At 35.8% G+C, this 1,153,433-nt stretch overlaps 6 protein-coding genes across 10 annotated transcripts; 3 read left to right on the top strand and 3 right to left on the bottom strand.

The window, feature by feature from the left end:
* Nucleotides 1-72,453: 72,453 nt before the first annotated feature.
* Nucleotides 72,454-79,187, bottom strand: LOC150100899 (uncharacterized). The gene is made up of 3 exons (XM_090401285.1): nucleotides 79,062-79,187; nucleotides 74,329-74,463; nucleotides 72,454-72,671 (listed from the first exon to the last, which is right to left on the bottom strand). Exons 1-3 carry the CDS (start codon nucleotides 79,117-79,119, stop codon nucleotides 72,544-72,546), a joined length of 321 nt encoding a protein of 106 aa, XP_090257411.1. The 5' UTR covers nucleotides 79,120-79,187; the 3' UTR covers nucleotides 72,454-72,543.
* Nucleotides 79,188-100,519: 21,332 nt separating this feature from the next.
* LOC150100898 (protein spire homolog 2-like) lies at nucleotides 100,520-301,836 on the top strand. The gene is made up of 15 exons (XM_090401284.1): nucleotides 100,520-100,781; nucleotides 182,943-182,977; nucleotides 188,700-188,972; nucleotides 197,839-197,964; nucleotides 217,622-217,690; nucleotides 232,617-232,778; nucleotides 232,876-232,962; nucleotides 238,812-238,926; nucleotides 257,796-257,899; nucleotides 262,447-262,546; nucleotides 266,502-266,689; nucleotides 273,160-273,306; nucleotides 277,324-277,425; nucleotides 291,791-291,930; nucleotides 299,066-301,836. The coding sequence occupies exons 1-15, from the start codon at nucleotides 100,520-100,522 to the stop codon at nucleotides 299,361-299,363; spliced, it is 2,208 nt and encodes a 735-aa protein (XP_090257410.1). The 3' UTR covers nucleotides 299,364-301,836.
* A 13,430-nt stretch (nucleotides 301,837-315,266) lies between these two features.
* LOC150100897 (putative glutamate receptor) lies at nucleotides 315,267-431,162 on the top strand. Of its 3 annotated transcripts, XM_090401562.1 has the most exons (13): nucleotides 315,267-315,381; nucleotides 327,991-328,082; nucleotides 335,119-335,226; nucleotides 337,232-337,413; nucleotides 364,466-364,591; nucleotides 367,449-367,634; nucleotides 373,084-373,187; nucleotides 375,207-375,291; nucleotides 382,249-382,404; nucleotides 393,984-394,128; nucleotides 405,549-405,775; nucleotides 416,156-416,415; nucleotides 429,429-431,162. In XM_090401562.1, the coding sequence occupies exons 2-13, from the start codon at nucleotides 328,007-328,009 to the stop codon at nucleotides 429,679-429,681; spliced, it is 1,908 nt and encodes a 635-aa protein (XP_090257688.1). In that variant the 5' UTR covers nucleotides 315,267-315,381; nucleotides 327,991-328,006; the 3' UTR covers nucleotides 429,682-431,162. The 3 variants fall into 3 exon arrangements, with proteins under 3 accessions (XP_090257688.1, XP_090257689.1, XP_090257690.1); XM_090401563.1 differs by lacking the exon at nucleotides 335,119-335,226; XM_090401564.1 differs by lacking the exon at nucleotides 416,156-416,415 and having other exon boundaries at nucleotides 429,429-429,595.
* Nucleotides 431,163-455,838: 24,676 nt separating this feature from the next.
* qin (tudor domain-containing protein qin) lies at nucleotides 455,839-1,000,216 on the bottom strand. Of its 2 annotated transcripts, XM_090401282.1 has the most exons (38): nucleotides 999,958-1,000,216; nucleotides 985,913-986,037; nucleotides 964,905-965,011; nucleotides 951,370-951,431; nucleotides 923,837-923,922; nucleotides 912,758-912,816; nucleotides 885,664-885,811; nucleotides 883,773-883,853; nucleotides 881,652-881,752; nucleotides 862,977-863,043; nucleotides 831,963-832,011; nucleotides 827,602-827,740; nucleotides 822,719-822,790; nucleotides 807,966-808,042; nucleotides 781,791-781,904; nucleotides 780,583-780,744; nucleotides 766,279-766,525; nucleotides 736,825-736,909; nucleotides 732,561-732,626; nucleotides 702,943-703,093; nucleotides 679,258-679,370; nucleotides 665,565-665,667; nucleotides 656,548-656,783; nucleotides 635,398-635,455; nucleotides 615,404-615,521; nucleotides 605,046-605,300; nucleotides 589,576-589,726; nucleotides 567,463-567,675; nucleotides 548,506-548,645; nucleotides 537,165-537,397; nucleotides 523,291-523,460; nucleotides 504,279-504,398; nucleotides 490,087-490,173; nucleotides 488,232-488,387; nucleotides 480,779-481,208; nucleotides 467,823-467,952; nucleotides 462,182-462,344; nucleotides 455,839-456,070 (listed from the first exon to the last, which is right to left on the bottom strand). In XM_090401282.1, exons 1-38 carry the CDS (start codon nucleotides 1,000,013-1,000,015, stop codon nucleotides 455,957-455,959), a joined length of 5,046 nt encoding a protein of 1,681 aa, XP_090257408.1. In that variant the 5' UTR covers nucleotides 1,000,016-1,000,216; the 3' UTR covers nucleotides 455,839-455,956. The 2 variants fall into 2 exon arrangements, with proteins under 2 accessions (XP_090257408.1, XP_090257409.1); XM_090401283.1 differs by lacking the exon at nucleotides 985,913-986,037.
* A 14,407-nt stretch (nucleotides 1,000,217-1,014,623) lies between these two features.
* Polr2F (RNA polymerase II subunit RpII18) lies at nucleotides 1,014,624-1,061,092 on the top strand. 2 transcript variants are annotated; one of them, XR_016549142.1, is made up of 6 exons: nucleotides 1,014,624-1,014,760; nucleotides 1,036,232-1,036,301; nucleotides 1,047,037-1,047,161; nucleotides 1,048,679-1,048,750; nucleotides 1,048,866-1,048,997; nucleotides 1,060,735-1,061,092. XR_016549142.1 is itself a non-coding variant. In XM_090401252.1 (5 exons), exons 1-5 carry the CDS (start codon nucleotides 1,014,732-1,014,734, stop codon nucleotides 1,060,823-1,060,825), a joined length of 387 nt encoding a protein of 128 aa, XP_090257378.1. In that variant the 5' UTR covers nucleotides 1,014,624-1,014,731; the 3' UTR covers nucleotides 1,060,826-1,061,092. The 2 variants fall into 2 exon arrangements, 1 of the variants encoding a protein (XP_090257378.1); XM_090401252.1 differs by lacking the exon at nucleotides 1,048,866-1,048,997.
* Nucleotides 1,061,093-1,102,239: 41,147 nt separating this feature from the next.
* LOC150100894 (glutamate receptor ionotropic, kainate 3-like) lies at nucleotides 1,102,240-1,136,947 on the bottom strand. Its single transcript, XM_090401467.1, has 13 exons — nucleotides 1,136,758-1,136,947; nucleotides 1,133,035-1,133,213; nucleotides 1,129,781-1,129,834; nucleotides 1,117,705-1,117,872; nucleotides 1,117,110-1,117,262; nucleotides 1,116,710-1,116,814; nucleotides 1,111,967-1,112,074; nucleotides 1,110,393-1,110,596; nucleotides 1,109,775-1,110,136; nucleotides 1,108,124-1,108,322; nucleotides 1,107,331-1,107,553; nucleotides 1,105,390-1,105,661; nucleotides 1,102,240-1,102,589 (listed from the first exon to the last, which is right to left on the bottom strand). Exons 1-13 carry the CDS (start codon nucleotides 1,136,945-1,136,947, stop codon nucleotides 1,102,443-1,102,445), a joined length of 2,364 nt encoding a protein of 787 aa, XP_090257593.1. The 3' UTR covers nucleotides 1,102,240-1,102,442.
* Between the last annotated feature and the right edge of the window lie 16,486 nt (nucleotides 1,136,948-1,153,433).

The following is a 1,153,433-nucleotide window of genomic DNA, read 5'->3' as shown; positions in this document are numbered from 1 at the left end:
TTCCTTATAACTGTTCCAGAAGTTTACACCCTCTGTCCAAAAAGAAACCGAACTTTTCGAAAATAGAAGAAACTAGTGGCGCCACCTGTTGTATCTTTTTGTTGTCGAAAGCGGCAACCTTCATTAGTGTTGTGTCAACTGTTTATATGACATTTGTTTCATTAGAAGTTATAGTGCCAAGAGTGACAGCGTGTTTTGACGAACGGTCGGAAAATGGGTTTCACACAGAGAGCTGCGATTGACTTTTGTGTTAAACTTGGTAAACGTTTTACCGAAACGCATCAAATGCTTCAAAAAGCATACAGTGATGAATGCGTATCCCGTACTCAAGTTTACAAGTGGTTTAAGCGAGTTCAAAGTGGCCGTGAGACGCTTGAGGACGACGAAAGGCCGGGCCGTCCAATAATTGGACTGAGGTGAGCGAACTTAACATCTAAAAAGTGCGCGATTTCATCAAAGAAAACCCGAAATCGTCCGGGAGATTGATTGAAGATGAATTGGGGATTCCAAAATCAACTGTGCACAACATTTTGCCAGAGAGTTTGGGCTTTCATAAATTGAATTCGCGATTTGTTCCCCACAAGTTGACCGAAGAACAAAAAATGTATCGAATAGAACACTGCAAGGACCTCATTAAAACCGATCCTTGACACGATCGTTACTGGTGACGAAACATGGTGTTTTGAGTATGAGCCCGAAGCAAAGCTCCGTGATGAGTGGAGACCACCAGAAGAGGGGCATCCGAAAAAAAGTCGCTTGGAGAAGTCAAAAGTAACGACAATGCTGATTTGTTTCTACGATTCCAAGGGCATTATCCACAAGGAATTCGTTCCGCCTGGCCAAACTGTCAATGGCGAGTTTTATCTAGAAGTTTTGAAGCGATTGATAACGAGAATTCGTCGTGTACGGCATGAATATCGTGACGACCGTTGGTCAAAACACACTGTCACTCTGGGCACCGTAACTCGGCTTCTAATGAAACAAATGCCATAAACAGTTGACGCAACACTAATGAAGGTTGCCGCTTTCGACAACAAAAAGGTGGCTCCACTAATTTCTTCTATTTTCGAAAAGTTCGGTTTCTTTTTGGACAGAGGGTGTATATTTGGCATTGACTATGCATACGAGTGTTTTTGTATGAACACTCGTAATTCTCGTTATCCGTAGGATTTGTTACATCGAATTTTACAATTTATAACACCTTTTAATATATTGATTTGGTCAGAATAATGAAAGTCCGATATTTTATTACAATTTATTATTGATTAATAAGTATTTAGAAGTTAAAAAAAAAGCACATTTAGCCATCTTAATAAATTGAATGTCTATATTGATTTTTTAATCAGCATGCCTTCAGTCCAATCTAATCACCACATGATCCTCAGAAATTCATTCTGTGCTACACGCATTCAATCAATTTTCCGAATCAACTGATAACCTGTGTAGAATATACAAGATGGCTTTTAAACAATGTTCCAGGCATAATGGTAATTCATACACCGTGATATCAGCAGACTGTAATGACGTTGCAGTTGCCAGTCAAGATAGATTAGCAAATGAACAACGCAGAATAAAAATGAGGTCTGGGAGCGCCATAAAATAGAAATCTATCTCATCATGAATGCATAACTACTCGTGGTTTTGATTGATAGAAATATGTTTTGCTCCCTTCCAGAATAGCGGATATCTCATTTACCTCAAGAAGGGCACTGTATGATAACAGAATTTAATTTTGAATAGAAGTAACGGCCTTCATCATGTTTCGTTTCCGTCCGTTCAGTTGTTTCTGCGAAGTGGATGTTAGATATCTATCGGATACAATCATACGTTGCTCTAGGAAATTGATAAAAACAACAAAATAATAATAAATGGGCAATGAAGAGTCCGCATGGATTGTAATCATATTTATTATAGGATGCCACTAATCAGCCATCTATTTAATTGAATCTCATCGCAGTGGTTTACATAATCGTATTTCATCATAAAGGGATTCCTGCACATCCGTCGGTTTTATTAATCTAAAACTTCAGAATGAAGGCCTTGTAAATAAAGAAATTTCTTTCAAAAATATTACTTTTATTTTGTCTTTTCACTACGGAAATGGGATGAAAGCAAATGAAAAACATATTTTAGCGCAAGGATTGAATTAATGTATTCTAGATTACTTTGCATGACCAGAATATATATTTCATTCCTCTCTCTCTCTCTCTCTCTCTCTGTGGGGGGGGGGGGGAAGAGAGAGACCTTGATCATATAGTTTCTCTTTCATGTTTCTATAGACCGAGAGATAATAATGCAGCGCATCTTCTTAGCAAAAGGATACGTGGTGCGGATATTGCGAATGCAATTCGGGCTGGATTTGTATGTTGAGAAGTTTATATTGTGAAGTTTTCTATCGGCAGAGTGAAGTGTCTCCATAGAGATTTCTCCTTGGTCAGTGGTTCCTCCGTTAATTGAATTTCTTCTCACACATGGACTCGAGAATGCATGATTTATACTATCGATCTCCTATAAAATATCATGTGATTTAAATCCATAAACACCACCCGGAAAAGAATCACACCTAAATAGTCTAATAACACGATTTATTTGAAAATACAAAAGAAAAAAAAATTCACAACAAGGGTTAGTTGACCCATTTATGTATACCAATAGTTAATAATGTAGTGTCAACTAGTCCGTGCTCTATGTGCCAGTCATTCGCGCAATTTTGACTTCAGATTTATGTCGTTTATTTTATAGACCGCGCGGTTAGCGTAGTGGCTTTGCGCTTCGCAACCATATGCCTGGGGAAGGAGTGTCCCAGGTTCGATTCCCGTTGTAGACGTGAGGAATTTGAGGATCTTCCTCAGACATAGCCAAGTTAGCCAGTCTTGGGCGCGGTCAATAGGGTTTTTCCGCCAGTTTATCTGGCGTTTTTCATCCCGCAAACAGGCAAACCGGCCCCTTGAACATACGCCTCTACAGTCAAAAATATATCCCCCCCCCCCAGCGGCAGACCAGGCGACGGGTCGGTTGGGAGTAGTACTAACAAGAAGTCGCATCTAAAAGTAACACCCGGACCCTGCATAGGAAGCGGGAATAACGCGTAGAAGAAGAAGATTTATGTCGTTTATTTTATAATCAAATCTACTTCAATAATGTTTTATGTTTAAAAGCATTGCTTTTAAAAAAAAGCTATGTTATTACATCCTCCTCCTCTTACGTATATTAGGCCTGGTGGCCCCTTACATTCGTATTAGGCATGGCCTATTATGATTTGAAACTGCGACCGCCTTGAGGATAAGGTGGTTAAGGATGCGTGGGCCGGTTTTCCTGTTCTGGGGTATACAAAAATCTCGAGTTTTCGGATGAAAAAACCCCCTACCTCCGTAGAAGAGCAGCAAAGTCATCTTTAATCGAAAGGTGACCAGCTAAAGGTTCCTCACGTCTTGGACGAGAATCGAACCCAAGTCTTTCCGACCAAAGGGGTTTGTCTATACCGACTGAGCTACGGAGGCTCTTAGTTACATAGGCTGATACGAAATCTATACTGCCACACAATAATACAATTAGTGGCATTTTCAGTACCCTCTTAATCGAAAATCTTATTAAAAAAAATCTTGATTAAAAAACCGACCCTGAACATATTATTTAGTAGTAGTGTTATGCATATATTAGAAGTTATGTATAAATTAGAAATTTGAACAATTCGTGTAGTACATGGCTTTACTACAAGAATAATAATTTACTATTTATCCAAGAAAAATTAGAATTACGAAAGCCCCGTATTGTTTTACATTGGTGACAGAAATCGTTTGCTTTGATGTATGATAATTTGATTCATTCGTGGACTTTAATTTTGAACATGACACTGAAACATGCTAAGGACTGATTCATTGTACGAACCAGCACGCACGCACGCAGGCACATGCACATACGAAGCATGTCCTGTATCCGTTCGCATCCATGAAACCTTGATCACGTTAATTAACTGTTTTGTTTAGCTTCCATTAATACATTTACGAAGGAGAGTAGAGGGTGCACGAGACAGAATGCCTTCCTTAACCTGCAGTGTCAATTGGCTTAATACAATGGCAGAGAAACCATGGTTCTGTGCATCATCTCCGACTGGTTCCTCTTGTTATGTACGAATTGATGTCTTAAACGAGCAGCTTCTTAATTACTCCCTCCTTTTCTCCTATTTACAAAGAACTGACTATTTGGACTTTTCGCAAGCTCCCTAGTGCAAATCGCTAACGAATTATTTGCAGATAATCAAACGAACTTCAAATGAATTGCATTCTTGGATGAAATTCTTGGATTCAAATTAATCAACATTTTAATTTTAGCTGAAACATTGCATTTATAGAATTATATGAAACACACAGAATTTTATGAAAATAGTTAATGTTAGTCCTAGCTAAGAACTTGTGTTGTTTTTGTAGACGGAGCAATCGCTTACATCATTTTGTAGTAACACTTCCACTTTTGTACGTTTAACTCATCAAGTTCCATTTAATCATAATTTTGAATTTTAGTCGCTGCAGATTATTAATAGGCTAGTTGTTCCTTTCTGTGTGTGTGTGTGTGTGTGTGTGTGTGTGTGTGTGTGTGTGTGTGTGTGTGTGTGTGTGTGTGTGTGTGTGTGTGTGTGTGAGCGCGCTGTCTGAATTGTCTGTGTAAAGAAAAATGAAATTTTCACAGAGTAACTCACCTCGATGGTCAAGCTAGTAAATGTGACTCTTCTTTCCCCGAAAATAAGTTCTAGATGGGAATCTTGCATAAAGCGCACGTCAGGTTTACCTCCAAACATCCATGATATTACGATTAGAGACTTGCTAATTCCCTTTGGCTTGAAAAACAGCCTGCTAAAATATTAGCAGGCTGTTTCGTAATAATATGTCTGATTTCGTGCATTATGCTATATCAGTATTGACACTATAATCCCTTAATAGTTCAGCTGAACTATTAAGGGATTATACTACTATATCGAAATATACTACTATATCGAAACGACCATTGAATGACATCTTCGGCGTGGGATGAGCAAATTAAAATGGCATTTTTCTTACCGGAAAGGATACATTACATTTTAAAAAAAAATCTTTAATGTTATTTCACTCCTAATAGGGAGTTAGTGAATTCTTTTAACCATTTGGAAATCGTTAGACCTCCACGTTCTGTGTATTGACAATTGACAATTGACATTTATGTCTTTAAGGGTGAAGCAAGATGCTTTTCATATTCCCCGCTATCTGTCGTGGTTACAGTGAGGGTAAAATTTACGAGCAGTTTGCTCGCCCTGAATGGGCATGGAGATTATGCATCGTTATAGGAGGCTAATATAGTTTTTGGTCTTCTATATTTGAATATGTCCGTTGGCTCATATGCTGCAGCTTGTTGAATCAAATCATTGGGGTTCTGTGTATTACCAGTAGTCGAGTTCTTTTCTACCAACGGCAAATTTGTCGACTTCGTGATTGCTGTGCACTCTAATGACTGGTGACGAGAGTACGGCGAACGGCTACTGTTATTCTCTCTCTCGTGTTCCTAATGTTAGATGGCATTAATATTTGAAATGCGGTTGAATTTCCTGAGGGACGAGGTGAAAACTTGCTGTAGGGTTCTTCTCCTATGTGACTACAATTGAACTATAACTTCTAACATTTTTTTTTCCTTAACATTTCTTTTTCTTTTGCGACAAGAAATATTTCCATTTGATTTTGTCGGAATCCTGCTTTAGAGCGAACAGGGACGTTTTTCATACACTTCAGACCCACAATACACAGGACGATAATCTGACAAGTCCGTTGTACTCCAGGTAATACGAGTCATTTCTCTGAGTTCTCAAGATGGTCTGAATTTTCCACTTTCAATTAATAAAAAAAAAAAAAAAAAAAAACTTTTCTTTCTGAGAAATTAAGTTTTTGATTTTTCTGAGAATTTATTTAAGAAATTAAATTCTCAGTGTTAGGTATAAATCGATGATATTAACGACTTGCAAATACACTATACTGTAAGACATGGACAGCAAGAGAATGCTGCTGATGCATGTTTCAGTTAAGTAGTGTTAATCGCATATATATAAAGTTGAAATAGCGTATGATGATGATGTTACAACGGCCTTGATATCCTTACAGGGAAGTACAGCATCATCTCATGAAATCAACACCTACCTGTTGGTTATACTGTATATTTTGTCTGCAGATTGCGTGTGTTCTCCTAGCCGATTTGCCTGTTGTGAGGGACAAAAAAAAACCTAGTTTCCTTTGTATGAGGCTGACCCACTCACCATTCGAACCTAGGTTTTTCCAAACAAAGGGCTCGTCTAAACCAACTGAGTTATGGAGGCTCCATAAAAATAATACGCTAATCCAAGACAAATATACATGCTTTTCGGAGATGTGTCTTCGATTAGTTCTGTATTAGGACTTTACATATTTTTAGGGATGCACATGTTTATAATTGCAACGTGGCAGATTAATAGCTTTTTTTTTTCTTTCGGTCTGTGCGTTTTAAGTAAAATGCCGAATGTTTTTATGGATCTTCAGCTTTCAAATAAAATAGAATAAATCAAGGTTGCGTAAGTGAGTGAGAAAGATAAAGAAACTAAACATGGCAATTTTAAAGGAGCAGCAACCTACAAAGCTTGTTCATCTTTTTTATTAAAGAAATACTCCATCATTTACTCCTTCGCTCATTGGGTCACTGGCATGTATTTTGTAAGTAGATAAGAATTTCGATTATTATTATTAATTTATCTAAAAGAGTCGTTTGCTGGCTAAAAAAATGTAGCTGATCAATTTGGCTGATCTATTAAAAAACAACATAAGACAAGTTCATAAAAACGAACTGGTCTCAAGTAATGAACAATTTAATAGTATGATAGATCTTTTCTGGAATGTTTGAGCAATTAACTGTCGTTGAGCATAATGATGTTTTGGGTGTTATGGGCACTGACGTGTAACTAAAAAAGAATGTAAACAACTGGCTAACGTTTGATTGCTACAGCCCACCCAATTTCCCGGAATAAATGTTACTGACAACTGCCACCCACTCTCGCCTTTTGTACATTCAAAATGCATTTGATCACATGATCAGCAACGTTTCATTGCTTGGAGCATGTTTCTGAGGGCGGCACAGCTATTTAGAGAGACTGACTCTGCGTATCGGCATATATTTCATCCTTCGTGTTTTCGATTGAGGGCATGTCGAGGAGGGGGGGGGGGGGAGAACACTTCGGCTGATGCGAAGATTTATGAGAAGAAGAAAAAGAAAATCAGTTTCATTTTGTCGAGACTGCAATTTGGTGGTGTTCTGGAGGCTGTTCGTCATTTAGTGAGGTGAGAAAATGAGCTGGGTGGAGACATTATGTGCTACATCATTGCAATCATAGCCGTGAAGGGATTCCCATTCATTGTTATCATTGTTATTTTGCACCTGCTTTTTCGTCCATTAGTTGTACGAGGGAGGAGCCAAATTGATGGTATAAAGTCGTGTACTTTACTGCGCGTATGGACAATATTCAAGATGCGGCTACCTGTTTCTATGACACTTGATGATAAGGCTGATTTAGAATGCCACGGAAGACTTCTTGTGGCCTTTCCTAGCAACGCCCTACAATTAGGTATGGCTGGATGCTTAAAGACTGCTTGTCTTATTGGTTAATGGAAGCGAGATTAGATACGATTTTTTTTTTTTTTTTTTGCACACATCAAGATGTCTAGAAAAGAATCAGAAATAAATTCTGCTTTCTTATTTAGTCAACGTACTTAACGTGTTTCCAGGTGCTATCAAGAAAATATTAGCCTCAGTGCCTCTTTCTAGATTCGTCAGCAAGTTAAAGGTCACATAATGGTAACGGTAGTCACAAACAAAGCGCAGAAAACTGCAAGGAGACAATGGGATATTTGCATGATACTGTTTAGTCTCCTTTCAGTTTTCTGCGCTTTGTTTGTGACTACAGTTACAATTCTGAGAGATTGCTTTCAAGTCACTTGACGTACCAAGTACTTTCTTAAAACCTGGCTCATCCATTATTCCTCATATTATCTCCACTTACCGATGTATGTGTGTTTGCATTCTGGAATACAATTTTCTTGAATAAACATGTGCCTAATTGAGACAATAAATTATACATACATAACATATATATTTTACGTTTCTCTTGATTCCGTATCGCGGCTAGCAGGAATTTTTTTGCGAAAGCAGTGCGCTGTTAATTTTCTGTACAATATCTTTCAAGGTTTTTATTCATTAAAGGAAATATCCTAAATATCCTAGTTTTTCAGGATTTTTTATTTTTGCAAATTGTGGAATTTCAGTTCCCTCTGTAAGAACAGCACCTTTCTTACTGGACTCTTGAATAAGTTTGAAAAAAAGTTTCATGTTTGGAACTTTTGATTTCCAAAGCAGGGTTCTCAGATTGTTTGACAGTTAGTTCACCTTCCCTTGGCGATTAAAAAAAGTACAACAGGTTTACAACTTTTCGTATGATTGACATAAAATCATACACTTGTGGCCACGTGAATCCTTATTCTTGATATACAAACCAACACGATCGAAGTGCTGATCCTGTGATTTATTTGTATTAATAATTATTAATTATTTTAATAATTAATAATTATTTTAATAATTAATAATTATTAAAATAATTAATTTTAACTTTAATTACTTTTACAATTAAATTATAATTAAACTTAATTAATTTTAATTTAAAAAATAATTAAAATAATTAAATAATTAATTAAAACAAACCACTCCGGAGATTGGGTACCTTTTAAAATAAACACTGAGAAAGTGTCTTCGGTATTTAACATTTTTCGAGAAATATATACTTCAATATTTGTATTATCACCCATTAAAGTTTGGCAAACTATTAATCTAGCGAAGTTATTCAATACGTTTGTTTGTAAGATATATTTAAACATGGGCTTCCTCTCTTGGCATGGTTTAGTTATGACCAATTAAATAAATGGTAAGTTGTTATGTACCGTCTAATAAATTAGAACGATTCAGTAGTCATACAGTCAATTAAATGAATGGTTGGATACGTGTTGTTTGCGTTAGTTCCAGAATTTTCATGTTAGCCAAATCAAGTTTGTCGAATTCATTAAAGAGGGATGAAGAGATCGAAAGAGCGTTGTGTTTTGAAATATACTGTACCATTTAAGATTACGCCAAGGTAGTGATTATCATGAGATGTTTATTATGTCCTTCAGTTGTGTCAATTCACTGGCCGTTTTTTTTTTTTTTTTTTGCTTGCAGGGGAGATAGAAAACTTCTTACCTTTTTTTTAAGAGGTCAACTGTTTAAAAAAAAAATTTGTGTACCACAAAATAATCTTTATGTGGAATTCTCGCCATATTGATACCTACTGATTAGAATGGGATGGACTCGGATCCATCTCTCTCTCTCTCTCTCTCTCTCTCTCTCTCTCTCTTTGAGTGTGTACATCTATCTTAGTTTGGATAACTATTAATAATTTAATTTGAAAAAAAAATCGAATTTAAAATACCAGCATTCTTTTGTGGAAACCTTTAATATCAATCAAGTGCCACACAAATATTATCTAAGTTTCGCATTTACATAACGTAGAATTGCTCTCCGAGATTCAACATGGAAAACAACATTTTCAAATAATTGTTGAGTTGATAATTCATTTTAGATAGGACCATAAAAATCTCGAACCGGGGTCTGAGATTGCTTTGCAGTATTTGCAATATTCTTTCTCAACATAGAAAGTCGTGTAGTAAGTCATTATTAGGTAAAATGTAAAACGTCATGATGCAATTTGCCCAATACGTGCTGCACTCCTGTCTTACAGCAATGGTCAAAACATATCCAAACCATTTTTGCGTGGGAAGTCTCTTGATATTCCTCTCCTGGCTCTTCTGGATTTGAGAACAAGAAAAAGACCAAATTAGTCTATCTCTAACTGGAACACTTTGATTCATTGCGCCATAAACTGTATTTGTGCTATGTCATTCAAGGCACCAGTGTCTGCTCTCTTCTTTACGTCTGGCGCTATGTTGACAAGGGTTCGTTCATAATTGGAATTTAATGTCCCGACACGCTTTACTAGTGATGACGTCACTCTGGTGTTGTGTGGTGTGTGTATTAGAACATCTTTGAATTTGCTTTCACCCTGTCTTTATTATAATAATATTCTGAGTGTATCTCATTTCAGGATGATTAATAAGACGAAATTATTCTATCAGCAGCTTGCTATATAACTTGCTATTTGTTGATATGATATCAACAAATAGCAACATATAAAGATTTTAAGGCTAGGCTTAACTTGTTTCTTTAGTTGAGTGTATGTTAGCAATATTCTGGTTCATGTGTGTGTGTGTGTGTGTGTGAGAGAGAGAGAGAGAGAGAGAGATGCTAACTTCAAGATAATTGATTTTGGATCTTGCTCTATGACTCACTGGATTTTTCCTTATCTTAGTTAGGTATTAGGAAAGTGAATATCTTTGAATAAAATTAAATTTTGATACTGAAAATGAGGCGAAGTACATAATTTGCAGAACGATGAGTAATTACAAATGAGAACATGTTATTATTATTTTTAAAATGTTAACGTAAAGTCATTTTTACTCAATTCTAAGCGGCCCTTGCTCCAACAGATAAAATCACACCTGGACGCTTTTAACTGAGGATTTTGTCGGATTGGTTACAATTACAGCCGAAGTATGCAAGACCAGTGTACTATATTCGTACTATATCTGTTAATTGTGTCTATTCTCTGCCGGTTTGTCTGTTTTGTGGGAAAGGGATGAAAAATCTGAGTTCGCCTCCATATAAGACCTGTTCACTCTCCTTCAGTCGAAAAGTCTTTAGAAAGGTTCCTCGCATCTTAGACGAAATTCAGACCAGGTCCTTCCAACTGAAGAACAGATTGATACATCCTTGCCAAGTGCTCTTGGATCCTCGGTACTTAACGATGCCCTCTAGTCATAAAGACCTGGATTGGAATTCCTTCTACAATGCAAAGAACTTTTATAAAGGCTTTTCAACTGAAGATGAGCTTACCTGCTTCAGGGTGGTGACAGGCCTTTTTGCTTCTGCCGTAATTCCAAACCACGCAACCCAGCCTCCTGGAAACAAGTTTTCAGGGGTTGGTAGAAAAGTGATGGAGATTGATGGAAAAGAAGCTGTGCTAATCACCGATTTTTGTTGACTATAACTAATATTTTACGTCACCGATATTTTCTAAATAATTCGAACTTATTCAATAAAATTATCACTCAGAAATTTAAAGTTATAAAAATATATGCGATATATTTTCTCGCTTGTGCATTTGATGAGCGCTTTAAGTATAATACAATGATAAAAAATATTCGAACTATATGGAATGTAACCATAAATTGTATTATTTCATGGTTTAGACATCCCCTCCACTTTCCTAATTACAAATTATAACGGCTTACTGTACAACATATAGCTACATCTTTTATTTTGTATTCTGTATTTTGTATATATATATATATATGTTTAACGATAATGGAGAGTACAGTTAATATTTTGATTGTAGTCCACTGATTGAAATTAATAGCAGAATTCTGGGACGAATTCTTAATATGATCAGCTCTCCAGAATTTCGTACGGAATGCATATTCATTTAGTAAATAATTTTATAGACAGAAATAAACAAGAATCATTATGATTCTTAGTAATTGCAGGTCAGTTGATACAGTGTGCTTAACTGGTATCATTCTAAAATTCCTGTCCTACCAGTATCTGATAATTCAGGTCATATAACAACATAATTGGGCTCAGTGAAGATATGTGCATAGAAACCAGTCCGATATTTCCCAAAATATCGAACTGGTTTCTGTGCATATCTACACTTGAACAGTGTTTGATTCTTTTTTATTTTTATATTTCCAATAGACTGATTAGTATTTATTTAAAAAATAAATTCGTTTTCGATTGGAACAAATATTCAACAATAGAAATTTTCCACTTATCAATAAGTTAACTTATTCTTGTTAAATTATTAAAATTACCCAGAGAAAAAAGTTATATGATTTTCGAGTCTAAAACTGGTTATATCGGTCTTAATATATATTTTAAAAAAAAAAAGTCTAAATAAAACATTTTGTTGTCCTTCACAGGATTCGAACTGCCTTTATCGTATATATAATAGAAACATATTTCCTGTGTACCTACCTCCACAGCAGATCGTCGTACAAACGGATTTTAACCCCTCCCTCCACAACTTTTTTTTTTTTTTTTTTTTTTTTTTTTTTTTTTTTTTTTTTTTTTTTTTGTGCTACGCGGATTTAAGCATATTAATTTAGTACTTCCAATTTTACAAGTTATAGCTAGACCTAAAAAAGGGTAACGTTAATATGAGAAATATGATACTAACGATCATATTGAGTCTGTGATGGAAACTTGCGCATAAAATGTTTTTCATGCGCACATGGATCTGCAGAAAAATTAGAGGGAACATCGGTCGTGGTATCCCGATGTGCGAAGATGCACGTATAGGAATGAACTTCTCATACGATAAGTGGAAGGTCAGATCAGAAAGCTTCCTCCACTTAAAACAGTTTGGTGTTAGATTCTTAACATAAAATTTTGTGCAGACAAAGTGTACCATAATTCTAATTGTTTGGCCAAAGTTTATCACTGAAAAATATCAGATTTGAACGGCAATAACAATGGCTTTAGAAATGTTAGTAAACATCCCGGTTACGAAAGATCATTAAAATTTTTCCGTCATCGAAAGGAGGAGGAGGGAAGGAGAATAACACGTGTAAAGACAGACAGATAAACAAATGGAATGGATGCTTACGTATTATGCGAAACTCGTCTAAAAAGAAAGATATTGAGAATGTCTGTCAACAGTTCTCTTGAAAGTCCCAGATCATTCAGACTTTTCAGCCCAGCTCTTCAGACATAAGGGTACTTGTCTCTTTATATTTCCTTTATTGTTTTCTCAGTCGTCTGGCGACATCGGGACTTAGCTAAGAAATAGATTTTCGAATTCTGTTGCAGGGTTTTAGACTTAAATATTGTTACACATTAAACTAAGCAATAAAAAAAATAGATCTTCAATGCAATTGATAAAAATAACTGGTAATTTTACATCCATAAACTTACTTGTATGACTCACACGAGTGCTTCTGACTTGAACTGTCGTTACAATCAGGGTAACAAGAATGCAAAATTTATTGGATTCTTGACATGATTTTAAGCAAGCCCATAAATTAGCAATTTCCCAAATTTGAAATCTAAAATTTGTAGGGTGGGGTTTTCACTTCGAGAAAAAGTGACGTTTCTGTAACAGATAAAGAGGCTTAAAGGCATAACATAATGCACGACTACAATTGTTGAAGCTTCAGTAATCTAGAAGTTCCCAGTCCATATAGATTTTCTTAGTAATATCGAAACTAGCCAGCTTTGATTATGTTGAAAACCAGGGCGCTCTATCCTGCTCGCCAATACACCCGCTAGCATCTATCTGATCATTTGTTTATATGTTTTTTTTTTTTGTTGTTGTTTCCTTTCCTATTTCTCTACCTTTTCAGACGTTGCTCAACATTCATAAGTAATGATATGTTGATGTCGTTTTTTTTTTCTAAAAAGACTTGAGTTTTTGAATTCATATAAGCAGAAATTTGTATTGATATAACGCTTCGTTCTCTGACAATACTTATTGCGTTTTTAAATTATAGAGAAATTTTGTTGTTTGAGTTAGTAGCGTATTTTGATTGGTTGGTAGAGCCGTTGTGCTAGTCCTGAAATAGTCCTCTGGTCATCAACTGAGTTGTCCAGGCATCTTTCCTACCTTATTCTATCTCATGTTCCTATTAACGGTCCGTAATCCAGATTACATTTTTTCTCCTCTCCCTATATCAGGTTTATGAATTTCTATTCCCAGCACTGACTTCCTCTTATCGGCATGCGGTGAAGATTACTCAGCAGATAAGGACATTTATATTAAAGGAAACCAGTTAGATCTATATAAGAACCCGGGGAATGAAAATGAAAGGAAAAGTGACTAGCAACGAAGATTTCGTTAAAGTAAATGACGAAATTGTAGCTTGATTCAAAAACTAGATTTAGATTTCTGAATTTTTTTTTTTTTTCCGGTTTAAATTTTCTGCTTTCATATTGCCAAGATTTTCTTCAGAGATTTCCGTCAGCACATTTGTAACCACGCTTGCAATAATAAAAAAGTGTAAGTCTGCAAAATGAAAAGGAAAATGTGACTTATGATTAAGGGATGCTATCATTAAAAAAGGAACAAAAATATGCTTGTCATAACTCGGAAAGCAAATTATGTTACTGAGTAAGATATGTGGAACTCATTTGGTGTAAACATATGTTGAAACGTAGTTTACCCGAGTTGATATGACCAAAGTAATTGCGATAGAATTTATCCCAAGATACATCTCTACACGGTTCCAAATTTTCCTCTACCAGTTGTAAAATAAGCGAGAAGCCCAAAAATTAACCCTTATCTTCGGCTGATGTGCTCCCCCGTTATTCAATTATCTGTGAGTCAGATGTATAATATTGTGTTAGCATAACCTATCCTTATTTAAGGCTAGCCTGAAAAGTCACGTTAGCCTTTGAAGGTTTCGGGATGAGCCAATTGTACTTATAGAGAACGCATCTACATGTAAGTAGTATACTACAAGTGTGAGATCTTGTCACTGGTATTTGTGACAACAGCAAGTGGTGGCCTAAATTAAGAAATCGAATACATATTTACAATTCGGCAAAATTGGTTTTTAAAGAATGTTTTATGATCCAGACAAATTGACCATGAGTACACACGCAACTTACAGAAATAAAAAATACTAGTGGTGGTAGTAGTGGGCAGTAGATGGCGTTGGTGTAGATCAGTGTTTCTCAAACTTCAGATATCCGCGTACCCGTTCTTAAATTTTCATTATTACCAAGTACCCTCTAATTAATTAATTATAAATAAATAAATTAATTTAAAATAAATAAATAAATCCATTCATTAATTAAAAATAAGTAAATTAATTAATTAAAAAATTAATTAATTAAAAAAATTAATTAATTAACATTACTAAATTAATTTACAATAATAATTAAAATTAAATATCTATTTTATTTGAATTTATATGTTCATGTAAACAAAAAATATGATTTATTTTTAAATTTTGGTTCTCTAGAGATGTCAGACGACACACTCATCAATTTCATTTGATCCAGATGCAATATCAACGTTATTGCTCTCTTTTGGGGTTTTATAAATCCAATCTAACCAATGATCCATACGTAAGAATTTGAAAGCTAAAAAAAATACCGTATTTACTCGAATATAATTCTAACGTTTTTCCCAAAATTAAAGCTAAAAAATCGTGTTGCGAGATACGTGCGGGAATTTTCGGAAACTAAAGTTTTCAGAAAAAAAGTGAAAATGCTGCGACTTACCAAGAAGCTCCTACTCGCTATCACTACTTTTCACATCGAGTAGTTTCTTTGTGTGCATCGTCAAAGTCATCTACCCCAATAGCGTCATTTTCTTTCCCATTATTTCAAGCAAAAATTACCAGTAATTTACAAGACTTGAGATATGTAGAGCAGCGAAGAACTGCATTTGATTGGTGCGGTATTAACAAAAGATCGCGCGCGAACCAAAGATAAATTAGCATTTCAACAGTTGAGTTGAAATGCTAATTCCCTTCAACCGAATTCCATAATATCTGAAACATATGCACTGTATATTTCTTAGTTTTAACACGTTAACGACGCAGTGTCAAGCAAAACCATATGTTCCTCCAGCAACATATGGTTTTGCTTGTCTATACAGCAGTTTCTGTTGGAGAGGGGTGTGTGATTCATTAGTTAGTGTCGTTTTATCCTGGTTGTCTCTAATTACACTGTTTGTTGAAAAATATAATGACTCCTTTAATTATGCATAGCCGAAAATTTCCACGTACCCCCTAACAACCTTTCGTGTACCCCCCCGGGGAGTATGCATACCACACTTTGAGAAACACTGGTGTAGGTGATGATGATACTATTAGCGGTTCTGTGTAGTTGTTAGATTAAATGGTGAGATTTGCCCTCCCTGGATGAATCTTTGGACTCCTTAAAGGTGTCACGTAATAATAATAATAATAAACTGAAATTTATTAATTTATCTCTTAATTATGACTGAGCATTTTTGAATTTGAGCAGTTGATAATTAGCAGGTTCTCAATAGCGAATTAAGAACTTTACAAAAGGGAGAGGTTAATCGCTTAAATAAACGTCCGTCAACTTAATACCGACCAGCAAGCTGTGGATTCGAATCTTATTATAGGCATGGATGTTTGTGAATGTCCCTAGTTGACAGACGATATATTCTCCCAGAGTGAAACCACGGTATTATTTATTGGCAGTCTGAACTGACCTTGAAAGAGTACCGTTTAGTTTCTAGAGTATGAGAAACCAGATTATCTAAGGCACTTAAATGTACAATAGATTAGCATCCTTTCATGACATGGGATTGACAAAAAATGCATTTCCCTGAACTAGGAAGGAGTTATTAGCATCGGTTTATCTCCTATCTGTTCTGTTCCTACGCACATTCTGTGGTAGCATTGGTTTGATAAAATTGGGTATTGGAAATGGTCATTAAACTTTTTCCATAAAGTTGAATTTTGATTTTAATTGAGCCGTTTAATCTAGAATCATGCCGAATACATTCTTTTATATTCCATTATGTTCCTCTCTTTCACAACACGAGCGTTTTTCAAAAGTTCTTACACTGCACAGGATTTTTAACATATTTCTTTTTAACATATTTAGAATATACATAACAACAGGTGACATATGTCACTCTTATTCAACGTTTTGTGCGTCTTATGTTTCTGTCAGCAACTCTTTTTTTTTTTTTTTGTTAAGTCGGATTACTTCAGCAGAAACTTCATTAATGGTAATACGTTTCCCACGGAGTAGTTCTTTCAACTTAGGAAATAGATCGAAATCTGAAGGTCAAGACTGTAAGGGAGGGAGGGATGAGGAAGCGTTTGCAATCCACACTTTTCCATACGAACAGATCCCTCACGTGAAATATGTGATCTTGCATTGTCGCACCCAATAGGCGCGAGATCCGACCTGAGGCAGATTCTTGCTTATTTCGAATTCTTATTTCGATGAAAAAGAACAGCAGGGATAATAAATGGGCACACGACATTTTTATTCAAGAACGTGAAGGTGGTAACTATTTGCATCATCCCACTTCCGTGCATGCCCAGCGTGTAGAAGTTTTGAAAATGATCCTCCTATATTGCTGTGACATGTTAGTTTTATTGTATGTGTGCTAGGTTGCATGCTAATATCTTGTGCCGTTAGAACATGATGACTGTTTACTTTTCGACAGGCGTCGCTTGAGGGCTTGCCGCAACAATATTTACGAAATCCTCTGGAAGTTTTCAATAATAACTTGGACTTTACTTGACTATGCTTATTCATTTATGGTAGACGTTAGGTGCACAATGCTAATGAACAAAAGTACAGAATGCCTTTACTTCGTGAGTAACCTTAACTTCTCGACAGTGACATTTGCGAAATAGAAACGGGTTCATGCTTTGCCAACACAGTAAACAGCTAACTGGAAGATTTAATGAGACTACAAGTACATTGTATAACCTCGTCTTGCCTATTAATATATTATAATAGAGCCGGATGTACATCAGCTTACAAATTGTCTGGTATGTTTTGTAAAGACCATTTTCTAGAAAGAGAGAAAATAACAATATTAAATGCAGACGTAATAGGACACTAAAGACGGAAAGAAACACTACGTAGCAATGCAAGAAAGACAAAAGCAAAGAAGAATATTGATGGCACTCACAGGGAAGTGATAAGGCGTTTGGGGAGTCGTGACCAAAACGGCTCGTGAATTCCCATAGGGGTGGTTTAATGTAATTATAGCTGAAAGACTAATGAATGAGCGAATGAGGAAGTAGTAGGCAAGAAAAGGTTAAGGATTATGTTATTTTTACAAGACATTCATTGCCTGCGGCCGGGAGCTAAAGATACATACGGAAGCAAAGTAGATAGGAATGTCACATCCGTACTATTTGCTGAGAAATAAAACGCATCCAAGTAAAATTTATTGCATGTGTTCTTTCAACTAGTGCACTGCACTGAACAGCAGCATCTTTCGAATGGACTTATAGACGAAGTTCCTAAACCATTTCCGCCCCTTCCCCAAATTTCAAGTTGTTGAAGAAAGTTGTTGATTGGCATATGAAGACAGTCTGTTAATTGTATGTGTTCTCTGGCCGGTTTCTTTGTTTTTTAGGATGAAAAGTCCAGTTTTCATCTAGAAAGCACCCTTCCACCTTCGTATGAGACTGGCCATCTCATCTTCAGTAGAAAACCCATTAAGATTCTTCACGTATTGTGGAGGAGGGGCGAAAGTGAAAATCTTCATTATCTCTGTATTGTAAAATCCCAATGTGTGATGATGATCATTCTTAACACTTGCTAACGAGATGACCTTGAGTGGACATAATGACTTTGAACTAATTAAGCTTGATTACTTTCCGTGGTCGCATAAATTAGGAGCAAGTGACGAAAGAAAAGAGAGAAAAGAAAAAAAAAACACAATTCTAAAGTTAAAAGAAATAATCAAAGGTGAAAAAAGTTTCTTCCTTACCTTTGATTATATACTTGAGTCATCCTCTTTGAATTATTTTAATTTTAATCTTATTATTATTCTACTTTTAAACACGAGCGTTTTTTCTTGAATTTTATCATTATTATAACCATTAGCTAAACAACTTTATGCACTGTATATATTTTTTAACCTCACGATACTAAAAATTCTTTTTTTTCATTATTCATGTCATATCTCCATATATTCATTTGCAGATGGATTAGCTTTTCTATCTTAGAAAAACAATTGTGCCCATCTTTCCAAACGTCATTACACAATTTTTGTACTTTTATATTGCTATTTTTTTCTTTCTGTTTTGCTCCTACTCTTCAATAGTAGCACATGCTTCTTGTCAAGGTTGTCAAGCAACGCATTAACATGGATTTCGGTGAAACTGGTCGGATGATACCAAGCTGCTCTCAGTAGGTCAATTGTTTATCGCATGCATGTGAATACTGTGGGTGCTCTGCCTTTGTCACTTGTACATGACTGAGATGTACATCATTGTAATATGATAAACTACAATTGTTGCCTTTCCAATCTTATCATGACGACCTGAAAAAACTTTTACTCGCACAAGATGAAGAGGACCACGATATTTTTTTATTGAAAATAATATATAAATTATGACATATTTTATTAGAGATTTCCAGGTGAAGTTGGCCGAGTGGTTAGGGTATCCTCTCTCCACCGCAGTGGACATAGATGTTTGTGAGTCTTTAGATAGGAGATGAATTCATCACCGGTGTGAGACTACCGCCTTGCTTATTGGAAGGCCCAAGTGGCTTGAAAGTTTTATGTGGCTCCATCTTTCGTGGATAGAGCCAAATGAAAATGCATTTAGTCACAGCTATCGTGCTATCACACACAAGGTTTATGTGACAAAGTCGTTGGTCAGCATATCCGCTTTCCAGCCTACTGGTTCAAGTCCTGCCGTGGATATGATTTTTTTTTTTTTTTTTGTGGCTCCTACCCAAGAAAAGTTTTTTGTAAACCTAAAGCACATTAGTATCTATCGTTGGTAGTAACATAATGTTACAACAACTAGTGTTGTAAAACTTTGAAATTGATTTTTTTTTCTCAATAACGTATGAAAGAGATGAAAGTTTTCAGTATTGTGTTACAAATATTAAATTTCCAGTTTTGTTACTCTCAAGAAATATAGATAACCACAGAGTACCTAATATGTTGCTCTCATTCCCAATGATTAAACATATTCTTTAGTGTTCTAAACACATAATCTGTGCAGACACAGGAACACTGTTATTTTACCCAAATGGTTAGCATCCTTGTTACGGACAGATAGTTCTGTGGATTTCTTATCTCCAACATTTTTATTTTATGTGAATCCCACCCACGAAATGTTGTAAACTTATCATGCATTGATACCGTGAGCGGGCTAAGGGTTAGTTAATCCGCTAACCCCGCAAATGCTATCGACACAGGCAAACAGGCTAGCAACACTCTAGTGCCTTTTAAGGTAATTACATGCGCAGTCACAGCTTTCAATTAGAAGAATTGCAAGAAAGAGCTTCGACGATAAGACATGTGATATGACACTTGAACTCAGCAGCATAACTTATCTGTTATGCGGGAAAGGCAGATCTTGAGAAAACGTTCGAAATGTTCATTTACGATCGAAGCAACTAAAGATCTCAGATCAGTCTATTAGACTTAATCGATTCTAATTTCGGATAGGTTTGCTTGTTTTGCAGCATGAAAAAAAAAAAAAAAGAGTTTACCAGGAACACTTCCATACGAGACTAGCTCTAAGGGATTTTCTAGGACTTTCCAACATGAAAGAATTGTCGATAGTGATGAGAATGTAAAATGGAGTTCCACATTGAGTTCATTAATGAATTCAATTTTATAGACATTTCCATCTCTTTTGTCACGAACATCTGTCTTGGTAACTCAAATGGTATAAACGATAGCTTGCTTACTGCAAGGGTCGTGAGTTCGCATCCAGTGAATACCCAACGCTTAACAACCCCCCCCCTCATAAATATGTCTGTCTGGTTAGCCGACTGGTTAGCGTATCCGTTCTCCACCCAACAAGCTGCTGGTTCGAAGTCCGCTTTGGGCACCGATGTTTGTGTTTGTCTTTAAGTGGAAAATGAATTTCATTGTCCGTTCTGAGACAGCCTCCCGATTACTGGAGGCCCGAAGTGGCTTGAAAAAGCACTACGTTTATTCTCTAAAGCAGGCTTTCTAAATTATGTAAAAATACAAAAAAAAAAAACTAAAAATTAATTTAGGTATTTTTTGGTATTTTTGCAAAAATATCCTTAGCCCACTCACTATACTAGGTTTACAACCTTTTATAAGTAGGAGTGACACATAAAAAAATCAAATGTTTTATAGAAAAAAAAAGTGAATGAGTGAATAATGTCTTTTTAATATCATGTATTTCTTTTCAAATAAGATTATTATTATTAAATTAATAATATATTACTGTTATTTTAATATCTAGGAACATTTGCGCCTGCGTAATGTCCATAATACTAGATTGTCATAGCAGAGATGGTGCACTTTTTTCTAACTTTTTTTGAAGCCGTTTCCCGAGTCGAAGTTCTTTACAGGCAAGTAGATTTTTTTCTCTTTCATAAAAACTGTGATTTTTTAGCTCTGTTTAGCCTAGAAAAATCCCTCGTAGAACAAACATTACTACATATAAATACTACACTAGTTAAGATTAAGAATATGCATTACAGCAGTTGTCTGCGTAAGCAGGCCATTTTGGTCTATCCAAGCTGACTGACTCCAAGCGACTTCCAAAGAGATAGAACTAAAAGAGTGTCGCTTACTCCCTGTGTGGGATACAATGGCGTTTGAAGATACACTCATATTTTTAAAAATTCTTATTATACCAAAAGTGACCGAGTAGTTTGTCGTATTTCTTTATTTTAATATTTTAATTATTATACTTTATTGATATGTCAATGATCCAGTGAAATCATCCATTTAAGATAGCATCAGATTTTCAAAATAGTAAAGGGGGAAAACGAGTAAATTATGAATCTTAACATCCGGGTTTGATTCTGCCCGTAGTATACCAGAGGAATATCTATAAGGTAATTTTTTAACTAAATATGAGTTGCCTGGTCTTATACAGAGATAGAAGAGTTTCCATCCCTTAAAACACGAAAACCGACCAGAAAACACACAATTTATTTGGAGTGGACACGAGAACTCAGGCAAACTAATAAATGTACTATGGGGACCAACGAAAGTTTCAAAGACCATGAAAGCTTGTTGCTAGAAGGGTAATATCAGCTATATTTATACTACGGCTCCAATTGTAATTTATGTGAGGCATGTATCTATATTACATTGAGTGCCTTTCCTGTCCTTCTTTCCTTTTTTTTTTTTTTTATTCTGTTAGCTTGTACAGAACTGCATGAAATATCCCGAAACATCAAGCAGTACTGAGAAAGAATGGCGAAAACTATTTCATATCAGTTCCAGCCTGTCATTAATTTGTATATACATAGAAGGCTGGAATAGATGATTTCAGTCCACTAGAATACACTAATGGAATAAGCAATCGCTTCGCTATTCTCCAAAATAAAATTCTAGTTCTTAACTGAGTCTATGAGCCCTCCTATGAGAATCTTCAGAACTGTGTGTAACTCGATGTGATCTTCCTTTTAGCAGACGCCTCAAGTCATGTAATGCAAGCATTGGTAATTTGATCTTCATGAACCCTGCGACAATGACATTCTCTCTAAGGCTAGTATTGATTTGTGTCACCTTCCCAGCCATTCGCTCTTCCTTACAGATAGAAAGGGAGAGAGAGAGAGAGAGAATTAAGTGAAAGAGAAAACGAAAGAGGTAAAAAAAAAAAGGAAGAGGGGACAGCAATAAAAAAAAAAAAGAGTTTAAAAAATTAAGGTCCGATGAATCGAAAGAGAAGAAGGAGACAAATTCGAAAAAAACAGTAGTATTTAAAAGAAAGATAGATTAGTATCCACGTTTATTTATACACTATCAGTGAATTGGCTGTTGAAATATTTTCTACCATATTTTCCTAGTGGAATGTAAAGACTATTTGTTTAATATTGGAAATAGTTAACAAGAAAAAAGCACATTTGGTAGACTGGTTATTTTGCAAGGAGATATCGACTTCTTATATGTGACCTTTAGATCGTCCCCATATTTCGGTTCAGTTGCAGGGGCTAATTCTCCATGCTTGCTGCGCAAGCTTTAATGACAAAAGAAGTAATATTTATTTGTTAATAAATGCATGCATTTATAAGCATTCCATTTAGGCTTTTATTTTTATAGACAGAAGACGTCTTAAGCTTGCGCGGCAATAATTGAGCTTTGCGTTGCGTATCGAAGGTCGACGCTTGCTCGTCTAGTCAAAGCTACCTTGGCTTGCTCGGTTGTAGGAGCTTCCAGGTCCTCGCTACAGCACTGGGATTTCATGCGCGTGCATAGCCATTTCACGTCGTCTCACTCTGTTGCTTAAACACAGGCCATACGCAGTCAACGTCGCTCTAGCCAGTGAGCTTCAGCTAGCCTTTACAAGTGCGCGTGTTGCTTGGGAAAATTAAGTTACAACCAACTTTTTTTTGACGATGTTATTGACCAGTTCATAAAGAAGAACCGTAGGGTAGAATTTATATGCAAGTAGCTAAATTGAAAAAGATAGAATATCATTTGTAAAATAAATGTTGTATTTGTATGATTAAATGTACATAAATTTCTAAATATATAGTTTTAAATGGTCAGTAATTCATTATTCCGCTAATCAGACTTCAATCACGCCTTTCACTCCCTGAATGATAACAAGAGCAAGCGTGAATTTCAAGACCAGCTTTCGCTCCTGTTCAGTTGCTGTGGCATATTTTGACGCTAGTTCCTGTTTAATCAGATCCTAGTCATATTTCACCCTTTGTGAATACCGTGCTAGATCTAGAACCCAGCTCCTCAGACTACGTCCTTCTTCCTTGGCATGCAGGCCAGTTCTAAGCGAGATTTTTATACTCTTTGATATCTCATTGTTCTCAGGTAGTCTTTTCCTGAAGTGTCTCACCACGTCATAGATGAAGACAAATTCCGATGTTTTTCAAGAAATCTTGCACTTAGATATATTTGCGAGCTCCGCAACAAAGACACGCAACTTGTTAATCTTCCGACCTATAGTAGTGTTAAGAATACACAGAATTTAAATACAAATTGAATAGTTCAGTGATATGGGCTAAGGATTCATCAGGAAACGTACACTGAATTCTAAACACGGAACTTTTTTTCAAGCTTCAGACCTCCTCTGATAAGCCGAATGGTGGTCTAAAACACGGCGTGTTTGTTTAAGACCACCATCTACCACTTCAACTGTTAGTTGAAGATTAGGATACACTAACCATTCGACCAACCAAGCTAGCGTTTTCTTGATAAGAAAACTAGTTAAAGAAAATACACTGTGAAAAATGAACATTTGTTTCATTTTTTATCTTTTTTAGAACTTCACAATTAACACTACTGGAGTTTTGTGAGCCATAACTTCTGATTATGTAGTGTATCCATTAATTACATACTCTTCGGTTTTTTGCAGTTTTAATTTTATTCTAGTGATGCCCATCAAAGGGTTGTTTTTGCGTATAGTAAACTGCGACGATGCGCAGATGAATGTATTCAGACTGCTGACTACCAGCGCCACTAGCGAACAGTTCTAGTGTCGAAGGATCCCCCCCCCCCCAATGATATTATTTATGGCTCAAATAGCTAAATTGTCTATTAGAATGAACCAGAATTTCGCAGACATGGTTGGACACCATTATCGAAAAGGTGCCGGAGGGCCTATCGTCAACCATGCGCCATATATATATATTATATCTTTTTTTTTTTTTTTTGTCTCTCTCTATCTCTCTTTCTTGGTCTCCAGACGACAGACAAGAGTTTGAAGACTCATGTATGTCAGTGATGTGTTGGTGTGTTCGTTTACTATTCGCAGTGCCGGCCAAATTCCCCGCAGGTGCAACCGCCAATGTTCCGCCGTCTTCATTATTGAAAATATTTAATTGGCTGACCCGAGGGTGGAGCATGGATACCGAATAAAGGCAAGCGGAACACTAGCGCCCCTGGCGGTTGTAGTTACTGCATGAGCAGATCCGCCTCAATTGGAGTCTTCGCTTATGGTTGGACAAGTAGGCCTCGGGCCAAGACGGCAGGCAAAGCTATGTACTATAATCCAGCACATCCAATAATTACTGGCCTTGCAGACATTCTCGTTGCCATGGCGACAGAGCCGAAGCTCGTGCGGCCTCGAAGGGCAAGCAGCTGCCACAGCGCCACACATTCAGCCTGCGGCAATCAAAGCAAACTTCTTGAGGAAAGTGATCATAAAAACGAGGAACATATTAAATGGCCCGAGGTGTGTGCTTTGCCAAGGGAGGGATTTGTTCGCGATCGGGGATGAGAAGGCGCGCGTGCTCCAGTTGGCCGCAGCATCAGTCGGCGCAGGAGGCCACCTCTCTTGTCGTGAACAATACCGCTACACTGCTGGCGGGAAAGATGTAAGGAGGATATATTTTTTTTTTCTTTCCTTCACTCTTTCATTGCTAGTCGTACCGAGCCTTCCGGATTTGTGTGTCCTTAGGTGTGTCTCCACACAAACAAAATAATCATTAGATGCAGCACTTCCCATCATCTTGCTAGGGTCACAACACTCCGAAAAAAGAAAAAAAAAAAAAGTAACGTGATCAGGTTTGCTCTTAATTAATCTTCATATCTGTATAAGACGTTTTTCTTATGTCTCGAAGGTAAGAGAACCGGCAAGAAACACTCAGCAGGGTGTCTGTATTCGGTAGTTTGTTACAGTGAAGAATGGACTGTGTTTGTTTCTGCACAGTACGTCGAACGGAGAACAGCAATGAAAAGGTCACCGAAGAAAGATGATTAGAAGAGACGATGGCAAGAGGAAAGCTTCGTATTTTTCGGATCCAGTATTCGAGTATTTGGGAGTAAAATTTGCAACAGTTCCTTAGATATTTTATTTAAGATGGTGGTAAAAAGAGCTCGTATTCATTGGGACTCTTATTATATTGAAATATGAAGTGTTAGAAGGTTGTACATTGGATCCCTTTCTTCTTCAAAGCTAATGAAACTGCAAATGATGTAGCTTGTTGTGCTTCTTAGTTACTGAAAGGTAACTAAGAAGCACGATTCATTGGCTGGTTGGAATTATAGTCGAAGCCATTAAGGGCCTGTTACTCCATTGTCTTATTCTTACAAATTGTACACATTCTTCTCTGGCGAGTATGCATGTTTCGCGAAATCAAAAACTCGAGTTTCCGGGAAGAAAAGACTGCTACCTTCATGTAAGTTCCGATAACTCACAGTCACTTGAAAATTCTTTATAGAGATTCCCATCTAAACGGGATGGATTGGAATCCACATCTTTGCAGCCGACGGACGAACACCGCGCCCGCGCTGTGAAGATGCCTACGATGCATTGAGTGAACTCTGGGGAAGGAAGAGAATCAAAATGGAACGATCATAAGATTGATACGAACATTCATCTTCAGTTCACTTCGTTCATCCCGCATCAGAGTTATGTTTTAATCCAGTGAAGAAGAAATGCGTGTAGAACGCTGTTACCACCACCACCCTCTAGTGAGCAGTTCTGCTGACCATTTTATTTATGACTTAGCTAGCTAAATTCTCCCTTTAAAAGGATTCCATATGTTCTAAGACTTGCTCAGGCGTCATCACCGAAATGTGTTGCGAATGAAATTTGTTTCGTTTTTACATGTTATAGAAAAATTTACTAGTAGCAGTACAGAAGAGAGCGCTACAAGATAAAAAAGGACGAAGAAATAACTGAAAACTGTAGTTGGATTCCACATACATAGTCTTCGATTTCAAGTTTATTTTATTTTTATCGACTTTCTACTCACGCGAAACTGAAAAATGGTATGAACAGAAGTGATATCGTCAGTCAACTTCTGCTCTCTTTCACTCATAGTTATCTTTATTCTATCTTTTAGTCTGACATCCGTCTGCGCTTCTTTTCGTTGCTTTTTTAACGTGAGTTCTCGGAAACTAAGAGCTTCTTTACCTCAGTCCGTATCAACGATACTTTTTGGTTTTAAAGACTTGAGTTCGAATCCTATCTGGGACGTGAAAAACTTTTTATAAGTTTTTTTTTTTTTTTTCATCTGGTGGTTACTCTGTCTCATTCTGAGGTACAAGGGTCTTACCTCCTGGAAACGCGGGTTTTTCCTCCTTCAAATGCAACTCTCTGTCCAAATTATACTCTCTTACATGAAGAAAAAAATCGCTTCACTTTCCATTACTGGTTACTCATCTATTTTTTTATGATAATCTCACCAACGAAAGGTTGTAAAGCATATTATATATTTACCGTAGGTAGGCTAAGGATTAGATAATCCAGGAATCTTCCTCGTGGGACGGGACTGAAAAGTTCTGATAAACACCTAGAACAAAAATAATATTAAAGCAACGCTTTTATATATCCCAAAAGAAAAAGAACAAATTATTACAATTTAATGGACATGGAGTTAAAGGGTTTTAAGATATGTTCTTTCTTTCTTTCTGGTGATTATATCAGTTGCTTTGATATCATTTTTGGTCCAAGTGTTTATCAGAACTTTTCAGCTCCCTTCGTATTACTGTTTCAAGCCACTTCAGTCCACCAGTAAGGAAGTGGAGGTTCACACTGTGTATCGAAAATCACCTTCATCTGAAAGCGTTAACAGGATTTGAACCTACATCTAGTTGTTTAAATACGCCTATTTAGCCAACCAGGCTAGCATTTGAAGATTGCTATGATTATATAAGTTAGATCCAAAGCATAGCAGGCGGGGCATTCATAAAGAGAAAAACAGGGTGAGCTAAAATAAATGCTGTTTACTACTTATTCCCACACAGCTAACAATGCCTCCATACCACGGTTTGGGAAAATGACGGATGGGAACGTTGCCCCATCCTTGGATTGGGTAAGTCCCAAGTGTGATTCTCATCATGACGAGAGGGAGCTTTATATGGACTTGAAGGTGAGCTAGCCGACCTTATACGGCGGCAGTAGGGTTTTCTTTTCCCGGAAACTTTGGTTCTTCATGTCGCATTCATGCGACATGAAAAAATCCTCTCCTCTACAATCACCGAAATTTCGGAAATTGTAGAGGAGAGGAAATAGCAACTCCCAGAGCAGATGTGAGACAAACCATAGATGGACTCTTCATATACCACACCATCAAGTGTGGTATATGAATCCTATTGAAAATTCTCCACCAGAAATAAATGAATATTCCATCCAGTTGTATTGGTATAATTTCTCGTATGCAAGTATAATTTCTCGTATGCCAAACATATATTACCGCATGGCTGTCTTCAACTCGTTTCAAGTGTCTCTGATGTGATGCCTGAAGCAAGTTTTTTGTTGTTTTGTTTTTAGATTGGATAAAATATAATACTTGACACCAAATTATATTAAGTTTCATCCGCCTGTTTGCTTACACTAGTAACGCGGATAAAAATACGAACAGAAATTCTTGTCGAAACCATGTCTTTTCCAAATAAAGATCACATGTCGCGTCATCCTCTCTGATGCTGTCTAACTTAATTACAAAATTCACAGTAATTCCAGAATGCTTAAGAAATAACGGAGCAAGAGTGGTTTGTTTCACAAAAAAATCTCTTCAATGGAATTTCACCACATTCACAAAACTATATAGTCAAGAAATCTTATGCCTGAGGCAACTGTTACTACCTGTCTGTAAGAATACTGATCTGATTCGGCTTTCAGTGCATACGTAGATTTTTTCTTTTATTGCTTTTTTTTTTTTTTAGCAAGCAGTGCTCACGATTATTAGCTGACAACCTGAACCTGCGACATTATTCTTGAAATTTTGTCGACTGTTGCCGCATGCCACAGTTTGGACCAAGAAAAATTCAATTGAAATGGGAGTCAACGTGTTCGTTCTTCCTTTCTTGGCCAATTGCTGCATTCAGAACTGGCCTTAAGTCAGTTGGACCTATTGGGCTCTATTTCGTGTAATGAAGCAAGAATCATAAAATTTGATAAAATTTTGGAAGAGTTTTCTGAACAAAAAGCAAGAAAAATTTCTGTATAATTTCTTACTTTTTAAAGTATAATCAATAAATAGATTATTTAATTTTTAATATCATTAATAGCATATCTGCTCGATGCGTAATTATCTTAAATTAGAGCTTAGAGCCCCCGGATATCGCAATTGGGCCCGCATTTGCTACGTCCGGGACTAGATATATGTGAAACCAACATGAAAATGAGTAAAATATAATCCAATAAAAACTGATAATGAAACCCAGAAAAAAAAATCCTTTGGTTTGAAATTAGACACACATTCTTGGTTGCATTAATTTATTATTTTCACCTTGATGTTCACCTCCAGTATACGGGCACTTTGTGATTGCCATAATACAATTCTTCCCCCCCCCCCGCTACTTGAGTACTCTTTCTTATTGTTTATCAGATCGTTACCGTAGGAACTAAGACATACAAGTAGTTTGTACATTTTCGCATAGTTCTGTCCTCTTTTACACTGTATTTTCCTCTTTTATTTACTAATTTATCTATTTTGCCGAGCTCTCACCCGGAATTCTTTAAAATCATCGACAGCAATGAATTCAGCTATTGATGAAAATAATGGTGGATTTTTAAAAGTAAGGAGCAAAAGACTCCGTTTGAGGAATAAAAAACATTTTTACTTCATATTATTCTTAGCCAGGTTTCAATCAAGCTGTCCATTGCGAAAAGTGCCATTTCGACCTAATTGTCTCGTGTACTGGGCGTCAAATAATCCCAGGTAATGTGCAATATAACGTGTCTCTGCGTAAGCAACTGTAGACAGTGGTAGAACGCAGGGAGGTGGGGGGAGGGGGGAAGAAGGATTGCCTTAATGTTTCACTGAACTACCAATTATGTGAGCAGTGACCTGTGGTCTTTAACCAGAGCACTTAATATTCAAGGACAGCAATTTTCTCGAATCCGGCATCTCGCGACCTCAGTTCCGGTTGACATGCACGTTGACAGAATGTCTCCACTGGCCTTCAACTGAATGAGCTATTCAACACTGGCACAAAATGTTCCATTGCTGCCATAGATCCGTTTAGAATTGTTCTACTCACTACTGCAAATGTTTTTCTTCTTGTTTATTTTAATTCTCTTCTTTTCATGCTTAGTAACCTCGTGTTCACCTTTCTTATTTATAATTCTGTTTCCTGTGTTGTTTCCCATCCACTTAATGTTTCCCCTTGTTTGTTGCTGATTAAGAAATTGACACTATTATATTCAATGTTTCGAAAAACATGGGAAAATTACTCTAAAGAGAGGGAAAAAAAGCTGGATCCATGATTTTAAAACCGTGAGGTTTTAGGGACAATTCCAAATTGGGATAATTATTCTAGGACACGAGTGGATTTGGGAATTGAAAAGAATAACTTTAATAAGAATTAATAACTAATTAAGAAATAATAACTTTAAGAATAACGAGAAATAATACTTGAAGTATAAACGAATGTAAAAATTTTTGGGCGTCAAACCAGTAAAATCTGCAGATCTGAGTGATATCATAGGAAAGGATAAAAAGAACTAAATCTATGTTGCATTCATCATGAAATCGCTCTTTCGATATCTACACTGTTTGAAACAAACAGAGGTTCGTGGAACTCCCTTTAAAAAGAAGGAAAAACAGTTTCTCTGTTAAAAAGCAGTCTTTCTGCGATTATCAGAACAACTGTTTTTGTGGAAATTAAAATTGAGCTGCAGGCTTAACCAGCAGAAGATTCTTCTTATCAAGCAAGCTATAATATCGAAAAAAAAAAATTTGAATTCCAGTGGTCGATTTGTTTCGCTATATTGGTTATCTTGGAAATAAACCTGAATTCGAACCCATTCATGATGGGGAATTTACGTGCATTTTTTTTTTCTTTTGTCTTTATAGATAAGACTAACTTTAACCGACTGTGGAGAGAGGTGTTAACGTTTTTCCCAGATATCGGGAATTTCACTGACTGGTTGGTGTATGTTCCTCGACCGACTAAACAGTTGCTGAGCACGCGCAGTTGGCAAACCATTAGCCTACTGGATGTTTCTGTAAAGCAACAGACAGTAGAAACTGCGAGGCTAAATCTCTTGTGTAGTCACAGAAGGATACTTTTGAGTCCACTCAGTTAGCACACATCTCATTAAATGGACTCTTACTTGATTTAATTCACTAGCATGAAGCTGTTTAAGCTTTAAACTGTCACTCAGGGAGTCTTCCTACCACTGATAATCTTATTAATTAAGAATGGAATTCGAAGGGAATGCGATATTGGTGAAATATTGTAAAACCTGGGAAATTATAGATGATTCGAAATTTCGAATATGAAAGATATGCTAAAGAATGTGATTATCGCGATAAGGTCTAATTAGCTTTTTTTTTTATGCAACACACTCATGAATGGTCAGTCTATAATAATGCGAGTACATCGGTACCAGTGGTGTTGTTAGGATTAGATAATCGGGAAAATCTTCTATATAAGCCATACATAGAACTTTTTGAAGCCACTTCAGGCCACCAATAAGCTAAGTGGGTACTCTTATACCTTAAAAAGATCACTTAAAGACATCCACAAGCATCCATGCCATGTCACAGTGGGATTTTAACTCAAAACTCGTAGATCGGAAGACGAAGACACTAATCACCTGGCCAATCAGACCGGCGAGAGAATATACAAAAAATATAAAATTCCACAAGGGAAAAATGACTTTTTTTTATATTGATACTATACGCTAGAGGTCGAGAGACCTATAAACACATCCATGCCGTGCGTGAGGCGCAGATGAGGACTGATATAGAAATGTTTTTCTTTTTTTCTTTTGAAGAGCAGCGGGTGTAGTTATTCGAGGAAGGCTGTTCCAAAGAACAGAGGTGGACAGAATAAAAGAGGAAGAGAAGAAGCAGGTGGAGTGTGCTTGCAATTGCACAGAAAGGGATGCTGGACAACTGCTGCTCTTGACAGGTGCAACAGAAAGTGGAAGAATGATGGTTGCCAGTTCGCTGGAGCAGCGACCATGGAAGTACCTGTAGAATGGACACAGTGCTGAAACACTGCGTCTGTGAGATAGTGGTTGAAGTGACTCTGTAAGAGAGGGGTCATCTATGAGGCTGATTGCTCGCCTCCGTAACCCAGTCGGTATAGACGAAGCTCTTTGGTTCAGAAAGATCTGGGTTCGATTCCCGTCTATGATTCCTCATGTGAGGAACCTTTATCTGGTCTCTTTCGACTAAAGGTGAGTTAGCCGGTCTCATACGTAGGTGGGGTTTTTTTTCACCCGAAAACTCGGGTTTTTCGTCCCTCAGCACAGGCAACTAGTCCCGTGAACAAACACGAATTTACAGTCATAAACTCTCATTAAGAGGGCTCAGCTGCCCCCCCCCAAAAAAAAGGGACGGGGAGAAGGGGGGACCCCATAAGAATAAATTAATAAATTGCTCACCTCTGGCGAGCAATTTATTTATTTATTCCCAAACATATGGGATCTGTAAGGATATTTTGGATGGTTGTAAGGATTTATAAGGATATTTGTTAGCATTTTCCAAGGATGTCCTGCACTGATTTAAAAAAAAAATGACAGGATGCAAGCAATGGAAACAACAGTTTTGAGGACAATGTTAGCAAAAATAAGATATATTTAAGAAACATGAATATTATGAGAATTATGTTGGAGAAATGCGTGTGAACATCTGCTTCAGGTTGTTTTGAACATATGCAAAAGAATTTAGAAAGGATGCCAAGCAGAACATACGAAATAAAAATGGAATGAAAACAGACCAAGAGGAAGATAGAGAGACCAGATAAAAGATTTAGAAAAAAAAAAGAAAGAAAGAAACTTGATTTAGAACAGTGTTCATGAAGAAAGATATAGGGGGACAGAAAGAACTGGAGAGCTTTGATTCGATAATTTCATTGTAATATATTCGATAATAATTTCTGTTAAAACAGTTGTGGTGGTAATGATATAGTGTGCTAATTAGAAAGCAATAACAACAAAAAAAGATTGTTGAATAGTGTGGATTTTGATAGGTGAAAGAACATCGGCATTGGACATTATACTGGAGAAATATGAATGGCGACAACAACACGAAACCATGAATCCATCCTGCTTGACAAGATAGCAAGGTGATGGTCTGGGGAGTATATTTTGCTGGACTCCTCGGATCCTTTGATGCCAGAAGAGCAATAGCTGACTTCCTCAACCTATCTGAATATTGTTGCCGAACAAATTAACCTCTTAACCATCCGTAACTGTGCATCGAACGATCCTGATCGTCCAATGCATGGTCAGGGAAGATTATTCCAGGAATGATTATTACAGGAACATGATATTGATATTTATATTAATGTATCCTTCCCACTGGACCTTAATCTCCACGAGGCTCCAGAAACACTCTAGTGGTATTCTACTTTAGGCAGACAAATTCCATCAGATTTGGTGGCGGTGGGTTCCTGTCATGAACAGCTCCTTCCAAATATGTTTGTGCTACAGTCTTATCGATCTTTAAACAATGTATTATTTAAATTCATATTTTATTTGCATTTTTCTCTTTTGAAAGATGTTATATAGTTCTACAAGATATTCATTAAGAAGAAATTTGATTCTAAAAGGCGGGGAGGTGAAGAAAGTTCATTTTATTATTATTATCTTAATAGTCTAATTATAAATAGGTTTTTAATAATTTGTCATTTTATTGTGTTAAGTAGTCGTGAGGAATATAAAGTGCCCATCTGTGGTTCAAAAGATAATGGGAGTACCAATATATCTACTTCAATCAATGAGAAACATGAAAATATTTCAAGATTTCAGCTGTCATTTCAAGAACAGAATTGTAATCTCTATTTGCACAATCGATTTAGTTTCACAGAGTTCCCTATATACACAATATCTCGTTTCCCTCTTCCCCCCCCCCACTCTATCTGAAACTCGCTGTTGTGTGTGTGTGTGTGGGGGGGGGGTTATGGCAAAGTATTTTCAACAAGAAAGCAGTTCGTATTGATTGGTCTAAGACCAGACATTACCTTAAATTCATCATTTTCTGTCTGCCTGAATTTATTCTGCTACAAGACATCGAATTTGTATGATGAGGTGATGAAAACTGTCACGTGCCTGTGACAGTTTTCATCACCAGAAGCAAGTGTTTTCAAATCTTCAGACAACTTTATGCTACACTTACAACATTATTCAAAACTATCAAACACATTAAAAGTCACTAGGTTTTGAGACTTTCTCCATAGACAGTTTTTAATGGACTTGGTATATATTAAAATTTCTTCTCTTATTTTTATTTCTTCCTGTTATTTTCTTATTTCACAGCAGGGTTCATATTTTACGCAGTTTCGAAATTTCAAATCCTATACGTAAAATCTGTTACCGAGTTGAATAGGCACACCTATCTATTTCTTCATACAAGAATTCTTACAGATCCAAATAAAAGGGAAAAAATTCTAGGTAAAATTATACAGCATATTATTAAACCAAAGAACTGAAACGGAAACATAAATTGTTCTTCATAGTGTAATGTCTAGTTCATGACCAAAGAGGAACACTTACCGTCACTGGAATACAATGGTCATTACAAAAATTTTGCATACTTTACTCCTGTTGATTGAGTTTTTCACTTGGTTATATTATACATTAAAGATACCAAGAAATTATCTGCCTGGTTTAATCCATTAATATAATCCAATAATATAACCAAGTGAAAAACTTTCAACAACTATCTATCGCTAATTCAGAGTATTTTAATAATAACGTGTGGCACCTTTTGGCAGCTCATATAGGAAAATATGACTTCTCCATTACTTCCATCTTAGTATCACCACCTCTGGGTCTGGCTGCCACTGATGAGACCTAAATAAAGGTCGAAATGCTCCATCCAGTGGAACAGTTATTCCAAACTGGTAGTGGGCACCATATTTATATGGTGCCCACTACATCATAGCAGTTGAAAACTGGAATTGTATTGAAAACCCCACATTAGACAAAATAGGAGGACACCCCGGGAGTGGAAAAGTGGGATATGCACAGTTAAAAACATGTCTTGACAATGCTCAACTAGTAGACATAGGGAGGATTTGAAATCCTAATCTCCTAGCATACACACACATGAATCAAGGTATTGATACTCGTATTGATCGAATTTATATATCTTTTTTCCTTATAAATAGGATAATTCAGATAAAACATCTTGACATCAACATGTCAGATCATAATCCAGTTATACTTAAGTTCCACTGCATGGAAAAAGTAGAGATCTCTTCTGGACCATGGAGACTTCCACCAAATTTTCCGTTGATCTTTTCAACTAAATTCCAGACCCTTTGTTTGAATTGGAATAATGTTACCTGGAATTGGGATATGTGGTTAAAATTCAAACAAGCAGTAAAACAGAATATGATGGAATGGGGAAAGGAATAGGCTTTCCTCAAAAGGAAAAAAGTAGAAAGATCTGTATAAAGAAAGAGAGAGAGAAAGAAACTGGTTTGTAACAAACCAACGCAATGGTATAGAATGTAGCAACATCATTAGAAACATTAACATAGAGATAGAACTGGAAAGGTAGAAACAAGTAGAAGAAAGGAATTTTAAGATAAGAATACAGTAGCACTTAGCAGATGGCCCTTCAGCTGCATTCTTCAATAGACAATTTACAAAATTTCGCAAACAAAGGATTATCATTCAAATCTGTAGATGGAGAAAACATGTCCACCACTAAAGACATCCTTGACTCCTTTCAAAAACACTACAAAAATCTGTTTGAAGACAATAGTACTGTTGGAAATTATAACTCTTGGAAGATTAATGGCTTTCCTGTTTATATCCAAGATGGACTTCAGACCCATTACAACATCTGAAGTTCCCACAGCCTATAAAGAATGCCAGATACGAAAATCCCCAGGACCTGATGGTCTAGGGATAGAACTTTATCGTGAGGCCTGGGATTTTATTCTTCCCATTCTAGTTACACTGTATAATTCCTTTCTCTCATCAGGACACACCAAGGGAATTTGTAGCAAGCCGTACTATCCTCATTCCTCAACCTAATAGAGATCACACCTTAATCAGCAGCTGGGGACCTATTTCTCTATCTAATACTGACTACAAGATATTTTGTAGTCAGTATTAGATAGAGAAATAGGTCTCCAGCTTGGGAATAAAATATATAATTAAAAGCACACAGGTGTATGGAGTGCCAGGTTGAGCAGTAGAATTTAATCTATTTCTGCTACGTGATCGAATCCGCTTAGTTAACAGGAAAAAGCAGTCGATGGCAGTGCTATCAGTAGACCTTACTCAAGCATTCGATAATGTCCGGCATCAATTTCTATTCTACATCCTCCAGCAAATTGGTGTAGGTAAAAAAAAACTGCTATCTGTTATCAAAGGAGCCTATGCCAATTCAACCACCCGCCTTGACAGGAACCCGTTAATGGGTTCCTGTCAGACCCAGTAAAAATTCAAAAAGGAGTCAGGCAAGGTTGCCCTCTCAGTCCACTGCTCTTTGCATTGGTCCTTGAACCTTTCTTACAACAATTCAACAATACACATGCTGTGCGAGGAATAACAGTTCCTTCAACTAAAAAGGAAAATAAGGTATTAGCATATGCCGGTGAGCATATGCCGTAGTCGGAACTTTGAAGAATAATGATTCCATATATATATATATATATATATATATATATATTTTTTTTTTTTTGGTATTTTGGAAAAATTCAGCAAAAACAGCGGATTAATTATTAATGCAGACAAGACAAAATTAAAAGTTTATGGAAAGTGGGATCTTGGAGGCATTCCTTTTGGACTAACTCCAAAGATAGAGCCCCTCATTATACTTGGAATTCCCTTCTCCATTTACCCAATTTTATCAGTCCGAGAACTTGGAAATGTTAGAAGACTGGAAAATAGGGCCGTCTCCTTTTCTTCTAAAGCCACATCACAGAAGCTGAACAAAAGCAATTATATAGTAAACCACTGCAACTTTTTTGGTCTAGCCGATACCAAGAAGTTAAAAAGAAATTTCTTCAGCTATCAACTATCATCACTAACTTCAGCTATCATGGAGGATTTGGACTTCCAGTCTTAAAAGTCTGTTATTTAAGCAATACAGCTTCAAAAATCCATAAAATATTGCAAACTAATCATACATATGCAGACCTTCTCCGGTACTACTTGTGAGTTTTCATCTTCCCCTGTTTGGAGTTAATGATTATAAAGGTCCAAAAGCTGAGATTATTCCTGAATACTACAACACTCTGTGTTTAACTCTAAGACTGCTTAAACACTCCGGAATTGCTATTCTTTCCATTAAAAAAAGTAAAATTTGTTATAAAAAAATCTTTAATCTCTTTCGCTGCGAAGTTCCACAGTTGGGTACTGACAACAATATTTTGTTTCATAACTTGATGAAGTTCCAAGGGTACCTTAAAAGGAAGGATCTTGCTTGGAGAATTGCATATGGTCGCCTTCCAGTCAATGCCATCAAATGGAGGTACTTTAACACCGGAGATCCAATCTGTGACATCTGTTACCGATTGGAAACAGTAGAACATGCATTCTACAGCTGCCCTCTTGCTCTGCGTATTTGGAACAGATAATGTAATGTGTTGGACATGCCACTATTTACAACAGAACAGGTTATTTTTTTACAATACCCACCACCTGTCAGCAATAGGAAGAGAATTTTGATTTTTATAATTAATGAATTAAAATACCATTTATGGAAGGTTAGAAAGAAACATGGATTTGAAAACCAGCAATATGACATCCAAATGCTTTATAATGTTGTACTGTGGAAATTTTATTGTTCAGTCAGACGATTTTTGTATTTAGAAAGAAGCATTCTAGGAGATATCAAATTTATCACTAGGTGGTGTAGACCACCCACATTATGCACTATTCACCAGAGGGAGATAAAATTCTGTGTATTCTTTCTATGAGAGGTTTTAATAGTTCCATCCTCTTAATTGAATGTAGTCTTATAGTCAATTACAGGGATGACTGGAGAACAATCCCAGCCAGAGAAGGCCATTAATCCAGATGGAGCTAACTACCTGGGTCATCTTTGCGCTTTAGTTTCGATTGATTTTTTGGTTGTTCATCTATATGATGAAAAATCTATTTTGGTGAAAAAGGAAAACTGATAGCCTTTGGCTATATGATGATATAAAAGAGCTGAGGCTTTATCTCTCTCTCTCTCATGCTATCTATCTGTCTTTTTTTCTCCTAATACTATCAGACTCTCTTGCACCCCTATACTAACTACTCTAGGCCTATGATGAGCAACCCTTTACTTTTCACCTCAATAAAGGTCGAAACCGATCTGGGCAGTGATCCTTCCCCTCATGCATAGCATTATACATGTCCGCAAAGAGGTGTGCTTTGCATTATGGGATACTAAGGCAGGTGATGAGAAATTATACCACCTTTGCCACGAGTTGCCCCAGTCCTGAAAGATACTTCAGGTGCAAACTTATTTGCTTACACTTGGATAAAGGATTAAATCAAGTATATAATTTCTTGGTATCTTTAATTTATATTGTACTCCTGTTGTTGAACCAAACATTTATTTAATAAAATATGTTTACAGGACTTCGATATAATCTCCATTCCGCCTTATCACTGCTGTTCAATGTTTGGGTAAGTCTTATACTCCTGTCAGCAAACATTTGTTGTTCTTGACGTGTTTGATAAGTCAAATCTGTCGACTTAGAGCTATTCGAGAGCGATCGAAATCTGGAAGGCTTATGTCAGGACTATACGGAGATGAGGAAGTAATTGCCATAATTTTTGATAATAACAGATTCATCGCGTGAATCGTTGCCTTACATTGTCCCACAAAATGGACACAATATATCCGATCTGAGTCAGTTGAGATTATTCTCTCCACAATATGTTTCCTCCATTTTTAAGTCTTTCGTAGAACAAGAACAGCAGAAATATAAAAATAAATACAGACAAATCGGCCCTTCAGAACACACGCAATTTACAGACCAAAAAATACTAGTTGTGGTGGCGGTGGAGGTGGGCGGTAGATGGCGTTGATGGAGATGATTCGTAGTAGAGGTTCGGTGTAGTGGTTGAAACAATTGTAGAAACAGTTTCATTTATAATAGATTTTCTATTATAAATGAAAAGTAAGTCGTATATGAGGAGAAGGGTTAGATTTCAAAAATGAGGGTCACAACACTGTTACATAAATGAACTTATTCTGACATAAATGCAGGTATGGCACATAAGTCGACTTTGATACTTATTATGTTTCCGCATAATCGTCAAAACTGTTACTCATCTATCCTACTGCGGCACAATGACATCCTCCCACCGTAGAAGAAAGGAACGCCAAGCATCTTGAACTACGAAGCGATAACATACTGCACATCGTAACCACTTACAAATCATTTATAAATCAGGAGATCTTGCAATGATTTTTTTAAAAAAAGAATGAAATCGCTGAATGCAAGATCAGGACTGTGTGTGGTAGAAATTCCACAGTTGTTTTAGCTCTCTGAGTTCGCAGACTTTTTTGTAATCAAGATGGTCATTAACAATTGCTGTGCACACAGGGTCTGCTGAGATCTCTTTCATTATTCAGTTTAATGCATCTGTCTTCTCCGATTAAGTCAGCTGCACGATAAGCATTACCTCCCGTGGGATGTACATGGACATCTGCCCTGCCTTTAGCAAAGACATTACACGTCCAAGCCTGTTTCGTTGACACGACTCTTGCTTCGTACACTTGCTAACTGGCGACAATTTCTATACTATTGCAGTACTCTTAATATACAGAAATCGTATCATTTTGGACATTTCTAGGTATGAGTGTGTTTCCAGCCGTTCTCTAATCGTGTAACTGACATTGTAGTCGCAAACATATTAAACCTTGCCATACACGATATCACAATCCTGTGCTTTTATTGTATTTTTGAAGCCCTTGCATTTGGCTATACTCATGTTCATGGCAACGACAGACTCTTCTGAAAATTCCTGTTCCCAACAATCCACAAGGATAGACAGCAACTCATCCAATCACTCATGCCTTTGCTGTAATGCGCGCAAACGTGCTTACGAGGGTGGTCTGAAAGGTTCTCGACCTAACAATGAAAAAACGAATTTATAATTTCAATTTTTTTTTTCAACATAATCTCCCTTAAGACTAATACATTTATTCCAGCGATGCTCCGGCGTCATTATCCCGTCCCTCCATTGGTTCTCAGTGAGATCTGCAAAATATCCCTCTACAGCTGACCAGCGAGGAAAAGTTATAGTTTTGGGAAGAGATAGAAGTCAGAGGGAGCCAAATCTGGGGAATGGGGGATGGATGTTCCAACAATTCATAGTGCAGATCCCTTAATTTTTCCATTGCCAAAACACCTTTGTGGGCAGGTGCATTGTCCTGATGAAAGATGATTTTTTTTCTTTTGCAAACCGGGTCTTTTCTCACGATTTTTTTCGTGTAGTCTTGTTAAAATATCGGGGCAATATTCGCCGGTTATTGTTTTACCCTTTTCAAGATAATTAATAAACAAAATGCTTTAGCATCCCAAAACACCGATGCCACGACCTTTCTTGCTGATGAAACAGACTTTGGCGCCGAACAACCGGCTTCTGCCCACTGTTTTGACTGCTGTTTGGATTTTGGTGTGTAATGGTGAATCCAAGTCTCATCCACAGTAATAAATCGACGCACAAAATCAGTTTTATTCTTGTTAAAAACGCTCCAAACATTATTCAGAGATTTTCATGCGAGTGCGTTTTTGATCTGCTGTGAGCAAGCGCGGCACCCCTCTTGCGCAAAGCTTTTTCATTTGCAATTCCTCATGCAAAATATACCCTACACGTTCTTTTGAAATGCCTCGGCGACTTTTCCAAAATATTGGATAACTCGCCTGTCATCCAATACCATATTGTGCACTTGATCAATGATTTCTGGTGTTGTTACACTTTTTTGGATGTCCTTCACGTGAATCATCTTCAGGGGTGGTACGGCCCCGTTTAAACTCGGCAGCCCATTTCTTAATTGTCGAAAACGAAGGCGAACAGTGCCCATAAACTTTTATGAACTTCGAATGAATTTCTTTTGGCGTTAAATCTTCTTTTACAAAAGAATTTTATAACTGCATGATACTCAATTGTATCCATTTCTAGGGATACAGACAACAGTTTTGCTTCCGACAGCTGTAAAAAAACAAACTACTTGATAGAATGACTTGCAATTTCATATGGATGCTTATGACAGATGTATCAACTTAGAAAAAAGAATCTTACCGATAGTGTTGCCATCTATGATCGAAGCCGAGAACTTTTCAGACCACCTCGTAAATTATGCATCATCAACGCCTTTTTTGTTTCTTTGTTTGTTTTATTTGGATAAACATTGCAATATAGATGTCGAAAATGGCTTGAGGATTGAAGGCTATTCAATTCCGCCTGATAATCCTCACACCTCACAGAGATTAGAAACCTTTAAAATTCCTATGAAATCTGCTCCCTAAATGGTTTTCAAACCTGAAAGAAGATGACATTAAAGCTTTCCCACTTAATGAATATCATGAAATGGCGTTTTAAAATTCTTGTCCGAGATGGCCTGGTCGAATTGTTAATTTATCCACACTCCAGCCAATAAGCTGTGGGTTCGAATTCCGTCGTAGGCTTGGATGTTTGTAAATCTTTAGGCTTTAGATGGATTTCATCGGTGCGTCCCTGCTAAGGATAACGTCTCTGGGATAAAAAAAAGTTCCATGTTTGGTATGTAAAGTGGATGGAATTCACAATAAAAAAAGTAGCAGATTGATAACGTTCAGTGACTTTCACACTGCTTGGATTAAGAGTCAGCGTCGTGAAGCTTAACAAATTCAGTTGTCATATACTTGAATTTCTCTGCAGCTTGATTTCAATGCTCGAATTGAAAAACAGAGTATAAAACAACGGCTTCTGTTTTAGGGCTAGCTTATGTGTTAGTAATCCACTTGAGTATGTCTAGTCTGTTGGATAAAAAATTCTCATCACTGTCTTTGGAATAACAATTACGTATACATGATCTCCAGGACAAAATTGGACAACTAAATCAACGGACACCTGAATCATTTCGCGTAGTTCTTCAATTGTGGAATGCTGTTTGTTTCCATTAGAAATAAAGGTGTCAGAAACCTCTTCGGTGGTTGTATCAGTGCATGCTTTTATTTCCGTCATTTAAACAGTGGTCAATGAGATGAATATTCTGTGCAGTTTGAAGTTGATGGAGATCATTTATAGTCTTGAAAAGAAATCTAATTATTGTTCATATTACCTCTCAGTAGTCTATTAACACACAAAAGACTAGGACAACCGGCCTGGGTTAGCTGTTAGCATTGACCGAGTGGTTAGTGTATCTGCTCTCTAGCCTAGAGGCTGCGGGTTCGAATCCTACCAAGGTCATGGATGTTTGCGATTGTCCTTCCCTTCCAACTCACTGTGGAAAGGGCATCTGCGACCCTACCACATCCTCTAACAACAGCAGTTGGTCTCCTGCCGAGGGGCAGTAAAACTAGAAAAGAAACAATGGGCAAGTGACACCCACAGCAGTGTACTGGTTAAGGGGGGGGGGGAGACAGCCCCATCCAGGCATCAGCTAAGGGATAAAAAAAAATAGACTAGGACATAAGCGCTTTATCCTCAATAGCAAACTATATGATTTCAATGACTTCCATGTCTTTGACCGTCATCTAATTCACCATCGTAGCTAGCGAGAATGCAACAACATGAATCAGACAGAAAACTATGCTTACAGCTGATAGAAGTTTTATATGAAATTACTTCAAATAAAATCAGTTCAACTTTTTCCTTAATCTCACTGTATCTGAATTTTTTAACTTCTTTTTATTTGCAACTGGAAGAAAACACCTCTTTTCAACTGAATGCGAATTAGCCAGTCGCATAACAGAATTCGCAACGTGTTCCCCCCCCCCCCCAAAGAATCGACAAACCAACCGGAGAATACGCGCTATTATCAGAAGGAATATACTCCTCTCATAACTTTAGTTACTTCTGCGCGAACTTGAATAAAAAAATAACTATCCTCTTATATTTTTTGCTTGAAGCAATACATTGAATGCTTGATTGTGTATAGCTTTTCTTCAGAGTTCCAGAAGTGAATTGGCAAATAGCAAGCCAGTGAATACATTGATAATTCGTTGTGCTGACTGAATAATAACTTAATTCGGGATTCATAAAGGTAGAAAGAAGATTGCTAACGAACAGCGTGCTCTAATGTAGTAAATTTATGGTAAAGACGAGAGTTTATTATTCATCTGTGATTCTGGTACGAGGAGGGGATAGATAGCGCAAATTTTTTTCTCTGATGGCTAAAATGAAGCCTGCGATTATGAACCGTACCTGTAACAATAAGTGACACATCTCCACGAGCCACGCCCAACTAACAGCGCCATAAACTCTGGTCAAACGAGGGTGTTGTTTCGCAGGTGTCTCTAAATAAGTATTTCCATTATCAACTCCACCCAGGGTCTCATTTGCCCTGATGGGATCCCCCGTGTAAAAACAGTTGCCTTTTTTTTTTCTCGCTCTGATGATTTCAATTATCCACAGTTCACGGTATTCATACAGTGACCACCTTGGAGTGAAATAACAGGGTATACTCGACCCCCCCGTCTTTTAGGGTGGTAAAGTTCCTTGTCTTTCTTTCTTTCCCTGGTGTGATCGACTGGCTGCACCTCCACAAGAACGAGCTGCACATGCCCTTAAGTAATATGGTAACAACGCTACCTCCTCCTTTTTTTTTAGCTTTTTTTTAAGCGCATGCAACGCTTTACCTCTCTCTCTCTCTCTCTCTCTCTGTCTCTCTCTCGCTTTGCATACGACAGGATTGAAATCTGCCAGTAATGTGAAGAATTGCGGCTCACAATAGCTATTTGAATAATTCCAATTTCACACACATTCACAAGACCTGTCTATATCCCCTGGCTTTTCGCTGTCTTCTTATGTTGAGGAGTGTGAGGAGGAGAAGGAGGAGGCACGAATAAAATATAAAAATGCGATGCTCTTTGGGTTTCAGCGACGTCACTGAGTTGCATGTGACCACAACAAATCTCTCGCTGCCTGCAGCGGTGAGTCGTAGGGAGAAATGATTAAACCTGCGTCATGTACGAGCAGATGAGGGGGTAGTAAAAGTGGAAACAGACGCGGGCGGTGTCGGAATGTCTCCTTTGATATATTACTGGGATGACAAGGGTGAAATATTGTGGGAGTGTGGACGAAAAGAAGTATAATAAAAGACTAGCACGCGCACGGAGAAACTCCCCTTTAGGTACCAGATTACACGTGGGATAGGATAGAAGAATGCCCAATATTTCTTTGCCCTTTGCAACCGATAATTTTCTTTAAATACACCTTTGTGACGAAATTGTTGAGGTGTTCGGGACCTCACGTCTTCCAGTTCTGAGCCTTTTGTGATGTCTTGAAAGGATGACAAGTTCCTTACGGGAACATGCAACAACCCTCACTTCAGTGTTAGATGAGGGTATTCCTTAGGGAAGATCCCACAGGAAATACCGGTAATTTAGGACATAGATTACTGAAATTAAAGGAGGTTGGGAAACGCAGATGTCATTTTAATTACTAATGCAAGAATGCAGTCCTTTGGAAATTGGTATGCAAATCAAATACTGCCTTTCAAGTGATACCAAATGATCATCCATGTTCTTATGTATGTTTTTCACAGATAATCATATGTAGAAGCTTGTATCCATAAAATGCGATGCAAGTTTAATAAGACTCCTGCTGTTTTGCTATGACTTGTTGTTAGCATACAGAATGCAAAAGAGATTCATTATAGCTACTGCTTAAACATCAGTGATTATGGTTTCCTGGAGACTGCAACAGCACTGTCTAGTATATGACCGAAGAATGAATAATTGAATCAGTCATGTCTGTACTGTTTGCTGGAGAAAAGAAGTTGAGACCGAAGTATAACGTACTTCCCATATTGGCCTCATGCAGGGCTGTAGGCGAACTAAGGCGACGCCCATATATTTCACATCAGAGAATAAAGGTGCACCCTTTATAAATTTTTTTTCAGTATCTTTGTGTATTTAACTAGTATAGCCCTTGCATTTTAATAGGAGTCTAGGTAAGGCCCGTGAATCCTATTAACATTTGATACTGTGATCGGAGTGTGCCTTATCTCCATGAAATTCAAGGCAAGCTGTCTATCACAAAAGACAGCTTTATGAATCCTACTAAAATCTGAGAAATCAAAAGAAATATGCAAACTGATAACTACGCTAAATATTAATCCAGGATTAATTCCGAAAACTGCGATTCTCTCTCTTTCTTCATTTCAAAACAATCAAAGTTTTGAATTATCCTGGACCCTAAATGTACGATTCATGAACGTATTACGAAAGCCCCGATAGCCAGTTCAAATTGGATTCGAGTGTTGTAATTGCTAATACTTCAGGGACGATGCATATGAGGGAATGAAGGTGGATCTACGAAATGGAATTAGCGCCTGTACATCCAAGAAAGAATTTGTATGCAGACAAACAACTTGGAGTAGATAAGTTGTATCCTCCACGAAATTCTAACATATTATACTTCTTATAGTTTTTCTTGTGCATTTATTAAGGTCATCCACCAGTGAGACTGTAATTTCGCTCTAAAAAAACGCACAGTTTTATTTTCCGAAGTGTAATAAAATTCCTCTTATTCACTGCGTGCATTTCCGAATTCGTATTAGGACTCAGTTTAAAAATAGCTACCGCTACGACGTTTTCAATCCACTTTTACTCATGAAGAATTTCGTCGAGTCTTCTCAAACCAGAGCTTTGTTTGTTTAGAAAAATATAAAACGAGCAAATTAATTTTTGTGTTCTGTCCTCTACATACTATGATGGTTTATTTGTTATTTATTTTGCAACAGATTATAAATTATAATATTGGAAATCTCAGCGCGAAATTTTAATATCAGAAACTAAATATGTTTTGGAGTAATTCGTTCATTATTATGAATAATTAGTGATCAGTTTAGCATAAGAAGAAACGACAAAAACACCTTACACATTATTTATAAACTTAAGAGAAAAAGCGAAGATATAAACAAAAGATGGGATACGTTAATATCTGTCAGTCAGTTACTCAACTTCAACGTATTGCAGTTCACTGTGAGAAGTGAAGTATCTTTTCCATATTCATTTAAGTGGTAACTTTAATTGTATAAACTTGAAATCGATTTCAAGAGGAGATAGATAATTTGTGGTATATGCTCGGCATCTGTTATGTTATCAGTTTAAGATGAATGTTAAGTGTATTTGATGTCTTGTCATAAAATACTTTGTGTATTACTTCCAGATTTCTTTTTATAATCTGGAACTTGGTATGATATAAATTCTAATTCAGCCCGACAAATTCACGTGTATAACTAAAATCTTATTAACTGCTGTGAAAGTAAGCATAGTAGAAAAAATCATAATGCATTATTGTTAATAGTAATAATTCCATTGTTAATGGCAGTTGAAAAGCCAATATTTGATAAAGATTTGCAATTTCGTTGTGTAAATGCTCTTGTTTGTACAAAGAAATAACTACTTAATTGCCATTTACAGTAAACATTCGATTCTTTCTGGCATTTATTTATAAATATTTAATTATTGCCAACAATAACAATGAGTCCATTATTGGGATGTGGTGTAGCATTTCGCGTATATATATGTATATTCTTTCATCTCTGTGTTGATAATCAAACATCAGAAGTCGAAGATAGCTAAGTAATAAGAGAGAGAAGAATGAGTTCATCAAGAAAACATTCCTCTGGGCTGAGATTAAGTAAACTTGTTGCCCTGAGATGGAGATACCAAAGTACTTTTCAAAGCCTTTCTTAACTTAAGTATGGGAAACGCTTGTTGCATTTCTTCGGCACTTTCCATTAATTCCTTAATCTCGCGAAACGCCTGCAGCAGTGAACAGCCTTTGCCATCCGCATTAATCACTACAGAGAATTAAAACAAACAAACAAAGAAAAAAAAAACCCTTAGTATGTGCATGTGGGCAGCCTGGATTAGCTTGCTGAACTTTTCCATTTTGTAAATGTATTTGCGAAGAAAATGGCTCGTCACAATGCACTGGCGTGAATGAAAACTGCATGGGGATGTGGAAGGGGGAAGGGGGAAAGGAAGCTGTGTAAGCCCATGGTTGCCATGCCAACATCTGCAAGAAAACAACCATCTTTCTCTGACAAGATGACAGCATTAGATTAATTTTTCTACAAAATAAACACGAACGTTAAAGGTACAAGACGAGTTCTTGTTAACCCTACTTTAGGGGATCCAAAAGAGCTTTCTCTTTCTTTTTACACTGTGTGCGTTTTGAATAATATAACTAGAGTATTGGTTCGAGTCGTTACAAATTATTCAAACAGAGTTGCTAACAACACATCGCAATAGACTCTGATAATGAGTATCATAATATAACAATCATTTCCACTTATTCACAGATGCACCATTCGACGTTCATCTGAAAAGATCACTGTAAATGTCCGAAAGTGGCGTCCTCTATTAATATATTTTATCACGAATGACAGCTTATGCGAAATGTCGTCAATATTTCAAGTTCAAAATTCTAAATAGAAAAGCTCCAAACTTTCTTCCTTCGATTATATTTTTGACAATCAGTCTTTAGTATATATATAAATTCTGTTTGCATTATATACGTATGTGCATCATCCATAAGCTCTATATGCGTAATATGTATAGATAAAATGCTAATATTTCTTATTTGCAAATGCTTACTAAAAATGGTTGGATTGTTTTGAATTTATGGTCGAAGCAACTAAGACTATGAGGCCAGTGTGTTATGCTTGTTAACTACGTGTGTTTGTTCTTCGGGACGATTTGCCTGTTTTGCTGGGTGGAAAAACCCAAGTTTTCAAGAGGGGAAACATTTCCATCGTTTAAGACTAGCTAACTCACTTTCACTCGAAATGCGCTTATAGAATCTTTATAAGGGCTTTGCAGCATCGTGTGGCACGAGATTTGGGGTTGATTTTAGATATAGTGAAGCAGAAATGTGTTCGAGGAAAGATAGCGAGCTTGTTGCCCCGGTATGACAATGCGGAGTGGAAGAGATGAGCAATGATGACGAATGAGATGATAGCGAGAATGTGCAGGAAAAGGGGTCTGGAATATGTGGATGTGTGGAGCACGTTAGGGGCTAGAAGGGAGCTGTATGCAAGAGACGGATTGCATTTGAATGCAGAAGGGTGCGGACATTTGGACGGAACAGTTCCAACAGGGATAGAAATCGAAAGGTATAGCATATTTTGGCAGGATAGGGAAGGTAAACGCGGTGGTGGAATGTTACCTATGATAAGAGATGAATATGCGCTCTCAAGGTGAAGAGTCTTAGTGGAAATAACACTAATGGCTTTGAAAATATATGGTGTGAGATAGATGTTTATAAGACAAGATATTTGGTGGGATGTTGCTAACAGACCAGGGAATATAGATGGTGATGAGTATATTGCTTTGCTCTAATTACTTTGGCAAGCGCAAAGCGAGCGATCATTATGGAGGACTTCAACTACTGTGTTATAAACTGGGCAGAGGAGGCAGCATGCAGTAATAAGGGAACTGGATTTTTGGATTTCCTTGAGGGACAACTGTCTTAGGCGGCATATAGTGGAGGGAACACGAGGATCGAGAGTTCTGGATTTAGTCATAGCATCAGAGGATCTGATTATTACTGAGATGGCATACTGGCCCCTCGTTGGCGAACGTGACCATGTAGTCCTGACTTGGAGGATGAATAGGCCTGGAGAGGTATCAAAACAGAAGGAAGTTATGTGGACTAGTAAGACAGAAAACATCTTACAGCTGTGCAATAGATGAAAGAATTTAAAGGAAGAAGCGTCATTAGTGCATGGGAGATACTTAAGAAAAAATTATTGACAGTAGTGACAGATTGTATACCTCGTGTGAAGAAAATAAAGCAAGTTTGAGTCAAATGGATGATAAAAGGAATAAAAGGAGAATTGCCAAAGAGAAAGATATTATGGAAGGTATAAAGAGAGAGAGAGAGAGAGAGAGAGAGAGAAACAGTTACACGAGGAATATAAGGTTCAGGCTAGGAAAATGACTAGTATTGTAAGGCGACAAAAATTAGAATATGAGTGGAGACTCGCGCTGCAATCCAAGGAATTTTCCCTCCTATTTGCTATGTGGCGAATAGGAGGGAAAATGATAGTGGACATATTATCTTGCAGGATGGGAATTGGGTGACCAAAGCAGATGACATAGTTGAGGTATTTAACGATTACTTTATTAGAGTGTTCCATCCTGGTACCAAAGGCTTTATTCTTAGAAGAATAATGCATGGAGTATTATCAGTGAATGTATTCCAAATACCGAGTACACTAAATGCCAATAAGGTAGGGGGACTGTGCCGTTATCTTGGGCTGTTTAATGAAAGTCTCGCAACAGGGCAGGTTCCTGGAAAGTGGAAGGAGGGTTAGATAGTATCACTGCATAAGGGTGGTGGTAGAATGGAGGTTTTAAACTATAGGCTTGTTTTTGTATTTCTTCTGTAGTTGTTAAGATTTTGGAGAAATCGGTAAGAACTCGTATACAGAATTGTGTAGATGAGAGTAAAATTATTTATGCAGGCCAGCATGAATTGGTTAAAGAGCATTCTTGTTTTACTAATCTGGTAACCTTTTACGATCAAGTAACAAAAGCAATGGATGAGAGTAAGGCATACAATAATTTTTTTTTTATTTTTGACAAGTTGACAAGTTGATTTTTAAGTTTTATCATATGAGTTTGGATATCAGGTTAGTAGATTGGATTGGTGATTGGCTCTCTCTGATAGATATCAGAGTTGTATATGGGGAGGGAGAGGATCCGGGAGTAGGAAGGTTACAAGTGGAGTTCTACTGGATTCAGTCCTGGAACCATTGCTGTTTGGTCTTTGTCAAAGACGTTGTTACAGGACTAGACTACAGGGAGATGTTCACTTGTTTGCAGATTATGGGAAACTTGGGAGGGTTATTAGTAATAGTGATGATGTCTGGCTCTTCAAAGAGGATTTGGGTAAGCTGGGAGGTTGGGCAAAGGCATGGAGATGTCAATTTAATGCAACTAAATGTATGGCTTTAAAATTTAAGATCCACAAATAGGATGTTTCATACTCACTTGGTGGAGTTATACTGGAAGAAGTAGAGAAAGCAGGGAATCTTGGTGATTGTGGAAAGATTTAAAGTTCTGGGACATATTGCAACGGTTGTGAATACATCTCAGAGAATTACGGCAATGTTGAGAAGAACATTGACCACGAGAAACAAAAGTGTGCTCCTATTGTATAAACCTTTGATCAGACCACATCTGGATTTCTGTGCTCAGATCTGGTCACCAGGATTTGAAAGGAATGAAGTAACCTTGGAGAGGGTGCAAAGACGGATAGCAAAAATGATGTTAGGACTGTACAGCGTTGATTATGAGGATAGAGGAATACGATCGAGACATTTAAGCTGTTGAAAGATTATTATCGTATTAACGCTGAGGAGATTTTTCATATGGTAGAACAAGGGAAACGAACGAGTACAAAAGGCCTTCCCTGGAAGTTCCAAAAGGAAGTTATGAGTAGAAGGGTAAGAAGTAAGTTTTTGCATGGAGAGTGGTTGGAGTGGTGGAGAATATGCAGACTGGATGGTTTTAAGGAGTGGTATGATAGACATTGTGTTCAGTAGTGTTGACCTCCCGCACTGATTCCTGTGCCTCCACGGGGGTCAGGAAAATAATAATAATAATTTTACATTTTGGTAAGTTCGTCGATACCGAACTGAACTTACCAAAATGCTGTTTATATGATATGTACTCTACTATATTTATACAAAAAAAATATAATTTTTCCGCTTAAAAAAAATGAGTTTTTATAATACTAGTGTTGGTTCAGGTATATCCTCGAAGCTAGTATACGTTTATCTGAATAATAATAAAGAACTTCTGTATTTCAGGCAGTAGCGACGATTCCCTTATAACTGTTATTTTATTTTATTTTATTTTTCAGCTGCAGAGTTAGCTGAACTCATACTGAGTTAAAAGTTAAAAAAAGTTATGTTTTGTTTTTTAAATCTTAAATACAGAGAAGTTGTACACAATTAATTGTTGAATCAAGTTATATAGATAGGGCCAATCTCCTTATTATAACATTAATTAGGTTGATATGTAGTCAAGTTCATTTACTGTGACAGGCCATGGAGCTTAACATTGTAGAAAGAATGAGATGAATAAGAAGAAATTTGAGGATTTTGTTCTACCAATGATACTGAGTATATGTTCTGAAAGGAGGTAGACATTAGACCCTTGCAGAATTCCTCTCTGCGGTATGAAGTGCGGCTCTAAACTGTGCGTTATAAAAGCTTGTCAGAAAAAAAAAACAAAAAAACTCTGTTCTCTTATGAATTCTCGGCGGACAGGTCTGGACACAGAGCTTCAACTTCATGAATGGCAACCATGGCAAAGACAACATAATATGAAATAGAGAAGATTTCTAAAACAGTTAAAGTACGTAATATCACCTAATATTTAATAGTGATACTAACACTGATGGTATCAGTAAAACTAAAATAAAAATTCAGCCGAACTAGCGAGATATTCTGAATAGAGAAAGAATGAGAAACCAATTAAGAATCACTTTTATCTCCCTTAAATATTATCTCTCTTTTACATCCCCCCTCCCCAGAAAAAAAAAAAGTGATCGCGTGTGCGTGTCAGAACCACAGGACTGACATTCCTTAATCTAATTTTAGTCGCCCAAAAAGAACCACACCCGACTCGTACCGCTCCCTTGCCTATCATTTGTTCCCCTTTTCTTGGCTTTCTTATCTCATTTAATCCGCGCCGTAAATCCCCTACTGCTCGTCTTGATTTCCTGAGCGTTCTCTAGAGGAGATTACGTTGGCCAGCTCCATCGTTTCCTGCTATCTGAATTATTGCCATGGTAACAAAGCAGTTGTTTCAACCGCATGATACGATACTTGAGGCGCCACGGGCGAAGTGGTCACGGATGAACCTTTCTCTGTCTCAGTGGAGTCTGCCTGCTATCATGAGATTGGTTACTGATCGATCAATTGTATCAAAGTGATTTCAGGAGTTTTGGGCAGAGGGTGGGATTTTTCGTAAGGAATATCGCATTACTCAGCACGTTCTCGTTACACAAAGAATGATTATTTTGACATTCATCACATTGCATATACAAGTCTCTCTCTCTCTCTCTCTCTCTCTCTCTCCTAGATGCATGAAATCACGGAATGTAAAAAGTAATGTAACAGCTGCACTAAATTACGTGATTTTCAGCTGGTCCGCATTTTTTGATCTGTCGCATCACGCTTGAGTCTTGAGATAACTCAGATGTAAATTGGTGGTGAACAAATCATCACACGATCATCGGTGTGCGTACGGAGCTCAGAGAAATTGGCATTTACGGATTACCCCTTCGATACTTAATAATATAAATTATTTTTTTAAAAAAGCCGTTTTTTTTTTTTTTTTTTTTTTTTTTTTTTTTGCTATGATTGCAGTTTTGTGAGCGAAGCAGTTTGGCAGTTAACTACACCTTAATCTGGTGTTGACCAACCAATTCGGACTGACAAACTACGAATAGTTTTGCTGGTCATTTCGAAGTACCCTCTTTATATCTGTGAGGTTTTCTAATGTTCTCGGGTTCGTCTTAACCAAGAATGCCTCTCTATCTCATTCATACCAAGATGATCTATTTAGTTGGAAAGAACAGAGTTCAAATCCAGGAAAGAAACATTTAAAATTTTTTCCGACTGAAAATCAATTAGCCTATCTCAGAAGGAGATGAGTTCGAAGAGAATTTTTAATCCTCCAAACAAATAAACCATTGGTAGAACACACGTAGTTGACATACTGCACTAGCCTCAGTTGTCTCTAGTTATACAAAATAGATAAGTATTCCGTGGCGCTATTTTCTTCGCTGAGATCTGTTCTAAAATCTTTACATCCTCGATTCACTAAAGTAACTCAGGAAGTCCAGTTAAATTTAAAGTCCACCACATTTATTCGATACTGTACGTAAGAAGATTTCAACATCCGGCTGCACCTCATCAAGAACAGAAACTTTTTTTTTCTAAAGTTATTCTAAAGATCCTATTCGAAACTTCTGAAAAGTGGAATCTAACTCATAAAGAAGGATTTCAGGAATGTACGATAAGTCTAAATATGTTCTTCTCCTTCTATCATTTCCCCCAGCATTTAATCCTGTCCAAAATTGATGTGTGCATTATTGCACATCCTCGCTAATTCTATACAGTTAGAAGAAACGGTAGGTCTTCCGGGCACGTATTCATTAATTATTTCAGATTACTTAAAAGTATATTCGTTTTCAAAGAACAAGTGCCATTTAATATACTTGGGGCATTCTGAATAATTCAATTACCGTAGGATTAACACAAGTAGCTTACTTGGAAGTTATCTGAAGCATCTCTTTGGCATCTTTGACGAAAATCTCCAAGAAAAGGTTACTGGATCCTCATGGAGAAGAGAAGAGAAGAAAACAGTGCTTAGAAAGAAGGCTGGTTCCTTTGGCTTGAGGGAAGCTGCTGCGTTTGGGATGTCAGACAATGAATAGCTCGTGAACGCAGCGTTTGTACAAAGTAAACAACGCCAGTAACAGATAAATATTTGCTGTCCACTTAAAACTTTTTAACTTCTTTTTCCGGAAGCAGTTAAAGTGAGCAGCAGAAAGCTCCGGGCGTAGAACGAACAGTTTGGTGTACGTTAAACACTTTCTCTTTCCTTCCTTCGCTCATTCATTCTTGTGTTTTTATCTGGGATTTGAGAGATGAGGGAGAAACTAAGCAGACATCATAAACAAGAACGGGAAGAGAGAGAGAGAGAGAGAGAGAGAGAGAGACTAAGCAGACATGAACAAGGAGAGAGAGAGAGAGAGAGAGAGGTCTGCTATTCCCAAGTGATTGATTTACTATTCTAAACGTAATACATACTGACCACGCTAATAATCCTTAAGTAATATATTAGGTTATTAAATGAGCTTCAAAATTGATGGACTGGTTTGTTTCCGGGAGAAAATTGGAACATTCAAAGTAAATCTTTCTTCATTTGAAATCAGTTAATTCTAGGAAGCTTTCTATTTTCTCCAGGCTCATCTACTCTACTGATGCTACTAATGGCTTCCTGGTAATCATTATCATGTGAACTATAAATTTATTTATTGTTCAGCACGCACCAACACAGTTCATTTGAAGATCGAACTAGTAGTAAACTCACGCGAGTTTTGTAATTTCTGATGAATGCCGTGCGTCACCCTTATACATCTCAGAATGCCACGCATCAGTTGGTAATTTACAACGAACAACGTTGTAAATTACCAAATTTTTTTTGTAATACGTGTACTTTACTAGCACTCTCTCTAGGCAAGGAAATAGAAAAAAAAACCATCTCAAATATGCTGTGTAGATTACTGAAAAATAATAATAAAAGTCCAAACTATTTCTTTTCTTTCTTTTTTTTAAAAAAAATAGCTAGTAATAGAAGACGGGCATTCATCTTAATGATGGCATCAAAGGAATTTAATGCAATGAGGTTCTTATCCGTCTTAACCTTGGATCGCCAACTAATTTATATTCACCTAACATCGATAGACGATAACTGAATTCAACAGATTTATCTGATCTCATTTTGTGTACTTCAGTTTTTCTTCTTGCATGAATTGATTGTAATATGATTAACTCAGTGTTTTAGTCTTTGCCTTGCTACGAACAGGTCTGGACTCGTATAGCATTCTGAACATGGGTGTTTGTGAATGTCTTTAGATGGAGATTAATTTCATTGCCTGGTGCGATATACTTTTGTTACTGGAGATCTGAATGAGTTAAGACCGTGTTTTGTCTCTGGAGCAGAATATCACATTTATCTAACCGGACCACTACTCTCTCAGTATACTAATGTGCCAGAGATTTCCAATCTTTCTTGGTTGAAACTCTCATAAAAATCTAGCGGTCTGTTTATTTTACCAACCGCTGGTGAGTTTCCGCTGTCTCTGAATATCTGTCGGATACCAGTATTCACTTACCAGATTGTTTGCTTTGTGAAAGGATGAAAGGAAGAAATGATTGCCGTTTAATACCGACTAACTTTGCTTTATTTAAAAAAAAAATAAATAAAATAAAGTCCAATAAAGTTTTTCGCATGTAATATAGCAGTACATAAAGACAATTCAGAATATTCTGTGATAGAATCACCAAAATGTCCTCATCTTTCTTAATAGATAGCATCTATTGAACAGTTTATGTTAAAACGATTTATATTTCATATTGTCTAATGTTGTCCTTAATAAATATTTTAATAAATAATAAGGCTAAAATACCTTGCTACGTTTATTTCCAGTTTCATTGCTGGATCTCAGAGATCTAAACTGTAATTACGGATGTCTATTTCCCCCTCTCCCTCCCCCCAAAAATCTCTCCCACTCTCTCTGAGATCCAGCAATGAAACTGGAAATAATAAATGAAAAATAACAATTATTTATTGTTATTTTTCATACGCGAAATACATATATATATTATTTCGCGTATGAAAGCCTCGTATATATACGAGGGGGTTTGAAAAGTTCTTGTCCAAACAATGAAAAAAATGAATTTGTAATTTCAAAATTATTTTTATTTTCCAACATAATCTCCATTAAGACTAGTACATTTCTTCCAGCGATGCTTCAGCGCCATTATCCCGTATCTGTAGTGGTTCTCAGTAAGATCTGCAAAATACCCCTCTACAGCTGCAATCACCGCTGACCAGCAAGGAGAGTTTTAGTTTTGGGAAGAGATAGAAGTCAGAGGGAGCCAAATCTGAGGAATAGGGTGGATGATTAAGGGATCTGCACAATTCATAGTGCAGATCCCTTAATTTTTCCATTGCCAAAACACCTTTGTGGGCAGGTGCATTGTCATGATGAAAGATGATTTTTTTTCTTTTGCAAACCGGGTCTTTTCTTACGATTTTTTCGTGTAGTCTTGTTATAAGATCGGAGCAATATTCGCCGGTTATTGTTTTACCCTTTTCAAGATAATTAATAAACAAAATGCCTTTAGCATCCCAAAACACCGATGCCATGACCTTTCCTGCTGATGGAACCGACTTTGTCTTCTTTGGCGCTGAACAACCGGCTTCTGTCCACTGTTTTGACTGCTATTTGGATTCTGGTGTGTAATGGTGAATTTAGGTCTCATCCATAGTAATAAATCGACCCACAAAATCAGTTTATTCCTGTTAAAACGCTCCAAGCATTATTCAGAGATTTTCATGCGAGTGTGGTTTTGATTTGCTGTGAACAAGCGCGGCACCCATCTTGCGCATAGCTTTCTCATTTACAATTCTTCATCCAAAATATATCCTACATGTTCTTTTGAAATGCCTATAGTCTCAGCAGTTTCACGCACTTTGACTCACCGGTCATCCAATATCATATCGTGCACTTGATCAATGATTTCTGGTGTTACACTTTTTACATTTTTTTGAACGTCTTTCGCGTGGATCATCTTCAAAGCTGGTACGGCCACGTTTAAACTCGGCTACTCATTTCTTAATTGTCGAAAACAAAGGAGAAGAGTAAACGTTTATAAACTTTGAATGAATTTCTTTTCTGTTAAACCTTCTTTTACAAAGAATTTTATAACTGCACGATACTTAATTTTATTCATTTCAAGGGATACAAACAACACTTTTGCTTCAGACAGCTGTATAAAACAAACTACTTGATAGAATGACTTGTAATTTCACATAGATGCTTATGACAAATGTATCTACTTAGAAAAAAAATCGTGTCGATAGTGTCGCTATCTATGGTCGAGGCCGAGAACTTTTCAGACCACCCTCGTATGTATACACTGCTGAATCTACCATTAAGATCATCAATGGAGTAAATCTGACATGAGAATAATCTGTTTTATAATTTTCCTAGATAAATAATTCCGGTTATGTCTTGGTATTCTGAAGGAAAGTCAGATGAAATAGTGGTTCAAGTGTACAACATTATAGTCTCATCAGATACGGAATAATTATATGATTACATTGAAATTAACATTAATGCTATGTACGAGGTTAATTATTCAAAACTAGATATCGCGCTTTGGTGGTTTACCATTATCCAGCTTTTCTGGCTCGCATTCATGTCATTAACCTCTCGTAACTACAGAATTGTAATTGAGGTAACATTTCCGTACTTGGCCAAATGAGTCCTTGAAGCTCACGTTTATTCAGATTGTTGAATGTTGTATGTTATATTTAAACTCGATTTATGTCAACCTTATGACGTTTTGCTTGAGAAAAAAAATAAAATACTGAGAACAATCGGTGCATCAAACAAGTAATATCAATGTTGGTTGGGACAAACTTCCGCCATGAAGTTTCTTTTAAAATATATATTATATTTTAGAAATTATATATTTGGTTTCAAAAAAAAGTTTACCGTGCTGTCACCTTAGGATGGAACTGCCGAAAGATGGAGCGTCTGTCACTTGTTTACCTTATCCTTATTTTCTCTTCGAGGTTCGCATAGCTGCAACTTTGCAATTCAGACAATTTTTTTAAACATTGTGAAATATGAATCCAGAACGTATTTCATATAGAGGCCAAGATAATATGCATTACTGTACTTATTGGACTAAATGCTGTACATATTGGTTTGTAGATAACTATGAGACGAGTTGCGAATGGCAAAGGGAATTTTCATTAATATTACCTTTACCTTTTCAATAGATGAACACGGCGGTTTTCAAGGCTTAGTTATTAACCTGCATACTGTGGACACTTACTGACTGAAAAAACTCCTCTCAATGGGAAATTTTTAACTTTTTATATAATGTTGATATTTTTTTCTTGTTCGAGCATAACACACACACACACACACACACACACACACACACACACACACACACACACACACACACACACACACACACACACAGTGCTCTGCTGACATTATAGAAACCTTGCCCTGTTCTCCCCCCCCCCCCAAAATGAATAGTGGGATAGGTGAGGTCGAATTTTTAATATGGTCGCGTAAGAACAGGGAAGTAGCGTTAGATGAATGCGGTCATTTGATCACAGTTATCACTTATATAATATTAGGTGTTGTTATATGACCGATAGTTTCTTCGCATAATTCTTAGAAACATTCCAGTCCAATTGCTTGAATTTATTCTGTCCCTAATCCTCTCATTACTAAAGTATTTTTTGACCCGGTGGCTAATCTTTGAGATTTAACTTTCATCAGCATTACGATGTACTGTAGGACTGTAAAGAACATCGTGAAAATATGGTTTTGTTCGTGAATTAGGAACAAGGAGTTTTTCCAGGAACGATAATGGAGTCTTACTTCAATACCATGATCTTTTTCCAAATGGCAGGATTCGTGGTTTGCAGTTGCGTGCGCTTGTCCTCTGTTAGATTTCATCTTCTTATTAGGAGATGAAATCTAGCACGATTGTTTCGTTGGAATATCACGCAATTTCTGTGATGAAAGATTACGTGGGAGTAAAAGATGAGGAGATTTGAACTAAGAACGTGATATAGGGGAGAAGGGTTTCAGATGGAATCTTTCAAGGGAGGGGAAGAACAATTATTGCCTACACTGATAACGATTCATGTTGCATCAATGAAGGCAAAATGTATCCCTACCTTTCTCCAGCTTCGTTGTCCAATAATAATGTTCAGAAACAAAAGACATTGCTCTTGCTGTACCAGTAAAATCTATACTATACAAAGCTAATCTCTAAAGTGTGTTATGTGTCAGTTTAAAGTATACAGTTATTTCATTATGAATAGTGAGTAAATTTTTAACACGGCGACATCAGTAATATGAAAACTTGCTTATTTTCGTGAATTCTTTTCATCAGTACATTAGATTTGCGTTTGTTAATCACGAAAGGATTGCACTAATTTCTGCATTTAGCAATCATTAATATTCCAGTTACCAACATTGGTACGTAAAAATGAGGAGTTAGCCTTTATGTTTGAAATACATGTCAGATCTTAAATGCTAGCTCCTCATGTTTTTCCGTGTTCAGTTTGCTTCTTGGCCATGACTCTGTTGTTGGCGCACTGTTGTCATTTTTGTATCGAATGTTAAAAGTCATACTTGGTATCTTTTATGTTTAAAGCCTGTTTGTAGATGATCATATGAAACTACATCATGCTGAAATAAATATTGACACAGCACTATATTTTATGAAAATCTAAATCACACACACACACACCTCAATTTCCAGTGGGGGTCATTCGCCATCCTGATTACACTTTCTCTTCCCTCCCCCCCCCCCAGGCATACGTTCCAAGAGTGTATGGTTTCTTACTCTGGTTATGAGGAAGCAAGAATGGTCTTGGATCATTCTTAGTTGAGAATAACCAGTCATTACACCTCCGTCACCAAACTTCACAGTTCGAGTGATGTATTCGGGCTAAGGCGTTCTCCTAAACATCCGCAACACCCATCAAATTAATAAAAGATTGCAGTGATTCGATGCTTCATATCACGAGCATAATTTGCGTGGTTTATTTCCATCATTGGTCTTTGCCTTATGTGCATTTTGTTTTCCCAAGAAACCGAAATTTTGAATTTTATAGCATCTCTGAATTCTTGATCGTTTCCTCATCGAACTACCAAGATTTCCTTACTGTCCCGAAAACAATGAGCCAAAATAATATGACCATCCGTGTCACTGCATATGGATACATCCCACATCACAAAGATATGACTTAACACAACCCAGCTGTCCATATACATACAGACTGCACTGGCTACGTGTATAATTTCTTGGCTATAAAGCCAAAAAAGAGATAAGCTTAGTGAACTTTGAATGGGGAACGGTGATTTGCACTAGGTAGGCAGATGGCAGCATCTCAGCAATCGCCAGTAGTGTTGGCTGTTTGAATGCCATCATGCTGAAGGTGTGGCAAGAATGGTCTGACAGCGGACAGACGTGAACTCCACTCAGCTTGCTGGAAAAGTGAGGTCATCACTGGTTAACAGTCGAGGTCAACGTAGTTTGGCACATGCTGTCCGAGCCGACCAACGGCTGACGAACCTCAATTAACAACAGGCTTTAACATGACAAAAAGAGAAACGTATCCGAACACAGAATAGGACGGATGCTCTTGCGGATTGGTCTCTGAAGTGGAACGCATGTGCCCCACACTGACCAATCGTCGTGGACATCTCCGTCTGCAGTGGGCATGAGAGCAATGACTGGATGCCCGAAGAGTTTCTTGGTTTTGATGAGCCAAGGTTCCTACTCCATCATGCCAACAGACGAGTCCACACTCGCCTCTTCGCTAGTGAACAGCTGAAATCCAAGACCGCACAGTCGTCCAGAAACAAGCCGATGGTGGCAGTACCTTGGTATAGGGATTGTTCTCGTAGACATCTGGGCTTCTCATACCCAACGAATTGGGGATTAAAAAATTTAAAAAAATTAAAAAATATAAACATAAATGGATGGAACACGTTCAAAGAATGAAAACAGAAAGATTACCAAAACAAGCCTTAAAGTACAAGCCATTAGGAAAAAGAAAACCAGGACGTCCTCTTAAACGATTCAACGATGACTTCTAAGGCCGGAACAGGACTCCAGGCCTAAATCCTTGATAGGCATGATGATGATGATGATGATGGATTGTTTCGGACCAGGTATTGCCCTACATGGTGACAATGTGGTCCAGTGGATCCAGAACCTTCCATGTGCTATACTGGTCGCTTAATTCTCTTAATTTTAATTCCAGAGTACAGATTGTACAGATTGGTCCAGAGTACAGATTGTACAGATTTCTCTGTTGCCATGTATGGACTTACCTCATTAGCTCAGTCGTGAAGATGTTACATTTCCCCTTCGATGTGAAAGAGACCTTAGTTTGAGTCTCGTTTATGACGCGAATAACTTTTATAATGGCTTTGCTTCCGCCCGGAAGCTGGTTTTTCAGCCCTCAAACAGGCACACCGGTTGAAGAACACACCCACTAACAAACGTAATATACATGGCCTCAATTGCTTCGGCCGTAATTCCAAAACCACCTAACTCATACTTTGGCTTGAAAGTGACCTAATTTAGTGGTTCCGCTCGAGTAGTTCTTTCCGCGCCAATATGGATTGGCTGTGAGAACGCCAAGCCAATCCATATATTCGTACTTTATGTGTACAGCTGATTCAGAAAGATATTTTGCTATCACATCTGCTACTAAGAAAGAACATATAACTAATTAGATCTTAGCTATCGCACCCTTCTATTACCAACCGTCAGTACGATGAGAAGAAAATTTCAAGTAAAAAAAAAAAAAAAAAAATGGCCGTGCACTTAACTGTAATTATTGGCTTATTTTGACTTCCAGATGCCCATCTACAGAATACAGCTTTTGTGCGCCAGAAGGTAGAAACCTGTTGCAAACAATGCGGTCACAACAGTCACGAAGCAAAGTACCCAACAATGGACAAGAGTTGTCCGTTGTGATTTGAAATACAAATAGGACACTCAGCCTTCAACTGTGTGTCTCTACCTTTTTTTTCCACCGCAGTTATTCCTGATTATGACAACCCGCAATACTAACATGGTTAGTATTGCGGGTTACAAAGGCATCGATTTCTTGATTAACGTAGTGTTTCTAATAATCGAAAATTTACGTGGCGAAGATCACGTGATATAATGACATACGCTGTGTATTGATGTTAAGCTGTATATAGTAACTGGTAAAGTGCTTGCGTCGATAAATCATCCGTATGCATCCTGGTCTCTCTCTCTCTCTCTCTTCCCCATAAATATTAAAGTGTCTTAATAAACAAACATAACTTCCATTTCTTTTTTTTCTTTTTTTTTTTTTTTTAATCTAAATACCCACGAAAGGTTGAAACCTATAGTACATTAGTATTATGTACACACTAAGAATCTGGAACCGAAAGCTGGAGATCACAGTACTCTTAGCTTTGGGTTCATCGCTCGGTGTAAGACCACCTCACACCGAATTAACATCATCTTCCACATCAAGACATTCACAAAGCTATTATGTATACATGGTAAGGCTATTTAGGGAGTTTGTATTGTAGATCTTCAAACAATTGACTTACGTGTATTAAATCTATACTTGAATAATTACACTGTTAGAGAATATTTTTCCAGCACTGTAACCGAGCGATGTTCGAAATAATATTCAACATCTTTTGTTAAGCAGACTGGTTTAAGTAATGCAAGATTACACTATAATAATAATAATAATAATAATAATAATAATAATAATAATAAAAACACGTCAATTATATCGCCAGCCGCATTCTCCTATCTAATAACAGATTTTAGTTAAATTCAGACAATGAGTTTTTCATGCATTATTTTCAGTCAATTTCATATTTGTTTAAACATAAGGAAATCGAATTTACTATTAATTGTAACTTTTATTAAAAATAATCCTTGTTCATTGGGAGGAGAGCCCATAACCGAACCACGATTCGTCCTTTTCACAGAGGTCAGCACGCACCGTAATATTTACGTCACCGTGTTCTTCGCTGCAACTCCGAATAGTGATCTACTGTCAAGAGAAGGTTCAAAGACGTTACGAAGGTCCAATTCCGTGTGTGTCTAATTATCCTTTTATGCTGTCAGATGTGAGTTGGATATTTGAGCCCGAACTTCTTCCGCGTTTGTTCGTCGGCGCCGAAATGCTGACAACTCAATACCGCGTTGGGATCAGATTAAAGACGCGAACGGTGTGGGGTGTTGATCCCTCAGATTACTAGGGTGGGGTTGATTAATGATCGGGCTCATTTCTTCTAATGGCGTCTGCCATTGGTGCAAAGTTTGTCACGAGGGTTGATCGATGGATGAAGTTGGGAATGTCGAGGTGTTGAATGATGACGGCCAACAGGAACTCAGCGGGTGGGGGGGGAGGAATAGAGAGATGACGGAGAAGCATTAAGAGCAGCACGAGATGATCACGTGGTTGAAATTGCGCGAACTGGCTGAGACGAGTGAGCACTCGTATAACCTCGGGGAATTAACAGCATTGGTAACATTTTGTGCGACTTGCAAACCGTCCAGATTTATTTTTCAGGTCATTTGTTATCAAATAAATAATATTAATAAATTAAACGTATTAATTAAACAAATTATTTGAATTAAATACTACAAATAAAATCATTTTCTGGATGACATATTTCTCTGACATCATCCTACAACTTTCCAGCGGTGATTTCCATATAACTCCCCATCCTCCCTCCCCCCACGAAAAGAAACTCTATTTTAATCACAGTATGATTAGTATTGTCCGTTGTCAGCTTACCAAGTACCTCCCTGGCTGGTTTACTAAAAAAATATTCGTCTCATGAGTCATCCAACCAAACCTTTCATCAACATATAAAAAACCCTCACTCTTTACAAAACATATTTCTTGTTCTCACAATCGTTTAAGAAATGACAGGAGGTTACCCCTTTAACTTTTGTTTGCTCTTAGAGTGGGGAATCTTTCCGAAAGGCTGGAACATCCCTCTTTCCTTCCTCCCCTCTCTTATTTTTAGGGTGGTACAGTTAATAATTATAGTGTCCGTCAGTTACAACTGTCAAAACGAATAAGGATCTGTCATCGCATGGCTTGCTTCATAGGTTAGTAATAGCAAAGTGGGCGCCTATTGTTGAAACACGCGATATGTTGTTTTCAATGATGTACCGCGCGCTGCTCACGAAATGTACACACAATATGAAATATGCATGCGCACATAATTTATGATGAAAGCCCTAGGTGCGCATGACAAGCTAGGAAAGGTATGATAAGGGAGGAATAAAAAGTTATTTAGGGGAAAAAAAATAAATGGCAAAATATCTGTTGACAAATGTGCTGGTTTGAGTTACGGACTGTCTTAAAGAGCTCAATGGATAGATTTCTCGTGGGAATGACCCATCGATAACTCGTATGAACTTTTCTTGAACCTGTTGAAAGTATCTATCTTTGATTTCGAGTTAATTAGGGGTTATAAGAGTGTAGCCATTCCGACGTTCGTCATCCGATAGCGAAGCGGTACAAGCGAACATTATCTGTGTGTACTGATTGCCTAGGCGGATCTCTTTTTTCCGAGCGTGGATCATTCCTCGGGTGTATGCAGGAGAATGGGCGAACGCATGTTGTCAATCGACTTACGCCAGCACAGCGGGATCTTCCACGTCCGGATGTCCGACGGGGAGTGTCGACTACACGGTATTTTCATCGGTCATATAGACAGACGTTAAGCAGGATCCGTCAGTGATGACCTCATTCCTCTTAGGGTACAAGCAGATGAAGAACAAAGAGGGTAATTCAATGTTAGGAGTCGACCCCCTCTCTCTCTCTCTCTCTCTCTCTCTCTCTCTGCTCACACACGCTCGACAATACTGATTGCAGCTGTTGTTGCAATAGAAGATTATTGTCATGCGACTTGAGTAGAGGCTCTGTTTTATCCTTCCTATTCTATAGGAGTCATCTATCAGCTGCATTTGTGACAGGAAAAGCCTGTTAGATGTCATCTTGACTATTAGTGGAGAGAGATTACTTCAGAAAGTGACCTAAGTTCTTTCCTTTTTATCGTAGACTTACACAATAAATTGACATGTCACATCAGTTTTATTACGTGATCTAGGATTCGTAGGTTCTTAACATTAACAATAGAAACACTTTTGGAAAAAGATTGACTCTCCTTGGTCACAGATGTTTATTTCTATGCTGTTATTCCTGTGAAGTTCTCCTCCTTCATCTCGATATTACAATCATCATCATCATCTTCCTTTTCGTATCAGGTCCAGTAACCTGTTACAGCTAAGTAACTTGGTGTCTAGAATCTAATTATTAGACATCCAATGATAGGGCGGTTACTCGTATCAGCATTGTCTGCTAATGTCTTTAATTGGATGTGTTCTTCTGGTCGTGTTGTGTGTATTGCGGTGGAAAACTCTTCTACCTTCATATGAGACCGTCTAACTCACCTTCAGTTGAAAAGTCCTTATGAAAAATCGTCGTGTCCAGAACAGGATTCGAACTCGGGTCTTTCCACCCACAGAGCATCCTCTAGATAGGAGTAAAAAGAAAATGTCTTCACTGATAACAAGCGTTTTTTTTTTTTTTTTTCGGAAGTAAAATTTTATTATCGTCGCTTGAAACAAAATAAAGAGATCAAAGTGGAGCTTGATGACGTCATCGTTAGTTAACTTTACTTACTAACCTCTTTACTCAGTTGACGTGCTAATTCTGCTGGTGCGTTGTCTAAAAAGCGATTTGTTCATTTCGTTCGTTTTCCTTGTATGTGTGTCTTATGATCCGAAACCTCCCCCCCCCCACCCACTCAACTCCTCCCCTCGATCAGTAATTGCACCTCTTCCTTTTGTTTGCACGTGGCTTCAGTGTTTACATCTCGTTAAGGAGACACGGTGAAGTGACCGTTTTGGTCTTCCTGATTCCTTTGTTTACTTTTTCCGCTTGGAGGAGTGTCGGGGCTCACGGCAAATAATCACCGTGTCCAGCGTTCGGTAAACAAACATGACTCCATTTAACTTCATGTGCCTCGAAAAGTGTTCAACATTCTCTTCATGAAGGTGACGTTTACTTTTTTTTTTTTTGGGGCACACAAAAAATATAGGAGTCAGCAGTGCAAACAGAATTTTCATCAGAGGGGAGGAAGTCCGAAATGAGAAGAGCAAAAAATATATGCAACTTATGTCATGCTATGAATTTTTATTAGCAAACTTGCGCTGGGTTCTAAGAACAAACACTGTATTATAATAATACAGTAATGGCAATACATTACAATTTTCTCATATTATTCCCCTTAATATATTAAGTTTTCAATGGTCTGTCATTGCTAAACATAACTTGTCTATGTAGCGACCTGGTTTGTTTTACTGATGGAACTGTCGCTGTCATAATACACTGGTTAACGCATCTTCAGTTGGCAAGTTATTATAAAGGTTCCTGCGATGTCAGACAGGATTCCAACCCAGGTTTCTTTTCCCCTAACCAAATGGCATTGCCGATACAAATTGAACTCCATTTTTTTTATATATCTAATTAAAGATGCCCTCATTGACTCGATCCCCACTTCTCTCCACTTCCAGTATGCGTGTGTATGTGTGTGCGTGCGGCCTTGACTGCAAAAGATGAGCTCTCCATGTTGCTTCCTCTGAGAATCTCTTTCTCGTGTTGAATACACAGTGAAATGTTTTCTTTTTTTTTTTAACGAAATGCTCCTACAATGAAGGGAAGGATCTCGTGATTATTATTACTAATTACCGTTCATTTGTTTCTATGTCTTTTTAATAGACAATTCAGTTTATGAAAGAATAAAAAATCGTAGGAACTACAAACGATGCATGTCAGAGGCCTGACTTAGTTAATTCAATCACCGAATTAAAATTGGCGAACGACAAACATGCGTCTGAATATTGCCTTAAGAGAAAAAACGAATGTAATCTACGGATTCCTGCACTCTTCTGTCGTTCTTGGAGCATAGAAAAACAGAAGGCATCTCTAATTTGTTTTATGCTTCATAACATCTTTTTGCTGGCAAATCGTTATTTTAACTTTTTATTGTGATAATTGTAGTCTCAGCCGTGAAAATTAACTTGTTACCTGCTGTTCACCAAAATGATCTCCAATACTTGAATTTGATGGAGTCTTAGAAAGTCATAAAATCGGTGACATGTTCTTGTTCATCCAGTGCGTCTTGTTCGTTAACTGGATCGTCTGTTCGTAAATATTTTGGCATACGAAGAACTGCTAATCATTAGTCTGAATGACCTGTTGATAAAAAAAAAAAAGTAACGTGTCTACCCCAAGTCTGAGAATATTAAAATATCTGAACAACTAAGAGTATAAAACGAGTGTATAATTGCGGTGTGATCTTAGGTTGGTTTGTCTGTTTCATGCTGTAAAAAAAATCTTGTTATTCCCATGTAACCTGCTCACTCATCTTTCATTGAAGGGCTCTTAGAAATAGGGACATACGATAAAATCAGTCCCTAGTTCATTTTAATGAAAGGACGTCGATGCTACCGACTAGACTACGGAGTTGTTTTTACAGCAAATGAAACAGAGATTCACATTTAGAATTGTCTCCAACGATCTAAATTCAATAGTCTGATAGAAAATGACGTTTTTATTTTCTTTATTTTCTTTCTTTTTTTTTTTTTTCCTTGACTGCGCAGCTCTCCCAAAATTTATGGCTCGTGTCATCATCACCTTATTTTCACCTGCCCAGTGATTACAACAGTAAAATATTCACGTGAAACCATCAAAAGAAAACGTTGTAAATAATTGATTCGCCTCCCTTCGTCCACTTCAACTACGCCGATAGCCTGATTGAGAGGAAGGTTTGGAGGTAAGAAGAATGCTATTATTGACTTTAAATTTGAATACTCGCAGCGTGCTTATGTGACATACGTTAAAAAAAAAAAAAAAAAAAAAAAAAGTGCAAGCTGCAAGAATTCAAATGTACGCAGATCGTGCCCGTGAATTGCAATAGCAAGAAATGAACGAAGAAAGAAAAAAAAAATCAAGTTTGATATTAAATGGTGAATGGATGGATGTACGTGTTTTAATAAGGTTACAGGAAAGAGGACGATTTTTTTTTTTTTCCTATCAAAAAAGTCGATTTTTTTTATCCCTCAAACCCCGAAAACCGGTCAGAGGAAACGCACTCAATAAACAGGCACAAAATACACTGGCATCATAGCTTTAATTTCGTCAGCTATAATGCATACAAGAACAACAAAAATAAATAAATGCCGCTGCTATTCTACACGTCTGATAGAATAGCGGCGGCAACATTATTCGCCGACTGATGTGGAAAGTGTCACCGTTGGTTTCTTTGTATGCTGCTTAATTGCCTTTCTGCAGAGAAGTAGTTTTTTTTTTCACCCGAGTTTCCGGGTGAAAAAAAAACATCCCACCTCCGTCTGAGACCGGCTAACTCACCTTTAGTCGAAAGAGACCAGATAAAGGTTCCTCCCGTCATGGAGGGAAATCGAACCCAGGTCTTTCCGACCAAAGGACTTCGTCTATACTCGCTGAGCTACGGATGCTCTAAACATGTTTCCGATCTCTCCCTAAATTATGTAAAACTATTGAAAATAGTGAAAAAAAAAAAAAAATTGTCGGACATATTTTCACTTTACTATTACTAGCTCATGGTCACCTCCACGTTTCTAAACATCCGCCCCTATCGAAGAAAATCTAAATATCTCTCGCTGGCCGAGTGGATGACATTAACAACTAACTAACTCCTCCCTGGGGAATAAAATGATGGCAGAAGATTTGTGCTATATTTTTAGACGTTATATATAACTAATACTTTTACTATTAATGTCTTTAATTTTATAGAACCAAGATATTGAAGTAACCATTCTCTTTCTGCGAAACTTGTTCGTAGATAGTTGACTAATTTTCCATAACCTTTCATGGGGGATTTAGAAATCTGGAAAATACCCAATTTGTTGACGTGCCCCAAAGGAAAGTGATGTGGACAACATGTGTTGATCTTCATCTAAGGTTGTTCACTGTTTGATGCATTTCTACAAGTTGCAGAACACTAGTTTCATCAGCATTTTGTACTTACAAGTGATTAACCCGGTTATTTGTCCATTCGTCAAGGAAAAATAAGATATCCAGTCCATAATAATAATACTATTCAAGAAATGTTTTTAGCATTTCAAAAAAGCTTACATCTGAAATAGGGGTTCTTAGAGGCTCGTATGCTTTCGCACGTGAACTCCGTTTGAATTCTTATATGAAAACATTAGCGAGCGTAGAATGCTATCGGCAGTGCAAGTTGTAATGGGTTCCTTTTCATTTACTGCTAGCATCTTCGTGAAATAAAATAAAAAAAATTCTATCAAGAAGCGTTTTCGTATTCGAGATTTTGCGTGTAGCTCTGAATGGAAACAAATAGTCGTGGGAGGTGAAGTAACTTAACGCTGATTTGACGAATCACAATCGTTGCGAGTAATCACGTGAGCCCTCTCCTCTGAAATGCAGGTGAGTCCTCGACTTACATCTGGATTCCATTGTAACGATTCCATCGTAAGTCGAACAGGTTAAGTCTGAAATCCCTATTTGAACCGGAAGACTATGCTAACAGATACCATGCCTGAATGCTAAAATGTCTGTTTCGTTGTATTTTTAACTGATTTTCCTCTTTGTTTATGGTGAAATAATTGCAAATAATTACTGTTTGCAATGCCGTATTGTAATAAATAGAAAAAAAAAAGCGTAGAGTGCTTGTTTGCGCTTTCCAGTGAAATAATCGACGGATTTGGAAACACATGGAGCAAGAGTGATTCTTCGAAGATGCTGCTTTATTAATTGGACGAATCATCGGAGGAGTAAGGACATCCTAGGTCATTCATCATCATCATACGTATCAAGGATTTAGGCCTAGCATGGCCTGTTCCGACCTTAGAAGTCATCGTTGAATCGTTTAAGAGGACGTCCTGGTTTTCCTTTCCTAATGGCTTGTACTTTAAGGCTTGTTTTGGTAATCTTTCTGTTTTCATTCTTTGAACGTGTATCATCCATTTATGTTTATATTTTTTAATTTTTTCAATTACTGGTTCTTGGTTTAATTCTTTCATAATATCTTCGTTTCTTTTGTGATCAAATAGGGTATACTTTGCAGTTTTTCTCATAAACTTCATTTCTGCTGTTGTTAATCTTTGTTTGTCTTTTTGTTTTATTGTCCAGATTTCGCTTCCATACATTAAGACTGGTAGGGCTAATGTATTGTATACTTTTAGTCTGGTTTGTTTTTGAACTAGGTTTGGTTTAAATATAGAGTTCATTACACCTGTTATTTTTAAATATTTTTCAATTTTTACGTTTATATCTTTTTCATTTTCATATGTGATCGTACATCCTAGATAGTTAAATGAATTCACCTGTTCTAAGACCTTGTTATCTATTACTATTTTAGTTCTTGCTGGATCTTGTCCTTTAAAGGCCATAGTTTTTGATTTTTCCGTTGATATTATCATACCATCCTAGGTCACCAACAACAAACACTTCAAATGCAGAAATTTGCATAACTTGTGGAAAAACATCTTCAGCTAAACGACAGCAGAAGTGGATTTTTGTAAAAAAAAAATAAAAAAAAGTGTGCATTCCATCCAGTTCAGTGTGTAGAGTTTGCCTTTTCTTTCTGCACGACTTTCTCTGAAGTAGGCAGTTGCAGCTTACATCATTCTGTCTACTTCGCTAATCTCTCCATGTTGGGGTCCGTTTCTTCAAACAACCAAATTGCTTTATTAATAAACACTGCCAGCATTTTGAGAGTAAACATTTTTGCGCAACTTCTGCGCTTCTAACTGTCTCAAGTCTTCATTTGGGAGCTGCTCTTCTCCACTAACTGCTCCGCATCTTCATTGTCAACCTTCATCTCTTTAGCTAGCAGTACTTCTAATCACCAATCTCTTATAAGGTTTTGTCTTTGTCAAATGCACGAACATATATCTTGAACAGATTCTTCCAAACACCATTCATACACGCTGTTGTCACCTCACTGCATGCTGCATCTACATGCTGCGTGCGATGCAAGATATTACATCCCTTCCAAAAGTCTCGGAAGTTTTCTCATACTCAGTAGGAGTAGCCATAGCAAAAGTATTTCTTAAATAATGTGCCTTGAAGGCAGCATTAGCTTCCTTAATGGGGTGGCCGTTGTAATAAGCACGAATAGTCGTAAGTCGAACACTGACTTTATATTGAAAATAAGCCAGCCTAGAATACCGATAGGCAAAAAAAGAAAAAAAAGAATGGTAATTTATATTTACGAGATAATTCCATTTTCTTTAAATTCATAATTGAGCCATGTATATGGAGGGTTCCGCTGTACCATGCATTGCCGCTAGGGTAGTGTTATCTCTTTAATAAATAATACAAGAACGCAAAATCTCGTATTTAATTGCATTGCATTCCTTTATTTCGTCTCTTTTTTTTTATTCAAATATTATTTTGCTTGTTTTCAGCTGATAATTTATTTTTCCACCTCGGAAACAAAACAAAAATTCCCCCCCCCCTACTCCCACTTTGGCGATCTATTACGTCAGTGATCTGTCGCTAGTCAAATAACCGAACTTCTATTTTCCTTCAGTAGCAGTGGTCAGTAACCTAGCTGAAAGTGTTTTGTTTGACCTTCTATACGATTCTTTGATCAAATATTGAATTTTGCTCTCCACCTGTAGAATGCGCACATAGGAGAAGGGACGGTTGGTAATAATGAAACCAAAGTTTGCTAAAAGTTCCTCCGAAGTCACATGATAGCTTTAAGACATCAAGGAAATCCTCAAAATGAAGTGGTTCGTGTACAGCAACTAAATTTCCTTCCTTGTTTGTTAAAAAAAAGCCCAAAACTCACCTACTGTGTGTAATTTTTGCATTAGAATGTTTCATTTGCTTTCTATAGTAACAGAAATTATATTATTACGTATTTGGAATCAATAATTAGCTCACGTTAATCTCCTCCCCCTCCAAAAAACAAAACAAAACAATAATATTAGGCGGTGCACGGAGAAGGCATTAGTTTGATCACGTAAGACGTGACAGGAGTAGTAAAAAAGCATAAAAATTAGTAATCGTGAGCTTTCCCAGATGCGTGGCATTGTTGACAGTCTATTAACTCAAATTTAGTGCCAATTAAACAATTGGTGTATGCACAAGAATGTGGTCAGCGATGTCAGTTTCAGGAATTTCCAGACACGTTCTTCAACAATTATAATACTCTTTGGGGTATCACATGACTGTTTACGCGCTCACGTTGAAACAATGAAACTGACATAAAGTGGTTAAACAATTTCGTATCGCATGTGCTACTACAAATACTTTAGTTTTATTGAAAGCTAATGTTACACGTGACGTGTACAGAGTCTTATGCTGATATCACTGGCGTCATTGCAGACTACTGATATATTTCTCTTTTTTTTTTTTTTTTTGGTGTGTGATCACCGTTCTTGGCGCTTTCTCATAAACAAGAGTTACATAAAAGACTCTTTTTTTTTATTCGTTTGTTTTTATTACGCCTTAGAGGCAAACTTTCATAGTGACTGTTAAATATATCAGATGGGTGCTTGGCCTTAAGGTGACGCCTGAGGTAAGGTTAGATAATAAGAGCGTGAAAGGATGGTCTCCTTCCCTTTAGGGAAATAAAAACATCAAGAAATTAACAGCCAAAAAATAAACAAAAATTTTAATAACATAAAAACGAAGCATATTTTTCATTTGCTGATTGCGCCACCTAGTGAAAGAAAGAAGTCCATATATATAACATGGACTTCTACAAATAGACTTCTAAAAATACAGAAATAAAACATAGTCCAGGTTTTATTTCTGTATTTTTATTTCTTCATTTTAATGCTTCGGATTGTTTTCGTTTCAAAAATGTCAACACTTTTTATCATTCCATCATTAGAATGGTGCTGCCATCTAGTTGTCAATAATATAACTCTTTTTTAATTTACGAAATGATCTGTTTTGGCATTACAGTAATTTTCTCATTATTTCATGTATCCCTTTTTGATATGTAAAATTATTTAAAGAACTATAAATAAATAATTATCAATATAGTATAATAATACAATAAATACATTTTATTTATTCATTTATGAATACATTACTGCTGATTAATCACAATTTATTAATTAACAGTGAGTGACATTAAAAGATTTATTAATTCATTGAACTTAATTTTAAATCCGCAAGTAGTTGCTTTGAAACAAAGTCGAAAATGTCCGAAATCCAAGGTACTAGCTGTTGTTGTTCTTCACGACAGTCTTACTTCTTCTTCATCCTTAAAGAAACACGCAACATACTTTTCCTTCCAAACACTTCCCTTTTATCTGTCGTGGGGCTCGACCACACACAGCGGTACTCGTACATTCTCCACCCAGTTCGTTGCAGTCTGTGCTCCTCCCTGGCACTGCATAAAAAGTGAGGGGGAAATGTTAGTCTTTTTTTTTTTTTAAATTTTCTGCTAAGGTTTGATTTTAAAAAAAATCAAAAATAAAAAAAGGTCCGAAAGCAGAGAAAAAAGTATAGACATCTGTACATATAATTAGTTTGTCTACAATTAGCATAATAGAAATTTGAGGGGGTAGGGATAAGTCCAACCCCCCCATCCATAAACTTCTTCACGGGTTAATTTAATTGCCTGCTTAAAATAATAAGACATTGTTTGCGGGAAATTTAATTCCAAGTCGTTGCAATCAATGATATGTTAATTTCTTTAACTCAACCTAAAAAAAAACTGGAGAAATTTACAATGCATGTTTCATGTTTTTTTCAATACACGAGCGAGACCAGCAGTTTCTTTGCTTGGTTTTAGAAAACTGTAGATCGTGTAGTAGTGTGAAATGTGGGGTGATCTCTCGTGATGAGTCCTGGGACTCTATAGAGCTGTCATATAATAATAATAATAATAATAATAATAATAATAATAATAATAATAATAATAATGCAGTCTTATTTTCTTAAAGAAACTGCAATCCTTTAAAGAGTTCTTTTTTCCTACTGTGAGGTCTTACATAACAAGTGCCGCCATCTATTATGCGGTTAGCAACCTAACCGTTTGGGATGTTAGTTCAGTGGACATGTATGTACAGCTTTACGTAGAATTTTCCGAAGGATAATGTGCCCTGTTTTTTTTTTTTTTTTTTTTTTTTTTCTCTATTAACGGGAGATGATTTAGCATTTATTAAATTATTTTTTTTTTTATTTGTCAGTATATTTTTAAACAACTACAAGAATACAGTGACGAAGTTTCCGAAAATGACATCAGAAGTATTCTGAAGATTGCTTATTATTTATTTATTTATTCATTATTTCTGCTTCGGAATACCTGCAAACCTACAGCCGACCCTGATTTCTATTCTATACATAACATCGTATACATATATGATTAGCTAAACAGAGAATTAAAACATTGTATTGTGGAACATATTAGGACCCAATTTTCAGGTCCTATTGTGTTGTCACTCATCTTCCGAATACCGATGCATATTTTCACGTGTTTTCATTTATCATTGCAAACTTGAAGCATCATCAACAAACGTAGTATTACAGTTTTGAATTTGAAAAGTCAATCAAATGTTTCATTTCTGTTTATTGTTGTCTCATGACACACATTAAAAAAATAATATTTCAAACAGAACTTGATGCAGACTTGATTTTAATTCTGCCATTTTTTGATCGAACGGAAAACTCAAAAGAGCGAACGCCCTACTCATATTTTTCAAGGCACTTGCTTCTCAATAACGAAAAATACACTTTTAAATGTAAACTTAGTAGATTTTATCTTACTTATACATACCGGAGGGAACTATATGCAGTAGTGCCACCTATCGGTCAAACATCAGGATTTCATTATTATTATTATTATTATTATTATTATTATACCTCGTACCACACCCACTCTTGTCAGTGCAAATAAAAAAAAAACTGAAATTAATAATAATACAAAGTGCCTTATAAATAATTTTATATTTATAAAAGGGGAAAAAATTCATTTTTGGACTCTGAATATTGATGATGTTTCAAAATATTCATGATGTCCGCGTAATTGGTGTCTTTGTACTTACCGTCATGACAACACACTTCTCCTGCCGGACACAATGTGTAGTTCCTACTGGCCATGGACCACGGACACGAATACTTTGGCAAGCAAGTTCCTCCTATTCTCAAACAGGGGTTGTCTCCAAATACAGAAATCTCACCTGCAAACAGAAATACACTATTAGAAATCGGACCTATTGTTTTCATCTGTATATGTTAGTAAAAAACACAGTAGTTCCCGAGAAGAAAAACTCACTGTGGTGCACTTCTGGGAATAAAAAAATCAACCTCTTTTTCGGCATATCATACAGGCCACGGAGCCTCCGTAGCTCAGTCAGTACAGACGAAGCCCTTTGGTCGGAGAGACCTGGGTTCGATTCTCGTCAGTGACGTGAGGAACCTTTATTTGGTCTCTTTCGACGAAAGGTGAGTTAACTGGTCTCATGCGGAAGGGTTTTTTTATCCCGGTAAGTCGGGTTTTTCATCGCTCAAAACAGGCAGACAATCAAATGACATGCTATGACAGTAGGACAATGCATAAATATTCCGGATTGCTGTGTTTTTAAAAACTTAATTGCAGAAAGCCCCTAGACTTATTCAAGAGCGTACTCCCATTGACTGTCTCTCTTAACCCTTTCAGGACCAGAAAGACTTATGAAGTAATACGAAGATTTTAGGTATTAAAATGACTTTATTAGGTATCTATTTAACATAAAATATCATCATATTATGTAGGGAAAAATCGTAGGTTTTATAGAATTTCACGGGACACATATGTCCCATGGTCCTGAAAGGATTAAGGGTTTCATACGTGGAAGCTCTTGATTCCAACCATTAGAAGCATTTTGTTGCAGTAGAAGGCAAAAAAGTAATTCCACCATTTCCCAGATCCCGATAGTTGAGTTTTATTGTCTGGTGTGGGACAATCATCCTACTTATTGGAGGTCTGAAGAGTGTTGAAGAACTTCCACCTCTAATATGGTTTTCAGATTACCTAACCTTGAGTCCATCCTTTATACGGATACTAATGTACCATAGTTCTAAAAACTTTTCGTGCGTTGGCGCGCACGCACGCACGCACGCACACACACACACACACACACACACACAGAGAGAGAGAGAGAGAGAACATTTCACTGACTGAGAATGATGTGCTTTTTTAATCTCTCCGTCTGTACAAGAACTGGTATGAATTGAAGAAAGACTAAGAATTCAATTATGAAACGATCTTAAAACCAACAAAATAAGATTGGATTTCATTTCTTTCCACTTTGGCTTCTTCCTCTTTTGCATCCAAGTAGCTCAGTGAATACTGAAAAGTCTTGTGATTCTGACAGTCCTTCAGCTTTGCTTATTATCTGTGTTCCAGAACTAACTTCTGCTTGTGTTAGTCTTCTTTTCCGCTGGCGTCTACCGTGCAACTTTGAACTTAATCGTCACTTGCCCTATTTCTAATAAATAAAAGGGAATAAATCACGGTTGAGCTTAGGATCTCCGTTTTTTTCCCGCTTATCACTTCATTGAAGACCGAAATTAATCAAACTATCTCCATAATGAATTTTGCTATTATAGATCCACAAGAATTCTTTTTGAAGTCCCCCACCTCAAAATCCTCCCAAAGAAAGAAAGATAGAAATTTAAACTACGAGGGCTGTTCAGTAAGTAATAAGACTAATTTTACTGTGGCGAAACCACTCATCACAATATTAATTTCTGTGGAATGAAGAAATGTTGCTGTCTGTATTAACAAAAGAGGTTGATAGATGGCGTATACGGGCTGATGTGCCAGAGGGTCACGTGACTAAACGCAAGTGCTCATCGGCGCGCCTAGAGGCGCGACCAGCCTTCGAAATGGAAGCGTCCTTGGAACAGCGTTATGCGATTAAATTTTGCGTGCGTTTGCAAAAATCGGCATCGGACACTTTTAACATGATACGCGAAGCTTTCCACGATGAAGCAGTGTCGAGGGCAAAGTGTTTTTCGCCGGCATAAAACTTTTAAGGAAGGAAGGCAAAATGTGGAAGATCTTGAACGTGAGGGAAGATCTTCAACGTCCATCACAGAGACAATGATCAACACAGCAGCGATTATCATCAAGGAGGATCGCAGAATTACAGTACGCCAGCTGCATATTGTCCTGAATATTTCTGTGGGAAGTGTTCACTCAATCATGGCTGAACATTTGGGACTGAAACGTGTCTGCGCCCGATGGATTCCCAAACTCTTGACACAGGAGCAAATGCAGCATCGAGTGGATGTGTGCACAGAATGGAAAGAAAGACTGGAACAAGAAGGCGACAACTTCTTAAAACGCATCATTACAGCAGATATGTAATGACCCTACAATGAAACAACAAAGCAGTGAAAAGAAGCATCCGTCCTCGCCTACCCCCAAGAAAGCAAAAACTGTAAAATCGGCTGGTAAAGTTATGACCATAATGTTTTTTTGACTACGAAGGCATTGTTTACCAACACGCTGTAGAACCCGGGAATACTGTAAACGGCTCATACTATGCGGATGTTTTACGGACAATGGTACAGCACGTCAAAAGAAAGCGTCCATTGCTGAAGAATGGCTTCTTATTGCACTACGATAATGCAAGGCCACATATTGCTGGTGGTGTAGTGGACGTTTTGCAGAAGAACAACACAGATATCCTACCACACCCTCCATACAGTCCTGATCTCGCACCGTGCGATTTCTGGCTGTTTCCACAGCTCAAGAAACCACTAAGAGGCCGCCATTTCGAAAGCAACAAAGTATTTGTTAAAGGAAGTGTAAAAGGACTTTCACGTGTTTAAGAAGTAGACGCAACGTTGGGACAAATGCATCGCGTCTCACTGTAGTTACTTAGAAAAAGAAAATGTAAATGATGACGATTAAAGGTAATCTGTTTTCTGTATAAATATAGTCTTATAACTTATTGAACAGCCTACGTATTATTTTTAGAACATTCATTGAAAACCTACCATTGTGATCCTCTTAGCATGTTTCTATCGCATGGTCTTTCTTTTGCTTTTTTTTTTTTTTTTTGTGATTGAGCACCTACTGTACTTTTCTGTTCTAAATATTATTACACGTTATGATCGATAGACGGCTTTTAGTTTTACAATATCTGTACTAGCATGAGAGCGTCACGAGGCTCTTATTTCTTCTACTGTACATTCGTGATCCTCTTTCACGGAATACAAATGCCGTCTATCCCATTTACATGATAATCTCAGCGCTGTTTCTAACGACGAAACACAATCTGACTTATTTCTCTAAAAAAAAGATCTCCAGGTTCTCAGAGAAAGATCAGCGCTATCTCTTTTCAAGCTAAAATTTATAATACACGTGTAGGTATAACTAGCAATATTTGAGATTGATCCCAGTGTTCAAATATATTTTTCGTCTTATTCGTGTCAATCTTGTCCCCACCAAAGGCTGTTTGTTATTCTATAGCACACCAATATTCGTACCGAGTCGACCGTCATCCAAAAAAACCGCTTTACAAAGCAAACATGGGTCGTTTTTCAGACCCGATATCTCCAATAAGCAGAGTGATGATCTCGCACCGGGCGATGACATTCATCTATCTTCTAAAGACATTGACCAACATCCATGCCCACGGGGGGGGGGGTTCAAACTCGTTGTTACGCGAGTAACTTGACTGGCATGTTGCTGTTGGTTGATTATATTAGCACCAAGACAGCGTATAACATAAAAGTCTTATTGCGAAATCAGTCAACTCATCACTGTTGGAATAAAAAAAAAAAAAAAAAAACTATAAAATCTTATTAAAAGGATTTATTCCTTAGACCTTTATGCTTGGCAAATCGCTTCGTTTAAGATTTCCATGTTTACATTAATATGAAATCTTTAGCAGTATTTACACCGTCGAGTGCTTTTCCTTTCGCAGCACAACCGACGAAGATTCACCTTAAAATTTAAGGCCCCTTAAACTGTAATCTCGGAACGATAGTCCTTCAGATTTTGTACAAATGAAATTCAGTTTCTTACATTTACAAACAATAACACTGAAAAATAATTTATCCAATTAATGAATTTCTACTTTAATTATAGACGTAGTATGTTTAATTCCATGCTCTTGATAGAAATAGAAAATTTTATTTACTGGTTTTCTTTCCACTTTTTTTTTTAAAAAAAAAATAAATAAAATAAATAAATAAAATAAAGCTACAGCCTGCGTTTTATTCCTCCATTGAATTGAGCTTAAATTTGAGAGATATTTTCAACCAAACACACACTTTGAAAAAGAAATGCAATATAAACTCGCATGGGGAAAAAAAAAAAATCAGAACTTGGATTCCTGTGTAGTTTGTATGTTTTTCTTATACATCATTCTTATGCACTTCACACTAAGAAGTAAGAGTAATATAAATACAACACGATTAATACTGACTTAAACGATTAGATCTGTAGTTTCTTAAGGAAATCGATTATCAACATTTTATTACAATTATTAGTTCATAATCTTACTAAAAATGTTTCGATAAAAGGAATACGTAGTGTCTTGGTCTTGTATTCCCCAAACTTTAAATGAAAGAAACCTTTTATGGTTTTGAATAAGCAGCAGATAATTTCTAGAAATAAAGAGCTTCATTCAGTCTATTACGCCAGCGATATAATCTTTCGCATTGCATTGGAGGGAAGGAGGAACATTACCATTATCTAGTGCTGTTACTAATGCATTCTTCAATACAGAAAAATATCCATTTTTTTTTTTAGATGGAAACAAGAAATATACTTAGCTACCTGTTGCCGTGGTAACCAGCAGAGCGAACAACAACGCAATACTCTTCCAAAGATCCATACTTCTCTGTTGGGTGTGCACTTAGAAACGCTATCAGCCGCACGAGAAACTAAATATCACCTTGCGAGCATCAACAGACCCATTAGATTAGCTTTATCGGTCGGAAAAAAAAAAAAAAATCCCTAAGATTTTCTCGGCAACTCCGTGACGCGCCTTCGCACGTTCGGAACTCCCCAGTGACGTTTGCTGGGAGTCAAAGAACCCAGGTGACTGGTAATGACACCGCTGCTCTCTAGGTGGGGCGAGGTCACAGCCTACTTCGCTCACCTCTTCCGGAATTGCAACCAGCCGAGTCGTGTCACAGATATTGAGATGCTGAGTCACACCCCAGTCGTTAACCGCCACTTCTATAGAAACAAACGCACGAACGTAAGCATTGGTTGAGTACTTCAGTTTTCGCCTGTAAAGATGTCTTTTCCTGCCTTTTTTAATGAAGCGTCTAGAAGACTTAATGAACTGCAGGCAAAATCACATCTTATTCTGTCATTCTATATACGTAGAGGCAATTAAAAGAATCAGCCAATCAAAACGTTCTTCTTTGCAATTTCCCGCACTTTTTTACAGTGGTTAAACACGTGTACTGCACAATGGCGAACCATTTTTCACATGAGAACTTTCCGAGGATGATAATGAACAATATTCACTGTCGGAATTGCTTTTCATTATCACGTGCGATATTGCCTAGGTGAGAACAGAGAATTATTCTGCGAATAAATCCCTTCCTACTTCCGTTTTACAAGAAGGCTTTTCCGTTGTTATTCAAACTACAATAGATCTTTGTGATTATTGTCACTGCACATTACAATTACTCTCGCAGGCTTTTAATTTGAATTCTCGATTTTTCATTTTAAATAATTCTTCCAATATTTCTGTAGATTAGCAAAAGAGTTTTTGTTCCCATTGAACCAAGTAGTGTTATTTAAAAAAATGCTCTAAAAAAATATCCATTCTCTTTTCAACCAAACATTGACACTATAGTTGTGCAAGTGACAGAGAGCTTTCCACAGTTCAACATAGGAGTTACTTAGATATTGCACTACTTCAAACACGACAACTTTGCCCAGCATCTTAAGGTTCCATTTGACCGCTCATTGGTTCTTATAGGCCGTAGACAGAAACCGTATACGTAACTTTCTGACATGGGATTGCTGCAGTATTAGCATGGAGGTTTTTTCCGTGTTAAGGTCTACCTGGCCTCCGAGGAGAACCAGGAAGCAGTCAAGTCATTAAAAGCTTATTGGAATGCACAAATAGAAGACGAATATACGGGTTTCTGGACAAAGCCGATCGTCTTTTAAGTAGTTCAATACCTAGGCATCTCCATTTCCGACGGTTGTATTTCCATACGCTCTCTGTAACTTTTCAAACCCGTACCTATAACTCCCCCTCGTTTCGATAGGTGTTCTATCAATAAATTACACTGATCTCTTTTTACAGATGGGTTGGTAGATTCATGTGATGCTTTGCTCTTCCTCGTCAGCCAGTTTCGTATCACTTAGCAAATCACTTGACTATTCAAGAACGAAATCTATTAGGATGGCTTCCCATCCTAATAACTTATTGAAGTTATGATTGGATGAAGATTACTGATCTATCAGTATTTAGCTCCTGCTTCTGTTTGCTTCTTTTTTGCTGTGCTTTGTATTGTTTATAATGCTTCTGTCTGTTCGTGATTTCCTTCCTACTCATTCAGCTTGAGCCAACTGCAGGTGTTAGTTTCGTATTTCATTCAAAATTTTCTTTCCAGCTGGGTGCTGTTTTCTTCTCTCTATTTTCCAGCGATTCCCTAGCGCGGTGAAACGTTCAAAATATGTCAATTGAAAATATAAAAAAAAAACTGATGAGGAATACTAGAGGGTTTAAGCCTTATTTATCAGGTGTTATTAAAAATTGCATGGGCATTATATTTAGCTCTTGTTCACCTTCCACAGATACTTTTTTCGAAAACATAAGTTTAGGGAGTTAGTGATAATTATTTTTGAATGTTTTCCCCCTCCAAAACTGGGGAACCCCAACTTCGAAAACCTTTAATATCCCGCTGCCAATTACAATACAGCACATATTTTATTTGTATTTTCTTGAATTGTATTGCATGTTCACTATAAAAGCAGATACGTTCAGTAGGATGGCGGGTATGATCTCCTTACTCCTACCATCCATTTCTCACGTTGGGAATCTTTATTTCGGTATTCTCTCTCTCTCTCTCTCTCTCTCTCTCTCTCCAGAAGTAAAAATTTTACCAGTATTTCTTTCCACTCCCAACCGACTTTTCGTTAAGTGTAAGTGCACGCTACATGTTACAAAACTACCTGCAGTTCCTTTACGGAGAACTTGACGGCGGACATGGGAAACATCCTAATAATTCGGCCCCTTTATAATCCGGTAATAAAGTACAATAAATAAAATAGAGAGAGAGATGTACATTATCAGTGCTTTTTTTAAGGTTCAAAAATGTAGTATGTGTGCCGTGACTTACTGTTTCAATGTTGACCGAACGAATTTCTCATCCTCTTCCTTCATTCTATCTATCTTCATCCTTTAGAACAGCGCTTCCCAAACTGTGAGCCGCAGCCCCCTTGGGGGCCGTTAGTTTTGTTGAGGGAGGGCCGTGAAATAATGAAAACAAATTTAAAATATTTTAAGACTAAGTGTGTGCCATTGTCAAATGTGTTATGTAAGATGCTAAAAATGTAATATTGTATTTGATTTTTGCAATAGTATGTTTCGTATTGAATATAAATAAAATAAATATCATAATAATATATGTCTGTATTGCGATTTTTTTTCGATGGGGGCCGTGAAATATTTTAATTTTTCCAAGGGGGTCTTTACATCCATAAGTTCGGGAAGCACTGCTTTAGAACATTCGTCCCCAACGCATACAGCCTCTAAATCTTCAAGAAACGCATTAACAAATTCCTTTCTTGTCTCTAACACTTGCCCACACACGCCACTATTGTGTTATATTTGAGACCTCTCGTATGTGTGTGGGATTCATTTTTTTTTTTTAAATCCAAGTTGTTTTTGTTGTTATGTGTCATCCAGTCGCTTCCGACTCTTGGTGATCCTGTGAACAAAGGCTCTCCATTCCACTGCGCCTCTTTGTCCTTTCCTTCAGTAACTGTTAGTTCAAGTTGGTAAGTTCTTTTATGTTGTCCATCCAACTCTTTTGTGGTCTTTTTCTTCTTATCATTCCCGCAATCTTCCCTAACATAACTACGTTTTCCGATGATTCATCTGCTCGCATAATATATCCAAAACACGTCAACTTCTGTTTAGCGATCCTCGCCTCCAAGAACATTCTGTCTTTATACTCTCTAAAACCTTCTTTTGGTCATGTTTGCAGTCCACGGGATTCTTAATGGTCTCCTCCATGCCCATAATTCAAAGGAATGAATTCACTTTCTTCTGAATGATCCAATTTTCACATCCATGCATCACGACTTGAAATACCATTGCTTTGACAATTCTAACTTTCGTGGCCTTACTCACACCTCTATCTTTCATAATTTTTGTCAGGTTTAACATCGCTTTTTTCCACATGACTATCCTTCTTTTAATTTCATCTTCAAATTTACCATAATTTATATAAGTTGTTGGAATTCGAGTGGACAAAGGGGTGCGACCCTGCCGCACCCCTTTGTCCACTCGAACTGTTTCTCCAAAGACTATTTTTGCTGAAGCTTCTTGGTTCTCATACAACTCTCTTATCTAGAGAATTACACGTTCATATATTCCCATTGATCTCATTTCGATCCACAGTCTGTTGTGTCCAAGCAATCAAAAGCTTTCTTATAATTAAAAAAAAAAATACTTCCTTCTGAAATTATTTTGTTCTTTCCATAATTCATTTTGTGTTTGCTGTCCAAATTTAATTTGTGATAATTTAACTAATTAATTCATAATTAATTTTCGAAAATTAAGGGGTAACAATTAAATGGAGGGTAACAATGTTTATCTCTCTTTATTTCAACATTTTTTCATAACAAGTCTTGAATACTGTATGTTTGCCACTATATTTAATCTGTTGAACATGGTGCTGACATCTAGCGAATGAACATTGAACGAATAGTAAATCAGTAATCTATATTGTGCGAATACCAGTTCTCTCCCCTCGATTAGATACATTCCATACTATACATAATGCTAAAGCGTACATGCGTATAAAGCAAAAATAAAATAAAATAAAATAAAAACAAGAAAAGTTCCAAGCATGAAATTTCTAGTGAAATCCGATGCAAACTTTCGAAGCAGTGTTTCTGAAAAACAGTTATGGCTGTACTGCTTAAAGCATGTGATCCTGTTTGCCTTGGCGATTTTTTTTTTTTTTTTTCAGAGGTTCTTAAACCATTTCATTTATATTATTGGGCACGCTTTCTCCTGCAGAATCTGGCTTAATTTTTATTCCTATTTCCTTCACTTTTTTTTTTTAATTATACTGATTGTTTATATTTAATGACTAAAATTAAATTCATAATCAAAATTAATGTTCCGGTTATATAAAACCAATTTTTCTTAGTTTTATTTTTAAATTTTTAATAAGTTATTTTGTATGATGCTGGAAGAGGGTTGAATAAAATTACGATAGTTTTATTACACAATAAATGTAATTCAGCTAACCAACTAATTAATGTTTTTATTCAAATGATAATGTTGGCCTCTACTGTAGGTGAATACCATGGCCAAATAGTCTTTGCTAGACCAAACATGGTATTTTTTAAAACCATTTCAAGACTCCTAGAAGGATTCTTCAGAGTTCTGCTCTACAGTGTACTACATATTTACAGGGTGTTCGGGATAAATTTGACAGTTTCGTAAGGAAAAAGAAAATCTTCTTTGTATCTATTAAATTTAATGAATTGACAAAAAAACATTACAGGCAGAGTTAATTACAATACTATCAACAAGATTTACTCAAAATAACCACCATTAGCATCGATCACAGCTTCAATTCTGCTTCGGAACCTCGAACAAGCTGATGCTACAGTCTCCCTGGGAAGGGCCGCAAAAACTGTTTTAATTTTATCCATTAACTGGGCTTTTGTATTACTGGAAGTGCGATTGGTGTCTTTTTCAACTGCGCCCCATACAAAATAATCCATGGGGTTAAGGTCTGGGGAGTTTGGAGGCCAAACATTTGGACTGGTGAAGTCGTAGAAATTTTCAGACAACCATTTTTGACTTTTCCCAGAGGTGTGGCAAGGGGCCGAATCCTGCTGCCATACATACGGCCTACCATTGGCTACCCTTGTTACCCAGGGCTTGACTACAGTTAGCAACTCCACGAACAAAGCCCGAATTCCAATGCCAGGGTTCTTCAACACCTGTTCCTGCAGATTTGCGAGGAATTCTGCTGTACGAACGCAATCAGATCGTCTGCTAGGGATCTTTCTTCTTGCTGCATCCTCGTAGTCACCATTGCAAGTCTCTAGTTCATGCCTGATTGTTTTTACTGTATTCAGGGAGCATTGGGCAGCAGTCGTAATATCCTTATTTTGATGGCGGGCACGAATCATCATGATACAAGTTATTCTCTTCCATGATTCAGGTGGGTTCCAGCTATCCATCCTTTCTGACATCTTGTATATGAATGAAGAAGGGTCCAAACTTTTAAATGAAGAGAAGTGTGTGTTAATACATGTAACTTACGGAAAAATATAATTAATTATAAATATGTCAAATTTATCCCGAACACCCTGTATGTAATGAAGAGAAAACTTTATTTTAACAACACTTTTATAATAGGTTTATAACACTTCTTCCGGACATTTTTACATATAAGTTAAATAACAAGAGGTTTTTTTTTTTTTAAGCTGTATCCAAGGTTATGTATCACGAGAAGCCAGACCTATTAGCAAATAAATGCTGTGTGTGAGAATGACCGTAAAGTCATTTTGAAAAGCTCATAGAGGAATACTTTATGGGAAAAGCTGTTCCATAGAACTGAGGTAGATGAAATGAAAGAAGAATGGGAGTAGTAGGTTCAATGAGTCAGCAATTCAACTGTAAAAGGATGTTGGACAGCACTTGCTCGTGTTAATGGATGCCAGTTGTGCTCACTAGGAGCGCCTGTGAAAAGATCTATAGAGCAGACACAATGTGGAGACTAACCGTCTGTGAGACAGTGGCTGAAGGGAGTCTGTAAGAGAGGGGGGGGTCAATCCATTGAACTGCTCTTTTCTGAAACGCACCAAGAATCTTTAGAGAGGTCTCAGGTACATCATCCCAATGGTGAGAGCAGTGTTTCAAGATCGGATGAATTTGAGATTTGTATAGAGTAAGCAACCGGACAGATGATGAGCGAAAAAACAAAGGATGCGAACTTCTTTTTGTAAAAATTAGATGACGATATCGATGTAATTATGGTAGGAGAGGCTAGAAGTAAAAGTCAGTCAGTTCGAGCAGAGATCTGTAGTCTTGACTGATAAGATACTAAGAACTAAGATCGTTTGTGCCTGAAATAGGACAAAAATGTGTTCCTATTGAAAGTAACTAGGGTTGTTATCATCCCAACGGATGGTATGAAGATCAGCGTTTAGGATACTTAATGTAAATGATCTTGAGGCTTGAGACGTTTGAACACAGGAAGGTTAAGTAGGATGAGAGGAGAGCATCGGCAACATTGCGAATAGGGTTTGAGGTCAGTGAGCGAAGTTCATTTATACATATGAGAAAGAGAGTGGCTAAAATAATCCTAAGACCTGAGTAACACATGCATTGGTTGGAAAATTTGAAGAGCAAACGCCCACCACCATTATACGTAGTGAACAACATGAGAGAAAACTGTCAATCCAATTACGAAGGGAGAGAGGCAATCCATAAGATGGCAGTTTTTTTAGAAGCCCTCAAATTTATCAAGTGTTGCACTTGATATTTTCCATACTTGGAAAATATCAAGTGCAACATTACAGGCTTCTCCAAATTTTTCCATCTCACACGTCCAGAGATTGATGATGGCGAGTAGATCTGCTGCGGATCTTCATTGATAAAATTCATATTTCTTATAGTTGGGAACTATCACCAGAGTGGTTGATAATTCTTCAGACTTAGGAGTCCAATATTGACTACAGTCAACCTCAACTTCTTTAGATAATATTGAAGTGAGAACATATACTGCTTGAAAAGAGGTCAACAGACACTATAGTGTGAGGAAGAAACAGCCGTGGCGTCCGCCTTAATAAGATGTAGGATCTCCTTTCGCTGCGATGGCCGCAGCAATCCTACGGGGCATACTTTCCACAAGCGTACGATATCAAATCAATGGGAATTTTGGACCATTCTTCCTGTAGGTATATAATGCCGACACTCCAGTTCATCCCAGAAATATTCAGTAGGGTTGGGATCAGGGTTCTGTGCAGGTCAGTCAAGTGTGGTGACATTCATTTCGAGAAACCACGCAGTTACAGCAGCAGTTTTATGATACTTGCATTGTCTTGCTGAAAGAGATAATGGTTCAGTTCCATTTACCGTCCATAAAGTAGGATGCATTGCATTGTCTCGGAGTCCATGGTACCACAAACAGAGGTCCGAGGCCAAACCAGAATCATACCATCACACCGCCGCCTCCGAATTTCATAGTTGGGGTTACGCATTCTGTTAAGAGACCATTCACCGGGCGTCCACCACATCCACCCTAGTCCAGCTGTTCGGTAGAGGATGTAGCGTGATTCATCGCTCTATAACGCTGCTTTCCAAGCTTCCACGTCCCACTGTGCACGCTCTTTGCACCACTGAAGGCAGCGCATGTTGATTCGGGTAATGTGAGGCTTGCATATTACGGTCCTACCATGCAAACACATGTTTTGAGCTTCGGTTCTGAATGTTTTGGGGTAGTTTCATGTTCCAGTCGATATCCCGATGCCTCCGCATTCAACTTGTCGGTCGAAAAATGCTGATTTTACATATTATTCTTCATAGCACCCTAAGGTCAGGTTCGGTGAGTGTGGTTGGTTATCCTTGGTTATCCACTTGCATTTGACTTCTGCCTTCCAATTTAATATGATATCACTGATTGCTGACCCGGGACGACCCAATTTGCCGAACAGATAGGCCTTTAAGATGGCATCCTATCACAACGCCTCTTTCAAATTCTGTTAGTTCGCTTCTCGCAGCCATTTCCCCGGACACATTGCACGGACTTGGGAGCATATCCATCCAATTTATACCGGCTACAAACACGTGACGTGTTACATGGCATGATGGACCTTGTCCATTGGGACGTCCATTGACTTCTTTCCAAGCAGTATAGGTCGATAGTTTGATGGTAAACACTTAATGTACTTTTTTTTTTCCGACTTGGTTTCATGCTGTAGGACAGAGGATGGTGCCGAGTATAATAAATGCAGGGATGATAAAAGAGCAGGTGTTAGTTCAGGCGCACATCTCTCAAGCATAGTCGGTGGGATACTATTAGGACCAGAAGCTGTGTTGGTATCCAAGTTGTTCAAGATTCTTCTGGTGTCTTTTTCGTGGAAAGCTACAGGAAGCATGTGAAGTAATTTTTGCGGGAGTTGAAGAAGAATGATGGCAGGAAGTCAGCTTTATTTTTAGATGATGTTGCAGTGCATCCATGTGTGTGTGTGTGTGTGTGTGTGTGTGTGTGTGTGTGTGTGTGTGTGTGTGTGTGTGTGTGTGTGTGTGTGTGTGTGTGTGTGTGACTGTTGCCACAGGCTGCAAATTATCTGCCTTTAATCTTTCAAAATCAGACTTAGTCCCGTGTGAATCTGAGCACTGTACGTATCTTCTGAGTAGCATTGGTTGACCTGAGCAACCCTTGGCCTGGGAGGGGGCTGATTATCGAAATAAGTACATAGCATACTTTTCATTTATAGCTCTTAAAATTATAAACAAATGACACGTGACACATTTTTATTTAGCTGAAAATATAATTGTACATAAAATATACGTATACGTATCGTAATCTTAATTTCAACTAATTCATATAGCAACGATAATTTTTTGGGCTTTAAGTTTCTTAAATTTCATCGTGGATCGTCTTGCGCCGATCGTTGTACAATACGCTTTGAGATTTCGACGAGATCAAATTTTAAAACTTAAAAAAATCACTCACTAGCAACCTGCTGCTGCGTTACTGCGATAACAAAACATGCTTTGTTAGTGCATCAGGTGACCTGCCCACATGGAATGCCAGCCTACAGAGAGCATGGTTTTTGTCGTCTTCAGTGTAGACTGTGAATAAACCTGGAGTTTTTGTCTCAAGTCATTTACGATAAGCTGCTTTCTTTTGCTTCTTCTTGGTCCCTCCTGGCGCACTTGTTTGGAAAATCATGGCTTGGATGTAGGGTGGATATTTGAGCAAATTGGAGAATAAAGACTGCCGTTCCAATATGCATAATCAAGATCACGAAGAGTACTTGGATCTGGAGGACGGAAACAGTAGTCTGACCATGGAAAGCGGAAGTAAAAGTCTTGATCTTCCCACTCGACGTTGTAGTGCCAAAGTACACAAGATTTTGAATAGCTGAGGGAAGGAATTCCACTACAGATACAACTTGGATGAGATGGTGATCTGGATTACCAAGAGCAGCAATCACCTCAATAGAGTACGTTGAAGGAGAATTGGTTAGAAAACGATTTCAGAGTGTTGGGTGATTGGAATGGATTATTAGGAATTTTGTATGGACATTAGAGTCAGGCCGATGACTCAATGTTAGGGAAGTTGGAATGTAGCTTCAAGGATAAGTCAAAAGATCAAAATAATTGATAGGAAAAAAAAGGAGATTATAGATTACGCATCCTCTCTTCAAGGAATATCGGTTCGCACAAAAGCACAAGTACCACCATCCTTGTGGTGAAAGGAATCATATAGATTCTTTTCACAGTCCATCTTAACTGTCCAAGTTAAGATGGGCTATGGTTGTTGTCGCAGGGATTTGAGATTTGGCCAAAAACAGGAGATCACGTCTCGATATATGCAAATGATGATGTATATCACTTAGGTTGGTGTTATATTACGAATGTTGATTCATAATCTCGTTACCATCATATTCCATCTCGTAAAATCTAACTGGAGGCAAGCTGCTTTACTGTTGTAAACTCAAAGATGAGAAAATACTGGATCTCCACTTTATGTTTGGTTATGCCCTTCTGGGATATCACTCAAACTAGGTGTTGGAAGATTGAGGAAGGGTAGAACAGAAACCGGAGAACCTACTCCAGATATAAAAAATGACAATAGTCCCTTCGCCCTCAGTAAGCAACTATTGACCAGATAAACGCACTCCCACCTAGTCGTTTAGCTGGCTTTTCCTCCGACTGCTGAGGTATCCTTTTACAACGGGGATGCGTACTCATTTAACTTATATTAAAAAAAAAATTCCCAAAGAAGTTTACAAAGAGGTACACCGGAACTCGAAAATTTCTTAACTACAGAAATATCAGAAGCGCATTACAAGTTCTTAGCAGGATATTACCCTCGCAACAGGCGATAATATTTCTTTCAGTTAATCTCAAGATTCTTTAAAACATCAGTAGACTGTTCGTCAGCGAACAATACGTGGAATAAATGAGAGGGTGATAATTTCTATGAAAAGTGTAATTTTTCAAATATAAAGTTGACCAATAACTTTGAAGCCATGCTATAATTAGGCGCTTGGGCAGAAACAGTAAGCGACTATCATGGAATCTTGTCGCTTAAGACCTTTACAGTGTTACAGGTGTAGTTTTTGCTATTGTTTTAAAGAGCATATAGTTAAACTATTCTAGGAAACATACCGGTATATAGATTCACTTAGCTCTTTTAGTGCACAAAAGAGATTTACTGCGTGTTTCGCTAATACAGATAACAGGTGTTCAGGTGCTGCAATCTATCGGACTAAATTAGAACTATTTGGAAATCGAGCTAAACTTAATCCCGTTTTCACCCTGTGCTTGGGGAACCTGTAAACTCTGCAAGGAAGTCTCGAAAATTCCGTTAATATCAATTTGACGTGTCTATAATGTTACACCCCGCGCAATATTATAACATAAATTAATCGAAAATCGGTATTTTCTTAAAATCGTGTTAAGGTAAACAAAAGTCTGCGCTGCGATAAGAAACCAGAATATGAAAAAAAACTACGAGATATCGGAAAACTTTTAGCCTCCCCTCTCCACTTTCCGTGTCACAGATAAGCCACAAAATATTTGAAGTGTTTCCATATAAAAATTTTTTTTATTTGTAAAGATGAAAAATCTTTTGTAGGACTTATGGCTGCTAAGCACATGCAAATGAACAAACCTTGCTTTCCTATGAAAACTCAGCGAAAGAATTTTTAGCAAAGCTGATGCAAACGTATCGAGCTATGAATCGATGCGCTCTTTGAAGTTCAGAATAAAAATCCATTGCTAGCACATGGGAAAGCATACATCGCTGCCATTTTTCTTGAAATTATTCCATAATTGCTTAAAAGTGCGAAGGAAACGCAACTCGTCATCAACGATCCTTAAGTTTAAGACTGTTGCATTACCCAAGGCTCAAACTTGTGCTCTACAAGCTTATCTTTCTCCCACCCTTCCTTCCCATACAATCACGTATGCACCTTGTTCGAGCAAAGTGCAACCTTTACACAAGCGAATAGAGTATATCCAACGTGTTCTTAGAAACTTAGAAGCGAGAGATAAAATGGACGTGGTTGGCAATCTTGAAGCGGCTGTAGTAGAGTATTTGTTTAAGTCCTATTGCGAGTGTGGCTTTATAAAGATGAATGGATTGAAGTAAGCATGAGTGACAATGAGAGTGAAGATGAATTTGTGGTGGCTTCTCCCCGAAGCCACAGCTGGCAAGAGTTAAACTTTTTTTTCAAATAACAAATAAATGGATTTTTTTTTTTTTATTCAGGTTTATTTCATGATCACTGCTTAAAATGACTGTACGTTAATAGTTTTGTGTTTTTTTATTCTATGATATCCTATTTTAATGACATTTTTAATTAAAATATTTCAGTCGAAACATTTGTTTGATGTAAAAGCACTTTAAAAGTGCGAGCATGTATTTGAAAACTTAGGACACCCTTTTTCAGATGCGCATTGAAATTAAAATTTATCTGAAATGTAACAAGTGTGGATCGTTGTAATTTATTATGACTGTAGCCGTGTGTATTCACGGAATCGGTTTGCCTGTTATGAGGGAAGAAAAATCCAAGTTACCGGGGGGGAGGGGCTCCACCTTCGTATGAGACCGGCTAACTCACCTTTAGTCGAAAGAGACCAGCCTTAGTCAGGTCGAAAGAGTTTTCGGCCTGACTAAGCTACGCAGGGCTCCAAGTATGGATCGTTATAGTGAAATTAGCAAAATAAAAATAACGAAATGATATTATTATGAAAGCACTACAAAAAAGAAGACGAAACCAGCAAAAATGGTGAGTGTGGCATAGAAAAACTGCTTTTCAGTTCGAATTAAAACACTTTCTTTTACTAACAGTAGATGGCAGCACATTTTATCACATGCAACTCCTACCCGAGAACCAAACTTTCTTTCTCGTGCCGTCCGTGTGCTGATATCACACTTGTTGACATTTGCGAGGGTTTCCTGTTATCGAAAGCTAGGCGCAGGATGTGTCACTATTGCAGACTCCCTGCAAGTAAACACCATAATTGATAGAATGCGCTCACCAGATGTTGCCGCTGTGTATCAGCTGGTGTCCTGGTCCAGGTGCCAGAGGTGTAGTTATTTGAACCTATAAGCATGATTGTGTCTGTGTCCTGTCGTGATTTTTAATATAAAACATCTGTCTGTGTTATTTGAGCTATAGATCCTTGTGTATCGTAAAAAGTGGATTTCGCTCTGTCAGTTAGAGGCTTTTAGCGTAATTTTTTCGCAGAATATGCGTACAGCTGGTCTCCCAAAGTACAAAGCGAATAGAGTATAGCACAATACGCGTTGAATACATAGCCATACTACATTTTATTAAGTTCCACCAACTGGAGAGGAAACTGGCTGGTGATTACTAACAAAATTAGTTGCCCAGTGGTTGGTGCTAACCGCTTGTTTGCGATCTACAGGAGAATCTAACTAATGAGTGGAACTCTTCATCTGCATTTTTGATTTCGAAACCTCATTTCCAATGGAAATAGCTTTTCACTCAGCTTTGGTTGTGTTTTGATGAGGCAGTAAAAATTTTTTTAAAAATGCAAGGTATATATCCCCTTCATTGCACATAATATACGAATGTATCCGATATTTTTAGTTATAGTAAAACAGTAAAGAAAAGAGCCAAAAGTCTCCATCTTGGTTTTGAAAGTTATTAAAAGAAACAATAATAAATCTAGCCAGGAAGGCAAACATTGTCTCAGTTATGTTTATTATTATTATTATTACTTTATTCACATAATTGATACACAGTCAAAACAGATATCATTTAAATAACAATTTGACTGGTGATTCAGAACAATTCAGATTCTACCCGAGAATCTAAGAATAGTCCGTCAGGTAGCGTCGTAAAATATGGACTGTTCCAAGTAATGCTGTTTTTTTGTAGGTCATATGGGGTCACTTCGTTGATGTTTAATTCTTGTAAAAGGTTGGATAGCTTTTTAGAAATTTCACCAATGCACTAACTATTGGGGTGACTTTGACGTGTTTAAACCACAGCCGGCCAATTTCGATTGCCAGATCTCGATATTTACTAATTTTTTCCATTTCTTTGTTGTTAATGTTGTTATCACTGGGTACTGCGATATCGATAATCCAAACCTGTCGATGAGTGTGATGTCAGGTCTATTGTGTTCCAAATGCCGATTAGTTTGTATTCTAAAGTCCCAGAGAATTTTTGCTATTTCGTTTCCCAATACTGTCTCTATTTTATGCTGCCACCAGTTATCAGAAGTAGGAAAGCCATATTTTTTGCATACATGCCAATGAATTATCTTGATCATGGCGGTATTTATAATCAGTTTGAGCTATCTTGCTGCAGACATTGATTAGATGTTCCACAATCTCGTCTTTCTGATCGCAGAATCTGCATTTGCTGTTATTATTATTATTATTATTATTATTATTATTATTATTATTATTATTATTTAATGTAGTGATAATATTAGTTCAACTGAATTATTTCTATACCTGAGCTAGGAAACATTTTATGAGAGAAACAAGAAGAAAACTTGGTATGCAGAGACTGTTCTAATACAGATTTTTTTTTTTTTTTTTTTTTTTTTTTTTTTAAATAGCGCACTTGACTTTCAGGTCCTAAAGAGGAAGTATTGAGTCGTGTTCTCTTTTGTTTATTTTTTTATTCTTTGTTTTCAAAACACTTCGTTTGTTATCTTCTTAATTCGAAAGAAAGTTGATGAAGGATAAAAAACAGTTTGTAATAATAAATTTCATCCTGAAAACCCGGGTTTTTAATCCCTCAACTCGAAAAGAAATCGAAGACATTATATATTGTTACGGTTAGGGGCTACGAGATGGTTGTAGTTGTCCGCCATACTCTTGTTTCCCGGATCACAGTTAAAATCATTCATAGTATTAGGCCAGCTATTTGTGATTGGCTAACGGTGGAATTAGCTTCCCCCTCTCCCAAACTTTCCAAAAGCTAGTTAGGGTAAACAGTCTCCTGTACTCCCTTTGAGGAATAAAATACGTTATTGGATTTATTATTTATTTAATTTCATCCTAGACATCATGCTCATTTTGTAGCCTCACTAAATCTGAAAAATGGCCGACATTACTCACATTAATATCACACCGACAACATTTTCATTCACTGCTGTAAGTCTTTTTTTTTTTTTCTGATAAATGATTCTTAGTGTAAAGTTTACTTTTAGTAATTTAATAATTAAATCTAGTAAATTTCACTGAAGAATTTAACAACTATCACAATAAACAGAGCGAGGAGATTAATGATTCAGCTGTGCAACATGTGGGGGAGAATAACGAGAGTCTTTGCAAAGGGAATGCTTAAAAGAACCACGTTATAAAATGCGAACAGTACTTTCAAACGCGCCGTCTTATTTTGATGTTGACTGCCATCTCTATTAATAGAAAATTTTGTGTTGAGTTGGATAATGCATCAAACAAGACTCCATTACGTTATCAATTATTAATGAGTTCTGCGTAAGAAAAAAAAATTTCCTTTTGTGCCTTTGAGATGTTTGAAAAAGCGTTCTGTTTATTCTGGTTTTTCAACTATTTCTTCCACAGCTTTTGACAAAAATGTGAACCCGATTATTCAGGTGTAAAAAGTATTTCGAATACTTCAATTCAGATATTTTTGAAATATTTCGAGGACGTTCTGCTTTCTGACAGTTATTGAAGTTCCCGAGCTGTTTGAACTTGCTGCAACATCTGTTACTGATGTGAAAGGGAATAGAATATGACAAGGAGCCACTCACAGGATCATGTTCTAGTCTGTATTTGCCGTCAAGAAGCCTGTCGATATTTGTCGACCGGAATCTATGTGAACACTTTATAAAAGTTCACAAGTTTCTGTAGCTGTTCTTCTTAGAAAACGCAAAAATCAGATTTTCGCTATTTGTTCATCCAAAGTAAACTATTATGGACGTTGAAATCTTCGCTTTCAGATTGTTTTATGTGAATTCCACTCATAGAAGGTTAGGAACCTCTAGCGCATTTAGTAATTCCTTGTAGATTAATAATTAAATAATCCGAGGAATGTAGTACTATCATATCCTGTACACCTCTTGAGGATACATGGCAGGAATTTGATGATAATCCGAGGAACCTTTGCTGTACAAACCAGACATTTTTAATAGTCACTTCAGGTCTCCAGAAAGCAGGGTGACATTCCGATTCTCGCCGTGGACATGGATGTTTGTGATTGTCTGTGAAAATACTAGTGGTGGTGGGCAGTAGATGGCGTTGATGTAGATCAGCATTTCCCAGATCTTTCCTACTACGGAACACCTCACAAATCTTGAAATTTTCACGGAACACCTTGGTTATTTTGTAATGTATTAATAATTAATTATGGCATAATCATAAAGAGTATTAGTACACTTATGTATACGGCGGTATGACATGTTGACAAATATAAAATTACATTTAAATTAGTTATCAATCACTGGACTAATGAAATCTTGTAGCATATTGTAGTTTCCTCAGGCCAATATCATTAAATTAATTTATGCTGATTTTCATTGACATATCCCATTCTGATCACCAAAAATTTATAATATTAATTATAAGTACTTACGAGTGAATGCAGACTTTTTCTCCTGTGTGCTGGGAGTTTTCCCCTCCTTTTGTACATCCTGGAGATCGCTTTGTAGGCTGGAGGTGGATGAATCACTATCTGTTGCGTCACAAACACCTTCAGTAAGAGATTTCTTAACACCAAAATTAAACAAAGTCCCTTGTCTCTTATTCATATTAACATTTAAAGCTGTAGGCCTATTACTTTTAAAAAATCACGGCACTTTGGTTTCGAAATAAGCACTTTCACCCTACAATACGAACTTGCGAAGAAAGTATTCAGTATTACTGAACTTAGACTTATCCCCTCGATGAGTCTAAGGACTCCTTGGAGTTGCTCGTAATAATAATTACTAGATTTGAGAACCGGATAGAGACTACCTTGATCTTCAATTTCAGGGGAAAATTTTCTTTGTACTTCCTTGGTGATTGGTCACTAGCATTTGCAACACAGATGTTATTTCGTTCAGTTTTGAGAACAGAGGATACGCCGCCCATTGTTGTAATCGGCTTGCAGGCAATTTTTATGATCGGTATAAACAGCAGTATTCTCTTTCTCGGATTACTTCCATGTTTAAAAATACACGGCTTGGTTACTGAGATCACGGAACACTTATTCACTTTCCGCGGAACACATTTGGGAAACCCTGGTGTAGATGATGCGGTTCGCTGTAGTTGGAGTGAGTGGTGGAGACGCAGAGTTGTAGAGGAGGAACCCTCCCTCGATGAGTCTTTGGACTCCCTGGAGGTTTCACATAATAATAATAATAATAATAATAATAATAATAATAATAATAATACATAAAAATAGTTATGTTGGTTAACAGAATCAGTAACTTAAAACTCAATCTACAATTTTTTTTTAAATTTTTTTTAGCATTCTTCGCACATAAAAAGAATAGCGAAAATATGCGTGTTATAAGAGAGGGAGTTTATTAACTGGAAAGATCCGACTTCATATTTCTTAGAAATTGAGGAATATTTATAAGGAATTTCAACTGCAAGTGAGTAGTTAGTTAGTCTCATAAGCATTAATTCTAGTTTTTTTATTTTTTTTTTCCCTCACGAAAAGTCGAGTTATCCCCCCCCCTCCCTCAACAAAACAACGAGAGCTATAACATACTCACTACCATCCTTGGCTTAATCCTAAACAACAACTCGATTTAATCCATCCATTTCTTCTTTGCATTTCTTCCGACTGCGTCAGTAGCGCAGTCGGAAAAAAAAAAAAAAAATTCTGATTCAATCGCATCTAGGACGCAAGGAACCTTTCTAAGGATTTTTCAAGCGAAGGTGAGTCAGCCGGTGTCGCACGACAGAAATTTTCATCAAAGAAACTGAAGTTTTTTTCCCACATTCAACACAAAGCAGTCTTAGAACACACAGCTAATAGATATACTACTTTCATAGGTTACTTGAGCATAATCATAAACAAAGCCTCTCTCATTTACTCATACAGAAAATATAGAGGGAAAAGGAAAAAGGAGATGACATTGTTAAGAGCGCAACTTGATTATTATTTATCATGGAAGATATATCGCACGCATAGTCAAATAAACTGGAAAGATCCAATCAAAATAATTCTAAGTCTACCTATCAAATGGATGATACAAAACACGCAACACATTGGAGAAAATAAATGAGACCAGAAATAAATCGCCACGAATTTGAGAGACAATAGGGGAAGAAAAAAAAAAAAAGTCTTTCTTCGTTGCCTCTTACAGCATCATCAATTCAAATCCCAGAAGACGTCATAAGGCTCATTTTCTAGGCGCAATTCTCGATGCTCATGTTCAGCCAGATAATCGAATCCAAAATAGCCCATTATCTGGTAAGTACGACATATAATGATCGCCGAGTGTTAATATTCGGCTTCGAATGGGAAACATAAATGCTAAAGAAAAAGACATTAAAATTCTTCCAGACCATGAATTATAGCAAAGGAAAACGGGTGACAGGTTAAGTAAAAAAAAATAAAGAATCATTGAATTAAATCTAAAACCAGTGGGTAGTTTGAAAATAAAATTTAAAAATACAAATGAAAAATCATTATTGCCTGTACCAGCATTTATTATTCTGTTTTTTTTTTTTCCTTTTGCATTTTTTCTATGCTGGATTACAATTGAAATCATAGCACGCAAATATTCTCGACCCAGCAATTTTCTTTCATCACTTCCTTCTTTGTAACATTAATTAACAACCAAATGAGGCTGATGATTGTTTCTCGAGCACGCAACAATGTTTCCTTATTTATTGCATCGATAAAGAAAAACTGTAAATCTTTAAAGTGTATAAGAAGCATTTTTTGCAGCCATTCTCTTAATGTTAGTAAACATTGCCACTTTCAAAAAGTGGACTGACTCTTACTGTAACTCTGGGCAACGGAAGTAATTTATAATTGGATAGAACGTGGACTTTTTATACATGTATATATCGTTAGTGTTATGTGTTCTCCAAAGATATTTATTTAAATAGTTCGCACGTAGATCTACTCGGATTAATCTCTAAAAAAAAAGGGCCTTTCTTAACTGACAGGTGATGAGAATACGCGAAGCTCGCGATGACATTAATATATGCTTTTTGTATTTCCATTAGCTAAAAGGGACTTCCTTGTCTGTCTAAAAATCTTTTTAAGATGATAAAAACTTGACGGTGAATTCATCTATCACGAAATTGATTAAAAGCCACTTTAGAAAAGGTTGCATTTATCGCGACATGGGCACAGAGTGAACTTATTTAATAGTTCAAAAGAGACGTTTAAAATTTTTCGACTAAATGTTAAACAAGGATTAGTTGAAAGCTAATAATATTCTTAGAAATTCACAGTTCATTCTAATTTCATGCTCGTTTCCTATAAAAGAAAGCTTAGAATTGAGCAAGTATCATCTTGAGAATCATTCGTAAATTGCATGATACTTTCTGATTTAGTCTTTGTGATTATACACCAGCGGCCCCAAATTCCAGAATTCTGTTACGAAGACATCAAAAAAAGATTCCACTCAACAGATTTAACGTGCCAGATGTGTAAAGCACTCCCTGGACTACATGCAGTTGTAAATCTTCTTTCGCATCCTCCTTGTTACCTTTATAATCTCCAGTGATTGGCTGGAAAGCGTGAAAGTTATACTGTTCTTGAAAATATAATCTTGCTATTGAAATAATAAAGTCAAAGTATAATTTTTCTGTGTTCTAGTTGCATGCTAAAACTAAAGCATGACAGTAAAGGGAATACTTATTTGAAATTATTTAAATTACATTTACACCGTGCAGAAATCAAGGCATGGGAAAAACTCTTTCCCAGAAACCAAACAGAAAATCATTGTGAATTTTCAGTTTTAGTACAGGATATACTAATGAAAGTACTGATTTCGAAACTGCGAAAGAATATTGAAAGTTGTTTGCAGTAAGATATAGGTGAAAAGTTGTAGTATATGACTAGTAAAACACGGACTACTAAAAAACCTTAAAACATCCCTCTTTTTAATACACTTCTTCATAGTACATTTGCGAGAACAACACGATAATTTTCCTTCAGCTGGAAATATCAAAGTTCGAATCCCGTCTGCGATACAAAGTTCTGCTGGAACTTTTATCAGGTTTTTCATATAAAGATGATTTGGTCACATACTTCGATGGAAGAGTTTTTTCCTCCACAAAACAAACAAACTAGCTGCAGGATGCAATTAACAGACATAATCCATTGATCTTATGACCTGAATTGTCTAAATTCTAATTTCAGTCAATCCAAACTCTTCATATACTCAAGTTCGAATTCGTTGCGAATACTATTCGTATCTCTTTTAAATACACGTTTGTTTTAATGAAAAAAATATAATCAAAACAACGTTTCTCTTTTCCCTTTTTTTATTACAGTAAAGCAATCAAGGATTCAGTAATATTCGGGATAGCCTGCAGTGCTGTATATACCAGTAGTAATTTCCCGTAGCTGAATAATAAAAAAAAAAAAAAAAAAAAAAAAAAAATGTTGAACGTGCGGTGTTTTGGTATTCTAAAGGAAAAACCAAATCTTTATCACTTTGATATTCACCCAAATGTTTATCTCATAATATTCTATCTCAGCAGTATTTTTATACTTTTCTTTTTATTTCTATTAGAAAAAAAAAATTGATGTCCAACCGAAACCATGTTTTCAATGTTCAATAATAGTAATAGAATTTTGAGCATTAAGAGATCCTTGATTTCCTCAAGAATCTTGCATTTCTAGAGATTAATAGACAATATGAAATAATTTCAAAAATCTATTATTTGTGGTGATTAAATGGCTGCTAACGAACTTGATGATTAGGCCGTCTCCCAAGGAACTACCCCGAAGAGACAACAACGACCTCGTTTATTACACAAGGAAACCTAAAGACCTTGAAGAGCTGAGTCATAGAAACTATAAACAGAGGAAGGAGCGCATTTCTAAAAATCATTGCAACTTGATGCGACCAAAGGTCGGGTCAATAGTCCAGTTACTTCATTTGGTCGATTTAGCAACTTGTGTTTATTACCTATTTGTGTATCGTAAACAGGTACTGCATACAACCGGTAAGGTACATTGTATTATCAACATTTAGGTTATACAAAATCGGTAGCAATACAATATCATTATTGAGTTTCTTTAAATCACCGAGCTGGTTTTAGCATTTGCCACAGAACGAAGTTTTAGATTTACAGAATTCTTTTTATTAGCTTAAATGATTAGACTGAGTTAATATATTAATAAAAACACTGTTCATATTGATAGTCATTGAGATGAATTACACTCAGCTGATGCATCAATTACAGCCGACTGATCCTTCCAAAAACCAGCACAAATGACTACTTCATTAATATCGTAGGTCAAATTTGGGACACGTTAAGAGCGAGTTGCACACGATAATATCCCACGTGATATTTCTGTATGCGCTGTCTATTTTATCTACTGGAAGCAGCAAGACGTGTTTCATGTGCAGTATCAGCAAATTTGCATACTGTATCCATTAGCCGTCTCTTACACCTTGCTTATCTTTCGTTGACATGTTTTGTCATCTTCCACCAAAACTTATTTCGATAAGAACTAATGAATAACTCTCCCTTGGGGGGGGGGGGGGTTAGGGGATGGCCGTAAAGACAAGCATATGACTAACTCCCTGATAATCCGTCCTATTTCCCAGTCATCCCCACCTGCGTCATGCAGCTGCGCATTACACCGCCGCTTTAGCTGGCGACCGTCATTTACTTTCTAGATCGCAGACGAAAGACATGGCGGACGAGGAGGAGCGGAGTGCTCCGCGTTGTGAGATTGACAGCAACGGATGTGTTCAACTTTTGTCCATCTTACAGTCTTTTAACGCTCCGATCAGCGAGGAACAAGCTTGGGCAGTTTGCTATCAGACCTCGAAATGTCTGATGAAGGAGTGGTACGGCGATAGCTCCTTCTGTTTTACGATCACTGACACTTCTCAGATACGGATCCTCAAGGATGGAACTGTACACACCTCAACAGTTCGAGATGAAGACTCAGGTAGGTCTTTTAATCTTACCAATGCGTATATTGTAACCTACAGTCCACGGTCTGACCAATAACAACCCCCCCCCCCCAAATAATAGTTCGTTTTCTGGTATATTTAGTTTTAAGATATTAGTATGAACTCTATTTACACGTGCTATCTTCAGATCTATTTTAATAGATTGTTATAAGGTGTATTTGTATTTTTTTAAACCTTTTGTTTGCTTTCGTAAACCAAGTGTGATTGGCTAATAATGATGTATAGTAGGGGGGGGGATGTCGGTGTTTATATACAGATCGTTCATGTGTGCGCGCGCGCGCGCTTATGGTCTCATTTACCTAGTATTGATCGAGTTCCCGTTGTTAGTGACAATTCATTACACCACAGAAGTCATGTTCGGCTATCACCATTTAGTTAAGCGATTTTAATACCAACTTACATGATTTTCCTGTAGCCATAGTAACATCTTATTAGACTACGTTGTAAGAATTTTTTAATTATATAATCGGTTATTTTTAACTGTGAAGAAGATACTTGAAAACAAGACAGTCAAGTGTCATTAGAAATTGTTCAGCTTAAAATTTAGAGGTTTTTTTATTATTTATTATTAGTGTAATATCAGCGGATATGTTCTACATCTATACACTTTTTGATGGTGCTGTACTCATATTTACCACCGGCCGCATGTCGGAAGTGTGATTTCGATAAGGATTGCCTTCATAATTACTACATCAAAATATTCCTATTGGCCTTTGGAATTGCAATGTGTGCGTCAGTAAAGTGAAATCATCGTAGATTACAACGTCACTGAGATTAAGCACTGCAAACAATCCCATCCAACGAGTGTATATCCTAATAGTTCTCTTACAAAGCTTCGTACAGATTTTTTTGATTAGTCATTATAGTAATGATTATGGTGTTCCACCCATAATTGATTTGTAATGCCGTGCGAGTACAATAAAATACTTTTGGGATCGCCTTTGGATATGTTCAGCACATTGTTGACTGTTCTAATTTTTAGCTTGCATATCAATAGAAGTATGAAACTAACTACAGTTTTTCATTCATAATATACGAGTATAGTGCTAAGTAGAAGCTGTTTAGTTTTAATGTTTTCACAGATATTTATATCACTGATTGCTTGACATATTATCCCACAAATAAATGACATCACTACTAATCAAACGATAATAATTTGTTTGGATGATGCACTCATTTTTATTTAGGTTTTTTTTTTTTATCAATATGATTATATTAGGGGATAGTTATATTAATCTAACTTGCCACTTGAAAATAAGCAGTTGCTATTCGTTTTCTGTTGTATTTATATTACTTAAAAGAAAAAAAAAACCAGCGAAATGCAGCCATCCATGCTTGACTTAGATTTTATTACCCAAATTCGTCGCCAGCTGTCATGATATGCTCTACAATCAACTATCCATAAAGTTACGTGTGTGAAAGTTGTCTCCTGGTAGCTTGCCAATCTTCGATCGGCTTATCCTTTTACTTTGCCCTGATGGCGAACATTTTAATCAGAATGCTGCACACTACAAAGCAAATAGCGGGTGCTTTAGGCTCAGACGTGATCACATTTCGAATTTATATCACACATATATATGCTTGTGAGTATCTGGATACACCATCTACAATAATAGATCTTCGAAGAGTTGAAGGTCAAGTTCAATAATTCAAGGTGACCTTTTTCAGCAACTCGACTTTTTTTTTGTAATGGACCCCTCTGTTTCTTACTGCCTTTATACCTTATAGGCAGATAGTCAAGATTTGAGTGTTTTTTTTTTTTTTTCTTCTATTTCCCTCCCATTACAGCTGTATGCACACCTCGACGATGCTCTTTCAGTGTGAATGACCTTTTATTACGTTGACCGCCATCTGGCGTAATGCCGTTTGATAAGTTATATAAAAAAAATGCCGCAGATTTCCTTCAGCATTACAAGACTTTTTTAATGTGTGTTAATCCGCTAAATCCTCTGTAATCTGCAAACCCCCCCCCCCCTCTCCACTGCTCCGCAGGTGTAGACACTCGAGGCGCACACACACATCGGGGGGTCGTTTGGTCCTACAGTGGGACCACCGGAAGCAGAATAACAGGAAGTGTTATTGTTTTGTCGGGAGATCTGTTACAACACCGCGCGTGAGATTGGAGGATCCGTCACCTGAAATGTGGAAGTGGCCGTGGCCAGGAATTGTCGTAAAGGAACTGGTTTCCTACGTACGCACGTGCCCGTCGAGGAGAGAAGGAAGCGATGAAACCGGCGGCGGCAGGTGTGGAGGGAAGCGATCGAGGGAGATGTGAACTGGTCTCGACTCATCCTTTCGGTGCCAAACCTGTTACGCCGCAATGGGCCAATCAGCTCCACCGTTACGTGGTCAGAGTCATCCCAGGACACATCACGTCGACTGTTTGCCCGAAACACATGACCTCATGTTAGAATCTCTCATCCCTTTGAATACCCGCAGGGTATTTTAATTTTTCTATAGAGAAAGCAAATAAAGAAACCGCATTACTTATCTTGTAGCTTGCCATTCACCTGAACTCCCCTCTGCTGGTGAACTTCTTTTGAGTGGCATAAGTGGCTGACCCTGGGGGCCTGAGAACCCAAAGCAATCACCTAACGCTGAAGTAATTGGTGAACTTCATCAAAATATCTTGTTTAATAATGCATGGAAGTCCTTTTAGTTTCTAGCGAGTTTTATCTTCTAACTCAACTGGATGCAAATTTCATTGACTTTATTTATTTTTTATTTTTAGCTGTTTTTGATCGCCAGAGAATTGGCAATCATATAAACATAACGCTGTATTTTTTAAAGAGATAAAGGCTAAAAGTAAAATATTGTGATGTTAGGTAAATTGCTTTAAATTTAGGGGACAGAATGGTACTTCTGAGTTCTTTAAACGATAATTTAATAAAAAAAAATATGCATGCATACATTTACAATTTTAAAAATGGTTTTCTACATTATTTTTTCCCAACTCGTCATCAGCCTCAAGAACTAGACTCCAATTTATGCATTCTTTCTCTACAATAATTATTGTACTAATAACACGTTGTATTATGGGAAGTAGTTCGGACTCCCTTGAGAAGGGTTGCCACCCCCCATATCTGACATAAATATATGAAAATGATGCAATAGTTTCAGGCCAGTTTGTAGGCATCTTTCGATATTGTACTCATTTTATTGATAGCATCTTAGCAACATTATCAAAATACTTCTCGATAAATCGTCACGATTTATATTTGTCAATTATTTGGGGCTGATTTAAAATGAGTTTTAGTTGGCATAAGGCAAACAGTGATACGGGATCGAGATTATCATACTCCTTATCAGTTATATTAGTATCATTTAAAATGAAAGTTGAACTAGCTTTCCCATCCTTATAAATTATTTCGCATTTTGGTGAGCTTATGGGTTTTCAGAGTAACACAAGGATGCAATCATTTCGTGACATTTGTACTAAAACCGTTAGAAATAATTCATGTTGTTCTCATTAGCTTAGCTGAAATGCTCCTATGCTTTCCTAGTGCATGGATAAGAACTTTTTAAATCGGGGGTTCATTCCTAATGTTTTTCTGAATCGAAAATTATAAACGTCACAAAAGTTTGACAGTTAAAGTGACCGGGAAAAAATATTCCATAATTTGCTCATAACCCATTCTGAACTTGTATTCTTTCAAATAACATTGGTCCTCTTAAGCTGATTGGACATTTCAAGTCTACGCATGCATTGAAGCTGTTCCCTAAACAGAATGTTAGCCATTTCACGACCAGTAACGATAATACCAACTTGTCATCCACCTGAGCGTTACGTTACTTTCCGGGGGGGGGGGGGAGTGCAATTTTGTATCCGTAGTAGAACGCGATTTCAAAGGCTGTGTGTGTATGGTGCACTTATCTCCATGCTGAAAATCGACTGGCAAGCGAGAGATCAGATTCACGAAGCACTTCCATTATTGGGATGATTTCTCTGTCAGCAGTGTGAAGTATTGCTTCATACCGTTGTCATAGTATATGGCAGAGGATTTCTTTATTATTCATGAAATACGAAAACGTATAAGAAATTATTCTCACTTCTAGATGATCAAATCTTTTTTTTTTTTATTAGATTAAAATTTTTCTCATATAAAGACTATACATACCTAATTACAAAATTTACGTACCCTTTAATTCGTCTATATAGTTATGTACCATTATTGACATTCAGCTGTGACGTCATCATTTGTGAAAGTTGGCAGACCATGCCAGCTTTCAGAAATACGTGAGATGGGCTGATGACAGTACTTATAAGGAAGAAAACAGAACGTATGGAAATCCATCATCTGTAAAGAATGTTATAAATTCTAAAAATTCTTATGCTAGATTCGCATGGAACTATTATGTGTGTAAATGTGCCTAGCAGCTGTTACTGTTTCGGTACACTGGAAATAGATGGAGACTCTTGGCACTCGTGAATTACTGGAGTCTACTTCATATCCGAAGTATTTTGATCGCTCAGTAATCTCTGCCACAGTTCGACTGAGCGTATACTGGTTGAATTTTTTAATTGGTAAAGATCACGAATTCTAATCCTTAAATACCATAAATATCGCATTTTTTTAACTCGTTCGTTATAAAAACGATTGTCTCATCCTGCTCTTCACTTTGCTCGAGAAGTTGCAGATATTAATTGGGTCGCTTTTCACCTCAAGGACAGAAAAACATGCATTGTTCTGTGACGTGGCTGATAAACTCATTGTGGAAGCATAAAACGTTGTCGTTTCGCTATAATCGACTTCGACGTCCAGGGTATTTAACCCTGTTGTTATACAGTTGCAGTCTGAGCAACAGCGCCTTCCCTTGTACATAAGATGTTGACTACTTGTAGAAAGCTGCATCCATGCATTATTTATAATATGTTTCACTTCGTTATCAGTTCATAAGTCTTTTCACGAATACAGCAATCCCTGATATACCCGATGTGTTTGTGAATTCAACTTTTTGAGTCTGTGAGCCCGTTTAAAACTGTCTTATGAAGGTGTTAATAATACGAAACTCACCTTGTTGACTGAAATTCCAATTGTATGATTAACACACACGTTGACAACGGCTTTATTAGCACGATTGTGTACAGTATTTGCATAATTTATATATATGCGCTTTGAATGTGCGATGTATTTGACTATCCAGTTGAGGCAAGACTAAGTGATGAATATATAATTTTGTGCTACTGTTTGCTCATCTGTTGCTTATTAAAGTCAACATACTGTGATGTGAATTCTCTTCCATTTCTATGCTTCAGTAGAATTCCTCTTAACGTGTCTCTGGGAAATAGGATATATATCCCAAAAGTTTGTTTACAAACTATAGTTTGTAAACAAAATCTTCTACAGCTCTTTCCTTGAAATTAGTGAAATATCAGCACTTATTTCGTGATCTTAATTCAATAAAGTTTCCTACATTTATAGCGAATAACTTTTTTTTCTAAGTAACATTCGCATTCTACCAGATGGACACAGATAACTACGCCATTAATCCCAACAGCATCGTCTGTTGAAATAATAATCTAGCGGCTAGATTCTACTCAACAGTTGCCTTAAATCGACACTACTGTTTCCATGAACTTGAAAATGTACAAATCCTGGAGTACATTTTTATATTCAAGAGATGTTTCTTAAATGCGTGAAGAGAAGGTTCATCACAATTACTGTCATGTCGTCCCCGAAATACTTCCTGTTGTCTCTCCATATATTCTTCTTTTACATGAGCTGTGTTTTTAGTTTGGTTGCCATTACTGACGATAAAAAAAAATCCTACTTTTAGTTTCCGGGAGAAAAAACACTCATCTCCATATGAGATCGGTCATGTCACCCTCGGTTAACAAACCTTTATGATTCCTCGAAAAATCCATATGCATCCATGATAGAATCTATTTGGTTAACTGAATGAGAATATGTAGGAGGAAACAACTTTCGTAGCTCATTTGGTATGGACAAGTCCTTTGGTTGGAAATACGCTGCTTCGAATTCCGTCTGTGACCTGAGGAAACTTTATCGAGAATTTTCAATGAAATGGTAAGTTAGCCGGCTTCATGCTAGGGGGTTTTCGTCTCTCAAAGCAGGCCTCTTGAACTCAGTTTTACAAGTAGCCATACTTTCCTGTAGAGGATTCAGCAGAGGAGTGTTATGTCAACTTCATTAATTCGCCTTGACTGGGCTCTACCTGTCCTAAGGAATGGATGGGTTGAAGGATGAGGGAATCTTCCAACACACCAAATTGAATGTCGCCAGCGGGCATATGGTGCATTTATAATTAATTACGACAAACCATTGTTTGTGGTCTTCGTCTGTTTTGCTGGACTAAAAACTGCAATCTTCATTTGAGACGTTTACTCATTTATGTCCTTTTCTAGTTCTTCGTTGGGATAAGAAGTCAGGCCTTTCCGATCCAAGAGTATTGTTTAAGCCTGAATTTGAACCTCTTGCATGTAATTCAACACAAAAATCTTTCTGGGGTAGCTGGTCTCAGTCGAAGCTCATAGTAGACATACTTTCTGCTAAACACAAATCTCCCTTAGAATACTCAATTGAGAAAATGTATAAGAAGCAACATGTTTTAATTGCCTTTGCTAATCTGAAACAAGAAATCAGAAATCCTTCTTGTAAATTCTATTCCTTTTATTACAGTTTTTCTTAATGTAATTCTGGGTTTTTTGCTCCGATGACTTGGCTTCAGTCACTTAGGATTATCTGAGCTGGTGGTAAATGTTCGCTGTACCACCTCTTGCATGTAATTCATTATTTTATTTATTTATTTATTTATTTATTTTGGAATACAAACGATTTTAGTTCGTGAATTTTAAAACATTTTAAAGTAATTTTCAGATCTGAGCGTGACTTCATTTTGAAGTAATCTCATTCAGATTTGAAATAAAGAAAAAAAATTGACCAATTTTTAAAACAATGCCTAAACTCGTACTGAACTGTTTAATTGAGAATATAAAACATCTGTTGAGAATTCCTAAGCTTTAGTGGAATATCAGTATGTTTAAGATAATTGTCAATCGAGTTTTTCTTCCTGCATAACAGACAAACGGACCAGAACACACAATTAACAGAGGAAAATCACCGGCTCCATAGCGATAGTTGCTTCTGCCATAAATTCAAATGTTGTTTTTTGGAATGCATTACTTGTCTTTACATGAGAGGGGAAGTTTATTGCCCGGTGTCCGTGAGACCTCATACTATTGTGCTATAGATTTACAACCTTTTGTGGGTGGGAACAACATAATAAAAATAGCTCAATCTCAATCTTGTGATTTGTAGAATGATATTTAATTAACAGGAAGGAAGTAACTGGGAAGGTATTTTTTTAGCAGATTTCTCCTTAAAATATCTAAATCATATAATCTGGGATCGCTTAAAAAATACAACGACGATCAATATCTTATTTCTTTTGCGTAGAAAATATACACCACTAAATCCCCCCCCCCCCCCTCAAATAGGCGGTTAGTTAACTCACCTTCGCATGACATAATCTCTTACGAAAGTTTTTAGTGTTCTAGACTGAATCCAGAATATTGTAATCTAATAGGCATGTCTTTCATCTGTGTTACGGAAGTCCTAGTGATTTAAGAGTGTTAATAATAACTGATGACGTCATAAGTCATATCCTTTGAATATACTGAGATATTTTCTCGTGTAATGTGGTCTGTAGTTTTCAAAATTAAGCACAGACTTAGAAAGTATGTCATCTTTTCATTGGTGTCGATTAGTTCTATTTCTCTTCACAGAGAATTGAATCTCCTCGAGTTAGTGTTTTTCTTTCTCTCCATTGATTTATTCGGCTCGCGATCTTTGGAAACGAATCCTTTTTTTTTTTTTTTTTTTTAATAATATCAGTGTCTCCTTTTATTGGACAGCTTTGGTGTTAATGTTATTCTTCCATTGCCCATTCTTTTTTTTTTTTTTTTTTTTTTTTTCTCGTGTGCCGACTCTGAATATTCTAATTTCTCGCACGTGCCGCTGTTACATTTCCACGGAATGTTTCGCTGAAGACTTCATCAATATGATTAAACAGGAGTGGCGGGGGAGAAGCGGGGGGGGGGGAGTGGAATGGTGTTGTTCTCGCAGTTTCGTTGAACAGTGATGACTGCGGTTGGCACATTTCGCAAACGGCTTGGAAAAATTTGCGTGCGAAACTAAATTGTTAACGCAAACAAATCTCTGCAGTTTCTGCGCACACAAATTAAGACTTGCGAGAAGTTGGGGGGAAAAAAAAAAAGAAGAAAAACGACGCTTGAGAAAATTGGTTACACAACCTAATTTGGTGGAGTGACGTTGGAATGCATTACTTTCCGAAGGTGTTGCAGAAATTTCATTAACTATTTAATAATAAACCTAATTCGAAGTAACTTTTACTGGCGTCCTCACCAAAGAGATTTCTAACATGGGTCCACTGTACACTGACTTGGAAATGTACATTACGTAATTTTAATTATGTCAGACTTGTAGATTGGAAGCACATCGACACTTGGTGTGAATGTCTTTCTGTTTATTGGAGACCAGAAGTTGCTTGAAAAATATCATATTTGGTCTCTGGATTATCTAATCCTTAGCCCATCCAGTGTACTAATCCTACTACAATTTTATCGCCTTTTCCGAGCATTATTCACATTCTAAATACGTCCATTGGTCACATGCGCAGAAAAACAATTAACGCAAAGTAGAATATAGATTGTACTGTAAAGAAATTGCAAATGAGCTCCCAAAAGTTACCATATAATCTGTCAATTTTCTAGAAAGTAATTCGAAGTAGTTACATTTTTAATACAGTAGTTCCCTTCCCACATTTATTGCATTGTTTGGTCTGAATTTTCACATATACAGATCTGTAGCAGCACCGATTAAAATATGTTGGGATACTACCAATAAAAAAATTATTTTCCCCAAGTATGCAATATTTTGTTTGTGCCATTTTTTTTTTCTCTCCAAAAATGAATCCATGTTTTTCAGTGTGATGATGGACAATGTTTTAGTTCGTGTGGCGGAGAGGACACGGAGACCGAGAGATTGTTAACATTCGTAAAATTTTAATTCAAAAATATTTTCGCTGTGATTTCATGTGGAAGGATAATTGCCCATCCTGTGGAATATGCACGAATTTATCAATCCACTCTCTCTATATATGATATCTTGAAACGGGAATAGGAATCGCATCACAGATGCAATAGTTTACGTAGTCAAACCAATCAGTTTATTTTATTTTTCTCCTTAGGTGCTCTTTAATGGATCGTGCCTGGGGGAAGGGAGTTGTGATGGTTGAAATAATGCTCCACAATCAAAGCTCAAGAGTTACTGAGGAGCACTTTTTTTTTTCCTAAACAGCATTTAGTTTCCTCGATTCTTTTTATTATATTTAACTGAATTTTTTTCCGCATTCTTTAGTAGGTGCGTAAAACGTAACAGGACATTTATCCAACAAACTACTGAGGGGATACTCAAGAACTCATAAAGATGTTTTGCACCGATCTTCATCATCAGTGACATTTATAGTGTGCAGGTCAGAAAAAAGGTCCTTCAAGTGTGATTTATTACGAGAGTCACGGGTCTGAGATATGGGACAGGATACTGGGACAAACGTATTACAGGATTAAGAACACCCCCCCCCCCAACACGCAAAGACATTTCGTAGGTCGGACTGGATGATCGTTTTAAATGGTCGTGTGTGAGATTTGTTATTTCTTCTACCTTCCCCTCTTCTCTATTGGATGTATTGAATCGAGTACTCTTCTCCTTTGTAGAAGTGTCCTCTGACACTTCAGTGTTGTCCCTAGGCGCTATATTTACCGATGGAGTGTGCATGTTGACTCAACGTGTTCCATTATGCAGTGCAATCGAAAGATGCGCCACAAATTTCATTATCGAGGTCCCTCTCCGTAATAAAAGAGTGCAATCACTAAACAAGTAGGGCCCCCCCAGTTGGAAGAAGCATCAATTTTTCATTGTTAGTTGAGCGTGTTCCACCTCTGTGACGCGACTCGCATTTGGCATCATGCCACGTGGGATCAGCCATGTTATTGCATTGTTTCGCTTCTCTCCCCTGTCGACTTTTTGTTATAAATACTTCAAATGAAAGCATATTATTATTGCTCTGTGATGCACCGGTGTTTGCCGAATTTATGCTAGCATTGGGGGTAGGGAGAGTGTTTGTTTACATACGAAAATCCCATACATTTTTAATTTTCAGTGTAATAAAAAAAGGAAATAATGAATAGTATTCTAATTGCTTGTAGATTAAGATAAATGTGTGTGTCGCCAGCATGTATAATATTAATCATTAGCTATACGGCTACACTCCTTTAGGGTATACATCAGGAATTTTATGATGATAATTAAAAATATTCTTAGAATTGTCCGAGACTTTATTCTTGACATTTTTATGTGTATTGACTTTAGTTGGTCTCATTTACAGTATTTTAATGACAAATTTTGACAGAAAGATTCGAAATTTAAAGTAATACTTTGCTCTGACTTGATGAAACCAAATAAAACTATCTACGATCTCTACTAAAATGTATTTAGGCATATCAATTTTGATTTCATTCGGACCTTTTGCTTGCAAAATTTGGTAAAAGGATTCGAAGGATATTGTCATAACTTTTTTTAAAGCACATAAAAAAAAAAGTTATAGGTTCAGTTGCCATGATAATAAATTAGGCCACTATAACGAAACACCTTTTTTATGAATATTTTCAATAATTTTGCTTTGGGTGTGAATCATGCTTTACAGTGTTGAAGTTCAAGAGATCATTACTTTAGCACTGTAATAGTCCGCATAGTTAGCCAGTTAAATACGGTGGTGTGTTTAAATGTTGAAATTTGACCCATATTGATCCATAAAAAAGTGGGTTGTCGAAGATCAAAGAGATTATTGCTGTCTAAAACAATACCCTTGTGTTTTTCTAACATCACAAGGTTGCTTTGAGGCAGTAGAAGATAATCATAGTTTAAATTAAAACCATATTTATTTTCCGCGATTTTAACTCTTGTTTTTACAGTTTTGGGAGCTTTGTTTTAAACCCACTGTTGCAGCAAACAGTTCAGAAGTATCTTCATCTCTTTCCCGGCTTCTTTCAAGACATCAATTGCATTCCAAAACACTGAACAAGCCAGACGTTTATGTAATGCCAATCACGTTTAATGACGTCATTACCTAAATACCTGATGATGACGTGGCCCATTATAGTGAGGGTCAGAGGACAAGTGCAAGCCTTGGCGACAGCACCTGCTAGGCAGACAAGTAACATGATTTAGAGGGCAACGCAGAAAAAGCAGCTGGTTTACAGAACGTCAAAGCTTGGCCTGGAATGGCGTGAAACAAATATATGTTGCGTCTATCATGGCGGCCTCCTTTATCGATACCAGTTAGGCAGGGTGGGAACATGGATCACACTGTGCCGTGTCTGATCGTTTAGTTACCCACTTAAAAATTCTAATTTTTAAAGTCACGAAGAATGCCCAAGATCAAATGAGATATTGTAGGCTTTTGAAAAGGCGAACATTTGTTGGCGAACATTGTTTATCAATCATCTGTTCAAATGCAGATGTTGTTTATTGTGATCAGCATCAGTCATTTTCCTCATCATCCCACGCGTGTTTCAAAGCAGTGTTACCAATCCTTAAGAGGTTGCACTCCATCCTTCTTAGTCATAAAGTTGTCAACTCATTCTTTAGTCTGACTTTTATGCAATATATTAAAATACTACATATATTTAAGTTACATCTAAATCTTTATCAATTATTTTATAGCTACCTGTTAAATTGCAATATTGGAATATTCAAAACAGATTTTGAATCTTTTTTTTTTTTTTTTTTTGAAATCGATATGCAATGACACATTTCTAAATTTTGTTGTATCACTATATAGGGAACAAAATGGAGGTTTGGCTGATTTATGCCTTCTGATTGCGTTATTTTTCCAACCACTTTGCCTGTTTCTGATATCGTAATAGAAGTGGAAGCAAAGTTATCGGTATTATTGAATTAAATTAAAAATATTGATATTGTGTGTGTACACAAAAGTTGGTTTGGGTTTGTTCTTAGTCGCCACATTTCTGTTCTCAATCTACCAAAATTACCATGAAATTGAACCGAATCCGTTCCCCAAATATACATTTGTATATGATATATTCTTCCTTTCTGATTCTGTTTTATTGTAACAGGTTGTCGTTTTGTTTTCATTCTGATACTTTTAAAATAGAAGTATGAACAAGCAAATGCGGAGAAAACAGGTGTTAATCTTTCCAGTATATAAGTAATCCTTTCAAACGCGTTTGTAATTTAATTTTTAATGCTCATGTATGATATCTAAGCGTTTTAAAAGATTTAATAATCTGTTGACCACTATAATTGGTTGTGGCGAGTTACATGACTGCTACTTTTCGTTCGTTTCATGAGTCAAGTCAGGGATTGTGGAGCAGATAATGATCCAGGATGATAAACACTAGATATTTTTATCTAGTGATTTACATATACAGAATGGACATACGATTATAGAAAAACAAAAACAGGTAATTTGACGATTTTTTTTTACTCACGAAAAATGTTTATGTTTGGACAAATCGAAAGCCCCGAACCAAACAATTTGCCAAATAGATATTATTACAGAAATTAGTCGAAAATACATTTGACATTAGCATATTTTATAATGTTCTATTGTTCACATTGTCGAAGTTAGTGGAAGTCTGCCAGTCACATTTCTGAAATCGTGAAATCGAGTCCATAGCTTAGATATGAAAAGAAGTTTTGAATAAATTTTAAATGTTTGTAATCTCAATGAAATAAACCATATTTCTAAATTATTTGTATCGGTGATATGTAAAACACATATGAAGGTAGGCGCGCTGCTAGCTTATTACTGATACGTATGACTAGTTATTAGTAATTTTCATGCAAACCGAAGCCATTCTTCGCATTTGTGTCTTGGGCTTTCGTTGGATTTCCTTTTTTAGCATATACTGCTATGGTTTTCATTCGGCTTATTGATTCCGTAGGGTTCTCCAGTATAGGGTGCTTCGTACTGATTCTTCGATTTGCACGACAGCCAACTTTTCTCTACAAAAGTTCAGATCTTACAAATACAAACTGAAAAAGATTCACTCAAAAAGGTTCTCTTCGTCAACTACAGAAAAATGTCGGCATCTCAGAAAAGGTTATGTATGTAAATAGAGAGATTATCACTTATGCGGTTTTATGTAAAAATCCGAGATTAAGATTGTGAAGAAGTGGGCAGTCACTTGCGTGTGGTCAAGATCCTTCATCTTATCGAATTAAGTATATTTCGAATCCATAGAAAACTTTGTCGAGCCATAACAATTTCTGTTTTTATCCCGTTTATACAAGGGATAAACATGTTAAAATTATATATTTAGAGAACTCCGCTTACTCTACTTGGAAGAGAGTAAAATTCGGAATTTAGAATGTAAATGGAAGTTATCCTTGCGTTTCAATCGGTGCATATTTATTGAACAAACGTAAGCCAAAAATGGATTGAAAGTTTAATAAAAATGCTTCATGACCTAAGACACTCCTCGGATTTTATACAAAAGTATCGCTAGTCACTAGTTCTTTTGAATAATGTAATTTTAGCAGGCGTCATATAGTTCTGGGAAAAAGAACAGAAATATCGGCAATCGAAAATTCAATTCTTCTACACTGAACCGTTTCAATCTATATTGTATGTATTATAGTTATGCGCTAACCCTATTGTTTTAGTTGACGTAATACCCTTTTGAGATTTTCATTGTTAAAGTGGTCCTAAGTTTTTACCAAAGTCGCCTAGTTTATGGACATTGCTCAGTCATAAATAGTGCTGGTTACATATGAAGAATTCATAGGTTGTTGTGCACTTCTGCTTTCCATTGTGAACACTGATAATATGCACAGAACCAGATGGCTCAAGAGTCTTCATAGCTTAGTCGTTATACCATACCCTTCTGTTGGAACTATCTGTTTCAAATGCTGTCCAGGACGCGAAGAGCCTTTATTCAAGACTTTTCAACTGAAGGTTAACCGGTCTCATACGGAGGTGGAGAGTTTTCACTCCTGGAAAGTCTGGTTTTTCATCCCACAAAACAGACAAATTGGCCATAAAAACACACCATTAGCAAACATAATACACTGATATCGTAGCTTGAGATGCTATGGCCGTAAATCCAAAACAACCAAGGACATGGCTCAGCGAATTAACCCAATTTCGCTTTGGCCATACTACTGAATGGATGCACCAAACAACTCTCTGAGATGGTTTCTTGGACAGTGGATAGCCAGCCATATGCGTACTAGACTAATGTTGTCATGAATGTTGATGGTTTCATTATCTTAATCGAATAGTAACTGGAGATGATACTTCACTTGGTATGGTAGCTTGAATTTATATCTGAAATCCCCCCCCCTTTTTTTTTTCGGGGTAAGAGGTAAACATCTAGCCTCTCTCCTTTTTCTGAAATGCAGTTTGAACCACTGTACCTTCAAGTCCTTTACTAAACTAGGTATATCCTGAGATTTGAATTCGGTTGTATGGCGGTGAACTGTGTATTCCGAGGTACATGAACTGCTTGTATAATAACCGTGTGATATTCATCAACCTCCTGGTTGTATCCCTAATGAGCGAACCTCCAAAAATTCCATGTATCTCTAATGTCGAGGTTAATCAGAGAGATATCTTAAGATGTTCCCTGACGTCCGCATCAGACAAGCCGTGAAATGGGAAGCTTTCCCAGAGAATGGGCTACATCGATCGTCGGAAGAGGGTACACGCCAAGAGTCGTCGTTTCTGCCAAGTCGACAGGGTCTCCTAGGAGACGCTATAATTGACAATGTTTCCTTTAATCTAATACTACACACACACTACTCTTGCAATCCAAAGAACCCCTCGTCTTCCCAGCAAGCTTCTCACTCGTGTTCTCGTGCCATAACGTCTTACTCCAGGGTCATTGCCATCGGCAGTATACATTATGTCTTTATTGAGGAAGTTATTTCCCTCAGTTCTCTTCCCCCCCCACACACACACCAGGCCACACCACACTAGTTATTGGATATTCCAACAGCATACGCAACATGCAAAGTGGTAGTGGGTGCTCTTTTATGCACGTGTTTCTGTAGCGTAGCTTGTCGAAACAGGAAGTAGAAACGACATGAAGGAAGTGGTAATAGTTTGTTATTAAGAAAAGGTAAATTGTTCGCTGATATTCAAAACACGTCTCACGGAAATACCACTTGATACATTCTTGTAGGATGCATGAATAATAGGTATAATTTCTCTGGGACGCCACGCTTGTCCTACTGGTTGGTTTATTGAATAAATCCACCATACAAGTTTTCTTCTATGCGTGTAACTAGTTGCCTTGTTAACCGTGTTTTTTATCCTACTTGTTCTTCCTTTTTTTTTTTTTAAATAAAAAAAAACATTGTTGCTTTTTAGGCTAGTTAATATCTTCTGTGATTAAAAAGATTCAATTCACCAACATTGTTTTGTGTACTTTGTAAAAATCAAAGTGGATGTTTATCCTTTCTTCCTTTTAATAGAGTACATTGCCGAGTTGAAGTCGTTAAGGCTCTTTTTCTTTAAAAATTACACGGTCATCACTCGAGAGTTCACAACTTTCAACCAGGAATTATTTCGGTACTCTGGATTTATGATGACACTTCATAGTTCGTGTTTTACGTTTACGCGTAGACTTACATCGTGCATTACAAGAGAAATTTGGTTCGAAACCAGATCCGAAGTAATTGAGTAGTCAGTTATTCTCACGGTGCCCTGTGTCTGTATATTGTATTCTTATGGCCTGTTGGGTGGGATTAAACCCTTTCATCTCTATATGAGACCGGCTAACTCACCTTCAGAGGTGAAGCCCTGATAAGGGCTCCTCGGCATATGTAAGACGAATATGCGACTTTGGAGATCATGTCTTAAGTATTGCAGTTCGAAGGTAACTTATACAGAAGATTTGTAATTTAAACTCTCGAAACCTTTCATTGCGCAACGTTATCTGGTTGGTAAATAAAACAAACAAATGTATAAAATCTTCCATTTTAATAAATATCGTTGTGTGTGTGTTTAACCAACATTTTCATGGTCTCCTATGGATTCTTATTTTTCAGTTCACAAAGGATTGAACTTTCATACCTGGATCAAGTAATAACTCATTACTTTATTTTCCAGTAACGAGAATAACCCAGTTTCGGTCATCAAAGTATAATTGAAATGCATGTCACCTCTGCTATCATTATTTGGCCTGTAAAAAAGTTCTCACCAGTCAGTTGGCTGCTTCCGTTTAATTTTGTTTTTCTACTGCAACGTGGCATCGATTTCTCTGCCGCTCGGTGTTTCCGCTGAGTAGATTATAAGGAAAGATTAACAAGAAAATAACAAAAGGTAAAAAAACTTTAAAAAGGAAAAGAGTGGCCTAAAGGGAATGAAATAACAAGAAAAAAAGAGCAAGACTGCTGAAAATTGATTTTTTTTTTTTTATCAACTTAGTAAAGAAATTCTCAAGGAAACGAGGGCTCCAAGGTATACGACATTGCAAGAATTCGATCCATTTTTTCCCTCCGAAAACGCAAGAAACAACTTTCTTGGAATTCTAGGAACACGTTACTAAACACAAAGCCGATGTTTCTGATCTGTTGGGCTGATATTTCTATCGAGCTGTGTTGCGCTTCAGTTCCTTTTGATCTTAGTGCTGGAAGTAATTTTCCATATGGCGAAGACGTTTTTCATTTGCCATACATCTTATCTTGTAAACCAGTTAACCAATTGCATCGCCAGGCATTCTGTTCGAACAGTTAATTCGGCTTGTTACCCTGTGAGGCCTTCAGTGAAAGTCGCGTTTCTGTGACTGTCTTCATGAGTATGCTTTTCCGTGTTACACTTGTATAAACAAATCCTAGAATGAACTTTAAAATACTGAAGTCATTCTCACTCCATTCTTTTTTTTCTTTCCTTTACAGCTCGGTGTTAATTAATCCAACTAACTGAAAGCATACCTAAGATATTTCATTATGTTAGGAATTTCGTGTAGTCAGTGTTTACTATAATAAATTGTTTTGGGCGAGTCATCCAAACACACTGATTGAATATTTATCCATTTATAAAACATTAGCTATTTTCATTCTAAGGTAAGGAATTTCATATGACTTGAGACGTATTATACTACCCCCTAAATGATACAGCTGCAATGATCTCGAATAATTCAGCCTGCTAGCAAAAATCCATTCAAATTCACGTTTTCTCCTGAATGCCTTACAGGTCTGAGAATGAATTTCACTTTATGCTCATCGATAGATCCTTTTGTAATGATTGCCAATTAATATTTATCAATTGCGTATTTATATGATATTTACGGATAGAGAGAGAAATGAATTACGCTTGTGAAGAGAGAAAAAATGTACTATAAATGATTAGCGATATCTTAAATGAACAGGGAAAATGTTAAACTTTTCTCAAGAAGCAGTTACAGAAACTAAATTCGACTTGATTGTCGGTTGTTTAGAATTCGTACCAATTAAAACCTGATCCAGTGTTCCCTCTAAGATACATTGATGCGCTGCCCGCAGGCCAGCACATACACACAAATAAATATTGAAGTCATCATCATCATCAAATTCCTGCCATGTACCCTCAAGGGGTGTACAGGATATGATAGTACTACATGAAAAAAATTACATCATTATTAATTTCCTATCTACAATTTTCCTCCAAATCAGCCTGTTACTTGTCAACACTCCAACATTATCAGATCTTATATTTCTATCGTCTAAAGCACTTTGTACCGTATCAGGCCACCTATATCTTGGTCTTCCTCTGGGTCGTTTTGCTGCCAGCCTGGCAGAGAACACTTGTTTTGCTAATCTTTCCTCGCCCATTCTGTTTAAGTGACCATACCACCTGAGATTAGCTCTGCTAACGCATTCCTGGATGCTGACAATGCCAAGTTCTTTCCTAATATCCTCGTTTTTAATATGATACTGCCATTGATGCCATCTGTTCACGCCTATAATCTTTCTCAGGACTCTCATATCTGTGGTCTCTAGTCTTTGGTCAAGTGTTTTACTTCTGACCCAGCTCTCAGATCCATAAATTAAAACTGGTTTGAACACTGTCTTGTATACAGCTAATTTAGTGTTCCGACTAATTTCTCTCTTATTCCATATGAATTTATTCATTTGACTTCCCACAATACCAACTTTGCTGATTCTGTTGTCTATTACTATATTTAATTTACCATCTTCACTAAAAATCGTGCCTAAATAGCTGAAATGTTTTACTTGTTCCACAGGTGGTTCTCCATTCACAACACAGTTGACATTTTCAATGATTCTGCCTATTTTCATTGTCTTTGTCTTTTTATTGCTGACCTTCATACCATATCTATTACAACAGCTATTCAATTTAGTCAGAGAATCTTGTAGACTTGTAGCGGATTTATTTAGAAGTATAACATCATCTGCATAAAGCAAAGAGCTGACATTAACATCTCCAATTTTGATATCATGTTTAATACCACTTTCCTTCATAATGTGATCCATATAGATAATGAATAGCAGAGGGGATAATGTACATCCTTGTCTCACACCAGATTTAACATTAAACCATCTTCCTGTACTTCCTTCAATTCTAACTGCTGACTTACAACTCAAATAAAGATTAAGTATTGCTTGATATAATGTCCCATTGACATCATATAACTGCAGCGTATTGAATAGCTTCTCTCTTGGCACCTTGTCATATGCCTTTTCCAGATCGACAAAACTTAAATACAGACCTTTGTTATATTCCCATGCTTTCTCGACTATTTGTCGTAAAGTGAAGATCTGATCCTGACAGCCTCTATTTGGCCTGAATCCAGCTTGTTCTTCACCAAGCTTTTCTTCCGCAATTCTTCTCAACCGTTTCTCAAGTATACTTGCATAGATCTTGCCAGGAACACTCTGTAGGAAAATACCTCTGTAATTCTCACACTCAGTTTTATTTCCCTTTTTATATGTGGGTACTATGAGGGCTCTACTCCAATCATCGGGAATTCGTCCCTCTGTCCAGGCTTTCTGAACTATGCAGTGCAGCCACTGTAAGACTCTTATACCCACCATACTTCAGCATTTCTGGTCGAATATCATCTACTCCTGCTGCCTTTTCACATTTCAAGCCTTTGATGGCTTTTTCTACTTCAAGTATGGATATGTATTCCAGACTGCATGCCTGGTCAGTGTTTTTTACCACTGTGCTGTCATCACTGCTTGTTTCATTTAGCAGTTTTTCAAAGTAATTACTCCATACTTCAAGGATATCTTTTTCTCCCGTTTTCATGTCACCTTTATCATCTCAAATTCCTTTTATAGCACTCTTTCCTCCATTCTTAAGCTTCTTCAACAACCTCCAGAATATTTTGCTACCTTCTTGATATTTATTTTCTATATTCTTGCCAAAGTCCTCCCATGACTTTTCTTTAGCTAGTTTTACACAGTGTTTAGCATTCTTGCATTTGTCTCTATATTCTCTAAGAGCAAAAGCTGACTTATTTGACAGGAACTTTTGGTATGCTTTCTTCTTTTCCTTCACTGCCTCTTTAACTTCCTGTGTCCACCAGGGAATTCTAATTTTTTTATCCTTACAGACAACCTCACCACATGCCTCTCTGGCAGAATCAATCAATGTTTTCTTCAGAGTTTGCCACTGAATCTCCAAGGTTTGATTCCTGTTCTCAAACTCTTTCATTTTTTCTTCAATAATCTTTGTGTATTGAAGTAAATATTATTATTATTATTCGTGACACCTCCAAGGAGTCCGAAGACTCATCGCGGGAGGACACCTACAACTGTCTCAACCACTACACCGAACCTCTACTACGAATCATCTCCATCAACGCCATCTACCGCCCACCTCCACCACTACCACAGCTAGTATTTTTTGTGTGTAAATTGCGTGTGTTCTGAAGGGCCGATTTGTCTGTATTATAGTCAGTGTTAGCTTCATGTTTTTATATATTAACACTTAAGCCATTTTTGTACGATGTATGAACGTCTGCGTAGCAGATGCTCACTGAATTTAAATATGCTATGCGGAGAAACCTAAAGATCGCACCTAAACCGGAAAAGAAAAAAGAGAGACAGAATATATTCTGATGTCAGCGTATTATGCTTGTCGATTTCATGTGTTCTGAGGTTGGTTTGTCTATTTCGCAGGAATAGACAAACTATTGTCACGTAGAGCGAATATTCAAAATCTAATATGTATTTTATTAACTTGAATAAAAAAAATTATTGAACATATTTTGAAATGTCTTTCTAGTAATTATTAACATTCTTAATTGCGGTATTTAGAGGGCTGCTGTATATCTCCCAGTAAAATGTATACGTTGCGTGTTATCCACTAATTATGCAATGATTGGCAAGCCTAGCACATGAGAATTGTTTCCAGACCAAAACTCCCCAGCAGTATTTGCAGACCGCATACCAATGAACCGCTTTTCAGCTGATGATATTGTTCGCATATGCGATGCACATCCTTGGGTTTGTTTAGCTACACAAACGCTGAGTTATAAAAATAGCCTCGGGCAAAAACATTAAGCGATTAGTGATTATGCGCAATGTCAGAACTATAGCAATGTTTATTTTGAATCATCACGGCTCCTCCCATGCTGTTCGTTATCATTTATAGTCTGATTATGGGAAGTACTGCAGAGGAAATGTCGTTAGTCCTCGATGTATAAAGATAGCAGCCACATTCCTGCAGTTGATGATCCTCGCGTTGTACCCTTTGCTGTTTCGTGACGTCACTTCCACCTGTGCGAGTTTGCTGGTCATAGAGTACGACAAAGAATTTCCTCTTTCCGTGACATAATCCTTCCTATTTCTTAACAATAGTTAACGGATGTGTTACAGTAATACTGCGGGCATACCTCTCGATGACACTTACACGTTCAAAATCGGCACACATTCTTCCCTGTTCAGACATAATCAGATTTGTTATACAAACAGCGAATTCTAGGTATCGTTGGTCTTTCATACGGATGTACAAATATGGGGTAACCGAAGCTAGTGACATCACCAACTTCGGTTTTAGGATGCGATTTATCAAATTGCGAGTTCCCCCAATTTAAGAAGCATTTATAAAAATGTGTACAGAGTAATACAACTACTGCTGATTATCTTATTGTAAATCCTTCCTTTATCCGAAAAGATGTTAATCCCACTGTATTAAGAGGTATGAATTCTATTTCGAGGTTAAATATTGTTTTACACAAATCTTCACTATAACTGCCTTTAAAATAAATTATAGAAAATAAAATTACAAGTAAAGATATTCTGCAATCATAACGAAAACATTGAGAGATAATTAAATTAACCGAGATAAACAAAAAAAAAAAACCATGAGACGAGGTCTACTTAGACAATATGGATCATCTTCGTGCACTGGGGATGTCGTTCCAGAACCCTGGATAGAAAAAATCGCGTTTTCTTTACGAACGTTGAATTCAGTCAAATGATTGTGACTGAATTTACCCCCCCCCCCATCGAAATATTTCTTGGCGTTTTCTGTGTTGCCATTGATAGTAAGAGCCTCCTGTATATCCTCATTTAAACACGATCACTTGCTATCAATCCATTTGTTAGTAAGGAAGACAACCTTGAACGAATTAGATTTAGTCTACCTGAAGCAGACCAAAACAAGTCCTAAAGCTAATAGAAATTAAATTAATCTCATCAGATATTTCAATATTTTGCTCTTCCATGGTTAGCCCCGTTTGTTACAAGTTTTGAATTCTTCCACTGAAAATTCTTACTGTATTATTTTTTCCCCTTCATACAAGCACGAAATTATAAACCTAAAGTACATTCGTACCGTGGATGAGCTAATGATTTTTTTCTATTTTTTTTTTTCATTTATTATTTACATATCCCTACTCTAGTGACCAAACATGGAACTCTTTTAAGCCACTTCAATCCTGCAATAAGTGGGGAGATCTCGCACTGGATATTAAAATTCATCTCGCACCTAAAGACAATCTCAAATTCCCATGCCCACAGCTTGTTGGTTGGAGAGCGGATACCTTAACCACTCGGCCAGCCAGGACGACTTGAATCCATCCAGAGATTCTTCGTTTATTTCTGAGCCTCCGTAGCTCAGTCGAGATTGCCAATGCTTTTGCTTGGAATGACCTGGGTTCTAATCCAGAGTGCGAAGAACATTTATAGGAGTTTTTCAACTGAAGGTGAGTTTGCCAGTTGCATATGAAGATGACAGAGATCTCCTTCCTGAAAAAGTGTGGTTCTTCATCCCCCCCCCCAAAAAAAAACAGGCAAACCGGCCAGAAGAATACACGCGATTTACAGACATAATACACGACTCTTACGCATAGTTCCAAGCAACAACTTATTGCTTCTATGAAGCAACTAGTGTTGGTTCCGTAATAATAAAAGATAGATGTGAATGGGTGGCCAAAGGATATGAACACATCCTTTGTGGATTTACTTCTCAACCCTTAGTGATTATGAGAATTTGAGTTGTCCTTACGTGGTCGCTTGTTTCCCCTTTTAAATACGTTTCAGAAAATGTGAACACACCTATTTGATCCAGTTTTCATTCTGTTCGTATGCGAGATGTTCCTAGCCTCTAGTAGCACGGATTTTATTGCAGATCAATTTTTGGAATCCAATGGTATTTATTAAATCATATCGATTTGTTTCAATTGGGCTGTTTTTAGTTGAAGAAAAAATTTAGCAAAACAAAATTACATATCTGTATATGGCCAAAAAGCCGATTAATATTTCATAATTGCGCTCTAACTTTTGATAGACTGTTGGAATTTTTACAGACATTCCACCAATTGATCGTCCTGTTTCATAAATAATAAATCTGTCACACACATCACAATAGTTTCGCAAAAAAAAAACAACGAAAATATTGACAGTCGAAAATTCAACTTCAAACTGAATGCGGTTCGGAGTTGTCCTTACACTATACACACAAACGTATCACATTGAGTAAGTTGTAATAAAATTATTTCCCTGGTTAGGGAATGATTGTTTTTCTCCTATAAGTGGATCGTTTTATTCGCAAAAAAAAAAAAAAAAGATTCGAAATGATCATCCCTTCCTTTCTTGATGAAATTTATTATTTTTAGATCATTAAAATTTGTCGAGTTGTTTCAAACGGACCATGAGTAATTGCCAAAAACTGCTCTGGAGTGCATATGTTGCGATAATGAACTGTGAACCAATGCTATCACTCGGCAGCCATTTTATGATTGTCTGCATTCGTAAGCGCATTTCTTTCTTTTTTTATTTTTGTTTTGTTAACACAGTTTTTGATTTCAATTTATCTCAGTTGTTTAGAAAAATTCCAGAATGTACAAACAATTTTTTTATTGATGCGCTGCCTTACCTTCATAGTTTTTTTCTTGTAGATTTAAAAAAAAAATTCAATTCACATATCTAAAATAATTAGTTTTTTTTTTTACGATTGTTAAAAAAATGTCAATTCCAATTATGTGATTATGCAAAATTGGATGCAAAAGAAGAGCGTAATCAGTGTAATTAAAGCACTTCATAAGCATTACTTTCTCGCGAATGTGTGACCTCATACTGTCCTTTTCATGGACGCCAAATATTGTGGTTAGATGAAAAATACTTCCTTGAGGTGAAAGGTTAACCGTCGGCTTATCTTGAAATATTTTTAGATATTTAGACATTTTAATGACAAACTATTTTTTTTTTCTTTTCGTTAAAAGTTATACATTTAATTGGTTGTTCCGTGTGCTACAGATTTTACATAACTCATTCAAGGTCTCCAGCAGTTGGTATAATAATCCAAAAAATCGGCTGCATGTTTCTCTGTTCCTTTTGGAATTTCAACGTAACTAAGTGGGAGAGAGACTGATAGCTAATAGATATGTTTGTGCTGCATATACTGGCGTTTTATTTTAATTGACATCATAGCGGTTTTTTGGAAATATTTTTCACAAATGAATTCAACAAATATTCATTTGAGATTATGTTGTGTACTCGTACTTCTTAATCATGTACGCTAAGATACTTCCTGGGGAGGGGATGGAAATAATGCTCTTAAAACTATATTAACATTTAATCAAGGGAGAATATGCAACCATATTCTCCCTTCCTTGCTCAGCTTCCATGTTTCTCTTCTACGTAATACTGCAGTGTCAATTACTGTATACACTTTGCATTTGATTCTCACTGGACTTTTTTTTGTCAAATATCATCATTGAGATCCAACTACCTTATAAAATGCAGATGGAACTACTTTTTTTCCTTCCAAAAAAAAAAAAAAATTGCTAGTAAGCATTGACGAATATTGGCTAGTTGTTTACATAATGTTAACTCAGTAGGACTGGAATTGTTATGTTCGTAAATTGCATGGATTATCTGATTGGTTGCATGTTTATCGAAGAAAAACTTGGGATTTCGCGGGGGGGGGAGTACTACTCTCGTGGTCTGATATTTGCTAACTCGCATTTAGTTATAAAAGCTTCGTAGGTTTTCTTTCATACCACGATGAGGATCGAACCTTGGCCTTTCTAAACCGAAATCGTTGGCTAATGGCTGAGCTATGTAAACTGCATATGCTCACTGGCTGGTTTGTCGAGTAAACTCCCTTACACTCCATCTGAAAACAGTTAATTTATCTTTAGTCATAAAGGTTCGGAAAATATTTGTGGTGTCCTTGGTGGGTATCAGTTTGTCCTTAAGTAGAAAAGGGTGTATCTGCGCTAGCTATTTCCTTCATTCTTTCCATGTACCGTGGGTAGTCTTTTTCTAATGATAATTGCATCCTTGATTTCTCCTAATACCACGTTAACAATCATTTTTATGACAACATTCCATTATTGAAAGTTTTCCCAAAATTCTCATGACTTTTCGATAATTTAAACCCACTAATATCGAACAAGTTCAGCATCATAGTAGTTTTCATATTGCAGCAGTAAAATCTGAAATTCATTTCCTTTTTAAAAGACGTCTTGACATCATTAAAATTGCTTCTTCATTTACAAAGAAAATCAATTTGACTAAGCAAAGACCACGTCTTTTGTTAATCATTTATCTAGAGATAGCACATTTGCGATCTCTTTGACGTAGCTGAGAATTATTATTAACAGTTTGAAGAGGCGATTTCAGGTTCTGAATTTTTCAAAAAAAAAAAAAAGTTAAAGTTTTGTTTGCAGATTTTGCATTGAAGTAATATGGCGCTATAGATTCATTTCAGGATTTTCCGTATACTGAATCATATTTGGATTTGGAAAATGTGTAAGTCTTAATTTCCGTATACGATCTATAAATCTTTACTTTACTTAGAAACTCGCCAGATCGCAAATTAACTTGCCCTTTCTCTATAATTTTAGATTAATTTCCTTCATATGTGATGTCATATCGGTGAGTCACATGGCCATTTTTTATCTTTCATCCATCCATAAGTTCATTGGACATCATCACTCCGCGTCACGGTGATGTGCCACCCTATTCCTCACCAGGTGGTTCTGTTGTATGCTTTTCTGAAGGCTTTTGACTCTTTGAAGACCAGTCACTCCAGACGCCATCCATTCGCATCATTGTGAGGGAGGGGGGGTCCTATTCTTCCTCTTGTTAGCAGGGACTTTCCCTTTTATTAATGTTTTGAGAAGTCTTCCTTCCGTTCTTTCAGTGTGTCGAAATTATTTCAGCTTTCTTCTCTCAATATCGTTTTAGGATCTTAAGGTTCAATAGATCCTTTCTAGCACCCATCCATTTGTCCGCCTTTCAGTATATGAGATCCTCAACAGTCTCCTGTAAAACTCATCTCAAAAGCAGCAATCCTTTTCTTATCAGACTCTTTAAGTTCCAAGTTTCACATCCAAGTAAAGTTTTCGTAGTAGGGAAATTTCTGATTGGAGTTAATAAGGCAGAAAAGTTGTCAAGCCTTTCGACGACTCAGATCTGTTCCTTCCCACCATTAAAACACAAATGGCTTTTTATATACTGTCATCCCTCGACTTACGTCCTTTCCAAGATACGTCCGTGATCCTATAAGGGAATAAATAACATTTTCGGTTATACTTCCGAACAAGACCCAAGGTAAAGCATGCACAGGGGCAACAGCGCTTTCGACGGCAACCTCCCTCGGCAGTCGGCACGTGTCTTCAACACTTCCTCTGTTGATTTTGTGTTTGAGAAATGGGTTATTTGTGTATTTATCGATAAATATTTCGCGATGTTTTGTGCAACATGGCCCCCCTACACGCACAATTAAAAAACCTAGTGAAGAAAAAGTGGCGAGCAATTGATCTTGAAACGAAGTTACTATAAAGCAACGTGAAGCTGGTAAGCCCGTCAATGCGATCGCACATGACTTCGTCTCATTCTCATTCTACAGGATGGTCTCATTTTAAAGTGATGACCATTTTGAAAAATAAGGATAAAATCGTAGAGGCTGTGAAAGGATCTGCTTTCAATAAATCGACGATAGTGACGAAGCAACGACAAGGTCCTTGCATCATGGATAGAGGACCTGAACCAAAAGCGCATACTCCTTAGCACTAAGACCATAACCGCTAAGGCACTAAGTCTCTTCAACATGTTGAAGGAGAAAGCAGAACCGGATTATGACTACGAATGCAACGCTTCTTCTGGTTGGTTCGTGAGATTCAAGCAGCGTTTTGCGCTGCATAATGTTTAAATGTATGGGAATCTGCAAGTGTCGATGAGAGGCCGCCGAGGAGTATGTGGAAAAATTGGATAAAATTATTTCAGAGGAAAATTATTTGCCACAGCAAATATTTAATATGGATGAGACGTCCTTGTTTCGGAAAAAAATGCCCCTAGCGGACGTTCATCTACACAAAGGTAAAATCAATACCTAATTTTAAAGCTCTTAATGCCCGTATTACGATTCTATTAGGGGTAATGTGGCTGGATATAAACTGAAACCATTTCTGATATGGCACAGTGAGAATCCACGATTCTTCAAAAACATTAGGAAGCATACTCCCAGTTCATTATCGGAGCAATAAGAAGTGGATGACTCAAAAATTGTTTGAGGATGACTTAATCAACTCTTATATGAGTGAAATAAAAAGCTAATGTGTGAAAGAAAATGTAGAATTTAAAATTTTATTAATTCTAGATAATGCTCCAGGTCATCCGTCTTATAGCGGTGATCTTCACCAAGTTCAAGGTCATGTTTCTCCCTTCAAAGACTACTTCATTGATCCAACTGATGGATCAAGGAATTCTTGCAGTCTTTAAGGCTTGTTATCTATGGAGAACTTTTTTTTTTTCACAAGCCATTTCTGCTACTGAAGGAAATGACCCAGACTTTTATGCAATTCTGGAAAACATTCAATATTTATCATGCTATTAAAAATATTGCTGTGGCTAAGGACAAAGTGACCTCTCAATGTATGATTGGCATATAATGTTTGTACATGATTTTTGTAATAGTGGGCTTAGCAAACAATCTGAACCTCGAAGTGAATGATGACGACATAATTCAACTCATAGAAAGTTCCCCTGAAGAGTTGACGGATGAAGAATTGGTCGAACTTGAGGAACAGCTGCAGAAGGAAGAAGTAGTTAAACAATTCACAGTCAAAGGGTCTTGCAGAAATGTTCTTTGCAGTTAGCAATGTTCTCAAAATGGATGAAGACATGAACCCCAATGTTAAACGCTACTTAATAATAGAAACGAAAGTACATGACGCGTTTTCCTGCTATGAACAAGTCTATGATGAAAAGAAGAAGAGGAATAAGCAAAGCACATTGCACATTTTCCTCAAAAAAACAAAGGTTCCACCAGAAGAGCCACAGCCTGATCGTTCACACAAGGAGGGTAATGAAGATGTGATTGTGGAGGAAGATTTGGTTGATTATTCTCCTGTTTTATAGTGGCAGTAACACACAGTACAGCTTTATAATAAGGTTTAAAAATTAAAATGACAGTTCAGGTAACCCTCGTATAACGCGGATGTTAGGTTCCACAGAAATGCCGCGTTATATAAATCACGTTATGCGAGACTCAGATCACACAGAAAAAGTAGGGTTAGGTTCCGAAATCGTTTTTTTTTTTTTTAAATTATATAAACAACAATGGCATATCCAACAAAAAATATTTTTATTTAATTCAAGTAATTCATGTAAGTTAAGAAAACATATAAACTATGAAACAAATACATAGCATAAACTTAGTTGCGTAGTTAGGGGGGTGATCCGCCCAGGGCGGCACTTTGAACCTTTTTGGACTTTTGCAGTTAATTCTAAAATACAGTCTGGAGAACTCATTTCCAAATATTGTAATACAACTGCAAATTTTCCTCACAATTGCTGTAAGTGTTGCTAGTTGTGAGAGGAGTTTTTCTAAATAAAATTTGATTAAGAATTACCTACATTACAATGAAATAGACTTCGCCAATGTCATCGACGATTTTGCTTACAGAAAAGCAAGAAAAATAACATTTTAGAATGTTGAATTGAAAGTTTTACTTCAAAAATAAACGTAGTGTTTTAATTTATTTCCCTGTACGTCGTTTTAGCTTTTTGTAGTATTTTTGGTGTGTGTTGAGAAAGGCGCAAACTCAGAGACCGCCCCGGACGACAAAAGCTCTAGCTACGCCACTGCATAAACTTATAAAAATTACAAATTGTACGTAAACTTCCTTGAACATAATGCATAAATGTTTTAGGCAAAATAAAATAAAGTGCATATTTTAATCGTCATCACTGCCTTCAAAACTAACATTTCGTGGATGTTCTTTATTTACGAGTGGCCGGACGTCGTCATCACTTGAAATTTCTTGGACATCATTTTGTATAATTCTCATTTCATACTTCGGCTGGTTTAGTTATCAAGAAGTCAGTAATAAGACCTTGCTTACCACTATGCTGCAATTTTTTATTAAGTTCATAATATGGAGCTAAACAAATATTTAATTGTCTTGTGAATTTTCCGGAGCGCTCCATTGAGGGATCATTAACCGTAAAATAACTTCCTAACTTTCTTGCCAACTCCAATCCTTCTGCTGATTTCTTTAAAGTGAATTCTTTAACGGATTCATCACAATCAGAATCTTCGGCAGAACTTTCCCCGCCATTTGGTTCGACGTCATCTATTAATTGTACAAGTTCCTCCTCATTTAAATCTATTTCCCCATCAATTAACTCACTAATTTCGTTTTCAACCACGTCGCAAAAGCCTTCTAAGTGGCCATTACTATAAACAATTTTTTTACATAAAAAAAGAAGCATTACACATTGTATGTAATGCTTTTTTTTTTTTTTTTTTTGAGATTAACATTCTTACGATTTTTAATGCGATTTCTTGGCAGAAAACGAAAAAAATTTTCAACAATAAACATTATATATATATATATATATATATATATATATATATATACTACTTATAACTACATGCGCAATACGGGCAGTTGCAAATTTAACGAAGATAATATTTGATTTTTAAGTCGCGCGGTGAAAAATATATGAAAGGATAAAAGATTACTACAATTTGTAGACCGCGTTGTATAAGTACCGCGTTAAACGAGGGTTACCTGTATACTTATTCCGGTTACGTCCCTAACCCCTATAACTCTGTTTATTTATTGTATCGACTTACGTCCTTCTGGATGGAACGGAACCCGGAGGTAAGTCGAGGGATGACTGTATATATATAATGCATTGAAAGATTAAAATCTCATCTGGTTGATGAGACCATGGAATGCTGAGTGACTGTGAACAGGTGGTTCTGATGGCATATCTAATTCATACTCCGTATCACCATAGAGCCTCCGTAGCTCAGTTGATTTTGAAGATTCCTTTCAATTAGAAAGACCTGGGTTCGAATCCCGTCTAGGGTGCAAAGAACCTTTATCTGGGCTTTTCATCTGAAGATGAGTTAGCCGGTCTCATACGGAGGTGGGAGGTTTTTTCTCCTGTCAAATCGGGTTTTAAAAATCCCTAACAGGAAAACACATGCAATTTGACAAGTAAAAACATTATAACCAGTAGCTAGCTTTTTATTGGTTTCATACGATGCTGTCGAATCTACCCATATGCACCCCACGGCCGCTGCATCATTATACGCTAACTCTGTATCAACATCTTTTGAAAGTATTAAAAATAACGACACAGTGAGTTCGGTCTCTTAGGCTACGAATTGCTAACATTTCTTCATTGATTTGCAAGTGCTTGCTTCGAAACCCAGAACATTAGCTTTGCAGTGTATCGAATGTCACACGATTGGTCCATCTCTAAAGAAAATGATACGCAATTTTTCAGATATTCACAGTTGGCCTTTAATGTTTTGTGTGAAGTCTTGTATTCTAAGAGAAACTGTCTGCTCGGTCAATTTGCAGAGTTTGCACTTTTTTGCATGATGCCATTTTCGAGTAAAATTTCTATTACCGAGCAGATCGTTTCTTTTACTAGTTCTCCTTCTGGAATGAGTTCCTTTCTCCTTTACTAATATTCTTTCAGTTTTATGACTAGCTAAAGTTACAAACTCAGATATTTTTTTTTTTTTAAAAAAAAAGAAACACTGCTGTTGATTAAACTTTTACATTTCCCCAGTTTCTTTCTTTCTTGTTTCTCTCTCTCTTATTTAAAATACTAGCTTCTGCGTTACTAGGCTCGCCAGAGGCAATTTTTATTCCCGTTTCTGAGTTGTAAAATTATCCATGTCTCGAAAATTAATATAAAAACTAATAATGTCATACTGAAAACATACGATATACGAAAAAGGAATATAGACGAACGGGTAGTAGCAAAACTTGATAGAGGCCGTTACTTATCACTGACTATACATGTTTTTACATCGTATTGTCTATTCCCCCCCCCCCCCACACACACACATGATGCCATTATACAGCATTAAGACAGCGGGTGCAAACATTGATATACATATATTTGGTCTTTTTCATTGTATTTAACGCTAGAGAGTTATTTCTCTCTTACAAAGCGCTGCTATCTTTAGATAACTTGCACCTAGATGAGGTTCGAATGATAGGTCATGTACTGTATCTCGTGATTGGAAGAGACCTGGGTTCAGTTCTCTTCATGACGCGGGGAATCTTTATATTGACTTTTTTTCAGTCAAAAGTGGTCGGTCTACTGAGGTAGCAGAGTTTCTTCCTCCCAGATACTAAGGCTTTTTATCCAGCAAAACTAGCAAACCGACCACACGCAATTAACGAATAAGAACTAATATGCAGACGTGACTTTTGAAGTGCAGTGTGCCCTCTGGCGATGTGTGCTAAGACCCCATTTAAGTCATGTAGTCATACTATTTCTAGTATTAATAGCAATACTAATATCTCGAAATATGGTGGCTAATATCATCCTCTGTATTTGTAGGTGTTTATAGAGCCGTTTCCAGTATTGATAACATGAATTTTCGTAAATTGCTTCGAATAATCAATCAGTTGCTCTATTTTACCATTAGCTTAGACGTTTTTCATATTGTATTGATTTATGATCAACTTTTTTTTTTTTTACGTGAACACAAACATAACAGATTGACTATGAAAGCGGCTCCATGGGGTGCATGTAGTTTTCCGGGAATAATGCAATATGAAAAGATGAATTAAGCGTGAGAGAGACTTATTTGGACAATCTCCAATGCCATTCTTCCGAACACATTTTATTGAATTAAACAATAGTTTGATTTTACATTTATTGTAAGTGTTGAATCATCATTAATGTATATTGAAGCATTAAATAAATAATGGATTTCAAATTTATAAAGACATATGTTTTAATTTAATAAAAGTTAGTTTATAACCGTTAACATACTAATAGGAGAGTTCATGAAAATATTAAGGAAGCAAACACATGACAGAATATTGGTTATGTTTAAAGATGAAGATATCACACAATAATTTGATATTATTCAAAAACGGGTGAGCAGAACTAATGTAAGATGACGTGGTCACTTAGGCCACGAAAAATTGGTTTTGCTTATAAAAGGATTGAAGCAAAAAGGAGAAAATGGCCCAGAGGATAGATGTAGTCTAGAAGAAGGAAAAAAAACTTTACGAGCGGGACTATACGAGAGACCAAAATAATACAATAGTTACTGACCATTTCTACCAAACTAATTAGGAAATCACGTGAATAGACTATTATGACTTCCTATATACCCGTTGAGGATTATTACATGTATATAAGGAGTAGGATACAAATACAATTTGGAAGTTGTTTTTTTTTTTTCCTTTTATTTGTAGCCATTACATGACCTTTCTCCGTACAAAAGATTTTTCAATGCAGGTCTTGTTGAGTGAATGTTTTCAAATCCCGGCCTTATAAAAGGATCGACTGGATCGATATGAAAGGATCGATATCATGCAGGTTTTCGAAGCCACATCGATGGAATACGGTGGTTAATCCTTATTGTCTCTTACGACATTATATTGCGTTTTCTTCAAGTTTGTATGCATTTCCAAATGAAAAACCCTAGTTTTCGGGAGCGAAAAACTCCCCCCGTATGAGACTGACTAACTCACCTTCAGCTCCAAAGCCCTGATAAACGTTCTTCGCGTCCTATGAGGCATTCGAATCAAGCCAACCAAAGGGCATCACTGAAACCGACTGAGCTACGAAGGCTCAGAAAAAATAGAAGTAAAACAGTGACTTTGGAAGGAATATCAATCGTCCTCAAAAGAGTGAGCATATCGAATAGAACTAAATCCTGAATATTAAATTTAGAAAATGACGTGTCATGGTCCTCTCCCCATCCTAGACTCGCGATTACCTACCCATGTATTATTGCAATTTCAAGCCATCTAGTTATTGGTTTAATCATGAAAATTATTTCAGTTAAACGAATGAATAATGATTATTACCCATGGTTTGTTTTCCAAGAATTGTTGAATATATAAAATGCTAGCCTGCAGTAACTTATTTTTTATTCGTCTACATATATTTTTCCCTTTGGCAGTCTTTCATTCCTTATAAAATATTTACATGAGCATACAATCAATATAAATTGTTTCCTTCCACATGAGCAGTCGGTGGAAATTGTAGCCACGTGGTTCACCTACACTATGACGTCGTTTGTCATTTAAGGTAATCACTATTCTGCTCCGCATTGCGATTAATTAAATCAAACACCAAATGGGGAGAAAATCACACGTCTTGAATGTTCTCATCTTCACTCCGAAGCAGAAAAGTAGACACCAGTTCCCCCCCCCCCCCCCATAGAACACCCTTTCTCCGTTAGCTAGCGCCAGACTAACACTGCACTTAGCGATAGAGGCACACAGCTCAAAATGCCTCTATCGATCTACACTTGGCCTTGCGTGCCGTTTCGTGGCCATGCGTGTGTAGAACATGTGACCAGAGCATTCTCTCCCCCTCCCCCTTTTCCCTATTTCTCCATTTGCCCTTTATATTCCTCCACTTCCGGCATCGCAGTTCTCCTAGCCGGTTTAGTGAGAAAACTAGGACGCTACCAGCATTTCGGATTGGAATTAGTTTGGGGGAATTTTAGTTGAACGCCGGTTGCTAGGGGCGATAGCTATTGATATAAACACTATTCTGTTTCTCACCCAGGTAGTTGGAGGAAATGACTGAGCGCATGTTTTCACACGAGAAGCCGAAAGGAAAAGGGTACAGGGGCCATACGGATTTATCATAAAAGTGCGGTTTAGTAGAGTACGTTTCTCGTGCACCATCGACTGCACTTAACCTCTTCTTGGAATGTTCTGTAGGACAGACAAACCTTTATTTCGCTGAAGATCTGGATATCCGCATTAGATGTTTCGAGCTATGATTGCAAATAGTATTTTACTGGAGTATATTACTTGGAAAACAGATAATAAAGATGACTTTCGAACCAGGAATGCTTTTGATAGGAATTAATGTTTCAGAGCATCGCTCAGCTATTTAGGATGATGGTCACGGTATATGTGCTTAGATTGTACATACCCCGAGATAAATTTAGCTTCAATTTGTAGGGCTAAGATTGATCGGTATAGCCGTCTCGACGTGGAAGAAAAAAATAAAAGTACATATTAAGTATTTTAAATTAGAAAAAAATTAAAACATTTTAATTTTAGACTGATGTACTAGAATATTATCTTGTCAGTCATTCTAATGCTGACGCAAAAAAAAAAAAAACCGGAAATAAAAAAAAAATCGCACTTTGTCCAATTTTTATATTTTTATTAATACATTTTTTAACTTTATTCAATTTTTTTATTTAAAACATTGAATAAAATTACTACGAATCTCGTCTCCGACGCGAGGAATTTTATAAGGGCTTTGCACATGGAGTTAGTCACTCTCATACGGGAGTTAAAGGTTTTTCCTCCTTCAAACCGGCTGGAGAACACAAAATGCATTGGCTTCATCAGCTTTAGTTGCTTAAGTCCTAATTCTGACCAATCTCCAGTCCTATTTCCTTTATTTTAGGCATGATTGCAAGTGACCAACATCTGTCAGCTTCGTATCTATCTGCTATTTCCATCATGGAACAATTCTAGAGCGGATGAACTGATTTAAATACATAAGACTGGCAAAAAACCGTCTAGCAATTTTTAATTTTTGTTAAAATCGCAAAACACTAACTACCGCTTTACACGAAGTCCAAAAATCTATTTCTTCTATACCAATAGTAAGCACAGTTTACTAGGCGAATGGTGACGCCGATGAGAGTTTATCCTTTTAATTGCTTCCCTCGGGAGATTAATCGCACCCACTGAACGTAATCTCACACTTATCTTCTTTAATTTTATCCATAAGTAACAGTGATTAAGGAAGATATCTTAATTTCGTGTTCTTAATTATGTTGCACTTGCATTTTCTGTTTTATTAATTATTAAGGTGGTTTACTTTGGTGTGCCGTGATGCGATGTGCCATGAGACAGCGAATTCATCATTCGGTGGGTCGCGGTGTGAAATAGGTTGAGAACTTGGGGTGAAGATTAAAACACAAGTTTGAAAGAATTGTTTTGAAAAGTTTGTATTTTGTTTCCATCGACCTTCCCGCCTTTTGAACCGTAGTCTGAATGATATATAACCTTTGGTTGGAAATCTCTTGGGTTCGAATCCGGTTTGAGACGAGAACTTTTCAGGAAAAGAATTATCCGGTCAGTGGCTGAAGGGTTATTCATACAAAAGACAGACACCATCAATAGGCATAATACATCTGTCTTGGTAGCTTCTTGGTATAATTCAGCGAGTTCAGTTTCCATCTTCTGCTCCTTATTATGATTATGAAAGTGACGGATGTCACATTTAATTATATGATTATGATGAATTGTGATGATCAGATCTTCCAGTTGAGGATTGAAACAAAGTTTTGCAAAGATGACAGATAATAAAAGATAATGGATCTTTATTTATCTATTTCTGCAAAGTAATGGTTTATCAATATTTTTTTTAATGTTCATAACTTGCCTTAAGGACAGTTAAGCGATTCGTTTTAATATCTAATAGATATTAAAAAAGGAGCATAATAAAAATGTAACTTAACAGTTATATGCAGTTACTAGCAGGCTGTTGATAACGATAGAATCTCTGATACCAAACGAAAGAAGATATTAAAACCTAAAGATAGTTGATGAATAATTGTCAATGCGCGACAGACTGGTAGACTGACCAATAAAAATCTCCCATCGCAGTTGTCAGTGCTACAGACCTGCATTAAACCTTGGGTGTGGCTGTGCGGCCTTGACGGTATAGACCGATATTTCTGTAGTTTGGCACTCTGCCACCTGAGGAATTGGTGATACAGACAGGTGGTGCAAATGATGTTTTGAACGCATGCTGTCAGTGGATCTTTCCTTCGGCCTTAGTTTGAAATATTATATTATATTCAGAACTCTGTAGGATGCCATTGTTCTTATCTTGTGTGTGAGAGAGAGAGAAGGATTGCTCCGTTTTCCTCCTCTTTACAGGAAAACAGGGTAACAACGTGTTGCAGCCGATTAAATGAAAACTAGAGCGCGAATTACTGCAATGACCGGAAAAGATTTCAGTAAGGTTTTCAAATAGTATTGCATTACTCGGGATAACTCAACGTTAGGATTTTACCTTCTCAAAAACGCACCTTAGTATTTTCGCACAGAAGCCCAACCAGCCTTAGAACGCATATGTCGTTGGTAGGCATCGAACCGTTGATTTTCCATCCGACTTACTACACTTTTTGTGCAGCGCATATAACTCGCTCTTTCTGTCACTTAATAAAGTAGTTGCTTCTCCGTTGGTTATTCCATCCTGCATTTGTGTGTTGTAGTGAACGACATTAAACTCTTGGAAAGGAATTCGACGAACATTTTAAGGACTTTAACCGAGTCTGAAGATTAGCCAGCATCACAACACAGTAGCAGAAACACTTCACAAACGTATGTGTTTTTCTCCAGAAACGTATACAGCCTCATGACCTTTGTCAATTTCAAATAATCAAGATTATTTGGAATTGGAATTGATAGATTACTTGGCATCGATAGCTTACGCAGTTGATGATGATAATAATAATATAAACATAGCAGAATAGCTAAACGTATAAGCCTTAGATGCTTCGTCCATACTTCCAAATTCGAATAATTCCAAAGAAAAATTATTCCATAGATGAACTCCAATCCTTATTTTTATCACTGTGTTTTGATTAAAGATTCAAAATCATGCTTATTATCCTCTTCATACGTTTTAGCGCCGAGTTGCTCTTGTTTAGTTTTTCTTCTCACTTTGTTCATTCCTTATTTGGACCGTATACATAGTTCCTTCCTCGTCTGTATCCACTTTTGTATGTTATAAAAATACGACTGCAGTCGGTTAGTTTGTTAAATGAATCTCAAGTAGTTCACAACATTTTATTACATGTAACTTCTTCTTACATGTAGAATATTCTATCTCAGCCACATAAGGAGAATGGGTACAAAGCTGCTGTTTAAAATATCCTATTTAAAGCAAGTGACATTGAAACTGAATATGATGTGGATCTGTAAACGAAATTGCAGTAATAACGGAGCATAGAAAAATAACATCTTACAACATTATGTATATTTTTAGAGAATATTTCTTGAGGCGCATGAATTAATGATAGAATATGCTTTTATTTTTTCAACGACATTTATCAGAAGTACTATAAATGGGTTCTTGTGCAGTCCCGAACCATCGCTGTTTGACAGTCGTCAGCCGAACTACACGTGAAGGATTGATAGGTTCGATACAATGCATCCATGATATGGAAATGAAGCATAAGCTGCTCGGATGCATTTTGCTTCATCATGCAGCTGCTTTGAGCATTAATAGTGCTTCCGGAGAGATTGCAGTAGAGTTTTGCTTGGACTGAAGTTTCGCGTGCGACAGAATAACCAACGCCAGCAGACAGACGCGTCTCCCTGCTTTCCTGCCAGCTGTTGTTCCGTCCCTCCATCCTCTCCACCTCCAGCTGCATCATGGGAGAGCCAGGATCGATAGAAACTACTGTAAAGGAATGCAGTCTCCTTCCCCCTGCAATCGATTTTTTCCTGAACTTCATGACCCTCGCTTCGAAATGAAGGAGGGGAAAGAAAGGTTTTGATGCGATTGTAAGACAGGGCGCTCAATGATTAGAAGTGCCAATCCCATTGCTTTATTGAATTTAATGACTTTAAATTGTTGACTTATTTAGGATTTCGTTGTGTTTATTGAAGGTGGGATTCTTTGCATGAAAGGATTTTGCGCTCCTAAATGTGCTGGTGATTATGAGATCAACAAGGCGGAGACATTGGCAGTTTTGGCACGATTTGGAATCTCAAATGACCCGAACGTACGATCGTAGTGTTAATGGTACTGTGACCAGATGGAATTGTGATCGCTATCGTTTGGGGGCGACGGGGTGGAATTGGATGACGTAACGGCGCCCATGAAATTTATGGGTATCGAGGCATAATTTCAGTATTGGTATTTATTTGCATGATTCTACCATCTAGAAAAATAACTTTTTGTAGATTTTAAGGATTTAAGTTATTCGAGGAGAGAAAAATACCATGGTCGTACTGTACCTCCCGAATGCGCTATTGTTTCAGCAAATGTCTCATTATGAATTGTTTCCAAATAGCTTATACTGGGATTTAATTTACATTTCTAGCTATTCATGGCAGTAATCTTTTTTGGTATACTTAATTGACCTACCTGTCCACAATTTAAATGCAGTTATTTTTATAACGTCGGGATTCATGGAAGTAATGCTTGTTAAAAGAGTGTAACTTAAACTCAGTGTATTTCTTTTCTTAATAATTTTTATATTTCATGTAAAAATGTTTTTTAGGCCCATTCATAAAACAGCACCATTAAAATCTTCAACTGTGTGTGTGTGTGTGTGTGTGTGTGTGTGTGTGTGTGTGTGTGTGTGTGTGTGTGTGTGTGTGTGCGCGCGCTCTTGAATCGTCCAGTCGATAAGACGATTTTTATGTTTAAAACTTTGAGGGAAAATTGTCCAGTAATTTTAATTTTTGTTCAAGTGGGACAGTAATGATTACTGCTATTACTTGAAGACCAAAATACATTTCTCCGATGACGCACGTATTAGTTTCCTTGGGCTTCGGCGAATAATTGCTCCCTCGGGATATTAATTACATGCCGTGAACATAATCTCACACTAATCTTCATGTCTTTTGTTTAAGTAATAATCGTGAAGTAATATTTGATATCACGAATGCTCCTACATATTTTCAAAGTTATTTATAATAAGATTTTGAAAATGAAAATATTGTGAATCTTAATTTTTTTTTTTTTTTTTTTTTTTTTTTTGTAAAACAAATATTCCCTTTATTATTAAGCGATTCGTTTAAGACAAGACGTAACCTTCAGATGGTTATCTCATTCCTAACACTTCTGTTAATGCATATACGAAGGGAACACATTCATAGTTGGATGCAATACTTGCGGACGTCCTGCTGCTGCTGTTTACCCTTTTCTTTGTATCACTTGTTTACCGTAAGTAACATTTCCTGCTAAATATTTTAATACCATGTCTAGGACGACCAGTTTTTCTTGTCAGTGGAATTTAAAAACAGCAGCTGCGAACAAAGCTGTGAAGTGTTCACTTTTAATTAGCATTGGTAAACTTAGTGCACTAAATATACAAACAGCTTTTCTTTAATTTGAATACCCTGTGTTATCTCATGCAAACAGAGCTCGTGGTGTACTTTTTCATTTGCACTTTCCCGATTCGTTCATAGATTTGAAGTCAGGTTATCTATTAAATGACTAGCGTTAAGGAAATGCTTATCTTAACTGTAGATACTAGGTTGATGACTACTCCCGTATGCCAAATATATCCATTTAATGACTGAATTTATCTATAACAACACCTAAAGAATCTTATGTAAAATTTATAGTGACCTTCAGCCACGCAGTGCTTCGCTCAACTACAACAGAATGAAGTTATCGGGAACTATAAAATCAATCATTTTTTGTATGTTAACTAAAGTGCTCTGGATCAATCAATGTAATTTGAATAAGATGCGGACTATGGGATAGTGTTGCGGTTCTGTTCAATGCGTGCTATCTTTTGCTAGATTTAATGTTTGTAATAGCTTCAATTTGTTAGTCTGTCGTGTGGTGTACGATGAGTCTCTTTTTCTCTTCTTTTTTTTTATCAAGTTTTATAATTAAATTGCTTTTTTCCCCTTCAGCTGAAAGAAAAAAAAATAAAATAGAAATTCTACGAGTTTTTTCTCTTCGTTATTAGTTGCATGTAAATCTGCAACTTCATATGGGAGTTGATACACATTCTAGGAGTTTTATCTGTTTTTATAAAATTAGCTCATTGCAAATCAGTATTTATATTAAAGAATGATCTATTCTCGTAACTCTATTCTGAGAGTTATTTTATGAAAATCTTAAGACTTTTTAATTTTTTCCAACGTTTAATATATAAATTACTTGGAATTATTAGTTATTTCCTGCAACCCTTTTCCCTACCATCTCTGCTTACGCCTGAAACCCATATTTCATAAACTTACAGCCTGCTTAATAAAGAATGAGTCTTTCTTACAAAACGTCTCGTTTTAATTGAACTTTGGATTAAAGATTTTTATCTATTAGAAAATACTTAAATGCTTTAGACCATAGGTTGCCAAACTTTTTCGGGCCACCGCCCACTTTGCAAGACATAAATTTTGTAACGCCCCCCCCCCCCCCCATTATAACATTCACAAAATAAAAGATTTAATTTACACTTTGTATGACTCCACTTATCTATCATCCTTTCGACTGATGATTGTTGGCAAAGCACACAAAAAATAATGAAACTTATTCCTAAACCACTGGTATTTATAGATTTGAAATCTAGCCCGAATCGACTTGCATGCATTGAATTGTTTGCGATACCATCGTACTCGTGTGCTTTGAACAAGTCACTGCAAGCACCCATATTCCTGTCAAAACATGCTGAATTGAGTGAATTACCTACGTAATAGTTGACCGACATACTACTAGTTAAGACTCGTCTGCTGCGTGGATTCATCTATTTCTTTCTGACATGGTAAATTTTCAAATGATTAAATAATTGAAATAGAAAATTGATAAAAAAATTGATCGTGTAAGAAGGGCATAAGATGAATTAAAATGCAAATTTTAAATGATTATCTAATCGCAAAATCACGAAAATAATTAATTTTTAAATATATATTATTAATTTCTTCTATAAAGAGCCACCGACCCTAGACTGCCTGAAACATGCTGAATTGAGTGAATGCCCCCAAATTCTTCTCATCCCACTATAGCCCCCCCCCCCCTCTAGAAGGCTTCACCGCCCACTTTGGGAACCTGTGCTTTAGACCAAGAAAGATTATTCTGATGGAAAAGTCCTGTTCTTTTGATCTATAAAAGCAAATAAATCGCTCTATAGTTTAGTAATGTTGTTTATAATAATAATCAGTGTGTCTGTTCGTCCATTAGTAATGCACTTTCAAATATAAGTTACTGTATTTCACAGTTACTGATAACAAGATAATCTCACTCAACTGTGAATGCAAATTTTGTTATAATTGATCATTGATTAATCGAAGAGCACTGAACGATGCTTAGGAAATCAATATGGCATTTGATGTTCGATCAATTTCGGTGGGCTCTGGTAATGTATATCACAAAGAATGGACAGTTGTTTGTCCAATCCTGTCACGATTCTTAATGGATTTTCTGCTGAAGACATTCATTAATAGTAGTTGAGATAAAAAGGATAGAACTGTTTATGTAACTGGACTGTGTATTCCTTAGAAAAAGATAGATATGATGTGGTATTCTCATAAATGCGAAGAGTGCTTTGAGGAGGCCTTACTTAACTGCATGAAAAGTCGACAGCATTAATATAAGAGTGCAGCACACATTCTTCGACATAAGATAAATATTGGGTGCCCAATCATTTCGTATCCACAGGCATGCAGGTGCTAATGTTTAGCAAAGCACACCAAAGAGAAGTAAGTTTTCATTTCGCATTTAATATTTATAATATATGGGAGAAAGGAAATACTTTATGTATCATTATCGCTGCACTGCAGTGGATAGATCTCAGAAGAATGGCTTTTAAAATTTCTCCGAATTGTTACATTTTGGGTTTTGTTGAAATTACTTGGAATCTGAGAGGAATTCTGCTAATTACTACCAAGGGTTAGTGAAATAATGAAGCGTGATTTACTTTTTTAATTAGGACAGATTATAATTAATTTATAGACATCGAACTATTAGCTGGACGACATCTACACTAACTTGAAATCATTGAAATGTAAAACTTTTTCCTATCGATTCCTCTCTTGTTCCGATAACGTTTACCCTTGACTCACGAAAATGGTAAGATATTTCGACTTTAGTTTTAAAGAGAGCATTTTTTTCTTTATTTGTTAAACTATAAAAAGAACTCCAGAATAAAAAAGAAACTCTAGCTTAATTGCTTAAATGAAGTTTGTATGAAGTACTTTAATGTCTTTTTTTTTTTACATGATTGAATTCGCTAAATTTTTTTTTTTCACTATTCCCACCAATTTCAATGCTTTTTACAATATTTTTTTTTTGGTTCAAGTACAAATAACCACTATCCACTGTTGTAAAAAAAAACCTATTCTCCTGTTATTACTATTTTTTTTTATCTGTAATTCATGAATTTTAACAAATACACGAGCATCATTACATATTTGCAATGCTTGTTATGGGGCGAATTCCATTGATTCCTCCTTCATTAGATTCACCTCATGGTTAACTTCCTCAGGATTTTAACAGAGAAGTAACCTCCAATTTTGCATACCGTGCTAAATACAGCAAGTATTATAAAGAATTACACCTAATCTCATTGTTCGGATGATGCGAGTCATGCATGGAGTCTCTAGTTTAGTCCAGATAGTTGCGGTTACTAATGTTATCTTTTCCAGATCATATGTTGACCATGTTTTGTTCAAAGACATGCAAAATTTGTTATCTGCTGGTTTAGTTGAACGAGTGATTAGCGTATATTCCAAAACGTACTTTGGGATCTAAACACACTAGTTTTAGGAATATCGTTAGGTGATTGGTAATTTTCGTTTGTCCAGTGTGAGAGCACTTTGCTTATTAGGGACCTAAAGCGGCTTAAAAAGTACAACATTTGATCTGTACAGCAGAATTTCTGTATTAAGTTTATTTAACCTTTATCCCCCACAATAGTAATCAACAATAATCATGTTGATTACCGTAACACTTTGTGAAATCGGAAATTAATTCAATCCCCATCCTATAAGAATATTTTTTATAAGGTTACTTGCCATCAAGTAACCTTATAAAAGTATTTTGTATCTAAATAAATTCGCACCTTTAAAAAAAAAAAAAAAAAAAAAAACCTGGCGTACATTATGTTTTTAAGTGTCGCTGTTTTACATATCAAAACTTGTCATGATGATTTTCTGTAGTATCCGTTTGCAGTGATAAAGCCATCGCACTGTAAATGAGTATTAATATTTATCCCGTGTGATGGTGAACGATGAAATTACTATTATTTTTTGAATTGCTATTGAAATCTGGAGTGCATGTCCGCCTTATATTTTTTTAGATTATAATTTATTTTATTCCTTATTTGCTGTAAGATAATAATATTCTTGATTATTTTCAGAGGTTAATTTACACTTCGTTCCATTTCACGCTCTTTGAAGAAGATATTTACTGACTTTTAAAACCCAATGTTCGAGGTCTAAATATATTCAAAACAATTTTTCAAATGGTTATGCACAAATTTCATAATGGGTTGTTTGAGCAAGGAGATATTGCTGGCGAAGAATGTAAATAAATCACTCTAATTAACGGATGCTGTGGCTGCGAAATCACTGCCATCTAATCATTTTTCGCCCCTTCTGGAACTAGTTACTACTATCACTTACATGACACACAGGATGATAAATGGACTCATTGCGACAGTTTTTTAAAACCAGATTTGTTCAACAGTGGTAATTAGTTGAGTTATATTTAAAATTCAATCATTCGCGTGATCTAACATTGCCTGGTTGCTACCATTAGGAAAAGAAAATCAAACTCCCTTCCTCTGAAACATGCCTTTTGGTAAACAGATGAGTTCCTCCAATGATCTTTCCGTTGCTGCGCATGTGTTTTAATGTGTTTACCATTTCTTCTTCGAAAATAACTTGCATCCATCGCATTCCGCCTACACATACAAGCCTAAATACGGAGCTCTACTGCCATCGAATCCATCACCTAAATGGTATTGCTCATCAATTGTGAACGCAGCGCGCTTTTTAGTAACCTTGAGAAAGCCGTCACGAGAGCGAGGCCGGAAACACACCCTGGTTAGCGGGCAAGTCTCCGTAGCACGACAGCAGCGGAAACTCTGTAAAAGATCAGCCACCACTGAAAAAGTCGACTTCAAGGACTCGACACTGATTTCCCATCAGGTGTGGCAGAACGGCACGCGACGTCTGCCTCTTCCACTTCCTCTAAATTGGAACCGTAGTCACTCGCAAGGGGGTGATGAATTTGCACTCCCTGACAACATTGGCGGGCAGAGAGACGTAGTGTGTGTGTGTGTGTGTTATCATGAGGCATTTTGCAACGGCTTTATGTGTATCAGCTATGGTGTGATCATGGAACGGCGTATCAGGCAGTTTTCAGTGCGATGATGTGAATAGGATGGAAAGTTATTTCTGAGATTTGCCTCAGAAATCTTTTTGCATACTATCTACACGAATAAGTCTACAAGTTATACATTGGTTATGTTGTAGTCATAAAGTTGGGTAGAAATATCTCACTATGACTCTTTAACATTAATTTTTAAGCTTGGCCAATGTGCAGCTGCAATGAGAAAACAATCTGTATATGGTAAATGCCTTAGTCATTTTAGGACATCAAGTGAATTGGTGAAAAACCGAATTCTTTCTGAATCAGCTCCCTTAATAGGGATCTGAATACTGTTTCTTTTATGCAAAAAACGGGCCACCCGGTCTTCTTTATTATATTTTGTCTTGCACTAAGATAAACAATAGTTGTCTTATTGTAGAAAATGACTGTTTGCAAAATAATGTCCTCTGGGGAGGCTCTGTCGGAAATTTAACCGGGGGGTCCTTTCCGTTGTCCACTATTTAATTTTTATTTATTTATTTCTTCATTTAATCTTAATTTCCACTGGTGAATGATTTCTGAGCCATCAAACCCCTCAAGAATTTTATTCCGTCAAATTGGTGCAAACCACCATTGGATGGTTTGGATTGGACCGCTCGTAAAAAAAAAAAAAAGAAAAAAAGCAAATTGGACTGTGAAGTATATGTGAACCATTTCCGAAATCTGAATATGAGACTAAACTGAAAATACTTTAGCATCTCTGAAAAGTTTCATAATAGCTTGATTATTTCCCTTTTGAAAATCCCTTCTTTCAGAAAGTGTTTTTTATTTATTTTTTACGGTACTCGGAGCACGCGCTAAGGGACTCGTGTTTGCAAGGGCGCATCGGTTTATCGTTGGTAATAAATGCAGAATAAAAAAAAATATTTGATTTTTTTTTAATAAATTAAAAATTAATTTTGAATAACTTAGAAATTCTTTCTAGTTCTTACATGGTATCTTTTGCTATGACGCTAATTATTATTCATGCCTGTAACTGTGGTGCTACAGCGGTTTCCAAATTAAAATTATCTGATATCGAGTTTATCACACAGGTTAATAGAACTGCCATTGACAACGATTAGAAAGATTGGCAAAACATTAAAACTTTAACTCCGTTTTTCTGTTCTTTGATTAGAAAGATCTGGGAACGCGAAGAACTTTCAATAAGGTTTTCCAAGTGAATATGAATTAGCTGGTTTTATACAGAGGTGGAAAGGTTTTCATCCCACAAAACAGGTAAACTGGCTAGATGAACACAAGCACGTGCAGCCCTATGCAGATATAATTAACCGCTCTATCACAAGCAGCATCAGATTTCTGAAAATCTGCGTAACCTGAACCTGACAGGCCAGTGAGCCTAACACCCTCTGTTTTCTATTCTAACAGCAAAGCTATTTTGAGTTAAGGAATAATTAAGGTTATGAGACTAATGTATTATGTCTGTCATTTGCGTATGCTCTTCTGTTTATCTGTTTTTGTGGGATGGAAAACTCACGTTACTAGAAAGAAAAATCCTTCCACCTCTGTATGAGACTGGATTCGAATTCAGGTCTTTTCATCCAAAGGGCATCGTCGGCATCCGTTTGATGTGAGCCATTGTTTATAAATTTGTTTTCATTGATTAATTTTTATTCAATTTTTTTGATATTGTTGAAGTAATAAATGGTTATTTAAAATAATTATCTTCACTATCAATACTTGCAGTAAGGAGATTTGTCTATCAGACCTTATCATACTGTAAGGAGTGCGTTGTTGATTTTCTTTGTACTAAGAAGTCAGTACCTAGCGCCGACGATAGTGATCTTTTTTTTTTTTTCTTTTTCGCGAAGATTTTAAGAACTTTTAAATAGCAGGAAGCAGATCGAAGGGAAAAAGTTAAGTTTCTAGTTTTTTTACTGCATCGATCTCTGTATTTAAAAAAAAAAAATTGGCACAGCGGTTAGAATAGACTGAAATTGCACCTTATTTTCTACAGTTAATTCCAAGATTGTGGACAGTCTGCCAACAATGACTACAACTCACGTTTCCTGCACTCTATGGGTTTGTACTCCGAATTAGATTAAAAAAAAAAACGAAAGGGAAAAGTGCACTTCTACCACTCAAGATAGACAAACTTAGTTTGACTCGAAGAATTGCCATCAAGTTAACGGAAATCTTTAGCGTCGTCTCCTCCTGACTTTTGTCTTTTATCACTTTTATGGTGGAAAAGAACTGGTCGCAAAGGGATTGAAGACGCTGTTTGTCAAGGGACCGCTGTTTTTGTGTCTTACTAAGAAATGACTGCCCAGAGTCTAACATGTTAGCTGACTTACTAGTGGAAAGCCATCTCGGTTCAAGGCATAAATTACGTGGGTAGCAAAGTTCAAATCGGATCAATAGAGAAGGACACTAAAGTCTCGTAAGCCTGTGTTGTATTCTATCATACAACGTAATAACTAACTAGGGTTCAAATCTGATAAAAGCAAATACTATATATCAGTCAAAAAAAAAATCAAAATATTATCACACTGTAATATAAAATTATGGTTTAGTGGCAATACTAGGCGATATTTCAAATTTTATTAGATATCTTTGAGACAGACCTATGTTAACCTCGAGATGGCTGGCTCTTTCTCTCTCTCTAATTTACATTTTTCTTTCTGCAAAAACAGGCAACCCAACCCTAGATCATAACATATCTATAGACACAGTAAACACGTATACCACCGAGTTAGCCTCCGCCAGCGGGTGACAAAATAAATAGGTCGCTAGATTACAGTTGACCCACGCAAGTGGAATAGGACTTAAGACAGATAAGATATAGCCAGATCGGGGATTCTAGATTTCCGTGCAATCCATACCAATAATTTGGATTTCCACGTACGTTACTTAAAAAACCGGAGCAATGCGGTGCCAGAAGAGTTCTGTTATTATCTGAAAAACTATTTTTAGCCCATCGTTCAATAAAAGACACTGCCAAAAGAACGTACATCTCGTGCATAATTAAAAACAAACTGGAGAGGACCTCAGATAAGCCACGTTGTTGAAACAGAGCCAGTTATTGGTAGTGACAGTCGTCACCAGACTGCCTCCATCCCTGGAGGAATGAACTGCATCAAACAGCTTGTGTTTTTTTTTCTTTTTTTTTTTGTTTTGTTTTTGGCTTATTACCGAAAGCATCTCTAAAGAAGGTAGCATAAGTTTTCATGTGACATTCCAGAAGGCAAATAATTCATATTTATTCATGAGTAATTAAATTTTTTTTCATTCTTAAAGACCTATTTATGAGACAAGTAAACTCTTTATAAATGTATAGAAATGCCCTTCCGCTAGCACGCTAGCATACTTAAATCAATTTACCGAGGACTTCATACATTTAATTAGATTTTCATTTCACTCTACGCGGTCCGAATATTTAACTTTGAACTGTATCGATCGGATTAAACGTAATGTTTAAAATTAACCTGCAGCAAATTAAATTATCAGCCTTTTGAGTACCTTTTTTAATTTAAACTAGTACTCTTCACTTCCTCATCACACATCTATTGTTCGCCTTTCAAAACAAAATAACGTCAGGCACAGAAAAATATAGACTAATATTTATAGGGAAGGAAAGAATCGGGTTCTGGAATATTCGTTTGAATACTGCGGTTATAAATAAGGAAAGGGATGGTAGAGGATACTGAAGTTGCTGTTTACAGGGAACCATCCACCTTCTCCTTCAGCCAGCTTAACTGTAGTTAAGTAATACGTCAGCCGTTGTTTTTGTAATAACACACAATAGCGGAGATGTCTAAAAAAAAAAAAATCTCGACTGTAGAAGAGATGGAAGCAGTCACAAGACAAGAAAAACTTGGCAACTTTTCCTTTTCTAGTCAACGAGCACACAATAACTGCGACACACCCTACGGATGTTGCTATGGTTACTGCATCAAACGATTTATCCACCGAAATTCCATAAATTTCTGGCCGTTTCCTGAGAAGGAAACTGCGCCAGTAGATTTATAAAGAAGTCGTCTTTGCTTCCCGGACAACAAGATTACTTTAGGAAGGAGGCTTTAGTTGGAAGACGTTTCACTTGTCTCCGTTATGAATATTTCACGCCAAGTTTTCTAAGAAAATCTTATAGACAAAAGTCGCTTTCCTTTTCGGAAGAATGCATTCAGACACGCCAACTCAAGAAAGCAGATAACCGATTGCTGGATAGTGTAAAAAAGCATGCGCTTTCAAGTTTAATTGGAGAAAGAAAAAAGAAATGGAAGAAATACTTGGTAATTATTATATCGACAAATTAAACCTTTCTGCATAGTTAACTCAGAAGTGACGGAGAAGTCTGAGAAGGCAGTGTACATGTACGGACAACCATAAAGATTAACTAAAGTTTGTCGTAACTATTACTTCAGATCAGAGTGTTCTTTTCTACTTGATTTCTTTGAACAAGAGATCCTTGCTTTAAAGAAGTGCTCATCTCACAAAATGAACCGTTCTCACCGCACTCCTACCTCGGCACAAGAGGACTGTTTTGTCTACACAAACACCTCGTTGAAATTTATCAGCGCTTTTCCTTGTACCATTTAAAACAGATGTGGGCACTTCACCTTGGGAAGATGAGACCAGAGAGGAGAATTTATGTTGGCGCCTTCACAAGGCTAAATGTGGTTGCAAAAAAATGTGCACTTAGGTGTAACCTTGCTTAAGATTAATTTGGTTGGTCGATTGTTTACACCAGCATGGAATTTAACGCTGATTAAAGTTGTTCTGATGTTTTAATTCTAACACCAACATCAGCAGACATGAGGGAACAGTGCTCACCCAATATTTGACTGTTGAATTGATAAGGTAATTCTGCTAATTCATTTTAAAATTAACACGACCACTCATTAAATGGCTACGCGCATCGAGTTTTCGCGAGTTCAGAATTATGCCTAATTAGATTTACAAGCACCTTATGACCGTTATTAACGCGATATGTGGAAAAGTCTCGTGGCTACTGGCTAGTTGAGTAGTTTCCATCCATTCATTTCTAGATTAAGACATCTGGATAATTTCCCGTAGAATAGATTCCACAAATCTTCATAATTCGCCACTGTTTGTGAGTAGCATTCAACTCGGAGAGGAAATTTCTTATTCCCCAAGATAAAATATCGAGGGAAGCCAAACAACGAAAAGTAATGGTTGATTTGAATGGCCTTCATCATTTCGATTTCTGTCGATACCATAAAGGCATTCAAGGGGGGGGGGGGGCGTGCTTTTTCACAGACGGAAATTGAAAATATTTGTAAGAATACTTCCCGATATTTTAGTTTCAATGAACACTTTTATAATGGTAATGAGAATAAATAAATCGTGATCCATCATTAACAGTTTTCTTCAGTCTCCCCTGCAGTCATTATTACAATATTGCTAAACGCCTGTACCCTTTGCACTACTTATTCTACCAGGCAATGCACCAAGTGAATAACTTATGAGGACAAAATTTCCGTAAACATATTCTAAACCCTCTCCTTAAGCTTGTCCATCCCTTTAACCATTTCGCTTTATTAATGTCGTAAATACGAATTCTCTCGCTTCTGCAACGATCCTGCAAATCCCACCTTCATGCTCATATTAGTTCCAGAGGTTAGTAACCGTGTTAATCGCTGTTCCATAGCACGCCTTCCCGTCTTCGTCTTCCTGTCCAGGTGTCATCGGAAGGTTTATTAAGCCGAATGTCCTTCTTATTCTCGTGCTGGCTTCACGCGCTGTTTTCCCTTCTATCAGGAAAGTCCCCCTTATGACTAATAAACTCCCCAAAGACAATCTGCTAGTTCCGGCAGAAGGGGAAAGTAAGGTAAAAACACACCGCCAACGGATGTAAGAATGTGACGGTAGCTAGCTCATTTACCGTGACCGTGGTAGAGAGTAAGTAACACACGTTTTTTTTTTTTTTTTTGTCTTCAGTTTGAAAAAGAGTCAAATAGAGGTTTCGCTTAGTTGGAATTACAGCCGAAGCAATTAAAGCGATGTGGACAGCAATTTTATTTATTTATTTTTTAATAACTTTACATTATTCGTGAGCCTCCGTAGCTCAGTTGGTTTATACGATCCCTTTGGTTGGACAGACCCAGGTTCGAATTCGTCTATGGCCTAAGAAACCTTTCTAGTGTTTTCAATCAGATGGTGGGTTAGCCATCTCATACGGGAGGGGGGGGGGGTAGAGTTATTTCTTCTGGAAAAGTCGGTTTTTTTGTCTCTTAAGACAGGCAAACCGACTTTTCCAGAAGAAATAACTGTTCGGATGCTCATTTACTTCACTTGAAGGTAACCTGGAGTTTGATTAATTTTTTCCCCCCTGTTAAACAGGATTCAAGTTCATTCTCTCATAATCATCTAAAATTTCATTTTACTAATTTCATCACCGATGAAACTATTCATGCACTTAATCTTGCCTACCTTTAGTCAGGTAGGAGGCATCTGTATTTATTGTATATGCCTAACAAGATAGCCCAGTGTTTTCATTTAATCTACTAGGCAGTACGTATATAGTGACTGTTAGTCTCGGTGCGTGGTATGGATAAGAGCCGAACCGTTTCTGGCAGTTTTTAAGATGGAAAGAATTCGAGGCCGAGATAACATGCTTCTCCGTTTTGCAGTAAAATCTTTGTGTGTGTGTTGATCGGTTTCATTCTGCACGGCATCTTCCATTACTATGTCATCATTTTTGCTGCGTTCAAAGGTAGGCTACCCTTTAGAATTTCTGTGCCGTTGACCTCTCCCAAGCGCGTCTAAAGCTAATCAATCACGCAGTCTCGCTTTCGATCCTTTTCTCCATTTTCCTCATCCCGTTACCATGGCGACAAACGACCGAGATTCTCGACCATTGGAAAAAAGAAATGAGTTGGGAACGCAGTCACTAACGTGTCGACTTGCCGGCAAAGGGAGTTGAAGAGCGTAGACACGACGCCAGTTTGGAAATGGTCCTTAGGATCTCATTGAGTATCTTCTTATCTTCTCGATGTGCCGTATTTCTAGTTAATTTTTCTTTTTTTCTATGTCTAACAGGGATATTTACTTGTTTTTATAATTAATAAAAGAAGCTTGTATCGTTACTTTTTACTAGATTGCGATGTGGATCCTTGCTATCCTTACTTCACTTAGTCATGATTTTATTTAAACACACAAAAATGATATCAAAATAATATTCTAGTGTATTCAAAATAATACCCTCACTAACTAGTGCCCGATTAGAAATGATGTATCTAAGTTTTTATCACCACATTTCTTACAAAAATACGACTGTCGTAAACAAAGGTTTTTAATGTAGGACGAGAATTCGGCCACATCAGTCATCCTAAACGTATTTTATTGAAATATTTCTAAGGCAAGATCACCGTCATTATTCATGTAATTTTTGTCTCTAAAGAAAAAACTGTCCGCGTATTTCGGGTTGTTGGGGTTACCTAATGATCTTGTATTTATGATGAAGCGTCTAAGAAGCACAACACATTGCAAGAGATGGATATGCCTGATTACTTAATTCATGTGTTATTGACTTAATGTATTACGTGATTCTGTATACGTTGATGAAAATCGCAAATTCGCCGATGTCTTGCTGTAAAACGACACTACAGTTTCTGGAAATATTCCATAAATTGGGCACAATCTCGTCAGAAAAAGCCAGGATATAAAGGAACAGTGGCGGCTCGTGGCTTGAAATCGTGAGGGTGCTGCAACTGTCGAAATATACATACACACTGTAAGTGCAGTGTGTACGTGTTTGGATAAAATATCAAAATTATGGTAAAAATTTTTTAAAAAAATAAACATGAAAAAATATTATTTATTATCGATAAAATTATACAGTTTGGTATAATTCAAATTACTTAAAAATAAAATCCATTCTTTTAATTGTAATTAAAGGAATGGATTTACAATTTTTGGACATTACAATTAAATCCTTTAATTGTAATGTCCAAATATTTAAAGAGAAGGAGTAAACACGATAAGCACTACGAACACTACTACTGGCGCAAACTGCATATGAACAACAGTGGAACTGCGCGTCGGACAGTGCCGCATTACGCTAATAGCTCGTATCTGACTATGACGTGCATATGCTTGTGCGCGTAGCAATATGACACTGTGGTAAACACAGTGCTGCTAGCGTCCTTTGCCCTCCTAAGTGCTACAAGATGGATTTTTATGATTTTTTTATACAAAATAAGAGAATTGTATAGGGTTGTTGATGATAAAATTAAATATTACAAGCAAATATAAATAAATATATTTATGTATCGAGAAAAATTGGGGGTGGTGCAATTCCACAGTGCCTATGCACGAGCCATCCCTGTAAAGAAATTCCATTTATTAAACTTTTTCTTTGCTCTTTTTTGTTAAATAAATAAGAATTATTGATCGCATCAAGAATAGCCTCAAAATAATTTCGTGAGGACTATATTTAGTTCTGATTAATGTACACTAATATTTTTTTTTACGGTTGAGTCACTTCATCTTTCTTGTTTTCATTTTTGGATGAAGATAAAAATAAACTTTTTAAATTTCATTTTAGTTATATTTTGTCCGTTTCGTAGATTCTTTAAAAGGAAGTTCTTTCGGCTTTCCCATCCGTTCTTACGGAGAATCAAATGTGCTGCGCAGTTGATATTCAACCGATGTTTAAAAGCGGAATTCGATCCTCTTTCTCCAATATCGTTCAATTACAAAAAGCCATCCTACTAAACGGAGATTCTTTTACTCTCGCGCTACTGAATTATCCTTTTGATGTCCTTCTAACTCTGTGTAAAGGCATAAATCCCCATTTCGCACATTGTTCATGCACGAGAATGACCCTCCATGAGGTATGACAACCCTTAACAGACACCCGTCTCTGTGCACCATCTTCTCGTTGGACTATTTCGAAAACCGGTCACGATCCGGCAAGTACTTCGTGGTCGTAACATTCAGCCAATAAATAGCAGGTCGATAGTGTAGTGCGAAAGTCGTCCAAGCATCGGGAATGGTTTATCGCTCACTTTTACCGTCTCTCCTCCTCTGAGTACACAGTCGATCTTAGTCTTTTTGTTTGCGATGCAATATAAATCCTGTTGATGGGATCCTGCCAAGGATAAAGCTAAGGCCGTGGAATAAAACCTCCAGTAAATATGACACGACCATTAAGCTGATAGCATTTGCTTAATTTGACTCGTCTTTGTCAGATTCTCTTTCTCTCTCTTTTCCCTCTTATTGTACGCATTCTTTGCTTGCACTCTTTCACTTCAGCTGTTTTTTTAATGATCGAGCCGGTTGCATAACTCGAGCTTCCCCACCACTAAGGTGACAAACTGGTAGAAGAACATGTTTTCCGACAGACCCATAGCACAGCTCGACTCCTGTCTACGATGCGAGGAACCTTATAAGGCTTTTCGTTTAGAGGAGAGTTAGCCGAGTTTCTGCCATCATAGACGCGGTTTTTTTCCCGTTACAAGCCTCCGTAGATTAGTCAGTAATGACGATGCTTTTGGAAGGACCTGGATTCCAATCTCGTCTAGGAAGGGAAGAATCTTTTATAACACACGGAGGTGGAAGGGTTTTTACTATCGCCAACTCGATTCACCCCCCCCCCCCGCAAAACAGGCAGACCTGCCAGAATTGGGGTCTTAATATGGACTGAGGTGAGTGCATTCTGTCTCTTAATTATGTGCGTTCTTTTGCCCAATTTGTCTGTTTAACTGGATTAAAAACCGACTTTCCGGGAAGAAAGTCGCCTCTGTGTAAGAGCGGATAACTGACCTTGAACTGGAAAGCCCTTATTGAAGGTTCTTCGCGTTCTTCCTATACGGAATTCGAATGGTCTTTGATTGGAAAAGGCATATGCCTTTACTAGCCAGAAGAATTCACAATTAAAATACCGAAATAAAAGAGCCTATGCTCTTAGTTGCTTTGGGATAATCATAAGTATATTTCTTTTCATATTCTCTGCTGTTTTCTAGCTTCCTTGTTTCTGCTCTCTCTCTCTCACAAACACACAACATTTTCCTTCTCTGTCCTAACTTTCATCACATCCGCCCTCTCATTTTCTCTATTCACGTCACTGCAAGAAAGTTCTTCTTCTCTCTTCCATCATCTATGTGGATGATGATGAGGCCGAATGAACTCTTTCCACTTCTGTTTGTCCCGGGAGAGTCCGAACAATTCTGTCCAGTTTGGTGTTTCTTGTTGTGATTTGGTTTTCTGGTCCTCTTTTATTTTGTCTATCCATCTAATTCTGGGCCGTCCTTTGGATCTTTTACCTTCCATCATTGCATTCAGGGCTTTAGACGGTAGTCTTTCTGTTCCCATTCTGGTCACATGGCCAAACCATCGCAGTCTTCTTTCTTGGATTTTGTCTATTATTGTTATTTCTTGTTTTAGTCGTTTCCTAGGAAGTTCACCATTTTTAAGTGCGCAGTAGCCTGAAATCTACTCTGACCCTGAAGATCTGCTTAAGTCACACTGCAAAAAAAATAAAAATAAAAATAAATAAATAAATAAAATAAGAGAAAAGAAACTGATTGTGGCTACTCTTTGAGTCCATTTAGTTTGCATAAGGATAAGAAATGTTGCGTTTGTGTGTTATGCGATTATTCAAGATCGAACCCATTGATTAAACCATTAGCGAGTCTAATAGGATGCTGACTGGAATTGAAATGCTTTTGTTTACCTCCAAGATTTATACACAACGACCACCCAGTTACTGTACAAAGCAGATCTTGACAGATAAAACTAATTTTTAAGATTGTGGAAATTTTGTGTTGGTTTTAAACAATGAAACGCTTGATGTGAAAAATCCTTTCGTTGTCTGCAGAGTATCCCATTAATTGTGCTTTCATTTCACAGTGAACGAACGCCGTCGAACAGTGCGATCAATAATGCATTAGGGACTATCGAATAAAAGCGGCCTTCGATCTGATTTGAATGATTTACGATGTAACACCCAAAGTGAAATGCATGCGACAGTAGTCACGAAGTAAACCTCTGTCTTTCCGAAATGAACTGTTAAGTCTGTATGGATTAAAAATAAGTCGGTTTCCTTTTAAGAATCGCGTTTATCCCCGCCAGATACGCATGAAACAGAAAAGAAAAAAAAAAGGCAATCTGCTGATTTACGCATGACTAACTTTTAATCCACATGATAGGTTCTCTTTGAATGAATTGGTGTCTTTGCTGATTTCACTCACTCAAGCATCTAACGTATTAATGACTACGACCATGTTTTCTACACTCTTTTAAATTTCTTTTTTTTTTAACACTTAAAAGTTTTTCGGCGGCGCACTCAGTGCATCAAAACATCCTAATCAAATAGGAGTTTACACATATTGCGTACACCGTATTTAGCTTTTAATGCAACACCGAAGTGTGCTTGGCACGTCACTCAGGCCTAATGGAGGCGGTTGTTAGCTAACAATGATCCGTGTGTTCAGTAGTGCGTGGTTGTCACGTGTTTTAGCTGTGTTGAATATATATCCACACGGTATTGTTAATCACAACGAACAGTTCAACGTTCTAGAGAGGAGAAGACAAAGCTTTTCATGGCCTCTGGCTGCTTGCTGTCTTCTGCAGGTTACTGTAAGCTTGTCCAACTGAATACTGGAAGGGGTTATTCACTGGAGAGTAAAGACATCCTCCCTTTCTCATCTTATCGTATCGACTTCCTTGCGGAAGTAGACACGAAAAATATTTTAGGCTTATTTCTAAAGCGTAATATGTGATTTTATAGTTGGTATGATGGATGAGAGATTAGCGGATAATTTTTCTAATTTATCAGCAGAGAAGACGTGGAATTACTGGCCTGAAGCAGATATTTTTTTTTATCCCCGTTTCGGAATGGAAGTTAGCGAGAATAATTGGCATAACTTACCAGGAAAAAGTGAAGAAACTGGACTGCAAAATATATTTTGAGGTGGACCTAAATTGCAGAGATTTTTTTTTTTTTTTCATTTATTTCTTTTCTTTCCAGCAATTGCAGCTTCAAGATATCGGCTAGATATTTCAGTGACAAAATGTTGATAGCCATAACTGTTTTCCTTGGTTAATAGCTTTCTTGGTACCCACTGTAAAGGAGAATGACTTAAGCCTTTTGCGTTTAAATCGTGCGTTTTATGATTTATTGTACTGCAAGAGTATTAACATAGCGATACTGTAATGTTGTGGTAAACAACCTCAATCACTCTCGATTGAGAAAATTAACAGTTTTTCAAAATAAATGAGTGATTCTAATGAATACTCTGCATTAGCATCATTAATCAAAATTATTCTGGGAGGTATTTACGAGCTGTTTCTTAACCCTAAGGAATTATTACCATCAACCAGTTTTAATCCCGCGGCCTTCTCTAGCGGATCGACTCCTATCCCACCATTGTTTTTCTCCTCCTTGGTTTCCTACGCACAAACGCAATGGGACGCCTCTGAGTCTCCGAATATGACAATAATTGTCTGACTTGAATTATGACGGGCAATGATAAAGTGTACTCTATTAATGAACGCTAGACAATTGCCGAGATTTTATTTTTATTATTTTTCTTTTCTGAGGAGTTCAGCTTCAGTATAGCATTTAGAATCATTTTTCAGCGTCCTCTGTAAGAAGGAATAAAAATAAGTGGATTTCCGTATGGTAGAGCATATGCGTAGTTTTTTTTTTTTCCCCACAAAAACTGTAAAAAAAAAAGAAAATAAATCAATTTTGAGAATACCTCATAGAAAAGCCATAACTTCTTTCCGCGTGAATTGTTGTCATGACAACGATAGCTTTGCGAATTTCATTATTCTGCTTAGAGAAAAACGGAATACTTAGTGATTACAACGACTGTTGCGTGGAGAATACCATGACGACAGCTGTTCACAAGTGATGATGTTATCCATGAAGGAGTACACAGATTTGTTCAAAATTCTAGCAAGCAAAATCCATAAATGTAACCATGGCATAATTTCAGTACACCGTCAAGCACATCCACCTATATTTAACTGCAGTCCACCTATATTTAACTAAATGCCATAACGAGATTTTATTCATGTGGTTATAATTTCTTATTCAAAGTAAGCTGATGAAAGACATTTCGCTAAATCATAATAACATGTCAATTGGCGGTCTGGAAATTCAGTTCTCGACGACGGTTTTATTTATTCATGCTTGCTTCTGGTAATTTTCAGGTGGAACTCATAATTAGAACATCCAAGTGAATCAGAAAAACAAAATGATGTCAGAATTGGCAAAGAGTTTTCGGTTCATTCAACAAGCATTGTTGCCATGACAACTGTCTGGCTGATATTCATTGGTAAGAACTTGTGGTGGTTATATTGAACGAATGATTATCCGTCTAAATTTATGTCTTATCCTTATATGAGATGAACTGTGGGATGATTTCACATTTCTTTCGAAGCGTACAGAAATCGTATTGGATTTCCAAGGTCGGTAGATGTGTCGATGGTTTAATTGCACACCACAAGTCACTGGCATTAATCTCAAGAGTTTCTCACTTTTCTCTTACTTTCTCAGACGAAGAAGATTAATCACGTGCGATGTCACCTACAGTGGTCGAGGCCATTCCAACAGCGAGATCAGAAAGGTCAGTAACCTTGGCAACGGTCATTGTAAGGACAAAGACACACTAGGTTGCTCATTAACATCGATATCCAACAGCTGTGTCATGTAAGCGGGAGAGAAACTGAAGGCAAATAATTGTACTTGGAAGAAAGAAAGAAAGAAGAAGAAATCAGCGGGCAGCTGATTAGCGCTAGTTAGATGTTGAAGTACTGTCAGTAGACCGTGTAGGAAAAATTGTTCAGAGCTGCCTCCTCTACCCCTTTTGTACCTCAGCATTGTGGAGGGGAAAAGAAAAGAACCGCAGATAAGTAAATTTAGTTTGTCAGCAGCAGTAATAGCTTCATGAACACTCTGGTTTTCCAAAGATGGAAACAGTACAACTTGTACAGACACAACGTAACGAAAATGATGGAACAGTCCATGTGGTTGAATTCAAATATAAAGGTGTAATAAGACTCGACCTCCGCTGGTTCTATTCAAAGTACAGTGTGTTTGAAATATGCTTTAAACATTTGAAGGAAAAGAGAAATATTGATTTATTGCTTTGAAACATAAAACTTCGATTAAGAATTCTAAGTTTACGATAAAAATCTCCCATTATTGATGATCGTTCACTTCCATATGGCGAAACTGTTCTACCAGAGTAACCTTCTTTCAGGCCTAAAAATCGATGAGCGACATTTTGGACACTTGTATTAGATCGCATACAGGTTTCTGTGTTTATTTTATTTAATATATTATTTGGGTGGCGATTGTTAAATATTTTTTTCCTTTTTCCACCTTCATTTTAATGAATATTAGACGTTTCTACTTCTGACAGTGAAGAGACATAAAAACTTGCAGACACGTTCGGATTGCCACACAGGGAAGGACTGGAGTTGCATAGTCGTAACGTTACTTTGTGTGTGTGTGTGTGTGTGTGTGTGTGTGTGTGTGTGTGTGTGTGTGTGTGTGTGTGTGTGTATTTTCCTAAAGGAGTAGCAAGAATTTCCAATCATTCTTGTCGTTTGCTACAATCAGCTAATTAATTCAATATTTCGTTCATAGGAAAAGGAGGTCAGTAGCTGTCATCTATCTGAACATCACTTCGTGTAACTCTTTTCTGAATCCAACAGCTTCGCGGTAAGTCAGCAATATTAGACTCCTCTGTCAACTGTGTAGGCAGAGAGATGAGTAGGCAGATAAGCTAGTGATTTTATATAGTTTAGAAGCACCTTTTTTGCATGATATGTGACATACTTTAGTATTTAAGGTAACCAATTTGTTTCGGCTTATCATTACGCTGCACCGAGAAACGGTCATAATATGACGCCCATTGAATAATAGCTCATTGACCTTGTGCATCCATCAGCATTTTAGCTGAAGACTGGCAGCAGTGATATGCAGGGATGGGCTTCCCATAATGGATGTTTTGTTTTTTTATTTTCCTCGTTTCACCTTGTGGCATTTTTGTTACACTTCTAAGAACACACGGGCTATTCTATTTTTTTCCTTGTATTCCCCTAGTTTCTTAGTCTTTGATTAGAGTAATGGTTTTTATCGTACATAAAACATCCCCTCTTCCTCCAACGAAACCAGGAAAAAAACATGTATACCCCAACACTAGAGGCTACATGAATCATTTTTTACGTCTTCGTATCAGCTGCTGGGCCACGGAGACGCCAAGGTGTCTGACATACTTTTTAAAATTCTATTTATCGTGAGTAGGGACTGGTAATCTTGGTTCATCTTAACAGAATGCATTCCTACTTAAAGCCTCATTAAAATGAGTAAACCTGAGGTGTCATTATGGTCTGTGCGATTTGTTTTAATTTATACGCATCGGTTATTAGCACTGAGTACTATGCCTGAAATCTCATAAGAAATTAGACTTAATTGAGAAAAAATTTTAGGGTATTATACAACAAAAAGAAACTACTTTTGAGTATCAGATATGAAAGGAATTATAGTGATGTTTAGTCCTAGCATTTTGGCTTACTTCCCAGTCGGCCAATGTTACCTTATGAATAACAGCAATATATTTCATAACATGCCAGATATGCCTTGATCACTATCAATTAGTTAAAAACATTCTAGAAGATATGGAGAACACAGCGGTAAACTCCACTTTCTGGCCAGCACAATCCTCTGAGAAAGAACAATTGTGACAGCAGGAGCAAATTGTCAGCTTCAGCAGTCGGTTGAGACATATCCTTTTGTTCAAAAGTTCTACGTTCTGTTATCATCGAACGAGAGAAACATTTATAAGGTCTTTTTAACTAAAGGTGAGAGGTTCAAGAAGTGGTACGGTGTTTCCATTCCACGTGATATATACAGTGGCCAAAGTACACGATCAATTTCCCGATAATACATTCGTCTCATAGGCTTAGTTATTTTGTTGTAATAAAGACAACCTATCTACCTGAGTCTCTAAGCGAGATGGATTTTGGAGACAGTTAATCTAACAATATATCAGGATCTCCTTCTACATTATTTCCTACGTACTTGGGTATTTTGGTTCTCACTTGGTATTTCGTATATTCAACAGACAATCGTAACAAAATTCATGTTTGTAGTAAGCTAAGACAGCCTACTTTTTTTTTTTTTTAACTTCATAATAATCCAAGTCTTATATTCGATCTTCTGCTATATACGGTTGGCAGTTAGAAAACCTGTCATGACCTCATTTCCCTTTAAGTTGTCTTCTTCTATATAGAACCTCATATACTCCGAAATATATTTTAACACCAGGGTAAGTTTGGTGCTTTTGTTGAACCACAAGCGATGCTAACTTGATATCTCTGTTTTGAGCATGGCGATTTTAATGAATTTATTAGCTGAAAAATATTGATACTTAATATTAATCGACCATCTTTATCATCATCCTATGCAACAGAAGCAGCAACGATAGTTCCATGTATTGAGACTAGGACAGACCCCAGGGACGTAAACTGTATCTTAGTGCTCTCAGATTGCTTGTAAGCGAACAAGATATCATGATACCCAACGCTGAACCTCTCACCTTTGTATATGGGCAGTTGCTAATTTGTAACTGAAGCGATAAAAGTCGGACTAATAAGACACGCTAATACTAATCATCATTGTCACGAATCCGTGTTAAAATCCCAGTTGAAGAGAACTTGTAGCTTGAGAAGTGAATCGAGCGCAGTGAAGAGTTGATACTAGAAGTGCAGATGTTATTGTTGATCGTCATTCTTTGTCTGTATAATGCGTAAGATACTTTTTAAAATGTTTTTTTTTCTCTCTTTACGACTTAATGTAATAATGAAATGCTTATTTTATAAACAGTAACATAACATGTAAGAAATAACCGGAGGTCATCATCAAAAGGTGCTTTTGATAACTATTCTAGTACAGGGACAATATTCATTCATTATCTTAACTGTCTCTTTAAGTTTGGGCGGCTGTAGGCTCTACTTTTCTTGTAACATAATTTTGTATTCGTTTCAAATCATTCTATCAAAACTTTCTGATGAAAATATTATATTTAAACTAAAACTGAAGCAGCAAATTTTCGCAAAGATGCCAAATGTTAGCAAAATATATTCAACGAGATCGGAGTTGTATTTTGTGTAAGGACAAAAGATTCGAAATAGATTCTTGGAAAGTTGGCGTAAAACACCCTAATGCTGAAATACATTCAAAATAGCATTACTTCATCGAAAATAATATAACTGACAAACCAATAAGAGACAAGCATTACTATAACCACTAAAATTTAATGCTGAAAATATTAAAAAAAATTAACTTAAGAAAGTTTTCTTCAAATATTCTGAATATTATGAATTTTTTCATAGTTGATCTAATCGTGCCTTGTGTACTACGTCAACTTTCTCAGACAGCCTGAGAAGTTCGATTATTTTCATAGTAAGAAAATTATAAGATATTGTACGCGGATCTATGCAATTCATCTTCACATTCGGTATTATCAAGACGTAGTTGCCTCTGGAGAGTAGCATCTTTCGCTATGAATTATTACTAAAAGTGTTCTCCATTATGTTAGCTGCCACTGTAATAAAGGGAATTATAGGGGAAATAGATAGAAAAACAAAAACTCTTTCTGCATGGTTAAAATTAGCAGCCCAAGTGTTATTGGGCTGCAAATCATTTGTCAGCTGGAAGATAGATGGAATGTCTGCCGAGGACGTAGTTAGTTGAGGTAAGATCTTCAATGTTAGTCACGTGGGTTAATTGCATAGCTTCAATCCATTTCAGTTTTTATTCTGCTACGGAGAAGTTAAAAGTGACATTGAGCACACTGGAAAATCATTAGAATTTCTGTTAGCAGTTGTTAGGAGTTCATCCAACTTTCTAAAAATCGATAGAAATGCTAAAAATAACTACATTCCAATCTTACATAGGATATTATTTCTTTAACAGAATTCCTATAAGAATTCATCTTTGTATGCTAGGCTAAAGAAGTCGAAAAGATTGCTTAATTAATTTTATTTATTTGAAACAGAAGTTTGAATAGTGTGATAGCTACTTCTGAATTGAGGGATTTGCTTACATTTGGACACCAGTTTCCTCAGTATGTACGGTTCCAATTAGCGTCTGCTTATCTCATTTCGGACAATTTAGATTCTTTCTGATTAGAAATACCGAGGTTCAAATCCCATCTTGGACTCCAATAACAAACAAAAACTCTGAATGTTCCCGGACAAACCAGCTGGAACCCATGCAACTTGAAAAACGTAATATACTCGTCTCATGGCCTTAATTGCTCGTCGAATGTTAAACGGTCGCACTATAATTAAAATATACGATCTTTAAATTAGTATGTATAAAATGTATATTGATGGTAAGCTAATTCTAAGCAATATCCTACTATTGAAACAACAATTTTACTTTTGCTATGTGAAACACATAAGAACTGCTCATGTAAACGTGAATTTGATCAGATACGCACTTCGCACAGTTTTTAATATATTACTATTGCTATCATTATCTTTGTTAAATCTTAACTGATGATTACAAATGCAAGATTGTAATCATCAGTTCAGATTAAGAGTATAGCAGATGTAAACATTTTGATATCTAGTGGTCTTGCTGTTCGTAATTCATTTCAATTAAGTTTAAGCTAGAAAAATTTACATTAGAACAGGTATAGGCGAGATTGTCTACAGGGTGGTTCAAAATTCCACGTACAAACTTTGAGGAGAGGTAGAGAACATCAAAATCAACCATATTCACATAGGAAAGCATGACCGGAAACGCCACCGGAAGGTACTAACAGGGACACAAAGATACAGAAATCACAAGGCAGTAAGTAGTGTAAAAAACTTTATTAGGCGTAACTGAACAGTTCAACAGTAGTTGGATACATAATATGGTAAACGAGGTGCATGTCTGCTATCTCAGCGTTCGTAAAACGACGCATGTTCTTCGTACGACGTCGAAAGCTTGAATGAGGAAGCCCCAATTGCTCACCTGGAGCGCTGGCGAACAGCGCCACCTATTACTTTCGGGTGGCGTTTCCGGTCATGCTTTCCTATGTGAATTTGGTTGATTTTGATGTTCTCTACCTCCCCTCATAGTTTGTACCTGGAATTTTGTACGACGGATGAATCTAACTATTTCTTATTTATAATACTTGTGTTATTGGGGTTATTTAATAGGCAATGTTGCATATTTGCTTTATGTCGAATCATTCAGATAAGCAAGATTCAGACGAAAAAAAAAATAGTCATTAACGCTTGTACCACAAATTTATGAAAATTACGAATATAGGGGATAGTCACAAAATGGAAGAAAGTACTTACGAAAGAGGCAATTCGTACTGAAATACGCAGAGCAGTGACATCCCTCAACTGTTTATCCAATCCTACATGCTAATACTCCTTGATAATTAAATGTAATACGGTGTTTTTAGGAATAAAAAACACTGGAAGATAGGGATGTCACTCGCAACAGTACTGTAATATGTTGTAAAGTGTGCAAGAATAATGTATGAATACTTGAAATAAACACTTGAAAGATGTATGAGTAAGATCACCTAATAAGCATGCCGTACCAGATATGTGCGTGGGTTGGAAAAGGCCTGGGTTCGATTTTCATCTCTAATGGGAGAAGCATTTCTGTGAAATATAAGGACTTTTTTTTTTTTTTAACTAATGGTAAGTTTAGTTAGATGTGGCAAACTTTCCCTTCTCGGATAATTCGAGTTTTTTCTTTCCTCAAACAAACATCCAGCTTCAGAACATCGAAGTCAGCCACGAACATCGGGGTATCCAGTGGATTTGAAACAAGTGGCGTTTGATTTAATGGTCATCTAAGGTATTGGGAACATGAATATAGGACTTAGATTTGAGGAGAAAAAATATCGTTAATGTGATCCAGGTGCTTGAATATCGGAACCTAAATGGGAAGGAAATTAGCCAACAAATCTGAAACGTGATAGTAAGATAGGACGATCGGAAAGTTGTGCATTAACTACGATATCTTTACTTTCATGTCTTGAAAAAGCAGAGAAGCCGTCCGCTCTTAATTAAATAATCACATTCTTTTTTTTTTATTACTCTTTAGTAGGTGCAATGCATTCAGTTTACTAAATGCATTGCACCTACTTAAAAACATAGACGAACACACTTCCTTAATTCCGATGTCCAAATACATGCCACTGACTTGCTTATTGTATTCAGTACAAATCCCAAATGCTTTCTACAACCTTCCAGTGTCACCAAGCGTTAAACAAGCAAGATGCAATTTATATTGGGATTTTCTTTATTTATCTGGAAAGCTTGAACGTTCCATCTGTTTTCTTGTTTCCGATGTATGCATGAGGGAGATGGTTCTGTCTTGTCGCCTAGTCGAAAAATAAAGCTGGGAGGATCGAACCTTGTCGTATAGTTGTGTATTTCGCTGTCATCGATCAATCTTCTCTCTCTCTCTCTCTCTGGCTCGAGGTGTAATCGCAGAGCAAATATTTTACGGTCGCAAAGAAAAATATTGGCGATCGTAGATAAAGTATCTGATACCTTGGAAACCAGTGAAGTCTTTCCAAAGAATTCGTATGAAATGGCATCGCTATAAATGACCTCCCAGAAACAGAAAGTCTGCATGACGTTTTATTCTTTCCTGAAATCATACTCAAAACTGTAAAACTCTTCCTTGAGAGTAACGTTCTCCTCCCGCCTCTCCCCATTCCTAAACAGGCATTTCTTCGATTGCACGCCCTGTTTTGTTTTCCTTTCGCTTCATTTCTTGTCTAGCAATGGAACTCGACTTCGTGATATGGTAAACATGACGTCATAGAGAGAGAGACTCCATTTTTTTTTTTTTTTCTCAGCATAAAAACGGGGAATAGTTCGATGACATAACTAGAATTGTTATGAGAACAAACTCACGATATGGCCATCGGCCAAAAATGCACTACCTACAAAAATAGAATACTTTTTTCTATTTATTATTTTTATATTCGATAGCTCCTTTGCAATTACCGAATTCCAATTTTTCTGTATACATGAGAAATTTTCATACTTCAGTCAGCTCTTGGAATTTATGCGGTTGTCGGAAATTCTCCGAATAAATCAACTATCGCACACGCAACACTGATGTTATGTTAAAACTAACTGAATGGATACTTGACACTGCGAGATATCCTCCCATTCTATCGAAACAAAATAATCTTATTAACATATTAAATCCTAGAAAAGATGGATAAGATAATACAATGTTTATCCTTACACAAGGCTGAAGATTTCGTTTTATATTTGGCCTAAATATAAAACCTATATCCAAAAGTTTGTGTGTAACATGAGAGAGAAATTCTATTTTATATATTTATGTTTATACTGCTTCATTTTAGTCCGCCTTCAGAGGAGGAGGAGGAGAGAGAGAGAGAGCTTCCTACAAATTGCAGTACTTTTTCCATTTACCACAGCTGTTCCGTCATCGAGACAGAGATGAAGGATGAGTATCACAACTTGAATGCAATAATTTATTGGTGTCAGTGTTGGAATTTTACAAAGCCACATTTATGATCGATTCTTGACAATAATGATGTTGTCTAGATTGAAAGATAGATGGCATTAGATATTGCTCTCTCTCCTCCGAAAAGCTTCAATGAGTCAATCTTTCCATTCTGAAAGGCCAAACTTACAACGCTGTAAATATTGAATAAACTTTCAGATCGTCGAGGATTGTAGAAGATTTGGTTTAATTTGTTTTCCAGTAATGCATTGGAAGTTATTAAGAGTTGATTCTATAGCCCACTCCTCGGTATAAACTAATGTAATGTTTCATTACATTTATAATTATGCGTTTTTTTTCTGTTTTCCAGTTTACTGCATAAAGAGAGTCTAAAGTACCCTTTTAATTTGAATAACGGATAGGAATATTTCTTTGGCTTTTAAAAATAAATTTGTGTGTGCACCCTGAGAGTGTTTACACATATACTGTGTGTGCTGTAAGTTTTCCAACCTTTCGTGTGATTTTGACTTATAAAACACGAATCTGACGAGGGAGACATGAATGTAGAATTTATTTCATCTCCCTCATCAGATTGGATACGTTTTGATACGACTCGAGGAAATAGTACAGACATGTCCAAACATGCACAATCCCAAGATTCTGCCTGACTCACCATATGTTCGATAGTACAAGTCCATTTCAGGAATTTAATTATTACACTTCGTATAAAATAACGTGATTTAGAGTAAAGGACTGTTTCTACGAAGGGCATAAATGATATGCTGTGCCTGATAGGGCAAGTTAGGAATGGAAACAGCTGTGTCCTAGATCAGAATGCAATCACTATGAGCTAATTCACTAATAAATGGAGTTGATTTTTTTTATAGGAGTCTCACCCATTTTGAGGTTGCGGAACCTATAAACCACTAGTTTTGTGTGAGACACTATAAAATGTACTTTCTTACAAGTCAAATTAGTTGGAAAAAACTGTGAACGTACGACAATCCAGCTAAAGGGTATTTTGCATTGGAGGCAGTCAATGGTTAGAAACATTCCTGTAGAGTGCCAAATGAAAGAATAGCTCTAAATATATGACTGTGGTCAATGGAATTAAGCATAATAAAGGGCATAGATAATTGTTTTCATTAGCTTACACTTAGCGTTCATAATATTCCATGCTCTGTATCCGACAGGTAGTAGGACTTAAGTCTAATAAGGGGGAATCTGCCCTAGTTCAAGCATCCGTTACCCAAATAAAACTAGTTCCTATAAAAGTGAAAACATCAGCCGATGTCGACCTGTTATTTTTATTTTTCAGAGAGTCGTATTATCCCATCTGTGTGCCATGAACCATCACGTGACGGATATCCATCGGTGCGTCACCCATGAACTTCCACCCAATTTTGTGTCTAGTTACCAAGTGGAACGCGATCCCATCAAGGCCGAACGTTGGAAAAAAAAAGTGGAAAGGTTTCAACTGGTTCCACTTTCGGAGTTTCAGACAGAATCCTGTTTAAGGTGAAAACTTAAAGTGACCAATAGATATCTTGAAGATAAGAATATACAGCTATTATAGGACTTTTCTATTAAAAAAAAAAGTCAGTTGGTTTCATGTAAAACCAGTTGTCATTTTTCTCGCATTTACTGTTGTCAGACAGGTGCGGCTTTTTAATCTAGATCAGGTGACACTAATCCAGTTGTATCATTGTATTTTAGTTTTATTCTTACTCTCCTTTGGCTGTTGAACGTAAGTGATATGGTGCTGATTACAAGATTTTATCCTCTTCTGAAATAATAAAATTGGTGTAGTACGAATTGTAGCAGAGTTATCAAGATAAAATTTTCTTCTACCCCCTAATTAATAGACACACCATCCTTAGAACTTACTAATATGCACCAAAAACGCAAGTAGCGATTGTTCCAAGTAACACTGTCTTATGATAGTTGCTATTTCATAAACTGAATACAGTAATGAGCTGTTTGTTGGATAATCGCATACCTTTGATTAAATTTCTAGAACAAATAGTTGGATTATATCACTTATTAAAGATAATAATGCACTGAACAACGGCTAACAGATAAATAATAAAATGATTCCAGTTGTTATATCAGAGCGAGTTTCAAACAATAGAAATATTGAATGAGTTCTCTCGCATTCACAATGGCAAAATCACGATCCGCTGTTGAATAGATTTATTTGCTTCAAAAAACACGATAAAAAGAAGATAAAGGAAGGAAGGAGAAAGAGATTTGTTGATAGCGTATTATGTGAGATTATCCCATAATATCGTATTTCTTCCAACCTTTTTACAGATATTTTCTCTTCCTCTCGCAAACCGCTAAATTATGGCTGGGATTTTTGAAAGGATCGGCTGCTCATGTTTTATTTTTACACATACTTTAGTGTGCAGAAATTCCATTAATATTAAAAAAATTAAAAAAAAAAGCGTCTGATATATTCAAGGGATTTAGGAGAGAAAGGATGCATGGGTGTGTGTAATAGATAAGAAAACTTCGATAATTTTGGGAATGCATTTTGTTTTTTCTTAAAGGATTTATGCCTGATTGCATTTTAAATTGAAGCGTGCGATTAACTAGGGGGGGGGGGGAGAGAAAATGGAGGGAGTGAACGATGCTCGCAAATTCTTTTAAAAAATAAATTCTACTGGAAGTTTCTCTGAAAAACGGATTAGCGATTATTGCTTCGGATTCACACGCACTATTTTGGACTTCCAACATAGAAACAAAGCCGTAAATCAACTCTGCAGCAGTGGTTCCTTCTACCGAACAAACAGTCCAGACTTTTTTTTTGTGAACGGCACCATTAGCTGAGGCAGCAAATCATGTCACTGCCAACAATGGTCCTTAACTTCAAGAACGTGCTCTGAAGAGGAGGAACTTATCTGCTGACGTTTTCTCGCCTTATTGGGTCAAATTTTTGATGGATTAGTATTTATTTCTTTGCTCCAGAGAATATGGGATGGTGATGTTTAAGAGCACGCTTTATTAGAATGGATGAGGAAGAGGTGATGGAGATGTTTATTATCCGATCTGCTTAAATTTGTCGTCATGTTTAATTTAGAATGATGTGCATAAGTAGCCATTAAACTAATAAATTGGACTATTTTCTCGAGTAACAAATATATTGTCGTAGAAATATATTCCTTTGTTTCTTGTTTGTTTAGATTTCACGCAATTCGAACTGCGCATGTCGGATTGCGTTTGGGTGCATTAGTCTTTCCTAACCTATATTTTCAAGGGTTTCCTCTCTTGATGGATAGATTTCTGGCTGATCCTTCATCCATCATATTCCTAAAATGTTGACTTTTAAGATATAAAATCATTGGATTCTTTATTTTTTTTCTTTGAAGTTTCTGGAGGAAAGAATAAATATAGAATTTAGAATTCCGTCATTATTGTCCAAAATAGTTTGTTCAGGTAATAGCTTGTTATTTCGCGATTCTGTTCTTTTCGTCGGTGTTAGTAAAAGATACAGCTGGCGTGATGTTTTTTCAACATGTTCGAAGAGCTCCGAGCCCAACTATTGCCTAATCCATCATGCGAACCTGTCTTCCTGTCTCGCACTCACTGCTATTTCTAGATCGTTTCATCCGTTGTTGATGGTTGTGCCGATCAAATGCTATAGCTAAGGGCGACCTCTTGTCTATGGTTTCTGGTTAAAGCACTTCGACTTTTCTCTAGAAATATTGACATCACCAGAGCCCAAGCATTTTTTGAAAGAGATCAGAATACCGGTTTTGTATAGTATTCCTTGAAAGTGATGCAGCGATATACCTTATCATGCGTATTTTTTTAAGTAACAGAAACTTAGATATCACATTGCAGTTTCCCAGCGGTAACCTGTCTGATACAGGAGGGTCTTCTGGCGTCACAGCAACTTGAAGGGCCTCCTCAACTGGATTTTCAACAATATCTTCCCCAAACAGATGAACTGACAACTGCGATAGTTAATCATTTCTCATTGTATTGCCAACGGTAGGTCACTAGCTCGACGGCCGCTTTACCCTTGTGCTCTTACAGAGGGGGGGGGGGGGGGAGAAAGGGGTCAGATATCTGGCGTCAGTGATAGACCTCTGGCTATAGTATACTTCGAAGAAAGAGTAAAGTCGAATTAATAGCTGTCTCCCTCCTGGCGATAAAGTTTAAGGTCGCAGTAGGACATTTAATAGTATAATGAAAAAAAAAAAAAAAAACAGGACTAAGGGAGTGAGCAGTTATGTTTTGATTGGGGAATACGTTGAATTGTCACTTGCCACTTCCACACACACACACATATATATATATATATATATATATATATATATATATATATATATATTGGTACAGCGAAAAGTTTACCTACATTTCTTATCTACAAAAAGTATGTTTGTGTGTGCGTGTGTTTCAGAGAGAGAGAGAGATTGCCTTTTTCTTTGATCAGTGGTCTCATGATATAAAGAACTTCAATAGCGGCAGAGATTTCGTTGTATTTTACAATTATCTGGAATCAAAAAATCAAACGAATCCCTTCCTAAAAAAAAAAAATCGCTGTGAATGATTTTTAGGAAGACTCTCCTTTCTGTGATGGCGACAAGCAAGAAGACTGCCTTTGAAGTAATGCGGAAGCAAACTGGACTGAACCCAACCTATGAGACGCGTGTGCAGCTGGTTTTCATGGGCACTTCTCTCTGATACACACACAAAAGCACAGAGGGAGTTAAGGATATGATGAAAGTACTGTATGTTCAAATCTGTGATCGTCAAGTTCAGAATGCTATGAACATATCCTCCACTTATTTCGCAGTGGACTGGATCAGGTGGTAAATAAACATTTTTGGATCTGTCGATAATGAGGCATAGGGCTAACCACCTTATCCTCGAGTTACGACTGCGAAGTCCAAGTATTCCTATTAGGACTACTGATAGGAATAGGATCTGTCGCTAATAAAGCCAGTGGTTTATTTATCTACCTATCTGATGTCAATGTCCAGTCTTTAGCGATTTATGGACACGCATATATATTATAATTAAGATTAAAAAAAAATCTTGGAAAGAGTATGTTCAAGTTGTTTTAGATGTTAAACTCATGAAAATTGCTGTTGTATTTCTAAAATATTCCGAATTTATTCATAACGTATAAATGACATTTATACAGTGGCTGATCCGGACCTCAATTGTAGGTCGCTTAAAAAGCGTATTAGGTATTTTAACATTCCTTATTTCATTAAAATAATTTACTTTATCTCCCCCCCCCCTAATAACATTGTTGTCATGATAGTTTATTTAACGGCCACGCCCTTTGGCCAAAGCATTAGTCGAGATTTTCCTCTTTAGATTTAGAGAGAGAAATGTACAGGTGGACTTCTTTTATTATTATTTTACGAACAACTTACATTTTTACGCGATTTGTCATGAGACCAATGAAACTAATAGGTGTCACATTGGTTTCATGTGTTGACGGTTTGAATCACTACTTAGCTAGTGCTATTTTAAGGAATTCCCAGATATTAGAAATCAAAGCTGCAAGCAGACAAATTTTAATAAAGCAACAGACAAAAATTAAAAAAAAAAAAAAAAACTGTTTAACAACTGCAGAGACTCCAGACTCTTCTTGAGATCTCTAAAAATCCCGAACTCTTTGGTACTGTCATCTTGGGCGTATACAAACGCAAGTTCTTTCGTGAAGCTGCCTGCAAATTTAGAAGCTCTTGTCTTTATTTTCTGAGTATAGAAGCCGTGTCTTCCATACCTCAGAATACTGCGGTATACTATTTTATTATTATAGATTTAAATTAATGGAAACATCTGTATTCATAACGGCCTTGTAACGAAACTCGGTTAATTGTATGTAGATAGTTGATTTTTTGGCTCACTTCTTACAGGCGACAAACAAGGAAATATCGTAGCCATACAAGGATAACTCTGAACCTAAAAGTTAACGAAATGCCTTCTTACTTATCTGCAAGTAGTTTTTCCCCCTTTTGATTCGCGTTGCAGTGAACATTCAGAAGTGATCATCAAGCTGGAGTGATATTCAAGTGTACAGAACTAACGCATAACACAGATGTAAACTGCACCTCATTAGAAATTTTATATCTTTCGACTGCGTGGATTTCGTGAACGCATTTAAAAGGAAAAAAAAATCCACCAAGGTTTTTCACAGAGGCAGAGATTATAATTATCATGATTATCCTAAAGCTATTGCCGTCTTTATTTATTTGAGTTATAGCTAGCATAGAGAGAGACAATTCTCTCTTATTTTATAATTGACTTCAATTTCTTGCGTATACCATTTATTTCAAAGTCCTTGATTTTTATTAATTTACAACACAACATTCATAAGTTTTATTTTTATCTGGATGTTAACTCGAATATCTTTTGCTCCAATTCTTGAAGGGGGGGGGAAGGGCCATCCCTTCATTTTTTACATATGATTCTGCCTTATGCCAACATTGTGGTTATTGTTCAGCCAAAATACTCACCTTATTTATCATCGCAAAGCACTAAAAATTCCTCAGTTGTTGTTATTGGTCAGTGCTTCTCACTCCATTCCAACCGGAAGAAATTTTTTTTTATAGCAATTAATTTTGAGTTTGTTATATTTTGACTTCTAAATTTAATTCTAACCTACTCGTTCATAAATCAGCTTTGTAATCTCATTGAAAATTGACGCTCCTTTTGTGTTCCTTCCTTCATGCAGTTACAAAAGGATCAAAGCCTTAATATTGCGGGGATATGTATTGTATAAGCCAACAGGACAAGTCATTTACTATAGATCCAATATAATCAGCTCTGACTTACTAGTATAAGCCTCAATTAAAAAATGTAGTTCCTGTATGGGGGAGGGAAAGTAGGGTTAATCAACTCCCGCTGATTCATTAGTTTACAAAGTCGAACGCGTGTTCATTTCTGTGTGCGCTTATCACCCAGCAGTGCCATAAACACCAATGAAAAATACCACGGCCCTCGTTTTATCACAGCTATTGATCAACATTCACGATCGCTCTCCAGTTTATATAAACGACATTTTTAATCGCTGCAACATGCTTTCATCGTAATGGACTAGGCTATTACAAGCTCTAACAAGAAATGATCGCTGTAAAAGTCCCGGAGATCTTTCATAGAGATGGCGCTGCTGTGCTTCTTCCTTTTTAGTCCTTCGCTTAGTGATAAACTTATGAAAAATGTTCTGATTTTTTTTTTTTTCCTGATAAAGTGACTTCTCGATTTTTATTTAGGAAATGAATTTAAGTAGAAAATGAAGTGTTTATATGAATAAAACAATACATTTTTTGAGTAAACAGTGCAAAGGTACAGATTTCTTTTTCGTTTCCACCCAACTGAATACAGAAAAAATACGTTTAAAACTTTTAATATGGGAAGAGTAGAAAAAAATGAATTTTTTCCTTTTAATTTTTAAATTACTTTCTATTTGAAATCAGCCTTTTTTTACATGCGCAAGGCAAAATCTCACTTGGCCATCTGTAGGAAGCCCAGGAACTGTCCAAAAGCGGATCGCGTGCCAAAGCATGGTTTCACTGTTAAAATAACTGAAAATTAAAGCCTAATTTAAAATGTTATATTTTAAAGTCACTTCAATATGTCGGGATGTAAAAATTTAACTCCTTAAAATCTATTGTTAAGAGTTGCTGTTTACCATCAAGAACAGTAAAATGTTCTTAAACCACGTTTAATCATCCACTGGCTAGCATAAATCCAAAATCATGAAATATGTTTGAAATATTTGAACTAAAATATTAGTTGAGGCTCGGTCGGTTTCGATGACGCCGTTTAGTTAGAAAGACCTGGGTTCGAATCTATGTAGGTTGCGATGAACTTTATCAGGTATTTTCAGTGGAAGAATTAATCGGTTTCATACGGAGACTTTTCCTCCTGGAAACTCGGATTTTTCATCCGGCAAGGAGAACATACAGTTGATACACAACATTGTGTATTGAAACATAAGATATTATACAATTATAAATGTTTGCATTAACAGTTCAAACTTCTTTTTTGCAAGCTGTTTAACGAGAGGATTCCCTTCTCTGATCTTGGAGAATGAGTCGTCTACTCACTTTTCGTTCACGGTGTTGTTTTTACACACACACACACACACACACACACCAATGGGAATATTAGCCTAAACGCAATCATGGCAGTGGCTACTCCTCCATAAGGACTGCAGAACTCCAGCCCCCTCCAGTATAAAATGAAAGTTCCTGTTTTGTTATCGCCATTCTTAAATTTTTATATATATTTATCTAAAAATGCGTTAAAAGAACGTTATTTTTTTGTTTGTAATACAGTACCGCTCGATAGTATTTTATATAATTAATTTTGTAGCAGTAGTTGTATTTTGCGATAGTCAATGTGCTGTGCGGGCTTGTATCGGTACTGGCTAGCATACTCGACGCTGGAGCTGCATTCAGTGCAGATCGCACCAAACCGCTACCTAGTGGGGTAACTCGTGATTTACGTGCAGTTTGGCTGGTAGCATTGCAGCCCAAGATACGTTTCTACTACACGCACACAAACAACACAAATTAAGGTCGTTATCGTAGGTAGATGTTGTGCATTTACTAGCATTTAATTTATATCTTTGTAGAAATGAACGGAAAGAAGAATTCTGTTAAATATTTGCAAAATATAAAATTTTCACGCCTGGAACTGCAGGAAAAACTTGAAATTAAAGCTTTGGGGCATGACGACATTTCGAAACCGAAGTAGTAGGGTTGTACAGTACCGTCGACACGGTGTAGTATAGAGGCAGCTTGCCTCATGGTGCGGCTTAATAAGGGCGCTCGTTCAGCCATATTGCGGTAGGCGCCGTCGCTACGCTAACAATTCCTGTTGCAAGTGCGGAAAGAATTTTTTTCAAGCTTAAACCGATTAAAAATAATTTGCGAACAGCAATGACTCAGACTTAGCTAGACTAACCAATCAAGAAAGATTGGTTAGTCTAGCAACTATATCGATAGAGGCGGACATAGATTATAATTTAAATCTAGAAGAGCTTATAAACAGTTTTATTGTGCAATATCCCCGTAGAGCAAACATTTAATTAATATTATCATGTAATCGTTTTGCATTAATGTTTCTCTTGTAATAAAGACAAAATAGCAGTTGGAGATTTTCTTATACTGTATTTTTGTCTTATAATCCATCAGGGCGATATTTAGTTGTTTGCCCCAGGGTGCGATCTAATCTGGCGACTGCCCTGGGGCTCTAGCAATACAGCCCCACCACTACAAATTCTTACGAGCCGCCACTGAATCATGGTCTTTTTAGTGCCACTTCAGTCCTCTGATAAACATGGTAATGTCTTCGTACCTGACGATCATAATCATCTTAAAGCATCTCCATGAAATATTAGGAACTAAGCCAAGTCATTTTGCTGTACACAGCTACAGAGAAATACTGTCGGGCGCTGTAATTTTTTGCTGTAGGTTGGAAACTTTAAATTGATAAATATTATTATTATTAAGAGAGACCGCCAGGGAGTCAGAGACTCGTCGAGGGAGGCCACATACTACACACACACACACACCAGCTATCATACTTGTTCTTGAATTCATTCACACTGCTTGCACTCACAACATCCAATGGCAATCCATTCCAATCACGCACCACCCTCTGAGAGAAAAATCTGGCCCTTACACATTTCTTGGCAGCCTTCATTCTCAGCTTACTGTTTGAAAGTGTCTGCAGTCTACAAATTCTCAATCTGTCTTCATAATCAGTATTCCACAATCTTGATATCATTTTTAACACTCTCCTTTGCACTCCTCTCTCTCTCTCCACTGTATCAGAATCGCAACGGAGACCAGACCTGCGCACAATAGTCCAAGTGAGGTCTGCATTGAGACATTTAAGTTTTTAAAGTTTTGCTTTGCTACGTTACCTTCTTAGCAAAATAAAGCCTTAAATTCAAGCAAAATCTTTCAATATACTCTTCTTCTTTTCCCGACTATCTTTCTTGCTGTACTATCGATTATGACTTACAGTATTTGTTGTCTGAGGAATAAGTGAACAGGAGCAGGAAGGCATTCGCGCTTTTGGCCTATATCCCCTCCCCCCCACCACCACGAGCTACACAATGCTTCATTTTTTTCATTTTCTTTTTTTTATTTCCGAGGATTTTATATAAACGTATTTCACAACGACCTTTTTTTGAATTTTTTTTGCGTATTATTTCAGTTTAAATGAATAACAGATCTTATAAGATGAAGTGCAGATATTTATATTTATTTTTTAATTATAAATAGCATTGATGGATAGTATTGCTCCGTTTCACTAGTTCAATGATTTGTGATGGAATATAGTGAATATCACGTCTTACGTAGTGGCGTTATATTGTGGACGAATTGTAATGAACAGGAATCGTGCGCTGATTTCATTCGGCCAAATTTTACCATCATGACGATGTTATACAATTCATGTTGATCGGAAAACATTGGGGAGCGAGAACTCCATTCTCCTGCGAACAATTTATGCCGAATATGCTTTTAGCATTATCAGATCTTCGTATATGCCGAACTTCGCTGTTAATTTGGGATGCGAACTCACACCCCAAATTAGCAGCAAAGTACTCTTACGCGCTACGGCTTTCGCATTACAGAACTACTTCGTAAAGTAATGCGCATTAAACCCTTTATTTTGAAATGCGGGAATTTTGCTTCTAATTCAAAGCGTGAATAATTTCAAATAGTGAATTAACCACTCTCATGCATTAATCATTCCCTCATTCTCGCTTCTGCAATATAGCAGTTTCCTTCGTGGGCATCTATTTCTTAGAATGTATTAGCGCGCTGTTCGCTGATGTGATGAAAATGCCGATTCATCACTAAAAAGAGATGCGTATATATGTTACCGCTAAAGTGCAGAAATCAGTTATTCTGCAGATTATCTAGGTATTGTGCAGATTAACTACGGTGATCCGTTAATGTGCGGAAAATTGTTTCATTTCTCAAATTACCTAGGTAATCTGCAAATTACCTACTAGGCACTCGTTAAAGTGAAAATAAGATCTTTGCTGGAACAACAGCAACGTTTCTGTACGCTTAAATTAACATGTTATTTATTTATTTTTCGATATCTACAGAATCAAGTTAATACAATCAACAAATTAGTTCATAGAATCAATCAATTAATATAATACAAGGAATCAAACGGTTTAAAATATTATTACAATTAAGAAAAAAAACATGATAAAATTATGTTTACTTATTAAAAAACTAAACTAAAAGTGGAGGGAGAGGGGGGAAGGAGTAGGGAAAGGAAATGAGAGAAACAAACTTTTGAACTTTAACGATACGGAAGCCGTTAATGTGCACATTACCTAGGTAAAATGCGGAAAACTCTTGATTCCGCACGTTAACGGAGCAAATCAGTATCAGTTAATCTGCAGATTAGCTAGGTAATATGCACATTAACGGTTTTCGCACTTTAGCGGTAACATATACATTATAAAATTTTGTTTGGCCATGAATTGTCTGTAAATGATTTTCATTATGAAAGTTTCTGTATAATAAGTTTGTTTTCTTCATATAAGGAGATAATATTTTATCTATAATGCACTGCGAGATTTTTAAAAAAATATTTTTGTAGAGTTCTATCTATGGATACATTCATGGATACGGCTTTCCGGAGAGGGATTAATATTTAAGACAACAAATCTGGAGTGGACTGTATTATATACAATCTTATAACTTGACAAAAATGAACAGGTAGATTTATGTTTAAAAACATAAATAAAAACAAAGTTTTTTTTTTTATATATATATAACGTGGCCTTGTTTCCTTTTTTTTAAAAAAAAAATTTGGATCTTACCTGTAAAATACTAAATTGGTTTTATATAGTTGTGCATTTCTCATCATAGGAACATAAACTAATACTGAAGCGAACTGATTCTCTTCTGAAAAATAAAATCAAGTCAAGGTTAATTGAGTATAAAGTCTGTTTTATATCAAGTTGCACTCATGCTTATTTCCTCTAAAAATATTACTTTTTTTTTTTCATTGTGAAGCAAATATCAGGTCGGAGAATATTTCATTACTTGACATTTATTAAATTCTAATTATTTCATATTTTTAAAGCGTTTAGCGAACAACTTTAGTCACAAACAAAAGCGCTCTAGTACAGAAATCGTTTGGTTATCAGGAAACAATGAAAGCGCCCTCTCACACAACTGTGAAAAATGAGAGAGATTTATTAAAATCAGTGACTGGCTGGCTCACTTTATCTTATAACAAATAGGTTTAGGATAAATCTGCGCGGAACTTTAAAAATCTGAAAACCTGTGTTAAGTAATTTATGGACAAACTCCGGCCTTTTTTTTTCCCCTTTTTAAATATTGATAGCATACTCGCCGCAAAGTATATGTTAATCACATTACTGCTTGTGACTCAACTAATGTTAAATTCTGTTTTTTGCTTATTATAATTGCTTGCTTATGTAAAGTAATATTCGTTATAATTATTAAATAAACGCAATCATTTTAGTGAGTATACAGCTTAATTTAAATCTATCATTAAAAGTTTCAAATCTTATTAGCCCAGTTAACGTAATTAAATTTAAAACGTGACGAATAAACAGTTTTAAGCTAATCGGTTTTTGGATAATGAGTTTTCCTTCAATATTTTGTTCTTCAGTCTCCTCCTGACTGACTCCATAAATTTAATGCATGGAAAACATTACACTACTGAGCTATATTTTGTTCGCTTTACCGGTGCAACAACCAGATAGCTTGGAAGCGATTGGGAATTTTATTGGGTTTTTAACACTTGAGGGACACTTCTTTCTCGGGAATTTTTTTTTTTTTACACATGGCGTTGTTTTAAAAAATTAAATAATAAATGATGAATTAGTAAAATTCATCGAGAACCGAAGTTAGGTTGTCTCTGAGCCTTAATAATGCTACTAATAATAGGGTCAGCTATTTTACAGCTTGGTTCAGTTATTGCCCTAATTTATGATATATATATAGAGAGATAATTTCATTTTTTTTTTTTTTTAATTAAGGCGTTGGTGCCCAAATTACACTAAAAGGGAACGCATGATTTAGCGATGAAAAGCAATATTTTTTTCAAATGCTATACGTGACGCCGCCTTCCTCAACTGAACGGACATTGTGTAGCGCAAGATTTTTCAAATGAAAAAGAGAATTGTTCATCGTGTACCTCATGAACAACAATTGTGTATCGGATTCTTCCTTCTATGACAATCAGCCCTTGTATATACTAGCTGAACTCGCTTGTCCATCTCAAGTCCGTCTTTCCAGTTTGTCTCGCAAGTGTTCGACGGGTTAAGATCAGAATGCTTTGCAGGCTAGTCAAGTTTTCCCACATCACTTTCCCCGAACCATGTCGCAATATGGCATAAGGCATTGTAGGATTGAAAGAATATATTGTTGGAGACATGGATCTGTTCTTCAAAATTACCACAATCTAGATCGATAGATAGCGTTGCATTAATCATAAGGATGTCATATTTTACAGAACATTTACACTGGTCTTTACGCTGCTATTGTCTTCTGTGTGTTTGATTGCCATGGCAGATGTTTGTCATATGCTCACCTACCTTTTCACAAACACCGAAGCTTGTGCAACTTTTACCTAGTGCACTTCTAACCTCAGCTTGTGTTAGATATCTTGCATCGAGCGCGTATTTTTCCAGTCTCTACAACCAAAAGTCAGTCGTACCAAGAGAAACAGACCCAGACATGTGACCTCGAACTTCACAGTTGGGGTGAGGTGCTCAGGCTTAGGTATTCCTTGGCGTCTACCAAAGTCACTTGCTAGTTCAGTCAGAAAAGGATGTAATGTGAGTTGTCGTTTCATAGCAAGCATTTCTAATGTCTACAACTTAGTCACTATGTTCTTAACACTGGCATAATTTTCTTTATTGATTACCATAGTGATACTTGACATATATAACTGCTTCCACAGAAATCGAGACTGCGCATCTCTTCATGCAGTCCTACTACTAACAGGAATCTATGTACAGCTTAATTCCTGGTCGATCGTTACCTTTAGCACCTTTCTGGACGCCTTTGATTCCTTGGATGTTTTTTCAGTCGAAGTTGAGTTAGCCAGTCTCATACGATGGTGGTAGGATTTTTTTCCTTTGAAACTTGAGTTTTTCATCCCGCAAAACAGGCAAACTGGCAGAACAACACACGCAATTTACTGATATAATAACTAGCCTTAGCTGCTTAAGCCATCAAACAACAACATTGATTCTGTTGCATTTCTTGACTGAAGTGGCGCCATGATATTTCCATGGACCTATGATGTTGCGTATAGTCGAGGGGGGGGGAAGAGACAGAATTACCAATGTTATAAACGAAGGGTAACGAAGTCCGTAAATTTTCCACCTTCCTCTGATAGCATAAAAATGTAGATTTGATTCCAGGGATATACTGTTCCTCTTTGTGTTACAGGTAAGCCATGCGTGACTAGGTGCATATATTTCATGAATATGTATATTCGAATTACTACAGGATGTCCGAATTACTTCTTTCAAAAATGTGTATTCCTGATATTACCTCTGTTTCAGGATCACTGCGTAAGCTGCTGAAGATCTCGGATGCCATAAGAGTTGTACAAGAATTGTCATGGTTTGTTAACCATGGTCACTATAAGAGTTATGACATTCTCACTTGCAGAACGATTGCCATCTTCATTAAGTGTTTAAATTGTTTGAATCCTGGAACAAACATCCTCGTATTACTGTGTATGTGTTTGTCAAGAAGAGGAATGAAATTTTTTGGCATTTGATATATGAATAGCTGGAGCTGTGTAATTCTCGAGGGAATACTGGAGAGAAGACTGTTCCAAAGAAGAATGATGAAGTAGATATGCAGGTTCGATAAGATTGAAGTTGGACTATATGGATGCCTTCCAGATGATGACGAAATTGGGATTTTAGTTTTAACCAGTTGTGAGGTGTTGCATCTGTGACCTTAAATATTCAGCATTTTCCAACCTTGGAAATCCAAGGTTGGAAAACGAGTGGGAGTTATGATTAGAGTTACTAAGTATTTTTTTGGAATAAGCAGGAATGATGGAACGATCCCCCACCATTTAAAGTTTAGTCTTCGAGAGGAAAATGACAACGGATTTTTTTTTTCTCCCATAGAAAAAGACTAGTGAACAAACTGCTGACGTCATTGTCATTTCCTTGGTGATTAAGGATATCATAGCGACTACTTAAGTGCAATATAAAACGAGTCAACGAAAGTCTCCAGATGGAGGTCTAATCGGGCAAAAATGTCTTTAGAAAACAAACCGAAATAGGAACTCCTCATTTGATTATCGAAGGATAATCACACCCAAATACGGAAAATACGATCTTTAAAACTGATACCAGCGATAGTAAATTTTAGCGTATTCGAGGAAAGGATATATTCAGGTTACACATTCTTTCCTCTGTAAGTGAAATATTGCCTTGGAGTTAATTGTCCTCGAAAGCGTCTCCGTAGTACATTTTGGAAGAACAAGGTGTCCTTTAGTTGGAAAAGACTCACGTTCAGCTCTTGCTGCTGGCATGTGGGACTCCCCCCCCCCTTGGATAAAAAGCTTTTCAATTGAACGTGACTTATTGCTCTCCTCCGCAAAGCTTTTATTCTGATAATATACGAAAAGGACATATGGGAATGCAATGGGGATTTCTATTAAGTGACCTTATTTGCCTTTACTCCCCTATAATTCAGCTGGGATTTAAATGTAGGGAGGTGCTGGAAGTTAGAACCTGGATTTAAGAGATGCCTGAGAAAATGAATGAAAAACTGCTGGAAAGCCCCTTTAAAGCGAAGCTCGAAACCTGGATATCATGTCATAAGATTAACACCGACCAATCCACGTGCCATAGAGAAATGCAGTTATTAGTATACAGCTGGATAATTTCTCGGTCTTCTTCGTTGCCGGAAAGTGAAATGTAGAATGTGAAGGAACTTTTAAAAGTGCATGGAAATATTAGAAGTAAATAGCAAATAATAAAAGAAAAATGGCTCCTGTCAAGGAATCCCATGTAGAGAAGGGGGGGGGGGAGGAAAAGAGACGGGCTACTTTCGTATTTTTCACTATCCCAAATGGCACGTGCTTGCATCGAAGTGTTGCCCTTTCTGTTACTTTGTGGACGTCGTTATGCGTTGATGACTACTTTACAAGTATCCTGATGCGTGTAATTAACAAACGGGGCCTCGTGCATGGAAGCTGCTCGTCTGACTGCACCACTTTCTATGAATTACATTTCTCTTTTTTTTTCATCTACGCTCGTTTTTCATTCCGTGATAGCTTTGTACGAGGTGTAACAACCCTTGCGTTCACGTGGCTTCCTTTTTCGTGATTGCAAAGTGCAGATGGAATTGTTTCGCCAAGTATCCCCCCCCCTCTCTCATCCCCGCTTGTTATGTTCGCTGTAATGTTGTCGTGGGAACTCGCATTTCTCTAGAATCCCCATTCCTTTTATCCAAGGAATGGGATTCTAAAGTGTGGGCCATTCTAAACGGTATTTCGTTTTCTTAATGGTTTTCGATTGTACCAAGACAGGATTTTTATGTTTTCTTGCTTAGTAAATGTAGAGAAGATTCGTCCTATTTCTAATTTTATTTATTTTTATACAGGGCAAAGACGACCATTGGCTAATTCGGAATTCGAGGTAAGTTGCTTAATATCACTTCCTGGTATTTAAATGAAACGTTTATGCATTGTAGATTTGTTGGAAAAAACCTATCCTAGTCTTTAAAATCTCTGTATTTCAATGTTCATCGATTCGTTGCTATAAAGGAAGAATGAAGTCTGACATTCGTTGACTTCATTTACGAAATGTTATCAGTTATTTGAAACGTTCCTTTAATGGAAGGCAATTACTTTACCATCGTGTACTTTGGAATTCCTACAGGAATTCTTTTCTTTAAAAGTGCTACGTCTTGAGAAAGCCAAGTACCAAAGAGCACCTCCCATTAATCATTCTTTGTGATGACCTTTAAGAATTCATTGTGTGTGTTTGATAATGCATTCCTTTAACATGTTGAGGTGCTGAATAACAACCACGTTCTATTGTTGATGCCGTGTCTAGCTCGCAATATCACCATGTAGCAAGACGCAATTCCCAGCATAATAGAGTTCATTGTTGCAAAGCCTCACGTGTTCTTGCCATTGGTTTCCTGCACAGTTAACGCTCGATTGAAAACGACACACACAGCACTTATATCTAATATCGTCGTTGTTGGTAGAGCCATGAAATCACCTCCATAAAGGCCACAAAATCTATTAAATATACAACACTACAAATTTATATTTCCTAGAGCAGAAGCGGACAGGAATAAGATTCAGAGGAGTTTTCTTTTGTAAATTGTATATTAAAAATGACGCGAACAACAACAAAAAAAAAACATCTATATCTCTAGCGATCTCTCAGATGCGGGTCATTAAGATGGCAGGCACGTGTTTCTGACCCTAGTAATAATTGAAGTGCCCTCATTAACACTAATAATAGGTCTTGTCACTCTCCGGATTTATGGCGTACTTGGAACTACCATGGAATGAACGAAAAGGATCGTAGAATCCTTCTCTTCAATAATGTTGAAGGAATCAAGCAATAGTCGTATTTGCGCTCCTAAATTACAACAGCACCACACACGAAACATGACTGTGCGTGCTATATTATACAGTGAACCGGATTTCATTCTTACTAGCAGTTTTTTAATTGCTCCAAATGAAAATACATGAGTTTTGCACCGCTTGGACCCTAAACGCCAAGTTTCATTCAATAGCTAATTACTCGATTTTGTTAGTGTGTGTGTGTGTGCACGTACACTCATTTCAAATGCCCGAAGAAATTCCCTGTGGCCTGGAAAGACATCAGACTTGAAATATCCTCTCCACACCAAAAACTTAACATAAAATAGAATGCCAAGGTAAAAACAGCTAAACGTATAATCATGGATTGAAGCAATACGTGTTGTGTAAGGATTGTGATAAAATTGCTGCCAAGTCGTATTAACTCGCAAATCTAAACTCCGCTGAAAATTTTCGAAGTGTCTTACTTCCGATTTCTAATTTATTGCTGCTAAGTTCATTTCTAGCTTTTCTAAACGGTAGAAAGAATTAGAAAAATTTCAGCTGCTTGCTATTTAAATATTGGAAGCCTTTCAAGGCGCTTGATGTTAAATTCATGTTAATAATTTTTAATCTTCAACTTACCAAGTTGTGTCTTTTATGCAGGTAAAAAATACCTCTAATGGATTCCAACGTTATAATACAAACTAAATAGAAACTTGGACTAAGGTATTGTTATTAAATATTATTAAAGGTTGTCCCTTCCACCGGAAACTCGGGTTTTCCATCCCGCGAAGCAGACAAACCAGCTCTTGAACACACAAACATATCTACAGTCATATTAGGGGATGAAATAGAGAAATGGCAAGCCAGGTGCATTAAAAATGCCTATAAACTCCTCAACGTCTCTCCCCCCCCTCTCTCTCTCTCTCCCCCCCTCCCCAGTTCAAGATGTAGAGAGACAACAGTGTACAAAAGAAACATCTGAAATATGGAAGCAAACGAAAAGATTACTTAAATTTTGTAGCCTACTTCTTTCTAAATATCACTACACATGATTGTATTTCGCTTTCTCTAATAAAAAAAAAATCATTACCAATATTTGAACTAGTGAACTGAGAAACGAGTTTTATTCTAGAACCTACTTTCTCGCTTCTACTATAAAGTAGGCTTTTTAGAGAACATCTGTTACAGATGAGGCATAAATGAAAAGTATAGCACTGCAGTGACAGGATCTGAAACGAGATGTATGTGGGGGAATGTACTTCACATATGATATATGGGAACTGCCTTAAATTTTATGATTTTATTGATCGTTTTTCAATAGGAGAAAACATTCCCCTGTTACTACTGCTCTTCAGCAAAATAATCAGAGAAAATGACCATACAGTTTCGCATTACTTTTACCGGAATTGTTGATTTCACTAACAATCACCAAAGAAATGGTTTTGTTCCCTTTACAGACTTATACCAGTGGGTGTAGCGTGCGGTAACCTGTAATTTCTTTCCCAGTTATCATAGTTGACCATCAAGTGTGGCACAACACAGAATTCGTGTTCGCGCCACTAGGAATGTAAGACAAATTACTATCTCTACAAGTGCACTGGAGACATTAGGGATTGTTATCAGGGTGAAACCACTATCTGATACAGGGCAAATGTTTGAAGAACGCAGCGCTATTGTTGCAGCACAAGTTGTCGTTTGTTGGCCTTGGACATAGTCGCCAACACGTGACATAGCTACCGAAACAATAGGGAGACCGGAAGTGTCTAATTGTGCAAATGTCACGGCCCCCATTCAACCTCACTTCTTTGCTTTAAAGGGAAAGTTAGATTACAAATCCTTTACTAATTCATATACACAGAGCAACAACAAAAAATGCTATTGGAAACCAGGTTAAGGAGAACGCAACTCGCATGTAAATGATACTGATTTGTCAACTGCTATCTCTTAATAGCGTGCGAAGCGACATCTGTATTCAAGTCTAGCAGATGAGATTAAGTGGACAATTCAATGTGTATATCGATCCCCTCTTCTATCCAATACATAATAAAGATTCATTGGTGAGAAGAAAAGAATTTGGGGTGGGGAGTTAAAATTCGCTATGTGAAAAACTTAGAACCCTGTATGAAAACGCATGTTTACATTAGTTACCATGGAAACGCTGAATAGTTAGGTTCAATAACAAGAAAAATACTTCTGAATATTTGCTCAAACAATTAAGGCTTCTCATACTATGTTCCATTCTTGTTGATGAAACAGGACATTAGGATAACCAAGTAATTTTATAAACTTGATTATTTTAACTCCTAATCCCAAGTATGCAAACAATTAAGTTTGCGCCTGAAACAAAATTCAAGTCTAAAGATGGTACAACACCAGGGCAACTCATTGTAAAGGTGGGTAAAGCTCTGATAACTATTCTTAGTATTTTCCCATAATGTAAAGCACATCTCACTAGAAGATGTATACTGTACTGCAATGCATTATGGGTGGGGTCACTACCAAGACCGGTTTCAACCTTTTTTGAGGTCTCCTCAGTGAGTAGCTAGACCCTAAATACCAAGGTTATAGTAATACGGAGCCTTATCAACTTCACCTATAAAAGTTGCAACAAGGTGTTTTTATTTTTAATAAAAATCTCTGGAGGAGATATAGATGTAATAAATTTTTTAACTTGGGGATATTGTATATTAGGACAACCAAGTTATTTTATAAACTTGGTTATTTTAACTCCTAATCCCAAGTATACAAACAATTAAGTTTGCGCTTGAAACAAATTTCAAGTCTAAAGATGGTACATTGTTTCAGGCGCAAACTTAATTGTTTGCATACTTGGGATTAGGAGTTAAAATAACCAAGTTTATAAAATAACTTGGTTATCCTAATATACAATATCCCCAAGGTAAAAAATTTATTATATATATATATATATATATATATATATATATATATATAAACAGTAAATTATTTCTATGTATACCTTCTCCCGCTGATTATGAAACAAAAGGAAGACGAATACTTTATATATCGACAGACATTGTCTGTTGACCTGAAGGAGCAAATATAAAACTCTCTACGAAATTGCAATAATGCTACCCCACCCCCTCCTCTCCAAGTTTGGTTTGTAATAAACAAGGTAGTATTCTATTCCGGTTCTGTTTATTCTACCAAATGAAACTTTGAGAGAGCGAAGAAAGAAATTTTGCTCCTCTCTTTAGTCTATTTTGTTTGCCTGATATATTAAATGCTCGATAGCTGCACTTAGACTCGATTGGAACTGGACTATAATTTTATTAAATCATAACTTACTTTCCCTGCGGCGGTTACGAAAAACAAGCCTTTTCAGTTCTATTTTTGGATTGAAAAAGAAATACTCGCATCCCCTAATGCTGGTAAACAGGAGTGTTTTAGGCAACTGCGAAAACATGACTATTCGGTGAAGTTGCTACCATCTATAATGCCAACAGGTTTGTTGGAACCAGAAGTAGCTTACACAATTTCGTGCTTAAAATTTTTAGTTTTAAAATGAAAACTAATCAAAATATGCAGAAAGTGGAGTAAAATATCGGAAAACGGCGTTGAGCGATATTTTCCTGGTTATAAAAAACCTGGTTTGAATCCTATCAAGGAGGTACATATCATTTTCTATGCCTTGACAACATGAAACCAACTTAGCCAGTCCCAGACTTAGGGATTGAAGGATATCCTGAAGTCTAAATAATCCATCAGCATATTCATGCATTTGTGTCCATAGGAATTTCCTGAAATGTCCGTTTTAAACGCAGTGATGTTAATTTTTTTGAAAAAAAAAAAAAACTGCTCATGGAGATTCGTGAATATTGAACTTTTTTAAAGGATAATTTTCTGAAGACGGTAAAGACAGGAATTAAATTTTTAGAGAATTTATTATGGACAAAGTAGCATTTTTTTACTAAGTGAATATTTTATGAAGTATCATAAATATTTTTTATTTGGATTTTTTATTTTGTATTTGGATTTATTTATTTACACTGATTATTCACCCATCAAAGAGGTCGAATACGAAGATTTGAATATCAAAAATTGAAATATATTTCTACATTAACAACACATTTATTTTGCGTAGTTATTCGTAAAAGTCAGTCTAATTGAAATGACAAAATTGTCACTTCAGTCATAAATAAAGAAAAACTTCATTCTTCTTTCTTTCTTGTTGTGCGGATATCTCGCTCATATATGCAATACAAGACCCTTTCAGGTTATAGTGACTAATTGGCTTTCTGATATTTGTCACTTTGTTCTCATCTTGAGTTAAGAATATTGATGCGTGGGGGGTAACACTATCACCACTTAACTTTAAGCAGAAATGATGTGATAACACAAAGAAAGCCAGCAAAGAATTTCAGCACTTAACACGTTCATTGCCTATCGCGCGATGCGAGTTCTCACCAATCGGCCGATCACGCGTTATCGCGTGGACGTCGCTAACTAAATAAAAAAAATAAAAAAAAAAATTGGCCACCACACGAAATTCCAATTTGCAGCTTGGCAATGAAAGTGTTAATAAACACTCCAACACTTTACCGTAATTTTATTGTTAAAATAAAAAGGCACGCGAATGCATGTCGATTCACAAGGTCTGTGTGTGTGCGCGTATATATATGTGTGTGTGTGTGTGTTACCAAGTAATTTTATAACCTTGGTTTTAATCCTTTTCAGGTTATAAAATTACTTGGTATCTTTAACATATATTATACCCAAGATAAAAAAACTTTTCTCACACACACACGCACACTCTGTAGTTCTATTGTTACTTTTTTCTCCTTTTTTTTTAACAGCTAGTGGAATCGCTTGGGTTGGCTATCTTCCGTGCTCTGGACTATGGCCTGTGCGAGAACGAAGAAAGGACACTCTCGTCCCCACTTGAACTCCTTATTGATCAGATGACCTCCGAAGAGACTGACGATGAAGACAAAGACACAGGCTCGGGAGATGAGGCAGGTTCTCAGACTGCGGACGACGAAGGGATTGTCAGAGACTCGGGCGAGGATGAGATAATAGACACAGTAGAGAAGATCAGGAAAGGGATGACGTTGCAGATGGTGATGGAGGTAAGCAAGCGAGTTCACGCATTCATTTCTAATAAATCTTATCGAAGTGTGTCGGCAACGTTCTTTTTTTTGTTACAAATTTTTTATGCTTTGTGTATAATAATTTTATTATTTTCTATAGCCAATTAAATATGTAAATTTCAAGTTTTCTTGTATTGCAGCGCGTGTACTGAAATGCAAATTATGTGACTAATTTGTTTATTGTAAATAAATTAAAAGAAGGCCAAGTGCTAGCTATATAATGGACTTCTGCATACTCTACGAAGCCAATAATACTATCATGCAATATCTATATAGTGATATTAAATGAGGTTAGCAGTTTAATTTTGATCTCTTTTCAGAAGATTGCTTTCATTTTTCTGTATATTTTTCAACTGTAGATAAAGACCCTTCCCCCTCGTCTTTAACTCTTATTAATGTAGATGCGTTTATTTCACAACGTCTTGATATATTTACGTAAAGAAAAACATAGGATCTTTGTTAGAAAATATTATTTCAACAATTAGAAGGCGATTTCTCTCTTACTTTGCTTTGCAATAACCTACGAGATGAAAACAAAATTGAATGAGTTACGAATGAACAAACATTAATATCCAGGATGTTTCTATATCCTGCTCCTTTTTTTAACACGTTCTGTGTTATCCAGTTTTTTAATTAACAGTTTTTGCATGATTTTTTTGGTTGAATAACCAAGCTGGATCTGTTTGATTGTAGATAATATAATTTTGCACATTCAAAAACTTCGGTTTGTATTTTTCTTGCAAAATATTATCGATATAACTTAATTCATAATATTGTCAAGGTAAGGAGATTTATGATATTACACTGGATATTACACCAGTTTATAATATGCACATTTGATGTTTCAATCAGTCGATTAGGGCTGCTGTTCTAATATTTGAGTAACAAAAATGAAGCGTGTGAGATGCTAAAGCATTGTCAAGTCGGTTTTGTTCTTCATTATCAATCACATTAATTTTAAGTGCTCAGGGATGGTATAAAAATCAACTTTCTTACATGCCAGTTATTCATTTATGATAAGTAACTGCACTAAAATTCGAAGACAGTGAATGTGTGGCAGAACACGAACAGTATGTGACAGTATTCTTATTATATCATTCTTTCTTTCTTCCTCGTCTCAGCTTCGATAAAGAACTAGACTGTCGTATTCCCTGTAGTTTTGACAGGGGACATTGATGGAAAGGGAAATGTTTCTCCAAGGACAGTCCGTGGTTTGCTATTTGAAGTGTGGCTTACGGGAATGAAAGATAAACTGATGCTCCGCGAGAACGTATAGAAGGTACCCACAGTAGATAAATCATTATTTAGTGATGAAGCACTTTTTTGTACTAGTGGAAGCTGTTGCAGTGTTTTGTTACCAAATCCAACTTAAGCATCCAACAAGTCATGAAGATTCATGAGTACCCTCAAGGAGTACAAGCACATGTGTTTGCTAGCACTTGATGCGTTCGATACCGTTGACATTTTGCACAACAAAATGTTCTATTAGCTGATATTTTCCGAGCCAAGATAAATGCTTTGTCACTGTGAAGAAGTCCAATAATGACTGAACAACATTTATGAAATTTCCTGGTCTCGCACAATCCGGTTTAATCATTTTTAAATTTCATAGGGTATCTGCAGTCCAAATAAATTTCAAAAGACATTAAAAAAAAAAGGAAATCATCTCGTTAGCGTGTGCCGTAATGAACGTGTGCTTACTTAAGACTATTAAAAATTGTGACTGCGAAGCGTGCAATCCGTGACTTGACAGTTTTTAATGAGGTTATTTTGGTTTTTATTTGAGTTTATAATTTTTTCCGTGTTAGTATTACTAATTTCGTAAACTTAATTAAATTTCCGATAGTTATAAAAATGGTGTACTGGTGGTATTTTTGTTACCTTTCGACACGTATCCCTTTTTTTTTTTTTTTTTTGTACTGGTTCTTAGTCTAGACTCTAGAGAAATCTTATTGTTATCGTAGAAACGTGTTAACTCAGACATCACATCGCCTTAGTTAACAAACATGTACATGTCATTACTCTATATGCAGGTTATTACAGAGTTAAATAATGAATATTGGATAACATCGTGCGGAAACTATAGTAGAATAATACGCTCGTCTACCATTACAGACAATTGGAATATTAAACATAAATTTTAATGAGTCATGTTGGCGAAACACGCTAATTATCGTGCTTGCCAACAGCTTTTAGCTGTTTACATTTCTTCCGAAAAATATTATGGAAAAAAAAAAAAACCAGACTGTAATATTATACATCTCTGAGTACTATAGCGAATTGGCCATTAAATTTTGCATTTCTCTCTCTCTCTGTTATATTATTATTATTATTATTATTATTATTGTGTGAAGTGATCGCATTCTCATTGTAGTTTCTCATATTTTTCACGAGAGGGCGTTTTCATTGTTTGTCGAAAACCAAACGATTTGTATTTGATTGGTCAGTTGTTTTGTGAATTAACATACGATTAAATATTTTATTAATTTTGTGAATCAATGAGAATTTCTAGTCCATAAAATTTGTGTCATTAAAAAAAAGCATCCTATAAGAAAAGAATGAAGTTTTGAGGTAAGAAAAAGGTAATATGTGATCTTATTTCATTTTGTAATTTTTTCTTCTAAGAAAAGAATCGATTCAGTCGTTTATCCCATTTATACTGAATTATGTTTTCTTACAGTTTTTGGATAGTCGTAGTAAAATGATTTGGCAACTTTTAATTACTGCAAAAATTAATCACGAACATATTGCGCATGAATTTAGAGGCCAGATGACGTTTTCACCTCGCTTATTTATTGAAAAATACTCTGAATAACAAATAATACTCTTTTTTATACATGCAAGATCAAATTTAATTTGCTGCAATAGGTCTCTTACTTGAACATTGGCTAAGAGAGAAAAGCAAGTTTCGAAATAACTAAAATTTTAATATAATTTTTCATAATTCATAAACGAGTTGATTCATAGTAATTTTCTTCACTCACCTAATATGCCGTCTAATTTAAGGATTTTATTTCTTCCGATTACTAGTTTAGAAGTTATTATTCTCATGTGATCTTCCTTTTGGAATATCTTATATATCATTAACAAGCGCAAGGATAATTGCAATAAAAGTAATCGTCGTAATCTTTCCTGGAAATATACCGGAATTGAGTTACATTCATTTATTTATAATTTTGCATTTAGTTATAACACTTTAAATAGATTTAATTCAAATCTATCGTTTTTTTTTTCACGGTTAACATCGGTATATTTCCTTTCAGATTTACATTTTGTTTATAACTTAACTGACGTTTCATTGCTGTAGTTAGCAAGCATGCTGCAATACACTCCTAAGTACACTATTTAGGAATGGATGCTTTTTTGTCTCCCACTATGATACCTCCAGCCTAATTGGAGAAGTAGTTTGAAAATTCCATATTTGTTCTCAGAAAAAGTTGTTAAATGTTAATTAAGATAAATTTTAAGCTTAATGTTATTTAATGAAGGTTATCTAAAGAGGGTATACACAGAGGGTATAACCTCTATATACTCCATGGCATGTTCTTCTGCTTCATTCTCCATGCGATGAGATTTTTATTATTGTTTTTTTTTTTTTTTTATCACCATCCATGGTAATCGCATCCTTACCTTCAAACATATGCCTAATTTTAGCCGGATAAGGTAGGGTGCGCTGCTACTGTCTAGTCTAGTTAAATAGAAATTTTAGGCTCACGTAGCCTTGACTTCGTTATCGAATTGGTCTTGATTTAAAAATGTTTAAATGAGATATTTAAATATGATAGTTATAAAAATTTGATTGTCAGGAAGTTCAAGGAATTAGTACTCTGTAAAATGTTTAAAAAAAAAAAAAAAATTGGGAAATTTTCTTACCGGGCTATAGTCCAATATCTAATTATAATCTTTTTTTTTTTTTTTTTCCCCAATGAAAATATGGTTCAGCAACGCTTATAATTATCTCTAGCACTCTTTCTGGTTATATCGTGGGCTCTTTTATTTGCATAGTGGATAATTTAGTAGGTAGTGATGGGGTTAACGTTCTCCTGCGTGAATGTTTATCTGAGATAACCACTGACATTGGATTGAGTATCTTTTCGCCCACACTGATGACTAATACTGAACTTAACAGGCGGATGCTAAATGATTCTTACTCCCCACTTCTCCGCCTCCTGCTGATCTCCTCTCTCCCCCATGTTGTTCCTGGGTCGTTAGTTTCCCACTTCTACGGAAACCTTTAACCTGTATCTAGAGTTAGCTGGGAAAAGCCTGAATACTTTTTCCCGTCAAACTTTTCGCTCTTACCGATACAGTGAAAGCTCATTTCTATGACAGATGGTGTAGAACTTTCGTCCTACTTCTCTGGCCTCCCTTTCGCACCAACGTAATCATTGGCTTCACACACGGTGACTCCCGACGCCCATAACGGTGAAAGAACGGTCCACCCTAGAGACTGTCTACATTTGTTTGAAAACTATGAAACACACCCACCTGCCGTTCCAGCTCCTTGCTTTTCACTTTCACTTCACATTTAAGCTAACAGCACCTATTTTATCTTCTTTACGAGTTTGTTTTGTTCTAGTCTTCCTGCCTTCATTTTCACACTTGTTCTACCTTCCATTTCATCTTTACGGCTGCCAGGTTTATCGATCCTCCTATAATATTTTCCCCTCCTTCTTTCATCAGCGACTTGTTAAGCGACATTACATTGCCAGTGTGGTTATGGCTTCTGTTATCTTGTGAAAGATGGGAAACTTGTACGCGGTTGCCTCATAACGCCTGGTTGACCAAGCTCACTATGATTCCTGTTTTCAGATTGTCCCAAAAGGATGATATCGTCTCTCACTTGTCATTAAGGGACTCTTCATCCGAGACAGCAGACTCGAAAGTTCTGTTACCTTCCTTCATAAATTAGTTCTGGCACAAAACCTCGTTGTCATAGGAACAGTTAACAAGACTGAAAATAGATCGCTTTCTGTAGGTGTATTTACGTAATAATCAAGGAAAGGATATAAATCTCAGGGAATTAGTCCCTCGATGGCGCTAGTGTAGTCTTCGTTGGCCCCAAGTGAGTTTATTTGACTACTGATTGTTTTAACGAGTTCTCTGGAGTGAGATTCTTGCTTCGTTTACTGCTGGTTTATCTGCTGTTCATTTCGGAAGGATCTTTTGATGAAGACTTGATGTGGTTTTTGCGGTTATTTGTATTCCTCGTGTCTTTGGAACTTTTGGAACTTCAGAAAAATTGATCGTTTGTCCATTTGTTTTTTTTTTTTCATATTTCTTCAGATTTAGGAAACAAGCAGCAACCTTGTACTAAAAGTAATGCGATATAGTCCTTAACCATTAAAAAAAATCAAAAAATGCAAATTCCGTTGTGGGGAATTTGAGTTTTAATCATGTATTTCCTGAAACATCTCTCTCTCTCTCAACTTCGTAAATTTATAACCAGGTCAAAGCAGAATGTACTAGTGATCCCAGGTTGTTGAATTCTTGCGTGTGCATTGGTGTTCTGTTCCGATTGCTTACAACATTAGTCTAAACAGCAATAGGAAATCCACAGTGATCACTTGTATATCCGTACATGCTAATATCGCGATGCCAGGAAAATGACATCACTACGGTTTGCTAAAATGCATCACGCAATGGAGAGAGAGAGAGATAAAAATTGTAATAAACTTTTTATACCCCGAAATGCATAACTGGTAATGGTTTGTTACAATAAATAAACTAAAATTCCTCCTCAGAGGGAATTTTCTCCACTTTTTCAGAAATGACAATTAGTTTTCTGTCCGTTTAATGGTTTAGAAGGTCGGTCTTCATTCAAGTAAAAAGAAATTAAAATACACGTCATTTAGAATGTTTATATAGAATTAATTGCAGTGTTAGTAGGATGGATAGATTCATCTTTGATGGTTTTTTCCTGTCGAATATTCTTTGTTTCATTGTAAATATGCCTTTCAGCGTAATAAATACAAATCATAATACGAAAAAAAAAATTAAATTCACATTTGAATTGTTGAATGCATGTTGAAAAAGTAAATAAATAAATAATTCTTCCTTTGATGTATAATATTTACCGTAGTTGATGCATTTCAGAAAACCCTTTAATGCCATCGTAAGGATCTTACTATAAGAACCCACAAAAACTAACCCAGCAAATTTAGTTTACGCTAGAATTACTGCAAGTCATCTATAATAGAGAGGATTCCTGCGGATGATTTTGAAAATACGTTTCGGTAAGCATCAGGAATTGTAGGAATTTAGTTCTATCTTTCCTTCACTTCCTTTCGTGGGTTGTTTGCTAACCGAGTGTTTTGTTTACATTCCCGTAATGCCTGCAATTTATAATTTTATGTCATTTTTTTCAAAGCGACAGTATATATATATATTTTTTTTTTCTTCTTATCATTCGGTCAATTCATTACCTTACAATTCATTAATTTCACATTACCGAGCTTTTTTTTTTATTAAATAGTAGGAATGGTACGGAACTGCACTTTTAAGTGTTAGTACCATTAATCTTTCTAGTCTTGAAGATAATCAAATCAATGTACTTCTCAGAAAAAAAAAAAGAGGGGAAGACAGATTCCATGATTCAACAGATATTATTGCTGATTTGATTGATTGAAAGAAGCAAAGATATAAAGAGAGCTCAAAATAAATTGCCGCCTGTTTGCTGGTTTTTTGCAATATATTGATGCCCTCGTGAAAAACTTAGATGCTGCTATCCACCGACCTCATTGTGTATGTACCAATTGACAGCTTATACTGGCTTCATAACGGTACCCTTGCAAGGTTTTTAATTATTATGAACGGTTTACTGATAATTAGTCTTTAATTGAAAACAATTCATCTTGTCGACGAGAAAGAACGAGTGAGGCTATATATTAAAAATGACATTTTGGAATCATGGGATTGAGAGAACTACGTGTTAAAATAAAAGTACTACAATACATAAAATCAAAAATTAGATATTTAACTGTCCGTAATTTAATGGTCAGAAAAAATTAGTACAAGGAGAGTCGGTTGCCGGTCTTTGAGCAAAGAATCTATCAGTAACTCCACAATAAAGCTTATTATTCACATTCAAATATTGGTGTAATTTTATTTTTTTATTTTTCCAGAGTATAATGAAGGAATTTCATTGTGCTTCTCACATTCTGATTACTTGCCATAACACAATAAACAACTAGCTTGTTAGGTTCGCTATGGCACACTATAAAAGCTGTATTAATAAAGAAGTGTATTTGCGAAACTGTAGCACTTAGAATTGCGCACAATTACTGATAGAAGCGATTCGAACATATGCTTTGTACGTTCAAAATATGAATATTCTCGTTTAGCAAAATCGACACGCGATTCAGCTGGAGGCTTTGGATAGGCAAGCGTAGCAGGGATTAGATGTGTATATAAACGGAAATGATTTCAACTGGAGTTAAAATCACTCATTAGTCTCCAACATATAAGCATCCAGTAGAATAATATTTTATGCAGTTGAGCAGTAACATAGGAAGAGAAAGCTGTAAGTCTTCCATAAGATCTAGGATAGGTTTCTTTATGTCGTGGTGTTTATTCTCAATTATGCGAATCTTTTTTTTTTTTTTTTAAAAAAACTCTGCTTAACATTTGGCTTATTTGAACCGTATATGCAGTCTGTTCTAATAGAAATAATAAATCTGCACGTGGCGCCATCTATTGAATAGCTTGAAATTTTATCCATTTGCAGAAGTGTATGGGTATAGTTCTGGCCAACGTTTGGTATTTATAACAGAACTTGTGTTTGATTTATTTTGTAATTAATAACACTTTAATGAGTGCGTAAAGCCATGATGTAACATTTCGGCATGTCAAGAATCCCATGGAAAGTAACTGGGACAAAATGATGATTTTGGACTCTTTTTTTTTGTGTTTTTTAGTTTAAAATGCTCTTTACAAATATATATTTGTATCAGATAGATTAATGTTCGAGATTATTATTATTACTTGACGCCTTCAAGGAATCAAAGGACTCATCGCGGAATTTAAGATTCTAGTCTTAAAGAAAAACAACTTAAGAGCCATTTTTTCTGAGGAAAATCCTTCTAACTATCAGTAAGGAGGAGTGAATTTTGAAATGTCATATATTGTTCAGTTAACTGAAATTATCACTAATAAAACATTGGGTTAACTTTTTTTCCTTATTGTATAGCTTGGCCATAAGCGCTTAAAATCGTAATTCAGTAAACTTAGCAACCTAATATTCGCTCTCTAGATTTGAGATCCTCTACATTCTTGATTGAAATGTTGCTAATATCTTATTCGTAATATTTTGCTAATAAGAAATCGCGATAATATAATGTGGTATATGATATAATTTTAAAAAGTTGCATTATTTGCTTTTTTTTAATTCGATGTCTTTTTCATTTGGCGTCCAAGATCGCCTTGTCAACTCCTAGCGGCAATCTCTTAATGAACAATGAATGTTAGCATACTTTCTTCCTCTCCTCCTAGCTCAACTAAATTTATCTTTCGGCTTGCTTTCTTTAGCTTAAAACAAGGAATAAATTTAATCCAGTGGCTTGTAGTTTTTATTAATTTGAGCAACTTATTTTGTGTGTGTGTGTGTGTGTTCATTCATTCGTTCATTCATATATACGTCACATAATAATAATATGTATATCAAAGGATAAAAAGGCACAACATTGTACTTGGATATTAACAGTAAAAAACTAAACTAAATGTGAGTGTAATTTCGTCGAATCACATGTTGGCAACCATGGTCAGATTCTTTCTGCGTTAGTACTTTTTGATTATTTTATATGTAAACGTTTACTTCCCTTTAATTAAGTGAACTTTTTTATTTCAGAGATGTGCAACCCATTTGGCCAGTCCGGGTCAAGCCGATGTGCACTACAAAGCCGTATGCAGGGCACTGGTTGCCGAGGGTTTAGAACTGTCCACTTTCTTAGAGAAAATCGCTAATGGAACCAAGGTATATTTATAATAACACAATTTTTTCAATTTGATTTTATTCAGAAAATATGAGTGACAGAACTGCCCGTTAGGACTGCGGGTTAATTGAGGCGAGCAACAGAGCTTATTTTACTTACAGAACACATCATTCCTTTTATTACATCCACAGCGGTGCACTTTGCTACTTTAAGAAATAAATTTTCGTCTGTATGAAGGCCCTTCCGGATTACATCAGAATTGAAATTTATATGTCCCAATTCACGTCATTAGTACAAAACGAGTTGCTCTTTTCCTCGACTGGCGAACGACAAAAACCGGTAAGGGATGAAAATTAAACCAAGACGTGACCTAACAAGCAGTTAGCTTAACTACATCGTCTTCTTGTATTACTTGCAACAACACACGATGCACTTATCAAAAAAAGGAATCGCAAAACACGCTCCACTAAAGTGCCGTTCATTCTGAGAGGAATTCACTCGTTAAAATTAACCGGAAATTTAAATGCAGATTATTCGCAGCTGTTTTTTCCACTTCATGGGTTTGTAGAACGTACGAAACAAGACTTGGCCAGTGATCAATATGTCTGGCGTTCTCTTGTCGTTAAGTTTTAAATAATTGTAACATAATAACTGTTATTGTGCAGTTTGTTATATGACAAGATGTCATATGATACTGCTCTGTTTCCCAACATGAATCCGAATTAAATACCTCACTGGAATGAGCAAGAAATCAATAACGCAGCTCTCTTACAAAGTCGGCAGAAGTCATTGATGTAATGACAGCAGAAACTACAAAATTTCGCTCTATTATCAGCTCATTAGAATTGATATTTGATGTACTTGTTTTATCATCAATGAATAGAATTTTACAAAATAACCATGTTTTTAAAGAATAAATAAGTGTAAACGCTCGATATGAAAAAGTAACCATCATCATGTTACTTGAGGTACAAGTTCTTTTATTCAATCCAAATCCCCCCCCCCACCACCACCACCACCAAAAAAAAAAAAAAACTATTGGCATTACACGTTACGTTTGCAGTACATGCTAGTGGTGCTCCAGTTGACAAGTATACCCCGAGGGAATACGTCACTTCCGTGCATCAATCAAATACTCGTATGCCTCCCGTAATGTGTTTTTTGATAGCGGACATGTCCTTCATAGTCGCATTTTCTTATAATCTGAAGTATTGTAGAAAAAAAATAATAAAGAAAGTCCGTTATATACACACATCCTTTCCATGCATTGCACTGATTTGCCATGTGTTAGATCTATGTTTAGGATTACGCAGGCTTCAAAATGTTTATAATCCATATTCATCACTGGTGAATATGCAATGTAAACTTTTTGTTTGATTAATCTTGCATAATGATCAGTGATGCCATTATGTAAGATTGATTACAAACGTAATTTTTTCCTTATACTGTGTACTTTATAAAGGAGTAAGGTCAGCATGAAACTGGTTTAAAAAAATGCTTTACGACAATAAAGATTTTTTATATAAGTAGTTGAGTTGATTGTCGTAACACACAAATTAAAATGGGGGGGGGGGTGTAGTTTAATACACGGTAGCTTCGTCACAGTTTGGATAATAAAATTACGAGATTAGGGACGATGAACATCGTGGCAACGTCGCTCCTATCGAAACTGAGACAACATTATTAATTAACTGCTATGTCTCGTCTACAAAGCACGCTATAGAGCAGAATACAGCTACAATGTCACATACAAGAACTTTCTTATTACACTTAAAAAAAATATTTCAGTAATTTACTAACATTAATAGGAAATATGTTTCTGCACAGCATATGGAAGTTGCTTATCAGAACGTGTAATTAGTTAGCTATCTCCCGAAGATAACACGAAAAAAAAAAAAGCTGATGGTAACAAGACTGCGTTTTCCACAGTTAGTGTTAACTGTTTTTATTTTATCATTATACAGCTATTGTCTTTGAACTAGTATTATTAACCCCAACTATTAGATGTTAAAGTAGCGAAACATGTTGGTTATTTTCTAAGTTTGTATTTATTACTACTGCTACAATAAATCCCGTATATATATATATATATATATATACAGTATATAAAGAATTGAATGACTAAAACCGAGATTTAAGTAAAAAGGTTTTAATATAAAAACATGATTAGTTTCGGCTTAACAGCCTTCATCAGGTGAGATTATAAAAGAAAGAAAAAAGAAAAAACACTAAAACACCGAAGCTTAAATAAACTATGAATATCATAGAGAGTCTCTATACATAATTGACACTAAATCGTTGCGGTTGTATTTAAAGCTGTTCTTTCGTATTGTTGGGAAAGTGCGTGCTAGTAGCATCTCGTGAACGCCAGTACATGATTATAGTTGAATGACAGTCTGGGAGGTTGTAGCTGAAGTTATTGTTTAGATGAACAGGACTGAAAATGATTTCCCTAGATTCCACGATTTTTCTCTCTAGTTCATCATTGCAACGGAAGATGTTAGTAGATTTTTCCCAGCAGACTTTGCGACTTTGGTTTTCATCATTAGGATTAGCCGAGAAAAGGATATGACTTGATAATGCACTGGCTCGCTGTCTCTTGTAAGTAATGTCCCTCATATGTTCTTCCATATGCATTTCGACAGATTTGTCTGTCTGTCCAAAATAAGGAATATCACAATCACACAATATTTTATATACACCAGGGTATTTGAGTTGATGATGACAAGGTTTCGTGTGGCTTATTAAAAAAAACGGATCTTTGGAAGTGGAGTGAACAAGGTTCTGATATTGTATTTTCTTAGAACTTTTGCTAATTTATGTGAAACTGTACTTATGTAAGGAATATACAGGGTGTCCCAAAATTCACGCAAGAAGTAATTTTGATAGAAAACACAGGTTTTTAATTAAAAATTGTAATTTCTTATTGATTCATAAAGTATACAGTATAGGGTTATGCATGGAATAGCTTATCGGGTAAATGGCCTCCACGGCTTTGCTGGCACATACACACTCTTTTGTCGAAATTTTCCATGACCGTTTTGCATAAATGTGGCTGAATTTCGTTGATACAGCGTTCAATTTCCTCTTTCAAGGCGTGGGTGGTCGTGGGCTTGTTGGCATAAACCTTAGACATCAAAAAACCCCAAAGAAAAAAGTCCAACGGCGTTAAGTCACATGATCTGAGCGGCCAATTCTGATCACCAAAACGGGAAATTACACGACCAGGAAATGACTCATGCAGTAATTAAATTGTTTCTCGGGCTGTATGGCATGTGGCACCGTCTTGTTGAAACCACATGTCGTCCACATCCATATCTTGCAATTTAGGCACAAAAAACTGGATTATCATGTCGTGATAGCGAGCACCATTAACTGTTATTGCCTTACCAGCCGCATTTTCGAAGAAGAATGGACCGATGATGCCTCCAGCCCAAAATCCGCACCAAACAGTGACACGTTGTGGATGCATTTGTTTCTCAATAATCACTCGTGGATTTTCTGAACCCCAAATGCGACAATTTTGTCGATTAACGAAGCCATCAATATGAAAATGAGCCTCATCGCTGAAGATGATTTTGTTAGAAAAATAAGCATCCACTTGTTGTTGTTCCCTAATCCATTCAACGAATTCTCTTCGCTATGCATGGTCATTTTTAATAACCCTGAACTGTCAGCTGTCACGCTGTCTTTTTTATTTTTTTCTCGTTGGCAACACTTTACCGCACAAACGGCGCTAAATTTAAATATTGCGTGAATTTTGGGACACCCTGTATATATATATATTGCCTTTGAATCTATTTGTTTCTTCTGAGTGATGTCTAGGAAGATTAAGAAGGAATTTTTCAATGATTCTCTTGGAACATCCATTAACTTTGAAAGACGTTTTCAGATGGTTTATTTCTGTAAGAAGTTCATTTGGGTCGTCCAGAAGAGAACGGGCTCTATGTCCCAAGGTGGAAATTATTCCAAGTTTATGAGGAGGGAAGTGATGAGACTGACTATGCAGATATCTGTTGGTATGTGTGGGCTTTCTCTATATCGATATTTTGAGTTTACCAGAAGACCGAGTCTTTTCTCGGCTAATCCTAATGATGAAAACCAAAGTCACAAAGTCTGCTGCGAAAAATCTACTAACATCTTCCGTTGCAATGATGAACTAGAGAGAAAAATCGTGGGATCTAGGGAAATCATCTTTAATCCTGCTCATCTAAATAATAACTTGAGCTACAAACCTTCCAGATTGTCATTCAGCTGTAATCATGTACTGGCGTTCACGAGATGCTACTAGCACGCACTTTCCCAACAATACAACAAACGAAAGAACAGCTTTAAATACAACCGCAACGATTTAGTGTCAATTATGTATTGAGACTCTCTATGATGTTCATAGTTTATTTAAGTTTTAGTGTTTTTTCTTTCTTTTATAATCTCACCTGATAAAGGCTGTTAAGCCGAAACTAGTGATGTTTTTATATTAAAAACCTTTTTACTTAAATCTCGGTTCTAGTCATTCAATTCTTTATAAAAATATGTATGTTAACCGAGTTAATGATCATTCTTTCACACACACACACTCACACACACTCATATATATATATATATATATATATATAAAATTCCTTTTAAACAATATAGATGGATATGGAAATATGAAAACTAAAATATATTTTAAAAAATACCTTATTTAAGATTTTTAATAAATGTAAAATTACTGTAAAATATTTATGGTTCCTTCGATTTTAATTTTTTTTTTATTTGTTAATTACCGTGACAGAATGGTTTTAATTTTCATTGAAGGAATTTTTTTTTATTATTTTTAGCTCATTTATATATATATATATATATATATATATATATATAATTGCCTTCCATACTGATATTTTTACTCACGCAAGACGTAGCGCTACACAATTTAAGTTTGTGTGGATACTTAATGTGGATTACTACAGAGATGGATTTCTTGAACTTGGAATCTGCAATGTTACTGTCGGAGATTCCAATCCTCAAATACGCTCCCAATAGGCATGTTATAATGGTATTTATGTTGATGAAGATTTTCATTTTCTCAAGAAAAATGAAGTCGTTTTTCTCAATAGAAAATTTGTATTCGAGAATTCTTTGTGAAATTGAATGATAACATAGCTTGTGGTATCATCACTTTTTTGTTTTTTTAACTAGACTTATTCTCAGCCAACATCTTGTTGTTGTTACCTGAATTGTATGCAACTGTGTTAAAGTGAAAGAGGCGAACACAAAAGTAAGCACTTTTGTCCAGTTTTATCCTGTTATTTTTTCATGGATTCTTTTTTTTTTTTTAAGTTGGAGAGTGGATACGCTAACCACTTGACCAACCAGAATCAATTCCCATAAAGTAATAATTTTTATTTTACCAAAAAAAATTCACATTTTTAAGCTTAAAAATAAGTTTATGTAATTCCTTCTGCAAGAATTGGAGCGTACCAGAGCATTGTACTTCTCATGTGGATTTATTCAAATACCCGACTGTACTGAGTTTCATCAGTTTGGTTTCCAATCGCATGTGTTGGATTTTTGTGGTAGGTTACCACACTATCAGCGGACTTGTCGGTTGATAACTGCAGTCGAGCGCTCCCGAGGGTAAATCATCTCATCACCACAATCGTTCCAAAAGAGGTTCATGAACATGCGCTTATACTGTGCATTGTTATGTACAGAAGTGATGTATGTAGTGTCAACGGACACTACATACATCACTTTTTTGGGGGGATGAGATGCGACGTCAAATGCCGCCATTCCATGAATGGTCGCTTCAAAAGACGCTCGTATACCTCTGTTCTTTCCACATTCCGGCTTACAATGCCATGTAGGAATGTTCTAGAATCTAGATAGTTGCTTGTGCGTAGAAGCGATTCCATTTCTACATCTTGGCAAGATGGTGGAGAAACCCTACTATGCAGTGATCACGGGGCATTTCCATGATGTGCATTACGTACAACAGTATTAAGTAGGAGAGACCAATCTCTGCTGCTAAGCCCTCTTGCTCCACTCATGGCAGCAAACGGGGGTGTCCTACACTAGATAGAAATCGAAATCCTGAACACGTGTCATGGAGCACATCATTCTAACCTTAGCAAAATACTGGCATACATCCCCACAACTGTTCCTTGATTATTTTGCCGCTGAACATTCTCCCTCTTATTAGAAATTTTATAGCGGCTTTCAACGCTCGTCTGCTTTTTACTACCTTCAGTCTACTTTTTCATTTGAAGGTCAGTTAGCCATAGTTTTTTTTAATCATGGGAAAGTGGCAAACCGGCCCCACGCAATTAACTGACATAAAATACTGTCCTCCGCCTTAGTTGCTTCAGTCGTAATTCTAAGCAACTCAGCTTTCCATCTCTCCATGCACCACATGACCTGCTGTTCTGAATGGATGTTTATTTCCATTCTACATGGATGGATACCTTTATCAGTACAGGCGCACCCTGGTGTGTTTTTTTTTTTCAAACCATAACTTCCAAAATCTTAGTTAATATTTTCTTTCGAATGCTCATAATAATAAGAAAAAAAAATGTAATGGTGTATAGTTTTATAAATCAATTGTCGAATTTAAACATCAACAGCATATAACGTATCGCTGAATTTCGCATTTCGCGAAAACCTGGGAGCTTAAGTAGGCTCAATGAAGGTTATGAAATGCGATTAACATTTGTTGTGCACGAACAAGAACGAAGCGCTGTTATGCCATTGGCAGCTGACTTTCGAATGCGCAACAATTGTGAAATTAAAATGAAGAAGCTCTTCGGGGTCAGCGTTCGACACCTGCTGTCATAACTGCGTTGTTCATAATTAGCAATGCTAAATGCAGAAATAGAAGTTATCGCAAAACAAAGGAAGCTAGTAGCATATTGATTTATGATGGAATTGAGAAAATGGACAACAGCCAGAAGACAGGTTGCCAGTGGTCGAAAAGCGCCTTCAACGCAAAAGGAATTTATGTGAAATTATAAAGCAGGCAACTATCACAGACTTAGAAACCATCTTGGAGCAGTACAACTCCACATAACAATAAGAGATGGGACAAGAAATACTAGAATTAGAGAAATCACTGGAGTAAAATATATTGTGAAGTGTTGTAAAGCATGTAAATGGAGATGGGTGACCACATTAGTAGACTGCCAGATGAAAGGTGGACAAAATTAAGCACTGAGTGGATACCAAGAGAAAGGAAAGATTGTGAATAAACAAGATGGTTGGCATTGGCTCAAGACAAACAGAACTGGAGTGTTTAGGGGGGGCTATATCCAGCAGTGGATGGAAAGAGGCTAAAGAAGAAGAATATGTCCACATATGTTATCAATAAGCTGCACTTTGAGGGAAATGCAAATCCGTTTATATCTGCTTACTTCATCATCCACTTGCAAAACAGTAACGCGATAATTATGAACAATGTATGTATTTTCTTAATGCGATTACTTCAGAGATGGAATACGTCGATCATTACTTTTATAGCATTTTTCGTTGTCAACCCTAAAATAATATGCATTGATAGTTAACCACTACTAAGAAATATTTCTGATGAACATCACTGCAAGCAGTCAAGACAAATTCACAAGTAGCCCATCTCTTTCTGTCACTATTCAGATGAAGGTGAATTAGATGATTCATATAAGAAAATGACAGGGAATAAGATTGTTTCATCAGGCATAATACATGGCTGATGTCCTTGGTTGCCTTTACACAGTATAAAGAGTGAATTTATGGATGTAATGAAAGGTGCATTAAATTTATACCTCAGGGGCAAGGCCCTTCATAACATGTGAACGGCCAGAGGACCCATGCACTTAACAGGCAATGTAGTTTTATTTGCCGTATACCTTCGTTGCTTTGATGTAATCTAAACTACCAGCAAGCCAGGTTTATTATAGTAAATAGATATCCATCTCTGCTCATTATATAAGATCTTTGTTAGTGGTGGCAGTCCCAATAAAAACCAGAGGTACTTGTCTTTAATCGCCATAATCCAAATCACTTCAGACTTATTCTGAAACATGTCTGGTTATATCGTTTTGTGGTTAAAATAAATAAATATAATAAATATATTTTAAACAACATGCTACATTTTTCTGTCACTGGAAATATGCACCAATAGAAAAACAGATGCTGTTTTTTTCGAATGCTGAAGGTCGAATAGCAAGATTGCAGAGTTAAAAAAAAAAAGGAAAAAAACTTCTCTTTTTCATCTTTTAAACTTTGTGATCTAACTTAATCGTTTTTTTTTCTTTCGGTATATTTAGTTCAATCGAGATTCTCATTACATTTCTTAATGCATGGCATGATAATAATTAAAAATTGTAAGCACTATATCTTTACCAGGGGCAGTTCATGAGCAGAACTGCAGTTCTGCAGAACTGCAGCACCCCCAATTTTTCTCGATATATAAATATATTTGTTAATTTATTTATATTTGCTTGTAATATTTAATTTTATCATCAACAATCCTATACAATTCTCATATTTTGTATTAAAAATAATAAAAATCCATCTTGTAGCACTTAGGAGGGATCCCTAGCAGCACTGTGTTTACCACAGTGTTATATTGCTACTTGTGCAAGCATAGCGTCAGCAGGACAGTGCCACAGATGTCAGCAGTTTGGGCATGCCCAAAAGCTATGCCAGGCCAACTTCAGGTGCTTAAATGTGGTGAAGGCCACCAAACCATCATATGCACCAAGCCAAGATCTACGCCAGCTAAGTGCGCAAACTGAAGAGGTTCTCACCCCGCCAACTATAAAGGATGCATAGCACACCCAAAGAACCATGGTCTCCCAAAACCGCTTATCCATCACCCAGCAGTGACACCCTGGGCAACTGTGAAGATCGTCATCAAGTTCAAATAACCTCCACCCTGACAGCTCAGAAAGGAAATCAACCTGAAACCAGGACCAAAACATATGCTGAGGCTGCACGATCCAAGAATACTTCCTCCAACGAATTTACAAGCTCCAACCTTACATCATTTCTAACTGCCTCACTAGCTACCATGCTTCGGGAATTCAGCAAAACAAATCCCACACCATCCTCCACGAAGAAATTCCTTCAAGGTACCATTCCATTTTGACAGCCCTCAATCATGAGCAATAGGAAATATAAGCCTAACTCCCTTACCATAACTGCATGGAATGCAAATGGATTGAACAACAAAATCCTTGAACTACAAGAGTTCACTCATGGATATACTCCTGATATAATTCTACTAAATGAAACACATCTCAGACCAGCTAATAACCCTAAATTACAGAACTACGCAATGTACAAAACAGACAGACTCACTGCCAGTGGAGGAGACACAGCCATATTCATTAAAAACTACATAAGCCACAATGTACTGACCAATTCACAAACCAAGAACCTAGAGATAACAGGTATTGAAGTCCATACAAACAATGCTGGCAGTATCAAAATCTATGCAGTATACAACCCACCCAGCATTCCATTACTGGTATCTGACTTGGACTCCATTCTCAACTCCACAGACTCCATCATCATGGCTGGAAATTTCAATGCCAAGCATACAGCTTGGTATAGCTCCACAATCAATGACAAAGGCCGCACCCTAAACCATTACTCAATGCAAAATTCTATTGTTATAGCCGGACCCACAGAGCCCACTCATCACCGTCCAAATGGAAGCTCAGACGTATTGGACATCGCAGTCCTCAGAAACATCAGATACCAATACCAGCTGGAAACGCTAAACGAATTATCATCTGATCACAACCCCATTCTGCTCAAGCTTGGTACACAAGAACAATTCTCTCCTCCACACTCCTTTATATCATGGGAAAAGCTCTCCAAAACTCTCTCAGACCACACTGACCCAGCACCCATTATCCATAACAAAGAGAAGATAGATTATAGCTATCAACAACCTCACTTACTAAATTAAAAAAGCACTAACTTCGGTAACACAAACCACAGTTTTTCATTCCATTGGTCAGATCCCTGAGGAAATTATGGACCTGATCAGGCTGAAAAACAGAGCCAGAAAGAGGTACCATAACACAAAAGCCCCACAAGATAGAACAACTCTGAATAATTTAAATAGATAAGTCTAGGAAGCTCTACAAAAACATCGAAATCAAGATTGGGAAACCAAACTGAACAATCTGAACCCAGAGGATAACTCCATCTGGAAATTCTTGAGAACCCACCGCACTAAAAGGTAACTTATACCCTCAATTCAGACCAAGAAAGGAGCAGCTCACACTGACCAAGAAAAAGCAGAAGCTTGGGTTGACAATTTGGAAACTCGGTGTAACCTCTCTTATGAGAATTTAAACATCAATCTAATCTACAAGATTCACTGCAGAGTCAGGCAGGTTATAACAGAATGAAAGGAGAAGGCAGAACTCATGACACCCACCTCTCCAGCAGAAGTTATAAATATCATAACCCACTTGAACAACAAGGCTCCAGGTCCAGATGGAATCACAAACAGAACAATCAAATTACTCCCCAGAAAAGCCATTGTGCACCTAGTCAATATTATCAATGCTATCCTCAGATTCAAATATTTTCCCTTAGCATGGAAAATGGCTGACATCACACCAATCAAAAAGATTGGGAAAAACCCTCAACTCCCCGAAAGCTACAGACCTATCAGCCTACTGTCCAGCCTAGGTAAGGTTGCAGAAAAAGTCATACTTAGAAGGCTTCAATCAGCAACAGATAAACTAGCTATTATCCCTAATGAGCAGTTCGGATTCAGAAAAAACCATAGCACCACACATCAGATACACCGACTGGTTTGAATTTATCACCACAGGTTTCAACCGGAACCTCCACACTGCTGCGGTCTTTATAGACGCTGTGAAGGCTTTTGTCAAGGTTTGGCACCAGGGTCTTCTCTACAAACTCATGAAATTTAACATGCCAACTAATCTAATAAAAATCATAGATAGTTACCTTAAAGACAGATTCATGCAAGTAAAAATAAATGAAATCATATCAACTGGATGCAAGATCTAGCAGGTGTGCTGCAGGGTTCTCTTCTGGCTCCCCTGCTGTTTTCTATCTACATAGCTGATATTCCACAAAATCCAAGTTCAACAATAACAGCATTATATGCAGATGATACCGCTTTATTAGCAAGATCTCTCAGTTCCAAACTAGCTATCAAAAGACTCCAAAACAGTATTCACACATTGGAGAAATGGCTGATGGACTGGAGGATCCAAACAAATCCACTGAAGAGTTCAGCCATCCTGTTTACCAAAAAGAAGTTTCAGATCAAGGAAGACATACACCTACTAGATGTCAAGATCCCATGGCATAGTGAAGTCAAATACTTCGGTGTCATGCTTGACAACAACTCCAATTCACCAATCATATAAAACACATAAGCCTGAAGACATCCAAAGCAATCCCCCAGCTCTACTCCATGATCAACAGAAGAAGTAAACTGGTTATCTGGAACAAACTACCCATATACAAGATGGTAATATGCCCAGTCATCACTTACGCATCTCCTGCATGAAGCTACACCTCTAATACAAATATTCAAAAACTGCAGAGGATACCTGAGAATGATTCTGGATGCCCCATGGTTTATCAGAAACTCCCAGATTCACCGAGAAGTCAACACTCCATACATTGCATCCCTCCTCCATGATCTAGCAGCAAATTTCTTCACCAAGACAATCATCCAAACCTGCTGATCAAGCAAACTTCAGACTACAATGAAACAGAATTCTACAAATACAAAAGATCCAAGTCAATTTTATTCTCAGCTGACCACAGCTAATCTCACTGCCCTTCCTGGGCAAGCTTAATGCTCAATAACTCTCCACTCAAAGAACTTCCCCTCAGACAAAGGGGAATATGAAAAGCATTTATGCTTCACCCATCAAGTCAGCAACATTCTGCATATGCACGTCATAGTGAGATGCGAGCTATTAGCATAATGCGGCACTGTCCGTTGTGCAGTTTCACTGTTGTTTACATGCAGTGTGCCAGTAGTAGTGTGTTCGTAGTGCTTATCGTGTTTACTGTCTCTTTAAATATTTGGACATTACTATTAAAAACATAACATTTGTTATAGTTTTTATTTTAGATCATTATGCCTAATGGCCAGCATGGGTTTGTTGAGAGGCATTGTTTTGGTAATCTGTTTATCATTAAAGCCTTTGCTAATCTCTGATTAATGATCATTAAACACTGCAACAAAAATTACATGAGCAGTTACAGAAAGCTCATCAACAATCTCACACAGAGGACATGTGAAGGTTAGCAGCATTAGTTAATTTAAAGCTGGGAGAGGAAAGAATATTTGTACATAGGAAGCAACGTAAAATCATTCGGTGTGTGATACCGGAAGACTTAAATTCCCAGTTGTGGTTTGTTTAATAGTGTTGATTTGATATTGTTTTGAACAGTTTGTTGATTTTCATAATCCTGGTGAAGTTGCAACAGCTAAAAGAAACTTGTGTAAGTCTACAATCTTAAGATTACAGTATTTGCAAATATTGTTATAACCAATCAAAACATATTTACTTTATAATAAGATGAGTAAAGAGAATTCATAGGGCTGTGTTATTTCTAAATTTTGCAAAGGCATGTAACAAACTGACACTTTTTTGTTTTGTTTTTATGTGGCTCCCACCCATGAAAAGCTTTTATAAACCTATAGCACAATTCATACTGTGAACGGACTAAGGATTATTATTTTTCTGTTTTTTGTTAATTTTATGTATTTTGTATTATTTAAATTTATTTTTACATAGTTCAGAAACTCTGCTCTAGAGACCAAACATGAAACTTTTTCAAGCTACTCCAGGCCTCCAATAAGCAGGGTGGTGGTCTCACATCAGGAGATGAAATTCATCTCCCACCTTAAAGATAATTGCAAACAATGGATTCGAACCCATGACCTGTTGATTGGAGAGCAAATGTGCTAACCACTCAGCCAACCTGCAAATGGAAAACAAATGTAATTTTAATCTACAACACATGTCCTTGCATAATTGTTTCTAATACAAAAAATAGACACATTAGGACTTATCCATCCATCAAACTAAATACATAATTTACCTGGAACAGCAGACGGCTGTTGCTCAATCAGAACACATGCTCTTCGGTTTTGATCTCTTCTAGAACGCAGGACTTTTCTAGCCAAAGATGAGTAGCTAATTCACGATGTAGTGGTGAAAGGGTTTCCTTCCAACAGAACTAACAAGCCACTCAGAAAATGCATGCATTTGGTAGGCCTCATGCACTTGGCTTACCATCTTAGCATTGAGTATGCAATTTCATAACATTTGTATTTTTAGTATTTAATAGCATTTTTAATAAAATCAAACTGTTATATTAACTATATTTTTGATCAGTATGCTGATAAAAAATGACTATCTTTAATGATTTTGTGAGCCATTCGAAGGGCCATTTCACAGTGTTGTTTTTTTAAGAAAAAAACTTTATGTAAATGATGTGTAGTTGGGACTTTAAAATATTCAAAGAAAGCTATTTACTTTCTTGTAGTTTTAATAGTTGCTACAATATCCATACTGTCATGTGAAATCTTAACATCCTGTATCCTATTTTTGAAAAAAAAAAAAAAGAAGTTGTCATCCTGCCTTCAACCCATTAACTATACCAGTGTGTACATATTCTTCTTCAAGGCTCCTATCAGATTATGTGTGTAATCTGATAATGAGAGGGACAACTAAATGAAAAAACAGCAAACGTATCCTGAGTGGTCAGCGTATCTGCCCTGCCAGCTTAAGCTATGGATTTGAATCTCACCATAAAGCATGAATATTTTGTAGATGCCTTTATAGGTGGTATATGAATTTCAATGTCCACTGTAAGACCACTACTTTCCTACTTATTGGAAGCCTGAAGAGTATTAAAAAGCTTCATGTTTGATCTATATTGCAAGATTCGTAGCTTTTCTAATTCTTAGCCCAATGGTATTAAGTGTAATGTACTATAGGTTAGCAGCCCTTTTCTAGTAGGATTCACATTGGAAAGGAAAGGGAGGAGCAAATCTGTTGCAATTAATGAAGCTGTTATCAACAGGGTGGAGCTTTAAAATCAAAGTAATCTATGCATTGGCTTTGTTGTCGATGGTTTGGATCTTGTTTGATTTGGTTTGTATGGAACAATTTTTAAAATTTGTCAATGATTTTAGTACTTAATATATGTTAAGATGCTGCCATTTGTTCTGAATGCTGTCGAACAAAATTTTGATATTGAATATATTTCTCCTTTTCTTCACATCAGAAAAGGCAACTTTTGATTGCATGCTCAGAGTGTTACAGGGTGTTTACTAATGTAAACACGATAGTAAAGGGAATAGAGAGAGAGAATCATTGTCCAGATAAGTAAATTTAGATCATTATACTATTTTTCATATTTGAAGATCACGCACATTACAGTTCTCAATTTTCTTTCAGTCTCTGATAGCAATATCTTCGATGAACTACAAAACAGCTCAGTATGTTTTTATATATAGTCATCATCTTGTCTCCTGTACTATTTAATATGAGGTTTGGTCTGTATTTGCATATAATCCCTCTCTGCTTTTATGTATTAGATCCAAATGCCTGATTTTACTAGAAGTATCAGTTATCTCCAGTTTCTGGAAGGGAGATCCCCTCACCTTCATACTTCGATGTATATGTAAAGGTTCTTCGTGTCCAAAATGTTCATTTGAACCCAGATCATTCCTAGGAACCAAGAAACATTTACACTACTGACTGCACTAAGAAGCAGTAGTTGCATATTAAGAAAAATTTTGAGGGGCCCAAACAAAGCAGATTCATGATGCAGAAGAGATGAAGTCATAGTCAGTGCACCACATTTTTGTTTTTTTTTTAAATAAAGAACAAATAAAAGCATAACCTTTTGCTCATATGTAATCAATATTGACAACTGTACTGTCCTCTTCTGAAAACATCAAAGTAGAACGAATGTAAACTGAGATTCATGAATGAATGAAACCATTCACTTGATGCATGGGACTGTATTTATGACATCAGGGACATTTATAGGGAATTTTTCAATTGGAGGAGAGTGTTAGTTGGTTTCACATGGGTTTCTCAGGGTTTTACTTCCCAGAAAATTGTTTTTCGCTGGGTCTGAGAACACATGCATTTAACAAAAAAATGCATTTAATGGGGGAGTCATCTGTGAAGGGTGTCCTGGGATAAGTCATGAGACTCCATGCAGGGACCAAGTAAAAACAATTATAATTTCTATTCTAATTTGACTTTTTATACAAGTACTTTTAAAACCTTGCAAGTGGAATTTAATACAACTTGCAATATTGATGTACAGAAATAGTGCAATTATGGTTTCAATCGGATCATTTTTATCAGCAAAATGATTCAAAATAATCCATCACTAACTTGATGAACTGTTATGGTCTTTTGTTAAAATTTGTCAAAAAACATATTTCAGTTTTCAAATTGAAATTGAAACTGAAATTCATAAGATTGTAATGGCAAAATGTAGTCCATAACTGATAACGGAGGTGATTGCAAATAATTATTAAAAAAAATGTTCATTTTGCAATAGCTGCCTTGTGTCATGATATCATTAATTATGACATCAGCTGAGCAGTTTTAGCATAATGTTCTGACATAATTGTGCATTGAAATAGTTCTTTTATCAGCAATGATTTTGAATACTGTATTTCATTAAATGCCACCAGGAAAGAATTATTATTGATAACTAGAATCGGTTTTGCTAAATATGCAAAAATTATGTCAAATAGCTTTGAAAATTAAAAAAAAAAAAAAAGAATTATACCAAATGTGTGATCAACCAATCTTAGAACTTCTTTGAAAACAAAATTTAATACACAGCAGTAAACTGGTATGGCTACACATGCACTGGATTTAAAATTAAATTAAAGATGCCAAGAAATTATCTTCTTAATTTAATCCTTTATCAAATATCCCATTCAAGTGTAAGCAAAGTTTGTGCGAAGTCTCTTCTTGATTGGGCTACTTATATATAGAGGCTAATGACCTCGCATCAAGTGCCTTAGTATCCCATAATGCAAAGCACACATCCTGTTGGATTTTTATAATGTTAAACATTATGGGAAGGTGTTGGAAGTTTTTGCACTTAGTTATACTATAAATTAAAAATACCAAGAAATTATATACTTGATTTAATCCTTTATTATTATTATTATTATTATTATTTTGACACCTCCAGGGAGTCCAAAGACTCATCGAGGGAGAGTGTGCCGACAGCATCGAACGATTAGTCCCCTTCCAACTACTAACCGCGCTCAAACATACTTAACTGAGCCATTAGTAGCAGAGGCTCTACCAATCGACCAACCTTCGCCGGCTCAAAGTGTAAGCAAACAAAGTTTGTGCCTGAACTATTTTCAGGACTGGGGCAACTCGTATATTGAAGCTAATGGCTTCACATCACTTGCATTAGTATTCCATAATGCTATGCATTATGGGAATGGTCGCTACCCAGACCAGTTTAGACTTTTATTGAAGTCTCATCAAATAAGAGTTCTGCATTACTTCAATTACTTGAACCTTAGTATAACCTCTGGGTCTGGCTCCCACTGATGAGGCCTCAGTAAAGCTCGATTTACTTGCAAAAAATGAATAACTTCATTAGCATCTGTTTTGGACCACACTCGCATGGTAGCTGCCATCTTGCAAGTGAATTAGCTGTGAGGCGACATTAGCATCACACTACAATGGCAGTCTTTTTGAATGTTATCAATGGGTCTATCTATCCATTGTGTTTTATCTCATTCGATTTCACCATTATTAAGAAAAATAATGTGTTGCCTTACTTTTCAGAAACCCCTCATAAAACATTTAATCACTCTGGTATTTGGAGAACACTACATTACAAGTCAGAATAAATCTGTATAGTTCCCTGGATAATCCAAAATACAAGTAGTCTGATCATGAACAGAGCTCCAGAAATTTGCTTGCCTACTCACCACAAATGAGTTATCAGAGATAAGTGGCAATTGAATTTTATCCTTGTTTTAAGTGCATTCAAAATGCATTGCATTATTTTCTTCACATAATTTTTCCCAATTTTTAAACATCATCTCATTCACTATCAAATTATCTGATCACAGGCGGCCCCCAGTGAATCTAATAAAGAAGTTTTATCTTCAACTAGGAGACAGTATCTTATATAATTCATTGAATAAGTTAATTCCTTCGTGGACTGTTTGTCCCTGCCAAAAGTTAGTTTATATGGAGATACTCTCAAAGATACCTTTGCTGCTGTTTCCAAAATGTGAAGTAATTCCTATTTTTGACAACAGTTGGCACTATTGATGTCTCACCCTCTGTTATAAACTAAAACATACCCTGCATCTGCAACATTTTACTTTGCATAACACTTGCAAGTCATCGCCATTCTTATAAAAATCAGAGATGTTATTAAACAAAAGAAAATCAGTTTAGCAAGACCGCTTTTCATGTTTCACTGTGAACTGTAATTCTCCCAATACCCTCTTTAATCCTAGTAAGTATACAGTAGTAACATAGTATTGGTGTAAGCTTATTTGCATGATTCGCAACATCAATTAGCTTAATCTAATTATATACTCAAACACACACAATGAAAATACTTTTTTATAGTGTTATTTAACAAAAACATAATTATTTTGCAAAGAGTTAGACTGGCTCACGTTATTGACATTACTATGCAAAAAGTTAGTTCTGATTCTATTTGAAATGTTCATCATTTTCTGTTGGGTTCATAAAATATGTTTTTTCTATTAAATTATTTTTGTGGATAATTTATATACATTCACCCTTCAGTATTGATAATAAATGAAAGGAAATGCAAAACTAACTTTTTTCATTTTGTGGAGTGAAAAATTGAAGATGAGGATATGGGACCATAAAATATTAAGAATGCTGGAGAAAAGAATTCTGTTGGATCATCAACTAAAAACTGTGAAGTCTATTTCTGAGACAAATGGTTCAAGAAATTCAAGTGGTTGTGCTACAAAGATGAAGTTGCTTTCTGTAATGTGTAAAAAAATATCCTGAGACTGCTGACAGAAACTAGATCTATAAGGTTTTTTGAGGCCTTTTAAAAGTGGTGACATTTAGGCTTCATGAGATATTAGTTTCACAAAATATGCTGTGACATAGACTTGGTCAGAAATTGCCTCAGTAAACATTTCTCTAGCTGTTTTCAAAGAAAAATGGATTCTAGCCTCCATGGAGGCCTGAATAATAATAATAAAATGTTTGAACACCAGAAGTGCCTTTATAATACATCCTGTTTTAAAGCTAAATTCAATTAACCATATGCTGACTTCAAGAACATGTATGCCCAATAGAAGAATAGTATCAAAATGACATGAAGTATAAAGAATTTGTGTCGGTTACTGCTGATGTCATTAAACAAAAATTAGTTAAGGAAATCAAAGGCTCCATTATTGAGTTTTCTTCTAGATGCTTCTTGTTATGGAAGACTAGTAATTGGTTAGCATGCATTGGAACAAAAGTTGCATGTAACATGCTGGGGAAAAACAGTGGACTAGTCACAGCAAAGTTAAAGAAAGACATGCCAGATCTTGCAAATTATTGCACATAATTGAATTTAGTTGTTTTAAATTCAGTTATTAAAGATGTTCTATTTGTTCCTGAAATAGGAATAGTGGTACATACACACAATCAGGTGTATACACATATGTATTATTACTATGGGTGAGTAAAATTTTTTAAGTAGCTTCTGGAGTCCTGGTCATGAAAATACTTCACGTACAAATGTTGTTTGGTTAAGTTTGGATAAATGATTAAAACAAGAATAGAGTTTGATGGAAGTTTTTCCTTAATGCATAGCATTATACATGTCTGCAAGGAGATGTGCTTTGCATTATGGGGGATACTAAGGCTAGTGATCAGAACTTACTCCACCTTTACCACGAGTTGTCCCAGTCCTGAAAATACTTCAGACACAAACTTTGTTCGCTTACACTTGGATAAAGGATTAAACCAAATATATAATTGTAAGAATAGAGTCTGTTGTCAAGTACAATATAATTTGTAGATTTGCAGTGTTATAACCAGAAATCCAAAAAAAAGTTTTTGGGAAAAGAGCCAATGAAAGAAACCCTAGGATTGGTTCTTTTTTATAGAATAGTTTTGGGAATAATTTAAATGGTTATAACACTGTTTAATTTTTTTGGTGTTTCAGTTATTTTCAAAACATTTAATCATATTTTTTCATTTTATACAGTTTTATGTAATGCAGATAGCATTAATTTCCTTGTCATAAGCAGTAATCAAGTTTCATGGCAGACTATTTGAGCCTAACACACACACACACACACACACACACACACACACACACACACACACACACACACACACACACAAAAGGAAGAAGGGGATGAGAAGTATATTTTTATGCAAATCCAACTGTCATTTAGAGAATCAAGTATTCTGGATGCATGAGAAAATTAATGATAGTTAAAGTTGAATGTTTAGAATAAATGATATGACTAGGACCATGATTCTCATTTTACACACACACACACACATATATATATATATATATATATATATATATATATATACACACACACAATGGCATTTTTTCTTAGATCTTTTTTTTTTTTTTTAAGTCTTCTCTCTCTTTTAATAAATAAACTTATAACAGCGATATAAAAGTTGATTACTTTACAACTTTTTGTAGGAATTACGGCAATCAATAGAACCAACTGAAATAGACTCAGGTTTAGATCAGCTTCAGTATCAAGACTGGGTAAGTAGCAAAATGTTAAGGTCTTTCTTTTTATATATACTTTTAAAGTAAGTTAGAAAGTTCATCATATCTGATTGACATTTAGAATCATTCTGTGGAATGTTTGCTGTCTAGTCAAAGTTACTGGAAAATGATCTAGTGAGCAAACAAGTACATTGCTGGATTCATTTCATTATTGACTGCACACACACACACACACACACACACACACACACACACACACACACACACACACACACACACACACATGCATACACATAAGGAACCAATCCCATAAATCTCTCAATATAAATTGCCATCCTGTTTAATGAGAGAGTTACAACAGCACAGGTTCCAAGAGAGTGGAAAGAAGGTAAAATTGTACCACTGTTTGAAGGTGGTGATAATAAGGCTGTGGCTACAAATTATAGGCCAATCTGTGTATCCAGAGTTTTGGTTAAGGTACTGGAGAGATTGGTGTGAACTTCAGTAGGATACAGAAATGGGTTGATAACAGCAATATTCTCTGTGGTTGTCAGCAGGGGTTTATTAAAGGGAGATCATGTTTTACAAACTTACTTATGTATTATATCGAGGTGAAAAATGTCTTGGACAAGGAAGATGCATATACAATAGTATACTTAGATTTTGCAAAAAGCTTTTGATAACTGCCACACAACAAGCTGTTTAATAAACCAAAGCATATGGGATCTGTGACTAGCTATCAGAAAGTTATATATGTGGTGCAGTATCCTGAAAGAGGAAAGTAACTAGTTGTGTGCTGCAGTAGTCTGTATTGGGGCCATTGTTGTTCAATTTGTATGTTAATGATATTTGGATGGGTTTAACTGGTGATATATAACTGTTTATAGAGTATGCATAATTGGAAAGAATAGTGCAGTCATGCAGATGTTGTGGCTTTACTAGAGACAACTTCAATAATTTGTATGAGTGGGCATCAGTATGGAACTGTCAGTTCAATGTTGCAAAGTGTAAGTTTTAAAATTTGTTAAGCAATGATGGGATGCAAAGTTTTCATTTGGTAGGGAAACTTTAAAGTAGGTAGAGGCAGAACCGGCGCTAGGGTCTTTGCCGCCAGCATGCAATTTCTATCTAAGCGCTCCTGTAAAAATCCAGGCGTGTGTGCTTCTTTTACGATAATAAAAATTTAAATTATTTGAAATTTCTTAAATCAATTTTGACAGAACAGCTACACGTTGGTTCACTAAATGTAATGAACTGGGGGTGTTGACTAGGCAGGATAATCTTTAAAAACCTGAATATTCAAAAAATTCTCAAAAGTTAAAGCAAAATTTGATAAAGCCACTTCACTTTAATCGTTGAATATAATGATACAGGGATTATATAGCCTTCTCACCGACCCGATTCGCTAACAAAATTAAAATGAATTTTAATTAAAGTTAAAATATATTTGAACTAAAGTTTAAAAAATTCTTCATTTTACAAGTTACTATAAGTGGAACTATCTTTTAGGAAAATAAAAGAAACTCAAGATAGATGAGAAAATAAGGAAAGAATTCAGAAATAATTAGAACATTTAATATAAGTATTCAAAAAATAACATCTTTACAGAATAACAGAAAAGAAATTAAATTACATAAATATACTTGAAATTTTTTTATTAATATTTTAGGGTTTTTGATTTCATATTCACAAAATTAGAAACCATGGTCTTAACGTCTAATTCCGCACATATATAATTTTCAATAGCTTTTAATGCCAAACTAACAAGCCTTTTTTGTGACATACTTGTTCTTAAGTAGGTCTTAATCAATTTCAACTTGGAAAAAGAAGGTTTACTGCTCGCTACACTAACAGGTAAGGTTAATAGTATTCTTAAAGCAATTGAAAAGTTAGGGAAAGATAAATTATTGGACACAATAAAATTAAGAATATCGAAAGGGTTTTGAATATTTAAATTATCCTTCCAAAAAATATCCCGGAAAGCACATAACTCATCATATAGTTCTATTGCATTTACGTCTTTATTGTCGCCGTCCTTGAAGAGAATCTCTAAATCATCACAATTTTTTCATAAATCTTTGTTATTAATTTGTAGTAATCTATACAAGAAATTGAAATTATCATAATATGTTTTTAGTTGTTCAAAACGTTCTATTAACGAATACATTGCAACGTCTGGAAGTGTATAAAACACATTCACTCTAATCCTTTCTTTTAAGCTTACACGGTGATCCGAATGCATTTTTGAAAATTATGGAGACAACTACCGTGTTTGAATAAAAACTTTAGTTTAATATAACTAAAATCTACATTCGATGTTTCGACCTTTATGTCAAGGTCGTCTTCTGGAGCACACAACTATACACAGAAAACAAATTACACTACAATCAAACTGGTTTGTTAAAGACACTGACCAACCGCTACAACAATTGTTGGCCTGACCTCTGGTGGGGAAAAATAAATAAATTATACATCAACGCTAGAGTCCTATTGTTAGTGTTATCTGTTGGTTGTAGAAATACATTGGGCACAACAACAACAAGTATCTATCTATATACATATATTAACATCATGTACATTCCAGCCAGTTGGTATGGAATGGTTTCTAATACTAGCTGAAGATTGGCTAGAGTCCTAACTTATGCTGGATCTTATATATTAGGTAGGCTGAATGTGTGCCATCCAGATCCTTGTAATTTTCATGCCATCTTTGTTGTTGATATTTGGGTGGTTTATCAGGATTTCGCAGGCTTCCTTAAATTTCCTTTCATACCAGGTTTTTGTGCGGTGTAAAGAGCGGGTGCTTTTCCAGTTGATTTGGTGTAAAGTGTTGAGTGCGTAGTCTTAGAGGCCTGCTTCACCATAATGGTTATATTTAATGTGTCTAATGTGTTCTTGCGTATAGGGATTGTCCTATATGCAAAACTTACCGTACATTGGTGAAACAGGATGGACAATCCCTATATGCAAGAAAGAACACATTAAATATAACCATTATGGTGAAGCAGGCCTCTCAGACAACGCGCTCAACACCTTACACCAAATCAACTGGAAAAGCACCCGCTCTTTACACCGCACAAAAACCTGGTATAAAAGGAAATTTAAGGAAGCCTGCGAAATCCTGATAAACCACCCAAATATCAACAACAAAGATGGCATGAAAATTACAAGGATCTGGTTATTGTCCTATACGCAAAACTTACCGTACATTGGTGAAACAGGACGGACAATCCCTATATGCAAGAAAGAACACATTAAATATAACTATTTAAGTTAGGACTCTAGCCAATCATCAGCTGGTATTAGAAACCATTCCATACCAACTGGCTGGAATATACATGATGTTAACATATGTATATAGATAGATACTCGTTGTGCCCAATGTATTTCTACAACCAACAGATAACACTAACAATAGGACTCTAGCGTTGATGTATAATTTTATTTATTTTTTTTTCCCACCAGAGGTAAAACCAACAATTGTTGTAGCAGTTGGTCAGTGTCTTTAACAAACCAGTTTGATTGTGGTGTAGCTTGTTTTCTGTGTATAGTTGTATGCTCCAGAAGATGACCTTGACATAAAGGTCGAAACGTCGAATGTGGATTTTAGTTATATTAAACTAAAGTTTTTATTCAAACACGGTAGTTGTCTCCATAATTTTCAAAAATACATTCACTCTAAATTTATCTTCTGGCGAGTGTGGCATTTCGTCATGATGCTCATAGTCAATTGACATGCCTTCTTTCATCGTCGAACTTCCGTACCAGTTTTAAATTCTTGTTCTCCATCCACTCAGTTCTTTTGCCGTTTTTAGAACTTCTTTAAAATTTGTATTTGATCGATACTCTTGTAAGAATATTTTTAAGTTTTCAATAGATTCTAAAGCAAGTGTAATGTTCTATTTTTGTAATGTCATATTTTTGTCTTGAAGCATTTTACTTACAGGGTTTATTCTGTTAAGTAAATCATACCAAGTTATAAGAGAGCAAATAAATTTGTAGTCTTTTATTTTAGCACATAATGTTTGTGCTTCATGCTGAGTTTCTTTATTAAAATTTTCATTATTTAAAATTTCAAAAAGTGCATTATAAATTTTTCCTAACTGATATCGCAGAGGGCGGATTGCATTAATTTTACTTTCCCATCGCGTTTCTGATGGCTGTTTCAATGTTAATTTTTTTACAAACTTTAAAAGGATTGCCCAACGTTTGTAAGAATGAAAAGAAATTTTATATTTCTTGAATAATTGCAAAGAAATTAATTGTACCTGCATTCACTTTGGCTGCATCGTTAATGATTAAATTTAGAGTATGAGCAGCACGTGGCACGTAATAAGCTCAAGGATTTTTGTTCAAAAGCAAATTTTGGAGCCCATATTTTTTCCCTTTCATATTTGCCCGATTGTCATACCCTTTACCTCGAATGTCTTCGATGGGAATGTTCCAATTTTCCAGTTGTTCCATTATTGTTGCACGTAAACCATGTAATGTGAAATCTGATATATCTGCAAAACCTAAAACGTTTTCCCTGATCTTGACAATTCCATTGTCACAGGAAACAAAGCGAATAATAATGGTTATTTGTTCTGTTTTACTTGCATCAGGTGTGCAGTCTAAAATTATGGAATAATATTTAGATTTTCAAATTGATAATAAAATTGTATCCCTGATTGCATTACTTAAAGTTTCCAATATTTCTTTACTCAAATAGTGTATCCTATTGTTTCGTTCTAGGGCTCTTTCAACATAATTTTCCATAACAGGATCAAACTTCGCAAACAATTCGACTAATTTTAAAAAATTGCCGTTATTCCTTTCATATAATTTATCAGATGATCTGCAAAAAGCTAAATTTCGGCTGCCAAGGAATTTTATAATTTCAATCAAGCATTCTAAAACACTCGTCCAATGTTTCTTTTCCATTTCATTCATGCTTTGAGTCTGGCAATTTAATAGTAGTTTTGTGTTTTAAATTTTTATCTAGTTCCTTCCATTTTAAGAAATTTTTCATGTGAGTTAAACTAGTCTCATGTCTATGCAAAGTTGTACTTACATTTCTCCAATCGTTATAACCTTCTACAAGACTACTTGATTCAGTAGGTGCGACAAGTTTGCAACAAAAGCAAAAAACAGAATTTAAAGTTTCGAAATGAATGAGTCATGTTCTTGGCACGAGCTCCCATTTTTCTATTATAATACGTGTCGCCAAATTTACGACCATATGTATCTCTGGGATATATTATATTTTTCTTTTGAACAGGCCCCATTTCAATTAAAACAACTCAGAATTTTTCATCAATATTTCTCCATTCACCTGGATCTTCTAAATTTACAGAGACTAACAATGTGTTAGTTTCGTGGTCAACTACAACTAAATCTTGTTGTAGTTGACTAAATCCTAACTATTTTTCACTTAAATCATGTTCAATTATCTTGTTCAATAGTTGCAATAGTACTTTCATGAAAACTGGATGATGTGCACGGTTCTTCAACTCTGATTTCTTATGTATCGAATTGGTTACAATCTGCATCAGAATATTTTAATATTTTAACAAATTTATTAAGATCCCCAGTTTGTTTCTTAATATCTGCTTCTTTCACAGCATGACACTTACGATTTTGTGCACCGGATAACTTTTTTTTTTTAATTTTTGATTCCATTTCTATTTTATTATACCCACAAGAAATTATTACACAACATGACACAGAGACGAAATAATAGTCGGCACTGCGCTACTGTCAGTAGCCTACTGAGATTCATACCATATGACTGGTTAACTAGCAACAAATGTTTTGTACGAAAATTCGTTTCTGCACATAAAAACCATTCACCGTTTCACTTTAGATAGGCTGCAGTGGAGACAACATTCTGCAGGCAAGCATTTAGCCTGCTGTAGCTGCAAAATTGTAAACAGCTGGTTGATCAAAGAGGCGGCAATATGCATTTTTTTTTTGATTTTTAATCGGTGTATCTGGCCTTATTAATTTTAATATTGATCATTCTAAGAATTTTTTGTTTTTATGATAAAAATTTTGTTTCTTAAAAATTAACTTATAAACCATTCCCTGGCAGCGGCGACCCCATCGTAGTGGTGCCCGCATGCTCTGCGTGTCTGCTTCCGCTGGCCTTGATGTCAGTGATGCAGAGGACCTCGATGTGCAGAAATAGAGGTTATGATTCCATTGTATAAGGCCTTAATCAAGCCTCATATGGATTATTGTGCACAGATTTGGTCATTTTGCAAAGCCTCATGAAGAGGAGGGGCTTTAGAACAAGAGGCTATTCCTGAAAACTGTATAAGGGGGTGTGTGAGCAAAGGAGTGAGGAGAAGGTTCTTTGCATGGAGAGTGGTTGGTGAGTGGAATGCATTGCCTGAGTGTGTTATGAATGTAGGCATAGTTGGATGAGCTTTGTGTGTGAGTCTCTCACAATGAATCTCTGACTCCATAGAGATCAAATGTTAATAATAATAATCTCAGAATGCCTCCTCTCAAATCATTTGTTGCACATTACAAGTTGCAGACTATACCTTTTTACCTCCATTGAGTAATTACTAGAGGTTCTCCCTCTCTTTAAATTCATTCACCTCTCTCTCCATCAAAGCATTACTCTCAATGCAAAAAAATTTCCAATAAATACACATCTCACATACACACACAAAAGATAAACTTGCCAACCTGGTTGGCTGAGTGATTAGTGTATCCACTCTCCAACAAACAGGCTATGGGTTTCAGTACCACCATGGACCAAGATCTTTTGTGATTGGTCTGTGGAGCAGGGTTTCTGGATAACTAAAAAATATAAAAATTATAAAAAGTAATAAAAATAGAAAAAAAAATCCTCATTCCATCTACAGTACTAATGTACTTTGGCTTACAACCATGGAGTAATTACTAGCAGCTCTCTCTCTCTCTCTTTCTCATATAGTGCCTGTATCTCCCTTTAAATTTATTCACCTCCCTCCATCATTTTGTACATGAGAGTTATATAAAATAAAATAAAAATAAAAACTCGCTAGTCACTGAAGTATATATATAAGTTTTTTGTAGTATTTTAGCGATGCACTAGACTATAGCAGCATTCTGTTATTGCTGTTTTTCTAGAAACCTATGGAATTACATCAATCTTTCATTTGATTTCTACACTTAGAGAAATACTGAGTGTCCCAAATAAGAGGTATGGCTATGCAACAATGTGTGTACCCTGTTGGCCATGTTTTTCTGAATTGCTGCGTCATTTTCTGTTTTTCTTTAATTTATCTCCTCTCTGGCTTTTGTACAATGCATGATATGCCTTCATTCCAGCCAACAGGTATTATTATACAGGTATCTTCACAGAGTGAGAAGACTCATCATGAGAGACCCACACCAACCGTTATTTATATAATACCTATTGTACCTCTCCTTGAACCTCGTTCACCATCAAAGCACTCACAACTATCTCTGACAATCCATTTTCAGTCATTCACCACTCTCCAAACAAAAACTCAATTAGTCTGCACACCCTTACTTACCGTACTTTAGTGCAACTTCCAGGGTGATCCCTAGTTCTCTCTCTATCTTTACTAATCATCTAATGAAAAATTTATTTATTAATCAATCATATAGAACCCTTTAAGTTTCTAACATGTCCCCTCTTTTCTGCCTTTCAACTAAACATTGCAACCCACTTACCTTCTGTCTGTTCTCATAAGAAGCATTCCAGAAATCTGTCACCAGCTGGGTCACTCATCTCTAAATCCTCTCCACCTTCTCTTTCCTAAGAAATCTAAGTAACCAAATCTATGCACAGTGGTCAAGCTGCAGTCTTATCATATCCTTTAAAGAGGAATAATGCATCCCTATTTCTACTTGTTACTGTGTTCTTCAAAATTCAAATAATCCTTTCCTCTGAACTTCAACTGTCTGTCACTGTCATCCAGGCCCATTCCGTACCGGGGTGCAAAGGGTGCAATGAACCCAGGTGGCACAATTTAGGGGCGGTAACATAATGTGTCATTGTATTTCATCATCATCATCATCAAATTCCTGCCATGTACCCTCAAGGGGTGTACAGGTTCTATATGATTGATTAAAAGAACTTCCTATCTACAATTTTCCTCCAAATCAGTCTGTTACTTGTCAAGACTCCAACATTATCAGATCTTATATTTCTATCGTCTAAGGCACTTTGTACCATATCAATCCACCTATATCTTGGTCTTCCTCTGGGTCGTTTTCCTGCCAACCTGGCAGAGAACACTTGTTTTGCTAATCTTTCCTCTCCCATTCTATTTAAGTGACCATACCATCTGAGATTAGCTCTGCTAACGCATTCATGGATGCTGACAATGTCAAGTTCTTTCCTAATATCCTCATTTTTAATATGATATTGCCATTGATGCCATCTGTTCATGCCTCTAATCTTTCTCAGGACTCTCATATCTGTGGTCTCTAGTCTTTTGTCAAGTGTTTTACTTCTGACCCAGCTCTCAGATCCATAAGTTAAAATTGGTTTGAACACTGTCTTGTATACAGCTAATTTAGTGTTCCGACTAATTTCTTTCTTATTCCATATGAATTTATTCAATTGACTTCCCACGATACCAGCTTTGCTGATTCTGTTGTCTATTTCTATATTTAGTTTACCATCTTCAGTAAAAATTGTGCCTAAGTAGCTGAAATGTTTTACTTGTTCCACAGGTTCTCCATTCACAACACAGTTGACATTTTCAATGATTCTGCCTATTTATTACACATTGTATTTCAGGATCTTTTAATTTTTAAAGGAAGGGGAACACAAAAATTTTGCACCCAGGCAGCGCAAACCAACGAAACGGCTCTGCTGTCACCTCCAAATCACTGGCTTCATCAATATTCAGCAATGCAGCACCACCAGTGTAATATATAATATGTAATCTTTTCATTCCAAAGTGCATATCCTTACATTTTGCAACATTGAAATTGCTCTGTAGGACATCTACATCACCTTTATTAACTACTGCCCTTCTCAGTTTTGCATCATCAAAAAATAACTGAATATATCCACTTAAATCATTCCCTATATTATTAATATACAAATTAAACTGTAAGTTTATTTTTCACTTGGTTAGAGTGTAATAAATTTGGTTTAATCCTTTATCCAAGTGTGAGCAAACAATGTTTGCGCCTGAAAGTATCTTCAGGACTGGGTTAAGGTGGTACAACACCTGGGCGACTCATTGCAAAGGTGGAGCAAGCTACCAACACTCCTATCTCAGTATCTCCTATAATGCAAAACACATCTCCTTTCGGATATGGCTAATATTATGCATTAAGGGAAGGGCCACTACCCAGACTAGTTTCAACCTTTATTGAGGTCTCTTCAGTGGGAGCCAGGCCCAAGTGGAGATATCAGGCAGAAGCATTAGCAGGTCATCTCTACCTATAGGAGTTGCCAATTGGTATGCCACCCTTTTTTAATAAATTACTCTGGATTTAGAGAAAGATGTTGAAAGTTTATTTTTCACTTGGTTAGAGTATAATAAATTTAGTTTAATCCTTTATCCAAGTGTGAGCAAAACACCTTAACCCAGTCCTGAAGATACTTTCAGGCACAAACTTTGTTTGCTCACACTTGGATAAAGGATTAAACTAAATTTATTAAATTAAACTGTAGTGGCTCTGGTACAAAGCATTGAGATGCTCCACTGACTTTATATTACTCATGAGCATGCTAATCACCTTTTTCTTTATATTCCATCCACAATGTTTTCTTTTTTTTTTTTTTTTTTTTTGTTGCTCCTGCTTAATAACAATTAGCATGTGATATAGAAGGATGGATAATGAAAGAAAGAGTGAATGGGAAAAGCATAAAAGTGTGAGAAACTGGGAGAAAATAGATATAGTATTATATGGGGATTTGGTGATTAAGAGGCATACTTAATGAGAAAATAATGAAAGCATGTTTTCCAAGTATGAAGATGAAGGATGTTAATGAAGCTATAAGTCTGCAGAAGAAAGAAGTGAGCGAGTTAATTGTTGATTAACTCGCTGGTTGACTGAAAATGATATAGTTACAGGGATAGAATATAAAGGGTATTGTATTTTCAGGACAAGAGGTGGGGGAACAGGACAAGAGGTGGGGGTGTTGCTGCTGATGGTAGTTGAAGAATTACAACCAACAAAATTGGAAGTTTAATAGGATTTTAGGTCTGAGGGAGATGGCTCATTTGAGGCTGTCTGGTGTGAGATAGAGGCAAATAGGACAAAATACATTGTTGGGTGTTGCTATTGCTATAGATCGTGTGTGTGTGGGGGGGGGGGGGGGGCTCCACAGGAAGATGCCATGTATTGGCAGATGTCACAGACACATATATCAAAATTGAGGTAGATGAAAAGGAGATGTTCAGCATATTAATAAATATGAATGTGAACACAGGCAGTGGGATTAGATGGCATATCAGCCCATGTACTATATGAATGTGCAAAAGAATCGGCATTGCCTATGATGGAGTTGATCAATTTAGGTCTCAGCTCTGGCAGGGTTCCAAGGAAGTGGAAAGAGGGTAAGATAGTACCATTGCATAAAGGTAGCTCCAGGACAGAAGTAGAAAACTTCAGACTATTTAATATATCAGGGATGGTTGTTAAAGTATTGGAAAAGTTGTTGACAGGTAAAATACAATAGTGGGTGGAGAGGGATGCAATACTCTATAGTGGACAGCATGGCTTTGTAAAGAGTAGGCCCTGTCTTAGAACTTATTCACATTTTATAATAAAGTGAATAAGTTACTAAAACAGAATTGAATAAAGGTAATGGCTATACCATGATTCTGCTCAATTTTGCCAAGCAATTTGACAGAATACTGCATGGAAACTATTACAAAAGCTGGAGTAAATGGAAATGGATATGACGCTAGCAGTATGAATAGGGGGATGGCTGACAGACACCAGAGAGTAGTGTATGGTTGAGTGGAATCTAGGAGAATGACAGTGACTAGTGGAATGCCTCAGGGTTTGGTACTAGAGCCACTACCTCATTAATTTGTATATCAGTGACACAGGGAAAGATTTAAGGGGGTGGATATTCAGTGACTGAGTTTGCTGATGATGCAAAACTGCAGAGAACAATAGTTGATTAAGGTGGTGTAGATATTCTGTAGGATAATTTAAATAAATTGGCATTGTAGGAAAAGGATAATATTTGTCAATTTAATGTTGCAAAATGTAAGGTTATACACCTCAGGTTGAAAAGGTTGCATATGGTGTATCATATTGATGGTATTGGATTGCTGGAAATTGATGAGGCTAGGGACTTAGGGATAATCATGGATAAAGAATTGAAATTCAAAGGGCATACTGTAAAAATTTGTAAAATAGCTTAAAGGATTACTTGGATGTTAAAGAGAGGGAAGTTATTATCCCTCTTTATAAGGCTAGACTTTAGTCATATCTTGACTACCGTGTACAGATTTGTTACGTGGGTTTCTTGGGGAAAGGTGGTAAAAGATTCAGAGACAAGTGACAGGTCTGTGGAATACTTCCTACGAGGATAGGATGAAGGTCTGTGGGTTTACAAAGTTTAGTTGATAGGCGGAAAAGAGGGGATATGATAAAAAACTTAAGATATTAAAAGAGTTTTATAAAATAGATGCAAGTGAAATTTTTCAATATATGACAAATAGCCAGAGAACTAGGGGCATCCATAGAAGTTGTGTAAGATTGTGGTTAGTAGGGGTGTGAGGACCAGATTTTTTTGCGTGGTGAGTGAGTGGAATAGATTACCAGAACTGGTTGTGAGTTGCCTGATGGTGAATGGATTCAAGAAGAGGTATGATAGGATTTTTGTGCATGATGGTTAATTTGGGTCTCCCATGATGAGTCTCCAGATTCCATGGAGATTCTGTAAAATAATGATGATAATAATATTGCTGCTTTTTAATTTAATTCCCACTTGGTTTATCCTTCTGACCCTGGGTATGTAACCTGATACTGCTTTTCTCAAATTATCCCTGATCACCTTCCCATGCACTATTTGCATTCTTTCCTTGTAGCTACTTATGCCATGGCACTGTTCTTGGTGCCTCCTAAGTTTGTCCTAATCACTACCTCTGCAGTTCCATATAAATCCTTTCTTGACAGAGAATTCCACATGTTTAGCAACTTCTGAAACAAGACTGCACATGGTCACTTTTCCCAGTGGAAGCAAAGTGGCTACCACAGTGGTGGAGTTAGAGCTTTTGCCGCCCGGGACGGTCCCTGGGTTTGCTGCTCCTCTCAATACACACCAAAAATACTACAAAAAGTCAAAACGATGTATAGGGAAATAAATTAAAACACTATATTTATTTTTGAATAAAACTTTAATTTCAACATTCTAAAATGTTATTTTTCTTGCTTTTTTGTTAACAAAATCGTTGATGACATTGGCAAAGTCTATTTCATAGTAATGTAGGTAATTCTTAATCAATTTTATTTAGAAAAACTCCTCTCACAACTAGCAACACTTAGAGCAATTGTGAGGAAAATTTGCAGTTATATTACAATATTTGGAAATGAGTTCTCGAGACTGTATTTTAGAATTAACTGCAAAAGTTCAAAAAGGTTCAAAGTGCAGACTGCCCCCCCCCCCCCCCCCCAGCTACACCTCTGGGCTACCATGGTTATGGATATATCTTCAGATGCTATCACCAGATCCAGCACTCTCAAACCCCTGGTCCCCCTCCATCTAAGTAATTATCCTGTAATTGTACAAATTCCATTTCCATCTTACTATGTGTCCTTTTCTCCTTCCAATCTATGTCCCATAGTTGTAGTCTAACATAATAATTGCTTGGCCTATACTTGTGTTAATTTCTGACGCATGACATTCACATCTTTCTGTGTCCTTCCCCCAGTCTATTATAGCCATAAGCAGCAATAATTTTGTCCTGTTGTCATCTGTCTTGCACCAGACAGCTTCAAATGAACCATATCCCTTAGACCTAAAATCCTCCTTAACTTCTATTTTTGTTGGTTGAAGTCATTCAGTTGTCATTAGTAATACTCCTCCTTCTGTTTTGCTTCCTTTATCCCCCCTGAAAATACAACACTCATTGCATTCTGTTTGTGTAACTATATCATCTTCTGTCCAACAGGTCTCACTGATGCCCATAATGTTTGGTTAAGTTGAGTTGACCAGTGCCAGAAACTCTTCCCCTTTATTTCTGGCATTCATGTGCATTGAATTTCAACATTTCTTTGGGCCCATAGTTACACTTGTGTAACATCATTATCAACCCATTCAAACTCAAAACTTGGGAAACTATATCCAGCCATTCAATCATTTCAGCACTCACTCATTTGTCCTAATGGTGGCCAGACATACGCTTAACTGCATCACCTCCCCCACAATACCACTAGTCTTACTGATTTTTGCATTTCTCTACACTTTTACTAGCATGCCTTACATCATTAATATTCATTACCTCATTCCTCTGCTTTTGGTGTACCTTGCACTTCTTGAATTTGTTCACGGAACATTTCTGACATGCCCTTTCTGCATTGTCACTTTCATAATATAAGCCATTCACTCTTGGCAGTGAGTACAATGAGTATAGACAGCATCACATGAAATCCCTCATATTAAACTGAGTAAATAAGGAAACCTTGGCTGTAATTTTCTCATACGCAACTGGTACCATGTAAAACACCTTTTAAACAATATCACATAATAAGATTCACAAAACATGCTTAATCAGTCTTAAAGTAAGCAAAATACTACCAATAATGATTAGCAAAGTCAGGAACATTAACTAAAATAAAATGACTTATCTCTGTGACACATACTACACTGCGTTATGGCGCTCTAAAAGAGATATTTGAAAGAGCTGTTGTAACTTTCTTTTCAGTCTATGTTTATAGTTAAATGCCCATTGCCAATTTTTACAAAGAGTAATTATTATTATTATTCCTGACACCTCCAAAGAGTCCGAGGGCTCATCGTGGGAGGACACCTACAACTGTCTCAACTGATACAACTGCCTCAACCACTACACCGAACCTCTACTACAAATCATCTCCATCAACACCATCTACTGCTCACCTCCACCACCACTACAACTAGTATTCTATGTCTGTAAATTGCATGTGTTCTGAAGGGCCGATTTGTCTGTATGCGGGATGAAAACCCCGAGTTTCCGGGAGAAAAAACCCTGCTACCTCTGTATGAGATCAGCTAACTCACCTTCGATTGAAAATCAACCAGATAAAGATTCCTCCCATTGCGACAAGAATCTAACTTAAGCCTATTCCAATCGAAAGGCGCAATGTACCGTCGTTCTTCCAATTGCGTTTTGCTGTCAAAAGCTTGGATACTAGTTTGCCACTTTCATAGGTGAACCAACTTAGATCAACATAACAAGAATTGGGGACTAAAAAATTATGATATGGCAGTAAACTTGTATCATATACATACATTCACGAATGAGTGTGCAATGATCCCCCCCACTTCCACTCACACACATACACACATGTGCAAGTTATTGTTTAGAGAATCCAAAATTTTGTGAAACTTCATAAAACTTTATTTTATTTATTTATTTTTATCATAATAGAAAATATTTCATTACAAAACTGCTGAGTCTTTACAATATTAACTTTCTTAACCATACATCTGTTTTATTTTAATCAGTGTACATAGAATAATGCATAAAATATGAAGAAAATAAATTTCTTAAGATTATATAGTTTATATTAGTGGTTAAATTTTATATTCAAAATGCAAATATATAATCCTTTAGTCTCTAGTTATAAGGATTTCTTTTATTATTAATTGTGTGCAATTTTAGAAATCCACACTGGCCTCATATTGTAGCTTTTCTGTTTTGAAGATTGTTCAGCAGCTATCTCACCTTTCTTTTCTTTAAAAATCTTGCTGTACTCAATTTATTGTAGTAGTAGTAGTAGTGGTGGTTATAGTAGCCAAATCCAACATAATTTTTATGTATATACATACATCTAGGCATATTTATGGATGCAAGTAATCAGAGAATTAAGACTAGGAGTGAAGCTAAAGAAAGTAGATGTAGATCCAAATCCAGCACCAATTGAATATGAGCTTACGCCATATGAAATGCTACTGGATGATATTCGATCTCGACGGTACAAACTTAACAAAGTAATGGTAAGGAAGCAGCTTCCTTTATTTTATAGGATATCTGGGATATGATTATTTCCTATTGAAATATAGAAATACAAAGTAACTTGTTAAATTTTAATAGGTGAATGGGGATCTGCCACCTCGTATAAAAAAAGATGCCCATGCTCTTATTTTAGAGTTTATCCGTTCCAGACCACCTCTTGTTCCTGTAAGTATTTACAGTAGTATTGATTGTTTTCATGTAATTGTTATATAGTTTAGAATTATCACACAAATGCAAAGAAAAGAAGTAAAATTCTGACACAAGTCAACTTCAAAAATAGGCAACACATGATATACTTGTGAAAAGACATGGCTCAAATTAATTACAGCATATAAGGATTTAATTTCTTGATCAGATAAAAAACATATGCTAATTATATTTTCTATGTAAAAATTATATTCATGATGATGATGATGGTATTTAGATTCATGTCTAAAATAATTGTTTGGTTTTTAATAGGGAGTATGTAGAAATCCTCAGCTGTTGTAATTATCAGTGTCACCAGGTCATCTCTTACCATATAGATTTTCTTATCAGTTTAATTTTTAAACTGATAAGAAAACTTGCTGTAAACGCAGTTTGTGTGCTAATTAGCCCCAAAAAAAAAAAAAAAAAAAAGTTAATCATTAATTCTTATGGAATGAAGCATTAAAGCTATATATTGAACAATAAAGAAAATTTAGTGCATTAGAAAAGAGAAAATTGCTGGTAGACATACATTTATTTAATAATTTGAGTGAATGAAAGTCCTTTATTCTAAGCCAAAGTTTGTACCTCTTGTAAATGAATTAAAATTTTCACTCCTTGACTTGCTTGCTATGCTGTGGCTGTTTTATTGATGTTTATCAGCTCTTCAGAGGATAATAGGTGTAAGTTGTCACTGAGTCTCTGAATGAATCAGCAGCAGAAAGTAAATTCCTAGTGAAGTGCAATTTACAACATCTTCTGGGAACCTTGCAGATACCTGAAGGGAATAAAATCCAGGTCATGTTCCATGCCTATGAATGCTATGGCTACATATATTCGCTGGAAATTTTCCTTCTCACTTTACAAAATATGTTTAGAACTTATACTATTTAGCAAATAATGACAATAATGAGTAGCACATGTTAATTTCAGCTTAGATAAATGAAAATCTTTTCTCATATTTACAAACTAATAAAGCAAAGAAATCAATGGCTTAATTGGTGGTAGCAGGTGATGATGATGATAATGATTTATGGTTTTAATGGCACAAGGACAGCAAAGGTCATGCTGTGCCATATCAAATGTTATAGCAGTATACATGAAAAGAAAGTCATGAACATCTATGCTTACAGTGGGATTTGAACCCATGACTTGTTGGTTGGAGAGGGTTCACTAACCACTTAGCCAACCAAGCTGGTGTGGTAGCAGTCAAATGGAGGTTTCAGATAAAATAGATATATGAAAAGACATCATGGAAGAGGCTCTGAAAAAAGAGGAGCTCGAAACACATTAATATATATGGAGTGAGGGAGATAAATGTAGGTTGTGAATGAAATGGATGAATTATAAAAATAAACAGGAATTGTCCCAAAAAAAGTTAAGGAAAAGTATGAAAAGTTAATTGGTGAACAGTTACATGGAGTGTAAAGTACAAATTAAGAAGGTGATAAGCATAAGAGGGAAACATAAATACGAAGAGACTAATGAAGCAGGCCAAAGGAAACTGCAGAGTGGTTTTGTGATGTAGCTATGGAAAGAAGGAATATCTGGAAGAACTTTGTTTGACTGAGATGGTAAAGAACTTAAACAAATATTATTATTATTATTATTATGGGCAACTCCAAGGAGTCCTTAGACTCAATGAGGAAGGCCCTAAACATCATGTCAAGAACTATTCAGCATTTGCACAGTATCTATCATACTTTGCTTTGAACTCATTCACAGTCATGGCACCCACAACAGACTCTGGCAGCTTATTCCACTCATTCACTACTCTCTAAGCAAAAAAGCCTAGTTCTAACACTCTTGCTCAGTATCCATGAATGGCCTAGTTCTCCCATCATCATACATGTTCTGAAAAATCTCCCCTTGTAAAAACCCTCTCAGTAATTTGAATGTCTCAATTATTTATTATGGGAGGGGGTAGTGGTAAAAGACTAAAGGTGTGTTTGAAATTATTATAATTATTATTTCATTAACTATATCTCAATACCTGGAGTCAATAGACTTGACAATAGACATGAGATTGGTTACTGTAATGTATTATTTCAGGCAACTCCAAGGAGTCAACAGACCTCAAGGGAGGCCCTAACATCATGTCAAGAACAGCTATTTGACATTCACACAGTATCTATCATACCTCGCCTTGAACTCATTCACGGTCATAGCACCCACAACAGATTCTGGCAGCTTATTCCACTCATTTACCACTCTCCAAGTAAAAAACCTAGCTCTAACACCCTTGTTGACCACATTCTTGCCCAGCTTCCATGTATGGCCCCTAGTCCTCCCACCACCAGTCAGTGATAAGAATGGATGAGGTTTCACTATCTGTTTTATGGGAATGTATTAGAGATTTCAGAATGCCCTTGACTGCTATTTAATGAGTCAAGGGTTCTTGTAACAACCTGGCATTATTGAAGGTTATGGAAAGAAGGTAAGAAATTATTTCCACGAGGGGCGGCTTGTGCATAGGCACTATGGGACTGAGGCACCCCAATTTTTCTCAATATATAAATATATTTATTAATTTATTTATATTTGCTTATAATATTTAATTTTATCATCAACAATCCTATACAATTCTCTTATTTTGTATAAAAAATAATAAAAATCCATCTTGTAGCACTTGGAGGGTGAAGGACGCTAGCAGCACTGTGTTTTCCACAGTGTCATATTGCTATGCACGTCATAGTGAGATGCGAGCTATTAGCATAATGCAGCACTGTCTGTTGCACAGTTCCACTGTTGTCTATATGCAGTTTGCACCAGTAGTAGAGTGTATTACAGTACTATTACAATTAAAGGATTTAAGTGTAATGTCCAAAAATTGTAAATCCATTCCTTTAATTACAATTAAAGGAATGGATTTTATTTTTAAGCAATTTTGAATTATACTAAACTGTATAATTTTATTGATAATAAACAATATTTTTTCATGTTTAATTTTTAAAAAAATTTTTACCATAATTTTGATATTTTATCCAAATATGTATACACTGTACTTACAGTGTGTATGTATATTTCGAAAGTTGTAGCACCCCTATGATTTCAAGCCATGAGCCCCACTGAGTGCCACTACATAACAGTTGTTAAAATCAAAGATTTAATTCAGAACAATTGCTTTTCTCCAATGTTAATTATGATTTTGGAAAAGTAAAACTAGGATACATACTAGAAATTGTATAATGTTGTGTTAAGCAAGGGTAGTTTTTGCCTAGAGTAATGAGCAAGAGGAATACATTGCAAGATGAGTGCACAGATGGAAAATTAATTAGCATGCCGTTATAAATTTTGTGGCATTATTAGAACTTCTTATAATGAGACTTTTTGATCCCATGGAGATGTTGATGATCAGAAACATAGTCCTTGTATATGTTGTATTCCATTATGATATATTTAATCATCTAATCCCTATTGGGACCAACACCCAGTAATGTATCTAGGCTAATTATTTTTAAATCTAGTATTACTTCTTTTCAGCTGTATTTGAATCTTTATTGAGTCATTCTCACTTAGTGATGTTATTTATGATCACTCATAGGAAGTCATTGTCTTGGTATAAAAGCACTGCATTGGTGTTATTTCATGCACAAATGACCTTTTTTGCCTTTAACTTGTGCATAACATAGATTAAAATAAGAATATGCTTTAATATTTATGCCTCAGTATTTAATATTTATGTACTCCCTTTTCATGTTATTTGGCCTTGTGATGGCCAATTAACTTGGTTTCTTAGAAACCTGATACTGCTTACAATAGGATTATTAAACCTGTCTGTAATTTGCATGTATTTTTCTGGCCAGTTTGCCTGTCGATGAAAAAAAAACAAAAAAAAACTGCTATCTGCATATTATTATTACCTGAGACCTCCAGGGAGTCCAAAGACTCATTGAGTGAGGGCACCTATTCTACAGTTCTCTGTCTCCAACTACAACGAACCACAACTACACCAACAGTGTCTACTACCCACCATCATCACTAGTATTTTCACAGACAATCACAAACATCCATGCTCACGGAGGGATTCAAACCCGCAGCCTTTTGGCTGGAGAGCAGATACGCTAACCACTCAGCCAATGAGGCCAGCGATATGAGACTGGCTAACTCACCTTCAGTTTAAAAGTCCTGATAAAAAGGTTTGTTGCATTCTAGATGGGATTCAAGAACAGGTCTGTCTTTAAATTCCCCACACCATTCTTTGGTAGAGAAAGGATAACTTAATCAATTTCCATGCCCTAAAATCAAATTCTCATTTCTCACAAGAAAGAATTCTTTTTCTATCTAATATTACCTTTGAAAATACCCATAATAATTATTATTATTATTACATAACGCTTCCAGGGAGTCCAAAGACTCATTGCAGGAGGACACCCACTCTGCAACCCTCCACCTCCACCAATGCACCAACCTTCACCTACACCAATGCCAACCACCAGCACTATTATTTTCACAGACAGTAACAAACATTCATGCCCACAGCAGGATTCGAACAGCGTATCTGGCAATAATAAATATGAATAGATTGTTCTCCTTGGAAGAACAATAACCTCAATCATTTCTTAGCCTGAGGTTATTGTTTTTGCTTTGGGCATTGCTCTCTTCTGAATAACTGCTTGCTCAGTCCTGTATTCCCTTTGCTATGGAAGACTGTTCTTTGGATGGGAGGATGTAAAAACCTTTAACTCTATTCAGTATAATTGGAGGAAATAAGAGATCTGGGGTGATAGTTGATAAGGATCTGAAATTTAGGGGACACATAGCCAAAATTGTGAAGACAACACAAAGGCTTCTGGGAATGATGCAGAGGACACTGACTTGTAGAAGTAGGGAGATTCTTGTTCCATTGTATAAGGCTTTGATTAGGCCACACATGGACTATTATGCCCAGATTTGGTCACCTGGTTTTCAGAAGGATGAAGAGATGTTGGAAAGGGTCTCCCCAAAGGCGATTGACTAAGGTAGTTTCTGATCTCTGGAATGTCGAGTATGAGGAAAGATTGAGAAGATGTAATTTGCAGAGTCTGGTGGACAGGAGGAAGAGGGGAGATATGATAGAGACCCACAAGTTAGTAAGGGGTTGTTATAGGATCAATGCTGGAGAAGTTCTACAGAAAATAGTGGGAGATCGGGGGAGAATCAGAGGTCATCTCTGGAAACTGTATAAAGAGGGTATGAGTAGGGAAGTGAGAAGCAGGTTTTCTTCATGTAGAGTTGTAAATGATTGGAATGCCTTGCCTGAGAGTGTGGTGTCTGCAGGGAGTTTGAGTGTGTTTAAGACACGGTATGATGAGCTATGTGTGTGATAAAAGGACCTCCCAGATGAGTCTTTGACTCCATGAGGTCTTGGGGTAGTAATGATAATAATAATAATCACTTTTATCCTATAACAAACTCATAGGGACCACAAGAAGAGTTTGTTATGATGTATAATTTTCTATAATGAGTGAGTTTATGATTGTGTTCTCTGTAATGAGAGATGAGTATAGATACTATTACTGACTGCCTTTAAAGACATCTTTTTTTCTGTTCTGCCACACATTTTCTGTAGGTTTATAAAAAAGTATATTTCTATAGGTTCAACTAAGTTAGCATCTATAATTTTGTCACCAACTTGAAAACCTTCAAACACAAAAAACAGTTAACCATTATCATTGCACTCACTTCTGTTTTGAACTTACAAAATCAATTTGATTCATTATCATCCCAACCACCTCTGTCCTGTGGAACAGGACAGAGGTGGTTGGGATGATAATGACAATCTCATTTTCTCAAATAATGGTGATGTAATGTAATTTTATCCTCTATTTATTTCTCTCTTACTTGAGGTTTCAAATAGAAAACTAAAACCTGCTCCGCCAAGACAACCTACAATTTATGAAACCTTAATGGCATCCATTAAACAAGAGCATAAATTAAAGCCTGTAAGACGTGGAGCTACAGGTGAGTGAATTTGTTTCTTTTTATTTTTGAAATTTGCATTTGCAATACTGATTTATGTTAATAAAACAGAAAATAACTTTATTCAAGATAATTCATATTAATAATCATTTCATAGTATAGACATTACTTTATAATTCACATACATTTATTGAATTAAGCCACTGTAATCATATCGGCTTACTATAGGACTTTTTTTTCCCCCCCACTTATAACTTTGCAAACAGCCTAAAAAATTACTTTTCTCTCCCACCTCAGAGGCATCTCCCCTCCTTCATAAAACAAATTCTACCCACTTCAAAACAAAAACCTGTATCTTTAAAAAATTCAGACTTCATGATTAGATTTGATATTAGATCTCTATTTACTAATGTACCACTGACAGAGAGCCCTTGACCTGATTGTCTCACTTTCTTCCCCAGATGTTTTTGAATTATTCAAATTTATCATGCATACAAGTTATTTTTTATGGAAAGGAAAAACATGGAAGACTAGATTGTACTTCAATGAATGTCCATCTCTCTCTCTCTCTTTTAGCCAGTTTCTGTATAGAACGTGTAGAGAAGCAAGCACTCAAGCTATTAGTCTGATTTTGCTGTGTGTGTGTGTGTGTGTGTGTGTGTGTGTGTGTGTGTGTGTGTGTGTGTGTGTGTATTGGTAAACAGATTGACTCGGTTTCTAGACATGCTAAATATTATTTAATGACTGAATTCCGAGATAATAGAGAAACAAGTAAATTTAATATAACCACACACTAATTTCGTCAGAATGCCAACTTCGTCAGGTATGATAACATACAAAGCAAATAAAAGACCCTAAAAACATTGCACCATTACAACAACAGATCATTAAAAACTGTAATTATGTTTGAATTGGAGTCCGAGCTACAGTTCTATTGTTATATACATGAGAACGTATGATTTCACGAGTTCACCAATACCGAATAGCAGAGCTATGTGAATCTGGTACACTGTAACTGAGATTGCTGTTCATGTGGGAAGAGTCAAGGGTTATTTCTTTTGAATCCAGGATATGACATTCATTATCTCGGAATTCCATCATTAAATAATATTTAACACACACACACACACACACACACACACACACACACACACACACACACACACATACATATATATATATATATATATATATATATATATGTTAAAGATACCAAGTAATTTTAAACCTGGTTTTACTCCATTTCCCAAGTAAGCAAACAGACTAAAAGTCAAGTTTGCGCCTGCAATTGATGCAAGTCTAACTGATCCTACAGGTAGTGCAGGACCAGGGCAACTCGTGGCAAAGGTGGAACAAGCTCCGATCACTAATCTTAATATTTACCCTTAATGCCAAAACACATCTCCAAGAAGGGGATGTATGATGTTTTGTATTAAAGGCAAGGGGCTACTACCCAGACCGGTTTCGACCTTTATTGAGGTCTCGTCAGTGGGAGCTAGGCTAGAATTAGAAATACCAAGATTTAGTAGTACAGAGCTTGTAAGTATTTCGCCAAAACAAGTTCTTTCTACATTTATATCTCCTCCAGAGATTTTTATTTAATAAGGTTAAAACACCTTATGGTAACTTGTTTTGGCGAAATACTTACAAGCTCTGTACTACTAAATCTTGGTATTTCTAATTCTAGCCTAGCTCCCACTGACGAGACCTCAATAAAGGTCGAAACCGGTCTGGGTAGTAGCCCCTTGCCTTTAATACAAAACATCATACATCCCCTTCTTGGAGATGTGTTTTGGCATTAAGGGTAAATATTAAGATTAGTGATCGGAGCTTGTTCCACCTTTGCCACGAGTTGCCCTGGTCCTGCACTACCTGTAGGATCAGTTAGACTTGCATCAATTGCAGGCGCAAACTTGACTTTTAGTCTGTTTGCTTACTTGGGAAATGGAGTAAAACCAGGTTTAAAATTACTTGGTATCTTTAACATATTTATACCCAAGGTAAAAATACTTTCTACATATATATATATATATATATATATATATATATATATATATGTAGAAAGTTTTTTTTTTATCTTGGGTGTAATATACGTTAAAGATACCAAGAGATTTCATACTTGGTTTTAATCCTTATCCCAAGTAAGCAAAATAAAGTTTTGCATGTGAAATATATTCCAATCTGAGCTACTTGTATTTAGAGACTATCCATACTAAGGCAAAGAGTACATACCTCTTGCCTTAGTATGTATCCCATAATGCAAAGCACCCCCCCTTTCAGGCATGTATAATACACTGATAATGGGAAGGACCACTACCTAGACTGGTTTCAACCTTTGTATAGGTGAAGCAGGCTCTAAAAATAAGACGATCCTGAAAGATCACCCAACTCAGCGTTGTTCCACTCAGTGACAGGCTCACCCCGTCACCAGGAAGAACTTCTCAGCATTGGCTCTACCTAGTGGCAAGCTCACCCCACCACCAAGCAGAGTCTCTCGGAGTCATCAGACCCAGACCGGTTTCTGCCTTTGTTGAGGTCTCGTCGGTGGGAGCCAGATCTGGGAGAGATACCAAGGTTGAAGTAATGCAGAAGTCATATATACCTCATATACAAGTAGACAAAAGGTCTTGACCATCTTAATAAAAAATCTCTGAATGAGAGAAATTTTGTACTTGGTTTTAATCCTTATCCCAAGTAAGCATGTTTCTCTGGATGAGAGAAAGATGTAGAAAGTTTTTTACCTTGGGTGTAATATACGTTAAATATACCAAGAAATTTTGTGCTTGGTTTTAATCCTTATCCCAAGTAAGCAAAACAAAAACCAAGTATAAAATTTCTGTTCACGTATAAATATATTATATAAATATGAATAGTATAAAATTTCTTGGTATCTTTAATGTATATTATTATTATTATTATTATTACTACTACTACTACTACGGGCTACTCCAGGGAGTCCTTAGACTCATCGAGGGAGGCCCTAAACATCCTGTTCACACAACTGTTCAACATTCTCACAGTATCTATCATACCTTGCCTTGAACTCGCTCACTGTCATAGCACCCACAACAGACTCTGGCAGCTTATTCCACTCGTTTACCACTCTAAAAGTAAAGAACCCAGCTCTAACACCCCTGCTAACCACGCTCTTGCCCAGCTTCCATGGGTGTCCCCTAGTTCTCCCACCACCAGTCCTGATCTCAAAAATATCCTCTGAATTAATCCTATAGAATCCTTTTAGAATCCTTTTAGCAATTTGAATGTCTCAATCATATCTCCCCTTTTCTGCCTATCAACTAGTTTCTGCAACCCACAAATCTTCAACCTGTTCTCATATGGTTCATTCCATAGACCTGCTATCATCTTAGTCACTCGCCTCTGGACGAGTGACTAAATATCCTTTTTACCTTGGATATTACATCCAAGGTAAAAAAACTTTCTACATCTTTCTCTCATCCAGAGAAACATGCTTACTTGGGATAAGGATTAAAACCAAGTATAAAATTTCTTTTGGTATCTTTAATATATATATATATATATATATATATTTCTAAAAAATAAAAAAAAAATCAGCTAATGCCTTTTTTATTCCCGTATACGGGGAGTAGGTGAGGCCATTTAGCCCTATCTAACTTTTTTGGAGACTGAGTGGGCAGTTCAGTCTCCACTGGTACCAATCAGAGATAGATGGCCCAAGGCTATCACTAATTAAGCGGTACACAGTGAAGAGAGATGGCTCAAATGTGCCACCATCTCGTGGTCCCTACCCCTAACACAATATATTTAATGTCTGAAATAATGTGGGTTCTACGGTCGATTTTCTTGAGTTTACGGGACGAAAAACCCGAGTTTCCGGGAGGAAAAACCTGCTTGCCCATATATATTTCTTAGAATATATATATATATATACACAACCTGGAAAAGGTTGTATACTTGTAGCATTAGTACCATTGATGGGCTAAGAATTTATTCTTCTTCATATTATTTTTTTAATTTTCTTGAGACCAAACACAAAACACTTTAAGCCACTTCAGACCTCCAGGTAGGATAGTGGTCTCACACTGGGTGATGATATTCATCTACCATCCAAAGACAACTACACACATCCATGCCTGCAGCAGGATTCACACCTTCAGCCTTGGTTGGAGAGTGGATATGCTAACACAGCAAACATAGTTAGATGTTTGTGATTGTCACATCCGGGGGCCAGTTTTAGTATGTTTATGCAGTCAACATCCAAAAATACTACTTACTAGACACATTACTTCTGTCTCTTGTAAATACAAGTTCTTGTCACAGAAATTGATTATTTAAACTTTTTTTTTTTTCGCAAATAATTACAACTTTTATGTAGATAAACTTTATATTATTATTATTACATAACACCTCTAGGGAGTCCAAAGACTCGTCGAAGGAGGGCACCGACTCTACAACTCTACGTCTCCAATGCTCCACCAACTGCAACTACCTTCATCATCTACACCAACACTATCTACTGCCGAGCACCACACTAGTATTTTCAAAGACAATTACAAACATCCATGCCCATGGCAGGATTTGAACCCACAGCCTTTTTCCTGGAGAGCAGATACGCTAACCACTCAGCCAACCAGGCCAGCAATATAATAGATGAAATATGTTAAATAAATGATAAAATCCTGTATACACCTTTTTGAAAAGATAGCCAAAACAATTAATAAATAACCTTTTTTTATCCATTCTCCTAAGAATAAATTTTGTTTGCAACCAGAAGTAGTGGTGTATTTGAACGGTGTTGCGAAAAGTGTTTTTTTTTTTCCTTAAATTATATTGTGTGGAATTGTATAATAGTGCTTTTATGTGATAACCAGACTGGATATAATCCTTGTACTGTGGTATTGTGGTTTTAAATGTTCACTTCGGTTGTTATCTTGATTAACGTGGAAGTGCTAGTTGCAAATACAACATTAAAACCACCTTTAAACCCCCAAATAAGTTAAGACACCTACTCAGTTCTTCTAAAGATCCTCTTCCACACCTAGCCCACCCAGGGGTATACAAAATACAGTGCACATGTAACATACCATACATAGGGGAAACAGGGCAAACTATCTCAATCAGACAAGACGAACACAAATGACACATTAAATACCTCCATTTTGGTAAAACTGGCCTTTCTGACCATGCACTCCAAACATACCACAGAATTGATTGGAAAAATACCAAGTCCCTACACCGCACCAAAACCTGGTTTGAGAGAAAATTTAATGAGTCATGTGAACTGCTCAAACACAACCCAAATCTCAACAAAAATGATGGCCTAACCATTTCAAGAATGTGGAGGACCCATCTACAACCTGTATAACAACCTAAACTAGCCATAGAAAAATCCCACTACAAGAAGACAACCTGGTGAAGTGTTTGTAACATTCAACAGCAACTGAAAGAAATCATATTATAACAATCAGAACTATCCAGAAGAATATTAATACATGAGGACTTTAGCAGTTTATTGTAGTTGTATTTATTTATTTTATATATTATTTATTATTTATTTATTTTTAATATTTTTTATTAATTTTTATTTATTTATTTTTTTTTATAATTTTTTTTTATTTTTATCACTAGAGGTCAGGCTAGGGAAAAGGATTAATTAACTACATAGATTTAGTTTACCAGTATACAGGGCATAAGCATGTAGCTTGGTTCCTTATACACTTGTATTCTTCCGATGATGACCTTGATACAGAGGTCGAAATGTCAAGTTTTATTTTCTTATTAATTAATAAAATAATCTGTTCAACACGTGTATTTTTGTGTCCCTAAATTTACAAATATGAGTGCTGATCACTGTGTAACCTTAAAAGAAAGAAATAAAGCAGCATATGATGGAAGCAACATGAGTTTTATCGGTATTAGATTTGGTGATATTCTCACATGATGTGGTTGTGAATGAGGTATCAACACTGCCACCTGTTGGTGAAAGTGATCATAAGGTATTAATTTGGAAGATACTCAAACAGGTAAAAGTTATTAAGAAGGTCTATATGTGGAACTATAAGGTGGGTGATTATCAGAAGCTCTGTAGTCAACTAACACCAATACATTGGGTTGATGAATTGTGTAGAAAAGATGATGAGGGTGCATGGGAAATGATAAGGCAGTATCTAACACAAGCAATGCATAACCGCATACCAAAAGTTAAGTGAATAAATAAAGTAGGAGTCTGATGAATGAACAATGAAATCAAGCAAGGCACTGCTATGGAGTACAAGACATTTTGCAGTGAACTGATGCATGAAGCATACAAATTGCAGGCCAGAAACATGACAATCATGGTAAAGAATGAAAAAGTAGAATATGAGAGGAGATTGGCTGGTCAGGTCAAAGCTAATCCAAGGGAATTTTTCTGGTATGTGGCAAGCAAGAAGAAAAATAATTATGGCAGGTTGATGCTGGTGGATAGTTATAGTAACGAGTAACCATAGCAAATGATATAGTGGAATTATTTAATGAACACTTCATCAGTGTATAACATAATGGTGTGAATGATGTTATGCAACATGTAGAAGGGAGGCAAGCATTAGCAGAATTATAGGTGACAGAATCAGAGGTGTATCAAGTGTTGCTCAAGTTACATGTTAATAAGGCTGTGGGAATGGATGACATATCACCAAGTATTTTTAAAGAATGTGGAAAATAATTAGCCATGCCCTTGTCCTGGTTATTTAATGAAAGTCTTGCAGTGGGGAAGGTTCCTAAGGAGTGGCAAGAAGGTAAAATAATACCTCTCCGCAAGCATGGTTCAAAAACAGAAGTTTCCAATTATAGACCATGTTGGAAAAATTGGTTAGAAATAGAATATAGTATTGGGTTGATGAACAATAAGATTCTCTATGATGGTCAGCATGGATTTGTGAAGGGCTTGTCTTGTTTTAGAAATCTACTTATGTTTTATGATAAGGTGATGGATGTGTTGGATGATGGAGAATCATATACAGTGATATTCTTGGATTTTGCAAAAGCATTTGATAGATTACTACGATATAAGTTGGTGTACAAGCTGCAGAGGATAGGAATAGATAGTATATTGGTTAAATCAATTGGAAATTGGCTCTCTGAATGTTACCAGCAAGTTGTGTATGATGGAGCAGCATCTCAAAAAAGGAAGGTGACTGGTGGTGTGCCTCAAGGTTCTGTTCTTGGGCCCCTACTGTTTAACTTGTTTGTTAATGATATTTCATGTGGATTGACTGGTGATCTTCTAATCTTCAAATTCTACCTAACTTTGCTGATGATGCAAAGTTAGGTATATTTATCAGGAGTAGTGCTGATGTTAATAATTCTTTACAGTAAGATTTGAATAGACTTTATCTTTGACAAATGAATGGGATCTGCAGTTTTAATGTTAATAGATGCAAGGTGTTACACTTTGGGATACAGAGATATAAAGCTATGCCAGTAGCACACTCAGGATTTAATCTTGGAAGGGGCCGAGGACTCAAGATTTAATCGGGGGGGGGGGGGGAGTTGAGTAGACGATTTGAGAATGCACACTACATTGCATACGACCTATAATTGAGCATCTGCAGTTATTGGCAATACATGATACCCGTGATCTCCTCTGGTCCGACGCAGGCAAACGAAGTAGCACTCCATCCACAAGAGCACTACTTCTTTCGCCTTGCGTTCACAGCGGCCGGGATTCCCGTGAGCTATAGGGTATTCCCACTTTATGTGACTGCTAATTCATAAGTAGTATAGAAATATAAGACACAACATAAATAAAAAAAAAAAAAGAATTTTAATTAGGAAAAGATTTTTAGAAAATTTTCTAGTGTTTTTTTCTTTTTTTTTGGGGGGGGGGGCCTTGGCCCCCTCCCTGGGTGCGCTATGTACTATATTAATCTGAGCTATGTACTATATTGGTGTAACTGTACTCCAGGAAGTGGATAAGATTAGAGATCTTGGAGTGATAGTGGACTAAAGTTTCAATGGTACATCACGTGTTGCAAAGACTGCACATCGTATAGCTGCTATGATAAAAAGTACATTTACATGTAGCGATAAGGTGATGCCTCTATATAAGGCATTGGTCAGACTACGATTATTATGCTCATATTTGGTCACCTAGTTTTCATTGTGTTGTGGAAAAACTAGAGAGGGTCCAAAGATGAATAACCAAATTGATATCAGGACTCTGGAGTGTTAGCTATGAAGAGCATTTGAGAGAATGTGGATTACAGAGGTTGGCGGATATGAGGAAAAGAGGAGATATGATAGAGACCTTCAAGTTAGTTAAGAGATTATATCAGATTAATACAGAAGAAATTATAAAAAGAGTCAGTGTTAAGATCGGAAGAACTGGAGGCCATCCTTGTAAGTTGTATAAAAATGTAGTGAAGAAGGTGTGAGGAGTAGATTTTTTATGTGGAGATTTGTTAGTGAGTGGAATGCATTGTGTGCAGGTAGTGTAAATAACTACAAAGCTCATTATAATAGACTTGTTGCTGGTTGAGTGGGCTTCTCATGATGAGTCTGTTGACTCCATGAATGTTTCCAAATAATAATAATGAAAAATAGCCTTGAGAAACTAAAAACTACATTTGCTGTCATCATTATGAAAAATCAGGACTAGCAGACCTTGTTTTGGATATCCCTTCAAAAAGATTAAATGGAAAAGACTACTTCATAAAAGTTGCTGAAAGTCTGAGAAGCTATTTTTAGAGTGAGCATCAGCTATAAAACACTGCCTTAATCTCAATAATGGTAGCTGCATTAATTTACCAAAAATTTGGGAGACATTAATTTCTAAGATCATCTCTAACATAACAGTTGTGAATAAACTACTTCATTATCTAGCATTAGAGGACACATTAATAGGACACAATGATATTCTTATTTTCTGTTACTATTTGAATTATTTCTGTGAGTATGTGATCAAGTGCCTTGTGATCAGTAACAATGTTTGTTACATTTATTATTATTATTATTATTATTGCCCCAAGACCTCATGGAGTCAAAGACTCATCTGGGAGGGCCTTTTATCACACACACACACAGCTCATCATACCGTGCCTTGAACACATTCAAACTCCTTGCAGACACCACGCTTTCAGGCAAGGCATTCCAATCATTTACAACTCTACACGAAAAAAACCTGCCTATCACTCTCCTACTCACACCCTCTTTATACAGTTTCCAGGGATGACCTCTGGTTCTCCCCTGATCTCCCACTATTTTCTGTAGAACTTTAGCATTGATCCTATAACAACCCCTTACCAACTTGTAGGTCTCTATCATATCCCCCCCCCCTTTCTCCTGTCCACCAGACTCTGCAAACTACATCTTCTCAATCTTTCCTCATACTCGACATTCCAGAGGTCAGACACTACCTTAGTCCATCGCCTTTGGGGAGGCCCTTTCCAACATCTCTTCATCCTTCTGAAAACCAGGTGACCAAATCCGGGCATTGTATGGTCTGAAGATACTGGTTTGAAATCAAGTGAAATATTAACAGCATAATAGCTTCTTTTATTTTGTTCTTTGATGTTGTGTTCATACCTGTTAATCATAACATGAACATAAGTAATAAAATGTCTCAAAAAAAAAAAAGCATATCCATTATGTGATTTTAGATTCCGTGATAAAGTATAGACATTTTATACATTCTGGTAATTTGATTCCTTTATCATTTTGGTTTCAGAGGGTCTAATTTAGGTGTCTGATTTATGTACTTGCTATGGAAGTTCATCTGATACCTTCAGGGAGTGAAATCATTTCACTACATCCCCTTGAGCACTATCAGTTTGTGCCCAAGTTTATATTGTCTCTGTGAACATGCCCACTGCTATTTTATATAAAATTGAGTTACAGTCTGATTTTATCATTAAATGAAGCAACCAGTTATTTATTTGGAGTTTGGATTTAAATAATTGCCATTTTCTCTCTCTCTCTTGCAGATGTTAGCAAATTTAATTAGTGTGCACATCTAGCTCGAAATTAAACCAGCATAATGAATAATTTTGGTTTGTGAATAAGGTACTGCTTATATATTGCAAACAGTAGTAATGATGTCTTTGGTTGGAAAGAATTGCATTCATTTCCCATTATGTAAAAGGTACACATATAAGAACTTTTCAACAATTATGGAGGTGGTCACAATTCAATGGCAGGATCTTTTCTACTAGAATCCTAGGTTTTCATTCTGCATAAATAGCAGTTGTTGTTGTTGTTGTTATGGAAGAGAGAGAATCAAAGAAGTTGATAAAACGAGTATTGAAGTGAAAAATAAAGGATGAGAGTGATTATCCCCTGTCAGAGTGAAATATGTCACTGGCATTGGCTAAGAGAGAGAGAAAAGCAGAGAAAAGGTGTTCAGAAGTGGGGGGAGGGACAAGATGCACAGCATAGGTAATGTTTATATACTAATTTAAAGTATCAGAAATAAAGGTGTTGAGTTTGTAGCATTAATTGCATCAGTTACTTAATAATTATTGGTATATACAGCCCACAGTAGAAGTAGAGGATATAGAATATTCTTGAGGGAAAGAATGGATATAAGAAGAGGAAGAAGGAAGAGTAGTATTAATGATAATGGAGAATTATTCCCCTCCAAGAGGAAAGACAGAAAAAATATTGTCTTTGAGTCTATTTAGTTTAAGATTGAGAAATGGACAGGATATCTAAATATGCAGTTACAAGCGAGCTGATGTGGAGGATATTGACTAAAATGTGCAGGCAAACTAGTTGGTAATAAAGAAGGGTGGCCCTCATAGTAGCTTTTAATTATAGGAACATAGACTGAAAAGAAGTGCAGCATATGAATGCAAAAAGCAAATCTCTGAAGTTACTATGTGATAACATAGTAGTAGAAGAGATTACTTCGAGGTTATATTGTGAGTGGTCATGTAATTTAGTGCACATGTAAAATTAATGACTTTTTATCTGTTTTATTATGTTTTTTTCCTTAGAAAATTACTTTATTAGTGTAGATATTTGTGTTTTTAACGTATTTAGTATCTTTATAACATTTTTATTGTGATATTCGCAAAGGCTTTTGATAGAGTACCTCATGATAAGTTGACAGTCAAACTAGAGCAGATGAGGTTGGATATTAGATTAGTGCATTGGATTGGAGACTGGCTATCTGACAGGTATCAACAAGTCGTGTATGGAGGAGCGATATCCAGGAAAAGGAAAGTCACTAGTGGAATGGAGTGCCTCAGGAGTCTGTTTTAGGGCCATTACTGTTTAACTTGTATATTAATGATATTGTTGAAGATTTGGATGGAGATATTCAGTTGATGCAAAGTTGGGACGAACCATGAAGAGTAGTGAAGATGTTATGGCCTTACAAGAAGACTGAATAAATTGAGTGATTGGGCACAGAAATGAGGATGTGAGTTCAATATTGCAAAATGTAAGGTTTTAAAATTTGGAAAACAAAGATGGGATGCAGAATTTATGCTTGGTGAGGATATATTGTTGGAGATGGAGGAAATAAGAGATCTGGAGGTGATAGTGGATAAGGATCTGAAATTTAGGGGACACATAGCCAAAATTATGAAGACAACACAAAGGCTTCTGGGAATGATGCGGAGAACACTGACATGTAGAAGTAGGGAGATTCTTGTTCCATTGTATAAGGCTTTGATTAGGCCACACATGGACTATTGTGCCCAGATTTGGTCACCTGGTTTTCAGAAGGATGAAGAGATGTTGGAAAGGGCCTCCCCAAAGGCGATGGACTAAGGTAGTGTCTGACCTCTGGAATGTCGAGTATGAGGAAAGATTGAGTAATTTGTAATATGTAATTTGCAGTCTGGTGGACAGGAGGAAGAGGAGAGATATGATAGAGACCTACAAGTTGGTAAGGGGTTGTTATAGGATCAATGCTGGAGAAGTTCTACAGAAAATAGTGGGAGATTGGAGGAGAACCAGAGGTCATTCCTGGAAACTGTATAAAGAGGGTGTGAGTAGGAGAGTGATAGGCAGGTTTTTTCGTGTAGAGTTGTAAATGATTGGAATGCCTTGCCTGAGAGTGTGGTGTCTGCAAGGAGTTTGAGTGTGTTTAAGACATGGTATGATGAGCTGTGGGTATGATAAAAGGACCTCCCAGATGAGTCTTTGACTCCATGAGGTCTTGGGGTAGTAATAATAATAATAATAATATTGTTTTCAACACAGCGCGACGAACAATGGCAGCAAAGGCCATGCTGTCTGGCGATTTGAATTTGTGGGATTTTATTCAGTGCAGTATGTATGAAATGTATTCATTAAGAAAATTAAAGAATATGTGGAAGGAAATTGTCACTGGAGAGAGAGAGAGAGAGAGAGAGAGAATGTATTATGGTTTCAAAATTGTCTGTTAGGTGATGAGAACACAACAAATACTGACAGTAAGATGGAAAATGATGTTATTAATGTCAAACATGCAGCTGTGGAAATGAAGAAAAATGAAATGGATATTAATAAAGAAATTGCATGCTTAATTGTTATTCTTTATAGGACAAAGCACGAAATTTAAAAATTGCAAAAGTGGCAAGAGTTAAGCAGGGCTGAAAAAAGAAATAAGCAGGTGATCCAAAAGAATAATAAATACCAACCGAACAAACAAGTAAAGGAGAAAATTATGGAAGGAAACTCAGTGATCAGGGAAGTAACAAAAACGTGACAAAATCATGTTTCCCATGTGCAAAAATTCACGTTATTAGCCATGCCATCCAGATGCAAAAAGGTAAGTCGAAGAAAATGATTGTCTTGTTTGGTACAAATTATTTGAGAGGCAAGAAGTATTCCATGTCAAGAAATGTAAAGTGATGCATTTTGGGGTAAATATATTACAAGCCATGCATCACATAGATGGCACTGTACTCCATGAAATAGATGGAGCAAAGATTTAGGGGTGGTGGTAGACAAAGAATTAAAGTTTAGAGGATATATTGCTAAGGTAGCCCATAAGATTACTTGGGTATTGAAAAACCTGTTAACAAGTAGAGATAAGGAAGTCGTTATTTCTCTTTATAAGGCCTTGATATGCCCACATCTGGATTACTGTGCTCAAGTCTGGTCCCCTGGGTTTCTTGGGGATGAGGAAGCAGTGGCGAGTGGCCAAGACGATGAGTGACCTGTGGAATGTTCCCTATGAGGACAGATTGAGGGTTGTGTGGATTGCAGAAGTTGGTCGACAGGAGAAAAAGAGGGAATATGATAGAAACATTTAAGTTGCTTAAAGGGTTTTATAGGATAGATGCAGTGAAAATGTTTCAGCACTTGGCTACAGGGACCAGAAAAAGAGGTCATCCCTGGAAGTTGAATAAAGGTGTGGTTAGTAGGGGTGTGAGGACTAGAGTTTTTTGCTTGGAGATTGGTGAATGAATGGAATGGGTTTGCCAGAGTCAGTTGTGAGCTTTATCTGTTAATGGGTTCAAGGAGAGGTATGATAGATTGTGTGAATAGATTGAGTCTCCTGTGATGAGTCTTCAGACACCATGGAGGTGCCTGTATAATAATAATAATAATTTTTCAAAGAGAAAGAGAAATATTGACATCCATTATTATTTTGACATTCAGCATTATTTTGATATTCATTATTATTGCATCCTTTGCATAACTTAGTTTCTCTTACACCCACATTCTTACCATCCCTCCAAGATGATCTAGTTTCTCTGACTCTCTACATTGTCTCATTTCAATAATTTCTAATAAATACTTTCTCCAGGCTCTTGATGCCAAATCCATTCAAACAAAGGTCATCTATCTTATACTAGTCTCACTCCAAACATTCTAAAACTCATTTCTTCTAGTCAGTTCACTGTAGTTAAGTGGATTAAGTGGTGGAGACGGAGAGCTGTAGAGTAGATGCCCTCCCTCGATGAGGCTTTGGACATCTTGGAGTTGTCACATAATAATATTTCCATATCATTAGGCATCAGAAGATTTTCATTGCATAGAAGGAAATGTTTGTGAGTAATCGTTAACGAATGGCATGTTGATGTTATGTTACGCTTTTGCGCAGGCCTACACGTTTTACCACGTAAGCTTCCATAACCAATAATCCCGTGGAATAGTTGGTTGCTCCTTATTCCCGGTAGTATCCCATGCCTGTCAAAGCATGTGTTCATGGAGCCAGTTTGCCTGCTTTGCGGGATGAAAAACTCCAGATAAACTGGTGGAAAAAACCCTGCTCTCTATGCCCAAGACCGGCTAACTTGGCTATGGCTGAGGAAGATCCTTAAGCTCCTCACATCGTAGATGGGAATCGAACCTAGGACACTCCTTCCCCAGGCATATGATTGGGAAACACAAAGCCACTAGGTTAACCGCGCAGACAACTAATGGCATTTACATTTCTCGTATCCTTTATGAGGAATTTCTGTGGGAGTATAGTTGGGTTTTTTATGAATGAAAACAACATGGTACAGAGCATCATATTATTTTCTTTCTGCTCTCTTTATCTTGTGTTATAGTATGTCATAACAATTAAGGGCTTTTTAGCATAATTGTAAATATTAGAGACATAGATGTAAAATCTCAGCATATTTAACCACCCTGTATAACTGATTTAACAAACAAGAGAGAAAGAAAGAAAGGTACTGTTTACAATTGAAATCTCGAATTTTTTGGGACTTGTGTGATAACTCCCAAAAAAGGTGGAAACCAGATACATTCCATAATAACTAACGTTGTTTGTCTCAATTGCTTTCTACCATTCAAATTATTTGAATGATTTGAATGAAAATTGTTTAAATCCCAAACTTTTTTTCACTGTTGCGATTATTAAAAACCAAACTGCATTTGGTTTTCAACATACCCTTAGCTGAAATAAGTATGAGAATAACATTATATACCAAAGAAAAAATTGTATATACAGGCTGACCTCTACTAATGAACTTTCAAGATATGAACAACTTGTACTTACGAACAGAGAATCTTGCACTTATGAACATTTTATACATTAACAAACTTAACAAAATAGCTTATGAAAAAAATAAATTCAACTTACTAACATTTAATGAACACGCATATATAAAGGAATGCATTATGTTTGTAAGTTGGAGTTTGCCTGTACCTCAATAGTATATGGATCCTCCTTTTATCCCTGAACACACCTTCACTCCCCTCCTTTCTATGATCTTCGTCAGTTTGTAATAATATGAGTTAGATAGGACTCTTTCAGTATGATCACCAGTCCATATGTCACTGTTAGATGCAATACCCTTGTCTGCACTCAGCATTTCACTCCATCCTAAAGGTGCTCTACTGAATTGAGATTAGGACTCTATGTAGGCCATTCAAGTTTTTCTACATCGTATTCTTCAGATCATATTGCAGTAATACCTTTTATCATACATTGCATTGTTATAGTGAAAGAGTTATGAATCTTCTCTATAAAACTGCTACAATGTAGAATGCTTTGCATTATCTAGTGCTTATCAGTCTGTTAGATATAACATATCTGTTGGTGTTCATATCCTTTCAGGCACTACAACCACAAATGTCTATACCAGTAGAAACAACTCTAGACCATTACCTCACCCATTCAATCAGAAAATGAGTGGGGTAACGGTCTGATGTTCTTTACAGCAGTTGAGTTCACATTTTCTGCCATGATTAATGTTTGGCTTAAGTGTAGCTGTCTTTCCATAGAAACAAGATCTCTACACTCTTTCCATAGTGTCCTTCTACCAACCTAAACCCATGTAGGCTCTTAGAACTCCCAATTAATCATTTCCACAGTGGATTGTCGAGATTTTCATACCAGTCTTTCTGAGTATCCTTTTTCCCTCTGCTTCCTGGGTGTTTCTATGTATTTCTTGGTTGAGATGATTCCCTATTTCCATGGTTAATCATATTGCCAATAGTTATTTGAGGTGATAATCTTTATCATAAAGACTGATCCGATATCCTATGATAACATGTTTTTTTGAGGTACAGTTTTTCATGTGCCACAGGAGCCTCTGTAACTCAATTGGTAAAGACAATGAATGTTCTTTGGTTTGAAAAGATCAGGGTTAGAATCTTGTCAAGATGCAAAGAAAACTCTCACAAAGTCTTTACAACTGACCGAGAATTTGTCAAGCTCATCTGAAGGTATTGCTGGGCCAAAAGAACACAGTTAATTAATATAAAACAAGTTCATACATAGCCTTGGTTACTTCAGCTGTAATTCAGCAACAACAACCTGGCTTGTGCAACATGAGTTGCATGCAGGTTGGGTTCATTTTGCACTTAAAAGTGTATTATTATTATTTCCCAAGACCTCATGGAGTCAAAGACTCATCTGGGAGGTCCTTTTATGACACACAACACATCTAATCATACCGTGTCTTAAACACACTCAAACTCCTTGCAGTCACCACACTCTCAGGCAAGGCATTCCAATCATTCACAACTCTGCATGAAAAAACTTGCCTCTCACTCCTCTACTCACACTCTCTTTATACAGTTTCCAGGGATGACCTCTAGTTCTCCCCTGATCTCCCACTATTCTCTGTAGAACTTCTCCACCATTGAACTTATAGCAACCCCCTTACCAGCTTGTAGGTCTCTATCATATCTCCCCTCTTCCTTCTCTCCACCAGACTCTGCAAATTACATCTTCTCAATCTTTCCTCATACTCAACATTCCAGAGGTCAGAAACTACCTTAGTCAGTCGCCTTTGGACCCTTTCCAACATCTCTTCATCCTTCTGAAAACCCTGTGACCAAATCTGGGCACAATAGTCCATGTGTGGCCTAATCAAAGCCTTATACAATGGAACAAGAATCTCTCTACTTCTACACGTTAGTGTCCTCCGCATCATTTCCAACAGTCTTTGTGTTGTCTTCACAATTTTGGCGATTTATATTTGATGTAATGATGGGATACAGGGTATAAGGCAGATTTAGTATACCAGATGATAAATGAACCATCTAAATAGCACTGAGGCTATATATATATACAGCATATATATATCTAGCCACACTTATTTAATAGTTCTGTACCTAGCTATGGTTTTTATATTACTCCAACATAAGAAAAGTCAGTGGGCCTATAAGACATAAATGCAGTGTGTGGTCAAGTTGTATTAGTAGTGCACTGTGATGGACATTTATTAGTTGCCAATCCTGAATCCTCAACTATCAGCATTGGTGCTGAAATATTTGACATCACTTCATTTTATAATATTTGTTAATTTGATATGTTGTACATGGAAATTAATGTTCTTAATGTTGGAAGTTTTTTTTTTCCCACTTGGTTAGACTATAATAAATTTAGTTTAATCCTTTATCCAAGTGTAAGCAAACAAAGTTTGCGTCTAAAGTATCTCAGAACTGAGGCAACTCATGGTAAAGGTGGACCAAGCTCTCATCACTTGTCTTAGTATCTCCCATAATGCAAAGCACATCTCCTTGGATACATGTATAATGCTATGATTATATAGAGAAACCTGTGGAGAATTCATGACTAAATTTAACACATGTGAACCAAAGTAGTAGGTTTTTTATTACGTAAATATTTCGTCCTAGGTATCTTAGGACATCATCAATACAGTAGAACAATACTAGGAATGACACAAAGGATAGGGCACGTACATACAATGGAATCCAAATTGCGTGCAGTGGCACGTTGCGGCCTGAACTTAAATTAGATTAAATCGAAATAAATAAATTAAATTAAAATTAAATTAAGTTATTTTTACACAATTTTGTATGACAATTTCCCATACTTTAGGGATGGAAAGAACATGTTCTTTCCATCCCTAAAGTATGGGATGGAACATGTTCTTTCCATCCCTAAAGTATGGGAAATTGTCATACAAAATTGTGTAAAAATAACTTAATTTAATTTTAATTTAATTTATTTATTTCGATTTAATCTAATTTAAGTTCAGGCCGCAACGTGCCACTGCACGCAATTTGGATTCCATTGTATGTACGTGCCCTATCCTTTGTGTCATTCCTAGTATTGTTCTACTGTATTGATGATGTCCTAAGATACCTAAGATGAAATATTTATGTAATAAAAAAAACCTACTACTGTGTTTCATGTGTGTTAAATTTAGTGTATAATGCTATGCATTAAGGGAAGGGCCACTACCCAGACCACTTTCGACCTTTATTGAGGTCTCTTCAGTGGGAGCCAGACCCAGAGGTGGTGATACTAAGGTGAAGTAATGGAGAAGTCATATTTACCTATACGAGTTGCCAAAAGGTGTCTCACCTTATTATTAAATTATTCTGGATTTGGAGAAAGATGTTGGAAGTTTTTTTCCCACTTGGTTAGACTATAATAAATTTAGTTTAATCCTTTATCCAAGTGTAAGCAAACAAAGTGTGCACCTGAAGTATCTTCAGGACTGAGGCAACTTGTGGTAAAGGTGGACCAAGCTCTCATCACTTGTCTTAGTATCTCCCATAATGCAAAGCACATCTCCTTGCAGACATGTATAATGCTATGCATTAAGGGAAGGGACACTACCCAGACTGGTTTCGACCTTTATTGAGGTCTCGCCAGCGCATTTATAGTCTAACCAACCAGAAAAAACTTCCAACATCTTTCTCTAAATCCAGAATAATTTAATAATAAGGTGAGACACCTTTTGGCAACTCGTATAGGTAAATATGACTTCTCCGTTACTTCCACCTTAGTATCACCACCTCTGGGTCTGGCTCCCACTGACGAGACCTCAATAAAGGTCGAAACCAGTCTGGGTAGTGGCCCTTCCCTTAATGCATAGCATTATACATGTCTGCAAGGAGATGTGCTTTGCATTATGGGAGATACTAAAACAAGTGATGAGAGCTTGGTCCACCTTTACCACGAGTTGCCTCAGTCCTGAAGATACTTCAGGTGCACACTTTGTTTGCTTACACTTGGATAAAGGATTTAACTAAATTTATTATAATATTCTTAATTGTAATCTTAATTTCAACTATTTTTATAGTTGAAACATCAAGAACAAAATTACAGGATGATGATGACACTCCACAACCTCGCAGGCGGCTGATTAAGCCAAATCTCACTCTGAGGCTCAGTCCTAACTTTGACGTAAGTATAAATATATCCTATCCTTGAAAGTTTCAAAAATTACAGAAAATATTGCATAGTCTTATCAATATAAAACTCTTATCTTGTATATAATAGTCTGTGAATACTGTTTCTGAAAATTCACTAATGATGCTATTCATTGTTGCATACATATTGTTCTTTACTTTAAAGTTAATGATGTGTAGAAATCATTATAAAAAAATTAAACCTTATTACTTGATAATACCAAAATGTGCAAATTTTTTAAAAACTTTGATATATATAGAAAACGTAACTGAAGTAACTAGACAAACTTAAATATTATTATTATCATCATCATCAGACCTACAAGGATCAAAGACTCATTGTGCATCTAACACACAACCATCTCATCATACCATGCCTTGAATGCACTTACATTATTATTATTATTATTATTATTATTATTATTATTCGTGACACCTCCAAGGAGTCTGAAGACTCATCGCGGGAGGACACTTACTATACAACACTCCGTCTCCACTACTACACCGAACCTCTACTTCCAATCACCACATCAACGCCATCTACTGCCCACCACCACAGCTAATATTTTTTGTTTGTAAATTGAAGGTGAGTTAGCCAATCTCAGGCTAACTCACCTTCAATTGAAAAAGTCCATATAAAGATTCCTCCCATCATGATGAGAATCGAACTTAGGCCTTTTCTAATCGAAGGGTGCAATGTACCATTGTTCTTCCAATTGCACTACAGAGGCAATTATCTACCATCACTATACTCTCAGTCAATGCATGATATCATTCACCACTCTCCATACAAAAAAATCTACTTCTCACTCCCTTGCTTACACCCTCCTTATACTGCTTCTCAAAATTCACTAAGAATGCTATTATTATTATTATTAAACAAGACCTCATGGAGTCAAAGACTCATATGGGAGGTCCTTTTATGACACACACATCTCATCATACCGTGTCTTAAATACACTCAAACTCCTTGCAGACACCACACTCTCAGGCAAGGCATTCCAATCATTCACAACTCTGCACGAAAGAAACCTGCCTCTCACTCCCTTACTCACACTCTCTTTATACAGTTTCCAGGGATGACCTCTGGTTCTCCCCTGATCTCCCACTATTCTCTGTAGAACTTCTCCACCATTGATCTTATAACAACCCCTTACCAACTTGTAGGTCTCTATCATATCTCCCCTCTTCCTTCTCTCCACCAGACTCTGCAAATTACGTCTTTTCAATCTTTCCTCATACTCAACATTCCAGAGGTCAGAAACTACCTTAGTCAGTCGCCTTTGGACCCTTTCCAACATCTCTTCATCCTTCTGAAAAAGTGAAAAGTGGGAGATAGCAGGAGAAAATAAGAGGCCAGCTATGATGGCCTCTTATTTTCTCCTGCTATCTCCCACTGTTCTGTGAAAAACCTCTACCACTTTGTGCTTTAATCTGATAAAACCACCTTGCCAACTTATGTTTCTATCATATCAAAATGCATCAAAAGCAATTTGATGTAAGTTGAATACATTTTTACCTTTCTTCAACTTACAAAAAAAAAAAAAAAAAAAAAAACACTTTATTCAATTGCATCTAGGCCTATTCCAGTATCTCTTCATCCTTTTGAAAACCAGGTGTCTAAATCTGTGCACATTAGTCCATATATGGATTAATCAAGGCCTTATATAATGGAACCATAATCTCCTTACTTCTACAAGTCTTTCTCATAATAGTGCTGTCTTCACAATTCTAGCAATGTGTCCTCTAAATTTTTGGGATCCTTATTCACCATTACCCCCAAATCTGTTATTTCCTCCACCTCCAGTATATCCCAACCAGTTGTATCTATTCATAGTTCCTAGTTAGTCATTACTGAAATTTTGAATGACAGGCAACAAAATACTGACCTCCACCATTATTATTATTTTTTTGTTTGTTTTGTTTTATGTATATTGTAGTCATTCTTCTGTGATGTAATTTTTTTGTAATGATGCATTTTGAAATATACCTTTTGAATGAAATATACCCTTTCACAAATGTCACCTATTTTCAGATCTAACTTGGTTTTTATTAAATGCATAATACTATATCATTTAAATATTATTGTTCAAATAATCTTTTCAGAATGAAATTCAGATTATGCAGATCTGGAGCTAAAATTAATGTTAGGTTTATAATTTAAAGAAAATTCTGAACTGTTATCAAATCTAGAAACCATAGCCAACTTACGTTGGCTCATTCACAAACTATATTATGACATCACCATATTTTGCCAACTTATATGTTTTGATCATATCAAAATGCTTCTTCAAATTGTGTCAAATTGCATTTTCTTTCTTGCAATCTTTCTTAATACTCAACGTTTTAGAAACTATTTATTCAATCACCTCTGGACCCATTCCACTATCTCTTCATCCTTTGGAAAACTGCTGATTAGTAATGGCAGCAGAATGATAGTTGCCAAAGATATAGTGGAATTATTGAACAAGCATTTTATCAGTGTATATCATACTGATGTAAATGATGTGGTGCAACATATAGAAGGGAGGCAAGTATCAGGAGAATTGGAAGTTGAAGAATCACAGGTGTATCACATGTTGATTGGGTTAGATGTTAATAAGGCTATGGGAATGGATGACACATCACCATGTATTCTTAAAGAATGTGCACAACAGTTAGCTGTGCCCTTGACCTGTTTTTTTTTAATGAAAGTCTTGCAGTGGGTAGGGTTCCTAAGAAGTGGAAAGAAGGCAAAGTGGTACCACTTCACAAGCATGGTTCTAGGACAGAAGTTTCCAATTATAGACCAGTCTATAATTGCAGTTGTAGTCAAGATGTTGGAAAGACTGGTTAGGGATAGAATACAAGATTGGGTTGATGGACAAAGTATTCTTTATGATGGTCAACATGGATTTGTAAAGTGTAATTTGTAATTTGCTAAAACAGATCTTGTTTTAGCAAATTACTTGCATTTTATGACAAGGTGACAAGCATGTTAGATAAGGGAGAATCATATACAGTAATGTTCTTGGACTTTGCTAAAGTGTATGATAGATTACCATATGATAAGTTGTATACAAGCTGCAGATGATGGGAAAAGATAGTATGTTGGTTAGATGGATAAAAGATTGGCTCTCTAAATGATACCACCAAGTTATGTATGATTGAGCAGTATCTCAAAAAAGTAGGGTAATGAGTTTCATGCCCCAGGGTTCTGTTCTTGTGTCCCTTGCTGTTTAACTTCTTTGTAAATGATATGATATATCATGTGGACTGACTGGGGAATCTTCAGTTGTTTGCTGATGATGCAAAGTTGAGGAGAATTATAAGTAGTACTACTGATATTAATTCCCTTTCAACAAGATTTGAATAGACTTTTGACTTGGACGAAGGAGTAGAGTTATAGTTTTAACATTAATAAGCGCACGGTGTTGCATTTTGGAGCACAGAAATATAAGGCTATGTACTATATTGACAGTACTGTACTGCATGACATGGATGAAATTTGAGATTTGGGAGTGATGGTTGACAGTAGACTGAAGTTTAGAGGGCATATTTCAAATGTTGCAAAGACTGAACATTGTAGTGCTGCTATGATAACAAGTACTCTAACATGGACTATTGTGCTCAGATTTGGTCACTTGATTTTCAGTGTGAAGTGGAAACATTGGAGCGGGTCCAGAGAAGTTGTGGAAATGTCAATTGCAGAGCTTTGTGGATGGGAGGAAAAGAGGTGATGTTATAGAGACATTTAATTTGGTGAAGGGATTCCATCGGATTGATCAGAGTTGATTATAAAAAGGGTAGAAGCCAATGTGGTGAAGAGGGGTGTGAGGAGTAGATTTTTTACATGGAGAATTGTCAGTGAATGGAATGCGTTACCAGAATATGATGTTGTTAATGCGGGGGGGGGGGGGGATTTTCAGATTAAGTTTGATAGATATGTTGTCATTTAAATGAACCTCTCATAATGAGTCTGTCAACTCCATGGGGGCATAATAATAAATATTTTGAAGACAGCACAAATAACAAAAAAAAAAATTACTTACTTTAGCACATGCACACACACAAATTTCAAGAAATCTTTGTACTCTTGCATTATGATCTTATTTAATCTTAATTTAAGTATAGAAATTAAATGGACTTCCTACCATGTACAATTATGGAAAATTAAGTTTATTACCTTAAATCTACAATACAAAAATTTTGATAACATGACTAGTTGCATAAATAGTAGAAATCCACCTTTATGAAAGAATAAGTGTGTAAAGTAATCTGTAATGGGAAAAGTCATCATCAAAGACATTTTCATGATTATAAAAGCTTTGTGTATTTCATATTGTTTATCTAGTTTACTTCATGGGCACTTCAGAAATACTTTGGGACTACTGGTGCCTCAGAGCCACTAGTTGTTCAGTGGTGTATAAAATATGTAGAGATATTTAAAATTTATAATGGATCACTGAAAGCTTGCATCTTTCAGTGATCCATTATATTTTTGATATGCTGTGTATAGTAAATTTTTCATTAATCCTCTTTATATATAATTTTACTTAACAGGATGATGATTTGGATGACTTACCAGTCACTCCTAATGAGCAGCTAACATCACTCCCGCCGATTCCTTCACAGACTTCTTCCAGGTTTTCATGGCAGACAGGTAGGGTTTTTTTTTATGACATTTCTGAGTATAAAAGGTTGTTAAATATATATGTGTACTCTGGTATGTTGGATTGAAAACAATGAAGAAGCTTAAAATCATTGCATTTCAATAGTTGTAGATTGTAATTTTTTTAAAAAAAATTACAGTAAGAAAGATTATTCTAAGAACCAAAATAAAGGATAAATAAAGAGAAAGTGAAGTTTAACTGAGACTAGATAGTGATTAGTTTCTGCATCTATTTAGAAGTTCAGAAGAAGCACACTAGAATGATAGGTATCTGTCCAGAAGTAAAGTGCCTATAGAAATATTTGTAGAAAAGATATGCATCTATTTGATATAGAGCAGATAAGTCATCATGTGATTGTTATTAACATTTCTGTTTTATATTTTCAAGAGTGATGCCAAGACAAAAGTTACATCTTACACCAATCTTTATATCTGTAATTGTTAAGGTGTTGGAGAATTTTAAGATAATAAAGGAATATGTTGATAGACATAATATTTTTTGTGAGCATGGATTTGTAAGGGGAGCATGCTTTATTTTAGCAATTCACTTGCATAATAAGATGATAAATGTGCCGAATAAGGGAGACTCATCTATGGTGATATTTTTGGACTTCTTGCCAGCCTGGTTGGCTGAGTGGTTAGCATATCTGCTCTCCAGCCAAAAGGCTGCGGGTTCGAATCCCGCCGTGGATATGGATGTTTGTGATTGTCTGTGAAAGCCCTAGTGGTGGTAGTCGGCAGTAGATGGCATTGGTGTTTTTTTTTCAAGTTTACGCTAATTGAGGGATGAATTATAATTATTGTTATTGTTTACTATATTTGCTTAATGCAATTTTGCTTAGCATGCATTAATTGATGGATTAATTAATCGAATTTAGCGAGGTTTTCCTGTATTGAAATGGATTATCTGATAAATATTAATAAGTTATGTATGGAGAGGATGTCTAGAAAATGAAGCTAAACAGGGCAGGGATGTACTGTGCCAGAAAGTTCTGTTTTTGGGCCAGTACTCTTCAATGTACTGTATTTGTTAATGGTATTTTCATGTAGTATGATAGGGGTATTCAGCTGTTGACCGGGTATTCAGCCAGGCCTGAAGAAATGGAGTTGCCATTTTAATTATGCTAAGAATATTTTTTATTTATTATTATTATCTGAGACATACAGGGAGTCAAGGACTCGTCAAGGGAGGCTGTAAATTACCCAACTCAGCTATCATACCTTCCCTTAAATTCATTTACACCAGAGATGCACTTGCTACCCCCAAGGGAAAATTATTCCACTCACTCACTGCTCTCTGGGAGAAAAACCTAGCTCTTACCCCTTTCTTTACTGAGAACAACCTTAACTTCCATGGATGCTCCTGTGTTCCCCCCCCCCCCCACCTTCCATATAACAAAAAATTTCATCATTTGAAATGCTATAACACCCATTCAAAAGTTTATAGACCTCTATCATATCACCAACTCTTTCTCCTGTTAACCAGAGTCTGCAATCCACATACTCGCAACCTGTCCTCATAATCTAAATCCCACAATCTGGATATAATCTTTGTAACTCTTCTTTGCACCCTTTCCACAGCTTCTTTATCCCCTTGGAACCCGGGAGACCAAATCTGCGCACAGTAATCCAGGTGTGGTCTTATCAACACCTTATAAAGAGGCAAAATGACTTCCTTATCCTTACATGTCAAGGTTTGCTTGACATGTAAGGATAAGGATGCCCCTTTGAACTTTAAATTCTTATCCACCAATACACCAAGATCCCTTGCTTCTTCATTTTCTTTTAGCATAACCCGCTAATATAATATGCCTCTGGAACTCTAATTGTGCCAAAGTGCATAACTTTACACTTACTAACATTAAACTAACAGCCTTTTTCGTTTGCCCAGATTTCCAGTCTATTCAAATCATTTTGTAATTGCTGAATATCAGTAGCATCCCTGATTGCCCTGCCTATCTTTGCATCATCAGCAAACAATTGCAAATCTGATGATAGACCCTGCTTGATGTCAATGTATAGATTGAACAATAATAGCCCAAGGCTGAACCCTGAGGTACACCACTAGTCTCCTTAAATCTGGCAGATTCACACTCACTATATACCACTTTTTGATATCTGTCTGTCAACCATCCCCTGATCCAAGTCCAGAGTTTATATTCCAATCCGATATTCTCCAGTTTATGCAACAGCCTTTCATGTGTTATCCTATCAAATGCCTTAGAAAAATCCAACATTATGATAATATCCATTCCCTTTATCCAACTCGGCCGTAACATTGTCATAAAATATGAGCAAATTGCTAAAGCATGACCGTCCTTTAGTAAACCCATGCTGTTCCTTGCAGAGTATAGCATGTTTGTCTACCCATTTCTGTATGCAAGTTCTTACCAAATTCTCTAAAATCTCCACTACCAGACCAGAGATACTGATAAGTCAGTAGTTACACACATCAGTTTTTGCACCACCCTTATACAATGGAACTATCATACATTTCTTCCATTCCTGTGGTATCATTCCTGAGCTGAGACTCAAGTGATACAAAATGTGAAGGGCGTAGCCAATTCGGCTGAACATTCCTTTAAAAAATGGGCTGATATTCCATCTGTTCCTATTGACAAATTCTTATCCAGGTTATGCAAGAGCTCTTCAACCTCATTTTCATGAACCTCCAACTCTTCATCCAACGTAGCAGTAGCACTGTGCACCATGCTACATACACCTGGTTGATATATCTTAGCAAAGTGAGCACTCATTAACTGAACAATCTCCTTAGCTTCCGACACTCGTGTACCATCTGCATTCAATAAAGTTATTCTTCCACATTCATTCTATCTTTTGCTTGCGGCATAACGATCAAATTCTTTTGGATTGCCTTTAACTTGCATGGCCAATTTCTTTTCATAATCTGTTTTAGCTTTTCTCACATACTTGTTACTTTTCTGGCCTGAGCTGTATATATTTCATAACTCCTCTCACTCTTATTCTCACGATATTCTTTCCACATCATCTTTTTCTTCTGGATCTCTTGCTTAATAAGGCTGCAGATCCCTTTCATTCCCAACATATTTATTCTTCAAACACTAGGGATACATTGAGATACCACCTCATTTAAGCACTTTTTCAAAGATTCCCATGTATTGCTGACATTTTTCATTCAGTAACTGATACCATGAGATCAAAGATAGTATTCTTCTAAGTCGATCATAATTTCCAGCTTTGTAGTTCAGCATGTAACCTGTTTTAATTGGAGCTTCAATACAAGTAGATACTTCCCAAGAAAGAACAGCATGATCACTGGCACCAATTGGTGGTAAAATAGCCATATTCTTGATAGAGATCCCTTCTGATGCTATGAGTAAATTCAACACTCTTTGACCTCAAGTTCCTTCTTTCACATGCTGCTTGAGAAAGTTGTCTCACAACAATTCAATACATTCCTGTTCTTTCTTATCATGAGATTTCTCTTCTACCCAATCATTGTTTGGAAAATTAAAGTCATTGTAATGTATATTGTAATGGGGGAAACTGTGGCAAAAGTGAGTTGAAGAAATTCATCTCACTTTGATAGGCGACAGAGACATGAAGTTCATAAAGCTGTGCATGGGTGTGGAGACTACTCAGCATATTACTATTATGATAAGAAGTAGTTGTACTACTGTTCAGAGTGGTAACTAAAAGAATGAGTATATATTTATTGTAGAAAGGATACTGATAGATTTTTAACATGGTGTCAAATGCAGTCATAGGCAACATAGTAATGGATAAGATGAATTGATTCAATGAGTCTTTTAACTCCTTGGAAAACTGATGTGATAATAATGTCATTTAATTAAAGTTTCCCAGTGTGATATTTTAAAATTATTTATGTGCATATGAAATATTCATAGCCTACAACTTGAATTACTCAAATTAGAACAGTAAATGTTCCTTTTTTTATATTTAGATTCCAGACATACTAATCTGGAGCGCCGCCATACCATAAGTGTATGTGAATCTCCCACCAGGCCATTTATTCCTCCATTGCATTGTCATTCACATGGAGTCGGCCCACTGATATCTCCATCATCTTTAAAACCTTCTCCAACCATTCAGTTTACCTCTAGTCATGGTGCCTTCAACAGTTGGACACCTGTAAGTTTTTTCATTATTTTTTTCATTATGATATGATATACCAAAAATAGTTCCAAAAATGGAACTATTTTTGGAACTATTGGATAATAATTGGATAATAATACTAAATGGATAATTAATTCCAAAAATTAATAACTAAATGGATTAAATACTAAATGGATAATAATTCCAAAAATGGAATTATTATCCATTTAGTAAAAAAAAAAAAAATGGAACACACACACTGCAGAGAATCTAGTTTATGCATTCAGATCCATTAATAGATGGAATGGATATTTCTTTTTCCGTTCAAGGAGGGAAACAGAATTATTATATTATTATACCTAGTACCCTAGAAGAAGGCCTTATGGACATCCTGGATATTTTCAAGAGAAAGAAGAAATGACTGACCATTTACAATTCTCCGAGAAGAAAAAAATCCCAACCCAGTGAAAACCGGAGCTCAAAACATCAGAAGCCCAGATGGCATCACCAAAAATAAATAATGAAAACATTTCTATAATGGGATTGTTGTGGATTCCATCCAAACATTGATAAAATAAAGGCTTTCTTCTTATTATTATTATTATCATCTGACACCTCGAGGGAGTCCAAGACTCATCAAGGGAGGGCACCTACTCTACAGCTCTTCATCTTCACCACTCGACTTCTTGCAGAAGTATAAACCAATGTGCTTTTATTTTCAGGAAATGTATGTGAAGCCCAGTAAAATCTTACATGACAAAATATAGCTATCATTCATAAGGATACTACAGGGAGATGGACCTGCTCACATACAAGTCACCATCCTTGTGGGCAACCATACCCCTCTTCCTGCCAGCCCCACTTGATACAAACATAGAGGCAGTTGTCATCTGACTCTGTCATATCTCTTATAACACCATGATGATATTATGCAGTTACCTTCCCCTTTACTTTTAACGAGAGATCCAAACAGACATGACACTCTGTGTGGCAGTGCCTCTAACATCAGAGGAAGGGTTGCAGAATCCATGCTCAGCAACAATAATCTCTCTCTCTCTCTCTCTCTCTTGAATTCAGGATGCAACATCTTCCATATGCCTCTTCCACTGTTTAAGAACTTATTTTGGAGGGTTATTTCCCTGTGATGTCCACTTTTTTTGCATGGGCAACCATGTACTACATTAGGATATCATGATGAAAAATCGAGCAAGTTGACTGGCTTACTTTCTCTTCCTTAGCAGAATTTGATTCTGCAACAATCGGTTCATTTCCTCTCAGTTATGTAGTGAATCACATGAGAAAGTGTATTACACAAGCTGCCACAATTCCTAAAACATCTAGTCAGTTTCCACTTTTCCTTAAGCCATGGTGGAACACTGACTACACAGCACTTAAGGAAGCTCAGCGCAAAGCTTGGCATATCTTCCACAGATACTCCACAACAACAAACCTCCTTATTTTCAAACATGTCTGAGTCCAAGCAATATATACTCATTTTCAGAGACAAAAGGAATCCTGGATCCAATATACATCTTTTGTAAAAAGAGTAACCAACAGAAAAGAAGTCTAGGATAAAATACAGAAAATAAAGGGCAGATATACATCTTATGTTTTATACATCACTGTATAAGAGTGATGGATTGCATTTGAATGGTTTTGGTGTGAGTCATTTGTGAGTCTAGAATTGGAGGAAAGACTAAGACAACTCTAATTTGTAAAGAGTACATCAGCTCATTGGTGTCTTGTCCAATGTTTATGGATATGACCTCACTGAAAATGTGCTCTACAATGAGTTATGGATAAAGGATGCAGACTAATGGCCTTCGGGCATATTGGCTTACTTGCAGATGTCTTGCCACAGTTTGCTGAGATACCCACCGTGCTTGTGCTTGAATGCAGCCAACTTGCAGGCGGCTGACCTTTTGAGGTGCAATTACATTTTGCTGCCTATAACCAAAAATCTGTCTTCATGTTCCATGGTACAACAAGGGCGACCTCTCATTCCATTGGTTTAAAGCACTGTCAAGAGCCTGGATACAATGCTATATGAGATTCCAGGCTCTCTAGCAGTATTTCTGCAGCTTTCTTCAAGCTTTCCAATAATTCTTCCCCACATAATATCATCTAGATGATGTCTTTGAGAAGACATCCAAGTTTACAACTCTATTCCTTCATGAAAAGAGCTTCCTTCAAACATAATTTGTTTAGTGCAGCCTTTTGTCTTTTATCCTGTTGAGTGCTACCACGTGATCCCTTTGCATGTGATCTAAAAATTGGAATGTGTACCCGCTTTCTTCTCTAAATCATTAGTTATACAAATTGCCACAGGCTGATTTGTCTGAATTTGCAGTTGTAATCTTCAGAAATAGTGTTTTTTTCTTAGGTTTTTGGACACCAATGTATATATTATTTATACTTATCTATATACAGTAACCATATTCTGTATATAGATAAGTATATAAAAGCCTATACAGTAACCATGCTTGGCTTATCTATTTCTTAGTCTTTTTACACATTTTTTGTACATCTTTTTTTACACTTATTTTTCTATACTTGTTTTTATACCTGTGCTTTTGTTTGTTTATTTATTTATTAAGTAATTAATACCTTGTATATTGCTATGATCTGTATGAGCATAGTATGACCTTAGCTGCCTTGCACCACTAAAATCTTAACCAAACCACACTGAAATGTGGATACCATAGCACACTGTAGAGAAAGGATAGTTTATTATAGCAGGTGTTAATAATATATAAATATCATTAATGATTTGGCCAGATCTTTTTTTTTTTTTTTTGGTAATTTATCGGTGAGTAGCATTAACAGGGATAGAGTGATGTCAGGAAGGCAGGTAAATAGGGGAGCACAGAGAGAAAGTGTTAGAGGAGTGAGGGATGCATGTGAGCAGTCGAGGAACAGAGTGGTAAGAGGTGTAATGTATGGGGGACTCAATGATCCGTGGTGTTCAAGGTGAGGCAAACACTCCTCACACATCCGATCTTGAACAAGAGGTTCAAGATCGGATGTGTGAGGAGTGTTTGCCTGGAGGAACAACAGAAACTGTGGCTATGGCAATTAAGAGGGGTGAAAGGGTGGATGAGATGATTGTGATGGTAGGAACAAATGACTTGAGAGGTAATGTAAATTGGGCAGCGAGAGATATGAGATTCTTGCTTGAGGTTGTACGAAAGAAGACACAGAGAGGAAAGATAGTGTGCGTGTTGCCTAGGTATGATAGTGATGAGCTGAGCAGAAGAGCAGTAATATTGAATAACATAATAGCCAGAATGTGTCAGAAGAGAGGATTGGAATATGTGGATGCTTGGAAGGTGTTTGAGGACAGAGAGGAATTGTATGCGAGAGACCACTTGCATTTGAATGAAGAAGGACGTTGACATCTGGAGTGATTGCTGTTCTGAACAAGTCGGTGTGTTCCAGGGTGGATGGCAACAAAGGTGGCCTCCTGTGGGAATGGGTACTTGGGAGAAGGGGGACGACATCAGGTAATGCTGAGCCCAGTGAAGTCTAGAGGGGGATAATGCTGGGTATAGAAACAATGACATTTTTATGCTTTATACTAATGCCAGGAGTATCCAGAATAAAGGAGAGGAATTGGTGGCACTGATAACATCAGCCTGACCAAAGATTATTGAAATCACTGAGACGTGGTTGACAGAAGAGGATATAATAACAGGAATAAAAGTAGCAGGTACAGCATTTTTCGGCAGGATAGGAAGGGAAAGCATGGTGGTAGAGTACTGCTTATGATAAATGATGACTTATGTCCTCTAAGAGTGGAGGCCTTGGAAGGTGGTGACACTAATGATTTTGAAAGCATATGGTGTGAGGTAGAGGTGGACAAGACAGGGTATTTAGAGGGGTGTTGCTACAGACTAAGGAGCACAGGGGGTGGAGACCAGGAAATGTTTAGACAGTTGAGCTTGGCAAGTGCAAGAAAAATGATTGTTATAGGAGATTTTAACTACAGCAGTATAAATTGGGGAGAGGAAGATGCATGTAGCAATAAGGGAATGGAATTTCTAGAATTCTTGAGGGACAAATGTCTTAGGCAACATGTAATAGAAGGAACAAGAGGTTCAAGAGTTTTGAATTTGGTCATAGCATCAGAAAAGTTGATAATAACTGAGATGACATCTCTCCCACCAGTTGGAGAGAGTGACCATATGGTTTTGACTTAGAAGATGAATAGACATGCAGGAGTATCAAAGAGATGGGAACGTATGTGGAATTATAAGGCAGGTGATTATAATAGTCTTAGACATCAACTTGGGAAGTTTCATGGAAATTGGAAGGACTGGATATCATTAGTGCTTGGGAAATTGTGATGGAATATTTGTTAGCAGCAATAGTAAGCTGTATTCCACAAGTGAAGAAGAGGACACAATTTGGAGTAAAGTGGATGACAAACAATATTAAACAGGAACTGCATGTGAAAAAGAGGCTATGGAAGAGATATAAGGAGACAGGTGAAGAGAATATGCATGAAGAATATAAGACACAGGTCAGGAGAGTGACTAGTATAGTAAGGAAGGCGAAACTGGAATATGAGAAGAGATTGGCCCTAAGAACCCAAGAAAATCCTAGGGAATTTTTTAGCTATGTGGCCAGTAGGAGGAAAAATGACTGTGGAAGAATAACATTGTGGGATAAAAATGGGAATAGAGTGACTGATGTAGAGGACATAGTGGAATTGTTCAATGAACACTTTATTGGAGTATTTCATCCTGCAGGAGTAAATTTTAATACTAGAGGGATAGGGCAGGTTCGAGGTTTAGAAGTGCAGGAGGAGAGTGTGTGTTCCAAATACTAAGTACTCTGGATGTCAGTAAAGCTGTGGGACTGGATGGTATTTCACCACAAATTTTGAGAGAATGTGCTAAAGAACTGACCGCTCCTTTGACCTGGCTTTTCAATGAAAGTCTGGAATTCCCTGGGCACCTTTGTATGGGAAAGGTGCCCAGGGAATGGAAGGAAGATAAGATAGTGCCATTGCTTAAGGACGGTAGCAGACTGGAAGTGTCTGTTTATAGGCCAGTTTGTGTGTCATCAGTAGTTGTTAAGATCTTGGAGAAATTAGTGAGGGACTGTATACAGCATTGGGCAGATGAGAGTAATGTTATCTGTAAGAGTCAACATGGATTTGTGAAGGGGTGCTCTTGTTTTAGTAATATGCTTGCCTTTTATAATAAAGTTACAAGAGCAGTAGATGAGGGAAAGGCATATACTGCCATTTTTTTGGTCTTAGCAAAGGCATTTGACAGGGTGGCACATGATAAGCTGATATTTAAGTTGCCGCAATGGGTCTGGATGCCAGGTTGGTCAATTGGATTTAGGATTGGCTGTCCAATAGGTATCAGAGAGTTGTGTGTGGCAGGCAGTTTCAAGGAGGCAAAGGGTTACAAGTGGGTTCCCACAGGGCTCAGTACTGGGACCTTTATATCAATGACATTGTCAGTGAATTGCAAGGGATATTCAGTTATTTGCGGATGATGTGAAGCTGGGATGGGTTATTAGTAATAGTGCAGATGTGGTAGCCCTGCAAGAGGATTTGAATAAGCTAGACAGATGTCAAATGAATGGGAGTATCGGTTTAATGCAACAAAGCAGCAAAATGTAAGTTCTTGAGGTTTGGGACACATCGATGGGACGCTGCATACTCTATTTGGGGAAGTAGGGGAGACGAGATCTGGGGTTGATGATTGATAGAAACCTGAAATTTAGGGGACATATTGCAAAGGTGGTAAAGGTAACACAGAGGATTGCTGCAATTATGAGAAGGACACTGACCTGCAGAGATAAAAGGGTTATCATTCCATTGTATAAGTCTCTAATCAGACCACACTTAGACTATTGTTCTCAGATTTGGTCCCCAGCATTTGAAGGGGATAAATTAACTGTGGAAAGGGTACAAAGATGGATAACAAAGATGGTTTCAGAACTGTACAATGTTAGTTATGAGGATCGGCTGAGGGAATGTGGACTGCAGAGTTTGGATGGATAAAAAAAAATAGAGGTGATATGATAGAGACTTTTAAACTGTTGAGAGGTGGTTACAGGGTTGACACTGGGGCATTCTTTCGCTTGGTTGAACAGCTTGAAGGGGTGATGACAAGGGGCCATCCCTGGAAGTTATGAAAGGAAACTGTGAGCAAGAGGGTGAGGAGTGGTTTCTTTGCATAGAGGGTTGTTGAACCATGGAATGCACTGCCTGATGGAGTGGTGAGAGCGAGAACGGTCAATGAGTTTAAGGAGTGGTATGATTGACTTTGTGTTTCCTAGGAGGGACCTCCCACGATGAGTCTTGATAGACTTTGTGTTCCTTATAAAGGACCTCCCACGATTAATCTTTTCACTCCATGGAGGCCTGAATAATAATAATAATAATAATAATAATAATAATAACTGATTGTACTTACATTGACTATTTATATTCTTATTATTTGTATATACATAATAATGATGAATATACATTTATTTTGCAATAGCCATCACAGTGGAAAAGGTCACTCCAGTATCTCTCCCTTACTCTAGAAGAGGTAATTCACATCCGAAATGTTCTTACCAAAGCCGAGTTAGATACATATATTTCAACTGCCTCTCATTCACTTTATGAAGATATAAAGAAAGGAAAGGTTGGTCTTCATAGAATGATCTATTTTATTCTTTGCAGCATAGAAATATTCAAAATTGTTGATCAAAATTAAGGACCTCCCAGATGAGTCTTTGACTCCATGAGGTCTTGGAGTGGTGGTAATAATAATAATAATAAAATAATTATTGTTATTTAGTTTTCTTGTTCTTATAAATCAATCATGTGCTTTTTGAATCCATTCTCTCCAACAGAAAGATCCGGGTCCATATTGAAAAAAGAGCAGGCCCAGATTCCTTCACAACGGTCTCCCACAGGGCTCTGTGTTATCCCCTTTGCTTTTTAACATCTACGTGTACGACTTACCAGTTAAAGCAAGTATATGTATGCTGATGACCTAGTGATCCTACATCAATCTACCTCCTTTGCAAACCTGGAATCAACTTGAACACAGACCTGAACATCCTGGAAGAGTACTTCAAGTAGTGGTACTTGAAGCCAAATCCAACAAAAACTGTGTCCACCAGTATTTCACCTGAACAATGCTGAGGCGAATCGACACCTCAACCTTTCTTTCTGTAGAAAAATAGTACAACACGAGCCTCACCCAAAATACCTTGGAGTGAGCCTGGACAGAAGCCTAACCTATAAAAGGCACATCACCAACCTATCCAACAAAATTAAAATGAGAAACAATATCATTTCAAGGCTTGCTGGAATAACCTGATGTTGTAGTGCAGAAGTCCTAAGGTCGTTTGCACTAGCCCCTGCATTCTCTGCAGCAGAATATTGTGCCCCTGTCTGGGAAAGAAGTGCACACACTAACATTATAGGCACCCAGCTAAACTCTACCATGCACACAATTAGTGGGACAGTGAGAAGCACCCATCTCTCTCCTGGCTGCCTGTCCTATCTAACATTGCTCCACCAAACATACGGAGAAGATAAGCCTCGATTAAAGAATTTAATAAAGCAATGAGCAACCCACTCCTGCCCCTGCACCAGACTCTCATAAATCCACCTGGTCTTGCCTAAAATCTAGAAAGCCTTTCTGGTCCATGGACGAACTCTCTTCAGCTGTGGTACTTGAAGCCAAATCCACATGTCAGGTGCCATCAACACCTGACATGTGGAGAGAATACTGGTCCAACAATCTCCCAACAAACGGCTTCCTGGTAGAAGATCCTGTGTTCTACAACCTAGTTTTGCTCTTCTTAGGAAGATTTGGTCATCAATCAACAGAATCAGAACTGACCAGGGCAGATGTGGCTGCCTATTACATAAATGAGGGCTGTTAGACCACCCTTATTGCGATTGTTCTCCCATGGCTCAGACGATTACTCATATTGTGTACGACTACCCAAGGCGCCAATTTCACAGTGGGGCCTACAGGATATTCACAGGGTGATTGATGAGGCCTTGGATTGGCTTTCCAGACTGGACGTTGATCTGTAGTTGTAATTACTTTTGTTTTTTTTTAAATAAAAGGAAGACTTTGAAAGCAGTTTGTGCCTTTTATGTAATGAACTTTTACATGTTAAGATTTTCATCATTTATTTCTAGATATTGTGATTGTACATTTCACTTGCCAGTTTCACAAAGCCATATGCTTAAATCATATGCTAAAGAATAATCATCCAAGTAATATTTTTGGATATTGATTAAAAATTCTGAAAATAATCCCCAGATGTAGATTATTGAATGGTAATTTTTGAGACAATCTTGTGAGTAAAAGATATTTTAGAAGTATGTATTATGTTGTTTCTTGTAATACAAGTTTTATGATCACAGACATAATTTGGAGAACTATATTGTTTTATAAACTTGCTTTTCATCAAAATATTCAGCCTGTTTACGAAGAGATTCTAGCTGATGATTCTAGCTGAGAATAATGATCATTGTGTGATATTTTAACACTTGCTTGGAACCTATTTTAATACCATTCTGGAACTTAAATCTGGACATTTGAACATCAAAAATGAGTCATTAACTAAATACATTAAAGTCACTGGAATTACTGAAAAAGTTATTTGTTACAAAAGGAGTTACACTTGTTGGTAGTCTGTCATTGGCCAGCATTTGATATAATGCATAATAATTTGAACATATGTGTCAGCATAATCATTTGAACAGTGTTGAAAGTTTCTTTTTCACTTAGTTAGACTATAATAAATTTATTCTCTTGTATTACAAGAGGCAACATAATACATATTTCTAAAATATCTTTTACTCACAAGATTGTCTCAAAAATTACCATTCAATAATCTACATCTGGGGATTATTTTCAGAATTTTTAATCAATTTAAAATTAAAATTTTTAACATTTTAAACCTAGATGGCACCATATTAGGACTTTAGTCTTGTGTTGCATGCTGCAATTACTTTTACTAGCCCCACTGTTACACCAGATTGTGGTTATTTTGCATTTGTAACAAACTTTGTGTTGTGTGCTCTGAAGATGCTGGATATAATACCAGCGAAATATTAGCTTTTAAGTTAATAAATAGTTATTTTCTTATCCATCTGTGTTCATATCAAATCGTGAAATCTATTACAAAAATATAATAAATTTAGTTTAATCCTTTATCCAAGTGTGAGCAAACAAACTTTGTGCCTGAAAATATCTTCAGGACTGAGGAAGGTAGTACAACATCAGGCAACTCAGAGCAAAGGTGGACCAAGCTAACATCACTCCTATCTCAGTATCTCCCATAATGCAAAACAAATCTCCTTGCGGCTATATATAATGTTATGCATTAAGGGAAGGGCCACTACCCAGACCAGTTTCGATCTTTATTGATGTCTCGTCAGTGGGAGCCAGGCCCAGAAGTGGAGATACCAAGGCAGAAGCAATGGAGAAGCAAATAAACTTTCAACATCTTTCTCTAAATCCAGAGTAATTTAATAATAAGGTGGCACACCTTTTGGCAATGCCTATAGGTAAAGATGACCTCTCCATTGCTTCTCCCTTTGTATCTCCACTTCTGGGCCTGGCTCCTACTGACGAGACCTCAATAAAGGTCGAAACTGGTCTGGGTAGTGGCCCTTCCCTTAATGCATAACATTATATATAGCCACAAGGAGATGTGTTTTGCATTATGGGAGATACTGAGATAGTAGTGATGTTAGCTTGGTCCACCTTTGCTATGAGTTTTCCAGTGTTGTACTACCTTACCTCAGTCCTGAAGATATTTTCAGGTGCAAACTTTGCTTGCTCACACTTGGATAAAGGATTAAAATAAATTTATTATTATCATTTGAACGGTGTCAGTAAGATGAACTTCTCATCTGTTGCTGACCAAAAGATAAGGATGCATCTGATACTATGTCTAATCTCTTAGTCATATCACACCCTATCCCACTGATGAAATATTGCTCATTTACCCCACTTAGCAGACTTTGCACAGTCTGGTGCTTTTATAATGATAGTAAATTCCTTAGAACCAGTATTGGTTCAAATACCAAAGTAAAGACAGACTTGCTTCTGGAGTATCTGGAAGGTTTGAGATTTCAGAGAAAAGTATATAACTCAAATAAGCGAGTATAGAGAAACGGTAACAATTCTGCCACGTTTTGATTTTTTATGATCATTAGATATAAATAATAAACTGAATTCCAACCATCTGCATGGTCACATTAGGAGAGCATGTATAACTAATTTAAAGATTAAAATACGAATTTCTCCCTTTTTTTTATTTATTTTTTTATTTTTTATGTGCCTCCCACCCATGAAAGGTTTACAACTTTTCATGGATGGCTGTTATAGTTGAATGGCATGAATTAAAGTCATGGAATAATTAGTTGAAGAAGAGTTGTAACTAATTCCACTAAAACTTATTGTAGTTGATTAACAATATTGCATGTAGTCTTTCAGGTTAATTATTCTGGCAAGTGTTTCACAAAATCCATCATTTGATAATTGACTGATTACTGACTTCTTTAAATGTCTAGATAGTTTATTACTATAATATTATTTTTCTATATTTATGACAATTTACAAATATTTATTAAAATAGTTACTAAAAGAGCTTATGCCTAGTGATTTTTTTTTATTATATAGATATGTTTTACTTGTAAGAAAACCAGATTCTGTTTTTTTGGATCTCGTGGTGTCAAATGCCATTTGTGCGCAAGAATGGTCTGTGACAAATGCTCAACTAAAGTGAGTAAATTTAGTACTACTTTCTTAGAGTATATTTTTAAAGTCTGTCAGATGAGTTAGTGTAATATTTTCTATTGTACTCCAGATTTCCATAATTATAATTAACTTACTTTCTGTAGAAAAAGTGAATCTTTGCAGAAAATTAATTTCTTGCACTATATAGACAGTTGTAGGTGTCCTCCCGCGATGAGTCTTCGGACTCCTTGGAGGTGTCAGGAATAATAATAATAATAATATCATATTAAGTGAGAACTGTTCAGGAAGAGTTGACCATGAAAAAGGTTTAAACATAAAAAAGCTACATAAATATGAAGTGCAAGTCAGGAAAGTGGCATTTTAGTATGGAGGGAGAATTACAATATGAGAAGATGCTATTAAAGCAGATAAAAGGAAAATATTATTAACAGATCACCATGAAGTCAATGGACCCTTCATGGAAGATCCCACTTGATAAGCAACATATCTCGCCTATACTGTATCTTAAACTCATTCACGCTTTTTATTCACAACATACTCCAGTGACACTTTACTCACCTATCACTCCCCACATTTACTAAAATTTACTACTCATCCTTTGTTTGTTCAGTGCATTCTTATACAACTTCCAGGAATAGCCTCTTATTCTTTCCATCTCTCCCTCCAGTCAATGTATAATTCTTTACTTTAGTCTGGTAAAATCATCTTGCTAACTTATAAGTCTCAATCATACTGCCACTTCTCTGCTTATTTGATAAACACCTCAGTTTAGAATCCCCTTAACCTTTTTACCAGCATTTCAGAGTCCTGAACTTACTTTCATTACTCAGCTGTGGATTCTCTAGAGTTTTCACATCACAAGAGAAATTATGTGACCAAATTTACACATTACAGTCCAGGTATGGTTTCAGCAAAACCATGTATAGTGATACAACTATATATTTATTTGCCCTCCATATTACAGTGCTAGTTTATAGTCTTCGCAGCTCTTGTAGTATGCTTTTTGAACTTCAGGTTGTTGGGCTGGAGTCATACCAATTGGTAAGGGGTTGTTATAGGATTAACGTTGAAGTTTTTCATAAAATAGTGGGAGAACGGGATCCTGGAAGCTGTATAAGGAGGGTGTGAACAGCAGTTTTTTTTTTTTTTTTTTTTGCATGGAGAGTTGTGAATGATTGGAACGTTGCCTGAGAATGTGGTGTCTGCAGAGAATTTGAATGTGTTTAAGCCACAGAATGATGAGCTGTGTGTGTATAACAAAGGGACCTCCCGAGATATTTTTATTATCCCAAGATTCCTCCTGGGGTCTTGGAATAATAATATATATATATATATGGAGGGGGTGGAAAGTTCTGATAAACACCTGGAACAAAAAATGATATTAAAGCAACTGATATAACCACAAGAAAGAACATAGAAGGATATAAGAACTTAAGTCACCTTCATAACACTGCTACTAGTATGTTCTTTCTTGTGGTTATATCAATTGTTTTAATATCATTTTTGTTCTAGGTGTTTATCAGAACTTTTCAGTCCCCCCCTATATATATATATATATATATATATATATATATATATAGCAAGGGCATATATTCAGGGTGTGCTATGTGTACGGTGCAAACCCACAGAATAGAAATATCCATGATATTATATTTTTGCATTTATTCCTGTTAAGACTCCCATAATTGTTTCCTGACTTTGTGTGATTCCTAAAATTAAACACAATATACTAATGCTTCATGAAGAGGACACTTTTCAACACTTAAACATTGCATCACATTTGCATTAATAGCCCAGGTGCCACAAATACAGATGCCTTTGAGCCCTTTGAACAGGCATGGTGCAACAGGTCAAATTCTTAGCATTCCAGTTGTTTTAAACCACCCAGAAAGGCAAGGCAGGATGTGCATTGAGACAATAGCACCCAGAAATCAGTGGCTGTGATTGGTTATTGTGTCAACCAGTCTAATTGAGCATTGTCATTTGTCATGAGTTGCTGTTTTTGTTTTCTGAGTTTCATCTCTTCTGCATGTGTGACGTGTAAACTGATGTTTTTAGGACACAAATTTAGACAAGTAATTTTTTATAAATAATTTATAACTTTTTTTCCCCATATTTACAATGGGAAACAGTGTTGCCGATCTACTGAATGTCCCATTTTCTGTCAGAGCTTTCATAGATTGTATGATGATAGTCGAAGGAGGTTGGAGCTTTTGTATAAATAAGTAAAATGAGTTATTTCGGGCCTTTCTTTGGTTCAATCTGGAAAAATAATAATTTCCAAAGTGATTTCCTTTTTCCAATTTCTGTGTGTATTATATGACTGTATTTAAAAATTGTATCAAAATTCAAATTATCCTTGTCTCACTCTAGTATTTGCCAGTGATAACACAGTCCAACACAATTTTTGCTGACTTTTATATGAGACTTGTTTTTTACTAATTTGGGTGCGCTGATTTCAAATATCAAACCCATTTTTCTCTGTCACGTCAGGTTTTTCCTCTATGGCATTTTCTTTTTGCTAATTTGTAAGTTTTTGATAGTTTTAAGGAGGCAGTACTATTTAGAGGATCAAAAAAATCGATTTTTTAATATTATTTTCTGAAAGTATGTACTTTTAAAAATCTGTTCCTAACTTTTTATCAAGAAATTCGAAAAATTCCCAAAGATATAGCCATTCAAATGGTGCACAGATCAGAATTGGAGCGCTCACTGCTCTCGCTTGTTAGTAAACGAATAACTGCGTAAGAACCTGCAACGGCACGTACTGGCACTTTGAATGTGAGAGAGGCCGATAATTAGATACATAACTACTTAACAATATTCATTAAAAATTACAAGAATATTTATAAAAAAATAACAATTTTACTTACACATGAGTTTCAGGGAATAAATATTTGTTTGTAGCAATTTCTGCTGTGTGTTCTGTTTTGGCAATCCCTTTGAATACTCCAACAGTAGTCGCCATCATGTGAGAATCCCATCTTCCTTGGTACCGATCTTTATAGTTTTTAAGTCTTGATGAAATCTTTCGCCTTGTTCATTGCTTACAGCACCTAAATTCTCGGAAAATCTATCAAGATGACTGTATAGAAAATGAAGCTTTATGCTCATGTTGCAACCTAGGCACCGGAAATTTTCAAGCATTGTTTCCACTAGATCTTTGTAATTGCACGCTTTTTTGTTTCAAAGAAAATTATTTGCAACCATCATAAATGAATTCCAGGCCTCTTTCTCAATTTGGTTCATAGAGTTGATGAAATTTGGGTCTCTCATTAAAGTTCTAATTTGCAGTCCATCAAATACACCAGCTTTAATTTTTTCATAACCAAGTCGTGAAAATTTTTCACATATGTATTGGAAACAGTCACATTGTAAATCTAAAGCTTTAACATTATTATTATTATTATTATTATTATTATTATTATTATTATTCAGGCCTCCAAGGAGTCAAAAGACTCATCAAGGGAGGTCCTTCCTAAGACATAAAGTCTGTCAAGACTCATCGAGGGGGGGGTCCCCCCCTGAGAAACACAAAGTTTATCATACCACTCTTTAAAGTCACTGACTGTTCTCGCTCCCACCACTCCATCAGGCAATGCATTCCACGGCTCAACCACCCTCCACACAAAGAAACCACTCCTTACCCTCTTACTCACAGTTTCCTTTCGTAACTTCCAGGGATGGCCTCTTGTCATCACTCCTTCCCGCCGATCAACCAAGCAAAAGAACTCCCCAGTGTCAACCCTGTAACCACCTCTCAACAGTTTAAAAGTCTCAATCATATCACCTCTCCTTCTTCTATCCACCAAACTCTGCAGTCCACATTCTCTCAGCCGATCCTCATAACTATCCTTGTACAGTCCTGAAACCATCTTTGTCATCCGTCTTTGTATCCTTTCCACAGTTAATTTATCCCCTTCAAATCCTGGGGACCAAATCTGAGAACAATAGTCCAAGTGTGGTCTGATCAGAGACTTATACAACGGAATGATAACCCTCTTATCTCTGCAGGTCAGCGTCCTTCTCATAATAGCAGCAATCCTCTGTGTTACCTTCACCACCTTTGCAATATGTCCCCTAAACTTCAGGTTTCTATCAATCATCAACCCCAGATCTCTTGTCTCCTCTACTTCCTCCAGTATAACTCCTCCCATAGAGTATGCAGCATCCCATCGATGTTTCCCAAACCTCAAGACCTTACATTTTGCTGCATTAAACTGACACCCCCATTCATTTGCCCATCTATCTAGCTTATTCAAATCCTCTTGCAGGGCTACCACATCTGCACTATTACTAATAATCCTTCTCAGCTTCACATCATCTGCAAACAACTGAATATCCCCTTGGAATCTGCTGGCAATGTCATTGATATAAAGGTTAAACAATATAGGTCCTAGTACTGAGCCCTGTGGGACCCCACTTGTAACCCTCTGCCTCCTGGAAACTGCTCCACCATACACAACTCTCTGATACCTATCAGACAGCCAATCCTGAATCCAGTTGACCAATCTGACATCCAGACCCATGTGCTGCAACTTAAATATCAGCTTATCATGTGGCACCCTGTCAAATGCCTTCGCCAAGTCTAAGAAAATTGCAGTATATTCCTTTCCCTCATCTAATGCTCTTGTAACTTTATTATAAAAGGCTAGCATATTGCTAAAACAAGAGCGTCCTTTCACAAATCCATGTTGATTCTCACAGATAACATTACCCTCATCTGCCCAATGCTGTACACGGTCCCTCACTACTTTCTCCAAGATCTTAACAACTACTGATGACACACAGACTGGCCTATAATTAGACACTTCCAGTCTGTTACCACCCTTATGCAATGGCACTATCTTACCTTCCTTCCATTCCCTGGGCACCTTTGCCAAAGCCAGGCTTTCATTGTAAAGCCACGTTAAAGGTATTGTCAATTCGCTAGCACATTCTCTCAAAACTCGTGGCGAAATACCATCCAGTCCCACAGCTTTACTGACATCCAGAGTACTCAGTATCTGAAACACACTCTCCTCCTGTACCTCCAGACCTCGTACCAGTCCTATCCCTCTAGCATTAAAACTGACTCCTCTAGGATGAAATACTCCAATAAAGTGTTCATTGAACAATTCCACTATGTCCTCCTCTGCATCAGTCACTCTATTCCCATTTTTATCCCACAATATCATTCTTCCACAGTCATTTCTCCTCCTACTGGCCACATAGCTAAAAAATTCCCTAGGATTTTCTTTGGATCTTAGGGCCAATCTCCTCTCATATTCCAGTTTCGCTTTCCTTACCACACGAGTCACTCTTCTGGCCTGTGTCTTATATTCTTCACCCATCCTCTCTTCACCTGTCTCCTTATATCTCTTCCATAGCCTCTTTTTCGCATGCAGTTCCTGTTTAATGTTGTTTGTCATCTACTTTACTCCAAATTGTGCCCTCTTCTTTACTCGTGGTATACAACTTACCATTGCTGATAACAAATATTCTTTCACAATTTCCCATGCACTGGTGATATCCCGGCCGTCCAATTCCTCCCTCCATGAAACTTCCCGAAGTTGACATCTAAGACTATTATAATCACCAGCCTTATAATTCCACATAAGTTCCCGTCTCTTTGATACTCCTGCATGTCTATTCATTTTCCATGTCAACACCATATGGTCACTCTCTCCAACTGGTGGGAGAGACGTCAACTCAGTTATTATCAACTCTTCTGATGCTATAACCAAATCCAAAATTTTTGAACCTCTTGTTCCCTCTGTTACATGTTGCCTAAGACAATTGTCCCTCAAGAATTCTAGAAATTCCATTCCCCTATTGTTACATGCATCTTCCTCTCTCCAATTTATACTACTGAAGTTAAAATCTCCCATAACAATCATTCTTCTTGCACTTGCCAAACTTAGCTGTCTAAACATCTCCTGGTCCCCATCCTCTGTGCTCCTGGGTCTGTAGCAACACCCCACTAAATATCCTGTCTTGCCTACCTCCACCTCACACCATACGCTCTCAAAATCATTTGTCTCACTTCCTTCCAAATTCTCCACTCTTAGAGGACATAGGTCATCACTTATCATAAGCAGCACCCCACCACCATGCTTTCCCCTCCTATCCTGCTTCATAAGACCTAGTTTGATGTGTAGAGGTGGAAAAATGATTTTTTCTCTGTCAATTAAAGGTTGATTTATAACATTCTGTTCTCCAACATTTAAGGATATTCTAAGAGGCCAATGTTTCTGACTCCAGTGTTGGTTTCTAGCTCGACTATCCCAGAAGCACAGAAAACTATGTCCGCTATGATGCATATAGCATTCATTTGTTTTAGGCAGTTGTCATCGCCTACTTTTCATCACCTAAATGTATTAGGTGATGAAAAGTGATGAAAAGAGGTTATCGGCCTCTCTCGCATTCAAAGCGCCAGTACGTGCCGTTGCAGGTTCTTACGCATTTATTCGTTTACTAACAAGCGAGAGTTGTGAGCGCTCCGATTCTGATCTGCGCACCGCTTTGAATAATAGGCTATATCTTTGGAAATGTTTCGAATTTCTTGATAAAAAGTTAGAAACAGATTTTTAAAAGTACATACTTTCAGAAAATAATATTAAAAAATCGATTTTTTTGATCCTCTAAATAGTACTGTCTCCTTAAAACTATCAAAAACTTACAAATTAGCAAAAAGAAAATGCCATAGAGGAAAAACCTGACGTGATAGAGAAAAATGGGTTTGATATTTGAAATCGGCGCACCCAAATTAGTAAAAAACAAGTGTCAGATCATAATCAGCAGAAAAAAATTTTTTTTTTGTTGGCCAGTGTAATCTAATCTCAGCACAAAGCATAAATCCTTTGTGCTTCTCACATAAATAGCGTGCATGAAGCATAGCTATCATTCATTTGACCTTTATGCTTTCCACATTTAAAATTATATTAATTGATAAATTAAAGCATTCAATTTTAATTAATTTTGCAATACAAAATTAATTGTATTGGACCAATTAAGATAAGTGCTAATGCACTCTTACAACTTTCATACATCAATAAAAATGCAATCATATGGCCAAATTAAATTGAATGTGATGGGTACAGTATTTTCAGGGAGGATAGAGAAGATAGAACAGGGGGGGGGGGGATTACTGTTGATGATAGTTGATGTGTTGCAGCCAAAGAAAGTAGTATATCAAGATGATAGACATGTGAATGAGAGTTCATTTGAGGCAGTCTGGTGTGAAATAGTGACCAATGCAACCAAATATACAGTTGGTTGCTGCTATAGGCCAGGGAGTACAAAGGGGGCGGGAGGAGATATTGAATTCATGCATCAGCAAATTAGTGCAATGAGTGCAGGTTTAGTGATTATTATGGGGATTTTAATTATTTTGATATCAATTGGAAGGAGGAAATATCACATGGCAAAAAGGAAATGGAGTTCATACATCTTCTGCAAGATAATTACTTGAAACAGCACATAACTGAAGGGACACGTGGTGTGAAAGTGTTGGACCTGGTCATTGGTTCAGAGGATATATGCATAAGTAAGGTGTCCTCATTACCTTCATTTGGTGAGAGTGATCATGTGGTATTGACTTGGGAGGTTGCAAAATCTGTGGATTTTTTGTTAAGAAGGGGTATATACAGAATTACAGGTTATTCAATTATAACAAGCTTCAGAGTGAGCTTGCAGCCATCCCATGGCAGAACATATTGCAGGAGAAAGATGTTAGCAGTGCATGGGATAAAATCAGCAGGTATCTGAGGAAAGCAATATCAGATTGTGTCCCCATGGTCAGGAAGACAAACAAGGTAGGCGTTAGATGGATGAGCAGTAGTGTCAAGCTTGATCTGCAAAAAAAAGAAAATGTTATGGAGAAAGGTGATCAGTACACCCATGAGCAATACAAGCTCAACCTAGGAAGGTCACCAGCATAGTAAGAAAAGCTAAATCAGATTATGAGAAGACCTTAGCCAAAGAGATCAAGAGTAATCCCAAAGAGTTCTTCTGCTGTGTGGCAAGTAAAAGGAAGAATGACTTCGGAAGGATAACTTTAGTGGGTGCAGATGGTATTGAGGTGACAAATTCAAATGTAAGAGTCGAGTTACTGAGTGATCACTTTTCAAAAGTCTATCACCCAAGTGAGGATATCTCTGTACCTGTAGCAATAACTAATGTGAGAATTGAAGTTAAGAAATCAGAGGTATTTAATATATTTGAAAATTTAAATGCAAACACTATTGTAGGTTTAGATGGAATATCAGCTCAGGTGTTGCGTGAATGTGCAAAGGAATTGTCAACGCCTCTTACTTGGTTATTTAACTTAAGTTTGAACTCTGGTATGGTTCTCTAGGGAATGGAAGGAAGGCAAAGTAGTTCCTTTGCATAAAGGTGGCTCTAAAACTGCAGTAGTTAATTACAGACCAATCGCCATCTCGGGAGTGGTGGTAAAAGTATTGGAAAAGTTGGTTAAAGACAAAATTCAAGAATGGGTGGATCAGGATATGATATTCTATAGGAGTCAACATGGTTTTGTTAAAGGTAGATCCTGCCTTAGCAATCTACTAACTTTTTATAATAGAATGACATCTGAGTTGGACAAAGGAAATGGCTACTCAGTGGTATTACTGAATTTTGCTAAGGCTTTTGACAGGATATCTCCCATGGAACGCTGTTACGCAAATTGGAGCAGATGGTAATGGATACTAAACTGGTGATGTAGATAGGAAAATGGCTCAGGGAGAGATATCAGAAGGTGGTGTATGGAGGAGCAGAGTCCAGGATGAGGCAGGTGACCAGTGGTGTGCCTCAGGGCTGTGGGCCATTGTTGTTTAATTTGCACATAAATGATATAGGAAATGGCTTGAGAGGAGATATTCACTTATTTACTGATGATGCAAAGTTGGGTAGTGCAATAAAAAAATCAAGCTGATGTTGAGAATTTGCAGGATGATTTAAATAAGCTGGCAAAATGGGCAAAGGGTAATGGATGTCAGTTCAACGTGGAAAAGTGTAAGGCTATGCATTTTGGGATTAAAAGATTACCGGCTGTGTACTACATCGATGGAATGGTAATCCAAGAGATTGATGAGGCTAGGGACTTAGGGGTAGTGTTGGTGGATAGGGAGATGAAGTTCAGGGGACACATTGCTAAGGTGTCCAATATTACACATTGGGTTACTTGGTTATTGAGGAACACACTAACATCCAGAGATAAAGAGAATTATTTTTCTCTTTTATAAAGCGTTGATACTTCCACATTTAGATTACTGTTCACCTGGATTCCTTGGAGATGAGGAGGTTGTGGAGAGGATTCAGAGGAGAGCGACTAGGTTGGTGAGTGATGTAAAAAATGCTCCCTACATTGATAGATTAATAGATTGTGGATTGCAGAGGTTATTATTATTATTCAGGCCTCCATGGAGTCAAAAGACTCATCATGGGAGGTCCTTCCTAAGAAACACAAAGTCTATCATACTACTCCTTAAACTCATTGACTGTTCTCGCTCTCACCACTCCATCAGACAATGCATTCCACCTTTCAACCACCCTCCATGCAAAGAAACCACTCCTCACCCTCTTGCTCACAGTTTCCTTTTGTAACTTCCAGGGATGGCCTCTTGTCATCACTCCTTCCCGCTGTTCAACCAAGCGAAAGAAATCCCCAGTGTCAACCCTGTAACCACCTCTCAACAGTTTAAAAGTCTCAATCATATCACCTCTCCTTCTTCTATCGACCAAACTCTGCAGTCTACATTCCCTCAGCCGATCCTCATAACCAAAATTGTGCAGTCCTGAAACCATCTTTGTCATCCGTCTTTGTATCCTTTCCACAGTTAATTTATCCCCCTTCAAATCCTGGGGACCAAATCTGAGAACAATAGTCTAAGTGTGCTCTGATCAGAGACTTATACAATGGAATGATAACCCTTTTATCTCTGCAGGTCAATGTTCTTCTCATAATTGCAGCAATCCTCTGTGTTAACTTCACCACCTTTGCAATATGTTCCCTAAATTTCAGGTTTCTATCAATCATCAACCCCAGATCTCTTGTCTCCTCTACTTCCTCCAGTATAACTCCTCCCATAGAGTATGCAGCATCCCATCGATGTTTCCCAAACCTCAAGACCTTACATTTTGCTGCATTAAACTGACACCCCCATTCATTTGCCCATCTATCTAGCTTATTCAAATCCTCTTGCAGGGCTACCACATCTGCACTATTACTAATAATCCTTCTCAGCTTCACATCATCTGCAAACAACTGAATATCCCCTTGGAATCTGCTGGCAATGTCATTGATATAAAGGTTAAACAATATAGGTCCTAGTACTGAGCCCTGTGGGACCCCACTTGTAACCCTCTGCCTCCTTAAAACTGCTCCACCATACACAACTCTCTGATACGTATCAGCCAGCCAATCCTGAATCCAGTTGACCAATCTGACATCCAGACCCATGTGCTGCAACTTAAATATCAGCTTATCATGTGGCACCCTGTCAAATGCCTTCGCTAAGTCTAAGAAAATTGCAGTATATGCCTTTCCCCTCATCTAATGTTCTTGTAACTTTATTATAAAAGGCTAGCATATTGCTAAGTTTGATTGATAGTTGGAGAAGAGGGGATATGATAGAGACATTTAAATTACTAAAAGGTTTTTATAAGATCGATGCAGGGGAAATGTTTCAGCTGTGTGATAGTGATGGAAGAACAAGAGGTCATCCCTGGAAATTAAAGAAAAGTGTTGTTAACAAGGGTGTGAGAATGAGGTTTTTTGCTTGGAAGGTGGTGAATGAGTAGAATTCATTGCCAAACTCAGTTGTGAGTTTTTCATCTGTAAATGAATTCAAGAAGACATATGATAGATATTGTTTTGCTAGTTTGGGTCTCCTGCGATGAGTCTACTGACTCCATGGAGATACCCATAATAATAATAATTAAATTGACGTGAATTTGTAGTGCAGGTTGCATAAGTCACACGACAGCACATTAATTTTTTTTATGGAAATTTAAATACAAGTTTCCCATGAACTCAATTAACATCTGAGCATTTTCTTTCTTTCCATTATTTTCAAAGTTAAAAATCTTTCTTAATTTTAAGTGACTGTAACAGTAATATGCATTTGTCTGAAATGGTAGTTACCTTAATACTGTACATTAATTTGTGTCCCTAAAAAAACATGTGGTATGGAATATATATGGAATCTCCCTGGAAAACGAACCCAACTTTTACATGGTCACCTGTTACCAGGGATGGGATTTTGCATATTACTGTTACAGTCACTTACAGTTAAGAAATATTTTTAACTTTGGAAATAATGGAAAGGAAGAAAGAAAATGCTCAGATGTTAATCCACTTCATGGGAAACTTGTATTTAAATTTCCATAAAAAAATTAAACTTGTGAGTTTGTGTATCAGTGGTGTCACATGCCCATTTAGGTTGGATGTGCTGTTGTGTGGCTTATGCAACCTGCACTATAAATTCAAGTCAATTAAATTGAAGTGAATCACCACTCTGATTACTGCAGGACTGAAATTCTCTTGCCATGTTTGGTGTCCATAGTAAAGGCTCTGGTTTCTATCCTCCTATTCTTATTATATGCAATGCAAGCAACACCCTTCAAGGAAATACCAAACATACTCTAGGAATAATGGTTCTTCAGGCAAGTGACTTCTGCTGCGACTTACTCTCTCAGATCATGCCTGGAAGAAGTCCATGTAATGTATAAAGGGTGAGGCTGTGTGTAAACAGGAGCTTGGATGCTTTGCCATCTACATTGCACATCCCTAGTCTTTAACTCTTTTCTACCATTAACCAAAATTTGCAGTCATAAATGAATAAAGTAACACTGCTGATTAGAAAAAAAATTTCCACATAAAAGCATAAAGAAACTTGCTATCTTACTATTAATTGCAGTCTGCTAACATAATTTTTCAACATCATTATTGCATGCTTTATCATCAGTCAAATTCTTTTCCTCACTGTCACTTTCACATACTTTCTGAACATTCTCGCAATCTTTCTCAAATACCATTTCAGTTAAGATGCCACGTTCCATACTCATATTTACAGATGCTTCATGATCCATCATAATATCGCATTTCCTATATACCTAAACTCATTCCTTTTCTCTTATTCAGCCTCTCCACATGCCGTGAATGTAGTGTGTATGCATGGGTAAATGTATGTATGTCACAGACATACATACTACATTCATGGCACCTTACCATTTTTGAAAAATCCATGCCATTCACTTTACTTGTCTTTCGCATCGATCTACCTTTCACCCCCATATCAGAGCACTAACAAGAAATAATGAATTTAAAGTAATACCACCTTAGAAATTTAACCAAACACTGTGTTCCATAATCTAATATCTCACTGTAACTCACTCACTCAATCACTATCTCACTCAATCTACAAATTAGACATATCAATATACATTAAATATAAAATTTACTTATCTTTTCGCATCCTGCATGATGACCGATGTAGCACTGCCACCTAGTGGCCAAAAATATATAATTTTTTTTGTGGCTCCTATCTATGAAAGTTAGGAACCTATATATATATATATATATATATATATATATATATATTATATTAATACTGTGAGCAACCTAAGGGTTTTTTCTATTTTTATTAATTTTATATATATATTTTGTTCATTTTTATGGACAAGTTTTCTTCTTCAGCATTATACTTTTGAGCATAAGTCATTGCTGTGAGCCTTGATGACAATATGGTTGGTTATTCAGAATTAATACAGAGATGGTTGAGCCATTGAGATTTGTGTTATGTCTACTTTTTTTGTCCCCCCCCCCTCATCAGGTTGTCTGTTTTGCTGGATCAAAATCATTGCCATCTTTGTGCAACTACATAATTCTATTTCAGTTAAAAGTTCTTCACATCCTTGATGTTGAATCCAATTCAACTAGAAATTGCATTCAAGAAGTTGGGTATATGCCATTCTTCATGACTGCAGGGATATGATTATGATTGACTATGTCTAGCACATACCTTCTGATGCAGAAGCCAGACTTCCTAGTCTTAAGAAATGGAATGCATTCTTTGTATTCTGTCTTGCAGAATTTTTGGATAATTCTTTTTAATAGAAGAATGCCTAAACGTTAAATGGAAGCAAATTTCATTCTAAGAGATTATTTTGAAAACATCCAGGAAAGCTCTTTTAAATAGACTAAAATTCAACAGAAATTACTGCATACTGCTGCTTGGAGATTTTGGAACACTGCATTGGTTAATTATCATCATTTTCCAAAAGTAATTGATAAGTGTTTAAAGTTTTTTCACTTGGTTATACTATAAATTAAAGATGCCATGCTATTCTTGGTTTAATCCTTTATCCGTAAGGAAACAAAGTTTGTGCATGAAGTATCTTCACGACAGGGTTACTGAATTTGCATCAATTGTCTTGGTGTCCCATAATGCAAAGCACTCCCCTCCCCTTGTTTGGATGTGTATATGCATTATGGGAAAGGCCAATACCCAGACTGGTTTTAATCTTTATTAAGGTCTCATCAATGGGAGTCCAACCCAGAAGAGATATCAAGGTTGAAGAATGCAGAAGTAGTGTAAAAGTGTATCACCTTATTGTTAAATTCAATTTTATTATAATTGATAAGTATTTTATAATTATAATTTCTACAAGTTTGTTACTGATGTGCTAAATATAAATACACAGATTATTTGTATTTGACTTGATTTGCTTTGCTTTTGTAATTTTAAATGTAGCATTTGTCTTTATCTCAGTGCTCTGTCTGCTCTGAAGATATTGTCTAATACCACGGTGAAATATAAGGAAAATTGCCAATAAACTGTAGTTTGTATGTTTTTTGTTATATAAATCATATTTCATTATTTAATACTTCATATAATTCTCTTGACAAACAAATGAGTTGGTGAGGGAATGATGTAGATTATATACAGTGGGGAAAGAACAAGTAGTCATCCACGGTAGTTAGGAATGGGGTCAACAAGGAATCAGATTTTTCATAGAAATCAGTGAGTGGGGGAAGTGCATTACCAAAGAGTGATGAGTGAACTTGAGGATAAATGAATTTAAGGAGAGATGTTAGGCATTATACTCACTTACTGTAACTACTGAAAAGTCCTCATAACCTTAACGCTGTATATAATAAATTTTCTATAACAATCTATTCTTTTGGTCACTAAATTCACTATGGCGGGAGAAAATTGACACAGTGTGCCTCACATAATGAATCTTAAGATGCTGTGGGGATCTATAAGTAAGGGTAATAATAATTTGTCTGATTTTCATTATCTTTATGATGAATAACATCACTAGCAATCAGTCATTTTCCTACTGTTTATTATTTTTTATTTTATTTTATTGCTATACTTAATGATTTGGTACGTTTCAGATATATGTCCCTATTGGCCATTTTGCTGCCATCCCAGTCCATATGCTCAGTCCGAGCTCTACAATAAGCCCTCCAGAAGAAGAAGAAAGACCATTCAGCAACTATCTACAAAGATTTACTGACAGATTCTCTTTCTCAAGGTTAGATTTCTAACACTGAAAACAAGTTTGATATATTATAGTCAATTGTTATCTGGCTGCCAGAACATTTCAGAATCTCTGGAATCTGATAGTGTTATCCTCAAATACTATAAATAGTTTATCACAGAAATTACTTTGCGAATAAGAATTAAAATAAATAATTTACCTAGAGAGAGAGAGATAAATGCATTTTATCCTTATGCTATTTCATAATTTCTTTGAGTTCCTTGAACTGATTGTAATGTGTTATTTAGTTGCACTACCTAGTTTTAGATGGAGCTGGGTTAATACACACCTAACCCAGTTCCATCTATTAAATGCATTTTGTGAGTTAATGCCCTTCTAAACCAGTTTGCCTCTACTCCAGGAGGAAAACCTATTTTCTTGAAGAAAAAATCCTTTTATCTCTGTATGATATGAGACTAATTCACCTTCAGTTGGAAAAGACATTATTATTATTACATAACACCTTCTAAAATCCAAAGACTCGTCACAGGAGACTGTTCCACGCTACACAACATGAGCTACTGTTGGCTACATAAATGTTTTTCACATCATCATCACAAGATTTGAACCCAGATCATTTTGTATAAGAAAACATATGTTTGTCCTTTAATTTGTGCTTTTTTTACTTAAAATTAATGACCTAAATAAAGCTTAACAAGAACCTTAAGTTGGTCACTTCCCAGATGAGTCTTTGACTCCATGGGGGTCTTGGGTAATAATAACAATAATAAAAACTGAAAATCATAAAAATGCTGAAGATTGTATAGTTATTCTTATGCTTATTATTCTATTGATACAACAGACTGATATTAATTTATCTGCCTACATGACTAACTTCTAGAATCATGCAGACAATGATAATGGGTAGCAAAGCATTAATGATCAGTAGCTGGATACATTAGACTTTTAAATTTCTATGCTATTATTGCTATATGCAGTTTTAATTAAATTTTTTTTTTTAATTTTTATGTTGAGCCAGTGCTTAATGTATTATTTTCTTAGTTTGTTTAATGTTTAATTAAAGAAATCAAAACTTCTGTTTGATTAGTTTTTGAAGAGCCTCAAATGAATATAAATGTTGCTTTTGAATCAGTAGCAACAAACATTGAGCAATGTGTCTCATATTATTATTATTATTCAGGCCTCCATGGAGTCAAAAGACTCATCGAGGGGAGGTCCCTCTCCTAAGAAACACAAAGTCTATCATACCACTCCTTGAACTCATTGACCTGTCTCGCTCTCACCACTCCATCAGGCAATGCATTCCATGGTTCAAACACTCTCCATGCAAGGAAACTACTCCTCACCCTCTTGCTCACAGTTTCCTTTTGTAACTTCCAGGGATGGCCTCTTGTAATTACTCCTTCCTGCTGTTCAACTAAGCAAAAGAACTACCCAGTGTCAACCCTGTAACCACCTCCCAACAGTTTAAAAATCTCAATCATACACCTCTATTTTTTTTATCCATCCAAATTCCACATTCCCTCAGCCGATCCTCATAATTATCATTGTACAGTCCTGAAACCATCTTTGTTATCCGCCTTTGTACCCTTTCCACGGTTAATTTATCCCCTTCAAATCCTGGGGACTGAAATATCTTGAGATGAAATTATTGGATTCTAAATGGCTTCCTTTGTTTTATATTTATTTAGAAGTTAAGTTAATAATGTACAATGCAGCAGAGCAAAAATACATGAATATTAATTCAATTGAAAGTTTATTTTTCACTTGGTTAGAGTATAATAAATTTAGTTTAATCCTTTATCCAAGTGTGAGCAAACAAAGTTTGCGCCTGAAAGTATCTTCAGGACTGGGGTAAGGTGGTACAACCAGGGCAACTCGTTGCAAAGGTGGAGCAAGCTACCAACACTCCTGTCTCAGTATCTCCTATAATGCAAAACACATCTCCTTTTGGATATGTCTAATGTTATGCATTAAGGGAAGGGCCACTACCCAGACTAGTTTCGACCTTTATTGAGGTCTCTTCAGTGGGAGCCAGGCCCAAGCTGAGATACCAGGCAGAAGCATTCACAGGTCATCCCTACCTATTGGAGTTGCCAAACGGTGTGCCACCCTTTTTTAATAAGTTACTCTGGATTTAGAGAAAGATGTTGAAAGTTTATTTTTCACTTGGTTAGAGTATAATAAATTTAGTTTAATCCTTTATCCAAGTGTGAGCAAACAAAGTTTGTGCCTGAAAGTATCTTCAGGACTGGGGTAAGGTGGTACAACACCAGGCCACTCCTTGCAAAGGTGGAGCAAGCTACCAACACTCCTATCTCAGTATCTCTCATAATGCAAAACACATCTCCTTGCAGATATGTCTAATGTTATGCATTAAGGGAAGGGCCACAACCCAGACTAGTTTCCACCTTTATTGAGGTCTCTTCAGTGGGAGCCAGGCCCAAGTGGAGATACAAGGCAGAAGCATTAGCAAGGTCATCTCTAATGCTTCTGCCTGGTATCTCCACTTGGGCCTGGCTCCCACTGTGAAGAGACCTCAATAAAGGTCGAAACTAGTCTGGGTAGTGGCCCTTCCCTTAATGCATAACATTATACATATCTGCAAGGAGATGTGTTTTGCATTATGGGAGATATTGGGTTTAGTGTTGGTAGTTTGCTCCACCTTTGCAAGAGTTGCCCGGTGTTGTACCACTTTACACCAGTCCTGAAGATACTTTCAGGCGCAAACTTTGTTTGCACACACACTTGAATAAAGGATTAAACTAAATTTATTATATTATGAGGTCAAGGTTGGATTGTTTATTAGTGTTTTTAAGTGTATAGAATTTTTAATATATGAGGGAGAGCTGCTTGTGAGGGGGTGGGGTTGGATAAATGGTGGACCAGTTATTAGGTGGGGCAGTTTGTGCTATCTACTATTGGATTAAGTGGTGGGTATTATTTTAGGGACCCATATACCCGAGATGGTTTAACATGATAAGGTTTAAGTTTTTTGTTAATTTCTTTGGGTCTAGATGTAACTTTAAAATAATTTATACATTTTTTTCTTTTGGGATTTTGTAAGATCCCAATCTGTAATTATTTAGTAGCAGAGTCCTCAAGGAGATGGCCCATTTCACATTTTTCATTTGTAATCTGCTTGATCCATAAAAAAAGTTGTGTTTCCCTTTTCTGCTTTTCTTACAATAATTTGTTTGTTCTTATATAACTTTTAACTGCTAATATATTCTTAGCTAGAATTTTATTCTTGGAAGTGTTTGGACTTCATCAGATTACTAGCTACATCAAAACAAATGTTATTAGCCACTGTGGGTGCAAGACCATAGATATTATCTATTGTTGCAGCCACTCTCAGATGATGCAGTCAATTCACTTAGTTGCGGACATAATTTCACCATTCATGCCTAAAAGATGTACCAATTTTGGAAATAATGATCAGTGTGAAAGGATCTTGCACCCCACAGTGGCTAATCACATTTGTTTGGATGTGGCTAGTATTCTGATGAAATCCAAACCTCTTAAGAATAATATTCCACCTAAGGAAATATCAGTACATAAAAAGTTGTATAAGAACAAATTATTAGAACAAAAACAGACAAAAAAAAATTCAAGGACTCTGCAACTTATCAGATTATAGATCAGGATCCTACAAAATCCCAAAAGGAAAAAGTGTATTAATTATTAAAAGAAAAGTTATATCTAGACCCAAAGAGATTACCAAAAAAGCTTAAACCAAATCATATCAAACCACCTTGGATATATGGGTCTCAAAAAATAAAACCCACCCCTTCATCCAATAGTTACTAATAAATAAAAAAAAAATCTACCCTTGACAAATATCCTGGTCAGTTTTAATATTTCTTTGCCATTCATTAATGTACCTTGTCTTTGACCTCCTTAACCCAAAATATTTCCTTGACATAATTGAACTATTCAGATTATTTCTTATGAAAAGAAAAATATACAAACAGCTGGATGAGTCTGCAATGGATTCTGAACATCCTCACCCTCCAGCTAACTTCTATATGGAACATTTTGAAAACCAAGTACTCAACACAGCTACTCTTAAACCAGTAGTTTGGCTGTGCATTGTTAATGATGTGTTTGTTATTTGGCCTCATGGTCCAGATATGCTGGCTACATTTTTAGTATATCGTAATAGCCAACACCCTAAAATAACTTCACCATAGAAAAAGATAGCAACAATAGTCTCCCCTTTCTAGATTCACTAGTGACATGACTTCCTAATGGCTCATTATCTTTTTCCATTTATCACACCACAACCACCCTCCCCAATAGTATGGCATCCTCAAAACACTTACTCACCTAGCCAGGGGATACTGCTGGGCCCACAGGGTTTAGGAGAAAGTATTTTTGCTATTAACTAATTTTGGGAATACTTGAGCTGAATTCTGTGTGCCTACACATCTATGGTGTACCAGTGAAGTTTACCGAAGAGCAGCAATTTTATTGGAAACCCTTGCAATTTCCCACTGAATTAATCGTAGATTAACGTGCGGTGAAAGATCAATCGACATCACCTAGCCAGGACTATTTATTCAAATGACACAACCCTTGAAACTGAGTTCAGGGGCCTTCATCACACCTTTTTTGCCAATGGCTATAGCCTGTATAAAATAAATAAAATACTGCATACATCCCTCCTGCAACCAATACACGGAATCACAGGAAACCCATTCCCATCCCATATATTAAAGATACATCAGAAAAAAATAGCCAGAGTTCTCTGCAAATATGATCTGTATACCACTTTCATCCATTCTCCTAAAGATTATAACTTCATCCTATTTCACATCCTAGAGTGTATAAAGTTCCTTTTGCCTGCAGTTTAGTCTACTTTACAACAGACTATTAACATCCTTAATGCTTTAGAACAGAATCAGTTAACATCTGCCTTGATGAATACAAAAATTACATTCAAATCATATGTATGGCAAGTCAGGTTTGGTAGACCATGTTCTGGATACTCCATCACATAGGATTCAGGGGCACGCCGGCCATATGTGCAATGTGTGCAACGCACACAGGTGCCAAAGAGGAGGAAATACTTTAAAAAAAATTTTTTTTAAGTGACTTTTTTATTGGATGGGGGGATAGGGGTGCCAACTAAAGTTTTGCACACAGGCGCCAGACACTACTGCCGTGCGACTGGGTATAAGGGTGACAACTAAAGTTCTGCACACAGGCGCCGGACACTACTGGCATGCCCCTGATAGGATTAGAAGGAAGAAAATATCGATACTACATAGAAGCCGTTATAGGTCTGAGAGACTATTTTTAGAATCAGCATCAGCTATGAAGCACTCTCCCAACTACAAGTATGGGTGCATTAATTTGCCAAAGATCTGTGGAACCATCATATATTGAGACCTGATAGTCTAGCTTCTTTAAATTAACTTATGGTTGTCTGGTCCATAAGATAACCATAAGTGAAAGAAGACACGCCTTGGACTATGTTGTATGCAGATGACATCGTGCTGTGTACAGGATCAAGAGAAGAAGTGGCAGCCAAACTGGAAAGTTGGAGGAAAGTACTGGAAGAGAGAGAGGTATGAGACTGAGCAGAAGTAAGACTGAGTATATGTGTTGAAAAGTGGATGGCAGCCAGGAGACAGATCTGGGACTTACAGGAAATGTCATCAGGAAGGTCAGTGACTTTAGATACTTAGGTTCAACAATGAAAGAGGATGGTGAGGCTGAGAAGGAAGTGGGATGCAGGATGGAGGAACTGGAGAGAGAGAGAGAGATGGCTGGAGTGCTATGTGATAAGAGGGTGCCGATCAATCTAAAAGGCAAAATTTACAGGACAGTAGTGAGACCAGCTATGACGTATGCTTCGGAAACTGTGGCCCTGAGGAAAAATAACATCAGCAGGATGGAGGTAGCAGAGATGAGAATGCTTAGGTGGATGTGCGGTGTGACCAGAAAGGATCATCTGAGAAATGATTATGTAAGGGGAACGGTGAAAGTTACGAACTTCGGAGCAAAGATACAGGAGGCAAGGTTGAGATGGTTTGGTCATGTGATGAGGAGGGAGGAAGAGTATGTGGGAAGAAAGGTCATGCAGATGGATGTGCAGGGGAAGAGGAAGCATGGACAGCCAAAGAAGAGATGGAGGGAGATGGTGGAGGAGGACTTGAGGATGAAGAACTTGGATGTGGCTACAGCCCAAGACAGGAAGTTGTGAAGTAGACTCACCACAAATAGCGACCATACTTAAGTGGGAAAAGCTGCAGAAGAAGAAGTTGTCTGGTCCATAGAGGATGCCATGTAGGTACATAAGTTCAGTTTCAGATACAGTTTGAATCGTTTTTCATATTTATTTAGTTGTCCTATGTGTTTGTCACTGTTAGAATTGTGCTCGGAAGATCCTTGATAGAAAACGAACAAAATATAAGAAAGTTTAGTAAATGTATTTTTTCCTCTTTTTGTATAGTTTTATACCATGAAGCTCTATATTAAAAATATACTGCACCTATACCTTTTCATGCATATTCTATGGACACTTAAGTAGAACCAGTATCCATCATGCCCTCATTTCTGCTACAGCAACTGCTAGGCATCGTTTTACAGTTGAACTGCTGACTTACTTAATCTGCAACTTCCATTCATCTTTCATTCCATCTGCCTCAATTCTGTAGAATATCCCTCCCCATGAAGCATTCTTCCAAGACTACAACTTCAAGCTCTTCAAGAAGAATAACAAAGATTATTTTGTTCTTGATCTCAGTCCCCCCCCCCCACAGCTTTTATATGCCTACTATACCTTGCCTGCAGCCTATGTGTGGAAGTGATTCATTTAAAAAAATAAAGCCTTCTTCACTCTTTTTCCCCCCTAACACTTCCCAGAAGCTTATGAATCTCCGAGGAGGATTACTAATTCTGGTTCAACATTTAATCCCTTATATTGTTCCCATTGTTTTCGTCAATAACATCTTTAAATTGAAATTGTGGTGGAGGAGCTGTCTGATGCTAGATTTATTTTATCATTAAATAGGTATTAAATCTCAAAAAAAAAAAAAAAAATGAAGACAAAGCCATGCTAGCATTAGAAGAGTTACTTAGATTAAGTAAAGCTTTGTTTAAATTTAATATTTATTATTAAATCTTTTGTAGAATCAAAATTCGTATTATTTTATTTTAGCTCACTGAATGGAACTAAAATTGCCACACGGAGACCCAAATTGTCACCACCAGATATTGTGCCACCAAAATCCTATAAAACAGGAATCCAACACTCTAAATCCATCCATATTATTTGTAGAGAAGATTCAGGCAAGGTGAGATGGGCACCTTTCCGTAAACCACAGTTAATGAAATGGAAGACAATTAGTGAAGATAGAGAGATGTCACATGATGGCCTGCCAATGAACGTGTGTCGAGAATGCAAGAGGATGGTGCAGCACATCATCTTTGCAAACAAGAGTTTAGAACTCCATTAAATTATTTGTAATATTTGTAAATAGTGTGGTTAACTGAACATTCAAATTCAGTCTTGCACCCATGACTAATGAACTTCCGTTTTCATGCATTTGTTTGGCAGCTGTATATTAAGTGTTATTTTGCTACCAGTTCAGAGTGAATTACTGAGTAAGTATTTGTTCACTGTAAATGGTAAGTTGCCAACTACTATGAATATGAAATATGCAGGTACCATCTACAAGGGACCTATGTAATAATTTTTCATAATTTATATCGTAAGTAATTCATACTATCAAAAATATTTTAATTAAATGTTATACAAATGATTTTTAATCAAGAATTGCCTTGTAATACAAATATTTATTCTCAGTATTTCACTGTATTGAACAACAAACAAGAGCATGTCTTATAATAATCCTTGTATAGAAAACATTATCTGACAAGAAAGAGTAAACAAAAATATAGATTGCTTAAAAAAATGTGTTTTTTGATAATTATAATATAAACATTGAATTTTAATCAAGTTTCCTTCTGCAAAGTTAAATTCAAGTGGATTAAAGTAAAGAATTTTACCTTCTCTGTTGAGTGATATGTCTAATTTTTATCTAAAATGTTAGAGATAATTTGTATATATATTTGTTAGTGGTCTAAGCAAATCTGAAATGGCAGTGAAGCTTTGAAATAGTTTTAAAATAGGTTTTCAAAAATTTTAAACCTCTCAAAATGAATACTTTGGAAATCGGTTGACTACTCCTTATTTTACCAAATATCATAAAGAAAAGCTTTCCACCAACAAAATATTTTTATGAAATTAATTTCTTGCACTTATGTGTAAGGTGAATTATAATAATCAATCAAATCAGCTGACAATCTGCTTAGAGATAAATGTTAATTTATTCATCATTATTTTTCTTGTTTAGTCATTAATACAAAGCATTGCTGCCTGCAATTTTGAAATTTAAAATTCAATACAAAATCAGATTGACTGCTTAGAAATTAACTTGTACATAATGAAACTGAAAATTCATTTGTTATAGCACCATAAAAAAAAAAAAGATTTGCTATTCCACATTTGAATAAAGTAATACAGGTGGACTTGATTTTTTTTGTGTTATTCTAGTTTTCCTTAGATTTTCATATTATCGTTATTTTATTTTATTTTTTTTTGCCATTTGAATTTTTTTTATTGTATTTATATTTATTCCTTGTTGCAGAAGTGATAAGTACTTGATATTCTTATGTATATCTAGTACAATATTCATAAGAATATCATCACTTTTTAAAGTAATTATAAATCATTTCTTATATTTTGAACATGCCAGAGCATTTAAATTATATTAGAACAAAAATATGACATTAACTACAGTGTGCCCCAAAAGATTGTAATGCACTATGGTTTGGATAAACCATCTGTGGTGTAAACTGTCCAGAGTATTTTATAATGGTGGTCTTTCTCTTTGTATGACTAATATTATCCTTACTCCAGTGGATTTTATTTCAGTTTACAGAGATTTCGTCCATGAAAGCAAAAAAAAAAAAAAAAAATTTCAGTCCAGTGTTTCAGTCCATCTATTTCAGAAATTCCATTCAAGAAACTGCCACCACAGTGAAATATATTATCACAGCTTGTATGTCCCAGTTCAAAGTGTATCCATAATTTTGGCACACACTGTACATATATTGTATATTGTATAAATTGTATGATCGTAACTTAAGATTGTGCTGTAAAATTTTACACTAAAAAAAAAATCACTGAAACTTGTAAGTAAATTCTGTAAAGCATTTCTGTATATTTGTATATTACAAAAAGAAAAAAAGAAGTATGCACCAAAAATTGGCACTTTTTCATCATACCATTTTTGCCAAAATTTCTAATCATGCTTTGTAACCTCTGTCAAATAAATCTGTGATATTGTTAATTTTAAATCATGTTAATAAGACATTTGTTAAACAGAATTTATACAAACAACTTAAACAGATGGAAAAGAAATTAAACTTTGATGTTCATAGGTAAGTAACCGTTATACGAGAATGAGCATCAAACCACCTAATTTTTGCAGAACTTCTCAATGTATATAAGAAAAACATTTTGTGTCAAATTTTTTTGCTATAAGCATTTTCACAGTAGGAAAAGTTATAAATGCTTGCATTTACTGAGTTTTCATCTTCAGTTCACAAAAGCTAAATTATTCCTAATGGCAAGTACAAAACTAATTGTGTCATGTTTGTTTGTTGTCCACGCTAATAGTTCTAGCAGCTACTGAAATGACTGTATATTTAGGCATTGCTTAGTGCTGCAGTGTTTGATATGAATCTCTTACAGAATATTGTTCTTTATCCAACTGTTAGTCTTACTCCACTGAATTGTTTGCCCATTTAATATGCACCAGCCTTGAATTTTGTTATTGTAAATATGGTGTTGATGTAAATAGACTGGTAAATCCTTCCTTGTACAAACCAAAACATTTCTCCTGTAAGAATAATGTAATAAAATTTCGCCATATTCATGAATTACCCAGTGTAATTAGTTTGCATCGTACTCCTTTAAAGAAACGGTAACTTCATATTAATGTTAAAACCGAGAATGATTGTATGGCAGAGGAACAAAATGCTAAAAGCATAACTCTTCAAGATGTGTGGTTTCACAAAATATTCCATAGAGGCCACACATGTTAATACAGGGTGGTTCAAAATTTCACGTACAAACTTTGAGGGGAAGGTAGAGAACATCAAAATCAACCATATTCACGTAGGAAAGCATGACCAGAAATGCCACCCAAAAGTGATAGGTGGCGCTGTTCGTGAGCACTCCAGGTGAGCAATTGGGGCTTCCTCATTCAAGCTTTCAATGTCGTATGAAGAACGTGCATCGTTTTACAAACGCTGAGATAGCAGACATGCACCTCATTCACCATATTATGTATCCAACTACTATTGAACTGTTCAGTTACGCCTAATAAAGTTTTTTACACTACTTACTGCTTTGTGTTATTTCTGTATCTTTGTGTCCCTGTTAGTACCTTCAGGTGGCATTTCCAGTCATGCTTTCCTATGTGAATATGGTTGATTTTGATGGTCTGTAACTCCTCTCAAAGTTTGTACGTGGAATTTTGAACCACCCTGTATAAAATTACATTAATTAAATTAAAATTTATTAGCTGTAAAATAGATAATTGCTGCATTGATACATCTGGCACAAAGACATTACACAGACTCCTCAGTCTCAAAAAAAGTTTAGTGTCCTCTTTCATTTGAAATACTGCATCTTACTTGCACAATTCATAAGACTTAATAAATTTGAAATCTACCTGACCCTAGAATGCTGTTCTTACATTTGGAGTAATGCACAAGAAGCTTTCCCAAGAATGCTCAGTTGCTGTATCCAGAAAATGGCAAACCTGGTTAACAGGTGACCCCTTCCTCTCTCTCGACTCCATCCAGTCTTTCTGTTTCCATCATATGTGTTTTTATAAGTATTTTCATTGATGTTGCTCCACTTTCCTCTGACATGTGCAAGTGCTGGTCAACATCCATACATAATTCAGCTCCAAACTTAATGGACCAACTTTTAAACCTTATGTTATTTTATTTTTTCCCCCCATCTACCTTCTGTTCTTTGGATATGTAATGGAATCCAAATGACTATCTGTCATACCTCTCTTTGAATCCATTAACAGAAATACCACTAACAACTCTCTGGCAACCAATTCCATTCATTCACAACTCTCAAAAAGAGTGCAGTCCTGTCAGTGTGGTAGACAGTTTATATCTATTTATCCCAAAATTCATAACTTTACATTTCTCTACATTAAACTGACACTCGTTAACTTTTGTCGATACTGACGGCCTATTTAAATCATCCTGCAAGATCTCCATATCACCTTGATTCACTATTGCTCCAATTTTGCATCATTAGCAAACAACTGAATGTTTCCTTTCAGGTTATTTCCTATATCATTTATGTACAAATTAAACAGCAGTGGTCCTAGCACTGAACTTTGTGGCACACTGCTAGTCACCAATTTTGCCTGGATTCTGTTCTTCCATATACCACATTTTTATATTGTCCAGTAGCCATGCTCTTATCCACTTAACCAGTGTCATATCGATCCCATTTGATCTAATTTGTGTAACAGAATTCCATGTGGTATTTGGTCAGATCCCTTTGCAAAATCCAGCAGAATCATCGTGTAGCCCTTTCCTTTATCCAACTCGGCTGTCACTATTATAAAACATTAGTAAATTACTAAGGCATGACTAACCCTTCACAAAGCCATGTTGCTTCTCATAGAGTATCATATTCTTATCTATCCATTCTTGAATTCTCTTTATGACCAATTTTTCCAGTACTTTTGCCACCACTCCAAAGATACTGATTGGTCTATAATCTGGTACTGCAGTTTGAGAACCTCCCTTATGCAAGTAAATTATTTTGCCTTCTTTCCACTCTCTTGAAACCTACCAGAGCTGAGACTTAAAGAGCCTAGTCAGAGGCACTGCCAGTTTCCTTGCACATTCCTGCAAAATGCAAGCTGATATCTCATCTAATTCCACAACTGTATTGACATTGATATTCTGCAATATCCTAAGAACCTCCAGTTCATCCATCTCTATTCCCACATAAGTCTCCATCACATACTGTATGTCACAGCATTAACCTCACTTGTCTGATATACCTTTGCAAAGTAGTCACTCAATAATTTAACTATCTATCAGCACTCTAAGATTATTCTTCCTCTAACTTGCCACATAGCGAAAGAACTCTTTGTTATTTCCTTTTGCCTGCTTCGCTAGTTTCTTCTTGTAATCTGACTGATTGATATTACTCATTCATCTAACTCCTACCTGATTAACCCTTCTTACAATTTAATACTGCTTCCTCTAGATGTCCCGTAATTACCTTCCATGCAGTGCTAATTTCCTTGCCTTACAGTGTTTTATGCCATGACAGAGCTTTCAGCTTCCTCCTAAGCTTATCATAATCACCTGCCTTGTAGTCCCACATATACCCCTTCTTGACAGAATATTCCTCATTTTATGAGGAATATTTTGTCAAGAATTACCTTGCCTTTGATCATATGAAAGGTAAAGTAATTTCTTATAACGAAAAAAAAAATTATAAACATGAGATGTTTTTATTCTGGGTAAAGTCAAGACTGCATGGCCACTTTCCTCAATTGGAGGCAACGTGGAAATTTGATTAGAGATAGCTCTTATGATCAAGTCCAATATTCATCATCATCAAATTCCTGCCATGTACCCTCAAGGGGTGTACAGGATATGATAGTACTACATGAAAACAAAAATTTACATCATTACTAACTTCTATCTGCAATTTTCCTCCAAATCAGTCTGTTACTTTTCAAGACTCCAACATTATCGGATCTTATATTTCTATCGTCTAAGGCACTTTGTACTGTATCAATCCACCTATATCTTGGCCTTCCTCTAGGTCGTTTTCCTGCCAACCTACCAGAGAACACTTGTTTTGCTAATCTTTCTTCGCCCATTCTGTTTAAGTGACCATACCACCTGAGATTAGCTCTGTTAACGCATTCCTGGATGCTCACAATGTCAAGTTCTTTCCTCATATCCTCGTCTTTAATATGATATTGCCATTGATGCCTTCTGTTCACGCCTATAATCTTTCTCAGGACTCTCATATCTGCAGTCTCTGGTCTTTGGTCAAGTGTTTTACTTCTGACCCCGCTCTCAGATCCATAAGTTAAAACTGGTTTGAACACTGTCTTGTATACAGCTAATTTAGTGTTCCGACTAATTTCTCTATTATTTCCATATGAATTTATTCAATTGGCTTCCCACCATACCAGCTTTGCTGATTCTGTTCTCTGTTTCCATATTTAATTTACCATCTTCACTAAAAATCGTGCCTAAGTAGCTGAAATTTTACTTGTTCCACAGGTTCTCCATTCACAACACAGTTGACATTTTCAATGATTCTGCCTATTTTTATTGCTGACCTTCATACCATATCTATTACAACAGTTATTCAATTTAGTCAGAGAATCCTGCAGACTCGTAGCAGATTCATTTAGAAGTATAACATCATCCGCATAAAGCAAAGAGCTAACATTAACATCTCCAATGTTGATATCACGTTTAATACCACTTTCCTTCATAATGTGATCCATATAGATAATGAATAACAAGGGGGATAATGTACATCCTTGTCTCACACCAGATTCAACATTAAACCATCTTCCTGTACTTCCTTCAATTCTAACTTCTGACTTACAACTCAAATAAAGACTAAGTATTGGTTGATATAATGCCTCATTGACACCATATAACTGTAGCGTATTGAATAGCTTCTCTCTTGGCACCTTGCCATATGCCTTTTCCAAATCGAAACTTAAATACAGATCTGTTATATTCCCATGCTTTCTCGACTATTTGTTGTGAAGTGAAGATCTGATCCTGACAGCTTCTATTTGGCCTGAATCCAGCTTGTTCTTCACCAAGCTTTTCTTCCACAATTCTTCTCAACCGTTTCTCAAGTATACTTACATAGATCTTGCCAGGAACACTCAGTAGGGAAATACCTCTGTAATTCTCACATTGTTTTATTTCCCTTTTTATATATGGGTACTATGAGAGCTCTACTCCAATCATTGGGAATTCATCCCTCTGTCCAGGCTTTCTGAACTATGCAGTGCAGCCACTGTAAGACTTATACCACCGTACTTCAGCATTTCTGGTTGAATATCATCTACTCCTGCTTGCCTTTCCACATTTCAAGCCTTTGATGGCTTTTTCTACTCCAAGTATGGATATGTATTCCTGACTGCATGCCTGGTCAGTGGTTTTTACCACTGTGCTGTCATCACTCCCTGTTTCATTTAGCAGTTTTCAAAGTAATTACTCCATACTTCAAGGATATCTTTTTCTTCCATTTTCATGTCACCTTTATCATCTCTAACTCCTTTTACAGCACTCTTTCCTCCATTCCTAAGCTTCTTCAACAACCTCCAGAATATTTTGCCACCTTCTTGATATTTATTTTCTATATTCCTGCCAAAGTCCTCCCATGACTTTTGCTTAGCTAGTTTTACACAGTGTTTAGCATTCTTGCATTTGTCTCTGTATTCTCTAAGAGCACAAGCTGACTTATTTGCCAGGAACTTTTGATATGCTTTCTTCTTTTCCTTCACTGCCTCTTTAACTTCCTGTGTCCACCATGGAGTTCTAATTTTTCTATCCTTGCAGATAACTTCACCACATGCCTCTCTAGCTGAATCAATCAGGGCTTTTTTCAAGGTTTGCCACTGAATCTCCAGGGTTTGATTCCTGTTCTCAAACTCGTTAATTTTTTCTTCAATAATCTTTGTGTATTTTAGTCTACAGTTCACATCTGAGAGCTGCTCAACTTTTATTCATTTTAAAACTTTCTTACATGTTATTCTTTTCAATATGAAACTCAATTTTATCCTGCTCAAGACTAAATAGTGATCACTTCCAATTTCAAATCCTCTGTACACTCTGGTGTCCTGCAAGAGAGAGAAAACATCACTATCAACAATAACATAGTCAATGAGACTTTTCTTATTCCTTGCCTCTTCTCTCCATGTGAATTTGTGCACATTTTTATGTTGGAACATGGTGTTAGTAATAACTAGTCCATGTCCTGAGCAGAAATCCAACAGATATTTGCCATTATTATTAGCTTTGCTCTTTTCTCCAAATTTTCCCAAAATATTTTTGTATGTGTCACAATCATTTCCTACTCTGCTATTTAGATCCCCAACAAGGACCAACTTTTCCTTCTTCATTGTGTCAGTTGCTTTTTCTAAAGCCTCAAAAAATTCCTCCACTTCTACCTTAGTAGAACCTTCTGTGGGACCATAGGCACAAATAAGTCTCATTGTCCAGGTCCCCATTCTCATATTTGCCCACATTACTCTACTTGAGACTGCCTGCCATTCAAGAAGATTAGCCTCATATTTTGTGTTGAATACTATGGCTACTCCTTCTTTTCCTTGATTGTCATTGCCTGAATATAACATTTTGTATTTATTGCTCAGAAAGCTCTCGCCAGTTTTTATCTTTTTTGTTTCAGTCGCCCTATTATGTCGATCTGGTACTTATCTAATTCCTCAGCTAGCTCCATTTCTTTGCCATTCAGGCTTCTTATGTTGATAGTACCAATCTTTAACTGTGGTGATGTTGAGTTGGGGTGTGTTTTCAGATTTGTTCCAGTAGCTGACTTTTCGCTGTTCGCCTTGGCAAAAACAATGGGGGCATTGTTTAACCAGGCGATGCCCAGCCGGCATGAAATTTTGTCATGTTGTACCATCATTTTTTATTTTGGTTTAACCAATAAGAATACAATTTGGTTGGCTAAATCCCAAATTGCCAGCCCATCCTCGTTCGTTCAGTATCCAAGTAGATACCCAACAGGGTGTACCACGAGAAGGTGAAGATTGGACATTAGGTCAGAAGCCCTGGTCGGTTCTCTGCATTCCTTGAAAGGCTATGTGGAGGTCTCCTCTCCGTTATACAGCTTTGACCCTTAAGCACCCCCAATAGGGGCCAATATTCTTGTACCCTAAGTCCTCCTCCTCCATCACATGCTGCCTCAAGTAATTATCTCTCAGTACGTGTATAAATTCCATTTCGTTCCTGCCATATGATCTCTCTCTTCCTTCCAGTCTATATCTCCATAGTTGAAGTACCTCATAATAATAACTTGACCTGCACTCATTGTACTAATTTGCTAATGCATTCTTTCCAGATCATCCCTGGAAGATTTCATTGAACCAACTTACTATCTCACTGGTGATGCTTTCTGTATGTATGTATGGCTCTCAGGTTATCAAATGTTTGCCTTATTCTCTCCTGATCTTTCTCCATAAGACTACCATCTCTTTTAAAATTGCAGATGATATCTCTAGAGGACTTTTTTTTTTGCATACAAGATGTTTCTTGGTGGTTCCCTGCAGAAGTGCTAGACGAAATCTTGTTTCCAGGAGAGTATTCTGAAATATAACTCAAGAACTTTCGTGCTGTTAAGTATATATATATATGATTAAACATTTTAAATGTTATGCATCAAAATAAAGCGCCGAAGAGATGTAAAGACAAAATACTTAAGTTATACATGAACTGAATTTGACTCAAATTACAGTCTACTATCTCATTGGTCTACAGTAATACTAAGTGAATAATAAATTTTATAGCAATATGACAATTTTAAATTTATTTTTAAAACATTTAAATATAGAAATTCAAATAATATTTTCACAATATATTTTAAAATTTATTTGTTATTGTTAAAGAAAATCCAAATGTTGATTTTAAAAGTACCAGACTTTCAACTCCATCACATCACTGGTTCTGCCCAGTACTATTTTTTCGATATTATTAGTATTATTATTATTTTGTTATTTTAAGCATATAATGTTTAATTTTGGATATGGTGTGATTAGGTACTTCTACATCCAACCCTCCCTTTCCTCTTCCTTCATTGCAGTTTGATAATCATGAAAGTTTCAGAATCACAATATTTCTTATAGCAGCCTGTTTCTCAGGCAACGAGCGTTAGAAACATTGTCTTCCAGTGAGTGATAAATAATATTTGCTTTTGTAATGGAATAGTGAACTAAAAGTGATTGATTTAAGAGAAGCTAGTTTTGTAAGCATGTGCGTTTGCTTTTCTGACAAATATGAATGAGAGACAAATAAGTGTATTTCATTTTTCATAGTGCACAATGTTGCAAAATATACCCTTCTACAAACTTCAATAGGAAATGTTTTTGAACTAAAAACAAACAACGCTCAAAAACAAGCCCGCTTTGAAATTCGAACGATAGCTTTCAAACACTAGCATTAAAGGGTAAATATATTATTATTATTATTATTATTCCTGATACCTCCAAGGAGTCCGAAGACTCATCGCGGGAGGACATCTTCAACTGTCTCTACACCTTACCTCTACTACGAATCAACGCCATCTACCGCCCACCTCCAACACCACCACAACTAGTAATTTTTGTCTGTAAATTGCGTGTGTTCTGAAGGGCCGATTTGTATGTATGCGGGATGAAAAACCCGAGTTTCCGGGAGAAAAAACTCTGCTACCTCCGTATGAGATCGGCTAACTCACCATCGATTGAAATCGACCAGATAAAGATTCATCTCGTCGCGACGAGAATCGAACTTAGGCCTATTCCAATCGAAGGGCGCAATGTACCGTCGTTCTTCCAATTGCGCTACGGAGGCGCTTATATAAGTAGTGAAAATTTTCACTGGAAAAAACTGATTAGAAATCAGAGTAATGGTTATATCCGTTATATCTCCGTATTATACAGGAATAATGTGTTCAAAATAAATTGCCTGTACGTGTGTAAAATGCCAGAGTCATATCTTTTGCAACATAAATTAAAGTATTTTTTTAGTATTCATTTTACTAGGATTTTTGATTTTAATAAAGAATTATAAACAGTGGCGGCTCGTGGCTTGAAATCGTTTGGGCGCTGCAACTTTCGAAATATTATACATACACACTGTAAGTATATATACGTGTTTGGATAAAATATCAAAATTATGGTAAAAATTAAAAAAAAAATTAAACATGAACAACTTATCGATAAAATTATACAGTTTGGTATAATTCAAAATTACTTAAAAATTACTATAACAAATGTTATGTCTTTAATTGTAATGTCCAAATATTTAAAGAGACGGAGTAAACACGATAAGCACTACGAACACTACTACTGGCGCCAACTGCATATAAACAACAGTGAAACTGCGCGACGGACGGTGCCGCATTACGCTAATAGCTCGCATTTCACTATTATTATTATTATATATAAGGTGCCTCCATGGAATCAAAAGACTCATCGCGGGAGACCTAACATTGACATACTAACCGTTATTCATACATACCTATCATACTTCCCCTTAAACTCATTCACAGATGAGGCATTCACAACCATCTCTGGCAACGCATTCCACCCATTTACAACCCTCCAAGCAAAAAATCTAGTCCTAACCACACTTTTACACGATCTCCAGGGATTACCCCCTCGTTCTCTCCCTTCTTGCACTGGTCTTAAAAAGATTATCAGTATCAATCTTATAAAATCCTTTTAATAATTTATATGCCTCTATCATATCTCCTCTCCTACGTCTATCAACTAGTTTTTGAAGCCCACAGACCTTCAATCTATCCTCGTAGGAGACATCCCACAGGCCTGCAACCATTTTCGTAACCCGCCTCTGAATCCTTTCCACCATTCCCAAATCACCAAGAAATCCAGGTGACCAGATCTGTGCACAATAGTCCAAATGAGGTCTTATTAATGCTTTATAAAGTGGGACAATCACTTTCTTACCCCTGCTTGTCAGTGTGTTCCTCAATAACCATGTAATTATGGAGATTCACTATTAAGAGGTGTGATAGTTGAGAGGTTGACGAAATCGTACCAGCCGGGTGCGAACATAAAGGACGTCAGCGAATCTATTCGAGTGTAAAAACAGAGGGTAAAAGAGATGATAATCGTGGCAGGAACAAATGATTTGAAAGAAGACAAAATGGAAATGATAGAGGACGTGAGGGAATTACTTGAGATAGCAAAAGAGAAGAGTGAGAGAGTTAGGATGGTGAGTATTTTCCACGGTATGACAGTGAAGTGTTTAGAAGGAGGGCCATAATTGCCAATGACTTTATGCGTGGGTTATGCATGGAGAGTGGTGTGGAATTTGTGGAGTGAGTTCGATGGGCGAAAGGATTTATATAAGATGGATGGGTTACATTTGAATGGATTTGGTGCACAGAGGCTTGAAAAAGTGTTGATGAATGAAGTGGATGTACAGACTCAGGGAAACTACATTTATTAAAGGGGGGAGAGTAAATATGCAGACTTTGGGGAGGCAGTTGAGTGTATGAATGTGTATAATATGCCAGAGCGAGTACGAAGGACAACAGATCAGAATGGGACAGTTAGTATAAGGCATCAAAGTAGGGATGGGACTAATGGGCTTCTGCAATTCATGTACACTAATGCCAGGAGTATTAGAAACAAGAAGGAAGAGTTTTTGGCCTTGGTTGGCACTTCCAGGCCACAGGTTGTTGGTGAAACATGGCTGACAGAGGATGATATAGCTAGTGGGATTGAATGCGACGGGTATAGCGTGTTCAGGAGTGACAGGGAGAATAAAAAGGGGGGGGGAGGAGTGTTATTGATGATAGCTGATGAGTTGCAGCCAAGGAGTATAGAAATTGAACTGCAGGACAGAGAAAAGAGCACATTTGAGGCTATTTGGCATGAGATAGAGTGTAGCAGAACAAAATATACAATTGGGTGCTGCTGTAGACCAGGTGATGGAATAGATGGTGGAGATAGTATGCATAGGCAAATAGAAGAAATGAGTGGAAGGAGGGTAATTATTATGGGTGATTTCAATTATGGTAACATTGACTGGAAAGAGGAGAGGGCACATGGGAGGAAGGAATTAGATTTTATGCAGTTATTAAGGGACAACTATCTGCGACAGCATGTAGTGGAAAATACTAGGGGGAAGAGAGTGCTTGACCTAGTAATTGCATCTGAGAATGTGGCTGTAACGAACATGACCATGTTGCCACCAATTGGAGAGAGTGATCATAAGGTCACGACTTGGGAGGTGGCTAAAGGTGTGGAATTTACAATTAAGACAGGGTACATGTGGAATTACCGGGCTGGTAAGTATGACAAGCTTAGGAGTTTAATTAGTTCAGTGCCATGGCATGTACAACTGCAAGGGCTGGAAGTTGATAGTGCATGGGAGGTGGTTAAGAAGTGTTCGCAGGAGGCAATGGTTGACTGTATACCAAAAGTCCGAATAATAATTCAAGTAGGGGTTAAATGGATGAATAACACTATTAAGCTTGAGCTGCAAAAAAAGAAGCAATTGTGGAGGGAATTTAAAGAGAAAGGTGACCAGCAGGTGCAGGAAGAGTATAAAGCTCAGGCCAGGATGGTAACAAGGGTGGTAAGAAAAGCAAAAGCGGATTACAAAAGAAAATTGTTTTTTCAATATGTTGCAAGTAAAAGGAAAAATGTTCATGGCAGAATGATTTAAAAAAATTCTGAGGGTAGGGAGGTAACCGAATCAGTCGCTATAGTGGAATTACTGAGCGAGCAGTTTGCAAGAGTATATCATCCAGGTGGTGACATTGCAGAAATGAATAAACCAATAGATTATACGGGAATTGTGGTGAATGAAGTAAATATTAGTAAATATGTTTATATATCGAGAAAAATTGGGGGTTCTGCAGTGCCTATGTACGAGCCGCCCCTGGTCATAATAGTATTATTATTGTTACAATTCATCTGTAGTCTGCTTCTCGAGGAAGAAATTTTTATGCAGTAAAGTATTATAATAGTGATTATTATAATAATCACTTATAATACGGTAATATTCTTCTTTACATAGACCCTTTGATGCATTATTAGGGTGTGAGTCCTAACATGCTCTACAGGTGTTTCTGTCTTGGGATCTCCTTAACAAGGTGATCGACGAATTAGTCCATTTTTTAATATTATCTATCCAGGTGATTCTCGGTCGTCCCCGCTGTTTTTTTTTTACCAGAAGTCCAACTCTCTAGTACTATTTTACGTATATACTATCTGATCCAGCTACATTGTCTAGCCACCGAGCTGTTTCCGACGTATTTTCTTGTGTTCTGGAAATGGAATGGATTTTCCTTCTAACTCCGCCATTTGTTACGTGTGTTATTATTATTATTACTATTATTACGGGCAACTCCAGGGAGTCATTAGACTCATCGAGGGAAGCCCCAAATCATATTCATCGCAACCATTCAACATTCATACAGTATCTATCATACCTCGCCTTAAACTCATTCACTGTCACAGCATCCACCACAGACTCAGGGAGCGCATTCCACTCATTCACTACTCTAAAAGTAAAGAACCCAGCTCTAACACCCTTACTAACCACACTTTTGCCCAGTTTCCATGGATGTCCCCTAGTCCTCCCACAACCAGCCCTGTTCTCAAAAATATCTTCTGAATTAATTTTATAGAAACCCTTCAGTAATTTGAATGTCTCAACCATATCTCCCTCCTCCGCCTATCAACCAATTTTTGCAACCCACAAATCCTCAACCTGTTCTCATACGGTTCATTCCACAGACCTGCTATCATCTTGGTCACTCGCCTCTGAATCTTCTCCACCTCCTCCTCCCCACCAAGAAGAAACCTAGGTGACCAAATCTGGGCACAGTAGTCGAGATGGGGTCTTATCAAGGCTCGATACAGAGGAACAATAACCTGCTTGTATGGACAGTATGGTATCTCCAAACGTTTTTGTAGCACTTCATCTCGAAGGCTAATAGTCTTTTTTCATTTTCTTTTAATAGTAAAAGAAGATATTAAGAAGATATTAGTATTAATTGCTTCCAATTAGCAAATCTGATCACATAATTAATTATGATATAAATTTTCAAAGTCAATGTATCACGTAAACATTATTTGATGGCTGCTAAAAAGTAGATGATGATATGCTATGGGGGGAGTGTTACGCTCACCATTAGCACTCTGCCATGGTTTATAAAACAGAAACGTATAAATCCTGTCAGCAACAGGATGGGATTTGCTTGTAACTAAAATTTTTTGAAAGAAGGGGATTTGCTTGTAACTAGAATTTTTAACACACCGGTTGAATTTTCTCTTATGAGAAAATTAAAATTTTTGACTTTTATAAAGGAGCAAAGATTAGCCTCCTCCCTCAACTGGTTTTTTCCCCGGTCGGTCTTGAATACAAAGTACTTAAGTCATTTTCGTTCTAAATTCTAGTGACTCATGTATGTTTTAAGTAAGCCTAAAAATCTAGACCTGGCTATTTTCTTAGCATTGATATAACTGGTTACAGCCAAGAGATGAGTGGTCTGTAGTCAATAATTTCTACAAGATGAAAAAAAAATAATAATAAAATAAAATAAAATAAAATAAAATAAAAAATAATCTTGTACAATCTTTTTCATAGTATTATCAAAAAAAAAAGCTCCCAGCTATTTCAGAGATGGTAGAGAATTATTTTTGTGTAGTTCCAAGTCAGTATTCAACTCGCTTTCTTTCCTATTCATTTCAGTTTTAGCTTGGACTAATGAACCTTTCTTTTCTAGTTAGCATGTGATTCGTGGCCTGCACAGTAGTCCCTAATTTCCCTCTAATCACAGTATGACCTCTGATTTTCCTAGAAGATTTTTTTTTGCTGTTTAACTGAACCATGATAACAGCAGAAACTGGATTTTAAAATTCTCATTCGTTCGTTAACCTCACCCCCACTTTTGTCATCGTTTGAAAGATTATTATTTTTCCCTTTCTTTCTCTCATTCGTAAAAAAAGAAAGAATAAAACTTCCTCGTGTTATCTGATTATCATATTTATCTTTATTTACTGCAGTATTTGCTTGATTTGCATCAACTCTCTTCCACGATGTGACATCCATTCACTGTATCACAAAAGTACCACAAAGCTTTACAACCCTTTCTCCTCAGGCTGTCACAAATGTTACATCTAAAAAAAAAAAGGTTTTGGGAAAAACAAAGTGAAACACGAAGCCTTTAAAATTTACAACTCAATTCATTTTTCGTTTATTAACATCGATAATTGCATACGATATCCATATTGTCATATTTTGAAATCATGAGATAAATTAATAACTGGATTTTATTCATATTCAGCAAGTTATCCGAAATCTTAAACAATTTTTTAAAATGAGTTCAAGTTGAATTTTCCTAATCAGAAAAATTCTAAATTTTACTATGAAAATGGCTTACCTTCATGATGTTGCATCATTCAAGAGATAGTCTCTTCCCTCCCCCCCCCCCTCCGTCACAAAATGCCACATTTCCCAGACATCCCTCTACAGAATTAGAACGCGTGACATATGCGTGTTACACTTCAAGAATGCCAACTACATTTTTGTGCTCTCCTGAATGTCAAAATGCTAAACAGGACATCCGCATGTTGTAGTAAAAATTCTACCAAGAACCGGGATAGAAAGGTAATTTAATATGATGTTTCTTTGGACTGTTTAAATTAATAATTTAAAACATATTGAATGTTACAGTGAGGTTCAAAGCAAGTAAACATTTTAAAGTATCAGTTAGTTTGGTTATCTAATTCTAATTGATTAGGCCAATTAACAGACATTTCTGTTATCTACATTATCCTCCTCCCCTCTTTAATTGTAAATCTTGGGGAGTATTAAAAATTCATTTTAATTTGTTTTCTAATTTGTTTCTATAAACAAAAAAATCTAAGTTAAATATTACGTATAAAAATACATCAAATAAACATTGAATTATTATTACTACGATGACAAGCCAAAAGGCTATTTTTAACGGCGACATAAGTTTAAGGGAGATGGTAAATCCAGTATTATTATTAAACATTGAATTATTTTTATTTCCGTAAACTCAACTAAATAGATATTCTGTGTAAAATTATATAATTTTTAATATTATTTATTCTGGACGCGGGTAGCCTTTAAGAATGTGATATTAGATTTCATGCCAATGCACAGCTTTGCTCTACTACTTCAACTCCATCTATGAACGAGTGCATAAATAATTTTATTACCAACGTTTTAGTAGTTAATGGCAATAAACAAACAACAAATATATACTTGCATTTCGACGTATGCGTTGAGAAATGCACATCCGCATCAAATGCTAACATAACTAATGAATTCGTATCACTTCGTGTTTGCATCACAAACGTTTTAAGTTGAGGGTGGGATAAATACTCAAATCGGTTCGAGTGAGCCGAACATACTGTGATACGATTTTAATCAGGAACTGCCGATTAAAACGTTTAAAAACTTGAAGTATATTCAACATTTCTTGCAATAAATAAACAACAAAAAAAAAAATTGCCGCAAAGGGCGTCGACGTTAAGGATGGACTGTTTCGGATTTTAGAACCAAAACATCGCGGCTTTTGGCTAATCTGAAAGGATAATAGTAACAGTTTCTGAGCTTGATTTAATTGAGTGCTATAACGTCCTAACACCGATATGCGATTGATCGAACGTATTGTGGAGAAAAATCACACAGAGACAAAACAGCTTTCTGGGATGGAACGAAAATGTAAGGCTTTAATTCATTTTCAGCGAAACATCTTTAAACTATGGAAAATTCGTTTCGCTTCGCCCACCCATCTCCAACTCCTCGCAATTTCAATTCATCGAAAACAAAAGAACAAAACAGGTTTTCAAAGAAAGGCTGAAAGTGTTTGTACTTAATGCATTAAATGAGCAGCACTTACTATTAACCACAACCGGCGACTTAAAAGCTACAGATATTGATCCATTTTTCTTTTACCTTTTCGAATTTGCGATATATCTTTCACGCTAAGCACGCACCAGATCACACAAGAGCAGTGCGAAGAAAGAGACTGACCCGTTTCCACTCCATAACTAAGGTTGGCCGAATAATTAAAGGTATTATGTATATATGATTTTATATTTTTAAATTATTATTTGAATGAAAATTATTATTCTAATATTTACACTTTTTTAAAGAATGATCCTATCAAAAATTACTATTACTAATAGCATACATACAATAAGGATAAATGAAATTTGAGTGTTTTCTACAAACCATTGGACAATTTATGGGAGGTAAGTACCTCGCTTTACTCTGAAGAATACAGTATAAAAGAATATTCACTTCAATTATTAACTGCGAGAACATTTTATTTTTACGAAATTCTCAACATAAGTAAGCAACATAGCGGAAAGCGATATATCAAATTTGTATTCATATTACTGCAAGGTTCGATTGTAGCCAAAGATTACAAGAACTTTGTCTAGGATATTTTGTTTAGTCGATCTTTGGCACGGGAAAATAGGGTTTTTCCTTACTAAAACCTTAAGTTTTTAACTCTGAAAGTCAAGAAAATCTGTCCTAAGACAGCAATGGCGTTAGGTTTACATATGAAAATCCCGATAGCCTTACGCAAGCAGTTGACGGCTAAAGATGGAGATTGACTGTCTATTCGTCTTCAGAAAGTTAGGGCTAAATGAGCTTGTCTGCTCCCATTGGAAAATAAGATATTAGCGGATTCGTTTGCTTATTTTTGTTTCTTCTCTTTTGTTTATCATTGAAAACAATAAAAATTCACATTAAGCATATTTAAAGGTATCTATGAAAGTCTTGAAATATTCGTATCTAATAATTACAAAACGAAGATGAGCAGATTTTTTTAGATGCATTTCTTAGAATGTATAAGCACTCTCACAGTCATTTCTCTATGTCCATGTGCAAATTAGTTAATTAATCTGAAGACAAATTTCAGTTCCAAATCAAGCTCTTTTAATTTTCGTTGCATTCGCACCATTTGTAGGCACATTAAAGGGCAAAGTTATATGTTGCAATATCTTCGCTCTGCATAGATATCTTAACTTCCAATTTTATTTAATTCCATGTAGTTCAACTTTGATTTCAGTCAGATAACATATAGTAAAAAATTAACCAGTCTTGAATCCATGTTCAAGACCAGTTGATGAAATGAATATTCTCGGAGGCGGCTCAAGTCCTACAGGACCCTGGTAATTATAATTTAAAATCAAGCCGATGGTCTGATTTAAGTTTCTGTCTCTGGGTACGTGAGTTTTGCAAGTGTCTATATGATGCTAGCTTGAGCTAGGGAAAAATAAACCTGACCGGTTGTCTGTACACCACTTGAGGGTATATATCAGGAATTTGATGATGATGATATTGTCGGCTTGTTTCTTAATAAACTTCCATTCTTGGACGTCCTTATTAAGAAACAAACTGACATTAGCATCAAGCTGTCGGTATATCGGTATATAGAAAACCTCCTAACACCGGACGCTACCTCCATTTAGACTCATGTCACCACATATTCCAGAAACTCAGCATCCTCCATATGCTCAAAAAAAGAGCTATTCAGTGTACCACAGACCCTGGCGACTTACAAGAAGAATTAATGAAAATATCCAGAGATCTATCCCTAAATGGCTACCCTACAAGAATCATCAACAAGATTCTCTTTAGTGACATACAGCAAAGACAACGAGATGCAACCCAATACATCAGCTCTATAACCATTCCATTTGTTAGCACCATATCCAAAAAATTAGCTCTTCTAAAACCTTATAATATCAGAGTAACCTTCAAACCTATTGAGATCATACAAAAGTTTATATGATCACCGAAAGATAACCATCCTTTCTTCAAATACTCTCGAGTTTATAGCATACCCTGTTCATTGTGGTATCAATTACATCGGACAGACATCAAGAAGTTTTGAAAGAAGGAACACATAGGCTATGTTAAGAATAACAGACATGATATATCAGGCCTTTCTTCCCACTACCAACCATAATATTGAATGGGATATGAGTCATATGCCCTACGTAGAAAAGAACTAACATTCCAGAACTTTCAAAGAAGCTGCTACAGTCGCCCGTTCAACAGGTAACTTAAATCAGAATCAAGGCCTAATCTTACCAGATATATGGAAAACTTTAATCAGATCATTTAACCAAAAAGAAATGAACCTTTCATGAAAATTACATTAAATATCTCAACAAATAAAACGTTGTACTTGTGACACGCGTATAATATCACTGTTTCACGTTCAGTGATAACTTTATATAATTTTTAGAATTGTCGGTTAGTTTCCTAGTTTTTGTTACTTTCTATCGCCTGCCAGTGTATTCCTTTTGAAAATGCTGACAGATATTAGTCAGTGAAACGTTGGATATTAAACTATTATTTACTTGGATAGCTTACAAAATAAGTCTTTAATTATAGAGTTTCACGTGTTTTATTTATAAAGGCATTCCATGAGGAACTGACTTTTGTGAAGAACTCTTGTCTTTCTCCAATGAAGAACTCTATTTCTAGTGAAGATGGCATGTTCTGCAAGTCCAGACTTTTCAGGTTTAAAGTATTCAATATAAGATTGGTGTTCTTCTAGCCGAATAGAGGCAGATCTTCCCGTTTGTCCGAAATAAGATAATCCACAAGAGCATGGAATCTAGTAGACACCTGGATGTTTAAAATGTGGAAGCTTGTCCTTAGGAGAAGTGAGAAAGATGGAGATTTTTCTAAACGGTCGAAAGGCAACAAAAATATTCAGTGGTTTTAAAACTTTTGCTATAAGTTCACTGATGCCTTGTACATAAGGGATAGGAAAATTTTTTGTTGCCTTTCGACCGTTTAGAAAAATCTCCATCTTTCTCACTTCTCCTAAGGACAAGCTTCCACATTTTAAACATCCAGGTGTCTACTAGATTCCATGCTCTTGTGGATTATCTTATTTCGGACAAACGGGAAGATCTGCCTCTATTCGGCTAGAAGAACACCAATCTTATATTGAATACTTTAAACCTGAAAAGTCTGGACTTGCAGAACATGCCATCTTCACTAGACATAGAGTTCGTTGGAGAAAGACAAGAGTTCTTCACAAAAGTCAGTTCCTCATGGAATGCCTTTATAAAGAAACATGTGAAACCCTACTTCATTCTCCTAACTTAAACAGATCCGACGGCTTACGTCAATCCCCTTTATGGGAGATAGTACTTTACAAATCAGCTAATCTTTCCTAACTTTTTATTGTATTGATTTTTTTTTTTTATAGGAAATTTATTGACCTTTTTAGTTATCTTACACCAGCTACTTAGGTGGCGCTTTATGGAATTGTCAGTTATTGTTTAATTTGAGCTTAATATGTACTGAAGATGCCTGTGACAACCAGGCGAATATTATACTATTAAATCATCTTTTATACGTGAGTTTTTTCCGTTATTAATTTTGTATCGAAATGGCAAAATGTAACCAATATACTCTAATAAATGCATCATGGTCCCAAAATGTACATGATGATTCACTATTATTTTGATGAAAACATACAATGAAGTGGTACTCAATTAAAATTCTTCCTTGTTTTCACCATCCACTTATATATATTTAGCTTTTTTTTTTTTTTCTTAATTGTGATTTGGCTTGAGAACAATGTCTTCCGCTAATTATTCTGGGGCCGCTGCTAACAGTGATAATTTGTGTTTGTAGTTATGTGTATAGGTATGTTGGATGTGATTTTCTGTTTCATTAATTATTTTAATATCGCCAACTAAAAATATTTAGCATTTCAGTTATCGAAATCGCGAGTTAGTCTACTACACTTAGGATGTTTTTTTGTTAAATAATAATTGCACATAAATTGTTTTACAGTATTTATGTGGATGTTGCTATCGGCTTACAGTAGACGGAATTATTTTCTATAACCAAAAGAAAGTTGTTGAACGCTCAAATAACAGTAATATTGTGACTAATTGAAAATATTACATTGATTAGCCTTACTTCCAAATCTTCTGGAGTTCCCTAAATATTTTACTTGCACTCCTGTTTATTTCTCTTAAAATATTTTTATTAATTATTTTGTAAAATAATAAGTAACCTAGATAAATAGTTTATCTAAATGTATTTACGTAATGATATAATTTTTTTATGTGATTCCCACTCACGAAAGGTTGTAAGCCTAGTACTGTGGGTGGACTAAGGATTTTGTTGTTGATAATTGATTTTCTGTTTTTTAATAAGATTATATTTTTTGTATGTTTTATATATTTTTACATACGAGGGTGGTCTGAAGAGTTCTCGGCCTAACAATGAAAAAACGAATTTATAATTTCAAAATTATTTTTATTTTTCAACATAATCTCCCTTAAGACTAATACATTTATTCCAGCGATGCTCCAGCGTCATTATCCCGTCTCTGTAGTGGTTCTCAGTGAGATCTGCAAAATACCCTCTACCGCTGCAATCACCTCTTGATTCGAAGGAAAACACTGACCAGCGAAGAAGAGTTTTAGTTTAAGGACGAGATAGAAGTCAGAGGGAACCGAATCTGGGGAATAGGGTGGATGTTCCAACAATTCATAGTGCAGATCCCTTAATTTTCCCATTGTCAAAACATCTTTATGGACAGGTGCATTGTCCTGATGAAAGATGATTTTTTTTTCTACAAACCAGATTTTTCTCATGAATTTTTTCGTCAAGTCTAGTTAAAAGATCGGAATAATATTCCCCGGTTATTGTTTTACCCTTCTCAAGAAAATTAATAAACAAAATGCCTTTAGCATCCAAAAACGCCGATGCCATGACCTTTCCTGCTGATGGAACTAACTTTGTCTTCTTTGGCGGTGAACAACCGGCTTATGTTCACTGTTTTGACTGCTGTTTGGATTCTGGTGTGTAATGGTGAATCCAAGTCTCATCCATAGTAATAAATCGACGCACAAAATCAGTTTTATTCTTGTTAAAACGCTCCAAGCACTGTTTTCATGGAAATGCGTTTTTGATCTGCTGTGAGCAAGTGCGGCACCCATCTTGCTCAAAGATTTTTCATTTGCAATTCTTCATACAAAATATATCCTACACGTTAATTTGAAATGCCTATATTCTCAGCAATTTCACGCACTTGGACTCGCCGGTCATCCAATACCACATCGTGCACTTGATGAATGATTTCTGGTGTTGTTATACTTTTTGGACGTCCTTCACGTGGATCATCTTCAAGGCTGGTACGGCCACGTTTAAACTCTTCCATTTCGTAATTGGTGAAAATGAAGGAGAAGAGTGCCCATAAACATTTGCGAACTTCGAATGAATTTCTTTTGGCATTAAACATTCTTTTACAAAGAATTTTATAGCCGCACGAAAATCAATTTTATCCATTTCAAGGGATACAGACAACACTTTTGCTTACGACAGCTGTAAAAAAATAAACTACTTGATCGAATGACTTACATTTTCACATGGATGCTTATGACAGATGTATCAAGTTTAAAAAATCTTTCCGATAGTGTTGCCATCAATGGTCGAGGCCGAGAATTTTTCAGACCACCCTCGTAGTCCAGGAATTTGTAGTCCCCGATCTGGAGACCAAGCATGGAACATTTTCAAGCCACTACAGGCTACCAATAAGCATGCTGTTTGTCTCATACCGGGCGATGAAATTCATTCCTCACCTAAAGATAATCAAACATCCATAATGGGATTCTAACTCTCGACCCATTCGTTGGAGAGCGGATACACTAACCACCTGTCAACCAGACTTGCAAACAAGAGTAATCCTTAAAAATGAGTGCATGCAGTCGTTAGAATCATGTAATGCTAATTGTAAGACGGACCTAATTTGTAATTAATATACACTGCTCGAAATCAACGGACACTCCATAGACATGGTGCATCGTGCCATGTAACGAGTCACCTGTTTGTTGCCGGTATAAATTGAAGGAATATGATGCTCCAAAGTCAGTGAACTGGTTGCGGGTGAAATGGCTGCGAGAAGGGAACTGGCGGAGTTTGAAAGAGGAGTTGTGATAGGATGTCATGTTTCAGGCCTATCGGTTTCGCAACTAGTTGACAAATTGGGCCATCTCAGGTCAACAGTCAGTGATACCATACTGAGATGGAAGCGCAGGGAGTCAAGTGCAAGCGCTACCAGCAGTGGACGACCCACCACACTCACTGAACGTGATCGTAGGGTGTTAAGAAGAAGAATATGTAAAGACCGCCATTCATCGGCCGATACGTTGATGACGGAGTTTCGGGCATCGACTTGAACAGAAATCTGTACAAAAGCATTCAGAACCGAGGCTCACAACGTTGGTTTCCACATGGTAGGGCCGCATCATGTAAGCCCCACATTACCCTAACCAACATATAGCGTCGTCTTCAGAGGTGCAAAGAGCGTGTACAGTGGATTGAAGCTTGGAAAGCTGTGTTATGGAGCCGCGAATCACGCTCACCCTCTACCGAGTAGATGGACGAGTGTGGGTGTGGCGGATGGCCAAGTGAAACGAACTCTTACAGAGTGCGTAATCCCAATTATGAATCTGTGTTTTGTGCCACGAACACTGAACTCAGTGAGGTATTCGAACATTCTGAACAGTGCAATGCTTCCTACTTTGTGGCGGTTCTACGGAACTGACGATTGTCTCTTTCTGCAAGACAAGGTCATAAGGCTGCTGCTGTAACTGTGTGGTTTATGGACATGAACATCACCACACTTGACTGGCCTCCACAGCCCTGATCTCAACCCAACTGAACATATGTGGGATGAACTGGAGCGTTGGGTGAGGTCAAGGGACGTCAGCCCCATAATAGGCTAGTACCTCATTACAGCCTTCAGAAAGAATGGTCACAAATTCCCATTGATCGCTATCGTAGGCCTATGGAAAGTATGCTCAATAGGAATTGCTGCAGTCATTGTAGTGAAAGGGGATACTATATTTTATCAAGGTGGGTGCCATGGCTGCTTGTTCCTCACACTATGGTGTCCTTTGACTTCTTTCCAACCAGTGTGCTTTAAAAATATATTAAAATTACGTGCAACAGATGAGCTTGTTCTTCCGCCACATTTCGGTTCATAGTTTCTCATTCTTAGCTTGGGCGTTGGCCATTAGTTAATTATAAGATTCGATTGTTACACTCATAACCGCAATAACTGAAGTTAGTTCTTTGAACAAACGCACACTGTTGTTTTGTTTTTTTAGTTCCGAGTGTTTCATGCAACGGTATCTCATACTTAGCTTGTATACATTAGCTGTTAAGATAATAGTACTTCGGTTATTACACCCATAGCTAGGGCAGGATTTATGGTTGTTATGGTCCTAAACTACAGCTGTTTAAGAGACCTCCCCTTTACTGACTAAATGTTATACGTAAAAGTTTTTCGAAGGTACTTGTAATGATGTGAGTCCCTAAACTGCTTTCATAGGTTACGCATAAATTTGGCCATGCCATTATTTGCAATAATGGAAGTTAAAACTTGAATTATAGTTCACGTTTCAAAAGTTGCGCACAGTTTGAGAACTATAAAATTAGCCTCAGTTTTCATGCGCTGCATTAGATGTGTTTGGGAATAGGTACAACCAGAGGATAAGCGGATGAAAAGCATCTAGACTCGGTATCTTTCAGAATCGTAGAAATTTGAGAATGTAATCGTTTTATTGGGTCTTACATAAGCTCTTGATGGAAACCTTGATCAGCGCAGTCATTTCTAAATAGTTCGTGTGTATCGTCATGATAAGTGGTAACTTTGTTTGTCACAAGTAGATAATAACATTTGCCTCCGTAGCTCAGTCGGTTTCAACGAAGCTCTTTGATTGGAAAGAGCTGGGTTGGAATCCCATCCGGTATACGAAGAACCGTTATCAAGCTTTTTCTACTGAAGGCGAGTTAACTGGTTTAAAACAGAGGTGAGGGGTTCTTCATTCCGCATCCTGGCAAATATGGTAACATTGACCGTATTTTTATTTTGGTGTGGCCTGAAACCTTCCGAGTCAAACTCAAACGAATGACTACACAACTTGACATAGTTTTGTGATTGCAATCTTAGAGGTACGAAACTGAAAATAAATATCAGCAGTAAAGAATATTCAGCTTTTTGTTCATAAAATGTTTCTCATTTGATTATTAATATGGTCTTCATAAAAGCTAAAAAGATATTATGAATAAGCTTTATAAATATATGCATTATTTTTTAAAAGTCAGTTGCGCTCATTTTTTATATACTGAAATATCCGTGAAACGGTGTATTGAGCTATATGTGATGTTTATCATATTCTATTCCTATGTCGTGTGTCATTATTTACTTAAACTGGTATATGCTTTATCACACATTAGTAATGCGTTCTAACCACAAATCGATGTCCCCTCCGTCCCCCAGAACATTGCTTCGATCGAAAAATAGAAAGGAATAGCTAAGCATGCGGAGAAAAATCCATTAAGAGATTTTAACTTCTTACTTTAAAAACTATCTTTGCATTTCGAGGATGGTTGGTGAAAAGAGACGTGGTTCAAATGGATCAATAAATATATTTCAAATACTAGTTTCTGTTATTAGAAATTGTACTTTCAACAGTGCAGATAAACAAAATGAATAATATGTTTTCAAGACCGATACGGTATCGTAATTGCTGTGGCTTTCTGTGAATGGAAAATATTAGCAATTCTTGTACCTCCTAGAATTCGTAATATCAAATATTCTTTTAAGCGTAATAAAAGGACTTTTTTTGGTCTGTTACACAAAACAGTGCAATAGACGATTTTGCATAATATCAACAACGGAATTTCCAAAATTTAGAAAAACTTAAAAACACTTTTTACCGTGTAGTCATTCGTCATCGAAATCCTACGGAATAGGTTGGTCACTCCTTATTCCTGGAGGTAGGTACCCTATGACTTTAGAGGCGTGTGTTCACGGGGTGGTTTGCCTGCTTGCGAAATGAACCCCCCCCCCCAGATAAACTGAAAAAAAAAAAAAAAAAAAAAACTTGCTGTCCATGCCCAAGACCAGCTATGGCTAAGGAAGATCCTTGAGCTCCTCACGTCACCGACGGCAATCGAACCTAGGACACTCTTCCCCAGGCAATATGGTTTCGAAGCCCATTGCCACTAGCCTAACCGCGCGGACTTAATGTAAATACATTAATTGTGCTACAAAAGAAATACAGAAAGTAAACTGTTATTCATACTGTTATCAGAAATTTCTTCGACCGGTTCCCGAGTTAGTCGATCTATGGATCGGGCAAGTGTTTTTTCTCACGGAAACCCAAGACAATCTCTTTTTAATAGTACATATTTGTCGGTAAGACTTATTCCCCTTAGACCACATAGTACCCTTTTGACCCTAGAATCACTCTTGAATTTTATGAAATTAATTGAATTTATTTAGCAGTGTTTGCGACGATCTCATGTAACCTCTTCGCGAAGTCCGTGACAAATTCTGAAAAAATTGTATCCATTTGTGGTTTGTTTATCGAAAAGTACAATGGTACCTTGGTTTGCGAGCATAATTCGTTCCGAAAACGTGCTTGTAATCCAAAGCACTCGTATATTAAAGCGAATTTCCCCATTAGACATAATGGAAACTCAGATGATTCGCTCCAAAACTCAAAAATATTCATATAAAAATTATTAATACAAAATACATATACCTTCGTATACCTTTTTTTATATTTTTATTTAAATATAAGAAGTAATATACATAAAGTAATCGAATTTTTTAATTACATTACAATTGCATATTACAGTAATTGTATTGGATAGGACGACTTTCATTGTCACTAACGGAATCACTGCTATCTGTTGACTCTTTTTCTTTTTGTGCGACTTTGACAAGGAACGTATCCAATGACACCTCCTTTTGAGGATTTCACGGAAATATGACATTGCATTATCGTTAAACATATTCATCGCTCGCACTGCCACAGCCTTACTCGGGTGATGCTTTTCTACAAAATTTTGCACTGTTTCCCATATTTTACACACCTCCCTAGACCTTCTTAGAATGTAGACTTATAAAATCTTGCGATGGCGGCCACTCGCATACCTTGTTCGTGCTTTCCCGATGATTTCCTTCTTAACTTCCACCGTAATCATCTTCTTCTTACCGCCTTCCTTTTTAACCCTTTTCTTCATTGGGGCCATTGTCGTAGTTCGTAGTACAGTTAATAAAGAACAGTCACTACATTTGGACACAAAATAAAAAAAAAAAAAATGCTTTACACACCACAGACACGTGGTCACAACGCTAGCACGAATGTTGACTATACGAATGAGGTATGCCGACTGAGACCGAGCATGCGAGACGATTACCCACAATCCCGAGCGGCTTGTGATCACGTGACGCTCGGCAGACAAAGCGTATAGGTAATACTGTACTCGTATTGCAAGACAACGCTCGTTTATCAAGTTAAAATTTATTTAAAAATTTTGCTCGTCTTGCGAAACGCTCGCAATCCAAGGTACCACTGTACTCGGAACAAGAGATGCGCTAATCGTTACGAATTCTGTAAACACTACTTTCGTTACGTATTTAAGACGATATGTATTTAGATTTTTGATAAAATTCTGTCAAATTGTAAGGTGGCTTGCGCTTCCTTACTTCGATAATCAAGAAACAATAAAAATAATTAGACTATGTAGGGTGATACTTATTACCATTAAAATTGAAATTATGCTCTTCGTTGTTAATTTGTAGCTGAGAACTGCATTTACTCACAATGAGTTAACACGGTATTACGTTTTTTACGAATTCATCTTTACGCTTCTTGAATTGTTTTACATTAAAACAAAAGGACGCCGTAATGATGTTTTGTTCTGGGAGTCAAATTAATCTGCCATTTATCTGGTAGAAGGAATCGAGAATTATTTAACTCAGGATTTAAGTGACTATATAAAACACTCGGGAACATCGGATGAAATAATAAAAGATTCTTGAATATAATAGCACACAAAAACTCGTTTCTTAATTTGTCATCATGCGATTTTTTTCTCTCTCTTGTCTTTCAAAAGTGTCATTTTTAAAAAAAAAAAAAAAGTGTTATCCGGCAATCCAATTCCACTGCAAGACTTAAAGAATAACCAAACTTCAAGGCGTGTCCGTTCCTTCCTTGTGGGTTAACCGATATGATGTGGTTGAGTTGAAACTGTTTTTGTTTATACAGAGATACTAAAACGTGAAAAAAAATCTAATTGCCAAATGTTATTACTTTTTAAATTTTCTTTTTTTTTTTTTTGATATTGTCTAAATATACTGTGTTGACATTTTTTTTTTTTTTATGTTAGGAGTTAATGTGGATTTATGATGTCTTCATTCCTGTTTGCATCGACCTCTTGCTTCATGTTGATAACATCAACATTCAGTGATTCAATTCCAGGTAATTTCATATACCTATGCTGTAGATTAATTATTTAGGATTTACATTCTGAGGTGCAAAAACGAAACTGCATAGAATATTTTATATTGCCAGTATCGGTTTACCACATGTAGAGAATAACAAATTTAATTCCTAACATTTCTTCCTTATTACAAGGAGATCATCAGGTAGAGAAGAGAACATTCGACAACGTCGAACACACGAGCCATCACGTATCGTGTGTTCACTTGCTCGTGTCCTCGATGTCAAAGTAGAGTAAGCGGGCGAATACACTATTGCAGTGCAAGGGAAGCAATGGTTAGTTTTTGTAAATTCAAATACAGGATTACATAACTTTTAATTTGCTTACAAAATGTAACTCTGTTTCCTCGTACAGACAGAGCTCGCGGTTCATCTAGCAAACTAAGCAAATCTACCAAAGAACACATCAAGAATATATTTAGGCATTAACTAACCACATTATATTAAAATTATGGTTAAGGAAACCCAGTGGCGCACTCAGGATTTAATCTTGGAGGGGGCCGAGCGCTCAGGATTTAACCTTTTTTTGGGGGGGGGGGGCGAGTTGAGTAGACGTTTTGCGAATACACCCTACACATCGCATACGACCTATAACTGAGCATCTGCAGTGATCGCTAATTCATAAGTAGCACACAACATAAATAAAAAAAAAAGAATTTTAATTAGGAAAAGATTTTTGGAAATTTTTCTAGTGTTTTTTCCTTTTCTTTGGGGAGTGCCCGGGCCCCTTGACCCCCCCTCTGGGTGCGCCACTGAGGAAACCTATTTGGATGGGTCGTCGTCCTGAAGGGCCTATAAGTACCACGGATTATCATTATTATTAGCCGTCTGTTTCAAATAGAAAGCTATTTATGTAACTTTCTCTTCGACTTGCAAAAATGAATCATTGTTTCCCTAGACCTCTAATAGTATATTCACCTGTTTACTTAACTGTAATCGAGACCACCCGAGTAAGTAAATATCTACTTCGTGACTCAAGTAACAATACTAAAAACTGAAGTTTTGAAGATTGTTAACCAATCCTCTCTCCCCGTTGATGTCCTTGCAACAAGGAAGAAGCATATACGAGTTAAAATTTTTCTGTTATTCTCTACGTGTGTTAGTAATTGTATCAATATAATATATCTATTACGCATGTTTCAATAAAACGTCTAGAGATTGCGTGGCATTAGCAATAGTAACGTAATAGCATTTAAGGAGTGTCATGCAATGCATATATAGAGTAGAGCTAGGTGTAGGACAGACAAGAGTAGTTCTGATTAAAAAAAAAAGAAGTTCTGATTAAAAATATATATATAAGGTGCTGAATTGCTTTTTTCTTCAGCTACGAAGTTAGGCTCGGAGAAGCCTAAATATGCCGTTCGTTTCTGGGAGCTCTTTTCTCCCATCCTTTTCAGTAAATATTTCCAACTATCATAAGATTTATTACATTTGAGAACTGTAGTGTTGTCAGGATATTTGAATAATTTACTCTCAACTACATTCTCTGCACTCCTCTTCAGTCATGCGGTTGAATTGCTAGATACTAATGTGATAAATATTCACTCTCATTTCTGGTGAGATGTCCTTCCACGTTAGTAAGGTGAATCAAATACTTTTCTCGAGTACAGTTTCCATTCCGACCGTCTAATGCGCATTAGCGTATTACTTCATTATACTTAATCTGTTGGACATCGCATTATGAGTTGTTGTGCTCACGTAAATACCGTTTCAATGCTCGGTTCTTTTGAAATGAGTCGGATACATTGGCGGCCCTAAGCACTGCAGCACATCCCCAAGGAAAAAAATGAAAAAATAAAATTTGTTTGAGTTTATAAATAATAATGCTTACACCATTATATAAATGCAATATAACATGTTAAAGGTTACAGCTTATGTTTTGACATTGATTGAATAGTTAATAATTGGAATTGTTCGATTAACGCTTTAGATTACGAAACAAATGCACTGCGATCTATATAACGCCGATATTCGTTTGCGCTTGTCAATGAACGTTACGTCATTCCCACACTGCCCAAACGGCAGTGTATCTTAGTATGCTTGCGTGCGTTATTTCTGTGATATGAAACATTTATTATTGGTGCATGGTGAACTTTTTGTAAATTTTATTTTGTTAAAATAACATACAATTATTTATTTATTATAGATACAAGGCTGAATTATGACGAGCGTCACTGTTGAAAATATCAAAAGAATAATATTTTTTCAATTATCGTTACACGAAACAAATGCACTGCGATCTTCGTTTGCTGTCATTGCACGTTACGTCATTAAATACACTGCCGCTTGGGCAGCGTATCTTATGCCTGCACTTGTCATTTCTGTGAGATAATGAAACGTTTATTATTGGCGCGTGTTCGTGGTGAACTATTTTTTTATAAATCTTATTTTATTTTGTTAAAATAACATATAATTATTTATTATAGATACAAGGCTGAATTATGAGGAGTGTCACTGTTGAAAATACGAAAAGAATTATATTTTTTCAATTATCGTTACACGAAACAAATGCACTGCGATCTAATGCCGATATTCGTTTGCACTTGTCATTGCTATTGATGCGAAACTTTTATTATTGGTGTTTTCGTGGTGAGAATGAAATATTTTTAATAAAGCAATTTTTAATATGTAAAATTATTTATTAATAAATTCGTTACTGATTAGGAAAAAAAAAGTTTTTTTTTTTTTTTTGTATATTTTTTGTATATACAGCACCCTCACTTAAAAGTTTCATCGGCCGCCACTGGTCGGATGTGAACGAGTGAAGACGCTTCACGTTTTGGCTTGCAATGTAAATCTTTTGCGGAGACCACTGATATCTTGCAAATAGCCATCATTGAATAAATGCTCACTACATCCAAAGAAAACCAAGGTCCTACGAACATCAAGAGTATAGGGCTTGCTTTTTTTCCCCTCTTAAACATCAGGAATTCGTTAGCTGTCAAGCTGATTTTTATGCTTAACCTCGCGGAGGTCGCGGCTGATCCGAAGACACATGCAAATTGTTTAATATAAATATTCTTACACATATTCAGTGTATAGCTTGGAGGTCATGACTAGCTGCGCATGCGTTTTTACGAGTGATATTCCGCACTGTTTTTTGCTGTCAGTTTGGTTTAACACGTTATGTAAAGGTTTGTGATATTTGACAGTAAATTGTATCTGAAAGATACCGCGAACTCTGATGTCAGTATAGTATTGGGTTATTTATTTTTATTTACCGTTGAAAATGGTTGGAAAAATATATCGATTGGATAATCCATCAGATGTTGAAGAGATTCAGGGGCGCGCCGGCAATGTGTGCGACGCGCACAGGCGCCGGGATAGTAAAGGCGCAAAGATTTCAGGCGAGGAGGAAATACTTTTTAAAAAATATTATTCATTAATTATATCAAAATAAATTACATTTTTTTTAAAATTTTAATTATATTTTATAGATTTGTCTTAAACAAATTATTTATAATCACTTATTTGTTATTATTCCTTAAGATCTTATTTTATTCTGATCCTAGTTCTAACAAGTAGTTTAGCATAAACAAGTAAAAACTTGGAACTTGCGTGAGTTTACTGTTTTCAGGATAACGCGCGTTTGTATTTGTTTAATCTTGTCCAAACTCGCATTTGCCCGAAACATGTATAAGAAAATCTGCTGCAGTTCTTAACTTATAGGCAACATCTTGCAATGTACCTGAATCGTCATGAGAAAAATTAAGTCATTTGAACAATTACAAAAAAATGGACAGAATTAATTACATCCTTTAAAGAGCCAAGAGGCAATTTTTTCCGGCGGCGTAATTTAAATTAATTGTACTATCCATGTGATGATTTACGCTTGGACTCGCCGTTAGTTCTTCGGCATGACACTCTTAGATTTCGATCTCCGAGTTTCATCTCCGGCTGTACAATAATCAGGGATTTATTATCCCCTTAACTTAATTTACGCCGCCGGAAAAATAGCCTCTTGGCTCTTTATCGTAGTAATAATAATATATGGGTACACCAGTCTGGCAATTCGTTAGTAGGGGTATATGTAAGCTCGGTTCACTTAAACCTTGGCATTCCAGGTCTACCTACTCACTGATGAGCCCTCAGTAAAGGTCGAAATCGGTCTGGGTAGTGACCTCTCCTCATAATGCAAAACAGTAATACATCTCCTAGGAGCTGCGTTTTACATTATGAGAAAATATTAAGGATGGTGATGGAGCTTGCGCCACCTTTTGACACGAGTTGCCCCAGTGTTGTATACTACCTAGTGTTGTACTACTTCAAAACGTTGGTATGAAGTTATAAAAATAATAATTTTTGTAGTACAGTTTTTAAGCAAACAAAATCTAGCTCTTCGTGGTAAAAGTAATAAAGTTTACGATCGCAATACTCACTTCATTGGAATCAAATATTAAAAATAACGTTTTTATAAAGTGTTTATTTTATTGGGGGAGGGGTATAAGGGCTCCAACTGAAGTTTTGCACACAGGTGCCGGACACTACTGGCGCGCCCATGAAGTGATTCAGCAAATGTTACTCGTGTCCGATGACGAGAATGATAAGAGTCGAATGCGAAAGAGAAAGTGATCTTTGACAGTCAATTGTATCTGAGAGATACTGCGAACTCCGATGTCAGTATAGTATTGGTTAAGTTGTTTTTTTTTGTTTCTTTGGTCAATAATTTCTAGATTGTAACTGAAAATAAACCATCATGTATTATATTTGCCGTGTTTTTTTATCGCATTTTAGCACCACATACTAGTAATGAATATATCTCTCAGATACACGCGACCTACCTGCAATTTTTTCGACCGCGACCTCCGCAGATTTAAGAGAACTTTTCGTGATTCTAATTATTACTCTGAAAATGTATGAAGTCTGTTCCGTTTTTTAATTAGAATTATATCATCCAAATTGCCACTTTCTACTGTACACTTGTAATTTCTACTGTCATTTAAATGATTGCTGTAATTGCATAATGATTTTAACTTATACTTCCTAAAGTTTTTTGAAGCATTTTATAGCCTTCTTTCATACATTCTTCATTTGTCACATTTAATTTTTTTTTATTTGATTTGCTTTTATTCTTTTGTTTAAAAGAATTTGTTTTTTTATGGAAATGATTTTTTTTAAAAGTTTATTAATTTTTTTTTCCCTTTTTTTGTACCGAATTCTTCTGTGGAAGTTTATTGTAATTTTTTTTTTTTTTATTATTATGCGGCTCCCACTCACGAAAGGTTATATGCAAACCTAAAGTACATTTTGTACCGTAGGTGAACTTAGGATTTTTTTTCTATTTTAATCAGTTATATATTTGATTCTTTAATTTATTTTTGACACAGTCCGGAAACCCTGATCTAGAGACCAAACATGGAACTTTTCCGCCACTTCAGGCCTCCAATTGGGGCAGTGGTCTCATAACGATTACCATTATCTTGACATTAGCCTATAGAGCCATCCATCTTTTCTTCAAGTATAATAAAGGATCTCTCTCCCTCCAAAAAGATAGAGGAATAATCCACCACATGTAATAAGTATGTGATCAAAAGGCACACCGGTTAGCTGGATTCAGCAGTACTAAGTTATTAATTCAGTATAATCAAGTGTCTTGGTACTACTGATTCAGTTTCTAGGATATAATTTTTGTTATATCCCAGAAAAAGACGGGCTTTTCATCAGTGAAACGTTTGGAGTGCGTTGGTTGACCTCCGACGATGAACGCCCGAGACTTTATAGATTTGCCTCATAATAATTTGCTTTAATTACAATAAAACAAGACAGTGGTTTTAACAGCTAATATGGTAGCCAGCAGTGGCTGGTCCCTCGTCTCCGCCAGATCCTATAGTGCACAGATATTATTACTTATTGCGTGAATTCCACATTCAGCAAAATTAAAACCTTTTGTTAAGTGGAAAGGGATATTTAGCTGACATTATTAATCTCCTGTTAACACAATAAACCTTAATTCACTTCACTAAAAAAACAAACTTTGAAGTTGAATTGGAAAGAAGTAAAGGGTCAATTAATACTCTGTGAATATAATACTGTATTTTGTATTTCAAAAAAGAAAAAGAAAGAAATATGTAATCAGTTTTCATTAATTGTTATTCTAGAAAAGCAGTTTCTGAGATATCAGCCAGACGTAGAAACTGCAATGAGCGATGAAGATGAACACAGTGGAATTCGGTCCTAACGGAAATGAGAAGTAACGATTAACTGGCCATGTCTCATCTACAAACCACACCATCTCGTGGAGTAAACCTACAGTGCCATGCCCTGAAGAGAAATCAGGCGTATGGAAATCTTGAAGATGTTTTAATACTTCAGACCTCACTTATGCTATCACCAGTAAGCAATACGAGAAATGGTTGGCAAGTATACATATAAGACAAGACTAAACTCAGAGTTGAACATGCTCATCTAGAGCAGGCTTTTACAAATATCTATGCCCAAGGTATTTGCAACAACTTATGTTTTCCATACTTCATATTGTCAATGGTGTTTTTTATTGTCCAGCTATTTTCTTTCTCTGCATTTTACTAGAGATTAAGGAAACAAAATTTGTTGATTATGACAATAAACCAGCTATTTAGGAAAAATATGTATGTCAATTACTTTTTTTTTTTTTAATCTAGAGAATCCAATAAACCGAATATCCTGAAAGCAGTCAGTTCATCTAAAACTAAAGCATTTGCGTTACAGAATGCGTATCCACTAATAGTTTGAATCACGCTATACTCATGTTTACTTATTCTCTCAGAACATTTTGGTTAATGAGATTGTGCTCTTTATTCAAATAAAGTCCGCGAGACTAGAAATACCAGGAGCCATTCGTTGCTCGTGCAGTCAATCAACATTTAGGAATAGTGAACGCAACATTGATTCTATTGATTGTGTTTCTTGCCTTATCCTTCCCACAAAAAAAGTGACTTTTTTTTTAATTTTATTAAAATAGAAAAATGAATTATTTTACTTCATCAGAAATATTCAAATTTATAATCTCGTATTCTTTTCATACAATGTTTTTCAGCTTGCAGAAGTATTGAGAACATTTCTGATTTCAATGTTTACTATAAGATCCTTTCGCAGTTAATTTCGAAAGTGTTATCAACGTCTGATGTTGTTATTTTTACTTCAGGTGAGTTTTGAGTTTTTGATGTTTAATTTTGAAGAAAATCGAAATTTACTTAAACGACGGTTAATGATATTTGAAAATCATGTACATAGTTGCCTGTATTTTAAATTCAAATATTAATTAAAAAAGGATATTTGTTACTGCAACAGTAACAAATATTGTGAATGGCAGTTTGCAGTATAGTTTTGAGGAGTGCCGCAAACAAGCTGAGTGTGAGATCTACATGTTACTTAACTCTTACCACGCGTGCTCCAACATTTCTGGTGTAATAACTGCAGCTACAGCATCTCTAATTCTGTATTTTGACTTTTGTAGTTGAAAGTGTATACATTCAATGTATATACTTTATCTTTCTCGTAATACTATAAAAAAAAAATCTAATGTCAAGTTGAGACTGCGAGGTGACAACAAGAAGTTAGTCCTTTTCTACCCAATCATTAAAATTGAAAAGAAAAAAACACGGTTATTTGAAACTGAATTTTATGAAAAAATTAAATCATAAAACAGCTGATTACGAAATATCAGCTGTTTTGTAATTTATGCTTTTTTATTTTTTAAATCAGATTAAATATCCAGTAATGGTGCTTTCTTTAACCTTTTTTTTTTTTTTTTACCTCTCCATAATGTTATGGCAACCATAAGTTTTAAATATTCACCTATTTGGGAAGTAATTCAACCTCGTGCTCGAACATCCAGTAGACTTTTCTCAACATTGCCACTTTAAATTGATTACACTACCTCTACATATATTTCTAGTCAGTCTTTCAGATTTATATAATTTTTCTTCTTGCGCTTTTTTATATAATTTTTCCTCTAACATCGCTGACTGAAATTCGTGGCCGATAAAAGGTTTCTGAGCTGTCTCCATCTTAACATTCTGATTAGAATGAGACCTTGCGCATGCGCAGCTGAATTTATTGTTTACTTACTAAAAGGTAAACAAACATCTACTTTGGTAATGATCAACAATTTTTGGTTTCAGCTTTGTTTAAGCTGAATTCTGTGGTACATTATTAAATTACATTTTTTTCATGACTGGACTAGATCTTTAGATATCGAAACAAAAATTCCAGGTAGTTTTAGTTTGATCAGCGGTGGCCAGTGAAAAATTTTAAGTGGGGGTGTTGCATGTACAAAATAAGAAAAATAATTCATTTTTTCTAATCAGTAACCAGTTTATTAATAAGTAAATTTACATATTAAAAATTTGCTTTATTAAAAATCTTTCGCCCTTACCACGAACACACACCAACAATAAAATTTTCGTACACAGAAATAACGCGCGCAAACATACAATTTATCTGTAGCGACACTGATCGACGAGCAATGTCGGTTTCGACGTGCCGACAGTGCGTTAGATCGCAGGGTATTTGCTTCGTGTAACAATAATTTTTTACGTAACGACAATTGAGAAAATATAATTCTTTTCATATTTCCAACAGTGACACTCGTCATAATTCAGCTTTGTATCTATAATAAATAAATAATTATATGTTATTTGAACAGAATAAAATAAGGTTTACCAGTTTCGTATCTCACAGAAATAACGCGCGCAAGCATACAATTTATCCTGTAGTGACACTGTTCGTTGAGCAGTGTCGGATTCATTTGTTACGTGCAGTGACAAGTGCAAACGACTATCGGCGAGTGTAACTGCGCCTGACCGAACGTGATAATTCCGACACTGCGTTAGATCGTAGTGCATTTGTTTCGTAATCTAAAGCGTTAATCGAACAATTCCAATTATTAGCTATTCAATCAATGTCGAAACATAAGCTGTAACCTTTAACATGTTATATTGCATTTATATAATGTTGTAAGCGTCGTTATTATTTATAAACACAATTTTTTTTTCCCTTGGGGGTACTGCAGTGTCGCAGTGCTTATGTACAAGCCGCCACTGAGTTTGAATTTCACACTGCTGCTACTGCACCCACCTGTTAAGATTAATGTTACGGTTTTTAACTAAACTCAAACAACAAATATCTTATTTCTGCTTGATTCTCAGAAACATCCTGTGCCAGTGGAATCACAGAGCAGCTCTATAGGAGAAACCTCAGAACGATCTTGACTTCAAAAGAGGAATTCATTCACACGTATGATTATTTAAGAAATGCGCCAAAGCCACGTCGCTTCAAAGTTTTGTACTTCCCTAACAACATCACGGATCTCATAAAGGAACTGACAATTGTAAGTAAAGAAACTGCAGATCTAATTTTATTAAAATTTGATAAATTTATGGAAAATGTCATTGTCTTTATATTCTTCATCATTCCTTTATAATTACTAAAGAAAGAGCCATACGGCTTCATTTCGGCGATGTAAAATGAGGCCGTATAGCTCTTTCTTTAAGTAATTGCTTTTACGTCTGAGCAAGAGTTCACTTACGAAAAATACATTTATCTGACATTTGATTTCTTTAGCACTGCATGAGAGTTTTTGCTCTCATAAGTTTTCTGCCTGGTCTCTGAAGAGAACCAATTCGAAATAGTTGTCAGGCCAGTGAAACCTTAAAAAAAGAAATGCACTAATAAAAGCAAACATACGGGCACATGGGCTGCGGTCGTGTTCTTTTAAGTCGTGCAAGCTAAGGCAACTCCGATGCTGAGGATTGAATTCTCGTAAGCTCTATGATCAAATTTTACAAACCTTTTCATAATTTTCTACAAACATTCGGCTTTGAAATATTGTTGGCTCTTTAATATCCACTCTTCTTATGAAATCATTTCTATAGCCTTTTATGTCCTTACTGTATTTCGCAGCCATAATAAGGTCACGTAATATAATTGTTTGTAATCTCTCTCTCTCTCACGCAACACACACGAAAAGTTGTAGAATATGTAGTGACAGTAGCGTGTTCGTAGATGTTTAGAATCTATCGACACCTCTCTTGAAAGCGGAAAAATCATTATTACATAAACACCTCCAAAGGGGTTCGAGGACTCCGTTGGAGAGCACACTACCCCAATACTCACAACTCATCTTTTCCCCCACTATGTCCTTCAGGCTTCGCAGCGACACTGCTAGCATCAACATACATCGCCATATACTGCTCACTACTACCACCAATAGTGTTTTTGTCTGTCAATTGCGTTTTCATGGCGGATTTACATGAACGAGGACAGAATTCTGCTACCTTCGTATCAGATCGACTCGCTTACCTTCATATAAAACGTTCACATAAAAATTCCTCTCGTCACGATGAGAATGAAAATCGGTTTTTTTCCAATTTAAGGGCGCGATGTCCCGTACTTATGTACTATGGAGGCGCTATCTATGTACCATCCATGATGGTACACAGGCGATGATCACGGATGTGCCTGCAGAACAAGCAGAAATATAATTCTGTAATAAATAATGAGGTACGTCTACAAGAGAGAAAATTACTCTTCTAGACAGTGGATCAGTGGCGGCCGGTGAAAATTTAAAGTAGGGGTGCTGCATATACAAAATAAGATAAATAATCAATTTTTCCCTAATCAGTAACCAATTTATTAATAAGTAAATTTACACATTAAAAATTGTTTTATTAAAAATATTTCACCCTCACCACGAACACACACCAATGATAAAAGTTTCTTACACAGAAAAAACGCGCTCAAACATACAATTTATCTGTAGCGACAGTGCTCAACGAGCAGTGTCGGTTTCGACATTCAGACACTGCGTTAGATCGCAGTGCATTTGTTTCGTAATCTAAAGCGTTAATCGAACAATTCCAATTATTAACTATTCAATCAATGTCGAAACATAAGCTGTAACCTTTAACATGTTGTATTGCATTTATGTAATGTTGTAAGCATTGTTATTATTTATAAACAGAAACAAAATTTAATTTTTTCGTTTTTTCCTTGGGGGTGTGCTGCAGTGTCGCAGTGCTTATGTACAAGCCGCCACTGCAGTGGATGTAATATTTTGGATGTGTTTTCCTTCCAGATTATTAGTAATTCATGGCACCAATTACACATGATCTTCAGAAAGGGAAAGCTAAGTATGATGATTGGACCAAGGTTTTAGCTGTTGTTATCATAAAGAGTGATCATGGAATGTTTATATTCTGTCAGAAGGAGAAGTTATACCCTCTTCAAGCTCATGACGAGGCGCATATATTATTATTAAGAGAGACCTTCGAGGAGTGAGGAACTCACGCTCTTGAATTTATTCACTCCACTTGCACACACAAAATCCAATGGCAATCCATTTCAATCATGCACCACCCTCTGAGAGAAAAATCTAGCCTCCCCCCCTTCTTGATAGCATTCATTCTCATCTTCCATGGATATCCTGGTGTCCTTTCCCTACTCTCCATAAAATAAAAAATAAAAAAATCCATCTACTGAAATGCTGTATAACTTTCAGTAGTATGCAAGTCTCAATCATATCACTCCTCTTTCACCTGTTTGCTGGTGTATGCTGCCTATAAATTCTCAATCTGTCATCATAATTTGTATTCCATAATCCTGATATCATTTTGACACTCTCCTTTGCTCTCTCTCCCCACTGTCTCAGAATCACCACGGAAACCAGACCTGCCAGCAATAGTCCAAATGAGGTCTTATCAAGGCCTTGTAAAGAGGCAAAATGACTTCCATATCTTTACATGTCGAGGTTTTTCAGCATTGCCGTTATTCTCTTTCTCTCAGTTGTATTTATATTTTTTGCTATATGACCCTTGAACTTCAACTTCCTGTCAGTTTTTTCAAGCATAATCCCACCAGCCACCAGTAGAATACGATATTGTGATATCTAATCACACCAAAGTGCATGACTTTACGTTTATTAACATTGAAATGACAGCCATTTTCCCTTGCCCACAATTCCAGCCTATTCAAATCATTCTGCAAGGACTGCATATCAGCAGCACTCCTAATTACTCTTCCTATCTTTGCATCATCAGAAAATAGCTGTATTTCATATGTCAAATCTTTCCCAATGTCATTAACGTAGAGATTGAATAACTTGAGGCACCACTTGTTACTTTGAATCTTGCAGATTCCCACCCCCATATACCACTTTTTGATATCTGTCAGTCAGCCATCGCATTATCTACGCTAATATTTTACAATCCAATCCCATATTCTCCAATTTACGCAACAGTCTACTATGCTATGTTCTGTCAAAAATATTAGCAAAGTCCAAAATTATCATGGTGTATCCATTTCCCCTTTTCTAACTCAGTGGTGTCATTATTATAGAATGTGAGCAAGTTGTTAAAACATGACCTTTCCTTAGTAAACACACGCTGTTCATTGCAAAATAGAGATCTTTGTCAACCCATTTCGGAATGCGAGCCCAAACCAACTTTTTCAAAATCTTCACCACCACTAATAAGATATTGATTGGGTTAATAATTCGATACACCGGTCTTTGTCCCACACTTGTGCATTGAGATTACCATACATTCTTTCCACACTTGTGGAATCTTCCCTATTCTGAGACCCAAATTATATAGCCTGGTCAAACGAATAGCCAGTTCAGCTGAACACTTTTTAGCATTTCTGCTGATATCCCACCAGTTCCTATTGCAGAATTCTTATTCAGTTTGTGCAACATCTCTAGTACTTCCTTCTCATCCACATGAGTTTCCTCATACGGTGAAGAGGTAGCGGCGAGTTCAGTGGATTCATGGACAGTTCGAGAGGAAAAATCATCGCAAGGAAAATTCATTACAGAGCAATTCATCGCGCGAACTATTGATCGCTGAAAATGTTATTCGCTAGAAAATTGAAATGATATTGCTTTTGATACCAATATTATGAAAAGTAAATGCAGTGCAAGATACATTTCACAAAATATAGTTTTTTTATGTATGTATTATTTATTTAGATTTTAATTAGATTTGCATAAGATTTTTATTCCTATACAGTGAAAGTAATATTTTATTAATCGGTGAGTTTCCTAATTTCTATTTCGTCTTAAAAATTTATAAATATTTTTTCTTAATTAGATAACTACTGGTTCTGCTGATGATCAGAATAATAATATTTATTAAACTGGAATAGGGTGGTTTAGGGAGAAAGGGCACCATATTTAAGAATGTTTATTCTGCGAACCGTTCACTGTTTTTCTGCGCACTCACATACCCATCCTGATGTTGATATATACATATACACACACATTTTATCTGAGCTAATTCAGAAGATGAGGTGTTTCAGTCATTGAATACACGTGTATTTTGAAAATGACTCCACTTTTCCTACATAGGAAAGATATGTTTTACGCTGTTATCATTTACAGAGCTAGTTTAAGATCATAGGTGCACTTTTGAGTAATTATACAGAAAATGATAATAAAATTACGTAAATAAGCATAAGCTAAATTGCCATCTCTGGCTGCAATACGTCTTTATCTTTCCTCCAATTCTAGAATTTTCAGACGAAGAAATTCATCTCTCATCTAATAACAATTACAAATACCTATGCCTATTGCGAGTTTCGAATCCACAGCTCATTGGTAGTAGAGGGTACGTTATCTAGCCGGTTGTTATTCATCATGGTTTATTTGTAAATAGGGGAACGAACTAAATAAATAGGAAAAAGAAAAAGTTAATTATTTTATGTAGCTTTCCAGGCATCTCTGTTTTGAGCCAGTTGAGTTGTTTCTAGTGAAGAGAGAATCTGTGCTAGTAAGGTGGTTAATATACTGCCCGAATTGTTTAGTTTGTCTTCCTCTCCGTCTTTGTCCATTTGAGGGAACGTATAAAACTATGATGGCACATTATGGAGATGGAGGATATAAAGAATTGAATGAGTAGAACCGAGAATTAAGTAAAAAGGTTTTAATATAAAAACACGACTAGTTTCGGCTTGTGACATTATAAAAGAAAGAAAAAACACTGAAACTTAAATAAACTATGAACATCATAGAGAGTCTCTATTCATAATTGACATTAAATCGTTGTGGTTGTATTTAAATCTGTTCTTTCGTTAGTTCTGCTGTTGGGAAAGTGCGTGCTAGTAGCATCTCGTGAACGCCAGTACATGATTACAGCTGTATGACAATCTGGGAGGTTGTAGCTCAAGTTATTATTTAGATGAACAGGATTGAAGATGATTTTTCTAGATTCCACGATTTTTCTCTCTAGTTCATCATTGCAACGGAAGATGTTAGTAGATTTTTCCCAGTAGACTTTGTGACTTTGGTTTTCATCATTAGGATTAGCCGATAAAAGGATATGACTTGATAACGCACTGGCTCGCTGTCTCTTGTGAGTAATGTCCCTCATGTGTTCTTCCATACGCAATTCGACAGATTTGTCTGTCTGTCCAAAATAAGGAATATCACAATCACACAATATTTTATATACACCAGGGTATTTGAGTTGATGATGACAAGGTTTCGTGTGGCTTATTAAGAAACTGATCTTTGGAAATTGAGTGAATAAGGTCCTGATATTGTATTTTCTTAGAACTTTTGCTAATTTATGTGAAACTGTACTTATGTAAGGAATAGATTTATTGCCTTTGAATCTATTTGTTACTTTTGAGTGATGTCTAGGAGGATTAAGAAGGAATCTTTCAACGATTTTCTTGGAATATCTATTAACTTCGAAAGAAGTTTTAAGATGGTTTATTTCTGTAAGAAGTTCATTTGGATCATCCAGAGGAGAACGGGTTCTATGTCCCAAGGTGGAAATTATTCCAAGCTTATGAGGAGGGAAGTGATGGGACTGACTATGCAGATATCTGTTGGTATGTGTGGGCTTTCTATATATCGATATTTTGAGTTTACCAGAAGAGCGAGTCAGTTTGACATCAAGAAAAGGCAAGGAATTATCCTTTTCAAGCTCGGCAGTAAAACTTAATACTTTGATGTCGGCTAATGAGATGTTCGAGGAAAACCATTAGGGAATCATGTCCATGGCTCCAAATAATGAAGACATCATCTGCATAGCGTTTCCAAACTTTAGGTGTTAAAATAAAGGAAGATATAGCCTTGGTTTCAAAACCCTCTAAGTAAATATTTGTGAGTACAGGGGATAAATATATATATAGGGGATACTATATATAAGCAAAATCATGGACTGACTACGGGTAATCCTTTATAAACTTTATAAACACCTGGAAAATGTAGTTGGTTGTGTTTTGGTTTTGGCCGACTCAGAAAAGAACGAAGTTTTGGCAGAGTGGTATAGTCGGTCTTTATGTTGAATTTCTTCATAATCCTAGCTAGTTTGGGGATAAGAGAGCTAATAAATGGTAACTGGATGTGAGTGATAGGGATGGATTCATCTTCCTGTGGAGGTAGTTGACGTGGTCTCAAACGTTTAGTGATGTTACGAGATAAATATCCATTATTTAAGAAGGTGCTTTTCAGGAAGTCGAGTTCTGTTTGAAGGTCTTCTTCTGTGGAAGTAAGACATCTTGCACGATGGGCAAGAGTGGAGATGATGCCAAGTTTTTGAGGAGGGAAGTTTTTTTTCCAAAACTTCGTTCTTTTCTGAGTCGGCCAAAACCAAAACACAACCAACTACATTTTCCAGATGTTTATAAAGTTATGTGCGACTGTGGTCGACCTTATTTTGGTCAGACAGATAAATCTATTTCATTACGTCTTGAGGAACATAGACGTGAACATCTCCTACAGTAGAACACGAGCGAGCTCCCTTTCAAGTCATGTTCTTTTCTCCGTCAACTCTAACCGAGAAGAACGTCAACACCAAATTGATTGGGACCGCACGACCAATTTATATATATACAAGGATGAATTTGAAAGACGAATTGTAGAATCCAAAGAAATAGTTCTGGACCCTTCACACATGAACAACAATCTGAGCTACAGTTTGCCTGATTCCCATAGTGTAGTAATCCAGTACTGGTCTCTAAAATCAGTCACTCACATTCAACTCACGCTAACAATAGTACGAGGTCACCATTTCAAATATGACTGTTGCTATTCTTCTTCTTTTTATTAAGCTGAAAAGTCCATGTTTTTTACCTTGTTAGTTTTATAAGTTTTGTGTTATTTCTTACTTGCCTGAAGAAGTCGGGACACCGATGAAACTAGTCGTGATTCATTAAAGTTTTTTTGTGTTATACTCGGGTTCTAGTCGGTACAAATATTAATTTTCTAAAAATATATATTTTTTTTTTTTTCAGTAAAAAAGACTAAATATAAAATTTAAAATTTCTTAGTGTCATAAAACACTAGTATTGGAGGAAACGGTAACAGATGGCAATTTACTTATGCTGATTTACATCATTATGATAGCATTTACGTAATTTTATTATCATTTTCTTTAATATCATTACTGAAAATTGCACGTATGTTCTTAAACTAGCTCTGCAAACGATAACAGCGTGCAAGATGTCGTTACTATGCAGGAAAAGTGCAGTGATTTAAAAAAAAAAAAAAATACACGTGTATTCAGTAACTGAAACACGTCACCTACTGAATTAGTTCAGATAAAAAATATATCACACCTAAATGGATGTTTAAATGCGCGGAACCGAAAAATAGTGAACAATTAGAAGAATAAATATTCTTAAATATTGTGCCCTTTCTCTCTAACTATTAACAGAATAGTTAATAGGAATGTGTAAATAGTTAACTATAAATATTAGTTGGATATAACTATTATTCTTAAATATGGTTCTCTTTCTCCCTCACCATCCTATCCCAGTTTTGTAACAATTAATATTCCATCTACAGAGCCTGTAGTAAGAAAGAATATGAATAACTTTATACGGAATAAAAAATTTCACAACGCTAAATATAATCGAAATAATAAATAATGCATGAAATTTTTTATTTTTTATTTTATTTATTATTTTTTCTTCCATATATGGGAATACATGAAATAAGATTTCGCATTTTCTTGGGATGAATTGTCCGGACACGGTTCAGTGTTGCATATACCAGGTTGATAGCTTTTAACAAAGTGGCTGCACATTAGCCGAACAATTACTTCGTACTACCTGCATTCAGCAGCGTTATTCTTTCAAATTCATTTTCTTTTTCTTGTAGCATAACGCTAGAATTCTTTTGGGTTGTCTTTAACTTGCAGAGCCAGTTTCTTTTCATACTCGGACTATCTTTCCGCACAACACCTATGACTCTTCTGGCCTGATATCATCTTTAAGTACACGATATTTCTTCCACATCATCTTTTTCTTACGAATCTCTTGCTTAATTAGATTACAAATCGATTTCACTCCTACTCTCTTTATTCTTCAAACTCTATGGACACATTCTAAATATCGCATCATTTAAGAAAATTAAACACTTTCCACGCACTTTCGATATCCATCCCATCAAATAACAGTATATACTATGGCACAGAACCCAGCATACCCCTCAGATGGTCATGATTTCCTGCTTTGTTCAGCAAGTAACCTTTTCTGAATGGAACATTCATAAACTTAGCCACTTCCCAAGTGCGTACCACATAATCAGTGTCATCAACCGGAGGCAGAATAGTTACATCTTTAACTGAAACCCCCTCTAACACTAAAATCAGATTTAACACTCTTTGACCTCGAGTTCCTTCTGTCAGTTAATTAGTGGCATATGCTGCTTGAGGAAGTTGTCTCGCAACAGCTTAATAAATTCAGTTTCATTTTTCTAATGAGATTTCATAGCTACCCAATCAATGTTCGGATAATTAAAGTCCTCCATTATGATTACTCTTTTCTCACTCATTGTATTTATTTGTTGATGCATTTCTTTGTTACTAGCAACCGATCCAGGTCTGTAACAACACCCCACTGTGTATTTAATCTTGTTAGACTCTACCTCACACCAGATGGCTTCAAACTCACCGCCACATGAAATACTGTTAGTAGTAGTACTACAATCATAAATCTCAACTCTAACTGGATTCAAGCTATTTGATATCATTAGCAGCACGTCCCCGCCTCTCTAATCCTCTCTATCCTTCCTAAAAAAATACTCTACTCTTTGCACTCGATGCCAGTTTGTACTTCTGCTTCTGATAGCCGCCAAGTTTCACTAATTATTACCACACGAGATCGCAATGTATTAATCAAGGCAACAAACTCGACTCCTTTGTTTCTGATACTCCTGGCATTCCTGTACAGACAATAAATTACCTGCATGCTCTTTTGCATAAACTTGTCTATGATCTGCATGACCCAGTTCGATAACTTGCAGATCTCTGTTCTTATCTAGTTCCTTACTTATGCAGACATTGTTACACCTGCTTGATAGGGACGAACACAGAATCGTTCTCGCTTCATAATCATTTCCATAATAATACCCATTCCCATCATTAACACAGTTACATAACATTACCGCTCTTACACACAGATTGTCACCATTCCTCCCATCAGAATTCAATTTCCGTGACTTTTTGCGTTAGGTCTCATACCAATTAATAATTTTTCAAAACTCTTGATGCCAAACATATTCAAGTGCAGGCTGTCCATCTTATACAAATCCATTCTCCCCTTCAACTCACTCCACACATCCAAAAACTCGTATCATTCCTTCTACACACCCTAAGCATCGAATCATTTGTCACCATAATCCTACTTCTTAATTAATTTTTATCATATCGAGGTAAAGTACTGACGATTTTCACTTTCTCACTCTTGCCTCTTCCTGTAACCCTTTCATGTTCTCTCTCATACTGAATTTATCGCTAGTTAGTCTTAGTGCTTACTACAATGATGATCTCGTTTACTTTTCTTTTCTACGCAAATGTGAAGAAATAATCTAAGATCGGGTGGATTTGTGCGAAGGTAGCAATTAAATAAAACAGTAACTGGAATTAGATTCAGTAACAGGCCATCGCATAGATGTTTTTGTGAAAACAGCATAAAGCATCGAGAACACTTTATAAACGTAATATGAACGTATAAATTAAATCGCAATTTTGTGCCAATGTCTGGGACTTACCTGAGAGTTTGCTCTCTGTTCATTCGAACATCTAATCATGAGTGAGCTGATTGTTCATCCATTGAAATTATTCTTAATTTACAAAATTCATTTTGCTACTCGTTTCTGAAGTAGAACAAACTATGATAACTTATATGGAGATGTTCCTAGTTATTAACTACAAGTTGTAAAATATAATTAAATTCAAAAAGCGAGTTTAGAGAGGTTGGATTTGGGAGAAGGATGTGTTGACTTTTGTTGGTTCTGCATGGGGGATAAAGAAAGCTATTGGCTAAGGAAGTGACTCGAACGTTATCGACTTGACTGGCATGGTCTAACTACTCTGTTCAAGAATGCTTAAATACCACCATTACATAAAACCACTTGAATCCTGGGAATCTTGGAAGAATTGACAGAAATTATTAAAAAAAATAACATCCAGACATCCGTTAACCTTTATCAAAAATTTGCTGCCATTATCAGCGCATCAAAGAGATCCTTTCCATCACTTAAAGCATCCTCACGTTCACAAGAATCCCCACCTCATCCTTTCTGCAAATTAGCCTCCTTTGGCTAAAGTGGAAGAACTACTAACATTCTTCTGGATGAGCATTAATATAATACTATTACTGCTAATAATAATAATAAATAAGCCCAACACCTTACCACAGGTACTCAGGAGAGGTTCCTGTTATTCGGATCATTGTATTCAGGATAAAAAAAAAAAAAAAAAAAACTTATTATACTCCTTATTATACATATGTAGATTTTCAATCCGAGAGACTGTTGGAATCTGTCACAGGTGTACACTCCCCAGACTAAATAAATATGGTTAGCTCACTACTAAAAATCTGACAGACTAAAAACAAACTAGCGTTATTAGGCTGATTTCGTAGATTAGCCCAATAACAAGATGTTACTGTGTCTGTAGTAGTGGGCACCCATCAGGACAGTATAATTACGACGTTTAGTAGTTGTTCGTATTCTGTGCTCATGCATAATTTATCCTGATGCATATAAAGATACCTGTGATGACCAATGTATTCATACCAGGTTAAACATGTCTCGCACAAAGTTGGTCGATTGTAGAGCCTCTGCTGCTAATGGCTCACGCAAAAAGTTAAGCAAGTTTGAGCGCGGTTAGTAGTTCGAAGGAGTTCAATCGTTCGATGCTGTTGGCACACTCTCCCTTGATGAGTCTTTGGACTCCCTGGAGGCGTCACGTAATAATAATAATTTTATTTCGTTCAGGGAATATTTTATATTTATGTTACTTGGCAAAACTCGTCACATAAATGTAAAACTTCCTTTAATGTTATTAATTTAATGTAACTAATGCTTAATATTTGACTTTATTTCCGCTATTTTATTAAACTACACTACTAAAGCCATGTTTTAGCCTGCAGCTATTTTTTTATATATATAAAGATACAATGCTGCTGAAAGTGTTTACTTTAATTTGACATTCTACTCTCAACATGAGCAAGTACTTCTACAGGTGGGAGTAAGAAAAAAAAAACAACTCTAGGTCAAGGTTAGGAGAGGCACGCTTGTCTGGAACCAATTTAATTCCATTAAGAGTTAAATCAATGTCGGGAATCAGCATTTCGTGCGTGCCAGCTGTACAAGTCGAAAATGATTTTCCAGCATATTCGTGTTTAAAATGCTTCTCTGAAACCACAGTACATAATTAACTATGTGGTTCGTTTTGGAAATGATTCTATTCACAAACAATAAGCTTTATAAAGCCGGATTAGGAAATTTTATGATTAAACTGCATTTAAATGGTTTTGTAGTTAGGTGCTTGGAGAAAGTTTTGTTCAGTGAGAGTTTGGAAGGGCAAAACCAGGCAAACTAGAGAGATTGGGGGAGGGGGAAGCAATCAAGCATGTGTCTAGCCACCCCTGGGTTAGATAAGTATGAGTGCAGGAATGATTGTGAAGAGCTGGGTGCAGTTTCCCAGGTTTCGAATCTGAATGGCCAGGAAATGACATTATGTAAAGGTAACTGTGGACCCAAGAGAATGTTGAAATGCATGTACACGAATCCCCGAATTATCAGGAATAATGAGGCAGTGGTTAGCTAGACTAGGCCAAACACTATTGGCATCAGCGAAACCTAGTCAAAGAATGATGTAATTATAGGGAAGGAATGTAACGGTTATATTGCATTTTCAGAGAAGATGGAGGAAATAGGGCAGGAGGAGTATTATTAATGATAGCCGAACGTCAACAACAAAAAATAATAATAATAAATAAAATAAGAAGTTAAGGAAGATTGCTGATCTGAGGGAAATGGTTCATTTGAGGCTGTCTGATAGGAGTAGACGATTGTTGGTCGCTGCTATAGACCTGGGAGTTCAGAAGATGTGGACGACATGCATGGCAGATTAGCACAATGGGTGTTGGCCGAGCAATTATCACGGGAGACTCCAACTATGGGAATATAGATTGGAATGAGTAAAGGGCATATGGCGAAATGGAACTTACACAGTTACTTAGGGATATTTACCTTAAACAACATGTGAAGGAGGGGACCAGGGATTTCAGAGAATGTTGGATCTGGTAATAGCCTCAGAAGATCTGTCGATAACTATAGTAGACTTTACCGATCGGCTAAAGTGACCATGCAGTCCTGTCCTGGAAAGTTGCTCAACATGTGGAGATTTCAATCAAGAAAGGGTGTATGCAGAAATACAAAGCTGGCGACTATGTCAAACTTAGGAGGCAACTTGAAAAGCATTAATGTGAATACAGCAATTAATACAGGGGGCCTGGACTGTGTTGTTATTAACAACGTATTCTGATAATGCGTTTCATTCACTGACAGTTCTCCATTTAAAAAAATCTACTCTCACTTCCCTCTTCACTACACTCTTACAGTACGTTCAGGGATGGCCCATGGTTCTTCACCATTCGCCTTCTACTTTTGTTTTATAATCTCCTCTGGATTAATCCGATAAAATCCTCTCGCTAACTTACTTCCTACACAGAACTTCCAAGTCGATACATGTTAGAGTACTTTGTATCATAGCGGCACTACGTTTGATAGTCGTTGCAACCTCTAAATTTCAGCCTACTGTCAACCATCACTCCCAAATCTCTAATCTCATCCACTTACTGCAGTACGGCACTTGTTGTTGTCTTGTCCTTTGAAGAATCTCAGATGTTTCCGTGTGCTCCTTGTACTGCTTTGGCTATGTCTGTGATTTTGTTTGTATAGAGCTGTTGTTCAGGATTAGGATCTATTTCTTGCAAGGCTGCTGTAATTGCTGGACAGGTAAAGATGTGAGTGGGTGTCAGTTCAGTATTGGGGCAGTTGTTGCAGTTTTTATGTTCTCGTATCATCTGTATTGATCTTCATTCCTCTATAATGTCCTGTTCGTAGTCTTGCTATCGTGGTGGAGGTCCTTCTGTCAGCACTGATTTCGGGAATTTGATGTTGTATCACTGATTTCAGTGGAATTAGTTTAGCTTTTGCTAGTGCATTGGCATCAGCAAGAGTTATCATATGAGTTTCTTGGTTGAGTTCTCTGGCCGCGTTTGCTAATTTATCAGCTGTTTCGTTGTGATCAATGCCTACATGAGCAGGAATCCATTGTAAAATGCAACTTTTACCTAAACACTTTAGTTGATTTAAGAGTTTATGGATGTCTTGTGTGAGCTTGGTATTGCCATTTTTGATTGCCTCCATAGCTGATCTTGAGTCACTGTAAATTATAATTCCTTCAGATTGTTGAGATGATGATAGATTTAAGTAGGCTTCTAGTGCTTTATTTATTGCGTAGAGTTCGCTGGTAAAATTGGAAGCGATTCTCCCAGATCCAACTTTTATTGGAAGTTTTTCACCTTTCGGGAGTAGAAGGAGAACACCAGCGCCTCCATTAATCATATTGGCGTCTGATGATCCATCGGTATAACAAATAACCTGTTTGGAAGATGAAAGAAGGTTGATAGTATTTAGGCCTTTTTCTTTGAGCATTTCTTTTGGTTCTTTTTTTGTACAGAATTTGGTAAGGTTTGGATTTATGGAGGTATTTGAAGGTAAAGGACTGGAAAATAGAGGTTCTTTGTTTATGTGGGCATTTAGTTGATCAAGACCTATTTCTTTCTTGATAGTGTCATCATATTGTACAGTTGATGATCTGTGAAGTCTGCAATTTTGGTTCCAGTGTTCATAAGTTTTTAGGGAGATATGATCACTTTGGTAGCTTCTGATATTATTTATTAATTTTATGGTGGCAAATTTTCGTCTGTCCTCCAGCAGGTCAAGCCCACATTCCTGTTGGGCTCTGATGTTGTTAGTGGATGAGACTGCACCAATGATAATCTTGGATGCTTTTGCTTGTATTTTGTCTAATTTTTTCTTTACCGATGAGGCCGAAGGTGACCAGATAGGTGCTGCATATTCCATTATTGGCCTTATTAGTGTAGTATAAGTAGTTTTGAGGATTTTTGGCTTTGCGCCCCAATTTGTTCCACAAAGCCTTTTCAGTATATTTAATTTTTTTAGAGCTCTGTTGGAAGTGTTAGAGATGTGTTGTGCAAAACGTAATTCCTGATCAAGCGTAATACCAAGGTATTTTGGATTTGTGACTTTTTCAATTAGCTTGTTGTTAATCTTGACTTTGAGATTGTAGGAATGTCTATTTTTCCTGTCTGTACTAAAGGTACTTAGTTTTGTTTTGTCTGGGTTGATTTTGAGTTTAAGTTCGTCTGACCATTTTTCTAATCCTCTCATGGATTTTTTTAGAATCTCCTCTGATTCTTTGCTTTTAGCACTAGTATGCCAGATGGCTATATCATCTGCATAGCAAGTTCCATTTGTGTCTTCTGTAAGGTGGGGATGAATATTATTGACATATAGAAGGAATAGTAAGGGACTGAGTACTGAGCCCTGGGGAACACCAGCCCAGGTTCTCTGGTCTTTTGATATTGCTGCATTGATTCTGACTTTGATCTTTCTTCCTCTAATGAAATCGGCAATCCAGATTAAAGCGTTTCCTCTAATTCCAATATCATGTACTGTTTGTATTAATTTTTTGATCCAAACACGATCGAAAGCAGCAGTCATATCAAGGAATATGGCAGTTGTCTTTTTTGTTGGTTTTTCCTGAAATGAGTCTATTATTGTTTGGCAGAAGTGGAATAATTGATCTGTTGTCGAATGACGAGTTCTATAGGCAGTTTGGTAGTAGTTGATTTTCTTATTTTTTGTCAGCCAGTGCATAAGCCTGGAGTGTATGATTCTTTCAATAATTTTACAAAGTATGCTAGTTAATGCGATAGGTCTATAACTTTGACATTCTGCAGCATTTCTGTCAGGTTTCAGGATGGGTACAATAACTGATTTTTTCCATTCTTTTGGAAGTTTGCCTGTTTGCCAAGAGGTATTGAGAATGTCCAGAAGTTGTTCTTTGGCATTTTTGCCAAGGTGTTTGACCATATGACCAAAGATAAGATCATTACCAGGAGATTTATTAGGTGCAGTTTTCTCGATTGATGAATTTAGTTCACTTAGTGTAAATTCTTCGGAGAAGATGTCATTAGTTTGGTGTGTTCTTGCTTGTTTTGGCATTTTACTTGTGAGTTTATTGAGGGGCTTGTCCTCTCTGTTATACTGAAGTTTGGAGTTGTTTGAATAGGTTTTTGCCAGTGTGTTTGCAATTTCTTGATCTGTAATAGCTTGTTTCCCAGCATTTGTGATGAAGTTTGTTTTCTGTCGGTTCTCTTTTTTGATATTGTCTAGGATTCTAATAATGTTCCAGTGTTGGCTGTGTTTTCTTGGATCCGGGTTACTGCAAAGTTCCGCCCATTTCTCTTGTTTGCACTTCCAAATTTCCTGCTCTATTTTGTGTGTTATGTCCATTAATTTCTTTCTGTAATCATCAGTTTTATTAATTCTGAATTGTTCATTGATATTGTCTCTTTCTGTAATCATTGAATCAATATTGTGATCTTTCCAGTATGGTATCCAGGTATTTTTCCGCTGGCCTCTTAGTATTGTTGCTTTGGCAGCTCTACTGATGTGTGAAGTAAGGTGTAATTTTCTGTTGAGGTTTCCAGAGACAGGTTCATCTTGACAGAGGCTCTCCAAGGTTTGAGTAAACCTTGTCCAGTCGGCTTTTCTGAAGTTCCATGTCCTTTTGATTTGCTGTTCTTGTTCAATCTTGAAGTTTAGTGTTGTTGTTATGGGTCTGTGGTCACTGATGGCATTTCCCAAAATTTTCCAATGTGCACTTGATGCAATGCTATAATTAATAGCTGTGATGTCAATAGCAGATTCAGTTCCCGTAGTTTTAGAAAGATAGGTGCTCTGTCCATTGTTAATTGTTGTGAGTTCCAAATCTGTAAAGAGGTCTTCCAATTGTTGACCTTTATGGTCTAAATCGGGGGAGCCCCACGTTGGGCTTTTTGCATTTAGGTCACCAAGTACAATGGTTGCATCAGTTAGAGATTCACTTAGCTTTTCAATGATGTCTGTATCAATATTTGTATTATCAGGATGGTAGACGTTTGCGATTGGAATAGAATGGTTTGGTAGATGTATTTCAACAGCTTGAGCTTCCGTCGAACTGTTATTATTTAAATATTGATTTAGGGTGATTTCTTTGAATTTGATTTCTGGGGTCTTCAAAAGGATAGCAAGCCCGCCACCTGTTCTTTCCTCTCTATCCTTCCTAAGAACTGTGTATCCTTTGATGTTGAAGTTCAGATTTTTATTTAGTTTTGTTTCTTGTAGACAAGCTATATGGATATTGTTTTTATAAAGCATGTATTTGAATTCATCCATTTTTCTCTGAGTACCGTTGATATTGAGTTGCAAAATGTTAATATGAGTCCTCGTAGCATATTTATCATCAGGAGCCCGGACTGCAGCCCCAGACGCGTCGGCTTCCCCGGACGCAGTAGCATTGGTTGAAAACTTTTTATGACTCTTCATTAGAAAATGGGTGCCGTTGCCACGTTAGTCACCTTGAAATCGGACCATAAGAAATTTGGTCAAGAGCTTCAAGGGTCCAGGGGGGGGCCGCGAGGAGGTGTGGTCGGACTTTTCCCCCTCTGTGTACTATACGGCACTTGTCAGTATAGTACACAGCAGCATATTTCTGCACTTCCAAATGTAACATCTTGAAATTATTAAAACTACAACCCCACTCCTTTGTGGAAGTGAAAAGTCTATTCAAATTTCGTTGAATGGAATTAATATCAGCAGTGCTACTTATAATTCTCCTCAACTTTGCATCATCAGCAAACGAAGATCGCAGTCAGTCCACACGATATGTCATTTACAAACGAGTTAAACAACAGGGCTCAAGAAAAGAAACCTGAGGAACATCACTAGTTATCCTCCTTTTTTGAAAAACTACTCCCTCATACACTGCTGGTGTCGTTCAGAGCCAATCTCCGATCTAACCAATATATTATATATTTCCATCCTCTGCAGCTTGTACACCGATTTTTGTAGTAATCGTTCAAACGATTTTGCAAAGTCCAAGAATATTACTGTGTATGATTCTCCCTTATCTAACACACACTTGTTACCGTATCATAAAATGCGAGCAAATTGCTAAAAGAAGGCCTATCTTTTAGCCTTCATGCTGCCCCCATCATACAGAATGCACTATTTTGTCTTTTCTCCGCTCCTTAGGAACCTCCCGCAGCGAGACTTTCGTTAAACAACCAGGTCAATGCCGTTGCTAACTGTTGAGTACATTCTTTAAGAATACATGTTGATATGCCATCCAATCCCACAGCTTTGTTAACATTTAACTCAATCAACGCCTGATACACCTCCTGATTCTTTCACTTTGAATTCTCCTAATACTGGCATTCCTTCTATATATTGTATGGTATCATTTGCACTGATAAAATGATCATCCAATAATTCCACCATATCCTATGCAAAGGTGTCACTCTGCTGCCATGACTATTCAACAGTGTTAACCTGCCATAATTATTCGTTCTCTTGCTTGCCATACAGAAGAAAAATTCACTTGAATTAAACTTGACCTGACCAGCCAATCTCCTCTCATACTGCATCTTTTCTTTCTTTACCATGCTCGTCATCTTCCTAGCCTACACTCTATACTCTTAATGGATCCGATTACCACCAACTTTCTTTACCTCCTCCTCCATAGCATTTTCTTTTCCAACAAAGCTTGCTTGATTTTGCTTTTCATCCATTTCACTCTTACTATATTTGCTCACATGATGTGCAGTTATGCATTGCATGTGTCAGATACTGACTTATTAATTTCCATTCACTCCAACATAGAAGTAGCAAATTACAGACCAATTGGTATCTATGGAGTGGTTGTTAAAGCATTGGGAAAAATTGGTTAAAAGTAAATTTCAAGAATGGGTGAATAGCAATATGATACTATATAGGGCATATCATGTCTTTGTAAAAGTTAGGTCCTGGCTCAGTAATTTATTAAATTTTTATAAGGTGACAGTGGAATTGGATAAAGGAAATGGCTATACCATGATACTGGTGGACTATGCAAAAGCATTTGATAGAATACCGCATGGTAACTTACATAAATTGGAGCAAATGGGAATGTATTTGAAGCTGGTGGCATGGATAAGGGAGTGGCTGATAGACATCAGAAGGTGGTGTATGGTGCAGTAAATCAAGGCGAATGAGGATGACTAGTGGAGTGTCCCATGGCTTTGTACCAGGACCACAACTCTTTAATTTGTACATTAATGGTATAGCGATATTTGAGGGGGGAATATTGAGCAGTTCGCTGATGATACAAAACTGGTGAGGACAATAGCTGATAAAGACGTTGTAACTATCGTAAAGGATTATTTAAATAAATTGGGAGTGTGGAAAAAGGTTAGCAATTTAATGTTGTAAAACGTAAGGTAATGCACTTCAGGCTGAAAAGATTACCTTCTTTCCATATTTTAGAACCTTGCCTGCCGCGAGACTTTCAATAAACAACCAGATCAAGGGTCTAGCTAACTGTTGTTCATTCTTTAAGAATACGTGGTGATATGTCATTCATTCCCACAGTGATATTAACATCTAACTCAATCAACACCTGATACACTTCACTTCCAATTCTCCTAATACTTGCGTCCCTTCTATATATTGCACGGCATTATTTACAGCAGTATATCTAACTGTTGTGCATATTTCACAGACCTGTCACCAGCTTGGTCACTCGTCTCTGAATCCTCTCCACCACTACTCGATTCCCAAGAAAGGCAGGTGACCAAATCTGTACCCAGTAGTCGACATGTGGCCGCATCATAACCTTATAAAGAGGGATAAAAACCTCCCTATGGTGGATGTTATCAATAGTAATAACAATTAAAATATATATATATATAAAAAAAAATCAGCTAACGCCTTTTTATTCCCGTATACGGGGAGTAGGCGAGGCCATTTAGCCCTATCTAATTTTTGGAGACTGAGTGGGCAGTTCAATCTCCACTGGTACAAATCAGAGATAGATGGCCCAAGGATATCACTAATTATGCGGTACACAGTGAAGAGAGATGGCTCAAATGTGCCGCCATCTCGTGGTCCCTAACCCTAACACAATATATTTAATGTCTGAAATAATGCGGGTTCTACGGTCGATTTTCTTCAGTTTACGGGAGGAAAAATCCGCTTGCCCGTGCCAGAGATCAACTAACTCGGGAACCGGTCGAAAAAAGTCTTAGAAAAATTTCCTCTAGTCGCCGACTAGACTCGAAACCCAAGTCTTCCTTCGTGCGGCCAAGCGCCGTGGTGTGCAAACGCCACATCCACTGAGCTATTAAAAAATAAATAATAATCCAACAGATTGACGTATACTTCGTATCATAGTGATGGTATTAGTTTACAGGAAATTGATGAGGCTAGGGATCTGGGGGGGGGGAAGAGCCTCCATAGCTCAGTCAGTACAGACGAAGCCCTTTGGTCGGAAAGATCTGGGTTCAATTCCCGTCAGTGACGTGAGGAACCTTTATCTGGTCTCTTTCTACTGAAGTTGAGTGTCATACGGAGGTAGGTTTTTTTTTTCACCCGGAATCTCGGGTTTTTTGTCCCCTAGAACAGGCAAATTGGCCCCGTGAACACACACATGGATTACAGTCATGAATACGTCTACCATATGCCGGTCCTGAGCCCGGATAAAATTGAGGGATTGGGAAAGCAATGGTGAACTATCCTGTAAAAATCTCACCAGAATACTTTGTGGGCAATGCCTACAATGTCACCTGGTCGGAAACGACTGAAAGGGAAAATCAGATCAGATCAAGGATGTGGAAGTGATGGTGAATAGAGATTTGAAATTCCGAATCATAAGGTTATGATTCGGCCACATGGCTACTATGCACAGATTGGGTCACTTGCTTTTCTTAGGAATCGGGTGGAGGAGAGGATTCAGAGACGAGTGACCAAGCTGGTGACTAGTCTGTGGAATGTTCCCTATGAGGATAGGTTGAAGATGTGTGGGTTGCAGAGTTTAGCTGGCATGCGAAGGAGAGGAGATATGATAGAAACTTATAAGTTAATAAAGCGATTATATAAGACTGACATAAAGAATTTTCAACACATGTGGGGAATAGGGGACAAGTTTTGGAAGTTGTCTAAGAGTGTGGTTGGTAAGGGTGTGCAGACTAGGTTCTTTACTTGGAGATTGCTGAATGAGTTGAATGGAATGCTCGAGGTGGTTATGATCACGTTTTACGATCATAACCACCTCGGTTATGATAAGTTTAAGATGTTGTGTTAATGGATACTGTGGGTCTCCAGCGATGAGTGTTTTGACTTCTTGGAGTACCGGAATAAATAATAATAAAACGGAGAATGTCCAGAGATTTGCGACAGATTTCTTAATAAATGAGGCATATTAATATTTTTGATGAAATGCTGCGGAATTCTCTGTATTACACACACGCAAACAAACACATCAATCAGATTCTACGCTGACATAGTTTGATACTATGATAGGGCATCGTGTTTTGCCTCAGAATAGAGTAATTCAGTGTGTTTCCTATAGTAGTAAATGGATTTGTTTTCTTCTTGAACTTGGGCTTTTCATCCCACAAGACCTGCAAACAGGCTACTTAACATATGCAGTTGACAGGCATAATACACTGGTCTCGCCTACTCCCTATAGGGGAATAAAAGGTGGTAGTGGATTTATTTACTGGTAGTAATGCAAAGAGGATTCATACTTTCTAAAAAAAAATCGCCATTATAAATATAGGCAAATAAAATAAAATGGTGATATTACAAATATCGGAACGAAAGTGAATTCGCCATTTCGTGTTTTGAATTTATATGGAAAAGACGCCTCATGATGTGAACCTTTTTATAAAAGCTTTTTCAGTTAGTCTGACATGGCTGTGGAATAGCTTTTTTTTTTCTCCCGAAATTCTGATATTCCTTTCCCAAAGAATGGATGGTTAGACAATCCTGGGCAGTGGCGCACTCATGATTTAATCTTGGGGGTGGGGAGTTGAGTAGACGATTTGAGAATACACACTACACATTGCATATGACCTATGACTGAGCATCTGCAGTGATCGCCAATACATGATACCCGTGATCTCCTCGGGCAGACCGAGCACTTCGTTCGCCTTGCATTCACAGCGGTCGTGATTCCCGAGTGCTATAGGATATTCCCACCTTATGTGGTCGCTAATTCACAAGTAGTATAGAAATAGAACACACGACACAACATAAATTTAAAAAAAAAAAAAAGAATTTTAATTAGGAAAAGATTTTTGGATTTCTAGTGTTTTTCTCCTTTTTCTTTTGGGGGTGCAGGGCACTCCCCCCCCCCCCCCCGAATGCGCCACTGGTCCTGGGACTCTGTGAAAGCGCCATGTAATAGTAATGATATTTGTAGTATGCATTTTATATCTTTTCGTTTAATAAGTATATCTTAGACATACTTATTAAACCAAAATACTTCAAGACAAACATTCGAGATCAATTCAGGCTAACTTTCTGGAGTGCAGTAACATGCTTTGGTCGTGTAAGTAGGAAACATTTTATCCAGATGTTAAATTAGCAGTCGATGAAAGAAAAACAAATCACGTGTGCATGTGAGTCTTATGGAGGGAGGGATCTATATTAGAAATGTGCTAGCTTATGATTACCGAGATATCATAAAAATCTAAGAAGCGCGAAGATTTTGAAATATTATTTTTTTTTTTTTAATTTCCAATGAAATAACTAGTGTTTTAAATTTATACAAAGTAGTTTTTATTTTGAGCTTTATTTGATACTTTTTTCTTTTCACTTCTAGAGAAAGAGAGTTTCTAATGGGGCAACTTTGATTCCTGTCTTCCAAAGGTACAAAAAGAAAAATAAATGTGACACAGGCATCCAGATCTGCTCCCTAAGATTGTAGAGAGAAAAAAAAAAGTTGGTTAAAGTCAAAAAAGGATCAGATTGAATCGGAACCGGTAGATGCAGTTGATCCTAAAAGTTGTACATTTAACTGTTATATAGCAAAAGCTGAAAATACAGAAAATGGTCACAAAGTACCTGGATTTGCAGTATTATTATTTTATGTTTTGCAAAATGCACTAGCACTCGTGATCATCATCTGTTCACTGGACATCCACAGATGCGGTATGGTCACTCCGATGCTCGGAGATGTGCCAATCGGTCCTCGTCATGTAGTCCTGTTGTACGCTTTTCTGGAGGCTTCAACTCTGAATATCAGTCACTCCACATACACACTATCGATCCATTTCATTGACAGTCTACCCCTTCCTCTTTTTCCAGGAACTTTGTTTTATTACTATTCTGAGAAGTTTTCCCTTCCATTCTTTCAATGTGGCCAAAGTATTTTAACTTTCTTCTGTCAATATCTTTAAGGAGCCTTAAAGTTCTACTGATCTTGTTTAACACCCATTCATTTGCACACCTTTCAGTATATGATATCCTCAAAAGCCTTCTGCAACACCAAATCTCAAAAGTATCTATCCTTTTCCTGTCCTACTTCTTTAGGTTCCAAGTTTTGCATCCATAAGTTGCTGTTGAGAAAAAAAAAAAAAAAAAAAAACTGCATCCAAAATTCCAAACTTTGTTAATGTGGAGATAGATTTTAGACCAGTCTATGACTGTTGTTTTAGTCATTCCTAATCTTTGGAACAGCAATTCTTCACATTAATAATGGATACCATTATTAATGTGGACACGTATTTCTCAAGAGCTTCCCTGTCAGTATTTCCTTTGAGAGCCATAATTTTTGTCTTGCTAGAATTGAGCTGAAGTCCTCTGTTATTACTGATCTCGTTAACTTTTTCGAGAATTTGTCCTAGTTTTTCCTTGTCGTTACAAAGGAGTACAGTATCATCAGAATACCTCAGATTACTGATCAATCTACCACCTATCCTAATTCCTATCTTGAGCTTATCCAATGCTTCACACATAATGTCCTCAGCATAAATACCAAACAAGTGGAGAAAAGTAAACATCCTTGCCTAACTCCCTTTCCAACCTGAAGCCAATCAGTTAATCCAGCACCTGTTCTTACTATGGCTTCTTGTTCCCTGTATAAGTTAGCTATGAACCTGATAGTGTGTTGAGGAAAACCCATTCTTTTCATTACTTCCCACAGTTTAACATGCTGAACACAGCGAAAAGCTTTAGAGTAGTCTAAGAAACACATTATCATAAGGAGTCTAAATTCTTTATGCTTTTCTGTGATCTAAAGCAAATGATTTGATCTTTGGCTTTAGATCACAGAAACCTTTCCTAAAACCTGTTTGTTCCTTTGGCACCTCTGCCTCAACTTTGGACTCGATCCTATTTAGAATGATCTTCAATAAAATACTGCGGCCTTCCGTACAAGTTATTTCTGCACTATAGCTGGATGAATTTTACGGAAAGTTATTATTTAGTATCCTTGTTATATTCAGGCAATGCCAATCAAGGAAAAGAAGGAGTAGCCATAGTAATCAACACAAAATACGAGGCTAATTTTCTTGAATGGCAATCATCCTCAAGTAGAGCAATGTGGGCAAATATGAGAATGGGGAACTGGACAATGAGACTTATTTGTCCAGTTCCATTTTAGTCCAGTCCATTTTTATGTTGGAACATGGTGTTAGTAATAACCAGTCCATGTCCTGAGCAGAAATCCAACAGATATTTGCCATTATTATCAGCTTCGCTCTTTTCTCCAAATTTTCTCAAAATATTTTTGTATGTCTGACAATCATTTCCTACTCTGCTATTTAGATCCCCGACAAGGACCAACTTTTCCTTTTATATTGTGTCAGTTGCTTTTTCTAAAGCCTCAAAAATTCCTCCCGTCCCACAGAAGGTTCTACTAAGGTAGAAGTGGAGGAATTTTTTGAGGCTTTAGAAAAAGCAACTGACACAATGAAAAAGGAAAAGTTGGTCCTTGTCGGGGATCTAAATAGCAGAGAAGGAAATGATTGTCAGACATACAAAAATATTTTGAGAAAATTTGGAGAAAAGAGCAAATCTAATAATAATGGCAAATATCTGTTGGATTTCTGCTCAGGACATGGATGGACTAGTTATTACTAACACCATGTTCCAACATAAAAATGTGCACAAATTCACTTGGAGAGAAGAGGTAAGGAATAAGAAAAGTCTCATTGACTATGTAATTGTCGATAGTAATGTTTTCTCCCTGGAGCAGGACACCAGAGTGTACAGAGGATTTGAAATTGGAAGTGATCACTATTTAGTCTTGAGCAGGATAAAATTGAATTTCATATTGAAAAGAATAACATGTAAGAAAGTTTTAAAGCGAATAAAAGTTGAGCAACTCTCAGATGTGAACTGTAGACTAAAATACACAAAGATTATTGAAAAAAATCAAAGAGTTTGAGAACAGGAATCAAACCTTGGAGATTCAGTGGCAAGCCTTGAAGAAAGCTGATTGATTCAGCTAGAGAGGCATGTGGTGAAGTTGTCTGCAAGGATAGAAAAATTAGAACTCCATGGTGGACACAGGAAGTTAAAGAGGCAGTGAAGGAAAAGAAGAAAGCATATCAAAAGTTCCTGGCAAATAAGTCAGTTTGTGCTCTTAGCATTCTTGCATTTGTCTCTGTATTCTCTAAACACTGTGTAAAACTAGCTAAACAAAAGTCATGGGAGGACTTTGGCAAGGATATAGAAAATAAATATCAAGAAGTGGCAAAATATTCTGGAGGTTGTTGAAGATGCTTATGAATGGATGAAAGAGTGCTGTAAAAGGAGTTAAAGATGATAAAGGTGACATGAAAATGGAAGAAAAAGATATCCTTGAAGTATGGAGTCATTACTTTGTAAAACTGCTAAATGAAACAAGCAGTGATGACAGACAGTAGTAAAAAAAAACGCTGACCAGGCATGCAGTTAGGAATACATATCCATACTTGAAGTAGAAAAAGTCATCAAAAGCCTGAAATGTGAAAAGGCAGCAGGAGTAGATGATATTCGACCAGAAATGCTCAAGTATGGAGGTACAAATGTCTTACAATGGCTGCACTGCATAGTTCAGGAAGCCTGGGCAGAGGGACGAATTCCCGATGATTGGAGTAGAGCTCTCATACTACCCATATATAAAAAAGGAAAAAAAAACTGAATGTGAGAATTACAGATTTATTTCCCTACTAAGTGTTCCTCGCAAGATCTATGCAAGTATACATGAGAAAAATTGTGGAAAAAAAGCTGGGTGAAGAACAAGCTGGATTTAGGCCAAATAGAGGCTGTCAGGATCAGATCTTCACTTTACGACAAATAGTCCAGAAAGCACGGGAATATTATCTGTATTTAAGTTTTGTTGATTTGGAAAAGGCATATGACAAAGTGCCAAGAGAGAAGCTATTCAATATGCTACAGTTATATGGTGTCAATGAGGCATTATATCAAGCAATACTTAGTCTTTATTTGAGTTGTAACTCAGCAGTTAGAATTGAAAGAAGTACAGGTAGATGGTTTAATGTTAAATCTGGTGTGAGACAAGGATGTACATTATCCCCTCTGTTATTCATTATCTATATGGATCACATTATGAAGGAAAGTGGTATTAAACATGATATCAGAATTGGAGATGTTAATGTCAGCTCTCTGCTTTATGCGGATGATGTCATACTTCTAAATAAATTCGCTACAAGTCTGCAAGATTCCCTGACTAAATTGAATAACTGTTGTAATAGATATGGTATGAAGATCAGCAATAAAAAGACAATGAAAATAGGCAGAATCATTGAAAATGTCAACTGTGTTGTGAATGGAGAACCTGTGGAACAAGTAAAACATTTCAGCTACTTAGGCACGATTTTTTGTGAAGATGGTAAATTAAATATAGAAATAGACAACAGAATCCACAAAGCTGGTATGGTGGGAAGTCAGTTGAATAAATTCATATGGAATAAGAGAGAAATTAGTCGGAACACTAAATTAGCTGTATACAAGACAGTGTTCAAACCAGTTTTAACTTATGGATCTGAGAGCTGGGTCAGAAGTAAAACACTTGACCAAAGACTAGAGACCACAGATATGAGTGTCCTGAGAAAGATTAGAGGCGTGAACAGATGGCATCAATGGTAATATCATATTAAAAACGAGGATATTAGGAAAGAACTTGACATTGTCAGCATTCAGGAATGCGTTAGCAGAGCTAATCTCAGGTGGTATGGTCACTTAAACAGAATGGGTGAAGAAAGATTAGCAAAACAAGTTTTCTCTGCCAGGTTGGCAGCAAAACGATCCTGAGGAAGACCAAGATATAGGTGGATTGATACGGTACAACGTGCCTTAGGCGATAGAAATATAAGATCTGATAATGTTGGAGTCTTGACAAGTAACAGACTGATTTGGAGGAAAATTGTAGATAGGAAGTTAGTAATGATGTAATTTTTTTTCATGTAGTACTATCATATCCTGTGCACTCCTTGAGGGTACATGGCAGGAATTTGATGATGATAAAATTTATCGATTCCTCCAGTTTTTATTTTAAACCAGATGCTTGTTATGCATAGAAAGGAGTAAAATTTATCAAAATATGTTGCAAATAATTCTCGTCTGGAATTATTTTATTGAGTGATCCTCCAAGGATTCTCATCATGGGAGGACACTATTCATACTACCCACCGTCTACAGTACTTAATCCTCCTTCCTCTATGCACTCCATTTTCGATACTCATAGCATTTTTTTAATCTTTAAATCGTGCATGTTTACTGGCCGATTTCTCTTTATGCGGAAAACCGAATTTCCGGGGATGAGACAGTTTTTTTTTTTTCCCTGGCCTTCTTCTACCTCCCAATGAGATCGGGTAACTCGCCTTCAGCTGAAGAAGTCCATATTTTCCTAATCACGTCAATTATGTCAGTGTATTTTCTTGTGCCCACATGTATTATTATCGTTATTATTGTATTATAATTCGTAAATGGATAACTTATTATTTTTTTTTTCCCGAAGCTACTGAAATATCCAGTGACTGTTTTTTCGAAGTGGGTCGTTTTCTTGGAAGCAACAACATATGAAGATGTTATGATTAATTTGAAGTTACCACCAGTATCGCAGCATATAATCTTTCTTGTACTCGTGAGTATGTATGCAAGTTTGCATCTCCCATTTTATGAAAATTACAGGCGTTAATTAAATGATTAGTTATATTCTTTGTATCTCCACTAGTATCATTATCGTGGATAAGAGGCGCAGTGGCGATATTTAAGACTTTTGGTTCATGAGAAGGAGCGATTGAAAAATACTTATTAGGTTTTTCAAAATTTCTTATTTTATTAATATAAGTTATTTCATTAGTATTAATAATATATTAATGTATATTTTTTTATTTTAATTCAGAATTCACAATGTTAATTCTCTCCCTCAAGAAATGAGAACTTTTCCCCTCCTCGATTCTATTTTTTTTCACAGTGCATACATGATATGGAATTTAAATAAGAAGAATCTGATCCCAATTTGTTGAAGTTCATTTTTATGATAATGAACTTCAAAAAAAAGTTACAATCACTATTAATCCATAGATATCTTCAATTTATTTTTATTTTTTAACGGCGATAAGTACAAATTCATATTCTGGCAAAAATACTAGAAAAGAAGTACCATTTCTCGGTATCAATTAAAGAAAATCTGGCAACACTAAAGTTGTCAGTCGCGTAGTAGATTACTTTCATGATTAGTTCTTTGGCAGTGATTCCTAGTGATAGTATGATATGTGTTTTAAAATATCTTAATTTCTGGTGTAGGGGTGTTTTTCAAATATTTTCTTCTGCAGATAATTTTTTTCACAGTGCATACATGATGTGGAATTTAAATAAGAAGAATCTGATCCCAATTTATGGAAAGTTGGCCCTGCACATAGTTTAATATAAATTAAATAAATCACAGAGTATAGATCCAGCATTAAATATAATTATAATCATAAATCTGGAACATATAAAATTCCTCAGTTTAAAGACCTTTTTTATTATTTATGTTATTGTTTTACTTATTATACAAGATTATTTAATAAGTAAAACAAATTCATTTTGCGCAGTAAATTAATTCGAATTTAGACTATAAACCAAGTTAAAGTTACTTCAGAATGGTTTTGACTTTTATAAAAAGAAACATATAAAACTGGGTTTTAACTAGTCTGAGATTTCTACAGAGATGTATCCTACTAGTTTCGCCGACTTGACTGTTGACGTCGTCTGGGCACGCAAAAAGCAATAAAACAGCTTCAAGTCATAACCATCATAGACAATCTATTTCCTCAAGATATTGTTCAACTTTATAGACATTGCCTCAATTCAAATTACTTCAAATGGAATGGGAAGATCTATAAACAACTATCAGGTCTTGCGATGGGTAGTCCTCTATCTCCATGTGCGGATTTATAGAAAAATTTGAAAACGATATCTTGTCACATGTGGGTCCAAAACCATCAGTATGGTGGAGATACGCCAATGACATTTTCATCATATGGAAACATAGTGAAGCAGAACTATTTGATTTCCTAACTTTAATAAACTCGTTTCATCAAAAAATCAAGTTTACCTTCGAAAGAAAATTACCGTTTCTAGACGCATTAATCACAAAACAAACGGATGGCAATATTGATCTAAATGTTTACCACAAGACGACTCACATTGGCCGTTACCTACATTTTTCTTCATCGCACCATATTTCACAAAAGTTGAGCACTATACACATGCTGAAAAACGGGGCAGTTTGTATCATAAAAGATAAAGTTTTAACAGACGAATTATATCTTCTCTTCAAAACTTTAACAAACAATGGTTATCCGAAAAAATTGATAAAAACTATTCTTTTCTCCAACCCTTCCCAACAGTGAACAAGAAACTCATTACAGGACTTCCATTCCTTTTTCTGGCACAGTTTCACAGAAAATTGTAAACCTGCTAAGACCTCACGAGATCCGAGTGGCCTTTAAACCAATAAAGACAGTTCTCAACTTGTTACGGTCACCAAAATACAAAATTGATTTCTATAAACATCCTGGAGTATACACATTCCTTGCTCTTGCGGTCTAAATTACATAGGACAAACTTCTAGAAGTTTAGAGATGAGACAAAAGTAACACATCGGGATGTTAACAACAACAGAGAAGACAATTCCGGTTTAGCTCACAATTTTTCTAATACCAATCGCAACATTGAATGGGATAAAAGTACTATGCCGCACTTAGAAGACTCGCACCCGCAACATCAAAGAAGCTGCAGTAGTTATCCGTTCAAGAGGCAACCTTAACAGAAACCAAGGAATAATCCTTGGTGACATCTGGAAAACACTCATAAGATCATTCAAGATATTGGAGTTCAACTTTGTAGCCAATTACAGGACGCACCTGTATAACAATGACCTAACATACACGCTCCATGTATTTGGTGTAACGTTTCATTTGAATCTTGATATTTAGCATTCGGTTATGTTTTAAACTGATACTTTGTCAAATCCGCGAAACTAGTATGCTACATCTCTGTAGAAATCTCCAACTAATTAAAACCCAGTTTTATATGTTTCTTTGTATAATATTCAGGGTTAGAAAATAACATTATCAGGTTTTGATTTTTTTAAAACATAAAATGCCTACTTAATTATAAATTCCGTTTACTTATACACTATATGAAATTACAGCACACAGCAGTATTAGCCGGCCGAGTGGATAGCGTATCCGCTCTCCACCCAAAAGGCTGCGGGTTCGAATCCCGCCGTGGGTTCAGAGGTATTTCTTTGCGATTGTTTGTGGAAATACCAGTGGTGGTGGTCGGCGGTATCTGGTGTTGTAGTTGTGGTCATGATTGAATGGTGGAGACGGAGTTGTAGAGCAGGTGCCCTCCGTCGATGAGTCCTTGGACTGGTGGTGTCTAATAATATTATTATTATATATGGTATTAAGACTAAAATTTTCAATAATTCTTATGTGCCTTTTCAGAGCAGAGCTCACAAGGAAGTTGAAGTACTATCGCTTGTTACATTTCTGAACCGCACAACGACTGTTGAGCGGAGACACATCTGGAATCTCGAAAACACTACAAGGAAGAAAATTTTGTCATCTTTCTTCAAGAGGTCATTTGATAAAACATTAAAAGGACAGAATGTCAGCATTGCTGCAAGCCCGGTAAGTGAATAAATGTTTGTCTTGTATTACAAGCATTTACAGGAGAGGAGACTTGGGAATTTCAGAACCAGGCTCTCCCTTCTGTAAATATCTGCATAAAGGTAGATGTAGGGAGCAAATATTTTGTCTTGAATCACATATAAGAATTATAAACACACTGGCTTAGTAAATTGATCACGTTGAATTTAGGGAAAAAAAAAGGTGACTAAATTGTCGTGGTAGTCTTGTTATTTATTTTTTTAAAATCAGCTAACGCCTTTTTATTCCCGTATACGGGAAGTAGGCGAGGCCATTTAGCCCTAACTTTTGGAGACTGAGTGGGCAGTTCAATCTCCACTGGTACCAATCAGAGATAGATAGCCCAAGGCTATCACTAATTAAGCGGTACACAGTGAAGAGAGACGGCTCAAATGTGCCGCCAACTCGTGGTCCCTAACACAATATATTTAATGTCTGAACTAATGTGGGTTCTACGGTCGATTTTCTTGAGTTTTCGGGACGAAAAACCTGCTTGCCCGTGCCAGAGATCGACTAACTCGGGAACCGGTCGAAAAACGGTGTAGAAAAATTTCCTCTAGTCGGCGACTAGACTCGAAACCAAGTCTTCCTTCGTGCGGCGAAGTGCCGCGTTGTGCAAACGCCACATCCATTATATTTTATTTTCTCAAAAGCATCTATGTACAGGGTGTTCGGGATAAATTTGACAGTTTCGTAAGGAAAAAGAAAATCTTCTTTGTATCTATTAAATTTAATGAATTGACAAAAAAACATTACAGGCAGAGTTAATTACAATACTATCAACAAGATTTACTCAAAATAACCACCATTAGCATCGATCACAGCTTCAATTCTGCTTCGGAACCTCAAACAAGCTGATGCTACAGTCTCTCTGGGAAGGGCCGCAAAAACTGTTTTAATTTTATCCATTAACTGGGCTTTTGTATCACTGGAAGTGCGATTGGTGTCTTTTTCAACTGCGCCCCATACAAAATAATCCATGGAGTTAAGGTCTGGGAGTTTGGAGGCCAAACATTTGGACTGGTGAAGTCGTAGAAATTTTCAGACAACCATTTTTGACTTTTCCCAGAGGTGTGGCAAGGGGCCGAATCCTGCTGCCATACATACGGCCTACCATTGGCTACCCTTGTTATCCAGGGCTTGACTACAGTTAGAAACTCCACGAACAAAGCCCGAATTCCAATGCCAGGGTTCTTCAATACCTGTTCCTGCAGATTTGCGAGGAATTCTGCTGTACGAACGCAATCAGATCGTCTGCTAGGGATCATTCTTCTTGCTACATCCTCGTAGTCACCATTGCAAGTCTCTAGTTCATGCCTGATTGTTTTTACTGTATTCAGGGAGCATTGGGCAGCAGTCGTAATATCCTTATTTTGATGGCGGGCACGAATCATCATGATACAAGTTATTCACTTCCATGATTCAGGTGGGTTCCAGCTATCCATCCTTTCTGACATCTTGTATATGAATGAAGAAGGGTCCAAACTTTTAAATGAAGAGAAGTGTGTGTTAATTCATGTAACTTACGGAAAAATATAATTAATTATAAATATGTCAAATTTATCCCGAACACCCTGTACATTCGGACGAACTATTTACATATATACAATAAGTACATAGCATGCTTATTTCAGTTAACAATTTTCATTTACAGCATGATAATGAATACAATAAAATAATACAATATACAATAACATATATGCAATAAGTACATGGCATGCTTATTTCAGTTAACATTTTTGATTTATGTATTTATTTATTATTATTTACATTTTTTTTTTTTTTTTTTTTTACCACATGATAACATGCCCAATGTCCATTTTCACCTAGAGTCCTGTGCAATCTTTTGGGCAGTTATTTTGTCATTTAACATCCATTGAAATATCAACATATTTTTACCAACTGAAAATTATAAGACATATACTTCCTCTTATGCAAATAGATCTGTTCATTACTATACAATATTTCTACACCTATATATACATATTTACATTATGTGTTTAGTTTTTCTATTCCATTATTTTTTTTTTTCAGAGTGAATTGTATTGGCTTGTTTTCATTTTTTCTTTATGGTGGGTCTTTTATTTCTATTATTTGTATGTTTTCTTCATATTCATCAGAGATAAGGTCTGTCTTCTGCCATTGGTGTTTGGTTATCTTTTTTCTGTTTATTGTGTCTGTTATGATTTCATTTAGTTGTTTGTTAAGTTTTTGCATTATATCTGGGCCTGTTCCACTGAGCTACACAGACTCTTGTTATTCATGTGGATAATAAACCACTTTGATTTTGAATGATGCATAAATTACACAAATGTTAGTGCCGATATTCTAAGCCTGACACAAAAACAGCATGAACAGCAGGCATATGGAACTTCATGTAATAAATTATTACTTTCCTCCTTCTCTCTAGAAAGTTTATTCTTTTAATAACACTTTCTCTGTCTCTAATAGATGTCTGGCTTCATCGTGCAAACTTTTGAAATGTTACATGCTGTATTACTTTAGCTTAATAGAAGAAATTACATGCTTAATAGTTCATGTTTTCATGACAGTCCATCCCAGGTACAAGTTGCTATACTAGCACATTTACCACTGTGGGTGGGCTAAGGATTACATAATCTAGAAACCTGAGTTAGAGACCAAACATTGCACATTTTCCAACATCTTCAGGCCTCAAATACATAGGTCGATTACAGTACCGTCGTCAGGGTGTAGCATAGAGGCAGTCTACCTCACGGCGCTGCTTAATAAGGGCGCTCGTTCAGCCATGTTGTGACAGGCACTCGCTACGCTAACAGGAATTGTTAGCCCCGTTAGCGTAGCGGGCTATTGAAAACTTCTTTCTGCACTAGCATAACAAGTGAGGAAAGAAGTTTTTCCAAGCTTAAACTGATTAAAAATAATCTGCAAACAGCAATATCCCAAGAGAGATTGGTTGGTCTTGCAACTATATCGATAGAGGCGGACAAAGCTTATAATTTAAATTTAGAAGAGCTTATAAACAGTTTTATTGTTCAATATCCCCATAGAACAAGCATTTAATTAATATTATTATGTAATCGTTTTGCATTAATGTTTCTCTTGTAATAAAAACAAAATAGCAATTGGAGATGTTCTTATATTTTTGTTTTATAATCCATCAGGGGCGATATTTAATTGTTTGCCTCAGGGCATGATCTAATCTGGCAACGGCCCTGGTCGATTATCTTACATAGGATGATAAACTTAAGTTATTTAGGTGCAGCAATAATGAAGTCCAAATTATATGCTTGCTAGCTTATTTTTGTGTGTGAGAAAGCAACGTGCAATGAAACTTTGATTTTCATTTAAACTGAAAATTGATTGTTGCTATTTTCTATTTTTTTTTGGAAATGCTCTAGAGATATGATATTCCTTGCCAAAGGATGCCTAACCTAGAATCTCTTTTTGACCTCCTCTGACTTAAAATTTCTTTGCTGCATTTTGTTTTATTCATCTGCTACCTCTACCATTCTTCCAACTCTGACTTTTGGTTTCCTATCTTCAAAAGCTCAATTTCATACAGCCAAAATTTCCAAACAGTGAAGTCATCCTTCCTGGTGATTTCAGTGTCCATAATTCTAATCAGCCCCCTTTTTCAAATTTCACTGACCAAGCTGAAAGAGAGGCAGAGATTTTTGCTGTAAGCAATGACTTAAAACAGATCGTCCATCTCCCTGCCAGAATTTTTGACAACCCTCTCCACTCATCCCACACTCTAGATTTTTTTCTTAATTAGTTTTCCTTTCAGGTACTCTGTCCAGATGACTGCTCCTCTTGGCAATCCAGACTACAATCTTATCTAAGTTTCATCTCTAGTAGAATGTCTTTTCTTCAGCCAACCTTGCATGCTCTGGCATTACAACTGTGCCAAGTTGGGAGGACTTATGACTTTTATTCCTTTTTTTTCCATGGTCAGACTACTGTTTTTATTCTTCATATCCAGATACCTGTTGTGATCCTGTTACAGAAATAATCCATATTGGAATGGAAACTTTCAGTTCTCACTCTGTTCAAATTCCCCAACCAATATCTAAACCATGGTTCTCCAAAAAAATGTGTGCAAGAGCTGTCTAAGAAAAACAAACAGCCTTTCACAAGTGGTTTGAAACCACAACACCAGCTTCAATCACAGCCTACAAAGTTGCCTGCAACACTTGTAAACCCACCATTAAAAGGGCAGAGTCTAAATTCAATAAGGATAAATGGTGAAAACTGCTGTTTGGGCCACTGCAGTCATGGCTTCTGGTCCAAAGCCATCAGGCACAACTTTTGTTCAAATGTACTACCTCCTCTTTCTCACTCGAACAGTATTGTAATATTATCCAAATTGGCTTCATTCTTCTCTTCCAGCTCCTACATAGATGACCATGGCAAATTATCCTCTTTCTTGCCTAGAAAATTGCATCTCATCCCCAGGGGCATGCCAGTAGTGTCCGGCACCTGTGTGCAAAACTTTAGTTGGCACCCCTACCCCCCCCCCTCCAATAAAAAAAATCACTTTAAAAAAACGTTTTTTTAAAGTATTTCCTCCTCTTTGGCGCCTGTGTGCATCGCACACATTGAACATATGGCCGGCACACCCCTGCTCATCCCTACTGTGACCTTCTGCTAGAAGGACATCAGAAGAATCTTGAATAACTTGTACACCACAAAGGCAGCCAGTCCTGATGGAAATCTATTCATTGTGCGCTTGAACTAACATCTGTTCTATATCATCTATTCACTCACTTGCACTCAGCTGGTATCTACCTACAGCATGAAGAAAGCTCATATACAACCATTTCTCCTAAAAAAGGAGATAAATGTTTATCATTATGATATTGACCTATTTCTCTCATATCAGTTTTGTCTAAAGTAATGAAAATGGTTATCAACAGTCAGCTTCTCAACATCTAGAGAACTGATATCTAATTAGTGGCCACTAATATCGATTTTGCTATTCTAGATTCACAGGAGATCTCCTGGCTTACATTACTCACATTTACACCAATTCCATGGGATGGGTTTGGAGAAATCCGAGCCATTGCTCTTGATATCTCCAAGGCTTTTCAGGAGACTTTCATTTAGGTTTCCAGAAACAAACATATTATTAGTTTACTGCAATGTGAAAACATATACCCTAATGAGAACATGGAAAACTGTATTCTTATCACTGACTGATCGAGAACTATTTTGCTACGTTTACTCAATGAAATAATACTAACAACCTATCTGAGAAAATTTATGTAAATGCATTGATAAACATTCAGCTGCCTGAAATTTCTTAATTTAAGATCCTTAGGCCAGGCCCATTTAACCCTAGCTAATTTAAGGCATATATAATTAATATCCTATCTTTTTTATGTGTAAAGAGCTAATTATTTTGCAATTTTGTAATACAAGGCTACAAAAATTTTACTTATTGGTGCAGAATCTGAAATTGTTCTATATTAATCGTGCACTGCAGAAGAAAGTGTTTGGGGATAAGATATACCTGAAGCTTCTCCGTGTCATGGCAGATCATTTTGCAATCAAGTAAGTTTATTTCAAGAACCACAAGACAAAAAATTATCATTTATTTTTTAAAAGCATATTACAATCTGTCATATGTATCACTTTATCTCATTATTTAAAATATTAACTTGATCTTAAGATTTGATGAGTCGAGTTCAAACAACTGACTTAGAAGCCAACCATGCCAATTTTAGTACTTCTAGTCTGTTGTCCAAATAAATGTTCATAACTGTCTGTAAAAATTTCCTTTCTGCTTTTTTTTTTTTTATTCCTCCAAGTAGACACAGTATGTAAACATTTTCTAAGAGCCCTGACATTACTAAGATTCAGAGCATGGGTAGGTGCTAGCCATTGAGACTTTTTAAGAATATTTTAGAATATTCTTAAAAAATTTTATAATCCTTTAAGCTATCATGGGATAGCAGTAATAATTAACCACTTCAAATTCAAGTATTACATTACCCTCTATATTCTTACCTTCAGTTTCTTTTTCAGGAAAGAAGATACTACTATTACTGTTCTGTTCTTCATGTTGTATTTTGATGAGACTCTCCTTCAGCTAATTATTAATGAATTGTGGGTTTTCTAAGTATATTTTTGTAATACCTTCTCCATTAATCAAAAGAAAAAAAAATTCAGTCGATCAACTTTTTCATGAATTACATACTTTTTTTTTCAGTCTATTTCTTTGTGATAAATTTACTTTTAACGAACATTTTCAGCGACGTTTGCAAACATCTCAGGCTATGAAAAAACATGGTGTAGTAACTTTGTGAGCTGTATTTATGATCCTAATGTTTGGATTTTCAGTTTGTTGGTTGACTGAATTACACAGTAATCATCACTACTTTTCCTGAAGCACGTGTAGAGATTACACAATTATGAATTGTATAATCGGTTCCTAAAATAAATGTTGTGGAAATTTTAATAAATTGTTTCAGAGAAAAACTAATGTGTGAGGAAGATAGTAAAAAGCAGATCCTTTGCACAGAGAGTGACTGATGAGAAAAATGCATTGCCTGACATTTTGGTGAATGCAGACACATTGAATGAGTTTAAAGCACAGATTGATGAGATTTGTGTGTGACAGTGTGCACCTCCTGTGATGAGTCTTTTGACTCCATGGAGATCTGGTGTTAATAGTAATAACAAAAGCTTTTACATAAAATTGTACAAGATGCTTTTTTCAAAAGAAATATTGGTAGGTAGCTGCCTTCTTGAATTTAAGCAATTTAACACTTGACTACCATGTCAATTACTGGAGAGTGTAATTGACATAATCAAACTAGGTAGCAGTGCAATTGCATGATACAGTGTATTACAGAATAGTTTGTAACTGACTCAGTAATAGTTAAAAATGTGTGTCTATGTCTACCACCATAAACCTTCTTTCAGTCTATTCTGTAGTTATTTTTAGCATTATAGCAGCTAGCATCCTAAGTATTTTAAGATGGGGGGTGGAACCCCCTTAAAGGTGATGTTAGGATGGGAAAGTGATCTGTTGATATGATTTGTAATGCTTTCTTATAACAGTTGATGAATAATAGAACTTCTGCAAACTCCATCACTATTTAGTATTTCATGTGGAAATTTATACGACACATTTATCACCAATTTATTGGTGCCTTTCTTCCCTTGTGACTATTTTATTTATTTTTAAATTAAGTCTCATATCCAGATTCATACCTTACATCTACTCATACTGTATATAAGAATTGTATATGAAATTGCCATATATGAGAATTTGTACTAGCTCAAAGATTCTGGAAATCCTAGGCACAACTAGAAGGTATTAAAATATTCATTATAATAATACACTGTGACTGTTTTCACTTTTTTAGTGGCTAATTTCCACAGCAAGTTTTAAGGGCCCGACTGTGTTTTCAGCTCTATTGCCAAGATGGCAACATTTGAATGTTTGAATTTATGTATTGAAATTAATGTTGGAATTAATGTCAGAAATAGTTTTGACAAAAATTTCCAAAATTGAAATTTATTTTTAGGGATATTTCAAGTATTTATTTATTTTTTTTATTACAGAGTTCACCCAGTCTTTTCAAGAACATCAGGGCAAAAATTGAACAATGGCACTTGGACGGGTATAGTAGGGTTGCTGGTAGAAAAGGTACTTTTACTTAAAATTTTGCAGTATTTCATTTTGCATTTGAAGAAATGTTCAATTCTATAATTATTATTAAACACATTAGCATTAAATTTATTTAGGAATCAATTGAATGCTAAAAATGTGTAAGATATTGATGATCATTGAAAGATTTTCATGTTTATGGAGTGTATATTTGCAATCATATATATGCTGTGGTACTTTTCATTAGTTATATTTACTTATTAACAAATCCTTGTGGAATCTACATCTTGTGAAGCATAATGTACTAAAAAAAATTCCACAGATATGTTGGCTCATATAGACTTAATTGCATTTCACAGTTGTCTCCAGATGGATTGAAGCAGACCTCGATCACAAATAGCTCTTCCATCTAATCTGTACATTTGAACTGGAATCTGGTGATTGAGGCAGGATTGAGGAATCTGGTGAATAATCTGCTTATATCATTTCTTCTCTTTATCAGCTAGTTTCTGAAGCCAGCAGACCATCAACAGACTGGGCTAGAGCAACACTTAACTAAATATCTCAACCAACACCTCACACCCCATACTGCTTCAAAACCACTGTCATTATTTTCTCCTTGTATCACAACTTTGTGTGGACATAATTCTTCCACTATCATCATCACTTTCTCTCTTTTTACTCTTCATGAAAAACATCATATCCTTCCATTTCTATACCTGTCAAGATATAATTCATATTCAACCATGTTTCACTTATTCCATCTATTTTTGGACAAATAAAATTAATCAATACGACAATTTTATCTCACTTATTTCTAATACTCCTGGCATTTGTAAATAAATATAACAATTCCTTTCTTGGTCTATAACCAGTCTGACCAATATCACCCTTCATTGGTGACTTATCCCCACCTGCTCTTTATCCTTTGTGCTATATATTTTCCCAGCCTCAACTATTCCCTATACATCCCAGGCCATTCCATTCGTATGCTGACCATCCTCATTCATGCATTCATTACTGCTTCCAGAATCCACTTTCCTTATGCTGTGTTTCCCTAACCTCCCTATTCCTATCCCTATTTACCTGTCAAAGTTCCATTTCTGTTCTCATATTCTCATCTCCATTCACAATCACTTTGGTCTCACCTAGTCCATGTTCCTACTTATTTACTTCACCTCTGACTTCTGCTGATACCTTCACATCACTCAATTAGGCTTCCTTCTAATGAAAGTCTGTCCAGCTGATTCACACCAATAAATCGAATTAATCTCTTATGTATTCCATACATCAATAAACTGCACTGCTTTTTCCTCATACAGCTCTGCTAGCACTATTCATGACTTTTACTTGACATTTCAACTCATCATTGTCATACCTGGGCAACATACTAGCTACTCTCTTTCACTCTCCTTAATAATCTTCTAATATCCATCCTCACATTCTCCCTATGTCCAACCAAACCATTCTTCTACTACCACCACCACCACCAACAACAACAACTCCTGTTCATCTCTCTCTCTTTCACCGTTACTCTTGAATCATTTGTCACTTATTTTTCTCCACTATTTTTCATTCTTCTGTTCATATCTACCATATGTCTAATTTCATTCTGCATATGCCTGATCTCATTTCTCATCTTAATCATTTCATTTGTAAGTTCTTGCACTTCTGCAATCATGCTCGCTTTTGCTTATTTGGTCATTTCTGTATTCGCAATCACATTCTCTGCACTCATATTCTCTTGCTCATCCTTCTGGATGATGCCATTCTTTTATGTCTAACATTCTTCACTTCTCTTTCTCAGCTTTCATTTAAATCACAGCAGTCCATTAAAACATCACACTTTCTGAAAACTCTCACTTTGTTTGTTTGATCTCATAGTAAACACATCTACCACATTCTCCCACACGTACGTGTTGCACTCCTGACAGTGAACCATTTTAGAAAAATCTACATTGCTCACTCACCACATTCAATTTTATGCTGTGTGTCTGGTCTTATAGTTCTGTTAGACTGGTGCTTCGTGAGCATTGGTTCTTAATTTTGAATATGACTTATGAATTGCTTCCTTGTGGCCAGTGATCCTAAAATTCTCCATGGGTCATGGACTCTAACAAATTTATTTGTTCTGCACCAGTTAGAGTTGTCTATCTTAATAAACTGTGGGCCCTTTTGCTGATCTAGATAACTATCCTGCTTGACTCTAATCGGGCAGGATGGTGTCCAGATTTTTGGGAGATTGCAGTCATGCCCTTTTCTAGCCTTAATATTACTTAATCACTCTTTCCCCTTTTTGTCACGGTCCGTATTTTGGTGAGTGGCAATGTCGTTCTCAAACACAATTTGATGACCAGGATTCAACTATAAACATAAAGTTTTATTTTACACTATCAGTATGCATGAAACATAAATCAATCAATTCGTTAATTCCCTTAAATTAGATTAAACATTTTAAGTAGCATTACATGACAATTTCAGAATATGACATATCTATTATCATCTGAGAGAGGGCATGCACATAGGTATATACTAAGAATTGTCTAGACATGTATCTTTAGGGAAACAGCTAAGGTAACATACACATATAAATTTTTTTTCTGCAAGGATCACATAACATATGTCTTCGGAGACTACCAGTCCAATGTCCCTAAAAGTTCCACTAACTAACAAAATAGTCTCAGTCTTCCTTTCTGCAAATGTGCTTAAACCGAATTTTTCATTTAATGCTCCCTCTTGAACTTTAGATAGGTCAAAATTACCTTACCATTTCTTGCAGCATACAGTCTTACTCAATCACCACGTGCGAGTCACGTGCATATCCTGGTTGGACCTTTGTCCACTCTGCAGATTGCTTTCCCATCTCATGGATTGATGCGCACTGGATTTTTGCCATCGTTGGGAAACATCTGAGGTGCTTGTTTGGAACTTCTGTACCCTACAGGAGGGACATCATTGGTTCGGGTTTCATTTTGGATCCGAGCCTTTTTGTCGGACCTCCTTCTCACGTCATACCTCTTTCACCTTCCTCCCCACTCTCTCGATTTTTTGACAATTGACATTTATGACTTAAGGGGTGAAGCAAAAATCTTTTCATATTCCCCATTGTCTGTTACGGTCACAGTAAGGGGAAAATATCATGAGCAGTTTGCTCGCCCAGAACGGGCATGGAGATTATACATCACTGAAGGAAGTTAAAATGGCTTTTGGTCTTTTGTGTTTGAATGTATCCGTAGGCTCATAGGCTACAGCTTGCTGAACTAGATCATTGGGATGAGTGGACGTCTTTAGGAAGAACTTTGCAGCTAAAGTTTGCAGGAAGAAGATATAAGGAATATTTGTATCTCGGTGAAGTTGATTTCTGATGAACCATGGGGCATTTAGGATCATTCTCAAGCATTTGTTCTGAACCCATTGCAATTTGATAATATTTGTAGTGGAGGTGTGGCTCCAGGCTGGAGAAGCATAAGTAACTATAGGACGAATCGTCAGCTGGTATAAAAGCAGTTTGATTCTTATGTTTAGCTTGTTGCTTCGTCAGCTGGTATAAAAGCAGTTTGATTCTTATGTTTAGCTTGTTGCTTCTGTTTATTAGGGGGTAGATCTGAACGATGGCTTTAGATGCCTTTGTAGATGTAACCTTGATGTGTTGGTTAAAAGTTAATTTTTTGTCAAGGACGACACCTAAGTAATTTGTTTCCGTCTGCCAGGGAATTTTGGTGTTGAATAATAAGATGTCTCCTACAGGAGATATCGACCTTTTTGTGAAGAGAATAGCTGAACTTTTTAGGGGATTTACTTGCAGTCTCCATTTGGAGAACCATCTTTCTAATTTTAGAAGGTTTTTCTTGAAGTTTTCTAGTAATGAAATGTGGTCGGAGAGATCTGACTAATAATGCTGTGTCATCTGCATACAGGGCCATGATGGATGTCATTGGGTTGTGCGGGATATTAGACATGTATACAGAGAACAGCAATGGAGCCAGTAGTGATCCCTGTGGCACTCCGGCCAAGATGGGTCGCTGAGATGAGGTAGTGCTATTATTCTTGACTTGCATGGTCCTGTTTTGCAGATATGAACTAATTAAATGTGTCAATTAAATTGAGATACCAGCTGAGATAAATTTATGTAGCAATCCAAAGTGCCATATTTTCCGACCATCAACTCCTTTTTTCTCCTGCAGCTTACAGTCACGGTTGCATCGAAGACTTTCATCTCGAACCCATGAGAGAGCTCCTCCCAGAGAATTTGCGAAATTTTGCTTGTAAGGTTCAACAATGGGTTTATCAACCTTATGGCTCTTAGTCATCACTGTGGCATGCGCAGTTTCATAGAATCTGTCCTTGGGTTGATTGTAAACATTTCCTTTTTTTTTTTTGTTTGTTGCAACTTGCACATATTATTCTTCTGTTTCTGTTTACACATATTATTTTCCGCTTCCAATTTACACACATATATTTCCCTTTTAATTCACACACATTGTAAAATATTAATGTTTCCTCTCCATTGGGTGAATAGATATACACTTAATAGACAATTATATGATACACTTCACCCCATTTCCTTATCTCTTTCTAGTACAATTTTCACCAGCAGTAGAGGTATTTTCTTTATTTAGGCTCCGTTCTATCCTGAACGAGGGTCTGTCTAGCAGAGGCAGGCCTCATTCATGATCTAACAATTTTGTCTTTTTGTCAAAAAACCATTTTGTGTTTTTTGTCACGGTAACTGAATTACACAACCTACTAATGACCTGATAATTACTATATCAGTCTCAGTATTAAAATAAAATTAATTTTCAGCAAAAAGCATAAAAGTTTAATGACTCAACCTTAATGTGAATAAAATCGACATATTTAGAATATTAAGTACTCTGAATGCAGCAGATCACGTAGTTTAAGGGCATTTGCTAACCATTAGGCTTCCTTCATTTGCAAGACTTTCAACAATGAAGTCACTGCATTTGTCAATTTTACAAAAGGAAGGATCCCTAAAAAAAAGGGTAAGATAATGTCATTGATAAGAGCAGAAGCAGTAAAATGGATTCATCAAACTATAGCCCAGTTGTATTTCTTCTATAGTTAAGATTTTGGAAAAATTAGTAACAACAGGTGTGCAGAGATGGGCAGATAATGGTAATGTTATTTGTCAGAGATTTGTCAAGATATGTAAGAAACTCTTATCTCAGTAATCTGGTCATCTTTTGTAATAAAGCAACATGAGTAGTTGATGAGGAGAATGCATGCAACTGACATGAGACATAATTCGCTTTCACATGAAATGGCCTTTATAAAACTGTCTTAAATGGAATTCAAATCAGTCTTTCCATGCTGTATGTACTAATGAGAATAGTACAGTTTTAACATAGAAATGTCACTGTCGATAGCAATATCTTTATGCTGGTTCAGGATAGTGTACAGAGGATTTGAAATTGGAAGTGACCATCACTTATTGTTCAGTAGGATAAAAATGAATATCACATTGAAAAAAGAAGAGTATGTAAGAAAGTTTTAAAAATAATTAAAGTTGAGCAACTTTTACAGGTAAACTATAGACTCAGCTGTACACACAGATTATTGAATAAAAAAATGAAACAGTTTGAAAACAACAAAACCTTGGAGTCTCATTGGAAGACTGAAGAAAACATTTTATTGATTCACCGTGGGAGGTATGTGGTGAAGTTGTCTGCAAGGATACAAAAATAAGAACACTTGTGTCCACCATTGTGGACACAAGTGTTCACTTGGCTTGACTTTTTAAAGAAGCAGTCCTGGACACAAAAGAAAACATACTGATAGTTCCTAGCAAATAAGTTGGTAGATGCCCTAAAAGAATACAGAGAAAAATGTAAGAGAGCTAAGCTGTGTGTAAAAGTAGCTAAACAAGTCATGGGAAGACATTCAGTGAGAATGTAAAAAATAAATATCAGGAAGGTGGCAAAATGTTCTGGAGGCTATTGAAAAAGCTTAGAAATGGAGGAAGGAGAGCAATGATGATAAAGGAGACATGAAAACTGAAGAGAAGGGTATCCTAGATGTCTGGAGTAATTACTTTTGAAAGACTGTTACATGAAACAAGAAGTGAGAGAACCGTAGTAGAAAATTTTCAAGAGAAATGCAAACAAAAGTACATTTGTATACTTGAGGTAGAAAAAGCTGTTAAAAACTTGAAATTTAGATAGGCAGCTGGAGTTGATGATGTTTGACCAGAAATGACCAAATAAGAAAGTTTTGCAGTGGCTGCAAATAAAAGCTCGCCATTTTATAACATTTTAAGAATTTTATTACATTATTAATGCAATTATCTAAATTAGAATATAAAAATCAATACCTTTTTTATCTATTTTTGAATTAAGTAACCGAAATAAAAGAGATAATATAACCAGAAATAGAACAAAAGGAAAACAATAGTATCAAAATGATTCTCAAGTAGATCAAAGTTAGAAGTAGGTTATGATGCAGCTTAATGGGTGATTTGATAAATGATGTTGGGTTGATAGTCTTGTACACATTGCCTGAGGTAACCTTACTTATATTACATGAACAGCACTCAATTGCAAAAGGATTAAATATTGTTATTATTATTACGTGACATCTCCAGGGAGTACAGAGGCTAGTTGAGGGAGGGCACCTACTCTACAACTCTCTGACAATGAACCACAACTACACCAATGCCATCTACCACCCACCGCCACTAGTATTTTCACAGACGATCACAAACATCCATGCCCACGGCAGGATTCGAACCCCCAGCCTTTTGGCTGGAGAGCAGATATGTTAACCACTCAGCCAACCAGGCTGGCATTATTACTGGAGAAATGTTTATACACAGATTTACTTATCATTTAACTGTCACCTATGGAACTGAACATTATATAAATTCTTATTTTATTATTTTAACAATTACTATGGTATTTACAGGCATAGAAACATTAATAACATCATTACAGTTTTTATGATTTAGTATAAAATATGTAACTTGTATTATTTTCACAGGAAATAGATATGGCCATCTTGTTGTATATGACATCTGGGAGAGCTGAGGTAGTTGATTTCACTGTTCCTTATGCAGTAATGGATACAAAGTTCATTACAAGAACTCCACGACAGTTACCAAATGGCCATTTGCTCTTCAGGCCATTTACTTTAAAGGTGGTAAATTTTTGAAATAGTATTTCTAAAAATTCTGGTAATCTTAACCTACTCAGAAAACTGAATACAATAAGCTACTTAAATTTTTCACATATATACAGTAATAATGACTATTATTACTGTATATATGTAATATGTATTACTGTATATATGTAATTTGTGCTTTTATTATAAAAGCATACCACAAAGTTTGTATATTATTTTAGTCAAAAATTCAAATATTGTTTCACTCTGATTTCTTGATGAAAAAAGGAGTGTCATCCCTGGATTTACCATCAGCCTGAATTTCTTGTGCATTAATCTAAAACTATACAAGTTTCATTTTAAGCAAAAACAATATTTGTGTTAAAACTGGTATACAATTTTCCAGGAAGAAATTTGTGAATTATTTTGATGCCCACTTTAACAGCTTGAACATCAAAGCTTGTTCAGTTTTCAAAATTTTAGTCTTTCAAGCAGTCTTATTCTGTGGCGAGTATCCAGAGCATGGTCTGCCACATGGTTCACCACAGAATAAGGTGGAAGAAAGCCACAGTAATACACCGCAGCAAGTTCAAATATGAAAGACTATTCATGGAATCGGCTTCAGCCCTTAGGAATATGCAAACCTCAACAAATTTGGATGCATGAGACTGCCCCAAATTTGGGAAACATACATCAGAAGAACTTCAGCCCCAAAGGCCAGGAACACCTAATATAGCCCACCAGGGGCACCATCAGGACTTTAAGGAAAACGGTAGCTTCCTTGCTTCATTTCTCATTTGCTGTTATGCAGTACTTGCGTGCTCGTGTCTTTATCTTAAGTTCCCATGAAGATGGCAATGTGACGTTGCTGAAATATTGGAAAGTATATATTAAAGTTGATTTAATTTATATTTCTAGTGTACGCTGTCAATTCCTTAAGTATTAATTATATAAGCCTTTCTACAAGAAGAACATATAACCTGTATTTGATTTACGATGACAAGTAGGAAGGCACTCTCCACTCAGCCAGATGGAACAGAACCTACACCCCAGATCTATGCATAGTCTCTGAAGACTACCCTCTGCCAACAACCAGAACCACCATCAACAGATTCCCTAATAGTCAGCATTGTCCTGCACTAATAGAGACAGGCACATCAATCCCAGTCATCAGTGGAACACCAATCACTAAATATAACCTTCGCAGGTCCAACTGCAATGCATTTCGGAAACAAATTGAGCAAACCATTAAAGCAATTCCACCCACCCCTAATTACTATCCAAGATTTCTTAAACTAATCAAAACTGCAGCCAAAGCCTCTATTCCTTAAGGCCACAGAAAACAATACATCCCATGCTGGAGTAGAGAAACGGAGGATCTTTTAGCCAAATATGAAGAGCCTGAAGACCCAACTGTGTTGCTAAGGTGCTCATAGTAATGCTGGATAAAAACCGAAAGGAAAGATGGATCTCAACCAGCCATGAACTTGATTTCCACATCTAGCCAGAAAAGGTGGTCATTTCTGAGAAAATGTTGTTTGCAGAACCAACAACACACAGAACAACAGAGATAACTCCTAATCAAATGGCTAATAATTTATTGAAACCTCCAAGATACGTCCCAGCTCTATCAGGAAAATCACTGTGCAATCTTCCATCAGACAAATCCTGATGATGAGCCCCAAGCTTCCTGAACTTGTACACTCATTATTTCGGGAAGAGGTACAGGTAGCCTTAAAATTCTCCAAGAATGGCAAGGCTACAGGAGTGGATGGTATCCTCCCCGAGTTTTTAAAACATCTCGGTCAACAAGGCCAAACATGGCTGGCCGCCCTTTTCTCAAAAATTATGACTGGAAAAGTACCAAATCTGTGGAAGGAAGCCAAATAATTGCCTTGCATTTATTTGGATAATTTCCCAAACCAGGAAAATATCCAATTGATGTCAAAAATCTATGACCTATCTCTTTGCTTTGCTCCACCTTTAAGTTCTTTGAAAGAATTCTCCTTAAAAGAATTTCACCACTCATCGAAAGAGCACTCCTAATTGAACGTTTCAGGCTGGGAAGAAGTTGCTGTGACCAGGTCCTGGCCCTGACAACACAGATTGAAGCAGGCTTCCAGAAGAAACTTAAATCTGGAGCCACTTTCATTGACCTAACATCAGCTTATGACACAGTCTGATTCAGGGGCCTCCTCCTAGAGCTAGGAAATATAAGGTGTGAAAAAACTTTCACCTTTTTGAATCCATTCTCTCCAACAGAAAGATCTGGGTCCATATTGGCAGAAAAAAGAGCAGGCCCAGATTCCTTCACAACGGTCTCTGTGTTATCCCCTTTACTCTTTAACATCTATGTGTATGACTTACCACATACCAACTCAAGCCAGCATATGTACACTGATGACCTAGCGATTCTACTTCCTATGCCAACCTGGAATCAACTTTGAACACAGACCTGAACATCCTGGAAAAGTACTTCAAGCAGCGGTACTTGAAGCCAAATCCAACAAAAACTGTGTCCACAGTATTTTACCTGAACAATGCAGAGGCGAATTGACACCTCAACTTTTCTTTCTGCAGAAAAATGGTAGAACACGAGCCTCACCCAAAATACCTTGGAGTGAGCCTGGAGAGAAACCCAACCTATAAAAGGCACATCACCAACCTGTCCAACAAAATTAAAATGAGAAACAATATCATTTCAAGGCTTGCTGGAACAACCTGGGGTTGTGGTGCAGAAGTCCTAAAGTCATCTGCACTAGCCCTCGCATTCTCTGCAGCAGAATATTTTGCCCCTGTCTGGGAAAGAAGTGAGCACACACTAACATTATAGACACACAGCTAAACTCTACCATTTGCACAATTAGTGGGACAGTGAGAAGCACCCCTCTCTCTCCTGCTGCCTGTCCTATCTAACATTGCTCCACCAAACATACGGAGAAGACAAGCCTCGATTAAAAAATTTAATAAAGCAATGAGCAACCCACTCCTGCCCATGCACCAGACTCTCATAAATCCACCTAGTCTTTGCTTAAAATCTAGAAAGCCTTTCTGGTCCATAGATGAACTCTCTTCAGCTGCCCTGACATGTGGAGAGAACACTGGTCGAACAAACGGCTTCCTGGTAGAAGATCCCTGTTCTCTGCAGCCTGATTTTTGCTCTTCCTAGGAAGATTGGTCATCAATCAACAGGATCAGAACTAACCAGGGCAGATGTGGCTACCTACTACATAAATGGAGGCTGTTAGACCACCCTTATTGTGAACGACTGCCCATAGCACCAGTTTCATGGTGGTGGCCTACAGGACATCCACAAGGTGACAGATGAGACCTTGGATTGACTTTCCAGACTGGATATTGACCTGTAGCTGTTCTATATTCCTTTTGCCATGAGAATAAATAAATAAATTCTCTCAATCTGTTTTCATATCCCACATTTCAAACACTAATATATCCTCAACACCATGAAAATCAGAGGACCAAATCTGTGCACAATAATCCATCAAGGCCTTATACAATGGAACTAAAACCTCTTTATTTCTACAAGTTAAGGTCCTCCACATTATTGCCATAATATGATGTTTGACGTCTTCGCAACTTGTGCAACGTGATTTGAACTTCGGATCCTTATCCACCACCAACCCCAAGGTCTTATCTCTTTAATTTTCTCCAAAATTTTCCTGTCAAATGTATACTTTGCATCCTATTGTTGCCTACCAAATTTCAAAACCCTACATTTTTCAACAATGAATTCACAGTTCTATACTGTTGCCCACTCATACAATTCAAGTCTGTTCAAGTCCTCATCTATTCACATCCAGTAAGGCCACAACATCTGCTTGATTCCTTATCACTCTCCCCAGTTTTACATCATCTGCAAACAGTTGTATATCACCAACTAAACCTATCCTGGTATCATTAATATACAAAGTAAATAACAATGGTCCCAAAACTGACCCCTGCAGCATACCACTAGTGACTTTCTTCTTTTGAGATAGTTTGAGAAATACACAATTTGCTGATACCTATCTGATATCTGTTCACTTATCCATCTTACCAGTCTGTCATCCAATCCCATTTGAATCAGTTTAGTGACCAATTTGTGGTATGGTAATCTAGCAAAAGTCTTTGCAAAATCTAAGTATACCATGGTATAATGAATCTCCCTTGTCCAATACATTTGTCACCTTGTTATAGTATATAAGCAAGTTTGTAAAACACAACCTCCCTTTAACAAACTCATGCTTGCAAGCACAAAGAATACCACTGTTATCAACCCAGTTTTGTATCCTATCTCTCACTAACCTCCCCAATACCTGAACTAAAACTCCAGATATACAGATCAGCCTATAACTTGTAGCCTTAGCCTTATCACTGTCTTTGTGAAGTGGGAAATTTTACCTTCCCTTCCACTCCTTTGGGACTTGTGATGTTGCAAGACTTTGGTTAAACAGGTAGGCCAAGGCTGATGCTAATATACCTTGGAATATTCCCTTAAAACACAAGGTGATATGTCATCAAGTTCTGTTGCCTTATTGACATCCAACTTACTTTGCTTACTGACCATTAAGTCTTCTCTTATTTCGTTGTCTACACTTGAGTTCCTGATTTCACACTGAGGATGAAACAACCTGATGAACTGCTCACTGAATACCTTGACTATGTCCTCTGCAACAGTTACCAATCTCCCACTTTCATTCATTAACATCATCTTACCATAATCATTCTTCTTTCTAATTACCACATATCAAAAAAAAAAAAAAAAAAAAAAAAAAACCTCAAGGTTTTTTTTTGGCCTGATTTGCTAATTTCCACTTGTACTGCACTTTGTTGTCTTTATCAACTGAGTCACTTTCCTTGCCTATTCTTTATACAACTGATTATTACCATTATTCATCTTGTGCTGTCTCCAAAATATCTTCTTCCAAATTTCATGCTTAATCTTGCCATTAATCCACTTTACACTACCTTATTCAGCCTTCTGACCTTCAGAATATATTCACACACATTGATGCTTTATGTATTTCTTTGTCATGTCCCAAGCAGTATTTATTTCTTTACTGCTCAACTCCTTATTCCATGCTATAGCTCCAAGCTGTCTCCTAAGCTTGTCATAATCACCATTCTTATAATTCCACATATATATCCTTCCCTCACAAAAATCTTCATATGGTTAGAAACAGTATGTGAAACAACTGCAACAGGCAACACAAAGACTAAAGTCCTAATTAGGCACCATCTGTATGTATATATAAATATAATAAAAAAAAAAAAAAAAAAAAAAAAAAAAAAGGAGAGAGAGAGAGAAAGCAGGTATTAATTAGGTCTCTCAAATTTTTGGTAAATTTATCCACTCATACTTGTTGAGGTTTGGAGTCTCAAGACTTCTGTTGATTCCAAGAACAATCTCTCTGACTACTTCTGTGCAGCACTTTTATTTTTTTCCAATTGATCCTGTGTGCAGGGATATCTAAGGCATGGTCTGCTTGACCTGACAACTTGCCATAATGACAGTGCTGGATGTATTTTTTATATTCACTGAGGCAGATGTTCACAGTTCTTCCTGTCTGTCCATAGTAAGCTCAATCACATGAACAGCGCACTTCATAGACTCCTGGATGTGATGAAGAAATTCTGTCCTTCGGTGAACAGATGAGAGTTGCCAATTTGACATAAGGTTTAAATATGGTGTGTAGCTGATGTTTATTAAGTACTCTAGATGTCTTTTCAGATGTACCTTGAATGTATGGGATGGTGACAGTTTTGCTGTAGTCTTCTGTAGTAGACAGTGGGAGGGAGATTTCTGGGGAGCATTTAGTATTTTTTCTATCGTATGGGAATTATAGCCATTGGCTAAGAAGGTGTAACATAAGTGAGTGAGTTCAGCAGTGAGAGCATTGTCATTGGAACTAATCACTCTAGCTCTGTGGGTTTGTGTTTTTAGGATGCTATACTGTTGAGATGGGTGATGGTGTGACTGTTTGCGCAAATATCTTCCTGTATGTGTGGGTATTCTATAAGTTGAAAAAAGATAAGGAATCATCTGGAAGACGTGATTAATGTATCCAGGAAGGGCAGACAGTCATTAGATTCCAGTTCCATTGTAAAGTGGATTTTTGGGTGTTGGCTATTTAAATGCACTAAGAATGTATCCAATGTGTCTTGGATACAAACTTAAACACCCTTTGCCTCACAAAACTCAGCAATCTTGCCTTTCGTTATCTCTGCTTTCCTCAACTTATTATCATCATATCTGGGCAACACAGCAACCACTTTCTGAACAACACTATTATCCTTACTGCCTACAACAACTTCCTCAAATCCCTACTGCATTCCTTTTTTCACTATCCAAGTCACTTGTGCCTACAACCACCACTAACTCTGATGCTTGTTCCTTCCTTCTATGCAATGCATCAGTTATTTGTTTAAATGTCTGCCTGGAAAACATATCTTATATGTTCTATTATTTACCACACCTCTGATGATTGAATTCTCATATCTAGTGCTATCTGATTATCCTTTGACACTTGGCTTCATACTACTAATTTCTTCTTTCTCATTCACATCAGTCGGTCTCTTTATTCGACTTTTATTCTCTTCTCATCTCCAAAGGAATTTCATAAATTTAAAAAATTCAATGGATGGTTGAATTTTTTAAATTTATGAAATTATGAGAAATAAAATATGAAAAATCCCCCCCATCTCTAAAGATAAATAATCACATGTTTTACCTATCTTTTTCAATCTATCAGGAGTTGACAAATGTGTTGATTTTCAAATATTTTTTGTTCAACCTCCAAGTGGATAGCTATGTATTTCTCAGAAAGCTTAAAGTCTCAAGCAAGTTAATCATTTAATCACCATGTTTATACAGTATTTTATAGTTCATTTTGTATTGTTTTATATTAATGCATATTTTAATGAAATGCACATTTTAATAAGTGATACTGAAATTTTTTGCTGGCACAAGTATTAAAAAAGGTTGAGAACTGCTGCCCTGGTCTGTCATTACACTTGGTCTTCAAGCCAAAGTTTTCAGAACATTGTGTTAACAATATTGGCCTCATTTGGATCCTTTGGAATTATGCAAATTATTGTTAAACCCATATTCTGCAAGACCACAAATCAACAAACTTAAGAAAACAAACACCATTGAAGAATGCTTATATCCAGCCTAAAATGAAGCACTATTATAAGAAAAAAAAATGCAATAACCCCAGGGCCATTGGCAGATTAGATCATGTCCTGAGGCAAACAATTAAATATCACCCCTAGTGATTTATAATACAAAAAATAAGAAAATCTCCAATTGCTATCTTGTTTTTATTACAAGAGAAACATTAATGCAAAACGATTACATAATAATATTGATTAAATGTTTGCTCTACAGGGATATCGCACAATAAAACTGTTTATAAATTCTTCTAAATTTAAATTATATGCTATGTCTGCCTCTATCGATATAGTTGCTAGACCAACCAATCTTTCTCGGTTGGTCTAGCAACAGTAATGGGTCATTGCTGTTCGCAAATAATTTTTAAGCAGTTTAAGCTTGGAAAATTTTTTTTCTGCACTTGCTAAGCTAACAGGAATTGTTAACACTATCCTTAGGGCAGTGGTTACATTGGGATATATATATATCCCAAAGATTTTGGTTATTTATATATATACTGTATATGATAAAATTTGGTGAGGACCAATTTTCTCTTGTATTATTGTTGAGAGAATTTTTAATTCTTCAAATAAATCTATTGCATCTACATCAGATGTAAAATATCTTGTTATAATATAGTACCTACTGCAATATGGCTGAACGAGCACCCTTATTAAGCGGGGCAAAATTTTTTTTTCCATAACTTTTAAGGATACTATTAGTATAATTTATAAACTGGCACCTTTGTGACTGCACATAAATAACCATTGTTTAAGTATGTTGTCTTTGAATTTTTCATTGTTTATTCCACACTAAGGATGGTTTACAATATGTTTGTATATTAATGATTCATTTTTTATTAAAAATAATTTGAATGAGATTATTATTTTTTATATGAATTTTTTTCACCAAAAGATCTTGTATAATAGCTATGTAAGATAAAAAAATTATAGTTACAAAGAGGTATACAAAAATAACTTTTATTATTATCCAGGCCTCCATGGAGTAAAAAGACTCATCATGGAGGTCGTTTTTAGGAAACACAAAGTTTATCATACCACTCCTTGAATCCATTGACCGTTCCTGCTCCAACCACTCTCTCAGGCAATGCATTCCAAGGTTCAACCACCTTCCACACAAAGAAAACACTCCTCACCCTCTTGCGCACAGCCTCCTTTCTTAACTTCCAGAGATGGCCCCTTGTCATCGCTCCTTCCCGCCATTCTTCCACCAAGTGAAAGAACTCTCCAATGCCTACCCTGTAACTGCCTCTCAACAGTTTAAAAGTCTTGATCATATCACCTCTCCTTCTTCTATCCACCAAATTCTGCAGTCCACATTCCCTCAGTCGATCCTCATAACTCATATTGTACAGTCCTGAAACCATCTTTGTTATCTGCCTCTATACCTTTTCCACAGTCAATTTATTCCCTTCAAATCCTGGGGACCAAATCTGAGAACAATAGTCTAAGTGTGGTCTGATCAGGGTCTTATACAACAGAATGATAACTCTTTTATCTCTACAGGTCAGCATCCTTCTCAGTACTGCAGCAATTCTCTGAGTTACCTTTACAATATGCTCCCTGAATTTCAGTTTTCTATCAATCATCACCCCCAGATCTCGTCTCCCCTACCTCATCCAGTACAGCTCCTCCAATTGATGGATCCCAAACCTCACGACTTTACATTTTGCTGCATTAAACTGACACCCCATTCATTTATCCACCTGTCTAGTTTATTCAAATCCTCTTGCAGGGCTGCCACATCTGCACTATTACTGATAACCCTTCCCAGCCTCACACCATCTGCAAACAACTGAATGTTCCCTTGCAATCCATTGACAATATCATTGGTATAAGGGTTGAACAATACAGGTCCCAGTACTGAGCCCTGTGGAACCCCACTTGTAACTTTCTGCTTCCTTGATATTGCCCCACCATACACAATTCTCTGATACCTATCAGTCAGTCAATCCTGAATCCATTTGACTAAACTGACATTTAAACTCATGTGCTGCAACTTAAATATCAGCTTATCATGTGGCACCCTGTCAAATGCCTTTGTGGAAAATCCAAAAAAATGGCAGTATATGCCTTTCTCTCATCAACTACTCTTGTCACTTTATTATAAAAGGCAATCATATTACTAAAGCAAGAGCGCCCCTTAACAAATCCATGTTGATTCTCACAGATAACATCACCCTCATCTGCCCAATGCTGTATATAGTCTCTCACTAATTTCTCCAAGACCTTGTGTCTAAAGAATTAATTTTTGAGGGGGTTTATGAAGGTAGTGAGGAGTATACAGGGTGTTCGGGATAAATTTGACATATTTATAATTAATTATATTTTTCCGTAAGTTACATGTATTAACACACACTTCTCTTCATTTAAAAGTTTGGACCCTTCTTCATTCATATACAAGATGTCAGAAAGGATGGATAGCTGGAACCCATCTGAATCATGGAAGAGAATAACTTGTATCATGATGATTCGTGCCCGCCATCAAAATAAGGATATTACGACTGCTGCCCAATGCTCCCTGAATACAGTAAAAACAATCAGGCATGAACTAGAGACTTGCAATGGTGACTACGAGGATGTAGCAAGAAGAAAGATCCCTAGCAGACGATCTGATTGCGTTCGTACAGCAGAATTCCTCGCAAATCTGCAGGAACAGGTGTTGAAGAACCCTGGCATTGGAATTCGTGGAGTTGCTAACTGTAGTCAAGCCCTGGATAACAAGGGTAGCCAATGGTAGGCCGTATGTATGGCAGCAGGATTCGGCCCCTTGCCACACCTCTGGGAAAAGTCAAAAATGGTTGTCTGAAAATTTCTACGACTTCACCAGTCCAAATGTTTGGCCTCCAAACTCCCCAGACCTTAACCCCATGGATTATTTTGTATGGGGCGCAGTTGAAAAAGACACCAATCGCACTTCCAGTAATACAAAAGCCCAGTTAATGGATAAAATTAAAACAGTTTTTGCGGCCCTTCCCAGGGAGACTGTAGCATCAGCTTGTTCGAGGTTCCAAAGCAGAATTGAAGCTGTGATCGATGCTAATGGTGGTTATTTTGTAAATCTTGTTGATAGTATTGTAATTAACTCTGCCTGTAATGTTTTTTTGTCAATTCATTAAATTTAATAGATACAAAGAAGATTTTCTTTTTCCTTACGAAACTGTCAAATTTATCCCGAACACCCTGTAATTTTCACTGAGAGTGGTAAGTGGATAAACTAATTATTATTACTAGTCAGAACCTCTATGGAGTCACAAGACTCATTGTTGAAGGCCCATCTTAGATAATAGTGTATCATACCATTCCTTAAACTTGCTCACTATCTGCACATTCACCCTATCAAGCAGTGAATTCCATAGTGTAACCACTCCACACAAAACAAGCCACTTCTCACCCTCCTACTCACCATCTTTGACCATTTCCAGGGATGGTCTCTTGTCCATGTTCCTTCCCCTTGTTCTTCTATGCAAAAAATCTAACTGGTGTCAATCCTCTAAATACCTCTCAACAGTTGATGTCTTAGTCACATCACCCCCTTCTACCCACCAAACTATAGTTTACGTGTCTTCAGTCTTTCCTCATAACTAACTTTGTTACAGTCTTGATACCATTTTTGTCATCAGCACCTCTGTACCTTCTCTAAGGTTAATTTATCCTCTTCAAATTCTAGTGACCAGATATGAGCATGATAATCCAGATGTGGTCTGATCAGGGCTTTATACAATGGGATCGCCTCTCTTTTAACTCTACTGGTCAAAAGGTCCTTAGTATTGCAGCAGACCTCTGGGGTATCTTCACCACCTTCACAATGTTCCCTAAACTTTATTGAGTGTAGTTATAACTTTAGTGATACCTTCACAAGTAAAGTACCTCTATATATACCCTATCTCCAATATATATAGGGTATATATAGAGATATATAATCTACTTATTGGAGAGTATGTACCCTCCAATAAGTAGACTGGAGGGTACATACTCTCCAATTTCAACACCTTGCGTTTATTTGCATTAAATTGATATCCCCATTCATTTGCTCATCTGTTTGTTTATTCAACTATTCCTGAAAGGCTACTACATTGGCAATATTACTAATAATCTTTAGCAGCTTCACATCATGACAAATGACCTCCATGCTGTTTACTCCATGGAAGTCCATTGTCATTAACATAGTAACAATAATCACTCTTTGCTTTTAAAAATTAAGCCTTTAATTATGTAAGCTGTTGGCTGCCCACCATAAAGAAAAATGCAGTATGTTGTTCAGGCATCACAACAGAATCAAGCATTCTCTTTCCAGTCTGCTATTTTTCAAATGAAATAAAGGTGAATGATTTTGTATTTTAAAAAGAATGTAAAGTTTTGAAGTCAAATCACATAAACAGTTATGGAGAAGTGATATGAAAGGAAAATTTTCTGAAATCACAAACTTTTTATAATTTCAGGTATGGATTTGCATTGTAGTTACTTTTGTGATGGCAGGAAAAATTATTCATTACGCTACAATTGCTGAGATGAGAACAGAAGCACGTAGACTCCCCACACTGTCTAATATATATTGGTTTCTCATTGGTATTATCTTTTTTGAGGGTAAGTATTGTAAAATTGCATTATATATGATTTAAAAAATTCACAGAGAATTATTCCAGATAGTTCTTATTTTTTGTTAGAATAAAGTATTTATTTATTTGGAGCTGTCGTGTATACTGCTTCTAAGTTTGCTCTTTTGCCTTGGATATGAAGCACATTATGCTTTGAAATGTGGTAATTCCATCTAGTACATATGCCATCATGATTCATTGTTAAAACAGGAATCAATAATGAATCAACAGTTTTCAACTGTTGATTCCATTCCAGCTTTGATACAGACAGAAAAGTTTTCTTGTTGTCTGATATCCAGCAAACTCTCTCAAAGAGCTGTACAATAAAGTATACAAAACAAGAGAGGTGTAAAAGTAATAGTTTTATCTTAGAATTATGTGGTCTTTATGCTGGAATTGACAAGAATATCAACATAACTGAATAAATCTTAAACTTATATACAACATTATATAGGTTTTTGAAACTAATTAATAAAATTTAAACATACAACAGTGTTCCTTCCTGAAACTCAAAGTTCAATATATTAGTAAGACATTCATTTTGAAATAAAGTTGGTTCAGGGTGTGTGTGTGTGTGTGTGTGTGTGTGTGTGTGTGTGTGTGTGTGTGTGTGTGTGTGAGAGTGAGAATTCCACCTTTTGAAATGCTCTAAACTTGTAGTACATTGGTGTTATGTTATTATCACACCCTTCAGAGTCATCATGGGAGGTTCATTCCACTGACAACATATATATCATATTGAAGATACAAATCCTTAACACTCCCTGCAATAACAAAATGCCTCTTAATGTCTTTTTTTTCCATGTCAACCTGATAACAATCCCTGACTAACTTCTATGTCTCAATCATATCCCCTCCCCCTCCTCCTATTCGCAAGGCTTTGCAATCTACAGTCTTTCAACCTGTCTTCAAACTCTACATTCCAAAGACCACTGAACATCTTTGTGAATTTTGTCTGGACCCTTTCTAACATTTTCTTGTCAACATGAAAAAATGAAAACCCAGTGACCAAATCTGTGCACAATAATCCATACAATGGAATCACAACCTCTTTATCTCTGCACATCAAGCAGTGTATTTATCAGCTTATCATGTGGCAGTCTATCAAAAGCTTTGGACAATCTAAATCTACCACTGTATATGCATATCCCTCATCCAAGACATTTGTCACCTTGTTGCAGCACATAAATAATAATTATTATATAGGCCCCTCCATGGAGTCGAAGACATCATGGGAGACTAAATCTATCCACACAATTTATCATACCTCTCCTTGAACCCATTAACAGGCAAAGCACTCACAACTGACTCTGGCAAACCATTCCACTCATTCACAACTCTCCAAGCAAAAAATCTAGTCCTCACACCCCTACTAACCACATCTGGTTCTTCTAGCCAAGTGCTGAAACATTTCTTGTGCGTCTATCCTATAAAACCCTTTAAGCAACTTAAACGTTTCTATCATATTCCCTCTTTTTCTCCTATCAAAATTCTGCAATCCATCCTCATTGGGAACATTCCATAGGTCATTCATCTCTGAAACCTCTCCACCACTCCCTCGTTCCCAAGAAACCCAAGGGACCAGACTTGAGCACAGTAATTCAGATGTGGGTGTATGAAGGCCTTATAAAGAGGAAAAGCAACTTCATCTCTACATTTGCTCTCTTTTCACTCTCTTGGAACTTTACCAGAGCTGAGACTGAAATTAAAGAGCCTATTCAAAGATATTGCCAGTTCCCTTGCATATTCTTCAATCTAATTCCACAGTTGTATTTACATTGAGATTCTGCAATATCCTAAGAGCCTCCAATTCATCCACCTCTGTTCCCACATTAGTGTCTGAATAATATATGCACGTAAACGCAAGAAAGCTATTTAATTAACCAAATATTTCAGTCTGGAAATAGCAGACATCTTCAGTGGCACTACAAGAACAGTTTTAAAAAAATACAAGGTGGAATACTAACAATAGATTTAAAAATAGAACAAGCTGCGTGATGTTATATCACTAAGTATTAAAGGGAATATTTTTAAGCAGAGACATGATTGAAATAAAGATATTAAATAACATAAAATTAATGAATTAATGAGTTATCCTGATTACTTTCCCAGATATTTGATATAGATATACAGTCATTCCGATTCACGTTAGGACAATGAAGTAGTTTGTGAACAAAGGATGTTGTGGTTAGTTTCAATCCCGTGCTGAGCCAATCCAGATTTTTCAGGTTTGTTGTGATGAATGGAGGATTGATGTTCTTGGATTATTTTTTCAAGAGAACGTCCATTTTGCCCAAAATAGGAGAGATCACAGTTGCAGGGAATTTGATAAACTCCAGAAAGAGATATAGTTGAGCGTTTGTCTTTAGGAGAGGGAAAATGAGAAGATAATTTGTTAATAGGTGAATACGTAGCTGTTAACTCATATTTCTTCAGAATTCTTGCAATACGTTCTGAAATCCCGGAGATGTAAGGAATCGGAACTCGACGTATTGAATCTTTGTTGTTTTGTGGTGGATTATAAGAATCGAGATGTTGAGTACTCTTTTCGGGAAAAGCCATTGAGTTTCATGTGTTGTTGGATAGTAGAAAGTTCTTTCTGTAGAAAATTAGAAGTAGAACAATTAGGTTTGGCTTTTATGATTCCTGTTTTTTGACAAGGATGATGGGCTGATTCTTTAAGAATATAACGACTTGTGAACGTTGGTTTCCTGTAAACTGTAGTTGTAAGAGTATTTGAAGGTGACCGGAGGAGAACGTCTAAAAAAAGATAACTGGTTGTTTTCTTCCATTTCCATAGTAAGCTTTATATGATGATGTAAGGAATTGATACTGTTTAAAAAAGAAGTCTTTGTTGTGCGGCCATACAGTAAAGACGTCATCTATATATCTTACCCAAAAGGATGGTTGAGGGAAAATAGATGAGAAGAGGACTTTTTCTAGATGTTCTTAATAAAAGTTGGCTAAAGCAGGAGAGAGAGGACTTCCCATGGCTGTTCCTTCTACTTGGCTGTAAAATTTGTTTTGACATAAGAAATATCCAGAGTGTATTACGAAATCGAATAGTTTTATAATGTCTTCTGGAAAGATGGTAGCAAGTAATTTTAAAGTCTCCTTGAGAGGTACATTTGTATATAAAGATTCTATATCAAAGCTCACCATAAGATCTGTAGGTTGCAATGAGACATTTTTTAATTTTTCTAAGAAATCTGCTATAAACTATGTAACAGACACATTAGTGTCTGTTAAGATGATATACTTTTGCAAAGTGGTCACTTAGTAACTCAACTATTTTATTCACTTCTATCTCCTCGTGACCATCATCACTTATTAAGGTTAATCTTCCATAGTCATTCTTCCTCTTACTCGCCACATGAAAGAATGTGTTTTCTGCTCAGCTAGATTCTTCTCATAATCTGATTTTGTCTTCATTGACATGCTCGTCACCTTTCTTGCTTGAGCCTTGTACTATTCATGAGTTTGCTGATCACCTTTCTCTTTATACCCTCCAAAGCATTTTCTTCTTCTGCAGCTCGTGCTTAATGATATTACTGGCCCATCTAACTGCTACCCGATTAACCCTCCTTACCCTAGGTATATGATTTAATACTGCTTCCTCTAGATGGCTCTAAATGGTACAGATTTAAGCTTCTTCCTAAGCATGTCATAATCACCTGCCTTGTAGTTATATCATCCATTCTTGAGAGAATATTAACGTTTTACAATCTCCAAAGTCAAGACCACATTGTCACTTTCACCAATTGGAGGCAATGTTGTCACCTTGGTTATGGATAGCTCTTCTGATCCTATGACCAGGTCCAGTACTCTCCCACCCCTAGTCCCCTCCATCACATGCTGCCTTAAGTAATTATCTCTTAGCAGGTATAAATTCTATTTCCTCCCTGCCATGTGATCTTTCTTCCTTCCAGTCTGTATCTCCATAGTTGAAGTCCCCCATAATAATAACTTGACCTGTAGCCATTGTACTAATTTGGTATGCACGTCTTCCAGATTGTCTGTGGAACTCCCTGGTGTATAGCAACAACTAACCTTATATTTTGTCTTACTGGCCTTAATTTCACACCAGATTCCTTCAAATGAACAGCCACCCTCACACCTGTCTCCTATTATTTTTGGTTGTGATTCACCTACTATCATCAGCAGTACTCCCCCACCCCCATGCTATATTCTCTATCTTACCTGAAAATACTAAACCATTCACATTAATAATATTGTCATCACAGGACTACAGGGAGATGTTCAGTTGTTTGCAGATGATGTGAAGCTTGGGAGAATTATTAGTAATAGTGCTGATGTGGTTTCAGCTCTTCAAGAGGATTTCAATAAGCTGGAAGGGTGGGCAAAGGCATGGGAATATCAGTTTAATGCAACTACTGTATATTCCGGCATATAAGTCGACTTTTCAGCATCGAAAAAAAGTACTAAATTTTTTAAGTCGACTTATACGCAGGATCAAAAATTGATTGCTTTCCAAGAAAAAACTAGTACGTATCATACTCTGTTACATTTATTAGCAATATACAAAAAGGGTAAATAAGTAAAAATATTTCAACTTATATCAAATTTATTTACAGAAAAAATTATTTACATGTTATATAATTATTTATTTACAAAATTCCTTTCCGTAATGCGCACTTATTTTTTGGCATTTTCATTATTAAAGTTTCATTTTTTCTCCAATCGCGAACTAGTTTTTCGTTTACTCCGAACTGATGTGCAGCAGCACAGTTAGTATTTTCTTTTGCAAATTTAATCACTTTGCACTTAAAACTCGCATCATATTTCATTCTTTTAAAAGGAGCCATTGCACTTCAGTTCACTATTGGTCAACTGGTCAATACGAAAAAGAAATTTTTCGAGTCGACTTATATGATGAGTATACTATAAAAACTCAAATAAATTCAAAAAATTCCAAGGTCGACTTGTACGCCGGAATATAAGGTAAATATAAGGTTTTAAAATTTGGGATCCATAGAAGGGATGCTTTATACTCACTTGGTGGAGTTATACTGGAAGAAGAAGAGAAAGCAAGGGATCTTGGGTGATTGCGGATAGAGATTTAAAGTTCTGAGGACATATTGCAAAGTTTGTGAAGACATTTTAGAGAAATGCAGCAATGTTGAGGAAAACATTAAGCATGCAAGATTAACGTGTGCTGGTCCCATTGTATAAAGCTTCGATCAGATCACATCTGGATTTCTGTGCTCAAATCTGGTAACCGGGATTTGAAGAGGGATGAAGTAACCTTTGAGAGGGTGCAGAGATGGATAACAAAAATTATATCATGACTGTATATATATTATGAGGATAGACTGAGAGCATCGGCCTGCAGAGCTTGGTAAATAGAAGGCATGGGGGATATGATTGAGACATTTTAGCTGTTAATTTCATCCATTTCAATCACACACCACCATCACATGAGAGAAAAATCTAGCCCTCGCCCCTTTCTTAATGGCATTCATTGTCAAGGATGCAATCTTGTCCTTTTCTTACCCTTCATAAATGGAAAAATTTCCTCAACTAAAATTCCATATGACCTTTTCATAAGTTTGTAACAATCATATCACCCCTTTCTCCTGTTTTCTATTGTCTGCAGTCTACATGTTCTCAACCTGTCTTCATAATCAGTATTCTGCAATCCTTTGCTCTCTCTCCACTATATCAGAACCACAACAGAAACCAGACCTGTGCATAATAGTCCAAGTGAGGTTTTATCACTGCCTTGTAAAGAGGCAAAATGACATCCTTATCTTTAGATGTGAACATTTGTTTCAGCATTGCAATTATCTTTTGAGTTGTATTTACAATCTTTGCTACATGGCCCATGAACTTCAACATTTATCTAATAACACTCCAAGATCCCTAGCCTCATCAGTTTCTTCTAGCATGATACCGCCAACATAATACAACATCATCTTCAAATTAATGTCATTAGGGAGGTGTACAGGATATGATAGTACTACATGAAAAATTTACATCAATATTAACTTTCTATCTACAATTTTCCTCCAAATCAGTCTATTACTTGTCAAGACACCAATATTATCAGATCAGAGCCTTGATAAGACCCCATCTTGATTACTGTGCCCAGATCTGGTCACCTAGGTTTCTTCTTGATGGGGAGGAGGTTGAGAGGATCCAGAGGCGAATGACCAAGATGATAGGTCTATGGAATGAACCTTATGAAAACAGGTTGAAGATTTGTGGGTTGCAGAAATTGGTTGATAGGCAGAAAAGGGGATATATGATTGAGACATTCAAATTGCTGAAGGGTTTCTACAGGATTAATTCAGAGGATATTTTTGAGAACAGGACTGGTGGTAGGAGGGCAAGAGTGTGGTTAGTAAGGGTGTTAGAGCTGGATTTTTTACTTTAGAATAAAAAACTTTTACTTTAGAGTGGTGAATGAGTGGAATAAGCTGCCTGAGTCTGTTGTGGATGCTATGACAGTGAATGAGTTAAAGGCAAAGTATGACAGATACTGTGTGAATGTCAAATAGTTGTGATGGACATGATGTTTACGGCCTCCCTCGATGAGTCTAAAAACTCCTTGGAGTTGCCCGTAATAATAATAATATTTCTATTATCTAAGGGACTTTTTACTGTATCAATCCACCTATATCTTGGTCTTCCTCCTGCCAACCTGGAAGAGAACACTTGTTTTGCTAATCTTTCCTCGACCATCTCACGAGTGGTGGTAAGTGTATTGGAAAAGTTGGTTAAAGACAAAATTCAAGAATGGGTGGATCAGGATATGATACTCTATAGGGGTGAACATGGTTTTGTTAAATGTAGATCTTGCCTTAGCAATCTATTAACTTTTTATAATAGAATGACATCTGAGTTGGACAAAGGAAATGGCTACACAGTGGTACTTCTGGATTTTGCTAAGGCTTTTGATAGGATACCCCATGGAACACTGTTACGCAAATTAGAGCAGATGGGAATGGATACTAAACTGGTGATATGGATAGAAGAATGGCTCAGGGAGATACCAGTGGTGTGCCTCATGACTCTGTGCTTGGGCCATTGTTGTTTAATTTGTACATAAATGATATAGGAAATGGCTTGAGTGGAGATATTCAGTTGTTTGCTGATGATGCAAAGTTGGGTAGTGCAATAAAAAATCAACCTGATGTTGAGAGTTTGCAGGAGTACCATTCTTCTCCATATCCACCAACACCCCTAAGTCCCTAGGGACTTAGGGGTGTTGGTGGATATGGAGATGAAGTTCAGGGGACACATTGCTAAGGTGTCCAAGATTACACATTATTGAGGAACACACTAACATCCAGAGATAAAGAGGTTATTATTCCCCTTTATAAAGCGTTGATACTTCCACATTTGGATTACTGTGCTCAAGTCTGGTCACCTGGATTTCTTGGAGATGAGGAGGTTGTGGAGAGGAGAGTGACTAGGTTGGTGAGTGATGTAAAAAATGCTCCCTACATTGATAGATTGCAGAGGTGGATTGATAGGCAAAGAAGAGGGGATATGATCTACGCAGAAAGTGATGCCAGAATGGCTACCTGGAATAGGGTAACCTAATAGATTAGGGAGAGTGTAGGATCACTCAAGTGGCATGAACGATAGGGTTCGTGGGTAAAAAACACATCGAATAGAGCGTGCCCAAAAGGGTGAATAAAAGAGGATGCGCACCATATCACAGGGCGTTTTTCTTCTTCGGTTCCAGGATTCCAGTTTTAGGAGTTTTGTTGGGTAATTCGTGAGAGAGCAGCGGGTTGACTACAGTGATATCGGACGATGAGGATGCTCGAGAATTTCCAAGTGAAGCTGATTGTGTTATGACAGCCTATGCAGAATCGAGCCTTCGAATAAAGTCCCATCGAGGAGAATGGAGAAACTTTCCTGCGGAGCAGTAGATAGCACGCCACAGAGCGGAAATGATTCAAAGAAAAGCGTAGTGCATCGCCAGGCGCAAAGAAGTAGTGTATGGAGAATAAATATACAGTAAGATAATCAAGACCTACATGAGATGGCGGCATGAAATCAGAAAGGATCCGGCAATGTGAAGAATTTCATTACCGGATCCTTTCTAATTTGATGAAAAAGGATCAAATTCTCACTTAACTACTTTTAAGTGAGAATTTGATTGAATTAGTTAATACCCAGTGGAACAAAGAAGAATTGCTGATAGGCAGTATTTTGATTGAGAATGGCTAGGCTTGATTAATGAAATTTAGAATTAAGATAATTATTGATAGAGTATTAATGAAAGTGTCCAATGTGTGTTCTGTGAATAACTTGTGAAAGGAATTATATCCTAATAGTGTTATGCTTACACTTAATCTTATCCTTTCGTAATTGAAGGATTTAGCTTACTCAAATTCATTGTTATGATTTAGTATGAACCTTAACTTAGAGTGAGTTTTGTTCTATTGAGTATTTGAATTTTTCTTAACTGTAAATGTTTTATACCTTATACCTGATTACGAATTCAAACCACCACTTACGAAATAGAACCTTTTGGTGGGAAGGAATTGGATATTATTGCTTAAGTGAGATTTAGGTCACGACTGCTAACTGAATCTGCACAGTGCTAGCATAAGATTAATTATGTGTGTATCCCTTTTGAATTTAGAATTGTTTCCCTGAACAAGAGTCTCTTCTGTTATAGGATATTGGCTGGCACAGCAAAAAAAAATTTTTGCCAATATCCAAAAAGGAAATAGTACTGAATTAATATTTTAAAGGCACAACAGTAGATTAGAAAGCAGGCTATTTAGAGGTAGAACAAGGTATAATATAGAGCAAACAACCACCTAACAATACCATATCTATTACAACAGTTATTCAATTTAGTCAGGGAATCTTGCAGACTTGTGGATTTATTTAGAAGTACAACATAGTCTGCATAAAGCAAAGAGCTAACATTAGCATCTCCAATTTTGATATCAGGTTTAATATCGCTTTCCTTCATAACGTGATCCATATAGATAATGAATAACAGATGGGATGATGAACATCCGTGTCTCACACCAGATTTAACATTAAACCATCTTCCTGTACTTCCTTTAATTCTAACTGCTGACTTACAACTCAAATAAAGACTAAGTATTGCTTTATATAATGCCCCATTAACACCATATAACTGTAACTTATTGAATAGCTTCTCTTTTTGGCACCTTGTCATATGCCTTTTTCAGATCTACAAAACTTAAATACAGATCTTTGTTATATTCTCATTATTTCTCAACTATTTGTCATAAAGTGAAGATCTGATCCTGACAGCCTCTATTTGGCCTGCATCCAGCTTGTTCTTCACCAAGCTTTTCTTCCACAATTTCTTCTCAACCGTTTCTCAAGTATACTTGCATAAATCTTACTAGGAACACTCAGCAGGGAAATACCTGTGTAATTCTCATATTGTTTTATTTCCCTTTTTTATATATGGGTACTATTAGAGCTCTACTCCAATCATTGGGAATTCGTCCCTCTGTCCAGGCCTTCTGAACTATGCAGTGCAGCCACTGTAAGAATTTTATACCTCCATACATCAGCATTTCTGGTTGAATATCATCTACTCCAGAGATGCTGAAACATCATCCAAATCTAAAAAGAATGATGGATTAATAGGTCCTCCAGATTGTTGGAATTATCTTCAATCCATAGAGCATCTAGAAGAACTCCAAACAGAAGAAAACCTTAATGTGAAAGGACTATAGAAATTGTTTAATGTAGGTCTGCTATACCCCCCCCCATTTTTTTAAAAATCATCTCTATATTATTATACCGATACATGTTTATTTAGTAATATTTCTATTTTCTGTTTAAAGCCCCCCCCCCCCATCAGAAGTTGCGCTCAGGTAAATGATTATGAAGAAAGTATTTAAATTTTTCTTACTGTTGTGTGACATCATATAGATTGTGTCCTGTACATAATGCATGTTTTCCTGATGATGACTTCAATACAGAGGTTGAAACATCAAGTATTATTTTCTTAATTACAATTAAAGTAATTACTCCAACACGTCTCCATAAATTCTTCATTATGAATGCTGACCACTGTGTAATCTTAAAAGAAAGAATTGTTCTTTTTGTGTGTTTGCTCTGATGTGCTGATATACTCATCATGAAATATAAGTTTATATTAAATACTTGTTTTTTTTTTTGTAATTTACTCATATTATCAGTTCATTATAGTCTTGAGAAAGTAACCTAATCACCATGTTAAAGTTGCACATAAAGTAATGAGGCAGGAAATTAAAAAAAAAAAATTGTGCCTCTCACTCATGACAGGTTTACAACCTTTCCTTGTATCATAAGCTATCCTACATTTTAGTACCATGGAATAATCTTGTAATCCTGGGAGGAAGCCTCAGTAGGGATAGACGAAACCCTTTAGTTGGAAAGACCTGATTTGATTCCTGTCTATGGCGTGAGGAACCTTTATCAGGTGTTTTCAACTAAGAGTGAGTTAGCCAGTCTCGTGTGGAGGTGTTCCTCCTAGAAACCTGGGTTTTTCATTCCTCAAAAACAGGCAAACTAGTTCTGTGAACATAGATCTACAGACATCATCTCAGAGAATGATAGTAGTTTGCAATTCCCCCAGCTAGGAAGTATTAACTTTTGATCAATCATCTCACATCCAAATATCAGTACTGGTATTCTAGATACTCCCATATGCTAACAACATCATCTGGTAATCCTGCTCTAGAGACTAGACTAAACACAGAACTTTATCAAGTCATTCAGGCCTCCAGTAAGCAGGGTGGTGATCTCACCAGGCAATGAAATCTTCTGCCACTTAGGGACTTACAAATTCTGCTACTGTGGGATCAAAGCCAGTTGGTTGGTGAGTGAGTACATTATCCACTTGGGCAGCCAAAGCAGTTTGGTTGAAGTCTAATGCTGCTTACATATTGTTTATTTTCTTTTATTAAGTTGTAAATATACAAATCACTTATTACATAAAGTGAATTAAATTACCTTCTCACAGTTCAACTAGAACTGTGAGAAGGTAACAAGTTTTTCTTTCTCACTGCATGCATGTGTGTCTCATCCTCTTATTATTAGTTTTTGAATATTTTTTCTGACTTTTGTCTCTGTTTACTCTGGCACCTCAATAACTATTGATACTGTTAGTAAATTTATTTTTTTCCTATGAATCAATCCAGATGAAACTGTTATACTATAGATTGCTGACTTATGATAATAATTTAATGCATTAAAATTGTTTTAAGTCAGAAGTCTACATAGCCTTCATAGTATGTTTTCACTTCACAATGTTACACTAATGAAAAATTTATAGTAGCACGTAACTGAGCATAACTTGTGAAAACACAACTGCTATTTTAGGATTAAATGCATTATGTTCATATATTATTAGCAGTAAATGTTATATTTGATTTTTTTTCCCCCTTGCAGGTGGAAGTCACAGATTATTTCACCACACTTTATCAAGATTATTAGTATCCTTGTGGTTGTTGTGCATGTTAATTCTAGTGTCTGCCTATAGCACATTGCTATCTTCTTCATTGTCTATTCCCCATTATGAATCAGTCATTGATACTATTCCAGCATTATTAAAAGCTTTAAAGAGTGAAGAAATCATCTGTGGAGGGGTGAGAGGAAGTTCTGACACACAAGATCTGGTAATTGTTATTTTATAGATAAAGTTAGAATAATCATTTCGTTCAAAATAATTGCAATGAAGACTTCAACCAACCTGACTTGGCTGCCCATATGCTCCCTCAGAGACAAAATATCAAAGACATATACTGTATCAACAACGAATAAAAGTATTTTCTCCCAACTAAATAACCAAGAAATGATATACTTGGTTTAATCCTTTATCCAAGTGTAAGCAAACAAAGTTTGCACCTGATATCTTTAATTTATGGCATAACCAAGTGGTTATGCCATAAATTAAAGATATTCCAACAACTATCTCTAATCCAGAGTATTTTAATAATAAGGTGTGACACCTTTTGGCAACTCGTATATGAAAATATGACTTCTAAATTACTTCAACCTTAGTATCACCTCTGGGTCTGGCTTCCACTGATGAGACCTCAATAAAGTCAAAACTGGTCTGGATAGTGACCCTTCCCATAATGCATAGCATTATACATACCTGTAAGGATGTGCTTTGCATTATTGGATACTAAGGCAAGTGATGTGAAGTCATTAGCTTTTATATACAAGTTGCCCTGTCCTGATTTCAGGTGCAAACTTTGTTTGCTTACACTTGGATAAAGGATTAAACCAAGTATATAATTTCTTTGTATCTTTAATTTATAGTGATATACTTAGATTTTCCAGTCTTTTGATAGACTGGCACACAATCTGTTAAATACACTGCTTAGAATTTATCTTATCCCATTTGAAAAAACACCCTCAGCTGTTTAAGAAAGATTTCAATTTAGTTTTTGATAACAGAATTCTCATCTGGTATACATTTCTTATACAAACTGTCTTTTTAAGACAGTGTACAATTTATTTCTTTGTCTTTCTTTATTTAGATTATGATGGCATAACACCATTTTAATTAAACTGTTATACTCCTGTTGGTTGTGATTGATTTTGTCTGTAAATAATTTGCATGTATTCTTTGACCAATTTGTCTGTTTTGAGAGATGAAAAAAACCAAGTTTCAAGGAGGGAAACTCTGCAACATCTGTATGAGACTGAATAATTCACCTTTACTTAAAAACCCCTTATAAAGAATGTTTGTATACCAGAACAGATTTGAGTAGGTCTTTCTAACCACAGGACAGCATCATTAATGACTGAGCTCGGCCATTAGGATAAAAGAACATCTTGTTATGAGTTGGAGTGATTTGAGTTCTCTAAGTTGTAATAAACATTCAGGAGTATTCATACATTCAGGAAATATTCTTCATAACACAAGCTTCTACATCCCACTATACATACTCTTTGCACCACTAAAGACAATGCTGTATGCTGGTTTGGGTAATATGGGGCTTGTATATTACAGTCCTATCATGCCATTTATGAGTCACATGTTTGTAGCCAGTATAAATTGGAGGAATATAATGCTCTCAAGTCAGTGCAACTGTGTCTGGGTAAAATGGCTGCAAGAAGGGAACAGACGGAGTTTGAAAGAGGCATTGTGATAGCATGCTGTGTTGCAGGCCTATTGGTTTGGCATATTATTGACAAATTGGGCTATCCCAAGTCAATAATCAGTGATACCATATTGAGATGGAAGTGCAGGGTGTCAACTGCAAGTGCTACCCATAATGGGCAACTCACTATCCTTACCAAATGTGACTATAGTGTGCTACGAAAAATATGTAAAAACTGTCATTCATCAGCCGACACATTAAATGCAGAGTTCCAGGCATCGACTGGAACACGAATCCGCACAAAAACATTCAGAACTGAGACTCCATGATAGGACTGTAATATACAAGCCCCATATTACCCAAACCAGCATACAGCATTGTCTTTAGTGGTGCAAAGAGTATGTATAGTGGGATGTAGAAGCTTGTGTTATGAAGAATCATACTACACCCTCCAAGCAGATGGACAGCGCAGGTCTGTTACCAGAGTGTGTGACCCCCAACTAAGAAATTTGGAGGTGGGGGGTGTGATGGTTTTGGCCTCAAACCTCTGTTTGTGGTGCTACAAATATCGAACTCTGAGAGGTATCTGAATGTTCTGGACAGTGCAATGCTTCCTACTTTGTGGCATTTCTATAGAGCTGACCATTCTCTTTCTGCAAGACAATGCACTGGGTCATAAGGCTGCTACTGTAACTATGTGGTTTGTGGACATTACCACACTTGACTGGCCTCCACAGGGCCCTGATCTCAACCCTACTGAACATTCATAGGATGAACTGGAATGTTGGGTGAGGTCAAGGGATGTCTTCCCCACAACAGTATAGGACCTCATTACATGCCTATAGAAGGAATGGTCCAAAATTTTCACTGATCACTATCATACACCTGGGAGAGGTATGCCTGAATAGGATTGCTGCTGTCATAGCAGTGAAAGGAGGTCCTATATCTTAAGGTGGGTGCTATGTCTGTTTGTTCTTGATACCATAGTGTGAGGAACAAACAGCCATGGCACCATTGACTTCTTTCTAAGCAGTGTATTTAACAGATCGTATGCCAGTCTATCAAAGTATACCACTGTCTATGCATCCCCCCCTTCCTTGCCCGAGATATTTGTCACTTTGTTATAGCACACGTAAGTTAGTAAAACATATTATTCCCTTTAACAAACCCATGTTGACTCCCACAGAGAATACTGCTCTTATCAACTCATTTTTGTATCAGCTTGTTTTCCTGCACAGCAAATTACACAAGTGATCTTGTATACTTCTTTCAGGTGGTGAATGGAGAGGTTTTGGAAGTAAGAGACTTGAGATTGTGTTTAGTGGGGAGAAAATTACTTTTATTTGTTGTTAATACAATATATATATCTTGGATATTTGGTCTCTGAGGGAGCAATACTGTTCCTCTATATTCTTATTTTTGTCCATCTTTTTGTGTAGGGGGGGGGAGGGCTCCTTAAGAATGCTTTCAACCATTATTATTATTTTTTGGAAGGATAAGACTGAATTGTTACTTATTGGCTTTTTTACCCCTCATTATTGATGAAAATGTTTCATAGGATTTTTCTAATACTTTATTTTTGTTTGATGGATGGTAGTTGAATGCATGGAGATAACTTTGTGCATTGTTTTTTTTTTTTTCCCTAGAGTGAATAGGTCTCCAAACAACATGAACTTAGCTACAGAGGAAGCATGTTTAAAAATGGTATGTTTTTTAATTCCCAGTGAACTTTATGTGTGGGATGAATACTATTGAGAAGAAAAAGTCCTTTGTTGTTTTACCAAGCTCTATGATGAATATATATCATCCACATGGTGCAATCAAAGTTTAGATCATGATTCATAATTTTCCAGGTTCTGTTTTTCTAACAATTCCATAAACAGGCTGGGTAAAAGTGGAGAGCATGGTGAGCCCATCTTTTTCCTTTTTGCTAATAGAATTTGACTTGGATTTGGAAGAAGATGGTGTTGATGCAGCATTCAAATAACGTTAGTGTCTTGTATTCCTATAGTTTCTGTTCGATGTAGATTGTGAACAAGTTTATAACGTCTATCAGTTGATTCTATTACAAAATCTTTCATTTTTTGCAATAAAGTGTGCATCTTGCCTGTAAGTGGTATTACTATCTGTGCAAGATATTTACAGAGAACAGGTGTGAGGTGAATATCTGTATCCATAGGCCACAGTAGTATGTCTTGTGTATTTTTGGAACTACGTAATGTCCAAGTTGCAAGACACTTGGTATCTCAGCCAGTTGACAAGGTCTTTAATTAAGTTGTTGGTTACGTTGTAGGTGTGCCAAGTGTTACTACTCAATCCACCAACTACAGCGAACCGCATCATCTACCACCACTTTCACAGACAATCACAAAAACATCCATGCCCACAGTGGGATTCGAACCAGCAGTCTTTTAGCTAGAGAGCGGATACGCTAACCACTCGGCCAGCCTAAGGCCAGTAGGTTGATGGGAATTCAATCTGTTATGCCACTCAGAGTCAAATAGTCACACAGAAATATCTCAGGAACAGAATGGTCGATGTTCCCTTTGTCTTATGTTATGGAGCACTGACCATTTTGCTTCTGAGATATTTCTGTGTGGTATGACAGATTGAATTGGATGCAGATTAAATCTCCTTTGACCCCCAAACCTTCCCTTCACTACTTAGAAAACGAGGAGTATGCAAGTTAATTTGTTCACATGAAATGAACACTGGTCAGGAAAGATACGTCAAGACATATTAACAGAAATCGGGACTTAGCAGCACATACAATAGAGACAAATTGTCACGTACTATGTCAGCATACAAAAATGGTCTACAATTACAGTTTCTTTGTCAGAACATTCAAAGATTCATCAGAAATATTAAAATATCCAGGTCAGTGTAACAATAAACAAGATATGATCCTATATCAGGTTTGGTAGATTTTCATCAAAAATTTGGATCATGAAGATCTTGAACACCACTTATCATGCTATCCATCATGATTTGTGTGAGCAACAGTCTTTTTCAAATATTCTGTGTATTTTTAATTTGCTTATTGCTTAAATCAGCCCTTTTGACTAACCTATTCAACATTTTTGCTTAAGATACTAGATTCTGCACTTGGTCTTTCTCACATTCACTTGCCTCATGTCTGCCTTCACACAAACTCAGTGAACAAAGCTCTCTCTCTAGACATCTAACACCAAAACCATTTAGATGCAGTTCATCAGCATTATACAAATCCTTTCTGTCAAACACAGACCACAGATCCACAAATCTTACATCATTCCTTCTGCACAACCTATGTATTAATTCATTTGCTAACAACACCCGCCTTTATCATAGCATGGCAAGACTTACAATCTTCACCTTCTCGCTCTTCAGTTTTTCCTCTTCTAAAAACTCCTGTACCTCCTCCCTCATAAAATACTTCTCGCCTCTCAAATCATTTGTGCCAGCTAAGACAATTAGTTTCTTCACCTTAACTTTTTACATCCAGATGGCGTGACTGATATCGTGAATTTTTGCGCCAGGGAAACATGATTTTGTCACACTTTCATTAAGTACTCCCTTGATCAGTGAGACTCCATACATAATTTTCTCCTTAATTTGTTTTTCTTGTTTGCTTGTTCGGTCTTATTGTGACTTCGGACTGCCCACTTCTTTCTCTTCTTATTTTGACTGTAAATTACAAACTCTGAAAGCAAAAAAATTTGTGAATGCACTTAGTAGGTGTATGCACCCAACTTAGAGGAAACACTGACTTCAGCACTTATTTTGGATACAATTCCTGACAGTAATAGGTCTTAGGCCACCACTAATACTGATATCATTAATATCTTTAAAACTATTGCATAACATGATTGAAATTTTTCTCCAACCACTTAAAACAGGACTTTGATGTTTCTGAACTATATTAGGAGCTTGATGTATTTTTTTTTCCAGTGGATGTCAGGTTAGTAGGATCAACAGTTGGTGTACTATGTCTAATGTAGCTTTGTACACATGTGTACTCCAGATGCTGACAATATGAGATTGAAAATTTTTTATAGCAGATCTGACACAGTAAGTAGTCATCATGAATACTGATCATATTCTAAGAATGAAGGAAAGGAACTTTATTCCACATTTGATCAAAATAATTTGAACTATTTTGACCTCTAGCTATTTTTTTAAAATATAAATAACAACACTGCAAGATATAAATTTATAGTAGTGTTGACAGGCTAAGGATTAGATAATCCAGAAACCTTATTCTACAGACAAAACATTGAGGTTTTCTAAGCCACTTCAGGCTGTAAGCAGAGCAGACAAAAGTTCCTCTCCTTCAGTGTCAAATCTGCTATAAAAAAAGTTTCAGACATCTCATGCTGGATGGTAAAATTCTTCCATTAATTAGATTTAATGTTTCACATTTGGAAAGCTGGGGCCTGCTGAATGGCTCTGTCCAATAAAAGCAGCAATCAATAATATGTAATTTAAAACTGGAGTTATGACAGCTTGAATTTGTTCTGATGACTCTTGTAATAGTATTGAAGGTAACAATAATAAAGGTAGTTACTGCCATGTAATAACAATAATAAAGTTACTGTCATGGCTCTCGATAAATATAAAACATGTCTTCATTTTCTGATATCAGTAACTAATATAGCAAAGAGTTTACTTTGTATGGAGTAAATTTTAATGCCAAGTTACTTATCAGCAAAAGTACAGCTAATTCTATTTTTACACGATTTTGAAATAACACGGTTCAGATGGTGCTTATTTTTAAATTTTCTGTTTGAATTCAGTTCTGTTAAAAAGGGTATTTCCATTATAATTATCATTTCCTAGAACAGTACATATGTATGTTACGGAAGGCCTGCGTATATAAAGCTGCTTGCTAAACAATCATTTCTTGTTCACAAGTCTTGTGTTTTGCTCATGAAAGTTTTGTTCGCACAATAGAGTTATACAGGTATGTATTAAATTTTGAAGTTTTGTACACGTAATATCAAATTAGTAAAATTAATTATTGATTATATTCAGATATTTTCATAACATTACCCCATTAATTACAATGTCAGATAATTCAGTTAGACAGAAGAAAATAAAAGCTATTTCTTTAGAAACTAAGATCCAAATTTTAGATCGTTTAGTAGCTGGAGATATTTTCCTCAGCATCCTTAGGAAAATATTTTGGATTGAACGAAGCTACCACGAGAACGATTAAGTAAAATGAAGAGACCATTAGAAAATCTGTTCTTTATGCAACAAAATTAGGTGCCAAGTTGTCATTGTATACAAGAGACATTATAAAAGTGAAGACGGAAAAGGCCCTCGTGATGTGGATAGAAGGTTGCTCACAAAATGGAATACCTTTAGATGGAAATGTCATCAATCAGAAAGCATTATGGTTGTACAAACAGATTCAGGAAAGGGAGCCAACTACATCAACAGTTGTGATTTTTCTGCAAGCACAGGTTGGCTTACAAAATTTCTCAAAAGATACGTGCTTCATAATGTAAAAATAAAAGGAAAAGCCACATCTGCAGATGAGCTGGCAGCTAAGGAATTTCTTTCAAAACTGTCCAAAATTATTAAAAAATGATGGCTACACTCCTGATCAAGTTTGGAACACATACGAGACTGCCCTTTTTTGAAAAAAAAAAATGCCAAGTAAAACTTATATAGCAAAAATACAAAAAAACGTTGGTGGCTTTAAAGCAGTTAAGGATCATGTGTCTATTATTTTGCAGCAATGCTTCAGGAGATCTTACATTAAAACCATTACTTGTTAATTGATTCCTAAAACTGCAGGCAATGAATGATGTGGATTTTAACACATTACCAGTGCACTGGAAGGCAAACAAAAAAAGGTTGGGTTACAAAAGAAATTTTTAATGAATGGTTCTATCAATGTTTTGTTCCAGAAGTTAAATGCTATTTGATGGAAAAAAATCTGGACTTTCTAAAGTTTTATTGATTATAGACAATACACCTGGCCATCCAGTTTTAGAGCACTCAAATGTGGAATTTTGTTTTCTGCCACCTAATACACCATCCTTAATACAACCAGTAGACCAGGGGGTGATCGCTACCTTCAAAACTTACTACCTTAGAACATTCCAATACATTTTTGGATAAACCAGATAAGAATAATTTATTGACAGTTATTGATGTGTGGAAGAACTTTTCAATTTTGGATTGCATCAAACTTGCTAAGTTGGCATTTTCAGAATTGAAACCATCAACTTTAAATGCATGCTGGAAAACTACTTGGCCAGAATGTGTGAAAAAGAAAAAACCCTGTACCTTTGCATACAATTGAATATCCCAATATCATCAGATTAGCATGTGCAGTTGGCAGAGAAGGATCTGATGATTTTTTTTGTCTCCAGATATTGAAGAATCGATGGTTTACAAGGCTGCTAGTGATGGCGAAATAATAGAAGTTGTCCTTAAGAATCTCAATGAAAAAGAAAAAAGTGAGGATGATGAAGAGATTCCACTCACTGCAGGATTAATTAAAGAAGATCAAATGGTTAATAAATTGCAAAGTAATTTTCTTACACCAAATAATATCCTAAAAGCTATCACAAGTATATATGAAAATAATTAAATACAAATAAGATTAAATCACAAGCTATCATATACAAGAGAGATAAACAAAGGGATCCGACAGGGATGTCCCCTCTCAGCAACTCCTTTTAATATCTACTTAAATGAAATAAAAATTTACATCAAGGAATTAAACTTTCTCCTACAGTTAACTTAAACACTCTCCTCTTTGCCGACGACCAAATAATAATTACAAATAATTACAGAAAGCTATTTTAAATCTAAATGAGATATCCAAAGATTATGGTATGATTATATCAATGGAAAAATCAAAAACTATGGCCTTTAAAGGACAAGATCCAGCAAGAACTAAAATACTAATAGATAACAAGATCTTAGAACAGGTGAATTCATTTAAGTACCTAGGATGTATGATCACATATGAAAATGAAAAAGATATAAACATAAAAATTGCAAAATATTTAAAAATAACAGGTGTAATTAACTCTATATTTAAACCAAACCTAGTTCAAAAACAAACCAGGCTAAAAGTATACGATACATTAGCCCTACGGTCTTAATGTATGGAAGCGAAATCTGGACAATAAAACAAAAAGACAAACAAAGATTAACAACAGCAGAAATGAAGTTTATGAGAAAAACTGCAAAGTATACCCTATTTGATCACAAAAGAAATGAAGATATTATGAAAGAATTAAACCAAGAACCAGTAATAGAAAAAATTAAAAAATATAAACATAAATGGATGGAACATGTTCAAAGAATGAAAACAGAAAGATTACCAAAACAAGCCTTAAGTACAAGCCATTAGGAAAAAGGAAACCAGGACGCCCTCTTAAACGATTCAACAATGACTTCTAAGGCCAGAACAGGCCATGCTAGGCCTAAATCCTTGATATGCATGATCCAAAGCCACGTATGGTGCGATATGAAGAATTATACAAAGATCTAGTCAATACAAGATCTCAACGATTAATTACAGAGTTCGTGGCAAAAAAGTATTGGAAATTAGTGCTAATTTAGCTCCTTTTACTGAAGAAAACATTTCGGCATTGCAGTATGAACAGGACGGCTAAAGTGATGGAAGTGATTTAATTCCAGTCTCACATAAAAGAATGCAGCTACTGTCAGAAATTGACGGCAAATAAAATTTAACTAATAACTATATGCGTGGGTGTATTTGGGCCTTTTCGAATTTCTGTTTTATTAGTGACACACTATTTTTTTAAGAAAGATACATATGTATATACTTAATTTAATTTTAATGGAATAGTTTTTATTTTAAATACTTATTTAGAGTTTTATTCAACGATTTTCATATGTTTTTTTAAAAATAACTTGTTCATATTGGATTTTCACATCTGGGACCATTCTTCTATTTTTTCATATGCACTATTCCTTTTTACATGTTTTTTTCTGAACCATCCTACCACGTAGATTCTAGGATTTAAAGATGCTAAAATGAGTTGTCAAGTGATCACTTGACAACCCAGCTGATTTTTGTTTTCCTCACTGTGGCTCTCATCTTAGCTTGCTTTTTATACTGCTCTTGAGACTGGTCCTCTCGTATTTGATTAACAGCATTTTATTTTTATTCAGCTCTTGCTTTAAACTTTTATCCATCTCTTTACACCTCTCTTATAAGCAGAGGATTTGGATGTTACAGACAGATCACATGTTTTTAATTTTTTTTTTGAATAAACTCAATTTGAATTTCATTAATAATAAGAGGAACTTCTTTCAGGTGAGGATCAGTTTACTAGCATGAGATTGAAGTTGTAGAGTTTTTCCCCATCTGGGAATCTAGTTTCTCTTCCTGAAACACACGAACTAGGGTAGATTAATAAATGAATTACAGGATTAGCATTAATTCTGAACAACACAATCCAGTTTTGCTACTAATTCAACCAACCATAAATATAGGTAAATGCATTTTGAAGAGACCAGTATCACTAACTAAAATTAAAAGAAACACACGTATAAACCACAGTGAAAATTATTTAATTGTAAATATTTCATCCTAAAGAATATAAATTTCATCCCATTTCTCTTGGCTAAAAGCTCAGCAGTGAATTCATCAGTGATAAAGCAGTAATTTTCATAAAATGCACGATCTAGTCCTCTGTAATTATCTAATATTTAGGATGAAATATTTACAATTAAATAATTTTCACTGTGGTTTATACGTGTTTCTTTTAATTATGAACGCACCACAGGTTTCGTTATTTAAAAAAGTATCACTAACTGTTTCTTCAGTGTCATGTTTCTCTAGAAGAATAGTTTTCTAGAATTACCTTTCTGCATTGCTCTAAAATGTTGCTTATATTCCATAAAATAAACTAAAACCAACATCAGTTCAAAATTAACTGTTTATGAAGAAAAATTGTTTTATTTCAGAATTCTTCATCATTTCCAGAAACAGTTCGTGAAATCGGCACATATGTGAATAATGACAATAATTTGGTGAATAATTACACAGAAGGACTATATCGTGCATTTTATGAAAATTACTGCTTTATCACTGATGAATTCACTGCTGAGCTTTTAGCCAAGAGAAATGGGATGAAATTTATATTCTCACGTGATTCATTTTATGGTGCAAGGGTATCCATTGGCTTGAGGCAAGGAAGTCTTTTGCTGAAACCTTTAAATAATATGTAAGTGAATAAACTAAGTTGGCATATTTCAAACTATGAATTACTGCTTTGGATTTTGCATGATGTTAACTAAATAAGGATTAAATAGTATGCATTCTTTCAATTATAGGTTTTTAAATTGATATCTGTTAGTTTTTCTGACTGTGATTTATCCAGAAATATCAAAAGAATGCTATACTGATGAAATAGATTTTACATCAAAATAAAATCTTCATATTCACAATCTAAATCTTCCAGATTGTGAATTACTTGACAAGAGTAAACCTTGCATCTTTTTAAGCAATTGAAAATGATATGGGCTATGAAAAGTAGTATGTTAACTAAACACAATAGAGTAAACATATGATATTATGGATGGATATGTTGTTTTATAACTACCTATTAATGCTAATTTTGATGCTTTGCTTATTGGTGTAACTTTTTTTCTTTTTTTGTATAAATCCCAAGATAGCTGATCTCAATGAGCAGGAGAAATTTAAATAAACAAATATACTGTGATGAATACCTATTGATATAAATAGGTACCAACAACTTGAAAAAAAAAAAGTATGATATGGTGAGATACAGAAGTAAAAGACAAGAGTGAGTCATTTATACAAATCCCATTCATAGTTTTGCTGATGACACTACAATTCATTCCATTTCATCTGACCAACCATGTAGTGCTTAATTATTAGAGTCCTCAAGAATAGTCCATAACTAATCCCAAAAAACTTGGATTCCTGCTATCCTTCATTGGAGTTAACACTTGTGAACTTTAATGCTACAAAAACACATTCTTTTTGTTTTTGAACTGGAGCATCGAGTGAAGTCAAGGGACATCCACTCCACAACAGTTCAGGACCACATTACATGCCTACAGGATGAATAGTCTAAAATACCCATTCATCGCTACCCATACACTTGTATGTAGGATTGATGCAGTCATCACAGTGAAAGGAAGTCCTACATCATATTAAAATAGGCTTCGTGGCTGTATCCATGAAGTCTATTTTACCATGAAGCCTATTGACCTCTCCTGCATGGAGATACTCACCTCTGGTGTAATAAAACTTCCGTTTGAATTTTAGACACTTAGGAATGATATTGGTATCTTGGCATCTTTTAAGGAAGGCAAGCCGATTTTTTGCATATCCTGGAGTGTGTAAAATTTCTTGTGAGTGACTCAGCCCACTTTGGACAGACTTGGTAGAGCTCTCCAAAGTAGGCTAAGTTACAAGCCTTGAAGAACATAAAAACTACACCTGTGTTCATCTTTACAGCCCTAGCAGACCATGTTTTGGACATTCTTTCACATAGTATTAAATGAAAGACAACAACAATGCTGCATGGAAAGTGCTATAGGTCTGACAGACTGTTTTCAGAATTTTGAATTAGATATAAAAGCACTCTTCCCCTAACACCAAACAAATAGAGCTGCATTCATTTACTAAAGATCTGGAGACTGCCATTCTGAGAACCTGCATTTAGCCTAGCTTTTCTAGATTAACTTTGTTTTTAGCTTGTTTCTTCTAGAGGGTGCCTTATTACGACATTATTTCCTTTTGAGTTATAATGTGAACTGTTTCTACAATTACCTAATTAAGTGCTATGTGTTTACCACATTTGAAATTTGTGTTCTTGTGATGCTGGTTTATAATCTAAGTGAAATATTAATAAGTTCATTAAATTACTTACTTTTTAGTCTGGTGTTCATCCCATGAAACACTGTTATGGGTAATGACCAATACCTGTACCTGTCTTGTCTAATTTTCACAAGGAAGATCTTGCATCACTTCCTATTACTTTTGATATATTTGAGACTGATATCTCTAGTCTTTCCTTCCACAAGCACATCTCAGCCATATCTTTTACAACCTTCAAAAAACTAAGTGTTCTTTTCTACTTAACACACTACTTTTAGAACATTAGTAGAGTGGGTGGGGTAAGGATTTTCCCCCCTTAATTTTGTATTATTTCTTTTTTTTTTTTTTTTACCTAATCTGGAAACTGTGTTCTAGAGACAAAACAGAAATTTTACAAGCTACTTCAAGCCTCAAACAAGTGGGCGGGGCAGTAGTCTCTCACTATATAATGAAATTCAAACCTCCATCCTGTTAATTGGAAGGCAGATATACTAACTACTCAGCCAACCATGCTGGCTATAGGTTTGATGGTTTAGAAAATGGTAACCTGATTGACTGATCTCTTTCTTACAGATATTCAGTTTCTTCTGTTTATTTTCTGTAGGTACTTTCATGGACAATGTTTTGTTGAATTGGTCACATTATTATTCTTTGAGACCTTCAGGGAGTCAAGTACTTAATCAAGGGAAGCTATACATCACCCAAACCAGCTGTCTTACCTTCCCTTAAATTCATTCATAGGGGATGCACTCCCTACTTCAATAGGAAAACCGTTCCAATAACTCGCTGCTCTGTGAGAGAAAAATCTAGGTTCCCTTTCTTCTTATTATTATTAACATCTGACCTCCATGGAGTCAGAGACTCATCATGGGAGGTACACACTATTGCATGCCCATCCAACCACGCCTTGAAGTGATTCGATGTGTCTACATTCAACAACATACTCCACTTACCAACCACTCTCCTCTGCTCACATCCTCTTGTTCTACCCCCCCCTTTCCCAGTCTATGAAAAATCTCTTCCATGTTAACCTGAAAACAACCCCTGACCAGCTGATATGTTTCAATCATACCCCCTCCCATTCACAAGGCTTTGCAACTTACATTCCCTTAATCTGTCCTCGTACTCCACATTCCAAAGACCACTGATCAACTTTGTGAATCTTCTCTGGATCCCTTCCAACATATCCTCACCATGAAAACCTGGCAACCAAATCCATGCACAGTTCTTAATTGCAAAAAAACTTAGCATCCATGATGCCTCCATGTTCTATCCCCACTTTTCAAAAAACTGTTAGAGAATATTCTATAATATCCTTTAGAAGTGTATAGACCTCTGTAATATCACTCCTCTTACTCCTGCTAACCAGACTCTATAGTCCACATACAATCCTCATAATCTAAATTCCATAATCCCGATGCAATCTTTTAAACTATTCTTTGCACCTTTTCCCAGCTTCTTTATCCCTTGCAACCCAGAAGACCAAATCTATGCATAGTAGTCTAGGTGTGGTTTTATCAAGGTCTTGTAAAGAAACAAAATAACTTCCTTATCTTTTACATGTCAAAGTTGGCTTCCACAGTGCAATTATTTTCTGAGTTGTATTCACAATTTTTGCTCTATGTGACCTTTGAGCTTCAAATTCCTATCCACCATTATGCCAAGATCCCTAGCCTCATCAGTTTTTTGTAGACTAACTCTCTGCTAATATAATATGCCATTAGAAATCTCATCATGCTAAAGTGCACTATTATTTGGTAACCTCTATGGAGTCAACAGACTCATAGTGGGAGGCCCACTCAACCAGCAACATCTATTTCATAATGAGCATTGAAGTAATTTATGCTACCTGCACTCAGGCAATGCATTCCACTCATTAACAATTCTCCACATAAAAAATCTATTCCTCCCACCATTCTTCACCACAACTTCCAGGGATGATCTCTTGTTCTTCTCATCTTAACAGCCACTCTTTTTATAATTTCTTCTGTATTAATCTGATAGAATCCCTTAACTTGAAGGTCTCTATCATATCTCCTTTTTTTCCTCCTATCCACCAACCTCTGTAATCGACATTCTTTCAAATGCCCTTCATAACCAACACTCTGGAGTCCTGATATTACTTTGGCTATTTGTCTTTGGACCCTCTGTTGTGTTTCCACATCACACAAGATGATCAAATCTCAGCATAACAGTCCATATGTGGTCTGATCAATGCTTTATATAGAGGCAGCAGCACCACCTCCTTATCCCTACACATCAATGTACTGTTTATCATAGCAGCAATATGATGTACAACCAGAACTTCAGTCCACTATCTACTATCATTCCAAGATCCTGAATCTCATCCACTTCTGAAGTATAGCTCCAGAGGAGGACTAGGACAGTTAGACTGATTAATAATCCATATCTTACCAACTCATTCCACCTGCTTTTGCACAGGGATTCTGCAGTATGTCTATTCCATAAATATTTCCATTGCCAAATGTTCACATGAAATAACATCAATAATTCCCCCACTCAGTACTAAGTCTATTGGAACATGTTCAGCTGCTGCTCAACATCCCTTCATAGTACACCTTGAAACCCATATGTTTTCTTTTCCTCCATGCTACTGCTGCATTGTAGAACAGTCTTTCCCTTTATGTGTTTCCCAAGGAATATAATATACACACTTATAAATGAAATGTAAAGTTTCTCCTTTTCCAACCCACTACCCATACTTGATACTACTATAACATAGGTTAATTAATCAACCTCTTATGCATATGCACAACATAACGTTAAACTGACAACCTCCTCCAGCTTGTTCAAATCATTCCATAAGTGTTGGACATCAGTAGTATCCCTGATTTCTCTGCCTATCTTTGCATCATCAGCAAACAATTGAACATCACCTGTCAGTTCCTTCCTAATGTCATTAATGTATAAATTGAATAACAATAGTCCAAGGACTAACACCTGAGGTACACCACCAGTCACCTTCATTCTGGCAGATTCACACCCACCGTATAACATTTTGATATCTGTCTGTCAACCATCCACTTTCCCAAGTCAAGAGTTTATATTCCAAACCCATATTCTTCAGTTTATGCAACAGCCTTTCATGTGGTATCCTATAAAATGCCTTAGAAAAATCCAACAGCATCATAGTGCATCCATTCCCTTTATCCAACTCGGCCGTAATGTTGTTATAAAATATGAGCAGATTGTTAAAACATGACTTTCCTTTAATGAACCCAAGCTATTCCTTGCAGGTATAGCTTGTCTTCCCACCCATTTCTGTATGAAAGTTCTTACCAACTTTTCTAAAATCTTCACCACTACACCTGAGATACCAATAGGTTAGTAGTTAGACATTAGTTTTTGCACCTCTCTTGTACAATGGAATTATCATACATTCTTTCCATTACTGTGGTATCTTTCGTGAGCTGAGACTCAAGTTATTCAAAGGCCTAGCCAAATCTGCTGAACATGCCTTTATCATATGTGTTGATATTCCATTAGACCCTATTGCTGAATTCTTATCCAGGTTATGCAACAGCTCTTCAGTCTCATTCTCATGTACCTCTAACTCTTCATCCAATATAATAACTGTGTGCCATGTTACATATCGCTGGTTGATATATCTTAGCAAAGTGAGCACTCATTAGCTTCTGACACTAGAAAACCATCTATATTCAATAAAGTTATTCTTCCACATTCATTCTTTCTTTTACTCGCGGTATGATAATAAAATTCTTTTGGATTGCCTTTAGCCTGCATAGCCAATTTCTTTTAATACTCATTACTTTTCTGGCCTGCACTTCATTGTTTTCATAACATTTCACTTTTATTCTCACAATATTCCTTCCACATGATCTTATTCTTATGGATTTCTTGCTTAATAAGATTGCAAATCCGTTTCACTCCCACCTTATTTATTCTTAAAACTCTAGGGATACATTAAAATACTGCCACATTTAAGTACTTTTTCAAAGATTCACAGGCATTGCTGATCTCTTCCCCATTCAGTAATTGATACCATTGGGCTAAAGATAGTATTATTTTAAGTTGGTCATAATTTCTAGCTTTGTACTTCAGCATGTAACTTTTCCTAAATATAATTGCCTACTACCCAGAAAATTACACATAATTACTGTCACCAACTGGTGGTAAAATGGTGACATTTTTAACAGCAACCACTTCTGACACTATAAACAAATCTAGCACTCTTTGGCCTCAAGTTCCTTCTTTCGCATGTTGCCTTGCAAGAACTCAATAAATTCTGCTTCATTCTTACCATGAGATATTTCTTCTACCCAATCAATGTTCTGATAATTAAAGTCATTAATAATCATTTGTTTAGTACCCATCAGGGTAATTTGGCGATGCATTCCATCATCCCCAGTAACTGAACCACCAAGTCTGTAGCAACACCCCCCCATATATTTCATTCTGTCTGCTTCCACTTCATGCCAGATAACCTCAAACTCACTGCTACATGGGATATTATTATCATTATTGCTTTCTCCTTTCTATCTTAACTGGACTCAAGTCTGCTGTCATTAGTAGTAATCCTTCTTCTCTCCTAAAAATACTATATCCTTTACACTTGATCCCAGTTACAACATCTGATTCTGATAGCCAGGTTTCACTAATGCTAATAATTTTAGGCCACAACATATTCAGTAAAGCAACAAACTCAATACCTTTGTTCCTGATGCTCCTGGAATTTGTGTATAGGGGACTAAATACCCTGGCCTTTTCTTATACCTAGATATGCAATCTGCTTGGCCTTGTACAACTTTCTCTTTTCCTTCTACAGACACACTCAAAAGATCCAAACTCAAAATGCATATCCATTCCTTTGCCAGATTCATAACTATGATTGCCATTCATATCTTTATCAACTTTGCATGCTTTTTCTTCCTGCTTATTAAATTACAACGTACAAAGGATATAAATTAAATTAAACTTTAAATCTATAATTCCAATAATTCAGCAACGTCACATTGCCATTTTCACAGGAACTTAAAATTAAGGCACGTGCATGCAGGCACTACATACAGTAAATGAGGATGAAGCAGGAAGCTGTTGTTTCTCCTAAAAGTCCTGATGATGCCCCTAGCAGGCTATGTAGGTATTCTTGGCCGTTGGGCTGAAGGTCTTCTGATATAAGTCCCCCAAATATGGGACAGTCTCATGCAACCAAATTTGTTGAGGTTTGGCATGTTTCTTAGGGCTGAGGCTGATTCCATGAATAGCCTTTCAAATTTGAATTTACTACGGTGTATTACCGTGGCTTTCTTCCACCGTATTCTGTAGCGTGAATCCAGAGCATGGTCTGCAAGACCAGAGTGGCTGTACTGGTGAAAACGGATGGATGTAGTCCTTGTATTCTGAAATTCTGATATTCGCTGTCCTGCCTCTTTGGCCAAAGTAGGACAGTTTACAGCTGCAAGGGATCTGGTATACACCAGGTAGGTCTAAGGGAAGTGGTTGGTCTTTTGTCGAGCGGATAAGGGATGCCAATTTTCTATATGGTCTGTAACAAGAGGTCAAGTCATGTTTTTTTAGGATTTTGGTAATATTTTCCGAGGTGCCTCAGATGTAGGGAATGGCAATGCATTTAGAGTAATCCTTGTTGTGAGGGGGGGGGGGGGTTGTGGTTCACTGGTTTCAATATTTTTTTGTGGGGGGGGGGTAGCCATTGGCTGAGAAAGTGTTGAGGATGTGGTTTAGTTCTGTGGTTAGGGCATTGTCATTTGAACAGTTTAGCCCTGTTGTTTAGTGTCTTAATAACTCCACATTGTTGTGAGGAGGTATCTTGCATGCTATAGTTGAACTTTCATGCACATTCCTCCCACGTTGATCTAGTTTCCATGACTCTGCATTAGGTTTCATCCCGATATGTTATTTTTCCATGCTCCTGATGTAAATTCCATTCAAGTGTAGGCCACTCCTCTTATACAAGTCTCTTCTGCCATCAAACACATTTCACCACACACCTAGAAACTCGCATCCATTTCTTCTACACAGCCTGTGCATTGAATCATTTGCTATCATAACTCTCCTTAACTCAGTACTGTCGATACCTTAGTAACAAGCCTATAATTTTTTTTTCTCTTACTTTCCTTTCTCAGTTCTTTCATATCCTCTCTCATACTATATTTGTCACCACTTAAATCATTAATTCCAACAAGAACTACCATCTCTATTTTCCTTTTCTGTTTTGCTATTACATTTGCTATATCTTGAATTCCCCCACCCCCAAAGCTAGAAGTAGTGACTCCATCGGCAAGCACAAATTTTTGATTGAATCGCCATGCCTTCTTATTATTTTTACCAAGTTCAGTGCTTTCCCACTTCTTTTTGTTCTGATCTTAAGTTTTGTTAAATGTTTTTTCCACTTTTTTCCAATTTCCCTGGTCAATTTTCTAATAATTTCTTTTAATCAGGATATTTCCAGTGTCAGATTATCTGCAGTTATATTATCATCATCACTGCTACAAAGGTTCTTAGCAGTAGTCAATACTTTAACTTGTGCTTTAGCGACTACCCTGTTATGGCAAGTTTTTGGTGCTATTCTTATGATTAAAAAAAAAAAAAACCTTAGTATAATAATAGCACATTTTCACACCTTATTCCTCCTCTTTCTTCCAAGGTAAACATGAGCAGCTACTGGTCATCATCCATTTGCTGCCTAATTCCAATTCCATATATACTGAACTAACTTCTCTTCCCTCTCTTTCATTCTATCATCCTCTGTTTTTTGGAACAGCCTCCCTCACTCTGTCTTCCCCAAAGGTTATATATAACCCTCTTACTACACACGGCACTGAAATGCAATACATTTTGCAACTCTGCCTGATTGTGTCTGGAGGGAAGCCAAGTATAAGGTTAATCAGGGAGAACTATTCTGAGACAGTGTATGGCAAAAGACTTTCCTCTCTGTGGGTTGCATGTTTGCGAGTTTTTCACTCTGCATTGCATTTTTCTACTTTTTTCTTCCTTCCTGCTAACAGTGAATGGCAATGCAATGAAATAAAGTATTATTACAGATCATGAAAAATAACCTCCCTCCTCAAAAACCACCACTAATATTTGCAAAAAAAAAAAGTTTCTATATTTATTTCACCATCTACAGGCAACCAAACCAGACCTATTATTCCCAATAGAACCTCAACTAGTGACCTTAACAACTACTTCCATTTCAGCTGTCCAAACTGCACCCACAGTTCCTTTTATAGTATGTTAAATTTAACAAGAAATTGTATTATTCTTGTTTTAGTGCTTTATTCAAGCATAAGCAAACAAAGTTTGTGTGTGAACTATCTTCACAACTAGTCTATATATAGAGGCTGTTGACTTCACAATAATTGCCTTAGTATCCTGTAATGCAAAGCAGATTTTCTTATGGGATATTAAGGCAGTTGATGTCAATTCAACAGCCTCTGTATACAAGTAGACCAGTCATGAACATACTTTGTTTGCTTATGCTAGCATAAAGGATTAAAACAAGAATATATTTTCTTGTCAAGTTTAATATAATTTGTAACCAAGTGAACAAAAAACATGCACATACAAAAAACTAGACAATTTCTTTCATTATAAGGGTGGCATATGTGCATTCATATTATATGACATACCATATTAAAAAAACATGCAAACATTGAACTTCTCCCCATTCCATCCCATCCCCATTTGATCTACTCTGGTCTAACTTTTCTTGTTGCACTTTACATTCATTTGCTGTTTCTATCACTTTCCAAATTCTGATAACCACTCTAACCTATTACATTTCTCTCAGGATTGATAATGTGTAGTCCAAATACTTAGTGTGGTCATCATCTCAAGTCAAGCTAGCTTCCCTTTCCCAATTCCTCTGATTAATCTTGGGCATGCTGTTGACAATGTCCTAACACAAACAGTCCATCTACTCACCAGTATACAAGATAATCCTCACTCTCCTGCCAATACCTTTGACCTTTTCTTAATGCTTTCTTTCCAAATACACAATGTAGATTTCATTTCTCAAAAGCTGCCATAGCTTAGTTAATATTAAAAGTGATCTAGGATGTGAAGAACCTATAGGAAAAATTTCAACAGAAGACGAGTTAGATTCATACTGAGGTGAGAAGAGTTTTTCTGCTTATAATAACACAAACTGGCCAGAGAATACGTGCTAACAGACCCAGCAAATTATACAGATAGGATTAACTATGACCTGTCATAGCATTAATTAGATTTCTGCAACCAGGTCATTTGACTGTGAGACAGTTGAGTCTAATATGCAAGAAGAGAAATGTCATTTCTCCTCTTGGTAACTTAGACCATAACCTTGTCCAAGTTTTCTTTACTATTCATCCAACTATTCTCAGTTTAGTGTCCTTTGAAATTATATTAGTGCCAATATAAAGACCGATGCAACTTCTGTTCCTTTCCATATCTGATAACTGTTTCTGTTCTCTTGATGTAAACCTTGCCTGACTTAAATGAAAACCTTAATCCCCCTCCCCCCCATTACTATGAACATTAGTTCACCAACAAGTGTGTTGAGGTAGTACAGGAAAAAATTTCATCATATCTCAAGTGGCCTGAGACCAAAATTCCAGCTTTGCATGCAGCCTGCATGGGAATTCCTAATTTCCAAAAAAAATCAATTCATTTTTGGCAGCAAAGAAATTTGATATTCAAGGGCCATTGGGTGCCACTGCACTCCTGTAATCCTGATGGTACAATCACACTCTCACTCAAGATAGGGCACACCTCCTGGTATCATTCTTTTCAAACTCCTGCATCAATGTTTACTGCCAATTGATGCACGTTACCAGGAACAGCTTACTGTATGTCCATTCCAGTCTTCTATGAGAATGAAATCAGAAGATTTCTGAATAGCTTGGACACCAACAAGTCATCTGGTCCTGATGGTATCCTATTATGCTAATGAGTTGTGTTCTAAAATTAACATCTCTCCAACATCATCTTTTCAGTCTTTCTTGCTTGACTGACATTTATCCTACAGCATGGAACAAACCTGTACATAATAGACCATTCTGGAAAAAAAAAAAAAAAAAAAGTGATAAATATCAGCCAACCAACTATCATTCAATTGCTCTTAATTTCTCTTCAAAACAATGAAGAATGTCATCAGCAGCCAACTTTTTTCACTATCTGGAAGCCAACTTGCTAATTTAGGCATCAGCAATATAGATTCTCCACAAATTATTTCCTAGCTATCACTAGCCTTTGGAGAAACTCACATAGCGACTCATAATATTTCTATCATTTGATTTGGTCTTGTAATGGGGATCTCCGTAAGATGCCATCATGTGGCATCTTACGGAGATCCCCACAGACATCTACCATGGCATGTGAATGATCAGGGGAAGCTGATCATTCACATGCCATGGCAGATGTCTTCCTCTCCTAAATGACATTTTCTCTCTCTCTCTCTCTTTTTGACAAATCCTATAGTGCACAATCATCTGGAGCTTTAAGATCTTCTATAACAGTGTTAGTGCCATAATTTCTGATAACCTTGGTATTCTTCCCTGAAGCGAGGTAAAAATAATGTTGTGAATTTCATTCCTACCAAAATAGTGTTCTGTCTTATTTCAAAGATCTAATTTCACTTCCCCTTAGTGATAATATATCTAGATTTTCCTGACATGATTAGATTTCTCTTCTTAGAATGACTAATGCCTCCCCCAATATTCAGCTGAACTGGTTACCATCATCTCTACACTTTCTTTCAAGACTGTAAAAATATGAGTTAGTTGCTGGTCAACATCCCTTTTCTGGTAGCTTCAAACCTACTAAGGCACTATCTCTTATTCCGTCATTTATTCCATCTGTTCTTGTTCCTTGGAACAGCCATCCTATCTCTGTCTTCAGCTGTTCAAGAAAAACAACAGATTCTTTCTTCTTAATGTCTCCTTCCCTCATAGCACTGGTGTACTATGTTTTGCAAACTTTTGTGTGGTGTGTGGATTTGATATTAAAAAAAAATGGATGCAGAAGATCATTATGCTTATCAAGGATTTGGCCTAGAGTGGCCTGTTCTGGCCTTAGAAGTCATTATTGAATCTCTTAAGAGGACGTCCTGGTTTTCTTTTTCTTGATGGTTTGTAATTTAAGGCTTGGTTTGGTAATCTTTCTGTTTTTATTCTTTCAATTTGTTCCATCCATTTATGTTTATATTTTTTAATTATTTCTATTACTGATTCAAGATGGAAATGTGGAAATATATAGCCACATTTACTTGATGAATAAAGTGCAAGTAATTGTAATTGCTTTGGTGAATTTTAAATTTTAAGTACAGTGGCATACATTCTATCTATCTCAATTGCTTTAACAGGCCTTTAAGGCCCACAACCCTCTAAACATGTTTGGATTTCATAACCGAAATACGAGGATAGAATGGTCACTCCTATACCTTGAAGTATTCCTAGCTGTGTTCGCGGGATGAAAAAAAAGCCAGATAAACTGGCAGAAAAAACCCTGCTGTCCACGCCCAAGACCAGCTAACTTGGCCATGGCTGAGGAAAATCCTTCAGCTCCTCACGTCGTCGACGGGAATCGAACTTAGGACACTCCTTTACCAGTCATATGGTTGCAAAGTGCAAAGCCACTAGGCTAACCGTGCGGATTTTAAATTTTAAGTACAGTGGCATACATTGGAATGGCCATATAGGAAAGGAAATTCATAATTATGATTATCTCAAACACAGAGTGGATCCAAATTTTAACGATGTATATGACCTATTAAGTCCAGTATTAGTTATCGTTTATCTCATACTGTAACATGTGTTCTGCATCATGACAAGTAATATTTACACAGAAATAAAGAAACATGCTTATGTGGCTTTGATAGAGCAGTCTCTCTAGAAAGAATTTGTTGAGGTGCATTAACTAGCCACTTATTTTAAATTCTGAATCACTTTGCAAAGATTTTTCTTATTTGAATCAGAATGTTTTATTTTTTAAAATCACAATGGGTGCAACATAATGGAACATGCCATACTGTGTCACAATTTAGCACATATTCATATTCCATTGTGTTGAGTGCCACAGGTTAAGTCTTGATATTAGAGTTATGTAGAAAGATGAGTTTTATGTAGTATGAACCTTAATTTTGCATAGGAATTCCTAATTTTCACTATAACAAGTTCATTACATTCTGTCTGTTGATGCACTCATACAAAATTGCATGTGTGGTTAAGCTAAAAAAAATCCAACAAAACTTGTAAATGTAACAAAAACAAATTGCTGTTTTGCCTAATAGAAGATAGCTAAAAATGTTGCTGCACAATTACTTTGTTTTGAGAGTAAGTTAAATCTTTAATATTTGATGTAAGTTAATCTCTTGGGAAAGCAACTCATTCATTGTAATATTTATTTCAGAATTGGACGGTTAAAAAGAACAGGAATCCTTGAAAAATGGAAAAATGAGCAGAAGTTTGCTGTTAAACCTGGTTTAGCCAAAAATGTTTTGACTCAGAAATCAAATGCTTTTACTCTGGATGATTTAATGGTGGTGTTTTATGCTTTGACAATTGGATTGAGTTTGGCAGTAGTAATTTTTCTTCTTGAATGTGCATTTTACTTTGTAACATGCAGGAAGTTTCATGTGCATTTATCTCTCTGTTTACTTTAGACTTATTGCTTTTTCTATATTCAAAAAAGTAAATTTAACATGTTTATGATAGGAAGAGACTGCTCACATTTTGGTTGCATATCACTGGCATGCATTTTCTATCAAAAGTAAAAGATATATATATATATACATGCAACCAATAATTAAGATAATGTCTATAACTGATTTCCGACCCAACATAAGGTTACCTCAGAAGGAGTGGATAAGGACATGCTTATGCCTCCAGACAGAAAATGTGCTCATTAATGACCCAAGAACATGTATACATTCAGATTTGTAAATTCCAATCAATGTTAAAGTAGCCCATAAACTAAATAGAGAATGATTATAAATTTATTAAGGTAGAAAAGCATGTATAAATTCTAAAAAGATGTGTATAAGCTAATAATAGTTTTAGGCCACGTCAAAGGCAGTTCGTGGCCACGGTATCCAATCGGCAGCCGCCGTATGTATGACGACACCACTGAGTGAGGGCGCTGTTTTGTAGTATATAGGTTTCGGCGGGGATTTGAATCGTCCTCTTTTCTTCTCGTTTCGTCGGTACCTGATTTCCCTGTGCGGAAAGCTGTATAGTTGTGAAAAGCTTGTCGCCATGCGTAGTGAGAGTCTTCCCTTGCTATGTGTGCTACGTGGGTCAAAGCTGCAGCTATAATGCGTCCAGACTCCTAAAAAAAAAGGGCCACGGATGAATTAACGTCAGTGTATAAATCAGTGTAAGAGTGTTTCGTTTCGTGTGGAACAAAAGAATAGTGAAGCTGCCATTAAAGAAAGTACAGTAAGGAGATCCGAATATCCAGATAAAGCAAGAACGGTAAGCAGAAGTCTTTTCATATTAATATCAGAGTAACCGTGGGGTAACGAGAACTGAACTTTAAGAAACCAGCCCATTTCGTGCAGTGTTACAAGAACTATCTGCATTTTGGACATTTTGTCTATATCTAAGGAAAAGGCATCTTAGGCTTGAGCCGAGTAGGAGACCGAGGCTACGAACTGTTTGTGTCTGAAGGACTATATTGTTATACTGTTAAAACCTAATTGAATGCTAACTAAAATTTTGGGGGAGGATTAAGTCTAAAATATAAGGAGGAGCATTACCTCAAGAATTCTATGTCAGAGTTACAGAATTGACTTGCATGTGTGATAGTAAATAGATAATTTAGTATATGTTGTCAGAGTCTGAGGATAGTTATATATATATATATAGGTGAAGGATTTTGTGTCAGTACAAAGGATTACAGTGTCGAAATTTTGGATGTGTTAAATTTAAGAAAAGGGAGGGAACCCTGACTCTTTTAATTAAAGGGTTAACTAACATGTATCTTTATGTTTTTGTGCTAAAATAAACGTAGTTCTTTATGTGTAATCAAATGAGTCTGTCATGTTTCTGCGGATTGAATTATGGCTTGGAAAATTACAAACCGTGTATTAAAAGGGAATCCATTAGTAACATAAGAAACGGGACCACGACTGCATACTTATGATCCCTGCATTTTCTTTCTAAGTAATCTTGGATAGCATATCAGGATTCAGTTGCCGGCTGGCGCGCAGTCATTAAATAATATAAATTTGTCGGCAAACGAATTAATTGATATTAACTAAAATACTAAATTAAAAATAAGTAATAAAGGATAAGATAAAGATAGTTTAATACAAAGCAAAGCCATAAGAGATAAAGACACGAAGGTATAACACTATATTCAAAGAAGTAAATTTAACATGTTCATGATAGGGAGAGACTGCTCACATTTTGGTTGCATATCACTGGCATGCATTTTCTATCAAAAGTAAAAGATATATATATATATATATACATACAACCAATAATTAAGATAATGTCTATAACTGAACCTGTGGTATGAAGACACAAATCATTTGCACATGACCGGAAAGTTTGAGGAAAAGAAAATAAATCGATCCATTATAACTAAATATCCAATTATTTATAGACTTGGAGATTCTTGCAGACTCATCACAAAATCTACTGGAAAAGGCTTCACTTCACCAAAATAAATTCAAGTACAAAAGACTCTTCCTTGAATCTACCTCTCCCTTAAGAAACTATCTTAACCTTAGAATATTTAGATGCATAAAACTACTTACAATTTGGAACTGTCATCTTCAATAATTTCAATTGCCAAGGCCACTCTAGCCCATCACCAAGTGTCATATGTTAGCATTTTGAAGCTATGCTTTGTTTTTTCACATCTCACTTATGTAGTGCCTGCCTGTATGCATCTTTACCTGAGTAATGTTTACTGAAGTAATTTTATATTTCACCAAAGTCAAAACAATTTGACTTTGGTGAAATATAAAAAAAAAAAAATTAATAATTTTAGTTATTCCATTTTATCATCTCCTTAAAATATAAATGGAATAGGACTGGTAAGTGACAATGGAACCCAGAGTGTGTGTTTTTGCATTCACAAAAGTGTCTATTTTCTAAATAATCAACATAGTGAATAAATTTTAATGATGCTATATGAGCTTTTGTAACCTGTTCATTTCAATTAAAACTGATGAAAACAATTCTAGTGTGTTACTATAACTTGACTCTCACCAAAAAATCATTTAGTTTTTTGATGGCAGTCTAGTAAGATTATAAAATTTATCAATGCCTTGAGAGAGAGGTTAATCCAAAATTTATTTTTGTGTTTTCTTAAGGAGCCAAGTGGAGCATACTACCAAATGTGAACTTAAAATATTAGGCAATGATACAGATATATTTTGACAGATTTATTTATATATATAAATAATTAGTGTAGATGCAGTATCGAATTTTAGAAGAAAGTTTATGAGAATAGACTTTCACAGTAGAAGACATGGACTCTGCTCATGAGCCCATTATGTTTGGACAGAATGATTTTTTGACTGTCACCTCCATTAGAGGTCTTTGTGTAATCCATAAAAATTATGTTTCCTTTGTAAATGCAATATTTGTTTTCCTGTTACAATAGTAACTGGGAAAACAAACAAACAAAATACCTGTTTGCTACTTTCCCTTTTAATCACCATGTTGGTACCAAGCAGCTCAATTCAAAATGTTTGGTACTAAAAGGAAATGTCATTATCGACTGTTATTCAATAGCTCAAGTGTCTTTCTTGCAAGCCACAGTACATCGGGAGATTTTCATCTCACCAAACAAACCAGAACTTCGCCTGAAGAAGAGTTAACTTTAAAGACAAACATACTCGCCTCAGTTAATCTGGGTTTAATTTAAAAACAACAACAATAAAACAGCAGTATGTTGAATAGAGACCTAGTAGAATTCTGGTTTTACAGTAATGTGTGAACCACATACACTGAAGAGCCAAAACATTATAACACCTACCTAATATGATGTTGGTCCTCCACGTGCAGCCAAAACAGCTCTTATCCATCAATGCTACAAGATTTCTAAAGGTTTCTTGTGGTATCTGGGTACTAACATATAACCAGCAAATCCTTTAACTCTCGTAAATTACATGGTTGAGTTGCCTCAGAGCAGATGTGCTGCTTTAACACAATCCATCCAGTTGAGCATCTGTGGTTTGTCTGGGGAATTTGGAGACTAGAGCAATACCTGGAAGTCTTCCCCATGTTCTGCCCACCATTCTCACACAATCAGGGAGTGTGGCATAGTGCATTATCCTGCTGAAAGAAGGAACAACCAGAGGAGAATACCATTGCCATGAATGGGTGTACCTGTTCTGTAATGATGTTTAGGTGGGTGGTAGATGCTGTAACTGGGCCAGGGGTTTCCCAGCAGAACATTGACCAAAGCATTACACTGGCTTGTTATCATCCCACTGTGTATGCCAGCCTGGTTACCAGTGTACCAGCTCTCCAAATAACAGGCTGTGGGTTCAAATCCTGCCGTGAGCATGGATGTTTGTGATTGTCTTTAGGTGGAAGATGAATGTCATCGTGGTGTGAGACCACCATTCCACTTATTGGAGGCCTGAAACTTCCTGAAAAAGTTCCATGTTTGGTCTCTAGAACAGGGTTTCAGACTATGTAAAAAATAAATGAATACAAAAAAAAAAAAAAATTGATAAAAAAACAGAAAAGAAATCCTTAGCCCACTCATGGTACAAAATGTACTATAGGTTCATAAACTTTCCCAGCTAAACAATGCAGACATATACAGGCATCCACATGGTGCAACAGGAAATGAGATTCATCGGACCAGATGACCTTCCACTCATGCAGTCTAGTTTGGGGTGCCTATTTGAGGTGCTTTTGATAGTGAATTGATGCTAGCATGGGTACTCGGAGCGGCCTTCGGAGATGCAGCCCAATTTTTGGCAGGGTTCGATGTATTGTGTGTTGACACATTAAACATGTCGCCAGCATCCAAATTACCAGTGAGTTGCACCACAGTAACCCTTCTGTCGTCTCATACCATCTGGGATATCCTTCGCTCACTTGAACATCAGTGAGCTGTGGTCGGCTCACACCTTGCCAGCTGTTTGTGGTAAACCCCTTCCTCAGACCACTTTTTGAAGGAACTCACTACGGCTGACCGTGAGCACTCCCACAAGTCTTGTCATCCAGGAAATGCTCTGACCAAATTGTCTGGCTATCACAATTTGATTTTTGTCTGCTGCCTTTTCCATCTGAAGAACAAGACTAATACTGATTAACAGAGCACAGTGTAAGCTGTTATTAATACCATTTCATGACCTGCATACATGGTATCACTTCTCTGCAATTGTTTCGATTTGTGTGAAGATGCGCTGGTCATAAAGTTCTGGCTCTTCAGTGTATATGACTCCTGCAAAATGCCTGTTCGCTTCTATATGCACTACTATAAAATTAAATTTCTTCATTGTCGGTTGGTTTTTATGCTTGGCAGTTTCTTTTCTGAAGTCATTAATACCGTATCATGCTGTATTTTCTTGTCAGTTGTTCATGCTTATGATGTATTTCTCTTACATTCCATGTAGCTATGTCATCCACCTTTAGTGACAATCCCTAATAAATTAAATTTATGAGCAATGCCATGATTATGCCAACTTACATATAGCGAACACACCCTATAACATGCAAGAATATATACATGGAATATGTGCATTGGATAAAGTCTGCCAGCGAAATAATAGTACATACTACTCTTCTATACATATGTGGTAACAAAATGCGAAAGGCAGGGGAAGGCAAGAAAACCGAACAAGATTCCCTGCTGTGTTATTGATTTAAACTTTGATGCTATTCAGTGTCAAAATAATGATTTATATCTTTGTGATTGTATTCTCATTGTCATACAGATAACGAGAATACACCGTATGACACTCAAATTATATAATACATGCATGGGAAGTATGCGTAGGATCTATGATTTTAAAGGAGAAACGTATGACATGAGAGAGGACATGAAAGAGTTACTAGAAGTAGCAGAAGAAAAGAGTGAGAGAGTTAAGATAGTGAGTCTGTTGCTGCAGTATGACAGAGTAGAGCTGAGAAGGAGAATCATAATAGCAAATGACTCTATGCATAGATTATGCAGGAGGAGTGATGTGGATATGTGAAGTGTGCTTGACGGGTGAAAGAACTTATACAAGAAGAATGGCTTGCTTCTGAATGAATTTGGTGTTTGGAGACTCGAAAGCATGTTGTTGAATGAAGTGGAGTGCAAAATCAGGGAATCCAGAGCTTTTTTTTGGGGGGGGGGGGCTAGAAGCTGTTGAGTAGATATGTAGACATCAGTGAGGCAGTTGAGTGTAAGAATGTGTATAATATGCCTAAGTTAGTACCACTGATAACGAACCAGGATGGGATAGTTAGTATAAAGCATTAAGGGTCTTTTGCACTTTATGTACACTAATGCTAGGAGCATTTGGAACAAGCAGGAGGAATTTTTGCATTGGTTAGTTCATCTTGGCCAAAGGTTATTGGCATTAGTGAGACATAGTTAACAAAAGTTGATACAGTTAGTGGGATAGAATGTGAAAGGTATAGTGTGCTCAAGGAGGATAGAGAGGGAAGAATGGGGGGGGAGTGTTATTGATGATAGCCAATGAACTGCAACCAAAGAGAGTAGAAGTTCAACTGCAGGCCAGTGAAAATAGCACATTTGAGGCTATCTGGTGTGAGATTGAGGCCAGCAGAACAAAATATACAGTTGGATGGAAAAGATGGTGGATAGTATGCACTGGCAAATAGACTCAATGAGTGGAGGACAGATAATTATTATGGGGGATTTCAACTAAGGGAATAAATTGGAAGGAGAAGAGGACACATGGGAGGAAGGAAATGGAATTTATGCAGTTACTAAGGGATAATTACCTGAGACAGCATGTAATGGAATATACTAGGGGATCAAGAGTGCTTGATCTAGTAATCACATCTGAGAATTTGTCTATAACAAATATGACCATGTTGCTCAGTTGGTGAGAGTGACCGTATGGTTTTGATCTGGGAGGTGGCTAAATGTGTGGAATTGCAGAGCTGGTAAATATGACAAGTTTAAGAGATTGCTTGTATTAGTGCCATAGCATGTAAAACTACAAGGGCAGTTTTATAGTACATGGGAGGTGATAAAGGAGTATAATGGCAGACTGCATACCTAGAGTCAGGAGAATAAATGGAAGAATATCATGATTAAGCTGGAGCAGCTAAAAAAAGAAACAATTGTGGAGGGAATTTAAGGAGAAAGGTGACCAGCAGGCACATGAACAGTACAAGAAGCACAAGCAAGAAGGGTAATAACTAGCGTGGTAAGAAAGGCAAAAGCAGATTATGAAATGAAGTTAGCAATGCAGGCTAAAGATAATCCAACAGTTCTTTCGATATGTTACAAATAAAAGAAAGAATGTATATGGCAGAATGATTTGAATCAGTCGAAATAGTAGAATTACTAAGTGAACACTATGCAAGAGTATATCATCCAGGTGGAGATACTGCAGTAACGAGAGAGAGAGAGAGGCAAAAACATATATGGGAACTGAGGTAAATGAAATGGAGGTGCATAGCATATTATAGAACCTTAATGTGAATACAGCTGTGCGATTGAATGGTATACCAGCTCGAGTTTTATGTGAAACTGCAAGGGAACAATATGATCAAGTGGCATGCCCTTGATCATATTGTTTAATCTAAATCTCAGCTCTGGGTTAGTCCTGAGGGGTGGAAAGAGGGAAAAATAGTTCCATTGTATAAAGGAGACTCCAAGACTGATGTTAGCAAATTACCAACTGATCAGCATATCAGGAATAGATAAATAGAAATGGGGGGGGGGGAGCATGGTTTTGTGAAGGGGTAAGTGATGCCTCAGTAACTTGCTCACGTTTTATGATACAGTGACAGCTGAGTTGGATAAAGGTAATGGGTTTACAGTGATAGTGCTGGATTTTGCAAAGGCCTTTGACAGGTTATACCACATGGAATTCTAATCAGTAAGCTGAAGCACACGAGGATGGATATAGGATTGGTGAGATGGATAAGAGAGTGGTTAATGAAGAGAATATTTGAGAGCAGTTTATTCAGGAGTATAGTCCAAAATAAGGCCTGTGACTAGTTGCGTGCTGCAGGGTTCTGTTCTTGGACCGCTACCACTTAATTTGTACATTAATGATATAAGAAAGGAATTGTTCAGTTATTTGCCAATGATGCAAAGTTGGTTAGAGCAATAGTTAATACAGACATCAAAATTTTGCAGGATGATTTGGATAGATTGGCAGACTGGGCAAAGTATAAGTTCATGTATTTTTGGGTGAAAAGATTACTAGCTGTATACTGGTTATACCACATTTATGGAACTGTACTCCAGGAAATTGATAAAGCCAAAGACTTGGGAGTGTTAGTAGATATAGTTAAAGGTTAGGGGGCACACAGTAAAAGTGGCTAATTCAGCTCATCGGGTTACTAAAGAATACTTTGACGAGCAGAGACAAGTAAGTTTTTGTTCCTCTTTATTGAGCCTTGATAAGATCCCATCTTGACTACTGCATGCAGATCTGGGTACCAGGATTTCTTGGTGATGAGGTGGTGGTGGTGGAGAGGAGCCAAAGGTAAGTGACCAAGATGGTAGCAGGGCTATAGAATGAACCTTATGAGAACAGGTTGAAGATTTGTGGCTTACCGAAATTGGTTGATAGGCAGAAAAGGGGTGATATGATTGATTCATACAAATTTCTGAGTGGTTTTTACAAGACTAATTCAGAGGAAATTTTTCAGAACAGGTCTGGTGGTGGGAGAACTAGGGGCCATCCATGGCCCTTAAGTAAGTAAGAGTATAGTTAGCAAGGATGTTAGAACTAGTTTTTTTGCTTTGAAAGTAGTGAATGAGTTCAAAGCAAAGTATGACAGATACTGCACAAATGTTGAATAGTTCTTGATATGATGTTTAGCACTTCCCTCGATGCATCCTTGGTGTTGCCACAATAATAATAATCTTAATCCTTTCTTTTAGGTTTGCACGGTGATCCGAATGCATTTTTGAAAATTATGGAGACAACTACCGTGTTTGAATAGAAACTTTAGTTTAACATAACTAAAATCTACAATTTGACGTTTAGACCTTTATGTCAAGGTCATCTTCTGGAGCGTACAAATATACACAAGAAACAAGCTATACTACAATTATTACACTGGTTCATTAAAGACACTGACCAACCACTACCACAATTGTTGGCCTGACCTCAAAGACGACTTATTAGTCAGTTTTGACGTTTCTGCCCTTTTCACTAATGTCCCCATCAATGACACAATTCTCCTACTACAGAACAAATTTCCACCCGACATTACGGCCCTCTTTGCCCACGTACTAAAGTCTGGTTACTTCGTGTGGCAAAACAAATTCTACCTACAAAAAGAAGGTACAGCCATGGGCTCACCACTATCTCCCCCCCCCCCCCCCAATCGCCAACTTCTACATGGAAACCTTTGAGCAAAGGGCTCTTGATTCCGACAGGCTACGACTGACAGTCTGGCTCAGATACGTTGACGACGTGTTTGCGATCCGGCCACACGGGCGACAAACGCTAAACGCATTCCTCAGCCACCTAAACAAACAACACGAACGCATACAATTTACCATCGAAATCGAAAACCAAAATTCGCTCCCGTTTCTAGACACACTAGTTACACGTCTTCCTTCAGGCAGTCTATCCTTCACGGTCTACCAAAAACCGACACACACTGGCCAATACATACATGCGAATTCATACCACCACCCATCACAAAAATATGGAGTCATTAACACCCTTAAAAACAGAGCCACAACGATTTGCTCTAACGAGCAAGCCCTGAAACAAGAACTAAAAATCATTAGTGACACATTCATAAATAATGGCTATAACAAAAATACTGTCAATAAAATACTCTATAAAACTACAACAAAAACGAATCTAGATTACAGTAAAACCATAGCCATCCCATACATTAAAGGGTTATCAGAAAAAATCAACAGAATCCTACAATATTATAACCTCAATGCCACCTTTAAACCACCCACTAAACTTAAAACCATATTCAGCTCCTCTCCTCCCATTAGCACATCCTGGAGTCTATTGCATCCGCTGCACCTGTAACTTACCGTACATTGGTGAAACAGGACAGACAATCCCTATACGCAAGAAAGAACACATTAGACACATTAAATATAACCATTATGGTGAAGCAGGCCTCTCAGACCATGCACTTAACACCTTACACCAAATCAACTGGAAAAGCACCTGCTCCTTACGCAGCACAAAAACCTGGTACGAAAGAAAATTTAAGGAATCCTGCGAAATCCTGATAAACCACCCAAATATCAATAACAAAGATGGCATGAAAATTCCAAGGATCTGGATGGTACACATTCAGCCTACCTAATATGAAAGATTTGACATAAGTCAGGACTCCAGCCAATCCGCTAATATTAGAAACCATTCCACTCTAACAGGCTGGAATGATGTTAATATATGCATACAGTAGACAACACAAATAATAGGACTCTAGTGTTGATGTATAATTTTTTTTTTCCCACCAGAGGTCAGGCCAACAATTGTGGTATCGGTTGGTCAGTGTCTTTAACGAACCAGTGTAATTGTAGTATAGTTTGTTTCTTGTGTATATTTGTATGCTCCAGAAGATGACCTTGACATAAAGGTTGAAATGTCGAATTGTAGATTTTAGTTATATTAAACTAAAGTTTCTATTCAAACACGGTAGTTGTCTCCATAATTTTCAAAAATGCAATAATAATCTTACATTTGTGTTGTAAGGTTGAAATTTCCAGAAAAGGTAGAGGTCACTACCTAGTAGTGACCTCTACCTTTTCTGGAAATCAGCTGCAACTAATTATAGAGAATAAAAAGCTCATCCATGTATAATATCCTCTATCTCATTGGTCGTTCTCAAACTTTTTCAGGCTGTGGCACACTTGATAATACACCTCACCACACCAGCTTTGCTTTAGTGGTAAAAAAATAAATAAATCAGTTTTTTTATGTAGGCAGTTTTTACCCTATCTAGCTTTTGGAGACAGTGGGCAGTTAAATCTCCACCAGTAATCAATTAGATATAGTTGACCCATCACTGTCACTAATTATAAGCAGTAACCGACGAAGAGACGGACAAACAACTGCCATAACAAGATATGTTCTTGTCTGAATTAGTGTGGGTTGTCTACAGTTAATTTTCTTGAGTTTACAGGATGAAAAACTCAAGTGGTGCAGAAACCGGTCAAAGAACAGCTTAGAAAAAGTTCCTCTACTCATGACTAGACTTGAACTTATGTCTATCTTCAGGTGGTTTAGCACAGAGGATGTAGCATCACTTGCACTGAGCTACACAGGCCTTATATATTTATAACATATGTAGTATTAATTTTTCTATATTGTTATTTTTACCACTGTAACACTTGTGTTGCATCACTATTGTATTATTTACTTTTGTACTGCTTCCTCAATCTTCCTAAACAAAACAAAAAGAATACAACCTACTGTTTAGGAGTTGCTTTGGTTTGCACTCTACCACGGGGAGTCACATATTCACCTTTAATTAGTGCTTAGGTTAGGTTTCACTAGTAATATTATTACTCTAAATATAAAAGAACAGTTCAAAACATATCAGATGTTTCGAACTGTTCTTTCACACTGAAGTTGATTTGAAATGTCAATATCAACTATTATCTCCGTATCTCGTTCTCCTTTATAGTAATAATATTATGAATGAAAGTGGCATTAAACCTGATATCAAAATATGATATACTCAACTCTTTCCTTTATGCAGCTTTATATCAGGTGATGATAGGAATACTTTGGCAAAGTTGCCAGGGTCACCCATGTCAGAAGCACTCCAGAACAAAATATTTTGCTGATGGTCGAAATTGTCACACTATACAAGGTATGTAGCTAAGAATTTGCCAAGGGTGCTAAAAACCTAGCTACAGCATAGGCAGATACTTTCATTCCTAAATAAACTCTGAGCTTCACAACTTCTTACTAGAATATATAAATGCTGTAACAAGTGTGTACAAAAATTGGGTCAGAGTGCAATGCATGTCGAATCTAATTAAGCTACAGAAGATTATCAAGAAAAATTGTATTTGGAATATCATGTGTATAAGGACAAAATAGGTTAAAATTACAAATTTCAGGCCAAAAAACTTTTAAGTTATTTATTATTATATATCAACAGACAAGAACTCTATGAACTACAAGAAACTCATTGTGGGAGGTCATGCATACCATCAGCTAAATTAAAAATCATGTCAAAATAATAATGGGCAAACATTATATTTAAATAAATAGCTGAAATGGTGCCAGGAATTACAAGCCTTAAAAAATGGCAGTATGACCTTGAAACCAACAACACCATAAAAAATCTCATATATGGAAATGTTTTTTTATCACATAGACAGAGACAGCTCAACTAAACATTAAGCTAAAATTTAAAAATGTGGTGTCTTGCGAATTTTCTATAAAATGGGCACTTTCATTAAAACCAACAACATCAGGAGCATTCAGAATTACTGGCTTACCTAATAGACTACACAAACGATGTATATATTTTAGTATTACGTCTGCAACTGCAGAAAAGAGTTGGAAATTGCAGAAAATGCTCTTTCCAACCAAAGATCATCTTCAAAACTGATTGAGCTATTCCTTAAAAACACAAAAGATGCAAAGGCAGTTCAAATAACAAATCCTTGGAAAATTTGAATACATTCCCATATTAACACGTTCGCTGCCAACTATGAGTATACTCGTAGTTGGTAAACCAGCTACACAAGCCAGCTACGAGTATACTCATATGACGCTTACCACCAGCAACGAGATTACTGTACTGACCTTGAAGAAGTGAAAAAATGCTTGGCTTCTAGAGCTAGCATCAAAACTGTGTATTCTCATAGATGGTATATACTCTGCACAAGCCAACTACGAGTATACTCGTAAGATGCTTACCGCAGGCAACGAGATTACCGTACTAACCTTGAGGAAGTGAAATTGCTCGGCGTACGGGAACAGACTATGCCGAAGTAGTGTGGCAGCGAACGTGTTAATTAAAAGGAGAATTAATTGCATTATAAGGATGAAAACAACATACCAATACAAATGAGCACAGTTCATTAAGTACACTTAACTCCAGCATATGATAGCTGTCATATTTGGAAATTATAACCACATTGAAACAGCAGACTGATTCACTGTAAGGCTGTCTTCATGTCAGCAGCAGGAGCATTCAAAAATATTGGCTTATCATCTGAGCTTATCTGATTTATGATATAGCTATTTTAGTATTAAGAGGTATCCCCAACAAACTAAAAAGCAACCAGTTATCAAATACTAAACTTTCAACAAAAACAATGTAGCAAACTAAATGAGGCGTTGAAATAATAATATTCAGCAAGAAAAAATTAGAAGTAAAAAATAAAATGCAAATTAGAACATGCAGAAAACTTATGTATTGAAGTAAACAATACTAAAGCAGTGAAACTCCATAATATTGTATACTGCGTACAGGCCACCTAACTTAAGTGTCCATAAACTTATTGACGAATTAAATAGATAGCATTGCTATCACACATTGTGTATTGTGTAATATTATTAAGAGAGACCTCCAGGAAGTGAGTGACATAAATAAATTATGAATATGAATAACAACACAGCACATTACTTAGACCTATCAGTATATAATTTTGCCCCATCTACTGTATATGGTCATACAAAAGGGAAGAAATAGTCTAAATACATTTACTACATAAATATACCAGCACCTCCAAGTATTTCACCCACCATAGCATACAAATTAGCAAGCTATGGTGGTTGAAGTACAATTGTCATAGGATGGAAATGTACAGATCATTGTCACCGTGCTACAGCTGCATATTAAACCAGCATCATTAAAGTGCATTGAGTCTACAAAACAATATGATAAAGTCATAAAAGAAAACATCGCAAATGGCCCAAATGTCTCATGCCACAAAGCTGCAGCTGTTATGGAATGCTATGAAGAGATGGGTGTTAAAAAACTGCCCAGTGCAGAGTCCTGACCTCAACCCCATCAAAAACCTGTGGGATGAATTGGAGTGATGATTGAGGTCCAGAACAGCACATCCTTGATCTGTTGCTGAACTCAGTGCTGCTTTGATGGAGGAATAAACTTTGCCTGATATCTGCCGCACATTAGTGGAAAGCCTCCCTGAAAGGGTGCAGGAGGTGGACAAACCTAATATTAAGGTTTGGTAACAACTGCCCAACTTTGACCTTCTTTTGTTGAAAATATTCCTTCCCAACTCAGTCAAATTCATATGCTGTCTCTATTGCTCCCATAATGCAACCAACCAATCACGCTGAGCTCTTTAATTTCCTCTCTTTAAAAATTGATTTTCTCCAATCCCACTTTCCCAAACAGCAAAATCATCCTCCTAGGAGATTTTAATGTCTCCACAACACCAACTGGCTTTCCTCCTCCAGCTGTACAGATCTTGCAGGCAGATGCTGAAACATTTGCCATCACTAATGACCTTTCCAAATTCTGACCACAATCTAGTGCTCATCTTTTCCCCCATGCAACAACGCTTATACATCCACTCCCATACAAGAGTAGTTTGGCATTATAACAGTGCCAAGTTGGATAGCCTCTGCAACTTCTATGCCTCATTCCCATGGTTGGACTATTGCTTCTGGCCTTCCAATCCAAACTTATAACCAAAGTAATCTTCACTGGCATGGAAACATATGTTCCCCAGGAACGTATGTTTCCATGCCAGTCATCATACCTACCATTCCCTAACTAAACCCTGGTTTTCCAAAAGATGCAACAAGGCTGTTCAAATGAAAAACCAAACATACCATAACTGGCTCAAATCAAAAACTCCATCCTCCTTTAGAGCTTATATCCAAGTTCAAAATAAATGCAAACAAAAAAACAATCATAATGAAATGCATGCATAATTGACAATGGTAAATGTCCAACATACAATGCCCATTATATGCTTTTGCCAGAAAGAGATGAGTAAAATATTGTCCAAATTAGACACAAAAAAGTCTCCTGCCACTGATGGTATTCCTCCAATTGTCCTGAAGGTTTGTGCACCAGAACTGACTCCTGTCCTATGTTGCCTGTATATAATGTCTTCCTCCACTTGTATCTATCCTACAGCCTGGAAACTGGCCCATTCAAACCATTCCCAAGAAGGGCGACAAGTCACTGCCATCCAACTACCACCCCATCTCGCTTACCTCGGTCCTATCTAAAGTAATGGAAAATATCATAAAAATATAAAATGATCACCAGTATGGATTCTGTCACTACCGATCAACAGGAGATCTGCTCACATCACCCATTTCTGGACAAAAAATCATGGAGAAGTTTGGCAAATCTCAAGTGGTTGCAGTTGATATCTCCAAGGCGTTTTGACTGGAGATACAACAGCTTATTAAGCAACCTGCCACTGTTTGATCTGTCTCAAGACTTCTGTAGTTGGATTGCCAGCTTTCTGTCTGGACACACACTATGTGGGGTGGTGGATCATTCCTTATCTTCTCACCATTCAACTAATGCCAGGGTTCCACAAGGTTCTGTCCTCTAACCAACCCTCTTCCTGCTATATATATATATATATATATATATCTAAAGGTTTAGATATATATTCATTTAGATATATATATATATATATATATATATATATATCAATGACCTACTTCAGCTGACCTCCAACCGAATACACAGTTTTGCAGACGACTGCACTCTTCCCTTTCTTTTGATAAATCTTACTCTACACAACTCACACCTCAACCTACATAACATCAACCACCACTGTCCTCAATCCTGATCTCCAAGCCATCCTCCAATGGGGGTTCAGATAACCTTATCAATTTCAATGCTAACAAAATCCAGTACCATCTTATTTCTCATAAAAAATAATCATTTTTTCCCAGTACTATTTTTGACAACAGACAATTTGAGATTTCTCTTCTTGGAATTATCCTGACATCAAGCCTCTCCTGGCATAAGCACATTACAACCATTGCATCCATCCTCAGCTTCTAAAAAACTAGGATTTCTCTTTCGCTCAAGACGTTACTTCACCCCTGAACAGCTGTTAATCTTATACAAATCACAAATCCGCCCAACCATCGAGTACTGCTCTCATGTATGGGGTGGGGACTCCAAAAGCTCCATCAAAATGCTCGACTGAATACAGAGTAAAGCAATCACTTATTGACCCATCTCTTACCAATTCATCCCTCTCTCCCACTTTCGCACAGATGAATCGATCTCCACACAATGTGTATTCTACAAATATTTCCATGGAAAATGTTCATTAGTGCTGAACATCCCTCATAGTGCACCTTGAAACCCACAGAACAAATTTCTTCTCCTCCTCCTTCATCCCTGCAGCTGCTGTACTATGGAACAGTCTTCCCCCTGTTGTGTTCCCCAAGGAATACAATATACAGTCATTTAAATCAAATGTGAACAATACCTTCTTACCCAACCCACTACCCATACACAGTAATAATGTACTATAGGTTGATCAACCAACCTCTCGTGTATGGGCTTAACACACACACACATATATATATATATATATACACACACACGTGAGTGGTCTGAAAAGTTCTCGGCCTGACAATGAAAAAGCAAATCTATAATTTCAAATTTATTTTTATTTTTCAACATAATCTCACTTAAGACTAATGCATTTATTCTAGCGATGCTCCAGCACCATTATCCCATCCCTGTAGTGGTTCTCAGTAAGATCTGCAAAATGTCCCTCTACAGCTGCAATCACCTCTTGATTCGAAAGAAAATATGATCAGCGAAGAAGAGTTTTAGTTTTGGGAAGAGATAGAAGTCAGAGGGAGCCAAATCTGGGGAATAGGGTGGATGTTCCAATAATTCATAGCGCAGATCCCTTAATTTTCCCATTGCCGAAACACCTTTGTGGGCAGGTGCATTGTCCTGATAAAAGAAGATTTTTTCCCCCTGCAAACCAGGTCTTTTCTCACAAATTTTTTCCGTCTCATCTGGTTAAAAGATCAGAATAATATTTCCCGGTTATTGTCTTACCCTTTTCAAGATAATTAATAAACAAAATGTGTTTAGCATCCCCAAACACCGATGCCATGACCTTTCCTGCTGATGAAACAGACTTTGTCTTCTTTGGGCTGAAAAACCAGCCACTGTTTTGACTGCTGTTTGGATTCTGGTGTGTAATGGTGAATCCAAGTCTCATCCATAGTAATAAATCGACGTACAAAATCAGTTTTATTCTTGTTAAAATGTTCCAAGCACTGTTCAGAGATTTTCATGTAAGTGCGTTTTTGATCTACTGTGAGCAAGTGCGGCACCCTTCTTGCACAAACTTTTTCATTTGCAATTCTTCATGCAAATACATCCTACACGTTTTTTTAAAATGCCTATAGTCTCAGCAATTTCACATACTTTGACCCACCAGTCATCCAATACCATATCGTGCACTTGATCAATGATTTCTGGTGTTGTTACACTTTGTGGACATCTTTCACGTGGATCATCTTCAAGGCTAGTACGGCCACGTTTAAACTCAGAGCCCATTCTGTAATTGTCGAAAACGAAGGAGAAAAGTGCCCATAAACTTTTATGAACTTTGAATGAATTTCTTTTCCATTAAACCTTCTTCTAAAAAGAATTTTATAACCACGCAATACTCAATTTTATCCATTTCAAAGGATACAGACAAGACTTTGGCTTCTGACAGCTGTATAAAAAAAACTACTTGCTAGAATGACTTGCAATTTCACATGGATGCTTATGACAGATGTACAAACTTAGGGAAAAAAAAAAAGTGTTGCCATTTATGGTCAAGGCCAAGAACTTTTCAGACCACTCACATATATATATATAGGAAGATTGATTTACTCAGTTGATATAGATTTTTTAAAAACATGTTCTCGGCATGTTGAACTCTCTTATTACAAGCTTGCTTAACAGCTTCTTTAAGAGTATTAAAAATTTCTCTTACAGAGTTTACCAAATAAACTAATGACAGCCTTTGAAAATGTATTAAGACTCCTGATTTCCAAATTAAAGAACAGTAAAAATGGTGAAGTTTAACAGGGCTAATCAAGTGATTGCTTAACAGGTTGGAAAGAAAATACTAAAATTGTTGCCAGAGAATAAAAATCTAAATGTAGTACTGCTTTGTATACTATACCTAAGGGATGACAAACTCTTTCCTCTGTCACCCTAATAGTCTTCACCCTAGAATCATTTACAATGGAAAAGTAAACAAGTAATTTTCTAATCTTCCTAGACACCTTGATAACATGCCTACCCAATGGTAACCTGTCCTTTTCAGTATACAGAAAACCCACCCACACAGCAGATACATTCACATACTTCCCCATCACTTCCCCACTAAACAATATAGTATTAAAATACTAACCAATAGAGCCCACAACCTTTGTTCCAATGAGGCCTCTCTCACAGGAACACAATCATATATGACACTTTCATATCTAATGGTTACAGTTCTCACAGAATTTAAAAAAAAAAAAAAAAAATCCTTCCTCTAATCCAAGACCTACTCTTGAGAACGATTTTAGTAATGCTATCACCATCCATCTGAAGTATGTCAGAATCTTAAATATATACTATCTCTGCACAACTTTCAAGACCAACTTGAAACTAGCTACCCTTATCTGCCATCATGGACTGCAAGGCTATCGGGCTTTGCAGACCATGCTTGGATATAGCTCACAAAATCAACTGAAAAAGATCACCATGCTCCATTGCAGCAAATTCAGAAGAGAAAGACTGTTTTTAGAATCTGCAGCTGCTCTCAAAAATCAGCCTAATCTGAATAAATATGGTTGCATAAAACTTTCCAAAATATGGAAAATATTAATACTTTCCATATTTTGGAAAGTATTAATATTTGGAATTCCAAATATTAATACTGTGTGTGTTCATTAGGTTCGATAACACATGATCCCACCATGGGCACGGTTCCCAGTTTGTATCTGAGGCCACTAACAGGTGTCCACAGAGGATTTTGTTCCATTTAGGACTCTAGTCTTTCATCCATGTGTTTCACTTAGTTTTGTGTTGCCGTTGTGTGTGTGTTGCAAGTCTTATGTTGTACACCCTGAAGATGTCTCTATGACTGAGGCTAAATACCAGAAGAATTAAATATTATTTGATCCTTTCTTGGTGCTGTTTTACTCCATTAAGCATCTAACATGAGATCTATTTAACTCACTAGTCTCTTATCCAATCTCATCCATGTCAATTTAGTTATGAGCTTGTTATGTAGCAATCTGTCAAAGGCATTTGAAAAATCAAAGTATACCATTATATACGCAGCTCCCTTATCCAGTGAATTTGTCACCTTGTTGAAACGTGCAAGCAGATTGCTAAAACATGATCTAACAAACCCATGCTGGCCATGAAAGAGAATACCGCTATCAATCCAACTCTGAATCCTGACTAATATCTTAACTCTCCACACACACACACATACAGAGAGAGAGAGAGAGAGAGAGAGAGAGAACTGGCCTATAATTTATAATTATTATTACTACTTAACACCTCCAGGGAGTCCAAAGACTCCTTGAGGAAGAGCACCTACTTTACAACTCTCCATCTCCACCACTCCAACAACCGCAACTTCCTTTCATCTACACCAATGACATCTACCGCCGACCACCACCACTAGTACTTTCATAGACAATCACAAATAACCATGCCCATGGTGGGATCATGTGTTATCGAACCTAATTAACACACACACACACAAACACACACACACACACACACACACACACACACACACACACACACACTCGGCCAACCATGCCTTGCCAGCATGGTTGGCTAAGTACCAACTTCCAAGTGGCTTCTTCCAAATTTCATGCTTAACCACTTCAATCATCCAATTTACTTGTCTTATTTAAACAGCTCTTGATCAATGTTCAAGCAGCTGTTTCTTTCCTGTTCAACTCCTCTTTCCATGTTATATGCCTGTAGTTGTCTTCTAAGCTTTTCATAATCACCAGTCCTATAATTCCACATCTAGTCCTTCTTCACAAAGGTTCCCATATGATTGGCTACAACCAAGGTGATCACTTCATGGTCACTCCCACCAACTGGGGAAAGATTAGATGCTCTTTTCATAATAACATACTCTGATGATATGATCAGATCTAAGATTCTTAACCCTTGGGCACCTTCTATTATGTATTGTCTAAGATAGTTCTAATGGGACTCAAGAAATGCTCATGAAGCATTCATGCTTCATATTCCTGATGCTCTCTTTATTCCAGTCAATATTACTATAATTAAAATCACCCATAACGATCATCCTTCTTTTGGCCACTAAGCCAATTTGCCTATATATTTCATTGTTTCCACCCTCCACATTTCCATGCCTATAATGCTCAACTAAACATCTCATCCTACCCCCCCCCCACCTCATATCATACTGCTTCAAAACCACTGCCATTATTTCCCCCCTCATCTCAATCTTCTGTGGACATAATTCCCTTGCTGCCATCAGCAGTACTGTTTCTCACCTTTTCTATCCTTATGGAAAATATATCCTTCCATTTCTGTTCCCATAATTTTCATTCAACCGTGTTTCACTTATTCCATCTATTTTCAGGCAAATTAACTCAATCAATGTAACAATTTTATCTCCCTTATTTTACTTTCTTAGTCTATAACCAGTACTACCCATGTCACCTATCATTTGCGACTTTTCCACTCCTGTCTGCTTGCCCTTACTCTTTGTCCCATATATTTTCCCAGACTCAACTATTCCCCATATATATCCCATTCTTATGCTGACCATCCCCATACATTCATTACTGCTTCCGAAATCCACTTTCCTTATGCTGTTTTTCCCTAAGCTACCTGCCTATTTGCCACTTCCCTCTTCATCTTGTATTCTTGTTTTCATCTCTCACACTGCCTATCTCTATTCACAATCACTTTGGTCTCACCTGGTCCCTTCTCCTGCTCATTTACATCACCTCCAACTTCCAAATATTCCTTCACATTTCACTCATTTCACTTTCTCTTAACAATAGCCTCTCCAGTTGATTCATACCAAATCCATCTCTTTTATACAGTTCCACTCACTCCTTAATCCACTTTTCAAACATCAACAATGCATTCCGCATATCAATAAATTGCACATTTTTTTCCATCACACAGATCTGCTAGCATGTTATTCATGATTTTTTCTTGCATCTCAAATCATAATTCATATCTGAGCAATATACCAACTACTCTGTTCTCTTTCACTCTCTCTTCAATAATATTCCGATATCTTCACATTCTTCCTATTCCCCAACCAAATCATTCTTTCTACCAGCCACACTAACTCCCTTGTACATGAAATCTTCCTCACAGAAAGATTTCTTTGTAATTTTAAAAAAAAATTTTTTTTTAACAAACACGTCAGTTTATGTAACCATATTGAAGCATCTTTTATTTCTCATAAAATGCATGTCATAAGGCTATGACATCCATCATGAATAAAAGTGCTCTTTTTAGTTCCTCCATTTGAATTCCTCCATCAGGTGTGTGAACTATGCAATCAGCATAGTTCACACACCTGAGGAGAAGTTTAACCTCCACTTCCCTTGTTGCTCCTTGAATATGAAAATTCAGGAGGATATGAAATTCTTGTTGAGATTTTAGCAAAGCTTTCTCCTAAAGTGTCTGCAATTGCACATCCTTTATGTTCCAGGGTAGATGAATGGTGTATTCAATATCCCTTCATTCTCCAGATTTTATCTCCATTTGCAATGGTTGCATGATTGATAGATGATGTAAACTGACATAAATACACCATTTTTGAACTCTGACATCTAATATAACATGCTTTGGCCCGAGAATGTTTAAAAACTGCGAAATTTATTGTGGTAGAATACCTACCTTTGAAATACATGCAGACTGTAGTAGCTTGAGCAATTAATGCATTCCACAGAGGTCTGCTAAAATAATCAGATGGTGAGATAGACATGCAGGTTTGTGTTGCTTTTGATATTTTCTCAGAAGCTGCCTTCAGCATAAGAGAATTTCAGGGCAGTTGTGGTGGCTACCTTTCTGTTTACATCCTGGTATGAGATGTTTTTTTCAGTATTTATCTTTTCCAACCTCCCATCTTTGGCATGATCAGGGATAGGCTGGATAGGCTCACTCATAGTTGATGGATTTAGATTTCTTTATAGAGCAAGGTTTATATCACGTTTTTTATTACCACATCAGGCAGTTTGGGCATGCTCATATTTTTGGACATTTAAAGCATCTTTGAGGATTAGGGATGTAGTAGCATAACAGGGCAATTGAGATATCATGAGCATTTAGGTATATCAAAAAGTAAGAATATTGGTGGTAAGAACCTGACAATCATCCCTGTGTATCCCATGGTATCAGGATACACCTTATACTTATCCTGGGATTTTCATGTATCTCATACAAGTATGAGGTGCATGAAGATCCCATTCTGATATTACACTTCTAAACTAGTCGAGTGTTTTATGATCTGGGTATTGCTGACATGTTTCTGTAAAAATATCACCAAATACTAAATTTCTTAACTATTCTAAAAGAACCTTCCAATTCTTCTAAACCTTTTTGAATGAAGAAGGGTGAAAATTTTTTGACCTTTCACTTGTTGCACAGATGAACAACAACAGCATATTTGTGTGTGTTAGATGTATTTTGTTTTTATTTCTGTTATCAGATGATGCATCTGTACTTTGAGGGGAAGGGAGAGTTTGTGAGGATTCCTTAAACATTTCAGGATGAAAGATCCATGCTCAAAGAGATTTTTAGTTTAGGGCAAGTGATTCCTACCCATCATGGAGCAACATATCGATATCCACTATATGACAAACAAGAAAGACACTCAGAAGTGGAAGAGTGTTGGATCACACTGATAGTGATTTGGAAGACGAGAGAAGGAGAAACAAAGTAAAGAATACTGGAAGAGAAGTAGAAAAGAAGATTAAAATGGGCCAGTAGCATCACTGGGATGCTTCACCACCACCACAAAAAAGCACCTCACATGGGGGGGGGGGGTTCTAATGAGTCAAAAAAAAATAGCATATTGAATCTACAGAAGAGAATATGGTGTTTTTATAGGCAGGTCTTGCTTTAACAATCTACACATGCTTTATAGCAGAGTAGCAGTAGAGTTGGATGTTGGATAAGTGGGAACTGATATATCACAATACTTGTAGATTTTGTCAAACCATCTGGCAGGATTCCACCCAGGAAGTTATAATACAAATTTTATGCAGATTATGTAAAATAGGCTTGTAAATATGGACAGCAGAGTGGTTGAGAAGAGCACAGTGATCAGTGGCATATCAGAGGATCTGTATTTGTGCCAGTGTTATTTGTATACATTAACCACCCTACTGGCATTGATGTGTATACAATGAAAGTTATACTTCACATCCATAGAATGAGGAGCACTATATTTCATCTGTATTGATGTAGATGTGGTTAATGATATTATTATTATCTGACCTACATGGAGTTAAAAGAACTCATCGTGAGAGGTCTATATACTCTCTCATACCAGAAGATCGAGTTCCATCTTATATCCATTCACAGTTTTCACTTACCAATCACTCTTCATGCAAAAAGACACCTTTCTTATACAGCTTGGATAGCCTCTACCTTTGCCTCCCTCTACTACATGAAATATCTTCTCCACATTAATCTGGTAACAACCTCTCACCAACTTATATGTCTCAATCACATCTCTGTCTTCTTCTACTCACAAGGCTCTGTAAATTGCACTCCCTCAGTCTTTCCTTGTATCTGACATTCCATAAACCTGAAACTAACTTAGTAAAATTCTGGACCTTCACCAATATATCCTTATCCCCCTGAAAACTAGGCAACCAAATCTGTTCACAGCAGTCCATATGCAGTCTGATCAAAGCCTTATACAGAGGAACCATAACCTCTTTACTTCTACATGTCACTGTCCTCATTATTGCCATAATCTGTTGGAATGTTCTTACAATTTTAGCAATGTGACCTCTAAACTTCAAGTGTCCATCTACCATCACTCCAGATCTCTCATTGTATTGCCTCCACCTCCTTCAAAATTTTTCCATTAATTGTATGCTCTGCATTCCAACCTTACCTACCAGATTTCACTTTGCCACATTAAACTGATAGTGGCAATTATTTGCCCATAGGAAATATCAAGTGATTTGTTATTTTTATTTTCTTTTATTATTTTCTTTTTTTTATTTATTATTATTTAGTTATTTTATTATTAATAGGAATGCACCGCAAGTAGTCAATGAAGCTGTAGACCTGGGATGTCAGATAAAGAATTTTAAGGGCCACATTGCTAAGGTGGTAAAGTCACCACATTGGATAACTTCAATGTTGGCTTTAACTTCAACAAAGTTAAAGCCAATTTGTAGGATTAAGGAAACTATTCTCCTACTTTGCAAAGATTTTATGAGGTCACACATGAATTAATGTGCTCTGATGCTGTCACCTAGATTCTGCAGAGATTGAAAGGCAGTTGAAAGGATTCAGTAGAGAGTAACCAAGATGCTATCTGACCTATGGAATTATGCAAAAGGACAAATAGAAGGAATGTGGTCTTCAAAGTTTTAAAGAACAGATGGAGAAGAGATAACAGAAACATAAATGCTGGGAAAGACTCTGAGTAAAGGTCATTAGGAAATGTGAAGTTCAGGTCCATGTGGAAAGGGCTACTACTGGATGTTGTGCAAGTGTCCTTGGTGAATGTAATCAATGAGATATAAGTATTCACTATGTGCCAAAGAAGGATGGGGCAGGCCTCCCCCCCTCAGAGTCCTTGGAAAAATTGCACAATAATAAATCAAATGAAGATATCAAAAGAACTATATTATTATTATTCAAGAACACATGTGCAGAGCTAATTCAACATGGTATCACTTAACCAAAGGAAAGCAATTAAAAAAAAAAAAAAGACCCAAAGGAAAACCAAGATCTTTGTGCACATATCCAGTTTCTGTGGCCTTGGACTGGAATCAAGAGATGGCATATGGAAAACCCTGATGAATAACAGATTAATCTGGATAAAAATTATTATGCAACTAATAATAATGCAAACTTGTTTAATAGCATCTTGTACCTCTTGAGGATAAATAAAAGAACATTGTTATTCTTTCAAGTATTTGTCAAGCAAAGGTTAATTAGTTACCATAAAAATGCCAGCCTGGTTAGCGTATCTACTCTCCAACCAACAGTTCAAATCCAGCTGTGGACATGGATATTTATGCCTAGGTGGGAGATTAATTTCATTGCCTGGTGTAAGAATGCCACTCCCCCCCCCCCCCCCCCCCTCATATTGGAGGCCTAATGTGGATGGAAAAATTCTATATTTGGTTTCTAGAACAGGGTTTTCAGACCATGTAAAAAAAAAGACAAAAAAAAAATTCCTTAGATCACCAAGGTAGGTTTACAAAATCCTTTCATGAGCTGGGATTATATAAAAAGGGACAATGCACTCAACTTGGTACCATCACCAGCACTTTCCCCACTTCTAACAAATATCATGTGGTAGTTTCTTGCCGACATAAGTGGCAGCAATATTTTGAGTATAATAATTTTAATCAGCCTGTAGGACTTTAATGAAATACACTTAAAAATAGAAAACAGTTTTGTATTTTATTAATATTTCAGATATGACACTATAACAATGTTCTGCACTATGACAAGTCATACTGTAGAATATTGTTTATTGAAATGTGTAGGTGGCCTCAATAAGAGCAGCGAGGTCTCTGGAAAGAATTTATTTGTGGTGCCATAACTAGGCATTTATTTTAAATTCTGAATCACTTGAAAGAATTATTTTTTTTAAATTTTCATCAAGATTGATGCAACATAATGAAACATGTGCTATGCTGTGTCACAATATAACACATTCCATTATGTTGAGCACCACAGATTAAGTTCTGAGATAAGATTTATGAACATGCATACAGAAAGATAAGATTTATGTAGCATGAACCTTATTTTTTGCATAGGATTCCTAACTTTCACTATAACAAGTTCATTATATTCTGCATGTTGATGCACTCATGCATAACTTGCATGTATTGTTATATTAAAAAAACATCTTAAAACGCACAAAAATGCCATGAATTGGCATTTTGATAAGAAAAGCTATCTTATCAAATTACCATTTTGTCTATTACCTCCTATGTCTTTTGAAAATAAATTAAGATAAAATTTTTGTTTTTCTTAATTTGATGTAATTATTGATTTTCTCTGGAGAAAGCAACTCAATTCATTATAATATTTCTTTATTTCAGAATTGGATAGTTAAAAAGAACAAGAATCCTTGAAAAATAAGACAGAAGTTTGCTGTTAAATCTGGTTCAGACAAAATTTTTTTGACTTAGGAATGAAATGCTTATTGGTTGCCTGAAGTAGCTTGAAAAAGTTCCATGTTTGGTCTTTAGAGCAGAGTTTCCAAACCAGGTAAAAAAGAATAAAAAATGATAAAACTTAATCACATGCCTGCGAGAATGGAGACAAACTACCAGAACACATTATACTTATTTATTTTAATTCAAGAGCCATATGTCATGCTTGCATGTAATGTGAAAGTATACTTTTGAGTGATGCATTGATTCAACATTCAATTTAAAACATAAAATAGCACCTAACAGTTATACTGCTGCTACATATATCTTTTGCATAAATAAATATAAAACACAATATGAATATTAAAAATTTAATGATTTTTTTTACATATCACAATAATATGCCACATGAAAATAAGAAATGAAGGTGAAAGCAAATTATACACATCTTGAAGAAATGAGTGCGGTGTTTAAATTAATCTGGTGATGTACACCTTATTAATCCACTGTCAATAATGTTTTGATATGCTAGGCAGAACTGTCCATCTGAAGGAATTAATAGTTCAATTTCTTGAGGATGGCTGTTGCTCTATAAAATCAGAGATTTAATTGAAATAGTAAATAATTATGAAATATCAATATACAACATGATATGTTAAAATATGTTTTTTAAAAAAATTTTTAATCACTAGAATAAAGATTTGATTCCTGTCTAGTGCTCTATATTCAAATATAATGAATTCTTTTGAAGTAGTACAGATATGAATGATAAGCTTTAATTTCATGCATAGATTTCTATGGTTAAGAAGTTCGATAAAAATATTCCGGTTTTGTGACCACATGTTTATTAGAGAACCATTTTTAAATTACTAAACAAGTACTAAAAATAACCCAACAAGTTTCATTAGTCATAAGACTAACATCTTCAAGGGTAAAGAGAACTAACAGTTTAAGAAATTACAAAAAAAAAACAAGTTCGTTTGTATTATAAACATCCAAAAAGTTCGTTAAAAAATCAAATAACAGATCTTTACAACCGTTAATGTGTGTTAGTTGGAGACAATGCTATTTGTTTTTGCGTTCTGTGGTTCACACTCACTCTGAAGTGAGTAAATTTTTAATAAACGATGACCAAACTTCATTTAAAATCAAACCTTGGTTTTTGTTGCATTGCGTAGGAATTTTAATCATATTTGCTGCCTCTTTGAATTTTCTTGTGAAACAATTCTTATCAATATAGGGCATGTTTGTTCTCTCCCAGAGTACATCATGACCGGTAGAAGCTGTGTGATATGCTAAGCCAGATTTATATTCTCTCTTCTTTTGTATGTCCTTTTGATGTTCGCTCATGTAGATTTCCCCAATCTCCCTGTCTGGCTTACATAGCAGATGTCACAGGAACAATGAATATTATAAACCCCTGGTTTTTTCATTGGGTGATGTGGAGGTTTCGGAATATGAAGAGATCTTGATATTTTTTCAAGTGGCAGGAAAGTCACTTTTATGTTGTACTTCTATAGTAATTTGGCTAATTTATCTGTTACATTCTTGATATAAGGAAGGGTGACTGCATTCTTGAAGACTTGTTTATTTAAGTTGTGTGTAGGTGCTGTGTTGAGAATTTTCTTAATTATCTTAGTTGTATGATCTGTGTTAAATATTGTATTTTTTCTTTCCACTTTTCTTCTGTACTGGAGATGTTGTATGCAACAAAATGCAATGCAATAAAAACCAAGGTTTGATTTTAAATCAAGTTTGGTATTAAAATCATTTATTAAAAATTTACACACTTCAGACCTTGGACAGAGTGAATGTGAACCACAGAACGCGACAACAAACAAACAGCATTGTCTCCAACTAACATGCATTAACGGTTGTATATCTGTTATTCGATTTTTAACGAACTTTTTGGATGTTCATAATACCAACAAATGAACTTTTTTTTTTGTTATTACTTATAGTTTGTGCTTTAAACTGTTAGTTCTCTTTACTCCTGAAGATGTAGTTATTAACCTTTCCTCAAGAGTTCTAACAAGAGATGAAACAAATCTTCTTACAAAAGGCTTTAAGTTGGTTGTAACGCCTCGATAAGTCCCGCAAATCGATATCATAGCCCAAATTGAAAACGGAATAAGAAATATATCAGGAGATATAGCAGGCTTGGTCCACATTCAAAGTACAGCAATACTATTAAATTATAAATTACCTCAAAAAACCTACAAAACAGAATTCGCAGCCCTTAAAAAACTCAAATCAGATATAAACAGTCATAATAAAAGCAAACAAAGGCAATGCAACAGTGATTTTGAACTCAGAAGATTATAACAACAAAATGAAAAGCCTCCTTGAAGATCCAACACCCACACAGCATTAGACAGACACCCCACTTGGCAAACTCACAACAAAACTAAAGAACTTATCAAGAACATACCAAACTGGTCTTAGGAACTAAAAAAGGAATTTACAATCAAAACACCCACTATTACCTAGAATATATGGAGTTCCTAAAATTCATAAAAAAGATATACCACTATGACCAACAGTAGATGGAGGGGACTCTCCAACCTCAAAATCTGGCAAAACACCTTACAAACTTGATTTTACCACATATAGGAAAAACAACATTGTTCATTAAGAATAGCACAGATTTCATAGAAAAAGTAAGATATACACATAGATCCTTCAGACATATTAGCGAGTTTAGATGTTGTCAGCCTTTTCACAAAGATTCCAAGAAATGAAACAGTAAACATCCTGGAGAATCTTTTTCCACCAGATATTGTACAACTCTACAAACATTGCATAAAAAACATGTTCTTCCTTTATGAAGAAAACTCTGAGTGCAAAAAGAAGGACTACAATGGGTTCACCCCTCTCACCAGCTCTAGCAAACCTCAACATGGAAAATTTTGAAAATAATGCTTTACAAAACTGGCACATTAAACCAAAAATATGGCTCCAGTATATCTTCATCATTTGGCCATGAACAGCACTAGAATTGACTACATTTAAAGACTACTTTAATAACTTACATCCAAGTATAAAATTCACTCTGGAACCAGAAGAAAATAAAAAACTTCCTTATAGAAATAAATGAAGGAAAAAAACAGATTATCATTCTCCATCTATATAAAACCAACAAATACAGGAAGATTTCTTCATGCTACCTCACACCACCACCCGAAGCAAAAAATAGGCCTAATAAAAACCTTAAGGGATAAAGCATACAACATCCCCAGTACAGAAGAAATACAACATTTAACACAGATTCTACAACTGAATGGTTACACAACTAAGACAATTAAGAAAATTCTCAACACAGCACATCCACACAACTTAAATAAACAAGACTTCAAGAAAGCAGTCACCCTTCCTTATATCAAGAATGTAACAGATAAATTAGCCAAATTACTCTAGAAATTACAACATAAAAGTGACTTTCCTGCCACTTGAAAAAATATCAAGATCTCTTCATCCTCTGAAACCTCCACATCACCCAATGAAAAAACCAGGGGTTTATAATATTCATTGTTCCTGTGGTATCTGCTATGTAAGCCAGACAGGGAGTCGGGGGAAATCCGCATGAGCGAACATCAAAAGGACGTACAAAAGAAGAGAGAACATAAATCTGGCTTAGCATATCACACAGCTACCGGTCATGATGTACTTTGGGAGAGAACAAACATGTCCTATATTGATAAGAATTGTTTCACAAGAAAATTCAAAGAGGCAGCAAATATGATTAAAAATCCTACGCAATGCAACAAAACCCAAGGTTTGATTTTAAATGAAGTTTGGTCATCGTTTATTAAAAATTTACCCACTTCAGACCTTGGACAGAGTGAGTGTGAATCACAGAACGCAAAAACAAATAGCACTGTCTTCAACTAACATGCATTAACGGTTGTAAAGATCTGTTATTTGATTTTTTAATGAACTTTTTGGATGTTTATAATACAAATGAACTTGTTTTTTCATAATTTCTTATAGTTTGTGCTTTAAACTGTTAGTTCTCTTTACCCCTAAGATGTTAGTCTTACGACTAATGAAACTTGTCAGGTTATTTTTAGTACTTGTTTAGTTATTTAAAAATGGTTCTCTAATAAGCATGTGGTCACAAAACCAGAATATTTCTATTGATGCTTTAACTTCTTTTGTGCTATGAAAATCTAAAACTGATACTAAGTTTTAGATTTTCATCAGAATTAATGAAAAATATTTATTGTTGTTTTTTATTTTTACATTTCATTTAAGTATCAGAAAAGGTGGGGAAAATATGATGGTCTACATGGAGTGGAAAGAAATTTGCTTTTGGAGCACAGTTAATTGATAACTGCTAAACATCAAAGTGAGAGCAAGAGTGGTTCATTCATTCGAGCATAATGACTGGTGATGAGTGGCATGCAAGATGTGCTGGTGGCTGTCTGCATTCCTTGATGGTGGATGGAATCCAACTACCATGAGTAATTTCCCCTTCTAGAAGCATGTACCTATGATTCGTAATCCAGCTTAGAGAAGACAAGTGCACCATATACCTATATTGAGTTATCAGAGAGAGAGAGAGAGATATTGAGTAGTCTTTTGCACTTTTCGCTTACTTGATGTGTTTGGACAAGAAATTTAAGTTCTTATTGACAATGAGCTGAAGAACTCAGCTTTTCTTACAACTGGGATAATAATTTGTTCTAATTCTGGGTTAGGGTGATGATTGTGTACACTTTAGATGCAAAAATGCAATTTTTTTAATGGTGAAAACTAACCTATTAGTAAATGCCTGTAGAGTGAAGTGAGATGATCAGGTCATCAGCATAAAGGGTAGCACATTAGCACATATAGTAGGTATAAATTGTTCTTTTATAGGATTAACATTGGCAATTATTGTCATGTTCTTATCAGTGAATGCCCTCTTCTTGGAAATATGACCAAAAAAAGTATAATTCCCACTTGGATGGCTAAAACTGGATAGAAAATTTTTAATAATGAAAAGAGGGAGTGCTATTTGAGGACCAAGTTATAACAGTCTTTTAAAAATTCCATTTTTATGGGATACTAAGGCAAGTGATCAGAACTTATACCACCTTTACCATGAGTTGCCCCAGTCCTGAAAATATTTCAGATGCAAACTTTATTCGTTTACACTTGGATAAAGGATTAAACCAAATATGTAAATAGTAGCATAGCCAAGAGAAAAAACTTCCATCAACACACTGAATTATATTCCAAAGTAGATCAACATTGTGTTCTGTATCTACTTCTTATTTTCTGGATTTTATCCCATACAATTTTTTGCAGTGGTTGTTGCTTGATTAATCAATGATGTAAATTGCATTCAAGATTGTTTTTGACTCTTGTTAAAAGTTGTTAATAGAAACAAATACTATTTTCCATATAAAAATAACTTTTATGTGAAAAATATGGTAGAGAAAGTTTCTCAGAGCTGAGTGCTTTTGTCTTATTGAAATCACAAAGCTGCTTTTGTTTATATTCAATATCTTAATTGTGCAAATGAGGTATATTTATGAACTCCACAGTGTGAGGGTAAAAGTTATCATCATTAGGAAATGGTGGTCATGGTAACTTGCCAAATAGCAGGCAAAAAAAAAAAAAAAAAAAAAAAAATTCATATATAATGTTCCAGGAGTTTTATAGAAAGATTTGTACGACACTAAATAGAAAGTACAGTAATACAACAGTACTACAAGTAGCATAAAAGCAATGATAAAGCAAAATACTCGTACTAAGATAATTATATACTGCATGTAACAACATAGCAAAAATGATTTTGAGCTTTTCATGTAGAGCTTTACTTGTAGAGTACTATTTTTCTTCTTATTTCTAATTTAAAATTACCTTTGTATCAAATGGATGCTTACTCATGATTACAACAGTTCAATTTGATATATGATTCTCTAAATATACCCTTTTCCATACATCAATAAAAATCATCCTTAAGCTTGCTTATAACTATACATTACTATTCCAAATAGACTCTTACCCAAAATGAGATATATCCAGTGGTGAGCTATAAGGGGCTTGCGCACGCCCTTTGTTAAACTTTTCTCAAATTTGTGGGCCCCTTGTTCTTCTTGTTTACTTTTTTATTTTTTCAAAAAAAAAAAAAGTTTTTTGAAACATATTAAGTGACCAACTCATAGGGTAATCGAACAAAAATTAGTCTATTCGGCAGTGTATAGATTATTTGGAATTATTGTTTCAACTCCTCTATAACGAATGCGCCCAAGTTTGAAAATAAAATAAGCAGATGTGCTATCTTTACCCTTCTCCCTTCTGGTAGCCAATCAAATGTTTTATAAAAGATTATAAAAATTTTCATTCTTATTATATTTTGATAGTTAAAAAATGTTTTTCTTATGTAAGATAAATTAACACACAGTTGATTGTGTGTAAATATTTCATGTTTAGATCATGAAATATTTGTTTAAAAATTATAGTCTTTAGAGGTTGATTGTCCTCTCATACTTTTTGATTGGAATTTGTACACAAGCTATATTAATAAAAGTTTTTGTGTGAAATATGGCTTTTTTTCTTTTCTTTTCTTTTTTTTTTTTGCTTTACGATGCAAGCCCTTTGTTAAAATTTCCATAGCTCACCACTGTATACATCCATAGATTTCACAGTTTCTTTTGAAGCTATACACTACTGGATATGAAGAATGGATGTTTAACATAAGAAGTCTTACCTTGGCCCTTGCAAACAGTGAAACATCTCTCTTTTTTGAAAGCTCTTCAACCATGGAAGTTACAATTTCTGAGTATTCTTCTACATTAGGTTCTATTCCATAAAGCTTGCAACAGTGAGCTTGAACAGGATGTACTAGAAAATTTTGTGGAATATGCCTAAGCCTGCACAAGAAACAATATAAATATTCAGAAATCTAACACTTAAAATCAGAACACGTAAATATCAAAACAAAAGTTAAAATGAAAAATTGCTATACATTAAAGTATTAAGAGTTTAGTTTTAATTCCTAACTGAGTTCACTAAGAACTATCAGGAAGCACGAACTTAAGGAAATCAAACTGTCAAGTTATTATATAACTTGGCATGTAGTGGTCATAATATTGTAGTGCAGAGATATGGTGTGCTCCACTACTGGATATGAAGAATGGGTGGACATTAATAAAAGAATAAGTATAAAATGCATAACATTCACAGACAAAAAAACAACAACAAAACAAAAAAATAAATAAAATAAAATAAAAATAATTCCATATACAATTAGTTTCCACACCTCTGACATGGAAAATCCAGGGAATATAACTTGAATCTTGGCCTGGTTGGCCGAGTGGTTAGCGTATCCGTTCTCCAGTCAAAAGGCTGTGGGCATGGATGTTTTTGATTGTCTGCAAAAATACTAATTGTAATCGATAGATGGTGGTGGTGTAGATGATGATGATGGTAATTGCGCTTCGTTGTAGGTGATGAATTGTGGGTGGTGGAGACAGAGTTGTAGAGTAGGTGCCCTCCCTCAATGTACACAAGCTCCAGGGAGTCCAATGTCTTTGGACTCCCTGGAGGGATCATATAATAACGATAATGATAATAGAGCTTCAGAATTCTCTCTAACCAATGAACCAGCCTTGACATGTTTACATGTCAAGGCTGGATGGATGTAAAGTATCCATTGAAGTTATTATAACATTTGAATACAAAGCTTACATTTCTGATATACAAGTAATGGACAAAAAAAAAAAGGAAACAGTGACACATTTCGATTAATATGGTGTTGGTCTGCATGGGCGTCTAGTATAGTCTGTATGCTTCAAGGGAGAGACTGGCAGTCCTTGGAACTCAACAAGAGAGGAATTTTACACCATTCGTTCCACAGATACTAGATTGATTTGCCTTTGTGCTTTGAAGATGGGAAACGCTGCCTCAGAGCTCACTCCAAAATGTCCCATAAATGTTCTATAAGATTTAAGTCTGGCAATTGGGATGGCCATGGCAGACAGAACACTTCATCATCATGTTCCATAAACCACTGGGTGACCACATTTACTCGATGAATGAGAGCATTATCCCTTTAAAATGTGACTGGCTGCATAAGAGAAAAGTGTGGCAACATGGGATGAAGATGATCACTTATGATTGAAAAATAACATGCTACATCCACTTTACCTTCCAATACAACAAGTTTACCCAAACCATGCCATGATAATGTGTTCCAGACCATTACAACACCAAAACCTTTCACAGTTGGAAACAAGCACTCTGGCTGAAAAGCTTCCTTCGGCTGATGCCACACACGTATTCATCTGTTAAGGCAACCCAATCGTGATATCCAACTCTGTGTAGTTCCCAGGGCAGAGTTTTTGTTGAAAATGGATTTCTCATGACTGGTGTTGTATTTTCCACACAACTGCTTAGCAGTAGCCCATCTATTTTTCATGGTACAACATGCTAATTCTCGAATGTTCCTCTTGCAGTAAGCGCTTTCATCCACTATTGCATTTCAGTGATTTTGTTTGTCTTGTTGACTGACATAACCTTAGAGAGACTGTTTCTCGACTAACGTGTGCATGTAATTTCAGTTGTTCTGGTCACAGATGCACCTGTCACAGCCTGGCTCCAACAATCATTATGCCCCCTTTCAAATTTACTGAGGACCTCTCTGGATTCCATTCTAACATACAATAAATGGCAACAGGCCCTCTGTTTGCCTTTATACACACATCCCTAGGAAAGTCTGGATTATATTTGCATATCAACTGCACCTGTGTTTGGCAATTGCTGCATTGCAACTACCGATAGATCAGTCTTTCCATTTTTTTGTCCAATACCTGTATTTCATTCAAATGGCTGCTTGGGTAGTTAAAACAGGCACACGTCAAACTTTCTGTGAGTGAATTTGGTTCCTTTTCCTCTCTTTCAATAGAATCCTTTGGTTCCTTCTGAAGGATTCTATGTTGGACCTAACCAGTTCAGATTAGATAACATGAGATTTATATGATTTACCATACTGATCAGTCATAAACCAACTAAAAGTCAGATAAAGAAACTCTTTCTTATTAAATAAAGTTGCAGGCGGATACTATTAAAAATTTATGGATCTAAATTCTATGGTTCACTCTAGTTCCACAAAGGGAAAACCTGCAACATTTTATTTTCTTTCCTCCCAAAAGTATAGAAGAATTCCATTATCAGCAAACATCTGCCTATTTTTCCTGGGTTGCTTCTTAGGGTAATAACCTTATTAGGTTCTTGACAATTCTAGAAATGCATTTTGACAGACATCGAGTGTGGGAATATCATTTCCTTAACAAGAAGCGATCCCAGCAAAATGAAGTGGATGTTTGTTAAAAAATAACATTCCTGTAAAATTGCCAGTGGAGATAATCCCTATATAGGCTGCCACATGGAGAAAGGGCCAGGAAGCACAAAGGGTACTAATAAGGCTATTCTGGTCAGATTTGTCATGTCACCATATATAAACTTATCACCTAAATGCTGCTAGCCATGGTCAGTTGAACAATCAGCTTGCAAAATTCTTGAAATAACAATTGGTTCATGATAGCTGGCTCCAGCACATTACTGTTAATAAGTCTGCAGAATATCTCTATGAAGATGGATTGAAGGTGTGTAGGTTGCAAAGTCTAGTGAAGGGTATCCTATAATCTATTATAGGATACCTATCTTATAATCCTCTTCTATATCCTATAATCTAATTTAAGTATGAATACTTTTCTTAGAATCTTCTTCAGCCTTTAGGAACTACCCAACTCTAAACAGATTTGGTTGTATTCAACTACCTTGAATTTATGAATCACTAGTCCTTAGAACTTTATCCCAACAGCTAAGAACACCTAACCCAACCCACTAGAGTACACTATTTATGACTTGCCATTGTTGTTCTGCTTTAGTCATACTCACCTTATGCACTGCCCGTGTGCACATATTAATACTGGAAATATAAATTAAAAGTTATTCTAATTGATATATAGTATACATTGTAACTTCCTTACATAATATCATTATGAATAACACTAAATAAGCCTTGCTACCAGAATATCTGAAGATAAAAGTTTAGTCATTCCATCATCGAAGTACAGATTTTTTCAAAATTAATTTTACAATAAATTTTCTTTCTGTTCTAAAACTAGACACTTAATTGGTAATTATATATAACAAATATATTTCAAGTATAACTGTAAGTGGAATTATTTCATTCACAGAAATCTCAAACAAAAACTTTATTAAATTATCATATTAATTTATTACTATTATACAACTGATAATTTAACATGTTATTTATATTAGTTAATTAAATATATGCAATCTAAAATTTAAAAAAAAATACATTGCACAGTGATGAAAATGGTATTGATTTTTATTTACTTAGTAGCTCAGTTGGTATTTGACGATGACCTTTGATTGGAAAGATCTAGGTGGTTTTAAATTCCATCTAGAATGAGAAGAAGGCTCAAAAGGAGGATGCAAGGTTTTTCCTCCTGGAAACAGGTTTTACGTAATGTAAAACCAGACATAGGAACACATGCAGTTAAGGTATAATATGCTGCCCCCATAGCCTAAGTTGCTTGAGCTGTAAATCCGAACCACAGAAAGGTGATCATCATTTCTAATTTCATAACATAAATTCTCTATTACAACAATAGAGCAAAATTTTATTCCGTTGATAAAATGAAGAATAACTGTCCTGTTCAAATCAATACAAAAATCACCAATACTACACATAAAAAATGGACAATACAGCACTGAGAAATAATAAACTGAGAATCAATCCCAAAATGTCATGCATATGTGCGTGTGGAAAATTCAGAAACTTAAATGCATATTTTGTTCTTCAACTTTCCTGATACTGTGATTGAAAATTCACACATCAATAAAAATGTATTGCATTTGATAAATGTAACATTTTTTAAATGGTCTGTTTAGATCAGGGGTTCTTAACCTTTTTTTTTTAACTGGCACCCCTGCTCAATTTTACGCTATGTTAATGACTCAATAACATAATTATAACATATTATTAGGAAAACCTAAATTACCATCAACATATTTGAACTGATAGTTAATTAAAAATTAATTACTTTGATACTGAGCCTGATGAGAGCCTGCTAATTTTTCAATATCAGGTTCAATGTTCGACAAACAAAGTCTCCTCCATTTATTTGACAATCTATTCAGCTGCTTAGCTAATAATTGCAACACAATGCTGAATCCTTTCTCAACCAAAAATGAAGAAGGAAAAGCAATGAGCAATAATTTTATTTCTTGCCAAAGCTGGGGATACTTGCATGTTTGGCCAGAATCTTTCCTACCTATGCTGTTGAAATTGTACTTGAGCTTCAAAATCATTTTTTAAGTCAATAAATTCTTCACATAAATTTGGATGAACAGAAGTGGCATCAGAAAGAAATGGATTTATGACCCTATCAGGTATTTTAAGCTCATCAAAGTCTTTGAATCTGATCATCAAGTCTTCTTTCAGTGTCAAAAGATGGGAACAATAACAATCCAAATATGCATCTAATATTAAATCATCATCTATTATTTGAAGACTTGGGAACTGCAGAAAATCTCGTCTTGCAGTTAAGTCCAGAATGATTTTTAAATTTAGCCTTTAATTCGCAAAACTACTCCGCATCCTTTTTTTGTTTTATTTGGATGCTTTGTTCTTAAATGCTCAATCATTCTTAAAGGCTTCATTTGAGAAAGTTTTTTTACATATTAAGCACATTGGTAACTGCTCATTATTTATAGATTGAATAACTCCATATTTTAAATATTCACTTGAATATTGACGACACTTTCTTTTTTCATCATTTTAATGGGCTACATTGCTACATAGTATCAATGACGTGCACCACACAATACCACAGCTAGATGTAAACTGCAAACCAGGGTTGTCAGATAGGCGTTAGGAAAAGTAGCAGATAAAAAGCTTATAAACGAAGTGGATTCTGCTAAAAATAGCTAAAATTAATTATTTTCAATGTGGAAAATTCAGACCAAAAAGTAGCCCAATTACTTAAAGTAGCAAATAAATTTGAACAGTATTACCAGATACAATATTCTGAACAGTGTTGCCCAACATACAATATAAATACAGATGCTAGATTAAATACAGAATTTTTTGCTTTTATTATATTAGTAGTATTATAACACTTACTTCCCCCTCCCCCAAGTCCCTAACCACTTACTGCCCCCTCAGTGTTCAAAGCACACCCAGGTTAAGAACCACTGGTTTAGATGAATCCATTATAACAGAATATTTCAGAAACAATGAAATAATCACTGTTAGAAACCTTAGCAATTAATAATAAATTTTTACACTTGCATTCAAAGAATACTTATCTAACTACCTTTCGATAGGAACTGTTTCTGAATTGCCATAGTCAATGTATATCACAGAAGCTTCAGTGTCCTTTATATCTGTTACCAAACAGCGATACCAGTTATCATCATAAGTATACATACCACAACATGCCATTCCTAAAAAATAAGTATATTATTTAATTCCTAAAGTAATAATAACAATAAAGCATCTTGTGAATAAAATCTGTGAATATTAAAATAAATAAATTTTATTATTATTATTTATTTTTATTTCATGTGTATTATAACATAATTATAATATATTATTAGGAAAACCTAAATTACCATCAACATATTTGAACTGATATTAAAAATTAATTACTTTGATACTGAGCCTGACACACACACACACACTTCAAAAATGAGACATCAAGTTTTATAGCATAAATTGGGACTGAATCTACTGCTATGATACAACAGACAGAAAAATCTGGGAGTCTTTGGAAATAGCATTAGATCTTAAACATCTAGTGCTCATGTGAATGCATAAACACGTACAACGTTCTGAACAATTAGAAATATTTAAAAAATAACATCAGTCTCTTCTATAACTGCATAATAGTTGTCACCTTTGTTAGTCCTTACTGTTTTGTCTACTAGCTGATATATTAGAGTGTGGTTTGCACAAGTTGAATATTAGTATACTAGGAATAAGTGAAACTTTTTGGAAAGGATCATCAGATTTTGAGTCGGAACTTTCAAATGGCAAGATATATAAAATATATATGCCAGGTGGTGAAATATCAAGAAGAGGTGTAGCGTTTATTGTAGAGAAGAAAACTAATAAAAACATTATCCATATAATCAAAAAATCAGATAGAGTAATGGCACTTCTAGTGAAATCTAAACCTAGATATATGCGGATCATTCAAGTATATGCTCCTACAGAACAGAATGAGGAAGCAGAAATAGATATCATGAATGATGAAATAGAATGGTGTATAAAGGCAAGAAAGATCGAGTTATTTGTGCTGTGGGTGACTGGAATGCAAAAGTTGGATCAGAGAGAGAACAACTACGCACGTAGGTCCATTTGGACTAGGAATTCGGAAGGAGAGAAGACAAAAGCTGATTGATTTCAGTAACAAGCACAGTCTCATCATAACTAACACTTATTTTGAGCAAAAACCAACAACACGTTACACATGGGAAAGTCCAGATGGAAGATACAAAAATCAATTAGACTATATTGTGGTCAGTAAACGTTACTACAATGGAATACAGAACTCAAAGGTGATGCCAAGTGCTGACTGTGGATCTGATCATAGACTGGTCTTAATGAAGATGAATATTCGCCTGAAAACAATAAAATTTAAAAGAAGTCAACCCCTAAAATGGGATCTGCAAATGGTACAAAATCCAATAATAAAATCAAAATTCAATGAAAATATTTCAGAACTGCTATCTGCACAGTTGCAAAATGAAAATGAACCCTCTCAGTGGAACAGACTACAAGCAGCTATCATAGCATCTGCTAAAAACCACAAAAATAAACAAGAAGAAATAAAAAACCATGGATAACTCTAGAGGTAATCAACCTTATTGATGAAAGAAGAACATGGAAAAGAGGAGCAAATGAAGAAGAAAGGTTAAGATATAAAACTTTGGATAAAAGAATCAAACAGTTATGTAAAAGATTGAAAGAAAACTGGATAAATAGGCAGTGCATCGAGATAGAAGAATTACAAAATAGGAACAAAACCAAAGCATTCCTGAAAGTGAAAGAACTTAATGGAAAAGCAAAACGTACACAGTCGAATAACATCAAGGACAAAGATGGAAACATATTCATTGATAAGGAAAAGATAAATGGAAGAAGGGTGGAGTACTTATCAGACCTCTATGATGATGATAATAGTAACATGTTAGATGATTCACGACACCTTAAGTTAAACGTAACAACAGATACCACTCTACCCAGAAGAAAGGAGGTAAAGCACGCAATCAAGAATCTTCCTAATAATAAATCCCCTGGGTGTGATAATATTCTGGCTGAGCTGTTAAAAGCTTTGACTGGCAATAATAACTATTTAGTGGAATCCATTCAGGACATCTATAAAACAATACAATTACCTGAAGTTTTTACAACATCTATCTGCATACCAATTCCAAAGAAACATAATACACAAAATTGTGAGGATTACAGAACTGTGAGCCTAATATCCCATGCATCTAAAATTATTTTAACCATTGTTAACAAACAAATTGAAAGAGCCATAAGAGATGAATTGAGTGAACAACAGAAAGGCTTCAGAAGAGGAATGGGAACCATTAATGCTATCCTTGAACTAAAAATACTAATAGAAAGATTACTTGAAAGAAATAGGAACATTTACATATGCTTCATAGACTTTCAGAAGGCTTTTGACCGGGTGAAACATAATAAAATGTTCATTATATTAGATAAATTAGACATAGAAGATCATGAACTTAAGATTATAAAAATGATTTACACCAAACAGAAAATGCAACTGTTTAACGATGAGACTTCTGTAGTGAAAATAAAAAGAGGAGTTAGACAAGGTGGTCCTTTCACCAAATCTATTTAATATCTATAGTGAGACAGTGATGAAAAAGATTGAAAAACAAAAAATAGGAATTAGTATCACTGATATAAAATACAACAATCTTAGATATGCTGATGATACCATTCTAATAACAGAAAACAGAAACAAATTAATCAAATTACTGCAGCTACTAATTGAAGGTAAAGAATTTGGATTAGATATAAATGCAAAAAAAAAAAAGACCAAATTTATGAAAATCTCAAAAGAAAGCAGATCTAAGCCAGAAATATTCATAAACAATATGAAAATTGAACATACAACAGAATACAAATATTTAGGCACCTACTTTACTGCAGATGGAAAGCAAGATAAAGAAATAAAAATAAGAACAGCCATAGCTAAAGATGCATTCTGGAAAAATAAAGATCTGCGGGTATCGAGACAAAGAAAGAATGACAAGAACATTAGTGTGGCCAATTTTCACATATGAAAGTGAGACCTGGATATTCAAGAAGAGAGTAAGGCAACAGATAATGGCCTTTGAAATGTGGTGCTATAGGAGAGCTCTGAAAATCCCATGGACAGAACATGTGACAAATACAGATGTCCTCCTATAGAGAATGAGAACGCAGAGATCTTTATTACAGGAAATGATCCAGAGAAAGATGAGATTGGCAGGACATGTACTGAGAGGTTCAGCAGGACCGAGGATGCTAACAGTTTTAGAAGAAAAAATTATGGGAAAAGGATCAAGAGGCAAAAAAACAAAGGACATGGCTTGAAGATATAAGATCATGGACAGGATCACATGGCTATGCGGAAACAAAAAGGAAAGCCACCAACAGAGAGAACCGGATGGACATGGTGCTGCACCCTCTCACTGAGGAAGCTACATGAAGAGGAAGAAGAAGTTTGCACAAAAGTGAATTGCAAAGAGGGGACTCTTTTTTTTTTGTGGAAGAAAAAAAAATAGTACACATTTTCACCGATAGAGGGCATTGTACCACATGCCTCATTTGTGAATGCATGCAAATTCCAGTCGCCATGAACAGAACTGTTTTTGTGAAAAAAAAAACAAAAAAAAAACGTTTGTTTGTGTGATGCTGATATTGGTGGATAAGGCATAGAATCAGCAGTGGAAGCTTTACGAAAGTTTTCAAACACAGAAAAGCATGATGCAAAGTCAAAGTTCTATCGCTCCTGCCAGACTACAGGCTCTAATATGTTTTGAGAAAACTGGAAATTTGCCAGACTGCCCTTCAACTAGCAGACCAATGTTACCAGAAGCCCATACCAGCGCTATGGTATCACAAAAGAATGCCCTGGTGGTATAATCAACGAGTGGTGTAAGCAGTGCATGGGGGGGAAACTGCAAGATTCATGAGCATATCAAAAATGTCAGTATTCCGCATCTTTCATGGTGTGTTAAACTTGTATACAAGCTGCAGTCTCTTCACCAGCTGTTGCCAAGTGATACCATTAAGAGGGAGGAATTCACAACGTGGGTTTTGATAAAAGTTGCAGCAGATACACAATGGCTGTACAACATCTTCTGGACAGAGAAAGTGCATTTTTCATTTCATGGGACAGTTAATATTCGTAACTGTCAAATTTAAGTGCAGGACAATCCACAAGCCTACAAAGAGAAGCTGTTACATTCAATGAAACTTACTTTTTGGTGCAGCTTCACTGCATCCGTCATTGTGTTGGTCCCTTTTTCTTTGAAGAGTCATGTGCAACAAGGGGCTGGAAGACATGCTCAGTAAATGCACAGCTCACACTCACGCAGGATGGGGCAACACCTCATATCGCATCTTCTACGAAGCAGTTTCTCATCAGCATATTTGGCGAAGAACAACTCATCAGCCGTAACTGAAACTTTGCATGGCCCCTCGGTCCCTGGACTTGACACCAGTAGATTTTTTGTTGCGAGGCCATTTAAAGTCTCGAGTGTACCTGAGGAGCCCATCTTCCTTAGTGAATTTAAAAAGATGCCATTCACCACAAAGTTGCTTGCATCCACCCGAATATGCTCCATGCTTCGGTAAATGACATTCTTATCTGCTTGCAGCATGTAATTGCTTGTGCCAGTAGACACGTTGAACAATTACTGTAGTGATATGTAATGGGTTTCCTGCATATGAAAAAATAAGTTTTCAATGCCAAAGTAATTGTCATTATAACGTGTTTTCAAAGTAATCACAATAATACAACAACTTCACATCAAAAACATTTAAACCCTGCCTGATTTACCTTTAGCGGCCAACAGTAAGTCTGGAAAGACTACTGCATAGTCAAAGGTATGTATATAACTCCAACTTAAGAATGACTACATGGCAGATTACTCTGAAAATTCAGGATTACGCTATATTATTCCAAACTGTTGGCTTCATATGTTATTACAGCTTTTGGGTAGATAGCAATAACTATAACATGTGATATCAAAGCATACATTTTCAGTCCCAAATCATCCAATACTCCCTTAGATGTTTCACCAGAGAGAAAGGGAGATCAGAAAAATATTGCTCAAATTGCAACCTTATGTTATCTAGTACTGGTGACCAGTGGTGGCTCGTATTAATTTGTAGTGGTGAGGATGCAATGCATTATCAAATTCTGGCAATGCACCCTCAAGGGGTGTACAGTAAATGATAGTACTACGTGAAAAATGTACATCATTACTAACTTCTTATCTACAATTTTCCTCCAAATCAGTCTGTTACTTGTCAAGACTCCAACATTATCAGATCATATATTTCTATCGTCTAAGACAATTTGTACCATATCAATCCACCTATATCTTGGTCTTCCTCTGGGTCTTTTTCCTGCCAACATAGCAGGGAACACTTGTTCTGCTAATCTTTCCTCACCAGAGCTGTTTAAGTGACCATACCATCTGAAATTAGCTCTGCTAACGCATTCCAGGATGCTGACAATGTCAAGTTCTTTGTTATTTTCTTATTTTTAATATGATATTGCCATTGATGCTATCTGTTCACGTCTATAATCTTTCTCAGGACTCTCATATCTGCAGTCTCTAGTCTTTGGTCAAGTGTTTTACTTCTGACCCAGCTCTCAGATCCATAAGTTAAAACTGGTTTGAACGCTATCTTGTATACAGCTAATTTAGTGTTCCGACTAATTTCTCTCTTATTCCATATGAATTTATTCAATTGACTTCCCACCATACCAGCTTTGCTGATTCTGTTGTCTATTTCTATATTTAATTTACCATCTTCAGTAAAAATCGTGCCTAAGTAGCTGAAATGTTTTACTTGTTCCACAGATTCTCCATTCACAATGCAGCTGACATTTTCAACAATTCTGCCTATTTTCATTGTCTTTGTCTTTTTTATTGCTGACCTTCATACCATATCTATTACAACAGTTATTCAATTTAGTCAGGGAATCTAGGACTTGTAGTGGATTTATTTAGAAGTATAACATCATTTGCATAAAGCAAAGAGCTGGCATTAACATCTCCAATTTTGATATCATGTTTAATACCACTTTCCTTCATAATGTGATTCATATAGATAATGAATAACAGAGGGGATAATATATATATCCTTGTCTCACAGTAGATTTAACATTAAACCATCTTCCTGTACTTCCTTACAACTCAAATAAAGACCAAGTATTTGCTTGATATAATGCCCCATTGACACCATATAACTATAGCGTATTGAATAGCTTCTCTCTTGCACCTTGTCATATGCCTTTTCCAGATCTACAAAACTTAAATACAGATCTTTGTTATATTCTCATTATTTCTCAACTATTTGTCATAAAGTGAAGATCTGATCCTGACAGCCTCTATTTGGCCTAAATCCAGCTTGTTTTTCACCAAGCTTTTCTTCCACAATTCTTCTCAACCGTTTCTCAAGTATACTTGCATAAATCTTACCAGGAACACTCAGTAGGGAAATACCTCTATAATTCTCACATTGTTTTATTTCCCTTTTTTATATATGGGTACTATTAGAGCTCTACTCCAATCATCGGGAATTCGTCCCTCTGTCCAGGCCTCCTGAGCTATGCAGTGCAGCCGCTATAAGACTTTTATACCATCATACTTTGGCATTTCTGGTCGAATATCATCTACTCCTGCTGCCTTTCCACATTTCAAGCCTTTGATTGCTTTTTCTACTTCAAGTATGGAAATGTATTCCTGACTGTATGCCTGTTGAGTGTTTTTTTTTATCACTATGCTATTACTGCGCTTGCTTCATTTAGCAATTTTTCGAAGTAATTACTCCACACTTCAAGAATATCTTTTTCTCCCATTTTCATCTCACCTTTATTGTCTCTAATTCCTTTTACACCACTCTTTCCTCCATTTCTAAGCTTCTTCAACAAAGAATATCTTACCACCTTCTCGATATTTATTTTCTATGTGCTTACTAAAGTTCTTCCATGACTTTTGTTTAGCTAGTTTTACATTTGTCTCTGTATTCTCTAAGAGCACAAGCAGACTTATTTGCCAGGAACCTTTGATATGCTTTCTTCTTTTCCGCCACTGCCTCTTTAACTTCCTGTGTCCACCATGGAGTTCTGATTTTTCTATCCTTGCAGACAACCTCACCACATGCCTCTCTGGCTGAATCAGTCAGGATTTTCTTCAAGGCTTGCCACTGAATCTCCAAGGTTTGGTTCCTGTTCTCAAACTCTTTCATTTTTTCTTCAATAATCTTTGTGTATTTTAGTCTACAGTTCACATCTGAGAGCTGCTCAACTTTTTATTCCCTTTAAAACTTTCTTACATGTTATTCTTTTCAATATGAAATTTAATTTTATCCTGCTCAAGACTAAATAGTGATCACTTCCAATTTCAAATCCTCTGTACACTCTGGTGTCCTGCACCAGGGAGAAAACATCATTATCAACAATAACATAGTCAATGAGACTTTTCTTATGTCCATGTCCTGAGCAGATATCCAACAGGTATTTGCCATTATTATTAGCTTTGCTCTTTTCTCCAAATTTTCCCAAAATATTTTTGTATGTCTGACAATCATTTCCTGCTCTGCTATTTAGATCCCCAACAAGGACCAACTTTTCCTTTTTCATTGTGTCAGTTGGTTTCTCTAAAACGTTTTTTGGAACCATAAGCACAAATAAGTTTCATTCATCCAGTTACCCATTCTGATATTTGCCCACATCACTCTACTTGAGACTGTCTGCCATTCAAGAAGATTAGCCTCGTATTTAGTGTCGAATACTATGGCTACTTCTCCTTTTCCTTGATTGTCATTGCCTGATTATGACATTTTGTATTTATTGCTCAGAAAGATCTCACCAGTTTTTGTCTTTTTTGTTTCAGGGCGAACACAGGCATACCTATTACGTCGATCTGGTGCTTATCTAATTCCTCAGCTAGCTCCATTTCTTTGACACTCAGGCTTCTTATGTTGATAGTCACGATCTTTAACTCTGGTGATGTTGAGTTGGGGTGTGTTTTCAGATTTGTTCCAATAGCTGACTTTTCACTGTTCGCCCTGGTTCCCTGGTGAAAACCATGGGGATGTTGTTTAACTGGGCGACGCCCCAGCCAGCATGAATTTTTGCCATGTTGTACCATCATTTTGTATTTTGGTTTAAGCCAATAAGAATACAATTTGGTTGGCTAAATCCCAAATTGCAAGCCCATCCTCGTTCGTTCAGTATCCAGGTGGATATTCAACAGGGGGCACCATGAGAAGGTGAGGATTGGACATTAGGACTGAAGCCATGGTCAGTTCTCCACATTCCTTTAAAGGCTATGTGGATGTCTCCTCTCGGTTATACAGCTTTGACCCTTATGCACCCTGCTGCAGCAATCAGCCCAAACTGCACATAAATCACGTGTTACTCCCACTAGGTAATGGTTGGGTGTGGTCTGTATTGAATGCGGCTCCAGTGTTGAGCATACTAGCCAGTACTGATATTAGCCCTAGCCTGCACAGCATATTGACTATTGCTACAAATGAATTATATAAAATACTATTGAGCGATATTGTATTATGATGGTTTAAGGGTCTGATAATAACTGTTTTTAGATAAATATATAAAAATTTAAGAACACCAATAATAAAACAGAAACTTTCATTTTATACTGGAGGGGCTGCAGCCCTTATGGATGAGCTGCTACTGCTGGTGACATTTCTCTGATTGTTCTAAAGGCTGCTTTTTTTTTTAGCAAAACCCTGCACTATATAAATCACCAAAACCCAGAATACTAACTTGTACAACTTTAAATTCTGATATCCAGATGATTTTTCACTGGGATTCTGATAACAGGCATTACTTCTAGATGAACTGCAAATCTGTGCAGTCATCAAACACTAAAAACAGAATTCAATCATTCACTGGGAGGATACCTTTAAAAATACCTGCCTTGATATAAAAGAAAGCTATTTGGTTAATTAACAATCCATATATCACAATTCACTCAACTCTTTTCATATAAAGATGGAGTTTCTGCTACTTTTATCAGCTTGAATCTACTCTCACAATGTAGAAACAAGATTATATCCAGCCTAGTCCTGAAAAAAGATGAGTCTTTCATCAAGTTAATGAACAAGCCCTTGCTTCAGTCCTCTTTAAAATAACGGAGAAGGTCATAAACTACTTCTCCTCCTGTAGGTCAATCACCATAGATTCTGCCACTCTACATCTCCTACCTACATCTGTACATGTAGGTAGGAGATGTAGGTACATGACCTATGACCTACATCTGTACATGTGTCAACACAAAGGTTTGGAGAAACTTCTGCTGTTATGCTTAACATTTTCAAGGCATGCTATAAGATCTGATAGAGAGGGTTGCTCAGCAAATTGTTCCCATTATCCATATTTGCAATTGGACAGCCAGTTTTCTCTGGTTGTTTCACTGACAGATGTTTTTTCCCATCTCTTCTGATTTATCTACCAATACCAGATTGTTTCAGGGCTGTATTCTATCTTTCTCCCATACATAAATGACCACAAACCTTATTTATAGTTCTGGTAATGACAGCACACACCATTCCTTCTAGTCATTTGACAAACCTTGTGTAAAATATCCCAAGCATAAAGTTCTTCTGCTAGTGCCTGAAACACTTTCTTCACATCATTCTTTTATCAAGCAATGATCAACCTAGTCATCATCATAGTCCTGGTTTCTTTGCAAAGGAAGATTTCAGTTCACTTCTTATTTTTTCATAATATCTAGACAAATTCAGATTTCTCTTTTTTGGTTGAAATTTATCTTTTGTCCCTCCTGGCACAAACAGTTCACATCTGCAGATCTGCCTGCAATACACTTGATGAATTTTCTGCCCAAATAAGTTACTTTTCATCTGTTCAGCTAATATCTATACAAATTTCAAATCCAGGCAACCTCAGAATATTGTTCTCACATTCGGTGCGATGCACTAAAAACTATCATGAAAATTTTTGATGGGATCAAAAAGGCATTTCAGCTAATTGATGTTTTCTCCCTCTTCCTCCCTATATATATATATACACACACACACACACACACATATATATATATACATCCTCTGTCCAAAAAGAAACCGAACTTTTCGAAAATAGAAGAAACTAGTGGCGCCACTTGTATAAATTTTGTTGTTGAAAGCGGCAAACTTCATTAGTGTTGTGTCAACTGTTTATGACATTTGTTTCATTAGAAGCCAAGTTATAGTGCCAAGAGTGACAGTGTGTTTTGACAAACAGTTGGAAAATGAGTTTCAAACAGAGAGCTGCGATTGACTTTTGTGTTAAACTTGGTAAGAGTTTTACTGAAACGCATTAAATGCTTCAAAAAGCATACACCGATGAATGCTTATCCTGTACTCCAGTTTAAGAGTGGTTTAAGCGATTTCAAAGTGGTCATGAGATACTTGAGGATAATGAAAAGCCGGGAAGTCCAAAATGGACCGAGCGAAGTTATCATAAACTGTGTGATTTCATCAAAGAAAACCCGAAATCGTCCATGAGATTGATTGAAGATGAATTGGGGATTCCAAAATTAACTATGCACAACATTTTGACTGAGAGTTTGGGCCTTCTTAATTGAATTCACGATTTGTTCCCCACAAGTTGACCAGCGACCAAAAAATGTATCGAATTGAATACTGTGAGGACCTCATTAAAACCGCTCGTAAGGATTCAAATTTCCTTGAAACGATCGTTACTGGTGACGAAATGTGGTGTTTTGAGTATGAGCCTGAAACAGAGTGCTGAGTGGAGACCACCAGAAAAGGGGCATCTGAAAAAATGTCTCTTGTATGCTGATTTGTTTCTACAATTCCAAGGGCATTAGCCACAAAGAATTCATTCTGCATGGCAAAATGGTCAATGGTGAGTTTTATCTCAAAGCGATTGATAACGAGAATTCGTCGCGTACGGCATGAATATCGTGATGCAGACAGATGGTCACTTTTGCACGATAATGCACCATGTCATCATTCGAACGTTGTGAGACAGTTTTTGAGCAAAAACCAAGTTTGTGTGTTGGATCACTCACCGTATTCACCTGATTTAGCACCCTGTGACTTCTTTCTCTCCCTCCGACTTCATTTGCCAATGAAAGGAAAGCGATACGACACCATTAAAAAAAAAAAAACCTTGAAGCGGCAGTAACCACGACCCTCAACAGTATCCAAAAACCGATATAAAAAACTCATTTAACGAATTAATTGACCATGCCAAATGCTGTATCGAAGCTGAAGGAGAGTATATTGATTAAAATAAATTATTTGAATAATTATAATTGGCATGTGTTTTATTTTCTATCAAAATTTCGGTTTCTTTTTGGACAGAGGGTGTATATATGTATATATATATATTTTTTTTTTTCCAGAGAGAGACTGCATTTCATCCATTGTCTCACAGATTTGCTTTTCATCTTATCTACAGGTTTTTTTTCTTCAAACCAATTTTAACTTATGGATTTGAGAGCTGGATAAGAAATAAAACATTCATCAAAGACTAGAGACCTCAGATATGAGAGTCCTGAAAAAGATTAGGAGGCTAAACAGATGGAATCAACAGCAGTATCATATTAAAAATGAGGATATTAGGAAAGAACTAGACATTGTTAGGATTTAGGAATGTGTTGGCAGAGCTTATCTCAGGTAGTGAGGCCACTTAAACAGAATGGGAGAGGAAAGATTGGCAAAATAAGTGTTCTTTGCCAGGATGGCAGGAAAAAAATGCAGGGAAGACCAAGATCTAGGTGGATTGATAGTAAAAAGTGCCATAGAAGAAAGAAATATAAGATCTGATAATAACATTGGAATGTTGACAGATAACAGGTTAATTTGGAGGAAAATTGTAGAAAGGAAGGTAGGAATCATGTAACCTTTTCATGTAGTACTATCAAAATATCCTGTACACCCCCACCTCCCTTTGAGGGTATATGTGAGGAATTTGATGATAAACTATTTGTATGTGTCACATATTTTATTAGTGACCTGAAGGAGTTCCATGTAATTTGGATGACACTGGTCATAGTTAATAAGGAGAAGTTGTTTTTCAGTTTTAGTCATATGAACATTTCTATATATGTCTGTGTATTCAAAGTTGACATTCTACACTATAGACAGACAGACAGACACACACACACACCACACACAGAGAGAGAGAGAGATGGCAGCATTATGAATAACTGACATTGTTTTAATGTTTTAACAGAAATGAAGACTTCAAAAAGTCTACTTCAGTGGTTTCCATCTTGTTGTAGTACTGCAAGGTGACTTACTCTGGGAATCACCTGCCTATGGGATTTCTCAATAAGTAAGCCAGGAAACACATTTTGGATTTGAGACAGGCATATATACAATATACTAATGCACAATTGCCAACTGCTATGCATATTTTCTGTGCTGTTTGAAATTCATGGTTCAGTTGGATGGGCAGCCATCAGAAACACTGCTTTTGAAATGCTGTCACTCTCTCCTCAAAGTAAAAAATGTGAAAATTTTCAATCATTCGGTCTTCAAAAAATAAACTTTCATTTTAATTTTTAAAACTTTTTCATTCATAATGATTTGATATGCATTTATTATTCTGCTTTCATGTGTATTGAATACATATTTGCAATTTTTTTCTTCTATTTCTCATATTAACTAACACTGTCAATTATCTAACTCCTCCTCAACTTAGATGCTTAACTGTATCTATTGTATTCAATAAACAGTAATGCTGAAAATGTCATACACTCATTATGCACCAATTTCTTGTTCTCTCTCTCTCTTTTTTTTTAATTTCTTCTGCAATGATGGAATTCACTGGTGTGAATATGGCAGAATGCTGCAGAAGTGAAGAGTTGGAAAAGAGAAGGTATCTGTGGCCATTAAAATTAATCTCACTTTTCTTGTGTATACTTTTTTGTGCATACTTAGAGATTTTAAAACTGGGTGTGGTAACAGGGTAATGATATTAAATAATCAACTTACATTAATACTAACCTGGTTCAGGATCCTTTAATAAAGGAAAGGAGTCAGCCTTATTTGATAACTCTTGCATCATCGATACGAAGTTTTCAAACTGAACATTCTGTTCCTCATCTTCTTGCACTTCAGCAATTTCATTTTTCACTGTCTGTATATAAACTAAGTTCAGGTCAGTCAGCTGGGTTACAACAACAGGAATAAGGCAGTCACTTTTTAAGAGCTCGGGAATTTTGAAAGGACTAGAAGTAGTACCTGGTTTGTAGGATATTTCTTCTTGCTTTGGAACATAGTCTACAGATTTTCCTATGCTGTCTTCTATGCCTTCTTTTATTTTTTTTGTCCACGTATCATCATTATTCCCTTTCACTTCAACTTCTTTTATCTCCTTGATTTCAAGTTTGTTATGCTTCAATTCAACTTCTCTAAGAAACTTTTTATACTGTTCCTAGAAAAATTACATTTATTTAAAACAGCAAAGCATCAGAATGATCAAGTACTGATTAGCAATGTGTTTATTTCAAAATTTATTCAAGTAATTAAGGCACGATGACCTAATTATTCAGAAAAACCTAATTTCTGTTGTTTGGTTATTAAGTAAACTTAAGCATGATTTTGTTAAATGATTACCATGTTAAAATGAAGATAAAAATAAACACTTCTATTATTTTTAAATGGAAAATTTTCAAAAGGAACGTTACTAGCAGATCAGATGGCAATATATTGTTTATAATTAAATAGCGATAATATAAAAATTTGTATATGTGTCATAAGGCACATATACAATGCATGTATATGTGACTTATGTTAATAAATGATTACATTTGTTTATATTGCAAAGTGATATCAAAAAAACTCAAAGCTAATTCTTTTGTTGAATTATTATTATTACATCGACTCGCCTGGAGTCAAAGACTCATTGAAGGAAAGAGAGAGATCTTATACTATTAACAACCACATATATTACATAAGAAGTATACATTATATTAATTACATGAAAATAAACATATATTACAAAGGTCCACAGGTTTCCAGAAAATCTCAGCTGCCTGTACCATATCAGTCATACTGAAGCTTAAAACTCATTCATACTCTTAGCATTCACAACATGCTCAGGCAGTGCATTCCAATCACCCACATTCCATGTAAAAAAAATACTTCTCGTCGTCTTATTCACTACTTTCTTGCACAATTTCCAGTGATGGCCTCTAGTTCTTTTGAAAAAAATGGATCTAGGTTTAATTCTCATCAAGATGAGAGGAATCTTTAAATGAGAAGATGAGTTAGCCAATTTATGGTGGTAGTGGTAACAGAAATTTTGCTCCCAGAAACTTTGGTTGTAACATCCCGTATACAGGCAAATCAGCCAAGGAATGCATGCAATTAACAGATAAAATGATATCAGCAGGCAGTAGATAGCCAGTGTGAATGATATAGAGAGTGGATTGAGTATTGCAGGGTTGTGTGATGTAGAACACCTTCCTGCAATGAGTCAGATTCCATGAAGGTGTAAGTAATAATACTATATATGCCTGTATCATGTTACGTATTAACTACCACGCAGATGATGATGAAGTCCTTTAATTGTCCAAATTACACTTTGTACGAACCAATACTGCTTGCCAGACAATGACATATCTAGAATTTTGTTTTCAAACATTTCAGACCAAGGCTCAGCATCATTCAGTTATATTCATCTGTTATTGTGACCTTCCAAATTTTAAAAGTCAGTTTACCCTCTACAACTTGAAGGAAGGATTAATATAAGGTGGATGGATTGCATTTGAGGTCAGGAGTCTTGACAAAGTGTTGTTCAGTGAGTTTGGAAGTGCATACTCAGGGAAACTAGAATGTTTGTGTGTGGTGGTGGGGGGGGGGATGCAGGTGAGCATGGGTCCAGGAACCCTAGAGGTTGATCAGTGGTAGAGGGATCACATAATCGTACATGTAGAACCCCAAGTTCTTAAATTTAGTGGGCTAAGCAACACAAGGTGTGAGGGAAATTGTAAGATGAAAGGAGTATTGAAGTTTACATATGCTAATGCCAGAAGTATTCAAAATAAGTGCAAAGTATTTTTGGCACTGGGTAGCTCAACTTGGCCAAAAGTTATAGGCATTAAGACTTTGTTGACCGAGGATGATACAGTATCATCACAGAAGACAGATGAAACAGAATGGGATGGGGGAGTTGCTAATGTTCTAATGGTTTCTGAACTTGGTTGGGCTTGTTGAGGGAGTGCTCATAAACAAGAGGATGGAAAATTATTCATTCTCAGGAGGAATCTGGTTCAGTACCAGAGCTCCCAACCCACCATGGAAACACACACGGACACCCAATTCTTCAACGAGTAATAACTGCTCAGGAGTGAAATGTCAGGGCATCTGGACACCATATATGCATTACAACAAGCTTTGAGACCCTGTCTTCAGACCATGGGGAAGGAGCCTTATTGCGACACTTTTGGCCCCAGCAAGAAAGCCTACTAGCCGACTGATTCTGGTTGGGCCGTTCAGGACTATCCATCTTTCCAAAGCAGAGGCCAAATTAGTGTAAGATTATGAGGACCCCCCCCCCCTTTCCTGGATGTCCACAGGTTACACTACATGGCACACATGGTAGCAAGAAGTTGGATCCTAGTGATCATAGATATATTAAAAAAAAACAAAAAAACTTAGAAGTGGAGTAGAATATAGAACGAAAAACATAGGGAAAGAATAAGAATGAAAAAGACCTATACCATCACTTGAAGATTCCATCCACCATGAACATGTGCCTCATGCAGAAAGGAAAAAAAAAAGGGGGATATAATAGCAAGTAATGCACATGAAAAAAAAAAAAGATGAAACAAGCAGGCTTCTCATACCATGAAGGTCCCACAAAGTGGACTAGAATTCAGCAATCATGCCAGACTGCTATGAAAGACTATAGAATATCTTTTCAAGGATGCTTAATTAAGAATGATCTTATACTTAGATGTGCAGTCGAGTCTCTTTTTATGTGGTAGATACGTTCCACAGAAAACCACATATAAAAAATCGCACAAAAAAATACCAAACTTACATCGAAAAATTAGGGATACATTCCATAATTTTCTAAAACCACATAAAACCGAAGCAATGAATTAAAATAAACCTAAAATTGCACAAAAAAGTTTATAAAAATACAGGAAAATAAGAATGCTTAAGTTTGTTTTAAAATTTTATTCATTTAATTTTATTGAAAAGTAACATTTTTTTTTTTTTTACATTTTTTCATCAGAATTATCGTCAGTATTAGACAATATTTGGCAATGTTTGCGAACTGGTGCGAAATCACTTTCATCACCAGAAGAGATAGTCAGTGCATTAGATCTGAATGGTAAAGGCAATGGTTCTTCACAAACAGAATTAGCTTCACCCTCATTCTGTGCTGATTTTTTTTTATTCTGACAATGTAATCAGTGATTAAACTTTGCGATAATGATTTTACTAATTTTTTATATAGCTCGCGATATCTAGACAAACAGTTCTTCAGCTCACGTTGGAATTTAAAGGCTCGTTCAGAATTTGTGTCATTAACAAGAAAATGATTTTTCAATTTATTGCACAGTTCAAGACCTTCTCGAATTATTGCAATGAGGGGGACAGGTTTTTCTTCTACTTCACTATCATTTTCTGGATCTTCGACGATATCTAAAGTTAATCGATATCTTCTCCACCAATTTCATGTACCAAAGTAATGATTTCAGTTGATAATGTAGATGTTTGAATGGTTGCATTGTCTGCAACACATCCAGGCCATGCTGCTTTCCAGCAGGCATTTAAAGTTTGTGCAGTTATTTCAGCAATAGCAGATGCAACATGATTTTAAACATGTCTAAAATAGAAATTTTTTTTCAAAATGACAGTTACTGTTAATGATTCATTTTCTAGTTTATCCAATATAATTGAAAAGTGTGCTTAATGTAATATTTTTTAAAAGTAGCAATTATGCCTTGATATAATGGCTGAATAATTTTTTCCACCCAGTACAACAAGCATTATGCTTGTTGTACTGGGTGGAAAAAACACTTCCTGCACATTTGGGTGTTCTAAATGCGAATGACTTGGTGCATTGTCAACAATTAATAAAACTTTAAAATCGAGAGCTTTTGCTTCACATATGTTTCCACTTCTGGTATAAAGCAATTATTGAACCATTCAGTAAATACAGCAGTTGCTACCCAGGTCTTTGTAATGGCCATCCAATGTACTGGCAGCTGTTTTAGATCTTTGCCTTTTAGAGCACGTGGTCTTAGAGATCGATTTACTTGGAGGGATTTCAACATTTGATTCCCTGATGTAGTGCTACAAAGTAACAACGTTACTCGATCTTTGCTTCTTGCTTTTAAACCCACTAGCTTTTTTCTCAAACTTTGCGATGTAAATTCGACTAGGCATTTTCTTCCAAAACAATCCCGTTTCATCAGCGTTAAACACTTGATCGGGACAGTATCCACCATCTTCAATAATTTTGGCTAACTTCTCCTGAAAATTTTTGGCTGCTTCTTCATCTGCTGCTGCAACCTCACCTGTAATCTTCACGTTATGAAGTGAATTACTTTTTAAAAACCTGGTTAGCCATCCTTTGCTAGCCAAAAATTCTTTATCACCCTAGGAAGAGGAAGTAGATGGCTCCAATTGCTTCATCTGTTCATAAAACGAAGAACTTTTGTTTAATTAAATAACCACTTATAGGAATTTTTCTTTGAGTTAATTCTCAATCCAAATTACAAGCGCTCATTCCGTGTTTTCTAATAAAGCATCTCTTGAGTACAATGATAATTTGGCACTTAGTTTTGGGCCAGAAATGACAGATTTTCTTATTGCAACCTCAATCTTTTTAATTGCTCTTATAGCAGATTCGCCTAAATAAAAATGTTTACCAATCGCCGTAGATCCCTTTCCTTTTGCTAAGCGATCTAAAATTGCAATTTTCATTTCCAAAGAAATTGCTTTTCTCTGGTGCTTTTTTTTTTCTCCATTGGGCCAAATTAAATCTTTAAAATAAAAATTAGCAATATTTAGACTTACAATAATGAAAAGGCAAACACTTACTCACATGCAAAATTAAACTTCATGGACACTCACTGCTTACATTATGCCAGGATGTGCTGCAACACGCTGTTCATTATGTACAGTGGGAAAACTCCGAATTTGCATGAAATATGCACCGCATAAAAAGAGATCCGAGTGTATTTGGTGTTATACTTTAGACATACAGGATGTTAACAAATTTGGCTGAACATCAGAGTGCACGGATAAGATCAACATGAAGCCTAACAGCACAAATGCATGACATGCAGTATGCTACAAACAACAATGAATCAACTGTTACACAAACATTAAATGTTTGTTACTGAGCAATATATTTGCTGAATCAAATTCTTTAGTCATTTTACGAAGAGAACAGCAAGACTTTTCTATTGAAATATGGGAAATAAATTATCAAAAAATAGTTGTACACCGAACATTCTTTCAAACTTCATACATTCATATACCATAGTAGGATTCAAGATTAACAGCTTGCAAGTTGTACAATAGATACAATCAACCTAGCACACATAGAACAGGTGCAGAGAAGTAGTCTTGAAATACATTTGAGGCGACTGTACCGTAAAAATGTAAAATAAATAAATAATGCATGGTCAGTCATCAGATTATAATCAGACTCTTTTCAGAACATGATTCTCAGCAGCAGTAAATCATTGTGAAAACCTTTTGGTGATGTTAACCCATTGTGTGTGTTCACCTAACTCATGTACTCGCTTTAATTTCAGTTATTAATCACGATCCTGCACATTAACAAGCCATATATTTAAACTAATCTGTAGTTTGTTATATTGATGGTTAGTATAAAAAGTTCATATTAAAATCAATGTACCGGACATTTGAATTTCTTACAACAAATCTAATAAATGGCCAAAGACAAAATTTACGACATACATGTATGTACTTATATATCCAAGGGCTGAAAAGTTTGTGGCCTGACATAGAAACAAACTAGAGATTAGTTCGAATTCATTTCTATTTGTCAACATAATTTCTTCTTAGACTAATACACTTGGTCCAATGGTGCTGCAGTGCATTTATACAATCCTTATAACTGATTCATTAAGGTCTGCAAAGAATCTTCAGCTGTTGAAATAACTTCTTCATGTGATTAAAAATTTTTGAGTTTTGGGAATAGGAAGAAGTCCAACAGACCATTTCAAGTGAATATGGGGGAGAGAGAGAGAGAGAGAGAGAGAGAGAGAGAGAGAGAGAGAGAGAGAAGCAACAATTCAAAGCCAAGTTTGTAAACCTTGGCCACTGTAATTGCAGATGCATGACCAGATGCACTGTCATGATAAAAGAACACCTTTTTATTGACTATTCTGACTTTTTCTCATGACTTTTTGCATGTACTTGTAGAAAATGTTAGCATAGTACCTTCCATTTATAATTACACTTTGGAAGGTAATTCATCATTATCCTCTTAGAATCCCAGAAGAATGTTGCCGTGATTTTGCTAGCCAATGGAACTGCCTTTGCCTTCTCTTTTGTTCTGACAGTTCTTTCATCTCTGGTTTGTATTAGTGGATATGATTCTTCATCAGTAGTCACAAATCTCCTCAGAAAATCAGATGGAATTTTTGTAAAATATAAAACAGAATACTCTTTCAGAATTCGACATACATTGAATATGTTTTTGTTCTGGTGTCAACATACATGACACCCATCTTGCAGACACCTTTGGCACACCCAATTCTTGGGTTAGGATATGGCACATCTATTTAGTTGAAATACCTATACCTCACCAATCTTGTGCACTTTAATTCAATGGTCTTTCACTATGGAGATATTTTTGATGGTTTCTTCATCTGTGAACAGTCATTCAATGAGAAAGTCATCTTCTAAGCAATTTCTGCCATGCTTAAGTAGAGCTGCCCATTTTTTTTTTAATCATTGAAAATGAAGGAGCAGATTCACCTGAAGTATTATCCATGCCAATTATAATTTCAGTTGAAATCACACCTTTATGAAATATTTTGATGAAAGGATGATTAATATTTCTATTATTATTATTTAAAAAAAAAAAAAAAAAACGCACTTTGACAAAACTGCTTGACATGATTATGACGTTTCTCATATATTCATACTAAAGATGAAAAGTTAGAATGCTGGAAACATTTTGGTTATCTAAGCCATCTCTATGGCAGGCATTGAACTTTTCAAACACCCTCACATACACATATATTTCATAGATGATGCCTAAGCAAGATGGTTGCAGGTTGATGGTGTTCTGATTAGTAGCATTGTTTGCTATCATTCTGAATTATTAATTACTGTTCTAACTGTTCAGTATTTCTAATGTTTGAGGTAAAACTTTATAAGTTCTTATAAGATAAGGCATACATTCATTCATAAATTATGATAAAAGTTGTTTTCTTTGCAATAAAAATGTACCCACTTTTTCCTTTTTAGATGGTTCTTCTAAAGTCAGATTATCTGTAACTGTTTCGTCACTGAAACAGGCCATTTCCAATTCAGTTAACATTTCTGCAAGATTTATACCATTTGGTAGGGTCAGAGACACTTGAATCTTCTTTCCAGAAAGAGGAGGCTCCTAAAAACAAATTTAAATTGATTTCACAAACATAATTTATGTGTTAACATTCTTCAAAACATAATCTGTTATTCCCTGCCCCAATAATGGATGTGGCTAGTTTGACAATCATAAAAAAAGGTATTTATATACACAGAGAAGAAATATACGAGGTGTGGCTATTAAATAATGACACTGGTTGCAAAAATGTGGTTTATTGTTACAATTGTACAACTTAATTGTTATCCCCTTCAACATACTCCCCTCCTCTATCTATACCTCGTTGCATACAAATTTTCTATTGTCGGAAGCAGTGCTGCAAGTCATCAGGTTATCTGCTTCAGTAATGCTGCCCTTTTCTCCTTTACCTCATCCACTTACTGAAAATGGGCACCCTTCAATGCGGATTTCAACTTTGGAAAAAAGTTGAAAGTTGCACAGAGCTAAGTCCAGCGAGTAAGGTGGATGGTCCAACACTGGGATCTTCTTATCAGCCAGATACTGCTTTACAGACAGTGCACTGTGGGCTGGAGCATTGTCCTGATGGAGAATCCAAGCGTTGTTTTTCCACAGATCGGGTCTCTTCTTCCTCACTCTTTCTCTCAGCTTGGCCAGAACCTCGAGGTAATAATGTTGGTTAACTGTCTGACCCTCTGGTACCCATTCAGCCATTACCATGCCATTGATATAAAAAGATCAGCATTGTCTTCAGTTTTGACTTGTGCATTCTTGCATTTTTCGTTCTGTGACATGGGAGTTTTCCAGTGCATCAATTGTCTTTTTGTTTCTGGAACAGTTTCAAACATGTGGTCGGCAATTTCTTCAATTTCACAAGGAATTGGATATTAATGGGCTGCTTGAGTTTAACGTTAGACATTATTCTGGTAAGGCGACTTCATGTGCATTTCTTTTATAACTGCCTACAGACTAACTAGGAGCAACAGCAAACAATGCTTATCTCAATTGCTTCTAGAACCTTCAAGGTCATTCACGGCACAAGCGCATCCCACTGCTACAAGTACATGATTCACAGACCTTGTCTCATTATTTAATAGCCACACCTTGTATATCACTGTTTCATTAAAATAAATTCTTGCACATCATGACTGAGTGTCACGTATGTCTGACTGTTTCTGGAGATTTGTATGCAACTCTGAATGTATACCTAGGATGTGACGAATAAACAAATTAGGGATTTCCAAGTATTATTGGTTCTTATTCAAATCTTCACAGATATCTCATTATTTGTACTAAATCTGTAAAGACAATAAAAAAAAAAAAATGGAAGTTTTGAAAGTAGCAAAAACAATCAAATAGCAGGTGTTCTTCTTTCTCTACACATATCCTTTAATTACATCATTCAACTGATTACAACTCATTTAAAAACACAACCATTATCTTCACATGTATTAAGCAAGCCTTATATCATTATTAATAAACATTAATTTAAAACTAAAGGATGAATATCCCTTGTTCAGTATACATCGTGGTGATTACTTCAGAGAATAAATTGCATTCTATGTGATGTCTTTAATCAACCTATTTAGGCAGGGCCATACTTGTACACAGGTGCATGAGGCTCTAACTGCCCCCCCCCCCCCCAAATAGGACCAATTTAAGGGCTTCAAACAATGAGAAAGGATGTGGGCAGAGCACTGCCTGTCTGCATTCAGGAAATATTCTGGTATTGATTATTTATATAATATCAAAAAGGAAATACCTCTATTTTAACAGTACATTCTTGTTCCACAACAGTATTGTGTATGAAGTCCAAAATTTTAGTGGGCCACTGTCCATCTGAAGATAACTGAAAAACAAAAGGAAGTAATCACTAATTAAAAACTATATATTACTTTGCTTATTATAATGTAACATAGTTTGAAAAATTATAACTTGGATATTATAAGAATTTGTAATGAAATATATTACTTGAAGAATATAGAGAAAAGAAGACTTGTCCACATTATCCTTCAATTTACAAAATTAACTGGTGCAATAAATCTCACCCATGAAAGGCTGTAAACCTATAACATGAGATTGCTCAATTAATCTGGAAATTTCTTACTTCTAGAGACCATTCATGGTACTTTTTGGAGACACTTCTTGTCTCTAATAAGCAGGGTAGTGGCGTAATACCCAGGTGACAAAATTGTCTATCACTTGTAGACTTTCACAAACATTCATGGCATTATGGGATCTGAACTCACAGCCTACAGGGAGTACAAATTTATCAATCAAACATTAATTTTAAATATTTCTCACGCACTTGGAACACAAGGAAAAATGTTTTCTTTAATTAAATTTTATTTATAATAATTTAGAATCACCAGAAGACTGTCAGGTGTAAATACTAGTAGATTTGGCCAGCCTCACTGGCTGAGTAAGCAGTGCTTCCACTTTCTAAACAACAGATAGTAGGACAAAGTCCCACTATAAGGATATATGTTTGTCTAGGTGTTAGATGATTTTTATTGTCAGGTGTAAGATTCCTACACTGCTAAATGGAGGCGTGAAGTGGCTCGAAAAAAATTGCATGTTTGGCCTTTACAGCAGAGTTCTCAGATTATCTAACTCTTAGACCACCCATGATATTAAAATACAGGGGATCCATAAACTTATATAGGTGAGATTCACAAAAAAAAAAAAAAAATGCACTGAGTGTGGTGTGGGTGTTGCGATGACATTCTCGTATTTCTCTGCACTCTGTTTTCAGTTTAAAATAACTATTCTACACTATTCTCTATTTAAATATTCTAGACTTGTCCACAAAGTCGATTCACTTCTGAAATAATTTGTTCATTCAAAACAGCTTCTTACAAAGAAAGAAACATTGTACTAAAATTCACTTTTCTTTACAGCAGAAATTCATAAAAAGGAAACTCATGTGTAAAGGATGAACATATTCATCCTTTTTTTCAGGGAAATTCAGCTAATTCTATATTATGGTAAAATAAAGCTGATTAGTGATATTAAAATCTCTCATCATTGAAAACTACTGAAGTCCCAACAGCAACTCCAGTTATTTTTAATGTTACACTGCAAATGGGGAGGTCAAAGATCATTACAGCTAACTGCATTTACTAGCAAATCGCTCTCTCTCCAAGCTATTAATTCATTGAACATAATTTAACATACATAACCATATTAAAGAAGAGAACTACCAAGGAAATAAACGTAAAAAAAAAAAAAAAATTGCCAATCATGCCTCAGCTGGCAAGAGAGAGCTTTTCTAATGCTAGTGGTAACTGAGATAAAACCTTTACCCCACTCACTCACTTAACCTTTCATTCTGCTGAGGAAAGAATGCTTAGAGTTAATCATAGCTTTCTTTGCTACTTTCTGATTTCTCACTATATCTTTTGCAGGTCATTTCTGTTATCCTTCTGAAGCTCAATAATTGTGACCTTGCCTTCAAAGACTGTAATCAAGTTATTTTTGGTTATAATTATCCCCCCCCGCCCCCAATGCATTTAGAGGAGTATTTGAGGGCTATGGGTGAACCTTTCCTATCTTATGTTATTCTTCTTATACTTGGGAGTCTGCCTTCTCTCAGCAAATGCAGCATAGGAATGGCAAACTGGCTGCATTAAAATTGCCCAAACCCCCTTATGGATAGAGAAGACATAATTCTTAAACAGCAATTAAAATGGTTTGAACATCTCTAGAGAATGTTCTCTCAGAGAAAGGAACTTATGTGCTTTAATTTCTATCAAAAAAAAAATCCTGTTCCAGATATTTTAGATCAGCATGTTCATGCATGCAATTACACCTGAATATCCTGTGCTCATGAATAAGCATACATTCCCATTCTGAAAAAAAAATTGATTTTGCATTAAAGATACCAAGCAATTTTATAAACTTGATATACCATAGCATAGTATAGCCAAGGTAAAAAACTTTCTAAAACTTGATTTTATTTAAATATGAAAGTATACACCTTGATGTAGTTATTACCTTTCGATCCCTATAGCAATGATTATTTTGAAAAATTCAGTTATTAGAATACTGTCTCAATACTCTACTCATGCTTGCTTGAGAACATTTCAATTTCTTAACTATAAACAAACACCATACAAAGCTTCTTATCTTCTGATAAGAAGTTTTGTATGGTGTTTGACCCATGTTTAGCAAATGATTAACTGAAATCCCCACACAAACAATTCCTCACACATGCGTCGGTCCCGCAACTACTGAAATATATACTATTTCTATGCTCTCCTCAAAACCGATCGGAAAAATTTGGAATATTCTAATATTTTGAACTACGTTAAAAATTATTCTAATTTTGTGAATGTTTACAAATAACAGTTTTCTTATGATTTATATTATGCTAATTCATATTTGGTAATAATTATTTTCTATGCAATAAATTAGAATTGGAAATCACTCAACACCTTCTCGTTGATTATTCTGATTTTTTGATTTGGAGGTGTAGTATAAAACAATGTTTTAAGTACAAATCACCAGTTCTTTATGCTAACTTAAAAACAAGAATAACCAAAAAAAAAAAAAAAGCAATAAAATTGAAAATAAAAGGCAAGCACTAAGCTGCTTACCATAGTCACTATAATGATGATTGTTCTGCAAATTAAGAACCAAAGAAATGTAATGGTTATTCACAATACAGAATAAAATTTGAATAATTTTATTTCAATATTTTGTCTAGTAGTAATTGAGGTTCAAGGAAAAAATATAACATATAGGACAAACGATTTGAAATAAAATTATTCAAATTATCTTTGAATAAAGTCACAAGACTCATTATGAGAGGAAAACAAAGTCTATTATGTGGCTCTTTGAACTCATTCAATGTTCATGCTCTCAGCACTCTATTAGGCAATGCATTTTACAGTTCAACCACCTCCATGCAAAGAAACCACTCATCACCCTTTAGTTCAAGACTTCATTTCACACTTTCCAGGGAATGCCTCTCTACTGTTTCACCAAATGAAAGAATTCACCAGCATCAACCCTGTAACTACCTCTCAGTCTAATTAATACCATATATTAATTAAAAAAACTTATAATACTTCCATTATTTCAGAAAAGTCAAACTGCCATCTTCAGGAAACAAAGAAATTGATATGTGCATGCAGGCACTACATAGGGTAAGTAAGACTGAAGAAGAAACAACAACGGTAAGTCCTAAGGTAGTGTCCCTCTAGTGGGCTGGAATGGGTGTTGGCTGAAGTTCTTAGGAGCAGTGCTCACAGATTTGAGTGTCTAACCAAAGTGTCTAAAAATTGCAAACAATAGTTGTTTTCAATTTCTAAAGTACATTTTATCCTAGGGCATAGATGGCGAACCTATGGCATGCATGCCAGAGGTGGCACGTCTGAGAATTTTGCTGGCATGTCAACGATTTACAGGTGATATCCTTTTATACACTTATAAATTATTCAACTTTTTTTTTTTAATTGTTACAATATACAAGTTAAATTTTGTTTTATGCCAGAGAGCAAACCTAGTGGTTAGCCTAGTGGCTATGCGCTTCGCAACCATATGCCTGGGGAAGGAGTGTCCTAGGTTCGGTTCCCGTCGGTGACGTGAGGAGCTGAAGGATCTTCCTCAGCCATAGCCAAGTTAGCCAGTCTTGGGCATGGACAGCAGGGTTTTTTTCCCAGTTTATTCTGGGGTTTTTCATCCCGCAAAGCAGGCAAACTGGCCTTGAGAACTTAACACTACAGGCCATAGGATATACCGGGGCATAGGGCTGACCACCTTATCCTGTAAACGGATTGAGGTCCGATGATCAATGGACCCTCGACACCGCAAGGTAAAAGAGGGTATAAAGAAGATGAGATGAGATGCCAGAGAGCAGCTATGAAGATGTGCATATGATTGGTGCGGTATTAACAAAAGATCACGCGATCCAAAGACAAAGGAAACCGACAACAGTTGAGTTGAAATGCTAAATCTCTTCAACCAGATTCCATAACATCTGAAACTGTCATAACAACATTCACTATATATTTCTTAGTTTTAACTCATTCATGACGGGGTGTCATTTATCGTTCCGACGGAACTTCTCATTACTGGCGGGCTCAACTCACACAAAGTTTCAACCAAGGGTTGAATTTTATTGCTGCTTGATTGCATTTGAGCTGGCAGGGGAACTCACACATGCATTATATGGCATATTTCAATTCGTGGTAGAATTTTATTTGAAGTTAGCTTTTGTAATCTGTCATAATGACATCGAGAATTTCAAATACAATCAAACAAACACTTATTTCATATAATTGAAAAATTGGACAATAGTTTTTAGTTAGATACTGTGTTTTGTGCAACATATGGTTTTGCTTGAATCTATACAGCATAGTTTCTGTGAGAGGGAACATGTGATTCATTAGTTAGCGCTGTTTTTATTCCAGCTGTCTCTAATTGCACTATTTGTTGAGAAATATATTACACAGACTGAAAAGGCTCTGTACCTTAATCAGGGATACAATAAACTACTTGTTTTCTTGCATCTGCATTATAATGGCTGTTGGGGAGGGCACGTTGTTACTGCGGGAAGTGAGTCCCTATCGCCTTAACGCAAACATGTTTAAGCATTTTTCATGTGCGAGATATATGCAAAACACTTTCATGTTTATTTTTCGTCAAGCAAAATCAGGGGTGCGAGTTATACGCGAGGGCGAGTTATTTTCGAAAAAATATGGTAAGTGTTTCGCCGACAAGTTGAATCCTTCTGTTGCTTCCCCTGCTCAGCTAACTTCGATGGTGAGTTACAATGCATAAATATTTTTCTCACTACAGTTTTTTTTTTAAACCAACATCATTAAAATCAATTTAATAATATAATAATCAATTTTACTGAATAATATTATAAATTTATATATAAATAAAATAAAATATTTATAAAATTATAAATAAATGTATATATTATAAATTTATAAAATAAATAAATAAACTTAGATTAATTTTCTATGAATTTTTCCCCTATTGAAAACTGCCCGGCACGTCAGCAACTCGATTTGTAAATTTTTGGCATGCACACATAAAAAGGTTCACCACCAATGTCGTAGGGTGTTAGTTCTTTAAGATGACAGGAATGTATCTAAAGATTTGTGGCTGTGCAGCCAGGTAAAAAACACATCATCAATGTAGCACAACCAGATGTATGGTTTTAGCTGAGAGGAGTTTAGTGCTTATTTTTTGTTCAGAAGTTTTCATGAAAAAATTTGCAAGTAATAGTTAAAGAGGAAGTCTATTTGCAATCATTTGTTTTTTTAGATGGTTATCATTATTATACTATCTACAGAAAACCTGCTGCTAACTGATATCTGAATATTAATTCACATCACTGTGTGGTCCAAATTTATGCCATAATAAAAACATTATGCACAAAGAGCTAGAGTTAATCTTCTCAAATGACATTTTACTCTAAAAGAGTTAGCATACATTTCCCAATAATTTCATTAATAATGGCTACAATCTTAATAAAATAAATAAGTTGTTATATCTCACACCTAATATTAGACATGCTAATAGAGAGCCATTAGATCACTGAAACTGTAGTAGCTCATGATACAAGGATGGTATGAAAAGTTCTCGGCCTAACAATGAAAAAACGAATTTATAATTTCAAAATTATTTTTATTTTCCAACATAATCTCCCTTACGACTAATACAGCGGAACCTCGGTTGTCGAATATAATTTGTTTCTAAAGGCTGTTCGAAAACAGATTTTTTTGAAAACTGAAACATTTTCCCATAAGAATTAATGTAAAATGGATTAATTCGTTCTTGAACCTCAGATGATTGCTTATTTATACCTTTATAACAGTACTTCATGCATAAAATCATATACAAAAACAATGAAAATGCATAAAATCTTACACAAAAAGAATAAACACAATAAATAGATAAAATATAGACAGAAGTTGATTGCTGTTTATTTTTGAGTATTGTACAGATCGTTGATTTTGCCATACCGAACTGCATAGCAAGATCCAAGACACGAATGCCATTTTCATGTTGAAATATGATTTGTTTTTACACACCTCTATCGTGGTTCTAAAAATGTTTCTTTTCACTTTGCTGCTATCACTCTCCTGCTTCAACTCCCATGTTGCTTATTTCATAATAATTTATGAAAAACAACAACAAAACACAAAGAAAATCAAGAAAAGGCATTGCAAATTCAAGCAGGTGTCTGTGTTGAGCAGAGGCTGTGGCATAAATGCTCTTCCACTGTACATCTCAGCCCGCGGAGTACACGGTTCTCGGTTTGCCTGTTTGAGAACTGATTTCTTCGACAACCGAGGTTCCACTGTACATTTATTCCAGTGATACTATAGCTCCGATCCTGTCCCTGTAATGGTTCTCAGTAATATCTGCAAAACACTCCTCTACCGCTGATGGAATGCCTGTAGTCTCAGCAATTTCAAGCACTCACCGGTCATCCAATACAGCTGCAATCACCTCTTGATTTCAAAGAAAAACACTGACCAGCAAGGAAGAGTTTTAGTTTTGGGAAGAGATAGAAGTCAGAGGGAGCCAAATCTGGGGAATAGGGTGGATATTCCAACAATTCATAGTGCAGATTCCTAAATTTTTCCATTACCAAAAGTACTTTTGTGGGCAGGTGCATTATCCTGATGAAAGATGAATTTTTTTGTCTAGTCTGGTTAAAAGATTGGAATAATGTTCCCAGTTATTGTTTTACCCTTCTCAAGATAATTAATAAACAAAATGCCTTTAGCATCCCAAAACACACACCGATGCCATGACCTTTCCTACTGATGGAACCGACTTTGTCTTCTTTGGAGCTGAACAACTGGCTTCTCTATCCACTGTTCTGACTGCTGTTTGGATTCTGGTGTGTAATGATGAATCTGAGTATCATCCATAGTAATAAATCAATGAACAAAATCAGTTTTATTCTTGTTAAAATGCTCCCAAGCATAGATGGCAACACTATCAGGAAGATTTTTTTTTTCTAATTTGGTACATCTGTCATAAGCATCCATGTGAAATTGCAAGTCATTCTATCAAGTAGTTTGTTTTATACAGCTGTCTGAAGCAAAAGTGTTGTCTGTAACCCTTGAAATGGATAAAATTGAGTATCCTGCGGTTATAAAATTCTTTGTAAAAGAAGGTTTAATGCCAAAAGAAATATATTTGAAGTTCATAAAAGTTTATGGGCACTCTTCTCCTTCATTTCTGACAATTAAGGAACGGGTTGCAGAGTTTTCATGTGGCCGTACCAGCCTTGAAGATGATCCACGTGAAGGACGTCCAAAAAAAGTGTAACAACACCAGAAATCGTTGATCAAGTGCACGATATGGTACTGAATGACCTGCGAGTCAAAGTGCGTGAAATTGCTGAGACTACAGGCATTTCAAAATAATGTGGAGGATATATTTTGCATGAAGAATTGCAAATGAAAAAGCTTTGCGCAAGATGGGTGCTGACTTGCTCACAGCAGATCAATTTGCATGCATTTGCATGAAAATCTCTGAACTGTGCTTGGAGCGTTTTAACAAGAATAAAACTGATTTTGTGATTCGATTTATTACTATGGATGAGATCTGGATTCACCATTACATACAAGAATCCAAACAGCAGTCAAAACAGTGGACATAGGCTGGCTGTTGAGCGCTAAAGTCGGTTCGATCAGCAGGAAAAGTCATGGTATCGGTGTTTTGGGATGCTAAAGACATTTTGTTTATTAATTTCTTGAAAAGGGTAAAACAATAAACAGGGAACATTATTTTGATCTTTTAACCAGACTAGATGAAAAAAATTTGTGAAAAAAGACCCGGTTTGCAGAAGAAAAAAATCATCTTTCATCAGGAAAAGCATCTGCCCGCAAAGGTGTTTTGGTAATGGGAAAATTAAGGGATCTGCACTATGAATTGTTGGAACATCCACCCTATTCCTCAGATTTGGCTCACTTCTATCTCTTCCCAAAACTAAAACTCTTCCTGGCTGGTCAGCGTTTTTCTTTGAATCAAGAGGTGATTGCAGCTGTAGAGCGATAATTTGCAAATCTTACTGCGAACTGCTACAGGGACAGGATAATGCTGCTGAAATAAATGAGATCTTATGCCGGCTGGGGCATTGTATTAGTCTTAAGGGAGATTATGTTGAAAAATAAAAATAATTTTGAAATCATAAATTCGTTTTTTCATTGTTAGGTCGAGAACTTTTCAGGCCATCCACGTGTATATACAAGGAGTGTTCAAAAAAAGACCGAAATTTTGCTATAAAGACTTTATTGCTCAACATTTTAAGCACTGCCCCCCTTCAAAGTAGCCTCATCTACTTTGGGGACTACTTTGAAGTTGCCCGATACATTGTTGGCAACGTTTCTTCCATTGCTGGAATACTTCCTTGAATGCACTTTCTGTGATGGTGTGCAGTTTTCTGAATCTCCTCTATGGTTAGGAAACAACGTCCTTTCAAAGTGGTTTTACGTTTGGGAAAAACAGGAAAAAGTCTGCTGGGGGTAAATCCTTAGAATAGGGTGAATGGGGCACAATGGATGTCTGGTGTTTTGCCATATAACTAGCGCATTGCCATGATGCAATATCCGAATTTGGTTTTCTCACAATTCAGGCTTCTTCCTATGCACAGCTTCCTTCAAATGTACTAAAACTTCCTGGTACAACTCTTTGTTTACCATCTGACTATGTGGTAAAAATTTATAATGGACAATGCCTTTCCAATCAAAAAAACACAACCAACATCTCTTTGATCTACTCATCTGTGCTTTTTTTGATCGAGGAGACCCCTTTCCTCACCCACTGCAATGATTGCATCTTGGTTTCAACATCATAGCCATAAACCATGTCTTAATTTTTACAAGTTTGCAGCAAAATTTCACACACACATTGTTCTTCAAGATCTTTCATTGTCACTAATCTGACGAACAGCTCATACATGTGCTCACTTCTGCAGATGTAACTCAATGACTAATGCTCATAACAGAATGGGAAAAATGGCAGTTTGTTATCAAAACCTACCACTAGGTGTGCTCAGTAGCTGCAGCGCACTATTTAAAAAGTTCAGTATTTTTTTGAACACACCTCATGTGAGTGTGTGTGTTATATTGTGAATATCTTGGGGGTGACTTAAGGGTCAAAGCTAAATAACTGGGAGGAGATCCCAAATCACCTTTAAGGAATGCAGAGAACCGAATAGTGCTTCTGACTTAATGTCCAATTCTCACCTTCACATGATGCACCATGTTAGTAGGTATCCACTGGGGACTGAATGAATGAAAATGGGGTTGGCAATTTGCAAATTAGCCGACCAAAATGTACTCTCTACCGGCTTAAACCATAAAAAATATGGTGTAACATGATGAGATCTTATGCCAGCTGGGGCACTGTCAGTTAAACAAGGCCCCTGCTGTTTTCGCCATGGAACCAGGGTGAGAAGTGAAAAGCAACTACTGGAACAAACTCAAATTCGACACATAGAAAAGAACAAGTTCAACAATCAGAAGGACTGACGTTAGAAACCATCAATATAAGGCGCATTAATGGAATGGAAATCAAACTTGCAGAAGAAATGTAAAAGTACCATGTGGACATAATTGGCATTATTGAAACAAAAAAGCCAAAAAATAGCTGAGATCTTACTAAATGACAAGTATAGGATACTATATTCAGGCAATAATGATCAAAGAAAGGAAGGAATAGCAATAGCATTCAACACTAAACATGATAAATTTCTTGACTGGAAGGCAGTTTCGAGTAGAGTTATGTGGACAAACTTCAGAATGGAAAAATGGACAATGAAATTATTTGTGCCTATGATCCTGTAAAATATCGCGAGAAATAAGTTTTGTTTAACGAATTTTCGCTAATTATTTTACAATTAAATTTTTGTAAAATAATAATAAAATAATTATTTTACAAAATAATTCTAAAATTATATTTTATTATAGAATAATAAAATATAAGAATGTACTATGTAGTTGCAATAATAAAAGAATTGTAAAGATGTATATGCTGTTAAAAGTGCACCTGCACTATAGAAATGTTACTAAGAGCTTAAAAAGACATAAGTCGGATTAGCACCGAGCACCACAAAGATCGTAAGGTCAAACGGCTTGCGATGACGTAGATTCATTCATTGCTCATGGCTAATCCTGGAATGTTCTGAATTGAGAACAAAGAACTGTGATTTGAATAAAAGGGCAATACAGCATGTGATTCAGGGCTTTTTTTTTCGACCTGTGGCTGACCTTTCCTGGACTTTAGAGCAGCACCTACGAGGGCTCCTTCCGGAGTAGAAGGATGGTTGTTTTTCCTGCCCGCTCGCTCTAGGCTGCGGATAGCCACGGCAGAACTCCAGTGCATAATTCAAAGGAAGACTATCGAGGATTTGACCTGATAGATGTGTCCATGTGTATCATTAAGGAATCGAACTTTCCTCTCGGGAAATTGTTAACAAATAAGCCCTCGTTTTGTTTTGCAGTATGTGATACGATTGTGTCTAGAAATCGTAAATAGAAGGAAAGAGGCTAATTGTTAACTGGCAGCTATATGTGAACAGGATGTTTTGTTTTAGGAAGAACTTGTTTTATTAATGTTGTCTGATTCTCAGGATGCTTGATACAATATCTGAATTAGCCTTAATTAAGAAGTAAAATGTAATGGAAGAGAATTAACTGTGTTAACGTTCTTATAACAATTGTGTATGCTTAGGAGCTATATTTGTCCCATAGAGGATATTCTGTGATAAGTAAGATTGAATAATTTTTCCAGTAAAAATGTTATAATCTATGATGTTCAGATAGTGAGTTAATGTGTGATATATGGTGCATTTTGTTCAAGTTAGTATTTAATCATTTCTTTCAATGTTTTGTATCATGTCTTTGAAGTTGAAATAAATATGTTTTGTTTTTACAATTGCCTGATTCTAATTCCTAAGCCAATGCACTATCCCAAAAATAATTAACGAACCTGCAGGAATAAATTATAACAGCAAACCATGATTTGCATTTTTGGATATTTGTGTAGAAGGGCAAGATTACATTTTGTCTTCTTCTCGCCCTAACTGTTGACATAAATTAGATCAATTAAGTGGCGCAGTCGGAAATTAAATAAATTTCTTAATTGAATTTTGTATGATTGCTTAAGGATTTTCACGCCAGATAGATCTTCGAAACAAGGACTGTCTAGCAGCAGAAAAAAAAAAGGGGGAGGGCAAGAAGTAATACTAATTAAGGAAGTAGATAGAATAATAGAAGACACGTGAATATATTACAATGCCGCAACCGTCGGCAGGATAAAATCCACATAATAAAATTCAAGTGAAGTGGATTGGGATAGTTTTGGCTTAAGGAAAAGGTAAAGTTTAGCAAGTAAGAATATTTCCTTTTTGCAATTGAAATTGAATTTATATGAATTGTGATACTACTGATTGTAAAGTAACTAGCACTGACATAAGAATGGATGACAAGGAGTTTTTTAGGACTGTAAATTCTCACCTTGTTATTCCATCGTTCTCTGGGGACAAAAATAGTAGATAGAATAATAGAAGACATGTGAATATATTACAGTCCAATGGAAGGATCTCCTAAGGCAGACGTAGAGGAATTTTTCAAGTTACTAGAGCAGGCAGCAGACATAAGAAAATGGATAAAGTGGTAATTGTTAAAATAGCAGAGTAGGAAATGAATCTTACCAAGTATACAGGCACATTTTGAGAAAATTTGGAGAAAAAGGCAAAGGATTTGAAATTGGAAGTGACCATCATTTAAAAAAAAACTGAATATCATATTGAAAAGAACAGTATGTAAAAACGTTTTAAAAAGAATTAAAGTTGAGTAGCTTTTACAGGTCAACTGTAGACTCAGCTATACAAACATTACTGAAGAAAGAATAAAACATTTTGAAAACAAGAACCAAACCTTGGACGCTCAGTGGCAAACTCTGAAGAAAACAATGACTGATTCAGCTAAGGAGGCTTGTGGCAAAGTTGTTTGTAATGACAGAAAAATAAGAACACCATAGTTGACAAAAGAAGTTAAACAATCAGTCCTGGAAAAGAAGAAAGCTTACTGAAAGTTTCCAGCAAATAAGTTAGCAGATCCCATAAAAGAATACAGAGAAAAATGAAAGATAGGCTAAGTAATGTGGGAAAGTCACTAAACAGAATAATAGAAAGTAAATATCAGGAAGGTGGAAAATGTTTTTAACACTATCAGGAAAGCTTAGAAATGGAGGAAGAGTACTGTAAAAGGAATCAGTGATGATAAAGCTGACATGTAAAATGAAGATGATAATATCCTGGATGCCTGGAGTAGTTATTTTGAAAGACTGTTAAATGAAACAAGCAGTGACAGAACCATAGTAGAAAATTTTCAAGAGGAATAGGTAACAATACATGAGGTACAAAAGCTGTCAAAAACTTGAAATGTAGAAAGACGGCTGGAGTAGATGATATTTGACTAGAAATGCTCAAATATGGAGGTATAAAAGTTTTGCAGTGGCTACACTGCATAATTCACACGGGCTTAGTCAGAAGGTCAAATTCCAGATGATTGGAGTAGATTTCTCATAGTTCCCATCTATAAGAAAAGAGATAACACTGGATGTGAGAATTACGGAGAAATTTCTCTACTTAATGTTCCAGGTAACATTTATGCAAGCATACTTAAAAAAGAGGCTGAGAAAAATTGTGAAAGAGAAACTTGAAAAACAAGCTGGGTTCAGGCCAAATAGAGATCATCAAGATCAGATTTTCACTTTAATACAAACAGTTGAGAAATCATGGGCGTATGACAAGGATCTGTACTTCTGGAAATGCATATGAGAAGTTGCACAAGGAAAAGCTTTTCAAAACACTTTGTTATATGGTGTAAATGGAACATTATACAGGGCAATACATAGTCTATTATATTTTACTTTAATGTAAAATCAGGTGTAAGAGAAGGATGCACATTATTTCCATATAGATGATGGATCACATTCTGAAAGAAAGTAGCATCAAACCTAATATCAGAATTGGAGATATCAGACTTAGCTCTTTGCTATATGCAGATGATATTGTACTCCTAAACACATCTAGTGCAAGTGTTCAGGATTCTCTAGATAAACTGAATAACAGCTGTAACAAATATGACATGAAAATCAGCAATAAAAAGAAAAAACTCTGAAAATAGGCAGAATAGAAAACTTCAGCTGAATGAATGGAGATCCTATAGAATAAGTAAAATATTTCAGCTATTTAGACACAATTTTTAGTGAAGATAGCAAGTTAAATCTGGAAATAGAAAGCAAAGCTGGTATGGTGGGGAGCCAGCTGAATAAATGTATATGGAATAAGAGAAAGATTAGCCAAAACACCAGTATACAAGACAGTGTTGGAACCTGTTTTACATTATGGATATGAGAGTTGGGTTAAAATAAAGCATTTGATCAAAGATTGGAGACCACAGATATGAGAGTACTCCTTCAAAAATTAGAGCCTGAATAATGACAGACTCCTATTAAAAATAAAGATATTAGAAAAGAATTTGAGATTAGCATTCAAGAATGTGTGAGCAGAGCTAAATTGGTATGGTCACTTAAATATACATACTCATTGTGAGGAAAGATTAGCAAAACAGGTGTTTGATGCCAAAATAGCAGAAAAAAGATACAGAGGAAGACCAAGGTCTAGGTGGATTGATTCAGTCAGAAGTGTCATTTAGAAGAACAAAATATTAGATACAACAATGGAGTGTTGACAAGTAATAGACTAATTTTTGAAGGAAAATTAATGATAGGATATTAATAATGCAAACTTAATCATGTAGTGATGTCATAGTAGCCTTAACATCCCTTGAGGGTATATACCATGAAATTAATTGTGATGATGATTATATCGTGAATAAATATTAAATTTCTTTGGTATCATATCTAATCAAGACAAGTTTAAACAAACTTTTAATTGTAACTTACAGGCTTTACATGGTGGAGGCTGAATTCTAAACACTGTTGGGGAATTGCTGGTAGAACTGCATGAGTACGTATATTACTCAGGCTAACAATTTCAGAATTGCCATAATCGATGAATAACACCTTGAGGAAAAGATGGAAACAAAATTATGACAAAATGTTACATATCAAGTATACTGTTTCTAATCTAAAGTGTTACTAAATGGATGACATATTTACCAAAAGGAGTTATAATTAAGAAATTGACAGCATACACTAGAAATATAAATTAAATCAACTTTAATATATACTTTCTGATATTTCGGCAACGTCACGTTGCTATCTTCTTGGGAACTTAAAATAAAGACAAGTGCACGCAAGTACTACATAACAGCAAATGAGAAAAGAAGGGAGGAAGCTACCATTTTCCTAAAGTCCTGATGGTGCCCTTGGCAGTTCTTGGCCTTTGGGCTGAAGTTCTTCTGATGAATATTTCCCAAATTTGGGACAGTCTCATGCATCCAAATTTGTTGCGGTTTGGCATGTTCCTAAGGGCTGAGGCTGATTCCATGAATAGTCTTTCATATTTGAACTTGCTGCGGTGTATTACTGTGGCTTTCTTCCACCTTATTCTGTGGCGAGTATCCAGAGCATGGTCTGCAAGCCCAAAGTGGCTGTACTGGTGAAATCAGATGTAGTCCTTGTGTTCTGAGATTCTGATATTTGCTGTCCTGCCTGTTTGACCAAAGTAGGACAATTTGCAGCTGCAAGGGACCTGGTATACACCAGGTAAGTCTAGGGGAAGTGGTTGGTCTTTAGTGGAGCGGATAAGGGATGCCAATTTTCTATGTGGTCTGTAACAAGTGGTCGTCATGTATTTTTAGGAGTTTGTTGATTTTTTTTCCGAGGTGCCTCGGATGTAGGGAATAGTGATGGATTTAGAGTAATCTTTTTTGTGAAGGGGGGGGGGAGGGGTTGATAACTGGTTTAAGTATGTTTTGGTTTAGAAGCCATTCATCAGAAGAACTTCAGCCCAAAGGCCAAGAACTACCAATATAGCCCGCCAGGGGACACCATCAGGACTTTAGGAAAACGGTGGTAACTTCCTCGCCTCTTTTCTCATTTGTTGTTATGTAGTACTTGCGTGCACTTGTCTTTATTTTAAGTTCCCAAGAAGATGGCAATGTGATGTTGCCAAAATATCGGAAGGTATATAATAAAGTTGATTTAATTTATATTTCTAGTGTACGCTGTCAATTCCTTAATTATTAGTTATCAAGTTATAATTAAAGCCAGAAAATATTCAACAGAAAAGTTAGAATTATTTGAGTAATTTTTCTTCTTTTTCTGGTGTATACAGTCAATAAATAAGTCATCTTTTGATCTGCATCTATGGAAATATGGCTTTACTTATTTTGAATAAGTATGCTATTTTACATGCACTATGATGCTTACATTTGTTCTCAACACATTAACAAAGCATTGGAAAACAGAAAAAATTAGTTTTGCAATTTCAGCATATAAAAACTTGGTAATGAAGGAAATGGTTCTGTTATAAAGTAAACTATGACCGCAAAAAACATACTTAGGTCTTTGAGGATAACCTTATCCTCAAAGTAATGATAAATAATGGTAAAAATAAGTAATGGTTTGAATGAGAAAGTGTAGTTCTCATAAGGACAGAACAGTAAATTTTTAATTAAAAAGGGGAGGTGCACTTCTGAGACAAGATCTACAGTTATTCCATTTGCTTTTACAAGATGTCCATAAAGTCATGCATCATAGCATGTTATATTTTGTAGTCACTCCAAATCATACAAGTTAAAAAAAAAAATTTAATATATATATATATATATATATATATATATAAAAACAGTTCAATAATCGTTTAACCTATATCAAAACATGCTTGTAAATAAAAATAAGTTTCTTTCTTCAAATCTTAAACATTGTTTACAATGTTCTACAACTAGTATGAAAAATTCTGAACAATTATTAGCTATCCTTATAAGCAAATGATTTAATTATTCTAACAGAAAAAATTTTCCTTGCACCTAGTCTAAAATGGAACACTGACAAGCGATTTTATCCTACTTCACAAAGGGAGGATGTAAAACACTTTTCTTCCATAGACTAACCTCATCGAACTGGCCATTTTCTAAAACTTCATAATGGGAATCTTTTGATTGTTCACAACAGATACAAACTTAAAAACATGAGTATAAATAACAACTGTTAAATTACACCATAATATGGAAAATATGATACAAAATCAACATTAACCCTATATTGATTTATTTATTATGTATTATGGGAAAAATATTTTCCCATAATACATAATAAATTATGGAAAATATATTTTCACATAGTTTTCACTAGCTTGTCGTGAAACTAATTCTTCATGAAACATTTTATGGCAAAATGGTGTTAAATAACATTTATTGAAAAATTATTTGAAAATGATCTCCCTTTCTTGCAAAATTCTAATATTCAGATAAATGCATGTGATTATTCATAGTAAAAGTTTAATGAAGTGAAACAGCACTAGGAAACTATTAAAAATATTTAATGCTTCCAATATTTCATTTCAGTTACAGAGACATGGTTGGGGAGTACAAAATAAGATATAACACACACACAAAGACAGTACAAAAACTAACTGAAACATGTGGACGAAAGATTCAAGTCCTAACTAGGTGGGATGCCCTGTATGAACACCTGTCAGCAGCCTAGAATGTAAATGGGGATCTCAAAGTATTAGTGTTTCCCATATTTGGGAAGTTTTATACAACCATATTTATTTAAATTAGGCTGATTTTTAAGGGAAGCGGTATATTCTAAAAACAGTCTTTCTCTTTTAAATTTACTGATGAAGTATGATGATCTTTTTCCAAATGATTCTGTGAGCTGCATCCAAAGACTGGCCATAGCCATGATCCCACACATATATTTTATGTTCTTCCATTCAGATGGTAGCTGATCATCCTGTCTGTCCACAGGAAGCAACTTTCAATCCCCCACTTAAAACTATCTACCCTTATCCACTCCATGAAAGACAAATTTCCCCCTACCCCTCGATTCCAGGTGTATATAGAGGGCTTTGTTCCTGCAAGGTGGCCTATTATAAACAGACAGGAAAATCAGCTACCATCGAAATGGAAGACCATAAAAAATACATCTGCAGTCATGGCTATGGTCAGTCTGACCTTGCAGACAATGCTTAGGATACAGCTCAGAGAATCATTTGGAACAACTTAAAACTAGCTACCCTTATCCACTCCACTAAAGACAAATTCCCTCCACTCCTCTCGATTACAAGTGTATATAGAGAGGTATTAAACATAAGCTCCTTGTTCCTGCTTACATTTAATAAATAGATGCTTCTAAAGTCATATAAAATATTTCACTATTCCATTCTGGAATAGTGAAATATTTTATGTGGCTTTAGAAGTGAAAAATTATTCACTTTTCCCACTGAGCACAACTCAATTTTTTTTTGCTTGTTCTACAGATTAATTGCATTTTCAATGGGATAAAAACCTAGGTTTTTCACACTTCCATCTATTTTCCAAGTTTGTCTTTTTAATACTACTTTTTAACTATTTTGATAGCATTTACTCCATTTAGTTAAAGACATACTAGGATGGTATTTACTGCTCGAATTGAATGAGTTAAAAATGCATAATTTGGAAAAATGATGAAGATGGAAAACAAATATCAGCAAAATATATAGCCATTAATCTAAATGAAATATAAACAGAACCAACAACAAAGGAGATAACAAATAAACTATGGATTTTTAAAACTAAGAATTACAAAAAGCTTATGAACTAAAAATCAAGACCAAAAAGAAACAAAGAAACTTGCAGCATATAAAAGACTTAACTAAATGGAATGATGTTTTACTTCTGGAATGTACAAGTAAAATGTCATTTGCATAAAGGAAAGAGCTGAGTTTAAATAGTTGATTTTAATCATCATCAGCAACTTTCTTCAGTCCACTGCTGGTTGAATGCTTCTCCATTCTTCTTCCTTTTAGCCGGTCTTGTGCATCTCTTCACCATAAATAATGCCCATAACATCTTGTTATCACATCATCCCATCTTACCACTGGTCCTGATAATCAGATCTTCATGCCCCTTCTGTTGTCAGACATTTTCATCACATGTCCTGCTCAGCACCACTGGTTACCTTTTATTACTAATGCAATGTCCATTACTTTTGTTTGCTTGCTTATCCTTATTGGTTAAACCAAAATAAAAAATGATGGTACAACATGACAAAATTTCATGCTGGCTGGGGCATTGCCCGGTTAAACAATGCCCCCATTGTTTTCGCCGGGGAACCAGGACGGACAGCGAAAAGTCAGCTACTGGAACAAATCTGAAAACAAACCCCAACTCAATGTCACCAGAGTTAAAGATCCGTACTATCAACGTAAGAAGCCTGAATGGCAAAGAAATGAAGCTAGCTGAGGAATTAGATAAGTACGAGATCGACATAATAGGGGTGATTGAAACAAAAAAGACCAAAACTGGTGAGATCTTTCTGAGCAATAAATATAAAATGTTATATTTAGGCAATGACAATCAAGGAAAAGAAGGAGTAGCCATAGTATTCAAAACAAAATACGAGGCTAATCTTCTTGAATGGCAGTCAGTCTCAAGTAGAGTAATGTGGGCAAATATGAGAATGGGGAACTGGACAATGAGACTTATTTGTGCCTATGGTGGTCCCACAGAAGGTTCTACTAAGGTAGAAGTGGAGGAATTTTTTGAGGCTCTAGAGAAAGCCACTGACACAGTGAAAAAGGAAAAGTTGGTCCTTGTTGAGGATCTAAATAGCAGAGTAGGAAGTGATTGTCAGACATACAAAAATGTTTTGGAAAAATTTGGAGAAAAGAGCAAAACTAATAATAATGGCAATTATCTGTTGGATTTCTGCTCAGGACATGGACTGGTTATTACTAACACCATGTTCCAACATAAAAATGTGCACAAATTCACATGGAGAGAAGAGGCAAGGAATAAGAAAAGTCTCATTGACTATGTTATTGTTGATAGTGATGTTTTCTCCCTGGTGCAGGACACTAGGGTGTACAGAGGATTTGAAATTGGAAGTGATCACTATTTAGTCTTGAGCAGGATAAAATTGAATTTCATATTGAAAAGAATAATATGTAAGAAAGTTTTAAAGCGAATAAAAGTTGAGCAGCTCTCAGATGTGAATTGTAGACTAAAATACACAAAGATTATTGATGAAAAAATGAAAGAGTTTGAGAACAGGAATCAAACCTTTGAGATTCAGTGGCAAACTCTGAAGAAAACGTTCATTGATTCTGCCAGAGAGGCATGTGATGAGGTTCTGCAAGGATAAAAAAATCAGAACTCCCTGGTGGACATAGGAAGTTAAAGAGGCAGTGAAGGAAAAGAAGAAAGCATATCAAAAGTTCCTGGCAAATAAGTCAGTGTTTGCTCTTAGAGAATACAGAGACAAATGTAAGAAAGCTAAACATGGTGTAAAACTAGCTAAACAAAAGTCATGGGAGGACTTTGGCAAGAACATAGAAAATGAATATCAAGAAGGTGGTAAGATATTCTAGAGGTTGTTGAAGAAGCTTAGAAATGGAGGAAAGAGTGCTATAAAAGGAGGTTAGAGAGGATAAAGGTTACATGAAAACAGGAGAAAAAGATATCCTTGAAGTATGGAGTAATTACTTTGAAAAACTGCTAAATGAAACAAGCAGTGATGACAGCACAGTGGCAAAAAATACTGCCCAGGCATGCAGTCAGGAATACATATCCATACTTGAAGTAGAAAAAGCCATCAAAGGCTTGAAATGTGGAAAGGCAGCATGAGTAGATGATATTCGACCAGAAATGCTGAGGTATGGTGGTATAAAAGTCTTACAGTGGCTGCACTGCATATAGTTCAGAAAGCGTGGACAGAGGGACTAATTCCCGATGATTGGAGTAGAGCTGTCATAGTACCCTTATATATAAAAAGGGAAATAAAACTGAATGTGAGAATTACAGAGGTATTTCCCTACTGAGTGTTCCTGGCAAGATCTATGCAAGTATACTTGAGAAACGGTTGAGAAGAATTGTGGAAGAAAAGCTTGGTGAAGAACAAGCTGGATTCAGGCCAAATAGAGGCTGTCAGGATCAGATCTTCACTTTACGACAAATAGTCGAGAAATCATGGGAATATAACAAAGATCTGTATTTAAGTTTTGTCGATTTGGAAAAGGCATATGACAAGGTGCCAAGAGAGAAGCTATTCAATACGCTGCAGTTATATGGTGTGAATGGAGCATTATATCAAGCAATACTTAGTCTTTATTTGAGTTGTAAGTCAGCAGTTAGAATTGAAGGAAGTACAGGAAGATGGTTTAATGTTAAATCTGGTGTGAGATTCTCATAACTAATATTGTACAGTCCTGAAACCCATCTTTGTTATCCATCTCTGTACCTTTCCGCAGTCAATTTATCCCCTTCAAATCCTGGGGACCAAATTTCAGACCAATAGTCTAAGTGTGGTCTCATCAGGTCTTATACAATGGAATGATAACTCTTTTATCTCTGCAGGTCAGCAACCTTCTCAGTATTGCAACATTCCTTTGGGTTGCCTTCACCACCTTACCCATATGCTGCAACTTAAATATCAGCTTATCATGTGGCACCTTGTCAAATGCCTTTACAAAATCAAAAAAAAATTGCAGTATATGCCTTTACCTCATCAACTGCTCTTGTCAATTTATTATAAAAGGCAATCATATTACGAAAGTAGGAGCACCCCTTAACAAATACACGTTGATTCTCACAGGTAACATTACCATCATTTGCCCAACGCTGTATATAGTCCCTCACTAATTTCTCCAAGACCTCAACAACTGCTGATGAAACACAAACCAGCCTATAGTTAGAAACTTCCAGTTTGCTATTGCCCTTATGCAATGGCATTATCTTACCTTCCTTGGGTACCTTTCCTGCAGCCAGACTTTCATTGAAGAGCCAGGTCAAATGAGCTGTCAGTTCTTTAGCACATTCTCTCAAAACCCATGGTGAAATATCATCCAGTCCTACAGCTTTACTGACATCCAGAGTACTCAGTATTTGGAACACACTCTCTTCTTGCACCTCTAAACCTCGAACCTGCCCTACTCCTCTAATATTAAAATCTTCTACTCCAGGATGAAATACTCCAATAAAGTGCTGATCGAACAACTCTGCTATGTCCTCTGCATCAGTCACCCTATTCCCATTTTTATCCCACAATGTTATTCTTCCACAATCATTTCTCCTCCTCCTACTGGCCACATAGCTAAAAAAAATCCCCTAGGATTTTCTTTGGATCTTAAGGCCAATCTCTTCTCATATTCAAGTTTTGCCTTCATGATCATACTAGTCACGAAAGCTGTCACTCTGCTGGCCTGAGTCTTATATTCTTCATGCATCTGCTGTCCACCCCCTCTCCTTATATCTCTTTCATAATCTTTTTTTCACCTGCAGTTCCTGTTTGATATTGTCATCCACTTTACATCAAATTGTGTCAGCTCCTGCACTCATGGAATACAGCTTACTGTTGCTGCTAACAAATATTCCTTCACAATTTCCCAAGCACTAATGATATCCTGGCCTTCCAATTCCACCCTCCTTGGTTTGTAGCAACACCCCACTAAATATCCTGTCTTGGCCACTTCTATTTTACACCATATGCTTCCAAAACCATTAGTGACACTGCCTTCCAATGATAAGTCATGACTTATCATAAGCAGTAACTCCACCACCACCATGCTTTTCTTTCCTATCCTGCTGAAAAATTCATCTCCTTTATTTCGGATACTCCTGGCATTAGTATAAAGCATAAAAATGTCACTGCTTCTATTCCTATCGTTATCCCCTCCAGACCCCACTGGACTCAGTGTTACCTGATGTCATTCCCCTTCCCTCAAGCACCCATTCCCACAAGAGGCCACTCTGCTGCCATCCACCCTGGTAATTCTAGTTTCTCTGCATTGACACACCGACTCATTCAGAAAACAGCAATCACGCCAGATACCTACATCCTTCTTCATTCAAATGCAAGCCATCTCTCGCATACAGTTCCCTTCTGTCCTCAAATGCTTTCCAAGCATTCACATATTCCAATCCTCTCTTCTGACACCTTCTGGCTACCTTTTCCTACCTTTGCATTGAAATCTGCCATCAAAATATTAAAATAATATTTATCATTTTCTAGAAGAGGATGTATTTGGTTATAAACAAGTTCTTCTTCATCCATGTAGCTACATGTAGGCAGATAAACTTACACCATTCTTAGGGCATATCTTCTATTTAGTTTTGCTGTGATTTGGCAGATTCTCTCTGATATAAATTTTACATCTTCTAAATTTTTTTTTTATTTTATTGTTAATAAAAAAAAAAAGAAATCAACACCATGTTTGCTTTCATCTTTTTTTTCACTTGTTATTAACAAATGTGCATTGTTTAGATCTTGGATTGTATTTTTTTTTTTTACATCTATGTTCACTTATTTCCATTATTATACTTTTTGTTAGGCTGTTGAAATTTTCAATATTTGAAACTAGTTCCATTTTTTTAATGTCTTTTTCTAAATTGACCTGAATTTTTTTTCTTTCTTTCTCCCCCCCCCCATTTACAATATTTCTAAGATGTTTCTGCTTTTCTTTTTTTTTTTTTTAAATCAGTTTTTGTCTTTTCATTCTTAGGTTTATTACTATTTTGCTTTGGACTAATCTGTGATCTTTGCTTAATATTACTTTTTTTTTTATAATATTTATGTCTTGTATGATATGTGGTTTATCTGTTAATATATAGTCAATTTCATTCTTGTTAGTTCCAGTTTGGTGTCTCCAGGTGCATTTGTTTTGAGATTTTTTGAAAAAAGTATTCATTATTTTTAGATTTCTTTCTTCTCCAAATTCCACTAACATTTCTCCCCTTTCATTTCTGGTGCCAATACCATTAATTCCCACAGATGCTTCATTTGGATTTTTTTTTCCCCTATCTTTGCATTGAAATCGCCCATCAAAATATTGAAATAATGCTTACCATTTTCTAGAAGATGATGTATTTGGTTATAAACAAGTTCTACTTCTTCATCCATGTAGATAGATAAACTTACGCCATTCTTATGGTATATCTTCTATTTAGTCTTACTGTGATTTGGCAGATTCTTTCTGATATAAATTTTACATCTTCTAACAATAACAAATTCAGTTTAATCCTTTATCCAAGTGTAATTTGCACCTGAAAATATCTTCAGGACTGAGGTGAGGTGGTACAACACTTTGGCAACTCGCAGCAAAGGTGGACCAAGCTATCATCACTCCTTGTATCAGTATCTCCCATAATGCAAAGCACATCTCCTTGCAGACATGTATAATGTTATGCATTAAGGTAAGGGCCACTACCCATACAGGTTTTGACCTTTATTGAGGTCTCGTCAGTGGGAGGCAGACCCAGAAGTGGTGATACTAAGGCAGAAGCAATAGGAGAGGTCATATTTACCTACAGGAGTTGCCAACAGGGTGTACCACCTTTTTATTAAATTACTCTGGATTTAGAGAAAGATGTTGCAAGTTTATTTTGTACTTGGTTAGACTATAACAAATTTAGTTTAATCCTTTATCTAAGTGTAAGCAAAAAAAAAGCAAAAAAAAAAAACGTTTGTGCCTGAAAATATTTTCAGGCGCAAACTTTTTTTTTGCTTACACTTAGATAAAGGATTAAACTAAATTTGTTATAGTCTAACCAAGTACAAAATAAACTTCTTACATCTTCTAAATTATTTTATTTTATTATTAATAATAAAAAAATAACAACACCAAAACCATGTTATCTTTTATCTTTTTTTTTTTTTCAGTAGTTATTGGCAATGTGCATTTTTAGATCTTGGATTGTATTTTCTTTACATCTATGTTCGCTTATTTCCATCATATCCTATTTAATACCTTCCAGCTCTTTATCTAGGTTTATTTACCTGTTCACTGATAAGAGTATTCCCATTATAAGCAGCTGTGTATAGAATTTTTGCTGGTCATTTCTTCTTATTTAATGATTTATCCATTTTTAAAACTTGGTCAAGTTATTTCCATCTGAAATGGCACTCCTTTGTAGGTTTGGAACTGTTTATTCATATTTCCAGCCAAAAACAGTCTTATTCATGATTAGATTACTTTTTCCATTATGGCCTTGGACACCATGGCCTTTCTTTCTTCTCTTCATATTCATGTAGGTTTTTGGTCAAATCTCCCATGTTGACCAGATGGATTGGCAATAGCATTTAGCAACAGCTGGCAGAATGCTGTATAGCAAAATAATAAGAAATTTAAAGGGGGAGGGAATAAAATAAAGACACATAGTCCTTGAGTTACTCTAATAGCACAGGGTCCAAAGAATGGGGAGTCAGAAAGTAACAAGATGAAATTAAGGAGTCAGGAAAGGGATCTGACCATCAGATATGCATGAAGTATGATTAAATCCAGTTCCGATACCTCGAGGTTGCCAGTCCTGTGCTCACCAGATGTGAGCCCTTTGCTTTTAATATCACGTTTAAAGCGATTCAGTTTTGAAAACAGAGATAGCATGCATCCTTGTGTTATTATTGTCACCTAATTTTACACCAGACCATCTTTATACTCTCTCTCATTCTAACTGATGATTTACTACTTATCATAATCATCGAATTACTGATATATATACTGGAGAATATGACATTAACATTGTCTGATTAAGTACAGAAACACTACATAATTAAGTTTACACTACCACTAGCTTCCCATCAACATTTTCTTCCAAATTAACCTATTATTTGTCAGGATTTCAAATTTTCTCTGATATCAAATAAAGGTTTTGTTAACCTCTAATCTTCCATTCTAACAATATTCACATGCTGAGAGTAGTACTTCAGAGCAATTAATTAGAATTAATACAAACTTGTCTATTAATTCTAATATCATTCTGATATTAGAATATCAATAGAAAAACCACAGAACAATTAAAACATTTCCGTTATTTAGACACAATTTTTGGTATAGATTGCAAAAGGAATGCCCATTCTCATTTTCATGTGATATATCCAATTAACAGGAATCCACCTGGATAACGAATAAATGAGTATGGGATAGAACCTAAGACTCAGCCCAAAAAATTATATTTTTTATTGACTTAAATCAAAACAAAAGAAAGAAACATTATGAAATTTCATGCTAGGTGGAACATCTCCAAGTTAAACAAGGCCCCCATTGTTTTTGCCAGGGAATAAGTTGAAATTAAAGTCGACTTTAATTAAAAACAAACTCCAACTCAGAATCAACAGAAGATCTTGAAGATATACATAATCAAAGTAAGAAATATCAATGGAAAAGAAGCTGAAAAGGCAGAAGAACTAGAGAAGTACAATGCCAACATAATTGGCATTACCAAGATCAAGAAGATAAAAACATGAGATTATGCTAAATAATTAATTAATAAGATACTGCATTTTAAGGCAATACTGAGTGGGGGAGAGGAAATAGTAGCCATAGCATTCAACACTAAACATGAAGATACATTTTTGATTGGCTGACAGTTTCAAGTAGAGTGGCATAATAAATTTCAAAATTTGGATTAAGAATGGGGGGTATGAAGAAAATTTTGAAATCATGACAGAAGTCAGCTGACATCATATTTAAAAGGTGGTTGTTGTTTGAAATTTAGAGAACAGAGTAGGAAAAATTATAGATGCTATTTACTTGCATATATTGTATATACTTCCTTCCCCCACACTCCGATGCATTTTGAAATATGCCAAAGCACTATAAATTCCATCTGACATTATCATCAAATTCAGATATGTACTGTCATAGGATGTACAGTATACTAAGATAGTACTACATGAAAAGTTTACATTATTATTCGCCCTACTAACAATCATCAAATTCAGATATGTACGGTCATAGGATGTAAAGTATACTAAGATAGTACTAAATGAAAAGTTTATATTATTATTCACCCTACTAACAATTTTCCTCCAAATTAGTCTGTTATCTGCAAAGACCTCAATAGTGTCATTTTGGTCTTTTAAGGCACTTCTAATTCCATCATTCCACCTACATCTTGGTCTTTTTCTTGCTATCTTAGCAACAAACACCTGTTTTGTTGAACTTCCATCTTCCATTCTGTTTAAGTGACTGTACCAGTTTAGATTAGGTCTGCTCACATAATTCCTAACAACTTCAATTTTTAATATTATTCTGCTATTGATGCCACCTATTCTCTTCATAATTTTTCTGAAAATTATAATATCTGTCACCTCCAGTCTTTGATCAATTGTTTTATTTCTAATCCAACTCACAGATCCATAAGTTAAAATGAGTTTGTGCACTGTCTTCTATACAACCAGTTTAGTGTTTTACTAATTTCTCTTTTAGTGCCTTAGACGACAGAAATATAAGATCTGATAATGTTGGAGTCTTGACAAGTAGCAGACTGATTTGGAGGAAAATTGTAGATAGGAAGTTAGTAATGTGTAATTTTTTTCATGTAGTACTATCATATCCTGTACACCCCTTGAGGGTACATGGCAGGAATTTGATGATGATGATGATGATTTTTCTGGCCAAATCAGAGATTTCTCTGATTTGGCCAGAAATCAGAGCCATTCGGAAGAACATTCTTCCACATAGTGCAAATGATTTTAGAGGCTTTTCAAGTCAATCTAAGTTAATTAAATTTCATTCTGAGAAATTGAGTGATTCCACCCTGCTAAATTTAGATGCAGAATGGGAAGATCTTGAAGAATATTAAGAAAATTTAATCACTGACAAGCCCAAAGAGATTTCACAGAAACAATTTAAAAAATATTTTTTGTACAATCGAAGTTTTTAAGCAACAATACTTAGAGGCTGACCCTGATGAAGAGAGAAGCAGTAAAATTTGCAGAAGTATAGAAGAGGTAACAACAGGGCCATACTGTCAGTTGCATGAAAAAAAGAAACAGAATGCCTGCAAATTATGTTAGCTCAATTCTTTGTTAAGAAGTTGAATAATAAATTTATATTCTGAATATGTTTTATCTTTCAGCTTCATAGTTTTCCTTTAACTAGGCCCTGAGACATACCCTAATTCTTTTATAAAAAAATTAAGGATCAAAAAAGAAATTTGAGAAATGAATTATACCTTTTCTGATAGGTTATTTTATATTCGATTAGTGTGTTTTCGATTAATGCGATTAGTGTGAAAGAATGCGTTAGGTGTCGAGGATTGCTGTATAACATAGTCTGCATTAAGGGAAATCTCCAATTCCCCTTGCACTTTCAGAATGTAATCCAAATAGATGATAAATAACAGTAAAGACAATGTGCATCCTTGCCTCACACCTGATTTTACACAAATCATCTTTCTGTACTGCCTTGAATTCTAACTGCTGACTTACAGATCCAATAGAGACTATGTATTGCCCAATATAACATCCCAATATAATTATAGTGTTTTGAACAGCTTGACATTTTGTCATATTCCTAAACTTTCTCAACTATTTGTCTTCAAATGAAAATCTGATCCTGCCAACCTCTATTTGGTCTCAATCCAGCTTGTTTTCTATCAAGCATCTCTTCCACAATTTTTCTTAGCTGTTTCTCAAGTATACTTGAATAAATCTTACCAGCAACACTCAGTAGGGAAATTCCTCTGCAATTCTGACATTATTTTACTTACCATTTTATAGTTTGGCAATATACTATGAGAGCTGGAATTTGGCCTTCTGAATTATGCAGTGCCTACTTCCATATTTCAGGTTTTTGCTGGCTTTTTCTATCTCAAATATTAATAATATGTACTCTTGATTGCAGTCCTCCTGAATATTTTCTACCATTGTTCTGTCATTTCTTGTTTCATTTAAAAGTCTTTCAAAATAATTGCTCCAAAAACACCTAGACTATCTTTATCTTCAACTCTAATGTTACCTTATAATTTTGAATTTCCCTTACAAGCTATTCCAGAACTCTGGTTGGACAGACTATTTGGTTTTAGAATCTTTATAAAAATATGTTAGGCTACTCCAGCTTTCGTTTCCATTGGAATATTTGCAAGGGCACAGAACAACAAGTTTAATGAAACTTATTATGTCAACATAATAAGTTTCATTAACTACATTAACAATTTGGATCAATTGAATTTAATAACATTTGGTATTTAGGATATATATGATATGTCCAATGGTTCAATTTTGATTTCAATCACATCAGCACATTTTTATTGGTAAATTGATTCAAACTGATATTAACAATTCCACAGTGGCAGTCTGAATTTAAGGAAATTTTGTATTTAAGTTCTCTATTAAAATTTGTCTTTTTTATTTTTTATTTATTCATTTTTTTTATCAAATGGACCATTTGTTGGGAAAAATATTAGGAAACAAAAAGAAAATTATATGTAGAGTGCATAAGCCAGAAACTGAAGTTGAATAAAAAAAGCTTTCCAACATTTCACACACTTGCTGGATTTTTACAAATATACTGCCACTCCACAGTTCTTGCCAAACAATGAAAATATTCAGAATTGAAAATTCAACACTAAATATGATGCTATGTATATAAACAATTTTTTAAGAGGCATTATCACAACACACTGTACTACAACAGGTACACTACTGGTAGTGACAGTTTAATGTCTTAGTTCGAGACAATTTTTTTTTTTTTTTAAAATTAATAAATGAACATTATACAGAGATATATATATCCTATAATTAAGTCAGCAATTAAAATTGAAGAATGCTATGTGTACAATAAAATAGTCCAAGTTAAAATCAGTTGTAAGACAAGACTGGCTGCTATCTCTACTGTAACATCTATCTATGAGAATCACATTATGAAGAAAATGTAGTATTAAATCTGATATCAAAATCTGAGATAACAGACTAAGATTTTTATTTCCAGATAATGTGAAACTGCCAAATAATTCTACTACAAGTCTTTAAAACTTTTTAAACTGAATAACTGCCATAACAAATCTGATATGAAATTCAACAAAACCAAGACAAAACATTACCCAATTACCCAATCAGAAATACAGAATACATCAACTGCATTCTGAAGTTAATATGCAGAACAAGCTGAAAACATTTCAACTAGTCAAGTATGAGTTCTAGTGAATGGAATAGACATAATAATAAATATGGTGAAGAAATTTTGGAATAAAAGAACTTGTTCATTATATGGAAGGGAAGATTCTCACCCTGTCCTTAACCCACATACAAACTCAACTTCTGTAGAAGTTGAGTTTGTAGGCGGTTAAGGACAGGGTGAGAACTAGATGTTTCTCTCACAGAGCAGTGTGAGTAGAAACAGTTTGCTTGTTTAAGTGGTCAGTACATCTAGTGTCAAGAAGTTTAAGGAAAGGTATGATGTATGGTCTCCCTCAATGGGCCCTTGACTCCCTGGAAAGGTCCTTGATAATAACAATAATTAGCCAAATTACCCAATCAGCAAAATATACAAATCAGTTTCAGATCTGTAAAGCTGGAATTAAAACCAATTTCAACTTCAGATATGGGAGGTGGGTTAGAAATAAAACCCTTCATGAGAATCTAGTAATCACCTATACATCTACAAAGAGTACCATCCTCAAATTTTTAATATGTACTCTCAGCACCATGCAGGATATTACAATAGTACTATAAGAGAAGTTTTAATTACCACAAACTCCCTATTGAGAATTTCCCCCCAAATCAGTCTGTTATTTGTCAGAAATCTAAAATTGCCAGATTTTATATTTCTGTCTTCTAGATTAATATAGTTGGCATTTCCAACTATATTAATCTGCCTATGGCATTTCCAACTGTATTAATCTGCCTAGATCTTTGTCTTCCTTTCAGTCTTTTGCCTGCAATCTTGGCTTCAAACATTTGCTTAGCTAACATTTTCTCTCCCATTTTGTTTAAGTGACCACACCATCTGAGATCACCTTGGTTCATACATTTCTGAATTGCAAGATCAAGTTCCTTCTTGATATTCTATTTTTAATATGATTATGCCATTGATGCTTTCTGCTCATTCTTCTAATTTATTTTTCAGAACTTTCACATGTGTGGTCCTTAGTGTGATCAAGTGTTTTATTTCTAACCCAACTCTCAGATTCATAAGTTAAAATTATTGATTTGAACACTGTCTTTTATGTATCTGGTTTAGTGTTGTTTGAATGAATTCTATTCCACATATATTTATTCAGCCTTGCTTATTCTATTATCTATTTCCACATTTAATTTGCCATCTTCAGTAAAAGCTATGGCTAAATAGCAAAAAATATTTTATTTATTTGATAGATTCTCCATTCAGAATGCAGCTTATATTTTCTATGTTCCTGCCTATTTTCACGGTCTGTTTTTTAATCTGATTTTTGTACTAAATTAATTAAGCAGAAATTCAATTTAGTTAAGGAATTGTGAAGACTTACGGTGGATTTATTTAAGAGTATATCATCAGCATAAAGTAAAAAGCTAAAGAGTACACATCAGGACTCTAACATGCCAGTAAGTTAGAAGATATATGGAGTGAGATGGATTCTAACAAGATCAAGGAATACTGTGTGGACTGACTGTTGGTGATAATTAATGTGTTATCAAATCAACTTAATGGTAAGTTGATTTGATATTATATGACTTAATGCTAAACAATTAATCATCATGGATGACTTTAATTATCCAAACATTGATTGAGCAGTGTGAAATTTCATGAGAAGAATGAAACCAAATTTATTTCAAGTGTTGCGAGATAACTTCCTTAAGCAGCATGTGACAGAAGGAATTCTAAGTCAGAGAGTGTTAAATCTGACTATGTCAGAGGGAGTTTCAGTTAAAGAAGAAATCTTCTGCCTCGAGCCCATGATATACTGACCCAAGAAGTGGCTAAGTATGTTGATGTTCCATTTAGAAAAGGTTACATGCTGAACTAGAAGGCAGAAAATTATAATCAAGTGAGAAATATACTAGGTTCTGTCCTATGGTATCAGCTGCTAGATAGGAAGGATACTGACAATGCATCAGATGCATTAAAAATCATAAATGATGCAGCAGTGAAATGTGTCCCCAAAATTTGAAGAATAAATAAAACAGGAGTGAAATAGATGTGTGATCTTAAGCATGAGTTTCTGAAGAAAAAGATGTGGAAGGAATACTGTGTGTGTATATATGGATGATGTCAGTAATGAAAATGATAAGATATAGACCAGAAGAGTTATAGTATCATAAGAAAAGAGCCAAGTCAGAGCATGAAAACAAACAATCTAGCTTTCCAAGCTAAAGACAATGAAGAATTCTATCATTATTCTGCAAGCAAAAGAAAAAGACTGTGAAAGAATAACTCAACTGAATGCAAATGTTATATGGGTGATAGATGCAGAAAGAGGCTGTTATAAATGACCATTCATCATTCATTCTGCTATGAACTATTAAGCTGGTTATGTAACATGGAGCTCAATGCAAACTTTTCACTGAATGAAGAAACTCAGGTGTATGAGGAAAGTGGCACTTGAGCAGTTGCATAAAATGAATAAGAATTTCACAGTAGGGACTAATGGGTTATCAGATGCTAAAAGTGTTCAGTTGAAATGTTATGCCTTGTGCCAAGACTGCATAAATTTTGAGTCTCAGAAATAGGAAAGATTCCACAGGAGTGGAAAGAGTGTATGATAATCCCACTGAACACCATTCTTTGCAAGGTAGTGCAAATAACGATATGTGACTTATCTCTGGAGTGGTAGTCAAGATTCTGGAAAAGTTGGTTAGAGCTCACATGCAGAAATGGGTAGATAAGAAATCTATACTTTGCAATGAACAGCATGAAATTACTAAGGGCAAGTCATGTTTGAGCAACTTACATTTTATAATAATGTTATAGTTGAGAGAGACAAGGGGAATGGACACCCCATGATACTTTTGGACTTTGTGCTAAGGCATTTTACAGGATACAGCATGAAAGGCAGTTGCATAAGATGGCTAGAGATATTAAAAACTGGTGTATGGGAGGATGCGAGTCTGCAAGATTTAAGGTGACTAGCAGTGTACCCCCCAGGGATCAGTCCTTGGTCAATTGGTATTCCATCTTTACATTAATAATATCGGAAAGGATTTGACAGGTACAGCTGTTTGCTAATTATGCAAAGATAAATGGTAATCAGGGACATAAATGACAAGTAAGCACACTTTCAGAATGATTTGAATAGGCTGAAATGGATACATGAAAATGGCTGTTGGTTTAATATTAGTAAATGCAAAGTTATGCACTTTGTAATGAGATATCCAATGGCATGTTATATTGACGGGATTATGCTAAAGGAAAATGATCAGCCTAGAGATCCTGGAGTTTTAGTATACAGGAAGTTGAAGTTCAAGGACCATATAGCAAAGACTGCAAATACAACTTAGAGAATAATTGCAATACTGAAATAAAAAATGACATTGTAAGGACATCAATTTGCCTCTTTGCAAAACTTTGATATCACCTCACCTGGACTATCATGTGCAAATCTAGTCCCCTGGTTTTCAAGATGATGATGATATAGTGGAGAGTGTTGAAGATGATACTAGAACTGTGGAATATAAGCTACGAGGACAGATTGAAAAATTGTTAACTGCAGACATTAACAAAGAAGAGAAAGAGGGGGATGATATAACAGATCAAAACTTAAAACTTCTGAAAAGGTCATATAGCATACCACCAAATGGAATTTTTAATTTTATGGAAAGTGCAGAGGACATCCATGGAAGTGAACAATAAATGCAGTTAAGAAAGAGTGACTAGAATGAGTGGCTAAAATTTTTCTCTCATAGAGCAGTGAGTGATTGGAATGGACTGCCTTCAGAGGTCATAGTGTGGATAGCATGAATGAATTCAAGAATACAATACAGCTGATGTGGGTGATATGGGCCTCTATCGATGCCCGTGACTGTCTGGAGGTCTCAGGTGGTGGTAGTAGTAGTAGTAATAATAAAAATAGTAATAATAATTTAATACTGGAATATAATAAAATTTTACCTTGACACGATCAGATACAAGCTCAAGAACTCTAGCTCTGTACCATTTTTTGTTAAATGCAAATCTTGCAACACAGCTTTCATTGATGCAAGGGAATTCAGAAGGAGGATCAGTATGATGGATGGAGTACTTCACCTCAAGAGCCTTTTCAATAGTTAGGAGTATACTTGCTACAAAATGTATAAACAATTTTTTATAAGTTTATTTAACCTTACCACAGGAATAATGAGAACATGAAAAGGTGTTCATCTGATAACAAAATTCCAGCTTTCCTACTAAGCTATAAAACTGTTTTAAGTATTCATAGTAACAATTTTAATACTACATGTATACGTACAGTATTGTGCTATTTGCCATATTATGTGTTGTAAATGGAGCGGAGCCATAAAAGCTCCCTAAATAGTCCAAACATGGGAATGTGGCATAAAAATTGTGGAGACTGTCCCACTTGGTGCTATTATAATGCCAAACTACTTGTGTATGAGAGTGTCTGTGTAGCCATTGTTGCATGGGGGGACAAGATATATGAGTTGCCCCAGTCCTGAAAATACTTCAGGCACAAATTTTGTTTGCTTACATTTGGATAAAGGATTACATCAAGTGTAAAAACTTCCAACAAGAACATAAATCATGCACACATTATCTTGAACAGAACACTTTGGCCTATCAGAACATGCCATCTCGACTAAACATGACCTTTCTGAAGAAAACTAAACTTTTACATTAAAGTAGATTTATAACAGAGCAGTTATATAAGGAGAGTTGTGAGGCCATTTTACACTGACTGAACTTAAACAGATCTAATGGCTTTTCTTTATTCCCTTTATTGTAAATATCACTAAATATCACAAAATATCATTTTTACGCAAATACTGGATTATTATATTATTGTAAATTTTTTTTTTTAATAATTGGGAATTTACGGACCATCTTTTGTAATAATGATGCTATAGTACCGCTTTCGGGGTGCTTAAGGGTCAAAGCTGTATAAATGAGAGGAGACCTCCACACAGCCTTTAAATGAATGCGGAGAACCGACCAGGGCTTCTGACCTAATGTCCAATCCTCATCTTCTAGTGGTGCACCCTGTTGGGTATCTACTAGGATACTGAATGAACAAGGATGGGCTGCCAATTTGGGATTTAGCCGACCAAATTGTATTCTTAATGGTAAACCAAATTAAAAAATGATGGTACGACATGACAAAATTCCATGCCAGCTGGGTTGTCGCCCGGTTAAACAAGGCCCAGTTGATTTCGCCAGGGATCCAGGACGAACAGCGAAAAGTTAGCAACCGGAACAAATCTGAAAACAAACCCCAACTCAACATCACCATAGTTAAAGATCGACTATCAACATAAGAAGCCTGAATGGCAAAGAAATGGAGCTAGCTGAGGAATTAGATAAGTACCAGATTGACATAATAGGAGTGACTGAAACAAAAAAAGACAAAAACTGGTGAGATCTTTCTGAGCAATAAATACAAAATATTATATTTAGGCAATGACAATCAAGGAAAAGAAGGAGTAGCCATAGTATTAAACACAAAATATGAGGCTAATCTTCTTGAATGGCAGTCAGTTTCAAGTAGAGTAATGTGGGCAAATATCAGAATGGGGTAACTGGACAATGAGACTTATTTGTGCCTATAGTCCCACAGAAGGTTCTACTAAGGTAGAAGTGGAGGAATTTTTTGAGGCTTTAGAAAGAGCAACTGACACATTGAAAAAGGAAAAGTTGGTCCTTGTTGGGGATCTAAATAGCAGAGTAGGAAATGATTGTGACACATACAAAAATATTTTGGGAAAATTTGGAGAAAAGAGCAAAGCTAATAATAATAGCAAATATCTGATGGATTTCTGCTCAGGACATGGACTGGTTATTACCAACACCATGTTCCAACATAAAAATGTGCACAAATTCACATGGAGAGCAGAGGCAAGGAATAAGAAGACTCACTGACTATTGATGTTTTCTCCCTGGTGTAGGACACCAGAGTGTACAGAGGATTTGAAATTGGAAGTGATCACTATTTAGTCTTCAGCAGGATAAAATTGAATTTCATATTGAAAAGAATAACATGTAAGAAAGTTTTAAAGCGAATAAAAGTTGAGCAGCTCTCAGATGTGAACTGTAGACTAAAATACACAAAGATTATTGAAGAAAAAATTAAAGAGTTTGAGAACAGGAACCAAACCTTTGAGATTCAGTGGCAAGCCTTGAAGAAAACCCTTACTGATTCAGCCAGAGAGGCATGTGGTGGGGTTGTCAGCAAGAATAGAATAATCAGACCTCTATGGTGGACACAGGAAGTTAAAGAGGCAGTGAAGGAAAAGAAGAAAGCATATTAAAAGTTCCTGGCAAATAAGTCAGCTTGTGCTCTTAGAGAATACAGAGACAAATGTAAGAAAACAAAACACTGTGTAAAACTAGCTAAACAAAAGTCATGGGAGGACTTTGGCAAGCACATAGAAAATAAATATCGAGAAGGTGGTAAGATATTCTAGAGGTTGTTGAAGAAGCTTAGAAATGGAGGAAATAGTGCTGTAAAAGGAGTTAGAGATGATAAAGGTGACATGAAAACAGGAGAAAAAGATATCCAGTATGGAGTAATTACTTTGAAAAATTGCTAAATGAAACAAGCAGTGATAGCACAGTGGTAAAAAACACTCAACAGGCATATAGTCAGGAATACATATCAATACTTAAAGTAGAAAAAGCCATCAAAGGCTTGAAATGTGGAAGGCAGCAGGAGTAGATGATATTCGACCAGAAATGGTTCGAATATCATCTACTCCTGCTGGAATATCAATGTTCGAATATCAATGCCGAAGTATGGTGGTATAAAAGTATTTCAGTGGCTGCACTGCATAATTCAGAAGGCCTGGACAGAGAGACGAATTCCCAATGATTGGAGTAGAGCTCTCATAGTACCCATATATAAAAAAGGGAAATAAAACTGAATGTGAGAATTACAGAGGTATTTCCCTGCTGAGTGTTCATGGCAAGATTTATGCAAGTATACTTGAGAAACGGTTGAGAAGAATTGTGGAAGAAAAGCTTGGTGAAGAACAAGCTAGATCCAGGCCAAATAGAAGCTGTCAGGATGAGATCTTCACTTTACAACAAATAGTTGAGAAAGTATGGGAATATAACAAAGATCTGTATTTAAATATTGTCGATCTGGAAAAGGCATATGACAGGGTACCAAGAGAGAAGCTATTCAATGCACTACAGTTATATGGTGTCAATGGGATATTATATCAAGCAATACTTAGCAATAATACAAGCAATATTTATCTTTATTTGAGTTGTAAGTCGGCAGTCAGAATCAAAGGAAGTATAGGAAGATGGTTTAATGTTAAATCTGGTGTGAGACAAGGATGTACGTTATCCCCTCTGTTATTCATTATCCATATGGATCACATTATGAAGGAAAGTGGTATTAAACATGATATCAGAATTGTAGATGTTAATGTCAGCTCTTTGCTTTATGCGGACGATGTTATACTTCTAAATAAATCTGCTACAAATTTGCAAGGTTTCCTGACTAAACTGAATAACTGTTGTAATAGATATGGTATGAAGGTCAGCAATAAAAAGACAAAGACAATGAAAATAGGTAGAATTGTTGAAAATGTCAACTGCGTTGTGAACGGAGAACCTGTGGAACAAGTAAAACATTTTAGCTACTTAGGCACCATTTTTAGTGAAGATGGTAAATTAAATATGGAAATAGACAACAGAATTAATAAAGCTGGCATGGTAGGAAGTCAAGTGAATAAATTCATACGGAATAAGAGAGAAATTAGTCAGAACACTAAATTAGCTGTGTACAAGACGGTGTTCAAACCAGTTTTAACTTATGGATCTGAGAGTCCTGAGAAAGATTAGAGGTGTGAGTAGATGGCATCAATGGCAATATCATATTAAAAATGAGGATATCAGGAAAGAACTTGACATTGTCAACATCCAGGAATGTGTTAGCAGAGATAATCTCAGGTGGTATAGTTACTTAAACAGAATAGCGAGGAAAGATTAGCAAAACAAGTATTCTCTGCCAGGTTGGCAGGAAAATGACCCAGAGGAAGACCGAGATATAGGTGGATTGATATGGTACTAAGTGCCTTAGATGATAGAAATATAAAATCTGATAATGTTGGAGTCTTGACAAGTAACAGACTGATCTGGAGGAAAACTGTAGATAGGAATTTAGTAATGATGTAAATTTTTCATTTAGTACTATCATATCCTGTACACTCCTTGATGGTACATGTCAGGAATTTGATGATGATTTTAACTTGAGCAGGATAAGCTGGGAAGAGGAAAATGTATGTAGTAATAAGGAAATGGAATTTCTAGAATTCTTGAGGGACAAATGTCTTAGGCAACATGTAATAGAGGGAACAAGATGTTCAAGAGTTTCGGATTTGGTTATAACATCAGAACAGCTGATAACTGAGATAACATCTCTCCCCACAGTTGGAGAGAGAGTGACCATATGGTTTTGAGTTGGAAGATGAATAGACATGCAGGAATATCAAAGAAAAGGAACATATGTGGAATTATAAGACAGATGATTATAATAGTCTTAGACATCAACTTGGGGCTGTTCCATGAAGGGCAGAATCGGAAGGCCAGGATATCATTAGTGCTTGGGAAATTGTGAAGGAATATTTGTTAGTAGCAATAGTAAGCCGTATTCCAGAGTGAAGCAGACACAATTTGGTGTAAAGTGGATGACAAACAATATCAAACAGGAACTGCAAGAAACGAGATTATTGAAAAGATATAAGGAGAGGAGCAGACAGCAGATGCATGAAGAATATAAGATTCAGGCCAGGAGAGTGACTAGTATGGTGAGGAAAGCAAAATTGGAATACGACAAGAGATTTGCTCTAAGATCCAAAGAAAATCCAAGGGAATTTTTTTTTTAACTATGTGGACAGTCTGGAGGAAGAGAAATGATTGTGGAATAGAAATAGGAATAGAGTGACTGATGCAGAGGATATAGTGGAGTTGTTCAATGAGCACTTTATTGGAGTATTTCATCCTGGAGAAGAAGGTTTTAATACTAGAAGGATAGGGCACGTTCAGGGTTAAGAGGTGCAAGAGGAGAATGTGTTCCAAATACTGAGTACTCTGGATGTCAGTAAAGCTGTGGGACTGAATGATATTTCACCATGGGTTTTGAGAGAATGTGCTAAAGAACTGACAGATCCTTTTACCTGGCTTTTCAATGCAAGTCTGGCTAGGGAAACTTACCCAAGGAATGGAAGGAAGGTAAGATAGTGCCATTGCATAAGGACAGTAGCAGACTGGAAGTATATCTAATTATAGACCAGTTTGTGTGTGTCATCAATAGCTTTCACAGCTATTGATGAAGAGCAGTTGATAAAGTGACAAGAGCAGTTGATTAAGGAAAGGCATACACTACTATTTTTTTGGATTTTGCAAAAGGCATTTAACAGGGTGCCACATTATAAGCTGATATTTAAGTTGGCCATCTGTCTAATTTATTCAAATCCTCTTGCAGGGCCTACACATCTGTACTATTACTAATAACCCTTCCCAACTTCGCATTATCTGCAAACAACTGAATATCCCTTGTTTAGATTAGGTTAGTCAACTGGATTCATGATTGGCTGTCTGATAGGTATCAGAGAGTTGTGTATGGTGGGGCAATATCAAGGAAGCAGAAGGTTACAAGTGGGGTTCCACAGGGCTCACTAATGGGACCTGTATTGTTTAACCTTTATATCAATGACATTGTCAATGGATTACAAGGGATATTCAGTTGTTTGCAGATAATGCGAAGTTGGGAAGGGTTATTAGTAATAGTACAGATGTGTAGGCCCTGCAAGAGGATTTGAATAAATTAGACAGATGGGCAAATGAACGGTGGATGGGCAGATGTCCGTTTAATGCAGGAAAATGTAAAGTCTAGAAGTTTTGGATATGTCGATGGGAGGCTGCATACTCGATTGGAGGAGCTATATTGGAGAAAGTAGGGATACGAGATGTAGGGGATGATGACTGATAGAAAAGTGAAATTCAGGGGGCATATTGCAAAGGTGGTGAAGGCAACCCAGAGGATTGCTGCAATAATGAGAATGACACTGACCTGCGGAGATAGAAGAGTTATCATTCTGTTGTATACTCTGATCAGACCACACTTAGACTATTATTCTCAAATTTGGTCCCCAGAATTTGAAGGGGATAAATTAACTGTGCATAAGGGTGCCGAGGCAGATAACAAAGATGGTTTCAGGACTGTGCAATGTTGATTATGAGGATCAGCTGAGGGAATGTGGACTGCAGAGTTTGGTGGATAGCAGGAGGAGAGGTCATATGATCAAGACTTTTAAACTGTTGAGAGGCAGTTACAGGGTGGACACTGGCGAGGTCTTTCACTTTGTGGAGCAGCGGGAAGGAGAGATGACAAGGGGCCATCCCTGGAAGTTATGAAAGGAAGCTGTGAGTAAGAGGGTTAGGAGTGGTTTCTTTGCATGGAGGGTGGTGGAACCATGGAATGCATTGCCTGATAGAGTGGTGAGAGCAAGAACGGTCAATGAGTTCAAGGATTGGCATGATAGACTTTGTGTTTCCTAGGAAGTACCTCCCACAATGAATCTTTCGACTCCATTAAAGCCTGAATAATAATAATAATTAATACAATCCATTATAAATGTATAGATTTGAGATGCATAAATAAGAAAAATGTGTTCTACATTGGTAGAGTCCATTTCTAAGTGAATGAATGGACTTATTAGGAACAGAGAAGCACATATAAAATATTAGGTAACATTGGAGAATAATTTTTGTACTCATTTTCTTGCAAAATTAAAATTTTTCTTTAAAATACGAGTGTTCAGATTAATTTGTTCTCTACTGTAAATATTAGGAAGGTGGAAAAATAATTGGAATACTATTGAAAAAAGCTTATCAACAAAGGAAAGAGTACCATACAAGAAAAGAAAGATGATAAAGGTGACATTGAAACTGAAAATAAGGATATTCTAGATGTTTGAAGTAATTAATTTGAAAAAATGTTAAACAAAACAAAAAGTGACAAAACAGTAGTAGAAAATTTTCTAGCATGTTAATACTTGAGGTGGAAAAAGCCATCAAAAACATGAAATGTGGAAAGGCAGCTGACAATAAAACAAAAAGACAAAGATTAATAACAGCAGAAATGAAGTTTATGAGAAAAACTGCAAAGTACACCCTATTTGATCAGAAAAGAAACGAAGAAATTATGAAAGAATTAAACCAAGAGGGGTGCTTAAGGGTCAAAGCTGTATAATGGAGAGGAGACCTCCACATAGCCTTTAAAGGAATGTGGAGAGCCGACCATAGCTTCTGACCTAATGTCCAATCCTCACCTTCTCGTGGTGCACCCTGTTGGGTATCTACTTTGATACTGAACGAACGAGGATGGGCTGGCAATTTGGGATTTAGCCGACCAAATTGTATTCTTATTGGTTAAACCAAAATAAAAAATGATGGTACAACATGACAAAATTTCATGCTGGCTGGGGCGTCGCCCAGTTAAACAAGGCCCCCGATGTTTTCGCCAGGGAACCAGGGTGAACAGCGAAAAGTCAGTTCTCTGGAACAAATCTGAAAACACACCCCAACTCAACATCACCAGAGTTAAAGATTGGTACTATCAATATAAGAAACCTGAATGGAAAAGAAATGGAGCTAGCTGAGGAATTAGATAAGTACCAGATCGACATAATAGGGGTGACTGAAACAAAAAAGACAAAAACTGGTGAGATCTTTCTGAGCAATAACTACAAAATGTTATATTCAGGCAATGACAATCAAGGAAAAGAAGGAGTAGCCATAGTATTCAACACAAAATACGAGGCTAATCTTCTTGAATGGCAGTCAGTCTCAAGTAGAGTAATGTGGACATATATGAGAATGGGGAACTGGACAATGAGACTTATTTGAGCCTATGGTCCCACAGAAGGTTTTACTAAGGTAGAAGTGGAGGAATTTTTTGAGACTTTAGAAAAAGCAACTGACACAATGAAAAAGGAAAAGTTGGTCCTTGTTGGGGATCTAAATAGCAGAGTAGGAAATGATTGTGAGACATACAAAAATATTTTGGGAAAATTTGGAGAAAAGAGCAAAGCTAATAATAATGGCAAATATCTGTTGGATTTCTGCTCAGGAGATGGACTGGTTATTACTAACACCATGTTCCAACATAAAAATGTGCACAAATTCACATGGAGAGAAGAGGCTAGGAATAAGAAAAGTCTCATTGACTATGTTATTGTTCATAGTGATGTTTTCTCCCTGGTGCAGGACACCAGAGTGTACAGAGGATTTGAAATTGGAAGTGATCACTAGTCTTGAGCAGGATAAAATTGAATTTCATATTGAAAAGAATAACATGTAAGAAAGTTTTAAAGCGAATAAAATTTGAGCAGCTCTCAGATGTGAACTGTAGACTAAAATACACAAAGATTATTGAAGAAAAAATTAAAGAGTTTGAGAACAGGAACCAAACATTAGAGATTCAGTGGCAAGCCTTGAAGAAAACCTTGACTGATTCAGCCAGAGAGGTATGTGGTGAGGTTGTCTGCAAGGATAGAAAAATCAGAACTCCATGGTGTACACAGGAAGTTAAAGAGGCAGTGAAGGAAAAGAAGAAAGCATATCAAAAGTTCCTGGCAAATAAGTCAGCTTGTGCTCTTAGAGAATACAGAGACAAATTCAAGAATGCTAAACACTGTATAAAACTAGCTGAACAAAAGTCATGGGAGGACTTTGGCAAGAATATAGAAAATAAATATCAAGAAGGTGGCAAAATATTCTGGGGGTTGTTAAAGAAGCTTAGGAATGGAGGAAAGAGTGCTGTAAAAGGAGTTAGAGATGATAAAGGTGACATGAAAACGGAAGAAAAGGATATCCTTGAAGTATGGAGTAATTACTTTGAAAACTGCTAAATGAAACAGGGAGTGATGACAGCACAGTGGTAAAAACCAGCAGGCATGCAGTCAGGAATACATATCCATACTTGAAGTAGAAAAAGCCATCAAAGGCTTCAAATGTGGAAAGGCAGCAGGAGTGGATGATATTCGACCAGAAATGTTGAAGTATGGTGGTATAAAAGTCTTACAATGGTTGCACTGCATAGTTCAGAAAGCCTGGACAGAGGGACGAATTCCTGATGATTGGAGTAGAGCTCTCATAGTACCCATATATAAAAAGGGAAATAAAACTGAATGTGAGAATTACAGAGGTATTTCCCTATTGTGTGTTCCTGACAAGATCTATGGAAGTATACTTTAGAAACGGTTGAGAAAAATTGTGGAAGAAAAGCTTGGTGAAGAACAAGCCTGGATTCAGGCCAAATAGAGGCTGTCAGGATCAGATCTTCACTTTACGACAAATAGTCGACAAAGCATGGGAATATAACAAAGATCTGTATTTAAGTTTTGCTGATTTGGAAAAGGCATATGACAAGGTGCGAAGAGAGAAGCTATTCAGTACGCTAAAGTTATATGGTGTCAATGGGGCATTATATCAAGCAATACTTAGTCTTTATTTGAGTTGTAAGTCAGCAATTAGAACTGAAGGAAGTATAGGAAGATGGTTTAATGTTGAATCTGGTGTGAGACAAGGATGTACATAATCCCCTCTGTTATTCATTATCTATGTGGATCACATTATGAAGGAAAGTGGTATTAAACATGATATCAGAATTGGAGATGTTAATGTCAGCTCTGCTTTATGCGGATGATGTCATACTTCTAAATAAATCTGCTACAAGTCTGCAAGATTCTCTGACTAAATTGAATAACTGTTGTAATAGACATGGTATGAAGGTCAGCAATAAAAAGACAAAGACAATGAAAATAGGCAGAATCATTGAAAATGGCAACTGTGTTGTGAATGGAGAACCTGTGGAACAAGTAAAACATTTCAGGAACTTAGGCACGATTTTTAGTGAAGATGGTAAATTGAATATAGAAATAGACAACAGAATCAACAAAGCTGGTATGGTGGGAAGTCAATTGAATAAATTCATATGGAATAAGAGAGAAATTAGTCGGAACACTAAATTAGCTATATACAAGACAGTGTTCAAACCAGTTTTAACTTTTGGATCTGAGAGCTGGGTCAGAAGTAAACCCTTGACCAAAGACTAGAGACCGCAGATATGAGTGTCCTGAGAAAGATTAGAGGCATGAACAGATGGCATCAATGGCAATATCATATTAAAAACGAGGATATTATGAAAGAACTTGACATTGTCAGCATCCAGGAATGCATTAGCAGAGCTAATCTCAGGTGGTATGGTCACTTAAAAGAATGGGCGAAGAAAGATTAGCAAAACAAGTGTTCTCTGTCAGGTTGGCAGGAAAACGACCCAGAGGAAGACCAAGATATAGGTTAATTGATACGGTACAAAGTGCCTTATATTTCTATCGTCTAAAAGACGATAGAAATATAAGATCTGATAATGTTGGAGTCTTGACAAGTAACAGACTGATTTGGAGGAAAATTGTAGATAGGAAGTTAGTAATGATGTAATTTTTTCATGTAGTACTATCATATCCTGTACACCCCTTGAGGGAACATGGCAGGAAATTGATGATGGTGATGATGATTAAACCAAGAACCAGTAATAGAAAAAATTAAAAAATATAAACATAAATGGATGGAACGAATTCAAAGAATGAAAACAGAAAGATTACCAAAACAAGCCTTAAAGTACAAGCCATTAGGAAAAAGAAAACCAGGACGTCCCGTTAAACGATGACTTCTAAGGCCGGAACATTCTATGCTAGGCCTAAATCCTTGATACGCATGATGATAATGATGATGATGAAAGGTTTAGATATGGAGGTATAAAAGTTTTGAGGTGACTACACTGCATAATTCAGAGAACCTGGTCAGATGGTCGAATTTCAGATGATTGGAGTAGAAATCTCATAGTTTCCATCCATAAAAAAAGAGAATTACAGAGGAATTTCTCTACTAAGTGTTCCAGGTAAGATTTATGCAAGCATACTTGAAAAAAGAGGCTGAGAAAAATTGTGGAAAAGAAACTTAGAGAAGAACAAGCTGGGTTCAGGCCAAATAGATGTTCTCGAGATCAGATTTTCACTCTAGCAAATAGTTCAGAAATCATGGGAATATGACAAGGATCTGTACTTCAGTTTTGTAGAACTGGAAAAGCCATACGACAAGATGCCCAGAGAAAACCTTGTCAAAACACTACAATTACATGGGGTAAATGGAATATTGTACAAAGCAACAGTCTCTATTTAAGCTGTAAGTCAGCAGATAGAAATGATAGAAACACAGGAAGATTGTTTGATGTAAAACCTGATATCAGAACTGCAGATATTAAATTTAGATCTATTCAGATGATGATGTATTCCCAAACACACCCAGTGAAAATTTTCCAGATTCTCTAACTCAATTGAATAACAGCTGCAATGAATTTGGCATGAAAATTAGCAACAGAAAATAGAAAAACTAAAACTATGAAAACAGGAAGGAACATATGAAACTTTGACTTCTTTCTCAATGTAGAATCTATAAAACAAGTTAAATATATTAATTATTTAGGAACAGTTTTTAGTGAAGATGACAAATTAAATTTGGAAATAGACAACAGAATAAGCAAAACTGGTATCGTGGAGAGCCATTTAAATAAATTTATATTGAATAAGTGATATGTCAGCTAAAACACCAAACTAGTAGCACACAAGACAGTGTTCAAACATTGCCTTGTTTACATCTGATGTGAGAGTTGGGTTAGAAATAAAGGACTTGATCAAAGACTAGAGACCAGGGATATGAGAATTCTGAGAAAAATTAGGAGTGTGAACAGAATGCATCAATGGCAGAATCATATTAAAAATAAAGATATTACAAAGGAACTTGACCCTTTTTGCATTCAAAGAATGTGTGAGAGAATTAATCTAAGGTGGTATTGGTCACTTAAATACATGGGCGAGGAAAGGTTAGCAAAACAGGGCATCCATTTTGATGCCAAGATGGAAGGAAAGAGACGAAATGTTAGACACACAATATTGGAGTGCTCACAAGTGATAAACTAATTTGGAGAAAAATTATTGACAGGAAATTAATAATAATGTGAATTCAGTCATGTATTGCTGTCGTAGTAGCCTGACATAATTAGCCTACCTTCCTCCAAACACCTTCTATAATACAACCTATAGACCAGGGAGTCATTGTTGCCTGCAAGAGGATGTATAAGAAGCAGTTTCTTGAAGAGGTTATGGTTGTCTTGGAGAACGAAAACGATTCCAAAGAAGAGGAGCCAGGACACTTCAAAATTTACGTGTATACAACATCAAGTCTGCCATCTTTAATTTCGCTGCCACTTGGAAGGAGATATAGACGACAACATTGGCTAATGGCTGGACCAAGTTACTGAATGGGAGTGAACCACAATACGATTTCAGAGGTTTTGAAACCTTTGATTTCTGCGAAACTTGGATGCGAGATGGCGATGATGAATGGTGATTGCTGTCATAGTAGCCTGAACCCTTGAGGCTATTTATCAGGAAATTGATGATGATGGAAAAAAAAAAGTAACAGTAAACTCTCGATTTAATGGACCCCGATTCAACGGACTACGGATTTAACGGACAAAGTTTGACAAATAAATACAGATAATGAAATAATTAATAATAAAAAATAAATAATACTATGATTAATCGGAAGCAATTGGCAGTGTTTATAAATTGTGTCTTCAGATATATTCGCATATATTCATGATATTTTGTACGTAATTGTTCGCACACTTGCATGTGGTTTGTTTCAGTAGTATCTCTCCTGAAGATGTAAAAGCTGTTTTACTTCTTGATAATGCATCAGCCCATCCTAATGCTCAGAAGTTGGTGTAGGAATGGAAGAATAAAATGTATCTTCCTTCCTCCAAACACCACTTCTATAATACAGCCTATAGACCAGAGCATCATTGTTGCCTGGAAGAGGTTGTATAAGAAGTAGTTTCTTGAAGAGGTTATGGTTGTCTTGGAAAACGAAAACAATCCCAAAGAAGATAAAAGAGGAGCCAGGACACTTCAAAATTTGCGCACATACAACATCAAGTCTGCCATCTTTAATTTAGCTTCCACTTGGAAGGAGATAGACTACAACATTGGCTAATGGCTGGATCAAGTTACTGAATGGGAGTGAACCAAAATACGATTTCAGAGGTTTTGAAACCTTTGATTTCTGTGAAACTTTGATGCGAGATGGTGATAATATCAGTGAAAAATGGCTAGACATCGACAAGGGTGATCCAGTCTACCAAATTCTCAGCCAGGAAGAGATTACTGAAGATGTTCTACGGGGTGATCAGGAGGTTGACAATGAGGAAGAAGCAGTTCCAGCTGGTCCGAAACTATCGGTAGTTAGAAAACACATGGACGACATCATCTCGACATTCATAGGTGCATCTTCAGATCCAGACGTGATTGCTTATCACAAACATTCTCAGCAATTTCATTCGTTAATTGTTAAGAAACAGTATAAAATTGGAAAGCAACTGAAACTTGATGCTTTTTTTCAAGCCAAATCCTCAGTAAAATGAAATTTACATAAAAATGTTCTCACTAAAATATATTATTACTGTACCACTGAAAGTGTTTTATTTTCAATAGTATTCCGAGATTCATGATTTAAAGGACTTTCGATTTTACGGACAACCCTTAGCCACTAACGGTTCGTTAAATCGAGAGTTTACTGTATATATTTAATTCTAAACTTTATAAAATATATGATTATAAAACAAACATGTCTGAATAAATAGTACTTACACTATAATGATAAACATGACCAGAAATGTTTATGAACGAAATACTTACCACGTTCCACTGGATGTGCATAGATACAACAATCTTCTCCAACATGTGTTGGCATCACTTTAATTATATTTTCTTTGGGTAGCACAGGGGGGAGCCAGGTGGTGAATGGTTTTCTAGGAATGTCGCCTTTATTAACAGATGCAACGGAATTTTCAAGTTTATTTTTATTGTTTTCTAGCTGCGGATTAAGATTTTTTTGAGCACCAGAACTAAGCTTTTTATTGTTAGAATACCTGCAGAAAAAAAAGCATCAATATAATTTTCAGACAATTTAATATGTAAATGAGAAACTTATAAACAAATGGATGGCATTTTTGAGGTGGGAGTATAGTAAGTCATCAAGTAATCACAGTTCTAAAATCAATAGCAGTACACAAACGTTAACCTGAATATAATTAATATATGAAAAGAAAGTTTGTGAGCACATAATTATGTATTTTAAATTTATACATAGTGAAAGATGCAATAAAGAGAAGGAAACTTAAAATCATAATTGAAAAATTTTATGGTTGAGTAACAGTTAAAAGATTCCTTAATTCTAGAATATTAAACAGTGGAATATATATGTATAAAATGCTTACTTGAAGTAGATACTCCTTCAATAACTGCATAAAGAATTCAGTTTGAAACAAATTTAAGCTAAGCTGGATTAGAAGCAAGATCTGATCAAATATTGGAATCAAAGAGATCTAGGAAAATTATAGCATAAACAAGGCTGTGAAATAATGATATTTTAAAAAAAAAAAAGGAAAGAAATTTGACATCAATTTATGTTGAGAATGAGTTCCTAGAAATATTAATGCATATTGGACAATGCAAATCAAATAACTTTCTTCGCCATATATGTATATGTTTATAGAGGAAAAACATTTTTGGAGGCAAATTTTTTAAATTACTAATTTTACTTAAGTCTCATTTTAGAAACAAAAATTAAATATATATAGAATGCTGAAAACCAATAAAATAAATGCACATATGTATCATTTATTCATCAAAAGCATTAATTTATTTATGTCATAAGGAGGCAATAATATTGTCTGGAAACAATATTTTGCTACAATGATACAATCATTGTCTTCATCCTTTCCTTTAATATGTTCCGCTCAACTGAACTGAATAGACTCTAATTAAATCTCTTCAATGTGCTGATTAAAGAGATTTATATGGAGATTTACATATAAAGCAATTGCATGGTTTAATCCTATTTTTAAAGCCTACTGTTTGTGAACTTTATTTTCAGATCAGGTCACCTATATTGCAGAATTAAAAACTTGAGTTTCAAAGCAGAACCATGAATTTTGTACAGAGACTAACTCAATTCAGCATGAAAAGCCTTTATAAAGCAGATATAGGGGATTATAAGCCTGTTACAGCTGTCTAGGTTGCTCCTTTCTATGTCTTCTTATCCAGAATGATGGTGTCTACAACTGCTGCAGGTTAACCATACTTTGCTTAAGTTCTGCATATTCCTATAGGTGGCCTGAACATTAGTTCCATTAGTGTTTTGCACTTCCTACTATGGATTAGTCCATAGTACAAAAGTACTACTGATCTTCACTCATGCTGTATTCAGTTAATCAATTAAACAATAAACTGTTTCACTTGTGATACCATTTGTCAGTTTTATCTAGGAGAGTTCACTAAAAAGTATTCAATCTTGGAATGAACTTGCTTTTTAGTTCAATGTTAAATCAGAATGCACTCCTCTTCTCAAAGAATTCAGACACCATTTTTGTTATTAGCTGTTAGAAGCACTGACAATGTTTCCTCTTCCATAACAACTGGTCCCATTATTGCAATATTACCCATTATTGCTCATATCATTCACATCCTCTTTTGCAAATTCCACTACAACACAGACCATATTTTTACACACAACATTCAACATAGCATGAGTGAGTGAATGAGTTGTATTTCATAACACCCCATGTGTGTGATACTTAAAAACCTTGTATCAGACAGAAAACAACATAAAAATGAAGAACCCTCCCTACTTGCCCAATGGCATAAGAACATAACTCATTCAAGGGTAGAATGAGAGAGATAAGATTAGTAAAATGGTTATTGAAAGTCAGAATGGGAAGGAAAAGACAAGCAATAAAAATGAACTGATGGATTTGGACTCACGAGACAGAAAAGCAACAGCCCGAATTTGAGATCACACAAAAAAAAGCAATAAAAAAGAAGACTGTGAAATGAATGATGGTGTAGGAAATAGGTTATGAAGTTTTGTGTGGGACTATCATGGTATCCTTTGAGGATACATTATTCTAAGAAATGTTGGATCTGAGGCAAAGGAACACTATGGCATTGAGGCAGTTGCCAAGGGTGTGGTTGTCAGAAGGGCACCAGTGAAATGATATTTTAACATGTTATCAAAATTGTCACAAAAAAAGGCACATGGCTAAGAATTTGCCAAGGACACCAGTAACCTAGCTAAGCATCTGGTTTGGATGACGCAACAAAGATTTATTTTTAAAAAAACTTATAAAATAGACTAAACATATTTGCATACACAAATTTTTTGTAACCAAGAAAAATCACTTAAATCATATATGATGGTTAAAATATCTTCAATGCAGAAATATTTTATATTTAAATGACTTATGTTATCAGAACTTATTTTTAAATATCAGACCTCACGTGGCACTGATGTGCAACAGGTCACAAAGGACTACTGCACATCAGTGCTATGGGTAAGTAGTAAGAAAAAAGAAGGAATATGTTGACATGTTCATAGAGTGAAGGAGAAATTAGTTCCAAAGAACAGAGATAGATGGAATGAAAGGAAGAAGATAAGTTAGTTCAGTAAGTCTGCAGCTGGGTGTTAAATGAATGTTGACTGTTGACGGCAGCTTTTACTACATTCCTAGAAGGATTGTAATAATGGCCAGTTATGTAGAACACTGTCCATGAAAGTACCCTCAGGAAAAATACAAGGAAGAAATCAAACATCTACATGAGCTGGAGTGAATTAGTGAGAGTGGAGTCGTTGGTTAATCTGACTAAATGCTGTATGGAAAAGTGCATTGAGAAATCTTAGAGAGGTTTTGGAGATATTACTCAAAATGTGTGAGCAGTATTTCACAGGTGCACAGATTTTGGATTTAGAGCAGTGTTTCTCAACGTGGAGTGTATGACCCACAAGGAGGCAATTAGAAAATGATGTTGCATTCGTCACCTCATCACTGATATACTCAAAACACTCACCATTGTTGGCAAAGGGGGGGGGGGCATCAAAATCTTTGGGGTGTTGAGGTGGGGCATGATCCAAAAAACATTGGGAAATACTGATTTAGAGTATTAGAAATTGTACAGTGAGAAGTGTCTTGAGCAGAAAAATACACAAAGTTTCATGGAGGATGGAGGTGAAAGTCAGCCAAAGAAGAGAAATTAGTGTTTAGTTTAGAGATCTGACAGAGAATAACTTTTTACCTAATCTTCAATTAAAAAAAAAAAAAAATTACAACAGTCAAGGTGTTAATTTCTTAATAGGAACTTGAATAATAAGTATTCACACAGACAAAAACTATTCATTCCCTACATTTTTCTTTATTTCTTAAAGGGAATTATTCAAGACTCTCCCTCTTCTTCAATCCATTTGATTTTTACGTCTCTATATCCGTATGTATTCTCTTTTTCATATCCATCACTGTTCATTTCACATCTAAGTAGAGTATACATTGTATTCTCTTATTTGAGATTATGTAAATGATGTCACAACAGCCAGGAATCACAGATAGCAGAGAGACGTTTTCAGTTGGTGGACTGTTGCAGTGTGATAGTTTTTTTTTCCACTTGATGACAATTTCATGCACTCAGTATAAAAAATTTCTACAGATATTTTAATTCCAATGATGTAGAGAGACATGTATATCTTGTTAATTCTTGTTGTTGCTGCTAAATTGGAAAAATCGATTCCACTGCACTTAAACCATGTGGCATGGTAAGGCTTAACAGCCTCACTAGTCAACTACCAATAGCAAAACTACAAGTATAACTACTTGTAGTTATAGTTGTATACTACAAGTAGTATGCAAAATATACTACTATATTTTGCTTATAGTCAAATATCATTTTAACAAATTTAATTTTATCAAAATTAAGATATCTTTATGCATCTTTTATTTCTCTTTTAATTAAATAATTAACAATCTTACATAAACAAAAATGTAAAGATAATTAAATATCTTTAGACCAACTTTGTGAACTTCAACAATTACCAAAATACAGTCCTAATTTCTCTCAAGAAAGATTGCACACAGTTTCAAGGATGCTGGAGGTGTAAGTCAGCAAAAGAAGAGAAATCATTGTATACATACTGGCCACTGAATTAGAAACCTTTATGCAGATATACATAAAAGTCACTTTTGCAGTGCATATGCAAATTACTTGATCACATGCATCATCATTGTTCTAGGCAATCATTTAAGAATGCTACTGATCAGTAATCTTCAATAGAGTTGATCACAATGAAAAAAACAAAGGAACTTTTGGAGTTGATAAAAGACTTATTGTGGGTGTCCATCTGGCTCAAGTCATGATTTTGAAAACAGTAGAGCTGACAGGTTTCTCAAAATGTGAGATATCCCAGGTTTAATTAGCGGAAATATAACCCACACTGCTCGTCTAAGAGGCATAGCTGTGGTCAAAGAATCTGTCAGGAATGAGATCACTATTATCTGAGATGGCTTGTACAGACAAACAGAACTTCCTTTGTGCAAAAATTGATCGAAGCATTTAATAAAGACTGTTTCTGACCCTTATCTTGCTGAAATACACACACAAGCAATTGAAGAGGATCAGTACTGGCAGTTGTATGCCTATACAGAAAAAAATTATTTCTGCGAATGACCAGAAAGTTCATCTCAGTGGTGTCTAGTCATACAGAACTAGGTATGTCTGTATGGCAGGCAGATAGTTTGGTGGGGGTCCCATGAGCAATGAAGCCAGCTTGCCTTGTAAACACAACTCAAGGTTCTGGAGGTGGTGTTATGGTGTGGGAGATGTTCTGTTGGTACAGAATTCCCATGGTATTGCTTGAAGGTAGGGTGTCTCCCAAGGAATATTTGAACATTGTTGCCGATCAAGTTCATCTTGCAATGCACTTTTTATCCAGCAGGTGACGGCTATTTCATGGACAACAATGCTATTGTCCATCGGACAAGAAATATGTGCAGCAGTGGTTTAGCGAGCATGATAGTCACTACCACCACCTTCCATGGCCACCAACAAAGCCTACATCTGAACCTCATTGAGAACGTATGGGCCATGTTAAACAGACCCAGGAGCAAAGTCCTCTTAAATCTGAGCAAGTTTAAGGATTGGTGAATGCCTGGTATGTTGTAGATTTAGATAGACATTCCCAATAGGCGGCACCTGTGAATAAGTTTCCTTAAACTTGTGCTCAAAAATTTTATCGTAATTGCAAGTATCTTTTTTTGTGCAAAATAACCAGTAAACGGAATACAGAGGGTACTAAGGAGCCAGTTACTTCTACACAACTCGTAAGTACCCATAGTCCTTCATATCAGCTATTTTTCAATTAAAAAAAAACAGCCATGTGAAAGTACCTGATATGCCTACCATGTGAAGTAAAGATGACGGCAACAAAGGCCAACATCGAAAGATTACCTCTAGTCCCGTCAGCATAGCGCCGTTGTGAAACTGAAGTTACCAAAAGGAAAAAGGTATATTGTGCGATTTCTGTTGCAACTGGCTATATACTTCCCGTGCGAAAATAGATGAATCAGTGCTCAAGCTTTTTATCGAACTGAACCAGCCATTCTTCTGTTTGATGTGCCTTCCTTCTGTTAAACAGCTGCTGAACCTAGGCAAATGAGTTGAAAATCTCAAACACCTTAATAACATGATCAATAATTTCTCGTCCAAAATCCGAAAGTTGGAAACAAATCTCAAGATACTCGATGACCAGCGGCCGATCGCAAGTGCATCTGTACCCGCTAACGAACAGGAGAATCAATGCCGTTATTCTGAACTTTCCAGAGGAAAATGGCAAATCTTTAAAAGAAGTTAGCAAACTAGCAGATGAACGCAACTTCAATCCCAGGAATATCATCAAATGTCATCGCTTCAGTCCCAAAAAACAAAAGAAAGGATGGAACTTTCCACGTCTAGTGAAAGTGATCTGTGATACACTGACAAACACTTCTAAATTAATAACGGCGATAAATAGCAAGCTAAAGGACAGTTGCCCCCAATCGCGTGTATGTGCTCGACCTGACTTAATCTTTAAACAAAGACGTCAACTCCGAAGAAAAACACCAATATGGAGACACAAGCTGGACCATAGACTACAAACAAACCAAACTAGTGCAAAAACCAAGTGACGCCACTAGCAGTCAATAAGGAGACCAGTATGCAGGCACTGCATAGAGAACGTGCAAGACTCTTGCGGTCAAAGCCCCATAGACCCACCACACAAAAATCAGTGGTCTCAACTCCAACCTTAAGAGCATTCACTATCATCTAAAGTAAGCCAAACCACACCTACTCTTCTTAACAGAAACTCAAATTTCACCTCCCCCCGACACCATCCATCTCAACCATCCAAACTATTCACTATTTAACTCCTTTCGACCCAAGGGTGGTGTGTGCACATATATCCACTCTGACATACCCTGCCAGAGAGCACCTAACCTAGAATCGCCCAACTTTGACCTTCTTTGGCTAAAAATATCACTCCCCACTCAGTAAAATTCATCTGCTGTCTCTATCGCTCTCCCAATACCACCAACTACTCCGAGATCTTTAATTTCCTCTCCTCAAAAGTATAGACATTAAAATCCTCCTCCTAGGTGATTTTAATGTCTATAACACCAACTGGCTTTCCTCTTCCAGTTGTACAGATCCTGCAGACAGAGATGCTGAAATATTTGCCATCACCAACGACCTTACACAAATAGTTCACAAGCCAACCAGAATACTAGATAACCCAAATCACTCCCCAAATACCCTAGATCTCTTCCTTACCAATGACCCTTCCAAATATACAGTGAATGTAGTGAGCCCCCTGGGTAATTCTGACGACAACCTAGTGCTCATCTCCTGCCCCATGCAACAACGCTTACACAGTCATACCTGCACAAGAGTAGTCTGGCATTATAACAGTGCTAAATGGGACAGCCTCCGAGACTACTACGCTTCATTCCGATGGTTGGACTATTGTTTGCAGTCTTCCAATCCAAATATATGCACCGAACACATCACCAAAGTAATCCTCACTGGCATGATAACATACATTCCCCACAGCACTCTGAACTGCCATCCCCTATCCAAAACCCTGTTTCTCCAAAAGATGTGCCAAGGCTGTACTAATGAAAAAACAGGCATACCACAACTGGCTCAAATTAAGAACTCCATCCTCCTTCAGTGCTTATACTGAAGCCCGAAACAGATGCAAAAAAAAACAAAACATCAATGATCCCAAAACAGAATTTGAACAGACAAAAAGCAGGAAACTTGCAGCCTGTCCTAGCGGCAGCCATGCCTTTTGGTCTCTTGCCAAAGCAATTGGTTGCAACTTTTGCCTTACACTACTCCCACCCTTATCATACCCAGATGGCTCAATTGCAACATCACTCACAGAAAAAGCTAATCTCCTAGCTTCACACTTTGCCTGCAATGCACGCACAACCGTCAATGACAAATGGCCCCTGTATTCTTTTGCCAGAAAGAGATCATAAACCTGTTGTCAAAATTGGACACAAAAAAAGCCCCTGGCCCTGATGGCATTCCTCCAATTGTCCTGAAGGTCTGTGCAGCAGAACTGACTCCTATCCTATGCGGTCTGTACACACTATCTTACTCCACTGGTATATATCCCAAAACCTGGAAATTGGTCTATATTCAACCTATTCCCAAAAAAGGATACAAATCCTTGCCATCTAACTATTGCCCTATCTCACTCACCTCAATCCTATCTAAAGAGAAAACCATCAATTCTCAACTACTACTCTATCTCGAAGGTACCCAGCTATTAAGCGACCACCAGTACGGATTCCACTGATGCCAATCAACAGGTAACCTGCTCTCATATATCACCCATCTCTGGATATATACCATGGAAAAATTTGGCGAATCCCAAGTAGTTGCACTCAATATCTCTAAAGCCTTTGACCGGGTCTCGCACAAAGGCTTACTAAGCAAACTTCCATCATTTGGACTGTCTCAGGACTTCTTCAGATGAATTACCAGCTTTCTGTCTGGATGCACACTATGTGTAATGGTAGATGGCTCCCTATCCTCCCACTATCCAACTAATGCTGGGATCCCACAAGGTTCAGTTCTCTCACCGACCCTCTTCCTTCTATACATCAATGACCTACTTCAGTTGACCTCCAACCCAATACACAGTTTTGTAGATGAAAGCACATTGCACTTCTCCCTTTCATTTGAAAAACCTTACCCTACACAACTCACAGAACATCAACCACAACTTCCCATAATGCAGATCTCCAAAACACCCTCCAATGGGGCTCAGATAACCTCGTCAACTTCAACGCTAGTAAAACCCAGTTCTGTCTTATTTCCCACAAAAAAGAACCATTTCCCCCCCAGTATTATTTTTGATAACACTCCAATCCCCAGACAAGATGAAATTTCTCTTCTCGGAATTACCATGACATCAGGCCTCTCCTGGCATAAACACACCACAACTATTGCATCCTCAGCTTCCAAAAAACTAGGCTTTCTCTTTCGCTTGAGACGTTACTTCACTTCAAAACAGCTGTTAACCTTATACAAATTGCAAATCCGCCCAGCTATCGAATACTGTTTTCACATTTGGAGGGGGAGGGGGCTCCTAAAAGGTCCCTCAAAATGCTTGACTCAATACAGAGGAGAGCAATTAGACTGATAAATGATCCATCTCTTACCACTCACCGCCCCCCCCCCCTTCACATAGACGTTTAGTCTCTGCAATTTGTATATTCTACAAATATTTTCATGGAAAATGCTCATCTGAAACAACATCAATAATTCCCCCATTCTGTACTAAACCCATTGGAACACGTACAGCCACCTCCCAACATCCTTTCAAAGTACACCTTGAAACTCACAGAATAAGTTACTTTTCCTCCTCCTTCATCCCTACTACTGCTGTACTGTGGAACAGTCTTTCCCCCTGATGTATTTCCCAAGGAATACAATATACAGGCTTTCAAATCGAATGTTAACAAGTTCCTCCTTTCCCATTCCACTACCCATATACAGTACTAAAGTACTATAGGTTGACCAGCCAACCTCTTGTATATGGGGCCCAACATATATATATATTAAAAAAAAAAAAAAAGATTTAGATGCAATCCAATATTTTGTGAAATCTATGCAAATCACATATGTGCTGTAATTTAGCCTAAAGGAAGTATTAAATCCAACATGGTATTAAATAAAAGTTTTGGATTCAGTGGCTGGTATGTGCATTTAGAGGTCTGAGTGTAAATTATGAAACAAATGTAGAAGTGATGTGCAATCTTTCTTGAGAGAAATTAGGCAGGATCATTACTGAAAAATTTTTCTCTGTTATCTGTGATACCCAGCTGTTGTGACATCATTCATGCAATCTCAAATAAGAGAATACAGCATATGCTTTACTGTGATGTAGTATATCCTACTGAAGAAAAGCAAGGCAATCCAGAGTTTAGGTCATTGGTTATGGAAGATCTTCAGGATTCTATTGATTGGGCACTACAAACTTTGTCAAATGAGAAAAAGGAATGACATGTACTGTCATCATCAAAGTTAGGAACAATAACTGAAGTCCATGAGAGAAGACTGTTTATGTATGGGAGGAAGGGAGCAGATAAAATTACATAGCCCTGGTATACTTCTGAACTGGTGGGGAAATCTGAATAAAGGAAACAATCATGACATACTGAGTATAAGAGAGAAAGCTGGTGACCCAGTTGCAAAGAACAGAAGGAAAGCCATAGAGTTGGTAGTTTCCCGAATAGGCATGATAACCTGCATCCAAGTTCAAAACTTGTACTCTAGTATTAACACCAATTCTATATAGGCTTTCCAACCTTTCCAACTCGTCTTTCATCTAGCCTACCACAAGAAATCAAGCCAACATTCAGCCCATTCAAAACAAGATGAAAAGATAACAATCTCACTGCTTTCACTTCAGTTCTAGAAATCATGGAGAAATCAAGGACTTACCAATGACTAGTAATAATTTTTTTTTGCCACTTTCAATCCTTGGTGTATCACGACTTCCTCTGGACACAAGCTGTGGTAAGGTTTGCAGAAACTCAAGTGATCACTCAGCATTCTAGGGTGTCTGATCAGGTCTAGCATAAAGGCCTGCTCATCAAACCATTTTTATGGTCTACTTAGCAGATCTGTGACTGGATCAGCAATTTCTTCTCCAATCTTTCACTGTGACCTCTCAATGACCATAAAGACAACTTCTGAAGTATAAAATCATTTCAAGCTTCAAGATTTTTCCACAGCTAATGCTTGATGTCATGATCTCATTGCATTCTCCCAGGATAGGTAAAAGTGCAAAAATAAAGAAGAGGAAAAAAAGAGTATCAGATCTTCTGCTATTTGCTATGATACCAGTATACTATAGTTTAGGTGCATGCAATTTTCACTAATGTCATTAGGTGCTGATGAAAGTAAACAAATAATCAATCCTACCCATGAAGACAGAAATTAGGTCCAGAATTTTAAATGCAAAATCTCAGCAATGCTTTACAGCTTCTGAAATAAACTGCACCACAATCAAACTGAAGTGAATAATCTCAGATTTTTTTTTTAATTTTGCAAAAGCTCATGCAGAAAATGTGATTCTAGCAAAACTAGAATTTACTTGAAAAAAAAAAAAAAATGCTATCAACCAAATTATTCTTATTTTTATTTATTTTGTCCAGCTTGATCCTCTTTTAAATGTATCAATAGTATGAAAATTCATATATCAATTTAATTAGCTGCACAACTCAAATGATATAAAAAAAATTAGAGACAATGCATTGGCTACAGTTTCCCTATATCTTTATTACATTCCAGAGACAATGTTCATCAAACTATTACAATCAATACAAGTTTACCAGAAAGGCATTCTTCCTCAAATCATATATAAAGTTGAAATTGTTCATTAATCAACAGAAATTATCCCACACAACTGGCCGCATTCATGACCAGTTTTTGTTATTTATTTATTATTTTTGTGGAAGTTTAAAATGTCAACTTTTTAAAATATTTGCATTTTAATACTTAAGTAAAAATAAATATTTGCACTAATTCAGCTGATTAATGAAGATGTTAAATTTTGCCAGAGAGAAATAATAAGCATTAAGAATAATTATTTACATACATTTTAGTGGGAAGAGCAAAACCCTTGTCAATAAGTTGATCTGTTATACTTTTGTAATCTTCAGTAAGAGGTTCGAGAGCACCCCCTGTAACTTCTTTCAGAAGAAGATCGACTGGCAAAGAACCATCCACTACTTCACCCTAGATAATATATAACATTAATGCAATAAAATTTTTAAGGGTAAGAAGCCGTTTCAGAAACAAGTAATAACATATATGCTATTAATCAGCTGCAGTATGTGTTTGTATTTTATGTTTAAAAATAGAGACATTCACAGATATTGTTGACCTTACAGATTTTGTTTTCTTTTCTTTGTTTTGTTACAGAGAAAAGTTTTACCAACAGGTATGGGTAGCACTATCTCCATGAAACTTGGCAAATTTGCATATGGTTTATTTTGAGAAACAGTTGCTTACCAATTAACTTCTACAACGTTGCAATTCATTAAGAATGTGTTTATCACATGAGTTGCTCTAAATAAGTTTAACTACAATTTTTCTTTATTGTTTCCCTTGTATATTTTATATATATAGACTTGTATGTCAAGTTCCTTTTTGTGTGTGTGTGTAAATGTTCATTTCAGTCTGTATGTGTATACCATGCATTTTACACAACATGGAAAAGGTTTTATAAAAAATATTTACTTGAGACTTTTTCCAGTCATTTATTTTAGGCCCTCCCTCCCTCCCTCTCTCTCTCATCTGCTGGACACAAAGGATGCTCCATTACAATTAATCCATTAATAGCGCTACAACTGCAGTGAAGCGATTAATGGAAAAGTTGGTATTATATAATATAAGGCAGGATGATGCTGTGTATGTTTTGATCAATGAAAAATCCTAAGGTGATTGTGTGTAAGAGAGAGAGAGAAATTTTTTTTTTTAACAACTGTACTGCACTTACTATACATACAAATATTCATAATCACATGGATTTGAGAAGTCAATATAACCTTTGGATATTATAGATATAATATGGATACAAAAAGAATATTTTTGATATTATTTATCCATATGATTAACCATTTGGGTGGTAAATCAAAGTACCAATGAATCTGGGATATGGAGATATAGTTTTGTTTGTTTGTTTTTTGGTAATGGCACGAAGTAATCTGATGATATGCAGAATAATTTCATGGGACATAATGTACATTTAGTTTGCTGATTCAAAAAAATACTATAACCATAAAATTGACAATATGCACATACAAAGCAGAAAATGTATCCATTACTGTAACTATAGTAATCTAATATGGAAGGAATTTATTGTGATAAAGAGCACTGTTTTATTTTATTATTATTATATTTTCTGAGTACCTTCCAAGTATTCTGAAAATTTTGGTGTGATTATTACAGGGCATGTTTGCCTATTTCATCTTTTTTATCCTTCACATCAGAATATCAGTATTTTGCAATTTACAGTGTAAATATCTGAATAATAATCAATCCAGATGGTTTGCTGGGAACAATATATCAGCATGGATGCTTCATCACATGGAGCCCTTAAGTTATAAATTAAAGACACAAAATTAACCAATTATTGTTATTATTAAGTGACATCTGTATACCAGTTATTATGGGATAAATTTTACTCAGATTTGGTATTTGAAACCATTGATTTTTAGTGGAACCTGTGGCATAGTAATTAAATAATAAAGTAACACGTAAAAACCTCAGTGACGTCTTTAATTAGTAAAAGAACAGATATTTCGTACTAAAATTAATAGTACATCTTCAGTGTCTGTAACAGTAACAGGAATGGAATACAAGCAAAACATTCGGTAGATCACCTATTAAAATACAATTGTTACTGCGCCAGACCAGACTTCAGAGGTTTGTTATAATCAATATAATATTGATCTTCTTTTATTCTTTTTTTCCAAAGAACGACCAGTTTGTCCAAAATAAGAGACATCGCATTCGCAAGGTATTTGGTAAATGCCAGCCAAAGATAGAGAAGACAGTTTATCCTTTGTAGAAGGTAATAAAGAAGAAATTTTGTTGATAGGAATATATGTTTGAATCAATTGATACTTTTTCAGAATTCTACCTATAGGTTCCGAGATTCCTCGAATGTATGGAATAGGAACATAAGAGTCAAGTATCTGTTGGATTTGATTGGAGTTGTAATCATTTGATTCCATTAACTTTTTAATGATGGAAAGTTCTTGTTGTAAGATTATTGGGGAAGAGCAAACTTTATGTGCTTTATGAATTAGAAATTTAAGAATGTCAAATTTTTGAGACATGTGGTGCACAGACTTTTTGTGAGTGTATCACCCATGCATCCAATTCACTATGGAAAAAGAAAACTCTGGTACTTTACCATTTTTGGACATCCTCCTTACTAGAACATCTTCTGGTACCTTATCTACAAACATTCTTTTGAAAACCCACATTTATTGGCAGATACATTCACAAAAAGTCTGCACACACCACATGTTTTAAAAATTTGGCATTCTTAAATCTCTAATATATAGAGCACATAAAGTTTGCTCATCCCCAATAATCTTACAACAAGAACTTTCCATCATTAAAAAGTTAATGGAATCAAATGATTACAACTTCAATCAAATCAAATCAAACAGATACATGACTCTTATGTTCCTATTCCATACATTCCAGGAATCTCAGAACCTATAGGTAGAATTCTGAAAAAGTATCAATTGATTCAAACATATATTCCTATCAACAAAATTTCTTCTTTATTTCCTTCTACAAAGGATAAACTGTCTTCTCTATCTTTGGCTGGCATTTACCAAATACCTTGCGAATGCGATGTCTCTTATTTTGGACAAACTGGCCATTCTTTGGAAAAAAAAGAACATCAATATTCTATTGATTATAACAAACCTCTGAAGTCTGGTCTGGCGCAGCACAGTGTTGACTCTACTCATAGTGTCCAGTGGGTTAATCAGTTCTCCTCCATAGATGCAGATTCAAATATGAACGCTTATTCAAAGAAAGTTGTGAAACTATCTTACACCGACCGAATTAAATAGAAATGACTGTATGTCTCTCTCAAAGATCTGGGAGACTTTTATGTTATGTAAAAAACCATTTATCTTAATAGATTAAATTTGTTATTTCTATTATTTCCTAGCATGCGGTAACAATTGTATTTTAATAGGTGAGCCTGCCGAACGTTTTGCTTGTATTTCATTCCTATTACTGTTACAGACACTGAAGATGTACTATTAATTTTAGTACGAAATATCTGTCCTTTTACTACTTAAAGACACTGTGGTTTTCATGTGTTACTTTATTATTTAATCACTATGCCATAGGTTCCACTAAAAATCAGAATCATCATCCTTCACGGGGAAGAGTTTACTAAACTAACAGGAAAATTAGGGAAATTATCGGTTCTTCAAGGTAAGCTTCAAGCACGGATTGCCTTCCTCAAAAAGTGCCACGATACTAAAGTTATTCCCACTTTCGCTAGATTTAAAGAAACAATTCGGTCTCCTGAAGCCCACTCTATTTATATACGTGCAAGTTTTTCCTTAATTCGTAATCAACTTCATACTGCCAAAAAAGAATTAGCTTCTAATATCAATTCTATATCAGTTCTTGAAGAAGACATTTCAGCTGTTCTTATTAAAGAATTATTGGATATTGTTCTTCGCTTATCAAAACAATCCTTATACCAGTCTTATGAGAGAAATTTTCAAAATTTATGCAAAATACAACTCTTTAAATAACAAGCAAAAGATAAACATTAACTCTGACAGTACGTCTGCAAATAAATGGATTGTAAACATTTCCAATCGCCCATTATCCACCGCTGAAACCACTGATTTAGCAAAGGGCCTTGATTTTGCTGTTATTCCTTCACGCATTCCTCATCTTGATTTCTTACATAATATAGAAGGCAATCTATCAGGACTTCCTAGCGAAGATGCCAACAAACTATGTTTTGAAGTTGCGACTTCGTTATTCAAAAGCAAATTACCTCCATGCAATTTATCAAATGCTGAAATTAAAGGTCTAACTTCTTTAAGAAAAGATAATACAATATTCATTTCTAAGGCAGATAAAGGAAAAGCTATTGTAATTATGAATAAGACTGACTATGAGCCAAAAGAATCCAGCCTATTAGAAGACAACTATGAGACAAAAGTATCCAGCCTATTAGAAGACACCACGACCTACCAAGAGATCACACATAATCCTATTAATTCACAAATTAAACAACTAAATAAATTACTTGATGAGATTATAAGTTGGTATCCTAACTACGTGGATAAAATACGCACCTAATTTTGAACTCCTCGTCTTTATGGACTTCCAAAAATCCATAAAGAAGGCTGTCCTGTATGACCTATCATAAATTGCATTGACTCTCCAACTTATCGGATTGCAAAAGTATTATCACATTCCTTAAGTGCTCTCACTGGTCATTCCAGATCCTATATAAAAAACTCAATAGATTTTCTTGAAAAAATCAATGCTATAAAAATTACAGATTCAGAAATATTAGTCAGTTTTGACATCATTTCTCTGTTCACCAATATCCCATTAACCGACACAGTCAATTCTTTATATGAAGATTACCTCCAGATATTGCAAGGATATTCGAATATGACATCCACTCAGGTTATTTCAGTTGGAAAAACAAAATCTACAAATAAATTGAAGGTACTGCCATGAATAGCCCTCTGTCTCCACCTTTGGCAAACTACTATTTAAAACAATTCGAAGATACTATGTTCTCATCCATTCATCCTCAACCATCTCTTTGGTACTGTTACGTCGATGATGTTTTTGCTGTTGGCCACACACTGAAGATGAACTTTCCACTTTTCTACAACGGATAAATAACCTTCACCCACACATCCAATTCACTATGGAAAAAGAAAACTCTGGTACTTTACCATTTTTGGTCATCCTCCTTTACTAGAATGTCTTCTGGTACCTTATCTACAAGTGTCTTTCGTAAACCCACATTTACTGGCAGATACATTCACAAAAATTCTTCGCACCACGTCTCAAAAATTTGACATTCTTAAATCTCTAATTCATAGAGCACATAAAGTTTGCTCTTACCCAATAATCTTACAACAAGAACTTTCCATCATTAAAAAGTTAATGGAATCAAATGATTACAACTCCAATCAAATCCAACAGATACTTGACTCTTATGTTCCTATTCCATACATTCGAGGAATCTCAGAACCTATAGGTAGAATTCTGAAAAAGTATCAATTGATTCAAACATATATTCCTATCAACAAATTTTCTTCTTTATTACCTTCTACAAAGGAACTTTCTTCTCTATCTTTAGCTGGCATTTACCAAATACCTTGCGAATGCGATGTCTCTTATTTTGGACAAACTGGCCATTCTTTGGAAAAAAAGAACATCAATATTATACTGATTATAACAAACCTCTGAAGTCTGGTCTGGCACAGCACAGTATTGACATTACTCATAGTGTACAGTGGGATAAAGCAGTTCTCCTCCATAGATGCAGATTCAAATATGAACGCTTATTCAAAGAAAGTTGTGAAACTATCTTACACCGACCGAATTTAAATAGAAATGACTATGTCTCTCTCAAAGATCTGGGAGACTTTTATCTTATGTAAAAAACCATTTATCTTAATAGATTAAATTTGTCATCATCATCATCAAATTACTGACATGTACCCTCAAGGGGTGTACAGGATATGATAATACTACATGAAAAATATACATCATTACTAACTTCCTATCTACAATTTTCCTCCAAATCAGTCTGTCACTTGTCAAGACTCCAATATCATCATTATCAGATCTTATATTTCTATCGTCTAAGGCACGTTGTACTGTATCAATCCACCTATATCTTGGTCTTCCTCTGGGTCGTTTTCTGCCAACCTGGCAGAGAACACTTGTTTTGCTAATCTTTCCTCGCCAATTCTGTTTAAGCTACCATACCACCTGAGATTAGCTGTGCTAATGCATTCCTGGATGCCGACAATGTCAAGTTCTTAATATCCTCGTTTTTAATATGATATTGCCATCTGTTCACGCCTCTAATCTTTCTCAGGAATCTCATATCTGTGGTCTCTAGTCTTTGGTCAAATGTTTTACTTCTGACCCAGCTCTCAGATCCATAAGTTAAAACTGGTTTGAACACTGTCTATACAGCTAATTTAGTGTTCCGACTAATTTCTCTCTTATTCCATATGAATTTATTCAATTGACTTCCTACCATACCAGCTTTGTTGATTCTGTTGTCTATTTCCATATTAAATTTACCATCTTCACTAAAAATTGTGCCTAAGTAGCTGAAATGTTTTACTTGTTCCACTTCCACAGGTTCCCTGTTCACAACACAGTTGACATTTTCAACAATTCTACCTATTTTCACTGTCTTTGTTTTTTTAATGCTCACCTTCATACCATATCTATTACAACACTTATTCAATTTAGTCAGGGACTCTTGCAAACTTGTAGCGGATTTATTTAGAAGAATAACATCATCTGCATAAAGCAAAGAGCTGACATTAACATCTCCAATTCTGATATCATGTTTAACACGTTCGCTGCCAACTACGAGTATACTCGTAGTTCGTATATGAGCTTCACAAGCCAACTACGAGTATACTCGTATGTCGATTTACCGACCTCCTATGCCAAACACGAGTTATCCCTTTGTATAATTACCTTAATTTGGACCCTTGGATTCTGAATAATGCGGAGAGCATGTCTGGGGGCTTGGTAGAAGAGAAATAATTTCAACTAAAATATAGTATACTGTGTATGTGCCTCAGATGCCAACTACGAGTATACTCGTAGTTCGTATATGAGCTTCACAAGCCAACTACGAGTATACTCGTATGTTGATTACCAACCTCGTATGCCAAGCGTGAGTTAATCCCTCGTATAACACGTAATTTGTATATCAATTTAAACTAGTAAAATCAATAAAAATAAAAACCAATCAATGAAATAAAAAAGCACTCAGTAAAATAAAAAAAAAAACAATTTATTCAAATTAAGAATGGTACATTTTAAAACACTTTTCCATGCACAATGATGGTTTTTCCTTGCAAACAGGACAATAATAACGTGTTTCGCGTCTACGTTTGTTTCTTGTACAGACAAGGTACATGGCTTTGTCGGTTGATTCTTTTTTTCTGTTGGTGGTAAAATTTCCAAATAATGAAAATTCCCATTCCTCCTGATATTCTCTGATGCTGTAAGTTCATCCATCCCAAAAAAAATTGAGATAAATTTATCTCTAAATTTTAATGCAGACATTGCATTTCCAGTAATCATGTTATAAAATTTATGCGCATTTTGAATGTATACCTCAAAAATGCGTACTGCCAATTTCTTTGGCCATCTAATTGTCTTTCGTAAGGTGGAATAGTATGAAAGCATTTGATCAGAAAGATCGGTGCCTGACATACCCAAATTATAATTCCTAACGATATTAGGTTTTAACTGAAATTTACCATTCCGATTTTGCGTTTCAACCATTTCAAATTTGTGCATATTTGAAATGGAAAGGACTTCCCTCTTATCCTTCCATTTACTGACTACAACAGGACCTCTTCTTTGCCAGACAAATTCCCCTTTCATTAATTTCTTTTGAATAACATCTGGTGGATTGTTTTTCCTATTATTTCTCAGAGTTCCACACACATACGTTTTTCTGTTGGTAAGCGATTCTGTTAGAGCTACAGAATTATAAAAATTGTCCATATGCAATACATAACCCCTGTCTAAATATTCTTCCATCAAGTGGAATACAACATCATATGCGTGACCCATTTTCGCTAAAGACGATTCAGATTTTCCTGTATAAATTTTTATTTTTATCACCAATCCATTTGATTCGCACAGTTCATAGAATTTCACGCCATATTTATGTTTTTTGTTTTTTATGTATTGCCGAAATGCCAGTCTACCGTGCCACAACACCATTGACTCATCAATACATAAGTTTCTGTCTGGTGTGTAGCAATTTCGCATTACACTATTAAAATGATCTAGGACTGGTCTTAATTTGTGCAATTTATCATTAGATGCTTGGGAATTATCTGCGAAATGCAAATGACGCAATAAAATTTGAAATCGATTTCGGCTCATTTTAGAGCACCAAAATGGCAAATTGTAAAGTTGATTTGTACTCCAATAATGCTCAATAGATGGTAAATTACAAGGACCCACATGAAGTAAAAGTCCAAGAAATAATTTCATTTCAGGTATGTCTGTTGCTTTCCAGTTAGAAATTCTTCGACTTTTTTTGAACTGCGCTCGGCTTTCCTCAATATTTTGTAAAGCATATAAATTGGTTTGTTCTACTAAAATTGTGAGAAATTCTTCAGAAAAGAAAAGTTCAACTAACCTTTTGATACTGAAATTTCTAGTGTCAATTTTAAAACCTGCAGTTTCAACAAAGTCAAATTGTGGGGGCTCCTCTTCTGAATTTTCCCAATAAGTTGATGTTGATGCATTTGGCTGGTTGCTATCTTCATCTTCAAAAGTTTCTTCATCATCGGAGTCACCGCTAGAGTCGTCTGTAGGATCATCTTCGGAATCGGAACCAAATATTTCATGAAATTCATCATCACTCATATTAGCATAAGCTTCCACTTCTATATCAGTAAGTTTTCTTTTACTGGTCATGGCGAAATTGAAGGTTCTTAGAGACTAGAAACTAAAACTGAACTAGATGCAATAAACACCGTCATCAGCGCATGTAATATATAGCTGGAAGTGATACGAGATTACTCATAGTTGGCGTATGAAACAAAATTCTGTCTGATAAGCCGGCTACGAGATTACTCGTAGTGACCTTGAAGATGGGCGTGATACGAGATTACTCGTAGTTGGCGTATGAAACAAAATTCTGTCTGATAAGCCGGCTACGAGATTACTCGTAGTGACCTTGAAGATGGGAGTGATACGAGATTACTCGTAGTTGGCGTATGAAACAAAATTCTGTCTGATAAGCCGGCTACGAGATTACTCGTAGTGACCTTGAAGATGGGAGTGATACGAGATTACTCGTAGTTGGCGTATGAAACAAAATTCTGTCTGATAAGCCGGCTACGAGATTACTCGTAGTGACCTTGAAGACGCGAAAAGCGCTTGGCGTGCGGGAACAAACTATGACTGAGTAGCGTGGCAGCGAACGTGTTAATACCACTTTCCTTCAATAATGTGATCCATATAGATGATGAACAACAGAGGGGATAATGTACATCCTTGTCTCACACCAGATTTAACATTAAACCATCTTCCTGTACTTCCTTCAATTCTAACTGCCGATTTACAACTAAAATATAGACTAAGTATTGCTTGATATAATGCCCCATTGACACCATATAACTGTAGTGTATTGAATAGCTTCTCTCTTGGCACTTTGTCATATGACTTTTCCAGATCGACAAAACTTAAATACAGATCATTGTTATATTCCCATGCTTTCTCAACTATTTGTCATAAAGTGAAAATCTGATCCTGACAGCCTCTATATGGCCTGAATCCAGCTTGTTCTTCACCAAGTTTTTCTTCCACAATTCTTCTCAACAATACTTGCCAGGAACACTCAGTAGGGAAATACCTCTGTAATTCTCACATTCAGTTTTATTTCCCTTTTTATAATCAGGAATTCGTCCCTCTGTCCAGGCTTTCTGAACTATGCAGTGCAACCACTGTAAGACTCTTATACCACCATATTTCAGCATTTCTGGTCAAATATCATCTATTCCTGCTGCCTTTCCACATTTCAAGCCTTTGATTTAAGCTTTGATTCAAGCCTTCAAGTATGGATATGTATTCCTGACTGTATACCTGTTGTGTGTGTTTTTTACCATTGTGCTATCACTGCTTGTTTCATTTAGCAATTTTTCGAAGTAATTACTCCATACTTCAAGGATATCTTTTTCTCTTGTTTTCATGTAACCTTTATCATCTCTAACTCCTTTTATAACACTCTATCCTCCATTTCTAAGCTTCTTCAACAACTTCCAGAATATCTTACCACCTTCTTGATATTTATTTTCTATGTTCTTGCCAAAGTCCTCCCATGACTTTTGTTTAGCTAGTTTTACACCGTGTTTAGCTTTCTTACATTTGTCTCTGTATTCTCTAAGAGCACAAGCTGACTTATTTGCCAGGAACTTTTGATACGCTTTCTTCTTTTCCTTCACTGCCTCTTTAATTTCCTGTGTTCCTTCAACCTCACCACATGCCTCTCTGGCTGAATCAATCAAGGTTTGTTTTCTTCAAGGCTTGCCACTGAATCTCTAAAGTTTGGTTCCTGTTCTGAAACTCTTTCATTTTTTCTTCAATAATCTTTGTGTATTTTAGTCTACAGTTCACATCTGAGAGCTGCTCAACTTTTATTCACTTTAAAACTTTCTTACATGTTATTCTTTTCAATACAAAATTCAATTTTATCCTGCTCAAGACTAAATAGTGATCACTTCCAATTTCAAATCCTCTGTACACTCTGGTGTCCTGCACCAGGGAGAAAACATCACTATCAACAATAACATAGTCAATGAGACTTTTCTTATTCCTAGCCTCTTCTCTCCATGTGAATTTGTGCACATTTTTATGTTGGAACATGGTGTTAGTAATAACCAGTCCATGACCTGAGCAGAAATCCAACAGATATTTGTCATTATTATTAGCTTTGCTCTTTTCTCCAAATTTTCCCAAAATATTTTTGTATGTCTCACAATCATTTCCTACTGCTATTTAGTTCCCCAACAAGGAACAACTTTTCCTTTTTCATCGTGTCAGTTGCTTTTTCTAAAGCACCAAAAAATTCCTCCATTTCTACCTTAGTAAAACCTTCTGTGGGACCATAGGCACAAATTTGTTATTTCTATTATTTCCTAACATGCAGTAACAATTGTATTTTAATAGGTGATCCACCAAATTTTGCTTGTATTTCTTTCCTATTACTGTTACAGACACTGAAGATGTACTATTAATTTTAGTATGAAATATCTGTCCTTTTACTAATTAAAGACATCACTGTGGTTTTTACGTGTTACTTTATTATTTAATTTGAAAACTTTACAAAAATGTGTCAAAATTCCAATTTTAAATTCAACTATATTCAGTGCCATAAAGGGACAACATGTCTAAATTATATGTTGTGGTAACTCTTTGACATAATGGAATCCGATAAGCTTCATGATTTAGGAAACATATTTGAAGGTGTCTGCGCAATTCAGTTTTAGTTACAAGTGGCTCACTTTTATTGGAAAATTTTGAGTAAGAAGCTTCAAAGGGATATTAATAATTCTGCTTTGGTTGGATGAAATTTAAAGAAATTTTGTAGTTAAGATCTATATTAAAATCATCAGTTTTGATTTCAAGCTGATCATTATTGTTATGAATAAATTATGTAGAATGAAATTTTTTGTCTAGACATAGATGACCATCTGAACAATGTTGTAAAATACAATAAAATAATTATTAGGAGTCTCTACTTAGGTTGCCTGCATCTTGCATAATTATTAGGTATTGTCACTGAACACTTCTGTATGATATTTCACAAGGAAATTATTTTTGATGAATTATGAAAGGAATTCATGAATGTGTCTAACTTCAGTCCACCAAGGCAATGCATGCATATATCTCCAATCTTTCATGACAGGGGTTATCATCAAAAAAGATCATGACTTATGAAAACAGCGTTTTCTGGATAACTTTTTATAAAAATTTCGCACACTGAAGCAGAAAACAGTTTCATGGTAAAGTTAGAAAGAAGAAATTTATTTTAAGTGCAGACTGTAAATACTCGAAAATACTGATAGAATCCATGGAAAACATTAAATAGAAAAAGACGAAAAAGGAAAAACAAAATTTAATGTTGCTAAACAGGTTTTGAAGTAAATCATGAAATTATCAATGTCAATTTTAAATGATATTTATGAATTTAGACACTTAAATTTCCAGAAAAAGCTTGGCAATGACCTTGGGTTGTTTAATTATTGATGAGGCAACTAATCAATAATTAAAGGACACAAAACATCAGTTTAAATCTGTTATCCAGCTAGCGTATATTCTTGAGCAAGTTTTAGGAAGAAAAATTTAAATTTAATGCTGAAATAAAACTTCTAAAGAATAACAAAAGATGATTATATGAACTCTTTGGAGATCATGTCTTCTTTCACTCAGTATTATGACTGCATTTGCAGGGTTACTTACACCTGTAAATGCAAGGTTGCTGAATAAATAGAATATACTAGTAAAATTATCCTCAATTATCTGACCACAGCAGGAAATTAATTTGCTGGTCATGTAATAGATGGGTCAGCTAACTAAAGGTAAAGTTGTATGGTTCTATATCAGAAGTTAATTGCTACACTAAGCAATTCAAGGATTGGATAATTGAAGGATGAGCAAATAATTGAGTATCACTGTATTTATTTTTTACTTTATAGCAAAACACCATTATAACAAACTCACTTATTATGAAACCCACCAAAAAAAAAAAAAGTCTCAACCATAGTCCTATTAGACACAAAGTTATTAAAAATCAAATTAACTGCAATTTCTATTGTTCTCATGAGCTTGCTCAAGTTAGTTACTTCAGAAAAAACTGGGATCTTTTCATAAAAGATCTCCAGATCTCAAATATTGAAGTATATGTTGAAATTTGAGAGAGAGAGAGAGAGAGAGAGAGAGAGAGAGAGAGAGAGAGAGAGAGAGAGAGTGAGTGTGAGTGTGTGTGTGTGTGTGTGTAGGGGAACAAAGTATGAAACTTTTTCTTTTCCAATAGTTTCATTACTATAATGCTGCACTACCCTCAACAACACAGCCTTGCTTAGGTACACTTGCTGGTATACTCAAATTGAGCAAACTCATGAAGATGACAGGAATATTTTACTTAAGTTAATTTGATTACTGGTTGATCTGAAACCTCAAAAGGCAATATAAACAAATGAAGGGTATAGGGGAAAAACAACTTCAGTCCAATTTGGCCTTCAGGCCATTATTTGCCATTTGTTTTTTTTAATTTTCAAGTACTATTTAAATTAATTATGCTTAATATATATGAATGTACCATATCTATTATTTTTTTATTTTGTTATGCTATGTTTACTTGCATTTTGACAACAAGGAAAATTTAATTACGTTTTTTTGGAAGTCAATATCGTGGACTGAAGTTGTTTTTCCCCTGCACCCTTCAAATGTGCTAGCATTAATTACCTTTGATTATTACTTGATATTTTGTAGAATGTGCTATTCATAATAACTATGTTCTTGCTAGACAGATGCCAGTAAAATTGATAGTTGGGTTTCTACACAAATCAAGATACTAATTTTCACTTAAACCATTCATGAAATGAATCACATCAATATATAATCATTCTGCTCTGGGCTTATGGAACATCAACTATTCAATGATTAAAATTACTACCAAGATAATCATTTTTAGTGAAAAAGTGATCTGAAATGGATAATTAAATGATATGAATTGCAACAAGTAAATTGCCTAATGCATAAAACAAAAAATGGTTCTAGGTTCATCTGTTGTGATAATGTACCTTTTGAATTGTCTCAGATAATTTTCATATTGTTTTAATCATAGTAGTGGTCTTAAATTCACAACACCTATGGAACAATCATAACCACTATTTTATATTCAAAAATATGCATTAAACCAATTTATGTAATACACTGTTTTTCTATTTATCACATTACAGGCAGCACAAATTTGTTTATACTTATTAAATGGTTAAATAATACATATATATATATATATATATATACATATATATATATATATATATATATATATATATATGTGTGTGTGTGTGTGTGTGTGTGTGTGTGGATAAGAGAAAGGTATATATTTAAATTTTCATATATCAAAAAAAAAAAAAAAAAAAAAAAAAAAAAAACTTCCAGATCACTCCAAAGTCAGATCTGATTTCATTAACTGCCACATTATGTGTTCAACTGTTTGTTGCTCTGTAAGTAAAACATCTGTCCAATTTTTTTATATTGTCTATTTAGTTCATTCTAAGTCTGCCTGTTTTCTGAGTTCCTGGAATAAATCAAGAACATATATATGGAGATCATTAGATCTACGGAGATGGCCAGACCAAATGAGTTATTTTCTTTTACTCTTTGCTATAATATTATATCTTGGACTGGTGAACGAAATGATTTTTATACTTGATGAAAAGATGCTGCTGGCATTTGAAATTAGTGCTACAGTTGACTTTGACAGATACTATACAGTGACCATGTCATAAATTTTGATGTAACCTCTTTTCATTTTCTTTTAAGAGGGTCCAAGTTTCACTTCCATATAGAAGTATTGAATTAACTAGTGTGTCAATAAGGCATAATCTGCTTGTTATTGTAAGTTTGTTATCTGTCCATGGTGGTTTTATTTTTGAAATTTATATTGTAATATCTTGTCTTGTTCTTCAATTGTTATTTATTTAAACTGATCGACTTCTTCTATGGGTATATCCTCAAATATCTGATCAGAAGCACAGACATTTGTTGTTGAGCCACATTTCTTAAAGTTATGAGCTAATTTTGTGGTGATTTCTTGAAGATGTGATTTGTTTGCTGCTAGGAGATAAATGGTTTATTCTTACTTCTCCTGTCACTCTAATATCAAAATTCTCCAGGGCCTGATTTATAACATATTCAAGAACCCAGTTAAATAAAATAAGTCAGTTAGCTACCCTCCCCCGGCCGTATGGCAGATGGGAACCAGAAGAAGAAGAAGTACAAAGAAGAATTCTTTAAAGAAATCTAATAAAAATGAAAAAAGAAAGAAACAATATGCAATGTTTATCTAGCTATTTAAATATCAGTTACTTCTTTGATTGGGAAGCTTTTATTTTTTTTATTCAGAAGTTCACAAATGATATTCATGAGGGAATGAATATTAGACTTGGAACTTTTTCAAATGAAACAATTAGGTGTATAATCTGAGGCCTAGTAATTGTGCTTGCATTTAAGGAAATAATTTAATTAGTGCATATTTGAAATCGCCCTTTGAAGTTGTTATAAATCACCATCGATTAAATTCATTGTCTCTTTTCTGGTGAGATGTCCTGCCCATCTACTTTTGCTGTTGTAGATTGCTTTTATTACATATTTGAGTCCAGACTTTTTCCTGATTTCTGTGTGTCTTACGTGGTCTATTTTATTCATATTGCACATTCTTCTTTCTATTGCACGTTGAGTTGTTATTAAGCTTTGTTCTTCTTTTAAAGTTATGTCTAAGTTTCACTGTCACATGTTTCATATGGTAGATAACTATTTTTACTTCTTCAGGAAGAATAGATGGTATTTCCAAATTTTCATCTGGTAATGGCACTGTGACTAATTCTTGAGATGAGTAAAGGTTCTCATAAAATGATTTTATTATTTTTTCCATTTTACCTCTGCTTGTGTGTGTTTCCTTGATTGTCTATGAAGGCTGATGATGGTAGTAGTTGCTTTAGACTTTTGTTTTTCTACTTTTTTTTTAAGCTACTACAGAGCCTAGCTGCTTCTACCAATTTTGTCATTTTATATATATAGAATGGTGTACTATATATGAACATAAATGATTATGCTTAAAAAGATGATAATAGGAGGGAAAATAAAATATCTAGAATGAAGGGAAAAATGCCTAAACTTTTTGTCTGGAAGGTGAAATTAAAAATAAGAACCAATATAAGGAAAAAGTTATAAACAAAACACAATATACAGATAGGAAAGAAAGAGAAGTGCACAAAAAAAAACAAAAAAAAACAGCATTCATAAAATGATGATTGTTAGTCAAGAATAAATGATAAACTTGAATAATTTAAAAAAAATGAAGGGCAAACAAGTGAATGTTCAATATGAATTTTCACAACTTTAGTTTTACAGACAATAACAGAAAGTGTAAATCTGTGCTAAGAAACAGAACATTTCTTTCAGTTCTACCATACATAAATGAGAGATATTATATTTTAAATCAGTGGCTTCATCACATGTAGGAGAACACTAAATAGAATTTATTACTCCTGTATATTTCAATTTGAGCTTCCTGAGCTTCATTTAAATTATGAATACAAGAATTAGCTATACAGCATACATACTGCATATACTTTATTTATCTCAGTTGCAGCTGTACAAGTAGGAGAAAACAGAGTTCTAGAGAAGTAATTAAAAAAACACCTGACAATTCATAACAGTCCAAACCTTAAAGATAGGCATACAATCTATTCAATTCAGATTAAGATGGTGGTGCAGGGTTTCACATGATTCAAGAAATTAGATGGTCGAATTTGAACCCACTGTAGCACCATCTTGGCTTGGTTCCAGTGAACTCTGTATCTAGTATTGATTGAATGAATGAGAAGTAAGACATGAAATTTTGATCCCAAAAATCTTGCATCATCTTGATATTCTTGGATTATAATCATAGCAGAACTGCCAATCTGTCCAAAGTAGCAAAGATGACAAGAACAGAATATTTGATAAACACCAAACAAATATAGAGGTGATAATATATTTCTGATAGGTGGTAAGAAAGATGACAATTATTGGGCTAGTTTGAAGGTGGTATACAGATTCTTTGAACATGAGATTGCAATCTGGGAGGTAGAATGATCATTATCAATTATTTGTATCAGTTTCACTGTATCCATTTAATTCTTCTAGTAGAAGAGACTCAGAAGAACAAATTGCATTCATAATTTAAATGTAGCCAATTCTTCTACTGATGAAGCTCATGATATATTGAGCAAATTATATAGGAGTAATAAATTCTACTTAGTTTTCTCTTGCATGTGAAGTAGTTATTTAAAATATTATACTAAGCCTAACATGCATGTCTCTATTAAATGTCTAGTACATGACAGATACTGGGCAGTATATATATTGATGCCTCAACTTGTGTATTAGTGAAATTAATGAAATCTTTCAGAAAGGAAGAACAAATCATCAGATTTTTAACACCTGTGCTATGAAATTTCTTCACAGGAACACAACATGAATTCATAATTCATCTTGAAGTTTCTAGAAGAGAAAAATACATAGACACTGGAATGTAAATAATTTACTGACAAAAATTACTTACCAGCTAGTATTTCACTAGCTCAAGCTCATTACCTGAGGCACTTTAACAATACACACACACTCAGTGAAGATACAAAACAAAAGCATGATAATAAGAACAGTCAGTCACATGCATGGAAGGCAACAGTAGTGCTCTTTGTGGTGATTCTTCTGTAACGTGCAAAAATATATTCAAGATCACATCATCTGTTCTGTTACAGTTACCAGGATTCTGTAGAACTTACACTGCTTCCAGAAACAGTCTCTATTTAAAATGGGATTGTGAAACAGCTTGGCTTTCTTCCATGTAATGAAGGATCTTTCTCTAAAGTTCTTGTGAGAGTTTGTCCCCGGATATATTTTTGTGTTCTTTTTTCCTGATCAAGGAAGTCCATCCTGTTTGTCTGAAATACTGAGTTCCACATTGGCAGGGGATGCTGTAGATACCTGAGAAGGAGACAGGAATCCTGATAATCCTTAATTTTGTCTTAGGAAGGTAGATATTTGTTTAGAAGTTTTTATACTCTTCTGATTCCACATTATTTCAAGAGGGAGCCCAGTTAATCTGTTGTACCTTTGATGTAAGATAAAGATGTAATGTTGTTCTTTTTAAGGAGGTTTGCAAGGATTTTTTTTTTTGCTATATCCATTTTGTTGGATGAAAGTCATTCTCCTGGAGGCTAATGTTTTGAAAATTCCAAGTTTCTGGGCAAAATGGCAGTGTGAAGAGGCATGTAGATATCTGCCTGTGTGTGTTTATGGTAAACTGAACACATGATGGACCTGTCTGTTTGCCTTGTAACTAAGGTATCCAAAAAGGCTAGAAACTCTTATTTTCTCTGTTCCACAGGGAAACTAATTTGAGGATGGATATTGTTGAGGAAGTGTAAAAGTTAGAGAGAGCCTGTGGGCTATGTGGCCAAATGGCAAGATCATCTATATACCTCACTCAAACTGAACATGATTTATGCTCAGTTTGGTTGGGGTATATAAACATGAACATTGCAATATGACAATGAATGACAAAAATACATTTTATATGTAAATGCTGGTAAGGTTTGCTTTTACTTTATAAAGTCAGAATGAACATATATATTTAGTAGTCAATTAACAACAAACAAGAACACATACAATTAACAGACAAAAATCAAGAGTTTGCAGTATAAAATGGCAAATTAATGAAATAATAAATATTGATCCTGCATGGCTGAGTACAAACAAGAGTTGCTGATAATACAGCTACAGATGTGATCTCATAATTTGTATTAGTTATACAAAAATTGGTAAAATTTATAACTTTCTGTTAGTTCCAATTCTTTTCAACTGACACTTGTCACACTGGTAATCAACTTCAACTATACAGCAATGGGAGGAAACATTTCCCCCACTTCTCTTCCCCCACCCACCAACCCGTAATGGAAAACTCCCGAGTTTAATGTTTGCCATTAATTTTGGCTGCTTGCGATCATGTAAGCTAAAAGTTACATGATCACAGTGTATAAAGTATAAAATAATAATCTTATTGTCAAGTTTATCAGGTGGCTGCTAAGTCAGTTCATTAAACCTCATACACTCAACACTATCTATATTCCCTCCAAATCATTATTTCAGTACACAAAAGTTTTCTTATCAATTCATTCTTTTCAATAGTTGATGAAACAATGCAACAATTATGCTTAGACTGATCTAAGTAATAATGAGTAGTCAGTGTGCAAACTTTTTTTTTTCCTCTCTCTCCAGCACTGCTCATCAAATCGAGATGTTAGATCTCACCATAATTTATGTATCTTTTCAGCTCTAACGTGCAAATTCTAAAGTCTGCTAGTTTTTGAAATAAGGATTCATAATTGTTTTCAAAAGTCAAACCGTTTAACAAATTCTAATTAAACAAGTATGAAACCAAAACTTTATATGAAAATAACACTAAAATTACCTTTTTGGTCAAGTAGAAGTTTTCTTCATTGTGCACAAGCTCAAGAAGAAATTCACATGCAACATGTGACCACTGCTTATTACCACCTGCTGGATAAATATCAGCAAGATGACATTTTATGGCAAAACATCGATCTTTCTGAAAGTCTTCAAGAAGAGTCCGTAGTTTATCAAGTGAAACTGTCTCTGTGAATCCATAGTCTAATGCATATATCTAAGAGAAAACAAAAATGAACTAGATTCATGCTTCTTTAAATTGTGACATTCATTAATTTGCAGAATACAATATATTCAGCATACTTTGTGAATTATGCTTAAATTAACAGAATGCTAAATGAGCAGAGCACACATGAAGTAGATATATTACATGTAAAGAGTTCCTCATGTAAATAATTTATTAATTCAATGCTACTACAACAATTCAGAACTATAAGCAGATATAGCACGATTAACTTTTACTGTGAATGTGGATGTTAGTGAATATTTTTACATGGTAGATAAATATCATTGATGGATATGAGACCACCATCCTGCTTACTGAAGATGAGTAGAGGTCTGTTTGCACTCTTAGAGTAGTTTTCAGATTACCTAATCTTAGAGAAATAACTCATTATAAATTTAATACTTACGGAATATTTTTTTTTATTTATAACAGTATGTTACCCTAATATCAAGGGTATCTTAAAAAAGTAGAAGAGAAACTGCAAGATTCAACATGAAAACAAGTGAGCTATGTGCATTTTCATTAATTCCGTAGCGAGTTGTTATTCTTCTAATTATGGCTTACATGCTCATTTGTCATGTAAATGCCTAATCTTTAGTCAACCCATGGTACTAAATACTTATGCACTATTGGTTTAGAACCTCACTCCACCTAGGTTTGGTCTCTCTTTTTTTCTTGTCATTGTGACACCAATACCTGATTTACTAACATTTTCTATTCCGTGTAAGTGAACCACTTTAGATTGGCTCTGCTTACATGTTCTTGAATGCTAAAAACGCCATGGTCCATTTCAATATTTTAATTTTTCATATGATTCTACCATTAATATCCACTCACCAAATTTTTCTCAAAACTCTCAGCAGCTGTAGCTTCTAGTCCTTGATCAACAGTTTATTTCTAACCAAACGCTCAGAAAACAAGTTAGAATTGGTTTGAGCACTGTATTGTACATTGCTAGTTAAGTATTTCAGATAATTTATTCTTATTCCAAATAAGTTTATCTGATATGCTTCCACAGTACAAATGCTTCCACCAAAGTTTGTATGAAAAACCTCTACATGGAATTTTGAAAATAATGCTTTACAAAACTGGCACATAAAACCAAAAATATAGCTCTGCTATGTGGACGATATCTTCATCATTTGGCCAGGAACAGTACTAGAATTGACTACATTTAAAGACTACCTTAATAACTTACATCCAAATATAAAATTCACTCTGGAACTAGAAGAAAATAAAAAACTTCCTTTCTTAGACATCCTTATAGAAATAAATGAAAGAAAAAACAGGTTATCATTCTCTGTCTATAGAAAACCAACAAACACGGGAAGATTTCTTCATGCTACCTCATACCACCACCCCTAGCAAAAAATAGGTCTAATGAAAACCTTAAGGGATAAAGCATTCAACATCCCCAGTACAGAAGAAAAGCGGAAACAAGAAATACAGCATTTAACACAGATCCTACAAATGAATAGTTACATAGTTAACTATTCAGTTGTAGGATCAGTTGTTTAAAGACTTCAAGAACGTAGTCACCCTTCCTTATACCAAGAATGTAACAGATAAATTGGCCGAATTACTCTACAGGTAGAACATAAAAGTGATTTTTCTGCTGCGTTGAAAAAATATCAAGATCTCTTCATCCTCCAAAACCTTCACATCACCAAATGAAAAAACCAGGGGTTTATAATATTCATTGTTCCAGTGGCATCTATATGTAGGCCAGACAGGGAGATCAGGGGAAATCCGCATGAGCGAACATCAAAAGTTCGTGTAAAAGAAGAGAGAACATAAATCTGGCTTAGCATATCACACAGCTTCTACCAGTCATGATGTACTCTGGGAGAGAACAAACATGTCCTATTATAACTAAGATGAAAACGGCCAAAAAGCCAAACATGTCCTATATTGATAAGAATTGTTTCGCAAGAAAATTCAAAGAGGCAGCAAATATGATTAAAAATCCTACGCAATGCAACAAAAACGAAGGTTTGATTATAAATCAAGTTTGGTCATCATTTATTAAAAATTTACTCACTTCAGACCACAGACAGAGTGAGCGTGAACCACAGAATGCGGCAACAAATAGCACTGTCTCCAACTAACATGCATTAATGGTAGTATAGATCTGTTATTTGATTTTTTAACAAACTTTTTGGATGTTCATAATACCAACAAATGAACTTATTTTTTTGTAATTTTTTATAGTTGGTACTTTAAACTGTTAGTTCTCTTTACCCCTGAAGATATTAGTCTTACAACAACTAACGAAAGTTGTCCAGTTATTGTTAGTACTTGTTTAGTAATTTAAAAACAGTTCTCTAATAAATGTGGTCACAAAACCGGAATATTTCTATTGAACTTCTTAACCACAGAAACATACGCATGAATAGATAATTACATCATCTAGTGAGGGATGGAGAAGGTAATAAAAGGATAGTGATTAGCAGTATTTGTCAACACTGACAGTCTTCCATGCAATTTGTTCTATTCTATTGTTTACATTTTAGTAGTTTTGCATTTTAACTGTGATTTAAAAACAGTTAATATGAGTAAATATTACTCTCATTTTATAATGAATGAGTGATATTTCGTCTATCATGGATTTTGGTTCAAGGATACATTGTAGTTGGTTGGTGAATTTAGTGCTCCTGTAAAATTGGCAATTTTTGTCTGTTTTATTGGAAATTTAACCTTGGAAAATTAGTGTTTTATAATATACTAGAGTAGATTTTAGTGCATTTAGTATTTTATCACATATTTTTAGTAAGATATTTCAATAATTAGTATAAGTTTAAAATAGTGTCAAAAAAGGACAAGAAATGTAATGCTAAAAAAAAGCACACCCAAGTTAGAAAAAGGTTAGTCCCACTAACAAGGTTATTAGATATATGGAGGAGTTTAATGAAAATGAATTAAACTCCAAAATAGCAAAATTGAAGCAGATCATCAGAGAGATGCCATGGGAATTACAAAAAGTTAGAGGCATTTAAATGAACAGAGAGAGAAAAAGAAAATTAAACAGGAAAATAAGAGACAACAAAGCATGGGACAAGGTAAGTAAGGAAATAACAGAAATTTGGTAAGTGACATAGTTAGTAAAAAGAAAGAAATTATTTGGTATGGTGACTCTTTAATAAAACTTGCTATTGATGAGAGAGTTATAACTTCAAGTTTTCCTGGAGCTAATATTAAGAAAATAAAAGAAGGAATTCAAAAACAGAAAAGAAAAGTAAACGAAATTGTAGTTGTTGTAGATACTAATGACTTAACAGGTGACAAATTTAGTATAAGAGAGGACATGAAAGGATTGTTGGAAGAGGTGAAGAGTGAGAAAATGAAAATCGTCAGTATTTTACTTCGCTATAATAAAAACAAATTAAGAAGAAGGACTACGATGGTAAACGGTTCGATGCATAGGCTGTGTAGAAAGAATGAATGCAAGTTTTTGGATGTGTCGAGTGAATCTGAAGGAAGATTTGATTTGTATTCGGCCTACACCTGAATGCGTTTGATATCAGGAGTCTAGAAAAACTAATAACTGGTATGAGATCTAACACAGAAAGTCAAGGAAACTAAATTATAAAGGGAGGAATGGCGTGAATGTGAGTGTAAGAGAGACAATGTTATATAACTGTGTTAATGATGGGAACGGGCTTTGTCATGGAAAAGTTGACAAGGCGAGAACAATTTTGGGTTTGTGTTCGTACAATTTGGACCCATCAAACGTGTGCAAAGATGTCTACATGTATAAGCCATTCGAGAAGAATAGAAATCTGCAAGTTGACCAACCGTGCCAGGCAGAATGCAGACAAGAGTATGCAAAAGAACAAACAAGTAGATTAGTATGTCTTGCACGAATGCTAGGAGTATCAGAAACAAAGGGGTAGAGTTTGTTGCCTTAGTCAATATGTTGCAACCTCAGATTGTAGGTATTAGTGAGACCTGGTTATCAGCATTAGACCTACTAATTAGACTTCACAACTTGATACCATTAGACAGGTATCAAGTTGTGGGGGTATTTTTAGGAAGGATAGAGAGGAGGGGGGAGGGATTGCTGCTAATGATATCAGATGACTTGAATCCAGTTAGAGTTGAAATCTATGACTATAGTACTACTACTGCTAACAATATTTCATGTGGGAGTGAATTTGAAGCCATCTGGTGTGAGGTGGAATCTAACAAGATCAATTACACAGTGGAGTGTTGCTACAGACCTGATGGATTGGTTGCTAGTGATGAAGAAATGCATCACCAAATAGAAAAGATGAGCGTGAAAAGAGTAATCATAATGGGAAACTTTAATTATCCAAATATTGATAGCAGTAGAATCTCATGAGGAGAATGAAAATACTTTTATTGAGCTGTTGTTGAACAACTTCCTCAAGCAGCATGTGACAGAAGGAACTCGAGGTCAAAGTGTGCTAGATTTCATTATTATGTCAGAGGACGTTTCAGTTAAAGACAAAACTATTCTGCCTCCAGTTGGTGACAGTGATTATGTGGTACTCACTTGGGAAGTGACTAAGTTTATGAATGTTCTACTCGTTACATGCTGAACTACAAAGCAAGAAATTATGACCAACTGAGGAGTATACTGAGTTCAGCGGAATTGGATCGGTTGTTGGATGGAAAGAGTATTGACAGTGCATGGGAAGCATTTAAAAAATACTTAAATGTTGCAATATCAGAACATGTCCTGGGTGTTCGAAGAATAAATAGGGTAGGAGTCAAATGGATGTGTAATCTTATTAAACAAGAGACTCATAAAAAAAGGAGGATGTGGAAGGAATACCATGTGCATAAGGATGATGTCTGTTATGAACAAGCAGCAGGCTAGAATGGTCACAATTGTTGTACGGAAAGCAAAGTATGAATATGAAAAGAAACTGGCTCTGCATGCTAAAGACAACCCACAAGAATTCTATCAATATGCTGCAAGTAAAAGAAAGAATGAATATGAAAGAATCTTCTTCTTCTCTTTTCCATCATCTATGTGGATGATGATGAGGCCGAATGAACTCTTTCCACTTCTGTCTGTCCTGGGAGAGTCCGAACAATTCTGTCCAGTTTGGTGTTGCTCGTTGTGATTTGGTTTCCAGGTGCTCTTTTATTTTGTCTATCCAACTTTGTATATGGGAACAGAAAGATGGTAGTCTTTCTGTTCCCATTCTGGTCACATGGCCAAACCATCACAGTCTTCTTTCTTGGATTTTGTCTATTATTGTTATTTCTTGTTTTAGTTGTTTCCTTATGTCTTCGTTTCTTAGTCGATCCAGCAGGATACTCCAAGTAATATTCTTAGCCAACCCATTTCAGTAACTAATAATTTTTTCTCTTCAGTCTTTTTGAGATTCCAGCATTCCCTTCCACAGAGGAGTACTGGGAGAACCATTGTTTCAAAGATTGTTACTTTTGTTACTTCTTTGATGTCGCTTGACTTCCATATTTTATTAAGTTGTCCAAAAGTTTGGAATGCTTGACTGATTCATCTGTTTATATATTTTATAATTTCACCATTGTACTCAATAACTCCTTCAAGGTAGGTAAAGTTTTCTACCTGCTCTAGATTCTTACTATCAATTTCCAGATTGGTGCTTCTTTTTCCTATTTGCATAATTTTTGTTTTGTCTATATTTATGTTTAATCCAGATTTTATACACTCCTCCTTTATTTTATCAGAAATTCGCTGTAGATTTTCTTCTGTGCTTTCAAGTAATGCAATGTCATCTGCAAATTTTAAATGTCACATTTTTCCCATATATTTTGATTCCGTATTTTGATTTCATATTTTGATATGAAAGAATAACTCTTCTAAATCCAGATGGCATGAGGGTTACAGATGCAGAAGAGGTTGTTCAGTTAATGAGCACCCATTTGTTAAAAGCTATCAACCTACTGTATGCAACATTGAGCTCACTGTTACTTCTTCACTGGATGAAGAAACGCAGGTGTATGAGGACGAAGTATTAGAGGTCAAAGGAAAAGCCAGTTGATGGGATATCAGCACGTGTCGATATCCCATTAACTGGCTTTTCCTTTGACCAGACCATTTAATATAAGTCTCAGAAGAGGGAAGATTCTGCAGGAATGGAAGGAAGTAATTCCATTGCACAAGGGAGGTGCAAAGACCGATATATCCAACTATCGACCAATTAGTATCTCAGGTGTGGTGGTGAAGATTTTGGAAAAATTGGTTAGGGCTCGCATTCAGAAATCAGTTGACAGTGAATCTCTACTTTTCAATGAACAACATGGGTTTAATAAGGGAGGGTTATGTTTTCCAACTTGCTCACAAACAATGTTACCATCGAACTAGACAAGGTGAATGGATACACCATGATACTTTTGGATTTTGTTAAGACATGAGAGAATACAGCATGGCAGACTATTGCATAAATTGGAGAATATAGATTTGGATTATAGAATATTAGTGTGGATAAGAGGATAGCTGATTGACAGATATCAAAAAGTGGTATATGGGGGATGTGAGTCTACAAGATTTGGTCCGAAGCATTGTTCTCTTGGCTTGCACATCCCCTGAGACACTTCACAAGTGCGGCAGTAGGCGGCCTCCTAGGAGCAATTCCTGGACACTTTCGGGTGACTGAATAGCCTGCTGAGCTATTCCTCCCTTCCAGGGTTAGCAGCCCTGGTAGGGTTAAGTTTCCTCACTAGCAATAACTCATCAGATGAAGGTTCCGACTCTTATAGGCCGGAACCAGGAAACTCGTCAAGTTTGATTCCAGATGTCTGTTTCTTGTTTGGAGGTGATCCTGCCACCTGTTCCAGTGGCATCCTCAGGAAGAAAGTTAAAAGAAAGCTCTGCAAGGACTGTCATCAACCCATTTCTTCAAGTTCTCATCATGTTTGTTCCGGCAGTCAAGGAGTTCCAAATCTCAGACACTTCGTGTGTCAGGTCTGCGATTATGCATTTTCCACTGCAGTCGGCCTTGGCATGCATCGCACCTCAAAACATCCAGCAGAAGCCAACGCTGTAATAAGAACTGAGCATGTCAAAGCATGTTGGACTGCCGAAGAAGAAAAGATCCTCGCCGCTCATGAGATTGATTTGACGGCTCGAGTGATAAAGAACATCAATGAGACTTTATTTAGGGTGTTCCCATTAAGATCTTTAGATGCCATCAAGTGTCACAGACAGAAAGCCAGTTAGAAAGCCTTAGTTCAAGAATTGGTAGCCCGTTTGCCACAGGTAATATCTCTGTATCTCCTGTCCTTGCCTCTCCATCTTCCAGCCACCATCCTGCTGTTGAAGAAGAGGCTTTAATTCTCAGATTGACATCATCTCTAGATGATCCTCCTCTTTCAGAATATAACCATCAAATTCTTAAATCTCTCATCCAGACTCACCTTCTAGAAATGGATATCACAGATCAATTAAATGACTACCTCCATGCTGAATTCTCCGAAAACTTGATGCTTCATCAACATCAGCCTACATCTCATTCTACAATGATTTTGTCAAATAGGAAGCAGAGGAAGAGGGGCTATGCAGGCCCTCTATAAAAAGAATAGAGGGCAATGTGCTGCCAAGACCATCCTTGACGGTGCTTGCCCTCCATCTCTAGCATACTTACACGATGATTTTGTTAAATTCTGTTTCTACAGTCTTTTCTGCTCCACTTCTACGCTTCCCTGATGAAGACCAACCTATGATATTGAGGAATAGACAGGCTGGTATATTCCTGCCTTTCAAATATACCAGCCTGTCTCCATCCAGGAGAACAAAGCAGCTCTTCCATCCAATTTCTCTGCCTCCGGACCTGATGGCTTTCCTGCGGCTAGGCTTCAAAAGGTGCCATTGAAGATTCTTCAAGACTTATTGGACATTCTCCTTTCCAAGCAAGTAAAGCAATACGACTATACCTATGTGGTTCAAGAATTATTTGCATTCCAAAGAAAGAAACTTCAAGCCGTGCATCAGACTTTAGACCTATTACCATCTCCTCTGTAATACTTAAACTCCATCATAAAAATATTAGTTAAACAACTTCAGCAACATATACAGCATGATTATAGACAGAGAGTTTTTGTCCCTTTGGATGACTGTGCTGAGAATATATATCTTCTTTCTTCTCTTCTCTCTGATTCCCGACGCCACCTTAAGCCTCTATACATGGCATCGCTGGACCTCCAAAAGGCCTCTGATAGCATCTCCCTTCCTGCTCTCCTTCGATCGCTGTCTATTGTTGGATGTCCAGAACCCCTTCTTTCCTGTATTATGGAGCCATACTTGGGTAGCTACATCACTATCACTACAGGGTGATGCGCGACTTCTATTCCCGCAGTGTGGGGTGTTCACCAGGGTGATCCTCTATCTCCCCTTTTCTTTAACTGCATCATAGATGAGTTTCTTTACTCTCTTCATAGCCATATAGGCTACTCTCTAGGCGTTTCTGCCTTTAATGCTATGGCCTTTGCAGAAGATCTTATTCTTGTAGCCTCTACTAAGGTAGGCTTGCAGGAACTCCTTGACTGGGCAGTTGACTTTTTCTCTATTTGAGGCTTTTCTATTAATGTAGAGAAGTCCTGCTCTTCAGCTCTTGTCCCTTCTGGTCATGACAAGAAGCTCAAGGTCGAGACTATAGAGTTTTCCCTGCACAGGAGACCATTGCATGCTTTGACCATCCTGGAAGAGTGGAGATACCTCAGTATCATGTTCACCCCAAAGGATAGGTCTTCTGTCCCTTCTATCCTAGAAGCTGGGAACGCTTCTTTGAGGAAAGCACCTCTCAAGCCCCAGCAAAAAATGTTTTTCCTTTCTCACTATCTCCTACTTCGCTTTTAACACAAGTTAGTGCTTGGTAGGACATATATCTCGGTACTGTCTCGAATAGACAGGGCTATCTATTCAGCCATGAGATCATGGCTCCCACTGCCGCCTGACACTCCTGCTGCATATTTCCACGCGAGGGTGACGGATGGCAGGTTGGGGGTTCCATCTCCTAGATGGCTGATCCCACACCTGCAGCTGTCCAGAATCGTGAAGTTAGAACTATCTTCCTCCCCTATTTGCAGAGGCTTTCTATAGCCCATTAATACAAGAAGAATTTGGGTGGTCTAAAGGCTGGTCCCATTATCAAGGTACCTTAATTGAGTCAGCACCTGCAGAACACAAGAGATAGGCATCTTTGCTGCACTGTTCTGTAGATAGTGCTCCTTTAAAAGAGTCATGTCTGGTGCCTACCCAGCATGATTGGGTAAGGGATGGCACCAAACTCCTCCCTGGGTTCGAGTATATTGACCTTATCAGGATGAGGATCAATGCCCTGTCCACTCGAGCCCACACAGCTCGATGAGGTAGTGACGGCTCAAACTGTAGGGCTGGCTGCCACCACAGCGAAACATTGTCTCATATAGCCCAGCATTGCTTCTGCACCCATGGGATCCGCATGCGGAGGCATGACACCATGGTCTCCATTCGGAACAACAGCTTTAAGAACAAAGGTTGGGAAACCGCGGTGGAACCACATTATAGGACCTCCATGGGTTTGCGTAAGCCAGACTTAGTGATTAAAAGAGATGGTGACATCTGGGTAGTTGATGCCCAGGTGGTGGGAACAGGGCACCCACTAGCCTATAGTCATAATAATAAGGTAAACTATTATAAGAATAACCAAGATCTAGTTAGTAAGACATGAGAGAAGCATAGGGCAACTCCGAGGTTTACCAGTGCCACCATCTCTTTACATGGTGTACAGATAGCTATAAGGACTTAAAACAGTCTGGGCTTACATGGAAGGATATAAAAGTTCTTTCCTTAAGGGTCCTACAGGACACACTGGTGGCATAGCGTTGCCACCAGAGAATGACTACAATGATAACTAGAACAGGCACAGGATAAAACACTTGTAAAGGCGTAGGCCTATATCAACTCTGGACGAGATGTAAGGGTAGTACTGCCCATAACCAGTACAAAGATTAATAAAAAAAATTTTAAAAAAATAACCAGTGGTATAACACAAGGATCAGTGCTTGGTCTACTGTTATTCAATCTATACATTAATGATATTGGGAAGGATTTGACAAGCGACATACAGCTATTTGCTGATGATGCAAAGATAGGGAAGTCCTAAGACTCATCGAGGGAAGGCACCTACTCTACAACTCTCCGTCTCCACCACTCAACCTCACCCACAAACCGCCTCATCTACACCAACGCCATCTACTGTCCACCATCACCACTATTATTTTCACAGACAATCACAATCATTATGGGCAGGAGAAAATGGGTGTCAGTTCAATGTCAGTAAATGTGAAGTCATTCACTTCGGCATGATTAGATATCTACTGTCGTATTATATTGGTGGGATTATGCTAGAAGAAACTGATAAGGCTAGGGATCTTGGAGTGTTAGTAGACAGGAAGTTGAAGTTCGGGGCCATGTGGCAAAGATTACAAATACAACTCAAAAGATAATTGCAATACGGAAACGACCATTCACATGTAAAGATAAGGATGTCATTTTGCCTCTTTACAAGGACTTGATAAGACTGATAGACCTTATTTGAACTACTGTGTGCAGGTCTAGTTTCCATTGCGATTCTGATATACTGGAGAGAGTACAAAGGAGAATGTTAAAATGATATCAGGACTGTGGAATACTGATTAAGAAGACAGACTGAGAATTTGTAGATTGCAGACACTAGCAAACAGAAGAAAGAGGGGTGATATGATTGAGACTTATGAACTTCTGAAAGGCTTATACAGGATTTCAATTGATGGAATTTTTCAATTTATGAACGGTGGGGAAAGGACAAGACGACATTCTTGGAAGCTGAGAATGAAGGCCGCTAAGAAGGGGCAAGAGCTAGATTTTTCTCTCAGAGGGTGGTGTGCGATTGGAATGGATTGCCATTTGATGTTGTGAGTGCAAGCAGTGTGAATGTATTCAAGAATAAGTATGATATCTGGTGTGTGTGTGTGTGTGTGTGTGTGTGTGTGTGTGTGTGTGTGTGTGTGTGTAGTATGCGGCCTCCCTCAATGAGTCTCTCTGAACTCCCTGGAGGTCTCTCTCTTAATAATAATAATATAACAATAATTATGGCCTCGAAGAATAAAGAAGCATAAATGTGTTAACTTGAGTGTTGCACAAAAATTAGAACTGATTGAGAAGCTTGAAGGTGGTGTAATCAATGCCTATGTGTGTGTGTGTGTGTGATTTATAGAGTCAAAAAGCACAGTTTGTCCTTCACAAAATAAAACTTAAATGGGTTTGCATTAAAATGCAGTGCAAATGGTTGTTCTAACACTACTTCTACAATTAGTAGTAGAAAACATATTAAAGTGGCTGAAGATCAAAAACTAGAGGCAGCCATATACAAGTGGTTTGTTCAGCAGCGCTCAAGCAGTGGTGTTGTTAGAGACACAGAGTTAAAATCAGCTGTTCAAAGGCTTAATAAGTGATTGGGCCTAAAATTTCAGGAGAGTGATGAATCACTGTGGCATTTTTGAGAGCACCATGGCATTGTTAATAAAAGAACCTATGGTGTTAATCTTTAGGTGCAGATGAAATTGGATCTCTTTCACTAGAACCCTCTTACTAGCAATGAATTAACACGTCTGCTTCTATATGACTGTATTTCTGACTCTGAAAACTGTGATTATTTCAATTGAGATATTAATATTGAATATCGTGTTTTTTTTTTTATACAATGGGGTTTAAGAATTTTGAAGTCTTTTTTTCTCCTATAAAATGAATTTAAATATATATATATATATATATATATATAAATTAAAAAAAAAAAAACTAATGCTCAACATTGAAAACAACTTTGTGTGAGTTTTAAGGAAAAAAAATAAAAATAAAAATAAATAAATAAAGTGGTGGAAACGCTCCATAAGTTTAATTTTTGATGTGTTTAATTAAATAAAGTTTGGTTGCTGTCGTAAGTTTATATTTATGTTTTTACCATATGTTGTAGTGGCATGTATAAATTACTCAACATACATTATTATAACATTTTAATACATCCTATACATTGTAAGTTCATTATTAATATATGTTTTAAAATACATTTGATTTAACAGACTTTCAGCGATAGTGGACATCTCTTCCCCCAATTAGTCTATTAAATCGAGAACTTACTGTAATTAGTTATAATGACCTGAAGTAATCAGAAAAAGTTCAATGTTTGGTCTCTAAAGCAGGGTTTGAGGACTATGCAAAAAATAAATAAAATAATGAAAAATTCCTTACCTCACAGTACTGATGTACTATAGGTTTTTAACCTTTTGTAGGATGTTAGAATTCAGTCAGAGGCAGAAAACACCCCTATGACTAAAACCTCAAACCTCACAAATTTAGTGAACAGGGAATCATAACTTCTGATGAGATATGATCCAACAGATAAATTTTAAGGTATATGAGCCCTCTATAACTTTAGAAGTGTGTGTGTGTGTGCGCGCGCGTGTGCGTGTGTGAGAGAGAGAGAGAGAGAGAGAGAGACAGGAAATAAGGAAAGAACAGAAAAGTGAGAGAAAGAGTGCAGAGTAAGGAACTGAGACAGACTTAAAGTCTCAGAGTACTCTCAGATTTGTCAAATTACTATGAAGTGCAATAAGCATTTAAACATTTCTGCAGTAAAAAATTAAACTAAATCTGCTGACCTTACCAACCAACGAATGTTAGAGGAACGTAATTTCTTTAAAATTAAGCTTTCTTCTAAGCATCAAATTTAGATAGAATATTTCATCTCTGATGCATCTTTAGCAAATTTGGCTTACAATATTAGAGGCTGGAGACAAAAGAACAGCTAAGAACCCCCCCCCCCCCCCCCATCCCAACTGGAAGAAGCAAATTTATAATTCCAGATGAGTATAAATTTTTAGAAAAGGTAGGCAGTTTTTATTATATGATAGTGGTGAAGATCATGAAGAGAGAATTTTAGTGTTTGGTACACAAGTTGGATTAGATGACCTTGAAAATAATAAGGATTGGCAATTCGATGGTACTTTTAAATGTAGCCCAAATACAGGGTGTTCGGGATAAATTTGACAGTTTCGTAAGGAAAAAGAAAATCTTCTTTGTATCTATTAAATTTAATGAATTGACAAAAAAACATTACAGGCAGAGTTAATTACAATACTATCAACAAGATTTACTCAAAATAACCACCATTAGCATCGATCACAGCTTCAATTCTGCTTCGGAACCTCGAACAAGCTGATGCTACAGTCTCCCTGGGAAGGGCCGCAAAAACTGTTTTAATTTTATCCATTAACTGGGCTTTTGTATTACTGGAAGTGCGATTGGTGTCTTTTTCAACTGCGCCCCATACAAAATAATCCATGGGGTTAAGGTCTGGGGAGTTTGGAGGCCAAACATTTGGACTGGTGAAGTCGTAGAAATTTTCAGACAACCATTTTTGACTTTTCCCAGAGGTGTGGCAAGGGGCCGAATCCTGCTGCCATACATACGGCCTACCATTGGCTACCCTTGTTATCCAGGGCTTGACTACAGTTAGCAACTCCACGAACAAAGCCCGAATTCCAATGCCAGGGTTCTTCAACACCTGTTCCTGCAGATTTGCGAGGAATTCTGCTGTACGAACGCAATCAGATCGTCTGCTAGGGATCTTTCTTCTTGCTACATCCTCGTAGTCACCATTGCAAGTCTCTAGTTCATGCCTGATTGTTTTTACTGTATTCAGGGAGCATTGGGCAGCAGTCGTAATATCCTTATTTTGATGGCGGGCACGAATCATCATGATACAAGTTATTCTCTTCCATGATTCAGGTGGGTTCCAGCTATCCATCCTTTCTGACATCTTGTATATGAATGAAGAAGGGTCCAAACTTTTAAATGAAGAGAAGTGTGTGTTAATACATGTAACTTACGGAAAAATATAATTAATTATAAATATGTCAAATTTATCCCGAACACCCTGTATGTATATATATATATATATATATATAGCAGGAAGAGGGTTGGTTAGAGGACAGAACCTTGTGGAACCCTGGCATTAGTTGAATGGTGAGAAGATAAGGAATGATCCACCACCCCACATAGTGTGTGTCCAGACAGAAAGCTGGCAATCCAACTACAGAAGTCTTGAGACAGATCAAACAGTGGCAGGTTGCTTAATAAGCTGTTGTATCTCCAGTCAAAACGCCTTGGAGATATCAACTGCAACCACTTGAGATTTGCCAAACTTCTCCATGATTTTTTGTCCAGAAATGGGTGATGTGAGCAGATCTCCTGTTGATCGGTATGATATATATATATATATATATATATATATATATATCATTTAGATATATATATATATATATCTAAATGAATATATATCTAAACCTTTAGATATATATATATATATATATATATAGCAGGAAGAGGGTTGGTTAGAGGACAGAACCTTGTGGAACCCTGGCATTAGTTGAATGGTGAGAAGATAAGGAATGATCCACCACCCCACATAGTGTGTGTCCAGACAGAAAGCTGGCAATCCAACTACAGAAGTCTTGAGACAGATCAAACAGTGGCAGGTTGCTTAATAAGCTGTTGTATCTCCAGTCAAAACGCCTTGGAGATATCAACTGCAACCACTTGAGATTTGCCAAACTTCTCCATGATTTTTTGTCCAGAAATGGGTGATGTGAGCAGATCTCCTGTTGATCGGTAGTGACAGAATCCATACTGGTGATCATTTTATATTTTTATGATATTTTCCATTACTTTAGATAGGACCGAGGTAAGCGAGATGGGGTGGTAGTTGGATGGCAGTGACTTGTCGCCCTTCTTGGGAATGGTTTGAATGGGCCAGTTTCCAGGCTGTAGGATAGATACAAGTGGAGGAAGACATTATATACAGGCAACATAGGACAGGAGTCAGTTCTGGTGCACAAACCTTCAGGACAATTGGAGGAATACCATCAGTGGCAGGAGACTTTTTTGTGTCTGATTTGGACAATATTTTACTCATCTCTTTCTAGCAAAAGCATATAATGGGCATTGTATGTTGGACATTTACCATTGTCAATTATGCATGCATTTCATTATGATTGTTTTTTTGTTTGCATTTATTTTGAACTTGGATATAAGCTCTAAAGGAGGATGGAGTTTTTGATTTGAGCCAGTTATGGTATGTTTGGTTTTTCATTTGAACAGCCTTGTTGCATCTTTTGGAAAACCAGGGTTTAGTTAGGGAATGGTAGGTATGATGACTGGCATGGAAACATACGTTCCCTGGGGAACATATGTTTCCATGCCAGTGAAGATTACTTTGGTTATAAGTTTGGATTGGAAGGCCAGAAGCAATAGTCCAACCATGGGAATGAGGCATAGAAGTTGCAGAGGCTATCCAACTTGGCACTGTTATAATGCCAAACTACTCTTGTATGGGAGTGGATGTATAAGCGTTGTTGCATGGGGGAAAAGATGAGCACTAGATTGTGGTCAGAATTTGGAAAGGTCATTAGTGATGGCAAATGTTTCAGCATCTGCCTGCAAGATCTGTACAGCTGGAGGAGGAAAGCCAGTTGGTGTTGTGGAGACATTAAAACCTCCTAGGAGGATGATTTTGCTGTTTGGGAAAGTGGGATTGGAGAAAATCAATTTTTAAAGAGAGGAAATTAAAGAGCTCAGCGTGACTGGTTGGTTGCATTATGGGAGCAATAGAGACAGCATATGAATTTGACTGAGTTGGGAAGGAATATTTTCAACAAAAGAAGGTCAAAGTTGGGCAGTTGTTACCAAACCTTAATATCAGGTTTGTCCACCTCCTGCACCCTTTCAGGGAGGCTTTCCACTAATGTGCGGCAGATATCAGGCAAAGTTTATTCCTCCATCAAAGCAGCACTGAGTTCAGCAACAGATCAAGGATGTGCTGTTCTGGACCTCAATCATCACTCCAATTCATCCCACAGGTTTTTGATGGGGTTGAGGTCAGGACTCTGCACTGGGCAGTTTTTTAACACCCATCTCTTCATAGCATTCCATAACAGCTGCAGCTTTGTGGCATGAGACATTTGGGCCATTTGCGATGTTTTCTTTTATGACTTTATCATATTGTTTTGTAGACTCAATGCACTTTAATGATGCTGGTTTAATATGCAGCTGTAGCACGGTGACAATGATCTGTACATTTCCATCCTATGACAATTGTACTTCAACCACCATAGCTTGCTAATTTGTATGCTATGGTGGGTGAAATACTTGGAGGTGCTGGTATATTTATGTAGTAAATGTATTTAGACTATTTCTTCCCTTTTGTATGACCATATACAGTAGATGGGGCAAAATTATATACTGATAGGTCTAAGTAATGTGCTGTGTTGTTATTCATATTCATAATTTATTTATGTCACTCACTTCCTGGAGGTCTCTCTTAATAATATTACACAATACACAATGTGTGATAGCAATGCTATCTATTTAATTCGTCAATAAGTTTATGGACACTTAAGTTAGGTGGCCTGTACGCAGTATACAATATTATGGAGTTTCACTGCTTTAGTATTGTTTACTTCAATACATAAGTTTTCTGCATGTTCTAATTTGCATTTTATTTTTTACTTCTAATTTTTTCTTGCTGAATATTATTATTTCAACGCCTCATTTAGTTTGCTACATTGTTTTTGTTGAAAGTTTAGTATTTGATAACTGGTTGCTTTTTAGTTTGTTGGGGATACCTCTTAATACTAAAATAGCTATATCATAAATCAGATAAGCTCAGATGATAAGCCAATATTTTTGAATGCTCCTGCTGCTGACATGAAGACAGCCTTACAGTGAATCAGTCTGCTGTTTCAATGTGGTTATAATTTCCAAATATGACAGCTATCATATGCTGGAGTTAAGTGTACTTAATGAACTGTGCTCATTTGTATTGGTATGTTGTTTTCATCTTTATAATGCAATTAATTCTCCTTTTAATTAACACGTTCGCTGCCACACTACTTCGGCATAGTCTGTTCCCGTACGCCGAGCAATTTCACTTCCTCAAGGTTAGTACGGTAATCTCGTTGCCTGCGGTAAGCCTCTTACGAGTATACTCGTAGTTGGCTTGTGCAGAGTATATACCATCTATGAGAATACACAGTTTTGATGCTAGCTCTAGAAGCCAAGCATTTTTTCACTTCTTCAAGGTCAGTACAGTAATCTCGTTGCTGGTGGTAAGCGTCATATGAGTATACTCGTAGCTGGCTTGTGTAGCTGGTTTACCAACTACGAGTATACTCATAGTTGGCAGCGAACGTGTTAATATGGGAATGTATTCAAATTTTCCAAGGATTTGTTATTTGAACTGCCTTTGCATCTTTTGTGTTTTTAAGGAATAGCTCAATCAGTTTTGAAGATGATCTTTGGTTGGAAAGAGCATTTTCTGCAATTTCCAACTCTTTTCTGCAGTTGCAGACGTAATACTAAAATATCTACATCGTTTGTGTAGTCTATTAGGTAAGCCAGTAATTCTGAATGCTCCTGATGTTGTTGGTTTTAATGAAAGTGCCCATTTTATAGAAAATTCGCAAGACACCACATTTTTAAATTTTAGCTTAATGTTTAGTTGAGCTGTCTCTGTCTATGTGATAAAAAAAACATTTCCATATATGAGATTTTTTATGGTGTTGTTGGTTTCAAGGTCATACTGCCATTTTTAAGGCTTGTAATTCCTGGCACCATTTCAGCTATTTATTTAAATATAATGTTTGCCCATTATTATTTTGACATGATTTTTAATTTAGCTGATGGTATGCATGACCTCCCACAATGAGTTTCTTGTAGTTCATAGAGTTCTTGTCTGTTGATATATAATAATAAATAACTTATATAATTAATAAATAAATAATTAATAGCAATGAATTAACACGTCTGCTTCTATATGACTGTATTTCTGACTCTGAAAACTGTGATTATTTCAATTGAGATATTAATATTGAATATCGTGTTTTTTTTTTTATACAATGGGGTTTAAGAATTTTGAAGTCTTTTTTTCTCCTATAAAATGAATTTAAATATAAATATATATATATATATATATATAAAAATTAAAAAAAAAAAACTAATGCTCAACATTGAAAACAACTTTGTGTGAGTTTTAAGGAAAAAAAATAAAAATAAAAATAAATAAATAAAGTGGTGGAAACGCTCCATAAGTTTAATTTTTGATGTGTTTAATTAAATAAAGTTTGGTTGCTGTCGTAAGTTTATATTTATGTTTTTACCATATGTTGTAGTGGCATGTATAAATTACTCAACATACATTATTATAACATTTTAATACATCCTATACATTGTAAGTTCATTATTAATATATGTTTTAAAATACATTTGATTTAACAGACTTTCAGCGATAGTGGACATCTCTTCCCCCAATTAGTCTATTAAATCGAGAACTTACTGTAATTAGTTATAATGACCTGAAGTAATCAGAAAAAGTTCAATGTTTGGTCTCTAAAGCAGGGTTTGAGGACTATGCAAAAAAATAAATAAAATAATGAAAAATTCCTTACCTCACAGTACTGATGTACTATAGGTTTTTAACCTTTTGTAGGATGTTAGAATTCAGTCAGAGGCAGAAAACACCCCTATGACTAAAACCTCAAACCTCACAAATTTAGTGAACAGGGAATCATAACTTCTGATGAGATATGATCCAACAGATAAATTTTAAGGTATATGAGCCCTCTATAACTTTAGAAAAGTGTGTGTGTGTGTGTGTGCGTGTGTGTGAGAGAGAGAGAGAGAGAGAGAGACAGGAAATAAGGAAAGAACAGAAAAGTGAGAGAAAGAGTGCAGAGTAAGGAACTGAGACAGACTTAAAGTCTCAGAGTACTCTCAGATTTGTCAAATTACTATGAAGTGCAATAAGCATTTAAACATTTCTGCAGTAAAAAATTAAACTAAATCTGCTGACCTTACCAACCAACGAATGTTAGAGGAACGTAATTTCTTTAAAATTAAGCTTTCTTCTAAGCATCAAATTTAGATAGAATACTTCATCTCTGATGCATCTTTAGCAAATTTGGCTTACAATATTAGAGGCTGGAGACAAAAGAACAGCTAAGAACCCCCCCCCCCCCCCATCCCAACTGGAAGAAGCAAATTTATAATTCCAGATGAGTATAAATTTTTAGAAAAGGTAGGCAGTTTTTATTATATGATAGTGGTGAAGATCATGAAGAGAGAATTTTAGTGTTTGGTACACAAGTTGGATTAGATGACCTTGAAAATAATAAGGATTGGCAATTCGATGGTACTTTTAAATGTAGCCCAAATACAGGGTGTTCGGGATAAATTTGACAGTTTCGTAAGGAAAAAGAAAATCTTCTTTGTATCTATTAAATTTAATGAATTGACAAAAAAACATTACAGGCAGAGTTAATTACAATACTATCAACAAGATTTACTCAAAATAACCAAATAACCACCATTAGCATCGATCACAGCTTCAATTCTGCTTCGGAACCTCGAACAAGCTGATGCTACAGTCTCCCTGGGAAGGGCCGCAAAAACTGTTTTAATTTTATCCATTAACTGGGCTTTTGTATTACTGGAAGTGCGATTGGTGTCTTTTTCAACTGCGCCCCATACAAAATAATCCATGGGGTTAAGGTCTGGGGAGTTTGGAGGCCAAACATTTGGACTGGTGAAGTCGTAGAAATTTTCAGACAACCATTTTTGACTTTTCCCAGAGGTGTGGCAAGGGGCCGAATCCTGCTGCCATACATACGGCCTACCATTGGCTACCCTTGTTATCCAGGGCTTGACTACAGTTAGCAACTCCACGAACAAAGCCCGAATTCCAATGCCAGGGTTCTTCAACACCTGTTCCTGCAGATTTGCGAGGAATTCTGCTGTACGAACGCAATCAGATCGTCTGCTAGGGATCTTTCTTCTTGCTACATCCTCGTAATCACCATTGCAAGTCTCTAGTTCATGCCTGATTGTTTTTACTGTATTCAGGGAGCATTGGGCAGCAGTCGTAATATCCTTATTTTGATGGCGGGCACGAATCATCATGATACAAGTTATTCTCTTCCATGATTCAGGTGGGTTCCAGCTATCCATCCTTTCTGACATCTTGTATATGAATGAAGAAGGGTCCAAACTTTTAAATGAAGAGAAGTGTGTGTTAATACATGTAACTTACGGAAAAATATAATTAATTATAAATATGTCAAATTTATCCCGAACACCCTGTATATATTATCAGTTATTCCCACTACATGTAGTAATAGGAAGTATTAGCATCCCACATCTTTTTGCTTTGCTTCTTGGCAAATCAGAATTAACTTACAGTAGATTACTTAGTGACTTAAAGGACTTACATTCATCATCAGTGCCTTAAAAGGCTTACATTCATCATTAGATCCTGAAACATTAATGGTTGACTTCGAGAAAACAACTATCAACACTTTTTCAAACATATTTACATCAACAACTATAACAGGTTGTTTATTTCATATGGCACAAAATACTAATCGCAAAATTGTTGACATTGGTTTAAAGTTACGCTATCAAACATGCTGAATTCAACATAAAAATTAAATGCTTCAACAGCATTAACATTTCTTCCAGTGAGCGATGTTATTGATAGATTTGTTGAATTGAACTGAGGATGATGATCTGCCTCAAAAATTTGTATATGACTTTGAAATTCACTATATAGGAGGATAATGAGGTTGCGGCTTGCAAAGACAAAGAATGGAGCTGACATCCCTACAGAATTGTGAAACGTTGGTGAAAGAACTTATAATAATATGCCGAGAACGAACAACAGTATAGAAGGGTTCTGCAATACAATACAAAGCTCCATTGCCAACATGCATTCAAGTATCTGGAAACTCATAGCTAACTTGATGAGAGAAAAGAGTTTAGCAAAGAAGAAAAAGCATGATGCAGATCAAGGAAACATAGCAGAAATGAAGAAAAAGTATAACGATGTTACTACAAGATTTCAGCAACAAGTGCTTCAATACAATCTGCAGCAAAAAGTTTATTATTTACGCAACATCTCTTTTAATTTGCACAATTTTTAAATGACTTCATTATGTTATTTATCACTGACATTCACCTTAATAAAGATTTGCCTTTTTAATGATTTTATAATACTTTTTATCATTCACTGATTATTTTAAAAAATTACAGCAAATTTTCCTAGAACCGTTTCAGTTATATAACTATACTAGCATCTGCAGAATATGCACCTGGGAGGACCCCCACACAAATAAATAAATCTGCAGAATAATAAGAATTTGTGCAGTTATTTTCTTTTCTGTTATTAAATTGTTAATGTTATTAATTACCGAGTCTTTTCCTGAAATATACAGTGACACCTCAAGGCCTATAGTTCAGAAAGAGAGAACTCTTTCATTACAATCACAGACAAATTTGTATTTTCTACAAACTCAGCTCACTACTGTGAGATATATGGCCCATAAAAAATAGGGGTTGCAACAGGGTTTCATTAGTACAATAGAACTCAAAATAGGAGAGGCAATTCCACTACACTATACAATCCATTATACTACACAATGCATTTATGTGAAAAAAAATACAAAAGTACAATAGCCAGAACAATAAAGAATGAATGTTAGCATGACCATAAACAGAAAGAAAAAGTACAATCGACTCACACTGTAGCAAATGTTATTGTAAAATACTCAATATAAGGAGCAAAAAAATCCTTATCAAAAGGATTTTTTGCCTCACAGGGATAATCTGAAGAAAATTCACAGCAAACATTTCTTGTGGTTCCTATGACTCTGGTATAGTAAGAACTGATCATACTTACAATGCAATAGGCTATATCAGTACTCAGCTGTTAGCTTTTTCTAAAACATGCTCAAGTAATGTACAATTTAAAATGATGCATATATATTTTTTTAATATCTATAAGATAGAATATAAAAATGTGTTCTCACCAGTGCATGATTTTCATCCAACAACTTTAAAATTTGTGCTCTGTACCATCGGAAATCTATCTTACACAAGGTAACACAAACACTTCCTTCCTTCCATTCTAGTAAACTGAATTTGGTCTGTCCATAAACTTGCTGGAGTTCTGTCATTAATCTATGAAATATTGTGTTGCTTATAAAGCTCAGTAACTTAAAAAATTAACATGAAATTAGTTGACATTAATTTATAAAATAAACAGAAAGAAAATGAGATTAAAATTGATTAAAATAGTTCTCTAAAAAGGTATTTCAATCACTTAAACATGAAAAGTGGGGGGGGGGGGGGTTCTACTACAGCTTTTACCAGCTGATATATCCCTGATAAACAAGCATATATTATGAAGAATGGCACTCTTTGAAACAAACAGGAACCTTTGCTTCAAAGAGTGCCATTCAAATTTTACTGTTTGGAGTAAAATGATAAATTGCACTTTTTTTTTTTTTTTTTTTTTTTTTTAAAAGTGTATACTACAAACAGAAATTTTGTGGAATTTTTAAAAACTTCAATTCAATTCAAATTCAATTTGAATTTTCTTAAAACTACAAAAGACAGAAGTAAGTGAAGTGTTTATTAATTTAAGCCCTATAAAATAGAAAAAAAAAATCACATCATAATATTGTGAATATTTAGTTTAATGGGAATACCAGTTCTAAAAATTTTGTTTTCAGATTTTGTTATCAGTTGAGCAAAGAGTTTTATGCAACTTTGAAAAAAAACATCAGCTTCCTGGGAAATAGATGAACAACTTGTGTGTGCAGTGGTGTAGCTAGAGCTTTTGCTGCCCGGGTTGGTCCCTAAGTTTGCTGACCCTCTCAACACACACCAAAAATATTACAAAATGTCAAAATGACATATAGGGAAATAAATTAAAACACTATATTTATTTTTAAAGTAAAGCTTTAATTTCAACATTCTAAAATGCTACTTTTCTTGCTTTTCTGTTAGCAAAATTGCCGATGACATTGGCGAAGTCCATTTCATAGTAATGTAGGTAATTCTTAATCAATTTTATTTAGAAAAACTCCTCTCACAACTAGCAACACTTACAGCAATTGTGAGGAAAATTCACAGTAGTATTACAATATTTGGAAATGAGTTCTCGAGACTGTATTTTAGAATTAAATGCAAAAGTTCAAAAAGGTTCAAAGTGCTACCTAGGGTGGATTGTCCCCTCCCCCAGCTATGCCTCTGTGTGTGTGTGTGTGTGTGTGTGTGTGTGTGTGTGTGTGTGTGTGTGTGTGTGTGTGTGTGTGTGTGGATGCAGTTCTTTGTAAAACAACAGGAACGTACTCATTCTTTAAATTAAAAGGATACAGAAAGGATATGATATAATGTTTCCAGAATAAGAAGAGCAGATTAAGTATAAATCATACAGTTTATTAAGCATAAATGCATTAAACAAGTGTTTTTTCATAAAAATTTTATACAGAGAATACAAAAGAAAAGATTTATGTAGCAAATATCACAACACTAGACATAGTAAAAATGTAAATTTCATTAAATAATTAAGTTTATTTATTTATTTTTTTATGATAACCCCACATGTGAAAGATCATAGGACCTATAACAAACACTACAGTGTCAAGTGTGGGTAAGTGTGATTAAGAAGAATATAACAAAAATTGGGTAAATAAAGTTGACTAAAAAGAAGGATGGTATTTGGTATGGAGACTATCATATAACATGCCACTGATGAGAGGGTTATAACATCAAGTTTTCCAAGAGTAGAAATTAAAAATTAGTACACACAATTGAAAAACAGAAAATCAAAGCAAAAGAGATCATAATTCTAGTAGATATGAATAACTTAACTAGCAGTAACTTCAGTAAGAGAGAGAATATGAAAACGTTGGAAGAAGTGAGAGTGAAGAGTGAGAAAGTGAAAATTGTGCCTATATTACCTGCGTAGCTATGTAGAAGGCATGGATGTGTCTAGTATCAGAAGTCTTGAAAAATTATTATTGTATATTATCACGTATAATGCGAAAAATTTATGGTAAAAATACTACTTAAAGCTAGGGGGTTCGCATTATATGCGGATCTTAAAAAATATAACATCTTATTAGACTTGCACACACAATGTATACTATCTAATGCCTATGCAACCAAAACTACTTGACCTACTCGCATTCGGCGACCGAGCACGCATCGTATCTGCGCATAAAGCCAGTAATGTAAGTAGTGCAAATATCCCACCCACCTTGGCAGGATATTAGCACAGTTAGGTATATCAGCTTAACCACAGTTCAGTTTAAATATTATTCGTTAAACAAACCTAGCCTGAAAATGAGCCAACAGAAACAGCAGGATTTAAATTGAATATCGTGTAGTTTGCAGAACATAATAACAGTGTTGCTATGAGAGAATTTGGTTTAGCAGAGAGTAATATTAGACTTTAGCATAAGCAAAAAGACAGTCTTGAAAAAATCCCCAAAATGAAACAGGCCTGTCGTGGAGATGTAGCATCCTTTCCAGAACTCGAAGAAGAGCTAAATGAATGGATTTTGATGCAACGGCAAGATGGCATTATAGTAACAAGAAATGCAATTCGTTTTCGAGCTTTACAACTCAAGAATGGTAAATTCAAGGACACACCATTTATTTCATCTTTCCTTGCTTCGCCTGGGTGCTGCAATAGATTTATGGAACGCAAAGCATTAACATTACGACACTGAACAAAAATTGCGCAGAAGTTACCAAAGCAGCTTGAAGAAAAAGTGGAGTCCTTCCATAAATTTATCATAAAATTACGGAAGTATCACGGATATGAACTTTCCCAAATTGGCAATATGGATGAGACGCCCATGTACTTTGATATGCCTGGGAATCGAACAGTAAACTCAGTTGGTGAAAAGGGTGTCCTCATAAAACAACAGGACATGAAAAAACGCATTTTACCGTTGTTCTAGCATGCATGACAGACGGAACTAAATTAAAGACGACAGTGATGCTTAAAAGGAAGAAAATTCTGAAGTATATGAAATTTCCACATTTCCACCAGGTGTCATCGTTCGTGCCAATCAGAAAGGTTGGATGGATGAATATAATAAATTTAGTTTAATCCTTTTTCAATAAACTTTCAACAGGATGGATGAAGAAGGTGTACAATTGTGGTTGGATCAAGTATGGAACATACGTCCAGGTAGCTTGTTACATCAACAAAGCATGCTAGTCTGGGATATGTTCTGGGCGCATTTAACAGAGGCAAGCAAAGAGAAAGCACATGAATTACTTACAGACCTAGCAGTCATACCGGGTGGTCTAACTTCCGTTTTGCAGCCACTGGTTGTCAGCTTGAATAAGCCGTTTAAAGATCACTTATGTGAAAAATGAAGAGAATGGGTGTCATCTGGTTTGGTGAAGACGACAAAGGGTGAGAATTTTCAGAAGTCTGAGATCACCCTAGTCACCAGCTGGGTTAAAGAAGCATGGGATTCGATGCCATCTGAAATGATTCAACGCTCATTTCTTAAATGTGGAATAAGTAATTCAATGGATGGATCCGAAGATGATGTCATATAAGAAAGCGAGGATGACGCACAACAAAATGGAGAGCATGATGACGATGAAAACAACTGCTACACTGATGACGCAATGCCAACAGATGAATTTATAAATGAAATGTTTGATGACTCAAAAGATGAGGAAGAATTTAAAGGATTTTGACATTTTGTTTTAAAATAAATATTTCTTTCGTTAATTCATATTGTATTTTGACATTTTGTTTTAAAATAAATATTTCTTTCATTAATTCGTATTGTATTATTTATAATGTTATGGAACAAGATTAAGAGATCACATTATACGTGGACATGGCATTTTAGGACTAGTTTTCAAACGAAATTTCTAGTTCGCATTATACGTGAAAATATACAGTAACTGGTATTTAGGGAAACTGAATTATGATGGAAAAAATAGTGAGAATCTGTGTGTAAGAGCGACAATGTTGTGTAACTGTGTTAATGATGGGAATGTGTATTATCGTGAAAATTATTATGAGGAGAGGATGATTTTGTATTTATCTGGTTCAGACCTATCAAGCATGTGCAAGATATCTGCATAAGTAAGGTACTAGATAAGAACAGAGATCTGCAGATTGTCCAACTGTGTCATGCAGATAACAGACAAGAGTATACAACAAAGCATGCAGGTAACTTATTATGTCTGTGCACAAATGCTAGGAGTATCAGAAACAAAGGGGGTTGGGTGTTGTCACATACCTAGTGGATCGGTTGCTAGTAACGAAGAAATGCATTAACAAATAAAGATGATGGGTGAGAAACAAGTAATCATAATGGGGACTTTAATTATCTGAACATTACAGGTAGCTATGAAATCTCATGAGAAGAATGAAACTGAATTTATTGAGCTGTTCATGACAATTTCCTCAAGCAGCATGTCACAGAGGAACTCAAGATAAAAGAGCATTAGATCTGATAATTAGCACTGGAGGAGATTTTGGTTAAAGATATAGCCATTCTGCCTCTGGTTGGTAACAAGGATCATGTAGTACTCACTCGGGAATGAGTAAGTTTATTAGTAAGTTCTGCATATAACCTTTTCTGAATGTTCCATTCAGAAAAGTTACATGCAGAACTACAAAGCAGGAAATTATGACCACCTGAGGAGCAGTGGGTTCTATGCAATGATATCAGTTGTTGGATAGAAAGGATATCGACATTTTAAAAAATACTTAAATAATGCAATATCAGAACGTGTCACAGAAATAGAGTTCGAAGAATAAATAGGGTAAGACTGAAAGGGATGTGTAATCTAATAAAGCAAGAGATTCATAAGAAAAGGATGACAAGGAAGGAATACTAACTGCATAAGGACAATGTCATTTATGAAAATTATAAACATCAGGCCAAAAGAGTCAACTATTGTAAGGAAAGCTAAGTCTGAAAAGAAACTGGCTTTGCAATAATGCAAAATAATTCTGTGTTCTGATGCAAGTAAAATTAAGAATGAATATGAAAAAATAACTACTGAATGCAGGTGACAGGTGCAGATGGGATTGTTCAACTAATGAGTTACCCTTTTGCTAAAAGCTATCGATCTAGTTTATACAACATCAAGCTGACTGCTGACTCACTGGATGAAGAAAGTTAGGTGTATGAGGAGCAGGTACTAGAGCTGTTACACAAACTGAATAAGAATTCTGGACTGATGGGATATCATCATGGATGATAAAAGAGTGTTCAGGTGAAGTGGTTATTTCTTTCATGAGACTATATAATTATAGTCCAAGAACAGGGAGGATTCCACAGGAGTTAAAAGAATGTATGGTAATTCCATTGCACAAGGGTGGTGCAATTCCGATGTATCCGCCTATCAACTTATCAGTATATCTGGAGTGGTGGTGAAGACCTTGGAAAAATTAGTTAGGGCTTGCATACAGAAATGTATTGACAGAGAAACTATACTTTGCAACAAATAAAATGAGTTTACTAAGGGAGGGTCATGTTTGAACAACTTGCTCACATTTTATAATAATGTCACCATTGAGTTAGACAAGAGAGATGGATACACCATGATACTTTTGGATTTTGCCAAGGTTTTGGACAGAATACAACATGAAAAATCGTTACATAAATTGGAGAATATAGGATTAGATTATAAATTATTGACATGGATAAGAGGAGAACTGACTCATAGATATGAAAAAGCAGTATATTGGGGATGTGAGTCTGCAACATTAAGGTAACTAGTGGTGTGCCACAAGTATCAGTCTTGGTCCATTGTTATTCAAATCTGTGCATTAATGATGTTGGGGAGGATATGGCATGCAGCATACAGCTATTTTCTGATGATGATGCAAAGATAGCTAGGGTAATCAAGTGTGTGCTGCTGAAATGATTTGAATAGGCTTGAATTGTGGGCATGTGAAAATAGCTGTCGGTTCAATATTAGTAAATGTAAAATTTGATATGATAAGATATCCAATGTCATGTTATATTGGTGGGATTATGCTAGAGGAAACTGATCAGGCTAGGCACTTGGAGTTTTAGAAGTTCAAAAGTCATATAGCAAAAATTACAAATGCAACTCAAAGAATAATGTCAATGCCAAAACAAACCTTGACATGCAAAGATAAGGAAGTTATTTTGTCTCCGTATGAGGCCTCACTTGGACTATTGCATGCAGGTCTGGTCTCCTTGTTTCTGTGGTGAATCTGATACAGTAAAGAGAGAGAGTGTGTGTGCGCACGCACGCACGCAAAGGAGAGTATTAAAAATTATATCAATAGTGTGGAATACTGATTATGAAGACAGATTGAGAATTTGTAGAGTGCAGACACTAGCAAACAGGAGAAAGAGCAGTGATATGATTGAGACTTACAAACTTCTGAAAGAGTCATACAAGATTTCAGTAAATGGAATTTTTCATTTTATGAAGAGTAGAGAAAAGACGTGAGGTCATCCTTGTAAGTTGAGAAGGAATGCCATCAGAGAGTGAGGACTAGATTTTTCTCTTATAGTGGTGTGTGTCATATTTTACATGAAATTGGAATGGATTAGCATTGGATGTAGTGAGTGCCAGTAGTGTGAACAAATTCAAGAACAGGTATGACAGCTGGTGCAGATAGTATGGCCTCTCTCAATGAGTCCCTGAAGGTTTCTCTTAATAATATTTGCCATTCTCAAATGGCTCGTTAATGTTGACTAATATTTAGACCATTAAACAATTAAAATATATAAACCACATGTGGTAATAATCTCCTTAATTATTGTTTTCTAATATATCCTCTATACAAACATACAGACATGATAGACTTGTGAAAAGAATAACTGAAGGCAAAATAGAGGGGAAAAGAAGAAGAGGCAGACCAAGGAAAAGCTTTCTTGACCAAGTCAAAGACAGCACGGGTTTGAGGAGTTACCAGGAGGTTAAGAAGAAAGCCAATGACAGAGTGGAATGGAGGAAATTGCTGCTGAGCTACCAGTCCCAAGACTGATGCAACTGATGATGACAAACATATCTGCACCCCCCCCCCCCAATGCAGATTTGGTTAGAATCGAAGAACTCGTCATGATATGTTACCTCCACTGAAATGCAAAGTGTGGAGTGAGGTGTATTATCTCAATCTGTCAGAAGGTGAAAGTGGCATCAGGAGTTCATGCCCTGGGGTGAACATAAAGTGTAAACAAAGGCAACTCCCACCCTAAAAGTGTAAGAGATGCCTTAGTTATTATATATTAGCTATATTCTCATAAGCTATGGAAATTTTTTAATTTGTCTACAAGATATCTATAAAATAACCATATGACACATGGTTATTATAATTATAATAAATTATTACTTTATTTTTTTGTAGCTGCATATTTAAAACGCTTTGAAATCTTACTGAATGTGCATGCTCCTCTTTCATTATTGGAAATATACTTAATATATTAGAACTTAGTCCCACTTCAACTACTCTTATTCAAAAACATTTATTTATATAATTAGTATTATATACATACACTGCTTGGAAAGAAGTCAATGGACTGCCCCATGAGCAAGGTGCTTCATGTCATGTAATGAGTCACATGTTTATAGATGGTATAAATTAGAGGAATATGATGTGCTAAAGTCAGTACAACTGTGTCTGGGTGAAATGGCTGCAAGAAGGCAACTGACGGAGTTTGAAAGAAGCATTCTGATAGGATGGCATGTTGCAAGCCCATCTGTTTGGCAAAATGGTGACCAATTGGACCATCCCAGGTCAACAATTGGTGACACCATACTGAGATGGAAGCAAAGGGAGTTAACTACAAGTGTTACCCATAGTCGATGTCTCACCACACTCACCAAAGGGGGCTACGAAGGATAATATGTAAAAAACTGCCAAATGTTGAATATGGAGTTCCTGGTATCAAGTGGAACATGAATTTGCACAAAAACACTCAAAACTAAGGCTCACAACATGGGTTTCCATGGTAGAACTGTAATATGCAAGCCCCACATTACCCAAACCAACATGCAGCATCATCTTCGGTGGTACAAAGGTTGTGTGCAGTGGGATGTGGAAGCTTGGAAAGCTGTGTTATGAAGCGACGAATCATGCTATACCCTTTACCAATCGGATGGATTGGTGTGGGTATAGCAGATGCCCAGTGAATGTTTCTAACCAGCGTGCGTAAGAACATTCTGGACAATGCAATGCTTCCCACTTTGTGGCATTTCAACTGAACTGATCATTGCCTCTTTCAGCAAGACAATGCACAGTGTCATGTAAGTGCGTCATTTGTGGACATGAATGTCACAACGCTTGAGCGGCCTCCACAGAGCCCTGATCTCAACCTTACTGAATATCTGTGGGATGAAATGGAGCATCGAGGTCAAGGGATCTCAATTCTGCTATGAGCAAATTTACTTAAATATTAACTTTTCTAATCTCTCTCTCTTGGTCTGACCAATGTAAGGCAATTCAGAAGAACAAAAATGTTTAAAAGAAGAAAAACTCCCAAATATTCTAGATTTAAAATAAGCCACTTTAATCTTTTGTTCATTAATAATGTGATGATCGAAGTAGACAGTCTACAGATGAACAGGCTAATTATGCATAGAAGTTTATAAACTGAGTTCTTAGGATAATTTTTGAGAATACATTTTTGGAATAATTAGTTCTTCCTTCCTTTTATTCTCATCTCCTATGATATTCAAGGCTCTTTTCTTAAGCATATTAATAATGTCAAACTTTTGAGCAGAGTAGTGTAAGGATCTGATATAAAGATAGCAGTAATAACTTCCTAACTTTCTTGCCAAGTCCAATCCTTCTGCTAATTTCTTTAAACTGAATTCTTTAACGGATTCATCACAATCAGAATCTTCGGCAGAACTTTCCCCGCCTTTTGGTTCGACGACATCTATTAATTGTACCAGTTTCTCCTCATTTAAATCTATTTTCCCATCAATTAATTCACTAATTTCGTTTTCAACCATATTGCAAAAGCCCTCTAAGTGGCTATTACTATAAAAATAAAATTTTTACATAAAAAAGCATTACATATTGTATGTAACGCACCAGAAAATAAAGTGCTCAGCTTGAGATTAACACATTTATGACGTTTAATGCGTTCCTGGCAGAAAACAAAGACAATTTTTAACAACTTGTACATCAATTGTACAAGCACGCATGTACAATTGATGTACATGCATTCTAAAGGGTATTTCCCCTAATATAAATTCGCTACTTATAACCAACTGCGTGATATGAGCAGACGCAAATTTAACTAAGATAAAATTTGATTTTCAAGACAAGCACGCATGTACAATTGTTGTACATGCGTTCTAAAGGGTATTTCCCCTAATATAAATTCGCTACTTATAACTATCTGCGTGATATGAGCAGACGCAAATTTAACTAAGATAAAATTTGATTTTCAAGTCACGGGATTTGAAAAATAAAGATACAGCGTTACTACAATTTGTAGACCATGTTTTTATCGAAACCATGTTGTAAGTACGGTGCTGTATGAGGGTTACCTGTTTTTGAAAATCGAGGACAAGATCAATCAAGATTTTCCTAAATTACTGATCTATTTTGTGAATATTTGATTATTAAATGTATATGTCAAATTTTGTGTCTAAAGACAATTCATTGCTTATGTCAGAAAAGGCTTGACCCATTGTTTCTAAGGTTTGAGTGAGTGTGGTTTATACGATTTTAATTTTTTTTATAATGGCAGTGGAAACAGTAGTAGTGTGAGAGAGGAAGAGAGAACAGGAATACAAGAGGAACAGGGGAAAGGGGATCAGGTGGACAGGGAGACCTGGCACAGAGAAAAAAATGAATGTTGAAAGTGGCAGTGAATGTGCGTATGAAGATGGAGTATATTGCAATGTGGGTGGAGACTGAGTAGGCATATGTGGTAAGTGGTGATAAAGGTGATTTGGCAGGTGTAGTGGGGAAATCACAACCAACATATGGCTTGGATAGGGCTGACTATAAATCTAAGAATAAACTGTTGTGTTTGTTTACAAATGCCAGAAGTATCAGAAATAAAGGGGATGAAATGGTTTCAGCGATTGAGTTTATTGGAATAAGTCAGTGGTTCTCAAACTGTGGGGCGCGACTAGCTTCAATAGCTTGAAAGGGGCACATGCCATATTATCCTACAGATCAAATAAAAATATAGAAAGAAAAACTTTTGATGATACAGGTTTTAATTATAATGAATTTTAAAATAACTAATAATTATTTTCTTCACTCACACTTATAAAACGCGTGTGTCAGAGACGGTGTTGATAGTTCGGCAGCGGCCGCATCTTTGTCTTTGTCAGAGTTCTGGATTCATATTGGCAAAGAATTCCCAACTTTGAGCCAAAAAGCATTGAAGATCCTTATTCCTTTATGCAAGAAAGGCTTTTCTGCTTTGGTAGCTATGAAGTCAAGGTCTCGTTCAAGACTAAATATTGCTAAAGAACTTAGAGTGGCCATTTCTGATATTACACCATGTTTTGATAAACTTTGTTCTCAAAAGCAGGCCCATCCATCACATTAGACTTTGACATTTAAATGTTTGATTATTTTTACAGAGAAAAATTAAATACTTGTTAGTTAAATATTGTTTCATTTCAATACATAGTTTGGTTAATTGCAAGTGTTAAAACTAATTTTTATTGTAGGCCTAATATTGTGATACTTTAATTATTTTGTGTCAAAAACTGTTAAATAGTATGTACAAAATACAAAATAAACTGAATAAAACGCCAAACTTAGTATGACTTCTATTTTGATAAATAAAACCAGCAGGGGGGGGGGGGGGGGGCTGACAGTGTTTTCTCTTGTCAGGTGGGGCTCAGAGGGTAAAATGTTTGAGAACCACTGGAATAAATGAAACATGGTTAAATGAAGATGATATCGTAACGGGAATAGAAATGGAAGGGTACAGTATTGTTCGTGAGGATAGAAAGGGCAGGGGAGTGCTGCTAATGACAGCAGGAGAATTAAGTACACATAAGAAAACATGCATGGGGGAAATAGTGGCAATGGTTATGAGGCAGTGTGGTGTAACGTGGAAGTTGAGAGGAAGACATATTCAGTTGCATGTTGCTATATGCCTGGGAATGTGATGATGAAGAAATGTATAAACAACTTGGATTAGTGAACAAAGGAAAAGTAATTATTATGGGTGATTTAATTATGTTGGAATAGATTGGATGAAGAGATAGCATTTGGGAATAAGGAAAATGAATTTCTCGAGTTCTTGAGAGATAACTATCACAGGCAGCACGTAAAGAAAGGCACACGAGGATCAAGAGTTCTAGATCTCATCATTTCATCAGAGGATGTAATTGTTAGAGGGGGGGGGGGTGTGTTCACATTTTCCTCCAGATGGTGAAAGTGATCATGAAGTAATCACCTGTGTTGTGGCTAGTCATATGCAGACTTTTGCGAGGAAAGGATGGAGACAACTTCGAGCTATAACATGGAACGAGGAGTTGAGCGGTAAGGAAATAAATGCTGCATGGGAAATTACAAAGAAATACATAACAGCATCAATGTAAGAATGTATCCCAAAGGCCAAAAGGCTGAGAAAGGTAGGTGTAAAATGTGGAGCTTAAGCATGAAATCTGGAAAAAGAAAGTACTTTGGAAGAAATATAAGATGAATAATGGTAATCAGTCACATGAAGAATATAAAGAACAAGCCAGGAGAGTGACTCAGTAAGGAAAACAAAAGTAGAGTATGAGCAGAAATTGGCAAATCAGGCTAAGAAAAACCCTAGAGAGTTTTTTTTAGATATGTAGCAAGTAGAAGGAAGAATGACCATGGAAAGATGAAGTTAAGGGATGAAAGTGGGAGAACGGTAACTGCTGCAGAAAACATTGTTGAGGAATTCAGTGATCAATTTATAAGGGTCTTTCATCCTGATCAGGGTGGAATCATGAGGAACTTAAGTGTAGAGGACATAGGAGAGGATAGCTTAATTGTGAGTGAGCAGGAAGTATTCGAGGAAATAAATAACATTGACGTTAATAAGGCGATAGGATTTGATAACACATCACCATGCATCTTAAGGGAATGTTCCAGAGAACTGGCAGTAGCATGGCGTGCATGTGTAATAGTTTTGCAACAGCACAGGTTCCAAGGGAGTGGAAGGAGGGTAAAATTGTTCCACTGCATAAAGGCTGTAGCTTCAAATTATAGGCCGGTCTGTATATCTGGAGTTGTGGTGAAGATTCTGGAGAGAAGTAGGATACAGAAATGGGTTGATAACAGCAGTATTCTCTGTGGTTATCAGCATGGGTTTGTTAAGAGGAGATCATGTTTCACTAACTACTTATGTACTGCAACAAGGTGACAAATACCTTGTTGAAGTCTATTGGATAATAGACAGAAGTCTATTATCTAATCCCATCTGTTTCAATTTATTTAAGAGCTTGATAAACTGCCACATGACAAGCTCTTAAATAACTTGAAACAGATGGGATTGGATAGTAGACTTCTGTGTTGGATCAGTGACTGGCTGTCAGATAGGTATCAGAAAGTTGTATATGGGGATGCAGTATCTTGAAAGAGAAAGGTCACCAGTGGTGTGTCGCATGGGTCAGTTTTGGGGGCATTATTATTCAATTTGTATGTTAATGATATTGGGTTGGGTTTAATTAGTGATATCCAGCTGTTTGCAGATGATGCAAAACTGCGGAGAGCAATGCAGAGTCAAGCAGATGTTAATGCCTTACGGACTTGAATAGATTGTGTGAATGGGCAGGTAAGTGGAACTATCAGTTCAATGTTGCCAAGTGTAAGGTTTTGAGATTTGGTAAGCAACAATGGGATGCCAAGTATACACTTGGTGGGGAAACTTGAACAGAAGTAGAGGAGATGAGAGATCTATGAGTGATGGTGGACAAGGCCCTGAAATTCAAGGGGCACATTGCACTAGTTGTGAAGACATTACATCGAATGATGGCAATGATGCGGAGAACTCTGACATACAAAAATAGAGAGGTTATGATTCCATTGTATAAGGCCTTGATCAGGCCTCATATGGATTATTGTGCACAGATTTGGTCACTAGGTTTTCATGGTGATGAATATGTTGGAAAGGATATAGAGAATATTCACAAAGGTAGTCAGTGGTCTTTGGAATGTGGAGTATGAGGATAGATTGAGAGAATGTAAGTTGCAGAGCCTCATGAATAAGAGAAAGGGAAGGGGGATATGTGAGACATATAAGCTGGTCAGGGGTTGTTATCAGGTAGACATGGAAGAGATTTTTCATAGAATGGGAGAGGGGAGTAGAACAAGAGGCCATTGCTGGAAACTGTATAAGGAGGGTGTGAGCAAAGGAGTGAGAAGCAGGTTCTTTGCATGGAAGGTGGTTGGTGAGTGGAATGCATTGCCTGAGCGTGTTGTGGATGTGGACACATTGAATCAGTTTAAGACGAGGTTGGATGAGCATTGTATGCAATAGTCAGTGATGAATCTCTGACTCCATGGAGGTCAAATGTTAATAATAATAATAATGAATTGAAAATGCACATGCACACACATAACTGTAGCATTTTGAACAGCTTTTCTTATTGGCACCTTGTCATATGCTTTTTCTAGATACAAAACTTAAATACAAATCATTGTTATATATATCACCATGATTTCTCGACTATTAGTCAAAGCGCAAATTTGATCCTACAACCTGTTTTTGGCCCAAATCCAGTTTGTTCTTCTCAAAGCTTCCCCTCCTACAAATTTTATTATTTTTTTTTCAGTCTTTGCAGACAACCGTATGACATGCTTCTTTGGTTATATCAATCAATGTTTTCTTAAGGTTTGCCACTGAATCTCCAAGTTTGGTTCTTGTGTTCAATCTCATTTTTTCTTGGATAATATTTGTGTATTTGAGTCCACAGCTAGCCTCTAATAACTGAACATTGATTCATTTCAAAACTTTCTTACACACTTCTTTTTAATATGAAATACAGTTTTATCCTGCTCAACACTAAATGGTGATCACTTCCAATTTCAAATCCTCTGTATAATCTTCTGTCCTGAACTAGCAGAAAAGCATCACTATTGACAATTGTACAATAATATAGTCAATGAGACTTTTCTTTTCTCCATATGAATTTGTGCACATTTATGTTGGAGCATGGTGTTAGTAATAACTAGTTCATGTCATGAACAGCAATCCAGCAAATACTTACCATTATTATTAATTTTGCTCTTTTCTTCTAAAACATTTCTGTTATGTCTGGTATTCATTTCCTACTCCGCTGTTCAGATCTCCAACAAGGATTAATTTTTCCCTTTTTCTTAGCATCAGTTGCTTTCTCTAATGCTTTGAAAAATTCCTCCATTTCTTTCTCAGCAGAACCTTCTGTGGGAGATTCTCATTTTGTGTAAATATCAAAAATAGTTTTAATATTATTTATTAATATTCATTTCTAGCAACTGGCAACCCTTTTTAATTGGTAAACCAATTGTCACAATATACCTTGTATTCTTGTTCTTTGATTTGCTTGTTTCTACACACTGATGATGTGCTGCTATATTCAGTATGAAATATTTGTACCTTCATTAAAGTTCATTACTGTGATTATTGTGTTAAGTTTGGTATCTTTTTAGTAGCTTAATAAGAACAACACAAGATAGCAACTGCATGAAACGAGGAGCATGAGAAAAACAATAAGCCAGATGTCATAGTTTTAAATTACTAAATGCATCTAAAAACTGTTCAAGTGTTTAGCGATACATAATCTTTTTTTTTTCACTTATGCACACCTGGCTTTTTGTGATCTTTACTTCTTGAATGAATTCTTTTAGTTAACACAAACATTCAGCTGTTTTGTCTTCTTGGACAAATGCTAACCTACAACTTTCCTTGGCAGCATATCATCAGCTTTCAACCAGGACATTTAAAATTTATTCATCTAGGATTTTAATAGCATGAACTCAAAGAATCACCAAATTACCCAAATTCATACTTATATCTAGACAGTTCATGTATATAGTACTATCAAATATGTTCCAAAATAAAATACCTAACTCAATAACTTTAGTTACCAGACTATATTTTAGTGAAATTATTCTTTATACTGTCCTACAAAATAATTTAATATCTTTACTTTTATTCTTGTTTTCTTGCTTTTTAATTTTTTTGTATTGTAATTTTCTTTCTTTGTATCAATCTTAGAGAGAACATACTTTGACAGTTCAAGAAATGATTGTATATAATCATAAAAAAGGTGTGTTTTATAGCAGCGTTCTTGTACAGTGACAACATTATCGCAATAAACGAATCCAAAGTTTTTTTGTCATGTGTTGTGTAGACAATGTTGTTTAGCCTAATTAAATCTTTAATATTATTCACATGAAAAGAAAAACATTAATAGTAGTGCTGAATATAAAAATTTCATCAATCCAGAGAGAAATTATTATTTCATATGTCCACATGCACACTATATACATGCTTTAAACACAAAACACACACACACATACTCATCCAATTTTCTTCGTTCTTTTGTTGTGTGTATGTAGATAGCATCTGCAGATTCTAGATGACTCACATACACTTGTATGTATTGTGACTGGCACACATTTTCTTTTTTTGCTTCAGTTGTCAAAGTGCAGGAAGATGGAGAAGTCTGATCAGGTGAAACCATCGTCCTCTTCTTCAATGCTTGAGATAGGGATAATTTCACGCGAGGACTGGTTGGAATTTGCTGTGCCTGCTGTGCTTCTGATATTCTGAATCTGGAAAAAAAAATCTGAAATTATGTGCAATTATACAACAGTGTGTATAAATGAATGCACGCACACACACACCTTTATTTTTTAAAAAAAATGCTGCATAAATTATTTCGGCAGGAAATTTTTTGCACTTGGTTATGAATTAAATTAAAATTAGCAAGAAATTATATTCTTATTTAATCCTTTATCCAAGTGTAAAGCAAACAAAACTTACATGTGAAATTTCTTCATAATAACCAGAATACTTGTATATAGTGGCTAATGACTTTACATCCTTTTGATGTGTATAATGCTATGCATCATGGAAAGGGCCACTACCCAGAAGCATTATTAAAATACTCTGGATTAGAGTTATCTATAGAACTGAATAACTTCTGTATTATTATTATTATATGTGGGATATATATGACTTTTGCATTGCTTCAACCTTCATCAAAGGGAATGAGACCCAGTCTTCCCACTCCCAATAAACGTTGAAACTAGGCTGGGTTGTAGCCCTTCCCATAATGCACAGCATTATACACACTCAAAAGGATGTGTGCTTTGCATTGTAGGATACTAAGATGCAAAGCACACATATCCTTGCAGACATGTATAATGCTATGCATTAAAGGAAGGGCCACTACCCAGAGGTGGTGACACCAAGGTTGAAGCAATGGAGAAGTCATATTTACCTATACGAGTTGCCAAAAGGTGTCTCACCTTATTATTAAATTACTCTGGATTTAGAGAAAGATATTGGAAGTTTTGCTTCCACCTTGGTCTCACCACCTCTGGGTCTGGATCCGAGACCTCAATAAAGGTCGAAACCGGTCTGGGTAGTGGCCCTTCCCTTAATGTATAGCATTATAGATGGCCGCAAGGAGATGTGCTTTGTATTATGGAAGATATTAAGACAAGGAGTGATGAGAGCTTGGTCCACCTTTACCACAAGTTGCTTCAGTCCTGAAGATACTTCAGGAGCAAACTTCGTTTGCTTACACTTGGATAAAGGATTAAACTAAATTTATTATAGTCTAACAAGTGAGAAAAAACTTCCAACATCTTTCTCTAAATCCAGAGTAATTTAATAATAAGATGAGACACCTTTTGGCAACTCGCATAGGTAAATATGACTTCTCCATTGCTTCCACCTTGGTATCACCACCTCTGGGTCTGGCTCCCACTGACGAGATCTCAATAAAGGTCGAAACTGGTCTGGGTAGTGGCCTGTCCCTTAATGCATAACATTATACATGTCCACAAGGAGATGTGCTTTGCTTTATGGGAGATACTAAGACAAGGAGTGATGAGAGCTTGGTCCACCTTTACCACAAGTTGCCTCGGTCCTGAAGATATTTCAGGTGCAAACTTTGTTTGCTTACACTTGGAATAAAGGATTAAACTAAATTTATTATGGGCTAATCTAAGATTCATGTTAAAAATTCAAGTTGTTGTTAACTCCCCAGAACATTCCCTCAAGACACACACTGATATACCATCAAGTCTGATGGCTTATTGACATCAAGTTTACTCAATTCCTCTTATACCTCCTACTCACTCATCATGATTGATTCTTCCCCCATTCCCACTGCTCTAAAGTTCTGCAATATGTTACAATCACAAGGATGGAATACTTTAATGAACTGCTCATTAAACACCTCTACTATATCCTCCTCAGAGTTTATCATTCTTCCATTATCACTGACCAACATCATCCCATAATAATTTTTCCTTCTACTGTCCACATATCGACAAAATACCCCTAGATTTCTTTTAGCGTCATATGCTAACTGCTGTTCGTACCACAATTTTGGAACCCTTACTGAGTCACCTTCCTTGGTTGCTCTTTGTACTCTTGATCTAACTGACTGTCTCCACTCATCTTTGTGCTGCCTCCACGATGCCTTTTTCTTCCAGATGGATGCTTCACCTCTTCAATCATCCATTTTACACCTACTTTTTATGTGCAAACCATTGCTTGCACTTGAATAAAATATGGATGAAACAAGAATATAATTTTTTGTCAGGTATAATTTACTTTCCATCCCAGATCCCTCTCTAAATACACCACAGATGTTAGCTCTTCTCTTGCCACCTCCAACCATAAGAGCTTCTCCATGTGTTTTTATTTTTTTTCCTCAAATCAACAACCGTCTAGTCAATATCAGCCTCAAGTCCTATGGCACTAATAATGATTCAAATTGGGATTTGGATTTCGATGCATCATTTTCATAATCTGTTTCTGCCCTCTTGTTGCAAACATGCACTCTTTCCTGCATTAAATAAATAAAATAGCTCCTTGCTAGAATGAGGGCATTTATTCCTAACTTCACTCAAAACCCTCCAACTTCTATGCAAGACCTATTTCTCCTATCAGTGTGCCAAAGCAACCAGGATAAAAATTCAGCATACATTCAATGGCTCAGGTCAATCATCATCTACTCACTCAGTCTATAACAACTGTAAAAAAGCAGACTCCATTAAGGTCAAATGCAAAAAGCTTACCCTCTACTTAAATAGCAGTCGAGCTGTCTAATCCCTCATATAGGCTGTTGGAAGTATAACTTCTGCTCTTCCATGCATTTACCTCTTTCACATCCTCAGAATGTGAGAGAGATAAATATCTCCTAAAGATATTGCAAATTTCTTGGCACCAGCTCTCTTCAACTCATGCAGATGACCAAGGAAGATCCTCCAAGTATAGCATGAACACCTATCACAAAAGGACATCACTAAAATCCTACCAGGCATGTCACTTGGGTGGCAGATGAAGGAAGCCCTAACAGGTTACTCCGAATAAAGAGCCGTGGACCAAAGGGTGTGGCAATGAATGGCAAGCCAGCCATGCTAAAATGCCAAAAACTTCCAAGGATTACACGACTACCAGGAATACATCTCATACCACTGTGTATGGGGTAACACAAGCCTCGCATGGTGTTGGTGAGAAATTTTCTATGTGGTCAGCAAAACATGATAAGTATATAGCTACTGTAAATATTAGATCTCTATACAAAGCAGGAAAACTCCAAATTGTACAAGAAAATCTAAAAAGGATGAAGTGGAATATTATAAGAATCTCAAAAACTCACTAGACAGGAGAAGGATGCCTAAACATGCTAGAGGGCAAATTATTTTATTTGGGAAGAGGAGACAATGTACATAGAGAAGGAGTTGCAATTCTAATAAAACAAAATCTTACTGCAAATATAACAGATATCAAGCCTATCTCATCCAGAATAATAGGAATTAGACTAAAAGCCAAAGAAAAAAGACTACACATAAAGGTTATTTGGATTTATGCACTGATGCAAGTCATAACAAAGAAGACACTGAACAATTCTACAATGATCTCCTTTTCAGATATTCATGGGTCATACAGTACAGCAAACATGGCAGCAGGGTGCTGAGTCCCAGTGGTGATATCTAGGAAACAGAGTAAAAATAACTCAGGAGAAATCGAGTGAAGGATACAGAAATAACAATAATAATAATAAAAGTAACATGAAAAATTAAAAGAGGCAGTACAATTGCTGGGGACGGGGAAGGGATCCCCAAACACTGAACAGGTGTCCAACATATTATAGGTTGTGCAACTTCTTATGTGTGGAATTGATTCTTCACAGTGCAGAAGATCTATAATTAGAGTCTTAGAACACTCATTTACTTAATGAACAAAACTGTCTTTTATTCTAACAAAATCAGAAATGATATCAACACTGTAACAGCATTTAAGAAATTTGAGCCAATTTGTAACCCCGATTTCTTTGAATGACACTTAATCTTATTAGCTTCCAGTATTCCTTGCCAAAGAGATTAATGGCTGAACTTTTTAGGGAAAAATGTTAAACATATCAGTAAAACAAACAAACAACAGATTAACATGTAGAATAAAAAGATTTATTGCCACCAACGTTTTGCTGTTTGTTTCAAGAATATAATAAGGAATGATGAAAACATTTTAAAAAGGACATAAGATATGCAACATGCATTTATATTCTTGGCTTGGTCACAGCTGTATAAGAAAGTGAATACATTATTAGAGTTCAAAAGAACCAAGGAGTAATCACAATTTTCTAATACAAAGTATAGTAAGGGTATAAGTAGACAGCACAAGTTTATCTCAAATTTAACCTACATGCTTCCTTGAAACTAATTCAAGAACTATCTTCTACCCATCATCAAGAACTTATCTCCTCTTTCTTTACATGCTGTTTATCAAGCATCTCTTGTCAGACATCTCATTTTGGCTAAATAGCCATTCAACTAAGATTACAATTCAAAAACACAAAGAATATATCAAATATTTATAATCAGATAAATTTAAACCTTGCATTCCACACCACAGACACTAGCCATGTGTGGAATCGATAAAATGGAACTAAACACAGCACAGTTGATCTATCAGTAGGGCCTTACTCACTTATTAACAGTAACAATTTAAAGTTTTTTTTTTATTCTCACACAATTAGAAATAACATTAGCATTGTGACAGCACTTAAGAAATTTGAGCTAATTTTGTAAACAAGCTTCTTTTAAATGAAGCTCCACACAAATTGATTCAAATTTCATCAAAAAAACAAAATATTATATATATTTTGTTTTTTTGACAAAATTTGAATCTTGGGAAAAAAACAAAATATTATATATATACAGGCATACAGTATGAACTGTTCAGATGATATACCTATCTACGAGTTTTGGGAAAAGATTATCATAACATGGAATTAATTTTTTGATATCATAAAATACAATCCTAGGATCAGATAATTAAGACTGCTCATTATTTCTTTTGAACTATTAGGAGTATTCTCTTTTTCATTCTGCTGCAACTAAGACTAGTTATAGCATTGAAAATGCATGTTATGACCTGTGTTCACTTTTTAAATACTTTTTAAAGGTTTTATACCATTCCTTATTTCTCTCTCTCTTTCTGTGTGTGTGTGTGGAGGTGTCATTGTAACAATCCATGGAATATTTATTTTATTATTTTTTTAATTTTTTTTTTTTTTTGCATGTTAAACTATAAATAATGGCTTATTATTCATACTACTGTCTGACCAATGCTTCATTAAAAAGTTTAAATATTTAGATACAGTCATTATTAATATTAAAACATTAGTCATGACAAATTAATGGAAAACTCATCCAAGAAGCTTAATTCCATTCAAAAAAAAACATACATTTACCTATAAGACAAATTTTAAATAATATAGGCGATTATCCTTTCCTTTATAGTTATACAGTGATCAGAGTTCATTTTTGAAATATATGGAAACAACTACTGTGGTAGGTAGGCCATTTCCTGTTCTATATAAAGAACACACAACACTTCAACTCAATAAAAATGATTTATTAGTCAATTTTGATGTTTCTGTTCTTTTCACAAATGTCCTAACCAGTGACAGAATACTTCTCTTACAGAATAAATTTAGCCCGCTATTACGGCTCTCTTTGTCCATGTACTACGTTTTGGTTACTTTGTGTGGCAAAACAATTTTTACCTACGAAAAAAAGGTACAGCCATGAGCTTACCCCCCCCCCATTGCTAAATTTTATATGGAAGCTTTTGAGCAACATGCTCTAAATCCTTTACTTTAAAACTGAAAGTTAGACACACTGATGATGTTACATGATGGCTTAGATACATTGATGATGTTTTCATTATCTGGCCATGCAGCTGTGTAACTTTTAAACAGTCACCTGAACAAGCAACATCAGCTCATACAAATTACCACTAAAACCGAAAATCAAAACTAACTTCCTTTTCTGGATCCACTGGTCATATCTTTTCTCAGACAGTCTATCCTTCACTGTCTGCTGTAAGCCTACACATACCGGCTAATATATCCATGCTAACTCTTATCACCATCCTTCACAAAAACTTGGAGTCATTAACACCCTCAAAAGCAGAGCTATAACAATCTGCTCTAAATGAAGCTCTTAAACAAGAATTACAAATTATTAGCAATACTTTTATAAAAATGGCTATAGCAAAAATACCACCTATAAAGTTCTTCATAAAACTTCATCAAAAAAAGTAAACATAGATTACAGTAAAACCATAGCTATTCCATACATTAAAAGGTTGTCATATAAAATAAATATAATTCTACACCATTACAATCTTAATGAAACTTTTAAACTAGTTACAAAATTAAAAAAAAAAAAAAACCTATTCAACTCCTCAAAGGATCCCCTCCCCCACAATGCACCCTGGAGTATACAGAATCCATTACATCTGTAAGTTACCTTATATTGGTGAAACTGGATGCACAATTCCTATTTGTAAAAAAGAATACAAATGACACATCAAGTTGAACAATTTTGGAAAAACAGACTTCTCAGATCATGCTCTTCACGTCCTACATCCAACTGATTGGAAAGGAACCTGTTCCTTATATCACACAAAAACCTGGTATGAATGCAGATTTAAAGAAGCTCGAGAAATTTTGATCAGCTAGACCAGTGGTCGGCAACCTGTGGCTCCGGAGCCGCATATGGCTCCTTGAATGAATAATTGCAGCTCTTTTTGTTATTAAACAATCTATTTTTGAATAATGCAAAATGAATGCTATTTATTAAATTAGAAACTAAAACCCTAAATATAGCATTTGCAATAAATTAAAGACATTTTACATTAAGTCAAGGATATTTTAAATTGAAAATAGTACATACGATGCTGAAAAATTTAATACTTTCATGTTTGAACTCTTTGAAATCATATGCGATAATCCTTCTTTACATTCGTCTTGGATTATCATGGATAATGCAAGAATTTATAAACCCACTGACTTGTCAAATATTGTAAATCTGCTCACTTTGTTAAAATAAGTAAAGGTTTTGTAGTGGACGTTGCAGTGCTTTCATTTACTGGTGATTGTGTTAGGTAACGTGAATATTGTTACATTAAATTAAATATTAACAAAATAAAAATATTTTTATAGTATTTAAAATGTCAGCAAAGAAGAGAAAGATAGAACAAGAAAATCGGGAATTTAAAAGTGAATGGACCAAAACTTACGCATTTGTAGCAAATACAGCAGGATTTCCAATGTGTTTAATATGCTATGAAAAGTTTTCAAACAATAAAAAATCAAATATACAAAGAGATTTTTTAAATAAACATGACACATTTGACAAAGCATATCCACGGGGAGATGAAAGAAAAAAGACAGTAGAAGAGTTGCAACGCAAAGTAAACCTAACTAAATGTTCATTTTTCAAATGGATAAAAGCATCAAGAAATATAACTATCGCTAGTTTTGTGGCTGCTCAAGAAGTTGTTAAACGTGGAAAACCTTTTACGGACGGAGAATATGTGAAAGAAGGTTTTATTAAAATGTCTGAATTTCTCTTCTGCAATTTTAAAAACAAAGCAGAAATAATTACAAAAATAAAAGACATGCCATTACTGCTAAGATTGTAAGGGACAGAACTATACAAATGACAGAAAATATAACAAATCAGCAGGTTACAGATCTAAATTCAACACCAGGATTTTCCATTGCCTGTGATGAATCATGCGATGTGGATGACATTGCACAGATTGTAGTTATTTGTAGATACGTAAACTCTCAAGGACCTCAGGAAGAATTACTCGATATACTGCCACTTACAGGACAAACTCCCGGAGAAGACATTGAATCTGCTGTTACCACTTGCTTGAAAAGTAAGGGTATTAATATTAACAAAATAATATCTATTGTGACCGATGGGGTGCCGAACATGAAAAGAACAAAAAAGGTTTTGTTTCTTTATTTAAAAAACAAATTTTGCATGACGTGTTTTCCTTTCGCTGCATAATCCATCAAGAGATACTTTGGGCACAAACTTTTCCAAAAGAGATAACAGTAGTGATGGATTTGGTTGTAGAGATTGTTAACAAAATAATGGCAAGATCACTACATCATCGGCAATTTTGTGAACTTCTTAAAGAAATCAATTGCGAATATTCCGATCTTCTTTTGCATAACAGAATAAGATGGCTTTCCAGAGGTGCAGTGTTAATGCAATTTGCCACCTGCCTTGGAGAAGTTAAGTTGTTTCTAAGACAAAAAGACCTTGAATATGTACAGTTAGAAGATACTCATTGGTTACAAAAATTCTACTTTATGGTGGATATGAATTCCCATTTAAACGCACTATAGAAACTACAGGGAAAGGGAAATACAGCAGTTTTGCTTTTAGAAGAAGTGATTTCGTTTGAACAAAAATTATATTTGTTTCTGACAGACTTAGAGAAAGGCACATTATTACATTTTCCTACGTTGAAGAAATATCAACAAGAACAAGCTGATAATAATTCCATAAATTCGCATATTTACCACAATTTCTTTGAAAAAGAAATTGTGGTAAATATGCGATCTGAATTTAATGGGAGATTTGAGGAGTTTAGAAGGAATAAGGCAACTATGTCGTTTTTATTGCAACCACTTGAAATTAATCCTGCCAAATTAAATTTTTCACCTTTTGCTGGAATTGATGAGGCTGCATTTCAACTTGAGTTAGAGGATCTGAAATCCAAGATTTGTGGAATTCAAAATTTAGAAATCTTGAAGCTGACCTGGAGGAGTTGGAAAGACAAAAATCTACTCTTGCAATGCAACACAAATGGTCTGAAATAGAAGATCTTAAAAAGCAAGATATTATATATGATTGTATTTGACACACTTCTATCGATTTTTGGATCGACATATTTCTGTGAGCAAATATTTTCTAATATAAATTTTATTAGAAGTTGAGAAACTAACTAAACAATGAGAGTCTTTCGTCATGTTTGAAAATGAAATTTACGGCGTATTCGCTGCATATTGAGAAACTATCCCAAGAAGTTCAACAGCAAAAGTCGCACTAAGAAGATATTTTAAATTTAAAAAAATTAAAGAAATAGGTATGGTATTGAATTTTATGCATATGTTTTTGTAAGGAGGAGGAAATCTTTGTTTTATTATTTAATATTTAAAAATATCATAAAATTTCATGCGACATGCCACCCGTGCTTTTTTTTTTTTTTTTTTTTTTTTACAGTTACATGTTATGATACTTATAATGATAACGTGTTACTGTAAAAAAAATTGAATAAATAATTTAATTATAACATTTTTCAATGTAGTTTCTAAATTTAAAGCAGTGATGAGCAATTAAATAGTAAATCAAATAGTCGGTTCGATCCACATAAAGAATATTTTCTTTTTCTTTGATAAGAGAATATTAATTTATTTTCCATTATTTAGGTATATTTTGATTTTTTAACCTGCACAAATATATCCACATATAAAAATCAACATTCATAAAATAATTTTTAATTAAAATATACTAATTCTGCCATACAAAACGAACACCGTGGACCTCACAAAAAACCTGGGAGGGCCACATGCAGCCCATGGACCATTGGTTGCTCATCACTGTGTGCGGATCTCTAAATTTTTTTTTTTAGAGATATAATTTTTAAAATTGCTCTTCACTCCAAAAAGGTTGCCAACTGCTGTGCTAGACCAATCTAAACAATAAGATGGCATAAACATTCCAAAGAATTTGGATGGCACACATTCAGCCCACTTAAATTTTTCAAGTTCTCCAGCAAACCTTTACTTTAGGATTCTAAGAAATAATTTCAGCCCTTACTGGCTACCATCTATACTGGTTTGTTCAAATTTATCTGTGAATAATTCTTTAAGAGCACACTGCTCTGTTGCTTAATATATCTCTTAAGGATTTATAACAAAACAGACGATAATGATAATAGGATTCTGGCTTTGATGTAGGAAGGGATTTTTTTTTTTTTTTCTGCCAGAGGTCAGGCCAGCAGTGTTAACAGACCAGATTACTGTGAATTTAGCATACTATGCAGATTGTAATGTAGCTTGTTTCTTTGTATATATGTGTATGCACCAGATGATGACCTTGATGTAAAGATCAAAACATCAAGTGATTATTTTGGTTTGTATTAAACTGAAGTTTTACTATAACAAGGTAGTTGTTTCCATAATTTTAAAAAATGAATAGAGATGATAAACGCTGTTCAAATTCACTAGTAAAATACATTAAAAAAAGTTTATATATTTTCAAGTTGATTCAGATGAGCACTCTTTGTCAAATAAATAATAAATAAATAAAATACTTACATAGAACTAGTATTGGCTGCCATATTTTCCTCTACCATTAGAGAATTGATGCAAAATTCTATACCATCTTTTGTGCAGTACAGAATTACCAGAGCTTTATTTTCTCCTGGTATAATTTCTAAATAAAATGACAGCTGATTATTTTAAGATATGGAACAGGCTAAAAATACTGCAAGCTCCAAGCTAAAAAATAAGCCCCTCCCCCTCTCAGTATTTAACAGTTTCAATTACTGTTAAATACTGAGTTAGCCACTGAATTAGAAACATTTACGCAGATATATGTACACATCACTTACTCAGCACATATGCAAAATACTTGGTCTGATTCACCACGTGTTGTAGGCAATTATTTAAGAATACTGCTGGTCAGTAATCATCCATAGTTTTGATCACAATGGCAAAAACAAAGGATCTTTCAGAGTTCGATAAAGGGCCTATTGTAGGTGTCCACCTGGCTGGAGCCACAATTTTGAAACCAGCAGAGCTTACTGGTTTCTTAAAAGGTGAGATATCCTGGTTGTTTAAATATGTAGAAAAATAACCCAGACTGCTTGTCTAAGAGGCATAACTATGGTCCCAAGACAGTCTGTTAAGAAGATTGGTATTGGCAGTTGTATGCCTATACAGAAACCACTGATTTCTGTGAAGAACTGGAAAGTTTGTGTACAGTGGTGTCATGAACACCATGACTGGACACTGGAAAAAAAGTCATGTTCTGACAAGTCACAGTAGACGTTCTGTACTGATGATAGGCAGAGAGTTTGGTGGGAGACCCATGAAGCAGTGAACTCAGCTTGCTTTAAACACAATTTAAGATGATATCATGGTGTGGGGCATGTTCTGTTGGTATGGAATGGGTCCCCTGATATTTCTGGAAGGTCGGGTGTTCTCCAATCAATATATGAACATTGTTTCCAATCAAGTCCATCTTGCAAAGATGACTTTTTATCTGGCAGGTCAAGGCTGTCTCATGGATGACAGTACTAATGTCCATCAGGCAAGATTGTTCAACAAGCATGACAGTGACTTCCATCATCTTCCCTAGCCACCAGAAAGCCTGGATCTATAAAAAAAACTGAGAATGTATGGGACATGTTAGAAAAACAGGTCTGGGAACAAAGTCTGCTTCTGTCAAATCTAAGCCAGTTAAAAGACTGTGGTGAATGTTTGGTATTGTGGTATGCAATCTAACACCTTGTGGAATCTATGCTAAACTGTATATGTGCTGTAATTTGGACTAAAGGAGGTCCAACAAGGTATTAAATAAAAGTTTCTAATTCAGTTGCCAGGATTTGTATTTTCCTATCAGAAATTAAAAAAAAAAAAAAACTTAAAGTATAAAAATGATATCATAACAAAGATGCATTCTGTGTCAAATCCTGATCAGTAGCTACTTTCACAATTTTCTAATTCATAATTTTAGCTACAACAGTTACAAAATTGGAATTAATTTGCTGCTTGATTTCTTGGAAATTATAGGAAAAGTTCTTTTTCACAGCATATGCAATTACTGCTAACAATATTTATCATCATAACACTAATTACGGGTATAGACCATACTGGTCTGTTCCGGTCTCATTATGCATCCAATATCTTTTTTTTGAAGTCTACCCTGCCTTCTCTTTCCAATTGGCTTATATTTTAGTATTTGTTTAGGATATCAGATGTTGGCCATTCAGTTTACATGTTCAATCCATAATTGTTTAGTTTTTCTTCTAATGATTTTGTTTTTCGTTCTTTTAAAATGACTCTGTTCCTTTTTTGATCTAATAATATGTATTTTGCAGATCTTCTCATAAATCTCATTTCACTTATTTTTATTCTTTATCTTGTTTGTTTATTGCCCATTCACTGCCATATAATAATGTGGACACTACTAAAGTATTGTATCTTTTCTAGCATGTTTCTTTTTGTACTATATTTGGGTTGAATGTTTTATTTATCAAGTCTATAATCTGTAAAAATTTTCAAGTTTTTAATTTTATGTCTTTTTCTCCTTCATATGATATTTCACATAGAAGATAACAAAGTATTTATTTGTTCTATTATTTTATTATTAATAACTATTTTGCTTCTAACTTAAGTTTTTCCACAAAATGCCATTGTTTTAGTTTTATCTATGGAAATTTTCATTCCAAACTGTTCTACTATAATGTTTAAATTATAAGTTGCTCTTTGTAAATCGTCTTCCTTAACTGATATTATTACCTGATCATCTGCGCAAATAACAGCGTATTTATTTTGTTATCCCAGGAAATTTCCATACCGTGATTGTTTAAGGTGTTCCATTGTATTAATATCTCATTAATGTAAATATTGAAAAGTGTTGGAGACAGAGGGTATCCCTGTCTTCCTTCTTGGTTTATGGATCATTTTTCAGACATCTTTTCATTTATTTTTATTTCATTATCTTTATACATATTCAATATTGCATGTAGTAAATTATTAGGTATATTTTATTCTTTGTAATATATCAAACATTATTAAATTCTCTTCTTTTTTTCTATAAGTAGTTTTAAACAGAAAGATGAATCCATTATAGAGCATCCTTTTCTAAATCCATTCATCATCAAATTCCTGATATAAACCATTAAGGGGTGTACAAGATATGATAGTACTACATGAAAAATTTACATCATTACTAACTTCCTAACTACAATTTTCCTCCAAATCATTCTGTTAAATGTCAAGACTCCAATATTATCAGATCTTATATTTCTCTTCTAAGGCACTTTTTACTGTATCAATCCACCTATATCTTGGTCTTCCTCTGAGTCTTTTTCTTGCCAACCCGGCAGAGAAAGTTTTGCTAATCTTTCCTCTTCCATTCTGCTTAATTGACAATATCACCTGAGATTAGCTCAGCTAATGCATTCCTGGATGCTGACAATATTAAGTTCTTTCCTAATATATTCGTTTTTAATATGATATTGCCATTGATGCTATCCGTTCTTGCCCCTAAGTAATCTTTCTCAGGACTCTCATATCTGTGGTCTCTAGTCTTTGGTCAAGTATTTTACTTCTAACTCAGCTCTCAATTCCATAAGTTAAAATTGATTTAAACACTGTATTGTATATAGCTAATTTGGTGTTTTGGTTAATTTCCCTCTTATTCCATATAAATTTATTCAGATGACTTCCTACCATACCAGCTTCATTGATTCTGTTGTCTATTTCCAAATTTAACTTCCCATCTTTACTAAAAATCGTGCCTAAATAGCTGAAATGTTTTACTTGTTCTATAAGTTCTCCATTCACAATGCAGTTGACATTTTCAATATGTCTGCTATTTTCATTGTCTTTTTAATGCTGCCCTTCATACCATATCTATTACAATAGTTATTCGATTTAGTCAGGGAATCTTACAGACTTGTAGCAGATTGATTTATTTAGAAGTATAACATCATCCGCATAAAGCAAAGAGCTGAGATTGATACCTCCAATTTTGATATCAGGTTTAATACCACTTTCCTTCATAAAGCGATCCATATAGATAATAAATAACAGAAGGGATAATGTACATCCCCCATCTGACATCAGATTTAACATTAAACCATCTTCCTGTACTTCCTTCAATTCTAACTACTGACTTACAACTCAAAGACTAAGTATTGCTTGATATAATGCCCCATTGACACCATATAATTGTAGCATATTGCATAGCTCTTGGCACCTTGTCATATGCCTTTTCCAAATCGACAAAACTTAAATACAGAATCTTTATTATATTCCCATGATTTCTCAACTATCTGTCGTAAAGTGAAAATCTGATCCTGACAGCCTCTATTTGGCCTGAATGCAGCTTGTTCTTCAAGCTTCCCCTTCCACAATCCTTCTCAACCATTTCTCAGGAATACTTGCATATATCTTACCAGGAACACTCAGTAATGAAATGTCTCTGTAATTCTCAGATTCAGTTTTATTTCCCTTTTTATATATGGGTACTATGAGAGCTCTACTCCAATCATCTAGAATTCGTCCCTCTGTCCAAGTCTTCTGAACCATGCAGTGCAGCCACTGCAAGACATTTGTACCTCCATACTTGAGCATTTCTGGTCGAATATCATCTACTCCTGCTGCCTTTTCACATTTCAGGCTTATGATGATTTTTTCTACTTCAAGTATGGATATGTATTCCTGACTGCATGCCTGGTCACCGTTTTTTTTACCACTGTCTGTCATTACTGCTTGTTTCATTTAGCAGTTTTTCAAAGAGTAATTACTCCATACTTCAAGGATATCTTTTTCTCCTGTTTTCATGTCACATTTATCATCGCTAATTCCTTTTACAGCACTCTTTCCTCCATTTCTTCAACCACCACCAGAATATCTTGCCACCATCTTGATATTTATTTTCTATGTTCTTGCCAAAGTCCTCCCATGACTTTTGTTAAGCCAGTTTTACAGTGTTTAGCTTTCTTACATTTGTCTCTGTATTCTCTAAAAGCACATGCTGACTTATTTGCCAATAACCTCTGATATGCTTTCTTCTTTTCCTTCACTGCCTCTAACTTCCTGTGTCCACCATGGTTCTGATTTTTCTATTCTTGTAATAAACTTCACCACATGCCTCTCTGACTGAATCAATCAGTGTTTTCTTCAGGGCTTGCCACTGACTCTTCAAGGTTTGGTTCCTGTTCTCAAACTCTTTCATTTTTTCTTGACTAATATTTGTGTATTTTAGTCTACAGTTCACATCTGAGAGCTGCTTAACTTGTATTCTCTTTAAAACTTTCTTACATTCCTCTTTTCAATATGAAATTCAATTTTATCCTGCACAAGACTAAATCGTGATCACTTCCAATTTCAAAGTCTCTGTACACTCTGGGGTTCTGCACCAATGTGAAAAAATCACTATCAACAATAACATAGTCAATGAGACTTTTCTTATTCCTTGCCTCTTCTTTCCATGTGAATTTGTGCACATTTTTATATTGGAACATTGTGTTAGTAATAACCAGTCTGGGGTCTGTCTCACTTGTGGCAGACCCCGGTCAACATCACTTCGTATAATGTCCTGAGCAGAAATCCAATAGGTATTTGCTATTATTATTTTCCTCTTTTCTCCAAATTTTTCCAAAATATTTTTGGATGTCTGACAATGATTTCCTACTCTGCTTATTTAGATCTCCAACAAGGACCAACTTTTCCTTTTTCGTTGTATCCGTTGCTTTCTCTAAACACTCAAAAAAAATTCCTCCACTTCTACCTTAGTAGAACTTTCTGTGGGACCATAGGCACAGATAAGTCTCATTTTCCAGTTCCCCATTCTGATATTTGCCCACATCACTCTACTTCAGACTGCCTGCCATTTATACCAGGCAAGAAGATTAGCCTTGTATTTAGTGTTGAATACTATGGCTACTCCTTTTCCTTGTCATTGCCTAAATATAACATTTTGCATTTATTGCTCAGAAAGATCTCACCAGTTTGTCTTTTTTGTTTCAGTCACCCCTATTATTTTGATCTGGTACTTATCCAATTTCTCAGCTAACTCCATTTCTTTGCCATTCAGGCTTCTTATGTTGATAGTACCAATATTAAACTCTGGTGATGTTGTGCTGGGGTAAGTTTTAGGATTTGTTCCAGTAGCTGACTTTTAGCTGTTTGCCTTTGCCCTGGTGAAAACAACAGGGGCCTTGTTTAACCTGGCGACACCCCAGCCAAGTTGAAATACTGTCATATTGTAACATTATTTAAAATTTTGGTTTGGCTAATAATATACTTTCAGCGTATATTTTTAGCATGTATTCAATAAACTAATACCTCTGTAGTCAGCAGGTCTTGTTTTATCCCCCTTTTTAAATATAGGTACTACAATGCTTGTATTCCATTCTATTGGTATTTGTATATATTTTATTAAAAAATTTAGTAATCTTTGATGAATTTGTTTTTTTTGCAAATTTATACAGTTTGATGTAAATTTTTAATATAGTAATATCATATCCTGTACACCCCTTGAGGGTACACGCCAGGAATTTGATGATGATGGAGTTTATCCCATCTTCTCCTGCTAATTTGCCATTTTTTATTTTATTTAGGTTGTTCTTTAATTCTTTCATTGCTATCAAATCATTTAAAGTATTTTGTAAATTTCTGGTGCAATTATTTTTGATGCCGGTATTATTATTATCCTTCCAAAGATCTGTAAAGTAATCCAAAAATTATTTTACGTCTATTTCACATTTATATTTGTAGTTTCTTTCATATCTGCATTCATGTGTTTTAGTATTTTGTACACACTGGGTGTTATTTTATATATGTCATTTTCTAGATATGATAGAGATTTTTCCCAGCTCTCTCTCACTCTTTTGGCTATTGCTCGTCTTTTTTTATATTCAATTTCATCTTCTTGTTTTTTGCTACTTAACCGTCTTTTAAAAGCTAGCTTTTTATTTCCAATTATTGATTTTATTTCATTGTCCCATATATGTAATTTTTTATTTTTATGATATTTTTTGTGTGTTCCTAGACTTTCATATGCTGCTGATGCGATAATTTCTCTTTTATATTATTCCATTCTTTCTCAATGTCTTCATTTTCTTGTATTTTTTTCTTAGTAGTTATTAATTCTCTGTTGGTATAAATTTCTTATACTTGAATCATTTAGTAGTCTTACTTTGTAATTACATTTTGTTTCTGTAGCCAGTTTGGTGGAAATCTTAGTTTTGCCTGTACTAAATAGTGATCTGTGTCAATTTCTAGCCCTCTTCCAACATCTAGGAAAAGGTTTGCTAATTTTTCATTTGCTATAAAGTAGTCTATTATTGATTTTTGTCCTCTTGCACACCACATATTTATGTATATTTTTTATGTTTGTAAAATGTATTCATTATTTTTAAATTATTATATATTGTATAATCAATGAGTTACTTTCTATTTTTGTTTACTGTTGGTTCTCTAAATTTTTGTATGTTATTGTTAATTTTTATCATTCCTATTCTGGCATTAAGATCTCTGGCTATAATTATATGGTCTGCTTTATTTAATTTTTCATATATTCTTTGTAACTCTTTGTAAAAGTAATCATTTTCTTCTTTTCCTTCTTCAGGGGATACTCTCCAACAAGTGTTAAATTTTCTTTATTTAATTTTAATTGCACATCTAATATTCTTTCATTTGAATGTATAATCAGTTATTTTTGTTTAACTGATTTATTGATCTAAATCATTACACCAGCTTTTGCATGTATTTGTTTGTCCACTCCACTATATATGATATTGTAATTAGCTGTTTCTTTTGTTCCTTTAAGTTTCTTTTTTTATTTCTGTAAGAACTGCAATTTCTATATTTTCATCATTTAAAATTTTATCTAATTCTTCTTTATGTGCTATGCTTCTAATGTTCCATATAGCATATTTCGCCACCATTTATAACAATTTGAAATACAATACACAGCCATTCCATCTGTATTCAGAATGGAGGGAACTTGAAATTCACATAAATATGTAATAAAGCAAACATTATCATCTGTTTGAGACAGGAAACTTTTTTTTTTTAAATTACAGAGAGAGATGATTTACAAATGTATTACATAAGTTTATTTCAGTAACACCAACTATTTATTTTTTCTCTTCAATTTCTGAATTAAAATATGTAAAAATTCTATGAGATCTGCTTATAATTTGAATTATTCAGATATAATTTTGAGAGTAAATAGAAACAGACTAAATAAAAATACTTCTGCAATTATGTGACATTGTAAGATCCAGTTTAAATGTTTTGAATATTTTTATCAAATAAAATTTTGTGAATAAAACTATCGTGTTTCAATGCTGAATATCAAGTTACCTTCTGCAGGAGGTACAATAAAGACAACTTAGTGAAACTAATTCCCACTAAAAAAAAAACTGACCCAAAGAATGTTTTGAAAGTCAACACATCTTTGTACACCCTGAAGAAAAAGTCAGAAAATATACATCACAGAGAAAGACTTTTTGTAAAATTATGAAATGTCATTCACTAAATTACGTGATTAAAAACACAAGTAATAAATGATAAGTTAGTCACTTCCAGTGGAAAGGTGTCTTGCTGCACTTATAATGGAAATATGCTGATTAATGGTGCTAAATGTAGATGTCTGGTATTTAATTAATTCATTTGCAGATGATTTAATTTATCTCGAGTTTGAAATTTAAAATATCTCTTTTTAATTGTATCACAAGTCTAATACAAGATGAATTATTTATAATTAAAAAATGTTTATCTTTTATTTTATATAGATAATACTAATGTCAATTTATACTTTGTACCTATCCTACCAAGAGTATTAAAAACAGTCACTGCCCAACCTTATTACAAGTCATTAGAGCCTAAATTCATACTGTAATTCCTATTCTAAGTTGAACATTGTGAATTGGATTAAATTAGATTGAATACCTCTTTAATTAAATAGAGGTATTCAACAGAATATTCCAATTTGAAGCACTAATCGAATGAATAAAAAAATTTTGTACATTTTGAAACTAGAAAAAAAATGTTCAAAAGCATCCTTTTTTCTTTTCCTTCTCCAGACACTACAGTTATCACTCAACCAATTTCAACTACTACACCTGGAATAATTTTCGTGTGAAGGTCTCCTAAGAAACTCAGCATAATCAGAATAAAGTGAAGGAGTTGAAAAGAATTGGAGAGAACATCAACACCTTCAAGTCACATTCAAACCAGTTTCAATGAAATATGGCTCAGGTACACTAAAGTGAGGAAGAGTTGCAAGGAGTGATGTAATTTTCCCAGGTCAAGCTTTGTAACCAATCTGGAATATACTGAACACCTTACAAGTCATGATGCTTAACTGATTTCAACTTTATTTTGAACATATAGTGACTGCTTATATTATTTAGACTCTCAAGAGAAGTTCATTCCAACTGGAGAAAAATTAAAGGGAGATAGAAAGGAGGCATATGTCACTTTTGTATAAAGATCACAATGTTCAAGCATTTCTGATCAGATGGACAGAAAGCTGAGGCACACTTTGATTGAAATTGCATTTGAGGATGTAGTGTGTAGATTATATTCTAGGACTATGCATAAGGTATTAGACTGTTCCCAAACACACACACACACACACACACACACACACACACACACACACACACACACACACACACACACACACTTACACACACACACACACACACACACACACACACTTACACACAAAATAAAAATAAAATAACAGAAGAGGAAGAATTAACACACCCATTTTGATGAACAGCGAATGTTCAAATATCTGTTAAATAATGTCAATTTGTGAGTGAGTGAGAGAGAGATGAAATGGTGAGACAGGACATTTATCCAACTAACTACTATTTTTTGTAATGATTCAAAGAATCTGGAGGAACACTGGAGTTAACAATTTGCATGATTTCCCAACAATTAAATATAACTGTTTAGAGGTAAAGTAAGAAATAAAGCTGGTGAGGTAATATTTGTAATATGCTTATGGCCAGAAAAGAGTTATCCCAAGAAGAGAAATCTTATTATGTCCGAAGATTTGGATGTTGTTAAAAGTAAGAATGGAAGAAAAGGGTTCTTTTCTGTATAAGACAGGATTCAGTTTTGGAAATTTCATCAATTTATGTTGTATGATCTGTCAAATGAAAAAGAGGAATGAAGTATTCTCTCCATTACTGCAACTGTTCCCATATGATCCTGTGGCTTTAAACGATGGGTTTTGGTTTTCAGATTATAGTTATATTATTCTTATATATTCCATATGTATTTAAATGTTTAATTGGGTTATATTCTTATCATTTCATGTTTTATTTGAGATTGTATCTTCTATTTAGCAATACTCAATCTGATACCTCTTACGTTTTCTTATGATATTGCTTAGCAATAGCAACAAAAACAACCTTCAATGTTTAATAAAATAGTGAAAATATATATAAATAAAAAGATTTACCATCATTCCTTGCAAAATCAAGACTTCTGGCATGTCTCCACATGCATATATACCTTACGAAATTAACTAACGATTAATTTATTGACCCAGAGGGTAAGTAATATAGTGGTTGCTACATGTTCTAATTAAGCTTCAGTAATTAAAGAGTCCCTCTCTTTCAGTTATATAGGTTGATTTACTCTTGACTGATAAGTTAAATAGCTACTATTATTTGCCAGAACATAAAGTTCATTTAAGAATATGATGAAATTTGTTTATACCTTTACTGTTCTCCCTGTAACACCTAGAAGAACAGAAGAATTTATTCTGTGAGTATTGCAGTGGGGAATTCTTAAGGGTCAAAGCTATATAAATGTGAGACCTTTAAAAGCCTTTTAAGGAATGTGGAGAATCAACTGGGTCTTCTGACCTAATGTATAATCCTCACCTTTCTATGCAGGATCCAGGTTGATACATAATGAATGAGGATGGCTGGCAATTAAGAATTTAGCCAACCAAACTGTATTCTTATTGGTTTAAACCATAATATGAAATGATAGTACAGCATGACAGAATTTCATGCCAGATGGTGTCACCTAGTTAGACAAGGACCTAAATGTATTTGTCAGGAAACCAGGGCAAACAGCACAAAGGTAGATACTAGAACAAATCCCGACCCAACATCAGCGTTCAAGATTCAGAGTAATATCAGATTGGTAATATCAACATAAGAAGCATCAATGACTAGCAGAAGAATTGGATAAGTACTAGATTGACATAATAGGTGTGACTAAAACAAAGACAAAAACAGGTGAGATCTTTCTAAACAACAAACAAAAATTCAGGCAATAACAATCAGGGAAAAGAAGAAGTAGCTACGATATTCAACACTAAATGTGAGGATAATCTTCCTGAATAGTAGGCAATATCAAGTAGAGAGTTGTGGGCAAACATCAGAATATGGAATTTGACAATGCAATTTATTTGGATGAAATGGAGGAATTTTACAAACTTGTTGGATATCTAAACAGCAGAGTAGGAAATGATCACCAGACATACAGAAATGCTTTAGGAATATTTGGAGAAAAGAGCAAAGCTAATTCTTCTTCTGCAGCTTTTCCCACTTAAGTAGGGTCGCTGTTTGTGGTGAGTCTCCTCCACAACCTCCTGTCTTCGGCTGTAGCCACATCCAAGTTCTTCATCCTCAAGTCCTCCTCCTCCATCTCTTCTTTGGCCGTCCGTGCTTCCTCCTCTCCTGCACATCCATCTGCATGCCCTTTCTTCCTACATACTCTTCTTCCCTCCTCATCACACGACCAAACCATCTCAACCTTGTCTCCTGTATCTTTGCTCCTAAGTTCGTAACTTTCACCATTCCCCTTACATAGTCATTTCTCAGATGATCCTTTCTGGTCACATCGCACATCCACCTAAGCATTCTCATCTCTGCTACCTCCATCCTGCTGACGTTATTTTTCCTCAGGGCCACAGTTTCCATTGCATATGTCAGTGGTGTTCAACCTTTTTTTACCATGTGAGCTACTTTTCTATACTAAGTTATTCAGCAATCTACTCTCTTATATAGATCACGTTCCCCCAGCCTGATATCTGATTAAGCACAACTATGCAGTTAAATACACTCACTCACTTCAGAGGATCCACTCTCCCAGCCCTAAAAACTTTAAAGAAACTACAAACTTTATTTGTGTATTTAAAAATTTATTTATCACTTTTAATTATTTTAATACAACAAATAAAACAAATATATTGGAATAAAATATTTCTCTATTTTGGAAAACCAAAGTTAGAAAAAACAACAGATTGATTACAAACTCACAAGTTACAGGAAATGTTGGTTGATTAAAAAAAAAGTTAATGTGAAATTTGACATTGTTTGGACCTCGCAATATTTTCATAGGTTGATATGAAGAAGTGGCCAATCGCAGACAATCATCCAAATGATCTTTTGTAATTTGGTTTCTTAATTTATTTTTTATGACATTCATATTTGAAAAAGCAGATTCTGACAAGTATGGCGATCAGAAACACGACAGAATTTTTTGCCAATATCAGTTAATCCTAGAAATTTTTCATGTGTATACTTCCAAATGACTTCATTGTTTATTGATTTTAAATGTAAACTATTCTGAATGTTTATTATCTCAAGTTCTACTTCAGCTTGGTTTATATCAAACAGCCCACTAATTTTATTTGAAATTTCTCTGATATTCAAGTTTTCTTGAAATGGATTATTGATAAAAGATACAATCATTTCAGTTTTATTAAAATCTTTAAATCTTGAATTTATTTCTTCCTCAACTAATTCTATTTCACAAATAAATTCTTTTAAATCACATCGAAGCAATTCTTGATTTCGTTCAAAAAATTTTAATAAATATGGGAGATGTCTAAATTAGCGGTCATTTATATTTTTCTTTAATAAAAGAAAGTATTGTTGGAAAGTTTTTATTGAACTTAACATGTCAATTAAATTTTTATCTCTACCTTGTAACTAAATTTAAATTGCTTAATTTTGTACAGAAATCTAATAAAAATGATGTGTAACAACCATCTTTTATCACTCAATTATGAATAAATATCTCCTTTTTGATCAAGAAAATTTTTTATATCATTAATTAATACAAGAAATCTTTCTAAAAATTTACTTCTGCTAAGCCAGCGAACATTATTGTACAACAGAAGTTTCCTATCATCATCTGCCTGTAATTTAAATAACCACCATTGTACGGCTTTTCCTCGAACAGAATTTACAATTTTAAATGTAATATCCAAAACATCTTTTATGTTTAATCTTTTAATACACAGTACTTGTTGATGGATAATACAGTGGTACGTTAAAATATGGGAGTTATTAGTTTTTACATAATGAAATGAAGCCTGATTTATTACCTATTATTGCAGGAGAACCATCAGTAGTAATAGATACAAGTTTAAAAAGCGGAAGTTTGTGTTGTTTCACAAATTCATCAAATGCCGAAAAAATGTCTTCTCCCCTAGTCCTTCCTAATAATGGTACAATTTTCAAAAGTTCTTTACTTGAATAATCTTGAAATACCATGCGAACCATTAACTGAGCAGTATTAGTGAAGTCGTTTGATTCATCAAATTGTAATGAAAACGCAACACACTGGTGAATGTCTGACATTAACTGAGTATTCAGATCGGCACTTAAAATTTCAACTCTTCTCATAACTGTTGTTCTGGAAAGTTGTAAATCTTTAATATTCGAAATGATTTTATTTTTATGTTTAAAATCAAAAAATAAAGATTCTGCTGCTGCAAGAAATGATTCTTTTATTAACTCTCCATCAGTACAAGGCTTTTTGCTTTTGCTAATAAATGACACACTTTCAAAGATGAAATGGTGGCTGATATTGGTTTATTTATTACTTTTGAAATCATATTTTGTTGTCCAGAAAGTCCTGCCTTTAAATTTATAATTTCTGATTCATGTATTTTGGAATTTTGGGGAAAATCTTCATATTTTGCATGTAGCAATCAAAAATGTCTCTCAATATTACCTTTTTTTGGAATTGCTACAGGTGAATTACAAATCAAACAACAACACTTTCCATTTACCATTGTAAAGAAATAATCCATTTTCCATTCCTTGTGAAAATGATATGTCTTTGATTTCTTTGATACACTCATGATTATCCTCAAATTAAAAAAAAAAAATAACTTTTAAATATTTTATTAAAATAAAAAATTTTTATAACTTATCAATTAGCGAACAAAATAATGGTAAATTCAACGATAAATTTAGAGCAACTGAAACTCAACTGAAATTCTAACAGTGGGTAGTGTGTGATGTAGTTACAAGTAAACACGACTATAAACGAAACGCATACGATGTGCTTTGCTTATAATCGCATTCACTCGGCTCGCTGTTTGACTTCCACTGATCCAAATTAATTCATTTACCCGGACTTATAAGAAAATTACTGATTTGACAATTTTAACGAAAAATAAACAAACAATAGCAATAAACTTAAAGAGAATTAAAAAATAATACAAAATAATAATAAATAAAATATCATGTTTTCAGTTTTAATTAAATTTGTGAGTCAAGAGGAATAACCAAAAATCGCTCCGGGATCGACAGGTTGAACACCACTGGCACACGTCATAGCTGGTCTCACTACTGTCCTGTAGATTTTGCCTTTTAGATTGATCGGCACCCTCTTATCGCATAGCACTCCAGCCATCTCTCTCCAGTTCCTCCATCCTACTTCTTTCTCAGCCTTACCATCCTCTTTCATTGTTGAACCTAAGTATCTAAAGTCAATGACCTTCCCTGATGACATTTCCTTCCAGCTCCAGATCTGTCTCCTGGCTGCCATCCACTTTGCAACACACATACTCTGTCTTACTTCTGCTCATTCTCATACCTCTCTCTTCCAGTACTTTCCTCCAACTTTCCAGTTTAGTTGCCACTTCTTCTCTTGATTCTGCACACAGCACGATGCCATCTGCATACAACATAGTCCGAGGCATGTCTTCTCTCACCTCTTCTGCCACCACTTCTATCACAATATTAAACAGGAACGGGCTTAATGCTGACCCTTGATGCAAGCCAACTGTCACTGGAAAACTTTCTGTCTCTCCCAGGCAGGTTCGAACTCTTGTCTTCACATTTCTGTATATCTCCTGCACCAACCTGACATGTTTCTCCAGTACCTTCTTCTCCATCAAACACCTCCAGACTTCTTGCCTTGGCACTCTATCATACCCTTTCTCCAGATTAATAAAAACCCAGATGTAGCTCCTTTTGCTTCTCTCGAAACTTTTCCATCATCTATCGCAACCCAAAGATAGCATCTGTCGTCGATCAACCAGGCATGAAGCCAAATTGCTCCTTTGCAATCTCTACCTCCTTCCTCAGTCTTCCATCAAGAACCCTCTCTAGGATCTTCATTGTGTGGGACATCAACTTTATTCCTCTGTAATTCTTACAGTCTTGGGCATCCCCATTACTCTTGTAGCTGGGGACAAGAGTACTTTCCCTCCATTCCTCGGGTATATTTTTCTGTTCACAAACTTTTATTAACAGGTCCCACAGCAGGTCAATTCCCCCTTCCACGCCTCCACTGGGATCCTGTCAGGGCCGACCGATTTTCCATTCTTCATCATCTTTATGACAACCTTCACTTCCACTCTACCAATGTTCTGCACCATCTCCTCATAAGGCTCCCCATCTTCTCTGTGAGCCCTTGCATTTTCTTCATTCAAAAGCTCTTGAAAGTATATTCTCCATCTGTTTCTTATATCCAGATCCCTCCTTAATACTCTTCCTCCAGTCTTTGATCTGCCTCACATGTACGATGTCCTTTGATGCCTTATTTCTACTTTTTGCCAATCGATAAATCTTTCTGTGTCCTTCCTTTTTCTAATTGATCATAAAAGTCTTGATATGCCATGGCCTTTGACTGTGCAACAACTCTTTTGGCTTCTCGCTTTTTCTCTCTGTCCTCTTCCACTCTTGACTCGTCCCACTTTTGCTTTGCCTTCCTCTTAGCTGTCACTGCTTCTTGTACATTATTATTCCACCACCAACCCTCCTTCTGCTCTCTAATCTTTCCGGATGTTTCACTAAGCACCTCAATTGCACAGCTTAGAATTACTTTTGAATTTATGTCTCCACCAGTCTTGTACACTTTCTAGTTCATCCGAAATCCTCTCTAACACCTTCTCCCTACAACGGTTCCTCACACCCTCTTCTTTTAAGCGAAACCACTTAATTTTCTTCCTCCCATGGCTTCCAAAAGTTTTTATCTTTGACTTTATTTTAAAGTCTGCGAAAAGCAGCCGGTGTTGCTGCGCCACCTGATCTGTTGGGATTACCTTACAATTTGTTACTGCCTTAAGATGTTTTTTTCTAGTCAAAATATAGTCAATCTGTGAACTCTTGTTGCCTTCTGAATGTTATCAAATGCTCTTCCTTCTTACAGAAAAAGGAGTTCACAATTGCTAGATTAAAATAATAATAATGGCAAGTACTTGCTGGATTACTGTTTGGAACATGAACTAGTTACAAGGGTGGTCAGAAAGGTTCTTGGCTTAACAATGAAAACACGAATTTATAATTTCAAAATTATTTTTATTTCTCAACATAATTCTCCTTAAGACTAATACATTTATTCCAGCAATGCTCCAGTGCCATTATCCCATCCCTGTAGTGGTTTTCAGTAAGATCTGCAAAATGTCCCTCTACAGCCGCAATCACCTCTTGATTCAAAGAAAAATGCAGATCAGCGAGGAAGAGTTTTAGTTTTGGGAAGAGATAGAAGTCAGAGGGAGCCAAATCTGGGGAACAGGGTGGATGTTCAAACAATTCATAGTGCAGATAGCTTAATTTTCCCATTGCCATAACACTTTTGTGGGCAGGTGATATGTCCTGATGAAAAACGATTTTTTTTCCTCTGCAACCAGGTCTTTTCTCATGAATTTTTTCATCTAGTCTGGTTAAAAGATCAGAATAATACTCCCCAGTTATTGTAGCATCCAAAACACAGATGCCATGACCTTTCTTGCTGATGGAACAAACTTTGTCTTCTTTGGCGCTGAACAACCGGATTCTGTCCACTGTTTTGACCGCTGTTTGGATTCTGGTGAATCCAAGTCTCATCCATAGTAATAAATCAACACACAAAATCAGTTTTATTCTTGTTAAACTATTCCAAGCACTGTTCAGAGATTTTCACGTGAGTGCAGTTTTGATCTGCTGTGAGCAAGTGCGGCACCCATCTTGCGCAAAGCTTTTTCATTTGCAATTCTTCATGCAAAATATATCCTACACATTATTTTGAAATGACTGTAGTCTCAGCAATTTCATGCACTTTGATTCGCTGATCATCCAATACCATATTGTGCACTTGATCAATGATTTCTTGTGTTGTCCTTCATGTGGATCATCTTCAAGGGTGGTATGGCCAGGTTTAAACTCGGCAGCCCATTTCTTAATTGTCAGAAATGAAGAAGAAGAGTGCCCATAAACTTTTATGAACTTTGAATGAATTTCTTTTGCCATTAAACCTTCTTTTACAAAGAATTTTATAACTGCATGATACTCAATTTTATCCATTTCAAGGGATATAGACAACACTTTTGCTTCAGACAGCTGTATAATACAAACTACCTGATAGAATGACTTGCAATTTCACATGGATGCTTATGACAGATGTACCAACTTTAGAGGCAAAAAAAAAAATATAAAATAAAATAAAATAAAATTTGCTGATAGTATTTGTTATCTATGGTTGAGGCCAAGAACTTTTCAGACCACCCTCGTAACTTCTTTCTTTTTACTAACAACGTCACTTACCTGATTTCCATTATCTCCTGACTTACCTGTTTCCTTGCTTTGTTGTTTCTTATTTTCCAGTTTAGTTTTCTTTTTCTTCCTCTACACGTTATTTTCATATTTTAATTAGAAAAAGATATCCTAATCAACCTTTGAATGTTATCATATGCACTGGGCAGAATAGGATATCAGCTATTACATAGATTTTATCTCTGCAAGTCTTTAATGCTTTACAATTATAAGAAACATTCATGTTTTTTTTTTTTTTTTTTTTTTTTTTTTTTTTTTTTTTTTTTTTTGTGCATTCTGAGGTGTGGAGAAAGTAAATCAGTGTAGAGAATGTGTGGAAGTGAAATCTGCCATCTTTAAGGGGTGTGATTGGAAGTTAAGGATAATCAGTCTGGAGATGGTAGGCTTAAATGCAGGTAGCCCAATAATAATCAGGAAAGGTAATCGATACTTACAAACTTCTAGAAAGATGGTATGGGAAGGTGACAAACGGAAAACAATTTTTGTACATGAGAATTTTTTTTATGAAATTGTGAGTTCTACTTATTTATTTAATCCTATTATGTTTCCATATTTTATTTTCGATCTTTAGAGGGAAAAATATACCTAAATAAATGAAATGCTTTACTTGTTGTATAGGTTCTCCATTCAAATGAAGTTGCTATTTTCAATATTCAGCACCCCCTTTTTTTTTTTTTTTTGGAAAACAATAGGTGGCAGTACACATTCTTTGCTAGAAGGAAAAGCTGAATAAAATGACACCACATCTGTGTCATAGGTAAAGGTGTCAATATGCTGCACCATTATGTACATGCTTATTCCTACCTATTTTCATAATCTTTGTCTTTTATTGCTGATTTTGATATCAAATTTATCACATTAGTTACTCCATTTAGTTAGGGAATCCTGCACACTTTTACTGGATTTATCCAGTCAAGTGAAAATTATTCTCAATGATAGTCTGTAGACCTAAGAGGCTTTTGGCTGTGGGAGGTAGATGAAAGGGCTAGTGCACGAAACCAAGATGGAAGAAAATATAACATGCATTGCATGCTGACATCTGGATAATTCACCTAGTATAAAGCACATTCCTAATGCAGTAATAACTCATATAGCAGACATGGATGAGCTGCAGTGATTGTTGAAGCCAAGGCTGTTTTTCTCCCCTTTTTTGCCTGCTTATTCTGACTTTACTATTAAAAATTACATAATCTTTTTTTTTTTTTTTAATTTGAAACAGCTATAGCTCTACAAGTGTTCAGTATCAGACCTAAGGGTTAGGTGATGAAAGCTTTATAAAGCTTTCATTAAAGATTTCATTTCATTGTAGTGCAATTGAAAGAATGAGTGGAAATTGCACACCCTCTAACTGGACTCAGACTAGTCACCTTGATAAACATGCAGGCTGCATTCGGTGGTCATATGATGAATTGTTTGTTTAGGTGCATCACAGTCAACATTGAGGAGAAAGGCACTTCCCCACTTAAATAAAGTATCTGCATATATTCCATGGTCTGTACGAATCCTATTCAGGGTTACCCATGTTTTATGGAAAAGTTCAAGAACAAAAGATGGTTATTAATACTTTGAAATCACATTTGTAGTTAAGGATCATCAGTGTTTATATCCCATCATCTTGTCCATTCATCTCTGGAGATGAAATAATTTGTAAAACAAACCAAGTTTTCTACTTCACATACTGGTAGTTGTGTAGATTTTTATCAACTGATTCTAAAGTGTGAAATATCCTTGTGCACAGGGAGAAGAGGATTATTGCTTATCTTCTTGTACTCTTGAAGGAAAGTATCATCTCTACAAATGTGTGGAGGGAGGTTCAAGGTAAGAAGCCAGTAAATATTCATTGATCTGAATGCACCAGATATCAACCACAAGGTGTTATTAAGCTGAGTATCAATAAGCTTTGTGTGTGTGGACTGTTGAGCCAAACAGGTGAACAATATTCAGCTATAGAGAATACCAGACCCAGAGCTGATGAGTGTAACCTGGTAGCAGAGGATCCCCAAGAGGATTGCAATTCTAGTCACCTCCTGGTGGTGCACCCTGAATAAATGCTAAATAAGCTAGTTAAAACTGGTTGCCACTCTATCCAAAGATCATCTGGTTATCATCTTCATGCAGTATTAGGCAATTAAAGAGTATTATCCTTGGAGATGTCATGTGATAATAAAAAGAAAGGCTTTATACTCAAAAAAAAAGACCTCTTCCAAGTTATGTACATTTCTTCTAACTTGCCCTGTATACAACTTAACAGTGCCAAAGAGTAAATGTCAAGTTGTTCATAAGTCTCATCTTAAAAAAAGAAGTTTGCTTATGTACTGCTGAAACTGTTTTCTTTGTCTTCTTCTGAGTCAATTAAATGATTTGCAGAGGAGAAAGAACACCAAACATAGGTGACTGTGGGTGTTTAAAGTTGGTGTCCCAACCATCTCAGCTGACTTTTCTGAATTGTTTTAATTAGAGGTTTTTGCTAGATTTCCTCAAGAGTGACAGCATTAGAAAGGTGATCTAACCACCTTCATTCCAGTATCGAATGATACTTAGGTGAACTGAACCAAATAAACAACGGAAGATAAAAATCATTCATTGTACCATGCAAATATTTTAACACAACATTTGTTATATGTAACATACAGGCAGTCCATGAAGAAATTTTTATCCCATTCATAGGAAAACAAAAAATGCAATCAATAATAATAAAAACATATAATTCACTAACAAAGAGTCAAATTTAATCTAAACTTGATAAAAACATACTTTTTGCAACAAGTGACAACTGTTTTTTCCCAGCTATATCTGTAAACCACTGCTTTTCCTACACAAAGAATTAAAAAAATAAAAAATAAAATAAATAAAAATATCTTGAAATAATATTTACAACTCCAAAACCTTTCAAAACATATAATATATAGAATTTTTCCCATTTATTTTATTTTTTTTAATAAAATTAAATGGGAAAATTTCTTATTTTTTGAAGATAATAAATTTTAATAAACTATTAGTTTTCGAGAGTTCTGGTAAAAAGACCACATAATTCTAAGATTAAAAAAAGAAAAAAAAAAAACACACACCTTGTACCTTTTTTTCACTTCCTCGGTTTTTTTAGATAAAAAAAATGGAATTACAGGAAATCTTTACTGTAACAAAACTAACAGTAAAAAATAGTTTAACAATAAACATCTGATGGTATACATATTTAACTGGAACTATAGTGAAATTTATCATACAAACTCAATTAACTGAATATCAAACACAACTGAATTACATTACAGTGCAGCCTAATTCTATGTTTTGCCACCAGAGGAATACACCCTCTGTCCAACAAGAAACTGAACTTTTGATAGAAAATAAAACACAGGCCAATTATAATTATTCAAATCATTTATTTCAATCAATATACTCTCCCTCAGCTTCGATACAGCATTTGGCACGGTCAATTAATTTGTTAAATGAGTTTTTTATATCGGTTTTTGGGATACTGTTGAGGGTCATGGTTACTGCCGCTTCAACATTTTCAATGGTGTTGTATCGCTTTCCTTTCATCAGCAAATGAAATCAGGGGAAGAGAAAGAAGTCACAAGGTGCTAAATCAGGTGAATACGGCGAGTGATCCAACACACAAACATGGTTTTTGCTCAAAAACTGTCTCACAATGTTCGAACAATGAGATGGTGCATTATCATGCAAAAGTGATCAGCTGCCTGCATCACAATATTCATGCCATACGTAACAAATTCTCGCGATCAATTGCTTCAAAACTTCGAGATAAAACCCGCCATTGACTGTTGGGCCAGGCAGAACGAATTCTTTGTGAATAATGCCCTTGGAATCGTAGAAATAAATCAGCATTGTCTTTACTTTTGACTTCTTCAAGCAAATTTTTTCGGATGCCCCTCTTCTGGCGGTCTCCACTCGGCACTCTAGAGTTTGTTTCGAGCTCATACTCAAAACACCACATTTTGTCACCAGTAATGATCGTTTCAAGGAAGTTTGAGTCTTTACAAGCAGTTTTAATGAGGTCCTTGCAGTGTTCAATTCGATATTTTTTTGTCGTCGATCAACTTGTGGGGAACAAATTGCGAATTCAATTTACGAAGGCCCAAACTCTCGGTCAAAATGTGCACAGTTGATTTTGGGATCCCCAATTCATCTACAATCAATCTCATGAATGAGACGATTTCGGGTTTTCTTTGATGAAATCACACACTTTTTGGATGTTAACTTCGCTCCCTCCAGTTTTTGGATGGCCCGGCTTTTCGTCGTCCTCAAGTGTCTCGCGACCACTTTGAAATCGCTTAAACCACTTGTAAACTTGAGTACGGGATAAGCATTCATTACAGTATGCTTTTTGAAGCATTTGATGCGTTTCGGTAAAACTTTTACCAAGTTTAACACAAAAGTCAATCGCAGCTCTCTGTTTGAAACCCAATTTCCGACCATTCGTCAAAATACACTGTCAAAAAAATACAACAGGTGGTACCACTAGTTTCTTCTATTTTCGAAAAGTTCGGTTTCTAGTTTGACAGAGGGTGTAATATTGCTGATATCAAGTGCGATTATTTCATTTTATAGTGCTTTAAGTCAGACAAACAGATAACTTTGTTTTTTTTTTAACGTGACTCATTTTTACTTTCATGTCATATAGTTTTTATTTTGTTATTTTATTTTGTTACTTTTGATGTTAAATGCTATTGTGTTTTTAGTATGGTATAGTTTTGATCTGAAAATAAAACTGTTCCATTTTCAAGATGACACTTTGTCTATAAATCATGCTGTCCTAAAAAGCCTTTGAAAAACAATCAGTGAGGTATCTCATTTGCATCCACTGAAAATATCTTTGTGCCAATTATGAAAGACACTATGTTTATTTAGTGCTGAAAAATATCTGATTCAAATTAAGCATTACATTTATGTGTGTTGCCTGCTTTTCTCTTTATTTATGATTCTGATACAAATTCAAAAGACACACACAAAAGTGATTTCCCTGTTTACTTTCTAAACGTATCCCTTTTACTCTCAAAGGCCAGCCTGGTTAGCCAATTGGTCAGCATATCCGCTCTCCAACCAACAAAAGGCTGTGTGTTCGAATGCTGCTGTGGCTTGGATGTTTGTGATTGTCTGTGGAAATACTAGTGGTGGTGGGCAATAGATGGCATTGGTGTAGTTACATTTAGTTGTAGTTGGTGGACTGAGTGGTGGAGACAGAGGGGTGTAGAGTAGGTGCACTCCCTCGATGAGTCGTTGGACTCCCTGGAGGTGTCATGTAATAATAAAAAAGCATCATTAGTATTCCCCCCCCCCCCCCTTTTCACTTATATAGCAGAAACTGTGTTGTCAAAATCATTTACATGGAATGATTATATTCTTGAATAGATGAAAATTGAAAGGAAAAAAAAAAAAGCTTAACTGATTTTCACAGTTGTAGTAATATTTGTTGGATCTTCACACCTTTTTTCTGACAAAACTGTATTCTATTACCAACACAGCACTTAGTCTTTATTTTTTAAGAGAGAAAGAGAGAGAGAGAGGAAAAAACCTTGTCTGTTTCAGTGAGCAGCTAATATTTTCATAAGCTAGGTAACTTTTGCTGTCTTGTTAGTTTATTTATTTATATATATAAATGAAAATAAATGTTCAGAAGACAAAAGTAATGAAGATTTCAAGGAAAGGAAATGATGGGATGGAAATCACTTTGAACGTACAAAGAATAGAAAATGTAAAATGTTTTGAATACCTCGGGAGTTGGATAACAGAAGACAATAGATCTAATTATGAAATTAAGAACAGAATTAAAAAAGCTATAAAGAAGCATTTTTCCAAATATACCACATATTAGAAAACAGAAATCTGAACAAACAGTTAAAAGTAATAATCCTCAAGACAATGATCTGGAGCGTTGGGATGTATGGATGTGAGTTCTGAACGATCAATAAGGAGATGAGTGACCAATTGAATGCACTTGAAATGTGGTGCTTGAGAAAAATGGGATTATCAGACTGAATGAGTGAGCAATGAAAATGTTCTTAAAAGATTCAAAATGAAAAGAGAATATATGTTTAGTATCCAAAGAAGAAAAATAACTAATTATATGAAGAGCCAAAGGCTTCATAACAGAAAAATAACGTTTGCAGGACATTTGACGAGAGTTTCTTCTGGAGAGCTTCCCAGAATAGTACTGCAGGGGATAGTGGGGGGAAGATCCCAATTGCAATGGAAAGACAACAACAAAGATCGGACTGGGAAGAATCTTACAGAAGCAAGAGATAGAGAGGCATGGAAGCAGATTGTTCATCAGCTGCAACCCTCTTAAAGAGGAGCCCACAGGATTATATTAAATACATATATAATATATATAATCTCAAAAACTACCAGTTGTCTGCTTTTAAGGCATAAAATCGGCAGCATAGAAATGCTGCAGCATTGAGACAGTTACCAAGGATGCTAGTGACAAGATGTGTTTTTATCAATTATCAAAACCGTTACACTAAAAAGGCATGTAGCTATGAAATTGCCAGGGAGATACCAAAACCTAGCTACAACATTGCATAAAAAAATGCTTAGCTGCATGTTTTGGAAATATGCTTTCTCTTTTAGTACAACTGCTCATATGTCAAAGGGTATTTGCTTAGAGATTAGTATAGCCAAGTGGATTTTTCTTTACACACTGCTATCTCTCTCATGATTCTCTTCATATAAATAACATGCCACACTCATCAAACCCAACTTATAGCTCATTTCCTACCTCCAGCTGCCTTGTTTTGCATTGTTTTTAATGACTGATAAGCAGAAGTTCTATTTGATGTTTATGTGGCTGTTGGTGTCAATTATTTTGCAGTATGCTTGTGAGGTCACAGTGTTAGCACATATCATTGACAGTTTTTGCATTCATGATACACAATTAAATTATTTTTTAAATCAAGCTTAAAGAAAGAATTTCTAAGAATTTCACCATCACTCTCAAACAAAACACCAAGGATGAAATTTTATTCCGCTGCACCATTTTGCAGTAACGTAAGATATCCTGTTCAATACTAACATTGAACAGGATATCTTAATATTAGCATATTATATAGTATAATATTAGCATATATAGGATTTTTAACAACTATAATAATTTTTAATAACTATATTGGTCATGGTCAAACTGAGAAGTAATTTCAGCTATATTCTCTATTATTAATTAATACTCGTAGACAGGCTTATACGTTGGTTATGCATCACTAAATCACTTAAGGAATTGAACAATGTAGATACGAATATAAATTAAATTACACTTTAATAAATATTTCAGATATTTCGGCAACGTCACATTGCCATCTTCAAAAGGAACTTACAAAAAAATTCACGTGCACGGAGGCACTACAACACAGTAACTGCGAATGAAGAGATGAAGCTATTGTTCTCCTAAAAGTCCTGATGGTGCCCTCTAGCGGGCTAAGTAGGTGTTCTTGGCCGTTGGGCTGAAGGCCTGCTGATGTAAGCCTCCCAAATTTGTTGAGGTTTGGAGAGTTTCTTAGGGCTGAGGCTGATTCCATAAATAGTCTTTTGAATTTGTATTTGCTATGGTGTATTACTGTAGCTTTCTTCCACCATATTCTGTGGCGTACTAAAAATACACTGCTGTTTGAGCAGTTACAGTTGGGAATGATGTAACGGACAATGACAAGCGCAAACTATCAGCGTTAGTTCACAGTGCATTTGTTTCGTAATCTAAAGTGTTAATCGAACAATTCCAATTATTAACTATTTAATCAATGTCAAAACATAAGCTGTAACCTTTAATATGTTGTATTGCATTTACTGTATTGCATTGTTATTATTTATAAACACAAACAAATTTTAATTTTTTAATTTTTTCCTTGGGAGTGCTGCAGTGTCGCAGTGCTTATGTACGGGCCGCCACTGGACTATTCCTTAATCAAACCATGGCATTAAGTTCTGCAAGGGGAAAGATATTCACAGTGCATGGGGATAGTCAGAGGATATCTGGGGAAAGCAATATCGCACTGTATAACCAAGGGCAAGAAAAGTAAATTGAGTAGGAGTTAGATGGATGAGTGCTATCATTGAGCATGATCTGGGAAAGAAGAAAAAAAAATGTTGCGGAGAGTATATAAGGAAAAAGGTGATCAGCTAACTCATGAACAGTATGAGGATCAGGCAAGAAAGGTGACCAGCATGGTAAGAAAAGCTAAATCAGATTATGAAAACCAAAAAGACAAAAGGAAATTCCATAAAGTTTTTTCATTATGTAGCCAGTAGGAGGAAGAATGACAATGGAAAGATATGAGTGCAGATGATAAAAAAGGTAAGAGAGGCAGATGAAATTGTTGAACAATGGAGTGACCATTTTGCAAAGGTATATCATCCAAGTGCTAAGTATAGATATTGTTATGGCAGAGGTAACACGGACTGATGTGAAAACAGAGGTTGATGAACTGCAGGTTCTTAGGATATTGCAAAATCTGAATGCAAATATACTTGTGAGATTGGATGGGATATTAACTCTCATTTCATGAGAATGTGCAAGGGAACTTGCAATGGAATCTCTTGAATACTAGGGGGACTCTGCCCACCACCTGGCGCCCAAAATAAAAAATAATGTAATATGAGGGTGGTCTGAAAAGTTGTCAGCCTAACAATGAAAAAACGAATTTATAATTTCAAAATTATTTTTATTTTTCAACATAATTTCCCTGAAGACTAATACATTTATTCTAGCGATACTTCAGCACCATTATCCCATCCCTGTAGTGGTTCTCAGTGAGATCTGCAAAATATCCCTCTACAGCTGCAATCACCTCTTGATTCAAATCTGTTCGAATCAAGATGTGATTCGAACTAAAACTCTTCCTCGCTGACCAGCAAGGAAGAGTTTTAGTTTGGGGAAGAGATAGAAGTCAGAGGGAGCCAAATCGGGAATATGTTGAATGTTCCAACAATTCATAGTGCAGATCCCTTAATTTTCCCATTGCCAAAACACTTTTGTGGCCAGGTGCATTGTCCTGATGAAAGATGATTTTTTTTCTTCTGCAAACCTGGTCTTTTCTCATGAATTTTTTGCCTGGTCTGGTTAAAAGATCGGAATAATATTTCCCGGTTATTGTTTTACCCTTTTCAAGATAATTAATAAACAAAATACCTTTAGCATCCTGAAACACTGATGCCATGACCTCTCTTGCTGATGAAACAGACTTTGGCGCTGAACAACCGGCTTCTGTCCACTGTTTTGACTGCTGTTTGGATTCTGGTGTGTAATGGTGAATTCAAGTCTTATCCATAGTAATAAATTGACATACAAAATCAGTTTTATTCTTGTTAAAATGTTCCAAGAACTGTTCAGAGATTTTCATGTGAGTGCGTTTTTGATCTACTGTGAGCAAGTGTGGCACCCATCTTGTGCAAAGCTTTTTCATTTGCAAAATATATCCTACACATTCTTTTAAAATGCCTACAGTCTCAGCAATTTCACATATTTTGACCAGCCGGTCATCAAATACCATATCGTGCACTTGATCAATGATTTCTGGTGTTGTTACACTTTATGGCGTCCTTCATGTGGATCATCTTTGGTGTTAAACCTTGTTTTACAAAGAATTTTATAACTGCATGATACTCAATTTTATCCATTTTAAGGGATACAGGCAGCACTTTTGCTTCAGACAACTATATAAAACAAACTACTTGATAGAATGACTTGCAATTTTACATGGATGCTTATGACAAATGTACCAACTTAGAAAAAATAAATCTTGCCGATAGTGTTGCCATCTATGGTTGAGACCGTGAACTTTTCAGACCACCCTCGTAGATATATAATATAATAAAATAATAAGATTCACAATTTAAAAAAAAAATAAAAGGTCAGAACTTTATACCCTTGACATAAAATATAAGAATCAATTCAGTGCATGGCTTTTTTGTAAGCACAGTGGGTACATGGAATATCTCATTAATGAAAGACCACTGGAACAACATGAATTAAATTTAGACTGTTTTAAGAGAGCCACCAATGAGATGGAAGAAGACAAAATGAAGTGTAAGCAATAAGGAAGATAACTTAAGAAATCTATTAGGAAAAATATTCAAGGATTAGCCTTCTGCAAACCACTATCGGCTGAACTTGAAAGAAGAACTGCAAATGTGTTGCTGATATCCATTATCAACTCATGACAGGAATGTTAAGAAATACATGACAAGCTCACAATACCATTAATGATGAATATATCATACTATTTGAAATGTGTCTAGGGTAGAGAAAATTCACCACTATGAATTTTCTGTGTATCAGAAAGCATTTCAGAGAATGAACATATCTTGCTTCCCTTGGGATGACAGAGTAGCTTTGTCCTCTAATTTGATAAACTGGTCATAAGAGAGGAGTGGCTGTAGCAAATTAATCATCCATAATCCCAACATTTATCAGAAGGAAGCTCATATCTCAGCAAAGCAACAATCTTTTGCAGAAGATGCCATTAATGAGCATGTCTGGAAAGCTATCTGCATAGCATTTGCATCAACTACTTGTCACATTGAGATGGTTCTTACATAGGATACTGATGGATTATTCTGTCGTGAAAATGGTGATTAGCAACATAAATCTATTATATGATCAACAGTACAGACATGTCTGACCTAATAACAAAGTAAGTAACAAAGACCATCTTACTTAGAATCTGTATGTTCTCAAGTACTATGATGGTACCCTACCTTATTATTCATTTATTAATAATTTTCTTTCAAATTGGTCTTATTTATTGTATCTTTTATTTGATCAAATACCACTTTTCTTTTAATGTGCTCAAACAACATCAAATCCATCTATAACTAGATTATCTGTTTTGTTTTTTAAAAATCAATATACCTAACATATAATCAAGATTTTTTTTTCCATAATTACGGCACATCAGATTAACTATGTGCTTGCATTATTGTACAATTAATAATGCACACAATTAATGATTATGTGCACCTCCATATCTTTATTTTCAATAGTTCAGCAGTTCATCTTCCTCCCCACTTAAGTTATTTTCAGAATTCCCACACCAATGGTTTCCAACCATTTCTTCTTCTGCAATAAAGACAATTATCAGACATATTGAAAAAAAAAGTAGTTTCATTAAGAATCAAACATAATTCGTGATTTCCAAATGATGTTTGGAAATCAAAAATTAGATCCTGTGACACTTCAAGAATTCAATTATTCCAACCATCACTGGTTATCACTTCAAGCCAACTGACATTATACACAATTCCCGTCATGATGGGAGGAATCTTTATATGGACTTTTTCAATTGAAGGTGAGTTAGCCAATCTCATATGGAGGTACAGGGTTTTTTCTCCCAGAAACTCGGGTTTTTAATCCTGCATACAGACAAATCGGCCCTTCAGAATACATGCAATTTATAGGCAAAAAATACTAGTTGTGGTGGTGGGCAGTAGATGGTGTTGATGTAGTTGATCGGTAGCACAGGTTCGGTGTAGTGAAGACAGAGAGCTGTACAGTAGGTGTCCTCCTGCGATGAGTCTTTGGACTCCTTGGAGGTGTCACGAATAATAAGTTCTCTGCTTTTTCCACATTCCATTACTTCATAGGTTTGCATCATGCTTTGCTTATATCTTTGCATATGTTATTTATTTTCATTAATTATTTAGTATTTATGTTAAAAAAAGCAAACTATACTTGTCAATAAATTTTTTTATTCTTGTTTAATCCTTTTTCCAAGTATAAGCAAATAAAGTTTGTTAATGAAGTATCTTCAACAAATAGACTACTTGTATATAAATGCTGTTGACTTTATCAATTGCACTGCCTCTGTATCCCAATTATGCATAGTATGCTGAAACCATGGATCTATATTGTACTGAAAGACTCAAAGGTTGAAACTGCATTGGGTAGTGATCCTTCCCATAATGCACAACAACATACACACGAGAAAGGGAATGTGCCATGTATTACGGGATGAAAATGGTGCACTCTTCCTTCCATATATAAATGATCTACCCCAGCTAATTTCCAATCCAGTACAGTTTTGCTGATTACAGCATCACACTCCACCTTTTCATTTGACAAAACTTGAAAAGCACAAATCATCACAACATTCAGAACTCTAACCTCTACTACCTTAAATTCTAATCTTCAAAACATTCATCAATAAAGTTTGGATAACCTAGTCAACTTTAATACTAGCAAAACATACTTGTGCATTATTTCCCGCAAAAAAGAACCCTCTTCTTCCAATCTAGCCCTTAATAATCAAATCTCTATTCAAACTAAGATTTACCTTCTTGGAATAACTCTAACCTCAAATCCCCCCCCCCCCCCCCAAGGCACAAACATATCACAAATATTGCCTCCTGTGCATCCAAAAAATTAGGCCTCTTTCATTTATTGTGTTACTTTAATTCCAAGCAGCTCCTAATCCTGTACAAATCATAAATCTGCCCAACAACTGAATACTGCTCTCACATCTGGGGTAGTGCTCCTAAGAGCTCCCTGAAAATACTGATTTTATACAGAAAAGAGCAGCAAGACTGATCGACGATGGCAGATCTCTCTCTCACTAATACACTCCACTCACTTTCACATAGGCATTCAGTATCTGCAGCCTGCATCTTCTATAGATAATTCTCCCACCCTCTTATAAATCCACCTCAATGGCATCAGATTTGTATCAAGAAGTCTCCCCATCCTCTTTCATCTCAAATCTGTCCAAATGTGTGCAGTAGCTAACCAACACCTTCTCACAGTTCAACTCCAAACCCATAAAAAAATTCCACTCTTCTTCATTCATCCTTCCCACAGCCAAGCTCTGGAACAGTCTTCTACCACATGTATTTTAAGGAATACAATCCAGAGCTTTTCAAGCCAAACGTGAATAAGTTCCTTACTGCCCATCCACGGTACTAGTGTACTATAGGTTGACTAACCACTTGTGGATGGATTCTCAAAAAAATGTGAATTCAACAGCTTCTATATGAGTAGAAAGCCTTATGTGTTGGCAGTACACTGACAGTTTTATTTCACAGTATTCATTCACAATAGAGAATATAAGAAAATAATTATTATATATTTAACTTACTTGCAAATATTCTATATGCAAACGCAATTATATTCTTGTTTTAATTCTGTGATCAAGCATAAGCAAAGTTTGAGCATGAAGTATCTTTATGACTAGCCTACTTATATGTAGAGGCTGTTGACTTCACATCAACTGCCTAGTGAGTAGCCATGTGAAAATATTTCATACACAAACTCTAATTGCTTGGTTCAAGGATTAAACAAGAACATAATTCGTTGTCAAGTATAATTTACTTTGGAGTAAAAGTGTTGTTTGCTGGTTTTCTATTCCTCGTGTTTTCCTTGTTCTGTGAAATCTTATTTCACAGAACAAGAAAAACTGCAAGCCACATGTTTCAGGTGGAATATTTGATTTCAAGGAAAAATATGAATGGCAAGTGCTTCCTCATTCCCTCAACCACAAAATCCTGATTTGAGACAAACCAGTAAACTGACCTTTTCCCTAAGATGAGATCATCCCTCCATGGAAACATCACTTCCACTGATGAGGTTTCTGCTGAAGTGATCTGACTTATCAAACACGACAACAAAAAAAGGTTCACTGACAGGAGTACAAGAATTAACCAAATGTTGGCCAGAACAGACTATACTTGTAAAAAAATATTTCGTTAGATGTTTCGATTTAATACAGGAATGCAGTGTGAGAACTTTTGAAATGAGGACAAAGACATGCTATTTTGTGAGCAGTTCATCAGGGTTTTTTATCCTCAGTATGAAATTAAGCATCCTCAGAAGCTCAAGTGTGCTTCTGATTTATATATATATAATGAGCAGATATGAGGTATATGAGAAGTTAAGCAAGCTAGATGTCAATAACGCAAGTGGATGTGATGACATATCACCACGTCTTAACAGAATGTTCCAAGGAATTAGCATCAACATTGGTTACCTGTTTAACAAGAGTCCTGCAACAGCACAAGTCTAGTGGAAGGAAGGTAAAATTTTCCAATTCACAAAGGCAGTGATAAGGCTACAAGTTACATGCTGATCTGTATATCTCGGATTGTAGTTAAAGTATTGGAGAAATTGGGGAGATAGGATAGAAAAGTAAGTTGATAACAGTAGTATTGTTTGTGCTTTATAGATCATGATATATGGGTTAGAAATAACAGTTCATCAAAGACTAGAAAGACTAAATGAGAGTTCTGAGAAAAATAGGGATGTGAGTAGATGACATCAATGGCAGAATCATATTAAAAATAAAGATATTTGGTGGAACTTAGTTAAAGGGAGATTGTGTTTCACCAATTTGCAAATGTACTATAACAAGGTGATGAACAATATTGGACGAGGAAGATGCATATAAGCAAGTTTTTTTTCTAAGTTGGTGCCTATAATAGATGTACCAACTTGGGGGGGGGATTGAAATTGCAAGTCATTCTATCAAGTAGTTTGTTTTATACAGCTATCTGAAGCAAAAGTGTTGTCTGTATCCCTTCCCTTGAAATGGATAAAATTGAGTAATATACAGTTTTAAAATTATTTGTAAAAGAAGGTCATCATCATCAAATTCCTGCCATGTACCCTCAAGGGGTGTACAGGATATGATAGAACTACATGAAAAAATTACATCACCACTAAATTCCTATCTACAATTTTCCTCCAAATCAGTCTGTTACCTGTCAAGACTCCAACATTACCAGATCTTATATTTCTATCGTCTAAGACACTTTTGTACCGTATCAATCCACCTATATCTTGGTCTTCCTCTGGGTCGTTTTGCTGCCAACCTGGCAGAGAAAACTTGTTTTGCTAATCTTTCTTCGCCCATTCTGTTTAAGTGACCATACCACCTGAGATTAGCTCTGCTAACGCATTCCTGGATGCCAACAATGTCAAGTTCTTTCCTAATATCCTCGTTTTTAATATGATATTGCCATTGATGCCATCTGTTCTAGTCTCTAATCTTTCTCAGGACTCTCATATCTGCGGTCTCTAGTCTTTGGTCAAGTGTTTTACTTCTGACCCCGCTCTCAGATCCATAAGTTAAAACTGGTTTGAACACTGTCTTGTATACAGCTAATTTAGTGTTCCGACTAATTTCTCTCTTATTTCCATATGAATTTATTCAATTGGCTTCCCACCATACCAGCTTTGCTGATTCTGTTCTCTATTTCCATATTTAATTTACCATCTTCACTAAAAATCGTGCCTAAGTAGTTGAAATGTTTTACTTGTTCCACAGGTTCTCCATTCATAACAAAGTTGACATTTTCAATGATTCTGCCTATTTTCATTGTCTTTTTATTACTGACCTTCATACCATATCTATTACAACAGCTATTCAATTTAGTCAGAGAATCTTGCAGACTTGTAGCGGATAGAAGTATAACATCATCCGCATAAAGCAAAGAGCTGACATTAACATCTCCAATTTTGATATTATGTTTAATACCACTTTCCATCATAATGTGATCCATATAGATAATGAATAACAGAGGAGATAATGTACATCCTTGTCTCACACCAGATTCAACATTAAACCATCTACCTATACTTCCTTCAATTCTAACTGCTGACTTACAACTCAAATAAAGACTAACTATTGCTTGATATAATGCCCCATTGGCACCAACAACTGTAGCTTATTGAAAAGCTTCTCTCTTGGCACCTTGTCATATGCCTTTTCCAAATCGACAAAACTTAAATACAGATCTCTGTTATATTCCCATGCTTTCTCGACTATTTATCGTAAAGTGAAGATCTGATGCTGACAGCCTCTATTTGGCCTGAATCCAGCTTGTTCTTCACCAAGTTTTTCTTCCACAATTCTTCTCAACCATTTCTCAAGTATACTTGCATAGATCTTGCCAGGAACACTCAGTAGGAAAATACCTCTGTAATTCTCATATTCAGTTTTATTTCCCTTTTTAAATATGGGTACTATGAGAGCTCTACTCCAATCATTGGGAATTCGTCCTTCTGTCCAGGCTTTCCTAACTATGCAGTGCAGCCACTGTAAGACTCTCATACCACCATACTTCAGCATTTCTGGTCGAATATCATCTACTCCTGCTGCCTTTCCACATTTCAAGCCTTTGATGGCTTATCACTGCTTGTTTCATTTAGCAGTTTTTCAAAGTAATTACTCCATACTTCAATGATATCTTTTTTCCCTGTTTTCATGTCACCTTTATCATCTCTAACTCCTTTTACAGCACTCTTTCCTCTATTCCTAAGCTTCTTCAACAACCTCCAGAATATTTTGCCACCTTCTTGATATTTATTTTCTATATTCTATAACAGATATTTGCCAAAGTCCTGCCATGACTTTTGTTTAGCTAGTTTTACATAGTGTTTAGCATTCTTGAATTTGTCTATGTATTCTCTAAGAACACAAGCTCACTTATTTAACAGGAACTTTTGATATGCTTTCTTCTTTTCCTTCACTGCCTCTTTAACTTCCTGTGTCCACCAGGGAGTTCTGATTTTTTTTTTTTTATCCTTGCAGACAACCTCACCACATGCCTCTCCGGCAGAATCAATCAATCAATGTTTTCTTCAGAGTTTGCCACTGAATCTCCAAGGTTTGATTCCTGTTCTCAAACTCTTTCATTTTTTCTTCAATAATCTTTGTGTATTTTAGTCTACAGTTCACATCTGAGAGCTGCTCAACTGCTCAACTTTTATTCGCTTTAAAACTTTCTTACATGTTATTCTTTTCGATATGAAATTTAATTTTATCCTGCTCAAGACTAAATAGTGATCACTTCCAATTTCAAATCCTCTGTACACTCTGGTGTCCTGCACCAGGGAGTAAACATCACTATCAACAATAACATAGTCAATGAGACTTTTCTTATTCCTAGCCTCTTCTCTCCATGTGAATTTGTGCACATTTTTATGTTGGAACATGGTGTTAGCAATAACCAGTCCATGTCCTGAGCAGAAATCCAACAGATATTTGACATTATTATTAGCTTTGCTCTTTTCTCCAAATTTCCCCAAAATATTTTTGTATGTCTCACAATCATTTCCTACTCTGCCATTTAGATCCCCAACAAGGACCAACTTTTCCTTTTTCACTGTGTCAGTAGCTTTTTCTAAAGTCTCAAAAAAATTCCTCCACTTCTACCTTAGTAGAACCTTCTGTGGGACCATAGGCACAAATAAATTGTCCAGTTCCCCATTCTCATATTTGCCCACATTACTCTACTTGAGACTGACTGCCATTCAAGAAGATTAGCCTCGTATTTTGTATTGAATACTATGGCTACTCCTTTTCCTTGATTGTCATTGCCTGAATATAACATTTTGTATTTATTGCTCAGAAAGATCTCACCAGTTTTGGTCTTTTTTGTTTCAGTCACCCCTATTATGTCGATCTGGTACTTATCTAATTCCTCAGCTAGCTCCATTTCTTTGCCATTCAGGCTTCTTATGTTGATAGTACCGATCTTTAACTCTGGTGATTTTGAGTTCGGGTTTGTTTTCATATTTGTTCCAGTAGATGACTTTTTTGCTGTTCGCCCTGGTTCCCTGGCAAAAACAATGGGGGGCCTTGTTTAACTGGGCGACGCCCCAGCCGGCATGAAATTTTCTCATGTCATACCATCATTTTTATTTTGGTTTAACCAATAAGAATACAATTTGGTCGGCTATATCCAAAACTGCCAGCCCATCCTCGTTTGTTCAGTATCCAAGTAGATACTCAACAGGGTGCACCACGAGAAGGTGAGGATTGGACATTACGTCAGAAGCCCTAGTCGGTGACTATGTGGAGGTCTTCTCTCAGTTATACAGCTTTGATCCTTAAGCACTCCCACACCAAAAGAAATTCATTCAAAGTTCATAAAAGTTTACAGGCACTCTTCTCGTTTGTTTTCAACAATTAAGAAATGAGCTGCTGAGTTTAAACATGGTCATACCAGCCTCAAAGATGATTCACATGAAGGATGTCCAAAAAGTGTAACAACACCAGAAATCATCGATCAAGTGCACGATATGGTATTGGGTGACCGGCAAGTCAAAGTGCGTGAAACTGCTGAGACTATAGGCATTTCAAAAGAACATGTAGGATATATTTTACATGAAGAATTGCAAATGAAAAAGCTTTGCACAAGATGGGTTGCTGCACTTGCTCACAGCAAATCAAAAATGCACTCGCATGAAAATCTCTGAACAGTGCTTGGAGAGTTCTAACAAGAATAAAACTGATTTTGTATGTTGGTTTATTACTATGGATGAGACGTGGATTCACCATTATACACCAGAATCCAAACAGCAGTCAAAACAGGACAGAAGCCGGTTGTTCAGCACCAAAGAAGACAAAGTCTGTTTCATCAGCAGGAAAGGTCATGGCATAGGTGTTTTGGATGCTAAAGGCATTTTGTTTATTAATTATCTTGAAAAGAGTAAAACAATAACTGGGGAATATTATTCCAATCTTTTAACCAGACCAGGCAAAAAATTTGTGAGAAAAGACCCAATTTGCAGAAGAAAAAAATTCATCTTTCGTCAGGACAATGCACCTTGACACAAAAGTGTTTTGCCAATGGGAAAATTAAGGGGTCTGCACTATGAACTGTTGAAACTTCCACCCTATTCCACAGATTTGGCTCCCTGTGACTTCTATCTCTTCCCCAAACTAAAACTCTTCCTCGCTAGTCAGCGTTTTTCTTTGACTCAAAAGGTGATTGCAGCTGTAGAGGGATAATTTGCAGATCTTACTGAAAACCACTCAGTAAGATCTGCCAAAAAAAAAAAAAAAAAAAACGGGGGGGGGGGATAATGGCACTGAAGCATCGCTGGAATAAATGTATTAGTCTTAAGCAAGATTATGTTGAAAAATAAAATTTTGAAATTATAAATTCGTTTTTTCATTGTTAGGCGGAGAACTTTTGAGACCACAGTACAGTGGTATATTTAAATTTTGCAAAGGCTTTTGATAGATTGCCACACCGCAATTGGTAACTAAACTGAAGCTGATGGAATTGGATTTTAGATTAATGAGTTGGATAGGCCATTGGCTCTCAGATAGGAATCAGCAAGTTGTGCATGGTGGTATACAGTATCCTGAAAGAGGCACGTCACTAGTGGTATGCCACAGGGGTCTATTTTGGGATAGTTATTCAATTTGTAAATTAATGACACTGGGATGGGTTTAACTGGTGATATACAACTGTTTGCAGATGATACAAAACTAGAGAGAGTGATGAAAAATCAAGCAGATGTTGTGGCCATAAAGGAGGACTTGAATAGACTGTACGAGTGAACAAACAGCATGGAACTGTCAATTCAATGTTGCAAAGTGCAAGGGTCTGAAATTTGGTAGGCAATAATGGGATGCATTGCAATTTAATATTATAATGGCTCATATATATTTAATACACTTGGTGTGGAAATTTCGGAAGAAGTTTAAGAAACAAGAGAACTTGGAGTAGTAGTGGACAAGAAACCAAAGTTCAGAGGTCTCATTGCACAAGCTGTGAAGTTGTTACATTGGATACAGGCAGTCCCCCGGGTTACAAACGAGATACGTTGCTGAGAACGTCTTTAAGTCTGATTTGTACATAACTCGGATCCCTGATGAAAGGTGCATATGCAGTAATAATAATAATAATAACAACAATATTATAATGGCTCATATGCAGCAATAATAAAACAGTGTAATAATAACAATAAGTTGCAGAAACTATTGTGCTCTTTTTTTTTTAATTCAAACAAACAGAAAGTAAAAACTAACTCATACATGTGGGTTTGTTCATATGTGCGGAAGAAACTAGTTCCCAAATTATTAAGTTAATTATTTAATTCAGTGGTTCCAAAACTTTTTTTGGCTCATGCCACCCCTTAGTATATCAGGATTTTTTTTCATGGCTCCCAAAGTCAGAACATAGGCACCTACCTAACAGTTGCAGTGCACAGTTGGTGTATTTATTTCAGTGAAAATATTGAAATATTTCATGGTGCACAGTTTGGGAACCACTGATTTAATTATTAATTATCCTTATGGGGAGCCCGTTCATAAATATGAAACGCCGTAAGTCGGGTCATCCGTAACCCGTGGACTGACTATAATGGCAATGATGTGGTGGATCAACGTGCTGAAATCAGTTCTGCTCCACTGTATAAAGCATTGATCAGGCCTTGTATGGATTATTGTGCACAGATTTGGTTCACTAGTTTTCATAGTGATGAGGATTTATTGAACATACTTCTGCTGTCTGTTATGGTGTTGAAAGTGGTGGGGGGGGGGGGGGGTTAAGTTCACAGAAGACTGAAAAAGGTGGTAACTGATCTTTGGGCTCTGGGATATGAAGTCAGAATGAGGGAATGCAGTTTGCAAAACCTTATGAATAGGAGAAAGAAGGGGGGGGGGTATGATTGAAACATTCAAGTTGGTAAAGGATTGTTACCAGGTTAATGTGGAAAAAACTTTTCAAAGAATGGGGGGAAAATGGTAAAACAAGGGGGATATCCCTGGAAGCTTGTATAAGGATGATGTGAGCAGGGAGAAAAAGGAGCAGGTTCTTTGCATGGAGAGTGGTTAGTGAGTAGAATGTGTTGGCTGACATTGTGGTGAATGCAGATACACTGAATAAGTTTAAAGCAAGCTTTGATAGGGTTTGTAACAATATATGCCTCACCCGAGTCTTTAGACTCCATGGAGGTGTGGTAATAATAATAAAATATAAACATATGGACAATTTCATGCGTACATCCTAATACCAAATTCCAGCTATAACAGATTTACTGCAACATATAATTTCAACACATTTTGCTTTTGTGTTCCTGCAAATGACTGAAATATACATTAGGATGGCTCAACCAATTTTTCTCAGGAATACACATAACAAAATTTCAATTACAAAAATTCATCCCATCACAATTTGAGAATAACTTGTGGATAGACAAAACAAATCATTATGTGCTTATGCATGTTGCACAACGTGATTTAAAAAACCTCCAATGCTCCTCTCAAGTTTTAGGCATTACATTTACTAAAACTTTAGCTAATATCTTAATTTTCTAACAGAGAAATAAAGTATAATCCAATCTTTCATTCAAAATGGTTTTAATCCAAACAGTACAAAAATTAAACAATTTTTTAAAAATTTTTATGTGAATCTCAGAAAGGTTTGTTAACCTATCATATGTTCCAGCACAGTATGTGAGTTAGAGGGCACTTTAAGGTCTCCAATAACAAAGGTAGTTGTCTTATATGGAGTGATGAAACTCATCAAAAACCTACAAATTTTATCAAATATCAATATTCAGCTAACAGCTTCTTGGTTGAAGAGCAGAGATGCTAGCCACTTAGTAAGCTAAACTAACATATATTTCATCATCATCATACACCAAACCGTCACCTCCAAAAAATTTGAAAAATACAATGAAAACACCTGCTAGCTATATGATACATGTGGCACATATATTAGGTATCATAAAATTTCAGATTTACTTTCTCATGCAATTATTCAAAACATTTGCAAAGCTTATTTCTACTTAACCAGCTGGCCAGCAAAAGTGAGCAAAGATCACATCTGTCTTCTTGGTTTTTTAATCAAGATATTTTTAATCAAAATATATGGGAATATATTTTGATATAGCTATATGATACATATGATTTATTGTATAAAGGTCAATGTGAAAAATATAGTGTGTGTGTGTGTGTGTGTGTGTGTGTGTGTGTGTGTGTGTGTGTGTGTGTGTGTGTGTGTGTGTGTGTAAAATACACACACACACACAGTCCAGTTAGCCTAGTGGCTGTGCACTTTGCAACCATGTGCCTGGGGAAGGAGTGTCCTAGGTTCGATTCCCATTGGAGACATGAGGAACTCAAGGATCTTCCTCAGCCACAGCCAAGTTAGCAGGTCTTGGGTATGGACAGTAGAGTTTTTTTCTCCCAGTTTATCCTGAGGTTTTTCTCCAAAGCAGGCAAACCGGCCTTGAGAACTCAACACTACAGGACATAGGATACACCGTGGCATAGGACTGACCACCTTATCCTGTGAACAGTTTGAGGTCTGATGATTAATAAAATCCTCGACACGCAAGGTAAAAGAGAGTAAAAAGAAGATAATATAATATATATATATATATATTGCTAGGTTTGTATTTTGGTATTATGGTAATTACATATTTCTGATTTCTAATGCATTTTTTTTCATGTTTACTTTTAAGAGTTTTAGTTTCTCCAAAACTTAAAATAAATATCATATATTACAATCACTTATTTTAGTCTCATTGTTTATTATAAAAAATGTATATATAATTATTTACATGAAATTCATTAGAGATTTCATAAGAAATATACTTTCTCTCTCATACTTACACAAATTTAATTTCACAAATAAAAAGTTTTCTAAAAACAAAAGAAAACAATTTGGGGGGGGGGGGGGGGGGATAAGCAAACAGAATTTGCACATGAGGTATCTTGATGAAAATATAAGATTCTGCATTGATTTAACCTTAGTATCATTGTGGGTCTAGCTCCCACTAATGAAAGCTCAATAAAGGGTGAAACTGGTCTGGGTAGTGATCATATACATAATGCAAAAGTATTATAGGATACTGAGGCAAATGATATAGTCAACAGCCTCTAGTAGACTAGTCTTGAAAATACATGTGCAAACTTTGTTTGCTCACTCTTGGGTAAAGGATTAAAATAAAGAATGTGATTTTTTGAAGTAAAATATACTACATAATCAAATTGAAAAACTTTCTATTATCTATTATTAAGAGTCACTTTGCATGAGAGAATGACATTATGAAAGACTGAGTTTGATAGCATTACAGTTGGTGAATGTATTAGTGATCCTTTCTTCTGTCAGAATTAATTTCCTTCTTGTCTGCAGTATTAGAAAAAAGTCAACATTCTACCTAGAAGTAAATAAAATGTCCTCACTCCAGTTTCTTTCATTGACAATCAGAGGGCTAAATAAACAAACAGTAGACCAAAAAGTACTACAGGACCTCTCTTACCAAACTGTGTTACTGTTTTATCCTTTAAAAACCCAATTTTAGAGGCTTCCATCTTCTAAATAGAAGTGGTAGTGGTGGAAGATTTCTGGTGATTCATTCACCATTTGAAAGAAAAACACTTTCAGATAAATTTATAAGTCTCTGGTCAACCACCACCATCTGTTCCTTTTATTTTTCTCTCCAAAAAAAGAAACCCACATTCCTATTCCAACCTCCAACACAACAAAATCAAAACAATTCTCATACCTGTTAGCTGTGCTACTTCCTCAATGTCTGTGATGGTACACATCACTTCAAACTGTCTGTTAAAACTCAGTAGTGCTCTCCTTGTATGGATAGGATGAAACAACATGTAAAATAAATTTTCAGTAACAAACATAGTTTTGCTATACAGGTTCAGTCTATTAAACTAAAATAATAATAATTTCTCGATATCCATTGGCCAAAATGTAACACAGTTATTGAACTTGAAAAACTGTCATTACCATGCATCATCTGCATTATGAAATGCTGCCAAAGTTTACCAATATTTCATAAAATGATTTATTAGCATAAGTTTTTATTCTCTTTATAGAGCTGAAGTGAATTTAATTCTAATGATAAATTCGATTTCAAGACAGAGCATTAAAAGTCAACTAATCACTAGCTGCATTACATTAATGAAGATAAACAGGGAGAGGATATGAAATAAGTTTAATTATCCTGATTCCTAATTTTTTTATAAGATTGCTTAATACAAAATTTACCTAATTTATTTTAAATTTTTTTTAAAAAATTCAAAAATAAAAATTCAAATAAAAGATGGTTTTTAGTAATTCTAAAAACCATCTAATTCTGATTATAAAGTAATATTATAACTAGAATTTACATCCAATGGATGATATTTTATTTTATTATACCTCAGTACTCCATTTGGTGCCATCCATGGGATTCACATCAGTTAAAGCACACAGAATAGCTTGTTTGCTTAATTTATAAAATTTATCTAGCAGTTTTCTTAGACGCCAATAAGGAAGAACTTCTCTGTTGCCAAAATCAACATACTGGACCTCCACCATGGAATCTCCTGGTAATCCTATTACTTCTGCTCGGTACCACTGCTTATCAAGGGAATATTGGGCCACACATATCATACCTGAAAAGCACAGAAGTTAAAGAAAAAAAAGTTTTTATCCACATTAAAGCAGAGGCATATTTATTGTCAATGCAGACTTACATAAAGAAATGTTGCCAATTTCAATGGCCTTCAAAATATTCCTTTATCTTTATGCATCACACCCACTTGCTGAACGCAGGATGACAACAAGGAACAAGAATATTTTGAAAATTTTTTGAATTACTTACTTCATTTTTGACGGTACATAAGATATTTGAAAAAATGCAGCACTTAAGCAAGAAAGAAACATATTACAGAATTTAATTTTTAATATTTGAAACTAAATACTTACTTGAGTATACAGAAATAAAAACATAAGCAATGGTAGAATGATATCAGGGATGATTTGAGATGAAATATCCTGCCTGCTGATGATTCAAAACTAAGTAAAGCAAAGGTTAATAAAGGTGATGTAGTGATGTAGAGATATTGCAGAAGGATTTAAACTAAAAGTACAGAAAAAGAATAATGGTTGCCAGTTTAATGTGGAAAAGTGCAAGTTATGCATTTTGAGATGAAAGGATTACAAGTTATGAACTGCAGTGACAGAATAAACTATACAAAAATAAGGGATTTAGGATGATAGTCGACAAGCAGTTGAAGTTCAGAAGGCACATTACACAAGTGGTCAAACCAGCTCTTTAGATTACCTGGTTTTGAACAGCCCATTATACTGACAAGGGGAGGGAGGGAAGGAAGGGTGGGAGAGAGAGAGCGAGAGAGAGACTATTATTCCTCGTTATGTAGCTAGTGGCTATTCTGCTAAAAATATTCATGAATATTAATAATGTCGAGTTATTTTATGATTCTGCAGCAACACCCTTGGTATTCTCGTATCCAGAATTTTCAGTCTTTGATCAACTGTTTTATTTTATAATAATCAAATTTCTAATATAGATCCTCAAGAAATGTACAGGATACTATGAATAGTAAGTATTATGTGATGTTTACATTATTATTAATTTCCCATCAACAAATTTCCTCCAAATTAATCTGTAATTTTTTGCAGGACTCCAATACTGTCAGATCTATTTTAGCTTCAAAGTCATTTTTAACTGCCTCAAATCCATCGAGATCCTCATCTTGCTGGGTCTTTTTCCTGTCATCTTGGCATCAAAACACCTGTTTTCCTGCCTTTCTTCTCTCATTTTGTTTAAGTAACCATAATCTTAGATTATCTCAGCTTTATCTAAGATTATCTTAGATTATCTCATTTGTAAATGTTAACCATGTAAAGTTCCTTCTTAATATCTTAATTTTTATGATGTGGCCATTAATGCCATCCATTAACTGCTATTTTTTTTTCCCTCCCCAAACTATCATATCTATTGACCTGCTTTGATAACCTCTATTTCTTATTCCAATTCTCAGGTTCATAAGTTAAAACTGGTTTGAATACTGTCTTGTATACTGATAGAACAATTGCTTTATACTCACAATAAAGAAAATAACACTTGACATTAAAACTTCTATATCAAGATTATCAGGAATACAGTTTGTGTCTTGTTCATATATGTGTATTCCTGATGATTATTTAACTGTCTATACTAGCCTGATCTCTGATAAAAAAAATTTTAAACTAATTTTAAAAAAACTGAATTAAAAAAAACATTTATATATATAATAAAGTATAATAAAAGAATATACAGATGATCAATAAAAAATTATTAAAAGTGGACCTACATTAAATGTACCTCGACAGTCTAGTTATCCTTAGGTTTTCTTGTGTTGGGGTTCAGCCATCATGTTCTTCTGAATGCTATATGGGTTGCAAATGAGCCTTCCAGACTATTTAAATTGCTAATCCATTATTCTTGTTAAGCTTAGGATGATAAATCAGTATCTAACAAGCTTTGAATTTTCTTTGAAATCAGATTTCAGTGCAGTGAAGGGACTTGGTGACTTTAAAACTGATTCGGTGAGAAGTTTGGAGTGCATGCTCAGAAAGCCTGTTTTGGTGAAGGAGTTTAATGTGGCATTTGTGTTCGCCTTTTCTTATTAGAATTGTGTATCCTGTTTCATCTACGTATGGTAAGTTGCAGGTGCACTGAATTTTGTAAACCCCCCAGATGGGCAAGGTAAGGAAGGAAATTTTCGATGAGCTAAGCATGCTTTTAATTTTGCAGGATGTTTGAATGTTGTTTTAAAATTGTATTTATTTTTCTATTTTTTATTGTATCTATTTTTCCTGCTATTCCGCTAATGTGGAATGGCTTCGGCATTCTTGTAATCTTTTTTTTACCTTTCATGGCATTATTGTGGAAGAGCTTGTGCACTTTTTTTTTTTGTTGTTGTAATAGCCATTCTTTACAAAGGTTTGCTATTTTCACATTCATTCATTCTTCAGCACCTGCTTGCTAGAGCAAATTGTTAGAGCTCTATGTTTGAGGATGCTGATGATCCTTGTGTTTTGGATGGTGGTAGGAATCTGTGTATTATAATGTATTGGCCTGTGTGTGTAGATTAAACAGTAGACTGTAAAGAAAGGACAGCCTCTGGGAAGACATGTGAAAAGTGTGTCTAGAAAAGGAAGGGAGTTATTGTTTTCAATCTCAATGGTGAACGGGATACATCTCTGTTTGTTCAGGTGGCTTATATTGTAACATTTGAGGTCATGGGGCCATATGATGAATATATATTGTCAACATATCTGAGCCAAACTTTGGGGTTTAGATTTGTTGAATCTACAGCTCATTGCTCAAAGTCTTCCACTAAAAGTTAGCTTTGTGGTGGGGGTGGGGCATGACCATACCATGCTTTTTGTAGGTAGAATTATTTTGCAACACAAAATACTCACAGAGTGAAGTACATGGGCAAACAGAGGGCTATGATTTTGGTCAGAATTTTTTCTGTAAGAGAAGAACTGTGCCATTGATCAGGACATTAGTGAGAAGGGGAGTTCTGTCAAAGCTGACTAATAAATCTTCATTGTTGAGTGTGATTTTTTAATTTTGTTTATGAAATGTGAAATTTTTATGTAGGAGGAATGACCAACCAACTCCTTGAGTGTCATCCCTAGATTCTTGGCTAAGTGATAATTAGAACTGTTGATTCTTTCAACTAAATCTCTAAATTGCAGTAGTAGGTTTGTTTAGTTATTTTTGACAACCCCAACACAAGAAAACCTAAGGATAAAAGAACTGTAGATGTGCATCTGATGTAGTTCCACTTTTAATAATTTTTTTATCATCTGTATATTTATTTTGCTTTTTATAATATATAAATTATGATTTCTTATTTTATTTTATTCAGCTTTTCTTTTTTAGTAATCTTCATTAATCTAGAGGTCAGGTTAGTGTAAATGGTTAACAAAGCAGTTATACTATAATGCACTTACGGTTATTATCATGTAGCTTGTATCTTGTTTATACATACATGTGTGTATGTATTCCTGATGATAACCTTAATATAGAGGTCAAAACATCACATGCCAATTTCTTAATTGCTCTAACACATGTATTTTTGTCTCTATAAATTCTACATAATGAATGCTGATTACCATGTAACCTTGAAAGAAAGAAAGAATTGTATATAGACGTTGAAAGAGTCAAATGCCGCAAACTTGCCTCCTGCCCAAATGGCAGTTGCTCCTTCTGGTCCCTTGCCAAGGCCTGGGCATAACCTCTTCCCACCCAGGTATCCACCACTCTCACATCCTGATGGTACTGTAGTTACTTCACCTAAAGACAAGGCCAACTTACTGGCATCACTCTTCTCTTCCAATTCCTGGATTGATCTAGTTCTGATGGTATCCCACCTATTGTGCTAAAAAATTGTGCCCCAGAACTAACACCTATCCTGTATTGTCTTTTCAATCTATCTATCCTATTCAACTGGCATCTACTCTACAACATGGAAAGGTTCATATCCAGCCTATCCCACAGAAAGGATGATAACCGTAATATAGATAACCTTAATATAACCTTAATAACTTCCGTGTGATGATACTGCGTTCCCCCTTTTTAAGGGAGTTCACGGTACCATCTAGGGCTCCCCACCTCACACCAAATTTTATCCGGACTCCGGAACCGGCATAGGCCAATATCAAACCTATGGCTGGGTCAGTATTCCTGACTGTAATCCGCGTGTCCTCAGACCGGTTTGCCTGCTTGCGGGATGAAAAACACCAGATAAACTGGCGAAAAAACCCTGCTGTCCATGCCCAAGAGTGGGCTAACTTGGCTATGGCTGAGAAAGATCCTTAAGCTCCTCACGTCATTGACGGGAATTGAACCTAGGACACTCCTTCCCCAGGCATATGGTTGCGAAGCACAAAGCCACTAGGCTAACCGTGCAGACAATTAATCAGTGACCAGCAGTTATGGTATCTGCTACTTGCGATCTACAGCTGATCTTCTTGCTTTCCCCACCCACCTCTGGATTCAGGCCATAGAGAAATTTGAGAAACTCATGTGACTGTCCTCAACATTTCAAAAGCATTCGATAGGGTTTGGCACAGGGACCTACTTAACAAACTGCCATCCTATGGTCTGCCTTCCTCACTATGCAACTGGACTGCCAACTTTCTCATTTGTCACTCACTACGTGCCATGGTTTACTCTTCTCAGATTTCTCCACCAATGCAGGTGTGCCCCAGGGTTCTGTCCTTTCACCCACTCTTTTCCTCTTGTATATAAATGACCTACTCTCACAGACTTCGAATCCTATCCATAGCTTTGATGATGACAGTACACTCCATTCCTCCTTTTCATTCCACAACCTTGTAGTGCTCAAGTATTAGAACCTCAAGATCTGCCATCACCAGGGACCTGAACTCAGATCTCCTTGCTATATCCCAGTGGGGTAAGGACAACCTTGTAGACTTCAATGCCACCAAAACTCGGTTCTGTCTGATCTCTTGCAAGAAAGAGATCACTTCTCTCCTCCTCCTTATTTTCAGTAATACTGTGATCAAAACATGATGATCAGATTTCTCTTCTTGGACTGACCTGCACCTCTGATCTTTCCTAGCACAATCACATTCTAATTATAGCTTCTGCAGCCACCAAAAAAACTTGTTCACTGTACTTTTCATATAAGGCATTACTTCTCTATACAAAGTCCAAATGGAATATTGCTCCCATATTTGGAGTGGTGCACCAAAATCCTCTCTAAAACTGCTCGATTCTATTCAGAAAAGGACAATCTGGCTAATTAACAATCCCTCTCTCACACAGACATTTTGCCTTGTGCTGCTTCTACAGATACTTTCATGGACAGTGCATTGAAAGTATCTGTAAAATGAAAGAATGGAATTTCATCTATAATTCACCCATCCAATCTTAATCCTATTTCAGTTTTTATATTTACCTAAGTTCTGACCTTCCTTTTAACCTAAATTTAACTTTCCAAATTATACAGTATAACTACTATAAACTTTTATATCACCATATATAACATCTTAGCTTGAATATTATTTATTACAACTACCTTTCTATATTATAAAAAAATAATAAATGAATTTGTGATTTTTCAAATTAGTTACTCCAGATATCAGAATATTATTTTTTTTTTCAGCTTTGATATCAACATTCATCAACTCTGATTCCTTTTATGGCCCTCTTTCTTAGCAGTCTAACATTTGTTCACTGTCCTGATATTTTTCTTCTCTCCAAAACTTACTCTTGACTATGAGCTGCTATTACACTTAACTTAGTCTTTCCTTATTTTATTTTAATTTTTTTGAAAATACAGAATCGTGGCAGTGACAATTAAGCTAATTGACAATTGTTAATATGAAAAATCATTAGAACAAAAGTTTCTAAGCTGAATATTGCATTAAGTCTAATAATAAAAAAACTAGATCACTTTAAAAATACCCCAAAAACATTGGTATTTCTCCTCCACAGACACACATACCTCTATAAGTTGCACCATTCAACTGATTTCAACCAAATTTGAAACATAATGTTCTTCTTTATCATGTGAAAAATTCACATCATCAAAGTAAAATACAGTAAGGATTATGTGGTTGGGGGATCATATCTGCATTTTGCATCATTCAAAACATTATCAGCTAACTTTAGAATACAGTAGTATCTTACATTACTAATGCTATGAAATTCATCCTAAAGTAAAATAATGAGGAAGAGTGACTACTGAGTCACTCTTCCTCATTGCTAAAGGTTTGTTTTCCTGAAACCTAACTGGATTAAAATGACGAAGATAGAGGAGATGAGAAAGGAATTGCAGGGAATATCTTTCTCTGTAAACAACTGCAGTGTTTAACTTTTTTCAAATTCTGAATATATTTGATTTTTACATTGTTGAATGTCACCTGACAATGTTCTTATTGCACAACAAGAAAACAAAATAGTGAGCAGGGTTTTAAACTCAAGAAGGGAGAGGAAAGCAAGATGTTATAGACATTGCAGGTTGCATCACTCAAATGATTATTATTTATTCCTCACTGCTTTACTTCTTTCATATAACAGAAAAGTAATATCTCAAAATCTTTTAATATGTAAAAAATGATCAAGTCAAGGAGTGTAGGGGGGGGGGGGGAGGGGCATTGCAATAGTTGTGTCACTTCAAGGAACTGGTTCTCTTCAGACGTGTGGAAATTTCTCCTATTACTGCATGTCCCTAAGTTTTCTGAAATGACAACATTACCACTGCAGTTAAAAGAACTTCCTTAGAAACACACGCACATCCTTAATAAACTACAACAATTCCACATCCATTTTGCCAATATTTGCAGCATAAATGCAAACAAAAACATGACCATTTGTTTCTGAAAATCTCAAATAATAGCTCCAGTAATAGTATATTTGTACACCTTTGTGAGAAGGAGAGACCTGTATTTATACAGTTTTATATTCTGTCAGAAATACCAAATCTTCAATCTCTCTCTCTCTCTCTAGCTTAAGATTTATTTCCCCATTCTATAACATTCATCTGATATGTTCTGCTTCCCTAATTCTAAAAATCACTCAGGCCTAAGTTTTCTGAAATGACAACATTACCACTGCAGTTAAAAGAACTTCCTTAGAAACACACGCACATCCTTAATAAACTACAACAATTCCACATCCATTTTGCCAATATTTGCAGCATAAATGCAAACAAAAACATGACCATTTGTTTCTGAAAATCTCAAATAATAGCTCCAGTAATAGTATATTTGTACACCTTTGTGAGAAGGAGAGACCTGTATTTATACAGTTTTATATTCTGTCAGAAATACCAAATCTTCAATCTCTCTCTCTCTCTCTCTCTCTCTAGCTTAAGATTTATTTCCCCATTCTATAACATTCATCTGATATGTTCTGCTTCCCTAATTCTAAAAATCACTCAGGCCTACTGACTTCTTATTTCTTAAGTTAAATTTCCTACATAATTATCCAAAGAGTGAAATTATATTCCTTAACAAATAAATTTGATGTCACAATTCCAAATGGCATCCTGTTTTCTATTCCACGAGCCAAGCTGGAACAGATGCTGAAGTAACTGCAGTAAGCAGTGATCTAATAAGCCTCTCACTGATCCTACTCACTTGATCTTATCATCACTAGTTCTCCTTCCAAATCTACTACTCTTCATAACTTTGACTATAATCCTGTACAAGTTTTATCTCCTACTTAATGCCCTTCCTTTAGTCAGGACAGTCTCGACTTTGTGTCACCTGATACTAAAAATGCACCATGTGAGATAGCTTCTAGAACTTTTGCTCCTGTTTTGTCAGATCAGTTTGTGCTCTTCAGATCCAAATACTTGCTTCGATTGAGTTACAAAAATTATCCATGTTGGAATAGTTCTTCACTTCCCATTCTATTCAAAATTTCAGCCAATATTCATGCCTTGATTTTCCAACAAGTACACAAAAACATCACATGGAAATGGTATGAGACAAACTCAAGCTGCATTCTCAGCATATACCAAAGCTTGCAACAACTTCAAAACAACCACCAGCAAATCTAAATCTGATTTCATAAATGTTAAATGCGGAAATTCATTTCTTGTGCAAATATCAATCATTCCGTTAGATCATTCACAGAAGCCAATGAATGCAACTACTGCCTATCTATGTCTTTACATTTCTCTCAGACAGATGACAGTATTGACATATATAAAGATGAAGGAGAGTAGAACTGGCTATTTAGAAGAATGACCCTTCCACATTTTAGAAGATTTAGGCAATCATATATAATTAATACCAAAATGCTTGCATGTCAGCCAGTCTAGTTGGCCAAGCAGTTAGCATATCCACTCTCCAATCAACAGTGTGAGACCAGCTTATTGGAGGCCTGAAGCTTGAAGGGAAAAACAAAAAAAAAGTTTCGTGTTTGGTCTCTAGATTATATATATAAAAAAAAAAAAAAACTAAAAAAAAAAAAACTTTAGTCCACCTATAGTACTAACTGTACTACTATAGGTGGAATAGTTACAAAAATAAATATAATTTTTGAATTATATGTCTTTTACTTTATGAGCCAGTCTAGTTGGCCAAGCAGTTAGCATATCCACTCTCCAATCAACAGTGTGAGACCAGCTTATTGGAGGCCTGAAGCTTGAAGGGAAAAACAAAACAAAAAGTTTCATGTTTGGTCTCTAGATTATATATATATATATATAAAAAAAAAAAAAAAAAAAAAAAAAAAAAAAAAAAAAAAAAAAAACTTTAGTCCACCTATAGTACTAACTTTACTACTATAGGTGGAATAGTTACAAAAATAAATATAATTATACGTCTTTTACTATACCAATCGATTTTCGACTAATATTTTAAGATATAGTAGGAATATATATAAAGATACTTACCGACTGTAGGAGCATAAACATGATATAAATTTTCTTTATCATTATTATATGTTTGTTGCATTTCAAATATTAGATTACTTAAATAGCGTGCAGTCCCTCCAAGCTGAAATATATAAAATATCATCTGATTAGAAGCATGTGCAGTAGGCATATTGTTATTATTAATAGTTGACACATACAGAAAAACAGAATTTAAGAACTTCATTATATATTTCCTCCTTGTTGCAAAGATGTCACCAGGATAAGAAGATTAGTTGGTACCATCAATAACAGTCATAATAAATAAAGAAAATATAAAGAAAGAAAAATTTTGAATATCCTTTCCTTCATGGTTACACGGTAATCAGAATTCATTATACAAATTATGGAAACAACTACCATGTTAAAGTAAAAACTTCAATTTAATATAAAACTGTCATTTCTTGACCATCAGACACCGTTAAAAATACTGTTACCCCATTACACCCACACTCCCAGAATATATGGTCTTTCCCAAGGTACATAAACATAACATTCCACTTCAGCTGACAGTTGAAAGTATAGACAGCCCTAATTATCACCTAGCCAACAAACACTCAAGGAGTTGGTGGATAATTCCCTTTCCTATATAAAAAACACAGAACACTTGGCAAAGATGATTTATTAGTCAGTTTTGACGTTTCTATTCTTTTCACAAATGCCCCAATCAGTGACACAATTCTTCTCATACAGAACAAATTTCCACCTGATATTACAGCTCTACTTGCCCATGTACTACATTCAGATTAATTTGTGTGGCAAAATAATTTTTACCTATAAAAAGAAGGTATGGCCATGGGCTTACTACTATCCCTCCCAATTGCAAACTTTTATATGGAAGCATTTGAGCAACGTGATCTAGATTCCTTTACTTTAAAACCTACAGTTTGGCTTAAATACACTGACGATGTTTTCATTATCTGGCCACACAGTTATCAAATGTTAAACACCTTCCTCAGAACCACCTGAACAAACAACATCACTGCATACATTTTATTGCTGAAATTGAAAATCAGAACTCTCATCACCATTCATCACAAAAACTTGAGTCATTAACACCCTCAAAAACAGAGCTCTAATAATTTGCTCTAATGAACAAGTTCTTAAACAAGAATTACAAATTATTAGCAATACATATGTAAATAAATAATGGTTATAGCAAAAATACTATCAACATCGTTCTTCATAAAAACTTCATGTCAAAAAATACATTTGAGGTGTGGCTATTAAATAACGAGACAGATTGCAAAAATGTTTATTATTACAATTGTACAACTTAATTGTTATCACCTTCAACATACTCTCCTCCTCTATCTATACACTGTTGCATATGAATTTTCCATTGATGAAAGCAGTGCTGCAAGTCATCAGGTGTTATCTGCTTCAGTAGCACTGCCATTTTCTCCTTTACCTCATCCACTGCAAGTCCGGCTGACAGCGGATCCGGACTTGCAGAAGATCATCACATGCGATGAGACGTGTATTTTCCAGTATGATCCGCATACAAAGAGACAATCGATGCACCACTGGAAAACTCCCACGTCAGCAAGAGTGAAAAAAGCAAGAATGAGCAAGTCAAAACTGAAGGCAATGCTGGTCGTTTTTTTTTTTTTTTTTTTTTTTTTTTTTGTTGTTGTTTTTTATATCAATGCTGTGGTAATGGTAGAATGGGTACCAGAGGGTTAGACAGTTGACCAACATTATTACCTCGAGGTTCTGGCCAAACTGAGAGAACAAGTGAGAAAGAAGAGAGAAGAGACCTGATCTGTGGAAGAACAACACTTGGATTCTCCATCAGGACAACACTACAGCCCACTGTGCACTGTATGTAAAGCAGTATCTGGCTGTTAAGAAGATTCCAGTGTTAGCCCATCCACCTTACTTGCTGAACTTAGCTCCATGGGACTTTTACTTTTTTCCAAAGTTGAAATTCGCATTGAAGGGCACCCATTTTCAGTCAGTGGATAAGGTAAATCAGAAAACGGCAGAGCTACTGAAGCAGATAACATACAATGACTAGCAGCATGGCTTCCAACAACGAAAAATTCGTATGCAACAATTTATAGATAGAGGAGGGGAGTATGTTGAAGGGAAGAACAATTAAGTTCTACAATTGTAATAATAAACCACATTTTTGCAACCAGTCTCGTTATTTAATAGCAACACTTCGTATAATATAGATGACAGTAAAACTTAGCTATTGTTAAATTGTGAATGAACACAATTCACTAAGGAATGTTTCATTCATAATTTGACAAGTTAAAACCCTTGAAAAGGATATGCTTGTATTTTAGTATAAGTTGTATATAGTCTGACAAATATTGGATACCGTAATTAGCGTAAAACTTGTGAATGTTCCCGTGTAAAATACCTACTAAATTGTATGTTAGACAATGAATTTGTTATACACATATTTTCTGTTAGAATTGATATAAAAGAATTACTGTGTACATTGCATATAACCAACTGAGATTATAAAGTCAAAGTATGCGGGCAAGACACCGGATTAGTAAGTTGCCTCAAGCAGTCACACGCGCATACGGCACGTGGTGACCTAAGTTTTCGGGGAAGACGCTACGAAAAGGCAAGACCCACGAGTGCAAAGGAATAACGTGTCAGGTGAAAATTTAGGTTACAAAAAGTCCCAGTAGAGGTTGATATAAAAGGGCTGGAATCCCCCCCCACACACACACAAAGCCTTTTGTTTGGAGTCTCTGTTATCTTGGTGGCAGAAGTCGGAGGTGTCGGGTCGTGATTAGAGGGATCCTGGATTCCAAGCCATACGATGAACGAATATGGATTTTCGAAGCAACGGGCAACTCCCGGAAAAGATAGTGGCCAGGTAGTGTGCCTTATGGATGCAGAATTGCCTTGTGCTAAGAATATTCTAGGCATAGATGATCGGTAATGCAGATTCCATGAGGACCAACCTAAGCTGAAAGGAATTTTAGCCTTAACATAGAGGGAAGAAAATGTATGGAAGGAAAGGAATCCAAGAATCGAAAGGACAAGCATGAGGAATCCTCGAGTTTGGTATAGTAAACCTTTAATCAAGTAGTGTGAGAGAGAAAGGTAACTGTAATGTAAGAATCTTAGACTTTCATAAAGTTTTGAGACTCTATCTAAAATTAAGATAGAACTGTGATATTTTAATCATAGTCGGTGAGCTATATGTGCTATGTATTATAATTGTACTTGTGTTGATTGCTAGCTATGTTTAAGAGCTGTGGAGATGTCTAATCTAGACAGTTTGATTAACACCTAAAAGTCATTATTGGTTTTATAATCTAAGAATGCGAGCTTTGAATCTTTGAATATAATGTTTATGTAGTATTAATTACTGTGTGATGTATATTGATTAATTTTACTTTGTAATCTAGTAGTACAGTGATAATTGAAGGTTCTTTATTCTGTATGATGATCATTATGTTAAATAAACCTTTTGCTCTTATTAATTTGGTTGTCTGTGTCTAAGAATCCGATGCACCACTCATAAATTATTCGGATCTAAGCGGGAGATAATTGTTAATTAAGCCCACGACTGCAAACATGGTTGATTATAGAAGGTATTGATAATTGTTAACTTAGTACAGAAATAGCTTAGATTAACCACGTGCATATCTGAAGGTTCACTTCTTGAACTGAGAAGTTTTTCCAATCTAAGAGTTCTGTATGGCGCAGTGGAACAAATATATTTTCCCAGAACCTTAAGAGAAGTTAACTTCAGAAGCTTTGTTACTAAGGGGTTGGCTTAATCTCGAGACAATCTCTTTGTAGATCAGACTCGCGCACGTGATAATCTGAGGGGCTGAAGTATATAATAGTAAGACAAGGACAGACACATTATAGGCACTGCTGAGATAGAACAAATTATTCAAGAGATAGTTAAGTAAAGGAGTTAAACCCTATTAAGTAAATATTAACTACTATGACATCATAACACTATCCTATACATTAAAGAGTTATCAGAAAAATTAAATAGAATTCTACACTATTATAATCTTAATGCTACTTTTAAACCACCTATAAAATTAAAAAATATATTCAACTCCTCTAAGGATCCCCCCCTCCCCCCCTCCCCCCCACTGGCTCACCCTGGAATATACTGCATCCATTTCCATTGCACCTGCAACTTACCTTATATTGGTGAAACTGGATGTACAATTAAAAAGAACATAAACAAATTAAAAAGAACATAAACAATGTGTTAAATTTAACAATTTTGGTGAAACAGACCTCTCAGATCACACCCTTAACACCAATTGATTGGAAAAGTACATGTTCTTTACATTGTACAAAAACCTGGTATGAACGTAAATTTAAAGAAGCCTGTGAAATTCTGATTAACCATCCTAATCTTACCAATAATGGTGGCATAAAAATCCCAAGAATTTGGATGACACAGAGTCAGCCTACTTAAGTTGTTCAAGTTTTGAAGCAAACCCTGACTTTAGGACTGTGAGCAATATTTTCAGTGCTTATTGGTCATCAACTATATTGTTCTGTTCTAATTTATACATATACTTATTAATTTAGTTTTTGTAATTAAATGGATAATAATCATAACAAAACAGTATGGATGATGGCCAAGAAGCACTGAAAATATTGCTTACAGTCCTAAAGTCAGGGTTTGCTGGAAAACTTGAACTTAAATGGGCTCAATATGTGCCATCCAAATTCTTGGGATTTTTATGACACCATTATTGTTACGATTAGGATGGTTAATAGAGATCATAACGATTAACCAAATTAGTTTAACTTTAGCATACCATGTAGATTGTAATGTAGCTTGTTTCTTTGTATATATGTATATACTGCAGATGATGACCTTAATGTGAAGGTTCAAATGGTGAGTGATTATTTTGGTTTATATTAAACTGACATTCATCATCATCGAATTCCTAATATATACCCTCGAGAGGTGTACAGGATATGATTGTACTATATGAAAAATTTACATCACTACTAACTTTCCATCTGCAATTTTCCTCCAAATCAGTCTGATAAATGTCAAGACTCCAATATCATCAGGTCTTATATACACTTTTTACTGTATCAATTCATCTATACCTTGTTCTTCCTAAGGATCTTTTTTCCTGCCAACCTGGCAGAGAACACTTGTTTTGCTAATGCATTCCTGGATGCTGACAATGTCAAGTTCTTTCCTAATATCCTCGTTTTTAATATGATATTGCCATTGATGCCATCTGTTCATGCCCCTAATCTTTCTCAGAACTCTTATATCTGCAGTCTCTAGCCTTTGGTCAAGTGTTTCACTTCTGACCCAGGTCTCAGATCCATAAGTTAAAATTGGTTTAAACACTGTCTTGTATACAGCTAATTAAGTGTTCTGACTAATTTCTCTCTTATTCCATATGAATTTATTCAATTGACCTCCTACCATACCAGCTTTGTTGATTCAGTTGTCTATTTCCATATTTAATTTACCATCTTCACTAAAAATCGTGCCTAAGTAGCTGAAATGTTTTACTTGTCCCACAGGTTCTCCATTCACAATGCAGTTGACATTTTTAATATTTCAGCCTATTTTCACTGTCTTTGTCTTTTTAATGCTGACCTTCATACCATATCTGTTACAACAGTTATTCAATTTAGTCAGGGAATCTTGCAGACTTATAGTGGATTTATTTAGAAGAATAACATCATCCGCATAAAGCAAAGAGCTGAGATTGATACCTCCAAATTTTGATATCAGGTTTAATACCACTTTCCTTCATAATGTGATCCATATAGATAATGTACATCCTTATCTGACACCAGATTTAACATTTAACCATCTTCCTATACTTCCTTCAATTCTAAGTGCTGACTTATAACTCAAACAGAGAGTAAGTATTGATTGATATAATGCCCCATTAACGCCATATAACTGTAGCATTTGGAATAGCTTCTCTCTTGGCACCTTGTCATAAGCCTTTTCCAGATCTACAAAACTTAAATACAGATCTTTGTTATATTCCCATGATTTCTCAACTATCTGTCCTAAAGTGAACACCTGATCCTGACAGCCTATATTTGGCATGAATCCAGCTTGTTCTTCACCAAGCTTCTCTTCCACAATCCTTCTAAACTGTTTCTCAAGTATACTTGCATAGATCTTGCCAGGAACACTCAGTAGGAAAATACCTCTGTAATTCTCATATTCAGTTTTATTTCCCTTTTTAAATATGGGTACTATGAGAGCTCTACTCCAATTATCTGGAATTCGTCCCTCTGGCCAGGCCTTCTGAACTATGCATCCACTGTAAGACTTTTATTCCTCCATACTTGAATATTTCTGGTCGAATATCATCTATTCCTGCTGCCTTTCCACATTTCAGGCTTCCTCTACTTCGAGTATGGATATGTATTCCTGACTGCATACCTGGTCAGTGTTTTTTTTACCACTGTGCTGTCATCACTGCTTGTGTCATTTAGCAGTTTTTCAAAGTAATTACTCCATACTTCAAGGATATCTTTTTCTCCTGTTTTCATGTCACCTTTATCATCTCTAATTCCTTTTACAGTACTCTTTCCTCCATTTCTGAGCTTCAACAACCTCCAGAATATCTTGCCACCTGCTTGATATTTATTTTCTATGTTCTTGCCAAAGTTCTCCAATGACTTTTGTTTAGCTAGTTTTACACAGTGTTTAGCTTTCTTACATTTGATTCTTTAAAGATACTTGTGACATTAGGATTATAAATTATATACACGTTTACACAAGAATATTATTTAATTTGCCAAATATTTCAGTCTGAATATTACAGACCATCTTCAGTGGCTACATAGGAATAGTTTTAAAAAACAAGGTGGAATACAAAGAATTGATCATTCACAAATAGAACGAGGCGCATTACCACGCCTTGTTCCATTTGTGAATGAACATTTTCCAAAGAGTAAACATTTTTTATCAGAGTCATGATTAAATTAAAGATATTAATTCAGAAATTCATGTAATAATCTTAAATAACATTAGACTAATAGGAAATTAAAAAAAAAAAAAATTTAATGTGTTATCCTGATTAAACTTTCCCAATTTTCTGATATAGATATACAGTCATTACGATTCAAGTTAGGATGTTGAAGTATGTGTCCACCTGATGTGTATTAAGTTCTGTGTAACTGTAATCTTTCCTACTTTGGACAAACTGGATGCTCTACAAGAAAAAGAATTCAAGAGCATCAATCATCTATTCAATACAACAAACCCGAGAAATCTGGATTAGCTCAGCACGGAATAGAATAGAAACAAGCCACAACAACCTTTGGTCTAAGACCTGCCTCCTACACAGATGTCACTATAAATTTGAACGTTTATTTAAAGAAAGTGTGGAGGCCTTACTTCAATGTTCTAACTTGAATTGTAATGGCTGTATATCTGTATCAAAAATTTGGGAAAGTTTAATCAGGATAACACATTAATTTTTTTTTTTTTTTAAATTTCCTATTAGTCTAATGTTATTTAAGATTATTACATGAATTTCTGAATTAATATCTTTAATTTAATGACTCGGATAAAAAATGTTTACTCTTTTAATACTTAGCGATATGACATCACGCAGCTCACTCTATTTGTGAATGATCAAGTGTTCGTGTTCCACCTTGTTTTTTAAAACAATTCCTACGTAGCCACTGAAGATGGTCTGTAATATTCAGACTGAAATATCTGGCAAATTAAATAATATTCTTGTGTAAACATGTATATATTTTATATTTCTTACATTTCTCTCTGTATTCTCTAAGAGCACAAGCTGACAATTTGCCAGGAACCTTTGATATGCTTTCTTGTTTTCCTTCACTGTTTCTTTAACTTATTGTGTCCACCATGGAGTTCTGATTTTTCTATTATTGCAGACAACCTCACCACATGCCTCCCTGGCTGAATCAATCAGGGTTTTCTTCAAGGCTTGCCACTGAATCTCCAAAGTTTGATTCCTGTTCTCAAACTCTTTTATTTTTTTTGTCAATAATATTTGTGTATTTTAGTCTACAGTTTACATCTGAGAGCTGCTCAACTTTTATTCGCTTTAAAACTTCCTTACATGTTATTCTTTTCGATATGAAATTTAATTTTATCCTGCTGAAGACTAAATAGTGATCACTTCCAATTTTAAATCCTCTGTACACTCTGGTGTCCTGCACCAGGGAGAAAAACATCACTATCAACAATAACATAGTCAATGATACTTTTCTCATGCCTTGCCTCTTCTCTCTATGTGAATTTGTGCACATTTTTATGTTGGAACATGGTGTTAGTAATAACCAGTTCATGACCTGAGCAGAAATCCAACAGATATTTGCCATTATTATTAGCTTTGCTCTTTTCTCCAAATTTTCACAAAATATTTTTGGATGTTTGACAATCATTTCCTACTCTGCTATTTAGATCCCCAACAAGGACACTTTTCCATTTTCATTGTGTCAGTTGCGTTCTCTAAAGCATCAAAAATTCCTCCACTTCTACCTTAGTAGAACCTTCTGTGTGATGATCATAGGCACAAATAAGTCTCATTGTCCAATTCCCGATTCTGATATTTGCCCACATCACTCTACTGGAGACTGCCTGCCATTCAAGAAGATTAACCTCATATTTTGTGTTGAATACTATGGCAGCTGCTCCTTTTCCTTGATTGTCATTGCCCGAATATAACATTTTGTATTTATTGCTCAGAAAGATCTCACCAGTTTTTGTCTTTTTTTTGTTTCAGTCACCCCTATTATATCGATCAGGTACTTATCCAATTCCTCAGCTAGCTCAATTTCTTTGCCATTCAGTCTTCTTATGTTGATAATACCGATCTTCAACTCTGGTGATGTTGAGTTGGAGTGTGTTTTCAGATTTGTTTAAGTAGCTGACTTTTCGCTGTTCACCATGGTTCCCTGGCAAAAACAATGGGGGCCTTGTTTAACCGGGCAATTGCTTCAATGCTGTCAAGGAGATGCCAGATGAATATGACATCAGCATGGAACATTTAATTACATGTGTCAAGGCTTAAGTGTGGGGAGGACATCATGCTGGAGGTTTAATGGAGTATTGACAGCACACCGTCTACCAAACCAGCTTTGCTAATTCTATTGTCTCACATTTAATTTGCCATCTTCACTAAAAAAAAAAAAACTGAATAAACTGAAATGTTTTACTTGCTTTATAAGGTTCTCCATTCAAAATGCAGTTGATACTTTCAATATTCTTGCCTATTTTTCATAGTCTGTCTTTTTATTTCTGATTTGTAAACCATTTATTACAGCATTTTATTCAATTATATTAGGAAATTCAAGTGTATTACGTAAATTCAGAAATTAGGTCTCGCAGACCTAATATATAGCGTGCTAGATTTATTTATTAGTACAGCATCTGCATAAAGTAAAGAGGTAAGATTAACATTTTGAATTTTAATATCAGGTATAATGCTACAGTGTTTCATAATTATGATCCATGTAGATGATGAGTAATAACAGTGGAAATAACATGTATCCTTGTCTCAAAACTGATGTTACAACAAACCCATCTTCCTATATCTCCATAAATTCTAACTACTGACTTACATTTCAAATGCAAATTATGTACTGCTCAATATAATGTCCTGTTTACAGATAATTATAGGATTTTGAACAGCTTTTCTCTTGGCACCTTGTCACGTACGTGCCTTTTCCAGATCTAAAAACTTAGACAGATCCTTGTAATATTGTCAAGATTTCTCAACTATTTCTCTTAAAGTAAAAATCCTGACAGCCTCCATTTGGCCTGAACCCAGCTTACAATTTTCAAAGTTTTCCTTCCACAATTTTTCTTAGCCTCTTCTCAAGTATGTTTGCATAAATTTTACGTTTATATTAAGTTTATATTAAGTATAGAAATTCCTCTGCAAATCTCACATTCAGTTTTATTTCCCTTTTTATAGAAAGTACTATAAGAGCTCTATTCCAATTGTCTGAAATGCAATCCTCTGATCAGCATTACATTCTGGATGAATTACTTCTGATTTATATAGTGTGGCTACTGTAAAACTTTTATACCTCTTTTATATAAATTTTATTTGAGCATTTCTAGTTGAATATCACTACTCCAGCTGCCTTTCCACATTTCAGGTTTTTGATGGCTCTTTCTACCTGAAGTATTGATATACACTCCTGATTGCATATTTCATCAATGTCTCCCACTACTGTGCTATCACTGCTGTTCAATCAGTAACCTTTCTAATTAAGTACACCAGAATATTCAGCCAATGTCGTGATGTTTATTTTCTGTGTTCTTATCAAAGTCTTTCAGTGACATTTGTTTAGCTAGTTTTTTTCTTACATATCTTTCTCTGTATTCTTTCAGAGGACAGGCTGACTTACTTGCTAAGAACTTTTGATACACCTTCATTTTCTTGACTGACTCTTTAACTTCCTGAATGCACCATGGAGTTCTGATTTTCCTATCCTTGCACACAACCTCACCACATGCCTCGCTGGATGAATCAATGTCTTCTTGAGTGTGCCACTAAATCTCTAACCTCATTGCATGCCTCTCTGGCTGAATCAATCAGTGTTTTCTTCAGAGTGTGCCACTAAATCTCCAAGATTTGATTCTTGTTTTGAAATGCTTTCATTTTTTCTACAGGTAGTTAGTACTATAGATAGAAATCTACAGGTACTTTCCATTATTATTAGTTTTGCTCTTTTCTTCATATTTTCCCAAAACATTTATACATGTCTGGTAATCACTTCCTACTCTGAAGTTTATCAGAGTAGGAAATCCTCTATCTCCAACAAGGGTCAGCTTTTTTTTTTTTTGCATCAGATGCTTTCTCTAATGCAGGAGTCGCCAAACTTCTTTGGCCATCGACCCCTTCAAGAGTTTCTTGATTTTTTATCGACCCCCTCTATTTTACTAATTCTTCATATAATAGAACAAGCAAAAAAAAAGACGCTTATGTGAGTTTTTAGATTGTTTATTTTATAGTTACACATATAATAAACATCTTACAGTGTTTATTATATGTGTAATATAGTATATATTATTATATTGGCTTAACGTCAAAGGGATACGTTTTTGTTTTTAATGTCCTTCTTAACATTACATATTTGATAGGAGGCATAAATAATATGCCTCCTATTTAAGTGAAGACTTAAAGAAACTTCGGCGATGTAACATTGTTTAAATGAAGGGGATATTAAATCCCAGATTCAGCATGAAACTCTTTGATTTCTTATTCGGCTTTGAAATAATGTGGGATTTAATATCCCCTTCATTTAAATAATGAAAATAAGACTTTTATTAACTTAGTATACAATTTACTAACATTGTCAATGTGAAGGGTGTGCTTTGTGACTCTTGACTAGATTAGAAATGTTCACTTCAAAATTAGTAAGTTTCAGCCTTAAATCGCCATGGGATTCTATATCTAGCTTATTTCTTTGTTTTGTTAAAATGGAATTAACATGACTGAAACCAACTTCAACCATGTACGCACCGGCTGAGCAGGAACCACCAACATCCGTTTATTGATAAATACGTCATTTTGGCCTACTTGATTGGCCTCCATAACTATTCTCATGACCTTGCTCCATCTTACAAGTGCTATTCATGTCACTGTTCCCACGATTCACTCTTAATTGTGTTGTCATTCAGGATGGAGGTAATCCAAGTTAACCAAATTAAATATTACCCATACAATGATGTCTTATATTTTTCTATCGACCACTTTGGCGACCACTGCTCTAGCACTTCAAAAAATGCCTCCAATTCTTCCTCAGTTAAACCTTTTGCAGGACCACATTCACAAATTAGTCTTATTGTCCAATTCCATATTCTGATGTTTGTTCACACTTATTATGCTGATCTGGTACTTACAAATTCTTCTGTTAGTTCCATTTCTTATGTTGACCGTACAAATCTTGAACCCTACTGATGTTGAGATCAAGTTAGTTTCAGTATCTGACCTTTGGCTATTCACCCTAGTTTCCTGACAAAACAGCAGGGATCTTATTTAACTGGTCAATGCCCAGCTGGCAAGAGATTTAATCATGTTGTACAATCATTTTGTTTTGATCCTTAAGTGAACCTGTATTTGGAGGTCTATCTATCTCTCTCTCTCTCTCTCTCACACACACACACACACACACAGCTTCCGTATCTGTAAGAATTATTCCTGATGTGGTTAGTAAAAATGTTTGGATTAGAATACTAGAAACAATAATGCAAGTAAGGAAATGAGGAGCAGAAATCACAAAGATTCTTGGCATTCTTATAACATCAGACAACAGTAGGTAAGATGGCTATGCCAGTATACTGCTCCCTGAAAAAAATATCAACAATAGATTATGATTTTAATTGTTTTGAAAACAAAAATATCATGGCTTTACTTAGAAAGATGGCAAGGAAGAGAATAGGAATATTTAGAGAAGAATGGGGAGGGGGGGGGGGTATTTATTAGTCTGATAATCATGTGAACAATCTGTACAAGATCACTGTTGATAGCAAATGTTTATACACACACACACACACACACACACACACACACACACACACACACACACACACACACCTGTTGGTTAAACCATTTGACATCGTGTAGTACCTTAAAATCTGAAAAGATGACTACATTTATGAAATTTGAAATTGAGAAAATCAGAAAGTTGGCAGGTATCATGGGAACAAAAGATTAAAAATGAACTTGACCAAATAAAAATTTTATTTTAGAAATTTTGAACCAAAAAATATAAAAGTGATAATGATTTTAGGCTGGCCTAATACTGATATCAGAGTGGGCATATGAAACGAGTCAATAATGTAGGTGGATAAATTAAGATGGACAGGGATCAAAGAATAGTGAATGAGTTACTATTATGAAGAATATATAGATTTTAGGTAAAAAGTGGACACTTGAAGGGCTTAAAAGTGCTATATTTGATCTGTAGAGCAAGGTTCTTAAATTTTCTAACTCTCAGTCCACCCACTATGTTCCATAGGGTTTACAACCATTCTGGATAAGACAGATATATAAATCAGATTGGAGAAGGAGATGAACATCCCACAGAGTGGAACTGAGACCAAGTATATCTAGGTGGATCCAGACCATGAGATAGTAATATACTGCAGTTTGATTTTTTTTTTTTTTTTTTTTTTTGTGAATGGGATTAAAATAAAAAAGCATTGCAAGCAAAAACTAAAGAAATAAAAAAGGAAGAGTGAGAAAGAGATGCTAAGAGTGCTGCCTTAGCAGATAAAAGTAAGAACTGAGTAATTTAGAGAGCTACCCAATACTTATTTAAGCAGTTTAACTGACTATGTAAATAGTATGTCTGATCTCTAACTGACAGCGTTGAAATCTCATTTGTGGTATAGGTTTGTATAAACATCTTTATGTGATAGACGAAGTTCAATGCTTTGTGTGAGACCCCTACTCTGCTTAAAGGAGGCTTGAAAAAGTTCTATAATTCCACGTCTCTAGTCCACTGAGCAAACGCCCATATTATCTAACCTTTAGCCCACTCATGGTGCAAAATGTTCTACAGCTTCCATGGGTAGGATATACATAAAATAATAGGCTAGTTTAGAAAAATACTATTAACAGGAAACTGGTAAGAAATTATATGCAAGAAAAAAAAAGTACTAATAAACGAAGTCTGTATTGTTATAAAATCACTGACACTGTTTTTGAAGTATAATTAAAATACCAAATACCTGTTGCACATAGAAGTGGCCTGGATTTTCTACATGGCTTAATACAACATTTATTTTGACTGTAATACACAACATATCAGCAGGAAAATAGCTTCTTTTGTTGGTCTTCTTATCTAAAAATTAAAATGTGAAGAACTCATTTGTTACTAGTTATGTTAAATACATGAATGTGATTATGAATTTTCTTTGTCAGCTACTCATTCTTAATACTCGTATATATAATAAAAAGTTCATGAATAAGAAGTTCATGAAGCTGAATTAATGCAACTTTTCAAATGACTAATCAATAGTTAATTTGGAATTGTCTGCTTTGGATTTAATAAATGAATAACAAGCTATTTATTCACTTAATAAAGGAAAAGCTTCACAGCTAGGTCTCTTCTAATACTGCAACACCCTGAAGGAATCATATAGGCAAAGTGGATATTAAATCCAACATTATTTCAAAGCTGAATGCTTGTAGAAACTATGAAAGTTTCATAAGATGATCTGAGAGCTTATGAGAATACAATCCTTGGCATCCCTGATTGCCTTAGTGTGGACTACTTAAAAGACATGGGTGCTGTCCAAACATCCATATATTCGCCTTTTATTAGTCCATTCGATAAGGTTTCACTGGCCTGATAGTGTTTTGAACTGGTTGGTTCGCTTCAGAGACCTCTTGTTCAGTACTAAGGAAACTGAAATGTCAGAGAAATGTATTTTCCTTAATTGAACTCTCGGTCAGTGAATAAAAGTAATTACTAAAGAACGAGCCAAATGGTTTCGCTAAGGCAACTCGGGGGAGACTGAGGATTGCATTCTCATAAGCTCTCAGGTAAACTTATGAAACTTTCATAGTTTCTACAGGCATTCGGCTTTGAAATAATGTTGGATTTAATATCCACTTTGCCTACATAATTTTACATTGCAGAAATGAAGCCATTTGGCTCTTTCTTTAGTAATAACCCTGAAGGAATTTTATTTTTTGGGTAGTGGTGAGGTGGAATGAAGTCCCCCCCCCCAATACATCAATAAATGACCATGCCATTAATATGTGATAATACTTGCCCCAAATTAAAAGGATGTTTCTTAAATGAGGAATAAAACTACTGCCTTGCTGGACAGTAGTTGCTAAGCTGCTTTTTTCTTTTTTTTTTTTTGAGAGGAGGAAGCACCCTTCATTTAGCAGTGGAAGTGCTTACTTTCTGCTTCATGACCTAGTGTTTAGAGAATTGCATGTTTATTGTTTATTATGGGTTTATAAAGCAGTGGTTTATTTACCGCTGTTTTATATTTGCAAAATTCTGAAGTTTATACATAAATTCTAAGATATCAATCTAAATGCCTTTTTATTGTGCAACAAATGACAAACCATGACATTATGTAGCACACTACAAATGCCATATTATATATAAAAAAAGTACCTTTGTACATCATCAAAAATTAAATATATTTTTTACTCTGCGCAAAATACAATTGGCTCTCATTATAACAAACTTGTCAGAACAACAAGAATAATTTATGATAAACAATTTTGCTATAAGGAAATTCTTTCAGAATGTTTTACTAGTCTGCTTAATAACAGTGAGTTAGTTGTTATAAGTGTTTGCTAAAGTGGGAATCCATGTCACAATGTAGCAAACCACAAAATATTCTGAAAGAAAGGTATATTTATCAAATCTAATTATGTGTCATTTAAGCATGAAGGAGTGTCCTTCAGACTTAAGGAGAGGAAAACATGCATTACAATGGAGTCAATTTTAGATAGAATAGCTAGAAAAAAAACACTACTGGGAAAAATGGATAAAATTATTTAATACACAAGTACTAACAATTTCCCTGACTTTTGGAATAGAAAGCTAATCATTATGATTTAAGTAAGGCCACTGTTATCCCACTGATTTATATTTATTTAGTGTTTGGCACATGCAGTGCAATACAGAATAAGAAACATATGAACATAAATATAGTATAAAAACTACAACTGCATTTCCAAGTTTTTGATGCATTCTAGTAGTGATGATGCAGCTTGGAGAAAATCAGACCAATCATCTTGATAAGCACACAGGCTGCATTCAGTGTTGATGTGATGAATTGTTTGTTTAAGAGCACTGCAGTCACATTGAGGAGAGAGGCATTTTCACCACTTAAATAAAAAGTCTGCACATTATCCCACTAAATTAAGTGGCTGTTGTCAATTCCATGTTGAGCCAGACAAGATTTATGATGATAAGCTGGATTGATGTTTTGAAATTACCATTTTTAAATGATTCATCATACACCCGACCAAAATAAAACAGGTTGCAGAAATATGGAACTTATAGTCTGTCTTTTGGAGATGGTAAAAGTATATTTGGTTGAAAGTAGTAGTGAGTTGGATTTCTTAATCTCTGCTATATGCTCTTTTATATAAAAGAGCTTCATCCCTTTGAAGATGTTGGGAGAAATTGCCAGTGGTTTTATGTGTAATTCTTAGATTATAACCATATAGCAGATGATAGTCTGCTTAATGTTTTGAATTCATGTCAAAGAGGTACTTTGGAGATTTTGTGCTCTTAAATACCAAGGATTTTATAATTTCATGTTTATAAGATAGCATGCAAATGAGATGTGAATATAGTGACTCATAACAGTGGGTTTGCAGTAACAGGGATGGATCTAGGAAAGAGGAGGGGAAGCAAACCAGGGTATTTGTAGTAGGCAACAAGAAAGGAAACAATCAAAATTAAGTCAAATGTGACCACCACAAGAAATAAAAATGTGTAAAATAACAATAATTGCATCCCATTCTCAGAAGAACAACTTTATGGTTATACTTTCAGTTTAATTGCATGTCCTCACCAAAAATAAATTTAAAATTTGGCTTCTATCAACCCAATACCAATTATACTTTTTTTAAAAAAAATTGTTGCATAAATAACTTATAATGGAAAAAACAGGTTCAAATAATTTTGTTATAAGATAAAATGAGCATGGTAATTTGGAAATTTCTAAAAACAGAGATATATGTTGTGGTTATCAAGCTTTGCTTTTGTTTTATTGTCTAATAATACAGAACCTTTGTAAATAGTCTGACTGAACAATTAAAAAAAAAACATCTAAGCAATCCCTTTAATAAAAAAAAAGTGCTACAAAAGAATAATAGCTTTAATTTTTGACTGCATAGCATGCAGAGATATTTTGGATAAAACAGTAATTATACTGTTGTATCTGGTATATATATAATCTCAGTATTATCTAGGTCTACCTACTCACTGATGAGACCTCAAAGGTTAAAACCGGTCTGGGTAGTGACCTTCCACCATAATGTATAACATCATGCATCTCCTAAGAGATGTGTTTTATATTATGGGAAATACTGAGAATAGTGATCAGAACTTTATCCACCTTTGCTACTAGTTGCCCTAGTATTGAACCATGTGTTTTAGCTTACGCTACAATCCGCCAAACTTCCAAACTTTTTATAGTTTGCTATTTGCTATATATTCGGCATGAAATGCTTTGATTTCAATCTTTGAGTTTCTTATTTGGCTTTGAAATAATGTGGGATTTAACATCCCCTTAATTTAAATAATTTTATATCGCTGAAGTGAAGCCTTTTGGCTCTTTATTTCAGTAATTATACTATAATCTCCTGTGGCAACATATTATGAAAGGTAAGTTATTCATTGAAAGAGAGTCCACGCAGTTAGCCTAGTGGCTGTGCGCCTTGCAACCACATGACTGGAGAAGGAGTGTCCCAGGTTCGATTCCCATCAAAAACGTGAGGAATTTGAGGATCTTCCTCAGCCATAGCCAAGTTAGCCGGTCCTGGGTGCAGGCAATAGGGTTTTTTCCACCAGTTTATTTGCCGTTTTTCATCCCACAAGCAGGCAAACCGGCCCCATGAACACACATGGATCTACAGCCATAAATACTTACCCCCATGAGGGGGCTCAACTCTCCCCGACAGGGGGGGGGGGGGGCAAAAGGGAAGAAACTCGATACGAATAAATAAAAATAAATTGAAAGAGAAATTACATTTGCCTATTCTGTCGATTTTTCAGTAAATTAGCAAGTCCATAACAACAATAAATTATAGAAATAACTGTTTTGTACATATTTAGCAGTAAAAAAATAAATCATTATTTAATTAAATTGCATAAGGAAGTTGTATAAAGATATGGTGAAGAAAGGTGTGAGAAGGAGTAGATTTTTACGTGGCAAGTTGTGAGTGGAATGCAGGTAGCGTAAATAACTTCAAAACTCATTATGACAGATGTTGCTGTTGTGGACCTCCATGATGAGTCTGTTGACTCCATGAAAGTCAAAATAATAAATAATAATACATAAAACTATTAACAGGACATAATTTATAATGTTATTTTAAATCAATATTTGGACATTTTTTTTTTTTTTTGCAAAAAAGTGTTTTGAATCAATTATTAAACTTTTTTTGAGAAAAATGCTACATTAGAAAGCAACATTTTATTTCATACATTTCTTACATGTTTTATGCCATGAAAACTACAAAATGTATGTTTAAAAAAAAAGACATCTGATGAGAGGTGAAGCTAAAATTGGTCTCTGCCCCCCACCCCAAAAAATTCACATTTTTGTAGATCAGACCCAGTATGGTAGACAAATCATAAGAATGCCATAATAAAATTTGATGAATGACTAAAAAAAACATTGCTCCTAACAATTCTTTCTCCAAAGTAAACCTGATTGTGTGATGTGAATTATTAATTTTATGCTGAAAGGAAAAAGAGAAAGAGAGATTTCTTCAAGACATTCTAAATTGAATTGGCTAAATTTGGGGACAGAATTGAATTCATTGCAGTTCCTTCAACCTGTTTGTAAAGTTTGTATTTTCAGGTGAAATATCCAGAAGTGATTGTAAATTTGAATTAGCTTGTAATGTCAGATGGAAATTATTGGGATAAAAATTCTGATGTCTCCATATGAGAAATATTTGTGAAAAAAAGAGATGCAATGTCTAAGCCAATCATAATATTGGATGATTTGAGTTTCATGCTTTTTATTTTTGAAAGAAATGTGTAATTTTTATCAAAGGAACAGCAATCAGTTAAAGAAAGGATGAAGAAGATCAGACAAAAATTTTGAAATTTTGTCAGTAGGGGCTGTCTATGAAAGCAACAATAAGTTAAAGAGGACAATTCTTTTTATGCCGTTTAGGTGCACCGTAAATTTTAGGAAGCCTTGCATTTATATGGTCTGATTTTTTAATAGCTACTTGATCAATGGATGTTTATCTAATAACATGTTAAGTTTATTTAGCCTTTTGTTAATCCACAGAACCTATCTGAAAAAAGTAAATTCAGTTCATAAGATCATAAGCTTTAGAGAAATTTAATGCTGCTGGAACATTCTCAGAAAAATAAGACTGAAACTTCCCACAGACAAATGAGCAGTTAAGTAGTCTGGTTATTCATTAACTGAAGAAAAACCGAATATTCTACATAATATAGATGAAAGGGAAACAGCAGACTAGCAAACTTACTGTATAGATATAAAATAAATGGAAAAAAGAGACTTGAAAAAGCAAAATACTGACAGCACGAGACCTGCAACAGGCCATATGGGCAAGAGGAAAATTATAATATAGAAAGGAATATCAATCATCTTTCTAACAATGAGGCTAACAGACTTCACTTTGAAGTCACTCCAATTATTTATGCTGCCAAACCTTCTGTAGAGAATATTACTTCTTCAAAGTTGAAAGTCTTGCAGTGAGGGAAAAAACAGCAGTGTTGTCATCAGAAATGTGTTTTGGAATGAATAATAGAGGGCTCCTCCCACAATGAGTCAAAGACTCATGGTGGGAGGTCTATCATACACAGCTCATTATACTGTGTTTCAAATACATTCATGTTCTCTACACTCTCAAGTAATGCATTTCCAATCATTCACAATTCTCCATGCAAAAAAAATTTGCTTCTCATTGTGCTCACATCATCCTTATACTGTTCTCTCCCTCCCTATCAGGAGGACCTCTTTTTCTTCCTTCATTTCTCATCATTCTATGGAAAATCTCTTCCACATTAATCTGATAAAAATCCCTTAGTAACTTATACATCTCTATATCAACTCCTGCTATCCACTAGCTTCTAAATTGCATCTTTTCAACCTTCCTTCATAATCTTCTTCTTCCTTTCCAGGCTTAAAGGCCAAGTGGCCTGTTCCAGACTCAGCTCCATCTTTTTAAGGGTCTTTCTCCGCATCGGGTACCTTTTGGGTGGTAATTTAGAATTTGTTTAGGTATTCTGCTCCTATTTATTCTGAATACGTATGCTTTCTATTTTTTTCTATAGCAAATAACCGTTTCATTTAGGGAGTTTGTAATTCCAAGTTTATTTCTGATTTCGCTGCTTTTCATTTTATCCATTATCGTGACTCCATCAGTTCTGTGCAGAAATTTCATTTCGGATGATTTAATTCTTCTTTCATCTGCTTTTTTTATTGTCAATATCTCATTGCGATAAATTAAGATAGGTTTAGCTACTGTATTATAGATCTTATTCGCGTGTTTTTGTATAAAATTGGGTTTAAAAATTTTATTTATAATGCCTGTTATTTTTAGAAAGTTTGATAACTTCGGTTCTATATCAGTTTCATATGACATTGTGCATCCTAAATATTTGAATGTATTTACTTGCTCTATTATTTTGTTGTTTATTACTATTTTGCTTTTTATTGGGTAAGCATCTTTGAAGGCCATGACTTCTGTTTTGTCTGTTGATATTTCCATACCATATGTTTTTATCAGGTTATTTAAACTGCATAACGCTTTTTGTAGTTCATCTTTATTGTTTCCAAGGATTATTTGGTCATCAGCAAAGAATCGAGTAGTTAATCTGTTGTTACGGTTTATCTTGAATCATCCTTCATTAGTTATCTTCCATTCTTTTATGATTTTATCTATGTATGTGTTACTGGCAAAGTGTGAAAAGCAGGCATTGTATAGAATGCGTGACATTTTTAGGAAAAGTATGAAATGTCTGTTTTATTTTAATATTTTCCCTAGGCATTGTATAGAATACCTAGGCATTATATAGAATGACAAATAATATTTTGGCAAAGTATGAAAAACGCTTTTATTGAAAAGATGCATGTGAAAATGTAAGAAGTACAAAATATAAGATACCGGATTTTTCTACAAAAAGAAAAACTACTTGTTTCTACAAGCTAGACTGGAATGACATTTTAAATTGCACTTAACTGCCTTTTTTTAATACAAAAGCACTTCAAATTTTGGCACTTGGTCTTGCAAGTACACCTCATGAACCCTTGGCCACTACCCATGGACTGAGCAGAAGCGGCTGACAGGAGAGCTATTTCGTGGTCAGGAACGTCTCCAACTCTCAGCAAGTCCTTGGGACATAAAGTGAATTGTGATGTGGCATAGAGTCGGTAAAAATCATTGTCTGTCATACTCATAACAACCACCAGCAGATTGCACGAGTCACCCCGTCCCTTGTCGACGTCTGGGATAGGAACTCACACAGTGGCCCCCAAAGGTGAAGGAGGAAATTTTTTGTCTGAATCCATTTGCATTTTTTGGCCTGTATTTCCAGATTCAATTTAGATCGAATTTTACCTTCGACAGCATTCTTAATATTGAAGCAAAGAGTACACGAAATATTAACATCATAACCTTCTAATTTCTCACTTGCAGTGTCTTTACTCTCATGTCCACAGGCAGCATGAACATTTCGGTGACAAGTTTCTGCACGTATGGGTACCACTGGTTACCTTCAAACAGACAGCGTCGAAAGTCATGTGACTCCCCTTGCAACATTAAAAGTCACTGCCGGGAGTATTTTATACTTTGCCCATTTGCCTCTTGGCATTTTATAGAATGCCTAGGAAATGTGTGAAAATCTAAACATTTCATACTTTGACGTCCCACTTTCAGCATTCTATACAATGCCTAATTTCACACTTTGCCGGTAACATATATAATAAATAAAAAACCTGTGAGAGAGAGGGTAATCCTGACATACTCCTCTATTTATTGGCTTCCAGCTTGATGTTAAATTATTGTACCACATAGATATTTTATTATCTTGATATATATTAAATAAGGCTCTAAAAAATTGGTTTGGTATTTCATATTCTTCCAGGATTTCCCATACTTTTTCTCTGATAATTTTATCAAATACTTTGGTGTAATAAAAGCTATGTGTGTTTCTATGTTCATTTCTCTGTGCTTTTCAATTAGTATTTTTAATGTAAATGTAAAAGAGTCTATGCAAGACCTGCCTTTTCTGAATCCATTTTGTTTCTTCTATTAATTTTGGATCTATTATATGTTAAGTTTATATGCTTATATTTCCTTCATAATCAACATTCCAAAGACCAGAAATGACCTTAGGTAATTTCCTCTGGACTATTTCCAATATCTCTTCATCCTTTTGAAAACCAGATAATCAAATCTGCACAGTAGATCGTGCTGTTCTCATAATTTTAGCAATGTCATCTCTAAATTTTAGATTCCTACTCACCATCACACCCAGTTTTCTTATTTTATCCACTCCCTGCAATATATTCCCACTAAGTGTACATCCTATCCTTATTTCTCAAAATTTAAAATCTTACACATTGCAACACAGAATTAGTAACCCCACACACATGCCCATCACTTAGTCTATTCAAGTCCTCTTGTAAAGCCACAACATCTGCTACACTCCTCATAGTTCTTCGAAACTTGGCATCATCTGCAAGCAACTGAACATCTCCATTCAAATGTTCTCTAATATCATTAACATCCAGATTAAGAGCAGTGGCCCTAAAACAGATTATTGAGGCACACCACTAGTGACTTTCCTCTTCTGGAATGTTGCTTCCCAAATACAATTTGCTGATGCCTATCAGACAGCCAATTTCCAATCCAATGCATGAATCTAATCTAATCCCATCCATTTTAGTTTAACTATCAATTTATCAAGTGGCAATCTATCAAAAGCCTTTGTAAAATATCTAAGTATTCTGCTGTGTATCCATCTTCCTTGTCCAATGCCATCTTACCTTCCTTTGGCAAATCCATGCTGTCCATCAAACAGAATATCATTGTTGTCAACCCAATTCTAGATACTGGTTCTCACTAACCTCTCTAACAATAACCATAACAATTGACACACAGATCATAGCCTATAATTTGAAGCTCAATTTCTGTTACTTCACTTATGAAGCAGTACAATCTTGCCTTCTTCCATTCCTTTGCAACTTGATCCAACATAACATGTTAAACAAGTATACCAAGACAGAAATCAATGCCCTATCACATTTCCTCAAAACACATAGTGACATCCCACAGCCTTATTAACATTAAGTTTACTCAATTCCTTATATACCCTCTTGTTCACTCAGTTAGTCTCTCTTCCTCCCCTTCCACTGCTCTCAAACTCTGCACGATGTTACATAAAGGTATTTCATTCACAAGGATGAAATACCTTTATTAAACTGCAAATTTTATATCTCCACAATATCCTCTGCAGCAGTTAACCTTTTACTATTTTCTTCAATCAATGCCATTCTCTCATAATCATTCTTTTTTCTACTGGCTACATATCAAAAGAACTCCGTAGTTTTTTTTTTTTTTTTTAAATTCTTCATTAGCTAACCCCTGTTCATACTGCTACCTTTACCAACTGAGTTACTCTCCTTGCCTGTTCTTTGTACTCTCATGGAGCTGATTATTACCACTCAGCTTACACTGCCTTCATAATACTTCCCTTGTAATGCATGCTTTATCTCTGCATTCATCCATTTCATATCTACCTTATTTAATCTTCTGATTCTCAAAATACATTTAAACATTGCTTCTACTAGACAGTTCTTCAATAAGATCCAAACAACACTGATGCAAGCTGTAACATGAAATGATCAAATCCAATACCTCCAATCCTAGTGTGCCTTCTGTTACATACTGTCCGAGGTCGCTGTCCCTCAAAACTCGATGATATCCGGTCATCCCAAGCTGTATTGCCATAATTAAAATCACCCATAATAATCACCGTTTTTCTAATTGACTGCTAATTTTTTATACATTTCATGATTACTACCCCTATCATTACCTATATTATAAAGTAATGAGTGTGTTAGCTAAGGAAGATTCATACACAGTGATATTCTTGGACTTTGCAAAAGCATTTGATAGATTACTTCATGATACACATACCAGCCACTGAATTAGAAACTTTTTTTTAATACTGTGTTAGACCTGCTTTAGCCTGAGTTACAGTATATATATGCAGTTTGGCATAGATTCCACAAAGTGTTGGATTGCATCTACATCCACAACATACCAAGCATTCACCAAACAGTCCTTTAAATGGTTCAGATTTGAAGGAAGAGAACTTTGCTCCTGGATCTGATTTTCTAACATTTCCTATACATTCTCAATGGATTCAGATCCTCCATTGAGAATGTATGTCACGCTCAATAAACCACTGCTGAACAATTCTTGTATGATGGACAGTATCACTATCATCCATGAAACTGCCATCATCTGCTGGATAAAAAGCCAAATTGCAGGATAGACCTGCTCAGCAATAATGCTTAGATATTCCTTGGACACCCGACTTTCCAGCAATATCAGGGGATTCCTTCCATACCAACAGAACATGCTCCCCACTATGACACCACCTCTAGAACCTTGAGCTGTTTTACAAGGCAAGCAGAGTTCATTTCTTCATGGGGCTTCTACCAAACTCTGTCTACTGTCGGTATAGAACAAGGTGTGGCATGAATCATCGAACCATGACTTTTTTTCCCAGTCTTCCAGTATCCAGCGATGGTGTTTCTGACATCATTATAGACGAACTATTCAATTCTTCGCAGAAATCAGTTGCTTCCATATAGGTATACGACTGCCAATACCGATTCCCTGCACACAGTTTGGTTAGAACATGGGTCGGGAACAGTCCTCATTAAATGTTTCAGTCAAATGCTACACATAGAAAGTTCTTGTCCCTACAACCCTTCTCTGATGATGATGCTGTTCCTGTGATAACGTTGCCCTAAGACAATATTGCCTTAGGACCACACGCAAGCAATGGACCCATCTTAGACAAGCAATATGAATTATTTTTCCTCTGATTAAACAGCTGAGATATCTCACCTTTTGAGAAACCAGTCAGCACTGCTGTTTTCAAAATCGTGGCTCAAGCCAAACAGGCACCCACAATAAGTCCTTTATTGAACTTTGAAAGATTGTGTGTTGTCCCATTATGTTCAACACTATAGACAATTACTGACTAGCAGCATTTTTAAATAGCTGATTAGAACACGTGGCGATGCACATGACCATATATTTTGCATATATGCTGCATAAAGGTTTCTAATTCAGTGGCTGGTATATATTGGTGTATAAGTTGCAGAGGATAGAATTGAATAGTATATTGGTTATATGGATTTAAGACTGGGATTTCATGTATGATGGAACAACATTTCAATAGAGAAGGGTAATCAGTGGTGTGTCTAGAGGTTCTGCTCTTTGTCTCCTGCTGTCAAAAGTCTCTTAGGCCCATACATGGTGCTAATGTACTACAGGTTTGCAATCTTTTGAAATCTTGTTCTAGTAAAGCAAAATTTCTGATTATCTAATCCACATTGTTATTTCATTTTCTGATAGCCCATTCATTTTTTATTATTATTATTATTATTGTTCCGGGAAACTCCAAGGAGTCGACAGACTCATCGAGGGAGGCCCTAACATCATGTCAAGAACAACTATTCAACATTCACACAGTATCTATCATACCTTGCCTTGAACTCATTCACGGTCGTAGCACCCACAACAGACTCTGGAAGCTTATTCCACTCATTTACCACTCTCCAAGTAAAGAACCTAGCTCTAACACCCTTGTCAACCACGCTCTTGCCCAGCTTCCATGCATGGCCCCTAGTCCTCCCACCACCAGTCATATTTTCAAAAATATCTTCTGGATCAATCTTATAAAAACCCTTCAGTAATTTGAATGTCTCAATCATATCACCCCTCCTTCGCCTATCGTCCAATTTCTGCAACCCACAAATCTTCAACCTATTCTCATAAGGTTCATTCCACAGACCTGCTATCATCTTGGTCACTCGTCTCTGGACCCTCTCCACCACGAAGAAACCCTGGTGCCCAAAACTGGGCACAGAAGTCCAGATGGGGTCTTATCAAGTCTCGATACAGAGGAACAACAACTTGTTCGTCTCTGCATGTTAAAGTATTTTTCAGAAGCCAAGTGATTTGGTGAGCTGTTTTAGTTACTTTTGCAATGTGCCCCCTAAACTTCAACTCCCTATCCACCAACACTCCCAAATCCCTGGCCTCATCAATCTCCTGGAGTATGGTTCCACCAATGCGATATACTGCTGCTATTCTTTTCACCCCAAAGTGCATAACCTTACACTTTGCCACATTAAATTGACATCCATTTTTCCTAGCCCAGTCCTCCAAACTATCCAAATCATCCTGTAAAATTTTGACATCCTGTGCACTCACAATTGCTCTACCCAACTTTGCATCATCAGCAAACAAGTGAACACTTCCTCTCAGATCCTTTCCAATATCATTGATGAACAAATTGAAAAGCAGTGGTCCAAGAACAGAGCCCTGTGGCACTCCACTAGTCACAAGACGTCTTTTAGACTCCACTCCTGAATAAACCACTCTTTGATATCTCTCCTTCAACCACCCTCCTATCCATCTCACCAACCCTATATCTATACCCATCTGCTCCAGTTTACTGATTAGGGTTCCATGTGGTATCCTATCAAAGGCCTTGGCAAGGTCCAGTAGTATCACTGTAAACCCATTACCCCTATCCAGTTCAGCCGTCACTGTGTTATAAAACGTGAGCAAGTTACTGAGGCATGATTTACCCTTCACAAAACCATGTTGTCCCCCATACAATATCCCATTTTCATCTATCCAATCCTGTATTCTTTTCTTGACTAATTTCTCTAAGACCTTGACAATGATTCCTGATATGCTAATCGGTCGGTAATTTACAACAGCAGTCTTGGAACCACCTTTATGCAGTGGAACTATTTTCCCCTCTTTCCACCTGCTCGGGACTAACCCAGACCCGAGAGTCAAATTAAACAAAATGGTCAAGGGTACTGACAATTCTTTAGCTGCTTCTCGTACAACACGAGCTGGTATACCATCCAATCCCACGGATGTATTGACATTGAGGTTATGCAATACACTACTCACCTCCACTTCATTAACCACAATTCCCGTATAATCTACTGGTTTATTCGTTTCTGCAATGTCACCACCTAGATGATATACACTTGCAAAGTGATCACTCAGTAACTCAACTATCTCAACTGATTCAGTTACCTCCCTACCATCGGCATTCTTTAAAATCAATCTGCCATGTACATTTTTCCTTTTACTTGCTACATATCTAAAAAACTGTTTAGGATTCTCTTTAGCCTGCATGGCCAATGTTCTTTCGTAATCCTTTTTTGCTTTACTTACCACTCTTGTCACCCTTCTGGCCTGCGCTTTATTCCGTTCATGTGCCTGCCGGTCACCCTTCTCCTTAAATTCCCTCCATAGTTGTTTCTTTTTTTGCAGCTCAAGCTTAATGGTGTTATTCATCCATTTAACCCCTACTTGATTTATTATTCGGACTCTAGGTATACAGTCAGCCATTGCTTCATGCAAGCACTTCTTAACTACCTCCCATGCACTATCAACTTCTAGTCCTTGCAGTTGTACATGCCATGGCACTGAACCAATCAAACTCCTAAGCTTGTCATACTTTCCAGCCCGATAATTCCACATGTACCCTGTCTTAATTGAAAATTCTACACCATTAGCCACCTCCCAAGTTAAGACCCTATGATCACTCTCACCGATTGGTGGCAATGTGGCCATATTTGTTACAGCCAAATCCTCAGATGTAATTACTAGGTCAAGCACTCTCTGACCCCTAGTATTTTCCATTACATGCTGTCGCAGATAGTTATCCCTTAATAACCGCATAAAATCCAGTTCCTTCCTCCCGTGTGTCCTCTCCTCACTCCAATCAATGCGACCATAGTTGAAATCTCCCATAATAATCACCCTCCTTCCACCCATTTCTTCTATTTGCTTGTGCATACTGTCACCACCATCTTTTCCATCACCTGGTCTATAGCAGCACCCAATTGTATATTTAGTTCTGCTAGCCACAATCTCACACCAAATGGCCTCAAATGTGCTCTTTTCTCTATCCTGCAATTCAACTTCTATTCTCCTTGGCTGGAGCTCATCAGCTATCATCAACAATAACCCTCCCCCCATTTTATTCTCTCTGTCATTCCTGAACACACTATACCCATCACATTCAATCCCACTAGTTATATCATCTACAGTCAGCCATGTTTCACTAATACCTATAACCTGTGGTCTGGAAGTGCCAACCATGGCCAAAAACTCTTCCTTCTTGTTCCTAATACTCCTAGTATTAGTGTACATGAATTTAAGACCCCTATTAGCCCCAACCCTACCTTGATGCCTTATATTAACTATCCCACTCAGATTTGTTGTCCTTATTTGCTCTGGCATATTATATTCATTCTTACCTTCAACTGCCTCCATAAGGACTGTATATCTACTCCCCCCCTTAACAAATCTAGTTTCCCTGAATTTGCACATCCACTACATTCAGCAACACTTTCTCAAGTCTTCTTACCCCGTAACCATTCAAATGCAAGCCATCCATCTTATATAGATCCTTTCGCCCATCAAACTCACTCCACACATCCACAAATTCCACACCACTCGTCATACATAACCCACGCATAAAGTCATTCGCAATTATGGCCCTCCTTTTAAACATTTCACTGTCATACCGTGGCAAAAAACTAATCATTCTAACTCTCTCACTCTTTTCTTTTGCTACCTCAAACAATTCATTCAGGTCTTCTATCATTTCCATTTTATCTCCTTTCAAATCATTCGTACCTGCCACAACAATCATTTCTTTCACCCTTTCCTTTTGCTCTCTAATAGACTCAGTTACGTCCTTTTTGGTTGCACCAGGTTGGTACGATTTTGTCAAATCCTCTACTAACACACCTCGTACTAACGAGTCTCCATACAGCACTCTATCCTTCATTTTGTTCATGTTCACATTCATATGTCTATTTTTCCTGTCATACCTTTTATTATTGGTTGGTTCATTCAGTCTACTTTTGTTCATGCACTCTAGCTGCTGTTTTGCTCTTTCTATCGCACTATTCAACAACGCGATCTCACTCAATGCATCTATCTCATCTTTTTTATTCTCTGAGAAACCATTTATACTATCATTCACACTTTCTACATTCACACTTTCACAATTTTCATGTACAACCTTGCCGTTTCCTGTCATATCCCTATTTCCTTCATTCTGAAGGTTGACAAAAATATCACACTCATGATCCGAAATACACTTCAATTCCTCATTCTCCCTACATTTTCTACACACATTCAATCCTTTATTATCATCTAACCACACTCCGACCGCACTCCGCAAAGAGTTCATTTCACAGCTAGTACACTGACTCATTTCTTTTATACTACCGTTCTTTGATAAGGATGGCGAACCTTCATTACTGGCCGCCATTTTCCTTCGCACAGCTGCCATACTTATTTGCAAAGTGTTTTGTCAAATTATACGTTATAACACACCAAAAACAGACGCACTAAAATACGCAAGGCAAACGAAACAAAACTACACAATATTAAATAATTTGTATCGATAACTGAAAATGATACTTATCTTATCTGGAGCTTGCATGAACACTACACATTACGAATTCATCTAGCAGCGACTTCCCGACATAGATTATGTTATAAAACACTTTAGTACACTAACCACGCTAATAAAGCCCAATAATATACCAAAATTACACACTTAAGTCCTTTACATTGAATCCAAAACATCAATAAATCAACAAAAATCACAAATCTCTCAGGAGCTCTCCGATAGCATGTCCGTTCACCAGCTAGCCTCGACACCCATTCTATTTATGATGTTTTAAACATTAACTCTTCGAAAAACATGTCAAAACTAAAACTAAATAAGAATATATTATTCAAATCTCAAATAACCAAATCTCTAATTCTCAAATAGTACTGTAAATCTTTCATTTCTCTAGAAATGAATAGAAGGCATTCCTTCGATATTTTTGAAATGTATGATTTTTCATATAACCATTCAATATTACTACAAAAGTAGAACATAGACATGTTCTACTTTTGTTATTAGTTTTAGATGCGGCATGTTGGTTGAAGAGTTAACGTTTAAAACATCATAAATTAATGGAGCTATCAGAAAATGAAATAACAATGTGAATGCTCTTTTCACCTTGGAACAGGATCTTCCATTCCTGCACACCATGTGTGCAGGAAATGGAGACCCAAGTAGTAAGCAAAACATTTCCAAAATAAGCAAGTACCTATCATCTATATAAGAGATTAATAATAATTTATCACTGTTAATTCATCATCAAATTCCTGCCATGTATCCTCAACGGGAGTACAGGATATGATAGTACTACATGAAAAATTTACATCATTACTAACTCCCTATCTACAATTTTCCTCCAAATCAGTCTGTTACCTGTCAAGACTCCAACATTATCAGATCTTATATTTCTATAGTCTAAGGCACATTGTACCGTATCAATCCATCTATATCTTGGTCTTCCTCTGGGTCATTTTCCTGCCAACCTGGTGGAGAACACTTGTTTTGCTAATCTTTCATCGCCCATTCTGTTTAAGTGACCATACCACCTGAGATTAGCTCTGCTAGCGTATTCCTGGATGCTGACAATGTCAAGTTCTTTCCTAATATCCTCGTTTTTTTAATATGATATAGCCACTGATGCCATCTAATTAATTATTTTTATTTAAAAATAATAATTTTTTTTTCGATTTGGAAAAGGCATATGACAAGGTGCCAAGAGAGAAGCTATTCAATACGCTGCAGTTATATGGTGTCAATGGGGCATTATATCAAGCAATACTTAGTCTTTATTTGAGTTCTAAGTCAGCAGTTAGAATTGAAGGAAGTACAGGAAGATGGTTTAATGTTAAATCTGGTGTGAGACAAGGATGTACATTATCCCCTCTGTTATTCATTATCTATATGGATCACATTATGAAGGAATGTGGTATTAAACCTGATATCAAAATTGGAGATGTTAATGTCAGCTCTTTGCTTTATGCGGATGATGTTATACTTCTAAATAAATCCGCTACAAGTCTGCAAGATTCTCTGACTAAACTGAATAGCTGTTGTAATAAATATGGTATGAAGGTCAGCAATAAAAAGACAAAGACAATGAAAATAGGCAGAATCATTGAAAATGTGAACTGTGTTGTGAATGGAGAACCTGTGGAACAAGTAAAACATTTCAGCTACTTAGGCACGATTTTTACTGAAGATGGTAAATTAAATATAGAAATAGACAACAGAATCAGCAAAGCTGGTATGGTGGGAAGTCAATTGAATAAATTCATATGGAATAAGAAAGAAATTAGTCGGAACACTAAATTAGCTGTATACAAGACAGTGTTCAAACCAGTTTTAACTTATGGATCTGAGAGCTGGGTCAGAAGTAAAACACTTGACCAAAGACTAGAGACCGCAGATATGAGAGTCCTGAGAAAGATTAGAGATGTGAACAGATAGCATCAATGGCAATATCATATTAAAAATGAGGATATTAGGAAAGAACTTGACATTGCCAGCATCCAGGAATGCGTTAGCAGAGCTAATCTCAGGTGGTATGGTCACTTAAATAGAATGGGCGAGGAAAGATTAGCAAAACAAGTGTTCTCTGCCAGGTTGGCAGGAAAACAACCCAGAGGAAGACCAAGATATAGGTGGATTGATACGGTACAAAGTGCCTTAGACGATAGAAATATAAGATCTGATAATGTTGGAGTCTTGACAAGTAACAGACTGATTTGGAGGAAAATTGTAGATAGGAAGTTAGTAATGATGTAATTTTTTCATGTAGTACTGTCATATCCTGTACACCCCTTGAGGGTACATGGCAGGAATTTGATGATGATGATGATGATGATGATGAAAAATAAATTTTTTAATTTCTCTCTTATTCCATATGAATTTATTCAATTGACTTCCTAACATACCAGCTTTGTTGATTCTGTTGTCTATTTCCATATTTAATTTACCATCTTCACTAAAAAATCGTGCCTAAGTAGCTGAAATGTTTTACTGGTTCCACAAGTTCTCCCGTTCACAACGTAGTTGATATTTTCAACGATTCTGCCTATTTTCATTGTCTTTGTCTTTTTATTGCTGACCTTCATACCATATCTATTACAACAGCTATTCAATTTTGTCAGGGAATCTTGCAGACGTGTAGCAGATTTATTTAGAAGTATAACATCATCCGCATAAAGCAAAGAGGTGACATTAACATCTCCAATTTTGATATCAGGGCCAATACCACTTTCTTTCATAATATGATCCATATAGATAATCAATAAAAGAAGTGATAATGCACATCCTTGTCTCACACCAGATTTAACATTAAACCACCTTCCTGTACTTCCTTCAATCCTAACTGCTGATTTATAACTCAAATAAAGATTAAGTATTGGTTGATATAATGCCCCATTGACACCATATAACTGTAGCGTATTGAATAGCTTCTCTCTTGGCACCTTGTCATATGATGTTTTAAGGATACTTGTGACATAAAGACTGAATAATACAAGCATGTAAACACAAGAAAGATATTTAATTAACCAAATATTTTGGTCTGGAAATAGCAGACCATCTTCAGTGACACCACAAGAACATCTATATCTTGGTCTTCCTCTGGGTCTTCCATATATCTCCAGTATTTCAGAACCTATTGCAAGAATTCTGAAGAAATATGATTTAACAGCTACGTATTCACCTATTAACAAATTATCTTCCCATTTTCCTTCTCCTAAAGACAAATGCTCAACTATGTCTCTTCTTGGAGTTTATCAAATTCCCTGCAACTGTCATCTCTCCAATTTTGGACAAACTGGACATTCTCTTGAAAAAGAATCCAAGAACATCAATCCTCCATTCATCACAACAAACCTGAAAAATCTGGATTGCCTCAGCACAGGATTGTAACTAACCACAACATCCTTTGTTCAAAAACTTGCCTCTTACATAGATCCCATTATAAATTTGAACGTTTATTCAAAGAAAGCGTAGAAGCGTTACACCATCGTCCTAACCTGAATCGGAATGACTGTATATCTAGATCAAAAATCTGGGAAAGTCTAATCAGGAAAAGTCATTAGTCCATATTAATTTTACGGTATTTAATAATATTAATTAATATCTTTATTTCAATCATGTCTCTGTTTAAAAATATTCCGTTTAATACTTAGTGATATAACATCATGCGGCTTGTTCTATTTTTAAATGATCTATTGTTAGTATTCCATCTTGTATTTTTTTTTTTTTAAACTGTTCTTGTAGTGCCACTGAAGATGGTCTAATATTTCCAGACTGAAATATTTGGTTAATTAAATATCTTTCTTGTGTTTACGTGCTTATATTATTCACCTTGTCATATGCCTTTTCCAGATCGACAAAACTTAAATGCAGATCTTAGCTATATTCCCATGATTTCTTAGCTATTTGTCGTAGAGTGAAGATCTGATCCTAACAGCCTCTATTTGGCCTGAATCCAGCTTGTTCTTCACCAAGCTTTTCTTCCACAATTCTTCTCAACCGTTTCTCAAGTATACTACATAAATCTTACCAGGAACACTCAGTAGGGAAATACCTCTGTAATTCTCATCTTCAGTTTTATTTCCCTTTTTATATATGGGTACTATGAGAGCTCTACTCCAATGATTGGAAATTCGTCCCTCTGTCCACGCCTTCTGAACTATGCAGTGCAGCTACTGTAAGACTTTTATACCACCATACTTCAGCATTTCTGGTCGAATATCATCTACTCCTGCTGCCTTTCCACATTTCAAGCCTTTGATGACTTTTTCTACTTCAAGTATGGATATGTATTCCTGACTGCATGCCTGGTCAGTGTTTTTTACCACTGTGCTGTCATCACTGCTTGTTTCATTTAGCAGTTTTTCAAAGTAATTACTCCATACTTTAAGGATATCTTTTTCTACCATTTTCATGTCACCTTTATCATCTCTAACTCCTTTTACAGCACTCTTTCCTCCATTTCTAAGCTTCTTCAACAACCTCCAGAATATCTTACCACCTTCTTGATATTTATTTTCTATGTTCTTGCCAAAGTCTTCCCATGACTTTTGTTTAGCTAGTTTTACACAGTGTTTAGTATTCTTGCATTTGTTTCTGTATTCTCTAAGAGCACAAGCTGACTTATTTAACAGGAACTTTTGATATGCTTTCTTCTTTTCCTTCACCGCCTCTTTATCTTCCTGTGTCCACAATGGAGTTCTGATTTTTCTATCCTTGCAGAGAACCTCACCACATACCTCTCTGGCTGAATCAATCAGGGTTTTCTTGAAGGATTGCCACTGAATCTCCAAGGTTTGGTTCCTGTTCTCAAACTCTTTCATTTTTTTTTTCAATAATATTTGTGTATTTTAGTCTATAGTTCACATCTGAGAGCTGCTCAACTTTTATTCACTTTAAAACTTTCTTATATGTTATTCTTTTCATGAAATTCAATTTTATCCTGCTCAAGACTAAATAGTGATCACTTCCAATTTCAAATCCTCTGTACACTCTGGTGTCCTGCACCAGGGAGAAAACATCACTATCAACAATAACATAGTCAATAACTTTTCTTATTCCTGGCTTCTTCTCTCCATGTGAATTTGTGCACATTTTTATGTTGGAACATGGTGTTAGTAATAACCAGTCCATGTCATGAGCAAAAATCCAACAGGTATTTGCCATTATTATTAGCTTTGCTCTTTTCTCCAAATTTTCCCAAAATATTTCTGTATGTCTCACAATCATTTCCTACTCTGGTATTTAGATCCCCAACAAGGACCAACTTTTCCTTTTTCATTGTGTCAGTAGCTTTCTCTAGAGCCTCAAAAAATTCTTCCACTTCTACCTTAGTAGAGCCTTCTGTGGGACCATAGGCACAAATAAGTCTCATTGTCCAGTTCCCCATTCTGATATTTGCCCATATCACTCTACTTGAGACTGCTTGCCATTCAAGAAGATTAGCTTCGTATTTAGTGTTGAATACTATGGCTACTCCTTCTTTTCCTTGATTGTCATTGCCTGAATACTGTTAATTAAAATATATATATATATATATATATATATATATATATATATATATATAGACACCTAAACCTCTTTTTATCGATAGATACATTCCTAAAAATTACGCATAAATAGAATTCGCATAAAAAGAACTACTGACTCCATAGAAAAAGTGAAGATTGGTTCTAAAGCTGAAATATAAGCAAAATAATGAAAAAACAAACATTAAATCTGTTAGGATCATAAGATTTTTATTTATATTTCATGGAGAACACACATACATATAATGAATCTTAATAACTTTAAAAAAAAAATATTCATTTCAGTTGTTTGCTAAGGATTCTATAAAAAAAATTCTGTTATTCGCTATCATTTTCTGACAATAAATGATAGCGAATCGTTTTCGTGAGACTGTAATATTACTAGGAACTACTAGATATGGTATTATCGTCATCGACTTCCGCAACAACTTGTGGAATTCTTCTAGTCATGTCTTGAACAAAAGTACCACTGGTTGTTGCAGTAGTTTTAGGCATGAACTCAGTTATTAATCGCTGTGTTGATGTTTTAGATAAGTCACGATATAATTCTCTCTATTAAGACATTAACAACTTAAGCTCACGTGAAAACTTCCCACCACGTTCTTCGTTTGGATCATGTCAGGCAAAATAATTGCCTAAATTACTGGCCAGTTATTTAAGATCTTCTTTAGTTATATCAGCAGTAAAAGTAGAATTATCTTGTTCATTAACTTCTTCGCTTTCAGGAGTCTCAGAAACAATCTCCACTATTTCGACTTCGCTAAGAGGTTTATCAATTATCAATTCTTCGATATCTGCCGACATAAGATCATTGAATCCTTCTCTGCCAATTTCACATGCCAAACTTATTATATTGGGGAATTCTGCAGTATGATTGAAGGGAACAGGAGCATTCTCTTTAACACATGCAGGCCAAATAGCTTTCCAGTTTATTCATAGTTTCTGGTCTCAATTCAGATAACGATAATTGAACCTGATCAATACAATCCATAATTGAAAATTTTTTCCACACATCCATAACTGATAGTGTTTCATCATCATTTATCTTCAAAACGTACTGAAATGTTCATCTGACATAATATGTTTTAAAAGTCGCATCATTGCTAACCTGATCTAGAGGTTGTAGCAATGATGTGGTATTGGGTGGCAGAAAAAAAAAAATTGCACATTTGGGTGTTCTATGGCAGGATGACTGGGTGCATTATCAAGAATCAAAAGCACTTTAAATTTGAGACTCTTGTGATTCAAATAGCGTCTAATTTCTGGCACAAAATTTTTGTGGAACCACTCAGTGAAAATATCAATGGTCACCCAAGCTTTTTTGTTGGCCGTCCAATGAACTGGCAATTTTTGTTTTGAAAATCTATGCCTTTCATTGGCCGTGGTCTTAATGATCGATTTATGAGCAGTAGTTTTAACATCCGATCTCCTAAAGCGTTCGAACAAAATAGGAGTGTTATGCGATCCTTTACTGCTTTGAACCCACCAACAGTGTTTTGCATTTTTTTCCAGAAAAGGCCGGTTTCATCCATATCCCAAACTTGTTCACGAGTGTAACCTCCATCTTCAATTATTTTAGCAAGTTTTTGTGGAAATGCTTTAGCAGCTGTTTCATCAGCAGAAGCCATTTCGCACTTGATTTTGTACCAGAAGATACTGCTTTTCTAATAGCCTCTTCATTTTTCTTCATAGATCTCACTGTTGATTCATTGACTCCAAAATGCTCACCCACAGCCGTCGCACCTTCCCCAGTTTGAAGACTATCTAAAATTTAAATTTTTATATCCAAGGAAACGGATTTCCTTTTTTTTTTTTTTGGTTATCAGCAACATTATGTGAGGGTTGGATTAAAATCTTCGGTTAATGAAATGAAAGTTTGAAAATCACATATAGCTTGCCATTTATTATTTCTTGGCAAAATTATTAATTTTATAACACAATTTTTATTTTGATTTCACTTAAAAAATGCAAAAAATGCAGTAACTGTGTTGTCTACTCAAACACCAAATTCAAATTGCTAAGAACTGCTTTTTTATGCGCAGTCAGTTATGTAATTCGGAGAATTCCCAATAAATGAAATTCATAAGAATTTAGAACTTTCTTAATTAAAACGGGTATGCAATTCTACAAAATTCTCAGAATTTTCTAGAATTTAGAATTTTCCTAATTGAAACAAGAATGCAATTCTACAAAATTCTCAGAATTTTCTTGAATTACAGATTTTTTCCTAACTTAGACTTTAAATTGATCATGTAAAAGTGAATAAAAATCGCGTAAAAAAAATTATTTTTGATATCCCAATTCACGTAAAAAAATTCGCATAAAAAGAGGTTTGGGTGTATATATTTGTTAAAGTTATTTATTTAAGTTTTAAAAAATAACTAACAAGATTAACAGGTTAACAATTTGAATAAATTCAATCTTTCATGAAAACTCACTCTTTTTTTTAATAGCAACTCCTGAAGGTAAAACAGCATGCTCCATGAAAACAAGGGCATCACGTACAGAAACTGGAATATCATTAGTCACATCATTGGCTGCTGGTTGGCACAGATCAACATGAAGAATATCATTTTTATCTTCAATAATCTGGAGAGAGAGAGAGAGACAAAAAAAATTATACTATAGTAGATTAGTTGGCCAAGTGGTCGGCATACTAACTCTCTGACCAACAGGTACAGGTTCCAATCCCATAGTGGGTATGGATGTTTGTGATTACCTTTAGGTGGGAGATGAATTTAATCTCCCAGTGTGAGATCATCGCTTCACTTTTGGAGGTCTGAAGTGGCTCAAAAAGTTTCAACTATTTGGTCTATATAGCTGAGGGTTTCCAACTATGTAAAAGTAATTTAAAAATACAAAATATATATACCGTATTTGCCAGCGTATAAGACGCACTTTTTTCCTTTGAAAATAGGTCTGAAAAACAGGGTGCGTCTTATACACCGATACTCAGTTTTTTGTTACTTTCATTTCTGGAAATTTTCTCAGTTCCGAGTTACGCAATTTCTTTCTTGCTTCATTGTGGTGTGTGAGAACATTCCAGTTAAGTAGAGTTCAGTGGATGCGTATGTTGTGAACGGTGATAAATTTCTGCCGTTAAAATTTCTCTAAATTTCTTGGCAAATTGTGGCTGAAAAACGTCGGCATTGCTACAATATTGCATACAAGCTACATGTGATTGCGTATGCTAAAGAACATGGAAACAGGGCTGCAGAGAGGCATTTTTGGCCATCCCCAACTGAGAAAATAAGAACTTGGAGGAATCAGGAAGAAGATCTAAAAAAAAAAAAAGCAACTCTCAGTAAACATAACCTACGAAGTGGAACTGCAAAATGGCCAGAACTTGAGACGGAACTGAATACTTGGATTTTAGACCACAAAAAAGCAGGACTTTCAGTGTCTACAAAAATTATTATTCATCAAACGAAAGCGAGAGCCACTAATAGAGGAATCACCAACTTTACTGGATCAACATCATGGTGTTCAAGATTCATGAAGAGAAACCAGCTATGCATGCGGATTAAAACAAAAATATCACAAAAGATGCCAGCTGAATATGAAGAAAAATTAATGAATTTCATCGATTCGTCATTAACGCAAGGAAACGAGAAAATTTTGAACTTGCGCAAATAGGAAACATGGACGAAGTTCCACTGACTTTTGATGTGCCCTCAAACAAAACTGTAGATTCCAAGGGCACTAAAAGTGTTACTATTAAAACTTTGGTGCACGAAAAAACTCACTATTGATTTTTAAAAGGAAAAAACTGCTTAAAGGAGTGTGTTTGTATACGTTCATGCAAAAGGCTGGATGGATGGAGGAGGAATGAAGTTATGGATAGATAAAATTTGGTCTAGGCACCCTGGTGGACTGTTGAAGAAGCCTGCCCTGCTAGTATGGGATCAGTTTCATTCTCACAGAACAGAAGATGCTAAAAATAAACTCAAAGAATTGAAAACTCAGCTGTAATTTCAGGAGGCCTAACTAGTTAGCTTCAACCTTTAGATGTTTGTATTAATAAACCATTTAAGGGATGTATGAAGGAGAAGTGGAACAGCTGGATCTTCAGGAAGAAGGCCTAGCTTTTCGAAGTGTGTGAGTGGGTCAAAGCTTCATGGGATGCTGTGAAAACTGAGACAGTGGTTAAATCATTTAAGAAATGTGCCATTAGTAATGCACTGGATGGTACAGAGGACAATTTGTTGTATGAGGATTCAGATTCTGATTTAGAAGAGGTTTCAAGCATCTCTTCATTTAGCTAGTCTTCATCGTCTCTGGAGATGAATTTATGGGTTTTGATGATTAAAAGGTGGGTACTCTTTCCTAGTTAGATTAGGTATTTGTTGAAAGTAGACCTACTTATTACTTTATATTTGAAATACTGTAAATTCATTATAATATTCAGTGATAAAGTTCTTTTTCCTAAAAAATGTGTAGAAAAAAGGGAGGTACAGTGCATACTTGAAAAAAATAAGTTAACCCACCCATGGTAAAAACTTCATAAATTAGTAGCCATTTAATAGTCATGTGCATTAGACATAGTAATGTTTTCAATAATAGTTTCATACATGTAAGAGAAAACTAAATAGAACTGATTACTCCTATATATTTCTTTAAATATGTCATGAACTACACTCAGAGAGAAGGCAGAAGAACTGGCAAAACATTTAAATTCTGGATACAAGAACGAGGCATACAGCATACATATAATATCAAGTGAATGAGTCACAGCTGTATAAGTAGAAGGAAACACTATTCGAGTTCAGAGACGTGGATATAGATGAATAGTCATATTTATACTGTTGTCACTAGATGGATTTAGATCTCTTGTGGAAAACCAATAATAAGAATAGTGCTTTCTATAATTTCCATATATATATATAATATTATTTAATGACTGAATTCTGAGATAATAGAGAAACAAGTAAATTTAATATAACCACACAACTAGTTTTGTAGGAATGCCAACTTCGTCAGGTGTGATAACATAAAAAGCAAATAAAAGACCATAAAAACATTACAACAACAGACCACCCTCACACTCACACACACACACACACACACACACACGAGAGTGGTCTGAAAATTTCTCAGCCTAACAATGAAAAAACGAATTTATAATTTCAAAATTATTTTTATTTTTCAACATAATCTCCCTTAAGACTAATACATTTATTCCAGTGATGCTCCAACACCATTATCCCATCCCTGTAGTAGTTCTCAGTAAGATCTGCAAAATGCCCTTCTACAGCTGCAATGACTATTCGAAGAAAAACACTGACCACAGAGGAAAAGTTTTAGTTTGGGAAGAGACAGTATTCAGAGGGAACCAAATCTGAGGAATACGGTGAATGCTCCAACAATTCATAGCGCAGATCCCTTAATTTTCCCATTGCCAAAACACCTTTGTGGGCAGGTCCTGATGAAAGATGATTTTTTTTCTTCTGCAAACCGAGTCTTTTCTCTTGAATTTTTTGCCTGGTCTGGTTAAAAGATCGGAATAATATTCTCCGGTTATTGTTTTACCCTTTTCAAGATAATTAATAAACAAAATGCCTTTAGCATCCCAAAACACCGATGCCATGACCTTTCTTGCTGATGGAACTGACTGTCTTCCTTGGTGCCGAACAACAGGATTCTGTCCAATGTTTTGACTGATGTTTGGATTCTGGTGTGTAATGGTGAATCCAAGTCTCATCCATAGTAATAAATCAATGCACAAAATCAGTTTTATTCTTGATAAAATGAAAATCACTGTTCAGAGATTTTCATGCGAGTGCGTTTTTTGATCTACTGTGAGCAAGCACAGCACTCATCTTGTGCAAAGATTTTTCATTTGTAATTCTTCATGCAAAATATATCCTACACGTTCTTTTGAAATGACTATAGTTGCAGCAATTTCATACACTTTGATTCACCGGTCATCCAATACCATATCATGCACTTGATCAATGATTTCTAGTGTTGTTACACTTTTTGGACATCCTTCACGTGGACCATTTTCAAGGCTGGTAAGGCCACGTTTAAACTCAGCAACCCATTTCTTATCTGTCGAAAGTGAAGGAGAGGAGTGCCCATAAACTTTTATGAACTTCGAATGAATTTCTTTTAGTGTTAAACCTTCTTTTACAAAGAATTTTATAACCGCACAATACTCAATTTTATTCATTTCAAGGGATACACACAACACTTTTGTTCAGACAGCTGTATAAAACAAACTACTTGATAGAATGACTTGCAATTTCACATGGATGCTTATGACAGATGTACCAACTTAGAAATAAAAAAAAAAATCTTGCCAATAGTGTTGCCATTTATGGTCAAGGCCGAGAACTTTTCAGACCACCCTCGTGTGCGTGTGTGTATGTATATATATGTGTGTGTGTGTGTACACACACACACACACACACACACACACACACACACACACACACACATATATAAATCACTTATATAATTAAATAGCCAAAAGAACTTTTTTTAGAAAGACGAAACTAGCAGTGCCTGTAAAAATAAATAAGTTATTTTATAGTCTAATTTTGGGCTATTTAGTCATATAAGCAGGTTTTTCACAGCTATTATATATTTAAATGTGTATAATAGCTGTGGAAACCTAATGAAATGAATATAATTCAAATGTATAATGAAATGTATATGAAATATATATAAAGATTAAATAATAGCTTCACACATCTAAGAAAATACTAAATGACCTACCAATGCCTCGAGTGTAGCTGGTAGTTTCTTGGCTAACAGATAATTGGAGCTGTTGATTCCTTCAACTATCGGTTGTAATGGTGTGTTTGTTTTGTGAGGCAGGCTATAAATCTGGAAGCACGAGTATAATGCAGTAATAGCTTTTTAATTGTTTCCTCTGGCCACGTGATTGACTTGATTATTTTTGTTGTTTTCTTTTTGATGCAGTTTGTAGGATTGTAGTTAACCAATTGGTAAGTGTTGTAGTCGGATACCAATTGGCTGATGTTTTCAGGGTATGCTGTCCAATCAAGAATGAGGGTAGCATTGCCTTTGTCTGCCTTGGTAATAACAATGTCTTGGTTATTTTTCTGAGATTAAGTGCTAATTTTTCTGTTTTGGTTAAATTGCAACTTAGCTATTTATTAGAATTTAGTACATTGGATGTTTCCATCCATATTTTATCAGCTATATTGGAGGGGAAGGATTTCAGATCTCTTTCAATATGGTATATTAAGCCTAGTTTGTTTACTGACCTAGGTGTGATAACCTAGGTGTGATAACATAGTTTAAGCCTTTTTGCAAAAGCGAGAGTTCTCCATCATTCAGGTTGTTGTTGGATGATGGTTGGTTGCTCTCACTTTGCTTGTTTGTGATTGGCTGCTCCTCTGGGAATGGTTTCTGGATTGTGTTGCTTTCTTGTTATTTCAGTCTTTGGAACTGGACTATTAGTTTTTCTTGTTTTTACATAACATGCTTTGCAGAGTCGTAGCAGCTACACTCAAGGAGTTGGTAGGTCATTACCCCTTCTACATAAAAAATACACAACACTTCATCAACAAACAAAAACATCACACTCAACAATGAAGATTTATTAGTCAGCTTTGATATAACTGCCCTTTTCACTAACGTCCTGATCAATGATACTATTCTTCTCACATAGAACATCTTTCCGCCCGATATCACAGCCTTCTTTGCCCATGCATTTTGCTCTTGGTATTCTGTGTAGCAAAATAATTTCTAACTGCAAAAAGAAGGTAAGGGCATGGGCTGATTACTTCCCCATGGAGGCCTTAGCACAACAAGCTCTAGATTCAGCAAGCCTAAAGTGTGGCTAAGGTATGCTGATATTTCTGCCAGTCCCAGGACTGAAAAACATTAAATACATTCCTAAATCACTTGAACAGACAACACAAACATATCCAATTTACCATTGAGATTTAAAATAATCTTTCCTCGGGCTGCCCTTTGTTCATGGTCTAGTGCAAACTTACACACAAATGCCAATACATACACAAAAATTCTTATCACTATCCAACACAAAAATTAGGGCTCATTAGCATCCTCAAACATAGAGTTCTAACAATTTGCTCTAATGAGCAGGCACTGAAGAAGGAATATAAAATTATCAGTCAAATGTTTAAAAAAATAAAAATGGCTACAAAAAAAAAAGTGGCAAAATAATTTCTACCAGAAAAAAGAAGGTAAGGCCATGCGCTCACTACTTCCCCACTCCTAGAGATTGTGAACTTAAGTTCACAAGATTCTCCATAATAATAGCAGTAAATGCAAAAAGATTACAAAAAATGCATTTCCATTCCATGCATTAGTGGAATATCAGAAAAAAATTTAGACTACATAAATACAACATTAAGACAACCTTCAAACCTCTTGCAAAATTAAGAAGTATACTCAGCTCATCCAAAGATCCCCTTCCCTACCTTGCCCACCAAGAAGTTTACAAAATTCAATGCACTTTCAACCTACCCTACATAGGGGAAACAAGGGTGCACATCCCAATAAGAAAAAACAAACATAAACACTACATTAAATTCTTCCACTATGATAAAATAGGCCTGTCAGACCATGCACTTCAAACATTTCACAGAATGAACTGAAAAGGCACTAAGTTCCTCACAACACCAAAACCTAATTTGAAAGAAAGTTCAAAGAAGCCTGTGAGATGCTGAAACATCATCCAGATCTAAACAAGAATGATGGATTAGTAATTACAAGAATCTGGAGAACCCATCTGCAACCTTTTTAGCATCCAGAACATGATAGTAGAACCCCAACACAAGAAAATCTTAATATAAGAGGACTATAGAGAAAACTTTTTTTTTATTTATTTAGATTTTTTTTATCACTGTATATTATTATATGCATACATATACGTTTTATTTTAATAATTTATATTTGTGTTTTTATGTTTATACAAATTTACATTTGTATACTTATATTTGTGTGTATATTTTCCATTATGAAAAAAAGTGGTATTAAACCTGATATTAAAACTGGAAATATTAATCTCAGCTCTACTTTATGCAGATGATATACTTTTAAATAATTCCAATAGAAGTCTGCAAGATTCCCTGACTAAATTAAACAAGTACATTTCAGCTATTTAGGCACAATTTTTAGTGAAAATGGTAAATTAAATATAAAAATAGACAACAGAATCAACAAAGCCAATATGGTAGGAAGTCAACTGAATAAATTTATATGGAATAGGAGAGAAATTAGTTAAAAAAAACTAAATTAGCTGTATACAAGACAGTGTTTAAACCAATTTTAACTTATGGATCTGAGAGCTGGGTTAGAAATAAAACACTTGACCAAAGGCTAGAGACCACAGATATGAGTGTCTTGAGAAAGATTAGGGGCATGTACAGATGGCATCGATGGCAACATATATTAAAAACAAGGATATTGGAAAAGAACTTGACATTGTAAACTGCCAGGAATGTGTTAGCAGAGCTAATCTCAGGTGGTATGGTCACTTAAACAGAATGGGAGAGGAAAGATTAGCAAAACAAGTATTCTCTGGCAAGTTAGCAAGAAAAAGACCCAGAGGAAGATCAAGATATAGGTGGATTGATACAGTAAAAAGTGACTTAGAAAACAGAAATAAAATGATAATGTTGAAGTCTTGACAGATAACAGACTGATTTGGAGGTAAATTGTTGATAGGAAGTTTGTAATGTAAGTTCTTCATGTAGTACTATCATAATATCCTATATACCCCTTGAGGTACAAGTCAGGAATTTGATGATTTGTGTATAGTTTTTTTATTTATTATTATTATTTTTTTTAACAGAAGTCAGGCTTGGGTAAATGATTAACAAAGCATTTAGATTTATCTTACTTTTGTGTAGTATCATGTAGCTTGTGTACTGTACATATGTATGTTTTACTGATGATGGCCTCGATACAGAGGTCGAAACATCAAGTGTTATTTTCATGATTAGAAGTAAAGTAATTACTCCAACACATGTTTCTGTCTGCATAAATTCTTCATGATGAATGCTGATCACTGTGTAAGCTTAAAAGAAAGAATGTGAAAGACCATATTTGAAAAGCTGGACTTGCACTTCTCATCTGCCACATACAATCCCCACCATCTCAAAAACATTACTGCATATTTATGTTATAATATGATAATTTCTAGGAATTTGAAACAATTTCCAGCAGAGGAACACAAAAGCAGAAATCATTTCTACATTAATTATTCTATAGTCTCAAGGACTTAGTGCAGAAACAAAAAACTGATTTCCTCATACTTTTTCTTCCATGCAAGGAATGGAGTTGATTCTCTTGTTACAGTTCAGGTTTTAATGAAATATGATTAAATATAGAAGAGTATGATTAAACAATTCACTTGTATAACATTTAATGCATGTTTTCAACCACATTTCATTTCAGGGCAATCTTCATTGTGAACGTACTGTGATGTTGACAATCAAGAAGAATGGATTGTCTGTGAAAAGCATTTGTGTTGGAAAGAAAAATTTAGCTGATTGTAAATATATAGATCAATATAAGTAAAGCTGTAACTTACAAATCATATCAACATAAAGATCCAGCATCTGCCATTAGATGGCAGAAGCAGGCTCAAGAAGAATTAACTAGTGATCTCCAGAACTCTGATATTATATTTGTCTCTATAGAGCAATTGGAAGAACTATGGTATATTGGGCCCATTCAGAAAAGATTAGAATTTTATTCTCGTCATGATGAGAGAATCTTTGTATGGATTTCTTCAACTGAAGGTGAGTTAGTCTATCTCAGGGGTCGCCAAACTTCTTTGACTGTCGACCCCTTCAAGAGTTTCTCGACTTTTTATCGACCCCCTCTATTTTACTATTACGTAATTATAACAGGATAAGCAAAAAAGACATTTGTTAGTAAATACGTCATTTTGGCCTACTTGATTGGCCTCCGTAACTATTTTCATGACCTTGCTCCATCTTACAGGGCCTATTCATGTTGCTGTTCCCACGATTCACTCTTAATTGTGTTGTCATTCAGGATGGAGATAATTCAAGTTAACCGAATTAAATATTACCCGTACAATGATGTCTTATATTTTTCTATTGACTCCCAATCGACCCCTGGGGGTTGACATCGACCACTTTGGTGACCACTGGTCTATCTCATATGGAGTTAACAGGTTCTCCTTCCCTCCTGGAAGGTTTTTGCATTCTATATACAAGCAAATAAGCCAGAGGACACACATGCGTGTAAACATATAATTTACACAAAAGCACTATTAATTTGTCACAGATGGTGTAGTATGCAGGTGGTAGCAATGGCATGTGTGTGTGCTGACACACTTAGCTTTCTTTGCAGAGCAAGATTTATTATCATGCTCTTTACTACCACATCAGGCACAGTGGGAAGAGCTACAACAGGCATTTTGGGCATACTCATATTTCTGACATTTAAAGCATCTCAGTGGATTAGGAATGTACAGACTAACAGACCAATAAAGACGCCATGCTTTTACAGATGTTGGAGGTTTAGGTGTGTCAAAAGTAGGAATGATGTTCCTGGTTGGAACAAGGTGACCATCTGTATGTATTAGGATGTGCTTCATACCAGTCCCTTCCTGATCTTTAAGCTTTGACCATATTTCCTCATTTGGAACATCAAGAAGATCCCATTCTGATATCATTCCTCTTATTAGTTGTTTATGAGGTGTTATTTATTCCACTTATTGATGTTGCTTAGACAATGTTTCCAAAAGTATATCTACACCTGGAGAGGAATATAATATCAGGAATGGACAGGGAAGAGTGTAGCGGAGTCAGGTCCAAGAAGTGGGGTTAGTGGGACTTGCTATAGAAACAGAACAGAGCTAGTGTTTATGTTTACAAATGCAATGCTAGAAGTATTCAAAACAAGGGGAATGAAATTGTGACATTGATAGAGTTCATTTGCCCAAAAATGTCTTTGGTATAAGCGAGACATGGCTGAAAGAGAATGACATTCCAACAAGAATAGAGATGGAGGAATATATAGTATTTTGTTTAAACAGACAAAGCAAAAAGGGAGGAGGAGTGTTATTAATGATGATAGAGGAGATGTGCCCATCTAGGGTGAATATGCAAGGAGCAAATATTGACAGTGGTTTGAAGCAGTATAGTGTGAAGTGAAAGTGAACAAGATGAAATGTTTAATAAGATGTTGCTATAGACCTGGTAATGTGGAAGGCAGTGAGATAGAAATATTTAGACAAACTGGGTCTTGTTAATAAGAAAAGGGTGACCATTTCAGGTGATTTTTAAATTATACACTGTAATATACACTGGAATGAAGAGACAGCATCAGGAACCAAAGAGAATGAATTTTTTCAGTTTTTAAGGGATAATTACCTTTAGCAGCACGCAACAGAGGCCACATGTGGATCAAGGGTCTTGGATTTGATTATCTCATCTGAAGATGTTGTAAATGAAGGGACACATCTTCCTCCAGTTGGTGAAAGGGACCATGAAGTGATCACTTGTGTTGTGACCAGCCATATCAGGACTTTTGTGAGAAAGGGTTATATGTGGAACTACAAGGTGGGTGATTAGTGCAAACTCTGGAGATGGCTTGCAGTGATATCATGAAATGAGGAATTTCACGGGAAGGAAATCAATGCTGCTTGGTCTCTACTCAGGAAGTATCTGGCAGAGGCAATAACTGAGTATATTCCAAATGTCAGGAGATTAAATAAGGTAAGTGTAAAATGGATGACTGAAGAGGTGAAGCACACAATCTGGAAGAAAACAGCATTGTGGAGGTGGCAGAAAATGAGTGGAGATAATCAGTTACATGAGGAGTACAGAGCAAGCAAGGAAGGTGACTTGCATAATAAGGGTAGCAGAAGTGTGGTATGAGCAGCAGTTAGCAAATGACGCTAAAAGAAATCCTAGGGAGTTTTTTCGATATGTGACCAGCAGAAGGTAGAATGATTATGGGAGGATGCTGTTGGCTGGTGATAATGGGAGAATGATCAACACTAAGAAGGAATATTTTAATGAGCAACTCATTACAGTATTCTATCCTTGTGATAGCAATATAATGCATTACTTGAGAGCAGTGGCAATGGGCGAGGAATCATTGCAGGTGAGTGAGCAGGAGGTATGTGAGGAACTGAGTAAACTTGACGTAAACAAGGTGATGAAATTTGATGGTATATTAGCATGTCTTGAGGAAATCTTTGAGGGAGTTAACCGCTTTAATGCACATTTTTAACATGAGTCAGAGATTAGCTCATGTTCCAAAGGAGTGGAAAGATGACAAAATTGTTCTGCTTCATAAAGGGAGATGATCATACCAAGGCTTTGAAATACAAACCAATCTGTTTGTCTTGAGTTGTGGTAAAGATGTTTAGAAAGACTATTGAGGACCAGGATTCAGAATTGGGTTAATGACAACAGCATCCTCTTTGATAGACAGTATGCATCTGCTAAAGGAAGATCATGTTTTAGCAATCTGCTTACTCATTACAACAAGGTGATAAATACATTGTAAAAGGGGAATGCATATAGAGTAGTATGTTTCGATTTGGCAAAGACTTTCAATGGATTAACACATGCCAAACTAGTACTTCGATCTTCCGTAGCTCCGTCAGTATAGACAAAGCCCTTTGGTTGGACAGACCTGGGTTCAATTCCTGTCTAAGACATGAGGAACCTTTATCTGGTCTCTTTCGACTAAAAGCTGAGCTGGCCAGTCTCATATGGAAATGAGGGGAGGGGCTATTTCATCCTGAAAATCGAGTTTTTCATCCCCCAGATGAAATAGGCAAACTGAACCCATGAACACATGCATCTACAGACACAGGACACTAGGTGAGGCATAGGGCAAAATATCTTATCCTTAGGAGCCGGTTGAGAAGTCCAAGTTGGACAGCTAAAGAACCTCAGTGGTTTGTGAAAGCTTAAGAAGAAGAAACTAGTAAGTGGATAAAATGGGGTTGGATATATCGTATATTATCACATATAATGCGAACTAGAAATTTTGTTTGAAAACTAGCCCTAAAATGCCATGTCCACGTATAATGCAATCTGTTAATCTTGTTCCATAACATTATAAATAACACAATACGAATTAACGAAAGAAATATTTATTTTAAAACAAAATGTCAAAATCCTTTAAATTCTTCATCTTTTGAGTCATCAAACATTTCATTTATAAATTCATCTGTAGGGATTTCGTCATCAGTGTAGCAGTTGTCATCGTCTTCATGCGCTCCATTTTGTTATGCGTCATCCTTGCTTTCGTATATGGCATGATCTTTGGATCCATCCATTGAATTACTTATTCCACATTTAAGAAATGAGCGTTGAATCATTTCAGATGATATCGAATCCCACGCTTCTTTAACCCAGCTGGTGACTAGGGTGATCTCAGGCTTCTGAAAATTCCCACCCTTTGTCGTCTTCACCAAACCAGATGACATCCATTCTCTTCATTTTTCACGTAAGTGATCTTTAAACGGCTTATTCAAGCTGACAACCAGTGGCTGCAAAACGGAAGTTAGACCACCCGGTATGACTGCTAGGTCTGTAAGTAATTCATGTGCTTTCTCTTTGCTTGCCTCCGTTAAATGCGCCAGGAACATATCCTAGACTAGCATGCTTTGTTGATGTAACAAGCTACCTGGACGTATGTTCCAAACTTGATCCAGCCACAATTGTACACCTTCTTCATCCATCCAACCTTTCTGATTGGTGCGAACAATTACACAATTTTTTCCCTTTTAAATATCACTGTCGGCTTTAATTTGGTTCCGTCTGCCATGCATGCTAGAACAACGGTAAAATGCGTTTTTTTCATGTCCCGTTGTTTTTATGAAGACACCCTTTTCACCAACTGAGTTTACTGTTCGATTCCCAGGCATATCAAAGTACATGGGCGTCTCATCCATATTGCCAAATTTGGGAAAGTTCATATCCGTGACACTTCCGTAATTTTGTTATGCGTCATCCTTGCTTTCGTATATGGCGTGACACTTCCGTAATTTTATGATAAATTTATGGAAGAACTGCACTTTTTCTTCAAGCTGCTTTGGTAACTTCTGCGCAATTTTTGTTTGGTGTTGTAATGTTAATGCTTTGCATTCCACAAATCTGTTGCACCACCCAGGCAAAGCAAGAAAAGATGAAATACCTGGTGTGTCCTTGAATTTACCATTCTTGAGTTGTAGAGCTCGAAAACGAATTGCATTTCTTGTTACTATAATGCCATCTTGTTGTTGCGTCAAAATCCATTAATTGAGCTCTTCTTCAAGTTCTGGAAAGGATGCTACATCTCCACGACGGGCATGTTTCGTTTTGGGGATTTTTTCAAGACTGTCTTTTTGCTTACGCCAAAGTCTAATATTACTCTGTTACACCAAATTCTCTCATAGAAACATTATTATGTTCTTCTGCAAACTGCACAACACGCAATTTAAATCCTGCTTCAAAAGATGAATGTTTACGTTTCTGTTGGTGCATTTTCAGGCTAGGTTTGTTTAACGAATAATATTTAAAATGAACTGTGGCTAAACCGATATACCTAGCTGTGCTCTATCATTCGGCGACCAAGCACGCATCGTATCTGCGCATAAAGCCGTAATATAAGTAACTTTATAAGCAGATACGATGCGCGCTTGTCACCGAATGCGAGCGAGTCAAGTAGCTTTGGTTGCATAGGCATTAGGTAGTATATATTGTGTGTGCAAGTCTAATAAGATGTTATATTTTTTAGGATCTGCATATAATGCAAACCCCTAACTTTAAGTAGTATTTTCTACCATAAATTTTTCGCATTATATGCGATAATATATGGTAAATTAGTGCATTGGATTGGAGATTGGCTATCTGATAGGCATGTATATGGGATGTGGATAATATCCCAGAAGAGGAAAGTGACTAGTGGCATACCCCAGGGCATGTTTAATTTGTATGTATGTAAAAAATGTATATCATCATCATAACGCTAATTAAGGATATAGGCCATATTGGTCTGTTCCGGTCTCATTATTCATCCAACATCCTTTTTTTGAGGTCTACCTTGCCTTCTCTTTCCAATTGGCTTATATTTTATTATTTGTTTAGGATATCAGGTGTTGGCCATTCGGTTTACATGTTCTATCAATTTTTGTTTATAATTGTTTAGTTTATCTTCTATTGATTTTGTTTTTAGTCCTTTTAAGATGTCTTTGTTCCTTTTTTGGTCTAATGTGTATTTTGCAGTTCTTCTCATAAATCTCATTTCAAAGAATAAAAACAATCCCTTGGATTGTTTTTATTCTCTCTTTATCTTGTTTGTTTATTGCCCATTCACTGCCATATAATAATGTGGGCACTGCTAAAGTATTGTATATTTTCAATCATGTTTCTTTTTGTGCTATATTTGGGTTGAGTATTCTATTTATCAGGTCTATAATCTGTAAAAATTTTGAAGTTTTTAATTTTATGTCTTTTTCTCCTTCATATGATATTTCACATCCAAGATAACTGAAAGTATTTATCTGTTCAATTATTTTATTATTAATAACTATTTTGCTACAAACTGGAGTTTGTCCACAAAATGCCATTGTTTTAGTTTTTTCTATGGAAATTTTCATTCCAAACTGTTCTACTATAATGTTTAAATTACATATTGCTATTTGTAAATTGTCTTCCTTATCCGATATTATTACCTGATCATCTGCAAATAATAACGTATTTATTATTTTGTTATTCCAGGAAATTTCTATACCAGGATTGTTTAAGGTGTTCCATTGTATTAATATTTCATTAAAGTAAATAATGAAAAGTGTTGGAGACAGTAAAAAATATCAGTAAATAATGTACGAACATTAAGAAGTTTTGATTTTGACACTGACTACGAAATATTAACTGCGAAAGTGAAGATAAAATTCAACAGGAAAAACAATATCAGAAAAGAAGAAAACATCAACCTATCAAAACTAAAAGACAGCTCAAGCAGAAGTCGATTTTTAGAACAGATGTGCTTGAAATTAAAACCCTCCATCTTCCAGAACAGTGGAAAATACTGGGAAGAAGGAAAAGAAACAGTATTATCAATTGCAAAAGACACTCTAGGTTCCAAACCCAAAATAAACAACCAGTGGATAACCCAAGAAATCACAGCTACCATAGAAGAGAAAAGAGAGGCCAAGATACTTGTAAACCAACAAAACAATGAAGAGAATAGAGAAAAATACAGAGTACTAAAAAATAAAGTTGATAACCTATGCAAAAAAGCCAAAGAAAAATTGTTAGAAGAAAAAGCTAAGAAATGCCAAGAAGCATACCAACAAAACAACCTAAAAGTCTTCCATGATACTGTAAGAGAAATTACAAAGGAATTCTAAGCAAAAGCAGTAACAATGATAAACAACAAGATGAGTGAAACCGGGAATATTGAATATATAAGAAAAATCTGGTCAAACCATTTTAAGACTATCTTCCACCAAGGAAACAAAGCTACAATGTGAACAAAAAGGAAATTGTTCAATAGTTGAAAGGAAACTATTCAACAATAGAAGAAAATAATGATCACCCAAAAATTTTACAAGAAGAAGTTAGATATGCAATAAAACTGATGAAAAAACAATAAAGCACCAGGAATTGATACTATCACTACTGAACTGTGGTCATATGGAGGCAGCATATCAATAGAATATTTACAACCCTATTCAATAAAATACTACAAACAGGAGAGATCCCAGATGACTGGAGAACTGGAAAGATCATCCCAATATACAAGAAAGGAGACAAAAGAAACTGCCGAAATTACAGACCAATCAATTTACTCCCTCACACCTATAAAATATTCATAAGAATTATACAAAATAGATTAAAAAAACACCTATGAAGAACTGATAGGCATAGAACAAGCTGGTTTCCGAGGAAACTATTCAACAATAGACCAAATTTTCACATTGCACCAACCAGTAGAGCTCAGCTGGGAAGACCATAAAGAACTATATTGTTGTTTTGTGGACTTTAAACAAGCTTTCGATAACATCAACAGAGAAATCCTTCTTAAAATTCTACTAGAAAAAGCAATAGACAAATGCAATAATTAAAAAGGACACACTCACAACAGAACCCATAGAGATCCAAAAAGGAGTAATGCAAGGATGCCCATTATCCCCATGCTTATTCAACATATATCTAGAAGACGTTGTAAAGAAGGCAATAGACAATGAGCCTGGAATCAATGTCAATGGTTTAAACATAAATAATATCAAATATGCAGATGATCTCGTCCTTCTTGCAAGAACCCCAAATGAACTACAAAAGTTGATCAACAAGCTAAATGAAACCTGTAAAACATATGACATGACAATAAATATACAAAAGACAAAAGTGATGAAAATAGGGAGGAACGGAACTACCATCTTAGCCACCCTAAACGGAGAACAAATAGAACAAGTAGACAACTTCATATACCTTGGATCAAAACTAACAGAAACAATAGATGAACTCAAAACAATCAAATACAGAATAGCGATAGGATAGACCAGCATGGGAAAATTACAGAAAATCTGGAAAACAAACAAGATATCTAAGCAAGCCAAAATCAAATTATATGAAGCAATAATTATACCAACAGTCATCTATGGAGCAGAAGCGTGGACAGTTAAAAAAAGAGAGGAGAAAAAACTGCTGGCATTTGAAATGAAATGCTTACGTAAAATAAATAGAGCAAGTTAGATAGAAAAGAAAACAAACATCACAGTCAGACAAGAACTATTGTATAAAAAGACAACAATAGAAAAAATTAGAAAACAACTGAGATGGTTTGGACACGCTGTATGCATGGACGCAGACAGACTTCCTAACGTCCTAATCAATACTTTTCCAACTGAAATAAGAAGACCTGGAAGACCAAGAATTACCTGGCTGAAATTAATAAAGAACATCTCGGGATGCAGAACAAATATAGAACTTTTTCGAACAGCAAGGAATAGAGAAGACTAGAAGATCCTGCTCAAGAGAAGACTCAACTCGTCTTAGACGGAAGAGAAGAAGAAGAAGAGTTGGAGACATAGGTCATCCCTGTCTTACTCCTTGGTTTATAGATTATTTTTCAGACATTTTTTTCATTTAGTTTTATTTCGTAATCTTTGTATATATATTCAATATTGCATATAGTAAAATATTAGGTATATTTATTCTTTGTAATATATCTAACAGTATATATATCTTTTTATTTTGTGAAATGCTTTTTCGTAATGTATAAATAAAAGATTAGTTTCTAAATCCATTTTGACATACTAATAATATTTTTTCACTGTATATTTTCAGTTTTTTCATTAAATATTCTACTATATATTTTGTAGCATGTATTCGATAAACTAATACCTCTGTAATTAGTTAGGTTATGTTTTATCATCATCATCATCATCAAATTCCTGCCATGTACCCTCAAGGGGTGTACAGGATATAACAGTACTACATGAAAAAATTACATCATTACTAACTTCCTAACTACAATTTTCCTCCAAATCAGTCTGTTACTTGTCAAGACTCCAACATTATCAGATCTTATATTTCTATCTTCTAAGGCACTTTGTACCGTATCAATCCACCTATATCTTGGTCTTCCTCTGGGTCGATTTCCTGCCAACCTGGCAGAGAACATTTGTTTTGCTAATCTTTCCTCTCCCATTCTATTTAAGTAACCATACCACCTGAGATTAGCTCTGCTAATGCATTCCTGGATGCTCACAATGTCAAGTTCTTTCCTAATATCCTCATTTTTAATATGATATTGCCATTGATGCCATCTATTCACGCCTCTAATCTTTCTTTCTCAGGACTCTCATATCTGCAGTCTCTAGTCTTTGGTCAAGTGTTTTACTTCTGACCCAGCTCTCAGATCCATAAGTTAAAACTGGTTTGAACACTGTCTTGTATTCAGCTAATTTAGTGTTCCGACTAATTTCTCTCTTATTCCATATGAATTTATTCAATTGACTTCCCACAATACCAGCTTTGCTGATTCTGTTGTCTATTTCTATATTTAATTTACCATCTTCAGTAAAAATTGTGCCTAAGTAGCTGAAATGTTTTACTTGTTCCACAGGTTCTCCATTCACAACACAGTTGACATTTTCAATGATTCGGCCTATTTTCATTGTCTTTGTCTTTTTATTGCTGACCTTCATACCATATATATTGCAACAGCTATTCAATTTAGACAGAGAATCTTGCAGACTTGTAGCGGATTTATTTAGAAGTATAACATATCCGCATAAAGCAAAGAGCTGCCATTAACATCTCCAATTTTGATATCAGGTTTAATACCACTTTCCTTCATAATGTGATCCATATAGATAATGAATAACAGAGGGGATAATGTACATCCTTGTCTCACACCAGATTTAACATTAAACCATCTTCCTGTACTTCCTTCAATTCTAACTGCTGACTTACAACTCAAATAAAGACTAAGTATTGATTGATATAATGCCCCATTAACACCATATAACTGTAGCATTTGGAATAGCTTCTCTCTTGGCACCTTATCATATGCCTTTTCCAAATCGACAAAACTTAAATACAGATCTTTGTTATATTCCCATGCTTTCTCGACTATTTGTCGTAAAGTGAAGATCTGATCCTGACAGCCTCTATTTGGCCTGAATCCAGCTTGTTCTTCACCAAGCTTTTCTTCCACAATTCTTCTCAACCGTTTCTCAAGTATACTTGCATAGATCTTGCCAGGAACACTCAGTAGGGAAATACCTCTGTAATTCTCACGTTCAGTTTTATTTCCCTTTTTATATACAGGTACTGTTAGAACTCTACTCCAATCATCGGGAATTCGTCCCTCTGTCCAGGCTTTCTGAACTATGCAGTGCAGCCACTGTAAGACTTTTATACCACCATACTTCAGCATTTCTGGTCGAATATCATCTACTCCTGCTGCCTTTCCACATTTCAAGCCTTTGATGACTACTTCAAGTATGGATATGTATTCCTGACTGCATGCGTGGTCACTGTTTTTTACCACTGTGCTGTCATCACTGCTTGTTTCATTTAGCAGTTTTTCAAAGTAATTACTCCATACTTCAAGGATATCTTTTTCTACCGTTTTCATGTCACCTTTATCATCTCTAACTCCTTTTACAGCACTCTTTCCTCTATTCCTAAGCTTCTTCAACAACCTCCAGAATATTTTGCCATCTTCTTGATATTTATTTTCTATATTCTTGCCAAAGTCCTCCCATGACTTTTGTTTAGCTATCTTACATTTGTCTCTGTATTCTGTAAGAGTAAAAGCTGACTTATTTGCCAGGAACTTTTGATATGCTTTCTTCTTTTCCTTCACTGCCTCTTTAACTTCCTGTGTCCACCAGGGAGTTCTGATTTTTTTATCCTTGCACACAACCTCACCACATGCCTCTCTGGCAGAATCAATCAATGTTTCCTTCAGAGTTTGCCACTGAATCTCCAAGGCTTGATTCCTGTTCTCAAACTCTTTTATTTTATTTTCAATAATCTTTCTGTATTTTAGTCTACAGTTCACATCTGAGAGCTGCTCAACTTTTATTCACTTTAAAACCTTCTTACATGTTATTCTTTTCAATATGAAATTCAATTTTATCCTGCTCAAGACTAAATAGTGATCACTTCCAATTTCAAATCCTCTGTACACTCTGGTGTCCTGCACCAGGGAGAAAACATCACTATGAACAATAACATAGTCAATGAGACTTTTCTTATTCCTAGCCTCTTCTCTCCATGTGAATTTGTGCACATTTTTATGTTGGAACATGGTGTTAGTAATAACCAGTCCATGTCCTGAGCAGAAATCCAACAGATATTTGCCATTATTATTAGCTTTGCTCTTTTCTCCAAATTTCCCCAAAATATTTTTGTATGTCTCACAATCATTTCCTACTCTGCCATTTAGATCCCCAACAAGGACCAACTTTTCCTTTTTCATTGTGTCAGTTGCTTTTTCTAAAGTCTCAAAAAATTCCTCCACTTCTATCTTAGTAGAACCTTCTGTGGGACCATAGGCACAAATAAGTCTCATTGTCCAGTTCCATATTTGCCCACATTACTCTACTGAGACTGACTGCCATTCAAGAAGATTAGCCTCGTATTTTGTGTTGAATACTATGGCTACTCCTTCCTTTCCTTGATTGTCATTGCCTGAATATAACATTTTGTATTTATTGGTCAGAAAGATCTCACCAGGTTTTGTCTTTTTTGTTTAAGTCACCCCTATTATGTAGGTCTGGTACTTATCTAATTCATCAGCTAGCTCCATTTCTCTACCATTCTTGCTTCTTATGTTGATAGTACCGATCTTTAACTCTGGTGATGTTGAGTTGGGTTTTTTTTTTTATATTTGTTCCAGTAGATGACTTTTTGCTGTTCGCCCTGGTTCCCTGGCGAAAACAATGGGAGGCCTTGTTTAACTGGGCGACGCCCCAGCCGGCATGAAATTTTGTCATGTCATACTATCATTTTTATTTTAACCAATAAGAATACAATTTGGTCAGCTAAATCCAAAATTGCCAGCCCATCCTCGTTCGTTCAGTATCCAAGTAGATACCCAACAGGGTGCACCACGAGGTGCATACAAAATTTCATGCCGGCTGGGGCGTCGCCTGGTTAAACAAGGCCCCCGTTGTTTTCGCCAGGGAACCAGGGCGAACAGCGAAAAGTCAGCTACTGGAACAAATCTGAAAACAAACCCCAACTCAACATCACCAGAGTTAAAGATCGGTACTATCAACGTAAGAAGCCTGAATGGCAAAGAAATGGAGCTAGCTGAGGAATTAGATAAGTACCAGATCGATATAATAGGGGTGACTGAAACAAAAACGACCAAAACTGGTGAGATCTTTCTGAGCAATAAATACAAAATGTTATATTCAGGCAATGACAATCAAGGAAAAGAAGGAGTAGCCATAGTATTCAACACAAAATACGAGGCTAATCTTCTTGCATGGCAGTCAGTCTCAAGTAGAGTAATGTGGGCAAATATGAGAATGAGGAACTGGACAATGAGACTTATTTGTGCCTATGGTCCCACAGAAGGTTCTAAGGTAGAAGTGGAGGAATTTTTTGAGGCTTTAGAAAAAGCAACTGACACAATGAAAAATGAAAAGTTGGTCCTTGTTGGGGATCTAAATAGCAGAGTAGGAAATGATTGTGAGACATACAAAAATATTTTGGGAAAATTTGGAGAAAAGAGCAAAGCTAATAATAATGGCAAATATCTGTTGGATTTCTGCTCAGGACATGGACTAGTTATTACTAACACCATGTTCCAACATAAAAATGTGCACAAATTCACATGGAGAGAAGAGGCTAGGAATAAGAAAAGTCTCATTGACTATGTTATTGTTGATAGTGATATTTTCTCCCTGGTGCAGGACACCAGAGTGTACAGAGGATTTGAAATTGGAAGTGATCACTATTTAGTCTTGAGCAGGATAAAATTGAATTTCATATTGAAAAGAATAACATGTAAGAAGGTTTTAAAGTGAATAAAAGTTGAGCAGCTCTCAGATGTGAACTGTAGACTAAAATACAGAAAGATTATTGAAAATAAAATAAAAGAGTTTGAGAACAGGAATCAAACCTTGGAGATTCAGTGGCAAACTCTGAAGAAAACATTGATTGATTCTGCCAGAGAGGCATGAGGTGAGGTTGTATGCAAGGATAAAAAAATCAGAACTCCCTGGTGGACACAGGAAGTTAAACAGGCAGTGAAGGAAAAGAAGAAAGCATATCAAAAGTTCCTGGCAAATAAGTCAGCTTTTACTCTTACAGAATACAGAGACAAATGTAAGAAAGCTAAACAGTGTGTAAAACTAGCTAAACAAAAGTCATGGGAGGACTTTGGCAAGAATATAGAAAATAAATTCTCGTAGATAGGCTTATACGTTGGTTATGCATTTCTAAATAACTTCGCGTAGTAACGCATAGCTAGCGCTGTTGTATATACTGTCAAGACAATTAAATCGTCTGACTTTCCTGAAACGCTGCCGGGATAACAAGGTAATCCCGAACTGTGTGAAATTAAAGCACCGTTTTGTTTTGCAAAAAGCGCTCCGTATATACAACCGCGCTAGCTACGCATTACTACGCGAACAAATCACCGCCACGCGGTTAGGCTTAGCCAAAATTAACAAAGCTATTCGTACCCTCGAAGAGGAACTTTCGTGCACTTTGAATCAAGAACTGTGGACAATTTTACATGACGTCTCGTGTACCTCCGCAGACAAAGAGTTTGAAAAGTTACGAAGCCGACAGATGAAGAAATTCGATAAATTAATAAAAAAGAATTCCACCATCAATCCAGAACTTGCTACCAACACCGTAATCAACCTTTCTTCAGTCACCCTGAAGCCTGAAGCTCTCAACGTGCTTTCACGTGACCACAACTTCGCGATTGCTCCCAAAAAAATACCAAGTGAGGATATTATGATCCAGATTGAAAGAGGAATCTGCCACCTCCCACATCAAATCGCCAACAGTGTAAGACTGGATGTAGCTTGTGTCCTTTCCATAGCAAAACCACCCAAAACCAATATATCCAACAAGGAATTTGAAGCCCTACAGGAATTGAGAAATAATAAAGAATTAGTTATCACCAAAGCGGATAAAGGAAATGCAACTGTAGTACTTAACCAAAAGGACTACAAAGGTAAGCTGAATGCTCTCCTATTAGATCGGGCTACTTACCTCCCTATCAATTACAATCCCACCAACTCACAAATTAGAAAACTTCACAGCCTCCTTAAGAAAGTCACATCTTGGCCTGTAGAAGTTACCAACAGATTAAAACCGTTTAACTCTATACCCCCCCGTATTTATGGACTCCCAAAAATACATAAAGAAAATGTGCCATTATGTCCCATAGTGGATGGCATTGATTCCCCCACATACAAATTAGCTAAATATTTAGCCAAAGAGCTCACACACTATACTGGCAACACACCATCACACATAAAAAACTCAGCCCACTTCAAAGCCAGCATAGAAAACCTTACACTCCAACATAATGACATAATCGTCAGCTTCGACGTCTCCTCCTTATTCACCAATGTCCCACTCAAGGAAACTTTAGAGCTAATCCAAGCTAAATTTTCTCCCGATATCTCAGCCCTATTTCAGTTCACAATGAACTCAGGCTATTTCGTTTGGCAGGGAAAATTCTACAAACAAATAGAGGGGACAGCCATGGGCTCACCACTCTCCCCACCCTTAGCCAATTTCTTTATGGAGACCTTTGAGGAAAAAGCCTTAGCCTCTGCCCCACAAAAACCAACCATATGGCTTCGCTACGTTGATGATGTGTTCGCTATTTGGCCACATGGCTCTGAAACACTCCTCTCCTTCCTCACACACTTAAACAACCAACACGCCAGAATCAAGTTCACCCTGGAAAAAGAGGTAAACAACTGCCTCCCCTTCCTAGACACACTAGTCACCCGCTAGCCTGATGGAACTTTAGTTTTCTCAGTTTACAGAAAACCCACCCATACAGGCAGATACATCCACCAACAATCTCACCCCCCCCCCTCACAACAATATGGAGTGGTAAAAACACTATACAACAGGGCTAAACTAATCTGTTCTAACGACATAGCCCTTAACACTGAACTAAATCACATCCTAAACACTTTCTCAGCCAATGGCTACCCCCCCCCAAAAATCCAAAAAATATTAAAACCTACAAACCACAGCCCCCCTCCTCCCCCCCTCCACAAAAAAGATTACTCTAAATCCATCATCATTCCCTACATCCGAGGCACCTCAGAAAAAATTACCAAAATTCTAAAAAAACATGACCTCACCTCCTGTTACAGGCCTTACAGAAAATTGGCATCCCTTATCCGCTCTACCAAAGACCAACCACTTCCCCTAGACCTACCTGGTGTATACCAGGTCCCTTGCAGTTGTAAACTGTCGTACTTTGGCCAAACAGGCAGGACAGCGAACATCAGAATTTCTGAACACAAGGACTACATCCGGTTTTACAAATATAGCCATTCTGGTCTTGCAGACCATGCTCTGGATACTCGCCACAGAATACGGTGGAAGAAAGCAAAAATAATACACCGGAGCAAATATAAATTCGAAAGATTATTTATGGAATCAGCCTCTGCCCTAAGAAACTCTCCAAACCTCAACAAATTTGTTTGTATGCGACTGCCCCAAATTTGGGAGGCATACATCAGCAGACCTTCAGCCCAACGGCCAAGAATGCCTACTTAGCACGCCAGAGGGCACCATCAGGACTTCTAGGAGAAAGACAGCTTCATATCTTCATTTCCAGTTACTATATTGTTAGAGCCTGTTGTGCTCCTGCTTTTTGTAAGTTCCTTTAGAAAATGGCAATGAGACATTGCCGAAATATCGGAAATATCTATTAAAGTATTATTTAATTTATATTCGGATCTACGTTGTTTCAATTCCCTAAGTTATTTAGAAATAGAAAATAAATATCAAGAAGGTGGCAAAATATTCTGGAGGTTGTTGAAGAAGCTTAGGAATGGAGGAAAGAGTGCTGTAAAAGGAGTCAGAGATGATAAAGGTGACATGAAAACGGTACAAAAAGATATCCTTGAAGTATGGAGTAATTACTTTGAAAAACTGCTAAATGAAACAAGCAGTGATGACAGCACAGTGGTAAAAAACACTGACCAGGCATGCAGTCAGGAATACATATCCATACTTGAAGTAGAAAACGCAATCAAAGGCTTGAAATGTGGAAAGGCAGCAGGAGTAGATGATATTCGACCAGAAATGCTGAAGTATGGTGGTATAAAAGTCTTACAGTGGCTGCACTGCATAGTTCGGAAAGCCTGGACAGAGGGACGAATTCCCGATGATTGGAGTAGAGTTCTAACAGTACCTGTATATAAAAAGGGAAATAAAACTGAACGCGAGAATTACAGAGGTATTTCCCTACTGAGTGTTCCTGGCAAGATCTATGCAAGTATACTTGAGAAACAGTTGAGAAGAATTGTGGAAGAAAAGCTTGGTGAAGAACAAGCTGGATTCAGGCCAAATAGAGGCTGTCAGGATCAGATCTTCACTTTACGACAAAAAGTCGAGGAAGCATGGGAATATAACAAAGATCTGTATTTAAGTTTTGTCGATTTGGAAAAGGCATATGACAAGGTGCCAAGAGAGAAGCTATTCAATATGCTGCAGTTATATGGTGTCAATGGGGCATTATATCAAGCAATACTTAGTCTTTATTTGAGTTTTAAGTCAGCAGTTAGAATTGAAGGAAGTACAGGAAGATAGTTTAATGTTAAATCTGGTGTGAGACAAGGATGTACATTATCCCATCTGTTATTCATTATCTATATGGATCACATTATGAAGGAAAGTGGTATTAAACATGATATCAAAATTGGAGATGTTAATGTCAGCTCTTTGCTTTATGCAGATGATGTGATACTTCTAAATAAATCCACTACAAGTCTGCAAGATTCTCTGACTAAATTGAATGGCTGTTGTAATAGATATGGTATGAAGGTCAGCAATAAAAAGACAAAGACAATGAAAATAGGCAGAATCACTGAAAATGTCAACTGTGTTGTGAATGGAGAACCTGTGGAACAAGTAAAACATTTCAGCTACTTAGGCACGATTTTTACTGAAGATGGTAAACTAAATATAGAAGTAGACAACAGAATCAGCAAAGCTGGATGGTAGGAAGTCAATTGAATAAATTCATATGGAATAAGAGAGAAATTAGTCGGAACACTAAATTTGCTGTATACAAGACAGTGTTCAAACCAGTTTTAACTTATGGATCTGAGAGCTGGGTCAGAAGTAAAACACTTGACCAAAGACTAGAGACTGCAGATATGAGAGTCCTGAGAAAGATTATAGGTGTGAACAGATGGCATCAATGGCAATATCATATTAAAAACGAGGATATTAGGAAAGAACTTGACATTGTCAGCATCCAGGAATGTGTTAGCAGAGCTAATCTCAGGTGGTATGGTCACTAAAATAGAATGGGCGAGGAAAGATTAGCAAAACAAGTGTTCTCTGCCAGGTTGGCAGCAAAATGACCCAGAGGAAGACCAAGATATAGGTGGATTGATACGGTACAAAGTGCCTTAGACGACAGAAATATAAGATCTGATAATGTTGGAGTCTTGACAAGTAACAGACTGATTTGGAGGAAAGTTGTAGATAGGAAGTTAGTAATGATGTAATTTTTTTTCATGTAGTACTATCATATCCTGTACACCCCTTGAGGGTATATGGCAGGAATTTGATGATGATGATGAGGAATGTTCAAGAAAAACTCTGATTAGGAAGTTTCATCTGTATTAAGGACGCCGGATCTGACTATTATTTCTACTGAAGAAAAGAGACAGAATTAAGTTTCAGAAGAATTAATGTGTGCTACAAGAGTGATGAGAAAGGATCCTATAAAAATGAAGAATAGAGTCATATATCTTCTGAAAAGGGCCTTGACAGAGAAAGAAAATGGCTATGAACATTTTGTGATTGTGCAAACCAAGTGTTTAGTCTAGTCTTAAGTGTAAGTTTATTTTTAAAAGGCCTTGGATCCAATTAATTTGTAGTTAGTTATGTAATATTTGTTTGAAGTGTATATATATTGTTTTTGTTATATTAAATGTGTTTATTTTGTATTTTGGTCTTGGGTCAGTGATTATTTGGATTCTGAAAGAAAGAGTTAAGATCATTGCACCAATTGGAGTGAACCCTTGTGCATATAATAATATATAGGTACACTCGGAAATAAAAAAAAAATAATTGTTAGAAACAGAGATCATCTCTATGGTAGGATTAATATTAAGATAATATCTATGAATACTCTATGTATATAAAAATCCACCAATTATTAACAGACTCATTGTAAGCTGTTTTTTCTTGGACTGCCTGGTTCACCACTTAAAAAAACTTACCTTGATTACTAGGCAGGACTTCTGAATAGTACAGAGAATGAAGACTCTCATTCCAACATGAACAATTTCTGTCAAAACAAAACAATCTGCAGAATGTAAATAGATTTCTATTGTGAATAATCGAAAGGAGTAAAAATCTTAGTTCTCCTCACTTAGTACCAAAAGAACATTGTGAATGGTTGAGGGGAGGGCATTCCACTAAAAATGAAACATGCATGAAGTAATTATCTGAACTACTAAAGTGAGATGTCACCTCAACAGTATCCTGAAATGATAACTGTTAAGAAAATGTCCAGAATACTGGGTATGGTAGATGAACAGATATTGTTAGTTTTTTTACTTGGGTTCTATCATACATTACAGATATCAAGAAATTATATACTTGGTTTTAATCATTTAATCTAAGAAAGCAAAACAATGTTTTGCATGTGAAATATATTCAAGCCTGAGATACTTAACACATTCGCTGCCAACTACAAGTATACTCGTAGTTGGTATATGAGCCTCACAAACCAACTACAAATATACTCGTATGTCGATTACCAACCTCTATGAGATTACTCGTACTGACCTTAAAGAAGTGAAAGTGCTTGGTGTGTGGTAACAAACTATGCCCGAGGAGCGTGGCAGTGAACATGTTAAATATAGAGGCTAATGACTTCATATCACTTGCTTTAGTATGTATCCCATAATGTAAAGCACACACACCCTTTCAGACAAGTAAAATGCTATGCATAATGAGAAGGGCCATTACCCAGACTGGTTAGTGGACCACTAATGAGACCTTTATTGAGGTGCATCAGTGGGAGCCAGACCCATGAGATACCAAGGTTGAAGTAATGCAGAAGTCATATACACTATCTATCAATAATTGTCTGGACACTTTAGCAATTTACAATTGATACCAGTGGGCAAAGCCTAATATCAGGTATGTCCACCTTTGGCTTTGATCTCTTCCTGCACCCTTTGAGGGAGGCTTAACACTGATGTGTGGGAGACATCAGGTGAAATTTGTCTCCATTCCTCCATCAAAGCAGCACTGAGTTCAGTGACAGATCAAGGATGTGCTGCTCTGGACCTCAATTGCAGCTCCAATTTGTCCCACAGGTGTTCAAGGGTTGAGGTCAGCACTGTGTGCAGGTCAGGGAAGTCATTTAACACCCATCTCTTCATACCATTCCTTGATAGCTGCAGCTTTGTGGTATGGGGAATTGTCATCTTGATAGTAACACAGGTCAGTTCCATAAAAACTCCACAGTGAAGTCAGCACTTGATTATCCAAAATATCAAGGTACTGAGCTGGCTTCATGGAACCATGGACAATGAGTGGTTCCACTCCAAACCAGCTTAACTTGCCGTTAATAAGGTGGGGGTGTCACAGACCCCAAAGACATAGAAAGAAATAACGGTGACACCGCCACTTGACTAACACTACTCCTCCGTGACACCGCCACCTTACTAACACTACTCCTCCACCAAACTTTACTGTGAGTACAACACACTGTGGTAACAAGCATTCACCAGGCTGCTTCCACAGTCACACCCTGCCATCAGACTAGAAACAGGTGAACCTCAATTCATTTCTCCAGAGTACCATTTTTCACTGGTCAATTATAGTCTCACACTCTTTGTACCAGGCAGATAGCCACCTTCGTTGTTATGTTTAGTTTATGTGCCCAGTAAATATTTTTTTTTAATTTTTTTATACAGTATTAGTATTCAACATGATGTTACTGGCACTGGAACTTATCACAGATGGTCTGTGCCAATTGTAACTGGTTTTTGTGTGCCACCTGTTTTTAACACCCTCCTGTCCCTATCAGTCATTTTTGGCAGCTGCCCTGGGTGTTTTTCCTGCACTAGTAATGCCAGAATGTCTCCATTTGCTGATCACATAGCCAACCGTCAATTTCAGATGCTCAAGTTGAGCAGCAATGGCACATATGGACATGCAACCAATGTGACATGTCCGTATGCCCACAATGACACCTCTCTTGAAGTCAATGAGTTCACGTCATGTTGCTGTACCACCTGTATTCAACTCTATGATGAAATACTGCTTCCTACTATCTGTACACTGGTTTTTATATTATTAATAAACCTGGAATGTTCCATAACTTCAAATAGCAGGAATGCCCAGACAATTATTAGTAGACAGTGTATATCTCATATACAAGTAGCTAAAAGGTGCTAGACCTTATTAATAAAATGAGCCCTCAATAAAGGTCGAAACTAGTCTGGGTAGTGGCCCTTCCCATTATGCATAGCATTTTACATGTCCAAAAGGGCATGAGTGCTTTGCATTAAGAGATACATACTAAGGCAAGTGATGTGAAGTCATTAGCGTCTATATATACGAGTCTATATACGAGTAGCTCAGAAGTGAATATATTTCATTTGCAAAACACGGGATAAAGGATTAAAATTTCTTGGATAAAGGATTAAAAAAGTATATAATTTCTTGGTATCTTTAATATCTAATAGAAAAAGGTAAAAAACTTTTAACATCTTTCTCTCATCCAGAGATTTTTATTAATAAGGTCTAGAACCTTTTAGCTACATGTGTTGTAGATGAACAATTTCCTGTAGTCACTGCTTACAACAAATAGTTCTCAGCACTCTTTCTGGCTTGAAAAGTGAAATTAGAAAATGAAACTAGATGGACACTTGTGGACATTAAATTCACCAATGAATCAGGGATCTCACTTTTAGAACAATAGTAGTAGTAGTAGTAGTGGAAGAAGAAATGCAGGAAATCAAGCTTCAAAGATAAGAAGAATTTAGGATGGGTTTCGGAAATAGGAGAAAAAGAGCCAGAAGGTGAATAATTGAAGGCAAAGTAAATTTGGTTCCTACAAGTTTTCTATTGAACTTTTATAAAATTAAAAATTAAATACCTTCCTTTTTAATAGACATGCAAAAGTGAATTTCCTTTCGAAAGAAATACTATTTATTTATTTCGATATTTCTAAAGTATCCCCCACAAGAAAATAAATATCGATGCGTGTTGATGATTCCTACTAATTTACTAATTCTATACTTCAACAATTTTATTCCTCTTTGCTTAAGTAAATAAAAATAATCATGCATTCTGAAATTACTGAATTTCTACAAATTGAAAAAAAAAAAAATTCTACAATAACATACACTTACTTTCATAATGACTTGTTTATTTCCAACAAATTTGGCAAATGCTTTTATAGCTTCAGATGACCAACTCTGCAATAAATAAAAATTAAGGTAGTAAATGAATGGGGTGGGGAAATATTTATTGTTACTGATCAAGAAATTAATAAGATAATAAAAAAAGAATAAATACTTTAAATAATAAGAGATCTTTGATATAAAGGGATAAGCAAAGCTTTATTTTTATGAAGCATCCTTTGATCAGAAGATATTTTTTTTGACTGCATCTTTTTTTTAAATTAAGAAATTAACGAAATGAGGGCCACTAATGGGCAGGGATGTACAATATACAGTCTCTCCCTGTCAAGTTAACCTCACTTTCCAGCAGTGTGACCTGTTTGCACAAAAGGGAGTCTGGCATTTGCAGCAAGCATTCCTGCTGCAAAAGGATACCTTCCTATAGTTGGAGAAAATGCCAACTAGATACTAGGTGGTAGATGTTCTTTATTGCTCAGTGAAATACCACCACACAGCTTAATGGAAGTCTGATGTGATGAATGTTATGCCTGGTCTCCAGAACAGGGATTCTAGTTTCTGTTCCCTCTCTCCTTCTCCATGCAGTGTGAGTGATACCCTTCAACTCTCTAACAAACATACTTAGAGATCCATAACCTCCTCCATTTTGAGGGTACATCAAAACATAGTTAAAATGGTGGCAGCGCAGGTTGGCTGCCAGTTAATGCACAGGCTTGAACCTGTCAGTAATGAATCAGAAGGCTTACTAGTCAACTGATGCATAATTCCACTGCCACATACTCTGCCAGGTCGTGCCTGGAAAGGGAGTCAGAGTAGTAGAATGTGTGGGGGGGGGATACTGTCGAGGCCGCATGGTATGGAGACTTTTCTCTCTCTGTATTTCTGGAAGTTATGTCTGAGAGTGCCTCTCTCATTACACATCCCCACTATACTATTTCAGCTAATCACGGTTAAAATAATGAAGGCTTCTACAAACAATGACAATAACACTGTGACAAAAATAATCTCCCTCATAAATCAATCCCATTAAAAAAAGTCACATCACAAACAGACACAACACAAAAAAAACAATCCAGAAACTCTTCACTAAAACCATACTTTTACACACACACATTTTACTAACATCTGCAGCATTAACACTAACATAAGTAACATTCACCACCACTTGCAGTATTCTAAGACCAGACATATTCCTGAGAAACTCAGATTGCAACTACACTTCCTACTGTCCACATCCAGTTGGGTGGTGCACCTAAAACTTCCCTTAAAATTCTTGATAGTATCCAGAAGTGAGCAATTAAGCTGATTGGTAATACCTCTTAAAGATTCACTTCAACCTCTATCTCACAGATAGAATGTTTCAGCAAGCACTGTCTATTCTAAAGGTACTTCCCATCATTGCTCCAGTGAACTGGCAACTATCATTCGTTCACTTTCACCTGTTAATACAAGAGCAGATGCTGCCCAACATCCCTTTACTGTGCAACTGCAAACCCACTGAACCTGCTTCTCCTCTTCCTTTTTTATTCAGTCCACTTCTGTCCTCGGGAACAGCCTTCCTCGTGAAATATTCCCAAACAATTACAACTTACAGCAATTAAAAACATCAATAAATTTCTATCTCAGTTTCATTTCCACCCAACACATGGCACTGATGTGCTTATAGGTCTCTTGACCTTTTGTGTATGAGATCAATATAGGAAACACACACACACACACACACACACACACACACACACACACACACACACACACACACACACACACACTCATGAGCAGTTGAATTAGAGATACCCGCCGTGTTGGCAAAATGGTGCTGTGGCCGCCCTGTCGAAAGGAATAGTGCCACATGGCGTGTGACGGGGATGTCATCAGACCATGTACTGACCATCTGAGTCATAGGTCATAGTTCGAGCACAGAATGGGGAAGACTCGAGATCTCAGTGAATTCGATCGCAGCCAGACGTATGGGGCACTCCATCTCCGAAGTCGCGCAGGCACTGGGCTTTTCATGGGCCATTATTATGTCAAGAGCATACCATGACTACATGGAATCAGGTAAAACCACAGCCACTAGGGAAAACTGCCTTGGTGTACAACGTTCCGACGACAGGGGGATGCCGTTAGCTAGCTCGGATGGTTACAGCGGATAGACTGGCCACAGTGCTGCAGATCACTCGCCAATTCAATGCTGGACAACAATGACGTGTGAGCAGCCACACCATCCAGAACTATCTCCTCACTATGGGGTACAGAAGCCACCGCCCAACTAGGGTACCTCTGCTCACTGCACATCACAAGGCACAACGATTAGCATGGTTGCATGAACACCATCAATAGACCCTCAACGCATGGAAAAAGGTCGTCTGGACTAATGAGTTGAGGTACACGTTGGTACACACCAATGGCAGGTTACGAGTGTGTCGCTAAGCACATGAAACAATAGATCCCTAGTGCCAGTAGAGTACAGTTCGGGCCGGGGGGGGGGGGGGGGGGGTATCCTTGTATGGGGACTTTACGTGGGATGAAATGGGTCCCCTGGTACGTCTACCATTGTCCCTCACTGGCGAATGATACTGAAACCTGCTGTCAGATCATGTGCACCCATTTCTGCGCCTACAGTATCCTGCAGGAGACTTGTACCTACAGCAAGACAATGCACCGGTCCACTGCTCCCAAATTGTGGCCGAGGGGGTGGATGAACACTCCACGAACATGAGGATGCTTGGATGGCCCCTGAGGCCCCCTAACCTTAATCCTATTGAACACATCTGGGATGCTGTCGAGAGCGATATATGCGCCCTGGACCCTGCTCCAACCAATCTCCATGCATTGCAGGAGGCTGTGCAGCGGTCATGGATCAGTTTGGCTCCCTAACACTTCTGGTGCCTTGTGGAGTCTATGCCACACCGCATCGCTGCCGTCATCAAGGTGAAATGGGTGCTACCCACTACTAGGCGGGTATCTCTAATTCAACTGCTCATGAGTGTATATGAAATATAAGGAATAAAGATTGGAGGTAGACAGATATTTGCAATACATTATGCAGATGACAAGGCATTATTATCAAATACTGAAACAGGACTACAACATCTGTTGAACAGATTACTGGAGTTCCTGTATAAATTATGGAATGAAAATTAACATAAGAAAAACAGGTAATGAAAGTAGCAAGGAAAGAGGCAAATATGGATATCAGAATAAATGGGAAAAAATTGAATCAAGTAAAGACATTTAAATATCTAGGAAGTGTGATTGTAAAAGTGACATAAAAGCAAGAATAGCAATGATGGAATGGAATTTATTCAGAAGTAAAATGGACAGAAACCTAAAGAAAAGACTAATAAAATGTTATGTGTGAAGAGTTGCCCTCTATGCAGCTGAAACTTTGAAGAAAGAAGAAATTAAGATTTTGGAAAACTTTGAGATGTGAATTTGGAGAAGGATAGAAAAAATATGAGAGTCCTGAGAAAGATTAGAGGCGTGAACAGATGGCATCAATGGCAATATCATATTAAAAACGAGGATATTAGGCATCCAGGAATGTGTTAGCAGAGCTAATCTCAGAGCTAATCTCAAGACCAAGATATAGGTGGATTGATACGGTACAAAGTGCCTTAGACGATAGAAATATAAGATCTGATAATGTTGGAGTCTTGACAAGTAACAGACTGATTTGGAGGAAAATTGTAGATAGGAAGTTAGTAAGGATGTTATTTTTTTCATGTAGTACTATCATATCCTGTACACTCCTTGAGGGTACATGGCAGGAATTTGATGATGATGAACTTTTAAAAATGATAGGATATTATTAAAAATGGCATAGAATAGATAGATATATATATATATATATATATATATATATATATATAGAATAAATTCAGTAATGAATGATGTGATATTGATAATAGATGCACCATAAAGCTTGTGAAGATTAAAAGTTGCAATCTGTTAAAAGACAAAATCTAGAACTTAAAAACTTTGAAGGATGAAAAAAAAAAAAAAAACTAAATGTACACATAAATGTCAACTGCTGTAATCACGGTGCAAAACTATGCCATGCTCCCCTTTCTTCTCAACTTTTGGAATTCAAGGTGCTTTGGATAAGGGTAAGAGGCCCATTATGTATCTCTATTTCTGAAAGCATTTATCCCTGATAACTAATCTGAGAGGTTTTCTATAGCAGTATACAAGAAGTATTGTAGTACACTTGTTATAACAGCAATATAAAATATAATGAAATTATGCTATTTACCTCCCCTTTTGGAACAATATCAGATAACGAACATTCTATTGCAAAGCTTGCTTGGTGTAAAAATCTGTGCTGAATTTCTTTTAACCTGATATAAGAAAATTAATAACATTAATCAATTCTGACAACCTCTGTAGAAAGCATGATATAAAAGAGATGCTCATTTTATATAAAATTTTGTTTTATTTTATTAAATTTCATTATTCATTCTTTTCTCCAGAAAGGGAAATTCCAAACTAATACTACTACTCTACATAAACATGGTGATTCATAGCAGTTCTTTATGAAATAAACACCACCAAAAGAAAATAACTGATTTACTGAGGTTATTTTGCAGATGTCTAATCAGCATCATCAGAGCATAAATCATAACTGTGATAAAACACACAGCACTCAAATGGATTTGTAAAACCAATTCAATTTTAACTGAAAAGCAACTAATATACTTTTCAGTATTGTAGTTCACTTGGCTTCTCTGAATTAACTTTGTTTTTATGCAGCGTATAAAAACAAAGTTAATTCAGAGAAGCCAAGTGAACTCTGGTCTTAGAATGATTGCCTCCAGGTTTTTTGTTTGTTTGTTTTTCCTGCTCCAAATTAACATAGCCATACTTGTTGAGATAAGGGAAGTGTTTCATATAGCTGATGCTGATTACAAGAATAGTATTTTATATCAATAGTAATTGCAATATGGCACAGCTATCTTCTTCCTTTTAAGATTGTGCAAAGGAATATATTGAGGTGCAAGTCTTGAAATGCCATACAACACATAATGGTGAATATAGTTTTATGTTCAAGGTGGATGCAAACAGGTCTACTAGTCAGTCCAGACAAGTATTCCTAGTACGTGCAAAAGGATGGGCGATCCATTGGAGAACAAATGATCATTGCTTGATGGATTTGTAGTCTGAAAGTGCGATGGAGATAATATATATTTGTTTAGAACTTAAGTTAGCTTTTCAGATGTACCCTAGATGAAGAGGATGGGAATAGTCTTGGTTGTGGGAGAGATAGGAGGATGCATGAAGTATTTTGTTTACTTTATAGGGATTGTAACCACTGACTAAAAAAAAGTTGAGAATGTGCCAAAGTTCACTTGAAAGAGCTATGTCATTTGAACAAACATCCCTGGCTCATGTGTACCTTAAGAATACCCCACTGATTCAAATCAATGATGGTGGACTTATGTAAGTACCTTCCAGTATGTGTGGGTTTCCTATATATATAAAAAAAAAGATAGTGAACCATTAGATAGTTGTGTAATTAGTGTAATTAGCCTTTCTTTTTCTATAGTGAAGAGTATTTCTGGATGTTGCTGTTCAAATGCAAAGCATTTGAAAAAAATCAAAATGTGAAAACATTTGAAGCACTAAAATGGCAAAACATATCCCACTCACAAATACAACCTGTCATGTAGTAGAGGTAAATTTATCATCACAGTCATTTTCAGAAGATGTTGGAAGTTTTTTTTTTCCACTTGGTTAGACTATAATAAATTTAGTTTAATCCTTTTTCCAAGTATAAGCAAACTAAGTTTGCGCCTGAAGTATCTTCAGGACTGAGGCAACTCATGGTAAAGGTGGACCAAGCTCTCGTCACTCCTTGTCTCAGTATCTCCCATAATGCAAAGCACATCTCCTTGCGGACATGCATAATGCTATGTATTAAGGGAAGGGCCAGTACCCAGACCAATTTCAACCTTTATTGAGGTCTCATCAGTGGGAGACAGACCCAGAAGTGATGATACTAAGGCAGAAGCAATGGAGAAGTCACATTTACCTATACGAGTTCCCAAAAGGTGTATCACCTTATTATTAAATTACTCTGGATTTAGAGAAAGATGTTGGAAGTTTCCCCCCCCCACACTTGGTTAGACTATAATAAATTTAGTTTAATCCTTTATTCAAGTGTAAATCTTCAGGACTGAGGCAACTCGTGGTAAAGGTACTGAGACAAGGAGTGATGAGAGCTTGGTCCACCTTTACCACGAGTTGCCACAGTCCTGAAGATACTTCAGGCGCAAACTAAGTTACTGTTCTAAAATCATGACCAGCTTCAAATGTGGTATGTAATTGATCCCCCATTTGTTTGGGAGAAAACCTTCTAAGAGCAACATTACACTAAAGAAATAGCAAACTATCCCCATGGAGTCAGAAGACTCATCTTGGGAGACCCACACTAACCGTTATGCACACAATACCTATCATCCTCTTTTTACACTCATTCACTGCTAGGACATTCAATTCTGGTAATCCATTTCATTCATTCGTCACTTTCCAAGCAAAAAAACTTAGTCTGCACATCTTTACTAATCACACTCATGACACAACTTCCAGGACTGACCACTAGTTCTCACTCTATTTCTCATGTACTGAAAATTTCCTTGTGTCAATCTTAAAGAACCCCTTTAATAACATAAGTTTCTACAATGTTCCCTCTTTTCCGTCTATTAACTAAACTTAGCAACTCACACACCTGCAACTTATTCTCATAGGAGCATTCCACAGACCTGTCACCAGTTCAATCACTCGTCCCTGAATCCTTTCCACCCCAAGAAACACACGTGATGAAATCTGTGTAAAGTAATCAAAATGCAGCTGAACCATAGCCTAATAAAGAGGAATAATAAGCTATCTTTACTTGTTAGTGCACTTTTCAACATCCAAGTAATCTTTTTGTGCATTTCTCCAATTTTTGCAATATATCCTCTGAACTTTAACTCTGTTCCCCACAAGTATCTAACCTCATTAATTTCCTGCAATCTAGTACTATCAATATGATACACAGTATGTAACCTTTTTCAATGGAAAGTGCATAATTTTACATTCTGCAACATCACACCGACAATCATTATCCTTCACCACCATACCAATTTATTTTATATGCAAGATATCTGCATTACATTTATCAACTACTTCTCTCCGAAGTTTTGCTATATCAGCAAACAACTGAATATCCTTCCTTATATCATTCCCTAAGTAATTAATATTAAAATTAAAGAGTAGTGGCCCTAGAACAGAGTCCTAAGGCCCTCGACTGGTCACCCTTATTCTCCTAGATTCCGCTCCATCATATACTACTCTGGCATATGTCTGTCAGCCCCCTCCTATCCATTATATCAACTTCATATCCATTCTCATTTGCTAAACTTTTGTAAATGGTGCAGCCATTTACCTTATCTAACTCTGTCACTCTATTATAAAATGTGAGTAGATTACTAAAGTAGGGTCCACCATTTACCAAGCCATGCTGTCCACTATGGAGTATCATATTCCTATCCACCTGCTGTTAGATTTTACCCTTAACCAATTTTTTCAATACTTTATCTACCACTCCTGATAGTAATTGGTCTGAAATTTGCTACTTCTGTCTTGGAGCCACCTCTAGGTAATGGAACTATCTTATCGTCTTTCCATTCCCATGGAACCTTGCCAAAGCTGACTTAGACTGAACGATTTCATCAGAGGACCTGCCTCTTACACATTCACATAGCACACAGGCAGACATGCCATCCAGTCCCACTGCTGTATTCACATTGATATTTTTCAATAAGTTATACATCTACCTCACTTCAGACACCAGTCTGTCACATCAGCAACTCTAATAAACATCTTCACCTAAATGATACAGCTTTGAAAAGTCACTGAGCAACTCAACTATTTCTTTTGCTTCTATTTCCTTCCTACTATTAGCACTGATTAAAGTCATCTTCCCATAGTCATTCTTTCTCTCATTTGCTGCATAATGAAGATACTCTTTTTAGATTTAACTTGGGCATGTGTAGCTAATTTTCTCTCATAATCTGATGTAGCCTTTCTTACCATACTAGTCACCCTTTCTTGCTTGCACTTTGTAGTGCTCATGAGTATGTTGACACCTTTTTACATTCTCTCCAGAATGTTTTCTTTTCTGCAGCTCTTAAAAGCTTATATCCCTATGTATCTACTTAATTCCCTGCTTGGTTTATTCATCTAACCGTGGGCATACACAGTTTAATATTGATTTTCTCAAACAATTCCTGACTACTTCCTATGTACTAACAACATTCTTTCCTTGTAACTTCTCAAACCATTGCACTGCTTCAAGAAGCCTCCTAAGTCTGCTATAAATTCCAGCTTTTTAGTTCAACATAAACCCTTTCCTTGACAGATAATTCCACACGTTTAGCAACATCCCAGAATATGACTGCATGGTCGCTCTCCTATAATTGGAGGCAGAGTGTCTACCTTGGTTATCTCTACATCTTCTGATGCTATTACCAGATCCAGAACTCTTAACTCCCTGGTCTCCTCCATGACATGCTATTTTATGCAATTAACTCTCAGCAACAGTATAAACTCCACAACCATCCAGCCATGCCATCTTCCCCCCACCCAATCTATGTCCCAACAGTTCAAGTCTCTCATAATAATTCCCTGGCCTGCATTCATTGTGCTAATCTGCCAATGCATGACATCCACATCTTCCCATGGACTCCCTTGGTCTATAGCAGCAACCAATATACTTTGTCCTATTGGCCTCTACTCACACCAGATGGCCTCAAATGAACCATCTTAACCAGAACTAAAATCTTTTTCTAATTTTGTTTGGTTGTAATTCTTCAACAAAATTAGAAATTAAAGAAGATTTTAATTTCTAATTAAAACCTTTTCATCTGCAATACTTTACTTCCTGTCCTGTTCCCTTCACAGTCTACCCTTATAACTAAATAATTTTCTGTCAACCAGAACTTTTTCAAGCCACTTTAGCCTTCAAAATAAGTAAGGTAGTAGTGGTCTCAAGATATGCTAAAAATCAACTACCTTCAAAATAACAGGCACGTTAATGTGTTCATGCTACTTTGTGTCTCATCTTGTCTATATATTATGTTCCTTCTGTATTGAAAACTGCATTTTTTACAATATTTTCAATATATATGGCATGCCAGTTTCAATTTTTCTGGTATACTTATTCTAAAATCAGAAATTTGTGAACAGCATCAGGATCATTTTCATTCCAGTTCTAATTACATTAATTACTGTCACTAAATATAGCACACAGACTATCTTCGTACTGTCTCTGAAAATCAATTACCATCTAAAGCCTTTCAATAGCAGGCATGTTACTGTGTTTATGGAAGGCTGTGTCTCACATGATGTCGTGCATTAGGCTGGAATACCTTGACAGTATATTATGTCCCTTCTGTATCAGAAGAATACTTTTTACAAAGTTTTCAATATATAAGTTACACCAGTTTAAATTTGTTACTTATTTCCAAAATTAGAAATTTGTGAACAGTCTTTAATCATATAGAAAATCTCAACTGTAATTCTATTTAATTTCAAATAATATATGAATCTTTATATGCTTCTGAAAATTTGAGCTATGAGAAACAAGTGGCAGGTAAATTTTCAGTCTCATTCTAAATGCATTCAAAATATACTTTTTCACATAATTAAATTTTTTCTTTCCATTTTCAATGGCAAAGTTTTGTTTCCACTATTCTTTAAAAGAGAATGTTGTAGTGTTTGGATCTGAATTCCTTAATTCGAACACCACAGCATTCCCTTTTTAAAGAATCACCAAAACACTTGCAATTTTAGCTGCCAGTTTTCTGTAAAAGTCATAAGGTAAATCATTCATCTCCACTTCCATCTTTTTATCTCTTAAGTTTCAGAATTTTATTTTTATTTCTTCATGAAAGACTATGGGAAAAAAAAAAAAAAAAGAACAGTCATTAAAAGCTCAACCTGCCATAGCTTCTTTCCCCAACAGCTATCCTGTTGTTGTTGTCATAATTTAAACATATATATATAATAGACTTCATAAATATCCATTATCAAATTACAGAAATCAATCTCATTTCTGTACAGCAATATTATACAGTTTCTTCTCATTCCACACATGCACCATGACATCATACCTTCAGTTATCATTTCAGTCAGGAAGTGACAAAAATGAGCTGCCATTATATGTTATTGTTATGGCACTTTACTTTAAAACAGTAAATCTTACAAACTTCAAAGAAAACAAATAAGTCTTCCATATCATGAATACATTTATAAAGTAAATTAGTTATAATTTTTAATAAATAAATATTATAATCAAATCAATGTATTCATTTAGTTCAACATTAACCTTACATGTTTATACAGTATGCACAACATATTATTATTATTATTCAGGCCTCCATGGAGTCAAAAGACTCATTGTGGGAGGTTCTTCCTAAGAAACACAGACTCATCAAGGGAGGTCCCTCCTAGGAAACACAAAGTCTATCATACCACTCCTTAAACTCATTGACCGTTCTTGCTCTCACCACTCTATCAGGCAATGCATTTCATGGTTCAACTACCCTCCATGCAAAGAAACCACTCCTCACCCTCTTGCTCACAGTTTCCCTTCGTAACTTCCAATATGTAATAGACAATATTTTATTTTAAAAAAATTGTGCTTTTCTCAAAATATTATATTGCACAATTTCATTAACACAAGAAACTGGTAATTATAAAAAATAAGAATTAAAACTGGCACAATTTAATTACAGTATTACATCCATACATCTTCTTCTTTAGGTGCACAACTGTAATATAGTAAAAGTATTGTCCTAAGTTTATTTTCACAGCTCACAACATGAACTAGCTCAGTGTAAATAAATACTTAATGAACAGAATGCAAAGACTTTTCAATACTTTTATTTAAAAAATACAATTATCTTGCAAATACAAGTCAAAACATGATCATGTGACTGAGTACATCATGAAAAGTGAACTTTTCTGTGAACTGTGAAAATATCACCTATTATTAGCGGAATACTCTTCACTTCTACTTTAGCCAACCACTATAAAAATTTCTCTTTTTTTTTAAAAAAATCTTTTAAAAACATCACATTTTATGGTCTTACAACTCATGCAATTCACCAGTAATTAGATAGATACCATTACCAAAGCATTGCAAATTATTAACAAACTGATCATATAAGTAAATGAATTCACAGTTATGTATAATGTATCAGAATCCAATCATTTGCCATTTCTCTGAACATAGATTCCTTGATGTCCAATCTGAGCACATTATACATGAAATTAATATTTTAACTTTAATTTAACAGCTAATCTGAGTGTCCCCAAATCATCCTAGGATTATTTTAAATAACTCTAGTTTTAATCTAAAACAACTTCTGTAAAATCAATAAATTCAAACATTTATACTTCCAGATTAGCAGATTCAAACAGTACTATCTCCAGTTAAGGGGATAAACACTGACCATCAGATCTGTTTAAGTTAGGACAAATGAGTAAGGTTGTTTTCTTTCTTCATTTCCTCATAGAATATCTTTATAAAGATATTATATGAGGAAATGACTTTTATTAAGGATTCTTGTCTTGTTCCAATGAACTCTGCATTTAGTGTCAATAGCATGTTCTGCAATTCCAGGCTCATGGTATTTAATCAATGACTTGTGTTTTTCTAGATGAATAAAAGCAGATCTTCCTGTTTGTCCAAAATATGATAACCTACAAGAGCAGTGAATTTGGTAGATGCCTGGATAACTGAGAGGTGGAAGCTTGTCCTTAGAAAAAGCAAGAAAGGTGGATATTTTTCTGATGGGGGTGTAAGGCAATGAAAAATATTCAGTGGTTTTAAAACTTTAGCTATGCATTCTTTAATGCCATGCAGATAAGGGATAAGAATGTGAGTTACTTCTTGTCTTGGAAGAGGTAGGATATCATAACTGTTAAAAGCTTTTTTTGATGAAAGAATCCTTAGAGCCATTAGACAAAAAAGTTGAATGAATATGTCTTAATTGTTTCTGTAAAAATTTGTTTGAAGAACATGAAGTAGGAGCACAATGTACTAGTCTTAATACTTCCAGCTGTTTGACTAGAATGGTGATGAGATTCAGCATGGATATAATGGCCTGTTTGGGTCTTCCCAAATTCATAAACCAGGTAATCCATTAAGACCAGTTGTAGACTGTCCCACCTATAAGAATTCTAAATTCTCATCTAATTTATTTGATACTTCAACTAGAAGAACTGCTACTTATACAGAGTTATTTAGAATGAAGGAGCAGATTATACTTGTTTTTGATATTTTTATTTCGAATGATACAAAAGTGTTATACATCACGTGATAAGAAAACTGAAAGTTTACTTTTTCCCACATTCTAGTAGCAGACTCTTGCTACCAGAGTTCACTATAAGTGCTTGAAACAAAAAGATCCCTCAGTCTCTTTCTCAAAAAATTTAACAAAAATGGCATCTCCGCAGGAGAAAGCATTTTGTGTTATCAAATTTGCAGAGTGCAATTCTGTAGTTCTGTACTCAATTTAAGAAAGAACCACCTCATCATAAGCAGATTTACTAATGGTACAAAAAATTTCAAGAAGAGGGATGCATCTGGAAAGGAAAAAGTCCAGGTTGTTCACGTTTCTGAAATTAATGTTGAAAGAGTTCGATAAACATTTGCACGCAGCCCAAGAAAATCCACAAGCTGTGCAAGCAAGGAATTAGGAATTCCTCAAACAATGGCATGTTGTGTTCTCAGGAAACGATTACATATGAAAGGCTACAAGTTGCAGTTAATGCATGCACTACACCCAAAGGACACAGAAAAAAGATTAGACTTTTGTGCAAAAATGTTAGATGACATGGAGGACAATGCCTTTGCAGCATGACTCATTTTTCTTATGAATCAACTTTTTGCTTAAGTGATGAACTGAACCATCATAGTATGAGAATATGAGGGACAGAACATACATGTGCAAATACTGAACATGAAAGAAACTCACCAGAAGCGAACGTGATTTGTGCCATTTCTAGAAAATTTGTGGGCCTTCTTTCTTTGCTGAGGCGATTGCCTCACTTTCACCATAATGTCCATAATTATCTCAACACAAATGATTGAAGCTGGGCCTTATCTGTCTTATGCTGGGCAAGTGGCCACCCAGGTCTCCAGACATGATCCCTTGCAATTTTTATCTTTGGGGATTCGTTAAAGATACCATTTACTTGCTACCCCCTAATCCACCATATTGCAAGAACTTTGGCATTGAATTGTAGCAACAATGAATTCCATAACTTGACCAGTTACAAAAAGTCAGGCAAGAAAAATGGACTATCATTTTGATGTGTGTCAAAATTACAGAAGGTGCAAATGTAGAGCGCCTGAATATCTCAGTTTCCCTGTCAGACAACATATATAACTTATATTATATTGCCAGAAGTAAAGAATTCATAAACGAACACAATCTGCTCCTTCATTCTGAATAACCCTGTATAAAAAACACTTTTGATTTTAGAAATAAAGTTTCTGATCTTCATCTGGTTCCTTCAGATATTATGGTTAGTTTAGATGCATTTTTTTATATAACGAAACCTGTGGTGAATTCATCACTAAAAAACACACGTACTAACCACAATAATGACTATTTAATATAAAGAGCCAACAGGCTTCATTTCGGCAATATAAACACCATTTCAATTAAGGGGATATTAAATCCCACATTGTTTTAAAACTGAATAAGAAACTCAGAGATTGGAATCAGAGAGTTTCATGCCGAATATAGTAAACTATAAAAATATCGGCGAATACTAGCGTGAGCTAATGCAAGTAGTCCTAGTACGTAGTACAATACCAGGCAACGCGTTGCAAAGGTGAGTAAACTTCTGATCGCTATTCTTTGGTATTTTCCATAATGTAAAAACACACTTCCTAGGAAATGTATGCTGTTATTACATTATGGTAGGAAGTCACTACCCAGACCGGTTTCAGCCTTTTTGAGGCTTCATCAGTGAGTAGCTAGACCAAATTAATACCAAACGGTATAGCAAAAAGAACATACATACTCTGCTATACGAGCTGTCCAAAAGGTGCACCCATTAAGTTGCATAAATATAAAGAGCCAACATGCTTCATTTCGGCGATATAAACACTATTTCAATTAAGGGGATATTAAATCCCGCATTGTTTTAAAACCGAATAAGAAACTCAGAGATTGGAATCTGAGAGTTTCATGCCGAATATAGCAAACTATAAAAATATCGGAGAATACTAGCGTGAACTAATGGAAGTAGTTCTAGTACATAGTACAATACCGGGCAACTTGTTTCAAAGGTGAGTAAAGTTCTGATCGCTATTCTTTGGTTTTTCCATAATGTAAAAACACACTTCCTAGAAAGGAAGTGTGTTTTTACATTGTTGGCTCTATTTCATATATTTCATCTTATTAGCCTCTATCTTGCACCAGATGCCTCAAATGAACCATCTCCATCAGACCTAAAATACTCAACTTTTTTTTTGTTATTGGTTGCAATTCTTCCTTCAGCTATCATCATTAACACCCATCAACCTGTCACATTCCCCTCTAAACCCCCCTGAAAATACAATGCCCATTACATTCTATCCCTGTACATATATCATTTTTGGTCAACTAGGTATCGCTAATGCAAATAATTTTTGGCCCCAAACTCCTCCTTTTACCTCTGATACTTCTGCATTCATGTAAATGAATTTCAATCTCTCCTTGGAATCAGTCACTTTGTATAGTGCAATTGCCAACCCATTCAGATCTGAAATCTGTGAAACTGCATTCTATGTTGCACATTCATTGCTGTACATACAGTCATTTGTCTTAGTACATGGCTGGGCCCACAGCTGACTACTTCCAACTTTTTATTATTATTATTATTGTTCCGGGCAACTCCAAGGAGTCGACAGACTCATCGAGGGAGACCCCTAACATCATGTCAAGAACAACTATTCGACATTCACACAGTATCTATCATACCTTGCCTTGAACTCATTCACGGTCGTAGCACCCACAACAGACTCTGGAAGCTTATTCCACTCATTCACTACTCTCCAAGTAAAAAACCTAGCTCTAACACCCTTGTCAACCACGCTCTTGCCCAGCTTCCATTCATGGCCTCTAGTCCTCCCACCACCAGTCATATTTTCAAAAATATCTTCTGGATCAATCTTATAGGAATCCTTCAGTAATTTGAATGTCTCAATCATATCATCCCCTCCTTCGCCAATCGTCCAATTTCTGCAACCCACAAATCTTCAACCTATTCTCATAAGGTTCATTCCACAGACCTGCTATCATCTTGGTCACTCGTCTCTGGACCCTCTCCAATTCCTCCCAATCACGAAGAAACCCTGGTGCCCATAGCTGGGCACAGAAGTCCAGATGGGATCTTATCAAGGCTCGATACAGAGGAACAACAACTTATTAGTCTCTGCATGTTAAAGTATTTTTCAGAAGCCAAGTGATTTGGTGAGCTGTTTTAGTTACTTTTGCAATGTGCCCCCTAAACTTCAACTCCCTATCCACCAACACTCCCAAATCCCTGGCCTCATCAATCTCCTGGAGTATGGTTCCACCAATGCGATATACTGCTGCTATTCTTTTCACCCCAAAATGCATAACCTTACACTTTGCCACATTAAATTGACATCCATTTTTCCTAGCCCAGTCCTCCAAACTATCCAAATCATCCTGTAAAATTTTGACATCCTGTTGCACTCACAATTGCTCTACCCAACTTTGCATCATCAGCAAACAAGTGAACACTTCCTCTCAGATCCTTTCCAATATCTTTGATGAACAAATTGAAAAGCAGTGGTCCAAGAACAGAGCCCTGTGGCACTCCACTAGTCACAAGACGTCTTTTAGACTCCACTCCTGAATAAACCACTCTTTGATATCTCTCCTTCAACCACTCTCCTATCCATCTCACCAACCCTATATCTATACCAATCTGCTCCAGTTTACTGATTAGGGTTCCATGTGGTATCCTATCAAAGGCCTTGGCAAGGTCCAGTAGTATCACTGTAAACCCATTACCCCTATCAAGTTCAGCCGTCACTGTGTTATAAAACGTGAGCAAGTTACTGAGGCATGATCTACCCTTCACAAAACCATGTTGTCCCCCATACAATATCCCATTTTCATCTATCCAATCCTGTATTCTTTTCTTGACTAATTTCTCTAAGACCTTGACAATGATTCCTGATATGCTAATCGGTCGGTAATTTACAACAGCAGTGGAACTATTTTCCCCTCTTTCCACCCCCTCAGGACTAAACCAGACCCGAGACTCAAATTAAACAAAATGGTCAAGGGTACTGACAATTCTTTAGCTGCTTCTCGTACAACACGAGCTGGTATACCATCCAATCCCACAGATGTATTGACATTGAGGTTATGCAATAGACTACTCACCTTCACTTCATTCACCACAATTCCCGTATAATCTACAGGTACATTCGTTTCTGCAATGTCACCACCTGGATGATATATTTTTATTGAACAACATTCTCTCCAAAACCATTCTAATGCAGTCCATCAAGCATATACAAGTCCTCTTGTGCATTCAAATTCACTCTGTACATCTATAAACTGCATGAACTTCTCACTGACTTGTTAAGCATCATGGCTCATCTTCTCAATCCAGTCCTATCATACTGAGGCAGAAGACTTGCAATCCTTACTTTCTCATTCTCCCCACCAAAAAATTCTAATTCTTTCATATCTTCTCTCAGTGCACATTTCTCACCTTTCAAATTATTCATACCTGTCAAAACAATTTAATCTTTCACTAATTTCCAAGGTATGAAACCTTGAAAACGTGTTTTTGTCACATTTTCATTAAATAAACCTCTTATCATTCAATCTCCATACAATACTTCTACTTACTCAGTTTCTCTTTCATACTTTTCCCCATTCACTATTTTTTTTGTTCTCCCTCCTGCTGTGCCACACACAAATCATTTCTCAAGTTGCTCAGTCACCTGATTGTCGCACATTACCTTCAGCCACTTCTCTCAAACTTTCATTAATATTTTGTTCACTATCATTCACTCCTTCCACTAAATTTCTATAACACTTTCATTATCATGCCTTACACCACTGACATTAGTTACTCCATTCATCTGTTATCTGTATGACTGGTACGCTAGCCACTTGGACCGTCAGCTTGGCTGGTCAAGTGGCTATCGTATCCACTCTCCAGCCAAAAGGCTGCAGGTTTGAATCCCACCGTGGGCATGGATGTTTGAGATTGTCTGTGGAAAAATTAGTGGTGGTTGTCAGTGGTAGATGGCACTGGTGTAGTTGAGATCAGTTGGTGGATTGAGTGGTGGAGACAGAGCTGTAGAGCAGATACCCTCCCTTGATGAGTCTTTGGACTCTCTAGAGGTGTCTAATAATAATAATATTTATGTATTCACAAATCTCTTTTCTTTGATTTCAAATCATTTTCCATGCTCATTTCTGTATTCTGTAAAAATGCTATTCCAGTTCTCCAAAACCATTCAAATGCCGTCCATGAGGAATATACAAGTCCTCTCGTTCAAATTCACTTCATACATCTATTTCAGTAATCTTCCCAACATTCTTACTTTGTTGTTTAATTTCTTTCTTTTTTTTATTTTTTTTATTTTCCTTCCTTCCTAAAGTTCACATCCAATGAAATTAATGGTTTCCTTATTCACAAGTTTTCATTATGTTTATTGCTCCTTTGTACACCATCCACCTCAGAGGTTTAGTGCCTAGCAGATTTTATTAACCAGATCCTGTGATAACTGTTTCTTACAAGGATTTATTTCAACTAGAAATTGTTTCCTTAAGTAGTTATGACTAAACAAATAACATAACATTAAACAGTAATAAGTTTAATAAGTAAATATTTTATCCTAAGTATCATAGGACATCGTCAGTACAATTAATTCAAACAATACTAGGAATAACATACAGTTAAAGCACATGATTACAATGGAATCCCAATATGCATGCAGTAGTGCGTTATAGAATTAAATTAAAATAAGATAAATAAGATAAGATATTGTATAAAATAATTGTATAAAATTCTTTTATACAATTTTGTATGACAATTTCCCATACTTTAGGAATAGCAAGAACGTCATTATGGTTCAGATTTGGTCTATGATGTAGGGCTTCAGCACTTTCTTTATATTAATGTTCATTTTATATAAAGATCTATGTAGAAGTTTGGTCTTTTTCCAATGTATCTTATGGTTTGAGTTTTCAACTCCAAATCTACAATCGCCATGTTGTGCAAGGCCAGATTTCTGCGGTTTGATAAGATGGATATGGTCTTGATGTTCCAAAATGCATTTATTAACAGAGCTACCTGTCTATCCATAGTAAGACAATTTACAGGAACATGGAACCTCGTACACACCAGGTAGCATCACAGGTGAGAGTTTGTCTTTAGGAGAAGGCAACAAGTTATAGATCTGGTTGATTGCTTTGTAGGTAGCAGAAATCTGGCCTGGCACAACACAGAGTTGAAAACCCAAACCATAAGATCCATTGAAAAAAGATCAAACTTCTACATAGATCTTTATATTAATCATCATCATCAAATTACTGCCATGTACCCTCAAGAGGTGTACAGGATATGATAGTACTACATGAAAAAAATTACATCATTATTAATTTCCAATCTACAATTTTCCCCCACATCAGTCTGTTACTTGTCAAGACTCCAACATTATCAGATCTTATATTTCTATCGTCTAAGGCACTTTGTACCGTATCAATCCACCTATATCTTGGTCTTCCTCTGGGTCGTTTTGCTGCCAACCTGGCAGAGAACACTTGTTTTGCTAATCTTTCCTCGCCCATTCTGTTTAAATGACCATACCACCTGAGATTAGCTTTGCTAACGCATTCCTGGATACTGACAATGTCAAGTTCTTTCCTAATATCTTCGTTTTTAATATGATATTGCCATTGATGCCATCTGTTCACGCCTATAATCTTTCTCAGGACTCTCATATCTGTGGTCTCTAGTCTTTGGTCAAGTGTTTTACTTCTGACCCAGCTCTCAGATCCATAAGTTAAAACTGGTTTGAACACTGTCTTGTATACAGCTAATTTAGTGTTCCGACTAATTTCTCTCTTATTCCATATGAATTTATTCAATTGACTTCCCACCATACCAGCTTTGCTGATTCTGTTGTCTATTTCTATATTTAATTTACCATCTTCAGAGAAAATCGTGCCTAAATAGCTGAAATGTTTTACTTGTTCCATAGGTTCTCCATTCACAACACAGTTGACATTTTCAATGATTCTGCCTATTTTCATTGTCTTTGTCTTTTTATTGCTGACCTTCATACCATATCTATTACAACAGCTATTCAATTTAGTCAGAGAATCTTACAGACTTGTAGCGGATTTATTTAGAAGTATAACATCATCTGCATAAAGCAAAGAGCTGACATTAACATCTCCAATTTTTGATATCATGTTTAATACCACTTTCCTTCATAATGTGATCCATATAGATAATGAATAACAGAGGGGATAATGTACATCCTTGTCTCACACCAGATTTAACATTAAACCATCTTCCTGTACTTTCTTCAATTCTAACTGATGACTTACAACTCAAATAAAGACTAAGTATTGCTTGATATAATGCCCCATTGACACCATATAACTGCAGCATATTGAATAGCTTCTCTCTTGGCATCTTGTCATATGCCTTTTACAAATCGACAAAACTTAAATACAGATCTTTGTTATATTCCCATGCTTTCTCGACTATTTGTCGTAAAGTGAAGATCTGATCCTGACAGCCTCTATTTGGCCTGAATCCAGCTTGTTCTTCACCAAGCTTTTCTTCCACAATTCTTCTCAACCGTTTTTCTAGTATACTTGCATAGATCTTGCCAGGAACAATCAGTAGGGAAATACCTCTGTAATTCTCACATTCAGTTTTATTTCCCTTTTTATATATGGTTACTATGAGAGCTCTACTCCAATCATCAGAAATTTGTCCCTCTGTCCAGGCTTTCTGAACTATGCAGTGCAGTCACTGTAATACTCTTATACCACCATACTTCAGCATTTCTGGTCGAATATCATCTACTCCTGCTGCCTTTCCACATTTCAAGCCTTTGATGGCTTTTTCTACTTCAAGTATGGATATGTATTCCTGACTGTATGCCTGGTCAGTGTTTTTAACCACTATGCTGTCATCACTGCTTGTTTCATTTAGCAGTTTTTCAAAGTAATTACTCCATACTTCAAGGATATCTTTTTCTACCATTTTCATGTCATCTTTATCATCTCTAACTCCTTTTACAGCACTCTTTCCTCCCTAAGCTTCTTCAACAACCACCAGAATATCTTACCACCTTCTTGATATTTATTTTCTATATTCTTGACAAAGTCCTTCCATGACTTTTGTTTAGCTAGTTTTACACAGTGCTTAGCATTCTTGCATTTGTCTCTATATTTTCTAAGAGCACTAGCTGACTTATTTGACAGGAACTTTTGATATGCTTTCTTCTTTTCCTTCATTGCCTCTTTAACTTCCTGTGTCCACCAGGGAGTTCTGATTTTTTTATCCTTACAGACAACCCCACCACATGCCTCTCTGGCAGAATCAATCAATGTTTTTTTCACAGTTTACCACTGAATCTCCAAGGTTTGATTCCTGTTCTCAAACTCTTTCATTTTTTCTTGAATAATGTTTGTGTATTTTAGTCTACAGTTCACATCTGAAAGCTGCTCAACTTTTATTCGCTTTAAAACTTTCTTACATGTTATTCTTTTCAATATGAAATTCAATTTTATCCTGCTCAAGACTAAATAGTGGTCACTTCCAATTTCAAATCCTCTGTACACTCTAGTGTCCTGCACCAGGGAGAAAATATCACTATCAACAATAACATAGTCAATGAGACTTTTCTTATTCCTAGCCTCTTCTCTCCTTGTAAATTTGTGCACATTTTTATGTTGGAACATGGTGTTAGTAATAACCAGTCCATGTCCTGAGCAGAAATCCAACAGATATTTGCATTTATTATTAGCTTTGCTCTTTTCTCCAAATTTTCCCAAAATATTTTTGTGTGTCTCACAATCATTTCCTACTCTGCTATTTAGATCCCCAACAAGGACCAACTTTTCATTTTTCATTGTGTCAGTTGCTTTTTCTAAAGCCTCAAAAAATTCCCCAACAAGGACCAACTTTTCATTTTTCATTGTGTCAGTTGCTTTTTCTAAAGCCTCAAAAAATTCCTCCACTTCTACCATAGTAGAACCTTCTGTGACCATAGGCACAAATAAGTCTCATTGTCCAGTTCCCCATTCTCATATTTGCCCACATTACTCTACTTGAGACTGACTGCCATTCAAGAAGATTAGCCTTGTATTTTGTGTTGAATACTATGGCTACTCCTTCATTTGCTCGATTGTCATTGCCTGAATATAACATTTTGTATTTATTGCTCAGAAAGATCTCACCAGTTTTGGTCTTTTTTGTTTCAGTCACCCCTATTATGTCAATCTGGTACTTATCTAATTCCTCAGCTAGCTCCATTTGTTTGCCATTCAGGCTTCTTACTTTGGTAGTACCGATCTTCAACTCTGGTGATGTTGAGTTGGGGCTTGTTTTCAGATTTGTTCCAGTAGCTGACTTTTCGCTGTTTGCCCTGGTTCCCTGGCAAAAACAACGGGGGCCTTGTTTAACCAGGCGACGACTCAGCCGGCATGAAATTTTGTCATGTTGTACCATCATTTTTTTATTTCCGTTTAACCAATAAGAATACAATTTGGTCAGCAAAATCCCAAATTGCCAGCCCATCCTCGTTCGTTCAGTATCCATATAGATACCCAACAGGGTGCACCACGAGAAGGTGAGGATTGGACATTAGGTCAGAAGCCCTGGTCGGTTTTCCGCATTCCTTTAAAGGCTATGTGGAGGTCTCCTCTCAGTTATACAGCTTTGACCCTTAAACACCCCCTTTATATTAATATGAACGTTTATATAAAGAAAGTGCTGAAGCCCTACATCACAGATCCAACTTAAACCTAATGACGTTCTTACTATCCCTAATGTATGGGAAATTGTCATATAAAAATTATTTTACACAATTTTGTATATGTTATCTTATTTTAATGTAATCTATTTTTTCTCCAGATATATTTTTTATTTTAATTTAATTCTATAACATACTACTGCATGCATATTGGGATTCCATTGTAATCATGTGCCTAACTGTATGTTATTCCTAGTATTGTTTGAATTAACTGTACCGAAGATGTCCTATGATACTTAGGATGAAATATTTACTTATTACTGTTTGCTATTTGTTTATTATTACTGAAATATCTACTTAAAACTTATTACTGTGGTTGTGTGTGTTTGTTTAGTCATGAATACTCCACAGATTTCATTGTATAATAAAGTCTTAAGTAGTTATGATCTTAGCATAACATATATATATATATATATATATATAAACATATATAAACATCAGGTATGTATAAATTCAGATATATAAAGACTGCCAATTCCTTATGTTATAGATATTTTAGGCTGATGCAGGTAATTCTAAAATACAACGGTGGTCTGACAACTTCTCGTCCTAACAATGAAAAAACGAATTTATAATTTCAAATTATTTTTTTATTTCTCAACATAATCTCCTTTAAGATTAATACATTTATTCCAAAAATGCTCCAGTGCCATTATCCCATCCCTGTAGCGGTTCTCAATAAGATCTGTAAAATACCCCTCTACAGCTGCATTGATTCGAAGAAAAAACGCTGAACAGCTAAGAAGAGTTTGAGTTTTGGAAAGAGATAGAAGTCAGAGAGAGCCAAATCTGGGGAATAGGATGGATATTCCAACAATTCATAGTGCAGATCCCTTAATTTTCTCATTGCCCAGACACCTTTGGGGGCCAGGTGCATTGTCCTGATGCAAGATGATTTTTTTTCTTCTGCAAACCGGATCTTTTCTCACGAATTTTTTTGTCTAGTCTGGTTAAAAGATCGGAATAATATTCCCCAGTTATTTTATCTTTTTCAAGATAATTAATACACAAAATGCCTTTAGCATCCCAAAACATCGATGCCATGACCTTTCCTGCTGATGGAACTGACTTTGACTTATTTGATGCTGAACAACCAGCTTCTGTCCACTGTTTTGACTGCTGTTTGGATTCTGGTGTGTAATGGTGAATTGCAGTCTCATCCATAGTAATAAATCGATGCACAAAAATCAGTTTTATTCTCGTTAAAATGCTGCAAGCACTGTTCAGAGATTTTCATGTGATTGCATTTTTGATCTGCTGTGAGCAAGTACAGCACCCATCTTGCACAAAGCTTTTTCATTGGCATTTCTTCATGCAAAATATAACCTGCACGTTCTTTTGAAATGCCTGTAGTCTCAGCAATTTCAAACACTGACTCGCCAGTCATCCAATACCATATCGTGCACTTCATTAATGATTTCTGGAGTTGTTACAGTTTTTGGACGTCCTTCACGTGGATCATCTTCAAGGCTGGTATGGCCACGTTTAAACTCAGTAGCTCATTTCTTAATTATCGAAACCGAAGGAGAAGAGTGCCCATAAACTTTTATGAATTTCGTATGAATTTCTTTTGGCATTAAACCTTCTTTTACAAAGAATTTTATAACAGCACAATACTCAATTTTATCAATTTCAAGGAATACAGACAACACTTTTGCTTCAGATAGCTGTATAAACTACTTGACAGAATGACTTGCAATTTCACATGGATGCTTATGACAGATGTACCAACTTAGAAAAAAACTCTTGCCAATAGTGTTCCAATCTATGGTCGATAACTTTTCAGACCACCCTCCTACATGTGTAATAAGTATTTTAAGATTACTGAATATTTCAGGATATGTTGCTCACATTATAAAATATCCTATTTACTACATTTGTTCATTCCTATTAATAAAACTGAACACCTATTATCATAAAAATAAAAACACAATTTTCACTACCTAGACAAGCTGGAAAGTTAGTATCAAGTACTAAATAAAAGAATTGCATATCAGACTGGTCAATCTCCAAAGATCTGATTTTATACAGCACAGATTGGACTTTCTAGATAAATGCTGACTTGTACACAGATGTGCCTTCAAATATAAATATTTAATCATCGAACTTTCATTCAGAAACTATTCCAATATGAGCTATACAGTAGACTCTCGACTATCCGGCCTAATGTGGCGGAAGTGCAGGCCGGATAACACAAAAACCGGATAGGCTGGAGTTCTAGGCCTACCTTATCACACAAATGTGAAAAGGTAAGCCTAAGATGAAAGAGTCAAAACTCACAGTTTTTAGATTTTGAAAAAGTCCTTGATAGATTACTGGTTCACCCTTTCAGCCCTCTTCCATGACGCAACGTCCCTCCACTTACACAAGCAGATGATATCAGCTGGCGGCGCTTCCTCCTGCTCACTAATGTACTGCTGCACTGCCTCAATCGTCTTGAAATCTTCTGAATGTGGGATGAGATTTTTCCTGTCATCCAAGGATGTCTCCTCCTCTTCTTCTTCCCCGTGTCACCATTTCCACAATATCGTCGTCAGTTATTTCATCAACTTCATAGTTTGACATCCATTTTGTAATGTCCTCTGCATTGACATCGTCACAGCTCGGTACATTTTCGAGCAACGAAACACAAGTTTATCGTTTTCATCTTCCACTTCAGTCTCACACACAGGTTCAAGGTTGAAATGTCCACCTTCATGGTCCAAAAGAATTTTCCAAGACTTATTATTATTATTATTATTATTGTTCCGGGAAACTACAAGGAGTCGACAGACTCATCGAGGGAGGCCCTAACATCATGTCAAGAACAACTATTCAACATTCACACAGTATCTATCATACCTTGCCTTGAACTCATTCATGGTCGTAGCATCCACAACAGATTCTGGAAGCTTATTCCACTCATTTACCACTCTCCAAGTAAAGAACCTAGCTCTAACACCCTTGTCAACCACGCTCTTGCCCAGCTTCCATGCATGGCCCCTAGTCCTCCCACCACCAGTCATATTTTCAAAAATATCTTCTGGATCAATCTTATAAAAACCCTTCAGTAATTTGAATGTCTCAATCATATCACCCCTCCTTTGCCTATCGTCCAATTTCTGCAACCCACAAATCTTCAACCTATTCTCATAAGGTTCATTCCACAGACCTGCTATCATCTTGGTCACTCGTCTCTGGACCCTCTCCAATTCCTCCCAATCACGAAGAAACCCTGGTGCCCATAGCTGGGCACAGAAGTCCAGACGGGGTCTTATCAAGGCTCGATACAGAGGAACAACAACTTATTAGTCTCTGCATGTTAAAGTATTTTTCAGAAGCCAAGTGATTTGGTGAGCTGTTTTAGTTACTTTTGCAATGTGCCCCCTAAACTTCAACTCCCTATCCACCAACACTCCCAAATCCCTGGCCTCATCAATCTCCTGGAGTATGGTTCCACCAATGCGATATACTGCTGCTATTCTTTTCACCCCAAAATGCATAACCTTACACTTTGCCACATTAAATTGACATCCATTTTTCCTAGCCCAGTCCTCCAAACTATGCAAATCATCCTGTAACATTTTGACATCCTGTTGCACTCACAATTGCTCTACCCAACTTTGCATCATCAGCAAACAAGTGAACACTTCCTCTCAGATCCTTTCCAATATCTTTGATGAACAAATTGAAAAGCAGTGGTCCAAGAACAGAGCCCTGTGGCACTCCACTAGTCACAAGACGTCTTTTAGACTCCACTCCTGAATAAACCACTCTTTGATATCTCTCCTTCAACCACCCTCCTATCCATCTCACCAATCCTATATCTATACCAATCTGCTCCAGTTTACTGATTAGGGTTCCATGTGGTATCCTATCAAAGGCCTTGGCAAGGTCCAGTAGTATCACTGTAAACCCATTACCCCTATCCAGTTCAGCCGTCACTGCGTTATAAAACGTGAGCAAGTTACTGAGGCATGATTTACCCTTCACAAAACCATGTTGTCCCCCATACAATATCCCATTTTCATCTATCCAATCCTGTATTCTTTTCTTGACTAATTTCTCTAAGACTTTGACAATGATTCCTGATATGCTAATCGGTCGGTAATTTACAACAGCAGTCTTGGAACCACCTTTATGCAGTGGAACTATTTTCCCCTCTTTCCACCCCCTCAGGACTAAACCAGACCCGAGACTCAAATTAAACAAAATGGTCAAGGGTACTGACAATTCTTTAGCTGCTTCTCGTACAACACGAGCTGGTATACCATCCAATCCCACAGATGTATTGACATTGAGGTTATGCAATAGACTACTCACCTCCACTTCATTAGCCACAATTCCCGTATAATCTACTGGTTTATTCGTTTCTGCAATGTCACCACCTGGATGATATACTTTTGCAAAGTGCTCACTCAGTAACTCAACTATCTCAACTGATTCAGTTACCTCCCTACCATCGGCATTCTTTAAAATCAATCTGCCATGTACATTTTTCCTTTTACTTGCTACATATCTAAAAAACTGTTTAGGATTCTCTTTAGCCTGCATGGCCAATGTTCTTTCATAATCGTTTTTTGCTTTTCTTACCACATTCGTCACCCTTCTGGCCTGCGCTTTATACCGTTCATGTGCCTGCCGGTCACCCTTCTCCTTAAATTCCCTCCATAGTTGTTTCTTTTTTTGCAGTTCAAGCTTAATGGTGTTATTCATCCATTTAACCCCTACTTGATTTATTATTCGGACTCTAGGTATACAGTCAGCCATTGCTTCATGCAAGCACTTCTTAACTACCTCCCATGCACTATCAACTTCTAGTCCTTGCAGTTGTACATGCCATGGCACTGAACCAATCAAACTCCTAAGCTTGTCATACTTTCCAGCCCGATAATTCCACATGTACCCTGTCTTAATTGAAAATTCTACACCATTAGCCACCTCCCAAGTTAAGACCCTATGATCACTCTCACCGATTGGTGAGAATGTGGTCATATTTGTTATAGCCAAATCCTCAGATGTAATTACTAGGTCAAGCACTCTCTGACCCCTAGTATTTTCCATTACATGCTGTCGCAGATAGTTATCCCTTAATAACCGCATAAAATCCAGTTCCTTCCTCCCGTGTGTCCTCTCCTCACTCCAATCAATGCGACCATAGTTGAAATCTCCCATAATAATCACCCTCCTTCCACCCATTTCTTCTATTTGCTTGTGCATACTGTCACCACCATCTTTTCCATCACCTGGTCTATAGCAGCACCCAATTGTATATTTAGTTCTGCTAGCCACAATCTCACACCAAATGGCCTCAAATGTGCTCTTTTCTCTATCCTGCAATTCAACTTCTATTTTCCTTGGCTGGAGCTCATCAGCTATCATCAACAATACTCCTCCCCCCATTTTATTCTCTCTGTCATTCCTGAACACACTATACCCATCACATTCAATCCCACTAGTTATATCATCTACAGTCAGCCATGTTTCACTAATACCTATAACCTGTGGTCTGGAAGTGCCAACCATGGCCAAAAACTCTTCCTTCTTGTTCCTAATACTCCTAGTATTAGTGTACATGAATTTAAGACCCCCATTAGCCTCAACCCTACCTTGATGCCTTACTTTAACTATCCCACTCAGATTTGTTGTCCTTATTTGCTCTGGCATATTATATTCATTCTTACATTCAACTGCCTCCATAAGAACTGTATATCTACCCCCCCCCCTTAACAAATCTAGTTTCCCTGAATTTGCACATCCACTACATTCAGCAACACTTTCTCAAGTCTTCTTACACCGTAACCATTCAAATGCAAGCCATCCATCTTATATAGATCCTTTCGCCCATCAAACTCACTCCACACATCCACAAATTCCACATCACTCGTCATACATAACCCACGCATAAAGTCATTCGCAATTATGGCCCTCCTTTTAAACATTTCACTGTCATACCGTGGCAAAAGACTAATCATTCTAACTCTCTCACTCTTTTCTTTTGCTACCTCAAACAATTCATTCAGGTCTTCTATCATTTCCATTTTATCTCCTTTCAAATCATTCGTACCTGCCACAACAATCATTTCTTTCACCCTTTCCTTTTGCTATCTAATAGACTCAGTTACGTCCTTTATGGTCGCACCAGGTTGGTACGATTTTGTCAAATCCTCTACTAACACACCTCGTACTAACGAGTCTCCATACAGCACTCTATCCTTCATTTTGTTCATGTTCACATTCATATGTCTATTTTTCCTGTCATACCTTTTATTATTGGTTGGTTCATTCAGTCTACTTTTGTTCATGCACTCTAGCTGCTGTTTTGCTCTTTCTATCGCACTATTCAACAACGCGATCTCACTCAATGCATCTATCTCATCTTTTTTATTCTCTGAGAAACCATTTATACTATCATTCACACTTTCTACATTCACACTCTCACAATTTTCATGTACAACCTTGGCGTTTCTTGTCATATCCCTATTTCCTTCATTCTGAAGGTTGACAAAAATATCACACTCACGATCCGAAATACACTTCAATTCCTCATTCTCCCTACATTTTCTACACACATTCAATCCTTTATTATCATCTAACCACACTCCGACCGCACTCCGCAAAGCGTACATTTCACAGTACACTGACTCATTTCTTTTATGCTACCGTTCTTTGATAACGATGGCGAACCATCATTATTGGCCGCCATTTTCCTTCGCACAGGTGCCATACTTATTTGCAACGTGTTTTGTCAAATTATACGTTATAACACACCAAAAACAGACGCACTGAAATACGCAAGGCAAACAACACAAAACTACACAATATTAAGTAATTTGTATCGATAACTGAAAATGATACTTATCTTATCTGGAGCTTGCACGAACACTACACATTACGAATTCATCTAGACTTTACAAGTGATATGGTTCGAATCTCTTCCCATGCTTCGGCCAACCACCTTATGACATCTAGCAAGTCAATCTTTTTCAGAGTGGTTATGCAGTCTTCATTATTATCAATTGCTGATATCAACGAACTGAGAAGACGCCGACAATACTTTTTCTTCAGCATTTCAAAGACGCCCTGGTCCATCAGCTGACAAACAGCAGTCACATTGGGTGGTAAAAATAAAGCTTTGATGTCTCCATCTGTGAGTTCGTCATTGGCAGGATGCGAAGGTGCGTTGTCAAAAAGTAGCATAGCTTTTCTCGGCAAATTGTTGTCTTTCAAATGGTTTTCTACAGTCGGTAAGAATTCATTTTGGAACCAGGTTTTAAAGATTTCTGAATTCATTCATGCTTTCTTTTGATGTGCGTAATATAGAGGTAACGATTCCTGATTTTTCAGTTTTTTAAAAGTTCTAGGTTTTTTCTTTGATTTTTCTATTAACGTAAGCCTAAGCTTGTGGTTGCCGGTTGCATTACTGCAAGCCAAGACACGTTCCTTGATTTTCTTGTATCTGGTGCAGCGGCTTCTTTTTTTGATGCAAGTGTTTTTGTAGGGAGCATCTTATAATTTAAACCAGTCTCATCGCAGTTGTACAACTGCTCCCCAGAAATTCCCTCCTTTTCAATAAGCTTAAAAAGATAGTATTTATTTGAACAAAGGTACAGCCTCTTTATCAGCAGATAAAACCTCCCACTTATGGTAATCTGGCGAATACTGAATCATTTTTTCCACCGATCTAACCATCCATCACTGGCATTAAATTCTGAATCTTCTTCTTCTACATGTATTTGTCGCTTAAATTGCAATGCTTTTCCCTGCAATATCGGCCCAGTAACAGGCAAGCCTTTTCCTCTTAAGTTTCATGCCAAAAAATAAAGCTTCCTCAACTTCTTTATGCTTACCTTTCAGCATCATTTTTCTTACTTTCATTCCACTTCCACTAGCTTGGGCAGCACACCACTTTTCAATTTCTGCTCGATTTTTCTTCCAGTCTCAACTGTACTTTTCCCGACTCCAACCTCCAAAGCAATAGTTTTTGCCGTTACCACAGAGTCTAGTCGCTTTACAGCGCGTAGTTTCTCCTTCATAGTCACTACAACCTTTTTTCGTTTATCACCCATTTCGTAATCTTTAATAAAATAAAAAAAAAAAAAAAAAAAGAGCACACCAAACAACAATTTACTAACATAACCAGAAACGGTGGCAAACGTATTCCGCACTTGTGGACATCCGATACACAACTGACAAAGCAGGGAAATCCATACTTTGCATGTCTCTCCTACGTGCCGTGTGCATAACTTGTGTTATGCACACGCCACATAGGAGGATTGTAGCAGACGCCTGCTTGCAACGCCTTGGCAAAGTAAATTACAGTACGTATTCCTCATTTTATCACAGAGAATTACTGTATTATTATAATTCTCCGTGATAAAATCCTGGCTCCAGATAGTATGGAGGCCGGAATAGTCATGAGGCTACTGTATATATAAAATCATATATATCATGTGTGTGTTTCATTTACAGGGCTTGCTTAAGGGACAAATCTAGATAACTGGAGGAGATCTCCACAAAGTCTGTAAGGAATGTGGAGAAATGACCAGGACTTTAGATCTCTGATCCTCATCTTCTTGTAGTGTCCCAGTAATGACTGAACAAGAAAGAGCTGTGGATTTATGAGGGGGGGTGGGGGTGGGGGATCTGGAAAGTTCTGACAAACACCTAGAACAAAAATGATATTAAAGCAACTGGTATAACCACAAGAAAGAACACACACAAATATATATATATATATATATATATATATATATATATATTTTTTTTTTTATTCTATTAAAACTAAATGCAATAATCAAAGCACTTCAGAATCAGGGAGTTCCTGTTGAATATATATGGAACTCCTCCAGGAAATATACCACACTGCAACAGAAACAATCCAACTTCACGAGTGGCAATAAAATACCAATTGAAAAAGGAGTCCGACAAGAAGACTCTTTATCACCCAAAATCTTTACAGCAGTCCTTCAAGAAATATTTAATGAATATAAACAGGACAAAGCTTGGTCTAAAAATTAATAACGAAACTTAACATATCTAAAATATGCAGATGATATAATTTTCGCAAACACTCCAGAAGACCTTAATATAATGATAGAAGACCTATATCATGCAAGCAAAAAGTCTGTCTAAAAATAAACAGAGAAAACACTAAAATCATGTTTAGTCATTTTGTAACACCAAAAAACATAATAATAGAAAACAATTTCTTGGAAAGAGTCTCTTCATATACATACTTAAGTCATCTCATTGATCTAAACTGCAGACTCCAAAAGGAAATAAATAGGAGAGTTAAACTTGCCTGGAGTGCATTCAGAAAATTGAAAAGCATTTTTCAAAATAATGATGTCCCACTCTGTTTAAAAAGGAAGAAAGACATTTAACCAGTGTATACTTCCAGTCATCACATATGGTTGTAAAACTTGGTTTCTAACAAAATCACTGGTAAATAAACTAGCAACAACTCAAAGAAAAATGGAGAGGCTGATGCTAGGCATCATATTAAAAGAGAAGAAGCAAAACACCTGGATAAGAAGTCAGACTCATATCATTGACATCGTTCTTCACCATAAGCGACTAAAATGGAAATGGGCCAGACATCTATCCAGAAGAGAAGATGACTGATGGACCACTATATAGTATGCCTAAAGATTCGAGACCTTTCGACACTTCTGCGCATGTCAACAGAAGGAGAATCCATTCCGATAATAGGGTAATCAATCCGTATTGTGGGACGAGTTGTTTATTATTACCCGTCGGAAAATTAACTTCTCTTTTATGATCATTGTAGTTAACTATGTCGCTTGTATAACTGTTGGAAAATTTTACCTATAAAGCACGTGATTTCGCGTGTTGGCGACCAATTCGTACATCCTTCATTTCTTTCTCCCCTTCAGCATGAATCGACTATTCTTGGCAAGTCTCCAAGCGAAGATCTCTAAAGCTTGGGCATACTATACTAACATACTGAATTCCAAAAGAAGGGAAATGAGGCTGAGGACATCCTAAAAGAAGATGGAGTAATGAATTGTCAAATTTTGTTGGGGAAAATTGATCAACCATTGCCAAGAACAGAGAAAGGTGGAACGAATTGGAGGAGGCCTTCATCTAGCAATGGACAGAAAATGGCTGAAAAGAAGATGATGAAGATATATATATATATATATAAAGAAGATATAAAATTAATTTTTATTCTAGGTGTTCATCGGAACTTTCCAGACCCCCCCCCCCTCTTATATGACTTTGCTATCAAACTATCTTCTGTGTCCACTAAAATCACAACAAACATGATAGTACAACATGATGAAATGTCATGCTGGCTGTGATCACCTGTTAAACAAGGCTCCCTGCTGTGCTCATCGGAGAACTTGGATTAATAGTGGAAACAACTCATGATCAGCAGAAATGAAGACAGGCACCATCAGTATGATCAAGTATCACTGGAAGAGAAATGAGACTCGCAGAAAAATGAGAGAAGAATCATGAATATAATTGGCAATGCTGAAACTAAGAAGACTAAAACACGTATAATTTTAATGAAGATAGCAAATTGAATTTGGAAACATTACAGAATAAAGAAAACTAATATGGTGGAAATCCAGTTGAATAACTTTCTATGACATAAGAGAGAAAGTAGTCAAAATGCCATACTAGATGTACAAGAGACAGCATTCAAATCAATTTTTAACTTATGGATCTGAGAGTGGATTAGAAATAAAAACAGTTGATCACAGGCTGAAGACTACAGATAAATAAGAAAAATTAGAGGAGGGAGGGGGGGGGGGGAGAGCGAGAGAGCACATGGTATCAACAGCAAAATCATATTAAAAGTGAAGATACTAGGAAGGAAACCATCATTGTTGGCATTCAAGAACATGTGAATGAACTAATGTATGGTAGTATGATCACTTAAACAGCATGGGAAAGGAAAGATTAGTAAAATAGTTATCTGCTACAAGGATGGTAAGGAAAATCCTTGAGTATGATCTACATCTAGGTGGATCAATCCAGTTTAAGATTCCTTCAGAAGATTGAAATGTTCTATCCAATTTAGATCTTTGTTAGGTTTCAAATGATCATATTTGAGGCCTAACAAAAAAACATAACATTAATTTGTAGGAGGAGGGGGAGGGGAATAGAAAGCATATAATGATGTATAGTATCTTGATCCCCTGCCTCTCCCAGTGAGGATAATATCTACCAGGAATTTGTTGAAAGTACTTTTATTTCTTTACAGTGTTAAGTTTCCTAATGATATATATGTTTAATGTCCCCAGAACATATTTAATGCTAGCACCTTCATCATGATCACTTCTTGCATGAAATTTTATCCAGTTACTTTTGAGTGTTTATTATAGCAGAATTTTTGTGTTATTAATTTCTATTCTCATATCGTCGTGTTATTTCCTATTTTGGTAGAATTAGAGATGTCTCTGTTTTTCATAACATCAAATTTGTCTGAATGTTGAGTATCGCTTCACCACCTTCACTGTACCATTTTCCTATATTCTAAATCATTTTTTGATAATCAAATTATTGGAATCTGGTCATGTTTTTAGATAAAATTTTAGTCAAAAAAAGTAGTTAATTTTTTTTAAGTACATAAAAAGTAAATCATAAAGTAGTATTTACCTAGATATCTGAATATTTTCTGTGTTTCCATAATCTACATAAAGTACCTCTACCATTATGTCTTTTGTATTTGGCTCTTCTAATTTCACAATTAATAACTCGTTTTTTTTAGGGGTCTCCTCTTCATCATGAACATCTGTCTGTGCATCATCGGAATTAATTTTAGTGTCTTCATTTGGAATGATTCTTTGGACTCTAGCACGATACCATTTATTGTCAACAGTATACTGCAACATATAGAGACTTCCTAAGTGAAAATAACATACCAGATTTATTCTAGATATTACAGACAAAAATTCAAAATACTAACTGGACTGTTTTAACAATTGATTTTTAAACTCTTAAAATATATTTCAATTGTTAACTTCCTGAATATTGAACCTGATATGAATAAGATAAGGAAGACATTGAGTTCACAAGACAACCTTCCTGTTTTGCAAGAGAAAGAGAGAAGTTACCTCTGTCTCAGATTATGAAAGTTCTAATAAAGTTTCATCAATGAGAGACAAGAATTCTTACTTCATTGTCAGATGAAATCAGGTGTCAGAAATGTTGTATGAAAAATTAGGCACATCATATCAACCATAGAAACCTCGATCTTAGACATGACAATTTTGTAAAATTACTGCAAAGCCATGTGGCATATTTTTCAGTACTTCTCTCAGAGTTTGTTAGCATCTAGTGCCTTCTGAAAGGGTACTGTTAGCATTTTAAAAATTGTAGTCATGAATTTTAAATGTTTAAAATCACAATCAATTTTCTGCTTTTCTCTTTATTCTTCTCACTGGTTACACTACATTACACTTTTCATTTGCACGTTGGTGACTATAATTATTCCACAGAGAGTGCTAACCAAAAACAGCATGATTAATATTTAACAACATAAGTATATATAAAAACATGTATTTGAAATGAAAATAAAGGGGAATAAAAACATATGACCAACAACTTTTTGGTATGGATATTAACTTCCTTCCCTTTAATGTTTTGCATATACACCAACTTGTCACTTCAGGGTATGTATGATGAATGATTAGAGAATTTTTAAATTTTTAAAAACTTCAAGAAACCAAAGTGTAGTATCTTGAGGTATCAATCTATGTAAAATTACTTCTAGAATGCAACTTTCCTGCCACACACAATGAGCTCCAGTAGTATACTATGATGTGCAAGATATACAAATTCTATTATTACTACATAAGTGCACTCACTGTACTGCTACTGTAAGGTGCCTTTGTGCAAAAATTTTTCTACACCTCCCTGAAATGAGCAGAAATGAAATTTCTTGGAAAAACAGCTGGATATACTAAGTGGGACCATAAAAAAAGTGAAGAAATTTTACAATTCCTGAATATAAAACCAATTAACCATTAAATAAGAAAATATAAACAAAAATGGGTAGAACAACCGAATTAACTGGACAATAGCAAACTGCCAAAAATACTATACAGATATAAAATAAATGGAAAAAGAAGAATTGGAGATCAAGAAAGTGACTGCATGAGGCCAGAACAGATTACTTGGCCTAAAATCCATGATAGCAGGAAGAAGAATTTTATGCCCCCCTCCTCCCGGAGACTTTGTGGGGCACACAAAGCAAATCAATTACACAGATTCAAAATAATCTCTAATTCAGTCTCTGGGTCACGGCGTGTTGAATTCTGGGGTGTTGATTGTTTAAGTGTGTTAAGAAGTTGTGAAGTATATCTAAGCCATGTGGCCAAATAGCGAATGCATCAACCAAACAGTGTTTTTGTGGGACAGAGTTTAAAGCTTTTTTTCTTTACAGTGTTTAAGGCTTTTTCTCCAACCCTGGAGAAACCGCTGTCCCCTCTATCTGTTTGTAGAATTTTCCTTGCCAAAAATCCAGAAAATATTAAAACCAGTTAACCACAGCCCCCCCCACTCCTTCATAACAGAGATTACACTAAATCGATCACTATTCCTTATATCTGGGGCATGTCTGAAAAGCTAACAAAAATCATAAAAGAATATGACCTGACTATCTGTTACAAACCATATAAGAAATTAGCATCCCTTATCCCCTTCACCAAAGACCAGCCACTTCTCCTAGACCTACCTGGAGTATACCAGGTCCCTTGCAGTTGTAAACTGTCCTACTATGGCCAAACAGGCAGGACAGCTAATATCAGGATATCCAAGCACAAAGACTACCAATACAGCCACTCAGGACTTGCAGACCATGTACTAGATATGCTGGAAGAAAGCATTCACTACACCACAGCAAATATAAATATGACAGATTATTCCTGGAATCAGTCTCAGCTCTAAAAACTTCCCAAACCTCAACAAATCTGGGTGCGTGAGACTGCCTCAAATTTGGGAAGCTTGTATCCCAAGAACTTCAACCCAACAGCCAAGACAACCCAATCTAGCCCAGTAGGAGGCAACTTTAGGACTCTAGGACCAACACCAGTTGCCTTCTTCAGCCTCATTTGTTCGTTGTTGGTGCCTACGTGCACACATCATAGTTTTATGTTCTGTTCCCAGAAGATGGCAATGTAACATTGCCAAAATATTGGAAGGTATTGATTAAAGTTTTTTAATTAATATTTTAGTATATGTCGTCAGTTCAGAAAAATCATGCGAATTTAAAGTCATGAGTAACCAACGTATAAATTTATCTACAAGAATCACATTTCCATTTGTCTGCACAGAAAACTGGCTGTCTACAGCATGGTTCATCCTCCAGGGACTTCCTCCCCTCTTTAAACATTGAAAACCAGTGGAATACCTGTGCACGGCTCGGAGAGTCATCGCAGTAAACTCTTTTTAGGTCTTGGTACACTTCTACAGAAGTGTACCAAGAAGTGTAACTTCTGTACACTTCTACAGAAGTACACTTTTGTGTACTTCTGTAGTAATTTTTCTTAATTTACAGTAAAATTACAGCTCTTTGCTCCATGGCACAACTTCTGACATGCTGCATTCACACTCTTACTTCAACGGTTGCCACCCGAAAACTGCTGTGTCACCTGACTCGAAAGTTACACCTGTGATTACAACACACTGTAGCAGTCATAACTATAAACACGCTACTTTTATTCAAAGGGATGTCCTGTAAAAAATTAATCTAATTACTTAATGGGCACATGTAAAAGCAATTGGAAAAGTCATTTTCTCACTTTTCACCAGAATTACATAAAGTATAAATATGGCAATCAGAAATAAAATAAATTTTGAACATTTAGAAAACTAGCGAAAATTTGCATCCTTTCCCTGATATAAGGAATTTAATGATGGTGATAAAAATTTTTCCAATTGCTATTGAATAGATATTGTGAGGATTTCCACCATCAGAACATTCCTGTTTTATAATATAAACTTACGTTTGCCACTCAGTCTTGGTTAAAAAATATCAATGCTCAATCTTTGTTTCTCATTTATTTCAACAACAGGAGAAGGGGGAGACTGATAGGTGATTTATTAATAAAATTTACTTTTCTGTAGATAGTTTTTGGTACTGAGACCACATATTAATATAAAGAGTTTATTAAAAATAAACAATTAAAAAACCCGACAAGTTTCATGAATCTTAACACTACATCTCAGGGGTAATGGTATATAAGTTTTACATAACAAAAGTGTAATTATTGACAATTAATTACACACGTTTTTAATAACTTCACAAACCATAATACAAATGATATATTCGTTATTGTATGCATGCTGGAACATTGTTAGGTGTTGTCATGTTCTGTGCTTCACATGTGCTATATCCTAGGTCCATGGCAGTTAATTTTTGATGAAGGCAGACCACACATGATGTAAAATCAAGCCGTGATTTTTATTGCATTGTGTAGGGATCCTAAACTTTTGTGCAGCTTCTTTAAATTTTCTTGTGAAACAATTATTATCAATGTATGACATGTTTGTCTATTGCCAGACTACTGGCCATCAAGTACTCTGGCAATAGAATGGGAATGCTAAATCTGATTTGTGCCCCCTTCTTTTTTTTGAGTCTTTTACATGCTCAGACATGCGGACCTCTCCCGACCTTCCCATCTATCCTACATAATAAATGCCATGAGAGCAATGAATCTGACAGACACCTGTTTTTTTATGAAGTAATGAGGCAGTTTTGGTGGATGTAGAAATCTTGATTTTTTTTTTTGTAAAGGTAGAAACGCCACTTTTATGTTGTACTTGTGGAGCATCATACCCACTTTGTCTGTGACATTTTTGATGAATGGCAGTGTGATTACATTCTTGAAATCTTGTTTAAGTAAGGGAGTTGTAGGAGCTGTATTAAGAATTTTTTTGATTATCTTAGGTTCGAAACCATTAAGTGCGAGGTTCTGTGCCAAGTAGTGCAATTTTTCACTTCTTTTAATCAGTACACTAGATATATTGTATGCCCTATCTCGAAAAGTTTTAATTATGCCCATTTTTTGCAATGTATGCTGGTGTGAAGGGTTTTCTGTATATGGAGGATAGCCTTTTTTTCCTCTTCGTTTACTTCAACAAGAATATCTAGGAAATGTAATTTTTTGTGCTGTTCTAGTTTCGTAGTGACTTTTATATTGGGATGCAAGTTGTTTAGATAATCTTTAAAAGCAATCAGCTCATCTACCATTCCTAGATATGCCCGGACCTCTGGTGAAAAAAAAAAAACTTTACTACATCAAAGCTAGGTCCTATTATTATTATTATCTGTTCGGTTACAAAATTAAATTGGGCTGGAGAGCAACGTGTTTATAAATATATATATATATATATGTGTATATAAAATAAAAATAAAAAATAAAAAAAAAACTGTGATTATACATATAAATTTCAACCAATTGGTATGGAATAGTTTCCAATAAAAGCTGAAAACTGCTTAAAATCCTAAAGTATGCTAGATACTAAGTAGGCTGAATTGAATATGTGCCATCCAAATTCTTGGAATTTTTATGCCACCATTATTGTTGAGATTAGGGTGGTTAATCAGAATTTCACAGACTTCTTTAAATTGTCTTTCATAACAGGTTTTTGTATGAAGTAAAGAGCAGGTACTTTTCCAATCAATTTGATGTAGGGTGTTGAGAGAGTGATCTGAGAGGCCTGCTTAATCAAAATTGTTATATTTAATGTGTCTTTTGTGTTCTTTTTTTACATATAGGGATTGTATCCAGTTTACAATCCCTATATGTAAAATATAAGATAAGTTACACCAATATAAGGTAAGTTACAGGTGCAGTAGATGCAATAAACTCCAGGACGTGCCAAGTTTTATGAAGAACTTTATTAATAGTATTTTTGTTATAGCCATTATTTATAAATGTGTTGCTAACACTGATGGATAACATCAGTACAGCAATGTTGAACTTTTCAAGGAGTGGATATAGACTCGGACCATAGTTTAGTGATCGCAAACATCAAGTTGAAATTAAAAAAGATATATAAATTCCAACATCAGAATAGAAGAGACATAGCATGAATAAGTGAAGCAGAAATAGGAAGAAGGTACAGAACAGTTAGAAGAGAAACTTAAAAGTGTGGAGAAAGAAAAACACTTGAATCTAAGAGTGAAATAAGTAATGAAGGCAATAGAAGATGCAGTTGAAGAAACAGTACCAGAAGAAAAGATCAAGAAGAAATGGATTACACAAGAAACACTGAAGTTAGTACAGGAAAAAAGAATGTTGAAGATAAGAAGGGATACATCAGAACAAATAGAAGAGCAATATAGAAGAAAGTGTAATGAGGTGAAAAAAGCAGTCAGAATGGATAAGATGAAATGGTTAGAAGCCCAATGCAGCAATATAGAACAGTACTATGGAGAGCATAAAACAAGGGAGGTATACAAAATGATCAGAACCATTAATAGAAAGTGGCAACCAAAACAGACCACAATTAAAGATGAAAAAGGCAAAGTATTGATGAATAAAGATACTGAATGATGAATAGATACTGTACTGAGTTATATGAAGAAAAACTAGATTTAGATAGTGTTGGGAAACTGACTGAAGAATTGAAGCAGATATCACCACCAGGTAACAAGCATGATATGGACATTTTAAGAGGAGAGGTAGAAAAAGCAATAGGACAGCTAAAACACAACAAGAGTCCTGGTAACGATAACATCATCAGAGAAATTATTAAATATGGTGGTGAAAGTATGGTTACAGAAATGCACCAACTATGTAACATGGTATGGAAAGAAGGGAAAATGCAAGAGGAGTGGGTGAAATCAATATTAGTGACATTATACAAGAAAGGAAATAAGCTAGAATGTAAAAAATATAGAACAACTGCCTTGACAAGTCACCTTGGTAAAGTGATGATGATCATATTGACAGAAAGATTGAGAACACAATTGGAAGCATACCTTGCAGACGAGCAAGCAGGATTTAATAAAGATAGAACTACAATTCAACAGATTTTAACAATGAGGTTAACAGCAGAGAAAGCTAGGAGAAAAAACAAAAACATATATACTTGCTTTGTTGATTTTTCAGAAAGCATTTGACAGTATTAACCAGAAAGTGACATTAGTAGTTCTGGAATCCTATGGAATTGATAAAAAACTAATAGCTATATTAAAAGATGTTTATCAGAATGCAGTTGCAGCAGTTAGAATAGGTGAAGATTTGGGGAAATTGTTTAAAACAAGCAGAGGTACTAGACAGGGGGATCCAATATCACCAAGCATTTTCATAGCACATTTAGAAAGAGCAATGGACAAACTGAAGGAAGATGCAAAAGAAATATCTGTACACGGAATGAGAATTAACAATCTGAGATTTGCAGATGACATTGTTATTACTGAAGAAGACGAAAGAGAACTACAAAAAAACACTGAAACTGTTAAATGAGGAAGGGAAGAGATTTGGACTTGTTATGAACTTGAAAAAACAAAGACAATGGTATTTGGTGAGAAGTACATGAAACAAAAGATACAAGTGGATGGAATTGATATAGAAAATGTAGAACAATTCACATATTTGGGAAGTAAACTGACATATGACTTGGACTGTAAAAAAGAATTAAAGATCAGGATTGCAAAGGGAAGAACAAATCTGAAGGCTATGGATAACATCTGGAAAAGTAAAGTGATCAGCCTGCAAACAAAACTAAGAGTACTGGAAACATGCATCTTTAGTGGTGTACTGTATGGATCTGAAACATGGGTAATAAATAAGGAATCAAGAAAAGGAATTTTGGCATTTGAAAGAACTTGTTACAGGAAGATTCTAAGAACAGGATGGGTACAGAAAATCACCAATGAAGAGCTCTATCAGAAGATACCACCAAATGAGAATCTAATGCAGAAGATTATAAAACAGAAGCTGCAATTATCTGGACACATCTGTAGAATGAGTGAAGACCAGAAGATAAAGACATTTATGTTTGGTATTTTGGATGGTAGACCATACAGAGAATGGATAGACGATATAAAAGACTGGTGTGGAATGGGTGTACAAAAACTGTGACACTGTGCACTGGACAAAGAAAGGTGGAAGAAGATAGTGAAGGGGGCATCAGACACCAACGGGCAACGAGCCCATGGTTCGTGATGATGATGACGTGCTAATGGGAGGAGAGGATCCTTAGAGGAGATGAATATGTTTTTTAATTTTATAGGTGGTTTAAAAGTGGCATTGAGATTATAATAGTGTAGGATTCTATTGATTTCTCTGATAACCCTTTAATGTATGGGATGGCTATGGTTTTACTGTAATTTATATTCTTTTTTGATGAAGTTTTATGAAGAACATTATTAATAGTATTTTTGTTATAGCCATTATTTATAAATGTGTTGCTAATAATCTTTAATTTTTGTTTAAGAGCTTGTTGATTAGAGCAAATTGTTATAGCTCTGTTTTTAAGGATGTTAATGACTCCAAGTTTTTGCGATGGGTGGTGATATGAGTAAGCGCAGTGTTTCTCAACCTGTGGTCCACGGACCACAGGTGGTCCGGAAGATGGGACAGGTGGTCTGCAGGCAGACTTAAATTAATTAAATAAATATATAATAATAAATTAAATAATTATCCAAACAAAACAAATTAAAATTGAATAAGTAAATAAAAATTATTGAAATCAAATGGAGACTTAAAAAAACCAACAAATAGCATCAGAATGTTACAAGGCAGAGGCAATAAAACTATATTGTTGTTCACTTCAGCTCTCTTTTATTATTCGTCATTCTGCCGCTAAATTTGTAGCGGCAAAATGACGAATAATAAAAGAGGGGTGAACAACAATATAGCTTTATTGCCATACACACTAAGGCAAGATTTCTTAAACGCCAAAAAAGTGTCACCCAGGACGGATCTCCCCCCCAGCTACGCCTCTGTAACTTAGTGGTCCGTAGAATTGTTTTCGGCATTTTACTGGTCCTTGGACCCAGAAAGGTTGAGAAACGCTGAGTTAGCATGTATATATTGGCCAGTATGTGTCGGTTTGCAGTAAACCATGAAGGATAGACTTGAGGGAAGTCTATCCTTCCCTGAAGTCTGAGGGAAGACGTGTGACCAGTGTATCGAGAAACGGGAGCAAATTCTGATTTTCAATTTTGATTGTAAATTGTATGTGCTCATGTTGTTTGTTCAGGTGACTGAGGAATGTGTTTAACGTTTATCGACCATGTGGCCAGATAACAAAAGCATCATCAATAAGCCACACTGTAAGTTTTAGAGTAAAGGAATCAAGAGTACTTTTCTCAAAAGCTTCCATATAAAATGGGGGAGGGGGTATAGTCGTGAGCCTATGGCCATATCTTCTTTTTGTAGGTAAAATTTTATCTACAAAAGGAAGGTAAGGTAATAAGATGTCAACTATTCTGATAACCTAAGTTCTTTAAAGAACGACCTTAAAATATTATAAGAGTGGATTGATAAGTTGGGTTTAAAATTTATGGTAAACGAATTTGCTAGCCTGGTTGGTCAAGTAGCTAATGTATCTGCTCTCCAACCAACAGGCTGTAGCTTTGAATCCCACTGTGGGCATGGGTGTTTATAAATGTTAGATGGGAGATGGATTTCATTACCTAGTGTAAAACCCCCACTGATTGAAGGCCTAAACAAGTGGTTTGAAGTTTCATGTTTGGTCTCAAGGGCAGGGTTTCTGGACCTGGTAAATAAATAAATAACATATAAAATCAATAAAAAAAATTATAAAAAAAAAAGAATTCCTTAATCCATCCACAGTACAAATGTACTATAGGTTCACAAATACACCTTTCCTGGGTGGGTGCCACAAAAATAAAGCAAGTGTATCTGATTCAGTAATAAGGTATTGGATGATTATAAGTTGAATAGACAGGCTTTAGAAAAAGTTAATTAATACAAACCTTGTGTATTTTCATTAATTGGGAATTTAAGTTCAGGAATCACATTGATAACAGAATTAGTAAAACTCAATAGACTGAAAGATTAACAGAAGCTTCACTTGCAGAAAAGTCTGCATATAAGTGTTCAAGTCAGCCAATAGTGGATTGTGGCTCCCAATCTTTACTTGCCAAAGTTTTTAATCAATCAAGATATCGAGAAAATTGATATTCAGAGAAGACTGAGTAAGTATGTAGATGAAATGTATCATGATAACTATCTGGTGAATTTATCTAAAAGGAAATGGAGAAGAGCAAAGAAGTTTATAAATTAGTTCAGGACATACATAAGATAGACAAGAGGAGTTTTCTACATTTGGCTAAATAAAAAGACAGTGAAGAGAAAAGAGAACAAATACATGAATTTCATTTTTCACTGTTGGGATAGAAAAACATGTGGAATAGACTTTACAGCAGGTTACAGAATTGGTGATTTTATACAACTTTAAGATAGCTGTAATGGGTGGATGATAGGGTAATTCAAATTTATGTATAAATGATTACCTAATTTGGCAGCTGTGAACCTTTCAGTACTGTTGTGTGTATGTGCGTGATGTAAAGCAAATCTTAATATAAATAAAATAGAGAAAAAAATTAGTGAATATACACAAGCCATCTTATGTGGGTAATGAATTTCATACCATACATATTGGTTTAGCACAGTAGCAATATCTATACCTATGATAGCTAGTCAGAATATGGTTCAACTGTTGCTCACATCTCCCTTCCCTCACCTCTCTTTTTCTCCCAGCTCTATGTTACTTTGTCTCAGATCTGTGGCTGGTTTTTCACCAAGAGCTCAGGTTTCCCCCTCATAAATGCAAAATGAACCTCAAATACATTTGGTAGTTGTTATACATTTATACTCAGATATAAATATGAATGCAGTTGTTGTCTTAGATGGAATAATGTCCCTTGGTGGAAGACTGAAAATATAACATTCTAAATTGCATCTTTTGTTTATTAAATAATTTTTACAAATAATTATTGTAAGTATTCTACCTAAACTGTATTAATAAATTAATATTACCACCTTATTTCAAATAAAACAACTGCAACACCAAATCACATTTGTCATTTAATTTTTTTTTTAAATACTAAGGCTCACTCTTCAACTTTTCAAGATGTGTGCATAAACCAAATAACACTGCACATGGATTTGTACATCTTTAAGAATACCATTATTAGAAAATCTTTTTATCTGAAGCATAAAATTTCTTCATAATGCCATTCTTTAAATCATTTAAATCTATGAATACACATCTTTAAATTACATGCAAAATAACATATGTAATAACCTTATATAGTATACAATACCTTCATTGATTTACAAATTAAGTGCAGGATATCCTATACTTACAACATAAGTATAGGATGGGCATGTATTGTAAGTCAGTTGTCCGAAATGAAGTATGTGCAGAAAGACTGATATAAAATCAAATGTAAAGAAACAGTACATACATTCTCCACTGTTAATCACCCATGTAGACATAAGTACTTCCTGTAGATGGCATTATATTCAATAAACCCAGTACAAGCCTTTAGGACTATATTAAATCACTGCTTTCACATATCTGATATGAAATTAGACAAGAACATTTCTTTTTTTTATGTTGAGCCATACATGAGAGATTAGTTCATCAACCTATAGTACATTAGTACTATGTATGGGCAACAACATGAAAAATATCTGCACAATCTCATGAAGAGTCTACAGAGCAAGTAAAAGATTTTGACGAATTATGCGCATGCTTTGGTGAAGGCAGCAAATTAAAAATGGAAACAGATAATAGAATAAGCAAAGCTGATATAGTATGAAGGTCTACTTTTTAACCTCCAGGGAATAAACAGATAGCACTGTCGCCAGAATTGTTAAAAATGAAGTTATTAGAAAGAATTATAATATCACTCATGAATATACACCCTCTGTTCAAAAAGAAATCCAAACTTTTTGAAAATAGAAGAAATTAGTGGCGCCACCTGTTGTATCTTTTCATTGTCAAAAGTGGCAACCTTCATTAGTGTTGTGTCAACTGTTTATGACATTTGTTTCATTAGAAGCCTAGTTATAGTGCCAAGAGCGACAGTGTGTTTGACGAACGGTCAGTCGTCACGATATTCATGCCGTATGCAACAAATTCTCAGTATCAATCACTTCAAAACTTTGAAATAAAACTCACCGGATGCCCCTCTTCTGGTGGTCTCCACTCAGCACTCTGGGGCTTTGTTTTGCACTCATACTTAAAACACCATGTTTTGTCACTAGTAATGATCGTTTCAAGGAAGTTTGAGTCCTTATGAGCAGTTTTAATGAGGTCTTTGCAGTGTTCAATTCGATACATTTTTTGGCCATTGGTCAAATTGTGGGGAACAAATAGCAAATTCAATTTACGAAGGCCCAAACTCTTGGTCAAAATGTTGTGCACAGTTGATTTTGGAATCTCCAATTCACCTCAATCAATCTTACGGATGATTTTGGGTTTTCTTTGATGAAATCATGCACTTTTTGATGTTAACTTCATTCAATACAGTTTTTGGATGGCCCGGCTTTTCATCGTCCTCAAGCGTCTCATGACCACTTTGAAATCGCTTAAACCACTCGTAAACTTGAGTATGGGATAAGCATTCATCACTGTATGCTTTTTGAAATCTTGATGTGTTTCGGTAAAACTTTTACCAAGTTTAACACAAAAGTCAATCACAGCTCTGTTTGAAACTCATTTTCCAAAGGTTCGTCAAAACACGTTGTCACTCTTGGCACTATAACTCGGCTTCTAATGAAACAAATGTCATAAACAGTTGACACAACAATAATGAAGGTTGCTGCTTTTGACAACAAAAAGATACAACAGGTGGCACCACTAGTTTCTTCAATTTTTGAAAAGTTCAGTTTCTTTTTGGACAGAGGGTGTATGAGAAGAGCTTATCCAATGTGGTAACCACTTAACTGGAGACACAGTTTGCAAAACAAGTGTTTAATGCCAGGATAACAGGAAAATGAACAAGATGTAGGTGGACTGATTCAGTTAGTGGTATTAACTGAATCAATCCATTTAGTAGTACTTTAGAAAACCAAAACGCAAGTCTAACGGTACTGAAGTCAACTAATAGATTTAGAAGGAAACTGTTGATAGGAAGTTAGTAATAATTCAAACCTAATTTGTATTACTACCATACTATCCTTTACACTCTACAATGAAATATAACAAAATATGATTACATAAAAATCTTAAGGGTCTCAGGCAATTTCACAAATAAAACAAAGACAACCAAAGTCATGTTTTGAAAATTTGTTAATTCAAAGCTAAAATTAAGACCAGATTTTTATTTCAGGGCAGACACTTGGTAATAGATATGTAAGAAGTGTTTCACACATTTTGCAGATCATAAAAAGCTGTACAAGGTGTCAAGAGCAAATCATACATCTTGAATCACAAATGAAAGCCTCTAAAAGTTCAAAACTCAAGTTGTTTCTGAGACTTGGCCAGCCTGTCTGGTGGAGTGGTTAGCGTATCCGATCTCCAGCCAAAAGGCTGTGGGTTCGAATCCCGACGTGGGCGTGGATGTTTGTGATTGTCTTTGGAAATACTAGTGGTGGTGGTGGTCAGCGATAGATGACATTGGTGTAGTTGCAATCAGTTGGTGAATTGAGTGATGGAGACAACAAAGTAGTAGAGCAGGTGTCCTCCCTCAATGAGTCTTTGGACTCCCTGGAGGTGTCTAATAATAATAATCATCTTCCAACTTATAGCCTGTACAAATCATATATCTACCCTCTTCTTGCATGACTGGTATGTGAGGTGTGTTTACACAGTGTCACTAGGGCAATAATATTATGCTTTCTTCCACCATCAGTCATAAATTTCATAATAAATGCAAACAAATATAGTTAAATATTTAATACAGTAAAACTCCGTTTTTACGTTCCTGCAATTTACGTTTTCCTGCCATTTACGTCATTTTCTGTTTGTCCCTTCCCCACCATTAACAACTTCATGTGGATGTTATTTCTCGTGATTTGCGTTTTTTTTTCTCGGTGGCAATACCGATTTTCGAATCAATTTCAGGGGAAATCTGCGCATTTCTGTTCTCAGGTGGTGTTGCTTTCGGCTGTAGTTTTCCCGCCATTAGCAACTTGACGTGGACGTTATTTCCTGTGATTTGCGTTTTTTTTCTCGGTGGCAATACCGATTTTTGAATTGATTTCAGCGAAAATCTGCACCTTTCTGTTCTCAGGTGGTGTTGCTTTCGGCTTTAGTTTCGTTTCCGCCATCACGGTGACTTGCACGCATGCAGCAGTACTGTAGTGATGAGTGATACCGTGATTTTTCAATCACAGTACGAATTGATATTGCAGAATTTCTGCAACGTAATTTAGCATGTGAAAGTTGCTTTCAAATTGCAGTGGTGGATTATCCATGTTAGTAACATGGAGAAAAAAGACAGAAAATGTATTTCGGTAGAAGAAAAGATGGCAATTCTGCGACGTGTAAATTGGCATGCCGGAACACGTGTGCATTTAGCATAAGATTTTGGACTCTCCGTGTCCACTTTGAACACAATAGTAAAAAAAAACAGGTCAAGCATTGAACTCAATGCAAAGCAATCTGGCGCTAAGTCAAAAAAAAAAAAAAAAACGAAAAGCAAAAACAATCAACAATTAAAGATTTTTTTTAAATAGATAAATATATCTAAGTACACTGTAAATTCATTTATTTTCAGTTATTAAATTTTGTGATCTAGTATGTAGACTCACATACTAGCAGTAAGTCATCTTTTAGCCTTTTTTTAATGTTTTTTTACATTTCCTGCTATTTGCACTCTTTTCCATCAGTCCCCTGAAAAGTGTAAAAAAGGGGTTTTACTGTATTTGAATTCCATACTATAAATTTTGATAATCACCTTATTCTAAGAAAAATATGTATTCACGTATACACAGAATCCATTTTCAACTTAAGGAAAGTTACCTTTCTGTATAATTTTAGGAGTTTTTTTGGATTCATGTGAATTCGTATAGCATTTATTGATATTTTCAGCCATGGAATGCAATCTTTTGGTGTCACAACATCTCTGGATCCAAAAACTGCAAGGATGACGAATATGGGAAACAAATGCAAGTTCTTGTTTAGCTGTAAAAACAATGTAATATATCAGATTTAAAAGAAACCTGTGGAGTTAGCATAAATAGATTAGTTTAATTACAGGCGGGTCAAAGATACTTTGGACTGGTATGCAACTATTAGGTTAGGTTTTATTAGGTTAAAGTGAAGAAAACTAAACACTCAAGCAAAACAACTGGCTAATAGTTCCAAGGCTGTGTTAATTACCAAGCATAGGAACTATTAAGTTTTTGAATAGAGATAAGTAAGCATACCAAACAAGGTCACACACACGCACACAGAGGGAAAGAAGTTTAAAGGTGTTACAATTGTCATACATATGTATTCACAAGAATATAGTAATTTTATTACTGCAAATATTCAACCAGAAACTAACTGGTCATTGTCAGTGCATCAGCTGATGCACTGATGACCACCATTAGTTTCTGGTTGAAATATTCTTGTGATTATTTGTGTATGATAATGGTTATAATGGCACAAGTTTTAAATGCTTAATTCACAAGGAATTAAGCATTTAAAACTCATACGCAAAACAAAAAGTCTAGTAGTAAAAATTACTCATTTGAAACAAGCAATAAACAAACTTGTGTATATAAGTAAGTGATTACAGGTCAGAAGTGGTGACAAACAGTAATTAGGAGCCTTGAGAAGTAAATGGCATTATTAAAATAGGAATTTTGCAAGAAAGAGAAAGTGAAATTCACTGGATGTTAATTAATGAAGATATCTTCCCATTTGAGTATGATTCATGCATTTAATGCTACTTAAAAGATGAAATCAGGAAGTAGTTATTTAATGATTCATATTAACCACTTACATATTGTATATGTGTTTGTTCTTCCTAACCCAGATGGAGCCACTACCATATGTAGCAAAACTAGTAGGTTTAATTAAATAACTATTTGAACTTATAAACCCAGTGTTATTTTTCTTAAAATGGTTTAGTTACTTTAAAATGGAGTATTATGAGAATATCTCCCTCCTTTAACAAAACAAATCAACACAAAATGGAATAAATTGAAAAAAAATATCACTGTTCTTGTAAAATTACTTACAAATATTCAATTTTGGCTTTACTGCAACAACATGCTGACTAGGCTGTACAGGAGAGACAGGAGTGGTAGGGGCAGTATCATCGGAAACCGAATCTGACGTAAAGGAATCAGTTTCTGAAAAAAACTGCATTTGATATATTTTCTAATCTTTTTTTTTTCCTTTTCTATTTTATTCAATTTCAAACAACAAATACTCTAATTCAAAAAGTTACTGCTTCCCCATCCTAGAAATTCTTCAAATATTAGCATGCACAAATGTGAAAATACTCCCTCTTCAAACTAATGTATTTATATTACAGTAACTTATTTTTTCCATTTATACAAGTTATGTAAATTACTTTACATACCAAACCAGGGAAAATAATTTTATATTTTTAAATGTTTCAAATACTAAAGACAGGCCATAAACTAGATATAATAATAGAGCTTATATCTCTAGTGCCACTAGCTTGGTGATGCTAGTATAGCACAGACTGGAAGTGGAGTTACACATGTCCTACAGATAAGGCTACATATTTTAGTGAATATTAATAATTATTTTTTGGTTATATCTTATTTACTGTATACTGTAAAATTGAACGTGTATGTTTGTTTCAGAAATGCAATACAGGATGTCATTTAGAAAGTGTTTTTTATAGCATTGATGCATGCAAGGAATAACAGCTAAGGCTTCCTTGTTCACTGAGTTTAGCATGAGGTTTGATGTAGTGTGCCTTCTATGTATTCATTACCAAGAGTGAATGGTTTATGGTATGAAAGCACAAATGGTGAGAGAAAGTGTGTCATAAATGTTTTGTGTGCAAGTACAAGAAATGCAAGTCATGTGGAAAATAAGAAAATGAAATTACGAATATTAACAATGTACAGAAAGATAGCAAAAATGTTCTAGAGAATGTGAAAGTAGTAAATTAAAGATACCAAGAAATTATATGCTTGGCTTAATCCTTTATCCAAGTGTAAACAAACAAAGTTTGCCTGAAGTATTTTCAGAACTGGGGCAACTCGTGGTAAAGGCAGTATGACTTCACATCACTTGCCTTATTATCCCATAATGCAAAGCACATCTCCTTGCAGACATATATAATGCTATGCATTATGGGAAGGGTTTGACCTTTATTGAGGTCTCACCAGTGGGAGCCAGACCCAGAGGTGATACCAAGTTTGAAGTAATGCAGAAGTCTTATTTTTATATACTAGTTGCCAAAAGGTGTCACACCTGATTATTATAATAATCTTTGTATCTTTTATTTATAGTATAACAGTGGAAAACCTTTCAACTGACTATCTCTAATCCAGAGTATTATAATAATATAATATAAAAATATGACTTCTGCATTACTTCAACCTTGGTATCACCTCTGGGTCTGGCTCCCACTGATGAGACCTCAATAAAGGTAAATAAGTCAAAACTGGTCTGAGTAGTGACCCTTCCCTTAATGCATAGCATTATACATGTCTGCAAGGAGATGTGCTTTGCATTATGGGATACTAAGACAAGTGATATGAAGTCATTAGCTTTTATATATAAGTTGCCCTGTCCTGATTATATTTGAGGTGCAAACTTTGTTTGCTTACACTTGGATAAAGATTTAAACCAAGTATACAATTTCTTGGTATCTTTAATTTATAGGATAATCAAGTGGAAAAACTTTCAACAAGTAAATACTAGTGCATCAAATATGAATGACAGCATAAAAGAAATGGGAGTAAAACAGTAAGGAGTGAAACAACGCACCTAATGTTTTGTGCAAGTACAAGAAATGCGAGCTATGTGGAAAGTAGGAAAATGAAGTCACGAACAATGTACAGAAAGATAATGAAAGTGTTCTGGAGAATGTGAAAGTAGTAAATGCTAGTGTGTGAAATACGAATGACAGCATAAAAGAAATGGGAATAAAACAGGAAGGAGTGAAACAGCACACTTACACACTGTCCTTCACAGGATAAAAGATGGGAGCTAGAGTAGCACCCATCTTTTATGATGGGATAATGAAATGAAAAAGTGAATGGGGTAAGTATGAAAGTGTGAGAAACTGGAAATAAGGAGAAGGTATTGTATGGAGGTTCGATGACAAGAGGTATACTTAATGAGCAAGTGACAAAAGAATGTTTCCCATGTGCAAAAATCAAGGATGTTAGTGAAGCAGTTAGTTTACAGAAGGAAGAAGTGGAAGAGATGATTGTTATGACAAGAACAAATAATTTGAAAGGGGAGAAATATTCAAAGAGAGATAAGATATGAAAGAGTTATTGAAATAAGCAAAAATGAAGGGACGAGGAAGTAAAAATTGTGAGTCTGCTGCCTCAGTATGATAGAACAGAGTTGAGAAGAAGGACCGTGGTTGCTAATGTGTCAATGAGAAGAATATGCAGGAGGATTGGTGTGCACTTTATTGATGCATGGAGAGAATTGCATGGACAAAAGAACTTATATGCATAATGGACTATAAATGGTTTTGAGTTAGATGTCTGGAGAAAGTATTTCTTAATGAGTTTGGAAGGGCAATACCAGGGAAACTAGAGATGTTGGGGGGGTCAATCAAGCATACCCCCCACAGAATAAATAATTGTGTGTACAGAAATGATTATGTATTGCTGAATGTGATTACACAGGCTTAAAATTTAAATTGATTGGTAATGGCATTACACAAGGATAATTGTGGGTCCAAGGGGATGTTGAAATGCATGTACACAAATGCCATAAGTATCAGAAATAAGGGAGGAAAGTTTTTGCATTCATAAGCTTGACTTGGCCCAAAATTATAAGCATCAGTGTGACCTGCTTATTGGCAGAAAATGATATAGTTTCAGGGATAGAATGTAAAGGGTATTGCATTTTCAGGGAGGATTAAGGGAATGGGACAAGAAGTGGGGTAATTTCTGAAGAATTACAACTAATAAAATTAGAAATTAAAGAAGATTTTAGGTGTGATTGAGAGTGTTCATTTGAGGCTGTATGGTGTGTGAAATAGGGGATAATAGGACAAAATGTATTGTTGGTTGCTGCTAGAGACCAGGAGGTCCACAGGAAGATGTAGATGCCACATATTAGCAGTAATATGTGGCATCTACATTAGCAAAATGAATACAAGCTGAACAATTATGTGAGACTTCAACTATGGGGATATAGATTAGAAGGAGAAAGAGGCATGGTAAGATGGAAGTGGAATTTATACAGCTGCTAAGGGATAACTGACTGAAACATGTTACATAGGAGACCAGGGGTTTAAGAATATTGGATCTGGTAATAGCATCAAGAGGATATATCCATAACCAGGAGAGAGAGTGACATTGCAGTCTTGTTCTGAGAGTCATCTTGAAGCAGTACCATGGCTTGAGAAGCTAGAAGGAACGAATGTCAGTAGTGAATGGGAAGTAGTCAGACAATGTTTGAGAGAAACAGTGTCAGACTGCATACCCAAGGTCACGAGAATAAACCAAGTGAGTATAAAGTGAATGAGAAGAGATATAAAGAAAGAGCTGCAAAAAGGAAAACACCGTGGATATATAAAGAAAAAGGCGATCAGCATACTCATGAGCAGTACAAATTACAAGCAAGAAGAATGAGTAGTGGGGTAAGAAATGCCAAATCAGATTAGGAGAGAAAATAAGCTAAGCAAGCCAAAGTGAATCCAAAAGTTTTTTCATTATGCCACAAGCAACAGGAAGAATGACCACAGATGACTTTAATCAGTGGTGATGATAGGAAGGTAACAGATGAAAAAAAAAAAAAAAAAAACAGTTGAGTTCCAAAGTGATTCTTTTGCAAAAATGTATCATCCAAGTGAAGATTTTACAGTTGCCGATATGACAAAGTATGATGTTGAAATAGAGGTTGATGAACAGCGGTGCTCAAAATTGATATTGAAAAATATCAATGTGAATACATCAGTGGGACTAGATGGCATGCCAACCCATGCACTATGTGAATGTGCAAGAGAAATGGCAGTGTCACTAATAAAATTGTGACACTGCCAATTGTGAATTTCATTCTAAGTATCAGCTCTAATCATGGTTTCAAGGGAGTGGAAAGAGGGTAAGGTAGTTCCATTACATAAAGGTGGCTCTCCAAGACAGACTTGGCAAACTACAGACCAATTAGTATATTAGGAGTGGTTGTTCAAGTATTAGAAAATTTGATTCAAGTTAAAATCCAAATGGGTGAATAGGGATATGATACTGTATAGAGGGCATCATGATTTTGTAAAGGGTCAGTCTTGTCATATTAATTTATTCACATTTTATAATAAATGTGGATTAGAACTGGATAAAGGAAATTGCCATACCATGATACTGCCAGACTTTGCCAAAGCATCTGACAGAATACCACAGGGAAACTATTATAAAAGTTGGAGTAAATGAGAATGGATATGAAGATAGCAGCATGGATAAGGGGATGGCTGACAGACGCCAGAGAGTAGTATATGGTGATGTGGAATCAAGGAGAATGCCCGTGACCGGTGGAGTACCTCGGGGTTCCATATTGGGCTAATTTTTAATTTGCATATCAATGATATAGGGAAAGATTCAAGGAGGGATATTCAGTTGTTTACTGATGATGCAAAACTGTGGAAGGCAATAGTTGACAGTAGTGATGTAAATATCTTGCAGGATTTTTTTTAAATGAATTGGCACTGTGGGCAAAGGATAACGATTGCAAATTTAATGTTGCAAAATGTAAAGTTATGCACTTCAAATTGAAAAGGTTGCATACTATGTATCACATTAATGATACTGAATTGCAGGAAATTAATGACGCTTTTGGGGTTAATAGTTAATAGTTAACAGAAATGAAGTTCAGAGGCATATTGCAAAAGTTGGTAAAATAGCTCAAAGGATTACATGGATGTTGAAAAACATGCCAACAAGTAAAGATAAGGAAGTTATTATCTCTCTCTCTATAAGCTATGATTTGGCTATATCTTGACTGCTGTCCAAAGATTTTGGCAATCTGGATTTCCTGGGGATCAGAAAGCAGCAGAGATGATTCAGAAAAGAGTGACAGAACAGTGGAGTGTGCCGCATGAGGATAGATTAAAGGTGTGTGGGTTACAAAATTTAGTTGATAGGCAAAAAAGAGGAGACACGATAGAAACTTATAAACTATTAAACAGGTTTTATAAAATTGATGGAAAGAAAATTTTTCGATATATGACAAATAGTCAGAGAGCTAGGGGGTCATTCATGGATGCTGCTTAAAAATGTAGTTACTAAGGAGATGCAGACAAGATTTGTTGATGAAGGTGGTGAATGAGTGAAATGGATTGCCAGAATTAGTTGCGAGTGCCCTGACAGTGAATGAGTTTAAGGAGAGGTATGAAAGATTTGTGTGTGTGTATAAATGTTAACATGGGTCTCCCATGATGAGTCTATGGACTCCATGGAGATACCATAAATAAATTAAAAAAAAAAAAAAACTCTCAAACCTGATGTGTAGTACCCATAGCATGATAAATTTCAGAACTATTTAATCATATTAATACTCATTTAGTCCTAAAACATTGAGAATCAAATTAACTTATTTTTTATTTCAGTTTATTTAATTTTAAAATCTCAGCAATAGGATATTAGAAGCTTTGACAAGAGCAGTTTGAATACAGAGAAGCAAAGAAAAAGGCAAAGAGAGCATTAGCAAGATCTAAAGCTGAAGGTGTCAAAAGGGCCCACAGGATAGCTAGACAAAAGGAGTGGAAAGTAAAGATACATACCAAGGAAGCACTGAGAAAGATGAAATATGGGAAGGCAGTTGGACTTGGTATCATCCCTGCAGAAATATGGAAATGTCTAGGTGAAATGGGCATCACTCTATTAACATATGCCTTTAAACAGAATCATTGAAACCGAGAAAATGCTAGAGGAATGGAAAATATACTGGTTCCAATATATATAAGAACAAAGATGATATCCAGTCCTATAGCAACTAAAGAGAAATTAAACTCATGAGTCACACTATGAAGGTATGGGAAAGGGTAACTGAGAAGAGATTACGAGACTTGATATCAATTACCGAAGAGCAGTTTGAGTTTAAGCCCAGTTGGGGAACTGTTGATGCCATCTTTGCTCTAAGACAGTTCATAGAAAGGTACTGGGAGAGTAACATGGAACATTTTCTGGTCTTCGTTGATTTGGAAAAGGTGTTTGATATAGTCCTAAGAAAAGAGATATGGAAAAGTATGAGGAAGAAAATGATTCCAGAAAAGTATGTACATCTTGTACAAGACATGTACGATGGTAGTAAAATGAGGGTGAAATGTGGAGCAGGAACCACTGAGCTATTCCCAGTAAAAGTCAGAGTTAATCAAGAGTCACTTTGAGACTCCTTATTTCGTGCGTAGAGGCTTAAGTGCTGTGAGGACATCATGTTGGAGACTTAATGGATTTTTTACAACACTCTAAAAAAGAATTAAAATAGAATTTAATACTTCCTATATTTCATCCTAGTCACTAGGACACCTACGGGATTACAAAAACAATTAATGTAACATGCACACACAAATCTTACAATAATAAGCCCAACCACGTGGGTGACACTAAAGTCCTATCTAGGTAGAGCACCCTCTAAGGGCGGTAGTAGGTGGCCTGGAATGTAAGGTGGGACCTCTGGTGATGAGTGTTTTCCAAATCTTCGGAAGCTTAATGCAACCGTATTTATTAAGATTTGGTTGGTTTCTGAGAGCTGCTGCTGCTTCTAAGAAAAGTCTCTCTTTCTTGAATTTGCTGTGGTGGAGCATGGTGGTTTTCTTCCATGATACTCTGTGGGTGGTGTCCAAAACATGGTCAGCCAAGCCTGAATGGCCATAGTTGTGTTTACAGATGTAAGACTTGTGTTCCTCCAGGCAGATGGATGCTGATCTGCCTGTCTGTCCAAAGTACACCAGCTTACAGGAACAGGGTACTTTGTAAACTCCAGGCAGCAAGAGAGGAGGGAGCTGATCTTTCGTAGAACGGATAAGGGTAGCAAGTTTGCGGTAGGGCTTATATGCTGTGTGTAGGTTGTACTTTTTTAGTATCTTGGCTATTTTTTTCAGATGTGCCACGGATGTACGGTATGGTGATGGCATTTTTAAAATCTTGTTGACGAGAAGGACGGGGAAAGGGGGAGGAACTGATTATTTTTTTTTAATACTGTGTTCGCTGTAGCCATTGAAGAGGAAAGTGCTGTGTATGTGGTTAAGTTAAGCTCAGTAGTAAGGGCGGTTCCACTGGAACAAAGATTGTGGGCTCTCTTGGTAAGAGTTTTGATGATGCCATATTGTTGTGAGAGGGGGGGTGGTGGGAGAGTTTGTGAATGTGGGTTTTCTGTATACAGTGAAGGCAAGTGTATCATTAGGCAGGCGTGTGACTAAGGTGTCTAGGAAGGGTAAACAGTTGTTCTTTTCCTTTTCCATAGTAAACTGGATTCTTGGATGTAGGCTATTGAGATGACTGAGGAAGGAGTCTGACGTGTCTGGGCCATGAGGCCAAATAGAGAACACATCATCTACATATCTTAGCCAGATAGAAGGTTTGAGTGGGGCTGAGTCTATGGCTCGTTTTTCGAAATCTTCCATATAGAAATTGGCAAGGGGGGTGAGAGCGGGGAACCCATGGCGGTTCCCTCTATCTGCTTGTAGATTTTGTTCTTCCAAGAGAAATACCCAGAGTTAATGGCAAAGGAAAAGAGATCTAACATGTCTGTGGGAAAAACGTTTTCTAAGAGAGATAAGGTGTCAGTTAAGGGAATATTCGTAAACAAAGAGGAGATATCAAAGCTTACCAATATGTCTGCATTATTCAAGGTTAAATTTTCTGTGAGGGCTTTAAAGCGGGTCGAGTTTTTTATATAGGAAGTGGACCTTCCGGTGAAGGGGGGGTCAGAGAGTTGGCCAGCTGTTTAGACAGCAGTCTGTAGCAAGGTGCATTGGTGGCATCTACTATATTGTACTATACTCTACTATACTATATTAAGAACGACTGTGGCATTAATACCAGTGAATACAATCATAAAATGAACATTATCCTCCGCGATCGTGCTATCTACATCCCGCTAGAAAACGCCCCCACAAAAACACAAGTTAAGAAATTAAAAATCTTACTTAAAAAAGTAACCTGCTGGCACCCTGATGTCACGAAAAAACTTAAAACCTTTCCGCCCCCCCCCCCCCCTGAATATACGGTTTACCAAAAATCCACAAACCCAATTCCCCACTCAGGCCTATAGTAGATGCCACCAATGCACCTTGCTACAGACTGCTGTCTAAACAGCTGGCCAACTCTCTGACCCCCCCCTCACCGGAAGGTCCACTTCCTATATAAAAAACTCGACCCGCTTTAAAGCCCTCACAGAAAATTTAACCTTGAATAATGCAGACATATTGGTAAGCTTTGATATCTCCTCTTTGTTTACGAATATTCCCTTAACTGACACCTTATCTCTCTTAGAAAATGTTTTTCCCACTGACATGTTAGATCTCTTTTCCTTTGCCATTAACTCTGGGTATTTCTCTTGGAAGAACAAAATCTACAAGCAGATAGAGGGAACCGCCATGGGCTCCCCCCTCTCACCCCCCCTTGCCAATTTCTATATGGAAGATTTCGAAAAACGAGCCATAGACTCAGCCCCACTCAAACCTTCTATCTGGCTAAGATATGATGTGTTCTCTATTTGGCCTCATGCCCAGACACGTTAGACTCCTTCCTCAGTCATCTCAATAGCCTACATCCAAGAATCCAGTTTACTATGGAAAAGGAAAAGAACAACTGTTTACCCTTCCTAGACACCTTAGTCACACACCTGCCTAATGATACACTTGCCTTCACTGTATACAGAAAACCCACATTCACAAACTCTCCCACCACCACCCCCTCACAACAATATGGCATCATCAAAACTCTTACCAAGAGAGCCCACAATCTTTGTTCCAGTGGAACCGTCCTTACTACTGAGCTTAACCACATACACAACACTTTCCTCTCCAATGGCTACAGCGAACACAGTATTAAAAAAAATAATCAGTTCCTCCCCCTTTCCCCGTCCTTCTAGTCAACAAGATTTTAAAAATGCCATCACCATACCCTACATCCGTGGCACATCTGAAAAAATAGCCAAGATACTAAAAAAGTACAACCTACACACAGCATATAAGCCCTACCACAAACTTGCTACCCTTATCCATTCTACGAAAGATCAGCTCCCTCCTCTCTTGCTGCCTGGAGTTTACAAAGTACCCTGTTCCTGTAAGATGGTGTACTTTGGACAGACAGGCAGATCAGCATCCATCTGCCTGGAGGAACACAAGTCTTACATCTGTAAACACAACTATGGCCATTCAGGCTTGGCTGACCATGTTTTGGACACCACCCACAGAGTATCATGGAAGAAAACCATCATGCTCCACCACAGCAAATTCAAGAAAGAGAGACTTTTCTTAGAAGCAGCTGCAGCTCTCAGAAACCAACCAAATCTTAATAAATACGGTTGCATTAAGCTTCCGAAGATTTGGGAAACACTCATCACCAGAGGTCCCACCTTACATTCCAGGCCACCTACTACCGCCCTTAGAGGGTGCTCCACCTAGATAGGACTTTAGTATCACCCACGTGGTTGGGCTTAGTATTGTAAGATTTGTGCGTGCATGTTACATTAATTGTTTTTGTAATCCCCGTAGATGTCCTAGTGACTAGGACGAAATATAGGAAGTATTAAATTCTATTTTAATTCTTTTTTGAGTGTTGTAAAAAATCCATTAAGCCTCCAACATGAAGACTCCTTATTTGTTATCCTCTTGGATGTGTCGACAGACAGTAAGAACTGAATCACACTGGATGATATTTGCTGATAATGTGGTGATTTGCACAAAGTCTGAGCAGAAAGCTTTGGAAGACAGTGGTTTGAGGATCAGCAGAAATAAGACAGAGTACATGTGTTGTAGTGAAACAGCAGGAAGTATAACATTGCAGGGTACAAGCATGCTATAAGTATCTAGGTTCACATACCTAGGATCATGTGTCCAAAGTGATGGATACCTCTACTTAGCAAAGAGAATCCAATCAGGGTGGATAAACTGGAAAAAGGTTTCAGATATCTTATGTGATACAAAAGTGTCAAAAGGAAAGATCTATAAAATGGTAGTTATGCCTGTGCTAGTGTATAGCAGTAAGACCTAGATGGAGATGAGAGAAGAGAATGGATATAGTTGAAATGAGAATGCTGAGACTTGGAAGTGGTGTAACAAGATCAAAAACTCACTGAGAACAATGAAGTGTCTGAGAAGATTAGGAAATCAAGGCTGAGGTGGTTCAGCCATGTTATGATGCATGACAAAAGCTATGTGGGAAGGAGAGTGTTGCAGATGAAGCCACTAGACAAAAGAAATAAGGGAAGACGTAAACAATGATGACTGGACAGCTTGAAAAGAGTCCTTGGACTAGAGGAGAAACTGGTCTTGGACTGAGTGGAGGAGGTTGATCTGCTGCAGCAACCCTACTTGAGTAGGAATGAAGCTGAAGAAGAACTACTTCAAGTGACTCTCTCTTATCTTATTAAAAAAAAAATTCAGCCTTTAAAAAATTACGGGACTAAAGAATTTTAACTAGAACAATCCCGTACTTAAGAAATGAGTAATTTCATGGAAATCACTTTTTATTCCATACTATTTTTGGGATGATGATAAATAGTTCTTTTCAATTAAATCAATAAAGGGCTTAATTAGTATTTCTGAGCAATAAGGTAGAACAATAAAGTAGTAGTAAAAATGTGCATCTAACCAGTTTTATAAGCTGCTTAATGTGGCTAGGATAAAAATATTTACCACTATTCATGTATTGTTCTTTTAGAATATTCTCCTAACATAGTTCAAGTTCTGGAAAGTTGATAAAAAAAAAATTTAAGACTTAAAATTTGAGCTACGTTTAAGAGGAGATATCTTTCTGTAGGTAGTTTTCAGTATTGAAACCACGTATTAATATATATTAAAAATAAACAATTAAAAAATTGTTTTTTTTTATTGTAAAAAAATAAACAGGATATAGCACATGTGAAGCACAGAACGTGACAACTAGCAAAGTTCCAGCATACATATGGTAACGAATATGCCATTTGAATTCTGGTTTCTCAATTATTTAACAGTTACGAAGTTATTAAAAGCATCTAATATGTGTAATTAATTGTCAATAAGTTTTTGTGTGTAAAACTTATGTACCATTACCCCTGATGATATAAGTCTTATGACATATGAAACTTGTCGGGCTTTTTAACTGTTTATTTTTAATAAATTGTTTTATATTAATATGTGGCCTCAATGCCTAAAACTATCTACAGAACTGCTTAACCACAGAAATCTACGTTTATATCAGGAGATATCTTTGTTATATTATTAATCAGGAGACTGTGTATCCATTAATGTTACTGTAGTTGATAGTTACAATAATATTAATACTATTCTTAGATTTGAAATCCAGGAATAATATCTAAATTATAGGATTGGTTAGTTGGTAAATATTTGTTAACTCTTTTACAACTAGCTGAACAGTATGACAGAAATTGTTAACCTTCATTTCTGAAGAATTCAAGCCTCCATAGTTCTGCTGACATTCTTTGGTTGGAAAAACCTGAGTTTAAGTTTCGTGTAGGACATCAATAACTTTTATGCAGACTTTTCAAGTGAAGATAGATTAGCCAGTCTCACGCAGAGTTGTGAGGCTTTCCTTCTAGAAACATTTCTAGAAGGAAAATTTCTTGTCAGCCTAGTTGGCTAAGTGGTTAGCATATCCACTCTCCAGCAATGATTAGTTTTTATTAATCTTAAGAATGGCACTGAAAACTCATCACAACAGGGCAGCATCTAAAGGTCAAGTTAAAGTCGTTACTACTGAGAAGAATGTTTGTCCTAATGAGCAAAAGAGTTGCTGCAGTGATGATGATAATTTATCTGAGGATAATCTTGCATTGTAAATATCCCGAGCAAAGGAAATTATTAAAAAAATTGACAAAAGAATTAGAAAATATGAAAAAATGTTTACTGAAACTTAGACAGGATAAGAAAAAGGATCAGAACAAGAAAAAGCAGGAAAGCACTGAACTTGGGACTTAATAACAAGGCAAGTCAATTAAAAATCTAAGAAAAAGAGAGGTGCTATGGTATGGTGTTCAATCTTAAAATTTGCACTTGCTGAGGGAGTCACTACTTCTAGTTTCCTAGGAGCAAAAATTAAAGATATGATAAATGTAATTGAAAAACAGAAAAGAAAAGTGAAAGAGATGGTAGTTCTGGTAAGAAATAACAGTACTGACAAACATAGTATGAGAAAATATATGAAAGGCCTGTTGGAAGAAGCAAATAAGAAATGTGAGAGTAAAAATTGTAGGTTTGCTACTCAGATATGACAATACCAAGTTAAGAAAGGCAAAGATAGCAAATGATTCCATGCACATGCTGTCTAGAATAAATGCATGCGAGTTTTTAGATGCACAGAGTGTGTTCGATAGCAGAAAAGACTGGTACAAGAGGGCCTACTTGAATTCATTTGGCATCAGGAAACTGGAAAAATTACTTACTGGTATGAGACCTAATAAAGCCTTAATTGCTCAGTCAGTATAGATGAAACCCTTTGGTTGGAAAGAACTGGGTTCGATTCCTGTTCATGATGTGAGGAACCTTTATCTGGTGTCTTCCAATTAAAGGTAAGTTAGCTGGTCTCACACAGAGGTAGAGGGTGTTTTCACAAGGAAACTCTGGTTTTTCATCCCTCAGATTAGGTAAACTGGCCCCATGAACACACACACACACAATCTACAGCCCTGAATACTTACAACAATGTAGAAGAGATATAGTCCTCAAAACATTATTTTTACTCTTACAGTTAACCACAAGTCACATCATACAGTCAACCTCATGGACAGAAACAATGCATGATGATGATGATACCTAATATATATAGTCAAGGAAACTAGATCATCATGGGAGGAATGGGAAAAATGTGTGTGAAAGTTTAGCTATGGTATGCAAACATGATGTATAGATTGAACAACAATGGCCCAAGGACCGAACCCTAAAGTACACCACTGAGCACCACAAATCTCTCAGATTCATAACCACTCTGCTGACACATTGCTGGATGCTAACGTCAAGTTTCCTAATATCCATTTTTTAACATGATATTGCCACTGATGCCATCTGTTCATGCTCCTAATCTTTCTCATGACTCTCATATTTGTGGTCTCTAGTCTTTGGTCAAGTATTTTATTTCTTACCCAGCTCTCAGATCCGTAAGTTAAAATTGATTTGAACACTGTCTCGTATACAGCTAATTTAATGTTTTGACTAATTTCTCTCTTATTCCATATAAATTTATTCACTTGACTTCCTACCATACCAACTTGGTTGATTCTGTTTCCATATTTTATTTTCCATCTTCACTAAAAATTTTGCCAGGCTAGCTGAAATGTTTTACTTCTTGTATAGGTTCTTCATTCACAATGCAAATGATATTTTCAATTTCTGCATTTTTTCATTGTCTTTGTCTTGTTATTGCTGACCTTCATACCAAATCTGTTACAACAGTTATTCAATTTAGTAAATAAATCTTGCAGACTTGTACTGGATTTATTTAAAAGTGTAGCATCGTCTGCATACAGTTCAGAGCTGAGATTAACATCTCCAGTTTTGATATCAGGTTTAATACCACTTTCCTTCATAATGTGATCCACATAGATAATGTACATCCTTATAGATAATATACATCCATATGGACATTGTACATAGATAATGTCTGACACCAGATTTAACATCAAACCATCTTCATGTACTTCAATTCTAACTGCTGACTTACAACTCAAATAAAGACTAAGTATTGCTTGATATAATGCCCCATTGACACCATATAACTATAGCATTTTGAATACAGTAGCTTCTTTCTTGGCACCTTGTCATATGCCTTTTCCAGATCTATAAAACTTAAATACAGATCTTTGTTATATTACCATGATTTCTCAACTATTTGTCGTAAAGTGAAAATCTGATCCTGGCAGCCTCTACAGGGTGTTCGGGATAAATTTGAAAGTTTCGTAAGGAAAAAGAAAATCTTCTTTGTATCTATTAAATTTAATGAATTGACAAAAAAACATTACAGGCAGAGTTAATTACAATACTATCAACAAGATTTACTCAAAATAACCACCATTAGCATCGATCACAGCTTCAATTCTGCTTCGGAACCTCGAACAAGCTGATGCTACAGTCTCCCTGGGAAGGGCCGCAAAAACTGTTTTAATTTTATCCATTAACTGGGCTTTTGTATTACTGGAAGTGCGATTGGTGTCTTTTTCAACTGCGCCCCATACAAAATAATCCATGGGGTTAAGGTCTGGGGAGTTTGGAGGCCAAACATTTGGACTGGTGAAGTCGTAGAAATTTTCAGACAACCATTTTTGACTTTTCCCAGAGGTGTGGCAAGGGGCCGAATCCTGCTGCCATACATACGGCCTACCATTGGCTACCCTTGTTATCCAGGGCTTGACTACAGTTAGCAACTCCACGAACAAAGCCCGAATTCCAATGCCAGGGTTCTTCAACACCTGTTCCTGCAGATTTGCGAGGAATTCTGCTGTACGAACGCAATCAGATCGTCTGCTAGGGATCTTTCTTCTTGCTACATCCTCGTAGTCACCATTGCAAGTCTCTAGTTCATGCCTGATTGTTTTTACTGTATTCAGGGAGCATTGGGCAGCAGTCGTAATATCCTTATTTTGATGGCGGGCACGAATCATCATGATACAAGTTATTCTCTTCCATGATTCAGGTGGGTTCCAGCTATCCATCCTTTCTGAAATCTTGTATATGAATGAAGAAGGGTCCAAACTTTTAAATGAAGAGAAGTGTGTGTTAATACATGTAACTTACGGAAAAATATAATTAATTATAAATATGTCAAATTTATCCCGAACACCCTGTATTTGGCCTGAATCCAGCTTGTTTCTTCAAGAAGCTTCTCTTCCACAATCCTTCTCAACCAATTTTTAAGTATACGTGCATAAATCTTACCAGAAACACTCAATAGAGAAATACCGCTGTAATTCTCACATTCAGTTTTATTTCCCTTTTTATGTTCAAAGACACAAATGGCTTTGAACATCGTTATGTATCTGGCAAAGGGATGGGAAAATATGCTTTGGGTTCAGACCTTTTGAGTATGTCTGTGAAGGGAAAAAGAGAAAGTTCTACAACAAGGACAAATAGATTGAATATCTAATTATAAGAATAGGCTAGGTAGTAATTTGTTATTTGTATACAAAAATGCCAGGAGCATCATCATATCACCTAAGATGTTGGCATTAGTGAAACCTAGCTATCAGAATCAGATATGGTACCTGGGATCGAATGCAGTGGGTATACTATTTTTAGAAATGAATGAAGAGACAGAAGGGGGGGGGGGGGAAGTACCACTAATGATATCAGATGACTTAAGTCCGGTAAGGTCAGAAATGCAAGAAAACAATGAATGTCCCATGTAGCATTGGGTTTGAGACTATTTAGTGTGAAGTGGAGCCTAACAAAATGAAATATATGATAGGGTGCTGCCACAGACCTGGCAGCTCAGTTGCAGGGGATGAAGAAATGCATCATCAATTTAGTCTTATGGATACCAAATGCGTGATCATTATGGGTGTCTTTAATCATCCAAACCCTGATTGGGTAAAGAGAAATCTCATGATGAGAATGAAGAGGGATTTATTGAATTGTTGCGAGACTACTTTCTCAAGCAGCATGAGAAAGAAAGGACTCAATGTCAAAGAGTGTTAGATTTGTTCATAATGTCAGAAAGGATATCTGTTAAGAATATGGCTATTTTACCACCAGTTAACATGAACAGTGATCATGCTGTGCTTTCTTGGGAAATACCTAATTATATTGATGTTCTCATTAGTACAGGTTACATGCTGAACTACAAAGCTGGAAATTATGATCAACTTTGGAGAATACTATCTTTGGTAAAATGGTATCAGTTACTGAATAGTAAAAATTTCAGCAATGAATGGAAATCTTTGAAAAAGTGATTAAATGAGTTGGTATTTGAATGTATCCCTAGCATTCAAACAATAAATAGGTTAAGAGTGAAATGAATGAGCAACTTTATTAAGCAAGAGATCCACAAGAAGAAGATGACGTGGAAAGGATATTGTGAGAATAAGAGTGATAGATAGGAATTATGATATATATATATATATATATATATATAAAGCTTTTGGAGGAAAATTGTAGATAGGAAGTTAGTAATGATGTAAATTTTTCATGCAGTACTATCATATCCTGCACACCCCTTGAGGGTACATGTCAGGAATTTGATGATGATGATATATAAAGCTCAGGCAAGAAAAGTAATGAGTGTTGTGCAGAAAGCTAAATAGGAGCATGAAAAGAAACTGGCTATGAAAGCTAAAGGCAATCCAAAAGAATTTTATTATTATACGCAAGCAAAAGTAACAATGAATGTGGAAGAATAACTATTGAATGTAGATGGTACTCTAGCGTCAGAAGCAAATAAGATTGTTCAATTAATCAGTGCTCACTTTGCTAAGATATATCAACCAAGTGCATGGTGCACAGTGATCCTGCTACATTGGATGAAGAATTAGAGGTGCATGAAAGTGAGGTTGAAGAGCTGTTGCATAACCTGGATAAGAACATATACTAAAACAATGTTTAGAAGATTTGGCTAGGCCTTTCTGGAATGTATGATAGTTCCTTTGTACAAGGGTGATGCGAAAACTGATGTGTTTAACTACTTACCTATCACTATTTCTGGTGTGATAGCGAATATTTTAGAGAAGTTGGTAAGAACTTGCATACAGAAATGGGTAGACAAAAAAGCTACAATCTGCAAGAAGCAGCATGGGTTTACAAAAGGAAGGTCATGTTTTAGCAATCTGATTATATTTTATAACAATGTTACAGCCAAGTTAGCTATGACAATGTTGGATTTTGCTAAGGCATTTGATAGGATACCACACAAAAGTCTCTTGCATAAACTGGAGAATGTGGAACTGGAATATGAACTCTTGACTTGGATCATGGGGGAACTTAAGGGTCAAAGCTGTATAACTGAGAGGAGACCTCCACATAGCCATTAAAGAAATGTGGAGAACCGACCAAGGCTTCTGACTTAATGTCCAATTCACACCTTCTTGCATCACACAAGGTTCTACCAAGGTGGAAGTGGAGAAATTTTTGAGGCTTTAGAGAAAGCAGCTAACACAATGAAAAAGGAAAAGTTGGTTCTTGTTGGGGATCTAAATAGCAGAGTAGAAAATGATTGTCACACATATAGACATATATGGAGAAAAATTTGGAGAAAAGATCATGGACTGGCTCTTACTAATACAATGTTCCAACATAAAAATGTGCACAAATTCACATGAAGAGAACAGGAAAGAAATAAGAAAAGTCTCACTGACTATGTTGATAGTGATGTTTTCTCACTGCTGCAGAACACTAGAATGTACAGATGATTTGAAATTGGAAGTGATCACCACTTAGTCTTGAGCAGGATAAAATATAATTTCATATTAAAAAGAACAACACGTAAGAAAGTTTTAAGGATAATAAAAGTTGAGCAGTTCTCAGATGTGAACTGTAGACTAAAATACACAAACATTATTCAAAAAAAGAGTTTGAGAACAGGAACCAATTCTAGGCAATTCAGTGGCAAGCCCTGAAGAAAGCATTGATTCAGCCAGAGAGGCATGTGGTTAGATTGTCTGCAAGTAGAGAAAAAACAGAACTCCATGGTGGACACATGAAGAAAAAAGAATATCAAAAGTTCCTGGCAAATAAGTCAGCTTGTGATCTTAGAAAATACAAACACAAATGTAAGAAACCTCAACACTGTAAAAATAGCTAAACAAAAGTCATGGGAAGACTTTAATAAGAACACAAAATAAATATCAGGAAGGTGACAAGATATTCTGAAGGCTGTTGAAAAAGCTCATAAATGGAGGAAAGATTGCTGTAAAAGGAATTACAGATGATAAAGGGGAACATGAAAACTAAAGAAAAAGATATCCTTGATGTATGGAGTAATTACTTCAAAAAACTGCTAAATGAAACAAGCAGTGACAGCACAGGCTCCACAGGCATGCAATAAGGAATACATATCCATATTTATACTTGAAGTAGAAAGAGCCATCAAAATCCTGAAATATTGTAAGGCAGGTGGAGTAGATGATATTCGACCAAAAAAGCTCAAGTATGGAGGTATAAAAGACTTACAGTGGCTGAAATGTAAGTCTTTTGAACAGATATGCTCAAGTATCTAGGTATAAGAGTCTCACAGTGGCTGAACTGCAGAGTTCAGAAGGCCTGGAGAGAGAGAAGAATTCCAGATGATTGGAGCAGAGCTTCTCATAGTACCCACATATAAAAAAGGAAATAAAACTGAATGTGAGAATTACAGCGGTATTTCCCTACTGAGATTAAAATGAAATGGTTGAGAAGGATTGTGGAAGAGAAGCTTGTTGAAGAAACAAGCTGGATTCAGGCCAAATAGAGGCTGCCAAGATCAGATTTTCACTTTACGATAAATAGTTGAGAAATCATGGGAATATAACAAAGATCTGTATTTAAGTTTTGTAGATCTGGAAAAGGCATATGACAAGGTGCCAAGAGAGAAGCTACTGTATTCAAAATGCTACAGTTATATGGTGTCAATGGGGCATTATATCAAGCAATACTTAGTCTTTATTTAAGTTGTAAGTCAGCAGTTAGGATTGAAGTACAGGAAGATGGTTTGATGTTAAATCTGGTGTCAGACATTATCTATGTACATTATCCATATGGACATATATTATCTACATTATCTATATGGATCACATTATGAAGGAAAGTGGTATTAAACCTGATATCAAAACTGGAGATGTTAATCTCAGCTCTGAACTGTATGAGGACGATGCTACACTTTTAAATAAATCCAGTACAAGTCTGCAAGATTTATTTACTAAATTGAATAACTGTTATAACAGATTTGGTATGAAGGTCAGCAATAACAAGACAAAGACAATGAAAAAATGCAGAAATTGAAAATATCATTTGCATTGTGAATGAAGAACCTATACAAGAAGTAAAACATTTCAGCTAGCCAGGCAAAATTTTTAGTGAAGATGGTAAATTAAATATGGAAACAGAATCAACCAAGTTGGTATGGTAGGAAGTCAAGTGAATAAATTTATATGGAATAAGAGAGAAATTAGTCAAAACATTAAATTAGCTGTATACGAGACAGTGTTCAAATCAATTTTAACTTACGGATCTGAGAGCTGGGTAAGAAATAAAACACTTGACCAAAGACTACAGACCACAGATATGAGAGTCATGAGAAAGATTAGGAGCATGAATAGATGGCATCAGTGGCAATATCATATTAAAAAAAAAAAGGATATTAGGAAACTTGACGTTGTCAGCATCCAGCAATGTGTTAGCAGAGCTAATCTCAGATGGTATGGTTATTTAAATAGAATGGGAGAAAAAAGATTAGCAAAACAAATTCTTTGCCTGGTTGGCAGGAAAAAGAGGAAGACCAAGATGCAGGTGAATTGATACAGTAAAAATTGCCTTAGAAGACAGAAATATAAGATCTCATAATGTTGTATCAGATTGATTTGGAGGAAAATTGTAGATAGGAAGTTAGTAATGTAAGTTTTTCATGTAGTACTATCATATCCTATACAGCCCTTGAGGGTACATATCAGGAATTTGATGATGATGTGGATCAGTGGATGGTTGACAGACATATCAAAAAAAGTGATATACGGTGGTTGTGAATCTGAGAGATTTAAGGTGCTCAGTGGTATACTGCAGGGTTCGGTCCTTGGGCCATTGTTGTTCAATCTATACATTAATGACATTAGGAAAGGTCTAACAGGACATGTGCAATTGTTTGCCGATGATGCGAAAAGAGGCAAGGCAGTCGTGGAAGCTACTGATATCCAGCACATACAAAATGATTTGAATAGGTTGGAAATTTCGGCAAACGAAAATGGCTGTCAGTCGATTGTTAGTGGGTGTCAAGTGTATGCACTTTGGTGTGAAGTACCAAAAGTGCGTACACTTGACACGTGTACGCACTTTTGGTACTAACACTTAGTACCAAAGTGTTAGTACCAAACTAACACTTTGGTGAGATTTCCAGTGTCCTATTATATTATTGGGTTTATGCTACAAGAAACTGATGAGGCTACGGATCTTGGCATAGTAGTGGATTGGAATTTGAAGTTGAAAAGTCACATAGCAAAAGTCTGCAAATACAACTCAATGGACAATTGCAATATTGAAACGAACTCTGACATCTAAGAATAAGGAAGTCATTTTGCTGCTTTATAACACTTTGATAAGACCTACCTGGATTATTGTGCACAGATTTGGTCTTCTCGGTTCCAAGGGGATAAAGAAGCTGCTGAAAGGGTGCAAAGCAGAGTTACAAAGATTACATCTGGATTGTGGGATTTAAATAATGAGGATAGATTGCGAGTATGTGGATTACAGACTCTGGTTAATAGGAGAAAGAGGGGTGATATGACAGAGGTTTATAAACTTTTGAATGGATGTTATAGGATATCGTCTGATGAAATTTTTTGTTATATGGAAGGGTGGGGAGAGAACACAGGGATATCCATGAAAGTTAAGCTTGTTCGCAGTCAAGAAAGAGGTAAGAGCTATGTTTTTTTCTCCCGCAGAGCAGTGGGTGAGCAGAACAGTTTGCCTTTAGGAGGTAGTGAATGCATCTAGGGTGAATAAATTTAAGAGAAGTTATGACAACTGGTTTGGGTGATTTATAGTCTCCCTCAATGATTATCATAATAATGATGATGATATTGTCCAGATATTTGGGAAGGCCTGGTAAGAGTAACACTGAACCCCCCCCCCCCCTCAGAAAATGCATGTGAAAAAAAAATAGGACATCATGGAATCCAAGCATTGGCTGCAAAGTTTGAGATTAAGATTCAACCGCATTCACATATAATGTGAACCCAGAAAGCTGGTAACTAGCTGCAGAAGTCTCTCTCTGACACTATGTGATGGGAACTTGCTTCATAGAACTGTCTCAAACATGATCATATGTATCAATTCCACCTGAGATTAAAAGGCATGTAAATAGGAAAATCGAGATGAGTAATTAAAAAAATAACTTTTATTTCTCTTAGGAAAAAATATACATAATTGAACAGCTAGAGACAGAAACAGACATATCTGAAACTGGAACAAAGCTATCTATATTTATAAAATACATCTGGAAGATTTTGGGTAGGCTTTCCCCCCCCCCTCCACATGTAATTATTAATCTTCTTGACTTGGTTGTTTTTTTCAGATAAGCCCAAAATAATGAGGAAAATACAGCATGGATAATACAGAGTAATGATTTCTTTGCTAAGCCATATATGAAGGTAGTCTGAGAAGTTCTCGGTCTCGACCATAGATGGCAACACTATCAGCAAAATTTTATTTTTTCCTAAGTTGGTACATCTGTCATAAGCATCCATGTGAAATTGCAAGTCATTCTATCAAGTAGTTTGTTTTATATAGCTGTCTGAAGCAAAAGTGTTGTCTGTATCCCTCGAAATGGAGTATTGTGAGGTTATAAAATTCTTTGTAAAAGAAGGTTTAACGCAAAAACAAATCCATTCGAAGTTCATAAAAGTTTATGGGCACTCTTCTCTTTCGTTTTCAACAAGTAAGAAATGGCTGCCGAGTTTAAACATGGCTATACCAGATTAGAAGATGAACCACGTAAAGGACATCCAAAAAGTATAACAACACCAGAAATCATTGATCAGGTGCACAATATGGTATTGGATGACATGACCGGCGAGTCAAAGTGCATGAAATTGCTGAGACTATAGGCATTTCAAAAAGAACGTGTAGGATATATTTTGCATGAAGAATTGCAAATGAAAAAGCTTTGCGCAAGATGGGTGCACTCTTGCTCACAGCAGATCAAAAACGCAATTGCATGAAAATCTCTGAACAGTGCTTGGAGCATTTTAACAAGAATAAAACCGATTTTGTGCATCGATTTATTACTATGGATGAGACTTGGATTCACCATTACACACCAGAATCCAAACAGCAGTCAAAACAGTGGACAGAAGCCGGTTGTTCAGTGCCAAGGAAGACAAAGTCGGTTCCATTAGCAGGAAAGGTCATGGCATCGGTGTTTTGGGATGCTAAAGGCATTTTGTTTATTAATTATCTTGAAAAGGGCAAAACAATAACCGGGGAATTTTATTCCGATCTTTTAACCAGACTAGATGAAAAAATTCGTGAGAAAAGACCTGGTTTGCAGAAAAAAAGATCATCTTTCATAAGGACAATACACCTGCCCACAAAAGTGTTTTGGCAATGACAAAACTGGTATAATGTAGTGTGGTAGGAAACCAGGCCAATAAATCCATCCTATTCCCCAGATTTGGCTCCCTCTGACTTCTATATCTTCCCAAAACTAAAACTCTTCATTGCTGGTCAGCGTTTTTCTTCGAATCAAGAGGTGATTGCAGCTGTAGAGGTATTTTGCAGATCTTACTGAAAACCACAACAGGGATGAGATAATGGCACTGGAATAAATGTATTAGTCTTAAGGGAGATTATGTTGAAAAATAAAAATAATTTTGAAAATATAAATTCATTTTTTGATTCTTAGGCCAATAACTTTTCACACCACCCTCATACAGTGAATTTCCAACTTCACTAAAGATTATGGACTTGGGAGGATCCTCCCCAATAATACCACTATGGACTGAGTTCAGAATAATGAAAGTGAGATTATCTGCCAACAGACTTTGAGACAGAGCATTCATTACCTTAAATATAGGTCACTATGCATAGTGACTAGCAGTAAGATGCATCTAACTGCTGGTCTTCTGCAGAACTACCATTTTAATGTAACCTCTAAAAATAATGGGTCATTCAATCATGTCCAATGTAATTCTGTTGTTACTTCTGCAAGAAGTGGAGGGGTCTGGAGCGAACAGACAATGTTTTTTAGAGCAAAGGAGTAGAAAACAATGAGTAATGAGGCTATCTGCCACTTTCTGGTGCCGAGTAAAAGAGGCCTGACCTCTTCTCTGTCTGATTCTTAGATGCCATTAATGTACAACATTGAAGGATTTGACAGGCAAACACAATTTGCTATGAGGCAAAGACAGGCAGGGTAATCAGGAATATGACTGATATGTAGCACTTTCTTGTGGAATGATTTGAATAGTCTGGATTGTAGACAAGTGAAAATGGCTGTCAGACCAATCTTAGTAAGTATGAAGTTATGCACTCTAACAATGAGATATTTAATGGCATATTGTATTGATGGGATAATGCTAGAACTGACTAGGCCAGGGATCTTGGAGTTTTACTGGATAGGAAGTTGAAGTTCAAGGACAATATAACAAAGATTACAAATGCAACTCAGGGGATAATTGCAATGCTGAAATGAACAATGACATGTCAGGAAGTCATCATTCTGTCTCTTTTTGTGAAAGAAAGGCCTTGATATGACCTCACTTGGACTGCACACAGATCTGTTCTCTTAGTTTTGGAGGTGATATAGATATAATGAGAAGAGTGCAAAGGAGATCATTAAAAATGATATTGGGACTTAGGAATGCAAATTATGAGAATAGATTGAGAATATGTGGACTACAGATACTAGCAACAGGATAAAGGATAATATGACAGACCTAAACTTCAGAAAGAGTCATAATACTGGTTTTTAAATTTATGGAGGGTGGAAAGAAGACCAGAGGGCATCCATGGAAGCTGAGAATATATGCAGTCATGAAAGGGGGATGAGAGCTAGTTTCTCTCATAGAATAGTGCATGACTGAAATGGATTACTGCTGGGCTGGAATTACTGTTGGTTTCCACTGTCTTCGAAGAAGACAGTGGAAACCAAGAGTTAGAGTAAGTAAATTTTTTTTGTTATTTTTAATGGTGAGATTCACCAAACTTTTGGGTAGCACACCTGTTTACAGAAAGGATTTTTTTATTATTATTTAATATTATCCTGTCTTATAGAGATGATCTCTGTTCAACAATTATTTTTTTTATTTCCGAGTGTACCTATATATGCACAAGAGTTCCGATTGGTGCAATGACCTCTTTTTTACTATTTCTTTCAGATTCCAAAAAAATCACTGACTCAAGACCAAAATACAAAATAAACACATTTAATAAAAGAAAACAATATATATACACTTCAAATAAATTTACAAAACTATAACTAACTACAGAATTAATTGGATCCAAGGCCTTTTAAAAATAAACTTAAACTTAAGACTAGACTAAACACTTTGTTTGCACAATGACAAAATGTTTATAGCCAGTTTCTTTCTCTGTCAAGGCCCTTTTCCGAAGATATATGACTTTATTCTTCATTTTCACAGGATCCTTTTTCTTCACTCATGTAACACACATTAATTCTTCCCGACTCAATTCTGTCTTCTCTTCAGTAGAAATAATAGTTAGATCCAGCGTCCTTAAGATAGATGAAACTTCCTAATCAGAGTTTTCTTGAACATTCCTTTAGAATGTAAATAACAATTTCTTCTTTTATTCACTAATGCTTATTGACAGGCTTAACTCTTCCACTTTAAAAAATTCACAGTTCTACAATTCCCTTTTCAGAATCTACTATAAATCTTCCAATTAGCGTTCGTCGAATATTCCTTTTAAAACGATCTATAGCAATATTTTCTTTTATTTATCAATACTTATTCCACTTTGAAACTTCATAGTTCCACGATTCCTTTTTCGGAATATACTATTAATTTTCCTCCGACTGTCACATAAAAAAAACTCAAACTCCTCCGAACCTAAATATCTGCTGGCCTGTGTTCTAATTTTCTCTCCTGAACACCGTCTTGTTTACACCCGTTATTCTGATACCGAATGCTGTTCTTGTCAGCTGTCAATCACACATCAAACTTCTCGGCGAGCATGCGCACTCCATGAAACTGGTAAGCAAGAAACTAAATATAATGACTGATACGTTGTCTCCATTAGCGACAAGAGAATGTGTTCATAAAACACAACTTAGTATTTAAACTACAATAAAATGTTTGTAAGTAATACAAATATCAAATCCTGTAAGTACATCAATTTTTTAACTTCTTTACATATCACTTTGACAAAATAATTTCAATAACGGGCACATCGCAAGTGCCGATAATGTGTGTTATGAAACCAAAACTAATAAACATACTAACATAAACAATAAGTAAAAATATTCAGAATTTTAAATTATGATTATTTTTACACACCCATGTGCAATAACAATGAAGATGTTCATCTGACATCCTATTTCTGAAGATATTTCCTATCCTATTTTCTTTTTCTAAGCCTATACTCAATCTGTTCCTGAGTTAGTTGATCTCTGGCATGGGCAAGCGGGTTTTTCCTCCTGGAAACTCAAGAAAATCTAGAGTAGAACTCACATTATTTCAGACAGTAACATATCCTGTTAGGGTTAGGTACCAAGAGATGACAGCACTAATTTGTCACCGATAATTAATCATAGACATGGGCCAGCTATCTCTGATTGGCTGCCAATGGAGGCTGAACTGCCCACTCAGTCTTCAAAACCTAGATAGGGTTTAAAGGCCTCGTCTACTCTCGGTAAGGAAATAAAAAGTGTTAGCTTATTTATTTTTATTTCTATGTTCATCTGTTTTCATACTGCAAATATTTGCATGCTCATTTTTTTGTGTAGTAGTTTGATTTTATAAATAAATGTTTTTAAAGAGGTTCATCAATATAATCTCAGAAGTCACTCTGAAATTTGTTAACAGGTTGTGTCTGGTCTGCAGACTGGCATACTGAAATATTCTCTACCTAAAGGTAGAGAATATTTCAGTATTGCCAGATATAGTAGAACATTACCATAGCAACTATGAAAAAGAAACCAGTCTATTTAAGATCTCCAGATTAATATCTATAAACATTTTAAAGGTCATAATTATCATGATCATCCATCCTGCCATTTTTTAGCTTGTTGATGCTTTCAATGCACATATCTTTGTATATTATGCTTGATATGATCTTAAGCTGGTTTAAGAATTTTACAGGAGAAAAATCCCATTATCTTGCGGTTAACACAGCATTTCAGGGTTTTTAAAAATAAAAATTAAATAAGTTCTTAATTAAAAGAAATTCATACCTGTTGTTGAATACACATCATCATCAATTTCAATCTGAAAATCAGGTGGCAGCTCCTGTTCTGCTTTTAAGGTGTACCTGGAGAAAATGCAATGTGAATTCAAACTAAATATACAATCAAGAAACATTTATTTAGCAGGCCAATAACCTACCAAAATTAAGAGTAATCATGACCTGGTCAAAAATATTTATACTTTGCCAGATAACTGAAACTTTTGAAAAACCTCTAAAATTAAAGGCATTTTGAATATTAACTTTTCTTATGTAAATATAAATTTCACTGTTGAATTTGAGAAGGCTCAACAAATAGAAATATATTTATAATAATTAGTGTATTGGCATAAAAATCTATATAGTGAAAGAAATACTGCTGCATTTCACCCATAATGTCTTAACAATGGAATTTATATATTATATGTAAATTTTACTCTGTTATACAAAAATGCATAACATAAGTTTCATCATCATCATCAAATTCCTGATATATACCCTCAAGTAGTGTACAGAATATGATAGTACTACATGAAAAATTTCATCATTACAAATCTCCTATCTACAATTTTCCTCCAAATCAGTCTGTTAAATGTCAAGACTCCAATATTATCAGGTCTTATATTTCTGTCTTCTAAGGCACTTTTTACTGTATCAATCCACCTATATCTTGGTCTTCCTGTGAATCTTTTTCCTAATATCCTCGGTTTTAATATGATATTACCATTGATGCCATCTGTTCATGCACCTAATCTTTCTCAGGACTCTCATATCTGCAGTGTCTAATCTTTGGTCAAGTGTTTTACTTCTAACCCAGCTCTGAGATCCATAAGTTAAGATTGGTTTAAACACTGTCTTGAACACTGTCTTAAACACTTTAGTGTTTTGGCTAATTTCTCTCTTATTCCATATAAATTTATTCAGATAACTTCCTACTATACCAGCTTTGTTAATTCTGTTGTCTATCTCCATACTTAACTTACCATCTTCACTAAAAATCGTGCCTAAGTAGCTAAAATGTTTTACTTGTTCTATAAGTTCTCGTTTCACAATGCAGTTGATATTTAATGTTTCTGCCTATTTTGTCCTTTGTCTTTTTAATGCTGACCTTCATACCATATCTATTATGACAGTTATTCAATTTAGTCAGAGAATCTTGCAGACTTGTAGTGGATTTATTTAGAAGTATAACATCATCATAAAGCAGAGACTGAGATTAACATCTCCAATTTTGATATCAAGTTTAACGCCACTTTTGTTCGTAATGTGATCCATATAGATAATGAATAAGAGAGGGAATAATGTACATCCTTCTCTGACACCAGATTTAACATTAAACCATCTTCCTGTACTTCCTTCAATTCTAAATACTGAGTTACAACTGAAATAAAGACTAAGTATTGCTTGATATGATGCCCCATCAACACCATATAACTGTAGCGTTTGAAATAGCTTCTCTCTTGGCACGCTGTCATATGCCTTCTCCAGATCTACAAAACTTAAATACAGATCTTTGTTATATTCCCAAGATTTCTCAACTATCTGTCGTAAAGTGAAAATCTGATCCTGAGAGCCTCTCTTTGGGTTGAATCCAGCTTGTTCTTCAACCTTTCTTCCACAATCCTTCTCAACTGTTTCTCAAGTCTACTTTCATAACTCTTACCAGGAACACTCAGTGGAGACATACCTCTGTAATTCTCACATTCAGTTTTATTACCCTTTTTATATTATGGTTACTACTAGAGCTCCACTCCAATCATCTGTAATTCATCCCTCTGTCCAGGCCTTCTGAACTATGCAGTGCAGCCACAGTAAAACTTTTATACCAACATATTTGAGCATTTCTGTTCAAACATCATCTACTCCTACTGCCTTTCCACATTTCAGGCTTTTGATGGCTTTTTCTACTTCAAGTATGGATATGTATTCCTGGCTGCATGCCTGGTCAGTGTTTTTTACCACTGTGCTGTCATCACTGCTTGTTTCATTTAGCAGTTTTTCAAAGTAATTACTCCATACTTCAAGGATATGTTTTTCTGCCGTTTTCATGTCAACTTTATCATCTCTAACTCCTTTTACAGCACTCTTTCCTCCATTCCTAAGCTTCTTCAACAACCTCCAGAATATTTTGCCACCTTCTTGATATTTATTTTCTATATTCTTGCCAAAGTCCTCCCATAACTTTTGTTTAGCTAGTTTTACACAGTGTTTAGCATTCTTGCATTTGTCTCTGTATTCTCTAAGAGCACAAGCTGACTTATTTGACAGGAACTTTTGATATGCTTTCTTCTTTTCCTTCACTGCCTCTTTAACTTCCTGTGTCCACCAGGGAGTTCTGATTTTTTTATCCTTGCAGACAACTTCACCACATGCCTCTCTGGCAGAATCAATCAATGTTTTCTTCAGAGTTTGCCACTGAATTTCCAAGGTTTGATTCCTGTTCTCAAACTCTTTCATTTTCCTTTCAATAATCTTTATGTATTTTAGTCTACAGTTTCACATCTGAGAGCTGCTCAACTTTTATTCATATTAAAATAAAAGAAATACATGTTATTTTTTTCAATATGGAATTCAATTTTATCCTGCTCAAGACTAAATAGTGATCACTTCCACTTTCAAATCCTCTGTATAATTTGGTGTCCTGCACAAGTGGGAAAACACGGAATTTACTGCCTATCAACAATAACATAGTCAATGAGACTTTTCTTATTTCTTGCTTCTTCTCTCCATGAATTTGTGCACATTTTTATGTTGGAACATGGTGTTAGTAATAACCAGTCCATGTCCTGACCAGAAATCCAACATGTATTTGCCATTATTATTAGGTTTGCTCTGTTCTCCAAATTTTCCTAACATATTTTTGTATGTCTGACAATCATTTCCTACTCTGCTATTTAGATCCCCAACAAGGACCAACTTTTCCTTTTTCATTGTGTCAGTTGCTTTTTCTAAAGCCTCAAAAAATTCCTCCACCTCTACCTTTGTAGAACCTTCTGTGGGACCATAGGCACAAATAAGTCTCATTGTCCAGTTCCCCATTCTCATATTTGCCCACATCAATCTACTTGAGACTTCCTGCCATTCAAGAAGATTAGCCTCGTATTTAGTGTTAAATATTATGGCTACTCCTTTTCCTTGATTATCATTGCCTGAATATAGCATTTTGTACTTATTGATCAGAAAGATTTCACCAGTTTTTGTCGTATAAGTTTTGGTTCACATAAGTGAAACAAAAACTTATGTGAACATATCCAACAGGATTGAACAAAGACATGATTTACTAGCCTAGAATTACCAACACACAGTCATTTCTGATTTTTTCACTCATCCTGTGTGCAAGAGAATGTTGTTCAACATTCACCTGATAAATCGTCTGGTATACAGCCTGCAAGCAGGATTTAGCTCTTTTTGTTTGCAGTGAGTTGGCATAATAATAACAAGTATAAAAATGGTGGAAAAACTCACATTAAAACTTATTTGTAGAAATTTTGCCTGAGTTTTATAGGCATCTTCAATACAGAATTACAGAACAGTAATCAAACAATAACAGAAATTCTAAAAAAGAGCTACCTTAGTACCTAATGCAAGACAAATAAAATAGGTCAATATTTTCCTAACTGAAAATTATACACAGATGTACACATACAAAGTTAGAAAAGATTAGATTTAAAATGAGCTATCTCCCATAAAGGAGGCAGATGTAGATCATCGATAATGTTTCAGACATTTCTTTATAAAGACATTCTTCACAGAATTGAGTTTCACAAAGGATTCTTGTTTCAGTGAACTCTTATGATCAGTGGAGCATAAGAGTTCACTGAAAAATTTCCATTGGATATTGTACTGCTCATAGCTCTTTCATTGGAAGAGCTATGGGCAGTACAATATCCAATGGAAATTTTTGTTGGAGCAATTCAATGGAGTATGATAAAGGAATATTTAGTAAAGAAAGACAATATCTAAGCTGATCATAACATCGGAACTTATAAGTGGGACATCCTATACATTCAACAAGTGATCTTAATGGAATACCAGGTTTATGAACATTGGGTAAACAATATAATCCAGCTGGATGAGAAGGTTTGAAACTCTTTCTTTATTTCTTCATCCCAAATAGAAACATTAAGCCTATTCATCTGGCTGCCAAAACGAGGAGATATGAAGACCTATAAGTAAAAAAGTCTCAAAGTAACAGCAACATGCTGAACATGAACCTTTCCTTTGTTTGCTTTAGTAATAATAAAATTGTTGTTTTTTCTTTGCCTTCAGAACTTTAAGTTCAAAAAATTTTATTTAAACAAAAATAAATTTAAAAAATCTCCCAACAGATTAGAGTAATTTTTACTGAGTACGTGAGTAATTTTTGCCCATTTTTTTTGGAAATCTTTTACTTTAAAATCAAATTCCTCATCATTGCCTTCTGAATTAAAATATTGCCAATGCAGGCCAAATTTCTATGTTTGCTTCAGTGTGGCGTGGTGTGGAATGCTCTTCCATGAGCTTGCTATTGTCCATATTGTCATCTTTACTTTGTTTATATATGCCAGCTTGGTTGGCCGAGTTGGACATATCGGCTCTCCAGCCAAAAGGCTGCAAGTTCAAATCCCACCATGAGCATGGATGTTTGTGATTATCTGTGAAAATACTAGTAGTGGTGGTGGATGGTAGATGGTATTGGTGTGGTTGTGGTTCGTTGTAGTTGGTGGATTGAATGGTGGAGACAGAGTTGTAGAGTAGGTGACCTCCCTCAATGAGTCTTTGGCCCCCCTCTTGGAGGTGTCAAGTAATAATAATAATAACAACATTTGGAATGAAATTCATCGAATGTACCATCAAAAGAGACAACATCTCTTAAATAATTCTTTCTGCACAAATGTTTCAAGATTCTGATTATTCCTTGATCCACTAGTTGAATGAACACTACAGGTGGAAAGCAGAAATATTTCTGCTGGCAAGAGTTATTCTTGGATGTGCCAGACTATTACCTAATAATAAGACCACAGGAGTAGTAGCTGGTGTTTAACAATCTTAGACATGACAAGTCTAAGTCTTGTTATGTCTGAGTGATTACTTCGGGTACAAGATGATTGGTAAACCATTTCAGCGATTTCTTTCCATCACCATGCGTTTTTTTCTGACCCCTAGAGATAACGGGGAGAGATATTCCCACAAGTGTTTCACGGATGGCATCTTTTTGAAATCACAAGGGGTTTTCGACTGTGGGTTCCCAGCAGCATTGGCACAACAAAGTCTCAGCATAAACTTGCTATCCTTATCCGTTCTATCAAACATCAGCTCCCTCCTCTCTCAGTGCCTGGAGTTTATAAATTACCTTGTTCCTGAAAGCTGGCTTACTTTGGACAGAGAGGTAGATCAGCCACCATCCACTTAGAAGAACACAAATCATACATCTGTAATCACTACTATAGTCAATCTGGCCTGGCAGACCATGTTTTGGATACAACTCACAAGATCTGGATAAAAACACAATGCGCCATCATAGTAAATTCAAAAAAGAAAGACAATTTTAGAATCTACAGTGGCACTCAGAAATCAGCCAAATTTAAATAAATATGGTTGCACAAAACTTCCCAAAATTTGAGAAACATTAATTATCAGAGATACCACCTTACATCCTAGGCCACCTACAAATGTCCATAGAGGGTGCAACACCTAGATAGGACTTTAGTGTTACCCACATTTCACTTAGTATCGTTTTGTATTTGAGTGTGTTATATTAGTTTTTTGTAATCCCTGAAGATGTCTCAATGACTGAGATGAAATACTGGAAACATTAAAATCAGTTTTAATCCATTTCGAGTGCTGTATATTTCCATTAAGCCTCCAACATGATGTCCTCATAGCACTTAAGCCTTAATACATGGGTTGCAGAGAAAAATCAATGCCCTATGTACACTGGTATACTACTCTAACTTTCTAAAGAAAACATTCATATATTTCTAGTGCCCTGAAATATATGAATTTTCTTTGAAAATAAACTACAGTACTATTCACGTCAAAGTTTCTGGAACAGAAGACTACAAAGACACTGGAATGTAAACAAATAATTTACCATCTAAAATTAATTATTTACAGCCAAAGTTTTGCTAGCATTATCAGAATCAATTTAAATCAGAGGCTTTGTGTCTTCACTACACTCAGTGAACACACAGTAAAATGACCTGAAAAACCAGGACAGTCATAGAGGGCGACAGTGGTGCTTTTTGTGGTGATTCTTGTCATTAATGCTGATTGGTAGATAGGGCAGTGTGCTAAAATCTATTTAAAAGCATACCATCTGTTCTGTTGAAGCTAACTGGGTTCAGTAGAACTTGTGCGGCTTCCAGGGTCTCTCCAATTTAAATCTGAATTTGTAAAGTAGCCTGGCTTTCTTCCATCTTATGAAATGGTCTTTCTCTCTGGCATGTTGAGTTTTTTGGTTCTCCATTTCAGATGCATTTTTTATGCTCTTTTTTTCTAACCAATGTAGCATGTCCTATTTGTCTGAAATAGCATTCCACACTGGCAGAGGATGTTGTAGACGCCTCGGAAGGAGAGAAGGTCTAGACAATTGTTAATTTGTCTCTTAGGCAGGTAGAAAATTTGTTTAGAGGTTTGTAAACCATTCTGATTCTGTGTCATTTCAAAAGGGAGCCCAGTTTATCTGCTGTACTTTTGATGTAAATCCTGTATCTAGGATAAAGATATAGTGTATGTATAGTCTGGTTTGAGGTGGAGATTTGTGTTCTTTTCAAGGAGTTTGGTGAGGGTTTTTCTGTTGTATCCATTTTGTTAGAATAATGTGAGTAGAGCCTGTTATTCCAGGTGCAGTGCTGGTCCATGGGGAAGAAATCGCTCTGCCCCAGAGGGTAAGGTCTTCAGCAAACCAAGTTTTTGTGCAGGATCATGGTGTGAAATAGCATGTAGGTATAGCTATATGTATGGGCTTAGATAGTAAATTATTTGGTCACATTCCAGCATCCACACAGTCTTCTGTTTCAGCAACTTCGATATGTATAATAGCAACTGCTATGGAAATTTAAACATGGATACAATACATTATTCAGTGTCCTGAAACATGCAATGGCTCCTATGAAAAGTCCACTAAGCCTATCGTACATCTGACCATTAATCTACCAGGTGAAACCAGTTAGAGTATACTATTCTGTAACCAGTGCCTTGACATATGAGATGTTTCCTATGAAACATGCCATATCTAGTCTACATCCAGTTTCTTAGAACATACAATGTTCCATGAAGCATATCCAATGAGCCCACAATAAGTCTAACTATTAATTTCTGAAGTGCATCAAATACATAAATCACATTATATTTCAAGGATAAAATGTTCTACTTCACATTTTATTTTGTTTGTTCACAAGAGATATAAAATTTCACATATGAAATTAAAATAAATTACATCTATTTCAAAATATAAGATCAATCTCAGCAATACATTTATTTATTACTGGCAATATTTTCCACCTTTTATTCTTCCAATCTGTGCAATGAACAAGGCTTTTATTCAGGGTTCTTTTCATTTTGCTGAATGAGCTTATTTCTTTATAATATTTATTGAAATATATGAACTTTTTTTTTTATTGTTGCAAAATTCAAGTATGCGTTGTCATCATGATTACATTTAGATATGTTATTATTAATTACAACTTAATCAAAATTTGGATTGTTTCCTTGCTTTTTATATAATGAATGGTTTTTCTCTGACCTGTTTACTGAATGAAAAGTGTTAACCATTACTTTACCTCCTCTTCCACAATTAATAATAGTACACAGTATAGCTGAGATCACTACGCAAAGTGAATCATCATTCCTATAGCTGAGAGATTAGATGATCAGAGTGTGGAATGCACAGCAGCATAGCTAGGCTTGTAATACTCTTGTTAACTTCATAACTAAGGTCTTTTATAGTGTGACAGTCTTGATATTTGGTAAAATATCTTGCCATGGATGCCCTTGGCAACTGTCCCAATTCCAGAGTGTTCCTACACCACTGGGAACACAGCTTAATAAATCTTATAAATTTGTGTCAGACAAAGATTTATATATATCTTACTATATATATATAAATATACACATACACACATGATATATATCAATGTTGATCTTTTGCCAGAAAGATATAAGAAAATTTTTGCTCAAACTAGATATCAAATAATCTCACAGAAGATCCCACAGAAGGTTCTACTAAGGTAGAAGTGCAGGAATTTTTTGAGGCTTTTAGAGAAAGCAACTGACACAATGAAAAAGGAAAAGTTGGTCCTTGCAAGGAATCTAAATACCAGAGTAGGAAATGATTGTCAGACATACAAAAATAGTTTGGCAAAATTTCGAGAAAATAGCAAAGCTAATAATAATGGTAAATACCTATTGGATTTCTGCTCAGGACATGGACTGGTTATTACTAACACAATGTTTCAACATAAAAATGTGTACAAATTCACATGGAGAGAAGAAGCAAAGAGTAAGAAAATGGTTTGGAACATCCTTTCAAGTAGTTTTAAGTTGTTTAGGGAACAATCTGCTGCTGCTTTCATTGCCATTTGCATTGGCAAGCAGTTCCTGACTGATTTCAACATGGTTCTCTTTCTGATTGTTAGTCAACAAACGTGGCACGAATTTTGCACAGACGCGAAGCATCTAAGTTTTTCAGTTAAAATTTGATGGCAAAATCCTATGTTGATGCCCACTTCATCAGCAACTTCTTGGACAGTTAAATGACGATTTCCATGAATCGCAGCACAAACTCGATCTACATGGTTGTCGTCTGTTGATGTGGAAGGTCATCCAGGCCTGGGATCTTCATTGACCGATGTTCTGCCCTTTTAAAATGCCTAAACCACTCATAGCACTGCATTCGGCTCATATAGTCCTCCCCATATGCTTGGTTAAGCAACTGAAATGTCTCTATAAAATTTTTACCAAATTTGCAGCAAAATTTCACACACACACACACACACACACACACACACACACACGTTCAAGCTTTTTCATTGTCACTAATCTGAAAAACAGCTTGTGCATGTGCTCACTTTAGTGGATGTAACTCGATGACTAATGCTCATAGCAAAACGGGGCAAATGGCAGTTGATTGTCAAAACCTGCTGCTAGGAGGGTTTGATAATTCCGTGCAAAAATGAAGAAAACAATTTTTTTTTGGAACAAACATTATTTATTTTTCAACATAGTCTCCTTTGAGGACTATACACTTTGTCCAACGATGCTCGAGTTTTTTTGATCCCATCCATATAGCATGATTTGTCCAACTCTTCAAAATAGGCAGTTGTTTCAGCAATCACCTCATCGTTTGATGAAAATCTCTTTCCTGCCAGCCATTTTTTCGTGTTTGGAAACAGAGAGTAGTCCGAGGGAGCCAAATTTGGAGAGTGGTGGTGGTGGTGGTGTGTGTGTGGGGGGGGGGGGGGGGGGTTTGCAAAAAGACTTCGTAGCGTAAATCAAACAATTTTGCAGTGACAATTGCAGAAGCGTGAGCAGGTGTGATGTCGTGGTGAAAAAGAATCTTTTTCGCCAAGTGTGGTCGTTTTTCCTTTATTTCATTATTTAAACGATCCAACAAAGATACATAATACACTCCGGTAATTGTTTTTCCCTTTTCCAAGAAGTCTATGAAGATTATGCCACAAGCAACCCAGAAGATGGTGGCCATAACCTTTCCTGCTAAAGGAGCAATTTTCGCTTTCTTTGGTGCAGATTCCCTGCTTGCAACCTATTGTTTTGACTGTTCCTTGGTCTCAGGCTAGTAGCAATGAATCCATGTTTCGTCCACTGTTATGAAACAACACAAAAATTCCTCTGAAATCCATTGAAGTAGCTTCAAGCTGTCCTTGCAATAGTTCACACATTGATGCTTTTGATCCAGCGTGAGCAAACGAGGAGCCATCTTGCAGATAGTTTTCTCATATGTAAATTTTCATGTAAAACATCATGTATGTGGTCATTTGAGATGCCCACAGCCTTATCAATTTCATGCACCTTCACTCTTCTATCATTCATCGCCATATCATGGATTATTTCAATAATTTCTGGAGTAGTGACCTCAACAGGGCATCCAGAACGTCCAGCATCACTTGTGCTCGTATGGCCACTTCGAAAGTTACTAAACCACTTATAAACCATGTTATCAAGCTTAGCTTTGGTTTTCTGAGCTGTTTTGACTTTCAAAAAGTAATGTTTAATCACTACATGAAATTCTTTCTCATCCATTTTTCACAAATCATGGTACTTGATCGATTCAAATGAACGCCAAACAACAGAGTAATAGATCTATCTGACTAAAAAGTGTGTGATCCTCCAACAGTTGCCAGCAACTAAAAATAACCTCGATACGCACTGGTGGCGCCATCTCATAGACACTGCATGGACTTATCGAACAGCCCTCGTAGGTGCACTCAGCAGCAGCCGCAGCACACTCTCTGAGTCATTTGGCATGCTATTTAAAAAGTTTGGTCTTTTTTTGAACACGCCTTGTATATACATTTATACATACATAGACACACAGGTAACTCTTTATATGCAAGGGTTGGGTTCTCGAGAATCGACGCGTATATCAAAAACTTGTAACATGGGATAACAGTGGTTGTGTTCCAAAACAACTGCAATTCCGATCTTTTAAGATTAAGATGATCAAAAATGCACCTATTTTTCATACATATTAAGGCACAGAAGTAGCAAATAAAATATTCAGCACTTATAAAACAAATAACAAGTAATGTAGTTCTTTATTTTAAAGATTAATATATCATAACCAGACCTGTGTTAAAGTTGTGATTATCACAACTTTAACTAGCATGCTGAAATTGATGGTTTATAGGAGGTTGAAAGCTGCTTTTCCAAGAATCTCTCAATGGAAACCAGAATTGCAGTTTTCAGCCTTCTGACTGTCAGTGGGTAACCTCCTTCTGCTATCTCTGCAGTTTCAGAGTCACCAGTCATGTTGAGATTTTAGAAAGCACAGCAACTTTATAGTGATTGAATCTCCAACAACCTGCAGCAAAAGGTGTTGGTTACTTTTTATCTTTCATCAGATCTTCATACAAATTTTTTGCCTCCCCTCATATGACTGTCCAGACAAAGGCATGTTCTGATGCTCAGTTGATATAGCCAGCATGCTTTCCCTTTCCTCAACTGCACGAAGTCAAGATTTCGTTACTTTGATCATGATGAGATTGTTGGATGATTGCGTGCTCTCTTGCAAACTGTATCACCATTATTATGAATAGTTCTTACTGTAGAATCACACTTGGCCTTTTGAATGTCAATGCCACATTCACCTTTATCAAACTGATTCAGAACTTCCAACTTCACCACAGCAGAACAGGATTTCCTAGTCCTTTTCTTCACTTGGTCTTTGTCTTGGAATTTGTGTGTGCAAGACAGATTTCACATATTTGGTTTCAATGTTGGAATCTTACAGAAATTGCTTAGTGAAAAAGTATTAGTTGTCAGGAAAACTAGATACAGTGGATGAAAGTGTGGACTGCACACATTAAGTGGCAGAAACTGAGTGTAATGACAGAATGAGAAAGATAGCCTGTTAGGGAAATAGAGAAGGGACTTGGCTCAAGATTCAAAATATCAGCTTGTTAATTAGCTATCATGTACACACTAATGCCTAAAGATCAGGAATCAAGGTAAAGAGTTCTTAGCACTGTCAGATGCAGAGAAACCAAAAATTATAGACATTCAACTAGGCTGACAGAGGAGCATACTGTTAGAGGAATAGAATATAGTGGGTTGATATAACAGAAAGGAACATAAGCTGACATAACAAATAATAGCAATGAAATAACTTATATATAATTTTTACTTATCATAAATCTGCTCTAGTATCAAGAGAATCCTCAGTAGGAATTTTAAATTGAACAGAAAGAATAGACATTTGGAAGACTCAACAATGAAAATACATGAGCTACACGTACGATGTACAATGACACAACCTAAAATACATTAAGATCTTAAGTGTATAATTTAAAACAAGATATTATTATATCTTAAAAATAAAAAAAATATATATATAGCACATCGCAAGACATCCATTGTTATATTTTATTTATTAATGTGGTGGGTTCATTTTACTCAGGAAGGACATACAAGATAAGAAGAGCAGGAGAGTACAGTAATGAATGCAGAGAAATTAAACGCAACTAGAATAGAAATCTCCAATGGTGGTGGTAACATTGGATACATGAAATAGATTTCAGTTTATTTGGTGTGAGGCAGAGATTAACAAAGCAAAATACACTAACTGGGTGCTGCTGAAGATCAGGATCAATCTGAAGAGAAACATGAATTGCATAGACAGATAAATCTTATGGACATAAGGAAAACTATTATTATAGTAATTCCAACTATGGAAATATAGACTGGAGGGAAGATAAAACATGCAAGATGAGATAAAATGAATTTAGAGACTCATTCAGGGATAACTACCTTAAACAGCACTTGGTGGAAGGAACTCACTGTGCAAGAACATTGAACTCATTAATAGCATTTGAAAATCTGTCTAGAAATGAGTTCACTGCCTTCAACAGGTGAGAGTGATCATGCAGTTTGACTTAAAGTAATAATGTATGGAAAAGATTTGCCTAAGTAGGAGCATATATAGAACTACATAGCAAGTGATTATAATCAACTAAGAAGGCAGCTTGAAACAGTGTCTTGGAATGAGAAACTGCATGGCAGAGGAATTAACAGTGTATGGGAATTAGTCAAAGGGTGCCTACAGGAAGCTGAATTTGACTGCATCCCAAGAGTAAGAAGAATAAATCACATGGGAGTTAAATGGATGAATACCATTTTAAAGCAAGAGCTTCATAAAGAAATTACTGCAAATCTGATATCAAGAGAAGAGTGATAACGAGATCTTGGAGCACTGTAACAGATTACAAGAGTAATGCCCATGATGAAGAAGGTAAAATAAGATATGAAAAGAAGTTACCAAACAGGCCAAAGGAAAGTCAAAATATTTTACTGCTATGTAGTAAGTAAAATATAGAATAACCTTGGTGAATCAAAATGGTGGAAAGTGATATTTATATGAGAAATAGCAGAGTTGTTAAGTGATCATTTTAGTAAGGTATCTAATTCCAGTCAGACCCATCAGATTTCTGAATGCCAGGTGAGAACGGGATGAAAAAACAGAGGTAAAAAAGTTAGAAATATTAAAGCTGTTACAAGAGCATGACTCAAATACAGCAATTAGACTGGATGGGATATTGGCATTGGTGATGAAGTAATGTGCAAAAGAATTAGAAATGCCCCTGACCTGGTTGTTCAATCTGAGTCTCACACATGCAAGATTCTTAATGAGAGGAGAGCAAGATAATTTCATTATACAAGGCAGAACTAAGATTAATGCACTGTATCATTCTCTGCTCTATACAAGGGCAGAGCTAAGACTGATATAGTGTATTAGAGACAAGTATCTCTGGTGTGGTCATCAAGGTACTCAAAAGGCTAGTAAGGCATTACATTCAAAGGAGGGTACACAACAATAGAATTTCTCTATAGAGGACAGCATGGTTTTGTTAAAGGTCAATCTTTCTTTAGCAATCTTTTCATGATCTATAATAGTGAAGGCAGAGTTGGATGTGGGGAACAGATAATATGCCACAACACTTCTGGATTTTGCCAAGGCATCTGACAGGATTTCAATGTGTTATACACTCAAATGGATAGGTTTATAAAATAAACTTGTGGAATGAATTAGAGTGGCTGGCAAACAGGCAGACAGTGATTATGTTGGTGCTGAGTATGAAAAGAAGGGCAGCCAGTGGTGCACCATAGGATTCTGTACTTGGCACATGTTTAACATGTACACTAATGATGTAGTTGAGAGTCTATGATATTTAGTTATTTGCTAATAGAGAATCCTCACAGGTGGATTCGAACAGATTGGTTATACAGAGAACCACGATCTCTAGAAATTGCACCTTGTGTAGTAGATGTGGAAGCTAGTCTGCCAGATATGGTAAAGTAGTCCAAATATACCGAATATTAATATGCAGGTTTATGGATGTAGGAGGTGGAATTCAGAATCATCTGTGAAAGCTGGGTAGGGGTATTGCATTCTTCTGGTGGCATGTGGGGTGAGTGTGTGGAACGGGTTCCTGTTACATGTTGTGACTGTCTTTGGCATATGTATTTTATTCAAGGAAAATATAAGTATTTAAGTATGAGTGTTTAATGGATCCTTCCTCAATGAGTCCCTGGAAGTGCATTCAATAAAAAGAGCAACAAGAATTATATTATTTAGTTACAGTAGATAGGGTAAATGGCCCCCGCCTACTCCCTATATGGGAACAACATAGGCGTTAGCTGTAAAAGTTACAGTATCATCAATGTCCCAGTATTTATTACTGCTAATTAAATGAGTTTAATTAAAGCAACCAGTTAAAGTATGCATGCAAATTGTCTTGCATAGATGTTTTAGTTTCAAGCCTGAATTTAAGTAGGGCAATCTACTGATGTGAATGAAAAAGAAAATATACTTTTTTTACTTAAATATAAAGAGCCAACAGGCTTCATTACGGTGATATAAACATTAATTAAATTAAGGGATATTAGATCCCACATTGTTTTAAAACCAAATAAGAATCGGCATGAAACTCTCTGATTCCAATCCTTGAGTTTCTTATTCGGTTTTAAAATACTGCGGGATCTAATATCCCCTTAATTTAATTTATACTTTTTTTTTTTTTTTTAAACAAAAATTGGTTATCCTACCTTGTCCTTATATTAGATTCAATTTTTCCATAGGTTTTAAGAATGTCAGTAACTTCAGGATCAAATAACAATCTGGAAATGAAGAGGAAATAAACTTTAATATAAACAGTTTATTTTAAATATAATGTATCTATGAATATTCCAAAAATTATTTCTTGGAGTTAAAAAATCATGTTAGATAGGCATGAAATGAAAATAAGCATACTTTATTAAAAATAATGCAGGTATCCCTTGATATATGCAACTTTGATTAGTGCACAAAAAAATTATTGCGACCATAAACTTGATATATGGTATCAAATTTGATTAGTGCGGCCCAAAAAGTTTGAAAATAAGCAAAGCATTAGACTTGGTCAATGAAACCGATCAGATCACATGGTACGAGTTGAGCTCCAACGTTAGTAATTCACTCTCAGCCTCAGAATCAGTGCTTCAATTTATCAGCAGAGCATGGTGTGTACAGACGTATATGTGTATGTATTACAGTGTACGTTTACGGCCTATCCACATATCATGTAATTTTCAAATTATGTAAAGCATTACCCTTCGTAACCATGGCCTCGGAAAAGAGTAATAAATGAAAACTTATTACTTTGGATACTAAAATTGACACTATTAAAAGGTTTGATAATGGAGAATGCAAAGCAAACATCGGAAGAGCTCTAGGCTTTGGTGAATCAACTATACGAACCATTTTAAATAAAGTGACTGAGTACCGCAAACAAGTCAAAGTGACATCTGCATCTTTGAGTATGCAGTGTACTAGGAATAGAAGCCCATTAATGATCAAACTGGAAGATTTACTATTTCTTTGGCTAGAAGATTGTAATGAGAAGCGTATTCTCATTGACAGCAATAATCTTAGGCTCAAGGCTTTAAGCCTATTTTCTACACTTAAAGAAAACAAATATCAAGATGTGACCACAACATTTTCTGCAAGCAAAGGCTGGTTAGAAAATTTCAAATCTCGATCCGGAATGAAAAATGTAAAATTAACAGACTAAGCAGCAAGCGCTGATAAAGATGTTGCAGCCAGATATCCAGCTGAATTAAAGAAAATAATCGAAGAAAATGGGTACGACGATCACCAAATATTCAACGTAGACGAAACTGACCTGTTTTGGAAGAAAATGCCAACAAAAACATTTTTAGCAAGAAAAGAACGAACCACACCTGGTTAAAAAGCATCCAAAGATAGCTTAACTTTTACTTGGAGGTAATGCCGAAGGTGATTTCAAATTAAAGCCAATGCTAATTTATCGAACAATGAACCCAAGGGGTTTTAAAGGCTGTAACAAACAATTCCTTCCAGTAATATGGGAATCAAATAAAAAGGCATGGCTTACCAAACAGTTGTTTGAAGAATGGTTCACTTCGCATTTTTGGCCCGCAGCTGAAAAATACTGCAATGAAAATAATTTAGCTTTCAAAGTTCTTTTAGTATTGGATAATGCCCCTGGACATCCCACCTCACTTAATGATTTAAATAGTAATGTGCAGGTTGTATTTTTACCACCGAATACGACATCTTTGATACAGCCTATGGGCCAGGGAGTCATTTCTGCATTCAAGGCTTATTATATTAGAAGAACTTTCGCCCAGGCAATTCAAGCTACAACTGGAGACAATCCAATCACTCTAGAGCAGTGTTTCTCGACCTGTGGCCTGCAGAACGCAGGTGGTCTCTATGATGGGACAGGTGGCAAACTTAAATTAATTAAATAAATATATAATTTTTAATTATCTAAACAAATTAAAATTGAATAAGTAGGTAAAAATTATTGAAATCAAATGGAGACTTTAAAAAAAAAAAAAAATATCGTCAAAATGTTCAAAGGCGGAAGCAATTACTCTATATTTTTGTTCACTTCACCCTTTTTATTATTCGTCATTCTGCCGCTAAATTTGTAGCTGCAAAATGACAATAATAAAAGAGGAGCGAAGTGAACAATAATATAGTTTTATTGCTTCCGCCTTCCCTTGCTGTTTGGTCAGATTTGAAATGAACATGTTATCCACATTTCAACCAATGGTTTGTTGTTTATTGATTTTTATTATTGAAGGTTTCCCTCCTTCAACCAAGGCTCAATATATCCTGAGAAGTGCTAAGTGATACTTAGCACTTCTCAAGTGGACAAAGTGTGTCCTGAGTTAACCCCAGTATTATATATTTATATATATTTTTGGAAACGTTTTTTAATAATGGAAAAGTGGCTTAGAACTAGGACTTTGAAAAGAAGGGCAAATGAAACAGGTAATGTTAACCCTAATTGTGATACAAGTGTTGTAATGGCGAGTAAATCTGATACTATTAAAGAAGAAGAAACAAACAAACAGTTCAAAGAAAAATACAGTAGGAAATATAACAGTTCATATCTGGAATTCAAGTGTGGAGATGAAAGTGAACAGAAACCTCAATGTGTTTTGTGTTATGAAGTGTTGTCGAACGAGTGACTTGAAACCTGCAAAACTCCAACGACATTTAGAAACTAAACATTGTGATGTGAAAAATAAGCCAACTGCATTTTTTCTGCGATGCTTAGGGACATTAAATCACGGGAAAGATATAGTTTCGGCCATGAGTTCCATTAACAGCAAGGCACTGGAAGCATCCTCTCTCTCTCTCTCAAGTTTGCACATAGCGAAAACAGGAAAACCTCATTCTATCGGGGAAAATTTGCTACTTCCAGCTATAAAAAATGTGGTAAAAACGATGCTTGGCAACAAGTTACTAAAAGATGTTGGTTTGATTCCTCTTTCAAATGACAGTGTCAGGCGCAGAATTAATGATAAGGCAGGTGACGTAGAATCTCAGTTAATCGAAAGCGTTAAGAAGAGCCCTTATTATGCGTTACAAATAGACGAGACTACTAATGCCACATAAGATATGCACATGATAACAATATTTATGATGATATTCTGTTTTGTAGAACTTTGCCAACCCGAACAACTGGAAAAGAAATTTTTATATAATGAAACCGGTGGAATTCATCACTTAAAAAAAAAAAAAACGTATCAACCACAGTAATGAATATTTAATGCGTAAATATTTTATCCCAAGTATCTTGGAATGAAATATTTACGAATTAAATAGTCATTACTGTGGTTAATACGTGTTTTTTTTTTTTTTTTTTTTTTTTAGTGGAGAAGAAATATTTCACTCACTCAATAATTACATAATACACAAAGGGATCCACTGGGAAAAATGTATAGACTTCTGTTCGGATGGAGCTCGCACCCTTACAGAAAGGCATAGTGGGGTTGTTTCTATGGTCAAGGAAGTAGCTCCAGATGTGGATTGGGTACATTGTTTCATACACAGGGAAGCGTTAGCCTCCAAAGGAATGCCATCAGAATTTAAAACTGTGCTATACAACGCTGTAAAGCTAGTTACTTTTATTAAAGCCCGACCGGTTAAAAAACAGGTTATTTTCTACTCTGCGATGAAATGGGCAGTGAATATATACAACTTTTGCTTCATTCTGAAATTCGCTGGCTTTCCAGGGGAAAAGTACTAACAAGGTTATTTCAATTAAGGCATGAAGTTTTATTATTTGTAAATGAACGCAATTCTGATTTTGCATCATTCCTTGTTGACGGAGCATGGTTATCAACACTATCCTATCTTTCAGACATTTTCTGAAAATTAAATGAACTAAATCTCTCCCTTCAGGGAAATTCTTTAACTGTTTCTTGATGCCTACGACAAAATAAAGACATTCGAGAAAAAAATGGTTTTATGAATTAATTATGTAAAAGACAGACAATTTGCACCTTTTCCAACATTGGAATCCTTTTTAGTGGAAAATGATATTTTTGTTGATTCTGAGTTTCTGGAAATGGTTTGTGACCACCTCAAAAATCTGAAACGGAATTTTGAAACATATTTACCGAATAACTTTTATAAAAGAAATTTCTCTGGGTTCGGGATCCATTTCAGGCTTGCAGTCATGAGAACGACCTTTCGTTATTGAAAAAAAGAACAGTTAATTGAGCTTTCAAGTGACAGTGGACTTAAAATGCAATTCCGTGATCTTGGTTTGGCTCGATTTTGGATCTCTCCTTCAGAGAGAAGTGAATTTCCAGAATTATCTCAAGAACCACTAAAAATTGTCATGGAGTTCTCTACAACCTATCTTTGTGAGAAAGGATTTTCATCACTCCTTCAAATAAAAACAACATACAGAAATCGTCTTCGTGTGTGTGCCGATCTTTGACTGAATTTGACCAATATTGAGCCAGATATCCAGCAACTCTGAAGGGTCGAAAAGCTCAACCATCTCATTAAAAGTAAGAAGTAACATAATTAGATCATATTATTTATTTGTTTAATAAAAATTAAAACTTTGTTCAATGATGATACAATTTTAATCGTTTCCTTCCAAATAAATTAATTATGTTTTCATATGTATTCAAAACATGCTTTTAGATTTATTATGTTATAAATGGCACAGTTTTTCTGAAATGTTGGTAATTCCTACATAGATTTTTAAAAAAATTGCAAAAATCAAAATGACATATAGGGAAATAAATTAAAAACACTGTTTATTTTTGAAGTAAAACTTTAATTCCAACATTCTAAAATGTTATTTTTCTTGCTTTTTCTGTTTGCAAAATCGTCAATGACATTGTCGTTGAAGTCTATTTCATCACTCAGTTGCTGTTATATAGACAGCAAGGCAAGATTTCTTAAATGCCAAAAAAAGTTCTGCCCGGGACGATCTGCCCTGGGCAGAACTTTTTTGTATGCACTTGGCTAATACATAAAAACAAAAAAATACAAAAAATAATAGTAATAATAATTTTAAAGATAATTTCATCAGAGCAATCTATCCATTAGACTAAGTTTTACTTCAAATAGCATTACAATGACAAAAGCATACCTGATATCATCATGTTTTGCATCTACAGATGGGGACAATGGAACTAAGAAACAAGGGAGGTTATTAATAGATTCTAATTTCTGAAGAATCTGTAATGCATTAAGTGAACAATAATGATTGGCCAGAACATGTCGAGCATCTGCAAACAGAAATAAGACTGTTACTTTGCTATTCAGTGATTTTAAAAATATAACGAGGCAAAAAAAATAATAATAATAACAATAAAAATAAATAAAGAAATAATTCATGTAATAAGATAAATCATACTATAGTAATGTACTGTTGTTCACATCAGGAAGGCAATTTGCATTCTCATAATTAAAGGGTTGGATAACTGAAGTACAATTATGTGGTGATATACCAGAAGTTGGTTGACAGGGTGACCATTTTGAAGATCAGACCAACTGCAGATTACTGTAGTTATAATTCAGTCAAAGAAAACATCACAATAAAAGCTCAGATTTCCTATTATTATAACTTATAGGAGAGTGGGTGAGAAGAAACTTGATAACATCAGGAGTTAACATCTTTCATTGTTGTTTGTTTGGAATTACTGCTGAACTAAAGTTATGAGGCTAATTATTATTATTATGTGACACCTCCAGGGAGTTCAAAGCTCATCGAGGGAGGGCACCTACTCTGCAACTGTCTCCACCACTCAATCTACCAACTACGACAAACCGCAACTACACCAATGCCATCTACCACCAACCACCACCATTAGTATTTTCACAGACAATCACAAACATCCATGCCCACAACAGGATTCGAACCTGCAGCCTTTTGGCTGGAGAGCAGATACAGAAAGGATACAGCATCGTGTTGCAATTGTTAGCTAAGCAGCAAAATAGATTGCAAATAAGTTAAAGAGGAGACTTGAGCCTTCGTTTGTCAAACATTGAACCTGATACTGAAAAATTAGCAGGATATCATTAGGCTCAGGGTAGCCATTAATGACTTGCTTATTAAATACAGTACGTTTGCATCTTTTTTGAGTAAAAATTAATTTGTATCAAACTCATTAATTTTTAATTAACTATTAGTTCAAATATGTTGAATGTAATTTAGTTGACTAATAATATATCATAATTATCTTATTGAGTCATTAACCTAGTGTAAAATTGAGCAGGGGGACTCCAGGCAGAAAAGGTTAAAAACCACAAGTGTACACTGATGCTTATTAACATCTGCCCATAGAATTAGTCTGTTGAAGTCAGTCTGCATTTTATATCATCATAATACTAATTATGGATATAGACCATAACTGGTCTGTTCCAGTCTCATTATCCATCTAATATCCTCTTTTGAGGTTTACCCGGCCTTCTTTTTCCAATCAGTTTATATTTTATTATTTGTTGGCCATTCGGTTTACATGTTCTATCCAATTTTGTTTATAATTGAATAACATCAGGAGATGTTATAATTGTATAACATCTTCATTCCTTATGAAGATATTTTAAAATATCTTCATAAGGAATGAAGATATTTTAAAAGAACTAAAAATACTTTTCAAATATCTTCATTCCTTATTTTGTCTAATAATGTGTATTTTACAGTTCTCATGAATCTCATTTCACTTGTTTTTAATCTTTGTTTATCTTGTTTGTTTATTGTCCAAATTTCACTGCCATATAATGATGTGGGCACTGCCAAACGATTGTATATTTTTAAGCGCGTTTCTTTTTGTACAATATTTGGATTGAATGTTCTATTTATCAGGCGTCCTATCATCAGTAAATATTCTGTAATTTTATGTCTTTTCCTCATTCATATGATATTTCACAGCCAAGATAACAGAAAGTATTCATCTGTTCTATTATTTTATTATTAATAATCATTTTACTTCTAAGTGGAGTTTGTCTACAAAATGGCATTGTTTTAGTAGTTTTATCAATGGATATTTTCATTCCAAACTGTTCTACTATAATGTTTAAATTATATATTGCTCTTTGTAAACTGTCTTCTTTATCTGATATTATTACCTGGTCATCTGCAAATAATAACGTATTTATTATTTTGTTATTCCAGGAAATTTCTATACCTGGATTGTTTAAGGTGTTCCATTGTATTAATATTTCATTAATATAAATATTGGAGCCTCTGTAATTCAGTCGGTATAGACGAAGTCCTTTGGTCAGAAAGACCTGGGTTCGATTCCTGTCTATGATGTGAGGAACCTTTATCTGGTCTCTTTCGACTAACTGGCCTCATACGGAGGTGGAGGGTTTTTTCCTCCCAGTAACTAGGGTTTTTCATCCCTCAAAACAGGCAAACCAGTCCTGTGAACACACATGGCTACAGTGATAAATATACTAAGCCAAGGAAAGCAATGGGAAACCACCTTGCTCATAATCATCTCCCAAATATGGTAGCATATAGCTACTTCCCCCACCAGCTGTACGGCTGAGGGAATAGGATAGGATAGAGACGACATAACGTCTCCTCCAAAATCTGTTGATGCATCTAAGTCACACAGAAAGTATGCAAATTCGGCAATCAAATGACATGCTATGAGCAGGATAGAATGCATAAATATTCCAGATTACTGTGCTGTAAAAAAATTAAGTGCAGAAATCCCCTAGACTTACTCATGATAGCGTACCCCACACTGTCTGTCTCCCATAAGGGTTTCATATGTGGAATTTCTTGATTCCAACCATTAGAGGCATTTTGTTGCAAAAAGATAAAAAGTAATTCCAGCATTCCCCAGATCCTGATAGATGAATTTTATTGTCTGGTGTGGGACAGTCATCCTACTTATTGGAGGTCTGAAGAGTGTTGAAGAACTTCCACGTTTGACCTCTAACATGGTTTTCAGATTATCTAACCTTTAGTCCATCCTTGATACGAATACTTATCTACCACAGTTTTAAAAACTTTTCGTGCATTGGCACACAATATTTCACTGAGTTGAGATTAAAAATGTATTTTTTTAATCTCTCTGTAGAACTGGTATGAATTGCAAAAAGACTATGAATTATGAAACTATCTTGAAACCAACACAAGCATACCTGCTCTCCCACCAACAAGTCATGGGTTCAAGAAGTTTTTTCACAAACATCCATGCCTGCTACAGGCATGGATGTTTATGACTGTCTTTAGGTGGGAGATGAATTTCACTGCCCAGTGTGAGACCACCACCCTTGCTTATTGGAGGTCTGAAAATGTTCCATGCTTGGAGAGCAGGGTTTCGGGACTATGCAAAAATAAATTAAAAAATTACAAGAAAATATACAAAATTGATAAAAAAAAATTCTTAGCCCACCCAAGGTACAGATGTACTATAGGATTACTAATAACTTTTCATGGGTGGGAAATACATATGGAAAAAAAGTGTATTGAGACTCAAGCAAACAGCCAGGTCAGGAGCAGTAAAAACTCTTGTGCATTCCATCCACATTAGTGTTGATACCCATCCAATCCAACTACTGTACTCAAATCAAGTTCTTATAATAGCTTTAATACCTCTATCTGTTCTTTATTTTTTCATCCACTTTCCCTTTGATATCCAGAGAAGTAAAGGGTTCTTCCCTGGAATGTATACCTTACTGAAGTGAACTCTTAACAGCTCAGTTATTTCTAGTGATTGTATTACTAGCCTACCATCTGCATTCACAAACGTTATCCATGACTATTCTTCCTTTTACTTACTACATAGTCATAATATTCTCTTTTCATAATTCCAATTTTGGCCTTTCAAACCACTGCCAAGATTCTCCTAGCTGCTCTTTGAACTGATCATCACTCTTTTTGTGATAAGGGATACGAAACATCATTTTTTCATTCAGCTTCTTGTTTCAAGTATTATTTATCCATTTACTTCCAATGCGATTTAGTATCCTAACCCTGGGAATGCAGTCGGATATTGCTCCCTTCAAACATCCTTTGACTACTTTCCTTGCTCTGCCAATTCCTCTAACATGCAGTTTCTCATGCCAAAAGGCACTGCTACAAACTGACTTCTCAGTTTATTATAATCATCTGCCTCATAATTCCACACATGCCTCTTCTTAGAACTCTCACATGCATTGTCACCATCCAAGTCATGACTACATGATCACTCTTGTTGACTGGAAGCATAACACAATTTATATGCTAATTCTCAGATGCTATATGACACTGTACTTTAAAGAAAATATTTTTCAAAACTATAGATAAACCTCCTCCCTCCCTTTTTAGTCAGAAGAAGGGAAGAAGTTAATGAAGAGAGTTTTAGTTAATGAACTTTTAGATATAATGGATCACTCCTATGCAGATTGTGCAGCAACAGTAAACTATAACTGCATTAAAATATCTATACATATATACACCTAAATGTAGCACACCAGCATTTAAAGATATTCTAAAAATAAAAAACTTGCCTTTTAAAACTGCTGTTAAATCTTTTTGACAGTCTGATATTACTTGATGCTATGGCATAGATAACAATAATAAATATTTGTATACGAATATGCAATTATCTTAATTTAGTAAACATATACTGCACAGCATTATTAAAAATCTCATGTATATATCCAATCAGGTACAGTAAAATTTAACTATTGAATTAAAAAATAAACTACAATAAAATAATTTATGGTGAAAGAAGTTAATGCTTACTTGGATGAATGAATGAACAGTACCTCTGCTTTCCAACCAAAAAGAGCAATAGGTTTCAATTTCACTGCCATGGATGTTTGCACATGCCTTTAGTTAGTAGAATAATTTCATTACTTCAGCTTGAGAAAACTACCTTGCTTACAGGCAGCTTGATAAAGTCTGCTGTCTAGATTTAGCAAGGGTTCTGGATTATCTAACATGCAGTTTACTAAAGGTTAGTTGCATGAGAGCTATACATGGGTGGAATCAAGAGAGAGTGAGAGGAGAGGAAGAAATATTGCTAAAAATCATAATACTAAAATAGAAATTTGGCTATTGATGATATCCTTGATAGCATCAATTAGCTATGACATTAAAAGTCTTTTGTAACAATAACAAGGAAATATTTTGATAAAAAAAAAGCAAATTAATGTCTGCAGTGAGAAATCAAACATCTGAAGCCAGGTTTAATACACATAAATCTAAAAGACTAATTCAACTTGGTTCCTAACAGAGGCCCATCAAGGACTAAAATGACTATTAAAAAAATCCATCTTCCAGTTTTACGGTAGTGAACAAATTAATCCAGAAAAGCTGAATTCAAGTTTTTGGTTTGGTTTTTGTTTCAGTTCATAATTTTGGTTTTTTTGGTTTTTGTTCACTACTTTCATTTTTTGGTTTTAGTTCACTGTTTTGGTTGAGTGTTTTTAACAGTCTCTACAATGTTTATTAATAGTGTAAACAAGCTGATATTTGCAGTGTTTTATTCGTTTTGTGTAGCTAAGAAATTTAAAGAGGTTTAGGAAGATAGGTACCTTTTCTCCTCACAGAAAAAGGAAATGTGGATGAAAAGTGTCTGCTAGACTAAGAGACTTGGCAGCTAGTGGGATTAATGTTTCTGACATGACAGTCCATTGAAGATTGTTGGATGCAGGGAGGACTTCCCACAGACCAAAAATAAACAACTGATGACAAAGGCGATGCAGAAAAAGAGACTCCAGTGGGCAGAAGTGTAAAATAAGTGGCTGAGAAGACATTTGCCCACCTTCAACAAGCTCCTAAACATCCAGCTAAAAGATGTTTTGGGGTTGTTTTACACATAATGGTCCAGGATCACTTGTGTCAGTTGACAGTATGATGAAAAGTGACCAATACATAAAAATATTGGAGAAAAGAGTGGTCCCACAGATCCAGAAAGATAAAGAACTCATCTTCCAACAGGATCTCGCTTCATGTCATAATTCAAAAAAAGTGAACAGCTTTTCAAAAATCACAACATCCAATTGCTTCAGTAGCCAGATAACTCTCCTGACATTAATCCAATAGAAAATTTTTAACCATAGTGAAAAAGACACTTGGAAAATTAAATTGTGATACAAAGGATTTAATACAATCCATTATAAAAGTATGGCTTCAAGATGCAGAATTAAGAAAAATGTGTTCTACATCAGTAGAGTCCATGCCTAAGCAAATTAATGAACTTATTAGGAACAGAGGAGAACATATGAATTATTAGGTAAAGTTTGAGTTTAATTTTTGTACTTATTTTCTTGCAAAATTAAAACTTTTTAAAATATAAGTGTTTAGATTACTTTGTTCGTTACTGTATTTTTAAAGAATTAAAGAAAACGAAACAAAAATTTTATAAAAAAGATTTTAAGAAAATAAAGTTCATTTCTATAAGCAAAATTCCTCATCCCACAACCCTAAAGAAAAAAAGTTCACTGATTGTTTTACTGATTTAATTTTTTCCTACTGTTCTGCATCAATATTTTCAACTATAAGTAATGTACGTCATTTATAGACACCATTTTTACCATTCTGCAGCTTCAATTCTCCAACTTTAAATTTTACTTTTTCCAAAGCATTCTTCTTCCAAATCATTATTTTAACATGCAAGCAAAGCAGTCATGAAATTCAGGATGAAAATTATTGTTAAAGGAGTGAAACTTGAGACTGGGATAATTGAAACTCATTTGGCATTTGTGATGCATATTCCTATAATTTCTATTTTCATCTTTGCATAACACATTCATGGAGATAGTTTTTGGTATTTTATTTGATGTTAGCATTTGTGATCCGTCTTAATGACATTGATAATTTCACATGCAATTGAACAAACACTTATTTCATGTAACTGAAAATTTGAAAAAATGTTAGGATAACTGTTTTTAGTTAGGCATTGTGTTTGACAGTTCAACAAATCATTTTGCTTGAGCCTATGCAGCATAGTTTCTGTGGGAGAGGACATGTGTTTCATTGGGTAGTGCTGTTTTTATCCCAGCATCTCTAATTGCACTATTTATTGACAAATATATTATGCAGACTGCAAATGTCTCTGTACCTTATTCAGTGATACAATAAAACCTTGTTTTTCTTGTGTCTGCAGTATAATGGCTGTTTGGGGAAGGTGTGTTGTTCACTATATAGGAACAGCTGCTTCCAGTCTCTGGACAGAATACATGTAGGGAGTAAATATTTATCTATTCCTAATTGAAAATGAATTCTCCTATATTCTATAGGAAGAATGCATCTGATGAAAATTAGCTAAGTAGAAACCTTTGTGGATATGTGGGAAATCCTCATGTTCTAGTGGTGAGCTTCCCGAGTTGCAGTGGAGAAAAAAAAATGCATCTGATGAAGTTTGAATTTTCGAAAATGTAGTGAATAAATTAGGTAGTGCCATTTTTATCTCAGTTGTCTCTAATTGCACTATTTGTTGACAAATATATTACACAGACTGCAAATGTCTCTGCACCTTATTCAGTGATACAATAAAACCTTGTTTTTTTTTGTATTCAAGATATTCATGAGTGATAGAAAGTGGGACGTAGAGACAGATACTTGAATCAGCTCAGCAAGCTCAATATTGCAGGAGTTTGGTCATTCGGTAGTATTGAAGGGGGAGTTAAGCCAGAAGGCAAAGCTGGCTGGCTGTCTTCAATACAGTTTATGTCTCCATCCTCACCTATGGTCATGAGAGTTGGGTAATGACCAAAAGAATGCGGACACAAATCCAAGCGGCTGAAATGAGATTCCTTTGAGGGGTTGCGGGGCTGACAATACTCGATAGAGTCAGAAGCTCTGCAATTCAGGAAACTATCAATACTCAACCGCTGCTTCTCCATGTTGAGAGATCACAGTTACGATGGTATGGGCACCTTGTCAGAATGCCACAAGAGAGGCTCCCCCAGCAAGCCCTCTTTGCCAAGCCAGAGGGTGGGAGGCCAAGGACTCGCTGGATAGATTATATCCAAAACCTTGGGTGGACACATCTGGGAGTCCCACCAGAACACCTCAGCTTGGTGGAGGAAGATCGTGACCACTGCCTCAACAACCCAATTAGGAAATGTGGGCCTTGAAGATGGACGGATGAATAGTGAATAAATCAGATGATGATTTCATTTGGATATTGTATTTACAGAGCTGTTCCTCATCTGACAAAGAAGATATTTCACTAAGATTTCTGAATTTTCAGTTTCAAAATAATGGAATCCAGTAAGTAACATGGCAGTACTGGTTCAGGAGTACAGTAGAAAAAATGAGCTACTTTTACCACTTGATGTTTCTAACCGATGGCCTAATGGAATTTATGGTAAAAGATACTAACAGATATGCAGACCAGCGCTTACCTACAACTCAGGATTGTGAAACTCCAGGTAGAGAAGTGAATTCCAAGAAATGGATACCCACATCCAAAGAAGAAATTTTTTTGAAATCCTGTTGGTTATTGGGATAATACATGTTCTGGAAATACATTTGTATCCTCCACTTTGTACTATGTATACAAAGTGGAGGATAAAGAATGCAATGTACAGGGACAGATTTTGGCAATTGCTGAAGTATTGGCATTTTTGCAACAATGATATGGAGACTAGTGATCGTCTGTATAAAATATGAGAACTGCTAGAAGAAGTTGTTTCAAGCTTTCAAAAAGCAGTTATGCGGGGAAAAGAATTGTAATTGACAAAAGCATGATTCCCTTGTGTGGGAGGCTTTTCTTTTGACAATATATTCCCAGCGAGACTCATACATATGGCATTAAAGTATACAAGCTCTGTTTACCAGTTGGCTATGCATACATCCTTTGAAACTGCTTGATGGCTTCTTGAATACAAGAAAGATTTTATTTGCAGATAATTTTTATACAAGTTTGGCACTTACTGAGGAACTTCTCTCTAAGGGAACATTTCTCTGTGGAACAATCAAGAATAACAGAATTGAACTTCCTGCAGAAGTTATGTTGAAGAAACAAAAAAGTGGAGAAATAATGGCCATGAAAAACACAAAACATGCATTAAAATACTGAAATGGACTGACAAAAGATCAGTAACAATGTTGACAACTTACAGAGATCATTGTGAATTAGTAGAGAGTGCACATAAGAATGTGGTAAGGTAGCAAGTACAGAAATGAGACTCAGTGATCAGCTATTATGCTGCTAAGAAAGGTGTCAATCTCTCAGACCAGATGGCATGTAATTATTCCTCTCAGAAAGACAGTCAAGTGGTATAAAAAACATGGAAGTACTCTTCAGAACAGCTCTTGTGAATGCATGAATTATTCACAGAAAATTCAGTTCAAAAAAGGAATATTTCCTTTGGAACTTCTAAATGCATCGATCCAACTCCATCTTGGTCTTCCTTTGGGTCTTTTCCTGACATTAAACCAACACCTGCTTTGCTAATCTTTCTTCTCCAATTCTGTGATTAGCTCTGCTTTGAATGCTAACAAAGTCAAGTTCCTTCCTAATGTCATTTTTAATGATTCTGCCACTGATAGCATCGATTAATCAGCCCCTCCCCCCTCCTAATTTTTCTCATAACTCCTATTAATCTTTGATCACCTGTTTTACTACTAGCAGCTCTCAGATCTCCAAGCTGAAGCTAGTTTGAACATTGTCTCATATACAGGTACTTTAGTGCTCTGACTAATTTCTCTCCAATTTTTAACGTATCATTATTTGGGTGACCCCCATTATGCCAGCCTTGTTTATTTTTTTGTCTATTTCTATTTTTTAATTTTCCATTCTTCACTTACAACTGAGCCTAAACAGCTGAAATGTTTCACTTGTTCTATGAGTTCTCTGTTCAGGATGGAGATGATGTTTTCAATATTTTCTCCTATTTTCATAGAATTTTTATTTTTCATGCAAAATTTGTTACAGTAGTTATTCAATTTAGTTAAGGAATCCTGCAGACATACTGGATTTATTTAAAAGTATTTAAATGACATTATCCACATAAAATAAAGATCCAAGATTAACACCTCCAAATGATGCTTGCTTGCCTTCATAAAGTGTCCATAACAGATGAATAACAGCAGAGATAGTGTGCACACAAGGCTCACACATGATTTTATATCAAACTATCTTCCTATACCTCCTTCAATGATAACTGTAGATTAAAGCTTGATATGACATCTTGTGAAATAGCTTGATATGACATCTTGTTTACACCATATAAGTAGCATTATGAATGGCTTTTCTATTGGCACTTTGTTATACGTGCTTTCTATATCTACAAAACTTAAATACAGATTAATGTATTCCCATCATTTCTTAATCGTGTCTTAAAATGAAAATATGATTTCACAATCCCCCCACCCTTTTGACCTGAACTCAGTTTATTCTCATTATTTCTCTTTCACAGTTTTTCTTAACCTCTTTCTCAACTATGCATGCATAAATCTTACCTGAAATACTCAGTAGCGAAATTCCCCTTAACTCTCATATTCAGTTTTATTTACCTTTTTACAGATCAGTAGTATGAGAGATCCTACAATCATCTGGAATTCAACTCTCAAATCATGTCTTCTGAATAATGCAGAGCAGCAAATGTAAAACTTTGTAAGTCCAAATTTGAGTAATTTTGGTCAAATACCATCCATGTAGGCTGTTTTTCTACATTTCAGGTCTGATGGCTTTTTTCTACCTCGACTACTCATATGTACTCATGCATGCATTTCTGTTTAATGTTTTCTACCACTGGTCTTTTTTTAAGTCTTTTTATGATAATTACTTCAGACAAGCAAAGAATCTATCTTCAGCTGATATATAATTTTTATCATCTGATTCCTTTTGCAGTACTCTTCTCTCCATTTCTTAGCTTTTTCAACATTCGTAAGAACATTTTGCCATTAAGAAATCTTCCTGTGTTGGTGGGTTTTCTATTAATGTTGCCTCACACCACCACCCCATGCAAAAAATAGGTTTAATAAAAACCTTGAGGGACAGAGCTTACAATATTTCCAGCACAGAAAAAAAAGCAGAATGAAGAATTACATTATCTAACACAGCCGCTCAAAAAAAAAAAAAAAAATGGTCTTGAACCCAGAACAATCAAGAAAATCCTCAACACACCTACTAAAAGCATCTCACAAAAGCAACATTTCAAGGACGCAATTACGCTACCATACATCAGAAATGTTACGGAAAAACTAGCCAAATTACTTTACAAACAGAATATCAAAGTAGCTTTTCTACAGCTAAAAAAAAAAAAAAATCTACATTTCTACATCCCCCTAAACCTCCACATCACCCATTAAAAAAACCAGGTGGCTATAAAATTTACTGTTCCTGTGGCATCTGTTACGTAGGCCAGACTAGTTCCACTTGCCATAATGTACTCTGGCATAAAACGAACATGTCTTATATTGAAAAAAAAAAACTGTTTCACAAGGAAATTTAAAGAAGCTGCAAATATGCTTAGAATCCCAACACAATGCAACAAAAATCAGGGCCTAATTCTACACCAAGTTTGGTTAGCATTCATAAAAAATATACCTAAGTTAGACCTTGGACAGTGTGAACGTGAACAACAGAAGGTGACAACATCCAGCATTGTTCAAACATAGCATGCATGAACCTATGAATCGATTCTGCATTCGGATTTTTTAATTTTTAATTTGATGAAGTTAGACAGCCATAACAACATCTAATGGACTATTTTGAGTAATTTTCTCATTTGTGTTTAAACGTTTAGTTACCTTTAACCCCTGAAGAAGTAAGTCAAATGACATATGAAGCTTGTCAGATTTTGTTTATCTTTATCTCAATACACATGTGGTCTCAAGACTGGAATTTTTCTTTTGAACTGCTAAACCACAGAAACCTACACCTACAAAAAAGGTGAGTGACTGTCACTCATTTGGATGATATGGTTATTTCTCGCGATCGGGAATAGCTTTTTTAGTCAGAAAATTGGTTAATGTTGTCTGTTGGGTTTTTTCTTCATATATTTCACGATAACATCTGACTGCTTCTCGAATTTGCTTTTCGACTTTGGCAAAGCGATGACTGTCTTGATCCATATTTTCGAGTAGCTGAAGTCCTTGATTTAGTTTAGAATATACTTCAGCTAATCCTTTTACAGTAAATTTTTTTTAACAATTTCTCTTCTTCATCTTCCTCATTATTCCTTTCTTCTTCTACAACTCTTTCATCTTGGAAAATCAAGTCTTGATCAGTCAGTTCACCTTCTTCATGATCTGCTAATTCTTCTATATCAGTAATATTAATTTCTAGATCCAGTTTTCTTGCAATTCAATGATTTCTTCACCAATTTGTTCTAACATACTATGCTCATTGTACTCTTCGCGTGTCTCCTGGGTAGTAACTTCTTCCAAATTCCTCGCATACATTGTTCCGATACTTCCTTCCATGAAGTTCCAATGTTCTGGTACACTGATTAATATCGAAATTTTCCAAAAATCGCAAAATGTTATAGCATCGTTGTCCATTGCTGTTATTGCTTGAAAAAATGTAGTTTTCAGATAATGTGTCTTGAATGTAGCAATCGAACCTTGATCCATAGATTGAATCACAGCTGTTGTATTGGGATATTGTAAATATTGTAAATGTGATATACATCACATTTATATTTTCATTCAAATTGCCGATGTGAAGAGGATGCCCTGGAGCACTGTCAAGCAGCAATAGAATTTTAAAAGGAATATTTTTTTTCAAGACAGTAGGCACGTACTTCTGGAATAAAAGTTTATGAACCAGTCTTTGAATAAAACAATTGTCATCCAAGCCTTAGGATTACTCCTGTAGTAAACCGGCAACTTATTCTTGTCAATGTTTTTCAAAGCTCTAGGGTTTTGTGAACGATAAACAAGAAATGGTTTTAATTTAAAACCAGCAGCATTTCCTCCAAGAAGAAGCATAAGTCTATCTTAAAATGCCTTAAAACCAGGTTGTAGCTTCTCTGTGAATGTAAGTTTGTTCTGGCATTCTTTTCCAGAACAGTCCGGTTTCATCTACGTTAAAAATCTGCTCTAGCAAATAGCCTTCATCTTTTATCATCTCTTTCAGATTTTTCTTGAAAATTTTGGCAGTTTCAAAATCTGAACCAGCAGCTTCTCCTATTATTCGTATGTTATGTAAGTTAAATCGGCTTTTGAATGGATAAAACCAACCTTTATTAGCGTTAAATGTATGCTCGCCATATTTATCTTCTTGTTGTTTCCTTAAATTGTCAAATAGGCTGCGTGCTTTTGTTTGAATCATAAACAAACTGAGAGGAATATTCTTGTTGATTTGATCATCTATCCATATCATTAAAAGCTTCTCCTTTCATGAATTGGCCATTCTCTTTTTTTCGTTAAAATTGTACATTTCATATTAACTGCCCCTTTAGCTGCCTCCATTATTCTTGATTTATCTTTTATAATTGTTGAAACAGTGAATACAATAGTTTTTCTTCTCATTCTATTTCATCAACTTTCTTTCCTTTGTCATATGCTTTAATGACCTTCATTTTAACATCTAAACTTAAAGCTTCGTTGCCTTCTTTTTTATGTTGGAATTTTCATCAGTAGTATTACTTCTCTTTCTGGAAATGATTAGGGTTATGACAAGATACAAAAATTGCAACGAGAGATGATTCTATGATTCACCAGTGGATCATAGAAGCGACTATTGTGTATTGGTGATAGGGTTTGCTTGTCGACTAATGGCGATGCTGTGATGTATATACAAAAGCAATGTGATATATGTATGCTAGCATACATATATCACATTGTATCACATATGTATATGCTAGCAGCAAAGTTAAATTAGAGAATTTTTAATAATAATTTTTGGCGGTCGTAAGTGCGAATCGTCGTAGGTCGAAGACTATCTGTATCACTTACTGTACTTTAATATCCGAATGCCCCATATAATGTTTCACTATATACGTAGAATACCCTTCCTCTCTGCTTTGCAATTTCATAAAAATAAATTTTTTATTGGAAAAAAAAAGTATAAATAGCCACTTATAAAATGCAATTATGCAAGAAAAGTGTCTGAAAGACTTCAAAAATTTAGCATTCAAAAACTACATATGAAAACTTAGTTATGAAAATAAAGAGTTTATGAGAATACAACCAAAATGGGTTACTTTAGTAATGCACTATTTCAAAGATGAACTTGCCAATTATTCTTCTATTAATGCTTTTACATAAGGTTTCACTTGTTCTTTTGAACTAGTGGTTTATGTTTAGTGTCTCATCTGACATTAAACATACACTAAACCTCTGAAGAAAAAATCCTCTGCTCAATACCATGATAAATAAATGCTTGAAATTTGTTTTTTTTGCATAGAAGATTCTACCAAGGAAGAAATGGAGGAATTTTTTTGAGGCATTAGAGCAGGCAGCTGGCTCAATGAAAAAGGAAACGTTGGTCCTTGTTGAAGATCTAAACAACAGAGTAGGAAATTATTACCAGACATATAGAAATGTTTTGAAAAAATTTGGAGAAAAGGGCAAAGCTAATAATAATGGTAAATGCCTGCTGGATTTCTGTTAAAGACTTGGATTAGTTATTACTAACACCATATTTCAACATAAAAATAAGCACAAATTCACATGGACAGAAGATGCAAGAAATAAGAAAAGTCTCATTGACTATGTTACAGTTGATAGTGATGCTTCCCCACTGGTTCAGGACACAAGAGTACACAGAGGATTTGAAATAGTAATCACTATCTAGTTTTGAGCAGGATAAAATTGAATTTCATATTGAAAAGAAGAGTTTGTAAGGAAGTTTAAAATGAATCAAGATTGAGCAGCTTTCAGAGGTGAACTGTAGACTGAAATACATAAACATCATTAAAGAAAAAATGAAAAAGTTTGAAAGCAAGAACCAAACCTGGGAGATTCAATGGCAAATCCTGAAAAAAACATTGATTCATTCAGCTAGAGAAGACATGCGGTGAAGGTGTCTGTAAGGATAGAAAAATCAGACTTCCATGGTGGAATCAGGAAGTTAAAGAGGCAGTGAAAAAAAAAACGAAGAAATCATATCGAACGTTCCTGGCAAGTAAATCAACTTGAGCGCTTAGAAAATGCAGAGAAAAATGTAAGAAAGTAAAGCACTGTGTAAAGCTAACAAAAAATCATGGAAAGACTTTGGTAAGAACATAGAAAATATCAGGAAGATGGTAAAATATTCTGGAGGCTATTGAAAATGCTTGGAAACGGAGAAAAGAGTACTGTAAAAGGAATCAGAAATGATAAAGGTGACATGAAAACAGAAGATAAAGATATTCTAGATGGTTTGGGGTAATTACTTTGAAAGACTGCTAAATGAAACAAGCAGTGTAAATGATGGTAGAAAATTCACACCAGGAATGCAGTCAGGAATACATATCCACACTTGAAATAGAAAAAGTCATCAAAAACCTGAAATGTGGAAAGGCAAGTGGATAGATGAAATTCAGCCAGAAATGCCTCAAATTTGATTGAAGATATAAATGTTCTGCAGTAGCTGCATTGTGTAATTCAGAAAGTATGGCCAGAGGATCGATTTCCAGATGATGGAGCAGAACTCATTGTGTACATATTTGAGAAAAGGCTAAGAAAAATTATGGAAAGGAAGCTTGGTGAAGAACAAGCTGAATTCAGACCAAATAGAAGTTATCAGGATCAGATTTTCACTTTAAGACATAGTTGAGAAATCCTAGAAATATAGCAAGAGTCTGTATTTAAGTTTTGTTGATCTGGAAAAGGCATGTGACAAGGTGCCAAAAGGAAATCACTTCAAAATGCTACAGTTGTAAGTGGGACATTATATCAAGCAATATACAGTCTCTATTTAAGCTATAAGTTGGCAGTTAGACTTGAAGGAGATACAGGAAGATGGCTTGAGTTAAAATCAGGTGTGCAACAAGGGTGCACATTATATCCACTGTTATTCATTATCTATATGGATCACCTTATGAAGGAAAATGGTATTAAATCTGATATCAAAATTGGTGATGTTAATCCTTTCTTTTAAGCTTACACGGTGATCCGAATCCATTTTTGAAAATTATTGAGACAACTACCATGTTTGAATAAAAACTTTAGTTTAATATAACTAAAATCTACATTCGACGTTTCAACCTTTATGTCAAGGTCATCTTCTGGAGCATACAACTATACACAGAAAACAAGCTACACTACAATCAAACTGGTTTGTTAAAGATACTGACCAACTGCTGCAACAATTGTTGGCCTGACCTCTGGTGAAAAAAAAAAAGAAAAAAAAACTATACATTAACGCTAGAGTTCTATTATTAGTGTTATCTGTATTGTAGAAATACATTGGGGGTAACAACAAGTATCTAGCGTTGATGTGTATATAAATAGATACTTGTTGTTACGCCCAATGTATTTCTACAACCAACAGATAACACTAATAATAGGACTCTAGCGTTGATGTATAATTTTTTTTTTTGACCAGAGGTCAGGCCAACAATTGTTGCAGCGGTTGGTCAGTATCTTTAACAAACCAGTTTGATTGTAGTGTAGCTTGTTTTCTGTGTATAGTTGTATGCTCCAGAAGATGAGCGTGACATAAAGGACGAAACGTCGAATGTAGATTTTAGTTATATTAAACTAAAGTTTTTATTCAAATACAGTAGTTGTCTCCATAATTTTCAAAAATGCATGGTGATGTTAATCTTAGCTCTTTACTTTATGTAGATGATGTTATAATTCTGAATATATCTAGTATAAGTCTGCAAAATTAAATTAAATAAATTTGGTATGAAAATCAGCCATAAAAAGACAAAGACAATGAAATGAAAATATAGAAACGTTGAAAACATCAACGGTATCTTGAATGGTGAACCTATAGAACAGGCACTATTTCATCTATTTAGGCACAATTTTTAGTGAAGATGGTAAATTAAATATGGAAATAGACAACAGAATTAGTAAAGGTAAGAAGTCAGCCGAATAAATTTATATGGAATAGGAAAGAAGTTAGTCAAAACACTAAATTAGCTGTATTGACAGTGTTCAAACCAACTTATGGATCTGAGAGCTGAGTTAGAAATAGAACACTTGATCAAAGACTGGAGACCTCTGATATGAGTTCTGAGAAAGATTAGTGAAGTGAACAGGTGACATCAATTGTAGTATCACATTAAAAATGAGGATATTAGGAAAGAACCTGCCACTGTGAGCATTCAGGAATGTGTTAGTAGAGCTAATTTCAGAGGACATAAGTCACTTAAACAGAATGGGAGAGAAAAGATTAGCAAAAACAAATGTTCTTTGCCAGGTTGGCAAGGAAAAGAACCAAAGGAAGACCAAGTAAAAAAAGTACAGTAAAAAGCACCTTAAACGACAAATATGAGATCTAATAATATTTGAATCCTAACAGTTAACAGATTCATTTGGAGGAAAATTGTTGATCAGAAGTTAGTAGTGGTGTAACTTTTTCATGTAGTACTATCATAATTATCCTGTGCACCCCCCCCCCCCCCGAGGGTACATATCAGGAATTGGATGATGCAAGTTTTATAAACAAAACCTAGTTAGTGCATAGGAGAACAGAGCCTAAAAGGCTCCACAGTTTTCAAATGTGAGAATTCATAGTACTGAGAAGATGGCTTCTGCTTGATCTATGATGAGAACCCACCAGCAATTCAGACTGTTTTAAGGTTCATGTCAGGAAAAGCACTAATAAAAAGGTGAATCCTACCAGGTGCATCCCTCTGAGCAGTGGACTCCTTTTGGGAGTTGTTTCTTTTTCTTTTGGTAAAAAACCAAAAGGAAAACTAGAAATAAGATGCATAGATACCATTAGTCAAGATAGTAATCAGATTGCATTGTTCAAACTTGAGAAGGAAAGAAAAAGTCTCAAACTGGACAGACCAAATGGATACAACTCAAGAAGCAGCTACTGGACTATGATTTTGTAACATGGACTATAAGAACATTATGAAAGATAGGAATACTTAAAGCACTCGTATCAGAAATTCAATTATATAAATTATTTATGAAAGTACAAAAAACAAAATGGATTGGAACATAAATTTAAATTTTGGAAAATTCAAATTTTTTCAAGTGGAAAAAAATCAGGAAATACAAATTTGAATAACATATATATAGTAGATCGAGGTATTAAAGAACGTCTATCTATTATAAATGCTATCTGCAAATGAAAGATTAGGTGCAATAAAAATCAGGAAATTTTTTTTTTTTAATTTATGGATTATAAATAATGATACATCATCAGAAAAGTATTGTGGAAGAGGAGGAGAAAGGGAGTAGGGATATTTTTATCTGGGATGGAGAATCTGTATGATTCAGCACTCTAATGATAAAAAGTTATTGGAGATTTCAATGCCAAGGTCAGACAGGAAAATATGGCTAAAAACAAAACAAAACTGGAAAACATGGTTCACATAACCACATAACAAACTAACAGATTTTGCTTTCAGTTTTTTTCCATATGGTTATATCCACTTCATGTTTCCTCATAAAGACATCCATAAACGAACTTTGTTATCCTCAGATGATACAAGTAATCAGATTGATCATGTGCTTATAAAAGATCTACATCAAGTATTTAAAATCTGTAGAGGAGCTTGTGATTTACATCATTATGGTCAAAATTAAATATAATGCAAAATCCCAGTTAAAAAACAAGAAAGAAATGAGAATAGTGAAGTTTAACTTGCAGAAGCTTACAGAAAATGAAGTTAAAACCAATTTCCAACACAAAGAAAAAATAGGTTGAAATATATTGATACTGAACAAGATACAGAAAGATGGCATCAGATGTTAAAAGATGGATTCTGGATACTACAGAGGAAACTCTAGGGATGCAGATAAAATATGTTGAAGAAAGAAAACATTGGTCAGCAGAACAAGATATAAACACAGGATAATTTTAAATAAGTGTGTAGCATAATTAAGCAAGTTAAAGGAGGATACAAACCTGGTTAGATATATTAAGGTTTGTTCATGGAAACAAGTTAACAAAGAAATTTTTTTTAAAAAAAATAATAAAACAGAATATTTCTATGAATTACTGAATAGGAATGTGACTTCTGCAACTCAAAATTATATGCTGTGTAGAAGAATCTGTAAAGCTACCATCAATTCAAGAATTTACTTAATGCATTAATTCAGAATAGATAAAATCATGCAAATTTGTTGAAAATAGAAGGAAGGAAACTAGAAAACAAAATATACAAATCTATCTTAACCATATGGAAGAAAGAGCAAATGCCAGGAGAATGGGAAAAAAGACTAATATGTCCCAGATTATAAAAATGACATAGTTGGAGAAATTTAGAGGTATTTCTCTATTATGGACAAAAGATTTACCCTCTATTTTGAAGAACAAATTAAAATCATTTATGGAGAAGATACCTAGTATCTACCAAGCAGGTTTCAGAAAAGACAAATCTATACTGATCAGATACATAGAGTAAAATAATTATTAGAGAAATTTTGGGAATTTAATATGAATATTCATAAGATGTTTATTGCTTTTCAAGAAGCATATGACACATTAATACAGAAAAATTATATGATACTTTGGAATACCAGATAAGCTAGTAAGATTTACAAGATTTAACACTGGAAAATTCACAAGAGTGGTTTAAAATACAAAATGATTTAACAGATCCCTTTCCAATAACTTAAAGATTAAAACAGGAAGAAGTCTAGCTCCAATGTTTTATTAGTTAATAATAAAAGCACTCTAATAATAAATCAGTGCAATTGTAACATCCAGATGACATTAGCATCATGCCAAGAACTAAACAGAAAGCAAAAGAAATATATTTAAAATAAAATAAATTTCACATACGTGGGTGGTCTGAAAAGTTCTCGGCCTAACAATGAAAAAACGAATTTATAATTTCAAAACTATTTATTTTTCAACATAATCTCCCTTAAGACTAATACATTTATTCCAGCGATGCTTCAACACTATTATCCTGTCTCTGTAGTGGTTTTCAGTAAGATCTGCAAAATACTCCTCTACAGCTGCAATCACCTCTTGATTTGAAGAAAAACGTTGACCAGCGAGGAAGATTTTTAATTCTGGGAAGAGATAGAAGTCAGAGGGATCCAAATCTGGGGAATAGGGTGAATGTTCCAACAATTCATAGTGCAGATTATTTTCCCTTAATTTTTCCATTGCCAAAACACCTTTGTGGCCAGGTGCATTGTCCTGATGAAAGATGATTTTTTTTCGTCTAGTCTGGTTAAAAGATCCTTTTCAAGATAATTAATAAACAAAATACCTTTAGCATCCCAAAACACCAATGCCATGACCTTGTCTTCTCTAGCGCTGAACAAAGGGACATCCTATATTGCTGGCATCGAAGTACAAGGAAAAATACACAAAAAAAACACACACAAGATTTTCGCTTATAAGCATATTCACTAATATGAATGACAGTCATCCCACTGAATCATTATCAGTTTTCTTTTATAGTTCAATACACACAAATTCGTGATGTCACATTAGTACGTTGTTTGCAGGATAGCACTGCTATACGTCGAAATCTCGAAAAATAAAAGTGATATAATACATTGCTACAAAAAATAACCTGTCCACTGTTTTGACTGCTGTTTGGATTCTGGGTGTACTGGTGAATCCAAGTCTCATCCATAGTAATAAATCGATGCACAAAATTAATTTTATTCTTGTTAAAACGCTCCAAGCACTGTTCAGAGATTTTCATGCGAGTGCATTTTTGAGCAGTGCGGCACAATCTTGTGCAAAGCTTTTTCATTTGCAATTCTTCATGCAAAATATATCCTAGAAGTTCTTTGGAAATGCCTATAATGTCAGCAATTTCATGCACTTCGATTCGCCGGTCATCCAATACCATATCGTGCACTGATCAATGCACAATATGGTATTGGATGACCATATCGTGCACTGATCAATGATTTCTGTGGTGTGGATACAGTGGTGAACCTCATGGTTCAGTCCTTGGGCCATTGTTCAATTTATACATGAATGACATCAGGCAGAGTCTAACATCAGATGTGCAACTGTTTGCAGGTGATGCAAAGATAGGCAGGGCAATCAGGGTTGCTACTGATATTCAGCACTTACAAAATGATTTGAATAGACAGGAAATTTGGGCAAACGAAAATGGCTATCAGTTTAATGTTAGTAAGTATAAAGTTATGCACTTTGGTGTGATGAGATTTCCAGCAGCATATCATATTAGTGGGGTTATTCTACAAGAAACTAAGGAGGCAAGGGATCTTGGCGTATTCATGGATAAGAATTTGAAGTTCAAAGGTCCATAGCACAAGTTTCAAATACAACTCAGAGGACAATTGTGATGTAGAAGCGAACCTTGACAGCTAAGGAAGTCATTTTGCCTCTTTATAAGGCTTTGATAAGACCACACTTGGATTACTGTGTGCAGATTTGGTCTCCCGGATTCCAAGGAGATAAAGAAGTTGTGGAAGGGGTGCAAAGAAGAGTTACAAAAATTATATCTGGATTATGAGATTTACATTGTGAGTATATTGATTACAGATGCTGGTTAATAGGAGAAAGAGGGGTGATAAGATAGAGGTCTATAAACTTTTAAACGGATTTTATAGGATATCGTCTGATGAAATTTTTCATTATATGGAAGGTAGGGAGAGAGTACTGGGTCATCCATGGAAGTTAAGTTTGTTCACAGTCAAGAAAGAGGTAGGTTTTTTTTTCAGAGAGTAGTGAGTGAGTGGAATAGTTTGCCTTCAGGGGTAGTGAGTGCATCTAGTGTGAATGAATTTAAGGGAAGGGACAGTTGGTTTGGGTGATTTATAGCCTCCCTCAATGAATCCTCGACTCTCTAGAGGTCTCAGATAATAATAATCATATTTAACCCATATTATTATATACTTATGATGGTTAGCACACAGAGAAAAACAGAATTTATTAGAAATCCAATATATTTTGTCCCATAAAAATAATGTATTATTATACATTCTTTAAATTTTATATTTTTGTATATATGTGATTCTAATATCTTCAAAATTTTTTCTTTACTTATCTTCATAATTTCTTGTCAGTTGTAACTCCGAATTGTACTATCGTTGCTTGAGCTAGTCCTAACACCTTTAATCCTTTAGTCTACAATTTCATTCCCTCCCCTCTCAAGGTCATGACTATGCTACTTTCATGTGTGTGTGTGTAGTATAGATTTTAGGAATTGCCTCTGGCTGGAGCCAATTCCTTTGTCTAACTAACTGGCTTTCTCTCACACTGATCTTTAAAAATTTATTTGTATTAACGACTGTGCCATTAAAGATTATGCAAGAAATTGTTTGTCTTTCCTATACATGTAAGAGAAATGCTCAGCGGAACACAGAAATATCTCTACTATTCAATTCTAATTCAAAAAACATCAGATACTTAATTTTAGTCAGATGTGCTACTTTTAACTTCAAGGACACACACAGGTTCTATCTTTTTATGAGAAGTGCATTGGTAAGTCGGAATCAGGCAAGTTATTTAACAAACAAAACAATTTATTCATACTAAGACATGGTAATTACAATTTAAAAGAGAAAAGATTTCACACATATCAAATTTTTCAGGCTCTTATCAATTCTGCCAAGTAACAAAGCAATGCATGTGTCTGGTTCTCAACTTACTTAAATCAGTACTTCTAGCCTTTAGCTTAGAGACAATGACAAATATTTACATTCACATATACATCAGACACGTGGTTAGTTTCACACACTTTAAAGCAATTTAATTTAGATCAATATCAGAATTATGGCTTAACTAAGCTTCATATTTAATCTCTCCTTCAAACATTAACTCTTAACCCTTTAACATTAACAATTGCTCAGAATTCTTTAGACAATTATTTCACAATAATTAAGAAGTGTGGTTTTCCGACTTCATAACCTTACAATATACTAGCAACTATATAATCAACAATACCTGCTCTAAGGTTCACAATCCATAACAGTTCTCTACATTAATCTTACTTGATACATTTCTCAGCCAGTTCAGCATTCACGATCCTAGAGACCAATGCTTATAACCTTCTTCTTTCCCATTAAAACTGCGAACAGACATCATTCCACAGCAACGACGATACAGAATTCCTGGAGATCGCTTAGGGAGCTTCGCGACAGGACTTTCTGGAACGGACCGACGCCGCTGTTACATATCTCCTATCATCGTCGAAAATACTGCTAGTGGGATATCCTTTCCCATCATTGGAATAGCTGGGAATAGGAATCTTCATCGAAGCAACACCGGAACAAGTCAGGAACAGAGAGACCAGAGCAGAGCCAAGCTAAGACAGAGCCAAAAAGCTAAGTCAAAAGCCAGGAGCAGAGCGCCTGCTCCCTTTTTATTCTCCCTTGACAGTCTTGGAACTTCTTTAGATCGAGTTTCCCGGATGTTCTACCAGGGGTACCTTCCCCCCTATGAAAATCGCTGAGTCATGGCAGGAAAAACCCCGTAACTCGCTGATCTTCTCGCCTGGCGATAGTCTCAGGTCTACATTCTAATTCTGTCTGGGCTATCTCTTTATTATTATTATTATTATTATTATTATTATTAAACAAGACCTCATGGAGTCAAAGACTCATCTAGGAGGTCCTTTTATCTTACACACACATCTCATCATACCGTGTCTTAAATACATTCAAACTACCCGCAGACACCACGCTCTCAGGCAAGGCATTCCAATCACTCACAACTCTGCACGAAAAAAACCTGCCTCTCACTCCCTTACTCACACTCTCCTTATACAGTTTCCAGGGATGACCTCTGGTTCTCCCCTGATCTCCCACTATTCTCTGTAGAACTTCTCCACCATTGATCCTATAACAACCCCTTACCAACTTGTAGGTCTCTATCATATCTCCCCTCTTCCTTCTCTCCACGAGACTCTGCAAATTACATCTTTTCAATCTTTCCTCATACTCAACATTCCAGAGGTCAGAAACTATCTTAGTCAGTCGCCTTTGGACCCTTTCCAACATCTCTTCATCCTTCTGAAAACCCGGTGACCAAATCTGGGCACAATAGTCCAAGTGTGGCCTAATCAAAGCCTTATACATTGGAACAAGTATCTCCCTACTTCTACATTTCAGTGTCCTCCGCATCATTCCCAGAAGTCTTTGTGTTGTCTTCACAATTTTGGCGATGTGTCCCCTAAATTTTAGATCCTTATCCACTATCACCCCCAGATCTCTTATTTCCTCTACTTCCAACAATATATTCTCACCAAGCATAAATTCTGCATCTCATCTTTGTTTTCCAAATTTTAAAACTTTACATTTTGCAACATTGAACTCACATCCCCATTTGCTTGCCCAATCACTCAATTTATTCAAGTCTTCTTGCAAGGCCACAACATCTTCACTACTCTTTATGGTTCGTCCCAACTTTGCATCATCTGCAAACAACTGAATATCTCCATCCAAATCTTCACCAATATCATTAATATATAAGTTAAATAGTAATGGCCCTAAAACAGACCCCTGAGGCACTCCACTAGTGACTTTCCTTTTCCTGGATATTGCACCCCCATACACAACTTGTTGATACCTATCAGATAGCCAGTCTCCAATCCAATGCACTAATCTAATATCCAACCCCATCTGCTCTAGTTTGACTGTCAACTTATCATGAGGTACTCTATCAAAAGCCTTTGCGAAATCCAAGTATATTACTGTGTATCCTTCTCCTCTGTCCAAGGAAGCAGTCACTTTATTGTAATAAGTAAGTAGATTACTAAAACATGACCTCCCTTTAGCAAATCCATGCTGTCCATCAAAGATTATACCATTGTTGTCAACCCAACTCTGGATCCTAGTTCTCACAAGCTTCTCCAACAACTTAACCACAACACCTGACACACAGATAGGCCTATAGTTTGATGCTTGAGTTCGATCACCTCCTTTATGAAGTGGCACAATCTTGCCCTCCTTCCACTCTTTAGGAACTTGACCAAGTGCAAGACTCGTATTAAAAAAATATGTCAAGGCAGGTGTCAACTCTCTGGCACACTCCTTCAGAATACGTGGTGATATATTATCAAGTCCCACAGCCTTATTTACATCTAGTTTACTCAACTCCCCAAACACCTCTTGCTCACTTACAGTCAGTCTCTCCTCCCCATCATCAACTGCTCTTAATCTCTCCATGAAGTCACATTCACAAGATTGAAAGATCTTTATGAATTGCTCATTAAGTATCTCCACAACACATTCTGCAACAGCTGTCTTTATACCATTTCCTCCAATCAATGTCATCCTTCCATAATCATTCTTTCTTTTGCTGGCTACATATCGAAAGAACTCCCTAGGATTCTTTTTGGCTTCATTAGCTAACTGCTGTTCATACCTCTCTTTAGCTACTCTCACCAACCAAGTCACCCTCCTTGCCTGGTCTTTGTAGACCTCATGAAATTGGTTACTTCCACTTCTCTTATGCTGTCTCCACAATGCTTTTTTTTCTGTATTGCATGCTTAATCTCTTTATTCATCCATCTCACACCTACCTTATTTAACCTTCTCACCCGTGGTATACATTTAGACATTGCATCTACTAAATAGTTTTTGAAAATCCCCCAAGCTGCATTGATCTCTTTTCCAGCTAACTCCTCATTCCATGCTACATCTGCAAGCTGTCTCCTGAGCTCTTCATAATCACCCCCCTTATAGTTCCACATATACCCTTTTTTCACAGGGGTCCTTGCACTGCTGGCAACCACCCAGGTAATCACCTCATGGTCACTTTCACCAATTGGTGGATGATTTGACACCTCATTTATAATTACATCCTCCGATGAGATGACCAAATCCAAGACCCTTAATCCTCGTGTGCCCTCTGTTACATACTGTCTGAGGTAGTTATCCCTCAAAAACTCAAGAAACTCATTTTCTTTACTTCCAGTCGCTATCTCTTCAATCCAGTCTATATTGCCATAATTAAAATCACCCATAATGATCACCCTTTTCTTATTTGCTTGGCTTATTTGACTATACATTTCACTATCACCACCATCCACATTACCAGGTCTATAACAACATCCCACCAAGTATTTGATTCTATTCACCTCTATCTCACACCATACTGCCTCAAAACCACTGGCCCTATTTCCCTCTTGCATCTCTACCTTGTATGGACATAACTCTTTCTCTATCATCAATAGCACTCCCCCTCCCTTTTTATCCCTTCTATCCTCACGAAACACATCATACCTTTCCATCTCTATTCCTGTCAGGATGTCGTCCTCATCTAACCATGTCTCACTTATTCCAACAATCTCTGGGTACACAGACACAATTAGTGCAACCATTTCATCCGCCTTGTTTCTTATGCTTCTAGCATTGGTATACAAACACAACAACTCATTTCTGGATCTACAGCTAGTTCCACTGATACCATTCACTCGATGTGCTCTCTCCATGCTGGACTGGGGCCATTTCTCTTTCTGCTTCTTCATTTTAGAACCCTTTGCAACAACATCTGTTTCCTCTTGATCCCTGGTCATCCCATTACTTTCCTGCCCACACATGCTCTCACCTTCTCTTGGAGCATCCACCTTTCTCACGCTGTGTATCCCTGTCCACCCTGGGCCTCCCCGTTTCCCTGCTCCTCTTGCACACCCATTCTCTCATTTTCTATACTCATACCACTCACCTCTCCATTCATTTCCACTTCTTCAATCTCTCCTGTCTTACTCTCCTGCTCTTCCACATCACTCCCCTCTCGATCTGATTCATTTTCTCTATTCACTTCTCTACCTTCCAGCAGCAGTCTCTCCAAGCGACTCACACCATAACCACTCAAATGCAGTCCATCGCTCCCATACAGCTCACTTCGTCCCTCAAACTCATTCCACACATTAACAAACTGTACACCCATCTCCTCACACATTTCAGCCAGAATACCATTCATAATCCTTGCTCTCCGCCTCATTTCACCACAATCATACCTAGGCAACACACTGACCACCCTTCCTGTCACACTATTCTCTTTTATCTTTCCAAGCAGTCTCTTGACATTCATTTTGACATGCTCTTTGTTCTCTCTCAAATCATTTGTACCAATTAATACAATTAACTCTTTTGCTCGCTCCCGCCTCATATCCAATGCCTCAATCACTCTACTTATTTTACCGCCTGGAAAACATACCTTGTGCATTTTATCCTCTAGCACACCTTTAATAATGGAGTCGCCATACAACGCCACTCGCTCATCTTTCGTTAACTCTTTCATGCCATCATGATTTATTTTAATAGTTTTGACCTGAATTCTCTTAATTTCATTCCGCATCCATTTCATTTCTTGCCTCATCCAATCTAATTCACTTTCCAAACCTCGCGACACATTCTCTCTATCATTAAATCTTTCTAACTTTCTAACTCTCGACCCCCTCTTCTCACATTCCCTCTCATTCATCCTTTTTTGTTTCCGTACTTTCAGTCCAACATACGTCCAACTTTCACTATCATTCTTCTCACTTTCACTCTCATTTATCTTTCTTTGTTTCCGTACTTTCGGACTAACATGCGTCCAACTTTCGCTATCATTCTTCTCACTTTTACTGTCATTCATCTTTCTTTGTTTCAGTACTTTCGGTCCAACATGCGTCGAACTTTCGCCATCATTTATTCTTTCGATTTTTTTTACTTGCGATTTCTGCATTATGCAAGTTCTACTTTCATTCGTTCTCTCAATTTCGTTTCTTTCCACCTCACTTTCGTCCCTTTTAACATCCGTTACGGTTGTCAAATCACTCTTTTTCTTTTTTCCTGATTTTTTAACATTTTTTCGCTTCTCTTGCTCACCATCCATTTCTTTCAAACGTGCAATCGCGACACAATCAGTACTAGCACTTTCTGTCATCAATTTCATATTCGCATTCATTAGTTCTTCGTTCAGGTCACACTTCGCACACACCCTTCTTCCATCCGCACTAAACATCCACAAATCATTTATGTAATCGAAGGAATACATATAACAGACCTCACACTTAACGAAACGACTGAAATCTACATTCAAATCATGGAATGACAATGCCGCCGCCATTTTTTTTTTTTTTTTTTTCTCTCTGCCGGTTACTAGGTCTAATAATAAAGATTTCGTAATTTAGTTTAGACAAGAAAAAAAAACCCACACTAATAATACCAGTAGCGTACAACGTTTACAGCCACTCTTACTCAAACAATTACGCATATATACTTAATTATTCCTAGTAAAAACTTATCTGAATCAGGAGCTCTTCAAAACACGTCCGCAGTACATGGCCCACTTTGTTTGTACAATATTGGCAGACAAATAACTAAGCAATTCATTCTAACATTTTTATAGATTACATATTGGTGGTTAAATAATTCAGCAATTCATTCTAGTATTTTTCCAGATTACATAAAACCTTCATGAAAAATTGTTAATTTAACTACAAGTGGCATCGACTTTCTTTCTGAAGTAAAATCGGTACATAAGAATTTTATACAAAATTCTTTCTATACAAGATTTTACAGTCCTAAGTTAGGTGGACATTTGTCAGGGAGAGAAGAGAAAATCATATAACTTCATTAAAACATGAATCACAAGATTTGAGTCACGTAGCATGCACTTACTAGTGCATGTCTTGGTTACAGCTGCATTAACAGCAGAACATACTGTAAGAGTTCAAAGGAACAAAATGAATGGCTTTCGTAATTCAAAATTAAATAACTTATTCGATAAAAAAAAATTAAAAACAGTTACTGGCAATCACTTCTCAGAACCTTGAGACTGGCATACAATTAGAGTGGTTAAGATTTGAATGAGTTTCAAAGAACAGACAATCAAATTTAAATCTGCTGGAATGAAGATCTGAAATTTTATTTTTGAAATCCAAGGTATTTTTTATATAATTATCAGTTCTTCTAGTTGAAGAAGAAAGTAAATTTGATAAAAATTTTGAAATTTTATAAGTGGGTCAACCTATACAATCTACAACTGGCCTCAACGGAATGCCTGGTTTATGAACTTTCAGAAGACCATACAATCTAGGTGGATGACTGAAGAAGGTTTTAAGTTTTTTCTTTTGATCTTCATCCCGTGTAGATACACTATCTATAAAAGAATGAAGTCTCTTCAACTGACTCCCGGTAGGATCCGATATGAGAGGCCTATAAGTAGAATAGTCACGTAGTAATAGGGACATTTTTCTCTCATATTCCTTCCTTCCCTTTGTCAGCTTTTGTAATAATTAAATTATTATCATGCTTCAGTGATTCTTTAAATTCAGAGTAAGAAAGATTAGGACGAGGAGGCTTGGCATTAAAAAGAATTTTTGCACATTCAAAACATAACCTGTTGGCTGTTTTTTGGGAGAAGGACCGAATACCTCTGTCTATGTTATGAACAAAATCCATCAGGACCACCTTATTCAGCGCAATGGCGAAATCATGTCCTTTTGATAAAACAAAATGTTCACTGTCTGTTAATGGATGTCTGGAAACATTGATAACTACTTTATTTGTATCAATAACATCAGTACTGGATCTAAGCAGGCTGACCAGTGATTCGAACTTGCGTTTTAACTTATTGTGAGAATCATTAAAAACCTTTAGGTAAGAATTTGAAGATATACACACTATAGTGTTAAAAGTTTGAGCCGTTAAAACAGATTCTAGAGCATTCTTGATGTCCATAATTTCTCTATTTATATGTCTGCTCATGGTATTCCCCTATTAAAACTTATTTCGAGACTTTACAGAGAGTCTACTTCCAAACAATGTGCTAGATATGGTAAAGTATTGGTAAAGAAGGCTCAGGTTATTCCTACCTGCTGTAAAATAAAAGAGGTTTTAGGTCTCAAAGAGCTCATCGGATCTATTTAAAAGCTAGTAAGTCTCTTTTAAATTATCAGCTACATGAAGCTAAAAAAAATCTGTAGTCCTCTTAAATAGAGAAATTATGGACATCAAGAAATTATGGACTCTTCAAATACAGAAGAAATAACATGCATTCCTATCCCTTATGTACAAGGCATTAGTGAACGTATAGCAAAAGTTTTAAAACCACTGAATGTTTTTGTTGCCTTTTGACCGTTCAGAAAAATCTCCACCTTTCTCACTTTCCTAAGAACAAGCTTCCACATCTTAATTATCCGGGTGTCTACCAGATTCCTTGCTCTTATGGATTATCTTATTTCGGACAAACAGAAAGATCTGCCTCTGCAGCTAGAAGAACACCAGTCTTATATTCAATACCTTGAACCTGAACAGTCTGGACTTGCAGAATATGGCATCATCACTAGACACAGAGTTCGTTGGAAAAAGACAAGAGTCCTTCACAAAAGTCAGTTCCTCATGGAACGGCTTTATAAAGAAATGTGTGAAACTTTACTTCACTCTCCTAACTTAAACAGATCCGATGGTTTACGTCTATTCCCTTTATGGGAGATAGTACTTTATAAATCAGCCAATCTTTCCTAACTTTTTATTGTATATATAATTTTTTTTTTTTTTTTTTGTTTTGTTTTTAGTTAGGAAATTTATTTACCTTTTATAGGCATAGGTTTCTGTGGTTTAGCAGTTCATGAGAAAGATTCCAGTAATTGGATCACATGTTTATTAAGATAAATAACAATAAAACATGGCTATGGGCTCCCCCCTCTCCCCGGCTTTAGCTAACCTATATATGAAAAATAATGCTTTAAACAATTATCATAAAAAACCAAAAATTTGGCTACACTATGTAGATGATATTTTCATCATATGGCAAGGAACAACAGAAGAATTAACTGCTTTCAAAGATTACCTGAATAATATACACAACAACATAAAATTTACTTTGGAACAAAAAGAACATAAAAAACTTCCCTTTTTTGATATCCTAATAGAAGTCAATGAAAAAGATAATAAATTATCCGTCTCCATCTATAGAAAACCCACCAACACAGGAAGATTTCTTAATGCAGCCTCACTCCACAACCACCCTTCACAAAAAATAAGTTTAATTAAATCCTCGAGGGCAAAGCTTATATTTCCAGCACAGAAAAACAGAGAAATGAAGAATTTCAATATTTAACACGGATCCTCAAAAAAAGTTATGAACCTAAGACAATAAAAAGAATCCTCAACACACACCTCCTACAAGCATCTCACAAAAGCAAGATTTCAACAATGCAATCACACTTTCATACATCAAGAATGTTACAGACAAATTGGCCAAATTACTAAACAAACATAACATCAAAGTTGCTTTTCATCCTCTGAAAATATTTCAAGATTTCTACATCCCCCAAAACCTCCACATCATCCTTTAAGAAAACCAGGTGTTTATAAAATTCATTGTTTCTGTGGCACCTGCTACGTAGGCCAGACGGGAAGATCAGGGGAAATTCGCATGAATGAACACCAAAAAGACGTGCAAAAAAGAAGAGAACACAAATCAGGCCTAGCATACCATACAACTTCCACCTGCCATAATGTACTCTGACAACAAACAAACATGCCTTACATTGAAAAAAATTGTTACATGTTACATTACAGAAAATGTAAAGAAGCTGCAAACATGCTTAGAATTTCAACACAATGCAACAAAAACCAGGGCCTAATTCTACACCAAGTTTGGTCAGCATTGATAAAAAATATACCCAAGTCAGACCTCGGACAATGTGAACGTGAAGAACAAAACGTGACAGCATCCAGCATTGTTCAAACTTAGCACTGCACTGAATCTGCATTCGGATATTTAATTTAATGAACAGTTAGATGCCCACAACTGCATAGAATGAACTATTTTGAGTAATTACTCATTTCTTGTGTTTAAACTTTTAGTTACCTTTAAGCCCTGAAGATGTAAGTCAAACGACTTACGAAAGTTGTCGGTTTTTTTTAATTGTTATTTATCTTAATAAATGTGGTCCAATTACCGGAATCTTTCTTATTTATTGATCTTTTTAGTTATCTTACATTAGCTACTTAGGTGGCGCTTTTTGGAATTGTCAGTTATTGTTTAATTTTAGCTTAAAATATACTGAAGATGCCTGTGACACGCAGGTGAAAATTATACTATTAAATAATCTTTTTAAGTGAGTTTTTCCGTTATTAATTTTGTATTTATATGTCTGCTCATGGTATTCCCTTATTAAAACTTAGATATACTATACAAATTTTGGTAACTATGCAAATTACCTGCTCGGGTAATTCTTAACTGCTCGGGTAATTCTTGGAATAGGCAAAAATGAAAAGGAGTAACTTAGCTTTTATGACCACCTGCAACAGATTACAGACAAGTTTATAACCTGATACAGTCCTCCAGTGTCTAGCTTCTGGCCTTTCTCCTTCATTTTACCCAAACATTGCCATGCCTAAAATCAGTTAAAAACAATCCCTTCAGTCAGAAACACATCTACTTAAAGAAAGTGTCTCTCAGTTCACAAAAAAAAAAGTTACAACCATTAATGAATTAGTATAGAACATGGTGAGAAAAATGGTGGTATGTGTAAAGTTTCTTTTATTCTCTTCAGAATTATCAACATTGTGGAAGAATAAAGATTTTTATATGTTTATAACTAAAACAAAAAAATTTAGAAAGTTGGAGCTTATAAATGTTGATGAAGCATTGCTCCAATGGTTGTAACAAGGAAATTTTGTTGGTCACCTGGTGTTTGTTATAACCAAGTTCTACTGTATTTATGATGGTTAGCATGTGTAGAAAAATAAATTTATTAACATGCCAATATATTTCATCTGATGTTACATGGACCTCATCAGGAAGAGAAGAGAAAATCAGTAAACTATCAAATCATGAATAACAAGATTAGTCATACAGCATGTACTTGCTTGTGTTGGTCACAACTGAGTTACTTACAATGGACATGCACTATTACAGTTCATAGGAACAAAATGGACACTTTCTATAATTCAAAATTAAATAACTTATTCAATTTAGAAAAAAAATTTTTTTTTCTTTAAAATACATCCATGTAACACTGGATGAGATATGTTGAAGTTTTAATCAGTTCTATTTTTCTTAACATGTGGTAACTAACCATTGTAAATATACAATAATATGGGTAGCACACGTCTTCCTTTAAAATGTCTAATACCTTCAACTGAATTGACTTGACACTAGAGCTAGGTTCTTGAATTTTATTTCCAGGACTACAATATCTTCTGCCAAGAACTATGTCATTGGAAAAACATGTCACAATATTTCCATTAACACTGAATTATAATTAGAAAAAATGTAAAAGCACGTATCAGCTCATTTTTTGTAATGACATTTTAAAGTAAAACATGAACATTTAAAACATTTAAAAAAGGATTATGTTTTATAGCTGCCAATTACAAGATATAACAAGTGAAGCTACCACTCCCAACTCTAGAATGACATGAGTAAATGTCATGACATGTCATTCATGAGTGAATGACATTCATGACATGAATGAATAAAATCATGCATATTTAGAAGAAACGTCTAGATCAGTGTTTCTCAAACTTTTTTCAACTATGGAACACTTCACAAATCTGAAATTTTCACGGAACACCTTGGTTATTTTGTAATGTATAAATTAATAATTAATTGGCAATTTAGCTGATTTTTATTATTAATCAATAATTGATAATTAATTAGTAATTAATTAAACATCAATTAAACCATCATTAAATTAATTTGTGCTGACAAATTAATTTAAAAATGACAAATTTCAGAACTTCTCGGGGAACACCGGTTGAGAACCACTGGTCTAGATTAATGTTCATCATTACTATGTTCTACTACATAATGTTAAATCTGGAATGAAAGGTTCAATTTGTTATTGAGCATTTCATTCAGGATTTAACTAGGATCTAAAAACTCTACAAAAAGGAAATGCTTGTACATAGGTGTAAGTGAAAACTTTAATGTATTAATATTTTATTAACGGAATTTTGTAAGTGATAAATTGTAAACTGTCTTATAAATAACATACCAGAGGCTAAAAGGTCTTAGTGAAAGTTACTTTAGAAGGAGAAAGTTTAAACCAAGTCTACTTTAGCTTAATTGGCTTTTGAACATAACCATGGGCATCGAAATGCGAAGTCCGAGACACGTGTGCAGCACCCACGTGATGGGGAGCATTTCGGGGAAAAGCATAGGGGAGTGTGCAAAAAAGAGTTAGGTGTTGTGAGCAATCAGTGACGTAGTTGGGAGAGCGAACAAGGGGATATATAAGGATTTGGCAGCAAAAATAGCTCTCTCTAAGTCCTCTGTTCTTCGTGGTATCTCTCTCTCCCTCAGCTGTGGGTTCCGATGGAGGCAATTCGTGGCGACGACTAGAAGGATGGTTAATAACGGCTACAAAGTCAGGTAGCAACCAGTTTCAAGCACAGCAGTGGCACAGCCATGCAGCCAGCAGAGACCGCAGCTTTATGCAGAGTCGTACCTACCTATCCGTTGAAGCGGTGTCGCTAAAGTTATAGGAACAGTTGTGGTTTGTGATCGTAATCATTAGTGGTAAGAAGTTGGAGGAAATTACAGATAGCAAACCTAGGAACCTAACCGAAGGGAATCAGCAAAGATTGATGTTAAGCCCACGTGGTCAATAACATAGAAACTTATATCGTCTTTCGTACTGAGAGCAGGACTAGAGTGAGTGAAAGTGCTAACCGTATATGTGATAGGACCTTTATATAACTGTCTGGACTATAGTGTTTTACTTTGTGGCTAAATGTTGTAATTTTAGAAGTTCATTGTTACTAAACTATGCCCATGATAGAATTTTGGTATATTGTAGTCTAGTCTGGGGAATTGAAAGGTTGTTCACTTATATAACTGTGACAAGTTAACGAGAATTAGATTAATTGATTTGTTGAAAATATTTTAAGTGACCATTTAGTTATATTGAGATAGATTGTCTGAGAACTTTTGAGATTTTCTTACATGAACAAGTCATTATATGTCTAAAGCAAAATTTTGATCTCTGTGTACAATATCTTGGTGTAAAATAAATGTTTTGCTTTCTGTACCTAAGAAACTTGCCTGATTTCTCACAGCAATGTACCGCTTGCTAAAATTAGAACCTGTGTAAATTTAAGTGCAGTGGAAAAGAGAGTTGGTTACGACTGCTGATTAAGGAGTAAACTAATAGGTGTATTAAATAACAGATTCTAATGGCATGTGATTATCTGCGTGTTAACTCTCTAACAGGAATATCTTTTTGTATAGGAATCAAGATGGCGCAGCTGTATTAATAAATAAATTTTTCTTGATTCTGAAAAGGAGCTAACTCCAGAACTGCAACAATAGAAGAATTTGGCTCTAGCCCAGGGCATTCTCTTTGTCTGCAAGAACAATACACATGATCCGTCAGAAAGAACTGTATCTGATAAAATTCGGCACTAAGACTAAGCACTGTAAATTAGCGGCCGGAACAGGAACAGCAGACAATTAGTCGAAAGACTAAAGAACTATAGATAAGATTTATAAAGGACAATAAGGCACGACATATACATATACACCAAGAAATAACAATAAGCAATTTCCCAACTATAAAACAAAAGGAAGCAGAACAAAATTGGGGTAGGTGGAAGGAGCTGCTTACCATGTTTTCCAGAGCAATAACATGTTCACAAGTAATTTCTTCCAACTGAGCCATCATTTCAGCTTCTCTATTGAGGAAAAAAAACAGCATTTAAATGTTACTTTCATTTGTTAATAAAATGTACAAGGTTTTAAGCATAAATGTTCAATATATGGTCAAACTCTTGCTACGGCATACACCATTCTCATTTATTGCAGCAAATTACAAAAAAAAGCACCACCAAAATTCCATAACATTAATGTTAAGGATGCCTTTTCACTATAACTGAAGTGATAAGAGTCTGCTACAAAGAATTAACCACATTCTTATAAAACAAGCAGGCAACACAATTAGAGGATTACGGAGTAAAAGGTATTTTGGATGTAGGTGAAACATAGTTATAACAAAGGTGATGATCATGCCTTGCATATATCTTAAGGAAGGTGATGTAATTCTTAAACTCTTAGACTAAGAGTTCATTACAAATTTAACACTTTTTGTCAAAGCTAGTCTGTTATCTATCAAGTTTCCAAACATCTTCACTTTTATTACAGATAGAGCTGTCTATTTGTAATAAAATGTGTCTATGCATCAATCCCACCATAATTTTAATCAGAGCTCCCATATCCATGGTATTCAGCCATTAATAAAGTGGTGAATTTTTAATCCAATTCTGAGATGTTATATTCATATGTTTCTTAGCTGTTCATCTTAATATAAAAATGCAGTCCTTGTTCTTTCCCAATTTTATTTATAATTTTTCTGAGTCTCTTCTCAAGTATGCTTGCATAAATCTCACCTGACAGTAAACAGTAAAATTTCTGCATAATTTGCAGTATCATATTTCTTTCCATATTAATGAATTTGTATATTATAGCTCCATTCAATTATTTGGAGATTAAATCTTCCAAGAGTTCTGGACCTATAAAAAATGTATAAATGAATCCACTAAAGTAAACTTATTAAGATATGCATTTATACACAGATAATGAAATATACAATTTATCAACAATATTACTATATAATGAATGTCGTTTTCAGGAAATAGGGTTAACTTCAAAATTGATTGGACATACTCTGTACCTAAAATCTTGTTAAGCACTCAGCAATTTCAAGAGGTAATTATTATTTATTAAAATAAAGAGCCAAAAGGCTTCAGTTCGGCAATGAAAAAATTATAAAAATCAAGTAGATATTAGCTCCAGCATTATTTCAAAACCAAATGTAGAAACTATGAAAGTTTTGTAAAAATAGGTTGACCAGAGAGCTTACAGGAATATGTGTCTGCCGGCATTTACGAGTTGCCCTAGCGCAGACTACTTTAGAAAACAAGCATGCTGCCTAGGCATCCATATATTCGCCTTCTAATTTGGTCCATTTTTTTTAAGGTTTCACTGGCCTGACAGCTGTTTCGAACTGGATGCTCTTGTCAGAGACCAGGCAGAAACCTTAAGAGAGCAAAAACTCTCTTTCAATACTAAGGAACTTGAAACATTAGAGAGGTGTATTTCTACATTTGGCTTTGAAATAATGATGGAACTAATATGCACTTGATTTTTATAATTTTTGCATTGCCAAACTGAAGCCTTTTGGCTCTTTATTTTAGTAAATACTTTTATGTAGTGACCGAGAATTTGCTTACGAAAAATATGCAAATGCTGGCAGGCATATTCTGTCCTGTAAGCTCTCTGCTCAACTTATTTTGTACAAAACTTTCATAGTTTTTACATTTGGCTTAGAAATAATGCTGGATCTAATATCCACTTGATTTTTATAAATTTTGAAATTATTATTATTATTTATACAGGCACTCCTTGTAGTTAAAAGACTCTCCCAGGAGACTCACTCTATCCATTAACATGATACCTATCATACATCTCCTTAAATCTATTCTTTATTGGGGTGTTCACAATCATAACCATCAAATTCCGGACATGTATCCTCAAGGGGTGTACAGGATGTGATAGTACTACATGAAAAATTTACATCATTACTAGCTTCCTATCTACAATTTTCCTCTAAATCAATCTGTTACATGTTAAAACACAACATTATCAGATCTTATATTTCTAACTTCTAAGGCACTTTTTACCATATCAATCCACCTATATCTTGGTCTTCCTCTGGGTCTTTTTCCTGCTAACCTAGCAGAGAACACTTATTATATAACTATTTATTCATAACGCTAAAAAAAATAATAATAATAAAAAAATCACGTATTCCCTTTTCTATCTTAAGAATGTAAAAATTGATTTAAAACTTGCAAAGTAGAAATTACTTAAAGGAGTTCTATTTATTGTGCAGCATTCTAATACTGCATAATGCAACTTCTCAAGAAAAATGCCGAAAATATATAAAAAATGCTGCCATAAAATTAAATACATTTTTAAGAAATCCTCGAGTATTATATTTATTTCATTACACTTGAAAATTCAGTTTGTCACACTCACCCTTACTTATTTTTGTGTGATTTAATCTGCCAATGGCAAAGAAAGAGATAGAAAGAAAGAATAAAATATATCTTCTGTAAAGCTGATATCTTCAAAGAGTGTAGAGTTGAATGGACGATGTACAGAGAAGAAAATGAATAAAATGAGAATAAAATAGATTAAACATTGAAATAAATACTGCCAAGGAAACCCTGTTTCGTCAAAGGCTAGTTAAACTATCACAGGTGTTATTTAAACTGATTAAATAGTTTTAATCAGTTTAAATAACATCAAAGTTTTAAATATTTTAATCATTAAAATTGGCATTAAGTCTTTTTGGAGTTTTATATTAAGTATTTCTTCAGGAGTTATTGGACAAACTTCGAAGTTTTTTGGGATTTCTTGAATTCTGCGAAATTGGGGTATGCATTTCTGAAGATAATCCACAAGTTAGATAGATTTATAATGTTCACTGGTGCACATTTTCAAATAATAGCATTTTTTAAACTTACTAAGTGTCAAATATAGAACTAAAGCATGGTCACACACAGAGATTGTTTTCGTTATTGTGACAACCAGTAAAATGCTATGGCAAAAGGGAAACCAAACTCATGGCGTTGGTCAACATATGGACAATTGCTAAGGCAATTTTCTACTCATTTTATTGCACCGAGAAGTTACTGGATCAGTAATGGGAGTTACCAACTTATCTACCCTGATTTTACTTTCACATCAATCCTTAACCCCTTGAATTACTGAGTGAAAGAGCAGGAGAAAAGGAAGAGAGACAGAGACATACACATTGACATAAAAAAGGGACATAAAATACCTTCCCATGATGTTAAAAAAAAACTTTGTTTTGCTGACTTCAGAAGCCTAAAAATTTGTATTTTTTATTTCAACTATTTTTATTTTGCATATTTCCTTTTCTTCTCTCTTAAAGATTTCAGTCTTTCAAAGTAAAACAAGACAAAAACTGTGTATAAGTAATATACTGTGTATTCACTCTAGCAACTGAATTTTAACAGTTGTTCAAACTGTTAAAATTCAATTGCTAGTAACTACAATCACAATATGAAAACTGAAACTCAAAATTGGAACTAGAATTTTTAATAATGTTAATTTTTGACAAGAATATAACACCAACTTTTGTCTAGTATAAAGGTTTATATCATGAGGTAGCCACATATAAATGAAAAGAGGAAAATATTTGAAATTTGCACCCTATCAAAATTAGGAAACTCCTAACCAATATGTTGATACCACTCGCCTCTATATACAGACCATAACACAATAAAACTATAAAATGAAAACTGCATTAACAGAAGCCTAGAGCTTGCCACATTGGGGTAACGTATGACGCCATAATAAGGCTGTCTAATCAGCATCTGCCGCTGAATTCATTTACACGTGACACATCAGCTGCTAAGACTCTGCAAGCGTGAATCAATTCCAAGTTTAAAAAATCTGCTAAACTGCCAGGATTCAAATGAGCAACGGTCTTTATTCATGCATTAGAAAGCAGCTCTAATACGTAATCATAAAATGGCATTCGATATTTTCGGTCCTTTGATAATAAAATGAAGAAAGTACGATAGTAATCATGAAGAATTAGAATGAAGGCACCAGCCTTTTTCGGAAGATAAGTTCTCTTAATTTACAGACTGATTTTAAAAACAGTTCACATATTTTCATCTAAGGACCGCCATGTTAGTCAAAATATAAAAACACCCTTTGAAGATGAATTTACTGATAATACACTATTTTAACTTTTAACTGGTTAGCAAGAGTGCATACGACATACCACGTTCCAAAATTAGACACATTCCAGTCTTGAGGGATTATAACTCCTATCTAAACACTACTGACATTACTTACTCTTTAATTCAGATACACAATATTGAAAGTTGGAACACCAAACTTTGTAACATTTACATATAATTTTAATTAAATCATTATCATCATCATCAAATTCCTGGCATGTACCCTCAAGGGGTGTACAGGATATGACAGTACTACATGAAAAAATTACATCATTACTAACTTCCTATCTACAATTTTCCTCCAAATCAGTCTGTTACTTGTCAAGACTCCAACATTATCAGATCTTATATTTCTATCGTCTAAGGCACTTTGTACCATATCAATCCACCTATATCTTGGTCTTCCTCTGGGTCGTTTTCCTGCCAACCTGGCAGAGAACACTTGTTTTGCTAATCTTTCCTCTCCCATTCTATTTAAGTGACCATACCACCTGAGATTAGCTCTGCTAACGCATTCCTGGATGCTGACAATGTCAAGTTCTTTCCAAATATCCTCATTTTTAATATGATATTGCCATTGATGCCATCTGTTCACGGCTCTAATCTTTCTCAGGACTCTCATATCTGCGGTCTCTAGTCTTTGGTCAAGTGTTTTACTTCTGACCCAGCTCTCAGATCCATAAGTTAAAATTGGTTTGAACACTTTCTTGTATACAGCTAATTTAGTGTTCCGACTAATTTCTCTCTTATTCCATATGAATTTATTCAATTGACTTCCTACCATACCAGCTTTGTTGATTCTGTTGTCTATTTCCATATTTAATTTACCATTTTCACTAAAAATTGTGCCTAAGTAGCTGAAATCTTTTACTTGTTCCACAGATTCCCCATTCAAAACACAGTTGACATTTTCAACGATTCTACCTATTTTCATTGTCTTTGTCTTTTTATTGCTGACCATATCTATTACAACAGTTATTCAATTTAGTCAGGGAATCTTGCAAACTTGTAGCGGATTTATTTAGAAATATAACATCGTCAGCATAAAGCTAAGAGCTGACATTAACATCTTCAATTCTCATATCATGTTTAATACCACTTTCCTTCATAATGTGATCCATAGAGATAATGAATAACAGAGGCGATAATGTACATCCTTGTCTCACAACAGATTTAACATTAAACCATCTTCCTGTACTCTCTTCAATTCTAACTGCTGACTTGCAACTCAAATAAAGACTAAGTATTGCTTGATATAATGCCCCATTGACACCATATAACTATAGTGTATTGAATAGCTTCTCTCTTGGCACCTTGTCGTATGCCTTTTCCAGATCGACAAAACTTAAATACAAATCTTTGTCATATTCCCATGCTTTCTCAACTATTTGTCGTAAAGTGAAGATCTGATCCTGACAGCCTATATTTGGCCAGAATTTAGCTTGTTCTTCACCAAGCTTTTGCTTCCACAATTCTTCTCAAAAGTTTCTAAAGTATACTGGCATAAATCTTGCCCGGAACACTCAGTAGGGAAATACCTCTGTAATTCTCACATTCAGTTTTATTTCCCTTTTGATATATGAGTACTATTACAGCTCTACTCCAATCATCAGAAATTCGTCCCTGTCCAGGCCCTTTGAACTATGCAGTGCATCCACTGTAAGACTTTTATGCCACCAGACTTCAGCATTTCTGATCGAATATCATCTACTCCTGCTGCCTTTCCACATTTCAAGCCTTTGATGGCTTTTTCTACTTCAAGTATGGATATGTATTCCTGACTGTATGCCTGTTGAGTGTTTTTAACCACTGTGCTATCACTGCTTGTTTCATTTAGCAATTTCTCGACATAATTACTCCATACTTCAAGGATGATATCTTTTTCTCCCGTTTTCATGTCAACTTTATCTTCTCTAACTCTTTTTATTGCACTCTTTCCTCCATTTCTAAGCTTCTTCAACTATCTCCAGAATATTTTGCCACCTTCTTGATATTTATTTTCTATGTTCTTGCCAAAGTCGTCCCATGACCTTTTGTTTAGATAGTTTTACACAGTGTTTAGCTTTCTTACATTTGTCTCTGTATTTTCTAAGAGCACAAGCTGACTTATTTGCCAGGAACTTTTGATATGCTTTCTTCTTTTCCTTCACTGCCTCTTTAACTTCCTGTTTCCTCCATGGAGTTCTGATTTTTCTATCCTTGCAGACAACCTCACCACATGCCTCTCTGGCTGAATCAATCAGGGGTTTTCTTCAGAGCTTGCCACTGAATCACCAAGGTTCGGTTCTTGTTCTCAAACTCTTTCATTTATTTTTTCAATAATTTTTGTGTATTTTAGTCTACTGTTCACATCTGAGAGCTGCTCAACTTTTATTCGCTTTAAAACTTTCTTACGTCATTCTTTTCAATATGAAATTCAATTTTATCCTGCTCAAGAGTAAATAGTGATCACTTCCAATTTCAAATCCTCTCTACACACTGGTGTCCTGCACCAGGAAGAAAACATCACCATCAACAACAACATAGTCAATGAGACTTTTCTTATTCCTTGCCTCGTCTCTCCATGTGAATTTGGGCACATTTTTATGTTGGAACATGGTGTTAGTAATAACTAGTCCATGTCCTGAGCAGAAATCCAACAGATATTTGCCATTATTATTAGCTTTGCTCTTTTCTCCAAATTTTCCCAAAATATTTTTTGTATGTCTCCCACTCATTTCCTTCTCTGCTATTTAGATCTCCAACAAGGACCAACTTTTCCTTTTTCATTGTGTTAGTTGCTTTTTCTAAAGCCTCAAGAAATTCCTCCACTTCTACCTTAGAAGAATTCTGTGGGACCATAGGCACAAATAAGTCTCATTGTCCAGTTCCCCATTCTCATATTTGCCCAAATCACTGTACTTGAGACCGCCTGCCATTCAAGAAGATTAGCCTCGTATTTTGTGTTTAATACTATGGCTACTCCTTCTTTTCCTTGATTGTCATTGCCTGAATATAACATTTTGTATTTATTGCTCAGAAAGATCTCACCAGTTTTTGTCTTTTTTGTTTCAGTCACCCTTATCATGTCAATCTGGTACTTATCTAATTCCTTAGCTAGCTCCATTTCGTTGATATTCAGGCTTCTTATGTTGATAGTACCAATCTTTAACTCTGGTGATGTTGAGTTGGGGTGTGTTTTCAGATGTGTTCCAGTAGCTGAATTTCGTTATTCGCCCAGGTTCCCTGGCGAAAACAACGGGGGCCTTGTTTAACCGGGCGATGCCCCAGCTGGCATGAAATTTTGTCATGTTGTACCATCATTTTTTATACTGGTTTAACCAATAAGAATACAATTTGGTCGGCTAAATCCCAAATTGCCAGCCCATCCTCGTTCGTTCAGTATCCAAGTACCCAACAGGGTACCACGAGAAGGTGAGGATTGAACATTAGGTCAGAAGCCCTGGTCGGTTCTCTGCATTCCTTTAAAGGCTATGTGGAGGTCTCCATTCATTTATACAGATTTGACCCTTATGCACCCCCAATGACATAGTCAATGAGACTTTTTCCTTGCCTATTCTCTCCATGTGAATTTGTGCACATTTTTATGTTGGAACATGGTGTTCATAATAACCAGTCCATGTCTTGAGCAGAAATCCAACAGGTATTTGCCATTATTATTAGCTTTGCTCTTTTCTCCAAAACTTTCCCAAAACATATTTGTATGTCTGACAATCACTTCCTACTCTGCTATTTGGATCCCCAACAAGGACTAACTTTTCCTTTTTCATTATGTCAGTAGCTTTCTCTAGAGCATAGGTTCCCAAACTTTTTCGGGCCACCGTCCACTTTGCAAGTCATAAATTTTGTAACGCCCCCCTATTATACACACATAGATACATGCTCTATTTTCTCACTGACATAGAAAATTGACTTCTATTTCTATCTGACATGGTAAATTTTCAAATGATTAAATAATTGAAATAGAAAATTAATAAAAAAATTGATCTTGTAAGACGGGCATAAGATGAATTAAAATGCAATATTTAAATTTTAAATGATTATCTAATTGCAAAATCACGAAAATAATTCATTTTTAAATACATATTAATTTCTTCTATAAAGAGCCACTGACCTCTAGACTGCCTCAAATGCTTCTGATCCCACTATAGCCCCCCCCGAAGGCTTCAGCGCCCACTGGAGGGCGGTACCGCCCACTTTGAGAACCTATGCTCTAGAGCAGTGCTCCCCAAACTTCTGGATGTCAGGGCCCCCCTTGCAAAAATTAAAATATTTCACGGCCCCCTCTCGAAAATAAATCTTAATAGAGAGATATATCATTATAATATTTATTGTATTTATATTCAATACAAAACATACACAGCGAATATTGCAAAAATCAAATGCATATATTACATTTTTTGCTTCTTACCGTTTGGTTCTGAAGACGATGTGGGCTGTTCTGGTAAAATATGAAATACTGTCCTTTTTTTTTTTTTTTTTTTTTTTTTTTTGAGTCTGTTTCTGCTTCTTCTGGTTGTTCGCGGGAATTTTTTTTATTTTATTTTTTATCAGCCACTTATCCATCTCAGGGTTAAATATTTTAACGTAGAATAGATCAAATAATATCACCACTTACCGATGCTGACACACCACAGACTAACAACATGAAATTAGTGAATATTACCTGAATAAGGGAATCCCCGGACCAGGAACATGCTTCTCTTTTGTGACTTTTCTCCCTGTACAGTAATTAAGCCTAACGCGAAACAGACAGCAAAGGCAGATTATTAAAACGTGCATATGATTGGTGCGATATTAACAAAAGATGGTGCGACCGAAAGATAAAAGCATAGCTGACAATTGAGTTGAAATGCTAACTCTCTTTAACCGAATTCCATATGTGAAACTGCCATAACATTCATTATATATATATATTACTTAGTTTTAACACTTTTACGAATTTTAACATGTTCGGTGAATTTTATTGCTGCCTTGTGACATCGAACTCACACACATCTAATTAATAACAATAGTTTTTAGTTAGATGCTGTGTTTGCCCATGCAACATATGGTTTTGTTTCAGTCTATACAGCATAGTTTCTGTATGAGGGGACATGTGACTCATTAATTAGTGTGTTTTTATCCCAGTTGTCTCTAATTGCACTATTTGTTGAGAAATATATTACACAGACTCCTCATACCTTATTCACTGGCATAATAAAATTACTTGTTTTTATTGCCTCTGCAGTATAGTGTATATTAGGGAGGGGTGTTGTTTACCACTGCAAGAGAGTTACTATCTCCCCACATGAACTTGTTTAAGCTTTTTTTCATGTGTGAAGTATATGCGAAACTATTATTGGTAACAGAAAACTAGCTCGGATGATAGTTATAATATAAAACGAGTTTTGATATGTATATATAAAGTCAATATCAACAGTCCCTGATTACGAACGCGTGATGAAACGGACAGGAAGATTTGGAGCTTCCCTGGAGAGAGCATTCGAAGTAAATACAATTAACCACTGCTTTGAAATGAAACATATGAATAAGCAATATTTACTAATATTCATTAAACGCCGAAATACGCAGGAAGCAAAGTTTGTGAATTTTCCATTAAAATATAAAAAATAACAAAAAATAAATAATAAAAGTTAAAAACGTTATTTTTAAAATAAAAAAAATCAGCTTAGTCTTAAAACATTTTAAATTTGTTTTCATTATTTCACGGCCCCCCTCAACAAAACCTACGGCCCCCAAGGGGGCCGCGGCCCACAGTTTGGGAAGCACTGCTCTAGAGCCTCAAAAAATTCCTCCATTTTTACCTTAGTAGAGCCTTCTGTGGGGACCATAGGCATAAATAAGTCTCATTGTCCAGTTCCCCATTCTGATATTTGCCCACATCACTACTTGAGACTGCCTGCCATTCAAGAAGATTAGCCTTGTATTTTGTGTTGAATACTATGGCTACTCCTTCTTTTCCTTGATTGTCATTGGCTGAATATATCATTTTGTATTTATTGCTCAGAAAGATCTCACCAGTTTTTGTCTTTTTTGTTTCAGTCACCCCTATTATGTCGATCTGGTACTTATCTAATTCCCCAGCTAGCTCCATTTCTTTGCCATTCAGGCTTCTTATGTTGATAGTACTGATCTTTAACTTTGGTGATGCTGAGTTGGGGTGTGCTTTTAGATTTGTTCCAGTAACTGACTTTTCGCTGTTCACCCTGGTTCCCTGGCAAAAACAACGGGGGCCTTGTTTAACCGTGTGACGCCCCAGCCGGCATGAAATTTTTTCATGTTGTACCATCATTTTGTACATTGTTTAAGCCAATAAGAATATAATTTGGTCGGCTAAATCCCAAATTGGCAGCCCATCCTTGTTCGTTCAGTATCCAGGTAGATACCCAACAGGGTGCACCACGAGAAGGTGAGGATTGGACATTAGGTCAGAAGTCCTAATTGGTTCTCCACATTCCTTTAGAGGCTATGTGAAGGTCTCCTGTGCAGCAAAGTGCATATATTAAAGTTTTGCAGCTGAGAATGCATTTATCTAATATCTTATAGATGCTCATAATTAAAGTGATGTGAAATAATAATTCGGCCGTAGCATTCCTTTCAACAGCAACTATGCACTTTTTCAGCAGTTTAATATAGAGTAATCCTATTGTAAACCAATACTACCTTCAGTAGCATCAAAATCTTCCGCTTTTTTTGAAATGAACCTGTTTACAATCCTCTGGTACAATCCACTAGACTTTGTCTAGTGGATTGTAGAATGTCTTTACGTTTCATTTCTCAGTTACAATGATAAAGAAATCGCACACATTAAAAAAGGAAAAAGAACCGTCTAATCTTAATTATTAAATAGCAGATTCCTGTCAGAACATCAGAGATGAAGACCAACAACAAGTTATTCTATTCTAAACCCCGCTCTCAACAAAACATGTTGGTGACAATTGACAAGTTCCATACACAAAGAAATGTCACAAACAGCGTGGACTTCTGATCAAATTCACAGCTCGTGCATGCATTGGTAAACAGATGAATAACTCACTTCACTTCTGTGGAGTTTACTATCTTTATTCACAAGTCATGCTTTTCTTTTGCCGCTGAGTCCGAGGGAATTTTAGATAGAGAATGAGGAGAAAGATATTCTAAGAATACTTCAGAACCGAGCTACAGGATGGAATTCACAGATAATCATAAACTCATCACTTCTGCAGTGTAGTCTTAAATCATACAACTAAATATTTTGCTCTTGAGTTTAAAAATAAAGAATTAAAATAAAAAAATAAAAATAAAATCCACAAGACTTCTTCCTCATAATTTCTACTCTCCTATCAATTGTTTTCTTTCAAAAGGGAGTCAGATTGTAACTCTGTTCCAAGTGAAATTTTTTGATTCCACTTATATTAGTTAATTTCCTAATATAAGTGGATTCAAAAAACTGTTTTACTAAATTGACTTTGTCATTTTCTTTACGAGTCATCCAAAACATTTATGCGAAATGAATTTGGCATAAATTCATTTCGCATAAATGAGTGAGTCGCAGAATAAAATGATCACATTATATGTAATAACAATGAGAGAAGACTGGATCCATCTGTTATTATAAAGTTTTATATACATTATTTACACAAAAAGCCTTTATATAGATCTTCGACATGTTCAGATGGAATTTTAATCGAAGTCTTCAAACCAAGGTCATTAGCTTCCGACAGCGATACACCGATGCAGTCCGCTTGATTATATGAATACAGAATCACCAATCCAGATTTAGTTCTATATCCGGAAACTAATGAAGATAGTTCTGCATTATCATCTGATTATGGTTATTTGGATTTTGTTATGATAATTCTCTCATATAAGGTTACACACTAATAGTATATTAGCACTGTGGGCGATATAGTGAACATGAATTTTTTTAAACTACTTCAAACATCCAATAAAGAATGTTCAATACAAAAAAAAAAAGTCTTAAATATACACGTGAGCTAGTTTTCTTGCATAATGGACAATTAATAAAATTAACAAGTCGATAATCTAATTTATTTATTTATTCGTGTGAGGTCCCCCCCCCCCGTTCCTCGTTGCCCCTTAGGACTTGTCGAAACCTCCTGATGAGAGATTAAGTACTATATATATATATATATCCTATGACAGTAGCATGCGTGTTCACAGGGCTAGTTTGCCTGCTTGTGGGATGAAACACCCTTGATAAATTGGGGGGGGGGGGGGACCTGCTGTCCACGCCTAAGACCTGCTAACTTGGCTATGGCTGAGAAAGATCCTTGAGATCTTCAAGTCGTTGACGGGAATTGAACCTAGGGCACTCCTTCCTTAGGCATATGGTTGTGAAGCGCATAGCCACTAGGCTAACCGTGTGGACAATAATCTAATTGAAGTTATCTTTCAAAAAAAAAAAAAAAACAAGACTTAGAAATCATTTCGAAGAAAGAAAAGAAAGAAATTTGTAATCCTGATAAGCAATTTAAGATGATTGGATGTTGTTTAAATTGGAAATAAGAAGGGTCTACCCATGATTTGAACAAAATAGGAAATAGGCAATTAAGCTAAAGTACTAGCGCTGTTCTACATCAGAAGTACTGTTAAAATGCGCCATTTTGTTCAATAGAGGCTTGGTTAGACTTATTTTGCAGGATCTAGACAGGAGTGGATGCTGATAATGAAGAATGCCTTTATCAGACACTAAGACCAGTCAAATGTGGATGGATTTGTTCATAACTTTTTGCCACTTTTTGCATGCGATGAATCATCACTTGAATATGTGTTCAAAAAACATTGGTTGAATACTAAAATTTCACAAAAAAGAATGCTTAATAAATTGTGAAGCATATATGGAAAAATTCTCAGATATCTGAACAACTTCATATCACATCTATAATTTAAAAAAAATACACCATAGATGACGTTTATTTTCTCCATATTCTCGGAATATCTCGTAAAAAAAAGGTGTATACTGTAGAATGAAGCAGAACTGCAAACTGTGCCTGCATGGATTTAAGCTATACGATATAAACAAATGATATATAATTAACATATTTGCATGTGGTATAAAATCGCTGTTGAAATAATCATGAGGTTCATACATGATTATTACCTTTGTAATAAGAGATTTTACCCTTCTCGTTTTTACTGTTATCTTAAAGGGCAAACTGGAACATGAGGAAAGCAAAACTGTTATGTTATGAAGTACCCTTGGATCAGAATGTGTTTTTTGACTGCAACCAACTCTTTTTAAATTAAAATTTAATGGAATGATTAGATATAGGTGTTATTTATTGCCTACTTTTGTGGAACTTTTTGCAATTACGATCTTTGAAAAAGAGTTTAAAACATAAAGATGATAGCATACTAATAAAAGATGGAATGTGGACGAAAATAAATTCGGTAATGAACAATGTGATATTAATACTAAATACACTATAAAATTTGTAAAAATTGAAAGTGAAAAATATTAAAAATTCAAATCTAGAACTTAAAACTGTAAAGGATGAGAAACAACCGATGGAAAGACCCTCGAAAGCAAAACATAAAAACATATGAAAGATGAAATCGATTATGAGGTTAAGTAAAGCTGTCATCAGTATAAAAGAGCAAAATTTTGTAGTGCACGTTATGTAGGCTGTGTCAATGTTGTAAACACATTTTGATTGGTTGAAGCATTTTTTTTTTGTTGTTGTTTAATCATTTCATTAAATTTTTAATTTAATTTTGAATTTTAAAATAATTACAGTCAAAAGAAACATTCTGATCCAAGAGTGCTAACATAATAGCTTTGCTTATCCTTTTATATCAAATATTAAAAAGCGGCAATACGAACCATACGTTCAGAGACAATATAAAGCCCTTATAACTAAATATTTACTTCACTGTCTATATTGTATACGAGAGTTGTTTGAAAAGTTTGGTAAAAAAATAAGTTAAATATATTTTTTGGAAACAATCACCTTTATTTCTCAACATAGTCTCAATCAAGGTCTACACATTTGGTCCAGCGAGTTTCCAATCTTTTCATCCCATGTAAAAAGTAGGATTTGTCAAATTGTGCAAAACAGTGTCATTGACAGCCTCGATGACATCGTTTGAAGAAAATTTTTAACTTTGGGAACAAGAAGTCACACAGGGTCGAGTCCAGAGACTTGGGAATTCCTTGGGAATCCCAAAAAACAGTGCCCATCACTTTCCCAGCTGACAAAACGGTCTTCGCTTTTTTCGGTCCTCTTTCACCAGTCATTGTCCACTGTTTTGACTGATGCTTGGACTCAGGTGTGTAGTGGTGGATCCAAGTTTCATCTACAATCATAAATTGAACCAAACAATCCTGCGAATTACTATTAAACATTGGCAAGCACTGCATTGAAATGTTTTCACATGATTTTTTGATCGACAGTCAAAAATTCTGGCACCCATCGAGTGCACAGCTTTTTCATGTGCAATTTTTCAATGCAGGATATTATACACTCATTCAATTGAGATGCCTACAATCTCAGCAATCTCACACACTTTTACTCGGCAGTCTTCGATAACAATACCATGGATTTTGTCAATCACTTCCTTTGCAGTGACTTCAGTTGGGCATCTGAAGTGTGTTTCATCTTCAATGGACTTACGACCAGAGGTGAGCTATAAGGGGCTCGCGCGACACTTTGTTAAATTTTTCTCAAATTTGCGAGCCCCTTGTTCTTCTTGTTTAATAATCTTGTAGAACTAGAAAATACCACCGTGGAATGTACACATGCTATTATAATTGCTACTTTAAATTCATATGGATTTTCTGATAACTATTTAAAAATCATTTCACTGCATTTTGTTCTGATGGAGCTAGTGTAATGTTAGGAAACAAATCAGGTGTTGCAATCAAACTTCTACAAAAATTTCCCAATGTTGTGATTTGGCACTGCGTAGCTCATCGTTTACAATTAGTATTAGACGATTCGATAAAAAAACATTAAAGAAATAAATCATTTTGAAATATTTGTGGATAAATTATATACTTTTTATCATCAATCACCAAAAAATCAACGAGAATTAAATACGATTGCAAAAGACCTTGGTATCGAAATTTTAAAGATCGGCCGTGTGTTTGGACCATGATGGGCAGCTTGCAGGCTCTTGCTTTGTGGAGAAATTACTCAGCTTTATGCAAGCATTTTGCATCGAACGATAAATATAAGGGCTTTTTAAACCAAATTCTCAATTTGGAATATTTAAAAGATCTAGTATTAATGATTGATAGCCTACAGGAATTATCATATCTGTCAGAAACTCCACAAAGTCGCAATATAAGTATTATAAAGGCTAAGTTAGACTTATTTTTATTTTGCACGACAATGTGAGTTAAAATTTCCACTGCTTACGACCACATTTAAACTCATTTATCCAAAAATAAATAGTCTTTAATGCTGTTGCAGAGTTCTCATGAACTGCATCTAACTCGGCTTTGATCTGCGCAGCGATCCACTTCTTCAAATAAAAGTGTTTTATCACTGCACAAAACTCGTTTTTCTCCATTTTTATGAAAAATGTGAACACGACCATTTTAAATGTTTGCCAAATGAGGACTACACATCGTACATGGCTAAAATTTTACCAGGGATAATGAAAAATATAATACATGCAGAGTGGATGAATTCATTCATTCACTGGTATGAATAAATGAATTGTGTCACCATCTATTCGAAATTTACCAAACTTTTCAAATAACCTTCGTAATCCAGTTCTCAGATCCATAAGTTAAAACTGGTTTGAATACAGCTAATTTAGTGTTTTGACTAATTTCTCTCTTATTCCATATAAATTTATTCAGTTGACTTCCTACCATACCAGCTTTGTTGATTATGTTGTCTATTTCCATATTTCATTTACCATCTTCACTAAAAATTGTGGCTAAATAGCTGAAATGTTTTACTTGTTCTATAGGTTCTCCATTCACAACGCAGTTGATATTTTCAATGCTTCTGCCTATTTTCATTGTCTTTGTCTTCTTATTGCTGACCTTCATACCATATCTATTACAACAGTTATTCAATTAAGTCAGAGAATTTTGCAGGCTTATAGCACATTTATTTAGAAGTATAACATCATCTGAATAAAGCAAAGAGCTGACATTAACATCCCCAATTTTGATATCAGGTTTAATACCACTTTCCTTCATAATGTGATCCATATCTGTTATTCATTATCCATAGATAATGAATAACAGAGGGGATGATTACATCCTTGTCTGACACAAAATTTAACATTAAACCATTTTCCTGTACTTCCTTCAATTCTAACTGCTGACTTACAACTCAAATAAAGACTAAGTATTGCTTGACATAATGCCCCACTGATACCATAGAACTGTAGAATTTTGAATAACTTCTCTCTGCTTTTTCCACCATACAACATCATCACTCATATCTACAAAACTTAAATACAGATCTTTGTTATATTCCCATGCTTTCTCGACTATTTGTCGTAAAGTGAAGATCTGATCCTGACAGCCTCTATTTGGCCTGAATCCAGCTTGTTCTTCACCAAGCTTTTCTTCTACAATTCTTCTCAACCGTTTCTCAAGTATACTTGCATAGATCTTGCCAGGAACACTCAGTAGGGAAATACCTCTGTAATTCTCACATTCAGTTTTATTTCCCTTTTTATATATGGGCAATATCAGAGCTCTACTCCAATCATCTGGAATTTGTCTATCTGTCCAGGCCTTCTGAACTATGCAGTGCAGCCACTGTAAAACATTTATACCTCCATACTTGAGCATTTCTAGTTGAATATCATCTACCCCAGCTGCCTCTCCACATTTCAGACTTTTGATGGCTTTTTCTACTTCAAGTACGGATATGTATTCCTGATTGCATGCCTGCTGATTGTTTTTTACCACTGTGCTGTCATCACTGCTAGTTTCATTTAGCAATTTTCGAAGTAATTACTCCATACTTCAAGTATATGGTTTTCTCCAGTTTTCGTGTCACCTTTATCATCTCTAATTCCTTTTACAGAACTCTTTCCTCCGTTTCTGAGCTTCTTTAACAACCTCCTGAATATCTTGCCACCTTCTTGATATTTATTTTCTATGTTCTTACCAAAATCTTCCTATGACTTTTGTTTAGCTTTCTTACATTTGTCTCTGTATTCTCTAAGAGCACAAGCTGACTTATGTGCCAGGAACTTTTGATATGCTTTCTTCTTTTCCTTCACTGCCTCTTTAACTTCATATGTCCACCATAGAGTTCTGATTTTTCTATCCTTGCAGACAACCTCACCACATGCCTCTCTGTTTGAATCAATCAGGGTTTTCTTCAGAGATTGCCACTGAATCTCCAAGGTTTGATTCATGTTCTCAAACTGTTTCATTTTTTCTTCAATAATGTTTGTATATTTAAGTCTATAGTTTACATCTGAGAGCCACTGAACTTTTATTCACTTTAAAACTTTCTTACATGTTCTTTTCAATATGAAATTTAATTTTATCCTGCTAAAGACTAAATGATGATCACTTCCAATTTCAAATCCTATGTACACTCTAGTGTCCTATCTCACCCAGGGTATAAAATGGACTATAGGTTTGCAAATAACCTTTTGTCGGTGGAAGCAACATAATAAAAAAACTTTTCTTCACACAATTCAGCCATCATGTTAATCATGTCTGCTTTTTCCCTCCTCAACTCACTGTCAACACCTAAGCATACTATCACCGTTACAACAACTTCCTAAAATCCATTTAAATTATTCTAATAACTCGTGTCTGTTCACTCCCAGGCAAATTATATTAATCACTGAACTGTGTTGTATGTATCCTTTTATCTGTTACCTCTCTGGCAATTGAATTCCCATTCAAATTTATTTCAGTCAACCTCCCACCTCTGGTAATGATTCTCTCATCAGTCAATCTTCAATCACTTCATTTCATCTACTACGTTTTTCTTTTCACTCTTCGTGTACTAATTTTTATCTGGGCTCTTCCAGACCACATTCATTGCCATCATTCTTGTCTTTTTATCTACTTTTACAACACTTAACAAATGTTATATTCCATCATCACATATTCAATATGTCTCATCTTTTTAATTCTCACAGTCCAAGAGCTCTGAACTGTGAGAATAGATATAATTTCTGTTAAGGATATAACTTTAAATAAACAGATTTAATTTTGAATAAACAGAGCCAATTCTGGTACACTGTTGTCATAAGAAAACATCAGAGCAACTTTTAGAGTTTTCAAAATATTTCAGGAGCAAGAAAAACTTAGGTCAAGATGTTTTTTCTTTTATTGTTTTCTTTCTTTGTGTGTGTGTGCGCGCGCATGTGTGAGGCAGTGGTGCCTGCTGGGGGGGGGGGGTATTATCTTATAAGTTTTTAATGATTCCAACATAATACAGATCAAAATTATTCAAAACCAAAGTCAGTGGGACTTCATTCACTGAATTAAATTCATCTAATACTGAATTAATCAGATTTTCCTGTATTAAGGTTTTTTATCAATAAATAGGAACAATTACCTCAGTATAAGAGTTGCATGTAGCCCATGGAAGTGTTTGTGAATATTTGCAGTCAGAGCAGAAGTATCAATTTTTGTAGTGGGAATAACTTCTTTGAGTTTCTAGAAGACAGGGAAAAAAAAATATGAAATATGCATTTTTAACATTTTTTTATTTATTATTATATATAGTATTATTATATATAGATCTATTTTATTTATTTAAATTGGTAGAGTACTGGGTATATACACAATATACACAAGGAAATACTTCCAAGTGTATGGCAAAAATATTTATCATATAAAATTGTTTAAAATAAAACTTCAAGACAATGCTGAGGAACTTTTTTGGTTCTTCAAATGCTTTCTTGCCTTTACAACCTCATCCCTCAAACAATCACACCATCACTCATCTCAACAGTATGGTATCCTAAAAACACCAACCCACAGATCTAGAGCAATTTGTTCCAATGCCATTGCTCTTACTGTGAACTCACTCACTTATGTCACACCTTCTTGGCCAATGGCTATAATTCCTAAATGCTCTCCAGAAATCCCCCCCTCACTGTCTACCACAAAAGACTACAACAAAACTGTCACCGTCTCGTACATTAAAGGTGCATCTCAAAAGATATCGTGCTTAATAAACATCAACTATGCACCGTATTTAAACCGTATGTGAAATTGGCAACTCTCATCTGTTCACCCAAGGACAGAATCTCTTCTTTATCACATCCAGGAGTTTATGAAGTGCCCTGTTCGTGTGATTGAGCTTACTATGGACAGCCAGGAAGAACTGTGGACATCCACCTTAGTGAACATAAGAAATACATCTGGCACTATCGCTATATCAGACCATGCTTTAGATACCCCCGCACAAGGATCAATTGGAAAAAGACTAAAGTGCTGCACAGAAGCTTTTATAAATCAGAGAGATTGTTCTTGGAATCAACAGAAGTCTTGAAACATACCCCAAACCTCAACAAGTATGGCTGTATACATGTGCCTAAGATTTGGGAGACAGTCATCTTAAGACCAAATTAATACCAGCTATCTCTCTATCTGTTTCTTTTTTTTTTTTTTGCTTGTTTTGTTTGGACTTATGATTCTTTCCTAAACTGAAAACACATCTCAAAACGTATCCATTTTGAAAATGACAAACACATTTAAACACATGAAAGAAAATGACTCTAAAAGCAACTCGAATAATTTTACAATGATTAAAATTTTGTACATAAATTGAGACAGACTTCAAAATATTTTCTGCTTTTTATTTCAGATTTTTTGGGGGGGAGGGGGGGGGAGAAAGGAAGTTCCAAATGTCATTTGTATAATTGTACAATACGTGCATATGATGGACAATTAAGAACAAAAACTATAAATGACATTCAAAATGGACAATCAGGACAAAAAATAATCTATCACGACTTTTGTAAACATATCCATATCACAGTGGGATTGGCACCCATAATTTATTAGTTGGGGGAGTGGAAATACTAGCCACTGAAGAAACTAGATCAGCAAAATCATCTAGTACAGAACACTAACTACAAGACTTAAAAACACATGTGTTTGTAACACTGTTCTAAGCAAAAAAAAATTTGTCTTTTCATTTTTCCTGTTTTCAGGATTCTTCCTCAATTGCACCTCTTTGAAATCATTTTACTTACTCCAATGAAATCAACTAAATTACTCTGCAAACGATATACTCACAATAGACAACTGCAAGTTTATCTTAATGAACATCTAAAAAATATCCAAATCTCTTCTTCTATAAATACTTTTCCTACATATGGAGTGCCAATGTACAAAACACTTAAGATACTATGAAGGCTTTTTTGTTTTTAAAACTCAAGGCAACTTATTATTATGTGACACCTCCAGGGAGTCCAAAGACTCATCAGGGAATGTGTGCCAACAGCATCGAACGATTGGCTCCTTCCAACTACTAATCGCGCTCAAACTTGCTTAACTTTTTGCGTGCGCCATTAGTAGCAGAGGCTCTACCAATTGACCAGCCTTTGCTGGCAAAGGTTGGTCGATTATCAAAGCTTATCTTCCCTGAATCTACTCTTTAAAATGCACACTTATTAAATACACTCCACAGAGAAATATTTAATGTTTTACTATTCTAGAAACTTACCTTTTCTGTATATTTTAATTTATTAATCATCTTGTCCCCATTTTCTACAGCCTCCTTTAGCCTATCACCACATGAGAGATTCTATGGAAAAATAACATTAAATTCACATAAGCTACCTATACATATATATATAATAGCATAAGTTCAGCAGCTGACAAGTAAAATAAGAAAGTATATGGGGTGGGGGGGGGGGGATTAATAAGTAAATCGCAAACATTGCAAACTGTTAGAGGTAGTAGTAAGTGACAACACATTCCATGACAGTGTTGTCACTTAGTACTACTACTATACACAGTGTGACAATTGGAAAATGAGGCAGGTGTCATAAAACGCCTCGTAAGAGTGTCATCTAGCAGAAGTACATATGATTTTAAAAGATAAATCTTTCAATCATGGTTTTGTTATCGATACTTGCCATACTTAAAGTAATGAGAACTAAAATGAAAGTACCTCGTGAATTGAGGTACTTTCAATTACAATTTACAAATTACAACATAAAATTGTGCTGTGCTGTAATAAAATAATGAAACAGTATATAGTGCTTCAGTGCATTCACCAGTAGAAAAATCAGCAGAAAACACATGAAGCAAAAGTAATTCTTCATTAACTGCTGCTTTTATTAATTGGATAATTCATCAGAGGAACAGGAGAGGCTAGCTCATCAACTGCAACAAGCATTCTGAGGATGGGTCACAGATGCATAGTTTTGCGGAAAGTTTATGCTCCTTTTCAGGGGTAAGGTTACAGCAAGGGTGGTCTTCTATAAAAATATGTTACATCCAACTTAATCTGAAGTTTGCCTTTTCTTTTCCGCATAAGTTTTCCTGTGGCAAGCAACTGCAGCTTCCATCATTCTAACTATTTTTGTTAAATCTCTCCATGTTGGAATTAATTTCCTTAAACAGCTGAATTGCCTTAATCTACGCTTTTTGTGGGGGGGGGGGGTCTGGCTGCTGCTTTTGCTTTATTCTTTTTCTCTCTCCCTTTCCAACATGTTCTTCTGTAACTTTCTGTACGTTTAGCTCTATAAGGTCTTCATCTGAGAGATTTTCTCCACAGCTTCCACTAACTGTTCTACTTCTTAATTTTCAACCTCTAACTTCAACTCTTTAGCTAGTAGCACTATCAACAATTTCTTAAGGTTTTGTCTTTATCAAGTCCTGTGAATGTAGGTACATGTATCTTCAGGAGCTTCTTCCAAACACCATTCATACACTCTGCTGTCATCTCACTGCAGCTACATCAACATTCCTTTTACAATACAAGACATAATATTTCTTCCAAAAAGTCTCTGAAGGGTTTTCTCATCCTCAGTAGCAGCAATAGCCTAAGAAAAAGTATTTCTTAAATGTTAAATGCCTTGCATGCAGCAATAACACCTTGTTCTGTGGGTTGCTAGCACATATAGAAAATACTATATATAAAACACACACAAACTAACCAGTTATATGTGTAAGTTGCATCCACTTAAGTAATATAATCAGATTATATTACTTAATCGTTACTTAAGAAGGTTCGGGGGTGGGAGCAGAATAGGTGCTCCAGTGCAGAACAAGAACGACGATTAAACATTATTCTACCATATTTTGATTTTTACAAAAATAACCAGATATCTGCTTTTGTTTTAAAATATTCAAAGTATCTGGGTCAGGGGCCAGCAACAATTTATCATAATGAACTTGTCATTAAAAAAACTGTTGCTTGTAACAACATAGCTATTTGCATTAGCAGAAATGCCTTTGCTTTCTTTCACTTGATGTTCTGTGATGAGTGTAATTAATAGAAGTACAAGTTGTATGTGATAGACCTCAAAGTAACAGTGGCACTCATGGTGGGGAAAAATGAAGCCAGCACCTGATGTATACAAATTAATTTGTTTAAATCATCTTACTTTATCTGCTAATGTTCCAACTTTGTGACCTTTGTGTGTTCCCATTACAACACAATGACTACATACAAGTTGATTATCATCTTCACAATAGAATTCTACAGGTTTATCCGAGTGTTCTGCACAGCCAGCTTGAACAGTACTTTGGTATCTAGAAGACAGCAAAAGGGTGAGTAAATGCCAATGACTAGAAAGTTCTCTTTCAGAGTAATTCATTTACAAATAAAACACTCAAGATAAGTAAGCAAATAAAATAATAACAATAATGCATAAGTAAGCAAATAAAACTTATTTCACAAGTCTGTAGGATTTTTTTAAGTTCAGTAAAATTATTGTAACCTGAAATAGTTAGATCCCCCCCCCCCAACTCCACAAATATCCTACTCTTATAAAAAATTGACGAGTTTACCAAATGATTTAACCAACTTTCACATTGGTTGTGACTATTCATATTCATACTGTTGCAACAACAGCCACAACAGTACCCATTCCAAATGTGAGAGAAGTATTCGATAAATGGACAGATTTGTGACTTATGAGGTTAACAGCTGTTTAGAGGTGAAGTAACGTCTTGAGTGAAAGAGAAATCCTAGTTAACTACTAGACAACTACCAATGGGAAGTGACTGGACTCTGTGAAACCAGATGGACTGGAAAAGGAGAATTCCACCATGGACAGTACAAAATCTTAACTTCAGGCAGGGAGGACAACAAACACCAAGAAGTAGCACTTATATTAAAACCAAAGGCTCAAAACTCTCTATTGTTCTGCAATCCTATCTCACCTAGGATAATTAAAGCAAGATTTAAAACATCAATTGGATCACTAACTATTATTCAAGTATACTCACCAACTTCGACATCATCAGAAGACATTGAGAAGTTCTATATAGATTTGCAAAAAGCAGTACAGCAGACATCAAGTCAAGATCTAATTGTAATGGGGGACTTAAACGCAAAAGTAGGCAAACACTGGGATACTTGGCCAAGAGTAATCGGAAAGTTTGGGTATGGAGAAAGCAATGAACGTGGCGAAAGACTGCTAAACTTCTGCTCAAATAATAGATTAACAATAACCAACACTCTTTAAACACCCAAAACCCAAAAGAAAATGGACATAGATATCACCAGACAGACAAACCAAGAATATGATAGACTATATTATTGTAAACCAAAGATGGAAATCAAGTATCCTAAACTGCAGATCCTTCTCTGCAGATTGTGGATCAGACCATAAGTTAGTATTAGCAAACCTAAGAATAAAGTTAAAATCTGGAAGCACTTCAAAAGGAGACTGAATGTAAAAAAACTACAAGACAACAATATTCTAAGAAAATATCAACTGGAACTAGATAAAAACCTGAAGGAACTACAAAAACAGAATATAAACATCGAAGAACATTGGTGCAAATTAAAGGAAATAATATTAAATTCAGCAGAAAAAACAATAGGTTACACAGAAAGAGAAAGTAAAAAGGATTGGATCTCAAATGAAGTAAAAAGGTTAAGCGATCAAAGGAAAAACATGAAACTAAAACAGAACTATAACAGAAATGAATATAATAGATTAACCAGAGAAATTAGAAAACTAGTAACTGGTTAGAAGAAAAATGCAAAATGGCAGAAAAGCTATCAAAAGAAAATAATCTTCATGGATTATATAAACAAATAGACAAAATTAGTAAGACACGGAGACAACAAAAATTATAATGATCAAAAACAAACAGGGACAACTAATTGAAAGTAAGACAAAAAGAATGGCCAGATGAGAAGAATACTTCAAAGATTTATATAATAAAAACAGTTCCTAGGATATTACGATTCTAGCCACTGAAATGGAAGAGGAAACAAATATCTTTAACAAAGAAATAATAGCACACAGCATAGAAAAACGCAAAACTAGGAAAGCACCCGGCATTGATCAAATACATGCAAAAATCTTAAAAGCAGGAAAGGAACAACTTCTGGAACCATTAAAAACATTATTTGAAAGGATCTACAAAAACGAAGCAGTGCCTACTGATTGGACCAAATCAGTCATAACTCCTATATATAAAAAAGGAGATAAAACAGAATGCAATAATTACAGAGGCATTAGCCTCCTCAATATTCCAAGTAAGGTTTTTACAAAAGTACTCCAAAACAAATTAAGCCATACATAGAACTGGCACTAGTAGAAGAACAAGCTGGTTTCAGACCAGGGCGAAGCACAATTGATCAACTATTCACCTTAAGACAGCTAATAGAAAAGACACTAGAGTACAACCAAAGTTGCGACATAAATTTCATAGACTTTCATCAGGCATTTGATTCAATCCATAGAAGAGAACTATGGAAAACTATGGAAGGATTTGGAATTCCCAAATTCTTCCATAAGAACAAAACCATAAGAATAATAAAGAATCTGTATGAGAAATCTGAAAGTGCAGTACGAATGGAGGACACCTTAACCAACTGGTTCCACACAGAGAGCAGAGTAAGACAGGGATGCAATCTGTCACCAGACCTGTTCAATCTTATACTGGAAGAAGCAACCAATAAGGCCTTAAACAATGAAGACTCCGGAATCAAAATATATGGGAAAAATGTGACAAATTTAAAATTTGCAAACGACATTGCATTACTTGCAAGCACAGAAGAAAATCTACAACGAATTTCTGATAAAATAAAGGAGGAGTGTATAAAATCTGGATTAAACATAAATATAGACAAAACAAAAATTATGCAAATAGGAAAAAGAAGCACCAATCTGAAAATTGAAATTGATAGTAAGAAGCTAGAGCAGGTAGAAAACTTCACCTACCTTGGAGGAGTTATTGAGTACAATGGTGAAATTATAAAATATATAAACAGACGAATCAGTCAAGCATCCCATACTTTTGGACGACTTAATAAAATATGGAAGTCAAGAGACATCAAACAAGTAACAAAAGTAAGAATCTATGAAACAATGGTCCGCCCAATACTCCTCTATTGAAATGAATGCTGGAATCTCAAAAAGGCTGAAGAGAAAAAATTATTAGTTACTGAAATGAATTGGCAAAGAATATTACTTGGAGTATCTCTGCTGGATCGACTAAGAAATGAAGACATAAGGAAACGACTAAAACAAGAAATAACAATAATAGACAAAATCCAAGAAAGAAGACTGCGATGGTTTGGCCATGTGGCCAGAATGGGAACAGAAAGACTACCATCCAAAGCCCTGAATACAACGATGGAAGGTAAAAGATCCAAAGGATGGCCCAGAATTAGATGGATAGACAAAATAAAAGAGGACCTGAAAACCAAATCACAACAAGCGACACCAAACTGGACAGAATTGTTCGAACTCTCCTGGGACAGATAGAAGTGGAAAGAGTTCATTCGGCCTCATCATCATCCACATAGATGATGGAAGAGAGAAGAAGAAGATATTGTATTCCTCGGGAAATACATCAGGGAGAAGACTGTTCCACAGTACAGCAGTAGCAGAGATAAAGGAGGTATCAAGTGCAACCACTTGAGATTTGCCAAATTTCTCCATGGCATTTGTCCAGAGATGGGTGATAAATGAGAGTAGATCTCCTGTTGATTGGCAGCAACAGAATCTGTACTGGTGGTCGCTTAATAGCTGGGTGCCTTCAAGGTAGTGTAGGAGTTGAGAATTGATGGTTTTCTCCTTCACTTTAGATAGGACTGAGGTGAGTAAAATAGGGCAGTAGTTACATGGCAGTGATTTGTCATGCCTTCTTAGTAATGAGTTGAATATAAGCCAATTTCCAGGCTTTGGGATATATACCAGTGGAGTGAGACAGTATGTACAGGAGGCAGAGGATAGGAATCAGTTCTAGTGCACAGACCTTCAGGACAATTGGAGGAATGATACACTGGACTCAGTTGCTTCAGTGAAAATCAAAACAATAGATCTCTTAGAAATTTTAAAATTTACAAAACATGCATTTACTTATCCTCAGAATATTCAGCACTGAACCTGTCTTCTGATTTCTTTACTCAGCTCAAAATTTATTCGTCCAGCCCACACACACCAAAGCCCTAGTTATGACTCACATTATCTCTTAGCTAGTTAGTACCGATTTTGAATGATTGGTAAAATTAAAACACCTGTGTTGATACTAAAGGCTGCACCATTAGAGTGAAGGATGTGGAATTAAGAAGACTCAGTAGTGATCACATAACATGATTACAATGCATTAGCATCTTACAAGGCACAAATACTAAGCACTTAAGACTATGAAGCCAGCATATAGAGTCTGTAAATTGCACATGCCCTTCTGTTTTGCACAGAATATCTAGGGGAATAACCACTTCAGCACTGACACTATACTAATTAGTTCTTTTATTGTATCATGTCTAATGGAGCATGCTAGTCATTTAAATGCCTGTTTTGTCATTTATTACCAACACTGTCATAATGGAATATCATCAAATACAAGAATAGGATATATGTACATCATTTTATCATTAGAAAAAATGATAGTTCACAGTATGTCTTCACAGGCATACCTGTGAAACATCAATTATCCTTGGTAAATGGGGGGGATGCTAGAGCTCGGTTAATCCAAATTATGTTTTATTGGATTAAATACATAAAAAAAAAAATAAAAAAAAACTATAAAACATTCTTGTAGTATGTAAACACAAAACTTCACATTTTTAAGCTTATTTAGATAGAAAGTCCATGATTTTTGTTTTCTTTTGTGGCATTATTTCTTTTGTTTTATTTCTCTTATATGTAAATGAATTAGCAAAACTTCAATGTAACCAACAACATCTTGACTTTCCATGAATTTAAGTACTGTTTCTGCAGTTGTTAAGGCTTCATTACAACTTATTTTGTAACTGGTTGTAGTTCCTCATCATTATACTCATCGAGAGAAAGACTTGATCCTGCCATCGACGTCAGTTTTTGTACACTTCGGATTGTCATTATCAGTCAATTTTTCATACCTGGCTTCATTTCTGTCTATATTTAATCACTTGTTAATATTTTCCTCGTATAAGTCTTCGCATCCATTAATATTTTGAATTGATTTTTTTTTAAATATCAGGGTCGACTTCTATACTATTATTTCAGTTTTCCACTTCCAAATTATTTTTAACGATCACAAAGTTATCGGGCAATATTTTTTTTTTTTTTTTTGAATTTTTCAATTGTTCCACTTTTAACTTTTGTTCGGGTTGTAGAAAAGTTACAGACAGCATTCTTTAATTGTGAGGGGACTTCCAAAATAAGAGGATTTTTATCTTCTGTAATAAAGTCCAATATCAGAGTTTTTCTATACCATCATTTCATGGTCTCAACAGAACCTTGGTCCACAACAGAGGCCTACCGTTAATCCAAACCCATGGATAATTGGACCCAGATAATTGTTTTACTGTAATTACTTTACGTTCATTCCAAAAATGTAATCCATGTGTGTTTCAGGTTTTTTTTTTTTTTTTTTTTTTTTTTTTTTCCCCAAATGCTAAGAAAAGATATTTGTTAGACATTTTCTCAGTTATCTATCTACTCTTTATGGTCAAGTATCACCAATAAAATGTCCAAGTTATTGTCTTTGTATCTCATGACTAATATGCACTAATATATAAATAGTTACCATATCTCCTTCAAAACTGGTAGTTACATAATCTAAAAAGTTTCATAATAATTGCATTAACAAAAGCTTACAATTTGACTAGGTCTTGGATGGAACGCATAACTATGATAAATTAGGTAACAATCGTGCTATGCCCACGCTCACATTTATCTAGTGATATATATGACTTGTCCACTAGTATAAAATTTTTCAAGTCCTGATCATAATCATACTTCTTTAGTTCAGATGTAAGATTGTAAATCAGAACTGCAAGTTGAATGCAAAAGAACAAATTGATAATTATATATCAGTAACTTTGGAATTCTGCCAAATACACTTTTCCACTTATAACTAGAGGGGAAAAAAAAAAAGATTATAGAATTGGGAAATTTATAACATGGGTAAGTAATAATCAATTAAGCATACTATTTATCCCCAGGTTTGGGATTAAAGCTAAAATTATTAAGCTTATGAATCCCATATATTCTCTATTAACTGCAAGATGAAAAATTCAATTCTTGCGATGAAAAACAGAAGAGGAGTTTCAAATTAATGGTCAGTTTTATTTATGTAATGCCGATTTTATTTTATGTGGTAAACAGATTCTGCATGCTGATCATTACAATGCAGTAATTGAATATAAACAATGAAAGGATATAATACACTGTAGAGTGCCCAGTTGCACTGTCAGGTAACCAATTATTTAGAACTCAGCAACTGATATGCAGCAGACAGTGGTAATTAGCTGATTTCTTACCTAGTGATTGAATATGCAAATCAATAGAAAGAAATATTTCCAAAAATATTTCTTTCTATTGATTCTGAACCTAAATGTTTTATGATTGTTTTCTGAGTTAGTGCTGTGTCATATGATATCACCGGCCCTGTCCATTGACAATGTTTCAAATGCAATCAAAATTCAGAAATGCACTAATGTTGTTATACATGTAGACATTTGGGAATTATGATTATTATTATGTGACACCTCCAGGGAGTCCAAAGAATCATCAAGGGAGAGTGTGCCAACAGCCTCGAACGATTGATCCTCTTTCAACTACTAACCGTGCTCAAACTTGCTTATCTTTTTGTGTGAGCCATTAGTAACAGAGGCTCTACCAATAGACCAACCTTTGTGATACTGAATGTTTTCAATGTTTGTTTATAATGACTTTGGCTTATAATTTGTTTATAATTCAAAAAATTAAAAAATTTTAAAAATTAAAAAATATAAACATAAAGGGATGGAACATGTGCAAGGAATGAAAACAGAAAGATTACCAAAACAAGCCATTAGGAAAAAGAAAACCAGGACGTCCTCTTAAACGATTCAACGATGACTTCTAAGGCTGGAACAGGCCATGCTAGGCCTAAATCCTTGATATGCATGATGTTTATAATGGCTTGATTTTTTATTAGATATGTGAAGAGCCGAATTGAAGCCTTTGGCTCTTCACATATCTAATAATTTATTAGAGCACCTCACGGCAATACTCGTAGAAGGGGTACAAGTTCTGTTCACTACAAACTTGATATTAACTAGGTCTGGCTACTCACTGATGAGACCTCAATAAAGGTCGAAACCGGTCTGGGTAGTGACCTTCTCTCATAATGTGAACAAAAATACAGTTCCTAGGAGCTAAGTTCACATTATGGGCAAATATCAAGAATAGTGATCGGAGCTTGCTCCACTTCTACCACGAGTTGCCCCAGCTTGCACTACTCTTTGGGATCAGTGCTGCAGTATCCAGGTATTTGCTTACGCTTGGAATCGCTGAACTTTATATATAGTTTCTACTATATTCGGCATGAAACTCTTTGAGTTTCTTATTCGGCTAAGAAACTATATGGGATATAATATCCCTTAACTTAAACAAGGCTTGATTTTTTTTCCATAAAATTGATTCAAAATATGTGTTAGAAGGGACAACACAGTGAAAAATGTTATCATTAATAAAAATTAAAAAATAAAATAAAATAATTACTAATTTATACAGGGTAAAAATGAGAAATAACTAGAGCTTATAAAAGGCCAGGTCTGGGATCAAACACATGTAATAAATTTAGTTTAATCCTTTATCCAAGTGTGAGCAAACAAAATTTGCACCTGAAAGTATCTTCAGGACTGGGGTAAGGTAGTACAACACCAGGCAACTCATTGCAAAGGTGGAGCAAGCTAACATCACTCCTATCTCAGTATCTCCCAATAATGCAAAACACATCTCCTTGCGGATATGTATAATGTTATGCATTACAGGAAGGGCCACTACCCAGACTAGTTTCGACCTTTATTGAGGTCTCTTCAGTGGGAGCCAAGCCCAAGTGGAGATACCAAGCAGAAGAATTAGCAAGGTCATCTCTACCTATAGGAGTTGCCAAATGGTGTGCCACCTTTTTATTAAATTACTCTGGATTTAGAGAAAGACGCTGAAAGTTTATTTTTCACTTGGTTAGACTATAATAAATTTAGTTTATTATAGTCTAACCATGTGTGAGCAAACAAAGTTTGGGCCTGAAAGTATCTTCAGGACTGGGGTAAGGTGTTGTACTACCTTACCCCAGTCCTGAAGATACTTTCAGGTGCAAACTTTGTTTGCTCACACTTGGATAAAGGATTAAACTAAATTTATTAGTCTAACCAAGTGAAAAATAAACTTTCAAGATCAAACACATGACTATGATATATCAGGTGACTGTGGTACAGTACATCCGGGATGACAACTGACTAGTAACATATATTGCTTGGATGGTCAGCTAGCATGAAATTTTTCAAGCCCTGTGTATAAGGAAATATGACTTCAGTCACTGAGTTAACTCTCAGTATCTCCAAAAGTCTAGTCCTCGCCGATGAGTCTTCATTAAAAGGATTGAAATCTGTTTGGGAAATGATTAACCATAATTTATGGAATTGTACATGCTCATGAAAGGGTTGGTTTCTTTTGAATTATGGCCTATGCAATTAAAGCTATGAGGCCAGTATATTATGTCTTAATTGCATGTGTTCCTCTGGCTAATGTGCAGTTTAGTGGAATGAAAACCCTACCACTTCCATATGAGACAACTAACTCACTTTCAGTTTTAAAGCTTTAGAAAAAAATTGTTTGGATCCTCAATGCAAACCTATCCTGAACTGTTGATTCTCATAACTTATTTTAATGATATTAGCAACACTAAATGAACTATTTTATAAAAAAAAAGATGATCATTAGCTGACTTATATTTTGCTGGATTTCAAACCACATTATCATCCAGTCCAACAGTATGGTATTTTAAAAACACTCGCACACAGAGCCAGAGCAATTTGTTCTAATGATACAGCTCTTTCCACAGAACTTAAATATCTGCATCAGACTATCTTGGCGAATTGGTACAATTCCTACAAAATAGATAAAATACTATGTAGCCCCATTACTTCTCCCTCCTCTAATACACAAGAACAAAATATTACTATTCCCTATGTCAGAGGTACATCAAAAAAGGTAGCCAACATACTAATAAATCATAGCCTTTGCACTACATTCAAACTGCATGTTAAATTAGCAACTCTGATCCGCTCCTAAGGATAAACTCCATCCCCTGGCATATCCAGGAGTGAAGTTCCTTGTGACTATGATGGGTTTATAGGTAGCAATGAGTTGATATTTTTCATAATTGTTTCCACACATTTAGAGATGCCTTTAATATATGGTATAAGAGTCCTATGGGCTTCTTGTCTGGGTTGCTTTATAGTCTCGAGAGTGGTTGATTACTTTTGGGGATTATTACTGGATTATATCCATTTAGTAAGGCTGTTTCTTTGACAATTTCCAATTCTTGTTTTAGAGATGCCTCAGAAGAACAAATCTCCTGTGCTCTGGATACTAGGGATTTTATGATGCCATATTTTTGAGATTGATGGCAAGCTGATTGTGGATATAATGACTTGAAAAAGTTGATTTTACATTTTTAATATGTTTAATGGGACGTGCACTCAGCATTATTAAATAACTTTAAGGATTACACATGTAGCAAAAATTATATAGGATTTTTTTTAAAAACTCCACAATATATATTTCATCCAAATTATGTGGTCTTCCTCAGGGAGATAGACGTTAACTACATTTAAAAGATGAATGACATTAATGAGTCAGAATTCATGCATATATCAGCTTATGTCTTGGTCACAGCTGAAGTATATGATATTAACTTATTATAGTTCAAAGTTGGGATCACACGCATAAGGTTGCATCATATAAAATGGTCAACTCCAAATAAATGGGATAAGGAACAAGAGGAAGTAAAGATTAAATTTTTAAAAATGACTTGCTATTTGTTCCGAGAATCCTTTAGAGTATTGAAGGAAGGATAATTATCAATAAATTTTTTGAATGGCAGTTTGAGTGTATCCATTACATATCAGATTTCTTTTAATTTTATTCAGTTCATCTAACACAGTGATGTTCAACCTTTTTTACTACGCGAGCTACTTTTCTATAAAAAGTTATTCGGTAATCTACTCTCTTATATAGACATTGATATTCGAACCTGATATCTGATTACACACAAATAAACAACTAAAAAAATACACAACTAAAAACATTATTTGTGTATTTAAAAACTTATTTATCACTTTTAATTATTTTAATACAACAAGAAAAAATATATATATATTGGAATAAAATATTTATTTCTCTATTTTGGAAAACCAAAGTTAGAAAAAACAACAGATTGATTACAAACTCACAAGTTAAATGAAAAGCTGGTTGATTAAAAAAAAAAAAAAAGTTAACGTGAAATTTGGCATTGTTTGGACCTCGCAATATTTTCATAGTCAAGTTGATATGAAGAAGTGGTCAATCGCAGACAATCATCCAAATGATCATTTGTAATTTGGTTTCTTAATTGATTTTTTATGACAGTCATATTTGAAAAAGCGGATTCTGACAAGTATGTCGATCCAAAACACGACAGAATTTTTCGAGCAATATCAGTTAATATTGGGAATTTTTCATGTGCATACTTCGAAATGACTTCATTGTTTATTGATTTTAAACGTAAATTATTCTGAATGTTTATTATCCCAAGTTCTACTTCAGCTTGGTTTATATCAAACAGACCACTAATTTTATTTGAAATTTCTGTGATGTTCAAGTTTTCTTGAAATGGATTATTGTGAAAAGATTCAATCATTTCAGTTTTATTAAAATCTTTAAATCTTGAATTTATTTCTTCCTCAACTAATTCTATTTTTCACGAATAAATTCTTTTAAATCATAGCGAAGCATTTCTTGATTTTGTTCAAAAAATTTTAATAAATGTGGGAGATGTCTAAATTCGCAATCATTTATATTTTTCTTTAATAAAAGTAAGTATTGTTGGAAAGTTTTCATTGAACTTAACATGTCAATTAAATTTTTATCTCTACCTTGCAATTCTAAATTTAAATTGCTTAATTTTGTACAGAAATCTAATAAAAATGATAAGTGTAACAACCATCTTTTATCACTCAATTGTCAATAAATATCTCCTTTTTGATCAAGAAAATTTTTTATATCATTAATTAATACAAGAAATCTTTCTAAAAATTGACTTCTGCTGAGCCAGCGAACATTATTGTACAACAGAAGTTCCCTATCATCATCTGCCTGTAATTTAAATAACTGCCGTTGCAGGGCTTTTCCTCGAACAGAATTTATAATTTTAAACGTAATATCCAAAACATCTTTTGTGTTTAATCTTTTACTACACAGTACTTCTTGGTGAATAATAACAGTGATACGTTAAAAAATCTGAATATTTGTCATCGTTTTTACATAATGAAATGAAGCCTGATTTATTACCTATCATTTCAGGAGCACCATCAGTAGTAATAGACACAAGTTTAAAAAGCGGAAGTTTGTGTTGTTTCACAAATTCATCAAATGCCGAAAAAATGTCTTCTCCCCTAGTCCTTCCCAATAATGGTATAATTTTCAAAAGTTCTTTACTTGAATAATCTTGAAATACCATTAACCGAGCAATATCAGTGAAGTCGTTTGATTCATCAAATTGTAATGAAAATGCAACACACTGGTGAATGTCTGACATTAACCTGGCCTGGAAACTTTTCTCCGGCAATTGGAACTCTTCCTTTTGGCAATTTGAAACCTTGTCTGCAGCCTAGAAGTAGTCTCTTTCTAGCGATGCCTCGAACTGAGAAGCTCCTTTTTGGAAGCGGGAAACTCCTCTCTCAAGCAACATGGATCTGGGCATTCTCTCTGATGGCAACTCTGGATCGGGTGGCCTCCTCTCTGACAGCAATTCTGGAACCGGGACCCCTTCTGCTTGATTCAGTCTCTTTTTATTAGGCCTCCTCTGAGACCTCGCATGAAGTTTGGCAACCCCCAAAGAATTGGTATGATTCTTTCATCTTAAGTTTCAAGTTCGGCACGCCTTTTGTTCTCCTCCGCTTTCTTTTGATTGTAAGTTGCCGGCCATCAGAATGTTGTTTGAACTCTTTCTAACTGACTTCGGAGATGTTTACACTTAGAGCCTGCAAGCCTTTCTCATACAAGTTTGAATAACAATCTTTCTAATGCCACCATGTACAGCTTCGGTGACAAAAACATTGGCTTTGTTTTAAACTCTAACATATTCTTATTAAAGCAGTATATACAGTTAGCTTCAAAAGAGTTATTTACAAAAACATCTAATACAAACTATACCGAGACAAACAAAGTTTATTTTTTTACAACATTCACATGGGACTTAACCTAAGTAAAAAATCGATGTAATGTGCTTTGGAATATTTAATATTTAAGCTACAATCGAGTTTTTACACTTTGCTTATAATCGTATTCACTCGGCTCACTGTTTGACTTCCATTGATCCAAATTAATTCATTTACCTGGACTTATAAGAAAATTACTGATTTGACAATTTTAATGAAAAATAAATAAATTAAAAATAATACAAAATAATGATAAATAAAATATTATGTTTTCAGTTTAAATTTGTAAGTAAGGAGGAATACACAAGAGATCGACCAAAAATTGCTCTGCGATCGATGGGTTGAACACCCCTGATCTAACAGAAGGGGATCAGAAGAGCTCTATGTATAAGACTCTTGATAATACCCATTTTCTGTGATGAGTGATGGTGGGAGGATGAGTAAATGTATCCCCCAGTAAAGCTTGGATTATGATAAACTGAAAATTCAACAAGACTTGTGGGATTACAAATCATTAAGGTATCCAAAAAGGGTTATTGGATTCATGTTCAATAGTGAACTTAATATGGGAGTACAAAGAGTTTTTTCCCCACTAGGAACTGAAGTAAATCTGAATCAGTGTGGGACTAAACTGCAAATATATCATCAACAAAACATAACCATATATGAGGCTGAGGGAATATAGTATCAAAGAGTTATTTTTCAAGATGTTCCATAGAATAATATGTTAAGGCTGGTGAGATAAGACTGTGTATAGCTGTTCCTTCTATTTACTTAAACAACTTATTATTCCACTTAAAATAGCCTCATACCTCACAAACCCTCAGCCTATTCTCCCATGGGAGCATTCCACAGACCACCCATCATCTTTCATGCACCTCCAGATCCTTCACTACTTCCTTATTCCCAAGAAACCAGATGAACAGACCTGAGCACAGTAATTCAGATGTGAACAAATCAAGGCCATATAAAGAGAATTAACAACTTTATTATCTCTACTTGTTAGTGCTTTCTTCAATAGTGAAATAATCTTATGAGCTACCTTGGCAACCTTAACAATATGCTCTTTAAACTTAGCTTCATATATTTCTTGGAGTTCCATCAAAAGGTACACAGCTTGTAATCTATAATTATAATGTATATCCAAAATGTATACCTTTGAATTCTCCACATTAAACTGACACCTATTATCTTTTGCTCATACTGAGAGCCTATTTAAATAATCCTGCAAGCTCTCCAACATTGCCTTGATTAATTATTAATCTACCCAATTTCGCATCATCAGCAGCAAACAACTGAATATTTCCCTTATTTCCTGTATCATTTATGTACAAATTAAACAGTAGTTGTTTTCCTTTCCATGGCACATGTTCAAAGGTAGGCAGAATCTACTGTGTATTTTGACTCATAGAATGATACTGGTGGTCCCTGATTAGTTGACAGTTCTCCAGGTATTGAAGTTAACTGTTGGGACCTTTTCCACAACATCAGACAGACTGAGGTTAGAGCAATAGGATGACTGGTAGATCTCTTTAGGAATAGGCTGGATATGGCTTGCTTCTGTGTTGTAGGATGGATGCCAGGTGAGCATAACAGTAGAGAGATGATAATGGACAGATGTTAGTGCAGGAGTACATCTTTTGGGCACTACTGGAAAGATACCAACAGGACTAGAAGCCTTTTGGGTATCCTGGTTGTTCAAGATTTTTCTGATCTTTCTGATGGAAGACCCACAAGTAGCATGCTGCAATGTTTCAGGTACAGTTGGAGACAATTTGCCTTGTTCTATGTATGTATGTATTGGATGAGAACCTTGTGAAAGATCAGTTTCATCTTTATGTGATGCTGCAATACTGCCGGCTAGGTGACAGAGGGGGAAGGAATAGCATAGATGGAAAGAAATTATACTAAACAGCTTCAGCAAGAAGGCCAAAGTTACAATTGTCATTCCCCTTCCCTCCCCTTGGACTGCCCTAGAAGACTTCTTGGATATTGGGCAACAATTTTCAACAAGGAAATGAAGGCCCACATTCAATCATGAACAATTTCTGTGGCACATTCACATTAAGTATCTGGAGAAGTGAAATATGAGCAGTAGCTGCTAGCCAGCATACCTCTTCAGTACAAATGCAAACACATCAAACCTGCTTCTCCTCTTCCTCATTTATTCCATCAACCTCTGTCCTCTGGAACAGCCTTTCTCATAATGCATTTCCCAACTACAACCTCCAGCACTTCAAGAAAAGTGTCAATAGATTTCATCTTTTCAATCCTTAACTGCATGCCACACATAGCACTGATGTGCTACATTGTTCTTTTACTTCTTGTGTGTGGAGAGTGAGTTAAAGAGGTATACACTACAGTTTACACATAAGTGAGATTCTGCAGCTTATAGATGGTGGAAGTGAAATTCTGGTCTCCCTAGAAGCTGGCTAGAAGTGTTGTAAGGAAGCACTTGAGGCCAAGCTTCTTCTTCTTGTGGTAGATGGTGAAGGTATGGAATGGGCTACCATTAGATGTTGAGAGTGCATCTTCAGTAAATATGTTCAAGGAAAGATATGATAGATATTCAATGGGACCTCTCTTGATGAGTTCTTGGATGATTCTTTAAAGCATTCATAATAATAATAATAATAATAAAAGGGGGTAAATTACAAAAGCTATATACAGTGGGTATCCAGATAACACTACTTATTGTGATGTCAACTTCACCATGTTTTTCTTTTGGAACACATTAAAAAAAAAATTCATTTGATAAGCACATACTTGCGAGTACTAAAGTAATGAACTCACACCATAAAACAGACAGAGTACTCAATGTATTCTCGTAGACAGGCTTATACGTTGGTTATGCATTATTAAAACACTTAAGGAATTGAACAACGTAGTTAAGGATATAAATTAAATTATACTTTAATAAATATTTTCCGATATTTCGGCAATGTCACATTGCCATCTTCTAAAGGAACTTACAAAAAAAGCACGTGCACGTAGGCACTACAAACACAGTAACTGGGAATGAAGAGATGAAGCTATTGTTCTCCTAAAAGTCCTGATGGTGCCCTCTAGCGGGCTAAGTAGGTGTTCTTGGCCGTTGGGCTGAAGGTCTGCTGATGTAAGCCTCCCAAATTTGGGGCAGTCGCATACAACCAAATTTGTTGAGGTTTGAAGAATTTCTTAGGGCTGAGGCTGATTCCATAAATAGTCTTTCGTATTTGTATTTGCTACGGTGTATTACTGTAGCTTTCTTCCACCATATTCTGTGGAGTGTATCCAGAGCATGGTCTGCAAGACCAGAATGGCTGTACTTGTGAAACCGGATGTAGTCCTTGTGTTCAGAAATTCTGATATTCGCTGTCCTGCCTGTTTGGCCAAAGTAAGACAGATTACAACTGCAAGGGACCTGGTATACACCAGGTAGGTCTAGGGGAAGTGGTTGGTCTTTAGTGGAGCGGATAAGGGATGGCAATTTTCTGTAAGGTTTGTAACAGGAGGTCAGGTCATGCTTTTTTAAGATTTTGGTAATCTTTTCTGAGGTGCCTTGGATGTAGGGAATGGTGATGGATTTAGAGTAATCCTTGTTGTGGAGGGGATCTGTGGTTTGTAGGTTCTAATATTTTTTGGACTTTTTTGGGGGGGGTAGCCATTGGCTGAGAAAGTGTTAAGGATGTGATTTAGTTCAGTGTTTAGGGCCAAGTCGTTTGAACAGATTAGTTTAGCCCTGTTGTATAGTGTTTTCACTACTCCATATTGTTGTGAGGGGGGGGGGGGGGGATTGTTGGTGAATGTATCTGCCTGTATGGGTGGGTTTTCTGTAAAGTGAGAAAACCAAGGTTTCATTAGGCTAGCGGGTGACTAGTGTGTCTAGGAAAGGGAGGCTGTTTTTTTCCTCTTTTTCCAGGGTAAATTTGATTCTGGGATGTTGGTTGTTTAAGTGTGTTAAGAAGGAGAGAAGTGTTGCAGAGCCATGTGGCCAAATAGCGAACACATCATCAACGTAGCGAAGCCATATGGTTGGTTTTTGTGGGGCAGAGGCTAAGGCTTTTTCTTCAAAGGTCTCCATAAAGAAATTGGCCAAGGGTGGGGAGAGTGGTGAACCCATGGCTGTCCCCTCTATTTCTTTGTAGAATTTTCCTTGCCAAACGAAATAGCCTAAGTTCATTGTGAACTGAAATAAGGCTGAGATATCGGGAGAAAATTTAGCTTGGATTAGCTCTAGAGTTTCCTTGAGTGGGACATTTGTGAATAAAGAGGAGACGTCAAAGCTGACAATTATGTCAGTATGTTGGAGTGTAAGGTTTTCTATGCTGGCTTTGAAATGGGCTGAGTTTTTCATGTGTGATGGTGTGTTGCCAATATAGTGTGTGAGCTCTTTGGCCAAATGTTTAGCTAATTTGTATGTGGGGGAATCAATGCCATCCACTATGGGACGTAATGGCACATTTTCTTTATGTATTTTTGGAAGTCCGTAAATACGGGGGGGGGGCATAGAGTTAAATGGCTTTAATCTGTTGGTAACTTCTACAGGCCAAGAAGTGACTCTCTTAAGGAGCCTGTGAAATTTCCTAATTTGAGAGTTGGTGGGATTGTAACTGATGGGGAGGTAAGTAGCCCGATCTAAGAGAAGAGCATTCAGCTTACCTGTGTAGTCCTTTTGGTTAAGGACTACAGTTGCGTTTCCCTTATCTGCTTTGGTGATAACTATTTCTTTATTATTCTTCATTTCCTGTAGAGCTTTATATTCCTTGTTGGATAAGTTGGATTTTGGTGGGACTGCTTTGGAAAGGACACAAGCTACATCCAGTCTCACACTGTTGGCGACTTGATGTGGAAGGTGGCGGATTCCGCATTCGATCTGGATCATAATATCCTCACTGGGTATTTTTTTGGGAGCAATCGCGAAGTTGTGGCCACGTGACAGCGCGTTGATTGCTTCAGGCTTCAGGGTGACTGAAGAAAGGTTGATTACGGTATTGGTAGCAAGTTTTGGAAGGACGGTAGAGTTCTTTTTTAATTTTACTCGTACACAATGCCTTTATTTTGATCCATCCCCCCCCCCCATATTTATGTGTTAAAATGTGTTTCTTCCAGTTAATCACAGGCAAAAAAAAAAAATCTTTCATTTTATCTTATGCCAGATAGCATTAAAATGACAAACAGATGTAAAATGTTGGTTTGGATTTACTAGTGAAATAACAGAACGGGTCATGTTCTGATGTCATACTATTACAAAGTTGACATCAGAACACAAGGCAATTAATAAACAAGTGAATAAATAAATAACATCTTATGTACAAAAAACAAATAGTAAAAATAGTATAAACAACAGAATTAATAAAAACAATTTCTTTAAAATTGAACTATATATAATTGACATATGATTGAAATATTACTCTTGTAAAAATAAACAGTGAACAGTGGATGAATCAGATGAAATCAACCTGAGTCTATAAAATTTAGACAGATTACTAAAATAGTTAACTGTGCTCAATGAGTGTGTGAGTGTGCACACACAACAGGAAGGAGTGTGTTAGATTATTACAACCTAAGCAGAGCCAAGTACAAAGAACTTTCTCTTTGTGGTCCACATTCAGACTAAACTGCCATAATTTAATTTCAGGCTTAATTAGTAGTTTGTTAATCTCTCTATTCCATGATGCTTGCCACTAAGATAATAATTTCTGTCTTAGATTTGTCTGTAATCAGTGTAAGAGACAGCCACGATGTTTTCAATATTATCATTCTCTTCCATCTGCATATTTTTCAATTTCTGTTTTAATTCATGCTCATATTTTCTTCTCTCTTCTGTTTTATTTAGTTTGTTAATATTGTATCTGAGTTGGTTTGCATGTGCTGAAAAATTGTACTGTTTATTTTCCTTAAGAAAAGTGCCAATTAGAAAATAGTCACTATCACACTCAGCTCCTCTGAAGCACTAGTATTCTGAATGCAATTCCTATGTCTTTTACTAATTATGATATAGTCTATTTGATTTAATGTATGTCCATCAGATTTCCAGGTTTGTGTATATTCTTCCTCAAGTGCTGCTTATTATTAAATTTCTGAATGCAGCCAAATTAATCGATCCTTCTCTATTAATATTTGTCTCTTCATTAAGGCTTCAGTTTCCAAAATTTTTTAATATATTTCTTTTCCAATATTTGCATTGAATTCCTAATAACATGATTATATCCTTTCATGGAATTTTTTTCAAGGATTAGTTTCAGTTTTTCATAGAATTATTATTATTATTATGTCTTCATGGAGTCAGAAGACCCATCACAGAATACCCTACATTGACACACTAACCATTATTCACAATACCTATTGTACATCTCCTTAAACTAATTCACAGACGAAGCACTCACAACCACCTCTGACAATGAATTCCACACACATCTTTCAAGCAAAAAAATCTAATCCTAACACTTGTCAACCACTCACACACAATTTCCACATATGATTGTGGAAATTGTGTGAGGGGATAGTATCATCAGTATCAATCCTATAAAACTCCTTTAATAACTTATATGCTTCTATCATATCTCCTCTCTTATCAGCTAGTTTTTGAAGCCCATAGACCTTCAATCTTTCTCATAGGAAACATTCAACACACCTGCAACAATCTTTGTCACTCGCCTCTGGATCATCCCCACCTTCTTTATCACCAAGGAATCTAGATGACTAGATCTGTGTGCAATAGTCCAGATGTGACTTTATAAAGTTATAAATAAATTCATCTTTTAAATTCACCTTTTATTTATTTTTCTGTTTTAATTCATGCTCATTAGAAACATTAATAAGGCAGCTTATATAGGTTATTAAGAATTGAATACAAAACTTTGTGTTTTGTATTCAATGAATACAAAACACAAAGTTTGTAATTATGAAACAACTTGAGAATGAACATGTGGCTATTTTGTATGCTGGTTTAACATTTTTTTTAATTATTTAAAATTAAATTTTGTTGTTTAACAGGTTCCTGAATACCACTTTTAATTTCAATGCTTTGTTAACAAAAGTTGAAAAGTATGATAACACCATCACCAAATAAGCCTTGCTATTTTTTGAAATTGTTAAATTTTTGGGTTTTACAATTAGAGTAATTTTAACATACATGAAAATGTCATGAATCATTTTTTGACAAATTCTTTACTAAAGCATCATCTATATATTAGTATAATAGCAACAGAAAACAACAATTTAAGCAATTTTGAAAGAAAAAAAACTAAAGTCCTCCCCCCATTGTTCATCAATCACAAAATCCACTCTTTTTTTTTTTTTTTTTGAATCTCAATCACAGTAAGCAAACATTGCTGTACTTCCATAATCTGAATGCATCAGCAAATAGAAATACAAATAAACCTTTATTTACAATGCTAGACTAGACATATTTGAAAAACAGCATGGCCCAGAGTAGAGTGATGAGATAGCAGTATGGGTAGAATATATCCAGAGATTTCAGTAAAATTATATAAAAGTATTTTATAAGGCAATCATTATGAGCAATTTAATGAGCAATCATTAAATAAAAATAAAACTAATGTAAGTTACATTAGAGGCTAAATATTGCTTTGTATAATATGCCATTTATGTCATGCAATTATAGTATGGTAAAGAGTATTTTTTTTTTTTTTTTTTGGCATCATATGCCTCTCAGAATTATAAAACTTCCCATTTTAACTGGCGTGTTGGGCTTAACGGCCTGTCAAAGCCAAATAAGTTGGCTTCTGTGAAACCTGATTAATGATAATGCTATGACAGGGTGCGCATCCCCATAGTGTGCTATGGGTGTCAGATGCATGAGTTCTAGCCAGATTACTTGGTTTGCAAGAGGGGAAAAAAATCTTACCTACATATGAGACCGCATTAACTCAGATAAAGGTTCTTCAGGTCTTAGAAAGGATTTGAATACATATCTTACCAACCAAAGTGTATTCAAAATGGGCTATGGAGGATCTATAAAATTTTAAATACAGTAAAAACCAGATCACGACAATCCTAATCTGGCCTTAAACCGGCTTGTTCTTCCGATTTTCTTAGCCTTTTCTTTATGCTTTCATAAATCTAACCCAAAACTCTCAGCAAGGAAATTCCTCTAATTCTAACAACAATTTTTATTTCTTTTTTTATATTAAGGTTTTTATATAAAAATCTTTATTCCTTTTTTATATAAAGAATGTATGGATTGAGGCAAAATATTGTGTGTTGCATGGAATTATCGCTTCTAAAGGATAAGTAACTTTTTCATATTTTATTTCAAAATATTAAGGTTAACTAATTGTAGTTTTTCTTTTAAATGGATGTGGGATTGACTGAGCTAGTTGATAAGTAAATGTGTTTTTATTTATTTATATACAAATACAATAAAATAGGGATACTTAGGGGTCAAAGCTGTATGACTGAGAGGAGACCTCCACATAGTTTTAAAAGGAATGCAGAGAACCAACCAGGGCTTCTGACCTAATGTACAATCCTCACGTTCTCGTGGTGCACCCTGTTAGGTATCTACCTGGATATTGAACGAAAGAGGATGGGCTGGCAATTTGGGATTTAGCCGACTAAATTGTTTTCTTATTGGCTTACACCACAATATATTGAATGATGATACAATGACAGAATTTCATGCCGGCTGGAGCATTGCCCAGTTAAACAATGCCCCCATTGTTTTCGCTAGGGAACCAGGGCAAAACAGCAAAAGGTCAACTACTGGAACAAATCCTAAAACACACCCCAACTCAATATCACTAGAGTTCAAGATCACTACTATCAACATAAGAAGCCAGAATGGCAAAGAAATGGAGCTAGCTGAGCAATTGGATAAGTACCAGATCAACATGATAGGGGTGACTGAAACAAAAAGGACAAAAACTGGTGAGATCTATCTGAGTAATAAATACAAAATGTTATATTCAGGCAATGACAATCAAGGAAAAGGAGTAGCCATAGTATTTAACATTAAATATGAGGCTAATCTTCTTGAATGGCAATTTCAAGTAGAGTGATGTAGCAAATATCAGAATGGAGAACTGGACAATGAGACTTATTTGTGCCTTTGTTCCCACAGAAGGTTCTGCTAAGGTAGAAGTGGAGGAATTTTTTGAGACTTTAGAAAAAAGCAACTGACACAATGAAAAATGAAAAGTTGGTTCTTGTTGGGGATCTAAATAGCAGAGTATGAAATGAATGTCAGACATAAAAAAATATTTTGGGAAAAACTTGGAAAAAAGAGCAAAGCTAATAATAATGGCAAATACTTGTTGGATTTCTGCTCAGGACATGGACTGGTTATTACTAACACTATATTCCAACATACAAATATGAACAAATTCACATGGAGAGAAAACGCAAGGAATAGAAAAGTCTCATTCACTATGTTATTGTTGATAGTGGTGTTTTCTCTTTGGCACAGGACACTAGAGTGTACAGAGGATTTGAAATTGTAAGTGATCACCATTTATTCTTTAGCAGGATAAAATTAAATTTCATATTGAAAAGAACATGTAAGAAAGTTTTAAAGCGAATAAAAGTTCAGTGGCTCTCAGATGTGAACTGTAGACTAAAATACACAAACATTATTGAAGAAAAAATGAAAGAGTTTAAAAACAGGAACCAAACCTTGGAGATTCAGTGGCATGCCCTGAGGAAAACATTGATTGATTCAGTGAGAGAGGCATGTGGTAAGGTTGTCTGCAAGGACAACCTTACCACATGCCTCTCTCACTGAATAAAGTCTGAAATGTGGAAAGGCAGCTGAAGTATTATAGATGATATTTGACCAGAAATGCTCAAGTATGGAGGTATAAACGTCTTACAGTGGCTGCACTGCATAGTTCAGAGGGCCTGGACAGAGGGACAAATTCCAGATGATTGGAGTAGAGCTTTCATAGTACCCATATATAAAAAGGGAAATAAAACTGAATGTGAGAATTACAGAGGTATTTCCCTACTGAGTGTTCCTGGCAAGATCTATGCAAGTATACTTGAGAAACGGTTGAGAAGGATTGTGGAAGAGAAGCTTGTTGAAGAACAAGCTGGATTCAGGCCAAATACAGGCTGTCAGGATCAGATCTTCACTCTGCAACAAATAGTTGAGAAATAATGGGAATATAGCAAAGATCTGTATTTAAGTTTTGTAGATCTGGAAAATGCATACGACAAGGTGCCAAGAGAGAAGCTATTCAAAATGCTACAGTTGATGTAATGCCTAACTGACACTATACAAGCAATACTTAATTTTTATTTGAGTTGTAAGTCAGCAGTTAGAATTGAAGGAAGTACAGGATGATGATTTAATGTTGAATCTGGTGTCAGACAAGGATGTACATTATCCCCTCTGTTATTCATTATCTATATGGATCACATTATGAAGGAAAGTGGTATTAAACATGATATCAAAATTGGAGATGTTAATTTCAGCTCTTTGCTTTATGCGGATGATGTTATACTTCTAAATAAATCCGCTGCAGGTCTGCAAGATTCCCTGACTAAATTGAATAACTGTTATAATAGATATGGTATGAAGGTCAGCAATAACAAAACAAAGACAATGAAAATAGGCATAGGCAATGAAAATATCAACTGCATTGTGAACGGAGAACCTAAAGAACAAGTAAAACATTTCAGCTACTTAGGCACGATTTTTAGTGAAGATGGTAAATTGATTATGGAAATAGATAACAGAATCAATAAAGCTGGTATGGTAGGAAGTCAAATGAATAAATTTATATGGAATTAGAGAGAAATTAGTCAAAACACTAAATTAGCTGTATACAAGACCGTGTTCAAACCAATTTTAGCTTATGGATCTGAGAGCTTGGTCAGAAGTAAAATACTAGAGACTGCAGATGTGAGAGTCCTGAGAGTCCTAGACACCTACTCAAAACTGTAATCATCTTTCCCTGTGACACATTTCCCAGTAGTGTACATTAATACAGGGTGGGTCCACTCTTTGCTTCTATGACAGTTCTAACTCTGCCGGGGAGTCTATCTACCAGGTGTCAGAATGTCTCTGAAGGAATGGCAGCCCATTCTTCCTGAAGAGCTGTAGGCAGAGCAGTTTGTGATGTGGGTTGTTGGGGGTCTAAAGTGAAGGCAGTGTTCTAATTCATCCCAAAGATGTTCTATGGGATTCAGGTCACAGCTCTGGGCCAGCCAGTCAATTTCTGGGACATTATTGTCCACAAACCATTTCCTCACAGACCTTACTTTGTGGTACGTAGCAGCATTGTCATGCTGATACAGACAACAGTCATCACCAAATTGATCTTCTACTGTAGACAGTACGCAACGGGTCAAAATGCCCTTGTACCCTTCCGCATTTAGATTTCTGTATAGTGTTATGAGAGGGCCAAGTCTATTCTATAAAAAACACCCCAACACTGTAACGCCACCTCCTCCAAATTTCACTGTTGGACCTACACATGCTTGCAGGAATCGTTCTCCAGGCATTTGCCACATCCAGACCCTCTCATCAGACTGCCACATGGTAAAGAGTGATTCATCACTCCCAATCACACATTTCCAGTTTTCCACTGTCATCGCTCTTTACACCACTGCAGGAGGCGCTAAGCATTTACAGTAGAAATGTTCGGTTTATGGGCAGCTGCTCGACCATGAAACCACATTCCTCTTAACTCTCGACGCACAGTCATGATGATGGTTGGACAGTTAGTAGCACTGTGGAACTCCTGGCTGATTGTTTTACTCAATGTCTGGTGATTACCATGAACCACCTTCTGCAACGCTTGATAGTCCCTGTCTGTCATTAAACACAGTCTACCTGACCGTGGTTTTGTTGTGATTGTGCCTTCAGGTTTCCACTACACAATCACGTCACCAACTGTTGACTTGGGCAACTTGAGAAGGGTTGAAATTTCTCTAACAGATTTCTTACTGATGTGGCAACCAATAACTAGTCCACGTTCGAAGACAATGAGCTCCCTTGACCTACCCATTCTGCTCGTATTTCTTATCACTGAATAACACACGACTCCGTACCTTCTTTTATACCAGTAAGCGAGGTCATAGTGACAACTAGATGTCAGTTTACGGCATCTAGTTGTCAGAGCGGGTTTCTAAGATACTTTCGATTGGATTGTGTATGTGTACACACAGAATTGATTACATTTCTGTAAAATAAATTAAAATTTCAAATTACTATGAACAATCAAAATTATTCTTATCTTCAAATTTTTCATATCCCCTTTATCATTTGATCTCTTTTTTTTTTATATAGTACCTCTTTTCTTCATTTCTAGGCCTTCATGACACTTTGTTGCCTTCTTGATGTTTATCTTTTACACTCTTCCCAAAGTCTCACATTGCTTCTGTTAGATTATTAAAAAAAATTTGGGGTTCAGGTTTTTCCTCAGTGTCCTTACATTTTTTCCTGTATTCTCTTAGGGAATGCTGTCTTACTTGCCAAGAAGTTTCAACATGATTTTTTCTTTTTCATTACTACTTCTAACCTTCATGAGCATTACAATGCTTTCTGATTTTTCTATTCTTATAGACATCTTTGCTAAATGTTTCTCTGGCTAAATTAAACTACTAGTTTCTTTAAATTTTACCATTGAGCCTCTAAGGCTTGGTTCTTGTTTTGAAACACCTTCACTATTTCTCCAATAATATTTGTATAATGGAGTAAACAGTTCACTGCCAAAAGCTACTACCTTTTTTTTAAAACTTTCATACATCTTTTTGTTTACATTGGAGTAATTTTTTTTATTTTTTATCTTGCTCAAAACTAAATGGTGCTTACTTCGAAATTCATAATCGCTAATAAACTCTTGTATCTTGAACCAATTGAGATATTCATATCAGCAATATCATTATCAATAAGATTTTTTATATTTCATGTCTGTTCTCTTTCAATGTGAATTTATGTACATGCTTAGGCTAGAACACTGTTAGTAATGACTAGTCCACATCTTGAACAAAAAATTAACATGTACATTGTAATCTCACTATAGCAAACTCACTAACTATAAGAAAATTTTAAAAGAAAAGTGCTATAAGCATAATGCATATGGAATTTCTAAAGAAATTCACTACAGCAGACTATTCCTATATTCCCTACTTTTTTTATGCTATAGTGAGAGTCAATCATATTTATCATTAGCTTTGCTCTTCCTCCAAATTTTTCCCAAATCATTCTATGTCTGGAATTCATTTCCTCTCTTGTTTAAGTCTCACACAACAACAGCTCTTCCTTTATTGTTTATCAGCCTTTTCTAATGGGTTGAAAAGTTCCTCTACCTCTTCCCTCCTCACTGGGACCTACTGTGGGATCAGAGGCACATAATTCTCAACCATTTTCTCTTGTCAAATGTGCACACATTACTCTACTTGAAATAGCCTGCTATACACAAAGTTTATCCTCAATGTTTTATGTTGCATGCCATAGCTACCCCTTCCTTTTCCTGATTACTTTTGCAAGAATATATTATTTTGTTACTACATATAAGCATCTCACTTGTTTAGTCTTTCTCATTCAGTAACACTTATGTTGACACTATATTCCCTCTCCAGCTCCACCTGTTTCCAACTGATGCTTCTTACATTCATGATGCCTATTTTCCATTCTGTTAGGTTTTAAGTTGTTTCAGAAGCTGAACTTCTCAGTGTTCAACAAGGTTCTAAGGTCCTTGTTTAACTGGGAGATATTCTGGTATTTGAGCATATTATGCCATTATGCCATCCCATTGTGTGTGTGTGCAGTTTAACCCAATAGGTCTTAAATTGCCAGCTTATTTATTAGTATGATTCTTGGAATATAACTAAGAGAAGACTCCAAATGGGACTTCCCACTCAGCATCCAATCTGCATCCGCTAGTGATGAAGATTGGCTGAGTGGATTTCACGGATGCTGAAGATTGGGTTTCAAACAGTCTTTACGGATACTGTCATTTCTCTCATAATGTGTCTGTAATGTGCAAATTTATTCATATGTGACAGATAAATAGGGAAATAAAATCACCAAAATGCAAATTTGTGTTATCTCATGAAAAATTATGTATGAGCTAACTAAACTTTGTGCTAAAAAGTAACACTAGGTGAATGTGAAAAATCACCCTGCTGAACATAGCAATCCATAAAAGAATACACAACACACACACACCACACCTTCTCTCCCTGACCCCAGTATACCCATGTACATTGCCATAAGAGAGAGAGAGAGGGAGTGCTGTTCACCCAAGTTTGTGTACTTTTCTTGATAAGTGTTTAATACAACCTCAGACATGGGTAAGCATTCTGGTTATAAGAATCCAAGTAGTTAACAAAAAAAAGGGAATCCTTAAGTATTGAGGAGAAACTTGAAATAATAAAGCACTTTGAAAGAAACAAGAGAATACATGATACTGCAAGAGCAACAAACCTAAAGGAATGCACATCATGCACAATCAGAGATAACACTGCAAAAATAAACAAAACTAATTTAGCAGGAACAACTGAGTGTTGCAACGGCAATTAACACAAGGCTTTATTTCTTTAGACCTTGTGTTAATTGCCTTTGCATAGTACTACTTAAGAGACTACAGTTGAGTATTCTGCCCCAACCCTATTTTTCCCATATTTTTATTGCAATAAATTCTATAAAACAGCAATTTTTAGGAACATATATACCACATTATAGGGGGAACTATGGTATGTTTCCTCCCAGTTCTGTTACAAGAATTATGCTAAGTATTAAGAATATGAAATCTGAAGAACTGGAAACTATTTAAGTTCTTCATGTTTCTATGGAAATACTTAAAGTATCTAAACAGCCAATACTAAAATGTAAGGAGGGAGAGGATATTCTCTCTTTCATTATAAAACAAAATACTTACTCTTCAGCATAAATTGGTTTACTTTCATGTTTCTTCATAACTTTTGAACCTTTATGGACCTAGAACAATTAAAGTCAGAAAATTAGTTATGCTGAATGTCATTTGAACATCTAAAAATATATTCAGTTATTTAACATGCTGCATTTATTATGATAGTTTCAAATAATGACTTAATTTCCCAAGTCCATCTGCACTTATGCTTAGAGCCAATAAAATTTTTCATCTACAGTGATGAAGTTTTGAATATTAATTTTGTTAATATAAATTTAAATCTGATAGAGTAATTTTCCAAATCTGCAAGTTATTTTACATGAACTAACTAGCTTTAGTAATGATAAATCTCAATGTTTACTTTTGGAGTTATTCTTGCTGATCTCAAGAAACATAACAGTAATTGTGCAACTTTATTTCATGATGGAACACTTCCAAAGGCTTCAAATCCCTATGGAAGTGTTCAATCATCAAGTACAAAATTTTTTAATTAAGTGCAAAATCACAAAATTTCAGCCTTTTGATTTAGAAGAATTTGTGATGAAAAAAACAAATTAGTGAATAAATACAACTTCAGAATTTTCTTTTTTTAAAATGGCAATTCCAAGTCATTAAATGTCAGAAGGACCCATCCACATGGTAGGATGTAGTGTTCTTCCTTAAGTAGCCACATCAAGTCTTGGCTTTTAGCATAGTGGGCAGCTTTATCATGATACAGCACATAACTATCAGTAGCATGGATGAAGTAAGGATTAGATAATATGAGAGCCTTGCTCTGATGACCAAATATGGAACTTTCAAACCACTTCACAGGGCTCCAATAAGCATGGTGGTAATATATTAAATGATAGAGGAATTTAATTGCCAAAGACATTCACAAACATCCATATGCACAGTGAGATTCACAACCACAATTTGTAGGCTGGAGGGTTATGACTATGCAATGTATTACTTGGCTAACCAAGCTATCAAATTATCCTATGTGAAAAAAAGTGTCCAGACACCTGTGCTGTTTAGACGATACTGCATTTATTGCAAAATCAATAAGGAGTCAGCCCACCTTTGGCCACAATAACATACACTTGCAATGAGATGCTAGTATCTAGTCACAGCCTCGTTTCCATTCCTCCTGCAAAGCAGTAGTCAGTTCAGACATCGTTCTAACCCAAATCCGATGTTCAAGTTCATCCCAAAGGACCTCTGTAGGACAGAGGTTAAGGAGCTGAGCTGGCCACTCCAAATTTTGTATACCCATATCTTCAAAGCATGTCAAAACGAAGCATGCCATGCGATAAATGACATGGCACATTGTCATGCTGAAACAAAAATGGCCTGGCTCCATAAATTTGGTAAAGTGTAGGCTGTGTGCCATTGTCTAGAATGTCCAGGTACTCTGTGGCGTTCATGTTTCCATCCACAACTACCAATAGTCCGAGTCCATACCACAAGAAACATCCTCAGATTATGACACTACCAAATTTAACAGTTGGGATGACACATGCTGGCAGATATCATTCACCTGGCATATGGCACACCCAGCAATGACCATCAGATTTGAAATCAGTGTAGTGTGATTCGTCACTCAACACACTCGTTTCCAATGGTCTAGGGTCCATCAACGATGCTCTTTGCACCAAGTAAGTCACTTACTGGCATTTGTAAGAGTTATTAACGGCTTGTATGCAGTAGCTCAGCCATGGAAATTTAACTTGTGCAGTTCTTTATGAACAGTCTTTGTGCACGTGCACACACACTCACCCCTTTTGACTCCTGCAATTCCTTGGTGAAAATTTGTGCAGAGGAATGAAGGCACTCATGGATGATATGTTTCAGAGCTCTCTTGTCAATTTGTGGCCTTCCTGAACATTTCTTGGTAGTCTTAATTCCCTCAAGTTTCCATTTACTAAAAATGTCTTGAACAGTTGACCGTGGGTGTTGCAATTTTTTTGAAATCGCATGCATGGACAGGTTGCTGATATGGCACCCTATAATAACACCTCGTGTTGGAAGCTTAATGAATTGTATACAGCACTCAGAAAGGATTAAAAACAGAATTTAATTCTTCCTATTGGCAATTGGTAAGCTTTGACATCTCCTCATTGTTCATCATCATCATCAAATTCCTGCCATGTACCCTCAAGGGGTGTACAGGATATGACAGTACTACATGAAAAAATTACATCATTACTAACTTCCTATCTACAATTTTCCTCCAAATCAGTCTGTTACTTGTCAAGACTCCAACATTATCAGATCTTATATTTCTATCGTCTAAGGCACTTTGTACCATATCAATCCACCTATATCTTGGTCTTCCTCTGGGTCGTTTTCCTGCCAACCTGGCAGAGAACACTTGTTTTGCTAATCTTTCCTCTCCCATTCTATTTAAGTGACCATACCACCTGAGATTAGCTCTGCTAACGCATTCCTGGATGCTGACAATGTCAAGTTCTTTCCTAATATCCTCATTTTTAATATGATATTGCCATTGATGCCATCTGTTCACGGCTCTAATCTTTCTCAGGACACTCATATCTGCGGTCTCTAGTCTTTGGTCAAGTGTTTTACTTCTGACCCAGCTCTCAGATCCATAAGTTAAAATTGGTTTGAACACTGTCTTGTATACAGCTAATTTAGTGTTCCAACTAATTTCTCTCTTATTCCACATGAATTTATTCAATTGACTTCCCACCATACCAGCTTTGCTGATTCTGTTGTCTATTTCTATATTTAATTTACCATCTTCAGTAAAAATCGTGCCTAAGTAGCTGAAATGTTTTACTTGTTCCACGGGTTCTCCATTCACAACACAGTTGACATTTTCAATGATTCTGCCTATTTTCATTGTCTTTGTCTTTTTATTGCTGACCTTCATACCATATCTATTACAACAGCAATTGAATTTAGTCAGAGAATCTTGCAGACTTGTAGGGGATTTATTTAGAAGTATAACATCATCCGCATAAAGCAAAGAGCTGACATTAACATCTCCAATTTTGATATCAGGTTTAATACCACTTTCCTTCATAATGTGATCCATATAGATAATGAATAACAGAGGGGATAATATACATCCTTGTCTCACACCAGATTTAACATTAAACCATCTTCCTGTACTTCCTTCAATTCTAACTGCTGACTTACAACTCAAATAAAGACTAAGTATTGCTTGATATAATGCCCCATTGACACCATATAACTGCAGCGTATTGAAGAGCTTCTCTCTTGGCACCTTGTCATATGCCTTTTCCAAATCGACAAAACTTAAATACAGATCTTTGTTATCTTCCCATGCTTTCTCGACTATTTGTCGTAAAGTGAAGATCTGATCCTGACAGCCTCTATTTGGCCTGAATCCAGCTTGTTCTTCACCAAGCTTTTCTTCCACAATTCTTCTCAACCGTTTCTCAAGTATACTTGCATAGATCTTGCCAGGAACACTCAGTAGGGAAATACCTCTGTAATTCTCACATTCAGTTTTATTTCCCTTTTTATATATGGGTACTATACTATGAGAGCTCTACTCCAATCATCGGGAATTGGTCCCTCTGTCCAATCTTTCTGAACTATGCAGTGCAGCCACTGTAAGACTTTTATACCACCATACTTCAGCATTTCTGGTCGAATATCATCTACTCCTGCTGCCTTTCCACATTTCAAGCCTTTGATGGCTTTTTCTACTTCAAGTATGGATATGTATTCCTGACTGCATGCCTGGTCAGTGTTTTTTTATCACTGTGCTGTCATCACTGCTTGTTTCATTTAGCAGTTTTTCAAAGTAATTACTCCATACTTCAAGGATATCTTTTTCTACCGTTTTCATGTCACCTTTATCATCTCTAACTCCTTTTACAGCACTCTTTCCTCCATTCCTAAGCTTCTTCAACAACCTCCAGAATATTTTGCCATCTTCTTGATATTTATTTTCTATGTTCTTGCCAAAGTCCTCCCATGTCTTTTGTTTAGCTAGTTTTACACACTGTTTAGCTTTCTGTTTAGTTTCTTACAAATAAGCTGACTTATTTGCCAGGAACTTTTGATATGCTTTCTTCTTTTCCTTCACTGCCTCTTTAACTTCCTGTGTCTACCAGGGAGTTCTGATTTTTTTATCCTTGCACACAACCTCACCACGTGCCTCTCTGGCAGAATCAATCAATGTTTTCTTCAGAGTTTGCCACTGAATCTCCAAGGTTTGATTCCTGTTCTCAAACTCTTTCATTTTCTTTTCAATAATCTTTCTGTATTTTAGTCTACAGTTCACATCTGAGAGCTGCTCAACTTTTATTCGCTTTAAAACTTTCTTACATGTTATTCTTTTCAATATGAAATTCAATTTTATCCTGCTCAAGACTAAATAGTGATCACTTCCAATTTCAAATCCTCTGTACACTCTGGTGTCCTGCACCAGGGAGAAAACATCACTATCAACAATAACATAGTCAATGAGACTTTTCTTATTCCTAGCCTCTTCTCTCCATGTGAATTTGTGCACATTTTTATGTTGGAACATAGTGTTAGTAATAACCAGTCCATAGTCCATGTCCTGAGCAGAAATCCAACAGATATTTGCCATTATTATTAGCTTTGCTCTTTTCTCCAAATTTTCCCAAAATATTTTTGTATGTCTCACAATCATTTCCTACTCTGCTATTTAGATCCCCAACAAGGACCAACTTTTCCTTTTTCATTGTGTCAGTTGCTTTTTCTAAAGCGTCAAAAAATTCCTCCACTTCTACCTTGGTAGACCCTTCTGTGGGACCATAGGCACAAATAAGTCTCATTGTCCAGTTCCCCATTCTCATATTTGCCCACATTACTCTACTTGAGACTGACTGCCATTCAAGAAGATTAGCCTCGTATTTTGTGTTGAATACTATGGCTACTCCTTCTTTTCCTTGATTGTTGTTGCCTGAATATAACATTTTGTATTTATTACTCAGAAAGATCTCACCAGTTTTGGTCTTTTTTTGTTTCAGTCACCCCTATTATGTCAATCTGGTACTTATCTAATTCCTCAGCTAGCTCCATTTCTTTGCCATTCAGGCTTCCTCCGTTGATAGTACCGATCTTTAACTCTGGTGATGTTGAATTGGGATTTGTTTTCAGATTTGTTCCAGTAGCTGAGTTTTCGCTGTTTGCCATGGTTCCCTGGCGAAAACAACGGGGGCCTTGTTTAACAGGGCGACGCTCCAGCCAGCATGAAATTTTGTCATGTTGTACCATCATTTTTTATTTTGGTTTAACCAAGAAGAATACAATTTGGTCGGCTAAATCCCAAATTGCCAGCCCATCCTCGTTCGTTCAGTATCAAAGTAGATACCCAACAGGGTGCACCACGAGAAGGTGAGGATTGGACATTAGGTCAGAAGCCCTGGTCGGTTCTCCGCATTCCTTGAAAGGCTATGTGGAGGTCTCCTCTCAGTTATACAGCTCTGACCCTTAAGCACCATTGTTTGATCCCTTAATTGATACCTTAACACTCTTAAAAAACGTTTTTCCTTCTGCCATCTTAGATCTCTTTTCCTTTGCCATCTATTCTGGTTATTTTTCTTGGAAGAACAAAATCTATAAGCAGATAGAATGAACCACCATGGGTTCCCCCCCCCTCTCATCCCCCTTGCCAATTTTTATATGGAAGATTTTGAAAAACGACCCATAGACTCAGCCCCTTTCAAACCTCCCATATGGCTAAGATATGTAGATGATGTGTTCTCTATTTGGCCTCATGGCCCAGACACATTAGAAGCCTTCCTCAGTTACCTCAACAGCCTACATTCAAGAATGCAGTTCACAATGGAAAAGGAAAAGAACAATTGCTTACCCTTCCTAGACACCTTAGTTACAAGCCTCTCCAATAGTACACTTTCCTTCATGGTATATAGAAAACCCATGCACACAGGCAGATACATCCACAAACGCTCCCACCACCTGCTCAACAATATGGCATTATTAAAACTCTTACCAAGAGAGCCCATAATCTTTGTTCCAGTGGAACTGCCCTTACAACTGAGCATGACCACATACACAACACTTTCCTCTCCAATGGCTACAGTGATCACAGCATTAGAAAAATAATCAGTTCCTCCCCCATTCCCAGTCTTCTCTTCAAAAAGAGTTTAGAAATGCCATCACCATACCCTACATCCGTGGCACATCTGAAAAAATAGCCAAGATTTTAAAAAAATACAACCTCACACAGCATTTAAGCACCACCGCAAACTTGCTACCCTCATCTCTTCTACAAAAGATCAGCTCCCTCCTCTCTCAGTGCCTGGAGTCTAAGTACCCTGTTCCTGTAAACTGGCATACTTTGGACAGACAGGCAGATCAGCTACTATCTGCCTGGAGGAACATAAGTCATACATCTGCAAGCACGACTATGGTCAGTCAAGCTTGGCTGACCACGTTCTGGATACAACCCACAGGATCTCATGGAAAAAAACCACCATGCTCCAACCACAGCAAATTCAAAAAAGAAAGACTATTCTTAGAATCAGCAGCAGCTCTCAGGAATCAACCAAATCTTAACAAATATGGTTGCATTAAGCTTCCTAAGATTTGGGAAACACTTATCACCAGAGGTCCCACTTTACATTCCAGGCCACCTACAACCACCCTTAGAGGGCACTCCACCTAGATAGGACTTTAGTGTCTCCCACATGGTTGGGCTTAGTATTGTTTGTTATTTGTTTTTATGTTACATTAATTTTTTTTGTAATCCCTGAAGATGGCTCATTGACAGACGAAATATTGGAAGAATTAAATTCTGTTTTTAATCCTTTCTTAGTGATGTATACAATCCATTAAGCCTCCAACATGATGTTCTCATAGCTACACATGGATAATAACACCTCATTGGAAGTCGGTAAGGTCAACATGCATGGTCATGTCTCATGAGGTGACAATATACATTACTGTATGAAATCTGAGGAGCTCACCCACAGTTTTAAAGGAATTCTGGCATGTGATCCATTGCATTCCATTTTCGTTGCGGAATGGGGTGTCTAGACACTTTTTTTTCCACATAGGGTATTCACTATTGTGTTAAAGACAACAAGATACATGTAGTGATGCTTCGGGTGGTATAGTTACAATTTTTTTTTCTTTTTTGTATTTTAAACTTAGATTCCAAAGATGTGCTTGCTTACAACAAACAAACAAGATGATCTTCTATATCCCGCTTACTGCATATAAACATATAAGAATGCTGAAATATAAATTACAGCTAAAACAGAAGTTGTGACAAATATTTAAGTTTCCATATGATATTCATAGGAACTGCTTTTATATAGATTTTTAGTCTTATTCCAGGACTTTTTTCTGTTATTTCTGATAGAACTGAATGCAATGTGGTGATAGTTGAATAGACATATTTAAAACTAGTGAAGACCTGCCTTAAGGCATTTCACTGTTATTTGTAAGGACAGAACTGAAGATCTACCTGCTCATAGAGCAGTTGCTATACTTATGGACAACCATACTCCTTTTCAGTGTCCAGCTTAACACTGCAAATGGAAGTGGTAGCAATCAGCCTCTTAGTGGGATTTCATATTATAATATCATAAAATACTTTGACTTTTAGCCACACTCTGGTTAAGTCTTAATATAATATTAAAGGAAACAATGACTCACTCACTGAGTGAGTTCCATTTCAAAACTGTATTAGGACTTTTAGGCAGATTCATGTCTACTCTTGTGCAAGTGTTAGACACAGTATAAAAACACAGATCATAAGCACCTTTGAAAACATCTTTATATAAATATATGTTTATAAACCAAATTCTTAACATTTTCACGGGTCACAATAAAACTGTCAGCAGGTTGCCACTGGTTCACAAGCCGTGCTAGAGAACCCTGGTCTCTTACAACACTGGTATGCTCTGAAATTATTTCATAAAAAGAGACCTAACAATTCATCAATTGGGTTGTATAATTTTGAGATCTTTTTGAGGCATTCAAAGGTGAAACATAAAGGAAAAAAAAAAAAAGAAATTATAATATCTGGCATCATGCCTAAGTTTATTAAGCGATTCTTAAAGGGGGAAAAAAAAAATTATAAACAACATTTCTTAAAATTGCAAATTTCCAGCTATGAATCAAAAAAACAATTATCTAAAAGTGCTAGTTATAGACTAAAAAAAGGAAAGCTGAATTCAGAAAACATCCAGGAGATTTAGATCTATCTTTGTGCCTCTTGCTCTCCATCCCAACATTTTTCAGGTATACTTATCAAGGAGATGGGTAGAAAGGATATTTCTTTGGATCTGAATGTTTTTCTCTGCTATTTAATGGCTGGTGATTAATACTCTTAGCATTTGAAAAGTAAATCTAATTATTACAGAAATAGCTTATTTTTTAAATATTTGTCTTTATGAAATCAAATTATGTGAATTACAATTATAAAAAAAAAAATGTTAGTTCTTCAGATATCACTTTTAATCCATTGTGTCACAATGAGTTGGACTTTCACAAGAAGACAGAAGAAATTTGTTATCAGTTTATAAGCTATAAATTAAAAATACTAAGAAATTATATACTTGGTTTAACCCTTCATCCAAGTGTAAGCAAACAGTTTGCACCCGAAGTATTTTCAGGACTCGGGCAACTCGTGGTAAACGTGGTATTGACTTCACATCACTTGCCTTAGTATCCCATATAATGCTATGCATTATGGGAAAGGTCACTACCCAGACCAGTTTCGACCTTTATTGCAGTTGCCTTTTGGCGACTCGTATATAAAAATATGACTTCTCCATTACTTCCACCTTAGTATCACCACCTCTGGGTCTGGCTCCCACTGATGAGACTTCAATAAAGGTCAAAACCAGTCTTGGTAGTGACCCTTCCCTTAATGCATAGCATTATACATGTCTGCAAGGAGATGTTCTTTGCATTATGGAATACTAAGGCAAATGGTGCAAAGTCATACCACCTTTACCACGAGTTGCCCCAGTCCTGAAAATACTTCAGGCGCAAACTTTGTTTGCTTACACTTGGATAAAGGATTAAACTAAGTATATAATTTTTGGGTATCTTTAATTTATACTATAACCAAGTGGAAAAACTTTCAACAGAATTATAAGCATCGACAATGGCTTTTGTCTGAAATGATCTGAGTTCAAATCCCATCAACAATGTGAAGAAATTTTAATGTGGGCTTTTCAACCAAAACTTGGTTAACTAGCCAGCCTCCATATAGGTGTAGGTAGGACATTTGTTTCTATAAAAGAGACAACCTAACCTGAGAAAAAAGTCTGACAGACATAGTGGACAATGCAGATAGGAGTGACTATCCTATTATGACATTAATTAGGCTTATATGCAGCCAGAGTACTTGGCAATGACAGGCCACTGAGCATAGCATGTTGAAGAAAAAAGCAAGACAAAGTAATCAAGATTAAGAATACAGAAACTTACACATACATGACAACTTCCCATATATAGATTTCTAAATTTTTAGCCTTTTTGTATTTATAATTAGATGCATTGGTCTTGGTTCCAATCTTGTATAATGGAATTATCTTCTTTAGAAAGAAGCTCTTGATCTCCTTCCTCTCATTAGGAAACTTGCATGTGCTAAGGTGTAAGCTGAACAACCAGGGAGAGCTGCTCTGTTCAGCAGCTCTCCCTGGCTGTTCAGCTTCAAGCACTCATGCCAATATACTATCCAGTCCAACTGTTGCATTTGAGTCAAATTTTTTGTAATCACTGAAGGATCAATGACAGATAACTGAGACCTCCAACCTATATGGAAGGTAGAAAGTCAACTACAGCTTCTGACCAAAGATCCAATCCTGGTCTTCCCATGGTCCATTCTATTTACTATGTATCCATTTCAATTCTTAATGAAACCAGACAGCTAGCAGATCAAATTATATTATATACTGACACAAAGCACACATGATACAATGAAAGTTAAACAGATTGCTCAACTCTATCCAGAAGAGAGCAATCCAACCAATGATCCTTCTCTCATACAATACTTCAATCCCTCTCTCACAGACATTCAGTTTCTGCCTCATGCCTCTTCTACAGATACTTTCAAGGATAGTGCCCTGCTGAATTGCTCACTACTATTCCTTCATTCTAGTTCAAAATCATTAAAACAACAGCCACTGCTAACTAACACCTTTTTACAGTTCATCATGAAACTCACAGAACCAACTTCACTGCCTCCCCCTCCTCCTTCATCCCATCCACTTCTGTCCTTTGGAAGTCTTCCCTGCTCACCTTGCCCAAGATTACAACCCTCAGCTGTTCAAGCAAAATGTGAACAGACTCCTCCTTTCTTTTATTCATCTTGCTCACACATGGTCCTAACGTGCTATATATCTTGTGGTCTTTCATGTGTGGATCAGATTTAGAAAGATATTGTAAAGCTGAGGTATCATTCAGTTATACAAGGTGCCATAGTTCTGATATTAGCAAAATGCCAGCAAGTGAAAAAGCCTCAAAGAACTGAAAATAAGTAAAACTATCATTGTTAAAAATATCAATAGAAAATGCTGTCCACATAGATTATATCACTGGAGATAACATATAACCAGATTTTGTATCCTGGTTCAATACCAAATTACTCTCCTTTGCATACAAATTTAGCTGCTTATTCATATCTTAAATAAAAGCTGTAGGACTAGTTTCCATTTTCATGATTTATTGCCTATTTGTCTTCAAGTAAAAATTTAGCTGACAGTTTTTTTTTCTCCAAGTTTGGCTTGTCTTTCATTAATTTGTAGAGACTTTTCTTAACCACATCTCAAATAAGATTACATAAGCTTGGCTTGAGATTTTCAATAGGAAAAGGTCTCTATAACCCTCATATTTTTCTTTATATGTATGTAACAATACAATTAATTCTCATTGTCAAAAACCACTACAGACCAAAGCAAATTTGCTTTAAAATACTGTTACCATGCTTAGTAATTTGTTACCAAAACTCAGAGTTTGCTATCATTGGCTTTGAGAAGTGGTTTAGTCCTCTAAATAAGATGTAACATACAAGTGCCGAATCCACATTTGTTATAATTTATATAAATTAAAAAAAAATTAATTTTTAAATTAAAAGAAAAGGCTTAACTAGTCATTTACCTGATCAAAACAGACGCTGCAGTAGTTTGCAGCACAGCTATCACATCGCCATAATGCTGCCAACTGATTGCACTCATCACACATGACTATAATATAAAAATAACTAGTATACATATCAAGAACATATGTGATAACATTAACTAATTTAATAATACATGCCAAATGCAAATATTCTCAAAATTTTTATTAAATTTTTTTTGGGGGGGAGGAATATATTATTATTATTAAGAGAGGCCTCCAGGGAGTCAGAGACTTATCGAGGGAGGCCACATACTACATACACCAGCTATTATACTTATTCTTGAATTCATTCACACTGCTTGCACTGACAACATCCAAAGGCAATCCATTCCAATCCTGCATCACCCTCTGAGAGAAAAATCTAGCCCTCACACCCTTCTTGGAGGCCTTCCTCTCGTTCTTTCCCCGCCCTCCATAAATTGAAAAATTTCATCATTTGAAATCCTATATGACTCTTTCAGAAGTTTGTAAGTCTCAATCATATCACCCCCCTGTTTGCTAGTGTCTGCAGTCTACAAATTCTCAATCTGTCTTCATAATCAGTATTCTACAATCCTGATATCATTTTTAACACTCTCCTTTGTACTCTCTCCAATATATCAGAATCACAACGGAAACCAGACCTGCGCACAATAGTCCAAGTGAGGTCTCATTAAGGCCTTGTAAAGAGGCAAAATAGCATCCTTATCTTTACATGTGAAAATCGTTTCAGCATTGCAATTATCTTTTGAGTTGTATTTGCAATCTTTGCCACACGGCCCCTAAACTTCAACTTCTGTCACTATTAACGCTCCAAGATCCCTAGCCTCATCAGTTTCTTCTAGCCTAATCCCACGAATATAATAAGACATTGGATATCTAATCATACTGGAGTGAATGACTTTACATTTACTCACATTGAACTGACACCCATTTTCCCATGCCCACAATTCCAGCCTATTCAAATCATTCTGCAAGTACTGCATATCAGCAGCATTCCTGATTACCCTACCTATCTTTGCATCATCAGCAAATAGTTGCATGTCACTTGTCAAATCCTTCCCAATATCATTAATGTACAGATTGAATAACAGTGGACCAAGCACTGATCCTTGTAGAACACCACTTGTTACTTTAAACCTTGCAGACTCAGATCCCCCATATACCACTTTTTGATATCTGTCAGTCAACAATACTCTTATCCATGCTAACATTGTATAACATAAACCCATTTTCTCCAATTTATGCAACAGACTACAATGCTGTATTCTGTCAAAAGCCTTAGCAAAATCCAAAAGTATCATGGTGTATCCATTCCCCTTGTCTAGTTCAATGGTAACATTGTTATAGAATGTGAGCAAGTTGCTAAAACATGACCTTCCCTTAGTAAACCCATGTTGTTCATTGCAAAGTAGAGATTTACTTTCAACCCATTTCTGAATGCGAGCCCTAACCAATTTTTCCAAAATTTTCACCACCACTCCTGAGATATTAATTGGTCGATAGTTGGATACATGGGTCTTTGCATCGCCCTTGTGCAATGGAATTACCATACATTTCTTCCATTCCTGCAGAATCTTCACTATTCTGAGACTCGCATTAAACAGCCTGGTCAAAGGAATGGCCAGTTCAGCTGAACACTCTTTTAGCACGTGCTGATATTCCATCAGTCCCTATTGCCGAATTTTTATTCAATTTGTGCAACAGCTCTAAAATCTCGGCATCACACACCCTTTCTTCATCTAGTGAAGAGGTAACAGTGAGCTCAATGTTGCGTTCACCAGATTGTTACCTTTTAACAAAATAGCCACTCATTAACTGAACAACCTCTTCTGCATCTGTAACCCTCATGCCATCTGGATTTATAAGAGTTATTCTTTCATATTCATTCTTTATTTTACTTGCAGCATATATAGAATTCTTGTGGGTTGTCTTTAGCATGCAGAGCCAGTCTTTTCATACTCAGTCTTTGCTTTCTGTACAACATTTGTGACTATTCTAGCCTGCTGCTTATAACACTCATAACAGATGTCATCCTTATGAGTGTTAAGGATGACGTCACAATCAAAAGGCATTTCGAAAGAATGTGTAGTGTTGTGTCCCAATTTATGATTATTATTCTATCTAGTGAAATTCTGCTTATCTATATTCAACTTTTATCTATGTACGAGATATCACCCCAAAATACATATATTTAAGCTATTTCTCCCCTTAGTGTCCCTAATATTTATTTTATACTGCACCTTTTGGGACATTTAGTTTGAGATATTAAATACAAAAACAAGGAGCAATTACTAAAATATGTCTGAATGTGAAACAATATTGCAGTCGTGACACTTTATCTCATTTTTTAACACATTAATTTCCTGCGTGATTAGGTTCGTATGTTTTTCAAGTGGTGCATTGGGCAGCAATTTCAGACAACTATTTTATCAATGAACAAAGATTTATTAAACTCACTAGCATGATACAATTCAATTTCTAATATAATTCAATTCAATTCAATACTAAGAAAACATTTACAAAATAACATTAGTTATCACAAGTAATTTGGCTATGATCCTATATGGGTATTGCGATCATGCCGCCATAACAAATTCAACTCATACAATCATATGTATAATCCCAGATCTAATTAACACATTAATTAACCCTATATTAGTCTGAATACGCTATATGCTGTAGCACCTGGACATATGTGATCAACTCACTCTATTTAACTATCTAAAACTATGTAGATTAAATTATCCTTTCACTGTACTAACACATAACTTTGACATTTAAAACTTTCCTATAAGTTACAATACACATGCATAAATCTCAGGACACATAATTACTTATATAATATTAATATTAAACAAGCATACTCTCAGTATAATCAGTCATGTACTAAAGTCCTAGTATAAATTTCCTTAGTCTCTGCAACAGTTCAGTAATAGAATAATGATTACAATTACAGACGATTTTCAGTTAACACGAGATTTTTACAGTACCTTTTTCTCGAGTTTTCTATATTGGCCTCTACCTTTTTCCGATTGAACTATCCTGGTATGATCTCTCCTATAATCGGTCACTCCTATGTCCTTGCCCCTTGCTGGATTCGACTTCACCGACCAATTAGGGTGGCATTTTTCTGCCAAACCTCCTGAGGTCGGCGAGCACACGACTCACACGTGACGATGTCTAAATCTGGGAATTGACCCTGAGCGATAGTCTACTGTTTTTCTTTTGCTAGCCTCTAAATTAATCCCCCTTCCAAAATTTTCTAAGAATTTACTTAATATTTTAATCTCTAGCCTCTCACATACAATTTCTTATGACTGATCCTTTCTGTCTTACTTAGCTAATTTTTTTTTTTCATATCACAACTGTAATATATTCCTTCTTTTATTAGTTAGTTCAACAAACACTTTTTTTGTTATATATTTTACTTGTATGCAACAATATTTTTCTTTCTTTAAATAATTTATCTATTAGCTTTTATAGAGGGGTTTTATTTTATTTTATTTTCATGTTACACCATGATAACTCGAAATTCCACATAGTGAAGGTATCAGGGTGTAACAGTAGGATACATTTTGCACCTGCCCACAAAGGTGTTTTGGCATTGGGAAAATAAAGGGATCTGCACTATGAATTGTTGGAACATCCATCCTATTCCCCAGATTTGGCTCCTTCTGACTTCTATCTCTTGCTTAATAAGATTACACATCCATTTGACTCCTACTCTATTTATTCTTCAAACTCTCGGGACACATTCTGATATGATATCGCATCAAGTAAGTATTGTTTAAATGCTTCCCATGCACTGTCGATATTCTTTCCATCCAGCAACCGATCTCATTCCACTGAAATCAGTATACTCCTCAGTTGGGCATCATTTCCTGCTTTGTAATTCAGCAAGTAACCTTTTCTGAATGGAACATACATAAACTTGGTCACTTGGTAACTGAAATGCCCTCTGACACTATAATCAATCTAACACTCTTTGCCCTCGAGTTCCTTCTGTCACATGCAGCTTCAGGAAGTTGTCTTGCAACAGCTCAATAAATGCATATTCATACTTCTCATGAGATTCTACTGCTACTCAATCAATATTTGGATAATTAAAATCTACCATTATGATTACTCTTTTCGTGCTCATCTTTTCTATTGGTGATGCATTTCTTCATCAATTCTTTGTAAAAGAAGGTTTAATGCCAAAAGAAATTCATACGAAGTTCATAAAAGTTTATGGACACTCTTCTCCTTCATTTTTGACAATTAAGAAATGGTCTGCTGAGTTTAATCGTGGCCATACCAGCCTTGAAGATGATCCACATTAATAACGTCCAAAAAGTGTAACAACACCAGAAATCATTGATCACGTGCATGATATGGTACTGGATGACCAGCGAGTCAAAGTGCGTGAAATTGCTGACACTATAGGCATTTCAAAAGAATGTGTAGGATACATTTTACATGAAGAATTGCAAAAGAAAAATCATTGTGCAAGATGGGTGCCATGCTTGCTCACAGCATCAAAAATGCACTCTCATGAAAATCATGAACAATGCTTCAAGCGTTTTAACAAGAATAAAATTGATTTTGCGCATAGATTTATTACTATGGATGAGACTTGGATTCACCATTACACATCAGAATCCAAACAGCAGTCAAAACAGTGGACAGAAGTCAGTTGTTCAGCACCAAAGAAGACAAAGTCGGTTCCATCAGCAGGAAAGGTCATGCCATCAGTGTTTTGGGATGCTAAAGACATTTTGTTTATTAATTATCTTGAAAAGGGTAAATAACTACGGAATAATATTCCAATCTCTCAACCATACTAGACAAAGACCCGGTTTGCAGAAGAAAAAAATCATCTTTCATCAGGACAATGCACCTGCCCACAAAGGTGTTTTGGCAATGGGAAAATAAAGGGATCTGCACTATGAATTGTTGGAATATCCACCTTATTCCCCAGATTTGGCTCCTTCTGACTTCTATCTCTTCCCAAAACTAAAACTCTTCCTCCCTGGTCAGCGTTTTTCTTTGAATCAAGAAGCGATTGCAGCTCTAGAGGGATATTTTGCAGATATTACTGAGAACCGCTACAGGGACAGAATACTGGTGCTAGAGATCACGAATAAATGTATTAGTCTTAAGGGAGATTATGTTGAAAAATAAAAATAATTTTGAAATTATAAATTCGTTTTTTTGTTGTTAAGCTGAGAACTTTTCAGACCACCCTCGTATATCTAGTGAATGTTACACTCATACAGGTGTATGCACCCACTACAGATTCAAGTGAAGATGAGCTTGAAAAATTTTATAGCAGATTGCAACAAGTAGTATACGGTATTGATAAAACAGGTTCTCTTGATATTAGGTGATTGGAGGTAAAGAAGAACGACGCATCACTAGAAAATTTGTTTCAAGGGAGTTTAGTAGGAGAAAAGATGGAGTTTTGTGTTGAGAGCAGTTGCTTTATTACAAACATTTGCTTTCAACAACATAAAAGAAGATTGCACACATGGACTTCACCTAATGGTGAATACAAAAATCAGATAGATTATATTGTTGACAGCAGAATGTGGAGAAGTGCTATTCAAGCAGCAAAACCACTACCTGGCAGAGACTGTGGGACAGATCATGAATTATCGATGTGCGTGTGTGTGTGTGTGTGTGTGTGTGTTATGTTCCATCGAGTCGTTTCCGACTCCTGGCAACTCCACGAACATACACTCTCCATTCCGATCTGTCCCTGACCATGTCTTTCAGAACCTCCAAGCACTCCAGTTTGTTTCTTTAACTCCATCCACCATCTAATTCTTGGTCTTCCTCTTCTCCTGCTTCCATCAACTTTAGCAAGCATCATCATCTTCTCCAGACTGTCATTTGCTTGCATAATATGTCTGAAGTATGACAATTTTTGCTTGATGATCATAGCTTCGAGGGAGCAATCTAGCTTTATTCTGTCTATCACTAATTTATTAGTTTGCTTTGCAGTAAGCGTGTCAAAAACCCATAATTCAAATGCATCTATCTTCTTTCTTTCACTCTTTCTCAGGGTCCAACTTTCACATCCATACAGTACCACGGGGAATACCATTGCTTTCACGATTCTGATTTTTGTTTTGAGGCTAATATCTTTATCTTTAAAGATCTTGCTTAAATTTGTCATTGTTTTCTTTCCAAGTAATAATCTTCTTCAAACTTCTTCAGTACAATAACCATCTTTATCAATTCGGGATCCTAGGAGCACAAAATTGTTAACTGCTTCCATTTTCTCCCCATCTACTTCAAAATTTAAGTTCACATGTCGCCATAACTTTTGTCTTTTAGAGGTTAAGTTTAAGACCATATTTAGCACTTTCTTCTTTAACTTTCAATTGACAGCGTACACTAGAAATATAAATTAAATAAACTTTAATATATACTTTCCGATATTTCGGCAAACGTCACGTTGCCATCTTCTTGGGAACTTAATACAAAGACAAGTGCACACAAGTACTACATAACAGCAAATGAGACCGAAGATAGGAAGCTAACGTTTTCCTAAAGTCCTGATGGTGCCCCCTGGCGGGCTATATTGGTAGTTCTTGGACTTTGGGCTGAAGTTCTTCTGATAAATGTTTTCCAAATTTGGGGCAGTCTCATGCATCCAAATATGCTGAGGTTTAGCATGTTCCTAAGGGCTGAGGCTGATTCCACGAATAGTCTTTCATATTTGAACTTGCTGCGGTGTATTACTGTGGCTTTCTTCCATCTTATTCTTTGGTGAGTATCCAGAGCTTGGTCCGCAAGCCCAGAGTGACTGTACTGGTGAAATCGGATGTAATCCTTGTGTTCTGAGATTCTGATATTTGCTGTCCTGCTTGTTTCGCCAAAGCAGGACGATTTACAGCTGCAAGGGACCTGGTATACACCAGGTAGGTCTAGGGGAAGTGGTTGGTCTTTAGTTATCAGAACTTCAGTCCAAAGTCCAAGAACTACCAATATAGCCCGCCAGGGGGCACCATCAGGACTTTAGGAAAACGTTAGCTTCCTAGCTTTGGTCTCATTTGCTGTTATGTAGTACTTGTGTGCACTTGTCTTTGTATTAAGTTCCCAAGAAGATGGCAACGTGAAGTTTGCCGAAATATCAGAAAGTATATATTAAAGTTTATTTAATTTATATTTCTAGTGTACGCTGTCAATTCCTTAATTATTAGTTATCATGTTTAACCAGCATATAAGCCTCTCTACAAGAATTCTTTAATTTTCATAATAAGTTCCACTAAATCTTCTTTGCATTCTGCTAGCAAGGTGGTATCATCTGCATACCTCAAATTATTAATATTTTGATAGCTGAAGTTAAATTGAAATTAAGGGCTAAGAAAAAAACCAAAGGACAGTATCAGAATTGATTTAAATTATATAAATGAAGCATTTAAAATAGAAGTTGGAAAGAAATAAAAATATTTGGAGAAGACAGGAAGAAAATTAGAACTATGGGAAGAAACAAAATATACAATCATAGAAGCAGCAAAGAAGACGCAAAGCAACAAGAAAGATTGTAAATGGTTATCAGAAGAAGCTATTGAAATCACAGAGGGAAGAAGAAAAATTAAACTTCAGAGAAACAAAGGGTTAGACAATTGAGTGCAGCAGATTTTCAAAGACAAGAGGAAAGATAAGGTGCATGGAAGTTGAAGAAAAAGTGCAATAACAAAAGGTGAATGGAAATTGAAGAAAGCAACATTACAAGTATAACAAGAGATCTGTTTAGAAAAATTAAATGATGTTACAGGGAAGTTTATCCCTAGATTAGGAGTTCTAAAAAGTAATTTTGGAAAATATCTGATGGAAGAAGAACAGTGAAAAAAAGATGGGAAAAGTATGTAAAAGTTTTTTATAAGAAAGATAATAATACTGAAGAAGAATCTGAAAGGAGAGAATTTGTTGAGGAACCCATGATAATGGAAAATGAAGTGATATCAGCAATGAAACAGCTGCCTAAAGAAAACGCTCCTGGAGCTGATGGAGTGTCAGTGGAATTATTGAGAGCAGCTGGGAATGAAGTAGTGAATATATTGACTGAAATTTGGAATGAAAAATATTTATCCCAATTCCAAAAAAAAAATCAAATGCATGTAAAGTTATGTTGAAAGTGATCCAACAAAGGCTGGAACCATATGTGAATAGAGAAATGCCACAAGAACAGGCAGGCTTCAGGAAAGGTAGAGGAACTAGAGACCAAATAGTAAACATGATAAAATAGAAATTGTTGAAAGTATGATTTACTGGGGTCCAAAATCAGAAATGATAAATGTGAAGATGAAATTAAAAGAAAGATAGTCATGGGAAAAAAGGCTATGTTAAACCTGACAAAAATTATGAAAGATAGAGGTGTGAGTAATGCCACAAAAGTAAAATTATCAAAGCAATGTTATTTCCTGTAGTGATGTATGGATGTGAATGCTGGATTATTAAGACGGGCAGAAAACAAATTGATTCGTTTGAATTATGGGTGTGGAGGAGACTATTAAGAGGCCCGTGGACTTCAAATAGGACCAATAAGAAGGTTTAGAGAGTAAAGACAGAATGCTCCTTGAAGGAGATGATCACTAAACAGAATTTGATGTACTTTGGACATATGCAAGCTGATGAATCACTGAAAAAGGCAGTTATGTCTGAGAAGATTGAAGGAATAAGAAGAAAACGAAGACCAAAAAAAGAGTTGAATGAACAACATAAAAGAACTTACCAACTTGTATTCACAATTACCAAAAAACTCAAACCATCCAGGATGTGTGAGGCCTCTAAAATTCACAAAGCTTAATATCCTCCCCTCCATCCTACAGTACACAGCCCTACCTACAAACTGGCCAAATATTTATCCAAATCACTTTTCTCCCTTACAGCCAACTCTTCCTCATCTGTTAAAAACACTGTGCACTTTAAAACATTAATAGAAAATCTAACTTTGACAGTTTCCAACATCACGATAAGTTTCAATATTACTTCACCCTTCACTAATGTACAGTATGGCACAAAAAAAAAAAGTACTGAATAACTACAATTATATATGTTATGGAGTAAATGGGCTTATTGACAACGAAATATATGTTTACACATGATGATGATATGTACATCCACAACTATTGGTGGAATTCTGGCTGAACAAAGCATTAATGATGGCAGGTAACATGCTCGAAATGGGCACCTTGTCTTTCAAGACAGGTTTTGTAGTGCATGCAAAGGTTCTCTGTCATCTTGGAGAAGAAGATGTTGAGACATCTGCTGGACATATAGTGTAATTTTATCCCTTAGTTCATCAAAGTTTGAAGGTGGGTCATGGTGGAATACCTGTTCCTTCAACATATGTTCCTTCTCACATCTCATGATGCCCCAAATGAAGGCATCAAGAGAACGTGAAGGGTACAGGAATTCTGTGAACCTCGAAATGAGCCTCCTGGGGAAGGGGAAATGTTCTGATAGGTTCTAGTAGTAAGACTTATACGTTGGTTAGACATAACTGGTAATTAATTTACGGAATTAGCAACGCATATAAAGTATATTAATTAAAGATAACTTTAATGAATCACTTCTATATTTCGGCAATGTCACATTGCCATCTTCAGGAACATAAAGATATGGTATGTGCACTAAGGAACTAACAAAGCAAATGAGGAAGAAAGTAAGAAACTAATTTTGTTCCTAAAGTCCTAATGGTGCCCTCTTGTGGGCTAATTTGGTAGTCTTGGCAGTTGGGCTGAAGTTCTCATAATGAAAGTCTCCCAAATTTGGGGCAGTTTCATGCACCCAAATTTGTTGAGGTTAGGAACGTTTTTTAGAGCTGCTGAAGATTCTTTGAATAATCTTTCGTATTTAAACTTGCTGCGATGGATTATTTTTGTTTTCTTCCAACAAATTTTATGGTGGGTATCTAAGGCATGGTCTGCCAGCCCAGAGCGGCTGTACTGGTGAAACCGGATGTAGTCTTGGTGTTCTGAAATCCTGATATTTGTTGTTCTGCCTGTTTGAAGGCAGACCCCCCCCGATTATATGGACTCCCAAAAATACATAAACAAAATGTGCCATTGCGTCCCATAGTGGATGGCATTGATTCCCCCACATATAAATTAGCCAAACATTTAACCAAAACGCTCACACACTACACTGGCAACACACCATCACACATAAAAAACTCGGCCCACTTTAAAGCCAGTATAGAAAACCTCACACTCCAACACACTGACATAATGGTCAGTTTTGACGTCTCCTCCCTATTCACTAATGTCCCACTCAAAGAAACCCTTGAGTTCATCCAAGCCAAGTTTCCTCCTGATATCTCAGCCCTATTTCAGTTCACAATGAACTCAGGCTATTTCGTTAGGCAAGGAAAGTTCTACAAACAGATAGAGGGGACAGCCATGGGTTCACCACTTTCCCCACCCTTGGCCAATTTCTTTATGGAGACATCTGAAGAGAAAGCCTTAAACTCCGCCCCACAAAAACCCACTATTTGGCTTCGTTATGTGGATGATGTGTTTGCTATTTGGCCACATGGCTCAGATACACTCCACTCCTTCCTAGCACACTTAAACAACCAACATCCCAGAGTCCAGTTCACCTTAGAAAAAGAGGAAAACAACACCCTCCCCTTCCTAGACACTTTAATCACCCGCCAGCTTGATGGATCTTTGGTTTTCTCTGTTTACAGAAAACCCACCCACACTGGCAGATACATTCACCAGCAATCCCCCTCACAACAATATGGGGTGATAAAAACACTATATAACAGGGCAAAATTAATCTGCTCAGATGACAAGGCCCTGACTATGGAACTAAACCACATCCTCAACACTTTCTCAGCCAATGGCTATAACCCCAAAAAAATCCAAAAAATACTAAAACCTGTAAACCACAACCCCCCTCCCCCCCCCCCTCCACAATAAAGACTACACCAAGTCTATCACTATTCCCTACATCCAGGGCACCTCTGAAAAAATAACTAATATCCTCAAAAAATATGACCTTACTTCCTGTTACAGACCATATAAAAAGTTGGCATCCCTTATCCGCTCTACCAAAAACCAACCACTTCCCCTAGACCTACCTGGTGTATACCAGGTCCCTTGCAGCTGCAAATTGTCCTACTTTGGCCAAACAGGCAGAACAACAAATATCAGGATTTCAGAACACCAAGACTACATCCGGTTTCACCAGTACAGCCGCTCTGGGCTGGCAGACCATGCCTTAGATACCCACCATAAAATTCGTTGGAAGAAAACAAAAATAATCCATCACAGCAAGTTTAAATACGAAAGATTATTCAAAGAATCTTCAGCAGCTCTAAAAAACGTTCCTAACCTCAACAAATTTGGGTGCATGAAACTGCCCCAAATTTGGGAGACTTTCATTTTGAGAACTTCAGCCCAACTGCCAAGACTACCAAATTAGCCCACAAGAGGGCACCATTAGGACTTTAGGAACAAAATTAGTTTCTTACTTTCTTCCTCATTTGCTTTGTTAGTTCCTTAGTGCACATACCATATCTTTATGTTCCTGAAGATGGCAATGTGACATTGCCGAAATATAGAAGTGATTCATTAAAGTTATCTTTAATTAATATACTTTATATGCGTTGTTAATTCCGTAAATTAATTACCAGTTCTGATAGGTATTCTCTAGAACCACATAATATGTCACAGGTTGCTCAGTCCTGCTGGAATATCTGTGCATGAAATGGAATGTTTTTTGCATGACACATCCTATGCAAATCCTGGGTGAATGAATCCAACACATTCTCGATTTAGCATTCACTTTTCAAGGTTATAGAAAGTAGGGTGCAATTATGCCATGGCCAGAAACTGCACACCTTGCTGTGAAGAAGTTTATCTTTGACAAATTCAGGTATCAAGAAATCTGTAGTTCCATCTGTTTACATGACTGCTTAGATGGAAATGTCCTTCCTCCATAATGTCTGGTTCTTGGACTTATTCTAAGAAGTAGATATTATGGAGGAAGGACAGATCTTAACAGACACTGGCCGGCACGTGCACAATATTCCTGCCGTGCAGTGCAATTTATTGCTTTATCTGACCCACTGAACGATCTATGAAAAGGCACCCAATTACTTAAGGATTCTCTGTAGTGACTGCCTCAGTATCCCAAGTTTTACTGCTGTTTGGCATTGACTACTTTTTGTAGACTATAACACTTGCTCTAGCACATGCCTGTGATTCTCATTTGTGTTAACAGTTTGTGGTCTCCCAAAATGCACTTTGCATTGTGGCAGAACACTCCCAGTACATCAGAACCTGTTGGTTAAGGCAATGATGACAGTATTCCTTGGGGCACACTTATGGTAACGATGAACAAACTGCACACAAACATGTCATAGGCTTCGACCATTTGCTCTATCAACTCCATATAAATGAAAATAATGTTCAACAATAAACATCTTTTCTTCCAATGTTGACCCCATTGCTACAGTTAAACGTAATAGCATAGACTTTATACATACTCTTCTTTAGTGTGAATGCAATATCATAGCACACGTACTGAAGAGGGTGTCGAAGTTCAGTACTGTTTTTTGCACCTTACCATACCTTTGACAGAGATCCTAAAACTCATTAACATGTTGACTGCCACAGGGGGTTCGTCAAGTACGATCCCAGATGTCACGGTCTGTAAACTACTTTAATCAATAGGAAAATGAGGAATTTTGATTTTTTTATAATTTCTGTGACAAAATTTTGATACCCTTTGTGACAAAATGAATTTTTCTTGGAAAAAAAAAAACATCGCTCAAGTTATCTTGTAGTTGTCATCCTGAAAGTAGTAGTACTTCCATGCTACTTCTTTCAGAATGCCAACTTCTTTCTTCCATAAACCAACTACGAATTATTTCGTATCGCCCCCTCTAGTGGTTTTACTTATCGGTACATATTGTTTACCTTGTTTTTTTGCTACTAGAAAACTTTTAGTTGAAAATGTGAATTTTTTTTATTTATCATCATCATCAAATTCCTGACACGTATTCTGAAGGGGTGTACAGGATATGATAGTACTACATGAAAAATTTACATCATTACTCACTTCCTATCTACAATTTTCGTCCAAATCAGTCTGTTACTTGTCAAGACTCCAACATTATCAGATCTTATATTCCTATTGTCTAAGGCACTTTGTACCGTATGAATCCACCTATATCTTAGTCTTCCTCTGGGTCGTTTTCCTGCTAACGTGGCAGAGAACACTTGTTTTGCTAATCTTTCCTCTCCCATTCTGTTTAAGTGACCATACCACCTGAGATAAGCTCTGCTAAAACATTCCTGGATGCTGACAACATCAAGTTCTTTCCTAATATCCTCGTTTTTAATATGATATTGCCATTGATACCATCTGTTCTAGTCTCTAATCTTTCTCAGGACTCTCATATCTGCGGTCTCTAGTCTTTGGTCAAGTGTTTTACTTCTGACCCAGCTCTCAGATCCATAAGTTAAAACTGGTTTGAACACTGTCTTGCATACAGATAATTTAGTGTTCCGACTAATTTCACTCTTATTCCATATGAATTTATTCAAGTGACTTCCTACCATACCAGCATTGTTGATTCTGTAGTCTATTTCTATATTTAATTTACCATCTTCACTAAAAATCGTACCTAAGTAGCTGAAAATGTTTTACTTGTTCCACAGTTTCAGCATTCACAACACAGTCGATATTTTCAATGATTCTGCCTATTTTCATTGTCTACGACTTTTTATTGCTGACCTTCATACCATATCCATTACAACATTAACTCAATTTAGTCAAAGAAACTCGCAGACTTGTAGCGGATTTATTTAGAGGTATAACATCATCCGCATAAAGCAAAGAGCTGGCATTAACATCTCCAATTTTGATATCATGTTTAATACCATTTTCCTTCATAATGTGATCCGTATAGATAATGAATAACAGAGAGGATAATGTACATCCTTGTCTCACACCAGATTTAACATTAAACCATCTTCCTGTACTTGCTTCAATTTTAACTGCTGACTTACAACTCAAATAAAAAGACTAAGTATTGCTTGATATAATGCCCCATTGACACCATATAACTGTAGTGTATTGAATAGCTTCTCTCTTGGCACCTTGTCATATGCCTTTTCCAAATCGACAAAACTTAAATACAAATCTTTGTTATATTCCCATGATTTCTCCACTATTTGTCGTAAAGAGAAGATCTGATCCTGACAGCCTCTATTTGGCCTGAATCCAGCTTGTTCTTCACCAAGCTTTTCTTCCACAATTCTTCTCAACCGTTTCTCAAGTATACTTGCATATATCTTCCCAGGAACACTCAGTAGGGAAATACCTCTGTAATTCTCACATTCAGTTTTATTTCCCTTTTTATATATGGGTACTATGAGAGCTCTACTCCAATCATCAGGAATCCGTCCCTCTGTCCATGCATTCTGAACTATGCAGTGCAGCCACTGTAACACTCTTATACCACCATACTTCAGCATTTCTGGTCGAATATCATCTACTCCTGCTGCCTTTCCACATTTCAAGCCTTTGATGGTTTTTCCTACTTCAAGTATGGATATGTATTCCTGACTGCATGCCTGGTCAGTGTTTTTTACTACTCTGCTGTCATCACTGCTTGTTTCATTTAGCAGTTTTTCAAAGTAATTACTCCAAACTTCAAGGATATCTTTTTCTCCCATTTTCATGTCACCATTATCATCTCTAACTCCTTTTACAGCACTCTTTCCTCCATTCCTAAGCTTCTTCAACAACCTCCAGAATATTTTGCCACCTTATTGATATTTATTTTCTATGTTCTTACCAAAGTCTTCCCATGACTTTTGCTTAGCTAGTTTTACGCAGTGTTTAGCTTTCTTACATTTGTTTCTGTATTCTCAAAGAGCACAGGCTGAATTATTTGCCAGGAACTTTTGATATCTTTCTTATTTTCCTTCACTGCCTCTGTAACTTCCCGTGTCCACCATGGAGTTCTAATTTTAATATCCTTGCAGACAACTTCACCACATGCCTCTCTAGCTGAATCAATCACGTCTTTCTTCAAGGTTTCCCACTGAATCTCCAAGGGTTTGGTTCCTGTTCTCAAACTCTTTCATTTTTTCTTCAATAATCTTTGTGTATTTTAGTCTACAGTTCACATCTGAAAGCTGCTCAACTTTTATTCGCTTTAAAAGTTTCTTACATGTTATTCTTTTCAATATGAAATTCAATTTTATCCTGCTCAAGACTAAATAGTAATCACTTCCCATTTCAAATCCTCTGTACACTCTGGTGTCCTGCACCAGGGAGAAAACATCACTACCAACAATAACAGTCAATGAGACTTTTCTTATTCCTTGCTTCTTCTCTCCATGTGAATTTGTGCACATTTTTATGTTGGAACATGGTGTTAGTAATAACCAGTCCATGTCCTGAGCAGAAATCCAACAGGTATTTGCCATTATTATTAGCTTTGTTCTTTTCCACAAATTTTCCGAAAATATTTTTGTATGTCTGATAATCATTTCCTACTCTGCCATTTAGATCCCCAACAAAAACCAACTTTTCCTTTTTCATTGTATCAGTTGCTGTTTCTAAAGCCTCAAAAAATTCCTCCACTTCTACCTTAGTAGAACCTTCTGTGGGACCATGCACTAATAAGTCTCACTATCCATTTCCACATTCTCATATTTGGCCACATTAGTTTACTTGAGATTGCCTGCCATTCAAGAAGATTAGCCTCGTATTTTGTGTTGAATACTATGGCTACTCCTTTCCCTTGATTGTCATTGCCTGAATATAACATTTTGTATTTCTTGCTTAAGAATCAAAGCTGTATAACTGAGAGGAGACCTCCACAGAGCCTTTAAAGGAATGCGGAGAACCGAACGGGGCCTCTGTCCTAACGTCCAATCCTCACCATCTCATGATGCACCCTGTTGGGTATCTACTTGGATACTGAACGAATGAGGATGGGTTGGCAATTTGGGATTTAGCCAACCAAATTGTATTCTTCTTAGTTAAACCAAAATAAAAAATGATGGTACAACATGACAAAATTTCATGCCGGCTGGGGCGTCGCCTGGTTAAACAAGGCCCGCGTTGTTTTCGCCAGGGAACCAGGGCGAACAGCGAAAAGTCAGCTACTGGAACAAATCTGAAAACAAACCCCAACTGAACATCACCAGAGTTAAAGATCGGTACTATCAACGTAAGAAGCCTGAATGGCAAAGAAATGGAGCTAGCTGAGGAATTAGATAAGTACCAGATCGACATAATAGGGGTGACTGAAACAAAAAAGACCAAAGCTGGTGAGATCTTTCTAAGCAATAAATACAAAATGTTATATTCAGGCAATGACAATCAAGGAAAAGAAGGAGTAGCCATAGTATTCAACACAAAATACGAGGCTAATCTTCTTGAATGGCAGTCAGTCTCAAGTAGAGTAACGTGGGAAATATAAGAATGGGGAACTGGACAATGACACTTATTTGTGCCTATTGTCCCACAGAAGGATTTACTAAGGTAAAAGTGGAGGAATTTTTTGAGGCTTTAGAAAAAGCAACTGACACAATGAAAAAGAAAAAGTTGGTCCTTGTTGGGGATCTAAATAGCAGAGTAGGAAATGATTGTCAGACATACAAAAATATTTTGGGAAAAATTGGAGAAAAGAGCAAAGCTAATAATAATGGCAAATACCTGTTGGATTTCTGCTCAGGACATGGACTGGTTATTACTAACACCATGTTCCAACATAAAAATGTGCACAAATTCACATGGAGAGAAGAGACAAGGAATAAGAACAGTCTCGTTGACTATCTTATTGTTGATAGTGATGTTTTCTTCCTGGTGCAGGACACCAGAGTGTACAGAGGATTTGAAATGGGAAGTGATCACTTTTTAGTCTTGAGCAGGTTAAAATTGAATTTCATATTCAAAAGAATGACATGTAAGAAAGTTTTAAAGTGAATAAAAGTTGAGCAGCTCTCAGATGTGAACTGTAGACTAAAATACACAAAGATTATTGAAGAAAAAATGAAAGAGTTTGAGAACAGGAATCAAACCTTGGAGATTCAGTGGCAAACTCTGAAGAAAACATTGATTGATTCTGCCAGAGGCATGTGGTGAGGTTGTGTGCAAGGATAAAAAAATCAGAACTCCCTGGTGGACACAGGAAGTTAAAGAGGCAGTGAAGGAAGAAAAGAAAGCATATCAAAAATTTCTGTCAAATAAGTCAGCTTGTGTTCTTAGAGAATATAGAGACAAATGCAACAATACTAAACACTGTGTAAAACTAGCTAAACAAAAGTCATGGGAATACTTTGGTAAGAATATAGAAAATAAATATCAAGAAGGTGGCAAAATATTCTGGAGGTTGTTGAAGAAGCTTAGGAATGGAGGAAAGAGTGCTGTAAAAGGAGTTAGAGATGATAAAGTTGACATGAAAACAGGAGAGAAAGATATCCTTGAAGTATGGAGTAATTACTTTGAAAAACTGCTAAATGAAACAAGCAGTGATGATAGCACAGTGGTAAAAAACACTGACCAAGCATGCAGTCAGGAATACATATCCATACTTGAAGTAGAAAAAGCCATCAAAGGCTTGAAATGTGGAAAGGCAGCAGGAGTAGATGATATTCGACCAGAAATGCTGAAGTATGGTGGTATAAGAGTGTTACAGTGGCTGCACTGCATAGTTCAGAAAGCCTGGACAGAGGGACGAATTCTCGATGATTGGAGTAGAGCTCTCATAGTACCAATGTATAAAAAGGGAAATAAAACTGAATGTGAGAATTACAGAGTTATTTCCCTACTGAGTGTTCCTGGCAAGATCTATGCAAGTATACTTGAGAAACGGTTGAGAAGAATTGTGGAAGAAAAGCTAGAAGAACAAGGTGGATTCAGCCAAATAGAGGCTGTCAGGATCAGATATTCATTTTACGACAAATAGTCGAGAAAGCATGGGAATATAACAAAGATCTGTATTTAAGTTTTGTCGATTTGGAAAAGGCATATGACAAGGTACCAAGAGAGAGAGAAGCTATTCAATATGCTGCAGTTATATGGTGTCAATGGGGCATTATATCAAGCAATACTTAGTCTTTATTTGAGTTGTAAGTCAGCAGTTAGAATTGAAGGAAGTACAGGAAGATGGTTTAATGTTAAATCTGGTGTCAGACAAGGATGTACATTATCCCCTCTGTTATTCATTATCTATATGGATCACATTATGAAGGAAAGTGGTATTAAACCTGATATCAAAATTGGAGATGTTAATGTCAGCTCTTTGCTTTATGCGGATGATGTTATACTTCTAAATAAATCCGCTACAAGTCTGCAAGATTCTCTGACTAAATTCAATTGCTGTTGTAATAGATATGGTATGAAGGTCAGCAATAAAAAGACAAAGACAATGAAAATAGGCAGAATCATTGAAAATGTCAACTGTGTTGTCAATGGAGAACCTGTGGAGCAAGTAAAACATTTCAGCTACTTAGGCACGATTTTTAGTGAAGATAGTAAATTAAATATGGAAATAGACAACAGAATCAGCAAAGCTGGTATGGTGGGAAGTAAATTGAATAAATTCATATGGAATAAGAGAGAAATTAGTTGGAATACTAAATTAGCTGTATACAAGACAGTGTTCAAACCAGTTTTAACTTATGGATCTGAGAGCTGGGTCAGAAGTAAAACACTTGACCAAAGACTAGAGACTGCAGATATGTGAGTCCTGAGAAAGATTAGAGACTTGAACAGATGGCATCAATGGCAATATCATATTAAAAATGAGGATATTATGAAAGGCCTTGATGTTGTCAGCATCCAGGAATGCGTTAGCAGAGATAATCTCAGGTGGTATGGTCACTTAAACAGAATGGGCGAGGAAAGATTAGCAAAACAAGTGTTCTCTGCCAGGTTGGCAGGAAAACGACCCAGAGGAAGACCAAGATATAGGTGGATTGATGTGGTACAAAGTGCCTTAGACGATAGAAATATGAGATCTGATAATGTTGGAGTCTTGACAAGTAACAGACTGATTTGGAGGAAAATTGTAGATAGGAAGTTAGTAATGATGTAATTTTTGTCATGTAGTACTATCATATCCAGTACACCCCTTGAGAGTACATGGCAGGAATTTGATGATGATGTATTTATTGCTCAGAAAGATCTCACCAGTTTTTGTCTTTCTTGTTTCAGTCACCCCTATTATGTCGATCTGGTACTTATCTAATTCCTCAGCTAGCTCCATTTCTTTGCCATTCAGGCTTCTTATGTTGATAGTACCGATCTTTAACTCTGGTGATGTTGAGTTGGGGTGTGTTTTCAGATTTGTTTGAGTAGCTAACTTTTCGCTGTTCGCCCTGGTTCTCTGGCGAAAACAACGGGGGCCTTGTTTAACTGGGCGACGCCCCAGCCAGTATGAAATTTTGTCATGTTGTACCATTATTTTTTAGTTTGGTTTAACTATAAAAAATTTGGTTTAATTATAAGAATACAATTTGGTCGGCTAAATCCCAAATTGCCAGCCCATCCTCATTCGTTCAGTATCCAGGTAGATACCCAACAGGGTGCACCACGAGAAGGTGGGATTGGACATTCGGTCAGAAGTCCTGGTTGGTTCTCCGCATTCCTTTAAAGGCTATGTGGAGGTCTCCTCTCAGTTATACAGCTTTGACCCTTATGCACCCCTTTTTTTTATTTATTTCTGAATAAATCCATTTTATTTATGATTTTTTTTATTTATTTATGGCAGCCAATGTGTTAAATTACATTTCCCTCCTGACATAAGTGAATTATTCAGATTCATCATATATGCAGGTTATGGAAAGGAAAAATATACAACCAGCTGGGATGGAACTGCTACCCCCCACCCCCAAGCTAACTTCTATATGAAACATTTTGAAAACTAAGTACTCAACAACAACATACCACACTTAATCCAATAGTTTGGCTGTGCTATGCTGATGATATGTCTCCCCCTTTCTGGATAATCTAGTGACACAACTTACTCACTGAACAAGGTTATTTATTCAAATGACAGTTCTTGAAACTTAGCTCAGGGACCTTTGCAACACCATTTTTAACCAATGGCTACAGCCTATATACAAATAGATAAAATATTGCATGCAACTCCTATTCTTTCACCACCAAACACACAGTATCACAACAAAACCATTCCCATCTCATATGTGAAGGGTACATCAGAATAAATAGGCAAAGTTCTCTGCAAATAAGATTTCCATGTCAATTTCAAGTCTTTCATTCAACTAGCTGCCTTTGTGCATTTTTCTAACTGCATTCTCTTGAACAACTCAGAATGTATGAAGTTCCTTGGGGCTGCAGTTTGGTCTACTTTGGGCACTGGTAGATCAGTTAACATCCACCTAGGAAGAACACAAAAATTATATCTGTGATCATCTGTATGACAAGCCAGACCATGCTCTGGATACTTCTTCAAATAGGTTCGGATGAAGAAAACATCCTTGATACAGAAAGGTCATTATAGGTCTGAAAGACTATTTTTAGGATCAGCATCAGCTATGAAGCACTCTCCAAACTTCAACAAGTATGGTTGCATTAATTTACCAAAGATCTGGAAGACTATCATTTTAAGACCTGATAGCCTGACTTCTATAAATTAATTTTGCAGTTATCTGTCCCATATTCACTCTTTTTTTTTAACTTGCAGCATAATGATAGAATTCTTTAGGGGTTGTCCTTAGCTTGCAGAGCCAGTTTCTTTTCATACTTAGACTTGGCTTTCCATACAACATTTGCGACTCTTCTGGCACACTGCTTATGATTTTCATTACTGATGTCATACTTATTCACACAATATTCCTTCCAAGTCACCATGTAACACCATTAATTGTGTGTCAGTTACAATTTAAATTGTTTTCCCTCAATTACATAATTTATTGCTGTGTGGCTATCACATTTATAATTGTGTTCTGATGACGCTGGTTAGAAAACTGGCAAAATATAAGTGAGTTTAATAAATATATTTTTTCCCTCTCCTGGTGTTGTTTACATTGTAAAACATTATTAAGAAGAATTACTGATGCTGATTACAAGAATGGTATCTAATCTCGCATGTTTGAGAGATGATTTTCTTCTATTTAATGCAGATAACTTATATCTGTATAGTATCAGAAACAAAGGGGTAGAATTTGCTACCTTGGTGAATATATTGGGACCTCATATTGCAGACATTAATGAGACCTGGATATCAGAGGCAGATGTAACCTCTGATATCCAGGTCTCATTATCCAGGTCTGGGTGTAAAGTGGTAGTGTTTTTAGGAAGGATAGACAGGATAGGAGGAAGGGGGAGTTGCTAATGATACTCTGAGTCCAGTTAGTGTAGAATCCGATGCAAATGTTAATAAAAATTTTCCATGTGACAGTGTGCTTGAAGCCATCTGCCGTGATGCCGACTCACACAAGATCAAATACATAGTAAGATGTTGTTACAGACCTAGTGGAATGGCTGCTAGAAGATGTGGAAGGAATATTGTGTGAATAAGTATGACATCAGTAATGAAAATCATAAGCAGTGTGCCAGAAGAGTCGCAAATGTTGTATGGAAAGCCAAGTCTAAGTATGAAAAGAAACTGGCTCTGCAAGCTAAGGACAACCCCTAAAGAATTCTATCATTATGCTGCAAGTTAAAAAAAAAGAATGAATATGAAAAATTAACTACTGAATTTAGATGGTATGTAGCTAAAAGATGCAGAAGAGATTCTTCAACTATCGAGTGCCCATTTTGCTAAAAGTCTCAAACTTGGTGTATGCAACATTGAGCTCATGGCTACCTCTTCAATGGATGAAGAAACTCAGGTGTACAAGGAGGAAGTACAAGAACTGTTGCACAAATTGAATAAAAACTCAATAACAGAACTTGATTGGATATCAGCAGAGATGCTAAAAGAGTGTTTAGCTGAACTCATTGTTTCCTTTGACCAAGTCATATAATTTTGGTATCAGGGAAGTTCCACAAGAGCAGAAATAATGTATGATAATCCTATTACACAAGAATGATACAAAGACTGATATATCCAACTGTCGACACATCAGTATCTGTGGAGTGGTGAAGATTTTGGAAATGGTGGTAAGGGCTCACATACAGAAATAGGTTTTGCAGACAATCTATACTTTGAATGAACAGCATGGGTTTACTAAGGGGACATCATGTTTGAGCAACTTGCTCACATTTTATAACAATGTTACCCACTCAGTTAAACTAGGGGAATTGATGCATGATACTTTAAGGCTTTTGACAAGATATGGCATGAAAGACTTGCATAAATTGAAGAAACATGGGATTGGATTATAAAATATTAGTGGGGATAAAAAGATAGCTGACTGACAAATTTCAAAAAGTGGTATCATATGGGAGACATTATTTTTTAGTTTGGTTTAACTATAAAAAATTTGGTTTAATTATAAGAATACAATTTGGTCGGCTAAATCCCAAATTGCCAGCCCATCCTCATTCGTTCAGTATCCAGGTAGATACCCAACAGGGTGCACCACGAGAAGGTGGGATTGGACATTCGGTCCAATCCCACCGGTGAAGATTTTGGAAATGGTGGTAAGGGCTCACATACAGAAATAGGTTTTGCAGACAATCTATACTTTGAATGAACAGCATGGGTTTACTAAGGGGACATCATGTTTGAGCAACTTGCTCACATTTTATAACAATGTTACCCACTCAGTTAAACTAGGGGAATTGATGCATGATACTTTAAGGCTTTTGACAAGATATGGCATGAAAGACTTGCATAAATTGAAGAAACATGGGATTGGATTATAAAATATTAGTGGGGATAAAAAGATAGCTGACTGACAAATTTCAAAAAGTGGTATCATATGGGACACATTATTTTTTAGTTTGGTTTAACTATAAAAAATTTGGTTTAATTATAAGAATACAATTTGGTCGGCTAAATCCCAAATTGCCAGCCCATCCTCATTCGTTCAGTATCCAGGTAGATACCCAACAGGGTGCACCACGAGAAGGTGGGATTGGACATTCGGTCAGAAGCCCTGGTTGGTTCTCCGCATTCCTTTAAAGGCTATGTGGAGGTCTCCTCTCAGTTATACAAGTTGTAAGTCTTAAAAGAAGACTTACAACTATTTGCTGATGGTTCAAACATAGGCAAAGTAATCAAGAATGAAGCTACAGTATGATTTCAATAGGCTGGAGTCGTGGGCATATGAAAATGGCTACCGTATTTACTCGAATATAACTCGCACCTCAGATTTTACTTTATGAAAAAAGAAATTAAAAGGTTTCGTATTCCTCGCACAGGAAAAAAAGTTTAAACACGTTCACGTCAAGGCGATATAACTCGCTCCCAACAGTAAACAACACGCCTTCTCCAACAGCCACTATACTGCAGATGCAAGAAAAGCAAATAGTTTTATTGTATCACTGAATAAGGTACAGAAACATTTGCAGTCTGTGGAATATATTTCTCAAATAGTGCAATAAGAGACAACTGAAATAAAAATGGCACTAACTAATGAATCACATGTCCTCTTCTCACAGAAACTATGCTGTATAGACTCAAGTAAAACCATATGTTGCACTGTCAAACCCAGTATCTAAGTAAAAATCGTCCAATTTTTGATGTCATTAAGATATCACAAAAGCAGAAGTGGCATGCAAACAACCCACAATAAAATTCAACCGGGAGTTAGCCCAGTAATAAGAAATTCTGTCTGAACAATAAACAGACAAAAGACCACCATTAATTAAAGATACCAAGATATTATATACTTGGCTTAATCCTTTATCCAAGTTTAACAAAGTTTGCGCCTGAAGTATTTTCAGGACTGGGACAACTCATGGTAAAGGTGGTATGACTCCACATCACTTGCTTTAGTATCCCATAATGCAAAGCACATCTCTTTGCAGACATGTATAATGTTTTAATTATGGGAAAGGTCACTACCCAGGTTGTTATAATACAACTAAGTGGAAAAACTTTCAATGACTAGCTATCTCTAATCCAGGGTATTATAATAATAAGGTGCAACACTTTTTGGCAACTCATATATGAAAATATGACTTCTGCATCACTTCAACCTTGGTGTCACCTCTGGGTCTGGCGACACTTTCTGGCAACTCATATATGAAAATATGACTTCTGCATCACTTCAACCTTGGTATCACCTCTGGGTCTGGCTCCCACTGATTAGACCTCAATTAAGGTCGAAACTGATCTGGGTAATGACCTTTCCCAAAATGCATAGCATTATACATGTCTGCAAAGAAATGTGCTTTGCATTATGGGATTCTAAGGCAAGTGATGTGAAGTCATACCACCTTTACCATGAATTGCCCCTGTCCTAGAAATACTTGAGGTGCAAACTTTGTTTGTTTACACTTGGATAAAGGATTAAACCAAGTATATAATTTCTTGGTATCTTTAATTTATAGTACAACCAAGTGGAAAAACTTTCAAAAAAACACCACCCTGTCGTGAACATGTTAAAACTAAGAAATATATAGTGAATGTTGTTATGGCAGTTTCAGATATTATGTAATTCGATTGATGAGAATTAGCATTTCAACTCACCAACTGTCGGCTTGCCTTTGTCATTTGGTAGCATGATCTTTTGTTAATACCACACCAATCATATGCATCTTCATAGCTGCTCTCTCTCTACTAGCCTGCCATTGCTGTCTGTTTCACACACTGCTTTAACTTCTCATTAGTCATTCGTGAAGGATTGTTCATTACATATCTCAAGTCTTATAAATTACTGGTAATTTTTTCTTGAAATATGGAGAAACATTCAAGTTACAGTGCTGGTTTTAAACTCAAAGTTATTGATTTTGCAGAAAAACACGGCAATTGAGCAGCAGGCTGTGAGTTTATGTGTGATATTGTCATAAACAGAAACTAGCATTAGAAAGCGCCAATAAGTCGAGAAAAGCATTCCGAGGACTAAAAGTGGAAAGTTTACTGAATTGGAGGAAGAGTTACTTGAATGTAAAGATGATTGCTATGTTTCACACAAAATGTTATATTTCAAAGTGCATGAGTTAGCTACAAAATGAAGCATCAGTTGCACAGACCTGAAAGTGAGCCAAGGTTGGATCACAAAATTCATGAAGAGGAACAGCCTTTCCCTTCGTTGAAGGGCATCCTTCTGCCAAAGAATGCCGAAATATTTCAAGAATAAACTGATGGATTTTCATTGCTAAGTGATTCAATTTAGGAAGAGCAATAACTATGTGTTATCACAAATAGCCAATGCCAATCAAACACCACTCAATATCGACATGCCGCACCAAACAACAATAACAGAAAACGGTGAAAAAACAACAGGAAGTGAAAAACAGCAATGCACAATCATGCTCACAATTACTGCAGATGGAAGAAGGTTGCCTCCTTATGTAATATTCAAGAGGAAAACTGCCGAAGGGGAAATTTCCTCCTGGAATTCATGCATGAGTCCAAGAAAAAGGATGGATGAATACCACATTGGTTCAAGACTGGATTAGAACAGTTTAGGACAGACGGACAGGAGCCTCATTTCGATGCCCCTCTCTCCTCGTGCGGGATAGCTTCTAGATACTTAGGACCTGAAATAATAATAAAACAACTTTCAGATATGAGGACTGATGTGCCCATTATTCCTGGTGGTCTTACAGCTTGTCTACAGCCCTTGGATGTATCGGTCAACAAACCATTCAAGGACTACGTACGAAAATTCTACACAGTGTGGATGCAGCCACGACCTAACTCCAGCAGGGAAGATTAAGAGACCATCATTAGAACTGTTGTATAACTGGATTTTGAGAGCTTGGGAAATGATTTCATCAGAAATAATTGCCAAGAGTTTTTTAAAAACCAGAATCTCTAATGTTCTGGATAGGAGAGAAGATGACGCTATTTGGGTAGATGACTTTGAAAATACACACAAGGAAACAGCTCTCGAGGCCAGAAGTAGCAATAATGAATAGGAGATTCTTGGTAAGTAAGTCATACCCAGTTTCAGTTTTTTCCTGAAAACTTTAATTTCCAAAAATCCCCGCCTATATATCTCACACCCCGAATTTTTAGCTTTAATTTTTGGAAAAAAAAAGTGCAAGTTATACTCGAGTAAATATGGTATCAGTTCAGTGCTTAGTATATGTATAATTATACCCTTTGGTGCGGTGGGATTATGCTAGAAGAAATTGATCAGACTAGAGTCTTGGAGTTTTAGTAGATAGCTGAAGTTCCAGGGTCATATAACAAAGACTGCAAATACAACCCAGAAGATAATCACAATGCTGAAACAAACCTTGAAATATGATGAAAAGGAAGTCACATTTTGCCTCTTCACAGGTCCTTGATATGATCTTGTGAAGAGGATCACTTGGATTATTGTGTGCAGGTCAGGTCTCCTTGTTTCTGAAGTGATAATGATATAGTGGAGAGAAAGAGTGTGTGCAAAGAAGAGGGTAAAAGATGATATCAGGATTGTGGAACAGATATCATGTAGGTAGAATGAGAATTTGTGGACAGCAAACAGGAAAAAGAGGGATGACATAACAGACTTACAAACTTCTGAAAGGGTCGTACAGGATGCCAGCAGATGGAATTTTGCATTTTATGAAGGGTGAAGAAAGGATGAGAAAGTATCCATGGAAGTTGAGAATGAATGCAGTGAAAAAGGGGAAGACAGCTATTATTATACACATGTATTCACAAGAATATAATAATTTTATTAATTACTATATTTTATATAATATTAATTACTACATATCATTTTATTAATTACTATATATGCAAATAATATTTCATCATCAGTGGATCAGCATGTTCACCTTGTGATCATGCTGATCCACTGATGATGTTGTAACAAGGAATGTTAATCCTATTTACGGAGCTGAGCCATGTGCTGGATGTCACCTAGGTGAAAAGAATAACATGAGGGAAAAAAAACAAAAATGAGAGATATATTTTTCTCTCATAGTGGTGCATGATTGGAATGGATTGCTATTAGAGATGGTAAGTGCAAGTAGTGAATGAATTCAAGAAATGATATGACAGCTCGAAGTGATATGCAGCCTCCCTGAACAAGTTCCTGACTATCTGAGGTCTGCCTTAATAACAATAATTCTGTGTGAAAGTGGAAGGGATGTCCATCGCATGGTCTGCTATCTTGACTTACCATGACAATGGTAGTAAAGCTCTTTCTTATGTTCTATTCTACTATCGAGGGATGCTAACATCTTCTGTCTGTCCACAATTAACACACATTTGCAGGCACAATTGCACTTTATCTACTCCTGGATACTTAAGGTTGGAGCTCTCCTTAGAAGAATGGATAAGGATTTACTATTTTGATGTGCAGTTTAAAAGTATTGTGAAGATTATTTTATATTTTCCAAGTCAACAAAAGTATCAGAAGTTTGAGCATTTAAGCATAATCATACTGCAGACAGTATTAATTGAAATCATATGTAATATATTATATACTCAATATTTTTTAATTTTTTTTTTTTTTAAAGTAGAATATATTTCAAAAAATTACCTCCATTTTCCTCTTTATTTTCTTCTTTCTTGTTAGCAGTAGGTATAAATTTCACCTTTAGTCTGTTGGAAAAACATCAAGAATTGAAACACAAATTTAACAAATACAAGATAAACCCAAGTGATCTGAAAAGCATAGAAAAATTTATCTATCTGTATATATATGTTAAAGATACCAAGCAATTTTATAAACTTGTTTTTAATCCTTTTTCCCAAGTAAGCAAACAAACAGGTAAGTCAAGTTTGTGCCTGAAGTATTTTCAGGGCTGAGGCAACTTGTGGTAAAGGTGGAGTAAGCTCTGATCACTTTCCTTAGTATCTCCAATAATGCAAAGCACATCTCCTTGCGGACATGTATGATGCTATGCATTAAGGGAAGGGCCACTACCCAGACTGGTTTAGACCTTTATTGAGATCTTGTCAGTGGGAGCCAAACCCTGAGATGCCAAGGTTTAAGTAATACAGAACTTACTTGGCATCTCGGGGTCTGGCTCCCACTGACGAGACCTCAATAAAGGTCGACACCGGTCTGGGAAGTGGCCCTTCCCTTAATGCATAGCATCATATATATCTGCAAGGGATGTGCTTTGCATTATTGGAGATACTAAGGAAGGTGATCAGAGCTTACTCCATCTTTACCACAAGTTGCCTCAGACCTGAAAATACTTCAGGCACAAACATGACTTATCTGTCTGTTTGCTTACTTGAGAAAAAGGATTAAAACCAAGTTTATAAAATTGCTTGGTATCTTTAACGTATAGTATACCCAAGGTAAAAAACTTTCTACATATATATATATATATATATATTAAAAAAGGAGGAAGGCAAATAGTCTTGCATCATGGAAAAGAAACTTTGAAAAATTCTTTTTGTGTATCAGTAGAGTTTAATTTGTGTTACATTTTTTACTCTGCAAATATCAGAGGAATACTGTTTCTTGCCAGATATTTTCACACATCACAAAATAAATTCTTAGGATTTTCATATTCCCACCTTAAATTTTTCCAATGTTGCTAGCAGTAAATCAAGAAAAGCTGAATCAGAAAAATGGGCAAATTAGAGAATTCCATTAACAGATCAAGTAGCATATTTGTTTTGAATTATTTGGATTGATTTAAAAAGTAGATGCCCTCACCCACACACACCAAGCAAGTGGGTCATGATTCATATTTTCAAATACTGAGGGAAGCCATATTATGAGCAAACTGAGTAGTCCATCCCCCCCTGCATCTCAAAGAACATCAGAGAGACATCGCTTATAGTAGAACCAGAGCAAGCACCCTCTCAAGTCATGTCGTGTTCTCAGTGAACACAAATAATGAAGGCCGCCAACATGAAATAGACTGAAATACAACATCAAAAATTCATATATGCCACGATGAAGTAGAATGCCACATAGTTGAATCCAAAGAAATTATCCTAGACTCTTCTCACATAAACAGTAACCTTAGTTATAGTTTGTAGATACACATAGCTCTGCTATCAGATACTGGTGCACTCATGAAGTCACACACTCACATATGCCTAACAACAGAACTTTAGCCCAGACTATAGCTTCAGTTCAAACTTAGCTTCAGTTCATAGTCTGTTATTGTAGTGGTACAATTCTTTACGATGTTATTTATGTTCATTTTAATGTTCTCAAGCCTGAAGAAGTCAGCATTCTGAAAAAACATGTTGTCTGTTAAATTAAATTAATTTTTTTTCTAATTCTCGGAATTCAGTCAGTAAATAATATGAACATATCTACATACCGAATCAACATAGCTGGTAATCATATATATATATATATATACATATTTTATTTATTTTTTGTTTTTCAGGAAAGAAGCAGTGATACATACACTGTATCAAAGTTCATGGGGCAAAAAAAGCTCTGGTCTAAACCTAACGTGTTCACTCAATGGTATTAGGATTTTCATATTCCCATACTTGAAAATTATGTTTGTTCATCATCACTTCTCCACTTTCCTTTAAGTATGTCAACATCAAATCACAGTTCAGCATCAAATCCGAATCAACATCTCATTGTCCTCTTTCATTAAATCTACCAGCATTCATTCAAACAGTGTCCTTCAGTCCGAGGTATTCAAAAAATATAACTGGTTCAATTCTTTTCATTAACTATTTGTCCACACATGGTACTGATGTGTTAAGGGTTTTGTAAGCTTTTGTGTGCAGAAATTATACAACTTATACAACAGAATATACACCAAGTTCATGTTATGAATTTGTGTTCATACACCTGGCATGAACACATATTTAAAGAAGCCCGTGAAATTTTGATTAACCATCCTAATCTTAACGATAATGATGGCATAAAAATCCCAAGAATTTGGAAGGCACACATTCAGTCCACTTAGTTCAAGTTTTCAAGTAAACCCTGACTTTAGGACTATACAGAATAATTTCAGCTCTTATCGGTCACCATCTATACTGTTTTGTTCTAATTTATATGTATACTTATATGAGTAATTATGTGGGAACATGCTGCTCTCTAGCTTAATTTATTGTTTGTAACCAAATAGATATAATAATGAGGACTCTAGCAGTGATGTAGTAAGGTTTTTTTTTTTTTTTTTTTTTTTTTTTTACACCAGAGGTAGGTCAGGCCGGTAGTTTTAATGGTCACCAAATCATGTAACTTTAGCATACCATGTAGATTGTAGTGCAGGTTGTTTCTTTGTATATGTGTATACTCCAGATGATGACCTTAATGTGAAGGTCAAAACATCAAGTGATGATTTTGGTTTATATTACACTGAAGTTTTATTCTAACATTGTAGTTGTATCCATAATTTTTATAATGAATAAGTTAATTGTAATACACTATGTACATTGTTTCGACTAAACTGATGCTAGCATTATCATCGCTTCAAAAAAGATAAGTACACAAAATCACTTCACAAAAATATTCATAAAAAAGTAAAGGGACCACATGCATTGAGCTGAAAGACCAATGCAACAGATGTTCCCATGGGGCCTTTCATGAATGTTTAGCTGAATATTTACTAATTCTGATCGACAAATCCCATTTACGATGAAACTATCTATTCAATGAAATTTAGCTTTTGCAGGATTTGTGCCACTCCTAGAAAGGTTTTAAGAAAAACTTCTTGGGGAGGAAGACTTCGACTGGGATGAAGTCCAAAACTTCTCTGCAATTGAAGTTTACGACCTCAACTATGATGTATGTAGTAGTTTGATTTTATTTCCCTTAATAAATCTGATGAGTTGTTGAGGTAGTCAAGAATTTCCCTTTTGTCCATTGATTAATACATTTTTGTTCTTTCTTATAAAGGTAATCATTCATGTTTTCTCAAGGTATTCAGTTCTATACCTAGGTAGATTCTTACAAAATATTCACGCTTGTGGATGTGAATATATCAGGAATATTCCAATCTGGAATGCCACTGCCAGAAAAGAAAGGAGTTCTTTTCTCTGCCTTTAATCTGTCTTAGGAAAAACATGAAAAATAGTTCCAGATCATTGAACATCTGTAACCAAACTTCACATCTGGGAGGATGCATTCAAAGTATTTTCCATGCATATCACCAGTTCAACAAGGTGTTTCAATACTACAGTTCCCTTAGGATAATCTTTATACCATGAAGTTAGCTATCTTCAGAAACTGGGTCTCACTGAAATGCTAATATTTATATACCATCCTTTTAGTGCTCTTTGGTTCTTAGTACCAACTTCCTGTGAATTTCTTCGGTGAGATGTTTATATTTACATTTGCTTATAACGATGTCCAAACTGAATTTTGGAAGGTGCATTTGTTTATCAATATCACAAATAAATAGGTCACTGATATGGACATCCTATGATAAATGCCATTTCAAATCAGCACTTTTTCTTCAAATAGCATTTGTAGCATACAGCTGAACTGTGGGGGCACATTTGTTTGTTTATATATAGCATACAGACTGTGTGCAATGGGAATATACTGTACATATCAGTGCATTTCAGTCTGATCAATGACAGGATGTCCAAATACACAATGTGCAATATAACAAAATATAGTGAATATCATGTTTATTAATGAAAATTTGTAGCCATGAATTCGGCAATAAAAAAAAAAGGTTGAATAGTCATTAGCATTACAAGTAGATTGTTATTATTATTATATGGCATTTCCATGGAGTCCAAAGGCTCATCATGGGAGACCCAAACTAACTACTACACACACAAAACCTCTCTTTAAACACATTCACTGTCAGGGAATTCACAACTAATTCTGGCAATCCATTTACCACTCTCCATGAAAAAAATTTTGCTTGCACACCCCTACTAACCACACTCTTAGATAACTGACAGATGGCTCTACTTCTCTATTGATGCAAAGGAAATTTTTCAATATATGAATCCACTTTAATATCTTAAAAGTTTCTATCATGTAACCTCTTTTTCTGCCCATCAACTAAACTTTGTAATCCCGCAAACCTTTCACCTATCCTCATAGGGATCATTCCACAGACATGTCACAAGCTTAGTCGCTCATCTTTGAATTTTCTCTACCACCTCCTGGTCACCAAGAAACCCAGGTGAACAAATCTGTGCTAAGCAGTCAAGATGTGGTCAAACCATAGCCTTATAAAGTGGAATAATAACTTCCTTATCTTTACTTTTACAATATATAACTTTTGCTATATTCCCTCTGAACTTCAACTCTCTGTCCACCATTATCCCCGTCCCTAGCCTCATTAACTTCCTGTAATATAATGCACGTATGCAATGTTTTCAACCCAAAGTGCATAACCTTACATTATTATTATTTTTTTCTTTCACATTTGACGTCTGTAGACACCATATGGTCATTCCCATATCCCACAGGGTTTTGGGAGTGAAGTCTTCTAGAATAAATGATAGGGTTGCAGATTCCCTTTCCACACAGCATTTGTAGGACAATCACAAACACCCATGCCCATGGAAGGATTTGAACCCATAGCCTCTTGGTTGGAAAGCAGACATGCTAACCACTTGGCCAACCAGGTGGGCTGCAACATTAAATTGAAAATGATTATCCTTTGTTCCAATGCTAATTTATTTAAATCATCCTGCAGGATATATACAACACCTTTATTAACTATTGCTCTTCCCAGTTTTGCATCATCAAACAACAACTATATCCCCCCCCCCCACCTTAAATCTTTTCCTATATTACTGATATACAAATGAAAGACTGGTGGCCAAAGTACAGAACCCTGAGGTACTCCACTACCTCAGTCTGTCAGTTACCCCCACCCATACTACTAGCTTCATATCCATTCCCATTTGTTCCAACTTTTGTAATACTTTTCCATGTAGTATTCTGTCAAATGACACCATCAGTGATACCCAATTCAGCTTTAGAAACAGCTTAGGAACAAGAGAGGCCCTTTTCTGTTCTCAGATCTTATTTCAAAAATGTATTGACCAAAACAAGGTAATATTCATTTGCTTCATCAACTTCGAGAAAGCATTTGACAAAGTCCAACATGCTAAAATGATTGTACTTATTAAAAAGAATTGGATTAGATGGTAAAGACATCAGGATCATTGAAAACTTATATTGGAACCAAAAGGCATCTGTTCAAGTTGATGACATTATTACAGACTCCATTAACATCAAACGAGGAGTAAGGAAAGGATGTGTGCTGTCACCTCTTCTTTTTAACATTTACTCAGAAGCCATATTTCAAAAAGTCTTGGAAGGAAGAAAGGAAGGGATTAGTGTAAATGGTGAAATCATCAGTAACATTCGATATGCTGATGATACAGCTCTTCTGGCTGACAATATTCAGGATCTTCAAAATCTTTTGGAACTAATAAATGAAGAGAGTGAAAAAATGGGATTAAAAATAAATATCACCAAAACTAAATTCATGGTCATAAGTAAGAAACCAATTTTTAATTTAGCACTTTCTTTAAATAGGAAACAAATAGAAAGAGTGGCAAAGTTTAAATATCTCGGATGCTGGTTAAATGAAGATTGCAATCCAGAAATGGAAATAAAAGTTAGAATTGAAATGGCAAGAAAAAATTTTCTCTTGATGAAATCAACACTGAGTAACCGCAGTTTAAACTTAGAGCACGCATGGTTAAATGCTATGTATGGTCTGTACTGCTGTACGGTGCAGAAACTTGGACCTTAAAAACAACATCAATAAAAAAACTTGAAGCCTTTGAGATGTGGTTATACAGACGAATGTTAAAAATCCCATGGACAGCAAAAACGTCCAATCAGGAAGTACTGGAACAAATGGGGAAATCACGCGAACTTTTAGATACCATAAAAAGAAGGAAAACTGCATATCTTGGTCACCTACTTTGTAATGAAAAATATAAGATACTTCAACTGATTATAAAAGGGAAGATAAATGGAAGAAGAGGACAAGGAAGACGAAGAAAATCTTAGCTGGCAGACATCAGACAGTGGACTGGTATGAACTCTGAGAGACTGCTCAGAGTAGCTGAGAATCGCTCAAAATTTGCCAAGGTGGTCGCCGACCTCTGATAGGAGATGGCACTCAAAGAAGAAGATTCTGTCAAATGTCTTGCAAAGTTCAGCAATATCATGGTAGCCATTTCTTTATCCAATTCTATTGTCACTTTATTATAAAATGTGAATAAATTACTAAGACAGGATCTACTCTTTACAAAGCTGTGCTGCCCACTATAGAGTATTGCATCCCTATCCACCCACTGTTGGATTTTACCTTTCACCTACTTTAACAATCACTCCTGCTATATTAATTGGTCCGTAGTTTGCTACAGATCAAATGTCTTGGAGCCATCTTTGTGCAATAGAACTATCATACCTTCTTTCCACTCCCCTGGAACCCTGCCAGAGCTGAGACTTAGATTGAACAACATGCCAATTCTCTTGCACATTCACATAGTACACAGGCTGACATGCCATCTAATCCTACATGCTGTGTTCACATTCATATTTTTTTTCCTCTGTCACATCAGCAACTGTACCACTTGGATGATACACCTTTGCAAAATGATCACTAAACAACTCACCTGTGTCTTCTGCTTCTGTTGCCTTCCAACCATCAGCATTGTTTAAAGTCATCCTGCAATAGTCATTTTTCCTCTTACTTGCTACATAAACTCTTTTGGGTTTACTTTGGCCTTTCTTACCAAACTAGTCACTCTTCTTGCTTACATTCTGTACTGTTCATGGATATGCTGATTATACACCAACTAATTCTGTGCACAACCAGTGCCTTCTTCATGACAGTAAATTAAGAAAGTATCACAAATTAAAAACAAATCTCAGATAAACTAATACAATAATAGTAATCAAAATGAGGCTAGGCTGGTGGGCATCATGTTGCCATACATTACTGTGTTCTGATTATTATTATTATTGTAACAGCTTTTTCTTAATTTACCAGGATTTTTGGAAAAGCTGATATTAACTATGCTGAGCAATCTGATTAATGGACTTCCAAGCATCATTTAAGATAGTCCATGGTTTCTGTTAAAGGAGCCGTATTAGTAAATGACAGTAGTGGATTCTTTAATTCAACAAAATGGATGTTATTTTCTAGATAGGGATGAGGTGGCTGTATATCCCAAATGATAGCACAACTTGTAGTAGGCAAATGATGTGCAACCCCAAATTATTTTTCTTCACTTCTGTATGCCAGATTGGTCAGATATTCCTTATTTTTTATTCCAAAACTTGTGCTTGTCTGACCTATATGGACTTGTCTGACTACAAGAACATGGAATTATGTTAACACCTAGATGTTTGTAGAAATTACTAAGTTTTAAAAGAGGTATACCGTGATAGACATATCGATACAAAATTAATAATGGAAAAAACTCACATACAAAGATTATTTAATAGTATAATTTTCGCCTGTGTGTCACAGGCATCTTCAGTACATTAATCATTCAGGTGTCTACCAGATTCCGTGCTCTTGAGGATTATCTTATTTCGGACAAACGAGAAGATCTGGCTCTATTCGGCTAGAAGAACACCAATCTTATATTGAATACTTTAAACCTGAAAAGTCTAGACTTGCAGCCATCTTCACTAGACATAGAGTTCACTGGAGAAAGACAAGAGTTCTTCACAAAAGTCAGTTCCTCATGGAACGCCTTTATCAAGAAACGTGAAACTACTTCATTCTCCTAACTTAAACAGATCCGACGGCTTACGTCTATCCCCTTTATGGGAGATAGTACTTTATAAATCAGCTAATCTTTCCTAACTTTTTATTGTATTGATTTTTTTTTAAGGAAATTTATTGACCTTTTTAGTTATCTTACACCAGCTACTTAGGTGGCACATTTTTGGAATTGTCAGTTATTGTTTAATTTGAGCTTAATATGTACTGAAGATGCCTGATAAAATACTTAATATGTACTGAAGAGGCGAAAATTATACTATTAAATAATCTTTCTACGCGAGTTTTTTCCGTTATTAATTTTGTATTGTAGAAATTACTATCTTTCTGATATCTAAGGAGGCTGAAGATAATGTGGTGGACAAGTTGTAAGCAACTCTGAAACAGAACCTTTGGACTTGTACTGAATGTTAGAATTTTTGTCGATTGGGGGGGGTAGATCAAAAAACAGTTCTCTGGAACAGTGTTATAAAGAATACCCATTAAGGATGAACTAGCAGAGAAGAGACTGGAGTTCTTTTAGGTTATCTTTTAAAAAAGGCTGCTCATTTTTTTTTAGAGTGGAATTATGCCTATGATTTGGTAGGAAAGGTGAAGAGAAGTATGAGCATCCAGTATGGAAAGGGCAGGGGAATCTGAAAACGTTCAGTGAAATGTTGCCTTTTGATTTTGAGATTAGAACATCAAGAAAAGGTAGCTTACTCTCACTAATGTGAATGTGATTTCTGTGTGTTTAAGAGAATGAAGAAAGTTATTTAAATCAGATACATCATTTGAATTCAGTCTACAAACAGCATTTTCCATAGGCCTTACAGCATCTAGTGTTGGGAGTGATATTGAAAATTAGATGCAATTCGTAATGAAGATGGAAAATTAAATTTGGAAACAGATAATAAAATAAACAAAGCTGGTATGGTGGGAAGCCAGTTAAATAAATTTATGTGGAATAAAAGAGAAATTAGCCAAAAAAAAACACTAGTGTTTAATGGTTTGGCTAATTTCAAACCAATTTTAGCTTTATAAATCTGAAAATTGGGTTAGGAAAAAAGTTGTTCAAAGACTAGAGACCACAGGCATGACTTCTGAGAAAAATTATGGAAAAGAAGAAATGATATGAATGATGAAAAGACAACATAATAAATTTTTTTAAAAAAATTAAAAGAAATTATTAGAAAATTGACCAGAAAATTTGAAAAAGTGGAAAAACACTCAACAAAACTTAGGATAAGAAAAAGGATCAAAACAAGAAAAAACAGGAGAGCACCAAACTTGATAATCATAATAATAACAAGGTAATTCAATTAAAATCTAGGAAAAAAGAGGTGATATGGTATGGTGATTCAATCATAAATGCACTTATGCAATTTCCACAGTTATCTGTATCTCCTTTCTTAATTAAATATAGACACAACTTTTGACTAATCTGATAGAACCTCACATTTCCTACAACAGTTATTAACTAAGAATTTTTGATGTAAATATTCTTCACCATACTCAAAGCTCTGTATTCATACCATTTAATTCGGTAGCTTTTCTATTTTTTGATACCTTCATTGCTTCCAATTCTTTAATTATTCCCATCTAATTGGTTCTATATCAGTACTGATTTATTATTTTCTATTAATAAATTTGGATCACACCATAATTGGCAGAATGACAGTAGTTGCGCCCTTCAATTAGAAAAGGCGAAAGTTAGATTCTTGTCATGACAGGAGGAGTCTTTATATGGACTTTTTCAAATGAAGGTAAGTTAGCCGATTTCATATGGAGGTAGTGGGGTTTTTCTCCCAGAAACTCTAGTTTGTCATCCTGCATACAGACAAATCGGCCCATCAGAACACATGCAATTTACAGACAAAAAAATACTAGCTGTGGTGGTGGTGGGTGGTAGATGGCATTGATGTAGGTAATTGGTAGTAGAGGTTCGGTGCAGTAGTGGAGACGGAGAGTTGTACAATCTTCAGACACGATGAGTCTTCAGACTCCTTGGAGGTGTCACGAATAATAATAAATTATTGTTTTATCCATTATTTCTCTTGTATTATGTTGATTTGTGCTGTCTCTCTTTTTCATTGCTTAAGTTCCTTAATGCTTTGTATGTCTTGTCTTCCATGTATATCTTCTTCTGTTTTATTAATAAATCTATCCCTAGAATCTTGGTGAGCTTTCTTTCCTATAGTTTTTAGCTATATTTCTTTTGTTTCTGTGTATTTCTTGCTTCCTTTGTTTGTTTCTGAAAGAATGATTTGTATGCTATTTATTTTTATTTTATTGCATTTTCTATATTTATGTCTTCCCAAATTTTTAATATATTTTTTTTTAATGGGAGAAGGAGAAAGCAAGTTCAAAATTCCGAGTAATTCATAGAAAAACATAAGTTATGACCTATGATAAAGACAGGAGTAACCTAAACTGATGATTCAGTAAGTGACAGATGGCTCAGCCGAGACAAGGAATAGCATAAGATTCTTGATGATTTGCAAAAATAAGCAAAAACTGTGGTATTTAATTCTTTCAGCCATACTAAAAAGCATCAAGATATACAGAATGCAGACAGATCAGCATTATACTTGGAACATAAATTTCATTATTATTATAAAGGATAGATGTCTTTTGTTTGTGAACCTATTCAGAAGATTTCATAAAGATGATTATTAATAAGATAAATATGCTGTAGTATATTAAATAAGCTTAATTCCTTTGTTTGTTATTTGATTTAAGGTGAATTTTTCCTTTGCATTTGTCTAACCAATTGTGTTTAGCATTGTGAGTTCAGAGACTTACTTCTAGATACATATCTGTTAATAATAAACAGTATCATTTTTTTTTAAATCTAAAAAAGTGAAGTGTCTCAGAAAATCAGAGTCAAGTAGATTTAACAGAGATTCTTTTGAATTCCAAAATAATAATTCAGGTTTAACGGTGTGTGGACACTCGCTGTATTATGCAGGATTGTGGTCATTTAAAATGGTTGTATGTATGTACCTACACCTACTGTTGTGCAGGGATGCATTCTTCTATTTGTGCTGCAGCAATTGAGATTAATGCTTGGATTTACATTCAAGTGTGCATGTCCAACATGATCTCTAGTCTAACATTTTTATTTTCTATATTGTCACAACAGTATAGAATATCAGACATACTCCAAAGAACTCTGCTTTCTGCTAGGTCATCATGCAGTCTACCTGAAAATAATGTATGTGCTGAAAGTGCCACGACCTCATGTCTCTGTATTTTGTCTCCAGTATATGCTCTGCAATGAACTTCGATAGATTTTTTCCATCTGCTCATAGCATAGGGATACTGAAATTACACCATAGGTGATAAACTCCAAGATATTTCAGCAGAATGTGTTTGAAGAAAGAATTGTACTTTTGTGAAGGAAGTGAGAATTTAGATAGCTTAGCAAAAATGAAGTCAATATAGGGAAGAAAAATATAACCCTTAATTTCTTCATGGCCAGGAAGGCATTAGGTTTGCTGGCAGAGAAGTCAGGAGATGGTCTGTGTGTCACAATAACATTTTTCAAATTGATTTTTTTCATTAACAACCACAACATACATTTAAATGTGATTAATTTAATCAATTAAATAATTGCATTAATTAATTTGATTAAATAATTAGGTTTCTAAGAAGCCAAGTTACTTTGCCATGACAACTGGCAAGATAAATGGAAGATAAAAATGGCTAAATGAGAAAATAAACAAATTTTACTGATATAAGAATGCAAAAGATTTCCATGTGTTTTGTTATTCAGCAAACATCAATATGCACTGCATAAAGGCCATACAATACGAGGATGATCTGAAAAGTTCTCAGCCTAACAATGAAAAAACGAATTTATAATTTCAAAATTTTTTATTTTTCAACATAATCTCCTTTAAGACTAATACATTTATTCCAGTGATCTCCGTTGCCATTATTCCGTCCCTGTAGTGGTTCTCAGTAAGATCTGCAAAATACCCCTCTACAGTTGCAATCACCTCTTGATTCGAAGAAAAATGCTGACCAGCAAGGAAAAGTTTTAGTTTTGGGAAGAGACAGAAGTCAGAGGGAGCCAAATCTGGGGAATAGGGTGGATGTTTCAACAATTCATAGCGCAGATCCCTTAATTTTCCCATTGCCAAAACACCTTTGCGGGCAGATGCATTATCCTGATGAAAGATGATTTTTTTTTTCTGCAAACCAGGTCTTTTCTCACGAATTTTTTTGTCTAGTCTGGTTAAGAGATTGGAATAATATTCCCCGGTTATTTATCCTTTTCAAGATAATAAACAAAATGCCTTTAGCATCCCAAAACACCAATGCCATGACCTTTCCTGCTGATGGAACCGACTTTGTCTTCTTTGGTGGTGAACAACTGACTTCTGTCCACTGTTTTGACTGCTGTTTGGATTCTGGTGTGTAATGGTGAATCCAAGTCTCATCCATAGTAATAAATCTATGCACAAAATTGGTTTTATTCTTGTTAAAATGTTCCAAGCACTGTTCAGAGATTTTCATGCGAGTGCGTTTTTGATCTGCTGTGAGCAAGCACGGCACCCATCTTGCACAAAGCTTTTTCATTTGCAATTCTTCATGCAAAATATATCCTGCAAGTTCTTTTGAAATGACTATAGTCTCAGCAATTTCATGCACTTTGACTCGCCAGTCATCCTATACCATATTATGCACTTGATCAATGATTTCTGGTGTTGCTACACTTTTTGGATGTCCTTCACATGGATCATCTTCAAGGCTGGTACGGCCATGATTAAACTTGGCAGCCCATTTCTTAATTCTCAAAAATGAAGAAGTGTGCCTCTAAACTTTTATGAACTTCGAATGCATTTCTTTTGGTGTTAAACTTTCTTTTACAAAGAATTTTATAACCACACAATACTCAATTTTACCCATTTCAAGGGATACAGACAACACTTTTGCTTCAGACAGCTGTATAAAACAAAGTACTTAATAGAGTGACATGCAATTTCACATGGATGCTTATGACAGGTGTACCAACTTAGAAAAAAAAAATCTTGCCAATAGTGTTGCCATTTATGGTCTAAGCCAAGAACTTTTCAAACCATCCTCGCATCACATTCAATATTTCAACCCTGAAGCACAGGTTGGAGTTTTGTTTTCAGGAATTTCACTTACATTAATATTAATTCTTATTTCTGAACCCAAAACTTATTTTCAAGAAATGCACAGCATGCATAGCTCAAATTTCTTCAGTAATGTGAAGAAGGGTATACTGATTTCATTCCTTAAATGCTGGACCAAACTTTTTAAATGTCATTTGCCAAAATAAAGGTATTTCCAAAAATGTAAATCTGAATTTAATATAGGTATTAAATTAAGATTAAATTTATATATATATATATATATATATATATATATATATATATATTACTTTCTAACTTACTTAGAAGAAGGACATAATCGAGCCACAGCATATAGCACTCCTAGAGCATATAGATCTGGTACCAAAACTGATACAGATGCTTCCCCTTTTGGTAAATCTGTTGCTTCCTGTTGAGAAAAATATGATTCTTATATGTTGTAATAGATGCAAAATTGTGTGTGTGAGAGAGAGATTTTTTATAATTAATTTAACAGAGAAGTTTAGGCTTTGCAACATTTTATATACAGGTTTGATATATTAAAAAAAAAGCAGGATGGCAATTCCAATCTAGCTAAGGTGTTCTCACATACCACCACCACCCACAACACACAAACCAGTGACTAAAACATATTGAAAACTGTCAACATGAAATCCAGCAAATGGCAATTGAGAGAACTGCAGAAGGTTACAAAAATATTATATCATGATAGGCATAACTTGTCAAATAGCAGCAAATAAAGTTGACTGCAAAGGTATTCAAACATATAATGTGACAGATATTGTGAAAATGGAGTATACACAGAATTCACTAAGTTATTCTCTTAAGTTAGGGGTCAGCAACCTGTGACCCATGGGTCACTGAGGGACCTATGAAAACATGCAATATCATATTATGTTTGCATTATATACTTTTGTGATAATTTATATATAAATTTGTGATTTAAATGTTTATTTGTGTTTGCAATATTGAAATAGTATTTAACAGATTTTTGTACTATTGTTTTCATATGCATTTATAAAAATAACAGTTGTTTTTTTCTGTAATGCTCAGTACTACTTTGTTTATAAACTATATATATATATACAGGGTGTTCGGGATAAATTTGACATATTTATAATTAATTATATTTTTCCGTAAGTTACATGTATTAACACACACTTCTCTTCATTTAAAAGTTTGGACCCTTCTTCATTCATATACAAGATGTCAGAAAGGATGGATAGCTGGAACCCACCTGAATCATGGAAGAGAATAACTTGTATCATGATGATTCGTGCCCGCCATCAAAATAAGGATATTACGACTGCTGCCCAATGCTCCCTGAATACAGTAAAAACAATCAGGCATGAACTAGAGACTTGCAATGGTGACTACGAGGATGTAGCAAGAAGAAAGATCCCTAGCAGACGATCTGATTGCGTTCGTACAGCAGAATTCCTCGCAAATCTGCAGGAACAGGTGTTGAAGAACCCTGGCATTGGAATTCGGGCTTTGTTCGTGGAGTTGCTAACTGTAGTCAAGCCCTGGATAACAAGGGTAGCCAATGGTAGGCCGTATGTATGGCAGCAGGATTCGGCCCCTTGCCACACCTCTGGGAAAAGTCAAAAATGGTTGTCTGAAAATTTCTACGACTTCACCAGTCCAAATGTTTGGCCTCCAAACTCCCCAGACCTTAACCCCATGGATTATTTTGTATGGGGCGCAGTTGAAAAAGACACCAATCGCACTTCCAGTAATACAAAAGCCCAGTTAATGGATAAAATTAAAACAGTTTTTGCGGCCCTTCCCAGGGAGACTGTAGCATCAGCTTGTTCGAGGTTCCGAAGCAGAATTGAAGCTGTGATCGATGCTAATGGTGGTTATTTTGAGTAAATCTTGTTGATAGTATTGTAATTAACTCTGCCTGTAATGTTTTTTTGTCAATTCATTAAATTTAATAGATACAAAGAAGATTTTCTTTTTCCTTACGAAACTGTCAAATTTATCCCGAACACCCTGTATATATATATTTTTTTTTACTTACATCACCTCCTCCTTATGACCTGTGCATTAAATGGTGAACATACAAATTTGTTCATTTCACTGCAGGTCAAATTTTGATTAGGCCTGCAGTGAAAAAAGATTGCCGACTGCTGCTCTAAGTTAATGAGTACATCCACATTGACTCTAGAAACAAAGTGGAAAGCATCTTGCCTTTAATAAATCTTATTTCCAGTTGTTTCATGCTGATGGCAGGATATGGACTTTATATAGACTTTTAATTGAAAGTTGGCTACTTGATCTCATATGGGAGGTTGGGGATAGCAGGGTTTTCTCTAAGAAATTCAAGATTTTCATCCTGCATACAGGCAAATACAGACAATATGCAGTTTGTAGACAAAAGTACATTACAACCAATAGCATTATACAGTGGTTTCATAAGATCAAGCCATATCTGTATGGGCCTCACAGTTGTGTCATCATATGCTAAATAAAATAACATTAATGGATGCTGAATAAGTTAGAAACAGTGAAGGTTGGTGATGTAATGGTATGGGAAGTCTTTCTTGGCGCTGTTAGATTCTCTGCCAGTAATGGAGCAACAACAGAATGACGTAGCATAAATTAACATTGCTGTTGACAAACAAACCTTTGATAAGTCAGTGATTATCCATCAAGTAACAGCTACTTTGGGCAGAATGACATAATATGGCACGCCATAAGGCACAAATCATTTGGAAATGGTTCTCTAAACATTACCACAGGATACGCTGGAAGAAGGCCACTCCATTACACCACAGCAAATACAAATATGAAAGGCTGTTCCTTGAATAACTTTCCAAGCCTCAATAAATTTGGGTGCATAAGACTGCCCCAAATTTTGGAAACATTAATCCTCACATCTTCAGCCCAACAGCCAAGACTCCCCAAATTTAGCCCAATGGTGGGTGCCAATCAGGACTCTAGACCCAACTTTGGTTGCCTTACTTCAGCCCAGTGTTAGTTCCTGCATGCACATACCACTGTTTTTTGTGATCCCCCGATGATGGCAATATAACATTGTCAATATATAAGAAAATATTAAAGTTTTTATAATGAATATTTTAGTATACTTTGTTATTTCCAAAAAAAATAAACAATAGTTCTGAGTAACAAACATATAGGCCTATCCACCAGAAGTATACATCCTAAATACTAAATTTCATTTCATACTATCTGGCCAGATAGTTTATTATTATCCGAAACCTCCAAGGAGTCAAGGACTCATCGAGGGAGGCTATCAATCACCCAAACCAAATGTCATAACCTTCTCTTCAATGCACTCACTACCCCTAAAGGCAACTTTAAGGATAGTGACTGTGAACAAACTTAACTTCCATGGATGCCCTCTGTGTTCTCTCCCCACCTTCTATGTAATGAAAAATTTCATAAGACAATATCCTATAACATTCATTCAAAAGTTTATATATGTATATCATATAACCCCTTCTTCTTCAGTTAACCAGTCTGTAATCCACATACAATCTGTCCTCATAATCTAAATCCCATAATCTGGATATAAGCTTTGTAACTCTTCTTTGCACCTTTCCACAGCTTCTTTGTCCTATTTGAACCCAGGAGACCAAATCTCTGCATAATAATCCAGGTATGGTTGTATCAAGGCCTTACAGGGTGTTCGGGATAAATTTGACAGTTTCGTAAGGAAAAAGAAAATCTTCTTTGTATCTATTAAATTTAATGAATTGACAAAAAAACATTACAGGCAGAGTTAATTACAATACTATCAACAAGATTTACTCAAAATAACCACCATTAGCATCGATCACAGCTTCAATTCTGCTTCGGAACCTCGAACAAGCTGATGCTACAGTCTCCCTGGGAAGGGCCGCAAAAACTGTTTTAATTTTATCCATTAACTGGGCTTTTGTATCACTGGAAGTGCGATTGGTGTCTTTTTCAACTGCGCCCCATACAAAATAATCCATGGGGTTAAGGTCTGGGGAGTTTGGAGGCCAAACATTTGGACTGGTGAAGTCGTAGAAATTTTCAGACAACCATTTTTGACTTTTCCCAGAGGTGTGGCAAGGGGCCGAATCCTGCTGCCATACATACGGCCTACCATTGGCTACCCTTGTTATCCAGGGCTTGACTACAGTTAGCAACTCCACGAACAAAGCCCGAATTCCAATGCCAGGGTTCTTCAACACCTGTTCCTGCAGATTTGCGAGGAATTCTGCTGTACGAACGCAATCAGATCGTCTGCTAGGGATCTTTCTTCTTGCTACATCCTCGTAGTCACCATTGCAAGTCTCTAGTTCATGCCTGATTGTTTTTACTGTATTCAGGGAGCATTGGGCAGCAGTCGTAATATCCTTATTTTGATGGCGGGCACGAATCATCATGATACAAGTTATTCTCTTCCATGATTCAGGTGGGTTCCAGCTATCCATCCTTTCTGACATCTTGTATATGAATGAAGAAGGGTCCAAACTTTTAAATGAAGAGAAGTGTGTGTTAATACATGTAACTTACGGAAAAATATAATTAATTATAAATATGTCAAATTTATCCCGAACACCCTGTATAAAGAGGCAAAATGACTCCTTATCCTTACATGTCAAAGCTCACTTGAACATCACAATTATACTCTGAGTTGTATGTGAAATTTTTGCTATGTGACCTTTTAACTTCAAATTCCTATTCACAATTATGCCATGATCCCTAGCCTCATCAGTTTCTTGTAGCATAACCCTACTAATATAATGTCACTAGAAATCTCATCATGCCAAAGTGCATAACTTTGCACTTACTAACAGTAAACTGACAACCATTTTCTTTTGCCCAAATATCTAGTGGTCACCTTAAATCTAGCAGATTTAAGGTGACCACTGTATACCATTTTCTGATATTGGTCTGTCAACCATCCACTGATCCAAGTCAAGAGTTTATATTCCAATCCGAAATTCTTCAGTTTATGCAACAGCCTTTGGTGCAGTAGTCTATATACCTTAGCAAAATTATTATTATTATTCAGGTACCTCCATGGAGTACAAAGACTCATCACAAAAGATCCAATCAATCCACACAAACTATCATACCTCTACTTGAATTAACAGACAAAGCACTCACAACTGACTCTTGCAACCCATTCCATACATTCACAACTCTCCAATCAAAAAATCTGGCCTTCACACCTTTATCCAACTTTCAGGGATGACCCCTCGTTCTGATCTCACTAGCCAAGTGCTGACACATTCCCTCTGCATCAATCCTATAAAATCCTTTAAGCAACATAAATGTTTCTAACATATTCCCTCTTTTTCTCCTATCAACCAACTTCTGCAATCCAAACACACCCTCAATCTGTCCTCACAGGGAACATTCCACAGGCCACTTGCCTCAGAATCCTCTGCAATGTTTCCTCATCCCCAAGAAACTATGGGAACACACTTGAACACAAATTACTTGGCTATTGCATGATATTAACATATCCTGCAATAGCCAAGTAATTTTATGGACTATCCTAGCAACCTTAGAAATACGTCGCCTAAACTTTAACTCTGTCTACCACCACCCCTAAATCTCTAGCTTCATCTATTTCCTGGATTACAGTGCCATCAACGTGATACACAGCTTGTAATCCATTTATTCCACAATGTATGACTTTACATCCTCTCAACATCTTGATTAACTATTAATCTACCTAATTTTGTATCATCAGCAAAGAATTGAATATTTCCTATATATTTATGTATAAATTAAACAGCAACGGTCTGGCACTGAACCTTGTGGCACACCACTAGTCATCTGCTTTCACCTCAATTCTGTCCCTCCGTATACCACTTTTTGATATCTGTCCAGCAGCCACCCACTTAACCAGTCATGTCCATCCCCATATAATTTACACAACAGAGTTCCATGCAGTATTCTGTCAAATGCCTTTGCTAAATCCAGCAAAATCACAGTACATTCATTTTCTTTATCCAGCTCAGCTGTTACTGTATTATGAAAAGTTAGTAACGATACAAAATTAATAACGGAAAAAACTCACGTACAAAGATTATTTAATAGTATAATTTTCGCCTGTGTGTCACAGGCATCTTCAGTACATTAAGCTCAAATTAAACAATAACTGACAAATTTGAGCTTAATGTACTGAAGATGCCTGTGACACATAGGCGAAAATTATACTATTAAATAATCTTTGTATGCGAGTTTTTTCCGTTATTAATTTTGTATCAATATGTCTACTCATGGTATACCTCTTTTAAAACTTATTGAAAAGTTAATAAATTACTAAGGCATGACCAACACTTCACGAAGCTATGTTGACCCTCAACACAGTATATTTTTATCTACCCATTCTTGAATTCTCTTTTTGACCAATTTCTCTGGTACTTTTACCATCATTCTTGAGATACTGATTGGCCTGTAATTTTCTACTACAGTTTTAGAACATCTCTCATGTAAGGGAATTATTTTGCCCTCTTTCCACTCCCTTGGAACTCTACCAGAGTTGAGACTTAAAGAGCTTAGTCAGAGACATTGACAGTTCTCTTGCACATTCTCGCAAAACCCTAGCTGATATTCTATCAAATCACATGGCTATATTTACATTGTGATTCTGCAATACCCTAAAAATCTCCAATTCATCTACCTCTGTTCCCAGATCAGTGTCTTTCACATATGATAAATATGTAACCCCACTATAATGATATACCCCTGCAAACTGGTCACTCAGTAACTCAACTATTTGATCTGCTTTTGTCTCCTCATGACTATCATCTCATTAAGGTTAATCTGCAATAGTTATTCTTACTTGCCAAATAACAAAAGGAATCTTTAGGATTTCCTTTGGCCTGCTTGGCTAGATTCTTCTCATACTCTGATTCTGACTTCTTAGCCATGATGGTCGTCTTTCTTGTCTGTGCCTTGTACTGTTCGTGAGTTTGTTGGTCAACTTTCCCCTTATATATACCCTCCACAGTATTTCCTTCTTCTGCATCTAATGCATAATGATATTACACACCCATCTAACTCCTACCTGATTAACCCTCCTTACTTTAGGTACACAATTTAATATTGCTTCTTCTAGATGACCCATAACTATATCCCATTCATTACTAACATCCTTACCCTGCAGTGTTTTATCAACTACCACAGATTTAAGCTTCTTCCTAAGCTTGTCATAATCACCTGCCTTGTAGTTACACATATACCATTCCTTCTTGAGAGAACATTCCTCACGTTTTACAACCTGCCGTCAAGACCACATTGGTCACCTTCACCAATCGAAGGCAATATGGTCACCTGTTATGGATAGCTCTTCTGATCCTATGACCAGGTCCATATACTCTCCCGCCCCTAGCACCCCCCAGTCACATGCTGCCTTATGTAATTATCTCTTAGTAGGTGTATAAATTTTATTTCCTTCACTGCCATGTGACCTTTCTTCCTTCCAATCTGGCAATGCATGTCTTCCAGATCATCTGTGTAACTCCTTGGCCTATGGCAACAACCAACTATATATTTTATCTTACTGGCTTTAATATTACACCGAACTGATTCAAATGGACAGCCATCCTCTTGCCTATCTCCTATTCTTTTTGGCTGAGATTCATCTGCTATCATCTGTAGTATGCTCCCCCATCCTATCTTGTGTATCTTCCCTGAATATACTAAATCCTTCATATTCTATCCCTCTTACTGCATCATCTGCTGTTAGCCAAGTCTCATTAATGCCTATAACTTTTGGTGAGGGTGCACTAACCACTGCCAAAAAACTCCTATCTTGTTCCTGCCACTTCTGGCATTAGTATATGAAAACTGCAACATCCTTTTAGGCTCCCGCCCACCTTTTCTTCCTGAATTGACCACCCTATTCAATATATTTGCTTGAGAGACTAGATTCCTCACTTATCATTCTCACACTCACTCGCGTCATGGATGCCTTCACACAAACACCAAAATCATTTAGATGCAGTCCATCAGCATTGTACAAATCCTTCTTTCTGTCAAACCCAGATCCACAAATTCGACATCATTCCTTTTGCACAATCTATGTATAGAATCACTGGCTATCAACACCCTCCTCAGTTCGCCTCTATCATAGTATGGTAGAAGACTTGCAATCTTCACCTTCTTGCTCTTCAGTTTTGCCTCTTCTAACAACTCCTTAACATTCTCCCTCATAGAATTCTTGCTGTCTCTCAAATCACTTGTACCAACGAAGACAATCATTTCCTTTGACTCACCTTTTTTGCATCTGGATCGAGTGGCTAATGTGAATTTCTGCACTAAGAAAACACGATTTTTTCACACTTTCATTAAGTACTTCCTGATTATTGAGTCTCCATATAATTTTCTCTTTAACTTGTTTTTCTTGTTTGTTCAGCCAGTCTTTATTATTCTTTCGGACTACCTGTTTCTTAACCTTTTCAGCCCTGCCAATCTCTTGCTTGCTCTGCAATTTTTCAATTTTGCACTTTGCCCTTTACCAACGAAGACAATCATTTCCTTTGACTCACCTTTTTTGCATCTGGATTGAGTAGCTAACATGATTTCTGCACTAAGAAAACACGATTTTTTCACACTTTCATTAAGTACTTCCCTGATTATTGAGTCTCCATACATAATTTTCTCTTTAACTTGTTTTTCTTGTTTGTTCAGCCAGTCTTTATTATTCTTTCGGACTGCCTGTTTCTTAACCTTTTCAGCCCTGCCAATCTCTTACTTGCTCTGCAATTTTTCAATTTTGCACTTTGCCCTATGAAGGATATCATTCAATCATGCAATTTCTTCATTAATGTCCATTTCGTTCTCCTCTATTTCCATGACCACACGTTCAACATTAATAACATCATTCTCCATTCTACTGTTGGTACTGTCCACTCTACTAATATTTGCGTGTTCTCGTGACCCAACAGATACTCACTTTTGAAACATTTAATACACACACTCTCTCCGGTTTCAATTTCCTTCCACATAGCCTTTAATTTTCTCGATGAATACATTTCACCCACTACACTGAAAAATCCTGCAAGTTCAAATCATCCAACAATGTGGTCTTTGCTGCCATTGTTTGTATTTAAACAAAAAAAAAATATATATATATATATACGTGTATATATATATATATATATATATATATATATACGATGTTTACTTACAAACTAACTAGCTCAGTCAATTTCACACCCGTTTAAAACTACAATAAGTTGACCTAATACAGTGGTGCCTCACAATTCGACAGTTGAATTTCGTGGGCCGGAACATGCGCGTGCATGGAATTGTGCGATGTCATTTGTTATTTGTCAAATTCTTGTTGGGCTGCGTTGGTGTTTGCTCATGTTGTTTGTGCTAATTTTCAATTCTGCATTTTTCAGAAAGTAAAAATTTTGTGCATCCACAGTTATTTTTTTTTAGTGAAATTTACGAATGGGTCCAAAGAGAAGTGAACAGAGAAATAATTCAGAAAGAAGCACACACTTGGTTGAGCATAGAGAAGAAGAAAGAAATTGTAGATAAAGTGCAGAAAGATAGAACAATTACAGATGTAGCTCAAAAGTAGTGTTCCTAGTAGGTCAACTGTGGCAATTTTTTGGCAACAGAGAGAGAAGATTATGGGTGTCTGCTGGTGCAATGCAGATTTCTGGCAAGAATAGATCTTCAATCAATGAAGGGATGGAAAAGCTGCTTATCACCTGGATTAGAGAAAGACAGATGAAGGGAGATTCAGTAACTCAGGCAATGATCTGTGAGAAGGCCAAGTTAATTTTTGAAGAAAACTTCAGGATGTACCTCAGATCAAACTGAGGAATTCAAAGCAAGTCGAGGCTGGTTTCACAGATTCAAAGGTAGAACAGGCATCCATAGTGTTCTCAGACAGAGGGAAGCTGCTAGTGCAGATAAAGATGCTGCAGAAAAGTTTGTGAAAAAATTTGAAGATTTAATCAGGAAAGAAGGCTACCTGCTACAGCAAATTTTTAATGATGAAACTGGGTTATTTTGGAAGTGCTTGCCAAATCAAACTTACATCACGCAAGAAAAAATGAAGCTCCCAGGACATAAGCCTGTGAAAGATAGGCTTACCTTGTTATTGGCAGCAAATGCAAGCGGAGACTTTAAACTAAAGCCACTTCTGGTCTACCACATAAAAAATCCTCAATGCTTTGGGAAGAAAATCATTAAGTCCAAACTGCCAGTGATGTGGAAATCTAATGCAAAAGCCTGGGTAGACCAACAAGTTTTCAAAGATTGGATTTTTGAGGTGTTTGCCCTGAGCATGAAGTTCCTAACTGACAACAATTTGCTTTTGAAAGCACTACTGATCCTTGACAATGCTAGTACCCACCCTCAAGACTTAGAGGACATTCTTGAAATTGACTTTGACTTCAAAGTCCAGTTCTTGCCTCCAAACACAATGTCACTGATCCAACCCATGGATCAAGAAGTGATTGCATGTTTTAAAAAACTTCACACCAAGGCTTTATTCTCACGGCCGTTCGATATGACTCACTCTTCTGACAAGACACTGAAGGACTTCTGGAAGACCAAGTTCAACAGTGTCTATGCCATTTCCTTTATTAAAACTTCCTGGGAAGGAGTGACACAGAGAACCCTTCATGTATCATGGAAGAAACTTGTTCCTTGTTTTTCTCAGGATGACAACACTGCAGACCAAGCAGCCAGAGAATCAGAAGCAGCTGCAGCCATGCAAGAGATCATTTCGACAGCAGAGAATCTCAACATAGAAGAGGTTGATGAGGCTGATGTAGAAGAGCTTGTGGAGGATCACGATGACGAACTGACCGTGGAAGAACTCAGAGAGCACTCAGCGAACGGCAAGGAGAGAGAGAGAGAGAGAGAAAGAGGAATTTCACCTATAGAAAAGGATGGTAGGGAAAAAGAGCCAATGCCAACAGCTGCCATTAAAGAAATTTTATTCCATTGGGAGAAGGTGCAGTGTTTGTTTCGAATGGCACCCCAACACTGCTGATGTGGGTAGAATGACAGACTTGTTCAACACCACCATCATGCATCACTTCAAAACCATCTTGAAAAAGAGGGAGAGACAGTCCACCCTTGATCAGTTCCTCATCCCTGTTCAAGCAAAAAGGAGACGAGAAGAGGTAGAACAGGATAAAGAAGACTCCCAACATCTAAGGCTCAACAGATTGTATTGTGTATACAATAGTGTATAATTTAGTGTGTTCTACAATAGTAAAATACGTAAAGTGAAGTAAATGATATGATGTATTTCTCTCCCACTGCCCCGTTAGGGAGAGTGGGATGGGGGTCTGACAACGAATTAATATATTTTCCATAGACTTATATGAGAAATATTGTCCTGCAATTCGACATTAGTTTGGCGACGGATTAGTGTCGAATTGTAAGGCACCACTGTATTCTCAAATAAAATAGGAAAAAGTTACTTATCCTTCAGGAGGATAAGTAACTAATTCCACAGTAACTAAGATAATTCCACTCTACACACACACACACAGTATGTCCACTTCCTTTGTCCAACTCGGCCATAACACTGTTATAAAATATGAGCAAATTGCTAAAACATGACCTTCCTTTAGTAAACCCATGCTGCTCCTTGCACAGTATAGCTTGTTTGTCTATCCATTTCTGTATGCAAGTTCTTGCGAACCTCTCTAATATCTTCACTACTACTACTACACCAGAGATACTGATATGTCAATAGACAAATCAGTTTTTGCACCACCCTTGTACAATGGAACTGTCATATTCCTTCTATTTCTGTGGTATCATTCTTGGGCTGAGATTCAAGTTACACAAACATGTGAAAGACTAGCCAATTCGGTTGAACATTCCTTTAACAACACCGTCATGCATGGTGATATTCTGCATTTAACATGCTGATATTCCATCTGTCCCTATTGACAAATTCTTATCCAGGTTATTCAACAACTCAACCTCATTTGCATGCACTTATAACTTTTAATCTAATGTAGCAGTAGCACTATGTTACATACACATGGTTAATATATCTTAGCAAAGTGAGCAGTCATTAATTGAACAATTTCATTAGTTTCTGACACTAGAGTACCATTCACATTCATTCTTTCATTTGCAGTATAACAATAAAATTCTTTTGGATTACCTTTAACTTGCATAGCCAATTTCTTTTTATACTTTGATTTAGCTATCCACACAATCAATAACGATTACTTTTTCTGACCTGAGCTTTATAAACTTCATAACTCTTCTCGGTCTTATTGTCACAATATTCTTTCCACATCATCTTCTTCATGTGGATTACTTGCTTTAAAAAGTTGTACATCCATTTTACTCCCAACCTGTTTATTCTTTTAATACTAGGGATACATTCAGATACTGCCTCATTGCTATCACTTTTTCAAAGATTCCCATGCACTGCTAACATTTTTCCCATTCAATAACTGATAAAGCATGAAACCAAAGAGTATTCTCCTGAGTTGATCATAATTTCCAGTTTTGGAGCTCAGCATGTTTACTTGGTATAATTTTGAAAGCATACCAAATTTCATATATAAATGTCCAAATTAAATAAAAACTGGAACTGGGAGGACAGACAAAATTTTACATTTCAAATACTGAATTTCAATAAAATCCATCCAGTCAGAGGGATAAGAAATAACTTGTATAGTAATAGACAGAAAAAGAAAATCTAATAGGTGCTTACATGTTTTATTGCTAAACATATCTAAAAATGATTTAATAATTAGACATTATACATCTAATTATTGTGAAGTTGTCTACAAGGAAAGTAAAATCAGAACATGGTAAAATTAAAATCAAGAATTTAATGAGGCAGTCCTAAAGAAGAAAATCATACAAAAAGTTCCTGGCAAGTAAACAAGCATGTCATGCAAGGACACAAATACGTAAATTATACTAGATATGGCATTATATTTCCTGTTTTAATCCTGTATTCAAGTGTGAGGAAAAAAACAGTTGCAAGTGATGTACATTCACAACTAGCCTACTTGTGTATAGAAATTGTTGACTTCTCATCAAATGCCTCAGTATCTCAATGCAGTATCTGATTAGAAATATATAAAGTTGTGTAAATGTAGTAAATAAGTCATTTAAAGAGTTTGGGAAAATGAGTAGAGAGCTGCCTCTGATCTCATTCATTGCTGAGTGAATTCCCCTCTCGCTAAATGGGAGGACAGTTGGGTCCACTTTTCCCTGGTGACCCAGTCCATCTTGGAATAGTGCAGATATTGTATGTATGAATGTGTATGAATGAATGAAGGATATCATAAACATCCATGATGAAAGTGGGATTCAAATCCACAACTCTTTGGCCGGAGAGTGGACTATGTGCTAACCACTCAGTCAACCAGCCAGCTTGGGAAGAGCATAGAAGATAAATACAACAAAAATGTCAAAATGTTTTGGAAACTTGAAGCTTAGAAATTACAGAGGTGATAAAAAACTGAAGATATTTGTATGAAACATACACCACTACTTACAGACATCAAAACCTGATTGCTTTTTCTTAACAGAACCTTAGTTGGCATCCTCCATGACCACAGTCCACCTCAACTATCCCAACTACATCCTACATGATGCATTCTGCAAAAAAGGCAGAATGAGTTTTTGTGAAATCTGATAACCCTTGTCAAAGGCTATCCAACTTGGAATCCCCCCCCCACTTTTTGATCTGCTCTGGCAGATCAAAAGACAGCCTTCATTTGCTGCCTTTATCGATCTGCTATCTCTGACAAGCCTGCAGCCCTTTTTGACTACCTATCACTAAAAATTGATTTCTTACAAACTAATTACCTAAATTATGAGATTGTCCTCAGTCCACCTCCTTGGGGACTTTAACATCCATAACACAAACTGGCTCTCCTACTCTAACTTCACAGACTAATTGGAAGGGAAGTTGAATCATTTGCTATTAGCCATGACTTAACACAAATAGTCAATCTACTAACCAGAATATCAGACAACCTTCATCAATATTCTTGACCTTTTCTTAGCTCTCCATCCAAAGACACTGTGAATGTCTCTCTCTATTTGGCAATTCTGACCACAATCTTATTCAAGTCTCTTCTCTACAGTTTGTCATCCTCCCAGGCAATCTCAGCCTTGTACCCTATAGCACTATAATTGTGTCAACTGGGATGACCTCTAGAATTTTTATGCCACTTTTCCATGGTCAGATTACTGCTTTCAGTTTTCTGATCCAAATACCTTCACTGAACTAATGACCGAAATGACCCTAACTGGAATGAGAGCCTTCATTCTCCACTCCACTGCAAACCCTGACCTGTATCCAAGTGTTGGTTCTCAAAAAAAAAAATGTGCCTCTGTAGTCCATGATAAAAATGCAGCTTATTTTCAATGGCTTAAATTAGAAATGCCAGATTCTCATTCAGCTTACACAACAACCAAAAAGTGTAAAACAGTTAACAATTCCAAATCAGACTTCATAAGAATGAAATACAATAAACTTGCCTCTTGTTCAACTGGCAGTCAAGCCTTCTGGTTCTTTGCTAAAGCAGTTGGGCATAACTTGTGCACTTCCCTGTTGCCACCTCTCTTGTATCCTGATGCCACTATGGTAACCTCACCCAAGGAAAAGGTGGACCTCTTGGTCAGTTTTTTCTCCTGGCTGGACTTACAAAGCAAATCACCTCCCATACTTCCACAAACTGCCAAATGCATGCCTCCTCTGAACTTTTGCTAAAAGCACAGAAAAACCCTCATTATTCTTGATACTAAAGACTCCTGGTGCAGATGGTATTCCTCCAGTTATGCTCTAAGACTTGTGTTCAGAATTGACAATGATCCTATATTGCATATATAAACTATCATATTCTACTGGCATCTATGCAACAGCATGGAAACAAGCCCACATCCAATCTGTACCCAAAAATGGAGACAAAAGTCAACCATCAAACTATCAACCCATTGCTCTCACCTCATTACTTTCAAAAGTGATGGAGAAGGTTATCAACAAACCTGCCTCTTCATTAGCTGGAGATTCAACAGTTGTTTAGCAATTATGGATTGCTAATATGGATTCTGCCAATCTCGTTCCCCAGTTGACCTCCTAGCTAATCTCAACAACCTTTGGACACAGACAATGGAAAGATTTAGAGAAATTCAGGTTATCCCTCTCAATATTTCAAAGGCACCTGATTATGTCTGACACCAAGACCTCCTGAACAAGCTGCCATCTTATGGCCTCCTTTCTACACTATGTGATTGGATTGATAGCTTCCTCATCGTTTATTGTGTTTATCATGATGGATGGATGGCTTCCTCTCATTAGATCTCCCCATCAATGTTAGTGCTTCAGGGTTCTATGCTCTGACCCACAATCCTCCTCCTTTACATCCATGACCTAGTTTCTCTGACTTCATATCCTATTCACAGCTTTACTGATGACAGAACTCTTCATTGTTTTCCTCATTCTAGGAAGAGGAATGAAGTCTTCCTAGAGAAGAATTAACTTCCTAGTCCTTCCTTGCCATATGGTCCTGTTGTATGCTGTTCTGGAGGCCTCAATGCTCTCTAAAGATCAGTCATTCTAGACACACCATCCATCCATCCATCCATCTCATTGAGAGTCTACTGATCTAACCTCTAGAGTTAAAAAAAAAAAAAAAAAAAAAAAAAACCTACATCAAAGCGTTATCTTACTGATAACATTGTCAGAGAACAAATTCATATTAATACAGCAACAGTGGTGGCCTAATCACTGGAAGTTTGCTTTTGCCAAGGCAAGTTTCCTTTTTAGCTTGATCAGTTAGAATAAGATTGTTGTCACTTCATCAATTTAAAAAGATTTAAAAAGTGATTTAAACAGCAAGAGACATTTCAATTTCTCATCACTGAATGACTTTGAAAACAGTCAACCAGAAGTCAGTGATAACAGGAGCAACCAACTGCCTTCAATTAACAGAGATGTGATTAACCTTTCAAGCCACACCCTTAACAGTAATGAACTCTTGTTACTTAGTAAAGGACTAAATTTTGACATAGCACCCAGAACAGTTAATAAATTGGATTTTATATACATATTGAAAGCAGCATAAGATTTCTCTCAACTACCATAGCTGATAAAATATGGTTAGAAACCTTTAACATTTTAAATAATATTATAGCAATAGCTAGCGACCTCACCAAAAATGAAGTAGCTGCTATGAAATATTTAAAAGCAAGTCAGGATATTGTAATTACTAAAGCTGATAAAGGCAGTGGCACAGTTATTTTAAATCAAACAACTTACCTTGGGAAAAAAAAAATGATTAAATTAGTCTCAGACAACAGTACCTATCAACTTGGAAAATATAACCCAACTAATTGGATTAAAAACAAAACAGTAGATTTACTTAAATTGGTCACTTCCAGGCATGAAGATATAGTTAAAAAACTACTTTATTTAAATTAAAGGGATATTAAATCCCACATTATTTCAAAGCCAAATAAGAAACTCAAAGATAGAAATCTGATCTAAGAGTTTCATGCCGAATATAGAAACTATATAAAGTTCGGCGAGTCCAAGCATAAGCCAATACCTGGTAGTGCTCGTATAGCAGAGTATATGTAAGTTTCTGTTCACTACCATCTTGGTATTATTCAGGTCTACCTACTCACTGATGAGACCTCATCAAAGGTCGAAACCGGTCTGGGAAGTGACCTTCTCTCATAATGTAGAACAGTAATACATCTCCTAGGAGCCGTTGTTTTACATTATGGGTAAATATCAAGAATAGTGATCGAAGCTTGCTCCACCTTTGCAATAAGTTGCACTACCAGGTGTTGGCTTACGCTTGGACTCGCTGAACTTTATATAGTTTCTATATTCGGCATGAAACTCTTAGATCAGATTTCTATCTTTGAGTTTCTTATTCGACTTTGAAATAATGTGGGATTTAATATCCCCTTAATTTAAATAATTTTTACGTCACCGAATTGAAGCCTCTTGGCTCTTTATTTTAAATAGTTAAAAAACAACTTCTGCAATATGTTCATTCCCCAAGAATTTACACTTTGCCTAAGATTCACCAGTAGAATGTACTGTACTGCTTCAGCTGATAGTTGAAGGTAGAGACAGCCCCAATTATCTCTACCAAGAAATTAGCATCAACACTCAAGTAGTTGGTAGGTTATTCATCCTCTTATATATATATATATATATCTACCCTATATATATAAAATTATAAGCCTTATTATGTCACGTTTGTATGTCACTTTTTTTGAAACATTTTGAAACTTGGGGCTAACCTGAGTGTTGAGTCTTCAAAATTTGAATCGTCAGAATTCAAGGAGAACCGGCCTACCAGTCCGGAACTCGGGGGGGGGGGGGGGGGGGGGGCTTTTGAAGACTTGACACTCAGGGGGCTACCCTAGGTGCCAGGGGGGGGGTCTTCAAAAGTCTTCAAAATTCAAGTTATCAGAATTCAAGGAGAACCAGCCTACCAGTCCAGACTTGGGGGGTGGGGGATAGGCGCCAGGGAGGGCATAGCCCCCTAGTGTGTGTGTATACACACACACACACACGCACACACAATGTAAAAAAACACTTTGTAAATATTACAGGCATCACACTTCTTAAAATGATTCATTAGTCAGTTTTGTTATCTCTGCACTTTTCACAAATGTCTCAATCAATGACAATTCTTTTACAGGATAAGTTCCCGACCACCATTATAGTGTTCTTTGCCCATGTACTGTGGCAAAATAACTTTTACCTGCAACAAGAAGGCACAGTCATGGGCTTACCATTATCCCCCCCCCAAAAAAATAAATAAAAAATTGCTAATTTTTAGATGGAAGCTTATACGCAACATGCTCTAGATTCCTTCACTTTAAAACCCAAAGTCTGGCTTAGATACATTGACAATGTTTTCATTATCGGGCCTCAGGGCAGCCAGACATTAAACACTTTTCTCAGCCACCTAAACAAACAACACAAGCACATACAATTCACAGTTGAAATTGAAAGTCAGAACACATTTCCATTTCTAGATACATTTGTCATGCTTCTTCATTCTGGCAGTCTTTCCTTCACTGTTTACTACAATCCTACACCTACTGGCCAATATAGATGCAAGCTCTTACACCACCCAACACAAAAACTGGGTGACACTAACACTTAAAAAACACAGCATTAAAGATTTGCTCCAATGAGTAAGCACTTAATCACATCTAAATCAATCTAAAGTTAACAGCAATAACTTCCTAAAAAATGGCTACAGCACAATCAACTGAATTCTTCACAAGACTGCATCTAATAATAAAAATAAACTAGATTATAATAAAACTGCTGTAGTCATTCCATACATTAAAAGGATATCAGATAAAATAAACAGAATACTACAGAAATACGACCTTAAGGCAACCTTTAAACCTCCTGCAAAATTATAGAATTTATTCAAATCCTTCAAGGATCCACTTACTCCCTTGGTCCACACTGGAGTATACATATTCAGTGCACCTGTAATTTGCCTTATATAAGTGAAACTGGATGCACAATTCCTATTCAAAAAAAAGGAACATAAACGACACATTAAATTTAATAACTATGGTAAATCTGGCATTTCTGATCATGCCACCAATTATATATTTGGTTTAATCCTTTATCCAAGTGTAAGCAAACAAAGTTGGAACCTGAAGTATTTTCAGGACTGGGACAACTCGTGGCAAAGGTGGTATATGACTGCTCATCACTTGTCTTAGTATCCCATAATGCAAAGCACATCTCCTTGTGGACATCTATAATGATATGCATTAAGGGAAGGGTCACTACCCAGACCGGTTTTGACCTTTATTGAGGTCTCATCAGTGGGAGCCAGAGGTGGTGATACTAAGGTGGAAGTAATGGAGAAATCATATTTCCATATATCAGTTGCCAAAAGGTGTCACATCTTATTATTAAAATTCTCTAGATTAGAGATATGTTGATGGAAGTTTTTTCACTTCGCTATGCTACCAATTATATATTTGGTTTAATCCTTTATCCAAGTGTAAGCAAACAAAGTTTGCGCCTGAAGTATTTTCAGGAATGGGGAAACTCATGGCAAAGTGGATGTGACACCTTTTGGCAGCTGGCATATGGAAATATGACTAATTTATTACTTCCACCTTAGTATTCCCACCTCTGAGTCTGGTTCCCACTGATGAGACCTCAATAAAGTTCAAAACTGGTCTTGGTAGTGACCCTTCCTTTAATCCATAGCATTATACATGTCCACAAGGAGATGTGCTTTGCATTATGTGATACTAAGGCAAGTGATGAGAAGTTATACCACCTTTGCCACGAGTTTCGCAGTCCTGAAAAACTTCAGGTGCAACCTTTGTTTGCTTACACTTGGATAAAGGATTAAGCCAAATATATAATTGGTAGCATACCAAGTGAAAAAACTTCCATCAGCTTATCTCTTATCCAGAGAATTTTAATAATAAGGTGTGACACCTTTTGGCAACTGGTATATAGAAATGTTACTTCTCCATTACTTCCACCATAGTATCACCACTTCTGGGTCTGGCTCCCACTGATGAGACCTCAATAAAGGTCGAAACTGATCTGGATAGTGACCCCTCCCTTAATGCATAGCATTATACATGTCCACAAGGAGATGTGCTTTGCATTATGGGATACTAAGACAAGTGATGAGAAGTCATACCACCTTTGCTACGAATTGCCCCAGTCTTGAAAATACTTCAGGCGCAAACTTTGTTTGCTTATACTTAGATAAAGGATTAAACCAAATATATAATTGGTAGCATAGCCAAGTGAAAAAACTTCCATCATCTGATCATGTCCTGAATATATTACTTAGAACTAAGGCATCTGCTCACATCAAACATAGCATTAATGCAAGTTTAAAGAAGTCTGTGAAATTCTGATCAACTGTCCTAATATTAACAATAAGCATGGTCCAAAAATCCAAAGAACATGTATTTCTGGATCATGGCATGGCACATATTCTACCCACATAATCTTTTGTTGTAAGAGTTCATCATTAATAATAATTAAGACTTTAGTAATCCAGAATCAGCCTTAATATAACAAACACTTATATGAAATTATTGATTAAGCCATCACTATTGCTATGAATTTGTTCTCTGACAATGTCATAAGTAAGATATAGCTTTGATGTAGTTTTTTTTAGGTCAGGCTAGTAGAATAACGGTTGATCAAATCATTGTTATTTTGGCATACTGTTTGAAATGTAATATAGCTTGCATGTGTATATATATGTGCTTATAGTCCAGGTGATGACCTTAAAATGAAGGTTGAAATGTTGGGAAATTAAAGTATTTATTCTATAGTCGTAGTTGCCATAATTTACAGAAATGATTTCAAATTATATTATAAATCAGAGTTGGATGAAAAATAAAAAATAATCAAAAATTAGAGACAATAAATATTAGAGTTCTGAGCAGAATTACTAGAATAAATAGACAGCATCAACTGCAAATGTTAAAACTCAAAGATATCAGAAAAATTTGACATTGTTAGCATTCAAGAATATGTATGAAGAGTTAATGATGTGGTCACTTAACAGAATCGAAAAAAAAACATTCAAAATCAGGCATCTAATGCCATGATTTCAAATTATATTATAAATCAGAGTTGGATGAAAAATAAAAAATAATCAAAAATTAGAGACAATAAATATTAGAGTTCTGAGCAGAATTACTAGAATAAATAGACAGCATCAACTGCAAATGTTAAAACTCAAAGATATCAGAAAAATTTGACATTGTTAGCATTCAAGAATATGTATGAAGAGTTAATGATGTGGTCACTTAACAGAATCGAAAAAAAAACATTCAAAATCAGGCATCTAATGCCAGCCAGACAGGAAGACCAATATTTAGGTGAACTGATGCAGTTAAGTTTCCTTAGGAGACAAAAATATAAAACCTGACAAATAAGAAAATGATTTGAGAAAACTGGTTCGTAAGAAACCAGCAATAATTGTCAACACCCTGTATATCCTTTGATGATATATATCATATCAGAAATTAATTAACATAAAAGTATAGTTTGGAAATATTCAGGAATATTCATTCTACTGGGTATACTAAAATATGAATTTTCACATTTCCAAACTTAGCAGCTGCAAAATAAAAAAAATAATAAAAAGAATCACAAATCAAAATGTCTTACCTACAGATTTATGTACACTAAATTGAGCATTATTCTAATATTCTCGTATAATGCATTCGATCAATATCAATGACAAAAAAATGAAATGAATAGATTGATATAGGAGTAAATATTTCACTTTAATTTAATTCAAAATCCATGTTAAACACCGGATTCTGTATAAAATATCGTTACCTTACACACTGGACAGTTAATTTTTTTGTGATGTTTCGCATAAATTTTTATGCAATTTTCACATACTGTATGGCCACAATTAAGGATGAGTGGATAACGTGCAGAGTAATTATTTCGACTTGAATCTAAATGAAAGAAAACACATCAAATTTAGCTAGGAAAAAAAAATTGTAATGTTTAAAATTATAAATAATTCATTACACACAATATACAGAAAATCTACAATTTGCAAAAAAGATCTGCTCCAAAAGTAAAGGAACATAAAACGATAAAAGCTGTTTTACAAAAGACAGTAGAGCCTGTATATCTCAGGTATCAGCAATGGCCTTTGGTTGGGAAGATATGGGTTTGAATCCTGTCTAGAATACACAAAACTTGTATTAGGATTTTTTGAATTGAGGGGGGGGGGAGTTAGTCAGTCTTATATAGAAGTGACAGGGTTTTGCCTCCAGAAATTCACGTTCTTTGGCTCATAAAATACACAAAGTGGCCATAAGCATATGTAATTAACAGAGACACTGACTATCCATAACCTTATTTCATTAAGCCATGATTTCCCACACACACAAAAATGTAGATGAAGAATAGATGATTAACTATCATTAACAAATACAGTATCATGAAAAATTAAGAAAATACACACACAGTGGTGTTGGTTACTTAAAATGATATTGCTTACATCCACATTATGCTTTGTTGCTTCTGAATGCGCTGAAAAGAAAGTCAATTTTGCAGAACTGTGTTTTTCTAAGGTAGAGATTTTTTTTTTTTTTTTTTTTTTTAGTTGAAACACGTGTAATTTCATACTTCCCATTCAGAATAAAAAGGGTCAAGTGAAACAGTTGTGATGGCTGGGAGGAATGATTTGAAAGGGGACATGAAAGAGTTAGTGAAATTAGCAAAAGAAATAAGGGTGAAGCAAGTCTGTTGCCATGGCATGACAGAGTTCAGTTGAGATAGGTAATACAGGAGGAATGATGTGGTGGAGTGCACATAATAGACAAAAGGATTTATGTAAGGTGGATGGGTTGCATTTAAATGGATATGGTGTTCAGAGTATGGAAAAAATGTTGAATGAAGTGAGATCAGATGTGCAAAATCAGTGAAATTATAGCTTTTTTGGGGGGGAGGGGGGGGTTGAACAAGTACAGATACCATTGAGGCACCTGAGTGTAAGAATGTGCAAAAAACCTCGGTAAGTACTGCTGGTAACAAACTAGAATGGGATAGAATGGAATGGGATCAGTTTACAGAAAACCTACGCATACAGGTAAAAACACACAAACTTTCTCACCATTCCCCCCCCCAACAGTATATCATTATCAAAACCCTTATCAGAGCCTCCAACCTCTGTTCCACCCAAGCTTCCCTTCCCTTACAGCAGAACTCACCTTTATTTGCCAAACCTATTATGTTGAATGGTTACAATGCCAAAAAGATCTACAAATTATGTATTCCTTCCACATCTTCACACTCCTCTCAACGTAAAGACTACATCACTATTCCCTATATCTGAGGCACTTCAGAAGATATAGCCAGAACTTTAAAGAAATATGATCTCTGCTCTGTTACAAACCTCATTTGAAGCTGGCTTCCCCTTCTCTGCTCTCCTAAGGATACACTACCTTAGTGTATCCTTTTAAACATCTGGAATAGTCTCTATTCCAGATGTTTAAAAGGTTCCTTGTTCTTGCAACTTATCATATCATAGTCAGACTTGGAGATCTACTAATATCTATCTAGAAGAACAAAAAAAGAAAAAAAAAAAAAAAAACATCTGCCACCACAAATATTGTCAGTCAGACCATGCCTTGAATACCTTGCAGATGGAAGAAAACCACCAAACTCCATCACACTAAATAAAAACTTGAGACATCTCAGAATCCACTGCAGATTTAAAAATCCAGCCTAATGTTAACAAATATGGATGTATTAAACATCCCAAGATTTGGGAGACTAATTCTTAGGCCTTCAAACCAACATCTAAGGCTAGTCAACAGCACCCATAGATGGCACCCATCATATAGTCTTCATTTAGTCTATACCACTTACTTATTGTTTCTTGAGTGACTGTGTGTATGTTATTACAATTTTAACATTGTATTCCTGAAAATGTCTCTGTGAATGAATACTGAAATAATTAAACCTTTCCATTAGTAGCAAAATTATAGACCGATTAGTATCTCTGAAGTGGTGGTTAAAGTACTGAAAAAGTGGGTTAAAAGTTAAAATCAGGAATGGATGGATAGGAATATGATACTCTATGGGGGGCAGCACAGCTTTGTAAAAGGTTGGTTAGGTCCTGCCACAGCAATTTATTTGCATTTTATAATAAGTTGACAGAATGACTGGATAAAGGAAATGGCTATACCATGATACTGCTGGACTTGACAAAGGCACTTAAGAGAATACCACATGGGAAAATTATTACATGAGTTGGAACAAATGGGAATGGATATGAGGGTGGTAGCATGGATGGCTGATAGACATTAGGGGGTTGTGTATGATGAAGTCGAATCAAGACGAATGAAGGTGACTAGTGGTGTGCCCCAGGGCTCTGTACTAGGACCACTACTCTTTAATTTGTACATGACTGATACAGCTTGTGCTGCTGATAAAAGTGATGTAGATATCCTGGTACTAGGTTACATCACTCCTGGTAATCTCTACCAGGAGTGATGGTAGAGATTTGAAATTCAGAGGACATATTGAAAGGATTGGCAAAATAGCTTGGAGGATTACTTGGATGCTGAAGAACACACTAAAGACAGGGAGGTTATTATTCCTCTTTATAAGGCTATGATTCAGCCACCTACATTTCTTGGGGATCAAGAAGTGATAGAAAGGATTAAGAAATGCACGACCAAGTGGGTGACAGGTCTCTGGAATGCTTCCTATAAGGATAGATTGAAGGTATGTATGTTTCAGGGTTCAGATGACAGGCAGAGAAGAGGGGATATGATAAAAACTTAAGTTACTAAAGGGATTCTGTAAACTGACACAAAAGAAATTTTTCAATACATGAGGAGTATGGGGAGAACAAGGGATCACGGTTGGAAGTTGCTAAGAGTGTGATTATAATGATTTGGAGTTGTAATTGAGTGGAATGTATTGCTAGAGGTGGTTGTGAGTGCCCCAACAGTGAATAAGTTTAAGGAGATGTATGATAGGTATTGTGGGTCTCCTGCAATTAATCTTTGAACTCCATGGAGATATCCATCTAAATAATAATAATAATAATAAATAAATTGCCTGAAAGTAGTGAATGCAGAAACAGTGAATGAGTACAAGGAATAGTTTGATAAGTTATGTGCATGTAAGAGTGGGACAATTCACAATGAGTCTTTTGACTACATGAAGGTCTGATGACAATAATATTCTCGGTATAATACAATAAGATGCTGATGAGATTAGATAAAATTCCAAAAATATCAAAAAAAATTGAGAGAAAGATCTTATTTCTCAGATAGATCTCCTGTATCATCTACTCCAAGTAGTTAAATTGTTACACTTAATGGCACACCAAAGCAAGCTACTGAAGTTGTAATGGTATATTGATAAGATAATAGACTGCTTTCCAATAGCCAAAAAGTAAGCAAAACCATGTGATCCAGTGGGCAGCATGTTGTTGGTGTCACCAAAATTACATTCTGGTGATCGACATACTGCCAAATGGAAGATTAGAAACCAATGCACCCCATATGAAAGAACAAACCATTATGCAATTTTTTTTTTTTTACTGAAAGTGCTTTGGGTCTTAGTAGTTTCTTAAATTATGGTTTTTTCATCTTATTTTTATTGTGCTGCCGTTTTCTGTTGTGTGATATTTATTTTCATGGATTTTTCTACAGTTTAGTGTGTGCATGTTATATTAAGTACTGTTATGATGAATGTGGTGGCGTACGTTTTTTTTTTTTTTTTTTTTTTTTTTAGGTGGGGCAGGCAAGTGTATTTGGGTGAAGAAGTAATGTGTTTTATGGGAGCAAGTTGTAGTAGTGTGTTTTCTGAGGTGGAGGAAGGATGGGTATACATTAGGTTAGTTCTTGAGGACTGCAAGACAGAGATGTTTGGTTCTTGGTACCAATATTTCTAGTACTAGTTTTTGTCATGTTTTCAGTCATTTTTATTTGTGTTGAGGTGGTGATTTATTTGTTTTATTGACTTTAAATGGTCAGGTTAGCTCTCAAATGACTGGCATCCCCCATAGCTTTTTTTTTTTTTTGGTCTTTTTACTTTTGTTTTCATTTTTAAAATTAGATATTTTCAAAACGTGCAGCACAACAGTTTCTAGTCTACTGTGTGGCAGTCTCAATGAACTGTCATACAGAAGATTTCTGCATGGGGAACATCAGTCACTTGAGTGACTTCATCAATGCACTGCCCACTAGGTCATGGCTTTTGTCATATCTCAGCTACTAGCAATCCGACTATTGTGATATACTTTTCTCCCTGGAATGTACAGAACTGTAAGGCGACAGCTTGGTAATTTCATAAGCGTCTGAAGAATGGATGTCAAGTCCTGATTTAATGAAGCACAGTAAAGAATGAAAGAGCAGGCATAGCTATATATCCACAACTACACATACACATGACATGAGCTTATCAAGAAAAAAATAAATTAAGCTCACTTGTTATTCTAGAAGCAAATGATTTTATCCACTAAGAGATAACCATGTGGACTGCCATCAAGGGGGGAGAGAAGGGTTGCCTCTTCTTACTATGACTCATGGCTTCAAGTAGGTATGAAATTTGGAGAGGTTGGTTGGGTGGTTGTTTTAGACATACAGCCAAACCAATTTAGGCTATGAAGTCAGTTTATAATGTTTATAAACTATTATGTTTATACCAAACCCAAAATAAACAAACAGTGGATAACCCAAGAAATCATAGCTACAATAGAAGAGAAAAGAGAGGCCAAGATACTTGTAAACCAACAAAACAATATAGAGAAAAATATAGAGCACTAAAAAATAAAGTTAATAACTTATGCAAAAAGTCAAAGAAAAATGGTTAGAAGAAAAAGCTAAGAAATGCCAAGAAGCATACCAACAAAACAACCTAAAAGTCTTCCATGACACTATAAGAGAAATTACAAAGGAATTCTCAGCAAAAGCAGTAACAATGATAAACAACATGATGACTGAAAACCGGAATATTGAAGATATAAGAAAAATCTGGTTCAAACCATTTTAAGACTATCTTTCACCAAGGAAAGAAAACTACAATGCCAACAATAGAAGAAAATAATGACCAACAAAAATTTTACAAGTTAGATACACAAAAAAACAGATGAAAAACAATAAAGCACCAGATATTGATACTATCCCTACTGAATTGTGGTCATATGGAGGCAGCACATCAATAGAATATTTAACAACCCTATTCAATAAAATACTACAAACAGGAGAAATCCCAGAGGACTGGAGAACTAGAAAGATCATCCCAATATACAAGAAAGGAGACAAAAGAGACTGCAGAAATTACAGACCAATTTACTCTCCCACACCTATAAAATATTCATAAGGATTATACAAAATAGATTAAAAAACACCTATGAAGAACTGGTAGGCATAGAACAAGCTGGTTCCGAGGAAACTATTCAACAAGAGACCAGATTTTCACATTGCACCAACTAGCAGAGCTCAGCTGGGAAGACCATAAAGAACTATATTGTTGTTTTGACTTTAAACAAACTTTTGAATAGTATCAATAGAGAAATCCTTCTTAAAATTCTACTAGAAAAAAGCAATAGATAAATGCAATACAGTTTCTGATAAAATATTGTGGTGTGTGTGTTATGATCCATTGAGTCGTTTCCGACTCCTGGCGACTCCACGGACATAAAACATTACTCTAAGACAAATGAAATAATTAAAAAAGGACACACATAGAGATCCAAAAAGGAGTAATGCAAGGATGCCCATTATCCGCATGCTTATTCAACATATATCTAGACGAAGTTGTAAAGAAAGCAATAGACAATGAGCCTGGAATCAATGTCAATGGTTTAAACATAAATAATATCAAATATGCGGATGATCTCATCCTTATTGCAAGAACACCAAATAAACTACAAAGATTGATAAACAAGCTAAACGAAACCTGTAAAACATATGACATGACAATAAATATACAAAAGACAAAAGTGATGAAAATAGGGAGGAACGGAACTACCATCTCAGCCACCCTAAACGGAGAACAAATAGAACAAGTAGGCAACTTCATATACCTTGGATCAAAACTAACAGAAACAATAGATGAACTCAAAACAATCAAACACAGAATAGCGATAGGATAGACCAGCATGGGAAAATTACAGAAAATCTGGAAAACAAACAAGGTATCTAAGCAAGTCAAAATAAAATTATATGAATCAATAATTATACCAACAGGCATCTATGGAGCAGAAGTGTGGACAGTTAAGAAAAGAGAGGAGAAAAAACTGCTGGCATTCGAAATGAAATGCTTAAGAAAAATAAATAGAACAAGTTCGATAGAAAAAAAAACAAACAGCACAGTCAGACAAGAATTATTGTATAAAAAGACAATAATAGAAAAAATTAGAAAACAACAACTTAGATGGTTTGGCCACACTGTACGCATACTTCCTAACATCCTAATCAATACTTTTCCAAATGAAAAAAGAAGACACAGAAGACTAAGAATTACATGGTTGAAATCAATAAAGAACATCTCGGGATGCAGAACATATATGGAACTTTTTCAGGCAGCAAGGAATAGAGAAGACTGGAAGACCCGGCTCAAGAGAAGACTCAACCCATCTTAGATGGAAGAGAAGAAGAAGATGTTTATAAACTGAATGCACTATTTTAACTAGTTTACCTGAACTGTTTTGTGGGATGAAAAACCCAAGTCTCCAGGGAAGAAAATCCCTTCCATCTCCATATGAGACCAATCAATTCACCTTCAATTGAAAGCCTTCATAAACATTCTTCATATCTTATGCATGATTGAGTCATGCATAAGATATGCATGAATGCAAAGGTGCTTTTTACTATATTAATCTGTCTATATCTTGGTTTTCCTGTGGGTCTTTTACTGGCAAAGAACACTTGTTTTGCTAATCTTTCCTCTCCCATTCTGTTTAAGTGACCTGAGATTAGCTCTACTAACACATTCCTGGATGCTAACAATGACAAGTTCTTTCCTGATATCCTCATTTTTGATGTGATACTGCCATTGATGCCATCTGTTCACTACACTAATCTTTCTCAGAACTCCCATATCAGAGGTCACCAGTCTTTGATCAAGTGTTTTATTTCTTACCCAGCTTTCAGACCATAAGTTAACATTGATTTGAATACTGTCTTGTATATGGCCAATTTAGTGTTTAGACTAATTTCTTTCTTATCCCATATAAATTTATTCAGCTGACTTCCCATCATACTAGCTTTACAAATTCTGTTGTCTATTTCCATATTTAATTTACCATCTTCTCTAAAAACTGTACCTAAATAGCTGAAATATTGTACACGTTCCATTTGTTCCCCATTCAGGATACAGTTGATGTTTTCAATGTTTCTGCCTATTTATTTTTTTATTTTATTTTATTTTTCTGCCTACGACAGTTATTCAATTTAGTCAGGGAATCTTGCAAGCTTGTACTGGATTGCATAAAGAGTTAAGATTAATATCAATTTTGATATCAAAATAACATTTTCCTTCATAATGTGATCCATATAGATAATGAATAACAGTAGAGATAGTGTGCACCCATGTCACATACCTGATTTTAGTTCAAATCGTCTTCCTGTACCTCCTTCAATTCTAACTACTGACTTCAGCTTAAATAGAGATTACACATTGCTTGATATAATGTCCCATTTACACCATATAACTGTAGCATTCTGAAGAGTTCTACTGTCACCTTGCCATATGCCTTTTCCAGATCAACAGAACTTAAATACAAATCCTTGTTATTTTCCAAAGATTGATCCCTACTGATATGATCCCATGAGGAACAACAAGAACTGATCCCTTTGTTTCTCAAGGGATCAGTTCTTGGACCATTGTTGTTCACTCTGTGCATTAATGATACTGAGAAGAACCTGGCATGAGATCTTCAAATGTTTGCTGATAATGAAATATGAGCAAGGTAGTTATATGCATCACTTATGAAAACCTGATCCTAACAATCTCTATTTCACACAAATCCAACTTGTTCTTCACAAAACTTCCCTTCCACAATTTTTCTTAGCCATTTCTCAAGTATATTTGCATAAATCTTACCAGGGAAATACCTTGGTAATTTTCACATTGTTTTATTTTCCTTTTTATATATGGGTATTATGAGTGCTCTGCTCCAATCCTCTAGAATTCGATCCTCTAACCAGGCATTCTGAATTATGCAATACAGCCACTGTAAAAATTTGGTACCTCCATATTCAGCATAAATTTCTGGCTGAATTTCATCTACTCCAGTTGTTATTCTGCATTTCAGGATTTTGATGGCTTTTTCTAATTCAAGTATGGATATGGTTTCCTGACTGCATTCTTGTTAGGAGTTTCTACCATCATGATTGCACTGCGTGTTTCATTTAGTAGTCTTTCAACATAATTACTCCAGACATATAGAATATCGTTATCTTCAGTTTTCATGTGAACTTTATCTGTGATTCCTTTTACACTACTTTTTCTTCCTTTTCTAAGCTTTTTCAATGGCCTCCAGAATATTTTGCCATCTTCCTGATATTTATTTTCTTACCAAAGTCTTCCCACGACTTTCCATGTGAATGTTCAAGACAGTATGTGGAAATGATACTGCCAAAAACAGTTCAATTGACAGTAAAGCAAGTGATAATTTATGTGATGTTAAAAAACCAAGTGAAATTAACGATAAAATGGGCAATAATAATGTTGAAGAACAGAGTGCAATGAATAATAAGGTGACGAGTGGGATTGATGGTGTATAAGTGACTGGCGATAAAATAGCGAGAGTGAATGATAGGGAAAAAAGGACACAAGATTTGAAAATTGAGTTGTAAAGATGAGGTGGATGTGGGGTGAAATGAAGAGAATTGTAGATATGTATGGAAGAGTGAAGAAGATGAAAACAAATGATGTCAGTATGAAAATGGTAACTAAAGATCCACAAGTAGTGTTGTATGGCAATTTGATTATTAGTGGTAAATGAGAAGTTGCATAAGGTTTGTTTTTCCTGGAGGTAAAATGGACTGATTGAGGCAATGGATATGAGGAATAAGTGAGCGAAGGAGTTGGTAGTGATAGTAGGGACAAATGACTTGACTAAGAAAAAGAAGAATGTAAGATTGAATATCAGAAGGTTTTTTGAGAAGGGATAATAGCATGATAGGAAAGGAAGTCAGCGTATTGCCCAGGTGATGAAATGAGGTGGAGAGTAAGAATTGAGGTGATGAAAGTGATGAAATGACAGTGATGAAATGAGGTGGAGAGTAAGAATTATGAATGATATGTTAGCAGAAATGTGTGAAGAAAAAGGAGTGCAGTTTGTTTAAGTGTGGAATGAGTTTGAAGGAAGAATTGAACAGCATAAGAGAGATGCACTGCATTTGAAAGGTTTTGGTATGTCATTCAGACAGACTGCTACTGGATGAGTACAGAGAATGAATCTGACCAAGTAAGAAATGATGTGAAAGAGCAGGAGAGTAAGGAAGGAGAGAGTGAACTGTTGGTGCTAATGAATGAAGAAATGGGTAGCATGAGTGTAGAGAATGAGAGAACAAGTGTGCAAGACAAACAGGGAGACTCAGAGTGGAGACATGGGAATACAGTGTGAAAAAGGCTGATGCTTTAAGTAGATGTTAACGTACGTGTGTGTGTGTGTGTGTGTAGACAAAAAGGGAAGGGGATGACCTAGGACAGTGATGGTGAACCTTTTTACCCAGGTGTGTCAAACTTTTTTTTTTTAAATATTGACGTTGTTGATGTGCCACTTGCATACATGCATTATAAATGTAACTACATAATCATAGATGGTGATTATACATATGATATTAGGCTATTTATTTAATAGGACATTGATATAAAATCTATGAATTCATATTATACAATTAATTTAATAAACTGAAATTACAAACTTACATTACATTTAATGACTTTTCTGTTGCTGACTACTGGTAGAAAGTTCTTTCAATGAACAAACCTACCTTCGCCTTAACTGAGAGCGATCTTACACGATTTATCGCAGTTTTTTCATCAGAATACCAATATTTTTCAACATCCAAGGTGTGTCACCTGAAACCCTCAAGTGTGTCAGTGCTGACATGCGTGTCATAGGTTTGCCATCACTGACCTAGGATGTAAGGAAAACAGTTGGATATGAAGGAGGTTCTGGGATGATTAAGGAGGAAAATAAATGGTTTGAGGAAAGTATGGAGAAGTCACATCAAATAAGTGGTATCAGTGAAACTTGTTACAGATCAAGGAATAAGCTGTCATGTTTATGTATGAATGATAGAAATATCAGAAACATGGGAAATGAAACATGGGTTGCATTGATTGAAATTGTTCACCCAAAAATTATTGGCATAAGTGAGATATGGTTGGATGATGATGACATTCTGCAGGAAGAGAGATGGAAGGCTATGATGTATTTTGTGAAGACAGAAAGGATAAAAACGAAGTTAGCGTGTTAATGATGATGGAAAAAGAGTTATTGTCCATACAAGTTAGAGATGCAAGAGAGAAATAATGGTTCTGAGGCAGTATGGTGTAAGATAGAGGTGAATAGAATGAAATACTTTGTACTTTGTTGGATGTTGCTATAGACCTGATAATGTGGAAGGTAATGACCATAAAATGTATAAGCAAATTAGCCAAGCAAATGGGGAAAGCATGATCATTATGGGTGATTTTAATTACGGCAATGTAGATTGGGATGATGAGATAGCAACTGGAAGTAAAGAAAATGAATTTGATTTTTTGAGGGACAACTACCTCAGGCAGTATGTAACACAAGGAACATGTGGATTGAGGTTCTTGGATTTGATCATCTCATCACTGGTGAGAGTGACCATGAAGTGATTATCTGGTGGTTGCCAGGCATGAGAGGACGGGTATATGTGGAACTACAAGGTGGTGATTATGAGAAGCTCAGGAAACAGCTTGGAGCTGTAGCATGAAAAGAGGAGTTGAGTGATATTTAAGAACTGTTTGTTGAAAATTTCTTTTTTTTCCCCGCTTGGTTATACTATAAATTAAAGATGCCAAGAAATAATATGCTTGGTTTTATCCTTTATCCAAGTGTAAGCAAACAAAGTTTGCACTTGAAGTAACTTCATGACTCAGCTATTTGTATAGAGGCTTCAAGAACTACCTGTTGAAAGTTTTTCTGCCCCCACTTGGTTATACTATAAATTAAAGATGTCAAGAAATTATCTTTTTTGATTATACTATAAATTAAAGATACCAAGAAATTATATTCTTGGTTTCATCCCTAAGCAAACAAAGTTTGCACATGAACAAACTTCACGACTGGGCTACTTGTATAGAGGCTAATGACTTCACATCAAATCATCGTGACAAGGCAACTGATGTGAAGTCATTAGCCTCTATATACAAGTAGCCCAATCGTGGCTGAAGAACTAGTAAATAGCAATTTCAACGTTAATGCAAAATGGCCACCAGACTTAAAGTATATCCTTCCCAATCAAAATCGGGATTGAGTTTCCACATCATCTATGGAAAAGCTTTAATAGGATATGCACAGGGCATGGTATCTGCACAGCCAACTTACACAAGTGGGGAAGAGCACCTACACCTCCCAATGTGACTGTGGGGCCATAAACCAAACCATCTGGCACATTGTGGAGAAATGCAGCATATCCTTATAACCTACCCTTATAACCCGAGACTTTTTTGAGGCAGATCCTTGAGCTCTTGAATGGCTAGCTGAACTAGACTTAAAATTTTAACGAGTTTTTTTTTTTTTTACTATTTGTATATGCACATAACCTGTCTCATTTTTATTGTCTGCACAAATATGTATTTATATATTTTGATGTAATGTATCTTTTTTTTTTTTTTATTAAGCCATATGCTAAATAAATAAATACTAGTGGTGTGCTTCAGGGGTCTGTTTTAGGACCATTGCTGTTTAGTCTGTATGTTAATATTGGAGAAAATTTGAATGGAGATATTCATTTGTTTGCAGATGAAGCAAAGTTGAGACAAATTATGAGGAGTAGAGCACATGTGGCCTTACAAGAAGACTTGAATAGACGGTGAATGGGCACAGGAGTGTGGATTCCAGTTCAATGTTGCAAAATATAAGGTTTTAAAATTTGGAAAACAATTTACTCTTATTTTTAATGATTATTAGATTAATAAATAATAAGAGTATTAGAGAATAATAAGAATAATATACATTAATTATTTACTCTTGGTGGGGATATATTGTTGGAGATAGAAGAAATAAGAGATCTTGGGGTGATGGTGGATAAGGATCTGAAATTTAGAGGACATATTGCCAAAATTGTGTGGACAACACAATGAATTCTGGCAATGATGTAGAGGACACTGACTTCTAGAAGGAAGGAGATTCTGGCTCCACTGTATAAAGCTCTGATTAGGCCACATATGGACTACTGTGCACAGATTTGGTCACCTGGTTTCCAAAAGGATGAAGAATGTTGGAGAAAATCCAGAGGAAATGAACTAAAATAGTTTCTGGTCTCTGGAATGTTGAATATAAAGAAATGTTAAGATAATGAAATTTGAGGAGTCTAGTGGATAGGAGGAACACAGGTGAGCAGGGGAGTGATAAACAGGTTTATTGCATGTAGAGTTATGAATAATTGAATGCACTGCCTGAGAGTGTGGTGTCTGCAGAGAATTTGAATGTGTTTAAGGCACAGTATGATGAGCTATGTATATGACAAAATGGACTTCTTAGATGGGTCTGTGACTCCATGAGGTCTTGGGATAATAATGACTTTTGTGTAGCTAGTTTTACACAGTGCTTCGCTTTCTTACAATTCTGTCTGTATTCTCTAAGAGCACAAGCTGCCTTACTTGCCAGGAACTTTCAAGATGCTTTCTTCTTTGCCTTTACTGCCTCTAACTTCCTGAGTTCCATCATGGAGTTCTCTATCCTTAGAGGCAACCTCACCACATGCGTCTCTGGCTGAATCAATGTTTTCTTCAGGATTTGCCACTGATTCTCCAAGGTTTTTGTCTTTTCAGTCATGCCTATTATGTCAATCTGGTACTTATCCAATTCTTCTACTATTTCCATTTCCACTGATGCTTCTTATGACGACAGTACCAATCTTGAACTCCTTTGGTGTTGAGGTGGGATGTGTTCTGGGATTTATTCCAGTAGGTGACTTTTTGCTGTTCAACCTAGTTCTCTGACATAGAAACCTTGTTTAACTGAGTGATGCCCCAGTTGCCATGAAATTGTCATGTTGTACAATCATTTTGCATTGTGGTTTAGCCACTAAGAATACAATTTTTTCAGCTAAATTACAAATTGCCAGCCAATCCTCTTTCATTCAGTATCCAGATGAATACCTAACAGGGTGCACTGCAAGAAGGTGAGGATATGACATTGGGTCAAAAGCCCCAGTCGGTTCTTTGCATCCCTTAAAAGGCTATATGGAGGTCTCCTTCCAGTTATACAGCTTTGACTTTTAAGCAACCCGTGTAATGACGGTATATATATCAAAAATGCATCAGATTTACAGTAGTGTTTTGCTGCAGAGAAACCTGTGCAGTTCAAGTAGATTATTCGGATGAAAAGTTACAATTCATCCCTTAAACAGCAGTAAGACAGCTGCGCACACGTACGGCAGTAGCACTAATTGAATAATAATAAAGTATTCTGGATACTGTTCTTTCCCTTCGTACTTATCTCGAAACCTTATGTCATAAGTGAAATGGCATTCTATTTTTCTTCCTTCTCTTATGATAAATACTCTTGTGCTGCGCAGCATGAAAGTCATTTGCTGTCTTAGTTACTTTCTCCTTTAAAACTGTAGTGAATTATGTGTTTTTCCTATGAAAAATGACATTATTATACTTAGTTTAAATACAAATCTTACCTTTACCAGTAAAAGTTTGATTGCAACAAGGACACAAAAAAACTTTAAATGACTGCATATCTTATTTTTGTTTCTGAAAATATCAATCCCAGTTAACACTTATGTAAGCGACCACGCTAAAACAACCAAATCACTCATAATTCAGGAACACTTATACCAATTCCTACTAGAACAAATCAACAAAACACATTCAAGTCAAAAACTTGCACTTGGGCCAAGTATTAACGCCACCTTTCGTTCAATGGTTTCACAGCTTTCGTTTCATTGCAATAGCGCCTCTGTCGAGAGGTTGGAAGAACGACTGGACAATGCTTCCCAACGTTGAAAACAATTAACTTCAGTTCTCGACGAGAAGTGAAAACAAAAAAACGAGAACAAAAAAAAAAAAAAAAAAAGATTTTTTTTTTTCAATTGAAGTCAAGTAAGCCGATCTCATACAGGGATAGCAAAGTTTTCAATCGGACATTTTAGTTTTAGATCTCACGTACAGGCAAATCGACCAAAGTACATACACAAGTAAAAGACAAATAACTGGCTCTTAATGGATGGTAGATTGTTTAGTTTGTGCATACCGGATAGTGAAGCAGTGCATAAATGAAGAAGAGACCTGTAGGCAATGATTGTGTGATATAAAGTGCCTTTCAAGAGTAGTCCGTGGACTCCTCGGCCGTATTGCATAACATTTTTTTTTTATTATTATTATTCGTGTGCAGTTTCTCCCTTTCCTCAACGGTGCCTTAGACTAGTTGAGCACTACTAATAAAGGATTAAGCATGTATTTTATTAGGGTAAATATGTGTGTTTTCACGAGCCAGTAAAAAAAAAAAAAACACTTCTGCTGTATGAGACTCGCTAACTCGTCTTTAGTCGAAAGAGACCAGATAAATGTTCCTCACGTCATGGACAGGAATCGAACCCAGGACATTCTGACCAAAGGACTTAATAATAATAATAATAATAATAATAATAATAATAATAATAATAATAATAATAATAATAATAATAATAATAATAATAATAAATAATAATAATAATAATAAACTTCAGTCCCAAAATGTTGAGGCTTAATCCTACAAATTTGGTATGCGAAATGTTCAGTGTGCTCGTTGTTCAACTAACAGATTGCTGGTTGAATCCAGAAGCGTGCATGGATTTTTGTGATTGTTTAGAAGGGAGATGAATTTCATAATCGAATGTGAGACCACTGCTTGATATAGCCTAAAAAAGATCATGTTTGTTCTCTACAGTTGTATTTTCAAATTACGTAAAAATAATAAAAATACAAAACTATATAAAATTAATAAAAAATAGTAAAAATCCTAAGCTCACGCACGGTATTATTGTACTATAAGTTTAGAATCTTTTTTTTTTAGACGGGAACAGCATAAGGAGAAAAAAGTTAATAAGGATGAGAATGCAAAACTAATATAAAGCCAAACCTGAGAGATGGCATGGGTACGAGATTGTGGAGTTATGGAGTAAAAGTTGAATTGTTTATTTATTTATCCATCATGTGTCTGCATAGAGCACACTAGCCTAATGTGTGGAAGTAATGAAGTGAGGATATTGTGGAATTTATGGTGTCCTCCCTAGATCCCTATTTGGACCTTTCTGAGGTAGTAGCAGTAGTAGTAGTAGTAATAATAATTATTATTATTGTTGTTGTTGTTGCTATTGTTGTTATTTTATTCACATAATTAATACACAGTCAAAAAGACATCATTTAAACAACAATTTAACTGGTGATACAGAACAATCAAGATTCTACCCAAGAATCTATGAATAGTCTCTCAGGTAGCATCGTAAAATATGGACTGTTCCAAGTAATGCTGTTTTTTGTAGTTCATATGGAGTCATTTCGTTGATGTTTAATTGCTGTAAATAGTTGGGTAGCTTCTTTGAAGTTGCACCTAGTGCACCGATAATTATCGGTGCACTAGGTGCAACTTCAAATCGGGATGAATTTCGTGTGTTTAAACCACAGTCGGCCGACTTCGATTGCCAGATCTCGAAGTTTAGTAATTTTTTTCTAGTTATTTGTTGTTAATGTTGTTATCACTGAGTACTGTGATATCAATGATCCAAACCTGTCGATGTTCGATAATTGTGAGGTCAAGTCTATTCTGTTCCAAATGCCGATCAGTTTGAATTCGAAAGTCCCAGAAAATTTTTGCTGTTTCATTTTCCAATACTGTCTCTATTTTATGCTGTCAACAGTTATTATTATTATTATCATTATTATTATTATTATTATTATTATTATTATTATTATTATTATTATTATTGATACACAGTGAAACAAGATATCTTTCAATCAACAGTCTTACTGGTGATAAAGAGAAATTCAGTTTCTGCCCAAGAATCTAAGAATATTCTGTCAGGTAGCGTCTCAAAATATAAACTGAACCAAGCAATGTCGTTTTTTTTTTTTAAATCACATGCGGTCACTTCGTTGATGTTTAATTATTGTAAATTGGTCGATAGCGTTTTTAAAATTGCACCAAGTGCACCGATAACTATTGGGATGACTTTGGTGTGTTTAAGCCACAGCCAGTCAACTTCGATTGCCAAAACTAGATCTTTAATAATTTTTTACAGTTCTTTGTTGTTAATGGGGTACAGTGATGTCAGTAAAATTAATACCAATAAAATAAAATTATTTTATCAATATCACTGAAATATCAGAGTAATAAAAATAACAATAAAAGAAATCAAAAATAAAATATTAAGATATCAATGAAATTATTATTATTATTATTATTTATTCACATAATTGATACCAGTCAAAACAAGATTTAAACAACAATTTGACTGGTGATACAGAACAATTCAGATTCTATCCAAGAATCTAAAAATAGTCTGTCAGACAGCATCGTAAAATGTGGACTGTTCCAAGTAATGATGTTTTTATAGGTCATATGGATCACTTCGTTGATGTTTAACAGCGGAGAATTCTCCATGCTTGCTGCGCAAGCTCATTACTTGAGAAAGAAGTAATACTTATTTGTTAATAAATGCATGCATTTATAAACAGAACTGTTGTAGTTCTGCTTATAACGTCTTAAGCATGCGCGGCAATAATTGAGTTTTGCGTTGTATATCGAAGACCGATGTTGCTCGTCCAGTCAAAGCTACCTTGGCTTGGTCGGTTGTGGGAGCTTCCAGGTCTTCGCTACAGCGCTGTGATTTCATGCACGCGCATAGCCATATCCGCTCCCTTCACGTCGTCTCACTCTGTTGCTTAAACACGAGCCATATGCAGTCAATGTAGCTCTAGCCAGTGAGCTTCAGCCAGCATTTACAAGTGTGTGTGTTGCTTGGAAAATTAAGCTACAACCAACTCTTTATGACGATGTTCTTGACTAGTTCATAAAGAAGAACAGTAGGGTAGAATTTGTATTCAAGTAGCTAAATTGAAAAAGATAGAATATAATTTGTAAAATAAATGTTGTATTTGTGTAATACATAAATTTGTAAATATATAGTTTTAAATGGTCAGTAATTCATTATTCCGCTTATTAGACTTCAATCACACCTCTCACTCACTGAATGATAACAAGAGCAAATGTGAATTTCAAGACTAGCATTCGTCCCTGATGTTTTAAAAAATAAAAAAAATCAGCTAACGCCTTTTTATTCCCGTAGGCGAGGCCGTTTAGCCCTACTAGATTTTGAAGACTGAGTGGGTAGTACAATCTCCACTGGTAGCCAATCAGAGATAGCTGGCCCAAGGCTATCACTAAGTAAACGGCACGCAGTGAAGAGAGAGACGGCTCAACAAGTGGCGCCATCTCGTGGGCCCTAACCCTAACACAATATATTTAATGTCTGAAATAATGTTGGTTCTACGGTCGATTTTCTTGAGTTTACGGGACGAAAAACCCAAGTTTCCGGGAGAAAAAACCCGCTTGCCCGTGCCACAGATCGACTAATTCGGGAAGGGTTGAAAAGAGGCTTAGAAAAATTTCCTCTAGTCGCCGACTAGATTCGGATCCAAGAAGACTTCCTTCGTGCAGTAAAGCACTGTGGTATGCAAACGCCACATCCACTGAGCTACACAGGCTCTTGATGTTTAATTGCTGTGAATAGTTGAATAGCTGCCTTGAAATTGCGACAAGTGCACCTACAACTATTGGGATAACTTTAGTGTGTTAAAGCAACAGCCTGCCAACTTCGATTGCCAGATCTCGATATTTACTAATTTTTTCTTGTTCCTTGTTGTTAATGTTATTATCACTGGGTACTGCGATATCGATACTCCAAACCTGTCAATGTTCGATAATTGTGAGGTGAGGTCTATTGTGTTCCAAATGGCGAACAGTTTGTATTCTAAAGTTCCAGAGAAATTTTGCTGCTTCGTTTTCCAATACTGTCTCTATTTTATAATGCCACCAGTTATCAGATGTAGGAAAGACAGATGTAGGTAAGACATACATACCAATGAATTATTTTGGCCACTTGATCATGGCAGTATTTACAGTCAGTTTCAGCTATCTTGCTGCAGGCACTGATTAGACATTCTACAGTCTCATCTTTCTGATCGCATAATCTTCATTTGCTGTTATTATTGATGTTCAAAATTTTTGCTTTCATTGTATTAGTTTCTAATGCCTGTTCCTCAGCTGCTCGAATAAATCCTTCTGTTTCTTTTTTAATATATACATGTTGAAGCCATTGCCCCGTCTTGTTCACGTCAATTTTGTGCTCAGTATCTCTAAGAAATTGGCCGTGCAAAGGTTTATTTTTCCAGGGCATATATCGGTTATTTTGCTGTTTCTTTTTGTAATCGCATTTGTTTCCTGTTGCTTTTCGAAGACCCACTTGTGTAATTACTTGAAGCATTTGCTCACAGCTATTGTCGATGTAATTTTTTAAACTAATTCCATCTTCTTCCACAGTCTGTCTCACTTGCTGCAGATCACGTCCACCTATTCTCCTTGGTCGCTACAACCGGTCAACATCACTTCCTGTATGTACTGCATGATGCATAGTCATTAATTTCCTAGTTTAGAGGTCCAGTTTGTCCAGGTCTTCTTTTGTCTAATCTATTATGCCAGCTGTATATCGGATCACTGGTATAGCCCAAGAATTCATTACTCTAATTGTGCTTAATCCATTTAGTTTTGTTTTCAGAATATTTCTAACTCTTTTGGTGTATTCTGCTGCTTCCTGTTGTTTAACTTTCGAGTAGAGAATGTCACTGGCTTCTAATATTCCTAGGTATTTATAGTGTTCGTCAGCTGAAATTGCTTTTATATATTTCTCTTGATCAAAATTAAAATTGCTAGTGTCATTCATTTTTCCTCGTTTAATAGAAAAAATTGCGCATTTATCTAAACCAAAGTCCTGACTGAAAATACAAACTCGGATCAGTAAAGAGTCTATTTGCTGGGCCTATTTTCCATATACAATAGATGGAAAATTTTAATATTTCATTTATTAATTTCATACCCAATTTTTTTTTTTTTTTGCTTAGAATCAGAGATAAAGGTATCAAAGGAATGTTGAAGAGTAACGGTGACATGGAATCACTTTGGAAAATTCCATGTTTAATACTGATTATTATTATTATTGTTGTTGTTGTTGTTGTTATTATTATTATTATTAATGACATTGTAACTCAATACGAGAACTTTCAATTACTGTTCACAGAAATATACAAAAAAGCACCAAAGCCTAAAGAAACGAGGTGACAAACAAATAATAAAACACCGATAAATTGCGACATTCTAAATAGTATTACTGTAAAAGAAAATCTCTGGAAAAAAACTAAAAACAAGTCATCCAGTAACACTCATTTACAAACATTATAAAAAAGCAAAAGAAATCGACAAACAAACAAAAAAACAGCAAAGCATAAAGAAACGAGGAGACAAACAAATAATAAACCACCGATAAATTGCGACATTCTAAATAGTATTACTGTAAAGGAAAATCTCTGGAAAAAAACTAAAAACAAGTCACCCAGTAACACTCATTTACAAACATTATAAAAAAGCACAAGAAATCGACAAACAACAAAAATTGGTTGGGTAAAATGACACTAATACTTTTAAAAGTTTAAGAAATATAATGACAATATGAAGCAAACATTAGTTACGCTTAACAAATTACTAACTCGAAAAAACTTTGACACAAGATTTTATTGCAAAAATGTTGCAAAAAACAACATTTACAGAGAAATTTTGTCGATTTATCGCATAACAAAACCCACAACAACTCATACGATTCTTTTTTCATATCATGATAACCCATGCTACTAAGAAACCTGCCAAGAAATTTCAAACACATTGAAACTACAGTACATTAAAACGCGAACTCTGGAAGCTATACCAACATAGTTAATACAGCATTAACAATTATATACATATCACAAATCACGAGCATCAAACGCCTACATTCCATCCATAAACAGTACCAAAAAAACCTAAATAGCGAAGGCTAATACCGCTCTCTTCATAAAAGCTAAACCTAGCTTCGTAGCAGGTGGAAATAGCCCGCCTCACTCAGCCAATTCTCATAATCATAGGCTGCAAATTATTGTATTCTATATATCAATAAGATGTATAATAATAAATGATGATACTCATAGAAAAAAAATTATGTGTATTTATATTCAAAGAAAAAATATTAAAAACAAATTATGGTACTCTAAACTGTGTACAGAATTTTGTACAGAGCAGAAATATATATATTAAAAGCCTTTGTATCTCAGAGGATGTTGCGTTTGCAGATCAGAGCGCTTGACCGCACGAAGGAAGACTTGCTTTCAAATCTAGTCGCCGACTAGAGGAAATTTTTCTAAGCAATTATTACTATTATATAAAAAGATTATGTACGTGTAAGAGAATCTGTTATGCATAACTGTGTTCATGTAATGAATAAATAATATTAATGCCTTTTATTGCCTTATAGGGAGTATGCACCGCCTTTTAACTCTATCAAGATTTTGGAGACTGACTGGGCAGTTCAATCTCCACCGGTAGCCAATCAAAGATATCTGGCCTGTGATGACTACTTATAAGCTGTCACCAGTGAAAAGTCCGGCAAGCAAGTTCTGTCATCGCTTGGTACCAACTCTAACAGGTATGTTACAGTCTGAATTGATTAGGTTCCACGGTTGATTTTCTTGAGTTTACAGGATGAAAAACCCGAGTTTCTGGAAGAAAAAAACTGCTTGCCCGTAGCAGAGATCGTCTTACTCGGCAACCTGTCGAAGATTGGCTTAGAAAAAGTTCCTCCAGTCGCGACTAGACTAGAATTGACGTCTATCTTCGGGAGGACTAGCGCAGAAGATACAACCGCCACTTCCACTGAGCTACACAGGCCTAATTTTTCTTCATGTCATGAATTATAAAAAAAATCAGCTAACGCCTTTTTATTCCTGTATATATAGGGAGTAGGCGAGGAGGTATAAATAATTAAATTTGATTAAAAAAATACAGACACCTATATGTAGTCCATCGCGGAGGGTCTCCCACGATGAACCTTCGGATAACGAAACTCCAACGCTTCCTCATCCCCGAGAAACCCAGAGAACCAGAGTTGAGCACAGTAATTCAGATGTGGGTGTACCAAGTTCCTATAAAGAGGAATAACAACTTTCTTACCTCTAATGTTAATGTGTTCTTCAATAGTCAAGTAACCTTATGGGCTACTTTAGCAACCGTAGAATTTGCCCTCTAAACTTAAATTTTCTATCTACCACTACCATCCCTATATCTCTTGGCTCATCTATTTCCTGAAGTGCAATACATATATTAATATCACATATGGTTTGTAATCAAAATTAAAAATTTGTATCTCAAAATTACATTTCTCCACATTAAACCGATACCCATTATCTTTAGCACTTACTGATTGCCTATTGAAATCGTCCTGCAACTCTCCAAAACGTCTTGATTAATTATTACACTATCTAATTTGGCATCATCAGCACACAACTATATAATTCCTATCAAGTTATCTCCTCTGTCATTTATGTAAAAATTAAACACTGAGTACAGAGCACTGAACCTCCGACAAACCACTAGTCATCTGTTTTCGCCTCGTTGGTACTCCTCGATTTATCACTTTTTGGATGATGTCCAAAAAGCAGCCACCCTCTTATCCACTTATCCGTGTCATATACATCCAATTTGTTCTGATTTGCATAAAAGTTCATGTAGTAATCTTTCAAATGCCTTTGCGATTTCCAGTAAAATCACTTTGTAGCCATTTCCTTTATCCAACTCAGATATTACTCTGCTATGATCAAAATCAGATAACGCTGTTTATTACCATATATGGAGTAGCCGAAGCCGTTTTATCTAACTTTTGGAGACTGAGTGGGCAGTGCAATCTCCACTGGTAGCCAAGCAGAGATAGATTGCCCAAGGCTATCACTAATTAAGTGGCACGAAGCGAAGAGAGGAAAAAAAGTGCCGCCATCTTGTGGTACCAAAGCCTAACACAATATTTTAATGTCTGAAAGTAGTGTGGGTTTTACGGTCGATTTTTCTGAGTTTTCCAGACGAACAATCCGAGTCGACGGGGAAACAAAACCCACTTGCCTGTTCCAAAGATCGATTACTCAGGAACCGGTCGAAAAAATGCGTAGAAAAACTTCCTCTGGGTATATAATATGCGACCATAGTCTTAGAATCTCCCTTATGTAAGAGAATTCCGCTCCCTTGACACTTTACCACAGCTTAGATTTAAAGAGCCTAGTCAAAGGCAATCCCATTTCCTCGCATATTCTCGGAAAACCATAGCTGTTATCACGTCCAATCGCACAGCTGTACTTACACTGAGATTCTGCAATATCCTAAGCACCTCCAATTCATCCGCCTCTGTTCCCACATTGTTGCTGTATCATAGATTAAAGGTGTAACTTCATTAGAATGATGTACTACCCTTGCAAATTGGGCACTCAATAACTCAATTATTTTTCGCTGTCTCCTCTCGACCATTTCATTCTCAGTAAGGTCAATCTCCCATAGTCATTCTTCTTCGCACTTGCTGCATAACGAAAGAACTCTTTGTGATTTCCTTTCGCCTAATTAGCTAGATTCTTCTCGTATTCTGATTATACCTTTCTTGCCCAAGCCTATTCCTGTTCATTAGTTTGCTAGTCACTTTTCTCTTTATATTCCCTCCACAGCATTTTTTTCTTTCTAGCTCATGCTTAATGATATTACTCCTCCATTTAACTCCTACCTGATTAACTCTCCTCACCAAAAGTATACAATTTAGTACTGCTTCCTCTAGATCAGGGTTGTCCAAAGCTCTGCCAGCATTCCGGATGCGATTTTTTGCGGCCTGCTTGTGGGTTTTTATTTTCCAGAGCGAAAAAAATAAAATAATCCGAATCAAATTCGTGTTACATATTTTAATTCTATCATTAATGGATAAATATCGATGTTGATAATTTTATTTTATTTATTTTTTTTACATCACTATAGACCCACGTCTTTTTCAAATATTAGAAGTATAAAAGAAGCGTTCTGACATTGTTTTGTTCCAACGCCCATTCTCTGGGCGCTTGCGGGAACGTGAACGCGCTATTAGTGTTGTTCGTTTGTTCAGCTATCGAAGTTGTGTGACTGCTGTTTACCAAATCACTAGATACGCATTGTTATGCCACCCTCGGATAAATATTTTATTTTTAATGCGGTTCTCGGATTACCTAAGGTTGGACAGTCCTGCTCTAATTAACCCATAACTATATCCCATTCCCTACTAACATACTTGCCCAGCAGTGTCTTATGCTTATGTATTTAAGCTTCTGCCTCAGCTTGTCATAATCGTCAACCTGGTAGTTTCACAAATATCTGTTGTTGACAGAATATCCTCATGTTTACAATCTTCCAAGTGAAGAGTACATTACTTCTTTAACCAATTGGAAGCAATGTTTTCACTTGGTTATGAGTACTTTTTTATAATATTATGACCGGGTGCAATACTCTCTCTCATCCCTAGTCCTGTCCATCAAATGCTGCCTTAAGTAATTATCTCTTAGCATGTGTATAAATTCTATTTCCCTGCCATGTGATTATTCTTCCTTGCAGTCTATATCTCTATAGTTGAAGTTCCCCATAATCACTCAACCTGTACTCATTGTACTAATTTGGCAATCCATGTCTTCCAGATCATTTGTAAAACTTCCTGGACTATAGCAACATCCAACTGTATATTTTGTGTTACCGGCCTTAATCTCATATGAGATTGCTTCAAATAAACTGCCACTCTCCCGCCTGTCTGCTGTTCGTTTTGGCTGCAATTTATCTGTTATCATGAGCAGTACTCATCTCACCCCCTTCTACCTTCTCTACTCTATCTTTTTGAAAATCCCAAACCGTTGACATTCATTCCTAGAACTACACCATCTGCTGTTAGCCAAGTCTCACTAATGTTTAACTCTTGTTGAGGTTGCATTAATAAATGCCAAAAATCCTCACTCTGGTTGCCTATATTTCTGGCAGTAGTGTATATATATATATATATATATACTGAAGCATTCTTTTAGTACCCTCCCACCCTACTTATTGAACTGACTACGCTATTCAATATTTTTGTTTGAGAGACTAGATTCCTCACTTGGTTATTCTCACCCTCAGTCATTTCATAGGTGCCTTCGCATATGTTAAAGTTACTTTCTTAATTGCTTAAGATTCCCTAAATGTTTTGCCCTGAATGCTCACCGAGCATTGCTTGGTGAGCAATGCCCTATTGAACACATAACGCCAAAACCATTTAGATACAGTCTGTCAGCATTGTAGAAATCCTTCTTTCCTTCAAACACAGACCATAGATTCTACATCATTACTTTTGCACAATCTATGCATAGACTCATTGGTTATCAATGTCCTCCTCTTTAATTCTCCTCTATCAAAGCATAGTAGGAGACTTACAATCTTCACCCTTTCCTTCTTCAGTTTAATAATAATAATAATAATTTACGAATGCCAGGCCTATGAAAATAAGGGGAAAGTAATTGTTGAACTTATGTTTATTTTCCCCAAAACTTGTGAAATTAGTATAACTTGCTGAATGATATCCTAAAAGAAATTTAAATTAAAGTACATGGTTTTTCGTGAGACAGGAAGGATATAAAAGAAGTGGTATGTCTGTCATGACCGCGGTTAGCCTAGTGGCTTTGCGCTTCGCAACCATATGCCTGGGGAAGGAGTGTCCCAGGTTCGATTCCCGTTGTAGACGTGAGGAATTTGAGGATCTTCCTCAGGCATAGCCAAGTTAGCCGGTCTTGGGAGCGGTCAGTAGGGTTTTTCCCGCCAGTTTATCTGGCGTTTTTCATCCCGCAAACAGGCAAACCGGCCCCGTGAACATTCAATTCCCCCCCCCCCTGCGGCAGACCAGGCGACGGGTCGGTTGGGAGTAGTACTAACAAGAAGTCGCATCTAAGTAACACGCGGACCCTGCATAGGAAGCGGGAATAACGCGTAGAAGAAGAGGTATGTCTGTCATGAAATCAGGAAAATTATATCTGCATGGTGAAGATGCAGTGGGGGCCAGTAGTAACAGAAATTTGGAGGCAGTAAAATTTACTGAAGGGCCATTAGATGTAATATTTAGTTGGATATTTTTGTAGGAAAGGGAATATGGAGTAGAGACACAAAGAAATGTATAAGCCAATTGGCTTAGCGAACATCGAAAGGTCATCATTATGGGTGTGTACTTAAAAATGGTAATAATTAAAGAATAGTCCTTGGACGATGAGTCCTTGGACTCCCTGAAGGTGTGATGTAATAATAATAACAATAATAATAATATACATTATAAACAGAGCCGTACTTATGCACAAGTGGAAGCGGCTCAAGCAGAGGCCCAAAAATTAGGCCCAATTTAAGGGCTCCCAATAATGAGAATTAACCAGATCAGTAATTACAGAGGACTTTATAGCAAGACAAAAATTATGGTTTTCAAAGGAAATCAAAGGATTCATGGCGATGCATCGTGTGGCACATGACAGAGCATCGGAGGTTGACGATACATCTGTAGATTCCCAGTGAACATATGAAAACTGAGGGAATGCCTTAAACACTCTAGCTCCTAGGGCCCCGCCGACCTCGGGAAATTTGTAGTCACGTTCCTGATCTTAAAGAAGAAATTGTATTTATCTGTGTAGCTGTAGCACTTTGGGGATGTTTAAATGCATTCCAATAGTCAAATTTAGATTGGATGTAAAATAGATGGACGAACGACTAGACTAAGCATGCATCCTGTATCAAGGCAGTATGTAGGCAGTACAAAATAAAAGGAGCAGTAATCATGTCGTAAGTTGTTGTAATTGTAAGGATATTTCAATGGACTATGACAATGCGTGAGACCTTAACAGGTAGAAGTGAGGTAATGACTCCATTATAAACGGCCTTTATCAGATTGTTTTGGATTACGATGTGCGGATCTGGTTATCTGCATTTGAAGGAGGTTTCGGACAAATTGAAGATTGAATGATGAATTTCTGAAATCTGTGAAGAAAGTCTGAGAGAATTTTTTATAGAATCTTGTCACACTAATGAGGAACAACTTTTTCATGAACTACATGGCAACATAGACAGAACAAAGGACCACGATATAGACTGAACGCTGTATAGAGGGGGTATTAAGCAAGGGAATGAGGAGTAAGTACTTTTGGGATTTGTGAGTGTAGAAAGAACATGGTGCAAAGATGAGTTTATCGCACAGTTGGCTGATATTATTTGTTTTTCAGTAACAACCTCCAGTGATGAATCATTTTGCTCCATGGAGAAATAAAAATATAATAATAATCAGTAATGTCTTTTATTCCCTTGTAAGGAATTAGTGAGGTCGTTTAATCCTATCTAGCTTTGGAGACTGAGTGGACAGATCAATCTCCACTGGTAGCCAATCAGAGATAACTGACCAATGATTGTCACTAATTATAAAATGCAACAGACGAAGGGACTGTCAAACAAGTGCTGCCATCTCTTGGTACCTGTTATCAGCATGGCACAGCAGGAAACGAGACTTCTGACTCTAGAAGACCATCTATAACCTATTGAGCGTCCATTGCCGACATTCCTCGGCACATGAGAGGTGACGTTTGCTTGTGTGCGATGCCTGGCCATCATCATGGTAGCCTTGTTGATCTCTGGCTGTGGAAGCCCAGGCTAAGCAAGGTACGTCGCATGGTGCATTTGGAAATCGGTCAAACTGCCCCACTGTTGTTCTGTTGGGTGAGCTCTATGACTGATGCATGTCGTTGCCTAGATACGATACTAATCGTGACACCCGAAGCTGACCTCTAGAATCAACCATGTGTGGCTGGCCGATGTTAGTCATGTTAGTAATCGATGTCTGTTCATGGTCATATCGGCTTATTGCCATGTTTTATAGTAGCTGCAAGTAACGTTGATATCACGTGTTGCTTCGTTATGGCACGGAATATGTAAATTGGGGGGGGGGGTTTCCAAATCCAAATCTAACTAGGTGTATATTTCTGTCGAAAGTATGTCTACTAAATGTTGGTTTTGTAACTACAGACAACGTTTACATTACAGATTTCGAATGTTATGAATCAATGCCACGCGCGAAACATATATTTAATTGCACTTTCTTAGCGATCAAGAGCTATGTTTTGGAAATTCATAGAGTCAAATATCATACTAGTTTCCTGCTTACAGAATTTAGTTAGCGTAGCAAATATTCCGCCTTGTACTTAATAAACCTTATGATGTAAAAGCTTATTTTATTTGATCACTCGATTGAAATTAAGAGGTCTGTAGAAAGACCATGACAGTTTCAGTTCTATTTGCTTCAAATCTGGTGATCCTAGAATAGTCTAGTATCTTCTTCTACCTGATAGTTTGGACTCACTGTCATAACAGCTTGAAGGACCAAGATTGGTTTACTGCCTGTGTTCAAGAAGTTACTGGCTCAAATTGGCTTCTACTCCTTTTGTGAAGAAAAGGCATCAGAATTGCTAATCCATTTGACAAAGTTTTGGATAATGATTGATTAAAAAATCTGATTGATGTGACATGATATATGATGTCATGTAACGAAAAATTGGAATAGCTCCAATTTTATATCATATCTGAACGACAAGAAACTTGAAACGAATAATTGTAGAATTAAACTGAAGAAAATCGATCGTAGAACCCACACTGTTTCAGGCGCAAAAAAATATCGTGTTAATCACCACAAGATCGCGGCACTTATTAGCGATCCTTTCACTGAATGCCGCTTACACTATGTGATAGTTCATGGCCAACTATCTCTGATTGGCAGTTCAACTATGGAGGGTGGACTGCCAATTCAGTTTCCGAAAGTTAGATATTGCTAAAATGGCTTTCCCTATTTCCTATAAGGGAATAAAAGCTGTCATCTGAAAATAGGTATCAAGTAATTTTTTTTAATACCTCTCAAATTTTATTTATTTATGTATTTTGACAACTAACTCATTCTTAGGCATCACCCAAGGCACTTGAAAAACACACACTCAGCGAAGACGGAGAATGAAAAAAATTAACTTAGTAATAAGTTATTTATTTTCATTCCATATTTTATTTTTTGTTTTGTTTTAGAAGCTTTAACATTAATCATCGCATAAATAAAGAAACCCACTAATACCTTGCAATTCCCAAAGTGAGTAGGCGAGTTAGGGCTACAGAAAATTGAAAATATGTCATGATAAAAGAGAGTTAAAAACGACATCTACTCTAATTGAGGAAACGATTTCCTTGTTTGAGATGCAGCGTGCTATGTTGTATTTTGTATTCCTTAATAATTAAATTAATCTCTAATCGAAAATGGCAGACGAAGAATTTGAACCCGATGAGTAAGTTTAATTTCGCATAGCAACATTTAAAGATGTCTGTTGTTCTTCAGATCTTAATATAATTATTCTGTTCACGATTTAAAATGTATGTTGGATATGGTTTGAAAAGCGAAATTATGGGAAGGTCATATCTGCGTATGATTGGTTATGTGTGATAGTTGTTGTTTGTTGCTGTAAGCTAGAATGAACTGATAAATATGTGTTATAGTTGTTGCTGTAAGTTGATAAATATAGGTCGAACTATTTGTTAGTTTGAACTGCTGTTTACTGCTTCCGGAAGAAACCGGGCGGCACATTTACGGCCACTGTTTCATTTCTCCTGATTAATGTATTAATGTTTGCTGTTCAACATACTGAATTTTATTTGTAGCTGCGTATGAAGTTAACTAACCAAATATTTGATTTCCTTCCGTTCATTAGAAAATGTCTCAATAATCTGTACGTCTACAAAACACCATTCCTGACGTATGTATAATTAACTGAATGATATTTATACTGGGGAGTAATTGTTAACCAATCATAATCTGAATGCATCTGAATGGATTTCGTGTACGGAAACTTGAAAAAGTGTTGCTGAATGAAGTGAAAGTGGATGTGCAGAATCAGGAAAACTAGAGTTATTAGGGGGAGGAAGTGGATATGCAGACATCAGTGAGGCAGTTGAGTGTAAGAATGTGTATAATATGCCTGAGCTAGTACGTATGACAACAAATCAGAATGGGATAGTTAGTAAAATTCATCAAGATAGGGGTGGGACTAACAGGCTTCTGCACTTTATGTATACTAATGCCAGGAGTATTAGGAACAATAAGGAAAAATTTTTGGCCTTGGTTGGCTCTTCCTGGCCACCGGTTATTGGTATTAGTGAGGTATGGCTGACAGACAGTGATATAGCCAGTGGGATAGAATGTGAAAGGTATAGTGTGTTCAGGAGTGGCAGAGAGAAAAGAATGGGGGAGGAGTGTTATTGATGATAGCTGATGAGCTGCAGCCAAGGAGAATTGAAGTTGAACTGCAGGATAGTGAAGAGAGCACATTTGAGGCTATTTGGTGTGAGATTGAGAATAGTTGAACAAAATATACAGTTGGGTGCTGCTATAGACATGGGAGGAAGGAATTGGATTTTATGCTGTTATTAAGGGATAACTACCTGAGACAGCATGTAATGGAATATACTAGGGGTTTGAGAATGCTTGACCTAGTAATTGCATCTAAGAATGTGACTGTAATGAATATGACTACGTTGCCACCAATTGGTGAGAGTGATCATAAGGTCTTGACCTGGGAGGTGGCTAAATGTGTGGAATTTTCAATTAAGAAAGGGTACATGTGGAATTATCGGGCTGGTTAGTATGACAAGCATAGAAGAGTGCTTGGTTCAGTGCCATGGCATGTAAAACTGCAAGGGCTGGAGGTTGATAGTGCATGGAAAATGGTAAAGGAGCATTTGAAGGAGGTAATGACTGACTGTATACCTAGATTCTGGATAGATCAAGTAGGGGTTAAATGGATGAATAACACCATTAAGCTTGAGCTGCAAAAAAGAAAAAACTGTGGAGGGAATTTAAGGAGAAAGGTGACCTGTAGACCCATAAACAGTATAAAGCACAGGCCAGAAGGGTAAAGAGTGTGGTAAGAAAAGCAAAAGCGGATTATGAAAGGAAATTAGCCACGCAAGCTAAAGAGAATCCCAAACCGAATTTTCGATATGCTGCAAGTAAAAGAAAAAATGTATATGGCAGAATGATTTTAAGGAATGCCGATGGTTGGGAGGTAACTAAATCAGTTGATATAGTGGAATTACTGAGTGAGCATTTTGCAAGAGTATGTCATCAGGTGGTGATATTGCAGGAATCAAAGAACCAATAGCTTATATGGGGATTGAGGTGAACGAAATGGACGTGACTAGTATATTACAAAACCTTAATGTGAATACATTTGTGGGATTGGATGGTATACCATCTCAGGTCTTATGTGGAGTGGCTAAAGAATTGTCAGTGCCCTTAACCATTTTGTTTAATTTGAGTTGCGGGTCTGGGTTAGTCCCGAGGAGATGGAAAGAGGAGAAAATAGTTCCACTGCATAAAGGAAGTTCCAAGACTGCTGTCGCAAATTACTGACCAATCAGCATATCAGGAGTCATTGTCAAGGTCTTGGAGAAAGTAGTCAAGAGAAAAATACAGGAATGGATAGATGAAAATGGGATACTGTATGGGGGACAGCATGGTCTTGTGAAGGGTAGATTATGCCTCACTAACTTGTTCATGTTTTATAACACAGTGACGGCTGAACTGGATAAGGGTAATGGGTATACAGTGATACTGTTGGACTTTGCTAAGGCCTTTGACAGGATACCACATGGAATTCTAATCAGTAAACTGCAGCATATGGGGATGGATATAGGGTTGGTGAGATGGATAGGAGGGTGGTTGATGGAGAGATATCAGAGAGTAGTTTATTCAGGAGTAGAGTCCAAAAGACGACCTGTGACTAGTGGTGTGCCGCAGGGTTCTGTTCTTGAACCACTACTATTTAATTTGTTCATTAACGATATAGGAAAGGATCTGAGAGGAACTGTTCATTTGTTTGCTGACGATGATGCAAAGTTGGGTAGAGCAATAGTGAATGCACATGATGTCAAAATTTTGCAGGATGATTTGGATAGATTGGAGGACTGGGCTAAGGAGAATGGATGTCAGTTTAATGTGGCAAAGTGTAAGGTTATGCATTTTGGGGTGAAAAGATTAGCAGCAGTATACCACATTGGTGGAACTGTACTCCAGGAGACTGATGAGGCCAGGGATTTGGGAGTGTTGGTGGATAGGGAGTTGAAGTGGGAGCACATTGCAAAAGTGGCTAAATCAGCTCATCAAATCACTTGGTTACTGAAGAATACTTTGACAAGCAAGTTATTGTTCCTCTGTATCAAGCCTTGATAAGACCCCAAGCTTGACTACTGTGCCCAGATATGGGTGCCAGAGTTTTTTCTTGATGGGGAGGAGGTAGTGAGGATCCTGAGGCGAGTGACCAAGATGATAGCAGGTCTATGGAATGAACCTTATGAGAACAGGTTGAAGATATGTAGGTTGCAGAAATTGGTTGATAGGCAGAAAAGGGGTGATATGATTGAGACATTCTGAAGGGTTTCTATAAGATTAATTCAGAGGATATTTTTCAGAACAGGACTGGTGGTAAGTAGGACTAGGTGCCATCCGTGGAAACTGGGCAAGAGTGTGGTTAGCAAGGGTGTTAGAACTAGGGTTTTTTACTTGGAGAGTTGTGAATGAGTGGAATAAGTTGCCAGAGTGATGTGGGTGCCATGACTGTGAATGAGTTCAAGGCAAAGTATGATAGATACTGTGTGGATGTTGAATAGTTGTTCTTGACATGATGTTTGAGGCCTCCCTCGATGAGTCTAATGACTCCTTGAAGTTGTCCGTAATAATAATCATAAAGAGAAGTCAGCCTTTGGCAACACTAAACTATGCAATTCCTGCACACTACTGCCAAAAAACTCGGCAGTAGGTTACCCATGAGAAATTCAAACAAAATAAGTATAGTAGCTGACACATTAGGGTGATCATACGTACCGATTTTTAGGTGTCTCTCTTTTCCCAGAAAAAGTTAACAGGGTAGCAAATGTCTCGCTTTTGAAAAATTTTCTGCTTTTGGGCTTACGCATTGCTATCATCCAAGATCGCCAGCATATAAGGTGGGCACACGCTTCTGTGTTTACTACTCACATTCTTAGTAATATATTAACGCTTATTGATGATGGATTTTTTACTTAGGTTACTAGCATGTGTGGTAAAGATATTGGAGAAATTGGTAAAAGACAGAATTCTCGGCTGGGTAGATAAGAATATGATAGTTTATAAGAGGTAAATATGGTTTTGTAGGTTTTGCATTAGTAATTTACTTTCTTGTTACAATAAAGGAACAACAGAGTTACATGAAGGAAATGATTACTCAATGATACTGCTGAACTTGGCATATTACAGGATTCCACATAGAACTGTTAGCATAAATTGGAGTAAATGAGGATATATATATATATGATCCCGTGTGCTGTCTGTCCTGAGCAATTTCAAGGCATACAGTAATGAATTTAACTGTTGTGAACTTCTGAACTTTTTGTGAACAACTAATGAATTTATCAGTTTTGAACTTCTGATAACATGTGATATGTGTGTAATTGTATGGTCTCGATACCAGAAACTTTCTACAGGATTATATGGTTGTTGGAAAAACACCCTGGCCAGCAGGGATAGGGAGGCTTCCCATTTATAAAGCTTTAATAAAGCCACACCTGGACTCCTGTATGCCAAATCTGGTCACCTGGATTCCATGGAGATTAGGTGGTGAAGAGGATCTAGAGGTGAGTGACAATAATTGTGGCAGGTCTAAGGAGAATGGATTGAAAGTCTGTGATCTTAAAAACTAGCTGATAGGTGAAAAAGAGGAGAGATGATAGAAGCATATAAGTTATTAAAGGAGTTTTATAGGATTTACACAGAAGGACTTTTCAGTACTTGGCAGGAAGGGAGAAAATGATGGATCACTGTGAAAATTGTGAAAGAGGTAAGCAAGGTGAGTTAGGATTAGTTTTTTTGTTTGGAGCATGGTAAATAGGTTTCCAGAGGTGGTTCTGGGAACTTTTCAGTGAATGAATTTAAGGATAAGTATAAGTATTGTGTGAATAACAAGCCTTAAATTACAAACCACTAAGAAAAAAACAACTAGGACATCCTCTAAAACAGCAGTTCCCAAACTGTGAGCCGCGGCCCCCTTGGGGGCCATAGGTTTTGTTGAGAGGGGCCGTGAAATAATGAAAACAAATTTAAAATGTTTTAAGACTAAGTAGATTTTTTTATTTTAAAACAAATGTATTTAACTTTTATTATTTCTTTTTTGCTATTTTTTATATTTTAATGGAAAAATTCACACATTGGTGTTGGTTTACAAACTTTGCTTCCAGCGTATTTCAGCACTTAATGAATGTTAGTAAATATTGCTTATTCATATGTTTAATTTCAAAGCAGTGGTTAATTGTATTTACTTCTAATGCTCTCCAGGGAAGCTCCAAATCTTCCTGTCCCTTTCATCACGCGTTCGTAATCAGGGACTGTTGATATTGACTTTATATACATATCAAAACTCGTTTTATATTATCACTGTCATCCGAGCTAGTTTTCTGTTACCAATAAAAGTTTCGCATATACTTCACACATGAAAAAAAAAGCTTAAACAAGTTCATGTGGGGAAATAGTAACTCGCTTGCAGTGGTAAACAACACGCCCTCCCGCAGAGGCAATAAAAACAAGTATTTTTATTATGCCAGTGAATAAGGTATGAGGAGTCTGTGTAATATATTTCTCAACAAATAGTGCAGTTAGAGACAACTGGGATAAAAACACACCAATTAATGAATCACATGTCCCCTCATACAGAAACTATGCTGTATATATAGACTGAAACAAAACCATATGTTGCATGGGCAAACACAGTATCTAACTAAAAACTACTGTTATTAATTAGATGTGTGTGTGAGTTCGATTTCCCAAGGCAGCAATAAAATTCAACCGAACGTGTTAAAATTCGTAAAAGTGTTAAAACTAAGTAATATATATATATATAATGAATGTTATGGCAGTTTCACATATGGAATTCGGTTGAAGAGAGTTAGCATTTCAACTCAATTGTTAGCTATGCTTTTATCTTTCGGTTGCGCGATCTTCTGTTAATACCGCACCAATCATATGCACGTTTTAATAACCTGCCTTTGCTGTCTGTTTCGAGTTAGGCTTAATTACCGTAAAGGGAGAAAAGTCACAAAAGAGAAAAATGTTCCTGGTCCGGGGATTCCCTTATTTAGGTAATATTCACTAATTTCATGTTATCAGTCTGTGGTGTGCCAGGCCAGTATCGCTAAGTGGTGATATTATTTGATCTATTCTATGTTAAAAAATTTAACCCTGAGATGGATAAGTGGCTGATAGAAAATAAAAAAAATTCCCGCAAACAATTAGAAGAAGCAGAAACAGACTCAGAAAAAAAAAAAAAAAAAAAGGACAGTATTTCATATTTTACAAGAACAGCTCGCATCGTCTCCAGAACCAAACGGTAAGAGGCAAAAAATGTAATATATGCATTTGATTTTTGCGATATTCGCTGTGTATGTTTTGTATTGAATATAAATACAATAAATATTATAATAATATATCTCTCTATTACGATTTTTTTTTCGAGGGGGGGCTGTGAAATATTTTAATTTTTGCAAAGGGGGCCTTGACATCTAGAAGTTTGGGAAGCACTGCTCTAAAAGATCCAACAATGACTTCTAAGGCCGGAAGGCTACTCTAGGTCTAAATCCTTGAAAAAGCATGATGTTGGGCCTTGGTCTTCTCTTCTGACTACATGGAGATTCCTGTACTTTTAATACAGAGTTACAGAAAAAAAAAATGTTAATCTAATTTCCATTTTTTTTGCTTGGAATTTCGTTAATTTCAGGACCACTCAAATTTATAAGAGGACCTTGTCTCATGCTGGCCTGGTTGGCCGAATGGTTAGTGTATCTGCTCTCTAGCTAAAAGGCTGCAGGTTTGAATCCTGCCATGGGCATGGATGTTTGTGATTGTCTGTGAAAATACTAGTGGTGGTAGTGGGCAGTAGATGGCATTGTTGTAGATGATGGTAGTTGCAGTTTGTTGTAGTTGGTGAATTTGAGTGGTGGAGACAGGGTTGTGGAGTAGGTGCCCTCCCTCGATGAGTCTTTGGACTCCCTAGAGGTGTCACGTAATAATAATAATTATACACTTGTTTTAGAAATTAATACTTTCATATTTTGAATTAAAATGTCTAAATTAAACCACTGTACAAAATGACTTATTAAATATTGTAAAACTACAAAATGTAGTTGTGTATCAAGCTTGAGATAGAGGGCCAACAGGACAAAGTATGTTGTTGTTGGTTACTGCTTTAGTCCAGGAATGCACAGAAATATGTGGATGCCATTGCAGATTAGCAGTGAATGCAGGCTGAGCAATTATTATGAGGGACTTTAAACTATTGAGACACAGATTGGAAGGAAGAAAGAGCACTTGGCAAGATAGAAGAATTTATCAGTTAAAGGAATAATTACCTAAAACCGCATGTGACAGAAGGGACTTGGGGTTTGGGAGTGCTAAATCTGGTAATAGCACCAGAAGATGTCCATAACCAAGTTAGCCACTCTGCCATCAGTCAGGAAAAGTGACCATGCAGTCTTTTGGGAGGTTGCTAAATGTGAAATTTTGTCAAGAAAGGATGTATGTGGGACTCTACAACTGATCATTATAATAAATTTAGAAGGCATTTTTGAGCAGTGCCTTGGTATAAGGAGCTATAAGGAAAGAATGTCAGTGCATGGGAAATGTTTAAGGATTGTTTGAGGGAAGCAGTATTAGACTGCATGCATATTCAGAACCAGGAGGTTAAACCGTGTGAGTAAAATGGACGAGTAGCAATATAAAGTCGGAACTGCAAGAGAACTGGTATTGCCTCTGACCAAGATGTTTGTCTTATTTCTGGCAAGGTTCTTAGTTTTTTATTTATTTATTATTCAGGACAAGATACTTTATTTTCTGACTCCGGAACACCAATTATATCCTCTCCATCCAATAAACAGCGGCTTGTGTCACCTTGTCATTGACCATCAGAATGTCATCCGTGGAGCACACATCGATTAGATCTGGGCAACATAAAAGATGTTTGTCAGTTTGGACGTCTCCGCAGTCACAGCTGTCATCATCTGCATAACCCTATTTCATCAGGTTACGTTTGCATCTGGACACTCCCACTCTAAGACGGTTCAAAGTCCTCAAGGTGCTATAGGATAGGTGATATCCCTTGGTTAACTCTTCCTTAATTATGGAGGCTTCTTGAAGTTAACTGATTCATTCCATAGAACAAGGCGTCGCTCCTCAGGTTTGTGGATCAGTGGTTTAGTTCTTTGCATAAAACTATGCGTCGATTTGAGTCGAGAAGCTGTGATAATATGGCCATACATTGGATGTCTTTCGTCTGTCATCTGCTTTTTTTTCTCCATCTCACCGACCACTTGACGTTTTATGCCTGGTAAGGGATATGGCTTGTTGACTGGGGTTAGTCTTAGGCATCCAGTTATGAATCCTAATGGTATCATTTAAAGCCACATCCACGTGTTTCGCATGGGCGGATGCCTCCCACACTGGTGCAGCATGCTCCCCTGCAGCAAAACACAATGCCAAAGCCGTTGAGCTCCCCACATCGTGCTGGTCATTTTTCTTATGATGTTATTTCTTGCATAGATTTTTCCACTTAGTTCCTGACAATGTACCTTATATGACAAGGTACGATCCAGCTTAACTCCAAGATATTTGGGGTTGCTGCAGTGTTCGAGGCATTTTCCTCTCCAGACAATGTTTACCTGGCGTTTTGCTTCCCTGTTGTGCAGATGGAAAGCGCAAACCTGAGTCTTGTTTGGGTTAGGCTTCAGGCAATTGGTCTCATAGTAATTGGAGAGTATTTCTAAGGCTTCTGTCAATGTCTTCAAAACTCCTTGCTTGACTGCATATAGCTGTGTCGTCAGCATAGATAAACCTCCTCACTTGTGGGTGGGTTGGCTGATCGTTAATATAAATATTGTAGAGCATCGGGGCCAATACGCTGCCTTGAGGTAAACCATTCTTCTGATTTCTCCATCTGCTCTTCTTTCCTTGCAAAGTTACGTAGAATCATCAATTCTGGAGCATGGTTTTAACTACATTCATGAGGTGAAAATCTTTCATTATTTGGTACAGCTTGACCAACAGTTTCTTGTGATTAACAGTGTCATATGCCGCTGAAAGATCAATAAAAGCTGCTCCAGTCACAAGCTTCTTCTCGTACCCATCTTCGATGTGCTGCGTGAGATTTAGAATTTGGCCACAGCAGGACTTTCCGGGACGGAAACTGGCTTGCTCGGGTATAAGTTTCTCGTCAATGTTTGTTGCTATTCTTTCCTGAATCATTCGTTCCAAAGCTTTATACAATTGGCAGAGGAGAGAAACGGGGCGAAAATTCTTCGACTCTGTAGGTTCCTTTCCTGGTTTAAGTAAAGCTACCACTTCAGCTTTCCTCCATAATTTGGGCAACTGAAGAGATTCTACACACCTATTCATCATTTTCACCAGCCATTGGATGGTTACTGGACTGAAACGCTTTATCTGTTCTGCCCGAATGTCGTCCGGGCCAGCAGCTCTAGTCTCTTTCAGGTGGCATATAGCTTTTCTTAGTTCTTCTTCGGAGAACGGAAGGCTAATGAATTAGTCTCAGCTTCTTTAATGCACGTAAGATTGGTTTTCAGTATCTTCTTGTCTGTCCTGCCATTCAATAATAGCTGGTAAGCGATCTGGTTTGGCATGACCTCTGTTAGGTAAACTGGAGTTTTAGTTGGATCATTGCTTAAATTCTTCACCAATTTCCATGCTTGTCTGCTGTTCTGTTTCATATCCAAATCCTGCAATAGCTTCATCCATCTCTTCTTTCTACCATCTGTGAGTTTTTCCATCAGTTTTTCGCCTGCCTCAATTGCATCTACAGTGAAAGGATCCGTGCCATATCTGATTTTATATTCTTTTAGTTGTTCTGTCTGGTCTTCATTAAGCCCAGCAATATATTGAGTTCTGCACCCTCGTGGTATGTGCCGCCGAGATACTATTTTGATGGTATTCATGAACTCTTCATAGTTTCTTGGATCCGCTTCAAGAGTGTTTACTGTCTGATCGAGTTCCTTTGCAAATCCGTCCCATCTTGCTTTTTTAAAATTAAACTGTTGCTTAGAAGGTACTATCTCTGGATTGATAACGGCTCTGACTTCACAAGTAACAGTCTGTGCTGAGTTCTTGGTATCGGCTCTTCTACTATCTTCGTTGCTTGCATGGCTACTTGTTCACTGATAAAGATGTTATCTGGATTATAGCTTCTTCTCCACCTTCCACTATTGAATGATGGTCTTAACTTGGGATTGTGGATCAGCTTCAGTCCTACTCTCTCAGCCCAATTTTCCAGCTCAGCACCATTCCTGTCAGTCATTTTGTCGTCCCATGTTAAACTCTGACAATTAAAGTCTCAGAGTATTATTTTAACCTTCTGGGCCTTAAAGTTGGCAGGTTCTTTGAAGACGAAATCTTCATTAGGTGGCTTATATACCGATGTGATTGTGCAGGACTTGATCTCGATGGTTAATAACTCTATATTATTATGGGATGTCATATGTGTAGATTTAATATTCAAGTCTGGTTTAGCAAATATAACACTACCATATTGCTCGTGTGGTCTCTCAGCTACTAATTTTATGCCATGAATTTTTGGTGTACTGCTGTTTACTCCGCGATGTGTCTCCTGGATAACTAAAACATCACGTTTGCGTGTATCACACGTCTGTTAATAAAACTTCCTTTTCGGATGACAGTCCTTCAATATTTATTGAAGTCGTCTTAAAAGCTAGCCTTGAAAAAGGCTGATTTATAGTTCACATGATTGTTCCGATAGCTGAAGGATTAGCCAATGTTGAGTTTCAACGTTGCCCAGGTTACGCCTGATTGTGATTTCTGAGTGATCGCCTTTGTATATAACACAATCTACGGGGAGGCTCCTTCAGTGTACCCTAGGACAAGATAGTTCCATTATATAAAAGAAGTTTCCAAGACAGACATAAGCAAATTACAGACCAGTTAGTATCTCAGGAATAGTGGTTAATATTGGAAGAATTGGTTAAAGGTGGAATTCAGGAATGGGTGGATAGAAATATGATACTCTGTGGTGGGTAGCATGATTTTGTAAAAAGTAGCAACTGCCTTAGCAATTTACTTGCATTTTATAATAGTTGACATTTGAATTGGACAAGGGAAATAGCTACATCATGATACTGCTTGATTTTACCAAGGCATTTGACAGAATGCAACACAGGAAACTATCCCATAAGTTGTAGCATGTAGAATGGATATAAAGTGGGGGATGGCTGGCACACCAGAGAGTAGTATATGGTGGAGTGGAATCTTGGAGAATGAGAGTATCTAGTGAAACTTTTCAAGGCCCCATAGTATGGCCATTACTATTTAATTTGTATATTAATGATTATCCAAGCTAGTATTCAAGGATTTGGGAGTGATTATGAACAGTTGAAGTTCAGAGCCATGTATTGCAAAGTTGGCCAATAGCTTTAAAGGATTACTTGGAAAATAGCAATAGGATGGTTTATTATCTCGTTGTAAGGCTATGATATGGAGACATCTTGATTGCTATGCACAGATATGGTCACCCAAGTTTCTTGGAGAGGAGGTGGTGGAACATATCTAGAGAGAAGTGACTATGTTCTTGATAGGTCTGTGCAATGCTCCCTGTGAAGTTACATTGAAGGGATGTGGGTTGCAAAGTATAGTTGATAGACAGAAAATTTCATAAAAACCCTTGATAGAAACAGGGTTTTTTATGAAATTGATACAAAAGCCTCAGTACATGAATAGGGGAAGAGAGAGAACTAGGGCTTGCGTAAGATTTGTTTAGTGTGCACAGACTAGATTTTTGCTTGGAGAGTGAACCTGACTGAATGAATTTTAAGTGAGGTATGATTATTGAATGAATAATGGTTAGTGAGTTTCTAACCATTATTCATTCTATGAGTCTTTTGATTTAATGGAGATACCTTTTTAATAATAATTATCCCTTTCACCATATAGTCTTGGTGGATGATCATCTTTGCTGTTCCAAAAGATAGTCGACATGCACTTTCCATTGGAAAGTTGAATTTTGAATTTTTTGGCCATCAGTTAGGAGGCATGGTTGGCAATATTCTATAGACTGAATTTTCATTTCAGGATCACAGTGGTGGACCCAAATTTCATCCCCAGTAATGATTTTATGAAGACAAAGCATTCCAATTTCTAAAAAAGGGGAAATCATGTTTTTTGGTAATTTCAATGTCCACAATTCAAATTGGCTCCTTTTGAATTTCACTTACCAAGCTGGAAGAGGGGGGTAGAGATTCTTGATGTAAGCAATGACTTAAGACAGATCATTCATTTCTCTAACAGAATACCTGACAATTATTTTTGCAACACTTTGAATCTCTTTTTGACTCTTTTGCCTTCTGGGTTCTCTGTTCCTCTTGGAAATTCAGATCACAATTTCATCCTAGTTTCACCTCTAGAACATCCTTTAATCCTCATGTACTCTGTTATTACAACAAGTCCAAGTGGGAGGATTTGCATGACTTCTACTCCTCCTTTCCATGGTTAGGCTACTGTTTTTTCTTGAGATCCAGATACTTGTGATTTTGTTACAGAAATAATCTATATTGGAATGGAAGCTTTAATTTTTCACTCTGTTCAAAATTCCTGCCCTAAGTCATGGTTCTCCAAGAAGTGTTCCAGGATGATCCAGGAAAAGCAAACAGCTGTCACAAGTGACTTCAGACCAAAACATCAGCTTTATTCAGTCTACTCAGTCTGCAATACTTGTAAGCCATCATTAAAAGGGCTGAATTGAACTTCAACAAGACTAAATGTAGAATATTCACTGCTTCTGCCTTCTGATTCTTTTCCAAAACTGTTAGGCACAACTTTTTGTACAGCTGTGCAACCTTGTCTTACTCTCACTAACTGTAGCATAGTATCATCTAAAGCAGGGGTCTTCAACCTTTCAGACAGTACGGGCCGCATTAAAAATTTCAATGAAGCCCACGGGCCACTAAGCTATACTGCAGTATTTAGAATTGTAAGATGCTTTCCAGATTCACAAGGAACGCTGTACATTTGAGGATTTACATAAAATCCTATAAAAATAAACAAACTCGACTTTAAGAGCGTAGGTAGGAGTTTGGTTCATGAAAAGTAAATACAATCAATACTTGAAAAAATATAATTTAATGAAGAAAACATTAATTTTTTACAATGTCAATGGGAAACTTGGCAATGCTTTTCCTTGACCAGCTTTTCTATGTTGGCATCAATGTTGGAAGTCGCTATGCACAGAGTATTCTTGAGATGTTGGTCTGAGTTCTTGTCTTGGACTTCACATGCTTCATTCAGGAGAACTGCTCACAGAAGTATGTGCTTCGTAACAAAGCACACATCTTCAAAGCATGCCAGCGAAGATTAGAGAATGCGTCCTCAGAAATGTAGTCTTTGTAAAATGTAAGCAAGGGCATATTGAATAATTTTTCTCTCAAAGAAGAGTTGTTTTGGAGTTCAAGCATTTTGTACTGAGCTTGGCATTTTGGCAGCATTGACACTGATTGGCATTGAAAACAAATCTAAAGAAGACTGTTGGTTACGAAAATCACTAAATCTCTCTTCAAACTCACTTCGCAACATGGCTAATTTTGTAGCATATTCATCAAGAGATGAACAGTTGGACTCAGTGAGAAGCTGAAAATGAGTTGTCTTTTTTTGCGAGTTGTGCCTCCCAAAGTTTGAGCTTGGCCACAAAAGCTTTGATGTGATCAAACAGAGTGTGCACCAGTTGATCTTTGGATTTTAGCCGCGTATTTAGGTCATTCATAGGCAACGAGATTTCGGTAACAAAAGACAAAGTCTGTCATCCACTTCGGATCGTTAAATTCCACAATCGGATTCCCCCTTGGTTTCCATGAACTGCTGTATTTCGCTCCTTAAGTCAGACTCTTTTAAGAACCTTCCCTCCGCTCAACCAATGCACATCACTATAATAAACCACATCGTCATGATCCACTTCGCACTCGTGGGTCAAAAACTTGGAATTGACGACGATTCAATCCTCTTGCCGTAATAATGTTCATGACAGTCACAATAACTTTCATGACATTCTCAAATCGAATAGTTTTTGCGCAGAAATTCTCCCGGTGGATTAAACCGTGGTAATGGATGAAATCTTTTTTTTCTAGTTCCAGTTCTTTCCATAGCAGCACACAAACCCTTCATTCTTTCCCACCAAAGCAGGGGCACCATCAGTTACCACACCCTCGAGGTCGAAAAGCTGGAGTTTTCTTGGCGACTTCAAGAATATCAGAGCCTTTCATCATTCCCTTCGTAGGTACGAGCGCTAGCAGTTCGTCACAGTGAATTGTTGATCAAGGCCACGGACAAAGATAGCCAGTTTTGCTGGATCCTTCACATCTGTGCTCTCATCTAAAGCAAGTGAATATGATGTAAATTCGGATGACCATTTTTTTAAAGTTCCTTCAATGTCATTGGCAAGTTCTTCGACACGTCTTGCTACAGTTATCCCAGACAAACTTGGTTTTTTAAATACTTCCTTATTATTTGGGTGCAGAATTTCCCCAGCAGTGATGAGACACCCTTTCACAAACTCGACATCCAAGTAGGCTTTTGATTTTTTAGCAATTTTTTCAGCTATTACATAACTTACTTTGATGCATGCTTCGTTCTTTTCTCTCTGCCTTTTAAACATACCCTGCTGGCATTTTAAATCAATTTGCAGCTGGTTCACTTTGTCCACATGAAGCTGCCCTCGAAGGTGATCAAAATTGGATGCATGCTTTGTCTCATAGTGTCAATTTATATTGTATTCTTTTGATACTTACGCTGACTCACGACAAATTAAACACACTGGCTTATCGTTGATCGGCACAAAAAAGTACAAATTGATTCACTTTTCATTAAAAACTCGACAAGAATCACTTGATTACACTTTTTACTTGTAGACGTCTTAGTGATGGAAGGTGAACCCAAAAAATGATCCAAAATGGCTGTGTAATGGTTATTATCCACTGGATATGTCTCACACTAATGAAAAAAGTCTGGCAATATAAAACCACAATAGGCTATGGCTGACATGACGAACCTGCGTGCGCTTATACAAGAATATCACACTGTTCACGACTGACTGACTGTGGATGAGATCCTCTTGTATTTATATGAAAATAACGAAGTATCGAGAACCTTCGAGATGTATCTGGAAGGCACTAGACAGTGCACTCGAACAAACTATTGTGTCAGCCATCTACATGTGATGTTAGTACTTAAGTACCGCTTGGCGCTGGTAGATGGCTGAAGAAGCATGTCTATTTAATATTTATTTTTATAGGATTTTATGTGAAGTATCAAATGCACAGCGTTCCTTGTGAATCTGGAAAGCATCTTACAATTCTAAATACCACAGTATAGCTTAGTGGCCCGTGAGCTTCATTGAAATTATTTTTTATTTAATTGCGTTTTAATGTTAAGTAATTATTTTTTCAAAATGGCCAGCTGGCCACGGTAAAGAGCTCTGCGGGCCACAGGTGACCCACATGCCATGCATTGAAGACCCCTGATCTAAAGACAGTGCTGATGTTCTGGTTTCATTCTTTGCTTCCAATGCCTCCATAAATGACCTATAGTAAATTATCTCCATGGATACTGCAAATGCAGCTGGTCCTGATGGAATCTTGCCTATTATGTTCAACAGATGTGCTCCTGAACTCATAACACCTGTTCTTTATCATATATATATATATATATATATATATATATATATATACACTAAATTATATTCAGCTGGCATATGCATCCTATAGCACGGAAGCAAGCCCATATATATATATATATATATATATATATATATATATATATTTATGTTGGGCCCATACACGAGAGGTTGGTTGATCAACCTACCGTATATGGGTAGTTGGTTGGGAAAGGAGAAACTTGGTTACGTTTGATTTAAAAATCTGTATAATTGTATTCTTTCGGAAATACATCAGTGGGAAGACTGTTCCACAGTACAGTAGTAGCAGGGATGAAGGAGTAGAAACTTGATCTGTAGGTTTCAATGTGTTACTGCGAAAGGATGTTGGGTGGTAGCTGGGCTTAGTACCGAATGGGGGAATTATTGATGCTATTTCAGATGAGCATTTGCCTTGGAAATATTGTAGAATACACAAATTGCAGAGACCAAACGTCTATGTGAAAGTGAGGAGAGTGAGTTGGTCATCAACCTAATTGCTCTCTGCTCTCCTCTGTATTGAGTCAAGCATTTTGAGGGAGTTTTTATGAGCCCCACTCCAAATATGAGAGCAGCATTTGATAGCTGAGCAGATTTGTGACATATAAAGTTAACAGCTATTTAGAGGTGAAGTAATGTCTTGAGCAAAAGAGAAATCCTAGTTTTTTGGAAGCTGAGGAGAGGCCTGATGTCAATGTAATTCCAAGAAGAGAAATCTTATTTTGTCTGCAAATTTGAGTATTATCAAAAATAATATAGGGGGAATTTTTTTTTTTTTTTTTTTTTTTTTTTTTTTTTGGTGAGAAATAAGACATCTGGGTTTTACTAGCACAGCCATTTCCCAAAAAAGGTGTAAATGTCGACCATCAAGTTTTCGACCTATTCCTCTCACCTCTGTTTTGTCCAAAGTAATGGAGTTTGTCAATAGTCAACTTCTTCAACACTTGGAGAACTACCATCTAATTATTGACAATCAGTATGGATTGCATCAGTTTAGATCCACAGGAGATCTCCTGACATACGTCACACACAAGTTTGTAGAAATCTGTGCACTTGACATCTCCAAGGCTTTTGATAAGGTCTGGCATCGAGGGCTTTTCAACAAATTACCATCATATGAACTGCCTTTGTCCTTGTGTCATTGGATTTCCAGTTTTCGCTTAGATTGGTCCCTGCATGTAATGGTGGATGGTGTTCTCTCTTCAATTTTCCTGTTAATGCATGTATCCCCCAGGTCTCTGTCATTTTGCTCACCCTCTTCTGTGTTTTTATAAAAACAACCTGCTCTCATTGACTGCAAACTCTATTCATAGATTTGTTGATGATAGCACTCCACACTCATCCTACTCATATGACAATCCTTACAGTGCACAAACATTTCAAGCTTCAAGGTCATATGTAATAAGTGTTCTGAACACTAATTTCTGCAGTATCCTTGATTTGGGAGAAAACTAAGTCATCTTCAGTGCTTCCAGAACAGTTTAACTTTTTTGCTTGAAAAAAACAACAACTCAGATCTTCACTTTTGATAATGCTCAGTTTAGTAGTCAAGACCAAATCTCTCTTGGATTGATTCTTACCCATAGTTTTCCTGGCATAATCATATTACTTCTCAAGCATCAGCTTCCAAAAAACAGGGCATCCTTTTCTGCTCAAGACAGTACTTCTCTTCTGACTATTACTTACTCTGTATAAATCCCAAATTCAGCCAACTTTGGAATACTACTCTCATGTTTGGGGTGGTGCACTTAAGACTTCACTAAAAATTCTTGATGTTCAGAAAAAGGTGGTTCAGTTGTGACGTGTCTCTTACAGATTCTCTTCAGCCACTTTCTCATAAAAAATCAGTTCATCATGACTTCCATTTCTGCCATATCTACAGGAATTTGAGCAACTACTACTACTCATCATCTATTTACAGTTAAACTGCATGCTCATCAAACCTGCTACTCCTAATCATCTTTCATTCTATTCATCTCAATTCTGTGAAACAGCGTCTCCCTTCAAGCATTTCTAAAGGACTACAACCTCCAGAATATCAATGGACTACTCTGCATCTGATCCTGTTCACACATGACATTGATTTGTTACAGGCCCTGCTGCCTCTTGTCTGGGAGTAATATATAAAATTGCTGCATACCATTTTACATGCATTGACAAACTTCACACTTTACTGTATATCATGGGTGTCAAACTTGCGGCCCGTGACGAATATTTTTGCTGCCCAGCCAAATGTTTGCCAATGAAAGTGATTACTGCATATAGCCATGTTACATGCAGGTGAACCATTTCCCCCACTATTTCTACCAGGCCGATTATATACCTACTATCATGTGCCAGTGCCACGGCCACATCTAGTCGTCAGTCTTGTTTGGACTGACTTGTTTGGTGTGTGTAACAGGAAATATTTTGCTTTCGGTGAATAAGAAAAATAAGTTTATTTACGTTGCACTTATTAATTTGTGCAGTTATTTAGTGACTGGTAAGTTGATGTTCAAGAAAAAACATCAGTTTTTATTAAAATATTCTATTATTTTATGTTAACGATTATTAGTTTTTATTAGTCCTTTGTATTCAGCATGTCTCTATCAAAACCAAGTGATAGTAATAAACGAAAAATTGCTGATGAACATCGAAATTCTAAGAAAAGTGGGAACTGGAGTATTTTTGCTGTGAAGTAAAAAATAGAATAATCTGCTTAATATGTAATGTTATCAGTGTACCAAAGTTATACAACATTAATCGTCACTATGAACAACATAAATCAAAATACAATAATTACGAGGGAATAATGAGACAAGAAAAGTTGATAGAGCTCAAGTCGGGGCTGAAAAAACAACAGTTCATGTTTACTCAAGTATCACCAGAAAGTGAAGTGGCGGTGCATGCAAGCTACGTCTTGTCGGAGTTGATAGCTAAACACTCGAAACCTTTTACTGAAGGTGATTTCGTTAAGGAATGTCTGATTAAAGCTGCAGAAATTATTTGTCCTGAAAATATGAAGGCTTTTCAAACAATCTCTTTGTCTCGAAATACAGTTGTGGAAAGAATTACTGATTTGGCTGACAATTTAAGTGTTCAGATCAAAGCAAAATCATCTAGTTTCGAAGCTTTTTCCATTGCCTGTGACGAGAGTACGGACATTCGGTGCGTAGCTCAATTAGCTGTGTTTCTTCATGCTTGCAACACGGATTTCAACATTTTTGAGGAATTATTGGAACTAGTACCAATGCATAACACTAGTACAGGACAAGATACATTTAATTGTGTTTTTGAACTTCTGCAAAAATACAATCTACCTCTGTCAAAATTAACTTCTGTAGCTACAGATGGAGCTCCTTCTATGACCGGAAAAAACAATGGCTTCGTGGCATTACTGCAAAAAAAACAAAGTGAAATTTATGACGGATCCAAGATTCATCATATGCATTGCATTATACATCAAGAAGTATTATGCGCAAAAGTAATAAACATGGAAAATGTGTTGACATCTATCAAAAAAATCATTAATTTCATAAAATCTCGAGGCTTAAATCAGCGACAGTTCTGCTTTCTTAAGTGAATTAGACAGTGAATATTCGGGTTTATCCTACTATACCGAGGTACGTTGGCTATCCTGCTTGAAGATTCTTAAACAATTCTGGGACTTGAAAGAAGAAATATGTCAGTTCTTAATAACTAAAAATCAAGACACAAGCCTGTTTTTTGACACAGTGTGGTTGCAAGATTTATTCTTCATGGTTGATATAACAAAACACTTATATGATTTAAATTTAAAACTGCAAGGAAAAGATCAGATCATTACGAACATGTGTGACCAAGTTAAGGCATTCAAATGTAAACTAGTTCTTTGGGAAAAGCAGTTGAAAAATGAAGATTTATCGCACTTTCCGACATGCAACGTGAACAAATCAAGTTTAGGTGAAACTGCATTGTATTAAAAATACTCAGAAAAAATTGTAAGCCTTAGAACTGAATTTGAAATAAGGTTTGCAGATTTTAAATTTTTCGAAGACAAGTTTTCTTTGTTTCTTCGATTTTTTTCAATAAATATTGAATCAGTACCTAATCAAATGCAAATAGAGGTAATTGAGATCCAGTGCGATTCAGATTTGAAGGCAAAATTCAGTGAAGTTGGCATGCCTGGATTTTACAAATATTTACCTGCCAGGTTTAAAAATACTTGAAAATTTGCATATGAAATTCTATCCATGTTTGGAAGCACTAATCGGTGTGAGCAGTTATTTACAATTATGAAGCGAAATAAGTCTCCTGTCAGATCGAATTACTGACATTCACCTTGGATCAGTTTTGAAAGTAATCACTGCAAACAAGATTTCCCCCAAAGTAGGAAAGATAGTAGCAGAGAAGAGATTATCAAGTGTCAGGGAGAAAACATTAATTTTATCGTTGTTCTTGTTCTTTTTTTTATACTGTACTATTCAAAATAAACCTGAGTTTTTATGAAAATTGAAGTTTTAGTTTTTTGCAGCCCACATAAAATTAAACCTCGTTTATTTGGCCCATGTTAGCCTTTGCTGTATATTAAACTAATGGAGGGATGAATGAACAAAACTAGACATGTTTCAGTGCCTCTTAGCATTCCAGTCACCTCTCGTCTGTCTACTGCATCACTTATTTAAAAAATAGTCACAAGAAATTAATTCCTGGAAAAACGCAAGTGTTGCTCAGATAATCTAAATCCTGCTTTTGTCAAGACAGCACCATTAAGAAATTGCTATTCTCACTTCTTTCACTCACAGAAAGGATTGTTAGTCAGTGATGAAAGGAAACTTCTCAGTAAATCACCAGTATATATTATTTTTACAGCTATTTTGCCTGCTGTCATTTAGGAATGCCCCTTTTTTGATGTCATTGGATGCTATGTCATCTACTTCCCCTGTGAGTTACATAATTTCTATTTTCAGAACCCTTTTTTTTTATCTCTTCCTCCATCCAAAAAAACTCTACCCACCCTTAATAATAATATATATATTATATAAAAAAAAAACAGGTTTTTTTTTTTCAAATTAATTCTCCCACATTGTCTCAACTCCCCCCTCATACTTTTTCCACCCCCTTCCTTTTAACAGCCTAACAGCAGCAGCACATCGCAGTAAGAAGACAGCCAACAATAACATCCAAAAAAAAGGTATGTGCAATTCCTATGTTATTCTGCATATATTTGTCTCTATAATACATCTGTAATGCCCTGAGAATTCTTGAGTGAAAAAGCCAATGACATTAAAAAAGGGGCACTCCTAAATGAAAGCAGGCAAAATAGCCATAAAAATAATAGTTTTTAAGAGTAGTAACGTGGGAATTTCGACAGAAATAATATCAATATATATGTATATATATATATATATATGTGGTACTAAGATTTGTACTTTGAATATTTATTTTTAAAACCAAACTACCAAAAAAATTTATATGCTATGATCTATAATTTATAGATAATGCTATAATTTAGCACTAGGTAGGTAGCCTTATTTTTAAAAGAATGGGCAGTAAGTTAGTTATCCAGCTCCACATTTTGCAATTATTTTAATCTTTAAATATCTCTACTTTTATTACTGTGGTTATCATGTAATTTATTTTATTATGAACTGGTCATTTTTATAAGTTAGTCATTCAATAATGTTTAGTAGCTTCTGTTACTAATGTTTTGATAAGTAATGATTCTTCTTTAATGGAAGAAAACTGGAGATTGTTATAAAAATATATTTAAATACCCTCTACATATTTTACTTGTAATTTAACAAGCATCATCAAATGAAGATTTGAAGTATTGCAGAAATTGCTAGTCACCTGATAGATGACTAACAGTTTCTGTAATACAGTATAATAAAGCCAGAACATGGCTTTTTTTTGTAGTAGGATCCACAAAATAAGTAGTTACATTGCTTGAGTTATTGTCTACAATGTTATTACTTTTATCATTACACATTTTCTGTATACAGCATATTAATATACATTTTCTTCCAGTGTTGGTGGTGAGGATTATGATGAAGGAGATGGTGATGATGATAATATGGAAGAAATTGAGCAGAATGAGGTAATCATTTAATAATGTAATTTATGAAATTTGATTTGTAGATAGTAAAAATTTTTGCAATGTTGTTTGAATATAATTATTAAGGAAATTAGTTGAAATGATCTATTCATTATAGTTCAAAATATACATGATTGATTTTGATATGTAGTGCAATTCTGTTTGCATGACTATAGTGATTGTGAATTATGTCCAGTTGCATCCTCATTCTAGGATGGCTTGCCAATTTTTTCACTTAGTAAAAGGCTACTTTAGACCATTAACTTGCCATTGATCTTTAATATTTAAAAAAAAAAAAAAGTTGAAAGAAGAGGATTGCAATAAAACCGAAATTCTGGTAATTACTCATAGGTTTTGACACATAAGCGTTGTTCTTTAATGGAAGAAATGTTTAATTATTAATGTTTTAAGTATCTTGCATATATTCTATAATTTTAATTTGCATCAGCAGATCAAGATTAAGAGACTGAAGCACTACTTTCAAAAAACTGTTAGAAAGCAATATAAAATGTCTGTACAGTGATGTGATGTAAAAATGTTCTGTAGATGAAGCTGCTTTTGAGAGCACGATGAATACCATTCAAAAAAAGTTAATGTTCCTATTTGCATATGACAACTTCTCATGTTGTATTATGATACATATCAAGTGATTTCCAATATAAATATCACATGGAGACTAGTAAATATAAAACTGGTTTTCCAAAAGATGAAGATATATTGAAAAGGGTCCAGATATGATTGACTACAGTGGTTTCTTGTCTCTGGAATGTTGAGTATGAAGACCGAGAAAATGCTATTTACAGAAACTGGTGGATAGGAGAGGAGGAGGAGGGTGGGGATATGATTGAGACATAAGTTAAGGGACTATTACCAGATTAATGTGGAGGAGGTTTTGCATAGAATGGGGGAAAGCAGGGGGGGATGAGGTCATCCCTAGAAGCTATATAAAGAGGGGTTGAGGAGCAGGTTTTTTTGCATGGAGTGGTGAGTGATTGAAATGCATTGCCCAAGAATGTGGTGAGTGCAGAGATTGAATGTATTTGAGGCATGGTGGTATGAACTGGATGATAGTGAAGTCTCCTATGATGAGTCTTTTGACTCCATGGAGGTCTGATGATAATAATAAAACTGATTTATTAGTTTAAAGCTTTGACCAGTTATATGTACCTTGTAATGCATGTCTTTAAACTAGCAGTAAAGAAATCAGTAATTAAATAGTTCACCAGTTAAGCATGTAGTAAAATGATATTCAAGAAGTAGTATCATATCTAAAGATATAGTGTGTAACATATCACTGCATGTTGAAGATTTATTGGTAAGGACCAGACCTAATGTAAAATAATTCCTTGGTTTTTGTTACATTGGGTTGGGATTCAAAGGAACTTCCTAACAAAACTGTAGTTCAGTATAGGGCATTTGTTTGTTGCCAGTATATTTGATCTTCATTTGTATAGACAATTGGACCAAATGTTTTCAAACATCTTTGTGTTCTGACATATGGATTTCTCCAGATTGACTATTGGTCCAACATAGCATATATTGCATAAGCAGTACATTTTGTAGACTTGGTTTTTTTAATGGGTGAGTGGAGAGGTTGTGTGTAAGGATATAAGGAAGGCCACTGCTCTTCCACGATCCTGGGTCTCCTGGTTCTTAGATTTTTCCTTAGTAATATGTAGAACTTTAAGTTCTTGATGTTTCTTTGTGTTATTAGATTTTTGCCCTGTCTCATGGTTTGATGATAGAAATAGTATGAAGTGTGTGTCAGTGGCGTTGTATGCCCATTTCGGTTGGGTGTGTTGTCATGTGGGTTATGTAACCCACGCTATAAATTTCATGTCAATTTGACCATATGTATGTATAGGCATGCGCCCGCAGAAAATTTTCCAGGGGGGGGGGAGGTTGAGACAAATAATTACATCAATAAATTACTAAAATTTAGGGGATGTTAAATCCCACATAGTTTTAAAACTGAATAAGAAACTCAAAGATTGGAATCGGAGAGTTTCTTGCCGAATATAGTAAACTATAAAGTATCGGCGACACTAGCGTTAGCCAATGCAAGTGATCCTAGTACGTAGTACAATACCGGACGACTCGTTGCAAAGGTAGGGGAAGTTCAGATCGCTATTCTTAGGTATTTTCCATAATGTAAAACACATTTCCTAGGAAATGTATGCTGTTATTACATTATGGAGGGAGGTCACTACCCAGACCGGTTTCAGCCTTTTTTGAGGCTTCATCAGTGAGTAGCTAGAGCTAATACCGAAGTGTATAGCGAAAAGAACTTATATATATTCTGCGAATGAGTTTTCCAAACAGGTGCAGCCATTAAGTTATTTCAGTATATGAACTTCCCCCACCTTTGCAACGAGTCGTCCGGTATTGTACTACGTACTAGGATCACTTGCATTGGCTAACGCTAGTGTCGCCGATACTTTATAGTTTACTATATTCGGCAAGAAGCACTCTGATTCCAATCTTTGAGTTTCTTATTCGGTTTTAAAACTATGTGGGATTTAACATCCCCTAAATTTTAGTAATGTTTTCATTGCCGAAATGAAGCTTATTAGTTCTTTATACTTAAGTACATCAATAAATTTTTATAATTAGTGATTTAATTAAATAATTACATCGATAAACGTCGTTTAGCTTTTTTTGATATAAACTATAAATACGTTATTTTCATTTTGCGTCGATTTTAATGATCTTTAATTCTTGGGGAAAAAAGGTATTCAGAATTAATAGTTTTTAGCACAATTTCATATATTAAAAAATTGACCGGCATATTTTATTAAAAATCAACTAATTAATTAATCCTAAATTAAATTATTTCAGTTTAAAAGCTAAAAAATCATAAAACTAACAAGTAAAATAATATTAAATTACATACACTTACCTTTTAAAAATGTATTTTTTTGTTTAAATTTGTTTCACTATAAATTTACAATTCACACTTCACTCTGTAACTCACTAGACACAGAGAACAAACAAACTGGTCACTGTTCACAAATCAGAAAAAGATGAACCAAAAGCAGGAAGATGTGTTTTATTGCTACCCCGTAACAGGCCAACCCATAATAAAATTTTAAGACAGACAGAGTTCCCAGGGTCGAGGGTGTAAGATTGCATATCTCAATCAATTTCACGATTATAATTTGTGGAATTTTTTAATGGATCCCAGGGAGAAGTGCCCCAGCGGACGCTCATGACTGTGTGATTGCATTTTATCTATGTATGAAAGTTTTGAGGGGCATAGCGCATTAGCACTCATCTTAATTAGTCCAATGCAATTAATTGCAGGATAACTGAATACTTCTGTGTAGAGTGGGGGAACAATCTGTTTTATGATTGATTAGAAAACAACAATGAAGGAGAATGCTATATTTGATTGATATATTTGAAATACTCAAAGATGAAAATATGTGAACCATCATTTATAAGATGTGAGAATAGGAAAGGATAAGTGTGAGTAGAAACACTTTCATTAATGGTAAACGAATTATTAATAATTATCATTTGGGATATGTGTGTCCTATAAGTTGCTGGGTAGAGCAAATAGCATGACCCTATAAATTCTAAGCATAAGTGAATTTATGATGGTATAATTAAAAAAGAACTTATGAGAGAGAGTATTGCAGGAATAAATATGGTTTGATGGAGCAGCAAATCATCTTGTAAAATTTGTTGCACATGTTATGTGTATTTCTCTGGTTTGTGTATATTTCGCTCTGTTTTCCGAGAATTTTATTTTCTTTACTGAGACTCAGCATACATAACATCCGATCATTATTGGAATTATCCACACTTTTGGGAATCCTAAATTCATTAGTTTTTTTTTTTTTTTTTTTTGTATCAGTGGTTCTTCTGTCTTATCAACTTTCAACTTTTCAGTTCCAGAAAGCATGTGTAACATCTGTTTGTAATAAAGCCATCAGATATAGTAAGTGACAAGTGACAACATTCAAATGAATTGGTTGACACAATAACCAATCACAGTTGCTAGGTGCTGAGTGAGCTCAAAATTTTAGCTCTACCTAGACGCCTTCTCAGTGGTCTAAAAAAATACTACGCTAAGAATTTGACACGCTGCACCCTTTTTACATCTTTTCGAAGGTGTATGCATTTTGAAAGCACACCTGGGCTATTAACGCGAATGTGACGCAATGTTTACGTGGTAAAAAGCGCCTTCTTCATGAAGCTTATTATCCTCGTGAAGAGGACAATAAAGTATTAGTACAGCATATTGTGTTCAATTTTAGGAATCGTGTGAAGCCTGCAAACAGTTGGGGGAGTCTTTAATGGGAATAAATGCAAAAATATAATATCGGTGATACTGATATTTTGTGGATGAGCACCGCACACCCGGAATATTCGCCCCTGATACACACACACACACACACATTAATTTTCAGTACACGAGTGTTTTACTTAGAAACATCCAGGAGGATGTCTTAAAATGGAAGGGACTTGTTATTTTTCATTTCTGACAGGTTTATGCAATGATATAGATTTAGGGTAACTCTCACTCTCTTAGTTACTATGTGGATCCTTGCTGGATAATATTGTCGATATAGTGGAGTTAACTACTAATTAAAACCAAAACTATCTAAAACTTGCTTTTCAGTTGGCTTGAAGTGGAAAAAGTGAGGAGCCAGCTGTTAAGAATTCTTTCTATTCTTAATATTTATCTTGAAACTGCAAGTTCATATCTATGCACACTTTGGACAATGTGACTTTATCAGGTTAGAATGTTTTTGCAAAAGGCATATGGTTTCTTCTCTGAATAGATATTTAGACTAGCTAGGTGGTCAAATGGCCTTAACCCTTTGACATATAAATTATTTTTGAAGTTGGAACAGATCAAACTACTATTTACTTAATTCATGTGATTTATTTTGTTAATTGTTACCTTATTATAAAGAATATAAATAATTTTGCGAAGTATGATACTTTTCGAAGCACTTGGGTAAATGTAACGGTATCAAACATTTTTTACATTGCCATGTAGTCTCAGTTCTTACATTATGCTTGGCACATACATGGCATCTCTTTGCTGGATGTTGCTTTTTATCAGTAGGGGGTATATGTTCAGGGAAATGTGCCCAATTTTTTGCCTGCAGTCTAATTGGGCAGTCCTTTTGCGATGGACGTCCACGGGTACTATAATTAGGTAAAGATATATTTGACAACATATCTTCTGCTATGTTCAAACGGAAATCGACTATTGTTAGTTTTGATATATTGGGTAGTTTGGAATATAAAACATAAGCATTGTAAATAGCGATATCCATCAAATAGAAAAATATTTTCTTGTAACCTTTGACGCATTTTCGCATAATTGGAAAACAAGCAAGTAGTTGGTCTTGCCTATCGACACCACCCATTCCACAATTGTATTCAAGAACACATTTAGGTTTTATTACTTTTTCTTCATCACCCCTCTTACTGCTCCTTACTTTTCCTGTATCTACCATTTCTTCTTTTGAATGCTTTATGCTAATCATGTAAACATCCTTCTTATCGTGCCAACGTAATGACAAAATTCCTTGACAAGATAAAGTTTTTGATTCGCCTTTTTTTTTATTTTATATGTCGTCAGTTTTTTCTAACTGTCCCCACAACATTTGTACTATTTTTTTCAAGAAATAAAATAATTCTGGTGACGAATACCAATTATCTAAGAATAACGTATATCCTTTTCCTAAAATAGGTTCGGCCAACTCCATGACAATATTTTGAGATGCAGGTGTATCGATTCCCGGAATTTTATCCTTTCCTGTATAAATTTTGAACTGAACAATATCCAGTCTGATTCACATAGCTTGTAAAATTTTATCCCAAATCGTGCTCGTTTGCTAGCAATGAACTGTACATAATTTAGTCGACCTCTATATTTCATAAAGGATTCGTCAATTACTACATTTTTATCTGGTGTATATAATTGCTGAAACTTATTATTCAGGTAGTCGTCTTTCTTTATTGTTTCATTATCCACGAAATGGAGAAAATGAGATATAGCCAAGAAGCGTTTACGAGGCATAATTTTCGAATATATGGGTGTCTCGACCACAGCCCTCTTTGACCAATACATGTCTATATTAGGTTTTCTTACCTGTGACATAATTATACATAATGCAAAATATGCCTGCAATTCGTCACTTGTTATTGGATACCATATTCAATCTTTTTAGTAATTTCCTCGTTTATTGCTTGAGCTGCATATCTATTAGTTTCTGTAACTATCATGTCAAAGAAATCATCACAAAGTATTTGTTTCAAAACAGGAAGAGGTGTCGGATTTGCACCAAATCTTAGCAAAGCAATTGCATTGATGCCAGGAATTTCCGTAAATGGTTTTATAATAGGAATATTTTCCTTTTCTTGCCAATTCCATTCATTTTCTGTTAAATCAGAATCATCGCTACTAGACAATATTTGTCTCAAACGTTTACGAACATTGCTTTGAATCGAACTTCCACTGCTACTGTCGCTATTGTCACTTGACAAGTCAAAAATGCCAACACTGATGATATAAATTTGTCTCTCTGTTTTTATCCAAATTGTCCTCTCCGCTTTCAATATCGCTTTCGGCTAACATATAAATATTTGCAGACATATTAGGGGCAATAATAAATTGCAACACAAACTAACTAGTGAATAGAGTTTATATGCATATATATTCACTGCCTAACACCCTAAATTTGTTTGAAGAAATTGAAGCGAACTTTGTAACATCTGCAATACTTCAAAATCAATTTTGGTGCAATAGACAAAATACGTGTCACAGACATCTTTGTATGTTTGTTTGAAATTGACGCGAAGTTCGTCACGTCTGCAATACTTCAAAATCAATTTTGGTGCAATAGACAAAATACGTGTCACAGACATCTTTGTATGTTCGTTTGAAATTGACGCGAAGTTCGTCACGTCTGCGATATGTCAAAATCAATTTTGGTGCAATAAACAAAATATGTGTCACAGGCATCTTTGTATGTTAACGGGTTAATAAAAATTTTGTTTTTCATTGAAAAACTATTAAGGTGGATTCCTATATAAGAATATCTTGCACTTGTAGGAGTCCACCATACTTATGTGCAGAGTTTCTAACTTTGGTAGGTATTAGAGATTAAGGCTGGGCAAGTCTCTAACATTGACAATGGAACATAGAGGTACATCTGTTTTTTTTTTTGTGATTTAGAATTTCAAATTTTTGAAACTAATGGGTTTTTGGAGGTAACATGTTTAGTGATTTCTTCAGGTCAGTTGATGAAGCCTTTAATCAAAAGAAAAAAAAAAATCCTGTTGATTTTAACTTTCTTCAGAAAGTTAGTGAAGACTAGTGAGTAGCTAGTCTTCATCCTTCAAACATTAACTGATAGTGCATCCAAAAAAACTATCAATAAGTCAGAGCTTTTCAAGAGAGAATATGACAGACAACTGCACCAAGAATCAAATTTAGAACTGTCTTTTTGCAGGGATACACGAGCATCAATCTGGCATTCATTCTATTATATTTTGGATGTGCCAAGTCAGGTTGATGCCCAGTAAGTGGTATTAGCATCATTAAGCAATAATGATGCCAGTTATTCATTTTGAAAGCATCGACATCCAAAACTATTGTTTCCTTTATCTACTCATATCATAGTGTTCTTATTTGTTTCTGAAGGAGTTTACAGCCATTCAAAATAACCAAGATTAGAATTAATGCTGAAGTTATATTTCCAAGTTTGGAGGCCTGAAGTGGCTTGAAAAAGTTCCATGTTTGGTCTCTAGAGCAGGGCTTATGGACTATGTAAAAAAAATAAATTAAAAATACAAAATATATATAAAATTGATTTAAAAAAAAAGAGGGGGGAAATAATCCTTAGCCTGCCCATGGTATCTAACATACTATAGGTTGACTAGTAAACTTTTGTGGATGGGACACACAAAATTAATGTGAAATCATTAGCGTACTGGTCATGATTCACTTGGAAACTATTTGCTTACACTTGAATAACGGATTATACAAGAATAAAATTTCTTAACATTTTTAATGTAATTTATAACCAAGTGAAAAATTGTTCTACAACCAGATCTAATCCACAATATTTTAATAAGGTTTCACCTTTTCACCACACATGTATTGGAAATATGACTTCTGCATTACTTCAACTTTGGTATCTCTTGATGTGGCTTCCACTGATGAGACCTCAGTAACATTTGAAACCAATCTGGGTAGTGATCCTTCTCATAATGCATAACATTATACACCTGAAAGGATGTGTATTTTGCATTAAGGAGATTAAGGCAATTCATCTGAAGTCATTAGCTTCTATATACATGTAGTGTGGTCGTGAAGATACTTCATGCACAAACTTTGTTTGCTTACACTTAGATAAAGGATATAATTTCTTGGCATTTTTAATTTAATTTTAGTTTTCTTAGTAGTTTTTCTTAGACCTTTTTCTATGTTAGTAGTGTTGTCTACTTTGGGAGGAGAGATTGTTGCCATTTGTAAAGTTTTGTATTTTATATTTTTTATGATATTGTTTATGGCGTTACTTTTTAACTCAAAGTGTTTCCCTTCTTATTTTGTAATTTTTGTGGTTGTTTGAGCTTGTACAAAATGCCTATATGCCCTAGTTTGTAACTCACGTATAATACTATTATTTAACTTTAGTCCTTTCGTAATCTACTTAGCTTTACTCCCCCCCCCCACTTTCAAGGCCGTAAAGTATGGTCTCACACGTGCTAGTATCGTAGACTGAGTAAAAGCCTCTGGCTGGGACCAAATCCATAATCTACGTTGCTATAATTCAAATATATTAATCCTTAAAAATTATTTTTGTTAACGACTGCAGCATTAAGGATCGTGTAAAAGAATTTATCTTTCCCTTACGTACAAGAGAATAATTTAGCAAAGCATGCGGAATAACTCTTAAATCAATTTTATTGCAAGCAACTCCGAATTACTCAGTCGTGGCTGTTACTTTACTTAGGTCACACAGGTTCGATTTGTTTTATGAGACAGGGCATTGGCTAACAAAGATCAGGCAAGCTATTAACAAAACAAACATGTTTATTCTAACTAGACAATTAATATACAAGGGAAATAGTACATATCACGTCTGATTCTCACGCATTCATTAAAACAATTCACTTAAAGCATTAGACAAAGAAATTATTCACACTCAACTTATTAAACACATGGATGGATTTTAGCACACATAACCGTACTCTCATTACAATTAAAAAAATTACACTGTACATTCTAAGCATTATGTAACACAAGCATTATTCAAGTCTACAGTATTCTATTATACGCATTCAAACTGACGTTTGGCTTTCTGACCTCTTCAAAGCGGTCAGAAACATTATAATTATACCATTATAAATACATTATACCATTAGTTAAACAGAATCAACATCTATCGTCTGTACACACAATCTAGCTATTAACATAAAGCAATCTACTTACAAGCTCACTATATCATGTACAGTCCTGAATCCAAAAAGGTTAAGGGTGAACTCTGCTGGCTCCTTTCTTTTTCTTGTGCAAGGCTGTGATCGGGCACTATCCAGCAGTAGTCTTCTTGCAGATTCCTGCCTTGTAACTTTAATGCATTTTTTCGTCGATGTTAGGAACTTCGTCTGCTGCTACAAATCAGCATGCACGTGGATCGGTACATTTTTCGAAGAATTTCACAGAAGGATATCTTGTAATGCTGCCAGCGAACTCGCCTTGATCTCCAGAACTACTGCTTGTGGGACCGCGACTCCTTACAACTTGCTACAGGAACAAAAAAAAATAAGAGAGAGCCCCCTTGAGTCTCAATCTCTGCCTTTTATATCATATCCAAAAAATTTCCTGGATTTACTGGAAGCATCCTTATCACCCACGCTTACGTCAGGTTTTGGTAGCAAAACTCATAATCCGGTGACCTTTGACTGTTGGTAACCTTCAGTTTACTAGCCTAATCCTGTCTGAGCTTTTTAATTACAATTGCTTGTGGTTCTATATTCAGTTATTCTATCATTATATTACAAAAATTTATTACATTACAGTAGGTTACAACTTTTAATTATAAGTATTTTATGGCCCATGAAAAATTGATATAGGTGAAAAATATTTCTATTTTTCACCACAAGAGATTTTACAATACACCGGAAAGGATGTGTATTTTGCATTATGGGATACTAAGGCAATTCATGTGAAGTCATTAGCTTCTATACACATGTAGTGTGGTCATGAAGATACTTTGTTTGCTTACACTTAGATAAAGGATATAATTTCTTGGCATTTTTAATTTAATTTTAGTTTTCTTAGTTTTTCTTAGACCTTTTTCTATATTAGTAGTGCTATCTACTTTGGGAGGAGAGATTGTTGGGAGCTAAGGCAAAATTAAAGTTTTTTGAAAGAATATTTAAATCTGCACTTGTAATGACATGTGGATTAACTGTAACTTTCTTGTTGGTATACAGTTTTCTTTCTCATCTTGTTAGAAGGAACTCTTTTCAGGAAATTCATTTGTACTACCATATTTCACTTCTCAAAATGAGCAGAGGACATACTCTATTCTGAACTACTAGCTTCCCTGCCAATGAACTGATCGGAAGAGTGTTCGGTCTTTCGAACACTCTTCCGATCAAGATTTATCTATAATTTGGATGAATAATGAATAATCCTTCCATACATGCAACTTTTGGCATCATTTTGTCATTTAAAAATTTCTTTTATGCTCTCTAACTTTAGGATGAAAATACGGATATCTTGGCTGCCTCAGAACATCCTCAACAGAATCAGAAACGTATTACTACACAATACATGACAAAGTATGAAAGGGCTAGAGTTCTGGGAACAAGAGCTTTGCAAATAGCGTAAGTATATCAGAATAATGTTTTTAAAATAGAATTTATTACTTTTTTGCCATTATTTTTTAACTTATAATGAAATGACATTCAATATAAACCATTTTTTTTTTAACCATATGATCTTAAAAATAAAGATATGTAGTAATAATATAATTTTGTTTATGGTCACAGGCTTGTCCTGATAATTAAAATGTGTGTGTATATATATATATATATATATATATATATAATATATATATATATCCTCTTCAAATTGCCATGAAAGAACTAAAGTAAGCAATAATTATTTTTAGTCAAAATTTATAATCAAGAAGTATTTGTATATTTCTAAAGTTTATGCAGTGCTGCAGATATCACGTTTTCTTTCTTGTATAATGATGCCTGTGGAGTATCCATAACTAGAAAATAACACATATGTCACAGTAAAATAAATTTTATTATGTAAATCATAAGACATCCTCGGTACATTTATCGAATAAGATTTCGTTCTTCTGAAGAATCTCTAAAGCATCATCATCAAATTCCTAACATTTACCTTCAAGGGATGTACAGGATATGATAGTACTGCATGAAAAATTTACATTATTACTAACTTCCTATCTACAATTTTTCTCCAAATCAATCTGTTGCCTGTCAAAGCTCCAACATTGTCAGATCTTATATTTCTATCTTCTAAGGCACTTTTTACCATATCAATCCACCTATATCTTTGTCTTCCTCTGGGTCTTTTTCCTGCCAACCTGGTAGAGAACACTTGTTTTGCTAATCTTTCCTCTCCCATTCTGTTTAAGTGACCATACCACCTGAGATTAGCTTTGCTAATCTCAGGTGGTATGGTTCATGTGGTACTATCATAATCCTGTACATCCCTTGAGGGTAAATGTTAGTTTTTCCCTCAAAAATGTTGAAATGCTGAATCTATATTATTCCATATTTCAAATATATCTCTGAATGCTACTATCCCCTTTTCAGCTCCCCAGCTGTTATTTTCTAAGTGTTGCTAGTCAACAGAGAATGCTTAGAAAACCACATCACATAAAAAAAAAAATCACATCTAGGTTTTGTGCTCTGATTGGTGATCTCTGTAATCATGTGTCTTTGTCCAGAGGTAGATATCTTCTAAAATTTTTATTGAAATATTATTCCACACCGTTCTTCAGTATTTCCTTGCTTTTTATGCACCTAAAAAATCCTCCACACACAAAATTAGTTTGTTTTGGAATTGCTCTCCTCCTGTCAATAACAGTAAGCACTAGCAGTGCATATATTGTAAATATTTCCAGATACATTCTTGACTACTTTTACATTTTCACTATTTCACAACACAAATATGCATTACAATAAGATAATTATAATTAACAATGTATTTTACTTTAATAACTAGTCAAGAAATATGCATTACATTGCAATTTCTTTAATTGTTTTAAATCTTAACTTAACTTACGTTCACAAATTCTAAATTTATAAATCTATGTTCAATTGGGATAGGAAGCCTTTTACCAGATGTTTTATTTCTGTTTCAGAATGCATGCTCCTGTAATGGTAGAGCTGGAAGGAGAGACAGATCCTCTTCAAATTGCTATGAAAGAACTTAAGTAAGCAATAGTTATTTTTGTCAAAATTTGTAATCAAGAAGTATTTGTATATTTCTAAAGTTTATTTATTCGATACCATACATAAATTTGCAGCACTGTAATTCTTTGTTTGCAGATGTATTACGGTGTTCTGAAGAATTTTGCCTGCACATGTATGACTTTTTTTTTTTTTTTTTCATTTTATTTCGCTGAAATTCTCAACAACTTTGCTCTTGTTTTTCATAAACAAGCAGCACTGATGCTAGAGGTAGGTAAATCTTCCAGTATATGCTGTTTTATTTCTAAATTTTCAAAATGTAATTTGTAGAATTGCAGTCTTGTTCATGGCCTGATGCAGCATGAGAATCCCAAATTACAAATTATGATAGCTAATTATTTTTTAAAAAAATTTTATTTATTTTTTGGAGCAAATCAAGTGCAGTATTATGTACCATCATTTACACAATATGCTGGCTTTAATTTTTACATATTTTTTTTTGAAATATCAATCCACTCAAAAATGTGGATTGATGTTTTTAGATAATTTACTGTATTTGTGTGAAATAATTAAATTACTTTTATAATCATAAATTTTATTGATCAGCTTAAAATGTTTTAGCACTTCATGGATCATCCTTTAGAGTTACTAGAGCATATCTTTCGATAAATGAAATGTTGCAGTGCTTATCATTAATTATCTCTATAACTTCATTTCCTTCGACAATTTGTCTGCATTTATGATCTTATCCTATTATGATATACTGAAAGTTGTAGCCATTATGTTCGAAAACTTTCTTTCAGCATATACCAAAAATTTATATACTATTCAAAGAAAGTAGAATAATACTACACCATATTGCTCACTTTTCATTTCATACTTTTCATTCAAGAAAAATTGGCTTATATTATTTTTTTTAAAAGAAATCTTCAGGTTGTGCTTCTACCTTTTCAAACGAAATATTTAACCTGAACATTGAACAATCAATAATAATAAACCAAGCAAAACAGCTTGGGAATTCTAACACTCCTGCAGTTTCTTTTGTTTTGTTTTTTTTAAAAAAAAAAAAAAAACCCGCAGGAGTGTCACATAAATATGTTTTGTTTATGGAATATTTAAGCTAATGGATGAATTAAAACAAAACATTTTTATAAATGTTTTATCTATTAGATGCCTCCAAAGGATAAACAGCTTAATATTTTTATGGAGACATATGAACTATTGAGCATATCATAATTGAAAAATTAAAATGCTTGAAATAAATATCATGATATATTAATATAATATACATAATAAATGTCATCAATATCATGATATATTATAGAATGTGCTATGAATACACAAATGAATTTTTTTTTTTCTATCTTATGAAATAAAATTGGCCTTAAAGACTTCTAATTCCACATGATGCTAAACATTAGTAATTTGCAGGCCTTGGTTGGCTTAGTGGTTAGCATATCTGCTCTCTAGCCAACAGGTTGCAATTTTGAATCCTGTCATGGGCATGGATTTTGTGATTTTCTTTAGGTAAGCGATTAATTTCATTGCCCAGTTTAAGACCACTTCCCCCTCTTATTTGGAGGGCGAAGTAGCTTGGAAAAAAAGTTCCATATTTATTCTCTCAAGGAAAAACCACATTTCTGGACTATGTAAAAAATAATAATAATAAATAAAATTTAATTAATTTAATGTATTTTTTAAAGTCCAAAGTAATCCTTAGTCCACCGACAGTAAGGGTGTGCTATAGTTTACAAAATCTTTCATTAGTAAGAGCACATAAAAACTATATTGTCGTTGGTGATAGACAACTTCCTATGTGACATTTCTACTTGATTAAGGAGAGCAAAATATAATTTCAAAAATTATGAAATCAATATAAAGTATGTTAAACGTGCAACAGCTTAGTCAAGTCGTAATAATTACATGGCATGGTATTTTTTTTTTCTTTCCCCCTGTAAAATCTCATTTTTGTCACATAGGAGATTGTCTGTCATCATCAACAATCAGGTTTTGTAGGTTTTTATTTTGTAACTTCTCTGTTTCCGTATTTCCCAAATTTAGTTAATAAGTAGGAGTGTATTTGGTTGTGCATGCATAAGGATAATGTGGCGTTAACCCCTTTGTATGAAAAAGACTTGGCTTTGAATCCTATCTAAAATGTAGTTAACCTTATTAAGGACTTTTTTCAACTAAAGGTGTATAATATTGAAGTGGCAAGATTTTTCCTCCTGAAACTTGAGGCTTTTCCTCTCACAAAACAAAATTAGCTAGACAATATATAATAGACATAAAATATTGGTCTTGAAGCTTTTACTGCTAATGGACAACATCTCTGCTTTCTAAAACCAACAAGCCATGAATTTGAATTTATGATATGACTGAATATTTTGAGTGTTAAAATGTTTTCATTGGCTTAGTGTGAGAGTTGAGATAGTTCCTTGTTTGATCTCCAGAGCAGAGTTCCCAGGTGATTTAATCCTCAGTCCATCTGCAGTACTAAATAGAAGTTACCAATCTTTTGTAGGTGAGATTAACATTAAAAAAAAAAATGTTTTTGCCATTGTTCTAACCATTTCTTTTGGTATATCTTAAAATGAAGATGGATCTCTCCTTGTTACCATGAGGTTAAGAGCTTATAAAAAAACAAAGTTCAGAAAACAGTCAGCAGCTGTAAATTCCATTTCTGCTAAGCTAAATACTTTTGTCAGAAATACCTCTATCATGGTATTGTTTTTCTCTTTATGTTCATTATACAGTAAACATTAAACTGAATGCAGCTGTCTTTCTTAATACTCCCCCCCCCCACCTTCCTCCATACTTTCTCTTCAGTTCTTTGAATAACCAAAAACTCCGAGATGTCTTTCTCCTTTCCAATGTATACAGGGTGTCCCAAAATTCATGCAAGAAGTAATTTTGATAGAAAACACTGGTTTTTAATTAAAAATTGTAATTTCTTATTGATTCATAAAGTATACAGTATAGGGTTATGCATGGAATAGCATATCAGGTAAATGGCCTCCACGGCTTTGCTGGCACATACGCACTCTTTTTTCGAAATTTTCCATGACCGTTTTGCATAAATGTGGCTGAATTTCGTTGATACAGCGCTCAGTTTCCTCCTTCAAGGCGTGGGTGATCGTGGGCTTGTTGGCATGAACCTTAGACTTCAAAAAACCCCAAAGAAAAAAGTCCAATGGCGTTAAGTCACATGATCTGGGTGGCCAATTCTGATCGCCAAAACGGGAAATTACATGACCAGGAAATGACTCATGCAGTAATTGAATTGTTTCTCGGGCTGTATGGCATGTGGCACCGTCTTGTTGAAACTACATGTTATCCACATCCATATCTTGCAATTTAGGCACAAAAAACTGGATTATCATGTTGCGATAACGAGCACCATTAACTGTTATTGCTTTACCAGCCGCATTTTCGAAGAAGAATGGACCGATGATGCCTCCAGCCCAAAATCCGCACCAAACAGTGACACGTTGTGGATGCATTTGTTTCTCAACAATCACTCGTGGATTTTCTGAACTCCAAATGCGACAATTTTGTCGATTAACGAAGCCATCAAGATGAAAACGAGCCTCATCGCTGACGATGATTTTGTTCGAAAAATAAGCATCCACTTGTTCTTGTTCCATAATCCATTCAACGAACTCTCTTCGCTGTGTGTGGTCAGTAGTCTTCAGTTCTTGAGTCAATTGAACTTTGTAAGCATAAAGATGCAAATCTTTTGTGAGAATACGCTGTAGAGAGCTTCTTGAAATGCCCAATTCAAGACCACGGTGCCGAATTGATGTTCCTGGACTCTCACGAACTGCTTCGATGTTTTCTGTTGAACGACTTGTTGAAGGACAGCCAGAGTGTATAAGATCACTAATTGATCCAGTTTCCTTGAATTTTTTAATTAATCTTTTCACAGTTGAAGTTAAATCACTATTCCGACCATATTTTGTACGAAAATTGCGAACTGTAGCTGCCAAACTTTCATTATTTTTAAAATATTGCTCAACAATGAAAATGCGTTGTTCTTTTGTGTAGCGCTCTTTAATAACCCTGAACTGTCAGCTGTCACGCTGTCTTTTTTTTCTCGTTGGCAACACTTTACCGCACAAATGGCGCTAAATTTAAATCTTGCGTTAATTTTGGGACACCCTGTAGTTGATCATAAGATAAGTTCCATCTTTTATTACATATCTTCAAAGTTGCAGATGTGAGACAATTCACATGGTCAAAAATAATTATAGCAGGGAGAAAATTTAAAAAAAAAAAAAAAAAGATCAGTTTTATTCTCGCTAAATTAAAGCAATTTGGACTAACACCAGAATTTCTTCTTCGAAATCCACATTATTAAACCTTATTTATTTTCTGAGTTGCATGACCTGACATTTGCAAGTAAAATATTCTGTCACTTATAATAGACAAGTGCTGTACAGAGATTGAAAGAAAATAATTTGTGAATTTATAACTATTTCTCCCTTCATTTTGGACTATTAAATATGAGTTCCTTCAGGATTTATCCTGAAGAAAGAAATGTTTGCTGTCCATTAATTAAAAACAATCTCAATTAATCTTAATTAATTGAGATTGTTTTTAAGCTTACATGTTTGTTTACCATTATTGCGAATACTTGAATGGATAACATATTGAGTAAAAAGGAATTTATTGCAAAGCTTTACAGCTGATATTTCTCTGTCACACTGGCATCTAAAGGTAAACAAAATGGGATTTAAAACTATCACGTTTAGAGTGATATCTCTTTGGCTAAATTATTTAATAAATAGATGTTGCTATCACATTAAATATGATTTTGAACTGATATGAATTGGTTGTTAATTGGTTGTCTTTCAGTTTCTAATGCCACCTAGTGTGGCAGGGAAATGTTAGTTTGTAAAGCTTAGTAATCAATGATACTTTTATTCTCAGTGTGTTATCTGTTAAATTATTTATACTAATCTAAAAAAAAAAAACATTTTTCTACATTTCCGACAGGAGGAAACAAAATTCTTGATTTACCTACTGCCCTTAGTTTTATTTAGATAAATATCTTTGAAGAACTCGTGTTTAGGAGAGCTATATTACAGAGGGATTTGTATTAATTATTAGTTTAAAGTGTATTTTATCAACTTGATGTAATGACATTCTAGCCATATTCTACATGCTCATTACATTTAAAATTTGTTACTGCTTTAAAAAAAGTGTATATGTATATGCCTTGAAACTCTTAATTCCAGCCACTACACTTTTTATTAAGCACCTTGGTCTGTGTTCTGTTAAATCAAACATTGACTCTTGAATTCATTATAATCTCTATTTAATTATTTATCTAATTTAGTTTATATCAACTCCATGGACACAAACTTGCCAAACCCATCTTAATATCAGTACTGTGTGCAGGACAAAATGCTCCAAAAATTTCAGTAGGTGATTAGGGAGGACTTTGCTTGAGAACTGCAATCAGGAAGTCCAGAAATCTGATATTCAGCTATATCTAGAGCCAAAATTTTGTTAAATTTGTTCATGGATTACAAACTTCATAACATATTTGGCATTAATGTCCTTCAGTTGGAAATACAAGAGTTCAAATTCTGTCTAGGACACAACAAAGTCTTAAGGACTTTTTGAATGAAATTGAGCTCGTCTCAAATGGAAATAAAGGGTTTTTCATCTCAAATGTACACCAATTAGAGAATACAATTTTTTTTTTTGGTAGACGTGGCTGTGTTGTAGGTAGGATTAACTATCCTTTGCTTATTAATTTATATAATGCCAAACTGGCTGTGGGGGTTGAGCCCTAACACATTAAGGGGAAGACAAGAATATCATCTTCACTAACCTGTTTTTTGGCTAGTTACAAGATTTAAAAGGATACTAAATTGAAGCCAGTTATTCATAGTAATTCTTATGCTGTCTTTTTTACCCCAGTTGCTGCACAGAAAATGACATAGGCATGTAATGCTGCGAAATGTAAAAAAAAGAAATAGTATTTGGAATGGCAATGTATAAAAGAGAAAAAAAAACTAAGCTTAACTGCCTTGCAGATCAGAGTTGTGCATCATGTTAAATCTGCAGTGCAGTAAACTAAAATTAGACTAGCATGCAGTCCCTGGAATAATGTCACACACCACACTTTGAAAAATATTGATATATAGTTGTAAAGAAGGAGAGTTTTTCTCTCTCTCAGACTTAGATTAGTTGGTCTTGTATGAAAGTGGTAGCATTTTTTCCTTCTCAGACTCCTGCTTTTCATTCTGCAAAACAGGAAAACTGCCAGAATATATGCAAAATGTGATTACAGGATATTAAGCCGAATACACAAAGGAACAATGGGATATAGTTAGCTCTTATCCATGCTAGCAAATAATTAAAATGCACTTGCCTACTTTAAAAAAAGAAAGGATGAAAGAAAGCCAGTGTTTTTTTTTTAGTATTAGTTATTTTAAAGGAAATTCAGGGAAGATTGACTACATGTTTAGAGGGATTATCACAATAGTTATGAAAATTGGTTGATTAGTTATCTGAATTTATCTAACAGGAAGCGAAGCTTTAATTGAGACTTGTAAAAAGAGAATGACAAATATGCAAAGTTCATTTTTTACTGTTTGGGTAAAAAATATGTGGAATCACCTTCATAAGTGGGTTATAAAAGTAGTGATAAACTTAAAGAATTACTTATGGCTGGGGGATAGGTTAATGGAAATTTAAAATGATTATTTATATATGGGAGTATTGAATATGTTTGTATTATCTGCTTATGCTTAAAAATAATGTTAAGATTGAGAGAATGAGAGGGAGGAGATGGATGAGTGAATATGAATTTTCTGCTTTGGTGAATATATTGTGGTCTTAAATTGTTGACATTGAAACCTGGTGCTCAGCTAGATAAAATAACTGAAACAGTGCAAAAAGTATAGTATTTTTAGGAAGAACAGAAGAAGATAGGATAGAAGGTGGTGGATTATATCAGATTGTTTGAATCCAGTTATTGTAGAAACTCATGAGAACACTGTCCCTTGTAGTCGTAAGCTTGAGGTTATCTGCTGTGGAGACTACCAGGATGAAACACAGGTGGCAGCTTAGTTGCTGGAGTCAAAGTAAGCATCACCAGATTACCCCGAGAGGTACTAAATAAGTTATCATTATGGATAAATTAAATTATCCGAACATTGATTGGGATTAGTAGAAGAACAACTTAAAAATGAAAGAGAATTTATTGAGCTGTTGCATGACAACTTTTTCAAGTGGTATGTGAAAGAAGAAACTTGACTTTAGAGTTAGATCATAGCATCAGAAGTGTGTGTGTGTGGGGAGGGGGGGGATCTCAGTTAATGATGCTGTTTTTGCACCAGTGATAGTAATCATGCTATACTGATGTGAGAAGTAGTTAAGTATATGTTCCAATTAGGACATGTTACATGCTGAACTACAAAACTGGAAATTATAACACTCCATTTGGTCCCCTGCTGCCTATTTAGTTTTCATTACATTTTTTAAGCACATTTCAAAACTTTCCACTGAGTGGGAAGTTTTGAAATGTGCTTAAATGATGCAGTATCTCAATCTGTTTCTGGAGTTCGAAGGACACTTAGGGTGTGGGTGAAATGGAAGAGATCCATAAGAGGATATGGAAGTGTCGTGACGTTCTATTTTCATGTTATGTTCTAAATCCGCCATCTTGGTTCAAGTCACTCTTATCAATATAACAACTAATTGCAAATTGATCACCTATCCAAAAGTAGGGAATATTTATAATTATACTGCGCCACCCTATTTTTAGATTAGTCTATATAAAATAGTAGGATCAATTTTTAATTAAGTTAGCAGTCTCCTCATTTATTAGGCCGAATTATTTACTATTCCACTTGGGGTTCCTGCAAGATTCGAATATTTATGAACGGTGCAATAAAAGGGAATTCAGGCAATCATAATATTTAGATTAACAAAATAAAACATTTAATATGAAATATATAACAAATACAAGAATTCTGCTTTAAAATGAAACAATACAATCAACTTGATAGATCTTGCTAAGTCACTCATGCCAATTCAATGTTCTAAACTTTCACATAAAATTCACAGTTTCAAAATCACAAGCTTTCTTAACTCAAGTTAGTAAAACAAAACTTCTTATTTAAACAGTCTCCACATATCTATCAGCTGTACTTAATGTTTAAATTCACAGAAAGCACTAATCAAGGTAGACAATATTCCAAGCAATCTTATTTCGGACTTTGAACTTCGAAGATATGTTAATATTAGAATAAACAAACAAGTATGACTACTCTTACCATATACAATCTTCAATACATCAATTAATTGTGAGCACACTTATGAATTAACTTATTTACGTTAGCGGAACACATTAATAAAGATTCTCCAACGATTTAACTGAACTACTGTTAATCGCGCTTCACTACTCTAAAAAAAAAGCACATCAATAAGGCACTGATAATTCTCCTTGTTCACTTTTCTCAAACTAGTTAATTTCAATATAATTCTTCTCAGGGCAACATAGAATTAAGACGTAATCCTAGACTAACTGGAACTAATCAGAATTTTCCATTGAATGTCCAGTTCTTTATTTATCCAGTTATGGCATTAATTTTCCTTTACAACACAGCTGACTTCGCTTGCAGCTAAGTATATGATTCAATATGTTTTGGTTCACTTCTAAACACTATTCTCATGAATTTCTGCCCTAGAGAGCTTATAATTTTCTTCCACTTCCTTTGCTTGTATCCTACCTTCCTTTCCGCTCCGCAAAAACTTCCTCTCTCCTCTCTAATTAAAAATCTTCTATTATTTTTCTTCTCCTTTCAGTCCGAAGGTCACGCTCTCTTCGACTCGTGCTTGTTTATTTCATGCGTCTCCATGACAACAAATGAACGCAAACATTTCGCTAATGTAATGCAATGCTCTACTACTACATGAGTCATTACATAACGTTAACTTTTCACAAATAAGAATAAACAATATTTGAGCTACTTAATCAGCTTTTGCATTACGTATAGAATTAATTATAATAATACTTTTCGTTACATCATATATATTTTAGTTATCATAAATTCTGCACATATTATTGCTTAATAAATTAATAGTAGGTTAAGTTTAGAATAAAAATTTAAATAGTAATCCTAAATTAAGGAATAATAAATAATTTTTATACAAATCATGATTAATACATAAGCAATGTTAAATGTGAATGAAAAAAAATAAATTACACAACGTAGTTTCATTCACAATTTAACAGAAGGAATATCATGAGAATAAGGGTGAGAGGAGTTATATGTAAAATGCAGGCTAGTAAAGTTGCAAGAATTATAAGGAAAGCTAAGTCAGAGTATGAAAAAAAATAACCCAAAATAATATATTATGCTGCATGTAAAAGAATGAATGTGGAAGAATAACTTTGCTGAATGCAGATAGCAGTACCCTTGTCAGAAGCAGATTCAAATGTTTAAATAATGAGTGTGACCTGGTGTCTGTAACATAGTGCACAGTACTGCTGCTACTACGGGTGAAGGGGGAGAGAGAGAGAGAGATGCACGAGAAAGAGGTTTTCTAGCTTTTTCATAACCTGGATAAGAATTCAGCAATATGGAATGATGGGATATCAGTATGTATGCTAAAGGAGTGTTTAGCTGAACTGCGTAGGCTCTTGACATATTTGCATAATTTGAGTCTCAGCTCGGGAAGATCCCCACAGGAATGGAAAGAATGTATGATAATCCCTATGCACAAGAGTGGTGCAGACTGATGTGTCTGACAGTACAATATCAGTATCTATGGAGTGGTTGTAAAGATTTTGGAGAAGTTGGCAAGAACTGATATACAGAAATAGGTTGAATTTACTGAATTCAACATGGATTTCCTGAAGGAATGTCATATCTGAGCAATATGTTCATAATTTATAATATGATTGAGTTGGATAAAGGGAATCAATGCTGTGATAATGATGGACTTGACTAAGCCGTTTAATAAGATACCACATGAAAAGGTGTATAAACTGGAATACATGGATTGGAATATAAACTATTAACTTGGATAAGTTGCTGACTGAGGGACAGGTATCAGTAGTGTAAATGTGTGTGGGGGGGGGGTTGCCAGATTTAAGGTGACCAATGGTGTACCCCAAGGATCAGTCCTTGGACCACTACTGTTCAGTCTATGTATTAGGAGTGGCCAAGTTTCTTAGTCTTAAGCCACATAAGACATTTTTCATTTCCATTTCCACAAAATCCATTCCTTTAATTACAATTAAAGGAATGGATTTTATTTTTAAGTAATTTTGAATTATACTAAACTATAATTTTATCAATAATAAACAATATTTTTTCATGTTTAATTTTTTTTTTTATTTTTTACTATAATTTTGATATTTTATCCAAACATGTATACACTGTACTTACAGTGTGTATGTATATTTTGAAAGTTGCAGCACTCCCATGATTTCAAGCCACGAGCCTCACTGGTTACAAGCATGCATTGCAAAGACCAGACATAAAAGAATGTGAATTGGATTGGAAAGAGACCTCCAGGGAGTCAGAGACTCATCGAGGGAGGCCACATACTACACACCAGCTATCATACTTATTCTTGAATTCATTCACACTACTTGCACTCACATCAAAGGCAATCCATTCCAATCATGTACCACCCTTTGAGAGAAAAATCTAGCTCTCGCACCCTTCTTGGTGGCCTTCATTCTCAGCTTCCAAGGACACCCTCTTGTTCTTTCTTACACTCTGCATAAATTGAAAAATTCCATCAATTAAAATCCTGTATGACCCTTTCAGAAGTTTGTAAGTCTCATATCACCTCTCTTTCTCCTGTTTGCTAGTGTCTGCAATCTACAAATTCTCAATCTGTCTTCATAATCAGTATCCACAATCCTGATATTATTTTTAACACTTTCCTTTGTACTCTCTCCAATATATCAGAATCACAACAGAAACCAGGAGACCAAACCTGTGCACAATAGTCCAAGTGGGGTTTTATCAAGGCTAAAGCTTTGTAAAGAGGCCTTATTAAAGGCTGTATTGTATCATTCCATTAATAATTTATTATCCATATCATAGAAAAAAAAAAATAATTGCATTATAAAAGCTATGTTGATATCAAATGAACAGTTACTTGCTTATGATATCCCATCTGTGAAAGTTTATGAAACTCATGTGCATTAGCATTGTAAATGTACATAATCTGGAAACCCTGTTCTAGAGATGAAAACAAGCTATTTTGAGCCACCTCAAGCCTTTATTAAAGAGGGTAATGTCTCGCAGTAATCTCTGCAAACCATCTACCACCTAATGACATCAATGCTATAACAGTAAAAGCTGAACCTTTTGATTAGTAAGTTGGAAAGTAGGAGTGCTTTCAGTCTGGCAAAATGTACTCTTTGAATGTTTGAATTGTATTCAATTAATTTACAGGTGATTGGATTAATTATACTAGAATTATGGCTTTGAAAAATTTTTTTTTCCTTCACAACATTTTGTGATTGCTCATGCTTGGCCAAGGAAACTAGATATAGTTGACTGTACCAAGGGGACTAGTGTAGCTGAATATCCTTTTAAATAAAACATTAAGGGGAAAAAAAAAAAGCAAGAAGGAAACATTCTGAGAAATTATTCTTCTGGTTGCTGGCAAGAATGAAAGATTGCGAATATTAAACTTTCTGGATTTAGTAGTTTATTAAATTAATAGAACACTAAGAATGGGATACGCTATATTTTCCACATGCATTTGAATTCTCAGTGGGTGCACATGTGCATTGTGTTCCTATGTGAAATCTGCATGAGTTCAGTCGTTTACTTTAACAAAAGAATTTTTTTTTAACTAATAAAACCCAATGCAGATTCCACCTGAGAACACACTAGGCATTCAGTGCAGGTGATAGACTAGAAAAAATGCACTTGATTGTATCTGCAAAAAAAAAAAATATTCCTGTAAAATACTTTGTTTTTTTAATGAAAATTATTTTTTTCTTTTTTTATCATAGGGCACGAAAAATTCCTATCATCATAAGGAGATACTTGCCTGATGGAAGTTTTGAAGATTGGGGTGTAGATGAGTTGATAATCACTGAATGAAATCCATCATAATTTGTAAATAATGACATCTATCTGTTTCTACATACTGCTTTATTATTATTACATAACACCTCCAGGGAGTCCAAGGACTCATCGAGGGAGTGCACCTACCGTACAGCTCTCCATCTCCACCACTCCACTAATTGCAACTTCCTTCATCATCTTCATTTGTCAACCATCACTACTATTTCCACACTGCTTTGATAAAATTCCGTATTATCAGAGCATTATATTGCATTTCCAAAAATAAAGTTAAGTTTAAGTGAAGGATGTTTTTTTTGCTTGTTTGCAATTTATTTATTTGGAATTCTGACCCACTTTGCAATGAGTAATTGTTAATAGTAATTCACATAACAGCTAAGCATAGTGTAGTCATTAGGATTACAATTCTTGGTTGGAAGAATCCTCTTAGAGAAACGAGGAACTATTTTTGGTATTTTAATCCAGTTTGAGTTGCATTCTTTCAAAAAAGCATAAACGCTTGTGTTGAAGCTAGTTTATCATTTAGTCATTCCTTTAGTTTTTGCAACTTTTGTAGCTCTTCACTGATTTTTACTGGTTTAATTATTTCTTTTAGTCTTTGTTTTGTTTTGCATTTTTCCACACCAGTATTTCATATATATAGAACTTTGCCTTCATAGTAATGTTGATTTCCCCACCTCCTCACATTCTCTTTATTCCATTATATTAGCTGTTCTTTTTCAATGCATCCACTCAGTGGCATGTTTGTATAGGCCTGGGCCTAGAGTCGCAAATTTTGAGGGGTGGCGGAAATTCCCAGGCTCTCATTTTTTAATTATAACATGTTTCTTATATGCCGCATCTACTCACAAGTAGAGAAATATATTTCTTTTCCTCACTGTAAGTTTAGTCTGCAAGCATATTGGCATGTAATCAGATTCTGCATAACTATACAGACCGAAACACGTGCACGGAAAACTACTGTATTGTTGTCGGTAACTTGAGACAAAGGCACTAGGGATTAGTGAATTTGATCCCTTTCTTGCTGAGCACATTGCCAAAATCGGGGAAAAAAAGGAGAAAGTTTCGTTTCCTATCTTTCCTTTGCCACACATGAGGAATTTATTAAAATAACGTGCGAGAAGGTAATCAAATTTATTGTGGAAGAACTTACACTATTATAAAGACTAAGTATTGCTTGATATAATGCCCCATTGACACCATATAACTGTAGTGTATTGAATAACTTCTCTCTTGGCACCTTATCATATGCCATTTCCAAATTGACAAAACTTAAATACAGATCTCTGTTATATTCCCATGCTTTCTCGACTATTTGTCGTAAAGTGAAGATCTGATCTTGACAGCCTCTATTTGGCTTGAATCCAGCTTGTTCTTCACCAAGCTTTTCTTTCACAATTCTTCTCAACCGTTTCTCAAGTATATTTGCATCAATCTTGCCAGAAACACTCAGTAGGGAAATACCTCTGTAATTCTCACATTCAGTTTTATTTCCCTTTTTATATATGGGTACTATGAGAGCTCTACTCCAATCATCGGGAATTCGTCACTTTGTCCAGGCTTTCTGAACTATGCAGTGCAGCCACTGTAAGACTCTTGTACCACCATACTTCAGCATTTCTGGTCGAATATCATCTATTCCTGCTGCCTTTCCACTTTCCATTTCAAGCCTTTGATGGATTTTTCTACTTCAAGTATGGATATGTATTCCTGACTGCATGCTGGTCAGTGTATTTTACCACTCTGCTGTCATCACTGCTTGTTTCATTTAGCAGTTTTTCAAAGTATTACTCCATACTTCAAGGATATCTTTTTCTCCCGTTTTCATGTCACCTTTATCATCTCTAACTCCTTTTACAGCACTCTTTCCTCCATTCCTAAGCTTCTTCAACAACCTCCAGAATATTTTGCCACCTTCTTGATATTTATTTTCTATGTTCTTGCCGAAGTCCTCCCATGACTTTTGTTTAGCTAGTTTTACACAGTGTTTAGCATTCTTGCATTTGTCTCTGTATTCTGTAAGAGCACAAGCTGACTTATTTGCCAGGAACGTTTGGTATGCTTTCTTCTTTTCCTTCACTGCCTCTTTAACTTCCTGTGTCCACCAGGGAGTTCTGATTTTTTTATACTTGCAGACAACCTCACCACATGCCTCTCTGGCAGAATCAATCAATGTTTTCTTCAAAGTTTGCCACTGAATCTCCAAGGTTTGATTCCTGTTCTCAAACTCTTTCATTTTTTCTTCAATAATCTTTGTGTATTTTAGTCTACAATTCGCATCTGAGAGCTGCTCAACTTTTATTCACTTTAAAACTTTCTTACATGTTATTCTTTTCAATATGTAATTCGATTTTATCCTGCTCAAGCTAAATAGTGATCACTTCCAATTTCAAATCCTCTGTACACTCTGGTATCCTGCACCAGGGAGAAAACATCACTATCAACAATAACATAGTCAATGAGACGTTTCTTATTCCTTGCTTCTTCTCTCCATGTGAATTTGTGCACATTTTTATGTTGGAACATGGTGTTAGTAATAACTAGTCCATGTCCTGAGCAGAAATCCAACATATATTTGCCATTTTTATTAGCTTTGCTCTTTTCTCCAAATTTTCCCAAAATATTTTTGTATGTCTCGCAGTCATTTCCTACTCTGCTATTTAGATCCCCAACAAGGACCAACTTTTCCTTTTTCATTGTGTCAATTATTTTTCTAAAGCCTCAAAAAATTCCTCCACTTCTATCTTAGTAGAACCTTCTGTGGGACCATAATCACAAATAAGTCTCATTGTCTAGTTCCCCATTCTCATATTTGCCCACATTACTCTACTTAAGACTGACTGCTATTCAAGAAGATTAGCCTCGTATTTTGTGTTGAATACTATGGCTACTCCTTTTCCTTGATTGTCATTGCCTGAATATAACATTTTGTGTTTATTGCTCAGAAAGATCTTACCTGTTTTTGTCTTTTTTGTTTGTCACCCCTATTATGTTGATCTGGTACTTATCTAATTCCTCAGCTAGCTCCATTTCTTTGCCATTCAGGCTTCTTATATTGATAGTACCAATCTTTAACTCTGGTGATGTTGAGTTGAGGTTTGTTTTCAGATTTGTTCCAGTAGCTGACTTTTCTTTGTTTTCCCTGGCGAAAACAATGGGGGGCCTTGTTTAACCGGGCGACGTCCTGCCGGCATGAAATTTTGTCATGTTGTACCATCATTTTTTATTTTGGTTTAACCGATAAGAATACAATTTGGTCGGCTAAATCCGAAATTGCCAGCACATCCTCTTTCATTCAGTATCCAAGTAGATACCCACCAGGGTGCACCATGAGAAGGTGAGGATTGGACATTAGGTCAGAAGCCCTGGTCGGTTCTCCGCATTCCTTTAAAGGCTATGTGGAGGTCTCCTCTCAGTTATACAGCTTTGACCCTTAAGCACCCCTACCACCTAATATCCTCTCCCATTCCACTTAAATGACCCTACCTAATATCAGTTGGTATGGTCACTTTCCTAATATCCTCATGTCTAAGGTGATACTGCCATCTTTTCACTCCTGTAATTTTTCTCAGAAATCTCATATCAGAGGTCTCTAGTCTTTGATCAAGTGTTTTATTTCTAACCCAGCTCTCACATTCATACTTTAAAATTGGCTTGAACGCTGTCTTGTATTCTGTTAGTTTAGTGTTTTGAGTAATTTTTTCTTATTCCATATAAATTTATTCAGCTGACTTCCTACCACATCAGCTTTACTAATTCTGTTGTGTATTTCCATATTTGATTTACCATCTTCACTACAAATTGTGCCTAAATAGCTGATTCTATAGGTCACCATTCAGGATACACAATTGATGTTTTCAGTGTTTCTGGCTGTTTTCATTGTCTTAGTCTTTTTATTGCTGATTTTCATACCAAAACCTATTATAACAGTTATTTAATTTACTCAGGGAATCTTACTTACTTGTACTGGAGTTATTCAGAGGTACATCATCATCTGCATAAAGTAAATAGCTAAGGTTAACATAACCAATTTTGATATCAAATTTAACACCATAATGTGATATTGATAATGAATAACAGTGTAGATAATATTGCACTCTTGTCACACACCTGATTTTACTTCGCACCATCTTCCTGTGCCTCCTTCAACTCAAACTACTGACAGCATAAATAGATACTCAACATCAACAGAGTTCAACATAAAGAAACATCAATGGGAAAGAAATGCAACTAGCAAAAGAATTGGATAAGTACCAAATCAACATAATAGGTGTGATTGAAACAAAGAAGACAAACAGGTTTTTCTAAGTGACAAATCCAAATTGTTATATTCAGGCAAAAGAGGGAGTAGCTGTAGTATTCAACAATAAATACGAAAATCTTGAATGATAGGCAATATCAAATAATGATGTGAGCAAATATCAGAATGGAGGAACTGATATTTGTGCTTATGGTCCTAAGGAAGAAATGGAGGAATTTTTTGAGACATTCGAAAACAGCTGGCACAGTGAAAAAGGAAAAATTGGCTCTTGTTGGAGATCTAAGCAGCAGAGTAGGAAATATTAGGAAATAATTACCAGACAAATGTTTTGGGAAAATTTGGAGAAAAGCACAAAGCTAATAATAGTAAATGCCTACTGGATTTCTGTTCAGGACATGGATTAGTTCTTAATAACACCATGTTCCAACATAAAAATGTACACAAATTCACTTGGAGGGATGATGCAAGAAGCAAGTCTCATTGACTTATAGTCGATAGTGATGTTTTCCCATTGGTTCAGTTCATAGGAGTATACAGAGGATTTGAAATAGGAAGTGATCACTATTTAGTTTTGAGTAAGATAAAATTGAATTTCATATTGAAAAGAAGAGTGTCTAAGAAATGTTTTAAAACAAATCAAAGTTTGTGCAGCTTTCAGAGGTGAACTAGATTTTAAAACACACATCATTCAAAAAAAAAAAAATTAAAGAATTTGAAAACCAGAACCAAACCTTGGAGATTCAGTGGCAAATCCTGAAGAAAACATTTACTGATTCAACCAAAGAGGCATGTGGTGAGGTGTGTGTAAGGATAGAAAAAGAACTCCAAGGAAAAGAGGCAGTGAAGGAAGACAAAGCATATTGAAAGTTCTTGGCAAGTAAGTCAGCTTGTGCTCTTAGAGAATACAGAGAAAAATGTAAGAAAGTGAAGCACTGTGTAAAATCTAGCTAAAGAAAAGTCTTGGGAAGACTGCTAAGACCATAGAAAATAAATATCAGGAAGGTGGCAAAATATTCTGAAGGCTATTGAAAAAAGCTTAGAACTGGAGGAAGGAGTGCTGTAAAAGGAATTAGAGATGATAAAGCTGACATGAAAACTGACTATATTCTAGATGTCTGGAGTAATTTGAAATATTGTTAAATGAAACAAGCAGTCTCAACATAATTGTAAGAAACTTCTAACAAGAATGCAGTCAGGAATACATATCCATACTTGTAGAAGTTTTAGAGTGGCTGCATTGCATAATTCAGAAGGTATGATCAGAGGGTCAAATTCCAGGTGATTGGAGCAGAGCCCTCATAGTAACCCATATATATATATATATATATATATATATATATATATATATAAAAAGGAAAATAAAACTGCGAGAATTACATAGGTATTTCCTATGAAGACATGCTAATCAATATGATCCTTACCACCTATTTTTTCGCCTGAGTATATTTGGTTGTAAGATTTATGCAAGTATACTTGAAAAACGTCTAAGAAAGATTGTGGAAGGGAAGCTTAGTGAAGAACAAACTGGATTCAGGCCAAATAGGTTGTCAGGATCATATTAACACGCTTTCATAAGGAAACATGGCTATGAACCGTCCTTGTTTTTACATGTGTGCATTTGATCCTCATATCTTTTTTTTTTTATTTTATATTTTTGGTCGGGTGTCGAGGCTAGTTGGTGAAAAGACATACTGTCAGAGAGCTGAAAGATTTGTGATTTTTGTTGATTTATTAAATATTTTGTTTTGTTAGATTTAATTGTGTAATTTTAGTCTATTATTGTAGTTTTATTAGTGTAATTAGTGTACTAAAGTGTTTTATAACATAATCTATGTCGGGAAGACGCCGCTAGAGGGATTCATAGTGTAGTATTTGTGAAAGCTCCTGATAAGATAAGCGTTATTTTCAGTTATCGTTGATAAATTTACTTTAATATTGCGTAGTTTTGTTTGCCTTGCATATCTTAGTGCGTCTGTTTGTGTGTTTTTGGTGTTTATAATTTATTATAATTTATAATTTGATAAAATACATTACTAGTAAGTATGGCTCAGTACGAAGGAACATGGCGGCCAGTAATGATGGTTCGCCATCTTCTTTCAAGAACGGTAATGTAAAGGAGATGATTCAGTGTACTATCTGCGAAATGTACGCCTTGCGGAGTGTGGTTAGATGATAATAAAGGAGAACGTGTAGAAAATGTTGTCAGAATGAGGAAGTGAAGTGTATTTCGGATCGTGAGTGATATTTTTGTCAAACTTCAGAATGAAGAAAATAGGGATATGACAAGAAACGGCAAGGTTGTACATGAAAATTGTGAGAGTGTGAACGATAGTATTAATGGTTTTACAGAGAATAAAAAAGATGAGATGAGATAGATGCAATGAGTGAGATCGCGTTGTTGAATGGTGCGATACAAAGGACAAAACAGCAGCTAGAGCGTATGAGTAAAAGTCGACTGAATGAACCAGCCAATAATAAAAAGTATGACAGGAAAAATAGGCGCATGAGTGTGGACATGAACAAAACGAAGGATAGAGTGCTGTATGGAGACTCGTTAGTAATTAGTACGAGGTGTGTTAGAGGATTTGACAAAATCGTACCAACCTGGTGCGACCATAAAGGATGTAACTGAGTCTATAGAGAGCAAAAGGAAAGGGTGAAAGAAATGATTGTTGTGGCAGGTACGAATGATTTAAAAGGAGATAAAATGGAAATGATAGAAGACCTGAATGAATTGTTTGAGGTAGCAAAAGAAAAGAGTGAGAGAGTTAGAATGATTATTCTTTTGCCACGGTATGACAGTGAAATGTTTAAAAGGAGGGCCATAATTGCGAATGACTGCGTGGGTTATGTATGACGAGTGGTGTGGGATGTGTGGAGAGAGTTCGATGGGCGAAAGGATCTATATAAGATGGATGGCTCGCATTTGAATGGTTACGGTGTAAGGAGACTCGAGAAAGTGTTGCTGAATGTAGTGGATGTGCAAATTCAGGGAAACTAGATATAGTCCTTAGGGAGGCAGTTGAATGTATGAATGAATATAATATGCCCAAGCGAATAAGGACAACAAATCAGCGTAGGACAGTTAATATAAGGCAACAAGGTAGGATTGGGGCTAATGGGGGTCTTAAATTCATGTACACTAATGCTAGGAGTATGAGGAACAAGAAGAGTTTTTGGCCATGGTTGGCACTTCTAGACCACAGGTTATTGGTATTAGTGAATCATGGCTGACTGTAGATGATATAGCTAGGGCAGGGGTCGGCAACCTGCGGCTCGCGAGCCACATGCGGCTCTTTGGATGTGAAGCTGCGGCTCTTTAGTTCCATACGCAAATATTATTTATTTTATCAAAAAAAAAAATTAAAAAATCGTTCTGAATCGATTAACGAGGATTAGGCACCGATTCCATCTCTCAGCCACTTGTACTCGCTTTTCACCGCACCCCTTCCCCGTGACACGCATCGTCACTGTCGTCAGTCCGTCGGAAGCTCTCGAATGACGCCGTCGTCGGATGTTTCTATGTAGGTTTTAATTCGCTTTCGACGCAAGACAATTTGGCGTCTTCACCAGTGCTTTGGCTGTGGCTCTTTAAAAACTTTGAAATTTTGTAAATTGTAATTTTTGACTCTTCCGACTCAAAAGGTTGCCGACCCCGGAGCTAGGGGGATTGAATGTGATAGATATAGTGTGTTGAGGAATGACAGAGAGAATAAAATGGGGGAGGAGTATTGTTGATGATAGCTGATGAGCTACAGCCAAGGAGAATAGAAGTTGAATTGCAGGATAGAGAGAAGAGCACATTTGAGGCCATTTGGTGTGAGATTGTGGCTAGCAGAACTAAATATACAATTGGGTGCTGCTATAGACCAGGTGATGGAAAAGATGGTGGTGACAGTATGCACAAGCAAATAGAAGAAATGAGTGGAAGGAGGGTAATTATGGAAAATTTCAACTATGGTCGCATTGATTGGAGTGAGGAGAGGACACGGGAGGAAGGAATAGGATTTCATGTGGTTATTAAGGGATAACTATCTGCGACAGCATGTAATGGAAAATACTAGGGGTCAGAGAGTGCTTGACCTAGTAATTTCATCTGAGGATTTGGCTGTAATAAATATGACCATATTGCCACCAATTGGTGAGAGTGATCATAGGGTCTTGACTTGGGAGGTGGCTAAAGGTGTGGAATTTTCAATTAAGACAGGATACGTGTGGAATTATCGGGCTGGAAAGTATAACAAGCTTAGGAGTTTGATTGGTTCAGTGCCATGGCATGTACAACTGCAAGGACTAGAAGTTGATAGTGCATGGGAGGCAGTTAAGAAGTGTTTGCATAAAGCAATGGCTGACTATACCTAGAGTCCGAATAATAAATCAAGTAGGGGTTAAATGGATGAATAACACCATTAAGCTTGAGCTGCAAAAAAAAAGAAACTATGGAGGGAATTTAAGGAGAAAGGTGACAGGCAGGCACATGAACGGTAAACGGTATAAAGCGCAGGCCAGAAGGGTAACGAGTGTGGTAAGAAAAGCAAAATAGGATTACGAAAGAACATTGCCCATGCAGGCTAAAGAGAATCCTAAAGTTTTTTAGATATGTAGCAAGTAAAAGAGAAAATGTACATGGCAGAATGATTTTAAAGAATGCCGATGGTAGGGAGGTAACTGAATCAGTTGATATAGTTGAGTTACTGAGTGAGCACTTTGCAAGTATATATCAACCAGGTGGTGACATTGCAGAAACGAATAAACCAGTAGATTATACGGGAATTGTGGTGAATGAAGTGGAGGTGAGTATATTGCATAACCTCAATGTCAATACATCCGTGGGATTGGATGGTATACCAGCTCGTGTCGTACGAGAAGCAGCTAAAGAATTGTCAGTACCCTTGACCATTTTGTTTAATTTGAGTCTCGGGTCTAGGTTAGTCCCGAGGGGGTGGAAAGAGGGGAAAATAGTTCCACTGCATGAAGGTGGTTCCAAGACTGCTGGTGTAAATTACCGACCGATTAGCATATCAGGAATCATTGTCAAGGTCTTAGAGAAATTAGTCAAGAAAAGAATACAGGATTGGATAGATGAAAATGGGATATTGTATGGGGGGACAACATGGTTTTGTGAAGGGTAGATCATGCCTCAGTAACTTGCTCACGTTTTATAACAGTGACGGCTGAACTGGATAGGGGTAATGGGTTTACAGTAATACTACTGGACCTTGCCAAGGCTTTTGATAGGATACCACATAGAACCCTAATAATCAGTAAACTGGAGCAGGTGAGGATAGATATAGGGTTGGTGAGATGGATAGGAGGGTGGTTTATTCAGGAGTGGAGTCTAAAAGACGTCTTGTGACTAGTGGTGTGCTGCAGGACTGTTCTTGGACCATGCTTTTCAATTTGTTCATCAGTGATATAAGAAAGGATTTGAGAGGAAGTGTTCACTTGTTTGCTGATGATGCAAAGTTGGGTAGAGCAATTGTGAGTGCACAGGATGTCAAAATTTTACAGGATGATTTGGATAGTTTGGAGGACGGCTAGGAAAAATGGATGTCAATTTAATGTGGCAAAGTGTAAGGTTATGCACTTTGGGGTGAAAAGAATAGCAGCAATATATTGCATTGGTGGAACCGAACTCCAGGAGATTGATGAGGCCAGGGATTTGGGAGTATTGGTGGATAGGGAATTGAAGTTTAGGGGGCACGTTGCAAAAGTGACTAAATCAGCTCATCAAATCACTTGGCTTCTGAAAAATACTTGAACATGGAGAGACAAACAAGTTGTTCCTCTGTATCGAGCCTTGATAAGACCCCATCTGGACTACTGTGCCCAGTTATGGGCACCAGGGTTTCTTCGTGATGGGGAGAAAGTGGAAAGCATCCAGAGACGAGTGACCAAGATGATAGCAGGTCTGTGGAATGAACCTTATGAGAATAGGTTGAATATTTGTGGGTTGCACAGATTGGACGATAGGCGAAGGAGGGGTGTTATGATTGAGACATTCAAATTACTGAAGGGTTTCTATAAGATTGATCCAGAAGATATTTTTGAAAATATGACTGGTGGTGGGAGGACTAGGGGCCATGCATGGAAGCTGGGCAAGGGTGTTAGAGCTAGGTTTTTTTTACTTGGAGAGTGGTGAATGAGTGGAATAAGCTTCCAGAGTCTGTTGTGGATGCTACGACCATGAATGAGTTCAAGGCAAGGTATGATAGATGCTGTGTCAATGTCGAATAGTTGTTCTTGACATGATGTTAGGGCCTCCCTCGATGAGTCTATCGACTCCTTGGAGTTGCCCGGCACAATATCTACACTGCTGTAACAAACTACTGAAAAGACTTGATTAAAGTTCACAATGCAAGTCAAAATAAATTTGCTGTAGCATCATATCAACTATTCATGTAACAATTCTTGCAGTCTACAAGTTTGCTATAACAAGGGTTGATTATGATATAAACAAATATATTCCCAAAATTGGCTATGTGCTGTCAGTAGAATAGGGAAAAGGAATTTAAAAGATGTAGTGTTATAGGATGCCACATCAGTGGTCAGTCTGGCTTTTTAACTGGTGAGACTGCACTATCGAAATCATCTGTATGTAATGAGCTGCAATGAGGCTGAACATTATTCTGAACTGATTTAAAGATCATTAGAACTGTACAGAATGAAATATATGATATGGAGTAACATTGCATTTTAATCAAATAGGTGAGTTGGTAATGAATGCCTAGGATTTATGTTTGTGTGTTTCTAGCTGGAGTTTGTAGTTAGAGATTTAGCAGTTTGCCAGTATTTTACCTGATGTGAATTTGGGCCTTTTAATTGTAGTGCTTGGAAGGATGAGTAATAATGGATATGCAACACTAGATTAATTTACTGCTTGATGTGTTATAGCAATTTTATGGAACTTGCATGTCATGTGCATGTTCCATAGAATTGCTGTATGGTTTCTGAAAAATGTAGAAAAAAAAACAACTTGCACAGTCGCATTGGAACCACCCTAGGAATGAAATTGATACCCGAGTTAGTTGATCCCTGGTACGAGCAAGAGGGTTTTTCGTCCCGTAAAACTCAAGAAAATCAACAATAGAACCCATGCTGTTTTCAGAGTAAACACATAATTGTGAGATTGTTTCAGCCTATGTAAGTGCCCCGAAGACTCCAACACTTGGAGTGTGGCGAAACTAGTTGGTTAAGATTAGGATTAGGGACCACGAGATGGCGGCACTTGTCAGCCTCCTCTCCTCACCGGATGCCATGTATAATTAGTGACTGTATATATATGTGTGTGTGTATATATATATATATATATATACACATACACACACACACACACATTCTTTGGCCCACTATCTCTGATTGTTACCAATGGAGATTGAACTTCACTCTTCCAAAAATTAAATAGGGCTGAAACGTCCTCACTCCTTATGCAGGCATAAAATGCATTAGTTGATTAGTGGAAGTGATGTGTGTGTTTGTGATGCAAAAACAGGTCATCACATGAACTTTTTTTTTGGCATCACTATATAGATACACTACCAATAATTGCTGCCCACACCCCTGTTATTAGAAGTTATGGAACATTTCAGGTTAATAGAAACGTGTGAGAGTAGGAAGCAATTGAATACAGGTAGTATGGCAACACGAAGTGAAATCGGTGACTTCGAGAGGTGTCATTTGGGCTGTCACATTGGTGGCATGTTCATAGAAGCCATTGCCACTCAAGTGGAGCATACAAAAATCAACGGTTGGCGATGTGATCAACAAATAGAGAGCGTTCTGGCATCAGTAGTGTAAGAAAACACTCAGGGCTGCCGCCAAAAATGACCGTCAGGAGGCTGTTAAACGGGTGGCATTCAAAAACCGCTGTGAGTTCCAAAGTGCCAGAAACACATGGTGAGCAATAATACTATACGAAAAGAACTCCATTTATTTAGTTTCCACAGAAGATGAGCAGTGGCATACAAGCGGCTCGTCTGTCCTGGTGCAAAGTGCCAGTGAAAAACGATATTCTGGAGCGATGAATCAAGGTTCATATGTTTCCAGTCTGATAGCAGGGTGTGGAGGCAGACTAGTGAATGCTTGTTAACACAATATATATGTTTCCAGTCTGATAGCAGGGTGTGGAGGCAGACTAGTGAATGCTTGTTAACACAATATATATATTATCCACAGTAAAGTTGGGTGGTAGGGGATTAATGATATGCGATGCATTCATCTGGTTTGGAATGGGGACCACTGGTCCTCCATGGTTCCATGAAGGCAGCTCATTACCTTGATATTCTAGATAATCAGGTGCTGCCTAAACTGGAGTTTTTTTGGAACGAATGCGTGTTACTATCAAGATGACAATGCTTGATGCCACTAAGCTGCAACTATTATGGAATGGTATGGAGAGATAGGTGTTAAACGACTGTCCTGGCCTGGGCAGAGTCCTGACCTCAACCCCATCGAACATCTGTGGGACGAATTAGTGCTGCTTTGATGGTGGAATGGAGACAAATCCCACCTGATGTCTGCTACATATTGATAGAAAGTCTCCCTTAAAGGGTGCAGGAGGTGATCAAATTATTAGGGTTCGCCTGCAGGTATCAATTGTAAATTGCTTCACTGTTAGGAAAATTATTAGTCGATAGTGTATTGCTGTCATTTAAAAATATAAAAATCTATGATCCCAAAGGAAGTAGATGCTACTCTTTAATCCAGATTACTCTTGCAGTAGTTGGCTGCAGATTGCCACCTTTGTCATGAAATTATATTGTGATTTCTAGCTAGTAGGAACAGATGAGCAACAACATAATACAGCAGACAGATAACTGCCATGGGGAGTGTTGCTGCTCACCATTGCCAAGATTGGACTTTCGTTGAGCTCTTTTTTTTTAGCCATGGGCATTATCGTGTGGCTGTTTGATTGCCTAATTATTATATTATATATACAGCAATCCCTCGATTAGTGCGCCTAATGCGTTCTTTAAAACAGGCGCATTAATCGAAAACGCACTAATGGGAAATAGTATAATTCGTTCCTCAAATTTCTTTTTTTAACCTTAATTTTTTTATAAAAGAATTAAGGTATGTCTCAGGGCCTAGTTAAAGGAAAACCATGAAGCTGAAAGACGATAAAACATTCAGAATATAAATTTTATTCTACTTCTTAAAGAATTGAGCTAAAGTAGTTTGGCGGGCATTTTGTTTCTTTTTTTTTTTCATACAACCGACGGTATGGCCCTATTGCCTCGTCTTCTCTTGTGCAAATTTTACTGCTTCTCTCTTCATCATCGAATCTTTTTCACACATCCACTTTTTTGTTCACTAATTCATTTACTCATGATTGAAGCTTGGGAAAATACTTTAAAATAAAAAAAAAAAAGTAAGGAAACCCACTCGTATAACATTGCAATGGAGGCACGAGATACGACCATCAAAGCGCTATGTAATTACAGTACGCCTACACTTTTGTACAGCTTCGCTTCTCTGGGTGCCAAGAATAATCGATTCATGCTGAAGGGGAGAAAGAAATGAAGGAAGTAAGAATCGGTCGCCAACACGCGAAATCACGTGCTTTATAGATAAAATTTCCCAACTGTTATACAAGCAAAATAGTTACCACTTTAAAAACTACAATGATGATAAAAGAGAAGTTAATTTTCCGAAGTGTAATAATAAACAACTCATCCCAGAAGACGGATTGATTACCCTATTATCGGAATGAATTCTCCTTTTTGTGACATATGCAGAAGTGTCGAAGGGTCTCGAATCTGTGGGCGTACTATAGCAAACGACAAATATTGGCGGTAAATTTTGGAACATAGTGTACATGGAAGTAGTGTAGTAGGCCATTAAAAATAACTAACATGTTTTAAATAGGTAACTAAATTATTTCATTCTAATGAGTGATTTTTTTTTTTAAAATAGCCATATAAATGTATAGATGGAAAATTTTTAAAATCTGTAACATTTATTTTTAAGATGTATGTAAGTGCACTAATCGAGTTTGGGTATCAAAAAATGACGCACTAATCGAGGGATTACTGTATATTTGTTTAAAAATTGCAGTTAATTATACACACAGCCCTCTTAAAATATGACTGTGATCATACTAGTTCATAGGCAAACCCCCTCTTGCTGCCAGAACTGTTTAGACAGTGCAGCATGGATACTGTAAGATCTTCGATTGTTGCAACACATGCTGTAGCATCAGAGTTATCCCTCATAGATCTGTGAATATTCTGCAAAATTCATATCCATTGAATTTTTAAAATTTGTAACATTTATTTTTAAGATATACTGGGTGATTATAAAATAACGTCGTGTTCAGAGCCGTCTAGGGAGTAATGTATTGGACGAAGCACACCAATATTCGGTAGACGTACACAGTGGAACATGGGAATTCGATTTAACGAAAAAAAAATGGTACCAAAAGTCGCCAACAGGGGAATTTTTGGAGCTGTTTACCGAGTAAAATGCATTAATTTGCATTATCTCATTTCTTGTGAGCGAGCATGCAATAAAAGGAAAGCCTGTGAGATTTCTTATCATTTGTAGACGAATTGCTTTTAATAAATGCCTCTTAGTTATGTGAGCGTGTTTTGTTGGTCAAACTCTATTATCAGCAGAACAATAATGCCAGTGCTTGTCTTCGTGATTTTCGACTTATGAAAAATTTACGAATAGGACCGATTAGCGTAACAAACTTACGAAAACTGATTCGGCGATTTGAAACTACTGGAACTCTAGAAGTGCAGGTAGGCAGGGGACGCAAACCAATCAATCACCAACAAGTTGAACAAGTTGCAACTGCTACTGTGGAACAGGAGATGACGAATGTGCAGGGTACCAGCAGTGTACGAGCAATATCCTGGCAAACGGATATCGCATACACAACGGTGTGGAAAATCCTACATCAGATGTTGAAGTTTTACCCCTATAAAATCAGTCATGTTCAAGAATTGCGCCCTGGTGATGCGACCACACGAATCGACTTATCTTTGAGATTCTTAGCGTGCATGGAAGTGGATGATGCATGGCCATGGCAGATTTTCTGGAGTGACGAAGCGCACTTTTATTTCAATGGCGATATTAACACACGCGACTGTCGCATTTGGGCTGCAACTAACCGCACGTGTGTCTGCAGATGCCTATCCACTCGCCCAAAGTCACAATGTGGTGCGGATTTACGGCATCTTTTATCATCGGTCCATACTTTTACGAGGAAAATCGCCAAAATGGACCAGTGATCTGTTCCGTCAATGCTAACAGGTATGCTAATATGCTACAGAACTTTGTAGTTCCATAACTGCAGCAAAGAGGATGTCTCGATTCGACTATCTTCATGCAGGATGGTGCACTACCCCATATCGGACTTCAGGTATAGCGTGTTTTGCGACAACATTTCTCTGACAGAAGAATCATTAGTCGTGCATTTCACACGCCATGGCCACCGAGAAGAAATCCCAAAAGCCACAACCACAACTGAGAAGAAATCCCCACAACCAAAAGTCACAAGGACTGAGATCGCCTGATCTCACGCTATACCTGAAGTCCGATATGGGGTAGTGCACCATCATGCATGAAGATAGTCGAATCGAGACATCCTCTTTGCTGCAGTTATGGAACCACAAAGTTCTGTAGCATATTGGCATACCTGTTAGCATTGACGGAACAGATCACTGGTCCATTTTGGTGATTTTCCTCGTAAAAGTATGGACCGATGATAAAAGATGCCGTAAATCCGCACCACATTGTGACTTTGGGCGAGTGGATAGGCATCTGCAGACACAGTGCGGTTAGTTGCAGCCCAAATGCGACAGTCGCGTGTGTTAATATCGCCATTGAAATAAAAGTGCGCTTCGTCACTCCAGAAAATCTGCCATGGCCATGCATCATCCACTTCCATAGGCACTAAACTCCACTATGACGTTCTATTTCGAATCTATATGACAGAAAAGTGTGAAAAAAAGAAAGAAAAAAAAACTAGCGTTTATAAATGTATAATTTTGAGTGAAGTTTGAAAATTTATATGAGTTCTAAAAATTAATAAAATAATACGAGAATGAGTTCATAAACAGTAAATTGAAGGTGGTTAATTTTAATTTACTACCTATGTTTCCCCTGAAATTCCTCGTTACATTAAAGTAGACGTTTGTAGTGTCAAAAATTATTCCTTGTGTACGCCTGATCTCAGTCCTTTGACTTTTGGTTGTGGGGATTTCTTAAAAGCATTGTGTACCAAGGATACCCGATATTTCAACTTTGAAAGATCGAATAACGTTACACGTGAGACAAATCAATTCCAATATGTTGCAAGCCACTGTGGAAAATGTTGTGCACCGTATGCAGTTCCTGGAACATCAGAATTGTGGTGTCATATTGAACCTCATTTGTAATTAGCAATAAACGCCATGAAATTGATGTGCTGTCTCTCATTTGCCATTTAGTCATTCATTAGTCACTTCTACTAAAATTAAGTTGGCAGCGCAAAAATGTCCCCTGTTGGCGACTTTTTGTACTAATTTTTTCCGTTAAATTGAATTCCCATGTTCCACTGTGTACATCTACCGAATATTGGTGTGTTTCGTCCAATACATTACTCGCTAGAGTGCTCTGAATAGTTGACGTTATTTTATAATCACCCGGTATATAGCAGCACTAATCGAATTTTAGAGGCGCACTAATCGAATTTGGGTATCGAAAAAAAATGACGCACTAATCGGGGGATTACTGTATATTTGTTTTAAAATTGCAGTTAATTATACACAGTCCTCTTAAAATATGACTGTCATCATAATAGTTCATAGGTGAACCCCTCTTGTTGCTGCCAGAACTGCAGTAAAAAAAAAAAAAAAATCAGCTAACGCCTTTTTATTCCCGTATACGGGAGTAGGCGAGGCCATTTAGCCCTATCTAACTTTTGGAGACTGAGTGGGCAGTTCAATCTCCACTGGTACCAATCGGAGATAGATGGCCCAAGGCTATCACTAATTAAGCGGTACACAGTGAAGAGAGACGGCTCAAATGTGCCGCCATCTCGTGGTCCCTAACCTTAACACAATATATTTAATGTCTGAAAATAATGTGGGTTCTACGGTCGATTTTCTTGAGTTTATGGGACGAAAAACCCGAGTTTCCGGGAGGAAAAACCCGCTTGCCCGTGCCAGAGATCGACTAACCGGTCGAAAAAAGGCTTAGAAAAATTTCCTCTAGTCGGCGACTAGATTTGAACCACCAAACCCTTTCTTCGTGCGGTCAAGCGCTGTAGAGTGCAAACGCCACTTCTACTGAGCTACACAGGCAGAACTGCAGTAAGATTTTCGATTGTTTCAACATATGTTGTAGCATCAGAGTTATCCCTCACAGATCTGTGAATATTCTGCTCCATTGAATTTGGCTGCAATGATAACATTTTGATCTATTTAACAAGCTATTCTTGGATGACACAGGCAATGTGGCATGTCACATTATCTTGCTTGTTCCATGTCTGAAGCAGTTATTCTGAAGGGAATTACTTGGTCAACTGGATAGGTACTTCATAGCATGAATAGTATTTTTACAGGTATCATAACCACAAGAGATTCCCTAAAAAATATCCTCTATACCATAATGCTACTGACTCCTGTTTCTGCTAGACCACATGACTCCTCCCCAGTTTTTCACTTAATCCTGCACCTATCATCAACACATCGTTAGCTAGAAACAAAATGCATTCGAAAAAAGCTACTTTCTTTCCAATTTTCAGTATAATCCTGGTAGCAACAAAAGCTAGTGAATTTCTTTATTATGAACTTCTGTTAATGTATCAGTTCGTTAATGTTACAGTGCCAGAAAGTCTCCTATATGCAAATCATTGATATAGTTGTTAAAAATTAGATGTAGGCATGGGTACCTTGACTTTAGCACTCATCATTAGTGACTGTTGTTCTGCTCGGTATGCTTTCACTCTTGGAACACCTTAACTACAGCACTTCACAAACAGCCTATATCATTAGCAGCTTCCTGGATACATCTGTCCCCCAGCTGGTATCCTGCTGGTCATGCATGCGTTTTTGGTCTGTCAGATCACATCCTTTGCCTGTGCCAATCAGCAACTTCAAATTAACATTGTCACACGTCTCCAGTATCACGTATATTGGCTTTCGCTGTGATACGAGTTCCACCGGCAGGTGTGAAATGGCTGATTATGAATAACAGGGGTGGGGTGGTCCTGTGTGTATGTACATACACACAGTTTATTCAATATTTGGGAGTTGATATACATATATCAACCTCACACACCAGAAGTCACAAAACCTGTAACATACGTGTATGTTACAGGTTTATGTGTATTTAACCCCCACACACGAGCAGTCAAAAAACTTCTAGTGCAAGGGAGAAAAAGGGACTGTTATTATGTTTCTTGAATTTTGTCCACACAGTTCATTGCTGAAACATTATTATTATTATTAAGAGAGACCTCCAGGGAGTCAGAGACTTATTGAGGGAGGCCACCTACTACACACACCAGCTATCATATACTTATTCTTCAATTCATTCACACTGCTTGCACTCACAACATCCAAGGCAATCCATTCTAATCACGCACAACCCTCTGAGAGAAAAATCTAGCCCTTATGCCCTTCATTCTCAGCTTCCAAGGATGCCCTCTCGTCCTTTCACCACCCTCCATAAATTGAAAAATTCCATCAATTGAAATCCTGTATGACCCTTTCAGAAGTTTGTAAGTCTCAATCATATCACCCCTCTTTCTCCTGTTTGCTAGTGTCTGCAGTCTACAAATGCTCAATATGTCTTCACAATCAGTATTCCACAATCCTGATATCATTTTTAAGAATTTCCTTTGCACTCTCTCCACTATATCAGAATCACCACAGACTCCAGTAGACCAGACCTGCACAAAATAGTCCAAGTGAGATCTTATCAAGGCCTTGTAAAGAGGCAAAATGACATCCTTATCTTTATATGTTAAAGTTCGTTACAGCATTGCAATTATCTTTTGAGTTGTTGCAATTTTTGCTACATGGCCCCTGAATTTCAACTTCCTATCTAATAGCACTGCAAGATCTTTAGCCTCATCAGTTTCTTCTAACATAATCCCACGATATAATGCGGCATTGGATATCTCGTTACACACCAAAGTGCATCACTTTACATTTACTTCGATTGAACTGACATCCATTTTCTCGTGTCCACAATTCCAGCCTATTCAATCATTCTGCAGGTACTGCATCTCATCTGCATTCCTGATTACCCTACCTATATTTGCATCATTAGCAAATAGCTGTATGTCGCATGCCATATCCTTCCCAATGGAATTCATTTACAGATTGAATAACAGTGGACTGAATAACTGGTTACCTTAAATTCTTGGTCCTTGGTCCACTAGTTACCTTAAATTCTGCACACTCACATCCCCCTTATACTATGTTTTGATATCTGTCAATCAGTCATCCTCTTATTAATGCTAATATTCTATAACCCAAACCCATAATTTTCCAATTTATGGAATAGTCTTCCATGTTGTATTCTGTCAAAAGCCTTAGCAAAATCCAAAAGTATCATGGTATATCCATTCCCCTTGTCTAACTCATTGGTAGTAGTATTAGTATGGAATATGAGCAAGTTTCTAAAACATGGCTTTTCCTTAATAAACCCATGCCGTTTGTTGCAAAGTCGAGATGCTCAGTCAATCCATTTCTGAATGCAAGCCCTGACCAACTTTTCCAAAGTCTTCACCACCACTCCAGCGATCATGGCCCCCGCAAGGGTAGAGTTGACAGGGCTATAGCCTGGGGGCCAAGAATTAGGGGGACCCCGTCTTGTTGGGTCAGCCAGTTAAGTGAGACTATTTCTAAGCCTTTTTTCGACCGATTCCCGAGTTAGTCGATCTCTGGCACGGGCAAGCGGGTTTTTCGTCCTGTAAACTTAAGAAAATCGACCGTACAACCCACATTATTTCAGATATTAAATATATTGTGTTAGGGTTAGGGACCACGAGATGGCTGCACATATGAGCCGTCTCGCTTCACTGTGTACCGCTTAATTAGTGATAGCCTTGGGCCATCTGTCTCTGATTGGTACCAGTGGAGATTGAACTGCCCACTCAGTCTCCAAAAGTTAGATAGGGCTAAATGGCCTCGCCTACTCCCCCTATACGGGAATAAAAAGGCGTTAGCTGATTTTTTTTAAAATATGTATATTACAACCGTTGTTGCAAATCTTTCGATCGCCTACAGGTAAATGTACCATAAGTTTGCAACCGTTCATATTGTGGGAGGGGTGGTTTTGCACAAGTCCTTAAAGAATAGTTTGTTTTTTCTCGAAGGAAGCTACAATATACCATCTTTATCTCTCTCTCTCTCTCTCTCTCTCCATGGTCTCCAGTAGTAATTTTCTAATTCCAAACCACTGCTCCTCAATTCTGCACATCTTTACTTGTCAATGTAGGAATGTTAAATAACAATGAAAGATACCTGAAGACGAAGCGATTCTTGAGATTTTCGTAATTCACTGATAAGTGACTTACAAAACTTATTTCAGTTAATCTGAATTTTCATATTTATATGTGGTACACTTATCAAGACCATTAGTAGTAGTCCGGTCACTCTGAACAAGATCGAGATAAGATAAGGAATCGTGACGTGATTGGTTGTTGAGATGATGACGTCATTGTGTGAGTGACGTCATGAGTTTGGAATTTTTGGGGAGGGCCATCTGTGTGTGTGTGTGACGTCACGTTGTTTGTTTTGTTCGCGTATGGAATTATGGGTGATGGTTAGAGATAAGGAATCGTGTCGCGACTGGTAGGACACTCTGAACAAGATCAAGGTCAAGATAAGATAAGGAATCGTGTCGTTGATGTGTGTTGCTATCAGATGAAGATAAGTGATGTAATTTGTTAGTTGTAAATAAGTGACGTTATTGTTTTGAATAAAAAAGGAAAATATATTAGTGGATAAGGATTCGTGCCTCAATTGGTGGAACACTCTGAACAAAACACGGGTAGGATGAATGGGGGAAAGCGATGTCAGTGTCAGTGATGTCTATAGATGGCAGTACTAATTTTCCAATACAGTTTGGGGTGTTTCTTTCATGTTAAAAGACTATGGGAATTTCTTAGAGTATAGTAGCGTCTAGTGGCGGCAGCATTTAGGCTTCTCTGAAAAATTTAATTATATGCTGGTGTCCCTCAAACACACTTTTTTCCCATAGCTCATCCATATTTTATTCTATATTCATATTCTAATTCATATTTTATTCATAATTCATCCGAATATTTTGATTTGTCTAAAATTAGATATCGAGGGTGGTTATTTAGTAAATAAATAACTTGTGTGTGAATTCACAGTGATTTCAAAAAAAAAAAGTGATCTTAAATTGTATAACATATCAACGACACCATTTGTTCATTTAAGTACGTTTTTTCTTGACAAAGTTATTGAGTATGAGAATTTTAGTTTAGAGTGAAGAGGTGGTGGCAGCGTTTAGGTTTTTCTGAATAATTTAATTACAATTATAACAGGTGTCTTCCTCCAACACACACACACGCGCATTTTCTTCTCAATAGATGAGTATGGGAATTCTTAGTTTAGAGACAAGAATGGCGGCAGCCTTTAGAAATAAAATGAGTTCTTTTTTGAATGAAAACCAAACGGCATTTTTTTTTAAATGTCTAAGTTTTAATATAAGGTTATAAAGTGGTTTTGCAATGGAATTAAAAATATCTTCATGAAAATACTTCAAACTGTTTTCGTCTTAAGTGAAAAACCTATAAGTCATTATTTATATATATATATATATTGCTTGTTAGTGATTGGGAAAAGATATTGAGGGTGGTTACTTAGTAAAATTGTGTTAGTGAAAGCATCGCGCAGTGTCGCAATTGCAAAATCACTTTATGATGATTAATATTTTTTTATTTATTTCTAAAAGAGATTTATGAATCTAGAAAGTAATTTTTTTTTAATAGCTATCATCCGTCATTCGTTTTGTTAGTGGTGGCATTGTGCATAATCATGCACCAGTTATTGTCGAAATTGATTTGACAGATTCATCTGTAGGTGAATATGAACATCAACAAAACAGGTCATGGCGTTAATCCACGTGTTTCTCTTGCTGGTGTGGCTGGAAGTAGTCGTGACCCCCCGCACACAGTTTTTATATTCTGAATGTGAAACTAAAAGCTCTTCTACCACTACTGGCCCCTCACTCTACAGGGATTTTTATTCTGTTTCGGTGGGCCGATCACGTTCTTCTATCAAATATCAAACTCGTCAAATGGAGTATAGTTCGCTCACCGTTTGTAGGTCTCTGCTTGGCGTCTTGCCAAGAATAGTCGATTCATGCTGAAGGGGAGAAAGAAATGAAGGACGTACGAATTGGTGGCCAACACGCGAAATCACGTGCTTTATAGGTAAAATTTTCCAACTGTTATACAAGCAACATATAACTATGTTGCTTGTGTAATAGTTGGAAAATTTTGTTGCTTGTATAACCTGTAATAATAAACAACTCATCCCAAAATACGGACTGATTACCCTATTATCGGAATGGATTCTCCTTTTTCTGACATGTGCAGAAGTGTCGAAGGATCCCTAATCGGTGGACAAACTATACCAAATTAGATTTCGTGACCTTGAACTCCTCCCACCAGAGTCGTTTTACGGAATGTGTTGAGATATGCTTAATGAGATTATTCAGCGTTTATCGAGTTTAGGAACTTTTTCTCACGTTCGGTTGGGTGTTAGTGCATCCAGTTTAGAAAGCAATGTTAACCTACTATTCATGTTGCTTTCTGAATTAACTATCCAAAGGATAGTTGATGCATTTTATGCTGTCGTCCAATCGAAACGTGAGTTCTTTTGGCAAATGATCTTTCTATAGATATCATACTTATTAATATAAATAATAATGATGGTGGCCGAACCATTTTGAAAAGAAGAATGCTCCTTAGCCTGGATGGCTTTCTGAAAAAAAAAACTGTTGTGGAAATTTCTAGAAGATAATCTTTGTATGGTCTGAGCACTTGTTCTGGGTGTTTCATCACACGTTGATGATGCCAAAACATACAGGCAAGTGCGATTAGATTGTAAAAATTTACAAACAAAGAGAGCTTTAGCTCTCCACAAAATTGCAGGGGTTCCACTCCTCATTTCTTGTGGTATTCACGAGGCAGGTCTTTTTCAAAAGCATTTGATTCTGGAATACCAAATAGTAATTTTTTGGTAGATGATAATTTTTCTGTGGTGTTTCAGGGACCAAATGCAAATAAACAGATCTGTCTCTTATTTCGCTCTTCTCATTATGATTTTGTGCGGTAATGTGCCAACTCTGTTTGGGGGTATCTATTATTACCCCAGTTGTTTTCGAACATTCAAAAATGCAATCGAATTGCAAATGCATAAATGCTTAAATGTATGCATCCGCTGTTGCACAAACGCATCATAGTGTGCAGGAATTTTGTGTGAGTCGTGCAATAGATTTTTCTACAGCAACGAATGCCTGAATTTGCACATACAAAATAATATTTGTCCAAAAATCTATCGTTGTGGACAGTATTTGGCTACTTTCTCTACAGATAACAGCCACGTTTGTCCACCTGAAAATTATTGCTGCCACCGCAAATTAGTTCACCCAAAACAGATGTATTTCTATGATCTTTTTTGACACAGAAACTATTGCTAAAAATCATCGTCATGTTCCAGTATTATGTATAGCTGATTTTAGTAGTCATGAACGTAAGTTCTGGGGTGAAAACTATGTGGGTCAGTTTCTAGACGAGTTGTTTTCTGTCAAGAATATCATGAAAAGGAGACAAGATGGTAGGATCCTTCAGACTCTCAATCCAAAATACGAAACTATTCGTGTGATTGCACACAATTTTCGTGGATTTGACGGGTACGTTATTTTGAAATATCTTTGATAAAAAATTCCAACCTCGTGTAGTGTTTGATGGATGAAAGATACTTGCTATCTATTATGACCCATTAAACATAATGTTTCTTGACAGTTTTTCCTACATTAGTGTCTCTCTAAGGAAACTACCAGCTATGCTCGATCTCCCAGAAGTTTGTAAGGGTTTCTTTCCTCATAAGTTTCACACATCCGATTCTCTAGATTATTGTGGAGTCATCCCCAAAAAAATCATATTTCCAGCCGAAATTTATGAACAAAGAAACTCGTACAGAGTTCGAGACTTGTCAGGAAAATCGGCTTGACAGTGAATACTATCTGAAAGCAGAACTTTTAGCTTATACGAAAGATGACGTGCATGTTTTGCATGACAGTTGCAATACTTTTCGCACTCTCTTCATACAGCTCACCCAGATTGATCCTTTTCTCTATGACATTACAATTGCAGGAGTATGTTTGAGAGTATTTCTCCAAAGCGTTTTGAAACCTAAGACTTTGGCCATACTTCCTGCTCAGGATTACATAAGGGCAATTTGTGCAGTCGAAAGGCTTTGGCCTGGCTGAAATGGCAAGGACAACATAAGTATACAACATGCACATTCTGTGGGGGTGGGAGTCCGCATTGGACCTTATTTTGTCGATGAGAAATGTGGAGGCGTTTTATATGAATTCTATGGCTCCTTCCATCATGGTTGCAAAAAATGTTACAGACCAAATACATTCCAGCCATACAGAAACACAGACATGATTTTCCTTTTTGAGCAAACAAAGGATCGCGAAAGATTTTTTCGTAGCAAAGGATTCGATGTGATCTCAATTTGGGAATGCCAACTTAATACAGAAATTTAGCCATGAAAAACATTATTGCTGCTCTTAAAATTCCAGATCCCATTTTACCTCGTAGTGCTCTGAATTGTGACAGAACCGACTGCTACAAAAATATCACAAAATTCAGCCAGAAGGGGAAATTATTTGCTATTTGGACTTCAATAGCCTTTATCCATGGTAACGAAATACCAGTTATTTCCTATGGGGCATCCCGAAGTTATTCTCGATAATTTCGCCTATTCTCCTGGAGTATACTTTGGTATTTGCCATGCAAAAGTGAAAGCACCTGCCAAACTCTTTTTACCGGTTTTGCCCATCACAGTGAACGAAAAATTAATCTTCCCCCTGTGTGGATTGTGTGCTTCCAAAATGGCTCCATTGTGCTCTCATATGGACCGATCTTTTACAGGATTTTGGTGCACTCCAGAATTAGATTTAGCACATGCTCGCGGTTATAAAGTTATTGAATATTATGAGGTGTGGCATTTTTCTCAAAAATTTGAAGGTGAAGAAAACTTCTTTGCTCACTATATTGATACCTTTCTGAAGCTGAAACAGGAAGCATCTGGATGGCCTGACAGTCTTATCTGGATGCGTTTTTGCTAAGGGAAGGTGTTAGGTTAAATAGTGAACATATTAGTAAAAATCCTGGTAAACATTCACTTGCTAAGCTTTGTTTGAATTCCCTATGGGGAAGGCTTGGTATGAGAATGTTGAGAACTCAGTCTCAGATCATTTCCTCCTATGAAGACCTCGTAGAACTATTTTTAGATAACAGTCAAATTATCTAAGATGCCAGGATGGGGAAGACTTGGTATGAGAATGTTGAGAACTCAGTCTCAGGTCATTTCCTCTTATGAAGACCTCGTAGATATGTTCATACATCCAAGATGCCAGGCGAGTTTCAGAAGAGCAGATGATGGTTGCCTACTCTCCTATTGAAGGCACTGAGCCTGAAAATAGAAAAGGGAATGCTGTCATCTCTTCATTTGTAGCTGCCTATGGTAGGATAAAGTTATATGAGGTCATGGAACCTTTGCAAAGACGGCTTTTGTATACAGATACCGATTCTGTCATTTTCAGTGAAAAACTGGGAAATTACTCACCGTCCACTGGCTACTAACTTGGGGAGCTAGGCGACGAACTCGACGGTGACTTTATAGTTGAGTTTGTTACCACAGGTCCCAAATCTTATTCCTACAGAATGTGTGTGTGTGGGGGGGAGGGAGATTGTGACCAAATGCAAAGGCATTACTTTAAATTCTCGTGCTGCCACTGATATTAATCTGGAATCTATGATAGCAGCAGTAAGGGGTGAGCCACAAAACATCCAAATTCCTGTGCGATTTTCTGTCCATAGAGACAAATGGAGCCTCAAAATGACCTCCGTAGCAAAAAGATTTGGATACACTTTTGCGAATCGCATAGTGTCAACACATGCATAATTCCCTATGGGTATTTTAAAGGATAATTCCTTACACTCACATACCCCATAAGCAAAACATGCCATCTATGGGTCAGAAAACTAAACAACATTCTACCTAGCAGGTAAAAATCCATGATTGTTTCCCAACACGATAATTTGCAGTATCGCCCTTCTCTTGTGCAGTTTTCACATCAATGTTACTGTTACTATTATTCCACAATAGTTCTTTTTTTCCTTAGAATTTAAAAAGAAAAAAATTCATATTGGAATGATTACATGGTGACTGTGATTAAAAACAAAATCTTGATTGGGAGATTTTTTTATATTAAAAACAAGTATCTATCTGTTTTTACATGATCTCTGATTATACAAAAATAATTACAGTCTAATTATGTTATCATTTTCGCTATGTTCATACATCCATTTACATGTATAATTTCCGGAGCTACTCAGTCAGGAAAAACAACCTTCGTGTTGTCTCTCATAGAACATTGTAAAAAATTAATCAAACCACCACCGTAGCGAATCCTTTACTGTTACAGTGAAAATCAGGATAAATTAAAAAAAATTACCAACATAGAATTCGTGAATGGTTTGAAGTTACCTGAATTTGATTCTAATGTGAGAAATTTACTCATAATCGATGATTTGGTTCACCAGGCTAAGGATAGCACGGAAATAGCTGATGTTTTCATAAAAGGTTGACATCACCGTAACCTCAGCGTCATTCTACTGACACGACATTTATTTTGTAAAAGAACACATTTTCGGACAATTTCTCTTAATAGCCATTATGTTATTGCTTTTTAAAATTCCCTAGACTCTTTACAGTTTTCTCATTTAGCTTCCTAAGTATTTCCAGGACAAACGAACATATTAGTTCAGATTTATAAAGATGCAACACGGGAACCCCACTCATATTTAATTTTAGACTTTAGACAGGAAACACCTGATATTTTACGCTTACGGTCGCGGATCTTGTCAGGAGAAGAACCCAACACAGTGTTTATTCCTGAATGGCTGATAGACTCAAACGATATGAATATCTCATTTCTCTCCCAAACAAGCAAATGATGCTTTCAAACACTGCACTTCCAGCCAAATCATCACACTCTGTGAAATCTGAAAATGTTTTATCTGGAAATATTCCACTAAAAAACAACCAGAAGTCACGCCTACGAAGGGGGAAAAAATATAAGAGCACTAAGCAACAAATCGCTTCCCTTCATTACTAGAAGAAAACTGATTTTACAGCACGGGGGAGCACTGTTCCCATTATTAGGCAGTATTATTGTTCCTTTATTGAGTTCACTTATTCGAAAATGAATCATATGTTAAAAAATTTACGCTCCTCCAATCACCAGAGGGGCGTGAACTGTACACACTAGATGATGAGATGAGTGCCATTTTAAAAATAAGAAATCAAAATCCAGATGAAAAAGTAAAAGCATATTTAGTTGTTTTGCAGAAGTATTTAGGTTTGAAAAACCAATTGGCTCACACAGAAGGAGAGCAACAGGAACATAGATTGTCACATCCAGAAGCTACACTGAACAAACCGAATACCCTGAACCATTCCCGTCAACCATCAACATCAGCCAGTCCCAGTGAGGAAAATGCTTTCAATCCACTCCCTGCCCGCAGGAGAGCTCGAAGAACCAGTACCAAGTTCGTCTTTTTATCTCCCCGAAAGCTGCGTGGGAATAAGAAACTGGTGTGGAAAAAATGATAAGTGAAAAACAATTTTTTTTAAAATTATTTTTTTATTTTCAGTAATTGATCTGTTACAGAATAAGTGATACAATATCATTTAACCACAAATCATTAGAATAACACTTGCTAATATTTTGCATAGAAAGACCACGACATCTCAATATTAAAAAATATACACAGTGCAAACCACACGCGACAGATTCCTTAGCTTGTGCAGGTACAGTATTACAATGCCATTTATTAGTGTTGATATACAGAAAGTTAATAATGTCGCTTTCTGGTGGACGACCGAAGCTATCGAAAAAATCACCGTGTTTGTCTTTAATGTAGATAGCTTGCCAATGTTGTCCTGGCAACCAGGTTGGATCTGTGTTCACGACAAACATCGACTGTTGTTGTCTGATCGGATGGTGTTACAATTCATCACGAGCACAAACTCCTAAACCCACTTTTCTTGTGGTGGGTTCTAACTCTAGTATGCTTACTAATTGTTCAGTGTTCATAGTCCAGTAACACAGAACGATCCTTTGTTACGGATAACGTACATTCAAATTCTGCATAAAGAACCACTGTGATGTTTTCAGGAAGAGGTTGAGCAAATTTAACTCCGAGTCGCACACTTCCTCTTATTAACAGGCTGACATGGAGGGCAACGGCATTTTGATCTGGCGATAAGTCAAATCCATAGAGAACATTTCCCTTTACGTACTCTCATAAGAAATGTCATTACCACAGTCTCTGTTCCATTTGCCTAGCGATGTGAACATGTAACATCTGCTGTAATGCCTTTCTTTGAAGTTCGGAATCAAATTGCGAGGGATACTGAATACCTTTAGCTGTCACCACAACAAAATTGAGATTAAAATGATGAAAATAAAATGGATTTCTGTTGAAAGTGCCATTAAATCCATCACTAGCGACCAGTCCAATAATTAATCTAGATGGTATTTCACCTAGATATAGATTGTCTCATGTGGTATCTGACATACCCTTGGGAATCGAAAAATAAGACACTTGCACTCGATTGATGAGATATATCATGTTTGACTTGTCTAGCACAGACAGGTGAGCCAGTTGAATCTTTGGGTTTATTTTGACTTTGCAGACAAAAAGTGTAGCCTCTTCAATTTGCACTTTAGCCTTAGCATCAGCATTTGCAGTCAGTAAACAAAATTCGGGAGAACTTCGAACCATACGAACACGAACATAAATGTTGTTGATCAAGTACCGGTCTTGATGCATGATGTCAGCGTGTATTCGCCCAAGCATCTCGACACTTTTCGATTGGTTAATTCGAGCTTGTCGTCTACGCATCCCACATTCACGTTTGGTAAACATATCACTAACATCAGCCACGTCATCTTTAATAAATAGTTCATTTGTCAGTTGACTGTTTTTAGCATCTCTGTCATAATTTAGCAGGTTTTCAATATAAGCCCTATAAGGATACGTGTCTGATGCCACATTCACTAGTTTATCTTGGAGAAAAAAGTCAATTTGACTGAACAGGGAATGGAAAAAATTGTTCACGACACCAACTGAAGAATCTTCAATAGGTTTACCATCATTGTCAGTGATGCGCACACGAACGCGTAGGTATGATTTTCCCAAATCCAAGTATTCTTCAGATGCACCTGGTATGCAAAATTCCACGGGACCTCCACTGCCAGTACTGGATATTGGTTGGTAGGTGACATAAGAACTTCTTTCCACATGAAAGTTGACACGAGGGTGGGGAAAAAGATCTAACTCTGACATCATATCCTCAGCAAAAGATGTCATCTCTCTTGCGCTTTTTAGTATTCGTTTTCTTCTTCTTACTTCTTTGACATCTCTGAAGTAATCGGCTCTGAGCTTTTTCAGCAATGGTTTTCCCAGCTTCTGATACTCTGTTTATAAAGGCTCGACGTACAGGTACCCCTTTCAATACATCTCCTATCATATGCTGACCAGCTTTTAAGGCTTGACGACCGACAAATTGAGCTGCAGGTTTTAAAAGTGGACTTAGAAAGGAGAAGGCACTTCTGAAAATGCTACCTAATCCGTACCCACGCTGTATTGCGGACCGCGTAAATACTTGAGCCCCACCTGCCTGCAGTGTGTAATATCTGAGATAATCAGTCATCTTTCACTCGTCGGAAGTGTAATTTAACTATTGTCTTGCCTCCACGAAAGTGAATCAGTTCGCCTCTGTCAGAACGAATTTCAATGCTGATTGACTGAAATGTTTGTTTTCGTAACGGATAATAATCAGGATGAGCAAAAACGAAGGAACACTTGGTGCTGCACTGAACAACTCGTAACAATGGTGCACATGTATTACCAACTATATCTTCTTGGATTAAATCAGAATAAACAAAATATGTGGCTACACCCCTTTTTATACCAACTGGATATTTCCCAGTGATTGTAACTTTCAGTTTAACACCAATCTGATTAAAACCCAGTAGAAGACCAAAACCCGGGGCCTCCTTGGGAAACAGAGTTGTAATCTTTTGGGACTGTCAGAGAAATGGTGTTGTTTGGGTTCTTTTTTCCAGTAATCACAGAAATCACATCAAACACTGCTTGAAGAAGTTCAGAGGGTGAATTGTAACTGCCATGGGGAATCTTGTACACTTTGTAAAATCCTTCTTTAGACTTTTCGAAAACTTTATTTTTTGTGATGTTGTTGTTGTCGATAGTGTTAACTTCTCCTCCTCCAACTCTACGTATCATATGAAACTCATCGTAACCGGAATCGATGTTATTAAATTCTCCCGGAAGATGAATTTCGGCAAGAGCAACTTCCCATTTACCTTTAAGTCTGATCTTAAAGGTAAATGGAAAGGGTTAAGTAAAACATCTTCGCTACGAACCCAAGAATTATACGATGAGCGATGATCGAGCCACTTAACAAAATACTGAAGCTTTTCTTTCTGCTTGCGCTGTTTAAGTACTTGTTCGATTAGATACACGTCTTCCGGAAATTCATTGGGTATATCAGCCTTTTGCAGTTGAGGTTCATAGAAAGTTCCCTCCACTATCTCTCCGTCCCGACCGCGAACTCTGTATATTACAGGGTTTCTATTAATAATCTGATCAATAGTGAACAATTCTCGTGTCCAGTTACCCCAAAACCCTTTTCTAAATTTGTGGGTATCATCACTTAAAAACCACGCTATCACCTACGTGAAATTTTGGTTTGGTAGTCTCCTCTTGTGTTCCGTACAATATTTCCAAACACAATCCTCGTTGTGAAGGTTAACTTCTGAAGGAGCCATACCGATGGTGTGGTGTTATAGGTATATAAAAGGGTCGGCAAAACTTTCATATAACTTTTACTTTTAGTATACGTCATCCATTTGTAGATCTTTGTTTTCAATGTTCTGATAAATCTTTCTGCAATGGGTGCTTTCATTTCGCTCCTGGTTGTGTAGAAATGAACATTATGGTTCTTAAACAAGGCACGAACTTTTTTGTTGCAAAACTCTTTTCCTTGATCTGTGTTAATATAACATGGCACTTTTTTAAAAAAATAGACTCGAAAGCATTAACAACGTCTGCTGATTTCTTCTTCAGTGTTCGAACCCACGCAAATCGGGAAAAACAATCAATACACAAGAAGGAAACACACGCCTCCATTTTCTTTTGCCTGGGATGACATATCTGCCAAATCACATTGAAAAGTGTGTAAAAGTGTCGGGACTTTGATTTGATTGCGTTTAAACTTTTTTCTAATGGGTTTATATCTCACATAAGTAGGCTGTGTTGCTGACCAACTTTTCACGGTTTCATGTGGCAAATTTGTATGTTTCTGTAAAGCTTTGATCCTTCCAAAATTAACTACTGTATTAGGATAATAATCTGCTGACTTTTCCATCACTAACAATAATTTTTTTTCTTTGCAGGTAAAAATCAAGAACCATCGCAAAAGTGGCAGATAATTACTTTTATAGCAGTGCTCTGATGTTAGTGTATGTTGAAATTGGCATACTCATCTGGGAAGCAATATCAAAATCAGCCAATCGCACATGTCTCATCAAAGAAATATTACGACAAGAAAAACACCACATTCATTGGTGATATCTGTAAATTCCTATTTCTGCGAATAACATTGTAAATAATATCTGTGAAATAAATGCGTATACTTAAAAAAACAAACGGTGTCGTTGATGTGTTATGCATATTTAAGTAAGATCACTTTTGAAATCACAGTGAATTCACACACAATTTATTTATTTATTGAACTTTAAGATCTTAATTTTAGACAAATGAAAATATTCGGATGAATTATGAATAAAATATGAATTATAATTAGAATATGAATATAGAATACAATATGGATGAGCTATGGAAAAAATTGTGTGTTTGACGGACACCAGCATATAATTAAATTATTCAGAGAAGCCTAAATGCTGCTGCCATCAGGAAAGAAATACCCCAAACTGTATTGGTAAATTAGTACTGCCATTCGAAGACAAAACTTGACGACAATGACGGCATTTTCCCAGGGTGACGACAATGTGTCACCCTGGGAAAATTCCAAGATGTCTTATCTCAAAAACATCGTCCACAATTCCATAGGCAAACCAAAACACCACGTGATGTCACAGAGACATAGGTTCCCCAAACACACCACGTGATGTCCCTGACAGAAAGGGGGTCCCCCAGCGAAATTCCAAACATTCCCAACTCTATCTTATCACTATCCATCACCCATAATGCCATACGCAAACCATTTACTTATTTACATCTCATGATACACGCACATCCACGACACTCACATCGCTCCCCCCATTCACCCTACCCCTGTTTTGTTCAGAGTGTCTCACCAATCGCAACACGAATCCTTATCCACTAATATATCTTCCTTTTCCATTCAAATCAATGACGTCACTTATCTTGATCTGATAACAACACACATCTACAAAACGATTCCTTATCTTATCTTGACTTAGATCTTGTTCAGAGTGTTCTACCGGTCACGACACGATTCCTTATCTCTAACCATCACGCATAATTCCATACGCGAACAAACCAAACAACGTGACATCACACACACAGATGGTCCCCAGAAAAGTTCCAAACATTCCAAACTCATGACGTCATCATCTCAACAACCAATCACGTCACCATTTCTTTTTTTATCTTGATCTTGTTCAGAGTGACCAGGCTACTACTAGCATTCACCAGAAAATGATGACAATAAAGAATTTTATTAGTGAAATGACACTGATGCAATTGTAAATACAAACAATAAATAAAATCTTCGAATGTATGTCACTCCCGAAGGGAATAGGCAAAATTACTTTAGGCCAATCTACCTTTCTGGAATTCCATTACAGCCAGCTTGCACTATTAGCTGTCTGCATGCAGTCTGTGGCTATCAGTGATTTCATAGGTATCAGAGGGAGAGGGAGTGAGTGACTGCTACCATTTTGTAGTCCTAAATCCTAACGGAATATTATAGTGCGACTTTTACGGTCGATTTTTTTGAGTTGCTTAGTTTGAAACCGAAGTTTCCAGGAAGAGAAATCCTTTCCTGTCTCTGCGAAGGATGATTGGCTAACTCTGAAAAAAAGGTTTTTCGCCAGTGTCAAGAATTTGAACCCATAACGGTATTTTCTTCGGGTAGTTATTAAAGCAGATAGGTAGCAGGATTTTTTCTCCAGGAAAAACTCGGGATTTTCTTTCCGCATACAAGGAAATCGGCCATGAGAACACACGCAATTTATGGACAAAAAAACTGCTGTGGGCGGTAGATGGCTTTAATGATAGTAGTGTCGTTGTGTTATAATTGAGAATTTCGATATTCCCACAGGGATATCGAAAATCAACTTTAAATATTTTTGTGATCAATTTTCGTCTATGTAATTTCTGCAACATAATCCATGTGCAGGGAAATGATTCGTGTAGTATGCCAAAGGCTATTTTATAAATATGGCTCTGTGGCAAGAGATTTTCTAAAGAACAAAATATATAGGAACTTATACTAGAAAAATCACTTTAGCAGAAATAAGAATTATAGTTTCGATATTTAATGAGAAGTAGTACATATAAAGATTTTCGAATCTGATTTGACTATTCTTATATTCGAAAATAGAATATTGTAGGATCGCATGCAAGCAGTCCCCAGAGTTTTCTCTGAATCGCTGGTTTAATTATATCATCTAGTATGTCCTAATAATAATAATAATTATTATTATTACAATGTGACACCTCCAAGGAGTTCAAGGACTCATTTTGGGTGCGCACTCTACCCTATTCCGCTACATCAATCTCGCCCTCTGCCCTACTACTTAATTCTCCAATTATAACACAACGACACTCCTATCATCAAAGCCATCTACCGCTCACAACCACCACAGCAGTATTTCTCTTTATGTAAATTGCGTGTGTTCTCATGGCCGATTTCCTTGTATGCCGAAAGAACATCCTGGGAGAAAAAACCCTGCTACCTATCTGTACTACTCTTGTTTCTCATTTCAGAATTTGTTATGGTCTTTGTGAATCAAAAAAAAAAAAATTATTATAATACCCTTGTCTTGATATGATACCATTAGCGGGGATGGGTTAATATCCAGCGGACTGCTAATAGTTTACTAAGTTGAAGGGGGAAAAATTGTAAAATATAACTGATAAATAAAGAAAACATTTATCGTTATTAGCTCTGTTTATAGTAACTTATAGAAATTTTATCTCTGACGTATTTATGAATAAAGTTTTGATAAATGCAGAAAATATGCGTATATTCTTTGATGTTCGTTTCCAGCAGTATTGAGAAGTTATGTTCAGTTATATTCTATCATTTAGTTCTTTATTGGAGTAACAAACTTGAAGAAAAAAACAAATAAACAAACACAAGTCAATTACAACGCAAATCGAAGATCAGAATTTTATTTCATATAAAACATTACACAAGAAACAAACGTGTTCTTCAACCTTTCCCAAAATCGAGACCACCAGACACGGAATGGACGGATGTATGATTCTGACACTTCCTCTCATCTACACATAAAGTTTTGATGCTAGACCTAATCTAATATAAGAAGTAAATGTTTCCCTGGCGTCTATAAATGATCTACGAACTCACACATTAACAAAAGTTCATAATAAAGAAATTCACTACAGTTTTTGTTACTACCAGGTGAACTGGATCATACTTCGCTTTCTGGAATGAAAATGTACTTTTGAATTCACAATCGGAGGAAATAGAAGGGTTTTTTTCACCCCCTTTCTTCTCGTAGGAGTTCATTATTCAGATATACTGTTGATAAAAACTTAACGACATTCTTGGAATTTTCATCTATTTTCAGTCTCTCTTTCTAACTTTGTTAAAGCACAGCAAAGGCATTCTCGCACGAGTATGGTTTGGAATATCTACTGTAATGCGATTTTAATACTGTAATACATTGGCACAGCGGAGTATGTGTCCATGTATTATACCAATTGTGTGAGTATTATAGTTAGTGTATGAGTGCGGTATGGTGGGGAGGATTCTTCGCTTAATTCAAGCAATAAAACAAGGGGGGGGGAGAAATGACTTCGAATGGTGAGGAGATTATAAGGATTATTTTTACGATCCTGGTCCAATTTACTGCACAAAATGATGTATACATTTTTATATTCGAGTTTATTCCAGTATGATATTATTATTTCCGATTTAATGTTTTCCTATTTAACATTTCTTGCCTTTAAATAACGAAATCTTTTTTTTTTTTAAATATAAAATCAAATGATGAGTACTTTAAGTAGTTTATAATGTGCTTATACTGCAAATGTACTTTTACTTACTATAAACTACATGCCTTTGAAATAAGAGATATAAATACGCCTGTAAATATTTCAATCTTAAAAAAAATCAATCTGTAAATATTTCAAACTTTATTTTAAATATTCATTTTAATATTTTGACAATTTTAAATGATTTATTAACAAAACTTTCGACGCTATTTACAAATCAGTATAAATAATAATATCACAGTTTTTTTATTAGTATTTCATTTTACTTTTTCTTCTTATTCTATCATGAAGTATAATATAGACTAGGATATTAAGTTCGCAGAATATTATCTTAATGTAAATCATTTGAAATTAAAATTAAGATTTTTAACAAAGCAGAAGACATGCAGTGTTCAAATATTGCAGCTATCCAAGTAAAAATTAAAATTCAAGTTCTCCGTATTCCCTTTATACGGTATAATATTAGATCCAATCAGTACTCGAGTGAAGTAATGTTCCATGACATACTATAGTTATGTAACTGTGCGAATGGCTTCGTATATTTGAATAATTGCATTAATCTTTTTCATCGAAGCAGTCACATGAATTAGTAAACCATTTCCTATCAGATAATTCAGCTCGGTATTTGATCATATGTAAGATTTTAATGAGCAGATTTCAATATAAAAACTTATACGTTCTATGCCATGGGATTAAAATTTTTTTCCAACTTCAGTAAGGTACGTGATAAATTTATCCTCCTAACAGTTACATTTCAGAATGAAATAGAACGAATAATAAATGATGCTCACCATGATTCCGATTTTAATAATGCAGCTTTATACTAACTCTTTCACGGCGTATATGATATTTTATTTTTAACGTACGATTGGCATATTTTGCTAGTTTTTATTCCTGGCATCGTCAGAATCTTTATTCAACTATAAAGCATAAGTGCACGATATTATTAAAACCAATGATTTAGTCATAATAAAGGTCTTAGACATGGATTTGTTAAAGGAATTGCTTTGGTGATTTGAATATATTTTTTCAAAGTATGTTTTCGAAAGGTGACAACAGTACTGGATAAGGGTGAGGGTTACAAGTACCTCACGGTAATTTAGTTTTGAAATTGCAAGGAATGGCGATTGATAATAAACTGCTGAAATGGATTTGATACTGGCTATGTAACTGATATTTGTGTGTTATGGGGAGCCTTAGCCCGGATGGGAAAGGTGACAGGTGGGATGCCAATGGGTTTTGTGTTGGGACTATTGCTATTTATTTTCTATATTGATAACACAGCATCTTAAAGGAAGATATTCAGTTGATTGAAGATGATGCAAACTTGGGAAGAGTTATGAAAAATAGCTCTGATGTTAGACTACTTCAGAAGGATTTAGATAGACTGGCCCCGTGGGCAGAACAGTAGAGTTATTTCTTCAGTTGCTGCAAATGTAAGGTTTTCTATTTCGAATCAATGAGATGGAATGCCGTGTACTGTATTATATTAGTGAAAATGGATTGCAAGAGACAGAGATAGCGAGGGATTTGTGAATGATTGTTGATGGATGTGTGAAGTTCAGGGGACACATGGCGAAGGTAGTGAAGACGACACAGAGGATTGCGAAAATAATGAGAAAGACATTAGTGAGTCGTGAGAAATAGTTATGCCAATGTATAAGACATTCATTCGAGCCCATTTGGACTGCTATGCAAAGATTTGGTCTACTGATTTTAAGGAAGACGAAGAAACATTAAAGAAGGGTCTAAAGGCAAAGAACCAAGATAATTTCAGGACTATGGGATGTTGACTATGAAAACAGATTGAGTAACCGTGGGTTGCAGAGTCTGTCAGATAGGCGGAGGAGAGGTGATATGATAGAGTCATCTAAATTGATGAATAGACAGAAGAGGCAAATTTCAAAACAAGGTAGGAAGGGAGGAACAAGGGGTCATTCGTGGAAGTTAAACAAGAGTTCGATGAACAGGAGAGTAAGGAGCAGATTTTTCTCATGGAAAGTGGGAAGCGAGTGGAATATGCTGTCGGAGTGGGAATGCAACATCGGTGAATGTGTTTAAGGAATTGTATGGCCGAAATTGTGTGAGAGTGATTGTTTACCCCTAAAAAGTTGTGATTTTGTTGTTTTAGATTTTAGGTGTAACTGATGTTATTTTTAACTGGTGTTATGTGCACCTTCCACGAATAATAATAAGCAATGAATCTCCTACTGATAGAATTTTGATGACAGTTTGTTATCCTGATAATGCTAGCAACATAAATTACCAAACATATCAATATTGTTTTTAAAAATAAATGCCATATACTCGTGAAACAGTTATTGGCTGCTTCTATAGGTAAGTACTTTTGCTTAGGTAAGGACTTGTATAAAATCATAACTATTAGAACAATGCAGTCTGACTAAAACAATTATAGTATAGTAAGATAATTAATTATTAATTTTTTCAGTAGAAGTTTCCTTGTGAATGTGAATTAGTAATATATTTTCAGCACCGTATTATTTTAATGAACAGATACGTATCGGCATGAACAGATACTTATCAGTACTAACTCTTATTTCTGAATAAAATCCTGGAAAGTTAATCCTCGATAAGTATTGGTAAAATAGTTATAATCTAAATCGAAGCCCATTCAGTGCTGGTGACGACGACGATCCTATCTGCATTGTCGTCAATGGCAATTCCAAGTTATTAAACGACACCTAGTGGACAATGTACATGTCTTTTGTTATTTTTTTCCCATAAATTACTAGCTTTCCGAAATTGCGAATTTTGTAGCTTTTAAATATTTCCCCTCTTTTAATATATTAACGAAATAGTTCATCAGAGTTGCTCATTATAATCCATTCTTAATTAATTTACTAATAATTTGATTCGTTTTTTTAAGCGAAATAAAAGGAACATCCAAGGAACGGTTAGATCAATTCAAATGAGTCCCTGAATTTAAAAAAAAAAATTTTTTTTTAGGAAGACTATTAGAAAATTCATATAAATATATCATATAAATCCTATTAAAATAGTTCATAATAATCCCACACTTCATATGGTCGTACTAACACAATTGTGTCAATTCTACTAATGAAAAAGTTTTCTCAGTTACCCTTCACTTTATTATTTGTGGTAAATCACTCCACACACACACACAGATTTAAATGACTAGAAACGTAACCAAGTTATTAATTTCACGAGAATTATTTCTGATGAAAATTCCCATATCTATTAAGCATGTTGTAATACTTACTGTTTGCAATGCCACTGGGAAAAGTGTGCCCTCAACGATGAAATAACTATGTTAAGATCAGAATTGTTAGAACTATTTTAAAGACTAATACTAGCACTTAGTAGGCTAAGAATAAGAAAGCTTATCGGTATGCGTTCTGATTCTCTTATTTCCTTAGGCACTTAGATGGTACTGAACACGATATGTAATTACTTTTTATGATAACTTAAAACGTGCCTCTATATCAAATTTCATTTTTTATATAATGTGCAGATGGTGATGTAATATTTATGTTTGTAGTTACTATATAGTAGATACCAAAAAAGTAAACTAAAATTTAGTATCATTTAGGAAATTTAAAATTTCAAATGTGGCAGACCTCTTATCATTCGGAACATTATGGAGACATCTCCTCTTGGGAAAAGACTTTTTCCCCAATATGCTTTCCAAAAGGCACCGCCTAGTACTATTGATATCAAGCGGTTATCACGACAGAGAAGCCAAAGGATGACAGGAAATCGTAAAATATAACTACGGACGCCATAAAACTTTCCATGAAACCTGGTATTAATAGTACAATTAGTTCGCTGGTTCCCTTAACATCTACTCTTTGAAATTGAAAATGGCTCTGATCGGATGATGAGTTGTTTTTTCTTGCAAATAACAGCAATAACAGTGGTTTCATTTTTACTAAGAAACTAAACTCTCTATCATGGTAAATTAAGTTATAACTGATTAATATAGTATTAAACTCGAGACTATTCTTTGCAGCCGTTGATTCTGTCCCGTATTTTATTTTATTTTATTTATTTATTTATTTTTTTTTTCTATACTGCTGGTTTTGAATACCTAGCTTCTTTCTATAGCGGAAAGCGAATAAGAAGCTTATCAAAATCTAAAATATATTTGCTTATGCTCGGTAAATGTCTAACAGTGAAACTAGACCTTTTCTAACACTGATTAGAAAATATTGATCAAAGATACTTTTGATCAATATTTTCTAATTCAAGACCGCCATCATCATCTAATGACAAGTCGGTTTTAGAGATAATGCTAAAAGTTCACCCAATGGTAAATGCTGTAACAGGTTTGTGATCATTCTAGTGATTCTGAATGTCCACATTGAGTGAAAGAACTTAACATGTTTTGGAAAACATGAATCAAGTTTATGTTACATAAGTCAGCACCCAAATGCGAAGCAAGTTAATATAAAGTGTACTGCTTTGTAATTTTGGTGAAGTTCATTAGGTTCCTTATGTCGTGTTATTGTCCAGAAAACCCGATTTTGCTCAAACTAATCACCAGTTTTACTTATTTCACTCATATCACCGATTCCAGTCTCTTAGGAGACATGTTTAATGATAACTCCCGTTGATATCTGAATTCCTTCATAAGGTAACAGAGTTCAATCTCGAATTAAAAAAAAAAGATACTCATTATCTGCTGCTGAGGGCTGGTTTTGTCTGTATGTAAGACCTCTGGATGGTTTGTACGTTTATGAGAAGAAAAAAAATCCATCACTCTCCGTGTCCATTTCAACTGCTTAAAATTTCTTCGACATCTCCAAAAAGAATTCGAATATGGGTCTTTTCAGTCAAGCTGCTCATCACGAACCACATCACGCTACTGACGGATGTGGTGTGATGTGGTTCGTGAACCATATCCTGCTACCGACGGATGACTTGAAAGACCAATATGTATTGAGCATTTGTTCGGGAAATTCAAATTCAAATTCCTCTTGTATCTTTTAATGTCGTTTCTCTAGATCGTATGTAATAGTTTGGAAGTCGACTTAAATTACATCTAGAATTGACTTTATTTAGCAAACCATTGAAAACTTAACTCCAAGCCAACTTCAAGAAAGATTTGAAGTAAGAGTTGAACATTGTCACTTACTTAAATTAATTACCGCTTCTGTTCAGGTTTGAACTTGTTTTTTTTTTTACTTTTATTTTTATTATTATCATATCCGAAGCATGAGCATATGTTAATACGAACGACGAATAGTTTTCCATCCGTTTGTTTTGAGCAAATGTTATGGTAACATAACGTGAGGCTGCATTATTATAATTATTTACTGAATAAACATTTCAATCTTCATTCGCTGTTGTTGATCCAGTTCGAATATCTCCGATCTTAACAGAATTGTTATGATAGTCAGTCTGTGCAAGGTGGTGATATTTACCAAGTTCGATCAGTGTTATGTTGCATTTATGAAAACCTTTGAGTACTAATATTCTTATACCAAAAAAAAGTTCTAATCCCTGATCATTATACAACCAGAGATTACTTATAAAGACTTCGTTAGTCATGTGGACATATACGTGTTAATTAATCGATGTGAGCATGCGCATCTCAGGGATAGGGAAACAATAACAGGAATGATGGGGGGAGACAAACAATATGGTAGTTTTAAGACTAAAAAAGACCTTTCTCTCAAGGGGTATTATGACGTCATGTTTGAATTTTAAGATCAGAGAGTTGGTAGTGGTGCTGGATTCGGTTTCGATCCAACGAATCTTCCGTGAGCTGTGAAACCCATGTTGCTGTACATTGTCTAATACTGAGTACTGAAACCAGGTAGCGTCGACACTCGGAAGTCACTAGTACTACCAACGTCAGTCTTCCTGTTCACTGGTTTGGTTGAGCTTCGACAGGAAAGAGCGAACCGTAATTCTCGGAAGAGTTCTTTACACACAGGTTCCTGTAAAGTAGAAATTGCTGTTAATATTTTATATGAGCTTTAATCGAAGGTTAACAATACCGAAATACATAACGAATAAAAAAAAAGGAGTAAAAATATGGTTAAGGTCGTAAAATATCATCTTTTTTAAATAGCTTTTTTTTTTCATTGAATTTGAATTTCATCTGGAATCTGCATGATTCAATACTTAATCAGAGACAACAGGTACGGCGGAAATCATCTTCAAACATTTTTAGCAGTTTCTACCTCAAATTTAAAATATTCTAAAAAAGAGTGCACGGTTATATTATTATTATTATTATTATTATTATTATTATTATTATTATTATTATTATAGTTGCTTTCCAGTAAATTTATAATAGTTATAATTATATAACTAAATATAATTCCATTAGGTGGCGCCACATGTAAGACTAAAAATAAAAAAAATAAATAAGGAAAGAACCAAAACTTATTTTATTATTGAAATTTTAAATCTACTAACTTTTGTTTCTAATGCATGTCTGTTTGGATTCGTACAACTAAAAATGCATTTAATAATTAAAAAAAAATGTTTCACGTGTTTGTCATGTATTATACCACAAACGTAAAAAAAAAATTCCTTTATAGTTATTCGTGTCTGAATGAAATGTTATAACTTCTCCCAATTGCTTTTGCCTGAGAAGAGGTACACCGGTGTTACTGAACTATTAAAAGGGATACAGGGGTACCGAAAGTTGAGGAAACACTGCCCTAACTGATATAATTGTCTGATATAGTGAGCTCTACAGGTATTTTTTCACGATTTGTGGGATTAAAACAAGAATTTTGGAGAGATAAAACTACAATTGCTGGACTGTGCTCAAAAAGGTCGGCTATCTGCTGAAAAAATGGCCTAGAATTATGACTTTTCTTTATGGATGGAGGTGCTCTAACCACGTCTATGGGTTTCAAATCCAGAGTTCATGGTGACACCTGGAGTTTTCTGTCATGTTCAGGGAACTACTTTCGCACTATTATTATCTTGCTGGTACACATTTGTGCCATCTGTGAAGGCACTCATCATGAAGAAGGGTATCTGATTAATCACAATGGAAGGTACTTTTTGTAGCATTCACAGTGAAGTCTACGAGTATTAAGGCTGTAAGAGATTCTCATGAAATTATTCCCAATGTCATAATGGTTTTCTGACTATTTCGGCTAGATCATCATATCAGGGTAATTCCTCTCGCCAGGTTTCGCCTAACTCTCCACTTACAGCATTCATCCGAAAATGACTATTTTCCAGTCTTCAGTGATCCAACGACATCTCTCAGATGCAACCTGTGGACATTGTCCTTGATGATTATGCACGCGTGGTGTCACTACCTTGAATAGATACGTATTTCGATATCAATAAAATTAAGATGAGAATATTTTGAATTTCTAACATCAATGGCTAAAAAAAGGTTATTTTGCTATGAGGACGGCTACTCTCTCTCTCTCTCTCTTCGGGTATTAAAATGTTGGGGAAAACATAGAAAACATGTCAGGCATGTAGCTAACATGATCTTTTCTATGTTTGAATTCCTCAAACAGGTCAAATGACTGCGTGCTACATCCGGGAACTATATCGGAAGCAAAATGCTTTCGGCACCACTCCGAATTACTACTAGGATGTCACAAACAAACACAAGCATCTCCAGCTTAAGTCAGATCTAATATAACACAAACAATTAAAAATATTTACTAATTATGTATATTATTTCTGGGAAAACTCCCATGTTACTGATTATACGTCTAAGCAGCATTATTTTCAAAAACCTTTATATGAGGCATCAAATGCGACTATGAAAATTAAATATCTCAGCTATAATTACACCAATATATTATTAGTATATCTTTACGCACATCTAGTCTTTAATGATATGCATGTGAAGGGAATAAATGGCTTTTATTTTCAATAAATCGACAATCATGCCTTTTTCGAAGTCCATGATCAGAGAATTTTTCCTCATTTAAATTACTTTTCTCCCTTCGCACACATATTATTGAAAACCACATACTTTGGTGGGTGTGTAAAGATATAAAAATAATATATTGATAGCTAGAAAATTTATGGAGTTAAAACCAAATATATCAACGCAATGCTGTTTTTGTGATGCGCAGCGTAAGGTATTATGAATACACTTGACACTTTGGTTTTCATTGTTATTGGGAAATTTTCTGATAAAATAATGAATTCCACTATTGGAAGCGATCCATTGACATGTTTCCATGTTGAAGGAATATACAAAAAAAAAAATAAAATAAATATAAAAAAATAAATAAATCAGCTAACGCCTCTTATTCCCTAATAGGGAGTAGGTGTAGCCTTTATACCCTATCTAGCTTTAGGAGACTGAGTGGGCAGTTCAATCTCCACCGGTAGCCAATCAGAGATAGCTGATCCATGTCTATCACTAATTATAGGTGGCTACTGATGAAGAGACCGGCAAGCAAGTGCTGCCATCTCTTGGTGCCTTGTCCTAACAGGATATGTTATTGTCTGAAATAATGTGGTTACTACGGTCGATTTTTTTGAGTTTACAGGACGAAAAGCCCGCTTGCCCACGCCACAGATAGACTAACTCGGGAATCGGTCGAAGAAATGCTTAGAAAAAGTTCCTCTAGTCGGCGACTACACTTGAACCCAAGTCTAAGGTCGGGTGGCCGTGGCCAAGCACAGAGGACGCAAGCGCCACTTCCACTGAGCTACACAGGCCTTCAAAAAAAAAAAAAAAAAAAAAAAAAAGGAAAATGAAAATGAAATGAAAGAAAAACTATGAAAATAATCACTTACCCTATCTTCAGCTGCCATCTTTCGAGCTTTCCAGAGAAATTCAATGACTGCCACGAGCGCTGCCAATGCTAAGCCACATAATAGAACTACAAAAACCCCACCCACATTCGCTAGACCTAATTCGGTGACTGAACTGGAGGATTTTTTCGAATCATCGGTACATTGTCCTCCTCCTTTCTTTTGTTTCCACCAGCGTTCTTTTAAGATGTGAAGAACACCATCTTCTTGAAGCTTAAGGATTCCACCAGACAGTGGAGTTCGATACTTGGAACCTGAAAGGAAAGAATTTCAAAAACATTTGCCCACCTGTGAATTCTAATTCCAGATTTAATTATCATACTAAATCCAACCTCGTTATAGGAATCTATGGATTTTTGAGTGATTAAGACGTATTCTATTGGATCTTTCTTTTTTGTAATAATAACAATTTTCGTTTATTAAACGGATTCATTTTTGCTCATAAAAAGGAATACATTCATTTCTGTGCTATTTCGTGCACTAAGCGTTAACGCCGAAGCATTCTATTATTCTTTATGTTCATTGTCCTTTTTTTTGGGGGGGGGGATAAGGGAATGGTTCCACAACTGTTTTTCTCTATACTAGTTACTGGAAACGCTTCTCTGACGTTATTGGAAGAACTACACACTCCTCTTTGAAAGGCAAAGAAAAGGCAAGAAAAGAACTAATCTTATAATGTTGTCTGGAGTAAATGTATTGAAATTTCAGTATTTTCACTAATTTTTGACACTGTTAAAATGTGTTCTTTTGAAAGCGGCCTTCATCATACTGTTTCCGACTTTCTCCCAAGAACTACAATATCCAGCTGTTCCTGAAACGTAACAATAGTTTCCTTCTTCATTCCTGATACTTTCAATGTGTAGCACTGTTTGTGCTTTAATTTTTTGTCAATTCTCATGTGCGTGTGTTTGGTTGATTAACAAATAATCAACGCTCACACACACTCGTCTCAGAGTATGAATTCCAGATAAGAGTGATATTTATTTGTTTTTAAAGTATAATGAAGAGCTTCCTGCTTCGAAACACAACATTTACTATTTAAGCAATACATTCTAAATTATTAGAAGATATTGCTTTTAAGTTTTAAATTTTTAGGACATATTTTTAAAGCATGATTAGTTATCGTTGGGTGGTACAGGTCGTCCTTTGGCCCTTTTTCTAAGGTGTTATGGAGTCTGACTTTTATACCATGGCCTGTTTATAAGCCTTGCACTGCAAGTAGGAGAACCTTCGTAGGATTTCATTCGCAAGAAAAGAGACTGCGATCACAGATTTTGAACGCCTCTCCCGTGGAGTCACATGTGCGAACTACCTCCCTCACTCCACTGTCGTGGTCACTTCAGTGTGCCGCACACAAACAATTACAATTTTGTCATTCCCTCCCCACTCCATCTACTTGTATAGGTATTGGCCACTACAATTTTGTTTTGGATGGAAGAGTTACTTGACATGCGTTATTAGTAAAAATACGGAAAATAAATATTATGGAGAGTGACTAAATGTTCTGGAGGCTATTGAAAAAGCTTAGAAATGGAGGAATGAAGAGAAACGTATTGTAAAAAAGAATGTCACGGATAATACAATTGACATGAAAACTGAAGATAAAGATATTCTATAGGAATTTCTCTAGCGAGTATCGAATATTTATGCAAGCATAGTTGAGAGGAAGCTAAGAAAAAATTGCAGAAGTGAAATTGGACAAGAACAAGCTGAGGTTCAAACTATCTTTGGTTCAAGTGCTCATTTTCAGTTTAACACGAATGGGCAAAAAAATCATAAAAACTTTAAACCGATATTCTTGACTCCGGCCACCCATGGTTTATTCGCTATATTAAAATACACGATGAAGCAATTTAAAATAAATTTCATGATTATATTTATATTTATCAGTGTTTTATTAGTATAGGTATACTTTTTTTTTACCTTTTCGTGTTGCGATACCGTAACCTTTGGAATCGAGAAGTCCTCCTATTTGTGTAAGATTACAGTTCCTTTCAATGATGTACTCAATGGAGGCCGATTCCATCAGATATGCGTAATCTCCCTGCATGACTCTTCTGACTCCGTTAGCATTATTCGTCATGAACACAGAAGGATTGTTGCTCATGGAGTTCCACATCTTTTTATAAGTTAGAAGTCTGGATTCCTGCAAAAAAAAAAAAAAAAAAAGACAATTTAAAATTCTGGTCATTTTCGTTCTTCCCAGAATGATTTTTATAGTGTAAAAGTTATAGAACAGTTGATTGTTACAGAACGGCTGATGTGTGATTATGACATGAAATATGGTAATAATTTAATGGTAATATTAATTACCATTAAATTTTAAAACAAAAATCGTTTGAGAAGTAATGAGTATGACTTGAGATAGAAAAGCAACGAAGAAAACCGAAAAAGTACGATGAAAAAGCAATGAATACAATAAAAAAAAAGTAAGGAATAAAAAACTAAGAACAAAGCTCAAAATATAAAAATAATGAATACAAACCAAGATATAAAAGAGCAATGAATAACCCATATAAAAGGGTGATGGATAAAACAACCTAAGATGTAAAACCAACCCGCGAGGATGAAAAGTTAAGAATATCTTATTGCAAAAATGGAATAAGAGGGTGTATAATTTGAACAAAAAAACCGGACGACATGTATTCTACAGGATAAATAATAATGACTAAAACTATAACGGGAATATGGATCATGGAATATGCTCATTACTCACCTTAAAAAAAGCTTTGGTTGATCCACTTCCCAAGCAGCCGTATTTGATTTTCACTTGCTTTGCAAGATCTTCGGCATTTTCAACGGGATAGATGACTTTTTCTACTGTAAGGAAGGCAGCGAGGTTAGCAGTGTAGGAAGAAATCATGATGAGCGTAAAAAAGTACCAAATTCCAGCTATGGTGCGGGTAGACATAGCTCTGAAAAATAAAAAAATACATTCTTTATTAAACGTATTAACTGAAATGATCAATATTTTAACTTATATTTCACGAAAGACGAGTGTTAGTAATGATGCATATTTGCTTATGCTTCCATATTTATTCCAAAAAAAAATTGTAGAATTGGGACTGTTGTCTTAAAGCAACGCTTAAAAATAAAGACGTTTTATTTAAATGCATCAACACCTGAAACTAGTTTAGGTCGGTTACTTTGAGGTAAAGCGGATCTGTCAATTCTCTCCTCACTCCGATATGCCTGTGGGTGGGTGGGTAGCAACTCTGATTGTTGTGATTATTTTGAATTATGGCTGAAGCAGCTAAAAGGTATCGAGGCCAGTATATTATGTCTGCAAATCATGTGACCAGTTGGCCTGGTTATGCGAGATAAAAACTTAAGTGTCCTGTAAGAAATACTCTACCATCCTCCGTAATGAACTGGCCATATGAATATATTTCCCATTTCTAAAATATCTACATCTATAATCTTAAATCATTTCTCGCAAAACATTTCCTCAATTTTACCTTTGATAAATGTCTAAATCTATAGACGAGCAATATTTTTTCTCGTTATTATAATTTAATCTTCCATCTTCCTTTCATCTTTCATTCCACACGCATCGTGTTTCCATCGTTTAGGAAAAGGGCTTTTCTATTTTATTTTCAGCGTTGCGTTTCCTCTTACTAACTATCCATACTGAAGAAATCGCAAATTGTAAAAATCTTTGGAGTACCCGGATGGTGCTCCTAAGAATGCCCTAAATTTTTTGATTCATGCAGAATGAAAAGCAGTGAAGCGGATTTATTAAATACCATTCCCTCAGAAAGACGTTTATTTTTTGCTACATGTATTTTTACAGATTTTTTCATGGTTATTGTTCACCCGAATTAGCATCAGCAATTCATGTACGCTCCTGTCTGTGTTCACGTGGAATTGTCTTTCGAATCAACCTCATTTCCTATGTATTCAAATTTCATCAATGTCTCCTCGGTCCATGATCCTAGGGTACTTGTACAACTGAGCAACTTCATGTTTGGAATTGTTGTCACAAAAATATAACAAATGCCGAGATTCTGGGATATGAAGGTATCGTACACGCTGGAAACACTTGTGAGCTTGAACATCTTTATGAAGACCGTATATTCCAGATGCATCATTCACCAGTGGTTAAGTTTATATAAAAATAAAATTTATTTTCCTATGTCTTACGCGTCGACACACACACACACACACACACACACACACACACACACATATAAACCAGAAAACACTACTTAAGACTCATGATATTCAGTGTATAAAAATAACAAAATAAAATCTATTTCTATGACATCTCTAAATGCTAGAACGTCTGTAGTCGGTTCAGATCGTTAAAAATACTTCAAGATACATTTGTCTATGTTTACCTATTTAAGACGAACTTGTTCACTTACCTAGGAGCAAGATCCGATCCCTGTTGCATCAAAGATCCGATGGTAAACCACAGACTATTTAGGAGGCTGAAACTATTCTCTAACACCTGTTCATCTTGGCGACAAGGATGAGGATTGTCCCACTCGTAAGGACTGAGCCTTCCCACCAAAAATAAGGTTATGCTGACTCCAATATGAGCTCCCATGACGTAAATCCATACTTCCATAGAGAAGGGGGACAAGAAAGAGAATAGGGTAGTGACTTTAGTGGTGGGTTTCTTAAACAGGATACTAATTCCCGTATTCATAAAAGGCATAGTGAAATCCACGGCTTCCTCACGAGATGACGTTATTGTCAGATCAACGATGGCTATATCCGCTTCCTAAAAATAAAGGAGAATTTATAAAACTTTATCTATAACAGTTAATATCTTATATTATAAAATAAATATTTTGTAATATAAAACAACATTTAAGAGCCTGGAGTCTACCCATAGTTCACAGACTTCATTTAATATTATTGTTTTACGAAAATCATCGTTCAGAATTATAAGACACACGGTAACCTTTTCAATATGTAAGCACGATAATATCTTAGCAAAGTAAGTGAAAACACCACAGTGAGCGGCAATGGCTTACTCCTCTGATCAGCTCTCCAATCATTCCATTCCACTCTCCTTTATCGTTCTTGATGCCATAAGCTCTGTCTGCCACCTCTCTGATAATGTAGTTAAACCCTAAATGCTTGGCTAGATGATCTATTAGATCGATACAGAAACCTTCATAACGTGCATTACCGGTTAGCTTGTCTGCTGAGTCCTTGAGCATTGCATACGGAGAATTCTGTATAGAGAAAAAAAATATATTTTAGTATATTTCATCAGGCAATGTTATCAAGAAAACTTATTTGTAGGAAATATATTATTAAGATAATAAATGCTATAGACATTATATGCAATGATCAATAGCACTAAGTAGATTGAATTTTTAAAAAGGGATTTCACTTCACTGTATTTATTTCTTTGTCCTGGATGCGAAGGTCACTTAGCACATCATTACCTAAATCATATAATGCTCTCTCTCTCTCTCTCTCTCTCTCTCTATGTTGATCGTAGCCCTCGAACTGACTGTAGTTCTATTAAATAGAATATCATCGCAAGGTGAATAACTCATCTCAATAATGCTTTAAAAGATGATTTGTCTCTCCAATTTCGAAACGAGGGGTTATCAGCACTTACTGGATATTATATTGGTACTTTGTGAAATGCTATAGGGATCAGTTCAATTTTTGTATTACTCAGAAACTGTTTTTGGCACGAATTATTACTCAAGGTTTTTCCAAGTAACCATTACGTTATGATAATCTTCTTCTCATCTAAGGTAAGATCACATTCTTGAATTCCAACAATCTCAAGTTCCTTTCTAATATCTTCATTTTAAATATGATTCTGCCATTGACGTCATCTATTCACTCCTCTAAGTATTTTATTTCTAGCTCAGCTCTCAGATACATAAGTTAAAAGTGGTTTGAACACTACTAGTTTAGTGTTTTGACTAATTTCTCCTTTATTATACAAAACGTGTAGAGCACAACTGACTCCCCACCATATAACTTTAGATCTCCCCCCCCTTGTTATCTGCATGCTTCATTTTCTATCTTCACTAAAACCGTGCCTAATTAACTCAAGTGTCTTAACCTGCTTTTTAAGTTATCCATTACGGATGAAGTTGATATTTTTCATGTTCCTGATTTTTATATGTCTTGTCTTTTTTTTTTATTTCTGCTTTTCATAATACATTTACAGCCGTGATTTTAGATTATCCATGAACAAGAATCATGTTACAACGTTATCAAATGATATATATATAACAAATACATATGATATGAAAAATGATTCGCATGTTGTGTTGTTAATTTTTTAAAAATTATGCTGTATGCTTGCGTTTAAAATATATTCACATCGATGGATTTTTCTTTTGTCTTCCTTTATGATTTCTGGAGGTATATGGACAGAGAGAGAGAGAGAGAGAGAGAGAGAGAGAGAGAGAGAGAAGCGAAAATTAAAAATTAAGATAATGAAATACAGCTTACCTTCTGACACTAGCAGAAGATTTTCTCCTCTAGATTTTCCGCTGAGTGTGGGAATGTCTACTTCTGAATGTGTATCAGTGTGACAGTAAAAGAAATCAAATAGAAGAACAAAACCACTTACCAGATATGTTGTTACTATAAGTGTTTTATTCTGCAGCAGAAGAGAGTCGTAATCATTGGACATATTTCTGGTGATGTTGATACCTTTGCCTGGAACCCATGTCCCGATCTGCATACAACGAAAAATAAAAAGAGTCAAATGAGAAACTATTGCAATTGGTTTAAATAATTTTAATTTCTTCTGTTTGTAAGATTGAAACTTATTTATGTTCTGTGACACTTTCAAAAGTGATCTGGAACAGGCCGGGTTTCAGTTATAGACACAACTATCAAGTACATACCACTAGTTTGGGATATTACAGAACGTCTTATCTCAAGAGAATCAGCGAATTCCAAACAGTTTGTCAGGTTAGTGGAACTCTTATGCAACTCCGATTGATAAGGCTCTTCCGAGATAGTCTTTTAAGTTGTTTTAAAATTACGGTGGAAGCAACAAAGGGTGTGTGTGTGCAGTCAACAGTATTATACTATTATTGTGTTCTTCGGCGGGTTTGTCTCTTTTGCGGATGAAACTTTCCACACTGGCGTATCAGATCGCCTAACTCACCTTAAAATTTGTTGTAAAAGTTAAAGATTTGTTATAAAAGTTCTTCCCCTCCTACACGGATGCCTTTTAAGTAAAATACTACTAAGTAACTGATGTCAAAAGATGTAGAAACTTCTTGAACTATCGATTCACTTCCTTTGATAGCTACTGTAGGATGTCTATCGATATCCTTCAAAGCTTTCCACAGCACAAACACTTGATTAAAATCTGGCGGTTTATTTTTAAAATAAAAAGCTGATTATAACTGTTCCGAAATCCATCTATAAAGCTGGTGAACGTAGAAGTGTTTCGACACCACCGACAGTTTCATCTCGTACTTGGCTGACATGGAAGTAACTATCTGTTTTCGCCGTTTATTATCAAGGACAGTTACTCTGTGATCTGTGTGATCATTGACAGTGATGCCGTATATTCTCACTATATATGCCGTATACTCTGGCGTACATTCTTAGTAAACCGTTTGGTTGTATGATTGTTTGTAGAGACAAATTTAATTGCAGTTATTATGAAGCATTGAAAAAAATCCCACTTTTAACCTTGATAAAGTTTAGTACTAGTATTCAATTTCGAAACAGGAAAAAAAAACCCTCGTATGTTACATATACACAAGTTGAAAGTTAAACAACGCTAGAGAGTGTTTAGGCATTTAAATGCTGTTTTTCCCTATAGAGAGATCTATAAAACAAAGTTTTTTCTTCTCGTGTGGAAGTCCTTTCCTACTAGCCAACTACTACATGTATTAATAATGGAAACTCATCGTTAATCTTATTGTATGACCTGAAATGCCAACAACTCTTCTAGTATGAGTGAGTGCTGTTACGGTTGGCGAACTCTGCATCTAAATGCGACCAGTATCTATTCTGTTTTGTTTGGCGCCAGTGTTGTCAGGAATCGTGAATAATTGCCGTATAGTTTGACATCAAACAATGAATTGTTCGAGACAGGCATATTTCGTGTGTGTAGAAATATTTATTTTCTTGGCCAAATACCAGCAGACTCTACTCTACCTAAGTTGAGAATCTTTCCCGCTTCAGAACTAAAGTAAGAAAAGAGTAGAAGCACAATTTTCTTCCACGTTTGTAAAAAAGAAAAAAAAAACAGTTTAGCTTATGAAATGCAATAAAATGGAGAATATTTGTTTGAAATTTCTGCTGGGTAGGTATTCATTCCGGTTCGTAGCTATATATCCCAAATTGCATCCAATGATATGTAAGATACATTGTTGTCACTTGTAGCATTCATCTTAGGGCAGACTTCCCTTCCTCCACTGATCGCATTTCCTAACTACCTTCATGAAAATTTGTTATCTAACTTTGCAAGCAACTATTATGTTACAAGATGACTAGCAGCGTCGCAAACAGCACACCACGAATCTCGCAATGAGCCCGAAAGCTTTCCAAATCCTGTGAAAGGTAGAGGGACTTACGAAAAAGGGAAAAAAGAATAGGGGATCCATTCTAAAGCTCTCAAGGTGTATTAAGAAGGGGAAGAAAGAATAGTTATGCAACTGTTAACATATCTATTTAATACGTAATGCGGACTACAGATGAGAAATTTTTTTCCATTTTTAGAATTCACTTCATAACGGCTCACTGTAAAGATATGTGATTAATTATTATTATTTTTAGTTCATTAGTCGATTTCTAAAACCCTCTCTCTTAATTGTAACCAATAGCAAAGGAACAAAGCTGTCCATCTTTCTACGTCATGCATCACTATCAAATACAATCAGGGAAACATGGCCGAAATGACGTATAAACAACCGTAAAGAAACCCACCAATTGTAATTACTCCTGTAGTCTTTATGCCTACTGAATAGTAATAGATTGATTTTGTCTACTTCAGTGTCGAATCAGGAATCACTAATATGAATAAATAAATAACTCCACAAATGCCTTTTATTTCCCATAGGCAATAAGCGAGACTATTTTCGCCCTAAATTTTGAAGACTAGTGGGTAGCTATCGCCGCCCTTAGCTGTCACACAATAGCTGCCCCAAGACTATCAGTGACTTTAATTGGTACCCTCGAGGAGACAACTGCTGCCACCTCGCGGTCCTAACTCGAAAAATATATATGATTGTCTGAAATACTGTCAGTCCTGTGGTCGATTTTCTTAAATTTACGGCATGAAAATCCCGAGTTTTCGGAAGGGAAAAATTACTACCCATATCGGTATACCGAAATCCACTGTTGATTATGTCATTTGGAGATGGTGCAACCACAGCAGGAAAACGCCTTAGGGGGCCACCAGCACTAACTGACCGAAATCAACAGGCTCTATCTAGCAATGTTCCGGAATCCTGCACGTCATCAGCGGCAGACCCCGCAGTTAACACCAGGAAAATGTTGCAGGGACATCTGTCAGCACTAGAACTGTCTGCAGAGAGTTGAACGTCTTAGATTACCACGGCAGAGCTGCTGCGAACAAGCCACACATTATCCTCCCCCTCTCAACGCTAAAATGTTTGGATTTGTGTCTTTCACACCATTCCTGGACCGTTAATGATTGGAAAAGGGTTCTATGGCGCGACAAATCACGCTTCCAGAAGTGTCACTCGGATGGCCGTGTTTGGATCTGGAAATTATCCGGGGAATCGTTCTGGCAGGACTACATCGTTCCAACTGTCAAGTTTGGTGGAGGCTTCGTAATGATATGGGGTTTCAGTTGGATGGGGGATTGGTCCATTGCTGGATGTTCCCAAAACCATGATGTCTGATAGCTACCTGGATATCTTGGAGACAACTTCATGCTTCCAACGCTGTGGAAGTACTTTTGCAGTGACACTTGCGACACAACAATACTTCATGTCATACTGCACTGCATGTCCGAGACTAGTTTCCAAACAACAACGTTGAAGTGTTGAACTGACCGGCTCAGAATCCAGATCTCAACTCCATCGCACATCTTTGGAACGAATTTAGAACGCCAAATTTGCTCCAGACCACAGTGGCTGTCAACAACATCAGCAATGGGGGTAGCTTTGCTCGAGGAATGGAAGAATATTCCTGTTGCAAAGTATCAGAAATTGGTTTAAAGCATTCCCTGAAGTTGTTGTCATTCAGACCAAAGGTGGTCCTACTCGGTACTAGAAATGTAATTAAAACGCTTTTTTTTTACCACAACTAGATGTCCAAATGCGTTTGTGAATAAAGTACTTCAAAAATGTTTATAGGATAAGCATTTTTTGAAGATCCGTAAAAATGCATGTGAAAAGTATTTCTGTGATTTATTATATAAAGTCATCAACTATAAATACTGATCGTAAAAGAAATTATAACTCATCGAGTTAAGTAGACTGCAGTTAAAAATAAATTAAAATGACTTCGCTTAAGTCCCAAACCTGCAATCAAGATTTAACTCTAAGCCTTACTATGCACAAGGAGATCGCCCACTGAATAATTACATTACAGGATTCAAGTGTTAACCAGAGAGAGAGAGAGAATACTTTAATTAATTAGTAAGAAACTAGCATTTTTATTTATTTAGATTCAGGTGACGTGTTGGTATGTGTCCTCCGTGAATTTGCTGTTTTTTAAATAGGCATTAAATGAATTATGGTGAAGAAAGGTTTGGAAGAAAATTTCCAAAAGAAATTTTTGCAGAAGAAAAAGTAAAGTTGGCAAGTTGCAATGACACACACACACACACAAAAAGGACGTTGGTTGGATTATTTTTGGAACGGGTTTGGTTTTAAGAAGAGAAAGAATTGGAGCTTCCGAAAAAATAAAATTTTTAGCTCTAAAACGTTTCATCAGTTTTTTTTTTTTTTTTTTTTTTTTTTGAACCCTAAAAGAATCCAAAGAAAAGTTGTTCCTTTGTGTCGAGAACGGTCGGAGAGAAACGAAGGATTAAACGGAGGACAAAAAGAAAAAATTAAAGACAAATTCACAAAAGCTATATTTTGTATCAACAAACAAAGATTTACAGATTCTGTACATTCCACTAAAAATTTTAAGGAGAATATGAAAAAAATATGGAAGTTAAAAACGGGATGCTGCAATAAATTAAATATATTATTTATTATGTATGTAATAATATAATAAGCCTACTCCCGTATACGGGAATAAAAAGGCGTTAGCTGATTTATATATATATATATATATATATATATATATATGTACTAACGATTCACCATAAACAAATCCTTCGTATACACACACACACACACACACACACACACCTTAAAGAACTTACCTTCTGCAGACCATCAGTAGTCAGGTATAAGAGGTCTAAAACAAATTCTGAACGGAATCCTTGCTCATCAAACTTAACTTTACCAGTCAGGCCTTGAATGCTGCTCTATAGAATGACAAAAATAAAAGAAAGACGGATTTAATCGCATCCTATAAAATTATGAATATTTTTACTGTTTGCGGACAGCTACAGATGATTTTATAGAACTAAACGTACAATATAGAATAGTTTTTGAAATTTAGCGTCTACTACCGGATCCAGTTTACCTTCTTAAAAGCCTTCGAGGTAGAAGCTAATGGTTCTCTCTTACTAGCATGTTGAAAGTTGTATTGAGTTCATTGTAATTAAACTTATGGCAAGAATTAAAAGACAGTCTTTTAATGTATTATGTTACACCTACCGGTTTCATATAGTTAATAATACTACTTCCATCAAGTCCACGAATTCCACTTTCACAGGATACCGGAGGAAAATCAACTGCCTTGCTTGTATCCAAGTCCTGAAGAGCTTGGGCAAAAAGTTTCACAGCATCGTATATAAGAGCCGTTTCTGTCTGTAAAAATAATAAATTGATATCAAGATTTTATGGTATTTGCAATGATATTCACTTGTAATAAACTTAGAAATGTGTGAAGAATACTTACAGACCGTAATTACATAAATCAGACTGTCGTAAATAAGACTATAGAACACAAAGACAGTTAGACTACGCTAAATAAGGAGCCACCAAAATGGTTGTTAACAAATGAATATGTTATTGTTTTTACCCATATTTTATCTTAGCAATTATGATAAAAATTTGCCAGTGAATTAACTTCGCAACCTGTTTTTTGCATACCGAAAAAAGCTGTTAATACCTAATGTGTTATAGTACCTACGTAATTGGCTAAATATCAGCTGCAGTAATTTCTAACAAACAAGTTTAACACTAATTGATCATATATTAATTAACACGTGTGCAAACTTCTCACATTAAATATAATTACTTGACTCACCCTCACGGTCCGTATAGAAGAATCTCCTCTGCGTTGTGGCTTCACAAGTCTCGTGTTTAACTCAACTAGTAAGCTCTGTAATTCGCCACTGCTTTCGTCCACCAGCCGAAATCCGGTGATATTAGTTTTGCCATACTTAAAATCTTCCATATCAACAGTGTGAATGTCCTAAAATATAAATAAACAATAAATAATAATAGCTGTCCTTTTGAAGATACAATGCATTGTCGTACCAGTATAGTTTATTTTATAAGATATAAATGATTTTAATAATATATATATATATATATATATATATATATATATATATATATATATATATATATATATATATATATATATATATATATATATATATATATATATATATATATATATATATATATATATATATATACATATATATATATATATTACAGAAAACCAACTCATACTAACAAATGTCTGCACTGTCAATCTCATCACTTTCCACCACGAAAGCTCAGAACTATTTTTACCTCTTTTAAATGAACCAGATGAACTCCAAATGAACAACTTTCTCTTATCTTTAAACAAAATGGATATTCTGAAAAAACAATTAAGAAATTTCTTCTGGATCCTCCTAGGCAGCGTACTACGGAAAGTATTGATTTTAAAGGTAGCATCTCAATACCTTACATTAGTTCAGTCTCCAATAAATTGTCTAAAGTCCTTAAAAAATACAACATTAGGACGTTTTTTCACTACACTCCCTAAAGTCCGTTCTCTTATAAGCCATCCGAAGCCTATTCATCACAAACTGAAATATCCAGGTGTTTACAGGTTATGGTGCGACTGTAATATTCCTTATTTTGGACAGACTAACAAATCTGTTGAACTGCGTATTGAGGAGCATAAGAGAAACATCTCCTATAAAAGATCACACGCATCTACTCTATCCAGTCATGTTCTTTTCTCTAATAACCCTCATGACGATCTACAGAGTCACTCAGTTTGCTGGGATAAATCCGAAAACATTTTTCGCTGTAGTGATGAGTTTGAAAGAAAAATCGTGGAGTCCAGAGAAATCCTCCTTAATCCTGAACATTTGAACAGCAATTTGAGTTATAACATCCCTGATAGCCATACTGCAGTTGTTCAATACTGGCGCTCACGAGAACCTGCAAGCACGCATACAACGAACAATAGCACGTTAGATAGAACGACTTGAAAAATACAACGTTTTTTGTGTCAATTATGTATTGCATTTTTGCCTGTAATTCTCAGTATTTTTGTAACTTCAATTTTTATTATTGTGTTTTACCTTTAGTGGATACCTGATGAAGGCTGTAAAAGGCTGAAATTAGTTGTATCGTATCATTATCATTAAAACATAATATTTTATCTCGGTTTAAAGTCATTTAAAATTTATTCTCCCTAATATATATATATATATATATATATATATATATATATATATATATATATATATATATAATTCTGAATATTTTATCTCATTTTTAATATTATTTTTAGAGCTCCAGTTAAGTAAATTTATACAGAATTATATTTAACGAATAGTCCGCTAGATGGCAGAGTTACTACCAGACAGGTCAATGGATTTTGTGTTCTCCCGGTCTCTTTCTTCCTCATAATGAAAATGTCATCGTTGTTCACTAGATGGCGCTTTAGTCATTTATCGACTGTTTCATATCTTTCTATCTGTTTTCTCTTGGGCTAATTGGAAGCTGAGTTACAATATGATAAGAAGATGCACTCTTCCATGTTTCAGTATTCTTATTATTAATAACCGTCAAATTAGAAACAGTACGTGCGGGCGTGCATGCAGGGGTGTTGTGTGTGTGTGTGTGTGTGTGTGTGTGTGTGTGTGTGTGTGTGTGTGTGTGTGTGTGTGTGTGTGTGTGTGTGTGTGTGTGTGTGTGTGTGTGTGTGTGTGTGGAATGAAACATAATTAGAGCTCATGAATTTTTAACGCTTCTATTAGTTGTCTGATAAGTTTGAGGGCTTTAATTACATTGAAAAATCGCGATAGACTAACTGTAATAACTGCAAAGACAATGGGAACGAAGGCATCCAGATTGTTTACGATGCAAACATCTATCTTCCCCCTAGGGACAATATAACTAGCGATGTTGTGAAGTACCCACACTTAACTGCATCATCTTAAGACTATTGTCGATCGCAGATTGCCATCAATATCGACTGCAGGCACAACTTTTACGTTGTTATATTCGTTAAGGGATTAATAAGAATCTGAAGAGTTAATAAGACAGAAAAGTCATCCTCTTTAAAAGGGTAATGTTTACCTTTGCATATTCTACCTGAGATAATATTAATAACTCTCCATTGAAAACACTGCATGGATGGTTGACTTAATTGGCTTAGAGATATGCAAATGAAAACGAATTTCCTTTAATGAGGCTCATTATCCTTTCAGGGTATAATATCTGAGGAAGTGTGCCTCCATCTCTTTTCATTATGGAGACACAAGCCATATTTACAGCTTGAGGAGTCGCCTGGCAGTCAGGATTGCTTAGATCACTTCTGTCGTACTACCCGATAAACAACAAAAGCGTTACAGTGCTGCCAGTTACCGAAATTGAATTTGGTGCTCTCGGGTTTGATTGTACTGGAATTTGAAGTTTTGTTTCAGACTGCAACCAATCAAGTTACGGCTTTTATAATTCATTTCGTGTTCTTCTCCGCTAGTTTGAAAGTCAAATTTTTCCTGTTACGGAGTGAAAAGGGATTCATTCTTTCTCTTGCCTTTTTCCCTTAAACACGAGATTAGTTGTGTAAAAAAACAGCTGATGCATGAAACTACTATAATTTAAAATGAAACAAACTCGGAAATGCCACAATTTTGTTTTCTTTTGAAGGCAGAGAGCTATTCGGAGCTACAGGTAACTGTAGAATGTTTAACATATTCATGCATAGACTCATAAAAAAGATTATTTGAGTTAAGTCTGTCCGACTCGATAACCCAGAGAAATGAAGGATATTTTGAACAAATAAAAATAGTAAGTAAAACGATGCTCAAATGTCCTAAAAAGTATATATTAATCTATCTTAGAGTTTTTCCTCTCTCCACTAAATAGATAGATTGACATATAATTACTATGTTCAAAGAGATACTTTCATATATCGCGTGTACTTTGATCACATACACAAGAGTACCTCTTAGTCCTTGTTTTACCAAATGTTGGCTTACACCTGAAGCGCATATACAATATAAACAGTGAAGTAAATATTTAGTTATAAGGGCTTTATATTGTCTCTGAACTTATAATTCGTATTGCCGCTTTGTAATATTTGATATAAAGGGATAAGCCAAGCTGTTATGTTAGTACCCTTGGATCAGAACGTTTCTTTTGACTGCAATTATTTTTAAATTAAAAATTAAATTAAAATTTTCATGAAATGATTAAACGACAACCACGAAAATGCTTCAACCAATCCAAATGCCTTTAGAGCATTGACACAGCCTGCATAACGTGCACTAAAATTTTGCTCTTTTATTCTGATGATGGCCTTACTTCACCCCGTAAATCGATTTCATCTTTCATATATTTTAAAATTTTTATGTTTTACTTTCGAGGCTTTTCCATCGGTTGTTTCTCATCCTTTAGTTTTAAGTTCTATATTTGAATTTTTAATATTTGTCACTTTTAATTTTTACAAATTTTATAGTGTATTTAGTATTAATATCACATCGTTCGTTACCTAATTTATTCTCGTCCACATTCCATCTTTTATTAGTATGCTATCATTTTTACGCTTTAAACTCTTTTTCAAAGATCTTAATTGCCAGAAGTACAACAAAGGTAGGCAATAACACCTATATCTAATCATTTCATTAAATTTTAATTAAACAAAAAGTTGGTTGTAGTCAAAAGACACCTTCTGATCCAAGGGTGCATCATCTTACCTCATATTCCAGTCTGCTCTGTAAGATAACAGTAAACATGAGAAGGCTAAAATCTCCTATTACAAGGGTAATGATCATGTAAGAACCTCGTGAATTGAAATAAAACTGAAACTGCGCAGGCGCAGTTTGCAGTTTTGCTTCATTCTACTGTATACATTTTTTTAAAGGGATATTCCGAGAATATGGAGAAATATCATCTATGACATATTTTTTAAAACTTGTAGGCGTGATATAAAGTTCAGATGTCTGAGAATTTTTCCACATATGCTTCTCATTTATTAAGTAATCTATTTTGTGAAATTTTAGTATTCGACCATCGTTTTTTTTCAACGGATATTCAAGTAGTGATTCATCGCATACAAAAAAGTGGCAATTGGTGAACAGATCCATCCACAATTGCATGGGCTTAGTGTCTAATAAAGGCATTCTTCATTTTCAACATCCACTCCTGCCTAGATAAAAGTCTAACCAAGCCTCTACTGAACCAAAATAGCGCACTTTAAAAGTACTTCTGATGCAGAACAGCGCTAGTACTTTAGCTTAATCGCCCATTTCCTATTTTATTCTCAGCATGGGTAGACCCTTCTTAGAGAATCATGTAAAGTGCACTTGCCTGTCGTCTGTTCACATTTAGACTCATTTCCAATTTAAATAGCATCCAATCATCTTAAATTGTGTATCAGGATTACAAATTCCCTTCTTTGTTTATTTCGAAATGATTTCTCTCTGCTTTTAACCTTTTTTTTTTATTTGTAACTTTTTTAAAGAAAATTTCAATTCGAATACCATTTATCGACTTGTTAATTTTATTAATTGTCCTTTACAAAACTGGATCGCGTGTATATTTGACTTTTTTGTATTGTATTGCATTGTATTGACCATTCTTTATTGGGGATTTGAAATAGCTTAAAAATTTCATGTTCGCTACGTCACCCACAGTGCTAATATACAAGTGTGTAACCTTATACGAGAGAATTATCAAAACACTAAAAAAGCCATGATCAGCATGATTGTGCGTCACTACCTTCATTAATTTCCGGATACAGAACTAAATCTGGATTGGTGATTCTGTATTCGTATAATCTGCGTCTGTAGCGCAGTCGGAAGCTAATCACCTTGGTTTGAAGACTTCAATTAAAATTCGAAGATCTACATAAAAGCCTTTTATGTAAATATATATACATATTGTACACAAATCTTTATAATAACAGATGGATCCAGTCTTCTCTCATATAGATACTATGAGCGTTTTATTCTGCTACTCCCAAGTCCAAATTCATTTAGCATAAATGTTTTGGACGACTCGTAAAGAAAACGACGAAGTCATCTTAAAAAAACAAAACAATTTTTTGAATCCACTTATATTAGGAAATTAACTAATGTAAGTGAATTCAAAACATTTCACTTGGAATAGAGTTACATATAAATATCCGAGTTCCTGTTGAAAGAAAACAATTGATAGGAGAGTAGAAAAGATGAGGAAGAAGACTTGTGGATTTCATTTTTATTTTTTATTTTATGTCTTTATTTTTAAACGCAAGAGCAAAATATTTAGTTGTAGCATTTAAGACTTCATTGCCAAGAATGATGAATTTATGGTTATCTTTGGATTCCATCCTGTAGCTCGATTCTGGAGTATCCTCAGAATATCTTTCTATGCGTTCTCTATCTATAAATTCCCTCGGACTAAGCGGCTAAAGAAAAGCAGCGTGACTTGTGAATAAAGATAGTAAACTCCACAGAAGTCAGGTGGGTTATTCATCTGTTTACCGATGCGTGCACGAGCTGTGAATTTTGATCAGAAGTCCACGCTGTTTGTGACATTTCTTTGTGTATGGAACTTGTCAACTGTCACCAACATCTTTGTTGAGAGCGGAGTTTAGAATACGACGTCTTGTTGCTGGGTCTTCGTCTCCGATGTCCCGACAGGAATCTGCTATTTAATAACTAAGATTAGGCAGTTATTTTCCCTTTTTTACGTATGCGATTTCTTTATCGTTGTATCTGGGAAATGAAATGTTAAGATATTCTGTGAGTGGCTCAAGTCTAGTGGATTATAGAAGAGAATTGTAAGCATGTTCAGTTCAACAAAAGGATTAGATTTTGTCGTCTACTGAAAGTAATGTTGGCTTCCACTAGGATTACTGTGTATTAAATCGCTGAAAAAGTACATAGTTGCAGTTGAAAGAAATGCTATGGCTGAATTATTATTTCATATCACTTTAATTATGAGCATCTATGAGATATTAGATAAACGCATTCTCAGCTGAAAAACTTTAATATAACAGAAAAACATGTGAAGAATAATGTGCTTCAAAACAGGAATCTAAATTATGGTGATCATCCAGGTAATTTAATATTACTCTGGCGAATGATCTGATTGCCTTTGTAATACTCTTACTCCTTGAAGAAAAGATTGTCCTCTTCAGGTTATTTTTTCTGAGGATCATTACCTTTGCAATCATAACTTAGATAACTCTATCATAGGCGAAGATGGAGAGTTTCTCTACTGAACCAGACAAATCGGAGAAAAATATACATAAATGATGGCCATAATAGACATCTAGGGTCATAGCAATAGCATCCACGTCACGACTTCTACGATGCCAGTATTGCCAGTTATCCAATATCTGTTCTATGTCACGCTTACATATGAAACCGTAACAATACCATGTAGGATTTTAAAATCAGACTAATAGAATACGATGGTTAATCCTTATTCTCCTAATCACTCATGTCAGCATATTGTGCGTGCGTTCTAGCGATTTGTCTGCTTCGTGGGATGAAAACCCGAGTTTCTGGGAGACAAAATTGTGCCATGCCAGTACGAGACCGACTAATTCACCTTTAGGCGAAAATCCCTCATAAAGGTTCTTTTCTTCCTGGATGGGATTGGAACTCAGGTCTTTTTAACTAAAGGACATGGTCAAAACCGACTGAGCCTACGGAAGCACCTTATAAAGACATACATATAGAAATAAATATTCGTTGATATCTCAAAGTGTGATAGACGAACTAGCATCGTGCCAATGATATATTATTCTATTATTTTTAGGGATGAAATATAGAAGAAATTGAACTAAAGTTATATTTAAATGTAATAAAGTTTGGCGTACAAACTTTCAATATTATGTACCTGATTTAAAGAGTAATTAATGGTATTAATTTTTACACAGGAGGTTATACTCCCGAAAAATGTGTCTACTTTCGGAACGTGGAGTCCTATGCACTCTTGCTAATCAGTTAAAATAGCTTATTATCAGCAAATTCATCTTCAAAGGGTGTTTTTATATTTTGACTAATATGGCGGTGCTTACATGAAAATATGCGAACAGTTTCTAAAATCAGTGTGCAAATTAGGAGAACTTATCTTCCGAAAAAGGCTGGTGCCTTCATTCTAATTCTTCATGATTACTATCGTACTTTCTTCATTTTAGTATAAAAGGACCGAACATATCGAATGCCATTTTATGATTACTTATTAGAGTTGCATACTAACGCACGAATAAAGACCGCTGCTCATTAGACTCCCGGCAGTTTTGAAGCGTTTTTAAACCTGGAATTGATTCATGCTTGCCGAGTCCTAGCAGCTGACGATGTGTCGCGTGTAAATGAACTCACAGCGGCAGATGCTGATTAGATAGTCTTGTTATGGCCTCATACATTACCCCAACGTGGCAAGCTTTACGCTTCTGTTAAATCAGCCTTCGTTTTATAGTTTTATTCTGTGTTATGGTCTGCATTTACAGGCGAGTTGTATCAACATATTGGATAGGAGTTTCCTAATTTTGATAGGGTGCAAATTTCAAATAGTGTTCTCTTTCCGTTTATATGTGGCCATCTCATGATATAAACCTTTATACTAGACCAAAGTTGGTGTTATATTCTTGTCAAAAATTAGCATTGTATTAAAAATTCCAATTCCAAGTTTGAGTTTCGGTTTTCATATTAGGATTATTATTTACTGTTGTTAAAATCCAGTTGCTAGAATAGAATAAAGTATATTACTTATACACAATTTTTGCCCGTTACTTTGAAAGAATCCGAAATCTTTAAGGAGGAAATAGGCAGAATAAAAAAAAGGAAATAGGCAGAATAAAAATAGAAAGTTTAAAAAAAGAAATAAAAAATACAATTTTTTAGCTTCTGAAGTCAGAGAAGTTTTTTTTTTTTTTTACAACATTTGGAAGATATTTTATGTCCTTTTTTATGCCATCGTGTACGTACGTCTTTCTCGATCTCTCTCTCTCTTCCTTTTACTCAGTAATTCAAGGGATTAAGGATTGATGTGAGAGTAAAATCAGAGAAGTTCAGTTGGCAACTGCCATTACGGATCCAGTAACTTCTCGGTGCAATAAAATGAATAGAAAATTGCCTCAGCAATTGCCCGTATCTTGTCTAACGCCGAGAGTTGGTTTCAATTTTGCCATAGCATTTTACTGGTTGTCACAGTAACGAAAACCTAATCTCGTACGTTAACCACGCTTTAGTTCTATATTTGACATTTGGTAAGTTTAAGAAACGCTGTTATTTATTATTATTTGAAAATGTGCACCAATGAAAATTATAAATTTAACTTCAAACTTGTAGATTATCTTCAGAAATGGACACCCCAATTTCACAGAATTCAAGAAATCTCCAAAAAACTTCTAAGTTTGTCCAAGTCTTAATAAATGCTTAACATAAAATTTCAAAGAGACTTAATGCCAATTTTAACGATTAAAATATTAAAACTATTTTAAGCAGTTTAAATAACACGTGATAATTTAACTAGCTTTTGACGAAAGAGTTTCTTTCCATGGTGATATTTATTTCAATATTTAATCCATTTTCTTCTTTTTTTTTATTCCATTTCTTCTGTATATGTCGTCCATTGAACTCTACACTCTTCGAAGATATCAGCTTTACAAAGATATATTTTATATTTTAAGATATATTTTAAGTAACGGTGAGTATGACAAATTGAATTTTCAAGTGTCTAATGTAAATAAATGTAATTCTCGAGGATTTACTAAAAATCTATTTAATTCTGTGGAGTCACGTTTTTATATATTTTCGGCATTTTTCTTTAGAAGTTGCATTGCGCAGTATAGAAATTCCTTTTCACGTCCGCAAGTAATTTCCACTTCGTAAGTTTCAAGTCCATTTTTATATTCTTAAGATAGAAAAGGGAATTGGTGATTTTTTTTCGGGTTACGAATAATTAGAGAAGCTTTAAAATTGCCTCGTAGGCATCCTTGAAAAACGTTATTTGCATGGGACGGATTATTGGATGGATTCCGTACAGAGGTTAACTCCGTGCATGTGGTTTCTTATTATTCGTCAGGTAAGCATAACGAAAGCCTTTCTATAAAAAAAGAGTTCCCACCGGATATTAGAGAATAAGTCTCCAAATCAATTAATTTTCCAAAGTAATTTATCAACTAGTATTACCTGATTTCCATCAACTTTGGCAAGCTCTTCTTTTCTAAGTAAATATCGTTGAAGAACTTTAACGTAACTATGGAGGAATAATAAAATTGGTTATTCGTTACTCTAAGCTTTTTCTCCTTTCTACAAAGCTTATTTAATTCCATTAAATATTTCTCAATAAAATGGAAAGATCCTAGTTCTTTTTTATGATTTGGACTCGATGTACAGCTGGAGATGCAAGAGATGCGTGGGTCGTATGCTGTACATAAGCACAGAACATTTTAAGAATTAGAATACAAAAGATCAGACTTCATTTCAAAACAAATAATGTTGCTAGTTGGATTTAATTCCGATTTCTGAGACGATGCATCTCAAGAGTAACGTTTTAGTGTACTTTGAAGTACTTTCTCTGAACTCGTTAGACATTATTCGAGAAATTTGATTGCTAATGAAAAGTCACTGTTAGGTGGAAGACAAGATAGAAGTACGTGTGGTTCTTATTTTATTGTACTCTCTATCTCTCCTCACTCTCTCTCTCTCTCTCTCTCTCTCTCTCACACTCACACACACGCACACACACACACACACACACACACACACACGTTTCCTAATCTTAAACTGTAGTGAGTGATATAGTCGATGACTGATTGCCAAGATTTCTTTTGCATTCAAGCTACCGAAGAAAGAAAGTAAACTCGACTGTCAAAATTGAACATTGAACTATCACACCAAAAAGAAACTACTTACCATAGATCATTCAGCCAGTTGTTTCACTATAATAGAAATGTTGTGTATGTATCGGCGTGTGAAATACAGGACTAGATGATGAACTGTTATGAAAAATTTAAGTGGTCCGATAGTTACAGATTACTAAATCTGTAACTACTTTTTGGATAATGATTTCTCTCAAATCATTTATTCATCCCAAATCATCACTTACGATAATATTTCGAAAATTTCCCAATTAAGTAGAATTAATTTTTTTATGCTTTTGTCTGTTACTCACTGTCTTTTATAATAAAAAAGGATTTAAGGATGGTTCAGTTCCAGGACAACAATTAGCGGAGCTGTTCCGGATTCAGTTATATAAAGTTGGCGTGGACGTTAAGATGAGTCACCAGGCTGTCAAATATTTTGTAGGAAAGATTTCTTTGTGGCGTTTAAATTACCCCACTACTTGTTCCGCTTCAACATTCTTTGTTACATGCTTCGGGAGGGTTTAACAGATTGTATTGGACACTTTCCAATTTTTTTTTTTTTACTGCCAGTATTTTTGCAACATCAGCCTGTGCTTCATTATCACAAAGTACTTTCATTTAGTCACACCCAAACGTCATCTCTGATTCGAACTGCCGAAATCGTAATGACATTTTGAACCACACTATGACCAGCGACAAAACGTGGCTTCACGACTTTCCATTCGAGTCAAAACAACGAGCCATGATGAGAAGCGACATTTATCTTACATATAACGAAACATAGACTGAGATTGGACAAGCAGATTTCTCAGAATGCACTTGGACACATTTTTAAAGCACTTGGTGCTCATGATAAAATAACAACTCGTTTCTAAACCCAAAAAAGCAATATGTAATGCTTCATGGCTTCAGTATTGACTTTGACTGCAACCATTAAAGCCAAACCTTTCTTAAATCACAACTTTTTAGGTAAATTCGGTTCTTCATTTTGTTTCGGCTGGATCATAAATATTCTCACTCGTCTAAATTTGTTGTACTTTCCAAAAATTAATCGGATAATTCGATCCGACTCTGGAGGTGATGTGCGAGTACAAATGTATCCGTAATCCTCCTTTGTAGAGGAGATCCACATCAGCATGCAGTAAATCTCTCGATATTAAATATTCACAGTAATAACTCCATACGTTCACAGCCTTAGTTGTTTCGAATAAAATCAGCTGTTATTTTAGAGTTACCTCCGAAACATCTAAGGCTATGCGACTCGATGTATTATGACTACTAACTACGTTCATTCTTTTCGTTAGCTTGCTTATTTTACGAGATGAAAAAAAAAACCCTAATTTCCGGAAAGGATAAACCTTTCCACCTTCTTGTGAGACCGGCTCACGAGAAGACTCACCTTCCGATGAAAAGCCTTGATTTCGACGACATTCGTATCCAGGTCTTTCGAATCAAAGGGCACCATCCAAACCAAGAGAGAGAGAGAGAGAACATTTTCTCTCTCTCTGTAAGGCTGGATAATTCAGCAAAGCTGAAAGCCGTCATCACCATCCTCATTTACTGATAACGAGGCGCTGTCTTATTATCCTATACCCTCCGAGGTGTTCACGATGTTTACGTTATTATTAATCGCTATAAATCCTTAGGGAAAAACGTCCCTCGTCTGAAATTTTTACTCCTAAATGAGTATTTCTGGATTACAGGAGATCGTACTACTAAACAGATCGATAAGGGACGAAATGTGCCACTTTCCTGATTGAGAAATGTGAATTTCCAAATGCTGTGAATTCTCCTCTCCATACGGTTGCATTTTAAAAAGCTACGAAGATATTTTAGACATGTTAAATGTGTGATCAACGCATATTTCAGATGACTACGTAACATCATTAGTAGCGACTCAAACACACGGTATATAGTGATTCAAATCTATGCATTTTTACAAGTTTAGAAAACTACTACACAACGAAATGCAGATTTAATAAATAAACAACAACATTTACTAAATTAGTCATCGAAAGACTACTAATAAGATCGCTTCGAGTGAATAAAAATATCTTACCAGAGAGGTGATGAGGTAGTTGTGGCTTTCTGTCATCATTCCTACTTGCTGAGCCTAAGAAATGAAGAAAACAAGGTAGTGTTGGAAAACTATTAAGAAATATCTTTATTATGCAAACGATGATACCAACTCGTATGTGGTGTACGATGTATATTAGTAAGTTTAAAAACTGGGATATTCTATTGTATCAAAACAAGTTACGTATGAATAGAGAGAAGGAAAGAATGTCTTCAAATAGCAAGGCAAACAGTTCGCTGCAGTAAAAGCTGCCCTTGGAAATTGAGAAAAGCGGTATTTCCCCTCAAAGTGTTTTTTAATGGAAATCTAAGCCACAAAAATGGTATCTAGTTGTGGTTTAGTTTCCTAGAGATAAAGGCCGACGCTTCAAAAGATATCTCGAAATATGTCATTCTGATGGATGTTGTCTTCTAGTCTTTCCCTAGAGTTATCCAAACAGAATATCTAAACAATTCTAAGAAAGAAAAAAAAAGTAAAATGCTATGATGAATTGACAGACAAGAGCAGTTTTTCCGCATGGAAAGAGCTCATGTTGTTGTACTGTGAAAATTTCCAGTCGATCCAAACTCATTTTATCTTAAATTTTGAATCTAATACTGCGTTGCGGGAAGGTAGAATTATTGCTTGTTGTATTATTTGGCGAAGAATGAAATAATATTTTAACGAATAGAAGGTAGGAAAAAACATTAAGGTCATCGCTTTTAGGCAACTTTTTTATATTCGCACATGCGTACAAGGATAAGTATTTTAATTTTAAAATAAATGACGGATAGCAATTTATTTTTTGATGGTCTGTTTATTTATTACTAATTCATATAATGGAAAACTCCAAGAAAAAAACTAATATTGGTCAATCCAAATATTTGGATAAATAATAATCTGTAGGCATTTTCGTATTTCTCTTACATACACGATGGGAATGGATGAAGATCTGCTCCCACCTAATTCGTTCACTAATCCCGACTATTTTAGGAAGAGATAAACTTCCGGAGTCCTGTTCTATCAAACGCTGATTTGTAATGGCTTTGGGTTCTTAATGTTTCTTCAAATGAGCGATCCTTCGAAGTTGAAAGCTCGTTCTCGATGATGCTGACTTTCTCTTTTTCATGCAGTCTTAGAGAATGAAGACTCTCTCAGAGTTTAAAACTTTGACCTTTTAATACTCTCCCACAAAAAATGGCTCGTTTGTTTTCTTCTCCGTGTCTTTTTCCACATTTGCGTCGTCATTCACGAAGCCTTCCAGTTTCATTATTTTGTTCCTCGATTCTTGTCAACTAAGTACAAAAGACAGTTTAACGACATATAAAAGGACACGGGTTTAAAACGCTGACACTCTCGAACCCTACTGGCAGACAGTAAATTTCGAGTAATAAATAATTAAAGTTGACATTAACGATATTTTTCTGAACATAGCAGCGAAAATATCCATCGACTGGTCTGCACAAAATAAAGCCGACTGTTGCCATGGAAACAAATGAGTAGCAATATTATCGTTATCTCTGTCTCAGTAGACAACAAACGGAGAAAACTATTTGAACTGTATAATATCGGCTTACAGTGTGTATGAAATATACTTACAGTGTGTATGAAATATACATACACACTGTAAGTACAGTGTGTATGTATATTTCACACATAAACAACAGTGGAACTGCGCGACGGACAGTGCCGCATTTCGCTAATAGCTCGCATCCCACTATGATGTGCATATGCTTGCGCGCGTAGCAATATGACACTGTGGTAAACACAGTGCTGCTAGCGTCCTTCGCCCTCCTAAGTACTACAAGATGGATTTTTATTATTTTTATACAAAATAAGAGAATTGTATAGGATTGTTGACGATAAAATTAAATATTACAAGCAAATATAAATAAATTAATAAATATATTTATGTGTCGAGAAAAATTGGGGATGCTGCAGTTCCGCAGTGCGTATGCACGAGCCGCCCCTGCAATCAATGAATCGTTTTTGTATTACCTAGTTGCCATCCTTCCTACAGTTGAGAAAAAACATCGGAGGGGAGAACCCAAGATAGGTTTTGCATCTCCAACAATTCATTTGTGTCAAGAATTCAATAAAATTTAAACAACATACTAAGAAAGATGAGAGCAAATATGAATAAAGGATAAGAAAAATTAAGAATCTCATAATTTCTCATTCTTTTAACTTTTTATTTTTATTTTTTATAAAGTTGAAAATAGTAAAGCACTTAACTGCAGGTAGCTACGTTAATAAGTCGGAAGATTCCCATCCAGGTGAGAGTGGATGCTACCGGATAAAAGGCATCATAAAAAAGTGAAGTATAAAAGCCATTTTATAAGAGACATTTAAATCCTGAAAACTATGGTAATTTGTTGTTTAGGACTTTTTTTCCTTTAATATCTTGTTTTTTTCTCCTTCGAGACTTAACACTGAAATGTGTTCCGACGTAGGAAGTTCGTGTTGCTTGTGACGAGAAATCTTAATGGTCCACTTTCGTCTTTATGCGTAAGTCAGTGCAGAATCGATTTTTCCTCTGCAAAAACGACACCCACTGGGCTGCACCGACTGCTTTAATCGCGATCTCTTCTTAGCACGTTTAGAAAAAAAAAAGAAAAATAAAACAGCGCGTAATTTACTTGAGATTTTGCATGAGATCATGATGTTGTTCAATGACGTGAGCATTTTAGTCGAAAGATGTCTTTGTTCGCTATCTACTTAATTAAACAGTCACGAAAACCCATGAGAAGTTCTTTGTAGCTTCAAACTATTCTTTTAAGAAGTTTAGATGGCATGTCTTATTCGTATTTGTTAAATTTCTTTTAAAAAGTTAATTTTTTTTAAATGTAGAAAATGAATGTGGAGTGTTGCTCTTGAGTTAGATTCAGAAGCTACCCAGAAGATGGCAGCACTGTATATTTCGTGTCTAACTATGACTTATAATTAACCAAGTATAAACAGAAGCATTTAGGTCATTAAATTTGGTTGAATCGTTATTTATAGAAGCATAATAGCATTCGTGTGACGGTAAACATCAAACTGCCTAATAAACAACATGAAAAATGGGATAAGGCTGACGATAATAAATTTTTCTATTTGATTATCATCACGCCATAACATCCTACGTATATTCAGAGAATTAAACAGGTAGCACGCACCATAGCGGGAGAAGAAAATAACAATAGGATGTAGAAGACTTAAAAATAACATTTTTTTTTAGTTATTTATAATATTAATAACTTCAGAGAACGACTCACATGTTTGAGGACGGTGTGGAGACTTTCCCGACGCACATCAAGCACAATACGTGTTTCTCCGGTCAGTTTAACTCTCCAGAAAAGGTCCCGATATGCCTGCCCTGATTTGAATTGATAGAGTTGTACTTTCCAGTCATTCTTTTGAGCTTCTTTTAGGAAATCCTGCAGTCTGATCACGCCTGAAATGAAAATTGTGCGCAGAAATCAAGAATGGTAATCTGATTCTCAATATGAAAACAACAACAACAACAACCAAGAGATATTTCGAATTTCTATGAAACTAACATTAACTCACGCCATGTTTGCGATGCTTCGTAAGATATGCCTCAGGAAATTCCTATAAATAGACACCATGGAGTTTTCCATATCCTTTATTATATATTCTTTTGTGAATTTTGCAATGCTTATCGCGATACACAAGAAGTAAGTTTCCAGCGGTCAATATTCGCCTCGTTTCTAAACTGTTAAAAAAAGTCTACGATAAGGCAGATAAAGGAGAGGCTGAGAAAGTTATTACATAATCAATAAAAAGAACGAGTTGCAAAGGAAGGAGAAGGTTACTGATATACAACATAATTGTTTTCATCCTTGGCTATCTTGAAATTTAATGTGCACAAAAACAGTTGCAGAAATTTTATTTTAAAGCATTTCTCTCTCTTTTGGAAACTAGACCAACCAGTCACAGGAAGCTAAACACAACGTATCTGTCCCTATAATTAATGCGCAATAAATATGGAGGCTTTTCTTCAAAGTAAGTGAAGGGGAATAATTGGAAAGGCGAATTTAATTGCTACATAATTACAATCGTTAATCTACCTGTCTGGGAAAAAACGTTAATTACAGATAATTTCTGTTTACGGTTTCGATGGGATGTTTATTGACAGGTTATATCTGATAGCACAAAAGTGAGTTCAGAATAAAAAGAGCCACAAATTACACAGTCCAACACAATTTTTGCTGACTTTTATATGAGACTCGTTTTTTACTAATTTGGGTGCGCTGATTTCAAATATCAAACCTATTTTTCTCTATCACGTCAGGTTTTTCCTCTATGGCATTTTCTTTTTGCTAATTTGAAAGTTTTTGATAGTTTTAAGGAGGCAGTACTATTTAGAGGATCAAAAAATCGATCTTTTAATATTATTTTCTAAAAGTATGTACTTTTAAAAATCTGTTCCTAACTTTTTATCAAGAAATTCGAAAAATTCCCGAAGATATAGCCTATTATTCAAAGCGGTGCGCAGATCAGAATCGGAGCGCTCACCGCTCTCGCTTGTTAGTAAACGAATAAATGCGTAAGAACCTGCAACGGCACGTACTGGCGCTTTGAATGCGAGAGAGGCCGATAATTAGATACATAACTACTTAACAATATTCATTAAAAATTACAAGAATATTTATAAAAAAATAACAATTTTACTTACACATGAGTTTCAGGGAATAAATTTTTGTTTGTAGCAATTTCTGCTGTGTGTTCTGTTTTGGCAATCCCTTTGAATACTCCAACAGTAGTCGGCCATCATGTGAGAATCCCATCTTCCTTGGTACCGATCTTCCATAGTTTTTAAGTCTTGATGAAATCTTTCGCCTTGTTCATCGCTTACAGCACCTAAATTCTCGGGAAATCTATCAAGATGACTGTATAGAAAATGAAGCTTTATGCTCATGTTGCAACCTAGGCGCTGGAAGTTTTCAAACATTGTTTCCACTAGATCTTTGTAATTGCACGCTTTTTTGTTTCCAAGAAAATTATTCGCAACCATCGTAAATGAAGTCCAGGCCTCTTTCTCAATTTCGTTCATAGAGTTGATGAAATTTGGGTCTCTCATTAAAGTTCTAATTTGCAGTCCTTCAAATACACCGGCTTTAATTTTTTCATAACCAAGTCGTGGAAATTTTTCACATATGTATTGGAAACAGTCACCTTGTAAATCTAAAGCTTTAACATACTGCTTCATAAGACCTAGTTTGATGTGTAGAGGTGGACAAATGATTTTTTCTCTGTCGATTAAATTAAAAGGTTGATTTTTAGCATTCTGTTCTCCAACATTTAAGGATATTCTAAGAGGCCAGTGTTTTCTGACTCCAGTGTTGGTTTCTAGCTCGACTATCCCAGAAACATAAAAAACACGGAAACTTTGTATATCCTCTTTGAAAGCCAAGTAAAAAGTTCACAATTTTAAGATCCACACAGATGATCCAGTTATGGTCTGTATATTTTAATAACTTCAGAACCTTTTTAATGTCCTCATATGTTTCCTTCAAGTGGAGACTGAATAGCCAATAGGAATTGAGCCATATACATTCCCATTGTGTAGTAAGACACACTTGAGACTTCTGCTTGAACTGTCGATAAATAAACGCCACTCATTTGGATGATATTGTACAACACTCATTTCAGTTAGTAAACCTGACACATTGTTACAGTAAACAAACCCACGCTCGTGTTTAAAATATTGTACAAGATTACTTTCCCTGCTACGATAAAAAGTTATCTTCGTATCTTGCTCCAGTAAGCTTTTTTCATTTAATCTTGAAGCTAACAATTCCAATGATTCCTTTGATAGGCCCAATTCTCTTACTGAGTCATTCAATTCCGCTTGAGCAAAACTAGTCAGTCATTTGTTTTAGGCAGTTGTCATCGCCTACTTTTCATCACCTAAATGTATTAGGTCGGTTATCGGCCTCTCTCGCATTTAAAGCGCCAGTACGTACCGTTACGGGTTCTTACGCATTTATTCGTTTACTATAAAGCAAGCTCGGTGAGCGCTCCGATTCTGATCTGCGCACCACTTTGAATAATAGGCTATATCTTCGGGAATTTTTCGAATTTCTTGATAAGAAGTTAGGAACAGATTTTCAAAAGTACATACTTTCAGAAAATAATATTAAAAAATCGATTTTTTTGATCCTCTAAATAGTACTGCCGCCTTAAAACTATCAAAAACTTACAAATTAGCAAAAAGAAAATGCCATAGAGGAAAAACCTGACGTGATAGAGAAAAATGGGTTTGATATTTGAAATCAGCGCACCCAAATTAGTAAAAAACAAGTGTCAGATCATAATCAGCAGAAAAATGTTTTTTTTTTGTTGGCCAGTGTTATCCTAAAAATTGAACTGACAATTCAATTATTTCTATACGCACGCAAATATGTTTTTTAATTTTTATTTTTGTTTAGAGTTTTAAGTTTATAATTCCATCTTGAACATATCTTATAATTCTCCAAATGTGATATACACAGTTACACTGTCTGTTTATTACTAATAAGTATATTGCTGCATTGATTCAAATGTACAACAAATATAAATTTATTTATAAGTTTTTTTAATAATCTCCTTATTCTTGCTTGTTAGTAGCTTTCAATGATCTTGTCTTCAAGTAATTTTAAACGATATCCTTTTAACCATAACGTTCGAAGTAAAATTGTAAAATACAGCCAATAAATGACTGGATCTAAAAACTGAAAGAAAAATAGAAAAAAAAAACATATATAAGCAACTTTTCCACACAGTCATTACAAATATGTACTATGAGAATTTTTTTTATTTCAGTGTTTTTAGAACACTGAAATAGCTATCATAAATTTTCTTTATAAAGCTCAGGAGAATCTAAAGGTTCGCTTTAGATTCAAAAGTAATCACTTATCCCATTCAAACAACACAGAAATAGTTATAAGAGAATGCATTGTATTGTTCAGTCAGATGGACATTGAATTGCTTACCTTCGTGTTCGTCATAAACCAGAGAGAAGGTCCTCCATCCCCATACCTTCACAAGGTCCACATAGGCATGACTTAGAACCGAAGGACGAGGAAAGAGATTGATTGATAAGTCGTCTCGTTGCAGTTGGAAGTCCCATCGAGTCTCTACATGAGGTACATCCAAGGCATCGCATATAGACTGCACGTGCATGCTAGTAATGTCAGACAGGGGTCCGAATATTCCGGCTATTCCCGTTTGCATCAAAGAACACACTGAAATAGATAACAAAAAAGATGGTTATAGATCGAGAGACCAACATACACAATTATATTGGTGTGTCGTGTGCATAAAATGACCTGCTTCTAAGAACTTTGTAGATGTTATTTTAAGACGATGTCGTCACACTAGTTATTATGCAATTCTTTCACAGAATTACGTTGATTGCTAATAGCTGACAGTTTTGCGACCCCTCTCTACGTGCAGTTATTGGAAAAGTATTGCACAAACTTGTACGCAATGCATAATTAATCCATTGGCATTCCTTGCAGAAAGCTATGCAATAACCCAGTTTTTTCGTGCAATTATTCAAGCCAGGTCCTTTCCAATATTGCCCAGTGTAATAGGAATTGGCAAACCACGTCTGGTATGAATATTTCATGAGCAATAATCGGAGACTGAACTTGTATGAATTCGCCGTACTGAAAAGTACGTATTCAGTTGGTGTAAAACTTCACAGGAAGAAATCTACTAATATTTGAAATTTACTAGAACACAAATTTCTCCATTTGTAAGGACATGTCCAGGTTTCTGTGTATGCTCTAGGACGTTCTACTGCACCATGATCACCTCATCAAGTGCACGTATTGAAGTGGATCGTGACATAAGCAGAATGAGAAACATTTGGAGTTTCTCCAAATGTCTGTTCCTTGCTATCCAAGTAATGACAAGCGTGAGCTGTGTGGAATGCTTAAAATGGCCATCACTCTCTACTCTTCTGTGTTTTATCGCATTTTCTTTTTTGACTAGGACATTTTAGTTATTTACGAAGCTGCAGTTAAGTCTCCTCACGGTTTAGGAGTTTTATTTATAATGAATATTTTTGCTTTTAGTAACAAAATGAGGAAACTCAAGTGTACCCATTTGCAATCATTAATTTACTCTTATTTGCACAAAGTTGAAGTTAAACTTCATTCAAGCTGGCTGTAACTGGCTTGAAGGTGAATTTGTAAATGTGGTTTGAAGAAGAGTTTGTAACGAGTTCGAAAGTGTGGCTTCAAAAGGGACGTTCATGACGAGTTTGAAGGCATGACGTGATCATGAGTTTAAATTCACTGAAGAAGAACAGACTTCACCTTTAGTTTTAATCTGCGTGTAGTATTACCACCTCCTTATAGCTATTTACTTCATTTTTCAGCTATTGCAAAAACGAAAGAAAAACTATTAATAAAATTATATTTTGGAAGGAAAGGAGAAGGAGGAAGAGAAGACATTCATCTAATCTCTGTTTTTTTTCCCCTTTTGCCATTAAAATATTGAAAGTATCGAAAGTCTGTAGAATATTCGTACCAGAAACACACAGTACGAATTGGCACCCAAACAGAAAGCCGCCTCCCAAATCATTTTGGAAATCAATAACCCGAACAGTCAAGGAATGGTATACGTACTAAACAACTTCGAACTGTTTCATTAGAGAAGTGCAACCAGGGCTTCTAACGATTTCCCATCAGCGAAAGAAAAAGAACACTTCAAGGGGTGGGGGTGGGGAGAAGTTTCCCGAAGTGAATTTCAACCGTACCATTCTTGTTGCTTGTTGACGTTGTTTGATGACTTTCGTAACAAGGACTGACAGCAGACACAGCATGCGACCACATACTTAGGAAAGTTATTTCGTAGCTGACATATTAACCTTCATTCACGTAAAGTTTTCTTTCTTAAAAAAGAAAAAAAGAGGAAGAAGAAGAACGGTTCTAGTCTTATTATATGCAGTTCGATATTAACGTGGGTTTCTCAGTTCAAGTATATCCAACTAGCCTTTACACGGCCTAGAGTTCCGCTGTTATTATAGCTGTCAGCTTGCAATATATCGAAAATATTTGTACAGCTTGTTATTTGTTATGTATTCATACAAACCTCGCAATATGAAGGACCTCTGGTGGACAATTTTTGATCCCATTGACGCAATAAACTGAGAACAATATCATATGATCATGCGTAGGACGAAGTCAGTGTGATAACGAATGTAGAATCTACTTTATTTCTAAGGGAAGAGAGAAACTGTATATTGAGGATATGCCATGAAAAGGGACACAAATTATTAAATCGATTTAGTTATTTAACAATGCTGATTATTGGAGAAAACACACAGAATCAAATGGCAAACTTTCACTTCTTTGCGTGATATTTTATCGTAATGTTCAATCATTGACACCGCCCCAAAGATATTTGACTGCAAAGCTATCAAAAATAAAAATGCTTTTATTCAAATAGCAGACAAAACTGCTGATGATTAGATTCGTAGAAAAAAGTATATATTTTAAAATAAATCCCGTTAAACTTTACATGAAGAGACACTGATGAACGACAGAAGAATAAAAGTAGAAGCAATTTTAGTCATGAAATATTTTGAGATTGTCCGTAGTTCTTTTGTATTCAATTTTTAATTTATTCTTTGATTCGTATTATAGCTCATCACACTAAAACGAATGTTCTTGGGAAGTGAAACAAATCTCCATTTTCAGATATCCTTAGATATTCATTGATTTTAACCCAGCCAAACTCTTTGATATCTGGTTTCACGTCTTTAACACTTTCAACTGTACTCGAGTGCATCTTCCACCTTCCCACAAAGAGATTCGCCTATCGAAAAACAAGATTGTCGTTCATAAGTAACAAACACAAATGAACAAAAATACTACCTTCACCGTATTGAAGGAACAAAAAAAAATTAATTTTCTTTCGTATTTCTTCACCACTCTTGACACACACACACACACACACAGAGTTTGAAGAACTCTAGAAGTTTAAAAGGAGTTCTTCGTTTTACACAGATCGTAGTAGGTCAACATCCAAAACACGTAAATAATGAAGAACCCCTTCCCAAATGGCTAAACGAACATTCCGTATTTACGCTGTAATAATTTATTTCAGTCTCGATAGAGTTTCTTTGCACAGATTTCTTGGAAGAAAAAACAAAACTCATAAAAAGTTTTGAGAGAAAAATACTCGAATAGCCTAAAAAAAAAAAAAAAAAAAAATTCCAGTTTATTTATTATTCATCTCTTTATTCGCTGCTTGTACACTTCTTGGCAACATTGTCGAATCTGTGTTAAGGTGCTCTCTTTTTCCTTTTTTTTTTTTTTTTTTTTCGTTTTTTCACCTCCAAAATACTCGCTGAATTCTACTGTGTAGGTTTTACCTTACAAGCTGATGCTGTCAGTTTTTTTTCCGGTAGATGGCGTTGTTAGCGTAATTGCACACTTCCACGGAAGGCAAGTTAGTTGAGCTTTCAAACTACTAACTGCGTCAACTGCTTACAGAATAACTAACCAGTGCTGTCAGCCATTGATAAACAATGTTTTCAAAATATGGTGGTGCTCTGTCTTTCAAAAGAACCACATTACGTCTCAGTTGTGACATCAGCTGCCATGTAATACGATTTTTCGGGAGTTTTATAAATTTTTAACATATCCAGTTAGATACTGTTTGAAACAATAAACAATAAAAACACGAAGAATCTCATTATATGCTCCCTCAACAGTGCAGACTACACGTTCACGTTTCAGTTAGCGTCTATCAAGATGACCTCATAAGATGACACCCATACACACCTCACGTATACTGCAATTATGCCAATTTGATGTCACGTGTATGAAATGTAGCTTAGTTTGAAATAAAAGAGATTGATCCCATGAAGTTAACATTTTATTTAATTAGAGAACCCATCTCAACAAAAACTCACTTAGCATAATGAATTTGACGTTTTAAGTGATGGAGTAGCCCGTTATACTTGCATAACATCAGACATTGACCAAGATTGGGAATATATTTATTCATTATTATTTTTTATTCTATTATCTCAAACAGAGCATATACCTTTCAATATACAGTTGGCCTTTGAAGAATGCGGATCCATTTATACGCCTTTTTTTTTTTTTGAATAAATATTTTGGAAAAGTTTTTAAGAAATTTCGACAATCGAATTTTGCAAAAACTCGCAGACGAACCGCTTAGGCTTAGAAATATCGAAAATATTAAGAAAAAGGTGGGTATGTCATGAATTCATAAAATATATGTGGATACCAGTCTATTTTATCATTTACTACCATAAAATATACAAAAGTCTATTATAAAAAGTTAACATTTATCCAAACTTACGCACACACAGACAGCACATTTGCAGTCGAGAGAAATGTAAACCTACGTAAAGATGCAGTATTAAGTCATAACTGCATAAAATTAACTTATTAATTAATTAATTAATTTTTATAACGATTCATTCATGAATGTATAGGCTAGGCTACCGCGAACCAATCGTATCGATTGCACTAGACCCACATAAAGCCTGAGCCTCAGTAGCTCAGTCAATAAGTCAATATAGACGAATCCCTTTGGTTGGAAAGACCGGGTTCGATTCGCTTTAGTCACGTGAGGAACCTTTATCTGGTCTCTCAGTTTCATACGGAAATAGGTGTTTTTATCATATAAGAAAATATTGATGTAAGTACTGACAGACGAACAATTCATCTTGTAAACAGACGACGTAAACTTACGGTAAATGCGGTACAGCAGTGTAAATGTATTTTCACTTCCTTATGATTTTCTTTAATAACATTTTCTTTTCTCTAGCTTACTTTATTGTAAGAATATAGTATGCTATTCATACATACCATACAAAACATGTCTTACCCGACTGCTTATGTTATCGGTAAAGATTCCGTTCAATCAACAGTAGGCTATCAGTAATCAAGTTCATGGGGGAGTCAAAAGTTATACGTAGGGGTCGGTGTCCCTAATCCCCGCGTTGTCCAAGGGTGAACTGTAATTACTGGTGATTATAATAACCTGTCCTCCACATACCGATGATAATCTGAAACTTGTAAAATTCAATCCTCAGAGAGAGATGTTTCCAAATATTCATAGGGAAAGCATACTTCATCAGCACAACTATTCATCTTACACGCAAGATGAATAGTTGTGCTATTCATCTTTCATGAATGTAAAGAGATCCATTTACCGACTGAAAGCAAGTTGATTTGCACTCATGTTGCACATTTCTGTTGGTTCGCTTCCAAGGTTTATGTTGATGTTTATCATCATGCATGGTGGAGAATCTGATTATCCAACAAATGATCCTCTTTTTCCATAGTCCCATAGTTTAAAGAGCATGTGTTTGCAGGACCAACATGGTATTTGTGTGTGTGTGTGTGTGTGTGTGTGTGTTGAACTCTTTTACCACCATACCATGTGCCAGGCTTGAATTACTTCTAGTTTCCAAGAATTAAACTGTTCCGTGGTGACCAGTGTCTTTGAGTGTTATTTAAAAAAATTTTTTTTTCAAAGCATATTTGAAACACGCGATGCTATTTTGCGGTGTATAGCCTTAATCTGTACTGACATCTGCTTTTATTCAATACTTGCCAAGAGTAAATGAGATGAGCAATGTCGATGACATACAAACTGATATCCACCAACCCACAACTTCAAGGAAATAAATAAATTAACAGATTCTCTGACAAAATATGAAATAACATGGTATTAAAACCCGCCTATAAAAATAAGATAAAACGAAATTATAGATTAAATCAAATTAATTTGAAAATTTGTAAGAAAATTTGTAATTTCTGACATTCTAAGGTAGACTGAAAGTAAATGGAAAATCTTTCGTTGTATAATCGAACTGAATTGTATATAACTTGATTGGATTGAATTCTATAGTTTAATTAAATGAATATTTGAAACGAATTGTATATTTGAAGATCTTTTACTGAATAGATGTTATTAAAATTCGATTCAAATCGATCAGATTAGACGATATTGTATTTTTATGAAAGCATTTAATAACTCGTTATTTCAAAGCCATCTTGTAATTTTTTCCAAGCAGATCACAATACAATGGATTATTCTCTATGCAAAAAAAATTTCTGACCTTTAACAAATATCAGTCAATTGAAAATGGTTAATGGTTAGAATCATAACAATCCGCAACAAGACATGAAAACAAAGAAAAAGACCTTAAATGCTGTTAACCTAATAAAATATTTAAATTACTCTCATGTAGATGCATATGGTTAATGATGAGTTTGTCAAAAGTCTTGAACTCAAAAGGTTGGAAGTAAGCAAACCAGAAATATTTCTTAGTTGACGGACTCGCTTATAAATTAGTTTTCAGAAGGAACTTCAGAAGTTGTTTGCCACCGCTGTATACATCATTTGCTCTTCCTCTTAGAGACATTTCCGTGATGTAACATAAGGTTAATAATCTACTAGGTAACTGACAGTATTTAATTAAAGCTCAAGTTTCTTTCATTAAAACTGCAGCCACGAATTAAACAAATCCACGTAAACTTGCGAAATATTATATTCTTAACTTGGCGCATAACAAACACCGAACATTCTTGCTTCACCGAGGTCTTTCTGGTGGGTGTGTGGGTGTGTAAATCTACGCTCGCAACCCACTAAACTAACTGAAGTATGTTATTACCAGACCAATAACGAAAGTGCGGCTGGAATAAATCACTTTCTCATTCCTGCAACCTCGTGCACTAAAACATCTCGCAAGGACCGGAAACTGCAAGAGCTTCGTGCATCTGCTCGAATAATAGTAGGAAATTGTGTATCGGATGAAAGACGATGTTTGCAATTCACATTTTGTAGGGTCATTTACATTGCGTGAAAGCAAATTCCGTTTCTGTCTTGAATATAAAACTGCCTTTTCGGATATAATAAAAATGAAAATTCATAACAGTTGAACCGTACGAGATTTACTTAGCAAGAATTATGTTTCAGGCAACTAATTAAATTTATGCTGGTTGCTTACAAGGCTTCAACATCTGGAAGTTGTTCGTTTTTCCATTTTATAGTTATTGATTTCAATTACTTTCTGTCTGTTTGTTCTTCATTTACATATACACTCACGAGCCAAAACATTATGACTACTCAACCTGTTTTTCACCAACCAGACTGCCCGAAATAGGCCGGTATCTTGATATGCAGATTGGTCTCATGGACATCACTGATTCCACTTCCCCACGCTGAACAGGCCTTGACCGATAATTCTTCCTTGGAGATTGTTTCCGACCTGTCTTGCTCCACATGGTGACAATCTATCCCGATGGATCAGGAGAATTAAGCAGCCAGAGAAGCACGAAATGCTTGGATATGTTCCCCTTGCTCTGTAATTCTCCTGATTTGAATCCCATCGAACATTTGTGGCATCGAACATTTGCAGTATCCGCTGGTCAACACCAGTGCATCGCTCGGTCGTTGACTTCTGGAAGTTATTCACTAATTTAGTTGGTCCAGAATACCTCAGGACACCTTCCATGACCTACTGGATTCGGTGCCAAGACAGGGCCAAAGGAGGCCCAACACGTAGGTTGTTGTAATGTTTTAGCTCATGAGTACTTCGACCGTAAAAGCAATAGTATTTGGTGGCAGTACTATGTGGAAAGAAAAGCAATGGAGGTTTTTAATTTATTTTAGTTAATTTTATTTATTTACTAGGCTACTTTGCAAGTGAAATATTTTGGAGAATTCCATTTTTTGGAATAATAAAATTTAAACAAATTACAGTTTTTTTCACAACTCCAAAATTTAAAACATTACAATTTATAATTTTTAATTAAAATTTTCGGGATTCCAATTTGAAATCATAAATTTCAAAATAATTACAATTTACAACGTTTTTGGAATTGGCAATTTTTTTGGAATCCAAAATTTCCAAAATTTTTGGAATTTCAAAATTATGTAGAATTATTTTATGGATGACATTATTAAAGCAATCAAAAATGATTACATTTTTATTTCTAATGACAATTCCTTACGTAAACAGAGTAGTCTCTTATTCCAAATGCAAAATCTATTTCAAAGGTCTCGGAATTGTCAACCAGGCTGCCCAGTTGCAGAATTATCAATACGTTAGTTCTAGCACCAACATTTCGACAATGTTTTGCAAATAGCTGAATATTAGCGAAACTCAATAAATATAATTGCATTTATTATTCTACTTTCGGTTTCTCTTCTTACATAACGTAATGTATTAAAGCCTTTTTACTTTGTAATCCAATAATGCATATTTTGCTCTTTCATAAGTGGTTTTTGGCTGCACATCACCATTTACACATGCATTAAGAGGGTTGTCATGGTAACAGCTTTCTCTAACGATCCTATTTGTCGTTTAATATTTCTACATTACCTGGCTTGCACTTCTTTATTGTCCAACTTTGATGAAAGAGATATCGCAAGAACGCATTAGCCTGTTGAGGGATATTTTAAAGGTATGTCCAGATACTCTAAGTCCATTTCTGATATTTGATTACGTTAATATATTCATTCCAACAGTTTATTTAAGTATAAATAAATACAAAATGAAGTTCTTCAACTTACACGCAAAGGCAATCATTTAATGCTCCTTCTGTTAATCTTCTCTTTTCGAAAATGTTAAAAAAATATGCTATAAACATTATATTATATTTAGGCTTAACCTTGTTATTTGAATTAATGACAAAAGAAAACATTTCGGGGATGTCCTTGTTTTGCAGTGATCCCACACAACACCATTCCATCAGTTATTTTTTCACCTATTTTTTATAATTAGCTAGCTTTAGCTCATGTATGACAATACACATGGAATGATGCTTTAATAACTTAGCAGTAGATTTTGTCAAGTTTTAAAGTTCACTGAAGAATCTAAGGAATCTCTTGATCCATATGACATGTACATGCTAACAACTTATATTGGCTCGAGAGCCTCTCATAATGAAAACACCAATAAATGAATCATCTCGCCGACATTGAACCATGACAACTTCCTCCTGTTTGTAATACTTTCATTAGAACCATGCACAACACGCACAGCAGCGGTCATATACTGCCACCTATACTCTGTTAAATGGCAAGTAGCGCTTTTATTTCGGGTAGGTAATTGTGTGTGTGTGTGTGTGTGTGTGTGTGTGTGTGTGTGTGTGTGTGTGTGTGTGTGTGTGTGTGTGTGTGTGTGTGTGTGTGTGTGTGTGTGTGTGTGTGTGTGTGTGTGTGTGTGTGTGTTATCTTTATTTTATGGCTTCAGTAGCCCTCAACTTCTTCACTTCCGATGCTTTCCAATCAAGGTGATGGACAGTCTCCAGTAGTGAAAAGACGATCTCAAGACGCTACAAAATATTGCCTCGACCGCCAATAACCTGACCAGCTGCAACTGTTCTTTGTCCTCAAGATCGATCGGTGTCAGAAGCAAAACGTAAATGGGCTTTGTCGCAGCACGTGGCATTTGATACTTTGCTGTTTGCTAGCGATTTTTCCCCCTCTTCTTCTGATATAGACGAGACTGCTCAGAGGTGGAATAAATAGGGGGTTATTAGATAGACGAAAATATCCTCTTCTTCTTGTCCGATGGGTGAAGAGATTTCAATTGTGATTCGCAAAAAATTGGCGTATCGCTGAGGCAACCAACAATTGGTTTTCAGCGGGTGCTCTGTGATTTCTTAAGAATTTTGATTCAACAGTAAGGTTATGTACAAATGATTGTTATTTTGGGGGATTTCTTCTGGATGGTTTACGGATCCTCGATTAATAAATTATTTTCGTTCGATCTTGCTGCCAGTTGGTAACTTTCGATCCAAATTTCGAAACTGGCATATCTGTGGTAATCGAATATTGGAAACTCTTTACAATAGCACCTTGAAATGAATATTTCATTCCCGATATCTTTTAGTAATTTTGCAAGGCATCTACAAGGTGACAAAAAACATCAGCTCACTTAGCGTTTTTTTTTCTGTCTTTGAAAATAACTTTTGTTTAAAGCCATGTGCTGAATTATCTAGCCTCTATGTTACCTACTGTGCTAAAGTGTAAAAGATTTTAACCCATTTGCACCCGCAAACACACACACACACACACACACACACTTATTATTATTTTTATTTTTTTTTGTTAATCTGGAAACCTTGCTCGGGAGACAAACATGAAACTTTTTTAAGCCACTTCAGGCCTCCTGTAATGATTAGAGAGTGGGTAAGAACCACTTGCCCAACCAGGCCAAGGTCGATTCCTCCAATTATTAGAAATGACAGATTCGATGACACTGGGTAGAAATACCAAATAATTTTATTATTTCTGCACTTGTAGGCAGAGAGCTTGAAAGTAATTAAAAAAACACTTTCTGGAAGAATATACCGCACTTTGGCACATTATTATTATTATTATTATTATTATTATTATTATTATTATTATTATTATTATTATTATTATTATTATTATTATTATTCCAGTACGCAGACGATACAGCAATAATATCCATCCATAATAACGCAAGCATAGCCCAAACAAATGTGCAACATGACATAAATCTGATCATGTCTATGATGGCTCACGAAAAATTCCATACGCCTAAACTCAGAAAAGACAAAATTAATGATATTCAGAAATCCACTGACTCGTCCAGTTGATAACAAATATATAACCATCCAACATCCACTTTCTAACACAAAAAACACACAGAACAGCAAAACCACTACAATCACTCAGGTTGAAACAATACGATACCTTGGAATTTACCTCGATGCAGATATGAACTGGAATAGCCACATAAACCATCTATACAACAAACTCCGAACAATAAGTGGCAAACTCTACAGATTAAAAGACATAGTTGCCATACGCCTAAAAACACTAATATACAAAGCACTATGCCAAAATATACTAAGATACGCGATAACAACGTATGCTTTCTGTGCACCCTACAAATTAAATAGATTAATGTCGCTACAGTACAAAATGACAAAACTGATCTTTTGGGAACAAAGAGAAAATCACGACCTTATAAACATTGCAATGGCAGAACACAAAATACTGACAGCAAAACATTTATGTCACTATGCAGCCTTGCTAAAACATTATTTCGATGCCAACTACAGGACAGTCGGAAATACATACCGTATAACAAGACCTCAGACTACTAATTATATCACATATAAATACAATAATCACTACGCAAAGGCCACGCGAAACTTCTACATCCCAGACATGATAAACAAATTACCTTTTGAATACAGAAACCTTACAAACTACAATAGCCTGAAAAGAGCTCTAAGGACATACTACGAACAAGAAACACGCACCCAAAATACCATACAAACTTAATGAAACACAATATATTCGCTCAGGCTTCCAGTTCAGCGATGCATCAGTACATTCCAATTTATTGTGTGTGTGGGGGGGGTGCGCGTGCGCGTGTGTGTGTGTGAGTGAGTGCGTGCGTGCGTCTGCGTGTGAGTGCGCGCGGGCGAATTTCTCAATCATAGATTCCGTAGCGTCCTAACACAGCAAAAAAAAACCAAAAAAAAACAATACATAATAACCAACTGGTGTCATCCTCAGATAAGCTTACATTTAAACTTCGAGGATGAAAGGAAAAAAAAAATTAGTTCTCATCCAAGATGTATCATATGTAACCATATGCATGTAATGTACGTATCACAAGAAAACCAATGTATGTATTATATGTAAACCAATGTACGTAAAGTAAATATCACATGTAAACCAATGTACGTAAAGTAAATATCACATGTAAACAAATGTAAGTAATGTATCATAGGTAAACAAATGAATGTAATGTATATAATAATTATAACAAATGTATGTAATGTATATAATAACTGTAACAAATGTATGCAATGTAAAAAAAAAAAATCTTAAAAGTAAATCATGAGTTTACACCGTATGTTTGTGAAAATAAGGACACATAATATTCAGGTTGCATATGTGTAAATACTGTTGTATAATCACACCTTTTCAAACTTGAAAAAAAAAATAGTAAACCACAACATGTGATATTATACAACTTATGTAACTCTGAACAATATAATTGTAAATTATTATTATGATTGTTATATAAAAAAAAACTGTTATCAACATTACTATTTAAATCTCATTATACGTAGCACAAAGTGCTGAACCTTGTAAAATAATATACTGAATAGATGATCATTGTACATATGTAAATATTTGAAAGAACAATAAAAAAAAATTATTATATTAAAATATATTATTATTATTATTATTATTATTATTATTATTATTATTATTATTATTATTATTATTATTAAAGAGGGCGCTTTGGTAGCAAGCACGCTAATTTCAATGCTCCCATATTTTAAGTTGCAAAGTAGATTTTTTTCTTCTGAATTAAAATTTAAAGTGTATCAGTGAATTCCGTTCTTCACGACGAACATATTGATGTAAAAACTGTAAGTATATGTTAAGTAATAAGTAAATTATAAGTATTCAAAGTTCGCAGTATATGTTGGTCAACTACGCGAGACGAGAACAAAGGAAGTGGCCATATTAGAAATTACAGCAAGATCGTCAAACAAGAAATATGAAGTGCAACAAATGCCATGAAGACTTAACGGGGGAAGAAAACTACATAACATGTAGGAACTGCCAGAGAAACATGCATTTTCTATGTTCGGGATTGTCCGATGCCACTTGGAAGCGAAAATCAAACACGAAGCGTGACGAGTGGAAGTGTCCCCATTGCAGAGACAACAAAGGAATTTCGCCTTCGACCGTAGCCGGGAAACAGCTAATGCAGAAAACAACCGCAGGCTGTAAACAGCTATCAACAGCAGAGGGAATTAAAAACAAAGAAAAGAACAACGGAAACCCAGGTGAGCCAACTTTAAATGCATCACTTGAAAATAGATTACAAAACCTAAAAGACTGTTTTAATCGATTTTGTTGGAGAACTATTTCAAAAACATACCGCACAAATTACAGAAATATTCAACCAATATGAGGAATTTATGAAATTTAATAATAACTCGGTAGAAGATGTATTACAGAACAGTTAGAGAAATTAAAAACTGCATTAAAGAGCTAACGGAAAGACAGCATAATCTAATAAAAGAGGCAACGGAACTACGACAAGAACTAAACTCCTTAAAGCAACAGTACGAACTCTTAAACCAACAGCAGTACAAAAATGATCTCCTCGTAGATGGTCTCCCAGAAATTGCTACGGAACATCTAAGAGACACCGTAATACAACTAACCCAAAAAATTGGCTCTCCCATTGAATCAAAAGATATCCAGTCAGTACATCGGTTACCACAAAAAAGGAAAAGAGAAAATAATTCCCGTCCTTCTCCTGTCATGGTGTGACTCGCCAACAGCCCAACAAAACTACACTTATAAAAGCTAACAGGATTCAAAAACCAGTAGTCAAGAATCTGAAAGGAGACCACGACAATACCCCAATATACTTGTCCGAATACTTAATTCGGAAAATAATTCCCGTCCTTCTCCTGTAATGGTGTGACTCGCCAACAGCCCAACAAAAACTACACTTATAAAAGCTAACAGGATTCAAAAACCAGTAGTCAAGAATCTGAAAGGAGACTACGACAATACCCCAATATACTTGTCCGAATACTTAATTCGGAAAATAATTCCCGTCCTTCTCCTGTAATGGTGTGACTCGCCAACAGCCCAACAAAAACTACACTTATAAAAGCTAACAGGATTCAAAAACCAGTAGTCAAGAATCTGAAAGGAGACTACGACAATACCCCAATATACTTGTCCGAATACTTAATTCGGAAAATAATTCCCGTCCTTCTCCTGTAATGGTGTGACTCGCCAACAGCCCAACAAAAACTACACTTATAAAAGCTAACAGGATTCAAAAACCAGTAGTCAAGAATCTGAAAGGAGACCACGACAATACCCCAATATACTTGTCCGAATACTTAATGCCACATTACCAGAAACTATTCCACCAAACAAGGAAAGTAAAAACAGAAAACAATTACCAGTTTATATGGATAAGAGACAGCAAAATATTCCTTAACAAGACACAAAACCAATCGAAATGAAATCTGTAAAAGACCTCAACAGGCTGCCACATCAAAAGGAATATTGACGACTCCTAAAGAAGGAACAGCACACCAACCTACATGAACGCAGCCCATCAAACAGATGTAATCACTCCGGAAGATGATAATTGCCACATTCTGAAATCAATAACAGAATGGAAACAATCCCCAAAAAAGGACTATCTATTCTCCACATCAACATCAGAAGCATTCAAAAATACTGGCTGACCCTGCAAGCTTATCTGAAGGAAGATACAGACAACATAGACATTTTAATACTGACTGAAGTATCTACGACAAACGAAGAGGCAACCATCTACCAAATGCCACACTTCCAACAACACAAACACTGCAGACAAACAAAACGAGGCGGTGGTATAATAATATTCACCAAACATAAACTAGAAGTAACAGAAATAAACTATAAATTAGAATACGCAGAAAACATATGCATCGAAATTAAAAACATCAAACAAGAAAATTCCTTGATTTTAAACGCAATATACAGACCACCCAACTTAAGCACCACAAATTTTCTAGATGAACTAAACAGATGGCTCTCAGCCACGAAAGAAGGCACCTCAGAATACTTGATAATAATAGGAGACATTAATATAAACATTAGGAACATAAATAACAATACAGAACAATAACTAGAACTCTTATCGGCATATAACATAACCCCATCCATACAGTCGTATACACGAGAAGAGATAGTCGGAAATACAACAACCTCATCCTGCATTGATCATATAAATATAAGGGCCCCTCCAAACAGCCACACTGCAGCCGTCATAACATGCAAACTGGCAGACCATTATTTCACAGCATTACAGTTACACACTGACCAGAACCCACAAAACTCACTGAGACTACAGAACAGTAGTATAGCATTCTAAACGAAACAATAGTAAACGATGCAATCAGAAAAACAGACTGGATGCAGATAGCATCTTTAGACTCTGCTGAAGCTGTATACAATAATCTTAAACTTGCATTTAACAAAATATATAACAAAGCATTAAAAAAAATAAAAATATGACCCCAAACGAAACAGAATTCATGGATAACAGACAACATATTAACAGACATACAAGAAAAGATGTCATATGGAAACAACTGAAGAAGTCGCTGAATACAAAAGAAAATGGAATCTCCTAACAACACAGATTAGAACGGCAAAAATAAACTACTACAGCAACAAATTAACAACAGCTCAGAACGACATAAAGGAAACCTGGCACCTGATTAATGAAATGCTGGACAATATACACAGAACCACTGCCTCAGAAACAATAAAACACAGCTTTACTTGCCACCCCAAATCCCTCAAACAGTTGGCAAACAACTTTAATCAGCACTTCGTGAACTCTGTCCAAAAACTACAAGAAACAATTCTCCACTAGGTCCACGAGCAACCCTGTCGATGTGGTTCCCCACAGTAACAAAAGAAGAACTATCACTGGCAATTCAACAAATTAACCCTAACAAAGGACCGGGATAGACGGAATCAGACCAAAAGACATCAAGAGACACTCAACCAACCTATGTCCAGTTATACAAAAACTGTTAAATAAAATCTTCGAAACGGGATACATACCTGAAACACTAAAGATTGCATTAATCACACCCAAATCATGGAGCGCATTGCATCGCAAACTCTCCACGTACGTTGAAAAATTTGAAGTCATACCCAAAACACAATATTACTTTCAAAAAAATAAAGGAACAGCAACACTCCTGGAAGATTTCAGAGACCTAATAAACGCTGCATTGGATAAAAACAGAATAACATTAGTCGTATTCGTTGACTTAACAGAAGCATTTGACACACTAACACACAAAACCTTGTTAATGATACTAACGCATATCGGAATTGGAGGTCGTCTACTCAAGTGGTTTAAAACATACATGAAAAACAGGAAGCACATCACACGTATAGAATCAGCGCACAGCAAAGAGGTACAGGTAACCTGCGGAGTACCGCAAGTAGCTGTCCTATCTCCCATTCTATTTAACATACACGATATAAGCCATCTTCCCTTATAAAGTAAAATCATCCAGTACGCAGACGACACGGCCATAGTATCCATTCACAACAACGCAAATATCGCTTACACAAATATGCAACACGACATCAATCAAATCACTAACTGGTTAACCGAAAACGGCATATATATAAACCCTGGAAAAATAAAACTAATAATATTCAAAAACCCCCAAACCCTGCCCATAGAAACTAAATATCTCACTATCCGACATTCATCCTCCTATACACAAAGCACTGAGCCTAAAACCACAACCATCACACAGGTGAAAACAACACGCTATCTCGGACTTCACTTCGATGCAGATCAAAGTTGGAATAGCCATACAAACTACTTACATACCAAGCTTAGGATAATAGCAAGCAAACTATACAGATTAAAAGACATTGCCCCAACCCACATAAAAATACTAATCTATAAAGCTTTATGTGAAAACATTTTAAGATACGCAATCACATCATACGCATTCTGCTCAGACTACAGACTTAACAGGTTACATTGGTTGCAAGATAAAATGGTAAAACTGATATTCTGGGAACAACCCACACTTATGCAGGC

Source organism: Typopeltis vanoorti, chromosome 12 (assembly GCF_054136105.1).
Source record: "Typopeltis vanoorti isolate ZY-2024b chromosome 12, IOZ_Tvanoo_1.0, whole genome shotgun sequence".
Lineage (NCBI taxonomy): Eukaryota > Metazoa > Arthropoda > Arachnida > Uropygi > Thelyphonidae > Typopeltis > Typopeltis vanoorti.
Note: the sequence above shows the minus strand (reverse complement) of the source record. Positions and strands in the feature narration are given on the sequence as shown.

Excerpts from the sequence above, each read along its gene's own strand:
- LOC150100899 (XM_090401285.1), bottom strand. The coding sequence starts at position 79,119 with ATGGATCTTTGGAAGAGTATTGCGTTGTTGTTCGCTCTGCTGGTTACC. Across the intron at positions 74,464-79,061 it reads GCTGGTTACCACGGCAACAG|GTGAGATTTCTGTATTTGGA; the intron begins GTAGCTAAGTAT and ends TTCTGTTTGCAG. Across the intron at positions 72,672-74,328 it reads AGAAGTGTGTTGTCATGACG|TGCCAGGGAGGAGCACAGAC; the intron begins GTAAGTACAAAG and ends CTTTTTATGCAG.
- LOC150100898 (XM_090401284.1), top strand. The coding sequence starts at position 100,520 with ATGGCGGACGAGGAGGAGCGGAGTGCTCCGCGTTGTGAGATTGACAGC. Across the intron at positions 257,900-262,446 it reads GGCTCAGTCCTAACTTTGAC|GATGATGATTTGGATGACTT; the intron begins GTAAGTATAAAT and ends TTTACTTAACAG. Across the intron at positions 266,690-273,159 it reads CCTTCAACAGTTGGACACCT|CCATCACAGTGGAAAAGGTC; the intron begins GTAAGTTTTTTC and ends ATTTTGCAATAG.
- LOC150100897 (XM_090401562.1), top strand. The coding sequence starts at position 328,007 with ATGATGTCTTCATTCCTGTTTGCATCGACCTCTTGCTTCATGTTGATA. Across the intron at positions 394,129-405,548 it reads TGGTATTATCTTTTTTGAGG|GTGGAAGTCACAGATTATTT; the intron begins GTAAGTATTGTA and ends TCCCCCTTGCAG. Across the intron at positions 405,776-416,155 it reads GTTCTGACACACAAGATCTG|AATTCTTCATCATTTCCAGA; the intron begins GTAATTGTTATT and ends GTTTTATTTCAG.
- qin (XM_090401282.1), bottom strand. The coding sequence starts at position 1,000,015 with ATGCAGTCATTTAAAGTTTTTTTGTGTCCTTGTTGCAATCAAACTTTT. Across the intron at positions 567,676-589,575 it reads TGGATGAAAATCATGCACTG|ATATATGCATTAGACTATGG; the intron begins GTGAGAACACAT and ends GTTTTCTCTTAG. Across the intron at positions 523,461-537,164 it reads TGCACATCCAGTGGAACGTG|CAAGTATACTCCTAACTATT; the intron begins GTAAGTATTTCG and ends TACATTTTGTAG.
- Polr2F (XM_090401252.1), top strand. The coding sequence starts at position 1,014,732 with ATGGCAGACGAAGAATTTGAACCCGATGA. Across the intron at positions 1,047,162-1,048,678 it reads ACAAGAGCTTTGCAAATAGC|AATGCATGCTCCTGTAATGG; the intron begins GTAAGTATATCA and ends TTTCTGTTTCAG. Across the intron at positions 1,048,751-1,060,734 it reads ATTGCTATGAAAGAACTTAA|GGCACGAAAAATTCCTATCA; the intron begins GTAAGCAATAGT and ends TTTTTATCATAG.
- LOC150100894 (XM_090401467.1), bottom strand. The coding sequence starts at position 1,136,947 with ATGCACGTGCAGTCTATATGCGATGCCTTGGATGTACCTCATGTAGAG. Across the intron at positions 1,110,597-1,111,966 it reads TTATAGTAACAACATATCTG|AATTCTCCGTATGCAATGCT; the intron begins GTAAGTGGTTTT and ends TTCTCTATACAG. Across the intron at positions 1,107,554-1,108,123 it reads CAACCAAAGCTTTTTTTAAG|GAATCCAGACTTCTAACTTA; the intron begins GTGAGTAATGAG and ends TTTTTTTTGCAG.